General features: G+C 47.4%; 3 protein-coding genes and 1 long non-coding RNA gene across 5 annotated transcripts; 3 read left to right on the top strand and 1 right to left on the bottom strand.

Annotated features, from left to right (window-relative positions):
* Positions 1 to 9611: 9611 nt before the first annotated feature.
* Positions 9612 to 147974, top strand: NUDT15 (nudix hydrolase 15). The gene is made up of 3 exons (XM_069639208.1): positions 9612 to 9816; positions 89451 to 89641; positions 145125 to 147974. The coding sequence occupies exons 1-3, from the start codon at positions 9647 to 9649 to the stop codon at positions 145244 to 145246; spliced, it is 483 nt and encodes a 160-aa protein (XP_069495309.1). The 5' UTR covers positions 9612 to 9646; the 3' UTR covers positions 145247 to 147974.
* Positions 147975 to 205171: 57197 nt separating this feature from the next.
* Positions 205172 to 755534, bottom strand: MED4 (mediator complex subunit 4). 2 transcript variants are annotated; one of them, XM_069640681.1, is made up of 7 exons: positions 755263 to 755534; positions 684941 to 685007; positions 587104 to 587274; positions 463482 to 463539; positions 349945 to 350031; positions 310452 to 310583; positions 205172 to 206091 (listed from the first exon to the last, which is right to left on the bottom strand). In XM_069640681.1, exons 1-7 carry the CDS (start codon positions 755346 to 755348, stop codon positions 205919 to 205921), a joined length of 774 nt encoding a protein of 257 aa, XP_069496782.1. In that variant the 5' UTR covers positions 755349 to 755534; the 3' UTR covers positions 205172 to 205918. The 2 variants fall into 2 exon arrangements, with proteins under 2 accessions (XP_069496782.1, XP_069496781.1); XM_069640680.1 differs by lacking the exon at positions 755263 to 755534 and adding an exon at positions 751359 to 754373.
* Positions 755535 to 848957: 93423 nt separating this feature from the next.
* Positions 848958 to 1099043, top strand: ITM2B (integral membrane protein 2B). The gene is made up of 6 exons (XM_069639390.1): positions 848958 to 849197; positions 941839 to 941967; positions 971199 to 971396; positions 1015711 to 1015821; positions 1053572 to 1053722; positions 1098137 to 1099043. Exons 1-6 carry the CDS (start codon positions 849108 to 849110, stop codon positions 1098226 to 1098228), a joined length of 771 nt encoding a protein of 256 aa, XP_069495491.1. The 5' UTR covers positions 848958 to 849107; the 3' UTR covers positions 1098229 to 1099043.
* On the top strand, positions 992335 to 992993 carry LOC138528803 (uncharacterized). The gene is made up of 3 exons (XR_011284248.1): positions 992335 to 992403; positions 992504 to 992574; positions 992723 to 992993. It is a non-coding gene; the product is annotated as an uncharacterized lncRNA (long non-coding RNA).
* Positions 1099044 to 1153433: the final 54390 nt, after the last annotated feature.

Here is a 1153433-nt window from a genome sequence, read left to right as displayed (position 1 = left end):
GATGTGGCAGGGATGGAGCAGCTACACAGAGGGAAGGAAAGAGGGTGGGGGAATGACAGACAAAAACAAAGGGCAGGTGAGTACCAGGCTGCATATATATGTGCCCACAGCAAAATTCAATTTTTAGGCTAAGCAGAAAAAACAGTGCAGGATGTGCACACAGGTAAATTCGATTATTAGGCTAAGCAGAAAAACAATGAACCGCTAAATTCGATTTTTTTAGGCTAAGCAGAAAAACAATGAACAGCGAAATTCCTTTGCCTGGCATCCCCTATGGAGCAGGCCCATGTATATGGTCTTGCCAATCCGCAGCGCTAGGTTTTACTGTATATTGATGATGCTTTTCTGACTTTTAAGCCTCTGCGTGTACTAAGTTAGACTAGAACCATCTCAAGCAGCAGAGTCGTGTGCTGATACCTTTGTATTCTGTACAATTAAACCTTGTTATCCTTGCAAGCAATCTGTTGGCCATTTTCCCTAGAGGGTTGTATTCTTTCTGGCATGATGTAAACAGGGACTTGCCTTCAAGGGCCATCGCTTTTGGATCCCAACCCTGGGGGTGGACAAGCGAGGATCACCTGGGTAGAAGAGTCTGGGGTAATACATCCGGGAGACACTCAGGCAATCTGATTAGGATAACAGGGGGTAAGGAAGACATCCCTGAGGCCTTTATAGAATATTCAGGTCCATCTCTCTTGAATAAAGAAGGGTGGGGAAATATGGGAACCAGAGTGACCAGAATCTGATTGGCTATAACATCAAGGGTCCTTCCGCAATTCAAGTCAAAGAACTTCTTATCCATATCAGTCCAACTATTACAAATCGCCAGTAAAGAAAGATGAAATGCGGGAAAATGGAATTACCCTGGACATATAAAAATCACGCTGGGTGTTCCCTTTATCACCAATCTCACCCATCTTATTACCCGTTATCTTGCAAGAACCCTCATTGGTCTGGTCCTATCTCCCGCTGCCTATTTCCAACAAACACTGAGATGAGGAAGATGCAACTAAGATCGATGAGGATTATCCATAGGAAAAGCATTGGGAAGCAAGAAGGGCTTAATACTGTAACCTACCACTAGGCTGTCCCACTATTAGTCAGGCAAGGTCAGGCACTTCATCCCAAACGTGAACACCTGAATCCACTTGACTTTTCCCTACACTATAAAAGGTGGAGTTCTGCCAGAAGCATTGAGCGAGCTGGGGTGCCATCTGGACCAGAGAAGCCAAGGAGCAGAGAGGGGGCAGGAGCTGAAGGATGGGGGAGAACGGTGTGCAGATACGCTGGCCCGGTGTCTGTGAGGGGCTGCAGCATGAATAGGGAGCCGTGTCTCCAAGGAGCCGGAGTGAGGCTGCTTGCATCCTGCTGGTGGCGTTTAGTGGAGTGCTCATTCCCTTGGGACCTATGCCAGCCCCAAGGGCATCTGAGGGCCAGGTGGTGAGACCCTGACCTCAACCTCACATATACTGGAGGGACCGTCTGTCAACGCGATGCTGCCCAGTGAGTTTTGTGAAAGTTAATGAGAGAAATTCTGTAGATTCCATGTGACTGCAGCGGAGCACAAGGAAGGCACAGAAGAAAAGCAGCACGGAGCGAAACGCCATTGACAGATAGTAAAAAGGCATAAATCAAGAAAGCAAGAAGAAAGAGTGAAGGCAAGCGAGAGAGAAAACGAGCAGAAAGTCAGAAAGAAAGCTTGAAGGAAAATGCTCTAGGGGCACTAATGTCTAGGGGCGCTGATTTAAGAGGAAAGTGAACTGTCAGAAAATATAAGAGAAAGAAGAGTGCGAGTGACCCGAAGCAGGAAAGAGGGTGCAAGTGGCCCGACAGGCTTGAAAAGGGAATGTAAAAGCAAAAGGAAGTAAAAAGAAGGTACGAGCGACCCAAGGGTAAAAAAACAAGAAATTACGAGCAGCTCAAGGAAGTGACAAGAAGGTGCAAGAGTGCACAACCAAAGGAATAGAGGGTGCCAGGGACACCATAAAGGCAAGAGAAGGGTGTAAGAGGCACGTTAAAATAGAGAGTGCAAGTGTGCATGCTAGAAAATAATGGGTACAAGAGGCATGGTGAAATGGCAAACAACAGAGTGAAAGAGGCACAGAAGAGAAAAGGTGCCAGAAAAAAGGTACAGAGAGCAAGGAGAGGGGTTGCAGGTCAGAGTGGTTGCGCTTGGGAGGAGCAAAGAGTCCAGCATTCTCGAAAGTCTCTGACACTACCCTGTGTAAGAACTGTACAGTGAAAGGTACATCCTGGCTAGGAGAAGTTTGTTTAAAGATGAAAGGGGCCTAAGCTTGGGGGAAGGGAACCCTGAGAGGCCTAAGAAAAAGTGTGTAAGAAACAAAAGGAACATTCAGACCAGAGGAATGTGGTTTCTTTGTTAAAAGACGGAATGGGCCTTAGCTTGGGGAAGGGATCCCTGAGAGGCCTAACAACAGTTGTGTAAGAGACATTGTTGAACTGTGTAAAGAGAGGCCTACACTTGGGGAAGGGAACCTTGAGAGGCCTCACCAGAACTGTGTATTCTTTTTGTTTGGAACCCCCCAAGAGACCCAAGGATATTGTGAACTTTGTTGATTTGCTGCAAGAGTCCTGCATGGAGGGTTCTAAGGGCTCCCCTTCTGAATTGAACTATTTTGCACTGGCAGAACTATGCCCATTGGTAAGACTATCTGAAACCAGCTGTGGTTTACATCTCCTTTTCTTTGAACCACTGCTTTTCCTTTTGCAAGACTTCCTAACACATTTTTGTAAACAGTGAGGGCAAGCATAGTTTTAGACACAGGCGGATTATTGTTTTGGACTTTCAGACATTGACAACCTTTAGAAACATCAGTTACAGGAAACATCCCTTTAAAGTTAGGGCCAGTTAGTCATTACACCAACCCAGGAACCTGAGAAAATAAAGGTTTTGAAACTAACATCTTTGACTCTGTGTCTCTCTTGATACCATGCCTGTCTCACACCACCCACCCACTGAAATTCTGGGGCATGCATAAGGAGACCTGCTGACCTTCAGAGCCATCATGAGCCTGATGAAATCCAGACAATGAACACACAGGTCTGCGCAATTACTGTGGCAATAAGACCCGAGGCGGCGGGCCAATACCGCCCCAGGTAATGCCCGAGACTGTAGTTATAGTACTTAACAAAGCCCCCGGGCATTACCCGCCGCTGAGGGTCTTATTGCCATTAGTACCCCGGCCCGTTGGATCGGGGTGCTAATGGCATTTTTTTCTGTTCCGAAACACGTTTCGGAACAGAAAAAAAAAAAAATGCCCGTCGCCATGGAAAGGGAAAACGTAGTCCGTTTTCCCTTTCCATGGCGGCCATCGGGAGCGGACGCGCTGGGAACAGAAGAAAAAAGAAGGTAAGTGGGGTCGGGAGGGCGGAAGGGAGGGGATGGGGAGGAAGAAAAAATGGAAAAAAAAGTACTGCTGTCTCTGGCGGGGGACGATGGAAGCCTCCAGCCGTGTGGAGGCTTGGAGCGGGGATGGCCCCGCTCCGAGTCTCCACACGGCTGGAGGTTTCCATCGTCCCCCGCCGGAGACTGCGGGATAGAAGGTAAGTGGTGGGGTGGGAGGAGGGAGGAAAGGCTTGGGGAAAAAAAAAAAATCTTACCCGAGTCCCCGGCGGTGGAAGAAGGAAGCCTCCAGCCATGGGGAGGCTCGGAGCGGGGATTGCCCCGTTTCCAGCCTCCTCATTGGCTGGTGGGCTGCCACGCACCTCGCCGGGAACAGAGTAGCCGGCACGCACGGCGTGGACGGGAATACCGTGTGGTATGGCTCGCAAATGAGCCAATCACCACACAGTATTCCTGTTCAGCCGCACGTGCCGGGTACTAATTTCCTTTAGTTCTCAGTAGTGCCTTTCTTAGGTGCGAATTGTTAGGCAATTGACAACGCAATGGGGCATTTCCAACTTAAAGACCCCAGTGCAGCTCCAATTAGCTAGCAAATCTGAGTTTGCTTACAAGACAATTAAACTGTGTAAAAACTGTAAAGATTAGTTTATACTCATGATGTCCACTACCTTGATATTTAAAAGAAGGGTTTGCATTCATGTGGGTATCAAATTATCTTATCATGCATTACAGCAAGCTGAAAGTGTGTGAAAAACAATCTCTGTACCAGATTACCTTTTTGCACAATGGACCTCATTATGAGTTGGGCGGTGGGGAAAATGTGGCACTAATACTGTTACCGCTGCATTACTGCACTGCTCAAATATGAGTTTGATGGAAAGTTGGAGGATTCACCTCCAGCTATGAGCTAGAGGTAAATCTGTCACCTTTCTGGCAAATTTTGACAGAATTACCGCCACAGTAATTGCGCCGAAATCCCTCATGGATTCCAATGGACTCAAATTAAATGGGGACTAACACTGTCACTTGTAATATGGCGGTAATACCACCGGACCAAGTGGTGGTAACGATATTACAGTTTTGTGGTATCTTGGTGGATTGACCACTGTGATACCACTGAACACGTACTGAGCACCATTAATGTTATGTTATGTTACTTTGCATTTATATAGTGCCTTATGTACCATTGGAATGGTCTGAAGGCGCGGGTTGGTTGAACGCCCTTGGGAACCGGAGTTCATGTCAGTAGAGAGTAGAGAGAGTCAAAGGTGCGTGTGAGCACCGGATATGTGCGCAGCTGGTGTGGTATTCGTGTAATAGCTGCTTCTTAGCCGTAGGTGTGGTGGTTGAGAGATCAGGAGTATGTGTTCATTCTGGCCGGTTTTATCCCGTCCGAATGTGGCTGCGTTAGGCCTGAGGAGAACGCCTGGCTGGGGGGTGTGTAACCAGCAATGTTTACTTAGAGTGATGGGGAGTATGCGGCGGATGTTAGTATGAGAACAGTTATACCGAATGGTGTCATAGTATCTCTGTGTTCTAGTTGAGTGGTGGTGTAAAGAAGAGAGTAAGCGTGGTGATGTGATATGTTGGGTTACACGCTCTTTCAAACGTTCCATGCACTTCAAAACATTCCATGTAAGTCACGCAGTTCTATGCACTCCAGTCCGCCCCACACACTCAGTCCCCCCTACACACTCAGTCCGCTCCACACATTTCGGTCCGCTCCATGCACTCAGTCAGCCCCGCACACTCCAATCCACTCCACGCACTCCAATCCGTTCCACGCACTCCAATCCGTTTCATGCATCTGCTCTTTTTACTCCGATCCGTTCCGTGTATTCTAAGTTGTTTTATGCACTTCATCCACATATTTCACCCGTAACATCTACATATTTCACTCGTACCATCTACATACTTCATGCGTTACATCCATATTTTTCACACGTTCCATCCACATATGTCATCAGTTTCATCCATATACGCTGTTTGTTCCATCCACATACGCTGCCCGTTCCATCCACATACGCCGCCCGTTCCATCCATCCTAGGCACTCGTCCGTTCTAGGCACTCGTCCGCTATATGCACTCATCCGCTCCCCGCACTCATCCGCTCCCCGCACTCATCCACTCTATGCACTCGTTCTTTCCATGCGTTCATCTGTTATATGCATTCGTCAGCGCTAAAAAGTTGTTTGCTCATACGCAGACATCCGCTCTATACACTCATCCACTCTATACACTCATCCGCTCTATACACTCATCCGGTCTGCAGATTCATCTGCACCAGCGTTCTACATATTCTTCAGCACTTCCGTATTCATCCGCTCTACTCCCTCATCCGCTCTAAACTCATCCGTTCTGCACATTCATTTGCTCTACTCTACATATTCTTCTGCATTTCCGTATTCATCCGCTCTACACCCTCATCCGCTCTAAACTCATCCGTTCTGCACATTCATTTGCGTTCTACACACTTCTCTGTACCTGCTCACTCATCCGTTCTACACACTCGTCGGCTCTACACATTCGTCTGCTCAACATACTCATCCGTTCTATACACTCATCCGATCTACACACTCATCCGATCTACACACTCATCTGCTTAACGTATTCATCCGCTCAGCGCATTTATCCATTCTAACGATTTCATCTACTCCATTCACTTTGTTCATTCATCATGTATTTCATTAATTTAAATCTCGTTACTGTTTTTGTACGATTTATTCTTATTATCCACTTCACTGCTTTGATCTACTTTACTCGTTATATTCTGTTTGTCCTTTTATTATATATTAGCGATTTTTAGATGTTAGTATCTCGCATCTAGTAGTTTATTGGATTGGTGTCATTTGAGATGCTGTTATTCTGTTTGGGTTAGTTTGCGTACGGGTTGGTTTTAGGGAAGGGCCAGGTTTTTAGTAGTTTGCGGAAACACATTAGATCTTCAGTTAGGCGGATGTGAGGTGGGAGTGAGTTCCACAGAATGGGGGCCAAGGCTGAGAATGATGATCCGCCTAGCCTGACTGAGTTTGTTTTAGGTATGACTAGTAGGCCAGCTGAGGTTGATCTTAAGAGTGCGTGGAGGGTGGTAGGATTTTAGCTTGTCTTGGAAGATATTGAGGTCCGGTTTTATGCAACGCTCGATGGGAGATGCATAAGATTTTGAAAGTCACCCTTCGGGCCACCGGAAGCCAGTCCAGAGTCTTAAGGGCTGGGGAGATGTGGTCTCTTGGGCCGAGTGCAAGTAGCAGTTTGGCTGCAGCGTTTTGTGCCCTTTGAGGTTTATTCAGTTGGTAAGCGTGGACTCCGAGGTAGAGGGGGTTTGCGTAGTCCAGTCTTGATATAACAATTGATTGGACCGCAGAGAGTCTGTTGGGAAAGGAGAGATATGGAAAGATGCGCCTAAGGGTTTTAAGGTGGTAGTGGCAGGACTTTGAGATGTTGTTGACTTGCCGCAAGAGTGTTAGGTCGGAGTCGAGGGTGCATCCAAGGTTTTTCACTGAGTTAGAGGGGGGTCGGTGAGTTGCCCATGGCGGATGGCCAGGGTAGTGGGTGTGGAAGAAGTTCGGAGTTGCCACATACCATGATTTCAGTTTTGGAGGAGTTTAACAAGAGGTGGCTTTAGGTCATCCAGAGCTCTATGTCATGGAGGCAGGAGGCGAGGTCAGGTCGGCAGTTAGATTGGGGACCATGCTTATTATGGCGTAGAATAAAAAACATGTCTAAAATGTATACATAAAGGTTTTACATATGCTTTTATGCCATACTGTATTTTCATTCATTTGTATGATGGAGAAGTGGCACAGAACGGAACGGCCTTTTCTCCCACCCCATACTCTCCGTCAAATGCACAAACATTCACGCCAGAATGACATTTTCACGCTAGCGCAAATGCTCTGGATTCTTATGCAATCTGCCTACATTTTACACCAGTTAAATGCAGGCGGACCCAAAGCAGCCCATTGCAAACCCTGCCTGCCATGCATACATGGCAACTGCCATTTACTCAATGTGCACTACATAGTGAACAAATAAAGGCGCACAGGTGATTACACTGCATTTACACTGCTGTTTTGCACTTCATAGAGCAAATGACTACATTTGCAGGCAGGGGAACTGTTTGCATGTGAGAGCAAAGGTGCAGGTACTCCCAGCGTATAAAGTAAATGGACCTCCTGTATTTCTAAAAGCGCTGAAAATACAGTGTTGTACAATAGGAAAATGTTCTGGTTATCATTATTTTGCATTCTAGGTCTAGTAGTTTTCCATTCAGAATGCAGAAAATAAGGGTAGAATGATATCCCTTTGGCTTAACATGTTTCTGTAAGTATTTAAATATTAACAGGTTACTTAACTTTAGGATGTGTATATTTTTCAAGTAAACACAATAGCCTTGAAATCCAAAACTTAAATATTTGTACCAAGTAGAACTCAGAAGGTATGTGGTCAAGAGACTCATTTGCAGAGGAGGATCAATCCCAGGTTAACAGTTCAAACAAAGTGTGCAATCTCACTGTGATTTAATAGCAGAAAGTGGAGTCCTTAAAAGTGATTAAGGTCACACTATTAAAAAATACTGCCTTATAGTGGGGCAGATGTCATGATTTTAGGGACAAAATAGGTCTCTTTTTGCCCCTCCATTGGGTATCCCAAACTGAGGGCGCCAACCAGAATTGTGTTATTGTTAAAGTGACTGTCCTTCAATTTCCAGTTCACTTTATTTGACAGGCAGAAATATAGTGCTACCAGCCAGTCACTACACTAGAGATTATAAAATAGTAGACTGACATCAATTTCCTGCCCTCTTGCTGCCAGTCTCCTAAATTGCCTGGCCCGTTCAGAGAACCACCCTAAATTAGAAAGCTGAGTTTGCTATGCATGGTTATGCTATGCTATTGAGTCTTGCATAACACACCACCTTTCTTTTTCACGGTTTCTCTGACCTTCAGGATCTGTAAGTGGTGGGCTTGGGGACTAACAAAGGGCAGGGCAAGGATGCTTTTTTGTTATCTTGATGTGGGCAGATTTGAAAAGATAGGCTACCTACAGTGTGTACGTTTTAGCGATTTTGGGACTTGTCTGGAGCAGTGTTTTATTTGTGCTGCAGGTTGCTAACGTAAATTGAGTGTGTGGTTAACTGTTGTCTGTCAGAATGGTGTTTAAGGACTGTGGAGAGTTGTGTTGGTCTGTGTTGGGGTAGGGTGGTATTTGGGAAATGTGGTGTAGACATTTGTCTTCGGTTGGTGTACATTCCATTGTATAACCGACGTTTTTTTGCTGTTGGAGTTGTGTCGAGATGTGTTCTTGGTCTGGACTGGAGAATGCTATGCAAAGTGATGCTATGCCATGACACAGATGCAGGGACCATCTGTGGCTGCCCAATGACACTGCAACTATAGCACCACTCAGTTTTACATGAGATTATGGTACAATGCAGGTGGATATCCAGTGCTGGAAATGGAAATTATTAAGTGTGGGATCCCTGCATCCCACAAGCGACAGGGCAGCAGCGGGAAGAGGGGGGGGGGGGGGAAGACGGGATGTTGGTGAATGCAGGGGAATTTTCAAAGCTATAAATAACTATTTCGGAAGATTAATTCATTACTAACAACTGGAAAATAATCCAAGAGGGAGGTTTTCATATAAAGTTGCAAGCAAAGTATAAAAGGTGCACACATTTTAACCAATATCGCTTGCTTAAATATTTTCTGCAGTACAAACATAACAAGCATACACTGAGGACGTGTGTTCGAGACGAGTCTCGGTTTTGGAAAACGAAATGTGAAAACATTAAAACCCTTGAAGGGCACCGGATCCGATAAGTCAAATTTTGCCGGATGAGCACTGGATATGCATCATAAACTACCAACTGCCGAATCCAAGTATTCATCACAACAGTACCATGCTACCAGATACCATTAAAATGTTCATTTTATATTTAAATTTTGGACAAAGTCACTAGCCCTAAGGGAATTAAATTGGCACATTGGTTTTTATTTTCCCGTCCCCTTTCTCCCACCAAGTTAGGGGTCTAGTACTCCTGAACTAGTTCATATGGATACTCGTGTGAGCACAAAATACTAGCGCATTAGACGCTTGCACGGTGTCCACTAAAACTCCAGAGTAAAATTGGACTAAGAAGCCTTTTCCGCGCATGCGGATTTCAGCAAAGGACCTGTGTGTCCCGTTGTTAGGAGAGTTTGTATCTACGTCCTTGGCGCTTTCGTTGCGGAAGAGTGCTCGTCGGTGACGTGACTTCCTGTCTCTATTGGCTTTGCTAACATGGATGTACAGCAAGCCGATTCCGCTGTACACGCCCGCCCCGGCGTCGGGGTGGCAGTGGTTGTAACCAGTCCCATTGCGCACCCTGGTTGCGTCCTGCTTGGTAGGAGAACCGGCGCCTCTACTGGACCCGGCATGTATCAGTTACCGGGGGGACACTTGGAGTACGGGTACGTAGCTGACATATATATTAGTTAGGCTTGATCTGCACCTGCACTGGTCCAAGCCCAAGCGGTGCCGTTGACTCCCTCCCCTGTCAGGCTGCAACGTGGCCTGTGTATTCGGAATAGCTGGGGCGTGTGTGTGCGCGAGTACCTACATTTGCTGCAGTACACTTTGTGCACTCGAGCGCTGCAGCGTGGCTCGTGGCCACGCCCACTTAGTAATCCCTCCCCCTACAGATGATTGCGTGTATGAGAAAATGAAAATACAACGTAACTCCGCTGATAGCCCCGCCCTCATAGCACTCGGATTGGCTAGTTATCTTCTTTCACTACACATGCAGTGGTGGAAATGGAAAAAAATGTGGTGGGGGATCCCACAACAAAAGGGCCGGGGTGGGGGAGGAGTTTGGGGGTGGTGACCGAGGGGGCGTGGTCTAGAGGGGGCGGGACTCGTAGTGGACATTCAGCAATGCTGGAATACGTTAAAAAAAAAAACGCCCGCGACGGCAGCATTGCCTTTGCCTTTTACCACCAGCGTTGGCACTGGTGTGTATAATGCACAATGCTCACTACATGTACAACTGAAAGGATTCAGTTGTACATGTAGCGAGCATTGTGCATTACATTACACACCAGTGCCAAAGCCGTGGTAAAAAGCAATGCTGCCGTCGCGTGCTTTTAAAAAAAATGTTATTAACTATTCCAGCGCCGTTCATGGGCTTGGGCGGATGACTCTGGCCGGATCCCGAGATCCGGCTCCATATCTGGTGCCGGATCTCAGATCCGCCGAGAGCCGGCCCAATGACCAGCACTGTACACATAGTGTGACTCCAGGCTCTGCACTCTGTCTTGGGAGGCCAGCATCATACTGAATTGCTAGCTGCAACCCCTCTGTGATATTTAATTAAATACATTCTATCACTCTCTTGCGCAAGGAAGAGAGTGTCGTTATGTCACTGTGTGTCGATGTAAGGGTCCCTTCAGTTTTGTACATGTCACAAGACCTCGGCTCACATTTCCGTTTCCTCGCTGTGCAGCTCGTGCTCCCCTTACACCACTTCAAAAGAGTTTCCTCCGCAGCTCTTCTGTAAATCCGTAGACCCTCTCTGCATATGCATAAGCAGATCTTAACCCGCACATTGTTATCAACATTAGATTTTCGTCTTTGGACTGCTTGTCTGCAGGTTAGAGTGAATTGTTTTAATCAGGACAATGTTGTGGGCAATGGTATGCCCCAGGCCGCCCCATACAGCACGCATGCATACAGTGAAAGAATGCACTGGCACGTATGCTCGGTATGGGGTCCCGGCGGCAACTGCCGTCTCGGTCCTCATTTATTCCTTTGCTCATGCGCGAGCCGGAATGAGGCTCGCACATGCGTCCAAACGCATTCCACTACGTAACATCCCTCCTTTTCTTTAAACAAGAAAACAACAAACATTATAACAACTCAACATGAGTTAGCTCGTGCTGCTCTGGCCCGCTCTAACCTTCGGGGTCCATGACATAGTCTCAAAATCGAGACGGACGTTGTCGCACTTATCTGCTCGGATACCTCCTGCTACTCCCTGGGGTCAGCAGTGATATTTCTCCTGGTGGCGGGCCGTCTGGTGTCCCCATTGACGGGAGCCTCTCTGGGACAGACTGCTCAGGAGTTTCTGATGGGCCAGCCGGCGGGCTAGCTTCGAGTTTCTTGAAATATGACATGTTTCTGGTCACCGTCCCACGTTCATTGGCTGCCGTCACCATGGACCCTTTCACATGGGTTACCCCGAGGGGTTGTGGTTCATAGGTGAGGGACATCTTCCCTTCGGGATGTCTGTTCCTGACCAGCACTGTGTCTCCTTCCGCGATATCCTTCTCCTGGAGGTTCCTTCGCTCGCTCTCTTTTTCATTCCTGGCGTTTCACTCCTGCCGGACGCGTTTGTCGTCAATTACCCCAGGTGGTGTTCCTTCCATCTCCGGTATCAGCCCTTTTGGGCAGCGTTTGAACGAGGCCTCCACTGGTGCAACACCTGTGGACTGGTGTGGGGTCATCGTGTACTCTCAGAAATTCGAACAGGTTCTGTTGTAACTCCCCTCCCCCATTCAAAGAAATGTGGAAGATCTTGGTCAGGGTCCGCATAAACCTCTCTGCTTCTCCATTGGCTCTTGGCCAGAGCAGAGTTACTTTCCAGTGCCTGATACCTCTGTCTTCGAGGTATTTTGCAAATTGATGCCCCTGAAATGGCGGGCTATTGCCTGAGCACAGTTCCAGTGGGAACCCATGTGTGGCAAAGATCTTTTCCAGGGCCAAAATGGTGTGGTCACAGGCTGTTGATTCCATCAGCTCAACTTCAGGGTATCTGGAACATTGGTCTACTACAGCTAGAAAATTCATGCCTCTTCCCGTGGACCCAAAGTCTGCATGAACAGTACCCCATGGCTGCTCGCTTCTCTCCAATGATCTAATCGGGGGGGCTCTTTCGGCAGGGCTTGCCGCTTGGCATGGGACGCATCCTTGTACAAACTCGTCCACTCTACTCTCCAGATCGGTGAACCACACCTTGGGCCTCAGGCGCGCTTTCGTTTTCGCTGCACCTTGATGCCTTTTGTGCACCAGTTCCAGCACCCTGGTCACGAGGGACCTTGGGATGACTATTTGCCGGCCTCGTAAGATGAGTCCATCCTCCAACAACGAGAGCTCATTCCGGCCTTTCCATAAGGCTTGCATGACCGGTCTGATAGCACAGCGAGTAGAGCGCCCGCTTTGACATCCGTGCAGAGCCTGCTGACGCAGGTTCGAATCCCGGCAGGGCCAAACTCAGCCTTTCATCCTTCCGAGGTCAATAAATGAGCACCACACACCGTGGGAAATAAGCAGCGCTCAGATACCTGAGGGTTCGTAGCGCTATATAAATAAACAAACAAACAAACAAACAGGTCTCTCTGAGCCCCTGTCTCCCGTCTGGAATTGTTGACAAGCACGTCTTTCCACTCTCCGCTGCCTATGGCTGATCGTATGACCTGAAACACCTCATCGCTGTCCGACTACGTTACTATGTCTTGATGCGCTAACGCTATCGGCATGGCGGCTTCCACAGTGCTGCGGACCATTTCAAGGCTCTCTACTACCTCACCTGGTCTAGATGACGGCTTGTGCCGGGGTGTCGAGATAGGTAGTCTGCGGGGTTGTGTGTGCCAGGCCTGTACTGCAGCTTCACCCTGTACTCGATCAAAGACAACATCCACCGTTCAATTTGTGGGGGCGGTTTCGATGAGGCCCCTGCCATGATTGGGATTAGTGGTTTATGGTCTGTGATGACCACCACCGGTTTACCTAGTAAGTACATTCGTAAGTGTTTGCACCCCCACAATATTGCTAGCGCCTCCCTTTCAATCTGGGAGTACCTCCTTTCTGTGTCAGAGAGGGCTTTGCTGGCGTAAGCAATGGGGTGCATTTGCCCTTGGGCGTCGGCTTGTAACAGTACTGCGCCCAGGCCAACTGGACTAGCGTCCACCATGTAAAGAATGGAGGGGGGGATCTGTACTTCTGCTCTCTATATGGTAGAGGAGAGGCACAGAGGACCCCAGCCAAGATTCTCTTTTATTGGTACGTGGTCGAGCAATCAAGGCCTAGCTTCTCAGGAGGTGATGAAGGCTGGTCTTAAGTACAATGTAGTCCCCAGCACCCACAAATGAATGTCCACACACTGTATGCGTTAAAACACAGTTTTTATATAATTAATATTCAAGGTTATGTACAATATCCTGATAACTCACTTTGTACTTGGTTAACTATAATGGCAAATATACAGTTCTACGTGGTACCACAATTACTATTAGATCTCTTTAAAGTACATCAACTGTACGGTTAAATGGCACACAAATCCGTTTGTAACGGAAACCAACAATAGAGGTAAGAGGAAAGCAGTTGGTGAGAACAATAGGCAGAATACTGGCCCCTACCACCACCTGGGCAACCTGTAGAATAAAGATATATCACAAGCTCAGTCCATACATTGTTCACAAGAGACTTTCCAATAGTTCTGCAACCCCAAAGTACCTGGCGTTGTAGCGCTCCTCGTCGGGGAATCGACGGGAGTGCCCTCCCTTTAAGGCAGGAGTCACAGGTCGTCGAACGTCCAGAGAACAGGGTGAGCTACGACAGTGAAGTGGCAGCTTCGTTCCTAGCGGTGCTCGTTGACGGGAAAACGTAAACGTCCTGCAAGGAAAAGGCGGATACTCCACGGCGCGTCGACGGTCTGCCTTCTCCAGCGGGATAAGACGGGCGACGATGCAGACAAGAGCGTCCTTGGATCAAAAGAAGTTCTTATGCAAACGGGAGCGCTGCGGCTCCGGACGGCGACGGCGGTCGTCGACGGTGGTGGACAAAAATCCGGGCGCTTCTCCTTGGGATTCTGTGGCAGTCCCCGTCTCGGGTCGGCTGCCTTTTTGAAGGTCTGTCTGCCAGGGAGCTTTGGCAAAGATCAGCTGGTGCACGATGGTCCCTCGAACCTTGGGAGGAGGGTGCCTTACCAGGTCCTCTCTGGGTCAGTCCTTGGAGGCACAGCAGCTTTCAGATTGATGAAGGAGAGCAACAGCAATTCTTCTCTTCCAGCAGGACTTCAAGTTCAAGCTTCGGTTACTCCAGTTACTCGTTGTAGTGGACTGCAGCTTCTGAACACGAATTCTAGCAGTGAGAGGCCCCCAGATATACTAGTTGATCTCATATTCATTCTGCTGGGTCACACTCAGGCAACCAATCGGTCAGAAGGGCATTCACGCAGGCAGGCATCCAATCAGGTGCATAGTGCATTCAGGCCATTCACTCGTCTCCAGACACTCACAACAAGTTATGTGTATTGGGACAAGTAGCCAGCCATTCAAAACTCCACACTGCATTCATACCAGTTTTGGGCAGGGCTGGCTCAGTCATTGTGTCAAACACCATATACTAGACACCCACAACACAGAATGCGTATTCGTCACACACTCCATTCACCCAGGTCCCCCCCACAGGCGTACCCACAACATACAGTCATTGGTAAAGCTTCAGCCAGACTGGTCAGCACTTCACACAACACCATAGATGGAACTTCCAACCAACAGCCCGCCAGGGGAAGGGAAAGAGTCAGGGCTTCCCAGACCTTTGGGAAAACAAGGTAACAGGCAATAGAAAGCAAGAGGCCACAGGGGCCATCTTGTTTCCTATCAGGAATCAACTGATTCCAATGTCAGGGCCTGGGCCTTGGTATCCCAAAATGGAGGATACTCAGAGCACCTGTCAAATTCAGCATGGAGCTGCCACCAGCCCATACCCTGCTCTGCGGCCACCCATAGGTGCCCAAAAACATACACTAGGGGCACAGCGTTGTACCCCCACCCATGGGTGCCATAAGGGTATCCCATGCGTCTGTTCACCAAACCAAAAGAGAGAGCTGCACCGTCCCACAAGAACTCCTGCGTGGAAAACACAACAGAATACACGATAAAAAGCAGAAAAGGACAAGGATGCGGAGGCCCTGTCCCTCCGATGCATTTCCAGCATCACACACCACAATTTCAGACTCCTTTTCTGGGTTGAAGTATGCCATCGTTTCCTGGTCCGACAGCGCTGCCTTCATGTCTGCGAATGCCTTTTGCTCTCTCGCAGTCCATGTCCATGCCACATGACTTTTTGTTAGCGCCCTCAGCGGTTCAGATAGAGATGCCGGGTCTCGAATGAATCTGCCACAATAGTTCACCATGCCCAAGAAGCTTCTCCTCACGAATGTCACGCACCTTCAGGATCTGGGGAGATGCCCCCGGCGTGCAAGACGAAGCCAAAAAACTCGATGCGGTCCTTGGAAAAATTCACACTTTGTCTTGTTGAGTCTAAGACCTAGGCTGTTTAATCTGTCCAGCGCCCGTTCCAGCCTTTTCATGTGGTCAGCTTTAGAGGACGCAAAGACAAGAATGTCATCGCTCATGTTAATCACCCCTTTCAGGCGGGCTAGGGCTCCCCTGATGACATTTTGGAACACCTCCGCCACTGACGATATTCCAAAGCTCAACCTCTTGAACTGGTACAAAAGTTCATGTGTGGTGAAGGTTGTAATGTAGCGTGAACCTGGATGCAGTTCTAGTTGGTGATATCCCGACCGTAGGTCCAACTTGTAGAATACCTTAACCCCTTGCAAGCTCACCAATGATGTCGTCCAAAGTTGCTGTGAGGTGTCTTTCTCTCTTTATGGCGACATTAGGTAGGCGCATGTCAACGCAAATGCGTACTGCTCCGGGCTGTTTAGGTTTTGGTGCCACCACGATCGGGAACACCCACGGGTTAGGGCCCTCCACCCTCTCTTTGATGTCCATGTCTATCAGCATCTGTAGTTCTTTCTCAACTTGGGCCCTTAGGTTAAATGGTATTCCTCTGTGTTTCAAGGCGGTGGGCCTCACTGTCTCATCAATGTGTAGTTTGATTGGGGCACCCTTCAGCTTACCCAACCCTCAGAAGAGGTTCTCATACCGTTCTAGGAGGCGTTCAACCTCGGACTGGTACACCGACATGGTGAAATGTACAATGTCTAGTGCCTCGGAGGCTGTGCAGCTCAAGAGGGAGTGAGGGCTTACATCCGTCACGAAGAACCTGGTCTTGATCATATTTTGACAATGGGTGACCGGCGCCACAAAGACACCTTGTATGGGCAAGGATGTGCTTCCCCCGAAGGTGTAGATCCTTGCTTTGCATGTTTCGAGCTCGGGTGGGCCAGGGAGAGCCTCATAATGCTCTGTCGCTAGAACACAGACGCTCCTGTGTCAATCAAGACTGGTGTTGGAGTGCCACCAATGCCGACTATGCACGTAGGCTGTCTCCTTTTCTTAGCAGCTGTGGCTATGTTGGAGATAAAAAATACCTCCTCTTCATCTTCTTCTTCCGATATGTCGAGCTCTTGTATACCTTGTTCGACAGCTCCTACACTCTTGGATCTTCTGGGGTTTCCCCCGCTCACTCTTGCAGGTCCTCTGGAAGTGGCTACCGGGGCCGCTGCCCTCCACACCCTGGCATAATGGCCTGGTGTGCTGCATCTGCCGCACACTCTCGCTTTCGCTGGGCATTCACCTACGTGAGGTATATCATATCCACAGTTTTGGCATGATTGTGGATTACTATGGGTGGGAGGGCTGTCAGTCCTTTTCTGGCCCCATCGTGACTTGGGAGGAGTTGTCCCACCCACTGCAAAAGCTTCTTCGCTCCTTCCTGGGCGGACAGCCACGACCATCCTTGCTCCCCTGCTCTCTGCGAGCTCATAGGCACGACCAGTATCCAAAATCTGTGCTAATGTTAGGCCTGGCTCCCGGAGAACCTGTCTCCTCAGCTTTCCAGAGCTGCACCCTTGAATGAGTTGGTTGCGTACCTTTGCCCTCCTCATTCTCCCACCGGCAGGTGCTGGCCAATTGTCTTAGTCTTGCGCAGAATTGATCCAGGGATTCATCACTCTGCTGCTTTTCTGCATACATGCTGAATCTCTCATAGTCCACGTTCGCCATGGGCAGGAAATGATTCTGCAGAGCTAGTTTGACAGCTGCGTAGGGGGTCACCTGCAGGTTTAATGACTCAAATATGGGGTGTACTTCCGTCCCCGCTGAATATAACAGTGTTTCTACTTTCGCATCGTCCTCAGTCTCGCCAGTAGCTCTGAAAAACATTTTGAGTTTCTTGACCCATAGTAACCATTTGGGCCCAAGTTTGGACGGGAGCCCTGAAGTGTCGAATTCGGGCATGGGCGCCAGAGTGCCCTGCTGTCGGCGTGGTATCTGTCCTGGGGCGATGGCTGCTCCATCCTGGTCACCCATCCCTGCAGGCTGCACGAGCACCCCATGTTATGGTGTGAGGCCGCAAGCCTGTCTCCTCTTTAATATGGTAGGGAACCCCACTCACTTGGTATGATGGCTGAGTCAGCACTTTCGACACCTGCAGGAACAGCTTCTCCAGAAGTCAGTAAGACCACAGCTGTATAAGGTACACACCAAGCTTTGTAACTCTTATCCTGAGGTGATGGTTCTTGTGTCCCAATATTTCCTGCTCACCACGTTGTTGAAATTGTCTCTGGCCTGCCTTTCCCCCTGCAGAATCTTCCCAGCCTCGTGGTACAGGCTGTGTGGTAAGGCGTGTGGGAAAACACCTTCAAATTATCATGCTCACGGCCATCGGGTGACCGGCAGCCGTGAAAGTTCCAAAAATTATTGAAATGATGCACATGGACAGCGCACATGCACCCTCTCGGGCGACAACCGTCGCGTGTGTATTCCTAAAATGGCCGCCATATTGCCGCGTAGGATCTGGAGCTGCGTTGTATGATGAAACACATCATCCTACATATGCAACGTGTTGAGGATCTCGCATACACACACACACACAGCACTTCCTCGTCGCCAATGTTGTGGTCAATGGTATGCCCCAGGCTGCCCCACACAGCACGCATGCACACAGTGAAAGAATGCACTGACACGTCTGCTCGGTATAGGGCACGTCTGCTCGGTATAGGGTCCCGGCGGCAACTGCCGTCTCGGTCCTCGTTTATTCCTTGGACGCATGCGCGAGCCTCGTTCCGGCTCGCGCATGCGCAAAACGCATTCCACTATGTAACAGACAAGAAGTACGGCGCCCAAATTAAATCATAGCTACTCGTCATGACAACGGCAAGATTACATTGTCAATAGGATTCATCTCTGTCATTGTTGTATAGACAGGTGGAGCAGAATATCATACCAGACTGAAGATCCACAAGATTTTCAGATGGGCAAGCTGTGTTTTTAAAGTAATATATGTATGTATGTATATATCTATTCAATTAAAAAAAAGTTGTTAAAGGGACTTTATGGTTGCAAGTAAAACCGAAAAAAACTCAGAAATGTGCCAGTTATGGTAAGCTAAGCAACCATAACTCACGCCACCACCGTGCACTGCTAACACCCAGGACATCAAAGATGACATCACAAATGCCATTGATGACATCACATATCTTGCCCACGTGTGTTTGTTCACTGAAATATCTAGGCCAGGTGGTTTTCTTCACTGACAGTCAGAATATTAAAATGCAAAAGGTGCTATATATATGTAGACGTTAACCTTGTTGTATGTTCTTGAAGTACTTTCCTTAGTGTTTGGTCTCAGCTCATGGTGCACGTATATGGGGCAATAGGCAGGCCTCAAACACATTCATTTGTATAAATGAAGATAAGCTTTAATGCTATCAACATTTTCTGATTATGCTGTTTCTTTCTTTCTTACTTTAGTTTCCCTGTATGTGCCTCTGATTTGTATGCATTGTGGGTCTTCATTTGTATTGTTTGTACTAGCACAAGTGTGTATTAAGTCTTGAATTGTTAGCTAGTTATTACATGTTTAACATTACACAATCACCCCTGACATCTTGTTACCAACATTATAAACACAACCCCTTGTAGGGAGTTTTCATCAAATTAATTTCACATGTGATGTCATCTGTGATGTCATCTTTGATGTCCTGGGTGTTAGTCTTAGCAGTGCACGGTGCTGGCACACGTTTTTTTGGTTTTACGTGTAACCATAATGTCCCTTTAACAACATTTTTTCATTGAATTGTATTTGTATTTGTATTTATTGTGTATATATAGCGCTTTAATCCAACGCGCTTTACATTATAACAACAGAATACATAGAACATTATCACAGTAGAAGCAATCTACACTCGTGAATCAAACCAATAAAACAGTAAGTAGAGCAATTAATCTGTGAGGGAAAGGGTGAGGAAGGGAAGGAGGAGGGAACAGAGAGGGTATAAAGGTGAAAATGAGGGATGGTAAGGGATGAATTTCATAGGTTTTTATTAGTGCAACTTAAGCATAACGGCTATGTAACATATTTTTCTTCAGAGAATTCCATGGGTTTTTACCAGTGCATGCTATTTTCCTACAACTTACTAATATTATAGTAACCACAAATAGCAACATTTTTGTCCTATTTACAAAGTTTCACCTTACAACTCTGCCATTTCCCACCTTCTAGCATCATTTTTAACACTTCTATACTTTTTCCACTGTTTTTCCTTCCGGTGATGTCCGTGAATGTCTGACGTCATTGCGGACCTTCGGACAGTGCCATGTGGCCATGCGCTCACGCACAGCATGATGACGTGTCCATGAATGCATTTGCACTTCTCGTTCGGGTACTTGCTTCGAGGACAGCTTGGCACTGCATTTGTTACTGATCTAGGAACTTTCAAACTCAAAATTTACCCTTGCACAGCTCCTACACATATTCTTACTCATTATCTATTAACAATCTAGTACAAAGCACATACTTGGAAGTATAGTAGAAAAACTGCTATTTATCTTAAAAATGGTATCAGCTATTGCCATCCTTCCTCCCCAAGAGCCACCACCACCAGCTGGAGGACCCACAGAACAAAAAAAGTGCAGTATTTCCAAAGACACTGAAGAGGACCAAGACGATGAGATAGAGGAAGTGCCTACCTCTAGCACACAGAGAGAATCATGGGTGTGGAAGTTCTTCACCACTGTTGAGAATGTGCCAAAGGCTAAAGCTACAAAAGTGAAATGCACTGCGTCCAACTTTGTACTCAGTCACGGACTACCTGGACATTACTCCTACGAAACCACCTCCATGCGTCACCAAACCAAATCCAACTACTGCAATGCTCTCAGAAAGATTGCTCCTTTCTTAGCAAGTAGTAGGCTGTTTTCCTCCACATCATCTTCCTCAACCAATACTGTAACCACACAGCCTACATCTGTGGGACACAAAATCCCACCAGCTACCTTGCAAGCAATAAAAGAGGCTGTTGATCCATATCTTTGGAAGACAGCAGTCTTCTGTATATACTGCAACACACCACTCTGCAGGGGGAAGCAATTTCGAAGTGTGTTTGAAGCTGTAATGAAGGATCATGAGAAACACTGCCCACTACCTTTAGAAGTTACACACGCGCAACATCTTCCCCTGTCCACCTGCCCCTCCACATTAGTGCTTGGTGCCTCTTCCTTCATTTCTCTCCTCACCTTACGTTCTAACCTTTCCTGCAAACATTTTAAAAAAAAGAAAACAATAAAAGGAAGGTTCCTTTAGGAACCACCTTTCACAGTCAAAAAATAGAAATGAAAATCTTATAGACTCCATCTACTTTACATTTACACTGTACTTTAAGTACATAGACTCAGTACGTTTTTTCCAACATTTCCATTGGCATTTTGTGTTATGCTAATGGGAATAATGTGGCGTTCATCCCGTTCAGGGACCGGAACTGGGGATAATGGCCCCGCAGCCCAAGTTATCAGCCCAAGCGAAGTGTGTCTGTGTGCGCCCTGATGCCTGCAGGTTTCGGCGTGTTATAAATAAATAATGAAGGCACCGGACCATTATCCTCCATGGCAGCCCCTGCAATGGGGGATAAAGGCCATTAGCACCCCGGGTTCCCAAAGCCGGAACCCGGGGTGCTAAAATATAGATTTCTCTTCCTACAGCAGGACACCTGCAGCGCCCCGCTGTAGGAAAGAAAATCCTTTTCCAAGATGGCCACAATGGAAAGGAAAGGCAGGGCTACGTACAGAGCCCCTCTTCCCTTTCCATGGCAGCCTGCAGATGGCGAAGACAGAACTCTATGACCATGTTACCACGAGCACTTTTTTTCCCCTTTCAAACCTATCCCGCTTTAGAATAACTTTACCACATAGCCGGCCCCAGGTGTACATGGCCACTTTAACACAGTTTTCCGTCCCTTGCCACAGTCTATACCTCAGTCACGAAAGGTATATCACTATTTCATGTACCTACATTATAACACTTGTAAAAAAAAAAACACGTGCACATTTGCAAAACCATGCTTTAAGGTCCTTGCCAATGCTTCTTACACGAGTTTGCTTGAAATCCGCCCATGTTTTTTTTTTTAAAAGTGTCCAAATGTCTGTACATACAATAGTCATATAACTTAGCCCCCACTTGACAAAATCCATCCAGTCTTTACACAAACATTGAAGGTTGGCTCTATAATCTTTCAGAAAACATTTATCCACATTCGTCAAAAGGCAACAGTTATATTCCATCTAAAAACATTGAGACCCCCTCTAATTTAGCCCCTTCTTAAGCAAATACCACCAAACATTACAAAAACATTTATATCTAGATTTAAAATTGTTTTACAAACTTTTGTGCAGGTTAGGCAAATGGCACCACATTTATAAGCCTTTACAATATTTTTGCAACACCCTCTAAGTTTGCCCCCTCTTGACAGAATCCCACCAAACTTAGCAAAAACATGTATATCTAGATGTAAAATTGTTTTGCAAACTTTTGTGCAGATTCGTCAAACAGCACCACATTTATAAGCCTTTACAATATTTTGGGACACCCCTCTAAATGTGTTCCCTCTTGACAAAACAGCTCCACACTTTTCAAAACCATTCAGAATCAAGTCTAGAATAATATTCCATAATTTCATGCAGTTTCATTGAGTGGCACCAAAGTTATAAGCCATCTAAAAACTGCTTTTCACCAGCCCTGTAATGCAGAAAAAGGCATAAATGTCCCCGAACATCTGAAGTGTCCGTGAACATCACAGGACTGCCCCCGAACATCCAGACTGTTCGCAAACTTCGGGGGTGAAAAACACCCGTTCTTTGACTTCTTATGGCCATATCCCATCCTCATCACCCCTCACCTGCCCAGAGATTGTTTGATAAATTAGAAAAGTGCAATATTGTGTTTTTTCATATGTTTTTACAGCGATGTCCGCATACACCAGCTGCTGTCCACTAATCCAACATGGCGGGCGTTTCCAAAAACCTGACGCACTTCATGCTTTTCACCATCCAAACAAGGGGCGCGTCCGATGTCCGTGGACATCACGTCGCCCTCTAGGCCAATTGAATGCCTGTCCGCAGACCGAACAGGGAGGTGTGTCTGCAGACCGGACCAAGATATCACACATTCTTTTAACCTATTTTTTTGTCGTTTTAAAATAAATACTGGACGGATTTACACCAAATTTACAAAAGCATTCTTTCGGGATCGAGCCGCTGCTGCTGCCATAAATTTGGTGAAAATCCGTCCAGCGGTTTGGGCTGTAGGCGTGAGCAAAATTTGTTTCCATTGCGTCTATGGAAAAAGAAAATGTTGGAACCCCACCTGTAACTTGGTCCCACTTAACTAAACATCACCAAACTTGCCAAAAGAATTCAGAGCGGGTCATATACTTTTTTTGCAAAGTTTGGTAAGGATTCATTGAGTGGGAGCGAAGTTATAAGCCACTGAAAAAGTGCTCTTCCTATGAGTTGAGCAACTTAACCATAACTACACGGCCGCTACCGGAGGCCGTGTAATATAGTTCAGTCAGTTTGTACCTTGTTAGCCAAGGGATTAATAGAATGTTGATCCAGAAGAAAATGAGTCAATCAATACCTTAATTAGGCTAACAAAGTAATTTATTTAGCATATTTGCGAACTTTCGTGGAATATCTCCACTTCCTCAGGCAGAGATGAAATGAAGCATATTCTCATCTTTAAGTGCACCACTGGGGAAAAAAACCCCTGTGCTGCTTAGTCCTCCATGCCAATCACTACCTGGAACTCTCGCATGGGGACAGGATAGCATATCCAGAACAAGCATTTCAGAGGGGCAATCAGTGTGTTTTGAAGTTATTTATAAAAAAACAAATGTTAGCCCATTCTTGAGTGCACAGCTTGGATTCTAACCCAAGTCCCACAATGTGAATCCAGACACTTGGCCACAAGGCCACAGGAATATCATATTGTAAAGCACAATATTGTCTTTTATTGAAAATCTGCTATACAGGATTTGTTTTGCTACACATTCAGGATTTATTTTGTTATACACTCTTAGGCATAAAAGTTGTGCACCTTTGATACTTAGCCAGCAATGTTCTAGGAAAATCTATTCACAGCTGGAAAAGACAAATTGAATGAAATTTGAATTTGGCCTTAGCATGTTTGCTTCTTGGGATGTCACTTCCCATTGCGTACTTTGAGTCCCACCAGATTTTTAGGACTTGAGCCCAGCATACAGCTCATACTGTGTATTTGGACCGCACATAGTGCCACAAAAAGTGCTGCAAATTAAATGTGCACTATTCGCCTTAGCATATGTTCACTTCTTGTGATGTCGCTTCCCATTACGTATGTCAGAGTCCCTCCTTTTTTAGGACTTGAGCCCTGTCTATAGCTCGTACAGCTTATTTGGACCACACATAGCACCACAAAGTGCCTGCATTCTTCTTCTTTCTTGTCAGTGCTTTATTTTGTGAACCTGCATGTCATTTTAATGCAGGTATACAACACGTGTATTAATATGGAATCCACCCCAGTTTTGATCAAGACTTTATGGATTAAGTAGGAATATATTAGTAAATATGTATTTATGGCATGCCAGCCCCTCCTCTCCCGCTTTAAAGGGAGAGGAGGCAGACCGCCAGGCGAAGCTGCTGACTGGCGAAGCCCTGTGGTTAATGCCTTTGCCGCTCTCTGCAGCTCCGCTGCGAGAGCCACCAGCCAGGTACCACACACACCGGATGACTTCAGGAAGACACATGGCCCCCGCCACCATCACGACGCACGAGGCCCCATCTGCACTTCAAGACCGAAAGGAGCTGCGCCACTCCCTAGCAATGTGTATCATCACAGCTGACTTTGAAACAGCTGATTGGGCTGCCGCCGCGCCTGACAGCCCCTCCTCTCCTGCTTTAAAGGGAGAGGAGGCAGACCACCAGGTGAAGCCGCTGACTGGTGAAGGCCTGTGGTTAAGGCCTGTGGTTAAGGCCTTCGCCGCTCTCTGCAGCTCTCTGCTGCTCAACGGCGCACAAGGCGCCAGGAAGATACCCCACACAAGATAAGACCACCAGCCTCCAAAACAGCGCTACACCGCACAATCTCTACCCCCAACAGGGAAGGCTAGTTGATTATACTCAACGCCCCCTGCCCTGCCACCACAGAAACGCACGAGTCCGGTCGCGCACACGTGCTCCCATGCCTATCACCTACTGCCCTAGCTTGGCAGACCGCAACTCAAGGGTCGGTCTTAGATGCTCACCCATATCACTCCGCCACCGCTATATCAACCATACTCGACTTGTAATTCGGGCCCTGAAGCCTGGAAACCCAAAGACTCAGTCACCGCTTCAGGTCACCCCTAAGAACAGAGGCACCTGGTCACCCATGGATGTCCCCCTAGCAGTATACTCGTCTACCTGTGCAACTGAAGCCTGGTGCCTGCCCACATTTGCAGCATCCTGTATATCCTATGGGCCACAGCAACCAAATCCATTCACTGCCTTCCCCATGGCTCATCACTATGACTTTGCCACCCACCTTGACAATAACAATGCCACTTACTCTACGCCCGAGCTTGTTGCGCCCATGCAAATGTTGATACCGCACTGTGTTCCATGCTTGAGCCCCCTGTTGCGCCCATGCTAAATGTTGATGCTGCATTGTGTTCCATGCTTGAGCCCCCTGTTGCGCCCATGCCAAATGTTGATGCTGCATTGTGTTCCATGCTTGAGCCCCCTGTTTTGCCCATGCCAAATGTTGATGCCACATTGGTTCCATGCTTGAGCCCCCTGTTGCGCCCATGCCAAATGTTGATGCCGCATTGTGTTCCATGCTTGAGCCCCCTGTTGCGCCCATGCCAAATGTTGATGCCGCATTGTGTTCCATGCTTGAGCCCCCTGTTGCGCCCATGCAAAATGTTGATGCCGCATTGTGATCCATGCTTGAGCCCCCGTTGCGCCCATGCCAAATGTTGATGCCACATTGGTTCCATGCTTGAGCCCCCTGTTGCGCCCATGCCAAATGTTGATGCTGAATTGTGTTCCATGCTTGAGCCCCCTGTTGTGCTCACTTCTTCATTGTACGATTGTAGTGATATCTCCCTGCCTGGCCAAGCTACCACGCCCGCCCAGCTTCCTGCTTCCACACCCTTAATACTTACTCTTGGCTGTGCTCTGGTTAACGCACGTTCAGTACCTGCCCATGCCCTTGATATAAATGACCCCCTCATCAAGGATAACCTCTACCTGCTATTAATTACAGAAACCTGGCTTAATGATAGCTCAGGGCCTGCTCTAACTCTTGCCATCCCTTCAGGGTACACCCTCTTCAGAAAAGATCGCACCTCCCAGAGAGGAGGGGGCGTGGCCCTCATTGCCAGGGAAACCGTTGCTATCAGAGAAGCGAAAGGGCAACTTGACTACAACTGTGATTACTTCCCACTAAAATTTAGCATCTCCCACATTTGCACCATAACTATGCATATTGTCTACCGAACTCCAGGTCCCATCACAGACTTTCAGGAGACCCTCATCCTCTCATTGTCTGATAACCTCAAAAAGACATCCCAAGTCATACTCCTGGGTGATCTAAACTTAGGGCTCAATGACCCCAAGGACCCCCATGCTAAATCCCTCAAGAAAGCGCTATCTACCTTAGGCTTCTTGCAAACCATCTCTGAACCTACCCACGCCAAAGGGCATACACTCGATTAGATCAGCAACCAGAACTGCTCCATCCAAATCTCCGCCAACACCCCCATCCCATGGTCCGACCATCGCTCCACATGAAAAAAGGGCCCCCTCAGCCCATCTCCCCCTGTCCCGCAGCCTTCACAAGAAGCCCACGCCAATTGACAGCTGAAAACATAGCACTGTTTCTTCTTGTCCCTGCTCTGCAAGCCCCATTCTCCAAAAACCCAGACAATTTAGCTAACACCTTTAAAGAGATCGTCACCCAAGCAGTTGATGCCATTGCTCCACTCGCCCTAAAAAAAGCCAAAAAAGCCAAACATTCTAATACTTGGTTTTCAAAAGAACTGCTTGACCGACACTCTCAGAAGAGGTGTGCCCTCTCTGCCTGGAAAGCCAACCCCTCTGAAGCCACTAGAAGCGCCTTCAAAGCCATCCCCATATCATACAAAGCTAACCTCACCCTAGCCAAAGCCCCATCCTTCAATTCAAGGATCAATGACGCCAAATAAGGGTCCACAGAAATATTCACCATCTTTAGGGGACTGGAAAAACCATCCACTCCTCCTCAAGGACGAAAGCTGATGTAATAGTTTTCAATTCGCCATGCTAGACAAGCTTAATTCTCCTCAAACTAAAATGTGCGACCATAAAAAAGCTCTTCACCACCTCATAGCCAACATGCATAGGAAATCGCCTATGCCCAATAAAACCAAGTCCTCACCACCTTTTGACTTTAAAGATATGACTGAGCTGGAACTTATTGCCCTGCCCAAATACATCAAACCCTCTAACTGCAAGGGAGATGCCTGTCCTGCCCAACTCATCAAAGACTCGGCACACAACCTAGCACCCTTCTTAACTGCATTCATGAACTCATCCTTCCAGGCTGGCCATGTTCCATCTGGACTCAAGGAAGTGTGGGTACGACCACTCCTTAAAAAACCGTCCTTGGACCCAACGGTCCCAGGGAACTACAGACCCATCACAACCGTGCCATTCCTACTCAAAATCCTGGACAAAGCAGCCTACCTGCAAGTCCAAAAATTCCTGGAAGACAACCGTCTTCTCGGCCTGTGGCAATCTGGCTTCTGCCCATGACATGTCAGAACTGCCTCACCATTGCCAGGGCAATAATAGGACTGAGGCTGGACTATTGCAATTCCCTCCTCGTAGGGACTTCTTGCAAAAATCTGGCCAAACTCCAGCTGGTTCAAAACAACGCCCTCAGAGCGGCCACAGGAACCTCAAAAAAGACCACATTTCCCAAGTAAGAAGGGAGGCTCACTGGCTCCCGGTCAAAGAGAGAATTGTCTTCAAAACTCTTGCCCTCACCCACAAATGCCTCCACCAATTGGCACCCCAGTACTTGGTTCAGAGAATCACCAAGCACACCGCCACGAGACCTCTCAGGAAGGGCTACTCCAACATGATTGTCACGCCTAAAACCCGCAAAGTCTGCGCCTTTTCTCCAGCTTTCCGACACTGGTCGCCACCCACTGGAACGCACTACCCAACCACCTACGAACGATCGAGTCCCACCAAGCATTCTGTAAAGCTATCAAAACTAGACTCTTTGTTTGATCTGAAAATCTCCACCATCAACCTGTAAATGACGTCATGTATTACTCATCTGTATGTAACTCTGTTGATACTCACCTGTATGTAACTCTGTTGATATCTGCATGTCATACAGTCTGTTTCTGTAACCAAAAGACCTATGGTCGCCCATGATCCTATTAAGCAAATCTTCCTACAAAATTCTTGTAACAGCGCCTCGATGCCGCCGGGCTGCAAGTGCGCTATACAAATAAATAAATATATAAACGGCACCTGCAAAGTGAATTTGCAGGCAGTGGTTACATTTTTCACTACAGTGATCTTTCTGTGCCAAATATGTCAGCAAAATGTCGAATTGTGCCCCCGGGGAAAATCGGAAGCATGTATATGCATGATTTAGCCCCTCACTGGATAACCCCATACCTTTTGATTGTGGGGGTGCAAGATAGCATGACCTGAACACAGCTATTGTTATTTGCATCCCCTGTTTTTCTGGGAGTAGTTCTCACTAACACAAGTGGTCATCCTGTTTTATATCTGCTCTGGCTCCAACCAATTCATAGGCACCATCTAGCCCCTCCTTATACACCCCGAAAGCCATTTATTGTGGGGGTGCAAGATATGGCCTAAAAAACACATGTGGTAATTTGTATCCCCTGTTTTTCTGGGCTTAATTAACACTAACACAAGTGTTCATCCTGTTTTGGATTTATTCTAGTCTTACCGATGTATAGGCACCATCTAGCCCCTCCCTGGACACCCCCATACCTTTTGATTGTGGCAGTGCAAGATATCATGGCCTGAATGCACTAGTGCTAGATATCATAGCCTGAATGCCCCTATCCCAAAGTTGCCATGCCAATAAATATGTTCTACATCCTTCCGCATGATTCTGATAGCTCAGATTTTGGTATTCATATCTCTTGCACATAATTGAGGCACAGTCCATGCCTATTCCTCATTTCCTGATCTTCTGCATCTCCAGGAGTGTCTAGATGTGTGCCCTTTCACTCAATCATCTTACCTCGTTGCTCTCTGTCACAGATGGCTTTAAAAGTACCCAAACTACATAGGTAGGTTCAATGGGTTTTATTTCAAACACTGCAAGCAATACAATGGTTTGATGGCAGCAGGATGAACTGAGGTACACTAAAGATGGCCCCTGTCTCGTCTGCCATGGGCATCCCGCTTTCCTAACCCGGGCGTGTCTGTACCCAATTTGATTACTAATGACAGGTAACACAGGCTAAGTTGAGGGCCTAAAAGCCTTAGCCTTTTCTATCTCTCTCCCCTAGGGTTTTCCCAGGGGATATCCTTTCCAGATCCTTACCCAGGACAAAAGGCAATTAAGGTCTTGGAGGGTCTTCCTCATGGGAAAGGGAGAGATACTGCGTCTTGTCCAATGAATTCATGACATCTCCACAGTAGTTGTGTCCTCCCATGTGATCCTCCCTCATACAGCCGCCCCAGGGTCAGGATCAGGTAGCAGCTGCTGTCCCCTGGCCACATGGGAGGGGATCATCTTTGTGGAATCTGTGATGATTCCATTGGATTCATCACACCTGGGTGACCCCTTCGGTGACTTGGGGAATCCAGTACTCAACATTAGCCTGCCTTCATTGACAGTTTAAGGGTCATGTTTGAAAGACCAGTGACGGCTTACACTGCTCAAGAGTACCTCCTGGATTTTAACCAAGGAAACTTGGATACCTTGTCTTATGCAACCCAGCTCCGTCAACTATCTGACGAGACGGGATGGCCAGAAAAGACACTGTTTTGAAGGGCCTAACAGACGAACTAAAGGACGAACGTGCTTGTGTGGCCCGTCCAGCCTCCTTTCTGGATCACATCACCATGGTCTTGCAATTGGAATACAGGCTACAGGAGAAAAAGTTTGAGGACAAGAGACAACGTTCTCCAAAAGCTATTCCAGAATCATTACAATTGCCTAGCAAGTCTAATCTAAGCCCTCCCAAATGCATGCAAATAGGAATGGCCCAAGGCCTGCTTTCTGATGAAGGAATTAAAGGGTCTTCAGCATGGGAAAGTGGGAGATACTGTGTGTTGTCCAATGAAATCATGACTTCTCCCCAGTAGTTGTATCCTCCCATGGGATCGTCCCTCATATAGCCGCCCCAGGGTCAGGATCGGGTAGCGACTGCCGTCCCCTGGCCACATGGGAGGAGGTTGCTGTCGCGGAATCTGTGTTGACTACATTGGATTCATCACAATAGTCACAATACCCAAATCTTATTCCTGAACAAACATTACTGCAGACATATATACGAAGCCAAGTGCACTATGTCCAGTAGCACCTGGAGCGTTCCAAGTGCCAGATGGGATTACCAACAAATGATCTCGGGCCCAAATAACCAGACAGACTCAAAGAATATGGCAAAATACTACTTTATAATCAGCTCAATAAAGTAGAGAAATCTGGTGAACAAATAGATTGCAACTCACACACTGTTGAATACATTTCAATTACACAAAGGCTTTATTCCTTGATGTACGTCAGCTATGACGTCATCCATCGTGGCAAACAGTGAAAACCTATTGAACTGAGGGATTGGTTAGGGGAACAAATATACCTATTGCTTATTGAGGTGTTAGTAACATCATGGGCTGCCCCTTATCAAGTAAGCATGCCTTGAACTACCTCTAACTTACTCATTATACAGATAATAGCAGAATAACAGCAGCAGATTGGCTTCTGCAACAATGTATAATCCATCATTACATAGGCCCTCGTGATTGGTTGGCATTCTCTCCCAAACTTGACATTCTGCTCGTTAGCAGCGCGTAAGCAAAATGAAACCTAGGTGTTGGGAACAACATTGGACAACTGCCCTCTTGGCCAATTAGCCTACATGATAAGATCCACAATCTTATCATCGAACAAAACTTGGACATACTCATAATCACAGAAACATGGCTTCATCAAGCATCGTGACCTTTACTAGCCTTAGCGCTACCACCTGACTACAAGATCTTAAGATCCGACAGAAAGCACACCACAGGTGGTGGCATAGCCATTATAGCTAGGAGCAATCTACAACTCAGGGCAGGTCCCATTGAAGATATATCAGGCTACGAACTGTTGGTAGCCAAGCTTGCCCTAAATGAGAAAACCACTATCTATATTGTAGTGATATTCAGAACCCCAAGTTCAAAAAGCCACCCGGAATCAGACATCCCTCTATTACTCTCATCCATTATCAAACCTAATACAAAATGCATTATCCTTGGTGACCTGAACCTAGGATATAACGACAACCAAGATCATAAAGCTGCTACTTTACAAGTAGCACTCACAGATATGAACTTTACCCAAATAGTGAATGAACCCACCCAAATCAAGGGTAGAATACTGGACTGGATTCTATCGCTAAATACCAGACTATCCATTGAATCTATCACCCCCCTGGACTGGACGGACCATCACTGCATAAAATTCACCATTATCAGCGATGAACCCCACCCTCCCAAACCAAAAAAACTGGACACCATCGAAACTAGAAACCCTCGAAAGCTCACTGTAGAGAACTTCACCCCTACTCTCAACAAAAATCTTGCATCCAATCCAGTCAACAGAGATGACCCTAGTATCATTGCACACAACTGCCTCACTCTCACCATTGATGAAGTAGCGCCTCTTACTACCGAGATGTGCCGCACTGACAAAAAAACCCCACTTCTGGTTCAATGAAGAACTAGCTTCCCCAAGAATAACCAAACGCTCTCTCGAACATGTCTACATTAAACGTCCGTCCCCTGATTCCGTCAAAGCCTTCAAAGATGCAAACAAAATCTATAAAACAGCCATAATATCCCACAAAGCTAATGCTTACAATATTCGTATCAACAATGCTGCATCCGGGGTGCGTGGCTAACCGCAGGATGGAGTAGTCGTGCATCTGCTCGGCTCCCGCGGCCGCACTAACATTCTGATATAAAAAGGCCTGTTTTCAGGGGTAATAAGAGCTGGAAATACTCCGATACAATAGCGAACACCTTTGGGCATTCCTGGAGCGAAGATTGAAGAGAACCGCGGTCTGATTCCCCGGAAACGACCGTGTGAGGTTTTCTAGCGGCAGCAGCCGGCCCGCTTTCAAAATGGCCACGGGCGCACGCAGCTGAACGTCCTGTGCACACCCAGCGAGGCAGTGCTGAGACGGTGGCCTAACCGCAACGGACTGATCGATCACAGCAGGAGAAAGGTGTGGCCCGGGGAGGCCCCGATCGGCGGACACGCTCCCTGCAGGACAGCACAGACAAGAAGGTAGCGGGAGAGCCTGCCAAAGAGTGGACCCTAGGCCTCCCGCGCCGGCTCCCGCCCCCTCGGGGGACTGGCCGGAGCACCATCACTGGCTGGGAAGTCAAGGAGGCCTGCAAGGGGAGAGAAGACAGTACACCCCGGTGAGCCCTGCCCTCTGAGCGGGGCAGCCCCGTGAGGCGACCCCAGTATCATACGCGTGGACCCGTGGGCCGGTGTGAGAGCAAAGAGCACGCCTTGCCCCGGGAGGCACGCTACTGCCGGGCGATGGGCGGTTCCTTCGGCCCTGGAGGGTGGACATATCCCCGGAGCACAGCAGCTACGAAGGGTGCGATCTGCCGACAAGGTAAAAGAGACAAGGGGCACACCTGGCAGCGTGGTGCTCAGACGAGGCTGACCAAATCGGCCCACATAGCGTACACGGTGGACCGGGCGCTATAGGGAAAGACAGGCCGAGGAAGCTTCACGCACAAAGCAAAATGGATCAATACACCATTCCTTCTCCCCAACCCACTGAACTCTCAGACGACATGGAGACGGATCAAGGAATATCGCTCAAAGACATCATGGCCGCCATTACCGACTCCCGCACGTCCATGGAGCAGAAAATGGATGGAATTAGCATGGATGTCTCCCTCCTCAGGCACGACCTCCAAAAACTGACGGCACGCACCGGGGAAGCCGAGCAAAGCATTTCTAATATGGAGGACAGAATGAACACCGTGCAACAACAACTTCATAACATAATGTCCAAACTGAAGGTGCTGGAAGACAGAATTGAGGAGGGAGAGCGCAATAATGTACGCATCCTGGGTGTACCAGAAAAGGCAGAGGGCCCCTGCATGGAACTCTTTGTAGAACAATGGCTCTCTGACTTATACGAGCCCGATGCCTTTTCCAAGTTCTTTTCCATAGAAAGGGCACATAGGGTGCCCACAGGCAGGCCACCGCCTGCAGCCCCTCCAAGAACTGTGATAGCACGATTCTTAAATTATAGAGACCGCGATGCCCTGCTGCAACATGCGCGCGCCAAAGGAGCGGTCACGTTCAATGGCTCCAAAATCGCCTTTTTTCCGGATTACACGAGGGAAGTGCAAAGGGCAAGGCAATCCTTTGACTCCCTGAAACGACAGCTACACACGATGGGCGTGAAATACGGCCTGCTCTTCCCTGAACAACTCAAGATTTACCATAAAGGCACAACAGTCCATTTTAGTGACCCTAAGGAGGCTTGGCGTTGGGCCGAGCAAAACATAGAGGGAGACTGGTCTGGCCCCTGCGAAAATAGGGGGAGAAACCGAAGACCTCCGCCAGACCAGCGGCGACAACCCCGCCGACCACCACCGCAGGACCCACCGGAAGACCTAGGGGGGGTGATAACCCCCTCAACAATCCTGTGTCCATACGGAGATACGCAAGTCAGACCATAGATCTTCTCACAGTACACGCACACACACAATGATAGGCAGCACACCTCCACCTGTAGCGGCTGCGGTACGCCTTAGGCACTACGATAGGAAAAGAGCCCCCCCCCCTGAGAGTGCAACAAATCCCAGGTGTAGTTTACGCGTGGATTGCCCTTTGGGACCACCTCCTTTAGAGGAGTACTACCTCCCCCGCGGGCTCTCCCTAGAGGGGGACCACTTTTGTTTGATATTAACTTCGGTGCATGTTAGGTGTCCAGTTGACACCATAGAGTTTTTGTTTGGGCGACCGATGCTTCTAGTTGGGAGGAGTATGGGGCGGGGGGGTTTTGGGTTTGTTAAGCACAGCTACATCAGGGACCTATCAAGCTAATGGAGGAACATGGCCAGGAAGGTCGCCAGTACACCACTGGCATGTTTCCAACAGGCGCATAACGCTGCCGGTGACAAGCAGGGCAGCCACCGACACACACTCACATGGCAGAGTATCGTAATAAGGTCGACACTCTCAGAACACTGAGGCTCATGTCGTGGAATGTCAATGGCCTAGGCAATGCAATTAAGCGCCGCTTGGTGCGCCAATTTTTGAACAGACGGGGGGCTGACATAGTGTTCCTGTCCGAGACACATCTTGCAGGCACAGAATGCACCCTATTTAAGTGTACAAATTATAAGCTGATATTTCACTCAGGCTTTACGATGGGCTCAAGAGGCGTTATGATCCTGATACACAAAAACCTGCCCCTTCACCTCTACACAGTGACCCATGATACAGGAGGCAGATACATATATGTGACGGGCGACCTATGGGGGCAGTCCATTGCACCGATAGCCATCTATGCACCACCAACCCTTCTAGAATCACTGCTCACTGACATTACCCCGTTAATTGCTAATGACACCTCTGACTGCTTGATACTTGGTGGTGACTTCAATGAAGTCATGAATGTCACCCTGGATAGATCCCATATACGAAATAGGAACACCAAAGTCCCCACTAGGCTTGCTACGTTCGCCAACGCACTCGGCCTGTGCGATGTGTGGAGGGAACTGCACCCAGATGCTAAAGCATACTCTTTCCAATCAGGGGCCCATGCCTCGCTCTCTAGACTGGACTACTTCTTCACTCCCGCAACTGACCTACACAGGGCACAGGAAATAAACATACTACCTAGAGGCATCTCTGATCACTCTCCGCTAGAAATGCTACTTATAACGTCCCAGAGGGTCCCACCGCCATGTTGGCGCCTGAACAGTTACTATCTGGGAGACCCAGAGCTGATAGATAAACTACAGGAGACCACCACCTCATACTTTGAGTTAAACACACATACTGCAACGAACCCTGAAATGCTATGGGAAGCCTATAAAACAGTGCTGAGGGGCGAACTAATATCCTGGACGGCAGCCCAAAAGAGGCTGCACATGAGTAAGATCCTTGAAGCAGAGCTCCAAGTCAAACAGGCAGAGGAGAGGCACGTAGACGAAAATACACCGCCTCTAACCGGACGTTGCTACTTGCACAAAAAAGACTGCAAAGCATAGCGATGGACAATGCGCGCCAAGCGCACACTGCAATGAGAGCAATGGTCTACGAAACTGGTGACAAGGCGGGTAAGATGCTTGCATGGCTGGAAAGGAAGGAGCAGGGACGTAGCCATGTCCGGAGACTTGAAGCGGACGGTTCGAACGCAAGGGTGACGGACCAGGAAATAACCCAGGGCTTTGCGGAATACTACGCAGAGCTATACAGTGAATCCACAACCCCGATGGACGCCACAATTATGGATCGAATTGAAACCCCTACCCTGAATGAGGCGCAAAGGCAACGACTGGAGCGGGAGATCACGGAGGATGAGATCCTAGCCGCCATTTCTGGGCTGCACACCGGTAAGACTCCTGGTCCAAATGGCTTCCCGGTAGAGCTATGGCAAAGGGTGGGCACTAACGTGATAGCCCCCCAGCTCCTGCAAATGTACCTCCATGCTCGTGAAAAGGGCATTCTCCCCCCAGATCTCCGAGAAGCAACAATCGTAGTAATCCCTAAGCCGGAAAAGCCCAGAGACAGATGTAGCTCGTACAAGCCCATCTCACTCATCAACTCTGAAACTAAAATACTGGCAAAGCTTCTAGCGGACCGTTTACAAGAGGTAATTCCCTCCTTGATCCACCCAGACCAGTGCGGTTTCATGCCACAGAGATCAACTCGCATGAACCTCTGCAGACTATTCGCGGCTTTGGAAAGAGCCGGCAGCATACAGGGACCACTGGCCCTGTTGGCAATTGACTTTGAAAAAGCCTTCAATTCAGTGAGTTGAGAGGCTGTCTGGACCATTATGCGCCGCATGGGCTTTTGATAGAACTTAATGAGTTGGGTGAATCCCCGGTTGCTAGGACCAGGGTCAACGGTTGGAGATCAGAACTCTTCGGTCCGAGAAGGGGTACAAGGCAGGGCTGCCCACTATCCGCCATGATCTTTGCTATTGCGATCGAACCTCTGGCGATCCTTTTATGAAACGATCCAACATGGGAGGGTTTCCGATGGTCCGATACCTGGGAAGACAGAATATCCCTTTACGCAGATGACCTACTCATCTACCTGAAGGACCCAAGTACCTCCTGCCCCAAAGTCGTGCAGCTGCTGGGCCAATATGAGGCATTCTGTGGACTACGCGTGAACTGGTCCAAGTCCATCCTTTTTCCTATAGGGAACACTCCATCGTCGTGTCTGGCGACCGGCCCCTACCAAATCGAGAAGGAACAATTCAAATACCTGGGGATACACATTACAATGCACCTTACTGAATATACTGCCCTGAACCTGTCCCCCTTGATGGCAAAATTTGCAGACGACACTCGCCACTGGATCTCCTTGCCGCTGACACTGATGGGTAGGGCAGCATTGTTTAAAATGATCGCCCTCCCGAAATTTCTATACATCCTGCAAAATGCACCATTACATATCGATCACCGGGACTTCCGCAAAATCAAATGCACCCTCCGAAAACTGCTCTGGAAAGGTGGCCACCCGAGAATTGCTCTTGCGACCCTTCAGAGGTCTGTTTGGAAGGGGGGGATCGGGCTGCCCAGGATGCAATCATACTACTGGGCCAGTCAAATGGAGGTAATAAACGACATGCTTCACGGTGACAGGAGTCTCCCGCATATCAAGGGCTTCCATTGCAACACTACAATCAAGCCAATAGAGCACCTGTATAGAAACTTGGGCCGGCCTCCGAAATCTGACATGGCATCCCATATAACGAGAATTTGGAAGGAAGCGCTTCGATTCTTGGGCTGGGGCGGGAAAACACTGGCCCAGCCATTGTGGAACAATTGCAACCTCCCCGAAGTACAGAAACTGCCGAAATGGCCCGAATGGACCCAGCTCGGAATCTCCACCGTTGGAGATGTGGTACAGGAAGACAACCTGGCAACATTCGAAATGATGCAAGAAAGGTTCTCTCTGCCGGACACAGAAAGGTTCCACCACATGCAGCTAAATCATGCCTGGACAGCCCACCGACGGACCATACAAGATCTGCCCGAAAGCTCCCCGCTTGAACGAAACATAGTTCTGGATCGGGTAGAGCGGAAGGTCACCTCCACCATGTACATTGTAATAACCTCCTTCGCAACATCAGAGCTATCCGACCTGAAAACAAAATGGGAAGGAGATGTGGGCCCCCTCCTTCCGGAAGACTGGAGGGAGGCCCTGATGTACCCGCGTGAAACCACCACATCTTCGAGACTCCGACTCGTCCAGCTGAAGATCCTGCACCGCACCCACTACCCGAGAGTAGCACTCCTCCGATGGGGCAGGGCCGTGGACACAAAGTGCCTACGCTGCAAGCGAGGGGAAGGTCCCTTTTTTCTATTCTGTGGGAGTGTAGCAGTATTCAGTTGCTCTGGCAGAAATGCTGCGATAAACTTTCTAACGTTCTGGGAAAGACGATACAGAGGTGTCCGAAACAATTGCTTCTGGGGGTTTCCGGGGAAACTGACTTATCTTGATATGAGAAACTGCTGTGGTCAACCACGTTCGCAGTCCTTAGGCGGAACATTCCACAACTGTGGGGTTCGGAGCGCACACCCAGCTATGACCAGTGGGTCACGGACGTGGACATATGTGCGGTAATGGAGCACCGGGTGTACAAAGCAAGAGGGTGCCCCCATAAAGCAGGGAAAATATGGAGAAGATGGGAGGAGGACAGCTGAAGGCCGAGGCCGACCCTGTATCCACTGTGACTGTGTGAGACCCATTGCAAGGGAAATACTACTTGATGGTCTGTTGGACCAAGGTCCCTGAAGCTGAGTTTGTAACGGTTAATGCTGTTTCTTTTGATTACATTGTTCTCTCCCCACCACACCCCTGCCTTGACACTCCCCCCCCTTCTCTCTCGCCCTCTTCCCTCCCCTTTCTCTCCCCCCTTTCCACCTCCCCCCTACCCCCTGGAATGTTGAGAGATGTTTGTAATGATGTTTAACCTTGAAAACCAATAAAATCTTTGATAGAAAAAAAACAATGCCGCATCCGACTCCAAAGAACGCTTCTCTATACTCTGAAAATTAGAAAATCCCACTCCCATCATCACCTCGGACAAGGCCAGCAAAGAATGGTGCACCACCATTCAAGACGCACTTTCCGCCAAAATCACCTTGCTGCAAAACAAAATAACCACTAAAAGGCTGCTACTAGCAGATAAAAATACCATAACTACTAAATCCATTCCCACCCCTCTTGCAAACCCTAAACCACCATTCACTCCGGTCTCACAAGAACTAGTACTCAACACCATCAACAAACTCAAAGCCTCTAATTGCAAGGAAGATAGTGTCTCAGCCAATTTAGTAAAAGCATGTGCAGGCACCCTCACCCCTACAATTACCAAATTTGTTAACTCCTCTGTTACGCTCACCTTTGCTCTGTAGGAGCACCCGGAGCCTCTTTCTCTGTGGCGTGATAGTCTGGACCCTCTGGAGCCTGGGTTCTCTGGAGCTGCTCTTATGAATATGTATACGGGACAAGGTTAGAATACAAGTGTGTGTGGGACTGTTTCTGCTCCCCACCCTGCTGCCACCCCTAGTGTTCTTAGATTTGACTGTCAGTTAACTCACCCGATATATATGAAAGGATGGCTCTCCGTCCTGCTCTTAATTCAGGCAGGGGCGCGAGTCTGTTCAGCAGCGGAACCAGTTACGTCACTGGTTCATATCTCCCAAACCCAGTCCTGTTGCGGCGTGGATGAATGTTCGTTCAGGTGAGTCTTTATATAGCACTGAGGATTCTCCTCAGTAAGTGTTCATACTTTCTGTCTGTCTTTTCTGCGCTATTTGTTTGTGTGAACTTATTGTCCTAATATTCTCTGTTCTTTCAATTGCAGGCCTGCCGGTGTCGGGATGATGGAGTAAACGAATGCATGCAGCAGCAAAACAGGTTTGGTAATGTTTCTGTAACGCGCTTTGCCTTCTTTGTGCCCCCTGTATTTGTTATGGCCTGTTCTTTGCCTTACAGGTGTCTGCCGACTCGTGCTGATGGTGCCGAGTGGATCCACAACTGTACTCAGAGTCAGGTAATGTTCTTGTATTCACGCTGCGTTCTTACAATATGCGCTATGCTGTTCTGCTGAACTTTGCTTACTGTTTTCTTTCCTTTGCAGGTGTCTGCCGAAGTTGCGTTGCTGAAGCGGAGTGAATCCTGAAGCCGTGCCGGAGTCGATGAACCTGTGATAACAGGAGCTGGATGCCGGTCGTCTGAATGAAGTCCCCTGAGTATTCCTGCCACTGCGGTTTGTTCGAGGCTGGAGCGGAACAGATGAGAGTTGCATGAAGTCCTCGGGTAAATATCTCCAGAAGCTGTGCCGGTGAGCATCACGCTGCATCAAGCAGAGTAACGCGAAGCAGGAACTGCATGCCTCGGTGTGGCTTATATAGCCAGCCACACCCAAAAGGCAGGTCTACTGTCTTGTGTTCTGTCTTAGGCTATTCCTCCTCCATGTTGGAAGAAATCAGGAAGTGCTTGGATTCTATTCGGCCAAAGGGTGATGTACATGACGCTAGGTGCGCCAAGTCTGAGCCCAACCCACCTTAATCTGTCCTCTGACCCAGTGGCTTTTCTGGAGAGTACGTGTCCCTCGGAAACACCCTGAGCTATGTGTGTGAGTGGATGTTGTGGAATGGAGGCTGGTGTCAGGTGGACAATCCAGAGTCGTGACATCCTCTTTTAATACCAACACAGTCCCAGCTAGTATCAAAAAAACCAGGGTCACCCCTTTGCTCAAAAAGCCAACACTGGACCCCACTATACCCACTAATTATCGACCAATAACAACGGTCCCTTTCTTACTCAAACCCACAGACAAAATAGCATATACACAAATCCAGGCACACCTAGAACAGAACCAACCTCTAGGCACCAGACAATCAGGGTTCACAGCACAGAAACGGCCCTTCTGAACCTCAACATTCAGATGGACACTATCAGAGATTCAGGCAAACTCTGCATCCTCCTACTATTAGACCTCTCCACAGCATTTGACCTTGTTGATCATGACGAATTATGCACCTCATTAGCCAATGATTTTAATTTCTCTAATGACGCCACCAACTGGGTAAAATCTTTTGTATCAGATTGTACATCCAGAGTGGCCATAGGCAAAGAAGCGGCTGAACCCATACCAGTACCTATAGGAGTACCCCAGGGTTCATGCCTCTCTCCTACACTTTATAATGCATATACCAAGCTCCTATTCTCTGCCCTAGACGATATGGGTGTCATCTACACAAACTTTTCAGATGACACCCAGATCCTCATTCCCATTACAGGGAACTATGACCAGGACACACTGATCATTAACAAAATATATACGATCATCCAAAACTCGATGGCTCTAAACGGCCTCTGTCTCAACGATGAGAAAACTGAAATTCTCATTGTGGGATTCACAACTAAAATAGCTGCACTTCACTCAGACTATTCCTCTATCAACATAGATGGCACACTGATCCCAGTACTCAAGCAAGTAAAAACATTAGGAGTACACTTGGACGCCAACCTCACTATGACTAAATATATCAGCACTCTCTCCTCTTCCACAGCTTACACATCTAAACTAATAGCGTTAAGTCGCCAATTCCTGTCCCCAACAAACTGCCTTACACTGGCCAGAACGCTGGTATTATCCAAACTGGACTATTGCAATGTACTATTGCTAGGGACCTCCAAGAATAACCTCAGCAAAATGCAACTCATGCAAAATAAAGCCCTTGGGGCAGCTTTAGGGCTAAAAAAACGCATCCACATATCCAAGATTAGAAAAGACGCCCACTGGCTACCCATTGAAGCTAGAATTGTTTTAAACGCTCTGCATTTCGCATAAATGCTTTGCCAAAAAAGCACCAATCTATCTTAATAACACAATACAGAAAAAAGAAACCCCCAGAACACTTAGATCGAATGAAAATCTACTCCTAGTATCACCCCGATATAACAAAACCAAAGCTGGGGGTAGCAGCTTCGAAGTCTTAGCCCCTAAATTCTGGAACTCCCTCCCCATTAACATCAAAAAAGAAAACTCATTCCCCAGTTTTAAAAAGCAACTGAAAAGTGGCTATTTAACCAATACTAACATCCCGCTTATACTGAACTAGTCGAATGTTTCCAACTAGTAGAATGTCTACTAGCCCTAATTGCAACTTTCTTTCCTGTGTATGCCTACTGTTATGCTCTATATACTGCTCTATTGTATGACTAATTACTAAGAGGTCTGTAACCACGCAGTGATACCCCAGGGTCTGGGCATGTAACAAATTAAATAAATAAAATAAATAAATCTCTCATCAGTTAGGCCCTAAGCCAAAGCTTCTTCTTTTTAGTTGACCTTGCTGACTGTTCTCTTCCTCTGAACTTTAAAGGAAGTGAAGGTACATTGCTATCTTCGTCTGGAGATTTACGAATAGGTCTTGTTTCCTGGTCTTGCACCACGTGTGAGGAGACCACAATTTTGTCCACTCTGACATTCTATTTAGTTCTATTTGATTTAATTATACTGGGTGCTATTACCCCTCTTGGCCTCTGGCGACGTGGTTGCTCCGTCTTGCATATGCTTTCTGCATTTTTAATTGTTCAATACTTGGCACTTGCAAATGTTCACTCCTTTACTTAATCTAAGAGAAATATCTTGTGCATATGTAGCTTATCCTCTTCAACTCTTTTGTGCCTTACAATTGCTTATTGCTGCGGCATCCTTGATCCAAAGCTAAGCAAATATTCTTTGTTCTTGCACAGAGCTGTACTCCAGTGCCTGTCAGCTCTGCAGCCTTGCTCTCTCTTCTTCAGACGTCTCGCTTACTATTTATATAGAGACAATGTCCATTTTCTCATCATGACTGCTTTACCCGTGTTATATTTTCTACTGGAGCAAGCTTCTATATATCTCATCTACCTTGTGTTTCTGCATATATGCATCTAGTGCATCTCTTCTCTCTTAACTTCTCAGTGTATATAATTTCTTTGTATTCGCATATATGTTCACTTTGTTATTTCAGTTACATCTTCATTGTTTATTCACATATCGTTGCAGTGCATCCTCGTGTCTTCTCTTTATGACGTCACTTTACACTCGGCAGATTTCACTTATAACTCTTCTACATTTAATGGTGTATGCAGACCACATCAGTTAGAGGGTACATTTGATACGGCTGCCTGAGCGCATAACATCTCTCATATCTTCGATGCGGTACTGGGATTATACCTGGTGTCATGTACAGAGTCTTCTTGTTGTTCCAATATGATGGAGGTGGGCCAGGGACTATAGGTGACGTGTACATCTGCCTCTCATCATTCCCCCATTCTGGTTGTGTCCTTGACCACCTCCTTAATTTTCTTCACCCTTTCTTCACACTGTGGTTTCTTCAGAATCCATATCTTCATCACCCCCCTCAGGTCACCTGCATTCTTTATGTGCTCATCCACACTCCAGGTCATATGGCAGCACTCCCCAGTCGGTTAAGAAACCACCCCCACGTACCACATAGTTCTTATGATCCTTGGGGTAATAAAACATTGTTCCTGGGGGTGTCTGTAACGCTCACCTGATTCCCGCAGAGGCGCCGGTCTTGACTGGGTGAATGCCGTATCTTCAAAGGTGATGTGTAACACACGGTTGGCTCTTTGGGCTGGACCTCTGTGCACTGTATGTCTGACTCGAAGAGTAAGATGTCTGCAGATAGAAAATATGGGATTAATGAACTGGGTTTATTGGGTGCCTCTCTCCTCTTCCCTTTCTCTTCTCCTGTAGAACCCCAAAGGTTAACGCCCTCACCTTAGGTAAGTGAACGCCGAGCTCTCCATCTGCCTCGGGGCAGGGTGCCGTAACCAGTTTCTTCACTGGATAAGGGTGCAGGCTTCTTGACCTCGGAGGACTGCTGTCCGTCGTTAACTGCACGAACGGTAAGTTCTGGGCACTTCAAATGTCTTAAAAGTCTTTTGTAATGATATCTCTTGTTTTGCAGGGTTCCGGCGATGGCGGATGGCGGGCTGATGAGAGTTGAGGATCGAACCCGCGTGAGGAATAGAAGCGCCTGGAAGCACGTAAGTAAGCGCTTGTAGCCTGCTTCACGATGCACACTAACTGTCCCTTTTATCTTGCAGGTACAAGTTCGGAGCTTTAGAGAAGCTGAAGGGTGCTGGAATACCCACTGGATTCGGCGTGGGAAGGAGTAATGGCACGTGAGTAATAAAGTTGCCCAATGTCTTTAAACGCACCTTCTTTTGTCTTTCAGATGCGGGATGCAGCGCCGAAGGCCTCCGGAGCGTGCAAAGAGCTGGTAAGCTTTTGTCTTTCAGATGCCGGAATGCAGTGCGAAGACCTCCGGAGCATGCGAAGAGTAGGTAAGCCTTTGTCTTTCAGATGCCGGAATGCAGCGCGAGGCGTTGGTGACAGCCGATGGACCAGGTAAGAGATGCGCTGCCACTGAAGACCGTAGTGCTAACCTGTTCTTTCTTTGTCTTTACAGGTGCTGCTGAAGACTGGATTCCAGGATGGTAAGCCTTTGTTCCCTTAGGCCCAGGATCAAAAGCAGAAGACACGATGAGCGTTCTGCTGCAGAGAATGCAGAATAACACAAAGCAAGATTCATCCATCGGGTGTGGTTTAAATAGCCTCCTTTAGTGCTTAGGTGTCTCCTTCCACAGCCACGCCTAGGTAAGAAAAGAGTTCCTGCTTTCCAGAAGAGTTCCAGTGTTCTGAACCTAGGGAGTGGCTCCTGCCCCACCCAACAGGAAAAGTAGTCCCAAACAGAAGAGGATCAGGGGTTCAACTGGCAGGTAAGTAAGCAGCATGGTCTGCTGCAGGTAAGTCCACCCAAGCATTATGAGCCCGGCGCTTCCAGCGCTGGGACTGGGCATCTTTATGAGCCTGGTGCCACTGGCGCCAGGACAGGGTCCAAAAGGTCCCAATTGGGACTGGCTGGCACTCGGAACCGGGGCTATGGGTCTGCTTCCAAGGGAGTCGGGCAAGTCCTGATCTTTTGGAAGCAGAGATCATGACAGTGTCAGAGTACTTCCTTTCAGGTGCTCATGGGTGGTGCTTTCAGTCTCTGTATGCTCATCAGTCACAGCATTCACATCGATCATTATCTTCATCTCAATAGCTTTCTTTGCTGTCTTCTTGCACTGTCCTATGATTATTCTTACAAGACAGAATCCCAGCAGTACTAACACCACTAGCATTGCTCCAAGCAGCTTGAAGGCATTCGCCAGCCAGCTTGGAACCCATGGCAATAGGGACGAAAACCAGTTGTCATCTTTGTTTTTATCTACTTCTTCCTCCATTTTGGATTCAGAGGCGACAGCATAGTTATTGCTTCTGTCAGGGTTCCATTTTCTCCATCAGGGGCAGGTTTGTATGTACAGCAAGAAGGCCCGATCTTGGCGCACACGCCTCCTTCCATTGCTGTAAAAGTCCAGGACATACATGTTCTAGAGTATCATAAGTCTGATGGCCCTCAATTCTTCTCTAATCACATTACATCCTTTTATTGTTGCAGTTATTGTTTATAACAGCTCCCACCTGGTTATTGGTAACCACTTTGCGTTCCCTGCAGTTTGGATTCCTGGCATGAATATGGCTGTAAATATCACTGCTGTTCTACTTATGCTCATCGGGAATGTCGTGATAAACTTCTATTGATTTTGCTGAAAAATAGTTCTCTGTTCTGTCGAATGAGGTTGAGCAACCTCTTCTTCCTTTGATGTGCATACATTTTCGAAAAGCTGTCAATATGGAGACCACTTTGGGGAATCACAAATGCAGGAACATGTATTATCACTATAGAGTATATATCTCCCCAATTTGTAGGTAGGTGCATATAAGCTTTGGAACCGCAGGCCCAATAGTGGTCCATTAGCACAGCAGTTCCTCCATTCATTCCTGGTACATCAATTATTTGCTTGCATTCTTTGTTTTCTCCAACTTTGGTCAGACCCTTGTTTCTGAAACATAGTGTTGTATTCGTCATGGGCAGTATGGATACAGGTCCTGCTTCATTTTCAACCCAGGTTAATAATTCCGAATGCTTGGATCTTTCTTTCAGGCATTTACTATTCAATATTTTCACTATGTGCACTGATGCTGTCATCAATAAATGTTCACTGCATGCTAGCATTCTGTCTTCACATCCAGTACTGGTGGCTCCTCGTCCATACACCAATAATTGAGGTCTCTCCAGCATCCTGGCAGTCCTGGCATTTCGAATTTGTCTGCACAACCCAACCCCTTTTGTTCAACAGTCCTTATCTTCTCTCCAGTCATACCACTGAATTAATATAGGAACCTTCTGCTTTTCCAATCTGTATCCTTTTTCCATTTTCTGTGTTGTTATGTATGCATATTCATATGGGAACGTCCTTTTCGACCTCCATCGTAGAGTTGAACATCTTCCTTCAAATTGTCCTCTTGCTGTGCATGCTGCTAGATGACTGAGATACTTTGCATCATGTATAGGTATTTCTCTTGCAATAAAAGATCTGGCTGTGCTCATGGCATGAGGGATGAGAAAACACACAGTAGCTCTCATTTGATGTTCCCTTCAAGTGTTAATACTACATGTTATTCTTTAAGTGGGCTGAATTATCAAGATATGTATTTATATCCTCATGATCTTCTTCAGCATCTCTTTTAGGTCAGAATATTTGCTTGGAAATATCCGGGAAAATATCACTCATGCTTTTGTTAGGGATAAAAATAGATGTCTCATTGCAAAACACTTTGGGCCTGATTCACAGAAGTGTCTTATAATGGCTCAATCCCATAGGAAAATGCTTTGTGAATCAGGCCCTTCATCTGTATTGTAGAACATTATTTGACTAAATGCTATAATAATTAGGAAGAAAAGACAAAACATTGTACAGAATGAGGTTACAAGAAGCACTGCAAAATAATGTATCGTTCTTCTTGCTGGCAACGTGTCTCTTACAAATTGGAAAATTCCCATTCTCTTTTATCAACGTGTAACTCTTGTTATTCTTTATAACAACCCCACTTTTTTATAATAGAAATTTGTAAAGTTTTTGCAATAATGAGCCTGCAAATGATAGGACTGTTTTTAGTATTTCCCAAAAAATTTGACAATATCAACATGCCGTCTCACTAAAGCTGGATAAGACTGAAGTATGTATACAAAAGCAGCATGCAGAAATGTTTGCAACGTTATAGGCAATATAAAGTGTTGTGTGCAATCTTTGTGTTTTATCTTCAAGGCTTTGCCTCTTTAGCCTCAGTGGAATTGTTCAGTGGCTTTGTTGCAAATTTCATTTGTTTTCCTTTTAAACTTGGGAATAGTCAGTAGTTCAAAGTGTTTTTACTTAATCTGTTCTTTGTTTTGGCTCTTGGTAGCCAATTCTGTCTGAACTCGCAAAGCGTCTTCTCTTGCTTCACTGTCAACAGGTGCAGTAGGGTAAGAGTCTCTCCTTTTGTAAAGCTTTACTTCATTCAGGTGTAACCAAGCTCTTCTTCCTTCGATCTTCACTGCAGTGGGAGTGACCCCCTCTACTAGGTTTGGTCCTTCAAAATGAGGCTTATTCCAAGTGGGGACAAAACTCTTTGCAAGCGCTTGGTCACCAGGGCACAAACTAGATTGTTGCAGCAAGTCTACGAGATCAGCTATTTGGCTGTCTTCACTCTTCTTCGACCCTTCACTCTGATATTTGATCTGTCGAGAAATAAAACAAACAAACACTAGCGGTCATTTATTTGTCAAATGATCATGCATCTCATCCCCTAATGTTTTTGCTACATTATGAGCATCAGTTTCTATTCGCTTGGGAGGAACAAAGGGTACTCTCATGCGGCATCCAGTCACCAACTCATGAGGAGTCGAGTGGTGATCTGAGCCAGACTGGTTCCTAAGTGCAAATAATGCAAGGGGTATACATTGTAACCATCCCTTCTTTAAAGCCATTTTGATCTTAGCTATCCTTTCTTTAAGGAGTCCATTTAGCATCTCACAAACACCATTCGCCTGTGGGTGATAGGCAGATGAAAACATGTGCTTTATGCCTAATAAAAGAGCGATCTGTTCGAACATTTCATTTACAAAATGTGGGCCATTTTCAGACCGCAGGACTTCGCACACACCACATCTAGGAAACCCCTCACGTACGAGAAACTTGGCAGCAAATGTGACATTGGGTACGTACATGAACCTGTGTCATGACCCCAGACCCTCCTGTCCTCCCTGGATCCAAGTTACCATGTGCTTTTAGGCGTTTCTGCCTTTCACCTGCTTATAGGTCCGCTGCACAGCCTTTTTTCACACGTTGGAAGCTGTCCGGGAGGTTGCCATGGCAACGTGGTGTGTTCTCGAGATGCCGCGTGGGAACGTGGTGTTCCAAGACCATTCGTGGTCATGTGACACAGAACGCTACATTGCCATGCTAGCTCCACGTCCCAGAATGCCATAAAACAAATCACACCCCTCTGTCCGGTGGTTCTGATTACGAACCTCGGATTGAAGCTTTGTTGCTCTTTATTTTTTTCTCATGCTATGCCTTTTGGCTGCTCCTTGTCTGCTCATCTGTTGCCGACTCTACCTGCACGTTAGATTTTCAGCTGTCTCCTCCAATTGTTTTGGTTGCTGCCTGATATTCTATGACTACGGCCTGTCCCTGGACCTCTTATTGCTCACTGATTTTTGCCTTCTTTCATCGACCCCACAGCACCAACCTCGGCCTGCCTTTGGACACTGTTATAGCTTCCATCCCAGCTCCGGGATTCCGATACGAGCATCGTGCACAAGGAAAGCCTTCCGGCTCCGTTATTAGCTGCGTTCTTTTTCCGCTAGCTATCCCACAGCACACGTGAACTCACTGACAGAAAACAGCCTTCTTCTGCCTTTTGCGCTCTGCCCCAAACTCCGTTCTGAGGCATTATCCATACTGCAGTGCTTGAAGTCAACAGTCTCCTAAGCCGCTGGCATCATCCATGAGTCTCCATTACCTCCTGCAACCTGTCTTCTCCTGTCACTGCTGTTCATCAAACTCCTATTTTCTTACCTGTGCACAGGACTTTGGACGCTCTGCTGCTACTCTCGTGTGCACCAACCCAACACTAATCCGTCACTCATGCCGCCCGGGTCTTAGTCCCTCACTAACCATCCCTTCCTCGTTTCCTCCTCTCCTGCTACCTCTCCTTGGACACTTTTTGGACTTCCAAAGCTGCCCTTACGGTAAGAGAATCTATCAGCATCACTGGTCAAAGGGGGGCAGGTAGGAAAATATTTTGGATCCACTCTTCCTTAATACCTACCTTACATTTCCTAGGAAGACCCAAGAAGGAGGTTCCACAAACACCTGTAGAAGTCCTGGTTACATCTCACCAAGATTAGTGAGTTCTTGTTACGAGGACTACCATATCCTCTCACTTAGAACCATTCTGATCTGTGTTTCTCTATTTTGATTCCAGCCTGGTGTCTTCCTGTGGTAATTGGATTCTCGCCCTTTCAATTGATTTACTCCCCTAGCTTTACACATTGTTAGCAGCTAGTGAGGTATATCATTGGCAAGGTCTCCTGCTGAATGAGGAGACATGGACTTTACGTAGTCCAGGTTGTTCTACACAACAAAGCACACGAGGTACCGTACACCATCTCTGGTGAGTACTTCTTGTATCTGCTCATTGCTCTGATTTGTGACAACCTGCATCAATCCATCAGGAAAAGGACATACTACCATTAACATGTATCTGTAACTATTGCATGTTTGCAACATATCCACATAATCTATATGTAGATGCTGAAAAGGACCATTGGGTCTAGGGATTGCTCCTCTCACTGTTTGCAAAGTATGCCCTGCTGGGAACTTCTGGCAGATAGTTAATTTCACAATAAACTGGGCCACATGTTCTAACAAATTTTGTGATAACCAGTCTTCTGTGATTATGGCAGCAAGGCTCTTTCTAGTTGTGTGCGCGGGAAAGTGAAGCTGCTCCAGCAGCACCTTCAATAATGCGAGAGGCATAACTGGCTTTCCAGTGCTATCTTGTCTCTATATGACCTCTGTGGGGGATAAAGAGCACCCCATGTCTCTTCCATAAATCCTGCTCTTCTTGTGGGGCTCGGCCTTGCAACTCAATTAACTGTACAATGGATAACCTATTAAAACCTTCCTTCCGCATCATACATCGCTCTGACATTTGCTTAACACTTTCTGCTTCAAAATCAGAAATATTTGTTAAATATGCTGCCCTTTTAATTTCAACGTCCGCGGCTGTAACGCTCACCTGATATCCACGGGGACGTCACCCAGTCTGGCTGGACTGCTTCCGACCCTGGACTCACTCCCTTGGACTCTTGTTCCGCTAAGGACCAGATCTTGCTTTTTGGTATGGTGTGCCCTCCGTCCTGCTGTTCTGTGCAAGGGCGCATTGTGGATGGGGCACGTCGCAGCCTAGTTGCTTCACTGGTGCGGGCCCCTCAGAGTCCAGGCCTGCTGCAACTCCGTTCGCCTGGTAAGTGTGCTGTTTTGGTAGTTTGTCCTTTATTTTGCAATTGCCCCTATTAATGTCTTTCCCTCTTTCCTAGGTGCGGAAGGAGTTCTGGTGATGCCGTGCTGCCTGGGGTTGTGCACGAGATGGTAAGCAAAAGCACGAATCACGGCGCTATGTGCCTTTCTTGTGCTAACCTGTTCGTTTTCCCTTTCTTACAGGCTGCCACGATGTTCCGGACTGTATGTTGCCGAGAAGATGGAGAGCGGTGAGTAAAGTGCTGCGCGAGCCACTTTCTAGAACTTCTGCATGTTAATCGGCCTTTTCTTTCTTCTTACAGGTCATTAAATGGCCCGGAATGGACATGGACCAAAAGCAAGTCAATTTCAGGTAAGCATGCGCCTTTTTGGTTGTTTTCCATTGTTGAAGAATAAACGCTTACTAATGCTGCTTCTCTGTTCTCTTTCTTCCCAGGTTGCGGCTTTCAAGATTGAGCGAGCGGTCGCCGAGATGCTGGATGTTTGGGATTCTGGAGCGGAGGACAGAAGCAGGGCTCACTTGTAGGTAAGCGAATACTAACAGTGTTCTTGTTCTTGCAGGTAATTGGACCAGGAATGCAGATGAGGATTCCAACAGACTGCGGTGAGCGTCACGCTGCGACCAGCAGAGTAACGTGAAGCGTGTTCCCCAGGTTGGCCGTGGCTTATATAGCCTGCAGGTATCCCAGGTGCCCCCAGTCCTAACCACACCCTAAATGCTAGACCGCATGGCTCAGTTCTGGAACTGAACCATGCAGGGGCATCTATGTTGTGTAAATGCTATTGTAAGTTCCAGTTGTCTGACTTCCCATATGAGCCTGGCGCCAAAGGCTCCAGGACTGACTGCAAGAGAGTTTTGGGGAACATAATGGGGCCCTTGAGGCCATGATGGATGACTGTGGTGCAGCCCAGATGGCCTGTCTGCCAAGGCCAGGGGCATGGGTCATGACGGCAGTCCCTTCCAAGGCCCCTCTCAGGGTGGTTCTCCCGTTTGATCCCGGCTTGGTGGGATAATCACGATGGACACACCCTATTAAACGTGGTGCATGGATATGGTCACAGGGTTCCCATGTCCTAACCTGTGGGCCATACCCCTTCCAGTCCACTAGATAGTATAGTTTTGCTCTTATGTACTTTGAGTCCAAGATGTTCTTGACCCCAAATTCCGGTTTTCCATTGGCCATTACTGGTTTGGGTGGTATGCTTAGCCGAGTTCCAGGTTGGACTGGTTTCAAGAGAGACGCATGGAACACAGGATGACTATGCATGCTGGCTGGCAAGGCCAATTTAACTGCTGCTGGGTTTACAATAGATTTGATGGTGAAAGGTCCTAAATATTGTGGGCGTAATGTCCGGGTTCCTTTTTATAGGCACATGTTTTGATGTTAACCAAACTTCGTCTCCCACCTGGTAGTTGGGAGCCCTTTCACGATGCTGGTCTGCATATTTCTTTTGGCGGTCTTTGGCTTAACGTAAATGTTCGACGGCTCTTGTGAAGGCCTGAGAAATGATGGTGTGCAAGGTTTTAATTGCCGGCATTTACAGAGTTGTGGGGACGTCCAGTTCGGAGGTGCGTGGATGTCTGCCGTATATTGTGTAAAATGGGGTCTGTCCCGTACTGCTCTGCAGGGAATTATTATAAGCATACTTGGCTATCCACAGCAAGTCTTTCCAATTCCCTTCCACTTGGTGTAACATACAGCGCAGGTACTGTTCAAGCATTTGATTTATTCTCTCTGTTTGGCCATCCGTTGGGGGGTGGTGGCTAGTGGATAGTCTGATGTTGATTTGAGCCATTGAACAGCATTTTCTCCCGAAGTTGGATACGAATTGAGTACCTCGATCAGAGATCACCACTGATGGGAACCCATGAAGTCGTACGATGTGTTCGAGGAATACCTTTGCCATGCTGGATGCATTTGGGAGACCTTTAAACGGCAGGAAGTGGGCCATTTTAGAGAACAAGTCTACCACCACTAGAATGGTATTGTATCCTTGACTGGATAGTAGGTTGGTGATGAAGTCAAGAGATAATGTATGCCAGGGCGCCGGTGGAATTTCCAGTGATCTAAGGAGTCCAGCTGATTTCTGCTTAGATGACTTATTTTGTGCACATACGCCACAAGAGATGATGAATTGAATGACGTCCTTACGCCACGTGGGCCACCAGTAGCTTCGCTTTACCTTGGCTAGAGTCTTAGCAATTCCAGGGTGGCCCACAATTAGGGAGTCATGATACTCTGAGATGACCCGTTCCTGAAGCTCTTTCTTGGGCAAGAATAGATGGTTCCTGAAGTATGGTAGTTGGTCCTTGATCGCATAGTGTTCTCCCTGCAAATTCCATTCTTGTAACAACTCGGGAGTCATCACATGTCGGATCTCTTGCAGTAGTTTGTCCTGAGTCATCGTGGCTGTAATGTCCAGGAGCTTGTCACTTGGGATGATGGCCACGGGATCGGGGGTCGTGTATACCAGTTCATCAGTACCCATGCGGGAAAGGGCATCGGCTTTTCTGTTTTTGACCCCGGGTCGAAATATGATCACATAATCATACTTCGCAAAGAAAAGGGCCCAGCGTAGCTGTCGTGATGATTGAGCTTTCGCTGTATTCGGGTATTGTAGATTTCGATGGTCAGTTATCATGGTGATAGTGTGCCTGGCACCTAGAAGATAGTGTTGCCAGGCCTTGAAGGCTGATTTGATGGCTAGGTGCTCCTTGTCCGTGATAGCGTAATTGAGTTCAGGTGGTGAAAATGTATGCGACCAGAAGGCTACAGGATGTTGCTGGCCGGTTTGTGGGTCCCTTTGCGAGAGCACAGCACCCATCGCCATGCTGGAGGCGTCTATTTCCACCACATACGGGAGATCTGGGCGAGGGTGTCGTAAGATCGGGGCAGAAGTGAACCTCACCTTGAGTTCTTGGAAGGCCTTTTTTGCCTCTTCCGTCCACTGGAACTTCTTGTTGCACCTCCTCAATAATGATGTGATCGGTTGCACAATATGAGAAAATCCCGGAATAAACCGGCGGTAAAAGTTTGCAAAGCCCAACATGCTCTGGATCCCTTTGAATGAACTTGGGGCTGGCCAGTTTAGAATGGCGTCAACCTTGTGCACATCCATTCGGATTCCTTTTGGGGTGCGGATGAAGCAGAGGAACTCTACCTCGGTGACATGGAATGAACATTTCTCTTGGCATAGAGGTGATGTTGGCAGAGCTTCGTAAGGAGGGAACGAACATGCTTGACATGGTCCTGTTTTGAAGCCGAGTATACTAGGATATTGTCTATATAGAACAGGGCACAGATGTCAATCAGCTCTCTCAAGACATCGTTCATGAAATACTGAAATGCAGCAGGGGCGTTGCAAAGGCCAAATGGCATTACCTGGTATTCGTATAGGCCAGATCGATCAGACAATCATAGGGTCTGTGTGGTGGAAAGGTGTTAGCTTGTTCCTTTTGAAACACATCTTGAAAGTCCTGGAATTCACTTGGTAGGGTACCGATTACACCCCGGGTTATTGCCGCTGTTCCATGGACAGATGGGCTTGTATTCATTGACTTCCTTCCTTTGTAGTAGCAAGTGTGAGTACAGCCTTCGGAAAAGACCAATTCCCTTGCACGTCAATCAATATGCGGATTGTGTGCGACCAACCACAGCATCCCTTGGATCAACCGGAACTATGGTGCCTTGATGAGATCGAAAGCAATAGGTTCCCGGTGGCCATCCTGACACAGAAGGGTTAGGACTGTTGTGCATTTGGATACTGGGCCGGAAGCTATTTCTGTACCATCAACAGTGGTCACTGTCTCGGTGGTCGATTTAGGGCACAGAGAGAGCCCCATCTTTGCTGCAACATCCTGGTGCATATATTTCCCAACTGCTCCACTGTCAATGTATGCTTCTACAGTATGTATTCTAGACAGCTGCTGGTGGCTGATTAGGATCACGGGCAACGCAAAATGGGAGGTCTGTAGTTGACTTTCATTGCTCGACAAACAGACCCCTACATTTGCCGGGCTTGGTAGTTTTCTGACTCTTCATTCGTGTTTTCCTTATCTGTGGCTCCTACAGTTCTCCTTGGTGGCTTTACTGGACACTCTTTGAGGAAATTACCTGCTTTTCCGCAGTACAGGCATAGCTGCTGTTCCCTTCTCTTGTCTCTTTCAGCTTTGGTTAAAGGGGGTCTTATACCTCCCAGCTGCATTGGTTCCACCAAATTGTCTGCCACCCATGGGACATTGTCCTTCGACCGCACGAACATAGGGCGAGTGTCTGGTCTACTCCGATCTGCCCTTCGGTCTTGCAACCTGTGATCTAATTGAACCACAATATTAATAAACTCTGTGCAGTCTTTTGGTAGATCCACCACTTGGGCAAGAACATCCTTTAGCTTCCCCTGTAGGCCCCGGTGAAACAGCGTGGTTCTTTTCTCCTCCGGCCACCCTGCTTCGACCCAAGCCTGTTGAAGGTCGCTATATATGTTAATAAGTCTTGGTTTTCTTGACAGAGGGACAAGAGTTTGTTGTCTAGTGCCTGTCCATGAGTACGACGGGCGAAGAGCTTTTCCATCTCCTGCTGGAAGCCCCCGAAGTCACGTGGCAGTGGGTCATCCTGACTAACGAAAGGTACAGGCCAGTCTGCAGCACTGCCACTCAAATAAGACAACACGAAGGCAACCCGCGACTGATCATTAGGAAAGGCCCCAGGTCTGCAAAGAAAATTGAGGCGACATTCGTTCATGAATGTTGCAAACTTCCTAGGGTCCCCCGTGAAACGCTCTGGTGGGGCTAAAGGAACTGCTCCTGGGAGAGTTATCTGCACCGGGTTGTTTGGCGGTGCTGGCATCGATTAAATGTTCCCAGGCAATGGGACTTGTCCGGCCTGTGATTGGAGGAGTTGTCTACTTAAATCGTCAGTGTGTTCCTTAGCCACTGTTCCTTAGCCACTATCAATTCCCTCCGCAAAGCGTTGGTCTCCTGCCTGGCTGAATGCACCTCAGCGCGTAACTGCCCTAGCATCTGAGTTAACTGTTCGGTTTCTGAGGTTTCCATGACGCACAGGTGGATTGTGGTTTGTGAGGGTTCGTGTTCTGTAAACACTCACCTGATATCCACGGGGACGCCACCCAGTCTGGTTGGACTGTTTCCGTCCCTGGACTCACTCACTTGGACTCTAGTTCTGCTGAGGACCAGGTCTTGCTTTTTGGTATGGTGCGCTCTCCGTCCTGCTGTTCTTTGCAGGGGCGCGTTGTGGATGGGGCGCGTCGCAACCCAGTTGCTTCACTGGTGCGGGCCCCTTGGAGTCCAGGCCTGCTGCGACTCCGTTCGTCAGGTAAGTGTGCTGTTTTGGTAGTTTGTCCTTTATTTTGCAATTGCCCCAATTAATGTCTTTCCTTTTTTCCTAGGTGCGTAAGGAGTTCTGGTGATGCCGTGCTGCCTGGGACTGTGCACGAGATGCTAAGCGAAAGCGCGAAGCCCGGCGCTATGTGCATTTCATGTGCTAACCTATTAGTTTTCCCTTTCTTTCAGGCTGCCACGATGTTCCGGACTGTATGTTGCCATGAAGATGGAGAGTGGTGAGTAAAGCGCTGCATGAGCCACTTTCTAGAACTTCTGCGTGTTAATCGGCCTTTTCTTTCTTCTTGCAGGCCGTTAAATGGCCCCGAATGCACGTGGACCAAGAGCAAGTCAATTTCAGGTAAGCGTGCGCCTTTTTGGTTGTTTTCCAATGTTGAAGAATAAACGCTTACTAAAGCTGCTTCCCCGTTCTCTTTCTTCCCAGGTTGCGGCTTTCAAGATTGAGCGAGCGGTCGCCGAGATGCTGGATGTTTGGGATTCTGGAGTGGCGGACAGAAGCAGGGCTCACTCGCAGGTAAGCAAATACTAATGGTGTTCTTGTAATTGTTCTTGCATGTAATTGGGCCAGGAATGCAGATGGGGATTCCAACAGACTGTGGTGAGCGCCATGCTGCGACCAGCAGAGTAACGCGAAGCGTGTTCCCCAGCTTGGGCGTGGCTTATATAGCATGCAGGTATCCAGTTGCCCCCAGGCCTGACCACACCCTAAATGCTAGACTGCATGGCTCAGTTCTGGAACTGAGCCATGTGGGGCAACCATGTTGTGTAAATGCTATTGTAAGTTCCAGTTCTCTGACTTCCCATATGAGCCTGATGCCAAATGCGCCAGGACTGACTCCAAGAGAGTCTTGGGGAACATGATGGGGCCCTTGAGGCTATGATGGAAGACTGTGGTGCAGCCAAGATGGCCTGTCTGCCAAGGCCAGGGGCAGGGGTCATGACAGCAGCTTCTTTACAGCCAGAAACATGTCTGCCCTCTTAGTATGGGCTGTGCGCTTCACCACAGTGGTAGCAAATGGGAGCTTTAATACCTTAATGAGCTTTTCCAATGGAGACGCATGTTGCACTGGTGTGCCGCCTGTGTATAGGAAGCCCCTCCTTTTCTAGCGTGACAATCCTGCGTGTACGGTTGGTGTCATATAGGGAGAGTCCGAGTAAAGTGTCACTTTCTCATTCGCATTTCTCTGAAGTGCAGCAATAAGTGCCACTAAGTCTGCAGCCTGTGCTGAACAGTGTGAGGGCAGTCTTCCACTTGTCACTACTTCAAATTCACCAGTCCTTTTTAGCTTCACCACTGCTGATCCCGTATGTCCAGGATTTAAATAGAAAAATGAGCTCCTGGGTGTCGGGCATCATCAACGAGGCAGGAGCTACCGCTGGGGAACCAGAAGCGAGTACCCAGCTCACTATGAATCTAACTTCCACATGAGATGCACATTATTAACTTTTTGCACATAATGTTTGATTCATTGTGTTTAAATGTGTACTAGATGTGTCCTAATTCTTCTATAGTAACATTCTTAACTACTCAAAGTTAATGTCACGTATGCATGTTTGTAAGGTACAAATTGCTTGGGGAGCCAAAAGTAGCTCCTGGTAGCTGTTGATTTCAAGCTAACCAGGCTCTACTGGGACAGAAGCAAATGCTAAGTTGCTCCTAGCTCCCCTCAATTTTGAACCCTGATTGTGTCTCTCCTGCCGTTTGGTAAAGTTTTGAAGAACCGTCAATAAAGAGAATTCCCCCCTCCCCCGAGAGAATTTTCTCTAACATGCGGAATATCGCCATAAATCTCAGTATACGTTGTGCATCATGTACATAGTCCTTCTTCCCTACTGTTTCTGCTATGAATGTCGCTAGATTCACTACTCTACATCTAACAATTCTGATTGCTGGCTTCGAAAAATTATCAGTTTAAATCCCATGCTCTTTGTGTAGTTAATGTACTTTTGGATTCCTCTAAAAGCAAATAAGGAATGCTTGATGAATAACATCACTGAGCGCCCCATTGTAATACTTGCAGCTTTTTCAATTGCAAAATCAGCAGCAGCTAACGCTTGTTTGCAAGGATAATGTCCTTTCATTACTGGGTCTAAAATCCCACTATATTAGGCTAATGTTTTATGTCCATGTCCTAATGTTGTCTTCTGCTGTGTGAGAACTGCTGTCATTACTTCTCCATTCGAATGTGAGAATAAATAAAACTTCTTGTTATAGTCTGGAATTCCTAACACAGAGGCTGTATAAATTACTCTTTTTTTAATTCTTCAAATCCTTCAGTCATCTCATCTGTCCATATTATCTCACTTTTACCTATCTGTGCTTCCCAGAGTCCTTTTAAAAGTGGTTGAATATATGTACCGTAATCAAGAACCCAGGCCCTACAATAATTACATAGGCCTAAACATTGTTGCATTTCCCTCACTGTCTCAGATTTTGAAGTCTTTATGATTGCTTCTGCTCTCCCAGGTGTCACTGTTCTCCCTTCTTGAGAGGTTAGCTGTCCCATGTACAGAACCTCTTCCTGGCAATATTGTAATTTATCTTTGTCTACCTTGTATCCTTTTTCTGCTAGTGTGGTCATTACTTGAACTGAAACTTTTCAGCATTTTTCTTCTGTCTTGCTGCACACTAATATATCATCTACGTACTGAATTATTGTGCTATCAAGTTGTATGTTACCTGGGTCCATCTGAAGACCTTATGAAAGATCGATGGGGACTCGCAGTACCCCTGAGGTAATCTTGTATGGTTCCAGCGCTGATTTCTATACGAAAATGAGGTCAAATCTTGTGAGTCCTCATGAAGGGGGAATTGAAAAGAAGGCATGTTTTAAGTATCCAACTGTAAAAAATGTAGCTTTGGCTGGGATGTTTACATAATATTCTAGCTGGATTTGGAACCAGAGGGAATGCTGCTTCAGCAATATTGTTTAGGGGACTTAGATCCTGAATAAATCTCCACGACCCTCCTGTTGATTTCTTCACTGGGTGCACAGCCGTGTTACATGGGGATTCTGATGCCACCAATGCTCCGTGCTGTACTAAAACGGAAATGGTTTCAAATATACCTTCATCTGATTCTCTGGACACTGATACTGCTTTGCTCATGGCACAATTGCTCCTGGCTTGAGCTTAATTTTAACTGCTCCTGCTCATCTCAATAGACCCACATCATATGGACGGTTGGTCCATAAAATGCGTGGCATCTTTTCTAAATCTTCCTGAAAAAATGGTGGTTTCAAATATACCTTCATCTGATTCTCTGGACACTGATACTGCTTCGCTCATGGCACAATTGCTCCTGGCTTGAGCTTAATTTTAACTGCTCCTGCTCATCTCAATAGACCCACATCATATGGACGGTTGGTCCATAAAATGCTTGGCATCTTTTCTAAATCTTCCTGAAAAAATGGTGGTTTCTTTTTTACCAATGCCATTCTCTGTGGTATGTCTCTATTCTCAACTGTAATCCAATAACGTCTGTTAGTCTGTATCCTTCGCCAAGAGCTATAACTGCTCTCCATCCTCTTCCCTCGTCCTCTGTCCCATGAACAACCACCCTTTCCTCTCTTACAACTGCTGCCTCTAGTTCTATGGGGATAATCTGTCCTTCGTCATCCATAGGTATTTCTGGCCTAAACAAAAATTCATCAGGTAATCTCAATAATTTACCTATCAATCTAGGAAACCATGTCAACTAAATATCTACTGCATAGAAAAATACTTCTGGGTCTAAAGGAACTCCTCGTAATGCCTTTTGGCCTGTAAAGGCTAATATGTATTAGCTTACATTCATATCTTGTATCCCTGGAGTGTAACACACTATTCCTTCATCAGTAAAGGATATTGGGCCTCATTACGAGTCCGGCGGTAAAACCGCCTGGTTACCGCCAGACTCTTATTACCATTCCGCCTCCGTGATTCCCGGAATTACCAGGGCATTACAACCCCGGTTTTCCGGGAATCACGGAGGCGGAATGGTGTTAATCCCCATTCCCATTGAGTCCTATGGGACTCAATGGGGATCATGGAAACACCGGCAGCATCTCGTAATGCTGCCGGTGTTTCCTCGTCCGCCTGCAGGCGGGTGGTGTTAAACCCGCCAGGTCAGACCTGGCGGGAACATCACCTCTCGCCTGCAGGAGTTGTGATCGCCCGGCATGGAAACAATGGTGGCGGCGGGTTTACCGCCACCGTTGTTTCCATACCGGGCGATTTGTAATGAGGCCCATTGTCATGTTAAGTTTTGTCATCAAGTCACGCCCTAGCATGTTAGCTGGTATCTGCTGAGAATACAATAGTAGCATAGACACGTTGTGTTCTCCTATAGAAATTGGTAATTTGTCAGTAAAAGGAACTAAATTCATAGCCCAAGAGAATCCCTGCGTATTCATGGCAAAGCCAGTCATGGGGTACTTTCCCTCTCGAACACCAGAACAAGTTTCTCCAGTGTCTACAAGAAACAAAAATGTCTTGCCTCCTATTGTTGAGAAAAAAGACGTTGGCTGTGAAGCCAGCGGTGCGGGCTGCACTCCCTAATACCACAATAGTGTGGTGTGTGTCCAGTTCGTTGTGGTTTGAAAGAATAAATTGGCTTGAAAAAACACATAGATTGTTTCAAGTGATAATTTTATTGCTGTTAAGCGATATCAAATTGCTTGAGTTTACTTTTCTTTTAAATACAGATGCTTTCAGGACCAAAAAATAGCTCTTAGTATGGCCAATGCATTTCAAATGTAATTTGCTTCGTCAGGGCCAGATAATTTGTGACATGCATCTGTTGTCAAATCTCTAATGTTCAAAACAATTATTGTATTTACATATCGGAATACCCCAACAAAATTTGAAAATTGAAAGTTCAAAAGACAAAAAGATAATACCACACCAGTTTCAACAGTGTCAAATGAAAGTAAACACCATATGGAAGAGAAAAGCTATCTAATACCGTAGTTCACATTGAAAATCCACAAAGTTACCACAAAAAGAATAGCAATCAATTGCAATGCATTTTGTTACATTTCACGTTGTAAAATAATCAATACATACGTTGCATACATGTCCGATGATTAGAGAACGGATAAAATGGGGTTATGAACAGATAAGGAAACAGATAGAGAACCGTAAGGAAAGATATAAGCAAATAGCGTTCCAAATGGTGCATATAAGGTATCCAGTTTTACAATTGCAGTGTCACTGACCTGCCAGTACTTCCCTCCGCGTACGTTCTGAACAAATAATAATAAATAGACCAGTCAGTATTTTATCTGCTGCTGGTGGTCAAATTGTATCAAGGTACACGTTTGTTCCAAAAATATATGTCCTTCTGGAACTGCAGTAACGCTGATCGGGTTTCGCGTTGTCCTAGGGTGAAATTTAGAATGAATACTGGACTGGCACAGCTATACTGCTCATTAAGAGGTATTTTATCTCTGCTGATGTCTGCTAGCTGCACTTACCTCTTAGCTTCAGTGTGCTCATACGGGACTCGGCGTGTAAGCGCGGCCTGATCTCATTCTGTTATGTTCTGCTGGCGGTAGCCTTGGTAACCATGCACGGATGTGCGTAAGGCATCCATCTTGGAGTAATGTATTATACTAATTGTGCTCAAAAGAAGAAAGCTACTCGCCAAACATGTAGCTATTCAAGCCTGTCGGTATGTTCAAAAAGCTTACGTTCTGTAAATGGATATTGGTGAGTTCACATCATACATTTACAGAAACAATGCAATGCCGCTGCATTCGCGATAACACAGCGTTATGTGCCTCCTATTGTTACCCTGAACCTTGGTTCTTCTTGGGGGTAGTCTGGTGTCACTGATAGTACTGAACATATCCGGTCGCTCTTTGGCCTTTCCTATTGTGGATATCAGTTCATCGCTGTACATATAAAAGTGTTTCCTCCCACTACTGTCACACTCCCAACCCTGGGTGTGGAGGCTGGTGGGGTTCATGTATTCGCATTCCATTGTGGCTCCATTGCTTGTTGTGTCTGTGCTTGCTGGGTCTTTACTTGTTGTGTTTGCATAGGTGCTTGCTGTGATTGCCCTTGTGGCGACTGTGATTGCAACAGGTCTTGTTGCGTTTGCTATATTTGTGGTGTACCTGTCTGATTCTGTGTGTGATCTTGGGCATAATACTCATGCGGTTCTGTATTATATTTTGGAGAATAGCCCATCCCCTCTCTTGTGGCTTGCCAGTTCTGTTGCATGCCCCCTCTACTTCTACACTTTCGGCCATATGTCCTATCCTGCCACAATTCCAGCATTGTTGTCCTCCGTTAAATCCTCCTCCCCTTTCAGGGTTTCGAAATGCACCTCCTCTTCCTCTGTCCATTCCCTCTAACTCGTGGTCAATAATTGTACCCACCTTGATCTATGCTGGCTGTAACTCTTGTGTGGCCACGCCTTCACCACTTGTCAATACCACTGCTTCTATGGGCCATGGAACATTGTATATCATGTGAACCCACTTCAGTTCCTATCCCTGTGGAAGGGGTAGACAGTTCTTCTTTGCCTTCGGGACCCATTAAAGAACAGACTATGGAACTTGCAATGTCTTTTTCTTCCCATTCCGAGACCATCCGGTTCGACCTCATTAGGGCAACGCATTATCCAATCATTTTGGGACACCCATTGCTTCGTCAGCACAATCCTTTTGTCAATAGGTCGGAAGGAACTATGTTCATAGGATCGTAATTTTGTCTGTCTCATTGTTTATACAACAGAGCTATTGGATTCCACACACAACGGGAAAGACAAGAAAACAAGTCAGTGTTTCGGCTCCAAACACTTCCTAAGGAATATCATGCCTATAATCAGGGGTTTTTGCAAGAGGAATTTAAGGTACTCCCTCCTCGTAGGAATGAGGATTGTTCAATAGACCATATACCTGGCATGCCGGTACCTTTGGACGTATGTATGCCGGGCTTGAACCGGAAAAGCAGGCCTTACACTCCTACCTGCAATCTAATCTTGAAAACGGTTTGATAACCAAATCTAAGTCCTCAGCTGGAGCCTCCATGAGTTTCATCCCCAAGAAACGAACGGCAGAACTACAGCCCTGCATCGGATTATCGAAGGTTGAATAGGATCTCTGTGAAAGACAAGTATCCACTACTGTTGATCCCTGATATCCTTGAAGCTGTCAGAGGGGCTTCCGTATTCTCCAAACTAGACCTTAGAGACGCGTACCATCTCCTTCGTAGTGGCGATGAGTGGAAAACAGTGTTTCGCACCTCCTTTGGCCACTACGAATACCGCGTTATGTGCTTTGGTCTAGCTAATGCCCCTGTTGTTTTTCAACGGTTCGTGGATCATCTCTTTTCAGACCTCATTTTGCACGTTGTCGTATACCTTGACGACATTCGCCACAAGAACACCAGGCTCATGTATCTGAAGTACTCTCATGTCTACTAAAAAAACATCTTTCTGCCAAACTGGAAAAATGCATCTTTCACCAACCATCAGTAACATATCTGGGCTTTGTCTTGTTGGCTGAAGGAACAGCTATGGATCCAGCCAAAGTTAAAGCCATTCTTCGCTGGAAAGAATCCAGTTATGTTAAAGAAATAGAAAGATTCCTGGGATGTGCTCATTTTTATAGGAAATGTTCCCATATTGTTCCTTGAAGATCCTACCCCTGACCGCTCTTCTCAAAAAGAAGGCTATCTTCATATGGAATGACTCAGCGGATAGAGCTTTTGAAGACATCAAGGAACATTTTACGAAAGCTCCCATACTGCGTCAAACGGACCAAAATAAACCATTCTTTCTGAAGACTGACACTTCTAATGCCGCCGATGGAGCTGTTCTAAAACAACTGTGGAAAGGTTGCGAACATCCTGTTGCCTAAATGTCCAAGACGCTTACCGCTTCTGAGCAGAATTATACTGTCCTCGAGAAAGAACTTCTGGCCATACAGATTGCCTGTACAGAGTTACGACATCTTCTTCTGGGTTCCAAACATGTGGTAACTGTCAGAATGGTTCATCGTAACTTGAAAGTGCTCCAACAACAAAAATGGCAGAATAGCAGAGAGGCCCGCTGGGTGTATTTCTTTTCCCAATATGATCTGCTGTTCACGTTCATTCCCGGAACTGAAAATAAAATGGCTGATGCGTTATCTCGCGTAGATTCTTCTGCGGAAATCTCATTCCAGTGAGAGAAGATATTACCTAAAGCATCCTTTCTCTTTTATGTAACTACTTTTCAACAACGGAAGGCCACCATACCTCAAGATCCTACTATAGCTCTTGCCATTCTACAGTACGGCTTGTCAGAGGAACAAGGTCTATTGTTCAGAGGAAAGAATCTTTATGTACCCACCTCGGCATTGCAACGTGATGTATTACACTTGTTTCATGATGCCAAAGCAGCAGGTCATCGTGGAGTCAGTGACTTTGGAGAGTATCAAGAGACACTTTTGGTGGTCACACCTTCGAGAACAAGTCAAAGACTACGTATCTGTCTGCATTGTTTGTCAACAAGTTAAAAACCCCTTGTATGTTACCTTTTAGGGAAGTTAACACAACCTGCACTTCCTTCTCATCCTTGGCAACATATTAGCAACGATTTCATAGTCGCCCTACCTCTCTCTAACAATCACATTACCATCATGGGGACGGTTGACTCACTCACGAAATTGGTGCATTTTGTTGCACTCCATTTTATCCCTTCTGCTCAACAAATGGCCAAAGTATTTATACAAACCATCTTTCGACTCCACGGATTACCCACCACTATCCTATCTGATCGAGGAACGCAGTACACCTCCACCTTTTGGAAATGATTTTTTAAAAAACTCAGAATTCAGACGGCTCTGACTTCTGGTTACCACCCACAATCCATCTGTCAAACACAGAGGCTAAATCAGTCCTTGGAACAGTACCTTAGATACTTCACTACAGCTTCATATGACAATTGGGCAGACTTACTTCCGATTGCTGAGTTCGCGTACAACAACTCAATGCATACCTCCATTGGAGTCAGTTTGTTTTTGTGTACTTATGACTTTCATCCTACTTGCATTCCTACCATTAACTCTGCTGATACTAAAACTCCTTTGTTAAACCACCTTATAGACGAGATCCAAGCAGGCCATACCTCTGCCCAACAAACTCTAACAGATACCAGAGCCGCTAGTATGAAACAAGCTGATCCATTGTTGGCAAGCACCAGCATTAGCCATTGGCGGCCTTGTTTGACTTTCTTATCGCTATCTTCCAAAACATCTAGTTCCTTCTAAATTGGCCCCATGCTTTTTAGGTCCCTTTAAGATATCTCAACTCGTGGGTCCAGTTGCCTTTTGGTTAGATCTTCCTAAGTCCTGGTCAAGACTTCATCCTGTTTTCCACATTTCTCAGCCGAAGCCACATGTTCCCGACCCATTTTACAGGAAAGATCCTATACCTCCAGCCCCGATTGACACCACCTTGGGACCTGAGTATGAAGTCAAAACCATCTGCGACTCCAGGTATCATCAGAGGGCAGTTGCAATACCTGCTGGACTGGAAGGGCTATGGTCCAGCTGATCGTACTTGGGAACCCGCTTCTGCTGTTCATGCTCCTATGCTCCTGCAACGGTTTCATAGGTTAAATCCGTGGAAGCCAAGCCTCTGGACCCGTCAGAGGGGGCATACTATTAGGACCTCTGCCACGCCTGGTCTATCTGGCATCAGTGGAGAAGAAGACATCCTCGCAGCATTATGGATCATCCAAGATGATGGTGGATTGGGACCATAAACTGGAGCTCCAGCAACGCTACAGCGTTTTTCAAGATGGCACCCGGGACCAGCCTCGAATCCTTCACTAGACCGGTTTATAGTGAGATTGACAGGTGAGCTCCTTGCGCCGCTTCTTTCTTCGAAGCCTGACGCTGTGTTCCTCTCCTTCCTGCTTCTTGTTTTCCTGCTCGTCCGCTCTTTTTGCATACCTCTGTTGCGCTCCGGCGCTCCCATCCTTGTTATCTCTGATTTTCCTTACCTCTTGCTGGCTTCCTCTTGCATTCACCTTGGCTCTGGATGCCATTCCGGATTACAGCTTTATCCTGTTCCTACCGGAGGCTGTTATTCAAAGTGAATCCTACTGTGATCTACAAGGGATTTTCTATGAAATTCTCTGCACCTTGGAATCTGGGCACCAACATTCACGGTACCTTGCGGACAAGGGTTTTTTCCTTCACTGGGTTTTTCCCTTTGGGCTTGGCCCACAGAGCACCCTTTGTCGCCCTCATTCTTTGGGGCTCATTGGAGAATGTGTGGGACTAGTCTACGAGCGGTAAATCTGCAGCTACATAGCGGCTGAGCTATTCAGCTTGATCAGGTTAGTCCTCAGACTCTGCAACCTAATTCCATCCAATATGTAATGGCGTAGAGACAGTGGGAAATGTTAATAGAGAGATCAGAGTAGAGTTCAGGAAAAGAGAAGATGATTTGGGTGTCATCCGCAAAGAGTTGGTATGTGAACCCAAAGGAGGAGATTAGTGCAGCAATTGGAGAGGTGTAGAGTGTAAAGAGGAGTGATCCCAAGATAGAGCCTTGTGGAACACCAACAGTTAGAGGAGTGAGTTGAGAGGTGTTGCTCAAGGAGACAGAGAATTGGTGAGGTGCAAGGTACTATTCAATCCAGGCAAGGGCTTGATCGTGATTCCCAACAAGAAAGAGCGTATTAAGGAGATCAGAGTGATCGACAGTGTCAAAGGCAGCAGACAGGCTAAGGAGAATTGGGATAGAGGATAGGTTGGAGTGCTTAGCAGAGGTGATGAAGTTGGATACATTTATGAGAGAATTTCCGTGAAGTGCCAGTTGCGGAAACCTGCTTGTAGGGGGTCTCCAAAGGTTGTGGATGTCTAAGAAATTGGTAAGACGGTTGAACACAACCCTTTCAAGCACTTTAGAATAGTGCGAAAGGAGATACACAGGGTGAAAGTTAGCTGGTAGATTCGGTCAGTCCCTTGCTTTTTTAGGAGAGGGATGACTGTGGCTGTTTTGAAAACAGAGGGAAAGCAATAAGAGTCGAAGGACTGGTTGAAGAGTTCAGCAAGCTGAGAGGCTACTAAAGGGGCAATAGGCTGGACTAGCTGAGGATCAAGAGGGTCTGGTGGGGCTGAAGAGGGGTTAGCCTTCATCCGTAGAGATAGCACTTTGTCAGTATTAGTGTGACCTAAGTGGGAGATCGAGGCAGAGGATGATGGAAGAGTAGGCAGAGTGTAAAATGTAGGAGGAGGGAGTGTGAGTAAGTTTAGGAGAGAGTGTCTAATTTTGAAATGTCTGTAGCAAAGCATTCAGCTAGGTAATTAGCTGTGAAAGTGGAGTTGATAGTCATAAACTTAGCAGGAGTGAGGGGTGAGTTTAGAGTGCCCTGTAGTCAGCGAGGATGGTTGCAGTGAGAGTCAATGAGGGTTAGGTAGCATTCCCTTTACGCTCTATCAAGGGTGGACTTGAGAGAGTTCAGGGCAGAGAGGTAGAGTTGCAGGTCCTCATGCTAGTGGGTATGCCTCCATTTGCATAGCAGCTGACGCATTTCTGTGCAGAGAGAGCATATGAATGGGGTGACTCGTAGTTGAAGATGCTGAGATTTAGGGGTGCAGGTAAGCAGTGGGAAGTGAGAGGAGGATGAGTCATATAGTAGGGACTGAAAGCTGGACATGGCAGTGTTGCTGCAAGAGGCATTGGGTATGAAAGAGGACAGTGAGAACTGTAGGTCGGAGAGAAAGGGGGAATGCAGAAGATTTACATTTCCTTTTAGTAATAGGTGAAGTAAGTGGTGAGGAAAGGTCGGAGGGTGGAAAGGAGGTGGTGGTGGAAACAATTGAGTGATCAGATATGGATAGTGTGACAGTACTATTAGTGGCTGATAGAGAGGTGGAGATGAATAAGAGATTCAAAGAGTTACCCCCTATGTGGGTATGTAAGTTAGGGATAGAGTGGAGAATGTAGCCACTAAGAAAATACTGAAGTTTGTGGTTGGAGAGGGAGTGTTAATCACCTACGAGAATGAGGTCATGTTTAGTGGAAAGAGAATCGAGGAGTTGCCCAAGATAAGATATGATATGGCATTTATTACGGGCCTATACACATGTTTTTCAAGGCGCGATGAGGCAAGGGAGGGGAACAAAAGGCAGGACGGACAACGATCCTACTAGGCCAGGTGTCATTCAGATCGCACAAGTGCGTAGGAATGGGACAGGGACAGTGCAGTACATGGGAAACAGTACATGTGAAAGATGATAACAATAAATAAGTAAATGGCCAGCATGTGGCAAGTGCATCGGTAAGTGCGGGCATCTGGTTTAAAGGGCTGGTAGGGGGACTGTAGAGATACAGAAACAGTCACCAAGTGCAGGGGTTGCCAGGTGGGCAGTGTAGGTGTGTGACATCTGGCGGGGGAAGGACCTGGGCTCGAGATCAGAGGGTGACCAGGTAGCCAGGGCAGTTCCGGTTACAGCCAGGTCAGCAGAGGAGAGGAGGAGAAAAAGTAGAAGCAAAGAGAAAGGTTTTGAGGTGCTTCCGGAAACAGAGATGGTTCTCCTCAAGTTTAAGGGAGGCAGGGAGGCTGTTCCTGAGGGATGCGCCAGCCGAAGAAAGAGATCTACCACCAACTCGTTGCTTGGAAAAGCGCCTGACCCTGAGGGAGTTGGAGGTGGATAAGCGAAGAGCTCGAGTAGGAAGATATTGAGGAAGACAGAGTTGAAGGTATTGATGCCCCAGGCGGCTGGTGAACGATGCAGAGGGTTTTGAACTTAATCATTGCAGCCACTGGGAGCCAGTGCAGAGATACGATCCCTGGGCTTTAGGCCAAGGACAAGTCTCGCAGTCCTCTTCTGGATAAGTTGCAGAGGGCAGAGAGTAGAAGCAGGCAGATTTAGATAGAGGCTGTTACAATAGTCCAGCCTAGAGAGAACCAGAGCTCTGGAGACAGTGAGCTTCTGGGGGAAGGAGAGGAAAGGAAGAATACCTCTGAGGAGGTGCAGCTGGTAGTGTGACTTCTTAGAGACGTCGGAGATGTGAGGAGAGAAGGAGAGTGTGGAGTCGAAGATGACCCAAGGTTTTTAGCCTTGCAGGTGGGAGCAGGAAGAGGGCCAAGAGAGGCCGGCCAGAGTACTACAGGGAAGGAGGGAGATCATCCAAGAATGGTCCAGGAGGGTGATAGATGGAGATGTGAACCGGGTGAGGCAGAGCACTAGTAGAAATGGTGATTTCAAAAGAAGTAGGATTGGACGTCACATTGGAGATTCGTGAGGCATTGAGGCAGGAAGCAAGTATGTTAGGTACCCGACGCCTCCACCTCTGCCGGTCAGTCGAGAAGAGGGAATGAAGGATAGCTTGCAGTTGTGTGTGGCTGCCTGAGTGGCAGTGTCAGATGGAAAAATCCAGGTTTCAGTGATAGCAAGAAGGTCTAGGGGAGGAGAGCTGAAGTGAAAGTTGTCAGTGATAAAAGATATCGGAGGCGGGCCTTTGCTGTCTTGAGTTTGCCTCTCGTTCAGCTGTTGGGGCCGGTTAGTCAACTGCTCGGGTGGATTTCTGTTTCAGCTCTGGCCGCTCCGCACAACTCTCAACAGTTTCTGAGGAAACTGTGAGAGTCTGCGTGTCCGCTTACTGTTCCCTGCGGTCGCTTCCTCCCAAGGAGGTTGCTTGCGTCGGGAAGCACCGCTGCACAGTACTTGTTGCTAATGGACATGCGCACCTCTATTCACACAATCTCCATTTGACCATCATTATGGACGAATATTAAATGAAATAAAGTACTCATCTGCACTGCTCTCCGAGCATCAAAGAAAGAAGAAATGGTTTCTGTGTGAAGGGATGATATATGCTTGAGTGGACTGTGATTGGAGGGAGTGATCACATGTTTTTTCTTGTTAAACTACTCATTTCTATGGGGGGTCCCAGGAAATGTCTTTCAGTTTAAAGTTTTCACTGTTTTTTCAAGGATGCTGTTCTCTGACATTAAAGAGAGAGAAGCATAAAACGAGCCTCCGTGCTTGCCATAGAATTCTGCGCATTCTCGTTCACACTGTGTAAAGGTGTCTGCAAGCAACCAGGAAGTGCAGGATGGGGGAGGTCATATCTGTAAAGAGAAGCTCCCCCTCAACTGAAGAGACCAAATTGAGCTCCTCTAATGATTGAAAGGATTACCTGCAGCATCTTCAGTGTCCACCAGCCAATCTATGAATAGCAAACTGCAAACAAGTACACACAATGGAGGCCAGGTCCAGCTGTCAGCAGGCTGCATGGGTTTCGCCCAGCTCTGTGTGACACCTGAACCCGACCTCTATTTGTGTGAGAATCACGTGTGAGACTTGAGGTCTCTGCATTCCCACCCACTTCCTGCCCCTTCTGACCTCAAACACATCCTCCTGGGATCTCTTTGAGCTAACTTTATTAAGCCTTACCATCGAACTTTGTGCTCAAAGTGCCTGCAGGTATTTTTTCAAATCAGTCTTTTGAGAATGAATGGATTAATTGAACCTACAAACGTGCTACTGGTATAATAAGAATGTCTTAACAACGTCTTCCTTCAATTACTCGATTTATTAAGCACTCTGCGTGTCTTTCACTGAAGTCCTGGTAAAAACAAGCATTGGCAAAGCCAACAGTTGTATTTTATGCATAAGTATGCATTTGCCAGGCACTGCTATTATATGCTCAGTTGCTCACAACAATGTGCAGCTGCTACCATCGATGGCCAGGTAATACCACTACGGCAGTGCCTATCTAGATCAGTGCAAATGCCTTTCACATGCCTATACAAAGCCGAAACTATTGGCATTGCTAATGCGTGTTTCTTTATGTTGCCTGCCCCAGAATTGCTTGTGGGGCTGTACTAAAAGGAGTGTCCTGCTTACCTATCCCTAATCTTCATAACAGTCCATATTCCTTGTCACAGTCCTTAGCAACATTAGGGGCATCCCCTCATGGCAAGACATACTCTTTTTCTCTACATTTGAATAAATAACTATGGTATGTGCACCTCTGATCTCCTTAGCCCCCGCTAAGCTCCCGTGGAGGGGGAAAGACATCTCTATATCTCAAATGTAGTCACATTACCATGGTACCAGCTTGTGCTTCTCTGCAAAGTCTGGACAGTGGCAACACCTGACTTGGAGGAGTCACAGATGCCACCTTTGCCCCTCCAAAAGCCATTCAGCACACTGCCTTCTCAGACAGCTAAGAAAATTCAACCTTATAACGCCATTCTCAAAGAGCTGCAATGGCTACATCTTCAAGCACACATCATGTTAAAGGTCATCTGCATCACCTACATAGTTACATAGTAGTCTCATCCAAAACACTTCCCCCTTCCAGAGACCAACGCACCAACATTGCCACCACATCACCAGGCTGGAAACAAAGAACTTCTAGGGGTTTGGGGGGAACAAGTCTTTTCCTGATACCAATGCAAATAAGTCTAGCACCTAATCCTACACTTCAAGAAGGATCTGAAGAGCCTTCTGTTCAAGAACACCTTGTTGATCGCGCCATTGAACCCCAGTTTTGCCCCCTCTATTTCCCTTGCCCCTACTCCTCCGCCCCAGCACCTCTCTGTGAAGAAGTTCCACCAGTGCTTCATGGCCTTGGTAAAAACCTCAGTGCACCAATTTGAGTCCAAAAAGCAGAGCCCTAGACTGAAAATGAAAATATGGAATGGCAAGGCAAAGGAACCTCTGGTAAACTGGAAATAAGCAATCTCCAGGTCTAGCGAAACAAGGACATTTCCAAGGCATAGAACTAATCATTTGCAGGGTCTCCATTTTGAAGGGTTTGGTCTCCACAAACATATTGACACTCTTCAAATCTATAGTGCGACTGAACTCCCCTGATGTCTTCCCAAAGGCCCTGGTCCCTGGATGGCTCAGGGATGATCACTCTTATCAGTAACAGCTACTGAATTCTGCCTTGCAGATCTATCCTCTCCTTAACACAGGAGTCTATAGAGGTGTGGTAGAACTCAATCAAATATCCTACCTCTACAGCATCCCAGGCGCCTGAAACTCAACCACAACCTCCTCCCCTTCATTTAGTGCCTTGTGAACCTTGTACCTGGAAGTGCAAGGCATCCGAGTCGGTTGGCCCTCAACCTACTGCTCCTGGAAAGCTTGTTGTCCTCGGTGGATTGTTTTTACCAGTTCCCCTAACTTAGAACGGATGATCTATTGTCCCAGCAATGCCAGCGTTAAAAGGGGAATGTCCATGTTGGAAAGGATGAAGAAAATAACACCAACTGCAACAAATTATTTTTTCAAAAATGTAAGCGTGAAACTAGAATCAACCAACGTTTTGTGTCTACAGTCCCCATCAAGGGACGAGGTATGGTCGGGGGACTTCACTCACCCAAACACAATCAGCCAGAGCACAGGAAATTCTGTGCCTAACCACTCTCAATAGTCAACACCCATCAGTTGGCTAATTAGCCAGCCAAAGGGAGCCCGGTTGAAAGGTAGGCAGCGGCACTAATGGGGAACTTTCTGCCAAAGGGGATCCTTCAAATCTTTGTGTAGTCAAAATGCCAGAGATCACAGCCGCTGGTGAAGGTGTGTGCCAGCTACTGCGCTTAGTGATTGATTGTATTATTTATAACATGTGTAAAGCACAGCCTCATCTAGGGCTACTGGCGCACTGTATAATTTCTGATAGGAGGTGGTAGAGAATTCCAAGCATGACCGGTGGCAGAAGACCAAGCCCATTTCAACCTATGAATAGAATGTCTCAAGATGTCTTTGCTCTGCGTGCTTCTAATACTTCCAGAGATGGAGCTTGTGAGATGAATCCTATGGATCCCTCACTTTAGCTCTACATAAAGTCTCCTCCCAGGTGGCCAAGGAAAGACAGGCACATCCTGATCCTGACCTCAGGGGTGGTGTACCATGGGAGAATCACCTCGGAGGAGACAGGGCACAGGGAGGTGAAGGGATCATGTGGGATGTGACACGGTATCCTCCTTTGAAAGGGAATGACTTTCATATATACCAAAACACACAATGGCTTTTTGTCATTATAAAATGGATGATCTCCATATTTAGTTGAGAAATATTGCTGAATGGGATGTAACATATTTAAATATCCCATTTCAGGAGGAACCCGTTACACCTAATGTGATTGAACATCTCCCTTACTCCAAAAGGTATGGAGAAAGGACATCTGTAAATGGTGGCTTGAGTGAACCGCCTTTCCCGCCTTTCCCTACTGTGATTAAACATGATTAAGTATCTTTTAAAATCTGTAATGAAAATAGTTCTAAAGTCAAGAATAGTATATTACAACTTAGAACTGATTTTGTTGTTTGGGACTCCAGGTCCCATTATCATTATCCCAACATTCGGAATACTATGTCTCCATCTCGGTGCTGCCCTGCTCCCTCCTCCACTGCTGATCCCATATATCCAACTCCTTGGTACGCCACCTGGTCAGCCAGCAAATTATCCAGATACTCAATCCTGCTTGTCCTGACGACTGTGTAGCCCCCACAAGTATGTCATCTGGCAAAGATTAAAGCAGCAGAATGCAGGAGAGTCTTTGGTATTCTGACATCATTGACACCGCTCTTTCGACTCCAACAGTTTACCCAACAACATCTGTGTGGCAGTGGCTAGGCAGTATGCCAGCCTGGGGCTCCATCAGTAGTCTCAGGCAGCACACAAGCTGATAGCTTTTGGGTTATGGCCAGAGTGGGCTACCCTCTGAATTGTGGCATTTTGCATACATATGTGCCAGGCAATAAACAATTTGGTCCCAAAAATCCTAAATGAGGTGCTGGAAGAGGAGTAGGAGAAAATATAATCCACCTCTATCACCTAGATCCAAAATATAAGTTCTGCACCTCTTTTTGACACGCACCCAACTTCAGCTTGCAGCTACTGATTTCTCTAAAGACAGTTGATCAAATATTTGCTGTGATCTTTGAAGGGAAAACCAGTGGGAGAGAATGGAAGGTGCCTCTCCCATTTGGACCGAAAACAAACTGGATCTGGAGGGAAAACTGATCCTGATAGCCCTGAGTGATTGGTTTCACTGGTCTGCTCCAAAAAGGTCAATATTTATCGATTGGGCATTTGTATGGCACCTATACACGAGTGTTTCAAGGCGCCAATATGCGCAAGAACTATTATTTTTGCTTTAAAGGGGAAGTGCGATCAAAAATGTTATTGTCCCGATCGTTCGTGCATGTATTTTTAAGCATACTGTAATCGATCTTAACATTTTTTCCTATGCATCTTACCTTAGTTTTCCTCACTTTTACACATGCGAAAACTAGGGGTTGGACGCAGCCATCTTGTGCTAATCTTATCTGTTGAGGCATCGCACTAACTTCAAGGGCGCCCGCGGCATGAATACAGATCGCCCACCCTTGAAGCTGACATCACTGTTCCAACTGATATGGTCCACCTATTTTCATGAAGTTAGTGGCCAGCGAAGCCAAATGCGCCCAGTCATCACTCACCCCACAAAAACATTTAACGCAGAACCAGGAAGATAAACACACACATCCTCACACAGCGCGTCAAAAATCGGATAGCAAAACAATATTTTTAAAGAAAACATCATTAGTCTGCAATGTAGCAAGTGCTTTTATTTATCAAAGAACGCTCCCAAAACTATATTAAGTCCACAAAATGAACTATATGTTTTTGCCATACAAGTTTTAGCTAGCAAACATTGCAACGATCGATTAATCCCAGTATTTCAATTGTTGTGTGTCCTTATGCTATGGAATATGCGCAGCTCGGCGTTATGAAAACAGGAGACATTTCACCGGAACCGCGAGGTTCCTTGGCACATATTATCAAGAGTGCCCGCCCAGAAGCAATAATATAGCTTTCGCATCCAGACGGACCAAAATATGTGGGGAATTAGAAAACGAGGTTGGGGCCTCCTGAAAACAGCAAACAGAGATGGTGCAAGTTAGTAAGAAGACAGCACACTACCGAGTGCTGGTTTATTTAGCCCTGATGAAAGTGGTCTAATGAGAGTCACCACTGAAAACGGTAGGCTTTTTTGTGTCCTGGAAATACAAACGACAAATTAGGAACTTGGTGACAGGCCATACGTTGATCCTCTCACAAATCAATATAGAGGATAAAGATACACTCTACACTATGAATGGAGCCCGAGAATCCCGAAGAGACTGTTTTATAGTGTACAGGAGAATATACTGAGTAACCTCAGTCTTTTTTTTAATCGTGTTTTCAGAAGAAAACACAGTAGTTCTTTGGCAATTTTTCCTTGGCCAAGAACTATTTTAAGTTCTGCTTTCCATAGAAATCGAATAAAATTGGAAAATATTTCAATTTTAAAGCAGTCAACACACATTGGAAAAAGGGCAAGAGAAACAGAACCCATAGAATTGGGAAACCTGTAAACAACTGCAAATTGATTTACCTGATATCAAAATGTGGAAGTATGATAACTAGGGGAATACTCCGGTGCAAGACCCCCTTTTGGTTCAACACGTGTGTTTTTTCCTTTTGCTACACCAGCAAAACTTTCTAATGATGCACATGTTGTTCCTTTTGTGAGAAGATATGGATTCTATGCACTTTCAATCGCAACGCTTTCGCATCACCATCTTGCTACACCGGAAACGATGATTGGTTGCTCTTTGTCGCTGCTACCGCCAAAGTGCAGATCGGTCCCTGTCTGTCGGCCCACATGACGGTAATGCAATAAGTTGCGTTTAGGCGTATCTGCCATTGTTCATTGAAGAATCTATCCGACGGTAGCTGGAAACGATGGCATTCACAGAACGGTACAATATATCTGTGTAGATTAAAGAATACAAATATGTTTTAGTAGCCGTTCTTTATTCAAATTTATCCATTTACCCTATAATTCTGCAACAGATTAAACCTAATCCTAAACAAAGACCACACATAATGAACACACCCATGACAACATGGAGTATTTGAGACTACGATGTGCATGAAAGGTTAGCACTGTGAAGTAGGTATAGCTCCCAATGCGATGGAGAACCTGACGGATATTGGGAACCAGAGACAGATGGCATTATAACGGAAATGGAAATATTATTGATCGAAAAGCGAACCAAGTTCCGTTGGAAAATGTTCAGCCCCCGCCACTTCCACCCCACACCTACTTTATGGTGCACAATAATGAAACGTTGATAGCATACCTGGATATTCCACGGGACATAGTGGTTTAGATATCACTAGCCTGCATACAGGTTGTGGTTGCGGGTCGTCGATGAATAATCGTCACAGTATGCTCCAGCTAACAACCCATAACAAGGCCAGTAAGCAGTGCCGCCAAAAAAATCAAACCTCTATTCACTCCTCTTTAAATTATACAAATATAACAATTATTACTAGACTTGTAAACAAACCACGAGTTGCACACTTGGTTTTTTAAATGTGGCACGGTATAAATATAATTCAGCAGAATGTATTGTTGTCAGGGATGGCACTCTATTAAGAGTGGCACAGGACACCCAGAAAGGGTTTGGGTGGTTGTGCCAAAATAAAGTGGACAGATAAGTACCCACACAGCTGAAAGGAAAGAGAACGAAGAGTAGGCAAGAGTAGCAAGGAAAAAGGTACAGAATGAATTCCCTCTTGGGGTGTATGCAGATATAGGAAAATAGTATTCCACGAACCTTAGGAAAAACTCTAGCCTTCTGCACAGTTTGCTATAACAGAGGCCCACGCTGTTTGCTCATGGCTTGGAACAGCAGCTATGGGTGTCTGTAATGTAGAAACGAGACAAGGGAAGAGGCAGAGGTTGACTGATGGGAACCAACAGACAAGCTCTGTACAAAAGGGTCTACACACAGTACAAGAGAAGATACTTACAGACAAATCCAGGAAAAGGAGGTTGATAGCAAACTAGCAGAAGGAAATGAAGGGAAAGTCGTGGAACAGGATTGGATAGCAGAGGACAGTAAGGAACAAGGTTGAGAGCTCAGAGGAGCAGGAAAGCAATGAGCAAGCCCACAGGAGCAGGGCTGTAAGGTAGAGAGCCCAGAGGGAAAGGGCTTAGGGCAGCAGAGTAAAGCAGACTGCACGGCAAGGAACCCAGAAGGGCCGGGCAGCAAGGAGTGAGCCCTGAGGGGCAGGGCCGCTGACCGTAGAAGGTTGCAGAGGACTGTAGAGGGCTGCTAGGTCGAGAACCCAGCGGAAAAAGGTAGGTAGTAGGCAGCGGAGCGTGATAAGCTGCAAAGTAGGAAGCCCAGAGGACAAGGGCTGTAGGCAGCCGGAGTGAGGCAGGCTGCAGAGCAGGGAGCCCAGAGGACAAGGGCTGTAGGCAGCCGGAGTGAGGCAGGCTGCAGAGCAGGGAGCCCAGAGGACAAGGGCTGTAGGCAGCCGCAGTGAGGCAGGCTGCAGAGCAGGGAGCCCAGAGGACAAGGGCTGAGGCTGGAAAGCAGCAGAGCGTGATCAGCTGCAATGTAGAGAGCCCGGCAAGGCAAGGGCGGAGGCTGGAAGGCAGCAGAGCATGATCGGCTGCAATGTAGAGAGCCCGGCAGGGCAAGGGCGGAGGCTGGAAGGCAGCAGAGCGTGATCGGCTGCAATGTGGAGAGCCCAGCATGGCAAGGGCGGAGGCTGGAAGGCAGCAGAGCGTGATCAGCTGCAAGGCAGGAGCCTGGAAGAGCAGGGCTGAGGCAGGAAGCCCAAAAGGCTAGGGCTGTAGGCAGCAGGGTGTAGCAGGCTGCAAGGCAGGACGCCCAGAGGAGCAGGGCTGAGGCAGGGAGCCCAAAAGGCTAGGGCTGTAGGCAGCAGGGTGTAGCGGACTGCAAGGCAGGAGCCCGCCAGGGCACTGGAACAAAAAGCAGGTGAAAGCAGGAAACAGCATACAAAGTTTGTAGCTCGAAGCAAAAAGGTGCCGGAAGGACTCTCAATGCAAGAGACAGAGCTCTCGCAGGCAGCAGCCTTTATACTGCCCAGCTCAGCACAGAGGCAGGCAAATTGGTTGCACCTGGCTCAGCACACCTGCAGACAATCGGCCACCTCCCTCTCTGTTCCTGAGCTGGTGGAAGCAGAGCAAATCCCTAGGGCTTCTGGGGATTGTAGTTCTGATGAAGAAAATAGGAATAGCCAGGAATAGATGGTTATAGCCAAGTGCATTATGGTAAGTGTAGTTTTTTGGGAAAAATAAAAAAGCACCAAAGTCTCGCAAATGGGAAATAAAGTCCAAATAGTGAATAGCGGTTGATCCAAGAGTTTTCTGTACATAAATGAATAACAATTTGTCCATATTGATCGCCAATGTATGCACCCATGGCGCAGGCATGACAATTGTGTCCATTATTTTTGTCAAATCGCACATTCGCACATCGCTGAATTATTCAATATGCATCAAGCAAAATGCTGTTTTTAATCAAATAATATATAATTTATAGTTGAACTTACATAATGGGCCTCATTACGAGGTTGGAGGTAGCCTTGCCGGTAAAACCGGCAAGGCTACCTCCAAACTCGCATCCGGGCCCGGCACCCGTGAATGGGCAATTACCGGGCTATTGCGGCCCGGCCGGACCCGGTAATTGTCCTTTCGCAGGTGCCAGGCCTGGTACATGCCAATTCCCATTTGAGCCCCATAGGCCTCAACGGGAATGGGGAGGGTGGTAGCTTCGGTACCGTTAATAACGGTACCAGTGCTACCATCATGCTCTGCCATTGTTGCCTTACCACCATACTTGTAATGAGGCCCAATCTTAGGAAGTTCCATTCTCTCGATGTAACACAGAGTGTTTGCTCCGAACAACAGATTTCAGAAATTGATACTAAATTTTCCAATGTCCACTTTCAATATAGTAAATGTTATAATTTTTGTGGGTATTTGACACCTTGTGTCCTTCTAGCCTAGCGGTTGCTGACTTGCACTCAAAGCCAAATAACAATAGCAGCTTGTTTTCAATGATTGAAGCCAGAGACGGTAGGTTTCGATTTTGTGAAAGAATGCCACAATAATAAAACAGACCGGACAAGACGCGTCAGCGTGACTTGATTAATTTCTTCCATGCCTACAAGCATCAGCCCACGACCTGACCTTCACTCCATGGAGAGATGAGCCCAGCTGACCCACATGGAATTTGAAATACACCTGAAAAATAAAAAAATTGTAGGCTGGCATCCACCAATGGAGCACGTTCATGAATACTGTCTTACCGATCACTAGTGTGGGTTATGACCCTATATGTGATGTCATTACTGACACTGTGGCCTCTCAAAAGGCAAGAACATTAATTCTGGAGTCTCAACGTTCTTGCACAGGAAACAACTTTGCTGATATTTTTGGAATTCGGTACAATTAAACCTGGTTAAACCCTGCAAGCTATCGCTTGGCTTCTTTCCCTAGAGGGTTGTATTCATTCTGTTGTGAACGGAATAGGGGACAGCCTATAATTGCACACTGCCTTCTATAATTCATGCATGTCCGTTCAGACTATTTATCGCACCTGAGGCAGCCCTGTCTACGTTCATGCGAGACAGGTGACATTGCGTGCCCATACCAAGTAAGTTGCATTCATGCTCCAACTAGGCCTTGTGCCAATCGGCCGTGCGAGTGCATAGGGTAAGCAAGGATGAGCATTTAACCATTTTTCGGAGTCGTTCCCTAACTTTCTAGTGCGGCCCTGAGAAGTGGGTAGCCTGGTGCCACACTATTCGAATAGGATGTGCACTTGGCAGCAGATCAGTTTTGTAACTTTAGAATAACTGGGGAGCGCAGGCTAACCCAGCCAACATCAAATACCTATATAGGATATCCGTGCATCTAAGGTATCGGTTGTGCCGGTCCAAAACAGTCAAGTGATGCAAGGTCTTGATCAATGTAGCCAAATGGAGCCATGCAGTAGATTTTATGTCTGCGAGGACATGTTTTCTACCCTTTTCAATGACCTTTTCATCACACTTATTGTCGACGGATGCACCGCCACCTCGTACATATATAAAACGGGTACCTTATTGTAATGACTTATTGCATCTGCTACAGGGAGACTGTTAGAACAGTTTTTTAAATCTTTTTACTTGGGCTCTTCACTCCTTCACCCACAACTCCTTCAGGGTCAGTCGCTTCTCCAAGCAACAAGTTGGTGGTTGATCTTTCTTTGGCTGGGACCTCCCTTTGGAACAGCCTCCCTGCCTCTATCATATAATTTCAGTAATACCATGGATAGTTGACCCTATCCGTTGTCTGTGACGCTTTGCAAGAAATCACATAGTGTAATGAACCGGACAATACATTTTTCTGATCTAGTGATACTCATACACTAGACACAGTGTAAACCTATAACTTTCCATCTGGATAATAGTCATTTTAGGGGAGTTGGACCTTGGGGTGTAATATTCAATTGCAGTTGCTTTTCGGTTCACAGATTAGGAGAAGCAATTACTTCAACTTAGTTTTGGATAGCACAGTTACACTCCAGGTAAGTAAAACTGATACTGTAAGCAACTGAAAGGCAGGTGTAACCTAAGACTCTTTTTGTGTCGGTCTAAAACAGACCATGCAAAGAGAAACCCAGTGTTACACTGTATGAATGACACAAAGTTATGTCGCCAAAACCTAAGGCAGGTTTTATCTGCACAGGCTAACAGCATGTTAGAGGAAGCAAAACCCAGTTATACAATTATCCTTACAGGAATAATAAACTCAAACCAACAACATTACTTTTGTGGAAGAGGCACAACCAATTCACAGCCGAGCAACATAACCTTATATATACTTTCGAGAATAGCATATCATTTCAAAGGTAACTAAACTAAACTTGTATATACTAAGCAGAAAGGTGGGAGCATGATTTCTTGTGATGTGAGGACAGGTTGAATCCTCTAGTGAAGTCTTGGTGGGCCTTTCACAACATTTGAATTGTCCAACAAATTCCTCCCACCTGCCATTAACAGTAAGTTTGTCTTTGTAACTTAAATGTTACATTTATTTAAAATGAGAAAGGGGATACTATCCATCACCAAAAGGGATCAAAGTATACTTTCTACCTTTCGCGAACTGTAGTTCTGTCAAGGGTAGCCATTGAAAGTTAAAAGTGGTGCACCTAGGGAAACCTAGCAACAACAGGCACTTATTGCCAAAAAGTAGCCAAAGAGGATACATTTGAAAAGACAACATGGACGCTATGGAGAGCTATGTAGAGGTATGGAGAGCCCAAAATAATAACACCCGTCAAAAGACTAAAATGCTCTGTGAGTGTGTAAAAAAGTGCCCACTCACTGAGGTGTAAGAAAAAATAATACACCAGTAAAACAAAATGTTCTGAAAATGATGGGGTTGACACAGGTCAGACGATTTATCATTACTATGAATATCATACCCACCATAGGCCATCAAAGCCAGTGCCATGCACTGCATGTGTGGATGCGGTTTGGGTCTAGCAGAGGGTTTGACAGACACCAAGCCTCAGTGTACTTTTGACTCATGGCAAATATCCATTTGCATATCAGTATTTCTGCCACCCTAATGGGCAATGCAGCACCGATGTGCTAGGGCAAGCCTCTTCTGAAATATAGTACCAATAGCAACCACAGACATGTGTCTTATCGATCGAGGACCAGTAATATAAATGAAGGGAAGGTAAAAGACATACATTAATGAATCATCCAACCGATTAAGGGGGTAATTCATGGATTATTTGCGCCGAAAAAAACGGGATTTGTGCGCCATTCTGCCCGCAAATCCCTGTTTAACAAATGGGGATTTGCGGGCAGATTGGCACACAAATCCCGTTTTTTTCAGCGCAAATAATCCATGAATAACCCCCTAAATCTGCATAATTAAATACTTGTTAATACTTTTTAAATCATTGAAATTGTGAGTGTAATAGCATTCGATTGTTTATGTATAATGTCCAAACATTGCGGAATATATTGAAAATGTTATTGTGAGCAGATTATAAAGACAGCTACAAATCATTTAAATCTGGAAATCAACCTTTCAACAAGTTCTGCTTTAGGTGGGCAGCGCTCGTTTACAATGTTTTGTGGCATTGTGTGTGTCCTAGGAACAAAATCAGGATTGATTCCATGAGTATGCATGGCCAACGCATTCAATGTCAAATCTTTCACAAATTCGATTTCCATTTCCTGGTATATTAGTTTCCACCCATTGTTTGCCTCGTTTTGTAAAGGCCATGAGGTAACAAAGCATCTCGAAGGTTCCTGCAGTTTTTGCTTGTTCCCTACCAACGATCTTGATGTGCACAAGTACAGCTAGTCTTGTTCTGGCCTCCATACCGTCTATGCCGAAATGCAACCTTTTGGGCCTGTACTTTAGGCACATGTTATGGAACACCTCCAAATCTCCGGAATGACAGAATTCTGTGAGTCTTTTCAGGTCTCTTGAAAGAGTTTTATCGTACACTATCTTTGCTGTGTAGGGGAACATGGCACCAACCACTTCTTCTTGCGTTCCTGCTACTTCGATAAAGGTCTATGTGCACATTTGTGGAAATGTTGGTTTTCTGTCCATGAGTGTACGTTGGACCAATGGTGCATCAGTGAACGCCATTTTTCAAGTAGAATTTCTAAAGACCCATCACAAGTTTGGGAGCTCCACCAAAGATGGAGGCTGATAGACTCACGCCACTTTAAAATATTTTCTGAACCCTTTTTTTTACCAGCAGCTGTAATTTATTTATTGACTGATTTGGCAATGTGCCATATATCAAAATGATGCAGAATGTGTGGAAACTGCTCTCGCATGGCCTTGGCTATTGAAACATGCCTGTCAGTGGCTATCAGGTCTATTTGCATTCCCCTGGCTTCAAGATGTTCGACGGATGTGATGAAACCATGTTTCTCCATGGCCACAGAAGAAGTACATTCAGACACCTGCACGATCACTGAACTTTATTTTTTTTTTTACTTTCCATGTCTTGAAAGTGGTAGGTGCAGTACTTTACAGAAAATCCAGGCCTGTCACACTATCCGTCGCCAGCTAGCCTGACACGTTTCCCAGAGAAAATACTTTCCATTGACATCTGCTCGATTTTCCAGGCTTGACTAATAGCGTGGAATAAGAATTCCCTTTGAAATTTGTAGACTGGGTTTTCGCAAGGAGCTCAACTCCCACAAATTGACAGAAACTGGAAATCTTACCGAAAGTCGACCCACTGTAAAGTAAAGCTGCTGAACATAGATTTCCGGGAGGCACTTTGTCCAGCATTGGTTGAGCTGACCATGAAAATGTATTAAGGAGGTGAGCACAGCTGGCATGGATTTTCAGTTTAGTACCTTGTAATACAAGAGACACATTTACTAATGGCTCTGCACATACGTTCCTTCTTAATGTATAGACACATTTCAGCATTTGTACAATCTCTAGCAGGCAGCTGTCGAATACAATGTATTTTTGTTCCTTTAATAGCCAATCGTCTGGCATGAATGTGTTTTGTGACTCTACTGTGGTGGACAAATCCCACAAACTAGGCAAACTGAAATCAAGATCTTGAGCAAATTCCTCAGTCAATTGTGTTGAAGCTTCAGTCTCTGTTAGTTCATTGTGTGATATTTGCACATGAATTGAAGAAGCAGGTACACTGAATGTGTCTTGGGTGGAACCCTCTTTAGAGGGTGTATATTGTGTCAAAGGGTCTGCGAGCAATTGCAATGCATATTCATTGTATTCAGTTTCATCTTGTCGAGTTGGCACATGGTAGTAATGGTCCATGGCCACTGGGCATAAGCATCACGAGTCTGCTTATTGACTGGACCATGCTGCGCCTCAAATTGTAGTTGCTGCGTTGTGAAATCTGTTTGGCAAGCAACATCTTTGGTTTCATTTGCTGTCTGAGCCTTTATACTTCTCTTCCTTCTGACAGATGTGTAGAAAAACATGCTCAATGTATAGCACACATACACCAGATACCATTTAAAAAAAAAAACCTAATATGAATAAAACATCTGCCTAAAAACTTCTCCAAAACAAACTTGTTCGTTCTTTACCCTTGTTTTCTTAATTTGCTTCGAAAACCGTGGGCTTCTCTTTGCCCTCCGCACCATCAAGCTGAAAAAATTGTGTTTGTTTATAATGTTTAAATAAAGCAAATTTAATTTGCATGCAAAAACATATGTACATATCCACAAACAGAACCAACTTGAGTGACTTGAAAACATTAAAACACTTAAAAATGTATTCCAAATGCAACGCGATGTACAATTGTATTCAATATTAGGTTATGTTCACCTCTGGCTCACGTGCTTCTTCTTCTAATTCCACACCTTGCGTACATACCTTAAATAGAATACTATTTTTTTTAAAGTCAGGAAATTAAAATCTTGCATCGCACAGAGCACTCACACACAACGTAGTCTGAAATGATTGAGAACCGTATACTATAAGGTTTGTTGTTGCAACACTAATAGAACATTCATATGAACATACCCTTGAAAAAAGTGCACGTGATTTGGTCATAATATTCCTTTCAGATTTCACCTGATAACCTTCCGAGATGACACATGTACTTGATCTGAGATCACCATGCAAAACATACTAATTGTACTGTTACCCTCAAAAGTAGTTTGCTTTGCAATGTTTGTTTTTAATCTGTTTTACATTAGGGAGGATGTGTAACATTAGAACCCAAATCAGAAAAGTTTCAAACAGTGCAAGGTTACGTGCATTTCAGTCTCAAATAATATCCTTTGTAGGATTTACTTTCATTCTTGCAAGGGAACTGTAAGTATACATACCTCATACTGTGGACCTGTTGCAAAGGAGGAAGTGATTGTAGTCGAAGTTCCAGCATGCCCCTATAACACAGTACTTTTTTTGTACGGATGAAAACAGCAAAATCGAACTGAAACAATCAGAAGCAGACAATGGTACATATAGAGAGACACCCATACATGCCACTTGGTGTAAATAACCAATACTATACATAAATATTTTCTTTTTTTTTATTCCGAGCATAACACATTGTCATAAAGGACAAGTACAATAAAATTACTTGATAGGCGAGTGAGCTTGATGTTGACTCCGGAAAAGTAATTGATGCAGAATCTTGCACCTTAATTTTCAGGTCATTGTCAGAAAGTAGTACAAGGGAAAAGTTAAAGTAGTGTTTGATATGTGGGCAGAGCCAATGCTCGAAAATATCCCTTTGTGCACGTCAGTAGGGCTCACCATTGGGCTACTGGACGTATCAGTGGTTTCGTCACTTGTGAGGTTCTGTGCTTCCATCAGTGTGCAAAGGGATATCTCAAGCAACAGATTATGAAAACATTATACAACTTTTAAAGGGCACTATGGCATTGTCTACTAATGGTCACAACTCACTGATTTATAAGAGGCTCCAGAAATCGGGGACAGATGTAGTATAGTAAAGTAAAACATTTTTAAATTCAATAGAACCTGGTAACTATGGAAACTTTAGTAAGACAAATTTAAGGTAAATATACACCAAAAGCTCTAATCTGTTCATGAGGTTATCTTTTCAATACACTACCTTAATTAAATCGAGATATCATAGAGAATAATGATTTATGCAGACCATCGTCCTACATGCCAACAAACATAACTAATTCATCGTCCATGACTCACCTGAGCCAGCGTGTGCCGAAATCGAGTTGAAATTGCATTTGGAAGCAATGTACGAAGAATTCTGGGTAGATGCTTTTTTGTGTACTTCGATTGTTCGTACATATCGTCAGTAAAGTGCAGGCTGCAGAGGCGGAATCGATTGTCCCTACGTCATCCAACACAGCCTGTGATCTACTTTCAATGTTGTCCACTGGAAAACCGCAATTTATAATCCACCTTCTTATTAAATCAATATCCTTTGAAAATGTATGCAGGACTGTGCCTGGACTTTTGGCGTGGCTCACAGAACAGCAAACGAAAAGCATACATGAAGGCATTCTTGAAAAGTCTGTAAAACCTGCATTAAAAAATGTAAATGATTAAAAAAATAATACAATATGCATGTGATTGAAGGAATTATAACACAGCTTTGTCTGCAATATTTGTTTTTCTTTAAGAAAGCCTGTGTAACCTAGTGGAATGAACACAGCGATAACACTCTTACAGAATTGATTGATAAATATAGGGGAGGAGGTTTGTGTGGTTGTTTTGTGTGGTCCTACTTGTCTGTTGTCATTTGTTTGGTGCATCTGGTTTTGTTTTAGGTTAGTCTAAAGTTTAATGTGGTGGAATACAGAGTTATGGTTTGGAATTCTGTTATATTTGTCTTCCGCTGTTGTGTATTTTGCAGTTTCAATGACCTATGATGTTAATTCTGTTGTTTATTGTATCTTGTTGAAAATAAGAAATAAAGAGTTTAAAAAATGTTTTTAAAAAAAAGAATTTATTGATATACCGCAAATCGTAATGTGCTACCCGTCCGTTGAATGAACTTTAAAACATGAAAAGGAATCATTCTTACAAACATGGACCACGAAAAAGAATCCATTCAATTACAATGCACAGTGATTAAATGTGCTATTTACCGAGATCAAAATCCATGAAACATTAGACAATGGTGATGTCTTTGAGATAAATGAACATTACAGTACTGGGTGCATAAGTGGAAATAGATAGAAACTTTGAGATCAGCGATCGATGAATATAGAGAAGTAAATAGGTGACCTACCCTTACCTGGACGAACAAATGAGCCGATTCAGCAAGCAGGGGAGCAAGTACCCATGGAACAGGTATCCGGTGAACAGGTAGCACGATGATGAGATACCTTGTAGATCTCAGAGATGTGCTCCTGTTAAATGTCACAGTGTTTATAAAGGCCTAGAAAAGTGGGTGTGCATGTTAATGTGACGCGTTTGTTGACATCCACTCAGCCTCAATGGCAACGTTTCACATATGCCATACCCACCGACCCTGTCCCCTTGCGAGCACACAGGAATCGGCTTGATCACAAAGCCTGTAGGGCAATAGGGCCAGGGTTGAAAAACTAACGCAAAATGCTTGTATTGGTCTTTTTTTGTTAATGAAAGTGGCCTACTTTTTTGGGCCATGTGTGCCAGTTTGATGAGTTACGTCATTAACCGGCTAGTAGTAGTGAACACTGTTAATGAATATATATTATTTTAAATGCACAATTTGCATCACCTTTTCATTAAAATACTCACCTTTTGGTTAATATTAAAATGGTACCCGAAAAGGAAAGAATAGCGATTTTGAACTGTGTGCCACGTTTTCATCAGTGCCCGAGACAATCTTATGGCCCAGTATGACCCTGTTCAGAGGTGCGCACTGCCATTGATACTGGAGGGGGGACTTACCCGTTACTTGGATTGCGAGGGCTAACTGTTGAGCGAAGTTCGTGCATAAGCACCATCATAATTCTCAACACGTACCTTGTGAGGCAGGCTATCCTGAATTCATGCAGCTCGGTAACCCATAGAGGTGGTGTGTCTTCTTCTGATATGTAGGCCAAGCATCCAGAGTTTTCGGTTGGAATGACCTTGCAACGATTGCAGGTACACCAGGTGGAAACGTCTTCCAAGCGACTAGGCCCAGGCTCATGATCATGATCGTTCGATTCCCTATCGTTTCCGCATCTTTCTCTTTCAACTACTTCTTCCTCAGAATCCTCAGGCTCATACTGGTAGGGCTGTATTGTTGACATTATACAACACATTTTTAAATAAAACGCAAGTAACGATTGAAATCAGTTCTGCTAGTGTAAGTATCTGTTTGCAGGGGCTTCATACGACGAAGATAGCTGAACAGAGCAGAAACGACTCACAGGCGATCCAAAAGAAATACCGTGGAACTATTTAAAAAGCAACTCACATGTCTGATGAGAATGGGTCTGTTTACACTGGTTGAGGAAAGGGGGGGTCCTGCAATTTCCATGGAGACACATCATTTGCTTGAGCAAAGAGAACGTTGACAATAGACGTGCATTGGCATTGTGAAAAGGGCCATACGCATCTAGTGATGTCAGCTGCAGGCGCGGGCGATCTGTATTCTTGCCGCGAGCGCCCTTGAGTTTGTATGATGCCTCAACGGATAAGATTAGCACAAGATGGCCGTGCCCAACCCATTGTTTTCGCATGTGTAAAAGTGAGGAAAACTAAGGTAAGATGCATAGGAACATTTTTTAAGATCGATTACAGTATGCTTAAAAATACATGCCCGAAAGATCGGTACAATATTTTTGAGTGCACTTCCCCTATAATATGATGGAGGTCGGGTCGCACCTCTCCCAGAACTTCAGGACAGGGATACGGCATTCCCGCAAACACATTTCCAAGATGGCGGACAGCCTGAATATAGGGGTCAGTCTGTGAAGCTGAGGATGAGCACAAACTACAATCGTAAACAGTTTACAAATTAGATGCAGACTGAGCGAGCCAATCCCCATGCTCGATAATGGAAGCTTCTGAATCTAATACTTCAATCATTGATTCGGTGGGTGAAGACCCTCAAGTGTTAAATGGCACTACTCACAAGGAAAAGTGTGGGGTGAGAGGTTGGAGCTGAAGAGAGAGATTGCAGATTAGTGAGACAAGGAAAGTGGGAGACGTTTAGAAGGTGGTGCAGGAGGTTGGAGTCGTCCGGGCGATGGTGGGCGATGGTGGTGCAAGAGAAGGAGCCGGCAGGAGGAAGGGAGGAGAAAGGGAAAACTTCAAGGAGAATGGGGATCAGCAGATAGTAGGAGGTGATGCTCAGGAAACTGAAAAGGGGTGAAGGAGCGGTGCAGTCACTTAGGCTGGCAGAGTTCATGATAAAGAGGGAAGGAGTGACAGACTACGGTTCTCAAGCAAGATGGATTTGCACAACGTCTCTTGAGTTTCTTTTTCCCCACGTGTAGTCCGCCTTATCTCTTGCCATAGTTAGGTTCTAAAATTAAACCACCTTAGCTTGACGTTCTGTGCTCTGAGGTGTCTGTTGATCCCTCGACTGTGCCTCATCTTAGACCAGATGCCAATGTATCATTTTCTGATATGTCAAACTGCAGTTAAATATTATGAAATGTATATTCACAAACCGGCGAGGGACTGTGATGCCAGGACGGTAGTTGACCACTTGAAATGCTGCACCCTCTTTCATTTGAATAGCTTTATTTGAGAATTGGATTGGGCCTTTTGACCAGAGTCCACTTGGTAATGACTACAGCCTTTGTCAGGTGTGATATATTTGGGAACTGTGGAATGCATCACTAATGGGGGGATGGGCAGCAACATTGCTCCCGTTTGTTTTTCTCTCATTTTTAGATGATACCTTTTGCTTCATACTCAACCAACTCGCTGGAGTTTCATAACCAGCACATTATTGTTATTTTTTATTGAAAGCAATGGAGTATTTTAAGAACGTACATTTACTTCAAAATCTTACCAAAACCAAGATTGTGCATTTTGGAATGGAACATGTGCTTACAGGCCTGATCTAAAATGATAGCATTATTTGGGAGTTCTGTTTGCTGCAAATGGATCTGAGGCAGTGTATATTGGGAAGGTGGGTAAGTAAACAAGTCTGTGTGCCTTGGACTTTATAAAAATGGTAAAAAATATATGTTTGCTGGAAGGGTCTGAGAGAAGGGTCTTCAACAAAAGAACATTCCTTTTGATGCTTAGGGCGACCTTCCTAATGGACTTCAGGGTGGTCAAATCCTTACAGAGTGAACCCCTATAGTGTCTGCTTTCGCATTTTTCTTCTTGAATGCAGTCATCCAATATGGATAGGGGTGTGGCCCCTTCCCAAGCAATCGGTGGAAAGGCAATCAATCACGTTCAGTTTACCAAAAACCGTTCTCAGCATTGTGATGAGGCTGGGAGCAGTTAAGTACTTTCCACACGCATCCTAATCGTAACCCTCCTCTCCTGATGCATAAGACGCCTCCAGGGAGGGGGAAAGCTGGTGGGACGGATGTAGGGGGAGGGGTGGCGGGAGGGAGGGAGGAGGTGTGAGAGACCTATACATGCACAACTGAAAAATCATTTTTTATCACGTTATTTGTGAGCTTTAATTGCTCAGCATGTATGATTGGGAACTTTTCTTTAATACTTTGTTTTAAAAGATGAATAATTTGTTTTGTAGTTTGTGTGTTCTATCTCGTGAAATGCATAGTATTGTTGAAATTTATGTTTCAATTATATCCCTTCACTTCAAAGAACTATTTGAAAATTCATATCCATTTAGGTACAAGTAAAAGATTGTATCTGGGACCATTGGGAACCCAATGGTACCGGATAATCAAAAATGTTGGTTAACCAAATGCCGGTTGTCTGTGCCAGACAACGGCGCAAAGAGACTGGATAACCAAGGCTCTTTGCCTTTTAACTCTGTTATCTGGCTCGCTAACTTTATTTGGAAATTCCCTAATTGAAACCGTTACTATAACCGGCAATGGAGGTGCTGTTTAATGGAGCTTTCCATGTATCAATAATGTGCCAATTAACAAAACATTTACTGTAGTGTCTTGTTTCCAAAATGGCAAAGAAGTATATTGACGAATATTAACAAAAGAGTTGCAAAGAAAATGGTAATTCACTAGTGGGTGGTTTTCCAAAAACAAGGCTTACAACTGAGCAGCTAAACCTATCTTCCTAATGATTCCTTCTTGTTCTTCCATTTTTGTCTAGAGAGACCTGGGAGAAATGTGCGGCTAGGGAAACCTGGGAAGAAGCCGAGCTCCGCCTAAAAAACATTTGCTTTGCTTCCGTGGTCAATGCCATCAGTTTGAAGCATAATTACCACTATATCACCATAGTGATGAAAGCTGAAGTGGATCCAAATGCAGAGCCTAGGAATGTCGAACCTGACAAAAATGAAGGTACGTGATCACTTAATACCAAGAGTAGGTCTATATGAAATTCTGTCAGATGTGTAAATAACAATAGTTTAAGAACTAAACAATCTATTGAGTTGCTACATATCCTTGATGGCTTCCTTTTGTGATTAAAATGTGAGAACAGAATCATATTGATAATTTCTTTTTTGCCATATCTACTCTGCAAAATAAGCAGCTCAAGTACACAGTTTACCTTGTTTGATCAGTTGCTGCTACATCAGGATACCCCTGCAGGTCCCCTCCCTTGTCTCAAATGTGACTGACCGATGCACACATGACCATGCGCTGAGCAACACGTAAACCGCTTTAAAATAGGCAGCCTCCAGTTATCTGTCAATGCCATCTTACCATAGCACATTAGCGTACCCCTTAGAAAGGCCGGATTCTGAATAAAAGCATGTGTGCCCTCTTTACCAATGGCCGTGCCAAAACGCAGCCATATTCAGTAGTCTGTCCCCACCATAACAGTCCTTCTTCGCCTCGATCCAGGTGGTAAGCAAATTCATTTCCATACAGATCTGCTCCTCGTCATATACCCATAGTCAACCAACATGGCAGAGCACACTAGTGAGCATCGCTCAAGCAAAGATGTTCTTTCCATCTGTCTACTACTACCTTTCAATGCATGCCACGCTTCTTCCCAGTACCCCATCAGCTCTAATGCATCACCCCCATCCTTGCCTCACTAGACAGCAGTCGTTTTTCATGCTCCGTACACACATCGCTCTCGTCTCCTGCTCCCCCTTACACTGCTACATTCAGTTGAGCCAGAATTCAAAGGCTCAACAACAGCCTTTGAACATATCATATGGATGGCTATATGCCACGTAAATGCAATAACATGGAAGCTTCAAATATTTTATTTTTATTAGTATTTATGGTTTACAAAAACCTTTAAACTTTATATTCATTAACTCGTATATATTAAATATTAAGACCAATCCACGTAAATTCCTTTGATTAAATTCATACACCTTGAGGATTAAGCCCAGTCCATGTAAATTCATCTCTATAAATTCATACATCATATTGCACACTTAAAAACATTCTCACTGTTGTCAATAAAATTAATTATTGTGTGTGTTTTAATCGATCCGTCCTTAGCCATTTTCTTTTACAGCTAAAATCTTCATTGTTTCACCGCCATTGCATGATGTGTCCTGCTTGAACTTGTACTCTTTACATATGCATCCTGTTTTTACCCCCCTTAATCAGCAACTTTTCCGTAGCCTTGGTGTAAAGCAAACTAAAAATGGTCTGTTGGGATAATTGTGTATTTTTCAGTATTCTGCTGATTCGTGCAATACCGTATAAGGCATTTGCAGCATTTTGTTCAACTATCCTCCAATTTAAATCAAGGCCTCAGGCCCTGTGTTTAATTGGGTCATCTACCAATTCTTCGGAAAGTCCCGCATTTGCTATGAACTCTGCTGAGTAAGTGGCCTTGTGTCCCCTTACATGCTCCCCGGCCGCCATTCCTTTTTCTCTGTTTTCTTTAATCATCCACTTATTTACCTCCCTCAGCCGCTCCTGTCCGCCATCCAACACTTTCCTTTTTTCTCTTTTTATTTCTCGCTTCACACTGCTCTCGTCTACCATCCGCCTTTCTAGACCATTTATTTATTTCACCCGCCGCTGGCCCCTTTCGACTCTGTCCCTCCCTGGTCCTTCTCCTCCCCGCCCAGAGGGCCTGTGATTGGTGGCCCGACCAGGAAATTGCCCTCTTCACTCAGCGAAGGGCCAGAGGCAAAGGGCAGCTCACTACTGTGTTTTCCCGTGTTCACCTCGGGATGCTTGACGCAGACAACCTACAGCAACAGAAAAGGTAAGTGTGGTGTGGGCGGGGAGCACAGAGATTACTATACTCCAGTAAAACCCCATGACTCTTATTACCTACCATCATATACCTACCTGCGTTTAGCCTGATTGTGAAAACTGGCCATTTTCTGCATCTGGCCTATTTGCATGAGTTGGCCTCTTGTTGGTACTTGGCCTATTTGTGCAGGTTAGCCATGTTTTGCTTTTGGTCTAATTATACAGGTTACACCTTGCTCCCTGCTGCGCGCTGAGATGGGCATTGTGTAACATCTGTATTGTGTTGGGTTCTACTCCCTGAGATGGATTCTTGGGGGCAGGAAATGTTCTGCACTTAACTGGTTGTTGGGGGCAGGAAAGGTATCGCACTTAGGTACGCAATTTGGGCAATAGGCACCAATGCTGACTCTGAGAAGACGGTGGAAGCGGCCTGCTGGAGCCACGCCCGCTGAGTCCAGACCCTAACTGACAAAGCACCCCAGGCCTCAAGAAGGGGATGGTATATGCCGAAAGGTTGCTCCAAGTCCCGGAAGCTTACCTCTAAGACAGGTGACCCGCCAGGAACCCTAGGTACCATACGGGGCCAGGGACACCACATAGACTAATAAGACAGTGATGATGATGATGATGTTGATGATGGCAGGGTCTGGTGAACCCTCAGCAGCAACCTCTGGCGAAGTCCTCTCACGGACGGGCCTCTACAACGACCTGAGAGAGTTGCAGTCCTAACTCACACAGGCATTTCAAGACCAATTTCAGCATAAACGTTCAGACCTCAATGCTGTGATGGTCGAGATGAAACAAGAAGTGGGCCCACTGGGGGAAAGAACAGATCTTCTTGAAAGGGGGCTACAGGAGGTTGAGACAGACTCTACAGAACATAGTGAAGCAATCGAAAGGCTGAACTCTGCCTCAACTAACTTGGAGTTGCAAATGGAGGACCCAGAGAATAGATCACAAAGGATTAACATCCGGATCACACCTTTGTCGGAGGGTGTCACCGACCAGGAACTTAAGTCAAAGGTTCAGGTGTTGTTTACTGACATCTTTGGAGGAATAACACCAGTTAAGGTGGGTCTGAACCAAGTCCACAGAACAGAGAGTTTGAAAGAGGGTCCTAACAGTAGATCGAGGGACGTCCTTGCAGTATTTACGCAGTACTCACAGAAGGAAACAGTTCTCCGGGCTGCGAGACCCAAGGAGCCGTTACCATTTTGGGGGTCCCTGGTCCAACTGTAACAACCGGCTTGGAGCACACTTTTGAAAAGAAGGCCAAGGGGCCCAATGGTCTGAGAATTGTCAAAAAGGAACTTTGTTATAAATGGACATTTCCCATTGGTTTGGTGTTTGATTGGGAGGGTTCGCAACAACCCATCACATCTGTCCAGGAGGGCTGTGCTCTACTACAGATTGATCTGGACCTCGATAAACCTGAGGGCCTGGGCCCCCACCCGACTTACAACAAACGGGCCTTGGGAGTGGTCGACGGCAGGGAATCGCAGGAGGAAGATGCCTCCTCCACCAGAGGTACTACACCAAGAGACAGGGGGGAAACCAGGTAAAAGAGCCCTCCAAAGTGACATAGACACTACTGGCAAAAAGGGTAACATTTATTTATTTTAATTTTTATAACGCGCCACTCTCCCATAGGTCTCAGGGCGCACATAGAAGCACAGACAAACAACTGGAGTCAGCGGAAGAACAAAAAGAGAGATTCAGTTATACGGGATTAAAGAGATGGGTCTTGATTTCTTTCTTGAAACCTGCCAGAAAAGCTATTTGTCTCAAATCGGGAGGGAGAGCATTCCAAGCCAGTGGATCCTGGATGTTGAAAGAGGTAACACCGAACGAACCCTTTCAGTTTGAATTTAGGTTGCTGGAGACTAGTCTGATCTGCCGATCGTAGCAGGTGTCAGGGTTGTTAGACCTTGGTGCGTTTACACAGATATGAAGGTGCTTGAAGGTTCATGCATTTGTGGCTCAATGCCCGGACCTTGTGTGCGACACGATGTTTCACAGGGAGCCAGTGTAGCTCGCTCCTAGCATGAGTACTGTGAACTCGTCTACCTAGAGACTTGACATCCCGGACGGCCCCATTTTGGATCACCTGGAGTTCTGCAATATTTGCCCTTGGGATATCCGGGAACACACTATTACAGTAATCCAGGTGAGAGTTAACCAATGCTGATGCCAAAAGGGACATGTTCCCAGGAGTCAGAAATGGACAAATGCGGCTAAGACGTTTATTAATATAGCCACATGACGCTCTAAGCAGGGCCCCCTGAGGTTTCATGGTAAACTCGGCATTGAGCATAACCCCCAGGGTCTTAACACTTTTCCCAACAGGAATGATGGAACTAGCTATGTTAAAGCTTTCAAAATCGTCCGGTAACCTTTTCAACGGAGGTCCGGAGGACACAATCGGTAGCTCAGTTGTGTCTGTGTTCAAGACCAACGAGTTGGTTTCCATCCAAGCCTGGATAGCATCATAAACAAGATTGATGATCGCCGTATCCTCCGTATAGATACCCGAGAGCTTCAGGACAACCTGGGTGTTGTCGGTGTAATTAGCATACTGCACACCGAGGTCATCTGGAAGAGTATGAAAAAGCATTATATAAATGTTAAAGAAAGTCAGTGAGATGCAAGACCCCTGCGGCACCCCACAGGAGATTGCCTCAGGGGAAGATACAGTGGCAGGCATCACGACTGTAGCATTGCAAAAAAGATACAACCCACGAACAGCTGCCTCAGAGCATCCTGCCACCTCCCTCAGCCTTGTGACCAGGAGGGGATGATCCACAAGGTGAAAGGCCACAGAGTGGTCCAGCAGCATAGGCAGGGCGGGGTGACCATCGTCCACGATAAGGGCAAGATTGGATTTCAAATCGAGGAGGGCAGTCTCTGTGCCATGTCTGGCCCTGAAGCCAGACTGATGAGGACCAAGAACATTATTTTCCTCAATGTGTCTATGAAGTTGTAAGGAGGCTGCTCAGTTCAACACTTTGAGCAAGAAGGGGACATTTGTGATTGGGTGATAATTCCCTACTTTAACTGCTTTTTTTATTTTTTAGAAGGGGTGCGGTCCAGGCCTCCTTCAAAAACTGAGGTACTAGGCCTTCTGAAAAAGATACATTTCACTAGTTTGGTGACCCATGCGACTAGCGTGTCCAAGCAGTCTGGGACTACCCTTGAAGGGCGGATGTCTCCCTGACAGACGGTAGGTTTCAGGGAGCTAATCATTTTTGAGACGTCCTTCTCAGAACATGGCGAAAAGGTGAATTCATTGGTTTTAAGTGCTGGGGTAGGTTTAGGGATGGAAATGTCCACCCCAGCAGATGAGATGACTTTCCTACTAGCTTCCTGGTGTTTGAGGATTTTTTGTTTAAATTCATTGTGGATAGCTATGCACCACTTTGTCGTTAGTGGGAGTTAGTCCCTCAACTGTCTTCCCTTCAAATTATTTCAGGATTGTGGAAAGCTCTTTAGAGCTAAACTTAGCCTGAGAGATCCTGTTATTGAAGGTAGTGGTTTAGCGGCAATGATGCCTGCCTTAAGATGTTGTGCAGCTTGTTTATACAAGACCAACCTCAGTGGCGACAGAGATTTGCGCCAGTTCCTATACGCTAACCTTTTGAAATGTTTCCAATCCAGAATATCTTGGTTAAACCAGGAATTCTTAATGGAGGCTGGTTTAAATACTCTTGTTTGAAGTGGGGCAAGAAAATTGGCTGCTTCGTTCAGAGTATCCACAAGAAAGCGAGCCAGATTGGAAGCTTTGTCAAATCTTTGAAGCCAGATAAGCTTGATGTTAAGAATTGGCATTAAATTCTCAGCTCTAACTTTTTTTTATTTTCTTGAGGTCGTAGTTGAGTTAGAGATAGTGTTAGTCCTCGGTATCCAGTCTATCCATCGAAAATACTTTCATTGAATTAAAATCCAATGAAATGTATTAATTGAAAGCCTTTTCCATCGAAATGCACTTTCATTGAATACATTTAGCTGGATTTTGCATTGACGTCTTTGAAATAAACGGTTAGGGTTTGGGTTAGGGTTAGGGTTGCAAGGGTTAGTGTTAGGGTTAGGGGTTAGGGATAGGGATAGGGTTGCAAGGGTCAGGGTTAGGGTTTGGGTTAGGGTTGCAGGGGTTAGGGTTTTGGTTAGTGTTACAAGGGTTAGGGTTGCAAGGGTTTGGGTTAGGGATGCAAGGGACCTGTAGGGAGGACCCCCCAATTAAAAAAAACAATAAAAAATACATTTGGCATACAAGATCACGGGGGTGTCTCTGGCGATGTCCAGTGCTGAAATTACCTGCTGACACTGACTTGTGTAGTGTCAGCGAGTGATTTCAGAACTAGACAGCGCCAAGTCAACAGAGAAAAGTACATTTACCCTTTTATGCTTCATCGAAACTGCTATTCATTTCGATTAAGCAGTTTCAATGAATATGCACTTTCAATTATATTAGTGGTGTTTCAATGCAAAACATTTAGATGGAAACGTTTCGATGGTTTTTAATTCCGATGCTAAAACTTCGATGCAAAGACTATAAACCTTAGTGCTCATGGGATGGGTAGGAGGGTGAACAGACTAGGGGCACGCTCAAACTGAGATGTCAGACACTGTCAAGAAATGTCAGAGGATCCAGTCAATGGTGTGTCCTGCAATATAAGTTGGTTTACTCACCGCATGTGAGTACCCTATAATACTAAGGGCTGCAATTAGAGAGGATGCCGGTTTGTCAGAGGAGTCCCCGGCCCATAGGTTGAAGTCGCCAAGGACGATGACAGGGTTGCTGGCTTTGGTACGTTTATGTAAGAGGCCGATGAAGTGTTCCTCAAACAAACGCATGGCCCAGGCTGGACGATACAGGGCAAGAATGGTCAGGGATACTTTATGATTTATTTGAACTTTTATGATCAAACATTCACAGTCATCGGGAGCCTCACAGGATATCAAGTGACAGTCCAGTAGTTGATTGCAAAAAATATCAACCCTGCTGCCCTTTTTGCCCTGCCGCTCACTATGAAATAGGTTGTACTGTGATGAGGATGTCAATGTAGCTTCCGATGGAATGGAATCATTGAGCCAAGAGTCGGTGATCGCCACGAAATCAGGTGCTTCGTGGGACAGCAGGGCCTCAATTTCAGTTCTGTGAAGCAAAAAGGATCTCATGTTAAGAACGAGAAAGCTGAGAGGCGCATCCTGAGGAGGCTGGCCTGCTTTGTCAGCCATAGTTGGAGATTGAACAGTGGTATGTGGCTTAAGGGGCTGCACGGTCAGGTTAAAGGCCATGTTAAGATCGTGGGAAGCAGGGGGTGGGACACCTAGCTATGTGCCCATTGTCCAAACGTGTAATCCTAGGAATAGGTCCTCGCGTAGTAGTAGTGGAGAGGTGAAAGAAGCAGATGGAAAGTAAAAGTACCTCGGAAATAAGCCTGTTAGCTCCTGGACCTCCCTGGACGCTACCCAGTGCCAACTTTCCTCTTCAAACGCGCCGGCGCTAACGCGCCACCGACATGTTGAAGTAGGCTGGGGAAGCCGGGAATGGTAGTTTCATGGAACTACAACAACTGTGCAGCTTCTCTCTGCAAGAAAATACAGTGAAGTTGTTAGAAGCAATGCAGCAGGTGTCCAATAGTGCGGAATAGACCCAGCTGGCGGGAAGTCAAATCTAAGCAAGATAGTCAAAATTAAATAGTGGAGCTAACAACTATAGGAGTCCTTACTCCTTGGCTACCTAGGTAAATCAGGCAGGTCAGAAAATCAAATGGACAGTAATCACCAGTGTGAGTAAAATAACACACACGCACCAGACATACAATTTCTACATACACATATGATGTCCGTTGGAAGCATTAGGGGGTGGTGGAGGATAGTGGAATTGCCATCAGCCGGATGGTTGCTGGAGGAGCCATGAGTCATCCCATCTTGTATACTAGAATGGCGGTTGTGCCCGTGAAGGTGGGTGAAAGAGGGAGGGGCGGGAGTGCCGGTGATTGCCAGGTCAGTCCTACCGGATGTGTTGGCCCTTCAAGAAACCTACCTGTTGCGAAGAGATCAGGGGAGGTTTAGACATTAAAGGTTTTTCCCAGGTGTTCCATGAGTTGGGCCCCACGAAGACAAGGGGGGTGGTGCTAGCTTCAGGCATGGCAGTGATTTGAGGATTACGGTTTCCAAAGCACTCAAGTGGGGCCAATATATTATGATGAGAGGGGCCTTAGGTGGGAAGGAATATACAGTGGCCTCGATTTACACCCCCAATACGGGCCAGTAGACATTCTTCAAGGACCCATTAGTCACACTTGAAGGGTTCGCAAAAGGTAATCTAATAATGACGGGGGACTTCAACTTGGTCTGGTCATGGGAGTTTGATAGGAGCTCATCAGGGGCTCATCAGGGGCTTTTCACAAGGGAGGGATTGCCTCCAAGTCCCTACAGGCGAAATTCGACGACCTGGGCTTGCGTGATGCATGGAGGGAGGTGCAAGGGTGGGATGAGGCGTTTACATTTTTCTCCAGTGTTCAAGTCTCACACAGATTATGTCTTGGTAACAAGCACCCCTATTAGGAGATATCAAAGCCATTGAGGTGGGCCTGATGGGGATAGCTGATCATGCAGTGTTTACTATGGACTTAATGTCCTTACCTATACTTTCGTTATTTGGGGGTGGAGGGCCCTAGGCGACTGCAAGATAAGATTCTTTGACATAAACAAATAAGAAGACACAGGTGAGAGAACTAGCTGGGATGCCTGTAAAACAACTATGAGGGGGGGAGTTCATTGGCATCAATGCTGCGAGAGTAAAACAAATGAATAAACTGCAAGCCCAACTTCAGGCAGAGGTAGTGGTATGTAGTAAAAGGAATTTGGGGACCCCCCTCCAAGAAGGTGTATAGGGAATATAGGCAGGCCATAGGCCAATGGAACTTTCTCTGACCCAAGAGGATGGAAAAGGCCTTACTCTTTATCAGGCATTGCTATTATGCCAAAGCCAACAAGGCAGATAAGATCTTAGCCAGGTTGCTAAGGGGGTGCAGTAGGATCTAAGACTATCCTAGCGGTGGAACATGAACAGGGCACAAGGAAATCACTAACGGCTGCCATACAGGAGCTCTTCACGTGATTTATTACAGAGCTGTACTCCACCCAGAATCGCTTGGAACATTCACAGCTGGAATACATAGATAACATACAACTGCCAAAGTTATGGCCAGAGGTTGGGAACGGTTTTAACCGGACAGGGGTTGGGGGGGGGGGGGGGGGTCGCAGAGGATGAGGTCCACATAGTTCTCAAATCACTGCCCCTTAATAAATCATTTACAAAATATTTCGCAGGGTTTGCATCCCATACCTAAACCAGTTTATTCAATTGCTTCCGTAGGAAGGGACAAATAGGAATGTCCATGGAAGAGGTGAAAATAATACTTATTCCCAAACCTAAAAAATTTTCTCTCACTTGATGCTGAAAAAGCTTTTGACCAGGTGGAATGGACTACAGGTCCCCCTCGGCTAGGCTTTTTATAAACAATTCCTTGTCCAGGTAGTTAACTTGAGCAGGGGCACCAAACAAGGGTAACCCTTGTACCCCTCTTGTATGTTATTTAATTTGAACCCTAACTGCAGGCTTTGCATGAATCTGGCGAGGTCCTTGGGATACATTTCGGGGGAATCCAACACAAGGTGGCTGCTTTTGCTGACGGTATGCTGCTTACGCTTACAGCACTGGAGAAGTCACCTGAAGGTGTCAGGGGGTTCTGGATGACTTTTTGGGAAAGTCTCCAGGTTTAAGATTAAACTAGGAAAATCTGAGTTGCTCAACCATACGGCATGGGGAAGGTGACCTCACCATTTGTTTGGAGCACTAAAGGGATATAGTACCTGGGGTTACTATTCCACCAATTCGAAAGGCCTGGTTTAATGCTAACTTCCTATGCTATCATTAATTAAGGCCGACCTTCATAAATGGGATTTCCTTACAGTATCTTGGTTAGGAGGATTGGCTGCTATTTAGATGGTTAACCTCCCTCGACTCCTTTACCTATTCCAGGCCCTTCTGGTTGCCTTACCTGAAACATTCTTTGTGGAGTTGCAAAAGCTTAACAGTAATTTGGTTTGGAAAGGTAAAAGGCCCAGGATTAGTTGCATCCTTTTATCATCACCTAAGAGGGAAGGGGGGCTGGCCCTCCCAACTTCTAACTCTACTACGAGGCAACCCAGATACGGATAATAAAAGAGTGGTTTTCAGGAAATTATGAGAAGCCATGGGTGGGAATGGACTGGCATATCACCCAATATGAGCCGATGGAAGTTCTATGGATTCCAATGTCAGATAGAGCCCAACATATGTATTTGAGCTCCATCACAAAACTGGTCATGATACCTAGGACAAACTAGCTAAGAATTATGGTATCACTTCTTTTCCCTCTCCTTTCACACTGATATTCCTTAACCGTGGGATTTCTCCAGGGCTGGAGCGAGGAGCATTTCATATGTGGCAGAAGGGGGGATGCCAGAAAAGGAGAGACCTGTATTGGGGGCAGTCCATCCGATCCTTCATAGAATGTAAATAACGTTTTGGGTTGGACGAGAGAGAGACTGAGATACTTCCAGATCAGACACTGGCTATGGCACCCAGAGATTAAAGCCGCAGCCACCCGTGCTCTCACGTCATTTGAAAAGTATATCACTGCTCATGATGGTTCTAAGGGATTGATCTCGTGCCTGTACAAGATACTGCATGAGGCAGGCCGCGGGTAGTCTTGGCTGTACATGGGGAAGGGGGCGAAAACTCTGGGGCGGGAAATACCCTGGGAGAACTGGAAACGTCTATGGAGACACCTCCCCAAACTGGCAAAATCCACTCAGTTACAAGAAATGTGGTAGAAGATCATATATACATGGCACTACACTCCTGCTAAGCTCAAAAAGATATATCCGGAGTCCTCACAGGTGTGCTGGAGGGTATCTAGAGGGAAAGGGTCTTGGTCCCATGCATGGTGGAGATGCCCTAAAATAGAGGCCTTCTGGAAGGAGGTGCAGGACGCACAGGCCCAGGTATTTGTGGTTGACTTGGCAGTGCCTCTGGAAGAAGTTCTGCTAGGTCTCGATGCCATGCATGCATTAGCAGACCCCAGCGAAAAATCCTGTACAATCTTAGTCCTAGCAGCAATGCTGTTAATAGCTCAGAGATGGAAAGGGGTGGTTATTTCAACATTCCAAGATTGGATCTGAAAGATATGGGACTTTGTGACCCTTGAATTGGCCTTGTATGCTATCAACAATGAGGTGTCCCGCCTTGCCAACGACAAGTGAGGTGTTAACATTTCTTTGGGGAGACTATAAAATGTGCCTTTGCTCCTGCCAGGTGTTGCTCCACGTTGCCCCCCTGAGCTGATTGCTGGAATCGCGAGGATCAGGGGGTAGGGGGGACAGCCTCAGGGCTTAGAATATCATGACCGGCCAGAAATTGCCATGGCTCCGTGGGGGAATCAAAAGAATTCCAGGTGCTGTCTAATTGAAAGCACCATATCGCTGGGAATTTCAGGTAATAGCGGTGTAAGGTCCCCTTGAGCGCCTCAAAGATGGGGTTGAACTCTCTGCTTCGCTTGGATACTTCCATCGAAAAGTCATTGAAGAGCTGTATCTTGGCACCGTCCCGCTGGATCGGGCTGTACGCTTTTAGGACTGAGACCTTATGTTGGAAGTTGGAAGCGTACTGTGATAATGCGGGGACAAGCTTCTGTTGCAGGCTTTGGGATTGGCGCTCTGTGGGTTTGCTCAATTAGATATTCCCAAGGGTCCTCAAGATGAAGTGCGGATTGGCACAAAGAGTAGAGGAACCTCTCGAGGTCACTGCCCTCCATGCCCTCGGGTATCCTGACAAATCGCAGGTTGTTGAAGTAGGATTGATTTTTTTTCTGGTTTTCCAGCTTTGCAGGTAGCTGTTGGATCTCCTTGACAGCAGCGTCCAGCTCCACTTCGTTATCTTGCTGGTCATCTTCCACCTCGCTGATCCCCCCCGTTCATTTTCAGTCCTCTCCGCTTGAGCGTTTATTCGCTGGTTGATGTTTTGTGTTCCTTGGCCACATCCTGCACTGCGAGGTTGGTCTCCTGCGTGCGCTGATTGAGTCTTCATCTCCACCAGGATTGCCTGAAATTGCGCCATTGTGTCCATATCCCCTTTATTCACTTCCACTGCTTCTTCCTGCGCCATGCGTATGAGGTGAGGTTCTGTTCTCTGAATGGGGTTTTCTAATCGTAGGCCCACTACTGCTTGGAGCACCCATGCATTACGCGACAAGGCTTGCCACTCGCTCAAAAATGGGAGTGTTCTCCCTCCCACTCGCATGCTCGTTGGGGGGAATCTCGCTCTGGCCGGGAAGAAGGTGTCCTGCTGCCTTCCCTCCCAGTATTGGGTGCGCAGCCCCTGTGGTCTGCGCTGGAAGTTGTAGCGACCCCGCGAGCGACCTCCTGTGACGTCCGGTCCCGACAAGAACTCGCCCTGGAAATATTTTCCTTATGGAGCTTTGGGCTTTTTCCAATGAGGAGTACGTTTCCGACGAACTGAGACATCTCCTTCTCAAACGCTTCTCGAAACAGAAGCCCTTTGGTGCTTTCTCGTGCCTCATAGGATGCTAGGTCGCTTAGTTTGCCATCTATCTTTAACGATTCGCCCCTGCTTCTCTCTGAAGAGAGGGCGCAGTTGGCATTCCCAAGGAAACACACTGCTCGTTGTGCCCAGTTACCCAGTGCAATGGCATCTACTGGTATACCGTTATCCTTTGCTTTTTCTGCTAAATCCATGATCTTGGCCAATGGCCCTGCTATATCAATAAGCTTGTCAGTCTCTTTTTTTTCTTATTTTTTTCGTTCTCCAATTAGTTGAAGGTTTTCTGTGCTCTGCTCGTTGTTCCCCTTTGAAAACGTACTGAGCGAGTGTTAACGGAATCCCAGGGGATGCCAGGAACCTGCAAGGCTACTGCCCCCCGGTGTCCTAATGGCCGCCGTATTCGCTGGCGGGCCTGACATGATCTAAAGCAGGAGCGGGCCGGCTGCCTGAAGAGGGCGCATTCCCTCGCGGCTCTGCCCCCAGCTCCTTTCAACTACTTTCCAACCGAGCACTATCTAAACGCTGCTCTGCTGCTCTGGCGACTGCTGCACTATACTTCATGTTTCGGCGGGAACGCCCTACGCATTTCAGGTTCCTGACACACGGTAACTCCCTTCAGCTAACCCCAATCAGTTACATATGATAGTCAAACATTTTCTGACTAATAGCTACCACGCTAGCCATATTCACATTAAAATACATTCAATGTTATGCCATGTCAAAATGTAAGGTACTTCTCTCATTCAGGCAGCAAAAAGAAAGAGGAATGGACCTGGTGTTATAGGTTCTTATACCCTGGCCGAGCCACTGATAGATGGATGAGATGAAGTCAGGACTACCAGAACCCTGAGGATCATGGGACTCGTAGTCCCCTGGGATCTTGACTGGAATTTTAGTTTGGAACTTTAAACTGTCTTTGATTTTGATTTTTCTCGAAAGCATTGAGTAAAAACCATAAATGTTCTGTTTTAAAGTTCATGTTTTGAAGGACTGATATGGCAGCAATAAAGGAAAGTAAAGCATAATGCGAGCCTCCTGTTTTGTCATAGAATTACAAATGATCTGCTCTGTGGCTCTTTGAAATCTGCTGAACAATTAGGCAACATTTGATATTGTTAATTCTATTCATTTTTTGCAACAAACACTCCAGACCTAATCATCCCTGGACATTTTATGTGAATTTAAAACATGCTGACGTTTAAGGGCTGAACATGTATCTTCCCCAAAGTAGGCATAGTTTAATTGCATTGCTCTCCCAGTTCATTTCAAACCTTCTCAAGTGGCTGAGGCAGTTGATCATGCCTGATGCGTGTTACACAGCCTTACTTTGAACTTAAACAGCAACATGTGCTTTTACATGCATACCCAACCGACCAACATGGTCCCTGTCTGAGAATACCACACAGTCCTTTTGTAATGTATTCTCTTCCAGTCAAAGCATATGAGACCTGGGTCTCAAACGGTCTTTCAGACAGGGGTTTAAATCGATATTCACTAGTTGAACAGTGTCGTACAGTGCTTTCTGTGATGCAAATGCATGAATTCATGGTTTCCCCGCTTATCCCCCAAACTTTCCATGATCGAGTGATGGGACTGTGGACCATAATATGGGAGGCAGGGAAGAGAGGCAGTTACGATTTGTGCAATGAATTTACTTCTTCAGATCATGAAACCGCAGAGAGTGAGAGAGGTAGTAGCCTGCCACTGGAAGATGCAGAGCTGCCAAGGGTTCCTGGAATGGGACATGTGTGCAAGAGACCAGATTGGCAGGTGGCCCCAAGAATGAAAAGAAGATTGAAGCCACTGGAGAGAGAGGGAGAAGAGGTTAGAAGGTGATTATTGGGAGACATGCAGGACTATGGAACTTGGAGGACAAGTTCCTAGTACCCATTGAGAAACAATTGAATTGAGAAGCACTGAATCCTGGAACTTTTAGGCAACATTCCTAGAGCCCATTGAGAAGGTGAGCTAAGTGAGAAACACTTGGTTCTAGAGCCTGGATTTATAGTTCCTAATCACATTGGACCAAGAGACTGGGCTGTGAAGGTGAGAAGCCTGGGATGTGGTATCCACGTCCCTCATATCCGAGGAGATGCACTATGCTGACGTAACACCTTGGAGCTTAATGTCAAAGATCTTTAGAGTTCCTTAGTGAATTTAGAAGAAGTGTGTCTGACCAGCAGACAGGTAAAACACGTTTTGAACTTTACTCCTCAGAATATGGCACGTCCATTACTCAAGTTCCAACGCCTTCACTGTTTGTGTAGCCTTGCTTTGCACAGGGTTTCTCTTCAGAAGATAATATATCCTTAGTTAGAAAAAGCATGAACTAGACCAAGCTAAAGTCTAATTTAAATCTGAACTTGATTACCTGCAATTGCCTATGAAAATAAGCAATACACCTCTTACTGGGACTAGTCAGGAATTAGAGATATGTTTGATACAAACATAAGATACAGGCGAATGACAATATCGCGCTGAATGTAAACGTCTGCTGGATGGTCGAGTTCTAGTTCTGGAACTCCTGTCTTTGAGGACGGCAACTCCTGGTGGTGTTGAGGATAAAGGAGCCCAAATGGGGGCACCTGTGTTTTATGTCAACAAAACAAGCACCCACAAAATGATGGGTTGACCAGCTTTTCAGAAACTACATTTTCGTACTGTTCAAGCCACTGTCTGACGCATTGTGTTGGTGTCCAACGTGAACATTTCATGTGCATCATAACACCAGAAACCAGCAAAGAGGGGTGGACTCTGACAGCCCTTCTTGCTGACTGGAGACAGACCAGCCAGTTCTACCTTTCCACCTCTGACTGCTTCTATGCCTAAAGCTATGCAACTGTGTAAGGCTATGAGATTGTTTGATTTTTGGAATACTGCAAGAAGCAGATCTGTGCCTCTAAAATATTGCTGCTCATGCTTATGTGCAGGTTTGTAATCCCAACAAAAAATTAGAATCACATGCACCCTCCCAACCTTCCCAGAGTTGGTTTCGCACAACGGCACAGATCACACCCCATCAGTGTCCTTATTTGCCTCACAGCTCCCAAGTACAAATAAAGCAAAAAGCCTAAGGGTTTAGACATGCAAATACATATTCCGGACACAACCTCCAAGATGCTCTGGAGATGCGCACCCTTCGCAGCTTTGTGTTGACAGAGCCTTTAAAGGGATGGTCTAGTAAAAAATTTTATTTAAAAAAATAGATAGGCAACATAAAAAAAAATACTAGCATTCTCCGTTTTAAACTTTCCTATGTAAAATTTTGAGCTATTCAAGCTCAAAATTCGCAAAAGCAAGCACATGGGCGCATCCATTTTGTGAAATGGATGCCCCGCCTGTGCTGGCTTTTGCTTTTGCGGCACTAATGAAGGAAAAGCCAGCCAGCTGTAGTAAACAAAGGCTACCGCTGGGTGGCTTTCCCTTCATTAGTGCTGTAGGCGGTGGGCGGGGACCGGAGACCAGAGCAGGAAAGCTGCAGCTGAATCTCTTTTAAAAAAAATAAGCACTACCTGCGTTTTTTTTCTAAGTTTTCCGGGCTGGAGGAGCCCGGAAAACTTAGAAATAAAACCGCAGCTTTAAAAACGTTGTATTTATGTTTGCGGTCGCTTTTGAAGCGACCGCAAACATAAATACAACGTTGTGTTGGAAAATGCTGTGGTTTTTCTTTCCAAGTTTCTCAGGCTCCTCCGGCTCGGAGGAGCCTGAGAAACTCGGAAACAAAAACCGCAGCGTTTTCCAACACAACCGCGTTGTTTCTGCCTGAATCTGCTTTACCATTTGGGGCTCTCGGGCTCCCCACGGGAGCCCGAGAGCCCCAAATGGTAAAGCAGATTCAGGCAGAAACAACGCGGCATTGGGGAAAACAACCGCGTTGTTTCTACCTGAATCTGCTTTCCCATTTGGGGCTCTCGGGCTCCCCACCCCAAATGGGAAAGCAGATTTAGGCAGACAACGCAGCATTTAGCATTTCCCATTTGGGTCTCTCGGGCTCCCCACGGGGAGCCTGAGAGCCCCAAATGGGAAATCAGCTGCAGGTAGAAACACTACACGGCATGTAAACATCACCGCGTGTGATTCTGCCTGCTGTGGCTTTCACTTTGGGTCTCCGGTGTTCCCCTGGGAGCACCGGAGACCCAAAGTGATAGCCACAGCAGGCAGAAACACACGCGGTTGTGTTGGAAAACGCTGCGGTTTTCTTTCCGAGTTTCTCAGGCTCCTCTGAGCCGGAGGAGCCTGAGAAACTTGGAAAGAAAAACCGCAGCGTTTTCCAACACAATAATGTTGTATTTATGTTTGCAGTCGCTTCAAAAGCGACCGCAAACATAAATACGTTTTTAAAGCTGCGGTTTTATTTCTAAGTTTTCCAAGCTCCTCCAGCCCGGAAAACTTAGAAAAAAAAACGCAGCTAGTGCTTATTTTTAAAAAATAAATAAATAGCACTTACCGAGATTCAGCTGCAGCTTTCCTGCTCTGGTCTCCGGTCCCCGTCCTCCGCCTACAGCACTAATGAAGGGAAAGCCACCCAGCCGTAGCCTTTGTTTACTACAGCTGGCTGGCTTTTCCTTCATTAGTGCCGCAAAAGCAAAAGCCAGCACAGGCGGGGCATCCATTTCACAAAATGGATGCGCCCATGTGCTTGCTTTTGCGAATTTTGAGCTTGAATAGCTCAACATTTTACATAGGAAGTTTTAAAACGGAGAATGCTAGTATTTTTTTTTTTATGTTGCCTAACTATTTTTTAAATAAACATTTTTACTAGACCATCCCTTTAAAGTGGGGGCAATTTATAAGTAATGGCTCATTTAATTTTTATACCACAGGGATGAGAACTGAACATGGGGAATTTTTATTCCGAAGGCCAGCACAGAGCATCAGTTAGCTGACCAAATCTGCGCATTCTTCCAAGACAATTAACGTGCCACGCCGAAAATGTTTTTAACTATGTTCTTTATTTTCATATCTTTGACGCACTGATATGTATTTTTTTTTGTATATTACTATTTAGTTACATATGGCACATGTCTGAGGAAGTTAACTATATTGCCAAAATGGTCTAGTGGCTGCTTTGGGACATGGACTAAATGCATCCGCTCAGCATCAAATAATTGTTCATTTTCTTAACACGCCAACCACTGCCAGATGGCTCCTCAATGTGACTTGGCACCTTCATTAGGAAAGCAGGGTAGATTGTGTCACTGTGTAAAACATAGTCCCTGGCAAATCACTGCAGTGATGGTTGTGCAGCAATGATTTGTGCGCTGCCCAAGTCACCACCCTGTTTGTTAAGGCGTCCATGTGCTGCTCCTCTATTTAACAGCACTTATGACTGTTTTCGTTTGATGTGTCCTATGTCCATACAATAGTACACTGGAAATGTTTGTGTATGTAGCTTTAACGAGTGTGACATACTGTCCCCACGCTTAAACACAAAGTTGCCTCAAAAGGTACATCCACTATGCCAAACACCCTTTCTACACTGCCACACCATGACTTTCCCTAGCTGCAGGCCAGCACTAATAAGAGATGATAATGCCAGCCTTGTTAGATAAAGCATGGGCCTGCTCTTTTGTGCAGAAATGAACTCTGAGGCCTGCGCAATGGTGAGGAGGTAGTGGCTGCGGAACTGTGCGCCCTGTACCACGTATCGGCAGCCGGTTTTGTTTAAAATGTTCCTGAGCTTATTACTGGTCAGGCTAACGTTTGTAAGAAATACAATCCTTTCTGTTCATTTTTCCCTCTTTATTGGGTGTCTCTTGTAGGGTGTCCATTCCAGTCTATAGATATAATTCCCTAAATATGTGTCTGAAATGGGACTGGGCATGCTCGAACTGAGACCCAGCCCCTCCTCATATAAAATTCTCCAGAAACAAGAAGCAAACAAGGCCTTTTACCCCATTTGAGTGGCTGATGTTGCGGCCATTTTATCCTCACTTCCATAAACTGAAGATGTCCGAAAGAGTATGCCTGGTTCATGGTTACAAACATTTTAATTTTAGGGTGAGTATTGTGAATGGTGATGTGAGCACCAATCATGGTGTCTATTATGAATTTACTAATTCACACATACAACCCTTTTATAACAGACTTGCTTATCAAATATAGAGATCTCTGATCATTGTTATAGTCCCCAAATGCTCTGTGATTTAATGCAAAGCAGACACGAACACTCATTGGTGCTATTTGTACCCTTTCCTTATCGCATAGTGGTATTTTGAGAGAATACAACAGGAGTGTACAAGACTGTCCACCTTGGAATGATAACCTACTATGTGAAAATAATTTATTTGGTTAGTCTAGTGTTACCCCTTGTGAAATACAAGTGAGGTGGTTTTGAACAGAACGACCTGCAACACAGAGCCAGTGGTCAGTGGGCAGACCGCAGCAGGCTGGTCACACCACCGTGCGCCAGTACGGTCATCTTGAAACTGCATTCAAGCAAGGCCGTTGTTAAGAGCAGGTGACAGAAGAACCATTTACTTGGGAAGCAACAACTGTGTTTTGAAATTAGCTTTCTTCATTAAAGTACTTGAATTACGATGGTACCAGCTTCATTTGTTTAGCCAGGATTTATTGATATTGAGGAGGTTTTTGTTGCGTGACACAGAGGTGTAGTTTGGGAGTGATGTGTGTTAGGGGGGCGCATTCTAGTGTTTCGCCCTGTGCACCAAGTCAGCTAGAAACTGCCCTGGTTTAGACGTATACGGATAGTATGACCGAAATGCCCCTGTTGATGCCTGCTTTTGGAGAAAGAAAATCAGCTTGTAATACTCCATACCTACCACCAGATGGCAGTATACACACAATATGTGACTATAAACCACTGCAAGCACCAGAAACGGGATTACTGGGTAGGTACACTCGGGGCCTCATTACGAGGAGCGCGGTAAAAACAGGGTCATTACCGGCATGGAGGTACTAGTGGGTCCGTGCTCGTATGAGGCCACTAATAGCGGGTTATTACGAGTGCGCGAGCACGCGCGAACCCCCATGCCAGTAATGGCCATACCGGCATGCCGCTAAAGGCCCTCCAACCCCCCGATAGCGCCATCACGGGACCTGCCGATTCCGCCTAGGAGGCACCCCTTAATACCGACCCGGTAATAACAACATGCTAATACCGGGCTCGTAATACCGGACCCGGAAGTAACGTCATTGCATCGGAATGGTAAATGCTGCGGTGGCCATCTTTAAAAACACAATCCATTGCCATCCTCCCAAACCACCAGTTGCATTCAGGAGAGACCAGTGGCAATCCCTTCACCATGTCGAAAGCTACCCGTAAGACAACCTCCCGCCTGCGCAAAAAGCGTTTCTCAGATGCAGAACTTAATATGCTGGCAGACACCCTTGCCACACATGCTGATGAGATAAATCAGCAGAACCTGAAGCGTGAGGCGCAGCAGCGCAAAAAGGAGATCTGGGAGGAGGTAGCCTGCAAGGTCTCGGCTGTCGGAACCACCCCACGGACAGTGAAGGATTGCAAAAAGAGGTGGGATTACCTCTGCCTCATGGTTCGTAATATCCTGGCAAGCAACAGGAGGGAGGCCATGGCTACAGGCGAGGGTCCCCACTCTCCTGCCAAACCGACCAGCTGGGAGGAGACAGCAAGCACGTTCATCCAGATGGAGTCATTCGAGGGATTTGGGGAGATGGAGACGGGTGCGGCAACATCTGCAGATGGAGTTGAGTGACCCTGCAGATCCCTGTAGGGGAAACCATGATGTAGCACAAGTGATGTGGAAGAGAGTCTAGGCAAGGCAATGCATGTCCCAATACACACATTAACATATTCTTGTCCAGATGGAGGGCCAAACCTGGCCACACTGAAATGCATGCTGAGTGCCAATCCCATTACCAACACACACAGACCGTGCCCATTTAATACATCACACAAGCCCCAATACATCGGCATGCCACCTGCCATGCAGCAAACACCAAAATGCCCCCTCCATACTGCCCTTTGTGACACACCTGTAAGATAGGAATGCATGATAAATTAAATACTCCTCAGCACCATATAATGCATCTACCATGTAACACCATCACTGATGCCCTGCACCTCTTCTACCCCCCCCAGGCACCGATGGAGAAGATGCCAGCCAGGATCCCAGCACAAGGGCATCCACGTTCCGCCGAAAACAACGGCCAGCGACAACACCACCTCTGGGGCAGCCTCACAGCCCACAACAATACCCAGTGTGCCTGACACAGTGGACACTGAGCTGCCTACACCTACACCAGTGGAAGGCGAGTCCGTAGAACCACTGACCAATACCGATGATGCGGAGGAGTATGTTGACCAGGAAGGACTAACGCATGTGGCATGTCCACACTCCCCAGGCCCCGTGTCCACCCCCTTACCTCACATTCAGCCTTCACCCACCTGCAGCAGTGCGGATCCCTGCCTGCACGATTCAGACCTAAGCAGCATCCACAAGAACAGCACTGGCATTGCAGGCCCCGTCACAGCACCCTCGACCACTGCTGTTCCCACCATCAGCCTGGAGACACGGCTGGCGAGGGTGGAGGCCAGACAGGACTCGATGTTGGACCTGCTCCGGCAATATATCGGGGATGGGCAGGACACCAGGCGTGGGATAGCCCAGGCCGTAGCGGGGACAACAGCTGCCATAGCCACCAACACAGCCGCCATATCCGCCAACACAGCTGCCGTCAATACCTCGGCATTGTTGATGAGAGACTGTCTGGGGGCCATCACCCAGGTCCTCACATCCATCCTGCTAAACAAGCAGCAGCCACAACCTGCACCAGGCGTGCAAATGTCCACAGCTTCCTCCCCATCCACCACATCCACTTCCTCTGCCCCCCCTTCCACTGAACCCTCCAGCCCTGTGCGTCAAGCAAGGCGCTGTGCGAGGCACCCTGAAATGCTGCCCCAGGTCAGCAAGAAGTCCCGGAAATAGTGTGCAAGAACTATGGGAGTAGGTCAGATGGTGTTGGCGGTGAATGGGAGTATTAGGGGGAGTACATTGGGGTGTTCTGGGAGTTTACTGGGGGGTTCTGGGAGTTTACTTGGGGGGTTTGGGAGTTTACTGGGGGGGTTTGGGAGTTTACTGGGGGTTGGAGGTTGGGGGTGGGGGGGTTGCACTTTCTCCACTTGTTATCAATACACCCGTTGTGTTAAAAAACATTCAATGGCTGGACATTGTTTATTTCGTGTGTATCCATTTAATTAATGACGGTGTACAGTGCCCAACTCCACACATTCCCTGTGTGCATGTCCACATGGACACAGTGTACAAAGTGTCACTGACACATATCTATCAACGTCCCTGTGGGTCAGAAGTATTCGTCAATCAGTGATTGGCGTACTGCACGTCCATCCTGTGCATCACGTACTGGCAGGGGTGCTGCTTCCCCTCCATCTTCATCCTCACCCGGTGCATGCATGTCAATCTCAGGTGGCAGTGGTACATTTCTCCGGACGCACATGTTGTGCAGCATGACACAGGCCATGGTGATCTTTGCCACCTTCTCAGGCGCATAGAGGAGTGCTCCACCAGACCTGCTTAGGCAGCGGAACCGCGCCTTCAACAGGCCAAAGGTCTCCTCAATCACTACACAAGTACGGGTATGTACCCGCTTGTACTCCTCCTCATGGCTGTTCCGCGGGTTCTGCACAGGGGTAAGTAGCCACCGCTTCAAGGGATATCCTCCATCACCTGCAAGCGAATACAGATAGGTGTAGGTGAGTCACTCTGAGCTGCCACCTTCAGAATACACAGTCATGGCCGCAGCTATTTGCTGTTGACCTTCACATGTCCCTGTAGGTATGCACAAATATTGTTTAGATGCATTGTATACTGCAATATGGTGTGGTAGTCTGGATGGCGGTTGTACAGATGATGCAGGGTGAATTCATGCATGCTGATGCGGATGTACTGTGGTTGTAGGACTTTGTTTTGCCTCCCATTTCTGCTGTGTATACAACACTGCGCATGGTCACACTAGCCACATTGGCACAGTTGCAATCTGGTCCTGTCATGCATTGCTTGACATACCCATGGTGGCCAGGTTGTGCGTCTTACATGTTGTCATTGTGTGCCAGTGATGTGTCATGTTGTGGTTGGGAGGTTCAGGTCAGGAGTGTTTAGCTCGGCGTGCATTCTCCACTCACTGTCAATTCCCACCCAGGAGGAGTCTGCACCCCCTCCCCCTTTCCCACCCAGGTGGAGTATGCATCCCCCTCTTTCCCACCCAGGTGGAGTATGCATTCCCCCCCTTTCCCACCCAGGTGGAGTATGCATCCCAAAACATCACTACCCCAAAGCACTGCCATGGGCCAGTTAGGCAACTCACCAAGCAGCCAGGCACGTGGTCCAGCATGTCGCTCCATGTGACGGGGTAGCGTGGAGTTGCGCAGCACCATGGCATCATGTGTTGATCCGGGAAATCGGGCGCAGCAATGTGTGATGATCTTGCTGGAGTCACATACCATCTGCACATTGATGGAGTGGTATTGCTTGCGATTGCGGTACACCGCCTCTATGGCATGGGGGACTACCAATTCCACATGGGTGCGGTCCAGGGCACCAACACAATTGGGCATGCCTGCCACTGCATGGAAGCCTACTTTGGTGTCGGCTATCTCCTGGGCAGTCCGTGGTAGGGATATGTGGGTGCTAGCGTGCTTCAGGAGGGCATCCAGCACTTGGTTCAGCATGCATGAAAATAGTGGTTGCGAAATGCCATGCAGCTGGCTCATTGTGTGCTGGTAGGTGCCTATGGCCAGGAAGTGGAGCACAGACACCACCTTTAGTAGCGGGGGGATGGCAGTGCGTATTTCTATGAGGCTGGCAAGGTCGTTGCCTATCATGTCCACTATGGTGGTGATGGTGTCCCGGCCCAACCGGTACAGGGTATGGATCTGGTCAGGGGTTAGATTGAATGGACTGGGTCTGATGCGAGAGATTGGTGGCTGCCTACGAGGTACTACTGGCTGCACTGGTGGTAATTGATGGGCCTGTCTCACCCTCCTTCTCCTCCTGCGTCTCCTGTGTGCTGCCTGTTGCTGCTGCTGTAGTTGTTGTTGTAGTTGCTGTTGTTGCTGTACTTGTAGCAGTAAAGGCATGTCCTCCAGCGCCATGATTGCAACAGCTAGTGGTATCATTTTGGTGTAGGAAGGGGTGTGGTATGTGGGTGTGCTCCTTTTATACTGGGCCAGGCTCCATTGAGTCCACCTGTGGTGTTTGTGTGCACCTGTGGCAGTTGGCTTGATTGCCGATTGCTGTTTTCGGGTGGTCCGCGATGCCTGTATGGCCGCCATCGTGCAGGCCCGGATTACTGCCTTCGGGATGCCGGTATTTGCATGCCCGCGTGGGTTGTGATGACCTCCTATTACCAGCATGCCGGTATTTACACCCCGAAGGGGCGCGTGTACGTGCGCATGCCGGTATGAGGGGGCACGGTACGGGCGGTGCCGGTATTGGCGGGTTGTCGGGCCGTAATGCCCCAGACCCGTTAACGATGCTGGTATTACCATTCCGCCTTCCTTTTTTCATTACCTCCATTCTCGTAATGAGGCCCTTAGTCTTACAACCCCTGAGGAGTGAGCTGCTGGGGATCCCAGCATCAGTTTGGCACCCAGCGTGATACAAGATGGCTGTAAGGGTACAGTATTTTCTTTGCCGAGTTGAAGGCAGCTAAGGAATTTGCAAAGACCGTGCATGTGAAAAACGATGCACCATGAAACTAGTAATATGAAAATGTAAGAAATGTATTGTACTTAGTGGTTGAACTTTGAAATGCATCCCAGTGTTGAAAACTGGTGCTTGACCATTTATGATTGGCTAAGAATTATTGTTTCGTAAGATAATGTGTTTATTACATTCATTGCATCCTCACCTAGGCCATGGGGGTTAGTATTTACTTGATTTGTTTTGTCCCAAATGGTAAGTACTTAACATGTTGCAAAAGGTTTTCTCTTTGCAGGTGTATTCAAAACTGTACGCCATCATGTATTCATGGAATTGGAACTTCCATTTTCTTTATGATAAAAATATTATACAAAAAACCCAAATCTCTGCCTCACCTCGCTATAACTGGATAGGCAGCGTTCCCGATGTTCCCATTAGTTTCTCTGATCTGGACAGATAGCTTTTGTAACTATGGCTAGGAGTTGCGTGACCCCCGAAGAGCTAGGAGGAGATGCCGGGCAGTGGAGGAGCTTTTTCGGTTTGATAAGATTGGAAAGGCACGATGGGGCTTTGTCCAGCTTAGATGTGGATGATGTAAGGGCGGGCATGTTGTGCCCATATGATGCACTGCCTGGTAAGGCATTCACCCCACATCTGCGATCAAATAATCCCTCTAGTTTATGCCCTAACTCGGTGTTGTCATAGTGAAAGGTTAAGACCGCTGTGTAATGTTTTAACGCACCATTCTGTTGTAAGTGCCTTATTTTACTATTCAGTGCAGCGCATCATGCAAAGTTATCACGCTTCTTGCTATCCCGTCCCCTGCGCTTACAATGTAGTATTGTTGTGTTGAAAAGGCAGAGCTCACAATGGCAACCTATCACAGGGGACCTTTAAATGCACCTCAACCAGTTTTCATCTCGCTTACCTTAGTGCAGCCTTATTTGACCCAGCACATGACACACTGCTATCGCTAGTATTGCTAATTGGTCTTCTAGACCAATGGGGTTACATTCCAGGTCCCATCTTTCTTGATGTGGTGAAAGATGGGACCTGGAATGTAACCCCTAATTACATGTGATCCCCAGGCACATGTCTACCATGTTCTCACTTGCTCCCCTTAGTGCAGCCTCATTTATTAGTTACTAGGGTTTTGCACAATGGCAAGCCACAACTGTCAACATTGTCTACTGGATTAGCCACTGGCACAGTACACTTCGACCCCACACAACGCATCTCCTTTAAAGATGGCCCTAAACTCCCAGGGCTTCTCTTCCTTTTGCTATTTCATGTTGCAATTGCACTGGCATGTTTCCATGCTGTGCCAGACCACAGTCTAGCGGAAGCAAATGTGTGTGCAGCTCTCCTCTTCCTAAAAGCCTTCAAATCTGCTAGCCCACCTACCTGTGGCAGTCCAGTTCTTGGCCAGATAGCACAACATTGCATATGGTACCATTGCGCTTTTCCATTGTGCTTTTGAATTACAAGTGCTGAGCTCCGTACTCTATATTGACTCTCCTCTTCTTATGCGGCCCGGGCCTGAACCTGGAGAAAAACGGGCAGATTTCTGCAGCCTGCATCCAACACACATCCTTAAACCTCCCAAACACAAAAGCCCTGTGGCCAGTAGGGCCTCTTTGGAGCACGCACCTAGGCAGCTTTGGTTTGGACCTGGGCTCTGCAGCTGGTGTCTGGCCACTGTGGCTAGTCAGAAGGAGGACACAGACTCTCAGATGGCATACTTCAGGATGGTTTATTAAAGTAAGAATTATTAGGTGTGACGAATCCCTAGATGTCGTCACTTCTACCCGAGGCAGAGGCCCTTCCCATGAGGCCAGGGTAGTGAAGCTGCTACCCAACAGTCACCCTCGAGGTGGTACTCGGCGGGAGGATCTCATGGGTAGAGACCCCCCTCTGGGTGTGGATCATTAAGAACATCCCAGGAGAACATGATATGGCCACTCCAGCACAACACCTATTGACCCCCCTCTCATGTATACTCCAGTATCATACTCAACCAACCCAATGTATATGTGTAGAGCAATCAGTGTGAGATCCACCGAGATGCGGAAGAGCTGGGACTACTCAGAGACTTGTGTGGGAAAGACTGAGATGAGGAGGAGGCACAGAGTAGTGAAGAATGCCTTGCAAAACTCCAATGAACATTCTAGTCATTCATGTCAAATTGTTTCAACAACCATCATAAAAAGGGAAGAAGAACTCAATACCTGGTCAAGCGGGATTGCCAAGATGTCCCAGGAGGAACAGAGAGCGAAAGAACTGTTCGGCATGGGAAATTCAAGTGCCTGCCGACCGGGATGCTGTCAAGCAGGCAGACGTGTCTCTGTGGGGTCCAATGTGGGAAGACCCTGCAAACAACCGGCGAGGCGGTAACCCGAGGTGGACCGAGCGGTCTGGAATGGGTAGGCATACTGCAGAGCCGCAGTAGCGAAGGCGAAGTCAGCAGGTGCCATGAGAGACAGAGACAATAGATCCACAAGTTGCAGAGACGCTGTACCAAAGGGCAAGCACACAGAAGCCACAAAAGACCTGAGCAAGGAGGAAACTGACTCCGAGACTGGCCAGAGCCTGAGAATAGAACTCAAATGCTACGGGAGTGAACAGGCTGGAGGGTGGGGACAGAAGAGGGTCTTGACAACTGCAGAGAGGACCAAGAAGCAAAACTTTAAAATGATGGAGCAACATTAGACCCCTCCCCCTCACAGACAAGTTCCAAGAGAATCCACAAAGCAGATATTTTATAAATCCTTGGTTCTCTTTCTTTAGGGGGGATTTCAGGAAGAGTCATCCTTTCTGCCCAAAGGAGAGGTATTTAGAGCAATCCCAAATTACAATAAATGACCCTTGTATATTTCAGTTCAAACCGGTCACAGGATCGCTCTGTAAATTGAAATCCGCCTCCCCGGTTGACCCAATTCCACTTTGGGTTACCCAGTCTCTGCCATCTGAAGTTATTCTGCATCAGCACTTAATGTCTCATTCACCACATGGCTTATTCCTGCTGCTTTGAAGCATGCACTGTCTCCCCATTGTTGAAGCCGCAGCTTGATTTTGCCCTTTCAGCCAATTCTCAGCCTATCTCACTTTTACCATGTATCATGAAGCTTATGGAAGTCTTTGTTACCCCTCAACTTTCTCGCTACTTGGAATCCCAGGCTCTTATATATCCCTTTCAACCTGCTTTCGCCTAGAGTGGGTGATGATTTCTGTTCCGGATAATATTGCCTTACTCCAGGACAGCAGGGAGGTTGGTGTTTTAATTCTCCTGTACCTCTCTGCAGCTTTTGATACTATCGATCATAAGATCTTGCTTCGATACCTGGAAAGGGCAGGAATCTCTGGTACTCTCGCCTGGTTTACATCGTTCGTTTCGGAGCACACCCAAACAGTTTCATTATCTTCTTTTCAATCTGCCCCCACCCTTGCTGGCTCTCTCCTATGGTGTCCCACAGGGGTCTTCACTGTCTCCGCTTCTCTTCAATCTTTATCTACGTCCTCTCACATATCTCATTCATGAGCACAAGCTATGGTTCTATACATATGATACTCAGCAGCTCTTGCATTTGGACTCTACCGGAACTGACCCCCCTTCTAAGCTTAGAAGTTATCTGGGGGTAATAGGGGAATGGATGGTCAAATATTGGCGCAAGTTAAGGGGAGAGAAAACAGAGATTATGCTAGCTGACTCTGTCACAACACAGGCAGCTTGGACCAATGATTTCTGGCGGATGCTCTGGGACCGTGTCCCAAACCTAATGAATCAGTTAAGTTTGGGTGTTCAAATCATACCTTCTGCCTCTCGGAAACTACAAATCTCAACAGGTTTGCAACTCAGGGTTCCTGAAGTTGAACATTCTTGAAAAAACTCTCCCTTTTCGTCCACCTGAATCTCGAGCTAAAGTGGTGGCGGCATCTATTCTGGGGTCCCTAGATTACTGTAATGGTATCTATTTGGGTATAATGTGTTGTATACCAGAATAATTTGAGCTTGTCCTACACACTTATTGGTTTGTTAAGATACAACTGTATGTTATATCTCAAATGTAGAACACAGTGATATAGTCAAGCAAATATTCAATAATCTCCTTTTCAAATGAACATTTTCTTTTTTCATAAGCGCCCAGCCGACACGCGTTTCGACCTCAGGTCCTTATCAAGGCTTGAAAATCAGCTTGAAACATATTTACAAAAGTCCTGGTGCTTCATAGTTCGATTAGGCAAGGTGATTATAAGCAGCATTAATGCTGGCTCCAATATCCCTGTTTCTCGTTTGGTAATCTAATATGCTTTCTGATTGTCAACTGTTGTTTGGGGTGGGCTCTGAAAATATTATATGGCTGGTATATGGATAATTCCTAACGGGACACCCTCTTCGAAATGGAACAATACTGACACCAGCTATATAATATTTTCAGAGCCCACCCCAATTAAAAGTTGACAAATAGAAGCCAGCAATAATGCTGCCTATAATAACCTTGATGTCATTGTGTTCTACATTTGTGATAACATATATAACGTACATTTGTGATAACATACATTTGTGAAATAACATAGTTGTATATTTACAAACCAATAAGTGTATAGGACAAGCGCAAATTATTCTTGAATACAACACATAATATTCATATGCTATTCAGTGGCAGGGGCAGAGCCTCAGTACACCAGAAACTGCAGCTATCTAGAATACTAGAGACAATACTATTTATACATAAGCGCACTCCTAGCCCAGGTTAGCCCCCACTTCAGTAACGGTATCTATTTGGGCCAACCAGCCTTTTTAATTCAGCGGTTACAGTTACTTCAAAATGCTACAGCCTGGCTGGCACTTGGAGCAAACCATCTTTCTCATTTTCAGGGGGTTCTCTAGCAGCTTCACTGGCATCGGGTGAGCAGTCGCATTAAATGTAAGATCCTTTGCATTGCCCACCGTGCAATTCATCATTCTGGCACCGAGTGTCTGCAAGCTAAATTGACCCCTTATGTACCATCCAGGTCAAGCCGGGGTGCCTCTCATAAACTCCTGACAGTTCCAAGATTTCGCAGAGCACAAACGGAGGTCAAGCCTTGCAACGATTGCATCCTGTATGTTGAACTCCCTTCGGATTCAGTTACGGGAGGTGAGTAACCACCTGGGTTTTCGCAAAGCTCTGAAAACGTGTATTTTTCTTTCTGGCTTATTTCTTCTTATATAGGTTTTATCTCACGTGCTGTTTTAGTGCTTTGATGCCTTCAGGCCTTAGTTTAGCACTTTATAAATACTGTTTCATTACATTACATCCATAATCTTCCTCGTGGCAGTACTTGGCAGGCGAGTAAAACAAGTCTGCCCATCACGATAAGCAGAGAAATGTGGGTCAGGGACCCGCACGCAAAACCAGGTAGACTTGCATATTGTGTTCCTCAAGGGCAAGCTAATCCTCACTGATGATGCCTAACAAGGCTGAAACATGTCTGGGGATGCTTGTGGTCTTGTGCAGAAGGGATGTGACCAAGCAGTTCGGCTGGACTTCCCCTCTTGGGGTGGCACTAAGGCTGATTTGCATATGGTCTTTCCCCTAATGTATTGGCTTCGCAGGCTGGAAAACGATGGTCTGGAGGGTTGTCCAGAGCTGTGCCTGTGATTATGATTTATTCAAAACCTTCCACCCATCAACGTTTGGTTTTGCCTTGGCAGAGAGTGAACCAAGTAAAAAAGGAAGACCAGGGGAAAGAAGCGATTAACCCTGAAATGAGTAAGTTGTGAAACTAGGGGAAAGAGAGGCCAGGGTAAGGGATTAATTCCCCTGTGGTGATGTTGAACTGTGAAAGCAAAGTGGAAAGAGACCAGGGCAAGGGAGTTATTTGCCCTGGTTGTATCGAACTCTGAAAGCCAAGATACCAGGAGAAAGGGAGTAATTCTCCTGGTAACCAAGGCCAGGGAAAGATAATCATATCTCCTGGTTGTGTTGAACTATATAATCCAGATACCAAGAGAAGGAAGTCATTCTCCTAGTAACCAAAATTATAAAGAGTTTCTGATACAGATTGTTGAGAAATGGGCAGTGCGTCTGCCAAGGAGAAGTGATTGAACTTTGCCTTTTGTGTTGGAGAACAGAAGGGAGCCATTCCCCTCTGGACCAAGAAGGTCTACTTTATCTTCAGCTTAGTTTTAAGTGTAAGGGATAGAACTTGGGTTTTTGACACAGGATGGTGGACTATTGATTTGCACAGACATTCTGACAGAACCCTTAGTGTTTTAGTTGAGGCAGGGAAACCCCTCATAGAAATAGGGAAAGTTAGGTTTTCCCTTAAATTTCCGGACTAAGAAACGTCTATGGGGATACATGTCCTGGGGGTACGGGGGGCATAGCTAAATCTGCTGGAGGAAAGGAGAATGTGCAGACTGTGCTGTAATCAAAAAGAGAAATAAACTATAAGACATGTGCTCACCTGCTGTAAGAATATGAGTTCCATCTATGAGAAATATTTGGAAAAATATGAATATGATCTGACATATATTGCTAGTGAAAGGTTTTGGCTGAGATGCTTAGCAGGCTGGAATAGGAGTTTAATAATTGCAACAACCCAGATATGGAAGGTGGCGAATTTTCGACTTAGGCAGTTTCCTTATGAGTTGGGGTCACACTAAGTTACGATGCTTCTAGTATGGTTACCTTTTCTCCTAGTTGATGAATTGAATGAGATCTAGATATACTTAGGTGCGATGTGTGTTCTGTTTGTTTGTTTTATTGTATTCTATAATTAGTTCATGCAAAGTATGCAATCAATTTCCTTTTGACAATGTATACTATATTGTGGTGACAAACTTAAATGCAGTTACTATTTATTGTATTTTATTGGTTAAGGAGCGTGTACTTAATTTTTTTTCTGCTCTTATTCTATGTTTATTCTTTGTGAAAAGTTCTTTTGAACTAAATCACAATAAATAAAAAATAAAAAATAAACGTCTATAGCAATCCCCATGCTACCTGTGTGTTGGTTTCCTCCGGCCTAATTTGCCCTATCACTATGGTTGATCGCTGCCTATCTTGCTAACTAAGGTGCTTGTCAGTCTGCCATGGAAGTCCAAATAAAGAGTACGCTGTCGAAAACTACCCAAACTGACACTACCACTTTAGAATGGCTCCCTTCTCCTTAGAATACTTCTAGTATCAGTCTGTAGAGTAGTATAGGATCTTCAATATCCTCTTGTTACTTCTTTTTTTTTTATTTGGTTTTATTGGTTTTAAAAGAACAAAGCAAACGAACAATAGAGAACAGAAAAAAGACAAAGCGCCGCATTATGTAGTACATCACCTTTGGCACATAATAGCTTGGCAAGAACAGAACTTAATGTATCATTTCACTTCCTTGGTTTGGCAATAGTCTCGTACTTCTAGGTGTGTCACTTCGACGATTAGTCTTTACCCACTCCCACCCCTCTCCGCACACTCAGGACTCTTCACTTTAGCTTGCGTCACATCTAGATAGAAATGTGATTGTTAGCATGTGCCACACTCAGGATTCTTAACTTTAGCTTGCGTCACATCTAGATAGAAATGTGATTGTTAGCATGTGCCACACTCAGGATTCTTAACCATAGCTTGCGTCGCATCTAGATAGAAATGTGATCGTTAGCATGTGCCACACTTAGGATTCTTAACTTTAGCTTGCTTTGCATTTGGATGGAAGTGTGAATGTCGGCATGTACCGCACCTAGATGGAATTCCATAATTGCAAGGACAGCAATGCCAACTAACCAACCAACTAACAATTCCATTCCCCTGCATACACCTCTCAAACTCTAACCAAACACAACCACAAGCCTGAAACGCAGCAATCTGCACAAACTTCACAACAATGCAACTACAAAACAAACCACACATAGACTTGCACTTCAGCACACGCCGACTACGGACCGTAAAACACCCCAAGCCCAACCAACGGACCCACCGGGCTGATTCTGCCAACAGCACATCACTGCTCTCTTGCACTTTTCCAGCTTATTCCCACTAACCCACCCCTCTACTCCCCTTTTCAGAGCCGCCAGAGTGCAAGGGGACCACTTCGGTGGTGATAGTGTGCGGTACAAATGTCCTTTAACAGTAACATTAACATCTTGTGAACATTCGGATAACGTGGAGACTTTAAAAACACAGTTGGCATAGTACGATTGGCTGGTGATTCTGTAGTAGCTTGGTTTGGGTTTTTTCCCCCAGGTTAACATTGTTGGGCTTTGCATCTTGTATCAGGGTTCTGTGTGCTCCTCTGATTGGGAGTCAGAGGTTGTTGTGAGATAAGTATTCTTGAAGTCGATCCATAGGGTTTCACACTTGCCGCTTTATTATGTAGGGAGGCGGTGATTGTTTCCATTGAGTAGATGTTTGAGGCCAAGTTGATCCATTAATTCTTTCCTGGGATTATTGGGGATTTCCATTTGATCACTAATAGGGCCCGCGCGGCCAACAGTAAGTGGGGGGTTAAGCCCTTCACTCTGGTCCAGTCGTCTTCGTCTCTTTCTAGGCCAAATAGTATTAGATAAGGGTCAGCGTCTCTCTGAATCCCATCCACTTCCTTGATCCATGCCAGGACCTCGTTCCAAAACACTTTTATGCGCGGACAGCCCCACCACATATGCCAGTAGTTGTCTATTTCGCCACAGTTTCTCCAACATTTCGGGCTCATTGTTTGGGACATTTTGGATAGCCTGAAGGGTCGTATTGCCATCTGTGTAAGAGTTTAATGGCGTGGAGCTTGTATTGGCTGGATATGGAGGTCTTGGACGCAGCTTTGCACATTATTTCCCATTGATCGGGGAGTATCTCTTCTCCGATGTCTTTTTCCCATCTGGCTCTCAGTGGGTCTGTGGTTCCCTCTCCTGCCGCTATCAGTTCCTGGTACATTGCGGATATGAGGCCTTTCATTTTGCATCTGGAGTCCAAGAGTTTCTCAAATGGGGTAAGATCTCTCTTAAGTTTGTCTCTCCATTCGGGCTTCGTTAATACACCTTTTATTTGGATATAGTGGAACGTAGATAAAGTGCCTATACCCAGTGCTTCCGTCAGTTCTGGGAGTCTTACAACACCACACTTTTTGCCTTTGCCAAGAATGTTACTCGCGGTTCTCCGGGTTAGCTGGAGGCTTGTAGAAAAAAGAGGCGTCCCCCGGAAGTCCAGAGATAAAAACAATGCTCTGTGCAACCAGGTGGCCACCCCCTGGGAAACCCTCGTGGGGAAGAAAAGCCAGATGCAGATGAAGTTAGGTATCCAAGTGTAAGGTATATGAATGTCCTCTGGAGCAAGGATGAATGTAAGCAGGAGGATCCTTGAAGCTTCGTTTCGATAGATGAGGAGACAGTAACTGGAAACTCTGAGGTAAGAAGTAAATAATTCCAACCACAAGGGACTGAAGAAAGGATGAAGAAGGAGGCGAGACTCCAGTAAGAAGGGTGAGAAGGGAAGCGGAAGAATAATCCCGAAGAGTGGAAACAGGTAGCACAGAGAGAAAAGAACTGAGGATAAAGAAGCTGAGGTTCGGCGACAGCGGCAGGGAGCCGTGGGGAAGAGAGATTCCGAGAGCGGTAAGTGCAGCAGGGAGCCGAAAAAAGCAGAGAGGAGCAGAGAGCTGCGCAGGCAGCTAGAAGCCAGAGGGTGGAAAGGAGCCGAGGGGGGCTTGAAGCCGCGAGGTGGAAAGGAGCCGAGGGCGGCGAAGGCGGCTAGAAGTAGGCGGTGGAAAGGAGCTGAGGCGGCGAAGGCGGCTGAAAGCCGTCGTGAGGAAATGAGGCTGAAAGTGGCGAGAGCGTGAAAGGCAGCAGCTAAGAAACGCCGCGCAGAAAGAACAAGGTAGATTGCAAGTGCAAGCAAGGAAACCTCGTAAGTGTCAAAGGGCTAAGGAGCAATGCTAACGAAGGGTTAGAGTAGCAACACAGTGAGCCGTTGTGTATTGGAGCATAAGTAGGAGTGGATTCAGCCTGCATTCCGTGTTGGATGGAACACTAGACCTGCACTGCTAGTTAGTGGAAACGTTGTCTAGTAGGTGCCATCTTGGATTCCAGTGAGTGTGTTGGGGATGGTGAATCTTCCAGTGTTTCCAAAGACTTCTAGGAGTTCTTCTCACAGGGATGGTAATAAACAAGTCTTTTCTCTGCAACTGCCCCACCCTTTCTAGGCCCGCCTCATACCATGATTGAAACCTGTCCACATTGGGGATATGATTGTTTATACCGGGCGACCATAAGTGGCTGAGTGGAGACGGCCAAGTGGTGATTTTGCACATTTCTTTGCCAGATCGCCATATGCCCCATATGGTGCTCAGTATGGGGTGGCCTTTGATTTTCTTCAGTACCCTTTTGTGTGGTGTCCATAGCCACTCCGATACTGTCGCCGGGGATAGATAGTGATTATCCATTTGTACCCAATGGAGGTTCTTATGGTCTCTAAGATGAGGAATTAGGACACGTAGCTGGGCGGCTTTGTGGTACATTCTCAGGTCAGGGAGCCCCACTCCTCCGTTATCTTTGGGTAGCGCCAATGTGTTATATGGAATTCTCACCTTCTTCCCCTGCCAGATGAATGGCATCATAGTCGTTTTGGCATCCATAAAGAACCCTTTCGGTATCTCGACTGGTAGCATCTGGAAAAGGTACAGGAAACGGGGGAGCCATACCATTTTGACAGCATTAATTCGCCCTAACCAGGAAATCGTAAGTTTATTCCATTTTTTAAGGTCGGCTGCGAAACGCCAGAGAAGTCGGGGGAAGTTGGCTTCATAGAGATCTTTCAGGGTTTTGGTGATTTGTATGCCCAGGTATTGCAATGTGGTGTGTTCTAATTTGAGGCCTAGTGGGAGGAATCAAACATTATTCGCTTCAGGGGATCCCTGGAGGAGGAACAGTACGGATTTGGACTTATTTACTTTGAACCCAGAGAACCGGCCATACTCGTCTATTAGATTGACGGCTTGAGGGATGGATTCTGTTGGTTTAGTTATGTGTAAGAGGATGCCGTCTGCATAAAGTTCTACTTTGTATTCCGTTGCCCCTAGTCGCATTCCCTCTATGTTGGGGTCGGCTCTCATTTTTTGGGCTAGGGGTTCTAAGGAGAGAGGGCATCCCTGCCTGGTTCCTCGCTTCAATTCAAACCATCTAGCATATTCTCCGTTCACAAATATCGACGCCTTGGGGGATGTGTATAATGCTCATATCCCATCTCGAAATCTCGGGCCTATTCCAACTTTCTTCAGAACTGTACCCAAAAACTCCCACTCTACCCTATCAAAGGCTTTCTCTGCGTCGATTGACAAGAGAGCAGGATCGCCGGGGAGATTGTGAGCTGCGTGGATGAGATTTAGTGTTTTGCGCATGGTGTCTGCTTCCTGTCTCCCTAGAATAAACCCGACTTGGTCAGGGTGTATCAAGTGGGGCATCAGTGTTTCCAATCTTGCAGCCAGTACTCTGGCATAGATTTTGGCATTGAGGTTGAGGAGGGAAATGGGGTGGTAGGATCCGCAATGTTTGGGATCTCTTCCCTTTTTGGGGATTAGTTATCAGCGGTCTTTTAAAGGAATCCGGTGCTGCCCCTGTCTCTATTATCTCATTGAATAGTTCCGTTAGGAAGGGTATTAGATGGCTATTAAAGGTTTTGTAGAAGCCGGCGGTAAAACCGTCTTCCCCTGGGGATTTCCCCAGCGTTAGCCTTTTGATCGCGTCATGGGTCTCCTGTTCGGTGATTGGGGATTCAAAGAGTTCCGCGTCTGTATGCGTTATCGTAGGCATAGGGATCGAGGTTAAGTAGGAGATTGTGTCTGATTGATCGGAAGTTATTTCAGAGGTGTATAAGTTCTCGTAAAAGTTGGCAAAGCACTCAGGGATAGTGCGGGGGGTGGGTCACGTGCGCAGGGTTCTCTATTATTTCCTGTACCCTGCGTTCTGCCCTTTGCTCCCTGAATCTGGCTGCCAGCAGTGCATCCGCTTTGTCTCCCTTCTCGTAGAATTTATGTTTAAGGAATTGCAGTTTGCGTACAACTTGATCGTGTTCCAGCCTCCGTAGTTCTTCCCTTTTTCGTTAGGCTGCGTTTACTTTATCAGTGTCTACCTCAGGGTTTTTTCTTACCTCGCCCTCTAATTGGTGTATCTCAGCTCGCAGTCTTTGTTCTATGATCTTTCGCTCCCGCTTCTTAGAGGACCCTTCTCGCATTAGTATTCGTCAATCTCTGTCTCCATTTCGTTTTTGAAGGCTGCATCCTTGCAGAGAGTCTCGTTGCAGCGCCAGGCCCCCCCTGTAACAGGTAAGTTTGTCCAGTTGATATCCACTAGTACCATATCATGGTCTGACCACGTTGTCGGAATGATACGAGAGTAGTGTGCAGTGCTTGTGAGATCTGCCGTGAGAAATATATAGTCTATACGTGTGAATGTATTGTGGGGGTTTGAATAAAAGGTGAATCCGCTTTCGCTGGGATGCAAAGTTCTCCACACATCTCTCAAATCATACAGCTTCATGATTTCGGACAGGTCGGTACAATCTCCCCTAGGTTGGTTTTTCGTTTCAGGTCTACCTGGTTTCCAATCTTTGGCCGGGTCTGCCCATTGGTTAAAGTCACCTCCCAAGATCATATGGCCTGTGGCCGCTACCATTATTTTAGGGATTGTTTTCTCAAGGAATGCAGTCTGTCCGCTGTTGGGTGAGTTTACAGTGGCAATTGTTATCTGGACTTTTGCAATTTTCCCAATTATCATGAGGGCGTGGCCACTCGCATCAGCCCATGTTTTTTCCACTTCAAATTTAAGTCCCTTTTTGAGTAGGATTCCGACCCCTCCTTTCCTGAGTGGACCAGAGCCCCAAAATTCCTGGCCCCCCGCCTTCCCAGGATACATCATTCATCCCCCTTTGCAAACTTTGTCTCCTGGAGGAGAAGGATGTCGATATTGGATATGCGGAATTCCCTAAGCACCAGTGACCTCTTAGGTGGCGAGTTCAAGCCCTTTACATTGATGGTCCCAACTCTGAGGGAGTCTCCCCCTTTGGGCCTGTCAGATGATGCCATCGTTGGTTAGTTTTGGGGAGTTGTACTTTCTCCACAGCCAGCCAAGTGTTCGATCTCCGAGTTCCACATTACTTTTGTTACTCTGAGGTAGTTCAGATGATGCAAGTATCTTTACCAAGTTTCCATTCCCCATTCCCTCTCCCTCCCTTCCCCTCCTGAGTTGACGGTGTTCAAGTCAACTCAGGAAGTGAGGATGCTGCTCCGGCAGCCTGTGACGGCGTCCACCTCGGACTTGATGAAAAAGTTCAGTCCAATGTCGGACCATCAGTGGGGACCGTTACTTCACGGTCCCAGTCAAGTATACCATCTTAACATAAGGTTGAGCCCCCGTCACATTCCCCCCCCCAACATCATGTATTTCAATAACAACAATAATAAACAAACAAGGTCGTAACATTACGTGCGTCCTCTGGCTCTTTCATCTGAAGTTCATGTCCTCCTTCACTTCAGAGGGGCGCTCTGTGGCGGCAATTCACATGTCGGTTGTGTTCCTGGATCTCTGTCCCTCTGAGGGTCTGTCGTAGTGTTTCAGCCGTGGATTCCAATATGGTAGTTTGTAAGGTCGGGAAATTCGTTTTCATTTTGCACTTCCAGGCGTGTTGTTAGGGCGTCTGTATTTTCTTGATCCTTTCACTCTTTTTCTCCTAGGGCCCTGGAGCTCCCATTTCATTCCCGCTAGCTCATTTTCACCTCCCTCGCCTTCTCCCGTGCCTGTTCCCAGAATGTCAGCGATGCAGTCCTTATTCTCTCCTTCAGACCGGAGGATAATTTTCCTGCTTTCGTGCTCAAAGGTGAGTGAGAAGGGATATCCCCACCTGTACCGTGTGCCCCGTTCCTTAAGCCATTTTGTCAGAGGGCTGCAGAGGCGTCTTAGCGCCAGTGTGAGCGAGGACAGGTCCTGGAAAATCGTTATTTGGGCACTGCGAGTGGACATCCAGATCTGGCCTTGTCAAGGACCCTAGTCCTGTCTTGATATCAGTGGAATTTGGCTAGGATCAAACGCGGGCCACCCGGTGGCCCGCCTGCTCTGTGTATTCGTTCGGTTTTGGGTTCATCGATGTCCTCATCCGCTGTTGGGATTTTGATGATATCGTGGATCGTGCTTTTGAGGTCTCCTTTGGTTTCACCTTCACGTTCTGGAATCCCTAAAAAGCGGAGATTATTCCTCCTTTCTCTGTTTTCTAAATCGTCCATTTTGAGACGCATCTCCTCTTCTCTTTTTTCAATGTTTCGTAACCTTATGTCCATTTGGGTCTCAAGGGTATCAATTGAGGCCTGGTTGTACTTGAACCCCTCCAACCTCTCCTCGAAGCTGTCCATTCTCTGGGTGATCTTGTCGATTTTGCCACCAAGATTGGCCCCCATATTTTTTATCTCATTTAACAGAGTGGTATGTCTCCTTTAGTAGCGGCTGCTCCCGCTTCCGCGTTTTCTGTAGACATGATGGCTGTGGTTACGGGGGACGGGGCGGATGGGGCGTAGGCGTATTTGGCTAGCTTATGTTTTATGTTCATAGGGTGTGCCCAGGGTGAGAGGAGGCACATGCCCCTGGATCGGGGGCCTTACCAACTCTGGAGTTGCGTAGATGAGTAGTGTCCGGGAGGGCCCATATATCGAGACCGATGTGCAATTCGATGCAAGGCTGGTAGGGTGTTCGGTGGGCAGTCCGTAGTGCCAGGGGGAGAGTATACTCTCAGGTGTCACCTGTGAGAAAAGAGAGCCCACGGGCTCTGAGTCCAATTCACTGCTTAACTGGGTATCAGCGTTTTCCAATATGTGGCACTTGGGGCTGGGGGTTGGTGGTCGTAATCATCGGACACTTCCGGCAATGGGGGTCATGCGGTTGCGAGGCTGGGGCAGGGGACGGTGCTCAGAGATGCTCAGGGATGTCTGCTGAGGATCCGGGGCGGCTGTAAGCCGCAGTGGCGTGGTGCCTTCTAAAATGCTCCTCTTTCCATGTTCGTTATGGGAGAGCAGTTATTTGATTCCCCACAGTGGAGGGGTTATGACAGTCCTCAGAGTGGGATCCCCTCTCTTATCCCACGTTGCCTGCCTTAGGGGATCAGGCACGGGATAACCGTGGTGGACAGAGTTATTCCAAATTTGAGTTAGGGCAGCAAAGCAGGGCACCAGCAACCGTCTCAATCCCTCGTGGTATGGCCTGCGCTTTGGGGCTGCAGTCAGTGTTTGGCCGGGGGAGTTGCCAGTTTCCTTTATGTGGGTGCCTGGGACGCACCTCTGATGAAGGTTCTGGCAGTTCAGTGGTCCTGGGGGCCCAGTGTGCAGTGGTGAATGGGCACTTCCCCTGTCCCAAACACCGTTATTTGCGGCCTCCTGAGGGCTGCGGACCTCCCATGGGGGTGGGGGCCGCGAGCAGCGGGACTGGGGGGACCTGCCCGTCAGGCGCTGTGCGCGCAGGCAGTGGATGAGGGGAGCCGCCGCGTGATTTCTCTCGTTCTGTGGGGCAGGAGACGCCCGCCCGTCAGGCGCCGTGCACACAGGCAGCGGGCGAGGGAGGCCGCCGCACGGATTCCCCCGCTCCGTGTAGGAAGAGGGAGGAACCGGAGGGGCCCGCTCGTCGGGCGCCGCGCGCTCAAGCAGTGAGTGGAGGGAGCCCCTTCGCGGATTCTCCCGTTCTGTGTAGGCAGAGGGAGGCTCCTCACCTTAATGCACCTGCAGTCCCCTCCAGATCCTCGGTGGTATGGGGGCTGGGATGTCCTGCCGGGGATTCTCCTAGTTCCACTTGACTCTCACGCCCGCACACGGGGGTCAGACGACCGGACCGAAGGGGGAGGGTGAAGGGGTCCATTTTTTCACTTCACGGGCCACCTGTCAAGGCCTTTGCCGTCTCGTGAAGTCCATGGCCGGGCTGCCGCAATACCGAGACTGTAGGCACGCCTTGCGCCTCGGATATTCAGAAGGTAGTTTCTCCTCTTTCCCCGGGCCGATTGGTCGTGAGACGGGGGCTCAGGTCGCCTCAGGGACCTACGGTGTCGGAGCTCACATGGAGTCGGAGCTCATCCGTGCGCCCCCTGGTGGCCAGTCCCCTTGTTACATCCTTGATCAGTCTCTGTAACTCTTCAAATTGACTTGTGAATTTTCCTATTTCTTTAGGAATCTCCTTTATGGATCTCTTACAACTCTCTTACAACCTTTATCCTCTAGATTGTGGTTCTCAATATATTCTTGGATACCTTTGTGGCTTGGGGGAGCTATTCCCCTTGGTTTATTATAGTTCAGTTTACTTTGGTTTCTTCGACCTTGTATCTGTTGCACTACTTGTGCCTTTTCCAAGGGTATTGTGGTCACTGTTTCTTCTCTCTCTTTATTCAGCTTTTCATTAGTTTCCTCTTTCGTGTTATCACACTTCAAATTGGCTTGTTTCAAAATTAACTTTGTTTCATGACTAACAATGAGACGAGTTGGCTGTATGATATAATGATTCCCTCTTCGAGGCAACCCGCAACTATCAGTTACCTTCGTCTTTGAAGGAGAACGTCTTCCAGAGTCGGATTCCTCAGAATCCTTCTTGCTTGGTCTCGATCGCCGGTGCCTTTCCTTCGCCTGTATTTGCTTTCTCACAGTCTCTCCGCTCCACCGGGTCTCTTGTCCCTTCTCGGTGCTCCAGTGCTCGGATGTGGGAACAGACACCCATTGGCTCCACACTCGCGATCGTATCGGCAAAGTTTGGTGGACCAGCAGTCCACCACAGATCCTCTCCATGGTCTTACCACCATCTGCCTTTTCCCCTGTTGGATTCTCGTGCTGCGGTTATGCCGCAGGTTGGGTGTTCCGCTCTGCCAAGGAGGAGTGATTGAACTTTGCCTTTTCTGTTGAAACTCGCAGGCTCTCTGGTTTCTGCTTCCTACAGGTGTCACATAGCCCATTGCCTTCCCGAGGCGACGTCTGCATTCCTCTTTCCCTTCTGGCTGGTTAATCAACTTACTAGTCTCAGTACATTGGTTATTCTCATTTAAAGGAACATATTCTGTTTCAGTAAGATAACGACATTTCTGCAGAGTTTCTTCATCACAGGCTTCATGTGAAAAGGTTTCTGATATTTGAGAACATTGCATGTAAGCCATAATGCATACAGCTTTAGGGAGTTCCTCACTGGAACGCTTCCTTGTCCCCTAAGCGGGAGTATGTTCCAGCGAGGTCCCACTTACCTTTTGCCCTAGGGCCGGTATTGCAGAGCGGGCTCACCTCCTTCGCCCCTTGGGGAAAAGGGACGAATTCCCTCGATTCGTCATGCCACCCTGGGCCAGAAGTGTATCATGGCCTGTCCGTTAGCTGTGGTGACAAACGATGAGGAGTCTGACCAGGTGGGTTTAGCTTTTGGCTATGGACTTTTGTTCAAAGAAAAGATAAACCTATCCGTCCTTAACTCTGATAAGGGTTCTCTACTAGAACATGGGTGCTCATCGAAGTCTGTGAAAGCCCAATTCACCATCCCAGTCAAAAAGCTCCTACGCTATCCCTGTCACTACATTAACTAATAATAAAGTTCTGATTCTGAATGTGACCCAGGAGAAATTACTCTCTTCTTCTTGATGCAAAAGACGTCAAATCTTCTCAAAGTAAAATTTCCAAGCTTTTCATAACAAACAAAAAGTTACTCAGGATCCTTGTGGGGCTAGGAGAATGACTCATTTCTTCTAGCTGGTTTCCCAACGTTCCTTATGGTTTTCAGCAAAACTTGTAGTTCTTTCCCCACTTTTGTTTAGAAATAAATCTCCTTGCTTTACGAGGGAAAATCATGCAGGGAATTTGACTCTTGGCTGTTCCGGTGTTGACAAAAGACAAAGACAGCAAGGTCCCCAGGACTAATCTTCAGTGGATGCAAAGGTTGACACAGTAACTTCTCTTGAAGGGTATGTCCCACTGCAGCTTCGGAAACACTCCCGCTCTTTGTATCAGGGAACTTCCAAAGAATGCTGGTCTCTGCTTAAGCGGGGTCCTTTACCCACTTCGTCGGGATTAATCGCTCTCAGATTTTGCCGCTTTATTGGTGTGGGCTGAAGTGTCCCCCGAGGAACAACTTGCCTATGCCGCCATGATTCTGGACACTGAGTTGATCGCTTCTACAATGGGGATTTCTCCCAGGAAGTTATTTACTTTTACAAAAGGTCTCTTGAAGCTTCTCGGCCTTTCTCAAGTTTGCTACAGAGCGGGTTACCTGGGTTCCGGGTTCGTATCTTACGTTCCATTCAGGGCCACAGGCTCAATTCTTTCTGTTCCCCAATATCATTCTTGAGTTGGGCCTGCTTGCTCTCGCAGCTTCTTCTTGTTGGCGACCCTGGTGCAGGTCTAGGACCACTCGGTCCACTGATGACAGGCCACGCCACTGTCTGATCCACCACGTGCTCGTTTGCCTATGCGGCTCAGCAGCAGTCTTTGCTTAGCGGTCACTGCCTAGTTTTTGGACCGCACAGTCCACTCATCACCGATCACGCAACCACCACACCAGTTCCACTCCTTCTCTGCGTTGGCCTTTGGCTGGTATGTGAGACACTTTCCTCTCGCCTCTCGGTTTCTCTTCCTAATTTTCTGAAACTGCCTCATTGTGGCCACACACTGGTCGGTTTTGGATTCCCGGACCGGTCTGGTGTTTGACCGATTGCTTCTTCTCTCAATCGGTCCACCGACTTCCGTTTTACCATTTCATCTTCTTTAACTAATTTGGTTCTCTTCTCCAGTTTTCTCTCTGCTATTTCTCCAACTCTGAGCTGACAAGACTTTGTACTAGAGTCGTTTCCGCCACAGCTTTCTCCATCTTCAAATGTCAAGATCTTCCGCCCTTCTCCAGATAATGAGCTCTATGTCATTCCTTGCTGTTCAGATTAAATAGTGGGGCTGGCTCCAGGGTAACTAGCGTTAGTTCAATTGACAGCAACTGTTCGAGCCTTCTTACTGCTCGATTGTAGCATTCTCAATTATTATTATTATATTTATTGAGCGCGGACCTAGCTCAGAGAAGCAACAGAGCGATTACAGATACATATCAGAACACTTTGCAGGGGTGTACAACATTACAGATGCATAACAGAGTGCTTTCTAGAGGTAACAACAGATGAACAGTGGGGGTAGGATACAGAGGGACACAGAGAAGGGGTACAGTTGAACCGGGTGGCGGGGAGGAGATAGGTGGGTGTTGTCTAGTGAGTCAGGGGGCGCGAGGGGCGACATGATGGCCTAGGTGTTGAGGAGAAGAGACTCCTTGAAGAGGTGGGTCTTCAGTTCTTTTCTGAATTGTAGGAGCGTGGGGGCGAGTCTGATGTCGACGGGGAGGAGGTTCCATAATCTTGGCGTGTAGGCAGAGAAGGCTTGTTTTCTGGTCTTTTCCTTTTTGCAGTGGCAGATTTCAAGTCTGTACGTGTCCTGACTTCTGTTGGTGCGCCGTTCGCCAGAGTTTCTCTGCAAGGTAGCTGGGTGGGTTGAGGGCGACTGCCTTATAGATGATGCAGCAAGAGTTGAAGGTGATTTGTGCATGCAGTGGGAGCCAGTGACGGTCGATGAGGGCCGGGGTGATGTAGTTGTATCTGCATAGACCCTTGATGAGGCATGTGCGTGCGTGTAGGACACTTCTCGTGGGCACAAGGGAGGATGACGGGAGGCCTTCGAGGAGTGCATTGCCCCCATCCAGGTGGGAATAGGACCAGTGCTTGAACGGTGGATCTAAAGCTGTCTGGAGGGAGGTAGGGCTTGACTTTCCGCAGGAGGGAGAGCTGATACCAAGCTGTCTGCTTTTTCTTAGCTATGTGTGTCTTGAAGGAAATGTGTTTGTCGATGTGGAAGCCAATGGACTTGGCGCTGGAGGTGAGCTCAGGTGTGAAGCTCTCAGAGTTCATGGTTGATAGCCAGGCCTGTATGTCTGGGTGTTCAGTGTTGTTGGTGAGGAGTACGAATTCGGCCTTGGAGGGGTTGAGCTTCGAGTATGCACTGTAAATCCAAGACTTATCAGCGAGAGGCAGGCTTTGAGCCTGTGGATGTCTTTGATGAGTCAACCTTGAGGGATAGCTGTGTGTCGTCAGCATATTGGTGGATGTTGTGTGTGGCTAGGAGGGCTCCCAGTGGTTCCATGTATAGATTGAATATCACTGGGGAGGGGATGGAACCCTGTGGGACTCCACAGGTGATGGGTAGCGTTGCCGATCTACAGGAGTCCATCTGAACAAACTGCCTGCAATTGGTGAGGTAGGACTTGATCCAGCATAGGACAAGGTTGCTGATTCTCATGCGCCGATTTAGAGTGTCCGTAAGTGTCTGATGGTCTACTGTGTTGAAAGGGGCTAAGAGGTCGGGTAGAACCCAGAGGCAGGGGTGGCCGTCATCAAAGAGGTTGAGGGCGTCATCAACCACCTGTATGGTTGCTGTCTCAGTGCTGCATCTGGGTCTGAATCCGGATTGGCAGGTTTGTAGGAGATTGGTGGTTTCAATGTGTTGCTGCAGTTGTGTGGCTAACTCTTTCTTGATGATCTTACCTAGGAAGGGAAGATAGGTGATGGGGCGATAGTTACCTAGGTTGTTGGGATCCAGAGCGGGTTTCTTTAGTAGAGGGAGGATTTGTCCCGTTTTTAGGGTTGACAGGAAGGTGGCTTGAGTCAGGGAGCTGTTGGTGATCTCCAGGTAGGGAATTAGAGCTTCTGCCGAAGGGTCTTAAGGATGGATGCTGAGAGGATGCTGTCTGTATACGATGTGGCTTTGAGGGCGGCCAAGGTTTCTACCAGGTCCTTTGTTGAGAGTGTCTTGAATGTTGTCCAGGGTGTGTCTGTTTCACGAGGAGGGACGTGAAGTGGGTCTGTGGATGCAGAGCTGGTGTCCAGGGGCTGGTGAATCTTGCTGAATTTGTTGAGGAAGAAGGTGTTAATGGCAGTGGATTTTTCAATGGAATGTGGTATTGCAGGGTTGGGTAGTGGGTTGACACAGTGCTTGACCGCTTTGAAGAGGGCTCTGCTTTTGTTGTCGGCTTCTGCTATGGTATTCTTATAGTAGGAGGCCTTGGCTGTGTTGATTAGTTGTCGCTGGGTTGCTCACAGTTCCTTGAGGAGCGCTGGGTCAGATCCGGTTCTGGAGCGGCACCAGGTTTTCTCTTTTGCTGAGGTTGAGTTCTTGCATGTACCAGGGAGCTGTCGGCTTTCGTTTGCAGGTGCGTTGTTCAGAGGCATGTGTCGGTCGGTGGAGGCTGAGAGGGTGTCGTTGAGTGCTTCCAGTAGAGTCGCAGTTTTGGGGGTGTTCGGTCCATGTAAGGTGAAGGTTGGTGAGGTCTTCTGTGAGGGCATACACTGGGAGGTTCTTGAAGGATCTGAAAGTTTGTCTGCTGGGAGTGCTTGACTGGGGTGGTGTGCAGGATGTTCAAAGGCAGGGCTAGGTGGTCAGACCACTCATGCGGGAGAGGAGAGCTGCGTGGAGGGAAGACTGTGCGGTAACGATTAGGTCGAGGATGTTACCTTTCTCATGTGTTGGGTCTTTTGTGTGTTGTGTGAGGCTGGGGGTGTCGTGAAGGCTGAGGAGAGCTTCCTTCATCGATTTGGCGGCTTTGTTGCCTGCCTTTGTTGTTTGATATTTTACAATAACACATGGTTTCGGACGTGAGCTAATGTATAGAAGGTTTGGGCATTAATATTAACCGGTGGGTTTGGGGTTTAATGGGGTCCTCCCTACCAATCGCGTCCTTATACCAAGGAGAGGAGTCCCTCTCCATGAGATCTCCCACATATTACCACCACTAAGGGGACTATTGGTAAGCAGCCTCACCTACCTAGCCTCATGCAACGGGGCTCCCTCTGGGGAGAGTGACGCTATCTGAAGGATCGTCACATAGCAAGCTAGGGATGGTGACCCTGTTTGAATCCTATCAACTCAACAGAGATCATTTAACAGAGTGCAACAGGCAGGACCCCTTCTTGCCCCCTGCCCCCCATCTAACTTGCAGATAAGGACTCTGCATACAAATATATCAAATTGTGACAGATCAGGAACGGAGATGCATTTCTGCAGGCATTGTGGGTGAAGAGGGAGAGACCTGCCTACCTTGGACCTTTTTTGTCCTTGCAGATGGCATCCTGAGAGTTTTTTATTTTTTTAATGTTTTAATAAAATGATGCACAAAAATACTGCACAAATCTGAACTTTAATTAATAACGCTAATCACTCTTCTCAGATGGCGGTCCAGGTGAATGGAGTTTCTGCGACTGAATGGATTACTCACTATACCAACTTATATGCTCTTCCCATCACGAATAACCATAATGTGACCACGATGACATCAAGTTATGAAGGGTTAGAGATTCTTGAAGAGGATGTCCTATTGCTTATTAATAAAGCAAGTACTTCCAGGGCTCCTGGCCCAGATGGCTTAAACAATTACATGTTTAAAACCCATCGGAATTTATGGACCAAGATTTTGCACAATGTCTTCAAACAAATCAGTGCTTCAAATATTATACCGGACACATCGCGACGGTCGGTCACAGTGCCCATATTTAAGCGGGGTGATAGGTCTAGAGCAAGCAACTATAGACTGATCGCGCTTTTGGATGCCCCAGGAAAAATCTTTTCTAGATTCGTTTTGCGAGACTTTAATACCTGGACCCTTAACAGTTCTCAACATGACCTGTATCAAACAGGCTTTATTTCTGGCTTAGGTAGATCTATAAATCTTTTTACATTAACATCAATCATAACACATCATGCAGAGTCCAAACAACCTCTCTAACTAGTGTTTGTAGACCTACAAGCCGCTTTTGACTCGGTCTCAAGGGAATTATTACTTTAGAAGTTAATTTATCAGGGATGCCCCTCATATCTCATTTCATTGATTAGAGATTTACACACTAAAAATACTATACAAGTTAGACTATAACTGGCTTGTAAATTAACTCCACCAATTAATACATATAGGGGGTTAAGGCAAGGGTGCCCTATTTCATTTTTTCTATTTCAGACATTGGGAATGTATTTCAGAATATTATCACTGATCCTCCAAAACTGGCTAATAAAGTTATACGTTTCTTGCTAAATGTAGATGACTTAGTCATAATGTCTAAAACACCTCAAGTCCTACAAAAGGCATTAGATGCTTTAGCAGATTAAGTCAAAAAAAATTGTTTGTCCATAAACTTGGGAAAAACCAAGATGATCAAGTGCAACATCAATCGGAAATCAATAAAAAGAATCATAGATGGTTCCTTGAGGGTAAAGAACTAGAGTGTGTTCACCATTACAGCTATTTGGGAGTTAACATTGCCGATCAATGTGACAATGCACAATATATTGAAAGTCTAAAAAACAAATTGAATACCAGCCTATCACAAGCTGTGATTATCCAAGCAAATTATGGGAAATTTTCTACAACTCCATCCATTACATACTACCTGCAAAAGTAAGGTCAGTGATGGAGGGCAAATATTGGCGACAAATTCTACATCTGCCAAATTGTTTACCAATAGCTTGGATTAAACACGAGATAGGACTGATATCTCTCTATGCGCGTTACCTATGGCAAGTAGGTGCTCTCTTTAGAAAATGCATTCTACCAGTACAATCAACTATGGTCATAGGTGTTCTGTCTAATTATGTATTTTCCTCAAGAGACTAATGTATCTCTAAATGGGGTAGACTGGTCACTCAAACTATGGCGAGTATAGATGTTACATTACTGATTCTTATTCAGAACCCAATGAGAGTTAAAACTAAATCTATCAGTGTGACTGGAGTCAAACAATAACTTAAATGCAAGACAAATCGTGATTTTTCTGAAAATCCATTTCAGTATAAAAAATATGGTGGGCCTGAAACATATATTCTGAAGTACCCAGCAGTGACCCACATAGTTGAATTCTCATGAAGATGTTTTAATCTGTGGCCAACCTATGATGTTTTAGCCAAACGCAAAATAATCGAACAATCTGAAAATATTTGTAGACTTTGTAAACTACCATCACAAAAAGAGATGCTAAGACATATTATCAAGTTCCGTTTCAACAGTCCCCAGTTCTTGGTCACTCCATACCCCGTCCTCCTCACCTGTGGGTTCTAGATCCAAAGCCCCGCCGAACCTCTTCTTCCACAGTTCCTCCTTTTTGTTTTTGCAGGTAGGATCTGCCCCGAATGGAAGCCACCCTGACCCCCAAATAGGGTGTCCGGGGGGCCCCTCCTCCGGTTCAGACCAAATTGGGGAGAAAGCCGTTCGGCATAAAAAAGCCCTGTCTGCTGGTGGCTGCTGGTATTCCCTTAAGCAGGTATTGGTAGGTGGACTGGGTAGGAGTGAGAGGCAAGGCTATTTTGAATGGCAGCAGCCAAGCAACTGCTTGAAACAAAGAAGAAAGTCAGGTAGAGGAGGGGAACCAAAGGGCAAACACAGAACTGTCAGTAACAGCAGCCTAGCAAGAACAATAGGTTTTGGAGGAAACCCTAAAAAAAGACGATCCCCAAACGTTGAGGAGCTAGAGCTAGGACAGAAGCAAAGGAGGCAGGCAGCAAGAAAGCGAGGAGCAAGGCAAGAGAGGAATGGCCAGCAGAGAGCCGAGAGGAAAACCTTTGAGCGCTTCAACCCGAAAGCCTGACGCGAGTAGGTTGCAATGTGCAGGCTTTGGGGCTGGAGCGACGAAAATAGGGCCTCCCCGGCAGCCGCTAGAAACACTAGACCGCTGCGAGGTGTTGCGCGGTGTCGTGGCGGGCGGGCTAATGGCTGCTCCAAAGCCACTGGCTCCACACACGCCAACCGCGGCGGCGTTTGACACATATATTGGTCGAATGTGTCACTTTGGTTGAAATGAGAACGCGATATCTAAACATTCCTTAGAAGTATATCGATAAGTTGACTCTAACTTTTTATGGCAAATGATACATTGTGGTTTTCTTACACGAATAAGAATTGGAGCAATGGTTTTCTCCAAGGTCTGAAACTGAATGCATCGTAAACACACATTGGTATCTGAATGTATAATTCCAATGTGGATTCATAAATTGAGGTTATCATCATTAGATTTTTAATTTCACAGATTTTTGATGTTATTAATATACGTTGTGTTATTATTCTAACTTTGTGATTTCATTTTATTTTGTAATAAAATACATTGTATACTCAGTTTTATGTTGTAACATAACGTTTTAAATGTAAATTTTGTAACATTGATAAATTTCAGCTAATTCAATAAAAACAGAAATTTCAAAAATGATGCAGGTAGATCCCTCTGAAACAGAGGTCTGCTAATCAGACCCCCTTTCACAATGATCTATGCTGAGAAGCATAGTGCAGGCATGTAAAACTGCCTTGTGTTTTTGCAACATGGCAGTATAAAGTGAAATGTACATTCCTGCTAATGGAGCATAATTCACCAGGATCTGCTTTTAACGGGGGCAGCCTTGATCCTAAATGAAACTATATAATTGTGTGCTCACAGAAGCTGGTGGCAGATAAAAAAATCTCAATATAAGTTGTGTCTGGTTATACGAAAACCACAGATGTGTTCACCATGCACTCCTCTTTAAAATATTTGTAAATTTGAGTAGATCTTAAATAGCACAACAATGCTTTTAGAACATTTAAGGTGCAGGGAAGATAACAGTCAACCCTGGCATATGGGTTGTGAAATATACGAAAACAAAGTAAGTTCCCAGTGGAGGAACTCCCGTCCCCTGCACACTTTCACAAGCTCAGGATGAGCCAAACTGTTAATATACCTTGAATACACCCAGAGAGTGTATAGACATTTTACAGTACTTATTAATTTGTATAAAGCACAAGAACTTTGTTTTGTATTCATTGAAGAACCTCAACACATCAATTGAAGATATTTTCAGTTTCTTTAATTTTCAATAATTCAAAGATGGCCCAACGCGTTTCGAGAAATTCATCTCTTCTTCAGGGGCATATTCAACAAAATGTATCATATCTAAAGGGAAATTTCAAAAAACATAATTACCCATCTGGTAACATGTTCTCCAAGGCATTCATGGTTAAATATATACTGTTCACATATATTCTCTGATAGAATTCCATCAGTGTATAGAGTATTTAGATACATTTCATCAACAAAGAAAATATTCACTCAGCTATTCAACATCATAGTTGTTCGGTCTATTTTTCAACGGATAATCAAGTGTGTCCAAAACAAGGTCAACTAATAAAGATTTCAAGTGGTCAGTGTTGCATATACTGCTGCGAATAAATCAAAAACAGTACCCTGTATAATGCTCATGTTTTCATTTAGATAATTCGAACATATTATTGCCTAATAAGGGCGTTCTTTGTAGTAATAACATTATGTTATGAGTAAATTGCAAGTAGCCGTGAGGTTCATCATAATGGGACAAGCTGGTCATAAACAGAGATTTTAAAAGAACTGGATATTCATGGGGGAATGGCTACACCGCTACATAAAAGTATTCATCACAAAAATTCAAGCTTACCCATGTGGTTAGAAAAGTTCTAACCATGAAGGTAAATAATCATAATTTCACCCCGGATGATGGGGAAGAATACGAGTAGAAAAACGTCTCAGTAGCCTGGGTCGTGACGTAATCTAGAGTCAGGAAAGTATAAAGAAAGTGTATTTAGGGTAGATGAAGAATGAGTAGAGTAGAAAATAGGGGCAGAGTTAGATGTGCTTACCTCCTGAGTCCGAAAACCGTGAATAACTAGTCCGCTCCCATGCTCATAATCAGAGCAACGGGTGGCTGTAAAAATAGGGGCACTTAAAAATGACATCACCACGTAATGGCGTGTGGTGACGTCACTAATGTAAACATTAGGAAACTGTTATATACATGCGTTATGAGCGTAACAAGAATAACGATGGAAAGGCGAAATGTGACGTCTAGATGATTGGACGTCATAGGATATAATGTCCATCTTGTACACAAAAATATTATTGAGGACATTTTTAACTATTGATCACGAGACTCAATTGGAATTAGAGGAATGAAAAAATAGATGCTGGTTACAGCATAGCAGAATAATTCATGGTGTGAATTAAGAGAAAGAAGCTTATGAGCTTACGACTCCTGCGGGCGGAATGGTGCCCATATCTGATCCCTGGTCTGGGTTAAGAAAAAAAGGTCCGACATAGGTGGTGACTGTTTAAATTAATTTTTACAGGAAATTCGTGATGGGACATGGGTGGTTAGATTTACACATGATAAGCCTTCCTGTAGTTCTATGGGAAAGTTCTATTATGTAGGGGTGTATACCATAAGAGCCCAACTAAACATATGATTCGTAAATGAACTCACCTGTCAATAAGGCTTACATTCTTATGGGCAGAAATATGCTCTGTTCAAAAATTGGAACAATAATGCTTGTGACAATAATGCTTGAATATTGTGCAGATTTAAAAAGAACTCCTATACAAATTAAAACAAATCCTCGAGACATACATTCTATTTAGGGCTTATCCTGAAGTGCTCCTAGAACAGATAATTCCTGGTTGGTACTTTTGTCAGTGTATACAATGTTTCACATAAAAGGTATGTCTCAATGATTGGAGATTTACAGTCTAAATAAACAGGGATTGGTCCCCTTATGCCACCTGGATCCATTGGGTAGCTAGGTTTTCTAGGTAACTTATATACAAAGATTGCATTGGTGGATATGTGTATCGGACTAAGTTATATCAGTAATGGAATATTTCATAAGAATGGACCCAAGTAAAAGTCTTCATTTAGGCCTAATGGGGTCATGGCATCCAATTTATGGATCCAGTATAGTTCTCTTTGTGCCAATCGTTTGGCCAAGTCTCCTCCTCTCGGGGCTGCTCGTATCACCTCAAGTACCACTAATCTTATTTGGGATATGTTATGTCCGTTTTCTTTAAAGTGTCTGGCAACTGGGGATTTAGTGTCGCCTGTTCGTATGTTAGATTTATGTTCAGTCCATCTCTCACATGCTTTGCGAGTGGTCTTGCCCACGTAATACTTTCCACATGGACACTTTAGTCCGTAGATCACATTTTTACTTTCACAAGTGGCAAAGTCTTTTAGCATTATTTTCTTGCAGCTGTTCGGATCTCTTATGTGGTCGCCCTTGATGAGGTTGGAGCAGTGTTGGCAATTGAGGCAGGCATGTGTTCCTGTCTTCTGTTTTCTTAATGTGGTTTGTGTTGGTGTCTTCGTTCTCTCTGCCCTGATTAGGCTGTCTTTAAAGTTATTGCCCCTCTTGTAAGCCAACATTGGCGGGTCAGGGAATAGTCTGTTCAAATTTGGGTCTGATTTGATCAGATCCCAGTTTTTGTTGATTATTCTTTTTACTTGAAAACTTTGGCTGGAATATTTTAAGGTATGGATGAGTCTCGTGGTGTCTTTCTTGGGTTTATCCTGTAGTAGATCCTCTCTGATTATGGTGTTAGTGTGTACTAATGCTTTGTCAATTATCTCAGTAGGAAATCCTCTTTTCTTCAAGCTGTCTTTCATAATTTCCTGTTCTGTTTGCAATTCTGTGGGGCCAGATGTGATTTTTTTCAACCGGAGGAATTGAGAAAAAGGCAGATTGTCTTTCAGATGGAGTGGATGGAAGCTTCCAAAATGTAGGACACTATTAACATCCGTGGGCTTCCTGTAGATTTTCGTGTAGAATTCTGTATTTCTTCTTTCAACTTGTGCGTCCAAAAAGTGTACTCCAGGGTTTCCAATTTCCAATGTGAAGGTAATGCCCTCGTGGCAGTTGTTTATGTAGGATAGGAATTCTTGTAATTGTTCTGTCGTACCTTGCCAGATGCCAAAAATATCATCTATGAAACGTTTCCAAAATTTGATTTTGCTTTTCCATGGTTCCTTATCCAAAATGTGGTGGTATTCAAAGTGAAACATAAAGATATTTGGTTTTAACACGTTGGTTTCTGGGAATTCACTATTATACTTGCCAAAAGCATTTGGTGTCCTTTGATTATCATTTTGGTTTACAGTGACTTCATGTCAGGGCTTCCTGGTTTACAGTGACTTCATGTCAGGGCTTCCTGTGTATTTGCTATATGGGACTGAACTTCACCCAAAACAAGCAATTGGGGGGGCAGAGAATCTGTTCAGTGCTTCGAAGGGCAGCCTCTGCCAGGCCAAAGGGGGACACCTAGGGTGTTAATTTATAGGGACTCTTTGATGTAGGCAGACAGGAGAAGAGGCTGGGTTATTGTAGCCAGGAGAGAAGTATCACTTTGGAGAGAAAAGTCCCGCCATTTTGGGTTCTCCCTGGTCTCCCAAACTTCCTCTAGCCCCCCCATTCCCTGCAGATAAATCATTCTGGGTAGGATGTCACCAGGTAGTAGATTCTGAAACAGAAAGTAGAATTGGACCATTTGCAGAAAGTCTCCAAGAATCGAAAAATAACCTTCCTTTAACAATCCCTGAGGAACATTTGAAGTTATCTGCTGGCTGAACATTGCCTTCTGCATGCTGAGACCACTGGTACCCAGGAACTGCTCACTTGAGTTGACCGCCCATGCAAGTGCTCCCTGGAAGCCTTCCTGGCTGGCAAGTGCAGATCAAGTACAGAACAGGGTCCGCAGAAACAAAAGAACCAAGAGGGTAACCCCCAGCTCTCCCTGCATCTCAGAACGGCTTTGATGCTGGTTTGGGCATCTCTGGCAACATCCAAGCTGCTGCAAGGGAACCATCATATTAATTTTAAACCTCAACACCTTTTGCATCTCTGAGTTTCGCTCAACACCAATGCTGAAGCTCTGTTGTCTTTGCATCAGACATCTGCAGAGTCCTCTACTATCCTCTACTCGACACCACCTGCCTGGTCACCAGCTTCTTTGAACCCCAAGCCATGGCAACTGAAGTATTATAATGCTATGATGAGCCCTCTTGCCACTGAAGGCAAGTCTTTGTTCGCCGTATCCGAGGCCACAGAGTGTTTCAATGCTGCCTACCTGACACTGCCTGCATTTTCGAAGCACCTTCAATCCACCAGCCGTCACTGCTGCGTCATTGGATCCCTCAGATTCCGTTTGGCGCAGAAAGTGTCCCGGTTCAACAACGAAAAGCCTGCAAGAATAAAGATGCTGATAGTGGTTTTGTTCCTCTGGCTTGCTTCAAATGGCCCCAGCCACATTTAAGACCCAATTTCTTACCGTTTTAAGACAATTCCTTGAACTAGAACATCTGTTGTGGAAATAGTTTGCCTGACTACCCCTGTCTTGGGGAGGAAGGATAGCTCGGGGGCAACGCGTTTGTCTTGGAAGCAAGACAATGCGGCGCAACACAGGTTTGAATGCCTATCCCGCGCTTAGAAACCACTCGCTGGTATTAAGCGTGTTATAAATGAACAATAACATTAAAACCCTGATTGCCCCTTGAACCCAAAGTCTACATTCTATGTTTTCCCTTAACGGGTGGGTTCATTAGTGTTTTTATTAGTTGCGTGTTGGTTTTTTTGTGATAAAGTATCCTATTTTATAGACCCTTTAGTAGGCCGTTCTTTTATTTTGGGACCACAATACTATTGTTGGGACTCCTTCTGTGCAGGCTTGCGTCCCACCTGAAGAGAGTAACCTCCCCCTTGGCCTGCGCTTCCTACGAGGCAAAGGAAGTTTACCCGTCGGGCTGCGCCTGTTTCACCTTTCCTTGGGATCATTGCTGGTTAAGTAGTAGTCTGGGTGGGGCTGAGTAGGAGTTGTATTCACTACTCACGCCTATGTCCCAGTCCTGATTTTATGGGGCTCCGCAACTCATAACTTGGAGCCTTTCTTTTCATTGTCGCACTCCATGATTTATCTTACAACCTCACCTCTCCTTTCCCATTCTAATTTTCCTTATAGTGCTTTGAAACCGCCTTCTAGAAGCCTAAATACCTATCTTAAGCATCAACTAATTTCTCTCTGGCTTTTACCTTTCTAGCCTAACGATATCAAGAGGCCGGCTTCCACTGAAGCTGACGTGGCTTTTATTTTCTCTTAAACACTTGAAATGTGCAAAATTATAATTTGTTCCTGGTGGGTATGTTCCTAACTCGCACGAGACGGGGAGCAGCGTTAACGGTACGGTTCCCTTTAAAACCTTGCTTTGGAGATGTGTGTATATAGTAAAGAGCCTCAAAACCTATCAATTTGCCGCACGCTTAATGCAGACGCTCTACCTCCCTGCCACTGAAAGCAATTTGCAACTTCTGTTTCACCTCCAACCTTTAGACCTTTTGAACCTTGTAAGGCATTGGGCAGGGCCAGAGCTGAACGCAAATTCAAATCAAGTAATGAAATAACTGAAGACGAGTTGGTTAAAAACAAAGCTGTTCAATAGTGATGCGTTATGACGGAAAACTTGTTGTGCTTTGAATGCACTTATACCAGCTCTCCTGCCTTTTTTTAACCAATTAATTCTTCTGCCTTCGTTGCAGGTTGGAAATGGACGAAATGGGATGAGTTTCCACCAGCGGACCAGCTGTTCTATGCCCTGGCTTCTCTGCGGCGGCAAGGCTACAATCCTTTCAATGAAAATTTTGATCATCTACGAAGTTAAACAAAAAACAACCACTAGGAGGGGCCAGCACTCCACTACATCGCAAGATTATTTTCAGAAGTTATTTCATGACTGAAAAACATTAACTGGGACGTAGGCTTGCCTGGGCATTATGCGATAAGAAATCACGCAAACGCAAACCAGATAACCGAGGTTAAAGCGGTTGCAATACATTTAAAAATCTACTTTTAATTTTCATCATTTTATGGTTTGCAGTGGCATTCGTGACTTCGACTTCAAGCATTTCATGGTTGTAAATGTTACCTTGGAACAGGATGAACGGATTTCCAAAGCCAAGAGCCGAGAAAGCCTAAGAACAGACGGCGGACTCCCAATTTGGGAGTACACATGGATGGGACTGGAGAATGAAAGCACAGCGCTGATATGAGGCTTGAGTGACAGAGAAAGCAGTCTGTAGGCCGTAAGAAGGCCAGCCCATTCAATGTAATTCAGGAGCTGTTATACAGACCCTTTTTTGTTTCTTTGCATTCTGGCCTTTGTGGATTTGTGGTCATGGGAGCAACACTACAAGTCCCAGAATGTAAAGGAAAACAGCACATGACTGGATTACGCGTCTGCTAAACGACATGGGAAATGTTACCCACTCTTTGAAAACTGAGACATGTTTTCAAATTGCTGAAAAGTGTCGGTATCCCAAGACCGACAGCTGCCTCCAGGAAACGGTCACAGGACCTCTGGGGCTTCCGGTCATTATTCTTTGGGCCGTAGCGCTCCTATAAGTGCATTAGCGACCAGGAAAGATCCAACCCCCTTCAATCATATGTCTTAACATGTGCAGTCACCGGCATAATTAGTTTTTACCTTACTACAAAGTGTTGGTAATATGTAGCAGGATTCCGAGTAACACTGTGGCCAATAAAAACGGATATGTGTAATAATAAAATCCGAAATATTAATCCAAGGTAAATATGAAGACATGAAAATAACGAATATATCATCACAATTAATATAAATGTTAAAGTAAAATACATTTTGGAAAACCTCTTGTAACCTATAAAATATTTTAGGTGGCAATCCCACAAAAAAATAGCAATGCTTATTTGAATAAGCAACGTATTGTTATAAAAATGTAACAGCCATCATGCTATGGGGTAACCAGCCCCAGGTCTTCTCCACTACCCTGCCTTTATGCATTAATTAGGCTACACAGGAGAATAGTGTCCATCTTACTCTTCTTAAAGAAAGCGTTCAATTATGCTTCACTGTTCACAATAGCAGTTAAGATGTCATGTCTTTTTTTTCATTCAAAGGTCACATTTAAGTAGTGCTTAGTGTTGAATTGTAATCATGTTGAGTAAATGGCATACTTTAAATTGGCAGGATGCCTTTTTTTTTAAACACAAACTTTAACTTAAGACTACGGGTCTTAACCAGTTCTTGTGGTTAAATCCTGGCCTTCATGTAGCCAAAGTGGTCTACATGTCCTGCTTATAATCTTAAAACCCACAGGTTGAGGACTACATAGGTGGGCAGTGGAATTCTTTTAGAGTGGGGTTAAGCTACACTAATAGTAGTCCATCAAGCGAAAACACCAACAAGGAAAAAACATGGCGAAAACAAACCCAGGGGAAGTAGTGTGAAGTATACAAATAGCACCCTTTTGTGGTTGTTTAATGCATGTTTGTTTGATATTCAAATCCTGGGGATTAGTTATAATTTGCATAGACAGACCTGAGGGAGGGGGCCTTAAAAAAAATTGCTGAATTTACCCTGCACACAGCTGAGAACGGTCATTTAGTTGCAACCTAGATAAAATTGAATAGCCAAATAGCCCACTGGTTAAGAGAAATGGCAGTCAATGAATAGCTGTATTTCCAATGTCAATATCATGGCCAGCCTTTGGTGCAATTGAAAATGCTCTGAAAACAGGATAGCCGGGCAAAGTTCACCACAACCGTTTTCCCTAGGCCTACACACCAAAAACAAAATATCCCAGATTGGCACAGAGTCCTAACTTTGCGGCCAGTAATGCCGTGTAAAGTTTGGTGGATCTTTTACGTTGGCGCCACAAAGTTTTTGCTGATTCAGCGATGCAGTTTCACATTTGTTGTTGTTTCACTTTCTTGACCCGATTCGCCAAGCGATCTTCCTGCTTGCTTGAGCGAACTGCTCACGCAAGTAGGAAATGAACATGCTTTTTGCAGTGGTGCAATTTCACAAAGTGAATCAATGCATGTGCATGCACTTTGCCCCTTCTGCACAATCTCTGTTCATGGACACGTTAAGGATGTTTTTTTTAGTTCATCCCGATACGCAGAGGGCTGCATTCAGAGATGTGCTCCCTCCAAATGCAGCTGTGCTCTGTGTGCAGAAGGCAATGCACGAGGGTGCTTTCACACCTCTGCAGTGCCCAAATAGAAACACTCTTGCTCAGCATTTCCAGTTTTTATTTTTTTACATTTCAACCCCTGAAATAGGGGTGAAAATGCAAAGTGACAATTTCAGTTGATGGACCAGGCCTGTCCCCTGAAATGTAAGGCCTTGCTGTCCGATGCACCCAAGACCCCAGGCCAGTTGCTATCCGTTTTTGGCAACAGTTATCTATGCATGGGAACACTGGTATAGATTAGAGGTTGAAGCCTGAGTATTTTACTCCCCGTTATATTTAAATTGGCGGTAACATTATTTTTAGTGGGTGAAGAGTGATTCCTATTCCTAATGTGGGTATCAGCTGATTTAAAATAAATGTTACCTCTAAAACATGTGATCACTCTGTTACACTACACTACCTTGCAACCTAACAGCAATGCATTCGATCTCCTTTGTGTTGCCCTGCACTGCTGGTATTACTGATCCCAACATGATCTGTAGACCTGTCTGGGTGGATCAAGAGCTCAAGTCCATGGTTCCCCATCTCATGTTGGAATTGTTTTACACCCCGCGTTTTGAATTTTGGGAGTGTTTGTTTTTAGGAGTAAACGTGCCTGGTCCTCTAACTGCAGGGCCGCATGGAGGGTCTGGCTGTGCAGCACCTGCGGCAACAGTCCTTTCCTGCTGCCACACACACGTCCCCTCTGTGAATCAGGGGGGCTTGTGCATTGGTCCTGCTGGATGCGATTGGCCATCTACTCATCACATCCTGAATTTATTTAATTTATCTTTTGCACATTTGTATGGTGCCTAGACACAAGTGTTTCCAGGCGCCACAAGACAAGTTGGGGAGGGAACATAGGAGAACAACAAACTGTTATATTGGCAACATCCGACTGTGCAAGCGCAAGAAGGTGGTAAGTGAGGGGGTAGAGGACAGGGGTGCCCAGGGGTGGGCAAGTGTTGGGGGGGTATTTAAAGTTTAACCATGCATTGTAAGCCAATTCTCATGCTGTCATTAACCTTTTTGAATGTTACTGAACTGTTTTATTTGTTGAAATTGTTGCATGCATCCTTATCAATGACAAAAAAAAACGTTGCTGGTTTCTGCACGTATAGCAATCAATGTTTTTTCTCCTTGTGCTTTTCTAACGCCTGTTTGATTACCCTTGCCCACAGGGTGGAAGTAGGGGTTTCCTAAAATCCCCGGAACACATGCCAAGCTCAAACGCCTGTCTCCACGATCTGCTACGTGCCCAGCTTGAAACTGACAATAGAGGCCACAGCTCCTTTTAGTTCACAGTTTACTTGGAAGACGACCCTAAAGTTCCACTAATAGGCAGTCCCCATTTGCTTTCAGCTGCTTCAGCGCAGCTACTTTGCCTCAAAGTAAATCCATCCGCGGCCAGTTGCAGGCTCATGAGTCATTTCCTAAATGTTCAGTGCAACTTGCGAATCGTAAAAATGTCACCCCTGGGCCCTAGAAAATAGAACTGTATTTCTAGGCACTGATGCCGACAATTAATGTAATAGTTACTTGGAGCGCCGTCTTGAGGCACATATGACTTATCTGTACGGGCCCCGCCTTCCCACCCTCATCTTGGAGGTAGCCTTGGCATGACACAACGTGTTGTGATTGAATGCTGTAGAAGGGAGGTGTTGTGTCTTGCTCTTCTGGGTGCATGCTTTGAACCAGTGTTCCCGAGTTCAGAGAGGATGGCCAGTGGGTGTCTTTATTTTGTCAACCTGTCTTCAGCGTAACTGGCATCTATGTAGCTCGTAAAGTGGCTAAGACTTTTCTACCTTTGGCTTCTCTGTGGTCTTTGGCGGGTCTCCAACTTCCAAAAGAACACAGTATTTACCAGTTGGTGGACAGATATCATCAGGTCAGGTCTGCTTGAAACTGCTGGTGGTCATTTGTGCACAGTGACTGATGTCCACAATGGAACAGTTCAACCAATTGTGGGATGAGCAAAAACTAACATGGCTTGTGCTTATGCTGCCAAAGAGCCCCAGTGTTCACTGACATTGATTTGAACCTAAACTCCTACCGTGTCCAAGGTCGGGGTGGGAGCTTTCCAAGTGATATCCCCGTAGCCGGCTACCAGGAAATTCCATTCCATATACACTGAGCTCCCTCAACTGTGCACCAGTGCTTTCCCTGCGACCCTGCTGGCAACACCCCAGCAGCAGAAGGCTGGTAAAACACGCTTGTTCCCTTTGCCATAACTGATTATGAGATCCTTGCAATACTGTAATCCACTACAATTAAATATGGTGTCCGGTCAAAGGTTTGAAACCAAAAGGATCGAATGCAATAGGGTCGAGTCAATAGGACCGAAAACCAAAGGGTCGAATTTATTTTTTTAATGTAATTTATTTTGTGTGTTTCCATATAGGAAAAAAAAGTGGTTGTTGAACCAAAAACGGGGGTTTGGGTGGGGGACCGCCCCCAAAAAAAATTCGACCCTTGTTTTCTTTAGGCATAGATTATTAAATGGATGTACAAACATTACACTACAGGTAGGCTCTATATTTGCATTGCTTCTCATGTCAGCTTTATACAAACTGAGAAAAGCAAATGTGGATGAAGCCGAATATGATTTTGAAATGTCTGGCATGTCTTGTGCTCCTGTTTAAAGGGGATGTGGTTGTGGAATATACGCTCTCATTCTCCCATTGGGGGCATTATTACTGATTTGCATATGGTTGTTCCCCTTCTCTATTGATGATGAGCTCAAAAGAGGTGGAACTGAATGGCGCCCAGAGGACTTCCTAGTGGTGGAGAAGCATTAACTTGAGCAGTTCAACGCTTCATTGTGTGTGTGCATATTTATACAGTACACGTCCCGCATCTCACTTCCTCCATGCTCTTGAGATTTTCGTTTGTGGGAAAATGGACCGAAAGTGTCTTTTTCAGACAAAAAAAAAAAAAATACATCCCCTTTTTTAGTTGAATTGCGCGGCCACAGACTGCATCTAGCTATCTTCTGGCTCGCCCAGCCAGACCTTTTCTCCACATCAATGCAACTTGAGCCTCTTGCACGAGGAGTAGCTTTTTGACACTTCCCCTTCATCTTCTCTTTTGAATTTGGGTTATTTTTCCCTGCAGTCCCCCGATTTAGCATCAGAGTGTCTCTCGTGGCCTATGCGTGCTAAAGCCAGATTCCCTTTTTGCGCGAGGGGCAGGCAGCCTGTATCAGCGGTGGACCCTCACTCCATTTGTTTGGAGTGCATGAGTGCGAAGAGCTGCTGGCGCTGCGATGGGATGTCCGTTTGCACAATGTCTCAGCACCTCCACATCACCTCTAGGACTTCATCGACCAGAAGAAGCTGCTCCAGGTAATTAAGAGAACACCTTTCTTTCGGGCCTCCTCAGCCCAGTGACCCCTTTCCACCTCTACAGAGGGAAGCCCTGAAGTTCACTTTTGAGGGGCTAAGAACGGGTGAAACCATGAGGCTCCATGTGAAGGGGCTAAACTTGGATCGGTTCCCCAGGTTCTCCACAAACGGCCTACAGGCTTCTGAGGTTCCCCATGAAGGGGCAAGCAGAGTGGCTAACATCAAGCCTGCATCTACTAGGGGCCATAGGCCAGTGTGCTTGTTTCTGTTGCCTTCACCAAGGTCCCGGCTTACCAGCAACTCTAATGGTAACCTCACCCGCACAGCGTAGGCCTCGCTTTCGCACAAAATTGTGGGCCTAGAGAAAAAAGAACAGAATGATGCTCCCACTTCAGGACCTGTGATGTAGGTCCATCAGGTGTGGAGGAGGTGGGCGAATTTCATGCTCTACGGATCCCTTATCTTGAGCTTTCAGCATCGTCCTCGCCCTGGTTTGTACAGAACGTTGGTTGTCTGGTGTCAGACCATCTTGACAGCAGATTTCAACAGCGTTATTGACCAGGCCTCCACCTCTGTCCTCATCAGGCGATCGATAATGCACCATATAAACACCATATCAAAGTAATTTCACAGTTAACCCAACTTGTCCTTCGCCACCAGACGACTTTATGCTTCCCATCTATATTGCGCCGGTGGTTAGGTGGGCTTTCCCGAGCATTGGGCTTGGGGGCAGAGGGGTTGCCTGCCTTTAGCCCCATCCGCACTGCTTCAGCCCTCGCGGCTATCCGTACTGCCACCATCCTTGAACCAGCCCCCTTCCAGCGGATCCCCCTGCCAGCAGACATGAAGGATCTGAGTGAGGGAGCTGAGAAGGATATCCAAGTGGAAATTCTGTCCTCTGCAAAAGAATTTCACAAAAGGATCCTGGGCTGATTTATCTTCTTGATATTCCATGCCCTGTCCGCAGGCTGTGTCGGTAGTGCTTTGCACAGTGCTTGTGTCCCAGGGAAGTTAACGTCTTGGCTGGCTTCCGGAGAAGGATGTACTTGCAAGGTCAGCTAAGCCGTGGCAAAAACCCCACACCACCCTTGTTAGTATGTTTTGGTTGTTTAATCATTTATAATGCTCTCCAGACCTACGGGATCGGGGTGCAGCAGTTACAGGAATATGCAAGGCTTAAGTACAGAAGTTACAGGGTGATACAGATAACAAGGGTGGAAACATCAAAATCATAGAGTAAAAGACAACATGGATAGGATATTATGTACATTCTATATACAAAGTCAGGATCAGGTAAATGGGAAGCGGGAGGGAGGTGTGCAGGTAAAGCAGGAAGGAAAGTATGCATGTATGAGTCTTGATCTGTGGATTTAAGCCAGTTAATGTAGTTGGTCAACAGGCGGGTAGTTGGATGTGAGGTTTTAAACCTTGCTTTTTGAGAAGTTCTGCTGAGCTTTTCATCCACACCTCCTTTCGTCAGGTCTAGCAATGGCCATTCTGGTGGCATCTTCTGCCCTGGGGAAGGAGAAGCTGCTAGATAATATTGGGAAGAAAGTGTACCAAAACTCTTGCCTTCACTTGAGGCAAACTAATTCAGACAGCCTCATGGCTGTCGCAAATCAAACGTTTTGGTGGGATTTCCGATTTTTCGATGATTCTTCCTCTGGAAAAGCAGGAACTCTTCCAGGTTAGGCTGTGCAGAGGCAAACTGGTGTCACAAATATTTAGCAGGTGTTTTTTACTAAGGCAGCTCCGAAGCCCTTCACAGTTACTCTCAAAGGCCTCAGGAGTTGTGGTGGAAACTCCTCGGCAGGTTTAAAGGGTTTCAATAGAAGAGCCAGACCGATTGTTCTCTTTTCACACAGCAGAAGAAACATCAAAGGAAAACCTCCTCGTGCCACTTTGGGCTGTGTTAGGGCTCCTCTTTATCTTCCTTTGACCCGTGACTCAAACAATGACCTTCGTGTCTAATCCCATGCTACTCTGCCTGGGGAGGAGGGGGGGAGATCCCACTGAATCTGGAGGGTTGGTGAGCCATTTCTCCACACCTTTGGGTTCTCTCTGTGACAAAATGCGGTTACCATCTCCCCCGCCTCTGTTTCTCCATCCCCTCAGCCTCCCCTCATATGAGAACTCCAACACTAGCCAAGAAGCTTCTAGACCTGAAAACAGTGCAGGAGGATTCCGTCTCACGTAAAGAACTTAGGCTGCTTCTCCAAGATTTTCGTAGTGCCAACACCAAACCAGATAGGGCTGTGCACCATACTAGAGCTTTCTGTTTTCAACCCCTCCTTACACTTGGAGAAGTTCAAATAAGCACTCCAGCACAGATTCATTGGGCGCTGCACCAAGATCGTTGGGGTTGTTTAGTGGGTCTGAAGGATGCCCATCTCCGCTTGGAGTGTGGAGCCCAGCAATGCTTTCTTTGATTTCATCTGGGCAGCAGGAAGCTGCAGTATCATGTGCTCACATTTGGGGTTCACCAAGCACCCATGGTCTTAGCCAAAATGATGGCAGTAGCGCCAGCCCACCTCCGGCTGCAAAGCTTTCAGATATATTCTAAACGGCACCTCGCCTTGCATCTTGATCTATTGAACCCTACCTTGAGGGCTTCTCAGAATGTGATCTTTTTTGGTGTCCAGCGTCTGCCCTACTCCAAACATGATTCAGGCTGGAAGGTCAAGATGTTGGTTCTCTCTGAGCCACCGTTCTGCATCAGTCTGATGGCTCCAGAGGGTATCGCACCAAAATGTCGAATCCCCATGACTGCGAGGCTAAAACTTTCGATTTTTTAAAACGAATTTGTACACTTTTAGTCGCAAATATAGATGGGTTGTGGGGTAGGGATATTAATTAAAAATAGGGGTGGGGATGGGCTGCAGCGGAGTCTTCCCTGCATTTATTTAGAAAACGTGTACAAATAAAGGAAAAAAACAAATCGCTGTGTTCGACATTCAGTGTTTTTTTCCTGCAGTAATCACATAGATCCGTTCCAGAGTCTTCTGGGCCTCATGCTCGCCTCTAAATGAGGATATTCCAAATCCGTTTATCCTGCTTATGGCATCACGCCTCCCATGCCCAGTCTCTGATGATCCCCATTACACCAGGCCTGTGGTGATGGATTTTGTGGAGATTCCCTTCTCTGAAGAGCCTCCTCGTGTAACCATCATGATGGATGCCTCTTGCTGGGGGGCGGACCGTCTTGAGCTAACTACAGCTGTGCGGTGTCTCTCCCTCTCTCCCCACCACCCTCCCAGCAGGATGTGCATATAAACATTGGGGCACCAATGACCTTCTTCAATGCCCTTCAGGCCTTCTTTCTAAACATTGCGGGGTGTTAAGCACTGATTAGGACCGATAATACCTCCGTAATGCTCTACGTAATCTCTCCGGAGTTGTACAAGAGAGCCCCATTTCTACAAATCGCTTGCTTTGTATGTTGGAAGAGTAAACTCGCCCCATCATATCGATGCCCTTTTTTGGGCCCAATTCATCTCTGATCTGTGCCGAACATAGAGATGCCTCTAATCTTTTCACCAAGAGCTGATTGTCCAGAAACGCACTGTGTGGCGTGGACGGTCCGTTCAAGCACATAGGCTGTCTTTCTCTGTAACAGAAGTGGTTGCTGGGGTTACACACCTACGTGAGTACTCCTGATCGATTGAGGACTAGGCTTTAAAACTGGTACATGTCTCAACTGGGTGACCCCCTAAACACCTGGGACCCAGGTCTTGATGTGCTCCACCGTTATTTTGGATGCATTTATTAAACCGTACATTGAACGCCTGAGCTATATGTTTATATATTGTTTTGATTTATTCCTGTTTTTTAATGGATGTTTTCATTTGCTTTCATTTTTTGGGGGTTCGGGAAATATATCTGGGACAGTTGTGAATGTTTTTAGTGTTTTGTTCCTTTTTTTTTTATCCCCTGCTATTTTTTTAGTACATATTGTTAGTAGTGTGGTTAGTATTTAGATAGTGACTCGGAGCCCCATTTCTATTTTTACCTTTGGAGTGCTCCATATCTCAGAATGCAGGGGGCATATTGGTATGCACTACACGCATTCTGGGCTTGCAGAGGCATTTGCACAGGCATCCCATGACATTTCCACTTCTCAAACCTCCCTCCACCACAGCACCAGTTTGCTCAAAAGCACTGTTCAGCTGAAGTTGCCACCCACTCCCATTCCCCGCCTGTTCATACCTGACTGAGTACGGAGGCCTTCAGTTTTGGGCCCATCAAACGTACTTCGTGCTATGGCACTGCATTGCCATCTCTGTCGAGTGTGACAAAGACATCCTTTTTGTTGCATCGTGTCATGTATTTCTGTTTTTGTAGGGGAGTGTTTAAGGAGTATGATGTCAGAGAGGTAGTGCAGTCACGTGTAGTATGTGTATGGTATGAACATCAGAAAGCTTACGCCAGTCTTCCACAGCCAGACAGTGGGAGAGCTGGTACGTGGTGGTGGGCACCGGTGGGTCCTCCCCATAACGTCTTATGGACTTTATGGATATAACTAGGTCTCTTTAATAAAGAACTCAGGATAACTCGCCCGAGTCGCCAGAGAGGAAGCTTCATAACACTTTTAAGCACATCAGTGGCTGTAGGGTTGAGTTCCAGCTTGGTACACTAGTAATAAATTGGGGGATTAGGGTTTGAACCGGATGTGCCCTCATCAAATTGGTCCCAGGTTTAAATCTGCTCCACTATTATTTTGAATGCATTCAGTAAACCATGCATTTAAGACCCGCGGTATTAATGTATTGTTATGGTTCACTATGTTCAATTTAGGGGGCATTGGAGATCTAGGACTACACTCCCAGAATGCACGAGGCATACTGACATGAACTACATGTCACTAGATCTCGATATCCTACTAGCCATCTCCTGGCAGGGAGATTATGGCAACCCTTGTGGACCCACAGATGTGAGATGATGTAAAAGCCATTCCCAAGTAACACATCACTTAGTAATGGCGGCTTCCATATTCAGAGGATCAGATAACCTACAGGAACCGGAAATAACCACTGATGTCTTTATAGTTCTGTTACTTCCAGATAACAGTGTCTTGCAAACAACCTGACAATGGAGGACCATTGTTTAACCCTGCCGCTCTTTTTGAGAGCCATTCCAGGACCCTCCGGCAAGCCGAGCACATTAGTCACTCTCCGACAACTTGCTGGGGAAAGCCAAGGCATTCGGAGTACAAGCTTTCCAAGTCTACACCCAGCTGCAGAGTGCGTACTGCTCGTACACACAAGAAATCTTCCAGGACTTCAAGCGCTCTGAACTAGAGCCTCATCATGACCCGCTACTGCAGTTTTCTATGTGGATGAACACGCTATTGACTGCAATCACTATGTGTTTAGTGCTTACGTTTTCCTTTTGTTTTCCCTGTCTCATGAGCGGAGTACCTTTTTCTAAGACCTCTGGAGAACCTTTCTTGCCTCTATTAAATATTGCTTGCTGAAGTTGTGGGTTTGGCAAACTGCTGTTCCCAAAGCAGCGTGAGATCTCTTACCAGCGGGGTGACCACCCATACAGGTAATTCCCAGCACATTGCGATAAGAGGGGGTCGGGGGGACAATAAGTCCAGAGATAGCATTGTTTGTTTGTGTTTCCCCTTCTCTGCAGGCCTCCGGTTCTGAAGATCTGTCACTTTCCTTCTGCTCAGCACTTGGTGGCCATCTACATTTCCGTGGGGATTGCAAGCGTCAACAGGTTATTAACTCCTGAGGCCTTTTCTATTTCCACTGGTGACCATGCTCAGCATGGTTCCCGAAGGCCAGGTCTGTATCCTTTTATGACACTACAATACACACAGCACAAGCAATCTGCACTTCACTATGAACCCCTCTACCCCAGACCACTAACACCAGCTTCTTCGCAATCACCCATCTCTCCTTGCTGCCCTTTCGTACCCATTCCCAGTTGAAGCAAATACCCACAGTTAAAAAGCTTTCAGCTTGCCTCATCTCTGGGCCAATTATTGTAGGCTTTACAGGTATAGCAGGTGAAGTAGCTCCATGGCAGTACACTACGAATAACTGTGGACATGCTTAAAGTAGAGTTCTTTATATCTGGTAACAAGGAAGGAGGCGAGGCACAGAAGGCACATAGAAGTCTCAAGTTAATTTGTTTATAGAGTACCATGTTCAAGTCCGCCATAAATGCCTGGAGGCTTAATCGCGGGCCTATTAACATTTTGCATTCTGGGTAGTATGATGAATCGTGCTGAGTCATCACTGATCCCCAGCCTAAAGTCTCATCCCATGTGGCCAGGGGAAGGCAGCTGCTACCCGATCCAGAACCTGGGGACGGCATTATGAGGGATGATCACATGGGAGGAGATGGCTGTCCGGGAGAAGTGGCGACTCCCTTAGGAGAGATGCAGTATTCGTCCTTTTTTAGGGGCGAACATCTTATAATCCCCAAATATCTGATGACATGTTGCCATTATGCAAAACCCACGCACTTGAAAAACCTGAAGATATTCTATGAGAGACCACTTAAACAGAATAGTTCTTCCACCTTGGAAATATATGGATCACATGTGGTACCCCCTGACTGGAATGATTCTGTCTTGGGTAAAAATCCTTAACTTAATGTTGTTACACACAATGTTTATATGACATCTGTTTCTTCTAACAATTAGTTAAAACAAAGTGACTTTGAAAAACCTAAACACATTATGGACTCCAATACCAAGAATGCCTATAGTACTGGGATGAGGAAGTGGAGGGAAGAGTTGATGAGGATCACTGGTGATGTTAAACAGATTGTGCGTCTAGTTGTTTCAATTCTAAACAGCAGAACGGGATATTTAAAGACAAGCTGCAGCTGATGAAAAGAGGAAGGAAAAGGAAAGCGGCAGGAGCAGTAGAAGCCGAAGCAGAGGGCACAGCAGAGGTCGTAGTCGGTGAAGAAGGCACAGGATTCTGCAGAGTATGCACAGCGGGAAGCAGACGCAATGAAGAACGGCAAGCTGGAAGAAGCCCATCATACAGGGAGAAGTGGTTCCGGGTGACAGAGGTCTGCTCCAGCAGACCGGCGTGTCTGACAACCTAGTGGAGGCTGGCGAGCTCCTGAGAAGCACCATCTAATTCGCAGCAACTAGCGGGGAGCTGTCACAGACGCTGGCGGACCAGAGAGGGTCTGACAGCGGCCCAAGACCCTGCTTGCAGGGAGACCGCACCGCAACCCAGTGAAAACTCTGACGCCGAAGGCAGCCGGTGAGTTTAACCCTGGGGCGCTACGTAGGGGAAAGGTAGAATGTAAAAACACTTGGGAAATCTGACTAAATAAAATAAAAAGGCAAACAGGGTACAATTCTCCTTACCTGGGACATCAATTTGGGAAAACCTGGAACCTGTATTGCCACCAGGCAAGAGCCTACAAAGCAGAAAGAGAAAGGCAAACGGTACAATTCTCCTTACCTGGGACTTCAGTTTGGGAAAACCTTACACCTGCATTGCCACCAGTTAAAACACTGTAAGGAAGAGAACGACTGGCTGCAATGGTGCAATTCTCCTCAAATGGGATATTAATGTGACGAAACCTGGAACCCACATTGCCATTATTACAAGCCGAGAAAATATTGAAAGTTGCATGAAGTTGAAGTCCATTAATAGCAGGCGAGTAGACCAGGAAAGGAACAGGTGTTTGCAAGAAGAGAATTTTGCTATCATAAAAGTGTTGTGTGTAAAGTGGAAACCATTGCTGTCAGGCGAGTGAACCTGGAAGAGGAACAGTTGTCTTCAAGGAAAGCCCTTTTGACAAACTATAGTGTAACAAGAGACATTTGTTGTGCTGTCCTGACAAAGATATCATATGGAAAGAAGGATTGTGACATTTTTCTAAAGTAATCATTTTGCTACTTCACTTTGTGGAAGAAACAGATGCTTTGGTTTTGAACAGATGTTTTGTAGAAGAGACCTTTTTTGTACCCATTTGAAGGAACTGTTGGATGAAGGAAACCTTTTTCATTGAACTGAATATACCATTATTGAAACAGGTGTCTTGTTAAAGTCTTCCTGAATCGATCCATGGGAAGGGAATTGAACCCTGGTCACAGGGATTGCTTTATGGGAAGTCTGAGTTTGAACCTTTGCACATTTTGTTGAACTGAAAACAGACCTATTTACCTTATGCACTTTGATTGTATGTATTAGTGTGAGAGTCAGATACGTTTGGGCACACGGTTATCTTTCTTGAGCTTTTAGTTCATCAGGTAGGAAGATTTTGGTTAGGATAGGGACAGTTAGGCATTTATCCCATCCTCTTTAAATTTTAATAAACATGTCAAACGTTGAAGAAAATACAACTGTGTGTCCATCTTTCATTTCTAACCCCTCACAGTAGACAGAAATCGCCTGTTTGAAAAGGTGCAAACACCTGGAAAGAGGGCAGTAGCTGTCACCCTGCAAAAGGTTGCCATCTGCAGATCCATGGGGCACACTCACCCCAAAGGAACCCAGCCCAACATTCAAATTAAAGCAATTTCAAACGAAAATATGCAAAGCTTTTCCCACAAACTGATCCTGGGCCGACTAAGTGAATTGATCACACCATAAGGGATTTGCTGTGAGTCCACAGCAAACCAACCCAACTTTTTCGGGAAAACGACTATATACGTTTGCTGTTTTTGTAATTGTCCTGTCCCTGGTAGTAATTTAAAAACCAAGCTATGAGGGTAATTGGTCTGGGAAAGAGTCTGTCCCACACAAGGTGAGCCGTGGGAACTGAAAATCGAGGTTGGATATCCAAGGGTTAAAACTAGAGTACAGTACAACATTCCTTTGACCAGGCTGAGTCTCCAAGTACTCCACCTGCCATGGAAATTCTATTGTAAGGCAAACTGTGTATGCAGGCTAAAAGGTATTGCGTTCTTTTGCCGACAGTAATTACTTTGTGGTACTTTACCACAAAGTAATTACTGCAAATTTTCATCCAATTTAGGGAATGGTGGAGTAAGGTGTAAAAAGGGGGTGGGTAGGGGTTTGAGGTAGGGGCAGTTACAAAAGGGGAAGAGGGTATGGGGACCCACCAATTGTAGAAAAAAAGACCAGGACTAGAAACTTCATACTCTGGTCCTACAAGAACTTTTCATCGCATAGGTCTTTCCCTCAGTGGACGTTGGCCTGAGTGAAAACATTTGCCTCACATCACTCACAGATGTCCTGAATTCACAAGGGACCAAACTCACTGGGGGGCACACTGGGCATCTCGTGGCAGGAGTGATTATACATTGTACCTCCCTTTCAACTGGACGATCAAGAAATGTTGTACCTCTCCTGCAGGTCCTATTGTGGCAGGTCAGGTTCTGGGATCGGATATCATGGTGTCGGCTAATCCGTTCCATCTTCCTTGGAAACAAGATGTTGAGCCTCATGGAAGGGCAAGGTTCTTCGCCTCACCCCACAATCACTGAGCTTGTTGTCATCCTGCTTCTGTGTGCCATCTTGGCTTGTATTCCTACAGTATAGAGGTTATGGCAGCCAGGAAGGGTTCTACTGGAGAAAATCGAATAGATATTGCCACAGGTGACTTCAGCATAAGATGAGCCCACTGTCTTGTGGTTTGGACAATGTTTAGTGTTTCGTTTTTGTAAATTAATATATTGTGCATTTGATTATAAGAGAATACAACCTTACAGACACATATTAAAATACAGATCACAAAACATTACAGTCCTAATCAACAATAGCATGTTTTAAAATATCCACTTCTTTAATTTACCTATCCCATCACAACACAACCAATATATTCACATTTCAGCCACAAGTCATTATTAATATCAAACATTTCAATTAACATTTAAATATCTAAAACACACATTTTCCTAGAAAAGCAAGTGATGTATACCAATTTCATCCGCCATTCGTAAATAAAATCTAATTCAATTTGATTATTGTCCTAATTAAAGATCAGTCCACCCAATTCAGTAATCTACAATTCTCATCAGCCAAGCCCACCATTCTATTTTAGAGGGTTTGTTTAGTGCAAAATAAGTTTTACGGCCTCTTTCCATACATAGAAACCATCACCCATTATAACCAAGGGGTTTGCGCAATAGAGGGTACTCCAAAATCGATTTTCTTCTATATTACTAAACTCTGTAACAAAAGAGGCATATGCCCTCTCATAATTAACCCTCAGGCTTGGGCATTGTGTCAATATATGCCGGTTGGTTTCAACAAGACTTTGACATAATCTACATTGTCTATCCTCATAAGGGACACCTATGCAACTACCCGTATATTCCAATGTTGGGCGAATGTTTAACGGAAGATAGAAAATAAAGTCCCTCATTTCTTTTCTTCATTTTTTTGTTATTGAGTTTAAAGTGCGTATTGGTTTATTAAAACCTTATACACTATCAAATAACAATTACATTAATAACAAAAGAGAAAATATACATTGATTTCATATTATTCATATATAAAAAGCAGAAAGAATACATTCTTTTTAAAAGAGACAAATTGCTCGCTTCCAAATATAAAAAGCTGCCCCCATAAAGACCTTAATTTCTCCATCAAAAATAGCTGACCAGAATTGATTAGATTCGATCCTTTGAAGATCCCCAACAAAATTGGAGTACCCTTTAAAGTACCATTCCTTTAGTTTGGTGCACATAGTTAAAAGGTGTCTTGCTGTCCCAACCTCTAATTTACAGTGTCTACACAATCTTTCTGCACAGGGTATATTAGTCCAAGCCCCGATTATTTCATTACAGGGTAGAGTATTCATTCGTAACTGTAAAATAAATCTCCTCAGGGTCCTATTTCCTGTGTTTAACAGATACTGTTTAGGAGTAGCTGGTTTAAGACCTTGTAGAGCATAAACTGCATATCGAGGAATATTATGTAGATAAGACTGATTTTCACTCAAATCCCAAATACATGCTTTTTCTTTGAGGCTTTTAAGGATACGTACAATATTATCCTTCCCCGTAAATTCATTAAAACCTAAGGTTTCAAGGAAGGGTAGTACTGTTTGTTGTAAACTAACCATATAAGAGTTCTGATACCTGCCTTCACTCTTATTTTTCCCTATGAGACCAAGAAGGTTTTCATTCCCCTCTTCCCCCAATATTATTTTAAAATAGAGTTTGCAACATCCTATTTTCCACAGCGTGGAAAGGGAAGTGGTCCCCAGCTCGCATCTTATTGCTTGTATAGGCACAGCTTTAGGTAACCCAAGAACTGGCCTCCAAAGCTTCCCTTCGAGTTGGTCTAATTTACTCAGATATTTGCTTTCCACTGTTTCTATAGCATACATAATTCCAGGGATAATACAACTCTTATATATTTCTAGAAAGCCTTCAATGGAGTGGCCACCCTTACTAACCATGTATTTCCTTATCACATTCCATTTCTTTAGAGTTTTCAGAGTAACAACCTCTTGAAAGAAATTAATACATAGTTTACTCAAAATGGGCATCCCCAGATAGGGATAGGCATCAACAACCTCCAATTTAATATTTTTAATGTGCCAGTTAAGCTTTTTCTTTTCTTGTTTAGTAACTCCAAATGCCATAATTTTAGTTTTATTTATATTAATATTGAGGTTATTTGCCTCCGAATACACAGACAGACCATTCAACATTCTTTGCAATCCTATCGGCGTTTTATCCATAAGGATAGTATCATCTGCGTACATAAGTCCGCATATCGGTTTCCCAGCCACGATAGATGGAAAATTGTTTAAGCTCTTAAAACTCTCCCACATGTCTAATACATATAGTTTATACAATATAGGAGAAGTGGCACAACCCTGCTTGAGTCCAGTATTAGTTCTAATCTCAGATGACAGCATCCTTCCTTTACCCAAGCAGACGGTCACCGTGGTTTCCCTATACATTTCCTGCAAAAAAATGGAGAATTTTTGGGCAAATCTTTTTCCCTCTCAATTTCTCCCACAAAAGTCCCCTATTGACACAGTCAAAGGCTTTAGAATAGTCTATAAAGCATACATATAATTTTTCCCCCTTATCCTTAGAACTAGCTATGATGTAATTCAGCATAGTCAAGTTATCCAGAGTACTATATCCCTTTTGGAAGCCTGTTTGTTGAATAGAGAGAAGACTATTATCCTCTATCCATTTATTCCAACTATCCACTAGCAAGGAACAAAAGATCTTACAGCTACTATCCGCCATTGCCAGAAGTCTGCAATTATCCGGCAATTTTCTGTCCCCTTTTTTAAAAATAGGGACAACAATGGCTTTCTTCCAACTTTCTGGTATAGTACCTGTTTCCCATATATTCGTGAATAGTTGGAAAAAGATACCTGCCCATTTCTTAGGGTTTTGTTTTATAGCAATGTTTGCCAGCCCATCCGGCCCCGGGGCACGAGAGGAATTCATTTTTTAGATCACTTTAAGAATATCAGTAATATCAAAGGGGAAATTGGCCATACCACATGGATTTATATTAATAATATCAGATATGTGACTAGTCTTGAAAAAGAGATCGGTAATATATTGTTTCCAAGCCTCCTGGCCAACATCATTATTTTCCCTATTGTCTTCATCCATAAGGAATTGTCGATAAAGGTACCAACATTTTTTTGAGTCATGGGTATTGCATAGCTTATATATGCATCTCCAATTTGCATTATTGGTGTTGTATTTGTAATCCTTTATCCAATTTTTATAATGCGTCTTTATGTTACTAATTCTTTTACTTCTCTCTTTGTCATTTAAGTCACACATCTGCTTAAGTTTTCGGATGTCACGCATCATCTCTTTTTTCCTATCATAAATTGCTTGATCAAACTTATGTGAATAATTTTTCCCCTTTGTATTTTTCAAAATAGCATTACTGTTTGTACGTCGTGTTATACCCAACAAGTTGGTAATAGAATTGAGCCCATTGCAGGCAATGTCTTGACCATCAATAATTAAGCGATCAAACAGACCATTGAAAGAGGCTAGATTTTTATCAGACCACATAATCCTATTTCCACTTGCTGAGAATTGTATATTCATCTCCTTATCCACTCCCCATCTTTGGGTTCCAGGGTCATAATTAAATTTACCCCTAAGGGGAATATGGTCGCTCAACAGGATATCTACATGCTCGAACGAGGTGTTAGAATATCTTTGATTATTATTTACAAACATGTAGTCTAACCTATAAGAGGCCTTTCCATTGGACCAAGTATTCCCATCACCTGTACCTATATTTGTTTCCAAGTACATGAGTCCCCAATCAGTCATCAGATTCATCCATCGACAGCCCAATAGGGTTTGCTGGTTTTTCCCCCCAACCCCGATACAGTCCTGTGATTCTATTGACGCAGTTATAACTGTTTCCTCCCACAGTTCTTTGCACCTATTCATATCCTTTACAGCTAAATCACAGTGGGCATTAAAATCTCCCACTATACAAATGTCAGAATCAGGTGATTCCAGAAACCAACTTTCAAGAGTCAAATTGAGATACTCCCCAATCTCCCGGATATTTTCCCCACTAGGTTGAGAGTAGATATTTATAAGAAGAAATTTCCTTGTGGAGCTTCCTCTATTTATAGATGCACACATGACATTCCGAAAAATTCCCATGTTTCTCATATGGTTTATAATTAAACTGATTTTTTATCCCAATACAAAGCCCTCCATAGGGACGACCTTTCTCCCCTTTGTTGGCAGTTTTATGCCTCAATTTCCTATCACAAGGTTTTATCAAGTAAGTACATGGCCCATCAATTTCACAACCCTGTTGGGTGTATTCCAAGTATCGTTTCTTCGTACTCAGTTTTTTCATCCAGTCAGCTTTATCCCATGCCCAAGTCTTCCTCTTAAGCTGTTTTTTTTTCAAATCTGTGATTTCCCGGATCATCTCTAGCTTAAAATCTATTTTAGCTCAATGCTCCATAACTCCTTTTTCAATATCCCTAAAAAGGGATCCAGAGGCTCTCTCCACAGACGGGTTGTAATGAGGCCCATTGAGGTGCTGTCCTCAGGCTCTCTGAGCAAAAGGGAGCAATAGAGCTTACACCACCTCAATAGCCAAAGTGCCCGGAGTGAGCACAGAGCTAATTTACGGCGCAACACTTCTACCTGTGTTCCCTTGGGAACACTTAGCATAGACCTCAGTCACTTCTCTTCTAATTTGTCCAGAAACTTAACATGTCTGTCCGAGAATAGCTCCAGCTCATATAATAAAGCAGGGATGATGGTACTAGAATATATTTTCATTGTGCCTTCCAAGTTTTTACCTCCTACGCCAACTATATATCTTTTTAACAAGTACCATTTCTTTAGAATACATGGGATAGTGTAGTCACCATAATATGATTTAATAGGTGCTACACTAATCGGCATCCCTAGATATATATGAAGTGTAATTTAAAAAAAAAACAGAATTTAGCTCGACGGAAATCCCTCCACGCCCAAAAAACAGAGGAGTCCAAAAATGTGAGAAATTGCTGCTTTATTAATCCAAGCAGGGATACGCACACAGATTCTACAGCTCCAAATGCACTCTCAGCTCATTACAGGTGGACAGTGAGGTTTTAAACAGGTCTGACATGACAACCAAAAGTTATATTCTTGGGCTCTAAGTGCGATTTGGAGTGGGTGAACAGTATAGGCATAATTACAGTCTATAGGGGACAAATAATCTGATTGGCCTGGCCAGATCTGGTAGCTCCGCCTGGCACCACCAGGAGTTCAGTCCAAGCCTCATCAGTTTAGGAAATTGACCAGCATGTGAGCAACAAATCATGGGTGGGGAAGGTGATCTCAGAGTAGTACTGTTTCCCATCAATGTTGCCATTTCCGGGTGCTGTTGAGTGGCACACAGATGATGACGTAAGCCTTCATCGCTCCACTGTGGCTGCCGGAATCCTACAGTTTAAATCCTGTTCCCGGGGGAAGTTTGCTGAGCCTTTCACATCTGCCGCGTTCTGAACACCGTCCCTGAGCGAAATCGGTGCAGGGATCCTCCTCAACTGACCACCCGATTGGAGCGGGTTGGAACTGGGCAGCATCAGACGAATGGCGGTTTTGGTGGGCTGCAAGCACAGCAAAGTAGCGACAGAGGCCAACGAGACTAGGACAAATCAGCCGGCTACCACAAAGGGAGACTACTGCCGGCAAGCTTTGGTATGTGGAGGGAGATTGGCCCACACACACAGAGGCCTGCTTGCCATGGTGACAACTGAGGGCGGGAGGACCGGGCCTGTGGCAGTGTTCCCTACACTAGGGAGGAGGCGGGTACCTCAGCAGTGGCATATGCATAACAGAAGAATACCACAGACAAACTGCCGGAGGCGGCAGTGGGCTGGGCGCTACAGTGGGGCAGGCTTGCCCTGCAGGACAAAGCTTTGTGCATTTCTTTCTTGGTTTTACAATATCCAATTCACAAGTCAAGGTTAGTACCACAGGCTTGGCCTACCCTCCCCAACTCTGCCGTTCACCTGGGAGGGTCGCTAGCGTCCTTGACACACAATGCAGCCTTCTGATGTGGGATCTGACCTTCTCCATGTCTCTTTCGCAGCCTGTTGGAGGCACCAAACTCCAGTTGGGAACTCTTGGGGTTTTCGACCCGCTGCTCTCGTCCCTTGGTCCGTCGCTCTGCTCCAGTAAGTTCGCCATTGCCCCAGAAGTGCTGCTCGTACTCGTGTTCCGCCTTGCTCATAGTGTGTCTCTCGGTTTGACTTTTTGTCCGTGTGAGGAGAGCTAATTGGTACCAGGTGTATGCACTGAAGGTCAAGTGCCTGACTTTGCCTGACCAGATTAGCGGGACATGTCCAGTACGATGTATGAGAGTTAGTGTTGTTACTCTGTCACCCTCTTCCTCAGCCCATTGTTTCTGTAAAAAAAAAAAAAGGAGGGGGGGGGGAGTTGGGACCTGGAGAATCCTAAAAAATAGGATGGGTTAGATAAACAAAAAAGGGGGAAATACTGCGACTCACCATCGACTGCCTCACCCCAACTCCCCGCCGAAGACCCCTCACCCAGGTGATCCTCCCACACTGGTCCACCCCCAGGGTCTGTATGCAAAGGCAATGGCCATGCTCTGGCAACTTGAGAGAGAGATCCCAAGGGTCTGGTGGGTGAGACACCCTCTGGTTTCTCACAGTACATAGATATGAAGTGCCTGCCCCACCACCCAAACTGCAGACCCAGACCTGGATCCTATACATTCTCGCCAGGGGTTATATAACTAGTGCAAATATAAGCAGAGCCAGCGGGAACCTATCCTCCATGCAGAAGAGATGACCACATTCACACGGATCCTCGACGATGAACCGACATAAAACATCTTAACCCACTCCAAGATAGCCGGCGCCCAGACCCATTTTTTCAAATCAAATACCAGCCACTAAAAATCCCATAAAACCAAGTCGAAGACTTTATATGAACCCAAGCTGACCACCAACAACCTCTCTGCCATCTGTCTACGTTTATCAATAATAATGTAACGCTCACCTGATTCTCGCAGAGGCGCCAGTCTTGACTGGGCGACTACCGTATCTTCAAAGGTGATGTGTAGCACCCGGTTGGCTCTTTGGGCTGGACCTCTGTGCACTGTATGCCTGACGTGTAGAGTAAGATGTCTGCAGATAGAAAATATGGGGTTAATGAACTGGGGTTATTGGGGTGTCCCCATCTCTTTCCTCTTCTCCTCTCCTGTAGACCCCCAAAGGTTAACGCTCTCACCTTAGGTAAGTGAATGCCGAGCTCTCCATCTGCCTCGGGGCAGGGTGCTGTAACCAGTTTCTTCACTGGATAGGTAGCGCAGGCCTCTTGACTTCAGAGGACTGCTGTCCGTCGTTTACTGCACGAACAGTAAGTTTCGAGTCATTCAAATGTCTTTAAAGTCTTTAGTAATGATGTCTCTTGTTTTGCAGGGTTCCGGCGATGGCGGATGACGGGCTGAAGTGAGTTGAAGATGGAGCCCGTGTGATGAATAGAAGCGCCTGGAAGCACGTAAGTAAGCGCTTGTTGCCTGCTTCACGGTGCGCTCTAACTGTCTTTTTATTTTGCAGGTACGAGTTCGGAGCGGCTGCAGGGTGCCGAAATACCCACTGGATTAGATGTGGAAAGGAGTAATGGCATGTGAGTATTAAAGTTCCCCGATGTCTTTAAACGCACCTTGTTTTGTCTTTCAGATGCGGGAATGCTAACCTGTTCTTGCTTGTCTTTATAGGTGTTGCTGAAGACTGGATTCAGGATGGTAAGCCTTTTTCCTTAGGCCCAGGACCGGATGCAGAAGACACGATGAGCGTTCTGCTGCAGAGGTTGCAGAATAACGCAAAGCAAGATTCATCCACCGGGTGTGGTTTAAATAGCCTCGTGCAGTGCTTAGGTGTCTCCTTCCACAGCCACGCCTAGGTAAGAAAAGAGTTCCTGGTAAGAAAAGAGTTCCTGCCTTCCAGAAGAGTTCCAGTGTTCTGAATCTAGGGAGTGGCTCCAGCCCCACCCAACAGGAAAAGTAGTTCCAAACAGAAGAGGATCAGAGGCTCAACTGGCAGGCAAGTAAGCAGCATGGTCTGCTGCAGGTAAGTCCACCCAAGCATTATGAGCCCGGCGCTTCCAGCGCTGGGACTGGGCATATTTATGAGCCTGGTGCCACTGGCGCCAGGACTGGGTCCAAAAGGTCCCAATTGGGACTGGTTGGCACTCGGAACCCGGGTTATGGATCTGCTTCCAAGGGAGTTGGGAAAACCCTGACCTTTTGGAAGCAGAGATCATGACAAATAAAGAGCAATCGCCTCAGATTGTGTATTGTGGACCTCCCTGGAATAAATCCTGTGTGGTCGGGATCAGGGTTGCTAAGATTTTATTTAGGATTTTGACATCTACATTTATCATGGATAACGGGCGATATGACTCACATTCGGCTGAATCCCAACATTCCTTAGGCAGGGTTAAAATCAACGCCTCTAACCTGGATCCCAGAAGTCCCTCCCTCAATCGGGCCTCTAACAGTACCTCTATCAACCTAGGATCAAGGAGATCCCTATACTCCTTGTATACCTCCAACAGTTTCCCGTCCATCCTGGGTGTCTTCCCCCTAGCAAGAGAGTTAATGGCCCTTAGCACCTCCTGCAGGTCAATATCCCCCTCCAACTTCTCCCTCATTCCACCCTTCTCAAGGTATAACACAGCACAGAAATCCCGGAACACATCACAGATTTCCAGCATCATCTGTGATTAGAGACCCCCCCCACCACCCAAGGTCCCGGACACTTTCACATCACCTGGTTCCCCCCTCCTCTGTCCTGGCCAAGCCAACAACCTACCTCCCTTGTCCCCCTCAGCGTGCTGCCTGGCCACATATCACACAGACCGAAGGGCAGCCAGCCAATCCCTTGCTACCCCCAGTTCCCCTTTCACTTTGTGCAAGATCTCTATCCGTATCCGTCCCATAGCCCGATCCTAATCCAGCTGGGACACCTTAAGCTTGCGGCCCTTCACTGCCTGGCTGCGTACCCTAATAATCTCCACCCTAGATGACATGCACACACCTCAGAAAGACCTTCAACGCTTCCCACTCCGTAGACCTTCTGCCATTGATCCCAATTCTTGTCCAGAAACTACTGAATGCTATTTCGCAGGGATGCCCTAAACTCTCCATCCTCAAGCATCTGCGTGTCCAACCTCCATGTAGGGACGGGCGGACGAACTGCGCCGGCCACCCATACCACTCTCTCCTCCCCCACAAACACAATTTGCGAGTAGGACCCGTGGACTGACAAAAAGAATAGCTGCGCTCCTCTCTGTAAAGCACCCTCCACGTGTCTTTGAGGTGTAGGCCCCCCACTATCCTAGCCAAGGTCTTAGTTGCCGTCCCCACCTGCTGGGCCACTGCATTAGCCACATCCCGCAGCTAGGGGGCAGGTGCAAGTGTATCTAGGTCACCTGGCCTAAGCCCCACCCACCTGGTGCCTTGCCACTCTTTTCCCTACTTAAGGAGCCCTCCAGCCTCTTTTCCTTTGCAGCTGAGGAGCAGGTGCAAGTGGATCTAGGTCACCTGGCCCAAGCACCACCCACCCTCTTAGCCCTGCCTCTTCCTTTCTGCTCTTAACTCTTAGATCAAGGGCATCCGACGCGAAGGGCAGACGAAGAAAAGGGCAATTCCTATTTGGACCAGGAGGACCCGGGGCCTGACCCCCTGCTCAGACAGTGTCACGACCCACATCCAGAAACCCCCCTGTCAAGCCCATGGGCCAGTAGGGGTCTTGGCTCGGGTCTCCAACAAACTTAGGCATCCTTTGCCTAGGCCCTCTTGGGGCCAGTACTGGCTCCTTTGGCGCCAGGCTCATGCTTAATAAAGACTTGTGTTTAGGGAACTACTTTATTTCAAGTGCCAGCCAACATGGAGGCATCCACATAGCTTGGCTCCTTGAAACCAAGCTATGCGGTATAGTGTTTTGGGTGTGTAGCCTAGGAACTACTTTACCTGGACTACTTTCTTGAAGCTATTTAAACCACACCCGACTTGGATAACACGCTTCGCGTTACTTTGCAATCCTGCAACGTGACGCTCATCGTGTTCAGCTGTACTCACGAACCTCGGAAGAACAGCATCTGTAAAGAGACAAGAGGACATCGTTAGCAGCAGCAGCTTATCTGTAATTTTCATCGTTAGCTGCCCACAGCTCCTGCGAACAGCATCCTACGATCAGCGCGTCTCCCGGACCGAAGGATCTGCAAAAAAGGAAGAAACAAGACATTAGACACTTTTACAACATAACGAATTGTGCCGAAAAAGCTTACCTCGCAAGTCGCCCCTCAACCAGCATCGCCATGGGATTTCATACACCGGGTGAGCACTGTGATCTATGGGAAAAAAAGACAACAGGTTAGCAAAGGCAAGGCATCATAGCGCTGCGCATAGCGCCTACTTATCGCATCATAGCGCTCTTTATACGCCATCATTTACCGGCGAGACCCAATTCAGCCAATGCATCACATTGGACTTCTGCGCACCTAAGGAAGAGAAAGAGACATTTATTAAACCAAGAAGGGCATGCAAGAATAACAACAATATACAAAAGCAATAAGACCTACCTGAAAGACTCAAAGCAGGCCGGCATCAGTGAAGTAACTAGAACGCATTCGCCCACAAAGGACTACGCGCACCTGCCAAGAAGGCAGGACGGAGAGCACACCTGAATTAACAAGGTGAGGAGAGGTCCAGAGGGGCTGCGGGCATACGGGCTGGTGGGGGGCTGCTTATCCCAGTTGCCCAGTCTTGAACATTGCCCACCTGTATTCCAGGCAGAACTTCCCCGCTGGTCACACCTGGGAACCGCAGAGAAGGATACCAGAGTCCCTACGGCTCAGTGGCGTCGCTGTGGATACCAAGTGAGCGTAACAGCAGGTAAGCATGCACCAACATGTGTTTGCACCCTCTGTCCCTACAGGCCATCCCCACCCCCTCTGATCCCCCTGTGATGTTCCCTTGTGCCCCCCCTTCTCGCACAGAGGTGTTGCCTGTTTTGCTTGATTCTTCTACCCTGCTCCAACCCCCTTCAGCCTACTTTTGCAGGAGTCTGTCCTGATACATTCTGGTTTCACCATCACCATCTTGTGGCCAATGCTATATTTGACTTTTATGGACTTCATTGCTTCATGGTGCGGCACCCTTTCTTAACTCTCATGCTGGACTTCCTTTACATCTTGTACTCATGGTGGCCCTGAATCATGCTGTTCCCATCTTCATCTTGTATCCTGGCTTGCAACATTATGTGTTACTACTGACTTCTGCAATTGTGTTCGCTCTCCCTTCTTGCTTCTCCACTCTTCTTTGACTGCTTACTCTCTGTTCTCTCCTCCTCCCTTTAATTTCTTCTATGCACTTTATCAGAATTGTCCCCGGACCTAGTATGATAGCAACAGTCTGTCTCCTCCCCCCTTCCTTTACTTGTCCCCCCCCCAAGCACTATCTGAAATGTTTGATTTGATTTATTGATTTATAGAGCGCTTTACACCAAGGCGTCAGTCCTAGTACAATAGTTGCGTGTTTTGTTCCTCCCCTCCCTTTCTGCACCCCTCTCCCTCACCTTTAGTTTTTTTCCGGCTCTACCCAAAATGTAGTCCGGCCTAGTACAGTAGTCGCCTGTCTGTTTCCATTTCCTTCCTACTCTCCCCTTCCCTTCCTCATCTATGCCTTAGCTCTTCCACTATCTGAAATGTCGTCAGGCCCAGTACGATAATTAATTTCACATCCTTACTGTTCTTGGCCTGTGAGAATGTCATTGTATTTTCCCTTGTTCCCTCCCTTGCCTGAAGCGCTTTGAAACGCATTGTGTAATAGTGCTATATAAATAAACTATCATATGATATACAGCACACAATTTAAGTCCCCAAAACATAATGACCAGGTGTCACATTGTCGTACCAGTATATCTTGCATGTCAACGAAGAAGTCTGCCTGCGCCACAATAGTGTCGTAGGTTCCCAGCAAGAACATTGAGGTGCACAGGATCTCCCCCACAAATCGCCCCTCTTTGTCCACCAGGGTCCAGGACATCTTCACTGCTGTTGCATCCCGAATCTACATCAATGCTTCTCTGGCATAGGTAGAAAATGAAGTGCTGACCACCACTGTCCCTTTCCACCACCTCTGCAGCCCTGAAGTCCCTGAGCATCCAGGTGCGTTTCCTGCAGTATTGCCACATCTATGCTGTGTCGAGTGAAATACGATCACATTTTCCCCATGTTTACAACATTGTTCAGTCCTCGGACATTGCAACTAACCACCCTCAGCCTGGCTATAGTATCCCTCTACCAGTCAGTAGTCACCCTCCGGCATAAAGAAGTGCCAACCACAAACCAATACCCCTCCACGCCCCCCTCCCTTCAAGCACCACTACTTGCCCATAACCCCAAACATAGGGGCAACCCCCCCCAACCTCCCACCCAAAAATCCCAACTGTCCTCAACTAGCGCACCCCCCCCCCCCCCGACCCCCGATTTCACCTCCCGTTCCCATCTCCGACTGACCGGCCAGTGAACAGGATGAGGGATGAGCACTATTAGTATGGCCCCCCATCAGGTCAGGTGGGCCGCTCCAAGTAAGCACTACCCCCCAACCCACAACAACTGACCCTCCCCAACCATAGCATAGGCCATGCACCCAATCCAGACACCCCACTTCCCCCCAGATCCAGGCTCAGAACTCGCAGAGGAGAACATTTTGCCAAGCAGCTTTTTTCAATACAAACACCCTACAATCAGCCACCCACTCCCCACAACAAAGGCGGCTCCACCCATTGTTCCCGGGTACTTCTGGGGTCGTCTTGGCCCTGTTGGCCTCCTCCTGCTCCAGGCCCGACCCAGGCCGATCCATTGCATCCCTCATCTCCAATGTTCCGTCCGCACCAACAAACTTTCCCAGGCGATCAAACCCCCCCTGGTGGGCCCCCGGATGAACTGGGCAGGGATGCCCTCCCAGCTCTCGAGGCCCATGGTCTCCCCTGGCCAGAGGTAGACCTATCGCCATACTCAGAGTCTAGGCAGTCCCACACTTCTGCCGGACATTTGAATTAAAACGAGCAACCATCCACTAGCACCATCAGCTTTGTGGGGGAAAACAACTTCAGCCCCCTGTTGTGGAGCCACCTTCTCACCGCTGTTTTTGGACCTCCTGAGTGAAGTCGGGGAACACCAAGCTTCTCATGCTGCCCACTTTATAGGATATCGTCTACTGTGCGTCCGGCAAAATTGCATCTCAGTCCCTAAAATTCAACAGCATGGCCACCACTGCTCGCGCAGGGGCACCAACCGGAGGCGGCCTGTGCGCCCTTCCGATGGTGAACAACATGGAGAGTCCTCTGATTTTCAGAACGTCAGTGAACAGGCGCTCGAGGTACAGCTCCATGCTAGGGCTTTCATCCCCTTCCGCAATCCCCAGGATTCTGATGTTGCCCCGACGCGAGTGGCCTTCTGCATCCTCTGCCTTGACCTCGAAAGCCATCGTGCCTGCGGCCAGTGCACCCACCCGTGCATGTAGCACTGTCACGTGGCTTCCACTTCACAACCCGGTTCTCTGCTTCGGCAACCCCTCCCCCATCTTCCTGAGGTCTGCCATGACATGCGCGATATCCACTGCCACCGACTGGATCTTTCCCTCCAGTGAGACTCTGGAGTCCTGAATGGCCACCAGAAGCTGGTTCCTCGGCATTGCCTTGTCCTAAGGGCCCTGTTCTTCCTTCCCCGGCTCCTTGCGTCCTGGGCTTGGACCCCTGTTCTTACCACCAAAGCAGTGTTCCAACTTCTTTTGACCCTTCGCCATCTTACCAGCGGTCACTGTCGCAGCCTCACCACAACTCAGACTACGCACCTCCTCCTGCTCAAACCACTGGGGTGGGGAGGGGCACTGTATTCTACCTCCTCACCTTACTTCGGCACCTCTCCATCAATGGCAGCAAACTTGGACCTCCTACAAGCTTGTCCCCGGCTTCTGCCACCTGCATTTTTCACTGCTGTGGGGCCTGCCAAATTAAAGTCTCTGCCTCCAGCGAAGAGAAAGTCCAGGACACACAGTCCCCAAGATCATCCCATCAAGGGCCTCTTGTGGTTGACACTATACTCACCCAGCCTCCAGTAGGGCTCACTGGGCAGATCTCCTGTAGCCTCTTCGTAAGAGTGCTCCTCTTGACGGGCTCTGGCCTTCAGGCCGCCTTCACACACTACTGCAGAGCTGGCCACCACAGCACAATGCAGCCATTAGTCCCACCCCCGCATGGGCCCAGATTGCAGCCCGCTTACTCCTCAGGAAGTCCACTAGCACTGCAGCGTCCTTCCCTCCTTCTGTAAGCACCTCACACTCTGCAAGTCCACTCCCAGGCCAGACGGCAGGCACAGGCTCCCCCTCTACTGTCTCCCACGCAGCCTCAGTCGGCCGCAACTCAGCACTGGAGCAAATGTCCCCTGCTCTCTGATGAATGGGTATACCCGCTCAGGAACTTCTCAGACTCAGGTAGTGAGCCCAATCCCTGTTGCCTCCTCACCTCTGTTGGGCCGCCACAGCAGCACCAACACTGCGCTGATGGCCCGCTCCCAGCCTCCAGCTGAGATATACCACCCCCGGATTCAGGTTGAAGCAAAGCACCGCAGCTTCCAGGAATCGCACAGCATGTGGAGGGCACTTTCCTACCCTGGAAACATTGGGCGAGAAAGCTTAAGGGCCAGGATGTTGGCAGGATTTTTGGAGCAGTCACTGGACGAGGCTTACTGAACCATCAACATCTTTGATGGGATCTCTAGTGCCCCCCCCCACCCCCACCAGCCACTAGAATACTTAAGCAAGAAAATGACAGTTAACCTTCTGTAAGGGTCCAGAAGTAAGTCTTGGACACAATGGTGGCATGTTTTTGGATATAGACTTAATAAGTGGGTTGGAAAATCTCCCTCTACCCATAAAGCTAGCAGGGTTTCCCTGCCTCAAAGACAACTAAAGAGATAGTCGGGAAGTCCAAAACTAAAAAGTCTGCCACGGCCATGTCCCAAAAACGTACTTCTGTCCCCACCAATAACAATCTACTATAAGTGTGCAAGGAAGAGCTCTTCTTAAACGAAAAAGTGTTCTTTGTGTTTTCAAACAGAAAATTTCCCATTTCACTGGTAGTAACAAGTGCTGCACAATAATGTTTCCCAAATGCAAAGTTCCTCTCTGAGTGATGTACTCCTTTCCCCTAGCTTCCTTCTCATCTGAAATCTCTGAATAACTTGCAAGGAACTGTTGTTATATCTCACATTTCCTGTATCCTACCAGCTTGGTATGCTCTGTTCCCAAGCTAAGGTTCCCAATGCTAGCGTTACACTTCTTTCCCTTAGACATCTTTCATGATACAACTCAGAAGGAAGGGTTTCTTTGCTGCACAGTTCCCCTATCCCATCAGCTTGGCACGTTCTGCTACCAGGCTTGGGATTTCTTTACTTTCAGTCTTTCTTGATGATTTTTTTTTTCCAACGTTATTTTTTATTGTTTTTTGGCATAACAAGCATTGCAAATATTCGACTATTTACATGCTTTTCACACTTGTCATAGCACTTAATAGAAGAAAACTGCAGTTAGCATAATTGAATCATAACAAATCATGGATTTTCTTCAAGAACCAAACCAATAATAACTGGAAGGGGGGTGGGGGAGGGGAGGAGCTGTGTACAGAGTAGGGACAGAAGACTGCTTCATTCACAGTTGGCGTATTATTAAACTGTCAGTATGTCTCTGTGTGTGGGCTTAGGATGGGTTCCTCCGGCAGAAGCCGCTGCAGGTTTGTGCCTTTAGCCTACACAGCCTTTGGCGACTCGGTTATGAGCAGGAGACTTTCCGCACACCGACTATATGCTGTGTCCCTTTCTTTTCAGTCCTGGGTTTCCATCCAACGCAGCGCCGGGGGCTGTCTTGCCATGCCGGGGAATTGCTGCACATAGTCCAGGAAGGGGCCCCAGGTACGCTCAAATGTAGATCTGTTGCCGAGTCTGATGGCAGTGATTTTCTCGGCTGCTACGATTTCCCAACATTTGGACCACCACATTTGTGTAGACGGACCCTGCAGATTTTTCCATAATCTGGCGATGGAGATTTTGGCGGCTGTTAGGCAGAAACCTGTGCAGTTCCCTTAGGGACCACTGCAAAAGATTTAAGACTACAGGTGTTTGGCAGTAAACCCACTTGGTAGCAGTCTGTACCACACAGATTCACTTGGTAGCTGTGGCTGAGCAGTCAGACTTCCCTCAAGAAGAGTTAGGCAGTATGCAGAGTATACACCATAGGTACAGAGACACAGTAGTACAAACACTCACCAGAGCTTTGGTGTAAAAGTATATAATTATTTATTTAAAAACACACTTGTAAATCACACTAGCAAAAAAGAGGTAAGTAATTTCAGCACACAGTCACTATCACATATATACAACCCTATTCACTTATTAGACAAGTCTTAGTGAGAAACACCACTTATTTTCAGACAGAGGTGAGCGCTTAACATAAGATGATACTCTAATAAGTTGTAAAGAAAGGGAGGGAAAAAGGCAGAGTTAGAGAAGCACACAAGTTTTAATACTTTTTCAAAGAACCACAGTAAGGCAGGATAGGCAGAGTTCTACTGGAGAGCAAGGAAGTCAATTGCAAGGCCCACTCTTGGAGAGAGCAAGCAGAAGGGGTTCAGGTTCACCAGTGGGGTTATGCCCAAAGAGTCTTTGTAGAAGTTTGCACAAAAAGGATGAAATTAAAGTCCGGAAAAGTTAGTTAGGTTGTCCCAGGCCAGCCCAGGTTAGAAAGTCGAGGCTTTACTGTCACCCCGAACGATCTGTCGCAAGGGAAGCCAGGCGCGAGACAGTACCTTAAGTGTGAAGGAAGCTCCAGCGGGGGCAGTTGTTCCTGGCAGCAGGTGCAAGTCGGTGTTTCGTCCAGAGGAAGAAGAGGTCTCGCCGTGGAGGAAAGATGAAGGTCGTTGCATTGCCAGGGAAGAAACCAGCCGTGGAGTTCTCCGGTTAAAAGGCACTACCCTTCTCGTCGCGGTAGTGGTAAACCGTGGTATTCCGGTTGCCGGGGTGCTTGGCACGGGCAAGGCGGCCACGAGATGCCCCAGGAAGGTGAAAAGGCGGCGAAACTGGTTATCCCCACCAGTCAAAGGAAGAAGACTCTCCGGACTGGAGATCTCCTCTGTCGTCGGGAAAAGTGGTGAGACGGTTCAGCAGGGCTCCACCGGTGGTGTCGTCGTTGCAGGTCGGCTCTGCTTCTCCCTCCTCGGATTCTTAGGTCCTGTGGCGACTTCTGAAGTTCCAGTCCCCAAAGCCCTGCTTTTATGCAGCATACCCCCATTCACTCAGCCTAGCTGTCAATCAAACATGCTAAGTGGTGAGCCGGCTGGCTCACCACTTGGGCCAATCACACAAGAGTGCAACTTGAGTTACCAAGGTAACTCAGTCCAGGGTGCCTAAACCCCCTCCCACACCCCCTGTGGTACCCAGACAGAGTGGCACCACTTTTGGAGGCTTCTGTGGAGAAGCCCGCCAAAAAGTGGAACAAAGGGCTCGACTTGGGTTGGAGTCACAGAAGAGAACACAAACGCCATTTTAGAATCGAGTTCTGGCAAAAAATACCAACCGGTGAATTAATATTAAATAAATAAACCGGCGGTATGTTCGAGGCTATAAGAATTAAATAATTAAAGTTGGTAGCCTCGAACAATGGGAAAATCCCATAGAGATATATTCGCGGTCGAATATAAAAAGTAGTATCCACTGCCACCAGCCAAAACTCGATCAGGGGGGAAGGAGATGTGCCCCCTCGAACAACAGACCCCAGGGCAATCGAATTACCCCTACCAGTACGTCCACAATATGATGGTTTGTACTGGTTTCTGTTCATAATTTGATGGTTTGATGTTTGATGGTACAAATATGATGGTTTGTACTGGTTTCTGTTCATAATTTGGGACTAGTAAAGCCAATGATGACTTTACATGCCCTGGGAGACAGTAGTCAGTCCCAGGGTATGGAGTCTATGTTGGGGGGTCGCTACGACACCCCTGGGTTACGGCACGGAGGGTGCTGTGGAACCCACATAAAAAAAACACGAGACCCTATGGAGTAAAAGATCCCATAGCCCATAAAACACATGGAAAGTGAAAGGAGCACCTCAAATCATGTCTAAGAGTGGGAGCAAAAGAATCTCACTCTTAGCAGGAGAGAAAAAAAATAAACCCCAAAAAATCCAGCAAAGCTGCTGGGGGACTCACTAGGTTTGGGAAATTAGCCTTACAGCGAATTCTCCCTAACAGCGGCTGTTAGAAGGTGAGAGCAGAGGTCCGCCATGCCGCCTGCTAAGGGGAATTGACCATCCCCTGTCGCACCCAGCAGCACGATTCCCGGATCCCAGGGGATAGTAAGTCCAGTGATTGCTTTGATTTGTTCCAGGATGTTCTTCCAGAATTGGGTGGCTTTCGGGCAAGTCCAAAAAAGGTGGAACAGGGTTCCTTGGTCTGGGCAGCCCCTCCAACACTGAGCCGGGATGGCTGAGTTGCACTTGTTTAGGATTTCGGGGGTACGGTACCACCTATATCAGACTTTGAATGCACCTTCTTTGTTCGTCACACATTTTGAGCTTTTTTGCGCTCGGGTCCAGATGCGATACCATTCCTCCAGTTCAATCGTTCTTCTGATGTCTCCTTCCCATTTTAGCATGTACGGCTCTTTTTTAGTGGGGTCTGTTCTGTCCAATATTTTGTACAGCGTGGAGTTTCTCCCCCTCGGAGGGTTAGAGGGGAGGGTGTGTTCCAATACTGTCAGCTCTCTGCTGCCATGTTTCTTGACCTGCTCATTCGACAGCCAATGCCTCAGTTGCGTGTAGCGAAATCTTTCGGTCTCCGGGATCTTAAATTTAGTTTTGCACTCCTCGAAATTTAGTGAGCGGCCATTCTCAAAGAAGTTTGCCATGGTCTCCAAGCCCCGGCTCTCCATTTCGCGGAATGATTTGGTGCAGTTCCCGGGGAGAAGTCCGGGTTGTCCCAGATTGGTGTGAGGGGTCCCATTGTACTTCTGCACTTCCATAGGTGGGCTGCCTTTTTCCAGCTAGCCACTGTGTTCCTCGTTGAGGGTAGAAGGGCCGGGTCTTGGGTCCCCTTGGGTTCTTTGCAGTGGGACAGCGTCTCAGTCGGGGTCTTGCTCCAATCTTCTTCCATTTGTAGCCACCGGGGGCGGTTGGCGAGAAGTTTCCAAGCGAAGGCTGGGGCTAGCTGGGCTGCGAGACAGTACCTAGCCACATCCGGGACCCCCCCAAGCCGCCCGTTGTGGCACTCCAGAGCACGATGCGTTTCGGGATGCGTGACTTCTTTCCTTCCCAGACAAAGTTCAGTATGTCCTCTTGCAGCTTTTGTAGGGCTTTTTCCCGGATCGCCACTGGAAGGGCCTGTGCGAAGTATAGTAGCCGTGGGGTTAAATTCATTTTTATCACCGTGATCTGACCAAACCATGAGATTTCTTGTTTTCCCCTGCGTCCAATGTCTTTTTTCAACTCTCTGAAAAGTGCCGGAAAGTTTGTCTTGTACAGCTTCTCAGTTTTGTTGGGTAAATGAACTCCTAGGTAGCTGATGCTCCTTTTTGACCATGGGATCTGGAGCTCAGCTTCCAGTGCAGTCTTGAGTTTTCTTGGGACATTGATGCCCATTGCCACAGATTTGGAGACGTTTATTGTGAATCCTGAGGCTGTTCGGAATTCTTCAAGGGTTTGCCATAGGGCTCCTATAGATTCGGTTGTGTGGGTGAGTGTGAGCAGCACATCGTCCGTATATAGGGCTATTTTGTAGGATTCCCTTTCGATTGTGAGCCCGTGTATCGATGGGTTCAGGCGGACTCTGTCCGCAAATGGCTCCATAGATAGGGCGAAAATGAGTGGGGAGAGGGGGCATCCCTGTCTTGTACCTCTGGTTATGTTGATTTTGCCGGATTTGGCCCGATTTAACCGCAGTCTCGTGGAGGGACTTTGGTAGTTGGCTAGGACCTATTTTACGAAATTCGGACTAAAGCCAAAATGCAGTAAGGTTTCCTTTATGTAATCCCAGTTGAGCATGTCAAATGCCTTATGCGCATCCAGGGAGAGGACTGTCATCTTCGAGCCCACCCTGTTTGCCAAGTCTATAATGTTGATGGTTCTGCAGATATTGTCCCAAGTGCCCCGCCCCGGAATGAAGCCTGCTTGATCTGGATGAATGATCTCTGGGACGAGCGGGGCCAGCTAGTTTGCAAATATTTTACAGAATATTTTCGCAACGTTATTTAGAAGAGTTATAGGCCTGTATGATGCGCATTGTGTCCGGTCTTTCCCAGGTTTTGGGATCAGCACCGTCAGATTCATTCATGGCCGCTGTAGTGGACCCTGTAGAGAGAAATGAGTTGTATAGGTTTGCCAGGTGGGGTGCTAGCAGGTGAACAAACTTCTTGTAGAATTTTGAGGTCAGCCCGTCCGTACCAGGCGTGGTATATTTCAGGAGGCGGATCGTCTCGCTTACTTCATCAACTGAAATTGGGCACTCCAGGTCAGACATTAGGGGATGTGGTTGCTTCTTTGAGATTGGGGCCAGGAATTGTGCGATGGCCGGACCTGGTGTCGGGGGTCCTGCCATGATTTCTTCGTGATGCTGGACCATTGCCTCGAGCTTTTCTGGGTCCAGATGGTGTAGGGTGCCATTTTTGTCGACCAGGCCTTGGATGTAGTTCCTGGTTTGGAGCTTTTTCAACGTATGTGCTAGGAGCCGGTTAGCTTTGTTACTGTTGAGGTAATAGAATTGCTTGGTATAAGTTAATGCTCTGGCGGCCCGATCTGATAGGTGCATTTCCAGCTCCCTTTTTACTCTTTTTAGTTCTCGATTCGTTGTTTTCGTGTGGCGCTGTTTGAGCTTGTTTTCCAGTTCTACCAGCCTTTACTCCAGCTTTCGTTGCTTCAGCAGATTTTGACGCTTAAGTCTAACTGTTGTGTCCATTGCCAGCCCTCGGATTACTGGTTTCATAGCGTCCCACGCCTTTGCCACCGAGGAGTCTGGGGTTGTGTTCTCGGTGAAGTAATTCAGAAGCGCCTCGGCAAGGTCGGAGCTGGCGGCTGCATCGGCCAAGATATGATCTTGCATTTTCCATTGCCGTTGGGTAGGTTCTGGGACTCCGTGCAGAAGCAGCGTCATTGTGACCGGCACATGATCTGAGATTGCTATATGCCCAATTAGGATTTCCTCCACATAGGGGCCCATTGTGTTTGCGGCGAGCAGGAGATCGATCCGCGAGTACCCTCTGTGGACATGCGAAAAGAAGGTATAGTCCCTTTCTTCCTGGTTGCGCAGTCTCCATATGTCAATCGTCTCAGTTTCCCGTAGGAATTCGGCCATGGCCAAGGCTTTGCTGTAGTCTTCCCTTGAGGGTGGTAGGGTCTTATCAATGCTCGGGTCTGGGGGAAGGTTAAAGTCTCCTCCAATTAGTAAGTGGCCGGCAGAGAAAGCGGTGATGATCGGGAGGAGGTTGCGCAGAAACTGGTCTTGCTCTTTGTTTGCACTATAGATTGCCACCAGGGTAATGGGTAGTTCAACTAGGAGGCCTTTTAGGAGCAGGAATCTCCCCTCCGGGTCTCTTTTGATGGTAATCTGAGTTAATGGCAGATTTTGACTCAGCAGGATTGCAACATCTCTTTTTTTCTGTGCGGCAGAGGCGAAGTAGCATTTAAGGTAGCGTCGGAAACGTATCCGTTTTTCGTCCTCTGCTATCAGGTGAGTTTCCTGGAGGTTGACAATGTCAGCTGCTAATTGGTCTAGTTATGTTCCACCGACTTCCACTTTCTTGGGGCGTTGAGACCTTGTACGTTCCACGTCGTGATGGCAAGTGTTTTGTTTAACAAACCCATCCTTTGAGCCCAAGATAGTTCAGTTCGTAGTTTTCCCTGAAGGCTACTTGTTCCCAACCTTTCGACTCCTTTTTCTGCCGTACCCCCCCTCCCTGAGCCCCCCTCCCCCCAACAATAACAAGGTTTCCGGGCCAGCCTTCAACCAATGGGGCAGCCGGCCGGACCGGTGTAATAAAACTGATGGAGGCAACTGTGCCTCTTCTGTTGCCCAGTAAAGTACAGGTTGAGAATATTCAGTGTCTGCTGGTTGGCGGGGTTAAAACCAATTTCCGACAGTGTTCAGGTCTCCCTCCCGGGACTAGACGGACTTATGGGTCGCATGGGCAACTTGACTTGAAGGACCCAGGGGATAGTCCGTGTTATGGGAACAGCCATAGCTGTCTCGGTCTCACTTCCCGTCGGGCAGGTGATAAGCCTGGGAGGGGGCCTGGAGACTCCCCCTGGTTTGAAGTTGTAGTTTGTGGGGGCTTCTTTCTTCGAGGTTATCCCTTTGAGTTTTGCTCGGGGGGCCCTGGAGTCTGCGGCGCCCCTCCACCTTGGTCCAGGGCCCGGAGGAGTCCCTTTGGGGTCTTTCCGAGTCTTCCGCGGACCCTCCGGGAGCCCCCGCCTCGCTGTCCGGGTTCATGAAGCGCTTGGCTTCCCTGGGGGAGGGGATTAGTCGCGACTTGCCATCCCAGGTGAAAATTAGGGCTGTGGGGAATCCCCATCGATAGGTCGTCTTCCTCTCCCGCAGCCATTCAGTGAGTGGTTTAAGGGCTTTTCTTTTTGCGAGTGTCACCGCTGCTAAGTCTTGGTAGAGGGATATTGCGGCATCCCTGAAGCCAATTTGGGCCAAACTTCTGGCTTCTCGCATGATTTCTTCCTTGACTCTATAGAAGTGTACTCTCACTAGGACATCTGGCGGGGAGGTTGCATTCTGTTTGGCTCTAACCCTATGGGCTCTGTCCAGTTCCAAGGGGGGCGTCATCTGGGAGCGTTAGAATGAAGCGGAATAGGTCGTTGACATAGGTGTTGAGTTCTTCCTCGGGGACAGAACTCGGGATTCCTCTCAGGCGGATATTGTTGCGCCTGGATCGGTTTTCCGCTTCTTCTTGCTCGTTTTCAAGGGCTTCACATCTGGCCTCCAACGCAGTGAGCCCGTCAGCCCTCTACCCAATTTCAAAGTTTTGCTCAAACAGAGTTGTTTCGATTTCTTCTGTTCCGGTTTCGACTTTACCCACTCTCTTGTCTAGAGACGAGATTTTGTTTTTTAATTCTTCTGTGCCTTTTTGGTATTCCTTAGTTATGGCAGAGAGGAGCTCCTGGAGGTCTGCTTTTGTAACTGCTTGGGTCGGCATATCGGTGTTGGGGTCAGGGGGTGCACTAGAATTTGCAATGTCATTACGCTCCCCTTTCTTAGACTTCTCCCCCATGGTGGTGGACAGCAGGGTAGATATACCAGTTTGTTTAGAGGGTTTCGGGTTCCTGGACATTGTTCCTTGTGATTGTAGCAGGGAACTGGTCAGCCCCTCCCGTATAATGGGCAGCTTTAGCTCACAAGGGACCCTCTTTGGCTCAGACTCCCAAAATCGCGCCTTGGATGCCTCCTGGGGCTGTTATATGTTACTTGGTGACTCTGCCGTAGGGTGCTGAAACCTGGCTGTCCTCAGCGCTCTGCTGATATTCTGGAGCCCCAGGGGGGAGTAGAAGGGCCGCAATCGGCACCCATCCGAGACCGCTCCTCCGGGAAGTTGGACGGAGTTGTCAGGGGGGAGATGCGCTGGGCTCCCCGGTTCTGCAGGATGGAACAGGGAGGGAGAGATGCGGCCTCCTTTTCTGAGTCCGGGAGGCCCAGAGGTAAATTTCGAGCCCCGGTCCTGAGGTGGCCCGTGGCGGAACTGGCCCACCCCGCCTTCCCCTGGGAGCCGGGGCTGGGGAGCTGAGGAGCCGGCACTTGGGCCTGCGAGAGGTCCCGGATGATGCGGCAGGTGCCGCCCTACCTTCCTCCAGGAGCGAGTGCCGTGTTCTGAGTCCGGGGCCACTGGAAGCCGCCTCCTCCCCTCACTTCTGACGCTTGCTGGGGGGTGAGCAGCTACGGCGTGGCACGTTGAGTCCCCGGAGCTGGACAGGACGCCAGGTGCCCCGGACCACCTGTGGAAGCCTGCAGGGTGTCGCCCAGAGATGCAGGCAGTGGGAGGCTGGTAGGTTTGAGGGGTCGGCAGGACCCTACGCTGAGTTCTTCTGCAGCAGGGCCCCTCCTGCTGCTGTAGGCCGCCTTCGATCCCGATGCTCTGGCGTTATGATAACGCCGGAGCGGGTTGTTCCACTGGGTCTCGGCAGGAGTCGGGTCCTACCGCATTCCCTTTCGATCACTGCAGGAGCCGCCCGTTGGTGAGCACGTCCCCCGGGGGCTGCTAAATAGATTTATTCTTTGTCGTGTCCCTCCCGCCAAGGCTGATCGGGGAAAGGAGGTCTGTATAGGCGCCGCCGCGATCCGCCATCTTGGGACTCCGCCAACGCGCCAAGTTATCTCTCCGGGAAAAACGGCCAAAACTCCATCCCCTCCCGGGCTAGAAGCGTCGAGGTGGTGGCATAAACTGCAGCCGCCTTCCGGCTCTTCAGAACGCTGAATTTGCGCGCAGGAGATTCGGTTTTACTGGGGCATTTTGGATAGAGACACAGTCTCGGCTGGGCGCTCTCACCGGGTCAAATTGTTTGCCATGGCGCCAAGCCACGCCCTCCGATTTTATTTGCAATCACTCATATGGGTGCAAGTCCCAGACTCTCAATACTTTATGGAACCCGTTTGGTTTCCTTTACAAGCACATGGTTATCTCTTGTATTCTCTTTCGGGGTCACAGGCCCTCCTGGCTTTAGACTTTGGTTTCACATGCTGGTATGAGTCCCAGAAGCGCAATGTTGCATTGTCTCTACTTGGTTCACTTCCACCAGAGTCATCAACTCTTTCTCACTTGCTTCTGGGTCCCGGACCCTTCTGAATTTGTAACTGTCTATTGTTCACTTGAGGGTCCCAGACCCTTGTAAATATATAATAGTCTCTTGTTTAATTCAAGGTCCCCGACCATCTCCATTATTAGGGTCCCAGACCCTCTCTCTCTTGGGTGTGGTTCAAAGACTAGCAAAGTCATGTTACATCCACTTGGTTCACTCTCCTGCTAAGTTTGCAACTCTCTCTCTTTTGTTTCAGGGTCTAAGACCCTCTTTGTTTTGGGTGTGTGTCCCAGACTCGCACAGGGGCCTTGTATCCGTTTGGTTCACTCTTCTGCCAAATATACGACTGTCTTTTATTCACTTCAAGTTCCCAGACCCTCTCCTTTATTAGGGTCCCAGACCCTCCCTTTCTAGGGTGTGGGTTCTAGACTCGCACCGTCTGTTGTATCCCCTTTGTTCAATCTCCTGTGAAGTATACAAATCCCGGGTTGGACTGATTTATTCCTTAAAGCCAACCGCTGGCCTTGGGAAACTAAACGGCTCATTTGGTTGCTCCCGAGTGATCTTTGTACTGCTAGCCATCTTCTTCGTTACAGTACCATCTTTCAAGCTACCGGCACAATATTTCCCATTATCTGTTTTTTCAGTGTTGTTATGCATGTCAGTTTGGCTTTATGCATTTTTAGTATTGTTTTGCAGGTCAGTTTGGTTATATGCATAATACTTTGCGTTATCTGTTTTTTCCTGTTATTATGTCTGGGTCTTCAATATTGTCATGTAGGTTAGTTTCGCTAACTTAACAATAATATATATTAGCTGTATCGAAGGAGGGGGTAGCAGGACTTGGTAAAGTGGGGCGATACTGCATTCCCTGGTGATGGTCGTCCCCAATCCCATAGGGGGATTCCTTCCGCATGTAATCCTCCCTCGGTGCAACACCCCCATGGGTATTATTGTACTGTGGCCACACCGCCCTGGCCGCATGGGAAAGGTTCTACCCCCCTAGGGGAGGACGGACGACATCCTCAGATTCGTCACACTTTCCAGGCATGCGCCAAATGTTAAAATATACCAAAAGAACGTTTTGGTGCGTCATAAAAAGACATGAAAATAAAGAACAGTTTAAAACTTTTTCTGTGTGACATGTTAATTCTCTTGGGTGAATGCATAGATTTGGTCAGCTAACTGATGCTTTGTGCTGGCCTTCAAAATAAAAATGCCCCTTGTTCAGTTCTTAACAATGAAATGTCAAGCACATACTGTGTAAAAACAATGGCTCGTTAAATGAGCCATCACTTATAAATTGCCCCCACTTGTCAACACAGAGTGAGGGGCACAAGGTGTGCGTCTCCAGAGCATCTCGGAGGCTGGCTCGGAATATGCATTCCTTTGTTGTTAACTCTGCAGTTTCTCTGCTTGGTTAGCCACCTCTCTGGGCAAACAGCTTTGCTTAGAGTGTGCTGTTGTGCTCGGCCATTTGTCCAGGTGGGGGCAGTCAATGGGTTGCAGGTGTAGATGATTGGGTTGGAGTGCCTGATCCTGCCTGGCCTCATTAATGGGACAACATGGTGGTGGTCCATAGGAACTAATGGCCCATGAGTTCCCATATGTAATCCTCATTGCTCCAGGTTATTTCTTCCTCATCTCAGTCATGTCAGTGGGTGAGGATTATGGGAGTTGTAGTGTTTCGAAAAATGAGGAGGAAAATAAGTCAGAAAGGGTTTCAAATAGAATGGATCTTTCGAAGAATGTTTCTTAGAGTTATGTCTGGGAAGGGGGAATTAGGGATAGTGAGTGGGGGATTTCCTATTGCTATATGTAATGGTGGTTCTGCATTTTATAGAAGGACATGGTTGGGTTGAGGTAGAATGACAGCATCCCACAAAAGGTAGGGGACATCGGGAAAGGACATTAGAGTAGGGGAGGAGGAACACCCTGTCTCGCCTAATGGTGTTCTCTCTTGGTATTCTTCCCCGAACTTTCCACTAAGCTTGGGAGAAGACCCTTGGCTTTTTCGCAGAGAGAAAGAGGTATGTGTGTTACAATTGCAGAAATCCGGACCACTTGGTCTTCTAGCTTCTTGCAGTTTTGCCTGCAATGTCACATACCATGGTTGCGGCAAGAGGCCATATTGCTTGCACCTGTAGATGCAGCGCCAAGGAAATCAAAGTGGATGAGGAAGTCCAGATGCCAACCTATCAGATATAACCAATTATCGGTTTCACCAACACTGTTGCTGCAGTGGAGGAAGAGAGCACCGAGGCCCTGCAGTGCCAAGTGAGTGTCAATAGAAACCTGCTTTCACTGATTTGTGTTCATGGCATACCATTACGTGCGCCGGTGGGCAAGCATGGGATGGAAACCGGCTGACTTGAACATGCGTGATGCGTCCGTCGAGACATATGGCTGCATAGCGATTGACTTGCTCAGCTTCTGCTTTGTAGATATTAGTTTCCTGGGGAGGAAAGAACATGGAAAACCATGCTGCCAGAAAAGGTGCTCCGATAGCCTTTTGGTGTTGCTCAGTTGGTAACACCAAAAAGGCATTGGGATTAGGACTTAAGCCCAATGCCCCATAAGGAACACGTTACTTACCTGTAACTGTTGTTCTCCAGCATGGGTCTGGCATGGATTCACATGCTCATTAATATTCCCCATTGTCAGGCCGGGAATCCTCGCTATAGAAAAAAAAATCAGTTTCGTTTCTGATCGGTCTCTTAGTAGTAACCAATCACTGGTCTCTGGGTCATACTGCCCCCAGCCAATGACTGCCCTCTCCCTAAGCCCCGCCTCCGGCAGCCATCCTCAGATTTGGTAGCACGTAAAGTGGCAGTATGACCAAGTGAAGAGTCGCAGAGGGGTAGGCGGGAGGGTTCGCATGTGAATCCATGCCAGACCCCATGCTGGAGAAGGGACAAGTTACTTACCTGTAACTGTTGTTCTCCAGCATGGGGTCTGGCATGGATTCACATGCTCATGAATAAGAATACATAGCAGTACACACATGCACAACCACGGGAGGTGGCAACAGGCTCAACATTAAGCAATACAACAACTCAACATTAAGCAACTCTTACCTCCTCACCAGGCTCACCTTAGGCGAACAGGTTGCGCAGCACTGCTTGGCCGACCCTGGACTCCTCCCTGGAGTCCCGATCGATGCAGTAGAATCTTGTGAAGGTGTGCGTCGACCTCCACGTCGCAGCCCTGCAGATGTCCAGCAGGGGCACACCAGACAGGAACGCCGTGGTAGCAGCGATCGTTCTGGTCGAATGGGCTCTCGGACGGCCGGGCAGCTGTCGGTTTGCCAACCGGTGACAGTGCATGATGCAGCCGGAGAGCCATTTGGAAATGGAAGTCTTCGAGAGAGCCTTCCCTTGATTCACAGTCCCAAAGTTCACAAACAGCTGTGACGTCTTCCAAAAACTCTTTGTGCGGTCCACGTAGAACTTCAGTGCTCTAGCTACATCCAGCGAGTGCAAAGTCCTCTCGGCCGGCGACGAAGGCGACAGGAAGAAAACTGGCAACACCAAGGGCTCGTTGAGGTGGAAGTCCGACGGCACCTTGGGCATAAATGATGGGTGTGTCCTCAGCACCACCCTCGTGTCATGAAAAATCAAGTATGGAGACTTGCAAGATAGGGCCTGGATCTCTCCCACTCGTCGTGCGGAGGTGATGGCCACGAGGAAAGCTGTCTTCCATGACAGGAACTTCAAAGGCGCCGAATGCATAGGCTCGAATGGGGCCCCCATGAGCTTGGTCAGCACGACATTAAGCTCCCACGCCGGGGCAGGAGCCTTCACGGGCGGGAATGATCGGAATAGCCCCTTCATTAATTCTTTCACCAGGCGATGAGACCACAAGGACACCCGTCCCGTTATATCGGGAGATTGCAGCCAGATGTATTTTGATGGAGGCGTGAGCCAGTCCAGCTTTGGCCAGCGACAGTAGGTACGGCAGTGCTTGAGGGGCCGTAATCCGCAGAGGATTAATCTTCTGTGCACGGCACCAGACAGAGAACCTCTTCCATTTATGTCCGTAGCACTTGAGAGTTGACGACGCCCTGCAGTCGGCCGGGATGTCGTACCCTCCAAACTCTAGTGCTGCAGGAGCCAGGCCTGCAAGTTCAGCAACTCCGGGTTGTGGTGAAGAATGGCGCCTCCTTCTCTGGAGAGAAGGTCTGAATCCGTCGGCAACTTGACTGGTGGGGACATTGACAAGTCCAGAAGGTCCGGGAACCAGATCTGTCTCTGGCACGTCGGTGCGACGAGGATCATCCTGCACCGGGACCTCTTGAGCTGGTTGATGAGCCGGAGCAGCAACGGCAGCGGAGGGAACGCATAAAGAAAAAGGCCGTCGCAGGGGAACGAGAAAGCATCGCCCATGCTCCTCGGCTGGGGGAACTTGCTGGCGAACCTCCGGCACTTGGAATTCGTCGCTGTCGCGAAGAGATCGATTTGGGGTTTGCCCCATCGTCGGAAGAGTCGATCCACTTGATCCTGGCGTAGTTCCCACTCGTGGCACGAGCGCAGCTCCCTGCTGAGTGAGTCGGCGATCGTGTTTTTTATTCCTGCCAGATGAAGAGGCACCAGAAACATCCCTTGGGCGACGGCACAATGCCACAGATCTTGGGCTTCCTTGGATAGGGCCCGGGACCTAGTTCCGCCCTGCTTCCGGATGTAGAACATCATGGTGGTGTTGTCGTTGAAGATCCTCACCGCCTTGCCCTTGAGGGACGGAAGGAAAGACCAGAGGGCCCAGAACACCGCGCGGAGCTCCAAGATGTTGATGTGGAGAGACTTCTCCTCCGGGAGCCAAAGGCCTCTCGCGTGAAGATCTCCGGAGTGTGCTCGCCAACCTTCCAGGGAGGCGTCCGTCGTCACCGTCACCTAGTGAGCTGGGGTCTGAAAGTCCGTGCCCGCCGACAGATGTGAGCGGGTACCCCAGCACCGGATCGCCTGACGGAACTTCTCGGAGAGGGATCCTGTCCTCGAAGCTGCCCGTCGACTGGATCTCCTGTAAGGGTCTCATCCGAAGCCTGCAAAGGCACACCAGATAAATGCAGGAGGAAATCATCCCGAGGAGGGACTTGATAGATCTTACCCTGGCCAGCCGTGCCACTGTGTCGAGCTTGGCTCCCAGAAACAGGGCGACTTGCGACGGAACCAGTTGGGATTTTGGAAAGTTGATGGAGAATCCCAGGTCCGTGAGCAGCTGGACGGTCTTCGCAGTGTGCTCCACGGCGAGCTCCCTTGTCCTTGCCCGGATGAGCCAGTCGTCCAGGTAGGGGTAGACGTGGATCCCCTGTAGGCGCAGCCACGCCACCACCGGTGCGAGGCACTTGGTGAACACCCTGGGTGCCGACTTCAATCTGAACAGGATGGCCTTGAACTGGTAGTGCCGCCCTAGGACCACGAACCTGAGGAACTTTCGGTGTCTTTTTAGAATGGGGATGTGGAAGTAGGCATCCTCCAAGTCCAACGACGACAGGAAATTGCCCTCCTCCAGCTGTCCCAGCACATGCTGGAGGGTGACCATACAGAACTTCTGTGCCTTGATGTACTTGTTCAGTCGTCGTAGGTCCAGGATGGGGCGCCATCCTCCTGTCTTCTTTTTTACGAGGAAGTACCTTGAGTAAACTCCAGAGCCCCGAAGCATCTTTGGGACGATATCGATGGCACCCTTCTTGAGCATCGCCCTTACTTCCAACAGTAGTTGAGGGACGCGATTTTCCTTCCTGGCCACGGGTGGAACGTGAGGGCACTTCTTCTGAAACTCGAGGGCCTGCCCTTGGGCCAGGGCATCCAGCACCCAACGGTCGGTGGAGATGGACTCCCACACGCTGACGAATCTCGCCAGCCGGCCTACCACTGGGGTGCTTCGGCGGGGGCCCGGCCCCACGGTCGGTTCAATCTTGTTTGGAGGCCGCCTTGCCTCCTTGACCTTGTCGACGACGACGGGCACCACCTGACTTGCCGCGTCCCCTGTAGGCTTCCTGGGACGAAGATCTTGCCGCTTGGCGGTAAGTGGAGGAGCCACTGCCGGATCCCTTGGAGGCACCTTGTGTGCCTCCGGAGCTCCGAAAGGACGGCCGTCGTTGTTGGAGCACTCCCAGTGCCCGGGCAGTCTCTGTGTCTGTCTTGATGGCCTGAAGGGACTCATCAACCGCCTTCCCAAACAGGTTGTTCCAGTCAAAGGGCATGTCCAAAACCTTGGTTTGTACGTCCTGGCGGAAATCCGTGGCCTTGAGCCATCCTCGTCGTCTCAAGCAAACGCTGTTGCCCAACTGACGGAAACCGGTGTCGGCGATGTCCGTTGCCACCGTGATGGCGTGGTCCGAAGCAATCTCCCCCCCTGTAGGATTTCAAGCGCCTCAGCCCTTTTGGCGTTGTTAGGGAGAATTCTCTGTTTAGGCTGAATTTCCTAACCTAGTGAGTCCCCCAGCAGCTTTGCTGGATTTTTGGGGTTTATTTTTTTCTCCTGCCAAGAGTAAAACTCTTTTACCCTCACTCTTGGGCACGATTTGAGTGTGTTTCTTTGAATCTAGATGTGTTTAATGGGCTATGGGGTCTTTTACTCCATAGGGCTTCATGTGTTTTTGTGATGTGTGTTACACAGCACCCTCAGTGCAGTAACACAGGGGTGTCATAGTGACCCCCCAGTATAGACTCCATACCCTGGGACTGACTACTGTCTCCCAGGGCATGTAAAGTCACCATTGACTTTACTAGTCTTAAATTCTGAACAGAACCAGTACCAACCATCATATTGTGGACGTACTGGCTGGGGCAATTCAATTGCCCTGGGGTCTCTTAGTCGAGGGGGCACGTCTCCGTCCCCCCTGATCGAGTTTTGGCTGGTGGCAGTGGATACTACTTTTTATATTCAACCGCAAATATTTTCCTATGGGATTTCCCATTGTTTTAGGCTACTATCTTTATTTAATTATTTACGGTAGCCTCGAACATACCGCCGGTTTATTTAATTAATATTAATTCTCCGGTTGGTATTTTTTGCCAAAACTTGATTCTAAAATGGCGTTTGTGTTCTCTTCTGTGACTCCAACCCAAGTCGAGCCCTTTGTTCCACTTTTTGGCGGGCTTCTCCACAGAAGCCCTCCAAAGTGGTGCCACTCTGTCTGGGGTACTTAGGAGGGGTGGAGGGGAATTTAGGCACCCTGGACTGAGTTGCCCAGGCAATTCAAGTCGCACTCCGTCCTGATTGGCCCAAGTGGTGAGCCGGCCGGCTCACCACTTAGCATGTTTGAGTGACAGCTAGGCTGAGTGAATGGGGGTTTTCTGCATAAAAGCGGGGCTTTGGGGACTGGAACTTCAGAAGTCGCCACAGACCTAAGAATCCGACGAGGGAGAAGCTGAGCCGACCTGCCACGACACCACCAGCGGTGGAGCCCTGCTGGACCGTCTCACCACTTTTCCCAACGACAGAGGAGATCTCCCGCCGGAGAGTCTTCTTCCTTTGACTGGTGGGGATAACCAGTTTCACCGTCTTTTCACCTTCCCGATGTACCTCGTGGCCGCCTTGCCTGTGCCAAGCACCCCGGCAACCGGGATACCACGTTTTACCACGACCGCGAACAAAGGTACCACCTTTAACCGGAAAACTCTGCGGCTGGTTTCTTCCCTGGTAGTGCAACGACCTTCATCTTTCCTCCAAGTCGAGATCTTCTCTTCCCCTGGACAACGACGCAACTTGCACCCACTGCCAGGAACAACTGCCACCGCTGGAGGATCCTCCCCACTTAAGGTACTGTGTCCCGCCCGGCTTCCCTTGCTACCGACTGTATGGGGTAGATTTAGCCCCTGGCTTTTGAACCTGGGTTAGCCTGGGACACCCTGGCTAAACTTTCTTAAAGCCTCTCTAACCTCTTTTTGAACTCTCTGCAAGACTTTCTAAGCCTAGTGTAACTGTGTGATCTTGGGCGCATTTGTGCTCTGCTCTCTCTAAGAGTGGGCCCAGCCTTTGGACTTTGGCTCACCAGTGACTTTTGCTCTTCTGCCTTGCTAACAGTGTTCCTGAACCTTAGAGTGGTGTACCTTTCCATATTCTGTCTTTTTCCCTCCCTTTCTCACAAACTTATTGGAGTGCCATCTAGTTAAGCGCTCACCTCTGTATGAAAATAAGTGGTATTTTACTGTGCCTTATCTGATAAGGAAAAAGGGGTGTATATATTACAATAGTAACTGTGTTTGGAATATTTTACAATAAGAGTGCTGGAGTGTTTCAAACCGTGTGTTTTTAAATAAATAATTATATACTTTGATACCAAAGCTCTGGTCAGTGTTTGCTTGTATTATTGTGTCTGAGTGCCTATTGTGTATACTTTGCATACTGCCTAACTCTTCTTGAGGGAAGTCTGACTGCTCAGCCACAGCTACCAGGTAAATCTGGGTGGTACAGACTGCTACCAAGTGGGTTTACTGCCAACACCTGTAGTCTTAAATCTTTTGCAGTGTTCCCTAAGGGAACTGCACAGGTTTCTGCCTAACAGGCGTCCGGAAGGAAGTCTAACAGAGGGGCGATTTTGAACCACAACTCTCTGTCGTAGCGGGCTACGATAGCCAGGGCGTTGGCCGCCTTAATAGTCGTCGCTGCGGATGTGATGATCCATCGTCTCATCGTGTCCAACTTCCTGTCCTCGCCGTCCGGCGGGGAAGTTGATGTCAAGGCCGATGCCCCCCCCCAGCTTACTTCTTTGCCGCCGCCGAGACGACCGAATCCGGGGTAGGTTGTGCCCGAAGGCACAAGGGGGCAGCGTCGGGGGACCCGGTACTTCTTCTCGTACCGGTCCCTCTTTGCTGGCGCCGTGGCAGGGTTCTTGAGGAGGGCGAGCCCCTCATCCCAGATGTCATCAAGAAGCGGTACGGCGAGGACCGTCTTCCTTTTAGCCTTGCGCCGTTGGTAAAGGAACCCTTCTTTCTTCTTTTCTTCTGGGCAGAACTGAAAAAGCTTGGATGCCCTGGAAATCATGGCATGAAAGGATCCAATCTCGTCGAGCGGGCACGTCCGAGCAGGGGGCGACGGGGGACACGTCCCGTCGTCGCCTCCGTCGTCATCTGTACCTGTCGTAGCCGTGTCCGTGCCTGTATCATCCCCGTGGGTAGTAGACCGGGGGGAAGGCAGAGCAGGCCGCAGAGGTGGGAGAGGTGGCGTAGGATGCGTCGTCCTCCTCTTATGCAGTGGACTGTCCGAAGGTCCTGGCTCCGGTTCCCCCGTCGGGTCTGGCTCAGGTACCTCCGTCGGGGGAAGGGGCAACCTTGTCCTTATCTCCAAGCATAAGGACTGAATCGCTGACAAAATGGCCACCGAGGTGTTCTGTGGCGCCGGAAACGACGGGCGCGAGGGCTCTTGAGGAGCCTTGTCGGTGACACCGTCGCTCTCGTCGGGATCCCTCCCGATGGGCTGGGCCTCTTCCACGACTTCGATGAGCTCTTCTTCAGAGGTCGTGTCCGTATCCATGATGGCCACCAGCCCCTCCCCAAACTTTTCCAACGAGGACTTTGTGGGGGTCTTCTCAATGGGCCTGAAAGACGACTCCCTCTGTGGTGGCAGGGAGACTCTTGGTCCTGAGGGCGCCTCCAGTGGTGTAGCCTCCACAGGCTGAGCCAGGGCCGCGGCGACATCCTCAATCAAGGTCTTAGCAGGGTGAATTAAGGCCATCGTCGCCTTCTGGACGCCTGGGGCCTTCACCTTGGGGGGAGGGTCCGAGCCTCGCTCCCCCTCTGCCAGAATCTTCGAGATCGACCGGGGCCTCTCCAGAAGCTTCGCCGGGTTCTCGGACTTCCTCTTACCCGAGCCAGAGCGTTGGCTCATGGTTGATGGCGCCGGGGAGGATGCGCCCTGCCTGGCAGCCAAGGAGCCCGACCGTTCGGCGCTCCCGGTGCCCGCAGATTCGCAGTGCTTAGCCTTTTGTTGGGCCCACGTCGCCGGGGCGCCCTCACAGGACTTAGAAGACCGCTCTGACTTCTTTTTCTTCTTCTCGCCTGACGGGCTCTTCCCTTCCAGCCAGTTGGCGTGACGGAGGTGGCGATCCTTCATGGTCCGCTCCGACATGTTCCCACAAAACGCACAGTCCTTCTCCTTGTGCGTCTTGTCCTCATGGAGACAGTAGAGGCATAACGAATGCTCGTCCTCCTTGAAAACATTCTGAAGCTGGCATCCAGGGCAGGTCCTGAACAGCTTCCCGGGTGTCGAGCTTCCTTTCTCCTGGGCCATGTCCGGGGTAGGCCTCGGAACTTCTGGAATCCTCCAAAAGCGTAACTCGACGAAATCTTCAGCCTTGAGGGGCGTAGAAAACACCGAAACGGATCCTCGTTGATCGGATGTAGAACGGTGGAGCTTGAGGCTCTATTTAACCGAAAAATGAGAAAAATCTCCTGAAAAAGCGCGAAAACGCAGCAAAAGCTCGAGAGCTACAGCACGAGGACTCCCAACACTTGAACGTGCGGTAAAAATCTGAGGATGGTTGCCGGAGGCGGGGCTTAGGGAGAGGGCAGTCATTGGCTGGGGGCAGTATGACCCAGAGACCAGTGATTGGTTACTACTGAGAAAGACAGATCAGAAACTAAACTGATACGGATTTTTTTTTCTATACCGAGGATTCCCAGCCTGACGACGGGGAATATTCATGAGCATGTGAATCCATGCCAGACCCCCATGCTGGAGAACCTGTAACATTACCTGTATCATTCAGTTCTGTGGCACAATTTGACGGTCAGGTCATGCAAGTAGAACAGGAGATGTGCGAGAAGTTCTACAAATACCTTAACGATTCCATTGCAAGCTTGTGGATTTCAAGCACAAGATTGTTCTCAAGAGAGATGAAGTCTCTTGGTACCCTCTCCTACTCCAAGCACCTCTAAAGGAGGAATTGGACAGGTTGTGCGCTGCAGAAACTTTCTGTAAGGACCATGGGGCTATTTGTTTGTGTGTAGATCTCAATAAGAGGATTTGGGTCAACAGATATCCTTCACCCTTGATATTTGAAATTTTGACATTACCGGAGAACAGAAGATGCTGCTCCACCATGAATCTTTCATGCCTGTACCACCAAATTGAGCCCTTGGCCGAGCAGACGCCCCTCACCTCTTTCCTTAACCCTACGTCTCCTTCTGCTTCACTCACATGCCCTTTGGCTTTGTCCCTGCCTTGGCGGTCTTCCAACACGACATGGGGGAACTGGTCAAGAGCCAGAGCAATGTGAGGTGTTTCCATGATTCCATACTTGGGCATATGCTGGACACACAAGCAGGCAGGGCTAACAATTAAACATGAAAATTGCAGTCTCACGATGTCTGAGGTGACATATCTGGGACATGCGCATACTGCCAGTATTTAGCTGAAGATGAGCCTAATCACGGCAGTAAAGAGTGTGCTTATGCCCAAGCAAAAGGATGCTCTACATGCTTGCCATAGACTGCTGGAGTATTACTCCACGTTTGTCAAAATGTTTGCATCAAAGTGTGCCACTCTGAGAAAGTGGATGAAAAAGCAGGTAGCCTGTGTGTGGCCGGCCGCTTGAGAGATGGCTTTTTCCATCATCAAGCAAAATATTGTGCCTCAACCGTGGGCATGTGAACTTTAATGAAAGGACAGTGATAACCACCAATGCCAGCATTGTCGCCCTTGCAGCCTACCGGACAATGGCGATTAGGGCATAAGGCGACTGTGGCTTTTGCAACTCGTGTCTCTGGTGGGCCGAAAACAATTACTCCACAGTTGAAAAGAAAACTCCTGTATGTCAGTGAGACATCCAACACTTTAAATTATTCTTGTGGGCCATACATTTTGTGGTAAATACTGACCAGGTGCATGCACTGTTCATTGGGATGCTCCCTCATCCTCACCTAGGATAAGCAGCTGGGCCCTAGTCCTCCAGGAGTATAATGACTATGTAACATACAACCTGGTCCTAAGAATGTGGCTGTAGATTGCCTGTCCAAGCAGCCCCTGCGTTCATCCGAGACAGGAGCAGAGGATGGGGAAACCTAGGCAGCTATCGTTCCATTAGCAGTGGGCCCTGCCACAAGCCTTGATGCATGGAGATGCAAAACTGGTGCAGACCCAGAGTAGTAGCAGGTCAGGCAATAAGTGTAAGGTGGATGGGCCGCATCAGCCGAAAATGCGGTGGAGCAGTTCCGCACCTTTCTTGGTGAACTAAGCACTGCTGATGACTCTCGTCATGAGGAGAAATGGTGGTGCCTCCCATGGGGTTCATTCACTTATCGAAATGGGCAAAAATGGTCACCTGGCCATGAGCATGACCAAATGTCTGGTACACCAATGCACTGGTGGACGGGCATGAATGGTGAGGTAGACCAGTTTTGTTTGCTGTGCATACAGAGCGACAAGTTTTATGCAACCCATGAACCACCTTATCTGCCCAATTCCCATTCCCGACACACAGTGGGGGGAAAAAACGGCCTTTGAAATTATTGGGCCAGTATCTGGTCTGGATCACAATCTCTGCTACATTGTTGTGGTGATAGATTACCACCCCAAGTGACCAGTGTTTGCTCTGCCCAGTTTTCTACTTTCAAGGGTCAGTGTGCGGGCTTGCGGCAGAATGCTTGGGTGTGCCTGGTATGGTGCAGGTGGACCATCAGTACCTGCTTGGGCATGCCAGGCTTGATCCAACAGAACTTTTTTTTAGATGACAAGGGTATGCGTGATTTGTCTTTGTGTGTGGGTGATTGGGTAAGAGTGAGGTATCTCAGGCTCGGGGAGCGGGGGGGGTGGACAGTCACTGCAACTTTCTGTAAAAATGAGAGTGGTGTTGGAAGTGAAATGCCACAAGAGAGGTTAGGGAATCACACAAGGAGGGGGGGTGTCCTGATAACGATGTCCCCATAGACTGTTTAACCTCTGTGTGTGGTCTGTTTCCAGTTGTGCCAGTGAGCCAATGGTCCATAATCCCGCCGACGTATCTGTCCCTGCGGCCGGCCAGGTTAGTGAGGATGGAAGTTGCGCTTTGAAGAGCCAGTGCTACATGGGTCACCTCTCAACTGTTACATGCTTGTCTAGGGCTGATCGCCTCCTTTTACTGTTCAAGGACTTTTACTGTTCCGGCTTGTGCCTTCCTCCCCCTTTCCTTACCTGAATAAAGGACCTTGATCCGCAAATTGCCTGTCTCACATTTTACAGGCTTTGCTATTTATTTGGTGGTTGTAACACCGCCAATACTCTGGCCAGGTCAAAAGGTGGTAAGCGCATGTTTAAGCATGAGGTAGGAGGCCTTGAGCCAGTCCTAACCATGAGGACAATGGCATTTCAGAGGGCCCAGGTTTCTGCCCACCCCTCTTGTTCCAGTTTGTTTCTGTTACTGTGCCATTCACAATTGCCTCTCACCAGACCTCCTACACCAAATGCTTGCCAGTTTTTTCTGTTGTAGAAGTCCCAAAGATGTCCTGATGGAAGATCTACAGAAAGGAAGACTTCCTTCACTAGAATCTGTACTCCAGGAACGTCAGAAAACACTGATCCGCATTGAGAAAACCCACCCAGCAGACATCCAGATTACCAGAGTACTGCAAATGCATAGATAAAGCAATGGTAGGCAAAAGGGCCACACAGCACCCTACTGAGTCTGTAGAGATAAACCGCTGAGGGTACTCGACCCCCTAGACCACCAGGGACACTCTAAGGGGACACAGACCCTCCCCACACCAATACTTGCCTGCAGAGCCAAAGGACCAAAGCAGGTTATCACAAACGTGAACATTTGCCTTCCTGGACCACGAATGCAGTAAAGTGGTGCATCAGCATGGAGAAGTGGGGGGGAAGGGAGGGTAAAGCTCCTTACTTGTAACCTTTACTTTGTCTGCCACAAACCGGTAGCGGAAGACAGGGCCAGAATGGCCATGGACAGGTGCCCTATATAAGGAGGAGGAAATTAAAAGGACAGTGCAGGAAGTAGGAACTGTGGTTTGTTCTGATGAGAACAAGGAAAGAAGACCCAAGGTTGGAGCCCTCCCGTCCCCTGCACACTCTATGGATACGAAGCAAGGCGTAACAATTTAGGAGTTTTAGTACTTTATCAACAAGTTTTGTATAGAGACACATTCAATAGTAATGTACTTCGTGAAGACCAAGGAGAGTTAAGCGTGGTCATATAAAATGAGAGAAGGCTCTCATATTTATTCATAAATAAATATTTTGAAGCGAAGACAGATCAAAAAAAGCAATACATTGTCTGCATTATCATGATTGACAGAGGTTCCACTGTGGTTGGCTTGACGCGTTTCGAGGACAATCCTCTTCTTCAGAAGCCTTTGTGGATCTTTGTCGATGCCCCATCCACTTGTTTGTCTGTGGAGGTTTGTTTGGTTTCCTCTGGGCCATAGGACTATCATCACTGTCTCACACTGACAGTTGTTCTTCTGTTTGGTTTGGAATGAAATGAAAGGTACTGATGCTGCCTGGAAACTGGACATGCGCGTTTCCTAAAGGGTAGTGTCTAATTCCCATCCGAGAAACGGACCCTAGCACGTTCTGCTTCCGCTTCATCACCCATGACTCCTAAGTTATTACGCCTTGCTGCGTATCCATAGAGTGTGCAGGAGACGGGAGGACTCCAACCTTGGGTCCTCTTTCCTTGTTCTTGTATACAATAGGGTTTTTGTGCCAGAACTCTTTTCCTCCTCTGCACCTCCCTAATAATAAAAAAATGTTAACACCTAGTTGGTGTTACTCCTAAGTACATCATCCATAATCATTCTTAAAAGCAGTGTGCACCTACTTTTCTCCCTCCCGGTTGTTCTGATGAGGTCAGTGGAGATGGTGGACCAAGAGGCCAGCAGGAGGAAGGAGGAAGCGGCAGATTTTGAAGGAGAATTATTGAGAAGGTGAGGTATTGGATAGTGAGTGCAAGTTGTATTGCAGTGTAAGTGTGTGTATTAGTGTGGCAAGCATTGTTAGAGTAAAGAGTGTAAAGAGTGACTGAAGTGGATGGTGCAAACGAAGAGCAGAGTATTTTAGTAATAGTTGGAGGGAGTAGCAGCAAGATCGGAGAGAAGTAAGCAACATCTAAGGGTGGAGGGTGAAGACCAAAAGGAGTGAGGGGTCAAGGAAGAGTAGAGCAGTTGAGAGCGAATAGAGGTAGGATAAATTGGGCTGGAGAGAGAAGGGAAGAGAGGGAGAGAGACGTGTTGAAAAAGGACAGACCAACTTAAGCCGGGTTATCTGTAAGTGACATTCCCCACTTCTGCTTTAAACTATTAACCACTGATCAGAGTAGGGACAGTTAGGAATTCCCTGAAAGAGTTTAGCTAGAGAAGTCAATTTGCCTTTGGGTCCTTATCCCCAGTATAAGGCAGATCGTAGACAGTAGGGGTCAATGCCTATCTAATAACCTGGGGAAACATCTGGTTTAAGGAGGAGGCATTTAAGATGATAAGAGTGGACAGCCATAGGACCCATTGAAAAATCAATAAAAGCCCCTGAAGCGTCTTAGTCTTGAAGTAATTATTGTGCCTTCTGTGACATAGTGCAGTACATGTGTAGTGGTAATTCCATTACCACCACCTTTTTGGGGCGATAATGGAATTATTCCAATTTTAATAGACAGATTGGAGGTGAATCCTCCACTTCACTGCCACAAATTGGCAGAATTACAGCTGCCAGTAAATCTGCAAAAATCACTTGTAAACCAGGGCTAAATCCACTGGGCCAATTGGCAGTTGTTGGGGTGGTCAAAAAAGTGTCAAGGCATCATGAAGCAACACAGACAATAGATTCAAAGTTCACAACAAAATAGTTTAACTGAAATGTCAGGATGGGAGAAAGCCTCACTTGCCCTATACCAAGGTGGGATTTCTCTACCTGAACAAAACCAAGTAAAGTTTGAGAGTTCAACTTAAAAGCCTGTCTGTGTCCAAAACCTATCCTTGTCGTCAGATCTAAAGCTAAACAATGTGTAGAGCTGTCAATCATAAAATAAATGGTGATCAACACAAAGTTCTGAGCTTCTTCTAGCTATCAGCTCCCATTCCCCAAGTTCAAGAAAATTCCACAAAAGTCTTAAGATTATCTTGCTCACGCTCAAACAGTTCCACACAATCTGCAGGGTTCTCTTCCCCAAGTTCAAAGCAACACAGTTCAAACAGCATTTGCAGTTTATCAAGTCTCAGGGTTCCCTTCCCCAAGACTTCAACGTAGCAACCAATGTTTGTTTCAGTCTTTTAAAGTTCAGTTTAGCTCCAGATCAACCTGGCACTCCTTCTGGTTTGTGTCACCAGCTCACTTACAATGCTCCTTCTTGGTTTGTTTCACAATATCTTTGGCTTTCACAATGCAGGGCTCACTGGTCTAGGCACTGTTATCAGACCACACGGTCCACCCACCACAGGTCACGCAAACAGGACCCTTAGGCTCTTCAGCCCACACAGGTACTTCTGCATTTGCCCTGGTGTACAGATTTGCATGCATCTTTGTCAGCCTCTTGACTTCATGTGCAGTGTTATACTCTTCTGGTTTCTCCTAGTTAGCCTTGTGGCTCTGCCATAACGTATTACACACTTCTTGTCAGTCTGTGGACTTTTTGCACTGTATCCATTCATAAGATTCACTTGGTGGTGGTCTTGTTCATACCCCCACCTTTTGTTGCACTCTTTCAGACTTGCTCTTTTTCCCACAGGTTGCTTTTACGTGGGCACTTTCCCTTTTGACTTTCATTAGCTATTTGCTTTGCCGGTAAATTTGTATTTCAACTCATTATTCAACTTGTTTAATTTCAGGTTTTCATTCAGTTCGGTATTCAAGATGCATAGTTCAGCTTTGTTTAAAACTTCTTTCAGTTCAGTGTTCAATATGCATAACTCATCTTGGTTTGAAGCTTTCATTCATATGGCGCTTCGTTATTCATGCGCAGTCTGCCTGGAGCGTCTCAGCTTCTGAGTGGCTTTCCCTGACACTCAGCGGTCGTCTTCGTCCTGCTCCGGCAGCACCCGATGCTTCCCTTCGCTTCTGCAGCTGGTGCTCTGACCTCTAAGAGCCCCACTCGCGAGCCGTTGGAATCCTGCATGCACCGGCAACCTTGTTGCTTCTGTGTGGACGCAGACAACGTCCTCCTTCTCCTGCTTGTTTGCAGCCCCAGCTGCGCGATCTCCTTCACGGAGGCGCCACACGTCGGTGTGGGACCTGAGGAGGGTCCCCCTCAGGTGCCACAATGGCTGCCTCCTCACGGAAAGGGTCCACCGCTCTCTCATACACAGGCCTCCCTTTTGCTCTCTCTGCTGTTTCACAGGTCTCCCTTTATACACTTGCAACTCCTTGACAGGTTGCAGGTGTGGACTCATAATTAGACTTGCCTGACCATAGTTAAAGGGACATGACTGACCTTGCAAGTACTCTGCAGGTGTCTTCCTCATCCCAGTACCAAATTGATGAAATGAGGTCTTAGTGTTCATTACTCTTAGTAGCATCTTCCTTGTCCCAGCACTATCAGAGATACAATGTGGGGAAATGAGGGTAGAGGTCCTACAATAGCCCATAAAGGACAGGGGAGGGTTAGGTTGGTCTTCAACAGGAAAAGGGGATACCATGTCTCGACCTTGAATCTTTTCCTCTTCCCCCTCTTTCTGGTGCTTCTAGAGTGGTAGTATCTCTAGATATTTTCCTGTTTACTGGGATAGGGATAGCAATATCCCATAATTACCTCTGGAATAGAGGGCTCTTTCTGGAAGGGAAATGTGGAATACAGCATCTCGCCTGAGGGCATCTCATTCCCAATCCCCAAGGACCCTCCACCCAGGTGATCCTCCCTCGTTCCTCCTTCCCCAGGGTCAGGTTCCAAAAGCTATGGCCTTTCCCTGGCCATCTGAGAAGAGGACCCAAGGTAGTAGATCTGAGGACCCCATCAGGTTTCTTACAAAAGGTTCCCACGAGCAAGGGGGGGGGGGGGGTTATGTTGCACGCGTTATATTAATGACTAGGGTGTGTGGCAAAAGAATGGGCAAATAAGTAACTTCAACCTTCGCGGTCAGCTCAGCTGAAGGAGCCGGCCATGGCTCCTTCAGCTGAGCCAGTTATTTAGGTTTGAATACTCCAATGGAACCAGTTAACTGGAGAATGAGAAAGTTATCGCTAATTCTTCAAAGAGAACTCGTTTACCCAGCCTTCTTCATATTGCTTGACAATACTTATGCAAACCATGTGCAATTAAAAGTTGTTAAAAGGGTTTAGGCCAGTTATTACTATAAAAGCATTATGTTTTCATACACATGTTTAACTGAATGAGTCATGACCTACAACACACAAATCCTGGTGTGTTCTACACAGGAGCTGAAGATGGTAGTTAAGATAACAGCTGCCAATGAGAATGTAGGAATTGGAGAAAGAACGGATTTCTTTGAAGAGGTTTTTCTCCAATCACATGTAGGGGTGGATTGTAATGAAGTATCTTGGAGTGTTTTAACTGTTGCAGAATTGTATATAAATTGTCAACTGATGTGGTTTGTTGAGACTTGGGTTAGTTTGGCTCTACAGCATCATGTAACTGCTCACCGGATGATTGTACAATAATTTTGCTTTACGTACAAAATGTGTACTCGCTTCTCAGGTGGTGGGCCCACCCCCACACAATTAAGGGAAACAGTAATTCTGAATTGGGGGGTGCAGAATTACCACTAAACTTGTAATGACGCCCACAGTCTGAATCAGGACCAAAACAACCAAGAGGAGACTCAAACCAGAGCCCTTCCAAACAAACTCTGAACGTAGAAATTAATAAACTGACCCAACCCAAACAAGCTGCCTGCATATGAAAAGCGGGGCACTCCAGTAAAGAAACCAAGAGAGAAATCTGCAAAACACTGATGAAGGCAAATTATCCAAACAAATACTGTAGAGGCAGATTCTCTAGATTAACCTCAAACGAACAGATGAGCAAACTGCAAACAAACCCAGAATAAGCTTGTCCCGGGAGGATAGCTCAGTGGCAACGTGCACGCCTTTGAAGCAAGACGACACGCAACACCACAAGTTCGATCCCCGGGTCCGCGCTTAGAAACCTCTGGGTGTTTAAGCGCGTTATAAATACACAATGAAGACAAAAACAAAAAAATCAATTACGCAACTAAAAAACAAAAACAATTCCTATAACAGCGCCTCGATGCCTGCGGGCTGTGTGAACACATTAAAAATGTAAATAAGCAAGCTAGAAATTCAAAACAAACTGCAGACATTACAATAAAGGTACAATGATGTACCGTACTGTTGCATAGCTTTGGAGCCGGTAGTACAGAAAGATAGCACTCCTAGGTAGAAACTTCAAGCAAAGTGACCATGCAGGAGTTGAGGCCACCCAGAACCTGTTAAAAGTGAAAGAAGAAGAAACAAGCAGATTGCAGAACAGTCAGTTATTAAAACCCATAAAGAGACTAACCTCCATGCAGAGCCCTGGACCAGTCGTACATCCTGACAAGTCCTTTGCCATGGCATCATTTAATCAAAGACAGCCCACCACATGTTAGTGCTAATAGTGAGTCAATGGGAATGTAATTCTAAATATTAGTGAAGTGTGGTAAAGAGCCACTATTCGAACATGTCGAAAGAGTAAAGAAAAATTATGTTTTCATTGACTATGAACACCAGACTGAATCTGCGGCAGAGCAACACGTAGTTCAAATTGTCAAAAGAGAGCAAAACACAGAAAAGTCAGTGGCCAAAAATAACAATTTTGATTGTGAGACAGTTGGGAGGGGGTGTGGGAGGCATCTTAAGGATGCAGTGGGAAATTATACTTCACTTTTTGTATATTAGAATGGACTTGCTCAATAACATGTTTTTAGAAGCATAGGAGGTTCAGTTTATACCTGGGATGAGGCAGGATCACCTTTTTTAATTTCAACCGCGAGTCAATCTCCACGCATTGATGGACAGATTTTTAAACAAGTGTGTTTGTTGTTGCCTTGGAACACCAGAAAGAGAAAAGAAAACAACAACATTATGGAAAAGTATTTTATTTACACCAAGATATGCTTAATTTTACAAAACATTTTTCTAAGGAAGTTGCCCTATTATATGTACAAAAGGAGTCAGCTATTGCATCATTAGTGACTAAAAAGCAGCGCTAACTTAATGCTAAATAATGAATTCAGTGACCTGCTAATCTGCTGTGTCCTTAGAAAAAAAAAAAGACAACAAAATCGAAGAAAAAAGTTGGGAAGCCCACTTAAAAACATGGCTACAAACTATGGACACCACAAAGAAAATATGATATCAATCAGTAGCAGCTTAAACCAAAGTTAACAGGACTTTGGTTCTTAAAAAACAGACCGTAGTGTAACATACTGTCCAAAAACCAGTCTGCAAAATGGGCAAATATTTTTCATTTTATAATTCTGCTTTTCCTCCCTAAAACACTGCATGTATGTCCACAATCGGGTAAAAAAGATTTGTGTTGCTGCAAATAGACATGTCATTCAACTATCCATACATCCCTTTTTCCAGTAGGCATTCATGGGTGTGTGCTCAATGCGTCGGAAGAACATTGCAGATGTGAAATGATGAAAGGGAATGATGGGAATGCTGGCAATGCAATAAATAAACCATATCATACTTCAACCAAAAGCAAAGACCGAACTTTATGCCTGATCCAGTTTAATTTGTTCAGATTAAGGCCAGTTATTTTTTGGCTGAAATGTGTGATCCATGTGGGGAAGCAGGGGTTGCCGTTTCGGCCCACTGTTTTCTAATCTGAATCACTGCTGCTGCTTGAGGAATCCGTTGACATAACTTCAACATCATCTTCATTTTCCTTGTTATGTCCTGGGGGATCCAACAAGAAATCGTTGCTGTGACTTGGAGGCAGCATATTCATGGACATGTCACTTGACTGCCACGGATACTGAGGAGCCAGAACATCTGAGAAAAAAAAGAAAACTTAGGTGGAATAAAGTTGACTTCTAAAAAAAAAATTCAAGTCTTTCAGCAGCAGCAGATAGTCCAATTCACATATAATTCATATAAATAACATACAAGCACTCAAGTTTAGAACAGTTGCGTAATAAATCATCATAAAATCCAATGAAAATCATCGTAAAGTCATGACATCAGTGTCAATTCTTATTGAAGAGTATCAGCAAAGGTTTCAAATAAGATGACAGCAGATCGCTGTACAAAGGGCATAATTGCAAAAGGTGCTGTCCCGTCTCTTTAGCAAATACACACAAAATAAATAAATCTGGCTCTGTCTCATTCCATTTCTTTTTTAAACCAGCTACTCGTAAAAAGTAGTGACTAACATACTCCTAGGCCATAGTCCCCTTTCCTCCACACTTGTGGGATATTCCATCCTTCGGGACGGACCAGAGCACTTTTTGGTAGCATCCCAAAAATATTGTCCTTCCTTATTTTTACGCAAGGCCAGTGCGCGTATGGCTCTAGCCCCGCCTTCCTGATTCCCCCCTGCCCCCAGCACATTGATCTTCAGTCCTTTTCTCTGCACAGTCAGGATCAAACATACTTCGCATTGTGTTTTTTGCTCCGAGTATCTAGGCCCAGATCATTGCTGGAACGCATACTTCTGAGAGTCCCTCTTTGTCTGGGCACTTTAAAGAAGGCTTGTCAGGTGGGAGGGAATCTTCCACAGCGTTCCTCTGGTCCACCCAAGGGAATTAATGGAGGATAAAAAGAAACCGCTCAGCGAGTACCTTCCTTTTCAGAGCACCTCGTCCGGGTGACTTTCACATGGTGATCTGGTTCTGGGAGTCATCGTCCAGACACTAGCGTCATTAGAGCCGGCCCTGATGTGCCCCATTGAAGGACTAAACCGGATACTGGTGAATCCCCTCTGAAGTTCCAACCTTGGGGGCTAAGGATACTGGGGGTGACCCCCTGGGTTCCCCAAAAAGTGGCTAAAAAGTCTACCAGCAAAGGGAGCAAAACAAACTTGGGCTTTTTTTAAACTACTGGTAAAATGCCAATTCTTAATTTGACGTAAAGCAGTCTGGCAAGTTGTGGAAGAATCATGTCTAAATAGGTCTCAAAACCAATAGCTTCAGGAATGCATTTTTAGGACAGTCATCAATTTGCTGAATGCATGCATTATTGGCATAAGCGCCCTTTCATTTTTATCTTGAGGAGACCACGTCATGTGATTTTTGCACAAGATAAAAATGTTCTAATCAAACAAACACAAAGCCTTATATTGCAATCAGGTAGTTAAACCTAAAACCTCAGGAAAATTACAAAGAAACCTATTGTGTAAATTGATGCACAAAAAATGAAAACATGGCGTATTGATCATTATCTTGAATAAATGCCAGCAATGGAGGAAAAAACAAGATTAAGTAATATTTATGGCGACTCCCTTACTTCTACACAGAGTCTGTGCTCTATCAACAAACCAGTGATGGAGCAAATAAATGGCAGGACCAGAAGTGGTCATCAGAGCCACTGAAACAAAGGCTGTGTGTAGCTGGTCCTGCGTGCCATCACAAGCATACGGCTAAGTTCCTCACAGCCCCTGCACAGCTATGCAACACTTGGTTCCCCTATTTAGGCCATGTCCATCCAGACAAGAATGGATTCAGGCAAGATGATGTGGCCTGGATGCAGCAAACTAGGATGTGAGCAGAGCGAGACCCCCCCAGCCCCAACCCCTCACCCCCGCCCCTCTCCCAACAGCCTACACAGCCTTGAAAACATTCTGGTTTCACCTTGGCTCACTAGGTGTAGAAGGGTGCTCATTCTTTCATATGGTTTGGAACCGTCTGAAGTTTCAGGAATTCTGGACATGAATAATGGCAACTGGATTGAAATGACCTAAAATAGCCAACCACCAATAAGTGGACAATATTCAGTTGTACATGAGAGTTACAAGCCCACAGAACAACAGCTGCTTCGCGATTACCTAACCATCATCCAGTCCTGGAGGTCGACTGCCTACCTCAAACTTAACCAATCCAAGAATGAATTTGTCCTCATCAGTCCGCCCACTAAAAACCAACTTGTCCACCAACGACTTAATGATATGTGCCTAGAAGGTTTTGATCTGCAACGCTCTGATTCACCAAAATCTTCAGGCTTCACCATTGACAGCAACCTGTCCTTCCAGAAGCACATTACCCAAAAGGCTCCAACGGCCTAGCTCCAATTCTTCACCCTTCATAAAATCGAACCCTTTATACTGATGCAGGATTTCCGGACCATAGTGCAGGCCCTCCTTGTGGTTTTGTACATCGATGGGGGAAAATGCACTCCTGACAGGGCTCCTAGATGCTCACTTGGCTTCCCTAAACGCAGTCCATCACACTGTAGTAGTTAGTCTTACTGGTGTGCTGAAATGTGACCCAATTCTCCCTTTCCGATTAGAAATACATTAGCTTCCTTTACAGGCCAGGATACTGTTCAAGACTGCATGCATCTTTTAAAAGCAGTCAAGAGTAGCACAACAGCGTACCTGGCAGCTAAACTCAACAAATCTGGGTACACGCTCCTCACACAGCAAATCAACTAACAGGTTCGAATCCCACCTCCCAAGAGATGACCCAAAAACAATACTCCTCTTGACCTGCAACCACCCCCTGGAACCAGACTAATCCCAACTGACGCACAGAGCGCAACTCACATTATTGCGCTACAGTTAAGAGGCCAACCCAAAAGCTGGCTACCCATAGAGCCAAGCTTTAAACAATAAAATAAAAACTAAAATAAATATTCCTTTTTTAAATAGAAACTAGTCTAGTAGGCCTCATGAAAATGGAGGTTATGGGTAAATCACATGCCTAAGGAACAAGTGACTTACCTGTAACTGTTGTTCTCCAGCATGGGTCTGGCATGGATTCACATGCTCATGAATATTCCCCGTCGTCAGGATGGGAATCCTCGGTAAAGAAAAAAAATCAGTTTCTGTTTCGTTTCTGAACTGTCTTTCTCCTAATAACCAATCACTGGTCTCTGGGTCATTCTGCCCCCAGCCAATGACTGCCCTCTACCTAAACCCCTCCTCTGGTAGCCATCTTCGGATTTGGTAGCACATAAAGTGGCAGTAGGACTTAGTGAAGAACCACAGAGGGGTAGGAGGGAGGGTTCGCATGTGAATCCATGCCAGACCCATGCTGGAGAACAACAGTTACAGGTAATTAACTTGTTCCTTCTCCAGCATGGGGTCTGGCATGGATTCACATGCTCATGAATACAAGAACACAACACATGCACAACCACGGGAGGTGGCAAGGCTCAACATTAAGCATTTCATCAACTCAACATTAAGCATCTCTTACCTCCTCACCAGACCCACCTTCAGGAGAACAGGTTGTGCAGCACTGCCTGGCCGACTCTGGACTCCTCCCTGGAATCCCGGTCGACGCAGTAGAATCTCGTGAAGGTGTGCGTCGACCTCCACGTAACAGCCCTGCAGATGTCCAGCAGGGGCACACCAGATAGGAACGCCGTGGTAGCAGCGATCGCTCTGGTCGAATGGGCTCTCAGACGGCTGGGCAACGATCGGTTTGCCAACCGGTGACCGTGCATGATGCAGCCGGAGAGCCATCTGGAAATGGAAGCCTTTGAGAGGGCCTTCCCTTGGTTCACAGGTCCAAAGTTCACCAACAGCTGTGATGTCTTCCGAAAACTCTTTGTGCAGTCCATGTAAAACTTCAGCGCTCTAGCTACATCCAGCAAGTGCAAAGTCCTCTCGGCCGGCGACAAAGGTGACGGGTAGGAAACAGGTAACACCAAGGGCTCGTTGAGATGGCAGTCCGACGGCACCTTGGGCATGAATGAGGGGTGCGTCCTCAGCACCACCCTCGACTCGTGGAAAGTCAGGTATGGGGGCTTGCAGGAGAGGGCCTGGATCTCTCCCACTCGTCATGCGGAGGTGATGGCCACAAGAAACGCTGTTTTCCACGACAGGAACTTCAACAATGCTGGATGCAGAGGCTCGAATGGCAGGCCCATGAGCCTGGTCAGCACCGCGTTGAGCTCCCACGCCAGGGCCGGAGCCTTTTACTGGTGGAAAAGATCGGAACAATCCCTTTGTTAACTCCTTCACCAGGCGATGGGACCACAGGGATGAGCGTCCTGGAGTTCTGGTGCAGCGGGAGATAACCACCAGATGGATCTTGATGGAGGCATGGGCCAGCCCCGTCTTGGCCAGCGATAGCAAGTACGGCAGCACTTGAGGGGCCGTAATCCGCAGAGGGTTAATCTTCTGTGCTCTGCACCAGACAGAAAACTTCTTCCATTTGTGTCCTTAGCACTTGAGAGTTGAGAACGCCCTGGCCTTTGCAAGCACCTCCTTGCCGTCCGCCGGGATATCGTACCCTCCAAACTCTAGTGCTTCAGGAGCCAGGCCTGCAAGTTCAGAGACCTCGGGTTGCGGTGGAGGATGGCGCCCCCTTCTCTGGAGAGGAGATCTGCGTCCGTCGGCAGTTTGACTGGGGATGACGCTGACATGTCCAGAAGGTCCGGGAACCAGATCTGTCTCGGCCACGCCGGTGCGACGAGGATCATCCTGCACCGGGACCGTCTGAGTTGGTTGATGAGTCGCAGCAGCAACAGCAACAACGCATAGAGGAACAGGCCGCCCCAGGGGAATGAGAAGGCATCGCCCATGCTCCCCGGCTGGGGAAACCTGCTGGCGAACCTCCAGCACTTGGTGTTCGTCGCCGTCGCAAATAAGTCGATCTGGGGAATGCCCGATCGTTGGAATAGCAGATCCACTTGATCCTGTCGCAGCTACCATTCGTGGCACCAGCAGCTCCCGGCTGAGTGAGTCGGCGATGGTGTTCTTTATTCCTGCCAGGTGGAAGGGTACCAGAAACATCCCTTGAGTGACAGCCCAGTGCCACAGATCCTGGGCCTCCTTGGATAGGGCTGGGGATCTGGTGCCTCCCTGCTTCCGGATGTAGAACATCGCAGTGGTGTTGTCGGTGAAGATCCTCACCACCTTGCCCTTGAGGGACGGGAGGAACGACCTGAGAGCCCAGAACACGGCTCGGAGCTCCAGGACGTTGATGTGTAGTGACATCTCCTCCGGGAGCCAAAGGCCTCTCGCGTGGAGATCTCCGGTATGCGCTCCTCATCCCTCGTCACCGTCTCCTGATGTGCCGGGGTCTGCAAGTCCATACCCACCGCAAGATGTCTGCGGGTGCCCCACCACCGGATCGCTTGGCAGTAAGTCTCGTTGAGCAAGATCCTATCTTTGAAGCTGCCCGCCGCTTGCATCCAACGGGCGTCTAGGAACTCTTGCAGTGGACGCATCCGCAGCCTGCACAGGCGTACAAGGTAGATGCACAAGGACATCATGCCGAGAACGGACTTGATGCACCTCACCCTGGCCACGTCCATGGTCGACAGCCGTTGCACTTTGCCCAGGATGGCCTTCGTCCTTTCCTCCGACGGCGAGGCCAACCGCGCCACTGTGTCGAGCCTGGCCCCCAGGAACAGTGCGACTTGTGACTGCACCAAGTAGGATTTCGTGAAGTTGATGGAGAATCCCAGATCTGTGAGCAGCTGGACGGTCTTCGATGTGTGCTCGACGGCGAGTTCTCTTGTCCTTTCTCGGATGAGCCAATCGTCCAGGTAGGGGTAGACGTGGATCCCCTGCAGGTGCAGCCACGCCCCCACTGGTGCTAGGCACTTGGTGAATACCCTGGGCGCCGACTTCAATCCGAAGGGAAGGGCCTTGAACTGGTAGTGCTGTCTTTGGACTACGAATCTGAGAAATTTTCGATGTCCTTTTAGAATGGGGATGTGGAAGTAGGCATCCTCCAAGTCCAGCAACGATAGGAAGTCACCCTCCTCCAGCTGTCCCAGCACGTGCTGGAGAGTGACCATCTGGAACTTCTGGGACTTGATGTACTTGTTTAAACGATGAAGGTCCAGGATGGGTCGCCAGCCGCCGGTCTTCTTTCTTACGAGGAAGTATCGTCAGAAAACTCCGGAGCCCCGTAGCCTCTTTGGGACGTGCTCGATGGCTCCTTTCTTCAGCATCGCTCTTACTTCCAGCAGCAGTTGAGGGACGCGGTTTTCCTTCCTGGCCACGGGTGGAATGCGGGGGGCACTTCTTTAGAAACTCGAGAGTGTGCCCACGGGCCAGGGCATCCAACACCCAACGGGCAGTGGAGATGGACTCCCACACGCTGACTAACTTCGCCAGCCGGCCTCCCACCGGGGTGCTCAGGTGGGGGCACAACGCCATGGCCGGTTTAGTCCTGCTTGGTAGCGGCCTTGCCGCCTTGGCCTCCTTGACGACTATGAGATCCTCCTGATTTGCTGCGTCTTCTGTAGGCCTCCTGTGACGAGGAGCGGGCCGCCTGGCGGTACGTTGAGCCACCGCCGAATCCTTTGGCAGCACCTTGCTTGCCTCCAGAATTCCGAAAGGGCAGCCGTCACTGCTGTAAAACTCCCAAGGCCCGTGCTGTCTCTGTGTCGGCCTCGATGGCCTGCAGTGACTCGTTCACTGTCTTGCCAAACAGGTTGTTTCCGTCGAAATGCATGTCCAAAACTCTGGTCTGCACGTCCTGGCGGAAATCGGTTGCCTTGAGCCAACCACGCCGGCAAAGGCAAACACCGTTGCCCATCTGGTGGAAGCTGGTGTCAGCAATGTCTGCGGCCACTGTTCTGGCGTGGTCCGACGCCGCCTCAGCCCTCTTGACGTCCAGGAGGAAGTCCAGCAGAGGAGCGATCTTAAACCACAGCTCCCTGTCGTAGCAGGCCACAATCGCGAGGGCGTTGGCCGCTTTAATCGTCGTCGAGATGACCCGTCGTCCCATGGCACCCAATTTCTTCCCTTCGTCGTCTGGCGATGAGGTCGAAGTTGAAGCTGTCGCCCCCCCCCCCCGCTTTCTTCTTGGCTGCCGCTGAGACGACCTAATCTGGGGTCGACTGCGCCCTAAGGCACATGGGGGCGGAATCTGGGACCCGGTACTTCTTCTCGTACCGGTCTCTCTTGGCAGGGGTTGTGGACGGGTTCTTCAGGCGCTCCAGCCCCTCGTCCCAAATGTCGTCAAGTAACAGGACCAAAAGGACCGTCTTCCTCTTGGACTCACGCCGTTGATAGAGGAAACCTTCCTTCTTCTGTTCTACGGGGCAGAACTGGAAGAGCTCGGATGCCCCGACGATCATGGCATGGAAGGAGCCAATTTCGTCAGGCGGAGAGGCCCGAGGAGGTGGTGATGGGAGGCCCATCCCGTCGTCACCACCGTTGTCACCCGTCCCAGTCGTGGCCGTCTCTGTTCCCGTGTCATCCCTCGGGACCGGGGATGGAGAAGAAGGCTGCGAGGGCCGCGCCGGCTGGAAGGGCCGTGGGGGATGAGTTCTTCTCCGCTTGCCTGGAGGGCTTCCCGACGGTCCAGGCTCCGCTGGGTCGTCCGTTGGGGGTAAGGGCAAACTTGTCCTTATCTCTGTACACAAGGCCTGGATCGCCATCAGGATTGCTCCTGAGTTGTCCTGTGGCCCAGATACTGGTTGCGACAGGCGCGACGGTTGGGGAGTGGAATCCTCTGCCTCCACAGGAACCTCGTCGGCGGCACCATCGCTTTCTTCGTCCACCTTGTCGGGATCCCTCCCGTGGGACCGGACTTCCTCGAACCTTTTGTCCAGGATCTTCACAACTTCAGCCAGCTCCTCTTCAGAGGCTGTATCCGTGTCTGTGATGGCCACCGCCCCCCCTCTTTTTCCACCGGGGTTCTCACGGGGGTCTTATCGATGGGTTGAAAAAGAGGATTCCCTCCGCGGTGGCAGGGAAACTCTGGTCTCCGAGGTCATCTCCACGGGGTAGCCTCCACAGGCTTTGCCAGGGCCGCCACAACTCCCTCGATAGAGGCCTTAGCCGGGTGAGTCAAGGCCTTCAAGACTTTAGACGCGCCTGAGGCCTTCTCCTTGGGGGGAGGGTCACTGACTCGCTCCCCCTCGGCTGTCTCCGTCAGGATCGACCGGGTCTTATCACTAAATTTACCCAGGTTCTCTGACTTTCTTCCCCCCCACCCCCCCGAGCCAGCCAGAGCGTTGGCTCGTGGTTGATGGTGTTGGTGAAAGTGCGCCCTGCCTGGCAGCCGAGGACCCTGGCCGTTCGGCGCTCACGGTGCCCTCGGACTCGCGGTGCTTTGACTTTTGTTGGGCCCCTGTCGCCAGAGCGCCCTCAAAGGTCTTAGAAGACCGTTCGGACCTCTTCTTCTCACCTGCTGCTGGGCTCTTCCCCTCCAGCCAGTTGGTGAGGCGCATACAGCGATCCTTCATGGTCCGCTCCGACATGTTCTGGCAAAAACCCACAGTCCTTCTCCACGTGATTTCGTGAAGGTAGTAGAGGCATCTAGAATGCTCGTCCTCCTTGAAGACATTCTGCAATCCTCATCCAGGGCAGCTCCTGAACAGCTTGGATCCGGGCGTTGTGCTCCCTTTGTCCTGGGCCATGTCCAAGCGGGGTAGGCCTCAAAGATCTTCTGGACTCCTCCAAGAAGCGGAACTCGACGAAAACTTCGCCCTTGAGGGGCACAGAAAATTCAGAAACGTGTCCCCGTTGATCTGAAGTAGAAACGGTGGAGCTTGAGGCTCGATTGACTGAAAAAATGAAATTAAACTCTTTGAAAAATCGCAAAACGCAGTAAAAGCTCGAGCTATAGCACGAGTAATCCCAACACTTGAACGTGCGGTAAAAAGGACAGACTGCATCAGAAAGCAAGATGCTACAGAAAAAAGGCTGAGAGATACCTATCTAATGCAGATGTATTTTAGCATAAGCGAAGCAGAACAGATGAGGAGTCTGATATGGAGAGATTTGGGTAACAGGTTCTGTATTATGGAGAAAGTAAATTACTGCATAAACTACTGTTCTTCTAGTCTATAGTCCCCTTTCCTCCATACTTATTGGTGACCGTCCCATTGAGGCGGCACATTTTCTGCTCAGCAAAGTCAGTCCCCTTTTCACCACACTTCAGATGGGATATACAAATTACATCTTTTTAGGTGGATGCAGGGTGGGGGTGTATGGAGGAAAGGGAACTGAGTACAGTAATCAATACAGTGACATTTACTTACTCCATTGTGTCCCCTTTCCTCCATACTTATGGGATATTGGCAAGCATGAATCTCTTAAGGGGGCAGGGGGTTAAACAAATGGATCATGCAGTTCTGCCTGCCCAATACTAAAATCTGCTCTTGAGCTGGTATCCATCAAAAAAAAGGCAGACGACGCAGACCATGTTGCTCTCTTTTCGATCATATCCAAGGGGTCTCTTCTCTGCAATGCTATGGAGGCCGCCTTAGCCCAGACGGCATGTGCATTAATGCCTTTAGGGGCAGGTTTGCCACTGTGAACATAAACCCGTTACGCAGGCCAATGGAAATGTTGGTTCCTGGATGCAAGCCTCCAAATGACACCAAAAGACAGTTGTCTTCCTTAAGTCATTAATATTTTGGATGTTAGTAAGGTCTATAAACAAATGATGTCGGGTCTTCTCAGCCCTCGACAGCGTGTTAGGAAAGGAACAAGTTACTTACCTGTAACTGTTGTTCTCCAGCATGGGTCTGGCATGGATTCACATGCTCATGAATATTCCCCGTCGTCAGGCCGGGAATCCTCGGTATAGAAAAAAATCCGTATCAGTTTCGTTTCTGATCTGTCTTTCTTAGTAGTAACCAATCACTGGTCTCTGGGTCATACTGCCCCCAGCCAATGACTGCCCTCTCCCTAAGCCCCGCCTCCGGCAGCCATCCTCAGATTTGGTAGCACGTAAAGTGGCAGTATGACCAAGTGAAGAGCCGCAGAGGGGAAGGCGGGAGGGTTCACATGTGAATCCATGCCAGACCCATGCTGGAGAACAACAGTTACAGGTAAGTAACTTGTTCCTTCTCCAGCATGGGGTCTGGCATGGATTCACATGCTCATGAATAAGAGAATACATAGCAGTACACACATGCACAACCACGGGAGGTGGCAACAGGCTCAACATTAAGCAATACAACAACTCAACATTAAGCAATTCTTACCTCCTCACCAGGCTCACCTTAGGCGAACAGGTTGCGCAGCACTGCTTGGCCGACCCTGGACTCCTCCCTGGAGTCCCGATCTCCCGATCGACGCAGTAGCATCTTGTGAAAGTGTGCGTCGACCTCCATGTCGCAGCCCTGCAGATGTCCAGCAGGGGCACACCAGACAGCAACGCTGTGGTAGCAGCGATCGCTCTGGTCGAATGGGCTCTCGGACGGCCGGGCAGCTGTCGGTTTGCCAACCGGTGACAGTGCATGATGCAGCCGGAGAGCCATCTGGAAATGGAAGTCTTCGAGAGAGCCTTCCCTTGATTCACAGTCCCAAAGTTCACAAACAGCTGTGACGTCTTCCGAAAACTCTTCGTGCGGTCCACATAGAACTTCAGCGCTCTAGCTACATCCAGCGAGTGCAAAGTCCTCTCGGCCGGCGACGAAGGCGACGGGAAGAAAACTGGCAACACCAAGGGCTCTTTGAGGTGGAAGTCCGACGGCACCTTGGGCATAAAGGATGGGTGTGTCCTCAGCACCACCCTCGTGTCATGAAAAGTCAAGTATGGAGGCTTGCAAGATAGGGCCTGGATCTCTCCCACTCATCGTGCGGAGGTGATGGCCACGAGGAAAGCTGTCTTCCATGACAGGAACTTCAAAGGCGCCGAATGCATAGGCTCGAATGGGGCCCCCATGAGCTTGGTCAGCACCACATTAAGCTCCCACGCCGGGGCAGGAGCCTTCACCGGCGGGAATGATCGGAATAGTCCCTTCATGAATTCTTTCACCAGGCGATGAGACCACAAGGACACCCGTCCCGTCGTCCTGGTATATCGGTAGATTGCAGCCAGATGTATTTTGATGGAGGCGTGAGCCAGTCCAGCTTTGGCCAGCGACAGTAGGTACGGCAGTACTTGAGGGGCCGTAATCCGCAGAGGGTTAATCTTCTGTGCACGGCACCAGACAAAGAACCTCTTCCATTTATGTCCGTAGAACTTGAGAGTTGAGGACGCCCTGGCCTTTGCAAGAACCTCTCTGCAGTCGGCCAGGATGTCGTACCCTCCAAACTCTAGTGCTGCAGGAGCCAGGCCTGCAAGTTCAGCGACGACTCCGGGTTGTGGTGAAGAATGGCGCCTCCTTCTCTGGAGAGAAGGTCTGCGTCCGTCGGCAGCTTGACTGGGGGGGACGTTGACAAGTCCAGAAGGTCCGGGAACCAGATCTGTGTCGGCCACGCTGGTGCGACGAGGATCATCCTGCACCGGGACCTCTTGAGCTGGTTGATGAGCCGGAGCAGCAATGGCAGCGGAGGGAACGCAAAAAGAAATAGGCCGTCCCAGGGGAACGAGAAAGCATCGCCCATGCTCCTCGGCTGGGGGAACCTGCTGGTGAACCTCTGGCACTTGGAATTCGTCGCAAAGAGATCGATTTGGGGTTCGCCTCTTCGTCGGAAGAGTCTATCCACTTGATCCTGGCGTAGTTCCCACTCGAGGCATGACCGCAGCTCCCTGCTGAGTGAGTCGGCGATTGTGTTTTTTATTCCTGCCAGATGAAGAGGCACCAGAAACATCCCTTGGGTGACGGCCCAATGCCACAGATCCTGGGCTTCCTTGGATAGGGCCAGGGACCTGGTTCCGCCCTGCTTCCGGATGTAGAACATCGTGGTGGTGTTGTCGGTGAAGATTCTCACCACCTTGCCCTTGAGGGATGGAAGAAAAGACCTGAGGGCCCAGAACACCGCGCAGAGCTCCAAGATGTTGATGTGGAGAGACTTCTCCTCCGGGAGCCAAAGGCCTCTCGCGTGAAGATCTCCGGAGTGTGCTCCCCAACCTTCCAGGGAGGCGTCCGTCGTCACCGTCACCTGGTGAGCTGGGGTCTGAAAGTCTGTGCCCGCCGACAGATGGGAGCGGGTACCCCACCACCGGATCGCCTGACGGAACTTCTCGTTGAGGGATCCTGTCCTCGAAGCTGCCTGTCGACTGGATCCAGCGGGCGTCGAGGAACTCCTGTAAGGGTCTCATCCGAAGCCTGCAAAGGCGCACCAGATAAATGCAGGAGGACATCATCCCGAGGAGGGACTTGATAGATCTTACCCTGCCATGTCCGTGGCCAGCAGACGCTGCACCTTGCCCAGAATGGTCCTGGTCCTTTCCTCTGACAGCGAGGCCAGCTGCGCCACTGTGTCGAGCTTGGCTCCCAGAAAAAGGGCGACTTGCGACGGAACCAGGTGGGATTTTGGAAAGTTGATGGAGAATCCCAGGTCAGTGAGTAGCTGGACGGTCTTCGCAGTGTGCTCCACGGCGAGCTCCCTTGTCCTTGCCCGGATGAGCCAGTCGTCCAGGTAGGGGTAGACGTGGAGCCCTTGTAGGCGCAGACGCGCCGCCACCGGTGCGAGGCACTTGGTGAACACCCTTGGTGCCGACTTCAATCCGAACGGGAGGGCCTTGAACTGGTAGTGCCGCCCTTGGTCCACGAACCTGAGGAACTTTCGGTGTCTTTTTAGAATGGGGATGTGGAAGTAGGCATCCTCCAAGTCCAACGACGACAGGAAATCGCCCTCCTCCAGCTGTCCCAGCACATGCTGGAGGGTGACCATATGGAACTTCTGTGCCTTGATGTACTTGTTCAGTCGTCGTAGGTCCAGGATGGGGCACCATCCTCCTGTCTTCTTTTTTACGAGGAAGTACCTTGAGTAAACTCCAGAGCCCCGAAGCCTCTTTGGGACGAGCTCGATGGCACCCTTCTTGAGCATCGCCCTTACTTCCAACAGTAGTTGAGGGACGTGATTTTCCTGGCCACGGGTGGAACGCAAGGGCACTTCTTCTGAAAGTCGAGGGCGTGCCCTTGGGCCAGGGCGTCCAGCACCCAACGGTCGGTGGAGATGGACTCCCACACGCTGACGAATCTCACCAGCCGGCCTCCCACCGGGGTGCTTCGGCGGGGGCCCGACCCCACGGTCGGTTCAATCTTGTTTGGAGGCCGCCTTGCCTCCTTGACCTCCTTGTCGACGACGACGACGGGCACCACCTGACTTGCCGCGTCCCCTGTAGGCTTCCTGAGACCAAGATCTTGCCGGTAAGTGGAGGAGCCACTGCCGGATCCCTTGGAGGCACCTTGTGTGCCTCCGGAGCTCCGAAACGACGGGCGTCGTTGGAGCACTCCCAGTGCCCGGGCAGTCTCTGTCTGTCTTGATGGCCTGAAGGGACTCATCAACCGCCTTCCCAAACAGGTTGTTCCCGTCGAAGGGCATGTCCAAAACCTTGGTTTGTACGTCCTGGCGGAAATCCGTGGCTTTGAGCCATCCTCGTCTCAAGCAAACGGTGTTGCCCAACTGACGGAAACCGGTGTCGGCGATGTCCGTTGCCACAGTGATGGCGTGGTCCGAAGCAATCTCCCCCTCCTGTAGGATTTCAAGGGCCTCAGCCCTTTTGGCGTCCGGAAGGAAGTCTAACAGAGGGGCGATTTTGAACCACAACTTCCTGTCGTAGCGGGCTATGATAGCCAGGGCGTTGGCCGCCTTAATAGTCGTCGCTGCGGATTAGATGATCCGTCGTCTCATCGTGTCCAACTTCCTGCCCTCGCCGTCCGGCGGGGAAGTTGATGTCGAGGCCGATGCCCCCCCCAGGTTTCTTCTTTGTCGCCGCCGAGACGACCGAATCTGGGGTAGGTTGTGACCAAAGGCACAGTGGTGCAGCGTCGGGGACCCGGTACTTCTCGTACCGGTCCCTCTTTGCCGGCGCCGTGGCAGGGTTCTTGAGGAGGGCGAGCCCCTCATCCCAGACGTCATCAAGAAGCGGTACAGCGAGGACCGTCTTCCTTTTAGCCTTGCGCCGTTGGTAAAGGAACCCTTCTTTCTTCTTTTCTTCTGGGCAGAGCTGAAAAAGCTCGGATGCCCTGGAAATCATGGCATGAAAGGATCCAATCTCGTCAGGCGGGGACGGCCGAGCAGAGGGCGACGGGGGACACGTCCCGTCGTCGCCTCCGTCGTCATCTGTACCTGTCGTAGCTGTGTCCGTGCCTGTATCATCCCCATGGGTAGTAGACCGGGGGGAAGGCGGAGCAGGCCGCAGAGGTAGGAGAGGTGGCGTAGGATGCGTCGTCCTCCTCTTATGCGGTGGACTCTCCGAAGGTCCTGGCTCCGGTTCCCCTGTCGGGTCTGGCTCAGGTACCTCCGTCGGGGGAAGGGGCAACCTTGTCCTCATCTCTGAGCATAAGGACTGAATAGCTGACAAAATGGCCGCCGAGGTGTCCTGCGGCGCCGGAAAAGACAGGCGCGAGTGCTCTCGAGGAGCCTTGTCGGCGACACCGTCGCTCTCGTCGTCGCCTTCGTCGGGATCCCTCCCGATGGGCTGGGCCTCTTCCACGACTTCGATGAGCTCTTCTTCAGAGGTCGTGTCCGCATCCATGATGGCCACCAGCCCCTCCCCCACCTTTTCCAACGAGGACTTTGTGGGGGTCTTCTCAATGGGCCTGAAAGACTCCCCCCTCCGCGGTGGCAGGGAGACTCTGGGTCCTGAGGGCGCCTCCACTGGTGTAGCCTCCACAGGCTGAGCCAGGGCCGCGGCGACATCCTCAATCGAGGTCTTAGCAGGGTGAATTAAGGCCATCGTCACCTTCTGGACGCCTGAGGCCTTCACCTTGGGGGGAGGGTCCGAGCCTCGCTCCCCCTCTGCCGGAATCTTCGAGATCCACCGGGGCCTCTCCAGAAGCTTCGCCGGGTTCTCAGACTTCCTCTTACCCGAGCCAGAGCGTTGGCTCATGGTCGATGGCGCCGGGGAGGATGCGCCCTGCCTGGCAGCCAAGGAGCCCGACCGTTCGGCACTCGCGGTGCTTAGCCTTTTGTTGGGCCCCCGTCGCCGGGGCGCCCTCACAGGTCTTAGAAGACCGCTCGGACTTCTTTTTCTTCTTCTCGCCTGACGAGCTCTTCCCTTCCAGCCAGTTGGCGAGACGGAGGTGGCGATCCTTCATGGTCCGCTCCGACATGTTCCCACAAAATGCACAGTCCTTCTCCGTGTGCGTCTTGTCCTCATGGAGACAGTAGAGGCATAACGAATGCTCGTCCTTCTTGAAAACATTCTGAAGCTGGCATCCAGGGCAGGTCCTGAACAGCTTCCCGGGCGTCGAGCTTCCTTTCCCCTGGGCCATGTCCGGGGTAGGCCTGGGAACTTCTGGAATCCTCCAAAAGCGTAACTCGACAAAATCTTCACCCTTGAGGGGCGTAGAAAACTCCGAAACGGATCCCCGTTGATCGGATGTAGAAACGGTGGAGCTTGAGGCTCTATTTAACTGAAAAATGAGAAAAATCTCCTGAAAAAGCACGAAAACGCAGCAAAAGCTCGAGAGCTACAGCACGAGGACTCCCAACACTTGAACGTGCAGTAAAAATCTAAGGATGGCTGCCGGAGGCGGGGCTTAGGGAGAGGGCAGTCATTGGCTGGGGACAGTATGACCCAGAGACCAGTGATTGGTTACTACTAAGAAAGACAGATCAGAAACGAAACTGATACTGATTGTTTTCTATACCGAGGATTCCCGGCCTGACAACGGGGAATATTCATGAGCATGTATGCTGGAGAAGAAGACTGGGCAAGGCATTTCTTGGTTGATGTGGAAAGACTAGACTATTTTCGGTAAGAACTTAGGAAGAGTCTGAAGAACCACGGTCACGGATCCAGGGAATTCATTCCCTCTCCCCAAGGGGGAGCCTCCACCCCTTTGGGACTCGAGAGGTGGGCCTGCTAGGCTTAACACCCCCCTAGGGGACAGGCCAAGCATGCTCTCATTGTGGGTGACCTCCACTTAGAGGACAGACAATCAAACAGGGATATGTGTTATCCTCCCTTATCTCAGGAAGCTAATAGTTTTGTTTGTTTATTTAACTTGTACAATAACTTACAGCTTCCTATACAAATGGCTGGTATGGTTTCTGACCTTTTTCAGGCACCGTCCTCCACTCTGAATGGAGAATGGGTGATTAGGTCCCCCCTCGTTGTGGGAAGATAAAGACCCAATCAGCGTTTGACCTGGAGAGAGGAGAAGCTTGCGGATCTGCGGAGGAGAGACCGCCTCCCAGGAGATGTGGCAAAGAGAAGCAAGCACATGCCTGACATGGCAGATCAACCCATGGTCAAGTCTGTGAACCGCTTGAGAATCCTGCCAACGCCAAGAATGGTGAAGCCCAGCCCATGAGATTCTTCAGCAGTGGAGAACACCTGAAAGGTGAACGAGTGGCGCAACGGAGACCCAATGCCATATTCCACCGGAAGGGAGTACCAGCTCTACCATTTGTGGAACACCTGGAGGGAGCCAGGATAATAGAGGAAAACCCCAAGACTGAATGGTAACAGGAATTTGACCCCACAATAGGGAGCGAAAAATCCAACCCCAATGCGGGGTGAAAGAAACCAAGTCTCAATGACGGTTGATAGAAACCAGGCAGGGGTAAAAACCAGGCGGTAGCCCAGTGGAGAAAGCACCACGAGATTCACTGGTGGGGAGCTTATGGAGGTATTTCCATTTTGAAAATGCAGTGAGTGAGTAATATCTGAAAATTGAGAGCAGGTAATGTTGCTAATAGACAGGAACTCCAATTTAGCTTATCTGTCCCACACTTGAGGGTACTGTCCATAGTCATACTAACATCCAAACCATACTGGTTCCTATTTTCTAGAAATTTAAATGCTTAGAAATTGGGTAATTAGTACAATAAAGATGTTTAAATGGTGGTTTTAAGCAAGGCCATGGTAGTCAGGAACATTGACTGTGAAGACTGACTTTCTGGAAATGTAATGACGCGGCAAACAACCGCAGCACAAAACATAAGGTAGAACATGGTATATACAATCTCTGAATTGTCATTTACTTAATCTTTTTGTTTCTCTCTGGTTTCTCTTTGGCCGATTCTTAGGTGGACTATGTGAAAAGGACTTAGCTGTACAAAAAAAGTATCTTGAATTTAAAGGCATGGTCTAGTAAACATTTTTATTGTCCCTACGGGTCGGCCATGTTTTTTTAAGCCTAAGTGGCTCGATTTTAGAAAACTTTCCTATGGACCTTACCCGAGTTTTCGTCCATTAAACGCACGCGAAAACAAGCACCAGGGAGCCGCCATTTTCTGATAATCCTATCTTTTCCCCCATCGCCCTGGCTGACCTGCTTTTGCGGCACTAAATCAATTCCCCCGCCCCTGAGCCGTTCATCAGCAGACTCGTACCGCCCATTTCCCAACGCCAAAGCACGTCTCGTGTCAACATTCGCTGTGCTTCAGCTAACGACGTGTCGCCATGGAAATGGCAGGACGCCTCTTTACTCAATAAGTATAAACAGACCGTTTCACAACACACAGCAGCAGATTTTCAATTCCATTCCTCTCTCTGTGTTACTTTGAGTATTCTGTGACTCGTTTCAGTGCTCTGGTCAGCTACCTTCGCCGCTTGTAGCCCGTGTGAACAGATACCAGTACCACCGCTATAAATTATTTTAGTTTGTTTAACACACAATGGCTACAATAATGCCCTACATGTACGAGCCCGAGTATACCGAGGAGGAACTACTGGAAAGGGAAGCACGCGAAAACGATGGGGATTCGGACGGCAGTTGGCAGGACGAATCAACAGATGAAGAGCCTGGGCCTAGTCGAATGGACGGCGTCTCCACCTGGTGCACATGCAATCGGTGCGAGCTAATGCCAACTGAGGACGAGAACTGCTGCTGCCGAGAAAACTCGGGATGCCTGGCCTACATTTCGGAAGGCGAGCCACGACCGCAATGCATCACCGAGCTGCCAGACTTCAGGGCAGCCTGCCTCACACGGGCCGTGTTGAGAATAATGATGGTGCTTATGCACGAACCTCGAGCAACTGTTCGTCCTCGTAATCCGAGTAACGAGTAAGTATACTCTGCTTGTCATGCCACTCCTATTTCATGTTCTTCTACTATATCCAAAATTACATCTACATATCACTGTAACGCATGTAAGTCGTTCAATAGTGTGCATTGTCTAGATAGCATTTGTCCGTGTAAAATGCCATTAGTTACAAGAATTGTCATTGACAACAAACGTTTATTAAACTTATCTTGGTCATTTAAAAACAGTTTGTTTCATTCCTTTTCACAGGTGGTACAGGCTGGTGGCCTATCGTTCCTTTACATGGTGGCTTCACGGGAGGCTTGGACACCGCGTTCGAAGAGTGATACCCGCCTGTGCCGTTCGTGCCATTAGAGAAACGTTCCCGAGTGACAGCGGTCAGTACAGGGTATTTTCTCTCGCTGTGCTGCAACCTGACCTGTATAATCTTTAACGTCTTGTATTTTTGTGTCATGAAAATAAGATACAAAATAAAACACCACATATATTTTAACAACGGTTGTCTCGATTTTTTAAATGAATCAAGTGTGTCTCCATTCAAGGATGGACGTCAGACATCTGTGCTCCGAATGGGTGAAGGTCTGGTCGCTGTGAAGCAGGGTGGTCACTATATCTAAGCTAACATAACATATTCTCGATAATGCATGCACTAAATAACACTTGTTCAAAGTCTTTCAGTAGGTTATGTCTATATAAAAGTCACACATATATCTATACTAACAATTACCATTGGATTATACAGGCCTTAGGGTCTTGACCACTATAATAAACCGGTTGAAGTGTGGGTCTGTGCTCACAAGAATCTCCGGTATGTGGCATTTGTTATTGATAAGAAACGATATACTATCATTGATATAAAGGTGATATACTGTATATTGATATAAAGGCAGTTCGCGCCAGTGGATGAGCACTGGCATGGGGGGCTGTCAGGGGCGCGAAAGGCCAAGGTGCCAAACTACATGTACACTTCAAAAGGTGTCCCACGCCCAGGGCCCATTGTTCACATGGTCTCCTCAGACCCCGTGTCTCCAGGCAGGCCTCCCCTGAGGCAGGCCGCCCCCCTGCAATCCACATAAGTGTGTCTCCATTCAGCAGTCTTCCTGTGCCTTATCTGCACGCCCCAGGCCCATCCATCCCACCCCCCTGTATCAAAGGCGGTTCGCGCCGGTGGATGCGCGCTGGCATGGGGGGCTGTGACGGGCGCAAACGGCCAATGTGCCAAACTACATGTACACTTCAAAAGGTGTCCCACGCCCAGGGGCCATTGTTCACATGGTCTCCTCAGACCCCGTGTCTCCAGGCAGGCCTCCCCTGAGGCAGGCTGCCCCCCTGCAATCCACATAAGTGTGTCTCCATTCAGCAGTCTTCCTGTGCCTTATCTGCACGCCCCAGGCCCATCCATCCCACCCCCCTGTATCAAAGGCGGTTTGTGCCGGTGGATGCGCGCTGGCATGGGGGGCTGTGACGGGCGCAAACGGCCAAGGTGCCAAACTACATGTACACTTCAAAAGGTGTCCCACGCCCAGGGGCCATCGGTCACATGGCCTCCTCAGACCCCGTGTCTCCAGCCAGGCCTCCCCTTGAAGCAGGCCGCCCCCCTAAAACCACAACATACATACGTCATTCATTCACAAACACACCCCTGTTTCTAATACTTTATAAACCACTTGATATGTCTCATGAGAACATCTTTGTGCTTTGCAAGTCAACTCCTGAACGTGTTACCTGGCAACCACTGAGATCTACCCTAATCTGCTCGTCGTCGTGCTATCCGTGAACTTCTGTGACCGCTTAGAGCAAACGCATCAGTGTGCTACCCGTGGCCACCCACCTATTCTCCTGCAACATACTGCTCTGCTTGCTGAATGCAACTGTTTGTTGGTCAAGGTAAGGCCATGTATCCTAGTCATATTTCGCAGATTTTTCAATTTCTATCTATTTACGAGTTGAGTACACAATAGTGCTAGGTTCATTGGTCTCATTGCTATTGACTTGAGTTTCCATTGCTATGCTATCAATAGATCTATTTATTTTCATCTGTGTCTATTGTCATCGAATTGCACCCTTCGGGGGTCCAGTCTATAATGTAAGCATGTTTCCTTCTCGTGCAATACAGAACATCCAAGGGATGAGTCACATGTTCAGTTTTTAGTCGCATCATTTATACATTTCTGCAACTTATGCAAATACTAAGCCGCACATAATGAACTGGTATAGTTCCTGCGACCAAAACAAACCTTGCATTGATCATTGTATGAATCATTTACTTTTGTACCAAATCTTTATTCTTGAAGATTGTATAATAATGTCGATATTTACTTTTCAGATTTATCAACAATGCCTGCCTGTTCGATTAGCGGTCGCCCTTCGAAGACCCATGCGAAATCTGAAGGCACTACAATGCATGAATTCCCGAAAACTGTTGATCGAATAAGAGAATGGGTCAGACATTGCGGATATCCACTGGATGAGCTGGAAAGTACAGTCCAACAAGTCTTACAGGACAAGAAGGGTGATCGATACCGCATCTGCAGCAGGCACTTTTCCTTGGACATGTACACAACTTCTTGGGTAACAAAGAAGAATAAACGGCGAACGACACGGAAATTGTGCGAAAACGCTATTCCCACTCTATTCGTCCACATTCCGCCACCGGTGAGTCAAGTGTCCGGATTTAGCTTTAGGCCTTGCGGTAGTGTGTAGGTAGCCGAATGGATTAATTGATATTGTAGGTGTTCTATCCCTTATAATGTAATAATTTCGATATTGATATGAGTGTATAGTTTTTTGAATAATGACATTTATCAATATATTCTTTTTCGATTTCATAACCCACAAACGCAATGTATATATATATGGGGACAGGGAACTGTGCTGTATTGAGCATTTTTCAAGTATTCTGTCGGCTTACATGGCAATTGACCTTTACAACTTCTTCACTATCCCTTCAATCTGAAGCAAGAACATTCTACATCCTTGACGTGGTCGCAGTTATCAACCACTTCTAGCGCGTATCAGGTAATCTTACTAGGCCAATCTGCTACATACTTGTTTTATGCATGTCAAGTAATAGTTTTATTCTATCGTGTAATTACTTTACCGAATGTTTGGTTACTGCTTTCCAATTAATATACACCTTAGTTATCGTCCACTGGTGTTTGTTTTCAGTTCTAATTAGTGTTATCCATACTAATGCAAGTACTGTCTTTCAGGGAGATGCTGAAGCGTCTGCCACATCTACAACATTTCTAGATGTTCTTCAACAGGAGGTATGGATACTGACAGCTCCATCGAGCGTCATCATCAGAGTTGGAATTCTTGTCGTTTGATTGTTCTACACAATGTTTCATTCATGGTTAGCCGTTGATATGTACCTGTGCTGTCGACCCCAGGTGTGTGTTATGTTTTCACAATTGTAATCCTCACTAATGCAAGTACTATGTTTCAGGCAGTTGATGGAGCGTCAACCCCTGCACTTGATGCAGAGCCTGACATTCAAGTATACGAATCGGCGCAACAGCTTTCGGAAGTGCGCACTACATTTGCAACATCCATAGATATTCTTCAGCAGCACGAGGTATGGATAATGACAGCTCCATCATGCGTGATCATATAACGTGATTCCATTTGCTATACTTTCTTCCCTATTAACGCAAGTGCTGTGTTTCAGGGAGACGACGAAGCTTCCACCACAATCGCAACATCTCATTTAGATGATGCAGATGTAAAGGAATCGTTGAACAGTCGATGAAATGTGATCATATTTAGATTTTCCTTGATTCTTTTGGACAATGCATCATTTGCGGTTATCTCTTTATATGTACCTGTGCGTTCGACCCAAAGTGTGTGTTATGTTTCCAATATCGAAAACCATACTAATCCAAGTACTGTGTTTCAGGGAGACGACGGAGCTTCCACCACAATCACAACTTCTCATCTAGATGATGCAGATGTAAAGGAATCGTTGAAATAAGTCGATGAAATGTGATCATATTTGGATTTTCCTTGATTCTTTTGGACAATGCATCATTTGTGGTTATCTCTTTATATGTACCTGTGCCGTCGACCCCAAGTGTGTGTTGTGTTTCCAATATTGAGAAGCATACTAATGCAGGTACTGTGTTTCAGGGAGATGCGGATGCCTCCTCTCCAATACAACCATTCATGGCAGTCCATGCAGAGCCAGAGGTATCACTGGTCGAATACTTGTCGTTTGATTGTTGCACACAATGTTTAAATCGTGTTTGGCTATTGAGATGTACCTGTGTGTTCGTCCTCACGTGTGTTTTATGCTAACAATATTTTGATACATAGTAATGAAAGTACTATGTTTCAGGGAGACAATGGAGCCTCATTCCGTACTGTCTATGCGGATACAGAAAATATAGTCGTTGCAGCGCAAGAGGAAGGGAGGACATGCGGAAACGAATCGGAGCTACAGCGTGCAGATGTTGAAGGTCGAGTCAAAAAGGTTGCAAAGAAAAAAAAACAAAAAAAGGTTAGTTACAAACAGTTCATAACTTTAAAAAAATGTTTGTGCTGGGGACTATTTTATGTTTTTTTCCAGTAAATTCTACTACACTCCATCTTGTGTTTAAACTGAACATCCCTTTTCCAATCTCTCCTCCAGTTACCCGTGGGTGTCAGAACTATACACACACAGACAGTGAAGCGAAGCGAATGAGAGATGTGGCTTGCCAGACCGTGTACACTATGGAGGAACTATTAATTGAGGCGAGGCGTGTTCAGGCTCGAGATGCTCATGTCCAATGGCCAGAACATGAATTAACTGTGTTTGGAGACTACAGCAAAGTTGCATTGGACCATAGCTACAGTGCGACCGCACCACCAGAAGAAGATGTTATTGAATGTATTGAAGATAGCTCTGAAGTAGTTGTAGATCAATTCACACAATCTACACCTGCCAAAAATTTGCCACCCAAAAACCTGTCGACATTGTTGTGTTCTCCCATCAATGTTGAAGTAATAGATGTCGAAATGACAGACAATGAACCAGCCGCAGCATCCATAGACGCATCAGAACTTGATATCAGCGATATTACTTTCCAATGTGTTGAAATCTACACGTCGTCACAGGCCGAAACAACGTTGACGCAGGATGACAGTCTAATGAAAGAGAGCAAATACATTGTATTCGACAGTTGTTTGATGGAAATTATAAGTATGCTGAAATGTGTGCATTCCATTAGAGGGAAAGTATTTGGGAAGCCATTGATTAATGTGACTCGTCAAATAAAAGGCAGTAACGTCAAAATAAATGCCGCCTGTAGATTAAATCATAGGTTCTCATGGTCTGCACAACCGATGCTGGGGAAACTGCCAGCAGGCAATCTACTGTGTGCAGCTGCATCACTTTTTGGTGGCTCCAGTTTTAGAAAGTTAGAGGCTTTCTTTCAGTTTGTGGGACTCCATTTCATTTCTAGAGCGCTGTACTACATATACCAACGTGATTATCTGTTTCCGGCCATTAGTGATGCTTGGAAAATTGAACAATTGTCTCTAGCAAGTACATTCGAAGGCAAACTATTCAGGCTAGCCGGCGATGGACAGTGCGACAGCCCTGGATTTTCTGCCAAGTACTGCACCTACCACTTTCAGGACATGGATAGTAAGAAAATTGTGAGTTTGGTGGTCGTGCAGGTAACACAATGTACATCGTTAGTGGCAATGGAGAATCTAGGTTTTATAAAATCAGTGAAATATCTACAATCGAGGGGAATGCACATCGACCTCATAGCCACGGATAGACACGTTTCAATTGCCAAGACAATGAGAGAGCAGTTCCCACATATTAAACATCAATTTGACGTATGGCATCTTGCTAAATCAATCAATAAGAAAATCTCGGCTGCAGGGAAAAAAAAGGTTTTGAAAGTATTTTGCAGTGGTCACATTCTATCACCAACCATCTTTGGTGGAGCTCAAAAACTTGTGAGGGGTCAGTGGAAATACTACTTGAAAAATGGCGGTCACTGATGCACCACTGTACCAACGTTCACCGCTGGACAGCAAATGAACATTTCCACCAATGTGAACATGGCCCTTTGTCCCCAGAGGAGGCACGGAAGAAGAAGTGGTTGATTCCATCTTCACCGACACACAAAGCCATTGAGAAGATTGTTTTTGACAAAACTCTCAAGAGATTTGAGAGGACTGACAGAATTCTGTCACACAGGAGATTTGGAGGTGTTCCACAATATGTGCCTAAAGTACAGGCCAAAGCGCTTGCATTTTAGCTTTCGGGGCATGAAACATTGCACTCTACTAGCGGTCTTGGCCCATAACAGCAATGTCGGACGTGAACAATCTAGGACTAGGGGTAAAGTAAGGATGCCTCGCTACACTAAGGTGTTTTCAAAACGAAGTAAGCAATGGGTGATCAAACCAGTCTATGATGAAATGCAGTTCGACTTTGTGAAAGGCCTTATTGTTGCTGTGTTAGAGAAGCACAGATATGGAATTTTGGACGTTTCTGTGCAGAGCAGTGATCCATTGCCACCGAACATTGCGACTGTGCCATGCCGACTCGAAACACAGCTGATTGTAAAGTACAAATCCCGGTTTAAATAATTGCAATACGATTGTCTTTTTGTAAATAAATGTTATTGTACAGTGTACCTGTAAACCTAACCCCTACCTTCACCATCATGGGTGGCGAACAAGCTGGGTGTCATGTTTGAATTCTCTCTATTCACCTCACATATGTGTATGTATATATTTTTCTCATTTCTCATCTCATGTAAATGTAAATGCTGCGCACTGTTAACGGAGGGGAGGCTTGCGTATTGCAAATAATAAAACAAACAAACAAACAATAAATCTCACTTTTAACTCAACTCCTGTGGTACTTTATACTTTCCCTGACCTTCCGCCAAAAATTAAATGTCTCAATTTGGGCTGCAAAGCTAGCAGACAACAGGGACAAAATTGGGGCACTTGGAACGCGCCAGCCAAGCAGGCCGTGGCATTTGGGAGAGAAGCCAGTTCGCATTTGCACATTGAGGCGCACTACATAGACGGATTCTAAACTTCAAGTTCTCACAGATGCCTATACTACGTGATGTTGCAAATAAAGAATGCGAAGGACAGCGCCCAGATGAGGCCCACAAGTCGCACTGGAAGTATAAGGGTCTATTGTTTTTTTACCTTGAGACAGGGACCATGCCGAAAGAACTACATTTGAAGGGAGTGCGCAATAACGTAAGAGACGATAAGGCAGAAAATTCAGAAACTAGACCGAGTTTCATTTTAGGTCGGTATACGAAAAATCGTTGTCAAGAGCACGGTCCGTTTTACAGACTGCATTACGAAGAGACACAATGGAAATTTCAAATATAATGTAAGTAAATCTTTACACGCTTTTATACCGGAATGAAGATTTAATGAATGGATGCATGAATAAATGAATGAAGAGTTGGGAAAAGCAAGTAAAACTGTTCGTAGTGGGCACATGGGCATGCAGGTCCACTGGTCTCACCGATCTCGGTCCTTGGCCCAGCCACTTTTCCCTGCACTGCCTACCTGCACTACGGGACTGTCTCTGTATCCTTCAGCCCCTTCTCCCGGCATTTACCTTGCACTTGCCACCAGCTGGCCCTATTATTTAATTTGTATTCAACTAACCATGTACAGCCCTTCCCCATGCACGATCAGAAAGACACCTGGCCTAGTAGGATCGTTGTCTGTCTGCCCTTGTTCCCCCCCACCTGCCTCGTCACGCCTAGAAACACTTGAGTATAGGCGCGTTACAAATGCCATATCATATCATTCCTCATGCATGTAGACTAACTGTCGTTTATCATTGTGTGTTGGCCTCGATTTATCTCGTTACTTTTCACATTGATTTTAGAGACGAACATACTCCATTGAACTATCCTTGCAAGCAAATAGTTTCTGATCGGCCGTAATAAATAAAATGAGTAATATTAATGAAGTTCGGCTAGCGAGACTAATTATTTTTTTGTTTTCATAACAGGTATTTGATCCCATTCTGCTCCTGCCATCTGTTTGAGACACCGGCGGATGGATTCTTCAGCAGACACCTGCAGCTTTGTGTCAACAACTGGAGCACGATCACCATATTATGGGACGATCGCCAGGGGCCCACATGCCCTTACGCTGTACTAGTGGCTAGAAGCAACATATCAACCTTTAGGCTGGACTAGTGCCCAGTTGATGGAACAGCCTTGCGGTTCACCGTGCTTCCAAAGTGATTCTTTTTACGAAAATGAACACCCTGTGTACCATAAAGGAACAGCGCGTGACTCAAGATGAAACGGAACAGTTATTGCGGATACAGATAAAAGAAAATAAATGGCTTCCGGAGTTCATATGGCAATTGCTGAATATTCTCTAAACATTTAATGTCAAATAAATGTACTTTACCAAATGTACCGTGTTGCTGTTTCATTTTAAAGTACAGTTTCATATTCCGAATTGTGGCGCGCTGTGTTGTGAGCTGATCTGTGTTGGTTTCCGGATTCTGTGTGGAGTCGCGCAGAAGACGACTGGGCGCGTTTGCCTACGCAGCACAGTAACGTCACGGGGAGAGGCGGGGAATATAAATGTTTTGATAATGTCAGGCTCAGGGGCGGGGGAATTGATTTAGTGCCGCAAAAGCAGGTCAGCCAGGGCGATGGGGGAAAAGATAGGATTATCAGAAAATGGCGGCTCCCTGGTGCTTGTTTTCGCGTGCCTTTAATGGACGAAAACTCGGGTAAGGTCCATAGGAAAGTTTCTAAAATCGAGCCACTTAGGCTTAAAAAAACATGGCCGACCCGTAGGGACAATAAAAATGTTTACTAGACCATGCCTTTAATGTTCAAATCCTGTCTGCTTTTGAACAGCGATGGGATTTTTTTGTTCCTAGATGAAGCCGATGTTTGGCTAAACATTTCTGCACGTGCACCAGTGAATAACTGTTGGCATCAGAATTTTTTAATGAGTGTAATGGGCCAGGATATTAGTGGCATCAAAGTGAATATGGCTATTAATCAGTAATTATATGATGCACTTGAATTATCAAATTGATCTATAAAATTTCCTGGTTCATTTTGCAACATTCATTGGTGCTGAATCTGACACTAAACTTTTGTACAACTAACGATGGTACAAGTGTTGAATACTTGTAGACTTTTGGTAAGCATACAAACTGAGCGCACCATTAACAGGGGGTTTTCTATGCTTTAGTCCACTGCTGTCTCTGTGTTACAGCTTCTCAATTAGGGTTGCTGCCAGTTTCTTGGCTCAGACCCAATATTCAGAGGCAGGTTTCAAAATTCAAATAAATCTAATGCAAGATTCATACCAGGTTGGCGCTGTGTCACTGAAAACATGCAGTGTGTTCCCAGTGTCCCAAAGAGAGTACCTTAGGTGGACTTACAAAACAGGGAGCTCCAAAGGGGAGACGACAGCCCGAGATTGAGACAAAGTACCCGACAACACATGGAGGGAGACACTAACCGAAGACTGATACGCAACCCGAGGAGGGGACAGTGGAAGAGACATTTGCTGCCTTTATTTGGCTCTGAATATGGGCAAGAAGAACAAGTTACTTACCCCTGGTAACATTCTTTTGACTTGATGTCCCTCCCACGTATTCCTCATCTTTGATATTCGCTATCCAGCTCTAGATGCTTCAGAATTATTTTTTAGGCAGAGGGGGCTATGCGTCGACTATGTCTCTTGAGGGCCATCGTCTCGAGGATGAAGTCATCTAAGGTATATATAACACGCGCAGCCGCCGTTGGCTTCAGTTCTGTTTTTTCCTTAAAGTAGAAATACCTGCATAACCATGGGAATGACCATACTCAGGTTTGAAGGAACGAAAGCTGTAATAGCATGGGAAATTCTACTGTGCGGTAGGTTGGGAGGGCGATAATGAATACGTGTAAGGAACATCCAGTCGAAAGAACTTCACCAGGGGCAAAGCAGTATTCGATTTGGTGGAGGAAGTAGAATTTAAGTTTTATAGGTTTTCATGCATCGAATGCAGGACTGCTTTTCCAAAGCTCTGATCCTGACCGAGGGAAGACTCTAGGCAGTAATGTTTTGTGAACGTGTGAATAGTAGACCATGTTGCTGCCTCGCAAATACTTATCGGTACACCCCTTTACAGGGCTGTAGAGGTAGCCATGCCACTAGTAGAATGGGCTCTTAACCTATTCAGGAGGATTCTTGCCTGCCAGTCTGTAATACTCAAAAATTGCCAAAATGATCCACCTGGATAAGGTCTGTTTCGTAACAGCCTGAACCAGTTTGTGGCCCATGTATCCAATGAAAAGCTGATCATCAATGCAAAGTTATGACAGCCTAGATATATAAAAGTTCAAAGCTCTGCGAGGGTCCACCCTGTGTAATCTCTCCTCCTCCTTGCCAGGATGAGCTGGGGGATAGAAAGAAGGTAAAACAATTTTGTGATCAGAAGTGATCTTGGGTATGAATGAGGGATTAACCCTCAGAATAACTATCATTATGGAAAATAGTAAAGGGTGGCTTAGATGAAAATGCCTGCAACTCACTCACTCTACAGGCGGAAGTTAGGGCTACCAAGAGAATGACATGAGTGTAAAGTTTCAAAGGGTGCACACATAAGACATTTTAATACCAGATTAAGGTCCCAAATTGGAACCTGGAAAGGAGATGGGGGAACACATTGGTGAGCCCCTTTGGAAATTGTGTCACCAGTGGAATTTTGAAATATGAACATTCCTCTGACGAGTGCTTAAAGATGGATGGCGCCGCCAAATAGCCTTTAATAGTAATAATCTGGAGCCCTGTGAACACCTTGGTCTCTGCCTAGTATGCAGCGCACAACTGAAATGCTTATTTTCTTATGTTAGATTCAATATTGAGATGGTATACCACTCATATCACACCCCTTTTTCAAGTACCCCGGGTCACAATGGACCATGAACCATGCTGGTTGATAAAATGTATTATTTATTTGAAAATTAACAGAAATCATACAATTTTGAATATGGGGCAGCAATCACCAATGGGGTGATAACAATAGGAATGTAAGCAATGCACTTAGTTTAACCTTCCATTGACACATCTACAAAACACCAGGGAATAGGAGCACTTTTTGAGTTTAGGAAAGATAGCACGTAAGTTAGAATTTCCGCCTGCAAGGTTCCCTCAACCCACAAATAATCAATTCTGAGTGGATAAATAGAAGCAGCAGGTAATCAGGAATGACAAATAGGAAACAAAATTGAAATCTGACCTTCCCTCCCCAAATAAGAGAAAAACTGATTTCAAACCCCTTTGCAATGCTAAAAATGACTCTCGGAAATTGATATGTTGGGGGATAGCTATAGATCACAGGTACAATATGGAAGTGAAATTAAGTCTCTAGCTGGTAAATTGGTTGCGTTATGCAAGATCTAGAAAGGTGCGCTTTGAGTAAAATGGAGCAGTGAAAAAGGAGAGGAAATCAGTTTTGACAAGAACAGTTTTACTCTACAATAGAGCATTCAGGCTAGGCTACCAAAGAGGGACACAGTAAGCTCCAGGGTTAATTCGCGAATTCAACCCTAGCACCTCAGCGCCCACCCTGACGGAACCAGTCAGATCACTCGAAATAGGATCAATAGCTTACGGTTTACACAAGGCAGAATAACTAAAGAGATGGCGCTAGCACTAGAAATCAAAGGCAGGGTTGCAAGAATGATTCTGACGGTATTACAGGCTATCAGAGTAAGGATAGGATACCTTAGAGAGGGGAACTAAGGACAAGGCAAGGTATACTATGGTTTTCTATGGTTCCCATTGATACTCACAGTCCACTTTAGTTTAGGATTTTGGACAATCAGCGTTCTGGTCACCACACAGATCTGGTCTAACCAAGGACAGCCGGACAAGATCAGCGGGACAGGGACTGGATAAAAGAGGATAGTTTTGGTCACCGGATGGCACAAGTCCTCTGGATGCAGTTATTGGGCAGCAATTGGTGTGCCGCAAGCCAGGCTGGTGTCAGAAGGCTTCCCACAAAAATACCACTGCATCTCCCTTTGGGTATTGGGATTTTAAAAGTGAGGCCTTGCTGGAAGGGTCAGCAATGCTTGGCCTGGTAGTTGATCTGGAATCTGGATCAGTGCAAGATGAAGGAAACAGGAACAGGACCCGCGCAGGAAATCAGAAAGTCTGTCTTGAGTCTTGTCAGGGACCCTTATTTATTGTGCAAAATGACATTATCAAAGTATAGGCTGGTCGGGTTAACTAAGCACACCTCTAAACTACTTGGATTGGGCAGGGGTCCTGGTCTCCGCCTTGCTCTCAACTGGTTGCATTTCCAAGGGAATTATGTCAGGTTTATGAGGAGTTTTACAATGTCCAAAACCTCCCACATTTACCTTACTGAAAATCTGATTTTGCCAAAAACATGCATTTACACAATTGCAATCTCTTAGTAAATTATACACACAGGTTACATATTATGTGCAGCACATACTAGTCCAATCCTCAAGTCTGTGGGACCTTGTTTCGCCCTTCTGATACATTTTGCAATTTTCAACATGAAAGATTTGTCCTAAAATTCCATAATTTTATACACAGATGTGAATTATCCCAAGGAATGTATTGCAACATGGATACTTTTCGATTTATCCTCAATACTTTGCCGTTTCTGTCCCCAATATGTCAGTGAGTTTTACTATGTCTCTAAAGCATGCACGAAGAATCACTTTTAAACTGCGCCATTTTTCTAAGTCTTGCTGCAAAGATAGAAGTCTTCAAAGTTTATTTCCGAAATAGTCTTGGGGAACAAAAGGCAGTCTCTTTGTTCCTCGGTCAATTTTTTTTTCTGTCCTTCCACTGCTGCCAACTGTCATTTCCTTTAGAGCAGGGTGCAGGTTTCTCCCTTCATTGAAGTTATATTGCCAACTTCACACCTCCGGCTTCCTTTCCTGGGAGCGTCATTTTTTGGGTCCAAGCAGAGACAAAAGTCTGTTCAACCCCGTAATTATCAGGGGGTTGTCAGTATCTGCTGAGAGAGAGCGAGCGCCCTCCTTTTGGTGCCATCCCTCCAAGCAGAACCTGTTTTTCAGCTTGCAGCTCCAGCCACCATATTTTATTTATCCTTTAATTTCTGATCTTAGATTCAAAATGAAAGCAAGCCTGTTGCATAAAATAACCCAGGTTATATAATCTCACCAGCAACAAACCCCTTCATATTGCCAAAGACTGGCAGGCTTTCATTCACCAGTGTACTGTTCCAACACACAGGCATTTGTTTTTCTTTATTTTGCAAAGAGCCCTTTTTTTTTTTTTTTACACGTGTTGAAAACTGCTAGACTTTCTTCCTTTAAATTTGGTTTGGCATCTGTATTTCCAATATGGTTTACAAAACAGTCTGGACAAGACAAATGTCTCCATAAAATGGACATGTGTACATACATCTCTGATTCTTTTTCAAACAGTGATTTTGACGCTGTTTAGCCAAGGTTGAGTGCTTTTCTGTGTTTGATGCAGTACAGCTTTTGTTGGTTTTCAGGTTTTGGCTGGCACAGCCTGTCATTCTGGAATAAGGCTTGGTTTTGCTGAGGGCAGTGGGGATATGCATGGGCATGGCAGGGCCTTATTAATCACAGTGGTTCGAGGAATAACAGATGGAAATAGTGTCAGAGCAGCATTTTTAAAGGTGAAAAGGTTTCTTTTCAATGGATATTTTGGCTTTTGCAGCAAGGCAACACTGCTTTCTCCACTTTCTTCCGCTGGTTTATGTGGGAACCCACTGGCAATCTCCTTTAATGTGCCCTCTGGTTCCATCCTGCCTGATGTGAGCTTGGCAGAACGGTGCAGCCATTTTTGTTGTTGCAAAATGCAGTTTTGAGCCATGGCGCTCATAGGAGCCAGCATAACCCTTTTGTGGTTGATCTGCGCAGGTGCAGTTTAGTAATGTGGGGCAAAGCCGTTGAGTGGGTCACTATATCCCACACATAATCCCCACCGCCCCTCGCCTGGACTTCCAAGTCGAGGGAGAATCGGGCAAGTAGGATTTCTCAATGGAACACATCAGGATCAGACAGGTACGAGTCCTTCTTCCAGCAGAGAACAGTGCGTCCTGTCCTCTCGTTGTCTCTGGTCGGAATGTGGAATGACACCCCCCAGCTTTCTTTTGGATCTTCCTTTCATGGTGTGGAGCGACACTCCCGGATCTCCTTTGGATTCTCCCTTTCAGGTTGCCAGGGAGGTCCTCCTTGGTCTTTAGCCAGGCGCAACCAGCATGAATCTATGAAAGAGTACACAAACCGGTGAGGACAATTTCCCACTAACCGCCCACCAATCAGGTTGACAGCAGTGGGATACACAGGCATTCAATAATAACAATTGATAATGAAGCAAATACTCTGTTACATAATCATATTTATAAATCCTATCGGATCCCTTCTGGTTCTTCTTTTCCTTATTCTCAGGTTTCCGATGTCTCCTCGGTTTGATTCTCTCTGGGCTCCTCAATTGGTAGCAAAGTGTGCCTACAGTGACTACTCTTTAGCTGATTAATATGGACCCATTTCTCTTGACAATTCGCCTTTGGGATGCGGATTCTGTAGGCGACAGGTGAGATTCTGTCTACACTTTCAAAAGGTCCTCGCCAGCTAGGCAAAAATGTGCGCTCTTTGGTATGGTTCCTTTGGAAATTGTGCAAGTAGACCCTGTCTCCTACTTGGTATTCCTTTTTGGTTGTTTTTAGATCATACTGAGTCTTCATCCCCTCTGCAGATCTTTGCAGATTCCGCTGAGCGTACGCAAAAGCATGTTGAAGGTGTTTTCTTAGATTCTCAACATACTCATGAGTTGTGGAGGGAGGCGTTAATGAGTGTCTGCTCCTGTGTTCTACAGAGCACATGCTGAGGTAGCACCATCCTTCATCCAGTCATCAGCTCAAATGGAGACATCTTAGTTGCAGAAGAAGGTGTAGATCTGATGGCCATCAGGACAAGCAGTAATCGGATGTCCCAACTTGGCCCAGAATCTGCCACAAACCTTTTTAAATACTCACAGTGGTTTTATTGTACCTCTCAACTCCACCACTAGAGGACAGCGATATGCAATGTCAAGTTTCCTTTTTACCCCGAGTATCTCCCACATCTTTGTCATCACTTCGCTGGTGAAGTGACTACCTCGGTCTGACTCAATCCTTTGGGGAAGGGCCAAAACGTGAGAAGATGTGATTGATCATCAGGGCAGCTGCTGTTTCTGCCTTGCAATTTCGGGCCGGGAGACATTCCACCCATTTGGTAAACAAGCATGTTACGGTTAACATGTACTTGTTCCCCCTAGAGGAGCGAATCACAGGCCCGAAGAAATCTACTTGTAAATCTGACCAAGGCAGTGTCATCCCCCTCTTCTGGAGGGGAGCTCAGTGTGTGAGTGAAGTTGGCTGAAATTGTGCACGCACAAGACACCCCTTCAAGTATTGGTCAAGGTCCTGCCCCATGTGTGGCCAGTATGCAACCTCTCGCAAGATTCTTTAGTGTGAAACCTCCGATAACTGGCTGTGGCCGCATCATGAGCGTGACTTAGCATCAGGCTTCGGAATGCGGTAGGGACCACCCACTGGTCACAGCCAGATATGGATTTCCTTACCAAGAGAGAGTCTTGGATTCAGAACATTTTTGGACATTTCATCAACACCCTGAGGTCCTCTTTCCCAATGTAATCGATATCCATCAGGGGAAAATTCTCAGGGTCCTCAATGTGCTGATAAAACTTACCAATAATCAGATCAACTTTTTGTGCCGTGATTAAATCAGCATCTGGGGTCTCCTTACTCCATTGGGCAGTTGAGAGTTCATTGTGAGCATTTGTCTTGGACCTAGTGATAGCAATAACCTGGATTTCCCCCAAACAGAGACTCGATCTCGAGGAACTCCCCCTGGATGGCTCTGGTTTTGGCCAGCTGATCAGCTATGTCGTTTCCAGTTTTGTCTGGCCCCTCTATTCTGGAAACACCCTTGATCTTCTTCCAATAGATTGTCATCCCACTAGGAGACCAGATCATCAATATTTTGGATGAGCTTGCCATGTTTGAGCAGTTTATTATTCGCACATAGCATGCCTCCGGTTTTCCAATTAACCAGGTGCTCCACGAACCCGTTCCGGACATAATTGGTGTTGGACAGCAGTGAGGATGGCCTGATGAACGGCCATCAACTCCGCCACCTGACTACTACAGGGACCGATTTTGTACCCAGCAGAGGGTTCCGAGGCATCATTCACCCAGGCATTCCCAACGCCGGCCACCAGTTCCTTTTACCCATTGTTGTCAACATGGTAGGAGCACCCGTCCACATAAACTGTGGGCATTCCCTCGCACTTGTCTTCTTCATAGACTTTGTGCGGGGACTTCAGGTACGCCTCCATGTTCTCCCGGATGTTAAGACTTTCGTCCTCGAGACAGTTTTCTCTGGCACAATCAAGCAAGTCAGCCAGACCTTGCGCGAGGGGTCTCTTCTTGTTTTGGCCATAACTGACCTCCACAGGAAAGCCTTGCACTGACAGAATCCAGGAAGTAATTCTGGAATTACTCACATTTCCGGCCTGGATTCTGTCACTTTGGAGATATTGCAAAGGCTGGTGGGGAATGTACACTATGATGTGTTCTCCCTGGATGATCGGGCGGTAATTCTTCAATGCTCACACCGTTGCCAGGAGTGCCTTCTCACAATCGTTGAATTTTTCCTCCACAGAGGATACAGTCTTGCTTCTATAGGAGATTACTTTATTGACCTTGTCATGCTTTTGATATAATACTGCTGTCAAGCATGTATTCGAGAACCCTATCTCCAAGAAGAACTCCTTGTTTTTGACAGGGTTAGCTAGACAAGGCGCTTGCGAGAGGCTTCTTTTGAGTTGCTTTACTGCCTCAGCTTGTTCTGGATCCCACTCCCACTTGACCCCCCCTTCAACAGATGGATCAGGTGTCTTGTGATCTCTGCGTAATCCTCAATGAACTTCCTACTGTAATTAGTCAGTCCAAGGAGGCTTCTTGGCTCACGCAGATTTGTGGTGTCTCTCAGTTTTAGGAGTGCTTCCACTTTCTTCTCCTGAGGACAGAGACCCTCAGGAGTTATCTCATGCCCCAAGAAGTTGACACTGGTCCTGCACCACTGTGCCTTTTGAAAGGAGAGTTTTGCTCCGGCAACCCTCAACTGTGTCAGAACATAACAGATTTCTGCTATGTGTTCCACCACAGTTCAGCTTTTTATCAAGACATTATCCACATAGGCCAGGTTACCCCTTTCACCCAAATCGGGCATGGCCTTATGTAGGAAGATGTTGAATTTGTTGCCAGAGTTGATGTATCCGAAAGGAGTCCGGGTCCAGGTGTATTGCTGCCCCCTGAAGGTAAAGGCCAGCTTGTATTGGTCCTCCCTACTGATCGGCACGGTCCAGTACCCATTGGTCAGGTCAATGGCAGTGTATACCTTTGACCCCTGGATCTGGTCCAGCCCCTGGTCAATGTAGGGGAGAGGCCATCGGGACGTAGGGGCCCTTTTATTCAGCTCCCTAAGGTCGGCACAGAGTCTCCACTAGTTGTTCGCTTTTAAAATCCCCAGCACTGGATTATTAAAGGTGCTGTGGACTCTACAAATTATCCCACGGGACTCAAGGTTTTTGATTATTTCTGTGAGGGACTCCATGGATGTGAGAGGCAAGCGGTATTGCTTCACAAACACTGAAGTCATTCCAGGGTCCGTGGGAATTGTTGTTGTATGGATTTCGGTGCAACCACAGTCATACGAGTCCACCGCAAAGAGATCTTGAAAATCTAAGAACACCTGCTTCCAACTTTAGCTCTGGAGTCTCACAGCCATCAGCTAGGTTGACTCGCTCTTCAACCATATGCCTGAAGCCTGGAAAGACTTCCAGTTTTGCTATCTCAGCAGCCTCCTCAGCTGGGTGGAAAGGTCCCTGGGTGAGAGTATTGACCTGGGCAGAGGGTTTCAGGTAGGCGAGGCTGTCATTGGGGACCTGGAAGATCAACTGATCCTGCCTGATGTCACAAGTCACCTCTTCCTCCCCGTAAGGGCAGGAAGAGTACACCAGAAAATTCCCCCCTTGCCGGGTGAAGATCCTGTCTGGTGGTACGTCATTGTCACTATTATTGTCAAAACAGTTATTGGGGATTGGTCTCAGTTCATTACCTAGATCCATGGAAAAATGTTGGTCATTAACCGCCATTCCAATAATGGTGCCTGCGCCCAGAGTGATACTCCTAAGGTCGCTGTTATCCATCAATATTGGAATGGTGTTGTGTTCTACAATGACTAATGGTGTTGGGTTGAACCCCAACCCCTGCTGTTGGAGATGGGCATTGAGGTGTACATATGCGTCAGGATTTTGCAGTTTCTGTCCTCTTCATTTTTAATTCAAGTGGGAATCGTCGTGTCCGTCCTGGGATGGTGACCTCCTCTCCAATTTGAACTACAACAGCATACGGCAGCAATTGCGCTGACCGAAATGCTTTTTCTGAATCATCAAAGTCCATGTCATTACCCTCTAGTCGGGACCAGGCTTTGCAATTTATCAGGTCCAAGTTAATGGCAAAACGATTGAGGATGTCACCGCCTAAATAGAATGCAGCAGGGACATCTCGCATGACCAAACAATTATGTACCATGCTTTTGTTTCCGATAGAAATTTTGAGCATACACCTACTAGGCAGGAGATGTCTGGAATTGGGAGATTTCAGGCCCATTTCCCACTTATCGATCAATTTAAATGTGGGAATGGCTAGTTCTTTTGGGAGCTGTCGGAACATGGCTTCGCTGATGAAGCTCTTTCCGTTGTTCACGCACACTCGGACATGAACAGACTCCTGTCCCTCATTTAACCGAATAGGGAGGAACAACTGTTCTCTAATTTTAAGAATGTCGGCTAAACTTTGAGCTGGTTTCTCATCACTTTTGGCTATGGAATTGGGATTTTCGGATTGTGAATTGGTATAACATTTCAACGCATTTCCTTCCAGTGTGGAGTGCCACTTGAGACTGGAAGGAAGGTTGATTTTCAGGAATGGAGAGGAGTTCCAATCACCAGTTTGTTGTCCTACAGCAATTACTGTCATGTCAGGTATTTGGTTATTCTGTAAATTAAACTCAATATGATCAGGTTTTTGTTCAACCATGTGGCATGTGCCGTTTAAACTAACATGGTTGACACTCTGTTTCAATTTTATTGGCCTGTTAGTCTGAGTCCAGAGGACCTTGTTCACACAGTCTATTAAGGGGGACAACCTTCGCAGGATGTCATTCCCTAGCAGATAGGGTGTGCCCTCTGGAGTTACGACTATGACAGGGTGTTTCACCTTATGTGGCCCAATTTTTATTTCCAAATCCGCAGTCCTCTCGACAGGAATTTCCATCCTGTCGAAGTTCTGGAGTTGTCCAGGAAGAGGGGTGAGAGGGATCTGGTATCTCTCCCCCCTTCCTGAATTTAACTGCTCAAAGGCCGTTTTTGACAGACGAGCGGCTTGGGATGGGATCCAGTGTACACCAGTGCCGAAAATGTACATTGCCCCTGGGGCATACAATCTACCCTCCTCCTCCAGGTGGCAAAGATAATGTGCATTTTGGGCAAGTTGGGTGGTCAATTTCCTTATTTGGGACTCCGTTACAGGGGTAGTTTGGGCATAATTCTGTGTAGGAGTTCGGGAATCTGAAAGGAAAGTTTTGCACTCGGAAATTCGAGTTCCTCCTTTTCCGATTCTGGGCTGCCACCCCCCCCCCCCCCCCCCCCACCCTCCTTTTTGGAGACAGTCACCAGAATTGCTTTGGGGAGTTTGGGAATCGTCTTAATATTATGTCTTCTTGATGCTCATTCCGGGGTTCTAGGATGGGCGATCAGAATCATTCCCCACTCCCACCCAGTCTTTATCTAGATCTCTTGAGACCCATTTTTCTTTGGAAGTAGTCTCCCCGTCCCTGAAGGAGAAGATCTTTTTCTCAGGCTCCTCTAAGGATTCTTCCCCTTCAAATTGGAGGATACTAACTTCCTCTACAAACTGGGTCTTTTTGAGTTTTATTTTTCCTACCCCCCCTCTGTTCATTGGGTGGCAGGTTTTCGGTGGCAGGAGATTTTGGTTCCGCTTCCTGGGTGTCCAGGGACTTTTCACGAGTGAGGGGGGAAGCTTTCTCTAGGGCTTTACACCCCTCTTCCCCGCGTGCCTCCTCCTCGGGAACCGGTGAATTGTCAGGGTTCTCGCCCTGTCATTGTTCTGGGGTGCCAGATCCTTGGTTGTGGGGTTCTGAGCCACCATTTCTGTCTGAGGGTTCAGTTAAGCCCTCAACATGCGACCCACATCCTGGTTTAGGTTCTGGATCTGGCGCTCCAGTTGGAATACCCGTTCCGGCTAGTACGGGGGTCTCTGATTAACCCTAGGTGGATCACGGGAAGGGAAAACTATCCCTTCTCACATAGTACCTTGGATATGGTGTATTTTGGTAACCCTCCACCCTTTGCCTCCCCTCTTCCGGATTGAGTTGTCTGGGTTCCTGAAAGCGGGGAATGAAAGGAGGGTTGTCCTGCAGGTTGGGGTTTTGTGGGTATCGGGGAAAGAAGCTTAACCCAGCAATTGGGGGATTCCTGCCCTCCTGAGGGAAGTTAGGAGGGAAGTTTCCTGGGGTTGCACTGGTTGGCCCCCCCCACTCCACCGGGCGAGTTCATACATACCCCACGATTGGTCTGTTGCCCTTGTGTCTGGAGATGATATAATCAGAGGCGTTAGGGTCCCATTAGTGGGATTACCTCCCTGACTGTCACTTGTTTGTGACTGGCCAGAAGGCCCTTCTGGTTCTTTGATTCTGCTGACTTTGTGCAGGTGTATTTTTAGGCTCCCCATCTCTAGGTCTAAAACGGGGGCAACCTTCACCTCCGCCTCTATAGCAGCAGCAGGGGTGTTGGCTGGTTTGGGGTTTTTGTTCAGATTTTTATTTTCTGCAGGTTTCTGCACCTCATAAATGGAGGTCGCCTGCTCTATGGCCGAGTCCAGAGTTCTTTTCTCGTAGAAGTCCCTCACCAGCTGGGTCATAATATACTTGGGGAGTGCATGAAAGAAGGTGGTTACAAACTCCCTGCTATCTAGTTGTTTGTGCAAAGGCGCATTTGAGCTCCTGCACAAACTCTCGTGGGGCCTGATCTTCCCCACACTACAGATTGTAGGCCGCTTTGAGAGCCTCCTGGGGGTTTCTGTGGGCAGAAAAGTGTTTCAAGATGGCCGCCCTGTAGGTGGACCATCTTGAATGGTTCTGGTCCTCTAGTCCAGCAAAGAAACTGGAGTATTCAGGGGAGAATGTCCATTTTACATACTCAATACAGTTTTGATTGTCTTTCATATGAAAAGTGTGCATCATCTGCTCATAGAGCTCCAGGTATTCCCAAACAGAATATTTAGCATTTCTATGGTAGGGGGATTATGACACTCCTAAAGGGCCTTAATCTGCCTAATGGGGTCTTTGGTCATAACTTGCTTGAGTTTGTTTGCCTTCTTTGGGTTAGTCACCCGAGTCCACTCGCTCTCAGACTACGAGGCGCTACTAGTTGAGATCCCCTCATGATCATCTAGGCTCTCCCGGATTCTGTGAGCTTGAGAGGAGCTCACAGAATGGTGGGGCGTAGTTTCTCCACTCCTGTGTGGGGCACAGGAGAGTAGTCTTCTGACTGCTCCCTACTCCCAGGGTTGGCAGAGTATTCCCCCACTGCCCTAGTTGGGTAGAGGTCTTCAGGATGCTCTTTTTTGGACTCATTTCATCGGGTTTCTCATTAAATTAGACCAACTGGTCCCTTGAAAAGTAATATTTCGGTGGATCTAAGTCCCTGACCCTCCCCTCATAGGAGACTTCCTTGTCAGAGACATCAGCCTGAATGTTTGGGTGTCTATACAGGGACGCCCGTCCATCATTGTCTGGGGGGCGCTGACCTGTTATTTCCATCATGCTTGCTCTCTTGAATTCTGCCAGCCTCATGGTTTCTGGCTCATGTGAACTGATAGACATGAAGCTGGCAGTTTTCACAGTATTAAATGGGTTGGAGTCCCTTAGCATAGAGGTCCTTATACTATGATCAGGGGTTACCTGTTCGGGGTCCATCCAGTTAAGATTAAATCTAGCACCCTCTTTCTCCAACCTTGATAGTTTCTCCTTTTCAGCCCCTGCTTCTAGATAAGAAGCAAAGATCTGAGCTTTTAGTTCAGCTATCAAGGCTTTACTGGCCTCTATGACCTGCTCTTACGCTGCTCCTTGTTTGTTGAGCCCATCATTCTTTTCACATAGAGCCTCATTGTCTCTCTGCGCTTCCTTTATGGTCTGGGAATACTGAGAATTTTTGCTGCTTGAGACTCAACTCCCGAGTTTTAGCATCTTTGGTCTGGGTGTTCTCTACCAGAGCACCTTCTACCCGTCTGGCGTGCTCCAGTAGATCCCCATACTCTGTTTTCAGTTCATTGCGTTTCTGGAGGGCTAACTCACTCCCTTGTAACTCTATTATTAATTGGCTTACTTCCTGGCATAGGGCGTCTCTCTCCTGACTTAGGGTGCCTCTCTGTTCAACCAGGTCATCCCTTTGTTGCCTGATGATATTGAATTTCTGGCGCTCTTCATCAAATTCTGTTTGAGAGTGGAGGTCTCTCAAGATTAACTTATTATTTTTCCTCTTTCAATTCATCTATCTGATTTTGTAGAGTAACCATCTGCTCTGCGCAGGCCCTGTTCTAGGTTAACTGTTGAGTCAGCTTTCCTGACACTATTTTTGCTGCTTCTAGTTGGGCCTCTTGATCTGCATTATTTTGCTGTTGGCGAGCCAAATCCTCTTAATTTGATGATGTAGTTTGCAGATTCTACCTCCAACCCTTGGCTCTTTTGTAATGTTTGTTCTGCTAAACTTAAATCAATCTGGATCTTATTTAACAGTTCAGATTGATTCTGCGCTAAAAAGGGCACATTTCACACACATGTGTGAGTGAGTATGGCAGTAAATCTGCTCTTTGACCAAGAAGTATCGGAGGGCGGATGGCCATGTCCAGAAGTTCTGGGTACCACATCCTCCTGGCCCAATCTGGAGCAATCAGGATCATGGATTTCCCGAACTTCCTCAACCTCCTGATGGCATGAGGAACAACGGGGACTAGAGGGAACGTGTACAGGAGTGGAAATTCCCAATCCACCTCAAACACGACTCCAAGAGCTCCTCAGAGGAAATTCCCTGGTGCAGAACAGGTCGCACTTGTTACTGGACGCAAACAAGATCCACCTGAGGGGTTCCCCAAAGGGCAAAGAGTTCCATTTTCTATTTAAAACAAACTTGTGTTGTGGTTATGCTGAAAATCAATAAAACAAAGGAAAAACAAAAATATAACTAAGAGTGTCAGCAAGTTGTTCCGTGATCCTGCACTTGGGGGGAGCATGCAACGGTAATGTATGGTTATAAGCTATATCAAAATCATTACAATATGCAACGTCTTATATCCACAGAGTCGGATCCAGCCCCTTCCACCACATCGTGGATATTTTTCTGCACGCAAGTGCCAACAAGAGGCCAGCCAGTCGTCCAGTACATCGAGTTAAGTACAAGGTCAAACCCAGCAGTGCAATCAGAGTGTCGGGTACCACCTGTTCTCGGATTATGGTCGCCACTTTCTCAAATACCTCCCACCAGAATCGCGCTACAAGGGGACAGTCCCATGACAAATGAACAAAGGTAGCACCATAAACCTTGTAGTCCAGGCATTCACCCGAGACCTCTGGGTAACCTATGCAACATGATAGTGGTATGATAGACTTGCTGCATCTAATTGAAATTAATTTTTTGTACTTTGCATTAAGCGACACATAGCGAGTCTAGTTCTTCACATACTCCCATGTATCATCACCTATTCCTTTATTAAGCGCAACCTCCCACCTCTACCTTGATTTAATACTGGTCTGCAGAACCATGGACACTAGTTTACTATAAATCAGTGAAACAAATCTTCCCCCCACCCTGGGTGGAAATGACTAACAACGGGAATCTATTTGGAGAACGTGGGAAAGAATGCCTGGAATTAATTTAGGATCTGAAAGTACATGAAACCATCAAGCGAGGTAGCCGCACCTCTTTCTTTAAAAAAAAAATCTCTAGGCTCAAAAACATTCCGTTGATAAAGAAATCCCCCAGCACCAGAATATCCAGTTTGTCAAGCAAAGCTGTATATATGCCAGCTCTTTTGTGATGTCCAGACTCTGGACATGCTCAGTCAGGAGTATCAGAGAGTATAGAATTGTAAACCCCCCCCCCCGTCCCCAGACCACGCCCGACTTATTCCTTACTCCAGGCTGCACACGTACTTGCTACTATTCCAACTCCTGTCCTCCTGCAACCGGCGCTCCCCAGAATCACTGTTGGAAGTAGATCTGGTGTCACCAGAACCCCCTCAAATTTGAACATATATGGTTGTTTTAACACAGACCACTGGACTCTAGGCCTTCACCCGGCCCAAATAAAGTTTTGGAATTACCTGCAACTTTTTGAAAAGTGCTGCAGGAGGATTAGCAGGATATTTTGGAATATAAAACACGTGGCAGAACAATAATTTTAATAATTGCCACCCGACTGATGGAGAGATCCAGTAGTTTATCAATAGCCCTACCATAGTTTTCTCTAAATAGTATATTAGAGTGCCTAGCCATCTCTATCCAAGTACTTGGTGTTGGTTAGTTCCCACTTGAAACCATAATCATCTTCCAAGGGTTCCACCTCAGAAGAGGGAAGATCACTGACTTATTATGATTGATTTTAAGCCCTGACAATTTTCCAAATTGGATCACCTGTCTCATAACCGGATTCAAGTTCACCATCAGGTCTTTCAAAAATAACACCATATCATCCGCTATAACAAAAGTATAATTTTATAAGAGAATAATTGAATCCTTCTGTGCAGGCGAGATTCTCTTAGTAAAGCCGCCAGAGGATTAATGACCAAGGCAAATGAAAGCGGAGAGAGGGGGTGTTACGTGATCTAACTCTTATCTATTTTCTTGGAGGCTCTGCACAAGAGGAGTATCACTCGGAGATGGCGCCAGCAAGGTCACTGCGGCTGTGGAATGCATGAGCTCCATGCCTCCAGCGATGGGAAACCATTTCTGCGAGAAGTACACGCCGTGCGTGCCTAACAAGCTGTAACCAGAACCGAAGGCCACGCTGACCCAGGGCCAAATCAACATACATTACAAGAACTTGGACACTTTTACCGCTTGCCCACTGATTGCTTACATACCTTCGTCCCTTACATGGTGCCGGATGCAGCCCGAGGGCACCCTTCAGTGACATAAGTAATGTATTGGGGAATGGATCAGCCACCTCAATTGTATATATAAGGATGTAAGCTGCCTGGAGGGGCAGAGCAGTCCACCCAGGCGGTTTGGATACGTGCTTTCATTACATGCAAATACCCTTCTACCTCTGGTCTCCGGTGTGCTTTATTGTGATGTGTTGCTGAGGGTGCAGTGAAGCAGGGCGGCTTGCAGGAGGGAGCAGGACGGACGGTCGGTAACAGTTGGTGCCGAAACCCGGGAGCTCCCTTTTCTCGCCTATCACTGACACGGTCGCGGAGGCAACATCAAATACGGTAAGTGAAAAGAATGTTTTTCGCTGTACCTATTTATACCAATTTTTTTAATATAAAAAGTGGTATTTGTATTTTATTTAAAGTACACGGTGACTGAACTCGGAGACCTTGGGTCTCTGAGACATACACAGGGGTACCGCTGTCTGTCTGATAGGGTCAGCTGCCTCAGAGTACTATAATTTATGGTACAGGGTCAAAGGGCACTTACAGAGCCACAGGTTAAGTCAGAGCACATTAAAGTAGGGCTTGTGATACAGTCAGAGCACCGTCCAAGTGCAGGGTCAAAGCTGTAGTGACATAAAGCACTGTGCAGGGTCGAAAGCTTTCTCTGTGGTAGGGTCAATAGGGACAGACGAAATAAGACAGATGGCGGACGCCAGTCCATTGACCAGGCGGGAAGAGGAGGCTAAAGAGGTTATTGAAGAATTTTTGAAGAAGAAAAAGGGGATGTGTATGTGGTCAGATATCGATAAACCCCCTAGAACGGTAGAAGATTTGATAAATGAATTACTATTTACAACGGGTAAAAAATATTACTGTAAAAACAAGACCCCTGTGATAGTGACATGTCTCTGGAAGATGTATTGCATAACAAAAGGGGAAAAAAATGAGGTTACACGACAGAATGCACTGCTATGCGACATGAGGGAGGACCTCACATACGCCCGGCAAATGGCTAATACTCACTGTATGCAAATGTCGTCTACTATCGTGCTCAAGGCACAAGAATGTGAAGATATTAGACAACAGCTTACTGATTGTCAGGAGGAGCTAGAAATGCACAAAAATGCATTTGAGGTATACAGACAACAGCACCCAGACAAAGATGATTGGACATATCCGGTATTGCCCATAAAAAATACGCAACCGGAAGTATATGGGAACCCCCCACCCTATAATAAGGCAGTAAAAATGGCACCGATATCACTGCCTACTGGGGGGCCCTTTACGAAAACAGGGGTGGACGACACACCGACGGTGGATGAATTAAGGAATGAGCTAGATTTGGACAATATGAACTATAATAATGTGACGAAGGTGGTGTGGGACAGGATAAAAGAGGTTATTAATAAATGGGATGTGGTACACAACATTGCGCGCAAAGACAGGGAAGTAGGGATACAAATGGAACAAGAACTTAAAAGGGCTGAGGACTCACGGGATTCACAGGAATCCCACCAAGGTAGACCACAGGACATTATGAAAATGTTAGCCCTCCTAAAAGAAATGCCCCGGTATGGAGGGGCTGGGCCAATGGAATTATTTAGTGCATTACACTCAACATACAAAACACTGGATGCACACAGATTGGATAGGGGACAAGTAGTAAGGATATTAAAGGCAGTATGCAACCCATCACGGTTAATAATACCGGGGTTTTCTGACCTGGATGACAAAAACCTAGTAGAAGATGGAGCAAAGGGGGAAGGCACAAGATGGAGGGTAAGCTTAGGGCCGATCATGGCACTAATGAAAAAACACCACAGAATACTGGCATTTCCAAAATTAATGCAGGTATTAAAGATCGGGAGGGACCAAAGCCCATCCGATTTCGCGGATATGTTAACTCAGACACTGATGAGGGACCCAGGGACGGAAGAAAAGATGACTATTTGGCAGTTATTACCGGATGACATTACAAGGGTGGTGGAAGGGAAGGTAGATGTGGAAGAAAAATTTAAATCGGTTCAGGGGTGGGCATATGTTTTGAACGCGGCAGATGACACATGGCTAGCGGTACGAAAGATAATTCCTGTGAGAGAATGCAAAGAGTGGGCAGAGGGTAAGTACATGGAGGAGCAGGAGTGGGACACCCTGACACCAATACGGAATATTACATATGATACTGAAAGGTACAGCGAGGATTCAACGTTGTTTCGGGGTCGGGGTAGAGGAGGTAGAGGACGCGGGAGAGGTACAGCGGGTAAGGTGTTGTTCGACTGAAAGACAGGGGCTAAATTGTATCAAAATGCGGAAGGGGTGATAAGGCCCTGGGTAACATATTGGGAGCAACAACAGGAGATCAATGACATAAAGGAGAAGGCACAGAAATTAAGAGACCAAGTGACCAGTACAGGGGCAACACCAGTGGCTGCGGTGACTGGCTCTACCGGGGACTAGGACAGGGACAAACCAGCAGAGTTGGAGGCCGCAGTGATACCCCTAAGCCAGGATAGATGGGGCCGCATGACGGCAGAAGGTTCTTTCTCCGCTGGTGGAGTCACACATAACGCGACCATATTGGTAGATAGTGGGGCGGCGCTAACTCTGACTAAAGGTGAATTCGTAGAGACAAAATATTCCAAAATGACAAAAATGCAAGGATTGGGGGGGCCTATAATTACTTCCCCGATTAAAGAGCTAAACATTTGCCTGAATGGGGTGTATATCGGCAAGCAGCAATGCGCCACAGGAGGGGTGGAGGACATTTTGGGGATTGACACACTGTTAAGGAAAGGGGCGGTAATTGACTTAGCAAATTTATGCCTCCGCCTTCAAAATACAGCAGGAATAGTACAGGTGATACCAATGGCGGTCGTCACAGCAACAACAAAGGGGGACACACATATCCTCACGCAAACAAATGGCATTTTAACAGAATGGGAGGAGAGGTTTCCCGATACATGGGCAAAACACAAGCTAGATTTTGGGAGAACGCAGGATAATGTGGTATTGAAATTAACCAGCATCTCACGATACGTAAAACCCTATGGAATACCTCCAGAGGCGGCAGAACAAATAAATAATATACTGAAGGCTTTACGGGAGAGGGGGGCCATAACAGAACATTCAGGCTGGGTACCATTTGTATCGCCGGTATGGGCGGTAAAGAAACCAGATGATTCATTCCGTTTAACAATTGACTACCGCATAATAAACAAACACTTACAGTCCAGACCCCAGCTGGTAGCCTCATTTCCAGAAATGATGGCAAAAATACAACCAGGTATGAAGGTTTTCAGTGTCTTGGATATCTCCAACGGATTCTACTCTCTCCCATTACATCAGGATTCACGGGAACTAACAGCATTTACGGTTGAAGGGGTGGTGTATGTATGGAATGTATTACCGCAAGGACTCAGAGACAGCCCAACAATATTTCATGCGGCCATGAAAAGAATATTGCAGAGCATAACGTGCATGAAAAATGTTATTCAATATGTGGATGACGTATTGGTGTGTAGTGAGACAAAGGAACTACACGAGAGACACTTGGGGGAGGTAATAGGGGCGTTGCAAAAGGGGGGGCTCAAACTGAATGGGGGGAAAGCACAAATATGCCAACCAGAGGTACGATTTCTAGGGGTAACAATTTCAGGAAAAGGAAAAAGTATATGTAAAGACAGACTGCAACTAATAAATTCATTACCCCTCCCAACAGACCACACAGCACTACACAGGGCCATAGGGATCTTAGGATTTTCAAGGAACTTTACCCCCCTATTTGCTGAACACACGAAAATACTATATGACCTATTGCGGTCAGACAGATTTGATTGGACTGAGGAACACACTGAGGCCTTTCAGAAATTAAAGGGCTTATTGAATGGGGCTCCATCATTAGTAAGCCCAAATCCAGATATGCCCTTCTACATATGGCCAATCATATCGGAAAGTACGCAGGCTGCAATACTGACACAAAAATATGGGGATACTCATCATTTGGTGGCATGCAATTCATTGAACTATAAAATGACAGAATTGAAATACTCCAGATGCGAGAGACAGCTGTGCACACTGTACTGGGCAATAAACAAATTCCGATACATAACCGGAGGGGCTGCATGCATTATCAAAACAAACCACAAACCCCTACAGATGTTACTATCCTCGAAAATGTACCAGGGCAATGTCAGTACACAAAGGATAGGCAAATGGATAGCACTTCTGACCACAATTACACTACACTTTGAGGAAGGAGGAGAGAAATACATACCAGTAGACGGCATACAGATAGATGGCCCACACGAATGCAGGACAGAAACAGTGAACACTCTACACAACATATTTAGGGCGTGCGCACCGGATAAAGATATCGATGGGCCCACGTTCTTTTGTGATGGAAGCTCCACATATGTAGACAACAAATTACATGCAGCAGCAGCAGCAGTAGTACACAGGCAAAACGATCAGTGGCAGCACAACTCAATGGTGTTTGAAGGAAAAAGCGCACAATACGGTGAGCTCCAAGCGGTAGTACTGGCACTGAGGGTGATGGGGAAAATACCACGAGAAGTTGCAACAACGGTGGTAGTAGACTCAGACTATGTATTTAAAGGGCTCACCATATACTTGCAATGGTGGAGAGACCAACAATATCGGGGGACCGACGGCTCAGCTATAAAATTCGAGCAAGAATGGAAAGATATTGATGACCTATCGGGACAACACGACAGAATATGGGTCATCAAAACAAAGGCGCACAAAACGAAAGGAAGATGGGCGGAAGGAAACAACAGGGCAGATGCGGCAGCGAAATTGGCCATAAAAGAATACTCACGCACACCGCCACCCCCCATGGCGCCTTTGCAAGACAAAGAAGGGGACGAAGAAAGGGAGCAAGGAGAAGCGTCGGAAGAAGAATGGCCAGCGCCACCCCCCCCAGAACCAAACACAGAAGAAAATGAAACTTGGTATGTTTCACAAGGGGAGGGGGAAATGAAAATAACACTACGGAAAGGCAAGACAAAGGAACAAGCAGGAAGAGAAAGACTTCTGTCAGACCTACAGGAAGAAGACGACATGCTCATGAAATTCATAAACGAAAACAGAAAGGATGAGGGGGTACAACGGAAAGATAGCACATGGTGGTACAAATCACATGGACAATGGGTAGTAATACTGCCTACCATCCTAAGGAAAGATGTCTTAAAATGGGCACATGGCTACTGGACACACGAAAGAGGAGAGAATGGATTACGAAGGCTAACAGCAATGGCCTGGTGGCCGACAATAAGGGAAGATTGGCGAGCACACGTGGCAAACTGTGTGACCTGCTGGAAGCGAGATAGAAGAGGAAAAGAGAAGATGGGACTGCTCCAACACGAACAACGAAGCACAGAAGCATGGCAACATATCCATCTAGATTACGTGGGTCCACTACCAAGAACGGCAAAGGGACACAGATACATATTGGTGATCATTGACACCTTTAGCAGATGGCCAGAGGCATTCCCTACCAGAAACTGCTCCGCCAAAACAACTGTAGACATTTTATTACAGGACATAATAGCAAGGTTTGGCATCCCATCTAGAATGACATCGGATAATGGTAGTCATTTTTCGGCTGAACTAACACGAACATTATGCACCAAACTACGCATAGAACAGAGATTTCACATCCCATATAGCCCGACGAGTGCCGGAATGGTGGAGAGATTGAACCTGGAAATAAAAAAGGAACTGTTCAAAATAATGGATGAAGAAGGATCACAATGGGACTTACTGCTTCCATTTGTACTACATGGATTACGATCAAGACAACACTCAGCTACCGGGTACTCGCCGTATGAAATACTGTTTGGGAGAAGTATGCCCAGCACTGAAAAGTTACTGCTGCCACTGACAACGGGGACACCAAAAGATTATGAAGTTCTAGATGCAGAATACATATCATCATTAGTGAACAGACTACAGGGCATCCGTAAAATGACAATAGAAACACAGGCACTAACAGACATCGACACAGCAAGAAAACACAACAAAACAAGAGGGGAAATGGTGTTACACATAGGAGACACTGTGATGCTACGCAATGAGTGTAGAACTGCAAAAAGTCAACCCAAATGGAAAGGGCCATATATAGTAACAGATAGAATAAGTAATGTAGTATATTGCATTGACCAGTGGGATAGCGAAGGCTTAGTAATGAGACACCTGAGCCAACTAAAAAGAGTGAAAAAAGGAAGAGAGTACATGGAGAGCAATAAGAACGGAAAAGGAAGGGAGAAGGGCGTAAAGAGAATGAGAAAAGCACGGACCATGACGAATACAGCAGAAGTATCTGGATAAATATCTCTTCTTTTCTTCTTCCAGATGCGCCTGTACATATGGCCCATGTTCTCACTACTGTCGATCGCCGCAGCGAAATGGCGAATGAACGGCTACATCAACATTACCCAGGCGGTGGCTGATACTTTTAATATATCTAACTGTTGGTTGTGTTCACAATTCCCAACGCATGCACAACAAGGGACACCACTGGTGGCAGAACCATTTACTATGGAAAAATGGGTGGGGGACGTAAGGGCGGCTACCAAAGAAGATGAAAATGACCAGCCGGTACCAGCATTTACATTTCAAGAATCATTATCTGCACCATTTTGCATTAAATCTGGGGGTAGGGTAGGAGCAAAACTAGAGGATCGTGCGGTGGGGCAATACGAGCACTGTGCCAAAACACTGACGATAGACACAAGAAGTAGCATTGTGTATGGATTTAAAAAAGTGATATGCACCTGCTATTATGAAGATGGGCGCAGAGAGCAAAATGTCACTAGGTATGACATAGATGGGGAAATACTGGATGCAAGGGGACGCATAGTACCACCAGATGATTGTAGATGTAGGAACACAGGGAAAAATAATGAGACTATTTTGTGGGCATAGCAATATACAATGGGTTAATGTATAATGGAAATAGCCTCCAAGTACACTTATACACACCAGGGGTGTATTGGCTCTGTGGACCAAACGTGACAATTATGGTACTAAATAAAGGAATACACCGGACTAAAAGGGACAGCGGGGAGAACCCATTGGTAGTATGTAACACGGGGTTCCACCAATTTGTAAGAGTACTGATCCCCTCACTGGGGGTATACGAGTTAGAAAGGGCCATAGTGAACATATCCGCCTCATTGGAGCTCTTTGCTAATGCTACAGCAGACGCGTTAGGACACATGCAGAAAGAAATACATAGCATAGGGGCAACTGCTATGCAGAACAGAATGGCGCTTGATTTATTACTAGCTCACTGTGGAGGCGTGTGCGCAACTTTTAATAATTCATGTTGTGTATATTTAGAGGAGGATGGCATTATAGCTAAAGACATCACAGTGATAAAACAACAGGCAAAAATATACCAACAAATTGCGTTAGACGGTAGTGGGGCAATCGACTGGTGGGGATGGCTAACAGGGCCTATGGGGGAACTGGGACATAAAATTGCAGTAGGCATCATGATCTTGGTGGTACTATTATTATGTATATATTGCATTATTACTGTTATAAAATGTATTGGTAAAAAGGGTATGGAAAACAGACAAATGCGAAATATTAGACAGCATTTATAGAAACATAAAAACAGGAAAAAGAGAAACGTGGGCGTATGTTACGTGATCTAACTCTTATCTATTTTCTTGGAGGCTCTGCACAAGAGGAGTATCACTCGGAGATGGCGCCAGCAAGGTCACTGCGGCTGTGGAATGCATGAGCTCCATGCCTCCAGCGATGGGAAACCATTTCTGCGAGAAGTACACGCCGTGCGTGCCTAACAAGCTGTAACCAGAACCGAAGGCCACGCTGACCCAGGGCCAAATCAACATACATTACAAGAACTTGGACACTTTTACCGCTTGCCCACTGATTGCTTACATACCTTCGTCCCTTACATGGTGCCGGATGCAGCCCGAGGGCACCCTTCAGTGACATAAGTAATGTATTGGGGAATGGATCAGCCACCTCAATTGTATATATAAGGATGTAAGCTGCCTGGAGGGGCAGAGCAGTCCACCCAGGCGGTTTGGATACGTGCTTTCATTACATGCAAATACCCTTCTACCTCTGGTCTCCGGTGTGCTTTATTGTGATGTGTTGCTGAGGGTGCAGTGAAGCAGGGCGGCTTGCAGGAGGGAGCAGGACGGACGGTCGGTAACAGGGGGTGTCCTTGAAGAGCGCTTCTCCCCATCGTAAGTGTATCAGACAGTCTGCCGTTAGTCATCACCCTTGCCAAGGGGGCCACGTAAAGTACAGAAACATATTTAAGAAACCCAGAAGCCAAACCCATCTTCTGAAGGGTCCGGAACAGGAATGGCCATTCAACTGAATCAAAAGCTTCTCAGCATCTAATAGCAAGGCATACATTAGTTTGGGCGAAGAGACTATGAGCCATAGATTAGTGGCTGTAAAATGTAAAAAGTTAGCTAAATGGACACCAATAAATAGATCTGATAAAAAGGCTCTGAATATAGTTTGGCCATCTGTCTCTTGCAGGTGTTAATATATAATACAATCATAATTATAAACCAAAGCGAGCTCTAGGGGCTAACTACAGTATTTGGTATTGCAGTAAATCTGTGGGTATACAGACAGAATGGAACTATTGATCACTACTTTGCGTAAGCATCTAGTTCGCTTTATGTATTCATTATGTAAGAGGAAAGAAAGTTATTGACTAAACAGAGTCGTTGGCATGGAAAGCAGAGAACTCGGCAAACTAGATGGAACATTGTAGTTTGCTGCCATCTCACTGTCACGTTAGCTAGTATAAAGTAGCATGGTAATAGCATGTCAAGGAGTATGGGTTTGCTCATGGGGTGAGCACCATTTGCAAGATGTATGCAACCTGCAGGTTACAGAACTAGGTTTGTCATCAAAAGGATCATGTACATTTTCAAAAGTTTTTACTCGTCAAGATAAAGCATTTTCCCCCAACAAAATGAAATATATTTGACACTATGAAATTTAGATGCACTAACCTAAACTTTACTGTAAAGCATGGAGATGCAGTGTTTTACGGTAGCAATGCAGTAATTATGCATTATGTAACAACTTACATTTTAGAAACGGAATTGCATGACTGTCTTAAAAAAATATAGAATTGACAAATACTAGTCTTTGCCAGACAGGATGTAGAAAGATTAATAAAACTATCATCCCAATTACGTCTGGTTTTCCATTATTTGAAAAATAAATTCTTGCCTAGCACTCCCACACATGCCTTTGGCACTTAAGAGTGGAGGAGATAATTACTGCTACACTTTCTCTCTATTAGCATTTGAAGTGAACTGAGAAAAGATGAAGAGAGCACAGAGGGCAAGAGAGGAATGCAGGGTGAGCTTGGCTTTCATTGAAGAGGTCAACTTAAATAGCTAGCTTTCCAACACAAGTGTCCATTTGATTTGCATACATACAGAACTGTATAGCAAATTGCTATGCGACACTGCTTATTCTATGCTTTGAACAGTACTGCAATTGCCGATTTATCCCGCTCCAAAGCCTCTAGAAGGACAAAAAAATCTCCTCAACCCATATAATGTATCCTTCCCCGGGACAAACCCCGACTTGTCTGCAATGAATAAGCTTTGCATGACGGGAAGAAGTCTAGCAATTTGGCAAAGATGCTGTTGTCAACGTTAATCAATACGTGCCGATGTGAGGAGCATTCCTCAGGGGGCTTCCCAGCCTTGTGCAACAAACTTATCGTAGCCTCTCCAGGGCTTGCCAAATCTACTAGCCCACTAGCATTGGCGAGTCATTTTTATGAAAGGCCAGACCCTTTGCAGGATACTCGACCTTGCTGGCGAGTATGGGGATGATAAAAATGTATTTTTCATTTACTGCAAACAAACGGTTTGCTGTAAATGGAAAATACAGGTTTCACTGTGCATGCTTGACAGCATTGCAGCAAATATGAAGTGTGCTTATGGCGACATGGACCTTTTTACAAAAAGCACTGGTAAATATTTTGTCAGTCACCTTGGGGAAAGGGCATTTCTCTTAGGCTGAGTATATAAACTAAGGAACTCGCCCTGCAGGTCTATTGGGATTTGTAAGAATTTTTAAGGTCGGCTCTCTTACTGTAGGAGGGAAAGTGTCCTTTTGTACTGAATCGTGATACATCCTGAGCAGGTGTAGCGCGAGAATATTTCCATATGCTTTATAAAATTCCACAGATAACCTGTCCTGTCCCAGAGATTTAAGACCCGCTAATCCTTTCATAACCGCCCTGATTTCTTCCAAGGACAAGTCCCGGTCAAGGTGTTCCTGGGGCAGCCAATACAATTCAATACCCTCCAAATACTGTTGGATATGCATCTCTGCAAGGAGTGCTCTTGATGGAAAATAAGTCGCTATAATATCTGTGAAACTCCCTTCCAATATCTGCTGTTTGAACTATATATTGTCCCCAGGAATCCTTTACATAATCAATATGAGTGGGCTGTCTCTCTGTGGCCAGCATTCGAGCCAATAATGTGCCGTCTTCTGTTCCTACCCATATTGTCTAATGAGAAGTGGTTGCCGCAAAAAAACAAACCTCTCCTGAGTGCATTAGCTTAAAAATCATCTAATTCCTTCTCAATATCCGTTAAAGTAATGCTTTCCCCAGTCTGATGAAATGCATGTTCCAAAGTTTTAAGCTTAGACTCACTGCCTTCCAACTCCCTCCTAATCAGTTTCATGATACCAGACGTAGTTAAACAAATCCCACGGATATAGCACTTAAAGATCTCCCATAGTGTGCCCAGTGATTCTACTGTGCCCTCACTGATTGCAAAGAACTCATGAATTCCAGTTCCCACCGCCTCTCGAAAAAATGTATCCCGAAGAGTGTGCCTTAAAGCACCAGTTCACCCCCTTTCCAGTGCCCCAAGAATTTAAGCATCTAAAAGTACTGGGGAATGATCCGATGGGGTCTGTGGTAGTATTTCACAGCTTCTTACTCCCAGTAACACCTGACTGGAAACAAAACACATCAGTGCGAGAAGCCGAGTGATGTACCTATGCATGGAAGGTGCAATTGCATACTTGTGCATGGTGTATGCACCATATATCAGATAGATTGTATAAAGTGCAGATATCTAAAATGTATTCTTACGTCACGTCCCCTTTCCTCCATACTGTATGGGCATCCCTCACGAGGGACAGGAGACGGAACCTTTTACACCAGAAAAAATCATCTTCCCTTCAAATGTAGAGGCGCTTGGTGGTGCGGCCCTGGGAGCATGTGCTCCCCTGACTCCGCCCACCAGCGCCACTTTTCAGTCCCCGTTTCCGCGTCGACGGGAACGGGCCGAATTCACCAGAGCTCCTGGGTTTGGCTTCGGCCATGTAATACCACGCGCTCTTCCCCAGATATTTTTCTATCTTTGTCTTTTTCTTTTCAATTAGGTACTTGGTCCTCTGATGCCACGCTCCTCCCCGGCGCATGTCGACTTCAGCGGGCTTCAGCAGGTGTCCATCCTGCAAGGATCTCTTCCCTACATCTGACCCCCATGCCCTTTGCCTCCGCTGCCTTGGCCCCAACCACGGCTGGGAAGGTTGTACCGCGTGACGCACTGACTCCACAGGCACTGAAGAACAGGCTAGCTAGGTGGAGGGAGTTGACGTGGCATATGTTGCTTTGTATGGCAATGCTTGTAATCTTTTGTAGGAGGCACCATGATGGAAATCCCTTTCCAATAATCCAAATCAGCCCTGGGCCCTGGTCAAGCTCAGGAGCTCAGCAGGAGCTGGGTTCAGATGTGAGACTTGGGAGCAGCCCACTCTAGGCCCTAAAGGACTTTGTCAAAACTTGCTCGAGGCTGAAGGAAAGGCCTCTATTCACCATCGCACCCCGTAAGGGCGACTCCTTCCCAAGGAAGCTCCCATCCGGGAGGAACCTGCTGGGTTCTAGAACCAGCACACGTACCGAGGCTAGTCCAGCTACCGGCCTCACGGCTGAGGGGTCTCTGGATCCTTCTGGATTCAGTGCTGAGCGACTGCAAGTTTCTTTTACTGAGGTTACTCCTGAGGGGCAACGCCCTAGTACCGGCATGTCCAAGGGGGCGCCTTCACGCAGCACTACCAGCAGCTCTGCTGAGGGCAATACGCCTTCCAGGTCACGTCCTAAGGTGCGGGATATGCCTTGTGTTCCAGCAGCAAGCGTCTTGGGCGGGGCTGGTTCCAGCGAGCCAGGCACCACGACTTTGGCACCTGTCACGCAGCTTGACAAACTGGCCACCACACCAGACAAGATGGCCTCTCGTCCGATACCCCCTCTTGCGGAGTGGGTGGAGGAAAGAGTCACAAAGTGGGACTGGAGTCAGCCAGGTGTGTGGCCTACAGTTTATCCATCAGCAGCACAGGGCAGGGCAGGTTTCCCATGCACCACAGGCAGAGTGTGCCCTGGCCCCAGTTGCCCTTAGCCACTCCGCCAATATCACCTGCCACCTCTACAGCCTCCGAAGACAGGTTCTTCGAAAAGTTCCTAGGGCTGATGCGAACTCCCCAGGTGGGGGCCATCCTCAGGGATGCCATCAGGGACATATTCCCCCAGGGCACCCCCACTGGCACCCATTCCTCCTATGGCTCTGGTGCCGCAGGCCCCAGCGCAGCCACCACTGCCCCAGCCAGCTCCTTCGATTCCGGCTTCCCTGCCTCCCACAGTGCAGGCGGTTCCACACCAGCCTCCGCAGCAGCCACCGGCTCCGAAAACCCACATCGCAGCCCATGGCACCTAAGCACTCCTCCACCAGCTACGGACCCTCCAAGCACCCTGGTGGACACAGACGAGGAGGAGGACCCCAACATGCCATCTTCAGCTAGGGCCTTCCACAAACGCCTTGCAGGCTTGGTAGAGTATTTGGCCCTTCCTCAGCCTGAGGTAGAACAGCCCGAGGAGGGGGTCTTGGCCGGAATCCTCACCCTAAGACATCCTACCAAAACAGGGATCCGGATGCAGAAAGACATAGTTGCCCTGGCCAAGAAGGGGTGGCTCAAGCCGCACTCGCCCAGCCTGTCAATCGACACCTGGATGCCAAGTACAGGCAGACGGAGGGACACACACACTTGCTTTCGGCACATCCTCAGCCACACTCTTCCGTGATCGTGAACGCTGCAGCGTCACTCTATTCTAAGCCTCAGTCGTCCTCGGCCAACTCGTCCTCGACGCTGCTAGGCAAGGAGATGATATTGGAGGCATATGTGAAAATGCTGTACTCCAACGCCTCCTTGCACCTACGTCAGGCCAACGCTGATGCCATGCTGGCAGCCGCTAACCAAAGGCTCTGGCAGGAAATTGCAGACTTCCTCCCAGAACTTCCGGCACAGAGCCAAGCACGCTTCAAGGAGGGACTAGGAGAATCTAGGCTGGTAGTGCAGAACAAAATGGAGTCCACCATGGCTCACATCGATACTTCTGCCCGGGGCATCTGCATTGCCATGGACATAAGAATAACAGCCTGGCTCCGGGATACCAAGTTTAATCCCGATGTCCAGGAACACATATTGGACCTTCCCTTCGAGGATAGTGACCTCTTCCACTCCACCACGGACGAGGAATTAGATAAAAAGAAGAAAAGCTTGCAAACCGCGAAGTCTTTATTCTTACAAAGGCCATGCCCAAGGCCTACACCCAGTCGCAGCAACGCTCCGACAAGGGGCGGGTGTTTGGCGGGTTCTGAGGCTTAAAAAAAAAAAAGAAAAAAAAAAAAATGGAGGTCCAGGCAACCTTACAGTTATCCACGTTAGCATCGGAGGAAACAACAAAAGGGGAGGACAGTGTTTTTTCCAATACCCCTCCTTCGCAGCAGCCTCAGGGGGAAAGAAGGCATGACACGCCCCTTTGGGTCCACGTGTCTCCAGTGGGGGGCAGGCTTGCCTTCCACATGCAATTTTGGCATCAGAATTTTTCAGAACCCTGGATCCTCTGCGTAGTCTCCACAGGGTACCGCCTACCAGTTCCTCCCTACGTCCCACGATCCTCCCCCCTAATAATACTGGTGTCATTTGGCAATGCTGACCATTGTCGATGTGTCAATGGGGACTGAGGAGTGGCGCCGGTGGGTGGAGTCCGGTGAGCGCATGCTCCCAGGGCCGCACCCCTCTAAATTTAAAGGGGCAGAAGATTTTTTTATGGTGAAAAAGGTTCCATTTACCGTCCCTCGCGAGGGACGCCCATACAGTATGGAGGAAAGGGGACTATGGACTAAGAGTACATTAGTCACTACGGTGAGTAACTTAATTTCTGGCTGGACTTAGACTGTTGTCTCGTGCCCTTTGTGGATGTGCCTACATCTAAAACCATGTTGAAATCACACCCCCATAGGATTACTGAATCCAACGCTGCAGTGAGGTGTGAAGTGACCCAATCATAAAGCTCTGGTTCATCTGTATTCAGGGAGTACGTACTTAGCAGGGAGACCTTTATCCCTTACATATATCCCCAAACCAGGAGCGCCCTGCCCGCTCAGCCTCTATGCATTTCCTGCAAACGAAACCAGAGGGAATGATGTAGAAGGATGGCCACTCCCCTCGCGGAAGAGGAATATGAGGAATAGAATCTGTGCCAGCCCGATAGCGCTGTCCATTTATCCTGAGAAAGTTGTTCTAGGTGAATCCCACCCAACCCCGTGCCACCTCATGTAGCCAAGTATTTTACTGACCGTCAGGTTGATTACCATGCAATTATTTAAAAACTTATATTTGACCCTTGGGACCTCCCATTCTGACATAGCACCAACTATGCCCGTGTCTCACAGGGAACCACAGGTACCATGACGTAACCAGGCATCAGTACTGGGAAATCATACACTTACAAATTATCCTGGGACAGGAAATGACACTCTGAAACCAAAATACCAACCTAGGGGAGGAATCAAACAAAATCCTCCCACGTTTGAACCATCCCTAGAGACTGAACCCACCCAACCTCTTCCAGAACCCCGTTCCCACCCCAACAAACAACCCCAACTGGTTCAGCCCAACCCTCCCATCTTATACCAACAACAATGGTGTAATACACTTAGGGTACCCATGCCTCGACCCAGCTACAGCCCCAAAAACAGTCATGGTGACCCTGGGTCATAAGGAAGCGGTCGATGAGCATCAGCAAAATGTAACCTCTCCATACGACCACCAGATTTCAGGGCAGTCTAAGCAAGCCTAGTAACTGATGATCCATTTATCTAAATTCCGTTAGGACACATAATATGTTACAATTATTAGACCAAATCTTTTGCCGGTTCCAGAGATGGTTGTCCACCTCTGGGCTATTTTCTTAGTAATACAACCCAGAAATGATCTAGCATCTTCATATATAATTAAGGATGCCTGCGATAATGGGGTGTGGTTCCCGGGACTGGTTGCACTGATTGAACCATGTATGCCCTTTCCACCATAAACACCAAGGAGCGGTCTTCTTTACCAAAGAGTGATTAACACACCCGCTCAACAAAATCTTCCATGCAGCCCGTGGATTGTTCTCTAATTCAGACCAGTCGAATATTATTGCGCCGCACCCAGCCCTCTAAATCCTGAAAAGCAGACTGACTATGTCCAGGAAGGTTTCCAATTATATCTCAGCCCAGCCGCTACACATGCCGATAACCACCAGGTCTTCAATATCGGGACGTTCAATGTGCAGGGACCCCTCTCTGATGGTGCAGTTCGGCCCACCTTTCATATCACAGCAACGGAGCCGCACATAACCGGCTCCCTGTTGCAAGCCACCGAGCATGGCCTTCCTCTGTGCTGCACCACTGCAGCATGCTGAACTGGGCCCAACAGCCGCTGATCCATCTGACCAGCAGGTGCCAGCCCAGACCACCACTCGGGCCAAAGAACGGGTCCACTACACCAACAACGCAGTCGTAGCCCCGCGCCACGTCCGGGGACTTGCCGTACTGGATCCAGCTGGATCAGCATCACAGAGCATCAACGCCAGGGCCATTGTGCCTGGGCCAGTTATCCTGTGGCCCAGGCACGATGCATTTAGTTGTTAACTGACGGTGGACAGGGAGACAGCCATGCACAAGCTGTCCAAATATCACCCTGGTGGTGGGCGGCCTAACAGCGCTAGCGGGTTGGACTGGATTTGGAGTCAAGTGCAGCCACCGAGCGGCCGGTACGGAAGATGTGCCTGGCCTGTGGAAGATAGTGGCCAGCAAGGGATCCTGTTGTAGCAAAATAACTGTCTGCCTTCTTGCAGTTCCCAAATCCAGAGCTGCATTGTGTCTCTGCACAGTGTTAGTGCCCCTACACCACCTCTTTTGTCGAGGTAATGCATGGCCACTATGTTGTCCGTCATTATCAAAACATCCCCCCGCCCCCCAACGAGGGCAGAAAGGCCTTCAGCGCAGGTCTGATCACCCTCAGCTCTAAAAGGTTGATGTGTAATCTCGAGTCGGATGGAGACGAACCCCAACCTGTGAGGGAAGTGTCCGTAACTACTTTTGTCTCCTTCCATGGTTGCCAAAAGGGTTCTCCATTCATCACATTTGCCTGGCAGGCCCACCACAGAAGATCCTGTGCGACCTTGCTCACAACCTGAAGGTCCATCATCCCGCCGGAGAACTGACCATTGTGATCCGAGGGCCCACTGAAGGGCTCTCATCCTCAGACAGGCCCCTGGCACCAGGAAAATGCAGAAAGCCATAAAACTGAGCAACCTCAGAAAATCAATGTGGGGCATTCTAAACTTCATGGCCATCTGCAGAATATGTTGAGCCCTCATCTCGGGTGGCAAAACCTTCCCTACGGAAACATCCAGGACCGCTCCAATAAATTGAAGCTTTTGGGAAGGTATCATGTGGGAATTCTTGAAATTGAGAGAGAATCCCAGATTGTGGAGGAAGCAGCAGTTGATGCAGAGATGTTCCAGAACGCTTCTGACAGAACGAGCCCTGATCGGCCTTTCGTCAAGGTAGCGGTAGATGTGAATCCCTCCCTGCCCTCCTTTGACTTGCCGCTACTACCGCCTTCAATTTGGTGAAGACCCTCAGGCCGGAGTTGAGCCTGAATTGCAGAACCCAAAATTGAAAATGAGAACTGCCGATGGCGAATATCAGGTAGTTCCAGCGCTTGGAATGTATGGAAGTAAGCATCCTGAAGATCGAGTGACACCATCCAATCTTGGAGCTGTAGGGCCTGGAGGATTTGTGATAGAGTGACCATCTTGAACTTGTCCTTCCTGAGGAACTTGTTCAAGCTTCTCAAGTTCAAGCTGGGTCGCAATACTCTGTTCTTTTTGGAAATTAGGAAGTAACGGGAATACCATCCTTTGTTCCTCTCCACTGCAGATACCAATTCTATTACACCTTTCTCAAACAGGGTGATAATCCCCGGCAAGGGGAGCAGATCTGGATTCTTCAATGAGTGCCTTACTGGCAGAGAATTTGGAGGCCTTTTCAAGAATGGGAGGCAGTAACCATGGGCTACTGTTTGCAGGGCCCAAGCATCTGAAGTAATGGTTTGCCATTCTTCCAAATGCTGTGTTAGACTGCCTCCCACCACTAAGTCCTCAGAGGTTTTGGTCTTGCAGCTACTGCGGAAGGCAAAGAGGCAGAGGTTGTTTGGGCAGCTCTACCCCCACATCCTCATGAACCACAAGGCTGACTCCTCTGTCCTCTTTGAGAGAATTCTTCCCTCGCTCTTCCAACCGAGAGATAGAATTGAAAGGACCAACCCCTTCAACTCTGAGAGGCTGAATGCGTTTGCTGTGATAGGCGAATCACAGCACCCTTTGATTTTCCAGCAGCTTTGGAAGTTTGCAACTTTCCAGACTCTCGTCAGCCTTAGAAGCAAACAGTTGTGAGCCATCCAAGGGCATGTCCAATAATCTCGCCTGAACACCCGGGGCAAAGCCTGGTCTGTGTAGCCATGCAAACCTTCTGGCCACAGCGCTTGCCGCCATCAGATTTCATCAGTTGTGCAAGGTATCCAAACCAGATTGCAGACATTGGCACATGGCATCCTTGCTATCCTGCACAATGTTCAATAAGCCTTCCCTTTATTCACCATCAGGATTTTGCTCTGCAGCCATTGACAACTTCCCACAAAGTGTGAGAATTTTGCTAGGGCATAAGTAGCGAACACCCTTTTTTGCCCAGGACTTAAGACCTCTTGTCATCCATATCTGGAAGAATTGTGGGATAGGAAGTGGCCTTTGAGGATGAAGTGGCTACCTGGGCAACCACACTTTCTGGAGTTGAATGTCTCGACAGGAACTCTGGAACTATCCAGAAGGCCTGTACTTCCTAGCCAAATCCTTATTATCTGATGAGTAGTATCAGGCTTCTTCCAGTTCTCCAGGACACTGTTCTTTAATGCTGTATGGAAAGGCAGAATTGGATCCTTGGGAGGAACCTTGCCTAGGATGTCTGTAAAATCATCCTTCACATATTCAGCCACAGGCCTACTCCATCCTAAATACTCAGTCACCTTGGCCATGACTGACCTATAAGAGGCATCAGCATGTCCAGCCACCTCTAGCATGGCAAACTCCACTTCTGTGGATGTATCAAGGCCACTGGCATACTTCAAGGTGTCCACTAGGTCTCTCAGCCTAGATTTCTTACAGATCAGTTCTTCAGGAGCCTTTGGAGTGCCATATTCCAATCCAAACAAAGGTTTCTAAACTGAAGCTTATCGACTTAAAAGTCCTTCTTTGCCAATGGCTACAAAAACTTCAATGAATCCGTCGAGAATGTCGATGGTTTTGGAATCGATGACTTCAGCATCGAAGAACCAGACGTCGATACCCTCGACGGAGCTGAAGATGATGGCTTCAACTTGATTCAAGGAGTCGAATCACTACACCTTTCATGGAAGGCTCGAGTATTTACTGCCCGGGCTCTTTGGCGCATGAGCAGAAGATTGACGACAACCTGTCAGCCTCACAAGGCGCAATGGGGTCGGAAGCCTTCTGTGGTTCACCAGAAGGGGTGGATGATGCCGCCTTCATGAACACTTTATAAGCGAAATTCATCTCATTTGGCCATGGAAGCATATTTACTCTGAAAATGTGAGGAGTCAGAAGACGACAATGGGAATCCATGGTGTCGCTTCTTAGACTTCTTATGCGAAGATGAGGACGATTAGTGTTGGGATGCCGACCAAGAATGCTTGTGCTTTCTAGCTCTGAGGTGAAACCTCTCTCGAGGTCTTGTTGTCAGACAACCTCATCTTTGACGGGTAGTGGAAGGGGATTTGGACAAGAGCCTACCTAATGCAAGTGTTCCCTTCCTCCCCTTCAAGGCTTTCACCGTCATCAACTAGCATAAGTCGCAGTCATCTACCGTATGGCCTACTCCCTAAAACCAAATGCATATTCAGTGTGGATCCATGATGCACCTCTTTGCCCCACAATCTGAACACCTCTTAAACCCGGTCTTCGGGGTAGATCGCTCCAAAAACTCAATAATGCAGTGGATAAATCACTGAGACGAAGAAACTGTTTCGAAACGTGCTGTGCAGAAAATTGGAACAGAAGCAACATGTGTGCTACTTACACCAGTGTTTGACGTCACGGCCGAGAGCGGGATGGAAACGACCCAGGGTCCTCAAGTCAACTACACATCGCCCTATGCTGTTGAAAAGTTATCAAAGCTGCAAGTAGGATATTGGATTTATCAAAGATGAGGAAAACATGGGAGGATACAATCCATTAGAAATATACATTTCACACATACAACATACACATGCAAATAATTTCCCTCATCAGTCACTCAAACTCTGACACACACATTCACCCGAACATGCATGCAGATATCCTTACACTCTGATTTTATTATTTTTGATAAGCACTTACTTGGCTTGCGGCTGACACCTCAACATGAATTGCATTTAGGCGCCAGCACCACATCCATGCAAATGGTGTTAATGGTTAGCAGCCTCCCCACACCCTACCAAATTCCCTGCTGTGCAACCCGTGTCGGGGGCTGGGTCAGGATGCTCCATAATGCAAATTAAAAAAAAAATGTAGTTTTCTTTTTGTGAATCGTTTTCTGGACCAAGAGGGTCCCAGAAATAATAGGTGCAGTGCTCTAGCACTCCCTATTGATGAGCCTCCGCTGACGGAGACTGGCACAGATCCTTGAGGAGGAGACTACATGGAGACCTCAAGAAGGTGCTTGATAATCCTGTGGACCTCAGAGCAGACACTCGGTGGCTTTGCACCCTCAGGGCTGAGCCCGGTAGCCATCTGGCAATCAGTTGCCTCCCCAGGTCTTGATCCATTAATAAAACCCGGAGACACCTCAAACGACTCTCTGGTGGTAGAGCAAGAAGGCCCCTCAGTGCCATACCCTCTTGAATCAGCAACCTCTTAGCGCAAGTATCGGTAGACCTGGAGGTCTTGAGACAGGCACAAGTGCAAGGATCCAAAGGATCATTTCCAGATTAACTACTTGGAATGGGCGTCGCCCTGCTGGAGTGCACTAGAAAATGAATGACTCTCCTGACCTGATTTAGTCTTCCGGCGGTAAATCCTTCATGTGCACCAGAGGAGATCTGGAAAAAATGTGCACTGCCTGGAAAGCCTATTTTTCAATAACCAGACACGCACACACAAGTCTCACTGACGGTTGGCCCCAAACACTCTAAACAGAGCGTGTAGTGTTTCCGATGTCAGTAAGGATCCTTCACAGGACACACTGACTGAAGCCTCCAGATGCTGGACAAAGAAAAGAATCCAAAAAGAAAACTGGGAAGAAACCATACAGAAAAAATATGTTGTTCAGGTCCGATACAGTCTGTGCGTTAAAGAGGACGGAGGTGGGAGCTGGATGGTATGCATGTAAATTAAACGAGAAGTGCACATTTTTGCAGTGTTAAAGGCTCTGGTCCTGTTGCCTTTCGAGGAAATCCATACAGTATGGAGGAAAGGGGACAACAGGTATAGAATTTTTGACTCCCTATTTCATGGGGAGCATGCTGTGAGTGCGAACACATTCCCCAATGAAAAAACCCACATACTCGCTAAACATGGTTGTTGCAAAAAGAGAAAAGGGACATTGCTCCAAATGTCCTTTTCCCCATGGCTTGTGGGAAAGACGTGGCCCCAGGAAGAGAGGCAGCAGAGTGAAGTTAAGTTGCAAGAGGGGCTACGGGCCTGGGCCTGACCACGACAAAGATGACAGATGGAAGAGAAGCGCTGACAGGCCACTGTGGAAAGCATGCAGTTACTGGCAAATCATACCTGCGTTCGAGGCCAGCTCATTGGTCGGCACCACTCCCTGGTGCCAAGAAACACTAAGCAATGTGTTTTGCAACACTGTCAAGGACAGAACATTCAAAAGAACTAACTTTGCCATGATGTGGTATGAAGAATGGGTGGAGGGTGTTCTCATAGCGTGACAAATTCAAGGAAAACAGACAAACCTCTAAAAGGAGTGCTAAGAACAGTGGCAGAAAAATACATAGAAACAAGTAATTTTGTAATCAATATCTGTTCAGTTTTCATACCGAAAGGTACAATATGGGCGACAAACTACCACAGAAAAATAACCTGGAGTGGGTGGCGGAAGCTATCATGGTTACTAAAGTAGGAGTCCTTGAAAGCAAATAAATTAAGAACACATGGGTTTGCCGCCAATACAGCTTAACTGTTCATGAAACAACAGGAAGATTCTGGACAAATGTTGGGAAATGCACAAGAGAAACCAAACGGTACCCAAGAGGGCCTAAGAACAAGGTGATGAAAAGGGATTTGCAGAGCGATTAGTTGACGGTTCAATGATACTCTGTGAGTGATATTCTAGTAGAGATGGGTAAGGTTTGTCTAGTTGTACAGGTGTTACAAAATTACTACAGCTCTGCAGGAGAACAGGGATGAGTAGTAGCTCAACCACCTACTGAACCCCAAACTTATTCTAAACCAGCAGCAATCCCAATCCTGAAGGTGAAACCAGCATCGCCCAAAAGGTATACCCTCCTTTGCCTCGATTGGAAGCGAAAGCTAGGGGCAGGCTGCATCTTCAGAAGGTGTGGGAGGCGTGTGAGAAAAAGGGCGTCTCACCTACTAGTACCTGGGGATCTCTCTCAGGTGACCAGCGCACGGCTATCGCCTTTGGATCCAGACGCTGGGGGTACTCCAGTGCAGGAGGATCACCTGGGTGAGGGGTCTTCAGGCAGTGCGGGGCGAGGTGACCGATGGTGAGATGCGGTACTCCCCCCCTTTCATGTACACCTGACCCATCCTATTTTATAGCATTCTCTGATGTCCCTACTCATCCCCACCCCCTTTCCACAGAAACACTGGGCCGAGGAAGAGGGCGACTGAGTAAAGAGACTAACCCTTACACATCTCATTGGACATGTCCCACTAATCGAGTCAGGCCCTTGATTTTAAGTGCATACACCTGACACCAATTAGCTCTCCTCACACGGATAAAAGGCAGAACATAGATACACTCTGAGCAAGGTGGAACACGAGAAAGAGCAGAACTTCCGGGGCGAAGGCGTACCTACTGGAGCGGAGCACTGAACTGAGGGATGAGAGAAAAGGGAAGAGAACCCCAGGAGTTCCCTGCCGGAGGTCATTGCCTCCAAAAGGTCATGAAGGACACGTGGAGAAGGCAAAATCCTAAACAAGAAGACTGCATTGTGTTCCAAGGATGCCAGCAACCCTCCCGGGTGAAAGGCAGAGTTGGGGAGGGGAGGCCAAGCCTGTGGTACTACCCTTGAAACGTGAATGAAAAAACTGCAAAAACACGAAAGAAAGGCACACAGCCAGTGAGTTGGCAAGCAACATGTGTATTAAGGAAAGATTGAAGTTGCAACACTATATCGCACAATTGAAGGCGGCACGCGCATGGATGAGACGCGAAGGTAGGTAGTCCTGTAAATGAACTTTGAAGTACTGATAGCTGTGAAATCAGCGATACTGAGTAGCGGAGTGGTCCGGCGAAAGGAAGTAACCCACTCGAAAATCTCTGTGAAAGGTGTATTGTGTATGTTATGAAGCGATAAAGTGAATGAACTGTAAGAAAGAAAGTGATCAAAATGAACCCAGGGAAAAGGGTGAGAATGGAAAAGGTGACTGTTTAAGTTTGGTACTTTTTGACATCAAACTACCCAGACCAAGAGACACTGGGGAAAATAACAAGAGTGTGAGCTGAAGGGAAAGTCAAATTGGTCCTACGGAGGTCTGTAGAAAAAGCCACACACATTCGAAAGTCTTTGACATCAGCAAACGGTCAGAGTCTGACTCGGGGAGACCGGAAGTGTAATAAACTGGAGGAAGGGAACCCCTGTAAGTGTTTTGTTTTGAAAGGTCTGAGACCTGTGTGACCTTTTTGTTTTGAAAGCTGGAAAGTGAGACTTTAACGTGTGTGGGATATTTCAACCCATGCCAATGCACCCTACTACACCCCTTTGCCAATGGGGAAAGAAAACGCTATAAATGAGACAATAACCCTGTGCGCGCCAAATCTGCAAGAATGCGCATGGTTCATAAACCACAAAAAAGCTGTACACCCTGCCACACAGGCAAAGATGGTGTAAAAACAGGAGTCACCTGTCACAAGGCCACAGAAGGGCTAAAAATCCGAAAATGCCCTTAAACACAGCTCTCTAATAAATGGCAACCTTCAAAGGGCTGTTTTGGCACTAAATTCTGTCATCTTTCCAGTGAATTATTGGAAGGAAAAGTGTGCTGAAATCAAAGATTCTCCAAGCAGTCAGAGGAATCCAGGCATCAATGCCCGAGAGCTGCTTAAGGAAATTAACTGTCAAATTCAGCTTAAATGCGTTTTCTTTTTCCTGAAGAAGTGAAAAATCTGCCTGTTTAAAGCATTTTTCTGTGAAAGGCTTAATTCCTTTAAAACGTCAAAATCCATTATAAACTCTGTTCATTTTATATCTTTTAAATAAAAGATTGTAGGTGAATTTTACAGTAAACCAGTGGAAGAAACTGTTTAATCCTGATTGGGCAGTGCATGACCTGGGAAAGTTGACACCTCAGCTTGACACTCCCTTGAAAACAGGAAGCCTAATGGTTCTCACATAATGACAACAAGCAGCACAATGGGACCTCAGTAGACTTTCGTCTGGGGCTGAACCAAGGACAATGGCAAGCTGCCCAACTGATCTCTACAGGGGAGCTTCCCTCCAGGAAGGGGACATACCTCCCTGATCAAAGGACTGGACAGCTCCTGCCTGGGAAGGGGACGTTACAGAGGAGAACTTTGATGTTAAATCCTTATTTTGATTAAAGTTTAAAACACTTTAACTGAGCAACCTAAATAGGCATACATTTGAAAATTGGTAGACTTTAACCTAATTTCAGGCTCCTGATTTGAAGACATTGATGAATCTTGTACCATTTAAGGAACCAAAGTTATGAAAAAAAGTCTTTATAGCAGAACGATTAATGTTGCAAACCCAAGATTGTAGGTACATGGTCCACTGATAAGCTCCCAGAGATGTACCGAGTTAGAAATGATTAATCCAAACTGTGATGTTTAAAATTAGTAAAATTCTACAGAATGAGAAAGACAGCTCGCACAAAGATGGGGATTGAATGTGAATATAGACAATAAAATATGAAATGTGTGTGTCCAATTTTATTAGGGTACATAATGTTAGAAATGTACATTTGTGCAAAAGTTATGCTTTGGTAAAAATCAATGTGGGAGTTCCTAAATCCCATCGTAAAGATGACAGTTCTGTTCAGACTGCCAAACAAAAAGCACGTGCCTGCAGCCACACAGCCGTGGGGTGTGTTTTTGAAATTCTGCCCACACCATAAACTGGGGGATGGCATTTGACAGTATAAATATAGGAGTTTCACTACACATAGGACACTGCTTCCAGAACCCATCCAGATTTCAGCGCGGCACCTGATTCCAAAACTCTGCATCTTGTAGCCGACTCCAGAATTCTTTGAAGATACAGATATCTTTGCAGAATCCAGACTCTGGTCTTGCTGAACTATTGCTAGCTTGACCCAATTTAAAAACCTCCAAACTTAAAAGAATAATTCTGATTCAGCTTGGCTTGCTACCAATAAGGCCTGCCCGCTGAAACTTGCATCCTGTCATCTACCGTGTCCAGTAACCAGAAGGGCCCATCCAAATCCAGTCTGAGGCGCAGTCCAAAATTGATCAGAACCGTGCCGCTGATCTAATCCCTCCAGAGGTGCCCTGCTGCCGGTAGACCTGCCCGATCCAATGACCAGAGCTGACGGTCAAATTTAATTACAAAGGACTAAGTATTAACAGGAAGAACCGTGACCCATAGCATATCTAGATTGTATTATCCCAATATCAACCCATCCCATCTTTAAATTCAGAACCCTAGTATTGTTAGAATCCTTCTTGCGCTGATTTCTCTCATATCTGTGTTACAAAAACATAAAACTCCTTAGTGATTTTGGAAAACTAAAGTAAATCCCAGAAATCGAGTATCCACCACAGACTGGTTGCACTGGCCACGTAGCTGTGAAGTTTCATCTGTGGCATCCTCTTTTTTATAGTCCTTAATATAGTATAAGAAAACCTATCTGTCATTTTTAAAATTGAATTTGTTTCATTTTCGCGCCTCTATAACTTGTTCAATTTTAAAGATATAAACGAAATTTCAACTCTCACTGATACCCAAGACCCTCAGCTACATCCACAAGTAAAAACATCGCGGAACCTGTTTATCTCCAATATTGCATAGTAAAAGTTTGCCGCAAATGTGCAAAGTTCAAAGGTTTACACGAGTCTTTGTCCCATTTCAAAGTGCTTCTTTCATCCCATTCTGATCTAAAGTGTGTACTGTTTATATTATAGCTCATGTGTGTTAGGACTTGTTTAGTGTTGCTTTCTTTAGAACTTTTCTCCATTTAAGCATTTTTGCACCCTTTTTTTGCATTATTTTACAAAGCAATTTTTACCTGTCAGTTTAAAGTGTCATTTGCCCAAAATGGTTTTCTCTCGTTTGGGGAGGGAAGATTGCCTATAAACTCTAGACCTTGTCTTTCATTCTTGAATACCTGCTGGTTACTCACATTTGTTTAGGTTTGCTCATTTGTACTCCAGTACTTTGCAGGGGAACTATTAACGTAGACGCTATCTGTGCACAAAACAAAAAACATTTTTTCCTGTGTTTTCTACGCTGCATCATTAGAAGTGAATTCAATTGCTTGACTTATAGTCTGAATTGTATCGTCACCAGTAGGTGATTGCATATGACAATGCATTACTTACCGTAAAAGCATTTCTGATTATTGTATCTGCTTAGATTCACATGCTGTGCATAGGTCCGACATCCAGTGGTCACTGCGGAATATTGCATTTTGTTTTTCGTAGTCGAAAAGGGACGTCGACAAGGCGTGTCTGAAATACTATCCCTATAGTGACGTGTGTTGTACCCACAATCCCTCACGCGTCGAGGTCCCTCTGTTTGTATTTTTCTGCCCTGAGGGAGCCTTCTAGACGTGAGTGAGTACAGAAAAGAGAGATATAAAAGGAAGTCTATGTTCCTTCCATCCGAGCGGGGAGAAAGGGTGGGCGCATGTGAATCTAAGCAGATACAATCATCAGAAATGCTTTTACGGTAAGTAATGCATTGTCTTCTGATGCTTGTTAATCTGCTTAGAATCACATGCTGTGCATAGACTAGCGAGCAGTACCCGGAGTTGGCGGTGGGTCATGAGAAGGAACAGTAGGGAAAAGATGTCTTAATACTGCCTGACCCACCTGGGAGTCAGATCTCGAGTGTGCATCTAGACAGTAGTGTTTTGTAAAGGTGTGCACAGAACTCCAGGTAGCCGCTTTGCAGATGGACTCAAGGGGAACATTTGCAATGAATGCTATGGACGCCCCCGTGCCTCGAGTAGAGTGTGCTCTAGGCTTAAAGGGCAGTTCTCTCTTAGCAAGAGTATAGCAGAGAGTGATGCATTGAACAATCCATCTAGAAATAGTGGACTTTGCAACTGCATCTCCTTCTCTTCCTGCTGCCACCGAGACGAAGAACTGATTAGTCTTCCTCAGTGGTCTGGTTCTTTCCATGTAGAACATGACCGCTCTGCGCACATCAAGTGTGTGCAGAGTTTTTTCTCCCAAGTTGGAAGGATTTTGAAAGAACGTTGGCAGTTCTATAGACTGGTTTACGTGGAATTTCGATATGAACTTCGGAGCAAACCTTGGGTGCGTGCGTAGAACCACCTTATCTGTGAACTGTAACGAAGGGGTCTAGAACAGAAAGAGCCTGTAGTTCACTTACCCTCCTGATGGAGGTGATAGCTATTAAAAAAGCAGTCTTAAGAGCGAGGTCTTTAAGAGATGCTTTGTGCATGGGTTCGAAAGGCGAGCCCATGAGTCTGGTAAGTACCACGTTAAGGTCCCATCCGGGAGCTGGGTCAGCTATCGGGGGGTGTATTCTCTTTATTCCCTCCATGAAGGCCTTTATAACAGGGATCTTCCACCACAACACCTTGAGTTCGGAAGTGGTGTATGCAGAAAGTGCCGCTAGGTGGACCTTAATGGAATTGAACACTAGACCTGAATCCAATAAGTGGGTCAGGTATAGAACAATATGTGTGGGAGAGCATTCAATTGGTTTGATGCCTTTCCCTCTGCACCAGATGACAAATCTCTTCCACTTGCTAGAGTAGCAGTGGCGAGTGTTAGGTTTTCTGGCTTCCCTGAGAATGTCCATACATCTCTGCGGAAGCAGTAGATGTCCGAATTCTATGATCTCAGGAGCCAAGCTGCTAAGTTCATGTTCTGGGGGCATGGATGCAGAGTCCTGCCCTTGTCTTGTGACAGCATGTTGTACGGGCAGGGGAGTTTCACTGGGGGAGATAGAGACATCTCCATCAAGTGAGCGAACCACGGCTGTCGGGCCCACATTGGGGCCACCAGTATCATGGTGACTTGTTCCTGGTGCATCTTGTGCACCACCTTGTTGAGAAGGGGAGTCGGGGGAAAAGCGTAAACAAATTTCCCTGACCATTGCATCGACCGACGGTTCCCCCCGGATTGGTTCTGGGGGTACCTGGAGGCGTAACTTAGGCATTGTGAGTTCTCCAGGGTTGCGAATAGGTCTATTTCTGGGAATCCCCACTGTGTGAAGACGTCGAAGACTATGTCTTCGTGCAGTCGCCATTCGTACTCTTCGGGCAGGGGGAAATCTCTGCTGAGTTTGTCTGCCAGCAGATTGAGTTCCCCTGGTACATGTTCTGACAGTAGGAACATGTTTTGAGAGCCCACTTCCATATATTTTGGGCCAGTTTGGACAGTCCTGGAGAGTGGGTGCCCCCCTGCTCGTTGATGTAGTACATGGCTGTGGTGCTGTCTGTAAGGACCAACACAGTTTTGCCTTGTAGGTGTTCCTAGAAGGCTTTTAGCGCCTTGAACACAGCTAGTAGCTCTAGTAGATTTATGTGTTTGGATGCTACGTTCGGAGTCCACACTCCGTGAGCAGTCTGATGGGATAGGTGTGCCCCCCATCCTGTTAGGGATGCGTCTGTGGTTAGAGTGGCTTCCGCCGCGGGTGTAGCAAAGGGTTTCCCTTTTTCCAGGTTTTCCTTTGTCCACTATCGTAGCGAGAGAACCAAGGCCTGCGAGACCACCACTGGATCGTCTCATAATCCGCTGGCCTGACACCACTGGCTGTTGAGCCACTCTTGCATAGGGCGCAGGCGCGCGTGAGGTACCAAATAAATATACGACGCCATCATGCCTAGCAAGCGCATTGCTTTGCGTACCGTCACCTCTCGACCGGTCACATATTGAGGGATCTGAAACAGCATGTTTTGGACCCTCTCGTTGGAGGGGAAGACGAGGCCGTCCTTTGTTTGAATTAGAGCCCCTAGGAATTGTTTGATCTGGCTGGGGTCTAGGCTGGACTTCTTTTCGTTGATGGAGAAGCCCAACTGGAACAAAAGGTCTACCGTCTTTTGGGTATTGGAGAAGCATGTTTCGTAAGAATCCCCTGTTATGAGCCAGTCGTCGAGGTAAGGGTAAACTGGGATGGACAACCTGCGCAGGTGGGCCGCTGCCACTGCCAGTACCTTCGTGAATACCCTTGGTGCTGATGCTATGCCGAAGGGTAGCACTCTGAACTGGTAGTGTTTGCCCTCTATCATGAACCTGAGGTATCTTCTGTGCGCTGGCAACATTAAAATATGAAAGTATGCATCTTTCATGTCTAATGTTGTCATGTAATCTCCCTGTGATAACAGTGGGATCACTTCTTGTAAGGTCACCATACGAAACTTCTGGGGTTTGATAAACCTGTTCGCTGGGCGCAGATCTAATACAGGGCGCATGGTTAAATCTTTTTTGGGTACAAGGAAGTACACTGAATAAATACCTTCCGTTACCCGAGATAGAGGCACGACCTCTATGGCTCCTTTTTCCAGCAGTAGTTGTACTTCTTGGAGAAGGATGGCAAGGTGTTCCGGTGTCATGCGTCGTCCCCTCGGGGGTCTGTATGTTGGGGAACTCTTGAATTCGATGCAGTATCCGTGGGCTACGGTGGAAAGTACCCAGCGGTCTGCCGTTATTCCCTCCCATGCTGGAAGAAAGGATGTTATCCGGCCCCCGACCGGTGTTGCATGGGAGGGGACGCGAATTTTCGCGTCACTTGGTGTTGCTGGGGGCTTGGGAGCCTCTGGGGGTGGACCCCCGACCTCTCCCTTTGCCCCTGCGCTGGCCTCTTTGGCTGTACTGCCCACTATTGGTGTGGTAACTGGTGGCAGGGTACTGTTGCTGCTGATTCTGCTGTTGGCGTTGGCCACGAAAAAAGCGTTTGTTGCCATAGTCGCGTCTGGTAGTGGGTTTAGAGATCTGGTCAAGAGTTTTGATATTATCGAACTCTTTTTTAGCCATTTCCAGAGCCTCATCCACCGCTTTCCCGAAGAGGTTTGAGTCTTCAACAGGTTTATTTATTAAAGACGCCTGTGTCTCCGGTTTGAACCCTGAGTTGCGCAGCCATACATGGCGTTTTAGGAGTATTCCCTGAACCAGGGAACGTCCCGCTGTCTCAGCAGCATCCAGAGAGTTCTTTACAATACTCTGGTTGACCTGGGCTCCTTCGCCAATAGTTGATAGCAGGAGTGTACGTAGTGGTTCCGGCGCTTCTTCGGAGTCCTTGCGCAGTTTGGCCCACTGCGCGTCCGCGTAGCTAGCTAGCAAAGAATTGTTGTTCGCAATTCTTGCCGAAAAGGCAGCCGAGGATGTTACTCTTTTAGCAAGGGCATATAACCTCTTGCCCTCCTTGTCAGGTGGTGCCTCACTGGTGGACAGCGGCACCCCTGCCCTCTTTCTTGTATTAGTTACTACAAGGGAATCCGGAATGGAATGTCCCCTGATGTACAGCGGGTCTGAGGGTGAAGGAGTGAAAAGTTTTTCAATCCTTGGATTAACTCCTCTGATTAGTGCAGGTGTGGATAGCGAAGGGATGATTCTTCTCTTCACTGAAGCGAGGAGGGGAATGGTCTGGCTGACTGGGGGTTTCTCCTTAATTACTCTTTCCACAAAGTCTAATTCCGGAGAGATCTCCCCAGTGTCCAGTTCAAAATGTGCTGCTGCTCTGCGCAACAGGGCATTGAATGTGGGCTGATCGTCAATGGGAGACGTGTTTCTAAAAGGTGAACTGTCAGGAGGATTTAGGTTCAGGACATCAGTGTCCGAATATACTGATGGGGATTGCCAGGGATGAGAAGGTCCTTCTTCTGGATTTTCTCTGAAGCCTTCTCCTACCATGTCTGGGCTGTCTTCCAGACCTTCCTCTTGGTTCTGTCCCTCTTCATTGTCCACAAAATCATCCTCCTCTTCTAAGTATTGTTCGTCACCAGTGAGGTCATACACATTATGGAAGTCTAGGGCTGTGTCCTGCCTCGGGTATTTAGCCCTGGGGTCCTCCTGAGGCCCTTCTCTTATTCTCTTGGGAGTGGGAGGGTTCTGGGTGTTCATAAACCTCTCCATTCTCTCCATGCAGAGATGGAGCCTTTCCATGGTTTCATGGGGTACCCCTGAGCGGTCTAGCGGGGGAAAATTAGTGTCATCTTGCTGAAAACGGCTCGACCTCTCCCACAACGTCGAGGAAAGTGTCCCGTCGCCTTCCGAAAAGCCTTCCGGTGTGCTGGGGGTCCCCCCGACTGAAGGGGGTAGTCCCTGTCTTTCTTCGGGCTTTTTTGGCGTGTCTTTCGACCTTTGCGTAGCGCTCGTCGAGTCTTTCGGCATACGCTTCTGGGCGTCGGCTACAACGATCCTCGCCAAGCTCTCTGACTCGTTTGTCAGCGGAGGGCTGTGTTTGACGTTACGGGTGTCGATCGTTCTACGGCGGCGTGCGCTCTCTGCTGGTGCGCGCCGGCCGATGGTTTGGGGGCGGCGCCCTTATTTGCCGAAAGCCCAGTCGCTGGTCGCGGCTGCGAGGAGGCCGCCGGTGTAACCTGCGTCTCCTTGGGCGCTGATGCTTTCTTCGTCTTCGACGAAGAAGAGCTATGGGTTGTGTGTTTATGTGTTGTATCGTGAGCGTCAGTGTCGCCGGGGTGTTCATCCGCATAAGCAGGGCGTGAGCCGAGCCCGTCGGGGCCGGGGACAGACGACGAAGAGCGCGAGCGCTCTTTAGAGGGGTGTACGACTTCCGAAGCGGAGGTCGTGTTATCACGTTCCTCGTCACTGTCGGTGGTAGCAGCGGCGGGTGAAGACCCGGCCTTCGACATCGCATAGGCCGCCCACCTCTTGACCCTACGGTCTTTTAGAGTCTTTGGCTTTAGAAGCCGACAAGCCGAGCAACCCTCCTCTTTGTGATCGAGGGGCAAGCAGCGGTTACACCGTGAATGCTTGTCCTTACAAGTAAACTTGCCCTTACAAAGTGGGCAAAACCTAAAGGGTGTCCTCTCCATAGCCGAGGCAATAAACCGTGATAACTACCCCAAGGGAAAGGAAGGGGAAAAGGAAAGGCATTCTCAGAAAAAGAATCAGATGTCCCACGACCCCACTCTCCCTACTGTATTAGGCCTGCGAGGCCAGGCCACGTGTTTGGCAACGCCGAAGGATCTCCTCCGCTCGTCCCCTCCGTCGAAGATCTTGCTCGGCGGAGATAGGCTTCACAACTGCGTCGAGGGAGGGATCGATATATTAAATCTTTAAACAGGAAAAAAACGACCAAAGGTCGAGGAGATGGAATCTGCAATGTCTCTCGAGGAGCTCCGCGTAAAGGCGACCAGTAGCTGGGCGGAAAAAAACAATCTGAGGGACCTCGACGCGTGAGGGATTGTGGGTACAACACACGTCACTATAGGGATAGTATTTCAGACACGCCTTGTCGACGTCCCTTTTCGACTACGAAAAACAAAATGCAATACTCCGCAGTGACCACTGGATGTCGGACCTATGCACAGCATGTGATTCTAAGCAGATTAACAACCATCAGAAATATATATATATATGGGATACATTACTCACCGTAATCGTATTTCTGATGCTTGTATCTGCTTAGATTCACATGCTGTGCATAGGCCGACATCTAGTGGAAGCTGCCGAGTATTACAGTTTGTTTTTCGAAACTCGAAAATGGGCGTCGACACAGGTGTGCCAGTAATACTATCCCTAGTGTGACGTCCACTGTACCCAAGATCCCTCACGCGTCTGGGATCCTCAGATTGTATTTTTTCTGACATGAGGAAGCATGAGGAGTAGCGTGAGTACAGATAATCCAAGCAGATAGACAGAAAGGTAAGACTACAAGTAATCATGCGCCTTCTCTCGGAGGGGAGGAAGGGTGGGTCGCATGTGAATCTAAGCAGATACAAGCATCAGAAATACGATTACGGTGAGTAATGTATCCCTTCTGAGGCTTGTGGAATCTGCTTAGATCACATGCTGTGCATAGATTAGCGAGCAGTACCCGAAGAAGGAGGTGGGATGTGAGAAGGGTCATGAGCAAACAGGTGTCTTAGAACCGCTTGTCCCACTTGTGTATCTGTCTTGGAATGAGTGTCAATGCAGTAATGCTGAGTAAAAGTGTGAATAGAGCTCCAAGTAGCTGCTTTGCAAATGGTGTCGAGGGGAACATTTGCAATGAAAGCCAGAGTGGCACCAATGCCTCTAGTAGAATGGGCCCTTGTTGTAAAAGGCAGAGTTTTTCCAGAAAGAGTCTAACACAGCTGTATACAGTTGATAATCCACTTCGAGATCGCGCCTTTAGAGACGCGATCCCCCTCTCTGCCTGTAGCTAAGGAGACAAACAGTTGATCTGTTTTTCTTAGCGGTCTGGTTTTATTTACATAGTAGAGGACCGCCCTACGCACATCAAGGGTGTGTAGTTTCACCTCAGCCGAGCTTTGCGGGTTCTGGAAGAAAGCCGGAAGCTCGATGGACTGGTTTACATGGAATTTAGATATAAATTTAGGTGAAAACCTAGGGTGTGTGCGTAAAACCAGTTTGTCTTTGTGGATAATAAAGAAAGGATCCTGCACTGACAGAGCCTGAATTTCACTGACCCTTCTTATGGAGGTAATGGCTACTAAGAAGGCCGTTTTATAAGTCAGGTGTTTGAGACTACTTTTATGCATGGGTTCGAAAGGGGGGCCCATGAGCTTAGCTAGCACCACATTGAGGTCCCATCCTGGCGGTGGGTTCGAAATAGGAGGGTGAAGTCTCTTTACTCCTTCCATGAAGGCTTTAACTACTGGTACTTTCCACCACGATACTTTGTTATGGGATGTGGTGTAAGCCGAGAGGGCTGCCAGGTGTACTTTCAGAGAGTTAAAAACCAAACCTGCGTCCAGCAGGTGGAGCATGTATGTTACCACGTTGGAAGGAGTGCAATCAACTGGGTTGATTTGTTTATTCTGGCACCAAATAACGAATCTCTTCCACTTGTCAAAGTAACAGTGCCTTGTGTTTGGTTTCCTGGATTCTTTTAGGATGTCCATACACCTCTGTGGTAAATTGAGATGCCCAAACTCTATGACCTCAGGAGCCATGCTGCCAGGTTCATTGAGTTGGGTTCCTGGTGCACTGTTTGACCTTGTTGCTGGGACAGTAGGTTGTACCAGGCTGGGAGTTTGATGGGCTCGCACAGCGCCATCCTGCGTAGGTGTGGAAACCATGGTTGTCTCACCCACATGGGAGCAACTAGGATGAGCGTCATCGATTCCTTGTTCATCTTGTACACCACCTTCCTGATGAGAGGAGTTGGTGGAAAAGCGTACGCAAACATCCCTGACCAGTTCATCCACAGGGCTTTCCCTTGGGAGTCTGGCTGGGGGAACCTGGATGCAAATCCTGGGCATTGTTTGTTTTCGCTTGTGGCGAATAGGTCTATAGTGGGGAAACCCCACTGAGAGAAGAGATCTTCTACGATCTCTCTGTGAAGGACCCATTCGTGTTCTTTTGGGAGGGAGTCTCTGCTTAGGGCATCCGCTAGGGAATTGAGCTCCCCTGGTACATGTTGTGCTGATAGGAAGATGTTCCGTCTGAGTGCCCATATCCAGATTTTCTGGGCAAGCTTGGACAGATTTGGCGAACGAGTCCCTCCTTGTTTGTTCAGATAGAACATGGCTGTCGTGCTGTCCGTCCGGATCTGCACCGACAAGTTTAGTAGATGGGGCTCGAACGCCCGAAGCGCTCGGAATACTGCCAGAAGCTCTAGCAGGTTGATGTGGTTCTTGGCTACTGAGTGAGACCAGAGACCCTGAGCTGTGTGGTGGAGATGGTGAGCTCCCCACCCAGTCAGGCAAGCATCTGTAGTTACCACTGCTTGTACTTCGGGATCGTAAAAGGGTTTTCCCCTTGCGAGATTCTCTTTTGTCCACCAGTGTAAGCTCTGTACGAGTGTTGGCGAAACGACCACTAGATCGTCCCACTGACCACTTGCCTGAGAGACCACTGTTTCGCCAACCATTCCTGCATGGGACGCATGCGCAGACGCGCGTGGGGGACCAGGTAAATGCATGACGCCATCATGCCCAGTAACCGCATTGCTTTGCGTACCGTTATTTGTTGACCTGACTGATAATGTGGAATTTGCAGTAGTATATTCCGAATTCTCTCTTCCGAGGGGAAGGTCAACCCTTTCTGAGTATCTAGGATTGCTCCTAGGAACTGTTTTGAGGTGCTTGGCACCAGACTTGACTTTTTCTCGTTGATAGAGAAGCCTAATTCGTGGATGAGGTCGATAGTCCTCTGAATGTTTGACCTGCAAATTCTTGGGGTTTCCCCCGTTATGAGCCAGTCGTCCAGATAAGGGTACACTGGGATTGCCTCCCTGCGTAGGTGTGCAGCTGCCACCGCCAGTACCTTGGTGAATACCCTTGGTGCTGAAGCTATCCCGAAGGGCAGTACCTTGAATTGGTAGTGGCGACTGTCCACTTTGAAGCGCAAGTATTTTTTGTGCGCTGGGAGCATGGAAATATGAAAATAAGCATCTTTCATATCCACGGTTGCCATGTAGTCCCCCTTTTTTAGGAGGGGGATTACCTCTTGTAGCGTGGTCATACGGAATTTTTGGGGCTTGACATACTTGTTGGCAGGCCGTAGGTCCAATACTGGGCGCATTGTCAAATCTTTCTTTGGCACAAGGAAGTAAGTTGAATAGATACCCTTGTTTACCTGGTGTCCTGGGACGAGTTCTATCGCGTCCTTTTCTAGCAGAATGGCGATCTCCTCGAGAAGGATCTTCTGATGTTCTAAGGAGTGTATTCTTTGTCGTGGAGGGTGGTTCCGGGGACGCTGCAGTAATTCTATACAATATCCTGTGGACACTGTTGACAGCACCCATCTGTCTGAGGTGATCCCTTCCCAAGCCTGGGTGAAGTTGGAAATGCGTCCCCCTACGGGGGTTGCGTGAGAAGGGACCCTGAACTGAGCGTCACTGCTTTGGCGGAGGCGTGCCACCTCCCTTGTTGGGGCTGCCTCTGCCTCTTCCATGACCTCTCTTGTTACCCTTGCTGTAACTTTGGGTAGACTGCTGGTTGTTGTTCCATTGTGTACCCTGTCCTTGGGCATAGTTGCCTCTTTGTGAATTTTGGCCGCGTGGGCGACGAAAATTACTGTTCCCCCTCTGGTTCGGGGGTTTGTTGGTAAGCTGGCCAAGGGATTTGAGAGTCTCGTACTCGTCCTTGGCATTCTTAAGTGCGTCTTCGACCGCTTTCCCAAACAATAGATCTGGTTCCACCGGCTTGTCTATTAATGAAGCCTGTGTTTCTGTTTTGAACCCCGACTGCCGTAACCACGCATGTCTCTTGATAACAGTACCTTCTGCTATCAATCTTCCTGCGTTGTCTGCAGCGTCGAAAGTTGCTTTTAAGATGCAACCAGACACGGCTCTCCCTTCTGCCGAGATCCTTTAACGGTTCAGGAGCAGAGGCTATGAGCGCCGCGACCTCTTCCCATTGATGGTAGTTGTAACTTGCCAACAGGGTGGTGGAGTTTGCAATCCTTGCTTGGTAGGCGGACGTTGAGGCTACCTTCCTGCCAAACCCGTACAGTCTTTTGCTCTCCTTGTCGGGAGGAGCTTCTGACGACGATAAGGGTGTCCCAGCCCTCTTCCGAGTGTTGGTAACCACTAGGGAGTCTGGTTTAAGATGACCTCTTATATAAAGAGGGTCAGACTGGGCTGCCCGAAAAAGTTTTTCGACTCTGGGGTTGACGGCTCTGGTGAGGTTAGGATTCACCAGGGATGGATCTATTCTACGTTGGATGGATTTAAGGATAGGGATGGTCTGAGCGACCGGCCTCCTCTCTCCCACCAACTCTTCTGCGAAGTCCCTTTCCTCCTGTACACCGTGGGTGTCGATGTGAAAATGTTCTGCTGCGCGAGCAAGAACTTCATTAAGGAGGGGTTGGTTATCAACTGGCGAGTCGGTAACTGGGGCTTCGCTCTCTACCGGGGAATCTACTCTGTAAATTTCCTGCTCATCTTCTACCTCCTCCAGGTCCTCATCCTCTGCATAGTATTCAGACCCGGTTCGTTCCTCCATAATTGTAAACTCCTGGTCCCCTTCAGGGAAAGGTTTTCCTTGGTATCTGGGGTGTGGAGTAGAGTATGGAGTAGAGTAAGGCTGCACCTCGAAGGGGTCAGGTCTTTCGACCCGGGCCTTTTTACTTAGGGGGATAGGATCAGAGGAGCCTGAGGGTGTGGCCCCTTGAGGGTCATACGAAAGGAAATGTTCTGGGTTTTTGTCATAAAAATCAGCTAAGGAAGACATCCTTGACATGACCCTGTCTATGTCCTCACTGGACCATTCTTTGGAACAGGGTATGACTTTAGTAGGCAACTTAGAGGACTTATCAAGGGTACCTTTGCTTGATGTTGATGTCCCAGTAGATTTATGTTTATCTGTCTGCTTGGGGTGGAAGGATGGTCTTACAGGAGTGGAAGGCTGAGCTTTCCGCTGTTTCCCTCCCTCCCCGTGCGTGGAAAAATGTTTTCCCTGCCCCTTGGAGGCCCCAGAGACTTTCGACGCCTGGCGCCGAGGGTCGGGAGAGGTATCTTGCTTCGAGCGTGGGGCCTCGCTGGTGTTAACTGCGCTCTCGGTCTCTTGGAGCGCGGCCTGGGGGAGGAAGTCGTCTTCGTCTTCCGACGATCGAACTTCCGTTAATCTAGGGAGCGAGGCACTCTTGGCAAGAGTGGATGATTGCCTTGCGTCATGAGGCGATCTCGATCGAGAGCGCCCAGAGGACACAGAGTCGGACCGTTCTATCCGTGCCTCTTTCCGAGAAGTCGACGTCGTCGAGGTTCGGTTGGACTTAGTGTGCTTAGTGTGTGTAGGGTGTGTAGCGCTTGCGTCGCCGGGGGTCTTCCCCATAGCCGACCTGCCGGACAACCTTCCGAGGTCGGGGACCTGCGCTCGGCAGTCTTTCGACGCCGTAATACCCTCGCCGTCTGAAAGTACGGCGTCGCTGCCATCGCTGAAGGCGCCCTCCGCTGCCATGGCTGCCTGCCTGGCGTGGTGGGCCCAACGCTTTGTCGAACGGTCCTTAAGTGTTTTAGGTTTAAACCTACTACACGCTCTGCAGTTCGCTTCGGGGTGGTCCCTCGGCAAGCAGAGATTGCACGTGGCGTGCCTGTCGACCCAAGGGTATTTGCGGTTGCACTTGGGGCAGAATTGGAAAGGGGTACCCTCCATTCGCACCTTGAGGCAGCGGGCTGGTAAGTGTAGGAAATATATAAGGTGTACCTATATACCAAGAGTGAAGAGTATGTACCACCCCCCACTCTCCCTACTTGCAGGGCCGAGGCCAGCGGCCTTCCGAGGCCCAGATCCGTCGTGCAGCAGCCGACGGTCGATGTCTTCTCCAGCCGTCGTCGAGTGTCGACGTTGGGGTGGGGAAGGATGTCAGTAAATAATTTTAAACTTCTATAATTAGCAAAAGTATGGCTAAGGCCAGGGGACTCCGCAAGATGCTTCTGACCAGTATGGCGGAAAAAAACAATCTGAGGATCCTAGACGCGTGAGGGATCTTGGGTACAGTGGACGTCACACTAGGGATAGTATTACTGGCACGCCTGTGTCGACGCCCATTTTCGAGTTTCGAAAAACAAACTGTAATACTCCGCAGCTTCCACTAGATGTCGGCCTATGCACAGCATGTGATCTAAGCAGATTCCACAAGCCTCAGAAATATATATATGATACATTACTCACCGTAATCTTAATTCTGATGCTTGTATCTGCTTAGATTCACATGCTATGCATACGCCGACATCTAGTGGAAGCTGCAGAGTATTACAGTTTGTTTTCGAAACTCGAAAAGGGGCGTCGAACTAGGGCGTGCCAGTAATACTCTCCCTAGTGTGACGTCCACTGTACCCATGATCCCTCACGCGTGTGGGAGCCTCAGATTGTATTTTTTCTGACATGAGGTAGTATGAGGAGTAGCGTGCGTACAGAGCATCTAAGCAGATAGTTAAGACTACAAGCATCCATGCGCCTTCTCTCAGAGGGGAGGAAGGGTGGGCACATGTGAATCTAAGCAGATACAAGCATCAGAAATACAATTATGTTGAGTAATGTATCCCTTCTGAGGCTTGTGGAATCTGCTTAGATCACATGCTGTGCATAGATTAGCGAGCAGTGTTAGAAGGTGGGATGTGAGAAGGGTCATGAGCGAACAAATGTCTTAGAACCGCTTGTCCCACTTGAGTATCTGTCTTAGAATGAGTGTCAATGCAGTAGTGCTGAGTAAAAGTGCGAATAGAGCTCCATGTAGCTGCTTTGCAAATGGTGTCAAGGGGTACATTTGCAATGAAAGCCAGAGTGGCCCCAGTACCTCTAGTGGAGTGGGCCCATGGCGTAAAAGGCAGTGTCTTTTCTGAAAGGGAGTAGCACAGCTGGATACATTTAACTATCCATTTAGAGATGGCACCTTTAGAGACGCGATCTCCTTCTCTGCCTGTAGCTACGGAGACGAACAGTTGATCTGTCTTTCTTAGTGGTCTGGTCTTGTCTACGTAGTAGAGGACCTCTCTTCTCACATCTAGAGTGTGTAGTTTCACCTCAGCAGAGCCTTTGGGTTCTTGGAAAAAGGCTGGTAGCTCAATGGACTGGTTAACATGGAATTTGGAAATAAACTTGGGTGAGAATCTAGTGTGAGTTCATAAAACCAGTTTATCCTTATGTATAGTAAAGAAAGGATCCTGCATTGACAGAGCCTGAATTTCACGGACCCTTCTTATGGATGTAATGGCTACTAAGAAGGCAGTCTTATAAGTCAAGTGTTTGAGATTAGCTTTATGCGTGTGTTCAAAGGGGGGTCCCATGAGTTTAGCAAGCATCACATTAAGGTCCTACCTTGGTGGTGGGTTACAAATTGGAGGGTGGAGTCTCTTCACCCCTTCCATAAAGGCTTTGACAAATGGCACCTTCCACCATGACACCTTGTTATGGGAGGTGGTGTAGTCTGACAGCGCCGCCAGGTGTACCTTGAGTGAATCAAATACCAACCCTGCGTCCATTAAGTGGAGCATATAGGTGACAATATTGGAAGGAGTGCAATCAACTGGGTTGATTTGTTTATTCTGGCACCAAATAACGAATCTTTTCCACTTATCAAAGTAACAGTGCCTTGTGTTAGGTTTTCTTGATTATTTTAAGATATCCATACATCTCTGTGGTAAATTGAGATGGCCAAACTCTGACTTCAGGAGCCATTCTGCCAAGTTCATCGAGTTGGGTTGAGGATGCACTGTTGGCCCTCCGTGCTGGGAGAGTAGGTTGTACCAGCACGGGAGTCTGAAGGGTTTGCACACCGCCAGTTTGCGCAGGTGAGGGAACCACTGTTGTCTCGCCCACATAGGAGCAACTAGGATGAGCGTCATCGATTCCCTATGTATCTTGTTGACCACCTTCATCATCGGAGGGGTTGGTGGAAAAGCATAGGCAAACATCCCTGACCAGTTCATCCATAGAGCGTTCCCCTTGGAGTCTGTCTGGGGGAACCTGGATGCGAATTCTGGGCATTGTCTGTTTTCGCTTGTGGCGAATAGGTCTATAGTGGGGAAACCCCACTGAGAGAAGAGGTCTCCTACAACTTCTTCGTGTAGCCACCATTTGTGTTCTTCTGGGAAGGGATCTCTGCTTAAAGCGTCCGCTAGTGAATTGAGATCCCCTGGAATATGTTGAGACGACAGATAAATGTTCCGTCTGAGTGCCCATATCCACATTTTCTGGGCAAGCCTGGACAGATTTGGTGAACGAGTGCCCCCCCTGTTTGTTTATGTAAAACATTGCCGTCGTGCTGTCTGTTAGGATCTGCACTGACAGGTTGATTAGGTGGGGTTCGAACGCCTGAAACGCTCTGAAGACTGCCAGAAGTTCTAGCAGGTTGATGTGGTTCTGAGCCACTGTGTGAGACCAGAGACCCTGAGCTGTGTGGTGAAGGAGGTGTGCTCCCCACCCTGACAGGGACGCGTCTGTTGTGACTACGGTCTGTATTTCTGTATCGTAAAAGGGTTTCCCCGTTGAAAGATTCTCTCTTGTCCACCAGCGAAGACTCTGTACTAGTGTTGGCGAAATGACCACTAGATCGTCCCACTGACCACTTGCCTGAGACCACTGTTTCACCAACCATTCCTGCATGGGACGCAGGCGCACGTGGGGAACCAGGTAAATGTATGATGCCATCATGCCTAGTAAACACATCGCTTTGCGCACTCTTACCTGGCGACCGGACTGATATTGAGGAATTTGCAGTAACAGATTCCGAAATCTTTCCTCTGATGGAAAGGCCAACCCCTCTTTGGTGTCTAGGACAGCTCCTAGGAACTGTTCTGAGGTGCTTGGCACCAGGCTTGATTTTTTCTCATTTATTGAGAAGCCCAATTGAAATAGGAGGTCGATTGTTCTTTGAATGTTGGATCTGCAAATTACGGGGGTCTCCCCTGTGATGAGCCAGTCGTCCAGGTAAGGGTACACTGGGATTGCCTCCCTGCGTAGGTGCGCCGCCAGCACCGCCAGTACCTTGGTGAAGACCCTTGGAGCCGAGGCTATACCGAAGGGCAGCACTTTGAACTGGTAGTGCTGGCTGTCTACCTTGAAACGCAAGAAGCTTCTGTGCGCTGGGAACATGGAAATATGAAAATAGGCATCTTTCATGTCCAATGTTGCCATGTAATCTCCTCTTCTTAGTAGGGGGATTACTTCTTGGTGTAGTCATGCGAAATTTTTGAGGCTTGGGCGTAAGTCTAATACTGGGCGCATTGTTAGAATTTTTTTTGGCACAATGAAGTAAGTTGAATAAATACCCTTGTTTAACTGGTTGCCCGGGATGAGTTCTATCGCGTCCTTTGCAAGAAGAATGATGATCTCTTCGAGGAGGATTCTTTGGTGCTCCAAGGAGTGTATTTTCTGTCTTGGAGGATGGTTGCAGGGGCGTTCCAATAGTTCGATACAGTATCCCACGGACACTAAGGACAGCAGCCATCTGTCCGAAGTGATCTCTTCCCATGCGTGGGTGAAGGTGGCAATGCGCCCCACCACTGGGGATGCATGGGAAGGGACCCTCAGCGGAACGTCACTGTTTGTTGGGAGGCGTAGTGCCTCTACCTGGCTGCCTCTCCCCCTACCACGGCCCCTCTTTTGACCTCTGGTGAAACCCTTGGTAGCTTGTTGGTTGCCGCCCCACAATGTTCCTTGGTTCTGAAAGTAATGGGACCCTCTCTGGGAATTCTGGCCGCAAGAGCGACGAAAATTATTATTTCCCCACTGGTTTGTGGGTTCATTAGTTGGCCAAGGGACTTTAAGGTGTTGTATTCGTCCTTGGCCGTCTTAAAAGCTTCCTCCACTGCCTTTCCAAACAGGACGTTTGGTTCCACCGGCATGTCAATGAGGGTGGCTTGGGTATCGGGTTTAAACCCTGACTGCCTCAGCCAAACGTGTCTTTTGATTACTGTGCTCTCTGCAATAAGCCTCCCTGCATTGTCTGCTGCATCGAAGTTAGCCTTGAGAATGCATCCGGACACCGATCTTCCTTCCCACGCAATCTGGGCTAACTGGCTCTTTAGAGGTTCTGGTGCAGAGGCAATGAGGGCAGCTACCTGTTCCCATTGGTGGCAGTTGTAGCTTGCCAGCAGAGTGGTGGTGTTAGCAATTCTTGCTTGGTAAGCAGAAGTGGATGCCACTTTTCTTCCTAGCCCATATATCCTCTTGCTCTCCTTGTCTGGGGGAGCTTCTGAAGATGCTAGAGGTGTTCCCACCCTCTTCCTGGTGGTTGTAACCACTAATGAGTCGGGCTTTAGCTGACCCCTTATGTAAAGTGGGTCAGAGGGGGTGGCCCTGAATAATCTCTATTTGTGGGTTAACTGCCCGGGTAAGATTATGGGTAAGCAGAGAAGGATCGATTCTGCGTTGAATAGACTTTAGAATCGGGATGGCTTGGGCAATGGATCTTTTATCCCCCAGAATATGCTCTGCAAAATCCCTCTCTTCTTTGGCCCCCTGAGTGTCTATGTGGAAATGGGCTGCAGCCTTGGCTAAAACTTAGTTTAGCAAGGGCTGATTATCCACAGGTGAATCATTCACCGGGGGGGTCTTTGGGAATAGGGGAGTCAAGACTATAGGCCTCTGCCTCGTCTTCCTCCTCCTCATCTTGGTCCTCATCGTCTCCATAATAATCGACCCGGCCTGGTCGTACAGTATTTGTACTTCTGGATCCTCACCATACTGCTGGTAAGGTTCAATAGTGAATGGGTCTGAAATCAGTCCCTGAATTAGAGTTTCATTACGGAGTCTCTTAGTGGGAGGTCGAGGGTCTTTGGATCCCGAAGGGGCAGAGGTAGCAGGGGTATTCTGATAACTGTGGAAGTAATTAGGGTTTGTTCGTAAAAATCTACAAAAAAAGACATTCTCCTCATTACTCTGTCGATGTCTTCCGAGTTCCATTCTTTGGAACTAGGAATAACCCTTTCCTGCTGTGGTTCCTCTTCTAATCCCATATCCTGGGGAGTGGGAGGGACAATCTTTGGCCTAGTGATAGGGTCAGTGGCCTTGGACTTTTCTAAGGACTTGGGGTGTTTCTCCTTCTGAACCTCGTGTTCAGAGGCTTTTTTATGTTGTTTATCCCCCTTCCCATGTGTAGAGGAATGTTTTCCTTGGACCTTACTGAATCTTTCGACACCTGGCGTCGAGATTCGGAGGTGGGGTCACGAGATTCCGGAGTCTTAGATGAGGGACGTTGAATCTCTGAGGCAGACGTCGAACGAACTGCCACAGTAGTCTTCGAACGTGCTGCTTGAGGGTTGAGGTCGGATTTGTCTTCTGCTGACCATACCCTCTGTGAATTTAGGTAATGTGGCACTTTTAGCAATCGTAGACTGTTGCTGTTTGTCATGGGGTGACCGTGACCTGGAACTCCCGGAGGACACCGATTCTGCGGACCGCTCTCTCTGTACATTCTTCTGCCGATCACTCGACACGCGTATCGAATCTCGGGTGGGGTTTGTGTACTTAGAGTAAGGTGTGTGGGTAGCGCTCTTGCCACCGGGTGTTGTCCCCATAACTGCCCCGCCGGACAGTCCTCCGAGGTCGGGGGCTTGCGCTTGGGTGCCTAACGACACCCCTGTGCCCTCGCCGGCCGATACGGCGGCGTTGCTGCCCTCACTGAAGGAACCCACAGCGTCCATGGCCTCGAGCTGCCTGGCGTAGTGGGCCCAACGTTTGGTCGAGCGGTCCTTAAGTGTCTTGGCTTTGAAGAGCTTGCAAGCTCTACAATTTGCCTCGGGATGGTCCCTTGGAAGACGCAGGTTACAGGTGTTATGCTTATCTACACAGGGGAACTTACAGTTGCACTTGGGGCAGAATTTAAATGGAGTACTCTCCATATGTTAATATCTGGCAGTAGGCGAGTATATGTAGGAAAAAACGAGTGTGTGCGAGTATGTCCACCCCCCACTCTCCCTAATTGCAGGGCCGAGGCCAGAGGCCTTTCGAGGCCCAAAGTCTGTTGTGTAGTCTCGACGGCTGTTCGTCCTCCAAGTACCGGCATCGATCTTCGCTTCTTCGACGTGGGATTGAAAACGGGGATTTTTTTTCGGATACATTTATGATAAATGGCTAAAAACCAGGGAACTCCGCAACTATGCTTCCGATAAGTATGGCGGGAAAAAACAATCCGAGGGTCCTACACGCGTGAGGGATCATGGGTACAGTGGACGTCACACTAGAGATAGTATTACTGGCACGCCCTAGTTCGACGGCCCTTTGAGTTTCAAAAAACAAACGAATACTCTGCAGCTTCCACTAGATGTCGGCCTATGCACAGCATGTGATCTAAGCAGATTCCACAAGCCTCAGAAATATATATATACATTAAACTTGTGTGATTTGAATATTAAAGAAATACATCTTTACCTTTACAAACTAGCCTGATTCCTGGTTCAGTGTGACCTGGGGGGTATTTTGAGACGGGTGTGATATGAGTGGTATATCATTCAGAATATTGAACTTATAGACAAAAATAAGTAAGGGTTCCATTGCACACTACATGCTAGGCGAGACCTGGGTGTGTGCCTGATTGAAATTAAGTGGAAAGATTAAAGCATGTTAAAGTTGTAAGAGTGGGCTGGGCGATGCAACATGAAAACATCTACCCTATTTAACATCATTCATGAGGAAGGTGTGTTTTATTTTTCTTCCATTGTCTAGCACTTACCCCACATATTACAGCTATAGAAATTAATATTGGATAAACAGGAGCTAAAAGCAGCTCCTGGGTATCCAGCATTAACCAGTGACCAGACGCTACCACTAGGGAATGAGCAGCTAGTATATAACGTTCCACAAATCTAACTTCCACATAAGATGCAAACATAATTTTATGCATTATGTATAACCCCTTTGACGAACCCAGGGAATTTGTCCCGCCTCCCCACTCAGTGAGGCTAGGGAGGCGAGTCCACTACGCCATACCCTACCTAAGGGTCGAGGCAACCTCACTGGGAGTGGCGCCGCCTTCAGGGACAAGGACTCCCGTTCCTGTGAGAAACTCCCTAAGCCATTCAGCTTAATGGCATATATGGTACTATGATTGTAGAGGAGGTCCCAAATAGAGCCTGTACTCCAGTCACCATTTTGAAGTACCAGGAACATTCACACCGAAATATGTGACATACGAGGAGCAAATAAACCAGCAGAGAGCCGCAGTAGGGCTCTGCCCAGTGCCCATCAGAAGAATACCTATTGAAGTACCAATAACCAGACAATCATGGGCAGTAAAGTACCCATTGAGAAAACCCTACAAGCAAATGAAACGAAATGAAGACTGCTTAAGTACTGTACAGGAAGAAACCAAAAAGTCCTTAATGGAAGACGAATGGTGACATCACGAGGGACTGGACTAATGCGCCCATAGAAGAAATAACCAAAGGACGACACGAAAAGACAAAACGCCATGAATAAGGATGTCATGAACCTACAAGAAGAAAGCGATGTAAGAATACAAAGAAGTTTAAAGTTGTAAGCAGAATGAAGATATTCAACCAGCTAACGCCTGTACATATGCTTGTTACCGCAAGAAAGCTAAGAAAACAGTGCGGCTTGCTATGCTTAGTAGAAGATAGACCGCGGCAAGCGCCATTGTACACAATCTACCTCAAAACAAAGCACATTGTATAAGTGCTAACAGACCCAGGTTACTATAGACCAAACGCATGAAGATTCATATTCTAGCAGACAAGAGGAAAGAAAGCTGAATCGAAACCTCCCCAGAGGCAGCTTGTGCCAGGGAAGCCACGGTCACATCGATAGAAGCTATTAACAGTAGCTACTTTTAATTGAAGCCAAGAACAGAATATCCTGCCTCTGAAGAATCGAGATAGGAAGGCGAAGGCAGGTGGCGGGTGGAACGAAAATCAAATACACAAATTGAAAGAAATGAGGCAAATCCATGGTGCAGTAGCACGTGACCACCTGAGCTAGATGAGGCACTGTTAGGCAGAAACCTGTGCAGTTCCCTTAGGGACCACTGCAAAAGATTTTGGACTACAGGTGGTTGGCAGCAAACCCAATTGGTAGCGGTCTGTACCACCCACATTTACCTGGTAGCTGTGGCTGAGCAGTCAGACTTCTCTCAAGATGAGTTAGGCAGTATGCAGAGTATACACAATAGATACAGAGACACAGTAGTACAAGCAAACACTGACCAGAGCTTTGGTGTATAATTATTTATTTAAAGACACACTTGTAATTTACACTAGCACAAAAAGAAGTAAATTCAACACACAGTCACTATTACTAGATGTACATCCCTTATTCCTTATTAGACAAGTCTTAGTTAACACCACTTATTTCCAGACAGAGGTGAGCGCTTAACTAAAGATGGCACTCCAATAAGTTAAGAAAAAGGGAGGGAAAAGGCAGAAATTAGGAAAAGCACACAACACGTCAGTAGCACCCAGCAAGGCAGGAAAGTCGAGTCTACTTGTGTGCAAAAAGTTCAGAGGCCAGGCTCCCTCTGTGAGAGAACAGAGCACCAATGCGCCCAAGATCACACAGTTTTAAAAGTCTTGAAAAGTCTTGCAGGGAGTTCAGAAAAGAATTAAGTCAGCTCAGAAAAGTTCAGTTAGCCAGCCTCGTGCCAACCCAAGTGGTAAGTGGAAGCTTTAAGAGTCACCCCACACAGACCGTTGCGAGGGAGGCCAGGCGGACACAGTACCTTCAAAGTGGAGAGGATCCTCCAGCGGGGGCAGTTGTTCCTGGCAGCAGGTGCAAGTCATGGCGTTGTCCAGAGGAAGAGATGGTCTCGGCGTGGAGGAAAGCTGAAGGTCGTTGCACTGCCAGGGAAGAAACCAGCCGCGGAGTTCTCCGGTTAAAAGGTAAGACCCCTTTAGTCGCGGTGGTGGAAAAACCGTGGTATCACGGTTGCCGGGGTGCTTGGCACAGGCAAAGCGGCCACGAGATGATCCAGGAAGGCGAAAAGACGGGCAAACTGGTTATCCCCACCAGTCAAAGGAAGAAGACTCGCCGGACGGGAGATCTCCTGTGTCGTCGGGAAAAGTGGTGAGACGGTTCAACAGGGCTCCACCGGTGGTGTCGTCGTTGCAGGTCGGCTAAGCTTCTCCCTCTTCGGATTCTTTAGGTCCTGTGGCGACTTCTGAAGTTCCAGTCCCCAAAGCCCTGCTTTTATGCAGCAAACCCCCATTCATTCAGCCTAGCTGTCAATCAAACATGCTAAGTGGTGAGCCGGGCGGCTCACCACTTGGGACAATCACACAAGAGTGCGACTTGAGTTGCCAAGGCAACTCAGTCCAGGGTGCCTAAACCCCCTCCCACACCCCCTGTGGTACCCAGACAGAGTGGCACCACTTTTGGAGGCTTCTGTGGAGAAGCCCGCCAAAACGTGGAACAAAGGGCTCGACTTGGGTTGGAGTCACAGAAGCGAACACAAACACCATTTTGGAACTGAGTTTCGGCAAAAAATAGCAACCGGTGATTTTATATTAATTTAATAAACCGGCGGTATGTTCGAGGCTATATTAAAAAGTGGTAGCCTCGAACAATGGGAAAATCCCATAGGAAAATATTTGCGGTTGAATATAAAAAGTAGTATCCACTGCCACCAGCCAAAACTCGATCAGGGGGGACGGAGACGTGCCACCTCGAACAACAGAGCCCGGGGCAATCGAATTGCCCCGACCAGTTCGTCCACAATATGATGGTTTGTACTGGTTTCTGTTCATAATTTGGGACATGTAAAGCCAATGGTGACTTTACATGCCCTGGGAGACAGTAGTCAGTCCCAGGGTATGGAGTCTATGTTTGGGGGTCGCTATGACACCCCTGGGTTACGGCACTGAGGGTGCTGTGTAACCCACATACCAAAAACACATGAAGCCTATGGGGTAAAGGACCCCATAGCCCATAAAACACATTCAAAGTCAAAGGAACACCTCAAACCATGTCTAAGAGTGGGAGAAAAAGAGTCTCACTCTTAGCAGGAGAAAAAAATAAACCCCAAAAAATCCAGCAAAGCTGCTGGGGGACTCACTAGGCTTGGGAAATTAGCCTTTACAGAGAATTCTCCCTAACAGGCACTGATTCACACCTACACTTTGCACCCGGCCAGACAGAGATATCAGAACTTTTTCAAGACAAGAAGATGCAGTTTCAAGGCCAACCACAGTGAACTAATTGACACAAAGCCCATAAAGTGATGACTGATTGAAGGAAGGCAGGGTGAATTGGGGGGCACCCTGCACCTAGTTGACCATTCTGCTGCTGCTAAGCAAAGTGGAGATTTATGCATGGGGATGATGCCAACCCAATCACAATGGACCAAATAATCTAGGGTCCTATAGTTAGTAGAACCAATGAGACGTCGTACTTTTAGTGACGTCTACAGTAATCATTTTTGAAGGAAGGGCTTAGAGGCCCACCTGACAGTGTTTTACGCAATCCCTTCACTCCGTTATCAAATACAGATATAGCACCTATATCAAAGTTACCTTTTCCTAACCAATAGAATTGCATGTTAACTTGAGTGTTACACGTCAGATTATGACGCGTTTTGAGTATAAAAGTTATGTTTTGTATGAAGTTCGAGGGAGTTGAAGCAAGACGGACTATCGCATCACTGTTGATTTCCATGTTTCCCCATTTTTTGTACTTGTCATTAAACGGACTCCCCTTTGCCAAACCATTGCGTTGTCCTTATTGATTGGTGTTGGACTAAGAAAACCTGCACCCCCACCCATCTCAAGGTGCAGCTATCTTGTCTTAAAGTACTCTGGAGCAAACCCCGACTCTATGGGCCGGCCAGGGGTCTCCCCAGTACACTAGAAATAATGAATAGTATGAAATTCAGAGATTTTCCTGAAAACAAAGTCACAATATGTCATCACAAGCAAGAAAGCAAATCTGTCTCTTTAAAGGAGAAACCTCCATTTAACCAAGACAAGTAGACTGGAAAAAGAGGTGACGCAGAGGAGAAGCAGAGCAAGAGCGTAAGCAGGAGAAGGACCTGTGACAGCTGAGAGAGATGGCGCCAAGAAGAGCCGCGGAGCCTGCGACTTTCAGAAGTGGTCTGAACGTGAGACTGAAATGCAGAAGGCCAAGTGTTCACAGGCACTGGAGAGTCGAGGAAACGGGAATCCAAATCCTGGTGGTGGCATGACCATGAGAGCTTCGGGGTGGATAGTGTCCCCATCCAACAACACCGAAACCACCACGCTGAGCAAACAGTGAGGCGTCCGGTTACCCGCAGCCACAACTGGTCGCAGAAAAGCAGAACCAAGACCAAAAGCGTAACAATGGTGGATTTCAAGAGACTGCGAACCAGAACCAAAGAGGAGAACCCAAGCAAGTGATGGTCCCAGGGATGTTTCCCTGACAACCCAGAAGTAACAGAGAACTGGATAAACAGGAGGCCACCAGGGAAGCGTTCTACATCTGGAAAAACTCGTCCCAGTGAAATTGACGAGATATAGAATAGAAAAGTAATAAACTGGAATTGTAACAATATTAGAAAAAATCATGAATAAACATGAGACCATTAAGTATTGGATACAAATAGCCAGCGAAGAGGGGAAAATATACCATAAAGCAAGAAGTGCAAAGTGGAGAATATCAGAAAGAGAATCCTATGATTGCGAAGTGAAGGCCAGTAGAGCCCATAAAGGAAAAACATTAATTAAGGCACCTCAGGGGAGGAAGAACATTGATCACCAAGAAACCCTATCCCAGCTAAGAAAATATATGTCTGAGGAATCCAAAAGGCAAAGCAGCCTGGCACAAAGGATAAAACCGAGGGAAAAATGGGATCAATTGAACTTTGTCCAAAGAAAAGAGTAACCACAAAAACCTACTGAAGGAGTTGCAAGAACTACTACCTAAGCCGAAGGCGACGAGAGATTATCTAAAAATAACCTATTAAAAGAACTTTGGAGTGAAGAAGAAACTTTGAAAAGAGCCAGTCGGGAGAAGGGAGTCATTCTCCTGGTTTCATTTAGTTGGTTAGAATAGTAGTAGGATCAGGGAGAACTCGTTTTTGGATAGCAGACTAATTTTTATTTGGAGACAAGCGGACGACCAACTAGCACCTTGGTAATTTATATAGGCAGGGAATACCCTCATAGCAATAGGGAAAGATAGGCATTATTCTTATAATTTAATAAATAAGCAGTGGAAATGTCAACAACGTGTCTGCGTCCTTTTTCTGGCCCGCCACACCCCTTAACCTTAAATGTTATATAGATGTGTCCTAATGTTTATTGATAGATTGGTATCTGGTAGCTACTGGTGTCAAGCTCATCAGGTTCTTCTGGTCTACAAGCAGGAGCTAAATAGCTACCAGCTTCCCTAATTTATAACCCTGTCTTCCAGTACTGAAGTTTGTTTATATAATTATAATAGTCCTAGAAAAGAAAGGTTGGCACTGTATAGTCAGATAAAAAAAGCAAAAGGCATATGTTCAATGCAGCGAAGTCATACATTTGAGGCAAACATCCATTAGGAGCATCAGGATGCTAGGAGCGAGATATTAGGGGTTATAACGATGTCGTTCCTGACAGGCTGTACCGCCTGGTAACTGACCGCCATCCCAAGTAACTCCTTGGGCGATGCAAGGTCTTCACAGGGGGTGACGTGCCATTACCAAGTGGTACAACTGGCCTGGAAAGGCATTATGCCAATTAGCGGACGTCGGTGCTGCAGAAATGTTGGTGGAATCTAACAAAAGAGCAGAAAAAAGGCTTGCAGAGAGGATGAGACACTTTTTGTGCATCTGTGGCATGAGCTGAGCGACAGGGCAGTGGTACCATCTGGAGTGTGCCGAAAAAAGGGAGCATGGGTGATGGAAGAAGGAAGCACAACATGATGAGTTGAGGACAGGGGAGGGGCCACAGGAGAAATAGGAGGCAGTAGGAAATGGAGCCTATCAGAACAGTGCGACAAGAATTCAAAGACAGCAGAAAGTTAAGTGTGGGGAGACATGGACTAATGCAACGCTGGCTTTCCCTTGAAGTTATAGCCTGCATTCCTCATGTCCTGATTGGTCATCTAGCATACCAGGACTGTTATAACCAAATAATCTTAAAGTACTGAATGTGTTTTAGAAATAATGTAGATGACTAAACAGAAAGTTGGAATGCCTATGCAGTACAAAAACTCACAGAAAAAAGGGTTGGTCTTACCACTTTTCAATAAAGAGAGGCTGTAACCATTCCAAAGATAAAGGAATTTAAACACATTTACAGGAGATTAGGGTTGTGCCACAAAAGAATACACCTAAAAAAAGCAAACAGTATAGGTGATGATCAGAATGCATTTATTTGTACTTAAGAAGTGTGGCGAACCAGACAGAGGAGTCTGACTCAAGGACATAACTTTAAGAATGTTCATTTAACTTAAAAGAAAAAAGCCTATATTTTCCCTATTGCTAAGAGGGATTTCCCTTCCTAGCAACCAAACTAAGGGTTCCTGTCTTTAGAAAAAAATAAAAAAGTCCTCAGTCCAAAACTGTATGCAGTAATAAAATCGCAGCAAAATTGTTGCCTGTGCAAATAAATTGCGTAAAAAATGCAGTGGTTTGACTCGGTAATGGTGTACCCCATTATACCATTTAAGGGGAGCGGTGGTGTCCCCCTCATCCTTTATATGGATTGCGGTGGCAAAACCACAGCCTTTTTGCCACAATTTTTTGTGTAAACTGCCATTTTTGCCGCGATTTTAATACATGGCATCTCCAAAACCTATTAGCTACCTGGCCCTAACACTTTCAGGGAAAAAAGAACATAAATACAAGCCAGGGTACTATGCTCCCTGTTCAGGCTTCTTTATATCAGCCTTAATCTGGGGACTCAGGATTTCCAGGGGAATTTGCAACGAGATACAGTGACCCAAGCCTGTCAACCAGTGACCAATTGGGCTATATGAATAATTGTATTCGAAGCAAATGTTGGGTCCTGAAGTAAGTGGGATGATCTAGATCAGATAAACCACAAAAAGCGGTTGCCTATATACAAAGCAAGATGCTCAGTCAATTACTGGACACCCCTGGATGGGATGATTGCCTTAATTCGTGCCCACCAGTTGGGGAGTCGCTCCCTTTCTTATTCTGATTGCATACAAAGTGAGTCTCCCAGTTGCTCCGTTTCTCCTCTTGGTGTGGCTGACTGAACCCTCCAGGTTCCCTTTGGTTACATGGGATTTTAACAAATGAAAAAATAAAGCAATTTTTTAAGAGATTTGGGAGGGTCCTCTCCCCAAGCCCCCTGTTTCTCTTCATTTATAATCTCATCCCAACCCCCTGCCCACCCATTTTTACCCCTTACCGCACCCCCATTTATATACATTTCAAAAAATGTTTAGTTAAAATTATTTTCCATTTGACAAAATCACTGCATTCCATTGCCCTTCAGTTAAAGCTTACAATGTTCCACTTATCTCGATAAGGATAACTAGACCCCTCTGGCCCTCTAACATCCTCAGCTTTTGGGACGGTCTCTTTAGCTTCTGCTGATATCCAACTCTCTGGTCTCTAGGGCTCCTGTAACCCACTAGGGTATTCTGTCTATCGGACTGACCCGTATGTGGTTTTACACCACTGGTTCTTTCCCATTTCAGGTTTTGTTCAGCTTGTCTCCCTCTACCCTGGCACCTTCACCGTCTTCGGGTGTGCTCCAGTAGGGTGGTGTCTTCGAGGGTGGGCTGCCATTCCTTGCGCTCCTCCGCGTCTCCTTCAAGAAAGCTTTTGGCTTTGGTCCACCTGCTTCAGTGCTTTCTTCGGTTCTCGCACCGGGAACAGAGGATTCGTTCCTCCGTCGCTCGCTGGTCCGTGCACTTGTTTGTGGGCCCAGGCCCACCACAGCTGTAGCGTGACCACGCCAACAGGTACCACAGAGTTTCTCCCGTTCCTACCTCTGAGATATTGCACTTCCCGTAGGCTGCCTCTCAGTGTCTCTCTTCCTTGTCTTGGTCTCTCCATGCCTGCGCTAGCTATGCCCTTTTAGGGCGTTGTTTCGTCAGAGGTCACCCTGCTTAGGATTTCCCACTCTCCATTCATGAATGGTCATTTCTTTATTCTCGCCAGAGTCCTTCTAGGCAGCGTGTTTGCTTCTGATCAGCTGCTGTGTTTGGGGGAATTTAAGCATAACTGTGAGCCAAAGGTATGGAAGGATAGGTCAGTATGTTTTGAGTTTCTATCGACTGATATAACCTCAGTCTCTTCTACTCCCATATAGACAGACAAGGTATTTCTTATAGGAAGTTCCTAATAGGAATGAGAGACCTTGTCCCCTCGAGGGCTAGTCACTCCCAGCGAGGTCCCGCCTTTCCAAATCCCTATGGAGGGTTTTTCTTAGTACTCTCACCTCCCTAGCCTCAAAGGGGGTGGTTCCCCTCTGGGAAGAAGGGACAAATACCCCGCATTCGTCACAGAAAATGGAGCTCAGAAACAAAGAAATAGTGGTGTGAAGGGTCAGGAATGAAACTCGGGCACAGAGGATTCTTGTGTTTGGCCATAGACTCATTAAACAAAATGGGTTTGGAAAAACACCTCTGTCTGTGCTCAAAGAGGTATTTTCCCTACCAAAACGAATGGGTCGGTACTTTGTCAGAATGTCCAAAACAACAAGTCCTGTGTACAAATCTGGTGATCTCTTGGCCTTCAATCCTGCCCTACCTATTGCCGACACCTATGTTAGTGTCACTGCTAGACAGACTATCACTGATATCCTCTTCTCTGTCCCCTCTCCAGACCTATGACTTCCCATCTGATCCCACCGCTTTCCCCTTTTTCCTCGTCACCCATTAATGGCGACACTAGATGGGCGGTGCTCTTGGCACACTTCATTCTCTAGGTGCATCATTAATGTCTATCACAATGGCACGGTCATGGCCCAGGGTCCTCAACCCAATCTCGTTCTCTTTGATCGGCACCTGCCAGCCCTCATCAACGTCCTACCTTCTCCTGCTGCTCCTCCTTCCTCTCTCTCTGCACCTCCCTCACCACCTCTGATGGGTGTAGCACCCCCCTCCACCCATCCTCAGAAAACCTTCAAAGATGGTGATCTGCTAAACTTTGCCACTCTAAATGCTCGATCTGCTGTGAAACAATCTTCTGAAATCCGCCTCCTTCTTGAAGACTTTGATCTTGTGGTCTTCGCCCTCCCAGAGATGTGGTTCAATGCCAGCTATGTCACTGCTTTTGACTCGCTCCTGCCTGACGGCTACAAGATTCTCTCCAATTCTCTGCCCAACCGTTCTGGCGGTGGAGTAGCCCTAATCTTCCCTGAGTAGGTCCCCACCTCTCTCATACCCACCTGTTAGGGAGAATTCTCAAAAATGTGCCAATTCCCTTCACCTTAGAGAGCCCCCAGCAACTTTGCTGGATTTTGAGGACTTGATTTTTTTACCTGGAGAGAGTGCAAGCCTTTTCCCCACTCTCTCATATTTTGATATGTGTTTTACCTCTGTGTTTTCTTTGGTTATGAAGTTTAAACAACTCCATAGGCATCATCTTTTCCTTTGTGTCACACAGCACCCTCAGTGCAGTGGCACAGGGAAGCCTTTCAGGCTTTCCCAAGGTTTAAATACCTTCTCTGGGATAAACTACTGTTTCCCCAAACAAGTAAGTGAAATTGACTTTACTAGTCTTTTAAATTCCAAGACCCAGCACACACCATCTAACAATAGTGCTGCAGGAGTTACTTCATATCCCCTGTGTCTAGATACTCATGTAGCTGTCAAATGCTACCCTTTCCTCTCAGAATGGCTGGTGGCAGTGGTTTTACAACGAACTATCATGATTTTTCCCCAACTGCAAACTATTCGTAGCTCCGGTAAGGTTAAATCGCGGGAGCCATGTTTTTCAAGATGGCGTCTGAGCCCCCTCTGTAAAACCAGGTCCTGGTCTTCTTTTGTCGCCATTTCTTTGTGGAAAGGTAATTCTAGAGTGTCTCTGCATGACAAACCTAGTTTGGTGTCTTTGTTCATTCACCTTTGCGGGGTTCAGGAGTGAAGACCACCTCTGGCACCCGAGTGTCTGGGGTGGGCAGGAAGTGAGGGAGGTGCCTGAAACTCCGTGCGCTTAGTCTCCTAGGAGACCCAAATGCAATCTGTGCTGATTGGCTGGCTGACTGTCCTGTAAGAACAGCCACCCTGCTGGGTGAGTGCCAGCTAGGCTGGAATGAATGGGAGAGAACTGAATAAAAGGCGAGTCTCTTGGCTTGAAAGGCAGAGTCGACCACTGGAACGAAAGAACCGAAGATGAGCTTGAAGAGGACGGCTGCTGCAAATCCTGCACTGTTTGTTTGCCCAGTGAAGCCCTGCTGCAGGTCCGAATCGCCAAGTTCACCTCAACAGAGAAGCCCCTGCAAGGACGACTTCTCCCTTTCAATTGGTGGGACCAATCAACTCAACAGTAAGCCATATGGACATCTATCTTGGAGCTGGTTGCATTTTCCTCAGAGTGCTGCAGGAAACTGTGTAACCAGGGAGAGGGACACCAGATTGTGTGCATTACTTACAGCCCCTGAAATTGAAGTTTTCCAGTTGCGAGCTTTTGACTGTTCAAGTGCAACGTCCTCCCTCTTGTCCCCACGACTTAGGCCCAGGAACAGCGAGATCTGCAGGAACTGCCAGCAACAGAAGTCATCAGCTGCCTCTTTTTCATCATTGTAAGGTACTTTAAAACAAGACAGAGTACTTACCTCTCACCGCAAAAGTGCTTGGAACTTTTGCAACATCCAGGCCTAATCAGCTTGTGACCCAACATATGATTCTTCTTTCTACAAACTACTCCTAAGAACTCGAGAAGAGACCTTTCCATTTAACTACCAGACCGCTTTATCCTATCCAAGACTTTAGCCCATTGACTTTGGCCTAGCCTATTGACTTGACTTCTGGTGAACTCAAAATATCCACAATGTCTAAGAATAACTAACATTTTATGTTCTAATAACCTTTGCCTTTTACTCCTCTTGAAAAGTATTCTGAATGCCAACAGTAAGAAATTCATGTCCCCATTACCCTTTCAACTAAAGTCATCAGTGGTTGTAGGTTGTGTCTGTGGGCCATCTCAAAAGGTTTTTATCTGATTCGGAAACTTGGAGTGTACAGTATTGAAGTATATTTGAGTGTTTTTATATGATTGCCTTCTTCTTTTGAATGTTTTATAACTGACAGATAAATGAATTAAGTATTTATCAAAGAACCCTTGAGTGTAAGAGTTTATTTGAACACCTGCGTTTGTAGAACTCTGTGTAACATCATTACTGCTCACATTTCCCCTCTTGAGATAAGCCTGTCTGTTCAACACGCTACCAAAACTGTGTAGTACAGACTTATACCAAAGGTTGGTTTGCTTACACCTGTAGTCATAGTTGCTTGTAGTGGTCCTAGAGGGTACTGCATTCAAACTTTGCCTAACGCCACCCATTCCTATTCCTCCTTTGAATGCCTGTTCTGCAAGCTTAGAGTCTCTCCTACTCTCTCTCACCCTTTCACCCATCTACAGGCCCCCTGACCCCATTTCTCTCTTCCTCTCGGAATGGACCGACTTGCCCTCCTCTCTTCACTTCTTCATCTAAACACCTCATCTGTGGTGACTAACATCCACCTGGATTCCTCGATCCCTGCCTCCACACTCGTGATCTCTGTACCTCTTTCTCTCTCAGTATTCTCCCTTCCGGCCCTACCCACTCTGCGGGACACACTCTTGATGTCTTCATCCTGCTGAAATTCCATTCTCCAACCCCCTCACTACCCCCCCCCCCTCTCCTGGTGTGACCATTCCCTCCTCTCTTCCCACGTAGGATCTCTCGGCCCCCTGACCGAGCCTCCCCCATCACTGCCAGCCTCCTTCGCGGTCATCCGACCAATGAAATAGTGTCAGTTGCTGCGTTTGCCTCCACCTTTACCCCTACTCAACCCCCCCATTGACTCTCCTACTGACTCTGTCCTTGCCAATCTTCATCTTGCTATTACCAACATTTGACAATCTTGCCCCAGTCATGAGAATCCGCCTGAAACCTGCCTCCAAGCATAACAGCTGGTATGATTCTCATCTAGCTGCTCTGAAACGCAAGTGTAGAGTAGCTGAACGGAAGTGACAGACCTCAGGCTCATCCTCTGACAAACTGGCCTGTCACCTTCTCCAAAGGCAATACCGTCTCTCCATCCACTACAAGAAGAGGGCCCACATTCAGGCCTGCATCTCCACAGCAACACGACTGAACTCTTCAAAATCTGCAAGGAACTAGCCAATTCATGTGCAGCTCTACCTCGCCTCTCCCATCTCGGACCCTGTGCACTGCACTGGCCACCCATTTCTCAGCTAAAACCCAGTATATCCTGACCGCTCTCTCTTCATCCCCATTCTATTCAATCTTCTATTCCCCCCCTCCACCTCTTCCTCACTAACACAATGGATGTGATCTCTAGAGTTGTCCACTCTATGAAGGTCTCCGCCAAACAGGTGCCCCCCTGTTCTTCCAGAACCATTAAGATCAGTATCTCCTCCCTTGCACCAGCTCTTGCTGACTTCTGCAACCACTACTGAGCCTCTTGCTCTTTCCCTTCCTCTCTCAAACACTCCCTTGTGCACCTCTTCTAAAAAAAAAAAAATCCTTCTGCCAACCCTACACCCTTCCTTGGGAAACTCCTGGAGAAGTTGGTCTTCCCCCAACTATCCCAAAAGACTGAACTCGTTGGTTGTTTACATGACCATCTATCTGGATTCTGTGCATCCAGAGGCACAGAAACTATTCTCCTGAACACCCGTAAAGAACTGCTTGCAAATCTCAACTAACTCTCCCGCTGTTCTCATTTTCCTCGACCTCTCCTCCGTCTTTGACAGAGTCAACCACTCTGTCCTCAAAGCGGCTCCACGATACCCTTGGTATCTCGGACCGGGAACTGGATTGGTTGACCTCCTTCCTCACCGACTGGCCCTCCCAGGTGCTACTGGGCTCCTTCTCTCTGCATGTGGTATTCCCCAGGGTTCCATCCTCTCGCCCTGGCTTTTCCATATCTACCATCCACCTATTGCACACCTAATCTCTGCCTTCTATCCTCATTTCTAGTGTTACGCAGATGACAAATTATTCAAACTCCCTTCCCCCTCATCTTCGCCCTCCTCGATCATCACAGACTGCCTGTGTGCTATCCAATCCTGGTGCACCTCTAATGATATCTGTCTTAATGCCAGTAAGACAGATTCTTCCTATCGGGACATCTGTTCCACCCTTTCCTTCTGCACGCTAGCTGCCCCCTATGGGCTATCCCCCTTCTTCGTCTGAAGACAGAAACCTTGGTGTCATCTTCGACGACTCTCCCTCCTTCATTCCTCACATCTTGGACCTTGCTCAGAAGGCCCACTTTCAACTTCACCTCCTTGCAGGCACTCTCCATTTCCTCACCTTCCCCCAGAAGCGTAATGTCTCGAGAGCTCTGGTCCTCTCCAGGCAGGATTATTGCAACAGCCTCTTTCTCAACCAACCTCTTTCTTCCCTCCGACCCTCTTCAACTATTCCAAAATAGGGCTGCAAGACTATCCTTGGCCTCAATCCCAGGGACTGCATCTCTCCTGGCCTAGAATCTCTCCACTGGTTCCCGGCTGATGCAAGGATCAAATTCAAGATGCTCTGTATCATCCACAAGGCTTTCTGGGGCCTGGGACCATGCTAACTGCCACTCTCTAAATACTCTCCTTCCAGATCCCTTCGATCTTCCTGCTCCAACTCTCTGCAGGTCTAACACTTCTCCAAGCAGAGAGCTGCGGGCAGATCACTCTGTTCGGCTGGCTCAATCCTCTGGAACAGTCTCCCTCTCTCCCTCCGTCTTGAACTGGATCACCTAAAGTTTCCACAAACTCCTCAAGACCTTTCTCTTTTCCTCCTCCTTTCCCCTCTTGTGCTAACCATCCCCACTGCCCCTGAGATTGGCAGTCTGGTCCGAGTGAATTTTCTATATAGGGTACTCCATGAGGGTTAGACCACACCACATTAATAGCGTGTTTTGGTGATTAACTCCATAGGACACTCATGAATGTCAATGTTCCTAATCAATCACTACAGGCCACCTGAAGACATGATTAGTAAGTGTGTATCTTCATTTTTTTAGATGGATTTGCACCGTTAGTCGTCTCTAACTAGAATAAGGATCAGCAAACAGATCTCTAAAACATTTACTTTTCCATCAAGTACAGAATTTGGCCGAAATGTAAAAGATGTCGCCTATGGAGTTTGTTAGACTCAATAACCAAAAGAAACAGTGTAGAAAATCACATTAAAATACACAAGAATGGGGAAAAAGGGTCTCTCTCTCCAGTCCTCAAAATCCAGCAAAGTTGCTGGGGGTCTCCAAGGTGGAAGGAATTAGCACATTTCTGAGAATTCTCCCTAACAGATTCCACCACCAAAAATTCTTCCTTCTGTCCTGAAGGCCATCCATTCCTCAGCACAATAGACCAGCTACCAATTGGCCGAAACACCTCTGTCGACATCCTTTTGAGTGTTCAGCGCCAACACTGTCACTATTGTACATTGGTTTACACGAACGTTGTTCTTTATGAACCAGATTATCTGATCCCAGAATGTTACATGGGACCACCTTTTTGTTATGCCGGTGTAGTTCAGAATGTATGGACTAAATGTCACTCCATCATGTATAGGCATTGTATTTGCACCACTGTTTGTCTGTTGAAATATCGTCAAATGTTTGTACTGAAAAACGTGGTTAAAACAAAAAAATGTTTTTAACCACAAAATAATCAATTTATTTTAGAACTCAAAGAACATTGAAGTGTGTTAACTTTGTTTGGTCAACCTGATCAATTGTTCTTTTTACTAATTGGCCCCTCAAGAGTCCAATAGTGCCTTGGCCGTCTGCACAATCGCCACCAGCATCCGCCCCTCTGCATCTGCCATCTGGCGAGCCTGTCTCAGCCATGCACTCATCGGTTAGATCTTGCTCTAGCTTGGGATGTCTCTGCCAATTCACTTACTTGCTGACTCCCCAACAGACACCTTTGGCACTTCTCCCCCTGGGGGAGGTGGACCCTTCAGCACTTAACCCATCCCCAAGCCCCCATTTCCTTTTTTCTCTGCACGTTCTGAATGTCATAAGGCCTAGTAATTAATTGTTTATGTTTTCCCCTTGCTCCCTTCACTTTTGCCTGTAGCGCTTTGAAGCACTGTCTTTTTGTATGAGCACCACATAAATAACCATACTTATTTTACAGGACAGTGTCTTCATAGGCACCAGTGTCAACAGTTATGATCTAAATACCCCTAAAGTATTTAACACTCCACTCAGACATTGATTCTTGACTTAAGAAAAAAGATTTTAAAATTGCAGAAAAACAAAAGACCCTCTATCAAGAAATGGTTTGAGTGTTTAGATTTTCTAGCATCCATTAATAAAAGGTTTACTAAGGCATGCTCTTGAAGAATAGGACTGTGGTTATTCTTTGTGGAATACCATGCATGATATAACTAAAAATGCCAATTCTGCATTTTCTGGCTTTGCAAACCTCTTGTACCTGTGCCCTGACGTATGACGGTAATAACCTAATAATAATATAATTTAAAAAAGTTAAGTGTCGATTTGGAGATCAAGTAAAACAGTTGCCACTACGGGGCAAGTATACTGCTATTATTAAAAACACTCATTAGCATAAAAAAAGCATCAGATTTTTAGGAAGGGTGAGAATTCTGAGTGAGTGTTACCTGGCAGCCTGCCTGCCGCAAGCGCATCTCCTGGCAGATGTCCATTAACTCCATTGGTAGGTAGGTTGCTCATTGTTCCCAACAACCCACTTCTCATCTCCAGATCCGTAGGGTAGGGCCTCCGGGGATCCCCTAAAAATAAAATATTGCAAGTCTCAAAAAATAACATACAACAAGATTATAAAGCAACTGGTTATATTTTGTTTTATAAAGAGGTCACTTCATATGATGGAACAGTCACACGTTGGTACACCTCTATATCAGGACATACGTGACTCTGGAAAAGAAGGGAACCTGCCCACTTTGTGAAGAAACCTCTTGTTTGAGTAATTGAGGAATTCCCCAGAGCATTTATACAGCCCCATTCTAATGTCCAACCTGGTCAGTAGCCCGATTAGTAGGAAGCAGGGTAATAGGTCAGAACTCTCATATTTGAAATCAGAATGAGTTTTTTCTTTACCCATCCTCTTCACCCAAACCCTCAACTGGTGAGAGCTCCTGAGAACTGTGATTAATCACTGTAATTTGTCCCTTCTCCCCATGGGGGAATCCCCCCCCCACCATTTTGAGGCTAGGGAGTTGAGCCCGCTCTGCAATACTCTGCGTAGGGGTAAAGGCAATCTGTTCCTCCACCTTTGGGGACAAGGACTCCCATTCTCAGGAGGAACTCCCTAAAGTATCCTTCAATATAACAGTATATCTTCCTGATGACAAAACCTCTGAAGAACAAGTTAAAATGTGTTATTGCCAAACTGAAATAGAAAATATCCTTTTAAAACTCCATTCTACTGGGGACGAAGAAGAGGCCCTAGGGAGGCAAAGAGAACCAAGTATAGAAGGAGAAGAAGGGATGACATACGCAGAGGGGAAGCCCTCCAGCCAAGTCATCCCAAGGAGCGGTGGAGTCTATGGAAGTGAAAACACAGCTCGCAAGCTTCAAAAAGGAAGCCCCTTCGGGCAGCTGAGGCGAGATGTGCAGCGTTCTGCAGCCATGCATAGCCCTGAGCTGTCAGACATGCCACAGTCAGTAGCAAGAAACACAGCAGGGAAGAAAGCAGAGGTACAGCGTCACAAGGAAGTGAGAGAGGGAGACGGAGAGTGGTGGTGTGACCACGGCAGGGCTAAGGTGGACTAGAGGTACAGATAACGTTTAAGTTACTTACCTGTAACTATTGTTCTACAGCATGGGTCTGGCATGGATTCACAGGCACATGAATATTGCCCGTTGTCAGGCTGGGAATCCTCAGTAAAAGAAAAAACATTTTCACTTTAAAACTATTTCTCCTCTAAACCAATCACTGTCCCCTGGGTCATACTGCCCCCATCCAATGACAGCCCTCTCCTATGTCCCACCCTTGGTGGCCATCTTCAGATTTGGTAAGCATGTTAAGTGGCAGTATGAACCAAGAAGAGCCCCAGAGGGAAAGGAGGGAGGGTTCACATGTGAATCTATGCCAGACACATGCAGGAGAACAATAGTTACAGGCAGGTAACTTAAACCTTCTCCAGTATGGGGTCTGGCATGGATACACATGCTCATAAATAATGATTATACAGTAGTACATATACACAATCACAGAGGTGGCAAGACTCCACAGAAGCCATAAACACTCAACTTTGGAACAGACTCCGCTCAAACAAACAGGTTGCGTAGCAACGATTTGGGACTCCTCCCTGGAATCCGCATCAACGCAGTAGAACCTCGTGAAGGTGTGCGTGGACCTCCACATAGCAGTACTGCAGATGTCGAGCAGGGGCACACCAGAGAGAAACGCTGTTGTTGCTGCAATTGCTCTGGTAGAATGGGCTGGCAGCGGCCTGTTAGCCAGTTGATGACCGTGCATGATGCAGCTGTAGAGTCACCTGGAGACGGAGGACTTCGATAAGGTCTTTTCGCTGAATTACAGGTCCAAAGTTGACAAACAACTGAGAAGTCTTCTGAAAATCCTTTGTACATGCCATGTAGAATTTCAAGGCACAAGCAACGTCCAGTGAATGCAAGGCCCTCTCTGCCGGCAACGACTGATTCGGAAAGAAGACCAGTAACACAGGTTCATTGAGGTAGAATTCCGATGATGCCTTTGGCAAAAAGGTGGGGTATGTATGCAGTACCACCCTTGAAGCGTGGAAAGAAAAGTAAGGCTGCCTGCAAAACAGGGCCTGAATCTCCCCGACCTGCCTGGCCGAGGTTATAGCCACGAGGAAAGCCGTCATAGGCTCGAAGGGCGCTCCCGTGAGCTTAGTTAGCACAAGAGTGAGCTCCCAAGCCAGGGCAGGAGCCTTCACCCATGGGAAAGTCCTGAAGCACCCCTTGAGAAACTCCTTGATGAGCCTGTGAGACCACAGCGAACGTCTGCCCGGAGACCTGGTGTACCTGGATATTGCGGCAAGATGCACTTTGATAGAGGCATGAGCCAGTCTTGCTTTGGCCAAGGAAAGCAAGTATGGCAGAAGTTGTGGAGCCGTGACACGCAGAGGAGTAATCTTCTGAGTCCGGCACCACAAAAAGAAGTGTTTCCATTTATGTCTGTAGCACTTCAACGTTGATGAGGCTCGGAGGATTTCAACTGGCAATTAAGACAATTCACTAATTGCCAGTCCACCAATGTGATCTATGTCATCAGATGACCGTGCGATCGGATCTATGGGGGCATAACCAAAAGAAAGATAGTCACATGCATCAATGAGCACCGGTCACGGATTAGGACAAAAAAAATCTTTCTGCGCCTTTGGTACAGCATTATTTGGCAGCTGACCATACGGAAGATGACATGCACTGGATAGCAATCAATCAATTAAAGGATGATGCGGGTCAACACTCAATACAATATAGATTACCCACCCTGGAACAAAGGTGGATACACAGATTAAGAACCCATGAAAAGGCCTCAATGAGGAAATACAATGGCCCATCTTGTTACAGTAACAGGCATTTTACAATCTAATAACCTTGCTGTATTATTTATGGATTTATATCTCTGCCATGTATGTACTTGTGTTTCCAGTAGTTCTAGACAAGCTGATCTATTGGCTCAAGTACAACCTTGGTCTCAATATGTTAAGCTCGTTCCAGTATAGACCAAGGGCACCTGTTTCTCGCTGCTCAACATATGATTTTTCAATGCTTACCTTCCGATTTCTTGTAGCGTCAAAGAGTGTAAGCCCTTTGGGGAGGGAGATAAAAATCACACTTGGCTTTTTTGCCGTTTTGTTTTTTTGTTCTTTTTGCTTTCTTTTGTTTTAAGATTGAGTCCACCACAAAATGTAGGTTGGCTGGGAAGGGTAATATGAGAGGCGATTGTCAGTTATTCATAAATGCAAAAATGTATTTGGGCCCCATTCCATCCTGGTGGCTACGACCGGTGGGACGCATAAACTCTTGCGAGGGGTTTATGCAACGCGATTGCCCACGTTCGCAGAGACCCCCCGTTTCTGCCTTATATAATGCGATCTAACAAACTCACTGTTGCCTGCGGTTGCCGTTTTTCTTCTTGGGAGCAGGTGACCATGTGCTGCATTGCGACGTTGGGATCGTTCACTGAAAATTGGACATAATTATTATGTTAAGCAAAATGAGCCGTGCTGGGCAACCTCAAATTTAAAAAGGTCCAATTAATAAACGACTCGGGCCATTTTAGTAATTAATGCGTTTCCCTCATTGGCCGATCCCTGGCTTTGATAAAGCCCCTTGATTTGAGCATCAGATATAGGGGTCCGCAGTGGGTATATGGGAGACAGCAACCGGGTAGCTGCATTCAGTAAATGCCACCCGGACCGCCACAGTCTTGCATATCCATATGCACTTCTGGACGAGAAGTTCAGTGTTTTGTGAGTCGAGATCCCTCTTTGTCACGCAGTCTAGAAATGGATTGTTGTGAGATCATAAAGGAATGATTCTTGCCCTTCCCCGTGTGGGAAGGCATTTGGAATACATTGGCAAACCTTTCTCATCTGAACTGCATACTACACCATTGCATATTGGCTTGAAGATAACACTGTGCAGAAATAGATATGGCCAAGACTTTGGTATTATTCACCAGGGAAATTGCTACATCAGAACTGTATTGTTTGGGCTACAGATGCCAGCGAACTGGAACGGATGGGACCTTTTCCACCGACTGCTGCAAGTCCAGGAGTTAGGTATGATGGCATGATTGGCTATCAGGCTCCCTTTGCACACTGTAGAGTTGATGTTTTGTATAACTGGACGGTTCTGATGGGGTTCCACACACAATTCATTTAATGTACACCCCAATTGAATATTAGAATTCTTTCGGATAGATCCACCTCACAGAGTAGTTATTCAGGATTGGTGTGGCATTTTGTGGGACCAGAGGATGCTGAGCCACAGTCCATTGTATCAAATATTCATAGACCATGAAAGGTTCCGCGATTGGAAACGTACATGGAGTGCCGTCATGTTGATGTTGGTTGCGAGAGACATAAGGGTCTGGTATGGGGCAACTGCAACTCTATGTTTTTAGTGGAATTACGCTCTGCAATACTGTATGATTTAGCAATGGTGTTTGGTGATCTTTTTTGACATTGCTTTGGAAATGGGCAAGGTATACATTGTAATGATGTCTGCAATTAAACTAATGAAAAGTTTCTCTTTTTCCCTCTTCTCTTTTTCTCATCCTCTCTTGGGGTGTACTCTCTTTTGCCTTTTTTGATGGTGGCAATAAACTGTCAACACAGACCAATGTGATTCCAAATGGATTCTCTTTATGTCCTGAAGACAATTGCGGTATGAAAATCACGCTGAGTACCGAGCTAAAACTCGAGTCAACGCTTTTTGTTTTAGCTTCACTGGGATAACAATTTGGACAGCTTGTATGACGTTTGTGGAGAATGACTATCAGAATTACATATTGATACATGCCAATATTATAACATTTTGGTGTATTTAATGTTAGAACAGCACTACACTTGAGGTCGAATTGTGTGACCCACTATTTTTCTATTAATCATTTTGCGTCTTTTGCACAGTATGAATGGACTTTGAATGGGAAGGAATATGGCTGGTTTGGATGAGAGAGTGTTTGATCATAGTAGGGGGTGTGTATTTGTAAGATTAAAATATATCGTATCGCAGATTTAGCTATGTATTTTAATGACATGAAATCTTTTTTATATTGTCTGTTTTTTTCATGCATTCTATAAAATAACGAATAATTTTGATAATCAATTTGGTTTTCATGGAAAGTGATTGCTTTCAGCTATTTTGCTGTGCAAAAGCAATGAGAGTCTGTATAAACCTTTGGGTAGCTACATGTTGTGGAGGCTCTGGCCCTGGCCAGGATGTCCCTACATTCTGCGAGTAAAGTATAACCTCCAAACTCTAGGGCTGTAGGAGCCATGCCCTCAGGCTCAGATTCCCGGTCGTGATGCAGAATCGCACCACCCTGCCCCCCTTCTCTGGCGAGAAGGTCCGGGGACAGCGGTAGCCTGATGGACGGGGCCTATGACAGTCGAAGTAAGTCCAGATACCAGATCTGCCTTGGGCCACGCCGGGGCGACAAGTATCATCCTGCAGTGGCACTGTGAATGTGTTGATCACATGGAAGAGGAGTGGAAATGGGGGGAAAGCACATAGGAACTGTCCCTCGAACGAGAACGCATCCCCCAAGCTCATCAGTCCGTCGCAAAGAGATCGATCTGGGGTTGACCCCATTTGTCAAACAGCCGATTCACATGGTCCCGGCGAAGCTCCCACTCGTGGCACAAACGCAGTTCCCTGCTGAGCGAGTCTGCGATGGTGTGCTTTACTCCCGCCAGTTGAAACGGAATGAGGCAAATGCCTTGACAAATGGCCCTCTTCCACAAGTACTAAGCCTCTTTGGAGACCCCTCCTCCCCCTGTTTCCGGATGTAAAACATGGTTGTGGTGTTGTCTGAAGATCCTCACCACCTTTTCCTTCAACGATGGTAGAAAAGACTTGAGGGCCCAGAATATGTCCCGAAGTTCCAGGATGTTAATGTGTAGGTCACTTTCCTCTGGCTGTCAGAGGCCTCTGGCATGCAACTGTCCGGTGTGGGATCCCCACCCCTCGGGAAAGGCGTCTATGGTGACCGTCTCCTGGTAAGGAGGAATCTGAAACAGCTCCCTGGATGAGGTGCTGCTGCAGCCCCCACCACTATATCGCCCGTCGGAAATCTTTGTTGAGGGCAAATTTGCCCGTAAATATCCCCCACACTTGCATCCACCTTGCATCTAGGAACTCCTGGAGATGTCTCATGCACAATCTGCAGAGGCGAACGAGATGGATGCAGGACGACAACACACCCAGAAGCGACTTGATGGATCGCACCATCGCCACCTCGGCTGACAAGTGCTGAACCTTGCCCTTTATGTCTTTCACCCTCTCCTCCAAGCGGGACACCAAGCACTTCACTGTGTTGAGTCGTGCCCCCAGAAATAGAGCGTCCCGAGATGGTTTCAAGCAAGACTGCAGATAGTTTATGGAGAACCCCAGCTCTGTCAGTAGACGTACTGTTTTGGCCATGTGCTTGCTTGCTAGAACGTGTGAGCAGGAACGCAGCAGCCAGTCGTCCAGGTAGGGGTATCCGTGGATACCTTGCAGATGAAGATGTGCCACCACCAGTGCCAGGCACTTTGTAAAAACCCTTGAGCAGAGTTTGGGCTGAAGGGCAGAGCCTTGTACTGATAGTGCGGACGTTGAACTACAAATTGTAGGAACTTATAGTGTTTCTTGTGAATGGGGATGTGGAAGTAGGCGTCATCCAGATCCAACAACGTCAAAATCTTCTTGCTCCAGTTGGCCAAGCATGTGTTGCAACGTGGCCATCCAGAACCTTTGGGACTTTAAGTACTTGTTGAGATGCGGTAGATCCAGGAAAGGCCTCCAACCCCCTGTTTTCTATCAAACCAGAAAGTATCTTGCAGAAGCTGTGGTCCATGTTCCTGTCGCTGATTCAGCAGGATACAAGGACACCTGCATTGGAACTCCAAGGTGTGCATCTGTCCGAAAACATCCAGTACCCATCTGTCCGTGGTGATCTTTTCTCACGTGCTGACAAACTTCACTAGCCTGCCTGCCACAGTGGTGCGTAAGTGGGCGCCCAAAGCCATGTCCCATTCAGACCTTTGTAGGAGGTGTTCTGCCTTGCAGACAGTGCCGCAGCTGACCTCTGCTGCCTTGAGAGCGCCCTCTGTATGACTCGAGTGGAAGAGCACGAGGGCTGCCTGTAAGGGATACTATAACCCTTTAAATATCATCCTGGCTTTCCTTTGGAGGAGCGAAAGGATGAGGATAGCTGCTGCTGCAAAGTTCCTAGGGAACGTGCCATCTTTTTTTCGATCTTTGTCCCCTGCAAAGATTAGTCGATCGCCTTTCCGAAGAGGTTTTGCCCGTCGAAGGGCATATCCAACACCTTCGTCTGAACGTCCTGGCGGAAGTTTGTAGCCTTCAACCAACCTTAGCGGAGCAGACACCCCACGTTCCCCATCTGGTGAAAACCTGCGTCTGCGATATCTAACGCCAATTTGATGGCGTGATCCAAGGCCCCTTCACCTTCCTGAAAGTGTTCCAGTCCCTTTACCTTCTTATCTTCAGGCAGGAAGTCCAGGATTGGGCCCAGATTGTACCAGAGCTCCCGGTCGTAACAGGACAAAAAGGCTAGGGCGCTCGCCGCCTTGATGGTAGAGGCTGCCGTGTAAATTATCCTCTTGCCCATCGCATCCAGCTTCTCCTCCTGGTCTGGAGGTGCCATGGCTGTCGATGACTGGTTCACCGAGCGTTTCCTAGCTGTAGCCGAGACCACCGCATCCGGTGAGGGCTGAGATCTTAGGCAGCGGGGGCAGAGTCGGGTACCCTGTACTTCTTTTCCAATCTGTCCCGTTTGGTCAGGGCTGTACTTGGATTCTTCCACAGTGCTAGGCCCTCATCTCAATGTTGTCCAGGAAGGAAATAGGCATGATGGTCTTCCTCCTAGACTCGCGTTGTTGGTACAGGAAACCCTCCTTTGTCGCCTGAAACAGTTCGGAGGCCCTCATGATGACCGAATGAAAAGATTCAACTTCATCCGGAGGAGAGGCCCTATGGGGCTCGTTCACGTGCGGAGTCTCCCTGTCTGGGGCAATTACATAGTCCTCGTCGGTACCAGTCGCCATGGTAGCTGTGTCCGTGCTTGTGGCCGTGTGTGGATCCGGAGCTCCAGTAGGAGGCTTGTTGTGATGAGGTGGTGGTGTAGGGGTCGGGTGATGTCGAGGAACCACCCCACTGGCCCCAGGGACTTTCTCTTCCGTGAGGGGAGAGTTTACCATGGGAGGCTCTGGATGTGCCGGCTCCGCTGGCGGCATCCTTTGCTGGATTCCGGTGACAAGTGTGTAGGGTGGATACTGTCCAGAGACATATCCCTAGGCCTAGGGGTAAACTGAGCCAAAGGAGTAGGATCCGGGCTAATGGGTCTCTTCTTCCACACCAGGGACTAGAGTTCTCCATCAAGACCTCCCACTCCATGGTCCGAGCAGCACCCCTCGTGAGGATCATTGTCCTCGTTGGTACTAGAGTGGATCTGCTCCGGTTTATCCTCAGTAGCCTGCCGGTGCGCATACCTGGGAGGCTCCACAGGTGGTACTGCTTCCCTCTCAGGAGGCTGGTGGTGCTGAGCGGCTGTCTGGTCTCTCCCTGGCGCTGGTTCCTTCGCTGCTGCTTCACAGCCATATCTCGCCTTGGGGTCAAGGACAACCGCGGGGTGGCCATCACTTCCTTTCTGGACCCGCTCTCTTTCAGGCCACGGTGGATGTTGACAGACTACAAAATGTTTATGGCTGCCTTAGTCTACAGTGCCGTCGCCGAATCCTATGACTTGGCCTTGCTTGAAGCCTTAGTTGGCTTCGACGAGTCTTCCCTGGACTTTTCCCTCGTCAGACTATCCGCGGACACATGGCGTTTGGACGGGGTTGGCGACTTTCTCTTTGAAGATGCTCCTTTCGTTGGCAGGCTCACTGGGGAAGAGGATGGTGATGGAGAACGCCTTTTATCGGACTCTGAACCCGCATCAGCGGCGAACCCAGCAGAGCTAACGTTGTGGAGCTTGACCTCAAAGGACCTCGACCTCCTCCCAGAGGGAGATGGCTCCTCGGACCAGCCGGTCCTGGATGAGGCTTGTCCCTGCCCAGAGGCTGCGTCAAAGGCCTTGCTCGACTTGAGACAAGCCTACAGTCTGCTGTATCTGTCTTTCTTGGTCTTCTTCGAGAATCCAAGGCACACCTCGCATCCCTCCTCATTGTGGTCCGGATGCAGGCACTACAAGCATTTATGGTGTCGATCTTCCATAAACCACACTTCGCACAGAGTTTCAAGTGAAGAGGCTGTAGCCTTCTTTCTTCTCCTCAACCAGGCCTTCTCGAAAAGATGATACGATGGTGAAGATCTTCACCGGTAGCGGAGCCCTGCTGCCAGTCTCTATCCTTCGTCGACAACTATCAAGCAAAAGTTTGTAAAATTCGAACTCATTTGCAAAATATTTATGAAAAAGTAGCTCTGAGAGCAACTTGAGGACTCCAAACACTGAAGCGTGCAGCAAAAACATGAAGATGGACACCATGGGTGGGCTTAGGGAGAGGGCTGTCATTAGATGGGAGCAGACTGACCCAGATGAAAAGTGATTGGTTTAGAGGAAAAATAGTTTTAAAGTGAATGTGAAACAGTTTTTTCTTTTACCGAGGATTCCCAGCCTGATAGGGAATATTCATGAGCATATGAAACCATGCCAGACCCCATGCTGGAGAACTATGCCGAGACCATTCGCATACGACGAACTCTGTACGAGTGGAACCCGAGATAGCAGACCACCAACCAGGAAGAACCTAGGAAAGAAAAAATGGTGGAGAGGTGCAAGACGGCAGAAAGGGAGAAAAGGAAAACAGTAGTGAAGCTGTGAAGAACCCAGTGACATTAACCCTCAACACGGAAGGTAAAGGGCATAACGGGAGACCCAGGGAAGGGAGTGTAAATCATTACTGGACTAATCCTATTCGTCACAGTCAAGAAATTAACGATATAATTCGAGTGAATGAGAATCATTACCGGAATGCTCATATTCGTCACATTTAAACAAAGACATAAGAGTGGATTAGAATCATTATTTGAATGCTCCTACTCGTCACAGTCAAAAGAAGACGGCTCATACTTGTCACAGTTAAGAAAACAAAGATAAGTGCTACTCGTCATAGCCAAGAGAGAAAGGATATCTAGAGAAACAACCTCATTATAGTAAAGCCCCTACTCGTCACAGCCAGGAGAGAGGAAATATATAAAGAGAAGTAAAAAGAAACCTACAAAAGGTATTGGCAATTATCAGACTGATTGTAAAGCATAGCAAGAAGATCCAAGGGACATAGAAGAGTCAGTCATAAAAGAGGAATTTAACAAATTACATTTTGTAAAAATATCTCAGAAAGCAGAGGATGAAAGATTCAAGGAAAGTTAACTGTTCAGGAATATAAGAAACTAGCCGTATCATCATGCATTGCACGGGTCTGTAGCTGACATGCACGTGATGGTCTGCTACAGCCTTGTGTATGTTTTATTGTGCGGGACCCCGCACCACCCCTGTTCAACGGCGAACGGGTGGGGTTGGTCAAATTTCACTATCACCAGTACACCCCAGACTGGTATGCTGACTAAGAAATTTCAGCGCAACTGTTACGGGGCTGGAGCTAACCCCGAACATACAAACACTTTCACAAATATATATATAGCAGATATCCCAGAGGGGAAAAATAATTGCGGAAAAAACAATCCAGGGAAAGAGAAGGATCTATCATTATAAGGAAAATCAGAAGAAACACGAAGTCAAAACCACACCAAGTGAACTGTATGAACTGGTAAAAGTGATTATTAGAGCCTATGAAAAGATTATCTATTGAAGAGTGGCTGAAAGACGAGTCAAGAAACCTCAGGAGAAAAACAAGTTACTTTCTTACCTGGTAACGTTCTTTCGATGGGATGGTCCGACGATGTATTCCATATCTACGACAGGTAATGTCCACAGCTGTGCTGCTTCGGAACATCTTTGGCGTCTGCGTCCTGCGTCGATGACATCGATGCGCCGTCCCCGAGGACCTCCTCCGACGGCCGACGTCACCCGATGTGATAAGTAGGACGCACGACGCCCATAGCTTCAGTTATAGTTTTTTCCCCAGAACGTGTGCCACCAGTTTTCTGCCAGTCAGAGACACAAGGCCTTGAGGAACACAAGCTGCAATCGCAAAAGAAATTCTGCAGCGGGGAAGGCAGGGAGGGAGCGATATGAAATACGTCGTCGGACCATCCCATCGAAAGAACGTTACCAGGTAAGAAAGTAACTTGTTCTTCGAGGGGACTGGGTCCTCTGACGTATTCCATATCTATGACAGACTCCCAAAGCAGTACCAAGCAAGGAGGTGGGACAGAATTTATAATACAAATTTAACATGCCCAATCAAATTGCGGAATAGAGAACTGCCTTGCCAAAGGCCAGATCTTGCCCTCTGATGGAATCAAGGGAATAGTGACGTACAAAAGTATGTACTGAAGCCCAGGTGGCTGCATCACAGATGTGACGAATAGGAACTCCCCTCTGCAGGGCAGTAGACGCAGCCGCCACTCTGGTAGAATGGGCCCGCAAGCCAGCCAGAGGGTCCTTACCCGCCAAGCGGTAACACTCGGAGATAGCTAAAATAATCCAACGAGACAAAGTCTGTTTCGTCACAGCTTGTCCCAAACGCTTTCCAGCGTAAACCAATGAAAAGTTGATCGTCCACTCTTACCCAGGACATGCGCGAAATATAAAAGCTCAATGCTCTCCGAGGATCAAGCCTATGGAGCCTCTCCTCTTCCTTACCAGGATGTGGAGGAGGATAGAACGCCGGAAGAACAACCTTCTGGCTCAAATGAAATTCCGAAACCACCTTCGGAAGAAAAGAAGGACGAACTCTAAGGACAACCCTGTCCTTATGAAACACAGTGAAGGGTGGCTTAACTGAAAGTGCCTGTAACTCACTCACTCTGCGAGCGGAAGTAACCGCAACCAAAAACACAGTTTTCAGAGTTAACAGCCTCAAAGGGCAAGAATGTAAAGGCTCAAACGGAGCACCCATAAGAAACTTAAGAACAAGGTTCAAATCCCAACCTGGCACCAAAAAAGGTGACGGAGGGAACACATTAGTGAGCCCTTTCAAAAACTGCGAAATTAAAGGAATCTTAAAATAGGAACACTCTTCAGACGAGCGCTTAAATATGGACAGCGCCGCCAGGTAACCTTTAATGGTCCCCACTTGCAAGCCCCTGTGGGACAAAGAAAGCAAAAAAGACAGAACCATGGGAATGTCACATTCAAAAGGATCCACATTCTGAACTCTGCACCAGTCGCAGAACTTTCTCCAACGGAAACAGTACAGAGACTCTGTTGCCGGCCGCCTGGCCGAAAGCAACACCTCCATCACGTCTTCAGGGAGGTCCCAATCCTTATACCTCAACCTTTCAGAAGCCAAGCGTGAAGATTGAGGGATCTGACCTCTGGATGGACAACCTGACCCCCCTCCCGTGAGAGCAGATCGTCTCGGTAGGGAAGACAACGTGGAGGGCAGATGGACAAGTCTAGAAGGTCCAGGTACCACGTCCTCCGGGCCCACACCGGAGCAATGAGGATCACCCAGGAACCGAACCTCCGCAGCACTTGCAGGATGACAGGGACTGGAGGAAACGCGTACAGCAGTGGGAATGACCACTCCACCACAAACGCGTCTCCTAAGGCTCCGTTTGGAGGAAATTCCCGCGAGGAAAACCTTTCGCACTTCCGGTTGACACTGGAGGCGAAGAGATCCACTTGAGGGGTCCCCCAAAGGGCGAAGATCTCCAGGAGAATCTCCTGAGCCAGCTCCCACTCGTGAGAGATCGAGCTCTGCCTGCTCAGAGCGTCCGCCGTCTCGTTGTCTCCGGCCAGATGAACAGCCAAGATCGAAACCTCCTGCTGGACGGCCCAGAATTCGAGCTGCATCGCCTCCCTGCACAGCGGAAGTGACCCTGCCCCCCCTTTTTGTTGAGGTAGTGCGTGTTGTCCGTTAGAATCAGGACACTCTTTCTGTGCACAGTCGGCAGAAAAGCCTTCAGGGCTAGCCTGACAGCCCTCCGCTCCAACAGATTGATATGGAGTCTGGACTCCGACGGAGACCAACGACCGCTGACTGTCAACTCGTTGGCATGAGCTCCCCATCCCGTGAGGGATGCGTCGATCACGATCGTCACCTCCGGCCAGGGCAGCCAAAATGGGGCCCCCTTCATCAGATTGCCCTTGACGGCCAACCACAGAAGGTCCCGGGCTACCGAGGGCGGCACCTGAACAGGGTCCAACAGCCTGCCGGAGGACTGAGACCACTGGAGCTGGAGTGCCCACTGCAAAGATCTCATCCGCAGAGAAGCCTCTGGCACCAGAAGAATGCAGGATGCAGGATGCCATGAGGCCGAGCAGTCTCAAGAATTCTCACCTGAGGAGGAAAACACTGCCCCAGGGACGTGTTGAGCACTGCTCCGATGTTCTGGAGCCGCTGCGTTGGTGTCAAATGGGACTTCTTTAAATTGAGGGAGAAGCCCAGCCTGTGAAGGGAGTGGCAGGTGACGGACAGATGATACAGGACTTGCTCGGGAGAGCTCCCCCTGATAAACCAATCGTCCAGGTAGGGGTAGACGTCAATCCCCCCTTTCCTGAGATGCATTGCCGCCACCACCACCACCACCATGAGCTTGGTGAAAACCCTCGGGCGGAGGTCAATTCGAACGGCAGGACCCGAAACTGAAAGTGCGAGTCGCCAACCGCGAACCTCAGGTACTTCTTGTGCTTGGGATGGATCGGCAGATGGAAGTAAGCATCTTTGAGGTCGAGAGACACCAACCAGTCCTGAAGTTGAAGGGACTGGAGGACTTGAGAAAGAGTCACCATCTTGAACTTGTCCTTCCTGAGGAGTTTGTTCAAACCGCGCAAGTCCATGATGGATCTCAATCCCCCGTCTTTCTTCGAAATCAAAAAATAAGGGGAATACCATCCCTTGTTCCTCTTCGCTACAGGCACCAGTTCTATAGCGCCTTTCTCCAGCAGGGCTTGAATTTCCTGCGCGAGGAGCGGATCCAGACATGTCAAAGAGAGGTTCCCTGGTGGATTGTCGTGAGGCCTCTGCCGAAAAGGAAGACAGTAGCCGTGGGTTATGATCTCCAGAACCCACACATCCGAAGTAATGGCGTGCCACTCTACAAGATGCTGCCCCAGCCTTCCCCCAACCGGCGAACCATGGGACCTGGACTCATGACTGAATGGAAGCGACTGCGGCGTTGCCTGAGGGCAAAGAGGCAACTGCCCGAGCGGCCTTGGCACCTCGAGTACCTTTGTTTCCACCTCTGGCACTCTTACGATGGCCTCTTTGACTGCTAGCTCCCCTCGCTTTACTTAAGGACGAGTAATAGCGAAAGGAACCTCCCCTCCATTGCTGTCCCCTAGGACGAAAAGGCAGAGGTTGGCGAACTGCAGCGCCCAACGACTTCGCTGCAGCTTTGGAGGTCTGCAACCTCTCAAGGCTCTCTTCAGCCTTGCTGCCAAAAAGGTGTTCACCGTCAAAGGGCATGTTGAGGAGCCGGGACTGCACATCAGGAGCGAACCCAGACTTCCACAACCACGCAAACCTGCGCATTACGGTGCTCGCCGCCATGGACCGGCTGACACAATCCGCCAAGTCCAAACCCGACTGAACGGCCTCACACATGGCATCCTTGCCATCCTGAACCATAGCAAGGAAACCATCCCATTCGTCCCCTTCGGGAATATGATCAGCCGCTAATGCAACACAGTTCCACAGAGTGTGTGTGAAACGAGACAAGGCACATATGGAGTTGGCTGCCTGAAGCGCCATACCCCCCCCCCCCCCCCGAAGAAAACACTTTCTTCGCCCAGCCGTCAAAACGTTTGTCGTCCCTATCCGGAGGGATGGTAGGATACGACGCCTGCTTTGCCGGGCCATAGCCACCTGCACCACCAAACTCTCCGGGGTGGGGTGCCTAGACAAGTAGCAGGGGTCGCTACTGGCTGGACGGTATTTTCGCGACAAAGACTTGCCCACTGCCGGGAGACTCTCCGAAGCAGTCCAAGCCACTGCCACCCTTCTCTGCAGAGCCATATGAAAAGGCAAAACCGGGTCAGTGGGTGGCCCGAGATCAAGGATGTCCGTGAGATCATCCTGAACGAACTCCCCTGGGGGAGCTGACCAACCCAAGTACTCGGTAACCCGAGACATAAGGTGCCGATATGACGAATCGGCATGAGTGCCAGGATCCGGCCGACAAAACTCAACCTCCGGAGGGGTGTCCAGTCCACTGGCATCATGCAGTGACTGCCTCAGGTCATCAAACTGGCTATGGCCCGAGATAAGCTCATCTGGAACCGTAACCGGAACCAGGCTGCCATCAGAGCCTTCATCACCCTCTGAAATGTACTCCAGGTGGGAAGAGGAAGACCTCTGTGGACAAAAGCAGTGCCGGACCTTAGCCATAGCCTTTCTAGGGGCAAACCCCGTGCCACGGGGCCCCTCCAACACCACCACCTCGAAAGGCGTCAAGGGCGGCGAACAAGTCGGCGGCGACAGAAAAGGCGTTGAGGGCGGCGAATGAGTCAGCGCCGACAGAAAAGGTGTCGACGTAGAGCGAATCGGCGTCAACGTCAGCTGCAGCGCCGCCAGCATCGGCGGTGTCGACACAGTCCTCGAAGCCAGAGCTCCGAGCGTGTCTCTCGACAACCTAGGTGCCGACGGCGTCGACGACCCCCTCGGAGGCAGCGCCTCGAGAGAAATCGTTGACTACTCGGCGCCACAGGCGTCAATGTCTTCTTCGAAGACGGCACAGGATCACACGGTCTCGAGCGCGGCGAGGACCGGGACCTGGCACGGGCATGGCGAGAACGGCTACTTTTGTCCGAGCGGGACCTCTCCCGCGAGCCGTGCCGACCACTCGAGCCCGAAGGCGTACGAGCGATGTCTCTCGACCGGTGCCGACCTACCGCACTCGGAGGTGCGGACGGACAGGTGCCCTGCGATTCCAGAATCGCTAGCATCTGCTTCCCGAAGGAAGCCCATTCCTCCGGTGTCGCTTGCATGGAGGGATAAGCGACCCGCCGACGGGCGGAGTCCTCGGAAGAGGACGTGGAAGGCGACCTATGCCGGCGCTTCCTGGAATGCCTCGAAGAGGCGGAGGAGAGGCGAAACAGACTCCTGGAAGGAGACTCACCGGACTTCCGACGATGACGCGGAGAGTCGCCCCTCGAGTCATCCGTCGAAAGCCCCGCAGACCTAGACTTCCGGGGCTTAGACACCCGTCCTACAGACAGCTTCTTCTTGCGTTCCCGCAAGGCCTTTGCCGTTAGCGACTGGCAGTCGACAGTCGTCCGTATCGTGGGCCTCCCCGAGGCACCAGAGGCAGGCGTCATGCGAGTCCGTGACCGACATCTTGGACCCACAGTCCCCGCAGTTCTTGAAGCCGGGACGCGGGGTTGAAGACGAGAAAGACATCGCCACGAACAGGTTTTCACAAAATCCAAACAGGTTCAACGAACCGAGAAGAATACAGCAAACTCCAAAGAGTCGAGGCGTACCAAGATTCACGAAGCAAACACGTTCATGGAAAAAACAGAACTGAGGCTACGGGCGTCCTACTTATCACATAGGGTGATGTCGGCCGTCGGACGAGGTCCTCGGGGACGGCGCATCGACGTCATCGACGCAGGAGCCGAAGATTTTCCAAAGCAGCACAGCTGTGGACATTACCTGTCATAGATATGGAATACGTTGGAGGACCCAATCCCCTCGAAGAGAGGCTTTCTTCTATCTAAGTTGTGAAGAATAGTGGTAGGGTCAGATAGGTTAGAGTTGGACAGTGGACGGTTCTTCATTTATAAACATTCACTGACGACTGACTAGCACCGTTGAGAGTTTTATTTAGGGAAGCCTTGTACAATAGGGAAAGATAGGCCTTATGTATTTTCTTTAATTTTTTTAAACTGTTATTGTATTGTTTGGCTGAAACATTTCAACCTTTCAATATTAAAAAAAGAAAACAATGTAAGCATCAATTTCTCATAATAACCAACAGAATCTTATTATCTTAACATCTTAAAAGGTTCCTTGGTCTAAGATATTGATTGATAATAAAAACCTTACGTCGCTAAAGTGCATGTTATACGCTGTCCACCATGCATCAATTGCCATATATTCCTATCTAAGAAAATTCTGTAGTCCTTTAAAATAGTTTGCAAAATATATTTTTCTTTCATCTATCAATTTTGGACATTTGATCAAAACTGGTTTTAAAGTTTTGACATATCAGTTTTGTGGCAAAAACGACAATTTCTCTGTTCTAGCGGCCAATTGAGTAGAGCATAGCACCCCTCTAGATGGTCAAAAATTAAATCTTAATTTCATAAATCAATGTCTTCTTTTTGATTAATGAAATGTTGTCAGATATGCCGGCAAGACATGAACTAATTTGTTTTCAATGCTAAAATTAGCAACAGCTTTGTATTTAGCACACTGTTCTCCTGTTAATCTCCAGTCATACCATCAGAGCCTTTTGTCCGCCTAATCAGGCATTCTTACCAGCATGTCTGTCGAAATCCTTGCCAAAATCCATCACTTTCACATTGCTTTCCAATAAACCATCATGGTGATTTTTCAAAAATCCACAAGTTAATAATGATTTTGAATGCTCCATAACACATTTCCTATACAGGCTAAGGGTCTTCCATTTTACAATAATCTCAAGTGATAGGAGCCCCAGCTCATATCAGATTAGTTGCATAGGCAAACTTTTAGGTAAGGTCAACACTTTATTCCAGAAAAGGCCTTCAATTTGAGTCCATTCAACATGCGTATCTAAAAGTATTGCTTCAGCACCCTAATTTAATATTGGGATCACTTTTTGCTTGTAAAAAAGGAGCAAGGGAACGCACAAGAATTATCCCTCTTCTCTCTCCTCCTGGACTGAGTCCTCCCTAGATCCCTGTTCTCGGCATCGGTTTGCGGGCTCTGGACCCACTACCTCCTGTACGTGGTCACACTCCGAGGTACCGGTTTACGCCGCACTGCCTGTGCCTCTCTGACCTTGCGCGCTTCCTCATCTGGCATCTGCCTGTTTTCACGCTACAACCTGCTCTGTTCGGTTCGGCTCTTCCCCTTGCTGACGTTCTCCCATCTAACGCCATACTTCTCCTGCCATGATAACTTGATCAATAATAACTTGACTTACGGTGGGGTCTTTTGCTTAGAGTATGAAGGGTAGCTGGCTAATGAATGATACTCATTAAGAGGGAAATCTGTGTTGATAGTATTTCCTCTTATAAGAGATGAAATTCCTTCGAAGGGTCCAGGTCTACAGACTTGAGGGTCTCTGACTCAGTCTTCACTCCGCTGACCTGGTCATCAGCAGGAGGGCCAAACAGGAAAGAGCCCGAGAAAGGTTGATTCAATATTTTCTGCTTGGAGTCCACCATCAGGCCTGTAAGGCATGCCTAGAAGCAATGTCCCAAAGGCATCTTCTTGACAGAATCCAAAAGCGATTGGTGGTATCTTCCTAGGAGTGCGATAGAGCTTGTGGCTCTGATGTTATTCCCCGAGAAGGAACATAGCTCCTTGACAAATCAATCTAACCTACGATCATTATCCAGACAGGCAGAGGAGGAAGACCAGTGCAAAGAAGGGTTGTTCTGCAGAAAGAGGGACCCACGTCTGGGGCCCTGCATTTCTTGTCCCACTTCCCTTTGTGAACAGGGTTTTCTAAGGAATCTGGAGTAAGACGCGGACACAAGGGTGTCATGGTGGTTGGCAAAGACCTTTATTAACCAAAGTAAAATGGGGTTGGAGAAAATCCTATCTCGCCCTAACTCTAAGAGTTGTTTCCCAGCCTCAACAAAAGTAAATGTTGTCTGTGTTAGAATGTCACAAAGTAAAGTCCTGTCTTGTGTCCAAATCCTAACCTGACCCCTAAAGCTGAACTTAATATAAAGTGAAAAGGGAAAGGTCTCAGCTGGCTGCACTCAGCTCTTTTCCAAAGTTCCAACATTAAATTCCAAAATAAGGTGCTGAAAACTAAATGTTCCACAAGCCTTGGGAGGGCGTCCCTTCCCTTGAGCTTTCCCAGGTTTTCACAGGGTCAAGAAGCAGCTACACTTCTTATAGCCTCTTGATAGCACCAGGAAGACTGACTCCCTTCCCCTGGATTCCACATACTCCAGAAAGTTCAAAAAGCATGTGAGGGACTCCCAGACCATCCACTGTCAGTCTGGTACACTTTCCTATTATGCTTTCAATGATTTAGATCAATACAATTGGGTGCGGGTCCAAGACCTGCAATCAATCCTTCTGCCTGGTATACTCTCCTGCCAGGGCTTTCTATCAATGAACAAACTTTTCTTCTTTCTCAATGTTACACTTACAAGATTTGATATCTGCTCCTTTCATACATTGGGTCCTCCACCCATTTGCATCTGCCTGCGTTTCTCCAAACAAATGCCTTGACATCCCAAATCCCCTGTTCGATCTCACCAGGTTCATACAATTCTGTTCCAATGGTACGCGATACACGCCACGAAGCGCCCCGCCATCCCAACTTCCCTCTATGGGCTCAACGGCTTCACTCGGCAGCTTCAGCGTCCTTCCCAGGGCTCGGTTCTCCAATCGGCTTGCTTGCTTGCTTGTCTGACAAGCGTCTCATCGGCTCTCCGATTCCCGCAATGCTTCGGACTTCACTCGGCAGCTTTGTCTGCTCATGGCATTCACACAGTGAACCACCCGCTTCAGAGCTTCTTCTGACTGCACCTCCAGTATCTTCCTCGTTCCATGCTGCTGCTTGCTTCCTTAGGATTTCCTGACTTCGGGAGTAGTGAGAATCCATTGTTCCCAATGCTTGGTGCTTTTGAATGTCTGGGCACCTATCAAAGTCTCCAAACAACCATAGCGTGTCTCTTGCTTCTCAGCCTCAGCAATCTTCATTGCTCTACTCCCCCTCTCAGTATTGTCAGATATTTCCAAATAAGGATAGATATGAAGAACTTTGCAATTAGCCATGACTGTATGTTCTTGTATAACATTACAATATACCATGGAAGATTGGGGAGTTATGGGGTGTTGTCAGACTCGAAGGGAAATGGGGATACCATGTTCCACTTAGTGAGTCCACTTCACTCCCATGAGGGTGGTCTCCCCTCATTTGGCTCACTCTCCGACAGCTGCCCCACAGGGTCAGGATCGGGTAGCTTCTGCCTTTCCCTGGCCACATGAGTAGACACTTTCCCTGGGGAGGCAGGGATGACATCGCTAGATTCATCACAGTTTCCAAGAGTCTACAAGGTTTCCATGATGGCTCCAGCAAACACGGAACCAAAGTTACCGGATCGCGGGAGAGCAGGAGCCCCCGCTGCACCTTCAACCGCGCTCCAGGAGGAGCATGCCATATTCCTAGATCGGAATTTAGTGCTGATAGGGAGCGCCCTACTATTTGCAGCACTGCATATGGGTCGCTGACCCCACCACCTCCTCAGCTGAGTCCGACATACATCTTTTGTCCAGAATTGGATCAGCTGCTTTGCCACGTGGAGAAAGAAATCTTTGCCGCAAAATGGCCGCCGCCATGTGTTGACGTGTTGCTAAGCAACACTCGAGCCAGCAGCAAGAGCCCGAATTGGCTCGGGCTCTGCCTTTTTCCCTACGGCCACAAAACTGGAAGGAGAGACGTGGGCCCACAGGAAAAGGCTCTGAGCCTGTCCTTGCTTGGAACTGACCAGGAATCTCTAACCCCAATCTCCCACTACACCTTTCCCTCAGGCTTATAAGTCCACTGACTGAGACCACAGGCTGCCTGCACAGATGGTTGGACACACTTGGCAAGTGTAAATTGCGCGCATGACCAATTCGTCACTTCGGAGTTGAACATCCCTACCCATTCCCAATTCAATGAATTGCCCTGAACTATCTCACTGTGCAGACTACTCAGAGTATTGAGCTGTTAGGCAGAAACCTGTACAGTTCCCTTAGGGACCACTGCAAAAAGTTTAAGACTACAGGAGTAAGCAGTAAACCCAATTGGTAGCAGTCTGTACCACCCAGATTTACCTGGTAGCTGTGGCTGAGCAGTCAGACTTCTCTCAAGAAGAGTTAGGCAGTATATAGAGTATACACAATAGGGCTAAAACTACAGTAGCAAACACTGACGAGAGCTTTGGTATAAAAGTATATAATTATTTATTTAAAAACACACTTGTAAAAATACACTGGCACTAATATGTCAAGCAAGTTCAAATGCAGTCACTATAAGTATATACACCTCCCTAGCTAATTAATCGACAAGTCTAGGTTAAGACACCACTTATTTAGCAAAACAGAGGTGAGCGCGTAACCGTAGATGGCACTCCAATAATTTGTTTAAAAAGGGAGAGAAAAGGCAGAATAGAAACAGTCCCAACACTTTTGAAACCACAGCAAGTCAAGAAAGGCAGGGTCTACTGTAGAGCAAAAAGTTCATAGGGCAGGCCCACTCTTGGAAAGAGCAAGGCGGAATGTGCCCAAGATCACACAGTGGAAATGCACTCAAAGTCTTTGCAGAAAAGTCAAAAGAGGCTGGATCAGTTCAGAAAGGTAAAGTTAGCAGGTCCGAGGTCACCCCAGGATAGAGAGTCAAGGATTTACGGGACACCTTGGACAATCGGTTGCAAGGGAGACCAGGCGGGACACAGTACCTGAAATGGTGAGAAAGCTCCAGCGGGGGCAGTTGTTCCTGGCAGCGGGTGCAACTCGGGGCTTTGTCCAGACGAAGAGATGATCTCGACGTGGAGGAAAGCTGGAGGTCGTTGCACTGCCAGGGATTAAACCAGCCGTGGAGTTTCCCCATTAAAAGGTACGACCCTTTTATTCGCGGTAGTGGTGAAGCATGGCTTTCCGGCCGCCGGGGTACTTGGCACGGGTGATTCGGCCATGAGACGATCCAGGAAGGCGAAAAAGGCAACCTGGTTGGTCCCACCAGCTCAAAGGGAAGAAGACTCTCCTGGAAGAAGATCTCCTCTGTCGTCGGGGAAGTGGTGAGTTTCTTACAGCAGGGCTCCACCAGTGGTGTCGTCGTTGTAGATGGCTCAGCTTCTCCCCTCTTTGGCTTCTTTAGGTCCTGTTGCGACTTCTGAAGTTCCAGTCCCCAAAGCCCTGCTTTTATGCAGCAAAACCCCCATTCATCAGCCTAGCTGTCATTCAAACATGCTAAGTGGTGAGCCGGGCGGCTCACCACTGGGCCAATCACACAAGAGTGTGACTTGAGTTGCCAAGGCAACTCAGTCCAGGGTGCCTAATCCCCCTCCCACATATCCTGTTGACCCCAGACAGAGTGGCACCATTTGGAGGGCTTCTGTGGAGAAGCCCGCCAAAAAGTGGAACAAAGGGCTCAACTTGGGTTAGAGTTTCAGAGGCGAACACAAACACCATTTTAAAACAGAGTCCTGGCAAAAAGACCCAACCGGGGAATACATATTAAATAAATAACCCGGCGGTATCTTTAACATTACACCAAAAAGTGGTGCGTTTAAAATGAATGGGAAAATCCCATAGGAAATATTCCGGTGGAATATTTTGCGTGGTATCCACCGCCACCGGCCAGAAACTCGACAAGGGGGGACTGGACAGTGCCCCCTTGGAAAACAGACCCAGGGGTAATCGAATTACCCCTACCAGTACTTCCACAATATGATGGTTTGTACTGGTTCTGTTCACAATTTTAGACTAGTAAAGCCAATGGTGACTTTACATGCCCTGACAGTAGTCAGTCCAAGGGTATGGAGTCTATGTTTGGGGGTCACTATGACACCCCTGTGTTACTGCACTGAGGGTGCTGTGTAACACACATACCAAAAACACATGAAGCCCTATGGAATAAAAGACCCCATAGCCCATAAAACACATTACATAGTCAAAGGACATTCTCAAATCATGCGTAAAAGTGGGAAAAAGAGTCTCACTCTTATCAGGAGGAAAAATAAACCCCAAAAATCCATCAAAGCTGCTGGGGGACTCGCTAGGTTTGGGAAATTAGCCTTAACAGAGAATTCTCCCTAACATGAGCCACAAACTAACATCCAGGGAAGTGTCGAGTACTGCTCCGATGTACTGGAGCCGCTGGGTTGGTGTCAAATGGGACTTCTTTAAGTTGAAGGAGAAGCCCAGCTTGTGAAGGGAGTGGCAGGTGACGGACAGATGATCCAGGACTTGCTCGGGAGAGCGCGCCCTGATCAACCAATCGTCCAGGTAGGGGTAGACGTGAATCCCCCCTTTCCTGAGATACACTGCCACCACCACCATGAGCTTGGTGAAGACCCTCGGGGTGGAGGTCAATCCGAACGGCAGGACCCGAAACTGAAAGTGCGAGTCGCCAACCGCAAACCTCAGGTACTTCTTGTGCTTTGGATGGATCGGCACATGAAAATAAGCGTCCTTGAGGTCGAGAGACACCAACCAGTCCTGAAGTTGAAGGGCCTGGAGGACTTGAGAAAGAGTAACCATCTTGAACTTGTCCTTCCTGAGGAGCTTGTTCAAACTGTGCAAGTCCATGATGGGTCTCAATCCCCCAGTCTTTCTTCGAAATCAAAAAATAAGGGGAATACCATCCCTTGTTCCTCTCCGCTGCAGGCACCAGTTCTATGGCACCTTTCTCCTGCAGGGATTGAATTTCCTGCGCAAGGAGCGGATCCGGACTCCTCAAAGAGAGATTCCCTGGTGGATTGTTGCGAGTCCTCTGCCGGAAAGGAAGACAGTAGCCATGGGCTATGATCTCCAGAACCCACACATCTGAAGTAATGGCACGCCACTCTACAAGATGCTGTGCCAGCCTTCCCCCAACCAGCCAACCATGGGACATGGCCTCATGACTGAGCTGAAGCAGCTGCGGCAGTGCCTGAGGGCAAAGAGGCAACTGCCCGAGTGGCCTTGGCACCTCGAGCACCCTGTTTTTCACCTCTGGTACTCCTACGGTTGCCCCTTTGACTTGCAGCTCCTCTCGATTCACTAAAGGATGAGTAATATCGAAAGGAACCTCCCCTCCATTGCTGTCCCCTAGGACGAAAAGGCAGAGGTTGGCGAACTGCAACGCTCAACGACTTTGTTGCAGCTTTGGAGTTCTGCAACCTCTCAAGGCTCTCGTCAGCCTTGCTGCCAAAAAGATGTTCACCATCAAAGGGCATCTTGAGGAGCCGGGCCTGCACATCAGGATCAAACCCCGACTTCCGCAACCACGCAAACCTGCATATTACGGTGCTCGCCGCCATGGACCGGCTGACTCAATCTGCCATGTCCAAACCCGACTGAACGGCCTCACACATGGCATCCTTGCCATCCTGTACAATAGCAAGAAAACCATCCCATTCCTCCCCTTCAGGAATATGTTCAGCCGCCAATGAAATACAGTTCCACAGAGTGTGCGTGAAACTTAACAAGGCACACACTGAGTTGGCTGCCTGTAAAGCCATTCCCCCTGAAGAAAACACTTTCTTCGCCCAGCCATCAAAGCGCTTGTTGTCCCTATCACGAGGGATGATAGGGTACGACGCCCGCTTTGCTAGGGCCGTGGCCGCCTGCACCATCAAACTCTCCAGAGTGGGGTGCGTGGTCAAGTAGCAGGGGTCGCTACTGGTTGGGCGGTAATTTCGCGGCAAAGACTTGCTCACTGCCGGGAAACTCTCCGGAGAAGTCCAAGCTGCAGCCACCCTTCTTTGCAAAGCAATATGGAATGGCAGTACCGGGTCAGTTGGAGGACCTTGGTCGAGTATGTCCGTCAGGTCATCCTGCAGAAAATCCACAGGTGGCGCAGACCACCCCAAGTATTCCGTGACCCTCGACATAAGCCGCGCCGGTACAAGGACTCAGAATGGGTGCCAGGCTCAGGACGACAGAACTCCACCTCCAGAGGGGTGTCCAGACCACTGGCGTCGTGCAGTGATTGACGCAGGTCTTCAATCTGGCTGTCACCAGATAAAATCTCGTTAGGCACCAAACCTCCCTCAGATCCCTCATCCCCCTCAGAAATATAATCCAGAGGTTGGAAGGAGGGTACAGAAAAAGGGACAAAGACATTCTTATCCTTGGCCAGAGCCTGTCTGGGGGGTTCCACCGTGCCACGGGATACCTCAGACAAAAAAGCCTCGAAAGGCGTTGAGGGAATCGGCGTCGACGTCGAGCGTGGCGCCGACAACTTCAACAGCGCCGACACAGGCCTCGAGGGCGGAGCCCCGAGCGTGTCCTTCGACAGCCTGGGCGCCGATGGCGTTGACGACTTCCTCGGAGGTGGAGCCTCGAGGGAGTCCCTCGACGACCTCGGCGCCGCAATGTCTTCCTCGAAGACTTCACAGGCTCTCGCGGTCCCGAGGGCGTTGAGGACCGGGACCTGGAACGGGCATGCCTAGAGTGACCATCCATGTCCGACCGGGATCTCGAAGGGGCCCGGTGGTCGCGACGACCGCTCGAGCCCGAAGGCGGACGAGCGGCGTCTCTAGCACGGTCACAGCCGGCGTCTTTCGATGGCGTGGATGGACCAGAGCCTTGCGATTGAAAAATCGCCATCATCTCCTTTCGGAAGGAATCCCATTCCTCGGAAGTGGAATGCTTGTTGGGACAAGCAACCCACTGACGGGCGGAGTCCTCGATTGAGGATGGGGAAGGCGACCTGTGACAATGCTTCCGTGAGTGCCTCGAAGAGGCAGAGGAATGGCGAGACCGACTCCTGGAACGAGACCCCCCAGACTCACGATGACTATGCAGAGTGTCGCCCCTCGAATCGTCCGTCGAAAGTCCAGTGGATCGCGACTTCCGGGGCTTGGCCACTTTACCCACCAACAGCTTCTTCTTACGCTCCCGCAAGGCCTTCGATGTAAGCGACTGGCAGTCGACACAGTCATCCGTATTGTGGTCCTCCCCGAGGCACCAGAGGCAAGCGTCATGCGTGTCCATCAACGACATCTTGGATATGCAAACCCGACACTTCTTAAAACCCGACTGCGGGGTGGAAGAAGCCGAAGACGACATTACAATACACAAAGGAACAGGTTCGAAGAACCGAAAGAACATGATTCAGTAGAACCGAGGCGCGCCGAGATCTCCGAAGCGAACATGTTCGCGGAAAAAACAGAACTGAGGCTACGGGCGTCGTGTGTCCCTACTTATAACATCCGGTGATGTCGGCTCAACGGAGGCCCTCGAGGACAGCGTATCGACGTCATCGACGCAGGACGCAGAAAGATTTTCCGAAGCAGCACAGCTATGGTGATTACTGTGATAGATATGGAATACGTCGGAGGATGCAATCCCCTCAAAATGAATTTAAAAGCCGCCTCACTTACAAACAAATGCCTGAATAACACTGCACCTCGTTATTTCAGTCAAAGACTTATCAGAAAACCCTCTACAACAACTACTAGGCTATCTAATACTAACTTCCTTCAAGCTCCTAGATTCACGCTATCCAGAGTCAGCGTTAATAGCTTCATAGTTAAAGCAGTCCAACTCTGGAACTCCTTACCCCCACCACCAAGAGCAGACCAACCCAACCTGAACTTCCGCCAAAAACTAATAAGATGGCTCAAAGAATTTGATAAATAAAGCCTGCTTTCAAAACAAATAAATGATCCTCTCCGCTGCTACCTTGTATATAACTGTATATTATTAGCCTTTTCACCCATTATTCTATATGTATTCCTGCCTAGCCTGTGTTAAGGATCACTCTACTAATCATGTCACGTTGCTCCGTAGCCTAGTTTGAGGTATGCATAATTGTACCGTCTGCTTGGACGCAGCTGTTGCTCTGCATTTGACTTAGATTTATGCACAACTATACCTTTTGTCCTTACTCTGTTTACCCCCACATGTGCTTTACCTATTCTGCTGCAATCACATGCACTTTATCATATTGTATTATGTATCATACTGTACTGTATTTTGTCATTGTGTAACCAAGCTTCAAGTTGTCTTATGCCATGCACCCTGAAGCCTATGGGTCTGGTGCGCAATATAAATAATAAAGCAAACAAAGTAATGTGAGGTTTGGACGGTTCCCTTGGTTGTAAAGCTTCAAACAAATGCTTTCCTGCTCCAAAGCTGAAATCTGACTATGCCACACTTTCTTGAATGTTCGCAAAAGCGATGTCATCTGTCAGAGAAATTCTTGAAACAGGAGAATCCGGAGGCCTAGAGGACGGAGCCGACCAGTCTGAAGTAGTTGTAGTTCTAAGAGCAGGCAATCACCTAGGATAAGCAGGTCTGGCTTGACAGGAGCAAGAGGCTCTTCTGATTAAACCTCAGGTCTCCTATGCTTCTCCATGTTTTTAAGGGATCTGCAAAGGCTTCCAACACTCTTGACAATTGCAGAGTGCTTCAATGATAGGCAAGTATTTTTCGACGCAGATGTTGAAGTGGAGGGACTTACCATCAAAGAACTGGTTAAAGTGGTTGACGGTGGATGGGATGACATCAAAACCATTTCTATCGAAGAAGGCACCATTGGTGGAAAGATCGTTGGCATTGGAGAGGCTGGCATTGACAACGGAGCAAATGGAGAGTACAAAACTGGTGTACCCAGGGAAGATTTGTCCCTTAACATGGAGTGGTTCCCGAGATGTTTGGGATGTTAAAACGTCTGTGAGGAACCCCCAGGCATGTCACAGGTTTTTTTTTTCAGAAACCTCTCTTTTTTTCAAGGTCATTTATTATGCGCCTATTCATGTGTGTCTCTCAATGCGCTACAAAGCAAGGGGTGAGGATGGAATGATCCTACTAGGCTTGTACATTCAGATCGTGCAAGTGCAGGTTAATTATAACCCGCTTGGTTTCAAGCGCAGATCTGGGATTTGAACCTGTATTGCTCAACACGGTCTTGCTTCCAAGACCTGTGCATTGCCATTCATGTCTGAAAGATAGTTTTGGCTTTGGGAGCAATGAAGGCCTCTTACCATTCAGTTTAATGCCGTCTGTGTTTTTAGTCTCTCGTATGACACTGAACCAACGGGGAGCTTCTGAACCGAATGGCTATCACTGAGATACACAATTTATAAAGCATGGTCGTACTCGTTGGATTTATTTTACCCAAATAAGAGGCAGTTATCAAAAAGTAACATTTTAGGAAAGCACAGGGGGAAAAAGGAACTAAAACCACCAACATTGTGATATATTTTATTTCTATCGCGCTTGTACCCAAGTTTTTCCGAGCGCAACAAGGCAAGGGAGGGGAAAACAAAACAACAATCTTACTAGGCCCAGTGACATTGAGAACGAGCAAGTGCATGTGAGAGGGGGAGGGGAAAAGTGCATGGAAGGGGGTAGAAGTGGAAAGTGCGGAGCAAAGGAGAAACGGATAAATAAATAATAAAGGCAACACACAGTGGTAGTGCAGCCAGCAAGTGGCAAGTGTTGGGTTTAAGGCAGCAGACAGGGTAGGTTTGATAAGTGCAGGAAGAAAAAAGGGGGGGGGCACTGTATGGGTACAGATACAGACCCCAGTGCAAGGGGTGGCCCGCAGGCAGTGCGGGAGGGTGCGCAAGTACTTGTGCCTGGAGGACAGAGGGTGGCCAGGTGCACGGTGCTGAGAGAGAATGGATCAGCAGGGGAGAGGGGCGGGGTGAAGGCAGTAGCAAAGAGGAAGGTCTTGAGGTGCTTCCAGAACAACCGGAGATGGTTCTCCTCAGGTTTTAGAGTTCCAGAGGGAGGCCTCAGCCGAAGACAGATCTACCCCCAGCTCGTTTCTTTGAAAAAGGGCTGACCCTGAGGGAGGTAGAAGAGCAAAGAGCTCGAGAGGGGACGTATTTGCAGAGGGATAGCTGAAGGTATTTTGGACCCAGGCCCCAGAAAGCCTTGTGGACAATGCATAGGGTTTTGAATTTAATCCTTGCATCCACTGGGAGCCAATGGAGAGATTTCAGAGCTGGAGAGATACGATCCGAGGGCTTGAGGCCAAGGACAAGTCTCGCAGTCCTGTTCTGGATTAGTTGCGGAGAGTAGAGGCAGGTAGATTTAGAAAGAGGCTGTTGCAATAGTCCACCTAGAGAGAACCAGAGCTTGAGAGACCATGAGCTTCTTGGTGAAGGAGAGGAAAGGCAAAGTGCCTCTGAGGAGGTGCAGTAGGAAGTTTGACTATTTAGAGACATCAGAGATGTGGGTGGAGAAGGAAAGTGTGGAGTCAAAGATGACCCAGAGGTTCTTATCCTCGCAGGTGGGGGTAGGAGGAGGGCCAAGGGAGGCCGCCCATTGAGTGTGGGGAAACGATGGTGAAGGTGTGCCGATGTGGAGGATCTCCGTCTTGCTGGCATTCACACAAAGATAATTGGCGGTATACCAATCTTGAATGGCAGTTAGGCAATCAGAGATGAGAGAGGCAGAGGAGGTGGCCGAGGGCAGCCTGAAAATGAGTTGGAGTGTCGTCAGCGTAGCATTGGAAATTTGACCAGAAAATGGCAATGCAGTGGGCAAGAGTTGCCAGATATTGGTTGAAAAGCCAGGGCGAGAGGAAAGACCCCTGGGGAACACCACATGTAGAGGGGAAGATAGGTTATAGGAAGGACCCAAGTTGGACCTGGGAGGGTCGATCAGAGAGGAAAGAGGTCGGCCAGGCCACAGCCTGATCGGTGATACCCAAGTTATCACAGAGATGGTTGAGCAGGATGGTATGGTTGATCGTGTCGAAGGCAGAAGAGAGATCAAGTAGAATGAGGACAGAGGGAATGTTAGACTCAAGGTTGGAGAGCAGATCTTCAGGGATGTTCAGGAGAGCAGTTTGCGTGCTTCAGGCAGCTCTGAAGCCAGACTGGTGGTCATGGAGACAGCCAACAGAATTGGAATGAAGTTTAAGGTGAGAGATGGCCAGCTTTTCCAGGAGTTTGCCCAGAAAGGGAGTAATGGAAATTGGGCGATAGTCGGACAAGAAGGATCAGCTGTAGGGTTCTTGAGAAGAGGATGCACAAGGGAGTGCTTCAGAGGAGAGGGGAAGGATCCTGAGGCAAAGGAGTTGGTCCAAAAATCAGCAAGGGCCGGAGCGAGGGTGTCAATGTGGTCCTTGATGGTTTTAGAGGAACAGGGATGAACCTTTTTTGACGAGGCTTGCATAGATCGGCTTTGCCTAGCGACCTCATCAGGGGAGAAAAGAGTAAAGGACGAGAAGGAGGGTGAGGGGGTGGCTGAAGGAGGGTCAGCAAGCACAGACAGAGGGGTGGGGCAGGGGTTGAGAGGGTGGACAGGATGTCTTGGGTTTTTTAGATAAAGAGGCAAGGGCATTGCAAAGAGCCTGAGAGGCAACAGGAGGGGTAGAGACTGCAGCAGTGTTGGACAGCTCCTTGCAGATTTTAAAGATTTCAACAGAGTTGTTAGATGCCGCAGAGACACAAGCTTGAATGTGGACTCTCTTCTTGGTGAGGACAGAGTCAGTATTGCCTTTGGAGCAGGCAACGGGCCAGTTTTTCAGAGGATGAACAAGAAGCCCTCCATTTCCTCTCAGCCGCCCTACATTTACATTTAAGTGTAGCTAGGTCGGAGTCATACCAGGAATGGCACCTGGCTTTGGACTTCAAACGGATCCTCATGCCAGGGGAAAGAGCATCAAGAGTATAAGAAATTGAAGAGTAGAGCAGAGACAGGGCTGCGTCAGGATGTGAGACAGCCAAAGGTGGAGGAGGGTGGGGAGGGGAGAAGGTGGCGGCGAAAGCATCAACTGACACATGCTTCATGGGCCGGATGTCCGAGAAGGTAGGTGGCAGTTTTGGGGTAGGCTTGGCTTGGGGGGACGAGAGGTAGACATGAGAGGAGGGAATGATCGCTCCAGGAGAGAGGAGTGATCAGAGGGATGGAGAGGGGGAGGTCAGAGGAGATCAAGACATTGAGTGTGTGCCCTGCAGAGTGAATTGGGCCAGATGGGAGGATGGACAGGGAGAGGGAGTGACAGAGGTCACGGAAGAGTACTGAGGAGCAACAAGGAGAGTCCAAATGGATATTGAGGTCACCAAGGAGGAGGAGTTGAGTGGTAGAGGCCAGGCGGGAGGAGAGATCCGCCCACTCAGAGAGAAAGGGGATGATTTGACCAGGAGGCTGGTAGATGGCCGCCACAGTAAGAAAATGGGTAGGAGAGGGAGAGAGCCTACAGACAAGGCATTCAAAATAGGATTAGGTCTGAGTGGGAATGATAGAGGCAGGAATCCACTCAGGAAAGATCATGGCTACCCCACCCCCCCCCCACCGGACCGGGAGGATCTGGGTGGGGAGAGGATCTTTTAGCCATCAGGGAGGAGAGTGTCAAATCTTGTGACAGAGCTGGCCGTGAACCATGTCTCAGTAAGACCAAGGTCATCAAGGTCTAGTTCTTCAAGGAGGTGGCAGATGTCAGAGGAGTGTTTGACAGCAGAGTGAGAGTTGAGTGGCAATATGAAGAAGGTTGCCAGCCTTAAAGATCTTCCAGGGAGGGGTACAGATCAGAGGTACGCCCTGCGGAGGAGAAAAAGCCCAAGAAGGGGCGGAGGAGAGAGGGGGCCAGCTAGGCAAGAGGGGAGAGGAGGGCACAGCAGGAGATGAGAGGAAATTGATGAGGCGAGGGAAGCGCCTATCAAAGAGGAGGGGATTGGCCTGAGGGCCTTGGACCATGCCAGTGCCATTAAGGTAGACATTTATGATGACTTTAGAGGAGTCGAAGGAAGCCATGAGACCGTCCCAGCGAGTGCCACCATTAATGGGAGAGGAGGAGATAGGACAAAGCACAGAGATCATATGAAGAGTCCATAGATCTGGCGAAGGAATGACAAAGAGGATGTCGGTGAGGGTCTGTCTGGAGGAAGATCGCTTCTACCAGCGAGACCCCAGCAGAAGATGTCGAGTGAAGGTTGATTTTCACACAAAAATATGAGCTTTTTAGTAAAAAGTTTAGGGAACGTGTTCCATTGTTTTTCCTACAAGGTCAGAAAAAAAAGGAGAGTCTCTGCCACCACAGTGCATGATAGAACCTAGGAAGTTGCCAGCTTTAATGCAACAGTGTTCGGTTTCCTGTTCTAAATGTCTGAAACTACGTACGGTTACCTATAGAGGGATCCTGTTTACATGTACTTTTAACAGGGGATTGGCCAGATACGTTTTTGTTTCATTGCACACTGATTTACCGGTTATGAAGTGATTTTAATTTGTTTTACAAAGTGTTTAACTATATTAAAACTTTTTCCGAGTTCTTGCCCCAGGGAGGAGATTTTTAGTGTAAATTAATTCAATGAAGAATCCCGTGATGGAGAAGTGCACCAAATCCTTGCAGAGTCTGAGAACTGGAGGGGGGGCCAACCCCAAGGAAAGCGCAAGAACCATGGGAGAGGTACAGATGGGGAGGGCAAGAACCGCAGCGAGAAAGCCTCCTGGGAGCTACAGCTCAAACACATGCTGACACTATAACAAAAAACAGGAAAACTGTTACAAGCCTGCCAAGACATCTCAGATCCTGGCAGGAGCCAGAGACCAAGGATGAAGCCTCAGAAAGGCTGAATGCTTTGCCCCAGGATGACTGCCTCCGGATTGATTGGTGAAAATAACAAGCCTCAATATAATACCCTAGAAAGGGGATAGCTATATTTGCTGGCACAATCGGCACCTTAAAGCAAATATGGCAAGAAATACTTGCTGATGAGTGCATTATGCAACAAAGCCTAGAAAGGTGACTCGCAGCCAGTGGGGGCAGAATATATGTCTCTTTTTCTTGGTGAAGTTGGCCTTCCTCCCCCTCCTTTGTCTAAACAGTCTTATGGTGTTTCTGTTAATCCGTTTACCGAAATTTCTTCAGCAGTAAGAAATTTAAAAGCGCTTCCAGTCGGGGGGCGTGGCTTGGAGCGCCATCGATGTGGTCGCTCCTCTGAGGCCGCCCGTGGGATGTCCGCCGCCGCCGTCGAATTCTGGTGGTTCTAGGCGGGGTTTCGAGTCGCTAATGCCATCTACAGCGACCGGAACCGACATGGCATAACCTGGCTAAATATCGTCTTCGACCGTGGCGGCGTTCTACTAGAAATTTGAAGCTGAACTTCTCTCCCGTACCCGACGGACGAAACTAAGATGGCCGCCATTCCGGGGCTCAGCAGCACGCTCCGCACCTGCCGATAGCGGCACCTTGGGAGGCAGAAGAACCGGAGAGGGGGAGCGGTACCTAATATAGAAACCCCTGATTTCGGTTGGGCGGCCTGGATTCCTCCTGGGTTGCTACCGAGAGCAGGCCTCCACTCCCCCCCCCCGCATTGCAGAACGACTGGACCACTGCGGCCATCTTGGATCAGCCCTGCCGAAGTCCTTCTCCCCGTTTCACCCTTCCTGGGGCGCCCCTGCCCACCCACCTATACCTGAGCGGGAGCGGAGGCCAGGGTAACGGAGTTCTCCAGTTGTGAGCAACATGTCGAGACAAACGAAGGTGAGCAAAGGCACGGATATCTCCGCCATGTTTACGGCTACAGAGAAACCCAAGAAACAGGAACCTCCCAAACTGACCCCACAGAAGCAGCAAGAGGACAGGGGCGAGCTTGCCACTAAAGGAGACCTGATAGCCTTCATGGCGGACATCAAATCCGAGTTCCGCGCTTGCCTCTCGGAACTCGCCACCAAAGTTGACCAAACAGATCAGAGAGTCGCGGAACTCGAGCAGAGGTTTGGAGAGATCGAAGATCATGCCCAGGAGCACACCACCGCTATAGGGGAAATGCAAAAATCGATTGATTCCCTACAGCACAAATGCGAGATTATGGAATTTAAACAGGAAGATCTCGAAAATAGGTCCCGGCGCAATAATCTCCGCATCCGGGGCATTCCATCCTCCGTCCCCGATAACAAGCTAGCGGACTACGTGGCAAATTTCTTTGAGGCTCTACTTCCAGATCTGGACAAATCTCAGCTCGTATTGGACCGCACCCACAGGCTTCGCCAGCGCCGCGGGACAGATTCGGACCCCATTCCAGACGTGATCACCAGGGTCCACTTCTTTACAACGAAAGAAGCGATATCAGCGATCAGCCGCCAAGATGAAGAGATCACCGTCCAGGGCACCCCTCTTCAAATTTACCAGGATCTTTCGCCACTTACGCTCCAGAAAAGAAGAGCACTTCGGCCTCTAACATTATTCCTCCAGGAGCAACAGATCCGGTACAGATGGCTGTTCCCGACAGCTCTTCAATTCACATATAAGGGCACCCTACGCCGAATCAGCCACCTGGAAGATGCGGAGAAAATCTTGCATCCGACCGCTCCCCGGGACCCTTCCACGCCACTCTTGGAGGGGACTGAGAACCCTGGTCCGCCTCCCTCCCCAAAAGCTAAACGCACGCCTTGGTCGTCGACACAACGAAACAACAAGAATTGATGCCTCCGAGGTCCCAGGCTCCGTCATCGAGCTAGCCGGAACACAGATATGCTCGTTTGAATTAGAACCCGCTATCTATTTGCCAACCTCTTTTAAGTACACGACGGCGGCGGGGCATTCCCATGGCTCATACCCACCCCAAGGATACTTTCCATCTTCTGTTCCTTGGGAACCCACAGTATGGGACAATTGGCCCTGTTGGCCTTAGGTATGACCGTACTGACAAAGTCGGTCTACCTCCCTGTTAAAGTTGCGATCCCCCGTTGGGATTTCGCGTTAAAACCTCAAGTGCAGAATGATTTTGTGAGTGCTTCCATCAGTCATGGCAGTTGAACCTCCACCCCAGGACCCCCCCCCCTAACGCAGGGAACGGAGAGTGAGCCTTCAGAGGACCTTCAGTCGCTTCGGATCCTCTCCCTGAATGTTAATGGCTTGAATTCTCCCAACAAGCGAAAGGCAATTCTATTAAAACTCCGCGACGAGGAAGCTGCGATCGCTATGCTTCAAGAGACCCATCTGTTGCCCGCTGATGTATCCCGCCTTCGGTCTCGGCTATTTCCGCTTCAATTCTTTGCCTCCGGCACAAGCAAAAAAGGAGGCACGGCGATTCTCTTCAGGAAAGACTTGAACCCACAGATTCTGGAAACAAAGACATGCCCAGAAGGCCGATTTATAGCGATCAAATGTCTCCTGATGGGAGACTTGTACACCCTCGTTTCAGTATACGCCCCCAACTCTGGACAATCACATTTTTATGACGCCTTGGGCACATCGCTCGCCAACTTCGTGGAGGGCCAAACGATCGCCGGTGGGGACTTCAACGGGGTTCCTGACCCCACTAAAGACCGATCACACCCCCCGACCCCAGGCGACTTCGCCCAAGCACTTAGCCTCCTTCGTCTCTTTAGGACCCTGGAGATAATAGACTCATGGCGGGTGTTTCACCCTGATGAAAAGGACTTCTCCTTTTACTCGTATGTCCACCGCACCTTCTCAAGGATTGACCTATTCCTGATTTCACCTCACACGTTCCCCTCAGTTAAGAGGGTCACTATCGGCACAAGAGCGATCTCCGACCACGCCCCAGTGCTCCTGGAACTTCGGGTTCAGAACCCTGACCCCACCACCCCGCGCAAATGGATGCTATACGACCCAATCCTCAACGACATGGCCACCAGAGACAAGATCGCAATGGAAATAAAGAACTTCTTTGTGGAAAACCCGGCCTCAGACACCTCATTAGCAAACAACTGGGACGCCATGAAGGCAGTAATCAGGGGCTCCCTGATATCCCAGGGTGCGACCTACCATCGAGATAGACGACGAATCCGGACGGCCCTGGAGCTTGAATTGAGAGAGGCTGAGGCACTCCACAAGGAGAAAGGCTGGTCCCCCAGAACACAACGGGCCATTCGCACGGCACGGAAAAGACTGGAAGCCCACTACGCGGAACAAACCACCCAACTAATGGCGAAGGTCAAACAGTCGTATTATGCGAAGGGCAACAAAGCAAATAGGTTCCTGGTGGCCAAGCTAGCCAAGCAGAGACGCAGCATCGCGATCATGGGCCTGCGAGATACCAACGGGGCCATACTATACTCAGAACCCGAGAAGCAACGCCTCGCGATTGAGCACTTGGCCCAAATCATGAAGGCAACCCCACGAGACCCAGCACAACAGAAGGAATACCTTCGGCAGGCAGAGGTGCCCCAGCTTTCCGACGCAATGAGAGGTGAATTGGAGGAGCCCATCACGGGGGAGGAAATTGAGGATGCCATCAAATCTCTCAAAACACGGGCCCCTGGCCCGGATGGCTTCTCAACCAGGTTCTACAAACTATTCAGGTCGCAACTGACCCCCCATCTCACCACCCTATTCAACTCCTTCAGGGAAACGGGGGCGGTGACCCCATCGATGCAGGAATCGACCACCATCCTCTTGCCCAAACCTGGAAAGGATCCAAGAAGCATAACCTCGTATAGACCCATCGCACTCTTGAACATAGATGCGAACATTTACTCGAAAATTTTGGCGACCCGCATGAATCGCATCCTGCCGAACATCATTCATCCAGACCAGGCTGGGTTTATCCGGCATCGGACCGCAGGCGATAATATCCGGAGAACCCTGAATCTGGTGGACCTCGCCTCCCGCAACGCCCAAAAACTAATCCTGGTGGCCCTCGATGCAGCTAAGGCGTTTGATAGGGTGGATTGGACGTTTATGGAACACACTTTAGGGGCCTTCGGCTTCGGACCGGCGTTCCGGACGATGGTGCTGGCCAACTATGATCGACCTACAACAAGCCTGAGGATCAACGGCCACTTCTCGGCCCCAATCCCCTTGTCACGCGGGACTCGGCAGGGTTGCCCGTTGTCGCCCTTACTTTTTGCACTCACCATGGAGCCCTTCGCACAAAAAATTAGGCGGAATGACCAAATCAAGGGCATAACAAGCGGCCCTTCACACCATAAACTTGCCCTGTATGCGGATGACATTTTACTTACAATCTCGGAGGCCCCATCATCGCTTGAACATGCGATTCGCGAAATCACCAGCTATGGCGAAGTCTCGGGCCTCACCATAAACTTTGATAAATCTTCCGCCTTGGGCATTGGCCTCACCCCAGCAGAGCGAGAACCGCTGACTAGGATGTGCCCGATAGTATGGGAAAGAAGTGCCATCCCCTATTTGGGGGTTTACATTCCGGCGGATCCAAAAGAGACGTACAAATCCAATTTTCCCCGACTTTTCAAGGAACTGGAGGGCGACTTGAAGCGATGGGGGACCCAGGAGATTTCGCTGCTTGGACGCATCACGGCATGCAAGATGAAGCTTCTCCCGAGATTTTTATACATATGCGCCTCACTGCCAGTGGCAATCCCCACGCTGATTCTCCGAGGGATGCAGAGGAAAATGCTGAACTTTATCTGGAGAGGTAAGAAAGCGAGAATCCCTCTCAGAACTATGTTGGGGAGTCCCAAACTGGGGGGTCTAGGGGTTCCGGACCTTCAGGCCTACAGAGCAGCAGCCCAACTGGCCCGGGTCCAGGCCTGGCAAAATACGACAGACCGCCCGAGATGGGTGGAGCTGGAACAGTCGCGGACCCCCCTGCCTCTGCGATTTCTGCCACACATCCCGCCCCCCCTCAGGTCCCATGGGGGAGAGCTCCTGCTTTCGACCAAACACACCCTTAGCACTTGGGACTGGGCGCTGAAACGAAAGGGAGTGCCAAGAGGACTGAGCCCACACTCCCCGGTCTTTCTCAACCCAATGTTCGCACCGGGCATGCATCCCCGCAATTTCCAAAATTGGACCAAAGGCGGGCTAGAAACTATAGACCAGCTGTATGCAGGGGAGAAACCACTCACTTTCACCCAATGTAAGGAGAAGTTCCAACTTCGGGAATGTGACAGGTTTACTTACATCCAACTACGCCACTGGTGCTCACACCCCCAAACCTTGCAAGCAGCGACCCGTCCTCCCACTGCCCTGGAACTTACCCTAGGAGACCTTCCGACTCGCGGCAGCGTATCCACCCTCTACAGACGCTTCTTAAGCGACTTCCTAACCACAAGAACCCGATGTATGGCCCAATGGGAAGCGGACCTGGGACACCCGATAGAGGATCAAACCTGGGTGGACATATGGACCCGGACACATACCGCATCCACCTGCATCACCAACAGAGAATGCGCATACAAAATCATGCTGCGGTGGTACTATTCGCCCCTCAGACTCCACCATATGAACCCCCAGATAGACCACGCTTGCTGGAGAGGATGCGGCCTCCCTGGCTCTTTCTTCCATATGTGGTGGGACTGCCCGAAGATCCGACCATTCTGGAAAGCTTGTCTAGAGTCTATTTCACTGATTACCGGAACAATGATTCCCTTGAAACCAGAACCGATCCTGTTAGGAGCTCCAATTCCCGGGATCTACCCGCGCTCCGGACCCAGAGCGAAATTATTGACTCAGTGCCTACTGGCAGGAAAAACGGTGGTGGCCCGAACCTGGAAATCTCCGGAAGGCCCCCACATTGCCCAATGGTGGACCAAAGTATGGGACATTCTGATAGCGGAGAAGGTAACGGCAGCACGAGCGGGGATGCTACATCGCTTTCGGAACATCTGGGCCCCAGTCCTGGAATTCGACCAGCGCTTCCCCGCCCTGACCTATAAGCCCGCCAGAGCCCTCTGGATAGTGACGAACCAGGAGAGCCCGGAGGAAGACTCATGACCGCTGAGGCTCCAGCCGGACCGCCCAGGCGGGAGGAGCCCGCTGGCAGAGACTGAGACTGATAACCCAGGGAGGAGGATAAAGAAAGAAGACACAGGGGGGGTCTAAAGACTGGGGGTCAACTTGCTGAGATAATCTGTGCATATAATGTCTAGTTATCATTCTGCCTTGATTTAAAATAAACAAAGTTAAAAAAAAAAAAGCGCTTCCAGTCAACAGAGATGCTAAATAATAACTTGTCTTTTAATTACAATTTACTACAAGTTTTTGCCACATAGTGCTGTTCCTAGTATCCAAGTGAATGGTGCTAAATTTAGAAACCTTGGAAGGAGGAAATGCTTAGTACACCCTACCAAGATTCAAACCTGTGACCTGCAGATTAAGCCCAAAACTAATCAGTGTGCAGTTAACTTACTATGGTAAGTAACCAATGTCTGTATACATTAACATAGTAGTGATATCAATTTTAAACTGTGCATTGCCAGATTTACCGCATGTGAAAGCACTGTGATAAAAGCTCCTATTACTACCCAACCTAATGGCACTCACAAACGCATGCACCTTCAAAATACTCACCAATTTCACATTTTATGAGCTTAGACATGGCAGGCAAACCATGTGCATCGCAGGATTTTAAACATTTGGCTGCCTCAGGTACATTCATAGAGCCTAAAGTAATGGTTCTGTTTTGCCTTGAGATGCACAAATAGAAGTGCAAGTCTTGTGAGAGGAAGGTCATGAAAAGCATGCTGTACTAGACATTTGGTTTTTCCATAACACCAAAGAACAGGAATGTTTCTTGAATTAACCCACCAACTAGCATTATACTGAGATCATGCATATTACCTGGTACCCAAGTCAAAGGAGCGCACACAGCGTTGCTGGCACTAATTCGGTGGGCATATTTGATCAATTCCTCTGAAGAAATTGCCCCTGAAAAACAAAACGAAGCAACATTTTTACTGATTTATTCTGTACAACTACATGAAAAGGTCTTTAAGGGTGACACACAAAAACAAATGGCTTGTGAGTAGATTTCTGCTCAGTCTTATTGACAGAACAGAGCGACTCATCACAGCCCACTGGTTGCTTTACATTCAATGGAAGAAGAAATGCCATGGTTACCAATACATTTCACAAGTGCTGCATTACGTCAACATTTCAATTAAGAAAGGACACTTTAATGAAATAATAGGGCACACTAAACATTACCATTGTTCAGGCACTAAGGCAACTGTAACAAACTATCGATCCTGCAATATAAAAAGAGCAAGACTGGATAAGAGCATATGTAGTCACTCATTAAAATAAATAAGGAAGAACATAGGTTAGCAAGTGTAGGCCAGTCAGCAGACACTTCATGATCCCGACCCTGGGGGTGGTGTTCTGCTGGAGGATCATATGTGGGGTGGTTCTGTCAGGATAAAAGGGAAAACCCTTTTAATAACGTTTACCGAGACACAACAAATCTAATGGCTTATAGTAAGATTGAAATTGTGCAAAAAGGTAACTAAGCATTGGGAACTTCAAGTATCATAATGTTAAAAGTACTGGTACAAAGAAGAGGGATGCAGAGGCCCCAACTTGCCAGTTTTAGGTTAACAGGTTAATAACCCACACCTGAGGGAACCTGGGAGGCAAACAAGGCCTCATCAGGTGCAGGGCATGGAGGAGAGTAGGAGTGGAAGGTTGAGTAGTTGCAGGAACTCCACATTAAATAAGTTGCAGCTGAATGAACGTAGAGATGCTGGAACCACTATGGCTTGCAGTACGGATGTGTGAGGGACAGAATCCTTTTGTTAGAGTGTTTCCGTAGTTCTTTAGGTAGGGAAATCCTCATCAGGATAGGGACAGTGACGCGTTTATCAAACCCTTCTTGAGTTTAATAAAATGGAATATTTTGAAAAAACTTCACGAAGTTGTCCGCCTCACATTTCTGACCCCTCACAGTAGTGTGAGGGAGGCCATTCTTTCAGCAGCTATCCAATGATCAGAATTCTCCTCATCTGCAAGATTGTTTGGGAATGTGGCTGCTTCATCTGCTGCAGCCTCACATCAGATTTTAAATGGACAGACATGTGAACAGTAAAATCATCCAAAAATGGGTACACATATTGTGACTGAAGCCACTGATGGGCAGAGCCTTCAGCCAAAAGCTGCTATACCCATTTCAGAATATCCCAATCTGGCCTGGCAAGTATTTTTCAAAAACTTGGATAAAGTGCTGACATATTACCTCTAGCATGCTGGTGCAGACAGAAAGAAGGGGGTGCACTAAGTCAGAGATAGGAGGCAGGCAAGTGGACATTTTGGTTCAAGTTTTAGCTTTATTAAACTTAAGGAAAATCCTCACCTGGCCCTACCGGTATGGTGGATGTTCACTATTCTACCGAAAAAAAAACAGTGCTCGTCAAGATGTCACAGAAACACAACTAGTCCTCTGTCCAAACCAATCCTTATCTAATTGGTCCCACCACTAAATAAAGACAAACTTGACCTAGAGAAGTGGTTCCCCTTTATTGGCCTTTTCTGGTTGGTGCATGACCACCCCCGCCCCCAAAAACATTTCTCTGGAGGAAGTCGCTCGAACTCTGTGGTTTCTCCCACTAAGCTTCATCTTTCTTGAAAAGTTCAAACAAAACAGCAGTTCTTATTATATAACAAGAGCACAAAGAATAAACTCCTGGCTTCCTCCACAAAGAGCTGCTCCCTCAAATCTGACAGTATTAGGTCAGAGGAACTTTAAAAATAAATAAAAAAACAAACATTTGAAAAAAAGAAGAAAAAAGAAAAAAAGAAAATCGATTTAGAAATTACTCACCGTAGTGACTAACATACTCTTAGTCCATAGTCCCCTTTCCTCCATACTGTATGGGCGTCCCTTCCAAGGGACGGGAGACGGAACCTTTTTCATCAGAAAACCCTTCTTCCCCTTTAAATTTAGAGGTGCGCGGGGGTGCGGCCCAGGGAGCATGCGCTGCCCTTACTCCGCCCTCTGGCACCAAACCTCAGTCCCCACTGACGCATCAACAATAGTTTTAACATTGCCTAATGACACCAGTATTATTAGGTGGGAGGTTGGTGGGATGTATGGTGGAAAGGGGACTATGGATAAGAGTATGTTAGTCACTACGGTGAGTAACTTATAATTACTCTTACGTCCTGTCGTTTTTCCTCCATACTGTATGGGTGATTACAACTGATTGTAGCGCAAGGATGGAGAGGACACCCTCCTTAAGCAAATAGGTTCCTGAGAACCGCCTGTCCGAAAGCGGCATCAGATCTAGAGCCGGCATCCAAACATTAATGCTTGCAGAAAGCAGAGGGGGAGGCCCAGGTGGCCGCCCTGCTTATGACTTGCCACGGTACATGGCGTTGGAATGCAATGGCCGGTGCCTTGGCCCTGACTGCATGGGCATGCATGTTGGCCGGGAGCGGCCTGCGCTAACCCTCATATGCTTCTTGGACTGCAGCGACCATCCAGCGGGATATGGAAGCCTTGGAGGCCTGGTAGCCTGGCCACGAGCCACCGAACGTGACGAACAGGGCGTCTGACTTGCGGAAGCCCATGGTCCTTTCCAAGTAGAATTTGAGGGCACGCCTGACATCCAGGCAGTGCAGCACTTTGTGCATCATCCTTGGGATCAGGAAAGAACATAGGGAGGACTATTTCCTCATTCAGGCGAAATGCGGAGGGAACCTTGGGCAGAAATGCCGGGTGCGGCCGCATTACTACTTTGTCCTTGTGAAAGGTGGTATATGGTTCAGAGGCGACCAGCGCCTGAATCTCGCCGACTCTGCGAGCCGAGCTAAGACCGACTAGTAAGGCCCTCTTGATGGTGACCAGCCCAATGTCCACGGACGCCATTGGCTCGAATGGTTTGTGCGCCATGGTGCCCAAGACTAGATTAAGGTCCCACACAGGGTGCGGTCTCTTGACGGGCGGGTAGAGCCTAGTGAGACCCGTCAGATGTTTTTTTTAAATTTTATTTATTTTTAACTTTTATTTTTGATGGCAGAGGCAAATAACAATCCCACGCATCAGAGCAGCAATAAGCGACAAAATCATTACACAACAAGGTACAGTGGCGCATAAGGACAGTGGGAGATGGCCGCGTAAGAGATGCAGCCCCTCAAAGCATCCGGTATAATGGCATATAGTAAAGTTGATTAGGGTGAGTCGTTTGCAGAGGAGGAATTATCCAGGCCATTGAGATAGCTGTTAAAGGCAGTCCAGATGTTTTTAGGCAGAGACCGGGTCGGGAGGGTATTGAGGTATTCCTCCTCACAGTTCTGAGACCAAGTCAATAAATTCAACCATTTCTGGAAGGTAGGAGGGGCAGAGCACTTCCAGTTCTGTAGAATACACTTTTTTTTAGCAATTATACAGCTGACATTTAGGAACTTAGCCTCCCCTCTGCCTCCCCCGGCCCCTCACATCCCAAACAGTACACCCAGCGGGTCAGGCTCTATAACAGTGTCACACATTTCCGACAGGGTTTTCAGGATCTCCTCCCAAAATGAAGCTAGCCATGGGCATCCCCAGAACATATGCAAATGGCCCGCCTCCTCCACACCACAGCGAGGGCAGAGCCTTGGATCAGAAAGGCCAAATCTGGAGATCCTACGCGGGGTGTAGTATAACCAGTTTAACAATTTATACTGGATGGTGCGATATCGAAAGTTCAGGGAGACTATTAGTGTGGGAGCACATTTTCCCCCACATTTGGTCCGTGAGATCCACTTTGAATTCAGACGCCCAGTCATCCCGGGGCATAGAGGGCTGTAATGGGGCAGCAGTGAGGAGGAGTTTGTATAAGGAGGAAACCACCCCGCGGGCCCCACCCGAATTGGCAATGTAGGAAATCCCAGGGGAATCAGGAGGTTCATTAGGGAATTCAGGCCATGCGCCACGGAAGGCAGCGCAAAGTCTATAGTATTGCAGTAGTTCCATTGGTGATCCCGAATGGCCCTGCTTCCATGTCTGCGGAGTTATGAACAGCCCATCCGGGTAAAAGTCTGTTAAGGGTAGGTATCCCAGGGCCTGCCAGTGTCGTGCCAGGGCTATGTCGCCTGTGGGTTCCAACCCAGGGAACCGCCAAGCGGGGAGCCACTTGTAATATGGGTGTTCCTCGACACCTGCAGCAAACAACCGCCTCCAGGCCAGCAAGGTGGTTCGGACCGGGTCTATGGAGGAGTCTGGTTCATATCGTTGGTGTAAGATCAAAGACATTATGTTGGTGCCAGAAGCAGCTAGGGCTTCCAGCTTGACATGAGGGTGAGGGGGGGGGGAACCAGGGTACCAGTAGGAGGCAAACTGTGCCTGCGCTGCGATCCAGTACCGTGTCAGATCCGGAGCGGCGAACCCACCTTTGTCGTAGGGAAGAGTCATGGCCAGCCATTTTTTACGCACGACTCCCGAGTGCCATAGAAACTGAGCACAGAGTTTATGTAGATCTGCCAAGTACTTCCCACCTGGCCATACAGGGACATTTGTGAATACATACAAAAGTTTAGGGAGCAGTATCATTTTCACCAGTGATAGTCTACCCGCTAATGATAACGGAAGAGAGCGCCAGCGCGCTATCTTGGATTCCGCCAGTTCAGCTGCAGCCCGGTAGTTATTAGCTAGGAGGGCGTCTTTGGTCAGGGACACCTGAATTCCCAGATATTTAATCCCGTCGGGGGACCAGCGTAAAGGATACTCTGTGGTAGGTTGGACTGTGGAGCTCGTGAGAGGGAAGAGTTCGGACTTGGAATAATTGATGGTGAAGCCAGAGTATGTACCAATGCGGGTGATGTCACGCAGGATTGGGTCAAGGTGGGCGTTTCAGTCTCTGACGAACAGCAAGACATCGTCTGCGTAGAGAGATAATTTCGGGGGTATCCTGAAGTCGTATTCCTTTACATGCGTGACGTTCCCTAACAAAGTCCGCCATGGGTTCGATGGCCAAGGCGAATAGGATCGGGGAGAATGGGCATCCCCGACGGGTGCCCCGGAAGAGAGGGAACAGGGCGGACGGGAGTTGACACGAACCCTGGCAACCGGGGAGGTGTAAAGCAACTTCATGTATGCCATCATTCTGGGCCCAATGCCCATGGTCTCAAGGACGAGCCACATGTACTTCCAGGACACCATGTCGAAGGCCTTCTGGGCGTCCAGGGTGACCGCAACCGCACTCACATCCCGATTAATTTGTGACATAACATTAAGGAGCATTTTATATTATGAGACGTGGACCTCCCGGGTACAAAGCCTGACTGGCCATCGTGCACCATAAATGACGTAACAGGTAGGAAGCGGTTTGCGATCACCTTGGCAAAGATTTTAGTATCCAAGTTCATTAATGAAAGGGGCCGGTATGATCCACAGTCGTCGCTAGGCTTACCGGGCTTGAGCAGAACCGTGATAACGGCCTCTCGTAATGACGGGGGGGGAGGGATCCCGATTGGAGTATTCGTCCCAAACCCCGAGCAGTTCGGGGGCCAATATCGCTACATGCTCCTGATAAAATTCAGCCGTTAACCCGTCGGGGCCAGGCACCTTTCCCTTGGGGAGACTAGATATGGCCTCCACTATCTCGTCCAGTGAAATGGGAGAATCCAATAGGTCTCTCGTTGCGGGGGAGACAACAGTGGTGGGAATCTGTTCCAGTAGCTCCACTATCTGGGAGTCACTGTGTTCGGGGGGTTGGGAATATAATTCCGAATAGAAGCCTGTAAATACCTCAAGGATGCGTTGGTCAGACCACTGTATCGTCCCCTGACCGTCCTTAACGCAAGTGATCTGGGATTGACCCCACTCACCCCTCGCCAAGGCGGCAAGCGTTTTGCCAGGTCTGTCCCCCTCGCCGAATTTCCGCGCGGCAGAAATACTGCACTTCCATATTGGCTTGCCCATTGAAGGTCTTTAGCTCCTCGCTGATCTGGGAGAGGACACCCGGGTCGACCGAGGCCGAATGGGCGCGCTCCAGGTCCCGAAGTTTAGTTTCAGTATGGAGCAGCGTGGCTCTTATAGTTTTGAGGGCCCCCGACTCTCTAGAGATGGATGCCCCTCTAATGAAGGCCTTGAAAGCATCCCAACGGACCCCCAGGGTGGTGGATTGTGGCATGTTGTGCTCAAAGTAGGACTGAATGTCAGAAAGAATATCCGCTCTAAATACAATGTCCTGCAGAGCGGCCGATTTAAAGCGCCATGTGTTGATGGTGGGGGAGGGTATTCCCAAGTCTAGGGTCATGACAATCTGGGAGTGGTCAGATAGTGTGCGCGCAAGTATACGTGTCTCCACCACCCTGCCCAGCATAGAGTCGGACATTAGGAACACATCAATCCTGGAGGAGCGGTCGTGTACCGAGGAGCAGTAAGTGTACTCGCATGCCTGCGGGTGTAGTGCCCTCCACACATCCTGAAGATCAAGTGTCGCGCAGTGGGACAGGAGTCTACACGCTGCGCCGGCCAGGGGCCTAGGAGCTGTGCCAGTTCTATCCAATGCGGTGTCAAATATAAAGTTCATATCTCCACCCCAGATGACCTGCACCCCCACGTATCCTAGTAGTATAGAAACCACCTGGTCAACGAATTCGGGAGAGTCCACATTAGGGCCATAGGTATTCACGAGCAAATATTCCCTGTTGGCTATGGCGCAATACAGCACAATGTACCTTCCCTCGAGGTCTATATAACTCTTGTGGAGGACAAATTTAAGTGATGTGTATCAATGTTAATACCCCTCTGGCACGCGTAGAATATGAAGTGAAATATCTGTGTGGACCCCAAGTTGGCACTATACTTTTGGCCAGAGGGCCCGTAGAATGTGTCTCCTGTAGGAACAGTATCTTGCAGCCGTGTCTGCTGGCGTACGCCGCAATTTTACGAGCCTTGGTGTAATTGCTCAGGCCCCGCACATTCCAGGTCATCACCGTCACCGGCATCTCAATGATTTAAAGAGTATACCCAAAGCCAGAGAGCCCATGTAAAGCGTTCTCTGCAAAGGCACCATATCACCCCCCATCTTATCGACGTGCGCCATGTTACCAGAGTCACGTATATTCAGGGACATCATTGTTACCAGCATGTTGATAACCTAAGTGACATCCCACCAGCGTTGTCGTAAGGTAAATTCAGGACGGAACCCGCCCTCCTTAGGGTCCCCTGATGCGCTGTGATCTGCCAATCCGCCTCCGCCTTTTCCCATAACACAAAAGAAACCATTTCCCCCCTCCTCCCGCACCACCCCGTCCAAGCAGGCAGTGAGACCCCCCTCTCCCCCACCAAAAAAAAACAGTAAGTCCCACGGAACAGGGACAACAGGCGGTTCCCAACATGGGCCTGCGATACCAGTGGCCCAACCGGGGCCAATACCCAACTTCAAATTAACATGAATATACATTGCATTCACAGTGGGGTGCGCTATTGCCGTGTGGTGGAAACTTGGGAAAGTAGAAATGACAATAAGTCACCAGCGGTACATTGAACATACATTCTGCATGGCGGGGCGCGGCCCCCTGGACGCTGAAGGTGAACTAGACAAGTGTGATCGACACAGGTGTTCAATGCATATACATGGGTGAGCCAATAAGGCTGCATTGCTATCAACACATGAATAAACAAGCACTAATCAGCTGAGGGTTGAACTACAAAGTGGTGTGAGCTTAGTCATTGACCCTAGGGTTACCATTGGGATTGGGTGGTGGTATCTGAGTCTATAAATTTGACAGCCTCCTCCAGCACTGTGAAAAAGTACAATTTTTATCTGAAAGTAATCTTGAGTCGGGCTGGGAAAAGGATTGCGTAGGGGACATTCCGTTCACGTAGCAATTTCTTGACTCCCAGGAATTGACGTCTCTCCTGCTGCACCCCGACGGAGAAGTCAGGGAAAATCCGAATGGTGTTTGAATCAAGGCGCAGGTCACCCTTTTCACGTGCCAAGCGTAGGATGAGGTCCCGGTCCCTGTAATTGAGGATCCTGGCTATAATAGGTCTGGGGAAGTCTCCCGGTTTGGGCCGCGGGGACAGGGCCCGATGGGCTCGCTCGACTGTGAAGAAAGGGGATAACGCGGGGTCTCCCAATAGGTCTTTAAGTAGAGTTTCGACCGCCCACTCCATGCGCCCCTCCAGGGCATTTTCAGGGACCCCTATTATGCGTTGGTTGTTCCTCCGAGAGCGGGATTCAAGATCATCGCACTTTGACTTCACTACTTTCATGTCACGAGTCAGGGTGGCCACCGCATCCTGCAAAGTATGTAGTTGATCTTCATTAGCACCAATTCGGTTTTCGGCCTCGGTGATCCTTGTTCCAGCCTGATCGACTCGGGATTTCAGGGATGCAACATTGGCGTTAATATCGTCAAGTTTTTCATGAAACGAGGCAAAATTCTTGGCCATTGACTCCATCATGAGAGTGAGGTCAGGGGCCACTGCTCCAGGGAGGGAGTCGGGTTCAGGATCATCCTGAGCGGATGTCGCAGCTCCATGATCTGCACATGGGGTTGCCTTTGCAAATTTGTCCATGGCGCCCACCTTACTGGACCCTCTGGATCTGCCAGACATAGCTAATGCGATACAGGGGGTGACCCGACCAGTCGGGCCTGGTCCAGTATGAGGAGCAGGAGTATAGGGTTAAGTTCCACCATCAAGCAGATGCAAGTCGTTGAAATTGAAGGGGTGTGGAGGCGGCAAGAGGCAGCCGATGCGTTCAGGGTCCTGATAGCCGAAGGGCCGCTATGCAAGCAAAGCTAAAGCATCAGACCGCCCAACCGCCCAATGTGGAAGGCGCCGGGGCAGAGAGGGACCACCATATAGCACTGCCAGCACTGCCAGTGTGATGTTAGCCTGGGTGGGGAGAACAAGATGCCCACTGATGAATAGATTGCTGATAATACTTGGCTGGGGACAGTGCTGGTTAGGCCCAATGTTCTATAACCGCCCAGATGAGCCACTGGAGGAGACTATAATGGGACGGCGGGGCTGCGGTATGGAGGCGGTGAGGTCGGTCGGATGAATAAATCTCCAGTACAGAGGATGCCAGGGCCGTGAAGAGTTACGTTGCACCAGATGGGTGTAAGGCGCAGCAAGAGGCGCACGATGACCGTCCAGCAAACAAGCCAGCGCTGAGGAGGTGGTTTTGAAGTGATCCCTCTAGGTGATAGCGAAGGATACACCGACCTGGGAATGCGGCCAGGCCTCAGTCACCAAGGAATGGCACAGGTCGAGGCAGTTCTGGGAGAAGGTGGCCGACTGCGCGCAGCCCTGCAGGCGCACTCTGAGCCCAGGAGACGTTCAGGGGACAAGAATACCAGAGCCCACCTCCACAGCCAGTTGATGAGGAGGACCAGGGGGCACTCGTGTGGGGGCCGTGGCACGGAGATGAGAAGTGCTGGTGAGCTCCACTGGTGTCAGGCCCCTCCTCCCCCCCGGCTCCTCACCTGACCTGCAATCACGGGCCTCCGCACGTGGGGTTCGCCGTCCTGTCCCCCGGTCGAAGCAGCATCCAGAGGTCGTCCGCCTCCGGGAAGCGGAGGGTTGAAGCGGCTCCGGCCGCCAGGTGCGATGTCCACTTGAGCGGGCCCCTGCAGGCACCAGCCCGCCCTCCCACAGCCAGCAGGATCGAGGCGCAGCGCCACAGGGTGAGGAGGAGGGGCGGCCGAGGGCCCCGCACCAAACACAGCCTATGACCCGGGCGCGGCAGCAGCTGTGGTAGGGGTCGTTAGCCCCGGGAAACGAGGAGTTGAAACGGCTCCAGCCACCAGGCGCAATGTCTTCTTGAGCGGGCCCCGCAGGCACGAGCCCGACTCCCCTCGGCCTTCAGGATGAAGGCGAAGCACCACCGGGCGAAGAGGAGGGGCAGTCGCGGGCTCCACACCAGGCACAGCCTCTGCCGCCAGCGCGGCGCGGCCAACCAGAGGGATCCCAGCCACACACGGGGAGGGAGGGAGAAGCCCAGCAAAGGTAGCCGAGGTCGGCTCAAAGCACAGAAACAGGAGCAGGGAGGGATGGACCCGGTGCGCCGCAGGGCACGGCACGATCAGCCCGCAGGGTGGCCCCCAGCCGGGCCTCCGGCAGTGCCGGGGTCCGGGTCAGTGTTCAGGTCCAGAAAAACTTCAGTCGGGCCCAGCGGGTTCCCGGAATCACGGTTCTGGCCAGAATCAAGTCAGAACCCTCAGCAGAGTATCAGGAACAATCCGAGATATTTTAAGGGCGGTGATTGCAGCGCGTACCGCCGATGTGGTCGGATATGTGCCCAGACCTCACGGAGCTGGAAAGCTAAGAAGCCATTTTTCGGGCTGCTCAACAGCACCCCCCCACCCGTCAGATGTTTGACGATAGGGTTGGAGGAGGAAAAAATGCCTTCCACGGAGTTCCTGTACGCCCCAATGGCTGCACGGTATGTACGGCAGGTGTCGACCTGTACTTCCCGAATGAGCGAGGTGCGCTGAAAAGGAGAGCATGTCGTCCAAATTGTAGGCCAATGGGTCAATTCCCTTGGACTCTGCCAGTGGCACTACATAGTTCATTTGCTCTTGTACTGGGCCCTGGTGGCTTTGCTCCTGGTGCCCTGTATGATCCCCACACTGGCCTGTGAGAGGCTAAGGTGCCCAATCGTTACCTGCTCAGGTACCACGCTGTGAGGGCTAGGTTCCCTGGCGTGGGTTGGATGATTCTGCCTCCCTGCTGAGCCAGAAGATGTGCTGGGCCCGTCGTAAGGTGCATCGGTTGCACCTCTGAAAGGCTGAGGAGCACCGAAAACCATGGCCTGGCCGACCACCATGGAGCTATCAGAATGATGCGGAGTCGGTGAGACTCCTTGATCTTGCAAATTACTCTGTGTACCAAAGGAGTGGGCGGAAAGGCGTAGGCTTTCATGCCGGTCCACTGCCAGGATGCGAACTGGGGGCACTTCTTGTTGGGCAAGGTGGCAAAGAGATCCATGTGGGGATGACCCCACCTACTGAAGATCTCCTGAGTAACGAAGTCGTTTAGCTGCCACTCGTAATTGTCCGCTCCTAGCCTGCTGAGTCTGTCCGCCTCCAGGTTGGATTCCCCTGGGAGGTAAATTTCCTTTTCCAAGGCCCATTCCCACAGTCTGCACAGAGGAGGGGATCTGGTGCCTGCCTGCTTGTTGAAGTAGTACATGCTGGTCGAATTGTCTGCCTGGATGAGAACAGCCTTGCCCTTGAGGAGTGGGAGGAATGCTCTGAGCGCTAGCCAGATGGCGTTGAGCTCCAACCAATTGATGTGGTATTCCTGCTCCTGTGGAGTCCAGGTGCCGTGGACCGAGAGATTGTCCATGGTGGATCCCCAGCCTTCGAGTGAGGAGTCTGTGGTGCTGGTGGCCTGCAGAGGGGGCGGCCAAAAAGGCTTGCCCGCCTGTAGGTTGCAGTCCATGGACCACCAAGTTAGGTCCGGGTGGAGAGATGGAGGAACGTTGATCATCTCTGATTGCGAGCCCCGCTCCTGATTCCATGAGGCCACGAAGTGCGGCTGAATCCTTCTCATCCTTATTCTTGTGTGCGGCATGGCTAACAGGACCGCCACTAGTAGACTGGGTAAATGTTGGTACCACCATGCTGAGGTCACCTCTCTGCTGAGGAAGTGGGCGGTGGCCTTCTTTATGGCCGAGATCTTGTCTTCCGACGGGAAAACCCTCTGAGCGGGGGAGCAGCTATGACTTCTTGAGGTTGAGTGAGAAGCCCAGGTCATGTAGTGTGTTCATAAGGGCCTGGGATGAGTGGTGAACCGCCTCCGGAGACGTAGCCCTGACAAGCCAGTCGTCGAGACCCTGTGCTCTGAGGAGGGCCGCTACAGCGTTCATAAGCCTGGTAAAGACTCTGGGGGCCGAGTTGAGGCCAAACGGAAGGACTTTGTACTGGAAATGGCAGCCCATGATTATGAACCGGAGGAAAGAACGATGGGGCTGCCAAATTGGGAAGTGTAGGTACGCATAGTTCAGGACCAGGGAGCACATCCAGTCTCCCTTGTCCAATGTCTCCGCTATAAAAGATGGCGTAAGCATCTTGAATTTTTGCAGGGGTAAGGAGAGCTTGAGGGTGGAAAGCTCCAGCACAACTCTCAGGCCTGCCTTGTTCTTCTGAAAGGCGAAAATCCTGGAGTAGAAGCCAAAGCCTGGCTGGGAGGCTGGAACTTCTTCCACTGCCTGTCTCTCTACGAGTGACCGGATCTCCGCCAAAAGAGTTGCTGTCCCAACCTGTGGGAGTCGAGGGGAGGAGGGAGGAGAGGCTGGGATGGGTAGGCGGTACCCCATGTATACTACAGAGAGGGGTCTGCGTAATTCTGGCGCCAGCAATGTGCGTGGAGAGCAAGCCTGCCACCCACCGGAGGCAAGTGGACCCGAAGGGGCGCGTCAATACTTCTTTGCCTCGGAGACTGAGGAGGGGGACTGGGAAAAGCCCTTACTCCCCCCCCCCCCGCCCTCTTTTTGTCGTTTGCGCCGGCTCTGGGACGGCGAGTGGTCCGGCTGCCTGGATCTGCGTTCCTGGAAGCCGCCGAACCCTCCATATGTACGACTCTTCTCTGAGCGCTGCTGAGATTGGGCGTAAGATTTGGGCGTGGTCTTTGTAAGAATGGACAAGGACTTTGCCGTTTGTGAGCTGTTCGTCTTCTTGTCCATCTCTTTGTCCGTAGAGGAGTGGAAGAGGTCCCCCCACCACCTCCCCACCCCAACATCAGATCTAGGATGCGCTCCTGGACGTCCGGGTTTAATTTCGTATCCCGGAGCCAGTCTGTGCACCTCATGTCCATGGCAATGCAGATGGCATAGCCTGAGGTATCGATATGTGCTACTGTGGATTCCATGAGGGCGTGTGCCACTAGCTTGGCCTCTGCTAGCCCCGCCTTAAAGCGAGATTGGCATTGGCAGGGGAGTTCCGGGAGGAAGTCCACAATTTTCCGCCATAACTGTTGGTTGGCGGCAGCCCGCATGGCATGTGCATTAGCCTGACACAGGTGCAAGGAGGCGTTGGAGTAGATGATCTTGCCGTAGGCCTCCAAGATGTTCTCCTTGCCTAGTAGCGCCGCAGAGGAGGCGGCTGAGGACGACTGAGGCTTGGAGTATAGTGATGCTGCAGCGATCACCGAGGAGTGGAGTGGAGGAAGGGTCGAGAGCAAGCGTGTATCCCCCTCCATCTGCCTGTACTTGGCGTCCAGGCTTCGGTTGACCGGCTGGACTGAGTGGGGCCTGAGCCAACCCTTCTTGGCCAGGGAGACTACATCGGTTTGCAGTGGAATCCCCGTGTTGGCAGAGTGGCGCCTTGTGAGGACTTCAGCCAGAACCCCCTCTGCCGGTCGCTCGACCTCGGGCTGAGGGAGGCCAGGTACTCCACCAGGCCAGCAAGACGTTCATGGAAGGCCCTAGCTGAGGATGGCGTGTCCGGATCTTTCTCCTCGTCCGTGTCCTGCAGATCCGGAGGATCTTGCGGAGGAGGAGGGGTAGATGGAGCCAGAGGCTGAGGTACAGAGACTGCTGCGGAGTCTGAGGAGGCAGCAGAGGTTTCAGAGTTGGCTGTGGAGCTGGAGGAGATGGCTGCACTGGGGTTTGGGGGCCCGATGAAGGCATCTGTGGTGCCTCTAGCATGGCAGGAAGGACTTCCCGGACTGCGACCTTGATGATAGCCCCCCATCTGCAGAGAACTCATGAGGCAGAGGAATTTGTCGAAGAGCACCTCCTCACTGGCCGAAGAGGTGGTAGGGGGTACCGACAGAGTAGCGGGGGACTGCTGGAGCCGCTGCGTACCCAGTCCGTATGGACGCATGGGAAAGCTGCCCTGCGCATATGAAGGGTAGACTGTAGGCCATGTACCTGGTTGCGACCAGACCCACCTTGACACTCGTTCTTCGCCAAATTCGTGGAATGGCGTCGGATGGGTGTTCCCGATTAGCGTGGCGGCCGTTTTGTCAAGCTGCCTGCGATGTGATGCGTAGCCGGCTGGGTCCGGCCTGGTCCAAGACTCTAGCGTGTGGATCACTGGGCCTACCCTGCTCCTCGGGTTTCGACCTGGTAGGTTCGACAGCCTCAACTCAGGGGTCAATAGAGCTAAGTATAGGCGACCCCTCGGATGTATTGCCGGTCCCTCCCACACGTGAGAGTCCCTGAGAAGGAGTCTCCCTTGCGGGGTGCGCTGGAAAATATCGGCCCCACTTTGGACCTGGGACGAAGCTTCACGAAGTTCTTGAGATCCTCTGGAGGCGACTTCTGGAAGAGGTCCCTCCACCCGGCTAGTCTGTTTTTCAGAGCCTTCGAGGACAGCGAGTCACACGCCGAACATGAGTCACACGCCAAACATGATTGCCAAACGTGGTCTGGGCCAAGGCAATGTAGGTAGAGGGCGGGGGGGTCTGAAGTTGGAAAGAGCCTGTTGCAGGACGGACACCTGCTGAACCCTGTAGAAGTCGACATGCGCCAGGGGGAGCGTGACGCCTTAGAACCGAGTGCCTGAATGATAGATGAGACAAAAAAGACAAAGAAGAAGTACCGCGCGTGGAATTACATGGCCGAAGCCAAACCCAGGAGCGCTGGTGAATTTGGCCCGTTCCTGTCGACACGGAAAAGGGGACTGAGGTGTGGCAGCGGAGTCAGGGCAGCGCATGCTCCCTTGGCTGCGCCCATGCGTGCCTATAAATTTAAAGGGGAAGACGTTTTTTCTGTTAAAAAAGGTTCCGTCTCCCGTCCCTTGGAAGGGATGGCCATCCAGTATGGAGGAAAGGGGACGGGAAGTAAGAATAAGACCACTCTGTGACCGTACAGATCAGTCTTTATAAATCAGACTGTCATACCCCTGCTACACATGTGCGTGCAGGGGCTGACAGGCACAGGAGTGTCGGGTAAGTGAATGTGGGGCTGTGTGTGCACGTGTGTGTGCGCAGAGTCAGTGTGTGTTGTGCTTGGACCGGGGAAGGGAAAAAGGTGAATACAGGGGTGGGGGACGGGGGGTAAAGGGGAGGGTTAAACCCCCTGATTTAGAAAAAAATTGTATGGGGAAGGGGGAATATGTCATATTTCGGCATTTTAAAGCAACACAAAAACGGCTGGAGAAAAAAAAGTATTTTTTGTGTTCGGTCTTTAAAATGCAGAAATATGACATAGAACCATTCTGACAGTTCAGCTCTCTCTTGAAAAACGTGGTCTTGGAAAATTGAGGTAGTTACTTCTCCTGTTCTTTGTCCACCTTTCCAGGGTGATTGGATTTTAGATATATACTTGTCGCTGGTCCTGTTGTGACAGTGAGTCTGGTTCATTTTACTTCTTACAGTTCTCCACCCACATTGTGTGGCTGCGGTTTGTAACCCGGACCTCTTGGTTCAAAGTCTACTTCTTGAGGAATATATCTTTCATCTACAACCCTTACAATTTTTTTCTACTTCTTTCAGGTTTTCAGTCACCCCCTCCTAGGGTATATGCTTTAGGTTGAGCCCTTCAGGGCGGTTTGTTTAGTCTTTGGTTTCTAGCAGCCCCTACTGGGTTATATGTAGTATTCCACCCTCTTTGGGTTTTTCTTTCAGTTCTGTTGTGTTTTGTGTCCCAGTGAGCCCCCTTTATATTTGTTAAGCTTTGTTAGCGTTTGGGTTTTGTTTTGGCGTATCATGGAGCTTAGCCGTCCTCCTCCCTCTCCTTGCTGCAGCCCTCGGCTGGTTGCTCGGCAGAGTTGTGTGGTCTCTCTGCAACCCATGTATGCATTGTGGTTCTGCCTCCAAGCTAAATTGGTTCCGCGCAGCAGCAGAGGCTGCGTCGGCTCCTGCTCTGCATGGTCTCTACTGCTGGCCCCTTTCCGGTGGTCGTCCTCTTCCGCCATGGCTCTGCTCAACCACCAGGTATGGCGAATGTCCCTTATATAGACATTACCATTGGTCATGACTTTTACCTTCATGGACGGGGTCAGCAACCAAATCCAGCATTTTTTAAACGGCCATCTTCTTTAGCAATGTGATCAACTTGCATGCATGCAACAATTCTCTTGAATACAGGGTCTAAGGGAGATAGTACAGATTGGTTCACATGGGAGTCCTTAGCCGCTAAGAAGGAGTGGCTGACCCAAAGTGAGATGACACTTGCCCAATCCCCAAGCGAGTGTTTTGCATAGCAGGCTCATCTCCCTAGTCTCAAAGGGGGTGGGTCCGTCTTGTGGAGAAGGGACGAATTCCCTAGATTCATCACAGTACCTAACCAAATCCTATGTGTAAGGTGGCTTAAAGGCTCCTGACTTTGAAATCTACTGTATGGCGGCTCAGGCCCAGTTCGCCTCCCACTGGATTGGTGAAGAGGAACCACCACAACACTTCAGGATCCAAAAGGGTGCGGTGGGAGAACACTTTCCCTGCACGATTCCACCTACATCAACAATAAGAAACTGCAGGGCGGGAAAGGTACTCAATACACTGGGCAACATGTACCCAAACTGTAGGTTTCTGGCAATGGGCAACATGCAGGCAGGGCATGTACCCACACCCACAATGGAACTACACTATTACAGATTGAGAGCAGCTTTTAAAGGCAAGATGGCCAACACTCCCAAATGAACCAAAAGTGGAACCAAAAGTGGATCCAAGTGTCACATATCACTCATTCATATAACTGCCAAAACATAGTTGCTACATTACATGCACTCATACCAAAATCAATGCCTGATATGCTGGCTACATTAAAGGATGCATGAACGATGTAAATAGGGTTAGACATAACGGACGAAGACTGGCAGAGAATGTGCAAGCTGGTAGTGTTTTTCCAAATTAAAGATTAGAGTTGCACAATTTAAATTGATACATACATTGCACTACCCTCCAGCCAGAATGAAGTTCTTCAAACGCGACAAAAGCAGCCTTCAGCCAAGATGATGCGCAAAGGAAGCCAACTATATGCACATAATGTGGAGCTGCTTTAGGCTACATAGGTTTGGCAAAATGTATGTGAGAAAATAAAATAACAGAAATTATGGGTGAAACAATAGCACCAGAACCCAAACTTGTCTTTTTGGTTTGTTCAACAAAATGCCAAAGGTCATGTACAGATTGCTCACGTAGGCTGCTCCCTCGCCAAAAGATATATATTTAGGAACTAGGTCCCCTGTGCACCCCCCACCATTGAAAGCTAGTTAAGTGAGGTCACGTGGGACAATAAGAACGAAAGTATGTACATCAGTATGACTGTTCAATCCTCCAGGCCCACAGACATCTGGATATCATATATGAATTACTTGTTGAAAAGACCTCAAACCAGATGTGCCGCATTATGATAAAAAAATACATTGGCTTTATACCCATTGTCATTTTGATTTATTTATTGTTCACTTGTTAGGCGCTTGTACAGGAAGCAAATAATGTTCCAAAGCGCCCATAGGGCAACAGGGAGGGGACGGAGGATGATAGACAATGAAATTACAACAATGTTAAATAATTCAATACAACAATATAAGAAGAGACAGGGGGGACGGGATGCTCACTGTGTGCACAGAGGTATGCACAGGCATCCGCACTGTCACAATGTGCATGTCATGATAAGATGTATCCTTTCCCTTTTGTTGACTCTGTTGGAAATTGTTCGATGTATTTCATTGGATGCACATCTCAATATTATAACGTTCAACCAAGCGAATAAGGAGTAAAAAAATAAATAATGAAAGAAAAACATTAAACTAGCTTACCATCAAAGCCTTACCATGAGCTCTTGTGGGCAGGAGGCCCCCCACGTCAAACAGCCGCACATTCACTCCCTTGGTGTCAACACTACATCGAGGGCAACCATTGTCTTTATCTGGACCATGACCTCCTCCCAGTAGGTTCCCAACCTCAAACACTCCCACCAGGTATGCCTCCAATCCCCATTCATGTCACAGCCCCTCCGGCACTCCTCCAAGGTTGCCGAAAACATTTTATGCAGCCTTTCTGGTGTATAATGCCACTGTACCATTATCTTATACCAGTCTTCCCTAATCTGGATCGACCTCGTCAGTTTAGAGATATTCCCCCACAAGTGTTCCCAATTTTCCCTAGGGATGTCTATCCCCAGTGTCTTTTCCCATATTTTCATATATCCCCCCATGCAGGGCCCGAATCCCCTTCCAACAAAATTGTGCACCCCACTTTCCACCATTGCCTGAACGCTCCCTGTACAGTCCCTGGTTGGAACTGTGGACTCCCAAAAAGCAGGGTAATAAGGGATGGCGTGTGGACAGAAATCCCTTTTCAATCAGGCGGTCCCATATATTACACACCACTGCCAAAACCTGACTTATCCGAGTGTTTTGCAGCCCATCTCATCTATGTAGCCATAGGACCCCTTCCAAGGAGCACCCCGCCACCGCCCTATCCATCCTTACCCAGGGTTTCGACATATCTCCAGTAAACCATTCTCGCACTGCTCTCAGCTGTGCAGGCTCGAAATTCTTTGTAAAGTTGGGAGTCTCCCCCCTGCCCCTTTTGTGCATGCTTATTTAACAAATGCTCCATCGCCCCCACAAAGTCTATCTTTTGAAAGCAGCCATTATGGTAAAGCCACAAAACACCATATTATAGAAGTGAAAATAATGGGACTGTACCAGCAAAGTGAACAATTCTGAATGCCATGCTTGAGTCTATGTACTTTAATTTGACAATAATGAACTTGTCATTTTCTAAATTGTTCAACATGAAAAGCAACAAAAGAAGTGCCAGAATAAGTCTAGAAGAATCTAGGACAGGGCCACCTAAGTGGCCTCAGGCTGAAACATATGCCGCTGAGGCAGTCATGAGAAAGATTGGAAGAATTACAAAAGTGACTTGGTTAATAACTGGGTTACCACTTTCCAATCTAGATGCAAGCTTAATAGAAGTTCATGTCATTGATGACCTAAGCAGTATCACTCCAACAGTTCTATCAAGTCTCAAATTTAACATTATTGCAGGTGAAAGATCCAGTTGGACAATGCCTGCGGGGTAGTACAAGGATATTGGAACAAATAGCTGAGATTGATCCACGATGACATGAAACACCAGTTCTGGTTGAAGGCATTGAATGAGGATATGGTAATCCCTGCAGTGTTGTGGTTCTGGAGAACGTGTGGGGGAAGTTGGCCAACTAATACTGCAACATTAAAATGGCTAGTTACTCTCAACATGCATGGACCAGCTCGGAAGACATGGGCCCTAATGCACTGGATAACAGCAGGTATTTTCAGTAGATGGCATAGACAAGTCTGGGCAATCCAAGTCCCAGGAGGACTAATCTATACATGGAGAACGTTCCCACTCCAGAAATAAACCTGACTTGTGGATCAGGAATGTTTCGACAGTGTGGCCAAAAGTGGCCCAGCAGATCCAAGGTATGGAGAAGGGGAAGCCAGGTCACATACTGGCTGTTGAATGATTAAAGCCTCCCACAATTGTCCTATTAATATCATCTCTAACCAACAGTATGCATGGACCGACCACAACTTAATTACATTTAACATTCAGTCCATACCTGCCAGCCTCTCTCCTACCATTGCACCGGCTACTGCCACCCGCAATAAACGTGACATCACTTGCGACAGACTCCTCCCCCTCCTCCTGGTTCTCAATGACCAGGTTCGCTCATGCTCCGACCCCACGGCTATGGTTGACACCTTTAACCTCGCTATGCAAAAATCCTTAGATATCATCGCCCCATCCAAATTGAGAAAACCCAAACCTCGAGCCCACCTGAACTCTTGGTTCACACCCCAGCTCAGAACCCTGCGCAAAGAAAAACGAATTGCGGAATCACATTGGAAAAGCAACCAGTCCGCAGCCAACAAATCGTGCCTCCTCCTGGCCACCCTTAACTACAAGGAAGCCATATTCCAGGCTAAAAATAGACACTTACAATAAACTTATCGAACAAGCCAAATCCAACACCAAAGAATTGTTTAGAATCCTAAAAGAACTTGAAACCCCTGTCACTGCACCAGACACTTGCATCAAAGATAGCACTTGGTGTACCAAAATCCAAGAGGCTCTCCTCGGCAAGATTGCCACCCTCCAAATTAAAATCAATAACAAACAATCAAGCCTACAATCCAACCCACAACCCAACCCTATCCCCACCCTAAACCACCCCATCCCAGACTCTCCGACTCCTTTTAGCTTCTCTCCACTCTCCATTTCCGAAGTGGAAACACCAGCCTTAAACCGATCAATTGCCAAGGCAACCTCTGCCCGGCAGCTATAATCAAGGAAGCAGCTCATGACCTAGCGCCATTCATTACTACGCTCATCAACTCTTCCTTTAGCTCTGGGATCGTACCTGACAATCTAAAGGACGCGTGGGTCATCCCCCTATTGAAAAAACCTACCCTGGACGCTAGTATACCCACAAACTACAGGCCAATCACCACGGCCCCGTTTTTACTAAAAATCCTCGACCGTGCAGCATATCTACAAATTCAAGATTACCTTGAATCTAACAAACTCTTGGGACTTAGGCAATCTGGGTTCCGGCCACCTCACGGCACTGAAACTGCCCTCACAGATTTAAAAAAACAGATTGAAGATCTAAAAGACAAAGGCAAACTTGCTCTCTTACTCCTCTTGGACCTTTCGGCGGCTTTTGATCTCGTCAATCATGAAATCCTCTGCCACCACCTTAAATCAGCTGCACACTTCTCTGATAAAGCTACAACCTGGATTAGCTCCTTTTTAGACAATAGATCTATGCGCGTGTTCTCTCCACTAGCAGCCGCCCCACCTGCACCCGTCTCCTGTGGCGTGCCACAAGGATCTTGTGTTTCACCCACGTTGTATAACGTGTTCACCAAACCTCTCTTCGATATCTTGGACTATCTGGGTGTTACTTACACCAACTACGCCAACAACACCCAGATACTAATTCCTATCTCAGGTGACTACACGGCTGACTCACTCGCTATCAATGTCAACTACCAGGACATCCAGGCGTGGATGGCTCAACACGGACTCTGTCTTAATGATGAAAAGACTGAGCTCCTCATTCTTGGTTCGCCACAAAAACTTACCAAACTCGACCCTGCATTCAAGTCCTTCATCATCGATGGGAATATTATCCCAACCGCCAAGGACACAAAAACCCTAGGGATCTACATTGACTCGACCCGATCCCAGACCAGACAAACTAACTCAGTCTCTTCCGCAGCAGCATATACCTGCAAGATTACAGCCTGTCGCCCTTTCCTCTCCGCAACCAATTGTGTCACCCTGGCTAGAATTCTTGTATTATCCAAGATTGATTACTGCAATGCGCTGTACCTAGGCACCAATTGCTGCAACCTAAACAAATTGCAAATTGTCCAAAACAATGCGATTAGAGCTGCCCTCAACATTCCCAGGCGCCAGCACATATCCGACACCAGACGCAATATTCGCTGGCTCTCAGTCCCACACCGTATCTCCCTGAAAACCCTGGCTCTTACCCACAAATGCCTTCATAACCAAGCTCCCTGCTACCTGGCCAACCGATTTGCCCTCCACAACTCCATTAGACCCCGCAGAATGGCTCATTTAAACTGCCTTGAGGTTCCACGTTTCAATCTCCAAAGATCAGGTGGAATTAGCTTCCCTATCTTGGCAGCTAAACTCTGGAACACGCTTCCTAATGAGCTTAGAGCAGAACCCTCATTCCCGAGATTCAAACACCTAACGAAAACCTGGCTGGCCGCCCAGGACATTTAGCTCCGGGTTCTCTGCTTAATATGTACATGTATATATAATCTGCTTGTCCTCTCATTGCTATTATACCTGTAAATTATGTATTATACTTGTAAACTTTGTAATTATGGTGCTGTCTGTTTTTCCTATGTTTTAACTAAGTGATGCGCCCGGTTGCCCCTGGGCCTGGTGCGCTATACAAATAAATAAAATACAAAAATAAAAATAAATCTGTTGGCAGAGGAGTGACAAGGTCTGATGCCAAATGAAACTAACTTTCTCCTAAATGATGGCCTTGAGGGAAAGGTTGGAGCACAACAGATACAAAGTACACCTACAATATGAGGTTGGATTCATTGGGAGTACTATTATTCCCTATGCTTTTCAAAATGATTAGAACTCTTACGAGACCGTCAGACATACAAAAAACTGTTTTAGATAAATAAAAGTAAAATGTTGTCATGAAAGAAACGCTTGGCGTTAGCATGGAACACAGTAACCTTTTGTACCATGTTAGATGTAATGTGCCACACAACCAAAATACTGAAATTGGCTGAATAGTATAAATCTGCATTACTGATTGGGATACTCACTACCATTATAACTTTCCACTCTGCAGGTGGTGCTGTTGTCGTAAAACTTTCAAGACCTCTTTGCATTCATAAGGAAAGTATGCTCCTTATCCTTCGATACTGTAGAAATTACATTTACCAATACTAACAGTGTTGTCGAAGAACATGATAGCATGCCTGTTGAAAAGCAAAGGATCAATCAAATTGATTATTCTTGATAAGGATGTTCTTATCTGCATCTTTGATTTCAATGCCAGAGCAACACACTAAAGTTGCGAATAGAATTCACACTGTAGAAAATAAAATTAAAGTACGATTGGACCTGGGTTGAGACACCGAAATAAACAATGCAAACAATGAAGAAATACAATATTTATGCCAGTTGTGCCGAGAGCACAATTGCGGCATTGTAACAAATTATTTTAATACAAAGTAATTTACTTCTGATGACTCGCGAACGTACATGAGCCACGGTCAGAGCAAAACGGCAACCATAACTAGAAGATGACACTGCAGTCCTATTAGAGGAGAGTGTGTGGTGAGAGATTGGACTGTTTGGCAAGGACATGATGACCCATAAGGCTGCATCTGCATGACATTACCCTCCTTTCTAGGCACAGGTATGCTAAGCAACACGCTCCACGTCGTTACATGAAGACATGGTTAACTGCCCGAGAACCAGAATAGGGATCACACAGGCACTAGATGCCTGATCAGGTCTTACTACGTCTAGTGGAAAGATCCGCTTGAGGTGGTGGTCAGTACCATGTGGGTAGGCCGAGCACAATTGTACACATCTCAAAGAGTGATGTAAAGCTGTGCCCTCCAAGATCACAGGCTGCTGTATTAGGAAGTTCATTGTTGAAGTAACTAATTAAATGTATCCATCATACTGACTTCTTCTGCATAATGCTCTAAAACTGCATAAAATTCATGATATTTCTGGGTCCAGGTGTCACAATTCTGGGACTGGGATAATATGTCAGATATTGCTGCCTGAGGTTGCTTATTGGATTATTTAGTGATGGATTTGGATTTATACTTGTTGCTCCACCTAACCCAAGGGGTCTTTGCTAAAACTGGTTTGTTTTTCCCTACATAGTCCCCCCACTGAAGCAGCATATCAATTTTGCTAGTGCCACGGATGGCAAAACGATCACTAAAATTCTCAGAGGCAGTTTTTGATTGAAAAATCAATGGGCCCTCGGGCCATCCCTCTCCCTTGTCTCCAAGCACCACCCTCCCTAGTTCCAGGTTAGTAACATGGCAATTATTTCTCCCTCAGTAAGCTAATCGCTAAATGATCAGAGATGGTAATCTGAAGGTCCTTGGCCTTCTCTCGCTAACCTCCCTTGGGGACTTCCTAACCTTCCATACTCAACCTTCGGACAATCTTCTAGAGGGCTAGGAAATTGTGCTTTGCAGATGTCCTGCTTGAGCCCGACTTCTCCTTTCACAGTCACACTCTCCTCAAACTCCCACTGCCCCACTCCTACCATTCTCCTGCCCCTCTCATATTACCCTCAGTACTTCTGGACCTCGGCTCCAACCTTAGATGTTACTACCTACTCCCTATTGTCACTACTAATCCTCCTCAACACTACTATTCAGACACCCTTTGTTAACTCAAAACCATACACCTCACAGTCGCTCCTTACACCAACTATTTTAAATTCACTTGTCACACTAAAAATACTTACACTTACTGAAGAGGGATGGGGAAATTCACCCCTCCTATAAAATACATGGCAAGGAAGGAAGCCAGGAGATGCCATGAACGCCCATAATATTTCGGACCAAATCCTAGTGTTCCAATGATAGACAAGTATGTTACAAGGTACCCTTTCAGCCAGCCCTACAGGCCAGATTCAGTACAAGTCTACCCGAGAGTGGATGAGGATCCCCAGGTTGCAACTAAGAGACCAAAATTGACAGCATCGATTAAAGCGTTAAGAAGTCAGGTTACGAACGTTGTTCGAGACACCATGACTTAGCAACATTAGACATGAAGCACACTTGCCATCGGCACATCGGGACACAAACACACACCTGAATACATGAAGAACACGAGAGTACAGTTCTGTAGATAGAGGAGAGGAACATATACATACTGTCAATTTATTTTAAATTTTTGTCATTAATTAAATGCAGCAACGCAGAAACCGCAAGAAGCAAGAGATCCAGATTAAAGCTTGCAGATGCTTATATGCAAATAACCTCATGGAACTGCAGGAGCACCTACGGGACCCGACACAGCCAAGTGCAAGCAACATATGGAGAATATAGAATAGCATGCACACTGTAGGAACCGCATAATGGTTTAGGAAAATTACAGCAGGCCACAAGCCTCAGCAACAACTGAGCAGAGCTAAAATCAGGCTGGACAAGAGCAAACGTGTGAGACAGGACCCGCTGCAAAGGCACCAGATACGAGTGACATTCCATTCCCTGGACGACAGTAACACCAGCTGCAATAAATGCGAATCATTCTTCATAATTCAGAGCTGCAGATCTCCGAACACGTGACCTGGTCGACTCAGACAATGGACAGGAACCAGCGCTAGGAAGTGGAGTCGATCTCCTGCCACCAGACAGAAGCTTGCAACAAAGATGTTACAATGTGAGACAAGTGTTGCACAAGGTGAACGAGCACTCACATAGTCTAAGGTGGTGCACTAGAGTTACAATACAAACACAGTCATTCTTATTACCTTGGGAAGGAACACTAAGAGCGGAGAACCTTTGCGGATCCCGGGCCTGGTGATGTGAGCTCTAGCAAATCACTGTTCAGGCTCCTATGGGTGGGAATCAACGGGGAAAGAACCAAATGGTAAAACCCTCACACTGCAATAGAGATAGCAATTTAGGGGATAAACCAGGCCAGCCACCCGACATACGTAAGCCAGTACATATACATGTAAAGTGTCCACTATAGGTGGACGATTACTCAGTACCCAAACCAGTAGTTTGATAGGTTTTCTGGAGAGGGGCACAGGATGTAATGTCACTTAGATGCAATTCTAGGACAAAACTGGCCTGCGAGCCAGGAGCCGTTGAGTGGTCCACGTATTTCTTCTATCCTTGTACTGATCCCTGTTAGTTTTGCTGTAATGAACCGCAGTTTGAACTTACTATCTGACTGGGTCTACGTTCCTTTATGAGGAAGATGTTGGGCCTTCCAAGAGTCCAACAACTCCTAGTGGCACTCTGCCCTACCTGGAAGTTTGTCCCAACAAGTTTGCAGCCAGAGGATGGTTGGCTACGCCAGGCCGGCACCAGGTCGACTCCTTCACCGCGAACCTGAGAAGCTGCGGGACCCTCGCATACTTCGAGAAGACGGGATAATGCATGCCTGCTTAAAGGTCGTCAGGGGCCGCTTGGAAATTATCCTGCCCGAGGTCGGCGAGTTGTCTAGGCAGACCAGGACAGGGAGGCAAGCGCCTTGACAGGGAGCCGGCAGCCGAGCAGCGCCAGCACAGCATGGAACATAAGTATTTGTGAAGTATTGTTGTAGTGATATAGCATTGTTTAGCATGGTTATAGTGAGTAGGGACAGGAACGGAGGTAGAAGTCCCTTTTCTGTGTTTAGGGCACATTCAGTCTTCAAGGTTCTGGTGAATAACCTAGACCATTGACTCAAGGGTTTGGATGACAAAAGTTATGTAAATAAGGTATTCCTGTGGGTTGGGCTTCCTGTGGGATGATTTTGGTAGCAACATGGACACAGGATCCGACAAGGACGACAAACAGCAGGGATGAGAGGGGAGAGCAGAGCAGGTCACAATCCACGGGGACAGACAAGTGGGTGTCATGGGAATTTAGGATCCACAGACAAGGAGAAGGAGGGGATCACTCAGAAGTACCGGCACAGCAGACGAACGACTTTCGCACCACACACAACACACGTTAATAGACTAAGGGATCTCCCGGGGCAAAGGAAGGGGTGGGGGGGGGAACAGAGATAGCTTGCTCGAGAGGACGATTGTCCAGAGCCTATGACGATAACGGGAGGGTGTCCACATTGGAACCAGCAGATAAAGGCACAGACATTGAGGACGAGAGAGGGCCTCGACATGCCCTGGAGAGAGGAGGGGTGTGACCTCAGTACGTGCAGTGGAAGCACACAGACAAGGAGAATGTGGTGTAGGTTACCATCATTGAGCGTGGGAGTGGAGAAATATATCTATGAGATGGAAAAGATGACGGCTGGTCTCAGACCAGCAGTGGGTGATGAAAAGGGACTATTAGTATCGATATTAGGGGACGAAGCTGATGACCTGTGGAAGAGGGCAGGGATTCCAGGGGTGATGACACAGAACACAGCGCACGATGGGGCGCCATTTGCAAACTGCAGGGCAGCAGTATGGCAAGCCTTTGCAAACAATACCCAGACACGTCAGACATTGGGGCGATTACGTCACGTAAGATAAGGGACGATGAAGATCCTGTGCAGCACAATCAGGAGATTCAAGAGCTTTGGTGCCTCGAAACCTGAGAGCATGGGACAAAACGATAGCAATTTTTTAATCATATTTTAGTGCAGGGACTTCCAGAGCCAGTACAGAAGAGTTTGAACCAACTGACATCTCACAATAGGGCATCATTGTAGATTGTGGCAGGAAAAAGTTAAGCAAAAAGCGGAAGATAGGAAGGCAGATGAGGCCAAACTAGTGCAGCAAAAACAATCAAAGATTGTGATGGAAGAGGCGGTTAAAACCAGCCCTACCCCACAGACACAACAGCAGCATCAACAACCACAACAGTTCGCACCACCCATGGAAGGAAGGTACATGAGGTGGGGCAGCCCACAAGAGGGATTTTGAGGAAGTGGAGGATTACAAAGGGGGCGTGGCTTCAGGCCACAGATGCATCACAATCAAAGGGGGGTTTTCAGGAGGGTTTCGGGGATATGGACAGCAGATGCATTAGAACCTAGGAGACTTTTCAGGGTTTTTTTTAGGACAAAGGAGAGAGCCACCACAGTGCTGGCCTTGCAGCCAGCTAGGACATATTTCATGGGCATGTCGATTTTGGGGGACAAAAATGTAATTGGGGAGAGCAGGGCCAGCAGCAATATCAAGGAGGCAGAGTAGATTATCATGTACAGGATCTACCGCCACAAGGGCAGATGCAGGGTACATATCAACAGAGGCCACAAGCACAATTACAGCCACCAGCACAAGTACAGGTACAGGAACCACAGATGGCAGCACCGATACCACAGTATTTACAAGCACCACAGATTAGAGGGAGCACACAGCAACTAGTACAGATACAGATACAGAATGAGGATGCATCAGCACACGTGGACACAGTCGCAACAGCACCCGTCCGACGACTAGGAGGAGTTACAATGGTGGGGGAACAACCCCTTTAAAGGGAATGGGTTATCCATGTACCCCAAATAGGACAGCCCACAGACAAGCGTGATGTGTTCCATCCTGTCGATCACATCCAACCGTGCGAAGGAACCTCGCATAGGGGTGGCGATAGGTGACAAAACTTTTTCCTTTCTTGTTGACACTGGTGCGACTAGGTCATATTAGGGAAGGAACATTTAGGTTGTCAGGCGATGCCATGAACACTCAAGGATTCTCAGGAGCTCGAGAAGTGGTTCCTTTTACTGATAATATCTCATTATCTATTAGGAGATCATGACTTATCATTACCTTTGCTTCACTCTCCACAGACACCTGTAAACATATTAGGATGAGACATCATGAGAAGACTAAATATGACCATTTCATTCACAGACATAGCATAGTATGCTCAACACCAGGCATACACATGTTAAATGTAAAGCAGTTCTTCCAAGCATATTGTGGACGCACGGCACAGAAGGGGGTGCCAGTGGACCCAGAGATGTTCCAGTATGGGACTGATATTGCCATTGCATGGATGCCAGGCATTGCAGGAAAGGTGTGGCGGATATCAAATATTTTTTCAGGCCAGAGACACCATTGGACAAGCCAGAAGGAATGATAGTGTTAATAGAGAGGAAGTGTTGGCAAGGGAGGATTGGATTACATGGAGTGGATGACACTAGTAAGGCATGGAGAGCAATAATTGCAGTTGCAGAAGGGTGCAGGCTAACCACAGTGACCGATGAACTGTTTGGAGAAGGGAGACAGGAATTGGAGATGGTGTATGAAATGAGTGTAACCTATTGGTTACAGATACATTACAGGGAGGTGCCACAGAGAATGGCTATGGTGCTGGAGGCGCCACCCTTATTTTGGGAGGAGGACATGGCCAAATTGCCCAGCAGTTTATGGACCACAAGTGCTTATGACGTGGGATGTATAAAGAGTATAGGGGGAAAGAATATTAAACTGAAACCAGGAGTGATTGTGCCAAGAGTAAAGCAATACCACCTAACCAAGGAAGCAGATGAAGGCATTTATGAAACAATCACAGCCTTGATTGACAGAGGCATTCTGATGCCATCAGAATCTCCATGCAACACAGCAGTATACCCAGTGTGCAAGGCCAACGGGGGGGGGGGGGGGTAGAGGGAGTCACAGTGTTTTATTCAGGATTTAAGACCCCTTAACCATATTGTAGAAGCAGAGTATCCTGTGGGAGCAACCCCGGCGACAATTTTGAGCGGCATCCCAGCTGAAGCTACCTGTTTCACAGTCATTGATTTAAAGAATGCATTCTTTTCAGTTAGACTACACCGAGACCCACAAGATCTAAACAGCTTTAGTTAACGAAATCAGAAGTGGAAACACACTTGTTTACCACAAGGGTACTGCGAGTCACCATCTATCGTTAACAGAGTGATCCAGATGGATCGAAGTATCATACAGACAGAAACCACAGTTTTACAGTATGAATACAACATTTTGAATTTCAGTGAGACAGAAGGCAAGTGCAGAAGAGATTCAGTGCACATGCCGACAGTGTTAGCTGACAAGGGAAACAAGGTGGACAAGGACAAACTACAATACTGCCATAAGGCGGTGCTGTACATTGGACAGGTGATATCTAAGGACGGCGGACACATTGCCCAAAAAGAGGAGAGACAATATGACACTAAGGGAAATGCAACAGTTTTTGGGGTTGTCCAATTACTGCAGAGCATGGGTCTTTGACTACAGCACATCCACCAGGCCACTAATGGGTGCTCTGAAAGAGGCACAAAGGGGAACAAAGACACTGACATGGACTACAGAAATGAGGCTTTTGAAGAACTGAAGGAAGCAATTAGTACTGCTCTAGTGTTGGGGACCCCTCAGTAGATTAAGGAATTTTTCTTGTTTTCACACACTAACGGAGTAGTGATGAAGGTGGTACTGACTCAGAAGACAAGCATGGGCCATAAGCAAATTGCTTACTACACTGGACAACTTGACCCAGTGATGAGAGGACATTATCCGTGCGAACAATCATTGGCAGCTGCAGTCTTTGCAGTGGAAAAGCCATCAGTGACAATGGGGTGCACCACCACATTGTACGTGGAGCACACCCTCTTTGCGATACTGCATAACCCAAAGAGCACACTGACCACGCCGAGAGCATCAAAGTATGAGGTGAGACTATCAAATGCAAGACTGAAGATAGTGAGATGCAAAACTGTAAATCCAGCAATATTTTTGGCAGATGTCCTCAAGGCAAGAGACTATGCACATAACTGTACAAAGAACAGAGATGTTCAGTGAGACTTGCAAAATGGAGGAGGATGCACTTGAATGGGGAGACATGCTGTATATTGATGGTTCGTCGACAGTTTATCAAATGGATGGGATCATATGTACGGGGACTGCAGTGGTAAGACTGAGGGAAGACAGGACAAGAAAGGTGGTTGTGAGTGCGCGACTACCATGCCTTTATTCAGCACAGGCAGCAGAACTATTGGCTCTTATATTAGCACTAGAAAACAGTGTACAGAAGTATGTGACAATTTATTCTGACTCCGCCTACGTGATGTCAACAGTGCACTCAGGACTGGCGGATTGGCTCAGAAGAGGGTTGAGGAGAGCAGATGAGACCCCAGTGCAGCATGTGCTACTATTGGACAAATTGATCGAGGTGATTGCGTATCCAAAACAGGTAGCACTAGAGTGCCAAGCCCACACAAAGGGGGAAGACCCTATCTCGAGAGGAAATGAAGCAGCAGATTATAAGGCAAAATTAGCAGCATATTTTGGGCAATTGTAGGAACTGAAAGAGAGACCAAGGGCTCAGGGAGGAGTGAGGAACTTGGTGATGAGGGACGATTACAATGTTCTACCAGAGGCACAGATTATGGAACTGCAGGGAGCTGCACCCCTTAAGGAGAAGGAGCTATGGATAAAGAGGATACTGCTTATCTCAGATGTCTTATAGGTACAGAACACTGGGAAAGTGGTCATGCCACTACCAATACTGAATCAGCATTAGCACAATTGCATTATCCAAAACCTACAGGTCATTGCTACACGCATTGGAGAAACATGGTTTTGGCCAAATTTGAACAAACATGTAGCTGATTTCATAAGTAGCTGATTTCATAAGTCTCTGCTTGACCTGCCAGCAGTTTACAGCAGGGCATACTTTGAGAGTTGTGAGAGGAGCCATACCAAGACCCATAGGCCCATTTCTGTATCTCCACATGGACTACATGGACATGGTTCAAGTTTGCCAAGGTTACCGCTGCATGATGGTAGTTGTCTTCCCGTTCTCTAGGTGGATAGAGGCAGGGCCCTATTCACATGCGGACACCCTTCGAGCGGCTATGTTTCTAGTCAGGGAAGTTTTCCCAAGATGGGGCATGTGCGAGATCCTGCACATCACCACCTTGCTAGGCATCAAGCATACATTTGCCTGTGCATACCACCCGCAAGCAAATGGGATGTGTGAACGCCTGAAGGAGGGCATAGCAAAAACTCAGCAGAGAACCAAGAAAAACTGGCTGCATTGTTTACCTTTTGCCTTGTTCGAATTGAGCAACAAGCCAGGGTCCGACAACCATTTAATGCCCCATGAGGTGGTGACAGGACGGCACATGCATCTTTCTATGGCTCCTCCCACAAGAGCATTGAAAGATTGTGAGAACAGTCCAGATGTGTAAGGACAGGAAATAGATCCATACAATACTTCTCTGGTGTCTAGTGCTTCTTTTATCAAGCACCAGATACAGCAGATTCAGAGGGGTCCAGAAGACAGCGAAGACATCGATAACACACCACAAGACAATGATTTAAATCATTCTGTAAAACTGGGAGATATTGTTCTCCTGCAGAACTTAATGAGGTGCTGGAATGTGCCCAGATTCACTGGACCTCACGTGGTTGAGGCCGTAGCAGACAGAGCTGTTAAATTAGTAGGGAAGTCTGTCTGGAATCACCTTGAAGATGTCAAGCCCTACAAAGCAGTGGCCTCAACTGGCAACAGAGTCTCAGTGACCGACATGGCCAAAGTTCAGGACATCGAAGTACGAGTGCGTGCAGACCTCACCGAGTTAGACTATCCAAAGCAGCAGAAGTTGGCACTGGAATACTTGTGCAGATTGATTAATGAAACACTTCTCTTTCCTTTCTGCATACGCAGGTTGACGCGAATGTTGGAGGGATTGTATAGGTTATCCTGATGCAACCTCCCATCCATCGCCCCGAGAGTTTTTCTAACCCGTTTGTGCACTATATAAGGAGAGCTAGACGATTCAGAGCACGATCCCCTGCAGTACATTATCTTGTCTTAGTAGAGTATTTGACCCAAGCATACCCACAACTTGAACACAGTGAATTCCCAGTGTTGGCTACATTGAGGGACCAATCAGTAAGAAAGGTTTGGGAGGAGGTCTTTGCTGTTGCCATTAGTGATTACTTGGTTCGCGGGGCTTGAGGGTACTGACAAATACTAACACAGTAGCGCTTCTTTTGCGAATTTCAGGCAGGCAACTTTACCACCAGGCTGCAAGGAACAAACAGTGTAAGTTGATATGAAAGAAACAATAAAGAACATTATTATCATGTCATGTCTATTAATTCCCAGTAGCTTAATGGGATTCATATTTTGCAAATTATATGTTATTAGTACTACTGCTGTACCATATACTAACATTCTCCCAACCCAAGGAGGAGGGACGACCATTTCAGGTGGACGAGAAGACAGTGCTGATAAGGTAAGGAGAGTTAAGCGCAGTGTTGACACAGACATGAAGGGAGTTGACATGTATCTCACTGACACAGCACGGATATCTACCAACATGTGGTACAAACACATGACCAAAGTAGGTAAGAAAACCACTGGGGAGAGCCGTTAGGGCTGCTCCTTAATCCCCTACGCTATGAGTGCCTCCAGAACATATGAAGATAATTACATAAAGATACTAGACATGACAATTGCTGGCAGCTAGACAAAAGTTTGCAGTATATAACGGACGGACCAGAGAAAAAAGAAACAGACTATCACACTGAAGGAATTGCCATGTCCTTGGACAGAGTGAAGGAGATAGGAGGAGAGCCTGGATAGTGGGAAAGGCCACAGATGAACAAGTTACTCTCTTACCTGGTAACGTTCTTTCGATGGGATGGTCCGACGACATATTCCATATCTATGACAGTAATCACCACAGCTGTGCTGCTTCGGAAAGTTTTCGGCGTCTGCGTCCTGCGTCGATGACGTCGATACGCTGTCCTCGAGGGCCTCCGTCGAGCCGACGTCACCGGATGTTGTAAGTAGGACCTACGACGCCCGTAGCCTCAGTTGTAGTTTTTTCCCAGAACGTGTGGCACCAAACTACTGCCAGTATGATCACAGAAATCCTTGCGGAAACGTAAGCTGCAATCGCATAAGAAATTCTGTAGCGGGGCAGGTAGGGAGGGAGCGATATGGAATACGTCGTCGGACCATCCCATCGAAAGAACGTTACCAGGTAAGAGAGTAACTTGTTCTTCGAGGGAATTGGGTCCTCCGACGTATTCCATATCTATGACAGTCTCCCAAAGCAGTACCAACGTATGGAGGAGGGAAATTAGAATATAGAAATTTAGAATGCCCAATTAAATTGCAGAGTAAAGGACCGCCTTGCCAAAGGCCAGATCCTGCCCATGGATAGAATCTAGGGAATAGTGTCGTACAAAAGTATGGACCGAAGCCCATGTGGCTGCTTCACAGATGTTACGAATAGGAACACCCCTCTGCAGAGCAGTAGAGGCAGCCGTACCCCTAGTAGAATGGGCCCGTAATCCTACTGGAGGGTTCTTACCCGCCAGGCGGTAACATTCAGAAATTGCCAAGATAATCCATCTAGACAAAGTCTGCTTAGTAACAGCTTGTCCCAAAAGTCTTCCAGCGTAACCAATAAAGAGCTGATCGTCCACTCTGACCCGGGACATGCGTGAAATGTAGAAACTTAAAGCTCTCCTAGGATCCAACCTATGGAGCCTTCTCCTCGTCCTTACCAGGATGTGGACGAGGATAAAATGCCGGAAGAATAACCTTCTGGCTTAAATCAAAATCCAACACCACCTTCGGAAGAAAGGAAGGACGAACTCGAAGGACAACCCTGTCCTTATGAAACAGTGATGGGTGGCTTAACTGAAAGTGCCTGCAACTCACTCACTCTGCGAGCGGAAGTGACCACAACTAAAAACACAGTTTTAAAAGTTAACAGCCTCAAAGGACAAGAATGTAAAGGCTCAAACGGAGCCCTAAGGAATTTCAGAACAAGGTTCAAAGCCCAACCAGGCACCTGGAAAGGTGACGGCGGAAACACATTAGTGAGTCCTTTGAGAAACTGAGAAATTAAAGGAATTTTGAAATAGGAACACTCCTCAGACGAGCGCTTAAATATAGACAGCGCCGCCAGGTAACCTTTAATAGTATCCACTTGCAGGCCCATGTGGGCCAATGAAAGCAAAAAGGATAGGACCACAGGAATGGCACATGAAAAAGGATCCACATTCTTAACCCTGCACAAGTTGAAGAACTTTATCCAACGGCAACGGTACAGGGACTTTGTTGCCGGCTGTCTGGCCGAAAGCAACACCTCCATCACGTCTTCAGGGAGGTCCCAATCCTTATACCTCAACCTTTCAGAAGCCAAGTGTGAAGGTTGAGGGATCTGACCTCTGGATGGAGAACCTGACCCCCCTCCCGTGGGAGCAGATCGTCTCGGTAGGGAAAACGACGTGGAGGGCAGATGGACAAGTCGAGAAGGTCCTGGTACCACGTTCTCCGGGGCCAAGCCGGAGCAATGAGGATCATCCGGGAACCGAACCTCCGTAACCTCCGCAGCACTTGCGGGATGACGGGGACTGGAGGAAACGCATACAGCAGTGGGAAGGACCACTCCACCACGAATGCGTCTCCTAAGGCTCCTTTTGGAGTAAATTCCCACAAGCAGAACCTTTCACACTTCCGGTTGACACTGGTGGTGAAGAGATCCACTTGAGGGGTCCCCCAAAGGGCGAAGATCTCCAGGAGAATCTTCTGAGCCAGCTCCCACTCGTGAGAGATCGCGCTCTGCCTGTTCAGAGCATCCGCCGTCTCGTTTTCGTCTCCGGCCAGATGAACTGCCGAGATCAAAACTTCCTGTTGGATGGCCCAGAGCTGCATCGCCTCCCTGCACAGAGGAAGTGACCCTGTCCCCCCCCCCCAGCTTTTTGTTGAGGTAGTGCATGGCCACTGTGTTATCGTCAGAATCAGGACATTCTGTCCTCGCACGGTCGGCAGAAAAGCCTTCAGGGCAAGCCTGACAGCCCTCAGCTCCAACAGATGGATATGGAGTCTGGACTCCGATGGAGACCAACGACCGCTGACTGTCAACTCGTTGGCATGAGCTCCCCATCCCATGAGCTTCGGCCAGGGTAGCCAAAATGGAGCCCCCTTCATCAGATTGCTTTCGACGGCCCACCATAGAAGGTCCTGGGCGACCCAGGGCGGCACCTGAACAGGGTCCGACATCCTGCCGGAGGACTGAGACCACTGCATCTTGAGGGCCCACTGCAGAGCTCTCATCCGCAACCTGGCCTCCGGCACCAGAAGAATGCAGGATACCATGAGGCCGAGCAACCTCAAGAACTCTAACACCGGGAGACTCTGGGCCTGTTGAAACTCGTGCACCATCTGCTGAATGTGATGAATGTGATGAGCCCTCACCTGGGGAGGAAAACACTGCCCCAGGGATTTGTCGAGCACTGCTCCGATGTACTGGAGCTGCTGGGTTGGCATCAAATGGGACTTCTTTAAGTTGAGGGAGAAGCCCAGCTTGAGAAGGGAGTGGCAAGTGACGGACAGATGATCCAGGACTTGCTCGGGAGAGCGCGCCTTGATCAACCAATCGTCCAGGTAGGGGTAGACGTGAATCCCCCCTTTCCTGAGATACGCTGCCACCACCACCATGAGCTTGGTAAAGACCCTCAGGGCGGAGGTCAATCCGAACAGCAGGACCCGAAACTGAAAGTGCGAGTCGCCAACCGCAAACCTCAGGTACTTCTTGTGCTTTGGATGGATCGGCACATGAAAATAAGCTTCTTTGAGGTCGAGAGACACCAACCAGTCCTGAAGTTGAAGGGCCTGGAGGACTTGAGAAAGAGTAACTATCTTGAACTTGTCCTTCCTCAGGAGCTTGTTCAAATCGCGCAAGTCCATGATGGGTCTCAATCCCCCGTCTTTCTTTGAAATCAAAAAATAAGGGGAATTCCATCCCTTGTTCCTCTCCGCTACAGGCACCAGATATATGGTGCCTTTCACCAGCAGGGAATACATTTCCTGTGCAAGGAGCGGATCCGGACTCTTCAAAGAGAGATTCCCTGGTGGATTGTCATGAGCCCTCTGCCGGAAAGGAAGACAGTAGCCGTGGGCTATGATCTCCAGAACCCACACATCTGAAGTAACGGCACACCACTCTACAAGATGCTGCGCCAGCCTTCCCCCAACTGGCAAACCATGGGACATGGCCTCATGACTGAGCTGAAGCAGCTGCGGCAGTGCCCGAGGGCAAAGAGACAACTGCCCGAGCGGCCTTGGCACCTCGAGTACCCTGTTTTCCAACTCTGGCACTCCTACGGTGGCCCCTTTGACTTGCAGCTCCTCTCGATTTACTAAAGGATGATCAATAACGAATGGAACATCCACTCTATTGCTGTGCCCTAGGATGAAAAGGCAGAGGTTGGTGAACTGCAGCGCTCAACGACTTTGCTGCAGCTTTTGAGGTCTGCAACCTCTCAAGGCTCTCGTCAGCCTTGCTGCCAAAAAGATGTTCACCATCAAAGGGCATGTTGAGGAGCCGGGCCTGCACATCAGGAGCAAACCCCAACTTCCGCAACCATGCAAACCTGCGTATTACGGTGCTCGCCGCCATGGACCGGCTGACACAATCTGCCATGTCCAAACCCGACTGAACGGTCTCACACATGGCATCCTTGCCATCCTGTACAATAGCAAGAAAACCATCCTGTCCCTCCCCTTCGGGAATATGTTCAGCCGCCAAGGAAATACAGTTCTACAGAGTGCGTGAAACGTGACGTGGAACACATGGAGTTGGCTGCCTGTAAAGCCATACCCCCTGAAGAAAACACTTTCTTCGCCCAGCCATCAAAACGCTTGTCGTCCCTATCAGGAGGGATGGTAGGGTACGACGCCTGCTTTGCTGGGGCCGTGGCCGCCTGCACCACCAAACTCTCCAGAGTGGGGTGCATGGTCAAGTAGCAGGGGTCACTACTGGCTGGGCGGTATTTTCACGGCAAAAACCTGCTCACTGCCGGGAGACTCTCCGCTGCAGTCCATGGTGCAGCCACCCTTCTTTGCAAAGCCATATGGAATGGCAGTACCGGGTCAGTTGGAGGACCTTGGTCGAGGATGTCTGTCAGGTCATCCTGCAGAAAATCCACAGGTATTCCGTGACCCTCGACATAAGGCGCCGGTATGATGACTCGACATGGGTGCCAGGCTCAAGTCAACATAACTCCACCTCCGGAGTGGTGTCCAGACCACTGGCGTTGTGCAGCGACTGACGCAGGTCTTCAATCTGGCTGTGACCAGACAAAATCTCATCAGGCACCTCGTCAGGCACTAAACCTTCCTCAGATCCCTCATCCCCCTCAGAAATAAAATCCAGAGGGCGGAAAGGGGGCACAGAAAAAGGGACAGACATGCTTAGTCTTGGCCAGAGCCTTTCTGGGGGGTTCCACCGTGCCACGGGGTACCTCCGACAAAGCAGCCTTGAAAGGCGTCGACGGAATCTGCGTCGAGCGAGGCACCGACAACTTCGACGGCGTCGACACAGGCCTCGAGGGCAGAGCCCCGAGCGTGTCCTTCGACGGCCTGGGCGCCGGTGGCGTCGACGACTTCCTTGGAGGCGGAGCCTCGAGAGTCCCTCAACGACCTCAGCGCCACAGGCGTCGATGTCTTCCTTGAAGACTTCACAGGCACACGCGGTCTCGAGGGCGTCGAGGACCGGGACCTGGAACGGGCAGGTCTACAGCGAGCATCCTTGTCCGACTGGGACCTCAAAGGCGCCCGGTGGTCGCGACGACCGCTCAAGCCCGAAGGCGGACGAGCGGTGTCTCTAGCACGGTCATGGCCGGCGTCCTTACACGCGCAGACGGACCGGAGCCCTGAGTTTGAGAAATCGCCATCATCTTCTTTTGGAAGGAATCCCATTCCAGGAGTGGAATGCTTGTTGGTACAAGCAAAACGCCGACGGGCAGAGTCCTCGGATGAGGACTGGGAAGGCGACCTGTGACGGCACTTCTGCGAGTGCCTCGAAGAGGCAGAGGAATGGCAAGACCGACTCCTGGACCAAGACCCCCCAGGCGAAGCAAAGAGTCGCCCCTCAAATCGTCCGTTGAAAGTCCAGTGGATCGCGACTTCCGGGGCTTGGCCACCTTACCCACCGACAGCTTCTTCTTACTCTCCCGCAAGGCCTTTGATGTAAGTGACTGGCAGTCGACAGTCATCTGTACCGTGGTCCTCCCCGAGGCACCAGAGGCAAGACATCATTACAATACACAAACAGGTTCAAAGAACCGAAAGAACAGGATTCAGTAGAACCAAGGCGCACCGAGATCTCCGAAGTGAACACGTTCACGGAAAAAACGGAACTGTGGCTACAGGCGTCGTGCGTCCTACCTATAACATCCGGTGACGTCAGCTCGACGGAGTGTTACGCTCACCTGGTATCCACGGGGACGCCACCCAGCCGTATGGACACTGGTATCCTTCTCTGTGGTTCCCAGATGTGGCCAGTGGGGGAGGTTCTGCCTGTAATACGGGAGGGCTATGTTCAAGACTGGCCAACTGGGGTAATTAGCCTCCCACCACCCCATATGCCTTCAGCCCCTCTGGAGCCTCTCCTCACCTTATTATTGATTCAGGTGTGCTCTCCGTCCTGCCTTCTTGGCAGGGGCGCGTTGTCTTTTGTGGGCGGATGCGATCTAGTTACTTCACTGATGCCGACCCGTTTGAAGTCTTTCAGGTAGGTCTTATTGCTGTTGTAAATTGCTATTCCTGCATGCCTTTCTTGGTTTAATAATGTCTCTTTCTTAGATGTGCAGAAGTCCAGTGTGATGCATTGGCTGAATTGGGTCTCGCTGGTAAATGATGGTGTGTAATGAGCGCTATGATGCGGTAAGTAGGCGCTATGCGCAGCGATGCCTTGCCTTTGCTAACCTGTTTTCTTTTCTTTTCCCATAGATCGCGGTGTTCGCCCAGGGTGTGGAATTCCGAGGCGATGCTGGTCGAGGGGCGACCTGCTAGGTAAGCTTTTCGGCACAGTTCGTTATGTTGTAATGTCTCCAATAACTGGTTTCTTTCCTTGTTGCAGATCCGTCGGTCCGGGAGACGTGCTGATCCTAGGAAGCTGTTCGCAGGAGCTGTGGGCAGCTAAAGATGAAAATTGCAGGTAAGATGCTGCTGCTAACAATGTTCCTTTTGTCTCCTTACAGGTGCGGTTTCTCCGAGGTTCGCGGGTATAGCTGGACACGGTGAACGTCACGTTGCAGGATTGCAAAGTAACGCAAAGCGGGTTATCCTAGTCGGGTGTGGTTTAAATAGCTTCAAGAAAGTAGTCCAGGTAAAGTAGTTCCTAGGCTACGACACCCAAAACACTACCGCATAGCTTGGTTCCTAGGAGCCAAGCTATGGGGATGCCTCCATGTTGGCTGGCAGCTTCAAAATAAAGTAGTTCCCCAAACACATGTTTTCACTACTGGCTCCAAGAGGGCCTAGGCAGTGGATGCCTAGGTTTATTGGAGACCCGAGCTAAGACCTCTCCTGGCCCATGGGCTTGCCAGAGGGGTTTTTGGATGTGGGTCGTGACACAGAGGCCCTCGAGGACAGCGTATCGACGTCATCGACGCAGACGCCCAACGTTTTCCAAAGCAGCACAGCTGTGGTGATTACGGTCATAGATATGGAATACGTCGGAGGACCCAATCCCCTCGAAATTAGTGTATGGACGAGTGTACACTAACAATGGATGTCAAGATGGCGTGGTGGGAAGCATAGCACTGACACTAGCTCATTCGTCAGTGAACAAGGTGCAGGAAGTAAATGACAAGTGGCTAAAGGACTGGGATGCAAGTGCACATTTTCTGACATAGGTGGAGAACGAAGCTGGACCAATGCCAATAATTCCCCTGAAGACGCCAGACATGTGCCATCAGAACAATGGCGATGTTGAAGTTGGCGAGAACGTAGAATGCAAAACAATTGAACAACTTGCAGTAATGAGAGCAGGAACAGCAATACTGGTGGATCACTACTGGGTGTGTGGATCAAAGGCGTATGATAAGCTGCCACCTGAGCAGGAAGGAGTATGCTTGTTGGTACACATCAACATGCCTTCATTGGTTGTACCCAAGAAGGATGTGAAGCTCAATGACTTGGCGAAGATGAATAACAAGAGAAGGAAGAGATTGGTCAAAGTGGCGCCAACAGGCCAGATATCGAAGGTGGAGAAGCAGGACGGATTAAGCACAGTGAAAAGAGGGGGGAATTATTTTTCAGAGGCATCAGAAACACTGTTCAGGATCCCAGCAGAACACAGACTGTGTAGTAAAACGCATGTTCTTTGCATCAATACCAGGAATACAGACTAACACAAACGCCAAACGGTTACAGATCACTTGTTGGGAGCTGATGGTAACAATTAACTCTACAGTGATTGGGTTACATGCCATAAAAAGAAGAGCTCAGAGCAATAAGATTGGTGGTGCTCCAGAATAGATATGCTCTGGACCTCCTCACGGAAGGAGGAGTTTGAGCAAAGATAGTGAGTTCCTGTTGCACATTTACACCAGCTAACAACGAAGATCACGGAACTCTCTCAGATGCAGTATCACAGTTGGCCCAGATGCATGTGAAAATGGAAGATGAAGCCGAGTTCCTGTTGCACATTTACACCAGCTAACAACGAAGATAACGGAACTCTCTCAGATGCAGTAGCACAGTTGGCCCAGATGCATGTGAAAATGGAAGATGAAGCATGAGGAACAGGAAAAGACAAGAGCTGGCTAGCTTATATATCTTCATGGATGCCATCATGGCTATCACACAGACTGAAGGTTGTAGCAGGAGCACTGGTGCTAGGAGCAGCATCAGTGCGTGGGATCAAGATCAGCATGGCAAAGTGCAAGAAAACAGCAGAAGAGGCTATTGGAATGCAGATCCTCATGGATGTGAACATCGGAGGAACAAAGGATGAGATTGTCGCAGAACGAGACAAACTGAGATCGAAGATTGCGCAAACTACACAATCTGCATGACCCAAGGTACTATGAAGGGAAGTGGGTTTGGTGCAACCCTCAGGGAGTATGCTGCTATATGCACTGGTCATTTGATGACCACACAAACTATTATGGACACCTCAGAGGAATAACGAAGATATGGTGGCCCAGAGCAAAAAGGAACGTCATAAGGATATGGCCGACAAGTCGACCAGAGGGGGACTGAAGAGGGATGGGGAAATTCGGCCCCCTCCTGTAAAAGATACATGACATGGAAGAAGGCCAGGAGATGCCGTGAACGCCCATACTATTTTGGACCAACTCCTAGTGCTCCAATGATAGACAAGTATGTCGAAAGGTATCCTCTCAGACAGCCCTACAGGCCAGGTGCGGTACAAGTCTACCGTATTGTGGATGAGGAGCCCTAAGTTGCAACTAAAGAGTCCTCAATTGACAGCCTTGATTAAAGCACCAAGAAGCCACGTTATTAACATCGTTAGAGACACCACGACTTATCAGCATTAGATATGAAGCACAAGTGCAATCCGCACATCAGGACACAAACACACACCTGAATACATCAACACGAGCGTACAGTTCTGTAGATAGAGGACAGATACATACTTTCATTGTTTTATTGTTTTTGTCATTAGCTAAACAAAGCAATGCAGAAACCGCAAGAAGCAAGAGATCCTGAGTAAAGCTTGCAGATGCTTATATGCAAATAACCTTATGGAACTGCAGGAGCACCTATGGGCCCTGACGGAGCCAAGTGTGACTAAGATATGGAGAATATAGAATAGCATGGACACTGTAGGAACCGCATAATGGTTTAGGAAAGTTACAGCAGGCCACAAGCCTCTCAGCAAGTGCTGAGCTAAATTCAGGATGGACAATCGAAAACGTGTGACATAGGACCCGCTGCAAAGGCCACCAGATACAAGTGACATTCCATTCCCTGGACGACAGTCACACCAGCTGAAATAAAATCGAAGAATCCTGCATAATTCAGAGCTGCAGAGCTCCAGATCATGGTCTCCGAACACGTGACCCGGCCAACTCAGAGAATGGACAGGAACCAGCACTGGGAAGGTGAGTCAATCTCACGCCACCAGAAAGAAGATTGCAACAAAGAGGTTACAATGCGAGACAAGTGTTGCACAAGATGAACAAGCACTCTCATAGTCTAAGGTGGTACATACAAGTTACAATAGAGTCACATAGCCTTTCTTATTACCTTGGGAAGGAACACTAAGAGCTTAGAACCTTTGCGGAACCCAAACCCTTGGGGGGTGAGCTTTAGCCAATCACAGTTCAGACTCCTAGAGGTGGGTAGCAAAGGGCAAGAACCAATGGTAGGACCCTCACACTGCAACATTTTTAGAGATAGCAATTTTGGGGATGGACCAGGCCAGCCACCTGACATGCGAGATCCAGTAGATTAACATGTATAGTGTCCACCAGAGGCATACTATTACTCAGTACCCAATCCAGTAGTTTGATAGGTTTTCTGGAGAGGGGCCCAGGTTGTGACAAAAGTGGCCTGTGATCCAGGAGACGTTGAGTGGTCCACTGATTTCTTCTATCCTTGTACTGATCCCTGTTGGTTTTGCTGTAATAAACCGCAATTTGAACTTGCGGTCTGACGAGGTCCAAGTTCCTTTTTGGGGGAAGGTGTTGGGCCTTCCAAGAGTCCACAAACTCATAATGGCCCTCTGCCCTATCTGGAAGTTTGACCCAACACTACAGTACCACTTTCACTCTCTAGGCAATGCCTCACCTTGTCGAGAAATCTGCTCCATACTCCACCGCTCCATCCTACCGCCTGCTGGCCTCTTGGTCATTTACCTCCTCCTCCTCTGACCTCTCCTGAATAACCCACACTTTCTGCTTCCTGTGGTCCTGTTTTATATTGCTCCCCTACCTTGGCTTGGCTCTCTGTCCCTGGCCAATCTAGCTCAGTCTTCCCCACCCAGGATGTGTTGTAGTCAGTCAAAATTACAAATACATGACTATGCTCCGCCGACAACCATGCCGGTCTGCCTCAAAACCACAATGGTGGCCTGGGAGACCAAGTGTTCAAGTTTGTGTTCGGGTGGATTTTCTCCTTGTGCACAAAAGGTAGGTTTCATGGTTGTTGGGGGCTGTATCCCATACCTTAGTCCCTTGTGGTCATGGGGTTTTTGCAGCAGTGGTGCATATTCACAGCTGTTATATTGTTGTAGCACTGCATGGCTTCCCTGCCAGCGGCATACAGAAAGGGGTTAGAATCCCCTCCTGCTCTGCTGTTCTCTCTCTGCCACTGGTGGTCTGTAGACTCCAAGGGACCTGGATACTGGTGGCCGGCTTACTGTCTTGAGATATGTGGTGCTGGAGCACCGCTTTCAAACATATGCTTCTCGCTGGTTTCTTTGGATTGGGATGTCACTACGAGAAACAAGAAAACACTGGCAAGCATCTTGTCGAGGAAGTATGGCATGAGAAAGGTGAACTGCTTAGAAACAGACTGGGATGAGGGGACAGGAATTGGGGCCCTCGCAACTGCTAACATCCACCACAGGGGAAGGACTGGCTCTGGATTTCTCCCTGGAAGGCCTTCACACCCTCGCCTGAAAGGGGTTATCGTCTCCTCTTGACAAGGCAAGGTTAGGGTCCTCCCCAAACTAGCAGCGTTTCCAACTTTGGAACAGAGGATTTCCTGGGTTTCTCGCATCTCCCCCAGTTGCACTAGTTTTGCGATAGCATGTATGTTGCTGCCTGGGGTACTGGCATGGTTGCTCCAACCCTACTCTCCGAATCCATTTTTACGGTTGTGAATTGTTATGTTAATATGCTTTTCTACTGCTCCAAATCACCACCTTAGTAGTTTCAGAGTACCTAAGCTTATCTATGCAGTGGCATACTGGACCCCCGCCATGGGTATCCAGCTCTTAGTCCACTAGAAGAGAGAAAATTGATGAGGAAAAGAGAAGAGTAAGGGGAAACTAGATGCAGCAGGGGAGGAATGTTTCATGGTGGATTGGGTGAATGTCAGCCCTGTCTGTGAATCATGATTCTGCAAAAGCGATGTGGCAGATATTTCTTAAAGTGATGTGTTTACAAGGCAGTTTTGGGGAATTGTGAATTAGTACACAATGTGTTGGATGTATGAGGGGCTTGAGTGTGTGCTATGCCAATCATGGACATTTGATGGCTTATTTGCCTGGACGGCTGTACATTACATGCCAGAGCTATCTCTTAATTCTGTGACTGCCAAGCCTAGGCCAAGATTTTCATAGTCAAGGATAGACTGTGTACAAAGGTCAATATTTTTGTTAACAGAAGATACGGAAATTAAGGTCAAATTAAAAGCCTGGCAAGTTGTCAAAAAACTTTGTATTAAGAGCTTGTTCCATGTAATGTCTTACTAGACTATTTTAGTTCAAGATGGTGGAACCATTCTTGAATTAGGTCAAGGTATACGAATAATTAGCATTCAATAGAGAGAAAATATAGCCTGAGGTCCCTATGCAGCATGTTTTCACTAGACTACTTGAAAGGCAAGGGGTGGCTGTGTGGCCAAACAGGGTAGGTAGAGAAGGGCCAGATGTCAGTTCTTCTATAGGTACAGTGACAGAATGAAACCCATTTTCTCATGTTCTGCTACTTTGCTTTGACTGTTCCATGAGGCTAGGTCATGCTATGTACCATGCTTTATTCCACAGTACAGTAGGGCCACCTCACAGGATTGAGTAGAAGGGTGGGAAGCTTCCAGATCCTAAACTAACAAACCTGAACAGCAGTGCACCCAATGATCGGCACCGAGTGTCCCCTTTGCCTACACACGGACGTTTCTCAAAACAGGCTCAAAGGTAAGAGACATGCTCACATGGGCAGCTTGTACTCATGGACAGTGTGCAGTCATAATGTCAAAAATAAAAAGTCGAATGCCAAAAATGTCGAAAAAAAAGTCGAATCTATTATTTTTTTATTTATATGTATTTTTTGGGTTTGGTAAGTATACAAAATGGGTAAAATAAAAAAAGGGGGGGTTTGGGGGGAACCCCCCCCCCCCATTAAAAAAAAAACCTATTGAAAAAAAAATTCGACCAAATGACTATAAACCCTCATGGAAATCCTTTTCATATAATTTGGGAGGGGTTGTATGTCAAAAATGTGAGTTCCCTTTTATGTTACGCTAACAAAGGTTTTATACTGCAACAAGTTAACACCACAATAGTATCTCTCAGGAAAACTTAGGATTGTACTTCTGTGCAAAATGTTTAAGGATGCGACAGTCATTGGCTCAGCAATGATCAGACTTTCCTCTTTCACAGTGCCAGTGTGCCATTGTGTGAAATCGCATGCTGAAGCCTTGCCAGAGAAAACACAGAGGGCAAATACCATCTACTTAGTTGAATGTGCCCCAAATAGCCAGGTTTTATCGACTAGAAAGCTGAAAGGAAATATGGGCATTTTATAATGTGGGTAGGTTGTCAACATGGCTGCCTTAGGAACAAAATACGTGGACAGGACTTTCTGGAGGGTCCCAGGGCTTGCTAGGATCTTTAGGGGAATGGTTTTAGCAGTGTGAAAGGTGGGTAATCATTTTATGTGGAGGATGGGCTCTTATAGGAGTTCATCTGCATAAATCAGCCTTTGAATGTCCTTCTTGACCTTGGTGGAATTTACCTTGTCCTGTTAATAGAGGGCAGCATGGCAGTGTTAGGTAAAAACAGGGGCGTTGAATCTGGCTTCAAGATTACATTTCTGGGTTTACCTTCCATTCCTATGTTTTTAGTTTTTTTTTAATTGTGCTTTTAGGGGAGTGCTACCTAGTGCCTTATGGCTGCTTCAATGTTTTTGAAGGTTACCAGACATTTGGTCGAAAAAAAAAGGTTGACAGGACAAATGGTCGTCACCATTTGGTCGAAAACCAAAAATCGTCGAAATTTTTTTTTTGTATTTTCACTTTTTTTGGGGGGGGGGTCCCCCGCAACCCCCTTTTTTTCTAAAAAAAACCCTTTTTTTCCCTAAACGAAAACCTAAAAAATATATATATATATATAAATAAAAATTCGACCATTTGGTTTTCGACCAAATGGTGTCGACCATTTGTCCTGTCGACCTTTTTTTTCCGACGAAATGTCCGGACACCGTTTTTGAACATTAGACATTGGAGCAAAAAGACATAATGAAACCTCACATAATATAACCTGACATAACATGACCTAACCATCTAGCATAAGTTGAAACCAGAATCAGGTAACCCATTGCCCCCCAAAGACAGGGGTGGATAAGCACATAAAAATGGAAGAGAAAAAACAACAAACCTCATGCAGGATCCAGTTAACATGAATTTGAAGTTGGAAACAAAAACACAGATCTGAGCAATACCTGCTCCGACTGCTTAAAAACATGACCTGGTGTATCATAGTTGTATTTACAACAAGGCTGACTAGGCCCAGGCCCAGGGCAGCAGATTGCCAGAGAACCAGCATTTTATAATTTACCTCAAAACCTTTCTCTTTGCCTCTGCTTTTTCTCCCCCTCTCCCCTGCTGATCTTGTGGCTGAAACCGAAACTGCACTGGTTACCTGGCCACCCTCTGGACTCAGGCCCAGTTCCCTCCTCCACCAGTCACACACACCCTGCACTGCCTTCCTGGCAACCCCCACACTAGGGGACTGTTTCTGTATCCCTACAGTCCCACTACCAGCACTTGACACCTCTTGTCTACACTTAACCTTGCACTTGCCACCTGCTGGCCGTACTCTTAATTATTATTTATTCTATTATCCCATGTACTGCACTGTTCTCTTCCCTCCTTGCCCCCTGCACGTTCCCCTTCCCATGCACATGCGTGATCTGAACAACACCTGGCCTTCTAGAATCATTGTCCGTCTCCCCCTTATTTCCCCTCCTTTGCCTTGTCACGCCTTGAAACACTTGTGTATAGGCGCGTTATAAATGTCATATCATATAGAATTGCAGTTTATTTTCAATTTACTGGTTGTCATTTTTTAAATATAAAGCCAATTTTGTTTCTCGAGTCTGGCTGATCTACAACGCGGTGATTTTGAGCTGTTAGTAGTCATTCCACTCAGCTAAAGTCTTTGATGGCCAAACGCGTGTGCGTGTGTATAAAACTTTTTTTTCTTTAAAGGAAACATAGCAAACCCAGCATGCTTTAGGTATTTAGTGATTCGGTCATACAACTCTTACAGACATACACAACAGATATAAAGCACTGTTTGGTAATTCTTCTCTTCCCAAAATGCTCTTTAATATGCAAAACAGCCAAAAGCTCATTGGTTTTATTGGTGGTTTTATTGGTGCCAATTCACATTATCTGTAGAGGTCTTGCTAATCAATACACACACACACACACACACACACACACACACACACACACATACATACATACACTGTTAAGCAATCACTTTTATATTAAAAATGCAGGACATGCATTTTTAAACCGTTGCAAAAAGGAGGGTTTTCACTTCAGAAAAGAAAAGGTTAAAAATGATGCATCATTTTACAATATTAAACAGAGTTCCCCCCTATGACACTAAAAGGATGCTCATAAGGAAGCACTCATTTCCCTCCCCTACCCCACATTTCAGAGGTCTGTGGCCACCCAAAAAATGAAAGCATGAAATAGATCATAGAGAAGTTAAAATGGGGAAGAGTAAATCTGAATGTGCAAGTGCATCAAGAAACCCATGAAAGGATACCCAAATTCATAGAAGGGGAAGAACAAAAACGGTGGGCTAAAGGTACACTGTTTCACAGCTGTAAAGGTGTCCCGAAAAGGTATCCATTTAGCCATATTTAGAGAAGCTGCTCAATGCTAAGCAGGCAAATGGCAACCCTGCTGGGTTTATCATGTATCTTTGATGGCATTCTGCTGTATGCTCAGTACTACCAGGAGAACAAACTGCTAAGTAGGTCGCACAATGCATAACTGATGTTCATAAGTAAACTTTACATTAATTATCTTTTGAATACAAGGTAGGACTTTTAATCTAAAACAGTACTTCAAAACGACAGCAAAACATCTATATATTTTTTTAAAATAATTTGTATTGGTTTTATACACATAAATATTCCACTTTACAACTGTGGATCAATATCTATCCACATTACACCATCAATTTTATGACTGTTTTCTCCGGTTTATAGTCATAATGTAGAAAAAAAAATGTCGACTTACAAAAATGTAGAAAAAAAAATGGAGAAAACAATGTCGAAAACCTATGCATATAATGAAAGAGTCCATTTTTAGAAAAAAAAATGTCAAAAAAAATGTCAATTAGCACTATCAATAAATAAACAAGAAGAGTATCATTTACTAGGGGGGTCCCCCCAACCCCATTCACCCAACATCCCCCGGCCACCCCCCCACCACCCTCTCACCCCTCATACTCAACACATTTTAATTATATATATATTTATTTTTTTCGAACATTATTGCATTCTACATTATGACTGACCACCGTTTCCTCCACCCCAAACTCACCCCTCCCGACCCAGCCCACGTCGCACCCATCCTTCCATGCCTCTCTTCTCCAATCATCCACTCTCCGCTCTACAGTATCATCCAACTAAAGGTCTGTTACAAATTCTAAGCACCCTGTTCCGAGACAGCCAGATAAGCCACTAATTGCCTCCACGCCCCCAATCCTCCCTCCTCCTGTTCCGCGTTTCTACCTCTCGCTTCTTGCCATACCACAGACTCCGCATTGGCCCATTTTAACAGATCCTTCCACCATACTTTCACTGCTGGCCTTCCATCGCTATTCTGCGTTTTGCTAGTATTCATGCTAAGTCTTTGAGTTTCCTTACATGTTTAGCTTGTTTAGGTCTTGGGAAACCTAATAGACAAGCCTTCAGGGATCCACCATCCAGGGTAATCTCTGCTCTTGCAATTATCTGGGCTACTTCTCTCCAAAATCTGGCAATCTCTGCACATGCCCACATATGTACCAGATCTGCACTTACCTCCCTGCACTTCGGACATGTCTGTACGTTCGCTTGATTGAACTTGGCTATTTTGTTCGGGGTCAGGTATGCCCTGTGGGTAACGTACAGTTGGATCTGTTGTAGTCTTGCATTCCTCGACACCTTTTTGTGGTACCCCATCGTTGTCCTTTTTTTTTTTGGGTTACACAATAAGTTTAGAAGAACAAGTTACTTTCTTACCTGGTAACGTTCTTTCGATGGGATGGTCCGACAACGTATTCCATATCTATGACATGTAATCACCACAGCTGTACTGCTTCGGAAACTTTTTTCGGCGTCTGCGTCCTGCGTCGATAACGTCGATGAGCCGTCGTCGAGGACCTCGTCCGACGTCATCCGATGTGATAAGTAGGACGCACGACGCCCGTAGCCTTAGTTGTAGTTTTTTCCCCCAGAACGTGTGACATTAGTCAACTGCCAGTCAGACACAAAGCGTTGCGGAACGTAAGCTGCAATCGCAAAAGAAATTCTGCAGCGGGGAAGGCAGGGAGGGAGCGATATGGAATACGCCGTCGGACCATCCCATCGAAAGAACGTTACCAGGTAACAAAGTAACTTGTTCTTCGAGGGGATTGGGTCCTCCGACGTATTCCATATCTATGACAGACTCCCAAAGCAGTACCAGAGCAAGGAGGAGGGAAAGAATTTAGAATCAAAATTTAGAATTGCCAATCAAATAGCAGAGCAAAGGACCGCCTTGCCAAAGGCCAGATCCTGTCCTCGGATGGAATCGAGGGAATAGTGATGTACAAATGTATGTACTGAAGACCAGGTGGCTGCATCACAGATGTTGCAAATAGGAACACCCCTCTGCAGGGCAGTAGATGCAGCCATACATACCCCTGGTAGAATGGGCCCGCAAGCCAGCCGGTGGGTCCTTACCCGCCAAGCGGTAACACTCCGAGATGGCCAAAATAATCCAGCGAGACAAAGTCTGTTTCGTCACAGCTTGCCCCAAACGCTTTCCAGCGTAACCAATAAAGAGTTGATCGTCCACTCTGACCCAGGACATGCGTGAAACATAAAAGCTTAAAGCTCTCCTAGGATCAAGCTTATGGAGCCTCTCCTCTTCCTTACCAGGATGCGGAGGAGGATAGAATGCCGGAAGAACAATCTTCTGGGCCAAATAAAACTCCGTCACTACCTTTCGGGAGAAAAGGAGGACGAACTCTAAGGACAACCCTGTCCTTGTGAAATACAGTGAAGGGTGGCTTAACTGAAAGTGCCTGTAATTCACTCACTCTGCGAGCTGAAGTAACCGCAACTAAAAACACAGTTTTCAGAGTTAACAGCCTCAAAGGGCAAGAATGTAAAGGCTCAAACGGAGCACCCATAAGAAACTTAAGAACAAGGTTTAAATCCCAAACGGGCACCAGGAAAGGCGACGGAGAGAACACATTAGTGAGCCCTTTCATAAACTGTGAAATTAAAGGGATTTTAAAGTAAGAACACTCTTCAGACGAGCGCTTAAAGATGGACAGCGCCGCCAGGTAACCTTTAATGGTACCCACTTGCAAGCCCCTATGGGCCAAAGAAAGTAAAAAGGACAGAACCATGGGGATGTCACATGCAAAAGGATCCACATTCTGAACTCTGCACCAGTCGCAGAACTTACGCCAACGGCAATGGTACAGAGACTTTGTTGCTGGCCTTTGGGCCGAAAGCAACACCTCCATCACGTCTTCAGCGAGGTCCCAATCCTTATACCTCAACCTTTCAGAAGCCAAGCGTGAAGGTTGAGGGATCTGACATCTGGATGGAGAACCTGACCCCCCTCCCGTGAGAGCAGATCTTCTCGGTAGGGAAGACGACGTGGAGGGCAGATGGACAAGTCGAGAAGGTCCAGGTACCACGTCCTCCGAGCCCACGCTGGAGCAATGAGGATCATCCGGGAACCGAACTTCCGTAACCTCTGCAGCACTTGCGGGATGACGGGGACTGGAGGAAATGCGTACAGCAGCAGGAATGACCACTCCACCACGAACGCGTCTCCTAAGGCTCCTTTTGGAGGAAATTCCCGCGAGCAAAACCTTTTGCACTTCCGGTTGACACTGGAGGCGAAGAGATCCACTTGAGGGGTCCCCCAAAGGGCGAAGATCTCCAGGAGAATCTCCTGATTCAACTCCCACTCGTGAGAGATTGTGCTCTGCCTGCTCAGAGCGTCCGCCGTCACGTTTTCGTCTCCGGCCAGATGAACTGCCGAGATCGAAACTTCCTGCTGGATGGCCCAGAACACGAGCTGAATCGCCTCCCTGCACAGAGGAAGTGACCCTGCCCCCCCCCTTTTTGCTGAGGTAGTGCATGGCCACTGTGTTGTCCGTCAGGATCAGGACACTCTTTCCTCGCACAGTCGGCAGAAAAGCCTTCAGGGCTAGCCTGACGGCCCTCAGCTCCAACAGATTGATATGGAGTCTGGACTCCGACGGAGACCAACGACCGCTGACTGTCAGCCTGTTGGCATGAGCTCCCCATCCCGTGAGGGATGCATCCGTCACGATCGTCACCTCCGGCCAGGGAAGCCAAAATGGAGCCCTCTTCATCAAGTTGCCTTCGACGGCCCACCATAGAAGGTCCTGGGCGACCCAGGGCGGCACCTGAACCGGGTCCGACATCCTGCCGGAGGACTGCGACCATTGCATCTTGGGCCCACTGCAAAGATCTCATCCGCAGGCGAGCCTCTGGCACAAGAAGAATGCAGGATGCCATGAGTCCGAGCAACCTCAAGAACTCGAACGCTGGGAGCGTCTGGGCATGCTGAAACTTGTGCACCATCTACTGAATGTGAAGAGCCCTCACCTGGGGAGGAAAACACTGCCCCAGGGAAGTGTTGAGCACTGCTCCGATGTACTGGAGCCGCTGTGTTGGCGTCAAATGGGACTTCTTTAAATTGTGGGAGAAGCCCTGCCTGTGAAGGGAGTGGCAGGTGACGGACAGATGATCCAGGACCTGCTCGGGAGAGCTCCCCCTGATCAACCAATCGTCCAGGTAGGGGTAGACGTGAATCCCCCCTTGCCTGAGATGCGCTGCCACCACCACCATGAGCTTGGTGAAAACCCTCGGGGAGGAGGACAATCCAAACGGCAGGACCCGAAACTGAAAGTGCGAGTCGCCAACCGCGAACCTCAGGTACTTCTTGTGCTTGGGATGGATCGGCACATGGAAGTAAGCAACCTTGAGGTCAAGAGACACCAACCAGTCCTGAAGCTGAAGGGCCTGGAGGACTTGAGAGAGAGTAACCATCTTGAACTTGTCCTTCCTTAGGAGTTTGTTCAAACCGCGCAAGTCCATTATGGGTCTCAATCCCCCGTCTTTCTTCGAAATCAAAAAATAAGGGGAATACCATCCCTTGTTCCTCTACGCTACAGGCACCAGTTCTATGGCGCCTTCCTCCAGCAGGGCTTGAACTTCCTGCGCAAGGAGCGGATCCGGACTCTGCAAAGAGAGGTTCCCTGGTGGATTGTCACGAGGCCTGTGCCAAAAGATAAGACAGTAGCCGTGGGTTATGATCTCCAGAACCCACACATCTGAAGTAATGGCACGCCACTCTACAAGATGCTGCGCCAGCCTTCCCCCAACCGGCGAACCATGGGGCATGGCCTCATGACTGAGTGGTAGCGGCTGCAGCGTTACGTGAGGGCAAAGAGGCAACTGCCCGAGCGGCCTTGGCACCACAGGTATCCTGTCGTCCACCTCTGGTACCCCTGCGTTGGCCTCTGACTGCCAGCTCCTCTCGCTTTACTGAAGGACGAGTAATAGCGAAAGGAACCACCCCTCCATTGCGGTCCCCTAGGACGAAAAGGCGGAGGTTGGCGAACTGCAGCGCCCAACGACTTCGCTGCAGCTTTTGAGGTCTGCAACCTCTCAAGGCTCTCGTCAGCCTTGCTGCCAAAAAGGTGTTCACCGTCAAAGGGCATGTTGAGGAGCCGGGCCTGCACATCAGGAGCAAACCCCGGCTTCCGCAACCACGCAAACCTGCGTATCACGGTGCTCGCCGCCATGGACCTGCTGACGCATTCAGCCAAGTCCAAACCCGACTGAACGGACTCACACATGGCATCCTTACCATCCTGGACCATAGCAAGGAAACCATCCCGTTCGTCCCCTTCGGGAATATGTTCAGCCGCTAACGCAACACAGTTCCACAGAGTGTGAGTGAAACGAGACAAGGCACAAATGGAGTTGACCGCCTGAAGCGCCATACCACCAGAAGAAAACACTTTCTTCGCCCAGCCATCAAAACGTTTGTCGTCCCTATCAGGAGGGATGGTTGGGTATGCCTGCTTTGCCGGGGCCGTGGCCGCCTGCACCACCAAACTCTCCGGAGTGGGGTGCCTGGTCAAGCAGCAGGGGTCGCTACTGGCTGGACGATATTTTCGCGACAAGGACCTGCCCACCGCCGGGAGACTCTCCGGAGCAGTCCAAGCCGCCGCCACCCTTCTCTGTAAAGCCATATGGAACGGCAGTACCGGGTCAGTTGGGGGACCAACATTAAGGATGTCCGTGAGATCATCCTGCACAAACTCCCCTGGGGGAGCAGACCATCCCAAGTACTCAGAAACCCTAGCCATAAGGTTTCGGTACGAGGAATCGGCATGAGAGCCAGGCTCAGGCCTACAAAACTCCACCTCCGGAGAGGTGTCCAGTCCACTGGCATCATGCAGTGACTGCCTCAAATCGTCAAACTGACTATGGCCCGAGACAATTTCATCTGGAACCTGACTAGGAACCAGGCCATCAGAATCCTCATCCGCCTCAAATATATTCCAGGTGGCGAAAAGAAGGCACCCGAGAGTGCTTGCTCTTAACTAGAGCCTTCCTAGGGGGTGCCCCCGTGCCACGGGGTACCTCCGACACGAAAGGCGTCGAGTGAATCGGCGCCGGCGTGGAGAGAACAGGCATCGGCGCCGAGAGGATCGGCGTCGAGGAAATCGGCGCCGACGTCAGATGCAGCGCCGCCAGCATCGACAGTCCTCGAGCCGGAGCCTCGAGAAAGCCTGTCGACGCCCTCGACGCCTCAGACGTCGATGTCTTCCTCGAAGACATCACAGGTGCACACTGTCTCGAACGCGTCGAGGACCGGGAACGGGTACGTCGAGAACGAGTCCCCTTGTCCGAACGGGACCTCTCCCGTGACTCGTGCCGACCAATCTTGCGAGCGGTGTCTCTCGACCTCTCACGACCGACCCCACTCGGGGGCGCGGACGGCTTAGTACCCTGCGACTCGAGAATCGCCAGCATTTTCTTCCCGAAGGAAGCCCATTCCTCCGGCGTCGCACGGCTGGTGGGGTAAGCGACATGCCGGGCAGAGTCCTCCGAAGAAGGAGACCCACGAGACTTCCGACGATGACGCGGAGAGTCGCCTCTCGAATCATCCGTCGAAAGCCCCGCAGACTTCGACTTCCGGGGCTTGGACACCCGACCTACCGACAACTTCTTCTTACGTTCACTTAAGGCTTTGGACGTGAGCGACTGGCAGTCGATAGTCATCCGTGTCGTGGGCCTATCCGAGGCACCAGAGGCAGGCATCATGCGAGTCCGTCACTGACATCTTGGACCCACACTCCCCGCACTTCTTGAAGCCCAGACGCGGGGTCGAAGACGAAGTAGAAGACACACGAAGGAATTTCACAAAAACGAACAGGTTCGAAGAACCGAGAAGAACAGAACTCCAAAGAGTCTAGGCGTTAACCGAGATTCACAAAGCAACACGTTCGCGGAAAAAACGGAACTGAGGCTACGGGCGTTGTGCGTCCTACTTATCACATCGGATGACGTCGGACGAGGTCCTCGACGACGGCGCATCGACGCAGGATGCAGACAAAAGTTTCCGAAGCAGCACAGCTGTGGTGATTACATGTCATAGATATGGAATACGTCGGAGGACCCAATCCCCTCGAACCAGAGGCTCCGAAAGGAAACCACTGCATTCTAGATTCTGAGCACCACATCTGCTCTGGTTTCTAACGTCAACCATTCTTCCTCACAAACCCACAGAATATTCCCTCTATAGTTGGATATTTTGACAAACCATGACTCTTAAAGTACTGTCGCTTCTCGTCACCAAGACTTCCTGCACACAGTCCTATTTTCCACTCTTACCCATACTGTTAATTTCCACAATCTATCACGGAAGACAAATGCTAGATTTCCTGCGTTGCCAGATTCTTGGTACTCCAACTTTGTAGGTTTGGTTAATGCCCTGTTTCCTCGAGGTTGCAAGTTCTAGTGGGGGCTGCCTACTCGTTCCCACTGCTGTGCTCCCCACCAATACCTCAACCTCCTTCAAATCATTGGTTTGCAAATGCCTTGTTCCAACCGTTTCACTCTGCGGTCGTGACCTGACGGCTACCTGAAGATGTACCTCCTTTCTAAACTAATGGTTTGACTAGATTGGTAATCTACCGACTATTATAGTTTAATCATGAGTGATTTAAACCCCAGTCATGGGTGGGAATGTTTCGGTAGCACACGTTAACAGTGGGATCATTCTACTAGGACCAGTGAAGCGATGATTTCTACGCTCCCTCTTCACAGAAATCTTCAACAACCCAACTGCTACTGGTCTCTTGATTTCTTCCCATCCGTAGCAGGAACTTGGAGGGGGAAAAAACTAATATCATCCACCATAACAGATGTAGATAAGATTTTTGGCATCCCTACTACTGGCACTCCAGGCTGCCAGCGGATCCATCCTCTATCCTCGCTGTACTGCTTCTTGATTCGCCTTAGCTGTAATTATTGACTTGACCTTGATTTGCCCGTAACTGTACTTACTGTCCTGATTACAGACCTACCTGAAACCTCTGGTCGACCCACCTGTTGATTGCGACACCTACCTGTAACCTTTGGTCAACCCACCTGTTGAACATCTATGTATGTTTATGTATATTAGTTTCCTGTAACTTGTTAAGTTTTCCAGCACCCAGTTACCTCAGGGTTAGGTGCGCGATACAAATAAACAAATACAAGAAATACAATACACTACACATCTCATCAGACATTGGTTCCCCTAATTCTGCCTCCCAAGTCTGCCTCGTCTTTCCTATTTCCTCCCGGACCGTGGACATCAATTGCTCGCATATACGTGACACTTCGTGCCCCCCTTCTGACCCATAAAATGTCTCTACAGTCTCGTCCAGCTGTAGGGGCCTCTCAGTCTCTGGCCACCTCTGCCTGAGGATCTTCAAGAGTTGGGCATACTTGAGGTCTCACCCCCAGTGCACTCGTGTCTCGCATCAGCTCCTCAAACTCCTTGGGTTTCCCCTCTTTTACAATGTCTCCCACTGTTGCTACCCCCATGAGCTCCCACCATCTCCTCACACTCAGCCTTACTTGTTTGTCTACCCCTTCCAGAGCCACAAATGGTATCTGTGGGGAATACAGTGTTGCAACCCCATCACTCGACATGCCCTGTGCCATATCTGTCTCCCCAGACACAAGAGTTTCTCGCATGTCTTGCGCGAACTGGGTAACCATATCACTTCATTCAAAAAGAACGGGTTCATTCTACACGTAGCAACCTTGATTCCGGAGTCTGTCTGACAGCCATTTAGCCACGAATTGTGGCCGACTAGCCATTAAATATACCTCAAAATTGGCCAACTTTATAACTCCTTGCTCATATGGATTCTGGAGTTTACACAGTGCCACTCTGCATCTTCAATTGTGCCATACAAAGCTACCGCATATGCCATGCAATTTCCTAAAGAACGTCTATGGTATCGCAAACGGGACATTTGCGAAGTAATATAGAAGTCTCGGCAGCACCACCATCTTCAGTAAAGCTGCCGGCCCATCATGGAAAATGGTTGCCTATACCAACATGTCACTACTTCCCACTTAATCGGCAGCACCAGCAACTTATGTGCAGGATTCCCTGCGTACACTCCCAGGGCGTACAGACTTGACTTCTGGGGGTTAATGGTTACGCCCGACAGTGCTGTATATCGTTCCATCACATCTAGGACATATTGTGGAGTCTCCTCCGGTTAATGTAGTTATAGGAGCATGTCGTCCGCATACAGCGAGATCAGGTGCTTCCCTCCAGAGGTGCTTATACCAACTTCTCCATATTCCTCCCGTAAATAAACCGCTAGTGGTTCCAGTGCTAAAAGCAAGAGCATCGGGGACCATGGGCAGCCCTGTCGTACCTTTATTAAGCTGCCATTGCTCCGAAACCGTGGCGCCGTTCTGACTCTTACTATCGGCTCATTGTACTGTAGTCTCACCCCTTCAATGTATATGGGCCCCAATACCAAATTCTTTCAAGACGGTTAGCAGCCACAGCCATATGACCGAGTCAAATGCCTTCACTGCATCCAGAAACACCACTGCTACCGCCTATGTATCCCTCTGGGAATAATCTATTATATAGTGTAATCTCTGCAAGTTATTAGTAATATTCCTGTGTAGGACGTATCCTGTCTGATCTGGGTGTATAAGTTTACCTATGACCGGTCTAAGCCTCTTTGCCATGACTGCAGTAAGGATCTTCCTGTCCTGGTTCAGCAACGAAAGGGGCCTGTATGAGCCACATTCCGTGTCCGGCTTATTTGGTTTGAGGAGTGGGATAATTATCGTCTCTCACAGATACCCTGCAATTATTGGTGATTTCTCCGTGTGTAGTATGGCCTACTGGCCTGCACTGCCTCTGCCTCGCCTCCTTTAAACCGGCTGCCTAGGTGAGTGCATCGTTTACCAGACCCCTCTGGGCCTTGCCACTATCTAATTTTGAAAGTAAATTTCAGGCCCCGAGCCCCGTTGTGCCCCCGTGCATTCCTGATCCCTCTTCCTGGTTGCTTTCCCCATTCCCGCCTCCCGACCCGCCCAGGCTCTGATTGGTCCACCACACTTCAACACTGGTCTTCCCAGGGCAGCCCTCTGCCCGACAGCCCCCTGCGGCTAAGGGCCCCAAGGCCAAGGGCGGCTCCAACAGAGGCGGCTCCAACAGAGGCGGCTCCAACAGAGGCGGCTCCGGGAGGTGTCAGCAGGTGTCCGCAGGAGAAGCCAGTGGCCAGCCGTCAACCAGCAACTACAAGGACCTGTAAGGTAGGAGTGGCCTGGGTCAGGATTAGAGCAACTACCTTACCCCAGACTCCGAGCCAGTTACCAAACCCAAAGCATAAAAATCATTGCATTGTATGAGGTTTAGGTTGCACCGATAGGCCTCTCTCCCACTATACAGGTCTCTCAAATCTAGCAGGCGTTCTGTCTCCTAATTGCATTGCATGATGTTTAGGTTGAACTGATATGCCTCTCTCCCACTATACAGGTCTCTGAAATCTAGCAGAGGTTCTGTCTCCTAATTGCATTGTATGATGTTTAGGTTGAACTGATAGGCCTCTCTCCCACTATACAGGCCTCAAATCTAGCAGGGGCTCCGTCCCCAAACTGCATTATATGAGGTTCAGATTGCACTGATAGGCCTCTGTCCCACTATACAGGTCTCTCATATTTAGCAGGGGTTCTAGCTGCTAATTGCATTGTATGATGTTTAGGGTGCACGGATAGGCCTCTCTCCCACTATATAGGTCTCAAATTTAGCAGGGGCTTTCTCCCCAAATTAAAGTGTAGGATGTTCAGATTGCACTGATAGGCCTCTCTCCCACTGCGCGGGTCTCTCAGGGGCTCCGTCTCCAAACTGCACTGTGTGGCGTTTAGATTGCGATGGTGGATGTCTCTCCCCACTGTGCAGGTCTCTCAAAGGTAGCTGGGGCCTTGTCTCCGAACGGCACTTTGTGATGTTTAGATCACACTGACAGGACTCACCACTATACAGATCTCTCAAATATACTGACTGCGCTTAGTTCAGTACTCTACCAAGCCCGGAAACCCACCACTACCTAACCCAACTAAATCCCATACCAGCAGACCGTTAACACCCTACCCCCCCACCCCCCACCCCCCACCGACAGTGCACCCTTGGGAAACATACTCTACCCACTGACAGGAAACAACACTAAGCCAGAGAACACCCCAGTGTATCCAGAGAAGGAAAACTGAGGTCACTCCGACCGCACAGCACAGCATAGAGGACCAACTACCATACCACACCTACAAGACTGGAAAATGGCCCGTACCAGAAAAGGATGCTGAGAAAGAACAAGACTGTGCAATAAGAGACGCAAACAAACAACACCGACAGAACCCACAAGAAACAGCCCCATTGGAAGAAAACACACCTAAAACAGCCACAACCGGAACAAAATCCACAAGAGAAAAATCCTTATACCTCACACCTTACCTCGCAACAACCACGATACACCGACACCCCAACACGGAAACCTTGAAACATGCAAAGAATTTCCTGATACACGCGGGAAAAAGACGGGGGCGTCCCCAACAAGAGAGTGGGAGGGCTCTGACCCCATTACCCCTTACATTACAAGAACAGAGGGGCAACATCGATTTCCACTACACCCCGCACAATATGGCAAAGTACCAACAAAGCCACCTCCCACCCAACAATCGGACCCAATGAAGAAACCACAGCTGATCATAATCCGAGTAGCATCACAGCAGAAACACCAAGAATAATCAGCCCTGTTATCAACTTACTAGACCGCTTCAATGAAGAAGCAGCTGTCGCTTGCTTGCGGAAACTCCACGAACAGACAATTACAAACTCGAGCAACAAATAACCCCAAAACAAAATCTCACCCAGAGAATCCACTGTAATCTAATAAACGCAAGGTCAATGTCCAAACACTCAACAGAAATATACGACCTCCTGTCAGAAGGAGGCATAGACATCCTATTTGTAACCGAAACATGGCTAGACGACAACTACAAGATCACCCTCAGCAACTGCCTGCCTGAAGACTTCAAATGCATCCAAACAAATAGAAAATCCAAAAGAGGGCGGGACTAGCGATCATCCACAAGGAACAACTGCCCATCAAAATGGAAGATCCACTAAACATTGATAAATGCGAATCCTTAATACTACGACTTTCAGTAAACCCCAAAACCCACCTGAAATTCATACCGATATACAGAACGCCAACCTACGATGCGATGTTCGTAGACTCTTTCACGGACGCAATCACCACCCTAGCAATCAATGACAATCATCTGATCATCCTCGGAGATTTCAACATCTGGTTCGACGAAGAAACCACAACCACACAAAAATCCTTGACTGCCCAACTAGCAGCCATGAACCTACAACAACTAGTCAAAGGAGCAACCCACTCAGCAGGGCACACACTTGACGCAATCTTCGCCAACAAGGATCTCATCACCACAGCATCCCCCAATTCAAATACTTTGGAGCGACCACCTCATTATTCCGTTCATAATCACAACGGCCGCTCCGACAAAAAAGCAAGAAAAGCAACCCATCATGATGAAAAGAAATTGGAGAACCATAAAAAACTCCAACCTAACCGAGCTCCTAGAACTCAGCAAACCACAAGCATCAACCGTGGAAGAAGCAGACCTAGACAAAAAAGTTGCCCTACTTCATACCTGGATCGCAACAACCCTTGACGACATCGCCAAAGAAGAGCCCTTCACCCCATCACGCAAGAAAACTACAGCAAAATGGTTCACCCCACTACTCAAAGCCATGAAAAGGAAAAACCGAAAACTAGAATCTGAATGGAGGAACACCACCACCGCAAACAAATTGAAATTCCTACAACAGATCTGCGCATATAAAAAGGAAATACAAAAAGCGAAGAGGAAACATTACGACAATCGAATCTTCAGAGCACCAAACGCTCAAAAAGAACTATTCCAAATCATAAACGAAATAAAAAACCCACCAGCCTGCAACAACACGCCAATACCATCGACAAAACTCTGCGAGGACCTCGGAGACCACTTCAAAAACAAAATAACCTCCATCCAACACACCATACAAAACAGACCAAACGTTCACAGCTCAAACCCTACCGACAGACAAGGAACACGCAAACAAGCTAAAAAACTTCCCAGAAATATCAGTTGAGGCTTTCGTCAAACTGGTAAACCAAAGCAACAAATCGGGCTCTCCTGAAGACCCTTGCCCCCCGGACATATACAAAATAATTCTCAAACAAGGAACCCCCATGGAATACGACAGAAACCTCCTCAACCTCTCAATCTCAACAAGTAAAGTACTGCAGGCCTTCAAATCGGCTTACATCAAGCCGCTAACAGGAAACGTAGAGGACTTATCTAACTACAGACTCCTCTCCAACATACCCTACATAGCCAAACTACTAGAAACGTACGTCTACCAAATAACCCAAGAATTCATAGAAGAGCATTGCCTACTAGACCAGGCACAAGTTGGCTTCAGTCCTATGAGAGGAACAGAATCGGCTCTCCTCTCAATATGGGACAACCTAAAAACAAACGCAGACTCAGACAACAGCACCGCCCTGATTCTCCCTGATCTGTCTGCAGCCTTCAACACTGTCAACCACGCCATCCTCTTAAAGAGATTAGAAGGACTAGGGATAATAGACACTGCCCTACTATGGATCAAATCCTTCCTAATAAACAGAACAGAAACAATATGGATGAAACCTTGTAAATCCAAACCCAGAGTCTCCACGTGCGGAGTACCACAAGGATCATCCTTCTCCCTGCTTCTATTCAACATCTATATGCACCTATTAATCAAACTCATCAAAAAACACGGCCTCACATGCTACAACTACGCCAACGATACTCAAATAATCTTCAACATACAAGACACCCGAGAAGAAAACACCACACTAGAGAATTGCCTTTGTGACATTCAACTGGATGCACCTCAACCATCTCAAAATCAACCCGGGCAAAACAGAGAATGATTGTTTCAAAAAAAGGAGGAGACATCAACTACATCCCCTGGCCAAGAGAGCTCAGCACCACACCAGAACCATCATCAACTGTAAAAAACTTAGGGGTCCTGATGGATAACAACCTCACTCCGGAGCCACAAGCAAACTTGGTCATCAAGAAATGTTTCTTCCTCCTGCGAGCAGCAAAAAGGATCCTACCGCTCCTGTCATTCGCCAACAAAACACTTACCATCATCGCTCTGATCATGTCCAGAGTAGACTATGCCAATAGCCTATACCTGGGCATGCCCGAACGACTTCTAAAAAAACTGCAACGCATACAAAATGCAGCAGCCAGACTCCTCCTCAAGCTACCCAGAAGAGAACACATCACACCCGCGCTATAAATACTACACTGGCTACCACTGAAACAACGAAGTTCAAGGCCATGTGCATCACGCACAGAGCAATACACAAACAAGGCGCAGAATTCCTAAGCCACAAACTACGCCTACACCAACCGATAAGAACACTAAGGTCAAGCACCGACATACGCCTGGAACCAAAACCCTACAACAGAAAAAAACTCGGAGGATCGTCCTTCTCCCACCAGGCACCCAAAACCTGGAATGACCTACCTAAGAACATACGGAATACAACAAACCACCTAGCATTCAGGAAACTCCTCAAATCATGGCTCTTCAAAGCGTAACCACAACGAAGACGCACTAGAATGCCCAGACATTAAAACAATGACAATAACAACTCCAACCTCGACTACTCTCAAATTGGACAAACACTCAAACCAAATAACCAACCATTCGACAGAGCATAAGACATCATGGAAAAAAGCCACAAAGGAAGACTGCAGAGACTGACCACATAGCTAGACCCAGACGAAAGCCCCAAGTGACTCTCCCGCTCGTACGTATCGGACGAACATATCCAGACCGGCAGACGCATCTAGATAGACGTTGGTCTGTGTCGCATCTAGATAGGATCGATTGAAGGATAACATGCCCACGCCCAGAAAAACGTGAATGCTAACATGTGCCACACCTAGAATTGTGAACACCGGCCTGCGTGGCGCTCAGATGAAGTTGTGAATGTTAGCATGGCACACCTGGACGCGTCCCTAGACACTAGCCTGCGCCGCATCTGGATGGGGGTGTGAGGGTTGGCATGACCACACCTGGATGGAGTCCTAATCATTGGCCTGCGCCGCGTATAGGTGGGAATATGAGAGCCAACAGGTGTCACACTCAGACAGAACTATGAATCTTAGTATGGTAAAGGCCAGGTAACCCACTAACCAATATAAGCTCAAACTCTGCATACTTATCTCACCCAAAAAACTCACAACCATCTCTTGCACATCAAGCCGCACACACTTCACAACACTGCAACAACACAAGCCGGAACAACAGCACACGCGGACTGACTCCGATCCGATAGCCGCACCAAAGCTCAGCACCCGGTGTATACTGAGTTGAAGCTGCCAACAGAACACCACTCCTCTCACTATCCTACTCCCTTCTTCACCTTACTAACCCATCCCACCTTTATCGCTTACAGATCCGCCTGAGCGCCTGGGGACCAATTCCGTTGGTGACGGTGCGCGGTACAAGTACCTTTAACATTTAACATATCTAATGCCTCGTTTAGCATTGCTAGCAATGGAAGTATTTCAGCCATATATTCTTTATAAAACTCCCCGGGGAGGCCATCCGCTCCTGGGACTTTACTGGTTGGTAAATCTTTTATCACACTCTCCAGTTCTTCTAACGTGATAGGGACCTCTATGCTGTCACTTTCCTCTTTATTTAGCTTGGGAAGATTAATCTCAGTCAATGCATCTTGTATATTTATTCGCCTCCTCTACTCCCACAGATTCATTATAGAGGAGCCTATAATAGTCATACAAGCATTCATTAACTCCTCCTTGGGTCTCCTGTAACTTCCCATCCATCCTTTTCACAGCTCCAATAGTCTGCCGTGTGGTCACACTCTTATAAAGCCATGCTAACAATCTGCCCTTTTTGTCCCCTTCAGCGTGTTGTCTTTCAATGTATTTCTTGTAGCTTAGTTTGCCTAACCTTTCCCAATGTTCCTTACACTCCTGCTATAGGCGGGACAGTTCCTTGGCTTCTTCTAGGGATCTATTTCCTGCCCGCATTATGGTTTCTAACTTCCTCTCTGTCTTTTGTAGATCTCGTGTTATAACCTTTTGCATCCCCTTTGACTTGGCTATGCCCCCCCCCTCTAATCCCTCCTTTAAAGGCTCCCCACAGCATACCCACCGAGTCTACACTGCCAGTGTTCTTCTCAAAATATTCCCTCACTTCAGTTCTCAAGTGTTCTGAATCCTGTGTCTTGCAATGCTTCACCCCAAGTCTCCAAGTAGGAATTTTGGCCCGGGGTGGAAAAACCTGCAATGTAACAACCAACCGGGCGTGATCAGACAGGACTCTAGCTTTGTACTCAGCCTGTGTTAACACACTTAACAGTTCCTCCCCCACTGACACATAATCTAACTTCGTGTATAGGTTCTTTGGGACAGTATAGTGTGAGTATACTCTGTCTTGTGGGTACTTGTTCCTCCATACATCAGCTAGCTTAAATGTATGTACCAGTGTGTTCAAAGCTTTGGCCCACAGGGTTGGATAAGCAAACTTGCTATCTGATCTGTCCATCGTCAGGTCCAAAGTACAATAAAAATCTCTACCCCATATTACTGCCCCATCCCTATATGTGCTAATTTTAGGGTACAAAGATCTAAAGTAAGCAGCAATATCTTGGTTTGGGGCATCCATATTAATGACACATTTTTCTGCTTTCGACCAATCCCCTAATAATCACCATCATGCCATCACACTGTAAATAGGTCTGGAGTATCTTGAACGGGACAGTTGGTGCTACCCAAATCAGGACACCTAGCATATGCCGAGTATGTTGAGCCCAGAGTCACCGCGCCCCATTTCCGTGCTATCATGTTGTTTCTCCCTTGTCAAGTGGGTTTCTTTCCAAAGCGCTATATCTATTTTCTGCCTTCTCAAATGTGTCATAGTCTGGTTCTTTTTAATATTCACGTTCCAGGTTGCTATATTAAGTTCCCCCATATTTTCCAGTCTCTTCCCCTCTTGACTCTCTCCTCCCCCTTCCACCCTTATTTCCCTGTGCACCACCATAGGGCAACTTCCCTTTAACTACCCCAACTCCCCTCTAAAGCCCCCACCAACCCCAACTGTTCCCAACATTTGCACAGCTCCAATACTGAATCTCAGGAATCCCCGCATCTTGCTCCTTTCTCGGCCAGTTGCCTGTACTCGGGCTACAGCGGGAGTATACTGAAGTACTAGTATCCTAACTAAACTACTCTATGTGGGTTAATAGTGTGATTCCTAGCGCCGCTTATGACTATGCAGCCTCTCTGCTTCCTGCACTTAGCAACAGTAATAAACGAATACTTTTTCAGCTGAAGTGTCTTTTTCTGATCATTATGCATTAGCCCCCATGTCCCAAAACAGTACATTAGTCTCAAATTGCAGCTTCACTTATCACTTCCTTCTCCCATCTTGTCTTCTTTTTCCATCGGCATGTTGTGCAAGTCCATCCATGTGCTCGCAACTTCTAAGGTCTCAAAAAAGACAGCACAATCTTTATGCAGGACCTTCATCTTCGCCGGATAGAGCAACATATATTTGAGATTGGCTGTGAGTAACCTCCTTTTAACAGCCCCGTAGCTCATCCTTTGTTTCTGCACCAAAAAAGGTACAATCCGAATATGCTGTGTTGGATGCTGATGCCCAGTTAATCGTTCCACCTTTCCGAAAGTGTTCTAGTATTCTCTCCCGGTCTTTGTAATTTAATATCTTTACAATTATCGGCTGCGGTGGGGCTCAAGGCGACAGTCTCCTTGTTAAGGAACTGTACGCTCTTTCTACAGTAAACCCTTGGGTGAGTGATCCAGCTCCTATTTCCTGCAAAAGCCGCTCTTCCACATAGTTGGTCGGGTTCGGACCTTCCTCGCCTTGTGGGAGCCCAATTATCTGCATATTATTCCATCGTGCCCGACCCTCCGCTTCTTCCGCCCCGTTTTCCAGATTGCGCACTTGTTGTTTCAGCACGGACACTTCCTGCGAGTGTTCCTTGCAACTGCTTGTATTAGCTTTCACCTCTTTCTCTAACACCCCGGTGCGTTCCGTTAGTGCTCCGACATCCTGTCTCGGGAGGTTCACGTCTATATTCATTGCGTCGATTTTAAATTCCAGCGTCACCTTCAGCTCAGCTATTGCCTCTAGTATTTGCTGGTCCATTCGCCCCAGTGTTTCACTTTAACATGTGTCATACGCCGTTATTTTTCGCGCCGTCTGTTGGCTGTGTAGGTTTGGCGAATGCTTCCATCAACGACTACTTCCCTTTGTTCTTGTTTGCCTTTGATGCCATTGCAGCGCCTTCTCGTTCTACAGCAGTTCTTTCTGCTTCAGTTTACGTGGTGCAGCCGCTTGGCTATCTCCGTGCTGTGTTGGGGGGGGAGGGAGGGGCAGTATTTCTGCTATAGGTATTAGTGGCTCTTTCGATATTAGCCCTTTTCCGTGCTTTGCCCTCGCGTTGCACTCCTATTCCACGTCCCCCTCTACCATTCTCTGTAGTGGGGACTCTAGCGTTACTTCTTCCTTCGCATATTTCCCATCTCCTCCTTGTCTGTATGCTTACCGACCATTAGTTCTTTGGTCTGATGGTAGTATCCAGGTATCTCTTATCCACCACCGTTCATCGGCCTTTGCACTCATCCATACCTCCTTTCCAGTCACTGTGCGATACGTGCCGTTAATGCCTTTACTTTCAGCCACAATTGACCTACATCCAGTCCGCCTTTGTACTTGCCACTTCTCATTTTGTGCCATCACCCAACCAGTACTAGCCTACTACAGGGAGGGTCTGCGTTCAGCTCCTTCTGCAAGCCACACTGGTATCTCTGTATAAGCCAGCACTCTGGGAATTGTCCACACTGACATTATTGCCCTTGTGATCTAGTGAGTGCAGCAAGTCTCTACATCAGCTGGGGGCTGTACAAGTATCCTTTGCACTCTCGATGCTGCGTACCTGCGGGCATGCGCATTCCCAGATCTGTTTGGTGGTAGCCCCAATGCTGGCAGGCCTATTTTCAGCCTCCGGGTTGTTTCAGTCCTATGGTGCCTTTTCAGTGGCCATCTGACGTAACTTCAGTAGTCTGTGTCCGCTTCATTCAATTCTCTACCTTTATACAAAGTTCACGGTTTGGCCCATGCTGGGTCGTCTCCGGTCGGTGTGCACCGCACTATGGATATTATACTGTATGAACCCCTCGGCACGTGGGTTGGGCAGATGTGTTGGTCATTTATCCACTACACGATTACTTGTCCTCAGCCCGCTTCTGGGTTTTGCTGTATGTTTCTGCCATGTCTGTGCCTCCGTGTGGGCACGCAGTGTCTTCACAGGCCAGCCTGCACGTGTTATGGATTTGCTTTGTTTTCGTGCTATACCAGAGTACTGTATCTTTTTTTGGGTGTCAATTTCATCAGCCTTGCGTTACCTGGCCTGCTCTCTGCAGTTTGGCACTGGCAACTATGCTGCCACGCGCAATGTCTGTTTCACAGTAATCCCCATCGTTTGAGGGATTGCGCTTCTGAGCCGCCTGTCCACGTAACACATCAGCTGTTTGAGGCGATGTTCCCATTCACGTTTGTTCCTATTCAGATCCGTGGCTGTAATATTTGTCAATATCTCTGAGGCTTCCAGCCGGGTGACTCCACAGAGCTGTGCACTTGTTCTATTGCTCCTCCGTTTCTGGTTTCTATCCTGCTCGTCCTTTCGGCACACAAGTATACTCAAAACTACCTCCTGAACGCTCTGCAGCACTTCATGGTCTCCAGCTGGCTCTCCGCCACGCTGCTGCAGGCTTTTTCGTGCTCCACAGCCTTGCTCTCAGCCGTAGTAGTCTTTCTTTTATTTCACCGCTTTCCGATCCCTCGTTAAACAAGCAGTCTCCGCTTCTGCCAGACTTCAGCCGACTCTTGTTGCAGTGCAGCTGTCCTCTGGCACATCTTTGTCCTCAAAGCGCCATTTTGTTTTTGTCCACGAGCTGCACTCTTCAAACTCCTCAAGCTCACAATTTATTTCTCGTGCAGAAAATTGCACCGGACTTTCGACCGCTGCATACTCGTTATGTTTTACTCCTGTAGATACCGCTTGACACTTCATAGCAGGCACAAAAAGCATTTTTTTCCAGGATAATCAGCGGCTCTGCAGGAGCACCTAGAAAGCTCCAACTATTCTGTGGCCATGTAGCCACGCCCCCCGCAAGACATTTATATCTACACCGACAAATCTCAAAATGCTCCTATGTATTATACAGTCCAACCAACTCTTAAGAGTTAAACATTTTAAATTACCTTAAACACAAGTTGGCAATATTCATAGCCTAAACCACACCCACAAAGGTAATATTGTGCTGGAACGTCCGATCCATTGCTCAAATGTACTCTTGGAGTGTTGGGTATTTTGAACAATTGCACAAACGGCAATGATGCGAACAGTATGCAACACTTCATTTGTTATAAAAGGTGCCTCCATTGTGCAGCTACGAGGAATGCTGTTGCTTCCCACACATTAATGTTCAGGGTCGCTCTTATCCACAACTCCGCCAGGAGAATGCACAGCCAAAGATTCTAAGAACCTTCTCCAACTGTCTTTACTCTACTGAGGTTTTCATGCCCAGGCAGGGTTTACAAACGTCACTTGTGATTTTGCCATATTTTAATGGCGTTCCAGCCCAAGAGTTTGGGGGTACATTGGCTGCAGCAGGTAATTTTCCATATTTCCATTTTGCCCCCTGCTAACACCAGAGCTGTAAACATGAGAAGGGGGTTCAGTTATTTTTATTCAACATTTTTATAAGATGTGCCTATACCAATTGCATAGATTTCATATGTAAACTTTACTATTTAGCAAGAGCGGATGTAGAAGAACAAGTTACTTACCAACTGGAAACGTTCTTTCGACTGGATGTTCCTCCAACATATACCCAATCTATGACATGCAATGTCCACAGCTGTGCTGCTTCGAAATTCTTTTTGGCAGAGGGCGCCCTGCGTCGATGGCGTCGGGTCGATGTCCCTCAAAGGCCTCCGTCGAGAGTGACGTCAGCGAATGTTATAAGTAGCACGCACAGCGTCCGTAGCCTCAGTTCTTGTTTTTTCCCTCTCACAACGTGTGGCACACGTGCCCATAATCCAGCGTTGACTGCACTTAGCCTTTTTGGTACGAAAGCTGTAATGGCATGGGAAATTCGAGAGGGGTAGGCTGGGAAGGCGACGAGGAACATCCAGTCGAAAGAACGTTACCAGTTGGTAAGTAACTTGTTCTTCGAATGGATTGTGTCCTCCAACGCATTCCTCATCTATGACAGACTCCCAAAGCAGTATCCATGAGCGGAGGAGGGAGAAGAATTTAGACATACCCAATTAAATGGCAGAGTAAAGCACTGCCTTACCAAAGGGGACATCCTGAGCATGGGAAACATCCAGGGAGTTTGTATGGAAGACCACGTTGCAGCATCACAGATGTTCTTTCCTGGTACACCCCTCTGCAGGGCTGTCGATGTAGACATACCCCTGGTGGAATGAGCCTGCAAGCCCACGCTCAGGATGGTCCCTGCCACCAAACCTGTAGCATTCTGAAATAGTGAGGATGATCCACAGAGACAAAATCTGCTTAGAAACAGCCTAGCCTAATCGGTGTCCAATATACCCCACAAAGAGCTGGTTGTCATCTCTGACCTTAGATATTCAGGAAGGATAAATGCTCAATGCCCTCCTCGGATCCAACCTATGGAGTCTCTCCTCATCCTTACTAGAATGCAGAGGAGGATAGAAGGCGGGGAGCACCACCTTCGGAAACGGAGTGATCAGTAATAGGAGCATTCCTTGGATGAGCGCTTAAAGATAAAAAGTGCTGCCAGGTAACCTTTAATGGTTCCCACCTGGAGACCCCTGTGGGCCAAAGAAGGTAAGGAGAGAACCTCCGGAATTGACCACTGAAAAGGATCAACATTCTTTCCTCTGCACCAGTCGCAAAACGTATGCCAACGGTACAGGGACTTTGTTGCGGGCCGTCTGGCCAAAAGCAACACCTCCATCACGTCATCCAGTAGATCCCAATCCTTATATCTCAACCGTTCAGAAACCATGTGTGAAGGTTGAGAATCTTGACCTCTGGATGGAGGACACACGTTCCCCTGGTGAGAGAAGATCCTCTCTTTGGGGGAAGACGTATTGGAAGACAGATGGACATGTCTAGAAGGTATAGGTACCACACTTTCCTGGCCCAATCCGGAGCAATGAGGATCATGCGGGTCCCAAACCGTCGTAACCTCCTGAGAACTTGAGGAATGACAGGGAATCGGAGGAAACGCGTACAGAAGTGGGAGCAACCAATCCACGACAAACACGTCTCCTAGAGCAACTCGGAGGAAATTCCCTTGAACAGTACCTTTCGAACTTCCAGTTGGCACCGGTCGCCAACAGGACCACGTGCGGGGTTCTCCAAAGGGCGAAGATCTCCTGAAGGACTTCCTGAGCTAGTTCCCAATCGTGGGATACAGTGCTCTACCTGCTCAGAGTGCCCGCTGCCATGTTCTCCTCTCCGGCCAGGTGAACCGCCGGTAGGGAGATTCCTTCGTGAATTGCCTAGAAACAGAGCTGCATTGCCTCCCTGCACATAATGTGTTCCCACCGTCGCTCCAATTTATTATTCGGCTATTACAAAATCTATAAAGCCCGTTACTGTTCCTGAACTTATGCCACTAGCCACATATTGCTACGCCTATTCTCATAGTAGCCAGCGGTAACTTATATGTGCTACCACTGTTGATGATCAAGGGTCATGTGACCACCAGCAAACTTAATCTGCCTACCGTAATTCGTGATACTATAGGGCATGTTATCTACAATGTTTGTGCTCTAGACCCTCCCAGCCAAAACCGAACCTGCCTATTGTGACATACAATGGATATTAGGGCACTCGGCCCACGTTGCACACAGTATTTCTAGGCCTTCTCTGACAATACTGAACCTGCCTATTGTGACATATAATGTATATTAGGGCACTTGGCCCACGTTGCACACTGTATTTTTAGGCCTTCTCTGACAAAACCGAACCTGCCTATTGTGACATATAATGCATATTAGGGCATTTGGCCTACGCTGCTCACTGCATTACCAGGCCTTCTCTGCTAAAACTAAACTGTGACATACCATACTTTACACACTTTAGGTGCTAGTACACTCTTAGGTTTAGCATGTCAGAACTATCGGTATCAACACTTAGCATGCCCCTCTACAGCACATCTATCTGCCGGCTTCAATATTGAGTGACCTTGGTTCTTGCATTGACCATTAGCCACCTGTTAGTATACTATAGATAGAGCACGAATGTGCCTATGACCCGTACTAGAAACTGTATCTGCACCCAGTATAGAGTACTTCCTAACACAGCACTACTAGTCCTCTCTACCTTATTCAAAGCGACAACTATACCAGATGCCAGCATAGAATATAATTTAGCCTAGAGTGTTTTTGTCCGACTGCACTGCAATGGAATCTAGTTGCTAGTACACCTTAGGTTCAGTATGTCAGATTTACCAATGTATCCTATCCTTTAAACTGTACTTAAATAATAGTACTGAGAACATTTTAGCCATAGCCATTTTTAGATGTTATTATGACCCCAGTATAGTTTGACAATGACCTCTGCCTACTTGACGAAATTAGCCCAGTCGGCACTACTTACCTGTGCCATTTTAGCCATTATGGCTACTGCCATCAAAACAAACCCTCCAAAGGATAGAAATCTGAGACTTCGGTCTAGATTGGCTCCTATCCATGAACCCCATAGTAACCTCCCTAACAACGCTAATAATCGAACTATTACCCGGTCTAAGAACCCCTGTTCCACACTAACGCAGACTACTAATACCACTGACCAAACGCCCCTCAAAAAACACACTTTCCGAGATACCCTCTCTCACAAAACCTCGCTAACTGCCAACCCCGACAGTACCTTAATGCTAACAGGGTCCCTCATTAACTCTAGATCTGTGGTAGCCCATGCTATTGAAATCGCAGACATCTTAAACAATGACAATCTCGATTTACTGGCCATAACTGAGACTTGGCTACATGAGGCCGCAGGACCAACTCTCATGTTAGCAGTACCTGACAACTACCAAATCATTAGAGTGGACCGGCCTAATGCCAGAGGTGGAGGCCTAGCCATCATCTTCAAAACAACCAACCCTATTAGACTTGCCACCTCAGCTCCCCTCACATCCTGTGAAGTACTCACCGCCAAATTGTCCCTTTCCGACAACCATACTCTAACTATCCATTTGATATACAGACGCCCTGGGCCACTAGGCACCTTCGAAGACGACCTAACCAGTCTCCTAGCCGACAACACTAAAGACCATTCTCAAACATTACTGTTGGGAGATTTCAATTTAGGCTTTAATGATACTGACAATAAACATGTTGTCAGTATCATTAGCTCTAATAGAGTGTTTAGGAAATGACTCAAGACCTATCTGTTTAATTAATCTCCTTTTCTTTGGTCTGAGATCCTCCCTTCTCGTATAACTTTTATCATCCGTGAGCTCTTTCTTCGTGAACGCTTTATTTGGTTTGCTTGTTGTTAGCGCCCTTAAGCCTTAGGGTCAATTATAAATAAATAAACATGCTGAATCTATTGCAGCCTTATTAAATGACCACGTCTCACGCAAAAAGTCCTCTCCAACGCACATCAAAGGAAAAACCCTTGACTGGGTATCCAAACTAAACTGCAACATCAATATCACCGATATTGTCCCACAACCCTGGACAGATCATCACTTAATAAATTTAAGTCCCACAAGGCTCCTGCGTCTCCCCTACTATGTATAATATTTTCACCAAGCCTCTGTTTGACAAGTTGGACAGACTGGGTGTCACCTACACTAATTATGCAGATGACACAGATACTCATACCCCTTTCTGGCAACTTCGAGGCGGACTCAGTCTTGGTGAACAAAATATACACCCTCATTCAGGCATGGATGGCATCCCATGGCCTCTGCATGAATGACAAACAGAGTTACTAATCTTAGGCTCTATTTCCAATATCCAAAAACTCAGCCCAAACTACACAACCTTTAACATTGATAACAATCTTATCAAGTGATGTCTGTAGTTAAAACTTTAGGATTCTACTTGGACTCCTCTCTCACCCTAAAAAAGCAAGTCCACAACGTATACTTGCAAACTCATCAGAGCTGCCAGACCATACCTCTCGAGAGCAAGCTGCACCACACTAGCCAATGCTTTTATCATGTCAAGATTAGATTACCATAATGCCCTGTACTCAGGAGCTAACAAATATATTACAGACAACATTCAAAGACTGCAAATAATGCCCCGAGGGCAGCATTGAACATCCCGTACAGAGAGCATATTACCAAATTCAGAAAAGAGGTTAACTGGCTGAAAATAATGGACAGAATTCTCCTCAAAACAGCATCCCTCACCTTCAAATGCCTGAATAACCTAGCACCCCCATACCTAATGGATAAAATTACTAGCTACTCATCTATGTTGGCGATTCCCAGGTTCAAACGCTCGACAGCGGGAGGAACCAGCTTCCCTGTTAAAGCTGCACAATGTTGGAACAAATTACCAGCTGACCTCAGACTAGAACAACCCTACCCCAAATTCAGACTTAAGATACTCAATTGGCTACACACCAATGACACCTAACTGACTATCTACACTTCCACCTTTTCGGCCCCTACACAACCCATGATTCCGCCAAACTACACTGCACTCTGGTTAACCATGCATGCATGGTTGTCTGCTTTGTCATATTTGTAAAAGTAAACTGGAGGGAAAGGTCTAGGATTGGTCTCTTGATAAACTCCCACCAGCTGATCACCCTAGTCACCAGGAGGACCTGACCTCTGGCATTGGTTTGGAACCACACATGCCCTGGGCTCCTAACCCTAGGACTTGACATTTGGTTCTTTGGCCGTGGCCACTAATACATCAGACTCTGGTGGGGGTCGCATTTGGTTGCTTTGCCCTATCACACACAACCAGGACGTGTTGGGATTTTGCTTTTTGTTGTTTTCTTCTCTTCACTTTGTCTTTTTAACTCATTATATAGACTGTATTCAGTTACACATCATGTGGATGGTTTTTGTTTGAAAATGTTTATTTCTTGCCAAATACCAGAATGTATGTTCCATACTATTCGATGCAGTTCACTGTGCACTTTAATGATCATGGTTTCTGGAAGTACCATTTTTTGTAAATGCTCCTTTGGGAGATCATGTCTATTTGCTAAACAATAACTGTACAATTAATAAATAGCCACTAAGCTATCACAGTAATTTTCTCTATATATTGTCTTTTGCTCCAAGGCAGCAACACTCGATGCTTCGGGGTAGCCTGAGATATCAAATTAATTAGATATCCAGAGTATTTGGGTTCAACATTTATTGTTTCATAGGCGAATTAGTCTTAAGCCTTCTGTTTGTAGAGCACCACACGGAAAAAACAGTGTGTGTAACAAGATAAATATTTTTGATGGGATGAGGTCAGTTCCTTGTTTGTATATTGTCATATTTGTATGCACCATGGATATATGATGACGTAGACATGCAAGGCGCATACACATACGTGCTTATGTATGTGCGCATATACTGAGACTCATGATAATGCTTCCCTGACTTATTAAGACCATTGCTATGTATTTGATGAATTCTGTCTCTTGTACTTTGTTCCTACTGCAATCACTGCTCTATGTATTGCTACCTTTGCACTGTAACTAAGCTTTTAAGATTTCTTGTTTCTGTTGCGCCCGTCTACCCAAGGGCTTGGTGCGCATTACCAAACAAACAAACATAAGTAGTGACCCTACACCACCTCTCTTGTTGAGGTAATGCATGGGCACCGTATTGTCCGTCATGATCAGGACATTCTTTCCCCGTAGAGATGGCAGAAAAGCCTTCAGTGCTAGCCTGATTGCGCTCAGCTCCAAAAGATTAATGTGTAGTTTGGACTCCGACGGAGACGAACGACCGCTGATGGTCAGATCGTTGGCATGAGCCCCCTACCCGGTGAGGGAAGCGTCCATCACTACTGTTACCTCCGGCCATGGTTGCCAAAAAAGCCCCCCCCCCCCTTCATGAGATTTTCCTCACTGGCCCACCAGAGAAGATCCTGGGAGACCCGGACGGGAACATGGAGCTCCGACATCTTGCCTGAGAACTGGGACCATTGAGTCCGGAGAGCCCACTGAAGGGATCGCATTCTCAGCAGGGCCTCTGGCACCAGAAAAGTGCAGGATGCCATGAGGACGGGGAACCTTAAGAATTCGAAAGCCGGAAGAGTTTGGGCTTGTTGAAACTTGGGAGACCATCTGGAGAATGTGTTGAGCCCTCACCTTGGGAGGCAAGCACATCCACAAGGACGTGTCCAACACAGCCCTGATGTACTGGTGCTGTTGGGAAGGTGTTGTATGCAACTTCTTGAAATTGAGGGAGAAGCCCAGTTTGTGAAGGGAGTGGCAGGTGACGCTGAGATGATCTAAGGCTTGTTCGGCAGAACGCGACCTGATCAGCCAATCGTCCAGGTAGGGGTAGACATGCATCCCCCTCTCCTGAGATTCGCTGCCACTACCACCATGAGTTTGGTGAAGACCCTCTGGGCGGAGGTCAACCCGAATTGCAGGACCCGAAACTGATAGTGCGAGCCGCCAACTGCGAACCACAGGTATTTTCTGTGCTCGAGATGGATCGGCACATGAAAATAAGCATCCTGCAGGTCCAATGACACCAACCAATCCTGAAGTTGGAGGGCCGGGAGGATCTGAGAAAGAGTGACCATCTTGAACTGCTCTTTCCTGAGGAATTTGTTGAAGTCCAAGATGGGTCTCAGTCCTCCATCCTTTTTGGGAATCAAGAAATATGGGGAATACCAACCATTGCTCCTCTCCGCCACAGGCACTAGTTCTTTAGCGCCTTTCTCTAGCAGGGTCAAAAACTCCTTCACTAGGAACGGATCCGGAACCCTCAAAGAGTTCTTCCCCCGGTGGATTGTGAGGCTGTCTTAGAAAAGGAAGGCAGTAGCCGTGGGCTAGTGTTTCCAGAGCCCACGCATCTGAAGTTATGGCACGTCACTCGCCTAGATGCTGAGACAGCCTGCCCCCTACCGGTGAACAATGAGACAAGGCCTCAGAGCGGTTTTGAAGCGGCTGCGGAAGCGCCTGATGGTAAATAGGCTGCTGCTCGAGTGGCTTTGGCACCTCTACCTCATCCACCACGAGGAAACTTACGTTGGCCCCTCTGACTGGCCATGCCTCTCGCTCTTTCAAATGAGGAGTAGTAGCCTCCACTGCTGTCCCCTAGGACGAAAAGGCAGAGGTTGTCGAAGAGCTGCGCCCAAAGATTTGGCAGCTGATTTGGAGGTCTGCAACCTCTCAAAGCTCTCGGCCAGCCTTGCTACCAAACAGACGCAACCTGTCAAAGGGCATGTTGGGAAGACTATCCTGTACATCTGGTGGAAAACCCGACTTGGGCAACCACACAAATCTGTGCATCACGGCCATGGACCTGCTCACACTATCTGCATTGACCAATCCAGACTGAAGGGATTTACACATGACGACCTTGCCATCCTTAACAGCTCGAAAGCCATCCTTTTCTTCCCCTTCGGGAATATGCTCAACCCCTAAAGAGATGCAATTCCACAGAGTGTGCAAAAACTTTGCTAAGGCACATGTGGAGTTGGCCGACTTCAACGCTATACTCCCAGCAGAAATACCTTGCTTGCCCATCTATCCATGTGCTTATAGTCCTCATCAGGAGGGATGGTAGGGTACGCTGCCTGCTTCGAGGTGGCCATAGCCGCCTGAACCACCAAACTCTCCGGAGTGGGGTGTGTGGACCAGTAGCTGGGGGTTGCTACAGGATGGGTGGTATTTCTTGTTCCACGACTTGTTCACCGCCGGAATACTTTCCAGGGTGTTCCAAGTAGCAGCCATCCTCTTTTGCAATGCCATATGAAATGGCAACACCGGGTCAGTGGACGGACCCTGATCCAGAATATCTGTAAGGTCATCTTGATCAAACTGCACCGTAGGCCTGGCCCAGCCCAGGTACTCCACAACTCTCAAAATCAATCTTCGTTAAGAGTCAGCATGATCCCCCGGATCCAGCCCACCGAATTCCATCTCGGGGAAAGTGTCAAGGCCACTGGCATCATGCAAGGACTGACACAGATCCTCCATCCGACTCTCTTATGGAAGACCAAAACATTCGACATCCTCCTCTGACCTTTCTTCGTCCTCATAAATGCCCTGTAGAGACTTAAGGACATCCTTCCTTGGGAGAGGAGTACGCCTCTTCTCTGTAACAGCCTTCACAGACTTAAAATTAGCCTTCCCCAGAGGGTCCACAATCACAGGGACCTCCACCGGTAAATTCGGCCCAGATGGCATTGATGGCGTCAGCAATGTAGCCGACTGCTCTGAGGGCCTGACCGGAGGCAAGGACCCGACAAGCGCACCTGTTGGGCATGGCGCTGATGGCGTCGACACCTTCAAGGGCTTTGAGGATTTCACAGGTTTCGCCAGAGACTTTGACCGTGACCTGGACCTGGCCCGTCTCTGGTGAACACCCAATGCCATGTCCGAATGGGGCCAAAGGCTACAGTGTTTAACATGCCATCTGCCCAGGTCCAAAAGCATCCAAGCATCCAGCCAAGACTGTTCCCTGCTGGCTTCGGCAGAATGCTCGGACGGAACTGTGCCTTGGAATTGAAATATCTTCAACATCTGCACCCGGAAAGCATCTCACTCCTCCGGGGTTTAGGATTTGGTGGGGCAGGTCACCTTCTTCAAGGAGGTGTCATCCGAAGAGGACGAGGAAGGCAAACTGTGACATTGCTTCCTGGACGGCCACCGCAAAGAGGACGAGTGACACCAACCACTGCTGGACCTGGAGCGATTGGACGTCTTCCAACAAGGAGAGTCCACCCCCCCCCTTGACTCGTCGGTCGAAATACCAGCCGACTTGGATTTACGGGGCTGGGACACCCTTCCTACCTGCAATTTCCCCTTACGTTCCCCGCAAGGCCATGGCAGTCAACAACTGCCACTTCGAGAAGTCATCCGTCGCATGCTCCTCGCCCAGGCACTACAGACAAATTCTATGAAGATCCGTAATCTACATCTTGGAGCCACAGTCCTGACATTTCTTGAAGCCAGACCGTGGGGTCGTCGGGGTAGGAAAAGAAGACAATACAGTAACTTAATAGTAACTATGAGGTGCGCCGAGTTTTACGAAGCAAACACGTTTGCAGAAATAACGGAACTGAGGCTACGGGCGCCGTGCATGCTACTTATAAAATCCAATGACGTCACCCTCGACGGAGGCCTTCAAGGGACATCGACCCGGACGCAATCGACGCGGGGTATCCTCTGCTGAAAAAATGTCCAAAGCAGCACAGCTCTAGAGATTACATGTTATAGATGAGAAATACATTGGAGGACAAAATCCATTTGAAATGTAGTTATGTTGCATTGATATTAAAGACCAGTCTAGGTGCTTCTCATACAGTGAAAGCTGGCCATTTGTCAGATAAACCACATATTAGCATTGTAACCAAAATTCCTCGTTCCAACCTTCTTTCACTTCTGCCCAGTTGGCAGGCAGCTTATGCGCTTATCACTTCCTCTAAAAGATTGTTTCCGGACTGAACCAAACGCAGACAATTAGCTTTAACATTTACCTCTAGTGCATCCAACTGAAACACACTGCCTTCTCAAATTCTTGGGCAAACAGAGATCTGAAAACACTTTCAACTAACATAACATAGAAGATTAAAGGCTTGAATTAATAGAGTCGAAGCAATAACTTTCTAATACCTGCAATCTTTAAAACGTCCTTATAATGTCATGGAAGCAAAATGAGGGACAAAATGTATTAATTATGCATAAAGCCCATGGGTGCAAAAGCGCAAAACCAAGGCATCCTAACAGGCAGGGACAATTAGTAGCATAGTCGGGAGAAGGCCAAAGCAAAGATTCAGTGCAGAGGGAGTGGGTCAGCATCTAAATAAACGAAACGTAGGTTAACCAATTCATAAAATAATAGTGTTTTCAACCTTTTCCTCAAAGATAGAAGAAAGGCGTGAAAACAAAGCAATGGGAAGAGAATTCCACAGTGTCGGCACCAAAACCTGGAATGATTTGCCACCTGCAAATGTTTGAAATATTTGCAAACCATAAGATGTTGAGAGCCTAAGCGCAAATCTCGAGTTGGTTTCTGCCATCTAAGGCGATCTTTCAGATATTCTGGTGGACAGCCATGTAAACATTTATGTGCTATTGTTAGCGTTTTAAACTGAATCCGTTGCATGATTGGAAGCCAATGATGTTATTTCAGAACTGGTGTGATATGCTCCGAGAGATCAGTGTTGGATAGTTGACAAGGGCATCGTTCGAACAGCGCGGACAGAATTCGCTGAAGGGACGGAATCTGGTGAAGATGCAGAGTCTGGCAGAGGTAGAGTAAAGTTGGAGGGGGAGGGCATGCACTTATTTGGGTCTAGAGCAGCAGAAAGCCTGAATACACCACTTGGTGTAGTATCACATAACAGTGAAGAATATCAAACCCAAGTACGCTAAGGAACAAGTTACTTACCTGTAACTGTTGTTCTCCAGCATGGGTCTGGCATGGATTCACATGCTCATGAATATTCCCCGTCGTCAGGCTGGGAATCCTCGGTAAAGAAAAAACCAGTATCAGTTTCGTTTCTGATCTGTCTTTCGTAGTAATAACCAATCACTGGTCTCTGCGTCATACTGAACACAGCCAATGACTGCCCTCTACCTAAGCACCGCCTCTGGCAGCCATCTTCAGATTTGGAAGCACGTGAAGTGGCAGTATGACCAAGTGAAGAGCCGCAGAGGGGTAGGCGGGAGGGTTCGCATGTGAATCCATGCCAGACCCATGCTGGAGAACAACAGTTACAGGTAAGTAACTTGTTCCTTCTCCAGCATGGGGTCTGGCATGGATTCACATGCTCATGAATAAAGAATACATAGCAGTACACACATGCACAACCACGGGAGGTGGCAAAGGCTCAACATTAAGCATCACATCAACTCAACATTAAGCATCTTACCTCCTCACCAGGCTCACCTCAGGCGAACAGGTTGCGCAGCACTGCTTGGCCGACCCTGGACTCCTCCCTGGAATCCCGGTCGACGCAGTAGAATTTCGTGAAGGTGTGCGTCGACCTCCACGTAGCAGCCCTGCATATGTCCAGCAGGGGCACACCAGATAGGAACGCCGTGGTAGCTGCGATCGCTCTGGTGGAATGGGCTCTCAGACGGCCAGGCAGCGGTCGGTTTGCCAACCGGTGACAGTACATGATACAGCCGGAGAGCCATCTGGAGATGGAAGCCTTCGAGAGAGCCTTCCCCTGATTGACAGGTCCAAAGTTCACAAAGAGTTGTGACGTCTTCCGAAAACCTTTCGTGCGGTCCACGTAGAACTTCAGCGCTCTAGCTACATCCAGCGAGTGCAAAGTCCTCTCAGCCGGCGACGAAGGCGACGGGAAGAACACAGGTAACACCAAGGGTTCGTTGAGATGAAAGTCCGACGGTACCTTGGGCATGAAGGAGGGGTGCGTCCTGAGCACTACCCTCGTGTCGTGGAAAGTCAAGTACGGGGCCTTGCAGGAAAGGGCCTGGATCTCTCCCACTCGTCGTGCGGAGGTGATGGCCACAAGAAAAGCTGTTTTCCACGATAGAAACTTCAACGGGGCCGAGTGCAGAGGCTCGAACGGAGGTCCCATGAGCTTGGTCAGCACCACGTTGAGCTCCCACGCCGGGGCCGGAGCCTTCACCGGCGGGAACGATCTGAACAGTCCCTTCATGAACTCTTTCACCAGACGATGAGACCACAAGGACGTCCGGCCCGTGGTTCTGGTGTATCGGGAGATCGCAGCAAGATGAATCTTGATGGACGCGTGTGCCAGACCAGCTTTGGCCAGCGTCAGCAGGTACGGCAGTACTTGGGGAGCCGTAATCCGTAGAGGGTTAATCTTCTGTGCGTGGCACCAGACAGAGAACCTCTTCCATTTGTGTCCGTAGCATTTAAGAGTCGAGGACGCCCTGGCCTTTGCAAGAACCTCTCTGCAATCGGCCGGTATGTCGTATCCTCCAAACTCTAGCGCTGCAGGAGCCAGGCCTGCAAGTTCAGCGACTTCGGGTCGTGGTGGAGGATGGCGCCTCCTTCCCTGGAGAGTAGATCCGCGTCCGCCGGCAGCTTGATTGGCGGGGACGCCGACAAGTCCAGAAGGTCCGGGAACCATATCTGCCTCGGCCACGCAGGTGCGACGAGGATCATCCTGCACCGTGACCTCTTGAGCTGGTTGACGAGCCGGATTAGCAGAGGCAAGGGAGGGAACGCGTAGAGGAACAGGCCCTCCCAGGGGAACGAGAAAGCATCGCCCATGCTCCTCGTCTGGGGAAACCTGCTGGCGAACCTCCGGCACTTGGTGTTCGTCGCCGTCGCGAACAGGTCGATCTGGGGTGTGCCCCACCGTCGGAAGAGGCGATCCACCAGATCCTGCCGTAGTTCCCACTCGTGGCACGAGCGCAGCTCCCTGCTGAGTGAGTCGGCGATGGTGTTTTTTATCCCTGCCAGATGAAACGGCACCAGAAGAATCCCTTGGGCGACGGCCCAATGCCACAGGTCCTGCGCCTCCTTGGACAGCGCTGGGGACCTGGTTCCGCCCTGTTTCCTGATGTAAAACATGGTGGTGGTGTTGTCGGTGAAGATCCTCACCACCTTGCCCTTGAGGGACGGAAGGAAGGACCTGAGGGCCCAAAACACTGCACGGAGCTCCAGGACGTTGATATGCAGGGACTTCTCCGTCGGGAGCCAGAGTCCCCTTGCGTGCAGATTTTCGGTGTGCGCTCCCCACCCTTCTAGGGAGGCATCCGTGGTCACAGTCACCTGGTGGGCTGGGGTCTGGAAGTCCATGCCCGCCGTCAGATGCGCGCGGGTGCCCCACCACCGTATCGCTCGTCGGAAACTCTCGTCGAGCTTGATCCTTTCCTCGAAGCTGCCCGTCGTCTGGATCCAGCGCGCATCCAGGAATTCTTGCAACGGGCGCATCCGGAGCCTGCACATGGGAATGAGGTAGATGCAGGAAGACATCATCCCGAGGAGGGACTTGATGGACCTCACCTTGGCCGCGTCGGCCACCAACATCCGTTGCACCTTGCCCAAGATGGTCCTGGTCCTCTCCTCCGACGGGGAGGCCAGAAGGGACACTGTGTCGAGCCTCGCTCCCAGAAACAGTGCGACTTGCGCGGGCACCAGGTGGGATTTGGCGTAGTTCACGGAGAATCCCAGGTCCGTGAGGAGTTGGACGGTCCTTGCCGTGTGGACCACGGCGAGCTCCCTCGTCTTGGCGCGGATGAGCCAGTCGTCCAGGTAGGGGTAGACGTGAATCCCCTCGCGGCGCAGCTGCGCCGCCACCGGTGCGAGGCACTTGGTGAAAACCCTGGGTGCCGACCGTAGTCCGAAGGGAAGGGCTTTGAACTGGTAATGACGCCCTTGGACCACGAATCTGAGGAATTTTCGGTGCCCCTTTAGGATGGGAATGTGGAAGTAGGCATCCTCCAAATCCAACGACGATAGGAAGTCTCCTTCCTCCAGCTGACCCAGGACGTGCTGGAGGGTGACCATCCGGAACTTCTGCGCCTTGATGAACTTGTTCAGGCGTCGCAGGTCCAGGATGGGGCGCCATCCTCCCGTCTTCTTCTTCACGAGGAAGTATCGCGAGTAGACTCCGGAGCCCCGAAGCCTCTTTGGGACGAGTTCGATGGCGCCCTTTCTGAGCATCGCCTTTACCTCCAGGAGAAGTTGAGGGACGTGAAGTTCTTTCCTGGCCACGGGGGGGACGCGCGGGCACCTTCTTTGAAACTCGAGCGCGTGGCCCCGGGCCAGGGCGTCCAGCACCCAACGGTCGGTGGAGATGGACTCCCACACGCTGACGAAGCCCGCCAGCCGGCCTCCCACCGGGGTGCTTCGGTGGGGGCCCGACCCCACGGCCGGTTCAATCCTGCTTGGACGCGGCCTTGCCGCCTTGGCCTCCTTGGCGACGACGGCGGGGTCCGCCAGACTTGCCTCGTCCTCTGTAGGCCTCTTGCGACGACGAGCGGGCCGCTTGACGGTAGGAAGCGAAACCGCCGCCGGAACCTTTGGAGGCGCCCTTGCCTCCGCCGCTCCGAAAGGGCGTCCGCCGTTGCTGCAGTACTCCAAGGGCCCGGGCCGTCTCAGTATCCGCCTTGATGGCCTGAAGGGAATCGTCCACTGTCTTCCCAAACAGGTTGTTCCCGTCGAAGGGCATGTCCAGGACCCTGGTCTGGACGTCCTGCCGAAAGTCCGTAGCCTTGAGCCATCCACGACGTCGAAGGCAAACGCCGTTGCCCATCTGGCGGAACCCAGTGTCGGCGATGTCCGTCGCCACGGTGATGGCGTGGTCCGAGGCCACCTCACCTTCCTGCAGGATCTCAAGGGCCTCCGCCCTCTTGTCGTCCGGCAGAAAATCCAGCAGGGGAGCTATCTTGTACCAGAGTTCCCTGTCGTAGCGGGCCACGATAGCCAAGGCGTTGGCCGCTTTAATGGTCGTCGCCGCCGACGAGATGACTCTACGTCCCATGGCATCCAATTTCTTTCCCTCGCTGTCCGGCGGGGAAGTCGACGTGGAGGCCGCACCCCCCCCCGCTTTCTTCCTGGCTGCCGCGGAGACGACGGAGTCCGGGGTAGGCTGCGCCCGGAGGCATAGGGGGGCCGAGTCCGGGACCCGGTACTTTTTCTCGTACCGGTCTCTTTTCGCTGGCGTCGTGGAAGGGTTCTTGAGGAGGGAAAGGCCCTCATCCCAAATGTCGTCCAACAGAGGCACTGCGAGGACCGTCTTCCTCTTGGCCTCGCGCCGTTGGTAAAGGAAGCCTTCCTTTTTCTTCTCCTCAGGGCAGAGTTGGAAAAGCTCGGATGCCCTGGCGATCATTGAGTGGAACGATCCAATCTCGTCGGGCGGAGAAGCCCTGGTGGGAGGCGACGACGGAAAATCCTCGTCGTATGCCTCGTCGTCCGTACCCGTCGCTGCCGTGTCAGTCCCCGTATCATCCCCTCGGGTGGACGGGGAGGAGGGCTGGACGGGGCGCGACGGTTGAAAAGGAGGCGGTGGATGGATCCTTCTTTTCTTGGTAGGGGGAACACCAGAAGGTCCCGGTTCTGGATCCCCCGACGGGAGAGGTTCCTCCGTCGGTAACGGTAGTCTCGTCCTTATCTCGGAGCATAAGGACTGTATAGCCAACAAAATGGCCGCTGAGTTGTCTTGCGGCGCTGGCAAAGGGGAATCCGACGGGCGAGCAGGGGCCCCGTCGGTATCCTCGACGATGTCGTCGTCGTCACCTGCGTCAGGGCCCATTCCGACGGGCTGGTCTTGTTCCACGACTAGGCCGTGGCTTAAGACCTCGATCAGCTCCTCTTCTGAGGTTGAGGCCGAATCTACGACGACGCCCTGCCCCCCCTTCTTCCCCACGGAGGGTTTCACGGGGGTCCTATCGATGGGCACAAAAGAAGACTCCCTCCGAGGAGGCAGGGAGATTCTGGGCCCCGAGGCCGCCACCACTGGTGCAGCCTCCACAGGCTGGGCCAGGGCCGCCGCGACCGTTTCGATAGAGGGCTTGGTCGAATGGATCAAGGCCTTCACCACCTTAGGTGCGCTCACCGCCTTATCCTTGAGGGAGGGGGCACTGCCACGCTCCTCCTCTGCCATAGAGCTCGACCGGGGCCTCTCCAGGAGCTTCGCCGGGTGCTCGGCCTTCCTCTTACCCGACCCAGAGCGTTGGCTCGTGGTTGATGGTGCCGGGGAGGGTGCGCCCTGCCTGGCGCCCGTAGAGCCCGACCGTTCGGCGCTCCCGGTGCCAGCGGACTCGCGGTGCTTGGCCTTATGTTGGGCCCCCGTCGCCGGGGCGCCCTCAAAGGTCTTAGAAGACCGCTCAGATTTCTTCTTCTTCTCGCCAGACGGGCTCTTACCCTCCAGCCAGCTGGCGAGACGTTGATGGCGGTCCTTCATGGTCCGTTCCGACATGTTGCCGCAAAACGCACAGTCCTTCTCCACGTGCGTCTTGTCCCCATGAAGGCAGTAAAGGCAGAAAGAGTGTTCGTCCTCCTTGAAGACGTTCTGCAGCTGGCATCCAGGGCAGGCCCTGAACAGCTTTCCGGGCGTCGAGCTTCCCTTCTCCTGGGCCATCTCCGAGACCGGGCCTGAGAAGCTCCTGGAGTCCTCCGAAGTGTAGCTCGACGAAATCTTCACCCTTGAGGGGCACAGATGAATCCGACACGGGTCCCCGTTGATCGGATGTAGGATCGGTGGAGCTTGAGGCTCTTTTGACCGAAAGAATCGAAGTTTTTGTGAAAAAGCGCGAAAAAATAGCACTAACGCTCGAGAGCAATAGCACGAGGATCCCAACACATGAACGTGCGGTAAAAATCTGAAGATGGCTGCCAGAGGCGGTGCTTAGGTAGAGGGCAGTCATTGGCTGTGGTCAGTATGACGCAGAGACCAGTGATTGGTTATTACTACGAAAGACAGATCAGAAACGAAACTGATACTGGTTTTTTCTTTACCGAGGATTCCCAGCCTGACGACGGGGAATATTCATGAGCATGTGAATCCATGCCAGACCCCATGCTGGAGAAGCATAGTATTTCAAAGTACGGCAGTGCATTTACAATATGGGACAGTGTGTTACTTAGCAAAACATGTCATAGCTGCATACCAAACAAATAATAATTCAACCCATCAAAAACAGGCAGTGTGTCACTAGTAAGATATTGGAGTGGTCACATACACTTCTAGATGTGAAGCCTGAAATAGTCTACCCACATGGGAATTGATTTGCTCACTTAAAGTATTCATTCATTTCATTGACTCGGGAGGATAGCTCAGCGGCAACGTGTTCGCCTTGGAAACGAGACGAAACGGAGCAACACAGGTTCGATCCCCAGGTCCGCGCTTAGAAACATCTGGGTATTAGGCGCGTTACAAATAACTTATCATATCATATATTACTAATTTGAGGAACGGGAGCCCAGATAGAGAGCATCATGTAACACCTGACCCACAATGTAATTTTTTTTTTAAACATGTTTTATTGATTTTATTGCTCAGGTGTATACAACAAACAAAGCAGTTATACATTGATGAACTTTGAACTTCCCATTTCCTGGATCAGCAGCAACCTGGCCAAACAACGCATGTAAATGTTCACCTACCCCACTAACATCCCTGCCCTCCATCAAAATCCCTCCCCCCAGTGTTGCTAGTCAAGTCTCAGTGTCATCTCTCTATAAGTCATGCGGAGATGGGTCGGTTTGTGCACCCGCGGGAGGCTTGTGTCCCAGCACCACCCCAGAGGAAGCCAACAAACAATCAATGTGTGAGTGTACTCCATGCCGTAATGTCCGCATTAGTGTCAGAAGGGCCTATCTGTGCTGCTCTCTGCTAGACCTTAGTCTCGGCTTGTGCCATTTTTTGAGGTCCCTCCAACAGCTCTAGATGAGGGCCTTTTGGCGACTTCCAGGTAATCGCTATCCGTCGTTTAGCCAGTATAAACCTTACATCTTTCATTTTAGAGACAGCCTGCAGAAATCTGGGGCGTGTAAATCAGCCGAGCAAGCAGGCCTCCCTGAGAGTGGGTATATGTTAATGCCTCCCTTACACATTCCGTCTTCTATCCCTCCCCAAAACTGTGATATACGGTGACAGGACCAAAACATGTGCTGCACCCCGGCTTCAGTGGCTCTGCATCTACGACAGTGTTGTAGATCAGCTCCGGGGAACTTCGAAATCTTAAGAGGGTTCAAGTATGCTCTACGTTACATACAGTTGGATCAGTTTCAACCTTACGTTCCGAGACACTTTCTTGTGGTACTGTAGTATCTGAGCCCATTGTGTCTCCAGGAACTTAATCCCTAGGTCCTCCTCCCACCAGGACATTATGATTGCATCAGAGGCAGGACTGCTCTCTAGTAGGAACCCGTACAACCTAGAGATAGTGTGTGGGCTTTCAGCTTTGTCATACATAGTATCAATTAAGGAGAGTGCATCTGCCACTTCTACGTACGCTGGCCATCTGCGCTCGACCAGGTGCTTTATGGTGCAGTATAATAGAGGTACTGGCCGTGTTGTAATCCCGTAGTGTTGGATAATTCAAAAGGTGTGAAGGAGGTACCTGTAAGCTGGTCCGCTAATGTGGCAAAACCCTTGGGTTCCTAGTGTGTTCGGATTCCCATATCCATCTGAGACGCCTCTGGGGCCAATGAGGTCAGGGGCATCTGCGCTGGTAACAGGTCCTTAAGTTTCATTAATGTTAGTGCCCTGTCCCACAGTTGTATACCCAAGGTCACCAGGTGTGGGTAACTTAACTTGTGACCGCATACACCACAACAACTCTTTCAAAATGTTGCGTGGAGCTGCCGGTTTTAAGAATCTAGTGTCCAGGGTGGGGTCGTCCACTAACCAACCCACCACAAATTGAAGTTGCCCTGCCACATAGTACAGCTCGAAGTGTCGGACCTTAATGGGCCCCTCCTCATACGGTATTTGCAGTGAGGCTAATGCGATCTGGCATCTACTGTCGTGCCATAGGATATTTGCAAAGTAATGCAGGAGCCTAGGGAGGACAATCATTTTTAGCAATGCCGCTCTGCCCATGACTGAGGGGGCCACTTTTCTCCAGAAGGTCAGCATTATTTATCCTGTCAAGGGCCCTCCGTGTTGTTGTCGTCATGTTCCCTAACCGGTTCATGAAAAATGTTGATCCCCAAATAGCGAAAATGTGGTCACACTCCACTTTAAGGCCAACACTGGCAGGTTGTTAGGCTGTGTCTTAGCCAATCCAGCTAATGGGAACAGAGAGGACTTTTCCATGCTAACTGTGATGCCCGACAACTGAGCGAAGCGAATGAGGACTTCAATCATCAGTTCTTATCTTCCGGGTTTTGCATGCATACGAGCGGGTCATCTGCATACATGGAGAGCAAATGATGTGTTCCCATGACCGGTATGCCCCGCGTAATGTACTCTGCATGCAAGTACGAGACCACCAGTTCCACTGCAAGAATATACAGTAGCGGGGACAACAGGCAGCCCCGTCTCGTGCCCTTCTCCAGCATCCACGGCTTAGATAAGTGCCTACCTGTTGACGCTTGCCACCGGCTCCTTATATATTCTCTCCATCCAACGCCTGTAGCAAGGGCCAAAGCCCAACCTGCGCAGCGTGGCATGTAGCCAGTCCCACTTAACAGAGTCAAATGCTTTTATCGCATCAAGAGCAGCAACTGCGCATGGCCCCTCCCAGGAGGCGGTACTGTGCATGATGTGATGTAAACATCGTAAATTCCAGGACATACTCCTGCCCGGTACATAACCCGTCTGATCGGGGTGTACCAATGTATGTATTACTTTCTTTAACCTATTGGCCAAGGTTGCCATCAGGATTTTGCTGTTTTGGTTAAGCATAGAAAGGGTTGATAAGAGCTACATCCCTGTGGAGGTTTATTGGGTTTCAGCAGGGGTACAATTATTGACACTCTCATGCTACGTGGGAGGAGGCCAGAATCATACGACTCATCCAAGGCTTTCAGGAGATGGGGGGCTAATTCTGTAGCAAATTCCTTATAATAAAACTATCATATTAACCAATTCCTCGACTGTGATGGGGCGTCTAATTCACTGACCGCACCCCCTCCAAACTAGGGAGGTCCATATCGCCCAATACTTTCTCCACTACCAGGTCTGTTGACCTGGGCGATTCTTGGTATAAGCTACGATAGAAGTCTTATAAGACTGTGGTAATGCTCTCCTGAGTGTTACACGTGGATCCTTGTGGTGTCTGTATTGAGTAGATGGGTGTACGTTGTTCCTCCTCCTTACATAGCCACGCTAATAGCCTGCCCGGCTTGTCCCCCTCTGCGCGCTGCATCTATACATACCTAGTGTAGCTATGTTTCCCCAAATGTTCCCAACAGCTTAAACATTGCTGGCGTAGTGCCATTTCATTTGCTTCCCTGCTACTTGGGTCTATGTGGGACTGTGTCAATGTTTGCAGTGCGTCCTCTGCTGCAGACAGTTCCCTGCGGAGCGTAGCTTGAATACTGCCCGATTTGGCAATTGCGTTACCTCTGACGACCACCTTCAGAGCTTCCCACAGAGTACCGGCCCCAGGCACACAGCCCTCGCTGTGCTGAAGGTATTCTTTGGTACTGTCTTGCAAGTGGTCTCGGAAAGCGGGGTCCAATAGGGCCTCGTTTCTCAATTTCCATGTTGGGATTGGGGGCCTCGGAGGGGCATACCTCCACTGTAGCTGTAGTGGAACATGGTCTGACAGAAGCATGCTCCTATAGTCCGCTACCATGGAGTTGTCCATCATATCCTTCCCTACAAAGAAATAATCCAAACTGGCGTGGATCGTATGAGCGGAGCAGTATTATCTACTATTCGGATGAAGCGCTCTCCAAATGTCAATAAATGATGGTAGTAACTATTGTAGGGCCCTGGCGGGGAAGGTTTCAGAACCTTGGGAGTCCGACCTGTCCATGCAGGGATTCAGGGCGCAATTAAAGTCACCCCTCCCACCCCCATATTACGGAGCCCTTCCTATAGGGTCCGAGTCTAGGGTGTCTGAAGGAAGGCTGCCGTGTTGTGATATGTATTTATGTATTTATGAAGCAAGTGTCCACATTCTCTAAGAGCCCCTGTACGAGCAACATTCTGCCCTCATTCCCTGTCCTGGTCTGCATCACCTTGAAGGGCACTGCAAGGGTCAGTACTCCCCGGGCATACGCAGAGTATGCAGAGCCTATGATTTTTCCACCCCCATTTTCTGGTAAGCAAGGCCTGCTTCTCAGGCGCGAGATGGGTCTCTTGCAGTAAGACAATATCAATTTTGTGCCTACGGAGGTAGGTATAAACTCTGTTCCTTTTGACGAAATTGTTCCGCCCCCGGACATTCTTGTTTAACAGTTTCATCTCGCTAGCCATTGTCAAACATATGCGGTAAAATAGACAAGTCTGTCCGACCCCTTCTCCCTCTATTCCTTTTACCTCTCGAGTCCTGACCCACAGCCAGAAAGAAGACCACTACTCTTAGACTGTTAATGGCAACCCAGATTCCCTTATAACTTCTCCAACTAACAGTTGGCCAGTATCGGTGCCCATGCTCTGACATGTCCGCTTTTCGCCAGTGCCTTCGGGAGTCATCCCTAGGTCGTGCACTGCAGTTGGGCACAAAAATCAAGCGCCCGAAAAAAGAAAAAAAAAAACTTTGTCGGCGGGTTAGTAACCGCCTCGGGAGCGATCTGCTCCTTCTGAAATAGCAAGGTCGGCTGTGGTGTGCATCCTGCCCCTGAGCAATGTAGGCAGCGTCTGTGGACCCAAGGGGAAATCCAACCTAATTGTTTGTTCAAGAAACATTTGTCGGCTTTCGGTCATCTGTACCACAGTTCAAATGTACTTCTGCCTTGCCCCGTTGTCAAATTCCCCTTGTCCCCACTTTCGAGGTATCCTTGAGTTTATCTGGTAAGGAGTTGTTTTCAGTTTGTGAGTTGACCCCCTCACCCCCCCCCCCTCTCTGGTCCATCCACTCCTGCACTTCTTTGGCACAGTCAAAGAATAGGGCGCGGTTTTTGTGCAGGACTTTGTCTCGCAGAGTACATTAGCATGTACTTCAGTCCGGCATTGCGAAGTCCGGCTTAAGCAATGTGAACGGAAAGTGTAATTCCGGCTATACCGCCAAGTTAGCGGAAGCACTCTGCAATGTGCCGCCCTGCCTGGAGTAGGACAAGATCTTCTCTTTATCTTTATAGTTTAAGATTTTCACTATTATCGGACATGGAGGGGTACCGGGCAGCGGTTTTCTGATGAGCGCCCTGAGCACCCTTTCTATCGTGAATCCTTGAGAGGAGGTTTCCAGGCCCAGTGTCTTTCAAAGATAAATGTTCAATGTACGTCGTGGGGCATGTAATTTCTTTGTGCCCGCCCCTTCGCGTCTTCCGACCTACTCTCCAGGAGATTTACTTTTTGTTGAAGTATGTGGATCTGGGCGCCGTTGTCCTGTGCCATCGCCTTCATGTCCTTCTGTTGAGATTCCAGTTCAGTAGTCCTCTGACAATTTCCTCACATCTTATAACAGCTCAACGTCAACTATTTCTTTGTCAATTTTGGTGCTTAGCGTTGTCCCCAGCTCCGCAATTGACATTAGGATCTGACCATCGAACTCGCCTGCATCACTTTCGTTGTCAAACTTCGTAACCATCTCGTCTTTGGGCTTTTAGGGCTTGAGTACGGCGTAGTTGTCCAGCGTTTAGCAGCCTTAGTAGGCATCCAGCCTGTTAAGGCGCTACGTTGTTGTTTCTGCTGTTTTGGAATTGGCTGTTCTATTGTCCCAGCATTCGGCGCTGATCTTCACGCATCCACGTTTTCCTGCTGGTGCACACAGGCACAGACCCATGATTGTCACACCCATGAGACTAGGGAGAAGGAGTGACGATTTAAGTGAGCCAGGGTGTTTCCCTACCCGGCCAAACACAGGCCTAGTCACACCTGCCCCCCCCCACCTTAATATCAATGTTCGCTCTGAGGTCTCCTCATGAGGTGCTGTGCCAGGGTATCTGGCCCTGCAGAGGCTATGAAACTCTTTCATGGTAGCAGTCAGTGGCTATGCCGGTCGTATAGAGGATGTCCAGTTATTGGGATGTGGCCACTCTCTGCTTCTCTGTGCCCCAACACAGCTGTTGTCTGGGCTTCCCAATGATGTCCTTGGGCCCGCAGGGGGCACGGGTTCGCGGACACCGCACAAGGTTCTTGATTATGTTCTTATGCCCTTTGTGCCTTCTACTCCTTAGGGGTTCTATTTCGCCTCTTATGGCTCTGCGGGTATTCCCTGTAAGCCTCCAACGGTGAAGAAATATGCCTCCCGCCGGCTCCCTGACAGAGCGCTTCTCCTGTGATAAGACTAGGCAGGCGGACGGGCCTCCTACAATCTGCTTCGCTGCCGTCCCTCATTCACACGTCCACCGTTCTGTGGGGATCTCGTTGCCCAATTATTGTTATGGGGGTGTTCTGGGATTATGCCAGCCTCAAGCCCTAAAGGGATGCGCCTCCCACCGGGAGAGCACCCCTTATTATGCTGCACGGATGTCAGGCACACATGTTGCCCCGCCTCACTGGCCCCTGCACAACCCTCACAAAGACGTCCCAAATCTGGTCGCGAGCTGCCATAGCTGCTATGGATTAGCAGCTCCCCCTTTCGTGAGGTTCGCAGGCTCACCTTCTTCCTGCGATCGTTCAGTCTTCTTTGGCACCTCGCAACTGGAGCTTTCCTTTACAGCGTAACCGCTCTGATGCAGTAAACTTCTAAGCTTCGAAGCCATTATAATCGCACAGGAGTTTGCAGCGGCGTCTCAGTGTACCTCATTCGCACATGGCTGCCGTTGTTACTGCCAGCCGCCTCCCCATGACTGTCGCCATCTTGTTTCCTTTGTTCAGTGAAACTGCATCATTTTCAGAAACGCGTTGTGCTGCTAATCTCCACTCCAGGTTGTTTTGCAGACCAGAAAACCTTTGCCATAATATTCCGACAGGTCTTTCCTCTTGTTGCAGTGCACACCAGGTCTGTATTCATGCCTTAATTGGCAGATGTTGTCGTATCTGGCAGGAGCTCCGTCTATAGCAGCCTTACACCATGGCTGCTGGCCATGCCCCCTCCCCACAACGTAATACTTTTGATAATGCGATGCAAAATAAGAGAAAATAGATTTCTCCTGCCTAAATGCACATCGGTACAAAAATGTATCCAAATTTCCCAAAAGGAAAAATACAACACAAGCGACCATGCTTTCCTAAGGTGGAGGGGCTCAACTGATCAAGTTGATGAGAAATGGTGGTTTAGTGTAGAACCCTCGATGGGGGGAAACCGTTTGTGGTTGAAAGTTCAAGACATTAGAACCTTATCTAAAAACTTTGATGTGGAATATGTGCCCCTCTTAATGGAGTTTAAGGGGAAAAGTAAAAAGGGACCTGGCACAATGCCAAACGACACTCCTATGACCAAAAGCTAGTCACTGAAAGAAAAAAACTACGAAAGGAGTTAACGTTTCTTAGCCAACTAAAATATGAAGATGGCATAGATTTAGTGAGGAAACAAAAACAAAAGTTTAAGAATTGGCTAATATCCCACAAGAAGCCAATGTGCCAGCGAGATGCCGAAGCAATGATATTTTCTGTTAAGGGTAATGACTCAACAGCCATTTGGCTAATGTTAAATAATTGCACTGTAAATTGGCTATGCCCCTTTCAAATATGGTCACAGAAGACAATTGGGTTAAATACTATGAAGAGCCGTTTTCTTTTTTTTAAACTTCTCTTTATTGGCAAGAAGCAGTAGCAGGTGGATCACATATTACATCAACAAAAGCATATTGCATAAACAAGGGTATGGACAGACAATCAATACATAAGCGGCAGACCGGGCATATTCAAAGAAAGCAGATCGAGTCTCGTGGGGAGAGTCACAGTACAGCCTCCACCTCTGCCCGATCCGGCGTTGGAAGCGAGGATAAAAGTTCCAGATCAGCTTTAGCGTTCAGGTAGCTACAAAACTCAGTCCATATGTTTTTAGGGCGAGCATTCACAGGCAATGTGTTGATATAGTCCTCCTCAAACACCTGTGTCCAGGTGAGAGCCTTCAGCCACATTTCTAGTGTGGGGGGGGGGGGGGGAATCGCCGCTTCCAGCACTGCAGTATGCATCTCTTGGCCACTATGGCTCCAATGTTCAAGAATTTTACAACCCGTCTAGCCCCCTCGCCCTCCCACCTCCCAAACAACACAGCCAAGGGGTCAGGATCTATACGGAATCCGAGAGGGCCTCCAGCACAGCCTCCCAGAACAGGGCCAACGCCCTGCAGGTCCAAAACATGTGTGCATGATCCACCTCGCTGGATTTGCATCTCTGACACACATGGGGTTGATCCCGTACGAACCTCCCAACCGCTTGAGTAGTGTAGTACAGACGATTAAGTAGTTTGAATTGTATGCATCTAAATCTAGATTTGAGGGAAACCTTACGCGTGTGCGCCCACATCTTGACCCACATCTCGTCAGTGATTACCAACCCCAGTTCCTGGCTCCAAGCGTCGCAAACTTTGCAAGATGGTTCCGCAGAGTTCTCAGCCAACATTTTATAAAGTGCGGATATCATGCCCCTACCCCCCCGCTGAATTAGCAATGTAGCAAATTTCGGTGCACTCTGGGGGTTCGTCCGGGTATGAGGGCCACATGTCCTGCACAGCCGCTCTGAGCCTAAAGTACTGCAGCAACTCCAGTGGTGAGCCCGAGTGTCCTGGCCTCCATGTCTGCGGGGTGATGAATTTCCCCTCTGGGAACAGGTCAGAGAGCGCCCAATACCCCAAGTCCTGCCAGGGTTGCATGAGGAGCCTATCCTGCATGGGGGCAAGGCCTGGGAATGACCATATAGGAGCCATTTATAGTACGGACGGAGGTTAGAATGGGGTTGCAGCATATGTCTCCATGCCCTGATAGTGGTGGACACTGGATCCGCCGGGGCGTCAGACTGGTACGAGTGGAAGAGGATCAATGACATAACATTTATCTCCTCAGTTGCCAGGATCTCGAGTTTGACATGCGGAGGTGGGTCTTGGTGTTTGTACCTATGGGTCGCGTGTTGGGCCTGTGCGGCTATTCAGTATTGTGCTATGTCCGGCGCATTGAGTCCCCCTCTCTCGTATGGTAAGGTGATATGCTGCCACTTCCTGCGAACGGCCCCAGCGTGCCACAGGAACCGGGCGAACCCTGCGTGCAAGTTTGTGAAATAGTGCTTCCCGGGCCAGAGTGGGACGTTGGCGAATATGTATAGGAGCTTTGGAACTATAATCATTTTGATTAGGGACAGTCTTCCCGCTAAGGACAGGGGGAGATTACGCCACCTCTCCATTTGTGCCTCTGCGTACTGCGCTGCAGCACTGTAGTTGTCTGCCAAAAGGGAAGCCCTAGCCAGTGAGACCTGGACCCCGAGGTATTTGATGCCTTCTGGGGCCCACCTGAGTGGGAATTCGCATGATGGTTGGGGGGTTGCCGGTGTGAGAGGGAAGATGTCTGATTTGTTGTAGTTTATAGTGAAGCCCGAAAATGTGCCAATTTTGATGATCTCTCGGATGATTGGGTCCAAGTGGACCGATGGGTCCCTGACATACAGAAGCACGTCATCCGCGTACAAAGATATAATTTCAGGTGTGTCACGCAGACGAATCCCCTTACGAGTGCGTTTGTCTCTGACACTGTCCGCAATTGGCTCGATAGCCATCGCAAATAGTAGGGGGGAGAATGGACACCCCTGGCGCGTCCCTCTGTGGAGGGCAAAGGGAGCCGAAATATGGGAATTAACCAGGACTCTGGCCATTGGGTTTGTGTACAGTAGCTTGATATAGGAGATCATGCGTGGGTCAATTCCCATCTTTTCCAGCACGGCCCACAGGTATTGCCATGACACCATGTCGAACGCCTTTTGGGCATCCAATGTCACCACGAACGCATTAGCGTTAGGGTCAATTCTAGACATGACGTTGAAGAGGCGTCTGATATTTAAGGAGGCTGAGCGGGCAGGGACAAAGCCGCTTTGGTCTGGGTGAATAAGGTACGACATGATGGGAAGGAATCTGTTTGCAATTATCTTGGCGAAAATTTTCGTGTCTGTGTTAATAAGGGAAAGAGGTCTGTAGGAGCCACATTCCTCCGCGAGCTTGCCTGGCTTTGGGAGTATAGCGATTATAGCCTCGCGCAGGGACTGGGGGAGAGTGGCAAGGCGAAGGGACTCGTCCCATACTTCATGCAAGTGCGGGGCCAGTAGGGCGACATGCTCTTGGTAAAATTCAGCGGTCAGGCCGTCCGGTCCGGGGGGCCTTGCCTTTTGAGAGGGCGGAAATAGCCTCAGTGATTTCATCTAGGGAGATGGGAGCGTCAAGCTGCTCTTTGGTGGCGGGAGATATATAGGACATGGGGATATTATCGAGGAGACGATCCAGATCCTGAGGACTCTGCTCACTCTGCGGGGTGTAAAGGGTTGCATAAAAGTCGGAAAAGGCCTCCAGAATGGGTTGGTCAGCCCAGTAAGGTACGCCGTCCTCGCCCCTAATGTTATCAATACGGGTTCTGCCCACCTCCATCCGGGCCAGCCTGGCCAGAGTTCGACCGGGTCTTTCTCCCTCGCCATATTTGCGAGCCGCAATGGGTCATGCGTAATATCTTATTTCCCTGAGGGCATGCGCCTCGAAGCTCTCCAATTCCGCCCGTATCTGTGCCAACTTGGGCGGGGAGGGAGCAGAGGCGTATTCACGCTCTAGTTGCTTGAGTTTTGATTCGGATCTTTGTAGAGAGTTCTTGATGTCTTTCAGGACCCCTGCTTCCCTAGGAATACACATCCCTCTGATGTACACCTTGAAAGCCTCCCACCGGACCCCGTCTGTTGTGTCATGATGTTTATTGGTGTCAAAAAAGGTGTTGATGTCCGCGAGGATGTCGGCCTTGAAAACGATGTCATGTAGTGCCTCAGATTTGAAGCGCCAGCCGGAGTGGCGCGGTATTGTGTGTTGTAGGGTAATATTGAGTGTCACTGGGGAGTGATCCGAGAGTGTGCGTGGCAAGATCTGCATGCTGAGGTTCCTCCCCATCAGGCCGGCTGACAGGAGAAAGAGATCGATTCTGGAATGGCTGTCGTGTGCAGAGGAATAAAATGTGTATTCCCTAGCTATTAGGTTGAGTGCTCGCCAGACATCCATTAGGCCAGCCGGGCCCATGTGTGCTTTGAGCCGACGAGCGGCTCTAGACAGTGTCCTGTGTGCAGTGCCCGATCTGTCTAGCTCAGTGTTCAGTATGAGGTTCATGCCCCCCTGCCCCCAGATAACCAGGATCCCTATGTATCTCGAAAGTAGGGTATTGATATCATCGAAAAAGTCGGAGGTGTCTGTACTCAGGGCATAAGTGTTGACCAGTAGGCATTCCGTGTTAGCCAACAGGCAGTGGAGGATCACATATCTACCCTCTCGATCTATGTGGCTAGTACGTAAGGAAAACTCCACTGATTTATGAATTAAGGTTAGCACCTCCATGGATTGAGAGAAGTACACTGTAGAATTTATTGGCTCCCCATGTCGGCGCCAGGGAGGCAGAAAGGTGCGCAAGTGCATGGGTTTCCTGCAATAGAAGAATTTTGACCCCATGTCTCTGGGCGTATGCAGTTATCCTACGAGCCTTGGTGAAATTACTGAGCGCCCGCACATTCCACGACATTAGCCTAATAGCCATGTTACAAGCTTAAGGAACATCCCAGTATCGCGTAGCATTGATTGTTGACCATGTAGTAATCTTCGATGCAGGGCCACCATCTTCCACCCTCCAAGCCACACTCTCCTTGCCATTTTCACAATAACATCCCTCAACGTTACCAACCCCCACCCTCACTGCCCTCCCCAACCAAGCAGTGTATAAGACCCCATCCCAATACCCAGCAGGGGCACGCCCTGCGGAACAAGGGCGCACCCAGCTGCGTGCCCAACTGGGGCACGTACAACGGCCGTAACATGCCAAACTCGGCATTGCAGCTGCAACGGGGGTCGCTGTCGCCGTAAACCCAACTTGAATGTGAGATTGGTGCGGCGCACCGTGTATTATGCAGCGGTAACAATTAGTACATTACAGGGAGCTTTAACAATAGGTTACACTTAAAGGATATAGATGATGCGAGATTCATAAGTACCACAAAGGAAGCGTAAAGGGCGCGCTTAAGTAGCACCCATGGCAGCCCACATGTATGGGTCAATGTTCACCTCTTCAGTCACCCGCTGCTGCCTCCTCGCGTGGGTCGGGGAGAGGAGTGTTGGCTTAGATGAATTTCACTGCCTCCTCGGGTACCGTGAAGAAGTACAACTTGTTGTGATGAGTAAGCTTCAGGCGTGCCGGAAATAGCATGGCGTATTCAATTTTCCTTTTTCTGAGCAGTTTTTTCACGCCGTTGAACTGCCTATGCTCCATTTGCACACCCATGGAAAAGTCTGGGAAAACTCTGATGGTTTGGGATTCAAATTTCAGTTCCCCTTTCTCCCGGGCCAAGCGTAGTATGTGGTCTCTGTCCCGAAAGCTCAGAACCTTGGCAATGATTGGCCTGGGAAAGTCTCCCAGCTTGGGACGTGGGGCAAGCGCCCGATGGGCGCGTTCAATCGTGAAGAACGGGGAGAGTTGGGGGTTGCCCAGGAGTTCTCTCAGTAGATCCTCAACTGCCTGCTCCATCTTACCCTTTAGTGCGGAATCCGGGACCCCCACGATACGGAGATTATTCCGGCGGGACCTGGATTCCAAGTCGTCGCACTTTGCCTTGACTTGCCTCATATCCCGCACTAGTTCAGAAACAGTGTTTTGAAGAGTGTGCACGCCATCCTCGGTGGTCCCAATGCGTGTCTCGGCCTCTGCCAGTCTGGTGCCATGCTGGTCCAATGTCGTCCAATTTTTCGTGAAATGAGGCGAAGTTTTTCGCCATAGTTTCCATCAGCGTGATGAGGTCAGGCTGCGGGGGTCTGGATGGTGGGTCAGAGTCGTCCCGGCTCAGAGGTGACCTCCCCCGCTCCTGTCTGGGGAGCGACTTAGCGTATTTGTCCATTGCTCCCGCCTTGTCGGTTCCGCGAGATTTACTTGGCTTCCTACGTGAGTGCAATGAAGCACCACGGGGCAGGTCCTGCCAATTGTTAGGACCGTAATCCTTGGGCCCCTTGGGTGCAGTAGTATCGGGACAGGCAGGGGAGTCCCATCCCTCTGCCCGCAGGAGTCTAAATTCGGTGTAAGGGTAGTGCTGAACTGCTCACCGGGCGACACCGTTCCAGAGCTGGATCACAGGTCCCGGTAGTTGCAGCGGCAGAGAAGGCTCAGACAGAGGCTCGGACGTAGGCCGCAACTCCGGCACCTCCTGTGGGCGGCCCAATGTAATCAGGGTAGGCCTCAAGGGCGGTGGGTCCGCAATGGTAGGGCTGGGTCCCCAGCAGTTCAGTTTATCGCCCCAGGGCTGCAGCTCCACAGCAGTTGACGAGTATAAGGGCCCCAGAGCCGGAGGGGCACCACGCCACAACCACAGCCCCCAACCTCCTCACCCCCAGGGGCTTAGCTCGGATCTTTCAGCTGCGGGCCAGCAAGCAACCAGGAGGCGCACAGGATAGGAACCGCTTCAGGCGCCGGTCAGCCCATAAGGAGAAGTTCGGGAGGAGGGCACCGCCCGGGCGGTTCGTGGAGGGTCAAGTGCGCAGGTGGCAAGGCCAGGAAAAAATATAGTCCGCCGCTCCGGCGGCCTCTCCCCTGCCGATGTTGCACGGCTCCGTAGGGCACCAGAGGTAGGCAGCCGCTCCACCAGGCTTAGGAAGTCGCAGTCACAGCAGCACGCTAGGGCCGAGCCCGCCGCAGCGTCACGTGGCGCGGTAGGCCTCAGCGAGCGGGGAGCCGGGTCGGGAAGAAAAAGGGTCCTGCTCGGTGAAAAAGTCAGTTTTCACCACGACTTGGATCAAAATGTCGCTCCAAGGGCAGCCAAGACGATGAGCTCACTCCCATCGACGGATGGTACAGGGAACCGCTGATAAAGGCGGATATACAGTAGTCGGGCACAGAGCTTGAAAGCTAGGCAGCCATCTTGCAGGCTGCTCAACAGCGCCCCCTGAAGAGCGGTTTTCTAAATCTGGGAGGGTAAGCCATCAAATCAGTCCGTTAAGTAACAGGGGATGGTCCCATACCTTAGATATATTGGATCTAGAGCAGCTGATTAAAAAATCTCTGGGGCCCATTGTTTTAACTAATTTGATGATTAAGTCAGATTCCAAAGCCTGGTTGCCATTTATCTATGTCCTTTTCAGTCAGGTGGGGAGTGGTTCCAAATTCTTGGCATTATGCAATTATTATACCAATATTCAAGACCGGCGGCAGAGCAAATCCTTTGAACTACCGCCCAATTGCTCCACTAGACGTTCTGGGCAAGTTATTTGGAGCATTGTTGCTGGGCTTTTTGCAAAAATGGATCGCGAAGACAAACAGCTAAGAAACATTTTGAAAGACCAAGCTTTAAAAAATGGCTAACATCTACATGGCCTTTATCGATCTAAGAAAGGCTTGATAGTGTTGACCGCCAATTGTTCTGGACTAAAATGGAAGCAAGGGGGTGCCCCACTGAATTGCTAGAAGCGATTAAGTGCCTAATTCATGGAACATTTTTCTATGGGATTGCGCCATTATAAAACACTTCCATGAATCAGCCCCTAAATCTCTATAAACATTGACCAGCAAGGCCTGTTGACAAGACCGATTTCTAAACAGCAGGGTTTGAAACAGGGCTGTCCCCTGGCTCCCTTTTTGTTTAAACTGTTCCTATCGGATTTGTATCTTACACTAGATCAAGTGACAGCTTTCTCTTCAAAGATAGGCATGCATAAACTGGCATGGGTCCTTTTTGCTGACGATATTGTTATAATTGACCAAACCCCTGCAAGCTTGCAAAGGAGCCTGGAGGGCCTACAGAATTATACTTCGAAGAATGGATTGGAAATTAAGATACTAGTATTTGGGCCAAAGAGGAAGGTAGGCGTCTGGGCTTCAAGTGGTGTTTGGAGGGAGCTCCCTTAGCTCAGGTCTCGATAGAGATATTTAGGCACTGACATGAATAATTGTATGGATGATGGGCCACGAATAGCAGGCCTATCTCCAAGGGATCCTAATCAATAAAATATTTGGTACATTTTCGTTATTGCCGGTATTGACTTTTTAGAAGTCAAAGGTCCTCCCCATATTGATTTCTATGGCAGAAGCTTTCCTATTTACTAGAGCAAAATTGTGGGTGGCTTTAGAGGGCGCCTTCTGGAGGACGATCTTGCGGCTTTCCAATTTGATCGCAATGTCAGTGCTGACCCAGTCTCCCCACCTTTTCAAATTTTAAATTGGGAAATGGACAAACCTTGCTATGGTCTTTTGAGTCTACATGCCGCTCGTTGCCAGGCGATTTTGGAAACCTTGGGATGCGACCATGAAATGTTGTTGGACAAGCCCGGAAAGGTTATTAAAAAAAAGCCTTGGCAGAGAGATTGTATCGCTACTTTAGAGGAAATGAATGATCGACTGCAGTCACCACTAATAAATGAGTACAGGAGCTTTGACTGCTTGCCTAAATATTTGAAACTCTTTCTTTGTACCTGGCAAGCCCAATTCATGAGATTTCACTTGAATATCCACCCGACGAAAGAAAATCTGGAAATGTACAAGAAAACCATAGACTCAAGTTGTAGATTTTGTGAGAAAACGTCTGGTTGAGACGCTAACCCATATTGCACGGTTCTTCCGGGTTTGCCGGAACTAAGAACTAAGTTTATGGGTAAGTAGTCCAGGACCAGACCGTGATAATGGGAGCAAACTACCCACTGATCTTTTGCTCGGTGAAGTTTTTATAAGAAATTTTCAACTTGCAGGGGGCGGGGGGTTGTGGTCCTGACTGGAGGCTGATGGCGGTTTAGCCCTGTGAGCTCTGCAGCCCGATATTTATCTGCCAATGACGTGGCTGCTTGACATACAGCAACAGCAATAACAACAACAGATTCCAGGTCCGGAGCCCTTCAGGAATCAGGGGATAAGCCGACCCGCTGCCGACGACAGGGAGACAATATGGCCGCCAGGCTGTCCGGAGCAGAGCCGAGCCCATAGTGACTGGTGATGCGCTCCGCTGTAAACGAATTGGGAAAACGGCATCAGATTGGGCTGACTGGCCGCCTGGTGCAACTCTCGTCGTCGGAGGCCCAGCTGCAGGGAAGGAACCAGGGAGCGCTCGCTACAGCCTCCCTCAACCAGACAGTGGCGCCGGATGGATTGAGGGACAGCAGAATCGTGGAAGCTGCAGAGCGACCCCGATTAGGAGGGAAAGATGAGGCAAGTGGCTTCAGTGAGGCCACCCGCAAGCAGCCAGCGGAGGAGGGAACATTAACGCCAGTCCATGAGGAAGGAGGAAATCCTGAAAATCTGAATCACCTATTAAGGTACGGCCCACTTACAACTGGTTGTGAGCAGTGTGGATCAGTAGCACCACAAAGTCAAGTGACCCTGGGCTGACGGGGGATTAGGCTGACGGCTTCTGGTCACCTATTTACTGATGTAGGCTCCATCGGGCAGGGAGCCCGAGCAATCCAAGGAGTGGAGGGCAACTTGAGCAACTTGCCAAGCACACAGCTTCTTTGTTACACCACCCGAGCAAGAGGGATCTTGCCATAGCAACTGATAGTACCATAACAACACAGTAACAGGAAAGGCCATCATACAAGGGGACTCCCATCTGACCTCCCGGAGGGAACTGGTCTCCAATATTGGCTACCACGCCAAGTGCATTCTTTAGTTGAACTGTGTTTTGAGTGAGATTAGCCATATCCAAAATGGAGTCTCGGAAGTAAAGAGAGAAAGGGACAACCTCAATCAAGGAGATGCTGCAGCACTCAAAAACCTCAGCCACTGGCCCCATCAGTCCAGAACCAGCATTGGCCCCCGACACAACCAGCCACGAAAAGCGATATAACCCGGATACTGCAACACTCCAAGGTATGGCTTCCACTCTGCAATAACTGAAAGGCTTATTCCAGGAATTAGCACAGAGTGCCCAGCAAACTGAGTCCAGCAGGGTGAGATCTGGAGTCGGCCTTCTGCGATCAAGCAAATTCTTTTGACCAACTGCAGCAACGCGTGGTGGCGCTGGAAGCTCATAGAGCCTCAGTGGATGAGAAACAGGAGGAGTCCGTAAACCGCTCACGACTGAATAATGTCTGCATTAGAGCTATCCCCACATAGGACAAAGACCTAGACCTAGACAGTTCTGTTCAGGAATTGTTTCTGGAGATATTAGATGAAATGGAAATGCATCTCACACTGAAACGGAAGCACAGAGTTTATTCTAATTTCCAGCAACGCCAGAACCTTCTTCCAGATGCGCTTACGAGGGTCCATTTCTTTAAAGACCAAGGAACTCATTTTCCAAAAAAACAGAATCCAGAAAGCAATTCAATTTTGAGGCAACACCCTGCAATTGTTTCAGGATCTATCCAAAGGAACTATTCAGAAACAGAGAGCGAAGCGCCCGCTCACCTTATGGCTCTTTGATAAAAAGATCCAATATCGATGGGGATACCTGTTCCGCATTCTGTTTAAAATGGACGGATATCATCATCAATATAGTTCTCTCCAAGCAGCAGTTCTGAATATGAAGATTCCACCCAAAGAAATGCCCAGAGGGATGGACCACTTTGCGCTCTAGGAATAGATGGAAAGACCACAGGCGTCCCTGGAGGACAGAAAAAAAGACTAGTAGGGATACAGACTACCAGACCTGAAGGCTCTCCTGAAATACCCGAGGAGATGGGTCACTCTAATCAAGGAACCGAGTCCGGAAATGTTTTCTTTTGGCTGTTTCTGTGCATTGCGACTAGCACTGCACAGATCTTTATAGCCACAACTTGGTTGTATAATGCACAGGGAGCACAATCCCTCAACTCAATCAGGTATTTCTAACCTGTGGATCACCACAAGGGCGGCGATCCAGAAATGTTTTGTTGCTACAGTTAGTTTTGATGTCTTGTTTTTTTGTTGTTGCATGGGTGTCAATTGTGGAATCAGATGGGTAATGCAAAGGGTTGTCCTCATTATACTACGAAATTGGAGAGAGCCAAGTCTGGTGGAGTTCCCATGGGCTGTTGGGGTTACGTAGCTTTGTCAAGAATCTAGGAATGGCAGGTATGAAGATTGTATCCTTACATGCTCAAGGGCTTAACACCCCAAGCAAGAGGAAGCGTTGTCCAGACTGGTTAATTGAGGACTGATATCGTATTATTGCAAGAGACTCACCGGTTGAGAACGGACTGGCCAAGGTTGAGATTCAAATGGTTGCCACACCAATTTTTTGCCTCAGACCCTCAGAAAAGGGTATGGGTAGCGATTCTAATGTCTAGCTCCATATGTTTTGAGAACATGAACATCCTACCAGATCCCCAGAGCCCCTATCTAGAGGTGCATGTAAGGGTTGGGGGAAGAGACCTGACCCTGGTCTCGATTTATGGTCCAAATTAGCAACAGGATGCCTTCTACAATCGGGTGTTCCCACAAATAGCACAGTTTCAGAGAAGAGGTCTGGTGGTTGGAGGAGGCTTCAATGCGATCCTAGACTCAGTGATGGATAGATGGTCTAGCGTCAGGACCAGATGACATGAAAGTGGTTTTGCTTAAGCAAACTATGAATGATTTACAACTGCTAGACGTATGGCGCAGTTTAAACCCACACTTACGAGTCCGAGATTACACACATTTTTCACATGTACACCAGAGTTATTCTAGAATAGATCACCTGTTGGTCTCCCAGCCCCTGCTTCAGCTAGCTAGCTCCGCCAGCATAGAGTTGGCGCTGGTCTCGGATCATTCCCCGACTACTCTACAATTAAACACTCTAGCCCCAGAGGTTAGGAAAACTACCCTATGGAAACTAAAGGACTCATTGTTTGGTGACCTGGTGGTTTGAGACACAATTTCTGAAAGGATTACACACTATTTTCCTGAAAATCTGAATGGGGGTGTGCCTATAGAGACTGTATGGGATAAGTTTAAACCTATATTACGGGGGTAAATTATAAGTTTAGCTTCAGCACTTAAACGGACAATGATGGCCCAGAGGTGAGAAGGTACAGGAATGGGAAACTAAATATAAGGTTGAGGGTACACGAAAGGTATACAGACAACTACAAGCAGCTAGATCAGAGGTAAAAGCTTCATGGGCGGCTGACATCTCCCACAAGATGCGCAAGACTAAAGGCTTTCACTTTAACACCTCGACTTTTACTTTAAAACCTCGGACAAGGCCTCCCACGTCCTGGCATATAAGCTTAAAGCTCAGGAGAACAGAAATTCTCTTGGCCGCTCAAGAGAATTTTATCAGGGATTCTCGCCTCCCAAAGATTGCAGAGGTAGAGATGAAAGGCCTAGAGGATGCCATTACAACTGAAGAAATCACCCAGGCAATCTGCAGCCTCCCCACTAATAAAGGCCCAGGACCTGGTGGCTTTACTGCTCTAGTCTATGAAAAGTTTGTTTATATACTCACACCCCAATTAGCTCCCCTTTTCAACTCCTTTGTGGACACGGGCACCATCACCCCCACTATGGGAGAATAGGTCCTAAGAAAAATTGGCAAACCGGAGAAAGACCCTACATAATGCTCCTATTATCGACCAATCGCAGTAGTTCATTACAATGCGCACATTTATTCCAAGATTTTAGCCACCCGTCTAGCTTCTGTGCACCCAGTTGTGGTTGGAGCAGATCACATAGGGTTTGTCCCGGGTCGGCATACGCATGATAACATCCGGAGAACAATAGATGTATTAGCTTTAGCCAGACAGAGTAAAAAAGCGTTGGCGGTATTGTCGATTGACGCAGAGAAGGTGTTTGATTGGGTGGACTGGGGTTATCTGCCCAGGGTGCTAACAGAGTTTGGTTTGGGGCCCGAGTTTCTGGCGAAGGTGCTTGCAAATTTTACGATTCCATCTACCCGCATTAAATTAATAGGCAGATTATCTGACCCAACAAAGCTGGGAAGAGGCAGACAGCAGGGATGCCAGTTATCCCCACCCCTCCCCCCTTGCCTTATCCATGGAAACTCTTTATGGGTGGTTCGCTCCACAGAGAATATGGGTGGCTGGGTATCAACACAAAATTGCATTATATGCAGACGACCTGCTTTTTATTTTTATAAGCTGGACACAGTAAAAACACTTCCCAAAAGAGTTTCCTTAGCAAGATTTCAGGAGGTCTGTGGATTTAAGATTAATTATATGAAATCCACCATATTTAATGTATTGGAAACATATAATGCTGTTCATCAATTAAAAGGTACCTTTGATTTTGCATTGGCAACAAATTCCCTGAAGTATTTGGCTGTCTTTTTGACTGTCCAGTACAACCAATTCTACCCGGCAAATATCCCAAGACTCTTAACGTAAGCCAAACAAAACTTAGAAAAATGGGGGAGGATGGAGATTTCTTGGTTATGCAGAATGGCAGCGGTCAATGTGGCGCTGTTGCCAAGGCTATTCTATAATTTCCAAGCATTACCCATCTAGATCTCCAGAGTGGTCCTTAAGGAGCTCCAGTCGCATATAATTTAACTTTCTCTGGGGACATAGGCCCCCAATAGTGGCTAGAAGAACGCTAATGGCAGCAAAAGAGGGGAGGACTGGCAGTCCCAGATGTAGAGAGTTACCTGTATGCAGCACAAATTGCTCCAGTACTGAAAAGCCAAGCACTGCAACATAACACCAAGCACTGGGCATCCATAGAACAATCCGCCTTAGGAGATCCCATGCACAAATGGTGCTGGCGTTGCCCGAGAACTAGGAAAAACCATGGGAATGGGCTCCCAACCACCAAGTCAACTTTTGGGTACTGGGATAAGGCAGCCCGCAGATATGGAACCACCACCTTTCATCCGCCCTCATGGGAATCTAGAATAATTGGGAATTCTCTCCCACACAGGGCACTAAGATTTACTTGATGGATAGAGGGAGATCTGTCTAGGGCAGGCCAACTATTTGATAATGAGCCACCCCTATCATTTGAGCAATGCAAACAAGCCTTCTTAGTATTAGATACAGGTATATACAACTCTGTCACTGGCTCACCAACGCAAAGCTGTCGGCTCAAGATAAACTGAATACTACTCAGTTTGAGGACTTATTGGGGACCCCCCGAAAGGCCTAGTATCATCCATCTATAAAATCCTTAACTCTAAAAGGTTCAACTTGCCCCACACATACATGGTTAAATGGGAGGAAGACATTGGGAGACCCATAGATGAATTCGCCTGGTACAATATATGGACTAGGACAGGGAAATAGCCTAAATCAGTTCACCTCAAAGAAAATGGCGTTAAGCTGCTACTACAATGGCATTTGACCCAGCTCAGCTTGATCTCAAATAAAACAAACCCTGCATACCCCCCCATATGTTGGAGTTGCTCCGTTGCTACGGGCACCTTTTTCTCTTGTGGCGGACATACCCAGTCACAGGTGTTTTGGAAGGAATTATTAGCTCAGATCAAAACAATAGTCGTAGTAGAATTGGTAGCGGACCCACTAGTGACACTGTTAGGCAATGAGGATCTGCAGGGTTATTACAGGTTGGGGGCAAAACAGTCTAAACCAATAACCCATTTTCTAGTTGCAGCAAAGATGGTCGGTCGCAGCTAAGAATTGGAAGTCAACTTCCTCCCCACCCCCAATATTAAAGAATGGTGGTCTAGGATCTGGTATATAGTGTCAATGCACAAAATAGATGCTGCAGCTAGAGGGGAATCTGCGCAATATCTCCAAGAATGGCCCCTCTTATTACTTATGTGAGCCAGCATGATGGCTCAGTGATAGATCACAAGCCCTGTGAGATGGCTTCCTTTTCATTGTTGTAACAGTTAACAGTGTTTTATGCATTTCAACCCACACCCACCATGCAGCCACACTTTCATTTCTTTTTAATGTTCATGATTGTCCTTTTGTTTTCATGATTGCTGATGTTAAACTGACATTCGATTTTAGCGATATACGACCGAGATTTACCTGCACTATGGACGAGTATTGGAGCAATGATATAATTCTCATATTTGGTTTGAACTTCAAGGTCAAGTCTATGAATAACATGCGTTATCATTGTAACATTGCTCAGCTTGATATCTCAATAAAAAATGTAATGCAAAAGAAATGCTTAACTTGCAATGAAGTGATTATATTTCATTGATTTTTAAGAATGAAGAGGATAGGTGTTTTTTTTTAAACCTGATTAGAACATTCGGTTTTTAGGAGCATAGGAAGGATGTTTTAAACATTATTGGATGTATTATGTTGTTGATTTTGTGTTAGGATGAGTTTGATAAAGGTTTGAAATGAACTATATAAAAAAAAAAATCCAACATCAAGTACGGTTTTGTCCAACCATAAAAAGAAACATTTTACCACCGCCGCAAGTGGGACTACTTGACCTCATTCATTTGGCATCCCTTCCCAACAGAGATTGTAACAAATGACATCTGCTGCCAGAGTATCCTTGTTAGAAGGTGTAATTTCGAAGGTGCATCATGCCAGCTGGCGCTGTGAGAAACCTGAAGGTGTCTCACCCGCTAGTCCCCGGAGGTCTGTCATCCAGGTGGCCAGGACGCTGCCATCGCTACTGGATCCAGTTCCTCGGGGTGGACCAGTGGGGGAGGATCACCTGGATGGGGCAGTCTTCGGGAAGTGGAAGTGGGACACCGACGGGCGAGACGTGGATACCCACTTCCTTATAACACCTTTTCCCCATCCTACCCCGTAGAATATTTAGAAGCTCTGCCCCCCGACCCCCTTTTCCAACATTAACACTTTCACACACTGTGAAAGACAACTGTCTAACACCAGAGACGTTTACATGACATGTCCCAACACAAGGGTCAGGCAATTGACAATAACTATACACACACCTGACAGCCCTTTCCCTTCCCCACTGGGATATAAAAGGCAGAGCACAAGAGCACACTTTGAGCAAGGCCAACCGCATGAGGAAGCAGCTATTCTAGGACGACAGTTCAAACTGGAGGAGAAAGGCGGTGAGACCAGAGGACGACAAGGAGGGAAGTGCTCTTGCCTTTTTCGACCCAGACCAGCGAGGCCTCTGTGAAAGGAATCATAAGACCGGGAACTTCAGCTGGTGTGTGGTGTAACAGATGTCAACGGTGCACAGAGCCCTCCCGCACGGATAACCAAGACGGGGAGACGCGTTTGCTACCGTGGTACAGTCCTGGACTCCAGAAACAAGAAACACCAAAGAATTCAGCACAGCTGGTGAGTCGGAAACTCCTGGGGCAGACCAGCTGCATGGTAGTCCGGCGCCACGTGGGCGCTCATTCGAAAGACTCTGGCCAGTCCTCTTTTGTAGAAACTACTAATACCAGAAGGCCTTAGGAGAGCCCAACGCAGAGTTCAAAGTGGTCATGCAAGGGTCGAGTAAAACACCTTGTACAATCAAAGGTCTTTGACACAATGTAAGGAACTCATGGTGGCAACAGTAAGGACAGACAAGTGATCATAGTTCAAGGGTGTTTATTGAACTTTATAATGGGTGAGATAAACGCCTATTCTAAACCTAAATCCAAGATGTGAGCAAGCTACGACCATACAACAATAATAAGGCAGTCCTAGTGGCGTCTTGACAAATAAAAAGGGCCTATACTAAAATAAAAGTATTGCCAATCCTTACCACTAAGTTACAAAAAGAGCGTGGGATAATATTCACCAGAAAAGAAAGAAGTGTTCACAAAAATGATAAGTCAAGATGGTATGGCTGGGTCTGCCTTCTCCACGTTTTAAGTACGGGACAAGGCGGAATTTCTGAGCACAGCACACTCCTTGTCCTATCCAGCATGAGGTTCACTACTCCATTCAACGACAGACCTTCAGGGGCCAAGTCTCTTGCGCCAAAGTCCCTTGCCTTAGAAGGACTGCTGGACCAAAATAACAAACCAACAAATGTTCCTTAAGTGATTTTGCACCATGGGCGATTGCTCTTCGCCCCTTGGATCTCCCTGCGCCGGGCTTGGATCCTTCTTGCAACTTGGGCCTCCCTCTGTCAGGTTCAATATGGCCTTTCACTCTTAACACAATCTTCTTTGGTGTATCAGATCTCACCCCGATTTCATAGTACACTTATCACATTCAGGATTAACTTTCTTAGCTTTTCCCTAGGCTTCCCTCCATCGGGCTCACTTAGCCATCGTTTACCCAGTTCATGAGTTTCTAAACACATTTCATGTTTTACTTCATACTTTCAGAATGTGTGGTTCCTTTTCCTAGCTTTCTTTCAGCAATGGGTCAGAGACTTTCGCTTGTACAGAGGGTTTTATGTGACCTCTGTAGGACCACTTGACCCTCACACCGCCCTCTCCTAGGGCCATCCGTTACTTGTAGTTTCACCACAAAACAAAGGGGCCAGCCAGAGTCCTTCGAATGAGCACTCCTGCGGTGCCCGACCACTCTGTAGCTGGCCCTCCGACCACTCTGTAGCTGGCCCTTTTCTCAAAAGTTCAAAACACAAGTTCTTTGTTCACAGATGATGTTGCCACTTGCAGCCTTGGGGTCAACAGTTCGGATTTCTATCAGCTTTCTCCGACTCACCTGTGTTGAACCCGCTGGTCTATTCCGCCTCTGTAGTCAAGGACAGTACCACGGTAGCCAGCGTGCCTTCCCGCCTGTGTTATCCATGTGGGAGGCCCCTGTGCACCGTTGACACCGGTCACACCAGACGCCAGCTGTACTCTCCGGTCTAGTAATTCCTTTATCGGAGGCTTCGCGGTTCTGAGTTGAAAAGGGCAAGGGCAACTCCCTCCTCCTCGTCCTTTCAGGTCTTGCTGCTTTTCTCCTCCTCTTGAACTGCCGGTCTGGAATAGCTGTACCCTTGTGCGTTCGGCCTTCCTCATTGTGTGCTCTCGTGTTTTGCCTTTTATCCCAGTGGGGAAGGTATAGGGCTGTCAGGTGTGTGTGGTTCTGGTCAATTACCTGACTCTGCCTGACCCTTGTGTGTGGACATGTTAGGCAAGTAGGGCTGGGTTGGGCACCACTTTTCTATTTTCTTGGGTTATTGTACATACATTCAATTAAGTTCAACTCTTTATAGTCATAATCTTCAATATGAATTTTCACCTGGGGCTGTCAGAACAAAATGATCCTTTGACACACGGATCAAATTAATCAGAGAAAAGAGAAATGAGGTGGAACCACCTCATAATTTCTGACGCTCTCAGTTTGCTTGAAATCAGCTGCAAAATGTTTGTTTTCTTTTTTTTCGCACTAAGTTAGTTCTCCTTTCGCCTTTTACTTTGACTTATATCAATATGTGATTCCAAATCCAGTTATCATATTGTTAGGAAGAACTCCAAGCAATAATGTAAAAAGCAGGAAATGTTTAATTCACATTCCTGTATAATCATTCAAAAATATGTGGCATTTTCAATAGGCAGATGTCAAAACACAGTAGTCAAACTGTTGCATATAGCCAATGCGTTTCGATGTGTAAAACACCATCTTCAGGGCAATGCAATCTTTACAGATGACACTGTTAACGTGCTTTTGCTGCCACACGTTTAAGTTCCAATCTGGACAACCGTCCGTATAATGTATTGAAAGCAATCCCTTTGTGATTCGATTCGGATCTGCAAGGGAAAGCCGCAAGAGCGCATGATCCCTGGAAGCATTTAAATGTTGCCAAGGATCGCGCGCTCTCGTGGCTTTCCCTTGCTGTTATACCTGATGAAGGGCAGCAAAGCCCAAAACGCGTTATATTGAGAGGATAGGATACACTTATGATTCATCACTTTACCCAAGTGTATATCTCTATTTTTGGAACTAAAACTCAATCTATGAGATCTTTTTCTATTTATAATTGTTTGAAAAATTGCACATTTTATTATTTGTACCAATGCAAATGTCATTCGGTTTTGTGAATTATTCATTATATTCGATGACCATTGTCTTTTGAAATTAATTCCTTTGTATCATTCATTAAATACTATAGGTTTTCTTTCTTGAATTAGTTTGGCATTATATTGCCATGAAGTGTGCACAGATTTCAATCTCATTGTACCAGGTGTGACTCATTTTCCCTTTTGTCTAAATTGATCTTGTAGCCCAAGATCATTATCTGTGGCACCTAAATACATTGAATATTCTTCCTATTACCCCTGAATCAACATTATATCACAAATTACATTAGTTGATTAGTTACATCATTTGAGTGCCCCTCTACACCATTGTTTTTCCTTTCTATACACAAGTTTATAACCTGTGTTTACGAAACTAACATTCATGCAGAGTGTAGTACAAGTATGCAGAAGCATACAAAAAGATCCAGGACATTGCGCCCATTTAGGCTGAAATTGTTTTATTATTATTCAATCTCCAAGTTCGCCCTTTAGTGAGAACACGTGTTTCGGCCCTTGCTGGCCTTTCTCAAATCAGGGCTGGACATAGTATTGGTACATTCATACTATTCCACGCAGGAGGTCATTACTTCCTCTTAAGCAGGTTGTATGTATTGGGTCAAATCCCATTTACATGTAATTCAAAAAAGCTCTAGTCATACGTGTTTTTTAACAGCAAACAGCATAATTAAACATAAGCTGTACTATCTATATCTATTTTTGTCTGTATCTCTATTTACATGAGCGCTAATTGATTCAATGAGTTCATGCTTAGATGTGACAATAGAAATTAATCTAGGCCTACTGTAACTAATTAGTAGTCGACAGTAATGATGACGTCAGAGTAGCCCCCTTTGTATACCAAGTCTTCTCAGCCCTTCACTCCGACGGTTCTAGGGCTGTCCTTTTAGTTACAAATACCCAGATATAGCACCATGCTATAATAGGGATCCTTTAACTCAATTTTCTGACCTCAGGTATCACAGCCCGATTTATAGGCCCCCCTATTCTCACACCGACCGCGTGTTAGGTCACCCTCCAGCATGGCTACATGCAACCGACTGTGATGCTATTTACTGTTTGTAGTGTGGTTGCCCTTCATTGAATACTTGTATGATCACTTGTCACTAGAGGTGGTGGTTATTCACCGATTTAGAAGCACTATATTGCTCTAGCTCTGTACAATTGTCAATTCAGTCACATTGGGAACTTGTGAATACGAAGAATTGCCCCCAATGGGCTGGATCTCTTGTTTTTATTTTAAAAAACTATTGCTTCAAAAAAACTACCTGTAAAACTATAAATGCAGGACCATGTATTGCATTAACAGCAAACAGCATAATTAAACATAAGCTGTACTATCTATTATCTATTTTTGTCTGTATCTCGATTTACATGAGCGCTAATTGATTCACTGAGTTCATGCTTAGATGTGACATAATAGAAATTAATATAGGCCTACTGTAACTAATTAGTAGTCCACAGTAACGATGATGTCAGAGTAGCCCCCTTTGTTTACCTAGTCATACGCGTTGGCTTCGTCCGATTACGATTAGTAAGTAATGACCCCCTGCGTGGAGTAGTATGAATGTACCAATACCATGTCTAGACCTGATTTGAGAAAGGCCAGCAAGGGCCGAAACACGTGTTATCAGTAAAGGGCAAACTTGGAGATTGAATAATAATAAAACAATTTCAGCCTAAATGGGCACAATGTCCTGGATCTTTTTGTATGCTTCTGCATACTTGTACTACAGTTTATGACGGGTTTCTCTTGGCTTACCGTCAATCCAGTGACCTGCGACTATACAGATTTTGGACATGTGGAATTAGGGGTTTTCCTGTTCCCAATCCACATTGGTTTGACATGCTATAATTAGCGAAACTATCTGAGGTTTACCTGTGAACAACAAGTCGCCAAATAGACCAGCTGTAACAATAAGCCTGGCTTTCCTTTTTAAATTCATGCAGAGTGGTATGTAATCAACAATACTGACCTTTCCTTGCCTTCTCTATCGATTTTAGTTTCTCCTTTGCTTGATACACAGCCGTTGCCTGGTAATACAAAAAAAAACAGTAAATTAGAATAGGCCGCACAACCCACGATTAGTACAAAACCTTTCCAATTGAAAATTGGCTACTGCACATATGATGCAAAGCATTTAAACAGTTCATCCATAAATAGGGCTGGCATGCCTTTCTCTCAAAACAAATATTATTTACGCATCTTAAAGACTTAGCCACCTCCATCTATGTAACAAATTATCTACGAGTGCAGATAAGCAACTGTAACTCATACCGCAGGTCAACACACTATCAATTTTCCTTCACCAACTTTCCTAACGTAGGGGGGGAAAAAAATACCAATTGTCCCAACATTAGAATGCGACTGAAGTTGGATCAAACAAGAACAGCCAGAGAACTGTACTGAAACACTAAAACCAGCTCTCACAAAAGAGCTGGGGATCACTCTACTTGCCTTAATCTTTGCATTTCTCTACTTCTTGTTTTCATCAGGTTGATGAATTTCTCAAAAGGCGGGAAAGGTTGAGCATAACTTTCTTGGTTCTATTGATATAGTGCTGCTGCCCAATATGCATGGTACACAGTAAAGAATTGGTAAAAGGATGTTCTGAAAATAACTACAGCAATGTGTTATTTTTTACTCTCGATAATTACAAACTACCCGTTAATTATTTAAAATTTAACAACAAAGTAAATGAGCCACTGCTGCCTCAGAAAAAAGTAAAGAACAGGGCGTGGCAAGCTCTCCTTCGGCTCCCGGACGAGAGCCATATCCTCGGCTGGATTGTGGGCAGTGGTAGATGTTAAATCCCAAAAGAAATAAAAGGGGAAGACCTTAGATTAAGCCCTCGGGAGAGAGTCCTCAGGTGAGTGGACGAACACAAAGACACCATTAAGGCATGATAAGACACGAGCGAGCGGGACCATAAGTGACGAATCTCTGCACAGCCAGCAGACGTGCACCGAAGACTCGGTCGGTTGGGTGCAGGCGAGGATGTGTCTGGAAGGCCATGAGAGGCGTTGGGGTGCTCCCGAGCAGTGCAGGCCCCTTTGGGGTGCTCTACAGTGGGTCTGCTGGTACAGGACCCACAACCGGCAGGCCAACCAGGAGCGGAACCCTCAGAGCGCGCCTTGAAATCCGGAGGCAAACTCAGGGAGTAGGAAGGGAAACGGTGGGAGAGGCAGGCACCACCTCCAGACCAGGTATTCGGCATCCCCAGAGGAGAAGAGAGCAGCAGGCTCGGTGAGACACATGGTGCCACTGGAAGAGAACCCCCCACTGGTGAAGAAAATAATGGAAAGAAACTAAGAAAACAAAGCCTCGATTGCAGCACAGTAGGTGGCACGGCTGGTAGAACTGGAGGATGTGCAGGAGATCAGTGAAGATTAATGTAAAGGCAGGAGTGAGCAAGTGAGATACCGCTATGAGACTGGATATGATTTTTTTAAATTACGTACACAGTTCATAAGAACTTTTACATATAAAACAAACATACATTAACAATTAGTAAATATCACAATTACATATATCAAACTCATTACACAAACATTTAGTAATACTTAGATTACATAATTACAATTCATCCAATATAAAATGCTGCTTCCTCTAATTCCTATTGCAAGTTTCCCTGTGGCCATTGTGCCGGTCCACACATGATAAAGTGCAATGATGTATTGGCTGTGTTTAGGCAATAGCACCAAAATGTATCACTTATGATATTATCCAGATTAGAGACAAAAGGTCCCAACGATGTCATATATAGAGGGCCATGCACCAAACATTCCATAAGTACATGGCAAGCGGTTTCCATTTTTTCAGCTATGCCGCACAGGCGACAAATCCCAACCTCCTTCCCAATGTCATATTCTGAGCCAATAGATACGAAAACTGGTAGTTTATTCACACGTAACAATGATCTGAATCTGCGCATCGCAGGAGATGGGCATGTTTTAAGATATCAGTGGTTTTTTTAAATTGGTGTGTTCGATTCTTCATCACTTAATGATAGATTTTTTTTTTATTAAACATTTTTGATTATTTTTATCAATAAAACAGCAACACCAAATCCTATACAAGAAGAAACCCAAAAAATAATTGCACGACCTAATAGAAAAATGATGACCATAGTTCTGGCCGACATAGATTCCTGAAATTCTGCAGTTCTTCCCCCTACATGATAGCTTTTCAGGGTCACCAAATGATTGTAATTGGAGCCCAATCCCATCTGTCTAATTTAGTAACAAACATTCTCTGTTGTACGTGGAAATCTTCTTCCCAGTTTGGTTCCTATTCTATTGCCTTAATGGCCTCATTCACCAAAATAGTGAATTTACTTTTGACGTTGGTACTAATTTCCATTCGCAATAATTGTAATAGAGGACAAAACGGAGTTAGTCTTGATTTTAGATATAGTAGACATTGCCTTTCCAGGGCCATATCAACCAGCGAAGTGATACCCAGCTCCAACCTAATAATTGCAATGGGCAGACTAGGCTCTAGTTCTAAAATTCTTCGCCAAAATGTGCCCTCTATAATCCTTAACCATGAAATGGCATCCATACTCAGGGTTCCCAACCAATAAAGAATGGATGAACAAAAACTCTGTACAGCATCAAAATGTCATGCAACCTATAGCCAGATGCTTCTTAAATACATCTTGATATCATACTCGTCAGAGCTATAGCTTAATGCTTCCCTCCCCGACCCCTGCAATAATTGCAGAATAGTCACATCCAGTTGTAAATTCCAGGCCCAAATATTTAAAACAGGCAACATGCTCAATATAATTTATGGACACCACTATTCCAGGAATAGTGGCCTGTTTATGGGCAAACTGCATTACTTTAGTTTTCTCTAACTTTATTCTTAATCCATGAGCATCTGCATGCATTTGCAATTCTAGCCATGATCTCTTAAGACCTGAAAAAAAGTGACCGCATAGAACCAAATCGTCAGCGTATGACAAGCATGGAAACTTTTAGCCCGCAATGTTCGGTGGACAGATGTTAATATGCTGAAAATGTCCAGGCAGGTCGGATATATATATGTTGAACAGCACTGGCGCTATGACACATCCCTGCTTAACACCTCTCCGAAACGCCATACGTCGTGACGTGACACATCGCCCCTGCTGTCCAACCTAACCTGGACAGTGGTGTTCTCATGCAGGCCGCATACAGCAGACAGGATATCTTTCGGGCGCCTCAAAGCTTCCATCTTTTCCCACAATTTTCCTCTGTGAACTGTATCCAATGTGGCCCGAAAGTCAATCATAGCAATATGCAGGCCAGGGTTACCTTTAGTTCTTGCTGCCCTGGCAAAGGTGTCAAAAAGTCACTGACAATGGGCAGTGCCAGAGCCCACCCTAAACCCCATTTGGAACTTGCCCAACACCCTAGCAGTTTGTACTCATTTGTCCAGTCCATCCATTACAAGAGAGGCAAAGATCTTACCAGAGACATCCAGCATCACCAAAAGCCTAAAATTCCCAGGCAGAGATCTCTTGCCTCTCTTGTAAATGAGGCCTAACGAGGATCTGCGCCAGGAAGATGGTATATTACCCTCTTTGCAAACCTTCACATAAAGTATATACAGCACCTTCACCAAAGTCTCAGGTGAGGATTTCAATGCCGCATTCGAGACACAAGATCATCCTGGTCATAGACAATATTGACTTTTCCCTAGGTAGATTTTCTGCTACTATTGGGCCATTGGAGGAATTAAATGTGTCGCCAATATAGTTTGCCCAGTCTTGTTCCACTATGCAGCGTGTGACCTGCTTAGTTTTATTACAGTTAAATTCCCCAAGAATGTCCACATCGTTTTCGTGCCCTTGAAATTAGCTGCCATACTTGAATATGGCCATTGCGCATTTGTGTGTGACATTTTCCATCCCTTCACCTATCCTAGTTTTTCACCTGTCGGATCGGCAATAGCACTTCCTGGTGGGAGAGAACGTTTTTCTTAATAACTAGCAGCTCTCCTCTCAAAGCCCCGTTAGCATCCCGAATGGTTTTGTCATAATGGTATCTCCAGTTATGAGTAGTAAAAAGGGGGTAGTGCCCTTTTTGGATGTTCAACATAGTCAAAAGTTTGGCAATTGTTCAGGAACACCCTATTATCTGACACTCCTGCGATTTACAAGAACATTGTGACCGAAATTGCAAACCGTCACTTGACCATCCTAATTGTCTGGGTAGATAAGCTAAGAGATAAGCTGGTTGAGATTGCGTGTACAGAAGAGGATCTGAAAACAAACCCTGTAAGAGTAAAATCTAAAATGGAAGCCCAGGATTGGATTGATACAGTTGATAAAGCACAGTCAAACAAACTTACTAAGCACCTCGCTCCAAATTCCAGCAGACTGAAAGTGCCCTTGGCATACTGCATCAAATTCCCGAATAAGAAGCTCAGGAAAACGTACATGAGAGCATGCCTAAACCTACTTCCAACTCGTGAAATTCAGGCCATCAGGCTACAAACAAACACCAAAGAATGCAGACTATGCGGCCAGATAAATCAACCTGAAGCAATAAGACATCTCCTGCTACAATGCTTGGAACTAAGGGACGTAAGAGCTACTTACCTGAACAGCCTGTGCACAGACTTCGTGGGGAACCAAGACGAAGAAGAACCCATATGGTGGAACAGGCTGATGTCGGGGGGGAAAACGAAATGGCCAATAGCTACGGTAAAAAACGCCTTTCAAAAGATCAATGCACATATGGACACATGGAACTGCTGTCCAGCCAGTGTCACGGCTGAATGACTATATCCAGACTTAAACGTCCCTCTAGCGAGGGTTTCTTTTCGTTTTGTAGTCTTCTTCTCTTCTTTTTTCTTCTTCTTATCTTTCCCTCTTCTCTTCCTCTTAGCTCTTTTAGTATAACCAGCATCGTTCTTGTAAAAATTGCAAATGCGATTATACACAAGTAAATTAAATAAATAAGAAGTTCCTATATCAAGGGCTCTATGCCATCTGCCGTCAAGCAGGTAAATTGGTCCAGTAAGGCTGCCTGATTTAGATTAACATATCTTTTAGCTTTCTCTAGATTATTCTCGGCCCACTGTATTCTGTTGCCCCCTGCATTAGCTACCAAATTGCCAACCAAACATTGTTCATCACAGTGATTCCTACCTGACATTGTGACCGTAAGCACTGCATGGTCACTATACGCATTTCTCTTCAATTCAAGCTTCCTCCCAAGTGCAACTGGTGGCTCATAGCAGAAAGAAATAAAATAGTCCAATGTGGCTACCTTATCCCCGTTCTTCCAAGTACATTTACCAGGTCCATCACCAAATACTCGGCCATTAAGCATAAAACAATCCCAATCATACAAAGTTTCGATCCATGCACTACCCTGTCAGCAAATAATTTTCCATTTCAGATGTGCAGTTTACATAATTTCATACTTACAGCAGCACCTAGAAATAAGATCTCGACCAATTATAATCAGTTCCTGTGCCCCAGTAGCTTCAGAACAACCGATAACCTCCACGAGAGATTCTGCAATAGTGTCAGTTCATTGTAGACATGGTGGGGGGGGGGGGGGCGAGAAATCATACACATTCATAATGAAAGCAGTTAATTTGATATCAGGTAGGCAAACTACCAGCCATCATAGATCAATCCATTTTCTCCACTATATTTAATTGTAGTGGCTTTTATACTATATTTTAGACCAATAACAAGGCCCCCATATGGGCCCCCTCTGACCCCCCAAACCCCCACCCCTGCTGAGGCCTTTCTTGGCCATAACTTGAAATATCTGGAATCCATCTATGTAAAGCTCAGAGCAGCCAGTACGCCTTGAACGGAAATGCATAATTTCGCAGCAATAGACTTAGTGAGCCTTCTACGTCTAATAAATGTGAAAATCTGTGCATATTCCAAGTAGCTATGGTCCAATTTCAATTCTTTAAACAAAGCCATAGGTGAATTGGTCTGAATCAGCCAGTTCAGAACGCCCATTATGTTCTCCTGCAAGGTATTGGAGCAGCTCTTACTCCCCATAGTATTACTAGCAGTCTTCAGACATTCCCACACATCTCCGGCTGCCTGTGATTGGGGAGTGATTGGTGGCAATTAATCAACTGCCACATCCAACTCATACCCAAGTTAAAAAAACCTGCTCTTATGTAGCCTCACCACATTGGCAGTCTCTATCGTAGAACAGTGAACTCTACTAAATTGGTACCTGGCATTTCTAATCAGCTCAAACTAGTGCAAGTCCTGCGTGTCCAATATCCTGAATGGAAGAATCTCCTGTGTCAGTTTCAAGAAATTGAATTGATATTTTATTTCTATCGTGCTGGTACACAAGTGTTTCAGAGCGCGACAGCGCAAGGTGGGGGTAACGGGGGAGAACAACGATCTTACTAGGCCCAGTGACATTGAGAACGTGCAAGTGCATGGGAGAGGGGAAAAGTGCATGGAGGGGGGCAGAATTGGAAAGTGCGGAGCAAAAGAGAAACAGATAAATAATAAAGGCAAGAAACAGTGGTAGTGCAGCCAGGACGTGGCAAGTGCTGGGTTTAAGGCAGCAGACAGGGTAGGTATGAAAAGTGCAGGAAGAAAAGAAGGCCGGGGGTGTATGGGTACAGATACAGACCCCAGTGCAAGGGGCGGCCCGGAGGCAGTGGAGGAGGGTGGCAGGGTGAGCAGGTACCTGGGTCCCGAGGACAGAGGGTGGCCAGGTGCACGGTGCTGAGAGAGAACAGATCAGTTGGAGAGGTGCGGGGGGGGGGCGCGAAGGCAGCAGCACAGAGGAAGTTTCTTGAGGTGCTTCCGGAACCAGAGATGGTTCTCCTCAAGTTTCAGAGTGGCAGGGAGGCTGTACCAGAGGGAGGCCCCAGCCGAAGACAGATCTACCCCCAGCTCGTTTCTTTGAAAAACGACTGACCCTGAGGGAGTTAGAGGAAGAGGAGCGAAGAGCTGGAGAGGGACATATTTGCAGAGGGATAGCTGAAGCTATTTTGGAACCAGGCCCCAGAAAGCCTTGTGGACAAGGCAGAGGGTTTTGAATTTAATCCTTGCATCCACTGGGAGCCAATGGAGAGATTTCAGAGCTGGAGATGCACGATCCCAGGGCTTGAGGCCAAGGACAAGTCTCGCAGTTCAGTTCTGGATTAGTTGCAGAGGGCGGAGAGTAGAGGAAGGTAGATTTAGAAAGAGACTGTTACAATAGTCCAACCTAGAGAGAACGAGAGCTTGGGAGACAGAGTTTCTGGGTGAAGGAGAGGAAAGGCAGAGTACCTCTGAGGAGGTGCAGTAGGAAGTTTGACTTTTTGGAGACATCAGAGATCTGGGCGGAGAAATAAAGTGTGGAGTCAAAGATGACCCTGAGGTTCTTAGCCTCGCGGGTGGGGGTAAAAGGCCGGCCAGAGTGAGGGGAAAGGATGGTGAAGGTGTGCCGATGAGGATCTCAGTCTTGCTGGCATTCAGACAAAGATCGTTGGTGGCACACCAATCTTGAATGGCAGTTAGGCAATCAGAGATGAGAGAGGCAGAGGAGGTGGCCGAGGGCAGCCTGAAAATGAGTTCAGTGTCGTCAGCGTAGCAATAGCAATTTGAGCAGAAAATGGCAATGCGGTGGGATAGAGTTGCCAGGTATTGGTTGAAAAGCCAGGGCGAGAGATTAGACCCTTAGGGAACACCACTGGTAGAGAGGGAGATAGATGATAGGAAGGACCCAGGTTGAACCTGGGAGGGTCGATCAGGAAGGAAAGAGGGCAGCCAGGCCAGAGCCTTATCAGTGATACCCAGGTTATCACGGAGACGGTGGAGCAGGATGGTATGGTTGACCGAGTCGAAGGCAGAAGAGAGATCAAGAAGGATGAGACCAGAGGGAATGTTGAGTCAAGGTTGGAGAGCAGATCTTCACGGACGTTCACGAGAGCAGTTTCAGTGCTTCTGACAGCTCTGAAGCCAGGCTGGTGGTCATGGAGACGGTCAACAAAATAGGAATGAAGGTTGAGCTGAGAGATGGCCAGCTTTTACAGGAGTTTGCCCAGAAAGTGAGTAATGGGAATTGGGCGATAGTTAGCCGGACAAGAAGGATCAGCTGTGGGTTTCTTGAGAAGAGGATGCACAAGAGTGCTTCAGAGGGGAGGGGGAAGGATCCTGAGGCAAAGGAGTGGTCGCAAAATTCCACAAGGCCCGGAGCAAGGGTATCAATGTGGTCCTTGAAGGTTTTAGAGGAACAGGGATAAACCAGTTTTGACAAGGCTTTCATAGATCGGACTTGTCTAGCGACCTCATCGGGGGAGAAAAGAGGAAAGGAACAGGAGGGTGGGAGGTGGCTGATGGAGGGTCAGCAAGCACAGACGGAGAGGGGAAGAGGAGGGGGGGTGAGAGAGTGGACCGGAGGTCCTGGGTTTTTGAGATAAAGTGAGAGGCAAGGGCATTGCAAAGAGCCTTTGAGGCAACAGGAGGGGTAGAGACTGCAGCAGGGGTGGCCAGCTCCTTGCAGAGTTTGACCAAGTTGTTAGATGCAGCAGAGACACAGACTTGAATGTGGACTCTCTTCTTGATGAGGACAGAGTCAGTATTGCCTTTGGAGCAGGCGACAGGCCAGTTTGTCAGAGGATGAACAAGAAGCCCTCCATTTCCTCTCAGCCGCCCTACACTTACGTTTAAGTGTAGCTAAGTCGGAGTCATACCAGGAATTGCACTTGGCTTTGGACTTCAAACAGATCTTCATGACAGGGGCAAGAGCATCAAGAGTATCAGAAATAGAGTAGAGCAGAGACAGGGATGTGAGTCAGCCAGAGGTGGAGGAGGGAGAGGGGGGAGAAGGTGGTGGCGAGAGACTCAACTGACACATGCTTCATCGGGCGGATGTCCGAGAGGGTAGGTGGCAATGTTGGGGTAGGCTTGGCTTGGGGGGGGAAGAGAGGGAGAGATGAGAGGAGAGGAGGGAATAATCGCTCCAGGAGAGAGAAGTGGTCAGAGGGATGGAGAGGGGGAGGTCAGAGGAGATCAAGACATCGAGTGTGTGCCCTGCAGAGTGAGTCAGGCCAGATTGAGGATGGACAGGGAGAGGGAGTCGCAGAGGTCACATAAGATTACAGAGGAGGAAGGAACACAGAGTCTAAATGCATATTGAGGTCACCGCAGGGGTGTTGTTGAGTGGTAGAGGCCAGGAGGGAGGAGAGGTCTGCCCACTCAGAGAAAAATGAGGTGATTTGACCAGGAGGCCGGTAGATGGTAGCCACAGTAAGAGAATGGGTAGGAGAGGGAGAGAGATCCTACAGGCAAGGCATTCAAAAGCGGAGTAGGTCTGAGTGGGAATGATAGAGGCAGGAATCCACTCAGGAAAGACCAGGACTACTCCCCCAAACTCCCCCACCCCCATTGTGACAGAGCGGGCCGTAAACCATGTCTCAGTAAGACCAAGGACATCAAGGTCTAGTTCTTCAAGGAGGTGGCAGATGTCAGAGGAGTGTTTGACAGCAGAGCGAGAGTTGAGAGTGGCAAGATTAAGAAGGTTGCCAGCCTTAAAGACCTTCCAGGGAGGGGTACAGATCAGAGGTACACCCTCCAGAGGAGAAAGTGCCCTTGGAGGGGCAGAGGAGGAGAGAGAGGGCAAGGTAGGGAGGAGGGGACAGCAGGAGATGGGAGGAAATTGATGAGGCGAGGGAAGCGCCTATCAAAGAGGAGGCGATTGACCTGAGGGTCCTGGACCATGACAGTGCCATTAAGGTAGGCATTAATGATGACTATAGTGGAGTCGAAGGAAGCTTTGAGAACTTCCCAGCGAGTGCCACCATTAATGGGAGAGGAGATAGGACAGAGCACAGAGATCATATGAAGAGTCCATAGATCTGGCGAAGGAACGACAGAGGATGTCGGTGAGGGTCTGCCTGGAAGAAGCATTGGTGTAGGTGTCGGCGATAGGGAAACCAGGTTTAGAGGCAAAGATATCCTTTTTTAACTTATTCCTGTCAGACTTAGTGAGAAGGGAAGGATGGTCAATGGAGAAAGAGAAAGCGCCATGGGGGTGTAAGCGAGGAGAGGATGGAGAAGCTGGGTGGCTAAGGCAGGTAGGTGTGGGACAAGAGTGGTGAGGTCACTGGGCCGGCAAGTTACAGAGAAGCAACAATATACAAGCAAAGTACTGAAAATTTAGCAACGGGAAGCAAGATCTGACGTTCTATCAAAAAAGCAAAAACAGCAAGCTGTGGCTTGGTTAATGTGTGGTTTACGCTTTGCTTCACCCTATGTACTATGCTTAATTGTGAATGCAAAGTCCTTGTTATTTGCCACCACATCAACACTAAGTCCATATCCTTACTTACCACGCAGCAAGCTCCAGTTGGCAATGACTTGCCAGTGTTAGCAAGGATTATGGGCTCCACAGGTATTTCCAATGCTATATCAGGCCTAAGTTCGAGGTTAGGCTGTTCACAAATATTGCATAATACATTTTCTTTGGAGTCCTTTCAACTTCGGTCATTTAAACAGCCAGCTAGTCAGCTTGCCTTTAGATTTTTCACTTGTTTTCCTCTTTCTATTGGTCTTCAAGGTCATTTTATTACTGGCTTTTTCTAGTGCAATAACTTTCTTCTGAACAACCCTCACTTCTAGCACCTGCAGATTAGTGGATAGTTGACATATTATTGTGTTTCTTTTTTCTGCGTTGTTTCCCTGTTAAATAAATAGTGGACGACTCACTTATAACATCATCCTGTTCAACATGCACTTTACTTATTTCCTCTGGCCTTACAGTCCGATAGTAGATTTTTCTGCTGACATTCCAAACTGCCTGCCTGTAATTCAATGGCTTTAATAAGGGCATCCAGCTCTTTATCTTCATCCTCACAAACTCCAATATCAGGGGCGCCCCAGACTTTCTCCAATATTTTCCCATTTAAACGTAACACAATTTTCATTGCATACTGGAGCACCGACAGCTGGACTTGCACTTCACTGCAAATTACCCCTGTGTCCACAGTCACATTTGGTATGCAGGGCTCCTCACTCATAGGATACATATTAGGTGAGGTAGATAATCTTTGCATCATGGTAACTAAAGGGAGAACCCCCCCAATATTAGGATTTTGGATTGACAAATACTTTATAACAAAGGAAGTGTCCTAATAGATTAATTCCTTGTGCACCAGGTGTGCATCTATTTTTAAAGGAGCCGATCAGTGGCTATTCATTCTGTACCTCAGCAAGAAAATAAGCATACTCATTTAAGCTTTTATCAAGTACAATGTGCAGGAGTGATATTTTCCTCCTTCAACATGGTCTTTATTCAATCTTGACGTCACTTATAATTAGTCTAAAGTGAGGACAGAGAGTGGTTGTCAGTCTTGGACGTTTCCGCGATTCATAATTTCATCTGGACCTTTGAACTGTTGAACTCCTACACACCAAATAGTAGGATTACTTCTAGAAAGGTGAGATGAAGATGTAGCTGAAATAACAATGTGGTTGTGTACATACAAATTATGGTACACATATAGAGGGTGGGGGTAAATACCCTCCAACAACGGGCCTGGAAAGAGTGCAAGTCTTGGTCCACTCGATGGCTAGAGGAGTGTTTGTACTGGTGACATCATTCATGGATAAGAGCATGTATCTGCGTGGAGAGGGGCTGCAATATAAAAAAGGTACGTAGCAGCTAAATTGTCCCGCCAGAGCATGCTATTAACCTGGCACACATACACACATGTTAAGTAAAAAGTATGAATAGTGACAAGGTGGCCCAAATCCCGTATTATGGGCTCATTCGTTGAAATGGATGGTTTATGGACCTGGAAGTCAAAAGGACATGCCCGGGGTCATGTTTAAGAGAAGGAATAAAAAGAAGAGAAACAGGATATTGTAATGGAAGTTATAGGTGCAATTGTGGTCTACAAACATATTGTTTGCTTTCCAAACGAGGTTAGGTATAGTTAGTAATGGCGTACCTGGGTGGTACCACAAGTGTGTGTACCAGCAGTAGCCGATGTGGCTCTGGTGATGCGGCCCTTTGAGGTGATTAAAAGATGGGTCTTGCCGTTGTAGGTCAAATGGTATACTAAGCGGCAGCACTTGACAGACTGCCCCGCAGCAAAGGTTGTCACCAGTAAGGTGACTGTTCCTGTTCGATTCTGTAAAGAATTTGCATTTTGGCAATATTTCAAAACCACAGCGTGGTGAGGAATACCCAGCTGAATAGGTACTGATCGAACGTGTACCTCGAGGGGTCACCTACCGAAGTAGCACGTTGTGAGTAGGTATTACGGTATACCGTTAAAGATACCGTGAACCACTTAATTGAACAATAATAACCGTCACATTGTTTATACCGGTATACCGTTCATACCGTTAAGTGAGCTTTTCAATCTGATTTGGAAAGGCTGCAGTAAGCAAGGGCTGCACAGTCTTGGTCTTGCACTGTTGGATGTGCCGTCTGGCAAGTAGTTTCAGTTGGAGCAGTTTTTAATGCCATTCCATAAACCACACGTGCCTGACACAAAATCACTATGTTAGCAATAGGAAGAATAAATACAGTGCCAAGAAGGAAAAGGGTTTACTTTGGGTTGGCGGCTTTGGGGTTTATATATTTATAATGGACGTTTTCTAAACATATGAAAATGGGGGATTTCCGTGGTTATATCTTTGAATTTACATATAATAAGTCACACTGCGAAATTTCTTCACCTCTGTGGGTATTCCCTGCTGCCATACCAAAGGGTAACATGTCCGTGATTACTGAACACCTTTTGGCCCGCAAGTAAACTAAAGGCTGTAACGTAAAGAGAGTGCGTGTGCGTGTGTGTATGCGCACAAGCGTATACTACCATCAGACTTCATTGATCTGTGGCATGCAGGTTATCAAGATGGCAACATGTTCATCTTTGCCAGCGGGGGAGCTAAAAGCCTAAATGACCACTTAAGAAAAACTATTCAGTTTGCTTTGCCAGTCGCAGCAGGGCACCCCCCGCTACCCTCCTCCTCCTGTCCACACATGTGTTTGTGTTTGGTGGAAGCAAGGGGTGGCATTTCAGTGTAAAGTATGTTGAAAAGCCCAATTCTGGCCCTGGATGCCTGGTTTTGTTTGCGATGATAAATCTGACAATTTATGACCTTTTAGAAAATATTTGTTAAGATTAGTTAACTCCACCTGCTATACCGCGATAACCATGATATACCGTCATTTGGCAAGAAGGTTATTGTACCGTCGTAAAACTAATACCGTGACACCCCTAGTTGTGAGGAGGGTCAGGGTGGCCAGTGTTTGCATGGTCGGGTTGTCAATGTCAGATGCGGGCTCTGAGTGCAGAACGCTGAGGTGGTGTCATGGTCATAGTTTGAAACACCAGGTCTACGCGAGGAGTGGAGTCAATCTTAAATTACTGTGGCGGCCATCTTGTAATGTTGTTAAGTAGTCTGAAAGTGAGGTGCCGGTAGTTCTAATGCAGCAGAAAGCGGCACAGCATAATTCACTCCAGTTGGAATGCATTGTTACTTTCATAATTCTACTACCGTCACATACAGTAAAGTTAGATTTATATAAGCCACATTAAAAAATTGAATGCATATGCATTAGCAGGTGGTCCACCTGGCAGAGTGTTACGGTGGCTCTAATGCGGCGACCTGCGGCGCAGCATGGAACAATACTATTAAAGTGCATTGCTGCTTTCATAGTCCTGGTACAGTCACATACAGTAATGTTATATTTACAAATTCCACGTCCAAAAATTGAATGCATGTGTTAGCGATAGTACAGTCATAGGCTAGGATGTTTTCATAGTTCATGTGCAACTGTATATTGGGCATTAGCATTTGGATCCACCTGGCACAGTATTGTAAGACATGTATTAGCAGTGGTTCAATGTAAATACAGTTATCCGGTCACAGACTGGTATGTACCTGCTACTCGGCTATGGTTCCAGAAAGGATACTATTAGGAGCATTGAGGTCAGGGACCAGAATGTGGATGTGTGCAAGGCACATGATATTATGCTGACTACATGTGTGCTTAGATGTGTGTAATACCTGGAGACATTGGTCCCGAATGGTATGGGTCTCCGGGGGAGGTAGTAGTGCCTCCTGCAAAGTGCTAGAAGGTGGTGTATGCATCTCTGTTGACAAGAACAGCCTTTGTGGGGATTGTAGCCAGTACAATGGGAACTTTTCCATACTGCATAAAGTTAAAAGTAAAGCCATATTCTCGGGTTAATGGCCGTATAGCGTGTTTCATGCCACCCTAGAAGCACAGAGATCTTCTAATGCTCAGTGGTTACTGTGTTGAAGGAAGAATATAATATCACACCTGCACATTGTACGCGATAAAAGCTTAAATGAGTATGCTTTTTTCATGCTGAGGTACAGAATGAATAGCCATTGATCGGCTCCTTTAAAAAATAGATGCACACCGGATTTATCCATTAGGACACTTACTTCATTATAAAGTATTGGCCAATCCCAAGTCCTAATATTGGGGGTTCGGAACCAGCCACAGAGGTAACTGATATAGATGAAACACAGGATAATAACTAGAGACGACCATAGTACGATGCTATACGCGTTTAAACATCAAACCAGAACTATGGAAAATACACTAAGCTTTACTGAAGAACAAACTAATTATATTATTAGAGGCCTAAATATTTTACAACACAATGGGAGCTAATCAAAATATTGCTAGAACATCGGGAGAGGATCTCCTGAAACTCAAGAAAAAATGCTTTAGCACGGAACTCCACGGCCACTTTCTTACAGAATAGCTTAGAGCCAATATTGTACCACTAGGGCTAATTGTGAGAAATTAACCCCTGGAAGACAAGGAATACATGACAAGTGAAGGCGAGCGTCCCAAATAGCACGACCCTCCCCGCAATGAGAGGCAATAATGGACTCTCCCAAAACGGGAATAAGGCTAGGACCAAGTGCGGGTGAGTTTAAGGGAAGTATTATCCAAGTCAAATAGGGCATGCAAAGAACTCTGCAAACTCCGAGAGAGCGCTGTCTGACAATCGCAAAGACAGGCGTTTATATTTACAAAAAGTGTCACAAGAACCTACCCACTATAGGGGGCACATGTTCATGGGGATTGGGTGGCGTCGACTAACTATATGTGCAGCTGTGATGCGTCGCTTTGTGGTTGGTGGACACCGCCGGGTGCCAACCTGGGGTGGGCAGGTCAGCCGGGCTCATCCGGGAGGTGCCGTTAGGCCAGGTGTGGTCAGTCTCATTGATGGACGTCTTTCTTGGCTTTCTGCCCAAATGGCCATGCACACCCCATTCATTCAATGCTGCAATGTCAGTTGTCCTGTAAATTCTACAATAGGTTATTCTACAGGTTAAAGGAATGGTTCGGTCAAAATTTTTTATTGCCCCTACGGGTCGGCCATGTGTTTTTAAGCCTAAGTCGCTCGATTTTAGAAAAATATCCTATGGACCTTACCCGAGTTTTCGTCCATTAAACGCACGCGAAAACAGGCACCAGGGAGCTGCCATTTTGTGATAATCCTATCATTTCCCCCCATCGCCCTGGCTGACCTGCTTTTGCGGCACTAAATCATATCCCCCGCCCCTGAGCCTGTCATCAGCAGACGCGTACCACCCATTTCACAATGCCAAAGCACATCTCGTGTCAACATTCGCTGCGCTTCAGCTAATGACGTGTCGCCATGGAAATGGCAGGACGCCTCTTTCCTCAAAAAGTATAAACAGACCGTTTCACAACACACAGCAGCAGATTTTCGATTCCATTCCTCTCTCTGTGTTACTTTGAGTATTCTGTGACTCGTTTCTGTGCTCTGGTCAGCTACCTTCGTTGCTTGTAGCCCGTGTGGACAGATACCAGTACCACCGCTATCAATTATTTTAGTTTGTGCAACACACAATGGATACAATAATGCCCTACATGTACGAGCCCGAGTATACCGAGGAGGAACTACTGGAAAGGGAAACACGCTAAAACGATGGGGCTTCGGACAGCAGTTGACAGGACGAATCAACGGATGAAGACACTGGACCTAGTCGCATGGACGGTGTTTCCACCTGGTGCACATGCAATCGGTGCGAGCTAATGCCGACCGAGGAGGAGAACTGCTGCTGCTGTGAAAACTCGGGATGCGTGGCCTACATTTCGGAAGGCGAGCCACGACCGCAATGCATCACCGAGCTGCCAGACTTCAGGGCAGCTTGCCTCACACGGTCCGTGTTGAGGATAATGATGGTGCTTATGCACGAACTTCGCGCAACTGTTCGTCCTCGTAATCCGAGTAACGAGTAAGTATACTCTGCTTGTGATGCCACTACGATTTCATGGTCTTCTACTATATCCAAAATTACATATACATATCATTGTAATGCATGAAAGTCGTTCAATAGTGTGCAGTGTCTAGATAGCATTTGTCCGAGCAGAATGCCATTAGTTACAATAATTGTCATTGACAACAAATGTTTATTAAAATTATCTTGGTCATTTAAAAACAGTGTGTTTCATTCCTTTTCACAGGTGGTACAGGCTGGTGGCCTATCATTCCTTTACATGGTGGCTTCACGGGAGGCTTGGACACCGCGTTCGAAGAGTGATACCCGCCTGTGCCGTTCGTGCCATAAGAGAAACATTCCCGAGTGACAGCAGTCAGAACAGGGGATTTTCTCTCGCTGTGCTGCAACCTGAACTGTACAATGTGTAAACTTTTGTATTTTTGTATCATCAAAGTAAGCTACAAAATAAAACACCACATATATTTTAACGGTTGTTTCGATTGTTTAAGGGTTTTAAGGGTCAGAATGGCAGTTACTTTCCACTGGCGAGGGTGCTTGGGCAAGGACACTTGTTGAGATGAACGAGCCATGCGCAAGGTTCAAGCCGGTTCACATGCAGGACCGTGATCTCAGAGAGTGATGTGTTACATTTATTAGCTGTTGCAAATACCTCTGGAGTTTTCCAGTCAGAGCGGGAACGAGGCTGTGGGCCATGTGCTCTGTGCGCTCTATCGCAGTGAGGCCTGCTCACCAAAATGGAGTGGAAAGGGGGTACAAAAATGGATGCCCCGTGTCCTTTAACATCACATAAGGGCAGGGACGGGCGCAAACGGCCAAGGTGCCAAACAGCATGTACACTTCAAAAGGTATCCCACGCCCAGGGGCCATCGCTCACATGGCCTCCTCAGACCCCGAGTCTCCAGGCAGGTCTCCCCTGAGGCAGGCCGCCCCCCTGCAATAAACATACTACCACGACATACACACGTCATTCATTCATTCACAAACACACCCCTGGTTCTAATACTTTATAAACCACTTGATATGTCTCATGAGAACATCTTTGTGCTTTGCAAGTCAACTCCTGAACCTTCTAGCTGAGAAGCACTGAGATCTATGCTAATCTGCTCATCGCCGTGCTATCTGTGACCGCTTTGAGCAAACTAGTCAGTGTGCTACCTGTGGTCATCTACCTGTTCTCCTGCAACATACTGCTCGGCCTGCTGAATCCAACTGTTGGTCAAGGTAAGGCCATGTATCCTAGTCATATTTCGGTCATTTTTACATTTCTATCTATTTGCTATTACAGTACCCAATAGAGCTATGGTCATTGGTCTCATTGCTATTGACTTGAGTTTCAATTGTTATGCTATCAATAGATCTATTTATTTTCATCTGTGCCAATTGTCATCGAATTGCATCCTTCGGGGGTCCAGTCTATAATGTAAGCATGGTTCCTTTTTGTGCAAGACAAAACAGAAATTTCTGTAACTTATGCAAATACTAAGCTGCACATGATGAACTGGTATAGTTCCGGCGACCAAAACAAACCTTGCATTGAGCATGATATGGTTCATTTACTTTATGACATTTTTATTCATCAAGGTTTTATAATGATCTTCATATTTACTTTTCAGAATTTTCAACATGCCTGCCTGTTCGATTAGCGGTTGCCCTTCGAAGACGCATGCTAAATCTGAAGGCACTACAATGCATGTATTCCCGAAAACTGTTGATCGAATAAGAGAATGGGTCAGACATTGCGGATATCCACTGGATGAGCTGGAAAGTAGAGTCCAACAAGTCTTTGAGGACAAGAGGGGTGATCGATACTGCATCTGCAACCGGCACTTTCCCTCAAACATGTACACCACATCTTGGGTAACAAAGAACAACAAACGGCGATCGACACGAAAATTGCTCGCAAACGCTATTCCCACTCTATTCATCCACAATGCGCCACTGGTGTGTCAAGTGTCCGTTTTTAGCTTTAGGCCTTGCAGTAGTGTGTAGGTAGCCAAATGGATTCATTGATATTTTAGGTGTTGTTTCCAATTTGTAATACTTTCGACATTGATATTGAGTGTATAGCTTTTTGAATAATGACATTTATCAATATATTATTTTTAGATTTCATAACCCACAAACAAAATCTATATATGGGCACAGGCAACTGTGCTATATTGCGCATTACTCAAGTATTCTGTCTCCTTACATGGCAATTTTAAATATTGGCATTTCATTATCAAACAATAATTTACAACTTCTTGACTATCCCTTGAATCTGAAGCAAGAACATTCTACTTCCGTCACGTGCTCGCAGTTATCAACCACTTCTAGCGCGTATCAGGTAATCATACTTGGCTATTCCGCTACAGACTTGTTTTATGCATGTCAAGTAATAGTTTGTATATATCGTGTGATTATTTTACCAATTGTTTGGTTAGTGCTTTCCAATTGATATACACCTTAGTTGTCGCCCCCTGGTGTTTGTTTTCAGTTATAATTAGTGCTATCCATTCTAATGCAAGTACTGTCTTTCAGGGAGATGCTGAAGCGTCCACCACATTGAGAACAGCCCTAGATGTTCTTCAGCAGCCCGAGGTATGGATACTGACAGCTCAACTGACCGTGATCATCAGGACTGGAACACTTGTCGTTTGATTGTTCTACACCATGTTTCATTTGTGGTTAGCCGTTTATATGTACCTGTGAGGTCGACCCCAAGCGTGTGTTGTGTTTTCAATATTGTAATCCTTACTAAATCAAATACTATGTTTCAGGCTGTTGTTGAATCGTCAACCCCTGCACTTGATGCGGAGCCTGACATTGAAGTAATTCCGGTGGATGCGGGACCATGCGGATACGAATCGGCGCAACAGCTTTCGGAAGTGCGCACCACATTGACAACAGCCCTAGATATTCTTCGGCAGCATGAGGTATGGATACTGACAGCTCCATCAAGCGTGATCATATAACGTGATTCCATTTGCTATACTTTCTTCCCTATTAACGCAAGTACTGTGTTTCAGGGAGATGATGGAGCTTCCACTACAATCACAAGATCACATTTAGATGATGCAGATGTAAAGACATTGGAGAAATAAGTCGATTGAATCTGATCATTTTTAAATATTCCTTGATTCTTTTAGACAATGCAACATTTGTGGTTATCTCTTTATATGTACCTGTGCCGTCGACCTCAAGTGTGTGTTATCTTTACGATATTGAAAACCATACTAACGCAAGTACTGTGTTTCAGGGAGTTGCTGATGCCTCCTCTTCAATACAATCATTCATGGCAGTCCATGTAGAGCCAGAGGTATGTATACTGACATCTCCATCGAACTAGGTCATCAGAGCTCGAATACTTGTCGTTTGATTCTTCCACACAATGTTTAAATCGTGTTTGGCTATTGAGATGTACATGTGTGTTCGTCCTCACGTGCGTTTTACGCTAACAATATTTTGATACACAGTAATGAAAATACTATGTTTCAGGGAGTTGATGGAGCCTCATTCCTTGCGGTCTATGCGGATACAGAAAATATAGTCGTTGCAGCGCAAGAGGAAGGGGAGACATGCAAATACGTATCAGAGCAACAGGGTGCAGATGTTGAAGGTCGAGTCAAAAAAGTTGTAAAGAAAAGAAACCAAAATAAGGTTAGTTACAAACAGTTCATAACTTTAGAAATTTTTTTGTGCTGGGGACTATTTTATGTTTTTTTTCCAGTCAATTGTACTATACTTTATCTTGTGTTTAAACTGAACATCCCTTTTCCAATCTGTCCTCTAGTTACCCGTGGGTCTACGAACTATATATACACAGACAGTGAAGCGAATTAGATGTTGCTTGCCAGACCATTTACACTATGGAGGAACTATTAATTCAGACGCGGCGTGTTGAGACTTGGGATGCTCATGTCCAATGGCCAGAACATGAAATGAACGTGTCCAGAGAATCCAGCAAAGTTTTATTGGACCATTGCTACAGTACGACCGCACCTCCGCAACAACATGATACTGGAAGTATTGAAGATAGCTCTGAAGTAGTCGCAGATCAATTCACACAATCTACACCCGCCAATAAATTGCCACCCAAAAAGCTGTCGACATTGTTGTGTTCTCCCATCAATGTTGAAGTAACAGATGTTGAAATGACAGAGAATGAACCAGCAGCAGCATTCACCGACGCATCAGAACTTGATAGCAGCAATATTTCTTTCAAATGTGGTGATATGTCCTCAACGTCACAGGCCGAATCAACTTTGACGCAGGATGACAGTCTAATGAAAGAGGGCAAATACATAGTATTCGACAGTTTGATGGATATTATAAGTATGCTGAAATGTGGGCATTCCGTCAGAGGGAAAGTATGTGGGAAGCCATTGATTCATGTGACTCGTCAAAATCAAGGCAGTAACGTCACAATACATGCCGCCTGTAGATTACATCATATGTTCTCAATGTCTGCACAACCGATGCTGGGGAAACTGCCAGCAGGCAATCTACTGTGTGCAGCTGCATCACTTTTTAGTGCCTCCGGTTTTCTTTCAGTTTGTGGGACTCCATTTCATTTCAAAAACACAGTACTACAAATACCAACATGATTATCTGTTTCCGGCCATTAGTGATGCTTGGAAAATTGAACAATTGTCTCTAGCAAGTACATTCGAAGGCAAACGATTCAGGCTAGCTGGCGATGGACAGTGCAACAGCCCTGGATTTTCTGCAAAGTACTGCACCTACCACTTTCAGGACATGGATAGTAAGAACATTGTGAGTTTGGTGGTCGTGCAGGTAACACAATGTACATCCTCAGTGGCCATGGAGAAACTAGGATTTATAAAATCAGTGGAATATCTACAATCGAGGGGAATGCACATCGACCTCATAGCCACGGACAGACACGTTTCAATTGCCAAGACAATGAGAGAGAGGTTCCCACATATTAAACATCAATTTGACGTATGGCATCTTGCTCAAATCAATCAATAAGAAAATCTCGGCTGCAGGGAAAAAAAAAGGTTTGGAAAGTATTTCAGAGTGGTCCCAGTCTATCAGCAACCATCTTTGGTGGAGCTCCAAAACTTGTGAAGGGTCAGTTAAAATACTACTTGAAAAATGGCGGTCACTGATGCACCACTGTACCAACGTGCACCGCTGGTCAGAAAACCTACATTTCCACCAATGTGAACATGGCCCTTTATCCCCAGTGGAGGCACGGAAGAAGAAGTGGTTGAATCCATCTTCACCGACACACAAAGCCATTGAGAAGATTGTTTTCGATAAAACTCTATCAAGAGATTTGAGGGGACTGACAGAATTCTGTCACACAGGAGGTTTGGAGGTGTTCCACAATATGTGCCTAAAGTACAGGCCAAAGCGCTTGCATTTCAGCATACAGGGCATGAGACATAGGACTCTACTTGCCGTCTTGGCCCATAACGAGAATCTCGGCCGTGAACAATCTAGGGCTAAGGGTAATGTAAGGATGCCTCGCTACAATAAGGCCTTTTCAAAAAGAAGTAAGCAATGGGTGATCAAACCAGTCTATGAGGAAATGGAGTTCGACTTTGTCAAAAGCCTTATTGGTGCTGTATTAGAGAAGCACAGATATGGAATTTTGAACGTTTCTGTGCAGAGCACTGATCCATTGCCACTGTGCCATGTCCACCCAAAGGAGAGCTGGTTGTGAAGTACAAATCCCGGTTTAAATAATCGTAATACGATTGTCTTTTTGTAAATACATTTTATTGTACAGTGTGCATACAAAGTACGCTAACCCTAAACCCTACCTTCACCATCCTGGGTGCCGAACTACCTGGGTGTCATCTTTGAATTCTCTCTCTATTCACCTCATATTGCTGATCTTGTCTATTTGTGTATGTATATAATTTTTGTTGATGTAACTAATTTTCGCAATCTCTTATAAATGCTGGGCACTGTTAACCGAGGGGAGGCTTGCGTATTGCAAATAATAAAAACAATCAATAAATCTCACTTTCAAATCAACTGCTCGGGTACTTTATACTTTCACCTGACCTTCCCCAAAAAATTAAAAGTCTCAATAGTTATGGTTCTTTGGGGCTTCAAAGCTTGCAGACAACGAAGACAAAATTGGGGCCTTAGAAAGCGCCAAGCAAGCCGTTGCAGATGAGAGAGAAGCCAGTTCGCATTTGCACATTGAGGTGCACTACATAGATGGATTTGAAACTTCAAGTTCTCACAGATGGCTTTACTACGGGATGTTGCAAAGAAAGAATGTATGCTAATTTCTAGTGAAGGTCAGTGACTTTGATTTTCAGCTCGCACCCTGTAGAGGCCCACAACTCGCACTGGCAGTATAAGGTTCTATTGTTTTTTGACCTTGAGAGACAGGGACCATGCAGAAAGAACTTCATTTGAAGGGGGGGGTGTGGGGGGGTGCAATAACGTTTGAGACGATAAGGCAGAACATTCTTAAACTAGACCGAGTTTCATGTTAGTTCAGTATACGAAAAATCGTTGTCAAGAGCACAGTGGGATTTACGGACTGCATTACGCAGACACACAATGGAAATTGCAAATATAATGTAAGTAACTCTTTAAACGCTTTTATACCGGAATGAAGAATTAATGAATGGATGCATGAATAAATGAATGAATGAAGAGCTTTGAAAAGGTTTGTGGGATCGTCCTTGTAGCGGGCACATGGGCATGCAGTTCCACATTCCACACGCATGTAGACAAAAAGTAGTTTCTCATTGTGTACCAACCTCGATTTATTTAGTTAGTTTTCGCATTGATTTTAGAGCCGAACATAGTCCATTGCACTATACTTGAAAGCAAATAGTTTCAGCTCGGCCGTAATAAATAAAATGAATAATATTAATAAAGATCGGTTGGCGAGACTAATTATAAATTTTATGTTTTCAAAATAGGTACATACTCCCGGTTTGCCCCTGCCACCAGTTTCAGACACCGGCAGACGGTTTCTTCAGCCGCCAGCTGCAGCTCAATGTAAACAACTGCACCATTCTGATTATTTTATGGGACGATCACCAAGGGCCCATATGCCCTTACGCGGTACTAGCGGCTAGAAGCAACATAACCTTTACGCTGGCCTAGTGCCTACTTGATGGAACAGCCTTGCGGTTCAACGTGCGACAAAAGTGCCTCTTTGAACGAAAACCAACACCCTGTGTACCATAAAGGAACAGCGCGTGACTCACGCTAACATTTTAAGGATTTGCGGATAGAGATAAAAGAAAATAAATGACTTTCGGAGTTCATATGTCAATTGCTGAATATTCTATAAACTTTTAATGTCAAATAAATGTACTTTACCAAATTTACTGTGTTGCTGTTTGATTTTAAAGTACAGTTTCATATTCCGATTTGTGGCGCGCTGTGTTGTGAGCTGATCTGTGTTGGTTTCCGGGTTCTGTGTGAAGTCGCGTAGAAGACGACTGGGTGCGTTTGCCTATGCAGCACAGTAACGTCACGGAGAGAGGCGGGGAATATGAATGTTTTGATAATGTCAGGCTCAGGGGCGGGGGATATGATTTAGTGCCGCAAAAGCAGGTCAGACAGGGCGATGGGGGAAATGATAGGATTATCACAAAATGGCAGCTCCCTGGTGCCTGTTTTCACGTGCGTTTAATGGACGAAAACTCGGGTAAGGACCACAGGAAATTTTTCTAAAATCGAGCGACTTAGGCTTAAGAACACATGGCCGACCCGTAGGGGCAATAAAAAATTTTGACCGAACCATTCCTTTAATACAACACAGGAGGAATGCACATTAGGTGGAATACTTTGACGATACATCAATACATGGTTACTGTTCTCCTGTTGACTAGGTATCATGGGTCATGGGGTCGGGTCTCAGGGCACGGGGTGAGCTGTCTGAGTTTTAGGTCTCGTTAGAAGTAATGACAGATGCTTTTACACAATGTTGGTGCAATATTAGGTGTTTTATTTTACAAGCGCCATTAATCTGGGGTGAACTGGTGGGTCGTGGGACCTATGAGGGGGCACCTCTGGCCTTTGGTTATGGCCAGGTTTTACAGCTGGGCTGTAAATAATTCAGGTGGCTGGCCGTGGCCATGTGAGCTGCGGGGGAACATGAATGCTTGAAGCGGCTCCAGCCGAATTGGGGGAGGTGAGGCGGTGTAGCTCGGGCCTTTGCTTTCTCTGGTAGGCTTCAATGGGAAGGGAGGGGAAGTGACCTTGGATATGCCCACGATGATACTCTTCTCGTATGCTGCAAATTATATTAAACATTAAATCAAAGAATAGGCGTCCCCGACCACATGAACCCAGGGGAGAACCAAAATAATATGTACCAAGAGGGGAGAGGGGTTCACATGTATACAACCGGAGAACAAATCGCCGGGATAAACTGCAACAAGCACAGGAGTCAAGTCAGGGGATAGATCAGGTCAAGGAAAGTAGAATTTCATCAATCTTTAATAGACACATATTCAATTATATCATACATAGTGCTGAAATTACAATAAAAGCAGCATAAAAACATACCATCAATACTCCACATTTCCTATTAAAGTGCATGTTAGCTTAATAGTATTCCTAACATATTGGAATAAATACACTGAAAAAATTATAATGGTAGTTTGAAATAACTAGAAAAAACAAAAAGAAAAAAATATTCAAAAAGAAAAAACCAAAAAGAAAAAGAAAAAACAGAAAAGCGAGGGCACTCATCCAGGCAAGACTGAACACTCAGTATCTCCTGCGAGGTAAAAAAAGGTGTCCCCTATTCAATCCAATAAATTGTTATGGAAAACAGACAAGTATAGTCGCGTCGTGGCTTACTAGAACAGAAGCAATACTTGTCTCCAATCTGACCATGATAGTCAACAACCAGTACCTCGTACAGCAACCGACCATTTCATGGGCTGTACTGGTATCATACACAGGTGGTTTCGACGACTAATTAACACAGTCTAGGCAGTCTATCTCCTGCCCTAGCAGGAGAGAGAAGGCCTGACAGTCTTCCTCAGGACAGGACAGATTAGATAATTTAATTGTGCAATTTAAACATTTCATTTCTTCACATATCTCAAGGCACAAAGCACTTAGTTACAGGCAATATGGAAATAGTTTTAAAATTCTTCCATGCAGACATTTTTCTTCATGTAGATCTTCCATAATTCACAACGATGAGATACTTCTCCATCTTAGTGATACTCAAAACTAGCATTTGTAAAAAGATATACATCAGGGAAAGAAGAAAGGAGAAAGAGCTAATTAGAGCAATAGATAATTTTTTATTTAAACATTAAAATCACTCATTAAAATGTTCCCTTGACCTGATCTAGCAACCCCATGCATGACCCTATCCGTGCAGTAAAAAGTCATATTCCCATCTGTGTTAACTCCAGGGATAGCCCCACAATCTGTTCTAGGAAAGAACTAGAAGTGAGCAACTCCCGATCAATTTAGGGAGAAAACCAGGGGCCTGATCGTCCCTGCCTATTATGCCGTGAATATGCAGTTAAGTCAATCCAGCCAGGCAATACGGGAAAGGGGAGCCTAAAGGAATTTCAAGCTCACACTGTCATCCCGTCGGTCAAAAAACTCAAAAGCAGAGTGCAAGCCAACCAAATGGTTCAATGTAAGATTATAGAAAAAAGTACAACCCGTACCTTCAAATTGAAAAAAGAAAAAACTCCTCCAGAGTGTGGGTGGGTCTAGACAATACAGCTCTGAATTCTTGTAAAGGTGCAATGCGTGATTCGCTAGAACACGAGAAGGTGGGGCCATCTAGAGACCCAACGCGATCCGTATCCTGCAAAAGAGAAGAGGAGAGAGAAAAGAAAAAAACCCATCCCGGGGTTAAAGAAAATAAGGAGAGGACTAGCATACGAACAACAGAAGAACCAAAAGAGACTAAGTAGAGCCTCCCACTCTTACCCATCTACGATGTAGTCCTCCTATAAGGCTGTAACCGCTATGCAGGCCAGAATCAACTGACTGCTGCTGAATGCGTAAGTTCCTCCAATGGCTTCGGCTTACTTCCCAGAAGTCAAATGAGGGAGCTACTCGAACTGCCTAAAATACCGTCTCCACGTACCATGTGACTGCCGTCAAGGATCACATGACGCGGACTAGAAAATCACGTCCTTAAAGGGACAGTGCATGCAAGATGAATAGACGAGAAAAAAGAGAGAGAAAGAAAGCCCCGAGGAGAGGGAGACAGAGGTAAAAACCCGAAGCTGGCGGTTGTCATGTGACATGGATGTCATAGTCCTGTCATTAGGAAAAAGATAAGTGAAAAAATAATAATAAATGAAATAATTATAAGAAAAGTAATAAAATGAAAGGAAAAAACTCCGATGACATTGACAGCAAAAGCCCATTCACTATGTCCAATCGAGACAGAATTGGAAACGAAAAACGCAGTCCCAGGATCGGTTCTCAGATGGCGCATTGTAGCCATTCTTCTTGGTGGTTGAGTCCAGTATAATAACTGTCAGTGTGGTACATCCACCACTGCTCCCTTTGTGCTAATTTAGATGCTGTGTTAAGGCGATCAGTACCTTGGACTCGTTCCAATACCCACCATTTAAATTCATCGCAACTGTGGCCCAATTCCACGAAATGTGCCACTAGTGGAGCATTGTGAGTGCTAGTCCGGATTCTAGATTTGTGCTCCGAAATTCTAGTTTTAATGGGTCTAGCTGTCTTGCCAATGTAAGATTTATTACATGGGCAGACAATAACATAGACAACATTAAAGGAATTACATGTAGTGTGTTGTCTAAGCGACCAAACTCTACCATTAATAAATATGGTAGTGCATGCTGTAGTGAATTTGCAAGCATTACAGGACCCGCATGGAAAATGTCCTACAATCGGAGGAAGGCCCCACTGAGATGTCAATGTGGGTTGTCGCAGAGAAGGTTTAGCTCGATCTGCCTTAGACAGCCAGTTTTTGAGATTTTTGCCTTTTTTGAACGCGAATAAAGGTCGTTCCAATTCTGGATTATTAAGTTGGAGGAGGTGCCAATGTTTATAAATCATTTTTTTAATCTCTTTGTGGTGAGAGCTAAAAGTAGTAACGCATATAATGCGTTGACTAGTTGCATCCAATCTATTCTGCTTAGTAAGTAGTGTATCTCGATGTTGATATCTGGCTCTCTTCCGCGCCTGTCTAAGCAAAAAAGGAGGATAACCTCTGGCTGTTAGTCTGGTTGTAATTATATCGGCCTGAGTCAGATAGTCATTGACTTTGGTGCAATTCCTTCTTGCTCTCAAAAATTGCCCATAAGGTATGCTTTCTCTAAGTGCTTTAGGGTGAAAACTATCAAACCGTAGAATAGAATTGCGGTCTGTCTCTTTTCGAAAAAGTTCCACAAGAATCTGTTCACCATCTGATTTCACTGTTAGGTCCAAAAAAGGAAGTGAAATGTTGCTAGAAGTCATGGTGAATTTAAGATGTGGACTAAGGGAGTTAATCCAGGGGAGAAAATTATTATAGTCCCCTTTAGTAGTATCCCAAACCATAATAATATCGTCTATATATCTTTTGTATAGACGTATAGCCGCAAAGAAAGGATTCGAGTCATGTAATATCAAAGATTTTTCAAAATGCCACATATATAGAATGGCATAATTGGGGGCAAAAGATGCCCCCATAGCCGTACCTTTAACTTGTAAATAGTAGGAATTCTTAAATCTGAAGTAGTTTTTGGTAAGAGCTAATTCTAAAAGTTGAATCAGAAACTCACTAGGTATATGTTGAATATCTGGACGTGCATCCAGAAAACGCTTAATGATTATTAAAGATTCAGCTTGCGGTATATTAGAATAAAGTGACTCCACATCCAGGGTAATTAATATTTCGTGGACAGGATTGAAAGAAAGGTTCTCGAGTTGTTTGATGGCATCCGTCGTGTCTGCTATATAAGTGTCAGTATTGGATGCTAAAGGTTTCAAAAAGAAATCCAGGAATTGTCCCAATGGTTCTAATATGGAGCTACAAAGAGAGACTATTGGACGACCCGGAGGGTTAGTTAAATCTTTATGAATTTTGGGCAGTATGTAGAAAAGAGGAACAAGCGCCATTAATCTGGGGTGAACTGGTGGGTCGTGGGACCTATGAGGGGGCACCTCTGGCCTTTGGTTATGGCCAGGTTTTACAGCTGGGCTGTAAATAATTCAGGTGGCTGGCCGTGGCCATGTGAGCTGCGGGGGAACATGAATGCTTGAAGCGGCTCCAGCCGAATTGGGGGAGGTGAGGCGGTGTAGCTCGGGCCTTTGCTTTCTCTGGTAGGCTTCAATGGGAAGGGAGGGGAAGTGACCTTGGATATGCCCACGATGATACTCTTCTCGTATGCTGCAAATTATATTAAAAACAAAGGGATTCATATAATGTATAATGCTTATTGATTTTCTAAAGGGTTACACGTCTACATTCTTTGCACCGTTACATAGTCATTTCAAACATGTTAACTATACCAACATTTCTATTAATCACTACAGGGTGAGTATTTGCAAAAATAGCAGCTCTTGCATTATATGGTAAACACGATACATGAGGTAGCATTAGGGTTGGTGGAGCACGCAGGAGCAACAGACCAATATGGTTGACAGCAGTAATACACGTTAAACTCGTACATTCACATTTGATGGCATTCTATGTATCTCTTTAAACAATTAACATGAGCTCACAATACTGTTGCGCTTGTGTTGCTTTGCACTCTAGCAGCATCAGGGTAGTCATGGCATAAGGACTGGGTATCACTCTCTTTACATTACCCCTGGAGAAGCACATAGTAGGAGGCCAGGGGCACTGAGTGTTTGCACATAACTGAGGAGGTCTGAGTATCGTGACCATTTTGTCACACAACACATTCTTCTATTCTTACAGTGTTTGTAGAAGGGGGCCGTGCAGAAGGAATATCATTGTGGTGCAATATATATGTATATACGTATAAACAGTTTCTTGGTATAGGATTGAGGCTTTTGTTTCATCGAGGACCATTTACAGTTATTTTCCAAGCCAGCCCCGCTACCCGGGTCATGCTGAGGATAATGATGCACTGCGGAAGGTGAATGATACAGTGTTTGCTCTAACCCTAGCTCATGTCTGACTGTTCGTGGGAACGGGCTTTCAGCGGATCTGCCAGGGAGCGGGGGAAACACGGGTAGGCGAGGACTCTGACGGTGGGGGCTGTGCTGCAGCGCACAAGGAATCATGTCTTAAGATGGCGTTCTGGTTTTCAAAATGGTTTCCAGGACCTAGCCTAATACAGTACGTTTGGTCAATGTGTCGGCCAGCGGTCCACCCACCACCTGGGCCCTGGTGGCAGGGGATCCCCTGACGAGTCATGGACGTCACAAGGAGGGGACTGCAGGGGAGGGGGGGGATCTCTTGGACCTGTCCTCCCATACACAAGTTACAGCCAAAGAGCAACAAAATGCAGTAAGGACCTGACGGTATTAACCATTACCACGGCCCAGCAAATACATTCCAGAGCACAAGATCTTCTCAAGACTGAAGAAGACAAGTACCTGGGAAACCCAGCTTTAACAAATGCCAGGGAGAAACTGGCAGAAATCAATGCACAACTGGAATCTTTCAAAACAGGCACAATCGAGAAGAAAACTAAGAAGCTAGCAAAAGACATTAAATATTTAAAGATGGAACTAATCTATCCATATTTAACACCAGAGTACCAGGAAGAAAAGGAAAAGGAGAGGAATCGGACAATGCAATGCACATTTAAACAAAGGGGAAGATGTGCCACGTTTTCAGACATCCAGCTCAGACTCGGCGCCAGAAGATCAATCAGATTACTACAAATACGGACAAGGGAGATACCAATAAAGGTCTTTTTTGTAATTTTTTAATTTTATTTATTGTGATATAACCAAACTTAGGTCTTTTTGACATGGCATCAAACAGAAAAAACTAAACAAATTTTAATCATATACATCCAAACATAAAACAGTTTCAACCAGTATATAAATTTAAGAAAAAAGGAAAAGCTAAAACAATTTCTTTAGTACAGTAAAACTTAATCAGCTTACTTGTCCACTCATAAGCATTTAAAGATATAACTAGAGGAAGTGAAAGTTGTTAAAGAGAAAGGAGGAGTCAAAGCACGTGTGGAATGAGTAACACAACTTCTGGGGAATAAACCCAGTCTGCTGTAATTAACATTCAGTGTCAGTGTAGTCTCGTGCCCTGAGATCAATCTTTCCCAGAACATAATAGGTGATAGACGATCACTTGACACGACAAAACACCTAAGGTACTTTTCTATGGCTTCCAAGGTCCCACGACAGAACCTTAGTACGTGTTCACATTCAGGGCATAGAGTTTGTGCACCTCCCCTTCACCCCGACAACACAGAACAGAGCCCGTCTTAACTAGGTTAAGACTTACTCTAAGGAAGTTCTGTCTGGTTTTTACATCTGGGAATTTCGTCAGGTACCTTGGGAGATAGCCCTGTTTTTTTTTATCGTGTGTGGAAAATGAGGCAGTTATTGACAAGGCCCTCCATCTGGTCAATTGTTGTAATCCAATCTGTCATCAGAGCTTTTTTAACCTTCATTGGGTTTGTGACAAGTGTGTACTCATCACTACCACAATTGGCAAGGATCTCCTGTGCTATTTTTTTAAGATCTCTTAGAGTCCAGGAGGAGTCTAAGTTGATGTGGATCAGGAGATCTTCGTATAGTGTATTTTCCATAGGGTCGATTATTAGTCTATACAGCGAGAGTAGTTTCCAGTCCATCTGAGATTTAAGAGATTTTAGTCGCAGCTCGTACCTCAGGCTTGCAACCTGTAGGCTTTTAGGTAAACACCACCAGCTTCCAAATTGTTCCTTCTATTTTTTACCAATCCATGGACCATTTCAATGGTTTGGCCTCTATACCATAAAGTAGGACTGGTACCGCCTTTGCCATATAGAATCTTATCATAGGCAAATGGAAAATGTGCAGTATAGACCAGAAATCTTTTTCATTTGTGATGTTAACTGAGTGCACTTTGCTAGTGTCTCTATTAGCGTTTGTCCAATCTTTGGGACCGCATACAAGGTATATCCTAGATATACTATGTCTTCAACCACGGGAATGAGCTGTCCTGCTGTCCTACTGTCCATGAGAGTCTACCTCCCCGGGAACCTTTTTCTCCAAAGAGGACGACCCTCAATTTCTCAGGGTTGACAACTAGGTCATTTTCTTTCATGTAAGTATCCAGGGCTTTCAAATGTCTTTGCAGGCCCACAGGTGTCTTGTCTATCAGGACAATGTCGTCCGCATACATGAGCCATTTAATCGCCATTGAACCAACTTTGGCACTAGCCAATGCTGAGGAATCTACTTCTTGCCCAAAATCTGCAAGGTAAAAGTTGAGAAGGAAAGGGGCGACCATGTAACCTTGTCGCACCCCTCTGCTCACCCTAACGTACTGTGAAAGATGACCCGACTTTAGCCTTACTCTCACAGTGTTTCCTTCATGCAAATTTGCAAGGATGTTAAGAGGTTTCGGGGCTCCCATCTTCTCCAGCTTAGACCAGAGCCGATCTCTTAACAAAATCGAAAGGTCTATGAACGCTCCATAAAGCCTGCCTGTGTTATTCCCATCCTTTCATTAAAGAGGCAAGTACTATACCATTAACTGACGTCGAATGGCCTCGTCTGAAGCCTGTCTGTTGCTTTGGCAGTATGTCTTCCTCCTTTGCCCACCTTTCAAGCTCTCTCAGTACTAAGCAAGTGAATAGTTTACTCTCGACATCTAGTAACGTGATCGGTCTGTAGCTGGTCGGATTTTTACGATTCCCCCCTCTTAAAAATGGGCACTTTGATGGCTGACTTCCATGGTGGGGGAATCATTCTTCTTTCTACAACTCCTCTAAAGAGTATGCATAGAATTTGTGCCCACATTTCTGCATTGCACTTAAACACTTGTTATATCAGGCCGCTTGGGCCAGCTGATCTTGAAGATGAGGATTTTTTGATCAGCTCGAGGATATCTTCCTCAATGATTCTTAATGACCAATTTCCTTCCGTAACATGGAAGGTAGACTCCCCTTGTGGCTTTAGATATTTTTTCCCCAAAGTAGCTGACCCAATCTGGCTCTGACACACTGTTTAGTTGGACACACTTCTGGTCAATATTTAGAATATTGATCAGTGTCCAAAAATTACAAGTGGAGTCGTTACCCAACGTCCTTAACATTGATTCACCATCATTCTGTAGACAAATTGCTTTATGGTGTTTGGACCAGTTTCTGTAATTATTTCTAATGGCCTTTACCTTTTCGGCAAGACTAGATTTGTTTAATTCTTCCTTCTTCGCAGCCCTTATTAAGCTACGTTGCTCGCATTTTTTGGACCATAGTAGTTTTGTCGAACACATGTTTAAATAGTTGCTGTCGACCAATCTGCATGCTCTGCGGGCGATCAATAGCCCATAGGAATTCATGTAAGGTATGAGGTTTACAGTTTATTCCCAAATCTATCGGTCTCACCTCTTTACGAAGCCGGTCGAATACATCATTTAAGCGTACTCTATCTCTGATATTTTACTAGCCTTTTTTTGTGCATTAACAACAACTGTGTCACGCCATAGTTCTATCTTTTTTCTCATATTCCAGGTTATAGTTGCTTCCAAGCGTTTATGATTGCTTGTACCGCCTTTTTTAACCGAGAAATGAGTACATCTTTCAAAGACTTTCGTCGATAGAAATATATAATCTAAGGTGCATTCAATTGCTCCCTGTCCCCATGTGCTAGCTGGCGGAACATCCCCCTCTATTGAGCCATTTGCAATTTTAAGGTCCCATTCTTCAAAGAAGGTCAACCACCTTCTACCATTTACAGTTATTGCTTTCGTTTTTATTTCAGAAGTGCTTTGATGATTATGAACACATTTAGAGTTGCGGTCTCCTGCTACCACGATAAATGCATCTGGTTGGGATAGCTTAATTTAAGTAGAAACAGTTGATATTGAATCTAAGAATTCACCCAGTTTTTCATGTGCAGGGTTCCAGTAAAGATTTACAGCTATGACCTTTTTTTAAGCCATCGTTGGAGGGTGCTATTAATTTTACTACCAGAATTCCTTCCTGATTACAAGGCGTCTGTAACGCTCACCTGATTCCCGCAGAGGCGCCGGTCTTGACTGGGTGAATGCCGTATCTTCAAAGGTGATGTGTAACACACGGTTGGCTCTTTGGGCTGGACCTCTGTGCACTGTATGTCTGACTCGAAGAGTAAGATGTCTGCAGATAGAAAATATGGGATTAATGAACTCGGGTTATTGGGTGCCTCTCTCCTCTTCCCTTTCTCTTCTCCTGTAGAACCCCAAAGGTTAACGCCCTCACCTTAGGTAAGTGAACGCCAAGCTCTCCATCTGCCTCGGGGCAGGGTGCCGTAACCAGTTTCTTCACTGGATAAGGGTGCAGGCCTCTTGACCTCAGAGGACTGCTGTCCGTCGTTAACTGCACGAACGGTAAGTTCTGGGCACTTCAAATGTCTTAAAAGTCTTTTGTAATGATATCTCTTGTTTTGCAGGGTTCCGGCGATGGCGGATGGCGGGCTGATGAGAGTTGAAGATCGAACCCGCGTGAGGAATAGAAGCGCCTGGAAGCACGTAAGTAAGCACTTGTAGCCTGCTTCACGATGCGCACTAACTGTCCCTTTTATCTTGCAGATACAAGTTCGGAGCTTTAGAGAAGCTGAAGGGTGCTGGAATACCCACTGGATTCGGCGTGGGAAGGAGTAATGGCACGTGAGTAATAAAGTTGCCCAATGTCTTTAAACGCACCTTCTTTTGTCTTTCAGATGCCGGAATGCAGTGCGAAGACCTCCGGAGCATGCGAAGAGTAGGTAAGCCTTTGTCTTTCAGATGCCGGAATGCAGCGCGAGGCGTTGGTGACAGCCGATGGACCAGGTAAGAGATGCGCTGCCACTGAAGACCGTAGTGCTAACCTGTTCTTTCTTTGTCTTTACAGGTGCTGCTGAAGACTGGATTCCAGGATTGTAAGCCTTTGTTCCCTTAGGCCCAGGATCAGAAGCAGAAGACACGATGAGCGTTCTGCTGCAGAGAATGCAGAATAACGCAAAGCAAGATTCATCCATCGGGTGTGGTTTAAATAGCCTCCTGTAGTGCTTAGATGTCTCCTTCCACAGCCACGCCTAGGTAAGAAAAGAGTTCCTGCTTTCCAGAAGAGTTCCAGTGTTCTGAACCTAGGGAGTGGCTCCTGCCCCACCCAACAGGAAAAGTAGTCCCAAACAGAAGAGGATCAGGGGTTCAACTGGCAGGTAAGTAAGCAGCATGGTCTGCTGCAGGTAAGTCCACCCAAGCATTATGAGCCCGGCGCTTCCAGCACTGGGACTGGGCATCTTTATGAGCCTGGTGCCACTGGCGCCAGGACAGGGTCCAAAAGGTCCCAATTGGGACTGGCTGGCACTCGGAACCGAGGTTATGGGTCTGCTTCCAAGGGAGTCGGGCAAGTCCTGATCTTTTGGAAGCAGAGATCATGACAGCGTCATTATTACTTCTTTATAAAAGGCCAATCTGCAGGCCGTCGGGAGGCAACTTGTAGGTCTTCCCTTACCCTTGGTGATTGCTGGTTGTGTAATTAGATGGAAACCCTCCAACTCTGGTGCATTAACTAAGCAAGTTTCCTGTAGTAGTATTAGGCCATTTTCCCTGAACAGCAGTGCTCTCATTTTGTTCCTAAATGAACTGGAACCCTGCGTGTTCCAACTGGCTATTCTTATTTTTTCCCAACTAAAGGGAGATCTGCCCCACTCCCAATTTCTGACAGATTTGCATTATAATTTCAGGTAGCATTGGCCAAAGTACTGGTTGGCCCCTACCCTGTATCTCCATTTCTTTATTCGCTTGCAACTTGTTCTGGGCATGCATTTCTTTATTGGATGCCCCTTCCTTCCCGTTTACCCCACCCTCGCCTGCCTCATACAGTGGCCTAGATTCATGCACTTCTAAGCCTTGTGGGCGCAACCCATCTTCAACATTAAGAATCGCCATCACCCCCATTTTAGAGGCGAGCCCTTCCTCTGCCAGATGTAGTGTCATGATGCCTACCCCCAGGGATCAAGATCAAGTCCAGCATCCCCGGAAGTAGGCATCAAGTTATTCCAAGCAAGCCCACCAACCCCTGCTAGGGGCCATTTGGGTGCAGTCCTGCCGTCTATGGCGCCAAGCTCATATGGAGAGTCAGTCCTGGCGCCATAGGCGCCAGGCTCATGGATTAAAACTTACCTGATGCAGACCATGCTGCAAGAACTCCAAGCCAAAAGAGGCTTGAAAGGGACTACTTTACCTTGGGACTATTTTCTACTAGGGTGGGGTCGGGGAGGAATACTTACCTGGGACTACTTTGGAGGCTATTTAAACCATGCCCGAAGAGCAGCACACGCTTCGCGCATTCTGCATCCAGCAGCGTAACGCTCACCGTGCCTGCAGTCAGTATCCAGTCTTCTGCCACGCCCGCCTCGAGTCTGGAGCTCCTAGAAAAAGAGAGAAAGAAGGAGACAAGGTTAGAACAAGAGCAATACCTTTGATCCTTACCTGAATTTCCGATCCACCGCGCCTTCGAGCTGGAAGAAAGAAGTTATTTTATGCCCGTCACCTCGCCTGCTGCAGCGCCGTGCTGAGCTCAACGGCCTTCGCAACATCTTCATTATCCACCGCATCCTTCTGCATGTTCCCGCCGCACTCCGGCACCTAAGGGGAACACAAGAACAGCAAGGTGAGCGAAGGGAATAAACAGAGGCAATATTAGTTACCCCCCATAGACTTACCTGATTTTACCACCGGGGGTACTATTCCTCTTCACGGGTCGGCGCAGCCTCCACCGCATCCTTGCCGTACCCCGGCCCCTAAGAGGAACAAAAGGACAGCAAGGTGAAACAAAGGGACAAACAAGGGAAAACCTCCTCGCCACAATAGACTTACCTAATTTTACCACCGGAGGCATTATTCCCCGAGACTTCATACTTTCTCTCAGCGCCTGAATAAGGGAGAAAGCAACAGGTTACATACTGACATTATTTTATCGAACTGTGTTGGATAATACAAATCCTTACCTGAATATTACTGGTTGCCACGAGGAACTCTTCGCTAGGGTCAAGCTGCAACCTGCAAGGAATCGGACAAGAGTGAAAGTCAGACATTGGAACTCTTACGAACTACATACTTACGGCGTCTTGCCGGAAATCTCATGTTCTGGAACTCACCAATTCCTTCGAACCAGTGAAGCAACTGGTTATCTATGCGCCCCTGCGCTCAATGCAAAATGGAGAGCTCATCTTTCCAAACCATCAGTTGAGACTATAAGAGGGGACATCAAAGGTGATCAGTGGGGAGAACAGCGGGGGTGGGGGGTTTACGCGCAACTCCACGGGTGGTTAATTCCCTTTCTCCATTTGCAAAAGAATATTCCTCATTTGCAGAAGAATATTCCTACGGGCTAAGCAAACAAAGCTAGGTGGGCCAGTCCAGTCCTCTCGGCACTACGCGTCACATTGGTGGAGACCGTAGCTGTCCAGTTCAGATCGACGCCCCTGTGGGAGCCAGGTGAGCGTAACATGTAGTAAGTGTGGCTCTGGAAATTGAACATACTCAATATCTTTTGACAAAGGTCTTTTTTAGGATGGGGGACCCCAGAGGTCAGCCATGGGGTCCCCACCAACAAAGTCCATATAGGTACCCCATATGGAGACCTTACAGACCACGCAGACGAACCCAACGGAAGTAACAGAAAACATGACTATCCCCTATATTTAACCAATCTGGAAAAACCTTTTCCCAAGAGGAAATACCTGTCCTGGAAAAGGGGCTATCATTTGTACCATCTAACCCCATGGATTGGTTTACTCTAGAAAATGAAATTAACCAACTGTTCAGGGGTACATAATTAGACTGATTTAGAGCAAGAAACAGGACTAGGAACAAAATCCACCTCCAATCCCAGGGACAATCGGGTACCACGGTGCTCAAATCACTAGCAAAGCCTACAGAAATAGTGATCAAACCTGCGGACAAGGGCGGAGGGATCGTGATCCAGTCACTACAGCAGTTCCGACAGATGGTGGGATACCCGATATATGATGAAAACTACAAGAAGCTCAGAAAGGAACCCTCAGAAGAAATATCCAAACAAATTGAGAAAAGAACCCAATATGCCTTTGAATATAAATGGATAACAAGGAATGAATATCAATACTTGAACACTTCACAGGGTAGGACCCCGGTGCTCTATGCTTTACCAAAAATCTACAAAGACTCACAGAACCCAACAGAAAGAACCATAGTCTCAGGATGCAGCACCATCCTGGAACCATTATGTAAATTCATAGATCATTTCCTCAAATCCCTCAGTAAGGATACTACGTCTTACTTGAAAGACACACTGAACACTATCCGTCACTATGAGACGACACCTTTTGATTCCACCAATCAGGGCCTGCTACACAAGTATCCCCCAAGTAGCGGCATTCGAGTGCATAAGGGAATACCTCCCCCACAAGATGGAATAGACAAGGGTCTATGTCAACTTCATTATTTAACTTCTTACGATAGCTCTCTCCAAAAATGTCTTCTTGGAAGATGGAGGATTCTTTGTCCAAACATGTGACACAGCCACAGGAGCAGAATTTGCCCCTAGCCATATTATACATGGCAATGTACGAAGAGACTAATTTACGCGAATGTGAACCCGTTTCTCAACAACATCAAGAAACAGAAGAGATATATCAATGATATCCTCTTCATATGGCAAGGAGATTTGAAAAGCTTAGAAGAATTTCACACCTGACTTAATAGCAGGACGGCGAACATACAGTTCACCATGTGCAGCAGTTCCACCCAAATACATATTATGTGCTTGAGTTTGGCCACAATGAGGAGAAAATATACTGTACTCCATTTAAAGAGGACACATAGAAATATGCTCCTGTATTTTCAAAGTTACCAGCTGATAAATTGGAAGGAAAACCTACCTTGTGGACAATTTTTAAGAATACAACACTCAGAGGACCTAGATAAGAGACAGCGATCAAGAGGATACCCTAAAAAAAAAAAAGAAACTCCTCAAACACTCCAAGAAGAGAGCAAGGTTCACACCCTGAGAAAGTCTCCTTATAACAAGAAACAAGGCAACAGAACACACTAACCTGTCTCACCACGTTGTGTCCGGTTACCAGCAAAATAAGATCCATAATAAAATTCTGTCCCATTATACAGCCAGACATGTGAGAAGAAAGGATGCCACGCATGGCAGTGAAGAGATCTAAGAACCTCAAGGAACATCTAAACCACGCAAGGATGAAGAAAAGGCAAACAAGAAGCGTTATGTGGGACCTTTGAGAAATAACAGGCCACCGCCCATGTGGCACATGCACAGCATGTAGATTCACATCCAAGATCAAGCTTCGATGTGGGACAGAAGACTTGGACTCAGACATTTTACAAAATGTAAAACTAGCAGGATGCTCTACATAATCCAATGCCCATGTGGGCTCCGATATGTGGGACACACAAGTGGCCCGGTACACAAGAGGATTGGCGAACATCGCTCTAAAATGAGGTGCAAGGTACACAGTGCTCCCTTAGTCGCACACTATATAGAAATCCAACACGGCCCAGATTACATCAAATGGTGGGTAGTGGATGTTGTGAGCAGCAGTTCCAATACCACCAACGCCTTATTGTACAAAGAATCATGGTCAATATACAAACTACAGAGAATGACAACTGGCCGCAATGATTAGCAGATCTATGTGCCTCTGGGGTGGCATAAAAAACACTATGCTCGCATCAACCCGTCATGGGTACCAGGCATGTAGTCAGGGCAAGCTGGGTGGAGGCTTGGCAGGCCTGGCATAGGCACACAAAAAAACCCATAGCAGATACCTTCTTTTAATTCCTTCCTGGTGTTTGTAGTAACTTCCTGGTTACCCCTTCCTGTTGCCAAACAGGAAGTGCATGAAGGTCCATGAGCTCTCTAGTGTTCGGGTGTGGCTGGCTATATAAGCCACACCCTAGATTCTTCCAGTGCTTCATGTTGCTTCTGTAAGCTGCATCAGCAACACACTCACCATGCTGCTGCTTACCTGCTCTGGATCACCCTGCTTCTGCTTACCTGCTCCGGATCAACCTCTGTGCGTTCTCCAAGCTGCAGCTTTCCCCGGACACGAGGTGAAATCTACACCAGCACCTGTAAGCACAAAGAAGAATTCATTAGTGCGCTAGCTCCAGTAACGCTGCGCATACACACCGAATCTTCTCGCTACGCTGGAATCCAGGGTCATAGCACAAGCAGCCAAACTCCTGCAAAAGAAAGGAGAGACATTACTTACTGCGCTCGCTCCAATAATGCTGTGCATATTCACCGAAGCCTCTATGCATACTTACCGCACCTCCGAGGCTCTCCAGTAGCGCTGAACCCAGGCTCGTGGCGCAAGCACTCCATAATCCACTCCTGCAAACAAAAGGAGACATTATTCGGTGCGCTCGAACCTATATCGCCGTGCATACCTACCGGCGGTTCTGAGTTCTACACGCAGTGCTACTCACCCAAGATACCTTTGGCAAAATAAAGACAATTCAGATAATTCCGGACTCTCAAAATCCACCGCGCAACGTTCGCCGTGTGGAAAGGACTTTCTTGCTAGTGAAGAAACTAGCACATAGAACACTCTGCCTCGCTGTGAAGACATAACAGCGTGTGGCATCGGAACCCGGCAAACAGACATTGGCATCATCCCTACGAGTGTAGGCCTGTGAATCTCCCATAGAATCGCGCCCCAACGTATGCAGGATGGAGTGCACACCCCCACTAAAATCCAAGGTAAGCCCTTACGGCACATCACAGCACATAATAGTGAGAAGGGAAGGGGCCCAGGGGAATCAGGTGATCCCAGGTCTGGGTGTGCATCTTATATTTGACAGGTGTTCCTCCGGGTGAAACGGGGGAAGTGAGAACTCGGGGTCAAGGAGGCTCATTCATCGCTCCTGCAGAGAGACTGAGTTTGACAGAACCCAAAAATATGGCTGTACCTGTAACTTGATGCAAGCTGGAAAAGTTCTCATTGCTCTGGCTACAATCCCCACAAGGGATGTTCTTGCCAACATAGAGATGCATACACCACCTTCTAGCACTTTTCAGGAGGCACTACTACCTCCTCCGGAGAGACATAACATTTGGGACCAATGTCCCCAGGCATTACAAATATCTAAGCACACATGTAGTTAGCACAATATAATTTGCCCTGCACACATCCACATTCTGGTCCCTGACCTCAAAGCTCACAATAGTATTATTTCTACAACCTTAGCCGAGTAGCAGATACATACCAGTCTGTGACCAGATCACTGTATTTACATTGAACCACTGCTAATACATATTATGTTATTTGTTATGTTATCTTATACCGCGCCAAAGCCCGTAGGCATCCAGGCGCCGAGAGACAGAAGTCGGCGGCTACCAGTAAGAGAAAAGTACTAATAGAAGAGGTGAGTCTTCAAAAGTTTCCGAAACACAAGCAAGTCCCCGGTTTTACGCAAAGTAGCTGGTAAGGCATTCCAGGCCTTGGCGTCTTGGATATGAAACGCTCTGCCAAGCCCGCGGGCTCGTTTCACGCGGTGGTGAGCTAATAAGAGATCTTCAGCTGATCTGAGTCTTCTTGTGGGTTGGTAGATATTTATAACATCTTTCAGGTAGCTAGGTGCAGACCCATAAATACATTTATGGCAGATAGTAAGTAGCTTAAACCGAATGCGGGCCTCTACAGAGGGCCAATGTAGTTTTATTCTGGCAGCAGTGACCGGTTCAGAGTTTTTCATCTGAAAGATGATGCGGATTGCTTTGTTTTGTACTTTCTGGAGTTCATGGAGATCAGCTTTACTTGCCCCACATAGAAGTGCATTACAGTAATCCACACGTGGTAAAATGACAGCTCTCACAAGTTTAGTGCGGTTTTTGATAGACACAAGTGGGGCAACCTGTCTGAGCACTTTGAGATGGTGATTGGTGCTCTTTGAGATAGCTGTAACGTGAGCATCACAATCTAAGCTGCTCTCCATATAAGTACCTAGCGTTTTAACTTTCTGCACGACTTTTATGTCACTGCCATCAATCCTAAAGCCTGAGTACGCCTGGTCCAATTTAGTGAATGCCTGGCTGGGTCCAAAAAGCATAAGCTCAGTTTTTGATGCATTTAGGCAGAGCCAATTGGTAGACATCCACTTTTTTATTAATTGATACACCATGTCCACCAGATGTTGGTCAGTATCATGATTGCCAGTGATGTCAAGGACCAATTGAAAATCATCCGCATAGTTACAGAAGAAAATTTGAAAAAGTTCTAAATCATGACAGAGGGGGAGGATATAGATATTAAACAATAGAGGGGAGAGACATGCCCCCTGTGGGACTCCACAAGTCAGTATTTGTGGTTCAGAGGCACAGTCCCCCCAGTATACCTGAGATCGTCGACCCTCTAAAAAAGATCTCAACCAAGCTATGGCATTTGCAGAGAGGCCCCTGACCGACGGCATTCTGTCAAGAAGGATGTTGTGATCAAGCAGGTCGAAAGCTGCGGATAAGTCCAGTAGCATCAGCAGCCCCGACCTACTTTCTTCCAGCTTAGAAAGCATAAAGGTCTGTAGGTCTAAAAGGGCACTCTCAGTGCCATGGTAACTTCTAAAACCAGACTGCTTAGTATGAAGTTTGTCAGCCATTTGTACATAGTCCTGCAGTTGAATGATTGCTATCTTATCTATGAGTTTGAGTCGAAATAAAGTATTCGTGATTGGCAAGGATCTAATCCAACTTTTTTTAAATAATGGTGAAACCGCAACATTTTTCAGCGGCTGGGGAATTTTGCCCAACCGAAGAGGCATTGGGGAATCTACATAGAAAAGGCGCAAACTGCTCTTTGTGCTCCAAAATAATTTTGGTTGGGAGAAGTTCACCAGGGCAACTGGTAGGATGCATAGACTTCAGTATATTTATCATTTCCTCAACAGTGGTTTCCTTAAAAATAAAACCAGAAGCGGATTCTGTTTTAGTGGCAGTGTTAGACATGAGGTCTTGTTTCGTATCAGTTAGTTTTGTGTCAGATGATAGAGTCTTATTAGGTAGCGAAGCAGACCTGACTAAGGAGTGAAGAGGTCAGGGTTTCCTGCGTAATTTTATCCTGGGCTTTGCGGAATTTGTCCTCAACAGTGGGTTTAATGGAGGAACCACAAGCGGTAGGTTTTTCCCAAGATCTAAAGAGGCGGAAGAGTTCCTTGGACTGGTCCCCTGCGGAACCAATTTGATTATTATAGTGGGTTTTCTTAGCCTCAAGAATTGCTAGTTTGTACTGCTTTTCCTTACGCTTCCAATCCAGTAGATTGGTCAAAGAGCTATCTTTGCGCCAGGTGTGTTCAGCCTGCCTTTTACTAGCTCCCAGGTCAACCAAGGAACGGGAAACCCATCTATGACGATTTGGTAAGTCTCTGACCAATTTATCTTTCAACGGGGCGAATTTATCGAGCATGTCAGTGGTTAGTTTATTGTAAGTATCTATCAATGACTCAGGGTCACATGTCTTACAATACTGTGCCAGGTGGATGTAAATGCTAATGCACAATATGCAGTTGAACTACGATAACATTCAAGCCTACATTTGTACTATCGCAATCACAAGTATTCTATTTCTAAATATGGGAATTTGTAAATCTAACTTTACAGCAAGTGACTATACCAGAACTATGAAAGCAAAAATGTGCTTGCACAAACTATGAAAACATCCCAGCCTCTGACTGCACTATCGCTAACACATGCATTCCATTTATTAAAGTGGAATTTGTAAATATAACGTTACTGTATGCGACTGTACCAGGACTATGAAAGCAACAATGTGGTTAAATAGTATTGTACCATGCTGCGCCACACATCGCCACATTACAGCCACCGTAACACTGACAGTTGGACGCACCTGCTAATGCATATACATTCCATTTTTGAATGTGGCTTATATAAATCTAACTATACTGTATGTGACGGTACCAGAATTATGAAAGTAACAATGCGTTCCAAATGGATTTAATTATGCTGCGCTGCATTTTGACACACTAGAACTACCGGCCCCTCTCTTTCAGACTACTTAACATTACAAGATGGCCGCCACAGTAATTTAAGATTCACTCCACTCCTCGCGCACACATCAGGTTTAAAACTGTCACCATGACAACACCTCAACGTTCTGCACTTGGAGCCCGCATCTGACACGCACAACCCGATCATGCCAACACTGGCCACCCTGGTTCTCCTTACAATGTGCTTCTTAGGTGGTGACCCCTTGAGGTACACATTGTATCAGTACCTATTCAGCGGAGTATTCCCCAACATTCTGAAATATAGCCCAAATGCGAATTCTTTACAGAATCGAAAAGCTACAATCACCTTACTGCTGACAACCTTTGCCGCGGGGTAGTCTGTCAAGTGCAGCCTTCTTAGTATACTATTCGACCTATAACAGCAAGACCCATCTTTTAATCTCTTCAGACGGCTGCACCGTTTGATCCACATCGGCTACTGCTGGTACATACACTTGTGGTACCACCCAGGTGCGCCTTTACTAACTATACCTACACTCGTTTGGAAAGCAAACCATATGCGTTTGTAGACCACAATTACACCGATAAGTTTCTCTTTTTTTATTCCTTCTCCCAAACATGTCCCCGGACATGTCCTTTTGACTTCCACGTCCGTCCATGAACCATCTATTTCAACAAATGAGTCCATAATACAGGATTGGGGCCACCCTGGCACTTCCACCAGACGTAAGGTATTCATACTTCTTAACATAACATGTACCAGGTACTAAATGCTCTGGTGGGACAATTTACCAGCTATGCACCTTATATTGTAGCCCCTCTCCACGATGCTCATCCATGAATGATATCACAAGTATAAAAAACTACTCCAACCATCCAGTGGACCAAGGCTTGCACTTTCTCCAGGTTAGGTTTACCACCCACCCTCAATATGTGTACCATAATTTGTATGTACACGACCACATTGTTATTTCAGCTACATCCTCACCCCCCCCCCCTTTCTAGAAATAATCCTGTTTGGTGTACCCACTGCAGGGGTCCAACAGTTCAAAGGACCAGATGAAGGTGGATTAAATTATGAATCGCTGAAACGTCCAAGATAAAGACAACCACTTCTCTGTCCTCACTTTAGACTAATTAAAAGTGACGTCAAGATTGAATAAAGACAATGTTGAAGGAGGAAAATAATAGCACTCCTGCACATTGTACTCGATAAAAGTTTAAATGAGTATGCTTTTTTCTTGCTGAGGTACAGAATGAATAGCCACTGATCGGCTCTTTTAAAAATAGATGGTGCACAAGGAATTAATCTATTAGGACACTTCATTATAAAGACAGTCTTTGCATGCCAACAGCATTCAGCGAGCGGTTAGGAACCATACCCAGGTCTTCATTACCGGTTATACTACATGCGCTAGGTCCAACTGCGTCATGCATTACAGTAGCTGGCAGTTCTTCAGGACACGGGTTATCACGCAAGGTGTAGCAAATAGCCAGCAACAAATTATTGTTGTCAATTGCAGCAAATGAACGATCAACAGTCTGTTATACTCTACTTCTGGGTTCTGAGAAGGAGTTGCAAGATCAACCTGGGGTGCAGCAATTTGTAATTTGGCGGTCTCAACTGAAAAAAAATGACGTAATAGTGCCTGCCCCCTTCTCTTTTGTAGTAGTCTTTTGTGGGGAAGTGGTTACTTGTAGATTAACTTGTCCTTTCGAAGGTGTACTAACCACTGCGGTGGCCTGATCTCTCTTACACCAAGCATTTTTTCACAAGTTATAGTGGTTAGCTCTTGGTCGGAGCTTGTCTAGCATTGTTAACAAAACTCTGTTTCGTGCTTCACAAAGGAACGAAGAAAAGAAGTTGCGCCGTATTATTATTCAGTGACAGATCAAAATGAGCTGGCTTGATGCATTACCGGTTACCTTCCAGTTACAGCTTTTTTATCAAGGCAGTATAAGACAATGCATTACTTACCGTAAAAGCATTTCTGATGGTTGTATCTGCTTAGATTCACATGCTGTGCATAGGTCCGACATCCAGTGGTCACTGCGGAGTATTGCATTTTGTTTTTCGTAGTCGAAAAGGGGACGTCGACAAGGCGTGTCTGTAACACTATCCCTATAGTGACGTGCATTGTACCCACAATCCCTCACGCGTCGAGGTCCCTCTGTTTGTATTTTTCTGCCCTGAGGGAGCCTTCTAGACGTGAGTGAGTACAGAAAAGAGAGAATATATAAAAAAGGTGTCTATGTTCCTTCCATCCGAGCGGGGAGGAAGGGTGGGCGCATGTGAATCTAAGCAGATACAACCATCAGAAATGCTTTTACGGTAAGTAATGCATTGTCTTCTGATGTTTGTTAATCTGCTTAGAATCACATGCTGTGCATAGACTAGCGAGCAGTACCCGGAGTTGGCGGTGGGTTATGAGAAGGAACAGTAGAGAAAAGATGTCTTAATACTGCCTGTCCCACCTGGGAGTCAGATCTAGAGTGTGTATCTAGACAGTAGTGTTTTGTAAAGGTGTGCACAGAACTCCAGGTAGCCGCTTTGCAGATGGACTCAAGGGGAACATTTGCAATGAATGCTATGGAAGCCCCAGTGCCTCGAGTGGAATGTGCTCTTGGCTTGAAGGGTAGTTCTCTCTTAGCAAGAGTGTAACAGAGAGTGATGCATAGAACAATCCATCTAGATATAATGGACTTTGAAACTGCATCTCCTTCTCTTCCTGCTGCCACAGAGACAAAGAACTGATTAGTCTTTCTCAGTGGTCTGGTTCTTTCCATGTAGAACATGACTGCTCTGCGTACATCTAGTGTATGCAGACTTTTTTCTCCCAAGCTGGAAGGGTTTTGAAAGAACGTTGGTAGTTCTATAGACTGGTTTACATGAAATTTTGAGATGAATTTTGGTGCAAACCTTGGGTGTGTGCGTAGAACCACTTTATCTTTGTGAACTGTTACGAAGGGGTCTAGTACAGAAAGAGCCTGTAGTTCACTTACTCTCCTAATGGAGGTGATAGCTATTAGGAAAGCAGTCTTAAGAGTGAGGTCTTTAAGAGTTGCTTTGTGCATGGGTTCGAAAGGGGGGCCCATGAGTCTAGAAAGTACCACATTTAAGTCCCATCCGGGAGCTGGGTTAGCTATTGGAGGGTGTATTCTTTTTACCCCTTCCATGAAGGCTTTGATAACTGGTATCTTCCACCACGACACTTTAAGTTGGGAAGTGGTGTATGCAGAAAGTGCCGCTAGGTGGACTTTAATAGAATTGAACACTAGACCTGAATCCAGTAAATGGGTCAAGTATAGGACAATGTCAGTAGGAGAGCAGTCAATTGGGTTGATGCTCCTATTTGTACACCAGATGACAAATCTTTTCCATTTAATTTTGGCATTGTGAGTTTTCCATAGTTGCGAACAGGTCTATTTCCGGAAAACCCCATTGCGTGAAGACGTCTAAGACGATGTTTTCGTGCAATTGCCATTCGTACTCTTCGGGCAGTGGGAAGTCTCTGCTGAGCTTGTCTGCTAGCAGATTGAGTTCCCCTGGTACATGTTGCGATAGTAGAAACATGTTGTGTCTGAGAGCCCACTTCCATATATTCTGGGACAGTTTGGACAGTCCTGGAGAGTGAGTGCCCCCTTGTTTGTTGAGGTAGTACATGGCTGTGGTGCTGTCTGTGAGGACCATCACTGTCTTTCCTTGCAGGTGTTTCTGAAAGGCTTTCAGTGCCTTGAACACTGCTAGAAGTTCCAGCAGGTTTATATGTTTGGATGCTAAGCTCGGAGTCCACGCTCCGTGAGCAGTCTGATGGGATAGGTGAGCCCCCCCATCCTGTGAGGGATGCGTCTGTGGTTAGAGTGGCTTCTACCGCGGGTGTGGCAAAAGTCTTCCCTATTAGCAGGTTTTCTTTTGTCCACCACCTCAGCGAAAGTACTAAGGCCTGCGAGACCACCACTAGATCGTCCCATTGTCCGCTGGCCTGACACCACTGGCTGTTGAGCCACTCCTGCATTGGGCGCATGCGCAGACGCGCGTGAGGTACCAAATAAATACATGACGCCATCATCCCTAGCAAGCGCATAGCTTTGCGTACCGTCACCTCCCGACCTGTTACATAATGGGGGATCTGAAACAGCATGTTTTGGACCCTCTCGTTGGAGGGGAAGACGAGGCCGTCCTTTGTTTGAATTAGAGCCCCTAAAAATTGTTTGGTTTGGCTGGGTTCTAAGCTGGACTTCTTTTCGTTGATGGAGAAGCCCAGTTGGTACAAAAGGTTTACGGTCTTTTGGGTATTGGAGAAGCATGTTTCGTAAGAATCCCCGGTTATGAGCCAGTCGTCGAGGTAAGGGTATATTGGGATGGATAGCCTTCGCAGGTGGGCCGCTGCTACTGCCAGTACTTTTGTGAATACTCTTGGAGCAGAAGCTATCCCGAAGGGTAGTACTCTGAATTGGTAGTGTTTGTTCTCTATCTTGAACCTGAGGTATTTTCTGTGTGCTGGCAACATTAAAATATGAAAGTATGCATCTTTCATGTCTAGCGTTGTCATGTAATCCCCTTGTGATAACAGTGGGATTACTTCCTGCAAGGTCACCATACGGAACTTTTGTGGTTTGACAAAGTTGTTCGCTGGGCGCAGATCTAATACAGGGCGCATGGTTAAGTCCTTTTTGGGTACAAGGAAGTACACTGAATAAAACCTTCTGTTACCTGAGATAGGGGGACAGGTTCTATTGCTTCTTTTTTCAGCAGTTCTTTTACTTCTTGTAAAAGAATGGTGAGGTGCTCCGGTGATCTGCGTTGGTTTCGTGGGGGTTTGTACTGTGGGTAACCGTTGAATTCTATGCAGTATCCGTGGGTTATGGTTGATAATACCCATCGGTCTGACGATATTCCCTCCCATGCTGATAGGAACGATGTTAGCCGGCCCCCGACCGGTGATGCATGGGAGGGGACCCGAATCTTCGGGTCATTTGCTGGTATTGGGCGTGGAACCTCTGGGGCTGGAGCCACGACCTCTTCCTCTGCCACGCCGTTGGCCTCTTTGACTGAACTGGGTGTTACCCTGGTTAGAGGGCCAGTTGGTAGCAGAGTAACATTGTTGTTGGTTTTGCTGCTGTCTTTGGCCACGAAAGGAGCGTCTATTACCATAGCCTCGCCTGTTAGGGGGTCTAGATATTTGATCAAGAGTCTTGATGGTATCAAACTCTTTCTTAGCATGTTCTAGTGCCTCATCAACTGCCTTCCCAAACAGATGCGTCTGTTCTATGGGTTTATTTATGAGGGAGGCTTGGGTTTCGGGTTTAAAACCTGAATTGCGTAGCCAAACGTGTCGTTTGAGAAGTATTCCCTGAACCAGGGATCGGCCAGCAGTCTCAGCGGCATCTAGGGAGTTCTTAACGATGCCCTGGTTTACAAGTGTTCCCTCTGATATTATAGTTAGCAGACGTGACCGCAGGGGTTCAGGTGCGTCCTCTGCCTCGCTGCGCAGCTTGCTCCACTGTGCATCTGCGTAGCTAGCTAATAGGGAGTTGTTATTAGCAATTCTAGTAGAGAAGGCGGCGGAGGTCGTGATTCTCTTCCCAAGTGCGTACAGCTTCTTGCCTTCTTTGTCAGGTGGTGCTAGCAGAGCAGGTATTCAAATATTAAGCCCCTCCTTACAGTGAACACGGAAGAAAGGCTCGGTTCTCAACACCGTAGAACACTCCTGCCACACTCCGCTTAATGGTACAGTCTAAATTACTGGTTTACGCACAACGGTAACCTGTTGAATGGTCCCAACAGAGCAGAGTAGCACCATCAATGAGAGGGAGAAGGGACATTCACCTACGAAAGAGCCAATGGGACAGTGTGGTGCACTAGATGCATTTCATGAGCCCCAGAAAAATCAAGATGTCGTCACACAACAGAGTTGCAGCCCCTGGTAGAGGACACCAAGCAGTCAACAATTTGCTTCTGCGGCTCTGCTACAAGGGCTGACACTGTGATGGTAGCACAGAAAAACAATCACAGGGCCCAAACTCACTAAGGCGGACTTCAAAGAAGCCATGTTATGGCTGAAAACCGACATTGAAGCAACATTGAAGGAAAAGGTTGCCAGTTTAAAAGATCTCTCGGCAGCCATAATAGAATGTAAGCGGGAGATTGAAAACCTGCGAGCTAGACTTGCAGTGCCGTGATCTTACGAGAACTGGAGCGCTCAGTCGCAGAGTTTATATGCGTACAAGAAACTCATTATGGAGGAAGAAGATGGCCACCGGCAAGGTGTAGACTCAGCGTTTAGAGCTCTGCTTGGTAATAAAGGTGTTTTTCAAAAGCTGTGTGAGGTCATACACTATTTCATGTGTCCGACATCCCCTAGAGTGAGCTCTGGAACGTGACGTGGCTCCACCGAAAAGGTTGGTATAGGATACGGCAACAGGCTGACAGAAAGCCTGGCAGCTGCAATCTGTCGAGAGTCAACCAGGATGAAGCTACCAAACAATTCTGGTATCCGGAGCACCGGGTGTCTGGGGGCTGAGGCAGTGTACACTGGGACCTGAGGCGGAGCCATCTCCGATTCAAAAAAATAAATCTAGCAGTGTTATCGTGGCCTCATAATGGAGCACCGCCACAGGGCTCAGAGGCGAGGACGGACACTTGAGCGACCACCTCGACCTGCTGCACGTAGTCCCTGGAAGGTCCAGGGGAGCGAGGTAGAGCTCACGGGCCCAGACATTACTGGAGCGTGGAGAGAGAGCGCTCTGGGAAATGCCGGCATCACCTCACGTACTGACGATATAATGACTGTGCCAGCAGCAATCTCTTACCACCCTTGAAGCTGACGGTCTGAGGTGTGCCATTCTTTATTTGGGAGAATCACTTGGGATACTGTCTGGGCCAAAGGGTAAGACGGCTCCATATCTCCTGACAAACAAATGCGCCCAGTTGATGACCCCCGACTCTTCCCCCCTCCCCCTTGTCATGCCCCTCATTCAGGGTCTGTGAAAGTGCTTGAGCAGAACTTCAATGCAAAGAGGGAGATGTAAAGCAACAGGGGTGTGCAACAAGGTTTAAGCTCTGCCTAGGTCAGGACCAATTCAGTGCCTTTGGTTTCCTAGGGTAACTCAAGGAGAAGAGATACACGAGGGGACAATGATATCACCAAGTGGAACTCGATGCAGGGGCCGCGTCAGATATGCAAAATAAAGAATTATAAGTTAGTCTTCGTAGTTACTAACGTACTCCTAGTCCATAGTCCCCTTTCCTCCATACTGTATGGGCGTCCCTCGCTAGGGGAAAAATCATCTTCCCTTTAAATTTGGATGCGCGCGGGGCCATGGCCCTGGGAGCATGCGCTCCCCTGACTCCGCCCACTGGTGCCATTCCTCAGTCCCCTTTGACGCATCAACAATATTAACATTGCCTAACCAATTTTATTAGGGGGGACGATGGTGGGACGTATGGAGGAAAGGGGACTGTGGGCTAGGAGTATGTTAGTCACTACAGTGAGTAACTTACTCCTACCTCCCATCCCCTTTCCGCCATACTGTAAGGGAGAGTACAACTGAATGTAGCCCCAGGGTGGAGAGGTGTTCTCTTAAGAAAACAAGTTCCTTAACACTGTCTGACCAAATGCCACGTCCGACCTGGAGCCGGCATCCAAGCAGTAGTGCGTGGATATGCTGATAGCCTGCCACGGAACCTGCCTCTGGAAAGCAACCGCCGTAGCTTTAGCTCTGATTGCGTGGGCATGCATATTTGCTGGAAGAGGTTTGTGCTGCCCCTCGTACGCCTCCTTGATGGCCGTAACCATCCACCTTGCTATGGAACCCTGGAGGCTTGACAGTCAGGCTTTGACCCACCGAAGGTGACAAAGAGGGCGTCTGATTTGCTGAAGCTCCTGTTCAGGTAGCATCTTAACAAACGGCTCACATCCAGACAGTGCAAAACCCTCTCATCGTCATCCTTAGGGTCTGCGAGGAACGTTGGTAGAACTATCTCCTCATTTAGGTGAAAAGAGGAGACAATCTTAGGTAAGAATGCGGGGTGAGTTCTAAGCACCACCTTGTCCTTATGAAAAGTAGTATAAGGCCGAGCTAAGGGCCACCAGGAGGGCCGTCTTAATGGTGACTAGCCTGATGTCCAGGTTTGAATGGTTTATGCACCAGGGCGCCCAAGACCACACTGAGATCCCACACCGGGTGTGGTTTCTTGATAGGCTGATAAAGTCTCATCAGGACCGCCAAGTGTGTTTTAACCACTGGATTAAAGAATGAAAATACCTCTTCCGAGTTCCTGTAGGCTCCAATGGCCGCCAGATAAGCGTGGCATGCGTCTACCTGAACCCTAGAGTGTGCAAGGTGCGCAGAGAATGATAGCACGTCGTCCAACTTAGAGGTCAACGGATCCACCTACTTTGATTCCGCCCAGTGACAAAACCTGGTCCACTTGCTTTTGTACTGGCTCCTGGTAGCATTGCTCCTGGCCCCTTATATAATGTCTAGGTTGGCCTGTGACAGATGCAGATGCCTCAGTGTGACTTGTTCAGGAACCACGCTGCAAGGGCTAACTTCTGGGGGGCGAGGTGGATGACCGTGCCTCCCTGCTGAGAGAGTAGGTGTGCTGGGCCCAGCGGAAGGGGCACTGGGGCCTGATCCAACAGGCTTAGTAGCTCCGAGAACCATGGCCTTGCTGGCCACCACAGAGCCATCAGGATGATAGAGGAGCCGGGCCTCCCTAATCTTGCAGATTACCCTGTGCACCAAGGGAGTGGGAAGTAAGGCCTACATGTTTATGTTGTTCTACTGGATCTGCGTCTCATCGCCCAGAGAGCCCCTGCCCTGTCCCTGCCAGGACGCAAACTGGGAGCACCTCCTGTTAACCCAGGTGGCAAAGAGATCCACTTGAGGATGACCCCACTTGTTGCATATCCTGCGACGGACATGTACGTCCAACTGCCATTCGTAGTTGTCCGCACCCAGCCTGCTGTGCCTGTCCGCCTCTAGGTCGGACTCACCCGGGAGGTGGATTGCTGCCAGGTGCATGTTTACCAGAGCCCACTACCAAATGTTGACTGCTAGAGTGCAGAGGGGAGGAAACCTGGTGCCAACTTGCTTATGATGTAATACATGCTGGAGGAGCTGTCTGTTTGAACGAGGATCGCCTTGCCACTGATCATCAGGAGGAAGGCTTTGAGAGCAAGCCAGATGGCCATCAACTCAAGCCAGTTGATGTGGGCCGCCTGCTCCTGACAGGACCATACCCCATGGACACTGGGGCTGGCCAAGGTAGCTCCCCAGCCCTCTGGGGATGAGTCAGTGGTGATGGTTGACGGAAGGGCCTGCCTATCCGCAGGTTGTTGTCTGTGCTCCACCAGACTAGGTCCTAGTGGAGATTATGTGGGATGCTGGCCTGCTCCGTCTGAGAACACCTCTCCTCCAGAAGTCTGCGAAGTGTAACTGCACTCGCCTTATTTTGAGCCTTGTATGCAGCACTGCCAGGAGACATGCCGCCATGATGCCCAAGAGGTGTTGGTACTACCATGCCAAGGTCACTGCTCTGCTGAGAAAATGCCCTGTGACCCTCTTGATGGTTGCAATCTTGTCCGCTGAGGGGAAAACCTTCTCTGAGCTGGTACCCCAGATAAGGTCCAGGGAGGTTAGACTCTGCATGAGCGCCAACTGTGACTTCTTGAGATTGATGGAAAATCCCAGCTCGTGTAATGTATCCATGAGGGCTGAGGCAGTGTGCTGGACTGCCTCCACAGACCTTGCCCTGACTAGCCAGTCGTCTAGATACGGGTAGATGTGATGACCCTGCGCCCTGAGTAGGGCCGCAACAGCATTCATCCGTTTTGTAAAGACCCCGGGAGCCAAAATTAGGCCAAAGGGTAGAACCTTGTATTCGAAGTGAAAACCCATGATCCTGAACCTCAGACAGGACCAATGGAGTTGCCAAATCGGGACGTGTAGGTAGGCATCCTTCAGATGCAGGGAGCACATCCAGTCTACCGCACAAAATGTCTGCGCTATTAGAGCTGGGGTAACCATCGTGAACTTTTGGAGACTAAGGGAAAGGTTCAAAGTGGAAAGGTCCAACATAGCTATCAGGCCAGCCTGGTTCTTTTTGTGTATGTGAACATTTGTGAATAGAAGCCCAGACCCTGCTGAGGGGTGGCGGGTGGAGCCGAGGAGGGGGACTGGAAAAAGCCCTTGTGACCCGCTTTGTGCTGCTTGCGCCTATGCTGGCTCGGAGATCTGTCCGGTTGTCTGGACCGTCTCTCTTGGAAGCCCCTGTAGCCTCCAAAGGAGCAACCCTTATAGGAGCGCTGGTGCGCTTAGCAATAGGTCTTAGGGGTGCACATGGTAAGGATAAAGACTTAGCAGTCTGTGAGCTGTTCTTTTTCTTATCGAGTTCGTCGTCCATTGTTGAATGGACCAGATCTTCCCCCTCGAAAGGAAGGTCCAGTATACGTTCCTGGACATCAGGGTTGAACTTAGTCACCCTTAGCCAAGCCGTCCTTCTCATGTCGGTAGCAATACAAATGGCACGACCTGAAAGTATCAATGTGAGCCACCGTGGACTCCATTATGTCCTCTGGCACTATTTTGGCTTCGGCCAGCCCAGCCTTGAAGCGAGCCTAGGAAATCAGCGATCTCCCGCCAGAGCCTATGGTTGACCACCGCCAGCATGGCATCCGCATTGGACTTGCGCAGATGGAGGGTGGCAATGGAAAAGATTGTCTTTCCAAACGCCTCCAGGATCTTCTACTCCTTACCCAGGTGTGCTGAGGCTGATGTAGCCGAGGACGATTGAGGCTTAGAGTAGAGTGATGTCGCTATCACAGAGGAGTGTAGCTGGGAGTGCGCCGACAGTAAGAGGCGGGCGGGGTCCCCTTCCGTTTGCCTAAACTTAGCGTTGAGATGCTGATTGATAGGCTGGGTAGAATGAGGCTTGAGCAATCCTTTTTTGGCAAGCGCCACCACGTCCATCTGCAGTGGGGTTCCTGTTCTAGCCGTGGAGCTTAGAGTGAGACTTTCTGCCAATACCCCCACCTCCGGTTGTTTCACCTGTGGTTGTGGGATCCCCAAATACTCAGCCAGGCCTGCCAGATGTTCGTGAAAGGCTTTGGCTAATGAGGGAGCGTCAGGGTCCTTCTCATCTGTGTCCACCATTGTGTCTTGCTTGTCCGGTGCAGTCGGAGGAGTGCTGGGCGCAGGAAGCTGTGGCGTACTGATTATCAGTGCCTGGATGTCTGCTGCAGCGTTGTGGTCTGGGTTGCTGTGACTGGTAGAGGCATGGGAGCCGGTGTCGTAGGGACTCGTGCCGGCACCTGGGGCTGCGCTGGACCCAGAGGAACTGGACCCATGGGTGCTAGCGGGTGTACCGGAGGGAGCATGTCCCCGATCAAATCCCTAAGGATGGTATCCATCTGTGGAGACCTCATGAGAGTAAGGAACTTCTCAAAGAACCGGTCTTCACTAGCCAGAGGAGTGCTTGATGGTATAGGCATAGGTGCGGGCCTTGAGGTTGCTGAGACCTAGGCGCGCCCCGTCTCGCTTTATGGGGCGAGGTGCATCTGCTCTGCGAAGTCGATGGGTATGCTGTGGACCAAGTGATAGGCGTTGACCAGTCCTACCTGGATGCTCGCTCCCCTACCTGGTCCCCAAAGGGAGATGGCATTGGGTGAGCTGCCATTTTGTCTGGCCGGGCAGCCTTTTTGTTTTGCTGCATGCCACATGCCTGCGTCGTGGTACTTGCTGCGCTGGGCCCAGCTGCCTCCAGTACGCTTCGCGGTGGAGGTTGAGGCCTACTCTGCACCTCAGGTCGGGCCTGGTAGGCGGAGTGGCCTCGGATGTGGGAACGGTAGTGCTGCGTACAGGCGCACCCTCAGACATCAGTCTGGGCGTAGCCCCTTGGGTTGAGACCACGTAATAGAACCTTGCAGGCCTTCAGCAGAATCATCAGTAGGATCTTGCGACCCCTCAGCCTCAGTGCTTGTGCTGGATGTAGGACCCGTTGGGTTCCTCCCGCTAATGCGCTTCCTAGGAAAGGAGTCGCCTTTGCGGGGTACAGAGAACAGTGCACCTACCTTGGGCCTGGTCTTGTGCTTCACGAATGCTTTCAGGTCCTCTGTAGGCGACCTGCCGAAGAGCTCCCTCCACCTGGCGAGTCTGTTCTTGAGAGCGTGCGGTTTAAGAGCGTTGCACGCAGTACAGCCGTTCCAGCCGTGGTCAGGGCCAAGGGAGTCGGACGCTGGGAAGGGACCCTTGCAGGCTGGTCACCTGCGGAAGCCCACCATCTTCGACACTGCGCCAGGGAGGAGTGTGGCGCCAGAGGACAAAGTGGTACCTGACAATTGAAAGAAAAAGAAGTCAAAAAGTACATCTCCAGGGAAGAGCGCATGGAATTACTAGGCCGGAGACCTAACCCAGGAGCGCTGGTGAAAGCGGTGTGTTCCCATCGACGCGGAAAAAGAGGACAAAGGAGTGGCGCCGGTGGGCGGAGTCAGGGGGGCACATGCTCCCAGGGCCGTGCCCCCACGTGCATCAAAATTTAAAGTGGAAGATGATTTTTCTGGTGAAAAGGGTTCAGTCTCCTGTCCCTAGTAAGGGACGCCCATACAGTATGGAGGGAAGGGGACGGGACGTAGGAGTATGATCTTCAACAGGGTGACACAATTTCAGGAAGTGTTTATGGAATCCTTTCAGGCGCATTTCCAATTGTTAAAACAGACTTGACTAGATCTGTGGCAGAACTCACAATTGGGGGGGGAATGACACCACAGAAAGAGGCCTCCAAGATACAACTGAAGAGGTGCAGGCGAATAGCAAACTGCTGGAACAGCAGAGTAGAATATCCTGCAATTCGGAACTGCAAACGGAAGACTTAGAAGATAGATCTACAAAGTCCAATATTCGGTTTAAAAACATGTCGGAGAAGATTGAAGATAAGGATCTGAAAACCCAAGTCCAGACCATGTTTGCAGAGATCCTTAAAATCACTCAGATTTAATCCATGTTACGCTCACCTGGCTCCCACAGGGGCGTCGACCGGAACTGGACAGCTGCGGTTTCCACCCACGTGACGCGTAGTGCAGAGATGACAGACTGGACTGGCCCACCTAATCTCGTCTGTTTGACCCGAAGAAGTATTCTCCTTAGGTTTTTAAAGGATGAGCTCTCCATCCTGCGTAGAATGCAGGGGCGCGTGGATAACCAGTTCCTTCACTGGTCCGAAGGAATTGGAGCGTTCCAGAACAATATGGACTCAGAGGTTCCTGGCGAGGAGCCGTAAGTATATAGTTCGTAAGAGTTTAAAATGTCTGACTTTCACTCTTGTCCGATTCCTTGCAGCTTGACCCTAGAGAAGATTGCCTCGTGCGGCTGGTAAAGTTCAGGTAAGAGTCTGTAGTATCCAACACTGTCCGGTAAATGACACCTGTATGTAATCTGTTGCTTTCTCCCTTATTACAGGTGCTGAGTGAGAATTATGGTGTTTTGAGGAATAATACCTCCGGCGGTAAAATCAGGTAAGTCTATTATGGTGAAGGAGATTCCCTTGGTTTGTTCTTTCGGCTCACCTGGCTGTCCTTTTGTTCCCCTTAGATGTCGGAGTTCGGCGAAGATGAAAGGAGACTGCGCTGGCCCGTGGAGATGAAGAATGCCTCCGGCGGTAAAATCAGGTAAGTCTATTGTGGTGACTAATATTGCCTTATTATTCTCTCGGCTCACCTTGCTGTTCTTTATTCCTCTTAGGTGCCGGAGTTTGGCGAAGAATTGAAGAAGACAGAGGTGGATCGTGGAGGTGCTGCGAAGGCTGGTGAGTATAGCGCGGCGCTGCAGCAGGCGATACGACGCGCATCAAATAATGTCTTTCTTTCTATCCGATGGCGCGATGGATCCAGAATCAGGTGAGGAAAAAGTATTGTTCTTGTTCTAACCTTTTTCCTTTTCTCTAGGAGCTCCAGACTCGAGGAGGGTGTGGCAGAAGACTGGATGCTGGCTTGCAGGCACGGTGAGCGTTACGCTGCAGGATGCAGAATAACGCGAAGCGTGAGCTGCTTTTCGGGCGTGGTTTAAATAGCCTTCAAAGTAGTCCCAGGTAAGAAGTTCCCAAGACCACACGAGTAAGAAAATAGTCCCTGACATAAAGTAGTCCCCCTTCAGACTTCACATTGGCTTGAATGCTGAGCAGCATGGTCTGCATGAGGTAAGTGAAAGCAAATGAGCCTGGCGCCTATGGCGCCAGGCCTGACCCCTTCTATGAGCCTGGCGCCTATGGCGCCAGGACTGTACCCAGATAGCCCCTAGCCGGGGCTGCTGGGTTTTTCCCCCAAGTATCTGGATGCCTGCTCCCGGGACAGATGGACCTGGTCCGGATGCCCGGGGGTAGGAATCATGACAATCCATTAGCACTGACAGAGTGAAGACAACTGGGCGCTTCATCATACCCCCAAAAGGAGAGGATTCTAAAGGCTGCAAGAACAAAAGAGCCTTTGAACTGCAATGGTTCCTGGATTCAATTGTTTCAGGATCTATCCAGGAAAACGCTACAAAAGAGGAGAGAGATGAGCCAGGTGGTGCGGTAGCTGGCTAAGAAAGATATTCGATATAAGTGGACCTTTCCGTTTGGCCTGCTGTTTACCTGGGAAGGTTCTCAGCATCATATAACATCTGTGCAAGAAGGGTGTGCTTTGCTGCAGCATTCAGGTGGATGTAGTAAACAGAGAACAAGTCCCCAGCACAAGGTTACAACCAAAGGCACAGCCTTGGGAACAGTCTACGGCCGAGGGGGGTACCAGGAGAAGGAAGCCCAGGTGCCCCCAACCGCAATAAGAAGAGGAGGAATGTAGCTGTGCTATTATTTAACGCTACACTGAGGATTTTAAAACTAGGAGAATCAGTGATTTGTAGAAGTGATCTAAGAACATGTACAACTCAATGAAGAACATTGTTGGAGGAGGTATCGAGCAGAGACTGACCATCTGCTCCCTCTAGTTTCCACATGAGGGTGTGGACGCCTGGGGGAGGGTAGGAGGGGATTTGATCTAAATGGTGGAAATGTGAATGGTGTGACTTCCTAGTGGGGAGTGAGGGAGGGGGTTTGGGGTATATAACGGGGGGACTAGGGGGAGGGAGATTTGTAAGGGGTGGGGGTGTGGCACACAGGGGAAGGGCAAACTACTATGGGTGAGGAAGGGAGAGGAATGAGAGACTGGGGCAGGGGAAGGAAGCAATGGACTATCAGTGATAAGCTACTTTCAAGTGGTTGACACAGAATGTGAGGGGATTGAACTCCCCGCTTAAAAGGAAACAATTTGAGCTTTTTATTAGGGATCATAAGCCAGATGAAGTTGCTCTCCAGAAAAAGCAGCTCTTCCGTCGTGACCAAGGAAGACTGATAAAAAAAAAGACCCTCACATATTACATGCTTCCATCACAACTAAAACAGCATGGGTCCCATTGGCTTTTAGAGAGGGAAATTATTCTTGGATTGATAAGACTATGGAGGATATGACTGGCCGATATATCTTGGTGGGGGAGTGGGAGGGATGGGGGGGGGGGGGGGGGGGGGGAGTATGGGTGTTTTTTTGTTCACAATGGCATCTATATATGTCCCAAACGCAGGGCAGTAAAGCTTTATTAAGGATTTCCTTAGGGACCCTGAAGGTTTCACTGTGGGGTAAATACTGATTGAGATTTTAATTTAATATGGTCCCAGGAATTGGACAGAATCTCGAGGAGGACACATGGAGGTGGCTTAGCATCAATCTCCCTGAAGCATAAGTTTGTAAGGTTACACTTGAGAGATGTTTGGAGAGAGATGAAAGGGAGGGAACACGGCTACACCTTCTCCAATGTGCACAAAACACAATCACGGATTGATTATTATATGGGTCTGGGCAATACTATTGGGTAAGTTGGAGGACGTTGCTGTTGGTCCGCTGTCGTGAGCCGACCATGCCTCGGCATCGATGGAACTGCATATCTCCAGAAAGAATAACCCTTTATGCCGTTCGTCAGTCCCAGTAGAATTATTTAGAGATCTGGTCCTTAGAGATTGAGCATAAGACCTCTAGGTTCTTTTTTTGTTGTTGTGGTAAACTGTTAATTGGTTTTTAACATCAATTACCAACACAACATAATGCAGAGTGTCATCCCAACAAGATAACAGAAGGGTTTACCCCAGCCCCAACCCCCAGTGCCCAAAGAGGTGTTGACCATATCAATTGTCTTCTTCCGGTTAGTCCTGTGCCACGCTATACCCACCCACCTTATCCACCCCAACCCCGTGATGCACCACTTCGGTCAATGTAGATAGAACTATCTCCCCCCCAACACCCCGCGACACCATCCGATCCCATCCACTTCCAGGTTGCTCAGTCTGGGGAGACTGGTCCCCCCCCTATGCATCGTTAGCAAATACTGAACATACAATCCCACACTTCAGTGGGACGAGCATGCAATGGAATGGTTCGAATGTAGGCCATGTCAAAGTCACAAGATTAAGCAATATCCTCTAGCCATTGTGCTTTTGTTGGCCCAGACCCTTCCACCAAGTGGGTATTCTTCCACGGGCTAGAACCAGCAGTAATCCTGCTAGGCATCTATACGGCCAGGTCAAACCCACGGTCAGGCCTAGGAGAGCCACCAGGGGGTCATCACACCACTGTTTCCTGAATTATAGCTGACAAAGTTTCGAACCCTTCCCCTAGAATTGCACGATAGGAGGGCATTTCCATGAAAGGTGTATTAAATCCGCCCCGGCAGCCTTGCAGCGGGAACACTGTCAGACACCTCCCTGTAGTACTTGTGTAGTAAGTCTGATGTACGTAATTAAAGTGTATTTGTTTGTATCGGACATTAAGCGACACATAGCACATTTGGGCCTTGATATAGCTACATGCCACATCCTCAAATCCCATGCCCTCTCCCATCTCTGCTTTGCTTTGTCTCCCACCTGCAGGATTGTGGCCTTCATTTTCTGATAGACTGGGAGATCAACCTACCCTCACCTCATGTAGTAGTGGGAAGGTAGGTGGTTGCCGCAGGAATGTAGGGAAAAAGGCCTTGACCTCATTCCTAATCCTAAAATCTAGGAATGTGTCTAGGAAGGTCACCCCTCCTCCTTTTAAAGTCCTCTAGTCTCAAAAGGTATAATTCATGTAAAAGTCCCCTAGCATCGCTATACCCACTTTGTCAGCTAGGTTTTTGTATATCTGCTCATTGGTGATTACCAAACCCTGGATGTACTTAACTGGGAGCGCCGGGGGGGAACAAAGTTTCCACCCCTACTTTTTCTGCCATGCCGCACATGTGCTCTCAACTACCCCAGTGCCTCCGCTCCTTTGGTTGCTTTTCCCCAGAAACACTGCTCAGAGAAGGTGTGGCGCCACTATCAATCTCTGAATTTGGACGTGGGGCTTACTGGGTCGCACCTCATAGCAGAAGGATAAAAAATAGGCTTGTACCGGCCAAAAACAATGCTCCAGATCTGTAAGTGCTGGACCCCTCCCTGGTGCGCTTGTGTAAGCACCTCCCAGCTGACCCATGGGACCTTACCAGCCCATAAGAACCCTAATAACATTCCCTGTAGCTTCCTAAACAAGCCTTTGGGGAGGAGAATGGTAAGGTCCTGGAATAAATGGGAGGAACTTGGCCAGTACTACTATTTTCACTACCGCGACGCAGCCCATTAGGGAGAGGGGTAGTCCCGTTCATCTGCCAATTTGCTCCTAAAACCTATTCACAGACCTACCATAATTTTCCCTAAATAAGACCTCTGGGTCCCATGATATCTCTATGCCCAGGTATTAGGCGTTCACCAGCTCCCACGTGAATACAATCCTCCCAGAAGGGCACCATCCTGGTGTACAGGGGAAATATCACCGATTTATCATAATTCATTTTTACCCAGATCTCTCTGAATCGAATGAGCGGTCTCATCACCGGGTTAATGTTTTCTCTGGAGTTTTTCAGAACTAGAGCTATATCAATCAGCATAGAGTGACAGAATAGCCCTATGCGAATATAATTGAATTCCTCTCTGCAAGTGTTGTACCATCAGCACTGCCGCCAGGGGCTCGATAGCCAATGTTAATATAAGAGGCAAGAGAGGACAGCCCTGATGGGTCCCACTCGCCATCTGCAAAGGCGCCAACTGCTCTCCATTAATGGCTATCTGAGCCAGCAAGAGGCGTATAACGCCACATACGCCAGGAATCTGCAATCTAACATGAATGGCCATTCAACTGAACGGAACGCCTTTTCGGCGTGCAACAGGACGGCAATCGCTGGCATGTCCTGATCCACCCCTTCAAGAAAGCCAAATGACCAGCGTAACCCTTAAGCGGTCTTCCTCCCTGGAATGAAGCCTGACTGGTCACCCGAACTAAGTCGCGCATAAGGGGAAGGAGCCTATTCGCTAGTAATTTGGCAAGAATTGTATTATCTATGCTGAGGTGCTGCAGCCTATTTGCTGTTTCTCTACCTGAAAGAGGAGGAGCTAGTGCACAAAAGCACCTGGAAGCTGCTGAGCTGCTGCTGAGGTGTTGTCGTCTGTGGCAGTCCACGGCCGCCCGCATCATGAGACTTATTGGGCTCATGAAGCCGCTCCGCTCTTGAGAGGAGGAGGAGGGGGGGCCACTGGCTCAGAAGCCTTGAACATAGGAGCCCATTAAAAATATTGTGGAAAAAGAACAGAGGGGTGTGGCTTGTCAGCAGAGCCCCTCGGGAGAACTCTCCACCCATGGGTGCCAAGAATATGGAAATTGTCTCCTCGCAAATCAATAAACCAATGCCATCGCAGGGGGAACTAGACCAGAGGCCTTCACCCACCCGGAGTGAATTTAAGGAGCTGCACAATATGCCGAAGACTATCGCTTACAGCGACACCCTGGAAGGAGGGGAGCCCAACGTGGCCGCGGCGGACAATCTTCCATCGGTGCCGCACTTTTCAGAGATGGCGGAGGCGGAAACAGCTGTGCCAGGTGGTGGGTCTGGCCCTGCCTCAGCGCGACAGGGTGCTCGGAGCCCAGTGGGGAAAATCCACGTTTGGCGAAGCAGACGGTTCGGGGAGCCTCCATGGCGACACTCTAATGAGCGAGGACCCGGAAGCATGGAAGGCAATCTGGAAACCAGCGAGCCCAACGCAAGAAGTGGGCCCGGGAGCGCCCTCTGGTGCTGACATTCCGAATCCTATGCAAGACTCAAGGCATGAAAAGGACCCAAGTAAAGAAGATCATGGAACCCGCTCCTCGGAATGAACAGGCTAACTTGACAAAGCCCTTTTGCGATGATGCAAATAAAGCTCCTCCTGCTGTGAACATACAGAAGAACGCAATTTGCTTAGCTATTGAAATCCATCCATCTTGTCCTATGTAACAGATGATCCGGATACAGACAATGATTCACCAGCGAACAAACACACAACGCAAGCGCTCCTGATACAGCCTGACAGTAACCTGAAGGAGACATTCCCTGCTAACAGGAAGCCAAAAGAAATAGTTCGAACAAAAGGACCTTGTAGAGGGAAAAAAACAAAACGCTTGACTCAAATTACCCAGGACTTGGGTAAAGTCTGGGGGAACTTCAAGCCAATAGATACTAATTCTACCTGATTTGGCCCCTCGAAAAGTCACCCAGATATGCGAAGCACTGAGGCAAGACCAAGTGACAAGAACTCCAAAACAAGTACCTCAACTCAAAAAGGAGAGGCCAAACACCTCCTCTGTTCTCAAACTGTTTACAGGAGACAATACAAGAAATGAAATTTCAGATGCCGAATTACTAGAAAACACCCTTGAGGAGCAACCCAACCTCAACTCAACCCCTGAACAAAATCTACGTACTCCTAAACAGGCCACCAAATCAAAAAAGTCACTGAGGGATAAAATAGCTATGTTACAAAAGGTGGCACTTCAAGACAACGCCAACTTCATCGACACCTAGAGGCACTGCCTACACGGGTCTTGGGGGCTTTTAAAAACGGCCTGTAATACAGCACACAGGCAAGAAGCCAATTATGAAGGCAAACCTAATGACAGAGCCCCTTCAATGAACACAAATAGCAACCCAAGATGTAACATGGGAGACCAGGAAAGAAAGGCAGTTGGAATGACAACTAACTCACAGACAGGAGGCCGACACTCTGCAGACACCCAAACGGAATTAAAAGTAAAGGACCCCCTTGGGGGGTCATAAGAGACACCGAAGGGAACCAAAAGATCGACATCACCAAGGATGGTCCTGAAAGCACAGAGTTGGAACAAGTCTTGAATAGTACAAAGGAGATCTACCAGCCAAAACCTCAAACGCAGATAGTCACATCGACTCAAGAGACTCAAACATCACCTTTATCTAGAAAGTCTCCAAGAAGACTTCTGAGATCAAGTGATATCTCAGGGACTACAGATTGTGAAACACCTACCAAAAAGTTAGACTTATTCTCCAGCATGTCAACTCTAACAATTGCCTTGGCGCCCTTCACAAAACTGTATGAGGCCTTGAATTACACGCTGAAGTACCAATTTACGATGGTTGCGTTTATTCAAACAAGACTATCCCTGGTAGAAGGTTTTATCACTGCCAACGATCATAAAAGATCAGAGTGTTGGGACTTGGCTACACAAACTATCATTGAGGTCAAACGGCTCAGAAAACGTCTATACTTAAACTGATCTGCAAATATTAAAACCATTTATTTTTGCAGCTACCTCCACGCGGGAAGAGATTGATGCTGCATGGGACGCCCCGCCTTCCGACCCAGACCGACTTTGTTACGAAAGTCTCACAAAGTCCACCTAAAGCTCACCAACAAGTTCAGATTATAAAACCTAAAATCCCAGATAATGACATCTGGCACTCTGACCATAATCCTCTGGTTTTGCCTCCGGTGATACAGCCCGTCGGTAAACAGAACAAGATTCAAAAGAACCGGTAGAAAAAACGGATGTATGCTCCAGGAGTCAGATGTGACCATACAGCCCATACCGGAGGGCGCAACTGAAACAGAACTGTGTGTCAAGCGACTCAAACAGCCAGATGTGAGCAAGGCTAAATCACAAAATCCAACTATGGCTAAACAATCGCCGCCATCGTTTGAAAAAAGAACTCGCCTGAAAAGCTGTAGACCGTTAAATACTGCACCGTCAGTATCTGCCATGCAAGACAAACCTGATACAGCACTGCCATCTCCTACAGAAAGCGACCTGATGGAAACAGCACTGGAATTTCACTCCTACTCCCGGGAAACTGGAGAAAACAAGCCGGAAGTGCGGCAAAGGGATAAAAGGAAAGCAGTCTCCCCTCCTCAAAGACCTTCAAATGAAGAACCTGAATCAGAGATCGAAACAGATGCTCCCCTAGCCACAAGATTCTTCAGGATTGAAGATAAAAAGAACATCAAGTTGGAAAATAACGGGACTCTGTCTTGTTTTAGAAATCAAGTAAAATGAAGGTTCCAATTCAATAAGAAAACAGGACATGGAACACCAGGAAACCAGGAACCTGTACAAGGAGCGAGAGGGAAACAAATGACATACCATAGAACCCAGAACCCACAGTACTTCAAGATGGAGATCGAAGGTCTCTGACATTCAGAGACAAAGACCACTCTCGAAGGTGAGAAAGAGCAATGCCAACAAGAAGACATTATAACAAGACTTGAAAGGAGACAACATGCCCTTGTGCAAGAATAATGGGATCAAGATCACCAAGGTGAACGAAATCATCCTCCAGTCGTTCGTAAGCCCCGACTTCTCGAGGTAGAGAGCTTTCCAGTACAGGCAACCGATGGAAAAGAGAAGAGAAAAGAAAAAAACTAACAGGATCAGCAGGATCATCCAATACACGCTCTTTCATTTTAGAGTGTCTCTTGGACGATGGAGAACACATCATACTAAACAGAAAGAGGATAGTGGTACTCTTGCACCACATTCCTCCGTAGAAGCACCTCACGTCGGAGGACATTGACATCATCGAATTCCAAGACGATAAGGTGATGGACACAGTATCTTCATATCGAAAATCCAGAGGTTAAACAAATTCTCTACGAGGCCAGAAGGAAACTGCGAATACTGGGTTTTGACCTTGAGGAGATGAATCAAAAGTAATAGTAACAAGAAGCTGTCCTCAGGGACCTCTAAACAGCAAATTCAAGATAAAAAAAATCCATCAATGACGAGACATAAAAACGGGGACTAAGAACCGAGATAAACCTAGAGAAGATAGAACTTCCTCCACACGTAACATTAGGTGGCGTGGCACGTTGACAAAAGGAAGAGAAACAAAGCTGGCTTGGAAAACCCTAAACTCAGCTGTCGTGATACGACGAACAGAAGACGACGAAAGGAGAACCGGCCAGCACTCCATCGATCAGATTGACAATAGGAGATCTACTAGAACAGACCGAGTGGAAGACAGGAAGGATCGATCAGTTTCGCAGATATCGGGGCACTTGACCCGCCTTGACAATGGCAAGAGATGAAACATAAGGATACAAATTGGAACATCACAATATTACAAGATAGAGCTAATACAAAGAGCAGAGATACGGCTGCGGGGAAAGTGCAATCAAACTGCGACTGGCTACCAGAAGTTCTAGGAAGGCCTAAACGATCCTAGCAACTAAATCCCAAAAGTCAACTAGCCCGTTTAGAAGCACAGAAGACCAGCCAAAGTCACCAACCGACATACTTAACTATTGGATCGTGGAATATGCGAGGTTTTACACACCTCACAAGCACTTCGGATGTAAACTTAGGCAGCTTTGACGTACTCTGCCTTAGAAATTAAACAAACTCTCCACAGCGACCACAATCTTTTGAAGACAAGCTGGAATCAAAGGATACATGTGGACCAGTACATGATGGCCAACGTCGACATCAACCAAGGGGGCACAAGATTCACACTAAAGCCAAGGTCAATTAACGCGATTACAACCTAATATCTTCTAGCGCAAGCAAGGATTAACGACGCAGCTGGCTTGGCAAATCTGGATTTCTGCCCTCTCATTGTGCCCTACAAGCGCCCAAGGGCCGTAAAGAACACTTGTCACCTCCACTGTAACAGCACAACCTTAAAAGCCAAAAGAAGCAAACTTCGAAAGCTAATTCGGAAGGCAAAAAATCCCTGACGTGGCACAACATTGAAGCAGGAAGGTAAGTAAGTGGGCACCACTTGTTTAAATTCACTTTCAAACAGATCAAAAAAGGTTGAGGTTATAAATCATCTTTCAAAAAATTCACAGGAGCTGGCTACGATGAGTCTGGAGACACCCTGACTCGTGGAACACAAAAATATGCAGAAGACCAGGTAACAAACCTGGCCACACAGCCGCTCTCTGTATAAGCCCTACCAAGGGCAGTGCAATTTGCAAAATTAGAATCAACTAGTAAATGTTCACTGTATTTACAGAATGTAACTCATCCAAATAAATCTCTTAGTCGGATCCAAAAGTAATATGCGTTTATCAAAAAGAAAATTCCAAGTTGGTCACTAATAAAATCTTAGTGAGGCCGCGGCTAACTCATCCCATAATTGTTATAAACATAAAGTGCCAATGCATTTCGGAGCATACAGCTCCTTCATCAGGGCAGGTCTAATTTACACAAACTGTGGAACATTATACAAAAGCATCAAATTTTGAAAAACATACAAAATCGTGATTGTGTTACAAAATATAACCATGCGTGAAAACAATATAAAAATAACATACCAATTTTCGATGAGTTGCAAGGTAAATGGAAAAGGTGAATGAAGCCACACAGTAGGGAAAAGAAAAGATGCCAAAATAAATAATGTGTAAATGAAATAACACAGTTAATTTGAACATGATCAGAAAACCAAGGAAAGTTACCTCAAGGGATCGAGGTAGCCCGTGGAAAAAATGTGCGGGGAGTTGACAACAACTTCACGCAAGATCAAAGGTCTGGAAACCAGACCAAATCAATTCTTCAATCTGTAGGTGCAACGACATGTGTTTTAGTGGGTTGTCTCAGAATTTGTCATAGACACTAGTTGTAGAGGTCTGCAGGCTTACCTGTACTCGTAAAGCTACGAGTGTACTGAGGCTGGGATTGCAGTCAAGCAGGGGACGCCATTCCGCATAGCCAGGGAACAGTGTTCCCAAGGTTACTCATACTAATATAAACACGTGACCCAAATGTGTCCATTGACCGACACGATGCCGATAGGCAGTTGCACTCTATGCAATCAAGCAATCAAGGCTAAGAATCATGGAAATAAAGAATTTGCAGTAGAGCTGATGATAATTACGGAATTATAGAAGGAAAAAAATCGAAAATTAAATATGAGAAAAACGGCTGATAGACATAGAAAACATACTGCCGATTACACTCTATGCAATCAGACAATTCAGGCCAAGAATTCAAATAAAAAAGAATTTGCAGTAGAGCTGTTGATAATTACGGAATTATAGAAGGAAAAAAACAAAAATTAAATATGAGAAAAAAAGCTGATAGACATAGAAAACATACTGACGATTGCTCTCCATGCAATCAGGCAATTCAAGCCAGGAATCCAGATAAAAAAGAATTTACAGTAAAGCTACTGATAAATGTAGAATTGTAGAAGGAAAAGAACAGAAAATTGAATATGAGAAAAAAAGGCTAATAGACATAGAAAACATACTGACAATTGTGTATAAATGAGTGAAAATGTCATAGATAAAATAAACAAACATTATAATAATAATAATGATAATAATAAGCATATTAGACACACTGCGATATATGGAATAAATCATGCAAGGGTAGCATGTGTATCTAAACCATTACATAAACAACTAATGGGTGTAATTGTGGATATATCATGTACATTTATCATAAATACACCAGTCGCATGCGGTAGCCCCCGGAAGGCGCTACCTTGGGTCCCAAACCTAAGTTCGGGAAGGGCGACAATGGTGTGTAAACGTTGGTGATTGGATCCTAATGTGATAACAATTCATATTGAATCCTAAAATAAAAGACATGAATGACCCCCTTAAAGAGAGAGGTCATCCAAAGTGTCACGGTATAAATGTACATTGGTAGAGGAAGGAAATCATGTACTAGTCACTCATGTATCAACATAATCCTCTTAAGTCAAGCATGGAAAACAATGATTCAAATGTAACAGTGATAGTTAATCTCTTCATTTAGGCCATTTGGGTAGAGGCTCCCAAGTTTGTCTATCCAAAAGGTTTCTCTTTGGTTGAGTCGCAGGCCCAAATCCTCATGGGGATTCGATTTCTTTAACACTTCAAGAATGACAAATCTAATTTGAGTCAGGTTGTGGTTCTCATCACGCCAGTGGCGTGCCACCGCCGAGTTGGTGTTACATGTACGTATGCACGAACGGTGCTCGTTCCAACGTGCCTTTGCTGATCTCGTGGACTGTCCTACATAATACTTACCACAGGGGCATTTTATACCATATATAATGTTCACACTATCACACGTACCAAATGTCTTCAGGAAAATCTTGTTGCCTGTTCTGGGATGGTATATCGTGTCACCCTTGATCACCAAATTACAATTGATGCAATGTAAGCACGGATATGTTCCTGTGCGTGAAGTAATGGGTTCTTTCATCGGTGGCCTCGTGTGGACCAGTTCTTCTCGTAGGTTTTTGCTCCTTTGATAAGCAAAGACTGGAAGTTGTTCAAATAGATTCTGGACCCTTACATCATTCTTAAAAATGCTCCAATGTTTCTTAATGGAATTCTTTATTTTGTTACTCTGAATGGAAAATTTAGAAACATATACTGGAGTTTTGAGTTCTTTCTTGGGTTTAGTAGTACTTTTCAATAGGCTGTCACGATCAAGGGAATTAACCCTCTGGACTGCCAAATCTAATTCATCCTTTCTGTAGCCACGTGCTTCAAATTTCTCTCATGTTCAATTGCTGTGCTAAGTAGTCTTCAACATTGAAGCAACCAACATAGCCAAACGGACTTACAAGACTTGCCTAAAAGGCTATAAAAGTATATCGTATCAAGAGGACTGTGAAAACATGCTCCGAACACCGAGTGGGAAACAACCGAAAGCATTCTGGTCACGAATATCGGACGAGGGACGAACAACTCAGGATGCTCTTCTCAGTAGTTTGAGCGAGAGGAATTGGTTATCACACTTCACAAACCTCTTTGGACAGGTTCCAACAACTCCAAGGGTCGAAAAACTTAATGCAGACAGGTGGGACCTTTAGTCTGACAAAACCACGATCGAAAACAAAAATCGGCAAATTGAAATCACCCCGAGCACGTGGCCCGGACAGAATTTCCAATGTCTATCTCAAATCCAATGCAGATGCTTGGGCATGCCCGATTTCTGAAATCTTTAAAACTTGTTCCATCTCCAAAATGATATCCCCTTCATGGAAGACCGCTAATATCGTACCAATTTTCAAAAAGGGGAACAAGAGGGACCCGGGCAACTATCGGCCGATAGCTTTGCTAGACACCATCGGGAACATTTTCGGCTCTTTTTTAGAAAAATTCAATCCTTGGGTGGAATCAACACCTGGCTTCGACCAATTACAAAATGGGTTTACCAGGAATATCGGAACAACAGCGAAGATTATGCTCCTGGGCATACTTAAAGCCAAAGTGGTGGAAGGAGCACTTAGTTTAGTGCTTGCTTTCATAGACCTTTCCCAGGCTTTCGACAAGATCAACGGGGACAAACTGTGGACACAACTTAACTGGAAGCGCCCAGAAACCATTCTAGCCCCAATCAAAGAACTCTATTCAGAAACTTCAATGAGAGTACGGCTAAGTGGAGCAGGCCTACTCTCAAAGAATATAAACACCTACCAAGGAATCAAACAAGGCTGCCCACTGGCGCTTTATAAGGCCTATACGGGCGATTTTCAAGATTCAGAACAATCTATTAGAGTCTTCCCACCATCAGTGGGCAAGGGGAAAATAAATAGACTAGTCTATGCCGATGACATTATCCTTGTAGACCAAACGGCAGTGGGTATACAAGAAAAATTGGATAACATCATCATATACCTACAAATGATCGATCTCGAAATCGTCATCAATAAAACGAAGGTGAGGACTCTTGAAAAATCAGCCAAAAGAAAGGATCCTAAAATCTGGCATATCAAAGTAACTCCACTCGAAAAAGTCCAATAATTTTGCTACCTGAGTGTTATATTCAGTGAAAACAATCTGGAACTACCAATGCAAGAACATATGCGCATGAAAATCAAAAATCTAACGAACCAAACGAAAAAGCTAGACAAGAAATTTGGTCGCTTTACCATACAAGCGGCCTTGAACTTCTACAAAGCTAAAGTAGTCCCAGCCATCATTTATGGCGCCGAGGCAATGCCTGGAATCCCCTCCAACATTTAGTGAAAACTTGAATGTTCTTTTTGGAGGGCAGTCCTAAGACTACCTGCAACACCTGTAGTGATAATCAGGAGGGAATTGGGTTTAACATCTTTGGAAGCAATTGTAGAGCTTAACACCTTAATGCTCTTCAGGAAGATACACAGTTCAAAAGAACGAGTCTATGAGATAGTTCATGAAGAAATGTCCAAAGGGACAAAAAATGTTAACCAATTGGTCATTCAAAAGCCTGGCATGCCTGGAGGAAATAGGAAGTTAGCAAGATGAACTAGTCAGTAATCCAACAAAAACAGCTAAGAAATTAAAAGAACAAGACTGGTGTAAAACTCAGGACTTAGCAACAAGATACAAATCCATACAGCATTTGCCAGCTAATATTCAAAAACTGAACGAACCAGTAAGCTACCTACTCAAATTTCCAAACAAGAATTTGAGATCAACTTTCATGAGAGCCCGATTGAACATTTTAAAAACGAACAAAATCCTTGCTGTTCGAGATAAAACCAGATTGAATGGATGTCGATTCTGTGACCAGACGAATGCCCTGGTAACCCTGAGACACTTACTCCTCGCATGCAAGAGCCTATCACAAAATCGAAAAGTCCATTTAGACCACTTGTTCTCAGAACACAGTTGTATGGATGAGGATTATTGGTGGACAATATTAATGAATGGGGCAAATCGAAAACCAGTCATTGCAGTCGGAAATTTTATTAAGAGCCTTTACCTGGAACACAAATAAGGTTTGGATTGACAAAGGAATCGATAATCTCGAACTAAATAAAGTAAATAAAAGGATCACACACAAATGCAATCTTGTAAAAACGGGTAAAGTACAGTTAATTCAAGACATAGAAAAAATCTAAAAATTATCTAAATTGATGAGGGATGTGGGCCTATAGAAAGAGCAGATCTCTGCCGGTTTCCCTTCCTTGTACAGAATGGTAATCGGAGCCTACCGGAGTGTCAGCGGGAGGGTGCCCGGCTGCACCGCCTCCTTATAAACCTGAAGCAGATACGAGGCCATCAAATGACTAAGCTTTATAAAAGTCTCCAGTAAGGCTATCTGGGCCTGGGGATTTAGCTCCGGGCAGATCTTTTATCACCCCTTTAATTTTGTCCAGCATGAACTCACTGTCCAGGTATTCCCTCTGCTCAGAGGACAACAAGAACAGCTCTGCCTCCCCTAGGTATTGTCATTTATCCTCTTTGGAGCACGCCCCCTTTGACGGGTACAGGATACTATAATACTCCCAGAATGCCTCCGAGATGTCCATTGTCTTAAATACATATTAATTCTTGATATACTCAACCTGGGTAGGCCAGCTCTCAGCAGCGAGTAGCTGCGCCATAAACACCCCAGTCTTCTGGCCCATCTAATCTGCGCGGATCAACGCAGGTAACAAATCTCCCACAGAGCATTCGCCTGAAATGCATCCAGCTCCCTCATAATGTCCGCTTGCACAGCCTTCCCTCCAGTCTCTCGATGTAAACATTCTAGCTCTTTCAATTTACCCTTGTTGGCCTCTAACTCTGTTCTAATCAGTCTCAATGTCCCAGCTTCCCTCCCCAGGCAAATCTCTGCACGTAACACTTCAGGGTTTCCCACAGTACCCCCAGAGAGTCCACTGTAGCACTGTTGGCATCAAGAAAGGCCTGCATTTCAGCAAGCAGCTCATCCCTGAAAACCATGTCTTTGAGCGCCACAGACTTGAAACGCCAATTCGTCCCTCTCACACGCCTCCTGGGAATCATGCATTCCAGCACCACCACAGAATGATCCAAAAGCGTCCTCGTCAAGATATGCAGGCCCCCAAAAGTATTCTCAACTGGTTGGAAGCCAGAATAATGTCAATTCGGGAGGCCGTATGCTGTACCCAGGAGTGGAACGTGTACGATTGTGAATCAGCATGCGGTGCCCGCCTCACATCTGTTCAGTCAAATATTTTGCAAATATCCATTACCTGCCGACCAGCCTTTGACTGCTGGCACACCCCGCCAGTGGACCTGTCAAATTCTTCATTCAGAGTGATGTTAAAATCTCCCCCCAGCCCCTTTAAGAATGAGGGAGTCTGGGGACAGGTGGGATGTGACCCATTAGAAAAATCCTGGGTCAGTTTTCAGGGCATATGTGCCAAGGAGCAAAACCTTCAACCCCTCTATATATGTCACGATGCCCGCTCCCGGGGAGCCGGTTCAAGCCCTGCGTCCCCGAACGCAGACATCCAGTCCCCAAGGAAGGACCCAGCAACCCCATATAGGGGCCCTTTGGAAAGTGTCCTGGCGCCATAGGCGCCAGGCTCATTATGGGAGTGCTTGGGTGCATTTACCTGATGCAGACCATGCTGCAGGATCCCGGCCTCCTTGAGGCCCGAAAGGAACTACTTTACCTGTGGGACTAATTTACCATCCGGGCGTGGTCGGGGAAGGATACATACCTGATTGGAGGAAGGATACATACCTGGAACTTCTTCCAAGGCTATTTAAACCCCACCCGAACAGCCACACGTGCTTCGCGTTGTTCTGCATCTAGCAGCTGGACGCTCACCGTGTCTGTTCCTGCATCCTGACTTCTGCCACGCCTGCCAGCATCCTGGATCACCTGCAAAGGAAGAGAAGAAGAGAACAGAGGAAGGAAAAGCCCTTACCTGCTAAATCCACATCCCGGAAACATCTCGCCGACAATCCTGAAAAGGAAGACTTTTATTTAAAAGCTCATCGCGTCGATCGCTGCAGCGCCGCATTCCACTCACCTTTACAGGGCGCCTCCATGTTCAGCAACGATCATCCGGATTCGCAGTCACGCCCCAGCGCCTAGGGAGAAAAAGACCAGAACAAAAGGTGAGAGAGAGAAGGGAATAAGGAAAGCTAAATCTCAATGTTAAGACTTACCTGTTGATTCATTCCCTCTTCATTTCGGGTCCGCGCCGCATCCTGGCATTTCCGGACCCCGGCCCCTAAGGGGAAAAAGAGACATCAGCGTTAATGAGCGAATGAAAAGACATTACCAAAAAAACGCTCATTAAAGACTTACCTGATTTCTACAAGGATTTCACCTCTCATCTCGGGTCGGTGCATGTTCCCCGGCATTCCGTACCCCGGCCCCTATGGGGAAAAAGACACAAGCATTAGTACATTAATGCATGGACACAAGGGGAACCTCTGATCAAAAAACTTACCTGGAAGCCAAGCAAGTTTGGTTCTCACCAATCCGAAAAATCCAGTGAAGTAACTGGATACCAACGCGCCCCTGCATCAGAAGCAGGATGGAGAGCTCGTCCTTCCAGACCCTAAGGTGAGACGCTACGAGGAATCACAGAAGGGTTTCGAGGAGGGTGAGAGGGGAAAGTGGGAGGCCGATTGCATTACCCCGCAGACAGTTAATCCCCTATTTTCGCCTACAGAAGGATACTTCTGCGAGCCAGACAAGCCAGATTTGGGGGCCCGGTCCAGTCCGTCTTCCGAACCCTGCGCATCACCTTAGAAGAGGTCACAGCAGCGCGAACCAGGCCAGCGCCTCCATGGGAGTCAGGTGAGCGTTACAATATATCCGGACAGAAGCAATGCCCGTCCCAGCCGGTCTTTTTTTAAAATCTCTCTGAGACGAGAGCAAGATGGCCACCCCTCTCGCATAAAAGGAGTATGACGAATATCATCTATGGCACCCCCACTGCGCCGCCCATTTACTTTAGCCATGACTTGTTAAGTGGGTCTCCTGAAGGAATGCCAATTGTATATCATGTCGCCTCATATACAGGAGGACCACCCGAATTTCTTCTGGGCGTTAACCCCCTTTATGTTCCAGGTGACCAGCTCAAAGCTTTTCAGCCCCCTCACTCCACTACTATCCGGGGCCATTAAGGGTGCCACACGCATATACACACTACCTCGGAAGTGGGGCTAACCCGGCACCATGTCCCACGGACTACCACCAGAGAACCACACTGGGGGTTGAAGAATAGTGGACACTCTGCATAACAAACAGTCCCATAAAACCTCACCCCCTGCCGAACAACATTACCTGACTAGTTTGGAATACTCCTGCTCCTCCCCCAAACAACATTGGTGGAGCACACATGGGGCCCTCACGACTCCACCCAGCCTCGAACCGGAAATACTACTTCCGCTCCCGGTTATAAGCAGCCACCTCAAATGTATCTCAATGCCAACCCCCTGTTAACGTAGTGACAGCAACCTGGGCGCCTACAGCGTATGCCCGTGTGTCGGGCAAATAACTTCTGGTCCGAACCGTGCCCCCCAGGATCAAGAGCATAATGACCCGACCAGATATTATCCAGCTTCATGTGCAAGTATATTCAATACCTGTCCTTCATCTGGCAACAGCCCCACCAGACGGCCCCTTGATTGTCTGGATTTCGAGGTGATAAACCTCCCCAGGGCCCCTTCCTTGGGAGACCATCAATAAACACACTGGGTTCAACCAGCGTGACAAAAGAAAAGCACCTTCCCAGTGTACTGAACCCGAAGCCTTGCCGGGAACAGCATGGCATACCCAATGTCCAAGACCCAGAGTCTGAGCTTTACTACAGTAAAGGTTCTCCTTGCATCCTGCACAGATTCTGAGAAATCGAGAGATCTCCTTCAAAAGGTGAGGTTACCCTTTTCCCTGGACTTCCTGAGAATCGCATCTCGATCTTTACAACTGAGGATTTTTGAAATTATGGGGCGTGGAGGGGCCCCGGAATGGTGCACGATGCTGGAATTCCATGAGCCTGTTCTACAATGAAAAGTGGCGAGAGCTCCCCTTTGCCAAAAAGTATCACACATAGCCTTTCTACAAAGTCCTCCACGAGGCACGTTTCCTGTAGCTCTCTGACCCCGATCAGGCGTATGTTGTTGTGCCTCGCTCAGCCCTCCAAATCATTGTTCTTGGCTGTAATCATTTTGACCGCCGCCTCCAAGGCCGCCAGCCTTGTTGGGAGCATTACAGCTGCATTTTCAAACCCTGAGATCCTATTTCCCGCCTGGTCAAGTCTGGCACTGTGTTTTGTCCATCCGCAGCTGTATAAGGTCTATTTTGGTATCCAGGGCATCCAACCTGGTGTCGAGCTTCCCCATACCTTTCTTAAGGTTCAGGAGGATGTCCTGAACTGACACTCAAAATGACAGGGTGAGCTGGCTCTAGTGCCCTTTGACAATCTTGGCTTTCCCTCCTCTCCTCTAGAGTCAGTTCAGGCACCTCACGGGTTGATACCCCCCGGCAGCCCTCTTACCCCACACGTCACCACTGTGAGGAGTAGCTGGCCCTATGCTAGTGGCCCCAGTTGTCTGTGAGATCCTTTCAACCGGGCCACAATCAGCCAGTGCACGGCCTTATGCTCAACTTCCTGCCAGCGGTCCTCTCTAACAGATGCTTGCCTCCCCCACCACTGGCCCTCACCAGTCTGTCTGAGGATGTGGACCCCGGCCCCTACTCAGAGCTGCAGCCATTGCCTTGTGACCAGCAACAGTTATTCCCCCTCTCAGCTGGGCTTTCCGAGGCACCCAACTGCGGCCAATGGCAGTACCTTCTCAGACCATGAGGCGGTTGTTTCATGCACAGATTTCCTATACAGGACAATTGACTTCCATAATACCAAGGATTCCAGTGACTGAAATTTCGGCTCTTGCCTAATTGTACCTATTGGCACTGTATTTGGGAGTCTCAACACTGTCCGCCAGAAATAAACTTCCAATTTCTCCCATAATTTCCAAGATAAATGCAGGATGGCCTCCACTCCATATGTTAGAATTTGGGCTATCTTCTGCTTATAAAAGGAAAGGATGGGAATCTTCGTAAATCTCCCAAACCTTCGATGGAAGGTTCTTCCTTGGTTAGTTAAGGAAATCAATCTAGCTCTCGAGTGCATATACTGACCCTTATCGTTCCGGTTTCTATTTATCACAATCCCCAAATAGACCATGGATTGCACTGTTTCGAGCGGCTTTGATCCGACTCTCCATGTGAATCTCCCTCTTTTCTTCTTATAGACCGATTTCATGGTCAATGAATTGTATTTTGTGACATTGATCTTCATACCATTCTCACTCAGATAGGAGCTGAAAGCGTTGATCCTCCGCTGGAGGCCGATGGGTGTTAAATCCAATAAGACTAAATCATCTGCGAATATTATCCACGGCACTTCCATTTGATTGATTTTTGGAGGAAAAGCAGCAACCTCCCTTTGCGAGATAAGTCAGCAATATAGAGAAAGAACAGAAGGGGGCCAGGGCACACCCTTGTTTGAGGCCCCAGTATGTTGGAATCTTTTGCAACAAAATGTCCTTTTCCGGAAAGTCTAATTCTAACCAAGGTATCAGTATAAAGAGCCTCCATGGCCTCTATCAAGTCATCTGGGCATTTCAACACTTGCAGCTTGGCCCAAAGCTTCCCCCGAATGACTATCGAACGCCCGTTTGAGATCCATAAGGTATAGACATGTTACTGCTTCTAATGCCCTCTCTTTATGGATATTAATAATAAAGAGGTTAAGACTTGTACCCACTCCCTTGACAAAACCCGTTTGTCTCAGGTCGAGGATACCACTATGCTCAGCCCATGTTCTTAGATCTCTTAACAGGACGGACGCAAACAATTTCCCTTTGGAGTCTAGGAGCACGATGGGATGGTAGCTTTTCGGCTTCGCCCTATCACCTTTTTCAAATATAAGCACGATGTTGGCCTCTCTCCAGGAGGAAGAATCTTTTTATTAGCCATAATCTGCGCGAACAGAACAACAGTTTGCTCCATTGGCCTTTATTTTTTTTGAATTCCTGGTTCAAAAGACCATCAGGTCCTGCCGCACGAGATGAACTTAATTTACTTATCTTGGAATCCAGTTCATCAAAGGAGAACTTCCAGGTTTTGGACTTTTCTCCTCCACTGTTTCTTACCCTCCACCCAGAGTCCGCAAACAAGGTTGTATAGTGGGCAAACCAATCCTTTTCCGACACCATACTGATTACATTAGCAGGTGTAAAAGGAGCCACCATTGTTGATTAGCTCCCAGAGATTTCTTGTACTTTTACTACAGACCACTTGCAACATGTGTTCAGCGTTATTCTGGGCTCTTACTATCCTTGAGACAAATTTGCCAATTCCTGTATTGTTCTTTAAATAGTTGAAGTCTCTCTTTCTTGAGCACGTCCCCGTCCATACTGATCTGTCTGATGGACATTTGCATCCTTTTTTCCCCTATTAACCAAGGCTTGGTCATACCCGTGCTTCTGGACCCCTTCTCCTTTATTTATCTGACCTCTTTGTATACCATATTCTCAGAGAATACCCAGATGCTCGACTCTCGTGGGGTCTGCTTGAGCAGAGGCCATATAATCGAGTGCAATTTGCATCACCACGCTGCTTTAATCTAAGGCGGTTCCTTCCCTGTTCTAATTCGACTTCCCCCATGTTATTTTCTCTTTCACCCCCTCCCCTCCTCTGATGGAGATTGCCATCAGGCCATTGTCACTTAACTCCTGCGGCATAATACTGAAACTTTCCACCTTTCCTAATAGATTTTCAGAAACAAAACAATTGTCTATGCAGGATTCCTGCTCACCGCATTTCCATGTACACCTCCCCGGGATATCACCCAGAGTTTGTCCATTAGCCATGTGCATATCCCTCGGTCTCGTATTGCTCTTCCACTCCCACGCTCTTAAATTCCATTCACTCTCTTTCAAGGGATGGCCACTCCTGCTGGGTAGTTTGATATTTAAGTCACCACAAATAATTCGGGCATCTTCTCTTTCCCACATTGCTTCAACTATTGCTCTCCCAACCGACTCCATGAACTTAGTTTCTTTACTAATGTTAACTTGCCAGTAGATGTTAATTAGAAGCAATGACATTTGATGGTGGTACTTCATTTGTTCAAGTAACAATATCTGAACATAAGGATGGGGACATTCTACTTTAGCAATGTTCCAGCCCGAATCCGTTTTGATAAGGGTTAGGAGACCTGCAAAGGGCCAGCCTGTTAGGCCCTTTGGAGCCGGATTTAAATGTGCAACATATCCATCACATAGGAGCAACATCCTCAACCACGTCTCCTGGAAACACAACACATCAAACATCTCTAGATCAAGGATCTCTTCTCAGAAGAGTATCCAGAACCCTCTTGTGTTCCAAGAGGCTATCCCCAAGAGACTCCCCCACTACCCTAGCATGGATCTAGTCTCCCTGACCACTACTCAAAGCTCCCGCAAGCCAATCCCAAGACTCCACCTCAACAATAGCTGCTTCCTTCCCCACGCCTTCCATTTCACCTGTTTTTCCCCCAATTAGCCATTGGGAATTTGAAGGATCTCAAGTTCTCATTTATAAATAGGGCGCCTCTTCCCTCCGGCGTGCTTGCTTTCTTTTGAGCCTTTTCAGGGGGAGACTTCTTAGTTATTTCCATTGGAATTGTTGCTTCTCTCCAGTTATCTCTAATCCGTTCTTGATAGTTAATTATCTTGTAGCCCAGTGGGAGAAATTTCTCCTTAAAGGATAGAATTAGAACTTTCTTAGATTGAGTGACCAAATGCAGTAGGACCAATCAGTCCTTTTCTCTAAGACAAATTCCACAATGCTGATGTCCCCCGTGGAATGTCTGATGAGCTGGTATAATACAATTTAACAATCTTAGGGATTTTCTTCTATTAAGCACTGGTATACTTGGACCCCCAATAATTCCATTCAAATGTATTTTGGGGCTGGATCGCTGGTTGACTTTAGAACTGCCCTATGGTCGTCTTTTTCCAATTTAGCTGGAATATCTCTTATTTTCTCCCTTGTTTTTAGACTTCTCACATCCGCCTGAGCCCTGGCTTTGGCAGATTCTTTAAATTAGAGCCCCTTTCTCTTCTCCTCTAATGTTCTAAAGGGCCTCTGTTTCTGCTGCTTTGGCACGGCTTTCACATTTTCACTCGCTTTTTGAAATGACTTATGAAGGGGCTTTGACATTGCATATAGTGGGCTCTCAATTTTCGCCACGGAGTTGCTGACCTCTAAGCACATCTCATCTTCTTCTAATCTCTCTATTTCTTCTATGAGCTCACTTAAGTCCACCTCAGATGTCTCCAGTACTATCTCCTCCACTTCTCGTTCTAATGACTTCGCTAGCTTAACAGTCCAGTTTTCTTCCAGAATAGACAGTTCTTTCCTAGCTCTTTTTGGTTCTGGCCAGTTGTCACTTGGGGGAGGAGGTGGGCGTAGATTTCTTAAGGCGGCTCTCGATCCGTTTGATTTTCTCTTTGTTGTCAAAGGCATGTTCTTGGATTTCTTTACACTTTGCTGGTTTTTCTTAGTGGCACTCATCAAGAATGTGCTTGTTTCGGCCGCTTTAGAAGGTTTGAACATGGAAGAAAATATTCCCTCCCTGAGGAATCGTTTGGGCAACTTGTTTATCCAAAATTAGCAAAGTGGTCTCTGTGATTCCAGGCCTTTCTTTAGGTACATCCTGGCCATAAGATTACATGGTTCCCGGCATTTCGCAAGACTTTGACCTGGCACCTCATCCATTCACAGTCTAATAATAACTTCAATTTTTGCGGTTCTATCCGATGTTTCTCTCCTGGCGAGATCGCACAGGCGATTTTGCAAATTTCCCGAAACTTCGGCCTCTTTGTCCATCTGGGCTTCCATCTTATTCGCCAAGACTTCCAAGCTTATCAGCTTGTTTTATGTTCCCAAAATCAAGGAAGATTGATCCTGGAGGCTGGTGGTTATCGTTTTATAGAGCAACAAAGACATTGTCAGTGAGGCCATCATGAGCTGCTGGAGATGAGCCCATTCCTCCGTTCTTACTGGGGCTTCTCTGTTCCACCGATCCTTTCTTACATAGTCACAACGGTGATGAGGAGTTGGAGGAAGAAGTAGAGAGGTAGAGGCCGAGGTTTCTTTTTACTTAAATACTGAATCCTCTCTGGGACGCCCCTATAGGCTCTGATTCCGTAGCCCATCTTCCATGTATTCATCTTCATACTCCTTGTCTGAATATCTCAATAGGACCAGCTCTAAGGCCTCCTCAGAATGGGACCATTCTCTCTCATCCTTATTATCTGTCTGTTCTGATTTGAGCATCAAGGGGCGGTTACGATTCCCCTTTTGCGAGTTTGAATGCATCCTTTCTGAAGCTTCAAGTCTGCTTGTTTCAATGATTGGTCCAAGATGCGCACACGCTCTGTAACACTGGACAGACAAGCGTTTTTGTTTCACAATTTTGATGGTCAGTGCCGTCAGTTGCTTTGCCAAAAGAGCAGCCAGACCTGCATTTTGACCGACTTCTAGGGGACCTGACTCATCACGTCTTCCCATTCTGGGCCATGTTAAGTTGCGCATCTGCCATAGATTTCCCTTTTCTCGTTTGGTCCATGTAATCCGTTTTTCATTTATCAGCCCAACAGGGCTTCCCCCGCCCCTCCTTATTCAAGTTCTTACTAGACAAACAGCTAGAGTTCAGAGATGATCCTTGTGGTCTTTTCAACATGTTGTCCACCTTTCCCATTTCTTCGGGGGGTTTCAAGACACGGCAGGTACTCTGGTTCCGTCCCTTTGCACCCTCCGCATCGCCAGTACTGGCCGCTGACATCTCAGTAACGTTGCCATTTTCTACAATAACAGTCTGGTTCCAAATGGCTCTTTCTGCCCTGCCTTCCCCCACTGGCAGGGCATTTGGCATTCTCCAGTCTTTCCACCTCCCTATTAGCTGGACTAACGACCCCTATGGAGCTATCCACGATCCCCCTTCTCTCCCCATGGGTCTGTGTTTCCCGCATCTTTCATATTGAACATACTCACCTTACCTGAAGAAGAGTTCTTGTTTTCCGGGGGATTGGGGGGGCTCAATGTCCTCAGCATTCTTGCACTGGCACACCTCGGCGAACTTCGGCAAACTCCCACTTGGCACCAGCTTTGCTCAACAGTCAGTTTATGAAGACTGGAGCAGGCGAGATGCACAGGTGGGCAGAGTGTAGCTTGCACGCCGCACAGCGGTTTCTTAAGGTAACAGTAACAACTTTCCACTTCACAGCGGCACAGCTTCCCCAGAGCATAAAAGTCAGCAAATTAACAAGTAGGCAGCCTAACAAATCTAGCAAACTCCCACTTGGCTCCCACTTCCACTGGCTCTCACGCTGGATACAGTGTAGTGCCCCAACATGGACCAGCAACGCTTCCTGCAAAAGACAATCCCGAAAATAATGCTTGAAGCCTCCGGCCATATGATTTTGGGGGGTGATTTTTAAGATATGGGCGGATATTAAGCTGGATAGGCAGGCAGGAGGGTCCTGAGCGCAGTAACCACAGGTGAAGGGGGCGTGTGTAACATGGGGATTCTGGGTGCGTATGGGCTCAAGGATGTATGGAAGTCCTACCATCCGCACGAGAAAGGGTACATCTTTTATTCTACCCCCCCATGGTACATTCACCAGAATTGATTATTTGTATGTCTCGGGAGGGCTAAAGGTGGCAGCATTGGGTTAGGAGATCGGACCATGATATGGTGACGGTGGATCTAGACTGGGCAGGTCTCATGCAGAAGGGGTCAAAGTGGCGATGTAATGAGTCACTGTGGAAGGACCCCGTGTTTCGAGCGGAGATGGTTGAGGAAATAGTAGAATCCTTTAGACTTAACACAGGGAGGTCCCAAGAAAGACGGTGTGGGATGCTAGGAAAGCGACATGGAGAGGGCTCCTGATTAAGGAGGGCGCAAGGAAGAAGAGGGAGCGGGCCATAATCAAGAACAGACTGAGGTGGGAGATTGACCAACTAGACAGGGCGGTGAGGGAGGCCATAGTGGAGAGGGAGAGCAGGTTCCTGGAGGCCAGACATAAAAGAGAGAAGCTCAGACTACTTGAGGAAGGCCAAATAGTTAGGAAATTGCAATTCCTGAAACATAAATTATATGAGAAGGGGGACAAAGCGGATACACTGCTGGCAGCCAGATTATGGGGGCAGCAATCGGAGAGGTGGGTAACGGCCATAGATTGGTGGATGGGCAATAAGGGACCCGGGAGTGGAGGAGCTACTCGAGGCATTCACAACCTTCTACGAGGCCCTATACAAATCAGAGGCCACAAGCAGGGAACATAGGCATAGGGCCATACTACGCAGATACGCAGATGCAAGACTCGCTTGTGAGCAGGCAGACGAACTTGACGCCCAATTATGGCAGAAAAATCAAGCGGGCGTGGCAAGATTGCCACTGGGGAAGGCCCGGGGAGAAGATGGGTATACGGCAGGCTTCTTTAAATCATTTATTTCCTCTCTTCTCCCTTTTATGGTCTAACTCTTTAATGACATTCCTGAGACGGGACGCCCCCGAATCATTCCAAAGGAGGCATATAACGGTATTTGACAAGGAAGGCAGGGACCTCAAAAGGTGCGGCTCTTACTGTCCCATATCGCTCCCATATCGCTCCTGAACTGACGCCAGGATTTATAGGAGGGTATTGGCTGCTAGACTGGAAACACACATGCTGTGCTTCATACGCCCGGATCAAGTTGGCTTTATAATGGGACGTCAGGGAGCTGAAACGATGCAGAAGACTCTGCACTTGATCCACGAGTCAGGGAAAATGGGGATTGGGGAAGAGACCCGGCCCTTCTCTCAGTGGACGCTGAGAAGGCGTTTGATAGCGTGGAATGGGGTTTCCTGGAGGCGGTCCTGGGCAAGGTAGGTCTGGGCTCGAAGTTCAGGAGGGGGATAATGGCAGTGTACACCTCCCCTAAGGCATCAGTGGCCATTAACGGAGTCTATTCACCGTGGTTCAATTTAAGTAGGGGCACAAGGCAGGGCTGTCACCTTTCGTCGATCTTATTCGCCCTCTTCCTAGAACCGCTGACACAGAGAATCAGAAGGACCCTCATGTGGTAGGTCTCACGACTGGTGGGGTGGAGTATAAAGTGGCCCTGTATGCGGACGATTTGCTTTTGCACACAAGGTATCCCCTGACCTCAGTACCCCAGGCGATCCAGCAGATCTAACAGTATGGGGATTTGTCCGGTTTTAAGATCAACAGGGCAGTCCTGTTCCCACTGAAGGCCCCAGAGCAGGGAGAGGACAGCAGATTTGCCCCACTTGGAGCTTGGAGTCATGGTTAGAGGGGGCACTTTGCGATACCTAGTGATAGACCTTACGAGGGAACTCAGTGATTTGAGGTCAATTTCCCTCCACTTGTTTCCAGTCTGAGGGCTGACCTCGAACGATGGGAGAAACGGACCATATTCCTGGCTGGGGAGATTAAACGCCCTGAAAATGGTTTGCCTCCCTAGATTTCTATATGCATTCCAAATGCTCCCGAACCACCTCCCAGAGTCCTTTTTTTGTGAAACAAAGGGGGCGATGTTGAAGTTCTTATGGCAGGGGAAGAAAGCGAGAGTAGCGTACGATGTCCTTACACTGCCCGAAGAAAGAGGGAGTGGGACTCCCAAATCTGAAGAAGTACTACAAAGCGACATATCTGAGGGTCCTCATACCCCACCTGTGTAGGCTGAAGGGGGTACAGTGGGTTGACTTGAAAACAGCAATTTAGACCCTGACACGGTCGCAGAGTGGCTGTGGGCACCGAGAAAGAGGCTCCCACGCAGGCTCAGGGACCACCCGATCTTGGGCACCATATGGGCGATTTGGCGAGAGCGGGTTGACATGCAAGGAGTGACCTCATGGCACCCCCACCTGAGTCATATATGGGCACCCTGGGTCTGCAAGGCTATCCCAAATCCTGGCAGATACCAAGCCTGGTTCGAGGCGGGTCTGGAGTGGGTGGGTCAACTCTGGAAAGCGGGCTCCTTTATCACAATCACTGACCTAGAAGAGGCATTGGACATAGGTCCCCTCTCGGTTTTTCACTATCTCCAGCTAACGGGGGACGGAGAAGATTCAGGGAGATATCACCCCCTTTGAGGAGCGCCTAAACAAAAGGAAGGGGACGAAGGGCTTGATCTCGGCCATGTACGGCACATTGGTAAATGCTGGGAAGGGGTCAACGAAGAATCTGAGTCAAAGAAGGGCAAGGGACGTGGGGTTGGACACTGACCCAGAGCTTTGGGGGAGAATATGCAAAGGGACCTTGCAGGTCTCGATCGCCACTCAATACAAATTGCACGCTGTTAAACTTCTTCATAGATGGCAATACGACCCGTCCGGCTCTCCAAAATGTTCCAATCGGCCAGCTCGGGGTGTTGGCGTTTGTGTGGGAAAGGGCCGACTACTGGCATATGTGGTGGGGCTGTCCCCGTATTAAGGTGTTTTGGGCGGAGGTCCTGGGCTGGATAAAAGAGGTAGACGGGATCCACTGTAATATTGCGCTATTCCTGATATTGTTTGGGCTGGAGGAATTTGACTGGGAATTCGGAAAGGTCTAAGGGTCATAGCGCCCCTTTTGTTTGCTGCAAGGGCCTGCCTAGTGAAGGCGAGCGTCCCCAGATAGCACGATCCTCCCCACAATGAGAGGCAGTAATGGACTCTCCCAAGATGGGAATAAGGCTAAGACAAAGTGCGGGTGAGCTTAATGGGAGTTTATATAAGTCAAAATAGGGCATACAAAGGACTCTGCAAACTCCGAGAGCGCTCTGTCTGACATTAGCAAAGACAGGCGTATATATTTACAAAACGCGTCATAAGAACCTACACACTATAGGGGGCACATGTTCGTGGGGATTGGGTGGCGACGACTAACTATAGGTGCAGCTGTGATGTGTTGCGCCATGGTTGGTGGACGTCACTGGGTGCCAACGCGGGGCGGGCAGGTCAGCTGGGCTCATCCGTGCGGTGCTGCGGTGCCAGGCGTGGCCAGTGTCATTGATGAACGTCTTCCTTGGCTTTCTGCCCTAAGGGCCACGCACACCCCATTCATTCAATACCGCAATATTATCTTTCCCTGTAAATCCTACAATAGGTTATTCTACAGGTTAATGCAACACAGGAGGAATGCACCTATAGTGGGGTCCTTTGGTGATACATCAATACATGGTTACCATCATCCTGTTGGCTGGGTATCATAGGTCACGAGGTTGGGTCTCAGGGCAAGGGGTGAGCTGTCCAAGTTTTCATGTCTCGTTAGAAGTCATTATGAATGTGTTCCTCCAGTGTTGCTATAATATTGGGTGTCCTAATTTTACAGGGGCCATTAACCTGGGGTGAACTGGTGGGTCGGGGAGTCTAAGATAGGGCACCTCTGGCCTGCGTTTATGGCTGGGGTTTACTGCTGGGTTGTAAATAATTCAGGTGGCTGGCCGTGGCCATGTGAGCTGTGGGGGAACGTGAATGCTTGAAGCGGCTCCAGCCGAATTGGGGGAGGTGAGGCAGAGCAGCCCGGGCCTCTGCCTTTCGTCTGGCAGGCTTGAATAGGGAGGGAGGGGAAATGGCCTTGGATATGCCCACAATGGTATTTTCCTTGTGTGTTGCAGATTATATAGAAAAGGCATAAACATTCATATAATGTACAATACTCATTGAGTTTTTTAAAAGCTTACATTTCTACATCGTTAGTACCTTTACATGGCCATTTCAAATGCGTTACCTACACCAATTTTGCTATTGATAACTATATGTTAAGTATTTAACAACCACGACATTTTGTTACACTCTATGCATACACGATAAGCGAGGTAGTATTAAGGTTGGTGGAGCGCGCAGGAACAACTGGCCAATAAGACTGATGGCATTGACACATGGTGAGCTTGAACATTCAAATACATTCTATGCGCTTTCTTATACAATTTACATGAGCTCCCAGTGTAGTTGCACTCGATTTCCGTTGCACTCTAGCAGCATTAGTTCAGTTATGGCATAGGGCCTTGGAGTACATTCTTCTCGGAGAAACATAACATAGAACCCGGGACACTTCTACCGTTTGCACATAGCTAAGGGGATATGGGTATTTCAACCAGGATGCCACATGAACACACACCCTGCCTTCTTCATGGAGTTTACATATTTTATCAAAGGGTCATGGAGAAAAGACTTTCATCACAGGCAGTTTGCATATTGGTTTTTAGGGTCTCTGCTTTTGTCGGGGGACCATTTTACAGTTCTTTTCCACTCCGGCCCTGCTGGCCGGGTCATACTATGGACAGTGATACACTGCGGAAGGTGAATGTTACAGTGTTTGCTTCTAGCACTAGCTCATGTCCGTCTGGTCATGGGAACGGGCTCTCAGCGGATCTGCCAGGGAGCTGCTGCCACAGGGACAAGTGAGAACTCTCCAAGGGTGGGGGCCGTGCTGCGGCACACGGGGGCTCATATCATTCTGGTTTCACAAAATGGTTTCCAGGGCCTAGCTTAATACAGCACGTTTGGTCAATGTGTCAGCCAGTGGTCCACCCGCCACCTAGGCCCTGGTGGCAGGGGGGGTCCCTGATGAGCCATGGACTCCACAAGGGGGGGCTGCAGAGGAGGGGGGTCTCTTGGACTTATCCTCCCATACACTAGTAAGGCAATGGAAAAGCTCCACGACACCAGGCAAGGAGGAGGGGATTAATGTTGCCCTAAACATATGTGTAATGGAGGGGATAACCGCTGCCCAACATGGGAGAGCGGCACTGTGTGAACCAATGTGGGGTGAATTTAAGGCGAAGTATGTGATTATGTAAGTAAAATAATGCAAGTTAAATCTAAAAGACAGATTCAGCACTCAAACAAATATACTTGGACGGGGGCCATCCCCTCTTAGGTAGGACTCTCCCAAGTAGGTTATCACTGCGAATTGATATAGCCTGCCCTGAGGCAGCCAAAGACAATATAAATGGATGAAAGAGGAAAGACTGCCCAACGCCACATCCAAAGGTCAATGTGACTGTCGCATTTTCTAGTAAAAGCCACTGTTCAACCCGGGGTGGGGGGGCAGAACACCAGTATTGGACTAGGGTGGGCCGAGGGGGGAGGGCGGATGAAGGGACGATTGGATCCATATCACAATCCTGGACTGTATGTTAAAAAAAAGTGCTGAGATCAAAGATAACTGAAGAAGGCCTATTTGATGCTTGTCAATACTTGCACCCCGAGGAAATAGATTAACCATTCTACTCTTTCGTACACATGTCCTACTGCCGAATAGATTATATCCTGGCCTCTGAGGGAATAATCAAACATCTTTGTAGGCGGTCATGGGGGCAGAGGTGCTCTCAGGCCACGCCTGGTTGACCATAAACTGGGGCAAGGACCAGGGAATGATGGGGAAAGGAAAATTGAGACTGAAGGTTTATATGATAAGAGCTAAGGCAGCCAGCGAGCAGTGTAGAACCATATTGAATGGTTTCTACAGAGTCGAGGAGGGTGGGACAATATGGACAGGGAGACTTGTGATATCTTCAAAGAGTGCACCAGAGAACATTTTATAGAACTATACAGATGGGCAAGGTGAAGGGAAGGGAGGAACAATATCCAAGAGTAAAGATCGCCAAATTAGAGCAGTCACACAAACACAGAAGGCTCGCAGAGATCACCAAAGAGCTGATTTCATTGAAAGCCAAGATCCAACTATCTGTTATCCAAAGAGATCGAGAGCCGCTTATAACAGAATAGACAACACGTGTATGAACAGGGGAATATATGAGGTACAATACCAGCAAGACAACTACAGGCGAAAGAAAATAAGAGATTCATTAAAGCATTACGAAGGGAGATGGCACTGTAGTGTTAAAAGAGGCGATGCATCAATATTTTATAAATCTACATAAAGAGAGAAACAAACGTCAAGTCCAAGACAGCTACTTTGATACATGGAGAGGCCTCATGGTAACAGGGGAACAGAATGAATGGTTAGGATCGGCTCATTCAGCGCAAAGTAGTAGAAGAAGCGATCATGCAACTAAAACCCAACACGAGTCCAGGACCGGACAGGTACACATCTTCGTTCTATAAAACGTGTATGTCACTCCTAACCCGATACATTATCCAATTATATAACAACTTAAGGAATCAGAGACAGTTAGCAGCTACAATGTAATCTGCCACAGTAACTCTCATACATAAACCAGGCAATGCAGCCGTCGGCCTATCGTCCGATAGTGCCCGTCAATCTTGATGCCGAGAGAGAGAGAAAGAGAAAGAGAAAGAGAAAGAGAAAGAGAAAGAGAAAGAGAAAAGGAGAGAAAGAGAGAGAAAGAGAGAAAGAGAGAAAGAGAAAGAGAGAAAGAGAGAAAGAGAGAAAGAGAGAAAGAGAGAAAGAGAGAAAGAGAGAAAGAGAGAAAGAGAGAAAGAGAGAAAGAAAGAGATAACCAGACTGATCCACCCAGATCAGTCTTGCCTCATATAGCAGAGAAATGCATATCGTGGATAAATCAGCACAGTCGGCTCAGGCATTCAAGTTGCTTACGTTGGACAACAAGAAGGCTTTCGATCCGATTGGTCATTTTTGTTCAAAGTATTAAAAAAGAACAAATTACTGTGACGAATCTCAAGATGTCGTCCCTTCTCCCCGGGGGGGGGGGGGCCTTTCCCATGAGGCCAGGGCGGTACAACCACAGTACAGAAATCCCCCTGGGGGTGGTGCACAAAAGGGAGCATCACATGAGGAAGGAAGTTCCCTTTGGATTGGGGACGACTAGTCTCAGGAGACGCGGTATGCCCCTGCTTCAGTACACACAATCCCTTCTTGTAACGCTTACCTTGTCTCTGCAGGAGCGTAAGGGGCCTGAAAACTCTGGGGTGCTGATGCTGGATAAAAGGGGGCCCCCCTGTATCAATGAGAGTTTAAAGAAATAGGAATGATTCTAATGTGAACTCAAAACTTGAAGGGGGGGGCTCCCATTCACCCTGGTGTGAGCTCTTACAATTAGTTTTGGGTGCCCACTTACCTTCTCACCTGTGATTTGGTTTTGGGAAGCTCTCCGTCCTGCTGTTATGCAGGGGTGCGTTGGTATTGAGGCAAGACTTCTCCAGAACAAAGATTGCCGAGGAGCCTCTGAAGTGTTAAGTATCTTGAAAATCCTGAGCTTGCAGTGATGTTGGGCTTCAAGAATGCGGTAAATAAGCGCGCAATATTCAATCTGCGCACGTACTGTGATTAAATGTCTCTTCTGACCAAAATACCTTGTCTTGCAGGTTGACCGAATGATGGAGGTCGAAGAAAAATATAGTTGTCTGTGACACAGAGTTCTGAGAAAAGCTCTGCTTAGTTGGAAAACTGCTGCTGTGAAAATTCTTCTCTGGTACGTAGAATCTTTAGTCTGTGGAACCTTCTGGTAATTTGATAATTTTATAACATGTTTTTTTCTTTTGTTTTCACGTCTGGACAGAGCGCTGGTGGTTGCACCGCTGTCAGCGAAACCAACGAGAAACGTGAGCTAAGGCGCAGGCAGGGCTTATATAGTCCTCCAATCCGAACGACTAGTTCTTTCATGCTATTCTGTCCGTAACTCACAAGGCGGCCATCTTGGGGGAAACCTTATACCATTAAACTCTCTGGGGGCCCACTGCGGATTCTAACACTGATGAATGGAAGGAATGTCTGGCACGTCATGCTGCTAACCATCTAGTCCCTGCATGTCTGCACAATGAACCCTTGACCCTAGAGGTGATCATGACACTTCTTCAGTAGCAAGTGCTCCTTCCCCCCTCTAGCCAGAGCCAATATGTTCTATTGTCAAAGAAGTCGGGCTAATATTCTTGACAGGACTGAAATACCAAAAAAGCACTTTGCATCTGGTTTTAAAAGAAGTACTGTGAAGATGAAGACCGAGAATCCAGGGATCACTTCGGAGGATCAGTTTGAGTGGTCTAGCTTCTCACAGGATGTCATTGGCCCAAATGAAAGCAACAAATCAGCATGGGAGAACAAAAGTAGCTCAGATGGGATGCAGAAAGAGAATGATCCCCTGAGGCAGAACTGCGGGAGCTGTGCACTGGGTGAGCGGACAAGAGCCGAACAGAAAGCTGTGAACTAAGGAAATGGAGAACGCACACCTGGTCCAATGCCAAAGTGAAACTCTGAGCACCGAAGGCCCCGGCAAAGCACCTGCAAAGAGGGACATGGAGCTGGGCAGAGTCAGACGTCCGCAGAGCCGCTGCAGACCCTGCCGCTCACCCGAAAACTACCGGTGCCTCGATAAGCAATGCAGCTGCTCAGTAAACGCTGGTACCTACAACAAAGAAGTTAACAGGTACAGAAGTTAACAGGTACACAGGTTACTCAAGAGGTGTTGGAGGTCTGAGAAAGTAAGGTAGTGAAAAGAGAAGTTGGGGCAATGGGATCTGGGACCCTGAGAAGGAACTGGGAGCCTGGGACCTGCACCCATATGGACGTTAAAGTGTAAGTGTGTCTGGGACCCTTCAGGGGACGTTGCGGGTCTGGTAGCCACACCCATTTGAAAGTCAAATAATAAGAGGGTCTGGAACCCTGAGAATAACCAAGAGATAGGAATCATGTTTGGCAGGAGAGTGAACCAAACAGATGTGAAGTGCGAGTATGGGACCCACACCCATATGAGAAACCAAGAATAAGAGGGTCTGGGACCCTAATTGAAAAATGAGCAAACACAGAGGATTTGTATGCTTGGCAGGGGAGTGAACCAAGCAAGTACAACCCTACATTGCGAGTCTGGGACTCGCACCCATGTAAAAGGCAAAGGCCTGAAGGAATGAGGAACAAGAGGGTCTATGACAATGTAAGAGAAAAAGATAGTTCATGAGAGGACAACGGCCTGGTCGGAGAGTAAACCAAGCTGTTCACAGCTTTGAAAGTCTGGGACCTGCACCCACATAAGAAGTTGAGAACAATAGGGTCAAGGACCATGTAGGTGAAAAGGACATAATCCTAGGCTTGGAAGCTACGTAGAATATCCTTGTAAATGACCAGTGACTTTTACCTAAAAGGATACACGGCTCAGAAGTCCAAAAGGAACGAAAGTACAAGAAGTCTAGGGGAAAGGAGAACAGCCCTAGCCTTGGAATCCTATGCTTACGAACATGGTTTACCTTTACAGTGTAAGAAGTGGGCTCTGACCAGTCGTCACTAAGGAATTAAAAGGATTTGATCTCTCCAGTAGTAGGGAAATAGGCTGAGAACCTGGCAAAAGACAATTGATACCAACAGATTTAGTATTAATCCCCCCCGGCACTTACATCAGGTTGACCTCAAAATCAGGTCTGGCATGGAAGCATGGCCTAGATGTAATGGCCAGTGTAATAGACCCAGATTTTAGAGGGGATGTGAAAATACTACTACAAAATAGCAGCAAACAAACCTACCAAATTAAGACCGGGGATCAAGTAGCTCAAGGTATTTTGGAAAAAAAACCTTTTACCCAAAATAATAGAAAAAACTGACATAGAAGATATGTAGAGAGGAAGCAAAGGTTTCGAGGAGGCAAATATTCAACAAGTAGTTGTGCCTGAGCAGAAAAAGAATCCCTCTGGTGAAGACGACATCAAAATCGTCCTCGATTTGGCCTTCGCACAGCGTAATGACAGTGTTGTGAGAAGCCCTCAAAGTCATTCCAGAGGAACAAGGAAGAACTAAATAAGGTCCATTTTTTTTCTTAAACATGGGTTATTGCACAGGGGTAATATGTTGGACCGGATGGGACTCCCTGCTCCCAAATTGTAGTGCCACACAGTCATAGGAGAATGGTTCTTGAAATTGCACACGCCCATTTTACAGCTGGACACTTTGGGGCCGCGAAGACACATGCACAAATATTGAACAGTTTTTACGGTATATAGAGATTCGATCCTCAAAATGGCCAGGGAGATGGGTATGCGACAATATGAGGGTAACAGCATACACATTTACACTGACTTCGCCGTAGGAGACCAGGCTCAAAGTAGATTCTACGAACAAGTGAAAAGGCAACTCAGACTGCGTCAAATCCCATATGCCTTAATTTCTCCGGCTAAAATGCTGATACAACACTGGGGCAGAGCACACTTCTTTGAGAACCCCACAGCAACAATGGACTACATCGAAGCTTCGATTCCACGGTTTAGGTCGAATTGACCGAAAAAAAAGGTCAAAACGACCAAAAGTTGTAAAAATGCTACCGCCAAAGGATCGAACAACAAAAGTTCGATCCTTTCGTGGTAGCATTGAAAAAAAAACAGGGGCTGCGGGGGTGTTCCCCACATTGCCCCGCTCACTATACTTTATGGTATTGTGAGCGGGGGCCACACCCGCAGCCGTCCGTGTAAAAAAAAAAAGAAAAGGAACCAGCGTGAAGATGAAGGTAAGTGGGGTTTGATTTTAATGGGGGGGGGGGGGGGTGGGAGGAGTGAGTGAGAATGTGTGAGAATGTGTGTTTTGCAAATTATCGGGGCTGAAATGTCTGAAAACAAAGTGTCCGAACCTTTGGTAATTCGAACACTTTGTTTTCGGATATTTCAGCCCCAATAATTTTGACTTCGGCCAAATCACTGGGATTCGATTTCACTACCACCCTGCGACCATGGAGTAGATCAGAACATGGGCCCATGACCCAAAGATGAGAGGAGAGATCGGGCGGGCTGAATGTTACAGACTGTAATATCCTTTAGATGTGTTCTAAGTGCAATGTCAATGGGTGGCACTTACCTAAAGGATTAAAGACGGATCGGTAGTGTCCAGCTGTGGCAGTCAGAGCTGCAGCATACACACCTCCAGAAGGTTCCACAAGTTTAGGGGGAAAACATCTTTTTGGGGTGGATGGTGCGGGTGGGGGGCAGGGGGGGGGAGAGAGGTGGTTTGTGCAATTGTCATTCCCTGGTACACCTGATGAGGGGGAGGTATGGGTGAGGGAAGCTGGACAAGTTGGGGGAGTTAAAAGTTTTAAAATCAATGGTTATGTCGCTATGAACAGTACTGGACTTACAAGTGTACGTAAAGATAATGATAAACATAGTATGCACGGATGGCACACAACACACTTATGGGCAAAGGGCTGAGAATTAAGCTGTTATCTTTGAATGTAAGGGGCCTCAACAACCCGGGTAAGGCCAGGAAAGTGGGAACATGCGTGACAAGAAACAACCCACATATATTGATGCTCCGAGAAACCCATGCATTACAGAAAGTGAATGCTGACTTTATTCCAGTTGGGACCCACTCCGATAGTGCACTGAATATTCCACACAGGACAGGGGAGTCCTTACACGTATCCATCCATCACTAGGCTTCCGGTACACAGACCGTAAAATAGATCCACTGGGACGATACGTGCTGGTTTGGGGCGAAATACTTATGGGCCCAATATAGACGACACGGAATTCTATCAGGCTGTGCTAGATATGCTAATCCCACTGGATGAGACATCAGTGTTTTGGGAAGGGGATTTTAATGCAATTCTCGATACTACACTAGAGAGGTCATCAGATAATTCCCGGACACTCACGAAAGCTGCTCACAGCCTCAGATATTGTTACAGTTATCTCTAATAGATGCTTGGAGAACACTTCATTCACCCAGACAAACAATACTCTTATTACTCTACGGTACATGACTGAAACTTGGATCAACTATTGGCTCCTGACCGCCTCACTTTCAAACGCGTTGGCGAGTTGTGATATTCATCCGCGCACACTCTCGGATCACTCCCCAGTCTCTCTGGTGCTGGAACTATGTGATGTTCCTCCACACACTAAGCGCTGGAGGATGCCTTCTGCTATTGTCATAGACCCCAATGTGTTTGAATGCCTACATACAGAGACTGAAGAGTTCTTCGTTATTAATAAAGACTCCCTTAACACTCAAGCAACACTTTGGGAAACCTTCAAGGTCTGGGTTCGGGGCATCCTCATGGCCAAAACCACTGGGTTACTTAAATCTGTTAGGAAGGAATTGAGCCAGGTAGAATCCTGGTTGTGTGAACAGGGGAAGAATGACAGTAATACACATAACAAGGATACACTGGCAACACATAAGGATACACTGGCAGACAATCTGTTGAGCAAATTCCACAAATTGGCCGAAAGGGAAGCACAATACATGGCCACCCCGGCTAGAGCACGCAGGTACAGGGAGGGTGACAAAGCATGAAGATCCCAGGCTAACCATGCTGAAAACGGAAAACTATCGCAACCCTATCGCTAGTATCCAAAGAGCAAATGGTGGGGAGTTGACCCAAGGGGCAGAAATAAACAAACCATTCACACGATTCTATACAGAATTATACTCCCATTGGGACAAGAGGTCAGCCCAGGAGAAGTCTGAATGCCTAAGTAGACTAGGACTTCCAGTGCTTCCGCCCAAGGCTAAATTCTTTTTGGATCTACCAATTACCCAAGAGCCGATAACGGAGGCTATTAAAAGGCATGACATCAGGGAAAGCCCCCATATCCTACGGCCTGCGCATTGAATTGTATAAGGAATACCATAGGGACTAACCCCCATCTTGCTAAATGTGAGCGAAGAGGCATGGACCGGGGCACACACCCAGATTCGATGCGCAAAGCCATAATAACTTATTGAAACCGCGCCGCCCCTCTCATGATATGTCCTCATATAGACCCCTTTCCTTAATCAACACAGATGCAAAGATATTTGCCAAAATCCTTGCGACTAGGCTTCTCCCGAACATGCTCAGGCTGGTACACCCGGACCAATCTGGTTTTATTCCAATGCGATCCACGGCCCTCAATCTCCGAAGGTTATTCGTGGTCATGGCACAGATATGCCCGAAGGCAAAAGTAGCAGCGTTAGATGCTGAAAAGGCATTTGATTCTATATCCTGGGAATATCCTCTGTGCTTGAATGCTTCGGGCTGGGTCCTTACTTCATAAGATGTGTTCGGCTCCTCTACACCAACCCAGGGGCGAGAGTCCTCACGAACCCCACCTTATCCGCACGATACCGCTTGGGTAGGGGTACAAGACAAGGCTGTCCCTTTTCTCCAATACACTTTGCCCTAACAATTGAGCCAAAGGCTGCATTTGTGCGTAAAAAACAGGGGCATCAGAATGGCTGGTCCACCTCAAATTATAGCACTTTACGCAGACAACACTCTCCTTTTATATCCGGGACCCTGAAGTTAATCTAGAACCCATCACGAAAAATATACATGAGTTTGCATGATATTCTGGATATAGAATTAATCATTCCAAATCAGAATGGTTCCCACTCACGCCTGCCACTGAATGCTCATCGAATACAATCAGATTCAAATGGTTGCCTGTCCGAGTTCGTTATTAAGGCATAGTCGTGTCTAAGGAAAGACAAATATATGCAGATAACCATGAAACTTTCCTACAGCTGTTAACTACAAAACTTCAAATATGGGCCAAACTTCCCATCTCTCTATACAGTCGGATAGCGCTCCTAAAAATGGTGGTTGTTTCCAAACTTCAGTACCACGTCAGCAACATTCCCCTCTGGCCAGGCAGGGTATTTTTTACGAAACTTCAATCCGTGGCTACCTCGTTTATATGGAACGGGGGAGCTGCAAGGATGAAATGGGACAAACTGGTGGAACCATATGCGACTGGTGGCATCGCTGCACCACACTTTGAACTTTACTACTTAACTGCGAAGGCCCAGTTCGCCAAACATTGGTATAATTCACAGGATACCGCCACACATATCCCGACAAAGATATGCAGCAACCCCCACTGATCTCTGCTCGGGTCATGTTCAGCACATGCCACAAAGAATCCTGTAGATTCAATCCTGTTACTGTCGCTGTCCACGATATATAAAAGAATCAATATAGAGGTACCTTATGATCCCAAAGCCCCGCTCTGGCGCTTCCCTGGAATCTCCCCTACATTCGATGAAGCCCTACAAACAACCTGGGACCCAGATAAACAGTTAAAGATGTGGGACATGTGGGGGGCACTGTTGAGCAGCCAGCAAGATGGCTGCCTAGCTTTGGAGCTCCGTGACCCACGGTCTACAATCCGCAGACAACGGCGGAATCCTGCTATATACCCCCCCAACTAAAGCCATCCTAGGCATCCCGGGACTGCTGCGCAAACACAGACAAAAACCACCAAGATCCGACCAGCCGGGGTGAAGATACGCTTGACTACGCCGCGGGCTGACGGTGGGCGGCGTGACCTGGGCCGTGCTGGCCTGCTGAGGGAAGGCGTGCGTTGCTGACGAGCCCCCCTGGAGGTCCAGAGTGCCGCGGAGCAGCCGTGGACATACCGGGGGCTGGGCTGCTGACTGGCGCCCCTTGGTGCCGAGGCCGCCCTTCTTCCGCCACAGACCCTGGCCGACGGTGGGCGGTGACGGTAGGTGCCTCTGGTGGGGGCGGCTGTTTTTTGGCACCGCCGCTTGTTTGGCGAGACGCCCGCGGCCTGGCTCCCTCCCCTATCCGTGTTCCTCACCACCCGCTCACACTAAAGATCTCGCTCCTGGAGGGGAGGTGCCCCAGAGCTTCACCGGCCCGGCCGCGGTGGACCGGACACCCACGCTTTGCAGCGGGGGACCCCCCCCTCCAACACCCCGAACACCCAGGCCTGGGGCAGCGCATGGTTAAACTGCTGGGACCCTCCGTTACAACAAGTGCGCCGGGATCAGGGGGAAAACGCCCTGCTTCACCAGTCTATCACCCAGCGCACGTACGCAGCAATCGAAGGAGTGTCACTTTTCGCATAGAGGCCCACTTGGCGCCTACTTGGGGTGCCTGCGGCCGCCGCGGGGCGTTTGTTGGGTACTGCCGCGTCACCGCCGCCCGGCCGCGTGCCTTCTGTCTCCCCTCCATCCGGAGCTAATACCTGCACGTCCAAGCTTAAATCACCTGTATACTGACACCAGTGGCACGCTACCCATCCCATTGTGGCACTCCTGTCCCACGACGACCAGCAAAACCACCAGGTGCAGTGCTGCCGCCACCACCGCAATGTCCAACAGATCGAGGGGGGCCAACAAGGTTGGGGCCATGGACAAATTTGCTAAGGCAGCGCCCAGGGCCGATCAAGCATCCTCCTCTATGGGACAGGAGGATGTGGACATGCTGCCGGACCCCCTGTAACCCAATCTAACCACGCTGATCTAACCACGCTGATGGAGTCCATGGCCAAAAACTTTGCGGCCTTCCATGAAAAACTGGACGATATCAACGCTAATGTCGCCTCTCTAAGAACGAAACTAGACCAACACGGGGCCAGGATCACTGAAGCAGAGCAAAACATTGGCACTAATGAGGACAATGTGCATGCCCTACAGAACACAGTCACAGAACTCGTGCGTGACATGAAGCAGGTCAAAGCTAAGTGCGACGACCTAGAATCTAGGTCGCAAAGGAATAACATTTGCATAGTGGGGGTTCCCCGAGTCAGCGCTAAAGGGTCGAATGGAGCTTGCGGTTGAGCAATTACTCAAAGACCTCCTTGGTAATCCTGAGTTGTCACCATTTTTCACCGTTGAGCGAGCCCACCGCTCACTAGCGCCCCGGCGCAAACCGGGAGACTTTCCCAGGCCAATAATTGCAAAACTGTTGAGCTACAAGGATAGAGACCACATTCTTCGCCTGGCCAGAAAAAACTAAGGCTAGAATCACAAACCATCAGGATCTTCCCTGACTTTTAAGTGAGCATACAGATGGAACGACGGCAATTTGGAGGCGTAAAGAAAATGCTACGCGATAGAAAAATTGAGTATGCAATGCTTTTCCCCGCTCGCCTGAAATTCACTCATCGCAATAAACTCTATTTCTTCACGGTCCCGGACGAGGCAGTCAAGTTCATCGAGCCACAAATCACTCTAACAGAACCCCCGGATGAACTAATAGTCAACGATTAAGGCAAATGGGTGCTACTGCTGTGGCCATTCTGTAATTGATCCCCCGGGCGTTCTCCGGCGGACGAACCAGTGTCAATAACTGTGGTAAAGGCTCTCATGGTCCTTCGGGAGCCCGACCAGTTGTCCCACACCTTAACTCTGCCCCCCCCCGGGGTGTATCGCCCCCCCTCCTCTACCTCTGCTCGGGCCGGACACAGCCCTCACGTTTAGATACTTGTGCATCCTCTTCGGGGGGGGCGGGGGGTTACACCCGTTGACATCCTAACCAGAATGGCGCGCACTGGGCCCATGCCTTGATACTCGAGCCATACAGCCTGGCACTGGACTGGGCCGATGTTTGTTCAGTTTTATTACCCAAGAACATACTTGCTATCTTGTAATTACCTCATTTGTTAGCCGTTTCAAGATTAATGTTGTATTTCATGATAGGTGTCACCAATGTGGGTCAACGGCAGCAGTAGCCCCCACTGCAGCTGCAATGCCGTTAAAGGCGGAGTGTTTATGGTTAAGCACCTGTTGGGCTATTGGTCAAGCGTCGCCCAGTTGGGGATGGCACGCAGTTGGGCACTCCAAGGGTGGGTACTTATGCACTGCTAGTTTGGTTCGGGGGGTGAGGGGCGGGAAAGTTGGGGACTGTTATAAAATCGGCAGGAAAGGAAGGACTGGTTCTGTTGAGAGGTGCACTTACGCCACTGCAATACATACAGAGTTGGACAGAGACAAATCCTTTGGTTGGGATGTCCCCTAACTGTCAATATGTCTATTAAAATAATGACATGGAATGTCCGGGGATTGACAAATTTCACAAAGTCACGCAGAATTGCGGCATATGCGCAGAGGCACGGGATCAAGGTGCTTATGCTGCAGGAGACCCACGCTTTGAAACACCTATCATCCAACCTTGCACAATCCTGGGGCTCGAACAGATTCTACACCCAATTCTCTACTCAGTCCAGAGGGGTCTTGACCCTCATCCACAAATCGGTAAAATTTGCACTTCACACACCCCACATTGATACAGAGGGTAGATATGTTATTCTCCACTGCACTTTGGATAATGAAGAATGTTTGCTTGTGAACTCCTACGGCCCCAATACCGACTCCCCTAAATTCATTGATGCCCTGTCCGCCATCCTTATGAGGTATGTGGAGGTTCCCATTATATGGGGGGGGGGGAAGAGACATGAATCTCATATTTGACAATGTCCTAGATAGGACGTCAGCAACCCGCAGGGTCATGACTCAAGCGGCCAAAAGACTCCTCGCATACATGCACTCCCTCCATCTACATGACGTGTGCCGGACGCTCCACCCCCAGGTTAGAGACTACACCTTTTACTCTACAGTACATGACAGCTCCTCGAGAATAGATGTGTTCCTTCTCTCTAGGTGCCTGGTGGGCAGGGTGAAGGAAGTTGAGATTCTCCCACGCACGCTCTCTGATCACTCTCCCGTGCTACTACTGATTCAAATTGGGAACACTCTGGCCCCCCGGCCCGCCTGGCGGTTTAAATCTGAGGCCTTATCCGACATTGTCTTTAAAGCGGACATCCTCTCGGATATACACACTTTCTTCGAGAACAACAAAGCGCAGGACACACCTGAGGGGATCCGGTGGGAGGCATTCAAGGTATACATCAGGGGGATGTGCATCTCAAGGGAGGACGGGGTTCTCAAGGCCATAAGGCAGGCCCTAACTAATTCCGAAAAGAAACTTAAAACCCTAGAACAAGAACACGCCGCGGCGCCTGCTCCAGCAACCCTAGCGAAAATTAGGACAGAACTGGAACTCTTCGAATCCCATGCCCTGAGCGAGGTACGGTACTTTGCCCGCCCCGTGGCTGCCCGAAGATATGGGGAGGGGGAAGACCCGGTAGAACCCTGGCCAAAATAGTGCACGCGGAAGGGGGTAGATCCCGTATAGACAGCATTCTGGATGAACAGGGCCAGCGACACTGGTCAGACCAAGCCATTACTGACACCTTTGCTAGTTTTTATGCCAGCCTATATGGCCCCCAGCTGGTACACAACGCCCACAACCTGGATGACTTGTTAGAACGCATCCCTATGACTCATCTCCCAAAGCACTATGGAACAATTGGACACCCCGTTCACCATCGAGGAGATAGTCCAGGTAATTTCGGACCTCCCGAAGAATAAAGCCCCGGGCCCTGATGGCCTCACGTCCGAGTTCTATAGGGAACATGTTGCTATCCTTGCTCCCATACTGCACGGGGTCTGAACCAAACCGCTCCAGCTAGCCACCCTCCCCCCCATCCCTGCGGGAAGCCCTAATCACCGTCCTTCCCAAACCCGGGAAACCTTTAGACGAATGTGGTTCCTATCGGCCCCTGTCTCTCATCAACACAGACACGAAAATATTTGCTAAAATAATTGCGGACCGGTTCCTTCCACTCATGCCCCACCTGGTCCACGAGGACCAGAGTGGCTTTTTGTTACTGGCCGTTCTACGTCACTTAATATTCGCCGATTGTTCAATGTAATGTCCAGAATCGACCCTAAAGCGGATGCAGTAGCTGTCACGCTAGATGCCCAAAAGGCATTTGATATGGTCTCGTGGCAGTATCTATGGGCTGTGTTGGGGAAAATGGGAGTGGGATCAAACATGATCTACTATATAAAACTGCTGTACACAGGCCCAATGGCCAGGGTGCTTGCCAACCCTATAGTCTCCTCTCCCTTTCAGTTGCACAGGGGTACCCGCCAGGGTTGTCCGTTTTCCCCCATTCTCTTTGCGCTCGCCATTGAGCCCATGGCTGACCACGTCAGGGATCATCACACTCACAAGGGTATCCGCTTACAAGACACACCGGAAATCATCTCACTGTACGCCGATGATGTACTCCTTTATGTAAGAAACCCCTCCACGCACCTGGACCCGATCATCCGAGCCATAACTAAAATAGGCACATACTCGGGCTTTACGATCAACTACTCCAAATCTGAAATATTCCCCCTGACCGCGGCAACTCAACAACCGTCATGCGAATACCCCCTACGCTGGTCCCCAGGGGGTATCAAATACTTGGGGGTGCAGGTATTGCTTTCAAGAGCCTCTCTACTGGCCGAGAACTACGAATCGACAGCGCGGCTCATTGAAGCCAAGATACTGAATTGGCGCAACCTCCAACTGTCCCTGGCGGGCAGACTGTCCCTAGTTAAGATGATTGCGGTCCCCAAGCTTCTCTACATCTTTGCCAACGTGCCGGTGTGGCCGGGGAAGCAACATTTCAAAAAGCTCCACCTAGCGTGTGCTCAGTTCCCCTGGCACTCCGGGGCCGTTCGCAAGAAGTGGCAACATATGACCCCTCTCTACGAAAAGGAGGCTTCGCGGCCCCTGATTTGACCCTCTACTGGATAGCGGCGCAGGCCCAACATGCTACGCACTGGTACGCACATACAAACCCGCCTCCACATGTCAAACTGGAGAAAATGGCAGGGGATGGGACCAATATCATGACCCTGGTGCTACATCATACATATCAGTCAGATGCCCAGGCAGACCCTGTTGCCACCACAATCATGGCATGGAACAAGATCTTGAACACCACACAGGACCATCATCCATATTATAAATGGCTTCCCATATGGCAGTTCCCTGGACTCTTCCCCCACGCACGACCAGCACTTTGTACGACACTGGGAGGCTCTGGGATATCGAGCGCTAACTGACCTGTTCACAAACAGTAAATTTATCACTCCCCAAACATGGCGGCCCGAACACTCCAGCTCTGCCCTTGAGCTACTGCAATACTTCAGGCTGAAAGCGGTGGTCCGTGCAATGTGGCCCTCCTACCCAGACGAGCCCCCAGACGCACCTGAACTTCAATATATAGCAAACTCTACAGGTAGCAGAGGCATAATATCCTCCTTATACAAAATGCAACTGGAAAAACGAGGGAATACATCCCTCAAACCACGTGAAGCCTGGGCCAGGGAACTAGAAATAGAAATTACTGAAGAAATGTGGGACAAAATGTGTGCATACACGCGAAAAGTCTCCCTTAACGCTAGATTCCGGTGCATACAATATAAATTTCTTAAAGGATAGTTCCGGGACTTTTTTTTTTTTAATTGTCCCTACGGTTCGGCCATGTGTTTTTAAGCATAAATCGGTAGATCGTAGAAAACTTTCCTATGGACCTTACCCGACTTTTCGTCCATTAACGACCTCGAAATCAGCCGCCATTTTGTGATAATCCTATCATTTCCCCCCATCGACCTGGCTCACCTGCGTTTGCGGCACTAAATCATATCCCCCGCCCCTGAAACAGACTTTATCAAAACATTCATATTCCCCGCCTCTATCCGTGAAGTGACTGTGCTGCGTAGGCAAACGCGCCCAGGCGTCTTCTACGCGACTCCACACAGAACCCGGAAACCAACACAGATCAGCTCACAACACAGCGCGCCACAATTCGGAATATGAAACTGTACTTTTAAATCAAACCGCAAGATTGTAAATTTGGTAAAGTACATTTATTTGACATCAAATGTTTAGAGAATATTCAGCGATTTGCATTTTTATTTGCTCACGTTCCAAAAAGTTCGTTTTGAGGCAAGCGATGTTCGTGTGCAGTACACAGGGTGTTGGTTTACGATAAAATAAGCTCTTCGGTCGCACTGATAATCGCATGGCTGTTCCAACAACGAGGCACTAGGCCACCACAACGGTATGTATGTTGCATCTAGCCGTTAGTACCGCGTAAGGGCATACTTGTACTTGGCGATCGTCCCATAAAATGGTCAGGGTGGTAACGTTGTTCACGCGGAGAAGCAACTGGCGGTTGTAAAAGCCATCCGCCGGTGTCTGGTACTCGTGACACAGACAATAATGAAGGATGTACCCGCTTTAAAAACATAAAAAATGAAATTAGTCTCACCATCAGATCTTTATTAAAATTATTCATTTTATATATTAGGTCGGGAAATTATTTCATAGCTAGGACAGTGCAACTGGGTATTATACGTCATTTCCAGTAACCCACCCCCTCTCCTCCGCCTTTTTCAGAGCCGCCTGAGCGCCAGTGGACCACTTTGTCACTGATATGATATAATATGGCATTTGCAACGCGCCTATACACAAGTGTTTCAAGGCGTGGCGAGGCAGGGAGGGGGGGGGGAACAAGGAGAAGACAGACAACGATCCTACTAGGCCAGGTGTCATTCAGATCGCGCAAGTGCAGGGGTAGGGGGAAGGTAAAAGTGCAAGGGGAAGGGGAGGGGGGAAGTGGAGTACAAGGTAAGTAGCAGAAAATAATAAATACCTTGCACTCGCCATCAGCTGGCCCTATGTAAGTGCAGAACAATTGCTGGGAAGGGGGGGCTGTAGGATACTGAGACAGTCCCCCAGTGCAGGGGTTGACAGGGAGGCAGTGCAGGTGGAGAGTGGAAGGGCCCAGGACCGAGGTCGCAGACAGTGGACCAGTTGTAGCAGGGGAGAGGGAGAGAGAAAGCAGAAGCAAAGAGGAAGGTTTTGAGGTGCTTCCATAAAAGGAGATGGTTCTCCTCAAGATAGTGCGCGGTACAAAACAATATGCCACATAGAACAAACAAGTACAACTTAACCCGTCTTTAAAGCTACTGTATAGTAATTAAATTGCGGTATAAACTAATCTAAAGAGTTACTTACATTATATTTGCATTTTCCATTGTGTCTGTGCGTAGGGCAGCCCCGAAATACCACTCCTTCTATGCCGACGTTATTTCTTCTAATGAACGAACATTAAATGGCTTTCGTTTCTGAAATTTTATTCATTATCGTTTCTTACGTTATTGCACCACACCCCCAAAAAGAAGTCTTTCGGGATGGTCCCGGCCTGTCAAGGTCAAATAACAATAGAACCTTATACTGAGTCGTGGGCCATTCCGGCACCCGAGCAAAAAATCAAAGCAGCTGACCTTCACTTTGAACGAGCACACATTCCTAGTTAGCTACATTCAGTGTAAGGCCATCTCACAGGACTTGAAATTTACACTCCATCTTTGCATTTTGTCTGCGTGCTTTGCAGCCCCAGAGAACCATGAATACGGAGACATTCTATATTTTTTGAAAAATGTTTTATATTACTGTTTGGTTTAATTTAATGCGCAAATGAACAAGGTTGGATAGACACATTGCATGTACACTGAGCAATCACTTTTATTTACACAATACATAGCTACACATATTCAATGGGCCTGCGACATGAGGAGACTCCAGAGCAAAGTCACAGGTGACCCCCGGGTGGTTCGCACTACTGCACGGTGAAGGGAGGGGCAAGGGTGGAGAGACACATTGCATGTACACTGAGCTATCACTTTTATTTACACATTACATAGATACACATATTCAATGGGCCTGCAACATGAGGAGACTCGAGAGAACAGACAATCAAATTACAATCATTTAAACCGTGATGTGTATTTCTCAATGAGCTCTGCTTTAGGTGGACATGGAACAGAGGCAATGTTGGGTGGCAATGCAGTTGTCCCCTGCACAGGTTCGTTCACAACTCCATGTATGTGCCTATCTAGGACATCAACAATAAGTCTCTCAAACTCATATTGCATATCCTCAAACACTGGTTTGATCACCCATTGTTTACTTCTTTTAGTGAAGGCCTTATTGTAGCGAAGCGTCCCTAAAGTTCCGGTCGTCCTACTTTGTTGACGGCCAACATTATGGTTATGTGCCAAGACCGCTAGAAGAGTCCGATTTATCATGCCCTCCATGCCAAAATGCAATCGTTTTGGCCTGTACTTTAGGCACATATTGTGGAACACCTCCAAATCTCCTGTGTGGCAGAATTCCGTGAGTCCCCTCAAATCTCTTGTTATAGTTTTATCAAATACAATCTTTTCAATGGCTTTGTGAGTGGGTGATGAAGGAATCAACCACTTCTTCTTCCGTGCCTCCTCTGTGGACAAATGGCCATGTTCACAATTGTGGAAATGTTGGTTTGTGGTCCAGCGGTGAACGTTGCTACAGTGTAGCATTACTGACCGCCATTTTTCCAGTAGAATTTCCAACCACCCTTCACATGTTTTTGAGCTCCACCAAAGATGGTTGCTGATTGACTTGGACCACTGTGAAATACCTTGCATATCTTTTTTTTTACCTGCAGCCGACATTTTTTTATTGATTGTTTTTGCAAGATGCCATACGTCAAATTGGTGATTTATATTTTTGTACTCTTCTCTCATTGTCTTGGCAATTGAAACGTGTCTGTCCGTGGCTATCAGGTCGATCACCATTCCCCGCGATTGTAGTTCTTGCAATGATGCTACAAAGCCAACTTTCTCCATGGCCACTGAGGATGTACTTTGTGACACCTGCACGACCACCGAACTCACAATTTTCTTACTTTCCATGTCCTGAAAGTGGTAGGTGCAGTACTTGGCTGAAAATCCTGGGCTGTCGCACTGTCCATCACCGGCTAGCCTGAACCGTTTGCACGCGAATGTACTTTCAATAGCCATTTTTTCCATTCTCCAAGCTTCGCTAATGGCTGGAAATAGATAATCGGTTTGGTATTTGTAGAACTGAGTTTTCGCAATGAAATGGATTCCCACAAACTGAAAGAAAGACTCTAACTTTTTAAAACTTGAACCACTAAAAAGTGCGGCCGCTGCACAAAGTATATTGCCTGCTGGCAGTTGCCCCAGCATGGGTTGTGCAGACCATGAGAACGGATGATATTGTGTACAGGTGGCATGTATTTTAAGGTTAGTGCCTCGAATTGCACGAGCCACATTAATCAATGGCTCCCCACATACTTCCCCACCAACCGAATGCCCACATTTCATCTTAATAATAATATCAATCAAACAACTATCGAATACAATGAATTTGGCCTCTCTCCTTATACTGTCACTCTGCATCCCAGCTGGTTCGGCCTGTATCGTTGAGGACATGTCACTCACATTAAAGGTACAATCTCTGATATCGTCTTCCGCTATGTTCAGTGATATTGATGGTGTTTCGTTGTCGTCCATTTCATTCTCTTCCATTGCAACATCTGTTCCTTCTCCGGCGATGGGAGAATAAAACAATTTCTTCAACTTTCTCGCGGTCTTAGTTTTTGCGGGTGTGGATTCTGTGAATTGATCTCCGACTGCATCCGAACTACCAGGAGGACATTCACTATCAATGGCTGGTGGTGGTATAGCTCCGTTGTTAATCACTTCATATTCTTCCCATTGGCACGATGCATCTCCAGTCTCAAGTCCCTGCCAAAAGGTTTGACAAGCAACATCTCTCGTTCGCTTCACTGTCTGTGTAGATCTAGTTCGTACACCCACTCGCAACTAGAGGACAGATTGGAAAAGGGATGTTCAGTTTAAACACAACTTACAGTATTGAACTATTAACAGTGAAAAACAACATAATATAGTGACCAGGTAACTAACCTTCTTTTGCTTTCTTTTCTTTGAAACTTTCTTGCCTCGAACTTCAACATCTGGACGCTGTTGCTCCGACTCGTGTGTGCATGTCTCCACTTCCTCTTGCGCTGCAACGACTATATTTTCATGATAAGCACATCCATCACGCACTGACGCTCCATCGACTCCCTGAAACATAGGACTTTCATTAGTATGTATAATAATATTGAAAACACAAAATGTACTTGGGGACCAATACCCACGTACATCTCAATAGCAAAACACAAATGAACGCATTGTGTAGAACATTCAAATGACAATTATTCACGCATTGTTGATCTAGTTAGATGGAACTGTCAAGATCCATACCTCGGGCTCCGCATAGACTTCCATTGATGATATTATTGAAGATGACGCTTCAGCTAATCCCTGAAACACAGTAATTGCATTAGTATGGTTTTCTATTTTGTTAAAAAGAACAAACTTTGTGCAGGCGTCAACGGCTCATCTAAATAGACCTGCACAAATGATCAGTTGTCTAAAATAAATAATGGATATCTAAATATGATTCGATTTGCTCGATCGTTGGAAGTGTCACCACCCAGAGATCTGCATCAACTACTAGGGGTGATGTTCTTGTAGAAGAAGCTCCGTCATCTCCCTGAAACATAGTACTTGCGTTAATAAAGAAGGAAGTATAGCGGATGTAATCACGTCATATGATCTCGCTTGATCGAACTGTCAGTATCCATACCTCGAAATGCATAAGAACATCAAGGGACGCTGTAACTGCGGTGCACACTTCTGCAAGCTGTTGCGCCGACCCGTAACTGCATGCTCCCCCTTCTTCTTGGACTAATGCTCCATCGACTCCCTGAAACATAGGACTTTCATTAGTAATGAACACAATATTGAAAAAAGAAGACACATAGGAGGGCGACGACAGAAGGACATATCAATGGCTAAAAACGAAAGAAACATTGTGTGTAACAATCACGCTACAAGAATGCAAGATCTGATGATCTCCATCGATGGAACTGTCCGGAAACGTACCTCGAGCATCTGAGTGACATCAACGGTTGTCGTCAATGCGTTGGACTCCTCAGCATCTCCCTGAAAGACAGTACTTGCATTATTTTGGATAACAATAATTATAACTGAAAACAAAGACTAGAGGACGAGTACTAGGGTGTACCATTAGGTAAAATAATTACACGATAAATTAAAACTATTGATTTACATGCCTAAAACAAGTCAGTGGCAGAATAGCTAAGTAAGATTATCCGATAGGCGCTTGAAGTGGCTGATGACTGCAATAACGACACGGATGGAGAATCTTCCGCCTTCATATGGAGTGGATACATAAATGGGGAAATTATTGTTAGCTAATGCTACACACTACCGCAAGGCCGAGAGCTAAATCCGTAAACTTGACTCACCAGTGGAGGGATGTGGACCAATAGAGTGGGAATAGCGGTTGAGAGCAATTTTCGCTTCGCTGGCGGTGTTTTCTTCTTTATTAGCAATGATGTGTAGTACATGTCTGAGCTAAAGTGCCTGCTGCAGATGCGGTATCGATCACCCCTCTTGTCCGCAAAGACTTCTAGGACTCTACTTTCAAGCTCAGACGGTGGATATCCGCAATATCGGACCCATTCTCTTATCTGATCTATTGTCTTAGGGAAAACATGCATTATAGTACCTTCAGATTTATTATGGGTCTTCGAAGGGCAACCGCCAATGGAACAGGCAGGCATTGTGGAAAGTTCTGAAAAGTAAGATCAACAATTCTCTATGAATACCAATGTGTTAAAAAATTAAATGACACATAAAAGGTTCAATGCAAGGTTCGTTTTGGTTCTTGGAACTATACACGTTATTCACATGCAGATAAGTATTTGAATAACTTTAAAAAAATACAAAAATAATTTGACTAAACTCAGAACATGTGACTAGTTCCTTGCATGTACTGTCTTGAACGAAAAGAAAACATGGATGCAATTTGATGACTACTAGCAAATAGATATAAATTAAAAAATTGGACGCAAAATGATTATGGTACATGGCCTTACCTTGACGAACAAACAGTTAGATGCAGGGACCAGAGTAGTTTCTTGTCGTAGAACAGGGAGCAGTTCACAGGTTGCAAACTGACAAGTTTCCTCGAAGTGGTCACGGAAGTTCACAGAGACGAAGAGCAGATAACCAGCACCTTCACGGGTTGACTAGCAAAGCGCAAAGAAGTTCTCATTAGAAATATGAAGTGGGTTATAAAGAATTCGAAACAGGGGTGTGTTTGTGAATGAATGACGTGTATATGTCGTGGCATTATGCGGTTTGCAGGGGGGCGTCCAGCGTGAGGGGGGATGCTTGGCAGGAGACACGGGGTCTGGAGGTAGACATGGGAACAACAACCCATGCTCTATAGACCACTTTGAAGTGTACATGGTCTTTGGCACCTCTTGGCCTTTATCGCTCCCTGACAGCTCCACTTGCCAGCGCAAGTACCCCGGTGCGAACTGCCTTTGATAGGGCGGGGGGTGTATTGGGGCGGTGGTCGCGCAGACAAGACACAGGAAGACTCGTGAATGGAGAGACACTTATGTGGATTGCAGGGGGGCGTCCAGCGTGAGGGGGGATGCTTGGCAGGAGACACAGGGTCTGGAGGTAGACATGGGAACAACAACCCATGCTCTATAGACCACTTTGAAGTGTACATGGTCTTTGGCACCTCTTGGCCTTTATCGCTCCCTGACAGCTCCACTTGCCAGCGCAAGTACCCCGGTGCGAACTGCCTTTGATAGGGCGGGGGGTGGATTGGGGCGGTGGTCGTGCAGACAAGACTCGTTTGCCGCAGGGCCTCACCAAGGAGAGGCCATCTAACTGCATGTAAGAGGCAGGCTGCAGGATCTAGTACATGGAAGGCAGGGGGGGTGAGTTTATAAATACCTCACCCTCCCAGGAGAATATATGGGTGCAGTTCACCCTGGAGACCCTGGATGCCTAGGCAGTTAGTCAGCAGCAGGCTGGCCTGTGGTGGCAAGGCGGCACGGGCCAGAGGGGGTCATCTCTGTATCCGGTGCCCAAAAGGATGATTTATTATGATCAACCATATTGATTATTTACCTATAACCATGTTTTGTATCAATAAAACCCAACGGCCTTTTATTGCCAACGCTTGAACAAAGTGGTGTGGTAAGTATTTTTGGGGGAGGAGGCAAGGCCGGGAGGCTTGATGCCAACCCGCAAAATAACATATGTATGTCTGCTGCATATGGGTTCAACGGTTATGTGGATTGAAGGTGGGCGGCCAGCGTGAGGGAGGATGCTGGCCGGAGACATGTGGTGTGACAAGACAAGGCACAGGAAGACTATTCAATGGAGACACACTAGATTCATTTAAAAAATCAAAACAACCATTGTTAAAATATATGTTGGGTTTTATTTTAGATCTTAATTTCAATTGAACATAAATAATAAACATTACACATTGTAAAGTTCCGGTTGCAGCACATCCAGGGAAAATCCGCGGTATTGTCCACTGTCGCTGGGGAAATGTTGTCTAATAGCAAGTACCGCACAGGCAGGTATTACTCTCCGAACGCGGTGTCCGAGCCTCCCGTGAAGCCACCAAGTGAAGCAACGATAGGCCACCAGCCTGTACCACCTTGGAAAAAGAAAGATGCAAACTGTATTAAAATGACAAAACTTTCTTATCAATGTCGATTCAGGTAAAAAATGTCATTCTGCTTTGAAAAAAATTCTATCTAGAAAATGCACAATATGGAACCAATTTACATGCGTTCGAATGATATGTAGATGTACTTTTATATGTGGGAGACGACCATGAAATAGTAGTGGCATCACTGACATCACAACCAGAGTATACTTACTCGTTACTCGGATTACGCGGACGAACAGTGCCGCGAAGTTCGTGCATAAGCACCATCATCATCCTCAACACGGTCCGTGAGAGGCAGGCTTCCCTGAACTCTGGCAGCTCGGTGATGCATTGCGGACTTGGCTCGCCTTCCGAAATGTAGGCCAAGCACCCGTAATTTTCACGGCAGCAGCAGTTCTCCTCCTCAGTTGGCATTAGCTCGCACCGATTGCACGTGCACCAGGTGGAGACGCCGTCCATGCGACATGGTCCAGGCTCTTCATCCGTTGACTGGTCCTCCCAACTGCCGTCCGAATCCCCATCGTTTTCGCATGCTTGCCTTTCCAGTAGTTCCTCCTCGGTGTACTCGGGCTCGTACATATACGGCATTATTGTAGCCATTGTGTGGTAAAGAAAGTAAAATAATTTACAGAGATGGTACATGTGTTCACAAGGCCTAGAAGCGGCAAAGGTAGCTGACCAGAGCACAGAAACGAGTCACAGAATACTCAAAGTAACACAGAGAGAGTAATGGAATGGAAAATCTGCTGCTGTGTGTTGTCAAACGGTGTGTTTATACTTATTGAGGAAAGAGGCGTCCTGCCATTTCCATGTCGACACTTCATTAGCTGAGGCGCAGCGATTCTTGACACGAAACGTGCTTTGGCGTTGGGAAATGGGCGGTACGCGTCTGCTGATGTCAGGCTCAGGGGCGGGGGATTTGATTTAGTGCCGCAAACGCATGTGAGCCAGGTCGATGGGGGGGAAATGATAGGATTATCACAAAATGGCGGCTGATTTCGAGTGCGTTAATGGACGAAAAGTCGGGTAAGGTCCATAGGAAAGTTTTCTACGATCTACCGAGTTATGCTTAAAAACACATGGCCGAACCGTAGGGACAATAAAAAAAAAAGTCCCGGAACTATCCTTTAACAGGCTTTACTACACGCCACAGAGTGGCGAAGTTTACACGCGATCCTTCCCACACCTACCCAAGATGTAACTTTAGCGAGGCTGATCACGTGCATATGTTCTGGTCCTGTACTGCACTGGGTACGTTCTGGCTCAAGGTGACAGGTGCTCTCTCGGAGATAATTGGGTCTCCAGTAGACCGGACCCGCTGGCTTTGCTGTTTGGAATATGGTCAGGGGAAAATGCAAAAAAAAAGTCAAAATTTTTGAATTTAAGTGCAATTGTTGCCAAAAGATGCATATTGCAGAATTGGAAGCGCCGCTCTCCCCCTACCTTCGAGATGTGGCTGAAAGCCCTCACCTGGGTACAAATGTGCGAGGAGGATTATATTGTACTGTTGCCTGCATCATCTCGCCCAAAAAATGTGTGGTCAGAGTTCTGCAGCTATTTGAACAACAAAGACGAGGTGGACGGAAGCCCCACACCACTGTTGGAGCCGGCCCACCTGGCACCAGATGACCTGGGCACCTAGCCCCTCTGGACTGTTAAGCCTCCCCCCCCCCCCATGTATCGAACTGTTGTGCGATATGTGCATGATGTAATGCCCGAACGTGACTATGTGATTTCTGTTCCTCTCGGTGTATGATGTACTGTACCTGTCTTCACTTTCTGCCAATAAACAAAAGTTTTTTAAAAAAAAGAAGATGTGGAACATGTACCCGGAGGGCAAATATCTAAGTCTAGACAACTATGTAGATACCATCGGGGGACAACAGCTGAAATTGTTCCAATATCACCGTATGAGGGCAGCTTTCGAATTCGAGATGGCTGATGTTCCCAGAGGAACCAATCACACATGAGTGCATACGAGCTATAATATCCGGGGATGGGGGTTTCCAAACTGTATGCCCCAATACAAAACACATTCTACATCCCTGAACACCATCATAACATGGGAATCAGACCTGGGTACAAAATTGAGTGAAGAACAGTGGCGCAAATACTGCCAACTGACAAAATCGGTGTCTTTAAACAATGGCCTATGCTTGATTCAATTCAAAATCCTTAATCAACTACATTACACCCCTGTCAAAATGGCCAAGTTTACGTAGAACTGTACAGGGGGAATGCCTAAATGTGGGGACCAACACACAAATGCTTTTCCTATGTATTGGGCATGTCCACTGGTTGCTGCGCTTTGGAAAAACGTGGCTGAGATTGAGACAATAACGCAAATCCCCGTCACTCTCACTCCCCTGAAATATATGTTTTGAGACATTGGTAAGGTGGCTGAAACCACTAGAAGACTTCAATCTGACATGCGCTGTTGCTAAAAGATGTATACTGCAATGCTCAAAGGCCACATATGCACCCCGAACTGACGATTTCCTCAGAGAGTTGACCTTTGCAAATGAATGAATAACAATTTGTATTGTCTAGGCCTGTAACAAACCGCCCAAAAGATATATGGGCCCCTTTTAAAAGTTAAATAAATTAAGGAATCATCCAGGCGTGCCCCAGACTGTAAGCTCTTTGCAAACGCAAAGTGTGAATCATGTAAATTGTACAGCGGGGTAGGGTGGAAGGGACGATGAGGAATACGTGGGAGGAACATCCAGTTGAAAGAACGGTACCAGTTGGTAAGTAACTTGTTTTTCGAATGGATTGTGTCCTCCCACCTATTCCTCATCTATGATAGACTCCCAAAGCAGTAAGAATTCAGGAGGTGGGAGTACTATTTAGCTTTATCATGGATGGAATGAAGTACTGCTTTTGCAAAAAGGCCTTCTTGGGAAGATGAAGAATCTAAGCAGTAAGCTTAACAAAGATTTGAATTGATGCCCAAGTTGCAGCTGAGCAGAGGTCAATTATGGGGACTCCCCTCTGAAGAGTCGCGGAAGTAGACATGCCCCTCGTGGAATGAGCTCTAAGCCCTTCCGGCGGTTCCTTCCCGCTAGCTTGTAACACTCGACAATAGCCAGAGTAATCCAGTGGGATATAGTTTGTTTTGTCACTCCCAATTTAGGACCAGTATAGCCCACAAAAAGATGGTAATCTTGGCGTAATCTTGCCATTCTCGTTATATAAAAACTCAGAGCCCTTTTTGGGTCTAGTCTGTACAACCTCCTCTTTGCCCAATTGAGGGTTGAAAGTATTTTTTCCAACCAGTGAAAGTCAAACTACTTTCGGCAAGAACTATCTTATCCTTATGAAAGATAGTAAAAGGAGGTTTGTATGAAAGAGCCTGCAACTCACTTACCCTGTGGGCTGATGTCAAGAGCCTTAATGGGCAGGAATGTAAAGGCTCAAATGGTATGCCTGTTAGAAACTGCAACACAAGATTGAAATCCCAGGCTGGGACATGAAATGGTACCGAGGGTACACGTTAGTGAGTCCCTTCAGAAATTGGATAACTAATAGAAACTTAAATTAAGAAACCTCCTCAGAGGAGCGCTTAAAGATGGAAAGCGCAGCCAAGTATCCTTTTATTGTACCAATCTGGAGCCCCAGATTGGCCAGATGCAATAGTAAGGACAGCACTATAGGAGTGCCACATTGAAAAAGGAGCCACATTCTTGTCCTTGCGCCAGTTACTGAACTTATTCCAACAACACCGGTACAAGGATTTTGTTGCTGGCAAAATGTCCATTACGTCGTCCGGGAGGTCCCAATGCTTATATCTCAGCCTCTCAGAAGCCATGCGTGAAGGCTGAATGTCTTGACTTCTGGATGGAGAATCCAACCATCCTCTTGCAAGAGAAGAACCTCTGTTGTGGATGCCAGATGGACATGCTCAGAATCCTCATGAGGATCATGGTTTTCCCAAACTTTCTCAACCTCCCGATTACATGAGGAATGACGGGGACTGGAGGAAAGGCATACAGGAGTGGAAAATCCCAGTCCACTACGAACGCATCCGCTAGAGCTCCTCTCTGAGGAAATTCCCTTGAGAAATACTATTCGCACTTCCGATTCACCTCGGTTGCGAACAGAGCCACTTGAGGGATTCCCTCCAAAGGGTGAAGATCTCTAGAAGGACTTCCTGAGCTAGTTCCCACTCGTGAGAGACACTGCTCTGCCTGCTCAGAGCGTTCGCCGCTGTGTTCTGCTCTCCAGCTAGGTGAACTCCTGACAGATTCCTTCTTGTATTGCCCAGAACCAGAGCTGCATAGCCTCTCTGCACAGCGATAGTGATCCTACACCTCCTCTCTTGTTGAGGTATTACATGACCACTGTGTTGTCCGTCATTATCAGGACGTTCTTTCCCCGTACAGAGAGCAGGAAGGCTTTCAGTGCTAGTCTGTTCGCCCTTTGCTCTAAAAGGTTGTTGTGTAGTTTGGACTCCGATGGAGACCAACGACTGCCGATTGTCATTGTTGGCGTGGGCCTCCGTCACTATTGTTATCTCCGGCCATGGCTGCCAAAAAAATTCCCCCTTGAGAATATTGTCCCTGCAGGGCCACCATAGAAGATCTTGAGCCCCTCTGCTCAGGACCTGCAGAACATCCAACATATTCCCCAAAAACTGGGACCATTGAGTCCTGAGGGCCCATTTAAGCGATCTCATTTTCAATCTGGCACCAAAAAAATGCAGGATACCATGAGGCCGAGCAACCTCAGAAAATCGTAGGCCAGTAGATGCTGGGCATTTTGCAATTTTGTTACCATCTGCAGAATGTGTTGAGCTCTTACCTCAGGAGGCGAGTCTTCGCTCTGATGAACTGGAGTCTTTGGAATGGTATATGGGACTGCTTGTAATTGAGGGAGAAGCCCAGTCTGTGTAGGAAGTGGCAGGTTATCCTCAGATGTTCCTGGGCCTGTTTGAGTGAACAAGCCCTAATTAACCAATCGTCCAGGTAGGGGTAGACGTCAATCCCCCTCTCCTGAGACTTGCTGCCACAACTGCCCATCAGCATGGGGAAAATCCTTGGGGTGGAGGTCAGCCCGAATGGCAGCACTCGAAACTGAGAATGAGTCGCCAACCGCGAACGTCGTCAGGTACTTTCTGTGCTTGAGATGTATTGGCACATGAAAGTAAGCATCCTGAAGGTCCAATGATACCAACCAGTCTTGAAGTTGTCCTTCCTGAGGAACTTGTTCAAGCTTCTTAAATCCAAGATGGGTCTCAGTCCTCCGTCCTCCGTCCTTCTTGGGGGATTAGAAAATAAGGGGAATCCCAACCCTTGTTCCTCTCCACTACAGGTACATGTCCTATTGCATCTTACTCTAGCAGGGCTAAAATCTCCTGCACAAGGAGCTTATCTGGAATTTTGACAGTGCATGATCCCAAGGCCTCTTTGGAAAAGGAAGGCAGTAACCTTGGGAAACTTTCCAGTGCCCAAGCATCTGAAGTAATGCCCTGCCATTCGTTCAGATCCCGAGAGATCCTGCCTCCCACCAGGGTCTTGTAGGCTAAGGCCTCAGAGAGGTTTAGAGGTGGCTGCAGCAGCAGCGCCCGAGGGCAAAGATGCCGCTGCTGAGGCTGATTTAGCACTCCTTCCTCGTCCACCACAAGGGAACTTTCTTTGTCTTTTCTGTACAGCCTGTCCTTTTCCTCTACCAAAGGAGGAGTAGTAATGAAAAGAACGACCTCTCCAGGAAGATGAGACCGAATAAGGTTGCTGAGGTTGACGAATGGAGGCGCTAAGGACTTAGCCGCCGCCCTGGAGGTCTGCAGCTTCTCCAAGCTTCCGTCCGCCTTGCTGCCGAACAACCTTGAGCCATCGAAAGGCATGTTGAGAAGCCTGGCCTGCACGTCTGGTGCAAACCCCGACTTTCTCAACCATGCAAATCTGCGAAGTACCGTGCTTGCAGTCGTGAGCTACTGATGCGGTCAGCAGTATCCAGCCCTGCTTGGAGACACTCCCCCATCGCTTCCTTGCCATCCTTAATTATATTCAAAAAGCCTTCCCTTTCTTCGCCTTCTGGAATATGTTCAGCCGTCCCTTTAATACTGTCCCACAGGGTATGGGTAAACCTGGCTAGGGTAGAGGTGACATTTGTTGACTTTAGACCCATACTGCCCAAGGTAAACAACTTGTGGGCCCAAGCGTCCACTTTCTTATCCTCTCTATCTGGGGAATAGAGGGATAGGCTGTCTGGAAGAAGTCGCAGCCTGGATTAGGCTCTCATGTGTAGGGTGTTTCCTGAGATAATCGGGGGTCGCTGGAAGATGGTCTAGGCTTCCTGGTAAAGCTCCTATCAATAGCTGAACCAGATTCAGGAGTCTCCCAGTTAGTTTCTACCTTCCTTTGTAGAGCCCTATGGAAGGGTAGAACTGGGCCTTTTTGCAGACCCAGATACAGGTTGTCTGTCATATCGTCCAGCTCGAACGTTAGTGAAGCTCTGCTCCAACCCATACATTCAGTCACCTTATTCCTAAGGTTCCTGTACCCCAAATAAGCATGTTCTGAAGAGTCAGGTTTTGTAAACTCAACTCTGGTGATGTATCTAGGCCACTGCCAGAGTGGAGGGAGTCGCAAAGGTCTTCCAACCTTCAATCGGGGTCAATTAGTTCCTCAGGAACTTCCCTAGAGCCAAATTTGACTCCTAACGGAGAAACATCCTCCTCAGTGACACTTTCCTCTTCAAAAATAGAGGGAATTGACTTAATGTCAGACCTCGGTACAGGTTTATAGGTTTTTCCCTGTACCGGAAACTGCCTCGAGGGATTGGACGTAACCGTTGAAGGCGGTTTCTTCGATGAAGATGTTTTTACTTCGGTGTCGAAGCGATCGGCGCCAATTGCGTCGATTAAGGATCGACTCGATTCCCGGGTCGTCTTCGACTTCTCATTGTCAGGTCGAGAATGTCGAGACTCTGACTTACTACTTGCCTAAGTAGTTTTTGACCTGCCTGCGTTGTCCAAGGGAGTGACCAGGGCCTGACTCTTGCGAGGCTCCTTTGAGAGGGTCGAGGCTGCGTTCTCAAAGATTCACATCATTTCCACACTGAAATCATTCCACTTGTTGGGGGAATCCGACTTAGTATCGTATGACCTCAGTGGAGGTGTCTGATGACGAAGAGAGAGACCTGTGACGTCTCTTCGACTTCTTAGAAGAAGAAGTCGAAGAATCTTGACCGTCTTCTCGATCGAGACCTCTTTGAATGCTTATGCCGAGTTGAGTCTCTGGACTCCCCGGGCTATTTATATTTATTCGAAGAGCCCGCCAAAGCCTCCCGCCCCACCGCTAAATTACCTTTTCGTTCACGAAGAGCTTTTTCAGTCATAGACTGACAGGAGCCGCAGTCGACTCGATTGTCTTTACCCACCAAAGGCAAACGTGGTGCGGGTGTGTAGTGGACATTTTTGCCCCACAGTCTTAGCACTTTTTGAAATCCGATTTAGGGGTCGAATGAGTAGAAGAGGAAATTGCTTCGAGGAAAAAACAAAGCGTGTCCTTGTTCTCAAAGCAAAGCCCGGAAAAACAGAACTGAAGCCAACGGGCGCGGCACAAGCTAGTTATACTAGGAGCGACATCCTTACGCCACAGCGGCCATTGAGGGACATCAACGCCACAAACTCGTGCACAGCGCCCTCTGCCGAAAAACTTTTTCCGAAGCAGCAAAGCTGGCGAGATACGGCTATCATAGATGAGAAATACGTGGGAAGACACAATCCATTTGCAAGCTTCTTTTATTGCTAATAGCTTCCTATCAAGGAATGTCTAATGTTGTTCTGAAACTGACGGAGCCCATGATAGAAAAGTGACTCAATCTAGGGCTTTGGTACTGTACTCTGTTTGCGATATAATGGCCCCAATGGCCCTACCTGATGCGTCTGTTTCAACAATGTAGAGTGCCCGGACATCGGGATGTCTGAGAATAGGTGCCGATGTAAAGGCAGATTTCTGAAAGTTGAAAGCCTTCTTTTCTTGTTGCCACTGCAAGGGGACCCCATTCCTAGTGAGGGTCACAATAGGCTGATAAACGCTGAAAAAGCCAAAAAAAGCGCTGGATATCTTTTACTATATTTGGGACATTAGACTACTGCCCTTACCTTGTGGGGGCCCATACTGATCCCATCTCCTGAAATCACAAACCCCAAAAAGGTTACACATTTTTTTCAAATTCACATTTCTCTAATTTAGCAAACAACTTAAAGGTCCTAAGCCTAGAGAGCAGTTCCAACATATGCCTTCTGTGGTCCCCCAAGATCACAGAATATATCAAAATATCATCTAGATACACATAACATCTGAATCCATGATACCTCTGTACTTGGAAGATTGCAGGTGCATTCCAAGTACAAATGGCATTACTAGGTATTCATAATCACCATACGTAGTATTGCTTTCCTCTTGTCCCCCTCTTTAATATGCAGCAAATTATAAGCTCCCCTAAAGTCCAGTTTAGAAAACACCTTAGCAGATCTTAATTGATCCAACAAGACGGCAATGAGGGAAATGGGTATCCGATTTTATGTTCATTTAATTCCCTACAATCTACAGGGTTTAAAAGGGACCTCCTCATTTTGTAACAAAAAAGATAGGAGCTTCTGCTGGGGACACAGAATTTCTCATAAATCCGTTCAGAAGATTTTCTTTTAAATCTCTATGAGGCTCTTAATTTTCCATGGGGGTAAGAGCATAGATCCTGCCATGCTGAATTTTAGCATCTGTGCCAATTAAAGGACCTATGAGGAGATAGGGTATTTTTCTTTAAAAAGCACCCAGAAACTCCTGGTATTGTTGCAGCACCTTTTGTTCCAGAGGGTTTTGTGAGGTTAAAAACTACAGTGTCTACCTAGACGGGTCACCGCCCCTCCTCGCACCCCTAAAGTATGTGGATCTACTGTTAACATGTGTTGTGCGAATAATTTATTGCTAATACTTTGCTATATATTTACATTAAATGTGTTGTTTTAAATGTGATGTAATTTTAAGGTTTGTGCCGAATAAAGTTTAATGACTTGAGACTATAGTGTGTGAAGGCATCATGAAGCAAGACACAGACAACAGACTTACAGTTCAAACAAAAGATATTTATTAATTTAAACGTCAGGATGGTAGAAGACCCAACTAGCCCTATGCTAAGGTGGGATTTCCTTACCTGAACGAAACTAAGGAAAGTCTGAGTCAAAGTTCAACTTAAAAGTCGGTCTGTGTCCAAAACCTATGCTTGCCCTCACAACTAAAGCTAAGCAGCATGCGGGGATGTCAATAATCGAAGAAATGGTGATCAACACAAAGTTCTGAGCTTCTTCCAGCTCTTAGCCTCCTCTTCAGCTCCCCTTTACCAAGTTCAAGAAAGTTCCACAAAAAGGTCTCAGGATTTACCTTGTTCAAGTTCAGACAGTTCCACAAATTCCTCAGGGTTCCCTTCCCCAAGTTCAAACTAACACTGTTTAAACAAAAAGGGTCTTGAGGTCCTGTCCTCAAGACGATATTTTAGTTAATCAGGTCTCAGGGTTCCCTTCCCCAAGACTTCAACGTATCAACCAATGTATGTTTTAGTCTTTTAAAGTTCAGCTTAACTTTGGGTCAAACTGACCCTCCTTCTGGTTTTCGTCACCAGCTAACTTGTAATGCTCCTTGGTTTCACAATGTCTGTCTTTCACCATGTACTGCTCACTGGTCTAGGCGCAGTTGACAGACCACACGGTGCACCCATCACATGTCACGCAACCAGGACCCCTACACTCTTCGGCCCACACAGGTTCCTCTGCATTTGCCCCTGTGTACGATTCAGATTGATTTAATTCCTTCTTGTCGGCCTCTTGACTATGTGCAGTTTTATACTCTTCTGGCCTTTCTTCTTTAGCCTCCTGGCTTTGCCATTTCGTACTACACACCTCTTGTCAGTATTAGGCCTTGCCGTAGTGCATCTGTTCACCAGATTCACTTTGTGGTGTTCTTGTTCATGCCCCACCTTTGGTTGCACTGCTTCACACTTGGTCTTTTCCCCATAGGTTGCTTTTATATGGGCATTTTACTTTTGAGCCTTCAATAGCTATTTACTTTGTCTATAAAGTTATATTTCAGTTCCATATTCAAAATGTTTTAAATGTAGGCTTTCAATCTGTTCAATATTCAATACGTAGAAGTTAGCGCTATTTCAAACTTCCATTTCGGTTCGGGATTCAATATGCATCACTCATCTTGGTTTGAAGCTTTCATTAATGGAGCGCTTCATTACTTGAACGCAGCCCACTCGGAGCGCCACAGCTTCTGGGTGGCTTCCCCCAGCACTCATCGGTCTTCAGTGTCTTGTTGGGGCGGCTCTTGCTGCTTCCTTGCGTTTCCCAGGCTGGTGCTCCGACCTCTGCGAGCCCCACTCACACACTGGTTGGAATTCTACATAGGCCAGCAACTTTGTTTCTTCTGGGTGGACGTGGACGGTGTCCTCTGTCCCACTCGTTTGTTCACAGCCCCAGCTGCTAAATCAGAGTTTCCCACACCTTAGGGATGTCGGCTGGCATCCTACCTCCTCTTCAAGTCCCATCACGGCTGCCACCTCATGTAAAGGGTCTCCTGGTCTCTGCTACACAGCTCTCCCTGTTGCTCACTTCTGTGCTTCACTGGTCTCTCTTTATACACATGCAGACCCCTAACAGATTGCATTTGTGGATGCCAAATTAGACTTGGCCAACCATGATTAAGGGGACATGCCTTACTCCCAGAACTCTGCAGGCATCTTCCACGTCCCACTACCAAAGTGGTAAAATGAAGGTGTCGTGTTCGTTACTCTGCAAGTGAGGCATGTTATCAGAAGAACGACACAGACACAAAAGTTACTAGTTTCAAAACCTTTATTAGATTGTTGGGGTTTGGAAGAACGCCTATGTTGCCCTATAGCTATGACAGGAGTAGTCGCTACCATCAAATAGTAAAGAAAACACAGTCCTAGTCAATGTCAAATCAAAATGGCCTGTAATAACAAAACCGAATGCCTGTACGCTCTCATAGAAAAAGTGTGTGTAAATGAAAGTCGGTGTTTCAACATAAAAGATCAAGGTGGCTGAGTCAGCTCTCCTCCCCACGTTGGACAGCACGGAGGAAAGCGGACCCCGTAAACAGGATGACACATACTGGCTGAGGTTATCAAAACATAGGCAGGTCAAAACGTAGGTCGTGGCCCACCTGGCCTGCCACGGTAAAGTCACTTGTTTCCAGTTCACCAACAGTTCTTTCACAGTTCAACAAAAGTTCACATAGGTCTCCCTCTGTCAGGCTCGGACCTCTCAAGACATCAACAGTCCACGTGGGTCTCCCTCAGCCGGGCTCAGACCACGCAATAACAGCACTTGCAAGGGTACACCTCCCCAAGCTTCATTCATGTTCGTTAAGGGTTCTCTAACTTTTTTCATGTTTCCGGTCTCCCACAGTCGGGCTCAGAATCTTCACTGACGTCGAAGACCTTCGCATGTGCAAGGCTTTTACTATATACCGCCACAGGAGCACTTCGACTTTCACTTCAGCTCTCCCTTATGTTATTTGCACCAGTGTCTCTTGGTCGTGGTAGTTCCACACCACAATCAGAAAGGTTCAAAGAAATCTTTCTCTTAAAAGAATCACCTTTTAACTTCCTCCTTTCGTCAGGGTTAAAAATGACCATTCTGCATTTCAGAGTTCATTCACTTTGTTGCTTTATAACAAGACATCAAACATTTTGCAGAGACTTTTGAGTTGGCTACTTCCTTTCACCAGACCACTCTGCTAATCTGCATCACTGGCTTCACAGTTCTCAGTAACTTAAAGTTCACTACTGGCTTGCTTTCTTCAGCGTCTCATCAGCACGCGTGCAACCTTCAATTGTGAAATACACTGTTGCAGTGCATTAATCTTTCCTTGACACAAACCGGCTGTGTGCACTCCTTGTCTTTGTGCCCTTGATTCATGAGTCAAGGTTGATACCAGAGGCTTGCCCTCGCCTCCCCAACTCTGTTGGGATCCTTTGACGACTTGTCATCGCGTCCAGGGACTCAACGGCTCTCAATGAGGATCTGGCCTTTGCCCCGGGCTCGAGGGCACGCAGGATTTGGTTTGAGCCCTTTCCTTACCAGCTTCTTTGGAAGGCGCGGTAGGAGCGTGGCTTGCTGAGGGTTTTTGCTTTTGAAATATTTTTAGCATTTCAGATCTAAATGCTCTCCATTCGGCAGGTGTGGAGCTTTTCGTGGGACAAGATGCCCTCGCATGGGGGGTGTCTGACGACAAAGTCGAAGAAGGCGACCTGTGGTGCCTCTTTTTCAACTGCGGTGGGTGGGAGCCACTCCTTGACCTTGATATTTTAACCTTTTTCCTTTGAGGAGCATCGCCTCTCGGCTCGTCAGAAGAAATTTCTTCGACAGGGTAGACAAAGGGTATTTTTTGGGGTTTCTACCTATCATCAATTTCCCCTTTCGCTCCTTCAGAGTCTTTCCTGTCATTGACTGGATTTTGGAGCAGGCCGAGGTCTGATGCTCCACCCCGAGACACCACAGAGAAACTCGGTGTGGGTCCATTAACAACATCTTAGAATTACAGTCCCGACTTTTCTTGAACCCGGTCTTTGGGGTAGTAGGCGTCAAAGACGACGACATTGCGTAGTTAGAACAAAAGAAGTGCGCTGTAGTTATTCGAAGCGTAAGCTTACTCAGAAAAACAGAACTGAAGCCAACAGGCACTGCGCATGCAATATCTACCTTCGATGACATCAACCTCGAGACTGTATCCCTCGAGGGACATGGAATCGACTTCATCGACGCACAGCTAAACTGTGCCAAAAAAAATTAAATTCTGAAGCAGCTGAAGCTTGATATCTAATATCAAAGATGCGGAATACGCAGGAGTACACAATCCATTCGAAATGGCATTTTTCAAACAGGTTGGAGAAGTTAATTTTAGTTAATTCAGTTAATAATTCCAAATACCTCTTTCCTTCAAGGGGTGTCCAGTGTCAGCCAGGGAGAGCATGGAGCCTTCTCTGTGTGTTGTTGCAAATGAGAAGCATGTAGAAGCTTGTGTGGGAGGGCTCTAAAGCAATTATTCACTATCTGCCACTTTGCAGTCAACAAGAAAAATCATTGGTAAAAGTGTTCATACAATTTCAACTTCTGTGCAAGACATTCGCTAACTGCCTCAGAAATGTGCACACTTTTACATGTTTAATTTGCCGCACTTACCAGCATGTGCTCTGCATCTTTCAGCTGCTTTTGCAGTTGCTGAATGTCACCATCCCTCTTCTCCACTTCTTTGTGTAGCAACTGCATCTCATCATGCACCTTTCCTTGATCAAATGCCAGCTTAATTAATTCTTGAAACTCTCCATCTCTTTGAATAAGCAAATCCAGGATCTGCCAGGGAACAGAATATATTTAGTTTACATGGGAGCTGAACTTGCGTCAAAATATGGCGATTACATACAATTTGAAATCATTTATATCGCATGCCAAACAAAACCAATCTTATCTGGGCGCAGCTGGAAAACAACGGTCAGCCAAAATCAGCCACCCACACAAACCTTGTCAGCTCCACAAACAATGTCCAAGCAACCAGTTACTTCACCATTTTCACTAATTTAGCAGAAAAGGTAAGTCTTCAGGGCCTTCCGAAAGGCAGTACGTTTTTTTGTGTTCGGATTCCCATTGGAAGACTATTCTATACAAGATCAATCTGTTAAGTCTATCAATTTTAAATTGCACAGTTTTTTTATCATCCATGTAGGTTTTGGACAGCGTTTAATACTACCTTAAGAACTGGATTGTTTGGTCTTTGTCAAGGTTTGTAGTTGGAGGTATTTACATACAGAACTAAAATAAATGCATCCCACGACAGCAGAGCCAACCTAATTTCAACCAAGTAAAGACATGCACATAGAAATAGTCAATTTATTTACTGCATAGCAAATGTGAGGTGCTAATTTGTTAATTAAAAAATAGATCAGTTTCCAGAGAATGAAATACAACACAAGTCCAATGTTGCAGAATAGAAGCCCAAGAAATACCTTTTGATGATCATTAACTACAAAGACAAACCGCCTACTCTCGTATTAGCATAAGGGAGGACAGAACCGATCAAGCAGATTACAATACCAGGTTTTTATATAGCAGTTTCACTTGTAAGAGCACTAATCACAGATGTTACTACCAATTGTATTCAATAAAGATAGTCACTTCAGAATGTTCACAACTATTTAAAACTGACCTATTCAGAAGATTCCCCATGATTCTAAGGTGGCTCTGAAATCCAAGTCTCTATATAATGTTTTCCTAAGAAAGCATGCAGAGCAGATGTTATTACTTCTTGATTTCACAAAATGGTACAAGGGAAGTGGCCGTGCTCTTTAATATTTTCGGTTTTCTACCAGCATCACACACTGTCAGATTCTGTCATTTTCCCTTCTCTTGAAAATTGAATGAGACACCCTCTTTCTTTCCGGCCCACTGCCCTGCCTAACCAAGATGCTACAAATCTATGCTAAAATGCTGGTGATGGACCCGAATTGCACCTTACCAACATCTACTCATCTAGACCCACAGGGACTTCATCCATAATAGGCAATAGCGCTTAATGTGGTTGATTCGGTACTAAAGGTAGTCTTATTTCCTCATGGTACACCAGTCTCAGCACAGAGAACACATTTGATGGTCTCAATTGGTCTAATTTGTCTGGTATCATTACAGTTGTATCGCTGGTACCTGTAGATTTCCTAGCTAACTTCAATTTCTTTATTGCGAAAATCTGCTCTAAAAGGCCTCTTTCTCCCTGGGTGACAGTTGTAGAGAACATGGAAGGATTACCCTCATTCCCTCTTAAGTTTGGATTTGCTATTGAAACCCTTGCTCGGATTGTTCAGCAAAACAGCATATTGTGCAACACCACCACATTTCAGGCTTCACATTCATGCGAAGTCAAAAGGGCCTTAATCTTGCAAAGTCTGCGTCTTGATTGTTGCCCGTTGAATGAAGAGTTTCCCTTTGAAAAGAACAGAAGTAGACCTGTTACTTGGGGTTACCTTCTTTACTAAACACAGTATTTTGGGTACTGGAGGGGTCGTTGTGTGCTATCTTTTCGGGATATGCTGGATTGTAAAATTGATGCCTCCCCCCCTGCAGTGCCTCTTTGAAGACTCAGAGGGGTGCATGAGTAAGCGTGCTGGGCTATGCATGCTGCTGGCAGTGCACTGCACACTGCTACTTTGGCTCAAACCCACCAGAGCAACAATTAGGCAGTGACTGCGTGCAGTTAATTGAGCCAGTGACACCGAAGACCAATGGCCCACTATGCAGATGGTGGGACACCGTCCAGTAGATATTTGGCAGCCCGTTAAGTCCTACCTGCTGCATCCCAAGGACGATGTCCCCCTCATGTAATATGTGCTCGTCATTTTCTGACCCATCACCTAAATCTTACTCCATATTTGCCTATATCTGATGATCCCAATGCTTCTTATACATTCACAGGCCTCCTAGTAGTCTTATCTCTGATGTCAGCTGCCGATAGATCTGAATGAATGCGGTTATATTTGTACTGTGTTTGTATACACTGTTACCAAGTGCTTTAATAAAAAAAGCTGTAAAGAAATAACTTTACATGCATCACTGTGAATGTAAGTTGAGTAATAAACTCTGTTGGAGCAATTGTACATGGATCGATGTATGTTTAATTTCGAAATAATGCAAAACCATATTTTATTGCCAATACTTACAAAATATATTTGATTGTACCTTACTCAGGTTAAATTGGGCAGAATATATACTGCTGCCTTTACTTAATGCTGTGGGCCCTGTTGCTACACAGAGACTCTGCTGCCCATCTGGTGGTACTGCCTCGCAATATAAGGGGTTCTGATGGGAGACGGATTTGCAAAGAAATACTACACAGCATTCAATAGACCTGTTGAGGGAGACAGATGATGGGAAGGCTTTTCCACTTTAGGGACAAACAATAGCCTAATGAGTGCTCTACTTGATGCTGTAGTCACAACAGCCATTTGGTGGAATGGGCCAATAACCCGTCCATTGTGCTGCAGTGGATTTCAATGAACAAGCTTACGTTTACACTGCAAAATTCTTGGAGAGGGGCCCAAATGTTCACATAAGTATCAACCTTTCTTGACATTTCTCAAGAAAAGTACAAGGAATAAAGAAGCATAAATCAGTCTGTGCAGTTTAAGCATTTACAACCATATAAGTTATGCAAAATCAGTACTACTTGCTTCCTAGGAGACACTCATACAAGACAAAAATAGGGGTTAGACAAAAGAGACAAGGGGACTGGGAGGGGCAAGCTTAGGGGAAGATTCATAAGGAGTTCACTCTCAGCTGTGCAGACTGGAGAGGGGCCACCTGATGAGCCATCAGACCATAAGGCCAAAAAGGTGCACATCCAAAAACCTTGACCGTGTGTTTATGGGGACACGCCTTGTCACGAACATCACCCTTTAATGGCAGCACAAAAGGAGCATTTCCTTCCTCCAATCATTGCTCTTCCACACCCTAAGTGTTCTCTTCTTCCGAACCAGCATTACCATGGTCAAGAACTCCCTCGTACTTCCAATCTCGGCCCACTTCAAATCAATCTACCAATAAAATAAGAGGCACAGAATCTCCTGGTTGTAAAGTCTGTCCTGGCCGACTATCTGCATCAGTCCAAAACCGTCATGGCTCTATGAGAAACCATAAGGTGCATCACCCAATAGTCCCGGGGACCTGTCATTCAGATGGCCAGGACACGGCCATCGCTTTTGGATCCAGTTCCTGGGGGTAGACCAGTGCGGAGGATCACCTGCGTGAGGGCTCTTCAGGGAGTGGGAGCGGGACACTTAATGACAAGACGCTGTATCCCCTTCCCTGTCATTCCTTTACCCCATCCTATCAGATAGGATACATGGGAACTGTACCTCCCACCCCTTTTTCCTACACGAACACTTTCACACAGACAGTCCGCTCTGGGAGAAAACAGACCAACACCCGAGCAGTATACCAGACATGTCCCAATACAATGGTCAGGCAATTACTGACCTATCACTCACACAACTTACATTATGCTTTTCCGCACGGATAAAAGGCGTTGGACGAGCGAGGCAAAGCACACGAGGGAACAGCAGTTTCGAGACGGCAGCTGAACAAGAGAAGGACGACGGCAAAACAGGAGGAAATTCCCTTGATCTTTCCGACAAGAGACTGGTATGTTTATAAGCCCTTGAGATTAGAAAGCATATGACCAGGAAACCAGACTGAAGAATCCTGTATGGTGTGTCAGAAGTACCTGGGCCTCTCCTGTGTCACTAATCAAGGCGGGGGAAACAGCAGCCACTGTGGTACCATTCTTGGCTCCAAGAACAAAGCAGCGTCAGTGAAATCAACACACCCGGTGAGGGAGACCGGTCTGTGTTGAAGCCAAGTTGCAAGCAGCAACATTGTATGGCGAGCGCTGGAACGAACATTGTTAAAATGTGTGTGAGAAAAGACGCAAGTAAAAGTTGAACTGTTGATGAGTGTTTGAACTTTGAAGAGATGGATACGATACCTTTGACAGAGTGGTCCAGCACTGTGTTGTCAAAGATCTCTGTAAGGTGTCCAGCTCAGACGTAGCAAAAGTGAAAGTTAAAGAGTTATATTAAGAAGAGAACAAAATTGTTAATCAAAGTGGTCCTGCGACGGGTCAAACTAAATCCTGCGCACAGTCGAAAGTCTTTGATTTTGATATAGTAAAGAAAGTTTGGAAAATTAGATAAATTTGGTCCGAGCCTGGCAGAGGGAGACCAATTGAAGGTTTTGTATTAAAGTGGGTGTCTGAACCCGGCGGAGGGGGCCCGGGGTGAACAGTGAATCACCAGAGAAGTTGTGCATATGAGACTCCCGATGAGAAAGGAACTTTGAATGTATTTTTGTCGCATCAGGCCCTCAGAAATAAGAGATTTTGAATGGCAAAGAGACTTTGGCAGAGAAGGTCCTGGTACTGAAATTTTGAACTGCACGCTCATGCTAGAAAAGCCAGAATATGTGCTAAACTGGAGTGTGCGGCAACGGCTCAACTAACCTGACAAATCATTTTTTTGAACACTTTTCTTTTGAATAACATGGTTTCCCACACCATTTGTATTTAGGAATAAGGATTGGCAATAGGTTTTAGGGTCATCAGTATAGGCCCTTTTATTCTGACCAGACTCCACTAGGATTATTATTTCTTGATGGTCATAGCTTGCTCCCATCCTTAGATTTAGGATTAGATGGGCGTTTTTCAAACCCAAATGAAGTTCAATAAACACCCTTGAACTGTGATCACTTGTGTCTGTCTTCACGGTTTGATACCATGTCTTCTTTACAGCTCCAACACATGAACAAAAAATAGGCATTAAATCACCATCCCAACCCGTGCATACATACCAATGTATTGCCCACTAGTAGACAATGTCTACATAGTGTGGTTGGTGACTAATAACTTTGTACAATTGTTGTATACAAACCAGACTGCAGAGGTCAACACAAATGGGATTATATCGTAAAGTGTTCAACTGCAACGAGGGACTAGGCAAGGCTGTCCTTTATCTCCTCTGCTGTTTATAATATCCATTGAACCTTTGGCAGAGGCGATTAGATCTAATGACAAGATAGTGGGAGTCAATTACAATGGAGTATGCCAGAAACTATGGCTGTATACTGATGATTTACTGTTGGTCGTCCAGGAACTGGCTTCTTCTCTTCCAGAAGTGATGGTCTTGATTAAAGATTTCAGCCTGTTGTCAAATTATAAAGTCAACTGGACCAAATCGGAGGCTCTACCAGGTTCACACTTGACTAAGTGCACAGAACTTGTGAATATAGGTTTCAGATGGTGTCCGACACAAATGAAGTACTTGGGAATTTGGATCTCCGGGAACCCGAGGACCATGATGGGCCTGAATTTGGATACAATTCTGCAAAAATTAAGATTGGAATTGGACCGTTGGAGTGAGCTTGGCATATCCATTGGCGGGAAAATTAATGCTATTAAGATGATTTTAGCTCCAAAGTTAAATTACATTCTGAATATGATCCCTCTTCCTGTCTAAACAGATTTGGAAAAAGATTTCAAATATTCTGCAGAACTTTTTATGGAGTAAGAAAACACAGATTAAAAATATGGAAGTTGCAGCTGCAAGAGGACAGAGGGGGATTGAATGTCCCATATTTCGAACTATATCATTAAGCATTTTCATTGAGGCATGTCCTGCTCTTTTTGGAAGATATGGAAGATGAATGGGCCATGGCTGAGGCAAAGGGTGCTGGCCCCTTGCGCCCTGGGGCTGTCCTTTCCACTGTCACGACAGATAGGGAAAACGTTTCTGTTCCAACAAGTTTCCTTAGAACCACATGGAGATCATATGAACAGTCTGCCGGGTTTATGCCTGGTAAGACGGGTACGTCATCAATCTGGTTGAACCCAGATATCAAACTGAACAATAAGACCTTGTTCTGGCCAGAGTGGTTTGTAGCAGGGATTGTTAAAGTAGAAGATCTCTTTGATGGGACCGCTTGGAAAACATTTTGGATTTTGAAACTAGAGTTTGATTTACCTACAGGTACTTATGGCGAATACAGAAAGTTAAGTAGAGCAGTGAATATTCGATCTTTGGTTATCTCGGATTTGACTAACTATTCAAAAGATTGGCAGAAGTGATCATTCAGCATCTAAAATGTATAAAATGTTGAGTGGTTTCACTAATGCTAATGCGGAGCTCCGGGACAAATGGTCTTGCTATCTGAGAGAAGAGATCAATGCAGAGAGGTGGAGTGACTTATGTAGGAATATTAAAAGAATGTCCCTGAATGTTGGAAAGAGATTCAGACAAGTAATGCTCTTGAATAGAGTTTTCTGGACACCAGTAAGACTTAAGGAACAAAATTTAACAGAGTCAGACAGCTGTTGGGGATGTGGTCACTTTCGTGGCACTATGAAACATATGCTATGGGAGTGTCACAGGGTGAGGAATTTCTGGTCAGATGTGACAAGTATGATGAACAAGGTTGCAGATTTGGAATTTGACTTTGAGACTCTAACACTGGGGGAATCCACCATGCTGGACAACTTAGGGAAACATCAGATTACATGGATTTTACGTGGGACCATGATGGCGAAAAAAACTGATCCTGAGAAATTGGAAATCGGAGGTTCACCCGACGTTGAACTTGTGGATGGAGGAGATTATCGCACAAGCAATATTGAAAATGTGATATATTCTGTGAAAGGGGATGGACGTATTTTTGATAAAATATGGAAGGCCTTTTTGGATAGGGCTAGTCAATCGTTGGAGCTTCCTGTGTCGAGTTAACCTGTATTCAGATAAGTAGACATGCAGGTTTCAATTTACTCATATTGTTCATGTCTTTTGCTTCTTGGTTTGTTGCTATGCCAAAGTTTTCTAGAAGGTTGTTTTCAGGTCAATGTTTAGAATTGCTATTGCTTTTTGACTTTTGCATCACACCATTTCTGCCTCCCCCTTTATTTTATTTTTTTATTCAATATATTTTTCATAATTATTGTATGGATAATTGTCTATTGTATCTCTATGTTACATTGATTTCTTCTGTTAATATTTGATAAATTGGTTTACAAAGTAAAAAAAAAGAAAAAAACTCTGTACAACATTTGATCCATGCTCAAGATGAAGCTCATTTTCAGTAACTTGCCCAAATCTGGTTCTGGAAGGTCTATACAAAGTTCTGTTTCCCATCTGACTGTCGGCACCCTGATATTATTAGACCGCTGACTCTGCTCTTTGGTCAGCTCATTTCTGGCCCCTGAGCTTGCCCCCCCCGGCCCGTTCCAGTATTGCAAGATTTCGGCGTGAAGCTTTCAGCTTCACTTTCCATGGAAGCTCAGTCACTTTCCATGGAAGCTCAGGTGAGCGCCGTCAGTCAGGCTGTTCATTTTAAACTGCGGATTCGCTGCCAAGTCTTGCCCTATCTTCCCCACCAGCTGCTAGTTTCTTTACCGATTTCGGGCTCGCTGGACTATTTTAATTCACTTTACCTGACCCAGCCAGCTCATCTTTGTTAACATCTGCAGATTCTATAGAACACCATGGCTGGGGTGGGCACAAGTGCATCTCATTTTACTTCTATTACTTTGCTTCTTTCTTCTCTCCACTGGTGGCCTGTGACCAAGCATGTGGACTGTAAAGCTTTGTGCATTGTCTACCGAGACTTTTATAAAATCGGACCAGAGTATTTGCAGGCCAAATTCGGTCCCTATAGTCCCTCGCATGGTCTACGTTCCACAGCTGCTCTTCGCATCTTTGTTCCCCGTTTCATGGTGGGGGGTGCTCCTTTTCCGTTGCTGCTGCAAGGCTTTGAAACGCTCTTCCTTTCTGTTTGTGTGCCACCCTGGGACACCAGTCTTTTCACCGGGCTTTAAAAATGTTTATTCTACTTTTCTTTGGGTGGCCCTTTCTATCCAGTCATCTTAGCACCACCATGCCCTTTTCGGTGTAGGCCGCACTTTACACATTTTCTAACGTAACATAACCTGGCTCCTCAAATCACCCTCAAGCAAACTACTTGCGCACAATCAAAAGCACCAACTTTCACCTTTCAAAGTGGATAGCACTGGGGGGGTAGATGAAGAATGTGTCTCACATCCAGCTTTGAATTGATATTCTATTTCTACCGCACACGTACACAAGTGTTTCAGAGCACGACAAGGCAAGGGAAGAACAAAACAACAACCTTACTCAGTCTCTCCGTGTCACGATGAGCCATTAGCTTCTGCATTAGTCTGCAATCATGGGCGTGGCAGAGAACTTCTGGAACTCATTGCACCTTGGGAGTGGCAGGGCGTGGTTGGCTATATAAGCCCCACCCAAGCCCTAAGGCATGCTTTGCGTTATTCTGCAGTAAGCAGCGTAACGCTCTCAGAGGAACTCCTGCTAGCAATCTTCCACAAACCTGCAAAGAAAAGCGGCAGACCATCGGGCCTCGCATACTCACCTGCTCTGATTTACCTGTGCCTCCAGCAACGTCCCGGTTGTTCATCGAGGACTCCAGCTTCCATTGGTCACCGGCACCTGCAGAAGGAAGAGAAGAAAAACAAGGTGAATCGTTGAGCTCATTCATCGCACTCGGTCACCGCCGCGCATCACTCACCGCTTCCGTCGCCATCGATCAGATTCATTGATCACGCCGGCTCACAGCTACCTGGAAAAGAGAAGGAAAGAACAGGTGAGATCACGCAAACTGCACCTGAGGTCGCGCTGGACCCTAGACACAAGGCAGGCCACCCTGACCCACTGGCTCAACCGCTCACACGCAGCGCCTCAAACCAGGGAAGCAGACACTCCACGTACCAGCTCCCCATGCCCCCGCGGAGACAAGGTGAGCGTAACATTCGCCATCTGCTCAGTCTTTTTTCTCCAACCTATCTTCTTTGGTTTGTGGGGTTCCCCAAGGCTCTGCCCTCATGCCCACCCCGTTCAAGATTTACATCCAGCCTCTTGTTGCTCTCATCCGCTCCCACGGCTTCAGATGCTACTCTTATGCTGACGATACTCAGATCAGTACAGCTTGGTCTTCTCCACCCCTCCCATGCCACTCAGCTGAGGGACTGCCTGCAGGCCGTTGGGAGCTGAATGAGCGACAATTGGCTTAAATTGAATGGGGGCAAATCTGAGGTTTTGATGGTGGGGTCTGCTTCCGCCACGTCTCTTTGGACATCCTCCTTTTGGCCTTTGTCTATTGTTTCTATGTGTGCAACTGCTGCGGTTGTTAAAAATCTCAGTGTTAAATTTTCTGCCTCCCTTTGCAGGTCTTCCCAGATCAGCTCAGTGTGCCAGGCAGGCCACTTCGAGCTGAGAAAGGTGTTGTAGTTTATTCCCAGTCATCTTCGCGCCCGGTAGTTGCAGCCTTAGTTCTTAGTCGCATTAACTACTGTAGCTCCCTGTACCTGGTGCAACCAGCGTATCTGGTACAACACTTACAAATCTTACAGAATTCTGCTGCCCGGCTAGCCACCAGTACCCCTTTCAGGGATCACATCTCCCCTATTCTTCGTGCTCTTCATTGGCTCCCTATGGCTAAGCGTGTGCATTTCAAATCTGTCTCGTACACAGGGCCTTCCACGCTGTGGGGCCCGAGTACCTGCAACATACGTTCCTGGCCGCCCTCTGTTTTCTGGGGACAGGTTTCTCATTTGTGCCTAGATTTCAGTTTGTCTGAATTGGTGGCCACTCATTTTCTGTGAGGGCTGCCAAGCTGTGGCATGCTCTGCCCATTGCTCTGCTGTCCACGGTGGCTCATCTGTAATTTAGATGTGCATTAAAAACGTTGCTCTTTTGATTTCCTGTATCTGGCCTCTGCAGGTGTCTTCTCAGTCTTGTAGCGCCAGGTTGCCTTTTTTTGGTGTCAGTTGCGCTGTACCACTGTATAAAAAATTGGATAACACCTAAATGAAGCATCCAGGATTGATCTAGGGGCTGCTCGGGTGACCTCTGACCCTAAAACCACCATATTTGAAAGGTCTTTCCACCTCCAGCAACAACTCCTGTTCCCAGCCAGCATTGCTCCTAGGTTTCCCAAACCTGCTAACCACTCATTGGGAGCACTGGTATCAGCAGCCCTCCAGATAAGGTGCGTATTAATTCTTCCTTGGTACAGCTCACACAGGCCATTTATAGCAGCACCCCCATAAATCTTGCAAGTCACTGGTGATAGGCTGGCCAGCAGCAGCTTGCAAATCCTTTTACTTTCGCAATCCACACAGTTCTTTGAAAGAAGCAACTGAGATGAGTCTGGGTCTATTTTATTTAACACTCTTAATAATTCTAGCAAGATAATACTTTCCGAGTAATGTAGAAGTGAATTTGTGTTTTGCTCACTTTGTTGAACTGCCTGCATTTTGTAGGTTACAGTGTTATTCAAACATTTCGAATCATGATCATGCATTTCACATTGCTTTAGGACACGTAGTACTGTGTAAAAAGAAAATTGTCTTAAACTAGGGCTGCATTTCTGCTCCATTTTCCTCTGTTCTGATCAGATTTAATAGAGGCAGCGCAGTTGCAGTATCATGGGCATTTCATACTTTACCTTTTCATCACAGAAGCACATCAATTGCATTTAATGGCTTGGGGTTCTTGATGTTTCGAAGTTTTAGAAGAGCCTCCCAGCAAGCAGTTGTTTGACATTTGTAGTAAAAGGAAAAGCTTTTGGTGTTCCAAATGAAGATGTCTTTATTTTAATCTCAAGATTGCATGCGTTCGTGTGCATGGCTCAGAAGAAGCGCATCCCCTGAGGAATGCTATACTTGTAATGGTTCAGAACACACATCTCATCTGGGCGTTTATACTTGTAATGGCATACCCTGCTGGTAAAACATCTGCATTCAAGCAAGTGCTGCATCTGGCGAGACAAACCTCCAACTCTATAATTCACAACCTAATGGCCAAAAGAAGGTTTGTATACATCTAGAAAAAAGGAGTACCCAATGGCAAAGCTGCACTAGATTTGTAAATGGAAAGTTCAGCTTTTTAAATATTTATTGGTGCTGTGTCAAAAGACAAAAAAGGAGAGAAAGAGCAACTCTGAACCTAAGCAATACAGGAGAACAAAGAGAGGGGTGGGGGCAGAGGGGCAGAGGGCACGAGAACAAAGAACATAGCACCCCCCAAAATCCTGTTTTGGATTGTCTTCTGTCGAGCACCCTGGAAAATGGCTGCCTAGCTTTTTAGCTCTGCACTGTACCGGAACGAAACGAAACAGCATGAGGCGGAGATTCCATAGATCTGATTATAGATCCTGTGCGCTGAGAGTGGGGGGCACCACCGGCTCAAATCCTGACAGGATTGATAGCTCCTGTGCTGAGATCTGGCCCCCTGCGATTGGGAGATGGCGGACAACCGTCCTGGGATTGCGTGCCTGCGGTGGCGTCTCCTGACCTCCCCGTGGACTGCAGAGACCTGCCGGGGCGGAGCTGTACTGCAGCAGTCTGCCCGCTCTAATAGCATGGTGCCGGCTGTGGCCCGAGGAGCGGCTTCCCATCAGCCTGCTCCCTCTGCCGGAATATCAAGAAGCCGATTGCTGCTGGTGCTGAGAGGCGGCAATGTTGGCTGGCCCAATGAGTGGTGATTGGACCCATTCCACCGACACCAGCGGGGTGCCCGACCCTACTGTAGACTAACACATGTTCCAGACCGGAAGGGATAAAATCTCTATTCCCCCAGCCCGCTCCTGGCCAGTACCTCCTGGGGGATTGACGCTGCAACCTGCCAGCACTGTGGGTTCACCATCGTCCCTACCTGGACACAAACCACTGCCAACATATCCGTGGCGGTCCCGGCCCGAGGTGCCGTGGGAGACTGGACCGCAACACCATCCCAGCTTCTGATTCTGCTCACCACCTCCTGTGAAGGAACCCAGAGCGCAGCCCAGGACCGGACGACATCCGCCTCTCTAGCTGGGCAGGGGGACTGGCGCCGGTGACATTGCTTTGGTGAGCAGCTCCACTCGCCGACACCAGCGTGACAACAGACCCTGCCGTCGGCTGGCACAAGCCCCGCACCGGAGGCGGTACAACACCTCTCCCTCCAACTTGCTCCTTGCCAGCGCCGGTCGGGAGATCTACACCACAGCCTGCCGGCGTTGCGAGCTTGATGCTGTTTTTTACCTGAACATGAGTGAGACTGGCCCCATCTAACAAACTCACCCCGTTTCCTGCTCGTCATCTCCTGCCGAGGAGCCCTTAGTGCGGCTGGGGGAGTGACAACCTCCTCCCTCCCGGGTGTCCAGGGGACTCCCGACACCCACCCTGGACTGAAGGAGAGGGAGACGAGCTCCGTTGTTGGCGAGTACGCTGGGCCCTGGTGCTCCGGCGTTTGGCCGAATCCTGCTGGCTGCTCCTGTTGAGGGCCTGCGAGCTGTCGTGGTCCCAGAGGGATATGGACGCAGCCTGCGCTGCACGCTTCTGCTCGGGTGGCATGATCTGGCGCTGGTGCTTACTATCCCTGAAAAAGCACAGGAGGCGAAAATAATGCTGCAAGACTCCCTCTTCTCAACAAGTATAACCCTACACCAATCCACGTTAATACAGCGACTTCACCATTGATCCTGTGCCAGCACCCTGCTTCGCCCCATCCAGTTAAGGGCTGAGATGTGTGGGGTCCCTGACCGGTGGCAGCCCGAGCCAGTCCTGGGTGGAACCAGTACCACTGTATCCAACGACCCTGTGCCTCCCCGGGGCTACCAAATAGCTTCACTGTGCCTCTCCCCCATGTCTGCCGATACCCCCTGCTACTCCTGCGCACACTTGGCGACTACTGCGTACCACGACCGGACTATTACTATGCTGTTTGCCACTCTGGCCACTCCACCGTGACACACACGCTGAGTGGCCTGACCTTAACTTCGGGGGCATCAACAAGGTTGCCACCGCCCCAGCCGCCTTTCTACACTTTGCTATCCTCCGGGCCTGGACTGAAGGCTCACGCCGCTGCTCAGACGTAGCACGCTCTGGGGCTTCGTTAGCCCCTGCACACCTCGAGGTCCTCGATACCTCCATAGAGTACTCAAACTAGCCTAGGAGCCTCTCAGTTACCCTGGTGCCCCTCCAGCCCTCACAGTGCCCCACCTGGTACACCTATCGTCCCCCAGTACTGGACAATTACCACCTACGCCGATAAGGAATCCAGCGCTGGGCCCTAAGCGGAGAGACGGGAGAGAGGCCTACCATGACCAAAGGCGCCTGAGGGGGGGAAAGAAAAGCAGCGCCATTAACAAATTTGCAAAATCAACACCTAGGCTCGAACAGGGGAATCCAGCACCGAGTCAAGGTGACACCTCTATGCCTATATCTCCATACCTACCCTCGATCTTACCAGCATGATGGAGGTAATGGCCAAAACCTTGGCGGCCATACATGTAAAATTGGATGATGATATTGCAAATGTGGCATCACTTGGATCCCAGTTGGCCCACAAGGGTGCCAGAATCACTGAGGCTGAGACTAGGATAGGAGCCAACGAAGACGGGCTGCATGCACTCCAAGACACAGTGGCTACCCTTACCCGAGATATGAAATTAATTAAAAACAAGTGCCACGATCGAGTCCCGCTCACGTAGAAATAACATTTGGATAGTCTGGGTGCCTGAGGACGCACTTACCGGGAAAATGGAGCTGGCTACTGAAAACTTACTTAAAGATCTCTTGGGGAGCCCTGATCTCTCCCCTTTCTTTGCTGTTGAGCGTGCCCATCGGGCATTGGCCCCGCGCCCCAAGCCTGGGGATTGCCCCAAGCCTGGGGATTTCCCCAGGCCCATTATTGTAAAGATTCTGAGCTTCCGGGATAGGGAGCCCCTACTTCGGCTTGCACGGGAAAAAAAAAGAATTGAGGCTGGGCTCCCAAAGCATCAGGATCCTCGTTGACTTTTCCACTGGAGAACAGCAGGAGCAGCGCCAATTCCTCCGCGTCAAAAAGATGCTCAGGGAAAGGAACATCCGATATGCCATGCTATTCCCAGCACGCCTCAAGCTTACCTTCAGGGGTAAACTTTACTTCTTCAACATTCCGAATGAAGCAGTGAAATTCATCGAAGCACAAATACCTCTGGACAACCCTGTCGATGACCAAATGGTGGACAATCATGCCGACTAAAGATACCAAATTCACACTACTCCACTTGAGGTTGCTATTCTCCTTACTTACATGAGCTGATCGTGGCACACGAAGACTCCAGCCGCCTCTCACATGCTACAGAGATGGGTGGACTACCCTAGATCCTATGTTGGTGGTTGTGCGGCAGCAGCGTACCCCCTTGCAGTTGTAATGGTGGTTTCAACCATTGTTCTCAGGTCCCTCTTGGACCTCCCGAGAAGGTGAGCCAAGTTGGGGTGGGCTGACCGAAGGTAGAACCAGGGGGTGGGGCACATACACTGCTTGGTTGGGGAGGGCAGTGAGGGAGGGGGTATCCAAGTTGGGGCGGGTAAAAACCAAACTGGCAGGAGCAACACAGCAGAACACTATTCGGCGAACAAAGGCGGGAAATCTGGGATGTCGCCTGAAATGTGAAATGGCAACTAAATTAATGTCATGGAATATCAGAGGGGTAAGTAATTACACTAAGGCACGCAGAATCACCACATATGCACAGAGACATGGGGTAAAGATACTTCTACTGCAGGAGACGCACACTACAAGACATAGCGGCTGGTTTAGCACCATCCTGGGGACCAAATCGATTTTATACTTCCTTCTCAACACATGCAAGGGGGTACTGACGCTAATTCATAAATCAATCAAATTCACATTGCAAAAGAATTACATAAACCCTGAAAGCAGATCTGTAATCCTGCACTGCATGGTCACAGGCGGGGAGTACTTATTGGTAAACACGTACTGCCCTAATGTTGACACCCCGGAGTTCTTCGATAAAGTGGTCTCCATCCTAATGGGATACATAGGGGGTACAGATCATTTGGGGAGGTTAGGGGGGAGACATGAATCTAATAATTGATACTAGCTGGGACAGGATGAGGTCGGCCCCTAGGACCCTATCACGGGCGGCCCGCAGACTAATCTCGCATATGACATCACTGGGCCTAAAGGATGTCTGGAGGGTATTGCATGCTCAGAAAAAACAAATCATACTACTCTTCGGTGCATGACAGCTCATCACAAATTGATATGTTTTTAACATCGGGTACCTTGATAGGCAAGGACGAAGCACTGAAATACTTGCCCGCACGTTATCAGACCACTCTCCCGTAACACTGGCTATAGTGCTGGATCGACACCACCCAACTCATACTGCCTGGCGCTTTAAAATCGGAAGCTCTGTGGGATATCGTATTCAAGGCAGAGATCCGATCTGACCTAAAGACATTTTTCGAGTGCAACACCCAGCATGACACGACCGCGGGGGCAAGATGGGAGGCCTTCAAGGTGCACATACGGGGCATGTCTATAATCAGGGAAGCAGGCATATTAAAAGTGATTAGAAATTACCTTTGTCTCTCAGAAGCCAAACTCAAGGGGTTGGAGCAGGAATGTGCAACTGCAGCGAGCCCTGTTAAACTGGCACAGTGTCTTGGCCACCAACCCAGGGCCAACACTTTCATCCTATAAAGTGTCCAAATGGACCCTGTCCTGGCACCTTTGGCGCCAGGCTCATAAGAAAGTGTGCTCTGCACACTGACTCCAAGGCACGTGCACCCAGGCCGGGCGTGGCCATTAGTAGACATTGGAAGGCACGTGCAGGAGTCTATGGGAGTGGTGAGGTGGGGCCCCAAGGCGGGGCTAAAGGGGAGTGGCTGGAGCCAGGCTATTTAAGCCAGCCCCACCCGCATGTAGAGGCTTCGCATTAATCTGCCCTGTGCAGCACAACGCTCACCGCCGTCTGCAGCTCTTACTTGCTGCCAGCTCTGCACGCTGGGCCTGGACATCATCTTTAACGCACGCATCTTACCTGAATCCAGTCTTATCATCGCTCACAGCACAGCGTGCATCTCATCTGAATGCAGCCATACCATCGCTCTCAACGCAGTGTGCACCTTACCTGTTTCTGCAAATCCATCACCTGCAGCTCGTCTCGTCCTCACCTGCCCGAGCGCGCCTACGCGGGAGTCTTCTTCCTGTCCAGGATCTTCAGAGATCTTCAACCTACCAGCCGCTGACAGGTTTTCGGACCGCCGCTCTCCACCATTCGACGCCAGATTATCCTTGCAAGAGAAAAGGAACGTACAAGGTTAGAAACTGCATAAACACTTAAGGCTTGGCCGCGCAATACCTAAGCCTTGCGTTTACCTAGAAACCCAATTTACCCACCAGTGGAGGCCGCTCCATCACCCTTCTGGCACCGTGCAGGCTCGTTCCCAACAGCGCGATTCTGTGGGCCATCTTCACATCTACTGGGAAAAGGAAAGACATTAGAATTACGAGCCAGCATCGTTGGAAATAACCAGGTTACTCACCGTAGTGACCACATTACTCCTAGTCCATAGTCCCCTTTCCTCCATACTTATGGGGCATCTCTCCGTCCTGTGGGACGGGACCGGAGCACTTTGTAAAAAGCATCCAAATCATTTTAAAAAATGTGTCCCTTCTCTCTTTCCTGCGCGGGGCCCGGCACGCGGCCGTAACCCCACCCACCTTGGCTCCGCCCCGCGCATCAGTCCTGGTCTATCGCAGGGTCAAAGACCCGTTAGCAATAACAGAGGAACCTTATTAGAAGGGACGGGGGGCGGGCGTATGGAGGAAAGGGAACTATGGACTAGGAGTAAGGTGGTCACTACAGTGAGTAACCTGGTAATACTCCTACGTCCCGTCCCCTTTCCTCCATACTTATGGGAGATACCCAAGCACTCCTTACAGGAACTATGGGAGGATGGAAATACCCCTTACTGAAACAGGTTCTTCAGTACAGCGTGGCCAAACTGAGCATCAGCTCTAGAGCTCATATCGAGGCAGTAATGCATACAGAAAGCAGATGGGGAGGCCCAAGTAGCCGCTTTAGCGATGGACTCCCAGAGAACATGCTTCTGAAAAGCAACCGCGGCTGCCTCGCCCTGCACCAGGTGTGCATGGATACCTTTAGGAGGTTTCAGCTTTTGGACGGTGAAAAACTCCGTGATACAGGTGGCAATCCATCTGGAAATAGATGCCTTAGACGCCAGCCTGCCCTGAGGGTTACCGAAGTCACAAAAAGTTGGGAAGAACTCAGAAGCTCGGAAGTCCTGTCCAGGTAGAACTTAAGAGCTCTTCGGACATCCAGGCAGTGTAGAACCCTTTCCCCTCCGAGGCAGGGTTCGGAAAAAAGAATGGAAGGGAAATCGACTGATTCAGATGGAATTCGGTCACTACCTTTGGTAGGAAAGCTGGGTTTGTCCGAAGGACTACCTTGTCCTTGTGAAAGACCAAGAAAGGATGCTCCACCGACAATGCCTGGAGCTCACTCACTCACTCTCCTCGCTGACGTAACGGAGACCAGAAAGGACACTTTCCAGGACACGTATTTGAGGTCAACCGTAGCCATTGGCTGAAAGGGTTTATGGCACAGCGCCGTCAGGACTACATTTAGGTCCCAAGGCGGGTGCAGACTATGAACCGGAGGGTAGATGCGTGTCAAGCCAGCAAAATGTCTCTTCACTACCGGTTAGTTAGAGAATAAGAACACCGGTCTGTAGAGAGGTAAGCGGAAACCGCTGAGAGATAAGTCCTGCAAGACAGAACATGAACCCCTGACTCTGCTAGGGAGGATATGAAGGACAGCACCGTGTCAATCGTTGCCACCCTCGGGGCCAATTCTTTCTCCAAACACCAATGACAGAACCTGAGCTATTTACTCTTGTATTGGGATCTGGTCGAGGGTTTCCTGGCAGCCTGAATAATGCACATGTTATCCGCAGACAAGCCGAAACGCTCTAGAGACTTGAACTCAGGCACCATGCCGCCAAGTTGAGCGATTGTGGGGAGGGGTGCCACATCTGTTGTTCCCCTTGGTGAAGAAGATTGGGAGTTACTGGTAACCTGATCGGCGAACACACCGACAGGTGTTGAAGTTCTGAAAACCAAAACCTGGCCGGCCACCATGGAGCTATCAGTAGAAGAGAACAGTTGACAGAGCTCTTCAACTTCCAAATTGCTCGATGAACCAGGGGGGGAGACGGGAAGGCGTAAGCTCTCATGCTGTGCCATGGGATCTCGAGAGCTTCCCCAAGAGAGGAGGCTCCCAGCCCCCCTCTGGAGGCGTACTGAGGAAGCTTCTTGTTTACCGCTGTGGCAAAGAGGTCCACCTACGGTGTGCCCCAACGTGAGAAAATCCATGAGATGATCTCTGCCTTCAACTCCCACTCGTAGCTGACCACTGTCCGCCGGCTGAGGGCATCCGCAGTGACATTCAGCTGGCCCGGGATGTGCACTGCAAGCAGCCAGACCCCATGAAGCACGGCCCACTCCCAAATCTGGATGGACGATAAGGATGCGCACAAGGCCCAGAACCCAGCCCTACACCTGAGGCCGATGGTGCAGTTGTAGGGGTAGCATTCAAAATGGCCACCACGGTCGTGGCGGGAACGGGCGCCATTTTGTCATCACCTGAGGAGAACTGCGACACATGAGGAAGTGATGCAGGGGTCCCTGTCGATGGATCAGGGGTCTTAACTTTAGCCTTAACATAAGGAACCTCGGCAGAGCCGGTACTAGAAGGCCTGGAATGTTTCTGCGACACACCAACCGCCAAATTAGCCTTCTCAGGAAGGACCTCGGCGCTGCCGGTAAAATAATTTTCCTTCTTTGCCCCCTCAACAGATCTGGTGTCGCCGCAAGAGCAGGAAGGGTGAGAAACAACCCTCACTGATAAGGCCTTGCCAGACCCTCAGAAATGTTGGTAGCTTTAGCCTCTGTACGAGGGATCTCGGACCCAGGTCCGGTAACAGCCTTATTCGCGCGGCCTCGAACATCGGTTCAGTAACCTCAAGCCCAGCCAAGGCCTCGGGGCTCACCCCAGTTTTGTTTTTGAGGGAAGCCGAAAGAGCGGCCTCAAAGCAAGCTCCGGTACCCCACGACTCAGTAGAAATCGGTCTACAAACAGTCCCCACAGGAGGGACCTCGGAGCGTACTCCAGTGAACACAGGCCCCTTACCGGTAGAATTATTAGGCCCGGTAGGCACCTCAGGGCGAACCCCAGTAACGGAGCGATCAACGCCTCTCCCGGCCCGAGAGGAACCCGGAAAGGTATCCCCCGGCCAGGGTGCTCTGAAAAGTAAAGAACTTACCAGGCGTTTTTTTCTTTTCTTCTCGTCGATGAACGCCTGAAAATGAGAAGGAGGAGTTTGTCCGAACACCACCTCCCACCGCTCCAACTGACGTTGAAGTGCCCGGACCGAAAGGGAGTCACAGTAAAAACAGGAGTCCCAACGGTGTTCCGGACCCAAACACTCTAAACAAAGAGGATGGAGATCCGCCCTCCCGAAGCGACGGTGACACGATGAACAGTCTGGAAAATCTAGTTTAAAAGACAGACAGACTAATAAACGAACGCTAGCGAGAGCCAGAGAGGAAAACAGGGAAGAAAATCTTCCGTGGATGCAAGTGTGTCCGGCCCCGATCGTGCAGAGAAAAGGACTGATGGGCGATGCGGAGCCAAGGTGGACGGGGTTATGGCCGCGTTGCCGGGCCCTGCGCAGGAAAGAGGAGGGACACATTTTTGAAAAAAATGTGGATGCTTTTTACAAAGTGCTCCGGTCCCGTCCCGCAGGACGGAGAGATGTCCCTTAAGTATGGAGGAAAGGGGACGGGACGTAGGAGTAAGACAATGAAAAACTTACGAACAATAATCGTTATTACGAATGCTTACCGCTAAAAGGGGATTGGTCGCAGCCGGTCTGGGCCATCACGTATATGGACTAGTAAAGCAACTAGATCTATCTACAGCGCCACTGCTGAAGAGAAGCAGGACGGAGAGCTCATCTTTACTAGACAACAGGTGAGAGTTTATGGGGAAACGCATGCTTCTCTCTTTCTGGCAAGAGGGGTTCGAGGGGGATCGCAATCCAACCGCTGCATTTTCACTGCCTCTCACCTTCTCCCAAGGGCTTTGCCAACGACCGGAGCAGTCCACCCTACAGCAGCTGAGGGTAGAACCGGATCCAGGGGAGCCAACTCCAGGGAGGGCCCCAACCGTGCCCCAACGCCCCCGCGGAGATCAGGTGAGCGTAACACACACATACAAGCCGAATTGGAGATTTTTGAGTCACACGCCCTTGGGGAAAAAAGCTATTTCTCACGCCCACAGGTGGCAAAAAAATATGGGTAAGGAGAGAGACCAGGCAGGACACTGGCTAAATTGAACAGAATGGAGGGAAGTCAAACCCAAGTAGAATGTATTACTGACAAACATGGCGCCCTGCAATGGGCGGATCATCAAATTCTTGAGGTTTTCTCTAAATTCTACAGCACCTTGTACACATCGAGCCAACCACACGATGTACACACTATTCGTGTGTCCTACTTGACCAGATTCCCATGACCTCCATTAGCCACCAAACTAGAGACAATCTCGAAAGGCTGATCACCTTAGATGAGATAGTGGAGGCTATAACTAAGCTTCCGAAAGGTAAAGCCCTGGGGCCAGACTGCCTCACTCCAGAATTCTACCAAGAACATGTAGCACTTCTCGCCCCACGGTTGCTCGAGGTCTGGACTGAATCACTCCGAGTCCACTCTTCCCTCCCTCCCCTCCCCTCCCTACGCGAGGCAACCATTACTATCCTCTTGAAGCCTGGCAAACTTGGTACTGAGTGTGGATCGTATAGGTCTCCATCACTTATGAATATAGATACCAAAATCTTTGCAAAAACGTTAACAAATAGGTTTCTACCACTCATGCCTCATCTAATACACGAGGACCAAGGAGGATTTGTCCCCGGCAGGTCAACATCCCTCAATATTAGAAGACTCTTTAATGTGATGTCCAGAATTGACCAGAAGGCGGAGACAGTAGCGGTCACACTTGATGCTCAAAAGGCCTTTGACAAGGTCTCTTGGCAATACATATGTGAGGTTCTGGAAAGATGGGTACTGGATCAGAAGCGATAAGGTACATCAAATTATTATACACATGCCCTAGAACGAGTGTATTAGTCAACGCCCAAAGGTCTGCCCCCTTTACGCTGAGCAGAGGCACCCGACAGGGCTGTCTGTTCTCCCCCATCCTTTTCGCATTGGACCTAGAACCAATGGCAGATTACGTTAGAGCACGACATGCCCAAAAGGGAATACGATTGAAGGACAACCCTGAGATAATACTGTTGTATGCAGATGACATACTTTTGTTTAACAGAGACCCGTCCACGAATTTGGATCCAATATTGAGAGATGTGACCCGACTGGGCACCTTCTCAGGATTTACGATTAATTACAGTAAGTCTGAAATATTCCCACTCACCATGGCGAGCCAACGTCCCACATGCGAGTACCCTCTCCGCTGGTCACCGGTATCTAGGAGTCCAAATGTACAGAACTAGGCTACTTGCTGACAACTATATTACTGCAGAACGATATATCGAAACTAAAATTACAAGATGTCGTTCCCTCCCAATCACTAGAGCGGGTAGATGGTCACTAGTGAAAATGCATGCCGGGGAGGTACGCAAAATGTGGACACATATGACCCTACCCTACGAGAGAGGCGGATTAACCACCCCCAACCTCAAACTATATTGGATAGCAGGGAAAGCCCAATATGCCTCATACTGGTATGCTGACTCTGGAAGCCCACCTCATGTTAAATTGGAATGGTTGGTAGCGAGTGAAATAAACCTTAGAATGCCAATTCTGCATCAGACCTACAAAGAGGACTCCCGACTGGACCCCACGGCTACCACGCTGCTAGCATGGGGCCGAATGCTACAGCCATTGACTGAGACGCACCCCTACTTTAAATGGCTCCCGATCTGGGGATTTCCTGGGCTGAAACCCACACATGATGCAGCACCGGCACAGCATTGGCAGGGTCTGGGAAACAGAGTGCTAACTGAGTTATTCCCAGAGGGGAGATTCATCACCCCCCAAACATGGCAAGCCAGAAATGCAGGGTCGGCACTAGAAATGCTACAATATTATAGGCTCTGTGTCTGTCCGCACCATGTGGCCTGGCTACCCGGATGAGCCCCCCCCCCCCCCCCCCGACAGACCGGAAATACACTACATTGCCAACTCCAGTAGAGCTCAACGAGTAGTCTCCTCCTTATACAAGTTGCTACTAGAGAAAATCCCAGACCAGCCATCCAAAGGGCGCGATACGTGGGCAAAGGAACTAGACATCGAAATCTCGGACACCATATGGAAAAATATGTGCTCCCACACACGCAAGGTCTCCCTCAATTTCCGGTTCCGCTGCATGCAGTACAAACTTTTGAATAGATCATATTCCACCCCTCACAGACTCAATAGGTTCACCCGACACAACTCGCAGTTGCCAGAGGTGCCATGCTGAAGAGGCCCACCATATACATATGTTTTGGTCATGTACCAAACTCCATGGCTTTTGGAAAGAGATTCTACAGGCACTCTCCAAGATTGTGGGTACTACTATTGATCCAGATCCAACCAGGGTCCTGTTTGGGATGTGGAAAGATATCGGAAATAGAAAAATGTTGACCTTTCTGAGTGTGAGTTGTAAGGTGGCCAAAAAATGTGTTCTCCAACACTGGAAGCCTCCCCCCCCCCCACCCCCCGACTTTCAATGTGGTTGAATGGGTGCCCGGTCAATGTTCGAATACATTTGATCGAATGACAAAATGCTCGAGTCAATTTGACCGAACACTATTATAGGTAAAAAAAAGGTGTTTTAACACCAAAAACAAAAAAATATTCGACCCTTTTTTTCAGTCAAATTGACTCGTGCATATTGTCATTCGATCAAATGCATTCGAGCATTTGCCCTATAACCGGTTGAATGCACTTACCTGGACTCAAACATGTGAGAAGGAATACATAAACTCCCTGCCTTGGCATTCTCTCCCAAAAAATGTATTGACTGAATTCCACACCTACCTTTCCAACCAATCTGACAGCAATCCTTGCTCACCTGAAATGTGCTTATCTGGAACATTGGCCTAACCCACGATGAGTACACAGGTAGCAACCTTGTAAGTTGTAACATCCCACAATCACCAAATGAACATGTGTAATTTGGCTCTATGTATGAATTGTAAAACATAACTGAACGAGTATGCTGTAAGCTTTTGCCAATAAATGAAAGTTTAAAAATAAAATGAAAAACAGGTTTTCAAGCAACAGGAAGAGAGACACCAATGAGCTACATAAGACAGCAACAAAGAAAGTGAGAAGGGAAACAGAGGTAAATAGTAGGACACACACAATAGAAGCGAGGGATAGAAGCAGAGCTAAATAAATATAGACACAGTAAAATAAGAAAACACAGATCAACAGCAGACAGGGAGAGCTGGAAATAGAAAATCCAGATTAGAGAAAGGCAGACCAACAACATAAGAGGCAGTGCAAGAAAGATGATCAAACGGAGTAGCAAAAACAACAGAGAAAATTAACAAACAGATTTAGCCAGAATAATGACATGAGAGAGGAAGAGGAGTTATATCAACCGATACAACACAATGTAGGAAGGAAACAGCAATAATGGAATGCAGAGATGGGAGAGGCAGAGTGACAGAGCAACAGACCTCAATGTGGCATAGCAACACGTAAGGTTGAGAGGCAGAAAATCAGAAAGTGAGAGACAAGGGAAACAGAGTAGCAAAGGGAAGGAGAGATGGAGCAAAAACAAGGAGTGGCTGTTAAGCAGGTAGTGGCAAGCAGCAACCGTAGGCCCGAGACGCAGAGACATGATGCTGGTAGAGTGAGGGGCTTGATTCATGATGTAACTAGATGGCATCTGAAGTAGTTCTTAACAGAGTTTTGGTGTCCAGGTATAATGAAGATGAAGCTGGGAAGTATGCATCGACAAATTCTTTGTCACTAATGTTTTCTAACACAATTTGAATTTTATGGACAAATTGGATAGTTGTCACACTTTTTTACTCTCTTGCTAAGGAGGACACTCATTTGTACTCTCTTGAAATTGGATTTACTCTCCAATACTAAAAACTGGGAGTGAAATACTCTCGCGCCATATCTGGCGCACTGGGCATCAGATCAAGTGACTGGGGGCCTGGAGCCAATAGCAGTGGTCATCTTATGGCGACTTTGCCCCCACACAGTCTAGTAGCTCCATATGAGCGTCCAGCCCATGGGTGTCTTCAGTTAAGGGCTTTGAAGTAAAGGGCAATCTCCCAGCCTTCTTCCCACAGTCTCTTGCCTGTGAGCCTTTGCTGTGTTCTGCTACTTGTCTGATAGTACCCATTATTGCTTCTTCCCAGCCTCGTCCTCGCCATGCAAGTCTCATGTGATCTCTTCCTTTCCCTTCTAATACTCTCTGCACCCTCTTCTGCTCAAAACCATCGCAACTCTCTTCCTATCACCATCTTCTCTTCTCCTCGACACCACCCCCTTCTTACTTCACTACACACTCCATTCACAAAACCTACTCTAGCCCCAGCTTTCATTACACTTCCTCTTGTCGCATACACCCCCAGCGTGCCTCTATTTCTCAGACTCAACCTTGCTATGCTTCTACATCTCACTCTCTTTCTGTTGCTCTTTGGAATGTGCTGTCTGTAATAAAACCTCCTTTACCTCAGACTTCTTCCTTTCTCAGTCTCCTTCTCTTGACCTCATTAGCCATACCGAAATCTAAATCTCTCCCTCCGATTCTGCAACCCTTGCTGCCCTTCATAACCCTGCCTCCACCTTAACGCACTCTCCACGCCTCACTGGCAGGGGTAGTGGTGTAGGACTGTTTCCAAACTTCCCATCTCCGATGCTCCAGATCTTGCGCTAATTTTACCCTTTTTTCGAATCCCTTCTCGACAATCGCTTCCCCCTACGGTATACATATTATCTCCCTCTAACCGAACACAATCGGAAACGGACTTAGGACAGGAACTGAGTGATACTCAATAGGACAATGCACTGTGCTTTGTTAAAAGGGTCTCTCGAAATGCCAGATTTCACCTTCTCCAGCTCAGCCTGCTACACAGAACGTACATGACTCACTGCAGAGTAACCACATTTGATACTAAGGTGCCCCCTATTTGCCTATGGTGTGGTGCAGACATTGTGGATATTATGAATATGTTTTGGTATTGCGTGAAGGTGCAAGGCTTTTAGCACCAGATAAAGTTGACATTGAGTGACTCCAGTCTTAACACATCAGTGGACACCGATGGTAGACACCAATGGAATGTTAACTAGAAGTTTATTCCAGGCCAGAGAAATATAGGCATGTTGTTAAATTCATGGACCTGGCTTGTGTTTTGGCCAAGAGGAAAGCAGCCATAGCATGGAAACAGAAGGGTGGCCCGCAATACCACCTCTGGCTTAGTGACTTCAAGATATGGAGAACAACTGAAACCACAACTTGGTATAGGGCCATGAGGAAGGGCATCCGTGAACACAGAGCATTGCGGCTTGGAATGCACTCCTCCTTACTATGTAAGCACATCTGATGATCAGCCCCCGTGAACTCCTCAGTGCTTTTTCGCATGGATACGTGAACTAATGCGGGATACACCTGGGATTTTCCTAGACACTGGAGCAGAGGCTGAACTGAGCCTAACAGGTGGCCTCTCCACTCCCTGCGCTCCCTCACCCATGATGGGTAGCTGACAACGTGGACCAAATCCTATCTGGATACTGTGTGATAAGTAATATTGGATGCCATGTTCCTTGTTATTTTATTTTCTGTTTTGTTTTAAGTTATTTTAAAGATATGATTGTAGCTTTGACTCTTGTATGATGATGCATATTTAATAATAAAAAGTTTAAAATAAATTCTCTCTATCGGCCAACTGGTCCGCTAGGTCAATTCTTCAACCACCTCTACCAACTAATTGACTCTCCATTCCGATCATCACCTCATTGTCATTGGTGACTTTAACCTCCCCTCTGTCTTTGCTGCTCTAACCACTAACTCTCTTCTCCTTTTCTGTCCACTCTGCCCACCCATTCAAATGAAAACTCCATCAACCTTATTCTCATCTCAACTCTTCTCCGGTCCTTCTCCAACTGATCACTATTTGTCTATGCCCCAATCTCTCCTCCTGCTTCGTCCTCTCTCTCCATCCAATACCTTTCTCGCTTTACCACTACCTCCTTTGGCCAGCGCCAGATTGGCTGGCTATCTATGAAACCAAGAGCTAAGTATAAAATTCTTATCTTTAAAACTAGTCCTGGATTGGTCCCACCCTACCTATCGGCTCAGCTCACTCCCTACTCTCCACTTTGCTCATTATGATCATCCTCGGCTTAGCTCCTTGCCACTTCTCACGCCACCTGCAATCAATCTGGTTCCCGCGCTTACTCTCCTTGCTCCACTACTCTGGGATGCTCTTCCTCTCTGTATTACTCCAACTCTGCAACTATTAAAAGCAAACATCAAAGTCCTTGTCGTTTTTGAAGAACCTGTCTCCTAGCAGTCTGTGTTACCCCATCTCCCCAATTCCCTCTCTCCCTACTGTGACGGATCCAAAAGGTTTTGTCCCTTTTCCCTGGGGGGAGCCACCCCTTCGAGGCTAGGGAGGCGAGTCCACTAAACAAAACCCTCGCTAGGAGTTTAGGAAAGCGAGACCTCACAGGGAGTGACTTTCCCTTATAGGGGACAAGGACTCCCATTGAGAACTCTCTATTCCCAAGGCAGTATCTGCATACATGGGAATCTTAGAAACTGATGGTACACTCAGCTGTGCGACTCAAAACATACTGAAAGTGCTTTGAATGTTTGGCTCAAGACAATGTTGGTATCTCTATGGGCTTCACAGCTGAACACAAACTCGACGCCGCTTTTTGGTCACGGAGCAAGAACAAAGACGCAATCACCCTTGAATGGAGGAGACAAAGCAAAGCGCAGAGGCTAGTCTGCAGCACGAGTACGTCACTGAAGGGCGGAGTCACGCTACAAAGTGGAGCCGGCTGTGGCATGGAGAAGAGAAGCAAGAGTCATTCAGACCCGACAGAGCAGTGTGGAGTTGGCATGGCCGAGTGTAGCCGACCTTACTTGGAGGCATGACCAGGCAGCGGGCGTGGTGGACTCGGTGCCCGAGAAATGACTCAGAACCCAGAATGCGAGGGAGGAACAGATCCTCTGCTCACAACACAAGAGCAGAGGAACAGAGAAACCCAAAATGGGCTCATTTCCAGACAAGAAGGCCAGAAAGTGATGGAGAACACCACCCCTACCAAGCAGACGTCATCTCGCTAGAGAAAAACCTGCAACATAGAAGGTACCTGAGTAGCTCATAGAGGAACTCCACACCAGGGACAAAAAGGCCCGGAAAGCAAGAAATAACCAAGTAACAATAAGGGTTGTGGGAGCACAGGAAACCTGAATATTTTAAATTGGCCAAACTGCTCACAGAAACTACTGAGAACCAAGAGAGGCATATATATGGAAAGAGGGGTTACCAATACCCCTGGGAGATAAGTGAGACATTGCGACAGAGAAGCCCAAGGTAGCCAGAGGGACCATATAAGACAACTGAGGAACCAATTTCAAGGGAACACAGAGAAAGCCTCTGTGGGGCAGGCCGCCCATCCCAACTGGTTTAAGAGCGAGGGCAAGCATAGGTTTGAACACAGACCAACTTTGGTTTTGGACTTACAGGCATCAACGGCGCTTTGAAGCATCAGTTGAGGTAACAATCCCCTTAGAGTTAGGGCCAAGTAGGCATTACACCAACCCAACTCAGTTTGATAATAAAGGTTTTTCAAACTGTTACTTTTGAGTCTGTGTCTCTCTTGATACCATGCCAGTCTCACAGATGGCTTGGACTGGTCATCAGAACACCAAAACATTCAGCCCAAACACTACATTCTGCTCTCAAGAGCCCTCATAACTCAAGTTGGCCCTTGCATTACAAGGACACACTTAAACACTGTGCATATTTAATATCATATGTTGAACTGTAACACCATTCACAGGACTCACAAAATGCCCTGTTGACACTAGTTTCCTTGCATTCTCTCAAACATTAAGCGAACAGCAAACAAAGCTTAAGAAATGTGAATGTACTTAAAATGAGCTTATGTAATTTGCACAATTAAGCAACGGATGCCCTGCATGCCTCAAAATGTGCACTAAACATTGGCATGCGATAGTTGAGTCTTGGTGAGTAAGAAATAGTGTGCAGTGTGTATGGAAAAAACTGGGAGGGAGGAGAGTAACTTCATGCCTCGCATATAACTTATTGCTTGAAATGTTTACCCCTTACCATCTACCAAGCCCCCTCTCCTCCAAACCTGGGAAGTTCATGACACTCAAAGGGAACCACAGTTAATGGATTAAGATGAAAGCATGCATGCACAATCTTTATATGCATTTCTCAGCAATGCCAAGCTGGACAAAACAATCAAGATGGTGATGAATCCGAGAAGATCGCCACCTCACCCAATGGGGAGCCATCTCCTTTGGGGACTAGGGAGGTGAGCCTGCTACACGTAGCACCCACTAGGGGAAAGGGCAAGCAGGGATCCCTCTGGAGACGACACTCCCCGAGGGGACAGGAAGACCTCAGAGAAGGGTACAAGTCACAATCACTACCACCCAGTCACTAACAGCTTTACAGGGTTTATTGGATCCAAGGCATTCGAGTCTGACACATTTAATGGGTGTCTGTGCTTCAGACCTAAACTTTAACCAGCCCTTAAGCAAAACAGCAGAGAGGCAAAAAGAACAGCCTCCCAGAAGCACGTCATCTGAGGCACCAATCGGAAAAAGAAATCGGCGCAGCACTCAGAGTTCAACTACGTCGCAGTACACACAGAAGTTGTGGCCAGTAGGAGAGTGAGACTGCCAGACGAGGCGTTCCAGCCTGCAATGTGCAATTGGCAAGTGTTGCAAGGCCCTGCGGACAGGCAACCAGACCTGTCCGATGCTGCAACACGAACCAGAGAAGAGAAAATTGGAAAGTCGAGGCAAGAACCAGAGGAGAAGCCCTATGCCAGCCCCCCTCAGACTGGAAAGAATAAACACTGTTGGATGGAGAGATGAGCGCCGGATGGACTGCACCACCTCTTGAGGAGCACCTCCCATATCAAGGAGGTATGTGGTGGCTCTAGGTTACCGGAAGGCATGGCAAGACAGACACAAGCCCCGAGAAGGGAAGAGAACCAAGAAGACTGAGGGTGCAGAAAGAGAAGACTATCCCCGAAGTTGTGAGGACACTAAGAAACCCCCAGAGTGGGGAGAGAGTAAAAGACAAGGCCCAGTGTGGGGAAAGAATTGAGCAGAGGGACAGAGACAAGCCCAGGTGTGGGGTGAGCACTGATATATTGACAACATTATCATCATTTGGGATTGTACAGAGGCCAACGTGAAACAATTTGTCGTCTGGATTAATAATCTGTATGAAAACAAACTTTTCATGTGACTATAATGTGGCGTTAAGACCCCGTTCTAAGGGATGGAACAGGGGGAGAGGGGGGGGGGGGGGGTGTTACAGCCCAGCAGCCCAAGTTACCGGGCCGAGTAAATCGAGGGCTATTAACGAGGGCTCTGGGCCGTTACCCCCATTCCAGCACTTGGAACGGTGCCTTATGGCCATTAGCACCCCTGGCTACCAAAGCGGTAACCCAGGGTGAAAAATAAATAAATAAATAAATAAAAAATAAAAATTTCCTCTGTTCAACGAGTCACTGCGCACATCACGTTGAACGAAGGAAAATCCTTAACAAAGATGGCCACCATGGAACAGGAAGGCGGTGCTCCATAAGGAGCCCCTCTTGCCTTTCCATAGCGGCCTGCGGGAGGCAAGGGGAAAAGCGGATGCAGCTGTGGCACCCGCCGCAATAAGGTATGTGGGGGGGGAAAAGGGGACGGAGGATGGCGGAAAGATGGTGGCGGGGGCCCGGCCATCAGGCGGCATGGAATGCGGGCTTTCACCAGCAGTTCAAGACTGCGTTCCTAGCCACCTGATTGGCTGGCACCTCCCCCAACCAGGGTGCTAATGCAGAACGGTACGTTTCTTCACATTAAGAGAAATTGAACCCAAGTAGGACATTTTAATATCCAAGCAGATATTTTGCTAAATAGGTGGTCGTTTTACAAATCGTGAATATCTGCTTGAGATCACTCCAAATACTAGAAAAGATGCAAAGGGATTGGTTTGTGTCACCACATTTTTCAAATTTAGTGACGAGATAAAAAAGTACCATTCTTTAAAACTGACATGTTTTACGCACACCTTTGTTTGATTTTTAAAAAAAAGGAAAGGCTCAAACAAAAATTGGTTTAAGCATCCAGAAACACTACCAGACATTCTTGTTCGATCCCTAATATGTGCAATCTATCTTTGACTGGCCACGCCACGACCCATGTGGACCTTACATGGCAAGTACATTTTCTGGGCAATAGACTTTTACCCATGAAGGAAAAACATGGCAACTCCGTACCTTTACCACATGCAAAACCAAAAATGTAATTTATGCTATTATGTGCCCCTGTCAGAAGCTTTATGTAGGCAAATTAACAAACACCGCTCAAAAACCTGCACACATACATTAAATAACCCGTTGGTTTCACATTATATTGAATATGGACATAGTGTAGAAGATTTGTCATGACTTGTGATTGAAAAAGTAAGATCAGCTTCTACTGCTGAATAGAATAGTATGCAGCTCGTGCTCGAAGTCATTGTGAACATGGGTTCTTTTATACAGTTCTCCACTTACTTTTATAAGAATTACAATCTTTTTCAATTGCATGTAACTGTAAATGTTGAGTTCTAATAAAGATGCATTTTCCAGATTAAAATTTCTATTTTCAATCGGATCAAAATACATCAACAATTAAACAAATTACATCAATAAATTTGAACCTAAAAGCATGTAATATCTGGTAATAAGCAAAATAGCATACTAAACTACATCAAGGCCAAGATCTTGAAAAATAGGTAGGAAATATAGGAAGAAGAGCGAGAAAGAAAATGAAAATAGATTAAAGACTAGAGAACCAAAACATAACAATATCACTATACATTTCTATCAAATGATGTGGAATCATATACCAACTCAAAAGAACGAAAAATGTAAACATATTGTCAAAATTATCTAACATTCCAGAGACACTACAGGCCAATCAAAATGCCTACATCACCCGTAGACCTCAAGGAAACTTCCCCAAATGTCCCAACATTTCTCAATGTCTCCTGCATTCTTGTAGATGGCCTTCTCATAGGTTGAAATAGTGATTAGCTCTTCCACCTACTCATCAATGTTAAAGGAGTCGCTTGACTGCCACAATCTCAATATCACCCTCTTTGCGATCACACACCACGGAGCAACCAAGTTTTCTTCTCAATTGTGGAATCATTCAACAGAGATACGTCACCTAGAATCAGAAGGGAGCCAGATAGAGGGACTGCACAGTTCAAAACCAATCCTAAACTCTCACATACATGTTCCCAAAACTCTTTGTTTTCGGGCAAAACAACATCAAGTGACTGAGGGAGCCTCTTGGACTTTTGCACTTCCAGCAGAGATCGTCCTCCAAGAGCTGTCTCCTAAATAACTTAGCGGGCGTCCAGTAGGATCAAAAGATTATTTTTGTCTGCGACGCCCTAAAGCCCCAGTCCAAACTCATCAAGCAGGTATTCTCGCAGCAACGTTGCCAACATTTTTGATCAATGTCCTCTCCCAGCTCTTCTGCCCAGACGGCTCGTAGCCTTGGATCCCCCTTTCGGTAAGCCTTCAAGAATCCGTACATCGTGGCAGCCGGGTGAGATGCACTTGAACACGTTTGTAGTGCTGACCAGGCGACATTCTGAGTTTGCAGTTGAGGCACGTCAAGACAGTTAGCCACAATAGCCTTCAGTTTCCTGTATTCAGTGAATGAACAATCCGCCATGTTATGAGATTGGCTAAGTTGTGTGTATGAGATCCAATTTCCCCCTTCTATCAGATCATGGATGTAGTTTCAGATGCATTTTCAATAAACTACCCATTCCATTATAAGATGACTGCTACTATTACCACAATTGCAATGGTCAGTTTTCATTTTTATTCCCAATATGGTTTTCAACATTAGTCCGTCATTGTGAGGCTTTGCAGTTGCCGCGTTCATAAGCCATTAAGTACATGGCTCACGTTCATAAGTTACTACAAGCATGGGTCCTTAGTACAGTTCTACAATAAGGTATGGAGGTGCAGACAGGCACGATGTGCATATTTCATTCATATGGCTCCAGAGATGTGATTCGTACATTATAAAGGCGATACGCGTGCTTAGGTACATGGATGCACGTGACAGTTTTCCTGATTTGGTGCCACATTTAGCTGAGATACACTTTAAAATGTCGAGATACAGTGTCATGGCCAATTGTTTGGTTTTGCAAGTTTTCTTATCTCGCTTTTAAACATTTCATTTTGTCATTTTCTTTTTTTTTAAACCAACTTTGTGACCCCAACTTTGTAAAAAACCTAATACAAACGATGGCACCATTCATTACAATAGTGAAGAAAACCATTTCGCCTTCCTCTTGGCCCAGATTCCTTAAACCCTTCTCCCACTCCTACTCCCCATTCCCATTCCCTTCACAGTCCTCGTCCCCTTTCTCTTTCACATCCTCCTATCCTCCTCCTCCCTCGGGGTCCCTCCTCCCAAAGTCACTATTTTCCTTCCCTACCAATGCTCCCCTCCTACTCTAGAGCACAGTCCACCCCTCACCCCCAACTACCCCAAATCTTCGTGTGCTTCTGCAGGCATACCCTATTGTTATACAACACCTGATCCCATCTCTTTATGGCACCCATCCCTGATCTCCATGCCACGATCTTTTGGGCCTCCAATCACATCCACTTCTCTGCTATGGCCTGTTTGGCCACTATGCGTGCTATGCTTAGGAGGCTTTTAGCGTGTCTGTCCACCTCCTCGTCCCCCCATATTCTAAGCACCGCCCCCTCAGGTTCCAACCATAATAGTCTTATCAAGGCCCCTTCCACTTCCTTTTGAACCCTCTCCCAGTAAGTTTGCAGTGTCATGCACTGCCATACGATGTGGATATATATCCCCTTGTGGATTTTGCATTTAGGGCAGGTGTTGTCCTCCCCTCTTGCCCATCTTCCTCAGTTTGTCCTTAGAGTAATAGATCCTATGTAGACATTTTAATTGTATCAACCTCGGCCAGGACGCTATTGCCGCCTCCCTCCCGTCGTCCGCATTTGTATCTCCCACATCCTTTACCCATCTCCCTTTCAAGTTCCCCCGCTGTAGCGTCAAATCTAGACTCTGTGCCTTGTAAAGTGTTGAAATCAGTTTTAACTGAATCTCCCCATCTAGTACGTTGCACTCAATTGGGGAAGCTTGCAGGACATCGTTCCTGCTTGTTGTGTGTGGCGTCAAGGCATGCCTAAATTGTAGATATTTACTGGTCTTGTTTATACAATCCCAATTCTTCCCTCATCTCCTGGAAAGATCAATACACTGTGGTGTAATTACGTCCTCCATCCCCCCTACACCCCCTATTCTTCCACTCCCCTTCAAACCTTAATTGTTGTATGCCCTTGATTAGGCTATTCCCCCAGAGCCTGGCCTCCAAAGTAAGCCGCTTACCCCACCTGAGCTGCTTGTGGGCCTGCATCCAGGAAAGTCCCACTGCTTTCGTAATCAGGGGACCGCTGCCTGTTGGTATTCCCATATAGCAGCCCTTCCCACCAGTTCCTATCCATCCACTCCAATTCCATGTCAACCAGGTGTCCATACCCACCAGATATACCCACCCGTTTGCCATGGACAATTATGACGCCCAGTAGTAGATGCAAGTTCGGGAGACCTAGCCGCCGTTCCCAGTGGGAGTTGTACAGTGTTTCCAGTTTGACTCTGGGCGTCTTCCACTCCCAGAGGAACTCCCTCAGAATTGTGTTGATCCTGTCAAAAGTCCCTTGGCTGTATTTTATTTATTAAATTTATCAATTGGGTATTTATAATGCACCTATACAGCAAGTGGTGTTTCAAAGCGCAACAAGACAAACGAGTGGGGGTGGGGGGAACAGGGATGAAGAATAAACAAAAACAGTCCTGCTAGGCCTTGTGCCATTCAGATCATGCAAGTACAGTAACAAGAAGTGCATGGGAGTGGGGAGGATGTTTGCTGATCAGAGCGGAATGCGCTAATGCCAAGTAGGGACAGGAAGTGCAGGTCGGAGTGGAGACCGTGCAAGTGCTGGGGGGTGCGCAACAGGGGCAGTCTCCCTGGGATAGGCAAGTGCTAAGGGGATACCAGGTGGCCAAGGGCCAGGGGAAGGCAGAGTGTGCAGGGCAATGAAGGTCAGAATGCTAAGTGCGAGGATGGGGCTAGATGGGCTCAATAGGGGTGCAGGCCCCGCCAGGCTAGTGCAGGGGGAGGGAGCACAGTAGTGAGGGGGCATCAGGTGAGACTGAGGAGTTGGGGTAGACTGGGCGAGGGCCAGGTGCCCAGTAAGAATCAGAAGGAACCAGGCAGCTAGTCAATGCGGCAGAGGGGGGTGTTAGCAGGGGAGGTGGAGATGGAAGGAAGAAGAGAAAAGGAGGGTCTCGAGAAGCTTCTGGAATTTAAGGAGATCCGACTCAAGTCTGAGAGGAGCAGGGAGATCATTCCACAAGGAGGCTCCTGCGGAAAAAAGATCTACACACCCCTCGCCCCCTCTCTGCTTGGAGAAGCGTCTGGTCTGCAGGGAGTTAGAGCTAGAAGATGAAAGGGCTCTGGCAGGGAGGTATTACAGGACAGAGTTGGATGCACCAGAAAGCCTTCTAGAGGATGCAGAGGGTCATGGACTTGATCCTTGCAGCAACCGGGAGCCAATTGAGAGATTTTAGGGCTGGGGAGATGCGGCCGCTAGGTTTGAGGCCAAGGATAAGTTGTTGTAGTCCTAGTCTGGATTAGTTGAAGGGGGCATAGGGAGTATTTAGACAGATTGAGGAATAGCCAGTATTCCAGCCTAGAGAGGACCAGAGCTCTAGAGACATTGAGTTTCTGGGGGAAGGTAATGAAAGGGAGAGTGCCTCAGAGGAGGTGCAGCTGAAAGTGGGCCTTCCTGGCAAGGTCTGATGTGAGGAGAGAAGGCGAGAGGAGTTAGAGGACACCAAGGTTTTTTGCCTCACGGGAGGGCGAGGGGAGGGGGCTCAAGGAGGGCGCCAGAGAGTAGGAGGGAAGGAGAGAGCTGGGGCCCCAATGAGAAGGATCTTAGCCTTGTTGGCATTAAGGCAGAGATTGTTAGCAGCACCCCATGCCTGAATAGCAGTCAGAGTCAGGAATGAGAGAGGAAGAAGAGGTGGTTGTGAAGGGAAGCTTGAAGGAGAGCTGCATCTTGGCCGCATAACACTGCACGTGAGAACAGGAGGTGGAGATCAAATGGGCTAGAGGAGCAAGGTAGATGTTGAAGAGTCACGACGAGAGGATAGAGCCCTCAGGGACGCTGCAGGTGGAGAGAGAGATGGAGCTGAGAAAAGGGCCCAGTTGAACCTAGGATGGTCGGTCAGAGAGGAAGGAGGTTAACCAGTCCAATGCCAGGTCCTTTATGCCAAGGGCATCAAGGAGCCGATTTATAAAAGTTGGAATCGAGGTTTGAGAGCAGGTTTATAGTAGTAGAGGTTCTGTGCCTCTGGCTGCTCTGCAGCCCAATTGGTGGTTGTGGAGAAAACCAACAGATTCAGTGTGCTGGATCAGCTGGGAGATGACCAGCTTCTCCAAGAGTTTGCCCAGGTAGAGGGTAATGGCGATAAAGTGGTAGTTAGCCAGGCAGCAGGGGTCGGCAGAAGGCTTTTTTGAGGAGAGGGTGCACAAGGGAATGTATGAGGAGTAGCGGGAAGGAGCCTGTTGCAAATGAGTGATTTCAGAAGTGAGCCAAGGCTGGAGGCCAAGGCTGGATCAAGGGAGGCAATGTTGTCCTTGATAGTTCTGGAGGAGTAGGGGAGCACAGGTTTGGAGGAGCCTTTCATAGGGAGGACATGTCTATAAACCTCATCATGTGATATGGGCAAGAAAGAGGAGAGTAGGCGGGAAGGGGTGAGGGGGTGACCTAGGGAGTCATGAGAGCAGGTGAGTGAGAAGGGAGCGGTGTTGGAGCAGGCGGCATGCCAGTCTGTCAGAGGATGTGCTTGAAGCCTGCCACTTCCGCTCACCAGCTCTGCACTTGCATTTCAGAGAGGCTAGGTCGGAATCATACCAGGTATTGCGCTTGGAGGCAGGCTTCATGCAGATCCTCATGACTGGGGCAAGGATGTCCAGAGTGTTGGAGATGGAGAGGTGAAGGTTAGCAAGGGCTGTGACAGAGTGAGAGTTAGTGGCCGGAGTGGGAGGGGGAATGAAAGTGGCGACAAAACAGCAACTGACACTCGCCACTGGGGCATGTTGTACTATGTATGGTAACCTGGGATGGGTCACTATTTTATATAGCGCTACTCTACCCATCAGTAAGATCGTCAGAGTCATCCATTGCTTGACATTTTGTTTAAACCTTCTAACCATCGGGTCGTGATTAAGGCAACCAAAATAGGTCTTGTCCTTTTGAATAAGCACCCCTAGGTACCTAAAGCCGTTCTCAGCGGTGGGCATCATCTCTGGTTGTCCTCTCCCCATTCCTCCAGGCAGCGGAAAGATTTGTCCCAGTTTATTTTGAGGCCCGAGTACAAACCAAATTCCTTACTCATTCCTTACCAATGGCCAGAACTCTCGCCACCAAACTCTCTGGGTTCGCCTCCCTAATCCATTCAGCCAGCGGCTAAATCACCAGAGCAAACAGCATGGGTTAGAGCAGACACCCTCGCCTGGTACCACGTTCTAATAATTTTTCATACACCATATGGTTGACCCTCGTCAGGGCCGCCAGTCCATTGTATGGTAATTAAAACCATCCAATAAAGCATTGCCCCAAACCGATCCTCTGCAAAACCGCAAAAAGAGGAATGCCCACTCAATGCAATCAAATCCTTTCTGGGCATCCAGTGCTATGAGGTCTAGTTGCTTCAGCATAGCTTCGCCCTTCCCAGCACCAGGTGGCGGTGCCAAATGTTCATCCTGGTGGACCTATTTGTGATAGACCCACACTGATCTGCTTTCACTATGTCAGATATGATCTTGCTCAAACGGTTCGCTAAGATCTTATCAAGTATTTTGGTCTCAATGTTTATTTGGGAGATTGGTGTATATGACCCACATTGCTCCCTCGGTTTTCCCTCCTTGGGTATCACAAGTATCATTGCTTCCCTAAGGTCAGGTGGGAGAACTCCCTTCCCCCTAGTCTCCTGGAGCATTTCCTACAGTGGTCCCAGGACTTCATCTTTCAGCTTCAGCCAGAGCGCCCACAGGAACCTTTTGGGCCCCACGGTTTTACCACTCCCCAACTGTATCATCACTTCTTGTAAGTGCTCTATCTGCAGCTCCCCCTGGAGGGCACCTCTTTGCCCCTCAGACAGGCGGGCCACAGGCAGTCATTGCAGAAAGTCCTGTATCTCAGCTTCTGCCCTAGAACTGTGTTGTACATAACTACCTATTGTATGAGGCAAAGGCTGGCACAATTTCCAGCGATCTCTTCCCAGGCACCCCCTTCTAATTTCGTGAATCAGTCGATACGTTTACTCCCTCAGTGTCATCCATGCCAGTCGCCTAGTGGTGTTGTCTCCCTATTCAAAGATGCGGGACCCTCTCTACCACCATCCCACTTTCGCAACGTCAAGGGCCCCAATTCTAACCCCTTCTTGAGATCATGTGTCACCTCTTCAGATTGTGATGTCTTTCTCTCTCTCTCTCTCTCTCTCTCTTTCTACTCCATCACAGAGGCCTCTTTCTCAAATATTTCTCTCCCTTTCCCCACATTTACCAGTAGTGAATGCCATGGCTTTCCCCCTCAATACTTCCTTATATGCATTCCAAAGTACTTGTTTAGACTCATCTCCTTGTTACACCGAAAATACTACTCTGTTTCTTCCTTTAACTCCCCTATAATGTTCTCATCTTGTAGGGGTAGCCGCTCAGCCTCCAAATCCCTCCTGAGATATGCATCAGAGTCCTGATTTTCCATGTCAGTGGTGTATCGTATGAGATGTCTCTGAGTAAATAATCCATCCCCTCCTCCAGGTCTACATTGGCCTTCAATGCAAAAACATAGTGTATCCTAGAGAAGGAGTGTGGGGCAGAATAGAATGAAAATGCCCTCTTCCTTGTATACGCTTCCCTCAAAGGGTCCACCAGCCCCATTGCGTCCAGGAAGCCTCTTAGTTTCGTATCCTTTTCTCCCCCTTGCAGTACCCTTCCACCGGTCCAAAGATGGTGTAAAAACATTAAAATCTGCTGCAACCATCAAAACTGGTTCTCTCTCCATCATCCTCTTCTTCACCTCCTGCTGTGTATCCTGCAACAATGCAGGTAGGGAGTAAACATTAATGAAGGAAATAGTGTATTTTCCTAGGTATCCCTGAATCCCTACTACTCTACCCCTCGGTCCTGGAACATTGTGGTGGGTTGGAATGCCAAACACCTTTTCAGGAGTATCCCCACTCCCCTGAAGCACCGTGCATGAACCACTCATTTGTACATGCCCCTCCCCAATATCTTGCATGTATCTCCCAGAAGGTGGGCTTCCTGAAGTAACACCACATCTGGCTTGTATTGGAAGACTACACTCCTCTTCAGTTCATCAGTCATCTCATTCACGCTCCATAATGCACACCTTCTTGTACCTGCACTATCCTTATCTGTACTTCCAGCTTCTTTGCCATTGTCTCATTCTGTGTCTCTGAGCCGTCACATTCCTCATCCCTATCCATCTTTTGAACCCACCCGGATATCCAAAAGAACTCCTAACTTCAGATCCCCTTTCTCCCTGCTCCTCCGGTCCCTCTGCTCCCAATACTTCTCCCCAACCACAAAGTAGCGGTCACCCTTGGAACTATCCCCAACAGAACCACCAACTATCCCCCGTACCTATGTACCGCCTAAGTCTGCCTCCCGGATCACCTGCCCCATCTGCCCACTATAATTTCATACCTCAAGCCCTGCCCCATCCCCCTTACAAATCCCACAGCATCAACAACTCAAAACAACTTCACTGTGGGTAGGCCCCCTAACCAATCCTGGCCACATAAGTTCTGTGATCTATCAGGGTCTCTGTCAATCTTCTCAGTCTCCCACATTACCTCCAACATCTGCCGTATGAGTACTACGTGATCACCTCTCCTTCATGAGTCGCAGCTCTGGTCTGCAAAGCATCCCATCTTCCCCCACTTCAATTCTATTCACATTGTCCTGCTTTCCAGTGCTGTGCTAAACCTCTCTTCCCCATTCTCGGCCAGGGTTATCTTTCCACCCCCACTCCAGTACGGTGTGGGCGGGTCTTCCTCCCAGAGGGGCTCTGAGATCTGGAACACTATTCTCCAGCCAGTGCCAGGCTTCTTGCGGTTCCTGGAACAGCCAGAAACACTTATCCCACCATAACTGAACTATACTATATTTCACATGGTTATTATGCAGGATTCTCTCAACGTCCTCAAAGGACCTCCTCAACCTCTGCATCTGCAAGGTATAGTCGGGAAGATAGTCACATTGGCACTCTTGATCGCTCCTCTGATTCTGGCGGTTTGTAATATAATGTCCCTATCCCTATAGTTGACGGTTTGGCCACCACTGGTCGTGGGGGTGGTCTGTCCGGGACTATATGTGCTCTCTCAATTGCAAAAGAATTGGTTAAGCCTTTCGGCCTCAGGGCCTCGTTTAACCATTTCTCCAAGAACAGGTCCATTGCCGGCCCCTCGATTCTCATGGAGACACACAATCCGGATATTTTGCCCTTTGGGATCTCCCATCCGTGTCTTCCATCCTTTCCTCCAGGGTATGAGACTTCGATTGGAGCACCGTGACCTGCGTGTGAAGTGATTTCACAGTGTCCTGCAGCTGGCTGATCCTCTTCTCACCTTCTCCCACTCTTTCCGACACCGCTCCCAGGTCTGTTCTGAGTAGGTTCACTTCCACGCCCACCTGTTCTATTCTTGTACTCCACACTTATTCTGGAATCTGTCACTGACTTCAAAACCTGCTTCATCGTGGGCTCTTCCTCCTCTCGATAAGGCAAGCATGGCGGGTTGTAGCTTGGATTACCAGAGGTGGTTAGTGGGGGGGGGGGGGGGTCGGGGGGGAGGGGGAATTCCCCTGTGTTCTGCCACTGGTGCCCAGCGTATACCACTCTGTTTTGCTCTGGTGGGTTTCTCTTTAACCATAGTCTTGGCTGTCGCACTTCACTCCCACAGGAATCTCTCTCGCAGGCACCACTTATTTCTGGGTTACGACCCCCACCCCAGCCCTTGTCAGGCAAAGGGAAGTGTATCTTCTACTCTTTGTCTTTGCACTTCAGCTGCCCAGAGGAGGCCCTTCCTTCACTTCGTCACACCCCACCTTCTGCGAGACTCCTTCCCATCCGAGTCTGCTGATGAGAATTTGTTGCACTATCTACTGTAAGGAACTTATGGTGGCAACAGTAAAGACTCACACAAGTGATCACAGTTCAAGGGTGTTTATTTAACATTATATGCAGTTTGGAAAAACACTTAATCTAAACCTAAATCTAAGATGGGAGCAAGCTACAACCATCAAATAAGAATAAGGCAGTCCTAGTGGCGTCTTGTCAAAATAAAAGGCCTATACTAAGAAAAACCTATTGCCAATCAATCGTTACACTAAATAAAAACAAAGTGTGAGATAAGGTAAGAAAGAAAGAAGTGTTCACAAATAATTCAGGATGTGGTAGTCGGGGTCTCCCTTCACCACGTTTTGAGCATAGAACAAGGCGGGACTCCTGAGCACAGCACACGCTCGAGTTTTCCCAGCACGAGCTAACAGTTCTGCTCTCGGCTATCAGGGCCTTTGGTGGTTAAGTCTCTTTTCTGCAAAAAGTCTCTTGCCTCTGAGGACCTGATGTCTTCAAAATAAACAAAGTTCCTATTTCTTGCACGTTGGGTGATATCTTTCACCCCTATATCCCCCTCTTCCGGGCTCAGATCCACTAAAGTTCTTGGCAATGTCAGAATCTTCTTGCTCCCGAGGGCCTGCTGAGCTCAAAATCATAATACAAAAGTTCTTCCCTGTTTGTATTTGGGGTGATAATACTTTGCGCCCCTGGGTCCTCCTCTTCCAGGCTCAGACCACTCTCAAAAGTCAACCTCCATCCCTCGTGTTCACCCTGGCTTGTATTCAAAAGCTTTCTCTGTGGTACTTCATGTGTCGGGGGGGGGGGAGGGGTGATGGCTTCTCACCACTCGTACCCACTCTTCCGGGGTCAGATCCCTCTCGAGCTGGATCCCCCACTTCCGGGCTCCGATCCCTCTCAGATTTTTGCTTCTCTCCGTCAGGTTCACTGTGGCTTTCATCAATCTGTCACATTCACAAATCTTAATGTGCTTTTAAACAGTTCACTGTGGACATCCCTCTGTCGGGTTCACTCTTGCCAACTTTGTCAATCACACAGTTTCTTGAACAGTTCTTACGATGATGGATTCACTTCCCTTAGCTTCACAATCACCTGTCGGTCAAAGACTTTTGACTCTACAGAGGATTTTACTAGACCCCTGTATGACCACTTTGCCCCCTTTCTCACCTTTCCCAAGGCCTTCTGGTAACTGTAGTTTCAACAACAAGGTAGTGTCTGACTCCTCTGTAGCTGGTTTTCCCCTCTCGTATTAAAGGTTCTTTGTACTTTCTTCCATTAGCCGTTTGCTACTTTTGTTCCAACACAGTTAGATTTCTTAGCAGCTCTCCCCTCGACTCCCCAGCTGTGATGAACCACTCTGCTTTTCTTGTGGTGGAGTCAAGGTAGCTACCACGGGGGGAAGCATCTCTGCCCGCATTATCAGTGGAGGAGAGCCCGGTGTACAGTTGTCATGATGCCCGCTCCCGGGGAGCCGGTTCAAGCCCTGCGTCCCCGAAAGCTGACATCCAGTCCCCAAGGAAGGACCCAGCAACCCCATATAGGGGCCCTTTGGACAGTGTCCTGGCGCCTATGGCGCCAGGCTCATTATGGATGTGCTTGGGTGCACTTACCTGATGCAGACCATGCTGCAGGATCCCGGCCTCCTTGAGGCCTGAAAGGAACTACTTTACCTGTGGGACTAATTTACCATCCGGGCGTGGTCGGGGAAGGATACATACCTGGAACTTCTTCCAAGGCTATTTAAACCCCACCCGAACAGCCACACATGCTTTGCGTTGTTCTGCAACTAGCAGCTGGACGCTCACCGTGTCTGCTCCTGCATCCTGACTTCTGCCACGCCTGCCAGCATCCTGGATCACCTGCAAAGGAAGAGAAGAAGAGAACAGAAGAAGGAAAAGTCCTTACCTGCTAAAGCCGCATCCCGGAGACATCTAGCCAACAATCCTGAAAAGGAAGACTTATTTAAAACTCATCGCGTCGATCGCTGCAGCGCCGCATTCCACTCACCTTTACTGGGCGCCTCCATGTTCAGCAGCGGTCATCCGGATTCGCAGTCACGCCCCAGCGCTTAGGGAGAAAAAGACCAGAACAAAAGGTGAGAGAGAGAAGGGACTAAGGAAAGCTAAATCTCCATGTTAAGACTTACCTGTTGATTCATTCCCTCTTCATTTCGGGGCCGCGCCGCATCCTGGCATTTCCGGACCCCGGCCCCTAAGGGGAAAAAGACACTAGCATTAGTACATTAATGCATGGACACAAGGGGAACCTCATATCAAAAAACTTACCTGGAACTTGAAGCCAAGCAAGTTTGGTTCTCACCAATCCAAAAATCCAGTGAAGTAACTGGATACCAACGCGCCCCTGCATCAGAAGCAGGATGGAGAGCTCGTTCTTCCAGACCCTAAGGTGAGACGCTACGAGGAATCACAGAAGGGTTTCGAGGAGGGTGAGAGGGGAAAGTGGGAGGCTGATTGCATTACCCCGCAGACAGTTAATCCCCCATTTTCGCCTACAGAAGGATACTTCTGCGAGCCAGACAAGCCAGATTTGGGGGCACGGTCCAGTCTGTCTTCCGAACCCTGCGCATCACCTTAGAAGAGGTCACAGCAGCGCGAACCAGGCCAGCGCCTCCGTGGGAGTCAGGTCAGCGTTACAACCGTTGACATCTGCTGCAACACTCGCTGGCTATTTTTCGCAGCCTTATGATTCCTTCGTGGAGATTTCAAGGGCCTGGCTCGGAAAGGGTAATGTTGCTTCTCTCCTTGTCACCCTCTCGATTTGCGCTGTCTTTCTTCTCCTCTTGAACTGCTGTGATGAGTAAGTTCTCTCGTCGTACGGTCAACCTTGCTCGTATTGTGCTCTCATGCTCCACCTTTTATCCCTGTGGGGAAGGGAAAGGGCCGTCAGGTGTGTGATTCTGGTCAGTTGCCCGACTTTGCCTGACCCTTATGGTGGGACATGTCAGGTAAACAGGGGGTGGGGGTTAGAGTGTAAATATTTTACGTAGTAGGATGGGGAGAAGGTGTTATAAGGAGGAATTATATTCTTTGCCCTAGGGGGATAGGTGAGTTCAGATGGGCAAGTTTAGTAGGGTTTGTGAAATGAATAGGGGGGGATTATGAACAGTAGTGTTTTGTCAATGCTGATTGGGAGTACGGAAATAATAACCGGTGGGACGTGGAAAACAGGGATTCTGGGAGAGATCGTTTGTGTGTAACGAGGTGTGAGATCCCAGGGGATTGGTTGTATACAGGGGTTTGATGGTGTCTGGGTAAGAAAGATTCAATGGGAGGCCAATGTAGAACAACTTACAAAAGATCTTGGATCTCGCCCTCCTCTCCTTCTTCCCTGGTATAATACCGCGTCTCACCTGGGACATTTCCCCGAGCACAACCCTGGGCTCCCCCATCCAGGGGATCCTCTCTCGCTCGTCCGCCCCTATGGCTGGGGTCTGAAAATATCTGCCCTTCCCAGGCCACCTGAATAAAGGATTCTCGAGGCTTGCTTGGGAGAATACAGTCTGGTTTCTCACACTACTAACGGCCAAACGGTGACCCCTTTGTGTCGACAATATCCACCCAGTGTCCATTGAGTCCTTCTCATTCGCCTCTATTCTACCAGCTGTCTGTACTCTCCCAGGGGGAACAGCCATTCAATACCTTCCCAATCTGCTGGAAGCCTCCAATGGCCCTGGGCCCCAGCTGTGATCACTGCTGTCTCCTGGTCTCTGTGTCCAGTCCCTGGGACCACAGGATTTAGGTGCTGCCTATGGTTCACTGTCCCAAGTATCAGCATGTACTGCTCAGCCCAGTTCCACAACATTGATACTGCCTTCCTGCCCCCACCACCCAGGGCAGTCACAGTGGTTCAGGGCCTGCCGGCTGTTTCTGCCAGCTCCCCATGGCAGATGAGCATCCTTTCATCCTCAGCTGCAAGCGGTAAGAAGGGATGGAGGAGGGGCTCGCTGAACTCAAATTTCACTATCATCCAGCGGTCGGTACACCACTGCAGTGCTGGTACTCAGACCCAGTTTCCACCACTTCAGACAACGGTATGTGCTCTGCTCTGTTCTGGCCAGGGGGAGAGGGTGGATGGGTGCACCCAGCACCGATGACCCTCAACTCGGCACCCAGTTGCGCCTTACATCCTCGATCTCTGCCCACATCTGTGTTTGCCATTGTCGAATTTTGGCTTTTTCCCCCTACAGCATTTGGTTGTGCTGCTGTGAGGTACACCGCTTGATTAATGCACAGGGGTGGTGGGGTTAGCCCTCCATTTAATGTTCTATTGGTTATTCTTTAATAAGGATAGTTTTCCCACTAGTGTTGTCATACGTGTTGAATCATTCATCGTCCTGGACTAAAACAAACATAAAAAAATGGATATTCTGGAATTGTTGAGATAGCAAAATACGCTAAACAATTCATGGGATTAATTATATTTTTTTCATAAAATTGGTTTTAGATTTTATTTCGCCCTGAAGAATACGTGCTTACTCAGCATTATACCTCGAAAAAAGGTTGGTGATTGGGCCAAGATCCCAAAACAAACTGAGGACGACAAGGGCAATTGTGTCCTCAGACCCTTTTGAGGCGACAAACAGCTTTGTATCATTTTTTGACGAAATTCAGCATTTTCATACTGGCCTTAGAGACCTAGACTCAACTGTTCTTTGCTTAATGAGTTTCATTGTTGCACTTTTTGTAGACCCTTGTCTCTTGTTTGTATTTATGTGAATGAATTGCTGTTTAAAACGTCTTGGATGGTGCACATTCCTATTGAATTATGTATTTTTATGATATGTATTTTTAGGATTCATTGCGCTGTGATTTTTTTTTTGTCTTTTAATTGTTTGATTATTTATCATTCCATGCATTAAACTGTTTCATTGATTTTATTCCACAGATATCTACGAGGAATTTCTCTTCTCATTTACCCAAAACTGTCCTGCATGCCAAAGCACTGATCCTGTACATGTGTGCGTAGGAGCAATAGAGTTCTGTCAGGGATTGTGACAGCACCAGGTTGGAGTTTGCCCTCAGAAATTGCATTACCATCAACGGCATCAATTATTTTCTGCAGAAGACTGAATAGTCCAATAATATCAGTATGATCATTGTCAGTTTCAGGAATGCTTGGATGTGAGCTGCTAAAGGCGCAAGTCACTGATTTAAGCCTGAAGATAAGGACCTGGGGTTAAAAAGGTTGATTGTCAGTAATGAACAAAGATCTTTGCATTTCAACCAATTTATTCATTATGGCTATTGTGTACTGGAATTTATATACCCAGTCATCTTTAGTCTCTATGCCAGTTTTTTAAGATACTTTTTTCCCATTTAAAAAAAAATCTCTCACTACAAAGCATTTACTATCAAATCTGCTTTTTTTCCTCTTTTCTTTAACATTAGTATCGGTTTACCATAATTTCCTCCTGAAGAAGCTGGGGTTCAGTAAACATGTGTCGAGGACTGATAATGAAACCATAGAACGTTTGATTATTTTTATTGAATTTCAAATAAACACTGGTTTACTATTAAAATAACTCTGCATTGCATGGATTTGTTAAACAATTGATTCAATCAAATAAAGAGAGAGGCAACCTAGCGCAAGATGCAACACAACCTGATCTTTTTCAGAACACTTCGATGTTGACCCGAACAGGTACAAACTCTGCCAAACCATGCGTCTCCTGCTTTTTCAAATGAACCCCTCTCAGTTTCCGAATGACCGGTCTAATGTCATATTCACTGTTTTCACTTAGGGGTAGTGACTCTTTAATCTGTGCCACCTCAATACTCAGTTCTGGTGACCACATTATTAGGCAGTACGCAGGTTTCAGTGAATTGTTTAAGAAATGGTTTGCAAGGCGTTCCTCATTCCAATGCAAAGGGAGTGTGCATGTTGAGACTAAAACAGTGCTAGGGACTTGCTTGCCTACACTGCACATTTGTAAAAACTCGTTGGGAGCACCACTGATCTAAAGATGCTCAGATGACTTTTTCTCAACACAGATTTTGGGATGAAATCCATGACGCCCAAGTACATATGCACCCTCTCCCAGCCACAACTGAAGATTATAGCGACATGGGACTTCAAATTAACCACCCGACGGAGCACAAGAAAACAAGAAAAACAAAGTATTGAACCCTCTCGAAATTTCCCTTCATACCACTAGTTTCTGCCAAGATCATAGTCACAGAAGAACCCACATCAATGCAGTTTAGACAACTCTAAGGTCACCTGTGGAAGAAAGAAATTGGAGACGCCAGAGAGGTTTGTGCATGTACCGTGAGGAGAGAAGATGACTTTGTATGGGTCCAACCTCTATTGAATTAGGAGAACATCAAAGCTCGATAAAGGGGAACTCTATCTCATCTAACTCAGACTTGTGTTCCTCACATACTGCCTCAACTAAAGTGCAGTCCTCGCTCTTCTACATACCGGTTGAGTTTCTTGGAGCTGCAGCACTGGTGAAAGTTGCTGCATTCATGGATTGTAGAGCAATTGGCAATTACATGGATCGACAGTTTGCACAAAATACCAACTTTTTTCAAAGCATCAAGCTGTGCCAATCCATTCCGAAGAATGACCCCTTAGTCCCCCCCATTTACATCAAGGGTCATCACCCACATGATCACAGCTTTTCGAATGCTCATTCAGAATAGTCAGGAGCACAGGCGCTTTTAACTCAATAGATGCAACTGTTGTTCTGGGAGTTGCTTAGTTGTCTCTGTACAATCCCAGAATCAACTGCCTAAGCAACAAGTGTATTTTCTGCCAGCTAGTCTGTCAGACGTCAGCCTGCATCCATGAGGTTCTTGTGATAACCACAGCATGCCCCGCCATAGCTCCCGCTGTAAGAGATATGCCACCTATTAGGGGTTCCATGATGTGTTCTTGGAGACAGAAGCTGCAAAACAACCCTCACACTGCACCAATGACTAATCGACTGTAAACCTGAAGATTCCACATGGGCACATTTGTTATGTCTGCAGGTGAGTGTCCTAAAGACATAGGAGGAGGAGGAATCCCTACAAGGAATTAATTAAACCTTAAGCTTTGCTTAACAGGGCCCTAATCCTTTTTATGACAAAAACGAGGTTCTTCATCCATGCATCAACAACCGCAAGAAGAACCATATCATTTTTAAGAATGGACACCCCCTGTTGCTCATTCCTGATTTCATCAAACAAGTTCGAGACACATCAAGTCTCACCACGCTGGATTTAAATGGAGCAAACAATCCAATATGGATCCCGGAAATAGACGAGTGGAAGACCGCGGTCAAGACTTTCAGCCTCTACAATGCCCCAGCTGCACTTCAGCACTAAATTACCAATATCTACATGATTTGCATGGGGTTTACATGTATCTGATGATATACTCCTCGACTCCCACAATAGACAAGATCATACTGAGCATTCATCGGAGGTCCTACGCCGATCACAAAAAACACTGTCTATAAGCTAAACCCTGTTAAATTTGAAGCAAATAGAGTCCTTAGGCTATCATCTCACCCCCAACAGGATGAAAATAAATACAAAGAAATTGCACATTTTGCACTTAGCAGAACGAAGCTACCACCACCTGCTGGCCTGTTACAAATGATAGAGGTATCAGGTAGATTCTGGGACATTGCAACTAAAGACATAATTGCAGAGTTGCCTCGGCCGCGCAAGACTAAGGTTATCTGGCCAGACACTTAAAGATGGGGAATTTCATTCCACTTACAGTTCTATTGTCAGCCGGAAACCTAGCCAACACATTGTCTGCCTTTATGGCTTTCCTGACAGAGTGGCTACAGAATGGCAACCTCAGCTCCTTCTGCGGAACAGCATGACTTCCAGGTGCATCACAGCATGCTTTTCACCACCCAACAGATGGCCAAACGAAACAGAAGCTCTACTGTTCTATATACCAATCCCAAGACAAGTGGAGTGAACTCCTTCAACTAGCTGAAATTACCTACAACAATAATTACTTTTATACTGGTATGTCTCCTTTGTACTGCTTGACAGGTTGTCATGCTAGCTTGTTCCCGGTCCCATTAACCCTAACCAGTCCCGCCTACCCATATACACATTCACACAGGGCAAGGCACCTTCAAGTGCTTTGCGCATCATAGGTAAGGACTGGCTCCTGCCAATGCAGTCCACGATAAAGTTGGGCTATCACATAAAAACATTCAGATTCTACAATGTCACAGCAAGCTTAAACCCTACTTTGTTGGAATCTTTAGAATTTTGAAACTTGTTTCCCTGGTATCTGCCATACTCAAACTTCAAACATTGATGACTACACATTCTGTCCTTCATGTGTCCCTCCTTAATCCTACTCATCCTGAACATCAGAGAACTAGCGCTTCCGACATTGCCATTTCTGATTCTGCTGCTCCCGAGATTCAGGGTGCTCTTGAATCCTGCATGCAAGGGTTCAAGCTTAAATATCTACATCAACTGTAAGTTTCTTAGCATAAGCTCAGCTATCAATTAAAAGATGTAGCACGGCCATGTAACTGACTGCATGATACAAAATGTGGCCCTATGCCTACTGCCTTCCCTCAAAACATCATTACACATCGGTTTCTCAACAGCCTGATGAGATTCCAGCCAAATATATCTGCGTACTCATTTCGGAGTTCAACCTCTGCTGCTGCCTTTATCCAAGTACAGCTCATTGCACGCCAGTTCCTGCCAATCAGCTCAGTGTTTTGTCAACCAGTGCAATTAACGACTGGAGAACTGTCACCTTTGTGTGTCAGAATGGTAGGCAAGTCCTTACCTCTACCCAGTCCCGCTAGTTTCGCTGCACCAATACTGTCCCATCCCTTCCTGCCTCTTCACCTCACGCTCAAAGGAAGAAGTCCACTCCTGTCCAGCCTACACTGCCCCAACCCACTTGTCTTTCCAGGGCACCTCTGTAGCTGTTGGGTTTTTGGAACCGGAGAGGGTCAGTTTCAAATCAGTCCCTGTGCAGTACTGGCGAGTCAAAGACTGACACTGCTGCTGTGCTGAAACCGAGTGGCCAATGCTGCTGATGCACAAATATTTGTGCACTTCGTGGGACACCTGGACTCTCATCCCTGCAGTTGCTCCTTATTGTGGGACCATCCTGCTCTCTGTGCCAAGTCCTTTGTAGCCTCCTGAGCCACCTCCGACCAGCATGCTGGGTCACCGCTCTGCTGCATGTCACTGCTGCAGAGCCTTCCTCATCCTAGGTCTCAGTAAGAGGTCCTTCTTCATCCTCAATCCTGTGGTTCTGGCTTTGGCACTTTCTAGGACTCTGAATCACAATCTAGCCAGACCCAATCCGGACCACTCGAGAGCTCTCTGCACCTGCACTCCCTGGGCCTTCCTCGCAGCAATCTTCAGTCTGACAAGCCTTCCTATGTCTTTCAAGGGCCCCAACTGCGACAGCCTTTCTTCTGTGGCCTAGAGTCCCACGTTGCAACCATGAATCTTCAGGCCTGGGCCAGAGTTCTTCTGGTTGGTCCCTCAGACTCTACAGCAGGATGGTGGCCCTTGCCTCCCAACCCATGAGAATAAGTTACATATACTGACCTTTTTTCGAGCAGCAAACCTGCTCGCTTTAACCCATTAAATCCCATGGAAAAAACTTTCTGGTATTCTTAAGACTCTGTAAAAGCGGCAATAACAATTTCTTACTGCTAAAATTACTTTGTACGTTCTTTCTCCACAGGGTCCGCAGGTTTTAGAGCAATCCTGGTATTTGTAATCCCTGCCTGAGATCTTCTGTGCATTCTAATGTGATAATCATGACTTTTCACCTGCCGCCGTTGGTGAAGTACTCCAAACTATACCAACCTGTGTTATCATTTTATTGCTTGCTGTTAGAGAGAGTAGGGTTGCTTAGAGATGCTGTATTGTTCTTTTGTGTAACCTTTCAGATGTTATGGTGCATTTGAATAGCGCCTTATGTACCATTGGTATGAACTCAAAGCGCTGTGGGTTGAATGCCCTCGGGGACCGTGGTCTGTATCAGAGTAGTGTAGCATATAGAGCTTGGGTGCACTTGGTATGTGAGCAGCCAGAGTGGCTTGCGCAGGTTGAATGCATTCTAATGCAAAGTGTGGTACGGTGGATGTGAGAGATCAGTGTAATGTGCGCAGCAAGGAAGGTGCCTCAGAGTTTGCATTCTGGCTGCCATAGGGCATGTTTAAGAGATTATGTATGCCACTTGACCAATTTTCCCTTGGGGTATAGCTGCGTTCTACCAGGATGTTGAGATGTTACATGAGCAATGTAGGTATGTGTGCAGCTAGGCCAAATTGATTGAGGGGTGTAGCTGTGTTCTATTATTTGTTGAAGTAAAGTGGAGAGTGAGCAGAGGCAGAGCCAAGCATGGAGGCCAGCATGTGTTGAATGAAGTACCAGGCGAAATGGCATGTTGGTTTTCCCTCGCGGGGAGAAGCTGCCAAACCGAGCTACAGATAGCCAGTAAGTGTTGAGACACTAGGAACACTGGAGCGCTTCAAGGGACCTTGGAATTAGTAACAGTCCAAGGAAGTAGTGAAAATTGCATTTATTGAATACTGAACTACATGAATGGTGCTGCTTAAGCAAACACCACTGAATACTGCATTTATTACACACCGAACAGCATGAGAGATGCTGCTTAAGCGCAAGTGAAAACTGCATGTATTGAATTTCAAACTGCATGAAAGGTGCTGCACACAAGCATTCTGGGACAATCTAGTATATCAAGTAACCCACTACCAGAAAAACAAGAGTTGTTTTGAAGAATACTGAACAACGGCTTTTGGGAAACTTATGGTTGTGTGACGTGTGATGCGTGGACCACGTGGTCTGACAACTGCTCCTACACCAGGAAATTTCCCAATACTGACATTACCAACATCAAGAGTCAAATCACAGACAAGGCTTGTGGTTGCTCGTTGCATGACATGTAATGGGTGGACCATGTGGTCCTATAACTGCGCCTAGACCAGAAACCACTACATATTGTAAAAGCAGCAAAGAAGCGTGTGTCCTTGATGAAGCTAACTAAAGGGGTGGATCAAACAGACCAGGTATTCTCTTATGAACGGAGGAAGCAAGTTAACTGTTCGGTATAAATCTTGGGGAAGGGAACCCTGAGAACCTAAGAACTGGAAAGTGGGCATCCCAAGATCACAGCTTTGTATGAACTTGATTACATTTGAACTTGGTGAAGGGGAACCCAGGACCTTCTTTTGATGCGGACTGTGATGCAAGGGAACCTACAGAAGTGAACTTCATAACGTGATCAAACCTCCTTGAATCGAAACTTACATTGGAACTATATTGAACTTGAACACTTATATTTGGTTGAGAACATTTCTCCACTAAATTTTGTAGTAGTTGTGAGGACAATGTAAGGAAGGCATGGCATCAACAGTAAGACAGACAAGTGACCACAGTTCAAGGGCATTTATTGAACTTCAAAAAGGGTATGATAAACGTCCATCTAAACCTTAATCTACAGATAGCAGCGAGCAACGACCATCAAAAAATAATAATGCAGTCATCCAAACAAAAGGGCCTATACTAAAAAACCTATTGCCAATCCTTACCTCTAAAGACAAATAGTGTAAAAAAAAAATCATTTTGTAAAGGTTCAATAAGATATTGGTACTTCTCTCTGCTTTTAATGAATGTAATCGATGAATGTATGTTTTACTGTGAAATTGTATGTTTTTTTAGATGGATATGTTGTGTTTTTTTATATGCTTCAGTTAAATGCTTTTGTATTATATTTTAAAAGTTTAATATAAACCAAAACAATTAAATAAATAAGACAACTAGTCTGGGGAATAATGTTATGAAAAAAAGAAAGAAGTGTTCAAAACGATAGGTCAGGTTTTCAGGCCGTTGGCCTTGCTGCCCCACGTTTTCAGCACAGGATAAGGCGGTTAACTCGAGCATAGCACAGTCTCTGGCTTCTTTAGCACAAGGTTACAGTTCAATCATCAGCATCAGGGCCTTCAGAGCTTAAGCCTCCTTGCTTCTTAAAGTCTCTTCACTCAAAGGGCCTCATGCAACCAAATAAACAACAAGTTATTTTCCTCTTCAGATTTTCACAAGTATTCACATCGGGTGAGTCACTCTCCACCCCGGATCCCCCTTCCCCGGGCTCAGGTCCTTATAGCATCAAGTTCTGCACAGGCTTCCCTCTGCTGGGCTCGAGCCTGTCTTTCACCTTTCACACAATATTCGTAGGTCATTCCTTTTCAGGTGACTCGCGGTTCACCCCGGATCCCCCTCAGCCAGGCTCAGATCCCTTCAACGCAATTAGTCTCTCTCAGCTGGGCTCGGACCAATGTCAATTTGACATCAAGTATCAAAGGCTTTCGAATGTGCATGGGGTTTGGCTTGACCCGTTGCAGCACCACTTCGATGTCACAATTATTTCTTTGAACGTTCGCATCCTTTCATTTTGATACCCAACAGAGACTTTCAAATGAGCACCCACGTAATGCCGACCACTCTGTCAACGGTATCATATCTTAGCTTCAAAGTTCTTTCACTCAACTGCTGTTTTAATAATCTTCTTTATACAGTGTTGCCGCTTGCAACCTTGGTTCGCACACAGACTCATCTGGTATCAGTCTCCCTAACTTACCGGCTGTGCTGACTTCACTGGTACTACTTTGTTGTAGGAGCCAAGGACAGTACCACGGTGGCAAACGCTTCTCCCCACCTTGACTATCGACGCAGGAGAGCCCCGGGTACCTTCGACCCACAAAGCAGGATTCTTCAGCATTAATTCCAAGTCTTACGTTGCCGATTCCCAAAGGCTCCTCTTCGGTCTTTGCGTCTTCCGCCTTGAACTAAACGGCCACCATGTAACTGCTGCTTCCTTGTGTGCTCTGCCTTTTATCTTTGTGGGGGAAGTGGGATGAAGTCAGGTGTGTGTAATGATCAGCAATTGCCTGACCATTGTATTGGGTCATGTCAGGTATACAGCAAGGGTGTTAATCCATTTTCGCTCACAGTGAGTTGTCCATGGGAAAGTGGTTGCGTCGGAAAAAAGGGGGGTGAGGGGGTTGAGTCCCTACGTATCTTTCCTGGTAGGATGGGGTAACAGTGTTACAGGAAAGGGGATACTGCGTCTCGCCATACGGTGTCCCACTTCCACTCCCCGAAGACCCCTCATCCAGGTGATCCTCCCGCACTGGTCCACCCCCAGGAACTGGATCCAAAAGCGATGGCCGTGTCCTGGCCACATGGATGACAGATCCCCGGGGACTAGTGGGTGAGACACCTGGTTTCTCACAACTAGCATAGGTTTTGACACAGACAGACTTTTGGTTTGGACTAATAGACACAGACTTTCCTTAGATTTCTTTAGGCAGGGAAAACCCCACCATAGCATAGGGTTAGTTAGGCGTTACACCATCCTGATCATTAATAAAGCTTTGCTTAGAAATATATATCTGTTGTCTGTCATCTCTCTTGATACCATGCCTGTTTCACACAAGTCAGTCTGCTTCATCACGTTACCAAGTTCAGAGTTAGGTCTAGCACAGTGTTAAGCCCTGCCTAGAACTACATGTTTTTTTATACCTTCACCAGAGGACACATGAAACATCTGCCTAACACAGATCAACAGATGGACCTCAATCAGCACTAATTTTACTACCGGAAACCAAAAGCAGCCATGTAACAATGCGCGGTAGTGGTGCCAATATTCATTTCAAGGTATAATGAGCCCTGTTTGGAAGCAGAGATGGTCTTATTGCAAATAAAAAAAACTAGGGCAGCATTTTAATTAAGATAAATTACAGTTCAAAGGTATCACCATGCAATATGGATATATATTTCAATTCTATAGTATGGAACAATATATTAATATAATGTTTAAGAACAGGTTGCAAAGGATCTCCAATAGTTCATGGACGAAGTGCCCAATTTTATCTGACTCTAAAGGCCTCAGTATAGATAATTAGATTAATATTTCTAGATAGAAGATGCCACTAAAGATGCTTAGTTTTGGAGTTCTCAAGTGCTTGTTAACAGCAAAATATTTAAATTAAACAGATGAGAAGTAACGAGACCTAAAACTTGTGTGACAAGTAAAGAAAATCCTGCTTCTGGCTCGAGAGTCATTGATTTAACATCTACAAAACTGTTCTGTCAAGAAGGGAAATACTATAAAGATGGCAAGGCGTAAAAAAGATCCCTTTTGAAAATATATGAATTAGGTTTCTGAACAATCGTCGGAAAGGCACATGTGTAAAATACAAACAGGTCAAAAATAATTACAAGACTTGGTCGCCGCAATAGAACATCATGAGAAGTTTTCCTTCTCTGAAGATGCAAGGAGGTTCATGCTTCTTTCATAAGCACTGCCTGTTTTCCTGGTGGACTATTCTCCAATTGAGATGGTTTCACAAAAATAGCTATTACACCATTACAGTCCAACTTTTGAAGGTGGATACTGTAAGGAAGGCATGGTAGCAAACAGTGAAGACAGACATACGTGATCACAGTTCAAGGGTGTTTATTGCACTTCAAATGGGTTGGTTGAATGCCTATCTAAATCTAAGGATGGGAGCAAGCTACGACCATCAAATAACGCAGTCCTAGTCACGTCTCTGTCAAATAAAAGGGCCTATACTAATAAACGTATTGCCAATCCTTACTTCTAAATACAAAAGGGTGTGGGACAATATTGTATCCAAAAAGAAAAAAAAAAGTGTTCAAGAAATAATATGTCAGGACGGTTGAGCAGTTGGCTTCCCTTCTCCCCATTTTCAGCACAGGGCAAGAGAGACGGTTTGAGCTTCGCAAACACTCTGGCGTCTCGGCCATGAGGATACAGTTCAAAGCACAGACGGGGCCTTCTGCCAAAGCCTCCTTTCAAATGTCTCTTACTGCAGGTGGTCTGTCTTAAAGTCTCAAAGTCCCATTCCCATCAGGATTTTCACATGCACAAGTTCTCACTTTCAATGTTCATCATGGGTCTACCGCTTCAGGATGAGACCCCTTTTTATGACAATGTTCACACTTGGTTCCCCTCATCTGGGCTTGGACCATTGATCTCTCTCATTCGGGCTTGGATCCTCTTGATATGGATCTCCCTCGTTCGGGCTTGGATCCTCTTAGTATCAAAATCGAAGACTTTCAAATGTGCGATGGGTTTTGCTTAAACCGTCGCAGGACCACTTCAATTCACTTCACACAATTGTTTTCATCAATCTTCTACTTAAGTTTCTCTTGGCGGGATACCTCACAGAGGCCTTTGATTGAGCACGTTCATGGTGCCAGACCAATGTCAACAGTATTGTATCTTTCCTTCTCAGGTTCAAACATTCATCATCAGTTTAGCTTTACTCGCGTCTTTCACACGCATTTAACGATGTTCGTTCAAGCGCTGTTATACAATGTTGCCACTTGCAACCTTGACTTCAACACAGACCAGTCTTGCATCAGTCTCCCCAACTCGGCTGTGTTGCTCTCTCTCTCGCTTCTTTGTTCTTGGAGCCAAGGATGATACCATGGAGGATGCTGCTGCTCCTCGCCGCCTTGGTCAGTTACGCGTGAGGGCCTTCGCTATCTCCGACACACAATGCAGGATTCTTCAGTCTGGTTTCCTGGACTTGAGCTTTCTGCCTCAAAGGTTTCCTGAAAGTAACAGCAGCTTGCCTAAAAAGGTCATGGGTAATTACCTTCTTACAAACCCTTCTTGATTTGCTGTCTTTCTCCCCTAGTTCAGCTGCCGACTCGAAACCACTGTATCTCTGTGTGCTTTGCCTTGCTCAGAGTGTGCTCTTGTGCTCCGCCTTTTATCTTTGTGGGGAAGTTTAATGGAAGTCAGGTGGGAGTGATTGTCGGTGATTGCCTGACCTCGCCGGGCCATAGTAGCGGCACATGTCAGATACACTGCTCGGGTGTCTGTTTTCTCCCAGAGCGGGCTGTCCATGTGAAAGTGTTGGAGAAGGGAAAGGGCAGGGGGTGGTAAGGTTACCACGTATCCTACCTGGTAGGATGGGGTGAAGGTGTTACAGGGGGAGGGATAGGGTGTCTTGCCATCCAGTGTCCCACTCCCCGAAGACCCCTCACCCAGGTGATCCTCCCGCACTGGTCCACCCCAGGGTATGGATCCAAAGGCGATGGCCATGCCCTGGCCACCTGAGAGAAAGATCCATGTGGACTAGCGAGTGAGACACCTTCTGGATTCTCACAACACATACCATTCGTAAGAATGGGGGAGTGGTTGCAAGGCTATTAATTTCATGGTGTAATACAATAGAGCCTACAGGTTATTTATCATGCAGGATGGCGGGCCGCACAACATCTCAATGGCCACCAGCTGACCAACTATGCTTTATTGTACTTGTAATGCGCTTTAACACATTGTGACGATCCTTCAGATGATGTCACTTCTCCCTGGGGGAGCTTTCCCATCAGGCTAGGGTGGTGAGGCAGCTAACCGATAGTACCACTTAGGGGCAGTAAAGTGGGGGTGGAGCTTATAGGGAGGCACTTCCCATCTGGGGACAAAGACGTCCTACACACCCCCTTTCTCACCTCAAGCAAAGGCACCTCAAGCCTGGATAAGGGCACTGAATTCCAAAATGGTGGGTTACTGCAATGTTTCCGAACTAACAGTGGTAGCAACAACTGAGATGAAGGCGAACATCCAAACTTTGTTGGGAAGCATGAAGAGTGGCCCCAAAGCTGATTCCAATGAGACCGACGATATGCGGGGGCAGTCCCAGTTATATAAACTTATCAGAAACAAACAACGGGGACGGGGTGGGGGGAAATCAAAAGGAGATCTCGAAGGAAAGAACGAGAGGGTCCAGAAAAGGAGACCAACGTGCAGGGTGTGGTTCGTCGGAACACACAAGCACACCGTGGATGTCGGCAGGAGCAGCAATAGAAACTGGAGAAAGCATCTTTCAAATCAATAGGACTTCTACAGCAGCAGCAGTAGTAGTAGTAGTAGTAGTAGAAAAAAAAAAAGGTGGAAACCAGAGGGCAAGCAAGAGACTGAAGAAACGTGAAACAGGTCCAACATCCTACCAGCGCAGCAGAGGGGGACCGGGCGATACAAAGGTGAACCTATCTAGAAAGAGGTCAAGTGAAGTGGGAAAGACTGTGCCTGGGACGCCCAAAGACTATCTTGCAAGTCCACCAAGAGCTGGCATAATTTAAACCAAGAAAAAGTGTGCTGGTATCATGACCTGTGATGGGTGGACCGTGCGGTTGGATCTGCACCGAAACCTCCAGCATAGGCCTACTGTGGTGCCACGTAGGCGATTACATGAGAAACATCCAAGTGGGAACAATACACTACATGGAAAGGCTTGGGGGGGCGGGAGGGGTCGGATCTGCACCAAACTGCCTATAGCCGAGGGCTGCGAAACCAAGCAGGCCCCAACGAAAGAAAAGAGAAGAAACATAACGGCACGGAACAGCTCCAGGCAGAATCGGTGAAACGTTCCCTGCCCAGAGAAGGTAACAGGAACAGGAGAAAGTCTGGGAGGGAGCCGCAGCATATGCAAGTGAAAGTCGAAACACATATGGAGTAAAGAAAAAAAGGCAAGCTGAGTTACAACTCCGTACAGTGGAAAAGTGGAAAAGGTTAAAGATTACAACAGACACTTTACACCTTGGGCTGGTGCTCAAACATTTGCCTCCAAAAATCGAAGACACAGATCCTTTGGATGTTGTACTCTTCAACTCGCGGATCCAGAGGTCTTCAAGATCATCCTTGGCGAGAACAGTATCCTCCTGGTGTACAGCCCAGAAACTGCCAGCCACCAGGGCACATGCCCGTGAGCCAGAAGATACTGTTGTGTGTCGCAAAAAATGTAACACAAGAAGTTTTTTTTTTCTCAACACTGTATCCCGCCAAGAGTCAGTGCCCTTTGAAACCAAGAGGAGGAAGAGAATTCTTTGTTCCAGCCCTGTTTTGCAGACACTGGTTTTCGAAAGACCAAACAAAAAGCCTCTTCCTCGTTCCAGTTGGGCAGGTTAAAGAAAGTAGAGACCGGAAGAAGCCCTTAGGAGGGGGGGGGGGGGACTACAAGATTTGTTAAAGAAGTTGAAGATAAGAGCCTGGAAGAGGCTTACAGAGAACTCAGGAGCAAGCTAAGAAAATGCAGTCATTCTCCTAGCCCCCCCTGGATATTGTGGAACTCGTTTCTTTTTGATTGGAAACCTTAGAACATTTCGTGGAAGTTTTGAAAACTCTGAACTTCAAACCCAGGAGAAGGGAGTCATTCTCCCGAGTTATAAAAAGAACTATTTTTCTTAGATTATGATTTGTCTTTAAGTGGCAGGGATAGAATAGGAGCTTGGACTAGGACAGTGAGCTTTTGATTTGGACTTCACAGGCGTCCTGACTGCCTGAGTTTTAGTTTGTTTGAGGAAGGGAAACAACCTCTAGTTAGTAATAGGCAACTTTGATTATCATAAATAAAAGTTTACAGCAATCACTATGCCACCATTTGGTGATAATCCTCATTCCATGCCGCCACAACATACATAAAAAAAGAAATTATTTGCTAGATATCAGAAAACATTCCTTTTAAAATGCCACCTTTAAAGTAGTCCCAGTCTAGGTGACTACGACGACTAAGTAGTATGTTAGTAATAAATTAAATACCTACATTTACTTTTTTGTTTAGGAGAATCCATCCTCGACAAACAGTTCTGAAAACTATCCCCCTTTCATGCCTTAGTTCAGATTGTGCGAAAAACACAGGGAATTTGTCCCCTTGCCCCACAGTGGAGCACATGGAACGGTCACCCATCGAGCCGCAGAAGAGACCGAAGGCCGGTGTAGGCAGACCAGTCAAGGGATTCGGACACCAGCCCATGGAGAGAGGATCGCAAAGAAGTGCAGAGCAGCCGCCAAAATCTGGCGAGAAGAGAGCACCTGCTCCAACCAATCCAAAGGAAGATTAGGTGAGACACTGCCAACTCGCTGACCCGCCTGACCAGAAAAGCACCACTTGGGAGTAAACAGGTACGTGGTAGCCGAGGGAAGTCAGAAGGTGGTTGAAACATTCTATCATGACTACCTTGGGGAGAGGAAGAAATGGCCCCAAAGCAGGGTGAAAGCCGGACGACTTCAGGATGGTGGATGGAAGAAAAGAACCCAAAGTGGGATTAAAGCCAAATGACTCCAGGGTGCAGTGAGAAAAGCCATCCCAAAGTGGGGTGGAAGCCTAACGGTCCGAAGGCAGGGTCAGAGCAAAGATACCTGGGGCAGAAGAAGGAAGATCCCAACATGAGAAAGAGATCCCGAGATCCGCGGGGTGGGGCAAACAAGAGAGAGTGAAACGCCATTGCTGGAAACAGTTAAATAGAAATCCTGGGAACGACCGGGTACAAGCCTTACAAGACAAAAGGGTATCAAACACCTGGGTCTGCTACCAAAGGGAAGGAAGGACACGGTTAAAGCTAACTCTTAAGTTAGTCTGTGCCATGTAGTTAGTAATTTAGAAACTGTCCTTGTATCCGAAACATTCTAAACTCGCACTAGAAACAAACTAAGGATGTTAGAAGTGTCTATGACATATGTTTAGTGACAAGTGTTCATACTCAAAACATAGAAATAAATCCAAAAGTGTTTTCCAAGGAGAAACCCTTGGATTCAGCGGATGATTCCCTTCCCCTGAATTTGTAGGTAGGATGGCGAAAGTATCTCTTTAAAACAATAGTTTCTTTGCATCACAAGAGTGCCTCTTAATCCAACAATTCCTTGAGGTTTTTTTACTGGACTCCAAGTTCTTGTTCACACAATATATTCCATAACATCCAACAATAATGCCTTTGTAGCAAAAGTGTTTCTCTTATTTTCCTTAAAATGTTAGAGTCTTTATACAATTTCAATAGTCTGTTGTACCTTATTATCAACTTCTTTCATGTACTTTTCAGATTCCCTAGTATACTTTCTTGCCAGGTATTTTGTATCACTGCTAAGGAACAAGTTACTTACCTGTAACTGTTGTTCTCCAGCATGGGTCTGGCATGGATTCACATGCTCATGAATATTCCCCGTCGGCAGGCTGGGAATCCTCAGTAAAGAAAAAATCAGTATCAGTTTCGTTTCTGATCTGTCTTTCTTAGTAGTAACCAATCACTGGTCTCTGGGTCCTACTGCCCCCAGCCAATGACTGCCCTCTCCCTAAGCCCCGCCTCTGGCAGCCATCCTCAGATTTGGTAGCACGTAAATTGGCAGTATGACCAAGTGAAGAGCCGCAGAGGGGTAGGAGGGAGGGTTTGCATGTGAATCCATGCCAGACCCATGCTGGAGAACAACAGTTACAGGTAAGTAACTTGTTCCTTCTCCAGCATGGGGTCTGGCATAAATTCACATGCTCATGAATATAAGAATACATAGCAGTACACACATGCACAACCACGGGAGGTGGCAAAGGCTCAATATTAAGCATTACATCAAAACTCAACATTAAGCATTTCTTACCTCCTCACCAGGCTCACCTTAAGCGAACAGGTTGCGCAGAACTGCTTGGCCGACCCTGGACTCCTCCCTGGAATCACGGTCGACGCAGTAGAATCTCGTGAAGGTGTGAGTCGACCTCCACGTAGCAGCCCTGCAGGTGTCCAGCAGGGGCACACCAGACAAGAACGCCGTGGTAGCAGCCACCGCTCTGGTCGAATGGGCTCTCGGATGGCCGGGCAACGGTCGGTTCGCCAACCGATGACAGTGCATGATGCAGCCGGAGAGCCATCTAGGAATGGAAGCCTTCGGGAGCGCCTTCCATTGGTTCACAGGTCCAAAGTTCACAAACAGCTGTGATGTCCTCCGAAAACTCTTGTTTCGGTCCACGTAGAACTTCAGCGCTCTAGCTACATCCAGCGAGTGCAAAGTCCTCTCGGACGGCGACGAAGGCGACGGGAAAAAGACTGGTAACACCAAGGGCTTGTTGAGATGGAAGTCCGACAGCACCTTGGGCAAGAAAGAGGGGTATGTCCTCAGCACTACCCTCGTATCGTGAAAGGTCAGGTATGGAGGCTTGCAGGATAGTGCCTGGATCTCTCCCACGCATCGTCCGGAGGGGATGGCCACCAGGAACGCTGTTTTCCACGACAAAAACTTCAACAGGGCCGAATGCAATGGCTCGAATGGCGGACCCATGAGCCTGGTCAGCACCACGTTGAGCTCCCACGCCGGGGCTGGCGCCTTCACCGGCGGGAATGATCTAAACAGTCCCTTCATAAATTCCTTAACCAGGCGATGAGATCACAGGGATGACCACCCAGTAGTCCTGGTGCAACGGGAAATCGCTGCCAGGTGTATCTTGATTGTAGCATAAGATAGTCCAGTTTTGGCTAGCGACAGAAGGTTTGGCAATACTTGAGGGGCCATAATCCGCAGAGGGTTAATTTTCTGTGCACGGCACCAGATAGAGAACCTCTTCCACATATGTCCATAGCACTTGAGAGTTGAGGATGCCCTGGCCTTCGCAAGAACCTCTCTGCAGTCGGCCGGGATATCGTATCCTCCAAACTCTAGTGCTGCAGGAGCCAGGCCTGCAAGTTCAGCGACTCCGGGTCGTGATGAAGAATTGCGCCTCCTTCTCTGGAGAGAAGATCTGCGTCCATCGACAGCTTGACTGGTGGGGACGCTGACAAGTCCAGAAGGTCCGGGAACCAGATCTGTCTCGGCCACGCCTGTGCGACGAGGATCCTTCTGCATAGGGACCTCTTGAGCTGGTTGATGAGTCGGAGCAGCAAGGCAACGGAGGAAACGCATATATGAACAGGCCGTCCCAGGGGAACGAGAAAGGATCGCCCATGTTGGGGAAACCTGCTGGCGAACCTCTGGCACTTGGAGTTTGTCGCCGTCGCGAACAGGTCGATCTGAGGTTTGTCCCATCGCTGGAAGAGTCTGTCCACTTGATCCTGGCGTAGTTCCCACTCATGGCACGAGCGCAGCTCTCTGCTGAGTGAGTCGGCGATGGTATTTTTTATCCCTGCCAGATGAAACGGCACCAGAAACATCCCTTGAGCAACGACCCAATGCCACAGGTCCTGGGCTTCCTTGGATAGGGCCGGGGATCTGGTTCTGCCCTGCTTCCAGATGTAGAACATTGTGGTGGTGTTGTCGGTGAAGATCCTCACCACCTTGCCCTGAGGGACGGGAGATAGGACCCGAGGGCCCAGAACACTGCCCGGAGCTCCAGGATGTTGAAGGTCTCATTGAGAGGGATCCTTTCTTCGAAGCTGCCCGTCGCTTGAATCCAGAAGGTGTCGAGGAACTCCTGTAGAGGGCGCATCCGAAGCCTGCACAGGCGCACAAGATAAATGCAAGAGGACATCATCCCAAGGAGGGACTTGATGGACCTCACTCTGGCCACGTCCATGGCCAGCAGACGCTGCACCTTGCCTAGGATGGCCTTTGTCCTTTCCTCCGACGGCGAGGCCAGACACGCCACTGTGTCGAGCTTGGCTCCCAGAAACAGTGCGACTTGAGAGGGGACCAGGTGGGACTTGGGGAAGTTGATGGAGAACCCCAGGTCCGTGAGCAGCTGGACGGTCTTTGCTGTGTGTTCTACGGCGAGCTCCCTTGTCCTTGTGCGGATGAGCCAATCGTCCAGGTAGGGGTAGACGTGGATCCTCTGCAGGCGCAGACGCGCCGCCACTGGAGCGAGGCACTTGGTGAAAACCCTGGGTGCCAACATCAATCCGAACGGGAGGGCCTTGAACTGGTACTGCCGCCCTTGGACCCCGAACCTGAGGAACTTCTGGTGTCCTTTTAGAATGGGAATGTGAAAGTATGCATCCTCCAAATCCAACAACAGGAAATCGCCCTCCTCCAGCTGTCCCAGCACGTGCTGGAGGGTGACCATCCAGAACTTCTGTGCCTTGATGTACTTGTTCATTCGTCGAAGGTCTAGGATGGGTCGCCACCCTCCTGTCTTCTTTTTCACGAGGAAGTACCTCGAGTATACACCGGAGCCCCTCTTTGGGACGAGCTCGATGGCACCTTTCTTGAGCATCGCCCTTACCTCCAACAGCAGTTGAGGGACGTGGTTTTCTTTCCTGGCCACGGGAGGAATGCGGGGGCACTTTTTTAGAAATTAGAGGGCGTGCCTCTGGGCCAGGGCATCCAGCACCCAACGGTCGGTGGAGATGGACTCCCACACGCTGACGAACTTCGCTAGCCGGCCTCCCACCGGGGTGCTTCTGTGGGGGCCCGACGCCACGGTCGGTTCAATCTTGCTTGGAGGACGCCTTGCCGCCTTGGCCTCCCTGGCGACGATGGCGGGATTCACCCGACTTGCCTCGTCCTTTTATAGGCTTCCTGTGACAAGGAGCGGGCCGCTTGGCGGTACGTAGAGGAGCCACTGCCGCATCCCTTGGAGGCACCCTGCTTGCCTCCGGAGCTCCAAAAGGACAGCCTTCGTTGCTGGAGAACTCCTAGGGCCTTAGCTGTCTCTGTGTCCGCCTTGATGGCCTTGAGGGCTGGATGGGTCCGTCTTCTCTTGTTTGGGGGTCTTCCTGACGGGCCTGGCTCTGGCTCCTCCGTCGGGCCTGGTTCCGGCTCCTCCGTCGTGGTAGGGGCAATCTCGTCCTTATCTCCGAACATAAGGATTGTATTGCCAACAAAATGGCCACCGAGTTGTCCTGCGGCTCCGGAAGCGACAGGCGCGATGGTTGACTAGGAACCTCGCCGGCGCTCTCGTCGTCCCCTTCGTCGGGATCCCTCCCGTGGGACCGGGCCTCTTCGACGCCTTCGTCGAGGCCCTCCAAGACTTCAACCAGTTCCTCGCCAGAGGCTGTGTCCATGTCCACCGGCTCCCCCCCCCTCTTTTTCCGTCGGGGTCTTCACGGGGGTCTTCTCGATGGGCCTGAATGAGGCTTCCCTCCCCGGTGGCAGGTAAAAACTGGGCCCCGAGGTCGTCTCCACTGGTGTAGCCTCCTCAGGCTGCGCCAGGGCTGCCGCAACTTCCTCGATAGAGGCCTTGGCCGGGTGAATCAAGGCCTTCACCACCTTCTGCGGGCCTGTGGCCTTCACCTTGGGGGGAGGGTCACCGCTTCGCGCCCCCTCGGCTGGATCCCTCGAGATCGACCAGGGCCTCTCCAGAAGCTTCGCCGGGTTCTCGGCTTTCCTCTTCCCAGAGCCAGAGCGTTGGCTCGTGGTTGATGGCGCTGGAGAGGATGCGCCCTGCCTGGCAGCCGAGGATCCCGACCTTTCGGCGCTCCCGGTGCCCACGGACTCGCGGTGCTTTGCCTTCTGTTGGGCCCCCGTCGCCAGGGCGCCCTCACAGGACTTAGAAGACCGCTCGGACTACTACTTCTTCTCACCTGACGAGCTCTTTCCTTCCAGCCAGTTGGAGAGGCGAAGATGTCGGTCCTTGATGGTCCATTCCGACATGTTCCCGCAAAACGCACAGTCCTTCTCCACGTCCGTTTTGTCCTCATGAAGGCAGTAGAGACATTTTGAGTGCTCGTCCTCCTTGAACACATTCTGCAGCTGGCATCCAGGGCAAACCCTGAACAGCTTGCCGGGCGTCGAGCTTCCTTTCTCCTGGGCCATATCCGGGTAGGCCGCAGAAACTTCTGGACTCCTCCAAGAAGCGTAACTCGATGAAAACTTCACCCTTGAGGGGCGTAGAAAATCCGAAACGGGTGTCCGTTGATCGGATGTAGAGAGGGTGGAGCTTGAGGCTCTATGTGACCGAAAAATGAGAAAATCTCTTTGGAAAAAGCGCGAAAACGCAGCAAAAAGCTCGAGAGCTAAACACGAGGACTCCCAACACTTGAGCGTGCAGTAAAAATCGGAGGATGGCTGCCAGAGCCGGGGCTTAGGGAGAGGGCAGTCATTGGTTGGGGGCAGTATGACCCAGAGACCAGTGATTGGTTACTACTAAGACAGACAGATCAGAAACGAAACTGATTTTTTCTTTACCGAGGATTCCCGGCCTGACGACGGGGAATATTCATGAGCATGTGAATCCATGCCAGACCCCATGCTGGAGAAAAGTTCTTTGTTGGTGGATTTATTCCTTTGCCAGCAATCCTTTTCATGGGGCTCTTCAGATCTTCTAATATGCTTACTTGCCAGGTATCTTCCCTAAATGTTCCCTAAAAGTTCCCTAAATGTTAGGGTTACCTCATGGGGCTCTTCAGATTCCCTGGTATACTCCCCAACCAGGTATCTTCCCTGAAAGTTAGACTTCTTTACACACCTTTGGTGGATAACCGGGTATACTCTCCTGCCAGGAATCCTCCTCTGGGGTTTTACAGATCCCTGGTCTACCTCCTTGCCAGGTATCTTTCCCCAAATGTCAGCTGCATGGTGTCTTCTTATTGGTTTCACTGTTCTTTGCAATTTATCACATCAGTATCTATTTTGTTCTGTCCAAAGTATTTACTTAGGGTAACACTTGTTTGAATTCTCTTCCACATTGACATCTCTAGCATAGATGATGGTTTCATTGTTGCACTTTTTCTTGTCAGTATTCAAATCTTCTGTCTTTTAAAAATTGATTCAACATTGCTGCACCTAAATATTTTACCTCCCACGCTTACACCTGCTACTATGCCTCCAAGGTATCATAAGGTGAGGCTTTTCCAGTCGGCATAAACTTGCCTATTGTGTCCCACTTACTTGTGTCTGCATGCCTGATGTAGCCCCCCCTGTACCATGAGGTTTGATTTTCTCAGTCTGCATACACACATGGTTTTGTCTGTAACGCCTATGTGTACTCTAACTGTACTATGCACTTTCTGTAACTAGTGCTTCGATGCCTCAGGGCTTTGTGCGCTGAAATACATTAAAAAATAAATAAAATAAACATTTCATCTATGTTTAAATTGCCTTTGAGCATTGTCCATAATATCATTCACTTGATTGTCCGTGTGTTGCCTGTGTGTCGGTACGGGCCAACTCGCCGGTAGTTTTCGCCGACTGACTTATGGTGTTCCTCTGTGGTGAAGATTCCTGCATGGAATAGATCCTTGCGTGATGCAGCCATCTGCCCAGCGCCTACGACAGCTCTGCGTTCATTCGCTGGCCTCCATCTGTGACATGGACAGGCGAATGCAGTTTCTCAACATGACTGTACCTCCAGGAGCTCTGCTGTTCTTCTCAGTGCTCCCACAGGGTTTCAGATATGCCTGCTGCGTTTCTCCTTCCTTCACGCCATGCCAATGCCGGTAGATGGAACTCGCCTTCACAAGCTGCATGGACGTGCCAGTCTTCTCCACGATTCTCTCTCGTACTGCTTTTGATTACCCGGGCATTTTAGATTGAACAGAACTACCCTGCATGTTAGTCTTTGGACTTGCTTAATCTGCATCATTTCTTCCCTCTTACTCGTCTCAGTACTTGAGGCTTTATGGGAGATGAAGTCCATAGATGCAATTGGATTTCTACAATGTAATTCAAAACTTTCACATATAGAAATGCCAAAAACAGAAGATGTTTTATGTGTGTTATGAATGTTTGAAGTATGCATGGAGTTTTGTCTACAGTGACAAAGGAAGGGGTTTCTGGTTTTGAAATTGTGGGGCAACTACAAGCCTTCAAGAACGTGGACATCATAGGTTCTTTGACAGAGAAAAGGGAGGAATACTGAGTGTCATCCAATGGAATCAGCCCTTCTCCCTGGCAGTTGTCCCCTCCTACGTAATTCTCTCTCCTGGATTCATCACTGTTGAAAGACATTTGTTTGCTGGCAGAACCATGGGGCTCAGGATCCCCTGTACAAGAAAGGAATCAAACCGTGGGTCAGAAGTCAGCCAAAAGTCAAGCCTTACGCAAAAAACCAAACTGTATTCTTTTTGTTAGTTTCTTTTTTGTATTAGAAATACAGGGCAGATCAGGAATTCTGGACAACAGACACATATTGTGTTGTTGGACATCCTGACGAGCGCTCTTGACATCTTTTCTTTAGAATAGGGATTAGACAATCAGGGACATAAAGGCTTATCGTGAATAAAAAGATCAATCAAAATGCCACCTTGTCTGTCTCCCGATTCTGACTTACCACAATTGTTTCAATCGCATAATTAATGCCACATATCCACAGTCTATTCTCTAGATCAAAAATAAAAAATAAATCATCCAGAAACAACCGTAAATAAGCCTATTATAAGGTCAATGAGACAGCAAAAAGGGGTAATTGATGAAACATTGCCCAGTATGTGTATTCAAACAGTTAATTAACATGGTCACGTCATTAAGACTAGGACACAGTCCACCCAAAAGAGCAGATGTCGCAGAAAAATTGCCCAATAAAAGTGTAAGTGTATGAAAGAGAAGAACAAGTTACTTCTTACCTTGTAACGTTCTTTCGACGGGATGTTCCTCCGACGTATTCCTCATCTTAAATATCTCCTTCCAGCTCTGCTGGCCTCGGAAAAAATTTTCTCTAGAGGGCGCTGCGCGTCGACGTCCTTCGAGTCGATGTCCCTCGACAGCCGCCGTATCGACGTTCGACGTCACCCTGCCTATAAAGGCCGCGCGCAGCGTCCGTTGCTCAGTTCCGTTTTGTAGCCCACAGTATTACTGTCTGGACTAGACTAATCACCCTGAAGGAGCGTAAGCTGCAACAAGGGAAGTAGAACTGCGGGGATGGATGGGAGGGTCGATGAGGAATACGTCGGAGGAACATCCCATCGAAAGAACGTTACAAGGTAAGAAGTAACTTGTTCTTCGAAGGGATTGTGTCCTCCGACGTATTCCTCATCTTAGATAGGCTCCCATAGCAGTATTCTATATTCGGAGGAGGGAGTACTGACTTCACGCTGTCTTCTATTGATGAATAGAATGCAGTACAGCCCTTCTAAACCTAGTCTCTTGACTGGAGGAGGAATCCAGATTGTAAAAACGTGTAAAGGTATGGACAGACGACCATGTAGCGGCCGCACATATGTCTTTAACCGGAACGCCTCTTTTGAGGGCCGATGAAGCTGCAATACCTCTGGTCGAATGAGCCCTAAGGTTTTGAGGGGGCTCTTTCCCTGCCAGTTTATAACATTCCAGAATGGCTAGAATGATCCATCTGGAAATGGTCTGCTTAGTTATTGGTAACCCCAGCTTGTGACCTGTGTAACCTACAAACGGCTGGTCTACCTGTCTTATCCTGGCTAGTCTACTAATGTAAAAACTTAAAGCCCTCCTAGGGTCTAGCCTGTGTAACCTCTCTTCCTCTTTCCCCGGGTGAGGAGGAGGATAGAAAGATGGTAGGGTAATCTTCTGAGTGATATGGAATTCAGAAACCACCTTTGGGAGGAAATTAGGCTTCACTTGCAGGACAACTTTTGTCTTTGTGAAAGATTGTATGAGGGGGTTTACAAGAAAGAGCTTGTAATTCGCTCACCCTTCTAGCAGATGTAAGTGCTATTAATAAAACAGTTTTAAGGGTAAGGAATCTTAACGAACAAGAATGGAGAGGTTCGAAAGGTGTACCCATCAGGAAAGTTAGTACTAAGTTTAAATCCCATAGGGGAACTTGGAATGGTCTTGGGGGATAAACATTGGTTAACCCCTTTAGAAACTGTATTACCAAGGGTAATTTGAAATAGGATGGTTCTTCCGCAGTACGCTTAAAGATGGATAGCGCTGCGAGATAGCCCTTAATGGTGCCAACTTGAAGGCCTGAATTTGCCAAATATAGTAGGAAGGACAGAACCATTGGTGTACCACATGAAAATGGGTCGATATTCTGTTCTCTACACCAGCTGCAAAATCTGTTCCAACGGCAGCGGTATAAAGACTTTGTTGCTGGCCTCCTTGCCGAAAGCAACACCTCCATAACATCATCAGGGAGGTCCCAATCCTTGTACCTCAGCCTTTCAGAAGCCAAGCGTGAAGGTTGAGGGTTTTGATGTCTGGATGGAGAACCGGACCTCCCTTCTGTGAGAGTAGGTTCTCTACTCTCACAGAAGTCGAATTGGAAGTCGAATTGGAGTGGAAGTCGAATTGGAGGGCAGATGGACAAGTCTAGAAGGTCCGGGTACCACGTTCTCCTGGCCCAATCCGGGGCAATTAGGATCATGGTTCGCCGGAATCTTCTCAACCTCCTGATCATTTGAGGAATGACAGGGACCGGTGGGAACGCGTACAGATGCGGAAACTCCCAGTCCACTATGAACGCGTCTCCCAGAGCTCCTCTCGGAGGAAATTCCCTTGAGCAGAACAGGTCGCATTTCCTGTTTAGTCTGGTGGCGAACAGATCTACCTGAGGGGTTCCCCAAAGGGCGAAGATCTCTTGAAGGACTTCCTGAGCTAGCTCCCACTCGTGGGAGACTGTGTTCTGCCTGCTCAGAGCGTCCGCTGTCAAGTTCTTCTCTCCGGCTAGGTGAACTGCCGATAGAGAGATTCCTTCTTGGATTGCCCAAAACCAGAGCTGCATCGCCTCTCTGCACAGGGGTAGTGATCCTACGCCTCCTCTTTTGTTGAGGTAATGCATGGCCACCGTGTTGTCCGTCATCATCAGGACGTTCTTCCCTTGTACAGCTGGCAGGAAAGCCTTCAGCGCAAGTCTGATGGCTCTCAGCTCTAACAGGTTGATGTGTAGTCTGGACTCCGATGGAGACCAACGACCGCTGATGGTCAAGTCGTTGGCGTGGGCTCCCCACCCCGTGAGTGAGGCATCCGTGACTACTGTTATCTCCGGCCAGGGTTGCCAAAACTGTTCTCCTTTCAGAATGTTCTCCTGACAGGCCCACCACTGAAGGTCTCGAGCCCCCTTGCCGGGAACCTGAAGAAGATCTGTCATTCTCCCTGAGAATTGTGACCACTGAGTCCTCAGTGCCCACTGGAGGGATCTCATTCTCAGGCGAGCCTCTGGCACAAGGAAAATGCAGGATGCCATGAGGCCTAGCAACCTCAAAAAGTCGAAGGCTGGGAGACGTTGGGCATGCTGGAACTTGGTAACCATCTGTAGAATATTTTGAGCCCTCACCTCTGGTGGCGAGGCTTTTCCCAGGGAAGTATCCAGGATCGCTCCTATGAACTGGAGTCTTTGCGATGGTATCATTTGTGACTTCTTTAAATTGAGGGAGAAGCCCAGTCTGTGAAGGAAGTGGCACACGTGATTTAGCTGGATCTGAGCTTGCTCCGGAGAAACAGCCCTGATCAGCCAATTGTCCAGGTAGGGGTAGACGTGAATCCCTTCCCTCCTTAGACTTGCAGCCACTACCGACATTAACTTGGTGAAGACCCTCGGGGCGGAGGTCAGCCCAAATGGCAGCACTCGAAATTGATAGTGAGAGTTGCCAATTGCGAACCTCAGGTATTTCCTGTGTTTGAGATGGATAGGCACATGGAAATAAGCGTCCTGAAGGTCCAGAGATACCAACCAGTCCTGGAACTGAAGGGCCTGGAGGATCTGAGAAAGAGTGACCATCTTGAATTTGTCTTTTCTGAGGAATTTGTTCAATTCTCGCAAGTCCAAGATGGGTCTCAGTCCTCCGTCTTTCTTTGGAAAGAGAAAGTAAGGGGAGTACCAGCCCTTGTTCCTCTCCGCTACAGGTACCGGTTCTATGGCACCTTTCTCTAGCAGGTCCAAAATTTCCTGCAAGAGGAGCGGATCTGGAGCTTTCTGAGAGCTGATCCCCGGTGGATGACTCTGAGGTATACGTAGGAAAGGCAGGCAGTAACCTTGGGCGACTGTTTCCAATGCCCAAGCATCTGACGTGATAGCCTGCCATACCGTCAGATGTTGAGTCAACCTGCCTCCTACAGGTGTCCTGTGAGGGGAGTCCTCAGAGTGGTTTTGGGGCGGCTGATGCAGATGCCGATGGTAAAGAGGCACCTGCTGTTGCTGCGGCTTTAGAATATCTACCCCGTCCACCTCGGGTAGTTCTTCTTTGACCCCTTTGAGCCGGTCGTCCTCTACCTCTTCCGAATGCGGAGTAGAAGCGAAAGGACTTGCCCCTCGCAGAGGTTCCTGTGGGACGAAAAGGTGTCTGACGGATTGCAGCTCCTAGGTATTTTGCTGCAGCTTTTGAAGTTTGCAGTTTCTCTAAACTGTCATCCGCCTTTTTCCCGAACAAAGAAGAGCCATCGAATGGCATGTTCAAGAGCCTGGCTTGCACATCTGGGGCAAAACCCGACTTTCTCAACCAAGCGAATCTCCTGGTTGATGTACTTGCCGCCATTGCTCTGCTGATACTGTCAGCCGAATCAATGCCCGTCTGGAGGGATTCGCACATAGCGTCTTTACCGTCCTGTATAATATTCAGGAACGCATCCCTTTCTTCTCCCTCCGGGATGCAGTCAGCCGCTGTAGAAGCACACTCCCAAAGTGTATGGCTGAACCTAGCAAGGGTGCAAGTAGCATTAACAGACTTTAACGCCATGCTACATGCTGAAAAGACTTTCTTTGCCATAGCATCATATTTTTTATCGTCCCTGTCCTGTGGGACTGTAGGATAAGCCGTCTTGACATCGGTAGAGGATGCTGCTTGTACCACCAGACTTTCTGGGGATGGGTGTTTAGACAAAAACTCTGGGTCTGTGGAAGATAACCTGTACTTTGTAGACAGTTTTTTATTTACTGCTGGTATTACATCTGGGGTTTCCCAGTTTGTCATGATCTTTCTCTGAAGAGCTTTATGAAAGGGCACCACAGGATCCTCTTGTGGGCCTTTGTCAAGAATATCCGTGAGGTCATCTTGTTGGAAAGATTGTGAAGGTGCAGACCACCCCATGAACTCTGTAATCCTGGCCATTAAGGCTCTGTAGGGGGTTTCAGCATGCTCCCCCGGGTCTGGCTTAGCAAACTCCACTTCAGGGGAAGTGTCTAACCCACTTGCCTCATGTAAAGAATCATGAAGATCCTTTAATCTGCGCTCTTCAGAGGAAAATTCCTCTCTAACTGGGGTTACAGGTCCCTGTAACTCAAATGCGTCTTGTTCAGACAAATCACCCTCTTCTAAAATTGAGGATATAGTTCTCAATTGTTCTGAACTCATAAAGGGAGTAAATCCCATTTCCAAGGCAGAGGGTGCCGAACTTGTCATTATTGGCCTCGAAAGCGTCGATGCCGACGTCGAGGGCTTCGAGCGTGGCGTCGAAAACAGAGGTGGAGGCCTCGAGGACCTCGACAGAATTGGAATTCTACGCGACAATATCGAAGCCATCGACGTCGAGGGCCTGGGGAGTGTCACTGGATGTGAGGTAACCGTGACTTTTCTTGGCGTCGACGCCGATGTCGAGGCCGGCGTCGAGTCGACAGACCCGTGTGTGGAAGGTCCCCTCGACAACGGCGTCGAAGACCTCGACGTCGACGGGACCTTCGTCGACGGCACCTTCGAGGAAGGTTTGGAGGTCATAGTCCTGCTCGAGGGTTCGAAACGCGCTCGAGAGGTTTCTTTCGCCGGGTACTGCGACTCGCAGCGTTTTTGACCTTCGGGTCTTTCGACTAGAGCATCGCTCTCGGCAGTCTTCGAGGGGGTCGAGGCCGCTTTCTCGAAGACGCTCATCATATTCTTTCGGAATTCCTCCCATTCAGCCCGGGAACTATGTTTCGTGGGGCAAGGGATTCTTTTTGGCGAAACAGAGGAAGAGGAAGACGGAGAAGGGGATCTTCGACGTCTCCTCTTCGAGTGCTTCGATCTCGAGGAGTGATGAGACCCACTCCGAGACCTGGAGCGCGAATGGTGACGAGGAGACGAATGTCTCGACTTCGTCGACGAAGAAGAAGCTTTAAAAGTCTTACCTTTCTCCAGCTTCCCCCTACGCTCCTTCAGGGCCTTAGCTGTCATGGACATACAGTCCTCGCATTCCGAACAATGGTGTTCAGCTCCCAAGCACCACAGACAAATTCTGTGAGGATCGGTCAACGACATCTTTTTCCCACAATCTCGACATTTTTTGAAGCCGGATCGAGGAGTTGTCGGTTCCGACGAGGAAGCCATCGAGTACGGATCGAATAACTCGAGGTAAATAGGATTAATCTGACTAAGAACTGAGCAACGGTATTCCGAGGCACCGAGTAAGCGCGGAAAAACGGAACTGAGCAACGGACGCTGCGCGCGGCCTTTATAGGCAGGATGACGTCGAACGTCGATACGGCGGCTGTCGAGGGACATCGACTCGAAGGACGTCGACGCGCAGCGCCCTCTTGAGAAAAAATTTTCCGAGGCCAGCAGAGCTGGAAGGAGATATTTAAGATGAGGAATACGTCGGAGGACACAATCCCTTCGAAAGAGCAGTGTGCAAAAGCAGGCGTCTGCAAGCTTTGATCTCCAGATGCACTTCATCTACATACTGCCCTTACCAGCACAGTCAATACTGAGGGAACTTGGGAGACTTAGTCAGAACCTTCTAGAGAGCCACAAGTTACAGACTTGTGTTCTAAAGAGCAAGATTGTTAACACGAAACTTGATGGATGGAGCAATGTCAAAAATAATCTTATGTGAGCGAACTCGAGTGAATTTACCTTGCGGTTTTGGAACGCTGTGCTGGCCCCATTTTTACATACTGCACTTCAGCTTGGCACTGCGAGCCGGTCGAGGCTCTTGCCGTGCTGTAGGAGGACAGCGCTTCCTGGAGGAGGCGTGTCTAGACCTTCACGTGACTGCTTCACGTGACTTGGGCCACTTCAAAGCCCGGAGGCTGCCGCCCGCTCAGTGTGAGCGAACTTGAGTGAATTTACCTTGCGGTTTTGGAACGCTGTGCTGGCCCCATTTTTACATACTGCACTTCAGCTTGGCACTGCGAGCCGGTCGAGGCTCTTGCCGTGCTGTAGGAGGACAGTGCTTCCTGGAGGAGGCGTGTCTAGACCTTCACGTGACTGCTTCACGTGACTTGGGCCACTTCAAAGCCCGGAGGCTACCACCCTTGCGGCGATAAGCCCGGCGGGGTCAAGCCTAGTGACTGTTTGGCGGCTGTTCGGTGCAGTTCGTGCATTCATACTGTACTTAGAATCCTGACGATTGTGTGAGTACAAATAGAACAGTAAGATTCACAAGTGAGTCCTAATTGACTGTTGGCCACTAGCTGTGCAGCGTGTAGTGGGTATTGCCTTTACGCTTAATTTTTAATCTGCGTACCTTGTGTTTTTTAACTTTACTACTTTTAACCAATAATAGATTTCTATTTTTTCATTGTGTACGAATATATCTGATTAATAGTTGGGATATAAATGCGACATCGTGTTTACTTCCTGAGATCAAACGTGTCGGATTTGGCCCATCCTGCCCTCCTCCAGTAAATCAGAAACGTAAGCAAATGGGAAGTACTCCACGGCCCCGCTCTTCTTCGCGCCCACGTTGCTCTAAAATTGATAGATCTAAGCCGAAAGTTGTTTCTCGTGATATTCAACAAATGTTCTGCCCTTTACCCAAAAGATGCACAGCTACCTAATAGCATTTTGTCCTCTAATTGTGTTACTACTAATAATTTTATCCCCTCGATAACTTATAACCCATTATGTTTTGTCTCTGATGTTACGTTAAAAGGTAGCGAGATATCATTTCTACCGAAAAGAAGCCCCCGGGCATTAGCCACTAAGTTAGCTCCTTCGATTAACCTAGATATAACTTCTTGTGCTAATAATAACCCATCACTTTCGCTATTGACTGCGAAAAATGTCTCAGACTCAGAACCAGGGCGTCTCTAGCAAACTCACTACTGGATTAGGCTCCGTCTCATCTGTACCTTTACCTATTTCAAGTGTGCTGCCTGAATCGGATATATCCATTAAACCTACTGTTGCCTCTTTACATGATAGCTCTATGAGGGACCAAGTCGTTATCGAATTACATTCTAACTCACCCCTTAATGAGGATAATTTGGAATCCGATATTAACTATGAATTATCCGAGGTTTCTCTGATCTATTCGGATGATGAGAAATCAAGGTCAGCTTCCTCTTACACAGCTCCTACTCCGCGGAGGCCCCAAATCACTCCCATTCTTGATGCTCAATCTGAGCCTACCCCTCCTTCTCAGTTACCCTCTGCTACTGTATCACTTTCTTCGTCAATATTAGTTGAAACCACCCTGCATGCGATGAATTTAGCAATATCTTCCTTATTTAAACTATATGAAACTTTAAATGACAAACTCCAAAAACAAGATAAACAACTTATGAAGCTAACCAGATGGCAATCTCAGTTACTCTTACAACGTCAAAAAACAAACTTAGGACCTACTCCTAATTTGTCTAAAAAAGTAGAGTCTCCAACTGTAACCTCGGCGCCTTTGGGCGTTTCAGGCCTCCCCTTTTTTCTGCAAATAATACAGGAAATCTGCTCTCCTGCCAAGAATACTGTTCCTGAATGCCCGTTATTGACTTCTGGTCCAGTTAACAACATTGGAGCCAACCCTCAGCCTCTCAGGGAACCATTTACAATTTTCTCTGGTCCATCCCAATCCAAACTTATTGAGGCTTTTGATAAGAAGCCCATGGAGAAAAAAACTAAAAATCGCTCCAAACAACATATCCCCTCATCTATTGCAAAATCTTTTTTTAAGGGGCTGAAGTTACCTACAAAACAAAATGCAAAACAAAATAATAAAATCATTATGGCTGCTAAAGCAGTTCAAAATAAATATGCCAAATTTACTGTCGAAAATAAATCAAAAGAGCTCCCTGCTGAGAAAGAACTAGCTGAATATTCTCCCTTAAATAATATTGTGGCATTGATAGAGAATAAGCCCCAGACTCTACCCAACTCACAGAGCCAAATTAGTACTATACAAACAAAAGTATTAGAGGCTACTGAACTGTGTATAAAACGAGCTGAGCTACGCAAAGAGATAGATCTCCATTTGAATACTAAATCTACCAATCCGCCTCCCGTTGAAATGAACACCACTGATGTTAATAACTTGAAAGATGGTTCTATTATGTTATCACAAAAAGTTACGTTACCCCAACTGTTTCACCCACTCATTACGAAGACAGCATCTCAAGATTTGCCCCCAGCACTCATGACGTCTAAGAATAAATCAGGCCCTTGTAATCCCCCATTGAAAACAGTACCTCAAGATTTGCCCCCTCCATCTATGATGTCTGAAAATAAATCAGGCCCTTGTTCTCTCCCATCGGAGACAGTACTTCAAGATTCTTCTCCTCCACCTATGATGTATGAGAATAAATCAGGCCTCTGTAAATTTACAACGATGCCCCCCACTTTATATTATATCCTCAACTATAGAGTAATATATGCTGAAACAGCTACCAGCTGAGAACAGAAGTGTTGCCCTATGTAATGAAAGATTAACAAAGCAGCATTTATCTACTACTATTTTTAATGAAAAGCAAATGCAGACTTCTGTATGGAACGGGCTTTGCCTTTAACCACGCCCGTTATTAATACTGATAAAAAACAGTTTGGCCAGAAAAAAACGGATATAAAAAGCAATTTTCACTCATTAGTAATTAAATGCAGATCTACACCGTTCCAGCCTATGATTTAAATCGTTCTTGTGTATTGGCTATCTTCAATGATATTTATGCTCTTGAGGATATCAACTCAAGTGACATTGAACAAGTGGAATTTCCATCGAGTCATGATCTTTCCACAGCACGCCTCTGGATGCGCTCAAGAGTAGTGCTAAACACCATATGGGCCGCCCGATCCACGCTGTGGGACATGGGTTTTGAACTCTTGATTGATAATATAAGAGACACGTCAAGGACCGTCCCATATGATAATGAACAAAAATCAATTAGAGAACCTTCTAAAATGAATTTTAATGCCCAACAGATTAAGCAGCCGTGCAAATGCCAATGTTCCACTTCTCAAAGATAACCCAACTTCCTGCAAACAGATCTCGTTTCTGAGTTGGCATACTAGAGGTTTTCGCCATCTTTTTTCTACATCCTCTACTAAACTTAGAAAATATGATATTATCCTGCTACAGGAAACATGGCTTCTGCATTGTCCGTCTTGGGATGGTTATTATTCTATTTTAAATCCCGCAATTTCCGCTCTGAAAGGTCGACCGATGTCAGGGTTACTCTTTCTGATGAAAACCTCTCTGACTATGTCGATCATATCATATATGAAGCTCCGACTCCATATATTCAATTTGTGCAATTAACCATTTCTGAAGTTCATTATTTCATAATTAGCACATATTGGAATCCTGCAGCCTTTTCAACAGATTCATATTTGAGAGCTTTAGAAAACATATGGGAGAAAATATATCGACACCCCAAGCAGTGCCATGTTATCTTAGCAGGAGATTTGAATTTGCATTGTTTAAACAAACCAAAAACATCTTTGGATGATCGTTTGCGGTGCTGGAATAGGTTTATCCAATCAAAAGATATGCTTATGGTGAATGGGTATTTTCCAGAAGACTGCCCCCCTCACCCTACTTGGAAAAGAGGTACTTCTATGGCAATCATTGATTTTATATATGTTAGCCATGGCTTATTCAATCTACTAAAAGGGTTCGAGGTCCTGGTAACCTCCGATAGTGACCATAACATGTTGAACCTAAACTGGTTATATAGTGATGAAATGATCTATTCCCCTAAGTATATCACTATGAAGGGTACATTTGAGGCTAACTCTGCTCGGAACCGACTACGGTGGACTAGACCTAAGCTACTGCATTTTACGGAGTTACTTAAAACCTCTTGTACGACCTCCAGCAATCAAAATACTGGTGATTGTGACTATTCAAAACTAATACACCAGTTTGCTACAACACAAAAGCTATCGAGATCTTCAACTGCTCTACATTGTTTTCATATAAATATGCAGATGGGAAAAACTATTTAGGAAAAAAAAATGGCTATGTCCTTACCCGTTGACCAGCGGTGGGCTGCGTGTAAAATTATTAAGACTCAATATAGGAACCGGAGAAGATCTTATCGATCTACTCTGTTCCAGAAAGATGGTGAATCAATGTTGGCTAAAGTCCTAACAAAAAATTCTGCAGGGTGCTGGTCCCTAATAACTGGAACCTATAAAACCTCACAGTGTCAAATGCAGATTAATGATGTTGCTCCTGCAGCATGGCGAGCCCATTTTTCCCGTCTTTACGCGCTACCCCCGCCTGTTAAATATATACCACCTGTTAATTTAGAGGGCTCCTTTTCGATTGCCTTTACTATTGATGACATCCTTTATTACATCCACAAGGCCAGTAGATCGCGTGCCCCTGGCCCAGATGGGCTCTCTAATGCTATGTTGAAACAGTTTCCGGACCTATGGGCACCAATCCTATTTGAAATCTTCTCGCAAATTATAATCACTCAAAAGATCCCTAGTTCATGGTGTACTTCACTGATTGTCCCCATTTATAAAAAGGGCGATAGACATGATCCAGCCAATTATAGGCCTATCGCCCTGCTGGACGTCCCGGGCAAAATATTTGCCTCCTTAATTTTAAGAGACCTTAATCAATGGATCAAATCATCAAATATGCGAGATAGATTCCAAACAGGCTTTGTTGCAGGTAAAGGTACGGCCATTAATATTGTTACCTTAAAATCAATTAAAGCCCTCTGCCATCAACAAAAGCAGCCCCTTTATACATCCTTTGTGGATTTTAAGGAGGCATTTGATTCTATAGATCGTAATTTGATGCTACATAAATTGTTATTAATGGGTTGCCCGCAATCACTGATCAAACTTATTGCTCTTCTGCATGAAAATACATCAGTTTGTATTCGCTTAACCCTTGATGGTTTATTGACATCGCCCCTCTTAACATTCCGAGAATTGAGGCAAGGGTGCATTCTGGCGGCTACAATATTTAACCTATTTATCCTAGACATGGGTGATAAATTTAAGAACATTAACTCCGATGCTCCCAAACTAGGTTCTGAGCAGATACCCTGGATTTTTTACACCGATGATCTCATCTTGCTTTCAAAAACTCCAGCTGGATTGCAAAGGTTGATCAATGGGTTGACTGAATATACTGTAGAAAATTCCATGACCATCAATCTAACTAAAACCCAAATTATGATGTGTCATAACTGCAAAATGTCCAAATATTCTCAATTCAATTGGTCTATTAATTGTGACCCAATTTTGATTACATCATCATATCCATACTTGGGCATGATGATTGGTTGTAATGAAAATGATAAAATGTTCCAATTGGATCTTGAATCAAAGCTACATGCTCGGATTTCTCAATCTAAGGTTATACTATATAAATTTGGAAAATTTACATGTAACCATTTATTAGCATTTTATACTATGAAGGTTAAACCTATTATTACATACGGTTCTGAATCTGCCCCGATGCCATCACGATCTTTTTGGGACAAAATGGAAGGCAGATATTGGCGCTCACTTTTTAATCTCCCTACATGTGTCTCTATTGCCATTCTCAGATTTGAACTAGGGTTACTGTCTTTATTTAGCACTGTTGCGTGGAAACTGATAGCTTTTTTGAGAAAGTGCATAATATCTTTGCAACATACGGACATCTCTTATATTTTGGGACAATATTTAACATCTTCTGATCATCAGTACCCAAAGAAATGGATTAATACCGCATTAAATATTCTCATTGATACTGATATTTCCCTCGATACTCTGATCCATAATCCAAATCGGGCTAAAATAAAAAACTGTATCAAAGAGATTGGATATATACTCTGGACAAATGCTATCATCTTAAAGATTGGAATATAGCTCAGTTTGGCCAAAAGAGGTTCAGAGCCACTGAATTGTATATTATCAAATATCCATCTCCTAAATTTAGAGACTATTATATGCGCTTTCGTCTTAATCTTTGGCATACCAAAGATATATTAGTCAGACGGAAATTATTAGACATCAATGAGAATGTTTGCCGATTTTGCAAAAACTGTACCTCTATTGAAACACTGAAGCATGTCATTGCTTTTTGTCCCGCATTGTCTACTATGCGCTGTAAATACTTCTTGCATTGTTTTAAATAGCAGACTATTACTGATCCTGAGGAATTATGGCTAAAAAATTTTGGTACAAGACGAATGACAATCAGACTAGCAACAACTGGCTTTTTAAATGAATTGTTCTAAAAAAGCAATGGATCAGATAGCTACAAATGCACAATTGCTTCATCTATTATTGCCTGTGATGAAGTTTTGAAATTTTGTAAAAAAGTGTAATTTAAATGTATTCTTAAAAAAAATCTTTTAAGCGTTTATTGGAAGGTTTTACACAGCCATACAATACAATAAAAAAAAATAATAATCTTATTAAATACAAGACAACAGAAGAAATGCAGGTCTACCATACAGAAATAGCTGGATACCTAGAAATGCATAAACAGCAGGATATTTACAAGAAACAGCATTTTATCGAAGATGGTGGAAACAGTAATAAGCTAATAACATACATATGCAGTGCTCATTTGACACACCTCAGCGCTAAAGACTTCAGGGTTCCAGAAATAAAGGCTAATGTTATGGACATTACAAAATACTCAGTAACAAACTTGCAACACTTGCTCTGAAAAAAAAAGAGAAACCAAGCTAGCATTACCATAAAAAGGGCAATTGAACTCCTTAGTGGACTGCTTTGAGGAATATCTCAAGAACTGCCAAATCTGATGACAACTGGTGAACAATATGATGAAAAGAATAGATGAGTCAGTCAAGTTAGTTCTCAACATTGGCCTTAAAAGAGAGATGTGGAAAACATGCAAAGTACCATGAATGCCATTTCTGTGGTCTTGAGCAAACTTCTCAAATGAGGCTGTTTAAATCTGGAAGGCACCGAGAGGGATCTTAAGCACAGAAATATGCAGTGACAAAGTTAAATTACAAGTAATGAAAAACGAATGGGACAAACACTATTTCCAGCTCATTTCCCTACAAATATTCTCAGTCCTCTGTACCAGCGTTAAGCCTTAGCTGCTGAAGTAGAGGAACTAGGACATGGGCATCCAGCAATCATCCCTCCAAAATTCAAAATTCCAACTTCAACAAACTTCAGGGATAAGGGTGAACAATTCACAATGTGTATGAGGAAGGATAGCCCAGGGCAACATGTGTCTTGAAAGCAAGATAACGCAGCGCAACACATGTACGAATCCCAATCCCCATGCTTCGAAACCACATGCTGGTATTAAAGCAAGTTATAAAAGTGTGTTGATGTCTAATAAATAAATAAATAAAAGTTTCATGCCACTATCCTGGTCTTAGCCACTAAGCACTTGGATTTTTGCCCAAGTGATAATTTCACATGTGTACCTTCTTCTGTCGTGCAGAAATGAGTTTTCCTTTGGGCAAATTCAATCCAAATTGACACATTAATTAGCACACAAAAAAGTAGCAAAACTGTTTCTCTTTTCGAGATTATGGAACAGGAAAATGAATGAAGACAACAGAATTAACAGCAGATGCCAATATTTTCAGTTTTTCATGTTGATTTGGAAAAATATTTCATTTAAGTATTTTGGCGAAAAACTATTTAAACAAAAACAAACTTAAATCTTGCTTTTTAACTCAATGCGAATAAGAATACGTTAGTTTTGTTAAAATATACAGGTTTGCTGTAGCAATGTTGTTGAAAAATAATCCAGATTCCAGAATGTTATTTTAGCTAGCTAAAATTCTATCTGGTGATATCCTTCTCCTAAAACACAGCAAGAAATAAAATATGAATGAGTAGCCTTTTGAACTGAATGCATTTTGCCCAAGTGGTAATTCTGTTCTGCCAATGAAGCCAAAATTAAAAAGCCACCAATAAAAACAATGATCTACCAAATTCAATTACTGTGTACTGGTAACATGGGTAACACTACGGAAGAGAAGTAACCAGAAATAGTTTGGGTGAGGGGGGTAGGATAAAAAATAAACACATTTAAAAAAAGAGCCCATCTCAAAACCAGTCATTCTTTGTAATTTTCTTAACGCTACAAGATGCAATACTGCTGGAAAACACCTAAGATTAATAGAGCATGGTTGCGTTTGTTGGTAGAATGGAGACCAACCCCTGCCTCACTGATGCAAGGATGGTCTTGAGGAATGATTATTGATGTTGTGCAGAACAAGTTACTTCACCCTGGTAACATTCTTTCGACTGGATGTTCCCCTCACGTATTCCCCATGTTATGAAATCTTGGTTTCCAGCTTCAGCTGCTTTGGAAAAGAAATTCTGTTGGCAGAGGGCACTGTGTGTATAGGCGGTCCCCTCTATGTTCCTTGAGGGCTTCCATCTCTGCTGACTTAATGGTCGAGTACATAAACCAGGCGCAGCGCCCTTTGGCTTCAATTCTGTTTTTTCCCCACCCATATGAATAATTACAACCTTTGATAATTGCCTTTAATTCATCAGACCCAAAAGGAGTGCACAGTCTAAAGCTTGGAAATTCTACAATGGGGTAGGTTTGGAGGGAGACGAGGAATACTTGGGAAGAACCTCCAGTCGAAAGAAAGTTACCAGGGGTAAGTAACTTGTTCTTTGAATGGATTGTGTCCTCTCACGTATGCCTCATTTTATGATAGACTGCCAAAGCAGTATTCAGTTCTTTTGGAGGAGCGAGTACAAATTTGAGAATTAACGTTTGTCCAGAATGGAGCAAAGACCTGCCTTCCCAAATTTTCCTTTATCATTAGAGGCGTCTAAACAAATGTTTTCTGAATGTGTGGATGGTGGACGAGGTAGATGCCTTGTAGATATCCTTTATCGGAACTCCCCTTTTAAGAGCAGAGGAAGTTGCTATGCCCCTAGTGGAATGAGCCCTGAAACCTTTTGGTGGATCTTCCCAGCCAGCCTGTAGCACTCCGAAATAGCCAATATGATCCATCCGGATAGAGTCTGTTAGGTAACAGACAGACCCAGTTTGTATCCTGTATAAGCAATGAAAAGTTGGTTGTGCTGTCCCCACTTTGCCATCCTTGAAACATAAAAGCTTAGAGCTCTCCTCGGATTGAGCCTATGAAATCTTTCCTCTTCCTTGCCAAGATGAGAGGGGAGAATAGAAGGCCGCAAGCACAATCTTCTGTGCTAAATGGTAATCCGATACAATCTCAGGTAGAAAGGAGTGTTATGACCTTAAGAACAACCTTATCCTTGTAAAAAGGTGGTAAATTGAGATTTACAGGAGAATGCCTGCAACTCACTCACCCTGCAGGCTGATGTTAGGCAGAATCCTGCGCAGTTCCCTTGAGGAACACTGCAAAAAGATTAAGACTACAGGATTAAGCAGTAAACCCAATTGGTAGCAGTCTGCACCACCCAGATTTACCTGGTAGCTGTGGCTGAGCAGTCAGACTTCTCTCAAGAAGAGTAGGGCAGTATGTAGAGTATACACAATAGGGCTAAAAACACAGTAGAGCAAACAAACACTGACCAGAGCTTTGTATAAAAAGTATAGAAATTATTTATTTAAAACACACTTTAGGCAATATACTAGCACTCTAAATCAAAAGCAAGTTAAAACACAGTCAGGTAAAGTATACACACCTCCCTTGATAACTATTAGACAAGTCATAGTTAAAACACCACGATTTCTTAAACAGGTGTGAGCGCGTAACCTGATGGCACTCGAATAGTTCAGTTAAAGGGAGAGAATAGAAATAAAACAGGTCCCAACACTTTTATGAGTTCTCAGCAAGGGAGAAAAGGCTGTATACACTGTAGAGCCAAAGTTCATAGGCCAGGCCCACCTTAAAAGGAGCAAAGCAAAATGTGCCCAGGATCACACGGTTTAAAATGCACTAAAAGTCTTTGCAGAATGTTCAAAAGAGGTTGGGGCGATTCAAGAAGGTAAAGTTAGAAGGTCTGGGGCCAACCCAGTTGGAAAGCCAAGGAATTAAGGGTCACCTTGGGCAAACCGAAGAAAGGGAGGCCAGGCAGGACACAGTACCTTAAAGAGAGGAAGCTCCAGCGGTGGCAGTTGTTCCTGGCAGTGTTTGCAGTTCATTGTTTCGACCAGGGGAAGAGAGGATCTCGTCGAGGAGGAAACATGGAGTCGTTGCACTGCACAGGGATGAAACCAGCCGCGGAGTTCGTCGGTAAAAGGTGCATTCCTTTTATTCACGGTCAAAGTGGTGAAGCTTGGCTATCCGGCCGCCGGGGTGCTTGGCACGGGCGATTCGACCAAGAGACGTCTTTGGAAAGCGAAAGGGGGCGAACTGGTTGGTCCCACCAGCTCAAAGGAAGAAGACTCGTTGAGCAGAAGATCTTCTCTTGTCGTTGGGAAAGTGGCGAGTTTGTTGCAGCAGGGCTTCACCGGTGGTGTCGTCGTTGCAGATGGCTCAGCTTCTTCCCTCTTCAGATACTTAGGTCCTGTGGCAACTTTTCCAGTCCCAAAGGCCCTGCTTTTATGCAGAAAAAAACCCATTCAACAGCTTAACTGTCACGCAAACATGCTAAGTGGTGAGCCGGGAGGCTCACCACTGGCCCAATCAGAACAGAGTGCGACTTGAGTTGCTAAGGCAAAGCAGTCCAGGGTGCCAATTCCCCTCCCCACCCATCCTGTGGAACCCAGACAGAGTGGCACCATTTGGAGGGCTTCTGTGGAGAAGCCCGCCAAAAAGTGGAACAAAGGGCTCGACCTTGGTCAGAGTTACAGAGACGGACACGAACGCCATTTTAGAAAAGAGTTCTGGCAAAAAGACCTAACCGTTGATTTAATATTAAATAAATAAACCAGCGGTATCTTGAAGATTGCACCAAAAAGTGGTGCGTTTAAAATCAATCGGAAAATCCCATAGAGAATATTCTGGTGGAATATTTGGCGTGGTAACCACTGCCAACAGCCACAAACTCGACAAGGGGGGACAGGACAGTGCCCCCCTTGAAAACAGACCCAGGGGCAATATAATTAACCCCTTCCAGTACTTCCACAATATTATGGTTTGTACTGGTTCTCTTCACAATTTAGGACTAGTAAAGTCAATGGTGACTTTACATGCCCTGGGAGACAGTCAGTCCCAGGATATGGAATCTATGTTTGGTGGTCACTATGACACCCCTGTGTTACTGCACTGAGGGTGCTGTGTAACACACACATAAAAAATAGATGATACCCTATGGAGCAAAAAGAAAACCCCATAGCCCATAAGCACACAGAGTCAAAGACATACCTCAAATCATGCCTAAGAGTGGGAGGAAAAGACTCTCACTCTTAGCAGGAGAAAAAAACAAACCCCAAAAATCCAGCAAAGCTGCTGGGGGACTCACTAGGTTTGGGAAATGAGCCTTATAAGAGAATTCTCCCTAACAGCTGATGTTACTGCTACTGACAAAGTAGTTTTTAAGTTAGAAGCCTTAAAGGGTAGGAATGGAGTGGCTCGAAAGATCACAAGTCAAAAACTTTAAAACCAAGTTAAGGTACCAAGTTGGTATTTGGAATGGTGTAGGAGGAAACATTTGTGAGTCCTTTAAAAAATGTAATTATTAAGGGTAATTTAAAGTAGGATCCTGCGCTTGAATATGGAAATCGCTGCTAGATAACCCTTGATTGTTCAAATCTGCAGCCCCAGATTTGCCAAATGTAGTAGAAACGATAACACCATAGGTGTATCGCACTGAAAAGGGTCCTCATCTTTCTCCATACAGCACCTGCAGAACTTGTTCCAACGGCAGCGGTATAAGGATTTTGTTGCTGAAAACAATCTCCATTACTTAATCTGGGAGGTCCCAATCCTTGTACGTTAGTCTCTCAGAAACCATGCGTGAAGCCAGAGTGTCCTGACCTCTGGATGAAGAACCCGAACCTCCCCACACGAAAGAAGATACTCTCTTTGTGGAAGACGTATTGGAGTGCAGATGGACATGTCCAGAAGGTCTGGGTACTACGTCCTCCTGGCCCAATCCAGGGAAATAAGGAACATGGATTTCCTGAACTTTCTCAGCCTCCTGATCAGGGGGACTGGAGGAAACGCATACAGGAGGGGAAACTCCCAGTCCACCACGAACACATCTCCTGGAGTTCCTCTTGGGGGAAATTCCCCAGAGAAGTACAGTTTCCAGTTGACACTGGTCACAAACAGATCCACTTGAGGGGTTCTCCAAAGGGTGAAGATCCCTTAAAGGACTGCCTGAGCTAGTTCCCACTCATGGGAGACTGTGCTCTGCCTGCTCAGAGCATCTGACGCTGTGTTCTCTTCTACGGCTAGGGGAACTGCTGATACAAAGATTCCTTCTTGTATTGCCCAGAACCAGAGCCGCATTGCTTCTCTGCACAGTGTTAGTGACCCTACACCTCCCCTCTTGTTGAGGTAGTACATGGCCACTGAGGACATTCTTTCCCCGTACAGAGGGCAGAAAGGCTTTCAGCGCTAGACTGATTGCCCTTAGCTCCAAAAGGTTGATGTGTAGTTTGGGCTCCGATGGAGACCAATGACCGCGGATTATCAGATCGTTGGCGTTGGCTCCCCACCCCATGAGTGAGGCATCCGTCACTACTGTTATCTCAGGCCATGGTTGCCAAAAAGGTTCTCTTTTTAGAATGTTGTCCTCGCAGGTCCACCACAGAAGGTCCTGTGTGACTCTGCTCAGAATCTGAAGGAGATCCGACATCCTGCCTGGGAATTGGGACCACTGTGTCCTGAGAGCCCATTGGAGAGATCTCAATCTCAGGCAAGACTCGGGCATCAGAAAAATGCAGGACGCCATGAGGCCGAGCAACCTCAAAAGGTTGAAGGCCAGACGACCTTGGGCACTCTGAAACTTGGTGCGCCATCTGCAGAATGTCTTGAACCCTCAGCTCGGGTGGCAAGGCTTTTCCCCAAGGATGCATCCAGGACTGCTCCAATGAACTGGAGTCTCCGAGATGGTACCAGGTGGGACTTCTTGTAATTTAGGGAGAAGCCCAGTCTGTGAAGGGAGTGGCAGGTAATTTTTTTTTTATTTTTTTTTTTTTTTTATTTATTTGCATTTAGTTCATTTACAAGAATAAATTCGAGTAGAACCTTTGCAAAAGAGCAAGTTAAAATCCATGTATAAAGAAAAGAAAATTTAAACATTTGAAATTACATTATTTTACATTAACACACAATACTTTAAAATGCTTTAAAATACAAATTAAAATACAGGTGAAAGCAAAGATATACCAATCAGTTTACCAACTCAGCATTTCATTCTCCAGTCAAAATAAGTTCTTTTTCTATATGCTTACAAAAGCTTACTAATTCATAGATTAAACGGTAGTGAGTTCCTTGCATCATGCGAACCCATAAAAACTCAAGGCAGTCTTCAAACTCTATATCAACAAATTTCATAAATCTTGCTGTACGTATTTTGTTGAAATGGGGGCAGTAGAGTATGAGATGCTTCATTGTTTCATATGGTTCGTTACATTCATCAAATCGACATCCCACAGCAAATGTGGTGGCATTTGTTCGCCAGTTCTTTATTCTATCTCTAGTATGGTAAAGATTAAATCTAAATCGAATATATGCCTTCCTGGTAATTTCACAGGGGAATAAAGTGATATGTGCATAGCGAGGGATGCGCTGTTTAACAAAGGCACCATATTCTTCATAAGATTTATAAGTCATAATCCGATCAATAGTTACGCACCAGTCGAAATCAAAAAGTTTTTTTTTTGCATAGCACGGGCGAAGGTGGACATCATTCACTGTAATATTCACTTCACTTAAAAGTTGTTGCATTTTCAGTTGGTAATTATAGAAAGAAGGAGGACAGTGGGTACCCAGCATCTTATGCAAATCCGCATATAGCGAATTATTCGGTGGGTAATTCATTTTTGCAAAATGAGATAACTGTCTCCATTTCCATCTAGACGATAGTGCCACCAGCCCCAATTCATGGCGTATGATGGCATTTGGAATGGACATAGGCAAGAACATTGCTGCTTTTAAAAGTGAACCTTGTACACAATCCAACATATTAGACATATCACACAAACATATGTCTAGTGCATAAAGAATGATACTCTCAGTCTTCAAGGACATAAATTCAATTAACGGAGTTAATGAGAATTTACAGAACCGGGTATAGATCCTTTTCATTTGCGAGAGGAGTGTCCTGGTTTTGCATTTGATAATGTCTGTCCATGCCTTAATGGAATTCTGATCAGAGAGATGATACCCCAAATAAATGGCGTTGTTAATACAAGATATCTGTGCATCCATAATATGCCATCTAAAACTGCCCTTTTTCTGCTTCACTCCAAATTTCATAATTGCAGTCTTTGCCGGGTTGGGAGTTAAATTGTGGTCCTTTGCAAATTCCTCAAAAAGTATTAATTTCGTTTGTAAACCTGCAGGAGTCGGGTCAAACAAAATAATATCATCTGCAAAGGCAATCCATTGTAAGGATATACTCCCAACCTTCACAAAGAACAGGTTCATCTTTATCCCAGTTTTTATCCAGATCCGCCATGTATAGATTAAACAGGGTTGCTGCAAGATTGCAGCCCTGTTTCAGGCCCAGTGCTGTTCCAATTGGAGCTGTGGTGCCCCCGTCCTGTGATATTTTTATTCTATAAGATGTGTTTGTATGCAATTTCATGATCCAATACATTAAATCTTTTGGAATTCCGAAAGCCAACATTTTCATCCACAATAAGTTGCGGACAACATTATCAAAGGCTGCACTCATGTCAATCATTGCGATATATACCGGATTGGAGTTCTTATTCTTGGCTCCAGCAATGACATGCGCAAGGATAGTTGCATTTAAAGTGGTACTCATATTCTTTCTGAAACCTGTTTGAAATTTAGAATAAAGACCCTTGGACTCAATAATCTTCTCCAGATCATGAAGAAGTAGAATCGCAAAGATTTTAGCCTCTGTGTCAATTAGAGAAATCGGGCGATAATTTTCAGGACAGGAAGGGTCACCCCTCTTAAATATCGGTACTATGTTTGCAGTTAACCAAGATGGTGGGATTTCCCCAGAATTGAAGATGGTTTCAAATTTGGTATTTATAATTTCTGCCCACATAACAGGGTCCGCTTTATAGAGACAAGGGGGGAGCCCATCTGGTCCTGCAGCCTTAGAATACGACAGCCTCGAGATTGCCCAGTTTATATCTCTAATGCTCCAATTAAACCGAGGGATCTTAGTAGAGTCTAGCATTATACCAGGGAGAAATTGGAACTTATAAGGTAGTTGAAATTTTGCAGTTATATACGTCTGCCATGTCTGATCAGAAATACAATTTGGCATAGATAGCACGGCATTTTTTGGGTCAGCTTTTAGAGTACGCCATATAACTCGAGTGTCATGTGACGTGATGGCACGAATTAAAGTGCAGTTATCTTCGTTGTGTCTCGAGATCCGGGCGAATCTTAAGTTTTGTTTGTACTGTGAGATGATTTGATTCCGCCTTTCTCTGAGTCTTTCAGTGCCTAAAACATTGTATTTTAATTGTCTTAGTGCTTTATTTTTTTCCCTTTTCAACAGTTTACATTTCTGATCGTAAATGTGTGTGTGTTTCGCACTGCTGCGGTTTTTACAAAATTTGAGCAAAACGGTGTCAACTATTTCGGAGTAATCCCTATCAGATAGTTTTATTCTTAAATTGGTACCATATTGATCAACTCGCATTGTTTCTCGAGATATGTATTTAACAATCTGATCGCACAAACCATTGTTCCACCTAATTGAGTGCTGAGGGCGATCAATTTCTACTGCTGTTAGTGAGCTATTTGCCCCTAACAATTGACATTTCAATTTCAATGATGTTATAAGTTGTGCATGATCACCAATCAATATAGGCTCTATTACTAATGGGGCCATGTGGACTATAAGATTACGAGATACAAAGATAAAATCTATCATTGACTTCTTGAGTCCTCTTTCCCATGTGAATTTGGATCTCATATTGTGTGTCGCCAAGAGATCCATATCCCAATCGGTTAAGAGTTCTCTAAACTTGGCTCCTCTAATGCATGCTAAGGTTGCGAGTTTGGATAGACTAATTTCATTCACGTTCCTACAGTCACAGTTAAAATCGCCACCAAGAATGATCTCACAGTTCTGATATGTACTAGCGGAGAATTCCAAGCATGCTTCAAGATCATCAAACATCTCTTCAATAGTTAAATTGGCAGGATTCCAATATAATGAGATGATAATTAATGATGGGTATCTGATTGAGGGTATATTAAGATGAACCCCTAGTAAACTCGGAGAGTTCCACACTAAATTAGGTTGGACTTTAAATGAAGTGTTTATTGCAATCGATAAGACCCCAGATGGGCGGCCTGAGAGATGTCTTTTAGCTAATGAGTTAAAAGTAACATAACCAGGGATAAGTAGTGGTTCTGTTTTCATCGACTCTTGAATTATGATTATAGTTGGCGGTTCGTCACTATTGAGATTAAGATGCCAGTTCATTAAGTTCACAAAGCCGCACGAATTCCAGGACATGATTTTAAGTTCTTTGTGATTAGATAGCTATGTGGCTGGTTTAGTAGGTAGTGAAATAGTATTAGAAGACAAAATGGCCGAGAGCATAGGTTCCAGCCAAGGAAGGCCGTTGGTTTGAGCTACAACTTTCAGAATCTCAGCCAAGTCAAATCCAGAGCCCGTATTTGTTTTAATAATGGGTACGGTCATATCAATACAATTTCCATCGGTCACTTTTGGTGGATCTAGGAATAGAGCAGCATCATCCTCGGATCCAAAGGTAAGTAAAACCAAACCTTCTCTTTTTATTTCCTCCCGATTAGACCAAATGAATTTCATTACTGCCTCAGAACCAAGATAACACAGGGCTCTGAAGTTGTTAATTCTGGCCAGGGAGACTCTGGTAACATCATTGGATTTAACCATTCTCAATTGAGGTATTTTTGAGAAAAGGGAGAAGATAAATGAACGATTAATGCGTTCATCTACCAATTCCTCAGCATTTCCTTCAAATCCTATGATATATTCCTTCCTCTTATCTGACTGCAAGGACCTGTGTGAGATTGGGGCCAAAGCAACTGAAGTTCCTGCTTCAATAGCAGGATTGATTAATAAATGATTAGGTTGTTTTAATAGGATCTTGTTATGATTGTTTGTGTTCTGGTTGTCCATAAAGGAAGTTTTACTCAGAGCTACGGAGGCTTCGCCGTTTTTATACAAGAGTGGGTTGATATTCGTATGTTGTGGTAGTGTTCTACTTTGCGGAGGGCCGTGTATGAATATAGGATTTGGAGTCATTGTATTATCAATTGATCCAGTTTGATCGAAGCAGCTGAACTTAGGACTCTCTTTATGAAGTACTGCCGATGCCTCAACCAAAGTAGTTCTTTTTCCCGTGCCATTTACTGCGATTACCGATTTGGGCTTATTCACCTCCTCTTCTATGTTATTAATTATTTCATCTACCTCTACCTTCCCTATTTTACCAATGCCATTTACAGCAACTAAGGGTATATTTTTGGACTGTTCAGGGATGTTGTTCGCAGAGCGTTCAGTAGTCACAACGCTTGAACATGCTTCACTATAGGTTTTCCTAGTAAGTGACATCGAATTATCGCTACCATGAGGGCCCGATTGAATGATGTTGTTTTTCATGGTACGACATCTCCCTATAATCGGGAAAAAGTCCCTTAAATTATTTTTTACCACAGAGCCGATAACAGGTTCAATTAGAGTTGTTACACATCCGTTGTCCTGATTATCTAACACCTTTAGAGACATTTCACATAAGTTTAATTTGGTCAAAGGTTTAGAAATCGTAATTTCCTCAGTTATGCTATTCATTGGATTAACGATACCAGATTTGAGATTAGCAATCTGAGGAGGGATGGCACCCATCATTAGTGACTTGGTAATGATACCATTTTGACTTACTTCCTCCAATGAGTTAGTAACCGGGGTAAGAGCATCTTGGCTTTCTTTAGACAGTTGTCCTACATCAATATTATCTTCATCGATTAATTCTATACTAGGAACCAAGGGGGTATCCTTTCCACGTCCGTCATTCTTATGTAATAGTGCTTCCTTCCTGCGCTTAGCATATCTCTTAACAGCTCTCAAGTGATTTTTTTTGACTCGACGGGACATAAAAGTAAAAGGTTCCTCAGAAACACAGCATTCTGTCTCTGTTTTGTTTTGTGGTTCAATTACTTCAAGGAGAGCAGATGGGCTATCGGGAAACTGCATTGAAGGTTCTCTTTTGGTAAAGTGAGTTGTAATTGTGAAGTTCAGTGCGTCGACTGATGCCTTAATTTCTTTCAAGTCATTGTCGCACTTACATTTCACAGGTTCAGTTAATGCGTCCTGATTGCACTGTTCCAAACTGTTTGCAGGAGAATCGTGTCTCCCTGCCTCTTCATTGCTGTGGCCTTGCCCTCTAATTTCAGATTGAATGGATCTTAGGGTGTCAACTGCAGTGATAAACCCCTCAATTTTATCCATTTTGGAACAAAGATAGTGCAAGATGGCCTTAGTTTCCTTTAATTCAAGATGAGTGAGCTCGTGACCCTTGTCAAGGAGATCTAAAATTTTGGTGATCACCGGAAGAGGAGTTGGGGATTGATTTTCAGTTCCGCGCACACTATTCGTACCTACTCCAAGATCCTCAATTGATACTTTGTTTGAGACATTAAATTGATCAGGCGAGAATGAAAGCGTGCGCGGACTTGCTCCAATTGGTGCCTCATCCGATACATCATCATCTATTTTGGTATGATAACTCCTGTTAGTATATCCGGTGGTGCCAGAGTGTGTTGTACCATGTACTAGTGGAGTCATCATACTAATAGTTTGATTGACTTGTGCATTTAATGCAGCCATCTTCTGCAAGGTAGTGCTAAAGTGCACTTTGTTAGGGGTACATGAATCAGATCGAATCGTACTATCATTCGTATTTACATCTACAATCTCTTTTTCCTCAACCTTTGTTGGGGCATACATAACAACAGTGGAAGTAGCATGCACTTGGGCTACATGAGTGGAGCAGTTACCATTATCTAAGCAAACCACAGGGGCAGTAGGTATATTGTCATCCACCATGTCAACTAATGGCACTTCATGATATGAAGTTCGACCTTTGCATACCGTAGAGTCAATGCTGGAAGATGTTAAGGTATTAGTTATTGCCTCAATGCAACGCCCACTTCGCAGGCCATTGGCCATTGTAAAAAGGAGGTACACCAAATATAAGAATACTTTTTACAAAATCTCAGAATAAGTAAACACCTTTCCTATTGATGGTTAGAAAATTTAAACGTAAACTGACAGCCTTCTCAACATAAACAAAGAGTTAAGCACTGTACACTATCACGAAAAAGTACTTCTCAAGAACTTAGCTCGTGCCAGTTGCCCAGGTCACAGCCAAACAGCACAACAGCGACTCCAGCCCTTACTGCCTCCAGGGCTTAACGCCGCAAGGGTGGTTGTGCCGGCGATTTCAGTGCTGGTTGAAGTCACGTGACCAAACACGTGTCGGAGTTCAGCTCCGCCCCCTCCAGGAAGCGGTTACTGCAGCAAGAGCAACGCTCGCAGTGCTGCCAACGTGGTGCGCAGGATGAAAGTAATGAAAATAACACAGCGCTCCTTGTAAGAGTGCAAGAATCCCAGTGGCAGGTAATACCGAGATGTTCCTGGGCCTGTTCAGGTGAACGTGCCCTGATCAGCCAATCGTCCACTTAGGGGTAGATGTGAATCCCCCCCTCTCCTAAGACTCGCTGCCACCACTGCCATTAACTTGGTGAAAACCCTTGGGGCGGAGGTCAGCCCAAATGGCAGAACTCGAAAGAGAACCGCCAATGGCGAACCTCAGGTACTTAATGTGCTTGTGATGGATTGGCACATGAAAGTAAGCATCCTGAAGGTCCAACGATCCCGTCCAATCCTGGAGCTGGAAGGCCTGAAGGATCTGAGAATGTGTGACCATCTTGAACTTATCCTTCCTGAGGAATGTGTTCAAGAATCTCAAGTTCAAGATAGGTCTCAGTCCTCCATCCTTCTTTCGGATCAGGAAATCGTGAGAATACCATCCTCTGTTCCTCGCCATCACAGGACCTGGTTCCATAGCACCTTTCTCTAGCATGGTCACAATTTCCTGCAACAGGAACGGATCTGGAACATTTAGCTAATGGCTTCCCGGTGGATGATCCCGAGGTCTCTGTATAAAGGGGAGGCAGTAACCCTCGGCTGTTTCTAGTGCCCATGCATCCAAATTAATACCTCGCCATTCTTTCAGGCAGTCTGCCTCCCACCGGGGTATTGAGAGTCAAGACCGCAGAATTGTTTTGAAGTAGCTCAAGCAGCGGCTGATGGTAAAGACGCTGCTTCTTGGGGGGGAGGGGGCTTTGCACCTCTTCCTTGTCCACCACGAAGGAATCTGTCGGTTTATGGTCATTTCATCTAAAACCATTGCATCTAATGCCATTCCATCGATATTTTGCCATCTAAAATGTTTTCCATCCAATGCATATTTTTGTGCTCCCCCTTCCCCCAAACCCCTGAAAATGCACCTGAACAAAAATTAACCCTTTACCGCCCAAAAGCATGCATTAGACGGAAATGTTTTAGATGGAAAAATGTTAATGGAATGGGTTTAGATGAATTTACTAGATACCTCTCTGTCCTATTTGACCAGCCTGTCCTCTCGCTCTTCCAACTGAAGAGTAGTAGTGAAAAGACTTATCCCTCCAAGATGATTTGCTGGGATGAAAAGGCTGTGGCTGCCTAACGGCGGCACTTAAGGATTTAGCTGCCGCCATTGAGGTCTGTGGCTTTTCAAGGCTTTTATCCACCTGATTTCCAAATAAATTGGAGACGTCAAAGGGCATGTAAAGGAGTCTGGATTGTACATCAGGTGCGACTCCAGACTTCCTCAACCACGCAAATCTGTATATGACAGTGCTTTCCGCCATGGCCCTGCTGACGCCGTCAGCAGTGTCCAGACCTGATTCTGGAGACTTACGCACGGCCTCCTTGCCATGTCTTATCAGGTTCATGAAGCAGTCTCTTTGCTCACCCTCAGGGATATGATTCGCCGACATTGCTATTCAGTCCCACTGGGTGAATGTGAACTTTGCAAGGGCACATGTAGAATTAGCAGACATTAAAGCTATGCTACTAGCACAAAAGACTTTCTTTGCCCATGAGTCAATGCGTTTGTCATCCCCCATCAGGGGGGTATGGTTGGGTACGAAGCTTGCTTGGAGGAAGATGTAGCTGCTTGTACTACTAGGCTTTCTGGAGTTGGATGAATTGACAGGTAGCCTGGGTCGCTACTGGATTGCCTGTATTTTTTTGTGCGATTTTGGTTTACTGCAGGGCTGGACTCTGGAGCCTCCCAGTTTGCTGCAACCCTTTTTTGAAGTGCCACATGAAATGGTAGTATAGGGTCATATTGAGGACCTTTGTCCAATTTGTCAGTTAAGTCATCTTGTTCAAATGCGGGAGTTGGTCTACTCCATCTCAGGAATTCTACCACTCTGGACATTAGGCTTCTGTATGATGCATCTGCATGATCAGGGTCCGGTTTCCCAAAATATAGTTCTGGGGAGGTGTCTAACCCACTAGCTGTCTGTAGGGTGTCATGTAGCTCCCTAACCCTGGTCTCTTCTGAAATGAAACATTCAGGTACATTAGTATTTCTTTGAATACTAGGGGTATCCAATTGGGAGACCACATGGTGGGGTATCATCTGATGTTTCATAGCCCTCATATTTAGTTAAGGATCTAAAAAAATCCTTTTTGGGTAAAGGTTTAGAAACCTTTACCTGGCTTTTTTGTGGTAAAGGTGTTGAATGTACAGTCAGCATCAATGTTTTGAGTATCGGCGTCAATGGTTTCGGCGTCAACGACTTAACTTTGTTCTTGTGCTTCGAGGGACTTGACCCTTGACTCGATGGTTTCTTCAAAGATTTTGCATCTCATCGAGTACTCCAAGACTCTCGAGTATTCTTAGGCTTATGACACAGGCTCGAGGGCGTGCCCGGTGTCACCTTGGCCTCATTAATGCTGGTCATCGACCGTAGCATGGCCTTTCTTATGTTTCAAGGACGGGGCTGGATCCTCGAAGATTTTCCACATTTTCTTCCTAAAGAGTTCGCACTCCTCTTTGGATTTAGTGAGGCAGACTATGCTTTTTTCATCTGAGGAAGATGAAGATGATCTATGCCTTCTCTTCGATTTTTTGGATTACAAGGAGTGTATGCTCCTCGGGTGGGACCATTTTTTAAAATCTTTTTTTGAAAGGAGAGTAATCTAGGCTCGGGGGAGAACCCAAATTTCAGAGGAGATTTGGGGACAATCCTACCCGCCAATAGTTTAGCTTTGCGCTCTTTTAAGGCCTTACCTGTCATCGACTGACAGGATCAACAGTCAGCAGTTACATGCTCAACGCCCAGGCACCATCTTATGCGGGCCCATGATGGACATCTTAGTGCCACATTTTAGGCACTTTTTGAAGCCGTCGGAGTATTCGGAGCTGAAGACAAGGGTATAATCGAAACGGTTATGAAGAAAAAAGAAGCGCACTGTGATTCTCGAAGCAATCGCATTCGCAGAGAAACGGAAATGAAGCCAACGGGTGCTGCACGCGGTTTACGTACTTGACCGTGACGTCAGCCGAGATGGAAGCCCTTGAGGGACATCGAGTCGACCGTCTCGACACACAGCGCCCTCTGCCAAGAGAAAAAATGTTCCGTAGCAGGTGAAGCTGGAAACGAAGACATAAAATAAGAAATACGTGGGCGGACACAATCCATTCAAATTACATGTTACAAAGGTTTTTAAAAAGAAATGCATCACATTCCCCGCATGGAGGTTTTTTGCAATACATTTTTTTTTTAAAAAGATCAATAGGTAATTTTCAGAAGTACAAATATATTAATGTCATGGATGCCTTAAGTTAAGGCATCTATGACATTAATATATTTTGAGACTGCTTTTATTGACCATTTTCATGATCTAATAAAAACATACCTTACAATTCTTCATCATGCAATTAAAACTACAATCTACACCAAGGATGCACAACTTGTCCATGCAGGTCGCTGGCAACCAGGCAGGTTTTTAGGATGTTCAACAAACATTCATGAGATAAATTTGCACATTATTGAGCCTCATCTGAATACATTTTCTGAGGTTATCCCAATTGCCGGATAGGTTTGTAGATTCCAAGGCCACAATAATCCACCACTGGCACAGCAATACTATGAGAAACAATCACAATCATTGAACAACCAAAAACTATTGTGGCTCTTCATATCCATATCCACACAACACATGTACCTGGCTCTCCTCTCCAGTCTGTGGCAACTTCTGATTTCTTGAAAGCGCCAACATCTCGATCAGTTCTCTGAAAGAGAATATTAAGTTTATAAGGTGTATTGCAACAGTATGAAAACATTAGGCAAACACCTTTTTAAGAAGGAAAAATGCCCTTGTATGGGTTTGACATCTCCAAGAATTAGATGTATTTGAATGTAATTGTATTGTATGTACCAATTTTTTTTGTATGACAAAATATTATGGACCTTGTTTCCATGACTGTAGTCCATGCTGGTGAGTAAAAAAGGGTGAAACTACTATGGTGGCCATTCCATGGAGTGTTAAAAAGGAGAGGTTGGAGGAAAGTTGAACAAACTGATGAGCATGTTTATCAAGAAAGTGTGACACCAAGTAGGCATGAGGTTGAGAAAATGTTATAGGATTGTGCAAAGGATGAACTGTCAAATTGCGAGTGTGGATTTCAGAGGTAAAAGACTGGTACCACAACTGGTATTAAGACCCATGATTATTGTGCTATTTCCTCTGATGGCATTTTAGATTTACAAGCAATACCAATGAACAGCTGAGTAAGACATTTTGCTGGCCCATGATGGAAACTGAGGTGTTCAGGAATTAGGTACAGTGGAGGAGAGAACAGTTGGTACTGAACAGCTTCATCTCACTGAGGAGGCCCAACAAGGCCGAAACACGTGTCTGGGATTGCTGTTTGTACTCTTATTTGGAGCATAACATTTCGATGCTGGACTGCCCAGAGGTGGGACCAGACTGATGTGCAAATTACTATTTCTCCTTTGTGAAAGGTACGGTGAGCTAAAACGTGGATGTAGCCCCTCCCAAGCGGGATCCTACCCAGAGAACAGTTTATTCGGCCATGTTCATTCTCGGTACAGGTGACCTGTGATGAACCGTGGGAATGTGTCCTCACCTCCCCCAACCCCCTCACCCCGACCGCGGAAAGGTGATGCTAGGGACGTGAGCCCGCTCTGCAGCATCCTCCCCAGGGGGTCAAGGCAAGTGGTGCCTAACTGTGAGAGGCCCCCCCCCCAGCCCCTTGCGGACATGGACTCTCGTTCCTGTGCGGAACTCCCTCAAGAATATACACATCCAGACATATGCTATCAAGAATCCTGCAAAAAAAAACACAATGTGCTATTGTAAACCAGAAACTGTAAATATTCCTTTAACTAAGAAAATCCCATTAACTGAGATGAGGACCTGCGGAGGAGCAGAGAAGCCATGGGGGAAAGAGAGAAAGGAATACAAAGTTACGCTGGCGAAGCCCCACGGCCGCTTAGCATATGAAAGGGGAGGAGCCTGGAGAAGAGAAGAAAAAGGCTGCGAGTTGCGAAGCATCTGGCAAGCCGGCACTGAGCAGAGGTTTGATGCTCCACATCCTGAACTGGAGAGGGAACAGGACTCAGAGGGAGACACGCGGTGTCTCATAACAATGAGAAGGAGAGAAGTGAAGTTGGACACACCACGTCCTAACAGCTGGTAAGCAAATGAGACGGAGAGTGGCGACATGACCACAAGAAGCGTGTGGTGGACCAGAGGTCCTGTAAACACTGCCGATACCGCTTTAGCAATACGGACAAGACAAGCCGGTAACTGAAATACTGGAGTGCCTGCAACTACAGCGACACAGAGAGAGACAAAGGAACCAGCAGAGGCCAACCCGACAAACCGAAGAGACGACCAGGAAGGAATTGAGTACCCAGTGATGTTATCCCTACCAGCCAGGGAACAGGGAAGACGGGAAATCTGGGAGGGGGATGCAGAATCATTATAGGAATGCTCATACTCTCACCAATAAAGAGATTGTAATATTAAAAGCCATTGAAGCAAGTAAGAACCACTATTGGAAGTCTCATACGAGTAGAATATATTACATGGATATCTAGACAAGTGAATGAAAATCGATACTTTAACACTCATACTCGTCCCTGTGGGAGAGGAAAATATCACGTTAAAAACAAGAAGAGGGAATGAGAATCATTATTGTAATGTTCATACTCCGATCAATCAGGAAAGAATGAATAAAGCAGTGGCCAAGAACCAGAGAAAGTATCAAAGGAGAGACTTGCCAACATTTGACAGTGCTACCAGGGAAAAAGAGAAAACGGGATCAATGATAATGAAAGTAGTAAGGAAAACAGGAAAAGAACAGAAATCTAAAACCAAAGAAAAGAGCAAAGCTGGGGGTGGGGGGGGGCGCTGTTGAGCAGCCCAAAGATGGCTGCTTGGCCTTTCAGCTCCGTGCAACGCCAACGAAAAGCTGTCCAAAAAGGCGGTTATCTAGGACTCCTGATTTTCAGATGCGCAACATATATCAAGGAAAGTGTGAGGCACCTTCTACCCAAGTTTTGGGCAAAACAAATGCACCGAAACAGAGATCCCGATGGGCACGCTGCACGCGGCGGCCCACGGTCGCCCTTAGGCTGCGGCCGGTGCCACCCTAAAAGAACATCCCAACGCTTTGGGCTGGGCTGGGAGAGGCGCCTACCTCCGCGCTCCTGTGCCTACAACCGCACAAACACGTGAGCGGTCCCCGGTCTCCTTTAGTCCTGTGCTGCCCAGGTGGGGAATCGATCGATAGGGGTCCCTGGAGGGCGTGCGCCCCCGTGGCGACACTGGGCTCTGTGGGGGCCGCCACCTGGGTCGGGGCCAGATTACCTACCCGGCCCCGGATCTGCAGCGGGCTAGGAGCGGCGTACCCAGCTGCTCGGCCCCAGCTCCACCATTCATGCTGCGGGGCGTGAGACGGACCGTGGCACCTCTGACAGCCTGACACAGTTTTAGCGGGCCACGTCAGATTTCAGGAATGCCGTGGGAGAGGTGGACCCAGGCCTGAAATGGCAGGAGCACATCATCGTTCCCTCTGGCGAGCATTTGCCGTTGCACGGGCGCCCCGGCCTCCTGATTTCACCGGCGCCCCGTATCGGATTGGGAGGCCCTGCTGCTGGTGACCCGGTGAGTGGTGAGCCTACCAGATCCCTGCACCACTACGCGCTGTGTGGGGCGAGCCCTGTGCCTGGCTCCAGAGCTGCTACCAGGGAGGAGAGGAGGCCGAGTGGCGGCCCTGTGGGGGCTCCGACCTGCGCTGCCACACATGACATGCTGCAGAGCACACCTAGATGGTAGGCACGTGAGGACTCGAGCATACAGCAAGTAAGTGTGCCACTGGGGGTGTGATACTGGTGAGGTCCTGGGCCTTGATCTCTGAGAACGCCGGGCCATGAAGAACATTGCTGCGCACTAGCGGCCCCCACAGCTGGCACCGATACACCCCGCTTCCCTGTAACGACAGGGCCCCTGTGCACGCCACGACTGTGCTGACCCCATTCTACTGCGACGGCTGGTCATAGTGCCTTACATACCGATTGCCACACAGTGAGAGGCTGACCGGCCCCCGCAGGGGGCGCTAGAGGGACAGCCTACATAGCGGGCTGTCCCTTCTGGCCACCCCCTTCCGGTCGCTGGTCAGGCCTCTCTCCTCTCCTCTCCTCCTCTGAAGGGGAAGAGGCGTTCCCAGGGGGACCTGGCTTCCGGTCAGGTCCCCCTGCGGACACTTATAAGGGCGGGAGCTGCTGGCCATCAGTCTCTTTGCCCAGCAGCTCCCGCCCAGTGTGAATTGATTTGTGACACGCGCTGAAAAAAGGGCCAGGCAATGGACGATCGGCCACAACCTGGGTTTCAAGGGTACCGAGTGTGTGTGGCTGGGCACTCCTGGCATGAGGTGGCATTCCTTGCTGCCGGCAATTCACTGGCGACTCCAGTGGCGGCGGGCACCAAGGTGGTTATTGATTCATTTGGGGGGGGCAACGATCTGGCCAAGTTGGGTCGCGGACGCTTGCTCGCACAAATACAGGTTACTTTACGTATAATGGCGCACGAGTTGCCAGGCACAGAAATATTCTGGTCAGAAGTCGTGCAAAGGCAAGTATGGAGAGACGCCATTTCTGTAGCCGGCATGGAGAAATCCAGAAAGCGCCTCAACAGAAGTGTTGCGAAATTTACCAAGGCAGAGGGCCTGGGGTACGTAGGGCACTGCTGTTTGAGCTCCTTGCCTTCCCATTTTGAAGCGGATGGGGTCCACCTATCTGATAAAGGCAACGATGTTTTCCTAACGGCTTTATTGGGCGAGCTAAAGAGGGCAGGTTGCAGATGAATTCAATGGTGAGTATGGTAAGCTGTAATTGTCTAGTAAATTTGAAGGAGTAGCAAGGTCCTAGGGTTTGGGGGCATTGATGGCAGCGTCAGCTACCATCAAAGCGTGGCGGAGTATCGGGGCGGTCCTAGCCAATGAGGTACTACACGCTGCAGCGGCTCGGGATTGGCCGGGCTCGAGCCGATCCCTCGACAGGCACTGACTCCCTTCCTTAGGGCTTTAGGCCAACAATCATCCTGGTCAGTGCCACTGATTCCTGCTGGCTGTGCCAGTGTAGCTGGAATAACCAGCAGTTTTGTCAGTTTGGCCAGTGGCTAAAGTGGTGACATGGTTCACCCGTATCTGACGGTTTGTAATGTGGCTGGGACCGTCCCAAGTTGTCTTGCTCCAAAATAAACTGTGACCTTGTGTTTTTCCAAAGAACTTTAATACAGTTGTCTGTGTATTCATTTATTCATTTCATTGTGTTATGATAATGACCTAAGGAGGTGGGGGTGTCCAATGGGGATCTCCCCGCTATGACTTCAACATCGCCAATACACAGTAACAGGTAGGATTGTTTTTGTTGCCTCCCTGCCACAATCCAACTTGCCGGGACTGCACTAGCTGTTGAGAATCCTCCCTGCACTGCTTGCCTCGGGGCAGCTGCCGCTGGCAGCCCCGCCGCCGCGACGACTTTGTGCCTCCTCATTGACACGAATCACCATGTGTGTGCTCCACTGCAAGCACCCTCTGGGCGTATATTGAGACACTATTGCTACGGACCCCTGAGTAAGTCGGGCTGAAACTTCTAGACCCAGATCCTGGTTGCCTTCTTGGGGTGCTGGTTGCTGCGTGTTGCACACAACAGACCGGATCACGCCCGATATTTAGACACGTGCCAGATAGGTAACCCCCTCTACACCGGGGGTCTAGGTGGACTACTCCCCTGATTAAACGGCTTGCTACCATTAGCGCAGATGGCCAGGGGAACGCAAAACGCAGCTGCTGAGTGGGTGATAAGGAATCCGGTGCCCCCCCCCTCCCATGACCCAGGCTCCTGCTCCAACGGCCACCAGGCCTCCCGACCCCTGCAGGGACAAATCAGAGGAGTTCTGCATTACCTCCCCCTGGCTTGAATACACTGGGGAGCCGGCCAGGGACCCTGTTTTGGGGGCGAGTGCTCCCTGCACTGTGGGAGGGACCCCATCATTGGCACTGCATCTGCTTTACTCTCTGGGACTAAGATACTAAGCGTCTATCGCGTCTGTGTGAATCAACAGCGCTCGAAAACCACTCGACTGCCCTGGAGAACCTACTCACCTACCTATATAATGTCTAACAGATTCCGAGGGGCCAACAAGGTCGGCGCCATGGATAAATTTGCCAAGGCAGCACCCAGGTCCGATCAAGTGCGATCTTCCACAAGCCAAGACGACTCTGGCATGCCAGTGGACGCCCCACTTCCTGACTTAACTGCTATGATGAATCCATGGCCAAAAACTTCACATCCTTTCATAAAAAGCTCGACGACATAAATGCAAACGTGGCTTCACTCAAAACCAAGCATTATCAAACTGGAGTCAGGATCACCGAGGCTGAGACTAGGATTGGGGCGAACGAGGAAGGGATACATGTACTGCAGGACACTGTGGCTACTCTCACCCGCGACATGAAATTCGTCAAAACTAAATGCGACTATTTGGAGTTCAGATCGCGCAGGAACAATATTCGTATCGTCAGGTTCCCTGCACTCAGAGGGAGCGAATGGAACTTGCAACTGAAAACCTCCTCAAGGACCTACTGGACAAATCTGAGCCGTCTCCTTTCTTTGCTGTCAAGCACGCTCACCGTGCACTGTCCCCACGCCGTAAACCTGGCGATTTTCCAAGGCCTATAATTGCAAAGATCTTAAGCTACAGAGACAGAGATCATATACTCCGGCTGGCACAGGAGAAAGGGGAACTCGGGCTAGACTCACAAGTCATCAGAATCTTCCCAGAATTCTCTACAGGAGTCCAACAGGAACGACGACAATTCAATGGAGTAAAGAAAATGCTAAGAGAAAGAAATGTCGCTTATGCAATGCTATTCCCCGCACGTCTAAAGTTCACCTTCCAGAATAAGCTTTACTTTTTCACAGTCCCAGATGAAGCGGCGAAATTCAAAGAGGCACACATTCTGCTAAACAACCCTGCGGACGATCTGATGGAGAATGACCGAGGGGGGATGCTACCCTCTACCTACTAATGATACCCACACTCTAGTTCCTTTGTCCTTCTGTTCATGAGTTGCAAGTGCCTCGGACGAACATCACTTGCCTCTCATACAAAACACTGAATTACTGGAGTGAGCGCTATACCTAATGTCTGCATCTCTGATGGTCTTTTCTCTGGTTTCAAAGATTCATTGTGTGAAATGTGAATACTAACTGCCTTAATAGGAAATTTGCTGTGGTTTATACCACGCCTTATACGAATGTTGGTCATGGGGCATCTGCTCACCCCACTGCGGCTGCAATGGTTATTTGGATGGTTATGTTGCGCACAAGCCCTCGTTGGGCCCGTGGCCTGTGTGGGCCATGTTGGGGGTGGCGCAAAGGTAAATGTTCTAAAGAGGTGGGGGTGGGGAGTTACACTGCTGGTTGGGGTTGGGCAGTGAGGATGGGGGTGGAAATGTTGGGGAATGTTACATTATACATGTCAGAAGTTACGTGACGAGCAGGCAACATGTAGCTATAGTTTACACATTTCTATATGTGAAAAGGTGCGGTTGCTGGGATGTTCCTTGAAGTAACAACATGGCTACTAGGTTAATGTTTGGAATGTCCGTGGGATAAGTAACTTTACTAAGGCCCGCAGAATCACTGCTTATGCTCAAAGACTTGGGGTGAAGACACTCCTATTACAGGAAACTCATGCCTTGGGACGCCGTGCATCAAGCCTAGCGTCATTCTGGGTCCCAATAGGTTCTACACGAAAATACTCCACACAATCCAGGGGAGTTTTGATGTTAATTCACAAATCTGTAACCCGAAACACTTGAAATCACACGCCTTGGAGGGAGTTACGATACTTTCCTCGCCCACACGCTGCGAGGAAATATGGTGAGGGAGATGGGCCTGGGAAGACACTGTCCAGATTGGTTCAAGCAGAGGGTGGCAGATCCCAGATTGAATGCATTAGAGACACACAGGGAATACAACATGGTCAGACCAGCAAATACTTGAAATGTTCTCAAATTGTTATACCGATCTATACACGCCTCAACATGAACATAGCATACAAGACGTACGCGAACTTCTTGATCAAATTCCCATGACATACATTTCCTAATCTACTAGGGAACAGCTTGATACTCCGAACACACTGGACGAGAGTCAAGTCCATCACTGATCTCCCGAAAGGTAAGGCCCCTGGGCCGGATGGACTCACTTCAGAATTTTACCAAGAGCATGCAGCGTTCCTAGCGCCGAGGCTGCTGGAAGTCAGGGACCAATCACTCTGTGTATCCACTCTCCCTCCATTCCTACGTGAAGCGATTATAACTGTCCTCCTTAAACCCGGCAAGCCCAGCGACGAATGTGAGTCCTACAGGCCCCGGTCCCTTATGAATACGCAACACCACAATATTTGACAAAATAATAGCGAACAGATTTCGCCCGATCATGCCACATCTCGTTCATGAGGATCAGCGCTGCTTTGTCCCTGGACGCTCGACAGCCCTCAATATCAGGCGGCTCATCAATGTTATGTCCAGGATTGATCAAAAGGCAGATGCTGTTGCACTCACACTGGATGCCCAAAAGGCCTTTGACATGGGCTCCTGGCAGTATATGTGGGTAGTCCTGGAGAAAATTGGAGTGGGACCAAATATGATATCTTTTTTTTTTTTAACCAACTTTATTTTCATTTTTAACTTAAGACAATGGTTGAGCTTTCGTTACAACATGTGTTAAGAACATTATCAACATAAACCTTTTATTCAACCCCCTTGAACTTTCTTGTAGAGTCTAGTATTATCTTCATACTTTTCCCCATCCCTCCACCCCTCTACCCCCTACCCATCCCCCCTTTTCCTTTTATTAATTGAACCAATCAAAACCGTGGTTGTAACCCGAACAATTCCAAGAGGCAACTCCTCGCCATTTCTTCTGCTGCCTTTATCTGATATGGATGTTTCTAAGAGCCCGGGGTTTAAAGTATTGATTCTCCCGCTCCCCCACATAGTCCTGCAGTGGGGCCCATATGGCCAAGAATTTCAGATATTACCCTGATTTTGTGGCGCAGATGTTTTCCATTGCCATAACTCCCCACACTTTCACCCACCACCATGGAGTTGTAGGGCCCTCCACTGTCTTCCATCATTGGGCCACTGTCATCCTTGCTGCAGCCAGAAGGTGGGTTATGAGGGCCGCTCTGTTTCCTGAGGCTGCATAGTTCCCTTCTGCAACTGCCCCCAGCAGAATGACTTTCGGGGACCATGATAGGTCTGCGCCCGTTCTGTCCATGATCAGGCTCAGTATTTCTTTCCAGAATATTTTTATCCTTGGTCACGACCACCACATATGGAACGTGTCTCCTCCTTCTCCACACTGCCGCCAGCGTTCTGGGGAGTACGAGGGGATCATTTTGTGTATTCTACTTGGGGGTAAGTACCAGCGGTAACAGTTTGTATGCCAATTCTTTAATTGCCGTGGATTTGGATAATTTGTGCACCCTCCTCCAGATTTGACTCCATTCTTCCTGCGTAATCTCCTCTCCTATGTCCTGTTCCCAATCCTTCATGTACTGGAGGGAGTCGTCTGTTTGCGCCTTATTCAGTAGCTTGTATAGTCTAGTGATCCCTTTTTCATGTGTCCCCTCCCGTATTGTTAGTTCTAGGCCTACCGGGGGTCGTAACCCTGCTCTTTTTACCTCTGGTGTGAGATCCAGTGACGCAATTGAATATATTTGAATCTGTGGTTTTCGACGAGGCCGAATCTATGTTTACATCCTTCGAAGGCAAGTGGGGCGTTGTCCTGAGATAGGGGATAGTGGGCCCAGACCTAGTTTGACCCCCCTGCTACGGATAGCCTTATCCCAGCTGTGCAGGGTCGTTTTAGTGGCTGCTAATAGGATACCTCCCGTGTCTCTTGCTTTTGTTTTTAGGAATGGTAGTTTACTCAAAGGGAGATCTGTCGCAGTCTGTTCTATTTTCCCCCAACCCGGAAGAGGGTCTTTACCCGCCCATTTCAATGCTGGTGCTAATTGAGCCGCTAACACGTATCTCCCCATATCCGGGACTACCAGCCCAAGTAGTGTTGGCCACATCAGGATCCTTTTTTGGATCCTCGGCTTCTTATTTCCCCCAGATGAATTTAAACACCGCCTTTTGGAGTTCTAGGATCTGTGGGGGGGCAGGTTGCAGGGGGGGCAGATTGGGGGGGGGGGGTGTCCACTGGGGTTGAGCTTACTACATACGTCATGATGCCTGCTCCCGAGGAGCCAGGTCAGGCCCAGCGTCCCCAGAAGCAGACTTCATACTCACCAAGCAGGACCCAGCAAACCCCTATAGGGGCTCTTTGGACCTTGTCCTGGCGCCTTTGGCGCCAGGCTCATATAAGGCATCTGTCCTGGCGCCATAGACGCCAGGCTCATCATGGCTCATCATGACAGAACATATGGTAATGCTTGGGTGAACTCACCTGAGGCAGACCATGCTGCATACTCACCCGAGGCAGACCATGCTGACTGAAGCTCCAAGCCAACTAAGGCTGGGGAGGAACTATTTTCTTTCAGGAACTCTTTTCTTACTCGGGTGGGGCCAGTGGAAGAACACTCACCTGAAGCTCTTCCAAGGATATTTAAACCACGCCCGGATGGCCACATGTTCTGCATCTGCAGCAGGACGCTCACCGAGTCGGCTCCTGCATCCTGGCTACTGCCACGCCCGCCAGCACCTGGAACACCTGCAAGGAGAGAAAGGCAAGCATTAGGACATTACCTACCTTCATCCAGCACCCGGATTCTTCACTCCGTCGATCCTGCAAAAGAAAGTCAAGGGTTAGAAACGCATCTCATCGCTCGCTGCAGCGCCGCTTCCACTTACCTTCACGTGGCGCTGTCTAGCTCTTCAGCGGTCATAGGCGACATCGGCCGCATCCCAGCACCTACGGAAAAGAAAGAATAGTTAGAAGCGCTCCGCTTCTCACGCTGCCGCGCCGCTTCCACTTACCTTCACGTGGCGCCGGCAACCTTTTCAGCGCCCATAGGCGACATCGGTCGCATTCAAGACCTACGGAGAAAAAGGACAAAACAAGGCGAGCAACGAACTAATTGCAAAAGGACAGATTACTCACCTTAAGTCTTACCTGAATTTTGTTGGGACCTCAGTTCCCTTTTCGGGTCGGAGCGGCTTTTCTGGCTTTTCCGTACCCCGGCCCCTATGGGGAAATAAGACACACTCATTAAGGTGTCGGAGCAAACCACTACGGCACACCTTCATTAAAAGTACTCACCTGAACTTACTTCGGCGAATCCATTCCTCCACACGGATTCCTCACCTAGTCCCTGAAAATTAAACAAAGGCCAAGGAACAAATAAGACTTGATCTTTTGAACTTTATACTTACGGCAGCATTTTGGTAAAGGCAAGCAGACATCGAACCCTCGCCAAATCCGAGATCCAGTGAAGTAACTGGAAATCTACGCGCCCCTGCGTCAGAAGCAGGATGGAGAGCTCGTCCATACAGAAATTAAGGTGAGAGTCTGCGGAAGGCACAGCTAGGGTTCGAGGAGGGTGAGAAGGGGAAACAGGGGGGAATCTCACACACAATCTAGCAGACAGTTAACTCCCTTTTCCCCCCATCTACAGAAGGATTATTCTACGGGCCAGACAGACGAGGTTTGGGGGTCCAGTCCAGTCCATCTTCCAAGCACTACGCTTCACCGTGGAAGAAGCTGTAGCAGTCCAGAACGGGTCGGCGCCTCCGTGGGAATCAGGGGAGCGTTACAATACAGTACTTTGGGTAGCAAGGTCATCTTTATCGCCGCTATTCTAGCAAACCAGGACAATTCCTGGGCATCCCATCTCTGCAGGTCTTCCTGCAGGCGCTTCCATAGAGGTGTAATGTTTGCCTTGAGTAGATTCTTGACGGTACTAGTGATATGGATTCCTAGGTATTCGAGGGACTGTTTTTCCCATTTCAGGGGATAATGTTCCTTCAGGAGAGCTATGTCCTCACTACCTTCGGTTATATTCAACGCTTTGGATTTTGAATAGTTTATTGTGAACCCTGATGTCTTTTCGAACTTCTGCAGTTCTCCGATTATTCTGGGTAATGTGTGTCTTGAGTCTGCCATATAAAGCATGATATCATCTGCGTAGAGGGCTATCTTGTTTTGAATCTCCCCGTTGCGCACCTCTCCAATTCCCAGGTCTTCCCTAATTCTGCAGGCAAATGGTTCCATTGCCATGGCAAATATGAGCAGGGATAGAGGGCACCCCTGCCGAGTACCCCTCCGGATATTGATTCTTTCTGAGGTGTAGCCATTCACCATTAGTTGCGCAGATGGATGCAAGTAATTTACCAGAACCATCTTGGTGAATATCGGTCCACAGCCAAAACCCTCCAATATCAGTTTTAGGTACCTCCAGTCTATGCTGTCGAATGCTCGTGTGGCATCTAATGCGGTGATCGAGAATTTTTGGCCCTCCAGTCTATTATGTCAATTACGCGCCGGACATTATCCTGAGTATGTCTCCCCCTTACGAAACCTGCCTGGTCTGCGTGTATTATCTCAGGCAGTACTGCTGCCAATCGATTCGCCAGTATTTTCGCATACAGTTTTGCATCTGTGTTGAGGGGAGCTATGGGGTGGTACCTGGTGCATTCTACTGGGTCTTTCCCAGGTTTTAGGGGTAATATCGTGGTCGAGTGTCCCATATCCTTTGAATCTGCTCCCCTATCCCTGATTAGATTGAAGAGGCGAGTGAGGGGGGGTTGCCAATTGTGTCTGGAATATTTTGTAAAACCCATTCCCTAGACCGTCGGGGCCTGGTGCCTTTCCCCTGGGTAGGCTGCTATCGGATCACACACTTCCTGTATTGTGATGGGGTCCCCCAATTTTTCTTTTTATTGTTCCGATATCTGTGGCAATTTTACGGCTGACAAATATGACTCTTGTTCTGCTGCATTCAGGTTCTCGCTAATCAGCAATTTTTTAGGAAAATGGACCATCGTTTCTAGTTTTTCCTCTTCTCCCGTCTGCAGTTCCCCTCTACCATTTCTTAGCCGGGTGATATAAATACGCACCTTCTGTTTGCGTAGTTTGGCTGCCAAGAATTTGCTCTCTCCCCCCCCCCCCCCCGTGTATGTAATACGATTGTTTCGTGTTTAGCAGTATTTGCGCTGTTCTATCTGCGGTATGGTTTTCTAGTTAGGCTCTGGCCTTTTTAAGGTCTCGCCAAGCTCTGGGCGTCTGACGGGTCTTATCAGCGTTTTTAACCTCTTCTTCCAATTTGCGCGTTAGAAAGGCTCGCTCCCTATAGTATTGTGTTGCTTGTGCTATGAATTCCCCCCCAATTACTGCTTTCCCCGCATCCCACACCACCCTCCAGTCCCCCTCTCCATTGTCATTTTCAAGGAAATAGTTCCCTAGGGCTTCTTCCATATGTGCCCTAAGTACAATATCCCTCAGGATTGTTTCATTTAGCCTCCATTGTGGTCGGGGTCTATGTATTGTCCCTTGCAGTTCTATGCAGGTCACGACTGGGGCGTGATTGGAGAGGTATTGGACTCCGATTTCTATTTTTTTGACATAGGGGATCAATGTAGAGGACACCAGAATCATGTCTATTCTAGAGTAACCCCTGTGCACTGCTGAGTAGTGTGTGTATTCTCGGGTGTCCGGGTGGAAAAATCGCCACGTTTCTATCACATCCAAATCTCTGAAAAGCTTTCGAAGGGCCTGTCTGTTTCGCTGATCTGCTGGGGTTTGGGGGTTTGGGTTTATCTAATTGCGGGTCTCTTATATCAAACTATTGTACACATGCCCCATGGCTAGAGTCCTGGTCAACTCCCCAACCTCGCCACCCTTCGCACTGCTGAGGGGCACCCGTCAGGGTTGCCCATTCTCCCCCATCTTTTTTGCACTGGTCATCGAGCCAATGGTGGATCACGTCAGAGCACGGCACTCCGGTAAGGGTAACACCTAAAAGATACCCATGAGACAATATCATTGTATGCAGACGACTTTCTGCTATACGTTAGGAACCCGACTACCCATCTAGACCCCAATATCAGTCGGGATATAAAGATGAGCACCTTTTCTGGCTTCACCATTAACTATTCCAAGTCTGAGATATTCTAGCTCCCCGCTGGTCTCCGGGCGGTATCAAATAGCTGGGAGTTCAAATATCGCTATCCAAATCGACTTTGATGGGCGATAACTATACTGCAAGGGCACAGTACGCCGAGTCAAAGATAGCGAGATGGGGCTCTCTCCCGCTCTCACTGGCGGGTAAGCTCTCGCTGATAATGATATTGGTCCCTAAACTTCTCGAAGTCTTCGCAAACGTTCCGGTCTGGCCAGGGAAGCAATACTTTGACAGCCTACATAAATTGTGCGCACAATTTCTATGGCATGTCGGTGTGGTCCGTAAAAAGTGGCAACACATGATGTTACCCTATGAGAAAGGGGGCTTCACTGCCCCCGAACTGACCCAATACGGGGTTGCAGCACAAGCCCAACACGCCACACGCTGGTACAAGAACCAGACTGCTCCCCTCCACCCTCACCATGTCAAACTGGAAAGACTAGCAGCAGACAAAGTAAATATCATGTCACACGGCCTTCATTTTAAGTACCAGGCTGACGCCCCATCTGACCCCGTTACAACCACATTAATGGTATGGAACCGACTAATCCATCTGGGGTCCGAGCCATGACCCTACTACAAATGGCTCCCTATCTGGGGGTTTCCAGGGCTAACGCCTACACACGATAAACTCCTCTTCTAGTGCTGGCTAGAATTGGGATACCAAGCATTGACAGATCTATTTCCCGAGGGGAAGTTTATAACTCCACAGACGTGGCACCCTGGCCACTCTGGATCGGCACGGGAGATGTTGCAGTATTATAGAGTAAGGGCTGCAGTCCGCGCCATGTGGCCATCATACCCCCGACGAGCCCCCCCCGATACACCCAAAATTCTATACATAGCCAATTCCGTTAATAGCCGGGGTGTTGTCTCCTCCTTGTATAAGATCCTGTTAACGATATCCCCAGACCAACCCCCTAGTGCACGTAATGAATGGGCGGTGGAACTTAACCTCGAGATCACTGACGGAATGTGGAGGAAAATGTGCTCACATACGTGCAGTGTCTCACTCAACTTTAGGTTTCGCTGCATTCAGTACAAACTACTAAACAGACTATATTACACCCCGTACTAAGTAGCTAAGTTCGCCCAAAGCCAGATACACATTTGCCCTAGATGCCGCTGTGAAAACACTGATCATATACACAAGTTTTGGTCATGCAATCCACTGAGCCATTCTGGGGTGAGGTACTGGGTGCCCTCTCTGAGACTGTGGGAACTGCAGTCGACTCAGATCCGATTGGTGTGCTGTTTGGGTTATGGAGTGGTGATGAAGTAAAGAAAACGTCCACGTTTTTAAATGTAATCATCACGGTAGCCAAGAAATGTATACAACAATGTTGGAAACGCCCCTGTCCCCCTATGTTTGGTATGTGGCTGAAGGCTCTCACCTGGACACAGACCTGTGAAGAGGAATATATTAATTCCCTCCCAACGCATTCGCGCCCGAAAAATGTCTGGACTGCGTTCTATGGCTATCTTAACAGAAAAACTGACGGAGGACCGGAATCCCCTGAATCGCCGATCACACAGGGCCGATTCGAACCCCGGAGTCCGCAAACTACTATGGGCTAAGCAGACACACTTGTATGTACTATCCAATATCATGAATGATCTAAAACTGTGTAAGAAAATGTCAATGCATGCAATGTGCACTTGCTACTAACGTTCGCCAATAAATAAGTTTTTTTTAAAAAGAAAGAAAAAAGAAAAGAACAAAGCTCAAGAAAATATTGAATTAACTGTGTGAATTGATAAAAGCAGTCTCCAGAGACTATTTGAGGATAACCTATTGAACTGAAGTTCACAAGAAGCCAAAGGAGTCATTCTCCAGTCCTTAGTTATTAGGTTAGTGAAAGGGTCACATATTGTTAGTTTGGACAGTGGACAGATTCCTTTTTGAAACTTTCACTGCCGAGCACCCTAGTTAGTTTTGTTAGGTAGGGACGTTTTATGTTATAGGGATAGATAGGCCATTACCCTTTTCTTTAATGAAGAAACTTGTGAAATGAATCAACAGAGTCTGCGTCCTTCTGACCAGTCACAGGCTCACAAACCTTTTTGTATAAATGTTTAGGGACTTGGGGTTTCGCCCTACGTTATCCAGGGTAATCCAGAAATGGCAACCTTGGTCGCTGTGCTTAGCGGGGCACAGCTTCACCTCAATGAGGAGTCGCAACAAGGCTGAAACACGTATCTGCTGTAGCTGTTGGTACTCTTTGTTTAGAAGAGAATTGCCCCTCTTGTTTAGAGGAGAATTGCTGAACATGTATGTGCTACACTGGCCAGGTGGGTGGGACCAGACAGATATGCAAATGGCTATTTCTCCTTTGTGAAAGGTACAGTGAGCTAAAACGTGGTTGTAGATCCTCCCGAGTTGTAACCTACCCAGTGAACAGGTTATTTGTCTGTGTTCATTCTCTGTAGATCGGCTCCCAGAACATTTTGTATAAATGTTATGAGAACAGCACCTAACTCCCCTAAAAGTGTTGAATAAGATGCTGCAAAAGATAGCATTGGATTTGATGAAGACTTTTGTGAGTTGGTATCACACGTAAGGGTATTTTTGGTGGATAACGACTCAACGTGGTTTGAGGTAGAAGAGAGTCAGTGGCAAAGAGCAGTGTGCCTGACAGGGACTGAATAACACAGCAAGATTGTCACAGATAGGGGGCGTGGCTAGCAGCGCGATGAGGAGGACGTAGCCTTTCGTCGCTCCCGCGATCGTCGCATGAATCCTGATAAATCGCCTGATATCGCCAATTATAAAACTTAAAAATTACCTCCATGCTTAGAGAGAACCGTGGTGCTCACTCGGTCCAGGCGGTGAAAACAATCGAAAGCCGGGCACGAAGATACATCGAGGCGAAGGTGGACGGAGAACCGCACGGCGCTCTCCCAAAATGGCTGCCTGAGTGAAGAAGCTTAACAAACGGTAGACACTGGGTGACGAGGTGCTGCGACGGTTTCGGCCGAAGAAAAGACCGCAGAGGGAGCTGGTGTGCTCCTGTGCGTACCTTAAGAGGCGACCTCATGACGAACCAGACCCGGAGCTGAGCGGAACGACGGGGGAGGCGGACGACTCGCCCCGGCCCTAAGGATCTGGGCCTCGCCCCGGGTCAAGGCGACGGAAGCAGGACCCCGCAACGTGTGCCTCGGGCGCCTCCACCCTTCCTCTCCCCCCGGGACAAGAACTGGTTTCCCCACCCGTCATATCTGTGAAGAAGAGCCGGGCCTCGTCGAGAGCGGCTCCCGGGCCTCCCCCATCAACCGCTCAAGTGCACATCAGATCCGGCGAATCGGCCACTGGAGGACCGGGGGGGCCTCGACGAGCGGGAAGGTCCGGAGTACAGATCCTGGAAGAACACACTGGGCCGAGACACCAACCCATATATTATTTGGGCCGAAGCATTCGGCACGTCGTGCCTTGCACTGCAGAATCAATGCTCGCAGAGGGGGCCCCCTGAGAAGGAGAAGAACCGGCAACACCGGCCTAGACGTCAGACGCCTCCCGCACTGAGACCACAGCCCCGAGACACGGAGCACTCGAAGTGGGAGTGGTACACCATCTGGGAGAAACCAGCGGCGCTGTGGTTGGAGAGCAAGAAAGTTTTACATTCCGAATCCCGGCAGGAGTACAGCCGGGGGGCCCAAGTCATGGTACACACCCTGACACACGTTAAGGGCCACGAAGCTGCGGATGCCCACTGAGGGGTGACATCGCCTGGGCAGGCGGTGGGCTCTGTGCCCAAACCACACCACCCCTCGCCCGGTAGGGGGCCGCAAAGACGGGAGGTTGAACTCACGCCACAAATTCAACACGATCGCCTCTCGGCCTTGCTGCGGCCCGACTGAGACGGGACCGACCCAGCGGACGCTACCGAAGGCACTTGGTAAGAACACGGTTATCGAGCTACTGCCCCAGGATCGGGGCGCGACCATGGGTAAAGAAAGAACGAGGAAGCCCAACATGCAGAACAGAATTGAACAACATACTGTGCCCTCATCACAACAGATGGATTCCCAATCGCTACATCCCGACGGGATGGAAACTGAACACGCGCTCTTGCTTAAAGACGTTATGGCGGCCATTGCGGACTCCCGCTCATCTATGGAGCAGAAGATAGATCGCATAAGCCTCGATGCCTCCCTCCTTAGACACGACCTCCAGAAGCTAGCTGCGCACACTGGAGAGGCAGAACAACGGATCGCGACGACAGAAAACGGCCTACACAATGTGCAGCAACAGATCCATGGAATCTCAGCCACACTCAAGACGCTGGAGGCCAGGGTGGAGGAGAGCGAGGGAAGGTCCAGACGCAATAACGTTCGCATCCTTGGTATCCCCGAGAAAGAGGAAGGGCCCTGCATGGAACAATTGCTAACAGATCTGTTTGACTTGCAATCCTTCTCAAAGTTCTTTTCCATCGAGAGAGCGCACCAAATGCCCGCAGGCAGACCACTGCCCGGTGCTCCCCCACGCACCGTGATCGCGATTATCGAGACCGGGATGCGCTCTTACAACTTGCAAGATCCAAAAGGTACAATTACATTCAACAGATCTAGACTGGTCTTCTTCCCCGACTACACCAGGGAAGTACAGAAAGCGAGACAGTCCTTTGGGAAGCTTAAGAAGCAATTACAGACATTGAGAGTCAAGTACGGCCTCCCGTTTCCCGCACAATTGAAAATGTATCACGGAGGCACGACGGTCCATTTCGATGATCCTGGAGAAGCGTGGCGCTGGGCGGAGCAGCACATTGAAGGAGACTGGTCCGCAAGCTGAGGTAACAACAACAGAAACAGGAACCCCAGACCATCACCGGAGCAACATCCCAGGCCGGACCGGCCACCACTACCAGATCCGCCAGAAGATGGGTGTGATGAGTCACCGCCCTGAACCCGCCGAGGGCCTTGCCCATGGGGTACCTACCTTGTGGTCACTGACAGTACAAAGCCATGGGACTACTAAAGGCGATGTCACACGTTTGTAATGCGGTAAGCGGGGGAAATCGCTGCCCTCCCACTTGGGAGTTTAAGAGGGGGTAAAACACCATCACGGCCCCCCCACCCCCCCGACTTTCTAGTTAAACTTTAATAAGGGCAGTTAAAGCTGGCAGTCTATGCTTTTTGATTGTCAGCAATGTTGGGTCGACAGGTATTTCAAGTTGTGGTGGAGTATAGGGAGGGGGAGGGAGGAGTTAGTTGGGGAACTTGTTATTTTAGGATCGACCCTCCCTGGTGGTTCTCCAGGGATGGTGGAGCTCCTGGCCAGTTGGGACCACACCATACAGGATCAGCGCTTCAGACCTCAATCTATCTTTCTTGCACCGCATGTTCACAGGCCGGGGCTGCACCCTCGAGGGCAGCCTGCCTATCCCTCTTATACCTCTACTAGATGTCACTTGACCAATCTCACCCACCCATGTCCACGCGCCCCAGCTCGCTTAAGGTTCTCACCTGGAACGTGAACGGGATGGGTTCCACGATCAAAAGACGTCTGGTCAAGCAGCTACTTTCCAGATATTCCCCCGACGTGGCTTTGCTCACTGAAACACACCTTGCGGGGGCACACTGTAAATTTTTTCTACGCACCAATTACAAGACCGCCTTCCATGCGGGATACACCATGGGATCCAGGGGCACCCTTATTCTTATACATAAACGGGTCCCGTTTGTTCTGCATGCACTAGAGCAGGACCCTCGCGGACGCTACGTGATGGCGCTTGGGACACTCCGGGAAGTAACACTGGGACTGGTTTCCATTTACTCTCCACCTGGGCTGGGGCAAGAACCTCTTGATGACCTAACCTCCTTGTTGGGTAAGCATCAATCAGACAAGTGGTTCCTGGGAGGGGATTTCAACGACGTCATGTGCAACACCTTAGATCGTTCGCACCTTAGACAACGCAACTCGAACCTCCCCACGAAGCTGTTTAACTTTGTGTCTGCCCTGGGTTTTGGTGATGTATGGCGGGACCTGCACCCGGGAACCAGAGGTTATTTGTTCCACTCTGGGGCCCACGGCTCCCTTTCCAAGTTTCACTACCTATTTGTTCCACACACAGACCTGTCTAATATGCTCTCAGCAGACTTGCTCCCCCGGGGGGGGTTTCGGACCACTCGCCTCTCCTGGTGGAGAGGTGACTGCAAGGAACGGCCCACCCTAGAACGTGGCGATTGAACACTTACTATTTAGGCAGCTCGGATTTGGTAGACCACCTTACAGGGGCCTCAACTGAATACTTTGAGATTAGCGGCTCTGACGAAACCGACCCGAATGTGCTGTGGGAGGCCTATAAGGCCGTGCTGCGGGGAGAGATAATCTCTCGGACAGCGAACAAAAGAAAGGAGAGGCTCCGGAAGATAAATGAGGCAAAGGAGGAGGTAATCCACAGAGAAAATGAGCATACCCTAGACCCTACCCCACAGACCCACATGTCCCTTCAACGCATCAGTGAATGCCTCCGAAACCTTACGCTAGACAATGCCAAAGAGGCCCACTGGGAATCCAGAGCCCGGATATACGAGCTTGGGGATAAAGCCGGTAAGCTGCTGGCTTGGCTTGAAAGGAGGGATGAGGGTCGGCGCTCGGTCCGTGAGATCATCACCCCGCAGGGCGAGATCTGCCGGTCAGACGCCGATATAGCAGAAGCCTTCGCCCAATTTTATGCTGAGCTATACCAGGCCTCGGAGCTACCGCTGGACCGGACCCTCCTCAATGAGGTGGTGCTCCCCGCCCCATCAGCTCAGCAACGCAAAATGCTGGACTCTGATCTCTCTGAGGCCGAACTGGTAGAAGCCCTGGGACAGCTGCAACCGGGGAAGACCCCGGGCCCAAACGGATTCCCCATAGAGATATGGCAGAAACTGGGAGGCAATAACGTATCACCTCCCCTGCAACAGATGCTGCTGGCCGCGTTGGAGCCACCATAGTGGTCATCCCCAAGCCTGATAAACCCCAATAGCAATGCACGTCTTATAGGCCGATCTCGCTAATCAACAGCGAAGCCAAGGTCCTGGCCAAGCTCTTGGCTAACCGACTACAACGGGTAGCGGACACACTTATACATCCAGACCAATGGGGCTTTATGCCTCATAAATCGACCAGAATGAATCTGCGCCGACTCCACCTGGCGCGAGAACGGGCCCCCATCCTTGACACCCCATTGGCACTTCTGGCAATAGATTGAGAAGGCATTTGATTCTGTCCGTTGGGATTGCCTTTGGGAAATCATGGCCCATATGGGATTTGGAAAAAGCTTCCTAGGTTGGGTGAAATTGCTCTATACAAACATCCGGGCAGAGGTCAAAGTGAACGGATGGACCTCCAGAGCCTTTCCCTTAGGTAGAGGCACGCGGCAGGGCTGCCCCCTCTCCCCTCTCCTTTTCGCCCTCGCCATTGAACCACTGGCACTGTGGCTCCGTCAAAGCGGAGCATGGAAGGGATTCAAATGGCCCGAAGGGCATGAAGACCGCATATATCTTTATGCTGACGATCTTCTACTATACCTGGTTGACCCAGTCTGGAGCTGCCCCATAGTAACCCAAATGCTAGTCACTTACGGGGAATTCAGTGGGTTGAAAAATTAATTGGAAGAAATCCGTAATGTTCCCGGTGAAGGGGGGAGGGGTTCGGGGGAGCAGGCAGAGTTACCAAGTTGTCCATACTGGCTCGAACGGCAGGGCTTTAAATATTTGGGTAACACCTGACCTCACTAGATACACAAGACACAACCTCCAGCCGATCATGGATAGGTTGGTCAACGACGTCCACCATTGGAAACTCCTCCCTCTGACCCTCATGGGGAGAGCCGCGCTCTTTAAAATGATGTCACTATCAAGATTACTCTACGTTTTGCAGAATGCCCCGCTTGCGATCCCTGCCCCCAAATTCAATTGTATAGAAACCCTTCTTAGGGAACTCATTTGGGGGGGGGGGGCGCGCTCACGCATTGCACTAAGTACCTTGCAGAGGTCAGTCTGGGAGGGTGGGATAGGTGTACCCCGTCTCCAGACTTACTATTGGGCTTCACAACTCTCGGTGGTCAACGACCTGCTTCACGGGGATCGGGCGCTACCTCACATTAGGGCAGAAGTGGAACCCATACAAGGTACGGGCCTGTTGCAGGAACTGTACCAATCTCCGGGTAGGCCCCCCCGCTCACAATGAAGGCTCACATTACTACGGTCTGGAGGCAGGCACACGTGTTTGTTGGGTGGGAAGGCAAAATAACAGCAGCACAACCCCTATGGCACAGCACCAATCTGAAGGAAATCGAGAAATTTGAACCATGGCCACGCTGGGTAAGAGCGGGAATCCTTAGAATTAAAGATATCCTAAAAGATGGGAAACTAACCTCATTTGAAGACATCCAGGGTAGATTCCAACTTCCCAACACTGAGCGGTACCACTTTACACAACTGACCCACGCCCTCTGAACCCATATGCCCTCAGGTAATTCATTCAATCCCCGACTACACTCCGATCGAACGCAATATGCTACCCGAGTATATCCCCAGCAAATGTACATCCACTCTCTATAACGCTATCACCTCCTTCGCGACCCCCCCGAGCTACTGGGATTAAAGGCCAAATGGGAAAGGGAGGTGGGGGAAATAGACCCCGAGGACTGGATCAGGTCCTAATGCACCCACGGAAGGTAGCCATCTCCTCCAGACTTAGACTGGTGCAACTTAAAATCCTGCATAGGGTGTACTACCCTCAAACTCTTTTATATGGCTGGAGGAGAGTAGCGAGTCCGAACTGTCTTCACTGTGGAGAGGCGGAAGGCACCTTCTATCAGATCCTCTGGGCATGCCCTCGGATCCGTGACTATTGGACTGCATGCAGTACGTAATTGTCCAGAGCCCTTACTTGTCCTGTTGAACTAGATCCGAAGGTCTTAATATTGGGGGTACCGGACATGTCTGAATCCAATAAATGGGAAAAACTGCTATTGAACACTGCCATGGCCCTAGTGAAACGCAACATTGCCCAAAAATGGGGAGCGCCCGACCCTCCGACACTGGAACAATGGATACTCGATATGGACTCATGTGCCATGACTGAGCACCGAGTCTATCGCGCAAGAAGATGCCCGAATAAAGCATCCAGATATGGGGGAAATGGGAAGAGACTGGGCCTTGACGTCCTGAAGCAGTGGTGGCCTCCACATGAACAGAAGGTGGGCGGGATGGGTGGCCCATGACCCACGGCGATGTGAGATACCATAATACCATGTAAACATATGACTGAAGAAGCTGTACTGGAGTGCTCTTAATGCGTTGTCCCCTCTTTTTGCGTTGTTTTGTTGTACTTGGCCCCCGATTTGGTGGCCGTATTGGTTATGTCAAAATTCAATAAAAATGTTTTATCAAAAAAAGATTGTCACAGATGCATGCATGCATGCAATTATACGGTGTACAATTTGACAAAGTCGTAACTGTGTTGTACCATCACAGTTACAGCAGGTTTTTCAGAAGAGTTATACAGATCTGCCAAATATGGTTGACAGAAGGGAATGCGCTGCCTTGAAGTATTGGAAGAGGCTGTGGAGACATAGTAGTCAATCTGGCACTCTGCAATAGACCAATTATCATGTATTATGATGACAGGCTGTGCAGCAGGATTGTTTGACTCCACCAACAATTGCAATGTCAGCTGCAAAAATCACCTAGATGTGGTATTGATGAACAGAATTTCGGGCAGACTAAATACAGTGTCTACTGCAATGCAAGAGTGGAGGACAAGATGTGGGTGAAAGGGGGGATATGGAGAGGGTGATGAATCACCAGTTTGTAGCCAAACCAGCTAGGAGATGTGTTAAAGGTGGCAAAGGGTACATAGTTTTGAGCACTGGCAGTAGCTGGAACGTCGGTAGTTTGCCCAAGGTAGTCAACATGCAATTGATGAAAGAGGATGGTCGATTGGGGATTAGGACAAGCAATTTAAAAGTGTCAAGGACGAACATGCTTGTCCTTTTTGCATAGACTTGCATAATAGCATAGCACTGAAGTGGCGGCCACTTAGAAACATATTGTTATATAACCATTTGTGGCATCTGGTGTCATTTGTCCACACTAAATTGATGGTACAATTAGCTGCAAGGGGTACCTTAAAACACATGACAATGGTGCGTTTCTTGTCTTTTCAAGGCATGAGCAAAGCTTAAAATCTGCCCAATATGCCTTCAGAGCTAGAAATGAACAGCCACTTCCACAAAGCTCTGATAACAGGAAGAGTGTTTTATTTATTAACAGACATGATTTCTATCCTGACCGCATGAGGCATGAATAACGAGTAAGGTGTAGAGGAGAACACTGTCCAACATTATGAAATGCAAGAATAAGATGTTCATTCGATCCACTTATGGACAGAAGCAACCTTTTACAGATAATTTCCCCAACAGTTGCTTACTGACATGAAACAATGGAGATTTGTTTAAAGGTTCTGGTACATTCGAATGCTGCTACTACATATAGTGCATGATCGCTTTGTATGCAATTTCCCAAATTCCCTTACTTTAAAACTTTTTTGCTGTGCTTAGCTGTAGTTTCTACAAATTGTGCACGACTTCCGTATGCAATAAAGAAATCTATATTTGGCAACACAAAATAGGTCTTTAATAATTGAGCTGCACTGACATTTGGTCTTCACAGGGAGCCTGATTGAGCAAGGTCAGTTACAGTCCTCATACTGTGGTATGGGATGTATGTGAAGAGACCATCACAGGCCGTAGAGAAACACAAGCTGTGGGCACACACAAATGTCCACCAGAATTCACAAGCAGATGGGGGTTGCACAGTGCATCAAACTGGCCGTGAAAATTAAATGGCAAAGTAAAAGCAAATCGAGCCGATACAAGCTTTGCTCTGTGTGACTATGTCCTTTTTACAAGGCAAGTATGCATCTCCGATAAAGCGGGAGGAGATACAGGACAAATAACAGCTGTGGAAGAACGTCTTCTTCCACAGTCTTCAAAAATGGGAGGGTTCCACAAAATACTGCATGGTTTTATGTCGGGTAACGTGGTGCATGCGGTCTGAGAATTGGTTGGGAAATTCAGGACTTATGGTTTATCTGGATTTGTAGTACAATAGCAGAAATATGTTTAGGTATTTTGTGTTGCTAGGACTGTACGAAAGATGGTGCGATTTTTTAATCAACTGACTCACTCAAAGCCAATAAACAACATGTAAAATTACAATACATTACACAGTAAATCACATTTAAAGGAACAAAATTTAATTTTAAAAACACGAATTACAAGTCACGAGGCCATTTGCCCTAGCAGGGGGGTTATAAAAACAAAGCCTGCACAAATCTGAAAAGGGGACCATTATTGACATAAAAAATTATAAAGAGAGTAATTTAGAGTGGTTAGCTGTTGAGAAACAATTATGCAGAAACAGACATGGTGGATCAGAAAAGTCCCTAAATAATTAGTCTGTAAGGAGGCTTGTATTACTGCTTAACATTATGTAGACACAGTTCAATATCTGTATTTTTAACAGGTGTGGCAGTGAAACAGCCAAACACCCTTGTTGCAGAAATAAGTAGGACACAATCTGGGGTGAGTTTAGATTGTCAAATCCTTAATAGCATCACTACAGGATGAACACAGACACGAACCTATGATCACCATGCTTCACAGACTGCCGCCCCCCCCCCAAAATTCCACTAGCCATTATACACCCTCTAGTACATTGGTCCCAATGCAACGAATGGAAGACTTCACCACGGGGGATTTCAGTCTTCCCCAAATAACACAATAGTCAAACACTTCGGCAATATGCCATCAAAGTTCACACAAAATTAACATATAGCAATAAAAGGGAACATTACATAGTCAATTAAAAATCCCCAAAACCAGTATCATTATTTGAATTGCGCTTATCCCTCCTTTGTAAAAAAAAAAAAACTAAATTAAAGAAATACCATTTAAATATATATTTTACTGAAAAGGCACGATTTTATAATCCTTCAAAAGCTCCAATACCAACATCAAACAATTAGTATTAAAGAGTTGGAATCGCCCATACCTCCATAGTCAACCTGCGACAAAGTTGCCACATGGTGTGCCAACATCCAGAAGGCACTCGGACAAAACAGCATTACTACAGGCCAAAATAGAAACCAAAAGAATCATCTTAGCCACCAAAGGCAAAACCAACTCCAATCAAACCCACACACCTGCGCCCAAGAACAGCAAACTATTTGAATTCTCCCCTGTCACCACCAAAGAGGGGGAGACCATAATAGCCGAACTCAAACCCTCAAAATGCCAGGGGGATATCTTCCCAACCTCCGTCATCAAAGAAGAAGCCAAAGAATTCGCTCCGTTCATCACTGCATTTATCAACTCCTCCTTTGCCTCCTGCGCTGTACCCAAGAACCTTAAAGACGCATGGGTCAAGCCCCTCATCAAAAATCCCACCCTGGACCCTAATATTTCTCCCACATTAACGCCCTATCACCACTGTCCCATTCATGCTTAGAAATCCTAGATAAAATAGCATACATTCAAATTCAGAACCACCTTGAAACCTACAACCTGCTATGCCTCCGCCAATCGGGTTTCAGACCTAGACATGGCACCGAGACAGCCCTGCTAGACTTGAAGATCCACGCGGACGAGGCCAAATATAAGGGCCACCCCTAACTTCTACTCCTAGATCTGTCTGCTGCTTTCGACTTGGTTGACCACAGCATTCTGACTTCTCACCTAACCACATCAGCCGCCTCCTCGCCCAACGCAGCCAAATGAATCCAATGCTTCCTCTCTGACAGATCCATGAGGGTCTTCTCAGCCACTGCTTCCGCTGAGCTGTCTCCCATCACCTGTGGAGTCCCTCAAGGCTCCCGTTTATCCCCATGCTGTACAACATCTTTACCAAGATGCTATTCGACCTCCTAGATGACATGGAAGTCTCTTACACCAACTACGCTGATGATACTCAAATCCTCATCACGCTTTCAGGCTCTTACGAGAAGGACTCTGCCCACCTAAATAAAATGTATAGCAAAATACAAGACTGGATGTCTAAATGATGACCAAACCGAGCCCCTACTCATTGGCTCCAGGCAACGCCTCAAACACAACCCACTGTACAAGTCCTTAAACATCGATGGTAACCTCATGAAGGTCTCCAAAGATGCCAAAACGCTGGTAGTCTACCTCGATTCAACCCTCTCACTATCCAGACAGGTTAATGCAGCAGCATCTTCCTCGGCCTACACCGCCAAATTAATAAATGCCTGTAGATCATTTTTATCTACACAGAGTTGTATTACACTAGCCAGAGCTCCAATACTCTCAAAATGTGGTTATTGTAATTCCCTCTACTTGGGCACAAGCAAGCAAAACCTCCACAAAATCCAAATCCTGCGAAATAATGCCCTCCGCGCAGCCCTAAACATTCCACGCTCTGACCATACCTCCCAAGCAAGGCGAAATTTCAAAATGGCTCCCCCATTAAAGACAGAATCACCTTCAGAACACTCATGATCACTCAAATGTCTACATAATACTGCTCCCAAATACCTGGCTGATAAATTCTGCAAAAAGACCACCACCAGAGCCAACTATACCCACTGCCTCAGCATCCCCAAATAGACTCCAAAACACAGGCGGAGCAAGCTTCTCAGTCCTGGCCGCACAAACATGGAATACCATACCTCCAGCGCTTAGGGAAAAACCATGCTTCCGCTTCAAAGTCAAAACCTGGCTATTTTCCCTCATCCCAGCTACCTAGTTTACTTGTTAACTACTACCTATACCTTGTACATTCTGTATATTTTGTAAATTGTTTATGCCTCATCTGTAAACCTTGTAATACTGTGCCATTATCTTTGCAATTTCTCTGTTTCTATATACCATGTCTCTAACCCAATTAGCCACCAAGTCAAGCGTCTTGTTACCTCGGGGTTCAGCACACCATACAAGCAAATAAACTAAATGAAATTGGTTTATTAAGAAAGCTTTCAACTGCAAATACAATATCCTCATACTCTGTTGACTTGCATAAGGATTTAGCGCTAGACAAAAATCTTACTCCAATTCTTTCAGGGTATCAAATTGCAATGAAGCAAATTCATTATGATAGGGCAAATACATTTTTTAAAAATGTTGCATACACACACACAATTCTTCACCACATGCAGTACACCTAAACACATCTTCAAGGTGTGTGTGTGTCTGTGTCTGTGTCTGTGTCTGTGTCTGTGTGTGTGTGTGTGTGTGTGTGTGTGTGTCTCTCTCGAAGACACGCAGTGAGGTAACACGTCACTGCATGCCCAAATAAATACTGCACCAGGCTCGTCGTAAGGCATTCACGAGCGGGGGACCGATACTGCAAGAACTATTGACTTTGTCTTTAGTGCGCTTAATGTATGGCTTGGCCTACCCACGCATTACACCGTGCTACGTGTGTTTCACAGAAAACATAACAATGGCAATGAGGCTGATCCGAGCATGAACCCGCTAATTTGCATAACATCAAGCAGGCATTCGGCATCAGAAAGTTTACGCTCAAGCAGCCGTGCGGGGGGGGGGGGGCGCACTCATCTGCGGTATCCTGCTGGTAAGAGCCCCAGGCCATCCTCACGGTCATGCTATTCCACACAGATTTCCTGCCATTAGTGCCCCACGCTGGCCTGCTCTCCCTCACTGCTGGGTGTAGGACTTTGTTACTTGAGCAGCTTCGGTGTCTAGTGGGAGTCCAATAAGTAGGCAACTAGGTTGTGTGAAACTGCTTGCATGTGCTGGTCTGGGTTGATACCCTCAGGATGGATTCAATAATGGACGGCTGGATAAGCTCCTTTTTTTCCGCTTGTTTAAGCTGGCGGTTCTGCTGTTGACCGTGGCGTACACCGAAGCTGCGCAAGTAACAACGAAAGGATTCTCAGTATCGCCAACTGAGGGACAGGAGGACTACTCCAGCCCAGATTAGCCACGTTCAGCCGTTAAACCTCAACAGAGGTTCTACAGATGGAATCCCTTGCAAACCTATTGAGAATTAATGCAATTTGATTGCATATGTTTAAATGTATTACATATGGCTGAATGGTAAGAATTTGCTTACCTACCAATGAATGGGTCAGTTAGACTGAATAACTAGGACCTATACAGCAGAGCACACGTAATCGCCACTGCTGTGAATAGACAATTTGCAAACACGAGCCTAGAGAAAGCCATAGGATTGGCCAAACAAAACAAGCACGTGTGCCAAAGGTTATTGTTAGCTAAATTCACAAACATGTTATACAACCTGTAATAGTTGTCTCAAAAGTCACCCACTTGAATGTATGTAATTATGGGATATGAGGAAAGTTCCTTGGTTGTTTGATTAAGTGTACTTCACTCTTTCAGACAAGACAGAGCGCACAACTAAAAGGAGATTAACCTTTCGCATTGCATATTTACTTGACTGGTAAGGTGTTACAGTCTCATCCCCCCCTCCGCCCCCCCCCCCCGTTGCTGCCAGCGCCTCAGTAGCATTACGCATAATAGACTGATACAAACCCCATGGTTGGTGCAAACACACTTGGCAACAGAGACTTGCACAAACCTAATAACATTTACAGAGGATGTCGCCCTCCTAAGGGGCTCGCATATGGTGGACCAACTGCAGTAGTTGAGAAAGTGATTGCACTGGCCCACCATGGGCATCAAGGAGCAACAAAAACAAAGTCGCCTCCGGCTGACAGTGTGGTTCCCTCGGCCAAAAAGTGGAGGAATTCATAAAGGGGCGCATATGGTGCCAGGCGACTGCCCCGAGAAAACAAAGCCCTTGATCCAATGCATGCCAAGGCGTGAAGAACCTTGGGACTGAGTACACATGTACTTTGGTTTAATGCATCATGAGTCACACTTCCTGGTCATGGTGGACCAGTGATCCCGGTACCCAGAGGCGCAGTCATTCAGCCCATGGCCCTCCATGACGGGGTGCCCGTGATGGAGACAATCTTCGCCACGCACGGGTTCCCAAAGACAATATGCTCAGACAACAGACCCCCTTTCAAAGTGGGGGTCTGGAAGAATTTCTGGCAGAGCGAGGAATACGACACTGGAAGATCACCCGTGTGGCCACTAGCAAATGGGGAGGCAGAGCAACTAATGCGAACAGAACTTTCAGGATCGCTCACAGTCAGGGACTACTTGAGTACCGCCCCACCCCACACTGTTCAACGGGGGTGGCCACTGCGTAAGTCTTGTTTCAAAGATGCCCACAAACTTTTCTCCCCGAGGTGGAGGGGCGAGTCCCAGGCACCACAGACAATGAAGCTGTGCGTGTGAATAGACGGATGCTGATTTGAGTGGGAAAATGTATGCAGAGGCCACCGAGACTACAACATATCTATAGGGGACATGGTGCTAGTCCGTACCCGAAACCCTGCAGTGAAGAGGTCACTCAACCACGAACCAACACCACTCAGGGTGGTAAAGGTACACGGATCACAAATGATAATGGCAGGTGGTCAAGGACAAGTTACCAGGAACTTGCTTCTTCCATAAACTGTCTGGACCCCCGAGCCAAGAAAGGGAATAGCGCGGGAGGAGGTTGAGTGGTCCGGCCCCACGCCTGGGCATGAGTGATGGAGATGACGACGATCATGGATGGACACCACAGAACGGAGCGAATGACCCGCATGCAGAAGCCCACAGCGTTAAGCTGGGAGAAGTGCCAGAGCTAGTAAGAGAGCGATGATATCCTATGCATGAGTCCGGGTGCCAGCTGGCGTACCTGTAAAACTTTGATAGGAACACGTGAGCATAGATGGTAATGTGATTGGAGAGATCGCCCAGTTGGTGATCATTTACGTCTTTTGTTAACAGAAGTTGAAGTTTTGTTTTCTGTATAAAAAGGGAGGAGTGTAAGGTTGCGTGAAGACACGCAGTGATATGGCACTTCACTGCGTGCCCAAATAAATACAGCCCCACGCTTGCCATAAGGTATTCACGAGCTGGGACCGAAGGCAGGACCGTTGTCTGTGTCTTCATTGCGCGGCCTACCCACGCGCTACACCCCACCCACGTGCTCCACCCCGCTGCGTGCGTTCCACAGAAAACATTACAGGGCGCTCGAGAGCCCGAGCAAGATGGCCACGGGCTAATGCTGCACCACAGCGAACAAGCAGGCCTGTTCCAATTAAGCCGTATAACAATCACCACCGCAGGATGTCACCCTGAGGCTCCTTTGTGTGCCAAGGCCTTTGCTGCCTGCTTCCTGGATGCTCAAAGCCCAACGATTGCTCCAGATCGCGATCCAAAGTTTGGGTGGACTGCAGCCCAGGAGGCCATCCGAGACCGCTGGGTTTGCGCTACTATATGAGGTGCTGAACCGCCAGATATTGTTAACGGATTTCAGGGTGGAAGTAGAGGGGCCTTAATGAGGCACGAAGCCACCCCGCCTGCATTACCGAGTGAGGGAGTGCCGATGTGACCGAGTGCGGCTCGATATGGGCCTCCCGCTCATCACCCAGGAGGTACCCGCAGGCCTGCACATGGCCAGCAGCTACAACACTGACCTGCTGCGGCATCTCCACAATCCCTCCCTGATCGCTACTTGTAACATATGCGCACAGCTGTATGTTGGGCGCTCTGTCGCTCCCCCTGCTACGGCCTGGCGGATCATGAGGAATCCCCATAGACCCTCTGTCTACACCAAAAATGCGGCGGACGAGCCAATTAAGTTTGGGAACTTGGGATGCACGTTTTAGTGAGACGATGCAGGAAATGTAGGTTGCAATTGATGCCGAAAATGTAGGTTGCATACCTAGCAGACAGTGCTACCTGCTTTCACATGCCCGACACATTTCACTGAATGCCTCTCACTGCAATGCAACTCATGGGCTGCACCTCCTTGTATATAAATAGCTGGGCAAGATGAGGACTAGAACTGAACAAAGAAACAAGGAAAAACAACAGAAGAGAAACACAAAAGGGGGGGGGGGACACTGAACTGTTGGAACTGGCTGGATCCATGCTTTACACACACAGTGCAAGTTATGTGCGACAGCCCTGCAGGGCTCTACCCCAGCCTTTCCCCTCAAGGCAATCAATATCTTATACAATAAAGATGTGCATGACGCGCCGTCGGAGCACACAAGCCTGAAGCCACGCAAATGGGCATATGCTGCTCCCAAAGGACATAACAGTTTGAACTATGAGGTAAAATATAAAGCATATACCTTCTGCCCTGCTGAAAGCACTGGCCGTGCTGGGATGACTACCAGGTTATATTTATTACTGAAGACCGAATTGCTGCTCAGGTGGCACACCTGGAGAGCATGCCGAGGAGTCCATGGTGCCGGTGGGTGGCCAACACCTATTTGATCACAACTGCGCACATACAACGGCAAGATAACTGAGTTAGCTGTGGTGGGCTATGTCTCAACTCTCCTCTTATTTCAGAGACAGAGATTTTGACTGCTCATACCACTGATCCACTACCCCCACAAAGATCCAGGATGCGTAGATTGACAATGGATATTTAGTCACAACTACAAGCCATCCTGTCTGAAATTAACATCAGACAGCGCACGCAAGAAACACATGACACGTGCAAGATATAATGAAAGAACTCAAGGACATTGATGGCCGACTCGACCTCCAGGCTGGGAGTTATACTCTCCCACTATGCTTCTTCACTGTATACATCAATGGGCGATCACCTACATCAGTGGGCGGGATGCTGTCCGTACCCCATCTTGTGCCCCCAATGTTTGACCCCATTATGGGGTAGAATCGCTGCTCTGGGCTCGCAATGGACCCGCTTGGATTCTGTCCGATACCCATGGCATTGGCACCTTTCAAGTTATATTGGAACCACGTTTATAGGCCGCAATGTTGTCCGTATTGAGCTGTTGCCCAGTGCTCCTACTGTTTCTGCTTCTTGTTTTTTGGGGTTTGTTCTTATTTGCGCAATAACTGCAGGCCAGATTATCTTTCACAACTACAATTCCCTCTCGCCTCTCCCCATTTACTCCCACACAGTGACACAGGGGTTTGATGCACCACCCCAAGGTTCTATGCTCTGTATGATAATACATATGCTGTGGTGTGCTCTACTGCCCTGTTATGATCACTGTGTATGGTGGGGGGTACCTGTTGTATACTGTGATCCTACTACTGCAACCATAGCCTTTCCAGGGCGATAAGCAATTTATTGTGAAGTGATGGTGTTGCTTAACTGCATCACCCTTAATATCCAGAGATTGGGTCAAGCAAAAGACCTGAATGGGGATGTCCTATTCCCAGCCTGGCCGTGCTGTTTCCGCTTTCTTACCAAGAACTCTTGCTAGAACCCAGAGATCCAAACCAGTAGAGCAGAACCGTAACCAGAGAGCTGCAACCCAGAACCAACCCGTCAGATCCAGTCCAGAGGCTGTGCAGTGTCCAGAGTGCCGTGCTGAGTGCAGAACCAAGCGCTTGACACCTGTCCGGTGGGCTAGCAGAATTCCAGTCCAGAACCCTTTGACCAGATCCTGATGGGCCTATTCCAAACCATAGTGCGAGTATCTATTGCATAGAATTGTCCATAGCCAGTATCTTATCCTTAAGTAATCCAATCCAGCCCATTCTATCATATCCAGAACTGCATTGTAGAAAATCTCTTGTTTTCCTGAATCTTTCCCTTATCCATATAGTCCTTTGTTAATTGTAGTGATAATATCATCTTTGCGCTAATATAGTTGCTGAAGAAAGTCAAGCGTCTCGGCAGATAGAAACCACCCGGAGGCGTCACTGGGTCGGTGGCTGTGCTGTCGTGTAGCTTGTGGCTTCATAGACTCCCTAGTGTAAAGAAAATCCATTGTAATTCAGAAGTGCATCTTTAATTTGTAAAATCTTGACTCTTTCTGAGAAAAACCAACCTCTGCTAAAACCTTTATAACTTCTGAAACGTGCATGCTAGAAACAAACTTTAAGTGTCAAATTGAAGCTAACATCCTCAGCTTTGAAACAAATCTCTAACCGCATTCCAACTAATTATAGTTTTCCAGCAAAAAAGTTTGCCGCAAATTTGTCTTTTGACTCAATTTCCTCACGTGTAAAATAGCTATTCTTTGCATTTGACCTCAGAATTCAGTTTTCAATCGGCTAGTTATTCAATCATCATTGCTAGTGTTTACCTAAAACTATACAAAGCGGCTCCCACTAATTTTGAATCCAATTTAGAGAATTAAATCCATTTTTCAGTGCGTTTCCCATTCATTCAAAACCACATTCAACAGCATTTGACCTGTTTTGAAATAATTCCTGTTTCGCTCTATGCTTGCTGGGGGGAATTGGGATCGAAACCTGTGTTCTCTCCTTCCATCTATATATTGCATATTGGGGGGGAATTGAGTAGTGTGCAGGGGTAAAAAGTGACATTGCATTTGACTGAACCCACAGAAAGTTTTATTCTGTGCTGCATGATTTTTCTCATCCATTCTCCTGATTAAAGAGATTGTAACATAACCCAATGGTGATCCTTGTATAAATATTAATAGTGTGATATATATATTGTTCAAATTCATAAAATACATCTTTTTAACTTTGCTAAACCACCTGCTTCTTGGTTCAGTGAGACAGGGGGGCGGGGGATTCAAAGAGAGGGGCATGATATAAGGGTACATCATTCAGAAATAAAATAACTTAGACACAAATATAGACACAAATATATAATTAAGGGTTCCAGCTGTGCATCACATGCTAGGCATTGGCTTAGGTGGAGTGCCGTGTTGAAATCACTTACATACAAAAAATACAAAATCAAAAAACACCCCAAAAACGTTTCCCTTTGGAACCACCTTTCACAGTTAAAAAATAGAACTAAATAAAATAATCTTATAGACCCCAATCTACTCTACATTTCTCATTAAAGTAGTTAGACTCAATATGATTCTCCAACATTTCCATTACATTTTGTATTATGCTAATGGAAAGAATGGACAATTGTTTACTAGAGAAAAATGGTAAAGGACAAATATTCTCTGCCCCAAATACTTTTCTCTAGCATACAATGAGCACCATAAGCCAAGATACCTGTGTTATCCGCGGTATCCGCAGTCCTCTTTGCAGGGCATGCATCATTAAAACACCAGGATGGAATATGCACACCATCGCACAGGACAGCCCTTATAACATTTTTACTTTTATATTTGTAACACTCCCTCATTGCCTACTTTGGAACAGTTGCACATCCATCCACCCATCACTTCCAAAAACTCTACATATAACCCTATCAACATATTAATCTTCCACACATCAACTGCCACTTAACAAATGCACACATGCATTGTGCAGTGAGAGAAGTGCATAAACAGAAAGGGCCGTACAGATGAGCAAGTGGGATTCATCTTAACCATAACATCCCTTTAATAAAGTTTTTTCACAGAATTTCCTAGGTTTTTACCAGTACACCCTTAATTTCCTACACGTCCCTTATGTTATACTCACCCCCCTAACCTCCCCACCAATGTAGCAGCTGCAGGATCCACGGACAATACAAATCAAACTTGTCTTCAAAATGTTATGAACTAAGTAATCACTTTAAGGAACTTTTACATTATGTCGAGTCAAAAAAGAAACTGCGCCTGTTGTATGCAGTTTAACAATCTTTATTTTCGTAACTGCAGTTCTTTTAAAAAGAGGTAAAAAGTTCCCAGTCAAATTATTTGCCAGACGGCAGCCTGACGCGTTTCGCCACAACCTAGTGGTTTGCTCACAGTTGCTCCTCCCCATGTGAAAGTTAATTTTTAACCCAAACACCACACAGGCAAACATAGAAGAGGTGACTTACAAAAATTAATAAATAAATAAATAGCACCATGGCAAGTAGCCATGTTTGTTTGGGCTACCAAATGTAAAGTGCTCTCAGTTAAAAACGAAGGAAATGAGCTTAAAGAATAAACTGGTGTCCCTCTCCCTAGTCATTTGGTTTCCTGCAGCACTCTGAGGAAAATACAACCAGCTCCGAGAATGTTATCCAGGTGGCTTAGAGGGGTCGAGTTGATTGGTCCCACCAACTCAAAAAGGGAGAAGTCGCCCTTGCAGGGCTTCTTCGTTGCAATTAACTTGGCGATTCGGACCTGTAGCAAGGCTTCACTGGGCAAACAAACGGTCCAGGAGTTGCAGCAGCCATCCTCTTCAAGCTCATCTTCGGTTCTTTCGTTCCAGTGGTCGACTCTGCCTTCCAAGCCAAGAGACTTGCCTTTTATTCAGTTCTCTCCCGTTCATTCCAGCCTAGCTGCCACTCACCTAGCAGGGTGGCTGTCCTTGCTGGACAGTCAGCCAGCCAATCACGCCAAAGTGCATTTGGGTCTCCTAGGAGACTAAGCAAAGGGTGTTTCGGGCACCTCCCTCACTTCCTGCCCAAGCCAGACACTTGGGCGCCAGAGGCGGTCTTCAGTCCTGAAGCCCGCCAAAGGCAATGAAACAAAGGGACAAAAACTGGTTTGGCACACAGAGAAACTCTAGAAAGACCTTTCCAAAAAAATGGCGAAAAAAGAAGTCTGGGACCTGTTTAAACAAAGGGGGCTCAGACGCCATCTTAAAAAACATGCCTCCCGCGATTTAACGCTAAATAATTGTTTTTAAACAGTTAAAGGGGAAGAGGTCCCATTCCCATCATACTCCTTTCTCAACTGTAAAAGAAAGTATTCTCTCGCCACCTGAGCCCCAACAGACAAAGACAGCATTATAAGTGTATAAACCCATTAAACCCCCTAAAATCAGATGAAATTCCATGATTTTGTAGGCACTTCTGTAGCTCTATTTAAGGAAGGCTGTAGAAAGCCACATTCGGATCTAAATGAGCAAAACAATAACAAAAAAATAATATTTATTTTTGAAACCCACAATATACTTTCCAATTATTAAATAAAGCCTGAAGGCTTGTTCAAGGTGCCAAACCTTTTTGAAACCCAGACTGCCACTTAATCAGAAGATGGTCATCTTCACCCCAAACCTTCAGCCTACTTTATTGCACTTTCACATAGATCTTGCCTAGCATTATCAATTGCAGATATTGGGTGATAAATATATCAGTCAATTTCACCATCCCATTTAAAAAAAAAAAATCTGTACTCTCTCATTACTCCTCAAAAGGTTTAGGATCCGATTTCAGGGGCATCAACCATATTCAACAAAAGTGTCAAGTATGGTGGCAGGACAAATATTTGATCCTTAAATAAGCCAGCTGGAATATAATCTCGGCTTTGGGCCATCCGAGATATCTGCGAACCAACAAAAAGACAACCCATGTACCCTTTATACGCATAAGCAACCACAAAGAGATCAATGAGGGCACAATCATCGAAAAGAATCATCAATGTAAAAGGTATTCAACAAATGCAAAATATTAATGTCCCATGAGCGAAAGTAAGACACAGAAGATTTTGTATAAACAAATATCAAACTTGTATTGTATCAAACTTAAGGCAAACACATTTTCCTTTTTACAAACCACACACCAAAACCATAATCGCCTCTTTTCTCTCTGAGTGGGCCGACCTCTCCTCCTCCCTCCTGGCCTCAACCACTCAACTCCTCCTCCTTGGTGACCTAAACATTCACCTCGATTCTCACCGTCCCTTATCGCTGCTCTTTCGCAATCTCTGCGATACCCTCTCCCTCCCTATCCTCCCCTCTGGCCCGACGCACTCTGCAGGACACACTTGATTTCTTGATCTCCCCCCTTTATTCTTCTGACCTGGAGTGACCACTGCTGCCTCCTCTCCTCCCATCTCTCACTCTCTTCTCCCCAAGCCAACCACACCCCAACACTTCCACTTACCTTCTCGGACATCTGACCTATGAAGCGTGTGTCAGCTGAGGCTTTCGCTGCCACCTTCTCTCCCCCTCCTCCTCCCCTGGCTGACTCACACCCCAACACAACCCTGTCCCTTCTCTACTCTTCCATCTCTGACTCTTGATGCTCTTGCCCCTGTCATGAGGATCCGCTTGAAGTCCAAAGCCAAGTGCAATTCCTGGTATGATTTCGACCTAGCTAAACTTAAACGTAAGTTCAGGGCGGCTGAGAGGAAATGGAGGTCTTCTTGCTCATCCTCTGACAAACTGGCCTGTCGCCTGCTCCAAAGTGAATACCGACTCTGTCCGCACTAAAAAGAGAGCCCACATTCAAGCCCGTATCTCTGCGGCATCCAACAACTCGGCCAAACTCTTTAAAATCTGCAAGGAGCTTGCCAACCCTGCAGCAGTCTCCTCCCCTCTTCTTGCCTCCCAGGCTCTCTGCAATGCCCTTGCCTGACAGTATCTCTAAAACCCAGGACATCCTGTCCACCCTCGCCTCCCCTCCTATTCCCTCTCAGCCTGTGCTTGGAGACCCCCTTTAAGCACCCCCCCACCATCCTGCTCTTCCTTTCCTATTTTCTCCCCCGACGAGGTCGCTAGACAAGTCCGATCTATGAAATCCTCGTCAAAACAAGTTCATCCCTGTTCATCCAAAACCATAAAGGACCACATTGACACCCTCGCTCCTGCCCTTGCTGATATTTGCAACCACTCGTTTGCCTCAGGATCCTTCCCCTCCCCCCTGAAGCACTCCCTTGTGCATCCTCTTCTCAAGAAACCCACAGCTGATCCTTCCTGTCCGGCAAACTATCGCCCAATTTCCATTACCCCCTTTCTGGGCAAACTCCTGGAAAAGCTGGCCATCTCTCAACTTAACCTTCATTCAGATTCTGTTGGTTGTCTCCATGGCCACCAGTCTGGCTTCAGAGCAGCCAGAAGCATGGAAACTACTCTCCTCAATACCTGTGAAGATCTGCTCTCCAACCTTGATTCTAACATTCCCTCTGTCCTCATCCTTCTTGATCCCTCTTCTGCCTTCGACACGGTCAACCACACCATCCTGCTCAACCGTCTCCGTGTTAATCTGGGTATCACTGATCAGGCTCTGGCCTGGCCGACCTCTTTCCTCTCTGATCGACCCTCCCAGGTCCAACTGGGGTCTTTCCTATCATCTATCTTCCTCTCCACCTGTGGGGTTCCCCAGGGGTATAACCTCTCACCCTGGTTTTTCAACCAATACCTGGCAACTCTCGCTCACTGCATTGCCATTTTCTACTCAAATTTCCAGTGCTACTCTGATGACAACTCATTTTCCAGCTGCCCTCGGCTACCTCCTCTCCCTCTCATCTCTGACTGCCTAACTGCCATTCAAAATTGGTGTGCCGCCAATGATCTTTGTCTGAATGCCAGCAAGACAGAGATACACCTCATCGGCACACCATCTTCATCCTTTTCCCTCACTCTCTGGCCGGCCTCCCTTGGCCCTCCTCCTACCTGCGAGGCTAAGAACCTTGGCATCATCTTTGACTCCACACTTTCCTTCTCGGCCCATATCTCTGATGTCTCTAAAAAGTCAAACTTCCGACTGCACCTCCTCAGAGTTATTCTGCCTTTCCTCTCCTTCCCCCAGAAGCTCATGGTATCCTCAAGCTCTGGTTCTCTCTAGCTTGGACTATTTTAACAGCCTCTTTCTAAATCTACCTGCCTCTACTCTCTGCCCTCTGCCCTCTGCAACTAATCCAGAACAGGACTGCAAGACTTGTCCGTGGCCTCACGCCCTGGGATCGTATCTCTCCAGCTTTGAAATCTCTCCATTGGCTCCCTGTGGATGCAAGGATTAAATTCAAAACCCTCTGCATTGTCCACAAGGCTTTCTGGGGCCTGGGTCCAAAATACCTTCAGCTATCCCTCCGCAAATACCTCCCCTCTCAAGCTCTTCGCTTCTTTACCTCCAACTCCCTCAGGGTCAGTCGTTTTTCAAAGAAACGAGCTGGGGGGTAGATCTCTATCGTCGGCTGGGGTCTCCCTCTGGAACAGCCTCCCTGCCACTCTAAAACTTGAGGAGAACCATCTCCGGTTCCGGAAGCACCTCAAACCCTTCCTCATTGCTTCTGTCTTCGCTCCCTTTCTCCCCTGCTGATCTGCTCTCTTGGCACTGTGCACCTAGCCACCCTCTGTCCCCTGGGCCCAGGTACCTTCTCACCCTGCCACCTTCCTGCACTGCCACCTGGCCACCCCTTGCACTGGGGACTGTATCTGTACCCATACAGCCCCCCCATTTTTCTTCTTTTTCTGCACTTATTCAGACTTACCCAGTCTGCTGCCTTAAACACAGCACTTGCCACTTGCTGGCTGCACTACCACAGTTTGCCTCAATTTTCTATTTATTTTATCTGCGCTCCTCGGCTTCTGAACTTCCATGCACTTTTTCCCTTTACCATGCACTTGCGCGTTCTCAATGTCACTGGGCCTAGTAAGATCGTTTTTATGTTGTGCTGTGTTTGCCCTTGTTCACCTCCCTTGCCTAGTGGCGCTCTGAACCACTTGTATACGATCGCGATACAAATAAAATATCATATCATATATTACATACCATAATGTCAAACATCCATCCACTATCTAACATTCATCCAACATACGTTTCAATACTTCAGACAATAAAAATACATACATTCTCTTAAAAATCATAACAGGTGATTAAAGGGGTGTGGCCAAGATGGTGGGATGGGATAAGAGCTGTGCCCTCAAACCTCTCCCTCCACCGACCCATAATGACACCCTGTTGACACCGATTTCGTCTGTTCTGCGCTCCAACTCCTTTCAGGGTCTGGAGGAGAGCTGCAGGGTAGCAGGCTCTGGCAATGAAAGCATGGCGGCTGTAGTTTCTCGGGGGCTCGGCCTCGCTGGTGGAGCTGGCAAAATGGTGGCTGCCACCTGCACTTAAGAGGCCAGGAATGCGGCGAGACAGGCAGGCAGGCTGCAGTGAAGGTCCAGAGACGGTCTAAATGGTGGGGAACTAGTGGAGACCGATGGCCGGAGCACTAAAGGGGTGAGCTGCTGCAGTGAAGGCAGAACAGTGGCCGGCGAGCTGAGCGTGGAGGTGGAGGGGCAGCCTTGGGTTTAGCAACACGGCCAGCTAGAATGCGGTCTGCTGGAAGGAGCCACCACGCTGGCATATCTGTCGAGGCCTCTACCCATGACCTGCAGCAGGGAGGAAAGTGCCCCGTAGTGAAGAGCGGTGCTGCAGAGGACCGATTGCAGCTTACTCATGCCTTGTTGCTGCCGTCCTGGGGCTTACTCATGCCTTGTTGCTGCCGTCCTGGGGCTTACTCGTGCCTTGTTGCTGCTGTCCTGGGGCTACTTGTGCCTTGTTGATGCTGTCCTGGGGCTTACTTGTGCATTGTTGCTGCTGTCCTGGGGCTTACTTGTGCATTGTTGCTGCTGTCCTGGGGCTTACTTGTGCATTGTTGCTGCTGTCCTGGGGCTTACTTGTGCATTGTTGCTGCTGTCCTAGGTGCCCAAGGGGCCCATTTATAGCACAGGAAAACAGAAGAAAAATGGTGGTAGGGGGGCTGGCACCCCCCTGCCTGTTGACAACTCTGCCTGGGAAGGAGAAGTAACAGCAGCAAAGGAGTCATGGAGAGAAGCTCCCTGCAGCGGAGACGGTGCCTCTAGTCCTAGGGGGTGCCGTGTAGGCTTGGCGGACCGGGGTAGAGTGTGGAGACTGGTGGCAGATTCATAAAAGTCCAGAGGCCACAACTATTTGCCCAGCAGTCCATGGAACCGGGCGAGGCGGAGGGTCAGCCTGTGCACCAACAAGGCTGTACTTGAAAGCACAGACCGCTGCATCCAAGAAGGGTGAGACAGGCTGTAAACCCTGATCCATTCAGAGTACTCTGTTGGGTGTACCGCCCACCCGATGGCTGGACACTCATTTCTGATCTGCATTCTGCTCTTCCCCAGTTACTGACATGTCTGACCACCTGCTATTCGAAATTGGAGAATGTGGGGGAAATGCACAAGGCAGGCAAGAAGAACAAGCTGCAAGACATCCAAGAATATCTGGCGGGGAGAACAACACAGCAAGACGTCATGGAGGGAGACACAAATGGTTCAGCCCAGCAGGGACCGAGTGTTCAGCAGCTTTTGTCTGACTTCTTAACCCGCGCACTGGACACCTTAAAGGAGGACATCCGAGAATCCCTGCGCTCTGAGATAGCAGATCTCTGCAAAGAAATGGTCGACTCAGCTCAGGGACTACAGAAGGGGATCGGGATGCTAGGATATAGAGTAGATCTAAGAGAGCTGTCGACAGCGGACCTTGCATCTGAGGTAAGAGAGGTTTGGGGGTCTCTGGCTGCTCTCAAAGAGCACACAGATGCTGCAGACTAAATGTGAAGATCTGGAGAACAGAGCGAGAACTTATAAATTACATTTCTTGAAGCAGGAGCAGAAGATGACAGGCAACACTTTCAGCAGCTTCAACCAGACAGCACACATGCTATGCTCAAGATTGATAGGGCCCACAGGATTGGCCCAAAGAGGGACTTGGCGGGCCGCTCTCCCAGGTCTGTAGTTGTACATTTTCATGATTACAAAACCAAGGATGCAATACTGGGAGAGGCAAGATGTGTGAATAAGATCCGGTATAGAGACTGTGGCTCTGTGGTCCAGATATATCAGGAAGTCTCCCAAAACATACTTCAGAGGAGAAGTAAGATAAAAACCAATCGTGAAGGAGCTGAGGTGTCGGGAAGTACGATATAAGTGGACATAACCCTTTGGCGTGCAAGTCAAACTGGGAGACAAGGTGTATAGTGTTCTCGAATGAAGAGGGAGTGAAACACCTGAATCTTCAAATCTCTGAGTTGGATCGGCCTGGTGTAAGGACACCAAGGGATAGGACCCCTGCCCCGGGGGAATGGAACAGTCCAGCAGGGAAAGAAAAGAGCTGACCAGTGACATTGATCTCCCTGGAGCCACATATGAGCAGGTTGTTGGAGGAGGCGGGACAAGGAGAGTAGCCCCGCCTTGCATGCGCAGTCTATGTTCACCTTAACAGTTAGAAAGAGGCCTCACTGATGGATAGAGCATCAGATCAAGGTGTTGCCGATGGGGTTGGTAATTAGAATGTTGTTTTGCAGTCTGCAAGGGTCGGTGGAAGGAAGCCAGGTGGCGGTGCGGGGGAGGAAAGACATCGTCCACTACAAGTATTAGACCGAGTGGAAGCTTATGGAGGAACAATACGGACACATCGGGGAGACTCTTAGTAACTCTTGGGCATTTGTTTGGCGAGACCAGGGGATGAGTACCTATGCAGCATTTGTGAATGAGGAAGGAATCGAGCAGAGAAGCTGGAAGGTGATCACGAATAGGGGAGGGCAATTATTTGTGATGAACAGGACCTCTGGGAATGTAACATGGCGATTAATATATGCACCTTGAACATTCGGGGCCTCAATACCTTGATTCAATGTATGCAACTGTTTAAAGAACTCGGGCATCTCTGGGTACACCTACTCCAGGAAACACCCTGTGGCCAAAGACCGATTTAGGACCTACAACAGGCTTTACCTGCACCAGTTTCATGCCTCGACGGAAAGTAAGAGAGCAGGGGGTGGCAATTTTGGTACATAAGGATCTGTGCACATTAAAACCAGGAGGGGGGAGATTGGAGGTCAGTGATGGTGGTGGGCACATTGCAAGGGAAACTGACCATCCTAGCCTTCTACGCCCTGAACACCTCAAGAGTCATTCATGATGCAAGTGCTGGACCTAGTGGGGAAGCATGGAAAGTGCAAGCATTTACTCTTGGGAGACATGAATAGGACCATGGACGGGGAGGGGGGGGCAAGACAGGTCCATACAGGCAACGTACTCTTCGGCAGGGGTGGCCTCACACAACCTACGGGACCGGTTCCAAGAGCTGACTCTTGTAGGCATTTGGCGCAATAGACACCCCGCAGCCAGGGTATACAAGATTGCCCTTGTCGACCGAGAATTGAACCAATGATGATGACTGCCCATAGTACAGTGGTGGTGGGCTTTGGAGACTGGGTGGGACGATGTTCATGGTCCCAGTGGAAGTTGTCCCTGGGGTTCCTGAGGTAATCCAGTGTGCCTACAGGGGCTGAAGGATGCGGTCAGAGGCTATCTTGGAACTAACTCCCCCGCAGACACTTCATATGGGAATTACTAGGACACGCTTAAGGCAGAAGCTGGGGTGGATATTATCGCCAATGCAACTGCAATGAGGAACAGCAGCTCCTACAGGAGATGCAGGACGTGATAGTGATGCTCCTACTTGGAGGGCCTTTAGAGCGGTTGCCATGGCAAATAACCAGTTGAAACTACCTAGGACCCAGAAGACAGAGCGCACAAGGCATTATCTGTGCCATACTGCTTCTTTGAACATGGAAATGTCCCAGGGAGGCTGTTGGCCCAGTTCATCAGGCAACAGAGCGGCTCCTCATTTTTTAAACTCTGAGGAGATGCCCAGAGAATGGGGGGTTTGGGGTAGAGGAGAGAAAGAGGGACCTCTTTCACAGCACACTCTACATCCAGTACCCAGGAAGAGTGATTGTACCTGGATGGAGTGCAGTTGACGCAAATCACCCAGTTAGAAAGGGTGAACCTAGAAGTACTAATAGACCCGCAGGAGGTCAAACAAAGCCCCTGGGATGATGGATTCACTTCCCAATTTGATAAAGGGCTGGCTCAAGTACTGGCCAAACCCCTTGCCAATGTCTTTAACACTATGAGGGGGAGGGGACACTTCTGAAATCCATGAAGGAGGCCAAGGTGGTGCTCATTCCCAAGCTAGAAAAAGACCTCAAACAATGCTCGTCATAAAGGCCGATAGCCCTTTTGAATCTAGACTTCAACATTTTTATGAAACTCTTATCGGGCCAGCTGGAGAAGCTCATGCCAGCCTTAATACACCCAGATCAGTCAGGGTTTATCTGGGGGAGGAGCACAACGGATAATATAAGAAGGGTACTCCATCTAGTGGATAAATCGGGCAGGAACCAGACACACTCCCTCCAGCTGGCCCTAGATGCTGAGAAAGCATTCAACAGGGTGGGGTGGGGTTTCCTGTGGAGGTGCTAGACAGGTTCAATATAGGCTCCAAAATGCATCCCAGGAGGATAGCTCAGCGGCAACGTGCTCGACTTGGAAACAAGATGACACGGAGCAACACAGGTTCGATCCCTGGGTCCGCGCTTAGAAACCTCTGGGTATTAAGCGCGTTCTAAATAACCTATCATATCATATCATCACATGATACTATACAATTATGTAGACCCGTTGGCTCGCCTGCTGGTTAACAGTGCCCTTACCCCGAATATTTGCTTAAAATGGGGGGGGGGGGGACAAGACAGAGCCGCCCGTCACCCCTCTTATTCACCATGGTTATGGAGCCCCTGGTGGCGCGAATAAGGGTCAACACACTATTCAAGCATCCAATCGGGGGGGGGGGGGGGTTTAACACTTGATTAATTTGTTTGCAGGTAAGGTCATACTGTCCCTTACTGAGCCACTTAGCTCCCTTGCCCATATCAAGGAAGAGCTGCGACTCTGGGAGGGTCTCGGGTTTTAAAGTAAACTGCTCCAAGTCTGAGATCCTGGGGCTTAAGATTCCCCCCTTCCAAGGCCTGAGCTAGAACAATTTCCATACTCTTGGGCCAAGGGGGTCGCTGGGATATCTAGGGGTTAATGTCCCGGGTAACTTGGCCCACCTATATAGGCTCAATTATCCTTTGCTGGTGCATGAGGTTAAAAAATGATTTGGACCGATGGCACTCTGTGCATCTGTCCTGGTTTAGGAAAATTTAAATTAATGTGCTCCTGCGCTGCTTGTTTTTCAAAATCGGTCCCCGGGTTCAGCCTACGCGGTTGGGATGCACTGCTGCTGCAATTCCGGTGGAGGAGGGGGCTCACCTAGAGTAAAAAAGCACAAAGGGTGGCTAATCTTTCCCAAAACCTTTTAGTTGTTATCAAGCAGCGCAAGTTGGTCCTTTGGTTGACTAGGGACAGAGGGATTCTGGGAGGATCTGGGTGGGCATGGAGCAGGCTGTGATGGGACGGGACGCATGTACACAAGCGTGGTTACCAAGGAGGGTAAGGTCACAGGGGCTTTATGTCAGCTCCATTACTAGTGTCACCCTTGGAGTGTGGGGGCAGCCTAACTGTTACGCTCGCCTGGTCTCTGCGGGGGCGTTGAGGCACGGTTGGAGCCCTCCCTCGTCTTGGCTCCCTGGTGCCGGTTGTCTTCCTCAGCTGCCTCGAAGGATAGGGTTCTGGGTACTGGTATTGTGCCTGGGAGGAGAGGAAATGAGGAGAGTGTGGAGGTATCCTGAATTCCCCCGCCTCTTTCGTACCAGAACAATGTTCGCAGGAGTCTTCCCATGCAACCTCACCTGTTCTTTTGAGATGTTGGGCTCTCTGTCCTGCTTTCTTCAGCAGGGGTGCGTAGAGGGCCTAGTTACTTCACTGGCCCGCGATGTGGGGATCCAGACCAGCTATGACCAATCCACTTGAAGATAAGTCTTTGGTGTTCTAATAATGTCTTTAGCGTCGAATATTGAAGAAATGGTAAGCAGTAATGATTTCCTGCTATGTCGCTGCTCTTCCCAAATAGGTGTGAAGATGATGGTCGAGAGCGTGGAACGGCTCTTGGGGTTCCCCCGAGAAGATTGGCTCTCAAGCACAACAGGTACACAGTTCGGTATGATGGGTGTCAAGACTCGGGTAAGATGCAGCCCAAAGTTAGTGATTGAGAGATTTCAAACCTGTTGTGTTCTTCTCTCCTTACAGGAGCGGTCAGATGGCATGGAGCAGAGTTCAGAGACTTAAAGATGGTTCGATGGCTCGGGAGGGAGATTCCGCTGTGAAGCGGAGAAGAGGCCAGATACTCCCGAGTTGCTGGTAGTCCGAATCGGAAGAGAAGAGGCCCAGACTCCAGCGGAATGCAGGTGGGAAGCACGCCTAGCGGTGGAGAGGCTGGAGTCAGGTATGCGGCTTCGGCGATGGAGCGGCTGGGAGCAGGTAGGTGCGGCTTCAGCAATGGAGCAGTTGGAGTCAGGTATGCGCCTTCAGCGATGGAGCGGCTGGAATCAGGTAAGCGCCTTCGGCGATGGAGCGGCTGGAATCAGGTAAGCGCCTTCGGCGATGGAGCGGCTGGAATTAAGTGCGAAGGTCTTTGGAAATTGGAGTGCCGGAATCGAGGTGAGATACAGCGGTAAGCGTCACGCTGCAAAGCAGAGTAACGCAAATCGAGGGCCTGAGATTGAGCTGGCCTTATATAGGCTGGCTCCGGCCCCTCCCTTTAGCCATGCCTTGTGGCTCCACCTTGCCCGCCCAAGGATTCCAGCACGTGCCTCCCCATGCAGTCCTATAGCCATACCCAGTCCCGAAGCACGTGCCTTAGGCACAGAGTGTTCCAAGCATGTATTTTCATGAGCCTGGCGCCAAAGGCGCCAGGACTGGGTCCAAGTGGCCCTTGTGGGTGATGGAGGCCTGGGCCCTTCCCCCTGTTCATTTATAATAACTTCACCCTGGGTAAATCGGGCAAAGGCATTGAGGAGTGGCTGGACAGGGGGATAAGCAAGGTGGGGGATCTTTTCACCAAGGGGAAAATTAGTGAGGAGTGGAAAAATGCTATCGGGCTCATGGAGTGTGACCGTTTTCAAAATTTGCAAGCTAGACACTAGGTGCTTCACCCCCTCCATTACAGAATTGGCAACCAGAGAGCCAAGCCCCCCACCCCCAAGGTAATTTTTTAGGAATCAGCAGAAGCTAAGGGGTTCATACCCCCATTGGCCTGGTATAGGATATATGCGTGAACCCGCACCAGACTATGTCCGCGTCTGGTGGGAACAAGCCAAGATACTGTCAAGATCAGATAGAACCCCCCTCCTGTTTGCATCAGTTGCACCCTGCTGTCTTGGGGCTTTGTTGCAGAGGTTGCGGAGAGGAGTGCATCCTATTGTATATTCTGTGGGGCTGCCCGGAAATACAAAAATATTGGCTGGAAGTTAGGTCCAAATAAAAAGATAACTGGTATAGAGATTCCAGGAGACCCCTTTAATGCTTTGAGCTAAAATTTGGAGCTGGTGCGCAGTGCATTCTGGTGCGCTCTGAGCCATAATGGACATTCGCTCCATGCCTCATTGAAAGCTGCACTTGCCGCTAACTGTACACAGTTTTTCAGCATTGTTAGCATTATTTTACTGAAAAACATGTTTTCAACGTTATTTGTTGCTTATGTTGGTTTGCATTGCTCATCAAAGGACACAGTGCGCGAAAAGACAGTGATCCCCAGGTGCATGCTGGTACCCGATGAGGTTGCCATGGACACTATCAAAGTGGAGGATGAGTTACAGAGTTTTCTCTGCTGTCTTGGGAAAGGGAAGAGCTCTGCTCCTTGAGGTTACTGTAGGTTACTCTGGCCGGGGGCATATGGGAAACCACCAATGCGCAGAGTCAGGTCAGACGTTTCGAGAAAATGCCACCCTGCCTTTGCGGAGGGCTTAAAATGCAGGACGCTGAGAGGGTCAGACACGAAGCCTCAGTCGGGCAGGGGGGGTGTTAAGATCTGGGCCTGTAGGCTGCTGTGATCTCTGTGCCTGCCTGTTTTTGGGGGATTCCAGCCGCTTCTGACAAGATGAGGATGTTTGCTAAAGTTGCGGCAACGGTGATGTATTTTCTTTAGATTACTGTCTTTTATGCAATTTGTTTCTGTTGAAGTTTATTCATTTATGTATGCCTTTATCTGAACAGCAAGCCGTATAAGAGCTAACTTATCATCTGAGTAAGTATGTTTGAATCCTTGCTTAACTGCGTTCAAGTTTTTCACTCAGTGTACTGGTGATAAAAAGATATACGTTTGTCCGTGCACTTTTTGGAAAGCAACACATAATGGTGCAGGGAGCCTCGTGATGAAGAATTCCAGGCATCCAAGAATCTGTGTTTGAACGCGGGTAGGCATGATTTATAGTGCAGGTGAAGTTTTGTTTGCTTTTGGCAGTGAGAGTCAGGCTGCATTAATCAGTGTTCTCTGTGTGTACTTTGAGCGAGTGAAGTACAGTTACAGTAAAGAAGAGGTTTGTAAATTGTTGTGAATATGAATAGTTTAAGAGAAAAGGGGATTCCACTGTCAGAGACTGTCCCAACGTAATGATCCCAGGGTGGGCTAAGAGTCCTGTCATGGCCACGGGCCTAAAAACACAGACGCGCACCATCAGGGGACCAGGGCAAGGGATAACAACTTTTAATTGTCCCTTTGGGACAAAGCATTGAGGGCCCAGCTTCGGCACCAGGCTCATGAACAAATGTAATCTGGCACACTTTATTTGGTGCAAAAGTACTTTATTTCACCTGCAGGAACTTCCCGTGCATTTATTCGGGTGTGGCTGCTGGTGAAAGCTGGATTGCATGTGCAGCATTCTTTAAGAGTGGCAGGGTGGGGCCGGTAAGCCAAGGCTAATGGACGTGGCCAGAGCCAGACTATATAAGTCCGCCCAGCCTTCATGCAAGCGCTTCTCGTTATTCTGCACTGATGACAGCATAACGCTCACCGCCGCCTGAGCGCATCTTACCTTTGATTCCAGCTACCAGCATCAGCACTTACCTTGGGACCTGTTCTCGTCGGCACGCATCGCTGCTGATTCTGGCATTCATCATCCATCATCCATCTCCAGACCTCCGGAAAGCAGCACTTCAACCCAGACATCACGGCACGGCAAACATTTTATCCGAAGATGGCATCTGCACAAGAAAAATACAAAGAAAAGATTAGAAATGACAAAGACATTACGTTTAAGGTCGCCCTTTTGACATATCTTAACGCTCAACCTTAAACCAACACTCACCTGCTGTCGGAGCATCGTGGGCTCCTTTCTCTTCCATTTTGGCCTCGCGTCATGCACCGCAACTACCGCAGGGCCGCAATTTCACCTGTTGGGGGAAAGCAGAAGAGAGACATCATTAAAAGACACGGACAATAATCAGGAACTAACATCACAATATTTTAAAGCCATAAGACACTTACCATCAGGAGTGGCGAAGCCTCAGCTGGTCTGGGCTGCCAGGTACAATGGACCAATGAAGGAACTCAGTCCATCAAGAAGCCCCCCTGCAGTGAGAAGCAGGACGGAGAGGTCATCATTAATCAACACGTGAGCCTATATGGGTCGGCGCATGCTCACCACACTTTGGGAAGAAGGGTTCGAGAGAGAGATAACAGTCTCACAGCATCATTCTCACGATCTCCCATATCCACGCAGGAGCAGTGTCACCAATTGTCGCAGCCCACAGCAGATGTGCAGGGGAAGAAGCCTGACAAGGGTGATCCACTTCCAGGGAGGGCTGCAACCGTGCCCAAACGTCCCCGCAGAGACCAGGTGAGCGTAACAAGTCCATATGATAAATTGGCACATACATGGGCCTGTGGTGCAGGCTTGAGTAAGTGATGGGATGAGATTTGAGGGGACGGCAGTCCCACAGAGGTTGTGTTTTGTTCACTGCAGTTTTCAGTCGAGATGGGAAAGGAATGTGCAGCTTTAGGCAGGCAGGGGGTAGGGGGGTGCTCCTACATGCCTATACAAAAGGTACATCAGAGGAATGTGGAGTAGAAAGAGGATATTTTACGGGTTGAAAAAGAGTTAGCGGTTGAGAGACAGATTGCGCGAATGCAGCAATTGCAAATGAAGCTTTTTAAGGACAAGGCCGATAGATATCAGACCGTAGCCAAACAGGCCGCAGTTAAGTGTCGCCAGATATAAATATAAAAAGAGACGAGGGGCGTGAACCAAAGGAAAGTAGCAGCTGTAATCGCCACAGCCGGTGTAGTCTGGGACCCAGACACCAGGAAGGGAGACATTTTTTGAATCCACAGGTTCCGAGAGCAACTCGGGGGATGGGGGAATGCACAATCTAAGTCAGAACCTAATCAAAAGGCAGTGGCGGCCAAACCCGTTACGAGACGCAGAGCTGGGCTGCATCCGCATAATCTGGAGGGCGGAGTTGTATATCTAACTACGCTGGAAAATTATACTCAACAAGATGTTGGGGAAATCATTACTCGTCTGAGGCAGAAGTCAGGGGAACCTTTGTTGGCATGAATGGGGAGGCTTTTTGACAAAGGGGCAGCAGGGTTATTGGTAGATGCGACGGATTCTCTGCGCTTCCTGCCTTTGTCTAGTGACACCAATGTATAGGAGGTATTAAGGGAAATCACTAAGGGTACATGGAACGGTCTTGATCGTCCAGGTAATCAATGTATATAGAGAAGCACAATTGATCAAGACCATTAGCAAAGGACAGAAAAAATTACATTGACTTGTAACCGTATTTCATAAAAACAATAGACATTATTTTACACAGTTCATTGTTAGCACTTGGTAATATCAAACCTACAGTAAATATAATTTATTTCCCAGCCACATTGTCATGGGTACCAGGCAGGTAGTTGGGGTAAGATGGGTGGAGGCTTGGCAGGCCTGGCATAGGCACATAAAAAGCCCATAGCAGATACTTTCTTTTCATTCCTTCCCGATTAAATCATGAGCTCTCTAGTGTTTGGGTGTGGCTGGCTATACAAGCCACACCCAAGATCCTTCCAGTGCTTAGTGTTGCTTACTGTGAGCTAGATCAGCAACACACTTGCCGTGCTCTGGATCAACCTGCTCTGCTTACCTGCTCCGGATCATCCTGCTTCTGTTGTACCTGCTCCAGATCATCCTGCTTCTGCTTACCTGCTCCGAATCTACCCTCATGCTTTCTCCACACCGCAGCCTTCTCCGGTCAAGAGGGGAATCCTACACCGGCACCTGTAAGCACAAAGAAGAACTTGATAGCGCGCGCACTTCCATAACGCAGCGCGTACTCACTGAAACTTCTCACTATGCTGGAATCCAGGTCAGTAGTCCGAGCGCTCAAAGCCCTGCAAAAGAAAGAAGAGACATTATTCATTGCGATCGCTCCAATAATGCAGAGGCATCATTCACAGCGCACTCTCCAATAACGCGGTGCGTTTTTAGCACAGTTTGTACTTACCAGACCACCAAGTCTCCAGAATCGCTGAACCCAGCTTCGAGGCGCTAGCACTCCATACACCATTCCTGCAAGGGAAAGGAGAGACATTACCTGGTGCGCTCGAACCTATGATTCAGCGCATACATACCATCGGCTGACATCTACACGCAGCGCTACTCACCCAAAATATACCTTGGCAAATAAGGACAATACGGACAATTCTGGACACTCAACATCCACCGCGCAACGTTCATTTTGTGGAAAGGACTATTTAGCTAGTGAAGAAACTGGCACATTGGACACTCTCCCTCGCTGTGAAGGCACATAACAGCGTGGCATCTGAACTCAGCCAACAGATATTGGCACCATCCCTACAAGTGAATTGCGCCCCTGCGAGTGCAGGATGGAGTGCACACCCTACTATAAATCAAGGTAAGCCCCTGAAGGGACATCACAGCACAAAGAGAGAAGGGAAGGGCCCAGGAGAATCAGGTGAATTCTGGTCTGAGTGTACATCTTGTATTGACAGGTGTTCCTCCGGGCGAAACAGGGGAAGTGAGAACTCTGGGTCAAAGGAGGCTCATCCATCGCTCCTGCAGAGACACAGGTGAGTGTGACACAAATCTGTATGTTGCTGAACCCCAAATGCAATCAATCTCTTGGTTCAGGCACATCTTCCATTCGTCTACACTCATAAACTCCCACACAGGTGTATCTATTCGCTAATAGCCTTTTCAAATAATGCAGACTTCACACAGGAAAAGATTTAGGCTACTTCTTGCTCACCCAGTTAATCTAATGGTGTAGCTTTTTCCCCCAACAACAGTTACGTCGTCTACACGCGTTTCAGTCGGACTGAGCAAGCCTTTGTGATGTGGCTCTCAGATGACTCCAGCCTTCTTCAGGCCAAAGATGGGTTCTTCAGTGTGCCTCACTTTCTACGCCTTGGTGCGTTGGCGTTTAATCAATAAGTAAAACAAACACTTGTATTACCAAACAATATGTCCCTGCTTGTCGATTCCAATTTGAATGAATCTAAATTGTATTGCTTTCATGTGAATGTCAATTCAGGTGGTACCAAGAGCAGGGCCGCCCCCTGAAGCTAATGGCCAAGCTTCGCAGGTGTCTTTGTTGCACTTAGCAGTCCAAGGGTGTAACCGTAAGTACCCCATTACCACTGGCTGGCCTCGGGAGGAAAAGAGGTGGTATAGTTTGAAAGAAGCGATTCAAATGATCAGAGATTAGACCATGAAGGAGGCAATTCATGTAGATGAGCCAGGACACACAGGGTAGTGCCGCTTTCAGTTTCAATCAGAAATATGGTGATAAGAACTGCCCCACCCACATAAAGTGTCATCATGACTCTGCTTGTAGGTATGACAGGCAAACCCATTGATGAAGCAGCGGATGCCAACAGGCAACTTGCAGACTTGGGGGAATGGGACAAAAGTGAAGATGAGAGAGGGAGAGAGAACTGAAGGTAGGAGGCAAGATAGTAGAGACGCCCGAGTGTCTAGAATGGATATGTTTTTGGCCTTGCTGAAAGATGGTGTGCCATGAGAAGAAATTGATGGTATTGAAAAGAGGACAATGCACAAGCTATACAAAAAGATGGCTTGCAGCGAAAGAGCGCTATGAACAGGTGAAGAGACATGTGGTGACTAAGAGGGACACCTCACATTCAGCACCTCCGGAGGAGGAACAGGAAGATGGGTCTATGAGGATCCCTCCCCCCTACCAGCCGACATATGCTGATTTGAGGAAGGTGGCGAGTGCCATGTTAAGAGTTACAGTTGGGATACACTAATTTGAAATACCCAAGAGGTGCGAGCATTTATAGATACCAGGGCGGAGGCTTCTTTGATTTATGGAAATCCAACACGATTTGAAAAGGTAGACACTTTACCATTATGGGGCTAGGGGCGGAAGGAAACTTCAGCAGTACAAACAGGAGTGGAGATAAAAATGGCGATTTGACAAGGCAGAAATACCAAGTGTTGATTGTCCCGATACCGGAGTATATAATTGGGATTGACATTTTGGAAGGGTTGACTCTGGGACTTGGAGGTAAAACCTATCAGTTTGGAGTGAGTGCATTGACTTGAACACCAGTTACTGTAGGCAAATTGAAAATGCCCCCAGTGCATGTGCATCTATGAAGCAATACCGCATTCCCGGGTGGCCATATGGAAATTTCCGATAACATTAAAGGGTATGTAGAAGCAGGAGTCTTACGCATCGTTACTATGGCTTGGAACAACACGATCTGGCCCCTTAAGAAATGGGATGGAAGCTGGAGGATGACTGTGGATTATCACAAGATGAATAAACACACTCCTCCTATCGTGCCTGCAGTCCCAGACGCCATTACTTCATTTGAGAATGTGCAAAGGTTTGAGGGAACCTGGTATGCAGTGGTAGACTTAGCCAATGCGTTTTTGCCAAGAGCAGTTTGCATTTTCTTGGAACGGGTGTCAGTACACCTTCACGAGATTACCTATGGGGTACATGCATAGCACAACCATCTGTCACCGGCTGGTGGTAGAACACTTAGACAATATACCATTTAAACCTGACATTCACATTTCTCACTACATTTACCATATTTTGAGTCAGGGGGGGAAGGATGACCAAAGTGTGCAAACTCAGAAGTAATCATTGAAGGGTTGAAGGAGGAAGGGTGGGAGATTAAACCCGACAAAATTCAAAGCTCAGCTGAGACAGTGGTATTCTTAGGAATTCAGTGGCATAATGGGCATCGAGAGATGGTGCTGAAAGCCTGACAGGAAATACTTGAGTTCACCACTCTGCTGAACAAAAATCAAGTTCAGCAGTTCATAGGGCTGTTTGGGTTCTGGAGACAGCACATACCACAGATATTGGCCTCCGTTTATAAAGTGACACGAAAGAAATATGAAGTGGCAGGAGGAACAGCAAAGAGCATTTGATTTGGCAAAAGAGTGCATCTATTTTTTGGGGAAAACGACTTACCCAAAACATTTTTATTTGAAGATCTTCTTTCTCCATTCCATACGAGTCGAATTAGCTTATTCCGTGCCAGAATTGCGATTTTAACATATTTTAATTTATTCTTTAATCTCGCAAGATTTTTCCTCACGAGATTAGGGAATGAGGAAGTAACTATTTTAGAATCGCGATTAAATCGTTAAACCGTCACTTCGACTGTAAATGTCTGTAAGAAAAAAGTCAACTTGTTCTTCCAGATATAATAATCATTTTGTAAGTGTGCCACACAGATTATTATTCCCGGTAAGTAAAAATCTTATCTTTTCGCCTTGGACTTCGTAATTCGAAGTATAGAATAGTAATGTTAGTTTATTTTATTGCACCAGGATATCATGTCACTATGGAAAAGGCAAAATATATCCTTTCGACTAAAGGCAGGAAGCAGCTTAACCATTTGGATTATCTGTACAATCTCGATTGCAGTACAAACGCTAAATGTTGGTGGAAGTGCACAAAATATGAGAAAAATGACTGATGGGGACAAGCCTGCCCTTTAACCGACCTGATAATGTTTGTAAAGCAACACAACCATGATCCTAATACCTATATGATCAAAGCCAAAGAAAAAAATAATTTTATTAAATCAAAAGCTACTTCTCAAGCCAGCAAAAGAGGCAAGTTGTTAGAGAAATATTAGCCGAAATACCACCATATTTGCACGTCAACTGCCTTCCTCAAATCTTTTGAAAAGATAAGTAATATCTCAGAAAACACAAGTCCAAATTGCCAAAAATACCAAAACACTCCAGTGAAGTTATAATTCCGGAAAACCTGCAGACCACCTTACAGGGAGATCAATTCTTACTATATGATAATACTAAGCACAAAAATTGAAATCATCTTTTTTGCCAAAAACAAAACTTGGAGTGACTAAGTAATTGTCTGTACTGGCTAATGGACGGTACTTTTAAAACCTGCTCAAAACCATTTGCTCAATTATATTCTGTTCGTGGCCAAGTAAATAAAAATAATGATGTATCTCTTTGTGTTTATTTTGATGTCCAAAAAAAAATAAAAATAAATTATTATCCGGAAAAGTCTTACCGCCAAGTGTTTTCTAAAATCAGAGAATTCATGCCAGATTCTTTCCAGGACCCCAAAATATGTTGCCTAGACTTCGAAATGTCAGCTATTAAAAGTGTGAATCATGTATTTCCTACAACCGAAGTTCAAGGGTGCTACTTTCATTTTTGCCAGGCTATCTGGAGAAATATTCAAAAATACAGTATGCAACACAAATACAGTACCGACAGCGAATATCAGTACCATATATTAGAAACATTTCTGCACTCACCTTCTTCTTACCAACCTCTGTTAATAATAGGTACATGACCATTATTCAAGAATCATACTTTCAGAGAAATGAAAATGGATTGTCCAGTTTTGTAAATTATTTTGATGACGCCTGGATTGGCGCACAACCCAGATTCGGGCAAAAACAGCCTAAAATTCAAATGCAGTTAGGGAACTGCTAGGAGTCTATTCTGAGTGGATTGCCCAAAACAAATAAACATGTGGGATGGCACAACCGTCTAATTGTTCACATGAGATATACAAAGTCTTCCATTTGGAAATTTCTGAACGTACTACAAACTGAGCAAGGTGTTCAGGAGAACTCTATAATGCAATTGTTGAGTGGTCAAAAATATGCACACAAAAAAGCACCAAAAAAAACCACTCGATTCTGAAACGCCTAAAAGACATTGCTGAGAAATACCCTACTTTTAACTGTTTCAGACAACATTTCAAGCACTGCTTTCAATTCATTTTTTACTGTGCAATAAGTGTATTGTTCCAATTCAGTTTAGGAAATGATACATGTGACTATCATGCATGATGCGTGCATTTTCTATACCCACACAACATCCTCTCTTATTGCAAATTTGTGTTTGAACTTTTTTTATATTGTCACTTAAATTAACATATTGGTCTGTTTGTACCGTTTGCGTTTTCTATTTAAAATAAATCCACTAATGCCTGAAATATGTGTTTTATAACTAATTTCTTTACGATTCATAAACAGTATCACGATACGAATGCATGCCTGAAATTCAACATCCTGATAATTAGCATTCCGGAAGGTATCCAAGCACGGCTTACTCTCTTCATTAAGGGTAAGTGTAGCGAGATACTAAAATGAAAGCGCTATAATAACTGATGACTAAATAATAATGTTTTTATTATTCTTGTCTGTCGACTTTCTTTAATTTTAATTTCCTAAGCACAGTTGTATTTTACAAACCGAAATCTACTTGTTTAATTTGACACCTTTGCAAATATTTTCGAACATATCGTTCGGATCATGTTTCCATGAACATTTTCGAACACTTCGCCTTTTCGAAGAATTATTTTCTGTGAAATCACGTAAATTTGTGTGCTGCCGCATTTGCGGTTGTGTCCTGCATGGTCATTCCTTCAGCTAGGCTGAAAATTATTGCATTATTGTCCACTGCGTTTGTGCTCAGATTGAGTTTCCCACCAGCTGCTGGGTACCCTTGTGTGTTACTAGTGTGGCCTTGCCCATTACAGGTATGGACATTTTTAGCGCCTTGAGCGCTCGTGGTAGGGGTGTCCACTCCCCCCACCCCATGCTCTTAAATGCTCCACATCTGTTCCCCTAATGCCTGTGGTAGCGGGACTTGTCTCTAATGTCAATTACCTCCTTATTTGCTCCTAAATCAGACATTTTCTCCCTCCTTTCCATTTTACTTAATTCAAATTCTTGCATAGATTTAAGTTCAAAAAGCATTTTCTTAAACATCCTCCCAATTTGTTTTGCATTACCTTTGTTGTTCATGTGTCCTTCTCGGTTGCCTGGTTCCCCTTTCTCTTTTTGGTAGCTGGGCTCATGTCTTCCTGACTTTCTTCACTTTTTTCTTAATCTGACGAGTCCCCTCCAAGCCACTTCCTGACATATGCCCACCCATGTTCTTTTTCGGCTGCTACTGCCCACTCCAGTAATTTGGCATCTCGTTTCACATTTTACCATTTTGGGGCACTTGCCATTAGGTTTCTCTCCTGTTATTTCTTCCCCTGATGTTCGTTTCTTTCTTTGTTCAGGATTTAATAATTTGCAGCCCATGTCTTCCTTTGCCTTCTTGTGGCGCTTCATCCTGTGCTAACTTTCCTTTAGTATTGTGCAGGACTCTGTTCACCTACTCCTGATTCTTTGATCAATTTCCCCAGGGTTTCCTCGCTGCTCTATGTTGCTTGGCAAGGCAAGCTGTTCTTTCCCAGTATTTATTTCTGCCCAGGGACTCTTGTTGCGAGTCTATTGCACTGCGCAACTTGCAGCTATGTTGCTATGGCAACGCAGGCTTTCGTTTTACTTAAAAGGGGTTACTTTTAACGGGGACTTTTATACTGCGTGTCTGTCACTGCGCGGCTTGCAGCTTCCTCCTTCCACCTTCTCCGTTGCTGGCCGTCTCGCTGCTTCGTGTTCTACGTTCTTCCTCTACGCAGTAAGCTTCTTTCCGACCTCTCCGTTTCTATTAAGGTATGTTATGTTATGTTCGTGCCTGAAGTGAAGATAGTTATCCAAAGCATGTAGAGTGAAGGCAAAGAGTTCCAAAATTGGCTAGCTACCACAGAGAAGGAGTGCCTGCCTTTGGGTGTGTATCTAATTTGTGGTACCGAAACAAGCCTAGATTCAGCTTAATGAAGAAGCAGAGGAGGAACATACCAGCAAAATGTATTGAGGGTCGCTAGCCCTGCCTGTCCTCTCACCGCACCATTTCCTCAAATGTGTGAGCTCTGTGAGCCATAGGAATTACTGGCAACGGCCGCTTTCGCCTATGCTCCACCCCGCACCAGGCAGGGTGTACGGCGTTTAGGAGTTGCTCACAGCAGAACCAGTATATGAATCGAATTTGTTTCTGGATTTCTATTGCAGAAAACATCCCTTTTGTAATGCCCCCACTCCGGACAGGGTGTAAAACACTTTCTAAAGTCAGCCGTACAACAATCAAAAACAAGAAGCTGAGTCTACGAACGCAGAGTCCAGTACATTCAGGCCAGAGTGTTTCTTCTGCAGGGCTGCTACAAGCTACAAAACCATTATATTAATAAAAAAGACAGTCTTCTAAAAGTAAAAAATATTGGTTGCATCTGGCAAGAAAAAAAATAAAAGCAGTATATTATGCCCTGCGCCTGCTTAGGAACGTACTTCCTTTTTTAACACCCCAAGATCAGCCAGTGGTGGTGGGAGCCTTGGTAAATGCTCATCTTGACTATTGTAATAGTCTCATGACAGGGATTCCTATGAAACAAATATCAAGACTACAAAAGGCCCAGAATGTGGCAACGAGGTTAACTGCCCACCTGGGCAAAAGAGACCACGTTTCCACATCTCGGAAAGCATTCCACTGGCTGATGGTGGAGGACCGTATTAAATTCAAGGTGGCGTGTCTGGTCTATAAATGTTACCACAAACTCACACCCAGATACCTGAACACGAGAATCCACCAGTATTACCCTACCAGAGACCTCCGTTCAGGAGACAAACTCCTGCTATGTGTCCCTCAGACAAAATACACCTCTAAAAGGAGACAGGAGTTTCTCCGTGTTCGGCCCCAAGCTGTGGAATCAGCTACCTTTTAGCATTTGTTCATGTACTACAGTGGCAACGTTCAGAAAATAATTAAAAACATTCCTATTTAAATTAACTTAAGTAACCATGGTACCCCAAGCCTCCACAGCTAAATATATAACATATAGTGAACATCTGCGCCGAAAGCAATTGCTTGCTTGGTGCGTGTTAGAAATGAATCAAAATAAAAATAAAAAATAAAATCAGTCACAAGGGCTAATATGCCCTGAGGCCAACACATGCACCTGGGCCCTGGGCACCAGGAAGGTCGGCATGTGCCGACAGCCACACACACAGGTGCGTGGCTTCCTGCTTTTCCCCTCATCTTTTGTGTTATTGTCCTCTCCCTCTTTCAAGAAGAGGGGGAGGAACACTACTGCCATGGTGCTGGCACCTACTGCCTGTTAGCACCTTTGCTGTCTAGGTGCCCTCCCGGTCAGATTCTCCTTTGTGCTGCCTGTATTATGTTAGAGGACCATCAAAAGGGGGGTGGGTGAGCAGGAGGAAGGCACGCCTTACGCTGCCTTTCTTTCCCTCCTATTCCCCCCTTGTGTCCCCATGGGCAGCTCCCCAAGCTTACGGGCTTGTGGCCTTACGCTTCATGGAGGTGCCCCCCTAATTTCACAGCACTAGACATACGGCACCCTTTATTGGGTGTGAGGGGTGCATTCCTAAATCTTGCTGGTACACTTCCCGCTGTTCTTGCGGAGCGGCTAGTTAACACTTACTCCCTTATGGTGCACTTTGAGGTCACAGTCTATTAACATTTTGAAACACTTCACAAATGTCCCCTGTATCTTCTTTGGGGAGGAAGGGAGGGCCCCCAATCAGGCATCCGTCTCTTAAGGTCAGTAGCACTGCTCATGGTGCATTCCACGGACTTCACTGCTGGCAAACAGTCCTGGCCCATTTTGTCCTATCTCCAGGCAGTGGAGTACCTTTGCTGAAAGTGTTGGGGTGTGAGGGAGGAACATGACATCTAAATGAAAGGAGCCCCTCCGAAATGAGTCGGACAAAATGGTGTGCACCAAAGGTTGGTGCCCCCCCCCCCCCAAGAAATTACACCCAGACCTCCAGGCAGCAATTCTCCAGTGGGGTCAGGAAGCAATCTGCCTGAAGGGCACTGTGAGTGACAGAAGGTTCCCCGCCATCATTTGTGCCCGGAGTGGCAGTGAGGCTGTAGCTCATATAACGCATCGACAGTTCCGCAGCTCAGAGATATGGCTTGTTAGGTGACCTGCCACCCCCGCAGCCATGGCTCACTACCTGTTAATGCCGGAGACCAGAAGCGTCGCTAAGGGGGGGGGGCTGAATATAGCCCTGGGTGTTTTGGTTGTAGCCACGGATACAAGCTAAGGGGCTACAACCAAAAGGCTAGCTAGTCCTGAGACCTGACATTTGCATAGCGCTGGATCATTTACAAACCTAGAAACATCCCCCACCAAGCAGGCTTGCAACCACGATGTATGCGCTTCTAGCACCAGGGGAGGCACATCCCCCACAAGGCTGCATGGCCCTGCTATGTCCTGCAGGCATGGTTACTTGTGTCTGAGGTGACAGGCCGCACCCAAGGATAACTCCTCTCTCCTTTGAAGACTCTGCCACCACCAAGACTCGTGAGATGAGACTCTTAAGCCTGTTCTAGTCACCAAGCGGCACAGGATGCCTCAACGATGCCCTGGGTAGTGGACAATTCTCCATGGGCGGTAGGCTCCAGTAGCTTGCTGCTACCCACACCACAGCAGTGCAGATGAAAGACCAACTTTAAATCACTTAATTGCCAAATATGTTGTGATCTAGGCGGGTAAGTGGCAAGGAAGAAGGATCTGCAAGAGTGAGTTCCAGGTAAGTCCATAGGTACAGAGTTGAGAGACACCCGGTGCCCATCGCCCAGGCTAACTCCACCTGACATCGGAGGAACACTCCAGAGTATAGCATTTTATACATTCCACCACAAACACCCATGCACAGACATGGGCAGATCTCCACCATATACTTGTATTCACCATCAAGGCGAAACATCACAAATGTGGCAAGCCTTGCTGAAACACCTGCAAGACAGCGACCTGATACTGCATTACAAAAGAAGGTGAATTCTGAAAGGAAATTGGATTTCTTTGGGTATGTCAGCCAACCCAAACAAAGGTTATCAGGACATCACGTTTGCCTCAATAACCACAAATGTAAACACAGGTATGCAGCTTTTGAGAAGTGGTGACATACTTTAGCTGATACATTAAGTAGCTGACGACATTGACAAAGGCTCTCAGGGAGAAGCTAAAGAAGACCTGTGAATGGAAGTGGACCACAGCTCAAGAAACTGCATTCCCACTGAACACAGAAGGTCTACTTGGACCAAAATAGAAACAGACTTGGTGGTTAATGCCATCCCATGTGGGCTGGGAACAATACTGCTGTGGAAGGATGACACGGGTGAGGTCTGACTACTACCCAAGCCAAGCACTCACTCCAACAAAACAGCGATGAAACATCCTGTAGTGCTACCTCCACTTCCACTAATATCTGTATGGATGCTCTTTTAATGTGATGGCAGATAAAAATAAATTGTTAGTCCCACTATGCATAGGATCAGCTCAGAGACAGCAGCCAGGGATCACGTAATCGGCTTTATATGACATGTTATTTTTAAGGCAAGGGAGGGGGAACAAGGAAGGACAAGACAAACAATCTTACTAGGGCTAGTGCCCTTTATATTGTGCAAATGCGCACACAAGAAATGCAGGGGAGAGGCTACAGGGAAAAGTGCACCCAGAGCAGCAAGGCATCGAGTTAAGTGCTTGGAGGCTGGAACTCCAAGGGGAAATCAAACATGGTAGTGCAAGGGAGGCCAGGCAGCATTGCAGGGCGGCCAGCAGGCAAGTGCAGGGGGAGCTGGCAGGGAGGGGCCTAGTGTCCAGTAAGACTCAAAGGAACACCAAGCAGCCAGTCAGCAGAAATGGTGCAAGAGCAAGGGAAGGTTAGCAGGGGAGAGGAAGAGAAAGAAGAAGAGGAAGGTCTTGAGGAGCTTCCAGAACTTAAGGAGATCCGGCTCAAGACGGAGGGAGGCCGTTCCAGAGGGATGCACCTGCAGAGGAGAGAGATCTACCCCCCCAATCTCGGCTTGGAGAAGAGACTCACCCATAGAGAATTAGAAGTAGACAAGTGCAGGGCTCTAGTAGAAAGGTACTTGGGAAGAGAGTTGGAGACAGCGTGTGCCCCGGCCCCAGAAATGCCTTGTGAATGAAGCATAGGATCGTGAACTTGAGCCTAGCAGCAAACGGGAACAAATGGGGGGATTTCAGGGCCGAAGAGATGCAGTCCCTAGGATTGAGGCCAAGGGTAAGTCTTGCGGTCCTGTTCTGGATGAGTTGTAGCGAGAGAAGAATAGAGTTATGCAGATCGAGAAAGAGCCTGTTGCAGTAGTCCAGCCTAGAGAGAACCAGTGCTCTGGAGACACTGAGCTTCTGGGGGTAGGTAAAGAAAAGGGAGAATACCTCTAAGGAGGTGCAGCTGTAAATGGGCCTTTCTGGCAAGGTCTGTATTGTGTGGAGAGACGGAGAGTGGAGTTGAAGATGACCCCAAGGTTTTTTGCCTCACAAGAGGGTGATGGCAGAATGCCCAAGGTGGCCGGCCAGAGTGAGGGAGGAACAGCGGGAGCAGGAGTCCCAATGAGAAGGATCTCCGTCTTGCTGGCATTAAGGCAGAGATGAGCGAGGAGGAAGCAGAGGGTAGCCTGAAAGAGATGCTTGTCATCCGCATTACACTGAAAGTTAGTGGAAAAAGTAGAAATCTGGAGGGCCAAAGGGGCCAGGTAGACATTGAAAAGCCAGAGGGAGAGGCAAGATGCCTGGGGAACACCACATGTGGAGAGAGAGATGGAGAGGAAGGACCAAAGTTGAACCTGGGATGGTGGGTTCGAGAGGAAAGACGACGGCCACGCCAGAGCATGATCCATGATGCCCAGGGTATCACCGAGACAAGTGATCAGGATGTTGTGCTTGACCGTGTCAAAAGCAGTGGATAGGTCGAGAAGAAAGGGAGAAATAGAATCAGGGTTAGAGAGCAGATCTACAAGGGTGTTCAGGAGAGCAGTTTCCGTGCCTCTGGCTGCTCTGAAGCCAGACTGATGGTCGTGGAGAACATCAACAGCTTTCGTGTGGAGGGTTAGCAGGGAGATAGCCAAATTCTCCAGGAGTTTGCCCAGGAAAGGAGTGAGAGAGATCGCAAAATAGTTTGCCAGAATGGAGGGAACCGTAGTCTGATAACATGACTTCAGAACTACAACTACAGAAGTGCAATTTTTGGGTAGAATACTGTCCCAGTCCTAAAAACATGGCAGATCACTGTGGCACCCCCAAATTGCAACGAACACTAGAGCAAACCAGAAGAATGAACAGAAGAAATATCACTACTGGTAGAAAGTGCTTGACCAATTTCTCCCTCTCTGGAGAAGAGTCAAAATTACCACTTCACCACATGTGCCCTAAAGTGAATACAGATGTCCACTGGATGGGAAAGTAGAAGTATGCCCTAGCAGAAAATGGCCACCAAACCGCTTAGGAAAGGAAAATAAGCACTGATGAACCTATTGTCACGCTGATCAGGTTTGGTGACTTCTTGGTCGTCACTAAATACGTCCTCCCCCCCCTCCGCACCTGTATCTTCTGGAGACGTTGAGTGTAACTTCCCTTTTTTCCTTCGTATCTGTCGTTTCTTCTTGTATAGGTATGGCCTCCCTCCGGTTGAAGCCACTCTGCTGCCTATTTGGAACCGACTTGCAGAGGATCCCTTCCCGCGAGAGCCAGTGAGAGGAAAAAGCCAGAGGCAGAAAAAACCTCTCAGGTATGATGTAGGGCTTGGCTGGTTTGCAGTTGTGTTGTGGTATTGAAATGCAAGCAGACTGTTCCAGGAGATACTGGCAGGCTTGTTTGATGAGACGGCCTGCCGTAGTTGGTAAAGAAAACTCAGAAGAGCTCTGGGGAATGTTGGAATGAGCTGATGGTGCAAGGAAATCCAACAAAGAGGATCAGAGATACAGGGGTTGGTCGTGAGAAAGAGATCCCAGTGAAGGAGAAGGGATGTCAACAGTAAGGATAAAAGGGTATAAAGAAAAGAGAAAGCAAGGAGGAAAACAGAACTCCAATAAGGAGTCGAGAAAGGAAACAGACGACTAAAGAAGGCAGGATGAGAACCGAAAGACAGAAAAAGAGCTGCAACTGCTGGAACAAGGCGAACTTACCCCGTACGCCGCTTACAGGAGAGCAAAGGCAACAACAGAGACGGGACGAGACCCGGAAGGTAAGAAAAGGAAGCCTCGACAGCCTGAGGACGGAAGCTCCACCTCGGGGGCTGTGGAACGAAGTGAACAACAAAGAAAGGAAAGAAATGGAACAAGAGGGCAAGCAGACAAAGGTTTAGGACAAAAGCGTGGTAGCAAAAACCAAAGGAGAGAGCACAGAGTAAGCGCGAAAACCCAGAGCAAAGCATAGGGGTTGCAATGCACCGTTACTCAGCCGAGGCGTGGTTTTAAAGAAACAGAACTTCCGTGCAGCAAAAGTCTAGACCCACACACCAGGAAGTGTCAGTATAGACATGGAACAATCAATGGCGTCCCAGTTTCCATGTATTCCATAAGCGCCAAGACGGGAAGCGTGTGACACATATTAGCAGGAATGGTCAGTAGCCCCTTAAGGACTGTGCTCCTCGCACATTCCAGTTGTTACGTGATCATTCAAAAGGCAGGGAAAAAAAAATAGGATTCCCTGGCATCAAATCCAGCATCATGATAGAGGTGGATCAATGCATACTGTGACAGAGAACCGAAGTGGTGCTCTGCCGTCACCCAATGAACTTCTAAGCAAGACGCCATGGCATAAAATCAGTGACGAATTCTGTGTGCCTACCTAATGGCTGACACTAGCTGATAGCTAAGGGTGAATACACAAGTAGGGACTGTGTCCTTCCTAAACCTCCTTCCTAAACCTTGCAGTGCTAGCCACAATGGAGATGAAGGATAGTGGTTACCCACTGGCTGCCAGACAAAAATCAAGACAAGACCACGGCCCACCATTTAAGGGTCAAGAATAGAAAATGTACCCACCAGACCAAGGAATTCAACAAAGAAAACTAGCCCCTATTGGGCACCAAGATAATGGGGAAATTGAGAGGCTAATACGAACTCTTCAAAACTGCCCAACAACAGTAAAATAATCTGACTGGCCAACCGCTGGAGGAATACAGGTCAACAACCCCAGATCAGTGGCACCATATTGACCCACCTCCAGTGGAAGGCACCTCGACCCCAGCTGGTTGATAAAGCAGGAAATAGACTAGCAAGCAATCGAAAAGTGAGTGCCAAGCAAGGGGCCAAGTCACCCTACCTACGATTAATGACTGCCATACCGCATTTGAAACCCAACCCATGCTGATCGCTGCAAAAAGGGTACTATGATCACTGCCACAAAAGAGTATGAAAGGTAGACTTGTAACATATCCTGGTTCAAACGGTTTCTGGGCGCCACAGACCTAGAAAGGACATGGCAGATGCCAGAAGCGATGAGGACTGAACAAGCTAGCTGGGGCTGTCTGAGAGACAGAGGTACAGAGAGAAAGAAACACCCTAATCAGTGATTATCAAACAGAGGCGACCACCCAAAGCCTCATCCGACTTACAATTTATGGATATGCCCATGTCCTGCTTGCAGGTTGGCTCAAATAATATGCCATGGGGCATGACAAAAACAGATAGGAGTAAGCCGCCGCAGGACTAATTAACTACTGTGGGGTGGAAAGTTAAAAGGGCCTATGGACATGTGACACACACAAACGTAAGCATGCAGACACTTGAGCAAATGAGCTCATATATTCCGAAGCAAATAAATCAGATATCTATACACATGCGGGACTCGGACACAAACACCAGCCAGATATGTGGAATTTACCGATCAGAAGTGTAAGCAAATGGGAGGCATACCTATGTTAGCTCCAGCAGAGAATTGACCAAACCACAATTTCTAGGCAGCATCCTATGTCGTCACAGAAAACCACACCATCCTTTGCTCTGGACGATCACCTAGGCCTCGGATTGTCTTAAGTCAACACTTCAGCACAGTCCTTCTGATCCCCTCACAGCTTCGAGCACAGTGCACCCCTTACTGCCTCATGCCACCAAAACTCACTGCTTCCTCTTCACTGCTCTAAAAACAAACTGCCGACTCCCCCCCTCCATCTACTAACCAACCTTTGAAGCATTTTTTTTTTTTTTTTTTTTTTTAAAAACACACCATGGAGTATGCACAATCCTACAGAAGCATTTCCGTTCATGTGAACGGGCTTGAATAACTCCACCAGCTGTCCTCCGATTACTAGACCTGTCTCGTCCGTCAAGATAGTACTAGCATCATCAATCTTGTAGCAGTTGTCCCTGCATCTGCAGTTCCTTGATGGCGCGTACCTTCTCCGGGTCAGGCTACCTCGCTTTTCCCTGAGAAAATGTGGCTGTAGAACCAGAGTCTGTCCTTGCTGATGTTGCATTTCTCGTAGTTCAGTGTGAGCGCTGCCTCTTTCAGAATGTTGCATACGTCGATGAGGGCTTGGTCATGCTCTTCCTGGGAGGTAATGTATACCAGAATGTCATCGGAATAGTTAAAGGCAGACTTGACTGGAAGCAGCAGATGTCTAATGGTCTCTGCGGCGGAAGAGATACCAAAGTTCATCCGCTTTTAAAGGAATAAGCCATCATGGGTGGCGATGCTGGTGATTCCCCTAGAGTCAGGGTGCAGTTCTAGCTGTTGGTACCCCTGGTTGAGGTGCAGCTTGAAGAATATGTTGCCCAGTTTAACTGCACGATAATGTCCTCTATCTTTGGACCCGGATATCGTTCCGTCTCAATGTCGGTATTTGCCCTCCTTGTGACGCATAGTCGAAGTCTGTTTCCATCTTTGGGTACCACTACTAGGAGTGAGATCCATGACGTAGGCCCTGCTGCAGCCTCTATGATATCGTTCTCCAGGAGCTGTCGTAGCTCTCATGCAACGGCTTCCTGCAGGTGGAACCCCACCCTTATAGTTTGTTGTGGCACGGGCTTTATGTTGTTGTTTATGTATAGGCTGATTACCATGCCTATCAGATTTCCCAGGCCCTTGAAGAGCTAGGGTAACGTGGTCCTGATCATCTCTTTGTTCACTTGGGCACCCTTCATGTGGCATATAGCTTTATTTCCATTTCCACTCCGGTCTCCTCTGCATACCACTACGTCATTGTCTTGAAAATGAATGTTTATGAGACCAAGTTCGTTTGCGGTGCGATAGTTCAGCAGGCATTTTGCATCGACTAGGCTTGTAAGCACATGAATGGCAGTGTTGGTCGTCTTGCCTTTAAATGTAAGCGTCTTTCTAAATTGCCCCATCGATGGTAGTGGCGTGCTGGCTCCCTATTGCAAATTCTTGCTTTCTACAGTACCAGATCCCGTCTATTCCCAGATAGTAGGAACTTATATTCCCCCATGATGTTGACAGTGCTTCCTGTATCAATTAGGAACAGATGGGTGACTGCGTACATGTCCACCATTACTTTCAGTGCTTCGATGCCGTCTTGCTGCCCGGGTACCAGGTTCACGAATTCGGGAAATTCTGGGTGCTGGCCATATGCAAATTAGTCCCAGTTCACATACGGATCGCTGTAGTGGTCCGTGTAGTCTAGTTGTGGCAGCCGATTACCCCCTAGGGGCTCCTCATAGTCTAGGCCCTGGTCCATCAGTCTGACCATTCGCCTTGGCTGCTGTGGGTAGAACTGCGGTTGGCACCACTGTTTGGTTGTTGGGCTCACCCTGTATGGTGGTCTCCAGTTGCCTTGTGTCACCAGATTCTGTCGGGCTAGCGGGACCAGTCGCCCTTATCAGCAGACAGCCTCGAAGTGGCCTTCTCTTCCACTCCTGCAGAATCATTGACTCATCGCCAGACATGGGCCCACGCTAGGGAATATCTGGCTGCATCGGTAGCATAGTCTATGCTAACATGACCCTGGTCTCATCTGTGTGTAACCTTCCCCTTGCGGTCCCCTCGGCGGGGTCTGGTAGTCAAGTGCCCCTCTCTCTGCTTCCTTACTGCTGGTGAGGGCTGCTACCTAGTTGTCTCCATCAGTCTTTTTGTTGGGTGTCTCCATGGCGAATGCTTGGATCTCCACCCGCTCAGACTCTGGCGATCTCGACGACTTCGATCGTCAGGGGCTTCTTCAGGAGCGGTTTACGCAGTATGGACGATGTGCATCCTTCGATGACACAGAGTCTAATCGAATTGTCATCTGAAAAAGAATAGAACTGGCAGTGGACCTGCTTTTGGTGCAGGCATGTGATGAATTCCTCTACTGTCTCATGGGACGCCTGCTAGCACTGGTTGAACACATACCGTTCATAGTCCCTGTTCGGCTCTATGACCAGTTTCTTATCCAGGGCAGCCGCAAGGGCATCATAGGTGGTTCTGTCTTCTACTGGGATGGTTTTGATGATGCTGTTGATTTCCGTCCCCGCCAGATTCGTGAAGATGTCCTTGAGCACTGGTGACTTTTCTTCACCTGCGGCCTTGATGAACCCAGTGAAATCTTCGACCCACGCGGTTCATCTGGGTCCTTTGTCCAGCTGGGGTTGGAGGCTGAATGGGCTTGGTTTGCTCAAAAATGCCATGTTGCTGGCGGTGTGCTGTGCTACACCCTGTTCCCCTGCTGGGTCCACCATGGTGGTCGGTGTGTTTGCCGCTCATGCCTAGTAGTGTTGTTCGTTCTACGAGGTTGTACCTTCCCCCTCCTCGGTTCTCCTGGATGAACTGCGTCTATGTGGTCATGGCAGGCGAGTAGTCACTTTTTTTGTTGTTGCGCCCACTGTGCTGTTAGTGGGTGCCCTGTGCTCCTTCGGTTGATCACCCGGCCCTATGGTTGGGCCGTCAGGGGATGAGGGCTGTGCTGTCCTTACCATGGTGGTGTCTTCAGGGTGTACCGGTCTGAGCAGCACGTCCCTTTTTGTGCCTGATGCTCAGTCCTTGTTCGTTTTATTGCAGTGGAAAGGAGTTACATGTTGTTGTCTGAATAGATTTCCCCAAGCGCTCGCCTGTGATGTTGTTTTCTTTTTCCTCTTTGTGGAGCGGGCGGGAAACCCAGGTTGGGGGTAGGCTGATGGTGTTGCGGCTCCTGTGCCGGCAAGGATGAGCCAATAGCTCGCGCACGGACGCCGGATCTCCGGCAGGAGGCTTACAGCGGTGCGGTATGTGCGGCGCAAAGGATGCCAGCCTCTCTGGCGGTAACGAGGACAGGCGGATTGCCTTAAAGGACACAGAGATCTGGGCGGGCGAGCCTCTGTGTAGCTCACAGCAGGACGGCTACTCGGGCAGGATGACGGTTCGTTTCATCCTCGTCTGCAGTTGTTAGGCCTGGGCAAAGGACCGAGAACACGGGATACTGTCTCACTTCACTCACATACTTTATTTAATTGCCGCCGCCTCCTCCTCCTCCTCCTCCTCCTCCTCCTCGAGGCTACTCCTCTTCCTCCTCTCCTTACATCAGCACCTCTTAACCCACCTCTTAACCCTTAAAGGGATAGATGCTTCCCACTCCCTTTTCACCACCTCCTAACGCTTTTCCTTTATTTCAGATCAATATTAAATGTTTCTTGTCAGAGCGTTTGAACAAGACTCTGAACGCCGTGTTAATTAACTGGAGCAAGTTACTGACTTTCGTTACACTTTCAATTGAGAAAAAATGATTTCACAGCAGCAATAGAAGGTTTTTGGTTAACAACGTTGAAGAGAATGACCTTCGTTTAAACGAACAAAAATATGGAAGAATTAAAAAGAAATCAATCCCGTTTCTACCTCCTAATTTTAAGTACAAGTGAATAAAACGGTATTTAAAATTACAATGATTTTGGAGAAGGGGTGCTGTGCGGGAAAGCAGTGGAGCAAGGGGGTGCTCTGGTGTTTCACCCTGTTCGTAATATTGGCTGGAAACTATGCATCATATGTTGAAGGGAAGTATGTGTAAATTCAAAAATCATACAAAGACAACCACCACCTGTAAAATCCTGTCTTCGGTCAAATCGTTCCTAACCATACACATGGGAAACCGTGAATTACTTTACATCGCTGAACGTCTATTCGGTTCATGGTAAAAGGCACTTCACCACAGAGTTTCTTCAGAATAGGGCACGCTGACTCGTCACTGCAAGATTAGCGGAGGAGTATTAAAACGTGGGTTGGACTTTATTCCACCTGTACTGCATTATTCCATCTATACGGCATCCTGCCGTGACTCTTCCCTACGCGTACAGTGTATTAGAACAAAAAAAAACGTATCCGGCAGTAACCACCCACCGGCAAAGCACCTCCAAGTCTTCCAGTGCAGATAGCAGTTTCTCTTTAGTACTGCCCTTCTTCGGGCCGCCCGGTGCTGCAGCCATGTCTTTAATCCGTGTTTTTGTTCCACTGTTTTCTCATAATTCCTCCCTTGTTAGGTAGTTTAGTTCCCATGCGAAAAATTGAACGTACAACAACTCCTCCTCCTCCTCCTCCTCTTCACGTGACTTGACACGTTACGCTCTCTGCCATGCACGCAGCGTTCTACTACGTGAGCTTGTCTCAAACACATACTCATCTCGAGTTTTACGGAACTAATGTGTTGCCAGGTCCGCTCATTATAAGCGACTTTGGGCTTGTTTTTGCCCAAAGTCGCTTATAATATTTGGAGGTCTCTTGTCGCGGTTTTTGTCCGCTTGTTGGACCGTCTGTGCGCGTGTAATTGGGCTTGTTTATATTGCAGTTAAGCACATTACACGTCGCACAGAGCGTCCTGCACTGGACTGCTGGCAGCACTTGATCGCAATTGCTGCTTTGTCTTGCTCTCGGGTGCGCCCTGTATTTTACATATGCATAGGTGTTTGGCACTGATGGGATCGTTACTTGCCCACCAGGTGGCCCATCAATGTCTAAGCAAATGTAAAAAGAAAGCGCACTTTAAAAGTGTTGTCATGCAGACAGACACACTGACATGTAAAGAAGGGGATTGTTTTAGTTTAGCAAGTGTCACTCTATTGCAATATTATCTTGGTGATAACCCTAGTGCTGACGCATTATCCACTAAAATCCTTTATTTATTGAAATTTTTTTTTGCAAGACTGGGTTAGAGGATTATTGGAATCTATATACAACATTTTCTCAGAGATGTATTCAGGAAGGCCATGTTTCTTTTCAGCTTCCAATTGGCCATGTTACAATATTATATAGCGCCTTGGATTAAGGCGCTATATAAAACAATAAATACAAATACAATGTATTTCAGGGCCGTATTGTTTTGCAATCTGGGACTTCTAGTCACCATGCAATAAAATATTGTTGTTCTAACACACTATGTAGTGTTCTGTCTATGTATGTTTTTCTTGTTGTGTTATGTTTCTTACTTTTGAGACCTTTCCACAACTTTTTAGGTGCACGCTTGTTTTTTCAGCTTATTTGGATGGGAGTCAGCTTGTTTTGGAAGGGCATTCAGCTTAATTTTTCCTTCCGACCTGGCAACACTGCGGATGTTTGTTCTGCTTGCAGCAGCCAGGGAAGAATCGAGTAGTTGAGTTGAGCTCTTTATATACCGAGGTAGTTCCCTAGCTGTGCACCAGTTGGGCGTGGCGATATTTGAGTATTATCCTCATGTATTTAACCCATCAAAGGAAGAGTCAATGGGACAATAGGTGCCGCGGTTAATAGAAAATGGTTGGAGTGGGCTAATTTACGTGGGGGGTGGGGGAGGGGTCTGATGTAGACGAAGAGGAAGGTGGATGAGAACGTAACGAAGAGGGTGTGTTTGAGCTAACAAATCGGTGGGTACAATGGGGTGACTTTAGAGGGGGTTGGCTGGGGACGTTTGTGGGTTTGGATGGAGGGGAGTGTGGAAGAAGGGATGTCAAGAGGGATCAGGGGAAGAGGGATGCTGCACCAGGGTGTGGATATGAGGAGTGGAAGGCATACCCCTTATCTCACGATTTTGGCAGGTGTCACCCGCCAGGGCCGGCCCTAGGCTGTGTTACTGTCATGTTGACGTATCCTGGACAACGGGGGCGGGAGGGACCCGGGCGGGAAGAGAAAGGGAAGTGACGCGGGAGGGGCGGGGCAATCAGTTCATGTTGGAGCACGAATAAAGATAGAGGTTTTTCAGCACCGCTCCGTGTCGGCCTGTCATTGCTGCGACCCGCGCTCGCTCCCCTAACCCCGGCAAGGGGATACCACAATGGCGACGAAGGTGGGGTTCTGAGCGGCAGGGTCCCCTGAGAGAGAGCGAGAGAGACGAGCGCCGTGCATCCGCACGCAACAGCGAGTAGAACGCTCGCCGACCGGCACCCACAGCAGCCAAGAAGCACATGGCGTCGCCGCAGCATCGGGGTGTCACGGAACCTGACAGACAGGACGCGGAGAGAGGGAGCTCGTCTAGGCTCCTCCCCGCTCAAGATCGAGTCACGGAGAGAAGATCCGGGCCGCGGCGGTGAACACAGAGAAGCAGGCGAGTGCACGTGCGCGTAATGATACGCGGCAGGGTACGGTGCGGGCCCCTCCTCCGTAAGCACACGTGGCCAAGTGCCTAGTCACGGTCGAGCCCCGACCCACGCCAAGAGAGGGAGAAGGCCCTCGCGCAGCCACAACCCAGGGCCTAGGACCAGGCCAGGCCCACGCCAGAGACACGAGGAGCCCCACACAAAGGAAGTGAAGCCAGGGAAGAGCATTTCAACAGGCGTGGTGCTCATTGATGGTGGTGCTCGTGCCTCATAAGGCGGCCATCACTGTTAAGCTGCGCGTCTCTGGAGCGCTGCGTACCTGAAGTTTCAGTTGCTGGTCTCGCCGGTGACGCCAGACTGGTAGACCTTCAAATAGAATGCAGAAATTGTAACGCTAGGAAGCGACTCCGACCCAACCCTAATGGAACAGGGATGGATTGGAATCACCTCCCGACGCCACTGGCTCACCTCCCTGCGGATTAAAGTGACGCCGGGACAGTGCAAGCACTGACAGGGAGGTGACAAGGTGTTGAGCTGGTATGGTCTGGTAGAGGTTCACAAACTGAAGGATTGAGAAGGTTTTCAAAGATGTCCAGGCACGATCCTCCAAGGCAGTTGATAATCAGGAGGGCTGGCACCCAGAGCCAAACAGGCAAGGAAGATCCAGGCAAACAAGGAGATCAGGAAGAGAGTGGAACCCAGGGAACAGGAAGGCCCAAGGAGAGGGGAGAAAGCCAGGAGGGGGGACCCACAACCTCCTAAGGGCCACAGAGCCAAGGGAAACTATCCCAAGAGAAATGAACCCAGGAGGAGAGGGGAAACTGGAAGGCAGGAACCACAAGGAAGGGACCCAACAGGAGCTAAGGCAGCCCGAGAGGCCAGGGAACCGGACAAGGAAGCAGGCGCCAAGGAGCAGGAACCTGATGCAAGGGCACCAAGCGACGGTAAGTGGGGAACAAACCGTGTTAAGATGCGATCTGTAGAGGTCCGGACGCTATTTACAGCGTCCGGCACGAAAGCGAGGCTCGGAACGCTAGCGGGGCTGCGCATGCGTACCGGCCGAGCGGGCACCAGAACGAGGCTTGGAACACAAGCTTGTCTGCCCGTTCCTGGTTACCCACGAGGTTCACGCATGCAAGCGAAGGTGTCGAGCGCCGGCCCGCTGCCTACAGCCACGCTTCCCAAGCCGGTAATATGGGTACAACTGCCACGTCCGGGGACGGATGCGACGAGAAGGCCAGGTAAGTGTCCTAACAATCACACCACAACAGCGGAATCACGCATAGGGAAGCTACGCTCCCATCACCATGTCTGATCAGGATGCAAATCAAGACGCAGGAGCTCCAGGAAATGGGCCCCCAGCACCCCAAGATCAAATGCTGGATCACGTGCTCTACCAACTGCCGGACACACTGGCTGCCCAGATGCCTGGAGCCTTTGACGTGACGGACACGAGCAACATGGGCCCCAGGTGGACCAAATGGATTCGGGACTTTGACCTATACACGGGGGCCACGGGGCCAGTGGCGGATGCAAGGCAAGTGTGTCTACTAAAGCTATCGGTCGGCTCCGCCACCCGAGACATCATAGACAAAATGCCCCAGGACTCCATTTACTCCATACAGAAACTAAAAGACGCCCTGGCAGCATATTTTGCGCCTCACACCAATGTCCATTACGAAAGGCACCTGTTCCACACCACAAAGTAGGCAAGAGGGGAAACCATGGACGCGTATGTAATGCGACTTCGAACAAAGCTCAAACATTGTGACTTTGCAAATTATTCGAACACTGAAGCCCTCAGATCGCAGATAATATCGGGTTGCGAGTCCCAAACATTCCGCAGGAAATTGCTCCAGAAGTCCCGCACGCTAGAGGAAATACTGGCACTGGCCAGGGTCGAAAGAGCCATTGACTGTCAAGTAGAAAGTTTCGGGAGCACACCACTGGGCGAAAATTTGAACAAATTACACCTAGAGAAAAAGACAGAAGAACTATTCTGCTACAAGTGTGGGTTCGAATATCCCCATGAAGGGACATGCCCGGCCGTAGGACAACGCTGCACCTCGTGCGGTGAAGAAGGCCATTTCAAAGCGGTACGCAGACTGTTCAGGGATCGAGGGAGAGAGAGGCCCCGAGACAGCACCACTCGCTCGAGGAATCGATATGGGGGGACACCGAGCACGCACTCGACCCCAAGTAGCACCTCCAACCCTCCAAGTCAACTCGGAAGTGACCAGAGAGATAAGGACTCCGGCGACGACCGCCAAAAGCGGAGAGAAAGGAGACGATTCGTGACACGGGCCAAACCCGAAAGAAGATCAAGGCGCCATGTCCGCTATCTGGTCGAACAATCCCCCACCGAATCAGACCCTAGTTCTTCCGGGAGTGATCACAAGAAGAAGGCGTACGTTTATGCTTTAGGAAATCCCACAGCCACGGCCCATAGCCCCACCCTCATCATCAAGCTGCAGGAAAGACCAACGGAATTCCTCATCGATACTGGCGCCACCGTCAACGTGGTGAGTGAACAAGTATATGCCGAACTAACCCCGAAACCAAAGCTCCAGCCAGCCACTGTTGATATCTACGCTTATGGTGCGAAAACTCCCCTCAAGTGCGTAGGAAGGTTCAGCGGGCTATGCCGATACAAGGGGCAAGAGATGAAAGTCCGGATCCACGTCCTGGCCACCGAAACTGACAGCAGATGTGTTCTGAGTTTCAAGGCCGCCGCAGACATGGGCTTGATACACATCTTATATAACATCATGGTCCACAAGTACATCGACCCGATTGACATCATTAACAACTTATATCCAAACATATTCAGAGGGATCGGGAAACTCAAGAACCGACAAGTGAAATTACATGTAGACGACTCCATATGCCCAGTGGCTCAGCCATATCGAGGGATCCCTGTCAACATCCAACAAAAGGTGGAGGATGAGTTAAGGAAATTGCTAGAACAGGACATCATTGAAAAGGCCTCGGGAGCAACCACCTGGGTTTCTCCCATCGTCCCCGTCCCGAAGAAGGGATCTGAAGCTATCAGGTTGTGCGTCGACATGAGGCGTCCCAACGAAGCAATCCGCAGGGAAAGATACCCTGCGCCACGGATAACGGACATGATCCATCTGTTAAACGGAGCCAAGGTGTTCTCAAAACTAGACCTCCAGAAGGGATACCATCAGCTGGTTTTACACCCCGAGAGTCGCAACATAACCACATTTGTCACTCACGTTGGTTTGTTCAGATATAAAAGGCTGAGCTTTGGGGTGTCGTCAGCCGTAGAAATCGTTCAAGCCGAGGTCCATAACATCATAAAGCACATTCCCAACTGCCTCAACCACTCGGATGACATTCTGGTGTTCGGGACGGACGTAAAGAGCCACGATGAAACCCTCATGAAGGTGTGTAAAGCTCTACACGATGCAAACCTCACACTCAACAAGGACAAGTGCGAGTTCCGGAAGAGCATGCTAAAATTCTTTGGCCACGTGTTCTCAGAGGTGGGGATGACCCTAGATCCGGACAAAGTCTTGGCTCTGAATGACACAGCAGCGCCAATCAATGTGTCGGAACTTCGTTCATTTCTAGGCCTAGCCGGCTACTGCAGCAGGTACATCAAGGATTTCGCCTCGGTTAGCGAACCTTTAAGGAAACTAACACACCAGAACGAGAAATTCGAGTGGACCGGCGCATGTCAGGGAGCTTTCGAAACCATCAGGGAGAGGGTTGCAAAGGCGGAAAACATGGCCTACTACGACCCTAACCGGAGAACAGAACTAACAGTTGACGCCAGCCCCATGGGATTAGGGGCCATTCTGGCTCAATTTGATCCCAAAGACACACAACAGAGACATGTAGTAGCCTATGCCAGCCGCAGCTTATCCGCCACTGAACAAGCCTACTCCCAGGCTGAAAAGGAAGGATTGGCGGTGGTGTGGGCATGCGAACACTTCCACTTATTCCTGTATGGAAAGCCATTTCAGGTGGTCACCGATCACCAGGCGCTACTGTTTCTCTATGGCAATCCCCAAGCTAAGATGCCCCCTAGGATCGCCAGATGGGGGCTATGTCTGCAAGACTACGCTTTCAACATCATTCACAGACCAGAGAAGGGTGAAAACCCTGCTGATTTCCTGTCAAGGAGACCGAGGGGCGAGAGCAGACCTGAACCGTCTGTCGCAGACCGCTACCTCAGATATCTGGTTCACCAAACCACGCCGGAGGGGGTTAACACAGAAGAACTGGCAAGAGAAACTGAAAACGACCCTGCATGCCGCATCATATGTGAAGGTCTCACATCTGGACAATGGAGGAGGGCTAAGGAGAGAGGAAAAGCGGCAGGAGGCCAAACATGGGAAGACGTGGAACGACTTCTCCTCGTGAAAGAAGAGCTAGCCGTATCAGAGGACCATCTCCTACTCAAGGACTGCAAGCTAGTGATCCCAGCAACCATGAGGAAGAAAGTCATCAACCTGGCACATGAGACCCACCGAGGCATTGTCTCCACACAGCGCATGCTGCGCCAAAAGGTGTGGTTTCCACGAATGGATGCCCGAGTAGAGGCCGCCCTGAGAACATGCCCCACTTGCTGCATCATTACACTTAATCGACATCCTGAGCCACTACAAATGTCCGAACTTCCGCAAAACATATGGGAAGCGGTAGCCGCCGATTTCTTTGGGCCTATCGAAGGGGGAAGATATGTCCTGGCAGTAATGGATGAGTACTCCCGATATCCAGAAGTACAGCTGATCTCGTCCACGGCCGCGCATCACGTCATTCCAGCACTGGACCATATTTTCTCTGCCTATGGAGTGCCCAAGGTGCTCAAGACAGACAACGGGGCCCCGTTCTGTGGACATCAATTTGCCCGGTTTGCGGAGTACTTGGGGTTCCGACATCGGAAGGTGACCCCGGTTTGGCCGCAAGCCAATGGGATGATCGAAAGGTTCATGGCCAATCTCAAGCGGGCCCTACAGATTGCACGCCTCACGGAACAACCATACGAACAGGTACTCAATCAACTACTACGGGACTACCGGGGAACGCCCCATAGCACAACAGGGAAGACCCCTGCCGAACTCATGTTTGGGCATAACCCTCAGAGCCGAATTCCCCAAGCAGAGGTAAGTGCACCATGCCCGGCGATGGATGCGGAGGTCCGAGAGCGGGATGAAGCAGCAAAGAACAGAATGAAGGAATACACCGACGCCCGCAGAAAGGCCCAGACATCCCAAATAACCATAGGGGATGTGGTGGCCGTTCGACAGCCCTCGACCCATAAGCACACGCCTGCATTTCGGGAAGAGCCCCTTCTTGTTACCCAGAGGAAGGGGTCGATGATCACTGCACAAGGCTCCACGGGAGCGATAACCCGGAACTCGTTCCACTTCAAGGAACTCCCACCGCCCGGAACAAGATGCCTGAGCGGCAGGGTACAAGCCCCACCAGAGGAGGAATACAGTGATCAACAAGGAGAAGATCCGTGGGACGCTGACGAATCGGATCAAGATCCAGAAGCCGAGACGGCCGCAAGCAGACCGTCACCAAGGGCTGAGCTGACACGACCACAGCGAGTCCGGAACAGACCTCGCCGGTGGATCGAGGAAATGGACTAGAGACTCGCCAGATCATCGCCTGTTGCGAAGAGTGTGGTAACCGTTTAAAAAAGGGGGGAGATGTCATGTTGACGTATCCTGGACAACGGGGGCGGGAGGGACCCGGGCGGGAAGAGAAAGGGAAGTGACGTGGGAGGGGCGGGGCAATCAGTTCATGTTGGAGCACGAATAAAGATAGAGGTTTTGTCGGCCTGTCATTGCTGCGACCCGCGCTCGCTCCCCTAACCCCGGCAAGGGGATACCACAGTTACCCTCCCAATGTGTATTGCCCTTTTGGCCCAAGCAAATAAAAGGAGCCACTGCGGGCACGTGCATCAGAATGGCTGCAGACTCCAACTATAGAACTCCAGTTGTCTCAGTCTCTCACTTTGGCCCTGCAGGCCTATATCATACCTCTCCACCTTTTCTGTTTCCAAGGCGGGTGAAAACAGAAGATTTCCCTTTTGGCAGGTGAGAGCCCATTGAATAGTACAGGCTCGTTAAGGGCTTGGCAGTGAAGGGGCGGATTCCATGATTGGTGACACCCACCAAAAGAGTGCTATGCCTATACCGTGTGATCACGATCCTGCAGGTCCCTGCTGGTCTGGGCCCCTCAGACCAGCCAGGTGTTCTGGGTCCAGCCAGGATGCTGACAGCATCCAATGTGATCCGGCAACCAGGCTGTGTCCCCACAGTCTTACAGGGTCCTACCCTGCAACACCAGTTAGTCCGGGTGACCCTGGCACACGAAATGATGCTGGCCCCCCCCCCCAACACCTGTGAGGGCAGCTGCGTGACCGCCACCACCCCAACAATAACGGTGATGAAGAGCCCTGCGATCTGCCCTGTCCCTCAGTTTTAAAATAAAAGTGGAGGGAGAATGGAGGAGTTTCAGCATTCATTGCTGCGAAAGGAGGAAGCGGCATCCACCGCCGTGAAAGGAGGAATGGATGCCATGAAATGCCCCCCTGCCATTAGTTCCTCCCTGTCCGTGGCCCTTTTGGAAGAGGGTGCTTCTGCGGCCAGGGTGGGGATCAGCCCACCGCCCCTGAGGCGCTCAGACCCTGCAGCATTGGTATCGCTCTCGCCAAGAGAGAAAATTCCCAGCTCGGCAGTCGAGCTTCCGCCGCAAGAAATAAGAAGGCGAGACCCCTGTGGCATTCCCCTGCAATACGGGGATGGTGAGATCCTTGCTGGTCTGATGGGGGAGTGGCCCGCCTCCCAGGCCGCAGTGCGAACCTGCTTGTTGCCGCCCTGGCAAAACCCATGCGTGATCATGGGCTAGGGAGGTGGCGAAAATACCTGATGCGGCATCTGCCGCCAAGAAATTAAGTAGGAAGCTGCCAGCGTTCATAGATGCAGCGGGGCAGCACACTGCTGTGCTGGCAGCACCCCCTAAATCAACCCAGGCCGCACAGCCGTGAATATTGAAGCTGTCCTGCGATCGGGCTGAAGAGAAAACAGAAGGTGGGTGAAACACCATCCGCCCGCCAAGGAGCAAAGTGAAGCCCCAGCGGGTGATGAGGAAAAGGAAAATGCTCCATTCCGTAGCTGCGTAAAATGGGGAGGCTGCCTGGGCTCCCTTTGTGAAGCCTGGCCGCCTGGTAGGGGAAAAGAATGAAGCACGCACGTTGGCATGAATACAACTGTCTATGGGCCCCCGTTGGACCTGGGCCAGTGCTGAAGCGTCTGTTCGCACCAAAAACACCGGGACCAGGAAGCAGTGAAAATAAAGAAGCGCTCTGTACTGGTGCAGAGTAAAGAAATTAATATCGCCCTCTGCAAATCCCAGGTTGCACAGTGGTGAACGGTAAGGAGCTCCAGGAGAGCGCTGTGGGGAAAAAAATGCACCCGGCCCTCTGAAGAGCCCGGGGCCAACAGTGGTGAACTGCGTGATGATATGAGTGCTCCAGTGTCGGAGCTGTGAGCACAAAAGCCCCAGCAATATCCTGGCCCAGGAGGCGGTGAATAATAAAGTGCTTCACGTAGGAGCACGAACAACAAAATTAAAAGGGTCCCAAATAGAACCCGGGCCCACTGCAAGTGATGGGAATTGCACTGTGCTGTGCCGGCACAAAGAAACAAAATGGCGGGTGAACGCGCCAGCGAAGATGGCATGGCGGGCGCCGCCCCTTAGTGGGGGCTGCCCAGCCGGCCTCCTCCCCCCGACTACTCAAGAAGCAGGTCAGGGGGGCGGGGATGGGGGAGGAACGCGCAGACCGCCCCCGGAAGGGACTGGAGCGCGCGAAACGCAAGAGGCAGGGCAGGAAGCCGAGGGAGAAACAGGCCTCATAAAGGCACGGGTTTGTCCAGTTACAAACTCATTCTCCCTCGGTTCCCTGCCCCCACCAGATCGTGGATTTTGTTTGCCACCCACCCTCCCAAGAAACAAAATGTTTGTAATGATTTGTCTTTTGTTTTTCAGGTCGTCCAGCGGAGTTACATTGCGATCCCTGTAGCAAAGTACTGGCAGGCTCATAGGGGAATGCTCAGCCAACAGCTTAGATCTTACGGCGCCCCAAGAGTACTAGGCTCAGGGGAGGCCCCGGGGAAAAAGGGGAGGGACGTAGGGGACTTGGGAGCCAATTCCAAGCCCGAAATTGTGGGTGGGGGAGGAATCAACATGAACTCACAATCAAGGGCATCAAGGGAAGTCGGTCGGGGGGGAGCAAGAGGAGACTACGGGGGGCTCAGGTAACAGTGACAAAATAACAGCAAGGGGAAGTCTTCACGGAAGGAGGGGGTCATGAGGGGGAGGGAGGTGGAGGGTCCAAGATAGGGCGGCTAGGCGAATAGAGGGAACAGGGGGGAGGAAGCCAGCCCCAAGGAATAAGGGGGGGGCAAGGACCAAAAGCTGGGGGACAGGAGACGGGGTACGGAAGAACAAGGCTGGGAAGTCTGCCTCTGGGGGGAAATGGAGCTAGGATATGGAGGGGCAGAAACGGCAGGGGGGGGTTTGGCGGGACCCTAAAAACTGGGGACCTGGTGAGGGGAGGAGCGAGGGAAAGGAAGGAAGGAGAAGGGATAGGGTACACCGAAGAGATATTACGCTGGCAAGGGGGGCACTGGGCCAGACTCCACGGGGAGGCCGGGGGGAGAGGGAACTGAGAGGATTTAGGTGCTCGGCAAGACGGAAGGGAGACATGGGGGGCAGCATAGATAGGATAGGGCTTCTGGCACAAGCTGCACTTGGGGGACGGAGTAGAGTAGAAAGGACTCAAAATAGACGGGCATCGCAAAGCGATGACCATATAGGCAGGCAGAAAGGTGTAGGCCGGCACCGGAGGTCGGGGTCGGCCTTAACGTACGGATGTGGGATATGTGTATCGTTGGGGCACTTGTGGTGGTGCCAGTATAGGAACCTGATTACTAGCGAGGCACCGCGTGGCTGCCGGTTTTATCTAGACCCAAACACCGGACACGGTTAAGTGTCGGGGGGGGGGGCAGGGGATTCCCAACAAAGACCTAGAGAAAAGGGGGGGCCTATGCCAAAAGTCGCTCATGGGAAATCTACAAACGGCTAGGGGTAGAGAGAGGTTAATAGCAAGGGCCGGGCTCAACCTGAGGCGTCCACCGGACGAGGAGGGTAAGGGAGAGGGGGGGGCAAGGGATACCTAGGTAGCCGCACACGGAGTAGTATACCATTTGTGGTGAATGACGGATCGCCTGTAAGATAACTCCAAGACTTTATGCAAAATAAAGCTGCTGAGGCATGTTACTCTTCCAACTTTACAAGGTGTCTGAGTTGTTTCTTCAACATGTGATGTATGACATATGCCGGGGGGTATGAGGGGAGGAGGGGGGGGGTGAGGGGCCAGGTCATGGAGGAGGGGGGGAGGACAAGGCACTGGGGTGCCCATGCTAAGGAATGTGGCAGTACTGAACTGGCACAGGCCTGCCAGAGGAACTGAATCCCACTGCTCACCTGTAACACCAAGCCATTCTTGTACTGTGTCCGTAATACAAGACACTGCATCAGCAGTAGAAATGCAATGCGGAAAAAAAATGGTATCTCCCTGCACAGCGCCATCAAGAAATGCAGAAACATGTGAGGGTTGCAGCTCCACAGGAGTGCTTGTGCGCCCACTACTACCGGCAGCGTCCCAGTGACTCCTGCCTGGGGGAGAGAACTAAGCAGGAAGTGGCCCCAAAGCCCTGCTAATTGTGTCGCACTAGCTGCCCTGCAAGTGGCCCTGATACCCGCCAACATAAAGAAGTGTAATAAGCAAGTGAGGGTTGCTGCTCTGCACAAGAGCTTGTGCACCCTCCTGTGCCACTGCAGTAAAATGACACTTCTGCCTGGGGGAGCGTAGCCTAGAAAAGGGGAGTGAGTAACATGCTGCCACCCCGTCCCTGTCAATAACATGTGGTGCAGCCTAGACGCCCTTCTACCCGCGTCTCGCGACCTGGCCCAACATCAAGGGACTAAGCCAATGTGGCCCCCGGTGCTCCCAGGTGCGGCTTTGCATACTGAAGCAAAGTGAACTGGTTTCTGTAAGTAAGGCATGGTATCAAACAGTGAAGACAGACCACAAGTGATCACAGTTCAAGGGTGTTTATTGAACTTTGTATGGGTTGGTTGGCCGCCTAGCTAAACCTAAATCTAAGGGTGGGAGCAAGCTACGGCCATCAAACAATAATAACGGAGTCCTAGTGGAGTCTGTCAAAATAAAAGGGCCCATACTAATACACTTATTGCCAATCCTTCTAAATACAAACTAGTGTGGGATAACAATGTATGCAAAAGAAAAAAGTGTTCAAGAAATATGTCAGGATAGTTGAGCAATTGACTTCCCTTCCCCATGTTTTCAGCATGGGTCACGGCGGCACGTGCGAGCTTCGCACACACTCTGGCTTCTTGGCCACGAGGTAACAGTTCAACACATAGGCATCAGGGCCGTCTGCCAAAGTCTCTCTCACAATAACAGTCTCTTATTGCAGAGGGCTTTAAGTAACAAACAAAGCACAAAAGTTCCTTTCCTTTGTCATGGTTTTGATATTCACAACATTTCAAGACTGGTCTCCCTCCTTTGGGCTCAGACCACGGATCCCCCTTGTCCAGGCTCAGAGCCCTTTTTCTACAATATTCACAATTTCGTCTCCCTCATCTGTGCTCAGATCATGGTTCCCTTCCTTCAGGCTCAGATCCCTTTTCTACAATGTTCACAACTTGGTCTCCCTCATCCAGGCTTGGACCATGGATCCCCCTTGTTCGGGCTCAGTTCCCTTTTCTACAATGTTCACAGCTTGCTCAGATCCTCTCGATATTCAAATCGAAGACTTTCGAATGTGCAATGGGTTTTGCTTAAACCGTTGCAGGACCACTTGATTCTTTAACACAATTCTACTTCACATCAATCTTCTACTTTCGTTTCTCTTGTCTGGATACCGTAAAGAGACCTTCGATTGAGGACATTCACAGTGCTGGACCACTCTGTCAAGGGTATCGTATCCTTCCTTTCAAGTCCAAACATTCACCAGCAATTTAGTTTAATCGCGTCTTTCATCACACGCGTTTAACAATGTTTGTTCGTTTCACAATGTTGCTGCTTGCAACCTTGACTTCAACACTGACCGGTCTGGCCTTGGTTTCCCCAACTCACTGCCTGTGTTGATCTCTGTCGTTTCTTCGTTCTTGGATCCAAGGACGATACTACCAAGGGGCTGCAGCCCCCCCCCACCTTAGTCAGTGTGGTGTTCGAGCTAAAAAACATGGCGCTGGTGCGCAGTGTATTCTGGGGGAACTCAGAGCCATAATGGATATTTATCCATGCCTCAGTGGAAAGCTGCACTTGCTTTGCGAAACAACATGTTTTCAACGTTATTCGCTGATGGGTTTGGAATGCAGGCCTTCTCAGCCAAGGACACGGCGCTGTGAAAGCTAAGATCCGCAGGTGCCGGCTGGTACCTGATAACGAGGTTTTGTTTTGGTTTGCTATGCTTGCGCCAAGGTTTTGAGATGAGTTATGCAATTGTTTTCCGGGGCGTTTAGGAGAGGGAAGCGCTTTGCTCCTTGAGGTTACTGTCGGTTGACCCAGCTGGCAACCAACGGTCACCCATCAATGCGCAAGCGCATTGCCAGAAGGTTCGAGAAGTTGCCACCCCTTGTTGAGGAGGGCATATATGCGGAAACCCTCAATGGTCAGACGGGATAAGCACAAAGACCTCAGTCGGAGGGGGGACGCCCTGGTCCGATATACCTGTGGGCTGTTGTGCTCTCGGCCTGGCTGTTATTGGGGTGTTTCAGCCGCTTCTGGCGAGATGAGGTTTCGTCAAGTTACGCCCATGGTGATGTATTCTTGCTAATTTACTGTCTTTCCTATGATTTATCTGATCTATGCTTGTATTGTATATATGCCTAACTATGAATAAATAGCCGTATAAGTGCTACTTACTCTCTAAGTGTGCGTGTGGTGGTAAGTCATTGCGTCGTCTACCTGCGTTCAAAGTATTGGCTCTGCAGCTGTACTGGTGATAAATTACTGTCCGTGCACTATTGGCGAGCGATACATTTTGGCAACGAAGATGGGATATTTGTGATGAATTGTTCCAAATATTAAAGAATCCGTTTGAACGCAGATGGGTTTTGCTTACATTACGAGCGAAAGGTTGTTTTCATTTGGCAGAGAGTGCTGGACTGTGTTAATCTGTTCTGTGTGCGTGTCTGCGCAAGTGACTGCGGTGTAGGAAGAAATATTTATATATATATATATACAGAGGCTTTGTACATTACTGCAGTGATGAATAGTTTGTTCAAGAAAAAGGGAGTTCCCGCTGGCGGTGAATGTCCCGATGTGATGATTCCAGGGTGGGTGAAAAGCCCATATGATAAGTTGGCTCAGTTATGGGCATGCGGTGCGGGGCTGTGTGAAACATGGGATGATGAAGTGGGAGACGCTGATCCGTCAGAAGTAATGTCTTGTTTACAACAGATTTCAGTAGAGAGGGGAAAGGAATGCGCCGCGCTAGGCAGACGGGGTTGGGTTCTCCTGCATGCCTACCGAAAGATACATCAGAAAAATGTGGAAATGAAGGATAATATTTTGCGACTGGAAAAAGAGTTAGCTGCTGAGAAACAGATTGCGTTAATGCAGCAGATTCAGATGAAACTTTTCAAAGATAAAGCTGACAAATATCAGGCTGTGGCTGAAAGGGCAGCAGTCAGAGTAGCCCGATATAAGTATAGAAAAAGACGGGGAGGGGTCAACCAAAGAAAAGTGGCAGCGGTAATCGCTACCACAGATGTAAATTGGGATCCCGATAAATGGGATGGAGATATCTTTGACTCAACAAGCCCAGAGAGTAGCTCGGCAAATGAGTCAGATTCCAAAGCAGAAATTAATCGAAAGGCAGTGGCAGCCAAGCCGGTCAGAAGACGCCGTGCTGGGCCCCACCCGCAGGACCCTGAAGGCGGGGTTGTGGATTTAACCACGCTGGAAGATTACACTCAGCAGGAGGTTGGAGAAATCATTACTCGTTTGAGGCAAAACTCAGGGGAACCTTTATTGACATGGATGGTGAGATTGCTAGATGGGGGAGCTGCAGGGTTGTTCGTAGATGCTGCAGACTCACTGCGCTTTTTGCCTTTGTCCAATGACACTAATGTACAGGAGGTCTTAAGGGCAGGGCCGCCCCCTGATGAGAATGGCCAACTTTCACAAATGTCTTTGTTGAACTTAGCAGCCCAAGCATGTAACCGCAAGTACCCCATTACCACAGATTGGCCTAGTGAGGAAACAAACTGGTATACTTTGAAAGAGGCGATTCAAAAGGTCAGAGAGCATGCTATGAAAGAGGCAATTCATATAGATGCTCCAGGACACATGGGGGCCGTGTCGCTCTCAGTTTCAACTAGAAACATGGTGATCAGAAATGCACCGCCCGCATACAAAAGTGTCATTATGACTTTGCTCATAGGTATGACGGGCAAACCCACAGATGAAGTAGTGGATGCCATTCGGCAACTGGCAGATTTAGGGGAGTGGGATAAGAGTGATAACAAGCCACGGGAGAGAGAGGGGCGCAGTGAGAGAAGAACTGAAGGCAGGAGGCAAGATAGTAGAGACTCCCGAGTGTCCAGAAAAGACATGTTTTTGGCCCTGTTAAAAGATGGTGTGCCACGGGAAGAAATTGATGGCATTGAAACCAGGGTCATGTATGAACTATACAAAAAGAGAGGGCTTGCAGCCAAGGAGCGCTACAAACAGGTTAAGAAACAGGTGGTGACTAAGCCACAGAGGGACACCACACCTTCTGCCCCCCGTGAGGAAGAACAGGAAGAGGGGTCTATGGGGACACCTTCCCCGTACCAACCGACATATGCTGAATCGAGGAAGGTGGTGAGTGCGATGCTAGAGGCAGAGTCAGGTTACACTCATTCAAAATTTGACTAGGGTTATGGCCAAGCTCCGGCAGCGTCTGCTCGCATAAAAGTGGATAGGCGGCCCCATGTTAATGTTAAGATTTTTTGGGGACCAGGAAATACGCAAGGGGTGCGAGCATTGATAGACACCGGGGCGGAGGCCTCCCTGATTCACGGAAATCCGACACGATTCAAAGGCAGACACTTTACTATTACAGGTCTAGGGGGGAAGGAGACCCCCGCAGTACAAACTGAAGTGGAAATGAAAATAGGCAGTTTGGCTAGGCAGAAATACCAAGTGTTGATTGTCCCGATACCTGAGTACATAATTGGCTTTGACATTCTGGAAGGGTTGACTTTGGGACTTGGAGGTAAAACATACCAGTTTGGGGTGAGTGCATTGACCTGCACACCCATTACCGTAGGCAAATTGAAGATGCCCCCAGTACAGGTGCCTGTGGCGAACAAGCGGGTAGCAATGAAGCAATACCGCATTCCTGGGAGGCACAAGGAAATTTCAGACACCATCAAAGAGTATGTAGAGGCGGGTGTGTTACGACCTATCACTACCGCATGGAACAACCCCCTCTGGCCTGTCAAAAAAGGGGATGGGTCTTGGAGGATGAGGGTGGATTACCGCAAGTTAAATAAACACACTCCTCCCTTGGTGCCAGCAGTCCCAGATGCCATTACCTTGATTGAAAATGTCCAAAAGTTTGAGGGGACTTGGTATGCAGTGGTAGATTTAGCCAATGCATTTTTCTCTGTGCCAATTGCTGAAGAGTGTCAAGAGCAGTTTGCATTTTCTTGGAGCGGGCGTCAGTACACCTTTACAAGGTTACCTATGGGATACATACATAGCCCGACTATCTGTCACCGGCTGGTGGCAGAGCACTTAGACAAGATACCGTGTAAACCTGGCATACAAATCTCTCACTACATTGATGATATTTTGATTCAGGGCAAGGATGAGCGCAGTGTGCAAAACCAGTTAGAAGTCATTATGGAGGGATTGAAGAAGGAAGGGTGGGAGATTAACCCTAATAAGATTCAAGGCCCAGCTGAGACAGTGATATTCCTAGGGATTCAATGGCATAATGGGCATCGGGAAATGGTGCCGAAGGCCCGACAGAAAATACTTGAGTTTACCACTCCAATGAACAAAAAGCAAGCTCAGCAGTTCATAGGGCTGTTTGGGTTCCGGAGACAGCACATTCCCCATTTAGGGCAGATATTGGCCCCCCTTTACAAAGTGACACGAAAGAAATATGAGTTTCAGTGGGGGGAAGAGCAGCAGAAAGCATTTGAGTTGGCGAAAGACACCGTGCAGCAGGTGCTCGATCTATGGCCATTAAAGTTAGGAGAAGTGGAATTGAATGTGTCTGTACAAGACAATTATCCTAACTGGAGTGTGTGGCAGAAGCAAGACAGGAAACGTGTGCCATTGGGGTTTTGGAGTCGTAAGTTGCCCGATGCTGGTAACTCATACACTCCATTCGAAAAGCAGTTGCTGGCATGTTACTGGGCCCTGGTTGATACTGAGCAAATGACGGTGGGCCATGATGTATTGATGAGGCCAGAAATACCGATTATGCAATGGGTGTTGAGTTCTCCTAAAACACACAAAATAGGACATGCCCAGGAAGCCAGCATAATTAAATGGAAATGGTACATTCAAGACAGAGCCAAATCAGGAAAGGGTGGGGTTGCAAAGTTACATGAGCAAGTAGCCAACATACCGCCCTCAGATTACATACCACCGGAAGTGTCTGAGAAACGCGAGTCTCCCGTGAAATGGGGAGTACCATATGGCGATTTGACCGTAGAGCAGACAGAGCATGCCTGGTTTACTGATGGCTCAGCCCGATATGTGGGAACAGAGCGATACTGAAAGCGGTGTCAGATAATCCCAAGACAAAAAAGATTTTGACGACGTCAGGGAAAGGGAAGAGCCGTCAGTTTACAGAGCTTTACGCAGTTTACCAAGCATTGAAACAAGAGACCCCTGGTCGATGTCATTTGTACACAGATTCATGGTCAGTGGTGAATGGGTTGGCGGTGTGGCTGCCAACCTGGCAAAAGAATGGGTGGAAGATTCATTCAAAAGAGTTGTGGGGAAAAGAATTGTGGCAAGATATTGCGGAAATGTTATCACAAAGTGAAGTCACGGTGTATCATGTGGATGCGCATTGTTCTACAGATTCATTAGAACGTTGGTTTAATTCTGTTGCAGATGAACACACCAAGATTTCATCTGTGGCTGCGGAAGCTCAGGAAGACGATTTGGAGGGTTTGGCCAAGTGGGCTCACCAGAAATGTGGGCACCTTGGAGAAAAGGCTACTATTAGGCGGGCACAAACTCGAGGAATTAGCATTCCTTTAGAGGTAGTGAAAACAGTCATCTTGCAATGTCCGGTGTGCCAACACCAACAGCATAGGCCTATCCCTCAGATTGTCCACGGCACGTTGCGAAGAGGAAAGTTACCAGGTCAAATTTGGCAGATCGATTATATCGGTCCTCTGCCAATCAGCAAAGGTTGTCAGTATGCATGCACCATTGTGGATACCTACTCTGGATACATGATGGTTTTGCCATGCAAGCGTGCCACACAACTGAATACCATTAAGTTGCTAGATCAGATCACGTTGCATTACGGAGTGCCTTTGCAAATTCAAAGTGACAACGGGTCACACTTCAAAGGAAAATTAATTCAGGACTATTGCCAGGAGAAGAGTATAGAGTGGCTCTACCACGTGCCCTATCACCCGGAAGCGTCAGGGTTAATTGAAAGAATGAATGGGTTGTTGAAGGAACAGCTACGCAAATCTGGAGATGGCAGTTTGGCAGGTTGGCGTGATCGTGTGTTTGATGCGGTGCAAGTGTTGAATAATAGACCGGTGAACAATCATGAGACTCCATTGTTGCGACTAATGACTCCTGCTTTACAGATTCAACCTAACCTAGTTAGAGAGACTCTATTGTACTGGGAAATTACCCCGGGCTCTTTAGCTCCCTATCGGGCGACTCCTGAGTCAGCAGGGGTAGACTTGCATTCTCCTGAAGAAATCAGATTAGACCCGAGAGGGATTGTTGTGATTGAAACAGGGATTGGGGTACAAATTCCTCCAGAGCATATGGGATGGATTGCCCCTAGATCTGGACTAGCATTGAAGGGAGTTCAAGTGCTGGGAGGGGTCATTGATGCTGATTACCAAGGCGAGATCAAAGTCATCTTGATGAATAGTGGGGACCAAGTGATACCGATTCATAAGGGTGATAGAGTGGCTCAGCTAATTATCATCCCTGTTAAGTTGTCCATGATTAAAAAGGGGGAGCCTCCCACAGTGTTAACTACCCGTGGGGATCGTGGTTTTGGCTCTTCAGACAGCATGATACCGGGTGCAAAGGTGTGGGTCGAAAGGCCAAGTGGTCCACCAGTGCCCGCAGATGTTATTGCGTCAGGCAAAGACCAGGTAGTCTTAGTAATGGAACCTGGTAAAGACAAATGGCAGTATGTGCCCGCAGACAAATGTTACCTAAGGGAGTGATTTTCAACACTGATATCTCTTTTCTGGGTTTGCCTTGTAGATCCTGTGTCTGGCTGGTGTGATTGTGGAACTAAATGGACTCCATTTGGGAGAGTCAAACGGCATGATGCTCCGGATGAAAAATGTCATATCTGTGCCAAAGATCCATGTGAGACCCATGATGAGGAGCAATGATGTCCGAAAGCAGCTCGATACCGATGCCGAAAAGCCAGCCAGACCAACGACATGGATTCATGGAAGGCGACGAACACGTCAGGTGCAAGTGCAAACAACATTAATGCCAGCTGTGCAAGAGGCGTCTTTAGGACGGCGAAAATATTCCCTGATGATTACCCAAACGGAGAATATGTGGACATACCTGGCACAACAGGTACTCAACATTACGCACTTTTGCTTAACCGATGTGCCCAATGCTGAAGCTTTACTGACTACGTGTTTAGTTGCAGTGCCGACGCCAGTTCTGGTTCTAAAGCACATTTTTGGCGTCACGCACAATGATTCGTTAGTTCAAGATTCCGTTATCAGACAATCCTTTTCTGTCTATGAGTACTGCAGGATTTGTCAGGAAACGGATCGCAAATGGAGAAACTTGACATGTATTATAAACTACAATATAACTCAAGGCGATGTGTGCTACTTTATGACCTGCAATGCTAAAGAAATTGGCAAATGCCAACAGCTAAATTTAACCAAACAGAAAAATCAAACTGTGTTCGAGAAACGATTGTGTTCACGAGTTCCAAGCACATTTACCAGTGTGAATAATACTATGGGCCTCATTCCGAGTATGGCGGTAAGGGATAGCGGCCACCGCTAACGAGAGCGGTGGCGGTAATCCCTTACCGCCATACTCCGAGTTCCCTTAGCGCCATGGTGGTTTTAACACCTGCTTTTAGCAGGCGTTAAAAACCATGGCGCTAAGGGACCTTGATGTTAATTACGCCACCGTAATTTACGGTGGCGTAATTGACGCCTTCCCCACTCCCATTATGCCCTATGGGGCAAGAATGGGAATGGGGAAGGGTAAATGGGGATTGGGGAATTACCGCCCCGCCAACCTTGGAATGGGGCGGTAATTCCGCCAACCACCAAGGCGCTGCCGGTCCGGGTACGGCGTCAACCAAGGCGGTAATAGCGCCATTGGTTAGCGCCGTACTCGGAATGAGGCCCTATGTCCTGCAATCATACCGTGATAGCTGCCAGTCATCTGAATAATGTGAAACTTCCAACAGGATGGCTCTTTTCATGTGGTAACATCACATACACTTATATTCCAGCTAACATTTCTGGAGGTCCATGTGCCTTAACTCGATTAGGACTAACGATGTTTCCTTTACACCTAGCAATATCTCGAAGTAAAAGATCAACTTTCGAATCTGTGGGTCTATCCCCCGATTGTGATTCACATGTGCATTTGCTATCAGAAGCTGAAGTTCTAGCATTAACCCTTTCATTAGTGGGAGTTTGGGGTTTAGCTGCTAAGGGGTACAAGTCTTCGATCAAATTAGCATGTTTAGTAGTAAAAGGACTCAATCATACTTCTCAAGCTTTAGAAGAGTTACTCCTTGACAGCAAAGTTATTAGAAAAGCTACTTTGCAAAACAGAGCTGCTGTTGATTACTTATTGCTGAAGCATAATTTAGGTTGTAACGCAGTTGAAGGTATGTGTTGTTTCAATCTAAGTGACCACTCACGATCCATTGAAAGTCATATTCGAAGTTTGATGGATCTCATTTCTCAAGTGTCCCAAGAGCATACTGGGAATTGGTGGGATTGGTTATTTTCATGGGTTCCTGATATTGGAGGTACACTGCGTTATGCTTTTGCTTGCATTTGTATTATATTAGCTATCATAATAGCTTGTTGTTGTTGTATTCAATGTATTCCCAACTTGGTTCTAATATTTCGGCGGTTTCAAAGACCGCCTCCTTTGCCACTGGGCTATGGAAGGTAAATATCCAAGGGTGGATTGTGGTGTTCGAGCTAAAAAACATGGCGCTGGTGCGCAGTGTATTCTGGGGGAACTCAGAGCCATAATGGATATTTATCCATGCCTCAGTGGAAAGCTGCACTTGCGTTGCGAAACAACATGTTTTCAACGTTATTCGCTGATGGGTTTGGAATGCAGGCCTTCTCAGCCAAGGACACGGCGCTGGGAAAGCTAAGATCCGCAGGTGCCGGCTGGTACCTGATAACGAGGTTTGTTTTGGTTTGCTATGCTTGCGCAAAGGTTTTGAGATGAGTTATGGAATTGTTTTCCAGGGCGTTTAGGAGAGGGAAGCGCTTTGCTCCTTGAGGTTACTGTCGGTTGACCTAGCTGGCAACCAACGGTCACCCATCAATGCGCAAGCCCATTGCCAGAAGGTTCGAGAAGTTGCCACCCCTTGTTGAGGAGGGCATATATGCGGAAACCCTCAACGGTCAGACGGGATAAGCACAAAGACCTCAGTCGGAGGGGGGACGCCCTGGTCCGATATACCTGTGGGCTGTTGTGCTCTCGGCCTGGCTGTTATCGGGGTCTTTCAGCCGCTTCTGGCGAGATGAGGTTTCGTCAAGTTACGCCCATGGTGATGTATTCTTGCTAATTTACTGTCTTTCCTATGATTTATCTGATCTATTCTTGTATTGTATATATGCCTAGCTATGAATAAATAGCCATATAAGTGCTACTTACTCTCTAAGTGTGCGTGTGGTGGTAAGTCATTGCGTCGTCTACCTGCGTTCAAAGTATTGGCTCTGCAGCTGTACTGGTGATAAATTACTGTCCGTGCACTATTGGCGAGCGATACAGTCAGTTACGCGGGAGGGTCTTTGATATCTCCGACACACAATGCAGGAGTCTTCAGCCTGGTTTCCTGGTTTTACGCTTTCTGCTTTGAAGATTTCTTGAAAATAACAGCTACCTACTAAAAAAGGTCAAGGGGGTTGCCCTTCACAAGAACCTCTCGTGCCTTACCGTCTTTCTCCTCTCGTTCAGCTGCCGACTCAAAACTACTGTACTTTCGTGTGCTTTGCCTCGCTCAGAGTGTGCTCTCATGCTCCGCCTTTTATCCATGTGGTGAAGTGTAGAAGTGTAATGGAAATCAGCTGTGAGTGATTGTCGATAATTGCCTGACCTTGCCTGACCATGGTATTGGGACATGTTAGGTACACAGCTCGGGTGTGAGTCTGTTTTCTTCCAGAGCGGGCTGTCTGTGTAAGAGTGTTCATACAGGAAAAGAGGGATGAGGGGGGGTTGAGTTTCTAAATATCCAATCAGGTAAGATGGGATAAAGGTGTTACAGGGAAGAGAGGGATGCCGCATCTCGTAATCTGGTGTCCCACTCCCTGAAGACCCCTCCCCCACCCCTCACCCAGGTGATCCTTAAGCACTGGTCCACCCATAGGGTCTGGATCCAAATGCAATGACCGTACACTGGCCACCAGAGAGAGAGATCTGCGGGGACAAGCGGGTGAGACACCTTCGGGTTTTTGACATCTGCAATCCTGCAAGTGCTCAGAGAAGACGCAGTAAACATGTGTTTAGATGCTGTTCGCTTGCATGTAGATTATGTGCTTAAAGTGGTCCCAGTTAAATGGATGTGAAGCTGCGCTCCCGTAGTTTGTAGGCATGCTCCAATGGTGCCAGCAGCTAGCAATGGCGTCATTCAGTGGTGGAAGTTCCACTTACCCCAGGTTAATAAAGGGTCTTGTGAAATGTGGTAAAACTGCCAACTTTCCACCGGCGGCTTGCCAACCACGTCTGTCATCCGCTGATTATGTTTAGAGTGTGTTGATATATGTTTTCTCTCTGCAACTACCCGAGTCCCTATGTATGTATCAGTGGCATATCCTACTAGTTGTCTACCCTACAATTCCCTAGTGGTATACTTATTGTCGCTCTCTAGCAGGGGGGTGGGGCGGGTCATTTATGTTTCAGCAACATTTGTTTTGTTCGTTTTGAAAATGGTGGAGTGTTGATGTGTGACCCCCCCATGTATATTGCCCTTTTAAGGTGTTTGTCCCTCCCACGTGTATTGCCCTTTTAAGATGGGCCATGACTGTTTCATGGCCCAAGCTAATAAAAGGAGCCCCTGCAGGCACATGCATCAGAACGGCTGCAGACTCCAACTATGAAACTCCTGTTGTCTCAGTCTCTCTCTTTGGGCCTGCACGCCCACACTGTGTGATCACGGTCCAGCAGGTACCTGCTGGTCTGAGCACCCCAGACCAGCCAGGTGCCCTGGGCCCAGCCCAGGCACCCACTGCTCCGGCACCCAGGCTGTGTCCCCACAGCCTTAAACGGTCCTACCCAGCAACACCAGTAAGTCCGGGTGACCCCGGCACACCAACATGGTGCTGGGCCCCCGAGCCCCTGTGAGGCCGGCTGCGTGACCGCCGCCGGCCCCACAATAGGGCACTGGGCCGCAAAGGATGTGTGCCCCCCAAACACCTTATTTGCTTAAATAGTGACATCAGTCATATTACAGAAAATGATATTATAGCATGAGTTTTCAATACGCAAATGTATCACAGGGAGTTAAATTAAAAACACGTTGCCATGAGTAAGGAAGGAGGCAAATAAACTGATGTCCATTATATGAATTTGATATTTACGTATGTGGCATTATCAGGAGTGAGGCTGTTTTTGAAGTTCCAGAAAGTATGAGCTGAATACCTTATATAGACTTTACATTTTGCCAGACATAGTGGTATAAAAGCATTGTGCCTGACCAAAGGCTTTACACATTTCAGGAGCATTATTGCATTTAGAACTTTTGTATTCAAGCTTTGCGTTTTAAAGTGATCACACCTGCACATGGGCTCACTTGTATTGACACACTAGTATTTGAGCATTGCAACTGTTTAAAGGGATCTATCCTTGCCAATAAACCTTCTCACTGCTTCAAGACAAATTCAATTGTGCAAATACTTTTTATATTAATCTTTAGAGGAGTGCAGCGCGGAAGAGGGAAATATTTTAATTATTTTGTCATTGGTGGATTGGGGTTACCCACCCTTCCTTCCTGCACCGCAGCTTCACCTTTTTCCCTCTAATAAATACATCTTACATTATAGAGATCACAAATATAGGATAGACTGTAGCACACTACTAACTAGGAAACCCACTCCTACTCCTCTCCGATTTGGATTCAGGCTTGGTGACATGTTAGTACCATACATCTTGCAAAATTAATAGGTGCTGTTCACATCAAAATGGGGAGGATGCCACATCAATGCAGCACCCAAACCTTGATTGGAGGGGTTGGCAAGCACTGATAAGGATCGGGCAGCCCTATAGGATAAATACACCCAGATAGTTCAGAGGGTAACAAAAGTTATGAGACCACAATGATCAGGCAATGGGGAGGTAAGGAAAAGGGAAAGAAGAAGTAAAGCCCTCAAAGATGCCAAAATAATTGCCAATGATTTAATTGAAAAAGTACTTGGTGAAAAAGAGGGAGGGGAAGTTGGACTACTGGACAGGGCATTTGCTACACATAGCAGGGCTACCCAGCTGGTATGGCTGGACAGACTCCTGGAAAAGATAGGATCAGAATGTAAGGAGGGTGGGCAAGAGGATGTTTGTAGGAGTGTGAGAAAATGTAACGCCAAATTAGAAACATATGACCCTAACTGGGAAAAAGAGGACACTAAGTAGATGTAGGTTTTTCAAGGAATTGTTATAAGTGTTTCTCCCACAGACCCAAATCATGGCACCTTTAAGAGAATGTGTGCCTATTGTCACGGTGAATGCAGACCCGAGCAAGGCCCCCTTGATAACTAAGACAAATGTCTATGTACCTCTTACAGGGGCAAAATTGTTAAGTATAGCCAAGAGCACCCTAGACCCTAGGACCAATGCCGCAGGATTCTATAAAGAACTGAGAACGTTGTTTAAAATGTGTGCCTTAACTTTCCAGAACATTGATATTGGAATGTCCTCGGTAACGCCGGCTGACATATGGGAACCATTTCGATTACAAAATTACCCCGGACACACCATTACTTGGGCCGCGTTAGAACAGTAAGATAAAGACCGGCAACCGACTGACCTAATTCCCGATGAAATAAAAACCTTAGGGACAAGAATGTTGAAGGCATTAAGAGAGGTATTGCCAGAGGTAGATGTAAATGTTGAGAAAATGGATGCTATTATAGCGAGCCCTGCAGAGACAGTTGGGGACAATTTCTTGAGATTTGAAGGTGCATTTAAGGCACATAGTGGACAGTCTGTTGGTGATCTTACAGGCCAGAGATATTTCGCCATGGGTTTCGTGAAAGGATTACGTAAAGGAATCAAAAAGCCACTCAAATTAGGCGAAAGTACTTGGCAGGCTAGCAACCCATCTCAGATCCTAGAAATGGCCAAATATTACAAATGACAAGAGGAGGAGGAAATATAAGGTAAGAGACATGTACACAGAAACCTAAAAAATAAAGTATTGATACAACAATTAATATAGACACCATATAATAAACCCAAGGACCAGAGGCCCCAGGTACGAAACTCTGCAGTTGGTGCCCCGCAATGGACACCGCCCAGACTGGACCATTGCTCATTTTGTAGACAGACAGGACATTGGAAGAATAATTGTCCTACACTAATGGCGCGTAATGGTCAGCAGGCAGGAGGAAGAGGTAGGGGGCGAGGTGGAACCAGTGCAGGGCTGCCCCAAGGAAAAGGGAGATTCAATAACCCACAGGGTAATTTGTTTTCAGCAGGCACCACACAATGATAAAATGGAATGAATGGGCATGGATTTGCAGACGATGAATTGAGTGGAATGATGTGTTTTGATGATACTGCAACATTCAGTTGAAACACCCCTAGTGAACCTGGGGAGACAGTGTCTGTTCCTATTGACCAGAAAGGACCTTATGTTAAATTATAAATAGGACAGCACCCCACCGTTAAATGCTTGGTTGACACCGGAGCAAATAGCAGCTCGGTCGATGTCAAGACCGTCCCCTCAGTTTCACTATTGGGTGAAAATAAGTTATCTGTAGGGTTTGGTGGGGAACCCATATGTACTCCGGTGTCCAGAAAAATGCAGACATCTATATGTGGAGTTCAATTGGCAAGTAAATGGTTATTAACCAACAGGTGTCCTGATAATCACATTGGGTTGGATCTTTTGAAAGCCTTAAATGCAACAATGTATTGTTCCCCGGCAGGTGTTCGCATGAGTATATGTCCGTCCAACGTGGGAGTTTATCTGGCTGGACCATTGCCACCAGAATTGTAGGCACTGCCTGCAGCGCTTTGGGCTGCTGGCACTAATGATGTAGGTGTTTTAAATATTCCCCCTTTGGTAATAAGGACTCCGCAATATAGAATATCGCCAGAAGGGCAAGCAGCATTGGTCAGAATTGTACAGGATTTGATACACTTAGGAGTTGTCGAAGAGTGTGATGACAGCCCATTTAATTCTCCTGTGATACCTGTCCATAAGTAAGGAGATGAAATCACCCCTTACAGGTTTATAATTGACCTAAGGCAGGTCAACAAAGTTGTGGATCCAAGGTATGCAGTATTCTCACAATGGTCCCTCCCACAGCCACTTATTTCAGTGGTGCAGATTTGAAGAATGTCTTTTTCTCTATACCTATAGCTGAAGAATCTAGACACCTTTTCTCCTTTGTATGAGCGCAGCGGCAATATAGGTTTTGCCGAGCACCCCAAGTATACACAGATAGTCCGGCTATTTTTAGTCAAGCATTGAAACAGTTGAATGAGATTCTATTGCCCCCAGGGGTAATGCTCATACAATATGTTGACGATATCTTGATTTGTGGAGATACCGAATTGAGTTGTAAGGAAGGAACCTTGATTGTATTACATCATTTGGCGCACCGTGGCCACAAAGTATCGCTTAAGAAAATGCAATATGTACTGCTGAAAGTTGATTCTTTGCGATATGTTCTCACTGCAGATGGCCGATCACTGTCCCCTGAGAGGATACAAGTTATCCAAGAAATGGCCTATCCTGGTACCTTTAGAGAATTGAGACGCCTGTTGGGTATTACTTGATATTGCTGTCATGGGGTCCCTGAGTTCTCATTGTTGGCTAAGTCCCTATTACAGTGTTTAAAAACAGAGAAGGATCAGACCCCCTTTATTTGCACGCAGGAAATGGGAGAGGCCTGCAACGCTTTGAAAAGCGCTTTGTGTAGTGCCCCGGGACTTGGGACACCCAATTACAGCAAGCCATTTACCCTTTTCATACATGAACAAGAAGGTTGCACCCTATCAGTATTGACTCAGGAATAAAATGGAAGGCAGGAGCCTTGTGCCTATTTTTCTGGATCCCTGGATAATGTGGCGGCCGCGCTGCCCCCATGCATGAGATCAGTTGCTGCAGCCGCAGTAGCACTTAAACAGAGCGCTGGCTTGGTTTTAGGGACTGCAATTACTGTGGGGGTACCCCGTGTGGTGGATGTGTTGCTCAACAGGACACAGACTCAGCATTTGACAGTGGAACGACTGACACAGTATGAATTAACCTTGTTTGCACCAAATGTGACCATTACACAATGTAATACTTTGAATCTGGAATCTCTTTTGCCCTTTTAAAACGGGGAAGGAGAGCAAGATGTACACGATGTACACGATTGTTTGATACGCTCAGATGAATAGACCCGGGGAAGGGTCGTTTGAGTGACCTTCCCTTGGAGGAGGGTGATGGGATTCTATTTTGTGATGAATCATGTTACAAATTGGAAAGTAGAATATGGAACGCAGACCTGAATTATCAGCACAAGCTGCAGAATTGAGAGCATTGACAAAGGCTCTAGAATTAAGCAAGGACCTTGCTGTAAACATCTATATGGATTCAGCCTATGCACATGGTGTAGCCTTTAATTTTGGCCTACTATGGAAAGAAAGAGGATGTCTTACCTCACATGGCACCAAGATAAAACATGGTAATTTAATAAGCAAATTGCTAGCAGCATTGGCTGAACCCGCTCGGGTGGCTATAGTGAAATGCTCAGCCCACAAAAGGATAGTAGATTTTGTGGGTCAAGGGAATGATTTGGCAGACCAGGTGGCTAAATATGCAGCGGAAAAACTGTAAATTCCACCTTCTAGAATGTAATATGATACAGAGGAATGGGGAAGATACAGGGGAGGGTGAAGTAGGAAGAGACATTGAAGAAGTAGTCAGAGACATTCAAGAAGAAGCAACAGATTGTGAAATTAAAGCATGGACCAAGGACAGAAACAATGAACAAACGTCAAAGGGTATGTGGCTTGACAAACTACAAATTAGGTGGTTGCTCGCTGACAAGTTATTTGCCCATGATAGTAGATATGGGGCATGGAAATGCTCATGTTAACGCCAGTGCGATGGAGGACATTCTGAACAAAGTGTGGAAGAATTAGAAAATTGGATCATACTGTCAGAGATTGGCGGCACAGTGCGCCATTTGCCTCCAGCATAACGTGGGTAAATCTGTAAAAGTACCAGCCAGTCATAGCAAGCTCCACACGCAAACATTTGAAATAGTGTCCGTGGACTTTATACAAATGGAGCTGGTAGGCAAATTGAAATACTGCCTTGTAATGAAGTGTGGGCTTTCTGGCTGGACAGATGCTTACCCCCTAAGAGATAACACTGCCATATCCACAGCAAAGTGCATTTTGAAATATTGGGTGCCCCAGTACATGCTACCCAGCTTACTATATTCCGACAATGGATCACATTTTACTGGTCAAGTTCGGAAATATGTCTGCACTGCCTTAGGGATTGACCAGCGATTCCATTCTGTGTACTACCCACAATCAGCCGGTCTTATTGAACGGGCAACTCTGCGGGGAAAATAAGTTGGCGTCAATGTGTGCATCCACAACTCTGAAGTGGCTAGACGCGCTTCCTTTGGCACGGCTCAGCATGCGGACTACCCCTAAAGGGAGACACAAACTGTCACCTTTGAAATTGTGAATGGCCGGCCTCCAAGTGCCTGGTCCATACCAAAGCCCAAAGCTATTGGAAATATTGAACAGCCATTGTTGAGGGAATACTGTGCTGGACTCACACCACATAAACTGTCTATTATCCTCGAGGGAGCAGGCCACTCCATCAAGCCAGGAGAATATGTTCTGATCAAAAGCTTTGATCGTACGAACTGCTGTTACGCTCACCTGGTATCCACAGGGGACGCCAACCAGACCTGGTTGGATGATTTGCACTCTCAAACCCTCTCCCGGTCCCTTGATAAGGTCTCTGGTTAAAGATGGGTCTGCAATATAGGAGAGCTGGATTCAATACCAGATTGTCTTTATGTTTTCCCACCTCCCTTGGCCTCAACCCGTTCCTCCCCCTTGGCCCTTCTCCTCACCTTAATATTGTAAAATGTGGATTCTCTGTCCTGCTCCTCATGGCAGGGGCGCGTAGATGTGGGGGGCGAGCAGCGACCAAGTTACTTCACTGGTGCAAGCCCCACTGTGGGAATCCAGGCCTGCTGCGACTCCGTAGGTTTCCTGCTTTACAGTCTTTATATGCAGTTCTTATGTTACTCTTAGCTCGAATAATAATGTCTTGCTTCTTTCCTTTTAGGTATGGAAAGGTATTTTGGTGTTGTCATGCAGTTTGAAGATGAGCATGGGCCGGTAGGCGAAAGCGCGGTGTGCGCAATGCTGTCCGGTGAGTAATGCGCAATGCGCGGCGCTGTTTTCGCCTTTTATATTGCTAACCTGTGTCTTTTCTCTCCTTGCAGGTTGCGATGTTCCTCGCCGAGCGCCGTAATCTTCCAGCAATGATACTGACCAGGAGAAGACTACCCAGGTAAGAATTGTGCGGCTTTCTTCATTCGGCAGGAAACGTGAGTAAACGCTTACTAATGCTGTCTTTCTTTCTCCTCTTTTCAGGTTATGGTATTCCAGGATGCATGCGGTGCCGGATGATGTAGTTCGTACCTTCAGGTGAGTGGAACTGAAGTCAGTGATGGATTGAAGACAGGATACTGTTCCAGGTAAGTTTCGTAGTGTTCTTTCTCTCTCTGCAGGTCCTTGGTTTCAGGTAAGCTCGTATCAAAGAACTGGACACAGTGAGCGTTATGCTGCCCACAGCAGAATAACGCAAAGCATGTTCTGCTGTTTGGGTGTGGTTTAAATAGTCTCAGGTGAAGTAGTCCAGATAAAATAGTCCCAGGCCTGCCACACCCAAAGTAGTCCAGGTAAAGTAGTCCCAGGCCTGCCACACCCAAAAGACTAGACCGCATAGCTCAGTTCCTTGTAACTGAGCTATGTGTGCGCCGCCATGTTGGCTGAACCCCCCCAAGTTAAATAGTTCCACGTAAATAGTCCCATTCTAATGTTGGTCTTCATGATGGTTATGAGCCTGGCGCCAAAGGCGCCAGGACTAACTCCAAGAGAGTCTTAGATGAGGTTTTAAGGCCTTTGACCTGGCCCTAACTAACTGGAAGGCTGACTTGCCAGGGAGGGCCAGGGGCAAGGGTCATGACAGCACTCCCCCCCAAGGCCCCTCTCACGGTGGCACTTGTGCCTGGTCCTGGTTTGGCTGGGTAATTCTGATGTAACTTTTTAATTAAGCGAGGTGCATGGATGTATTTACTAGGTTCCTATGATCTGTCTTGAGGGCCGTATCCCTTCCAATCAACTAAGTAGTATAGTTTGGATCTGGTGTATTTTGAGTCTATTGATATCCTTTACTTCAAACTCTGGTTCACCTTCAACTAATACTGGTTTTGGTGGTGTTGTAACCCGAGTACCGGGTTGTACCGGTTTCAGGAGTGATACGTGAAACACAGGATGAATCTGCATAGTGGATGGTAGGGCTAATTTAACTGCCACTGGATTTATTATGGATTCAATAGAATAAGGTCCCAAATATCAGGGACGAAAGGTCTGAGTCCCTTTTATGGGCACATATTTTGATGCTAACCAGACCGTGTCTCCAACTTGATAGTCGGAGGCTTTAATACGATGTTGGTCAGTGAATTTCTTTTGTCTGTTCTTGGCTTGGAGAAAATGTTCTGCTGCTTCTTTGAAGGCCTGGGAAATAGTCGTATGTAGGGTTTAACCGCTGGCATTTCCAAAGGGGTTGGGAGATCCAATTCTGAGTACGTGGATGTGTACCATATATGGTGTAGAAAGGGGTTTGTCCAGTGCTGGTGTGTAATGAATTATTATAGGCATATTCAGCTATCCATAACAAGTCCTTCCAATTTCTTTCCACTTGATGTAACATGCAACATAAGTATTGCTCGAGGGTTTGGTTTGTTCTTTCTGTTGGCCATCTGTTTGAGGATGGTGACTTGTGGATATTCGAATGTCAATTTGGGCCATTGAACAGCATTTCCTCCAGAAGTTGGATACAAACTGACTACCTCGATCGGAGATCATTGGATGCATTTGGAAGACCCTTAAAAGGAATAAAGTGTGCCATTTTAGAGAAAAAGTCTACAACTACTAAGATGGTGTTGAATCCTTGACTGGGAGGTAGATCTGTAATGAAATCAAGGGACAGTGTGTGCCATGGTGCAGGAGGAATTTCCAATAGTTGGAGAAGACCAGCTGGTTTCTGCTTTTGGGACTTGTTTTGGCAGACACACTGCAAGATTAGATAAATTGTATGATGTCTTTACGCCATGTGGGCCACCAATAGTTTCGTGTTCCTTTAGCTAGAGTTATGGCAATTCCAGGATGACCTTCAATTAGGGAGTCGTGATAAACCGAAATAACCTGCTCTTGTAAATCTTTACTTGGCAAGTATAGACGGTTCCTAAAATATGGTCACTGGTCTTTAATGGTGTAATGTTCTCCTTGAGTACACCACTCTTGTGAGAAGGTGGGATCCATTAAGAGTTGGATCTTGTTTTGGAGTTCACCCTCTGTCAATGTTGTCGTAAGACCCAGGAGTTTGTCTTCTGGAATGATGGCTACTGGATCTGGAGTTATGTATACCTTTTCATCAACACCCATGCGGGACAAGGCGTCAGCCTTTCCGTTTCGGACTGCTGGCCGGTAGGTGATCACATAGTCATATTAGCCGGTCAAGTGGCACAGCGAGTAGAGCGCTCGCTTTGACATCAGTGCAGAGCTTGCGAACGCAGGTTCGAATCCCGGCAGCGCCAAACTCAGCGTTTCATCCTTCCGAGGTCGATAAATGAGCACCACACACCGTGGGTAATAATAAGCAGCGCTCAGATACCTAAGGGTTCGTAGCGCTATATAAATGTCAAATTATTATTATTATTATTATTATTATTATTATTATTATTATTATATTCAGCGAAAAAAAGAGCCCACTGAGGTTGACGGGATGATTGAGCCTTTGCTGTTTTTAGGTATTGCAGGTTTCGATGATCAGTTATGACCGTGACAGTATTTCTAGCACCAAGGAGATAGTGTCGCCATGCCTTGAAAGCTGATTTTATAGCCAAGAGTTCTTTGTCTGTAATAGCATAGTTGAGTTCGGGAGGTGAGAATTTTCGTGACCAGAAGTCCACAGGGTGTAACTGGCCAGTTCCTGGGTCCCTTTGTGAGAGAACAGCTCCCATAGCCATGCTAGAGGCATCTGTTTCAACTATATAAGGGAGGTCTGGCCAAGGATGCCGTAGAACTGGAGCAGAAGTGAATTTTTTCTTAAGTTCTTGAAAGGCCTTCTCTGCTTCTTTGGTCCAATGGAACTTTTGATTTTATTTTCTCAATAGTGATGTAATTGGATGCACTATTTGGGAAAAATCTGGGATGAATGGGCGGTAAAAGTTTGCAAAGCCCAACATACTCTGGATTCCTTTAAATGAAGTTGGTGACGGCCAGTTAAGAATGGCATCTACCTTGTGCCTATCCATTCTGATACCTTTTGTTGTGAGGATAAAACTGAGGAACTCCACTTTGGTGACATGAAAAGAGCATTTTTCGAGTTTAGCATACAGTTTATGTTGGCAGAGTTTAGTAAGGAGGGAGCGGACATGCCTGACATGGTCTTCTTTTGTTGCAGAATACACTAAGATGTCATCAATGTAAACCAGGGCGTAAACGTCGATTAACTCCCGCAAAACATCATTCATAAAGTACTGGAATGCAGCAGGAGCGTTGCAAAGTCCAAAAGGCATTACCTGCTATTTATACAAGCCGCATTTGGTACGAAAGGCGGTTTTCCATTCGTCTCCTTTCTTCACATAAACAAGATGGTACTCCCCTCCTAAGGTCCAGTTTGGTATAGTTTTGGGCGTCTTTGACTTGATCCAATAATTCAGGAATAAGGGGCAGTGGATAACGTTTTTTTACTGTGATCTGGTTTAATGCGCGATAGTCGATGCAAGTCCTCAAATCTGCTTCCTTTTTTGGTACGAAGAATAAGGGACTGGCTGCCGGTGATTTAGATGGGCTGTTAAATCCATCTGCCAGGTACTGATCAAGATAAGATTTCAAATGGAGGTTTTCTGGTTCAGTAAGTGCATAGCTTCGACCACAAGGAATTTGCGCACCAGGTATGAGGTCGATTTGACAATCGTAGGGCCTGTGAGGTGGTAGAGTATTGGCTTGTTCTTTCTGGAACACGTCTTGAAAATCTTGGTATTCATTTGGTAGAGTACTAGTCACACCTAGTACAATCGCCGGCGTACTGGGAGTAGCAGATGTACATAAGTCTGTTTCCCCCTTTTCTTGGTAATAACAGGTGCGAGCACAATCATCGGAAAAGGCCAACTTCTTGGCACGCCAATCTATTACAGGGTTGTGAGCTACCAACCATGGCATCCCTAATATTAGTCGAATCTGAGGAGCTATGATGAGATCGAATGCAATAGATTCTCGGTGTCCATCCTGGCACAGTAGGGTTAGTGCTGCTGCACATTGGGTTACTGCTCCGGAAGCTATTTCTGTCCCATCAACAGTAGTAACTTTTTCAGTAGTCAATTTAAAGCATAAGGGAAGCCCCATCTCTGCTGCCAGATCTTGGTCTACATAATTCCCAACTACTCCGCTGTCTATGTATGCTTCAACAACATGCATCCGAGACGGTTGTTGATGATTGATCAGAATTACTGGTAATGCAAAGTGTGAGGTCTGTGGCTCAACCTTCTCGCTCGACAGAGGCGCTGTTTCGCCTTTTATATTGTTAACCTGTGTCTTTTCTCGGTTGCGATGTTCCTCGCCGAGTGCCGTAATGTTCCAGCAATGATACTGACTAGGAGATGACTACCCAGGTAAGCATTGTGTGGCTTTCCTCATTCGGCAGGAAACGTGGGTAAACGCTTTCTAATGCTGTCTTTCTTTCTCCTCTTTCCTGGTTATGGTATTCCAGGATGCATGCGGTGCTGGATGATGGAGTTCGTACCTTCAGGTGAGTGGAACTGAAGTCAGCGGTGGATTGAAGACAGGATACTGTTCCAGGTAAGTTTCATGGTGTTCTTTCTCTCTCAGCAGGTCCTTGGTTTCAGGTAAACTGCCATCAAACAACTGGACACGGTGAGCGTTACGCTGCCCACAGCAGAATAACGCAAAGCATGTTCTGCTGTTTGGGTGTGGCTTAAATAGTCTCAGGTAAAGTAGTCCAGGTAAAGTAGTCCCAGGCCTGCCACACCCAAAAGACTAGAACGGATAGCTCAGTTCCTTGTAACTGAGCTATGTGTGTGCCTCCATGTTGGCTAAACCCTCCCCCCAAGTTAAATAGTCCCAAGTAAATAGTCTAATTCTAATGTTGGTCTTCATGATGGTTATGTGCCTGGCGCTAAAGGCGCCAGGTCTGACTCCAAGAGAGTCTTGGATGAGGTTTTAAGGCCTTTGACCTGGCCCTAACTGGAAGGCTGACTTGCCATGGAGGGCCAGGGCCAAGGGTCATCACAACTGCTTGCAGGCCTGGTGGAATTCTATTGCCAACACAGACAGCGGTGAAAGTTGCCGGCCATAAAACTTGGATACACGTGAACCACATTAAACAAGCACCGCCTCAGATATTCCACCCCCACAACTAAGGACACAGACCATTTTGCCTCTGAACCAATAGAGGACATTCCAAGGTACAACCTACGCCCTAGGAAACTGCATCTATGTTTGAACTCTGGCACCTGGCTGAGAGACGGACTTGGTACAGGGTCGGAGCGGACCAGGATAATTGCAAATACAGATGAAGTGGCCTCAACAGCCCCTTAAGTGTAAGGAGGTAGTCCCACCGAGACATACAGATGAAATGGCCTCAACAGCCCCTCAAGTGTAAGGAAGTAGCCTCACTGAGACGTGTCAAGGAAGGAGCCGGAAGATGTGACAGCAGGACGGGTTATACTGTACAACCCTTGCGATATAGCGCATAAACAGACGGCACCGTTAGGGTAATAATTAGGGTAATTGGACATTGCGTGCAAATAATTGTATGTTATATTACTTTTAACAGCCAAGTTCCGGAACTCAGCCACTCGAGGTTAGCTCCGTGCGAGGCAACCAAGTAGGTTGTTAAATATGGATCATATTGAACTAATGCATGAGGATGATGAAAGAGACCAGATACGCCAGTGGGTTGATAGATATGCATGTACTCCAAAGGAGGAAATTATCATATTTACCATGTGTATTCTAATAGCAGTAGGGTCTGCAGTATCGTTCTTGTATCTTGAACATAATGATATTTAAGCTGCTCATAATCTATTGCCTAGCACAACACAACCCCCGACCATAGAACCAGTGACTATTCCCCATGTGGATCAAGAATATAGGATAAAGCACCCAAAGAATAGTATCCTGAGATGGATGAATGATACGAACCAGATATTAAATAGGACCAATTGTTAGATATGCACACATGTTCCCCACAGCCATGATAGCAGACCCGAGTGGTATGCGATACCTGCGGATAATGGTATATGTATGCCCTTTCGAAATATCCTATTGCGTGAAGTTACTATGACACCTAACGCAACCCTATATGTGAATAGATCAGATCTCTGTGAGGGAAGCGATAGCCCTATTCTATATTTTCAAACAAGGTGGGGAAAAGAAGCAAACACCCCTCGGATTAATGTGTTGCTTGTAGAATGAAAGGCCTCCTTCGGTTTCCAATGGAACCAAACACACGACAAAGCCATTTTCCTAGGCCAGCACAACTGTCGGACAACAGTTGATATGAATAAAATTACAATGCCCCTCTTGGCCTCAAAAGGGGGAGTGTATGTTTGTGGAAATGAAGCCTTTCGTTGGTTGCCTCGCTATTGGACGGGCAGATGTACCATCAGTTATCTATTACTGGGTTTACATTATAAACCTCTGGAAGGGGTGAACTCAAAACCTAAAACAAAGATGGTCATAGCAAATATTGAACGAAGGAAAAGAGGTGTTTTTAAAGACAAGGATACTACCTGGCAGGATTTTTTCAACTTTATAAAGGGTATGTCATTACCAGCAGGAATAATGATGAACTCCCGAGATATTAGGCATCTGGCTAGATTAGTAGAGAGAGAACTTGATGTCACTAGTGACAGCCTTAAAAATATCAATACTGAGATGCAGGCCATTCGGATGGTTACATTGAAAAACCACCTGGTATTGGATAAAATGTTGGCAGAAGTAGGGGGAGCTGATAAAATAATTGGAACATCATGCTGCACCCCGATATTTTTAAGGGCATTGATGAAATGCATAAAATAGCAGCTCAAATACATTATGATATTGGGGACGGGAATGAATCATGGTTTTGGGACTTGATCAGATCTTGCGGTTGGAAACTCCTTGTCCCTATTTTGCCTATTGGAGGAGTGATAGCTGCCTGCTACTGCTGAATACAATGTTTCCCTTTATGCATGTCCGTCATAGGCGATTGTTGTAAAAACCTGCTGGGCGCATTGAAACTAAAACCTACCAATGCAATGTTGACCAATGACATAATGCACATGGAAGGAGTTGTAGAAGGGTTACATAAAATTGATGTTTCTGACAACAACTATGATTGCAGTGATATATCCCTTGAGGATGGGGAGGTATGGCCCTAAGTTTTGTCTTGCTGATGCAAAAGGGTTGTTTGTTAATATAAAATTAATTTTTGTGTGACTGCCATTTTCGTTTGCCTCAGAAAGACAAAAACACTGTTCATGGTATGTCTCCATTTTGCGCTGAAAACTGATGAGACAGCCAGCGTGTGTTCCCGCATCAGCTCTGCAGCTGTAACCTGAACTCGGATTGAATAAACATGAGCCATAGATCCAAGAATGTCGGACCTTTGCACTTCTTCCCACAATATATGCGAAGATAATTATTGTGTGGGCCTCATGTCCCTTCCTGGACATATGCGAAAACAGCCTGTGTGACCTTTTGTGCTCCATTTTACAATGCATGTATAAACAGTCCATGTCCGACATCTGTGCCCTTTCCTGGAATGTATGCATAAACAGTCGTTGGTTGACATTTGCACCTTCCTGTAATGCATATGAAAACAGTTTTCATCCGGCATCTGCGTGTTTTCCTGTTATGCATATTTAAACTGTCTTTGTTCGACATATGTATAAACAGTTGGGGGCTGGTGCGAAGGGTTGTTGGACTGGAGGAAGGGATGGATTGTTGGTCTGGAGGGAGGCATGGAGGCATCTTGGTGTGGGTCTGGAGGGAGGAATAGGGGCGTGTTATGTTATTGTGCTTTTATTCTGCATCAAATCTCCTCTGCAATAGTCTCAGAGCTCCTAGGCTGTTAATATAAAATCAATTTTTGTGTGACTGCCATTTTCGTTTGCCCCAGAAAGACAAAAACACTGTTCATGGTATGTCTCCATTTTGCGCTGAAAACTGATGAGACAGCCAGCCTGTGTTCCCGCTTCAGCTCTGCAGCTGCAACCTGAACACAGCTTGAATAAACATGAGCCACAGATCCAAGAATGTCTGACCTTTGCACTTCTTCCCAGAATGTATGCGAAGATAATTACTTTGCGGGCCTCATGCCCTTCCTGAACATATGCGAAAACAGCCTGTGTGACCTTTTGTGCTCCATCTTACAATGCATGTATAAACAGTCCATGTCCGACATCTGTGCCCTTTCCTGGAATGTATGCGTAAACAGTTGTTGGTTGACATTTGCTCCTTCCTGTAATGCATATGAAAACAGTCTTCGTCCAGCATCTGCGCGCCCTCCTGCCATGTATATTTAAACTGTCTTTGTTCCACATCTGTGCACGTTATGTATAAACAGTCTTTGCTTGACATCCGTACGTCTTCCTGGAATATATGTAAAGAAAGCCCTGTCCGGCCTTTGTATTCTTTGCTGGGAAAACAGCCAAATTATTTCTGGCAGGAAATTGCAATTATGTATGTGTCTCAGTTTTGTCAACCATAGGACCCCATGCTAGTTTTTGCTATAAAAGGCTCTCAGTTTGTAACATTGGGAGCTCACTTGGGCACTACCCTTCCAGTGGTGTGTTGGAGTCAACCCTTTAGCGAAAAGCCCTTGTCTTGACTGAATAAATGATTGTTGAACTCACTTACTAGTGTGTTTATTGAAGGAGACCACTGCCATTGTGATTTTAGCATTCTCAAAAGGGCGTCCCTGGGTGGGCTCTGCAGTAGTAGACAGTCACTTTAAAGTGTGCCCCCCATGAACCCTGTCTTATGATGCCGACACTGGGGCCCCACATCTATCGCACCTTTGATGCGCAAACAGCGCTGTCCTCGTTGATAGACGGGTTGAGGACGGGGGTTAGGAGGCTGCCCTGCTGGAGGCCCGAGGAACCTGACAGAGGACTGAGGTCTCCATTGGTGTGGTGAGTTGATTGTATCTGCAGATATTGTGTTGGTGGACGGTAAGCCACATTGGTATCAGTTATATGGTACTTATTATTTGATCTTGGTAAAGATAAATTATTGAAAATGGGTAATTTATGTGATAGAAATAGTAATGAGAAGCCCACGTATGCGCCTGCTGAGGGCACCCCATGTTATCAATTGTTGACTAGTTATGGGCTGGGAGTATCAATGGTCACAGGCAGGGACTTTTGATTTAAAAACCATTAAACATTTAGTATTGGTATTATTAAGGTTCGACCAGCCCAACACAATGCCATTCGTCAATGGTGGTGCAAGGCCATTAAACATAAAATGTCAGAAGAAAAGAAAGAGACAAAGGAGGACAGTAGAACAAAAGGCTTAGATAATAAGGAATTTGAGCACTGACTGGATGTAGAAGATCGAGCAGCTCTGATAAAATATTCTAAAAGGTATGTACCCCCTCTTGCCAACTACAGGGAAAGAAACCGCCGATCCTGACAAAGACACTGACAAAGATGCAATTAAATTTACAGAAACATTTTTACGACTGACGGTACCGGTCATGTCCCAATCTACAAATCGGGGCTACTATCCCCTCTGCACCTTCCTCAGCATTCCCACCCTCACATACTCCCCAAACTGGCACTAAGGACCCAAACAGTGCAGAAGAGGTGGAAGGAGTGAATTTGACTAGATATCCTGCCTTTTTTATGGGATGAATTTGAATATTTAGTAAACATTGCGCATTATTTACCAACCCGGAAGCAGGGGTCATGCAGAAGTTATATACCTGCCAGAAGAAGGAATTCCGGCAGGTAATGAAAATACATAGTGACCTTGTCCATAATTGGATGACAAATGAGGCGAAGTGCAATTGGACCCCAGGGTTGTATTAAGTTTATCAGAGCCTTAGCACTGATAAGGATCGGGCAGCCCTATAGGATAAATACACCCAGATAGTTCAGAGGGTAACAAAAGTTATGAGACCACAATGATCAGGCAATGGGGAGGTAAGGAAAAGGGAAAGAAGAAGTAAAGCCCTCAAAGATGCCAAAATAATTGCCAATGATTTAATTGAAAAAGTACTTGGTGAAAAAGAGGGAGGGGAAGTTGGACTACTGGACAGGGCATTTGCTACACATAGCAGGGCTACCCAGCTGGTATGGCTGGACAGACTCCTGGAAAAGATAGGATCAGAATGTAAGGAGGGTGGGCAAGAGGATGTTTGTAGGAGTGTGAGAAAATGTAACGCCAAATTAGAAACATATGACCCTAACTGGGAAAAAGAGGACACTAAGTAGATGTAGGTTTTTCAAGGAATTGTTATAAGTGTTTCTCCCACAGACCCAAATCATGGCACCTTTAAGAGAATGTGTGCCTATTGTCACAGTGAATGCAGACCCGGGCAAGGCCCCCTTGATAACTAAGACATACGTCTATGTAACTGTTAGGACACCTACCTGTACTGGGCGGCGGGGCTCTGGGGGGCGTGCTGGTTCCTGGCGGCTGTACCCACGTCTCAGATTGTGGAGACGACGCGCCGCCCCGGGCACATTTCCCCGGCGGATTTGCTCTGTCCTGGCCCGTGTGGGGCACGGTTGTCGTTCACGCAGCTGTTCGAACGTGTTTGCATTCCAAACCTCGTTCGCGAGGCGACATCCATTCGCGCATGCGCATTGCAGCGCGGTTCAAGCCTCGTTTTCACACAGGACCGCTACTTAAGCGATCCGAATTGTTTTCACATCGCGTCTCAACGCGGTTGGTTCCCTTCCGCTTCGCTCCCTGGTTCTGAGGTTCTTGGGTCCTGATCCTGTGCCTGGGCTGTGTCCTTCCTGCCCCTACCCTTGTCTGGTTCCCCTTTCCCTTCCCTTACCTGTCTTCTTGTGTACTCTGGTCTAATTCCCTGGGGAATCCTCCTGCTTCCATCCTTGCCTGAGTTGCCACCTCCTGCTGAGTCTCCTGTGGTCCTGGTCTGCTTCTCCGGCTCTCCTGCATTGGTACCTTGGACTCACTGCTTACCTGTACCTGTACCATAGACTCTTTGCTTACCGGCATTGGTACCTTGGACTCCCAGCTTACCTGTACTGGCTACTTTTGTACTTTCACTATCCTGGATAACTGCTTGGGATACTTTGCCGGTACCTGCCAGAAACATCTACGACCTTCCCAGTCAGTGCTTGCACTGTTCTGACGCCACGTTAATATTGGGAAGCGTCATTCGTGGCGTCAGGAGCCGGCCCCAGTTCAATCCTGTATTACAGGACGGGTCCGGGGTTGGTTCTTTGCGTCGCTACTCTTCATTTGCGAAGACTTCATCAGCTACGTGTCTACCTCTACCACGACCTGGCTACCTCGGCACGCAAGACTTCTGGAGATACATGTACGCCCCGTCCTCGGGACACACAACTTAACAGTACCTCTTACAAGGGCAGAATTGTTTAGTATAGCCAAGAGCACCCTAGACCATAGGACCAATGCCGCAGGATTCTATAAAGAATGGAGAACGTTGTTTAAAATGTGTGCCTTAACTTTCCAGAACATTGATATTGTAATGTCCTCGGTAACGCCGGCTGACATATGGGAACCATTTAGATTACAAAATCACCCAGGACACACCATTACTTGGGCCGCGTTAGAACAGCAAGATAAGGACCGGCAACCGACTGACCTCATTCCTGACGAAATAAAAACCTTAGGGACAAGAATATTGAAGGCATTAAGTGAGGTATTGCCAGAGGTAGATGTAAATGTTGAGAAATTGGATGCTATTATAGCGGGCCCTGCAGAGACAGTTGGGGACAATTTCTTGAGATTTGAAGGTGCATTTAAGGCACATAGTGGACAGTCTGTTGGTGATCTTACAGGCCAGAGATATTTCGCCATGGGTTTCGTGAAAGGATTACGTAAAGGAATCAAAAAGCCACTCAAATTAGGCGAAAGTACTTGGCAGGCTAGCAACCCGTCTCAGATCATAGAAATGGCCAAATATTACGAATGACAAGAGGAGGAGGAAATATAAGGTAAAAGACAGGCAGACGGAAACTTAAAAAATAAAGTATTGATGCAACAATTAATACAGACACCATATAATAAGCCCAAGGACCAGAGGCCCCAGGTACGAAACTCTGCAGGTGGTGCCCCGCAATGGAAACCGCCCAGGCTGGACCAGTGCTCATTTTGTAGACAGACAGGACATTGGAAGAATAATTGTCCTACGCTAGAGTGCGTAATGGTCAGCAGGCAGGAGGAAGAGGTAGGGGACGAGGTGGAACCAGTGCAGGGCTACTCCAAGGAAAAGGGAGATTCAATAACCCACAGGGTAATTTCTTTTCAGCAGGCACCCCACAATGATAAAATGGAATGAATGGGAATGGATTTGTGGAAGATGAATTGAGTGGAATGATGTGTTTTGATGATACTGCAACATTCAGTTGAAACACCCCTAGTGAACCTGGGGAGACAGTGTCTGTTCCTATTGACCAGAAAGGACCTTATGTTAAATTATAAATAGGACAGCACCCCACCGTTAAATGCTTGGTTGACACCGGAGAAAAATGGCAGCTCGGTCGATGTAAAGACCGTCACCTCAGTTTCACTATTGGGTGAAAATAAGTTATCTGTAGGGTTTGGTGGGGAACCCATATGTACTCCAGTGTCCAGAAAAATGTAGACATCTATATGTGGAGTAAAATTGGCAAGCAAATGGTTATTAACCAACAGGTGTCCTGAAAATCACCTTGGGTTGGATCTTTTGAAAGCCTTAAATGCAACAATGTATTGTTCCCCGGCAGGTGTTCGCATGAGTATACGTCCGTCCAACGTAGGAGTATATCTGGCTGGACCATTGCCACCAGAATTGAAGGCACTGCCTGCAGTGCTTTGCGCTTCTGGCACTTATGATGTAGGTGTTTTAAATATTCCCCCTTTGGTAATAAGGACTCCGCAATATAGGATATCGCCAGAAGGGCAAGCGGCATTGGTCAGAATTGTACAGGATGTGATACACTTAGGAGTTGTTGAAGAGTATGATAACAGCCCATGTAATTCTCCTGTGTTACCTCTCCATAGGTAAGGAGATGAAATCACCCCCTACAGGTTTATAATTAACCTAAGGCAGGTCAACAAAGTTGTGGATCCAGGGTATGCAGTATTCTCACAATGGTCCCTCCCACAGCCACTTATTTCAGTGGCGCAGATTTGAAGAATGTCTTTTTCTCTATACCCATAGCTGAAGAATCTAAACACCTTTTCTCCTTTGTATTAGCGCAGCAGCAATATAGGTTTTGCCGAGCACCCCAAGCATACACAGATAGTCCGGCTATTTTTAGTCAAGCATTGAAACAACAGTTGAATGAGATTCTATTGCCCCCAGGGGTAATGCTCATACAATATGTTGATGATATCTTGATTTGTGGAGATACCGAATTGAGTTGTAAGGAAGGAACCTTGATTGTATTACATCATTTGGCGCACCATGACCACAAAGTATCGCTTAAGAAAATGCAATATGTACTGCTGAAAGTTGATTATTTGGGATATGTTCTCACTGCAGACGGCCGATCACTGTCCCCTGAGAGGATACGAGTTATCCAAGAAATGGTCCATCCCGGTATCTTTAGAGAATTAAAACGCCTGTTGGGTATTACTTGATATTGCTGTCATGGGGTCCCTGAGTTCTCGTTGTTGGCTAAATCCCTATTACAGTGTTTAAAAACAGAGAAGGATCAGACCCCCTTTATTTGCACGCAGGAAAAGGGAGAGGCCTGCAACGCTTTGAAAAGCACTTCGTATAGTGCCCCGGGACTTGGGACACCCAATTACAGCAAGCCATTTACCCTTTTCATACATGAACAAGAAGGTTGCGCCCTATCAGTATTGACTCAGGAACAAAATGGAAGGCCGGACGGAGCCTTGTGCCTATTTTTCTGAAACCCTGGATAATGTGGCGGCCGCGCTGCCCCCATGCATGAGATCCGTTGCTGCAGCCGCAGTAGCACTTAAACAGAGCGCTGGCTTGGTTTTAGGGACTGCAATTACTGTAAGGGTACCCCATGCTGTGGATGTGTTGCTCAACAGGACACAGACTCAGCATTTGACAGTGGCACGCCTGACACAGTATGAATTAACCTTGTTTGCACCAAATGTGACCATTACACAATGTAATACTTTGAATCCGGCATCTCTTTTGCCCTTTCTAAACGGGGAAGGAGCGCAAGATATACACAATTGTTTGATACGCACTGATGAACAGACCCGGGGAAAGGTCGTTTGAGTGACCTTCCCTTGGAGGAGGGTGATGGGATTCTATTTTGTGATGGATCATGTTACAAATTGGAAAGTGGGGAAACAGTATGCGATAACAACTGAAAATGATATTGTTCATATGGAACGCAGACCTGAATTATCAGCACAAGCTGCAGAATTGAGAGCATTGACAAAGGTTCTAGAATTAAGCAAGGACCTTGTTGTAAACATCTATATGGATTCAGCCTATGCACATGGTGTGGCCTTTAATTTTGGCCTACTATGCAAGGAAAGAGGATGTCTTACCTCACATGGCACCAAAATAAAACATGGTAATTTAATAAGCAAATTGCTAGCAGCATCAGCTGAACCCGCTCGGGTGGCTATAGTGAAATGCTCAGCCCACAAAAAGATAGTATATTTTGTGGGTCAAGGGAATGATTTGGCAGACCAGGTGACTAAATATGCCGCGGAACACTGTAAATTGCCCCTTCCAGAATGTAATATGATACAGAGGAATGGGGAAGATACAGGGGAGGGTGAAGTAGGAAGAGACATTGAAGAAGTAGTCAGAGACATTCAAGAAGAAGCAACAGATTGTGAAATTAAAGCATGGACCAAGGACAGAAACAATGAACAAACGTCAAAGGGTGTGTGGCTTGACAAACTACAAATTAGGTGGTTGCTCGCTGACAAGTTATTTGCTCATGATAATAGATATGGTGCATGGAAATGCTCATGTTAATGCCAGTGCGATGGAGGACATTCTGAGCAAAGTGTGGAAGAATTGGAAAATTGGATCATACTGTCGGGGATGGGCGGCACAGTGCGCCATTTGCCTCCAGCATAACGTGGGTAAATCTGCAAAAGTACCAGCCAGTCATAGCAAGCTCCCCACGCAAACATTTGAAATAGTGTCCATGGACTTTATACAAATGGAGCCGGTTGGCAAATTGAAATACTGCCTTGTAATGAAGTGTGGGCTTTCTGGCTGGACAGAGGCTTACCACCTAAGAGATAACACTGCCATATGCACAGCAAAGTGCATTTTGAAATATTAGGTACCCCAGTACATGCTACCCAGCTTACTATATTCCGACAATGGATCGCATTTTACTGGTCAAGTTGTGAAATATGTCTGCACTGCCTTAGGGATTGACCAGCGATTCCATTCTGTGTACTATCCACAATCAGCCATTCTTATTGAACGGGCAAACTCTGCAGGGAAAATAAGTTGGCGTCAATGTGTACATCCACAACTCTGAAGTGGCCAGACGCGCTTCCTTTGGCACTGCTCAGCATGCGGACTACCCCTAAAGGGAGACACAAACTGTCACCTTTGAAATTGTGATGGGCCGGTCTCCAAGTGCCTGGTCCATACCAAAGCCCAAAGCTATTGGAAATATTGAACAGCCATTGTTAAGGGAATACTGTGCTGAATTCATACATAAACTGTCTATTATCCATCAACAGGTGAAGGAAGCAGCTCCAGCAGTCCTAGAGGGAGCAGGTCACTCCGTCAAGCCAGGAGAATATGTTCTGATCAAAAGCTTTGATCGTACGAACTGCTGTTACGCTCACCTGGTATCCACGGGGACGCCACCCAGCCCTGGTTGGATGATTTGCACTCTCGAACCCTCTCCCGGTCCCTTCGTAAGGCCTCTGGTTAAAGATGGGTCTGCAATATAGGAGAGCTGGATTCAATACCAGATTGTCTTTATGTTTTCCCACCTCCCTTGGCCTCAACTCGTTCCTCCCCCTTGGGCCTTCTCCTCACCTTAATATTGTAAAAGGTGTATTCTCCGTCCTGCTCCTCGTTGCAGGGGCGTGTAGATGTGGGGGGCGAGCAGCGACCAAGTTACTTCACTGGTGCAAGCCCCCTTGTGGGAATCCAGGCCTGCTGCGACTCCGTAAGTTTGCTGCTTTACAGTCTTTATATGCAGTTCTTATGTTCCTCTTAGCTCGAATAATAATGTCTGGCTTCTTTCCTTTTAGGTATGGAAAGGTATTTTGGTGTTGTCATGCAGTTTGAAGATGAGCATAGGCCGGTAGGCGAAAGCGCGGTGTACGCGTTGCTGTCTGGTGAGTAATGCACGATGCGCTCCGCTGTTTGCCTTTTATATTGCTAACCTGTGTCTTTTCTCTCCTTGGAGGTTGCGATGTTCCTCGCCGAGTGCTGTAATCTTCCAGCAATGATACTGACCAGGAGATGACTACCGAGGTAAGAATTGTGTGGCTTTCTTCATTCGGCAGGGAACGTGAGTAAACGCTTACTAATGCTGTCTTTCTTTCTCCTCTTTCCAGGTTATGGTATTCCAGGATGCATGCGGTGCCGGATGATGGAGTTTGTACCTTCAGGTGAGTGGAACTGAAGTCAATGATGGATTGAAGACAGGATACTGTTCCAGGTAAGTTTCATAGTGTTCTTTCTCTCTCTGCAGGTCCTTGGTTTCAGGTAAGCTGGTATCAAAGGACACAGTGAGCGTTACGCTGCCCACAGCAGAATAACGCAAAGCATGTTCTGCTGTTTGGGTGTGGTTTAAATAGTCTCAGGTAAAGTAGTCCAGGTAAAATAGTCCCAGGCCTGCCACACCCAAAGTAGTCCAGGTAAAGTAGTCCCAGGCCTGCCACACCCAAAAGACTAGACCGCATAGCCCAGTTCCTTGTAACTGAGCTATGTGTGTGCCTCCGTGTTGGCTGAACCCCCCCCCCCAAGTTAAATAGTTCCACGTAAATATTCCCATTCTAATGTTGGTCTTCATGATGGTTATGAGCCTGGCGCCAGGACTGACTCCAAGAGAGTCTTGGATGAGGTTTTAAGGCCTTTGACCTGGCCCTAACTAACTGGAAGGCTGACTTGCCAGTGAGGGCCAGGGGCAAGGGTCATGACAGCACTCCCCCCCAAGGCCCCTCTCACGGTGGCACTTCTGCCTGGTTTGGCTGGGTAATTCTAATGTAACTTTTTAATTAAGCGAGGTGCATGGATGTATTTACTAGGTTCCTATAATCTGTCGTGCGGGCCGTATCCCTTCCAATCAACTAAGTAGTATAGTTTGGATCTGGTGTATTTTGAGTCTATTGATATCCTTTACATCAAACTCTGGTTCACCGTCAACTAATACTGGTTTTGGTGGTGTTGTAACCCGAGTACCAGGTTGTACCGGTTTCAGGAGTGATACGTGAAACACAGGATGAATCTGCATAGTGGGTGGTAGGGATAATTTAACTGCCACTGGATTTATTATGGATTCAATATAATAAGGTCCCAGATATCGGGGACGAAAGGTCTGAGTCCCTTTTATTGGCACATATTTTGATGCTAACCAGACCAGGTCTCCAATTTGATAGTCGGGGGCTTTAATACGATGTTGGTCAGCAAATTTCTTTTGTCTGTTCTTGGCTTGGAGTAAATGTTCTGCTGCTTCTTTGAAGGTCTGGGAAATACTCGTATGTAGGGTTTAACCGCTGGCATTTCCAAAGGGGTTGGGAGATCCAATTCTGAGTACGTGGATGTCTACCATATATGGTGTAGAAAGGGGTTTGTCCAGTGCTGGTGTGTAATGAATTATTATAGGCATATTCAGCTATCCATAACTAGTCCTTCCAATTTCTTTCCGCTTGATGTAACATGCAACATAAGTATTGCTCGAGGGTTTGGTTTGTTCTGTTTGGCCATCTGACTTGTGGATAGTTGAATGTCAATTTGGGCCATTGAACAGCATTTCCTCCAGAAGTTGGATACAAACTGACTACCTCGATCGGAGATCAAGACCGATGGGAAGCCATGTAGCCGTACGATTTCCTCCAGGAATACTTTTGCTAAATTGGATGCATTTGGAAGACCCTTAAAAGGAATAAAGTGTGCCATTTTAGAGAACAAGTCTACAACTCCTCAGATGGTGTTGAATCCTTGACTGGGAGGTAGATCTGTAATGAAATCAAGGGACAGTGTGTGCCATGGTGCGGTAGGAATTTCCAATGGTTGGAGAAGACCAGCTGGTTTCTACTTTTGGGACTTGTTTTGTGCAGACACACCGCAAGATTGGATAAATTGTATGATGTCTTTACGCCATGGGGGCCACCAATAGTTTCGTTTTACTTTAGCTAGAGTTTTGGCAATTCCAGGATGACCTTCAATCAGGGAGTCGTGATAACCCTAAATAACCTGCTCTTGTAAATCTTTACTTGGCAAGTATAGACGGTTCCTAAAGTATGGTAACTGGTCTTTAATGGTGTAATGTTCTCCTTGAGTACACCATTCTTCTGAGAAGGGGGGATCCATTAAGAGTTGGATCTTGTTTTGGAGTTCACCCTCTGTCAATGTTGTCGTAAGACCCAGGAGTTTGTCTTCTGGAATGATGGCTACTGGATCTGGAGTTATGTATATCTTTTCATCAACACCCATGCGGGACAAGGCGTCAGCCTTTCCGTTTCGGACTCCTGGCCGGTAGGTGATCACATAGTCATATTCAGCGAAGAAAAGAGCCCACTGCAGTTGACGGGACGATTGAGCCTTTGCTGTTTTTGTCAAGGAGTTCCCCCCTTCTCACCTGGGTCCGTTCTTTGATGGAGTCCTTGGTCGCTGCCTTCTTACGGACGGTCCTGGTTTTAACTAAGGCTGCTTGAGTCTCTTCCAACTCCAGGGCGCGTTCAGTTCCGGGAACATGGAATCCAGGAATCCAAGGATCTAGGATGAGTGCAACTAGCACACGAGTCCAGGAAACAGGAAGAAAGGAAGGGGTAAGGAGCGGGTAGGTGCACAAGGATAGAGAAAGAATACCGCGAGCTATGGATCACACGTCTGATGGCTACTTGCAATAGCATTGAGACGCGCGGAGCCGCGGAAGGCGTGGTCTATAAATAGAGTATGTTACGTCCAGCGTATGGAGCGAGAAAGGGTCTTAGCGCTGGGCGGACATGTTGGGAGTATTAGAGAATGCAAGCCCCGTTGAGACAAGGACCAGGAGGTCCAAAAGGGGCGTGTTCTGAAGTTCATGACAGCATGCCTCCTCCGAAGAGCTTTTCCTCCAGGTTTGCCCGGGTGTGTGAGGTGAAATCTTCTGAGCAAGCAAGGGGCCTTGATGTTAGAGAAAGGTTCCCAGGTTCTTTCACTAGGAGGGTATCCTTTCCATTCGACCAGGTATTGAAGCTGGCCCCTTTTATACCTGGAATCGCAAATTCGGGACACCTCATATTCCAGTTGATTGTCGACCAGCAGAGGAGGAGGTCTACTGGATTTCCGGGAGAACGGAATGTAGGGTTTCAGTAAGGATGTATGAAAAACTGGATTAATTCTTTTCCAGGAGTCGGGCAGCTGGATCCGGTATGAGACAGGGTTAATCATTTCCTTGATGGGAAATGGCTCATAACACCGTGGGGCCAATTTGTTTGGTTGTAGGTGTCGGGGTGGTAGTTTTGATGTCAACCACACCCGGTCACCGAGTGCATAAGAAGGTCCTGGTCTTCTTTTGGAATCCGCATATCTCTTGGTCTGTGATCTGGCCTTTTCTAAGTATTTCTTGACCTCCTGGTGTATGTTGATGAGGGTTTCGATCCAGGAGTCAACAGTAGGTACTGGTCTAGGATGAGGAAGGACAGAGGGTAAAACCAATGGATGGAACCCTTGACTACAATAAAAAGGGCTGGTCTGGAGCGCTGAATGGTCGGAATTGTTGTAAGTGAATTCTGCAACGGGTATCAGGAGCAACCAGTCATCCTGGACCTTGGTGGCGAAGCATCGAAGATACTGTTCCAGGGTCTGATTCGCACGTTCTGTGGCTCTGTTGGTTTGAGGGTGATATCCCGAAGAGAGGGCACGTTGAAGTCCTAGAATCCGGCAGAGATGTTTCCAAAATTGAGAAATGTATTGAGGTCCTCCATCAGATATGATCTTGGAAGGAAGTCCATGCAGGCGGAATATGTGTTCCAGAAATATTCCAGCTAGTTCGGAAGAGGATGGTAGTTTACAGAGCGGCGTAAAATGAGCCATGTGAGTGAACAGATCTATGGTGACCATGATGGTAGTATATACTCGGAACGGTGGTAATTCTACTATGAAGTCTGTGGCGATGATTTCCCATGGCTTAGTCGGCAGTGTAGGCTGCAGAAGAAGACCTGCCGGTTTCTTGTTATCATGCTTATTTGAGCACAGACTACACAAGTTTGGACGTAGTGCTATATGTCAGATTTCATTCTAGGCCACCAGAACTGTCTCTGTATGAGACGGAGGGTATTGGTGATGCCACGATGCCCGGAGTGAAGTGTGTCATGACAGAGGTTTATTATTCTTTGTTGTAACTTCTGTGTAGGAATGAGCAGTGCATTGTCCTTGAATAAATATCCTTGCTTGGCCTTTAAATTCCACTGGTTTTTCCTTGAGATGTCCTTCCACAACCCAGAAGATTGGGTTTGCGCTCTGATTTCTTCCAGGAGGTTGACTGCTTGAGCTACGAAGATCGTGGGGGAAAACATCTTAGGATATGCCTTATCTTCAGTGGTTACATCGTCAGGACGTCGAGACAAGGCATCAGCAATCAGGTTATGTGATCCAGGGACGTGATTGATGTGGAACTGGTACTGGGCAAAAAAGTAGGCCCAACGCGCCTGACGACTATTCCTACACTCCATTGACTGTAGAATCTGAAGGTTCCGATGGTCCGTACGGACTTGGACAGGATGTTTAGCTCCCAGGAGTAGGTGTCGCCATTCAGTGAATGCTTGGCGGATGGCTAACAGTTCTTTTTCCAGGACGGAATAGTGTGTTTCACTTGGAGTTAGGGTTTGTGAAAGATAAGCAATGGGGTGTTCCAGCTTGTCCTCTAATTTCTGTTTTAATACTGCTCCTATAGCGTAATTAGAGGCATCCGTTTCCACTAGAAATGGCCGGCTTGTGTCGGGTTGGGCCAAAATAGGAGCTTGTGTACACTCGGCCTTCAAATGCTGGAACGCAGTGTCTTGCGGTGTTGACCAGATAAAAGGGGTGTCCTTCTTTAAGAGAGCCACGATCGGTTGAACAATCTCGGAAAAGGTGGGTATGAATTTCCGATAGAAATTGGCTAGTCCGAGGAAGGATTGGACTTGTTTCACAGACGTGGGAGCTGGCCACCTCAAAATGGCTTTTACCTTTGATGGATCCCTACCAATTCCCTCTGGACTAAGGATGAATCCTAGGTAGTGAACAGAAGTAATGTGAAACAAGCATTTTTCAGGTTTGGCTAAGAGTTGGTGTTCACGGTGTCTTTGTAGTACTGCCTTTACATGTTCTTCATGCTTTAAAGGGTCCTTGGAAAATATCAGTATGTCGTCCAGATAAACAATGACAAAGAGAAACAACATGTCAGAGAACACCCTAGCCATAAAACGTTGGAACAATGCCGGGGCATTAGCTAGTCCAAATGGCATGACCAGGTATTCGTAATGGCCAAAGGGTGTTCTAAAGGCGGTTTTCCACTCGTCTCCTTCCCGGATACGGATCAAATGGTAGGCACCCCGGAGATCCAACTTGGTGAATATTACCGCGCCTCTCACGGCTTCCAAGATATCCGATATCAAGGGTAGTGGGTACCGGTCCTTGAGTGTGCATTGATTTAGACCGCGATAATCGAGGCAGGGTATGAGTTCCTGGGTATCCTTCTTGGGGACAAAGAATAACAAAGCACCTGCTGGAGCTTTTGAAGGTCTTATGGTGCCGTTTTCAAGGTTGGTGTCCAGGTATTCTTTGAGGGCCTTTTTCTCAGGTTCTGAAAGGATAAACATCCTGCCGAAGGGAATCACTGTTGAGGGATCTGTTTCAATTGCGCAGTCTTCAGGTCTGTGTGGGGGTAAGGCCTGGACTATGGCAGTCGAAAATACATCGGCGTATCCTTGGTAGGCCTCAGGGACTTGTATGATATTGGAAAGCATAAGTGGTGTTTTTTGATCTTCAGATGGTTCCTTAGGGGGTGTTGACGAAGGTTCCAGGAATAGACAGTGAGTCATACAAAACTCTTAGCCTAGGAATAGTGATCCTGCTGTCCAATTGATATACGGATTGTGTTTCTGTAACCAGGGCATACCCAATACCATGGGGTAGTGGGCTGACTTAATGATATCGAATCTAATCAGTTCTTGATGATGATTTATTGAGAGCCGGATCTCCTTGGTCTGCAGGCTTATGGGCCCTGAACTGAGGGGTCTTCCATCGATGGCCTCCACCGGCTGCATGGTACTTCGTGCCTCATAAGGTATTTGGTGGCTGGCAACCCACTCTTGATCAATGAAGATCCCCATAGCTCCGCAGTCCACCAGGGCCAAAATAGAATAGGTCTTGTTCTTGGAGGGTGATGGAAATGCCTGGAGAATGACCAGTTTGTTTTGTCCAGGAGAGTTCAAGGATGGAATTGATGTGGAGCAAACATCTGTCTCCCGAAGCTCTGCTCCATCTAGGATCGGGAGCTGGCGTTTCCCGAGCGCCAAGGAGGTGCTAGAGGACATTCCCTAACCAAATGTTTGTCTGAAGCGCAATACATACACAAGCCCGTATGGATCCTTCTCAACCTTTCTTGCAGTGATATGGGTCCACGGAAGGCTCCAATCTGCATGGGTTCTGGTTCTGTGACTGAGCTTGGGTTTGTGTTCATTCTGACTGTGCTTTCACAGGACATCTTGAATGAATTTCCCCTGGACTTCTTCTTTTCAGCCTTCCTTTCCTGGATGCGGAAGTCTATTTGCATGGCTAGGTCCATTAATGTCTGGAATGAGTTTGGTCGAGCCACTCTGGCCAGCTCATCCTTTATCTCATCGTTCAGTCCTCTCCTGAACAGGGTGAAACTCGCCTCAGAGGACCAATCGGCTTCCTTGGCCAATTGTTTAAATCGGGTCACATAAGTGAGCATATCCTAGGAGCCCTGTTGAAAGTCTAACAAACGTTCCTGCTACTATAGACCTGCTCAGGACGGTCAAACATGTTTTTAAGGGCCTGTATGAACCCCTCATAATCATCCACCAGGGCATCGCCTGAGTTAACGAGGGGTGTAGCCCAAGTCAAAGCATTGTCGGAAAGGTGGGGTATAATGAAACCCACCTTAGCCCTGGGAGTCGAAAAGTAATAGGGCTTAAACGTAAAGTGGACCAGGCAAGAATTCAGGAATCCGCGAAGGGTTTTTGCCGAACCATCATATTTGTTAACAATGCCGTCCAACAGGACCGCTTCTTTAGTGGCAGTATCACGGGATAGGACCAATTGTTTGAGTGCAGCGTCTTCCGCCTTTAGGTTTTGAACCTCGGTTGAAAGCTCCTGCATGCCCCGCATCAGGTCCTGAACGGCGGCCTCCATGCCGTTATCAAGTTCGGTCGGGTGGCGTCTCAAACTGTCAAGGAGTTCCCCCCTTCTCACCTGGGTCCGTTCTTTGATGGAGTCCTTGGTCGCTGCCTTCTTACGGATGGTCCTGGTTTTAACTAAGGCTGCTCGAGTCTCTTCCGACTCCAGGGCGCGTTCAGTTCCGGGAGCGCGGAATCCAGGAATCCAAGGATTTAGGATGAGTGCAACTAGCACACAAGTCCAGGAAACAGGAAGAAAGGAAGGGGTAAGGAGCGGGTAGGTGCACAAGGACAGAGAAAGAATACCGCGAGCTACGGATCACACGTCTGATGGCTACTTGCAATAGCATTGAGACGCACGGAGCCGTGGAAGGCGTGGTCTATAAATAGGGTACGTTACGTCCAGCGCATGGAGCGAGAAAGGGTCTCAGCACTGGGCAACCATGTTGGGAGTATTAGAGAATGCAAGCCCCGTTGAGACAAGGACCAGGAGGTCCAAAAGGGGCGTGTTCTGAAGTTCATGACAGTTTTTAAGTATTGCAGGTTTCGATGATCAGTTATGAGAGAGTATGTCTAGCACCAAGGAGATAGTGGGCCTCATTACGACCCAGGCGGTAAGTTACCGCCTGGGTCATACCCTTACCACCATGGTGTAAACCATGTTTACACCATGGTGGATGGCGGATTTACCGCCCCATTCCAAGGTGAGTGGGACAGTAAATCTCCATTTCCCATTTTACCCTTCCCCATTCCCATTTTTGCCCCATAGGGCATAATGGGAGTGGGGAAGGCGCTAATTTTGCCACCGTAAATTACGGTGGCGTAATGAGCACCATGGTCCCTTAGCGCCATGGATTTTAACGCCTGCAAAAAGCAGGCGTTAATGTCACCATGGCGCTAACGGACCTTGTAATCAGGCGTTAAGGGTCGGCGCCGTTTACGGCGCCTTTAACCCCTTAACGCCTGATTCGTAATGAGGCCCAGTGTCTCCATGCCTTGAAAGCTGATTTTATAGCCAAGAGTTCTTTGTCTGTGATAGAATAGTTGAGTTTGGGAGGTGAGAATTTTCTTGACCAGAAGTCCACAGAGTGTAACTGGCCATTTCCTGGGTCCCTTTGTGAGAGAACAGCTCCCATAGCCATGCTAGAGGCATCTGTTTCAACTACATAAGGGAGGTCTGGGCGAGGATGCCGTAGAACTGGAGCAGAAGTGAATTTCTTCTTAAGTTCTTGAAAGGCCTTCTCTGCTTTTTTGGTCCAATGGAACTTTTGATTTTATTTTCTCAATAGTGATGTAATTGGATGCACTATTTGGGAAAAATCTGGGATGAATGGGTGGTAAAGGTTTGCAAAGCCCAACATACTCTGTATTTCTTTAAATGAAGTTGGTGACGGCCAGTTAAGAATAGCATCTACCTTGTGCCTATCCATTCTGATACCTTTTGGTCTGAGGATAAAACTGAGGAACTCCACTTTGGTGACATGAAAAGAGCATTTTTCGAGTTTAGCATACAGTTTATTTTGGCGGAGTTTAGTAAGGACGGAGCGGACATGCCTGACATGGTCTTCTTTTGTAGCAGAATACACTAAGATGTCATCAATGTAAACCAGGGTGTAAACGTCGATTAACTCCCGCAAAACATCATTCACAAAGTACTGGAATGCAGCAGGAGCGTTGCAAAGTCCAAAGGGCATTACCTGGTATTCATACAAGCCGTATTTGGTACAAAAGGCGGTTTTCCATTCGTCTCCTTTCTTCACTCAAACAAGATGGTACGCCCCCCTAAGGTCCAGTTTGGTATAGTTTTGGGCGTCTTTGACTTGATCCAATAATTCAGGAATAAGGGGCAGCGGATAACGGTTTTTTACTGTGATCTGGTTTAATGCCCGATAGTCGATGCAAGTCCTCAAATCTCCTTCCTTCTTTGGTACGAAGAATAAGGGACTGGCTGCCGGTGATTTAGATGGGATGTTAAATCCATCTGCCAGGTACTGATCAAGATAAGATTTCAAATTGAGGTTTTCTGGTTCAGTAAGTGCATAGATTCGACCAAAAGGAATTTGCGCACCAGGCATGAGGTCGATCTGACAATGGTAGGGCCTGTGCGGTGGTAGAGTATTGGCTTGTTCTTTCTGGAACACATCTTGAAAATCTTGGTATTCATTTGGTAGAGTACTAGTCACACCTAGTACAGTTCCCGCCGTACTGGGAGTAGCAGATGTACATAAGTCTGTTTTCCCCTTTTCTTGGCAATAATAGGTGCAAGCTGTCATGATCTCTGCTTCCAAAAGGTCAGGGTTTTCCCAACTCCCTTGGAAGCAGATCCATAACCCAGGTTTCGATTGCCAACCAGTCCCAATTGGGACCTTTTGGACCCAGTCTTGGCGCCAGTGGCACCAGGCTCATAAATATGCCCAGTCCCAGCGCTGGAAGCGCCGGGCTCCTAATGCTTGGGTGGACTTACCTGCAGCAGACCATGCTGCTTACTTGCCTGCCAGTTGAGCCTCTGATTCTCTTCTGTTTGGAACTACTTTTCCTGTTGGGTGGGGCAGGAGCCACTCCCTAGATTCAGAACACTGGAACTCTTCTGGAAAGCAGGAACTCTTTTCTTACCTAGGCGTGGCTGTGGAAGGAGACACCTAAGCACTACAGGAGGCTATTTAAACCACACCCGATGGATGAATCTTGCTTTGCGTTATTCTGCATCCTCTGCAGCAGAACGCTCATCGTGTCTTCTGCATCTGATCCTGGGCCTAAGGAAAAAGGCTTACCATCCTGAATCCAGTCTTCAGCAACACCTATAAAGACAAGAAAGAACAGGTTAGCATTACGGTCTTCAGTGACAGCTCTTCACTTACCTGGTCCATCGGCTGTCACCAACGCCTCGCGCTGCATTCCGGCATCTGAAAGACAAAGGCTTACCTACTCTTCGTGCGCTCCGGAGGTCTTCACACTGCATTCCGGCATCTGAAAGACAAAAGCTTACCAACTCTTCGCACGCTCCGGAGGCCTTCGGCGCTGCATCCCGCATCTGAAAGACAAAACAAGGTGCAAGGTGCGTTTAAAGACATTGGGGAACTTTAATACTCACGTGCCATTACTCCTTTCCACATCTAACCCAGTGGGCATTCCGGCACCCTGCAGCCGCTCCGAACTTGTACCTGCAAAATAAAAAGACAGTTAGAGCGCATCGTGAAGCAGGCAACAAGCGCTTACTTACGTGCTTCCAGGCGCTTCTATTCATCACACGGGCTCCATCTTCAACTCACTTCAGCCCGTCATCCGCCATTGCCGGAACCCTGCAAAACAAGAAACATCATTACTAAAGACTTTAAAGACATTAGAATTACTCGAAACTTACCGTTCGTGCAGTAAACGACGGACAGCAGTCCTCTGAAGTCAAGAGGCCTGCTCCCCTTATCCAGTGAAGAAACTGGTTACAGCACCCTGCCCCGAGGCAGATGGAGAGCACGGCGTTCACTTACCTAAGGTGAGAGCGTTAACCTTTGGGGTTCTACAGGAGAAGAGAAAGGGAAGAAGAGAGAGACATTCAATAACCCAGTTCCTTAATCCCATATTTTCTATCTGCAGACATCTTACCCTTCAAGTCAGACATACAGTGCACAGAGGTCCAGCCCAAAGAGCCAGCCGTGTGTTACACATCACCTTTGCAGATACGGTATACGCCCAGTCAAGACCGGCGCCTCTACGAGAATCAGGTGAGCGTTACAGAACGCAAAGCCTACCACAAAACTCCCGTCCAGGCCCTATGGAAACCTCGGATACCGACCAGCTAGCCCAGTTACTTGGGGAACTAAGGGCAGAAGTGCATGCAGCCCGTCAGGAAACGAACGCTCTAAGAAGGGAACTGATTATTTCCAAGGAGCGAACAGATGATCTCGCTAGACAATTGCTACAGTCACAAGCCGGACAGACCCCGTTACCCGCATCTGGGGGAAATCTTCCTTCTACATCCTCTATGAATCCAGTGCAGATCAACCTACCTGGGAATGTACCTCTGGCTCCGCCCGAACGATTTTCTGGTGACCCAAAGAGGTTTGCAGTATTTATCAATCAGTGCCGGTTGCATTTCTTATGCCGGAAAGAGAAAATAGAAGAGGACCCAAAAGGTGGGGCCCTCCCGTCCCCTGCACACTATTTACTGATGCCACAAAGGGCCTTCAAATATATAGATATAAATCTATCAATGTATAAATATATAACAGCAGTTTTGTTAGTTGAGCATATAACGATTTATTTGGCAAAGAAGAAAACAAAATAAAATTTGCCAAAAAGCACAATCTGTTATACAAAGTAATTCATGACGTATGACATATTAAAACAAATTGCGATGAAGCAATAAATGATGAAGAGATGATGCTGTCCAATTGTGGGGTGGCCGACGCGTTTCGAGGGTAACCTCTTCTTCATAAGGGCCCAATTGAATTTGTAGGATGTGAAGGGTGCTCTTTTTCGGTAGCTGTCTTTGGCAATCTTCTTCTTTCCATCCGTGATCTTGCTCATTGCACTTATTGTAGTTCCTTCATGTTCCCCGATGTATATTCTATCAATGTATAAATATATAACAGCAGTTTTGTTAGTTGAGCATATAACGATTTATTTGGCAAAGAAGAAAACAAAATAAAATTTGCCAAAAAGCACAATCTGTTATACAAAGTAATTCATGACGTATGACATATTAAAACAAATTGCGATGAAGCAATAAATGATGAAGAGATGATGCTGTCCAATTGTGGGGTGGCCGACGCGTTTCGAGGGTAACCTCTTCTTCATAAGGGCCCAATTGAATTTGTAGGATGTGAAGGGTGCTCTTTTTCGGTAGCTGTCTTTGGCAATCTTCTTCTTTCCATCCGTGATCTTGCTCATTGCACGTATTGTAGTTCCTTCATGTTCCCGGGGAACCCATGCAAATAGGGGGTCTGAAAGGTCCTCTAACACAAAAGGAGCGGGAAAGGAGAAAACAGTTGCAATTATGCCTCTATTGCGGAAACTCAGGGCACTTTCTTCGAGACTGTCCGGTGAAACCTGCCAAGAAGGCAGTAGGAGCTGCAGTTACCAAAGTTACAAACTCTGAGCAGGGAAACGACCTCGCCCGACAAGAATAGAGGTCCTCTTGCCGAGCGTGAAAACCAGTTCCGTGACCTCGCATTTCGTGATACCTATGGTCCTCATTAGCCCTGATAATCCGGATCGATTACATGCAATTGAAGCTTACGTCGACAGCGGTGCCATCGGCAATTATGTGGATCATGAAATGGTTTTGAGGATGAATGTAACTCTTTGTCCCAAGGCTGTAAAGGACGTCATTACTACGGTGGATGGTACGGAGATAGCCTCCGGGCCAGTAACGCATACCACTCAAGAGGTGACGCTAGTAAGTCAAGATGGACACCATGAGAAGATCGTGTTCGATGTGATCAAGGCCCCTCAGTTTCAGATTATTCTAGGAATACCTTGGTTAGAGAAACACAATCCCCTGATCGATTGGCGAGCAAGAACGGTCCAGTTTCCAGAATGTGTCTCTACTTGTCACCCTCCACCTGGTGTTGCACTGGCAGCAATTTCTTCAGAGACTCCCCAGTTACCTCCCGAATACCTAGAATACCAAGAAGTTTTCCGGAAGGATCAGGCTAACTCTCTACCTCCTCATAGGTCTTATGACTGCCAGATAGACCTGATACCTGGATCTACTCCTCCTTGTAGTAGAATTTATGCCCTCACCGAGCCTGAGAACCTTCACCTTCGACAATACCTGGATCGATACCTGGCAAATGGGTTTATTCGTCCTTCCAAGTCCCCTGCTTCTTCAGCTTTGTTCTTCGTTCCAAAAAAGGAAGGAGACCTTAGAACTTGTATAGATTATTGCTCCCTGAACCAGATCACCGTTAAGAATAGCTATCTGTTACCTTTGATCCCTGAACTCCTGGACCAAGTCAGAAAAGCATGCATATATACAAAGCTGGGTCTTAGAGGAGCTTACCACTTGGTACGAGTAAAAGAGGGCGATGAATGGAAGATGGCCTTCCGCACCAAGTATGGACTATTTGAATATCAGGTCATGCCCTTCGTACTTTGCAATGCCCCGGCCGCCTTTCAATATTTTATGAACGATGTCCTCAGAGAGCTCATAGATGTGTGTGTTGTTGTTTACATTGACGACATCCTCGTTTATTCTTCATCGGAATCTGAACATCGGAAACACGTGAAAATGGTCCTCGAAAGATTGCGTCAACACAAACTTTTCGCTAAGTTGGAAAAATGTGTTTTCAACGTGACTGAAATTGAATTCTTGGGATTCATATTATCACCTGGCGGAGTGCGTATGGATTCAAAGAAGGTCGATGCAGTTCTCAAATGGCCATCACCATCCTCCGTAAAAGGTGTGCAAAGCATGTTAGGCTTCGCTAACTTTTACCGCAGGTTTATGCCCGAATTCTCTCGAATAGTCCAGCCCATCACTGCCTTGTTAAAGAAAAACAAACGTTTTGAATGGTCTACCGAGGCGGAACAAGCTTTCCAGGATTTGAAGACTAAATTTATCTCTGCACCAATCTTAAAACACCCTCGCCCCGAACTCCCCTACATCGCGGAAACGGATGCTTCAAGCCTTGCCATGGGGGCAGTTCTATCACAAAAGGACCCGGTAACCAATCAGTTGCATCCCGTGGCATTTTAGTCCCGCAAATTCTCGCCTCCTGAAATCAATTACACGATTACTGACAAGGAACTTCTGGCTATCAAGTCTGCCTTTAAGGCTTGGCGGCATTATCTGCTGGGGGCCCGACACACCGTTACTGTGATTACGGATCACCGAAACCTGCAATATTTGAAAACCGCAAAAGCCCAATCCTCTAGACAACTCCGTTGGGCATTATTCTTTGCCGAGTTTGACTTCATAATTACCTATAGACCTGGTACAAAGAACGGTAAAGCTGATGCCCTTTCTCGGATGGGAGTGGAAGAACACTTGATCAACCCTAAACCTGTACCAATCATTCCCGAACAAAGAATTCTGGGTGTAATCGCCACAGAATCCATAGAGGAAGTTAAGGATAAGGCCAGGCATCTTGTAACTCCAGCAGACATACAGAATTGGCATCTGCAGGGAAAGGACTTTGCAGTAAAGGACAACTTATTGTATTTCCAAGAACGATTATACCTACCCAGCACAGATTTACAGAAAAAAGTAATCTCTTGTTATCACGATTCTTTAATGGAAGGACATCCCGGCATGGCCAAGACCTCAGAAAAGATCAAGCGCTACTTCTGGTGGCCGTCTTGGAAAAAAGATATCAGAGACTTTATAATGTCCTGTGGAGTATGCGCCCAAAACAAGAGTCAAAAGGAAAGACCAGCAGGCCTCTTACGCCCTATTGACATCCCACCTCGCCCTTGGCATACGCTTTCTATGGACTTCATCACCGATCTACCTCCATGCTCCGGATACAATACGATTCTAGTAATCGTGGACTTATTCTCCAAGATGGCGCATTTCATTCCGCTCAAAGGCTTGCCAACAGCAGCAACTCTGGCCCGAGAATTTCTCGAAAACATCGTCCGACTGCACGGTTTTCCTTCGGTTCTAATTTCGGATCGAGGTAGTCAATTTATTTCTCATTTTTGGCGAAGTTGCTGTCGGTCGGCTCAAATTGATGTGAGACTATCGACTAGTCACCACCCTCAGACCGAAGGACAAACCGAGAGGACCAATCAAACTCTGGAACAGTATTTACGCTGCATGCTGCAACAAACTGAAAAAACTTGGAAAGACATCCTTTGGATAGCCGAATATGCCTACAATAACTCTGTCCATTCGGGAACTGGGAAAACCCCGTTTTTTCTTTTGTACGGCAGTCACCCTCGAACCTCGGAGTTGGATCCCCTCCAAGATCTTGAAACACCAGCAGTAGACTACCTGCATTCTACAATCACCCAAGCCTTTAAGGAAGCTGTTTCTCACCTTCAAAGGGCTAAAGAACAATACAAGAAAGGAGCAGATCAACATCGGAAGGAAGCCCCTCAATATCAAGTAGGGGATCAAGTCTGGTTATCCACCAAATATCTACCTCTAAAAGGGCCACGCACATTCAACCCAAGATACCTTGGTCCCTATTCCATCACTACCATAGTAAACCCAGTAGCGGTCAAGTTGGACTTGCCCCCGCACATGAAGATACATCCGGTCTTCCACGTCTCTCTATTAAAACCCGTGCAACCTCAAACCCGACTAACTAAATCTCCAAAACCTATCCTAGTTGATGGAGAACTCGAGTTTGAAGTCAAAAGCATTCTGGACTCCAAGATCTCCAAATCTAAACTATTTTACCTAATTGACTGGAAAGGCTACGGCCCCCAAGAGAGATCCTGGGAACCTGCTGAATATGTCCACGCTCCTCGCCTAATCAAAAGATTTCACCGAACATTTCCTGACAAGCCAAAACCGCCGGAGAAGCCCGGTTTGGGAGGGGCCTTGAGGGGGGGTACTGTCATGATCTCTCCTTCCAAAAGGTCAGTGTTTTCCCAACTCCCTTGGAAGAAGATCCATAACCCAGGTTCCGATTGCCAACCAGTCCCAATTGGGACCTTTTGGACCCAGTCCTGGCGCCAGTGGCACCAGGCTCATAAATATGCCCAGTCCCAGCGCTGGAAGCGCCGGGCTCATAATGCTTGGGTGGACTTACCTGCAGCAGACCATGCTGCTTACTTGCCTGCCAGTTGAGCCTCTGATCCTCTTCTGTTTGGAACTACTTTTCCTGTTGGGTGGGGCAGGAGCCACTCCCTAGATTCAGAACACTGGAACTCTTCTGGAAAACAGGAACTCTTTTCTTACCTAGGCGTGGCTGTGGAAGGAGACACCTAAGCACTACAGGAGGCTATTTAAACCACACCCGATGGATGAATCTTGCTTTGCGTTATTCTGCATCCTCTGCAGCAGAACGCTCATCGTGTCTTCTGCATCTGATCCTGGGCCTAAGGAAAAAGGCTTACCATCCTGAATCCAGTCTTCAGCAACACCTATAAAGACAAGAAAGAACAGGTTAGCATTACGGTCTTCAGTGACAGCTCTTCACTTACCTGGTCCATCGGCTGTCACCAACGCCTCGCGCTGCATTCCGGCATCTGAAAGACAAAGGCTTACCTACTCTTCGTGTGCTCCGGAGGTCTTCACACTGCATTCCGGCATCTGAAAGACAAAAGCTTACCAACTCTTCGCACGCTCCGGAGGCCTTCGGCGCTGCATCCCGCATCTGAAAGACAAAACAAGGTGCAAGGTGCGTTTAAAGACATTGGGGAACTTTAATACTCACGTGCCATTACTCCTTTCCACATCTAACCCAGTGGGTATTCCGGCACCCTGCAGCCGCTCCGAACTTGTACCTGCAAAATAAAAAGACATTTAGAGCGCATCGTGAAGCAGGCAACAAGCGCTTACTTACGTGCTTCCAGGCGCTTCTATTCATCACACGGGCTCCATCTTCAACTCACTTCAGCCCGTCATCCGCCATTGCCGGAACCCTGCAAAACAAGAAACATCATTACTAAAGACTTTAAAGACATTAGAATTACTCGAAACTTACCGTTCGTGCAGTAAACGACGGACAGCAGTCCTCTGAAGTCAAGAGGCCTGCTCCCCTTATCCAGTGAAGAAACTGGTTACAGCACCCTGCCCCGAGGCAGATGGAGAGCACGGCGTTCACTTACCTAAGGTGAGAGCGTTAACCTTTGGGGTTCTACAGGAGAAGAGAAAGGGAAGAAGAGAGAGACATTCAATAACCCAGTTCCTTAATCCCATATTTTCTATCTGCAGACATCTTACCCTTCAAGTCAGACATACAGTGCACAGAGGTCCAGCCCAAAGAGCCAGCCGTGTGTTACACATCACCTTTGCAGATACGGTATACGCCCAGTCAAGACCGGCGCCTCTACGGGAATCAGGTGAGCGTTACACAAGCACAATCATCAGAAAAGGCCAACTTCTTGGCACGCCAATCTATTACAGGGTTGTGAGCTACCAACCATGGCATCCCTAATATTAGTCGAAACTGAGGAGCTTTGATGAGATCGAATGCAATAGATTCTCTGTGTCCATCCTGGCACAGTAGGGTTAGTGCTGCTGTACAATGGGTTACTGGTCCAGAAGCTATTTCTGTCCCATCAACAGTAGTAACTTTTTCAGTAGTTGACTTAAAGCATAAGGGAAGCCCCATCTCTGCTGCCAGATCTTGGCCTACATAATTCCCAACTGCTCCACTGTCTATGTATGCTTCAACAACATGCATCTGAGATGGTTGTTGATGATTGATCAAAATTACCGGTAATGCAAAGTGTGAGGTTTGTGGCTCATCCTTCTCGCTCGACAAGCGGACCTCTACGCTTGCCGGGCTTGGTAGTTTTCCGACTCCTTGTTTATTATCTTCTTCCTCTGTGGCTGCAACAGTTCTCCTTGGTGGTTTCACTGGACATTCTTTGAGGAAGTGGCCTCATTTTCCGCAATATAAGCATAATTGCTGTTGCCTTCTCTTGTCTCTTTCAGTTTTAGTTAAAGGGGACCGTGCACCTCCGATTTGTATGGGTTCTAGTGTGTTTTCCAATGTACGTGGAACATTATCCTTTGATTAGACATGCACAGCTCGAGTGTCTAACCTTATCCGGTCCGCTTTTCGGTCTTGTAATCTGTGATCTAATTGCACCACAAGGTTGATGAATTCTCCACAGTCTTTAGGTGGATTAACCACTTGAGCAAGGACACCTTTAGTTCCTCTCATAGACCTCGATGAAATAGTGTGGTCCTTTTTTCCTCAGGCCACTCAGCTTCAACAACTAGTCTGTTAAATGTTGCTATATATGTAAGCAAGTCTTGACTTCCTTGACGGAGTGACAAAAGTTTGTTGTCTAATACTTGGCCTTGGGTATGACGAGCAAAGAGTTTTTCCATTTCCATCTGGAAACCCCCAAAGTCATGTAACAACGAGCTATCCTGACTTACCAATGGTACTGACCAATCCGCAGCACTGCCACTCAGATATGACAAGACAAAAGCAACCCACGTTTGGTCGTTAGGAAAAGCCCCAGGTCTGCAAAGGAAATGATGACGACACTGGTTCATGAACGTTGCCTACTTCTTGGGGTCCCCTGTAAATCGTTCAGGTGGAGCTAAAGGAACTGCTCCAGGAAGGGTTATTTGTACTGGATTAGTGGAATAAGTTGGTACAGGTGCTGGCGGAATGTTACCAGGCAATGGGGTCTGTCCTGCCTGTGATTGGAGCAATTGTCTACTTATTTCGTCGGTACCATCCTTAGTAACAATCAGATCCCTCCTAAGAGCGTTGGTTTCTTGCCTGGCTGAATGTACTTCAGCGCGTAATTGTCCCAACAACTGAACTAACTGGTCAGTCTCTGAAGTCTCCATGATGCCCAGGTGGATAATATTATTGAGGCTTTGAGTTCTGTTACGCTCACCTGGTATCCACGGGGACGCCACCCGGCCCTGGTTGGATGATTTGCACTCTCGAACCCTCTCCCGGTCCCTTGGTAAGGACTCTGGTTAAAGATGGGCCTGGAATATAAGAGAGCTGGATTCAATACCAGATTGTCTTTATGTTTTCCAACCTCCCTTGGCCTCAACTCCTTCCTCCCCCTTTGGCCTTCTCCTCACCTTAATATTGTAAAAGGTGGATTCTCCGTCCTGCTCCTCATGGCAGGGGAGCATAGATGTGGGGGGCGAGCAGCGACCAAGTTACTTTACTGGTGCAAACCCCCCTGTGGGAATCCAGGCCTGCTGCGACTCTGTAAATTTGCTGCTTTACAGTCTTTATATGCAGTTCTTATGTTCCTCTTAGTTCGAATAATAATGTCTTGCTTCTTTCCTTTTAGGTATGCAAAGGTATTTTGGTGTTGTCATGCAGTTTGAAGATGAGCATGGGCCGGTAGGCGAAAGCGTGGTGTGCACGATGCTGTCTGGTGAGTAATGCGCGATGCGCGGCGTTGTTTCGCCTTTTATATTGCTAACCTGTGTCTTTTCTCGGTTGCGATGTTCCTCGCCGAGCTCCATAATGTTCCAGCAATGATACTGACCAGGAGATGACTACCCAGGTAAGAATTGTGTGGCTTTCTTCATTCGGCAGGAAACGTGGGTAAACGCTTACTAATGCTGTCTTTCTTTTTCCTCTTTCCAGGTTATGGTATTCCAGGATGCATGCGGTGCCGGATGATGGAGTTCGTACCTTCAGGTGAGTGGAACTGAAGTCAGCGGTGGATTGAAGACAGGATACTGTTCCAGGTAAGTTTCATAGTGTTCTTTCTCTCTCTGCAGGTCCCTGGTTTCAGGTAAGCTGGCATCAAACACTGGACACGGTGAGCATTACGCTGCCCACAGCAGAATAACACAAAGCATGTTCTGCTGTTTGGGTGTAGTTTAAATAGTCTCAGGTAAAGTAGTCCAGGTAAAATAGTCCCAGGCCTGCCACACCCAAAGTTGTCCAGGTAAAGTAGTCCCAGGCCTGCCACACCCAAAAGACTAGAACGGATAGCTCAGTTCCTTGTAACTGAGCTATGTGTGTGCCTCCATGTTGGCTAAACCCCCACCCCCACCTAGTTAAATAGTCCTAAGTAAATAGTCTAATTCTAATGTTGGTCTTCATGATGGTTATGAGCCTGGCGCCAGGTCTGACTCCAAGAGAGTCTTGGATGAGGTTTTAAGGCCTTTGACCTGGCCCTAACTGGAAGGCTGACTTGCCAGTGAGGGCCAGGGGCAAGGGTCATCACAACTGCTTGCAGGCCCGGTGGAATTCTATTGCCAACACAGACAGCGGTGAAAGTTGCCGGCCATAAAACCTGGGTACACGTGAACCACATTAAGCAAGCACCGCCTCAGATATTCCACCCCCCCAACTAAGGACACAGATCATTTTGCCTCTGAACCAATAGAGGACATTCCAAGGTACAACCTACGCCCTAGGAAACTGCATCTATGTTTGAACTCTGGCACCTGGCTGAGAGACGGACTTGGTACAGGGTCGGAGCGGACCAGGATAATTGCAAATACAGATGAAGTGGCCTCAACAGCCCCTTAAGTGTAAGGAAGTAGTCCCACCGAGACATACAGATGAAATGGCCTCAACAGCCCCTCGAGAGTTAGGAAATAGCCTCACTTAGACGTGTCAAGGAAGGAGCCGGAAGATGTGACAGCAGGACGGGTTATACTGTGCAACCCTTGCGATATAGCGCATAAACAGACTGCACCGTTAGGGTAATTATTAGCGTAATTGGACACTGCGTGTAAATAATTTTATGTTATATTACTTTTAACAGCCAAGTTCCGGAACTCAGCCACTCGAGATTAGCTCCGTGCGAGGCAACCAAGTAGGGTGTTAAATATGGATCATATTGAACTAATGCATGAGGATGATGAAAGAGACCAGATATGCCCGCGGGTTGATAGATATGCATGTACTCCAAAGGAGGAAATGATCATATTTACCATGTGTATACTAATAGCAGTAGGGTCTGCAGTACCGTTCTGGTATCTTGAACATAATGATATTTAAGCTGCTCATAATCTATTGCCTAGCACAACACAACCCCGACCATAGAACCAGTGACTATTCCCCATGTGGATCAATAATATAGGAAAAAGCACCCAAAGAATAGTATCCTGAGATGGATGAATGATACAAACCAGATATTAAATAGGACCAATTGTTAGATATGCACACATGTTCCCCACAGCCATGATAGCAGACCCGAGTGGTATGCGATACCTGCGGATAATGGTATATGTATGCCCTTGCGAAATATCCTATTGCGTGAAGTTACTATGACACCTAACGCAACCCTATATGTGAATAGATCAGATCCCTGTGAGGGAAGCGATAGCCCTATTCTATATTTTCAAACAAGGTGGGGAAAAGAAGCGAACCCCCCTCGGATTAGTGTGTTGCTTGTAGAACGAAAGGCCTCCTTAGGTTTCCAATGGAACCAAACACACAACAAAGCCATTTTCCTAGGCAAGCACAACTGTCGGATAACAGTTGATATGAATAAAATTACAATGCCCCTCTTGGCCCCAAAAGGGGGAGTGTATGTTTGTGGAAATGAAGCCTTTCGTTTGTTGCCTCGCTATTGAAAAACCACCTGGTATTGGATAAAATGTTGGCAGAAGTAGGGGGAGCTTGTAAAATAATTGGAACATCATGCTGTACCCCGATATTTTTAAGGGCATTGATGAACTGCATAAAATGTCAGCTGAAATACATTATATTGGGGACGGGAATGAATCATGGTTTTGGGACTTGATCAGATCTTGCAGTTGGAAACTCCTTGTCCCTATTTTGCCTATTGGAGGAGCGATAGCTGCCTGCTACTGCTGAATACAATTTTTCCCTTTATGCATGTCCATCATAGGCGATTGTTGTAAAAACCTGCGCATTGAAACTAAAACCTGCCAATGCAATGTTGACCAATGACATAATGTACATGGAAGGAGTTGTGGAAGGGTTACATAAAATTGATGTTTCTGACAACAACTATGATTGCAGTGATATATTCCTTGAAGACGGGCAGGTGTGGCCCTACGTTTTGTCTTGCTGATGCAAAAGGGTTGTGTGTTAATATAAAATCAATTTTTGTGTGACTACCGTTTTCGTTTGCCTCAGCAAGTCTAAGGGCCTCATTACAACTCAGGCGTTAAGGGTTAACGCCGTCGTTAACCCTTAACGCCTGATTCCGATTTTAACGGCTGCTTCTAGCAGCCGTTAAAATCCATGGCGCTAAACCGCCTTGGTGCTAATTACGCCACCGTAATTTTAGGGTAAAATGGGAAATGGGGATTTACCGCCCCACTCACCTTGGAATGGGGCGGTAAATCCGCCATCCACCATGGTGTAAACGTACCTTACACCATGGTGGTAAAGTTGGCGTACTTACCGCCTGGGTCGTAATGACCCCCTAAGACACTGTTCATGGTATGGCTCCATTTTGCGCTGAAAACTGATGAGGCAGCCAGCCTGTGTTCCCGCGACAGCTCTGCAGCTGCAACCTGAACACAGCTTGAATAAACATGAGCCATAGACCCAAGAATGTCTGACCTTTGCACTTCTTCCCAGAATGTATGCGAAGATAATTACTGTGTGGGCCTCATGCCCTTCCTGAACATATGCGAAAACAGCCTGTGTGACCTTTTGTGCTCCTTCTTGCAATGCATGTATAAACAGTCCATGTCTGACATCTGTGCCCTTTCCTGCAATGTATGCATAAACAGTCGTTGGTTGACATTTGCTCCTTCCTGTAATGCATATGAAAACAGTCTTCGTCCGGCATCTGCACGCCCTCCTGCCATGTATATTTAAACTGTCTTTGTTTGACATCTGTGCACCTTATGTATAAACAGTCTTTGCTTGACATCCGTGCGCCCTCTTGGAATATATGTGAAGACAGCCCTGTCCGTACCTTGTATTCTTTGCTAGGAAAACAGCCAAAGTAGTTCTGGTAGGAAATTGCAATTATGTATGTGTATCTTGCTGTGTCAGACATAGGACCCCATGTTAGTTTGTGCTATAAAAGGCTCTGAGTTTGTAACATCGGGAGCTCACTTGGGCACTACCCTTCTGGTGGTGTGTTGAAGTCAGCCCTTTCGCGAAAGCCCTTGTCTTGACTGAATAATTGATTGTTGAACTCACTTACTAGTGTGTTTATTGAAGGAGACCTCTGCCATTGCGATTTTAACATTCTCAAGGCTTATCCGTGGAGTATAGTATTGTGCCCCCACCAGGGGGATCCAGACCTTCATGCAGGTCACGAGGCGGCATGGGTGTGTAGATCTAGACAGGTATGGGGTGTTGGTCTTGAGGGGCATCTGGTTATCAGTTTGGCAAAGGGATGGGGCATGTTGGTCTAAAGGGAGGGTGGTTTAGACAGAATTACAATTTTTGAGGATTCTAGGACCACATTTTAGGGCCCCTCAACTTTTAGTTGTCTCTTTATTTTTTTTCTAGATCATTGTCTTTTTTTAATGGCCATATGGACTTCTGAAGCCCCACTCCCATCGCAACACTTTTCACCTTACTTGAGTTATATGGTATTGAGTGACCCCTAAGGCATCAAGTCCTGTGTGTGCCTCTCGGGCACCCCATTTTTGAACTAAGGGCTTATACCCCAACCTACCCCCTAAAACATCAGTTTTAGGTGGTATGTTGGTGGCCGCTGTATTTTAGTTTTGGCTTCACCCTTGGTGCAAGCCACATTACAGCAATGATAGCCTAATACACATTTTTGGTAGCCATTGGGACACAAGTGTGTTTTTCTTAATTCCTGCTCTCTGCCATTTTGTATTTTAGGGCTTCCTTTGTTCAGGGCAACCACAAGAAAGGCTCAACATAGCCATTCTGACCACATGGGCTATCTGTGAGCCCCCATACTAGTTTATGCCAGTGTAGGGCCCTGGCTCTCCCTTTTACTTCCTGTGGGACTGGTCTAGGCTGAGTGGCAGTCCTACTGACCAGCCATTATGGTTAGTCCTCTGATCTTTTGCCCCCAGTCCCTCTAGTGATGTCAAGTCCCTTTTTCGCAATGGTACTTAAGGCCCTACCTCTCTCTCTTGCTACTGTGTTCTGGAACCTGGAAGAAGCAGGCCTCCTGACCTTATGAAGGTCATTTTCTGCAGGTCCCTTATGGTTTTATTAACCCCTTCCTCAGATTTCTGGCTGGGTTCAGTGGTTTGGGCATATCCCAGTTTGGGTTTTCTGCTCCTGGAGGTTCAGTGCAGGCTTCCGAATTCTCCTGCATCCTCCCCCGTGCACTGGATCAAGCCTTCAATGCTGTAACAGTTTTCTGGGCCATTTACTGCCATGGCCTGCTGGCTTGTTGCTGGAAGCTGTTGCCAACTGGAAGGGTGTTGTGTCCCCAACACCCCTCTTGAGCTGCTGCTTTGGATTTCTGAGGGTGCCTCGGGCAATTATCCCCATCCTAGGATAGTTTTCTGCTGTGCTGTGTAAGGAAAGATTTCTCTTTTGGCACCTTTCCCTCCATAGTTCTATGGAACCCCAAACTTGGATTTTGTTATCGAACGTGTCCTGAATTTTTGCATGGAAGGGTAAGCTTTCAGCTTCACTCCCCGGGTCTTTTGCTTATTTTGTTATGGGGAAACTGATCAGTCATGCAGACTATAAGGACTGGGAAAATTATGTTTCCCTTTAGTCTTTTTACCTTTTTGGTAACCTTTTAACAGTGAACACAGCATCTTACAGTGCGGTGCAGTGGGGATACTTTTGTATCACCCTAGTCTTTTACACTTGGGATTTTTGGCTACTTTTCTATCTGCCTAAAGACAAGCTGGTGGCAGCAATTATATTTGTACCATTTTTTTCTAGTGTGCACATTCGCGTTTAGCACGAATGGCTACTCAATGTGGTTTAAGAAACTCATGGTGGCAACAGTAAAGACATACACAAGTTATCACAGCTCAAGGGTTTTTATTAAACTGTATAATGGGTGAGAAAAACACCTTATCTAAACCTAAATCTAAGATGGAAGGAAGCTACGACCATCAAATAATAATAGGGCAGTCCTAGTTGCGTCTTGGCAAATAAAAAGGCCCTATACTACAAAAACCTATTGCCAATCCTTACAACTAAGTTACAAAATAGTGGGGAATAATGTTCTCAAGAAAAGAAAGAGGTGTTCACCAAATGATAAGTCAGGATGGTATGGCTGGGGTCTCCCTTTCCCATGTTTTTAGCACCGGACAAGACAGCACCTTTGAGCACAGCACACTCCCTCGCCATCACGAGGTTACAGTTCCTTTCAACGATGCCAGCACCTTCTGCCGCTAAGACTCTTACCTGCAAAGTCTCGTGCCTTAGAAGGCCTACTGAATGATAAACAATAAGCAAAACGAAAGTTCCTTTGGTATTCCTTCACGTTGGGCGATTGCTCTTCCCTTGGATAACCCTCAACCGGGCTCTGATCCTTCTTGTAACGTTAGCCTCCCTCAATCGGGATCACTATGGCCTTTCACTCAAAATCGTATTATTCAAAAGTCTCAATGTCTTTTTCAACAACTCTTCATTGTGGACTTCCCTCATCTGTGTTCACGCTTGTCTCCACAATGCCCTTAGTTTTTCAGCCCAAAGTCAAACTTTTTCTCTAGCCCCCAATCCGGTTACACACATTCACAGTTCGATCAGTTTTCTCCAATATGTCAAACTTTCGAATCTATGAGGGGTTTTGCTCGACCCTCATACGACCATTTTGACACTTCACACTGGCCTCTCCTACGGCCTCTTGGCTCTCGTAGTTTCATCAAAACAACATAACCCAAAATGTTTTCAGTTAGAGTCCTTCAAATGATCGTCCCTGTGACGCCGGACCATTGTGCTTCTGAACCTTCTACTGGTTTTTTTTTAAAGTTCAATTACACAAGTTCTTTGTTCAACAAGGTTGCCGCCTGCAACCTTGGGCCCAGCACAGTTCGGTTTTACTATTAGTCTTCGACTCACTGGCTGTGCTGAATTGTTGGAATTTCTTGTATCAGGAGTGTAAGAAAGGCATGGTATCAAAGGAAGACAGGCACAAGTGATCATAGTTCAAGGGGTGTTTATCAAACTGTAGACATGGGTGAGATAAATGCTTAATCTAAAATGGGAGCAAGCTGCGACCATCAAATAGTAACAATACGGTCTGAGTCGAGTCTGGTCAAATAAAAAGGGTCTATACTAAAAAGAAACTATTGCCAATCCTTACCGATTTGCTATAAAATAGTGTGGGATAATGTTCACAAGGAAAGAAAGAAGAGTTCACAAAATGGTAAGTCAGGATTTTATGGCCTGGGTCTCCCTTCCCCAAGTTTTTTAGCACAGGACAAGGCAGGACTCTTGAGCACAGCACACTCCTGGGCTTCTCTGGCTCGAGCTTACAGTTCCTTTTCTCTATATCAGGGCCTTCTGTGCCCAAGTCTCTTCTCATGCAAAGTCTCTTGCTTCAGATGGCCTGATATACCCAAACCAACAAAACAAACAGTTCCTTCTGGTAACCCTCATGTCGGTTGATTATATTTCACCCTAGGATCCCCCTCAGCAGAGCTCCAATCCTTCTTTCAGCGTTAACCTCTCAATTGCCAATTTAAACAGAGGCTTCCAAAAGGGCGATCATGTCTCGCTGGGTCACTCTGTTATTCTATGGCAAGAGCGTGCTTCACAATATCACAGTTTGCACAGCGTTCCCCTCAGCCGGGTGCAAACGCAAGTTTCACCATCCCCTCAGTTGGGTTCACACTTTCCACAGTTCACAATTTCAAAGTCTCATCAGAAAGCAGGAGTTCCCTTCCCCTAGCTTTGTCTTGGCATCACTCCATCGGGTTCACATTTGCCACAGTTCACATTTCAACAAAAAGTCATTCTAGACCCCTTAGGTTCTTCCCTTTACCTAAGTGACCTTGCAACCTTGTAGGAGTTGCATAGCACTGTCTTATTCCATCTAGATTTGAAAGTTTATCTTACCAGGAAATCTACTGTTTGCTGCACTCAGCATGTAGTTCTTTAAAAAAACTACATTTCCCTGCTGACCTAGCGGCAATTTAGCTCCCTTAGTAGCGCGTTAGCGCCGGCACATAAGCAGGGGCCAGTTTTCCACCAGTTCGTGCCTTGTCGCGGCACCCCGGTCTTAGACTCTCTTCACGCCAATGGATATAGCTGTTAGTGGGAACAAAGCAGCAGACTAGAACATTTGACAGCATAAGGGAAAAAGCTGATATGGGACTCATTCCCACGGAGTAGGTAACTTCTCCAATTTTTGAGCTTTTTGTACCTTTTACACGGTCCACAATGCTGGAGTCTGCAGAGGCCGCTAAGCCTCAACACCCCACTACATCTACACTCTTAACTGTTGCATATAACACAGATGATTTGCAAGAATGTCCCCAATTTGATCACCCCTTGACAGTGCTAGAAACCAAACAACCACTTGTGCTGGTACAATCTAGTCCTACCAGCAGCTTTGCAACTACAGCACATGTCACCCCTACGCTGGAGGCCTCTAAAAGGGAACAGGAAAATGCCTACAGTATTGCCAGTCCACCTGAAATGTATACAATTGACCCCTTTTCAATCCCGTAAATAATGATTCAAGACATGTGGGGGCACTAAAATGTATGATCCTTAACACAAGATCTCTTATTAAACACCCAGTGGATGTAGCCGACTACATTAACACACACATAATTAACCTCTGTGCCATTACGGAATCTTGACTACGAGAGGCTGCGGGACCCGCATTAACACTTGCCCTACCCACAGAGTTAAATATTCTGAGAACAGATCCTGGCAAGGGGATTGATTGGTGGAGGAGTAGCCCTGTTATTCCATTACTGTCTCCATATCAGAAAAATGGATAACATCTGCCTGGCAGATTGTGAACTATTATGGGCTAAATTACAAATAAACCAGAATGAGACAGTAAATATCCTGCTCATTTATAGGCCACCTCACCTCAGAGTATTGCAGATTTTCTGATTAACCTCAGTGACCTAATTGTAGCCAGCCTTAAACCTAAATCTAAAACATTGATTTTGGGTGATTTTAATCTGGGCTACGAGGCATATCGGATTCTCAATCCACATTAGTCAGCAATACATTTTGTGATCTAGGTTTCACCCAACATGTCAAGAAACCAACCCATGTTAAGGGCAGAATCCTGGACTGGGTGCTCACCCAGAATCTCTCCATCAACAATTTGGGGAGTAACCTCTGTCCCTGGTCTGATCATTACCTCCTAGAATGGAGTATGTCTCTTCCTAGTTACCAGAAAAATAAGTCAATCAGAGAAGACCTGGGTGACATACAGAAACATGTGCAAACTGACCCCGGATGCTATGGCCCCTTTTATAGCTGCCTGTTATGCTCACCTGGCTCCCACAGGGGTGTCGAGCGGAACTGGACAGCCACGTCTCCACCAACGTGATGCGTAGTGCAGAGATGACTGACTGGACTGGCCCACCTAGCTTCGTCTGCTTGACCCGTAGAAGTAGTCTCCTAAAGAAGGGGAAAAGGAATTAGCCACCGGTGGATTTGAGTATTAACACCTCACTGCGTCTTCACTTATCACTTCTGACATTCCCTTTCACAAAGCTCACCTTATAGTTTTGTATGATGAGCTCTCCATCCTGCGAAGAATGCAGGGGCGCGTTGATGGCCAGTTACTTCACTGGCTTGAGGATATTGGAAGAGTTCTGGACAAATCTTGGCTCCAAACCTCCGGGCGAAAGGCCGTGAGTATATAGTTCTAATGAGTTCAAAATGTCTGATTAATCACTCTTGTCCAATTCCTTGTTTCTTTTGCAGCTTAGACCCAAAAGATGATCGTCTTGTGGCAGCTAAAAGCGTTCAGGTAAGAGTCTGTGTTTTGTAACACTGTCCGGTAAATGATGCCAAGGTTTAACTCGCAGCTTTCTCTTTTCTTGCAGGTGCAGCATAGAAGGATTTGGCGTGCTGGTGGATAATACCTCCTGCAGTAAAATCAGGTAAGCATATGGTGGCAAGAGATTGTCTTTGTTTGTTCCCTTGGCTCACCTTGTTGTTTTCTTGTCCCCCTTAGGCGCTGGAATGCGGCAACCAGGTGATGGAGACAGCACCGGATCGTAGAGATGCTGCGAGGAACGGCGAGTATGGCGCGGCGCTGCTGCTGGCGATGCAACGTGTTTAAAATGGAGTCTGTTTCTGGTTCGAAGATGCGCTGAATCCGAAATCAGGTAAGAAATCCAGTAAAGTTCTTGTTCTAACCTTTCTTCTTCTTTCCCTTCTTTCTAGTCGCTCTGGACTCGAGGCGGGCGTGGCAGGATGCTGGATGCTGACTGCAGACACGGTGAGCGTTACACTGCTGGACGCAGAATAATGCGAAGCATGTGCTGCTCTTCGGGCGTGGTTTAAATAGCCTTCAAAGTAGTCCCAGGTAAGTAATTCTCCACAGCCACACCCAAGTAACAAAATAGTCCCTAAGATAAAATAGTCCCTTCAAGCCTCACATGGGCTTGGATGCTTGGATCCCTTGCAGCATGGTCTGCATCAGGTAAGTTTTAACATATGAGCCTGACGCCTATGGCGCCAGGACTGATGTCCCATATGAGACTGGCGCCATAGGCGCCAGGACTGTACCCAGATAGCCCCTAACAGGGGTTGCTGGGTTTGCTCCAGGTAACATGATGCCTGCTTCCGGGGTTGATGGACTTGGTCTGGATGCCCAGGGGTAGGCATCATGACACTGCCACCATTAACAACTTAGACACACTGAACAATGTGGAAGAGCTTGCGAAAGCTTACTGTGATACCCTTGAAAGTAGCCACTAACTATCTTGCCCCTTTGAAAACACATCTGTCTAAAGACAAACCTAACAGAAAATGGTTCTCTCCCGATATTCACATTTTAAGAACATCTAAGTTCAGGGCATTGACACAGTGGGAAAAAACCCATTCAGCAGAAGACAACACTCTCTACTCCATCTCGACAAAAGCATACCCAAAGGCTATTCTGAATGCAAAATAAATGCTACTACGACCAAAGAATCTCTGTAGCAGCTCCTGCTCAAGGGAATTATTTAAAATTCTCAAAAGAACTGAAGGATCCCTGCCCAGTTCCTTCACAGGTGGTTAAAGGCTGTAGTTGGTGTACATCCATCCAGCAGGCAATGATCAACAAAATAGAGAACATTCAAAAAAATCTCGCCCTCAAAACCAATTCGGGGGGGGGGTGGAGTTAATGTGACTCTCTCACCTGCTTGTTCTAATATGGACTATCCTAAATTTGAAATACAGTCCATTACAGAGCAATACCTAAGTGAGGTACTCCGTAAATTAAAACCAACTAACTGCAAGGGTGATGTCTGTCCCGACTCAACTGTTAAAGAATGTGGTAACCAACTTGCTCCTCTTATTACTAAATTTATAAACCTCTCCTTTAAGGAATGGCATAGCTGCTTTTGTGGCCGTCCTTGAGGGGGAAGAGGGGACGGGGCCCACCGTCTGCAAGGTTTGATCTTCCTGTGATCCTTGTGGGGGTGGGGAGGATTCCTTCTTTGGTCTTTCTGGTCCAGCAGCCCACTGATTTTCCTCTGCTCCTGACATTGTGGGTGGTACTGCAGAGCTTCTGGGCGTTCTAGCTCTCCCTGGCTGGTCCCCGTCCCTCCTGCTATCGCCCTGGCCCCTATTCTTGTCTATTGTGAGCCTCTTGGGACCGTGTCTGGGTGTTTCTTCCTTTATTAGGTTGTCTACCGGGGCGTCCGCTTCTTCCTGCTGAGTCAGTTCTGTATGTAGTCCTCTTGTGGGAGGAGGCCATGCAGGGGCGGGCCCAGTAGGTATGTAGTGGGGTGGGGCTCCTTATTCCTCATCTCTCTGCTGTGCAGACGTACAAGTCTCTGAAAGCCTGGGAGACCAAGTGGCTGCGGTGGGGGCCCTCGGCCTGTGACCCTCTGTTTCGGGGTCCCCCCCTAATTGATCCTTTGTGAGTGGGTCCGTGCTCCTGCTGGGGGGAGATCGGCACTTGCTGTGAGCTGGTTTCCCCTAGGCGCCCATGCCAAGGGTCGCTGCAGACCCTGTATGTTTGTGCCCTAGTGTCTTTGAACAGTCCGAATTTGTCTCCTTTCCCTCCATGGACATATAGTCTTCTGTGTAGGTAGCCTAGGCTGTTTGATTGCCGAGGTGGGAGGTGCCCTTATTGCTGAGTGGTTTGTGGCCGTCGGGGCTTGCAACTGGTCTGCCCTGCCTCCCTGAAAGAGTGAGGCCTTCTGAGTCTCCCCAATGGTGGGGGGGCAGAGGGGGAGTAGCAGCCACAGCCCGCAGAGGCCGTGCCCCTTTGCGCCAATGCCTTCTCTTCTGCTCCCAGTTAAGCTTCTAGGCCGCCCTCCAGGGGTGCCGCGAGTCCCGTCTACTTTTATTTTATTTGGTATTTGGTTACATAACCGTTTACAAAAATCAACATACCCGTCTACTTTTCTTGTGGATGGCCGCCGGGGGTGCAGAACTCCAGATCCCGTACTTCGTCTAAGTTAGGCCGCTGGGAGAGGGGAGCTCCAGGTCGCCTTTCTCAATGAGCGAATCTCGAATGGCCACGCAATTAAATGTTGACGTTATGCCGCCTGATGGGCCCCGGTGCTATAGATCCCGGTGGGGTGATCAGGCATTCGTTGCTTCCCCTTGTGTGGTATGAAGCTTCTCTGCGGCGCGGTGCCTCCTTCTGCTGCGCCCCGCTGCCTTCTCAGCTGATGTCGGGGGCCCGATCCTTGGTGCACCTTCAGTTTCACGAGTTGCTGTCCCGTTTATGCAGCTGCTACAGGCCTCGTGTGGAGGGTTGCTGTCCCATGCTGGTTGGGGGAGCAGATGGTCTTGCGGCTCCCTATTGACCGGGGGCTTCGATGTCTTGTCACCCCAGGCTCCAAGCGTGGTCTGCTTGGCATTGTGCCCCTCGGCTGGTTTTCAGTGCACTGTGTTGGGTGCTGTGTCTCTTGTTGAGGCCCGCTTGGCCGGATCAGCGTGTTTCCCGCCACTGTGTTTTCTTCAGGGCAGTCGCCTTCTCCCACGGCGTGTGCACACGGTGTGCTGCGCTAATGGTATAGTCCCTGTTCATCGCTGTTCCCCATGAGATTGGGGGCTCTGTTTAATAGGTGAATCGTGCTTCTTGTGAAAGCTGCTGGCTGGGGAGGGAGCGTGCTGAAACACGTCCTCCTTATCGAGCCGCCATCTTGGAATCACGCTGCTAAGATGGATTTCTGAACTCTGACCTGGTGGGCAGAGGTTCAGAAGGCCAGCCTAGTTTCTTGGAACAGGGTAACCTTCTGGACAAGCCAGACCAACCAAGTGTAGCTTGGCGGCGGTCAAGACTAGGTCTCAGGAGGGGTGAAGGTGACTGAAAGTAAAGGACACTTACAAATCACTCCAAGTCAGGTGTATACATATCAAAAATACAAATACATTTATTCCAAGGCCTTTGCAATTCAACACACAGTAAGAAAATCACATCAATACTATTAAACCAATACAATCCGATCTATACACATATATACAAGACCTATGGGGTCTAAAGGATGAATGCACCAAATGGGTCCACAACCTAAACAGGGAAGGAAGCGGGCAGTGCAAATTGTCTTTAGTTCCTTCAGCATCAAACACAATCCTAACTGAAAGGCAGCCTGATCCCTAAGAGGAGTGGAGCCTATTGGTCAAATGTACTTGCAATGATGGTGCACATAGTAATGCAGATGGGCAAAACGGGGTCTCTTCAAGCGTCTGTAGCAGCTCAGGAAGGTGGGTGAGGTGATGCAGAATAAGTGTGGCCACCATCGATATTTTTGAGAAAATGGTCCGACCAGACCTAGAGAAAGTTCGCTTTGGTGCACCAAAGAATAAAAACCTCAGCAGAGGCGAAATGTCAATTTTCCAAAGTCTATACACTGATGATAACATTACAATAAGACCAACGGATAAAGGGGGAGCCCTGGTACTTCAAAATACACAAGACTACATAAACAAATGTAGAAGACAACTTAATGACCACACAATCTATGCGGGAATAGACTTTGATACAACAGACGAGATTCGCACAAACCTGAAGACCTTCTCACAAACGCCGAAGATATTGAGATGATCACAAAGAAGATCAAAACATTCCTTTTGAACCCACAATCAGAGATCCCACATTTCTATCTTCTACCCAAGATTCACAAAAGACTAACCAACCCTCCAGGAAGACTCGTAGTGGAAGCAACAGGGGGATTACTCCAACCACTCGGTACATATATAGACTATTTTCTGCAACCCATAATACAAAAGAGACACACATACGTGAAAGACAGTACACATTTTTTTAACATCCTGGAAAACATACAACTTGCCGAAGGAGACATTCTATTCACAATCGACGTCAACAGCCTGTACACAAGCATTCCGCACGACCTGGGACAGGAAGCAGTAGAATGGCTCCTTCTACAAGAAGGTGAAATAGGAGCAGTTAAAGAATTTCTTCTATCATTACTTATTTTCATTGCAACCAACTCTTACTTCATGTACAACAACGAGTACTACTTGCAGGTATCAGGCACCGCCATGGGTGCGACCATGGCCCCATCTTACGCAAATGCATTATGTATCGGTTTGAAACCACTCACATTTTGGAACAAGCACAATGGAAGACAAACTAAAAATGTGGGTATGTTATATTGAGGATATTTTTGGGGGATATGGCAAGGCACAAAAGAATCATTGAATGAATTTCTTCTGTATATCAACAGTATAGATCAAAGGATCCAATTCACTTCAGAAATAGGGAACCCTAGAATATGCTACCTGGATGTGAGAGTGAATGTACATAATCAGCATATTACCACTTCTTTACATGTCAAACCTACAAACAGGAATAACCTATTACACCGTATGAGCTTCCACCCACAAAAGACCTTACGAAACCTACCATACAGCCAAATGTTGCGCTTGAAAAGGATCATTAGTGATCAAGATGAATTCGACAAAGAACTAACAAAGCTTCACAGAAAACTACAAGACCATAGCTACCCGGAAGAAGACCTAAAGGCAGCAACTGACAAAGTGGCTATCAAATCCAGAGCAAGTACTCTAGCACCCAAAGTTAAACCAGAAGCACCAATGCTAGTGTACGTATCCAAATTCTCGACACAGAGCTCACGGATAAAAATGTGGGTCAATAAAATTGGCCCATCTTAACAAACGATAATAGGACCAAAGACTTATTGTAACGCTCACCTGACTCCCACGGAGGCGCTGGCCTGGTTCGCGCTGCTGTGACCTCTTCTAAGGTGATGCGCAGGGTTCGGAAGACGGACTGGACCGGGCCCCCAAATCTGGCTTGTCTGGCTCGCAGAAGTATCCTTCTGTAGGTGAAAATGGGGGATTAACTGTCTGCGGGGTAATGCAATCAGCCTCCCACTTTCCCCTCTCACCCTCCTCGAAACCCTTCTGTGATTCCTCGTAGCGTCTCACCTGAGGGTCTGGAAGGACGAGCTCTCCATCCTGCTTCTGATGCAGGGGCGCGTTGGTATCCAGTTACTTCACTGGATTTTCGGATTGGTGAGAACCAAACTTGCTTGGCTTCCAGGTAAGTTTTTTGATAAGAGGTTCCCCTTGTGTCCATGCATTAATGTACTAATGCTAGTGTCTTTTTCCCCATAGGGGCCGGGGTACGGAATGCCGGGGAACAGGCACCGACCCGAGATGAGAGGTGAAATCCTTGTAGAAATCAGGTAAGTCTTTAATGAGCGTTTTTTGGTAATGTATTTTCATTCGCTCATTAACGCTGATGTCTCTTTTCCCCTTAGGGGCCGGAGTCTGGAAATGCAGGATGCGGCGCTGACCCGAAATGAAGAGGGAATGAATCAACAGGTAAGTCGTAACATGGAGATTTAGCTTTCCTTATTCCCTTCTCTCTCTCACCTTTTGTTCTGGTCTTTTTCTCCCTAGGCGCTGGGGCGTGACTGCGAATCCGGATGATCGCTGCTGAACATGGAGGCGCCCTGTAAAGGTGAGTGGAATGCGGCGCTGCAGTGATCGACGCGATGAGCTTTTAAATAAAAGTCTTCCTTTTCAGGATTGTCGGCGAGATGTCTCCGGGATGCGGATTTAGCAGGTAAGGACTTTTCCTTCTTCTGTTCTCTTCTTCTCTTCCTTTGCAGGTGATCCAGGATTCTGGTAGGCGTGGCAGAAGTCAGGATGCAGGAGCAGACACGGTGAGCGTCCAGCTGCTAGATGCAGAACAACGCGAAGCACGTGTGGCTGTTCGGGTGGGGTTTAAATAGCCTTGGAAGAAGTTCCAGGTATGTATCCTTCCTCCAATCAGGTATGTATTCTTCCCCGGCCACGCCCGGATGGTAAATTAGTCCCACAGGTAAAGTAGTTCCTTTCAGGCCTCAAGGAGGCCGGGATCCTGCAGCATGGTCTGCATCAGGTAAGTGCACCCAAGCACTTCCATAATGAGCCTGGCGCCTATGGCGCCAGGACTGATGTCTTTTATGAGCCTGGCGCCATAGGCGCCAGGACACTGTCCAAAGGGCCCCTATATGGGGTTGCTCTGTCCTTCCTTGGGGACTGGATGTCCGCTTTCGGGATGCAGGGCTTGAACCGGCTCCCCAGGAGCGGGCATAATGACAGCACTCCCCCCCAAGGCCCCTCCCAAGGTTGTTCCCTCTGGGGGTTTTGGTTTGTCTGGGAAGAGTCGGTGGAATTTCCTGACTAATCGAGGTGCATGCACATGGTCGATGGGTTCCCACGACCTCTCCTGAGGTCCGTACCCCTTCCAATCAATTAGGTAAGACAGTTTTGACCTAAACATTTTTGAGTCTAAAATGTTCTTCACTTCGAATTCGGGCTCCCCATCTATTAGAATAGGTTCTGGAGGTTTGAGTAGTCGGGTTCCGGGTACTACTGGTTTCAGAAGTGACACATGAAAAACAGGGTGAATTCGCATACTAGCTGGTAAATCAAGTTTAAAAGCCACTGGGTTAATTATTGCCGTAATAGAATAAGGTCCCAGATATTTTGGGTTAAAAGTTCGAGGCCCTTTGAGTGGTAAATGTCTGGTAGCTAACCACACTTGATCCCCAATCTGATACGGAGGTGCTTCACTCCGATGTAGATCAGCATTCTCCTTGTATTTTCTCTTGGCTTGTTGTAAATGCGTAGTTGCCTCTTTGAAGGCTTGGGTAATTGTAGAATGCAGATGTTCTACTGCAGGCATTCCGAGGTTCTGAGGTGAGTCAAGGTTTGAGGTTCGAGGGTGATGCCCAAACAAAGTATAAAAAAGACTGTGGCCAGTTCCAGAGTGTACCGAATTATTATATGAGTATTCGGCTATCCAAAGAATGTGTTTCCAGTTGCTTTCAGATTGCTGTAACATACACCGTAAGTATTGCTCAAGGGTCTGATTTGTCCTCTCGGTCTGACCATCGGTCTGAGGGTGGTGACTGGTCGATAATCTTACGTTGATCTGCGCCATTTGACAACATTTGAGCCAGAAGTGGGAAATGAATTGGCTTCCCCGGTCAGAGATTAGTATAGATGGGAATCCATGTAGCCGAACAATATTTTCGAGGAATTCTTTGGCTAGGACAGAAGCTGAAGGTAAACCTTTCAAAGGAATAAAGTGGGCCATTTTGGAAAACAAATCCACAATTACCAGAATAGTATTGTACCCCGAACAAGGAGGCAGGTCCATAATAAAGTCCATTGATAGGGTGTGCCAGGGTGCTGGCGGTATGTCTAGAGGTTGAAGGAGACCGGCTGGTCTTTTCTTTTGACTTTTATTTTGGGCGCAAACACCACAGGACATCACCAAAGATTTAACATCTTTTCGCCAAGAGGGCCACCAAAATTGTCGTTTCACCTTTTTCTCTGTCTTGGCAATACCGGGGTGTCCCTCTATTAATGCATCATGATAACCGGAAATAACTAGTTCGTGTAATTCCTTATGTGGCAGGAATAAGCGTCCTTGGAAATAAGGTAAACCATTATCTATAGTAAAGTCTGATCCCTTTTGTATCCAATCCTGTAAGGTTGTAGGGTTCAGGAGTTGTTTCACTCCGGCTTGAATGTCTTCAAGAGTCTGTAACGAAGTCATGCCTAGAATCCTCTGTTCGGGAATTATTGGTACTGGTTCTGAGTTTGTATCAGATTCTCCCATTCCAATTCGGGATAAGGCGTCTGCTTTGCCATTCTTGCAGCCAGGTCAATAGGTAATCACAAAATCAAATTCAGCGAAAAACAAAGCCCATCGGAGCTGCCGTGATGACTGAGCCTTGGCGGTTTTCAAATACTGTAAATTCCGGTGATCAGTGATCACTGTGATGGTATGTTGAGCGCCAAGCAGATAATGCCGCCAGGCTTTAAAAGCGGACTTAATGGCTAACAGTTCATTGTCCGTAATTGCATAATTAACTTCCGGTGCCGAGAATTTTCTGGACCAAAATGCTACGGGATGCAGTTGGTTGGTTTCGGGATCTCTTTGGGACAGGACAGCTCCCATGGCTAGGCTGGATGCGTCAGTCTCAACGACATAAGGGAGATCTGGACGCGGGTGTTTCAATATAGGTGCAGAGGTAAACTTAGCTTTTAAATCCTGAAAGGCCTGCTCGGCTTCTTCAGACCGTTCAAAACGTTTATTTTTCCTCAAGAGTGCAGTAATGGGTTGTACCACGCGTGAAAATTCCGGGATGAACCTGCGATAGAAATTGGCAAAGCCGAGCATGCTTTGAACCCCTTTTACAGAGCTAGGTGATGGCCATTTGAGGATGGCATCCACTTTTCTTGAGTCCATTCGGACTCCTTTGGGTGTCAGGATGAAACCTAGAAACTCGACTTCTGTGGTATGGAAAACACATTTCTCCAATTTAGCAAATAGTTTGTGTTGGCGCAGTTTTTCAAGTACTGCCCTGACGTGTTTTCTGTGATCAGATTCCGAAGAGGAGTACACCAGAATGTCATCGATATATACGACAACACAAACATCGATGAGTTCCCGAAGGACATCATTCATGAAGTATTGGAAGGCAGCCGGCGCGTTACACAATCCGAAAGGCATCACCTGGTACTCGAATAATCCGTATTTAGTACGGAAGGCAGCTTTCCATTCGTCGCCTTCTTTAACTCGTCCCAGATGATAAGCCCCCCGGAGATCTAACTTGGTGTATTTGCAAGCGTCCTTCACCTGGTCAAGGAGTTCAGGGATCAGAGGCAGAGGATAACGGTTTTTAACCGTTATCTGGTTCAATGCGCGGTAATCGATACAAGTTCTAAGGTCGCCTTCTTTTTTGGGCACGAAGAACAAAGCCGAGGATGCCGGGGACTTTGACGGGTGAATAAAGCCATTAGCTAGGTATTGATCCAAATATTGTCTCAAATGCAGATTCTCAGGTTCGGTAAGGGCATAAATCCTGCTACAAGGGGGTTGTGCACCGGGCACCAGATCGATTTGGCAATCGTACGATCTGTGAGGAGGTAACGTGTTGGCCTGTTCCTTTTGGAAGACGTCCTGAAAGTCTTGGTATTCCGGAGGCAGTTGCATGGAGGCAGAGGTTACAGATGCTAGATTAATCTTCAGGTTTTCTGGGTAGCAGGTTTGTGTACAATCCGGGAAGGTTATTCTCTTAGCTCGCCAATCAATTCGAGGATTATGTGTCTCTAACCAATGGATTCCAAGAATAACCTGAAACTGTGGAGCCTTGATTACATCAAACACAACACCCTCCCGATGGCCGTCGGGACCAATAAGAGTCACCTCAGTAGTGGAATGTGTTACCGGTCCAGAGGCAATTTCAGTTCCATCGACTGTGGTGATGACATCTTTGCTGGTTTTAGGACAGAGAGGGAGGTTAATCCTAGAGACCAATTCACGATCCACATAGTTTCCAATAGCCCCACTATCGATGTATGCCTTTATTGCATGCAACCGCTTAGGCTGTTCTGGATCTACGAGAACCATTGGCACAATGAAATGCGAGGTCTGAGAGTTAGTTTTCAAGCTCGGCAAGCGGACCCCTACACTTGTCGGGCGGAGTCGTTTCCCGAAACAGAGTCTTCATGGTTTTTATCAGCGGCTCCTACCGCCTTTCGGGGCGGTTTTGCCGGGCAATCTCATAGAAAGTGTCCAGAATTCCCACAATAAAGACATAATTTTAACTGCCGCCTCCTTTCACGTTCCTTTTGAGTTAAGGGTCCTTTAACCCCTCCAATTTGCATAGGCTCAGAGACATCAACTCCCTTGGGATTAGCATGTGTCTTGACCAACACCCGGGTCTCAAACCTGGACCGATCTGCTTTTCTGTTTTGAAGTCTGTGATCCAATTGGACCACTAAGTCTATATACTCTGTGCATTCTTGGGGCGGATTTACAACTTGGGCCAAGACATCTTTAAGTTCTCCGCGTAGGCCTCGATAAAACAACGTGACTCTTTTATCCTCTGGCCATCCCGTTTCCACAATTAGTCTATTAAAGGTTGCAATATAGGATAGGAGGTCCTGATTGCCCTGTCGCAGGGATAGAAGTTTGTCATCCAGAGCCTGCCCCTGAGAGTGTGGAGCAAATAACCTTTCCATGCTTGCTTGAAACCTTTGAAAATCACGGAGAATCGGGTCATCTTGAGTAACCAGTGGAACTGGCCAATCGGCAGCGCAGCCGCTGAGATATGACAATACAAATGCTACCTTGGTCTGATCATTAGGGAAGGCCCCAGGTCTGCATAGGAAGTGCAGACGACACTGATTCATGAATACGGCGAATCGTTTGGGGTCCCCAGCAAAGCGTTTGGGTGGGGCCAGCGGCATGTTTCCAGGTAGATTAATCTGCACAGGGTTACTGGAAACCACAGGAGCGGGGTTCCCTCCGGAACCGGATAGAGGAGTTTGCCCAGCTTGACCTTGCAAAAGCTGTCTGGCCAGGTCATCAGTTCTTTCCTTTGATATTATTAATTCCCTCCTGAGGGCATTAGTCTCTTGACGAGCAGCATGTACTTCGGCCCGTAATTCCCCCAGTAATTGGGCCAACTGATCAGTCTCAGAACTTTCCATAGCGCCTGGGTGGGAATTTGTAGGAAGGCTTCGCGTTCTGTAACGCTCACCTGACTCCCACGGAGGCGCTGGCCTGGTTCGCGCTGCTGTGACCTCTTCTAAGGTGATGCGCAGGGTTCGGAAGACGGACTGGACCGGGCCCCCAAATCTGGCTTGTCAGAAGTATCCTTCTGTAGGCGAAAATGGGGGATTAACTGTCTGCGGGGTAATGCAATCAGCCTCCCACTTTCTCCTCTCACCCTCTTCGAAACCGTTCTGTGATTCCTCGTAGCGTCTCACCTTAGGGTCTGGAAGGACAAGCTCTCCATCCTGCTTCTGATGCAGGGGCGCGTTGGTATCCAGTTACTTCACTGGATTTTCGGATTGGTGAGAACCAAACTTGCTTGGCTTCCAGGTAGGTTTTTTGATAAGAGGTTCCCCTTGTGTCCATGCATTAATGTACTAATGCTAGTGTCTTTTTCCCCATAGGGGCCGGGGTACGGAATGCCGGGGAACAGGCACCGACCCGAGATGAGAGGTGAAATCCTTGTAGAAATCAGGTAAGTCTTTAATGAGCGTTTTTTGGTAATGTCTTTTCATTCGCTCATTAACGCTGATGTCTCTTTTCCCCTTAGGGGCCGGGGTCCGGAAATGCCAGGATGCGGCGCGGACCCGAAATGAAGAGGGAATGAATCAACAGGTAAGTCTTAACATGGAGATTTAGCTTTCCTTATTCCCTTCTCTCTCTCACCTTTTGTTCTGGTCTTTTTCTCCCTAGGCGCTGGGGCGTGACTGCGAATCCGGATGATCGCTGCTGAACATGGAGGCGCCCTGTAAAGGTGAGTGGAATGCGGCGCTGCAGCGATCGACGCGATGAGCTTTTAAATAAAAGTCTTCCTTTTCAGGATTGTCGGCGAGATGTCTCCGGGATGCGGATTTTAGCAGGTAAGGAGTTTTCCTTCTTCTGTTCTCTTCTTCTCTTCCTTTGCAGGTGATCCAGGATGCTGGCAGGCGTAGAGGAAGTCAGGATGCAGGAGCAGACACAGTGAGCGTCCAGCTGCTAGAAGCAGAACAATGCGAAGCACGTGTGGCTGTTCGGGTGGGGTTTAAATAGCCTTGGAAGAAGTTCCAGGTATGTATCCTTCCTCCAATCAGGTATGTATCCTTCCCCGGCCACGCCCGGATGGTAAATTAGTCCCACAGGTAAAGTAGTTCCTTTCAGGCCTCAAGGAGGCCGGGATCCTGCAGCAGGGTCTGCATCAGGTAAGTGCACCCAAGCACTTCCATAATGAGCCTGGCGCCTATGGCGCCAGGACTGATGTCTTTTATGAGCCTGGCGCCATAGGCGCCAGGACACTGTCCAAAGGGCCCCTATATGGGGTTGCTGGGTCCTTCCTTGGGGACTGGATGTCCGCTTTCGGGGACGCAGGGCTTGAACCGGCTCCCCGGGAGCGGGCATCATGACACTTATTCGCTACTAAACCTGTGTTTGCATATAAAGGACAAGCAATTTGAGAGACCTATTAGTGAACACCAGAGACGAGAACAAAAGAATCCCTAAACACAAGAAAACTGGAACATATCCATGTCTTAATTGCAACAACTGCAATAACGTAATTAAAGGAGGAGTAGTTTTACATCCTTACACAGGTGAAAAAAAATTCACATTGATATGCTTTGCGACATGTAATACAGAAAACAGCATTTACTGTATACGCTGCCCATGTGGCATATATTACGTGGGCGAAACCAGACGTAAATTAAGAATACGGATTAACGAACACAAATCTTGTATAAGAAACAAAAATACCAACTCATCCGACATTTCAATGAGAAAAATCAGTGTTTCACAACTTAAGTTCCAAACTCTAGAGATTATTGAGAACCTCAGACCACACGTGGACATAAAGAAAATAGGACAACAGAGAGAGGCCTACTGGATCGACCGATTGGACACACTGGTACCGAGAGGAATGAATGAGGAGTGGGACTTGAACTGCTTCTTATGACCCAGCGCACGACATTAGAATACTGGCCTGAAATGTGTAACCATATATTAAGTATTATCCAGCAAGCATTTGCTAGTAGGAGATATAGCAATCCGTAATGAGCTGTACAGATTTTATCTATTGGAAGATTCGGATGAAACCTTGTTAATCACTAATAGCATAAGATGCAGACCTTTGACATGCTTTGTATGCCTTTACAAACAAGATCCTTTGATGGCTCAAAATACAAGACATTTTAGTTTTCTAGTGCTTTCCTTAAGGTTGACTTACACGCCATATCACCCAAATAGATTGTGTAGTTTGATCATGAAATATCATTAAGCCACATGGTTTGGAATGAAGTAGGCCATCAGCACACCTATGATAAACACAGGAATACCACAGTAGAGTAGCTTAATGAATCACTGTTCAGCATCGTTACCTAGGCAACCAAATTGAGCATACTCAGTTTGTCTAGCACTGTTACTATGATAACGGTGCTTTATGTGCTTTATCAGACAGTATATCATGCAGGTAAGTGTAAGAAAGACACATTACAGCTAAGATGAGGTTAAGATCAGCGATCACTAGATCGTTGCATTACACGCAACACAGTGAACACCTTAGGTGTCACACATTCCAAGATGGCCAACACCATCCAGTACTGTTGCCCCGACAACGTAACACACTTGGATTTGTGGATAAACACAACATCACACAAACAATTTTGAGACACTCTTATGATAGACATGCTATTACTATATTTTTTTAGTCTAAGGATGGTACAGCACAACATGTGCAGTTTGATGCAGGCAACGGCTTAGGCACTGGAATTACCCATTTCAAGATGACCGGTGCAAATTCCAGCGACCGGCCATCTTGTTTAGTAACGTCACCATGACAACGAAACATATTACCAAGCGAGGATGCTTGCCGCAGTACAGGCAGACCGTGGTACGCGTGCCCAGAGACACACTTCATCTCTGATCAACGGTAAGGACAACTATCTTATTTAACTATAAGTAGATCTGCACATTGATAACTCATGAGAAATAATGAAGCTTCTTTATTTTATTTCGATCGGACCGGAGGAGAAACCACAAGCACCTCGTACCTCGCGGTTAGCAGAGAGAAATCTACATTCAGGTTAGAACCATCACCAAAGTGCATGGGTGACAGAAGAATTGATAGATAGCCACCAATTATGTTAGAGTGACATATGAAGTAATCATGGCGATGGCTGATAAATTACAATGTAGTTTTGAAATGCGAACACAGGGTGAAAACGAGAGTGAAGTAAATAACACACTCTGTTAGAGTTTGAAATACAGTTGCATTATTGACAATTGAACACCAAAGACACGAACGTGACTCGAAACATAAGATGTAAGATAACAAAGGTTCAACAACTTTAACATAATGGTAATGTGCTTTGTTCCCTTACTTGTTCTCCTATATGTTTCATCTTCTCCACGTCTTTTTTATGTGGGTACCCTGTCATGACATGATGTTCAATGTTATGTAAATTACAAATAGGGTGTACACGATGCGATACATGATGTGTAGTAGTTGAAAGTGATGAGATCAGGCCCTGATGAAGGATTGTATCCAAAATGCATTGGCCACACAGTCATTGCTTGCTTGAATAAGCATTAACGATATTTTGGTGAAAAAGAACCAGTATCAAGGATTAAAACATTTAAGTTTCAAAAATCACCCTAAATTTACAAGTCATTATTTACCGAACGAACTATCAGCAATTAGATAACCCTCATTGGGAAACAAGGGTGTGCGGCCCCCTTGAAGGCTATTTGAGCCTAGGTCTCCTTTCCTCAGTCACAGTTTGTGCCCTACACGGTGGCATACAATAGTGGGCTGCACCCCACCAATCATATCACAATTAAATAACATATCCAAAATGAATTATTCCAAAACATTCCAAAACAGGCGGCGTCCTCTCATCATCCATTAACGATGCAGAATAAGTTCCCACTATTCGTGGAGAGTCTCCCCAACAGGGCAGAGCAGGTTCCAGAGTTCGGGAATAGTTCGCACTAGCAGTGTAAAGGAGAGGGGCCCTCAGGGGTCACTCGTGTGTAAAAATGGATGGATGCACTAGGGGCCACCGGGAAGGGTTGCAATTACTCATGACCTCCGGCGCACTCCGGAACAAACTTCGGCAGTCGAGGCCACTTCATTTTGCAGGTTCAAATGCAGCAATCTAGCTGCTCTGCGGCTTTCAGTGATGAAGATACAGCGTTAATTCCCAAGCGGGACAGTGGCGATTTCTCCGCTCCTGGTGGATGGATCTGGCCAGTTCCGCTGTAGCAGGCTTCAGGGCACATCGGACCACAGCTGCAATGAACTTGCAAAGTTTGTCACCAGGGCTGGGCGACACGGTAACCACGTATACTCCGGTTTGGGTGCACTCACTTTACTCCAGACCTGGGAACGCCAAGTGTACAATATTCAGTGCGAAAGTGCAGTGAACACAGAGCTTGCGATATACCAAGTTTAAAGGGCATCCTCGAAACGGCGGCGGTATCAGGCCAAAACTCCTGCGCAAGCAGGTCAGCCCACTGGTTGGTCCAGGGACGCTTCCGAAAAGGCTTACTTGCAGGTTTTGATGAAAGATGCCGAGAATAGTTGGTCCCACTATTCCAATGGGTCCAAGCGTCTTTGCAGACCTTCTAGGATGACCAGATGTAGAGGGGTCCCAAGGGATGACAGCGGGCTCAGAGTGCCAAACCTTCCAGCGGGTCATCAGCGGTTCCTCAACTCGGCCTCTTCATTTCAGGATACTTGGATCCTATCCTTCGTTCAGTGAGAACTCCGGAGATCGACATGGTATGGGTGCTTGGAGCTCTCTCTTATCCAAAATCTCCTTTGCGCCAAAACGAAGAGGACCCAATGGGAGGTCTGCTCACATACAGGCATACCATACGTGGACCAATCATGGACCGCAGTGATCCAAGGCATTCCCAGCACACCAGACTCTCTAGCACCCAGGATGGGTTTTGGAACTAGACAATCCATCCCACATCTTGGGGGTGCGCACACAAGGCATGCAGAAGCCTGCGAAAGTTTGGCGCTTTGTGGGAAAATGCATGTCCAAATAAGGACTGATCCGGGTCGGATCGACCTGGGGAAGGTGAAGGGGCAAGATGGCCAAAGGACAGGACAAAGAACCTCCTGGCATGGCCATTTTGGAGCCAGGCCACCTATTTGTGCCAAACGCGGTAATCACAGTTTACCTGGCAAGAAAGGATTAAAAATATATGAAAAGATAAGCTGCCACCAGCCCTGTCCAAGGCACGTCTGCACTTCTAAAAAATCCTTTGAGAGTAACTAGGGCCTTTAGAAATGACAGGAAGACCCAAATGCAATGTACTGTAAGGTACTTTGTGCACTTGCAACATGTTGCAGAAAAAGTTCCAGCATTGACAAGGACTAAGGGAAACAAAGTCTCCCAGTACTGACTGTCTTTAAGGGCATGTCATTTTCCCCATAAGAAGTGAGAAAAAGCCCATGGGAGTGCAGCAGAAGGCGGTGCTCCTCTGGTAACAAAGCAAAAAGTTGCGGGGTACAACCTGGAGGGAAAATTACACATGAAATGGAAATCTTTCCTATCACGTGCCAATATTTTTTTACCTCCATCTTGCCGATTTGGGTAATACCTTGAGACTAGCCCTGTATCAATTCTGCCGAAATTGGGCTCCGTTCCAAAGAAATGGCTTGGCTATGCAGATGATATTGTAGTTCTTTATCTTACAGCACAGGGCTTGCAGGCCTCTTTGAACAACCTGAAGGAATGCACACATTGCAATTCATTGGTGGTGAAGGTTATAGGTCAAAGGATCGAAAACAAAAGGCTTGAATGCCTTTTTTTCGACACCAAAAGGACCGAAAAAAAGGATCGAATTTTGTTTTATGGGGGGGTTCCACCCAACCCCCTGTTTTCTTTTTATAAAAGACTTTTTATGCATACTAAACTTAAAAAATATATAAATAAATAAAAAAGCATTCAACCCTTTTTTTCCGGTCCTTTTGGATTCGAAAAAAAGGGCATTCAATCCTTTTTTTCGATCCTTTGGCTGGACACTTGTGGTGAACACACTTAAGACCAAAATGATGGTATTCAGCCCAGCCAGAAAAGGTGTAAAGGGAGCAAAGTGGGAGATGGGTGGAATGCACATTGAAGGGGTCAGTACATACAAGTATTTGGGTTTGCATCTTGATTTATGTTTTTTTATTTACGTAGATGTATGGACAAAGGGTACATATAACTGGTGAATTAGATGAATTGTACGTTAGGACGATATTTTATGGATGTAGGTTTTAATGTTTCGTTGTGTGAAAAGTTTGTACCAAACTATATCACTGTAAAGTAAATAAATAATAAAATTAAAAACGAATGCATTGTGGTGGCTTGGAAAGTTATGCCCTCAGTGAGGAAGGGCAGGACATATAGATGGTACTGTCCAGATGGAATCGGTTCATTGTATGGAGATTGTAATTTCACAAGTAACCACTGTGACAAGGCAGCATGGGAGGCAGGTGGCGGGCTGAAACCCTTTCACTTTTAGGCACAAGGCACACTCTGCTGTAACGATCAGCCCGGGGCTCTATGACAAATAAAGGGCTGAGAGGCACGAGCTTGTGAAACTTCTCATATTGGAGGGCGAAGTATTTCAATTTACACAGACATCAAAGATGGAGCAGCAAAGTAGAGCGACAGAGGACAATCGCAGGCCCATGACCACACTATGACGAAGCCAAAGGCTTAGCCGCTGGGCTCAGCTTTTAGAAGCCCGGCCACCCGCCCTATCATTAGTAGAGATGCATCTAAAGGGCCAAAGGCTGCTGTACTACCTACCATCTATGGAGTCTCCTGGGCTCATAGGAAGGGAAGGGGTTGGGGGAGCCCAATGGGTTAGTGTCCCAATTCACGACCAGCTTGCAAAAAATATCATTGAACATCCCTCTCGTCTCCCAAATGTTTAGGCTGGCTCCGCCCCTGCCAGCAAGGGAGAAGTGGAGTTAATGGAATTAAAGTGTCATCCAATAAAAAGTGACAAAATACCACACACAAGATGATACGGATTATACCATATCGAAAACTCCAACAACGATAGCGAGATCTGCATAAATCAGTGTTCCGCAATAAGCAAATCAAGTGCGACTTGGTCCACTCTGCTGCAGCTGTGGATGTTGGGACTGCGTACGTCACGGGTTAGTCCTCCTCCTCAGGCCCGCCTCCTGCTCATAGGACTGGCATTCCCAGCTCTCGCATCGCTGCTCAGCCAAACCCAGCTACCGAATCACAACAAACTCGAGCTGCTGGTGCCCGGCCGACAGAGCGCTCTTTCCGACCGCAGACATGGTCAAGGTCTCCTTCAATTCTGCCCTGGCGCAGAAAGATCTCCCGAAGGAGGAAAATAGCGAGGTGCTCATTGTCCCCGAGCAAAAGGTGAGCACTTGCAAATCGCGGAACTGCACAGCCGCCGTAACCCCTTAATGGAAGGGATGAGGCGGAACATTTCAATTTTTTTTTCTTGAATCGCACCATAACTGAATCAGTTCCTGCTTTGCCCTGTCATAGCTTGCCTATGATAACTTTGATCCCCATCGGGTTTGATCTTTAATCCGCATTGTTTTTTGACGAGGTTCCAAAGATCTCAGACCCTTACGACGGTATTCTATCATTGCCTGTCACCCCCGGGACGAAGGCCAGGGGTTCCGGAGAAGCTAGAGCCGGACCGTAAAATGGCTGCTGCGCAGCTCTGCTTTCACTTCCGGTTTCGACAATTGTCGGGAGGAGACAATTTTGCTACATTGGTCCCTTTAGTCTCAAGGGACTACGCGCGCGTCCTATAGAGCAGCGTCCACGTGCTGCACCGGCTTGTCTGTCTAGCGGCGTCTTTCTGTTGACAGCGCAAGAATAACCACATTTGATTTCCAGATACGCGGGTTTGAATACCAGTGTTGACTGGATGAGTGGAACAAAATAATGGTACTTGACAAATATGGTCGTGCCCCTCCTACATTCAACTTGGGTGTTATGCATATTTTAGTCTGTAACTCTTAAAGCTTGTATGCCATAGTATGGTAGGATGTGCACGCCACACAGTACACACGTTTCACACATGAAGGTGTGTTATTGCCCTGAGACATGTTGGGCACGTATTGTGATTTCTTCGCTTAAAAGGAACATTTTTAAGAGAACGAAATGATTACCCCCAAAAAAAGCATATTTGAGTTGATCAAAATAATTGCAAAAAGCCACATGGCACCCCTACCAGTGTAACAATGAATACAGCTTGTTCTATCCAGGCATTCTGGAAACCTAAAAGGGGTGGGAAGGTGTATGACGAAATTACTGTTTCATCTGTTGTGACCATAAGCAAGTAGCTATCATAACTTTGAATAGCGTTACCACCTCTTGCTTACTGTAAAAGCAGGACTAGAATCCCTGGCCACAAATGAAAAGGATCCACGCTGGTCCCTACAGGTTTTCCCACTTAATGATGGGTAATATCTTTTCTTTTTGTTTATTCAGTGGCCATATTAGTTATGAAGTTACGACTTGGTGTACAAGCTTGTTGACCAAACCTATGAGTGGGCTACTTTGGTCTAGGCATAGAATGTTTTGGTCCGACAGTTTAGAAACACCTAAATCCCAAGCCGGTGCCCAGTTCGCTGAAATGTACCTATGTTATGCCAGTGTAGAGAATTTTTTTTTTTGCATGTTGGGACTTCGATTTAGCATTTTGTTATAGGGTCCTGTGCCACAATTAAAAACCGCACTAGATGGGCTACACCTTCCTGACATGGATCTAGTAGAGAGGACTATGGAAACCTTAAGCAATTGATAATGTTGTATCTTGCGGTTGGAAAGGTTTTACTGCCATCGGAGATGGCAGCAAAATCAAATTTGTATTTAAATTGCACACTTGTTGCTCTAGGGAACGTTAAAACACATGAAGTCATCGGTATGCACTCAACCGCCCCCAGGTATGCTTGAGTAGGTAATCCAGTTCTAGTTTGCTTTGCATTCTAGGATTTAAAATGGGAAGGCAAGGCACATATTAAAATGTATTAGGGGGGGGCAGATCTAATAGTCATCCAAGATAGCCCATCCTGATGGTACGCTGCTGATGGAGCGGCCTACCGGGATAGGTAAGGAAGTTTGGGGACCCGTTTTATTGTTTAGAGAGCGTAAGTGATGGTGCTTCGTTCGCTGTGATTGCAGATACGGTGGAAAACGGCGAGCCCTGACCAGATGCCAGAGATGTGCAGATCCCTTCACAACGTAAGGATGGCAGCATTGCTGTGATCTATAGGGCAGATTGTGCCAGGAGCCTCTGTGGGGCTGTGGACTCTATTTCCTGACCTTGTAGGTGGTTGCACATGGCACAGAACGTTGAGGGCTGCAGGGTACTAGCACTGATCAGCACAGTCCCCTATTTTTGGAGACTGCTGTGCCCCTGGAAGCAGGAGGGGCTACCCAGCCTGGAGGCTCCTGGTGCCAGAGGCACACGTGAGTGGAGTCTCCTTTGTGGACTATCTTTTGTGTACAGACCACACCAAACGGAATACATTTTGAGGGTGGAATAATGAATACAGCTGGGGAGAATTTGGTGGCTTATCCACACATTTTGTGCTTGCTTGTGGGTATGTACTGCAGTTTTCTAGGAAGCCTTCGTAAGAAAGAATTAGCCCAGGAAAGCTTTTTTTCATTCCCATGTTTGACGTGTCTGAGGGATGGAGAGATGGTGCAAAGTGGCGACTTCTCCTAATGGAGGCTATCCAAGCCCTTTAAAATGCTTAACAAAATAGTGGAGGTAATGTTTTTGCATTGGACGGAAAGTTGGAGATTGTCTGCAAGAATGGCAACAACTGAGGAGGTGTGGTTTGTGTGAGGAGTCAGAAATGAGTCAGACACAAGGTTATCTGACTTTTATTAACATAAACGGGTTGGGAAAAGGCCTCTCTGACCATGCTCTAAGAGCAATTAGCCTACCTAAAATCAAAAACTCAGGATCGATCAGTGTCAGGATGTCAAAATCAAAACTGTCCCTGTATCCAAAGTTTCTGTTCGGACCCTAACACTGCAAACCAAACAATAAGGTGAAAAGGGAAATGTCTTTAACCCGATGATTGCAAAAAGAGTTAATACATTCAATATAGAACAGCTCCAACATAAAAGTTCTCCAAGGTAATATAACCTTGTTTCCAGAGGGTGTTTCCCTTCCTTGCGTTCTTCTTCTCAGTGCAATTAATCCTTCAACACACAATTCACCAAGAGCAACAAGCCTTGGTTCCAGAGGTTTATTCAATTTCCCTGGATTCTTCCATAATGCCAATGATTCTTGGTCTGACAGTTCTTTCTGTCTTTCTCGGCCCACAACAATCCTGTTGGTTACAAAGCAATTAGTCTTGTAGTTCCTTTGTTCAAAAGTTCCTTCTTGTCAGCAAACGCAGTCCTATCTTTGGACTTCCTGTAGATTTGCAACTGCCTGGTATACTCCAGTGCCAGGACTTCTTATATTTACAAGTAACAATTCCTCTTACTTCCACAATAGCTTATTTCTGCTTTTGTAGCTGTCTGGTTTACGCACCTGCCAGGGCTTCTTATATCCTTGGTAACAGTTTCTCTTTTACTTCCACAATTTCATGTATCTTCTTTGGTTTTGTATATCTGGTTGTTTCAATATTCGCTCTGCGTTGCTCCCCAGCCCCATATCTCCATTACATACACTCGTATATGGCTGGGGTTCAAACTTGCAATATGCCTTCTTGCCTTAATGTCTCTGTTTCTGTGGCTTTAAAGTATACAGATTGTGTTTGGCACGGTTGCTGAAACGCCCTGGGATCTCCACTTTGCTTGCATTGACTCACCGGCTGTGTTGCGTCTTCGGTCCTGATCAGGCTTACGCGGCAAAGCTTTGCCGCCTGCTTTCCAGTCTGGGCTGCTTCCACGTAGTTCCAGTTTCTCTCACGGCACTGCTTCTGCACGCCTTCCTTCAGGTCCCGGTAGGTAAAACATTGCTTTCTCTGGTGCCCGAATGCCTAGGAATGTTCCCTTGGTTCCTGGCATCTCTGTGGCACGTCCTGCTCGTGCTACATTTCTCTGCCTACTGGTTGGCATGGCCCTTGGCTCCGCCACACTGGCTTGTGCTTCCAGCCTCCACACACTTGGCATGGAGGTGTAACTACTTCTCCCAAACAGCAGCCTGCTAGAGTTTTTTTCAGTCTTTAAATGTCCCGCGGACAGGTTCACTCCGAAAACAAGTCAGCCGCTCATTGAGCTTGTGGCTCCTTCTGCTCTGCATCATTCCCTTTGTCCTCCTCGTCTCAGTACTTGGGTGTTTGTGGGATATGGAGTCCATTGATGTTAATTGATGCAGATTACTTGGGAAATCACTTTCAATGGGTCCATATGATAAGCTAGTTCTATATGGAGGGGAATTGTATCATTGGGGCTCTTACTTTGTAGACCAGGGATGACAAGTTTGGCCTAAAGGGTTTTGGCAAAAGGTTTCTCTATTTTCCCTAAAGGGCGGCATAGATGCCATTTTTTTGTAATTTTATTTTCATGGGCAAATGGGGGATAGATACTAATGAAGCCATGAGTTCTCCCGCAAGGTTGTCCCCTCCCATGTAATCCTCCCTTGTATAGCTGCACAGAGGATCAGGTAGAGGCTGCAGTCCCCTGGCCACATGGGAGGAGGTCACCGCCTGGTAATCCGTGATGACTCCATCGGATTCATCACAGTTGTGAATGTAGAAACCAGAATGATGGAAGCAGAGGATATCACAACTTTCAGAAATGTGCAGTGGCCTCCATTGTCAAACTCTGTGAAAACTGAGAGACTTGAGAAACGGACACAAACCATTGGTTGTACAAATGCGGTTTATTTATAATGAAGGTGAAGCAGTCTGCTGTGTGTGCAGATTGACAGTGGGCTGTACCCCCAGCTAAGGGGCAGTTGGAATGTTGGCAGCAGTCTTTTCTGCTCTGTAATAGAGGGTATGGAGTGGGCTAACAATGGTCTATGGAGGAATTTGTTGGAAGGAGCACAAGGGAGAGGAGAAAAGTCAGTCTGGTGACGCTGGAAGACAGTGGCCTGAAGGATGTCCATGAGTGGGCTGAACGTGAACGTGGGCAGCCGATGGAGTGGCCCAGCTGAATATGTCCTGTGTTAAGGTGCCTGCAGTGTCCCCACATCTAACAATGCTATGAGGCATGGCAGGTCCGGGTGTGTGTGAAAGAAGCCACACTGCTGTCCTGAGCCCTAAGTCACTGAAGTGGTGTTAGACAACCGAGTGAAGATACAGAGTTGGGCTCACGGTCCAGTACACAGTGTGGGGACCAGAGGCTGCGGCGGGCCCTGGCAGCTGACCCACAAAGCGAGTACCGTTGTTTGGCAGGGTTGAGCGGTGTGTCACTGCAACTATATCGGCTTTGGGAGGTCCTTTTGGCCTGTCATGGCATTCCGTGAAGCAGCAGGTTGGAGGGTGGGGGATAGAGTTAGCTGAAACTTAGTGAGTGCCGTGGGTCTGTGTCGCCTAGTCATGACATAAGTGTGCTGCTCTGGAGATGGCAGGCCGCAACCACAGGGGACACTGCGTCATTGTGAGCTATGGTATACTAAGGAGTTGCTACTCCGTTCTGTGTGCTCAGATGACTGGTTTGGATGCACAGAAGGTGCATGATGGACGTGGCAAGCTGGCATTCAGGGTGTTGTACTCCCAGAGTCGACAGCCTGCAGATTTGCCACCCCCGGCAGAGGGGTGTGGGGGGAATTCGATGTGATAAACACTGCAGAGAGGCACAGGTGTGGGCCAAGCTGCCCGAGGGAGCAAAACCTTTCACTTAAAAGGAAAGACTGATGGCCTGTAACCAAGGTGTTCGAACGTTGTGTGTTGACAAATTGTTATTTTGTTTGGGTCTGTCTTCAGTTATGGAGTGCACAAGTACTCACGAGAATGAAACTGGTTGTTGTCCTGACCAACATGCGCTCTACATCGTGTAATAACACAACATTGTTGACATTGCAAAGTCTCTAGGATAACTCAATCAGTGATGGAACAGAGAAAGTTGCTTTAATATTTATTGCTTTATTTTTAAAGAAGTAACGGCCAACACATGTTTCAACCTATTCCCAGGTCTTTCAAGGCAGATGATGCCACCCCAATCAGACCGTAAAGAGCATTGCTTCAGACCTATTTTAAGCTTCCATATATAAAGCATCAGCATCAGTAGGTGGCCTCGTTCATTCACCACTGATGGAGGTTCTGTCACCACGAGTCAGTAGAGTACCATGGACGGCGGGCAGCATGTTAGCCAAATCTTAAGTGGAAGGGCACCTTTAGGATTATTACGAGTGGAGCACAGAGCGAGTTGCCTGCCCACCTGCTTCACTCTGCAGTACATTACAGAATAATTATACCATACTTACAAGGTGTATCTGTTAAGCCATAATTAATGTTAACAAACATCATTGAGCACCTTCTGTTTAAAATGCTAGCATCACTCGCAAGTGCCTTGCCCTCACGGCCCCTCCATATCTCTCAGAAAAACTGGTTAGAGCCACCGCCACCAGACCAAAGCGGTCTCATCTTACCAACATGCTCTCTGTACCTACCTACAAAAGAACCAAAGTGGGAGGATCCAGCTTGCTCTGTCTAGCTCCAAAAATCTGGAACACATTGCTTGCCTCTCTCAGAAATGTAACATCCCATGTGGCCTTCCGCAAGATTCTGAAAACCAAGCTATTCAACTAAACTCCCGGATCCAGACTACCTCATGCTTCAACTTGTTCCACTGTAACCACGGAATCTTTAAATCGGCAGCTCTTCCTCTTGGTCTCTTGCAAATACTACTTCTAAACTGTAAATTTAGCAATGTTCTGTTTTTTTCCTGTCTACTGTCATTCTCATGTAACCAAGCAAGCCCTATTGTAACAGCGCCACGATGCCCCAGGACCACCTTGTGCGCTTTACAAATGCAACAAATAAATTGCAACACAGCACCTGCTTCCTTTGCCTTGTTTGGAGCACCACATGGTCCATACCTGCCTACTTTTAAAAACCAGAAACCTGGAGAATGACATAGCTGCCGCCCTGCCCCCTTTTTTTGGCGAGACTCCACCCACCTATCAACCACTTTTTTTTGCAAATAAAAAAGACCCGAACCAGACTCGTATATCATGTGGAATTGGGCCTCTGTATGTTTTCGGCGGGGCCTAACGCAATCGAAAAAGATAAAATGGCCCAGTGGGTCGACATGGCAGGTTCAACGCCTGCCACTACAGGCTGACAGCCGTGCAGGAGAACGGTTGCATGGACCCAAGATTATTCAACAGGCAGTGGGACAATGAAGCCGGCACAGACACCGCATGCAGCAGTGTGAACAATGTGTTTCACAGCCAAGCTCATCCTCAGGTTAGAACCATCTTGCCAGCAGATGGCAGAAATCCCGGAGGCTCCATGCTCTTCCACGGAGAAGAGCTTAAAAACCCTGAGTCTCCGGGATAAACCCAGAGGCTAGGCAGGTATGCACACCACTATATAATTGGCAGCGAGGAAGGACCCTCTACATCTTCGCAACACAGAAGCAGTACCAAATGAAATGCAAGGAGCAACAACTCTACCACCTTTTTTATTGATGCCAGATAGGCCAGCAATACCATGGCCCCATTGGGAGCCAATCTTTATTACATAAATGAATGTCCGAAAGTGCTGCGAGTGAACTATATCTTGGTTGCTATGGCAGTGCTGGAGGTTACACAATGACGAGGGAGGTGAGGGGACCAGTCATTGCACATCTACCCAACCAAAGATGGGATGCTGCACGCCTCTGAATGTCCAATAACGCAGTATATTTAATGACGTCTAGACGAGGCTGATGCTGGTACTCCCGGAGTGGCCACAGGATATAAGCAGAGACATGATAATACGCTGCACGTCTCATCTCTATTGCTAACAAACTTTTGTGTTCTGTACCTGTTCTTGCTACTCTTTGCTGTTTTCCTCCAGTCTGTTCCCTTCCTCTTCCTTCGTTCTCCAGATACTCAGCCTCCTTGATCCTTGCTGCTTATCCTGGGTTATGCTGCCTGCAGTACCCGTGGTCGAAGTGTACAAAAAAAACTAGTTGAATGATGTTCCTCTGCCCCGCCCCCTTTTACACCCCACTCCTTTTTCTGCTCCCTCCCACATCCCCTTCTCAATTCAAACCCCCGACCTGGGACCTTCCTTTCATTCCCTCCACCCTAAAAAGCTGTTATTTACACAAGTTCTCGCCAGACCAAATAAGATGCGGTGAAAAAATATATGTTTAAATGACCACCATTAGTGTGTCATTGCCTCTTCAGCGTGCAGCTTTTTATTGTATGCTACAGTTTCAACAAGTGAAACTTTACACACCTCAATACTAAACATTCAATAGGATTTAAAAATGAAAAAGCAACAGGAAAAATCTCATTGTTAAAAAAAAAAAGTAATACAGTGCCTAACAATACAATAATAAAATATGGTTTAGATAGATTATCTCAATTTAGACAATACAACTCCTACTGATCTAACAGATACCATTTCGAGTCATTAAATTTCACACTATAGTAGTAGTTTAACATGCTTTTTACAAAATTCATAATAGTGAGCAGCAATTGGTTAGTAGGGTCAGACAGAAAATTTCCCATGTAAACAAATGTCTCGATTTAAAAAATAATTAAAACCTTTCATTTTGCAATTTATCTAGGACTGGACATTCAATAATGATATGCTTAGTCTAGTTACTAATCTGGCGTAAGCGGCATATCTATAGTTCCTTCGCCAATCTATTTCTAGCACCAACAAAATCATTGGTTAATAACAAATTTCGTTTCATGCATAGCCAGCACTCCCTTACTTGTTTGGTTGGGTATCTTTTCAAGCATTTCTGGATTTGATTGTATGATTTAACATACCACCAGAAATGTGAGATTTGATATGTCTCAAGGGCTTCCCTATTGGCAATCCAGGCATTCTGAAATAATTTCACCTTAACCCTTCAGGGTCTATACTCTCCAACAATATACCATTTGCTTCCAGAGTGATTAAAACCCCTTGAATCCAAGCATTCAGAGGAGAGCAATTGCCCACCCTATAGAGAGCACTAAGGGCCACAAAGAGGGTAAAAGCTGGAGGAAACGAGATACTTCTGGTTAACTGAATTCTGCTCCAGGACACCAATACTTGTAACGGTACAAGCCCCAAGATATGACGTAAGGCCGCCATAGGGGTACCCAATGGAAGTGCCAGCACTCGCTTCCATTTAAGTGCCTTAAGCTTGGACCATAGTAGCCCCTCTTCTCGCACCTCTGCTCCATAAATCAGTTTAGGGACATACATTTTCAAAACTTAGAGTAGGGAGAAATGACCATGTTTCTTATCCAAAACACGCAGTTTTGTTGCAGCTGCGATAGCTTCAAGCTTAAGTGATTGATTTGCCAAACCAAGAGATTTTCTTTTTGGGATTTCAGAAGAACACTCGGGTATCTAAATTCAGAAACCACCTCCAATCTAGAGCTATTAATGAACCACGCAAGCCTAGTCCTGCATCCAAGTGTCCTGCGTTGGTTTATGGCAAGAATCTTGGATTTAGGGACATTTATGTCCAAACCCAAATCACACAAAAAATCTGTCACAGCTTTTAAGGACCTTTGGAGACCTGCCGGGGTTCTGTCCATCTGCATGTAGCAGATATTGCATCCTTAGGGTGCCCAATGTAGGGGGTTTAGACACCACACATTCTAGAATTATACCAATGCCAAGAATGTAAAGATTAAATGGAAAGGGGGCCAACAAATGCTGCTGTAGCCCCCACTAAACATATATCCAGCCTGATAGAGAACCAGTATGATCTAACTTAAGCTCAGGCTGAGAGGTACCAAGACACACTGCGCCAAAGGATGCAAAAAGTGTTTTGACAAAATACAGCAATGTATTTATTGATGTAGAATGGTCAGCCTGACACGTGTTTCGAGCCAAACCCATTGTAAGGAGGAGAGATGCAAACCGTGGAGGCATAAATTGCTTGTATACTCTAAAGCTTCGCAATTGCCAGTTGAACTTGTCCTCCTTCCAACGTCCAGTCTTTTACTGCAATTGCAAAGCTTTAGAGTATACAGGCAATTCATGCCTCCACGGTTTGCATCTTTCCTTCTCTCCTTCTTACAACAAGCCTCAGATGAAGAGCCGGGTTTGGCTCGAAACCCCTATCAGGCTGACCATTCTACATCAATAAATATATTGCTGTATTTTGTCAAAAACATTTTGCATCCTTTGGCGCAGTGTGTCTTGGTACCTCTCAGTCTGTATCTATTTAACGTGGTAGTGTACTGGCAGTTCACCCATACTCCCTTGACACCCGCTGCCTTTTTGCTAATCATAAGTTATTGTACAAGCGCTGTGGATACCCCTGACTTTTACTGCCAATTGTTACTTGTATGATCTAATTTAACCCTGATTCTGATGTGTGTAGATGTTAAAGGATTTTAACCAGGGGTTTGGGACATTGCCATTCTCCTAACATCGCCTACAGACGAGAGCGGTCTACACAGTCAAAAGCTTTTGGCTATATCTAAGAAAGCTAGATACAGAGTAGCTTCTTTCTCTATTCTCTGGTTAGTTAAAATCTTGATCACTAGACCATTCAAGGAAGTACTACTTCCCTTGCGGAAGTCTGATTGGTTAACTTCCAGAGCTTTCGGCCCGCAATAGAAACCGTGATTGTAGGAGGCGTCAAGGAGGGAGATTAGGTTGGAACCGTCTATCTCCCTTCTTGTAGATCACAACCACTATTGCCTCCTTCCATGTATGAGAACATTGATAGGTGGTAAGGATTTTGTGAAAGGGAACCAAAAGGACCCTTGCCCACAGCTGCGGGGAGGGTTTCAAAGTAAGATTGGAAACGCTGTCAGGCCCTTGTATGTCGGTCGATTTAGCCCTTGTTATAGCTGACAAGATACCCCCCAATGTCTATATCCAGGTACTCCTTTGTTAACAGCCCAACATGAACACTGTTACATTGGGGACGGAACTTTCCAAAATATGATTCCTAAATTGAGCCAGAGATGGGCTGCAACTGGAGGCTAGATTGCACACTCCCCCTCTTACTTTCCAGAAACATGAGTCCTTATTAGCTAGTGCAGATCACTTCTGCTCTGCGTCTCTTTGAAACTGTATGTGCCTAAAACCCCTCACCCAATTTCTGTAAACTGACTTTAAACTCCTAATAGGATTTCCCGTTATGCCGAACTTCCTCATGTGCCTAATCTCTCTTTTAAGTAGTTTCTTCCTTGAGCTCAACATGTTATATTTATGAGCTAGAGGCACACTTCTCAAGGACCCTCCTGAATGTTTCACGGAAATGAGACCTCGGAGCAGAGTCTACATGAGAGCCAGCATTCTGATTAAAGAGAAAACGCCATCCGTCAGATCCTGATCCACAATAATATTGAAGCTTTTAGATACATTGTGATGCCATAGAATCGCCTGATCTCTGGGACTGACTTCAGTTGAAACCAATTCATGTGTCCCTAAAATATGGAGACGAGGCCCTCTCAGACAAAACAGCAATTGGGAGTGATCACTGCATGCATTGGCTACCACTCCAAAGTAATCAAAGCTAGAAAATAGAATGCTGGGGGGGGGGGCGTGGCCAGCCGAGGACCCGTGAAGATGGCTCCGAGGTACGCTCTGTATCCACTTTCCCGACGCGGCCCAAACCCCCCCCCCTGCAAATGTGACCGTATTTGACCAGGAAGAGAGGCAGACAAGGTGGAATATATGAGGCATCCCCAGGAAAGCAGAGAAGCGTCGGGGAACCACCGGGAGTGAGTTTGGAACGATGGAACTGGGCGTCACGATCCTCCCGCCAAGATGGCGGCCCGACACTGAAACTGACGGGCGCTAGATGGCGGATGGGGGTTGGCCTCATTCAACCCTGCGGGAGGAAACCATTGTGCATCTATCCTACAATGAGATCGAAGATTCTGTGCCCTGACATTGAGAGTTGAAAGTGAAGGGGCAGCCCGGCAGCATGATCAACGAGGTGCCGCAGTGACTCACGTTGGACCCCGAGGGCGGCAAGTCGCATAACGTATGCCCGCCTACGAGAGAACTGGGGTGGCTCATCAGAGTTCCTGCTCCGCGGTGCACGCGGACCTAGTACAGCCAAACTGAGCCATCAAGCTCCACAGGGGGAATTTGCGACATCTGGAGTGCAGCGGGAGCGTGAGGCGGAGGTAGCGGGAGGAAGGGTGACGGTCTGACTCGCCCATCCTGCAGCCGGACCCGCCCTGTGCCCTGCACTAGATGCGGATGAGGTGAGCAAGGAGTCGGAGACATTTGCGAACAGCAGCGGGGGAAACGGAGCAGCGAGGGGGCCACCGCTGGTCTGCACGCTCCAGGCGAGCACATGCCAACTCTCCCCCTTCGCCTCACTGAGCCATTGGCAGGGGATTCCTTGGCTGCGTGTGGAGCGGTAGGGGAGCCGCAGGCTGTGGTGGACAGCAGTGGGGGAAACGGCGCTGCGGGGGGCCCGCCACGGAACTACGCGCTCCAGGTGGACTCATATTAATGCTCCCCCTCCGACCCCCCCCCCCCGTCCCTCTTGCCTCGTTGATCCTCCGGAGCGGGAGCCAAGTCCCCATTACGCCCTAAACAGACATGCGTCTTGCCAGCCGTGGGAGGAGCGGGGAGACCTCCCTCGATACCGAGCAATGCTGGGAGGACGCGGGGTGGCTGGAGGAAGAGGCAAACAATAGAAGGTAATCTCCCTGACACAGCACGCCGCTGGAACGTATTACAGGAGGAATTTACAAGCTGCATAACAGTATCTGGCACATATGACAACATGGCTCCATTACTTGGAAACATTTCCTATTCACACGATTGGGGGTTGGCCCTTCCACGAGGTACCCTGTAGCTGAGGAAGTGATGACCTAGCAACCCAGCAGGAGAGGTGAACATAACATTGGCGAACCGCTCTCAACGAGCTACCAATAGAGCAAATTGAAACTCCTGGAAGGAAGCGAGAGGGATACTCAAGGAGGCCTCAAAGCTGTGAGCAGGGGCTGTAACCCACATAAAGGTCCACGGTCAAGAGGTGCAAAGAGCTACCTGGGCAACACAGCTTATCTCAGCAAACCCAGCCAAACTTGCTTCTGCCCTCCCCTCCTCCCATTCAAATATGTCCAAACAAGCCACTAAAACAAAAGGAGGAACCTCGGGGGACATTAAAGCAATGATGCAAGCGTCAGAGGTTCAGAAGCTGGGCCAGATACAAGCCACCGCCCAGGTACACCTCTCTCCAGCGGAAGACCTGGCGGACACGACGGACCCGCCGATCCGAAAGTCTGACCTCCTGGCTCTGCTCCAGGAACTTAAAAAAGACATTAAAGAAAGCGCTGCGGACTTGGCTAAATCCATAGCCGATCTCAACAAGGGGGTCATGGCAGCCAAACGGAGAATAGACTAGGTGGAAAGCACGATGGCTGAACAGGGGCAGGAACAAGAAGAATTGTCCAAAAGAGTAGAGGAGCTGGAACAGCAGATGGAACGGGTTCAAAACAGACAGGAGGATGCTGAAAACAGGTCTAGAAGAACATTCGGATTCGAGGGGTCCCCAAATCCGTGACGGACCCAGAACTACAGCAGTATGTAACAGACCTATTCCAACATATACTAAATGCTGCGTGTGATAAGGACATTGTTCTAGACCGTACACATAGGGTCTACTCGACGTACCAACTTAACAAAAAGCTAACTCCAGATGTCCTTACAAGGGTACACCTATTTCAGTTAAAAGAAGACCTCATGCACGCCGCAAGGAGGAAAGAACCCATCCACTTCAGATCTGCAGCTATTCAACTATACCAGGACCTAGCGCAAGCAACCCTTCTTAAGAGAAAACGGATGAGGGTTGTGACAAACTGGCTGCAGGCCAAAGGAGTCCGGTATCGATGGGCATACCCTACCGGATTACGCTTTGAATGGGAGGGCCAGCGCTACACAATCACTAAAGAGGAAGAAATGGAAAGTCTTATGGGAGACAAGGAAGGCAGCCGTCAAGCCGGTGCGAATGGCTGTCCACCCAGAGGTAAAGAGAATAAACTCGCCTGAAAGAGCAATGGAAACCAGCCCGACCCCGTCCAAGGGGCCACAATAAAGATATTAACGCCACAGATCCTACGTGAGTGCCTGAACTCAAGCCCCAAAGGTCGCACCTACACCACCAGAAGCAGGGCTCTGACTCACGATAGACGCCAACAAAATGGGCTTAACACAACACAGAAGTGAAAGAAACCGAGAAAGAGATGTCAAAGACTGAAAACATATAGGAACTGAAAAAATAGGGGAGGGGATGAGGGAAGGGGGAAATCCAGACCCCAGTTTCCCAGGAAGTTATACCTGGTGACTTGTTGTGGTAAATCCGCCAGCGATGTTTGTAAAAGAAGTTGGAGTTTGAGGGTTAAGGGGTTTAAGGGAAAGGTTTGTTTAAGGATGACAGTGATGCATCAGATAAGAACACTCGGAAAAATAGAGGGATCCCTGGATCTTCAATGAAGCAGAGTACATGACACAAACATGGCTGACTTAACGTTTGTCACACTAAATGTCCAAGGGCTCAATTCCCCCATCAAACGCAAGTGTATGCTATCTAGACTGGGAGATATGCAAGCCTCAGTGATTTGGATGCAGGAGACACACCTACTTCAGGAAGACGAACACAGGCTGAGGCACAGAGCGTTCCCCACACAGTTCTTTGCCACCAGCGGAACGAAAAAACGAGGGGTGGGCATTCTGATAGCCAAAGGGATCACCTTTTGAAAAGCAATTTGTGAAGAGGGACCCTGAGGGCCGCTACCTGCTGGTGTGGGGGGAAACTGAAGGGGCAACAGGTAACGTTGGTGTCCATATATGCCCCTAATGAGGCACACGATAGTTTCCTGACGGACACTCTTCCGATCATTGCGCAGTGGGTGAGGGGACAGATACTAGTGGGGGGAGATTTTAACGGGGTGATGGACACCGAGATGGACAAAATGCTCCCAGCCTCCTCCAATGATCAGGCGTTCAGACAAGCCCTAGCTAGATTCCTCAGAGAATTGCACCTGATTTGGCGCTTCTTTAATCCACAAGAAAAGGCTTACACTCATTATTCTGCGGTACATAGAGGACACTCCCGGATTGACATGGTGCTGATCTCGGACTGACTGATCCCACAAGTTACGGGATTAGAGATTGGAGTGAGGTGCCTGTCGGATCATGCCCCGGTCCTCTTAAAGCTGGAACCTTTGAGCCCACAAGACCGGCCTCGTAAACCATGGCGCCTAAACGAAATAATCCTGAAAGACTTAACCCTCCGAGCGGACATAGAACGAAACCTGCAGAACTATTTCAAAGAAAATGTTACTCCTGAGGTTGATTGGGATACTATATGGGATGCAAGTAAAGCTGTTGTGAGAGGGGAATTCATAGTGCGCACAATAAATTACATTAAAAGAAAAGAAAGGGTAAGGCGAAATATGGAGACCCAAGTAGCAGAGGCAGAGTACCAAAAGAAGGGCTCACAGAGAGCATGGAGGGCACTGAAAAAAGTTAGAGCAGCCTTAGAGACCCATTTGGCGGACGACGCTGCGCTTCTCCTACTGGGTACCAAACAATTCTACTACACTAAGGGGGATAAAGCTAATCGATTTCTTGCAGCTAAACTGAAACAGCGAAGAAATCGGAACCGAATAATCCAACTCTGAAATGAAGAGGGGGATCTAATATGGGGAGAGAAAACAGTACAAGAAGTGATCCACTCCTACTACGCCAAAAACTTAAAGGGAGGACCTGGGGAGAGAAAAACAAATGGCATTCCTCAATCAAATGACCCTGTCACAATCAAATGACCCTGTCACAAATTAGTCATCCAGACAGACAAATGTTAGAGGCCCCAATAACTGAAGAAGAGTAATTAAAACACTAAAACCAAATAAGACCCCTGGCCCAGATGGGCTTAGTAACGCATACTACAAAACGTTCAGAACCACCCTGGTAGGCCCCCTACGAAATTTCATCCGCAATACCGGTAAAATCTCTGAAGATCTGAGCCAGGCAACCACAGTATTACTATTAAAACCAGACGAGGACCCCAACGAGTGTGCGAGTTACCGTCCCATCTCGTTATTAAATGGAGATGCAAAAATGTACTCTAAGATTCTGGCCCGTAGACTAGCGGACGTACTGCCCGGGTTAATCCACCCCGACCAAGCGGGCTTCATTCAGGGGCGAAACACACATGATGATATCCGCAGAGCAATAAATACAATCGAATGGGGTCGTAGGACGGGACAGCGATTCTCTGTGTTGGCGTTAGACGCTTCCCGAGCGTTTGACAACCTACATTGGGGGTATTTACTCTGGAAAAGTTCGGGTGTAGCCCGATTTTCACACTCATGGTTATGGCCAATTTTACACAGCCATCCACACGACTAATGGTTAACGGGAGGCTTACAAACAAAATCCCTATTCAGAAGAGCACGAGACAAGGGTGCCCGTTGTCACCTTTAATATTTGCCATGGCCATGGAGCCACTAGCACAAAAGACCCGGGACGACCCAGAGATCCAGGGAGCAGAGGTGGGCGTTAGAGACCCTCAGAAAATGGCTCTTTACGCAGACGACATCGTCATGTTTCTCAAAGACACAACACACTCCCTACCAAAAGCATTAGACTTATTAACGGAGTTTGCCACAGTTTCCGGATTCCACATTAATTATAGCAAATCCTGCACACTCATTGTTACTGAGAGAGCAGAGCAGGTGACGGAATGGGCAGACAGGCACCCACTGAAGTGGGAACAAAAAGCAGTGAAATACTTAAGAATATAATTGACCCCCAAATACGAGAAAATATATGGGGCTAATATCCCGGAACTGCTGAAAGAACTAGCAGGGGATCTAAAGCGTTGGGAGCTACAGGAAATGTCATGGCTGGCAAGAATAATAGCTGTAAAGATGACCTTGCTCCCCAAATTCCTCTATGTAGCAAGAGCTCTACCAGTACGCATCCCAGCCCCAGCAGTCCAAAAAGGAGGGAGATGATGGCATTTATGTGGAAAGATAAAAAACCAAGAGTCCCCAAAAAGGGTCCTGTTCAGACCCCAATTGCTGGGAGGGTTGGGAGTTCCCGAAATTCGTAGATACTTATGGGCGGCACAGCTAGCCCCAATGCTACACTGGTCATCTAGCAATAACCAAACAAGTTGGGTGGCCCTTGAAAAGGAAGCAATTAGAGCCGCCTTGGATAGCCTCCCCTTCCTTCCTGAACGACACAGAAACAAAGAGGGTGTGCTCCTTGAATCCACCAAAACCACCCTATGCTATTGGGATAAGACACTACGAAATAGAGGGGTGAAGATTGGAGGGGGACCTTTGACTCCGGTGACCCATAACCCAGACTTCTCCCCTGGAATGCGGTCTGCGTTCTGGGCACAATGGGGTGGGAATGAGAGAGCATTGACATTGGGAGATCTTTACAAAGACACCTCTAACCTTTTGAGAGATGCAAGGCCAAGTTTAATATACCTGAAACTAAGAGGTTCCATTACGTTCAGTTAAGGCATTGGATCACTAACAGGAAGGTCCGAGAAGAGGCAACCCGAGAACCGGTGGGATTAGAACTCACGATAAAAGAGGGCCAGCCCAAGAAAGGGGTGTCAAGACTATATAGCTTAATGGGAGCAGTAGACCCTGAAGAATCACTCCTCTATATGCAGCGGTGGGAGGCGGATATGGGGAAACTAATCTCTAGCGAAACCTGGAGCCAAATCTGGCAAAGAGCTGCTAAAAGTTCCAAATGTACCGCCATTAAATAGGCAGCATACAAAATGTGCTTAAGATGGTACATGACACCTGCATGCATGCATTCCATCAACCCAGACTACCCCATATCCTGTTGGCGAGGCTGTGGTCAACCAGGTGACTTGATGCACATGTGGTGGTCTTGTCCGCTTTCAGAAAAGTACTGGAAAGAAATCCTGAGTCACATCAAGGAGATAACAGGGACACAATTACCATTTGACCCAATGATGGCCCTACTGGGGGAGGCGGTGGAGGGGTGCTATGCGAAATCTGGAACAAATGCCCTGCTTATCACCCACATGCTAAGTGCTGCTAGAATAACTTTGGCGCATTCCTGGAAGAATAAACAAGGACCGATAGAGGCCATGGAGTGGGTGAGACTATGAGGACTAATGGCCATGGAAAAGACTACCGCTTTATCCCACGGCTCCTACTCGAAATATTTGAACACTTGGATGCCATTACACAAATTCACAAACGATGGAGAACAATTATATTTTAAGCCGAGACTATTGCGCAGCATACACACTATGAATCGGAAGAACGGGAGACCCAGGAGTCTCAACTGTTGAAATATGCTACACTCTATCCTTTGTTGGGGGGTTGGGGGAGGGAATGTTACGAAAGTTATGAATGTATTCATTTTGAAAAAAATTTAATTGGTAAGAAAATAGAATGCTGGAGCAAAATACCTAGTCTAAGGTGGTGATATTATGACCATGTGTAATTAGGGGGCATGTCCCCTTCAACGGTACCATTCAGAATCTTTAGGTCGCATGCATCAAAAACAGAGCGACATTGCAGCCCACGAGCTCTAAATACGGAAGAATGAAGCCGATTAAATTCACACTCGTAGCTATCCAAGCATTCTGAGTTGAAATCTCCCATAATAACACAAGGAGAGTCATATGTAGCTGAATAAGATTGGATATGGCCAGTAGAAATTCCCCAGCGGAGGTTGCAGCGGGAGTAAAGTAGATATTAAGGACTATTAAGAACCTCCACAAATTTGCTCCAGGATCCCACCATGTAATTTTGGAGCCAAGGATATCTGTACGACCCGACAGGTTTTCAATATTTGAGCCATGGCAGACCCTCCACGCACTGATGAGTCCACCAACAGGTCTGCCTCTGATAGCTCTTCTAGCTGGTTCGTAAACAGTCGCGAACCCATCAACATAGGGTATATCCGACAAACGTTTCCTGCAAACAAATCAAATCGGCTGATTTCTAGATCACATTACTATTATAGAGATGGTTAAAGCCATGTGCATTCCATGAAAGGAATCTGATGGAATTTGTTCAATGTGAACCCCTTGGCACACAGTTTTGCTCATGAAGAGAAAATAACGTGTGACCAGCCATAAGCCACAGACCCTTTCTCTGAGCGTAAGTGACTTAAACCCTTCGCTTTGGGTGCATCCAATAATATGATAGGTTATTTATAACACGCTTAATACTCAGCGGATTCTAAGCGCGGACCCGGGGATCGAACCTGTGTTGCTCCATGTCGTCTTGCTTCCAAGGCAAGCATGTTTCCCCTGAGCTATCCTCCCGAGTCAAAATGTAACATTAATAGTCTGAAGGTTCCCTAGAATTGCACATGGACCCACCATCTCTGTCAGCAGCTGGTAATTGCAACGGTTTTAACCAATCTTCAGACAATTGGTAGCCCAACTGTAGACTTTCTGATGCCGTTGTAACCACTTTTTTAATCGATGAGGAATAAAATCCCACTTTAACCATATCCAGCCGTCTAAAATCAAGAAAAAGGATTCGGGCAACTTTGTTTGGACCTTTAGGGACATGCAGTTGATTTGATTCCATAGTTCCAGATTGTAAGGGCTGAGAAGCAAGTCTCCTCCGGTTTTCTAAGGTAAGGAATTTGGAGGAAACTACCGTTATGGGGAATTTAGATAAGGAGTAAAAGTAGAGGCCAATGGCTGCAGTCCCGCTAGAATTATAGGCACCACCAGAGAGGAGGAACCGCATGCCTCTCCCTCATGGCTGGTCTTCATAGCTCCAGCGGGCGCAGTGATAGCCTGATCAACAGCTGTATTTTCTTCTTCCTCCTCCTCGAACCCAGCTGAATAGGTAGAAATCAAGCTTGTATCCAAGGAGCTAGACAGAGGGATGTTAGGTTTAGGCTTTAGGAATTTTGGAAATGATGAATTCCTTGCATTTGTTGGAGCTGGGGCTGCCATATGCTTGAGCTGTTTCGCTGGTTTTACTGTAAGGTCCTGAGTCTGGAAACTCGGCAACAGATCACTCGCGGGCATTATAGTCTTCAGAGAGAATATCTGTCTGGGCTTTGATAGAACGCAGGCATTTGAGAGAGCTTTGTGTACTCCGTGGAAGTGACCCATTTGTTCTTTTAGCATTCTTAGTTTTATTTTTTAATTCTTTTTAACCTCCATTTCTACTGGGGGTAATCGGGAATGTGAGGCTGCATCTGTAAAATGTGACACAGCCTTAGGACATTCAGTCTCAGAGGATGGAACAATTTCTTTGATCGGTACTGAACCACTGTTACCTCCTTATCTCTCCTGAACAAATGCCCGTTACTAGCGTCATGGAATATTTATTGTGGAAGGAAGCCAAATTGTATTTTAATGCGTTGTCATTATTAGGCATTAGTATAGAAGTTTGACAAGTGACGGTTGATACTGATATATAATCTGAGCCCGCATATTTAGCTTTAATTGAATCCGTCATGCCCAACATGGTCAGAAAGCATTCAATAAAGTTAATCTACTCATTAGGCCCTAAGGCAAACCTCGCATAATTCAAACTGCGTTATATAGTGACCTCTGTCAATTGAATCCAAGATCCGGTTCAGCACAAGAAAAGAAAAAGCATCAATTGCTTGTGAGTGAGGGCGCTAGAGGGCCAAACAAGATGGCCGCACTGTAGCGAGCTCCCGCACGGCCAGACATTGATCCTGATCCTCTCATTTTCGGAATCCTATCGCCCTGATCTGAGTCAGCCCAGGCTTGCCAGACGCCACCACACCTGCCGGCGAAATTCGGTGCCCCGGCGGCCCAAGCCGCAGCCCGAGATATCCGAACAGGCCCAGCGGAAGCCGGGGCCGTGAGCAGCCCCCAGTTCCTGAGCGGAGCCTTGTAGCGGCAGAGGCACCACACCTCCACTACGCCTCTGGAGAGTAGTGCCGTGCAGCATACCCACGAGCAGCGATCGCAGAGCGGAGCAGGGTCCCCCGCTTCCCTCAACCCCGTGACACGCAGCCCGCGGTCGTGGACAAAGTAAGCAGCCGAAACACTCAGCGGGAGAGTGAGGACCCCAGCTGCAAGTGCGCCCATGATAACCAGCCAGAGGGGAAGAGGAGAGCAGTGTCGTGCAGCATACCCCATGAGCAGAGATCACAGAGCGGGGCAGGATCCCCTGCCTCCCTCACCCCCGCCAAACCAGCAATCCCACGACACGCAGCCTGCGGTCGCGGACGAAATAAGCAGCCGAAACACTCAGCGGGAGAGTGAGGACCCCAGCTGCAAGTGCGCCCATGATAACCAGCCAGAGGGGAAGAGGGTCGGTACACAGATCCGCGCCACCCCTTCCTCTCTAACAACCAGACCCAATGCGGGTCGCAGCGTCTCCCACAGGACATCCAGGAAGGAGGAGATGGCCTGAAAACCAAGGTCCCCCCGGCGGCTATAGTCCAACGTACCCCATAAATGACGAGCGGAGCCCAGAGGCGGACTCCGAGCAACTGACTGCTCGGCACAGGTACGCCGCAAGCTGGGGGGAAACTCGGCTTCAGCAACCCGGCAGTGGGCCCATACTACTCCAGCCCCACACTGCACGCTCGAGCCACCTTTACCACCACGCCACACTCAGCCACGCGCTGCAACACACCAGCACATCCCCCCCCCCCTTTTGAAGGAGCCCACTGGGACATCCAGGAAGGGGTGACGGCCTGAAATCCACGCCCCCCCCCCCGGCGGGTACAGTCCAACGTACCCCATAAAGGACGAGCTGAGCCCAGAGGCGGACTCAGAGTAATAGACTGCAGTGCCCTCATAAGGCCTAAAGGAATCAGAAGTATACTACCAAAGCAGCGACACCTCTCCTGGCTCACACAACACCGGACTTCCAGTCCTCTCGGTGGGCTCCGTAGCAGCTAACCCCCACCGGAGCAGAGCTCTGCCTTCAAGCTCCCCCTCACAAATGGACAGCTGGTGCCACAAACCCAAGCACTTCCACTAGTCGTAACACACAGGCACCCCCAGCAGAGTCGGCCCAATGGGGAAGACGGACAAATCTCAGCGAAAAGTGACCTTCGAAGCTGGAACGGCCCCCAAGACTCCAAGACGAACCGGAGTCCCCAACCGAAAGAGAACACCAAATGGCAGAAGGGAATGCCGCAATCGACATCAAGGGACTCCTGCTAGACCTGAAGGCGGGCATGGGGAATCTGAACAACAAAATGGACAGCCTCTCTTCTAAAGTTGATCTCCTTCAACACAGAAAGGACACCCACACTGAGCGCCTTAACGAGGTAGAGCAGCGCGTCTCCAACCTAGATGATGGCGCTGTGACCCTAGAAGCCAGAATCTCCCAGCTCGAGACCCAAATGAAGGTCACCACATCCAAGTGCGAAGATTTGGAAGGCCGTTCACAAAGGAACAATATCAGGATTATCAGGTGAGAGAACACCAGCTTGATACAAAAATGGAGGACTTGGTGGAATTGCTGTGCACCACCCTTTTCAGCCGTGATGCCCTCTCACACCTTTTTGTCGTGGAAAGAGCACACAGGATCCCATCCACCAAACCCATCCCAGGGACCCCCGCTAGGCCAATAATAGCCTAACTACTCAACTATAAAGACTGTGACAACCATCCTGCGACTGGCTAGGGAGAAAGGGGAACTTCACCACGATGGAGACAGGATCCACTTCTACCCTGACTTCTCCCTCGCAGTCCAGTCCCAGAGAAGATCCTTCACTGCCACACAGCAGAGGCTGAAGGAGAACAAATTCTTGTACTCAATGCTCTTCCCGGCACGCCTTAGAGTCCAACACCGGGGGAAAGTTCACTTCTTCCAAACGCCAGAGGAGGCCAACTCATATCTAGATCGAGAAGGATGCCCCGGGCTAAGCACCAACCGAGGACGCACGCAAAGCGCAAGAAGCCGCAGAAACCCATCATGACTGACTCGGGGCCATCGGCACTAAAACACGAGCACAAATCACAGCAACCGGTCCGAAACGACACAGGAGCCTAGCGCTCCGAGGCCGTGCAACTTGGGAAGCCCCTTGCACAGCAAAGTTAACTCAATTGTTCATCGTTAATGGGTGGGAAAACAAAGGACGGATCCGTGCTGTTGCGGATCCTACCGCGACCGAAAGAACCAACAGGGGAGTTGGGGGTGGACTGTGTAAGGAAGGGAGTTGGAGAACCAAGTTGGGAATGCGCCGCCAGCCCCCGCCGTCCCCCCGGCTCACCACGCTCCATCACTCCCTCTCCCCTACTCGCTCTGGAGGCCTCCAGGAGTCGGTCGCCGACGCTACCAACAAGCCCAGAGGACCCCTCACGTCAAGCTTAACAACTGCAGCATGAATTTACACAAGAAACTAACAATTCAAAGTCGCCACCTGGAACATTAGAGGAGGCAACCGCCCCCCCCCCCAAAACAAGGAAGCTCCTTCAATACCTGAAGAGACATCAAGTAGATGCGTCTCTTGGATCATTGCCACATCTCCTACCCGAAAACACCAATGGGCCCGTGGCTGGGGTTGTCATAGATACTTCTCCTCGTTCTCAGCTTATGCCAGAGGCGTAGCAATCCTGATCAACGGGAGATCCGGGTTTAGACTGGTAAACTCCATAAAAGATACTAAAGGCAGATCCCTCTTGGTGAGAGGAACAGTCGAAGGAAAAGAAATCGCCTTCGTCAACTCATACGGCCCCAACGTGGACGAGGCAAATAACTTTGACTGGGTACTTACACACCTCGCAACACAAGCCGCAGGAACGATAATCTGCGGTGGCGATCTCAACACTGCCCTTGACCCAGCAAAAGACAGGTTGCCAAACACAGCACTGTCGGTCTCCAAGGCCGCTCTCCAAATACAGGAAATATGCAAAGCCTTCGACCTGGTGGACGCGTGGAGGACGCGTGGAGACTCAGCAACTGGGAACAGCGCGACTACACGTTTCACTCGGCAGTACACCACACCAGTTCCAGAATTGACTACCTCTTTATTTCTACCGGAGGTTCGTTCCAGCGGGGACCCTGCCAAATACTACCTAAAACCCTGTCTGATCACTCCCCGGTAACCCTTATTTGCAATCCAGCCACATGCAGATTGTGCCTGCTACATTGGCATTTCAAGCCAGGCTCGCTACAGGACCAAGTGTTCGCCTCAAAACTACGAGATCTCAACATTCTTAGAAACCAATGTCGGGCCGGTGACTTTGGCTAGCACAATCTGGGAGACATTGAAGTGCTTCGTAGGGGTATGCTTGGCCAAAGAGAACGGCATCCTTTAAACTGATCCGTCAGGAGTTAACCTCCAGTGAAGAATGCCTAAAAACCCTCAAACTTCAACTCTCTACCGCGGATGACTCCGCTGTCCAGGATGCCCTTAAAGAACTACAAACGTTTAGGTCCGCAGCGGATCGAGAAAGGCCAAAGACCTGGAGCCAGCCTAGCAAAACTAGTGAATGCCGACTGAAGCCCACAACGGTCGAGAGAATACGCTATAGTCAAGGCATAATAGTGCACACAGACGAGGAAATAGCGGATACGTTCCGTTCTTTTTATCAAGACCTATACACCTCAAAATACACCTCAGGCACCGAAGCATTACACGGATATCTGGAAGACACCCCTTAATGAACCCATCACGTCAGACAAATAGTCGAGGCCATCAAATCCCTCCCAAACACCAAAGCCCCAAGACCAGATGGTCTAACCGGAGAATTTTACAAAGCTTTTGCAAACGTCCTAGCCCCTCTTCTCGCCGAAGTTTACTGCGAAGCGCTGGAATCGGGTGCCTTGCCGCAGACCACCCGAGAGGCCAATATTATCCTTTTACTCCAATCCGGCAAACCCCCCGAGGAATGTGCGTCGTACAGACCCATTTCCCTACTTAATTTAGACAACAAAATACTGGCGAAAATACTCACTAAGAAGCTGCTACCACTGATGCCGGGTCTCGTACTGGCTGATCAAGCAGACTTTGTGCCAGGTCGCAATACGACATTCGGCATCAGAAGACTGTTCAGGGTAATAGAGGCTCTTAACCCCGATCAACGGGCAGTTGCGGTTTTACTCGATGCCGAGAAGGCTTTCGACTCGGTAGAGTGGCCTTTTTTTATTCGCAGTACTCATCCGGATGGGCGTAGGAGCCCGCTTCATTAAACTTGTATCTTTACTTTACAGCAATTCCCCAGGCGACGATAGTAGTGGGTTCGGCGAGATCGACTCCCATCAAGCTACAATGAGGTACCCGGCAGGGGTGCCCGCTGTCAGCATTAATATTTGCATTAGTAATAGAACCCCTTGCGTCGTCCCTACATTCCAATCAACTTCATCGGGGACTCAGCATAGGCCCACATGAGCTGATCATATCCCTGTATGCAGACGATGTAGCACATTTCATCCGTGAGCCCGCCGAAAACCTCAACCCAGTAATGAGAGAAATAATAAAATTTGGGGCAATTTCCGGTTTAATAATCGATCGTACCAAATCAATTATATTTCCACTTAGCCCTGCTACTGAACCATTTGCCGACGACTACCACTTCACATGGGGAAACCTCACGGGTTCGTTATCTAGGGATCTTAATGTCACTATACCACCACAAAGTCTTCCGTGACAACTACGAGTCAACATTAAAAACACTGCAGGAGAAAGTAAACCTCAGGAAATCTCTCCCGCTAACCCTTTGGGGAAGAGCCTCATTGGTTAAAATGCTAATTTTACCGAAATTACTATACCTTTTCTCTAACATTCCCATTCTAATCCCTCAAACCTTCTTAAAGAAACTTAAGAGTCTGGTCCTTGAACTCCTATGGGCAGGCAAACCAGCCAGAGTAGCTCATTCAACCCTGATACTCCCGGTATCAAGTGGGGGACTCGCTCTCCTGGACTTAGAGAGATACTTTTGGGCGGCACATGCGCAGTTCCTTGGCCACTGGTACGCCACTCATTTCATCAGACCCCACGTACAAATTGAGCGGGCCCTGGCGACCCCTAACCTACTGAGGGCAGTTATCATTAGTCGGCTCCCAGTGCCTTATAACACCATGAATGTTGTCCTCACGATCTACGGGGTCTGGATGAGACTTGCATTAAAATACAGTAAGCTACTCACCCCTCCTCCCGATCAAATGTATCCCATGGGTCCCCTTGACCTCCGAAAAAGTCTTCCACATTTGGGTAGCAAAATAACACCCTGGGCGACCTGTTCATTGAAGGAATCTTTATGACGCCGCAACAGAGAGAGGAGGCGTAACCGCCTTGGATACGTTTCTCTACTTCAGAACCAGATGCACTCTTCCCCACCTTCCCACGTGAACCCTTAACCTGGCAACTATTGCACAATGTGATCCAAACGCAAGGCGAAGGGAGATTAGTCTCTATCAGGTTTGCCAATCCGAAGTCCGGCAACTCTCGACGTGTAGCTGTAGAATTCTCCCTGCCGACGTCTCCCTTTGTATTCCAAAAGGATAACTACAAAGGTAGCAGTCAGCCGAAAGACATGGTCGCTGCAGCAGCCGATAAGCAGGAGCCGAAAGGTGGTTCCTTGGACACCCGATGGATGACAGATGAAGACCCCCCCGAATGGAACACAGGAGCCGGGCTTCAGACACAATTTCACTGATGCAACTTTACAAGAGTAAGAACAAAATGCAATCAACGTATGGACTAGAACTAGCTAGGAAAGAACATGACTATACATCAAAGGACATTAACTGAATGGGTTTGGACACTTACCAACAGCTCTCCGATGAGTCGTTATGGAGGAGCTCTGCAATACCCAATCTACCCTATACCCGACGGCACAAGGATGCCTAAATGGTAAAATAGGCAGTCTCTAGTCCGTACCTGTCCTGCCGAAACGAGGACGCCTCACAAACTAAGCGCCAAGTGGAAGTCTCTAGTCCGGGCGCACAGTATTGGGCAATACAGGCTCTCTCCAGGTTATGTATCAAAGCTTGACAACCGTATGACCAGTTGTGGGATTTTCCGGTTGCAGTGTAGAAACGAAGTCTGAGTCAATGGTGTGTGGACACAGAGGTAACCAATTCAAGAGGCGAGGCAAGCCCAGATGGTGTTCCGAGTTGATAACGTGCGAACATACAGATTCGGCAGGCAGTAGCAGGTAAGATAGCGTTCCGAGTCGGCAGCGCGTGAGCAGTGAAGTATCCAAATCAGCGGGCAGATGCAGGTAAGGTAGCGTTCCGAGTCGGCAATTTGCAGGAGGCTTTCAATGAAGGATCGAGGATACTAGGAGGATTGGGAAAGGAGGGGGAGCAAGGTAGGGCAGTTCAGAGGAACACGGACAAAGGACAAAACAAGAACAAGAGTTGGAGCAAACCAGCTAGCGCTAAGATTGAAACAATCAGAAGCGGCGAGTGCGGTCACCCGGAAGTGTTTTAACGGGTGGCCGTACGAGCACGTGACTCCTCCCCCCCCCCCCCCCCCCCCCCCCATGAAGCGCGATAGCGTTGTTTGTGGAGCGGCAGCCAAACACGCCATGGTAACGTGGATGCTGAAGCTTTGCGATGGTATTGGCGTTGTGGGGACTTTTTGACCTTAAGTGTAGGATAATGAGAGCCTTCCTCTGGGTATTCCTGACAGTCTCAACCATTTACAGATCCATCCTTTCGGACACAGCAACCATCAATCCACGCACGAAAACTAGATGGGGTGAAAAATCCTTTCAGGCTGTAATCCCCGAGGAGGAATGGTCATTCATTTTATGACAAACGCAAAAAATAGCGCTAAACTCACGCCTCAAGCCAATACACTTCAACTTCCTTCACCAGACGTACTTCACCCCTGCCAAAAAGAGTAAACAACAATCGGACTCACTGGCGAAATGCGAAAGATGTGGAAACTCAGCAGCAGACTTTATACACCTCGCATAGGACTGTCCCAAGATACTACCTTTTTGGACCCAGGTCCTTCAGACCACCTCTTCAATCATAGGGGAAGAAGCACAACCCTGTCCCGACGGTGGCACTTCTCGGAATGACGCAACAACTCTCGCCAGCCGTGAGGAAACTAACTGGAGTACTACTAACCCTGGCCCGCTGAAGAGTCGCCATGACCTGGGGTCGGGGACCGGTCCCAACGATGACTGACTGGCGGAAAGATATCCTATACTGCCAAGACGTTGAGTCCGATTTCATCAAAACACTTCCACAACATGTTCGCCCCCTGACACTTGGGGCCCATTCGTAGCTTTCCTAATCAACGAAACAGCAGATGACACATCGTCCTCGATGGAGGAACCCGATACCCAAAGCAGAGACACAGACCGTGGCCAGGCCAGAACCCCAGCTTAAACACTCACCTATAAAGAGGAGGGGGCGATTTATTGCGGAGTATGGTGGACTGGTGGGGGGGCGGACAGGGGATGGGGGGGGGTCGGTCGGGCGCATGGGGAACGCACCCCTCTGGAGTGTGAAAGTTAATGTAACAAGTTTGAAAATGCAAACATATCAATTACTCGTGAGTCAGAAGGAAGTTGAGTTGGAGAAAAAGATGAAGGCTGCTGATCGTGGGAATGCTTAGGTGCTTTTGAGACTTGGGAGAAGAGCAGTTGGAAAAATCGGGGGCAGGTTGATCAAAGAACCTCTGCGCATCGGCTCGATTCATAGAGCTCAGCGAGTGCAAAGGGGAATCCCCATCCCGACAAAAAGGCACTGGTGTGACGGTCCGTGTTTGGTCTTAATAACTGGACCTCCTCACGATTACGATCTGGGCATGAAAGATAGCCTTGATGCGGTAGTGTAGAGACCCCTAAGGAGAGGCAAACCCTTTTAGCCAGTTCCGAGGAGATGACGGGCGCCAGAATTGAAACATCCAAAATAAGGTTCGAACCGGGGCATTCCTGTAGATCTGGATCGGCATGGGTGAGGGAGGAATAACCTTCATTTGGGTTGGGAGCCTTGGTGCGTCCTGCCACAACTGGAGGGTACAAACCCCCCCCCCCCCCCATCCTTGGGTGATAGGGTAAACGACAACGGCAAGCAGGCTGTTGATTGATCCGAGAACAAGGGGGCGGACAAGCCTCCTGAGCAGCTTAAAACATAGAAGAAGGCGGGACAGCCTTACCGTCGGCCTCAGATAGCTCCCCGGGCTCGGATGACCGACCTTAGTTTCCTGCTACGTAAGCCACGCATGGTGGTAGCGAAATTGAAAAGGACGTACCTTTATGTACAGAGATCAGAATCCGATCGAAGTAGGCTTAGTTCCAAACCGGGTTGAGATTGAGTCCAGCCGCACCTCTGAACCACGGGAACGCAGCACACCCCGCACGCTCTACGTGTTCTGGAGGTTTTAAGCCCTGCCTCCTGGCAGCCGAAAGAGAGAACACTCTTTGCAGTTCACAGGCTCCACGGATCAAAGAGCCAGAGCACAAGGATAGAGTCTCGGGAACATGCAGCTTTATGTAGCCTTCCCATAACCCGCCATTTGCACCTCCTGAATGGATATACCCATAATTATAGCCACTGATAACGCCCCTCCATTACCTGCAAATCCCTCTTTACCTACACAAGCACCCTGGCGCCTACAGCAATTCCCAGATTGATGCGTGACTGCCTGGGGAAAAGGCAAGCATGGCATTAAAATAACTTTAATTTTTGTCAGTGGACTTTCATATCGTCCTGGAACGGTACTCCAGGTCACATTAAGTAAGGGAACTATAACCGATTTCCCAGAGACCTATGACTGATTTCCCGGAGAAGTAAGGAGCGTTGTACTCTTTAGTTCCCTCCCTCTTTACCTCTGTTCAGGACCTTCCTGGATCATCTTGTCTCCTTCCTGCTATTTGCTGATTCCTGCTATTTTCTGATTTTTGCTCTACTCTGCCTGCAGTACCTTGCCTTGCCTCCTTCCTCCCAATTTCTGATTCAAGGTTTTTCATCTATCTTTGTTTTTTTTCTTCTTTACTGGATCTTAAATCTTCTCCAAGAACCGCCAGAACATGGAGATCAGCCCAGTCGCTGATGGATTGCGATGCCAGAAAAACAAAGAAAGGGATCCAAGATGGCTGCAGTCAGGGAGTATAGGTATCCCACTGAGCTCTGCTCAGCACACAAACAGGAAGGGGGCTCCTGCAGATGCGGGGCCTCCCCCAGATGATCTCTCAGTAAAGACCCCCGACCAACAGTCTCCCCAGGGACCTTGGGAGGAATGCAGAGGCGGAATAGTCAAAAAGCTGAAGTGAAGAAGAGATAAGGGAAGAGTCGGTGACGCCATACCCAGCACCGCAGCAGATTGGTGGGGCAGGCACAGGTGAACATGTTAACACACATGGTGGTCTGGTCCAAAACAGGAGTGTTTTTGGGCTGAAGTCAAATGGTCTGCCCGGGCGGTGTTTAAAATGGATAACTTTAACTTACCGATTAGCTTCTTTTTGGGGATATCGGAGGGTGCAAAAACGTAAAGCAAAAGCAGTGCGGAAACCCCTTACCATCTTAATCGTAGCAGCTCTACTACTTATAGCTCAAAATTGGAAAGGAGTAGAAGTCCCAACATATCGTGAATGGGTGGGGAAAATATGGGATTTTGTAGCTCTAGAATGGATGATGTATTAATTGCAGCTAGAACAAGCGAGGGTCAGTCTAGACGGGAGAGGTTTTGGCATTATTTTCAGAACGACGACCATTATGCCTGCAATGCCTACAACTCCTTGGTATCAAATGGTCAAAGCCACCTGTCTTTAAAAAGAAAGGCTACATCAGTTACAAGAATTGGTCCCGGCAGTCAAGTGTCTCACCGGAGGTACAGGCTCTAAATGCAGAGAAGGCATATTTACATCAGGTTCAAACCCCCCCCCCCCCCTCCCCACAGGGATGTCCTACTCCCCTCTATGCAGGCCTGTGGTAACTGTGTAGAGAAGTTTTCTTTTTTTTTTTTTTTTTTTTTCAATAAGTTTTTATTAACAAATTTGCAAAGCAACAAGACCAACAGCCTATTTACAAATTTGCAAAGAAACAAGAGCAACAAGACCAACAGCCTAGCCCCTAAGCATTCCCCCCCCTCCCCCACCCCCTCCCTCCCAGATCCCAGAGGTTCAGAGATAAAACAAAGTCAACAAATGAACTAGCAACATAAACAACAGTCAAGGTAGATTCACAAGTCTGATTCGTCTTGAGGGCGAATTATGCCCAAGAGTTCCATCGCTTTGGGGCACCAGGCCCGGCGTGCACCTTCCCTTAGAAATGATAGAAGACTCGCCCAGTCCGCGTAAAAGCGCTTATGACAACCCTGGATCGAGTAAGTTAACCATTCCATAGCAACCAATGACCAAAGCTTCGCAACCCACTCGTGCTCCTGAGGTGGGACCTTCGAATTCCACCTTCTAGCTAAGACCAGAGCAGCAGACTGCATCATTATCACATATAATTGACGATCTGCTTTAGAGGACAGATTAGAGAAGACCGCGTTCAAGCCCAACAATCTTCTCCCCCTCTCGCCGGATCCCCGAAGCCCCAGCACCTGGGCCGTAGCCTGTTGAACACATCGAGTTTCGGGCACTCCCACCATATGTGAGACCATGAACCCACCTCCCCACATTCCCTCCAGCATTTCTTTGAAACCGTGGGGAACATTTTATGAAGCCTACGGGGGTGCGGTGCCATCTTAGTAGGAGCTTCACCCAGATCTCACGAATTTGAATAGACTTTGCACGTTTCGGGATTTGGGACCATAGCCTAAGCCATTCCTGTTCCTCAATGCCTGACCCAAGATCTTGCGCCCATTTATTCATACAGTTCCTAGAGTGTATCGGTTCCTCACGCTTTATTAGTCTGTAAATGGAGGAAATTAACCCCTTATCACCCGACTCAGTATCTAGGAACTTTTCAAAAGGGGTAAGGGAGCGAGAACCCGCCTGCTTTATTGATGGATGGGAGAGCCAGTGCCTAATCTGGAGATACGAGAATCTCTGCTTTTTCCCCCACTCCAAAGTCCCTCTTACACTGCTCAAACTGCTTCACCTCCTCCCCCTTTAGCATATCACGCAGCATCCTACAACCAGCTGAAAACCAAGGGTCAAAACGTGGGTCATATGTAGCCGCAGGCGAGAACTGCGGGTTACCATGCACGGGTGAGAACGGGGATGGGAAGGAGGTGATCGGAGCTCTCATTACAGCCTGATCCCAGTCCTCCCCTATTGTTGACGTTATTGTACTACAGTACATTCTGGTTGGCCTGTCTTGCTTTGGGAGCCACAAAAGCCCCTCCAGGTCCCTCCCCACCACTGCCCCGTCCATCCACCTCCACACCTTACCTCTATCGTCCCTTTGCCAGTCTCTAATGACCCTCAGTTGTGCTGCTAGATAGTATATTCGGAAGTCAGATTCCCCCAATCCCCCTCTTTCCGGCAATGCCTTCATCGTGGAGGCTCATACCCTTGGGCGCTTATGGTTCCATACGAACCTACTCGTTAATTTCTGCAGGGCTCTAAAGAAAGAAGCAGGGAAACGGATCGGAAGGGCCGCGAAGTGATAAAGGAGGAGCAGAAGAATTGCCATCTTAAAGTATTGACTCTTCCCAACCAAGAGATCTCCAGGGGACCCCAATCCACCAACTTGGATTTCGCCTTCTGCAAAAGCGGGGGATAATTTGCTGCATAAAGGTGCTCAACCACTTTGGTCAACTGGATCCCCAAGTACCTCGAAGAGGAGTCCACCCACCTATAATCGTAGACCCTCCTGAGGTCTTGAATGGCGGGCGAAGACCAGGTAAGGGGAAGCAGCTCAGACTTATGGGTATTAATTTTTAAACCTGCTACCTGCCCGAATCTGTTAAGCTCTCTTCCCACCGCCGACAATGAGGTGCTCGGGTGGGTCAACGAAAAGATCATGTCATCGGTGAAGGCCGCAATCTTATGAATCTCTCCCTCAAATGGAATTCCCTTGATGTCCTCCGCCCCTCTGACCATCTCTAAGAACGGTTCGAGGTGGAGAGCATAAAGGAGCGGACACATCGGACAGCCCTGCTTGGTACCTCTTCCCACCAGTATCGGGGCAGAGACTTGGCCATTAATAGCCAGACGTATGACCGGGCTTCGGTAGTTCGCCCTTATCCGAGTTATAAAACCCAGGCCAAACCCCATTCGACCCAAGACCGCAAACCAGAAGCCCCACTCAACCCGATCGAAAGCCTTTTCGGCGTCGATAGCTAAAAGAAGGGCCGGTATGCTCTTCTTTTGAGACTGTTCAATCAGGTGTGCCAACCGTCTCACATTATCTGAGGTTTGTCTGCCCTTTATAAACCCCGACTGGTCACGGTGGATCAACTTGGGAAGGATGGATTCCAGGCGGTTAGCTAAAATCTTAGCATGGATCTTGGCGTCCACGTTAATTAGAGCAATGGGACGGAAAGATGCGCAGACCGTCGGGTCCTTGCCTGGTTTATGCATTAAAGTTACCTTGGCCTCATTCATAGAATTGGGAAGAAAGCCCGTCGCCCCCATATAATTAAAAAGTTTGGTAAGAATTGGAATCAGAAATTCCCTATGGGTCTTGTAAAACTCAACGACAAACCCATCAGGGCCCGGGGCTTTGCCAGACGGGAGGCTAGAAATAGCTCTCCTCACCTCATCTGCCGTGATCTCGGCCTCCAACCCGTCCTTATGCTCCTGTGACAACCGTTGGACGTTAACCTTCTGCAGGTAGGCCTCCTGGTCTACGCAATCGGTAATTTGAGCTATAGAGGGCAGTGTAGAATTTAGTAAATTGAGCTTCAATGTCGGGGTTTGACGTAAGCAAGACTCCATCCTCACCCTTTATTTTTGTTATTGTCTTATCGCCTGCTTCCTTACGTAACCTTCTGGCCAGCAAACGGTCAGCTCTGTTACCTTTGACGTAATGTCTTTGTCGCTGACGAAGGAGGCCACGTTTAGCCGCCCTTGTTTGAATGAGGTTTAACTGACCCCGCACGGCTCTGTATTCTTTTTTGATGGCTGCCGACATCCCCCCTCCAACCGTGTTTCCTCCAACCTCAGTTCCCGTTCCCTGCTAGCTTTAATTGCAATGATCCTACCCCTAATTGTGGCCTTAAGAGTGTCCCACCAGTTCTGAGGGGTAGTGTCTTCCCACTTGTTGTTGTGAGAGTAATCTCCCAGTTCCTTCTCCACCTCTCCAACCAAGAGCGGATCCCTAAACAGCAAGACTGGATACCTCCATTTCCAGATGGACGGGGGACCCCTGGGGGTTGCCATAACCAGAGTGAGAGGAGCGTGATCGCCCAATGTGATCGCTCCAATCTCCAATGCCGTAACCCTCCCTAGCAGTGATTTCGAGACCCAGGCATAATCTATCCGGGAATGAGACCGGTGTGCATGTGAGTAGAAAGTAAACCCCTGCATTTGACCATAAAGCTCCCGCCAAGTGTCCACTAGGGCCAAATCCCTCAGTTTCCTTACCAGATCCCCTGATGGGCCACTCCGAGTCCCCTACGATACGGAGCTCCTGTCTACGGCAGGGTCCCATGCCAGATTGAAGTCCCCCATAAGTGCTATGTTACCCACTGCGAAATTCCACAGTCTCGTAAGGGATTTTTGTAGAAAGGCGTCTTGGGCCTAATCTGGGGCGTATAGAGTCGCCACCGTGAAGATCTCGTCCCTGCCCTCCACCACCACAGCCAAATAGCGTCCCTGTCCATCCTTCTGCATGTCCCTAATAGAAAGACCAGACCCGTCTCGTATTGCAATTAAGACCCCCCTTTCTTGCTAGATTGCGTGGTCTGTACCAATTTGGAATATCCCCAAAATCTAATTCTATGAGAATCCTTGGTGTGCACATGAGTCTCTTGCAAGGCCACTACGGGGGCTGCTCTCTCTTGGGAAACCTCTTGACTCTTCGCCTCTTAACCGGGGAATTGAGACCACTCACATTTAGGGAAAGGAATTTTACCACCTTGGGACTAGTCATTAGCTCAATTTATGAGGGCTAAATTGATACTGGAAAACCCTGCATGCAGCTCCTCAAGAGTTACCTTTTTTGTATACATCTTGCGCTCCTGTCAAGGGCGCCATAGCTAGGCTCCTCACCCTGAACCCTGGATCTAAAACCTCTCCCACCCCCCTTACCCACCTCCCCCTCCCTCACCCAATCCCCCTCCAGGTGGGAACGACTGGCCCTCAGCCCCCCTCGTGATGCACCACAAGAGCCGAACCCATTAACCAACCCGGAAACTTCCAACGCAGAGAAACCCTTCCCCCATTCCAAGAGTCCCGGCCACCCCCCGCCCCCATCCCGCCTCCCTCACAACTCATTCAAACAACCCATCTACCAGCTAATAACGCCCTCCCCGGGCTCCAATCATTAACCTAGCTCCACCGAGGAAAGTCTCAAGATACTGACGGAGAACCACCCTGCCCCGTCAACCGGTCGGTGGTCCCGCCCGCTGAAGTCTTTGCGCTCTCCAAATCTGTAGGTTTCTTGCGACCTCTCCTACGCCTGGCTGTAGACCATTCCCATGGCTTTCGAGTAGCTGGAGGATCCTCTGCGCCCTCTAGTTTGGGTGGGGCCTGCTCTTCTAGGCCCAACAAAGACCTCCCTTGGTCACAGGACGCGATCTTATGATGGGAACCTTGCCACGTGAAGGACAGACCAAATGGGTGGGTCCATCTGTACCGGATATGCTGCGATCTTAAGAAGGACAGGACCGGACCCATCCGTCTCCTTTTGATTAGAGTGCTCCTCGCCAGGTCGTGATACAGCGAAATATCTTGGCCATTGTAGGAGATAAAGGTAGCCTTTCTCGCTCTTTCCATGATCTTCTCCTTCATAGCATAGCATAGCTATGAAAGGCAACCAGAACGTCTTGCGGTCTGAATCCTGGCTCAGCTTTACGCGGTCCTACCCTGTGGACTCTGTCGAACTGCATTTCAGGGTCTGGATTGGCTTCCAGCAAGTCAACAAATATAGCTTTCAAGACCGGGCCTAGCTGCTGGTCCTGAACATCTTCCGGCAAGGATTTTACTCTAATATTAGCCCTACGCGACCTGTTCTCTAAATCTTCTGCCAGCCATTCCAGATTTTGCGTGGCCATAGCCAGAGACTCCAGCAAATTGTCTCAATATTATTAATGTCTCTTTTAAGGTCCCTTAGATTTTCAGCCAGGTCCTCGCGCAACTTGTCCATCTGCTGCTGGCCAGCAGCTGTAATTTTCTCCACAAGCTACCCCATAAACTGCAAGAGCATAGCTTGGGTAATTGGTCTATCTTGACCCTCACGAGAACTTGCAGGGGCACTCCCCGAGGAATCCTGGGTGGCCTGTGTGTCCTCGGCCACATCTGCTTCCCTGGACCAGAATTTCGTGAGGGGGCCCTCCGGTGTCTTTTTGGGGGTCTTCCCTTGGGGTGGACCGTCTCTACTCTTGATTTGTGACATGGCAGATAAGGGCACCGACACCCCCCCCCACCTCCAGAGATCCACCTGAGAGCGCTACAACAACTCCCGGACAGCAGGTCAAAGGGTGGCAGGAGCGGGCCGACCTCGAGCCGGGCAAGGCCCCAAGCAAGTGCGTCCCCACAAGGCAAGGATCAGTCAGTGCCCCCGCAGGCCAAGACCCTCTGAATCTCCCTGGCAGCGCACAGGAATTATGATGGGGGGGGGCGCCTCAGCGCCTGCCACGCAAGACTCTATGATGGTTAACTAGGGGAGCCGCCGCCCGCTCCGGACCCCGAGGGCCCCACACCACCGCCACACAGGAAGCCCGCCCTCCTCAACGAGCACTGACCTGGAGAAACATTGGTCCACCTGCCGCCCTCCTCGCAGTCGGTGATACGTCCCCGTGAGGGGGAGCTGAAAAGTTTCACTTGCCCAGCCCCCTGCGGATCGAAGCGGTCCGCCCGCACAGCCTCTCGATCCTCTTAAGGGGGAGGGGGCCACTCCAGGCTCTCCAGGTCCAAAACGAAGGCCCCAGACCCGGGCCGGCCCTGCACCCTCCAATGCCAGCCGACCCAACGGCCAAGGCGCGCCAGTCAGGCGGAGCTCCCGGGACCAGGGGAGAGGGGCTCTCAGCCCGCTGACAGCCACCTCCCCCCCCACATCCCCCCAGTTCAGGCCACCGGGATCCGCGGGGGGGGAGGGGAGAACACCAACCACAGGAAGGGTGCCCCGGGCCCCCACTTCAACAGGACACTCCAGATCCCCGCCGCGGGAGGGCCTCACACCACGGGCACGCAGACCTCAGTCCGCTCCAGGGGCATCTGCAAATTCGATGAGCCGAGGTAGACGAGGTCTTCCTGGGAGCACCGGTGACCCGTCCAGACGCCGGGGAGGGCTGCTGAGACTGTGGACGGGTCCGACTCACAACGCAGGTCGGGAGCGCGGGGCGACGCGTCCTGCTCCCTAGGCGGCCATCTTGGATCCCCTGTGTAGATAAGTTTTAATGAGATGCCAAGAAGGGAAAAGAATTTCTTAAAGCCTGTACAGTATTCTTTAAAAAAAATATATATTTATATATGTCTCCTTTTTGTCAGGCGGCATTTCAGATTGACCGTGCCAACGTGGGTTTTCTTATAACCCATATGGCCAGGAATGCATTTTATAAACATTCGGAAATTACTTGCACATCCTTGGGCACCCTCCTAGACTTGGTTGAAGGATCCATGAACGTTTTTGACCTACACTACGAGATTCAAAAACTGGGATAAAACGCAGCTTGGCCAGAAGAGGCATGCTTTGCTCTATACTGTAGAGGGCTGTCTGACGAGTTAAAAGATAGTTCGCTTGAGTACCAAGACTTGCCCGCTTTGACACCCTGGATAACATGGTACTACAAATAGATTTATAGATTGCACAAACACAGACAAGGTTGAGGTCTGTGGGCTCTCGTGAGAAGCCTACTACTGCTACCCCACCCACCGGCTGAGTCACCAGAGCCCATGGAGTGTGGAGCAGCCTGGGGGCCCCTAACAGAAGAACAAGTCACAGAACAAAAGGACTATGCATGTTTTGTGGGTCGGCAAGTCATCTTGTTTTTATGTGTCCCCTGCTTCCCCGTGACCCAAGGAAGGCAGGAAAGACCAACTCCCAGCCATAGAGGGGATGCTGGTACGGGATAAAAGCGCAACGTCCCTGCAAACCTCCAATTCTTCTCCGGAAAACCTAGGGGCCACACTGTTGGTTCTCACGATCCACCTACAAACCCCTGTTCAGAGTTAACTCTATATATTCCAGCCCTTCTGGATTGTAGAGCAGCTGGTATTTTCAGCGATCAAGACTGGGCCCACATGATGGGGGATTGCACTCAGAGCGAAAACCAAAGCACAATAAGTGGAACCACTGGAAAGTCAGCAGTTGCCCACTGGCTAGTGGACCCATAGACGAGCACTGAAGAGCTGCTTATGACCATATATCGGCATACTGAGCGAGCCGCGTTCGATTATTGAAGCCGCACATTTTTTTTTGGTAATTGTGGGCATGCTATGGCTGGTCCTACACAATGTTTTATTCAATTGTAAAGCACGCTCTGTTTTTGGGCTCTGAATTCTGCGTCTCTCATTTCTTGTTTTAACCGCAATCAAGACCATATTACACGGAAACGGATCAAGAAACTCCGATTCCCTTGCTTGTGATACATAACGAAGTACCAACTGTTTTTTAAAAATATTCTTCTAAAAGCACAACGACCCAGCCTTATCCACTTATTGAATGGAGGACTGTGCCATTAATTTAATCCCAAGATCTACAGTGCCATTTAACTGTATGTTTTTGTTTTGCCCCTCTAAAAATCTAGCCCTGCAGGAACATTTAAAAAAAATGGATTAATAACAACAGTCAAAGTTTCCTGGGAGCGCTTTACTTTTTGTATTCCAAAAGAAATACCTCTTGAGTTGAGACCTTGCATTGACTATCAATGGCTAAACTGCATCACGATAAAATAAAGGATAAATATCCTCTTCTATTGATAACAAGACATCTTGGAAGCAGTCCGCTCTGCCCGGATATTCAGTTAAGTTAGACTTCAGAGGAGTGCACCATCTAATCCGCATCAAAGATTGGAAGACTGCCTTCAGAAACCCCATTGGTCACTTTCAATATCAGGTGATGCCCTGTTGGATTTAACAATGTTCTGGCTGTTTTACAAAGATTTATGGACTGCGTCTTCTCCTGTTTATTTCTACACACTAATGTCGTATATCTAAGTGATATATTGGTCTTCTTCTCACAGGAGCTCCAAGTCCACTCAGCAGATTGAAGAGGGACCCTTCACGCTATGTATATCGACTTTGGCGTAGACTGAACGGTATCATCTTTCTCAAGAAAAGGGTATGTGTAGCATGGAACTTAACGCAAGAAAAAGCTGCCAGATCTCGAAAGGAAAACGACGGGCGAGGGCACGACCGGGCAAGGAGGATTATTACAAGCAGAGCAAGAGTGAGGCAGCTGCCTGTTTCACACAGACTAATTGTACTCTACCTCCCTCATGGGCAAGCTACCTGAAGTCTTTCTTGAGTCAGTGACAGTATGCAGGGTTCAAGCTTCAGAACCTCCTGCCTAACAATGTGCCATCCTTTCTGTGTTTTTGGTTATTACATCCGGTAGCCAGTGTTGTGACCGCAGTGGAATCGCATTATTAATAGTTATACTATAATATATGGAGGGAAGGTTGGTGGTTTCTAATGTTCTTGTCGCTTACCTACCCCCCTCCCTCATTTCCTCTCCCTTTCATTGTGGTCAAGGCTTTGCAGGATGGGTAGAGTAAGTTGTGGGGACCCTTAATCTTGATATGTTTATTACATTACCAGTGGTTGAGTTTATAGTCTGCCTTAACTGTAAAGGTCATCTACTTTTGGAATAAGGTTATTATGCCCCTATACTTGCATTTGCTTTAATATATATGGTCATGCAAAAAATTAAGCGCTATGGCATCGCAATTTACAATGCAATATTACATTTTTGCTAATTTCTTGCCCGGCACTGTTGACTTATTTAGGTCCGTGCTGCAAAGAAAATGCAGCCTTTATTGCTTACATTTAAGTGTCGCTCTTCCCATCCCATTCCTTCAGTCGCAGCTAGTTAAAAGGGGACTAGTGCCTTGTGAGTCAGTAATTATCCACTACTTTATTTCAGTCCTTTTGTCAACATTTCATGAGGGACTAGTGTTACAATGTATAACTAACAAAATAAATAAAGTGAAACTGAAGAGCTTTTGTTAATTTTCATTGCAGTATCTTATATCATCCTATGTGGAACTGCCAATCCCCTCAACTTGCCCCATAATAATATTGGCACCTAGTGCATGCACACCTATATTTCAAACCTGGAGCAACTAAGCTTGCGCAGAGCCTCAGATCCAATATTAATTAAAACTGTATTTAAATCTGATCATATCAAACATGCACATTCCCCGTTATCAATGCCCCACCACCTATCAAGATCTTGAAGTGACAAATGATTAAGGATTTCTATGAAGAATCCTCAGGCGCACACATATAACCGTAGGGTGGAAACAGAAATTATTTATAAATCATTACATTTTCTAGACTGAGTATTAATTTAGCCCAATTTTCATGTGTGCTTTTTGTGTGCATGGAAAGGGAATTCAACTGAGTGGGCACTGTCAGAAAAGCTGTTTTCTTGATGGAAAACCGATCTGAGACCTGCACTTTGCAAAGATTAAGCATCAGCTGCGTTACCCAGTTAGATATCCGACTGTCTTGCAGGTTACATCAATTTTGCAAAAAGCATCATACCAAGGGAGCTAGTTACCAGGTTGAGATGCATGTGCTCTGTAAATTTAGATATAGATATCTGCCACCGCTGCTAAACTCACCAAGTGATCTGAAATTCTTTTTGCACACACTCCTCCTTTTCCTCAGTGCTTTAAGCCATCTACCCTACTTGGAGGCAAACGACCACAAACCAACATTTTGTATTACTCTGCCTTGAGTCCTGCATGCTGCAACACCACCTCTGAATAGTCTCCAGCTTTGTTTTGCTATTAATTCAAGACTATATATTGTTTAATTTATAATGACCTGGATCACACCAATCCAAGCTCTGCAGTTGTCCGATATATGTGCGAGTTGCTAATTCAGTCCTGGTTTCATTTATTTCTATTCTTGTACTTGTGGTTCTGTCTTTATTAATAGAAATACATCTGAAGTGATAGATTACAAAGGAATAAACATGGCTGGAGAAGCCTCTGACACATAAAATGGGAGCACAAGAGCGCACTGAAAAATGTAAGGACCACTGATTTAAAAAAGTGGGGGATATCAGGAGGCTACGAGAGGGGAGTAAACAATATTATGACAATATAAAACAAACTCCCTGTCTCGTCAGGTAAGGTAAGAAAAATCGCTAGACTCGGTGGTGTGTGTCACCTTTCAAAATTTGGCATCACAGAACAATTACAAACAAGTGCAGGGAAAATTATACCACTCTAACTTGACATTATCACGAATATTTTTAATACATAATTATAAAACACAATTCAGTAAAACATCATAAAAAAACAATATAAAATATCCCTAAGTGCAGATACCTAGAAGGTGTAGTTGGCACCCAAAGGTGTCAAAATGTGCAAAATATGCAATCTTGTTACAATAATTTAAACTCCTATTACAACACACAAATGGCAGGCAGAACACAATGTTCGACACCATTCGGTGTAATATTCATTTCAGTAGACTCAAAATCTTGGTTGGTAAATGATAAACCACAGTCACAAAGACAGCAAAAGAAAAACCATACACAGAATTAATTAAATTAATTTGAACACTTAAACCAAGTCTTAGGAGGTGGATTAATTACCACACGTGATGTCAACAAAGCATTAGACAGCGTACACATCAACCTCAGAGTAATACTTCATTGGAGCACTCTGTGTTCTGTTTGTTTTCTTTTGCTGTTTTTGCAATGCTCGTACCACCGCAGATGTTAATGCGGTGCTAGAGCCCGGTTTTTAAACTATCCCAAATAAATCCTGAGGAGGTTTTCTTTGTGATGCACAAAGCTCCCAAAGAGTGCTAGGCATGAGTTCCATGTGCCTTCACACTCCATCAGCAGATGCCCAAGTGTTTGCTTTGCTGGATTGATAGGAACTGTGCATAGCTGTTTTACTCTGTCTCCTTGCTTTTGCCTTTCCAATACTTCTCCACAATGCACCAGGTTCAGCGTTATTCTTAAGAAATTATTATGTAACGAGCTATCCAGGAATTTGGCGAGGAAGCTTGTAAGGCAACCCAGTTTTTTTCTCGCCCCTTAAAAAGGGGTTTGCAGGAGAGAACATTCTCAATTGTCTCTAACCAGTCAAACTCTAGTTCCTTCTTAATTTTCAACAGATTGCAGAAGAGCGTTTCTATACCGAGGTCAGTTTTGGAATGGGATTCCATTACCTTACTTTCCAATGATGACAAAATTGCAGATCTAGAATTTGACATATTTTATGCCGCCCTATAGAGTTCTCTTTTCCAATAATGTTCTCCCGATATAAGGAAATTAGTTTCCAGTTTGCCATAAGATTTTAAGCCAAGTTCAAATCTAAGACTCCAATTGGGTGTGCAGGCAGGGAGACCTAATGCCCTCTTCCGTAGCCGACCTTCGAATATATCCCAGTCGATAAACCAGAGCCGTGATCTGGCCTCCAACCCATAAAGAATAACAACTATTTTTGCCAGATAATATCTGACCAACGGAGAGATCGAGAATTTACAAAAATTATGATTCAGTTTAAGCATTTGTGCTGCACCCTGAGCTATCTTCTCTGCAACCTCAGTCTCAACATTAAAAAAGGCGGAAGAAGCATGGATATTATATCCCAAGTACGTAACCACCTCTACCCTTTGGATCTTTTGACCATCTAGTTCCCAGTTTGAGTAAACTTTTGTTTGGGGATGTTTGAATATCATGATGTTTGACTTAGCAGAATTTATTGAGAGCTTGTTGATTCCTGCATACTCACTCGCTGAGGCCCAAACTCTGAAGCCCAATTGGTGTTCCATCTAACATCGTCTGCATAGGCCAGCCAAAAGATCTTTCTTCCATTCAACACTGGACTGGCCAATGCAGACGGTTCCAGAGAGATCCCCATGTCTGCCAGGAAGAGGTTGAAAAAAAGTGGGGCCCCTAGTGTCATGACCCTTACCCTCACTGGCAAGTCAGCCTTCCAGTTAGGGCCAGGTCAAAGGCTTTAAAACCTCATCCAAGACTCTCTTGGAGTCACGCCTGGCGCCTTTGGCGCCAGGCTCATAAACATCATGAAGACCAACATTAGAATGGGACTATTTACTTAGGACTATTTAACCAGGGGGGAGGGGAGGGGAGAGGAGGGGTTGAGGGGAGGGTTCAGCCAACATGGAGTCACACACATAGCTCAGTTACAAGGAACTGAGCTATGCGGTCTTGTCTTTTGGGTGTGGCAGGCCTGGGACTACTTTACCTGAGACTATTTAAACCGCACCCAAACAGCAGAACATGCTCTGCGTTATTCTGCTGTGGGCAGCGTAACGCTCACCGTGTCCAGTTCTTTGATGCCAGCTTACTTGAAACCAAGGACCTGCAGAGAGGGAAAGAACACTACAAAACTTACCTGGAACAGTATCCTGTCTTGAATCCATCGCCAACTTCAGTTCCACTCACCTGAAGGTACGAACTCCATCATCCGGCACCGCATGTATCCTGGAATACCATAACCTGGAAAGAGGAGAAAGAAAGACGGCATTAGTAAGCGTTTTCTCACATTTCCTCCGGAATGAAGAAAGCCACACAATTCTTACCTGGGTAGTCATCTCCTGGTCAGTATCATTGCTGGAACATTACGGCGCTCGGCGAGAAACATCTCAACCTGCCAGGAGAATAAAGACACAGGTTAGCATATATAAAAGGCGAAACAGCACAGCGCATCGCGCATTACTCACAGGACAGCATCGCGCACACCGCACTTTCGCCTACCGGCCCATGCTCCTTTCAAACTGCATGACAACACCAAAATACCTTTCCATACCTAAAAGGAAAGAAGCAAGACATTATTATTCAAACTAAGAGGAACATAAGAACTGCATATAAAGACTGTACAGCAGCAAACTTACAGAGTCGCAGCAGGCCTGGATTCCCACAGAGGGGCTTGCACCAGTGAAGTAACTTGGTTGCTGCTCGCTCCCCACATCGACGCGCCCCTGCCACGAGGAGCAGGACGTAGATTCCACCTTTTACAATATTAAGAGCCATCTTTAACCAGAGGCCTTACCAAGGGACCGGGAGAGGGTTCGAGAGTGCAAATCATCTAACCACGGCTGGGTGGCGTCCCCGTGGATACCAGGTGAGCGTAACACCTAGGCACGCTTGCCTTACTCCCCTTTCTACCTTGGTGATTTCCGAAAGGTGCCCCAGCTGGTCCAAGTCAACTCTTAACTTAGTTTCTTTGTGTAACTCCACCAGTATTGCTAGAAGTGTTTCAGGTAAACCCCAATGTCTCAGTTTACACCAAGTAGAGCCCTGTCTACTTGGTCAAAGGCTTTTGATAGATCAACCCATGCTCCATACAGGGGCAGCGATAAACTTCCTCCTGCCTGCTCACTCACTGGTTTGAGGATCAGGCCATTTAATGTTGTTGACATGCCTTTTCGAAATCCTGTTTGGAAGCGAGACAAGATATTTCGATCTTCTACCCACTGTGACCTTTACCTTAGCAAAAGCTTCATGAAGATCTTCCTTTCTATGTCGAGCAGAGCTATAGGTCGATAGTCTGCTGCTGCTCGACGATCCCTATTCTTGAAAAACTGAATGACCATTGCGGTCTTCCAAGATGCTGGAAACAAACGTCTCTTAAGGATTTCTCTAAATAGGCAGAGTAATACATGTGCCCACATTTTTGGCTCATTTTGAAGTATTTGATATGTCAGGCCATTAGGACCTGCTGCTTTTGAGGTCGAAGATTTAGCTATTATCGCTTCGATATCCCTTTCATCAAAATTAAGTTGCCAAGATGTATTCGGTTTGCATACAAATTGGGAACCACTAGTGTCTTTAAAGATTTCGCATAGGTACTCCACCCACCCTCTTTCGGAGACTAGATTGCATAAAGAACTGGCAGTTCCACCCTCAAATTGACTGATTACTGCCCAGACATTTTTTGTGTTGATTTTTTTTGAGCATTCTCAACACCCGCTCCCCATCGTTTTGCATTCGGGGGGCTTTTTGAAGAAACGACCATGAGTTATAGTTTTTTTTTTTTTTTTTTCTTTGCTAATTTCTACTTTATATGCCTCAGGTGGAAGGCCTGCTAACTTAATTTCTCGCACGGCCCTTCTATGCTCTTTTTTTTTAAAATGTATTTTTTTTTTTTTTTTCTGTCTTCATCGAATGCATGAACGTGTTGTTGTTCCCTACTGACTCACTGGGGGCTGAGGTGACCCCGAGGAACTTGGTGAATTTTTGTGGCTGGCATTCGGTCTCCCAAATGCTCCTTGGAGTCTTTTTCAGCTGCGTTTTTAGGTTTGCGCCTTAATGTTTATATTTTACCAACCTAATTTTCCCCTTTAACTGCTGTTCATTAACACTTGAGGAGATGCAGAGGTCAGGGAAGGAAAGCTCCAATCCACTATGATCGCTCCCCCCATCGTGCTTTATTGCCATGACGGAGGGGACCGTGTGCAGATATTGGGAGACAAAAATATAATCTAGGGTTGAAGAGGAATCGCCACTATGCCACGTTGTAGATGCCCCCGAATCTCGCTCCATACTACCAATTACCATCTTTAGGTCCCAGTGTTCCATGAAGTGCAACCACAATATCCCATTTTTTAACTTTTTTGCAGTAGAATCAAATGTTAGATCGCGAGCAATCTGTGTTTAGGTCACCAGCTAAAATGATGTTACTATTTCACTGAGTCGAGTTCCAGCAATGACCCCAAGTTATCAAGAAAAAGATGCCGTTTTGAGCCAGCAGGGTTCCAATAAATGTTGATTATTATCCAAGTTGAGCTCTACAAGCCTGAATACCAATAGCATTTTCACAAATGGGAACTATGTTTTTTTGGTTTGATTTATTTTTTTTTGTTTGTTTTTTTTAGGGCTATCAGGAGCGCCCCGAGGGTCTACCTTTTGCTTTTTGTAATGCTGGTCGACCTAGCACAGTGAACCTTTCTATATTCAGGGGGTACACTAAACTAACCATGTCTCTTGCAGTTGCACTATATCTCCTAGATCAAACAAATATTCCTGCATGCCTTTTGCCTTAATGGTACTGGAGCCATGGTTAGTGTTCCAACTAACTACATTAATACCCCTTTTTCTAAAGCTGCTGGGTACCTTCACCCAGTTTCTGTAGAACTTGGGAGAGGATTTCTGGCAGGAGGGATAACGCACTTTCCTGTGGGTTCTGCTCTTTCCTTACGCTTTTATACGCTTCTTTTTTAGACTCCTGGGAATATCTCTCCCTTACAAGATTTTTTTCTGGTGGGCTCTGTGGTAATACAACATTCTCTGGAGTTACCCCGAGACTCACTGATTGAAACATCGAGACCATAGATTTCTAGTTCTCTCAATTCACTTAAAATATAATTCTTTCCATTGGATGAAGTAAAAGCCACTTCCACAAGAAAAGGGTCTTGGGCCAAGGGAAATGTTACACTTTCAATATCATCTGATGAGAGCAGAAACACATTTTTCACTTTTTTGACTATTCCCAAGATCGCAGAGCAACTCAGTGATGACATTGGAAATAAGTCTTAACCACACTCTTGGGGATAGCATAGTCTTTTAAAACCTTTGTTGTTGGTGGTACAGATGCTTTGGCCATTGCATGAGGTGCAGGACCATAATTTTCTTGGCTGGATTGAGCGATGCGCGACACACATTTCCCATGGCCATTATGTATACAGTCTGTTTTTGTTGACTTTAGTTGGACAGGATCCAGAACTTTGTCGGCCATTGAAGATGTTTGATCTGCTAGACCTTCTGTAGAATTCTTTTTTCTAGTTGCTAAGAGAATTGGAGCCACTTTTAAGTTGGACTGCATATAGATGGTGGATTGTTATTCTTTTGCAACAAAGGATAGTTTTTTTGTAAGAAAATGGGTGCCCATTTTGTTTTGCTCAAAGATGTATTCTTTTGGCAAATTAAAATTACAACTAAGGAGTTGGTGCTCTGATGATTTTCTTCAGCTTTTGAATCTCTCAAATTATTCTCATCCAAACCACCCTCTAAGTTGCTGCATTGCCTATGTTTTAGATCTGTTTGAAGGCCAATACTTATATTCATAATTTTGAAAGTCTCATCTGTGCTAGAGCACGGTCTGCTTTTGGTCTCTTTCATGCCTTTCTTGGTCTTTTTCTGAGTTTTCCTCTCTTTTGGTTCTCCAGTTTTTTCCGGTTGGTCAGTAACAGCTTGAGAACCATCTGCTGGAGTTACTGCATCCTCTTTGTGGCTAAGAACGGATAATTCTTGCTGATGAGTGGCCAAAGCTAATGCAGCTTTGGAAGAGGTGCTTTGGCTTTTCCCTTTTTTCCGAGTCCTCTTTGATTTTGATTGCACCACTTTTGACCTTTCCCTTCCTGCTTGACGTTTTCTCATGTTCCTTCTGCCTCTTGATCTCTGGCAATATGCAGGTTGCCACTCAAGTACAACATCTACCTGCTTTTCTGTTGCCATTGCAGGTTGTGTTTGTATCATCACCCCAGTGGTTTCCAGTCCCCCCACCCCTCTGCTACATTCGCCAGTTTCCGAAGTTCCTCCAGTACTGATTCTGAGAGAGGCTGGTCTCAGATGATATCCCCCTTTTCTTCCAATGCCTGTAAGGCAGAATTATCTTTCAGAAGTTGAATTGCTTCTCCCAGGAGTCTGTTTTCTTCTATTTTGTTGTTGTTGCTTAACATAAACTGTATAGAGGAGATATCGAGGCTTTGCTTAACCACTTCTAGCTGTAGATCTCTAAGTGGTAGGGTTGTGTTGGTATTAATAGTCGAGACCAACCCCACCAGCGTAGATTCACAGGACGCTGCCTAGTTCATCACTTCCAAGAGTGTGCCCGCCTGTGATTGAACTTCTGACTTCAACATTTCAAAAACTGAAACTATAGAGTTCAAAACAAAATGTAAAGCCTTCAAGGTGGCTGTTTGGTTCGGCTTTTTCTTTGCCCGTATCTGTGGGCAATATCTTCGTGGATTATGCACTGGCAGGGACGATATTTTAACCAAAATGCCTGGGGTAGTGGAGGTGACATCACCTGACCCTTGATGATATCACAGGAAGTGATGTCATTTGACCCATCCCAAAGTGACATCACAGGAAGCAATGAAACACGACCTTTCACCCCACGACAAAACAGGAAGTGGCATCACATAGCATTGTTTCTGAGTACACTACAAAAAATATGGTTACGATATCACTGTAAAGTGATGTACATTTCATACAAGAATGGATCACCATACACATCGTTAATATCAGTACGTATAGGCCCATATTATCGAATCACTGTGAATGCAAGCAGACGTCCAAGGTCAAACGACAATGATGTGTTCTCATATAGCACTTATGCTTAAGCGCTTCATATAGAACAAATGAACATGCAATATCGCCCAACCCGTCTTGGTACTCTCCTCAGCAGGATGAAAGGCTGAGTTGACCTTGCTGGGAGTCGAACCTGCAAAAAAAAAAAAAACACACACACACACACTTCAATGTAAAAAAGTAAATATATATATTTTTATGGGTAGCAAGGGAGACTACAGGGGTAGCAGTTGCGACCCCTAAATGACGTCCATGTGCACTGGTGTGGTGAGGGCACTGGATTTAGCACATCTCCGTCATTCCCCATATTAACAGAGGATGGATACATTTCTGTACTTGAGGATGGGGTTTGAGGGGCTTGTGGCACGGGCCAAAGGATTGCTGAATCTCCTTCCACATCACTATGACTTTTGTATCTTTTTCTACAAAGGTGATGCTGAATCTTTTGCCTAATTTTTGTAGTTGTTGTTGTGTACTCAAGACCCTGTTGCTATTGTTTCATAAAGGTGGTATGAATGTTCCGCTCTACTCCCCTGTCTGACACGGTTACAGACCCTACTTAAGCATGTATTTGTGCCTGCGTTGTTTCCAGTCTATTAGAGTGTGTGTTTAGGGCAGTCATCTGAGCAATGGTAGAATCTGTTCTTTGAGGCTCTAATAAATAAGAGCCATCTCTTTCCCTCTCCCTTTCTTTGTCCATAGATAACATGTTGTGCAGTTTCATTGCCAATACCAGATATGCCCTCTAGCAGACTGCAAAAGGGTCCTCCGGATGAAAGCTAGGGCCTCACAATATTGCCGTCCAACAGTCTCTGAAAAATCGCACCCCCTTAAACAGGATGGAATCAGTCACAATATGCGCCGAATATGCGAATAGAGAACACCAAGTGTAAACAGCAGTTTGTGGGTCAACCCCTGGGGTTATTGGTGAGAGCTAAGAGAGGCTCACAAAATGTCTCCAAGCAAATGTCTAAGCAAAAGGATTGCAATATTCGTTCCCGCAGCGCGAGGAACACACTAAATATCACTATGATTAAGGCGTGCGCACTCCAGATACGGCAGTTATGCGGTACGTTCACAACTTCACATTACTATTGCAGGGCCAACGAGATCAAAGGAGAGACCTCCGACAGTCTTCCGCTGCTCCCCCAATATTAGTATGGTTATGTGTGGCCAAGCTCCTTACCGTCCCTTCTTCAGCGGTGTCCCGATAGCTTGCAGTGCTGGATTATCTGTGCACAGAGCCCCTGCTCCCTGCACCTCCAGCACAACAGTCCCACACAATGCGTCCGCCCTTTTCTCCTTCTCGGACATTCGTAAATGTCAAGAAATCCCCCCCTGTAATCTAACTCCCTCACCTTCCACACCCCCATCAACCTCAGTCCTGGAGAGAAAGTACTATTGTACACATGCTTGTCATTAAAAACTATCTTGTAAATAATACATGTTGTCACTTTAGATGTCCTCTTCACACGTTTAAGGCAAACCCATAGTTGAATAACTGATGACCTGTAGGGCAGTGCAAACAATTAGACGGAGGAACGGATTCCCCCAAAAAGTCCCCAGATTCTATGAAATGACTCTCTTTTAGTGTTTTAAAGATTGTTTTACATACTGAGAATTTGCCATACCTTCCTCACTCACATGTTGGTGGGGGGTGTATTTTATCTTGCACCCGATAGCCACACACTATCTAGCCGCCAGTAAGAACTTTTATAGTAAGAGTAATGTAAATGCAAACTATTGGATAGATGCTCACCATCCCCCAGCAGGAGCAACCTGGATCATTGCAAAGATATTGGGATATTCATCCCAAATAGGAGAAACCCTTTCTAAATCAGTTTGAGATACGCTGATGGTTTCTCAGATTTTTGTTGGATCTTTTGGAAAGCGGCACTAGTTATGGGAAGGGCTCGGCAGTGGAATCCTATGAGCAATGGAGGATGCGTGCTAACCAGCTGCTGCAATGACGTAATATGATGCAGAGCCGTGTCACAGGTGAGAGAATAGTAAAATTGCAACATGCAGGGCTACATAGCTTTAAGAGATCTACTCACGGTATCCCCTTTAGATGGCACACTTACATCTTCATTTGGTAACTTGAAAGAATTTACCACTTCTAGTGTCCCATAGTTATGTTAAGTCGTTGCCGTTATGCTTCTCATTTGGCTAAGAGGTCTTCTTGTTTTTTCTAACTCTTGTGAAAATAAAAACAGGTTTGTATCATTGGTTATATGTAGTGTTGTCTTCGAGTGTAGAAGACGCATTTATGCAAACATGTACATGGGTTACCAGTTAACATTATATGTCCGGCCTCTTTTCAAAACATCCAACCGTGTTTTTTTTTTTTTTTTCTTTTCTTTATACTTTTTAAGTGCTCAGTGCAGCCTGTTTTTAGTAGATTCGGCATAGCCCTCTGCAAAGAGTGCTCGGCTGAATGAGCTATCCTGTTCAAACGTGTTACACGATTTGAAACCGCAAACAGCCTACCCCATACATCCACAGTGTCTGTGTCCTGTCGCAGTTTGCTTCTACGTCCTGAAGTTAGTCTTTCTAACCGAATTTTTTTTTTTTTTTTTTGTAGTTTTAAAACTGTGGAACCCAGCTCATGTCTTTAGTTCACTGCATTCTAAAGCTTCTTAGGATACGTTTCAACTTGATTGAAATGCAGTTGGGGGGGGAAAAAACTGCACTCATGAAATGTGAACTACAGTCAGCTCGACATCTTTGGCATGAGCAACAGGTAATTATCGCAGACAGCCTGAAGTCAAGTAGGAACATTTTTGGAGAACGGAAAGCGTGAGCTGTAGTAAATAGTCCTTTGTGCAAGTTTTGCAGTCGAGAAGAAACCTGAATTATTTTATACATTAATGTCTCCTTTGTTTCCCTTATTAATTGCTTAAAACGAATCTGTGATTACTGCGCCTCCCATAATATCGACTATTAATGCCGATTTTTTTTCCCCTTCAAATGGTTATGAAGTTGCAGTTTATGGATTCAAATAGCTAAACAGTAAATTAACATTTGTGATATTTACTATCGTTCCCCGGGACCCTCGCTGCAGTGGCGTAACACAAAATGTGGGGGCCCCCCTGCGAGCCATGCTGAGGGGGCCCCCCCAGCTCGGCAAAAATTCATGGGTCGTGCCACACTTTGGGCCGGCCTAGATTATCACGCTTGCACAATATGCATGGACGTGCTGCTGAAGGGGTATACCGCACACTGTACTAGGAGAAAGATATAAATGTGTTTTAATGCAATATACAGCACAGTTTCAGAAAAAAATTGGCTAAAAAGCCAGAGTGTTTGCCATTGTTTTGTAGGGTAAAACCAATCCAATACATGCAAATCACGCGTTGCTATTAAAAATGCCATGCCACATTGAAAACATGTCCCACTGGCTGCAAAATGTAGACCAGTGTAGACATATTACATTACAGTAAAGCATGCCAGGCCACACTTAGACATACCTAGACTGGTTTCGCAAAAATGCCAGTCGAAGCAATAACACTCATCAAGAAGAGAGCACACATTGAAGCCTGGGTCTCTGCTGCCTCTAACAACACGGCCAAACTCTTTAAAATCTGCATGGAACTGGTCAATCCTGTTGCGGTCTCCAACTCTCCTATTCCCTCCCAGACCCTTGTATGGCTCTGGCCTCTCACTTCTCTGCTAAAACTCAAGACATCCTGTCCACTATCTCCTCTTCCTCTCTTGGCCCCCCTTTGGCTCTCTCTACCTCTCCTCGTCCTTTCTCCTCTTTCTCTCTGACAACACCTGACAAGGTTTCTAGACAAGTCTGATCCATGAAAGTGATGTCCAAAAGGTGCTCCCATGCTCCTCCAGAACCATCAAGGACCATATTGACACCCTCGCTGCACCTTGGCTGATTTCTTTAATCACTCTTTCACCACTGGAACGTTCCCTCTCCCTTTAAGCACTCCCTTGTGCACCCACTCCTCAACACGCCGTCTGTCGATCCTACCTGTCAGGCAAACTATCGCCCAATCTCCATCACCCCATTCCTGGGCAAATTCTTGGAAAAAAGCTGGCCATCTCCCAGCTTACTCTCCACATTGAATCTGTTGGTTGTCTCCATGACCCTCAGTCTGGCTTCAGAGCTGCCAGAGGCACCAAAACCTCTCTCCTGAACACCTGTGAAGATCTGCTCTCTAACCTTGATTCCAGCCTTCCTTCTGTCCTAATCCTCCTTGATCTTTCCTCTACTTTCGACACAGTCAACCATGCCATCCTGATAAATCGACTACGTGAGAACCTGGGCATCACGGATCAGGCCGTGGAGTGGCTGACCTCCTTCCTCTTGGACTGCCCCTCCCAGGTCCAACTTGGTCCCTTTCTCTCTGCCACCTCTCTACCTGTGGCATTCCCCAGGGCTATATCCTCTCACCCTTGTTTTTCAACCTCTACTTGGCCTCTTTGGCCTACCTTCTCCTCTAACGTTCAGTGTTATGGGGATGGCTCTCAGCTTTCCTTCAGGCTCCTCATCTCTTGCTCATTCCTGACTGTCTATCTGTGATTCAGGATTGGTGCACCGCCAATGATATCTACCTTAGTGCCATTAAGATGGAGATCCTTCTCATTGGGACCCCTGCCCCTGCTTTCCCTCTATCTCTCTGGCCGCCCACCTAGGGCCCTCTTCCTTCACCTTCCTGCGAGGCAAAAAACCTTGTGTCATCTTCGACTCCACTCTCTCTTTCTCTCCTTGCATCTCGGATGTTGCCAAGAAGTCCCACTACCTACCAGCTGCTCCTCCTCAAAGGGACACTTCCCTTTCTCACTTTCCCCCAGAAGCTCACTGTCTCCAGAGCCCTGTTTCTCTCTAGGCTGGACAACTGCAACAGCCTCTTTCTCAAGCTGCCTTCCTCTCTCCGCCCTATGCAACTAATCCAGAACAGGACAGCAAGACTTATCCTTGGCCACAAGCCCAGGGATCATATCTCTACAGTCCTGAAATCTCTCCACTAGCTCCCGGTGGTTGCAATAATCAAGTTCAAGACCCTTTGCATTGTCCACAAGGCTTTCTGGGGTCAGGCTCACACTACATCCAATGCTCTCTTCCAAAATACCCTTTTTCTCGAGCCCTTCCTCCGGCTACCTCCAACTCTCTAAGGGCTAGACGCTTCTTCAGGCAGAGAGTGGGGGGTAGATCTCTTTCCTCTGCAGATGCCTCTCTGCGCCTCCCAAACTTTAGCGGACCACCTGATGTTCCGAAAGCAGCTCAAAACTTTCCTCTTCTCCTCTGCTTTCGCTCTCTCCCTCCCCTGCTGACCTACCTGACCTCCCCTGCTGACCTACCTGACCTACCTGTCTGCTGTACCGACTGGTTGCTTGGCTACCCTCAGAGTCTCACTGAGTCCAGGCTCTTTCTTGATCTGTCACCCTTGCACTGCCTCCGGCCTACCACACACCTAGGAACTGTAACTGTAACCCTACAGTCCCTTGTCCTCATTGCACTACCTAGAGCCTCGCTGTCCTGGCTACACTTACTCAGAGCATTACAGCCCTGTTTTCCCCTCCCTTCTTCCTTGCACTTCCCCATTCCTTTCCCCTTGCATTTCTCATTCTTGCACTTGCACGATTTGAATGACACAGGGCCTAGTAAGATCATTTGTCTTGTCCACCCTCTATCTTCACACCATTGCTTGTCGCACCAAGAAACACTTGTCTATAGGCATGTTATAATAGACTTATATCTAATCATTTTATCACAGATGCTCAAAAAAATATACGATGCTGCAGTAAGAAATGGCTATACTGGCAGCACCCAAATGACAATCTAGCCAGGTCATTACACTTAGCAGGACTGCTTTATCATAAATGTGCAGTTAAAAAAAGCTCATAATAAACTGAGGAATAACTAGACTGGGTGCACCAAAATGCCTCTCTAGCCACTAATACCACATATCATGCTTGCTGAGCCTGGACATGGACAACCATTATGATTTATCGCACAATCCCACCGCCCACACATCCCCTCTCCCTCCCATGCCCTACCCCAACCTCCAAAATCAGCTCCTTGGCCCAGAATTACCTTCACGTCCCTCTTCCTTGTCCCAGAGCTTACGTTTGAGGATCCTTGCCTCATAGGTAAGTACTGGCATGAGGAAGAGTGGGATTAGGAGTAATGAATATACAGGTAGCTAAGTCAGGCATTACCTTCATTTACCTTTACCTCATCCCAGTGCTTGTGTATGAGGCATGGTGCCTCATACCCAAGTACTGCCTCATACACAAGTACAGGGACAAGGAAGAATAGGGCTAGGACTAATGACGATTACCAATAATTAATTAAGGCATTAAACACAAGTAGGGGCTTAACAATATTCAGTTGACTGGGCTGCAGCACTCACCCCCAGAAAATGTGGGCTATGTTGACTCAACCTGGCTGACCTTCAGAACAGTTACCGGACAGAACAGGACACAGATGTTAAATGGCACCTGGGTTTCGCTGTTAACAAGGGCCCAGCCGTTACTAACGTAAAGCATTTAACTGTTAGTACCTGCATCCAAATGCCAAATTCTTTAGGCAATTGAAATTTGATGTGGGTTACCCTTCCCTTGATTGGAAGGATAGAAAGGGAACAGGAGACTGTTCATGCTCACAACAGTTCATAAGTGGGTGCTTTTACACTTAAAGGAGAGAGTTAACTGCTTGTAACATTGAAGCTGCACTAGAATAGTCTCATTAAAATGCGTAAAGAAGTTAGATGCCCCCACACAAATAAGTTTGCTTCCCCCACCACCCGTGAAGTTAGCGCCTCTTCCAACATTTGAAGAATCAGCCCGCCGAAATGTAGGTTTTGTTGTGCCCCTGAACACAAGCACAAACACCATTCACCATATACATGCATGCACGCCCAGCCATCCTTACATTTAAGTGTGCACCCTTTCACCATACACGCACACACGCACACCCAGTCACCCATATATTTGTGTGCACCCTTTCACAATACACTCACACACCTCATTGGTTTGAGGGTCGCCCTATTACTAAAAAAAGAAACCGTTGTTACCAGACAGGCAAACTACGAGTTCTGCTCCCGGGTGCCTTCCCGCCCACCAGGTCTGACCTGGCGGGCGTACCGCCACCCGCGAGCAGAGCATGTCGGATGCACCGGCACCATTCACTATGGTGCTGGTGCATCCGAGCTCCCCATTCCCATTTAACCCTATGAGGATCAAATGAGAATGTGGAGCATATTTTTCCAGCCCCAGCGAATGGCCAATTACCGGTAACTGCCCATTCGCAGGTGCCAGAAAAAAGTGCAAGTTTGGCAGCAGCCTACAGGTTTTACCGGCAAGGCTACCGCCAAACTTGTAATGATGCGGATTGTCCCTTTTTGAAATCACTCTGACTTCATGAAGAAATTATTTCTGTTACGGACCGAACCATAACGGAAATCATTTCTTTATGAAGGCAGAGTGACTTAAAAAATAAACTATTTCTTTATTAATTCAGAGGACTCCCCCAACCCATGACATGGAGGCCTCCAGCCTGGGGTCTTCCAAGTCGTGGGGGTAGAGGGAGCCTTCTGACTTCAAAAAGAAGGTTTCTTTTTGTAGTCACTCTGTCTTCATAAAGACATTATTTATGTTACAGAAATAATTTCTTTATGAAGGCAAAGTGATTTCAAAAAGACATTTTTAAAAAAAATATTTTGGAAAAATTATTTTTTTTTCATTTTTTTTTTCAAGTGGGGCCCCCTCCCAGGCATGTGCTAGCGGGCCCCCCCGCACCGCGGGGGCCCCTGTTACGCCAGTGCCTCGCTGTCAGGCCTCACCCTCCCGTACCTCAAGGACTATGCCGGACACAGGTCTTGATCGTTTGGGTTCCCGGCACGCTCTGACGAGCTCGGGTACGCCCCCTTTTATTTAATGCAGCACATGCGTGATGGCGAAAATCGCTGTCGCGCTCACGTGACTGTCACAGCCCTCCTTTTTCATAATGAAAACATAAAACCCAACATCATTTATAACTTGCTGTCAAAGTGACATACAGACCTAAGAAGGTATATCAAAACAGTGTAGGGGACCGACGTGGGCAAATATATTTAATTGCATCTTTGTTTCAGCTCGGGTCCATAATGTAGTCCTTGAACCTCATCGGACACCTCTGGTCTTCCCGGCGGAATTGCTTCGCTCTCTCTCTAGATTATGTCCTACTTCGGGTTCCCCAGTGTCTTCTTCGAGGGTTTGCTCTCGGTGCATCACTCGGGCCTGGGACGTTTCCACTGCCGGCTCCAGCTGTTCTTCTCCGGCAGCCTTTTTGAAGAAGCAGGAGTTCCTCGTTACCGACCCTCGCTGGTCGGCAGCAGTCACCATGGACCCTTTCACGTGCATCACCTCCATGGGATTAGGTTGATAGTTGAGGGTGAGCTTCCCTTCCAGATGCCGGTTTCTGACTACGACCGTGTCGCCCACTTCAAAATTAGGAGGCCTCAGCCTGCACCTGGCGTTCTCCTTTTCATTGTGCGCCTGCCTTTCCTCGGATGTCTTCTGGTCATCGATGACAACACGGTGGCCGGCCATCTGTCTCAGGAATGAGCCTTCTTGGGCATCTGCTGAACAAAGCCTTGGCTGGAGGCACGCATGTGGATTGGTGGGGGGGTTGACCGATACTCTCTGGGGAACTGGTATACATTTCTGTCCAGTTGCACTTGCTCACATGTTCAAGCCCTGGGAACAACACCTTGGTAGCGCAGCCTCGCCTTGGTTTTTGCGATGCCGTGGTGGCCACAATGGGCCAATTCTATCACTCTCGCGACTAGCTTTCCCGGTACCACAATCGATCGCCCTCGTATCAGACCTTCCGCCGACCTTGATAGTTCATGTCGGACTGGCCATAGTTGCTGGATTTCACGTTGATGTTAAGCAGAAACCTGTGCAGTTCCCTCTGGGACCACTGCAAAAGATTTAAGATTACAGGTGTTGGCAGTAAACCCACTTGGTAGCAGTCTGTACCACACAGATTCACTGTGGTAGCTGTGGCTGAGCAGTCCGACTTCCCTCAAGAAGAGTTAGGCAGTATATAGAGGATACAGGATAGGTACAGAGTCACAGTAGTACAAACAAACACTGACCAGAGCTAGGTGTAAAAGTATATACTTATTTATTTTAAAGGCACACTCATAAAATTACACTAGCACAGAAAAAGGTAAGTAAGTCAAAACACAGTCACTATTACTTATATGTACATCCCTAGTCATTTGTTGGACAAGTCTAAGTTAACACCACTTATTTCCAAACAGAGGTGAGCGCTTAACGTCAGATGGCACTCCAACAAGTTATTAGAAAAGGGAGGGAAAAGCAGAAATAATGAGAGCAGTAGGGTAAAACACTTTTCACAGAAGGTTAGCAAAGACAGTCAATGGTGGAACAAGGAGAATTCGTTCGGGGCCCGCTTCAGAGAGAGCCAGGTAAAAATATGCCCAAGATCACACAATGTCGCAAGTCTTTGCAGGTAAGTAGAAAAGGTTTTACTACGGTTCTGAAAAGTTTAGTTAGGGTGTCCCCGACCTACCCAGGTTCGAGAGCCGAGGGCTAAATCTACCCCGTACAATCGGTGGCAAGGGAGGCCGGGCGGAACACAGTACCTTTTTAAAAGTGGAAAGGATCCTCCAGCGGTGGTAGTTGTTCCTGGTAGTGGGTGCAAGTTGCGGCGTCGTCCAGGGGAAGAGGTGAGCTCGACGTGGAGGAAAGCTGCAGGTCGTTGCACTACCAGGGATGAGGCCAGCCGTGGAGTTTTCCGGTCACAAAGGAGTTTACCCCTCTTTCGCGGTTGAGGTAAAAAGTGGTATCCCGGTTGCCGGGGTGCTTGGCACAGGCAAGGCGGCCACGAGATGCTTCGGGACGGCGAAAAGAAGGCAGCAACTGGTTGTCCCCACCAGTTAAGGGAAGGAGACTCTCTGGAGGGAGATCTCCTCTGTCGTCGGAAAAAGTGGTGAGACGGTTCCGCAGGGCTTCACCGGTGGTGTCGTCTTGGCGGGTCGTCTCGGCTTCTCCCTCTTCGGCTTCTTAGGTCCTATGGCGACTTCTGAAGAACCAGTCCCAAAACCCCTGCTTTTATGCAGCAAACCCCCATTCATACAGCCTAGCTGTCACTCAAACATGCTAAGTGGTGAGCGGGGTGGCTCACCACTTGGGCCAATCACACTAGAGTGCGACATGAGTTGGCAAGGCAACTCAGTCCAGGGTGCCTAAACCCCCTCCCACACCCCCTGTGGTACCCAGACAGAATGGCACCACTTTGGAGGGCTTCTGTGCAGAAGCCCGCCAAAAGTGGAACAAAGGCTCGACTCGGGTTCAGGGTTACTGAAGTGAACCTAGACGCCATTTTGGCGGCGAGTTCTGGCAAAAAATCCCAACCGGTGAATTTATATTAAATAAATAAACCGGCGGTATCTTTAACATTGCACCAAAAAGTGGTGCATTAAAATCAATGGGAAATCCCATTGGGAAATATTCCGGTGGAATATTTCTGTGGTATCCACTGCCACCAGCCAGAAACTCGGCAAGGGGGGGACGGGACAGTACCCCCTCGACAACAGACCCAGGGGCAATCTAATTGCCCCTACCAGTACTTCCACAGTAAGATGGTTTGTACTGGTTAAGTTCCTAAGTTAAGTCTAGTAAAGTCAATGGCAACTTTACAGACCCAGGGAGACAGTAGTCAGTCCCAGGGTGTGGAGTCAATGTTTGGGGGTCTCTATGACACCCCTGTGTTACTGCACTGAGGGTGCTGTGTAACACACATTCAAAAACCAATGATAGCCTATGGGGAAAAAATACCCCCTAGCCCATAAGCACATAGCAAGTCACAGTAACACTATCAAATCATGTCCAAGAGTGAGGGTAAAAGAGTCTCACTCTTGGCAGGAGAAAAAAATAAACCTAAAAAATCCAGCAAAGCTGCTGGGGGACTCACTAGGTTAGGAAATTCAGCCTAAACAGAGAATTCTCCCTAACACTTGAGTATATTTGTCCTGGAGGGACATAACCGTTAGAGTTGACCTCCAATCTCCGCTGACAACCGCATCAATGAGCCAGAAGTATTAATCTCTGCTGGATGCGTCTGTCACGTCTTCCAGTGTCAGGGCTACTGGTATGGCTGCGTCCACTACCAGGCGAACATGGTCCTCATAGTCCCAGATTGACTTCGTCCCCTGATCACAGCCACCCCTGGGATGACGCGACGGGTAGTACGCCTGGTTGTGAATTCTTGGTCGGTATGGAGTTTCACCCCATATTCCATTAGAGCTAGCATCTATCTCTCTATCCTCAGTGGTGGTTTGGAGGAGGAACCTGCCAGGATCGGGGTGATTGGCTTGTGGTTGGTGATTACGGACACAGACTTCCCCAGAACACAGATATGAAATGTCGGCAGCCCCACAACACAGCCAGCGCCTCTCTCTCAATTTGGGAGTATCTTTGTTTGGTCGCAGTCGGTGCCTTGCTGGCATAGGCAATGGGTCTCATTTGTCTGTGGGTGTCTGGCTGAAGGAGCACAGCTCTCATCCCCACAGGCCTGGCATCCACGATTAGTTCAGATTCCTTCCCGGGGTCGAAGAATGCCATTGTCCCCCCTAATGCTGGTGGTCCTGGGAGTGCCTCGTAATGGCGTGTCGCAAGCACGCATACTGATGCGCCGGTGTCTTTTAGCACCGGAGTCACTGTCTCACAGATTGTCACTGTGTGCACGTGTTTTGCGTTTTGCATCTTTTTTTTTTTTTTTTTTCGCGGCATCGATGTTCGAAATGAAGACCACCTCATCTTCTTCCTCTTCCGCAATCTCCAGGTCCTGCAGCTCTTGCTCCACCATGGCTATGTTCCTCTGCCTGTGTGGTGTTGTGGTGACTGCTCTGCTCGGTTCTCTGGGAATTGCAGTCAGGGCAGCGGCCCGGCACATTCTTGCAAAATGTTCTGCAGCACCACAGCGCCCCCACACTGTCCCTTTTGCTGGACAGTCACTTGCATGTGGGAGATTGTAGCCACGATTTGGACAAGGTTGTTATGTGTCTAGCTTCTTCTGGGACCACCTGGGTTGTGATGGCCCAGCATTTGCCGTCTGCCCAATAGTACATATCTCTTCACTCTACCGATTTCACTGTGGCGTCCATCTTTGTGACGCGGCTGTCAACAAGCTCGTAGGATCTCCCCATGTCGAGGATGCGTGCTAGTGTGAGCCCCAGTTCCCAGAGTACTTGTCAACGTAGTTTCCCACAGCTACAGTCTTTTAGTAGCTGGTTGCGGACCATGCCATCCTCATTTTCCCAGTGACACATGCTGGCCAGTTGACGTAGCCTCCTGCTAAATTGATTCAGTGATTCTTCTTCATGTTGCTTTTCGATGCACATTACAAAGCGTTCAAAGTCTTGGTTTGCTAGCAGTATGAAGTGCTCCTTGAGCGAGTCCTTTCCTGCTTGATATGTGCCATCGGTGGGAGCGAGAGATTTGAAGATGTGATGTACCTCAGATCTTGCAGCGTAGAGGAGTGTCGCCACCTTTGCTTTGTCATCCGTCTCACCTGTGGCCTTAAAATACATCTTGAGTTTCTCGATCCAATGTCGACCGAGTACCCGATGCACCAAACTCTGGCATGGGGGCCAGTGTGCCTTGTTGTCTGGGCATTTTCCTGATCTGTGGGGCTGCATTTGTCCCTTGCATCTGCAGGGTCACTCATGTCCTCGGACCACAGAGGCACCTATCACTTGCGTGAAGGACGCAAATCCGCAAATGTGATAGATCACTGCACAGGCACCCACCTCCAGGCTGCGGTGGGTCTCCTGGTGGTGTGTGGTGGTGTTGCCTCAGATAAACAAAGGATATCCCATGAAGGGCCCTCCCCTTCCTTGACACCACTGAGAAGAAGAAAATTCCTCTGTACCAGAGAGTCCAGGCAGATGGTGTCTCTTAACATGCATTTTATCTTTATTATGGGGCCCCACAGACCCTTCCTGTGGCCTTCTTAGCATGAATTAGCCCCAATGGGCTCCAAACATTGACTGATGGCACGCAAGCACACCACGTGTGGGGCCACGACCATCAATGGCACAAAATGGCAGATAGAATGTTCTCGCCTTGGTAGCGCTCCTGGTAGGCGTCGGAACAATGATACAGATGCTCATTCCAACATCGAAACAATGATACAGACGCTCATTCCAACGTCGGAATATGAAGACCCTGCACCCTCCACCCAGTAGCAACCTCGTCGCCAGTGTCATATTTACTATCCTGCCTTGATTGGTCGGGTTCCCGGCACGCTCTCACGAGTTCGGGTATGCCCCCTTTCATTTAATGCACATGCGTGATCACGAACATTGCTGTCGTGCTCACGTGACTTGGTCAGAATTTCCACCAACCTTTCCCATTTCAACTTTCAAAACTAGGCTATGTTGCATAATACTTGTATCAGGAGCAGAAATGTCAAGTTGCAAGCTACTAGCCAGCCATAAAGTCAGTTGCCATCTCCATTCAAAACATACACCCAGAACACCATTTCCTACTCGCCAAGTGTCAATTATCTCTGGCCAATAGCTAGAGGCAAGTGCACATTTCTGTGCTCTGCTTGTACAGTGCTTACTGCCATTACATATGGCTTTGAAGTGCTGTACGTTAAATGCCCTTTCCGAAGGCCGCAGTCTGAAAGGACATGAGGAATGGAGCATTACATCACATCACATTGCATGCAGATAGATGTATAATTTAAGCAACTGTTCATTTATCAGCTGAGCTGACTAGTGCAGCAACCTTATAGAATCTGTAGAGTGAAGTGTGTTTTAGGTACAGGATGAATTGCAATGTCCGGCTATGTGACCGCTGGACCTGGGGCTCGACCGTAGTCTATGGGGTGCAGCACTAGAGGTGGAAAGGGTACTAGTAAAAATATATCGACCCCTCCCCCTCTCAAGGCCAACTGTCTACAGGCCTACTTTACATGAAGAACATGCACACAATGAATGAAATGCAATTGCATGCAAATTACCATGCACAATTTGTCAAATCGGTCATAGATCCAGTAAAGCATATTCACTTGTCCGGTCATATTTGGGAATGATCTTGGCTATAAGCCGGATTTAATGGAGCACTGTGCCCAAGGTGGAGCAGGCAGAGCATAGTAGAATCTCCTCAATCCCAAGGTCAATCATCGACAGATGAAGATTGCCTAGAAGAACTCGCAAGCAAATCAAGACATAAAGCTTATGTAGACCTGGCAGACCGGTCAATGAGACAATGCAAATGATATCCCTCGCCCCACTTGTCGGGCATAGCCAAGCCACATACCTTCTACAGGAAACTCAGATAATCCAAGAGTCAAGTACATTTTCTTGTGGGACAAGTACTGGAAGGCAGATATCTGGGAAGGTGGCATTCTTTCAGTCAGAGAAAATGAGAAAGCAATGGGTAATGGAAGCCTGTGTCTGGGGTCTCTTGTATGCACTGGAAACCTATTCGAATATTAGAATATGTTGTAGTGACATGCTTGTAGTCTTTTTAAAAATACCACTTCTATCTAAGCACTCAGTATGTTAATGCACAAAGTTCTCTGATGGCTAATCAAAGACCCAGTCTGCTGGGCGAAGTTGAGTGAAAGAGCACATTTCTAATGCTGAGCCACCATTAAAGGAGAATAAATTGAAATAGTCCTGTCTTGTGGGTCTGAGGCACCCTTTGTAGCAGTTTTCAACAGTATCAGTTGGAACGGAGGCAAAGAGGAGGACTGGTTATATTTTTGACCATGAGAGTGTAGCGTCTAATAGGAATTCTTGGCATCCATGAGCAGGTTATAGCCTGATAGTGAAGGAAAGGTTTAATTTAAGAATAGAGAATATTGATATATTACTCTGTATTACTGCAGTGCAGAAATCCGCTGCGAGCATGGTCAGAAACCTAATTGGATTAAGCTTTTAAAAAGGTCAATGAACAGTGCCGGTATGGGGTAGCATGTTGCAGGAAACTGGTGATTTAGACAGCCAGGGTAGAAAAGACTATTGGCAAAGCCTCAGCTATAAATGAGATGTTGTGGCTTAAATAATGAGATCAGTTGTGGCTTTAAGCAATAAAGTTGATTTGCATTTCACGTAGACCTAGAGGCCACGCACTAATGCCAAACCAAATGGGTAGGGAAGCTCTGTTTACTCTGAAGATCTACTTCTGTGAAAAGGTGGAATTAAATATGGCTAGTTTCCCTGATGAGTGCATGTGTCAAATAAGCCACATTTAAACAGAGTTGGGTAAGGCTGGCGTAGTAGAGGAATAGACATACAGGCACAAACTGAGATGAATTTCAAATAAGAGGATGGGACCTCGGGTGATTATGCTCTCCTGAAAGATTCCCTCATGAAGGGTCGCTTGTGCTTCCAACGGTCACATACGTTACGTTATGTTCTGTTCTGTTAACAGAACATGTTAAAGCGCACGTACGCCCTAAGGCATCTTGGCGCTGATGGCGTGATGGACAGTACGCACGTTACAGATGACAGGGGGCGGATGTTCAGCTCTCAAAAACGCAGAGTCATTGTTTCTGTTGCATTGTTTTCCGTTCATACAACTCCAGCACTTAAACTTCTTGGGTATTCTCCCATAGTGCAATGTGGTGGTACCACTACATTGGCTCTCCATGGTCCAGTGTAAACAATAACTATATAAGGCTTCATTCATAGTTCAGCACAATAATGCCTGAAAGGTGGTGTTGGTTCCAATGCACAGATAGCTCTATATAAAATATTAAGCAAATTGGTCTAAACTGTACAAAGGGCATTTACACCACCACTTGCACTTGTGGCACTGCTTGATCTAGTTCCATGCTGTGAATCTCTATCTCTATCCCACACGGCCCGCAGTAGCTATGGTTAATTAAGTTGCTAAACCCATAGGAAGAGCACTTTTTGGGTGGCTTATAACTTCGCTTCCCTTGGACGAATCCTCACCAAACTTGGTATATGGCCCGCTCTGAATTTTTGTGCAAAGTTTGGTGAGGTTTTTGTCAAGGGGTGTGGGGGGGGGGGGTCCCCACATTTTTCTCTTCCATAGAATGAATGAAGCAAAACTTTGCTCACGCCTAGAGCCCAAACCGCTGGATGTATTATCACCAAATGCGGCGGGAGCGGCGGCTTGGCCCCGAAAGTGTGCTTTTGTAAATTTGGTGGAAATCCATCCAGTAGTTGTGTTTTTTATTTTTTACTACCAAAAAGTAGGTCTAAAAAAATCTGGGTCCGGTCCACGGACTCATTTCTCTGTTCGTTCCGCGGACCGGACTCTGCTGACAGCACGTTGCCTTCTAAGCCAATCAGACATCGGACGCGCCAACTGATTGGATGGTGAAGTCTGTCAGATTTTCAGAAACGCCATTGGCACTTCTTTACTTCATAACACAGTAACTGAGACTTTGGCAACCGCACAGTATTTGGTTGCCTCTGTGCGGAACCACTGTTACTAAGGCCGTCTACACAGTTTGTGCTTCCTGCATTATACTTAATTTGGTCGTTCCCCCTGGCACGGTCTTTCACAATTCTCACTTGGTTGTGCCCCCAGCACTACCTTTCACAATTGATCGTGCCCCCGGATCTGTCTTTCATAGTTCTCAATTGTGGGTCCCAGAACTTCTTCTCAATTCTCATTACGGGTCCCAGACCCTCTTGATGATTCCATAAACATAACGGTTCTTATTTCACTTTTGCTCGTGCCCTCTGTAATTCACAATCTCAAAAAGTCTCTTTATTCGTGTAAACCCACACGCGGCCTTGCCGTCACTTTGTTTATCACTCTTTGAACAATGGACCATTGAAGCTTTCATCTTCATCGCGTCCCTCACAATACGCGCGCCCTTGTTTTGCAACATTTATTTCACTCGCGCCTTTCACAAACTGGGTTCCCTTCTGCTTTGAACTTACCGGTTGTGTTTCTCTTTATTGCTTGTTGCGTGTCAAGGTCAGGGTCTTCTCCACTGCCCCTGCGACACTCCTGGGTCTTCTTGCATGCCAGGATTTCCCTTTGGAGTTAGTTTCCTCAAGCGACCCCCCCCCCCCTTCTGGCTCCTTCCCTCGCCTCACTTTCTGTAGCCTTTCCACCTCACTGGCCATCAGCGTCTCGGCTCTTGGGTCTCTGACAGATTTCGTGGTACCTAGGCGACCCAGTTCGCCTGCCTGCTCAACCACCAACTTGTGTTCCTTCTCGGGCTCATGCTCGCGCCCTGTGTGATAGCTTGCTCCACCTCTTATACTCTGGATAGCTATCGGTGTGTTTCAGGTGTGCGGGATTATGACAGAGTGCCTGACCCTGCCTGGCACCATTACCGGGACAGGACCATTACATATCACTAGTGGTAATCATCCTAATTTCAGTTTTCCTCTTCCTCGTCTCAGTAGTTGGGCTGACACAAAAAGAAGGGGAATTACGGGAGTTGTATCCTGTAGAGGGATTATGGGGCGAACCGTTGTCGGGGGATATGGGGGGATACCATGTCTCTCCTTCCGGTGTTACTTCCCCAAGGTCCCTCTAACCATGTGATCTCCCTCACGAGTCCGCCCCCAGGGTCGGGATCCAATAGCGATGGCCCTTCCCTGGCCACTTGAATAAGGAATCCCTGGGGATTGAGTAGGAAAAAAACTTCAGGTTTTTTCAGTGTCTTAAAAATTGAAATGCACATGGAAGAGATCATGATGCAGACCTTTGTAGAGGAATAATAAAAAGCATACTGAGTGATCTATCCTACTGCATAATATTGCCACCTTTTTCTGCATCTTACTTTAGCAGTTGAACCACCTGTAGAGTAGCTGGGAATTGGTTCACAAATAATTTGTTCTAATGTTGAATTCCTTTTGGTTATGGCTTACTGAATTCCGACTGTGCAGATTTTCTGATTCAGGAAGCAGAATTAGCCTATGTATTTGGACTGGTCGCTACTAATGCTTTGTGAGGAGATTGTTCTGCAGAGGCAATTAACTATCCCTATTCTATTTGGTTGGTGCTCCCACTGTTATGATTGTGCTGTAGCATTTCTATGCGAGAGGAGCTTAGATAGCTGAGGTCCATGCTGGGCATTTTCTTTGTGATGGGAGTTTGGACTGTTGAGGCCTATGCTGTCCCTGTTCTATGCGAGTGCAGCTTATACTGCTGAGGTCCTTAATTTACCTGTTAAGTGTGGAGGTAGTTGCACACCTCCAGCTCATGAAGTTCATTCTTTTTTTTTTATTGTGCTTCAGTTCTAAGAGAACTATAAAAAAATGAAAATTAACAGCAATAAATGTGTGTATATATAGGAAAATGTTTGTGTGTGCCTGTTCGAAATATCAAGCATACTTCCCAACATGCTACAAATCTGGAATTTGGCATGTGGGTAGCTTCCATGGTGCTGGCAATGCAAAAGGGATAAAATACACATTTTTTAGAATGTGTTTTATTAAAGCGGTCTGCAATGCTTACCCCTGCCATATGGCTCTTCGCGTGGTAGTTCTGCTGTAGTTCTACGTTCATTGTTCCTTAAGTTCAACAGTTCATTTAACTTCAGCACTTCATTGTTCCTAAACTTTCCACACTATCAGCATTCTAGCTGACATTAGCGGCACTCTTTTGAAGTCATGCGGTTGATGCAATACGGTGCTTTTGTAGTGATGCGTGTGACAAGAAACGGTGCAGTCTCTTCCATAGTGTCTGCAATTACCTTGTTTGTCACATTGTGCCAAATCCCTCGATATTTACAGAAACTCAATTTCCCATGGAAGTTGATGAATGTATGCCATCTCAACAGTAAAAAGCTTGCATGCTTCAGCCGTACATGTACAGCACTTGGTTGATGTTGCTGCTGCCTCAGCTGTAGATCGGGACACCAATAATGTTGCTGCGCAATCTCAACACTCCAGATTTACGTTATTCATGCTTTTCTCATGGTCTGCTTTATGTGGCTTGCTCCAGAGTTGGAAACAAGACAATTCGTTCACACTAGTTCCTATAGGAAAGACTAGCAATATTGTCTACAAAGAAGCATTGGTTTAGGTCACTAAATAAACTTCAAACTAGGACTGAAGTAGGAATTACTGTGCGTAAGCATGGGTACACCTGTGTACATTATATTGCAAAGTCCTAAAATGATCGACAAGTTTATACAATTAAAGTTCACCGTAATCAGCCTTATTATGTACAACATCTAGAACCAATCCTATGTTGGCCATTTACAGATTGCATGTAGCCTACAAACCTTAAACTTGGGTCCAGCCATTCCACCTGCGCATGTTCTCACTCAAAGGCTTGCCAGACGTTAACCAGTGCAATTGCCCGCATCACACTTCAACCCAAAATAATCTTCTGGAATCCTTCCGCCAAGTGTGCATAGTATCTAAGATAGTACTTGAGTATCACTTTACAAACAGTAACGGCATGTCTTAAGTCTTAGTAACTAACCGATCCCCCACAGTCGGCAACAGCGTTCAGCCCTTGGTACTTACAACCATGCCCCCTTAACAGCCATAACGAGTAGTTTGTTTAATCTCAGCCGCATGAAGGTCTGCCTGATTGCAGGGTTAGGAAATTGGAAGACTTATTTCTGTGGCCTTCTTTAGGGAAAGTACAATTTTGTGCATAGTCACACAGAGAGGACCACTTACCCACATGGTCATGATTTTGGGCCCAATCCCACACTAATGCCTTCTTTTTAAAAGGCAGCCAAAATCCCACCCAAACACCCGTCCCAGGTTGGGGACTGTGATATTTTTGCAAAAAACTCTAATTCCTCAGTTTAAACTCCCAACAAGCTAGGGCAAAGCCCTTTAAGCATTTATTCCGGGAGAGAGGTTATCCCAGTGAATTTTCACCACCTTACTCAAGGCGGTCAGAGCCATCTCTATTCGTATTGCGTGAATTGGAGTAGCTCCTGATATGCAAAAGATGCAACGCCAGATATATTCCTTAAGCCTATCCCCTGACAGCTCAGTGTCCGTGCAAGAGCATTCAAGACGTAAGCAATGCTTGACAGCAGCTTCTGGCGACAGAAAGTAACAATGGCTATCAGACTAAAGCCGGCATCGCTGGTAACAAAGCTTTTCAGAGAGGGCATAATAGAAACAGGCTTTGCATAATGCTTTTTTAAATGGGGACAGTTCCTACGTTTTGGTTACTATGTCGTAGCCTAGATAACAGTAGCTGAAAACCTTGTTCATATTACGCTCCAATGTTTGGATGTTTTGTATGGTTCTCTTTCGCGACCCCAAATTTTATAACTTTGGATTTTTCAAAGTTATCAAGTGCAAGTGGGTGATTAGATCTTGCATACTCGACTAGTGCAGTCGTGCTTCTGCAAATCCCATCTATGTTGTGTTGAAGATAGCTAGGTCATCAGCGTAAGCCAGGTAAGTAACTTTAGCACTAAACAATTTAGGTGGGAAATGACAGGCTCTTCCCAAGAACTCTCCACTGTCAGCGAAGAATAGGTTGAACAGGTCAAGGGCAAGTACACCCCCGTTTTACTCCTTCACCAATCTGGATGAGGGTAGACAACGCCCATGCACTGTCCAACCTAACCTGGGCCACGTTGTTCCCATGTAGCAATTGGAAATCATAAATTAGATGCTTAGGCATATTCATTCTCTCCAACTTTCCCCACAGATTAGCACGGTCTAGGGTTTCAAACGCTGTAGCAAAATCAACAAAGAGAATGTAAAGAGGCGGGGAGGCTTTAGCGCAAGCCTGGCGGATCAGGGAGTTGGCAATAAGAATGTTATAGGTACATGAGACTCTGCTGGAATGCAGTCTGGAACTGAGACATTAAGTGCATTTCCCCAATCCATTTATCAATGCTTCTAAGCAGGCAAATGTTTTGCTAGACCCATCTAAAAAAGACAAAAGATTATAGTTTCTAGGGTAGTCTCGCTTACCTCGCTTAAACACTGGGATAATATGCGATTGTTTCCAAGAGTCAGGAATACGGCCAGTCCTGACAATTCTCTCGAATAATACCATTAGGATATCCACCCATAATTCTGGGCTGGCTCACATGACCATGTTAGAGATCCCATTGGGGCCAAGTGCTCTGGATTATTTTAGCTTCTTAATTATTATTACCAAATCTTCCCCGTAAACCTCAAGCTGCAGCAAGGCCCACTGGGGTGCAGTAGAAGGGGGAAGTTGCTGTGACCCACGACTTATCTGCTCGGTGTGGTTATTTTGCGCTGTTGAGATCCATGTCATCCATTCATGTTCTATGTCAGGAAATCAAAATCTCCTGAGGTCGATGACATACCTTTTTCTATATCGGGAGGGCAGTGTGCACTCCTGCAGCGTATGCTCTGCCTGATCGAAGGGAGCAGAGCTTCCACAGCAGAGACTTATTCCTTATCTTTTCTGTGTGTGAGAATCTTCTGCTCTTGCTTCATCTTGCACTGGCACACTTTTCTACATGATGAAACTTTGGGTTGCTGTTGCCCTGGTTTGCTTTTTCCGTTTATTTTATTTACTTATTGTTTGCTTGTTAGGCGCTTATCCAGAAAATAAATTCTGTTTCAAAGCGTGGTGTGAGGGAAGCATGTACTGCGTCCACTCAAGCTGACTGTTGGTGAGCATAGCGTTAAAAGCTTATGTTGCTGTTGTACATATTCTTTGCATGCAAGGGAAGCTTGGATGCTCATCTGTTCTTTTTTGAGAGGGTACTTGAACTATTGTACATTAATTGTGAGAGAAACTTGTTTTTCTCCAGCATGGGGTCTGGCATGGATTCACATGCTCGTGAATATTCCCTGTCGTCGGGCCGGGAATCCTCGGTAAAGAAAAAATCAGTATCAGTATCGTTTCTGATCTGTCTTTCTTGGTAGTAACCAATCGCTGATCTCTGGGTCATGCTGCCCCCCAGCCAATGACTGCCCTCTCCCTAAGCCCCGCCCCTGGCAGCCATCCTCAGATTTTTACTGCACCCTCAAGTGTTGGGAGTCCTCGTGTTTTTTATACTGCGTTTTCACGCTTTTTCAGGAGAATTTCTCATTTTTTCAGTTTAATCGAGCCTCAAGCTCCACCGTTTCTACTTCCGATAACGGGGACCCATTTTGGAACTTTTCTACGCCCCCTCAAGGGTGAAGTTTGAGTTTACACTTCTTGGAGGATTCAAGCTGTTCAGGAACTGCCCTGGATGCGGATTATATAACGTTTTCAAGGAGGACGATCATTCGCGATGTCTCTACTGCCTCCATGGGGACAAGACGCACGTGGAGAAAGACTGTGCGCTCTGCAAGAACCTTTCAGAACGGATCAAACAAGATTGTCGTTCCCGCCTCGCCACCTGGCTGGAGAAGGGCACAGCAAGTGAGAAGGCGAAGAAGAAGTCTGAGCGGGCTTCTAAGTCCTTTGAGGGTGCCCCAGCGACGGGGGCCCAACAGAAGGCCAAGCACCGCGAGTCCACGGGCTCTGGGAGCGCCGTAAGGTCTGGCTCCTCGGTTGCAGGGCGCTACTTCCCCAGCACGGTCGACCACGAGCCAGTGCTCTGGTTCGGGGAAGAGTAAGTCTGAGAACCCGGGTAGGCCGCTGGAGTGGACCCGGTCGATCTCGAAGGGGGAGCGAGGCGCTGACCCTACCCCCAAGGCGAAGGCCCAGGACGCACCTAAGGTGGTGAGGGCTTTGATCCACCCGGCTAAGGCCTCTACCGAAGTGGTCGCTGCGACCCTGGCGGAGCCGGCTGAGACTACGCCAATGGAAACGGCCTCTGGGCCCAGAGTATCACTGCCGCTGCGGAGGGAATCCTCTTTCCAGCCAATTGCTAAGACCCCTGTGAAGCCCCCGGCTGAAAAAGAGGGGGGGGCAGTGGCTGCTAGACCGGTGGACGCCTCATCCCCCTCGCCGGACCCTAGAGAGGATACAGCGACGGATACGGCGACGGACGATGACGGCGGCGATGACACAGCGGACATCCCGTCGTCACCCCCCGCCGCGGGCGTCCCCAGCCGACGAGGTTGGCTCTTTCCACGCCATGATAACCAGGGCATCCAAGCCCTTCCAGCTCTGCCCTGAAGAACAGAAAGGAGGGGTTTCTGTACCAACGACGAGAGGTAAGAGGAAGACGGTCCTTGCGGTGCCTTTACTCGACGACATCTGGGACGAGGGGCTTGCTGTCCTCAAGAACCCTGCCACGACACCCGCCAAGAGGGACAGGTACGAGAAGAAATACCGAGTCAGTCCCCGATGCCACCCCCTTGTGCCTCAGGGCCCAGCCCACGCCGGACTCATCTCGGCAGCGGCTAAGAAGAAGGCAGTGGGCGCGGCGGCTTCAACTTCCACTTCCCCGCTGGACAGCGAGGGCAAGAAGTAGGATTCTATGGGACGACGAGTCATCTCGGCGGCGACGACGATTAAGGCGGCCAACGCCTTAGTGATCGTGGCCCGCTACGACAGGGTGCTCTGGTTCAAGATAGCTCCCCTGCTAGATTTCCTGCCTGATGACAAAAGGGCGGAGGCCCTGGAAATTCTGCAGGAGGGCGAGGTGTTGTCGGATCACGCCATAACAGTGGCAACAGACATTGCTGATACCGGATTTCGCCAACTGGGCAACGGAGTTTGCCTCCGACGAGGAAGGCTCAAGGCGACAGACTTTCGCCAGGACGTCCAGACCAGAGTGTTGGACATGCCGTTTGACGGCAACAACCTCTTTGGTAAGGCGGTGGATGAGTCTCTACAGGCCATCAAGACCGACTCAAGACCGACTCGGAGACAGCCCGGGCCCTTGGGGTGCTTCAGCAGCGACGGCCCTTTCAGAGCCCCGGAGGCAGACAGGGTGCCTCCAAAGGATCCAGCGGTGGCTCCGCCACTTACCGCCAGGCGACCCGCTCCTCTTCCCAGGAGGCCTACAGAGGTTGCGGCAAGCAAGGGGGTTCCCGCCGCCATCGCCAAGGAGGCCAGGCTTGCTTCCAAGCAAGACTGACCCAACCGGGTTGTCGGGGGGGGGGGGGGCCCCCACCGAAGCACCCCGGTGGGAGGCCGGCTGACGAAGTTCGTCAGAGTGTGGGAGTCCATCTCCACCGATCGTTGGGTGTTGGACACCCTGGCCAACGGGCACTCGCTGGAGTTCCTAAAGAAATGCCCTCGCATTCCTCCCGTGGCCAGGAAGGAGAATCGCGTCCCTCAACTACTGTTGGAAGTAAAGGCGATGCTCAAGAAGGGTGCCATCGAGCACGTCCACAGGATGCTCTGGGGCTCCGGAGTGTACTCTAGGTACTTCCTTGTCAGAAAGAAGACAGGTGGTTGGCGCCCCATCCTGGACTTGCGTCGGTTAAACAAATGCATCAAGGCGCAGAAATTCAGGCTGGTCACCCTCCAGCACGTGCTGGGACAGCTGGAGGAAGGCGACTTCCTATCGTCGTTGGACCTGGAGGATGCTTACTTCCACATCCCCATTCTAAAAAGGCACAGGAAGTTCCTCAGGTTCGTGGTTCAGGGACGCCACTACCAATTCAGAGCCCTACCGTTCGGATTAAAGTCGGCACCCAGGGTTTTCACCAAGTGCCTGGCACCAGTGGCGGTGCGGCTGCGCCTGCAGGGGGTCCACGTCTACCTCTACCTGGACGACTGGCTAATCCGGTCAAGGGAACTCGCCGTCGATCATACGGCGAGGACCGTCCGGTTGCTCACGGAGCTGGGGTTCGCCATCAACTACCCCAAATCCCACCTGGTCCCATCGCAAGTAGCACTGTTTTTGGGAGCGAAGCTCGATACAGTGGAGCAATTGGCCTCCCCTTCAGAGGAGAGGACCAAGACCATCCTGGGCAAGGTGCGGCGCCTGTTAGCCACAGACGTGGCCAGGGTGAGGTCCATCAAGTCCCTTCTCGGGATGATGTCCTCATGCATCTACCTTGTGCCCCTTTGCAGACTTTGGATGCGTCCGCTCCAGGAGTTCCTCGACGCCCGCTGGTTTCAGGCGAGGGGCTGCTTCGAGGACAGGATCCTTCTCGACGAGGAGTTCCGTTGGGCGATCCTATGGTGGGGCACCCGGGCTCACCTCACTACAGGCACGGACTTTCAAACCCTGGTGTTTCAGGATATGGTGACTATGGACGCCTCTCTGGAGGGTTAGGGGGCCCACACCGGAGATCTCTACGCAAGAGGCCTTTGGCTCCCGGAGGAGAGGTCTCTTCACATCAACATCTTGGAGCTCCGAGCGGTGTTCTGGGCGCTCAAGTCGTTCCTCCCGTCCCTCAAGGACAAAGTGGTGAGGATCTTCACCGACAACACCACCACGATGTTCTACATACGGAAGCAGGGGGGCACCAGATCCCCAGCCCTATCCAAGGAGGCCCAGGATCTGTGGCACTGGGCTGTCGCCCAGGGGATGTTTCTGGTTCCCTTCCACCTGGCAGGAATAAAAAACACCATCGCCGACTCACTCAGCAGGGAGCTGCGCTCGTGCCACGAGTGGGAACTGCGCCAGGATTAAGTGGATCGACTCTTCCAACGATGGGGCAAACCCCAGATCGACCTGTTTGCGACGGCGACGAACTCCAAGTGCCAGAGGTTCGCCAGCAGGTTCCCACAGCTGCGGAGCATGGGCGATGCTTTCTCGTTCCCTTGGGACGGCCTGTTTCTATACACGTTCCCTCCATTGCTGTTGCTGCTCCGCCTCATCAACCAGCTCAAGAAGTCCAGGTGCAGGATGATCCTCGTCGCACTGGCATGGCCGAGGCAGATCTGGCTCCCGGACCTTCTGGACTTGTCAACGTCCCCGCCAGTCAGGCTGCCGGCAGATGCGGATCTTCTCTCCAGAGAAGGAGGCGCCATTCTCCACCACGACCCACAGTCTCTGAACTTGCAGGCCTGGCTCCAGCAGCACTAGAGTTTGGAGGGTACGATATCCCGGCCAATTACAGAGAGGTTCTTGCAAAGTTCAGGACGTCCTCAACTCTCAAGTGTTACGGTCATAAATGGAAGAGGTTCTCTGTCTGGTGCCGTGCACAGAACATTAACCCTCTGCGAATTACAGCCCCTCACGTGCTGCCGCTGGCCAAGGCTGGACTGGCTCACGCCTCCATCAAAATACATCTAGCTGCCATCTCCCGATATACCCGGCCGACGGAACGGGCCTCCTTGTGGTCTCATCGCCTGGTGAAGGAGTTTATGAAGGGACTATTCCGATCATTCCTTCCGGTGAAGGCTCCTGCCCTGGCGTGGGAGCTTAATGTGGTGCTGACCAGGCTCATGGGGTCCACATTCGAGCCTAGGCATTCGGCGCCTTTGAAGTTCCTGTCATGGAAGACAGCGTTCCTCGAGGCCATCACCTCTGCACGACGAGTGGGAGAGATTCAGGCCCTATCTTGCAAGCCTCCAGACTTGACTTTTCATGACACGAGGGTGGTGCTGAGGACGCACCCCTCCTTCATGCCCAAGGTGCCGTCGGACTTCCAAAACACAAGAGTGACAGAGGATACCAGGAATATCTAAGTACTGTGACCTGGCCTGGATTGAACATATACAAGGTTAACATAGAAGGTCAGAGTACTGTTGTGTTCAGGTGGCAACTGCTGGTGTAATAACAAAACCTACATAATCATACTAGTTACTAGGTGCACAAAACAACCGTAAAGTCCATGTGTCTATCAATAAACAAAACTCTGAGGTGAAACCATTGAATTCAACCCAGTAGATGCTCAAATGATTAAGTATTTTTTATTTATTAGCATTTATTGAACAGATCACTAAAAAAAGGGTGATTTCCTAAAAATAAAAACATACAGCAATATTAGTATCAAAAGTATTTTGTATTGATCAATCCTTCCAATTCATTATTGGACTGATCTGATACATCATTCCCATCTAAAAACCACATCCAACCTCACTTCAACCATACCACATACATACACAAGCCATTCAAAAATTCATTTGCAATTCATTCATTGATAAAAAAATATACCATCAATAAAAATCAAACATTCTAAAACATCATTATACAATGTCTAATCCATTGTTAATATGAACCATAGGTATAACACCACTGAGCCTGTTCCATGTTATGATCTATTATGGCTCGGGCGGATATGACTTCTAACGTGTTCACAAATAATTCACAATACATTCCCCGACCCGACATGTTTCTTTCTGTGTAATATCCAATAAACAGAAATTCTTCAGGGGCACTATGGTCCGGCGAAGTCAGGGGGAATGTAGATGGAGGGAAAAAAAGGAATATGTAGAATACACCAACAGAGCTCACCTAAATACAAACATAAGAACACAACATCAATCAGGCTAAATGCTTAAATTTCAAGATTGATCATTACTACCACCGTATTGTCAGTAAACAGGGCGTAGACAAGGTGATTAATACCTTAAAACTCCCTTCAACCAAGGGGACTGTGATCCACAAACCGGAAGAAGACACCATATGGATTGGTACTTCTAAAATCTATCCACCATCACCAACACCTCGTGACAATTCTAGACATCCAAAATCAACCAAGTTAAACCTCACCGTGAGGTGAAATCTCCTGTGACCCGAAAGTTTACATGATCAGGACACCAGGGGGTAGAGGAATGCTCAAAACAAAAATGGTTTCCTGAGAAACACTTGCATTCAATCTCATATGATTCTGTAGGGAGAGAACCCAAACGTAGGTCACCCACAGGGGCACACCACCGCCAGAAAATCACTCTGCGTGCATTCCCTGATTTAATAGGAAGAGCCTCCTCCTGGGCTCAGTATGTGAGTGGTAGCAGCTTCTCGCCTATCTGCAAACACAGAGGCGAAGAACATGATAAATAGCCAGACACTATGGGGCTACATAGAGAACAAGACATCTAAAGTCCCATCGTCGCGTGATGTGTTGAGGACAAATATATATTCAATTTATCCCCCCGTAATTACATCACACACGTACGCTCCCATTGTGCAAAAGATTCCTTGTTGGCACCAAGCTTAGCTTTTTAGGAAAAACAAACGCTTTCCAGTCTCTACATATGTCTCGACCGTGTCCCAACAGGACTCTTTCTGTCGGATAGCGTCAACCACGACAATAAAATTAGTTGTGACCGTGAAGGTACCCAATCCTGAAACGGGAAAGGAACAACACAAAGGAAAGCCGATCAACATACCAGAGCAAAATTACACATTACTCAGTTCATCTTAATCGAGCGAGCCGAGTATGTACATCGGATGCCCTGCATGTAGGGACTGTCAAGAATAAGTGCAAAAAAAGGTCACTGACATGTTCCCCCGTACACGTGGAACACCAGATAGTCTGGATGGAAAAAACTTGCATCACGTACATGAAACACGGAAATATCCCAGGTTCCCTCTAAATATAAACACATGCGGAACATGAATGAATAATGTGATTACCGCACCCGAGCGGGAATGCCTACACTGAAAAAGGCATCTTGAATAGTAACCGCCCCTGTAATCCTCCTTACCTCCGTGACTTTCCAAAATGCAGCATGGGTATCCGCGAGAATCCAATCTGCCGGCATTTCCAACGGTCAGTCTCTGAGGATCCTGTTAATGAGCATCCTCGCATTGTCATGTGACTCGCACGTAATGTGAGTTAACCTAGTGGTACACGCCCCCAAAACTCAGAGCAGACACGGCCAACTCGCCAACCAACAGAATCCCGCAACGTCAACCACCACACCCACGGGGGATGACAAAAGATCAAGGTAATCATTAGCTGGGATTGCCTAGATGAAACGCCCAGAGGGTCCGAAAAATCAACGTGACTTAACGACGAATGCTTATACATAAAAACTCATGTAGAGAACAATTGGATACACAAATACTCAATCCTTCAGGTACTAGGAGGCTAAAATAAATGTCAGACCACACAATCCGGTCACTAATTTTGGGGCGGGGAAACAGTCTGAACTCTGTGAGGTAAAGCAGGCAGTCCACCCGGTGGTCAGAGTAAAACTCGGTCAATAGGAATGCTTATGGTTAAAAAATCCAATCTAGCGCCTCGTTTAAGCCAACCACATGGCTTTTACTCAAAAAAATCAGTTTAGTCTCCTCCCTCGATAGAGTATGTTTGTCCACAGAAACGTTGTTAGTAATCGCAATCTTTAATATTGTCCATCTCAGATCCTCACAATTATGATTCCGCATTATAAAATGCCCTACCATCGGAGCTGTTAAGTTCCTAAGTCTAATGCAGCTTTTGTGTTCGCTGATACGGACTTTGATTCTTCGTTCAGTTTTACCAATGTAAATCTTATGGCTTCCACCTCAACGAGCCCTTGGTGTTACCAGTTTTCTTTCCGTCGCCTTTGACGTCGGCCGAGAGGACTTTGCACTCGCTGGATGTAGCTAGAGCGCTGAAGTTCTACGTGGACCGCACAAAGAGTTTTTGGAAGACGTCACAACTGTTTGTGAACTTTGGGTCTGTGAATCAAGGGAAGGCTCTCTCGAAGACTTCCATTTCCAGATGGCTCTCCGGATGCATCATGCATTGTCACCGATTGGCAAACCGACCGCTGCCCGGCCGTCCGAGAGCCCATTCGACCAGAGAGATCGCTGCTACCACGGCGTTCCTGTCTGGTGTGCCCCTGCTGGACATCTGCAGGGCTGCTACGTGGAGGTCGACGCACACCTTCACAAGATTCTACTGCGTCGATCGGGACTCCAGGGTCGGCCAAGCAGTGCTGCGCAACCTGTTCGCTCAAGGTGAGCCTGGTGAGGAGGAAAGAGATGCTTAATGTTGAGTTGTTGTATTGCTTAATGTTGAGCCTGTTGCCACCTCCCGTGGTTGTGCATGTGTATACTGCTATGTATTCTTTTATTCATGAGCATGTGAATCCATGCCAGACCCCATGCTGGAGAAGGAACAAGTTACTTACCTGTTACTGTTCTCCAGCGTGGGTCTGTCATGGATTCACATGCGAACCCTCCCACCTACCCCTCTGCGGCTCTTCACTTGGTCGTACTGCCACTTGGCGTGCTACCAAATCTGAGGATGGCTGCCAGGGGTGGGGTTTAGGGAGAGGGCAGTCATTGGCTGGGGGCAGTATGACCCAGAGATCAGTGATTGGTTACTACTAAGAAAGACAGATCAGAAACGAAACTGATACTGATTTTTTTTCTTTACCGAGGATTCCCAGCCTGCCGACGGGGAATATTCATGAGCATGTGAATCCATGCCAGACCCACGCTGGAGAACAACAGTTACAGGTAAGTAACTTGTTCCTTCTGTAACAATGCGAACCTCTGACTCATGATTACCCTACTATTTTAACTTTGTGCACATGTCTATTTTGTTTCTTTATTTGATAAAGCGCACCAAACCCTTAGGTAGCCGGGCGCAGCAGTACAAGTAGTCTTATAGCTTATAGTGCAAATAGTCTTATAGTGCACATCACAGGCATATGCAAACAGATAAATACATACATGCACTACAGAGCATATCATTTGTGTGTTAAGGAACACGTACATATGCGTTCCTTCATACAATACAGTGCAAGTCAATGCAGAGGTTTGTCTGGTTATGAATCATTAGTGTGCAGCCATTTGAGTACCTTGTTTCTAAATTTGGGGAATGGTTGTTCAAGTCTGAGGTCAGGTCGAAGCATATACCACGATTGCGCAGCTTTAACTGGGAAGCTGGTTCCTCCAGCAGTAGAGCGTTTGAATCTGGGAATCTCACGCATGGATGCATTGGCAGATCTTGTGGGGTGGGTGGCTGTTCTCCTAGTGTGTTTTTTTTTTCTTTTTTTTCCGAGAGGTAGGGAGGTGCTAGATTGTTCAGGCATTTGGAGGTGAGAGAAACTGTTTTAAGGAAGATTCTATCCTTTATTTTTAGCCAGTGTGCCTCTTTCCTGAATTTAGTAATGTGCTCTCTGTGCTCTCTGTTGGGGATATTCAACGCTGCTCTCAAGACGTTGTTTTGCAGCCTTTGAATTTTGTCTATGATGTGTTTGTTGGTTCCTGGAATACAGGGCATTACAATAATCTAATCTAGACATTATGAGAGCGTTGGCGACGGCAATACAGCTAGCACTAGATAGAAACGGTCTAGAGGATCGGATTAGTTTGCAGGTATAGGCTGTTGTGGAGGCAAGGGAGTTGACTTGCTTCTTGAGGGTGAGAGAGGAATCCAGATAGAATCCTAGTGTTTTAACCACAGGCATCACCTTGAAGATGTTATCAATGTTGAAGGATGCATAGTTTGGGCTTAGTTTCTTAATGTTAGCTTCAGAACCTAGGATCAGTATCTCAGTTTTATTGTCATTTAGGCAGAGGCCGTGTGACGGCATCCATGCCTGAATGAGGATGTATATCTTCTTCACCAAGGCCGAGTCCGTTTCAAAGTTCCCCGAAAGGGGAATGAGGATCTGGGTGTCATCTGCATAGTTAGTGTAGGTGACGCCCAGTCTATCCAACTTGTCGAACAGCGGTGTGGTGAAAATGTTGTACATGGTGGGTGAGACACAGGATCCCTGTGGGACACCGCAGGTTATTTTGATGGGGTCAGCGGCAGCTGAGGTGGAGAAGACTCTCATGGTGCAGTTAGCTAGAAAGGATTGGACCCAGGCTAAGGCCTCCCCAGTGAAGTTGGCGGCAAGCCTGAGGTGTTTGCATAAGACTGCATGATCCACCAGACCGAAGGTCTGACGACAAGTCCGGTAGAAGTAGCAAAGCTGTTTTTCCGTTATCCTTCAGCTCCTCGATTTGTGTCTTGAGGTCTAAGCTGTTTCAGTGCCATGGAGGGGGCGGAAGCCAGATTGCCATGAGCCTAACAGGTGGTTGGCTTCCAGATAGTCCTGAATTTTCAGGTAGGCAACTGTCAAGGATTTTAAGGAGGAAGGGGACGGTAGTGATGGTTCTGTAGTTGGGATGGTGGGATCAAGGGTTTGTTTTTTAAGTAGGGGGAGGACCCAGGATTCTTTCAGATTGGTAGGTACAGTGTTTGATTTAAAGGAGGAGTTTATGAGCTTTGAGATAAAGGGGGCTAGCTCCCTAGCTGCATCCTTTATTTGCGCTGAGCAGTTTGAGGGAGAGTATGACTTTTTCTTTGTCAATTATGGAGATAGTCTTGAAACTGAAGGATGGAGTTGCTCTGGTCTCAGTGAGTTGAGGTATTTGTTGGTCAGAGATGGGCAGTGTGGCCTTTTTGTTAGCTATTTTGAGTTGGAGAGAGATTTTATTCGATAGAGCATTTTGTATGTTGGTGCACCATACTTTGTCCTTGGGGACATTGTCTATCGGTTGGATTGGGGATTCCATTTCGAGAAGGATAGAAAAGAGTTCCTTAGTGTTGGATTTGGCTTTTGAAATTCTGTCATTGAAAATATTCTTTTTAGTATTAGTTATTTCTTTTTTATAGAGTTTGGATAGTTCAGTAAGATTGTTTTTATTGGCGTCGGTGGGGGAGCTGCGCCAGATGGATTGGAGCTTTCTTTTTGTAATCTTAAAGCTTTGAGATGGGGAGTAAACCATGCATTCAAATGCGCTTCCTGCCTGCCTTTGCGCAGTTTAACAGGTGCGATAGTATCCAGTGCCTTGGTCATGACGTTTGTTTAAGGTATTTACTAGTGTGTCTGGGTCGGTATTGCTTTCCAGCTCGTTAATAGAGGGAAGGAGGAGGGGGATAAGTTTCTCCGCAGAAATGTCCTTATTACTTCTGATGGGGAGCGGGGTGCCATGCAGATGGTTTTGGGGCTGAGGAGATCTAATGTGGCAGAGAATGTTATTAAGTAGTGATCTGTCCACAGTTGCGGTACGATATCCGTAATGGCGATATTGCAGTTTAGATCGGCTACCCAGTCGAGGGTCCTACCTTTAATGTTGGTGGGAGAGAGGACTTTTTGAGTGAGTCCGTGATCATTTAGCAGGGCTGCTATTGATTGGGCGTGTTTGTTATCTATATCATTGAAGCCAAGATTAAAGTCTCCCAGCAATAGTGTTTGTGAGTGGTCTTTCGTACTGTTGGCAATGAGGCTTGTTGGGTCATCTTCGAAGGTACCTAGTGGTCCAGGGGGCCTGTATATCAGGTGGATAGTTAATGTGCGGTTATTGGAAAGCAGCAGTTTGGCTGTGAGTATTTTGCATGATGAGCAAGGTGGTGAGGTAGCCAGTCTAATGGGAAGGGTGGTTTTGGATATTATGGCTAGGCCGCCACCTCTGGCATTGGGGCCTGTCTGCTCTGAGTATCTGGTGGTTGTCAGGTATGGCTAACATAAGGGTTGGTCCTGCTGCCTCATGGAGCCAAGTCTCCATTATGGCCAGCATGTCCAGGTTCTCATTGTTTAGAATGTCCGCAATTTCGGTGTCGTGGGCCATCATTGATCTGGCATTGATGAGTGACCCAGTTAGTGTCAGGGTGCTATTGGGTTTAGATAAAGGTGGACGTTTAGTTAAAGGGGTATTCTGGTTCATGTGATTCTTTATAGAAGTACGAACGTAGGCAGAGTTTAGGGTATTTAGCTTTAGTTGCCTGTGTTCTCATGGGCAGAGGGTCATTAGGTTGGGTAATGGTGGTGTGTCTAGTAGAGCTGTTGGTGTTGTTTCTTTTTGGTTCATAATTGCAGGGCAGTCTAGACCTAAGTCTCATGTTTCTGTTCTTGGGGAGGGCTTGTTCTAGTAGTAGCAAAAGCCATGATGGTGAGGAGACCAAATGTAAGTAGGAGGTTCTGGGTCTTTTGATTTTTGCTCATGTTGGGCCGGTTAGTTGGTCACAGTGGACAGTTAGTTTGTCCGAGGGGGATTGGATTCAAAGGCAGTCCTGTTCAGTTTCCATAGTACGGGTGAGTTTCAGGCGACTTCGTAGGCAGAAGTTTTTTATGCTATCAGCAAGTTGCAGTTTTAGTGGAGCGGGCAGTGATCACTTTCGTGCTGTGTCTAGATTCAGTTACCACGATAAGGTTGGGATGCTATGTGCTGACAGCTGGATGCAATTGTAGCAGATATGGCAAAAAAGAAATGGCGTAGAAATAGTTTGCAGATAATGACAGTAACAGTATCAGCATGATAGTAGCAGTGTAGGTGTTGTAATGTTATACTTGAGAGTGGTGCTAGTCTATATGGGTGTACACAGGTGACAGCGGTTAGGTATGCAGAGAGCTTTCAGTAGTACACATTGTAAAAGTGGGGGCAAGTGCTTGATGCCATGCACATGTTACAGATATGATTACATGGCATATAATGCATGGTTGGGTATTCAGGGGTTACAAGCGTCAAGGTGGGAGAGGAGGCAGGCGGGGGTGTAAAACTAACGCAAGGTAATATCATACAGGTGTTCAGGGCTGAGAGAGGTGCTTGAAGGGAAGAGAGTAAGAGTTATATGCAATAAGGGCTGTGCGCTCGCCGGCGGCGAGGTCCTTGGGCTCGGGAAGGTATGTGTTCAGGGAAGCTGGGTATGCCAGACACTAGTTGGTGGTATAGTAGCCACAGTTAAAAGGCCCCGTTAGGCACATTGTCTTGGTGGCTTGTAATTGGAAAAGTACCTTGTGAAAAGTTCTTGAGGGGTCCGTCGTGCAGCGTGTCCGGCCGATGGCTGGGAAGGCGTGGACAGGCTGGGACAGGGTAATGGCCTTAGTGCAGGCCTTGGTGCTGTAGGCCGGTTTACGCCTGCTGGCTTGAGGATTGGACAGTGAAAAATACTGGCCAGCCAATGAGGCGATTCAGCAGCCTGGGAGGAGTGCCAACACAAAGAATAGGCACACTAGAGGTGTCAGGCAGCCATCTTTCTAGTGGATGTCACATACTTTTTACTCTCTTGCAAAGGAGAAACCTCATTTTTACTCCCTTGAAATACCATTTACTCTTAAAATATAAAAGTACGGAGTAAAAAACTTGCACCTCAAAACTTTACCTGGAGCACTGGAAGCATAAATCGGGCTGAATTGTCTTGTACAATTTACACATGGAGTTTGCTAGCTATGTCTCGCTCTCTTCACACAGAAAAGTGAATACAAAGATCATACAATGGTGCGTGGGAGGCATTTTGGGAGTCCCATTCCAAATTCTGTGTAGTAGCATGAAAATATGATTATGCGTAGAGGTTTTATAACAACCCCACAAGTGACAGTGAATATTCGCATTTTACTCCTTTTTTTTTTTATTTTAAAGAAAACCGGTAGCTCAATGCACCCCAAGAAAGTTAGGGTTCTACCATAGACCCCCAAGAAAGAGACCCCCTTTCTAATATTCAGGAACACTCATTATTAGGGGTTTATGGAATCTCTGGAGAAATTATGAAGCTAACGAGAACGTGTCTACATAGTCCTACCCAGGATTTCTCTTTGGGGGTCCACCATTTGATCTGCGACAACTTGGGACACGGACGACCCAGAACTGGTTTGACTTAGGACTTGAAGGGGTTTGACATATTTTGCCAGGAGGAGAATTTAAGGGCTATGTGGAAGTGCAAGAAATGTTAGTTGGGTGTGAGATTGGAGTCTGTCTTCCAATTCATACGTCTTAAGGGGATTGTTTTAGATCTGAAATGGAAAGTAACTCTACTGAGGGAACTAACTTCTTTTGAAAAAATATTTAACACTGCTCAAGCCAGGTATGATTTTTGAGATTTACAAATGTGAGAAACCTGAGGGGATTCTCACTTCTCCCCTTAGATCCTGTAAGCAGGTGGCCAGGGAAAAGCCATTGCTTTTGGATCCTGACCCTGGTGGGGAGATTGAGCAGTAAGGGAGTATTGTGTGAGTGGAACGTCCTTGAGGAGTGGGAGTGGGATGCCCTTAGGCGAGACATGGTATCCCCCTTTCCCTAGTGACAGTCAATTTAACCCTCTCCAACCTTTTATGGGCTGTTAAAAGTTAGTTCCCCTTATTATTTCACACATAACCGTACTGAGACGAAGAGGCAACTGAAAGTAGTGAAGATTACCTACTTTCACCACTGAGCTGGAAAAGCTGCAGCCCAAATACTGAGAAGGTCAGGCATGTCTGCCTAACTATGGTCCGGCAGAGCCAATTAACCAAGCACAACCGCAGCCTGTTACAAGGCTGCGGGTACATAAAATGAGGCGAGGGGCAGAAGGGACAATCCCTCGTACAGGCCTGCAGAGAAGCCTGAAGAGAACGTGCAAGAAGACCCGTGAAGGAGAAGTGAAAGGTAGCCCAACTTACAGGGGTACCCCTTAAGTATACTGGTACCCCTAATCACGCTCACACCAGAAGTTCACCCCTCTAGGGAATTAAGGCCAAGAGTCTATCTTGCAAGGATAACACATTTTAATCTGTACAGAAATGAGGATGGGGGGCAAAGAACTCTGCTCCTTGAACGGCAATCTGTCCCTCTTCCGTTCCCGTCTCCTGTAGACTGGTGCCAGGCAGGCAGCTTAAATACTCTTTACTTGGTCACTGGATACTGCCATGGCTCATCCAAAACTGTCCTTTTATTACAAGGGGTGCTGCAGTCTTCCTTCCTGTATGGTTTCCGTTTACGGCAAACTACTTGGCATACTGCTAGTCTATGCAAGAATACATTGGAGCTCCCGTTTATCATCATGTTGCTACATTATGAACATTTCTATATAAAAAAACCTTCCCGCCATACTCTCCACACTCAATATACTCTTATTTTATCTGGTCCAGTAATTCCCCTTAAAACCCTTGTTTTCACATAATTCTGCATTGTGTGCGTGAGCCCCAGCCTGCCTGGGTTTTTTGATGGCCAGGAAACAGCTGCTCAGCCTCTTCATGTGCTCTGCTAGAGCTAGCCTCGATGACGCAACACTGCATGCTCTGTGATCCATTTTTAGCGCAGACCACATTCCTTCCGGGAAGGGAGGAGGTAGTATTTTTGACTCCTACCTTGCTAAGAACTGCATACGTTTTACATTTACAAATTCATTCAACTAATAGTTATTTGCACCTTATTTAAATACTAACTAACTTCATTTAGTGGCCACCCATGTCTGGGTGCGATTATATTTGCATGAAAGACTTTCCCAGTGCTATAGTGCTTTAGAAACAGTCAAACGTAAGTCTTGCCTAATTGTAAAGCGCTGGGGGGGAGATGCAGGAAGGCACTAGCTCCTGCCCAACAGAAGCGCGGGATCCACTCTTTGTGGGAGCAGCCGTGCTGGGGACTGGACCCCAAATTAGGACACAGACAGACACAAAGTACACAGGACGCGGTCTGCATCTGTGAAGCTGCTGCAGGCCGAGCAGAGCATTCACTGGTGGCGTTTCCCACCCAAGACGCGGAGCGGAGACTGCAGCAGAAGCCGGCAGGAGCAGGCCGCTAGTTAGTGTGGGAGGGAAACGCAAGCATTGGGAAGCTCCCAACAAAACTGCGGGCAAGTGTCTGTCCACATATTGAATACTAAACTATATGAAACTTTTACCCTGACACATAACCAATGCCTATTGAATACCACATTACCGGGAACCTTCCCATGGAAGCAAACGCGCACATTGAATAGGGAACTCTAAAATGCTATACCCATGAGACAACGGGAGTGAGACTTAAAACTTGAATCCAATTAAGCAACATAGGAACACTTTTGAACTCTGAACAGAAGCTAAAAACATGGAAAACCTATGTTGCACAACGACATCTAACCTTACAGTTGATTACATTAAAGGCTCAAGAAAGCGTGAACAATTAACTTTGATGAGTGAATGCAGTGTATCAAGGCAACAGCTTGGTGAAGGGCGGTGTGGTACATGGTGGCAGGGTTACGAGGCAATAGAGGAGAAGACCTATCCTACTAGGTCCAGGGACAATTCTGATAGAGTAAGTGCATAGAAGAAAGTAAGGGGAGGAGATAGGAAGAGGGAGCAAGGGAGAGGAGAGAACGGAGTAAGCAGTCAAAAAGAGTGGAGAAGCAAGAGGGGATAGCGAATGCAATTGCAGAAGTGAGTAGTAAAAAATAATGTTGCAAGACAGGATACAAGATGAATATGGTAACGGCTTGAATCGGGGGCCACCATGAGTAGATGATGCAAAGGAAGTCAAGCATGAGAGGTGAGAAAGGGTGACGCACCATGAAACCATGAACTCCATAAAAGTCAAGTCCAGCATTGGCCACAAGACAGTGATGGTCAAACCAGAATGCATCAGGACAGACTCCTGCAGAAGTAGGCTGGAGGGGGAGCAGGGTAGAATAATCAAGCAAAACAGGTAACACCTGTGTGCGAAAAGGATGGGGGGGCACAAGGGAACTTCACGGGGGCACCAGAGTTATTTTGTGATAACACATAATCATTTCATACCCATTAGTACCCTATGGCTACCATGTAGGTGTATTGGGCTACTAAAGCAGTACAAATGGCTACAGCCCAGGCATAGCCAGAACTAAATTTACAGCTGCCACCAGGTTGCACCCAAATAAACTGTCTGATAGAATCGCACTGTTACCAAAATCAGGGACTTAAAAAGCATCCCCGACCTGGTTGACATGAGCTACTACGGTCAGCACATCAGAAAGAGTTGCAGCCACAGGGGGGACTTAAAGTCCTAATAGTCACAAAAAGAAAGTTTAAAAAACATGAAAGCCAGTAAAATGTTTGGAGGAACGACAACGTTGGGCAGAAGAACCCACAAAAAAATGCAATGCTTCTAAAATAGCTTTGCTCATGTGTCCCCGGTGGTTTCAGGAAGGCATCTAGGGCTACCTTCTGTGCTGCTCTCTTTGGACCACACATTTATTCTTATTCCGGGTATGGGCCAGTATTGCTCGTCTCTGCTTGTTTTGACTCTACTTGGGATTTTCATGTCTTTCATTAGCACTGGATGCTCGGAATGCGCAATGTATTGTCTGGTACAAGCCTGCGTTCCCGAGCAGCCTGGGTGCTGCTAGCCGGTTCCCCCTTCACTTCCCTGATCCTCCTTCACTTCCCCGATCCTCCTTCCCTTCCCGGCCCCCTTTCACATCTTATCACCCGGGTAGTTTCCTACGCGGCTGCTAATGGTGTGCAATATAACAATAAAAAAGAAAAGAAACTTGTCGTTTTCTGCGCCCCGCTGGGGATTCAAAGTCCATTCTCAATCTTGATGTCAGAGATCAACATTGAAAACCGACTCTGGAACCATGACGTGGTGCCGTGCCACGCAGCAAGGTACACTTTTTAACAATTATATATAAAAACACCATTAGCACCCGCGTAGGGAGCTATTCAGGTGCTAATGGCGATATTACCCTCGGCGGCAGGCCGACTGCTGCCGGTAGCAGCACCACGCCCACATTTAGGGACTCTTGCTTCGCTCGGGCCCTTAACTCAGGTAGCGGAGTGTTCGACCGGGTCAGTTTGCCACCGTGGCTAATATTGCCCCATTCTTGTCACTCAGCAGAAGTCGCTCTTGTTTCTCCATCTCCCCCATTTGTTCAGGTTATGTTGTACCTGTTGCATTCCCTGCACCATGGCTAAGACGTTTTAATTTGCTGTATGCAGGCCTACAGATAAAAAGTTGTAGCAGCCACTTTTACTCCCTAAATGTAAGCAAATACCCCCCCCCCCAAATAAAAATCTGGAATCCACATACTGTGATTAATTGTCTCCTGGCAAGGGTGTGAAAGCTCTGGCTTTAATTATTTGTATTAAATAATATGATGCAGGTATGCACCTCTGAAAGGGTGATCTGCTGATATAATTCCCCTTTCATAAACTCTGTGCCCACAGCATAGTGTGTACCTGTGACCTGCTGCATCAGCATCCTGATTTGCAGCGCCTCTGTAACCAGTGGCACAGAGCAGGTTCAGAGGTCACAGATGCCCATTTGACAGCTGCAGTGACAGCCAAGCCTCTCCAGCGCAGAGGCTACATTTAAGATATGCACACCCTGTACTAAAACGATGATCATAAGTAGCCAAAGCTGGTGGCAGGGTAAACTCTGAAGATAAGCCGTGCCTGAGTTAAAGCATGTGTATCCCACTACTTAAGATCATTGCAGCCACATCCAATTTGATATCTCGCTCATGTCCGCTCCTGTGAGCCAAGCTCTGCTGTGGAAGGTGATGTGTATTTAGGCCAGACAGGCTGAGCCTGCTAAATGACATGACAGAAATCTGAATGGCCATGCATCATCTTTGAGGGCAGGTAACACCCTCTGCCAGAGACACGCACAACAAGCAGTTGTCCTGGACCCAGGCATCAAAGGACCACACCATTTCAAAGGGAGTAGCCTCACACAAGGGTGTTGCATTTCTAAAGTCCTTTGTTCCTAGTGAGAAGGGAATGGGGCAGGGTTAGAGTATACGGGAGGGTTCTGTTCAGTGGAGGAAAGCTTCCACCATCTTGTATCTTGCCTCTCGTGCCTTCCTGTCCCCTCCACTAGAGAAAATCCTTTGGGTGTGATGTCAGAAGGAAAGTCCATTTATTTCAAATGCAGGGATTGGACCACGAATGCAGGCTAGCGTTGGTCTACTCACCTGAGCTTTGGTCCAATCACCTGTAGATGTTTACCTTTTAAAAAAGGGGGTTCACACCACTTCAGCCGTCTAGAACCTTTAAGGCTATGGGTGCCAGAATCATGAGCATCTGGAAAATCCATCCCCACCTGACCTATCATTCTACAAGACCCTCATCTCAATTTTCATCCTTAGTAGATGGTCTCACTGCTTCAGTCTCCTTATGTGACACCCACCCCCAAACTAGTCTTTCACCCCTCCTTGCAAAGTACTGGACATTGCCATCCACACACCCTCTTCAAGCACACATATTACTGACTTTTCAAGAACATCTACTCTTCAAATTTAATCTCCTGGTATTCAAATCCAACCATTTCGGCCTAGTCCAGATCCATTGGGGGTCACCAGTGGCAGGGTACTAGTGATGGGACGACAGGCCACTCCTTACACTTCCTCTTCCTTGCACGTAGGGGCAGCTGGCAGGGAAACACTGGTGGCAGGGTGTCTGGGCCACAGGCCTAGGAGGACGCACAAGCACTCGTAAGAGCTTCAAACCTCCCTTTCCATTCTTCCATTTTTTTTTTCTTATTTTCTCCCACCCCCCCCCTTTTTTTACATTCACCACCACTGGACCAGGGAATTTCAAAACGGGCCATAGGGCCCTTTGCCTACCCAGATTGCTTCCTTCTGCACTGCTGAGGCTGCAGTGGCATTGTCTCCATGTTTGGTGCTTCCTTGAGTCACTCAAACTCACCACTGGTGGACTCAGGTCTTCAGAGGGCTTTGCACACTTCCTTCTTTGTGCCAGGTGTGGAGCACTGGTCTGAAGCATTTCGATTTCCATGACGCTCCGGAGCACATCAGCGTTCCATGTCCAGCAGTGCAGGATCGGGATTACACTGCAGGGCCTCTTTGCTGACCTCCGACACTAAGTGCTTCCCAACACACAGTTGATGTGGGCCGGGACGTTCAGAGGGCCCTTGTATGCTTTTGTCCCACTCGCTCCACTGTCCTGGAGCTGTTCGTTAAACAAATGGGGGCATTTAATTGAACTTTTGAAAACTCTGTTCACGGAGTAGATCCCGACTCACCACCTGACAGCCCGGGATGTTAATGGGGTTCCTCCCCATTCCTTGCAAGCAGTTCCGACAGGGAGCATTGCCACCGCCAGCCGCGCCGCGTAGCTAGCCAGGCTCCACGACGCTGGTTGGTCTAGGGGGGCCCAGCAGCATGGCGGAACCCTCGCTAATGGTGGCGCTTACAGGGGCATGGGCTCCCCGGAGTGTTTGCCTTTGCCTCGCTCGAGGAGTGAGCACCGAGCACCTCCTTCCTCCTACTCTGGGCGGCAGTGCTGCAGCTCAGCTGACCGCACCGGTTTCCATAGCGCAGCGTGTGCCGCTTGGTGAATTCATTCTTCCTTGGGGGCGGGGTGACAGATCCTCTGCTCAGCCGCGGACGCCGCCTAAAGACACCCGTGGCCGAAATCGCCACTCCTCACCGAATCCGACCCCAGCAGGGCACAACAAAGTAAATGCCGGACAACCCTGTCGTCAGGCCGGCTCCTCCTCCTCCTTCCTTAATGGTGGCCAATATACCACTACACACTGCAGGTCACGGGGGCCCTCACTCCCTCGTCACCAATGTTATGTCCTGCTCCCGGGGCACCGGAGCAGGACATTTGATTGCTGGGATCACCCGGATTACAAAAGCATGCTGCGATCACGCAGCACTGGATAGAAGACAACGCTGGGGGTTCCCAGTCAACAGCTAGGACAGGGGGTTGGTGGCCCGCCTCCGGTCACCGGGGCGGGCACAGCTCTGGTCGGGAGCACCCGTCACCCCAATGGGACACTGCGTCCTCGCAGTGCGCAAGATACCGGGTCACTGGGACAGATAAACCCAGGCCGGGGGCACCCTAGCCCCGGTGTTGATTGCACTGGGGGCACCCAGGCAAAGTCACCGGCTTGGCCTGCGGTCACGCGGCAAACCATTCACTCAATGATCACGCAGACACAAGTTGCCGCTTCCTGGGGCTCTGCTGCTCTACCGTGTGCGTGCCAGCAGAGCCCCTTTTATTACAGAGGCATCATGACGCTCTCCGACAAAAGAACTAGACCCACACATCACATCGGGGGCACCCTGTCAGTCCGTGGCCACACAGACACCTTCATGACCTGGGGCACCCAGACCAGCACGTGATACGGCCAGGGTTGCCCAGCAGGGGCCCCAATCTCGGGAGGCAGAGTTGCCCTGCAGGGGCTCTGCTTCTGCAGTTCACCATGGGGGACGGCGTTGCCCAGCAGGGGCGCCGTCTCTGTGTGGCCTTGTATGGTATGCCACATGCTGCTGCGTAGCGTGCCACGCTGAACGGACACACCACAACAGGTTCCATCACTTTTCAAGACTAATGAGCGGGTCGCCGCTCATTCTTTTTCTTCCCTCCAGTCACGTGGTCACAGCCACGAGACAGGAGCACGAGCCTGGGAGATACCATGCCCCCAGGAGGGGAAACACATTACAGGCACCTTGGCTAACAATCTGGATGTATTGTAGAAGGGTCTTTAGGACATGGGCTTTTTTTTTTTTTATAAACACTGTGATCTCTAAGCAATCAAACCTGAAAGCTTTGTCCTACCTTTTTGTCAGTATTGTTAAAAATGACGAAGCAAGCATTTTCTTGCATGCTTGTTATGATTGTAATTGGTTTAAGAGGTTTCTTTTTTGTATTTTTTATTTATTTACAGGCATTTACAAGTATTTACAACAGAAACTGAAAACTATACAAATCCAGAACAATATATATACACGTGAGAAGAAAAAGAAAAAAAAAACCTCAGTAAAGATCATTAAATTTCCACCATATTTTCTCATAAAAAGACCATTTGCATTTCAGTTTATAAATTAATTTTTCAACCCTTGACAGCTTTTGCATTTCCTCCACCCAATCCTCAAATAAAGGAGGAATCCTGCTTTTCCAACCCCGAAGTATCAAACGTTTGGCCACAATGGCACCTCTAAAAAGACATTTTCTGTTGGAAGAGCTGAGATCACCAAGCTCAGAATAATCACCCATCACCCAACACCATAGCCTTGAAATCCAAGTTGGGAATCCCATCGGAAATTTGAATACAAGCATCACAAACTGCAGACCAGAAACCCTCACACAACTCCACAACATATGTTCCAAGGACCGAACCGCATGTACACAACCCCAACAGTCATCACAATCTAGCATCCCTCATAGTTTCAGTTTTTCCGGACACCAATAAACCTGATTAAGAATTTTGAGTTGTCGCTTCCTTTCACCTAAGTTCAGAGAGCATAACGAAACGTTCCTACAAATGTTTTGCCAACAGTCTGGTGTAATTATTGAACCAATCCTCGTACTCCATATATTCCGCAGGGCATCATTACGATGAAAATTTGACACGACCAACTTGAACACCCGACTCGCTAAGCCACCACCCAAGGAAAACATTCAAATCTAAGGTATCATGCCAGTCCACATCACCCATTAGCCTTTTCATACGTCTATATGATGAGTCTGTCAAACTCCTGAATTCCCATCTCTCCCTCAATTCGCTCGCAGTCATCCGTCGACCATCTACACCAAGATCACCAAGTTGTCTAATGCCAGCAAGAAACCAGTCGGGCCAAAAAATGGTTCTAGTATCATCCCTAATCTTAGGATTCAGCCAAATAGAAGCCCGTGAGCATCTGAAAGCATCCACCCCCAGAAGCGCCACCAACCCACACCAAGCAGCGCATAAAGATATCGTCACTAATGATCTGCAGCCATGGACTTTAGTATTAGTGGTCAACAAGGCCTCCATGCCAAGCGGACCAAAGGCATTTGACTCCGCCAAAGCCCACGATCCGGAATTCCACTTAGAAAGGGAATGAAATTATGTGAAAAAAGGCCAAATGATAAGCCCTGAAATTCGGAACCCCCAGCCCACCCTCGTGAACTGGAAGTTGCAGTTTCCAAATGCTTAATCTCGGGGGGGGGGGGGGGGGTTCTTATCCGACAAGAATTCTTGGATGAGACGGTCGTTTAAGAGGTTTCTAAGCGCCTGGGGATTCGAGCCTGTGTTGCTCTGCGTCGTCTTGCTTCCAAGATGCGCCCGTTGCCACTGAGCTATGCTACCCTTATATTTCCCTGTTATTTGACTGTTCACTCAAGTTGCCAGTTATTATATAGCCTCAATGTTTTAAGGTGATTTAAACATTTGTGTTTCTTTGTCAATTGTAGGAGCCGTTGGATGGAGTGCCAATTGGACAGAGACGGGCATGGTGTTGGTGCATGTGCTTCGGGATGGCTTTCATGCTTGCTGGTGTGATACTTGGTGGAGCATACCTGTATAAATATTTCGGGAGGTCGGTAAGTAACGCTACGTTCTGATGTATTCGGGGAGGAGGCTGCAGATCATACCGCACAAAGCAAAACGAAACTAGTGGGAGTTTATTGCAACGTGCTGTGTTCAAATCCCTTATCCTTTTTATTTAGTTTTACCCAATATCTTCAGTATATTTTGCTAGGTCCATCTTTGAAACCGTATGCACCATTCTCGACTGGGGAATTAGTGGGACACCCACACAGACAAAACGCATTGGTAATCTAAAGCGTATCTGAATTAACTTTAATTGCCACGTTATGCCTGAATGGAATTACTCTACTGAACGCAGGTAACCATCATTTAATTGTTTATTTATTGAGCTTTTATTTCACGGGGCTAACTAAAACAAGTTGGTGATTTCCATGTTGCTATGGTGATCCTTGCCTAGCGTGCACACATTTGATGTACATATATCTTTTAGGCGAAACTGATTCATTGAGATTACAACTGATGCTAATGGATCCTTAAGTGTTGGAGAGTTATGTTTGTAGCCTTACAAACATGCACTTCACCCCTACCAGGTTTTCCATTTAGCACCCCGACATTAAACTAATGACCCAGAAAACTGAAGCTTCAGATATATTTTGGGTGGGCATGCGTTCATTCCAAATGAAAGATGCCGATGTGTGCTAGAATGCCAAATGGGTTATTTTGCAAATAGAACTTTTGCCTTATTTGCCCTTCTCTCCTTGCACGAAGTGGCAGTGCCGTTTTTGTAGTATGTTATCTTATGTTAAAGGTACTTATATAGCGCACCGTCACCAACGTAATTGGTCCCCAGGCGCTCTGGCGGATCTGTAAACAGGAAGGACGGGTAGGGTTAGTCGGGAGGAGGGAAGCAGGAGAGTGGGAGAAGTGATGTGCTGTTGGCAGCTTCAGCTCGGTATACACCGAGTGCTGGGCTTTGGTGCTAGTATCGGATCGCGTGAGACCTCGAGTGCTGTAGGTGATGTTTGTGTTGTTGATGCGGTGTGGTAAAGTGCATGGTTGTGTGGCTTTGTTTGGTTTAAGTATGCAGAAGATTGAGGGTTGGGTTAGTGGGGTCTGTGTCCTGATTCAGGTACTTCTGATTCTGTATCCCTGTGGGTTGGGTTGATGCTGGTTCCTCATTGGCTGACTCGCTTTGTTGGTATTAAAAAGTTCTACAGACCTCTTTTCCTCTGTCACCTGTTTTGTGTTTAAGTACCGAATTCAATTTTCTGTGAGTGGTTCTAAAACTTTTCTTTTTATCATGGCCTGGGCAAATACATCAAAAAGCAGTGCATTCCAAGGCAGAATCCTAACTAATTTAGGGTAAACAAAAAACACAATGTATTTGAAAGGTAGGGAAGGGCATACATGGATACAGACAGTGCTTAATTTATGGAGGTGTCTTCCAGGGCTTTGCCCTGGCACTTATTTTTGCGCCCTGCCAATTATTGTCTCACTCACTTTACTTATGAGGTTGTGATAGTCGGTGCACCTATCAACCACAATGAGCAGGTGCGAGCTGTAGTGTAACCCCAAATATGTGGGGAGCAGCTATGGTTGGGGGCAGCAGTGGTGCCCAGCGGAAGTGTCTCAGGAGTCCTGCAAAATATTTGGGCCCTGGCGTTTATTTTTTTTTACAAATTTAGCACTGGCTACAGATGGCCACCGGCGTGACTCTGGAGGAATATGTGGTGAGGAAGAGCCTGTGGCCAAAGGGCACAGTTGAAAAGGTACCAGCTCCATATTCTGCGACTTGGTGTAAGCAATCCACAAGTTGGCCACATGGTCAGAAGTGTGTCAGATCAGTTAAAGGTTGAAATAAGTATCTTCATGTTAGTTTCACCATGTCGTGTCCTGGAGCCATTCGAGATCATTGGTACTCCCCCCCACTCCAACATTCATTCATTAATTTTGTCATGGCGCTTTTCACCATAATTATGGTCCAAACGTGCTTCTAGGTGAATGCCCTCGGAGGGACCGCATTCCAAGAATTTGGGAGAAATTGGGAGGTGCTATTATACATGTGTGCATTTTAGCCATTAAAGTTATTCAAGAGAGGCCAAGACCCTGCTAGTCACGCATGTCTAAATGGACGTGTGTTTAACGAGATGGAGTTATGTGGGAAGCTACAGTTCAAATGTTTGTTGTTAAAAATCGCTTCATTCTGTAGTGTTTGTGTTAAGTGAGTGCAGGATGTGCAGAGTGAGACTGTGCCTTCTGCTAAGTTGCGGTGGTGCTGTGTGCAAGAGGAGAAATGGGTTAGCTGTACAATCAACAATATCTACTTTCTCGGTTCCATCTATGTACAAGGAACAGTGTAATGTTTCACAGGTGATGAAAGCATAATACTCACCCTCTGAGTGGTTATTAGAGGGAGAGTTTGCCATCCCTAGTTCCTTCTAGTGTGAAAACAAGGTCCCCGTTTGATGATTACATGCAGACGCATGGCCCACTGTCCTGTGCTTTAGAGTTGCATGCAGTGCCGACCAGGGGTCCAATGTGCCTGATAGTCGTCCTATGGGATGAGCATGATTTTCCCAAGATGCCTTTTTAAATGTGATGCGCTGCCCACCCTCCAAGCCCATAGGAGTGCAATACTGGCCCAGTGTCCAGATTCGTTCAGGTGCAATTTTGTTGGATTGACTACACAAGTCCTCCATGTGTGCTTGGCGTCCCACACTGAAGGTTTGGTGGCAGAGCAACGCGGTTAAAAGGAAAGAGGCTAGTAGCTGACAGATGGACTGGTGTGGGGAGGGTGTGCTGCGGGGGAGGAGGGGACTGCAGGATGAAACGTGTGTGCGAGAGGCGGTGAGTGGGCACGGGGAGGGATTTGTTGGATCTTTATTAAAGGTAAGCCCAGCAGCGTCAGGTGCATTTTTTAATTGGAGGGACTTAAATCTTTCCCAGGAAAGCGCATAAGCATCGCGATGTGGAAAATTGGGTCAAAAGCCACACAATTTACATTTGATTTTGTAGGGTAACGAATGAAAAAATCCATTGGATGCAACTCCTCAATAGGGCACATAGCATTTTCCAACTCCTTTTCATGATGACTGTGCCCATAATGTATGCCAGTATAAAAATATGTTCATTCTGGCTGTGCTCATACATACCAGAATTGCCATATAAGAACAGGCTCCAGTTGACTTAGCCAGTCTAGCCACGTAATAACTGTTTACCCATCAGTCGTCAAGGAGGTTGAATGTTAAGCTTTCTGGATACATTGTTTATACACCCCTCTTTGTGTCATTCCATTAATGAAACCGCAAAACCAATTTATGGGTTCACCAGCAGTCTATGGAAGCAAAACTAACACATACGTGCCACAGCAACACATGCAATTAACTTAGTGGATGGATTTTACTTTCATAGACGGATGCTGCACCAAGAGTCAGTGATCGTGTGTGGATGCAGACGTGAAAAAAGGTTGATGAAAAGAAACCCACCAAAGTGAAGTCTATTTGAAAAGGAGCCTGTGTAATGTGAGAAATCAGAAGGTGTGGTGTCTCACCTACTATTCCCTGGGGATCTGTCATCCAGGTGGCCAGAACACGACCATCGCTTTTGGATCCAGTTCCTGGGGGTGGACCAGTGCAGGAGGATCCTCTGGGTGAGGAGTCTTCGGGGAGTAGGAGTGGGGACTCGGATGGTGAGATGTGGTATACCTTTCCTTGTAACACCTTTATCCCATCCTACCCAGTAGGATATTTAGGCACTCTACCCCACACCCATCCACCCTTTTACAACATGAACACTTTCTCACTGACAGCCCGCTCTAAGGCAAAACAGACTAACACCAGAGCTGTATACCTGACGTGTCCCAATACAATCGTCAGACAATTACTGACCATCACGCACACCTGACTTCCATTACACTTCCCCACACAGATAAAAAGCGAAGCACGAGAGCACACTCTGTGCGAGGCAAAGCACACAAGGCAGTTCCAAGATGGCAGTTTAATAAGCGGAGAAAGACAGCGAAACAGAAGGGGATTGCAAGGAGGGAAGTTCCCCTGACATTTTTGACAAGGAACCGTTACTCGGAAGAGAGTGCTGATGCTGCATAAAGCCCCGGTTGCGTTGAAATCCACTGCACAACCGCCTACATAGTCCAAACAGCTCCCAGTAACGCCAAACATCAGAAAGAGTATCGCATTGCCCCTTCATTATTAACGCCCTCACAAACCAGGGCTGTTAACCCACGGGTGGAAAAAAAACGTTTTCGCCCGTCCCCTACTGACCCACTTTATATTAGGGGGCATGCCACCCTGGATTACCTGGTGGTCACAACGACAAGGAAGACGGCAGGTGTCCCCTTGTCCACACGCGAGGTACCGCCTGACAAAGAATGTAAAAAAATTGTACGCTCTGGGAAAGAGAATCGCTACTATGGCAGCATAGTCCACCCGCATAGCCAACAACACCACACTGTTGGCCAGCTAGTCGGATGTTCAATGGAACCTGCTGCAAGAGGGCATACAGGAGGTCCCTGAACCGGTGCATACTTGCCTTCCTTACAATTGTATCTGAGGGTGAGCAGGTGAACCATAACATTCTCAAGAATACTTTAGATGCTGCAGAGACAGCGGGAAGGACTTTAGCCCAGGTTACCCTGCTGAAGCGGCACGTCTGGTTGAAGAACTCTGGGTTCAAACCAGAGACTCGGGCGTCCCTGATCAACAAGCCGGTGGAGGACTCCAACCTGTTGGGCAAGGCCGTTGATGAGGCGCTGGAAATGGCAAAAAAGGAACACAAGACTTTGAACCGAATTACTCAGTGTTACGGTCACCTGGCTCCCACAGGGGCGTCGGTCGGATCCGGACGGCTGCGGTCTCCACCAACGTGATGCGTAGTGCAGAGATGACTGACTGGACTGGCCCTCCTAATCTTGTCTGCGTGACCCGTAAGTATCCTCCTGCAAGTGGAGAGATGGATTTAACCACCCGTGGATTAAAGTGATGGCACCCCCCACAGTCCTCCCAACTAATCACCTCCGAAGTGCCCTCTCAGCAATCTCACCTTATATTCTTGAAAGATGAGCTCTCCATCCTGCATGGATTGCAGGGGTGTGTTGATGCCAGTTACTTCACTGGTTTGAAGGCGTGGGAGAGTTCCGGAGAGTATTGACTCTGAGGTTCCTGGCAAGGTCCAGTTAGTATCAAGTTCATAGAGTTCAATATGTACGATGTTTCACTCTTGTCCCCCCTTCCTTCCTTGTCTTGCAGCTGAGATCGTGAGAAAATGCTCTCGTAGCAGCTGGTGGAGCTCAGGTAAGAGTCTGTATTACCCGACACTGTCCGGTAAATGTTGCACGTGTTTTCTCTCTCTTTGCAGGTGCAGCACATGAAGATGTGGAGAGTTATAGAATAATGCCTCCGATGGTAAATCAGGTAAGTCTATGGTGATGAGAGTTATATTTGTTGGTTTTCTCGGCTCACCTTGTTGTTTTCTTTTGTCCCTCAGGTGCCGGAGTTCAGCGAAGAAATGATGGAGGCTCGAACGCTGCTACGAGGACTGGTGAGTATGGCGCGCTGCTACGAGGACTGGTGAGTATGGCGCGGCGCTGCAGCTGGAGATGCGACGCGTACAGAAATTGTTCTTTCCAGGTCCGGAGGCGAGATGGATCCGGAATCAGGTGAGGAATTCGAAAATAGTTTTTCTAACCTTGTCCTTTTCTTTCCTCTTTGTTTTAGGAGCTCCAGATTCGAGGCGGGCGTGGCAGAAGACTGGATGCAGACTGCAGGCACGGTGAGCGTTACGCTGCTGGATGCAGAATAACGCGAAGCGTGTGCTGTTGTTCGGGCGTGGTTTAAATGGCCTCCAAAGTAGTTCCAGGTAAGAAGTTTCCTAGAACCACGCCCGAGTAAAAAATAGTCCCTGTAATAAAATAGTCCCTAATCTTGTCTGCGTGACCCGTAGAAGTATCCTCCTGCAAGTGGAGAGATGGATTTAGCCACCCGTGGATTAAAGTGATGGCACCCCCCACAGTCCTCCCAACTAATCACCTCAAGTGCCCTCTCAGCAATCTCACCTTATATTCTTGAAAGATGAGCTCTCCATCCTGCATGGATTGCAGGGGCGTGTTGATGCCAGTTACTTCACTGGTTTGAAGGCGTGGGAGAGTTCCGGAGAGTTGGCTTGGACTCACTAGCAGCATGGTCTGCATCAGGTAAGTAAAGTCTGAGCCTGGCGCCTATGGCGCCAGGACTGATTTCTGTGATGAGCCTGGTCTCTAAGGCGCCAGGACTGAACCCAAACAGCCCCCAGCCTGAGCTGTTGGTGTTTTAATAAGTGTCTGGATGCCTGCTCCCGGAGCTGATGGGCTTGGTCCTGATGCCCGGGGGTAGGCATCATGACACTCGGACCCTTTCAACCGAGAGGGGGAGGTTCTCGCTGCTCCTTTCGTGGGCAGTCCTACTCTCGCTCCCCTCACAACCAATATGGTTCCGGGAACAATTGGTCCTCAGGACAGGAGTCTGCCTCCAATACCCTTTATCCACCTAGGGGACAACGCCGTTGGAAAGGAAGGGGTCGTAATTCCACCCCCCAGAAGCTCCCCAGCCTCCAGATCCCCTCCCATGCCTCCCCGGTTGGGGGACGTATAACATCATTCCTGCATGCATGGGAGGGGATTACAACAGACCAGTGGGTTCTTGAGACCGTCGCTCGCAGTTACTGCATCGAGTTCAGCCGACCGCCTCGATTCAAACCTCCGAGATCAAGACGCCTAACACCAGAACACCTGAGGATCCTGCTGCAAGAGGTTGAGATCCTGCAGGAAAAGGGCGCTATCGAAGTCATCCCTCTTCTGCAGGTAAACAAGGGCATTTATTCTGTGTATGTACTTGTACCCAAAAAGGATCTCACCATGCGCCCTGTGCTAGACTTGAGCCCAGCAAACACATTTGTCAAATCTCAGAGGTTTTGTATGGCAACGCTGCAAGAGGTAATTCCCCTGCTGACGCAGGGGGATTACATGGCAACATTGGACATGAAAGATGCATACTTTCATATTTCAATGTTGCCGGCACACAGTAAATATCTAAGGTTCATGATAGAGGACCAGCACTACCAATTCAAGGTCCTTCCCTTTGGCAGTGCCTCAGCCCCAAGGGTGTTTTACAAAGGTACTAGCAGTTGCAGCAGCACACCTGCACAGGCAATCGATCCCAGTTTATCCTTACCTCGACGACTGGCTCATAACGGGGGATTCCTACGGAACATGCCTGTCGAATTCTGAAAAGACGATAGACCTCTTATTCGGTCTAGGATTCTCCATAAATGAGAAGAAGTCCAGCCTAGACCCCAGCCAAGTCGAGCAGTTTCTGGGGTGCCTAATTCGGACGGAAGACAGCCACGTCTTTCCCTCCAACGAGAGGGTCCAAAACATGCTGTTTCAGATTCCTCAGTATGTAGCCAGTCGAGAGGTGATGGTACGCAATGCCATGCGACTGTTAGGAATGATGGCGTCCTGCATTTTCTTGGTTCCTCACACACGTTTGCGCATGCGTCCCATGCAAGAGTGGCTCAACAGCCATTGATGTCAGGTTGGCGGACAATGGAACAATCTAGTGGTTATCTAGGCAGCGCTGGTTCTCTCTCGGCAGTGGTGGTTGAGGGAAAACCTCTTGAAGGGGAAAACCTTCACCACCCCCGGAGTAGAAGCCACTCTCATGACGGACGCATCTCTCACACGGTCGGGGGCTCACCTTCAGCAGATGGCGCACAGCGTTTGGTGCCCAGCAGTATCGTCTAACCATATAAACCTGTTGGAGCTGTTGGCAGTGTTCAAAGCACTGAAGGCCTTTCAAACACAGTTGCAGGGGAAGACGGTCCTGATCCTCACGGACAGCACCACGGCCGTTTACTACCTGAACAAGCAAGGGGCCACTCGCTCTCCAAGGCTATCCAAATTGTCCCAGAACATTTGGAAATGGGCTCTCAAACACAAGATGTTCCTGTTGTCTCAACACGTTCCAGGGGAACGCAGTCTTCTAGCAGACGTGCTCCGCATAGACTTTGCACTGCCCTTAGAGTACGAATGGCGACTACACGAAGACATTGTCTCCAACATCTTTGCAGAATGGGGGTTCCCACAGATCGACTTGCTCACAACTCTAGAGAATGCACAATGCCAATACCTCCAGGTACCCTCCAAACTGATCCGAGGGGGAACAGTCTCTGGATAACATGGTCAAGGAGATTTGTTTACGCTCCCTCTCCCACCCCCACCCCCACTCCCCTACTCAACATGCACCAGGAACCAGTCACCATGATATTGGTGGCCCCGATGTGGGCCCGCCAACCCTGGTTCTCCCATCTGATGGAGATGTGTCTCTCTCTCCTCCGATGAAACTGCCTTGCCCATACAACATGTTTTCTGAGGCCAAGGGGGAAACACTTCATCCATGCCCGCAAACTCTGAACTTGGCGGCCTGGCCCCTGAAGTCCTAGAGTTTGGGCACCTCCAACTTTCTTAGAGATGCATGTACATATTTTGAAAGAAGCTAGAAAGCCTATCACCAGACATTGCTACTTTAATAAATGGAAACGCTTCATCATGTGGTGCAATTCCAATAGCATCAATCCCATTGACTGCTCACCTACTCATATTGTGTTGTACTTGACTCACTTACTAGACTCGGGCCTTGTTTTTAATTCCTTGAAGGTTCACTTTGCTGCCCTCTCGGCCTACACTACGTCCAAACAGAAGGTGTCGTGGTGGAAGATACCAGTTATTAAGGCTTTCATGGAAGGGGTTAAGAGAATTCATCCCCCCATTTCTAACCCGGCTCCCGGATGGGACCTAAATGTGGTATTAACCAGACTTCTGGGGTCTCCTTTTGAGCCTATGCATAAGGCAAGTCTCAAAGCGCTTTCTTACAAGACCGCTTTCCTAGTGGCAGTCACTTCAATAAGGCGAGTCTGTGAACTACAGGCCATTTCAATTCTAGACCCTTTTGTTACAATTCAGAGATAAGGTGGTTCTGCGCACTCGCCCTCAGTTTTCGGCCAAATTTTTTTCTAAGTTCCATGTGAACCAGTCTATAGAACTGCAAACTTTCTTACAGAACCCCACTTACGTGGCGGAAAGAAGCCTACACACACTGGATGTGCGCAGGGCAGCCATGTAGTACCTGGAAAGAACTAAACCACTAAAAGACGAACCAGTTTTTTGTTTCAGTGGCAGCTAATAGAGAAGGGGATCCTGTCTCTAAATCCGCCATCTCAAGGTGGATTGTCAATTGAATCACACTGCTACACTGTTGCCAAGAGAGCTCTGCCCTTCAAGCCTAGAGCACACTGTACTCTGAGCACTGGGGCTTCCATAGCATTCATTGCGAACGTTCCTCTCGAGTCCATTTGCAAAGCGGCAACCTGGAGTTCTGTACACACCTTTACAAAACATTATTGCCTAGACACACACTCTAGGTCTGATTCTCAGGTGGGACAAGCAGTACTCACTACTGTTCCTTCTCACATCCCACCTCCAACTCTGGGTACTGCTTGCTAGTCTATGCAGAGCATGTGATTTTAAGCCGATTAACAAGCATCAGAAGACCTGCATTACTTACTGTAATAGCATTTCTGATGATTGTATCCGCTTAGATTCACATGTGCCCATCCTTCCTTCCCGCTCGGATGGAAGGAACATAAACATTTTACTACTCTTTTCTGTACTCACACACAATAGTCATAAGGCTCCCTCAAGGCAGAATAAATGCAATCGGAGGGACCTCGTGAGGGATTTTGGGTACACTACACGTCACGTTAGGGATAGTGTTACAGGCACGTCCATGTCGACATCCCCTTTCGATCCTCGAAAGAGGAGATGCAATACTCTGCAGTTACCACTAGATATCCGACTATAGGCACAGCATGTGAATCTAAGCAGATAGAATCCTCAGAAATGCTATTACGGTAAGTAATGCTTGTCATTTAGGGTTGGGGGGGGAAATAGGTGAGGTTGCAGGTGGTTCCACAGCCTCCCCCACCCGCTGCATTTTTGACCAAAAAACCCCCCAAATAAATTCGGTAAAATGTGAAAAAGTAAAATATTTCCGCGCAAGTAGACCTAAACCCCTTCTACTCGCAGGAATACATGGGTTTCAATGGAAGGGCGGGTGGTCTCAGCCTGTCAAGGTCACGCCTTGAAACTGTATTGCTGAATGAGACCAACCCTCATTTTACAGTCTTTTGATGCCAGCTGCACTTGCCAGTGCTTGTTAGTGTTATCTGTAAAAGCAGCATTGTGTAATCATTTCTTCAAGGTGAATTTTCTCCCTAAAGCTGCACACTCGCCTTGTAAGACATCCGCCAGCTAAAGTCTCCTTTCAGTAAAAGGCAAGAGCAGAAAACATGCTTGGCTATGCCAAAACGGATATACTTTGGAAGCGTGAATAGTCGAGGTGAGCTTTCTTTAGTGGTGTGTGAGTCGCTGTCCTAACGGCGACATGCGCAGTGCAGTGTACCATCTTGCTTTAGGAAGGATAGAGGCAGTGGTTTAAACCTGGCGAGTGGCAAATGGAATATAACCGGGCAAAGTGAATATATGACGGGGCACAAAGAGGAATGCCTTCTTTAAATGTTTCCTCCACAGAGGAAACGCATTTGACGGCAGAGGCTGAAGCTGGGTTTGGGAAAAAGTGGGGATGCCATTCGTCTTTGGGATTTAAATTGTATGAATGTTTTAAAGATGCTGATGGACGATCTCTGGTGGTTGCTGGGAATATTGATGGTTGTGAAATCACATTTGTAAACAGTTATGCACTAAATCTCGATTCTCCTGATGATCCCCTAATAATTTGGGGTGGAGGTAACAATAATGCATTAGACTTGACTCTTGGTAGCTCCTCTTCTGCACTCTGCGTAGGTCTGCTTGCTTGATATTACAACTGTGTGAACTTAATGAATTGGAAGATGTGTGGAGAAACATGCATTCATTAGAAAGATATTTGACCTTTTACTCATTTGTACATAAAGCTTCTTCCTATCTTGATTGTTTTGTTGGCATTGGCAGAAGGGGCCAGCTCAGTAGAGCATTGATCTGACAAAGTTTGTGGAACGATATTAAATTCTCCGATAATAGTTGAACTACAAACACCACCCAATAGGTCAAAGATTTGGTAGCGAATGGCGTTTCAAACCAGAGGTGTTAACTGATTCAATTTTTTGTTCTGACGTTCAAAAAGTGATTTTTGGTTCTTAAAACTTAGCAGCGGATCAATACATTCTCAAATGATATGATATGGCATTTTTTAACGCGCCTATACACAAGTGTTTCAAGGCACGATGAGGCAAGGGAGGGGAAACAGTGGAAAGACAGACAACGATCCTACTAGGCCAGGTGTCATTGAGATAGGGCAAGGGTAGGGAGAAAGGGAAAAGTGCCTGGGGGGGGGGAAGGGAGAGGGGAAAGTGCAGTTCATGGGATAGAAGAATAAATACGATAAATAAAAGAGGCCTGATGGTGGCAAGTGCAAGGCAAAAGCAGACATAAGTGCTGGTAGGGGGACTGTAGGGATACAGAAAACCAGTCCCTAAGTGCGAGGCTTGCCAGGGAGGCAGGGCAGGTGTGCAAAAGGTGGGACCTGGCCCCAAGATCAGAAACGGTGGCCTGGTAACAAGTGCAGATTCGGCCGGGAGAGAGAGGCAGAGAAAGCAGCAGCAAAGAGGAAGGTTTTGAGGTGTTTCCGGAACTGGAGATGGTTATCCTCAAGTTTCAGGGAGGCAGGAAGGCTGTTCCAGAGGGAGGCCCCTGCCGAAGAGAGATCGACCACCAACTCGTTGCTTGGAGAAGCGGCTATCCCTGAGGGAGTTGGAGGCAGATGAGCAGAGAGCCCGAGAAGGAAGGTATTTGGGAAGAGAGAGTTGAAGGTAATGCAGCCCCAGAAGGCCTTCTGGATAATGCAGAGGGTATTAAACTTAATCCTTGCAGCCACTGGGAGCCAGTGCAGAGATTTCAGTCCTGGAGAGATACGATCCTGGGCTTAAGGCTAAGGACCAGTCTCGTAGTCCTGTTTTGGATAAGTTGCAGACGGTGGAGAGTAGAGGCAGACAGATTTAGAGAGGCTGTTGCAATAGTCCAGCCTACAGAGAACCAGGGCTGGAGACGGTGAGCTTCTGGGGGAAGGAGGAAAGGAAGAATACCTCTGAGGAGGTGCAGCTGGTAGTGTGACTTCTTAGAGATGTCGGAGATGTGAGGGGAGAAGGAGAGTGTGGAGTCAAAGATGACCCTGAGGTTTTTAGCCTTGTAGGTGGGAGCAGGAAGAGGGCCAAGAGGATGGTCCGAGAGCTGCAGGGAAGGAGGGAGTCGGTGTGCCGATTAGTAGAATCTCAGCCTTAATGGCATTAAGGCAGAGGTCATTGGCGGCACACCACTCCTGGATAGCAGACAGTCGGAGATGAGGGAAGAAGAGGAGGAGGCTGAGGGTAGCTTGAAAATGAGCTGGGTATCATCCGCATAACACTGAAAATTGGGGCAGATAGCGGCGATGCGGTGGGCAAGGAGTTCAGGTATTGGTTGAACAGCCAAGGAGAGAGGATAGATCCCTGGGGGACACCACAGGTAGAAAAAAAGATATCGGAGAGGAAGGACCCAAGTTGGACCTGGGAGGGTCGGTCGGAGAGGAAAGAAGTCTGCCACGCCAGAGCCTGTCCAGTGATACCCATGTTATCACGGAGACGGTTGAGCAGGATGGCATGGTTGACAGTGTCAAAGGCAGAAGAGAGATCAAGCAAGATGAGGACACGGGATGTTGGAGAGCAGGTCTTCATGTGCTTCTGGCAGCACTGAAGCCAGACTGATGGTCATGAAGACAACCAACAGATCCGGTGTGGAGATTAAGATGGGAGATGGCCAGTTTCTCCAGGAGCTTGCCCAGGAAGGGAGTGATGGAGATTGGGCGATAGTTAGCCGGGCAGGAGGGGTCAGCAGAGGGCTTCTTAAGAGGGTGCACAAGGGAGTGCTTCAGTGATAACATGGGAGGCATTTAAATCGTGGCATCTGTATAGCTAAGGAAGTGGGGGTGCCCTGAACTATTACTGCAGATTTGGGCCAATGTGAGGAAAAGTTGAAGGAAGTGGAGAAAGCATATCGGGAGGGAGATGATTTTGAAATGTTAGTGGAAACTCAATTAAAACAAAGACCTTTGCAAGAACCTGCCATGAGCGATGTGGTATTTGGGCCATCAATCCAGTTCTAGTCAATACAGAGGAGGACAAATACCCGGTAGAGTTTTGGCATGAATGGTTCTGCCAAAGAGACAAAGTACATGTATACAAGCCGTTTACAATGTGATTGGGAAATTGTTTTATAAGAACACTGATATTCTGGAAGCTTTCCCTTTTTTTTTTTATACTAAGCTACACTCTCACGATTAGGATCACAAAAGAGCAAAGTGAGTTATACTGGAGTCATATTCTGCTTTATTGGTTGGAAGATGTAAAAAGAATACCATTACTTCTGATGTTTGTTAATCTGCTTAGAATCACATGCTGTGCATGCGTCCGACATCCAGTGGTCACTGCGGAGTATTGCATTTTGTTTTTCGTAGTCGAAAAGGGGACGTCGACAAGGCGTGTCTGTAACACTATCCCTATAGTGACATGCGTTGTACCCACAATCCCTCACGCGTCGAGGTCCCTCAGATTGTTTTTTTCCGCCCAGCTACTGGTCGCCTTTATGCGGAGCTCCTCGAGAGACATTGCCAAATAGTTTCTTCGACCTTTGGTCGTTTGTTATTAATATCAATAACGTAGATCCCTCCCTCGACGCAGAGCCGTGTCTCCGCCGAGCAAGATCTTCGACGGAAGGACGAGCGGAGGGGATCCTTCGGCGCTACCGAACACGTGGCCTGGCCTCGCCGGCCATACACAGTAGGTAGAGTGGGGTTTTGTGGTCTTTCTTTCTTTTCTTTAAGAATGCCTTTCTCTTTCCCCTCCCTCTCTTTCGAGGTCGTAGTCACACTTATTACCCTCAGCTACGGAGAGGACGCCATTTAGGTTTTGCCTGCTTTGCAAGGGTAAATATACCTGGAAGGATAAGCACAAACGGTGCAACCGTTGCTTACCCCTCGCTTACCCCTCGATCACCAGGACGACGGCTGTGCGGCCTGTAAATTACTAAAGCCCAAAACTCTAAAAGACCGCAGGGTCAAAAGGTGGGCGGCCTACGCCATGTCTAGGCCTGACTCCTCGCCCGCTGCCGCCGCCGAGTGTGACGAGGACAGTGACTACACGGCCCCCGTAACGGAGGCTGTAGACCTCTCAAAGGAGCGTTCACGCTCCTCCTCGTCCGTCCCCGGCCCCGACAAGCCCGGCTCACGGCCAGCTTATGGGGATGAACACCCCGGCGACAAGGACGCACACAGAAAAACACCAAAGCACATACCCCCAGGCACACATTCGTCGAAGACGAAGGCAGCCATAGCGCCAACGGGGACGCCGGGCCCACCGACTTCTTCCGCCGACCGTAAGGGTCGTCAGCCCTCCCCGCCCCCGCTTCCGCGACAGGCGACTGGGCACTCTAAAAATAAGGGCGCTAACACCAAAATTTCCGGCGACGCGCATCGCAAGAGCGGTCACGTTGCCAACAAGGACTCGACGGGCAAGGACTCGACGGGCAAGGACTCGACGAGCAAAGGCTCGACGTTTCATAGCGCGACGGCGACCGATCCCTCGGAATAGAGAATGATCGCTGAAAGCCTCGCGCGCATAGCATCTAAGGACGGCCAAAGACGTACGGCGAGTGTAACGTCGAAAACCGCGCACAAGGCCAAAGATACGCCGAAGGTGCCGGAAAACAGATCAGGCCAGTTCCCGACGCCGACAGAAGGCCCTAGCCAGCAAGAAGGCTACTCAGCAGGCGAAGGCTCTCTTTCTTCGATGTTATGGGACAGAACCAGACAATTACAGGAGGAAGAAACCCCCTTTTCTTTCCCAGACCGTCCTGGCCGACCTCAGTGGACCTTTGAAAGGTTCCAGACCTGTATGGACAAACTAGATAGGTTCATGTCCATCCCAGAAGATCCATCCCAGAAGACAGGGCACCCAAGAGAGGCACCCCTGGAGAGTCCAAGGGCTAAATACCAGAAGTTTTATAACCCCATACAGGAGGACATAAACTCTTACAATCCCACTGAGGAAGACACCTTCTTCCAAGAGGAAGATGAGTTCACCTGTGTTGTGGACCAACAAGAAGAGGAAGGTTTTCACGAGGAAACTAACCTATGTGAGGAAGGATTCCAGGAAGACACAGGCGAGGGCGACCCAAATCCCTGGCAGTCATCGGCTAGGTCGACTGACACAGGCAGTAGCAGTATAGTCATCAGGTCTACTGAAACTACACCAGTCAGGAACCCTTCGCCTGTCGATGATCAACCCACCTTCAATGCACTGCTGAAGAAGGCAGCAGCACATTTCGAAATCGAAACTGGGGAGGTCACCCCAGACACCAATTTTGTGGAGAGGATTATCAAAGAAAAACCCCCCACTAGCCAGGTTATACCCATCCTCGCCTCAGTTAAGAGACGTATTACACCTTCTCTTTCCACTGCTGCATTGGTGAGAGGGGTCAATCCGAGGATTGAGAAACTGTTCTCTCCCTCTCAATCAGACCCATTATATATTAAGGGTCACTCAATCCCGGACTCCCTGGTCGTGACTAACACCAGGAAAAGGGCAGGAGTCCCACTATCTACTAGCGAGGCACCCCCAGATAAAGAGGGGAAGAAGCTGTATGCCCTAGCCAAGAGTATCCCCACCTCTGCAGCATTCTCTACCAGAATCGCCAATAATAATACCCTATTGGCAAGCTACGCCGATGCTCAATGGGCTAAGCTCAGACAGGACATCTAAGAAGCTCCCGAACCCCTAAGGACTCGTTTACTGGCTACAGTTAATGAGGGCTCTCTGGTCAATCAAAGCATCGTCAAGAATACCCTCGATGCAGCAGAGACAGCTGGCTGCACTTTGGTACAAGGAATTTTACTGAAGCGTCACGTCTGGCTTCGCAATTCCGGATATAAGGCGGAAACACAAGCGTCCCTTATTAATAAACCCATAGAGGAGTCCAACCTCTTTGGGAGAGCAGTGGATGACGCGCTGGAGAACGCGAAGAAAGAATTTGATATAATAAAGACCTTAGACCAAATTTCAAAACCCCCTAATAGGCGGGGATTTGGTAATAAGCGCTTTTTTCGTGGACAACGCCAGCAACAAAACCAACAGTACTCTGCCAGCAACTACCAGAGTAATAGCGGCCAGTACAATCAGAGGGGTCAACTTCGTGGCAAGGGAAGAGGCTGGGGTTCCACCCCCAGAGGCTCCCAAGCCAACAACACCACCAAGTGACGCGAAGATTTGCGTCACCTCCCATGCAACGCCGGTCGGGGGTCGGTTAACCTCCTTTCTTCCAGCATGGGAGGGAATAACATCAGACCGCTGGGTACTTTCCACCATAGCCCGCGGCTACTGTATAGAGTTCAACAGTTCCCCAACATACAGACCCCCGAGGGGACGCCGCATGACACCAGAACACCTCACCATCCTTCTTCAAGAAGTGGACCAACTGCTGGAAAAAGGAGCCATAGAGGTCGTGCCTCTATCTCAGGTAATGGAAGGTATTTATTCAGTGTACTTCCTTGTACCCAAAAAGGATCTAACCATGCGCCCTGTATTAGATCTGCGCCCAGCGAACAAGTTTGTCAAACCCCAAAAGTTTCGTATGGTGACCTTACAGGAAGTGTGATCCCACTGCTATCACAGGGAGATTACATGACAACACTGGACATGAAAGATGCATACTTTCATATTTTAATGTTGCCAGCGCACAGAAAATACTTCAGGTTCATGATAGAGGGCAAACACTACCAGTTCAGAGTGCTACCCTTCGGCATAGCATCTGCACCAAGGGTATTCACGAAAGTACTGGCAGTGGCAGCAGCCCACCTGCGCAGGTTATCCATCCCAGTATATCCTTACCTCGACGACTGGCTCATAACAGGGGATTCTTACGAGACATGCTTCTCAAACACCCAAAAGACTGTAGACCTTTTGTTCCAACTGGGCTTCTCCATCAACGAGAAGAAGTCCAGCTTAGACCCCAGCCAAGTCAAACAATTCCTAGGGGCTCTAATTCGAACAAAGGACGGCCTCGTCTTCCCCTCCAACGAGAGGGTCCAAAACATGCTGTTTCAGATCCCCCAATATGTGGCAGGTCGAGAGGTGACGGTGCGCAAAGCGATGCAATTGCTAGGAATGATGGCGTTGTGTATTTATTTGGTACCTCACGCGCGCTTGCGCATGCGCCCAATGCAAGAGTGGCTCAACAGCCAGTGGTGTCGGGCCAGCGGACAATGGGACGATCTAGTGGTGGTCTCGCAAGCCTTGGTTCTCTCGCTACGGTGGTGGACAAAGGAAAACCTGATAATAGGGAAACCCTTTGCCACACCCGCGGTGGAGGCCACTCTAACCACAGACTCATCCCTCGCAGTATGGGGTGCTCACCTATCCCATCAGACTGCTCATGGAGTGTGGACTCCGAACGTAGCATCCAAGCACATAAACCTACTGGAGCTACTGGCGGTGTTCAAAGCACTAAAAGTCTTCCAGGAACACCTACAAGGGAAGACAGTGATGGTCCTTGCAGACACCACCAGAGCCATGTACTACATCAACAAGCAGGGGGGCACCCACTCTCCAGGCCTGTCCAAGCTGTCCAAGAATATATGGAAGTGGGCTCTCAAACACAACATGTTCCTACTGTCACAACACGTACCAGGGGAACTCAATCTGCTAGCAGACGAACTCGGCAGAGACTTCCCCCTGCCCGAAGAGTACGAATGGCGATTGCACGAAGACATCGTCTTAGACGTCTTCACGCAATGGGGATTCCCGGAAATAGACCTGTTTGCAACTCTGGAGAACTCACAATGCCAAAGTTACGCCTCCAGGTACCCCCAGAACCAGTCCAAGGGGAACGGTCTGTCGATTCAATGGTCAGGGAAATTTGTTTACGCCTTCCCCCCCCCGACTCCCCTTCTCAACAAAGTGGTGCACAAGATGCACCAGGAGCAGGTTACCATGATACTAGTGGCCCCAATGTGGGCCCGGCAGCCATGGTGCGCTCACTTGATGGAGATGTCCCTATCTCCCCCAGTGAAACTTCCCTGCCCGTACAACATGCTGTCACAGGACAAGGGCAGGACACTACATCCATGCCCTCAGGCCATGAATTTAGCGGCCTGGCTCCTGAGATCATAGAATTTGGACATCTACAACTCCCGCAGAGATGTATGGACATCCTCAGGGAAGCCAGAAAACCTAATACTCGCCACTGCTATTCTAGCAAGTGGAGAAGATTTGTCATCTGGTGTAGAGGTAAGAGCATCAACCCGGTTGACTGCTCTCCCACACACATTGTTCTGTACTTGACCCATTTACTGGATTCAGGTCTAGTGTTCAATTCCATTAAAGTCCACCTGGCGGCACTTTCTGCATACACCACTTCCCAACTTAAAGTGTTGTGGTGGAAGATACCAGTTATCAAGGCCTTCATGGAGGGGGTAAAGAGAATACACCCTCCGATAGCTAACCCAGCTCCCGGATGGGACTTAAATGTGGTACTTTCTAGACTCATGGGCCCTCCTTTTGAACCCATGCACAAGGCAACTCTTAAAGACCTCACTCTTAAGACTGCTTTCCTAATAGCTATCACCTCCATTAGGAGAGTAAGTGAACTACAGGCTTTTTCTGTTCTAGACCCCTTCGTAACAGTTCACAAGGATAAGGTGGTTCTACGCACACACCCAAGGTTTGCACCAAAATTCATCTCGAAATTCCATGTAAACCAATCAATAGAACTACCAACATTCTTTCAAAACCCTTCGAGCTTGGGAGAAAAAAGTCTGCATACACTAGATGTACGCAGAGCTGTCATGTTCTACATGGAAAGAACCAGACCACTGAGAAAGACTAATCAGTTCTTTGTCTCTGTGGCAGCAGGAAGAGAAGGAGATGCAGTCTCAAAGTCCACTATATCTAGATGGATTGTTCAATGCATCACTCTCTGTTATACTCTCTCTAAGAGAGAACTACCCTTCAAGCCAAGAGCACATTCCACTCGAGGCACTGGGGCTTCCATAGCGTTCATTGCAAATGTTCCCCTTGAGTCCATCTGCAAAGCGGCTACCTGGAGTTCTGTGCACACCTTTACAAAACACTACTGTCTAGATGCACACTCTAGATCTGACTCCCAGGTGGGACAGGCAGTATTAAGACTTCTGATGTTTGTTAATCTGCTTAGAATCACATGCTGTGCATAGGTCTGACATCCAGTGGTCACTGCGGAGTATTGCATTTTGTTTTTCTTAGTCGAAAAGGGGACGTCGACAAGGCGTGTCTGTAACACTGTCCCTATAGTGAAGTGCGTTGTACCCACAATCCCTCACGCGTCGAGGTCCCTCAGATTGTTTTTTTCCGCCCAGCTTATGGTCGCCTTACGCGGAGCTCCTAGAGAGACATTGCTAAACACTTACTACGGACCTCGGTCCTTTATATATACTTATTGTTACAGATCCCTCCCCTTGACGTTAGCTGTGAAGCTGTTTCTCCGCCGAGCAAGTTTTCGACGGAGGGGAAGAGACGGAGAAGATCCTTCGGCGCTGCCGAACACGTGGCCAGGCCTCGCCGGCCAACATACAGTAGGGAGAGTGGGGGTTCGAACTTTTCTCTTCTCGTCGAGAATGTCTTTCTTTCTCCCCTATCTTTCCCTTGGGGTTGTTATCACCAGTTTTTATTGCCTCAGCTATGGAGAGGACACCTTTTAAGTTTTGCCCACGCTGTAGGGGCAAATACACTTGGAAGGACAAACACAAGCTCTGTAATCGTTGCTTGCCCCTCGATCATAAAGAGGACAGCTGCGCGGCCTGTAAGCTCTTGAAACCAAGAACTCTTAAAGAACGCAAAGTTAAGAGGTGGGCGGACTACGCTATGTCGAAGTCAGTTTCCTCACCCGCCGCCGCTGTTACAGAAAGTGACGAGGAGGGTGATAACTCGACGTCCGTTACGGAAGTCATTAACCCCCAGAAGGAGCGCTCGCGCTCCTCGACGTCCGTCCCCGGCCCCGACGGGCTCGGCTCACGCCCTGCTTATGGGGATGAACACAACGGCGACAAGGACGCACACAGACCCCATAGGCCTAAGCACACAACCCACGGCTCTCCTTCGTCAAGGACGAAGGATCCATCAGCGCCAAAGGGGACGCAGGGCACTCCGGCGTCTACCTCAGACCGTAAGGGTCTCAAGCCCCACCCACAAACGCAGCCGCGACCAGCGATTGGGCTTTCATCTAACACGGGCGCTACCTCAAAAACATCCGACGTAACGCTCCATAGAGCGGCCGTCGAGAAACAACGCGTAACGCAGGCAACGTCGACTCCAGAACCCTCGACTGACAAACTCGTTGTCGAGAGCCTGGCGAGAATTGTTTCCGAGGACAAACGTAAGCGGACGACGAAACAGACGTCGAATACCTCACCAAAAGATATAGAAACGCCGAAAAAGCACAAAAGTAGCCAGGAACTGCCCCCTTCATCTAAGGGCACTTCTGAACTACCGGAGGGCTTTTCTGAGGGCGACGGAAACCTTTTGTCGACGTTGTGGGAGCGTTCTAAGCGTTTTGAAGGTGAAAACACTGATTTCCCCCCTCTAGACTATTCAGGGGTTCCCCATGAGACCCTTGAAAGACTCCATTCTTGTATGGAAAAAATGGAAAGGTTTTTGGGTAGCCAAAACCCACCGACACCCAAAAGACCAAGAGAATGGACCCAGGATGACCCTAGGGTCAAGATTCCTAGGCTGTTTCCCCCTTCTACAGACGCATATGACCTCACTGAAGAGGAGCAATACCTCCAGGAAGATGAGGAGTGTTTGGGTGGAGAGGAAGAACATGAGGAAGAGAGGTTTGAAGAAGACCCTTACACTAGTGCAGGAGCTTTTGAAGAGAATACAGCTACTTCACAGCCCTGGCACTCCCCATCAGTGCAGCCTTGGCAATCCCCATCAGTGCACTCAGACCCTGATGTCTTTCAGCCTTCTCCTCCCAAGGACTCACCCATTGGAAACACCTCCCCTATAGATGACCAACCTTCACTTAATGCACTGTTGCGCAAGGCAGCAGCGCATTTTGAAATAGACACAGGGGAGACTCTTCCGGACATAGACTTTGTAGAAAGAGTTATTAAAGAAAAAGCCCCGGTCAGTCAGTCTATTCCGCTCCTGGCTTCTATAAGGAGAAGAATAACTCCTTCCCTTTCCAATCCGGCCTTAGTCAGAGGGGTCAACCCTCGGATAGAAAAGCTCTTCAGCCCTTCGTCCTCTGACCCTTTGTACATCAGGGGACATTCTATTCCGGACTCCCTTGTAGTGACTAATACAAGAAAAAGAGCGGGGGTACCACTATCTACTAGTGAGGCACCACCTGACAAAGAGGGCAAGAAGCTCTATGCACTTGGGAAGAGAATCACGACCTCCGCCGCCTTCTCAACCAGGATTGCAAATAACAATTCCCTACTAGCTAGCTACGCAGATGCACAGTGGAGCAAGCTGCGCAGCGAAGCAGAGGACGCACCAGAACCCCTGCGTTCACGCCTGCTAGCTATAATATCAGAGGGAACTCTTGTAAACCAGGGCATCGTAAAGAACTCCTTAGATGCCGCAGAGACAGCTGGCCGTTCCCTGGTTCAGGGAATACTTCTCAAACGCCATGTCTGGTTGCGCAATTCGGGTTTTAAGCCGGAAACACAGGCTTCCCTGATAAACCCATAGAACAAACACATCTGTTTGGAAAAGCAGTTGATGAGGCCCTAGAACATGCGAAGAAGGAGTTTGATACCATCAAGACTCTTGACCAAATTTCTAGGCCACCTAACAGATGCAGCTATGGCAATAGACGCTCCTTTCGTGGCCAACGCCAGCAACAAAGCCAACAGCAATTTTACTCTGCTACCAACTGGCCCTCTAACCAAAGCACCCAGTTCAGTCAAAGAGGCCAACGTCGTGGCAAAGGAAGAGGGCGCGGCTCCAGTCCCAAAGACCCCACGCCCAATTCCAACAAATGACCCGAAGATTCGGGTCCCCTCCCATGCATCACCGGTCGGGGCCGGCTAACATCGTTCCTTTCAGCATGGGAGGGAATAACGTCAGACCGCTGGGTATTATCCACCATAGCCCACGGATACTGCATCGAATTCAACGGTTCCCCGAAATACAGACCCCCACGGAACCGACGCATGACACCGGAACACCTCACTATTCTTCTTCAAGAAGTAGAAGAGCTACTGAAAATAGAAGCTATAGAGGCTGTCCCCCTATCTCAGGTAACAGAAGGTATTTATTCAGTGTACTTCCTTGTACCCAAAAAGGATTTAACCATGCGCCCTGTATTAGATCTGCGTCCAGCGAACAATGTCAAACCCCAAAGGTTTCATATGGTGACCTTGCAGGAAGTAATCTCACTGTTATCACAGGGGGATTACATGACAACACTGGACATGAAAGATGCATACTTTGATATTTTAATGTTGCCAGCGCACAGAAAATACCTCAGGTTCAAGATAGAGAACAAACACTACCAGTTCAGAGTACTACCCTTCGGGATAGCATCTGCACCAAGGGTATTTACGAAAGTACTGGCAGTGGCAGCGGCCCACCTGCGCAGGTTATCCATCCCGGTATACCCTTACCTTGACGACTGGCTAATAACAGGGGATTCTTACGAAACATGCTTCTCCAATACCCAAAAGACCGTAGACCTTTTGTCGCAACTGGGCTTCTCCATCAACGAAAAGAAGTCCAGCTTAGACCCCAGCCAAACCAAACAATTCCTAGGGGCTCTAATTCGAACAAGGGACGGCCTCGTCTTCCCCTCCAACGAGAGGGTCCAAAACATGCTGTTTCAGATCCCCTGTTATGTGGCAGGTCGAGAGGTGACGGTACGCAAAGCAATGCGCTTGCTAGGGATGATGGCGTCATGTATTTATTTGGTACCTCACGCGCGCTTGCGCATGCGCCCAATGCAAGAGTGGCTTTACAGCCAGTGGTGTCAGGCCAGCGGACAATGGGACGATCTAGTGGTGGTCTCGCAGGCCTTGGTTCTCTCGCTACGGTGGTGGACAAAGGAAAACCTGTTATTAGGGAAGACTTTTGCCACACCCGCAGTGGAAGCCACTCTAACCACAGACGCATCCCTTACAGGATGGGGGGGGCTCACCTATTCCATCAGACTGCTCACTGAGTGTGGACTCCGAGTTTAGCATCCAAGCATATAAACCTGCTGGAACTACTAGCGGTGTTCAAAGCACTGAAAGCCTTTCAGGAACACTTACAAGGAAAGACAGTGATGGTCCTCACAGACAGCACCACAGCCATGTACTACCTCAACAAGCAAGGGGGCACTCGCTCTCCAGGACTGTCCAAGCTGTCCCAGAATATATGGAAGTGGGCTCTCAAACACAACATGTTCCTACTATCACAACATGTACCAGGGGAACTCAATCTGCTAGCAGACAAACTCAGCAGAGACTTCCCCCTGCCCAAAGAGTACGAATGGCAATTGCACGAAGACATCGTCTTAGACGTCTTCACGCAATGGGGTTTCCCGGAAATAGACCTGTTCGCAACCCTGGAGAACTCACAATGCCAAAGTTACGCCTCCAGGTACCCCCAAAACCAGTCCAAGGGGAACGGTCTGTCGATGCAATGGTCAGGGAAATTTGTTTACGCCTTTCCCCCGACTCCCCTCCTCAACAAAGTGGTGCACAAGATGCACCAAGAGCAGGTTACCATGATACTAGTGGCCCCAATGTGGGCCCGGCAGCCATGGTTCGCTCACTTGATGGAGATGTCCCCATCTCCCCCAATGAAACTTCCCTGCCCGTACAACATGCTGTCACAAGACAAGGGCAGGATACTGCATCCATGCCCTCAGACCATGAACTTAGCAGCCTGGCTCCTGAGATCATAGAATTTGGACATTTACATCTCCCTCAAAGATGTAAGGACATCCTCAGGGAAGCCAGAAAACCTAATACTCGCCACTGCTATTCTAGCAAGTGGAAAAGATTTGTCATCTGGTGTAGAAGTAAGAACATCAACCCGGTTGACTGCTCTGCCACGAACATTATTCTGTACTTGACCCATTTACTGGATTCAGGTCTAGTGTTTAATTCCATTAAAGTCCACCTAGCGGCACTTTCTGCATACACCACTTCCCAACTTAAAGTGTCGTGGTGGAAGATACCAGTTATCAAGGCCTTCATGGAAGGGGTAAAGAGAATAAACCCCCCCGATAGCTAACCCAGCTCCCGGATGGGACTTAAACGTGGTACTTTCCAGACTCATGGGCACTCCTTTCGAACCCATGCACAAGGCAACTCTTAAAAACCTCACTCTTAAGACTGCTTTCCTAATAGCTATCACCTCCATTAGGAGAGTAAGTGAACTACAGGCTCTTTCTGTACTAGACCCCTTCGTAACAGTTCACAAGGATAAGGTGGTTCTTCGCACACACCCAAGGTTTGCACCAAAATTCATCTCGAAATTTCATGTAAACCAATCTATAGAACTACCAACGTTCTTTCAAAACCCTTCCAGCTTGGGAGAAAAAAGTCTGCATACACTAGATGTACGCAGAGCTGTCATGTTCTACATGGAAAGAACCAGAACACTGAGAAAAACTAATCAGTTCTTTGTCTCGGTGGCAGCAGGAAGAGAAGGAGATGCAGTCTCTAAGTCCACTATATCTAGATGGATTGTACAATGCATCACTCTCTGTTACACTCTTGCTAAGAGAGAACTACCCTTCAAGCCAAGAGCACATTCCACTCGAGGCACTGGGGCTTCCATAGCATTCATTTCAAATGTTCCCCTTGAGTCCATCTGCAAAGCGGCTACCTGGAGTTCTGTGCACACCTTTACAAAACACTACTGTCTAGATGCACACTCTAAATCAGACTCCCAGGTGGGACAGGCAGTATTAAGACATCTTTTCTCTACTGTTCCTTCTCATAACCCACCGCCAACTCCGGGTACTGCTCGCTAGTCTATGCACAGCATGTGATTCTAAGCAGATTAACAAACATCAGAAGACAATGCATTACTTACCGTAAAAGCATTTCTGATGCTTGTATCTGCTTAGATTCACATGCGCCCACCCTTCCTCCCCGCTCGGATGGAAGGAACATAGACATCCTTTCCTATATTTCTCTCTTTTCTGTACTCACTCACGTATAGAAGGCTCCCTCAGGGCAGAAAAATACAAACAGAGGGACTTCGACGCGTGAGGGATTGTGGGTACAACGCACGTCACTATAGGGATAGTGTTACAGACACGCCTTGTCGACGTCCCCTTTTCAACTACGAAAAACAAAATGCAATACTCCGCAGTGACCACTGGATGTCGGACCTATGCACAGCATGTGAATCTAAGCAGATACAACCATCAGAAATGCTTTTACGGTAAGTAATGCATTGTCATTTCACCACTGAAGAGATTCAGCGCACAATGAGTTTGCTGGGGCAAAAACACCTCGACCTGATAGGGTAACGAGTGAATTAAAAAAAAAGACATATTGATAGCACGTCTTTTAGATCCATCAGGAAACCTTGACTTGCGGTACAATGCCGACTTATACGAAGGATTGCAAATTTATCCTTATCCTTAAACCAAATAAAGATCCATAATGACTGCTCTTCATATCACCTGAATTTCATTGATGCATTTGAATAGTAAAATATTAGCCAGAGTGCTCCCTAATCCGATATAGCCCTTTATTGTCAGATGTGTAGGATCCAATCAGTTGGGATTCATCCCAGGCAGATCCATTTCCTTCGGATTACGTTGTCTTTGGCTTGTTACATCTTCAAAAAAGCTATCCATGTCAGCAGCATCTGGTTTGTTAGATGCTGAAAATGCATTTGACTGTATAGAATAGAAGTTTCAATTTTCTGTTCTTCCAAAAATGGGTTTTAGTCCTACAATACTTTCAAATGGTAGCTTTATTTTATTCACAACTTTGGTAGGTCAGACACAGGAGACGGACAACTATACATGATTCAGAGTGTTTCACTTTATTAAAATAAAGAAAATGCCTCACTTAGCCCTATTGCTATGAAGGTTCCCTATTCTAGAAAATAACAAAAATGGTGCTAGTCGGGATGTCTCGTACAATCGAAATCGGTCCTCCGTCCAGACCCATGATATGGTACTAACTGGCTTTACCACTAATAAAGGAAATCAGAACTCAACTTAGAGAAGTGTTCTTTACTCCCTGTGCTGGCTGATAAATGACCCATTCCCCAAAGTCTCTTTAAATGTTCCTCGCAAGTTCTCAGGCTTTTGCCTGCTGGCACAGTTCACAACAACCCAGTTCCTTTGTTTTCAATATATGCAAAAAGGTCCAACTCCTGCACCCCTACACAAAGTATGGATTAACTGCAACAGTTCAAAAACGAATCCCTTAGGTCGGTTATTTGAATTTGTATGCTTTTGACGAGTCCAAATGATGTCTCTTCTTAACCCCTGCAGGGCGTCCTAGCTTCTTGCAGGTGATAGGGTTTTTTGTGGTCCAGCACGGACCAGCAGATTCTATTTGAGGGTCTGGCTTGCTCTGGTTCTCCATCCTCTCACTAAGTGGTGTTAAAAAAAAAAAAAAAGCCAATGCCTTGGTTTTAAACCTAAACAAAAAAGGACAAATTCCTGTGTCCCTCCACAAAGTATTAGCTAATCGAAACAGTTTGTTCCTTAAATCTGTTACTTGTATTTGGAAGATTTTTCAAGAGTCCAGCTAATTTCTCCTGTTCACCCCTCCAGGGTATCTCAACTTCCTGCAGGTGATGGGTTTTTGTGGTCCGGCATGGACCTGCTGTCCATACTTCAAGGTCTGATTTGCTCTGTTTTTCCACCCTCTGCGAGTATCTTTAGTTCTCAGCCCGGAATGGGCTATTAGCTCTAGGCTTGGTTTTCTCTCATATGATATATTTTTCTCATATACAACCCTGCCGGGTCTTTCTGGTTCTTTACAGCTCCTACTAACCCCTCTTATGGTGGCAGTTTCAGATTCACCCCATTTGTATATTTTGTTTACCTTCTGGTTTCTGGTAATCCCTTCTAGGGTATGGGATAGATAGTTTCCTTAGGTTCTGCTTTCTCTTCACCCCACTCGCAGGGCATTGCATTCTTGTTCACCCCTTTGGGTCTGTCTGTTTGCCTCAGGTCTCTGGTATCGCCATTGGGACCTTTGGTTACTTTCCTCAACTATGTGTTGGTTTTGTGCACTTTTGGAACGTTCTGGAGCTTAGCCTGCTTCCTCTCTTTGGCACGAACCATATACCTATGTTTCTGTGGGGTTCGTGGGGGGAGGCAGCTGATCGGATCATGTCGGAACCGTTCTTCTCGTATCGTCCGGGTTAGTTGCTGTTGCTTCTCCAGTTGGGCACTGTGATTCAAATGCTCCCGGGTACCACATTGGTGGTGGTTTGGTCACGCTCCATTGGAGACTTGAAAGCTTGGGACTTGAAGCCCTCCTGAGCCTGGTGGTATTCTGCAGGCCCTCATCCCACTACGTATGGGATGTGGTCCTACCTCTAGGCTTTACTGGTTCCATGCTGTAGCCTAGGCTCTGGCTGTGAGCAGCGTTGCTCATGCTGGCCATGTCCTAGTCGTGGCTTGGCTTTCCAGCGGCTGTGCCCCTCCAGGTAGGGTTCTTAGCCCTTTAGGGCCTTTCCCTGCAACGAGAGACACAATACTATTGGTCCTGTGGTTCAGGCCTCCAGGAGGGGTCTGCAGCACAAACGAGCACAGGTAAAGATCCCACAACATTATCAGTCCCCATGTAGGCTGAAAACACTTGGGACATTAGTACTAAGGGAGATGGTGGAGACCTGTTCACTAGGGAGTCCTTGCCCCCTAAGGGGGGGGGGGGGGGATCAGCCCCAGAAAACACATATGCAACAAGGAATTCATTTGTACACACATCAACTGCTAGTGTTATATGCCGATGCTAAGATGGTTTTTGTTTAAAAAAAATAAAAATAAAAGTTTGGACCAAATAATGTATCTTATTCATGAATTTTGTGGGTCTTCTGGCCTCTAAATGATCGTGCCTAAATCCTGTATTATTCCTGTTAACTAAAGGAACTCCTTTTACTGAAGGCCTGGGTTTTATTTGGAAAATGGAAAGTACAATATATCAGGGGATTGAAATAGCCAACGATACACATGTTTTATTTAGGGATAATTATAGGATAGCAGTGGAAAGGTTAAGGATGCAGGTCCTCTTTGATTGGCAGAATTTCATTGGTCAAATTGGTCAAGATGACTATGCTATCCAAGTTTCTGTATGTTTTTTCTTGTTCTTTTTTCTAAATCTGAAAAGTACACACTTAAAATGTATCTGGGCGTGAAATACGGTTAGAATTAAGTTGGATCAAGCTGATTGCCCCTTTGGAAAAAGGAAAGGAGGATTAGTTTTGAAGACTATTATTTAGCAGCTCAAGCACGATACCTGTCGTCATTGTGTTCTCCTGAGCCTGATAGACCTCCTGTTCAGATTGAACGAGCAATTACTTAGACCCGTAATTGTAATTCTAAAAGGCATAAAAAGCAACAGGAATGAAATTAATGTGGTATCCTAAACTTGTTTTACTCTGGAAAATGATTCAATCTAAGCTTGACCAAGAATGTCTCTTCACCTTTCGCTCCCGGCTTCACATGTGGCTGGCCTGGATATCTCATTGTAAAAAAATATGAATGGATATCTCGGTCGGCAGCTGGCAAATCGGTGCTAGCTTCTCAAGGGCACTTGCTGGGAACGGGGTGGATGGGAAATCACTTTGTTTTATTGGGTGGTTCTGACATCTTTCCCTACACCATATTACCTACACTACCGGCGAGGATGCAGGATGTAATGGGGCCAGTGGAGGGTCACTGGGGAATTTCTGAGCATACCAACCCCAGAGGTCTCATCGATTAGCAAGTGGATTCCCCTCATCTCTAGTGTTTCCCTACGTTCTAATGGAGGGGTGATTCTTAATGTGACTTTGTCACATTGCAGAAGTAACATTTCAGAAGCCTGGTCCCAAAACACTTTACCTATGTTGATAACCTATTGTATAAATTGGAAAACGACTACATTGTCCAATCCGAAAGTGCAAATGTAAATAATTTGACATTATTTTTTTCCAGCGTTATTTCTGTGGCGTTGAATACCTGGAGGATGATATGACACTGACCAAGCAATACGCAGACTCCTCAACTGCTCGTTATCGCTCCATTGAAGAAAATATTCAGATCTTCGAAGAAGAGAATGTAGAATTTATTAGTGTTCCCGTTCCAGAATTTGCCAACAGCGATCCTGCTGATATTGTTCATGACTTCCAAAGAGTAAGATGAGCTTTTTTTGTAGCTAAAGAATCTGCACTTTTATTATTTACAGAATGGCTCTCTTCTGTACTAATAAATGAATATTGTTAGCTTCTTTGTTCATTTTAAGTGTGCCATATTTATAATGTTAAATTCATTATTCATTGCTAGCTGATTTGCTCATTTTAAGTTGCTGCAGTCTGCTTGTATGTTTTGATTTTTTCTATCTTGAAGTGTTGTATAGTATCACTACAAACACAAAGTATAGAAACAGAACACACTGAAAACAAGAGCTGAATGTAAACCATAAAGCAGCTGCCACATTATACAGTTTGAATTAAGGGTCCACCACACCATCCATTTCAATGAATAGGTATCCACGGAGTCCATACACAAAAATAGAAGAGCTCGTCAACTAGTAAGGTAGAATCGCGAAGTTCCCTGTCTGGCTCTGGGGAATTCTAGTGGAGTGAGCAAAGGGGCTCTCTGCCTCCCCAATATAGTGGATGATGGACCCGGTGAATGTACATGGGGGACCGCCTGGTCACACCCTCTTAGCACCTGTTGCTTGGCAGAGGGTAGCCACTGGACATCCACAATCTGTCTACACAACATTGCCCTTTAAGAGCCTGGGACCTGGTACATAAATGAACGCAACTTTCAGATGAGAACATTGTCCCTTTAAGAGATCAGGACTTGGGTCAATCCGTAATACAGAGATTTTCCAGTGTGCAGAAACGAGCTGTTTCTTGGTTCTTTTCTAAAATCCTGTACAAATGGTATCTAAGACTATTGCAGATATTCTGTGCGCGATTGACACAGCCTGCTCTTACACAGCCATCTCTGCTTGTCTCGTGAACAGAGCAGACCCCATGCAGGGTATCGGCAGCGATTATCGCGGGTGTCTAGAGGATTCACAACATGGCACAGCAGAAAACACCGAAACCACACCCGATGCATGAGTGAAATCCAAAATGGCAAACCAGCCATTTGAAAGCTTGGTCTGGCTCAACCAGTGGTCGAAGTGGGTGGGAGCAGTGTTCCTCTACTTTACAAAAAAATGTTTTTCTGTTCCTATACTTTTTATTTTAAAGAAACCGTTCTGCAATGGTTTACTTTTAAAATAAAAGTGCAGGAAGAAGTTGAAACGTACACTTCAATGCACTGAGCATTCTCTTGTTTGGGTTTTGGATTGCACGTAGGAGGGGGTGGCGATGGGGTTTCTGAGGAGCGGGGGCATGCCAGCAGGGAGCATAGTTCCTCTACTACGTTTTGTACACTTTGACCACTGGGACCAACATCCACTCAATGAACCCAGGTGTGCTAGTTAAAACTCCCCAATCCAAACACCATCTATCTGGTCACACAGGTGCATTCCCTGACTGGGAATCCAACCAAAGGGGTTGCGGCTTTATACGCCTACTCCGTTTGCAGTATGGATGTTTGTTGAATGATGGATCGAGTTTAGAGATGTTTGTCGAGTGAGAATAGTGTGGGGATTAGAAAGAGATTGGTGACAAGGAGAAGGATTTGAGATAAGAGGGTGATGAGGTGGGGCGAAGGAGGTGGTAGAAGAAAGTGAGGAAGAGTAATAGAAATGGAAACATCTGCTGTTGCCATGGAGGAGAAACAGTGGTGGAAAAAGGTGAACATCAGGAGGAGGTGTTTGGAGGAATTGGGGAGAAGGAAGGTAAACCTCGGGAGTAGGAGGTGGAAGAAACTGAGTAGAAAGGTAGACAGCTGGAGGAGCGGTGGCTGAAATTGGGATAGAATGTAAACCGCAGGAGGAGGTTGGCAACCATCAGGAGAAAGATGAATAAAGAGGAGGATGGTGAACTAAACCAAGAGGGTCAGAAAAGCATGGTTCAAAAGGCTCTGGCCCAAGGAAGCTGGTAGGGGAAATGCGCCAATCTGAAGAGGTCAGACCCAAGGTGGATGGAGGAATGAGTACTTGGTGGTACCCCATTTACGAGGGTTGGATTGAACAAAGTAGCCAGGTGGGCAGAAGGGGCAGGCCAGGACTCTTGAGAGTGGAAGGTGAAAGTCCCTGATGAGCCAATTATGAACTACCATGCCTCGAAATGTTCTCTTGCCACTAGCCATTGGTTAGTGATAATGCTTGGCATGTAAGGAATGTGTGCTGTGTGCATGGATGTGGCAAGTCCCTTTTTATGCATGGCTAGTAGCTTGCCAATGTATATCCCTGGACCATCAATAGACACTCTTTGTCTCCACCAGACGCTTGCTATGACCCTCTTCTGCCACCTAGCATTGGGGAATCAGTCGCCCAACCACTAGCAGAGTTGCAAAGGGCAAGTCCGAAAATGAGGCTTAAATGGCAAGAGATCAAAAGAGCACATGTGAGAAACCCCTTTCAGACTCCTGTCTGAGAAGCATGGTCGGGGAACCCTGACAAACTCCAACCAAGGGATAGAGATGGGGCTGTGGGTGGGGGTTTTTCAATGCGAAAAAAGGGGTTTGGGCAACTCTTAAAATCTACAACTTGGGCTGTGACACATGAGTGCTGGCCCAAAGATTAAAAACCTGACCCCAAATCTACTCCTAAACAGGCTGGTGTCTGAGCCTTAGTCTCTTAGGTTTCCCTCAGTAATGTCAGCCCAACCTGTACAATCCCAGCCTAATAAAACTATTCCTAGCAGTAACGCTTGCTTGCTCTCGCTTTTTATTCCTGACTCGAAGAAAAGGGTCTGCAAGTCTTGGATCACTTAAATGTAATCGAACAGTGATGTTGCATTGAATGGATGGGTGGTGATCTGGTTCCAAGAAGTCTAATTGTCCATCGCCAGTTTGTGCCACAGTTTACGCCATACTGCAGACCAGAGACGCCTCAGTTCTTTTCACCAGTCGGTTATAGCCATACTTGTTGCCAGAAGGATTTGGTCACAGCGTGTAGACTTTATGGACACAGAGTTCTAGTCCTCTCCTGCCCTTCGAACCATTACCGTGTCCCATGACAGCGTAATGTGAAATATTTTGGACCAGATTCAAAATATACGAGGGCTGGGGAAGATCACCAGACGTGTTACATGGTGCCCATGAAATCACTGTTTCGAGGGGATTGTGTCCTCCGACGTATTCCACATCTGTGAACGGTAATGTCCACAGCTGTGCTGCTTTGGAAAATTTTCAGCAGAGGGCATCCTGTGTCGATGGCATAGATCCGTTGTCCGTCGAGGGTCGACGTCACCGGATGTTATAGGACGCACGGCGCCCGTAGCCTCAGCTCTGTTTTTTCCCCAAACGTGTTTGCTTTGGAATCTCGGCGCGCTCGATTCTTTCTTTGTGTACAATGTCGTCTTCTACTACCCCGAAGTCGGGCTTTAAAAATATGTCAGGACTGCGGTTCGAAGATGTCTCGGCGAAAGCCACACCACCGACGACTGCGAGGATTGCCAGTCCCTGACGTCTAAGGCCTTGCGGGAACGTAAGGGGAGTTTGAAGGTAGGTAGGGTGTCTAAGCCCGGTAAATCTAAGTCTGCTGGGCTTTCAACCGATGACTCCAGGGGTCTTGGTCTAAGAGTGGTTCCCACCATTCCTCTGCCTCATCGAGGCATTCTAGGAAGCGCCGTCAACGGTCACCTTTCCCGTCTGAGAAGGACTCCGCCAGACGGTTGACTTGTCCCACCAAGTGTTCATCGCGGGCCGTATGGGATGCATTCCGCCAGCAGATGTTGGCGATTTTCGAGTCGCAAGGTACAGTTCCGGCGGGGAACGGGCTAGGTCCACCACTCGCAAGCCTTCGGGCTTTGGCGGTCGGCGTGATCAGGAGCCGTCTAGGTCCAGCTTGGACAAGGGAGATCGCCATAGCTGTGCCAGATCCAGGTCCCGGTCCTAGACGCCATCGAGACCATCGGAACCTGTGAAGCCTTCAAAGAAAGCGTCAACGCCACTCTCGGGGCTCTCTCCTCGAAGTCTTCGGTGCCTCGGTCGACGCCGATTCCTTCTCCGCCCTCGACGCCATTTGTGGAGGATTTGACGGAGGTGCTCCTGAGGGCTATGGAACCTCCGAGGGAGGCTGCCAGTAAGTCTGAGGCCTGTTTTTGAGCCCTATTTTGTTCCTCCTCCTAGATTGGAGTTTTTCCAACCTTTACAGGTTATTTCAGAGGTTTAGGAACTGTCTGATGAGGAGATGGCGTTGCCTGTGCCTCCTGATGACCTTTTTGTCTGGGCATAGTCAGATGGAGGAACTCCAGCAGTTATTGCATGACACTAGTGTCCTTGACACCTATCCGGAGGTGAGTTTGGCTGACCGGAGCCTGGGGCGCATGCGGATTCCTCCCATCGGCGTCTCATGTCAAGGGTGACAGAATACTTGGGGTGGTCAGCTCCACCTGTTGAGTTTGCTCAGGATGATTTGACGGACATCCTGGATCAAGGTCCGCCCACTGACCTGGTGTTGCCGTTTCACAAGGCTTTGCAAAGGAGGGTGGCGGTGGCTTGGACTGCTTCGGAGAGTCTACCGGCAGTTAATAAGTCGCTTCCGAAGAAATACCGCCCGTTCAGTAGTGACCCCTGCTACTTATCGACGCACCCTACTCTGGAGAGTTTGGTGGTGCGGGCGGCTACGGCCTCCTCGAAGCAGGCTGCGTACCCTACCATCCTTCCTGATAGGGACGATAAACGCTTTGATTGTTGGGCGAAGAAGGTATTTTCGGTTGTGGGTATGGCGTTGAAGTCAGCCAACTCCACTTGTGCTTAGCGTGATTTACACCCACTCTGTGGAAATGTGCGTCTCTGGCGGCGGAGCATATTCCCGAAGGTGAAGAAAGGGATGGTTTTCTAGCCCTCGTGCAAGATGGCAAGGATTGCATGTGCGAATCCCTTCAGTCGGGTTTGGACATGGCAGACTGTGTCAGCCGGTCCATGGTTGCGAGCACTGTGATACGCAGGTTTGTGTGGTTGCGGAAGTTGGGGTTTGCTCCTGATGTGCAATCCCTTCTTCTGAACATGCCCTTTGATGGAGTTCATCTGTTTGGCAGCAAGGCTGACAAGAGCCTTGAGTGGTTGCAGACCTCCAAAGCTGCAGCAAAGTCTTTGAGCGCTGCAGTACGTCAACCTCCGCCATTTTGTCCTAGGGGACAGCAATGGAGGGGAGGTTCCTTTCGGTACTACTCTTCCTTTGGTAGATCGAGAGGAGCTGCCAATCAAAGGGGCCACCGTAGGAGTAACCGGGGTGGAAAGCAATGTACTCTGGGTGCCAAAACCGCTCTGGCAGTTCCCTCTTTGCCTTCAGGCACTGCCGCAGTCGCGTCCGCTCAGTCATGAGGCCATGTCCCATGGTTCGCCGGTTGGGGGCAGACTTGCGCAGCATCTTGGAGAATGGTGGGCCATTACTTCAGATGTGTGGGTTCTGGAGATCATAGCCCAAGGCTACTGTCTTCCCTTCCGGCAGAGCCTCACGACAATCCACCGGGGAAGCTCTCTTTGAAGCGTCCGGATCCGCTCCTTTCACAGGAAGTCCTATGCCTGCTGGAGAAAGGTGCCATAGAACGGGTACCTATAGCGGAGAGGAATAAGGCATGGTATTCCCCATTATTTTTTGATCCCGAAAAAAGACTGGGATTGAGACCCATCATGGACTTGGGTTGTTTGAACAAGCTCCTCGGGAAGGACAAGTTCAAGATAGTAACGCTTTCTCAAGTTCTCCAGGCCCTTCAATTTCAGGATTGGTTGGTGTCTGTGGACCTCAAGGATGCTTACTTTCATGTGCCGATTCATCCCAAGCACAGGAAGTACCTGAGGTTCGCAGTTGGCGACTTGCATTTTCAGTTTCGGGTCCTGCCGTTCGGATTGACCTCTGCCCCGAGGATCTTCACCAAGCTGGTGGTGGTGACAGCGTATCTCAGGAAAGGAGGGAGTCCTCTCTACCCCTACCTGGACGATTGGTTGACCAGGGCGCGCTCTCCCGAGCAAGCCCTGTATAATCTGTCCGTCACCTGCCACTCCATTCACAAGCTGGGCTTCTCCCTCAATTTAAAGAAGTCATATTTGACACCTACCCAGCGGCTCCCTAGGTGAGGGCTCATCACATTCTGCAGATGGTGGACAAGTTTCAAACATGCCCAGAGTCTCCCGGCGTTTGAATTCTTGAGTTTGCTCGGCCTCATGGCATCCTGCACTTTCCTGGTGCCAGAGGCCAGGCTGCGGATGAGATCCCTGCAGTGGGCTCTCAAGATGCAGTGGTTGCGGTTCTCCGGCAGGATGTCGGATCCCGTTCAGATTCCGATCTCTGTCGCCCAGTATCTCCTATGGTGGGCCGACAAAGGCAATCTCATGAAGGGAGCACCATTTTGGCAACCATGGCCGGAGGTGACTATCTTAGATGGGACGCATCCCTCACAGGTTGGGGCGCTCATGCCAACGAGTCGACAGCCAGCGGACGTTGGTCTCCGTCAGAGTCCAGACTCCACATCAATCCGTTAGAGCTGAGGGCCGTAGGGCTAGCCCTGAAGGCTTTTCTACCATCTGTGCGGGGGAAGAATGTCCTGATTATGACGGACAATACAGTGGCCATGCACTACCTCAACAAAAGAGGGGAGGCGGGGTCACTCCCGTTGTGCAGGGAGGTGATGCAGCTCTGGTTCTGGGCCATCCAGCAGGAAATTTCGATCTCAGCAGTTCATCTGGCCGGAGACGTAAACGCGGCGGCGGATGCTTTGAGTAGGCAGAGCACAGTCTCTCACGAGTGGGAGCTGGCTCAGGAAGTTCTTTTGGAGATCTTCGCCCTTTGGGGAACCCCACAAGTGGATCTCTTCGCCACCAGTGTCAACCGTAAGTGCGAGAGTTCTGCTTGCGGGAATTTCCCCCAAGAGGAGCCTAAGGGGACGCGTTTTGTAGTGGAGTGGTCCTTCCCACTGTTGTATGTGTTTCCTCCAGTCCCCGTCATTCGGCAATTGTTGCGGAGGTTAAGGAGGTTCAGTTCCCAAATGATCCTCATTGCTCCAGCATGGGCCAGGAGAGCGTGGTACCCGGACCTTCTAGGCATGTCCATCTGCCCTCCACGCCATCTTCCCTACCGAGACGATCTGCTCTCACGGGAGGGGTTTGGGCTCTCCATCCAGAGGTCAAGTCTCTCAGCCTTCATGCTTGGTATCTGAAAGGTTGAGGTATAAGGATTGGGACCTCCCTGAAGATGTAATGGAGGTGTTGCTTTCGGCCAGAGGGCTCGCAACGAAATCCCTGTATCGTTGCCGTTGGAGAAAGTTCTGTGACTTCTGCAGGGTACAAAATGTGGATCCTTTCCAATGTTCCATTCTTTTTGGTTTTGTCTTTTTTGCTTTCTTTAGCCCACAAGGGCCTGCAAGTGGTTACCATTAAGGGTTACCTGGCGGCGCTGTCCATATTTAAGCGCTCGTCTGAGGAATGTTCTTATTTTAAGATTCCTTTTGATTTCCCAGTTTCTAAAAGGGCTACCTACTGTGTTTCCACTGTCGCCTTTCCAGGTGCTGGGACGGGATTTGAATTTGGTTTCAAAGTTTCTAATGGGAGCTCTGCCCCGTTTGAGCCCTTACATTCTTGTCTGTTGCGACTGTTGTCCTTCAAAACTGTGTTTTTAGTTGCAGTTGCTTCCGCACGCAGAGTGAGTGAGTTGCAGGCACTTTCCGCCAAGCCACCCTTTACTGTTTTCCATAAGGACAGGATTGTCCTGCGGGTGCGGCCTACTTTACTTCCGAAGGTTGTGTGGGAATTCCATTTGAGCCAGAAGGTGATTCTTCCGGCGTTTTATCCTCCTACACATCCTGGTAAGGAAGAGGAGAGGCTCCATAAGTTGGATCCTAGAAGAGCTTTGAGTTTCTATCTCTCTCGGATGTCCCAGGTCAGAGTGGACGATCAGCTCTTTGTTGGTTATGCTGGAAGGCGCTTGGGTCAGCCTGTTTCCAAGCAGACCTGGTCCAGATGGATCATTTGGATGATCTGAGTGTTAGCGTTTGGCGGGAAAGGACCCTCCAGTAAGCTTATGGGCTCACTCTACTAGGGCTGTGGCTGCCTCCACTGCTTTACAGAGGGGCGTTCCTATTCGCAATATTTGTGAAGCAGCTACACGGGCCTCTGTCTATACTTTTGTGAGACACTATTCCATTGACTCCATCCATGGGCAGGATTTGGCCTTTGGTAAGGCAGTCCTCTATTCAGCCATTTTGATTGGGCATTCTAAAATACTAAAATTGTACATTTCTTTTCCCACCTCCATAAGTTGGTACTGCTTTGGGAGTCTGTCATAGATTTGGAATAGGTCGGAGGACACAATCCCCTCAAAGAACAAGTTACTTACCATATCTGGTAACATTCTTTCGATGGGATGTTCCTCCAACTTATTCCACGTCGCCCTCCCAGCCTGCCCTTCTACTGAATTTCCAATGTGATTGCAGCTTACGTTTCCGCAAGGCTTTCTGCAGTCATACTGGCAGGAGCCACACGTTCTGGGGAAAAACATCAACTGAGGCTACGGGCACCGTGCGTCCTATATATAACATCCGGTGACGTCGACCCTCGACGCAGGCCCTCGAGGGACAACGGATTGATGCCATCGACGCAGGACACCCTCTGCCGAAAATTTTCCGAAGCAGCACAGCTGTGGACATTACCTGTGATAGATGTGGAATACGTCGGAGGAACATCCCATTGAAAGAACGTTACCAGATATGGTAAGTAACTTATTCTTCTCCAGCATATGTAAGATGCAGGGTGGTATATCTTGCTCAACTTGTCTGGTAGGATGTACCAATATATGGAAAGCTTGTAGTCCTCTTCCCGGAGTTGTATACAGTGTGACAAGCTCCCAGATCTAGGACCAAAATTCATTGGAAATCTCTCTGCAAAGCTTATTTTCCCATTGTTCCATTCATGAGCGCCTGTTGCTAGTGGTTTATGGGTCTTGTAAATTGCAGAAAGTAAAACGTTTCTCACATTTTGTTGAAACCGAGATTGCCTGTTCTTTATAATTCCCTGAGAAGCCCGGAGTTTTGTGTGAAAAATCCTGTCCCCCTTGTAAAGGTGTGGAAGGCGGAGACCGGCACACAGGAAGCACGTTTCTGGCTATAGACTTTTATTGTTGGTAAAATAAAAGAAAAAAAACCTGTCTGACCCTAGTTCTAAGAGGGGTTTCCCTGTCTCAAATAATACTAAGGATGTTTTGGGATGTCAATCTAAAGCAAAGAGTCCACGGTCCTGTGTGCAAAAACTAAATTCCAGCCCTTACACTATATTCAACTAAAGAAAAGGGGTACGTTGTTTTTTCCTTCGGGATGACTGCTGAAAGTTTACTTTGGGTGATTCAAAATGAAATGTTGTTCTTATGGGATACAAATCAAAAGTCTCAAAGGTTCATTTAATTGAAGGATCACGAAGACACATGGAACAAAGCCTTTTATTTTCACAATGTCCAGAGAAGGACCCCCCCCCTGTGCTGAAACCTGCAGAGTCCTAACAAAGACCCTAAGAAGTAGTCTCCTGCCAGGTGGCCAGGTAAAGGAAATCTCTACCTGATCCTGACCCTGGGGATGGTATTAGCGCAGTGGTATCGTGGTGGGAAGCGTTCTGTGAAAAGCTTCCCCGCCTCATGGCCTTGAATGCAGAGGTTGCGCGGCAGTAAGCGTTATTTTGAAAAGCTTCCCTCATTGTAACGTGTGCTCCGGTGGCAGGCGAGTACCAGAATGTTCCTGGAGTGAGGAATGAAAATAAGTAGTTTGTCGCGAGGAAACAGAAGGCACAGTGGCAGCGGAGCAAGCCGATGTGTATGCACCAACCGGTGAGTTCACTACTATTGGCATCCTGTGCGAGGAGCCAGCCAATCAGGTGGCTATAAATCCGGGCTTGAACCGCCGGTCTAAGCCCACGTTCCAAGCCACCTGGTGGCCGACCCGCCGGCATTTTCCCCCCACCCTGTGCCCCATTTTTTTTCTTCTATACTAACGCCCAACCACTTAACTTATTTTTTCGGCTGCGGCAGCCCTCAGAGCCGCACCCTCCTATCAGTTTCCCACGACCGCCATGGGAAGGGCAGAGGGGCTCTGCACGGAGCCCCTCTTCCCTTTCCATGGTGGCCATCTTGGAAAAGGATTTGCCTTCCTACAGCGGGACGCCGCTCGCGTCCCTTTGTAGGAAGAAACCCCCTTTTTAAAAAATGTTTTCATTTTTATTTTTAACACCCTGGGTTACCGCTTTGAAACCCAGGGTACTAATGGCCTTCATCCCCTGTTCCAGGTGCTGGAATGGGGGATAATTGCCCAGAGCCACTGTTATCCTACCTCGCCACGCTCAGGCCGCTGCTGGGCAGTTAGCCCCTGTTCCAGCCCCTGGAACATGGGATGAACACCACATTGTGTAACCCCGGAACGCTCTGTAATCGCCCGCTGGCCATTAATGATAACTTATAATACCGAACTGATACAAAGAAGCTAAAGTGGCAGAATAAGAACTTTGGGAACAGACAAGGTTATAATTATATTTCTGATGTTTGTTAATCTGCTTAGAATCACATGCTGTGCATAGGTCCGACATCCAGTGGTCACTGCAGAGTATTGCATTTTGTTTTTCGTAGTCGAAAAGGGGACGTCGACAAGGCGTGTCTGTAACACTATCCCTATAGTGACGTGCGTTGTACCCATAATCCCTCACGCGTCGAGGTCCCTCAGATTGTTTTTTCCGCCCAGCTTCTGGTCGCCTTACGCGGAGCTCCTAGAGAGACATTGCAAATACTTACTACGGACCTCGGTCCTTAATTATACTTATTATATTGTTAAAAATCCCTCCCCTCGACGTTAGCTGTGAAGCTGTTTCTCCGCCGAGCAAGTTTTCGACGGAGGGGAAGAGACTGAGGAGATCCTTCGGCGCTGCCGAACACGTGGCCTGGCCTCGCCGGCCAACATACAGTAGGGAGAGTGGGGGTTCGAACTTTTATCTTCTTTGAGAATGTCTTTCTTTCTCCCCTACCTTTCCCTTGGGGTTGTTATCACCAGTTATTATTGCCTCAGCTATGGAGAGGACACCTTTTAAGTTTTGCCCACGCTGTAGGGGCAAATACACTTGGAAGGACAAACACAAGCTCTGTAATCGTTGCTTGCCCCTCGATCATAAGGAGGACCGCTGCGCGGCCTGTAAGCTCTTGAAACCAAGAACTCTTAAAGAACGCAAAGTTAAGAGATGGGCGGACTACGCTATGTCGAAGTCAGTTTCCTCACCCGCCGCCGCTGTTACAGAAAGTGACGAGGAGGGTGATAACTCGACGTCCGTTACGGAAGTCATTAACCCCCAGAAGGAGCGCTCGCGCTCCTCGACGTCCGTCCCCGACCCCGACGGGCTCGGCTCAGGCCCTGCTTATGAGGATGAACACCCCGGCGACAAGGACGCACACAGACCCCATAGGCCTAAGCACACAACCCACGGCTCTTCTTCGTCGAAGACGAAGGATCCATCAGCGCCGAAGGGGACGCAGGGCACTCCGGCGTCTACCTCAGACCGTAAGGGTCTCAAGCCCCAGCCGCGACCAGCGATTGGGCTTTCATCAAACATGGGCGCTACCCCAAAATCATCCGACGTAACGCTCCATAGAGCGGCCGTCGAGGAACGACGCGTAACGCAGGCAACGTCGACACCAGAGTCCTCTACTGACAAACTCGTTGTCGAGATCCTGGCGAGAATTGTTTCCGAAGACAAACGTAAGCGGACGACGAAACAAACGTTGAATACCGCACAAAAAGCTATGGAAACGCCGAAAAAGCACGAGTAGCCAGGAACTGCCCCCTTCATCTAAGGGCACTTCTGAACTACCGGAGGGCTTTTCAGAGGGCGACGGAAACCTTTCTTTGACGTTGTGGGAGCGTTCTAAGCGTTTTGAAGGTGAAAACACTGATTTCCCCCCTCAAGACTATTCAGGGGTCCCCCATGAGACCCTTGAAAGACTCATTCTTGTATGGAGAAAATTGAAAGGTTTTTGGGAAACCAAAATCCACCCACACCCAAAAGACCAAGAGAATGGCCCCAGGATGACCCTATGGTCAAGATTCCTAGGCTGTTTCCCCCTTCTACAGACGTATATGACCTCACTGAAGAGGAGCAATACCTCCAGGAAGATGAGGAGTGTTTGGGTGGAGAGGAAGAACATGAGGAAGAGGGGTTTGAAGAAGATCCTTACACTAGTGCAGGAGCTTTCGAAGAAGATACAGCTACCTCGCAGCCCTGGCAATCCCCATCAGTGCAGCCTTGGTAATCCCCATCAGTGCACTCAGACCCTGATGTCTTTCATCCTTCTCCTCCCAAGGATTCACCTATTGGAAACACCTCTCCCATAGATGACCAACCTTCACTTAATGCACTATTGCGCAAGGCAGCAGCGCATTTTGAAATAGACACAGGGGAGACTCTTCCTGACATAGACTTTGTAGAGAAAGTTATTAAAGAAAAAGCCCCTGTTAGTCAGTCTATTCCGCTCCTGGCTTCTATAAAGAGAAGAATAACTCCTTCCCTTTCCAATCCTGCCTTAGTCAGAGGGGTCAACCCTCGGATAGAAAAGCTCTTCAGCCCTTCGTCCTCTGACCCTTTGTACATCAGAGGCCATTCTATTCCGGACTCCCTCGTAGTTACTAATACAAGGAAAAGAGCAGGGGTACCACTATCCACTAGTGAGGCACCACCTGACAAAGAGGGCAAAAAGCTCTATGCACTTGGGAAGAGAATCACGACGTCCGCCGCCTTTTCAACTAGGATTGCAAATAACAATTCCCTACTAGCTAGCTACGCAGATGCACAGTGGAGCAAGCTGCGCAGCGAAGCAGAGGACGCACCAGAACCCCTGCGTTCACGCCTGTTAGCTACAATCTCAGAGGGAACTCTTGTAAACCAGGGCATCGTAAAGAACTCCTTAGATGCCGCAGAGACGGCTGGCCGGTCCCTGGTTCAGGGAATACTTCTCAAACGCCATGTCTGGCTGCGCAATTCGGGATTTAAGCCGGAAACCCAGGCTTCCCTGATAAATAAGCCCATAGAACAAACACATCTGTTTGGGAAAGCAGTTGATGAGGCCCTAGAATATGCGAAGAAAGAGTTTGATATCAAGACTCTTGACCAAATTTCTAGGCCCCCTAACAGACGCGGCTATGGCAATAGACGCTCCTTTCGTGGCCAACGCCAGCAGCAAAACCAACAGCAATTTTACTCTGCTACCAACTGGCCCTCTAACCAGGCTAACAACACCCAGTTCAGTCAAAGAGGCCAATGCCGTGGCAGAGGAAGAGGTCGCGGCTCCAGCCCCAAAGGTTCCACGCCCAATACCAACAAATGACCCGAAGATTCGGGTCCCCTCCCATGCATCACCGGTCGGGGGCCGGCTAACATCGTTCCTTTCAGCATGGGAGGGAATATCGTCAGACCGCTGGGTATTATCCACCATAGCCCACGGATACTGCATCGAATTCAACGGTTCCCCGAAGTACAGACCCCCACGGAACCGACGCATGACAACGGAACACCTCACCATTCTTCTTCAAGAAGTAGAAGAGCTACTGAAAAAAGAAGCTATAGAGGCTGTCCCCCTATCTCAGGTAACAGAAGGTATTTATTCAGTGTACTTCCTTGTACCCAAAAAGGTCTTAACCATGCGCCCTGTATTAGATCTGCGCCCAGCAAACAAGTTTGTCAAACCCCAAAAGTTTCGTATGGTGACCTTGCAGGAAGTAATCCCACTGTTATCACAAGGGGATTACATGACAACACTAGACATGAAAGATGCATACTTTCATATTTTAATGTTGCCAGCGCACAGAAAATACCTCAGGTTCAAGATAGAGAACTAACACTACCAGTTCAGAGTACTACCCTTCGGGATAGCATCTGCACCAAGGGTATTCACGAAAGTACTGGCAGTGGCAGCGGCCCACCTGCGCAGGTTATCCATCCCGGTATGCCCTTACCTCGACGACTGGCTCATAACAGGGGATTCTTACGAAACATGCTTCTCCAATACCCAAAAGACTGTAGACCTTTTGTTCCAACTGGGCTTCTCCATCAACGAAAAGAAGTCCATCTTAGACCCCAGCCAAATCAAACAATTCCTAGGGGCTCTAATTCGAACAAAGGACGGCCTCGTCTTCCCCTCCAACGAGAGGGTCCAAAACATGCTGTTTCAGATCCCCCATTATGTGGCAGGTCGAGAGGTGACGGTACGCAAAGCAATGCGCTTGCTAGGGATGATGGCGTCATGTATTTATTTGGTACCTCACGCGCGCCTGCGCATGCCCCCAATGCAAGAGTGGCTCAACAGCCAGTGGTGTCAGGCCAGCGGACAATGGGACGATCTAGTGGTGGTCTCGCAGGCCTTGGTTCTCTCGCTACGGTGGTGGACAAAAGAAAACCTGTTATTAGGGAAAACTTTTGCCACACCCGCAGTGGAAGCCACTCTAACCACAGACGCATCCCTTACAGGATGGGGGGCTCACCTATCCCATCAGACTGCTCACGGAGCGTGGACTCCGAGCTTAGCATCCAAGCATATAAACCTGCTGGAACTACTAGCGGTGTTCAAAGCACTGAAAGCCTTTCAGGAACACCTACAAGGAAAGACAGTGATGGTCCTCACAGACAGCACCACAGCCATGTACTACCTCAACAAACAAGGGGGCACTCACTCTCCAGCACTGTCCAAGCTGTCCCAGAACATCTGGAAGTGGGCTCTCAAACACATGTTCCTACTATCACAACATGTACCAGGGGAACCCAATCTGCTAGCAGACAAACTCAGCAGAGACTTCCCCCTGCCCGTAGAGTACGAATGGCGGTTACAAGAAGACATCGTCTTCGACGTCTTCACACAGTGGGGTTTCCCAGAAATAGACCTGTTCGCAACTCTGGAAAACTCTCAATGCCAAGATTACGCCTCCAGGTACCCCCAGAACCAGTCCAAGGGGAATGGTCTATCGATTCCATGGTCAGGGAAATTTGTTTACGCTTTTACCCCCGACTCCCCTTCTCAATAAGATAGTGCACAAGATGCACCAGGAACAAGTTACCATGATACTGGTGGCCCCTATGTGGGCCCGACAGACATGGTTCGCTCACTTGTTGAAGATGTCTCTATCTCCTCCAGTGAGACTGCCCTGCCCGTACAACATGCTGTCACAAGACCGGGGCAGGGCACTGCACCCATGCCCTCAGACCTTGAATTTAGCAGCCTGGCTCCTGAGGTCATAGAATTTGGACATTTACAACTTCCACAGAGGTGCATGGACATCCTCAGAGAGGCCAGAAAGCCTAACACTCGTCACTGCTATTCTAGCAAATGGAAAAGATTTGTCATCTGGTGTAGAGGGAAGAGTATCAACCCCGTTGACTGCTCTCCCACACAAATTATTCTGTACCTGTCCCATTTACTGGACTCGGGTCTAGTATTCAATTCTATTAAAGTACACCTGGCAGCGCTTTCGGCTTACACCACTTCACAACTCAAAGTATCGTGGTGGAAGATCCCAGTAATCAAAGCCTTCATGGAAGGGGTAAAGAGAATACACCCTCCAATAGCAAACCCAGCTCCTGGCTGGGATCTAAATGTGGTACTCCCCAGGCTCATGGGGTCACCCTTTGAACCCATGCACAAGGCAACTCTTAAAGATCTCACTCTTAAGACTGCTTTCCTAATCGCTATTACCTCCATTAGGAGAGTAAGTAAACTACAGGCCCTTTCGGTTTTAGACCCCTTTGTAACAGTTCACAAGGATAAAGTGGTTCTACGCACACACCCAAGGTTCGCACCGAAATTCATCTCCAAATTTCATGTCAACCAGTCTATAGAACTACCAACGTTCTTTCAAAATCCTTCAAATCTAGGAGAAAAAAGCCTGCATACACTTGACGTGCGCAGAGCTGTCATGTTTTACATGGAAAGAACTAGTCCACTGAGAAAGACTAATCAGTTCTTTGTCTCGGTGGCAGCAGGAAGAGAAGGAGATGCAGTTTCAAAATCCACTATATCTAGATGGATTGTACAATGCATCACTCTCTGTTACACTCTTGCTAAGAGAGAACTACCCTTCAAGCCAAGAGCACACTCTACTCGAGGCACTGGGGCATCTATAGCATTCATTACAAATGTTCCCCTTGAGTCCATCTGCAAAGCGGCAACCTGGAGTTCTGTACACACCTTTACAAAACACTACTGTCTAGATGCCCACTCTAGATCTGATTCCCAGGTGGGACAAGCAATATTAAGACATCTTTTCTCTACTGTTCCTTCTCACAACCCACCTCCAACTCCGGGTACTGCTCGCTAGTCTATGCACAGCATGTGATTCTAAGCAGATTAACAAACATCAGAAGACAATGCATTACTTACAACCATCAGAAATGCTTTTACGGTATCTGCTTAGATTCACATGCGCCCACCCTTCCTCCCCGCTCGGATGGAAGGAACATAGACATCCTTTTCTATATCTCTCTCTTTTCTGTACTCACTCATGTCTAGAAGGCTCCCTCAGGGCAGAAAAATACAAACCGAGGGACCTCGGCGCGTGAGGGATTATGGGTACAACGCACGTCACTATAGGGATAGTGTTACAGACACGCCTTGTCGACGTCCCCTTTTCGACTACGAAAAACAAAATGCAATACTCCGCAGTGACCACTGGATGTCGGACCTATGCACAGCATGTGAATCTAAGCAGATACAACCATCAGAAATGCTTTTACGGTAAGTAATGCATTGTCATTAAAGATTGAAGTAATTGACAAAGCCAAAAGAGTACAATACTAAAGCAAGTTCACAAGAACCATCATTGCCAAAGTCGATTCGGAATCAAGCTCAAGTGTAACCCATATTGCCGGGGAGGGAAAGGGGAAATAGTTGGAAATGACCCAACAAGCATTGTCTAAGCCAAAGAGAAGCAAGTGTGATAGCCATTATCAGCATTTGGCTCATGTAAGAGTGGGAAAACAAGAGTGGCAGGAGAGCAGCCTTCCTGATAGAAAGTATTTAGGAGGGGAAGTGAATTACCTGCGTTGCATGTGGCAATCACAAGTGGGGAACAAACGGCTCCAATGTGTCTCATGTCGTCCAGAAGACTGTCTATACTGATGTTGAAAGTCAAAAGACTTTGGTAAATTGTTTAAAGTAAACTTTACCACAGAAGTAATTGTATTAGTGGTAGGAGCATTTATTCCTGGCAGGCGAGTATACCAGGGCAGGGACTTTGTAGTGGTAGTCCTGATAGGTTAGTGGAACAGGAAGAAGTTATTCAAGTACTGTGTTGTGGTTAAAGGCTGTGAAGAAGTGGCAAGAACACTAAAATACTTTGAACTGTTGTGAAATCATCCTGACAAAACACAGTTGTTGACAGATGAATTGTGGAAGTGTTTTGTTCCCTAAGAAGTTGTGTTGAACTTTGTTACAAGTGGAGAGATTAAAACTTGTCTATTTTAAACTGTTGGTCAAGTCCAATTGAGAGACTTTTCGAGCAAGAAGAACTTGATCATTAGAACTTTGTTGCAAGACAGAACTTTCCTATTTTGAACTTTGATTTGAAAATCCTGCTTTGAATCTGGGGAAGGGGATCTCGCCCAGGTTACAAGGAGAAACCGTTATTAGGTTTATGTTGGACATAGCGGTGTTATTTCTGTTATATTTGAATTGCCATATATTCCCTTTATAAGTTTGTTGTATGCATAAGTGTGAGGGACAGATTTCTTTTGTTAGAGCGTTTCCTTTAGTTTATTTTGATAGGCAGGGAAATCCTCTTCGGGGTAGGGATAGTTAGGCGTTTGTCAAACCCTTTTGAGTTAATAAAATGGCATCTTATGAAAAACCTCTACCAAGTTGTCCGCCTCACATTTCTGATTCCCTTCCCCGACCCCCTCTTTATTCCACAAACATCATGGGTATATTCCCCCACCCCCCCCGGGCGGTATGCAGTGATAAAATCGCAGCAAAAATATTGCCTGTAAAAAATAAAATAAAAAATAAATTAATCATTTGACCCATTAAAGGTGTACCCGATTACACCATTTAAGGGGAGCAGGGGTTGCGGGGGTGTCCCCCGCATCCTTTACATGGATTGCAGCATCAAAACCACAGCATTTTTGCCACAATATTTTGTGTTCACAGCCATTTGTGCCGCGATTATGGAACCCCCCCCATGTCTTTTCTACAATGATCCCAACAATACATATGTTCACAAGAGAAGGACCCCCTCCTCTTAATTCCCTTTTACAATATCCACAAACACCAGGGAGTATATTTCTCTTCGCCATGTCTTTCCTGATCCTTAACAGTTTGTACCTGGTTCACTATGCTGCCTGGTGTTTTTCTTGTTTGGTGCCAGACCTCTTACATTGTCTCTCTTTTGGGTCACAAACCCATTTGGTTTCTTGCCCTTGGGTCCCAGACCCCTTTTGCTTCTTCTCTTGATATGGGCAGCCCTGGTCTTCCACACTCCCAGGGACAGCCTCCCAGGGACAGCCAAGAAATGAATGGCTTCGGAGGATGCGCCTTACTGGATGTGGGTCTCTGATCCGTGTCCCACTGCACTATAGTCCCTCAGGGTTCCTAGCAAGCCTCCTGGTTTCCCAACCCTCCTCTGGTTGCTCACTGGTCAGCTGTTTCTGGGTCTATCGCACCTGTTCGGAGAATTCCGTCTACGTTCCAGTTCTGCGGCAGCTACGCAGCGGCTTTCTGCTTTCCCGCGACCCAGACAGACCACGCTCTTCATCTCTCCCAATCTACTTCGATGTTCTGCTAACAGACACAGCTCGACCACGGTAAAGCTCTCTGGAGCGTCTCTGTTGGGTAAGCGTTCTGTCTGTGTTTGCTTTGCTTGGCACCTGACCGCTGGCTCCGCAGTTCCTGGTTCCTGCAGGGAGTATCTCTCACTGTGTTTCCCTCCTTTTTTTTGTTGACTTTATTGTTTAATGACAAAAGCTAAACCAAAAATGAAAATGGCAGACACACAAACAATGCTCATATTGTTCAGCCAGCGGTCACAGTCAACAGTGCCCGACCCACCCCTAACCACCTCCCACCCCCATTTCTACAGTCCTAGTATGGCGTCCCCCTTCCTTTACACCAAGGCATCCCATTTCTCCCAAATATTGCGAAATGTCTGGGGGTGACCTCTATTCCGATAAATAGCCTCTTCCCGGGCACTGCATTGGTCCATGCCTTCCCTCCATTGAGCCACTTTTAGTATCTCGTCCAAGCCCCACTTTGAGACCAGGTCCCTCTTGGCCAAGGCCAAACCTGTGCTGATCCATTTTGGGTTTCCTCCAGTGCACACTGTCCCTTCCAATATGTGTAGTTTGGCCACTTTGGGGCACCCTGTGATGTCGCTTCCCCACAGCTTGGACAGGATACGCAGAATCTTGTCGCAATAGGCTGTCACCTTGGGACAGGACCAAATCCTATGAAAGGAGGACCCTGCCTCGTTCTTAATTTGAGACAGGTTGCACTATTCGCCCTCCCCATTTTGTATAAACAAGACCTAGAATAGTAAATTCGATGCAATAGCTTGAGCTGAACCAGACAGAGCCTAGTAGACATATTAACCTCCCTACTGCCATTTGGGTCTCCACCCATTCTTCCTACCTCAACTTGCACATCCTGCACGCACCTGCCTTGGGCCCTCTCTAATGGCTGTGATGTAACATTGTTAATAGCCTGATAGTGTCATTATGGCTTTCCTCTAAATTCGGCGGGCAAGTAAATTGATTTCCCGAGGGGTATGGTCCGAAATATTAATTTCTACCGCCAATTGGCTGTGCAAAGCATGCCGCAAGCGCGTATACGTATACCGGTCCCTTGCATTGATCCCATGTGCCTCGCAGAGGTCTGGAAAAGGTGTTACCTGGCCCCCTTTAATGACGTCCCCCACCTCCTTTGCTAGTCCATCTTGTGTGCGTTCCCAGCTTGAGCACCTTTGGTTTGTGCCCATTGCTCCAGATTGGCATGAGGCCCGTGGGTTATCTTGGACTCCTCCCACTCCTTATCCCCTCACATTTCAAACCATGCCAAAAAGTCCAACTTTCTGTTCCACCTACTTGGAGGCATTCTCCCTTTGCTCACCTTTCCCTCAGAAGCTCAATGTCACCAGAGCTCTGGTTCTTTCTAGGACTGGACTACTGCAACAGCCTCTTCCTCAATATGCCTCTTTCCTCCCTCCGCCCTCTTCCGCTAATTCAGAATAGGGCCACAAGACTTATCCTTGGCTTCAAGCCCAGGAACTGCATCTCTCAGCCCTAAAATTTCTACACTGGCTTTGGGTGGCGGTAAGGATCAAATTCGAGTCCCTCTGCATCATCCACAAGGCTTTCTGGGGCCTGGGACGCCACTACTCCCATCTTTCTCTCCGTAAATAACTCCCTGCTAGAGTCCTTCGGTCCTCTAGCTCAAACTCTCTGCAGATAAGGCGTTTCTCCAAGCAGAGAGTGGGGCGTAGATCTTTCTCCGGCAAGAGTCGCCCTCTGGAATGTCCTTCCTTCCCTCGCTGGATCTCCTGAAGTTCCAGAAACTGTCAAGCTCACCTGGTCTCCACGGGGGCGTCTCACGAGCTGCACGAATTACATCTGCACTCGCGTTGCACGTGGCTGAGTGATGATGCTTGCACGCATCTTCTCCCTCACTATCACTTCCCAGGAAGGGTTTGCCTAAAATGTTGAAACAAGATATTAGCCAGCCGTGAGGAGCGGGTTTGGTTCCCACCTCCCGTAACCTCCTAGTGCCCCTCTCTGCTTATGCCTCACATTGGGTTTTTTAATGGTGGGCTCTCCGTCCTGTAATCTCTAGCAGGGGCGCGATATGTTATTCTTTTCCCTGGATCAAGTTACTTCACTGATCCTGCGGGGCTGTAGCAGAGTCTTGAATAGCTTGACTCAGCAGGTAAGTCTCTATGCCAATAGATGCTTGGTATAGTTTGCTCAATGTCCTTATTACCCAAGTTCTGACTTTTGTTCTTTTTTCTTTCAGGCGCGGCCTTGGGTGGTTTTCTGATGAAGATTTGCCTCTTCCTACGACGCTGAGCGGATTTCCTGCCTGGTGAGTATTCGAGCGAGTGCGTGGCGCTGAATGTCGTTAAATGGTTTCTTTCCCGTGCGCGACTAACCTGCTGTTCGTTTTTTTTTTTTTTTCAATGCAGTTGTGGCGCGGCTCCGGTGCGGCGATTGGATGAACCGCTTCAATGAAATCCTAGAAGAAAGCAGTCTCTGGGTGAGTATTGGCTATTCATGCAAATGCCTTCTTTTCGGCAGGTGCGACCATCCGGAAAGCAGCAGAAGGCGCAGCCTTTCTGATGATGCTTCAGGTAAGGCCTCAATTGCTGTTCCAATTCCTGTTCCTTTCTTTCCCTTCTTCACAGATAACGATGGATCGTGATCCCAGGACAGGCGTGGCTGTTGAAGTTCGGGTACTGGAGCTAAGCAGACACGGTGAGCGTTACGCTGCAGGAGTGCAGAATAACACGAAGCGTGTTCTGTCTGTAGGGTGCCTCATCCTGCACTAGTAATCTCAGGTAAAGTAGTCCCTCAGCCACACCCAGGGTAGGCTGGAAGTCTCCGCCCCATTAGGCTGGGCTGTATGTAGTCCCATGCAGTTTACCACCAGGAGTCCAGGAAGTCCTAAAACAACCTTTTGGGGATTTATAAGCCCTTATGGGTGCCAGTAACTGGGGTAGGCACGTCAACTCCAGATGTTTGGGAGTATGCACCATGACAGAAACTTAAGACTTTCCTTTTCTCCTCCTCTTTCCCTCTCCTTTGTTAATGACCCCTGCTGCTGCTAATGGTGCCGTGTCCATATGTGCCTTAATGGGCCCAGTCTACTCCAGCACCCCTTAACCAGAACTTGCCCTCAGGCACCCTTCCGCACTTGCCCAGCCCCTGGGGCCCCTGCTCTCCTGCACTTCACAACCTCACCTTTCACCAAGTTCACCTCTGCCTCCCTGACCTGCTCCCTCCCCCTTACACTTACTGTCATTGCACTTGCACGGTCCAAATGGCGTAAGGCCTAGTAGGACTGTTTTTACTGTTTTTGTGTTTCTCCCTTGTCCCAATCCCCCCATTGTCTTGTGGTGCCTGGAAACTCTTGTGTATAGGTGCCTTACAAATGTCCAATAAATAGGAGGGCTGGTGCTGTACACCTATGAGTTCCTCCATCACTGTCAATTCAGCACCCAGCCGGCTGCTCTGGCTCACGTCCTCCGCTCCATCCTGGTCTCACTGGCAGGACTGCAGAGGAAGAGAATCCCAGCCCAAGCCTGGGCCCAGAGGCTACCAGCCTCTAGCTGCAGCACAGGCCAAGGGAAACCTGGCCACAGAGCAGTTTGGAGCACCACTTAGGCCAGAGTCCCAACCCAGCATGGAGAATTACCGGCCTCACCCTCTGGGTTGGATGGGAAGAGGTACCAAGTCCAAGCATGGGGCCCAGAGACGGAGCACAACCAACTGCTAGCTTCACAATCCACATTGCAGGTGACGAGACATCCGGCTTCAAAGCAGTAGTGAGCGCCGTCCAGCCCAGAGCCCTAACCCAGCACAAAAGATAACCTGCCGTGTTCAGAGGGCAATTCGGGGCTTACCGGTGCTGGCGTTGAATGTGAGCTGACATAGCTTTCCACATAAGTGAAGCACTATTCATATCAGAGCACCATCTTAGTGGAAACTCCAATCAGCCATTGCAACTGTTCAGGGCACTATGGAGGGGAGATGCTGAGACACTGCTACTCCAAAAGATGCTGCTAGTCCAAGAAAAGTTGTGATACAGGTAACACTAGCTTGTTGGTGCGTTTTAGGGGACACCTTGGTTCTATGTGTCCCGGAACAGAATCGGCTCAGAGCAAACATGCTCTGCTGGTTGGCCATGGCCTGCTGGCATGCAAATCTTGAAAACCACACTGAACTGAATCCTCAATTGATTGAAACGCTGCATGCTGCAAACTAGTATAGAAACCAAAATCAAATTGAACTGTAATTTGTTTGTAGTGCTGAATGTAAAGTCAGACTGTCTTGATGTTCATAGATCATTGAAAGGTTAATTTGTCCTACAAAATGAATGCTGGGAGCAAGAGTCTTAAAGCCCAGTGAGAATGGAAATATAATTTGGTGAAACCGCTGTATGCTGTGCAAGTCTTAAAATCCTGCTCTGTATGAAATTTCACTTGTCTAACTTGCTGCATGTTGAGAAGTAGTGTCTTTAAGCCCAGAGCGTATTGTGCTGTCTCTTCCAAGATAGTCCTAGAACCCACCACTAGTTGAACTATCACTTGTCTAAAGCACTGCCTGCTGATAAAGAGAATCTTAAAAGCCAAGAGAATTGATCTGTCATAAAGTCCCAAAGAAACTGATATGACATGTCTACAATGCTGCATGTGAAGCGGGAGAGCCTTCATTCCCAGAGGGAACAGAATTGCCCACCTGATATTTTTCCCTGTACTGTCCTCTCATTCTGCCAGGATTCACCCTGGCCCTCCAAATGGAATACCTTTCTCCAGTCACTCTGCTCATCCCTCAGGCCCTTTTACTTTCCACGACAACACTCCCTCCTTATCTAACTTCCTGATTTCAGTTTCAATGCCCTTTCCAATGCTTATTACTGTTCGTGGCCCCCCCTGACTCTTTTGAACAATGGGAGAGTCACCGGATCCAAAACAACTGAATAAGTTGATCTAATTTTGCAGACACTACTGAGCAAACCCTACGACCTAGTCAAACTCCATCAATTTTCAAATGAATGTGTAATAAGGACACTGGTATAGCCTGGATCATACTTTGACTATTGCTCAGATGCTTTGGTGTTTTGCGTCTTTCAATAGTTCAATGTATGCCTTTCTTAATTGTGAATTTAGTTTAGCTATTTTTGAGATTCTCCAGCATGGGGTCTGGCATGGATTCACATGCTCATGAATATTCCCCGTCGTCAGGCTGGGAATCCTCGGTAAAGAAAAATCAGTATCAGTTTCGTTTCTGATCTGTCTTTCGTAGTAGTAACCAATCACTGATCTCTGCGTCATACTGACCACAGCCAATGACTGCCATCTCCCTAAGCCCCGCCTCTGGCAGCCATCTTCAGATTTTCACTGCACGTTCATGTGTTGGGATTCTCGTGCTATTGCTCTCGAGCTGTAGTGCGTTTTCGCGCTTTTTCATAGGAAAATTCTCTTTTTTTGGTCAAAAGAGCCTCAAGCTCCATTTCTTTATCCGATCAACGGGGACCCGTGTCGGATTCCTCTACGCCCCTCAAGGGTGAAGATTTTGTCGAGCCACGCTTTTGGAGGACTCCAGAAGTTTCTCAGGCCCATCTCAGGCATGGCCCAGGAGAAGGGAAGCCCGACGCCCGGAAAGCTGTTCAGGGTCTGCCCTGGATGCCAGCTTCAGAATGTCTTTGAGGACGAACACTCCCTTTGCCTCTACTGCCTGCATGAGGACAAGACGCACGTGGAGAAGGACTGTGCGTTTTGCAGCAATATGTCAGAGCGGACCATGAAGGACCGCCATCTGCGTCTCGCCAACTGGCTGGAAGCGAAGAGCCCGTCAGGCGAGAAGAAGTAGTAGTCCGAGCGGTCTTCTAAGACCTTTGAGGGCGCTCCGGCGACGGGGGCCCAACAGAAGGCCAAGCACCGCGAGTCCGCTGGCACCGGGAGCGTCGAACGGTCGAGCTCTACGGTTGCCAGGCAGGGCGCATCCTCCCCGGCGCCATCAACCACAAGCCAACGCTCTGGCTCGGGTAAGAGAAAGGCCGAGAACCCGGCAAAGCTCCTGGAGAGACCCCGGTCGAGCTCGAAGGCCCCATCGGAGTGGTGACCCTCCCCCCAAGGAGAAGGCGATGAGCGCACCTAAGGTGGTGAAAGCCTTGATCCACCCTGCCAAGGCCTCTATCGAGACAGTCGCGGTGGCCCTGGCTCAGCCTGTGGAGGCGACTTCGGGGCTCAGTCTCCCTGCCACCGCGGAGGGAGTCCCCTTTCAAGCCCATCGACAGGACCCCTGTGAAACCTCCGACGGAGAAGAAAAAGGGGGGCAGGAGGTCGTCGTGGATTCGGCCTCAACCTCTGAAGAGGAGCTGATTGAAGTCTTAAGCCACGGCATTGGCGTGGAAGAAGACCAGCCCGACGGGAGGGATCCCGACGTAGGAGACGACGAGAACGTCGAGGGTGCCGACGAGGCTCCTGACCGCCCGTCGCAATCCCCTCAACGAGTGCCGCAAGACAACTCGGTGGCCATTTTGTTGGCTATACAGTCCTTATGCTCGGAGATAAGGACGAGATTGCTGTTACCACCAACGGAGGAACCGCTCCCGACGTGGGAACCCGGAGCCAGGCCCTTCTGGGAGCCCTCCTCCTAAGAGAAGGATTCATCCTCCACCTCCTTTTCAACCATCGCGCCCTGCTCAGCCCTCCTCCCCGTCCACGACCCGTGGGGATGATAGGGGGACGAACACGGCCGCGACGGGTACAGACTAGGTTTACGACGAGGATCTTCCGTCGTCACCTCCTCCCCGGGCTTCCCCGCCCGACGAGATTGGATCGTTTCATGCCATGATCACCAGGGCATCCAAGCTTTTCCAGCTCTGCCCGGAAGAGAAGAAGGAAGGTTTCCTTTATCAACGGCGCGAGACCAAGAGGAAGATGGTCCTCGCTGTACCTCTACTGGACGATATCTGGGATGAGAGTCTCACCCTCCTCGAACCCATCCACAACGCCTGCGAGAAGGGATCGGTACGAAAAGAAGTACCGGGTCCCGGACGCGGCCCCCTTTTGCCTTCGGGCACAGCCGACCCTGGACTCGGTCGTCTCCGCGGCGGCCAGGAAGAAAGCGGGGGGTGGAGGGGCTTCGGCCTCTACGTCAACCTACCCACCGGACGGCGAGGGAAAGAAATTGGACACGATGGGACGCAGAGTCATCTCATCGGCAGCGACAACGATTAAGGCTGCCAACGCCTTAGCTATCGTAGCCCGCTACGACAGGGAGTTGTGGTACAAGATCGCCCCCCTGCTGGACTTCCTACCGGATGACAAGAGGGCAGAGGCCCTAGAGATCTTGCAGGAAGGAGAAGTGGCGTCGGACCACGCCATTACGATAGCGACGGACATCGCTAACACTGGATTTCGCCAGTTGGGCAACGGCGTGTGCCTTAGACGGCGTGGATGGCTCAAGGCAACGGACTTCCGGCAGGACGTGCAGACCAGAGTTTTGGACATGCCATTCGACTGGAGCAACCTGTTTGGGAAAACAGTGGATGATTCCCTACAAGCCATCAAGTCGGACACGGAGACGGCCCGGGCTCTTGGTGTTCTCCAGCAACGACAGCCGCCCTTTCGGAGCGCCGGAGGCAAGCAGGGTGCCTCCAAAGGTTCCGGCGGCGGATATTCCACCTGCCGTCAAGCGGCCCGTTCGTCGTCACAGGAAGCCTACAGGGGACGAGGCAAGTCGGGCGGACCCCGCTGTCGTCGCCAGGGAGGACAAGGCGGCAAAGCCTCGTCGAAGCAGGACTGAACCGGCCGTGGGGTTGGGCCCCCACCGAAGCATCCCGGTGGGAGGCCGGCTGGCGAACTTCGTCAGCGTGTGGGAGTCCATCTCCACCGACCGTTGGGTGCTGGACGCCCTGGCCCCGGGTCACGCGCTCTAGTTTCTAAAGAAGTGCCCGCGCGTCCCCCCCGTTGCCAGGAAGGAACATCACGTCCCTCAACTTCTCTTGGAGGTAAAGGCGATGCTCAAGAAAGGCGCCATCGAGCTCGTCCCAAAGAGGCTTCGGGGCTCCGGAGTTTACTCAAGATACTTCCTCGTGAAGAAGACCGGAGGATGGCGTCCCATCCTGGACCTCGACGACTGAACAAATTCATCAAGGCACAGAAGTTCCAGATGGTCACCCTCCAGCACGTCCTGGGTCAGCTGGAGGAGGGCGATTTCCTGTCGTCGTTGGATTTGGAGGATGCCTACTTCCATATCCCCATCCTAAAGGGACACCAAAAGTTTCTCAGATTCGTGGTCCAAGGGCATCACTACCAGTTCAGAGCCCTTCCCTTCGGATTGAGGTCGGCACCCAGGGTGTTCAAGTGCCTCGCACTGGTGGCGGCGTGGCTGCGCCTGGAGGGGATCCACGTCTACCCCTACCTGGACGACTGGCTCATCCGAGCAAAGACAAAGGAGCTCGCCGCGGAGCACACGGCGAGGACCGTCCAACTACTCACGGACCCGGGATTCTCCATAAACTACGCCAAGTCCCACCTGGAGCCCGCGCAAGACGCACTGTTTCTGGGAGCAAAACTCGACACAGTGGCGCTTCTGGCCTCTCCGTCGGAGGAAAGGACGAGGGCCATCTTGGGCAAGGTGCAGCGGATGCTGGTTGCGGACGCGGCCAGGGTGAGGTCCATCAAATCCCTCCTCGGAATGATGTCGTCTTGCATTTATCTCATCCGCCTGTGCAGGCTTCGGATGCGCCCGTTACAGGAGTTCCTGGACGCTCGCTGGATCCAGACGACGGGCAGCTTCGAGGACAGGATCACACTCGACGAGAGCTTCCGACGAGCGATCCGGTGGTGGGGCACCCGCGCGCATCTGACAGCGGGCATGGACTTCCAGACCCCGGGCATGGACTTCCAGACCCCGGGCCACCAGTAGACCGTGACCACGGATGCCTCCCTGGAAGGGTGGGGAGTGCACACCGAAAATCTGCACGCGAGGGGCCTTTGGCTGCCGACGGAGACGTCCCTCCATATCAACGTCCTGGAGCTCCGTGCAGTGTTTTGGGCCCTCAGGTCCTTTCTTCCGTCCCTCAAGGGCAAGGTGGTGAGGATCTTCACCGACAACACCACCACCATGTTCTACATCAGGAAGCAGGGCGGTACCAGATCCCGAGCCCTGTCCAAGGAGGCGCAGGATCTGTGGCATTGGGCCGTCGGCCAAGGGATATTTCTGGTGCCGTTTCATCTGGCAGGAATAAAAAACCATCGCCGACTCGCCCAGCAGAGAGCTGCGCTCGTGCCACGAGTGGGAACTACGACAGGATCTAGTGGACCGCCTCTTCTGACGGTGGGGCACACCCCAGATCGATCTGTTCGTGACGGCGACGAACTCCAAGTGCCGGAGGTTCGCCAGCAGGTTTCCCCAGCCGAGGAGCATGGGCGATGCTTTCTCGTTCCCCTGAGGGCCTGTTCCTATATGCGTTCCCTCCATTGCCGTTGCTGATCCGGCTCATCAACCAGCTCAAGAGGTCACGGTGCAGGATGATCCTCGTCGCACCTGCGTGGCCGAGGCAGATATGGTTCCCGGACCTTCTGGACTTGTCAGCGTCCCCGTCAATCAAGCTGCCAGTGGACGCGGATCTTCTCTCCAGGGAAGGAGGCGCCATCCTCCATCACGACCCGAAGTCGCTGAACTTGCAGGCCTGGCTCCTGCAGCGTTAGTTTGGAGGATACGACATACCGGCCGACTGCAGAGAGGTTCTTGCAAAGGCCAGGGCGTCCTCAACTTTTAAATGCTACGGACACAAATGGAAGAGGTTCTCTGTCTGGTGCCACGCACAGAAGTTTAACCCTCTACGGATTACGGCTCCTCAAGTACTGCCGTACCTGCTGACGTTGGCCAAGGCTGGACTGGCGCACGCTTCCATCAAGATTCATATCTTGCTGCGATCTCCCGATACACCAGAACCACGGGACGGACATCTTTGTGGTCTCATCGTCTGGGGAAAGAATTCATGAAGGGACTGTTCAGATCGTTCCCGCCGGTAAAGGCTCCGGCCCTGGCGTGGGAGCTCAACGTGGTGCTGACCAAGCTCATGGGACCTCCATTCGAGCCTCTGCACTCAGCTCCGTTGAAGTTCTTGTCGTGGAAAACAGCGTTTCTTGTGGCCATCACCTCCGCACGACGGGTGGGAGAGATCCAGGCCCTTTCCTGCAAGCCCCCGTACTTGACTTTTCACGACACGAGGGTAGTGCTCAGGACGCACCCCTCCTTCATGCCCAAGGTGCCGTCGGACTTCTACCTCAACGAACCCTTGGTGTTGCCTGTTTTCTTCCCGTCGCCTTCGTCGCCGGCTGAAAGGACTTTGCACTCGCTGGATGTGGCTAGAGCGCTGAAGTTCTACGTGGACCGCACAAAGAGTTTTCGGAAGACGTCACAACTTTTTGTGAACTTTGGACCTGTCAATCAGGGGAAGGCTCTCTCGAAGGCTTCCATTTCCAGATGGCTCTCCGGCTGTATCATGTACTGTCATCGGTTGGCAAACCGACCGCTGCCTGGCCGTCTGAGAGCCCATTCCACCAGAGCGATCGCAGCTACCACGGCGTTCCTATCTGGTGTGCCCCTGCTGGACATCTGCAGGGCTGCTACGTGGAGGTCGACGCACACCTTCACGAAATTCTACTGCGTCGACCGGGATTCCAGGGAGGAGTCCAGGGTCGGCCAAGCAGTGCTGCGCAACCTGTTCGCCTTAGGTGAGCCTGGTGAGGAGGTAAGAATTCTTAATGTTGAGTTTTGGATGTAATGCTTAATGTTGAGCCTTTGCCACCTCCCGTGGTTGTGCATGTGTGTACTGCTATGTATTCTTTTATTCATGAGCATGTGAATCCATGCCAGACCCCATGCTGGAGAAGGAACAAGTTACTTACCTGTAACTGTTGTTCTCCAGCATGGGTCTGGCATTGATTCACATGCGAACCCTCCCGCCTACCCCTCTGCGGCTCTTCACTTGGTCATACTGCCACTTCACGTGCTACCAAATCTGAAGATGGCCGCCAGAGGCGGGGCTTAGGGAGATGGCAGTCATTGGCTGTGGTCAGTATGACGCAGAGATCAGTCATTGGTTACTATTACGAAAGACAGATCAGAAACGAAACTGATACTGATTTTTCTTTACCGAGGATTCCCAGCCTGACGGGGAATATTCATGAGCATGTGAATCCATGCCAGACCCATGCTGGAGAACAGTTACAGGTAAGTAACTTGTTCCTTACGACTCACATTCCGTTCTGCATGTTATTTTTGTGATTGTTTTGATGTGAATTTTTCACTGTGAGCGCTTAGGCTCCGAGTAGTTTTATCTGTTCAGTGAAACCGCAGCTTAGGGTGTATTGTTAAGTGAACCTTTTGTAGATGTTGGTGAAGTTTTTTTTTCTATATAGAATCTTGGACTGTGGTTAATTGCTTAAAAACAAGGTGGTGTTATATGAAAAATTGGAGATCTTATATTGTCTTAGACCATTATGTTAATTTAAGCACTGCAATAAACAATATCCTTTGAGTACTGTAATTTGAGAAAAGTAAATATATTAGTGTTAATGATTTAACAAAATTAGGCACACCTTTCTGGCAAACCACGCTTTGTTTCAGGGATTGATTTATATGTCGGAAATGTATTGTTTTATGGGCAAAATGAAGATGAGAGAAATTGTAGCATAATCTTTTAAAGGCATTTGAAAAGCAGGAAGAGTAGTATCATTTAAATAATTGTATACATTAATTATGTTATTAACATGAGCTAAATGAAATATCTACGAAGAAGGGGGAACTCTGGAACTGTAAGCACAAGATGCAGTAACTCTGTAATACAATTGTGATATTTCAATAAATGTTCAAAGGGAAGGGCTGTTGATAAGAAAACACAGCAATTAATAAATAATCAGAAATTGCATTTACATCCGGAAGACTGGATAGAGATGTGGCAAATATGTCCAAATCATAATTTAGCTCCCATCAAACAGCACAGAGTACAAGAAGTACCACATTTGAGTTATCTGGGAAGAGGGATATGATTATCCAGTGAACAGAAAAATATGAACTTATTTGTGAATAGAAATGTAGGATGCAGGACCTAAAATACATAGCTGGATAATTGAACATATCCAGAATAAGCTAAAATAGTAGTCCTAACCTAATCTTATGGAGTGAGTTACAGAAAAGTTAAAATGTGTTATTTAAACTGTAAACCAGTCAAGCAATGTGTTTAATCTATATATAAATAAAATGGTATATTTAACTTTCATAATTCCCTTACTCATTCCTTCCTCTTTGCTCAGAAATCACAATAAAACATTTGAGCATGAATGAGGATTTATTTTTTTGTTTTGTTGGCTAAAAAAACAAATTAACCTTAACAATTCTTCATACACATTTTCAAATATTGTTCCTTCTCGAGAGTCAATAAAAAAGAAAAGGAAAAAGAAAAATTGGAAAAAAGGAAATTTCATGGTAAAAATCAAGAATGCAAACTAAAGAACATTAAGATGGGCTCTCCACAATTTCATCATTAAGGCCCAATGAATTAAGAAATCCCAACAGTGATTGCTAACGATATCGGGGAGCCTCTAAGGCAGCATTCCCAGAAGGTTAGCTTATCAAAATACTGAGCTTTTTTCCTGTATTTTAAGAAAAGATCTCTTTTGAATCGGTTGAATGTTCTAAGGTTTCCAGAATTCCGGTATCCTGACACAAGTGACAGTGAAAGACCCTAGAGCAAATCATTTTTATATCCATCCAGGATTTCTCCAGTTCTGAACAAATTCCAGTGAAAAGTAAAATCTTGCTGCAATCTTTGACAAGGGAAGAGTCTCCAGTGCCGGGCTACTTTCCCCTTGCACTTAAATTCATGTGTCAAGTGAATGAGACTCTTCTACTATTGGAATTTTTCAGTAAATACACACCAGTCAAATACATTCAGAACATTCTTCACCGTGGAGGGATTGCTAATGAGGTCCACACTTGTCATACCTAGAGAATCAAGGACACATTCAAATCACAGACTACAATCATTCAGGGAATTATTCTCCCTCCTTTGGCATTTCATGCCCCAGAACCATATACAAGGTGTTCACACAGGGTAACAAAGGTTTATGGTAAAAGGACAGTTTTTTTTCCATCTTGCTACTGATGTTAGCCCACACAGATCTAGATCCTACACAATAGGGGTAGTAGGGACAGAATTTGGTACTCCCATAATACTTTGCCATAATCTGCCTTCCATCTGGGCCAGACAATCGACCATCAAACATGGATCCATTTCTATACCATAGGTGAATTTCGGTTAAACTACTCCAAATTAGAATTTAATAAGGGGGACACCCGAATATCTACTGAATTTATTTTCTACAAATCACATCTGTGGAACAATTAGATCGAACCTCTGTTTGAAATGACCCCCAACATCACACTTTTTTGGGGAACCAATGATGTAAAAAGCCAACTAAATCATCCTGGTGACCTTTTTAAGCCATTCCCCACCCATCTCCAATTTCCCCTTAACCACCATTTTTCTAGCAGTGAAATTCAAGACCTTTGTTTTAGATGATTGGTTTTCAACAGATCTTCACCCACATATTTTTCAAAGGCATCTAATGATCTCTGCAAGCCCACCACTGTGGAATTGATCAGGAGGCATACGCTAACTAGTAGAGTTGTATCTTACACATTTTGGGTGCAATAAAGCAACATGGCTCAATAGTTTCCCATACATCAGAGACATAGAGGTTGAGTAGACGGGGCCAATTATGCACCCTTGTCTTACTCCATTCCAATGCAATATTTCTTTGGTCAAGATCCCTGATTTTGTCAGTTTAACCTGGAGCACTGTGTTCTCATGCAGCCTAATAATTCATTTTAATAAGCCTTGTGGGATCCCCCATCTGGTTAGTTTAGCCCAGAGCTGGTTTCGAAGGCCGCGCTAAGATCGATGGTAGCTACAGAAAAGTTTTATAGTGGCTTTCCTGGATCAAATCCTGACAGATTTTAAGGATAACCCCATTCAGCGAGGTCCCAAGGGACTACCTGAAACCAGTTTGCCACTGGCTCAGATGCCCAATACTATTCTCCTAAAGCTCCAGATAGTTAAGAAGGACTGCCGCAAAGATCTTACTATCGGCATCATTAATTGAAATAGGCTGATAGTTCTTGGGGCCTGGGCGCGGGTCATGTTTATATACTGAAGTGATATGAGATCTTCCATCTTGCCGGGTAGCACAGATATCTGAAAAGAGTAATGACGGAATAGTTGCCGAGCAATATGGACTCTCCTTGAATAATTTATTTGAGAATTTGTTTTGGCCCAGTGCTCTAGAATAGCTAGATCTTTTAATTCTATCCAGGAATCTACCTGGGGAAAAAATCTATTCCCACCAAGCAGCCATCCTTGGGCTTATCAAAATTTGTCTTCAATCCCATTTTATCTCCAACATATATTATCCAAATGGGAGGCCCAAGTACTTTCGGGGACGGCATTTACTTGGGACTGCTTTTTTCAAATTAATAGAAGCATTAACACAAGACCAGAATGTATTCCCTTGTTTATTTCTCAGGCATTTGGGCATATGAGAGGAGTCCTGATGTTGAAGTCTGATTCTCTGACCTTTGGTCCAATTCCTGTATTTAAGGAAGATTTGTTTTAGCTTAGTTTTTTTTATGGTGTCATTCTGCTCTTCCTTTGGAAGATAAGATTTCTTTACAAGCTTATTGGCAACTCTCATGACATGCTACTTGTTCATCATAGGAATGAGAATTGAATTTATTCTGTTTACAAATGTTATTCTTCGTACCACCCCCTCCCTGTGTAACCGCAAAATTGTACAAAATAATATCGATGCAATCTACTGTAAACAAGCCCATCTTATATTGAAGGTCAGTAGTTTTCATCATATGTTCGATTTTGTCACTGACTTTGTTAATAAAGTTCAGTCCATATTACTCGGTTCAATGTTATATTTCTGCATTTTAAAGGCCAAACACAAAAGACAGATTTTTGGGAAATATTACTTACGGCCCCCTTACTCCCCCACCCTCTCCCGCTAATTCTCTCATTAATGAGGGGCGGTTTAACCCCCGAACCTCCCCATTTCCCCCCCCTGTCACCCCATCCCACCGCTTGACACGCATCCTCCCCACACATATGCACACCGACAAGAACACACATGCACACATACAGTCCAAAACTCACCTCTCACTACCACAAGTCTGTTGGGGCTCACATTCTGTCAGACCCTGCACGCTCTGTGTGCGGCCGGGGCGTGACAGTTCGATTTAGAAAGATTGCTCCGTGCGATCACCGAGCAGTATTTCTAATTTGGTGTTTCGGAAAAAAGAAAAAGGTCTTGACCTATTATCGATTACTCTATTGCCACCCATATTAATTACCTATTCTGGGTCGAAGAGGCTCTTGGGGGTAACCACCTGAATATTCAAAACACAGATCAGAGTAGAATGATTACTCCACAAAGTTTCTATAATGCTCAGATTCAAGCAGCCCTCGAACAAAAAGCTATCCATAAAAATATAGTCAAGGTGGATCTAGAATTGTGCTTGAACCACGTAAACTTTCCCAGTTCGTCTCGATCTATTGCCCCATTAAGTTTCATTAGTTCAAGAAAATGCATACAAATTGACCATTTATTTCCGTATCCTAGCTTCTTCGTGGAGAGGTCCAAGGACTCGGAGATAATCTACAATAGACCTCCACGTACAAATCAGGTCCCCAAGAATGATTACGTTTCCCAGTGGTCTTAGAGCTCTCCATTTAGAAACATACGTTCTCACTCTGGCCACTACGTTTTCCAAAGGAATAACTTTGTAATACCAAAAGATATTGATATAAAATATCCCTATGGATCCCCGTGATTCAGTCAAGTTAAATTCAATTAGTAAGGCTCCAACTATTGATGCCACTATTTTTACATTGGCAATACCATAACCCATTTTTAGTAAGGTGAGCATCCCCGCCTTTGGTCTTCTCCGCCCCCCTTTAATCGCGGCTTGAAAAATGAACAATAACCGCCAACACTCGGGGGGGCTTGGTAAACCTATGTTCCTGTAGGCACACAATATGATGGATCGGTAAAATGGAGATTGTCATGATGCCTACCTCCAAGGAGCCAGGTCCGACCCAGCAACCCCAGAGGCAGGCATCATTTCCCCCAGGGGAGTGCCAGCGGGCCCAAGCTGGGGCCCTTTGGACGCAGTTCTGGCGCCTTAGGCGCCAGGCTCATGTTGGACCTCTGTCCTGGCGCCTTAGGCGCCAGGCTCATAAAGCTAGACATGTGTTCAAGTGTTTTAATGTGCACTTACCTGATGCAGACCATGCTGCCACATCCAGGCCCTCTTGAGGCCTGAATGGAACTACTTTACCTGTGGGACTACTTTCCACCCGGGTGTGGTCGGGGAAGGATACATACCTGATCGGAGGAAGGATACACACTTGGAACCTCTTCCAAAGCTATTTAAACCACACCCGATCAGCAACTCACGCTTTGCGTTGTTCTGCTCCTCGCAGCTGGACGCTCACCGTGTCAGCTCCTGCATCTGGACCTCAGCCACGCCTGTCAGTATCCTGGGTCACCTGCAAAGGGAGACAAAAGACCTTACCTGCTAAATCAGCACCACGGAGACATCACACCGACGATCCTGAAAAGGAAGACATCATTTTAAAAGCATTTCGCTACGATCGCTGCAGCGCTGCATTTCACTCACCTATCCTGGACGCCACCATCTTCAGCAGCGATCATCCGGATCCACAGCCACTTCCCAGAGCCTAGAGAGAAAAAGACAAGAACAAGGTGAGAGAAGGAAGGGAATAGGAAAAGCTCAGTTTCCTTCTAAGTCTTACCTGTTGGGTCATTCCCATTTCATTTCGGGTCTTGCCGCTTCCAGGCATTTTCCGGACCCCGGCCCCTATGGGGAAAAAAGACAGACATTGAATGAGCGAATGCAAAGACATTACCCGAGCGCTCATCCAGAACTTACCTGTCATTTACTGGAACTGCACGTTTCACTTCTGGTCGGCGCCATATCTCCGGCATTCCGAACCCCGGCCCCTAAGGGGAAAAAGACAATGAACATTATTATTAAGCTTGGACTTTTGAACTTGCAACAGAACTTTTACAGAGCCTTACCTGAATAGTCAAGCTTACCTGAACTCCCATCAATCCTCAATCCAGTGAAGTAACTGGGTTTCAACGCGCCCCTGCATCAGAAGCAGGATGGAGAGCTCATCCTTCCTGACCCTAAGGTGAGACTTCACGGGGAATCGTGGAAGGGTATCGTGGAGGGTTGGAAGAGAGTGGGAGGCTTGAGCATAACTCAGTCAGTAGGTAATACTCCCTTTTCACGCACAGGGGAATATTCCTGCGAGCCTGAGAAGCCAGAGTAGAGGGGCCCTTCCTGTCCATCTTCAGAGTCCTGCGCTTCACCATTGAAGAAACATCAGTACTTGAAGCCAGACCTGCTCCTCCGTGGGAATCAGGTGAGCGTTACAGAGATCAGCTTAGAATTTTTAATCAACATACCCTGGCCCAGAGAGTGCCAAGAAAATCGTCTCAAGGTAGATTTTAACGCTATAGTTGGAAATGTCTGGACTCATCATTCCTGTCCTTGATGGCCTGAGAGATCCATGACCAATCTCCATCATCCCCTTCCCTAGTCAAGGCACTCTTGATTGGGTTCCACCCCTGTTTTCCGGAGAAACCACCAAGTCTTTACCTTTCTGTGGCAATTTCTGGGCTACAGGATCACCCAATTTCGTAATTAAAGGTGGTTGATTCCCTAACTTCAAAACCCAATTATCTGAACTGGAGATACTCTAAAAATTGCATCTACCATCAAATTTGAGGAGGCATGCAAAGTAACACTATTCATACGGAGTGGGTGGCAAAACTCAACGCGTACAATATCCCTAGTACTTAAGCAATTAAGGTTAGGGATTTCATTTTTACATGCCTGAGCAAATAATTTTGTCTGGATGCACAATTTGGAGTACAATGCATCTACAACCCCATATACTCCCTAATCCTCAATCTGGGCAGCTTCCCTTACCTGCTGATACTCTAACATGTTTTCCTGCGATCACATTAGATGGATCCATGGCACACTAGTAAGCACTGCTCAATTAACCATAAACTGGGGTAATCTATCCTCCTCAGAAGAAGAGTACAGACATGTGGACTTGGGAGCTATTAAATGCCTTCCATTTTCTTAGTATTGCAGGCACCCCACTCCTACTTGGGCCAGATTACCTTTCCTAGAAACCGATACGGGCAAATCGCATTGGGTGCCTATATAGTACATCAGGATTTGAAATGCAATTGTTGACATCCATAATTTGTCTTAATCTGCAAATTTCCCTTTGTTCTTGTAGTCCTCAGGACCAATTGAGGAGGGACCCGTAACTGTTTCACAATAGGGGATTCTTGTGACCATACTGAATAACATTGATTAGTGATCAGAGCAATCTGGTCACTTCGCACACTATTGATTTTATTTGGTGTCGGCCCTCTAAAACAGGGCCAGTCCCCATAAACTCTCTATTTAACAGTGGATAGATGGCCAGATTATTTGTATCCATTTGAAAGGACACTGGAGGTAAGCCTTTATCCGTGTGAACCGAAAAGGTGGGATGACTTGAAACTTGACTGGCCTCCCACAAATTAGCTCCTTGCCCCACTGCTATAATATTTAGCCAAATCTTCTCTTCCTGCCACAGGAGGATTCGACCCCATTGCCGGCAAGTCAGGAAGGTCCAGATTAGGGAAACCCGCTGTAGTCATCTGCACCGACACAGATTTTTCCTTTCTTTCTGCACACACCGATTTTCCTTACTCCGATCACAATAAAGAAAGAGTTGGTTTGAGGTTAAGCCATCATTCATAGGCGGGGTTCTTTTTATTGGGGGTATGACCCTACTCCAAGTCCGCTGCTTGGGGGGGGGGCACAATTGGTACATCATGCTTAATTAAATCTTCCTCCGAAAAACGAATTTTTTGTGTGGACCTTCCTGTGGACAGCACTGGCTTTTTTAGCTGAAGGGATTTTTCCTTAGCAAAGGCATCTTTTATTGTTACATTTTGAAGACGTTTTCTAGAAGATTTTTATTATTGGGCAGTTCTTAGATTTTCTACCACGCCTTTTACCACTGCGCCAGCTCTAGAGCGCTCGTGATACACTCCCCTGAGCTGGCGTGGTGGGGAGCTAATGGCGCCCTCGGGTGCAAGGTACCCCGGCTGTCGTCCACCCTGCCCCTAGGCTGGCCCTGTGGCCCAGCATGTCTGATTCATCTCATAGAAGTGTATCTGGAATTTGTAACATTGTTATAGCCTGGGATAAGTCTGACTGACCGTTAAACTCTTGGCATAAAATGCGCTTTTAAATCCGCCTCATTAGCAGCCGTGTCCAGTCTTTTTTGGATTGAGCAAAGAGCAATTGTGTGAATTTGTAGCTCTTTTTTTATGCTTTCATATAGCGTAACATAAGAGGAGAGGACATCATTTGAAGCATATAACGCCTTTTCTGCTAAAGGCACCTGTTCCTCTGCAGTGGTCTCCAACCAGTAGATCGTGAGCTACTGGTAGCTCGCCTGAGGCTTCTCAGTAGCTCTTTGATCAGACCTCAAAATGAGCACTGTGTTTATTTTGGTGTCTGAAGTACCTGGGACATTTCCCCTGCCCCCTCTCACGCCTCTTCCTGTACAGTAAACGGTCAAAGGCTGTGTGCACAGTGCGAGGAGGGGCTGCATCCGGGCTTGAAGGGCTTGGGCAGCGTCCCAACATGGGGTTAACTATTAATAACAAAGTTAAATGAGAAATGTGTGGTGTGGCCATTGTCACCAAGAGGTGCAAATGATAGCGGATTAGAAAGGGCCTGCATGCATAAATCTGCATGCTGTGTAAAACAAAGCTGTGGCTGTGATTGTTTCAGTCGCACTGTTTCTTTAGATTTATTTCAGCTAGCATTACTTTTCATGCTGGTAATTGTAGGCTTTCAATCAGAATGGGGGTAATGAAGAAACAGCTTTAATCATGTTTTCAGCACGCGTTTGTGTGCATAGAAAAATAACAATCCATGTGAGTCCCAGCTTGCAAGAAAAAAGGTACATCTCGCTTTGCGTGTTTATGGTAAAACTGTGAATTATTTTTTATATTTTCAGATATTGAGTTCCCGGTTTTAAAGCTCTCGTACCCAAACTGTATCAAAGCTTAGGATAGAAAATGGCTTGATATGGATGTTAGGCAGAAACCTGTGCAGTTCCCTTAGGGACCACTGCAAAAAGTTTAAGACTACAGGTGTTGGCAGTAAACCCAATTGGTAGCAGTCTGCACCACCCAGATTTACCTGGTAGCTGTGGCTGAGCAGTCAGACTTCTCTCAAGAAGAGTTAGGCAGTATATAGAGTATACACATTAGGTACAAAAATACAGTAGCACAAGCAAACACTGACCAGAGCTTGGGTATAAAAGTATATAATTATTTATTTATTTAAAAATACACTGGCACTAATATGTCAAGCAAGTTCAAACACAGTCACTAGAAATATATGCACCTCCCTGATCAATTATTCGATAAGTCTTAGGAAAAGAACACCACTTATCAATACAGAGGAAAACGCTTAACCAAGATGGCACTCAATTATTTAAAAAGGGAGGGAAAAGGCAGAATTAGGAAAGCACACAATACCAACACTTTTAAAAGAACCACAGCAAGTCAAGAAAGGCAGTCTACTTTAGAGAAAGAAAGTTCATAGGCCAGGCTTGCTCTTGGAGAGAGCAAGGCGGAATGTGCCCAAGATCACACAGTTGAAGTACACTTTAAAAGTCTTTGTAGATAGTTCAAAAAGGAGTTGGATCAGTTCAGAAAAGTTAGTAACAGGTCCCAGGTCACCACAGGATAGTGAGTCAAGGATTTATGGGACACCTTGAACAGTCTGTTGCAAGGGAGACCAGGCGGGACACAGTACCTGAAATGGTGAGAAAGCTCCAGCAGGGGGCAGTTGTTCCTGGCAGCGGGTGCAAGTCGGTGCTTCGTCCAGGTCCAGGGGAAGAGAAGATCTCGACGTGGAGGAAAGCTGCAGGTCGTTGCACCAGCCGCGGAGTTTCCCGTTTAAAAGGTACTACCCTTTTATTCGCGGTAGTGGTGAAGCGTGGCTATCCGGCCACTGGGGTGCTTGGCACGGGCGATTCAACCACGAGACGATCCAGGAAGGCGAAAAGAGGGCGAACTGGTTAACCCCACCAGTTCAAAGGAAGAAGACTCTCCAGGGAGAAGATCTTCTCTGTCGTTGGGAAGTGGTGAGTCGGTTCAGCAGGGCTCCACCGGTGGTGTCGTCATTGCAGGTCGGCTCAGCTTCTCCTTCTTCGGATTCTTTAGGTCCTGTGGCGACTTAGTTCCAGTCCCCAAAGCCCTGCCTTTATGCAGAAAACCCCCATTCATCAGTCCTAGCTGTCACCCAAACATGCTAAGTGGTGAGCCGGGGCGGCTCACCACTGGGCCAATCACACAAGTGTGACTTGAGTTGCCGAGGCAACTCAGTCCAGGGTGCCTATTTCCCCCCCCCCCACATCTTGTAGACCCAGACAGAGTGGCACCATTTTGGAGGCTTTTGCGCAGAAGCCTGCCAAAAGTGGAAGAAAGGGCTCCACTTGGGTTGGAGTTGCAGAGGCGAACACAAACACCATTTTAAAAAAGAGTCCTGGCAAAAAGACCCAACCGGGGAATAAATATTAAATAAATAACCCGGCGGTATCTTTAACATTGCACCAAAAAAGTGGTGCGTTTAAAATGAATGGGAAAATCCCATAGGAAATATTACGGTGGAATATTTTGCGTGGTAACCATTGCCACCAACCAGAAACTCGACGAGGGGGGACTGCACAGTGCCCCCTCGAAAAACAGACCCAGGGCAATCTAATTACCCCTATCAGTATTTCCACAATATGATGGTTTGTATTGGTTCTGTTCACAATTTAAGACTAGTAAAGTCAATGGTGACTTTACATGCCCTGGGAGACAGTAGTCAGTCCCAGGGTATGGAGTCTATGTTTGGGGGTCACTATGACACCCCTGTGTTACTGCACTGAGGGTGCTGTGTAACACACATCCCAAAAACACATGAAGCTCTATGGAGTAAAAGACCCCATAGCCCATAAAACACATTACAAAGTCAAAGGACATTCTCAAGTCATGCCTAAGAGTGGGTGAAAGAGTCTCACTCTTAGCAGGAGAAAAAAATAAACCCCAAAAATCCAGCAAAGCTGCTGGGGGACTCACTAGGTTTGGGAAATTAGCCTATACAGAAAATGTTCCCTAACGATGGAGGAGCCCACCTCTATGAATGTCACAAAACAGGAATTCAAGCGATAACTGCAATTTTACGTTTAAGTAAACATGGAAAACTACTAGCTGCACTGCATTCTGGTGCTTGTCCACTTGCATTTATAAAACTAAACGGGGATGTAAAGTGACATGTCTATCAATACCAGGATTTTAAAAAAAAACAATGTGAGATGTTTTACGAAACAATAGTTGGAATTAAGGGGGAAACGTGAGCAGTGGTATATATGCATATGATAAATATAGCTTAAACCTAGTAACTAAGTAACAGAGCACTGTACAAAATAGTGTAGTGAATACAGGGAGAGAACATAGAGGCGAGACATGGGACGGTAGAACAATTAACAGGGTTGATCCCCTTTGGCTATGTGCACAAATTGGGAGAGGAACCTGTACACATGTTCAAATTCTGGCAAAGGATTTCCAGCCTTTCCATACTGGGCTGAAATGGTGCAATGTATGAGTATTGTTTTTGCAAAAAGTTATGCAAAACATATAATTTACAAGTAATTGTCTAATACATGAGCAATTCCAATTTGTCGGAGAGTTGCATGTGCAAGCCAAGCATGGCCCATTGGTCATGCACCAGAATAACATTATTCCTGCAGGGAGAGGTAGCAATCCTGTAAACTATTCATTTTGATACTGCCTCCTTCATGAAAGGGGGTTGAGTGGCATGTCGCCATCCATTCTGAATGTCACCCCTTGTTACAACCATACTCTTTGCTTAAAATGTTAATTTAAAGACTCGTATGTTGTCTCATGTGGGCACAGTACAAGTCATCACTATAAAACTGAATGTTATTTTAGCCCTGCCATTTACACTATTGTTTTGCATATGACTGAATCACATGGCTTCCCAAATGTTCATTTTTTTCAATCTTGCCAATTATTGACATAAATACGTTTAAGGGTAATCAACAAAGTAGGCTTTGTCTTACTTTTTTCCTTTGCAGACTTCTGTGACCTATTGAGCAATGTTTATGAATTAGGGTTATGCTAAACTGGCAGTGGATTATATTTTTTGACAAAGCAGAATGTGCTATATGCTGGATTTTGTTTTAAAGCCATATACCACATTTATTGAAAAAATAGTCAGATTGCTGACTCACCATCCAACAAAAGGCAAAAGATGTACCCTTTACATCCAGAGTTGGAAACCATTTTTTTTCTTCCAGTGTAAAAAGAAAATGTGCATCTTTAATCTACGGTGCCCAAGTTAAAGTGGGAATAAAATGGTAACATTGATAGGAATGTCGCAGTAATACACACAAATTATGCAAATAATTTTCCAAAAGGAATTTGCCTGCGATTCTGAAAAGTACGTAAACTAAATGCTGCAATCCAAATGCTGTTACAGAGCCGTTCTTCAAAAGGTGCTAATTATTTGGTGAAAAACAAATGCTCTTTTACAGATGGTGCAGTTGTGAAGGGCACAGTGACTCCCATGCCTGAGTCTGTTGTAAGCAAGTTTAAAAACTGTCCTGAATATTTGTCTGCCATGTCGTGTGCATCACTATGGCTAAAAAGGTATCTGCACCATCAGCCAATGTGAATGCCCGTTTCTGTGAATCTGCCTTTTTCAGACGACCTTCCTGAAATCAAAACCTTGATCCTGTCTGACAGCATCTGCGTGTTGTTGCTGTTTCAAGCTTTACACCAGATTACTGAGCACTGGTGGATAGCATGCAGGTTAAGCCTTGACATTGAATGTCCCGGTTAGTTTCCTACTTCTGAAATGCTTACATTTTTTAGGAAACCGCATCTAATAAAAAATAATAAAATAAACATGTTTTGAAGTTATTGATATATTAATATCACAGTAAATACATACGGTATTCCTTTATTATATGACGAGCAAATAAATTGCCCAAAAACATCTTGGTCGAAATTCTCATACTCATGGATATCGCCACCCTGGTATCTCCCGCTTACTGGCCATTCGCTACAAGTAGCTCTTGCCAACGAAAAGTTTGGAGATCCCTGCTCTATTGGATTTGTCAAGATTGATGCTGTGTGTTCTGATGTTTTACGCCGAGGGGTAAGCGCGTAAGAAGTATGTCGTGTAGGTCACACAGTCCATATTCCCCTGGTCAAAGTAAATAGGGGAATTTAGAGTCAAGAGTGTTGTGCACGTCAATAGAAGGTTCAGAGATTAAACTGCCATCAATGGTATTCACCCGATCTGCTATTCATTTTTTACTGCATCTTTTTGCTTTTGTATTCCCCTATTTGACTCCGAACCACATGATTGAATTCCTGGCTCAGCAATCTGATATTTCTTAATGCATCATCTTATCCGAAGCCAACAGGATCTTTGAGGGTGAGATAGGCAAAGGAAGAGTCCTTGCCATCTCGAACATTTGTTATGCGATGGTGGCATCCGAATGTTTCGAAAGGCTCTTTAAGTGAATACATGCTGAACAAACAATTAAGATGATATGTCATTCACCCCGTTTTCAAGCTGACCTGATTATTCAAACACAGACCGGTCCCAACTCCGCCTTTCTTCCAAGTCCAGGCTCCGGGCTACTCCAAGGTGCAGCCCAAAAACACCACACACACAGCTCACAAAACGGCAACGTGCTCCCTGTTGGTGGTGAGAGTTTGTAGTGTTGGCTCTTGCTCGCACAGAGGTTGAAATAAGACTGCTGATTGCAAATTCCAACGCTCTGTTTACCAGGGGTCTGCTGCCACCTCTGCCACGAAACGCACAGCTTGCACACCGCCTTTCAAAGAAAGGATTTGTTGTAACCACCTTAAACATGGCTGGGCTACAAACCAGCTATACTGTAAAGTGAGAGAGTATGATGTAGGTTCTTTCTAGGTGGTGGAACTTGGAAGACTAGATGAGTTTAATTGTCCCTACCTTCCTATTCATTTTTTCCAAAATGAATATGCATGTTAACATTTTGCAACATACTGCATGCACCCATTCATGCATGCCTAATTTGATGCAAGCAACATGACAGCCATTGTGGCTTTACAAGACTCTCGTGAAAATTCCTTTAAGCCACAATGTATCTACAGTATGTGGAGAGCTTAGTGCACATGCCGCGGGTCCCATTTGACCTTGCTTGTGGCGTCTAGTGGGTTGGATGTAGGAATCCTTCAACTAATTGACCTCAAAAGCAACAGACTCTTAACTGTATGTCTAATAGTTTGGTTGTGGGGTGGGTTGTTCTTGTAATTTATTACTCAGAAGCATTGTGCTGGCAGGAAAGGATAGAGCAATGTCCATTTGGAAGAATGAATTAATTTATTTCACTTTCTTTCAGAAACTAACAGCCTACCTTGATCTCGCTTTGAATAAGTGCTACGTGATTCCTCTGAATACTACAATTGTTATGCCACCTAAGAACTTCATGGAATTGCTCAACAATATAAAGGTATGATTAAATGTCAAGGAAGTAATGACATTTCTCTAAACGATGTTTGTCAGTTTATTGTGGATTTTTATAAGCTTGTGTATGATTAAGGTGAATGGACCTGATGAGGATTATAATTTTAGTTATAAAGACCAATATAACGTACGTGAACTAAATTATTGTAACTTCCCGTAGCCTCGTGCAAACACATTTCCCAAACCCTGTTCAGGTGCAAAACTACAGTCTAGTATAATAAGTGGATGTCTCTTTCCATATGAAAATATAGTTGCTAGTCACATGATGAAACTGGTGTAGTGTAAGGAGCAAACCGTATGTGAGATCTTTGTTCAATGACATCAAGACAGATTGGTAACTAATTGTGGTAGCTTTTGTAAGGGTGCAAAAGAAGGTAACTGACCAGGTGGTGTCATGGTTTGGGGTAAAGACTTTTTATTAGATTCAAAAAATAAAATAAAACAAACTGTCCCCAACTCTAGGAGGAGTTTCCCTGCCACAAACTAAAAACTAGAACTGTCAGAATGCCCGTCAACTGAAAACCCACCGTCCTGTGCCAAAACCCTAATTCTGTCTGTTGGGTACAATTTTTATAATTATGATACATCTTCCTGAACTGTCTCAACTATTTTTTTTCTTCTTTTTATGGGTGACCTTTTGTGTCTCTCCATAGTGTATGGTTGAAGTTATAGTTTCCTACAACTTTTGGGCATAGGTTGGGTTGCCCCTTTGTGCTCCCCGTTCATTTCTTTCATTGACTGGGTGAACTACTATTCCCAAGTAGTAAAGAGGGATTTTCAACCCCTTTAAATTTTGTATACGTGAGCCAGCACACCCCACCTTATGTATCCCCTTTCTTACACACCTGGTAACAGTTTGTTACAATTGAAAGTTTACTTGAATGTGAATGGCTGTTGGCAGTGCAACTACTTTTCTGATGCTTGTGAATCTGCAGAGAATCGCATGCTGTGCACATAGTCAGACATTTAGTGGAAATCGCAGAGTATTAAATGTTGTCTTTCGAGAATCGAAAGGGGACGTTGACATGGGCGTGCTTGTAACACTATCCCTAATGTTACGTGTAGTGTACACAAAACCCCTCACGCTTTGAGGTCCCTCAGATTGTTTTTTTCCACCCAGCTAGCTGGTCGCCTTATGTAGAGCTTGTAAATTGCAAAGTTCTATTTCATTGTGTACGACCGTTGATCGTTTAATATTTGTAAAATTTTCATCGGCGACTACACCTGAAACAGCGCAGAAGAAGACTGCAGATTTTGGTGGCTGGTGCTTCGGTTGACGCTGTCAACTGCCTGGCCTCGGCCCTCCTGCCAGGCCTATACAGTAGGGAGAGTGTGGTCCTGGGTTTTGATTCTTTGTAGAATGCATTTCCTTCTCCCCTCTCTTTTCCCTTCTGGTTTTGCTGTCGCTTTTAACCTGAGCTATGGACAGGACTCCTTTTTAAATGTTGCCCTTCTTGCAATGGCAAATACCCATGGAAAGACACTCGCCGAAGGTGTAGTAAGTGTCTACCTCGTGATCACGACGAGCGATCCTGCAAGTCTTGTCAACTTTTATGTCTTAAAACGATAAAAGATCGGCGGACGAAGCAGTGGGCGGCTTATGCCACAAGAATTCGGGCTATAAGCCTGAGAGCCAGGCATCCCTTATTAACAAGCTAGTTGAAGAGACTAACCTGTTTGGGAAGGCAGTAGACGATGCCTTAGAAACAGCGAAGGAGCATGAAAATGTAGTCTCTAAACCCTATAAACAGTGAGAGGATAGCTCTCACCGTTCCTTTTGGGGCCAATCCTTCCCACGTTCTCCCCACAATCAATACAGAACAGGGAATGCACCATGGTCCTCTGGACAAGGGACAACTGTCATGGGTCAAATCAACAGAGAGGAAAGCGCTGTGGCAAAGGAAGGGGTAGAAACACCACCCCAAGAGGCTCCCTGGCCTCCACTCAAAAAGGGAACCCCTACAGACCAGTGGATGCTCAAGACCATCACCCACGGTTACTGTATCGAGTTCAGCCGGCCACCTCGATACTGACCACCAACATCTAGACGCCTATCGCCAGAACACTTAAAGATTCTGCTTCGAGAGGTGAAGATCATTTAAGAAAAGTGATAGACGTCGTCCCCATTCTATAGGTAAAGAAGGGTATTTATTCAGTGTACTTCCACCCAAAAAGCATCTCACCATGGGCCCTGTGCTAGACTTGCACCCACCAAATAAGTTTGTCAAGCCTCAAAAGTTCAGAATGACAACATTGCAGGAAGTAATCCCTCTGCTAACACAGGGGGATTACATGGCAACATTGGACATGAAAGATGCATACTTTCATATTTCAATGCTGCCAGCGCACAGAAAGTACCTAAGGTTCATGATAGAGGACAAACACTGTCAGCTCGAGGTCCTTCCCTTCGGTATTGCCTCAGCCCCAGGGATATTTACAAAAGTGCTGGCTGTAGTAGCGGCTCGGCTGCGCAGAGAGTCCATTCCAGTCTATCCTTACTTCGGCGACTGGCTAATAGCAGGGGATTTGTATGGAACATGCTCAGAAGACAGTAGATCTACTCTTCAGTCTGGGATTCTCGATAAACGAGAAAAAGTCCAGCCTCTAATTCGGACCGAAGACGGCCTCGTCTTCCTCTCCAATGAGAGGGTTCAGAACATGCTGTCGCAGATCCCTCACTATGTAGCCAATCGCGAGGTGACTGTACACCAAGCCATGCGACTGTTACAGATGATGGCCTCCTGTATTTACTTAGTCCCACATGCACGTTTGCACATGCACCCCATGCAAGAGTGGCTCAACAGCCAATCGTGTCGGGCCAGCAGACAATGGAACGATCTAGTGGTGGTCGAGGGAAAACCTCTTACAGGGGAAAACCTTCAGCACCCCTGCAGTAGAAGCCACTCTCACCACGGACGCATCTCATGGGGTGGGGGGGGGCTCACCTCCTTCATCAGTGTTTGGTCCCCAGCAGTAGCATCCAACCACATAAACCTGTTGGAGTTCTTAGCAGTGTTCAAAGCCCTGAAGGCTCTGAAGTCTTGGCTTCTAGCCTGCGCAGGAGACGGAACCTCCTTGCAAAGCTTTCTGATCCACCCCTTGATGTCATTAATGGCCTCAGGCACGCCATTTCCTCGTCCTTTGGGGTGTCCATTGTTCCTCATCTGGTGTTGCCCTTTGACCTGGGTAGCGCCCTTGACAGTCCCCCTGATAAGGCCTCTGTGTCCTTGGCTGGGACTTCTTTCCCTGTTAAACATGTATAAAGCTGCTGCGTTATGAACATGTTCTTCGGACGTAGGTAGCTCTTCTATTCTGATCACATTCCATCTGTGGGCTCATTTCCTGAGCCAACTCCCACACCCGAGACATGGAAAACCTTTCAGGCTAAAACTATTCTCGAACTAAGACAATGTGCTAATCCCAGCCAATTCATTGCATGGTTGGAACATGTCCAAGAAATTGTGAAGAGTCAACATTTGTTTAAACGTGTGAATCTCTGCCCTTCTGACTCACTTGTCCCTTCAAGATCATATGAGGTTACCAACAAAGTGGATAGTTTTTGCCAAACTGATTTGCCGCTCAAGTTTTCTGATAATCAGGATCTAGCCACCTTGGGTCTGCGTGCATGTCTGAATTATACTGCAACACCGGCAGTGAAGTCTGTCTTCACGGGGTCAACCACCAATAGTACCAAACCTTCAGTCTGCCAGCTTTGTACCTCCTTCTCACATCAAAAAAGCAGTGCCGGGCCTGGCTAATCTTTGGAGTTTACGCTTAAAGTCCCATATGCCTATCCCTAAGGATGTTCAACCAGAGACCTGGTCATGGAACACAGGAATGTTATAATTGCCATGTCGAGGAACCCAGTGGGAGAGAACCATGGTAAGCTTTACATAACAAAGTACTGGCTTGGCTTTACCTCAGAACTGGTCCAGGCATAGTCAGAAGCTCTGACCTGAAGTTTCCACGCAGAGTAAAATTGACAGCTGGTGTACTTTGAAGAACAGGGATTGCATTGTGGTTGGGTGCGGAATCGGTAACCCCCGTGGGTTTTTAAGTTTGTGTAAATATAATGGGATCCTCAAATTCAAGACTTATATTCTGAGACTTAAACATTTGCTTATGTCCCTGTCTTTTTAGTTCCTCCCTGGTGTATTTTGGGCAGTTCGCTTGTTCTTTGTCTATGTATTATGTTTCATGTCTAAGTGTTTTGGTTTTTGTGGTGTAGCTCTCTGAGGCCTGTGGGTGTGTAGCGCTTTACAAGAATTTGAAATAAATAAAATGCAGGGAACGACAGTACTAGACTTCACGGACAGCACCACGGCCATGTATTACCTGAACAAACGGGGGGCACGCACTCTCCAGGGCTATCCAAACTGTCTCAGAATATATGGGCTCTCAACACTTTACAGGGGATCAATCTTCTGGCAGACGTGCTCAGCAGAGACTTCTCACTACCTACAAGTACGAATGGCGATTACCCGAAGACATCTCTGCAGAAAGGGGCATCCCAGAGATCGACTTGTTTGCCACACTGGAGAATGCACAATTTCCAGACTACGCCTCCAGGTACCCCAGAACTGCTCCAAGGGGAACGGTCTCTGGATAACATGGTCAGGGAAATTTGTTTACGTTTTTACCCCGACTGCCCTACTCAACAAGATCGTGCACAAGATGCACCAGGAATCAGTCCCGATGATTCTGGTGGCCCCCATGTGGGCCCGCCAACCCTGGTTCTCTCATCTCATGGCAATGTCGGTTTCCCTGCGAGGAAACTACCTTGCCCATACAACATTCTATCACAAAACAGGATGGAAACACTTCATCCATGCCCGCAAGACGCTCGGTAAGCACAGATAGTTATTTTATTATTTTTTTTTTTTTGTTTTTTTCATGCATGGTGCCTGGTCAGGTCTCCATTTAATGCCACATGGCCCCTCGCATGCTTCGACAGGGGGCTCGGAGCAAAAGAAGATCATCCCGCATTGAATGAAGCAAGTGCAGTTTCACTGAAGCACCGGCTCGTTCTCACTGCCCCATTCGCACATGGCTGCACGTCACCCCTTCCGAGCCTCCAGGGAGCGTGTAGGAAGACATAGGAGACTGTTGGCCATGTGGAAGCAGCGCAGAGAAGCACGTAGAGGACAATCGTACTGAGAACGGCATGGAGAGGGAGAATGGTGGACAGCTGAATGCAGATGACCATTTAACTGGATTGGCTTACTTGAATTAAAGCATTTACACCAGAGACCTGAAGCCCCATGGATTGCACTCCCTCCCAGGGAAAGGTAATTCTTAAAGCCACGCGGTGCCTGCCTATAACCAACAGAAGGTGCATGTAAAGCGAAAACAATATTCCCAGACACACAAAAAGCCCCTCGCAAAGGACATTGCCAGTAAAATAGAGCTAGAAGAGCACCGGGATTCGCTTGTACAGAAGGCAACACAAGAAGACACTGGGAGAATGAACAACACTTTTTTAAAAATAATAAAGAAACGACGCAGGTTTTCGCTGGTAGAAGACGTTCCTGCCCCCAACCTCGGAGGAAGAGGCTTGCATTGGGTCTGGTTTGAAGAACAACCACGTGAGGGGCCTTTGGCAAAAACGCTTACTGGACCCCTCGCCCATCGGAGCACTGGACCCAAGCACATTCTCAAAGTTGAGGGCATTCAGCCGTACCACAAGAGACATGGAGCAGGACGAAGTGCAAAGTTCTTCAGAAATACCTGGGAATGACCAAGACAGTGCCACCAAGTCTGACATTTGTCTCCTGCTTGGTGAAATTTGCTCAAATTCCAGCCTCACAGACAGTTTCAGACTTGCAGGCGAGGATGGTGAAAGTTGAAGATCGGATTAAGGCAGTAGATAACAACCAGCTGTCTGGTGACCTGGCAGTGATGAACTGTGAAGCCAGGTTCCAAGAACTGGAACAAAGGGAGATCTAGAACTGAAGCTTGATGACCTGGAAAACCGGGAACGGAGGACAAATATACAAATTATTGGCCTTGGTGAAAAGCAAGGAGAAACCCCAGCCGGCTTAGAAAGTAGAGTGAAGGCTCTGTTCGACTCAATTGCTGCCCCCTTATTGGAATTTGACAGAATCCAAAGGGCCGGGGGCCCTCCGAATGGCCCAAGATCAGTTATTGTAAAATGTCATTATTACAAGCAGAGGCAGGACATATTACAAAGAGCAAGAGAGATAGAACCGATGGAGTTTGAGGGCTCAAATGTGAACATCAAGACACCTCTGCTGCCATGCTGAATAGACAGAGAAGCTGCTGCCCTTTGACCACCTGGCTTCAAGAGCACACAATTTGCTACCGATGGCGGTACGGGGTGGGGGTTCCCTTCTCTCTAAGTTTTGAACATGGAGGAGGTTACCGGGTCACTTCAGAGGAAGAGGCTCCGAGTTCTTGAGGGCTTACAGGCGGGCACGTTAGGAACTGACGGGGATAAATCCTGAAAGCCCGGGGGGCTGCTGCATAAAGCCTTACCCTCATCGGCGAGAAGAGGCCAGGCCCCGGGAACTAGAAAATACAAGTGTTACAACACGCCCTGAAAGTTTAATCCCTCTTGGAGTACTCCGTCCTCAAAGTGTTGGCACACACTCTGAATGGGAGGAGGTGGCTTGCCCCAACCCAGGGGCGTAGAAAAACACATGTGCTGTCGATGATGGAAAATTGGTTTGGTGCCTTTGAAAGGCCACAAGCGTTTGGATATTCTTAAAGTAAAAATATGCTGCGGGATAGTGCTGCAATTGCATCTTTGGTTCTGTTGTTCTGTTACAGTTAGGTATATTAGCCTGGAGAGGGGTCTCTGTAGTGTGGCCCTTCTTTTCCAGAGACGTCGCAGTTGTCAGAAAGTGCCTATGATGGCATTTTCCAAGGTGAAAGGGAGGGGGCAGTGGGGGATAATCGGAGGGGTTGGGAAGTGCACTCAAATACCTCCAAAGCTTCGCAAACGCAGCCTCACGCATCTCTCAATCTGCAACATTCCATGTGGGGTTTAATCGCATACATCAAGACAATCCGCCTTAGCTGGGTCACCATGCAACATCTAATACCTCAACATGGCACTACCTGACGGGATAAAATGTGGGTCCCTCAATGTCAAAGGCCTCAACTCCCCACAAAAGTGTTCCATGCTAGTACGGGAATTTTAACTTTCAAAACTAGGTATACTATTCATACAGGAAACAAAATGTGCTCAAGGAAAAGAATACAGGATAGTAAGCGGGGAAATAGGGGCCACACTATGTGCTTCGAGAGGCCACAAAAAGGGGTGTGTGGGAATTATATATGGGAAATCAGTAGCCCTTCAGGTAGGGCAAATACACCGGGAGGAGGAAGGGAGATTCGTAGCCCTGAAAGGGAAATTAAGATCACACATAGTCACACTTTGTTCTGTTTATGCCCCCAACCAGAATCGGACGCAATTCAGCGAGTCCCTTTTCGACTTCCTAAACTGCTGGAAGGAAGGCATATTGCTATGCGGTGGTGCTTTCAATATTGTAGCAGACCCAAATCTAGATTGGGATTGAGACAGGGTGCACTCCTACAGAGTAGTTCCCTGGGGGAAAGATTTTCAAGCCAGCTGAGAGCAAACCATTTATTTGATACTTGGCGTACAGTGCACCCAAGGGAAGAGAGATTTTACTTTTTACTCAACCCCTTATCTCACCTAGTCTCGGATAGATTATTTGTTGGTTGAAGCGGAAAATGAGAGATCGTTGTATGGAGTCCACGAATTATGTATGTTGGAATTAGATCTTGGACCTTCCTATTGTACAGAACCTCGATGGACCTGTAATGATACCCTCTACAAGGACCCATTATTTAAAAACACCCTCACAGATACAATAAAAATTATTTTACCACAAATGACACAGGTGAACTGCCATTAAGCATGGTGTGGGAGGTGGTGAAGGCCACAATTCGGGGTGTCCTGATTGCGGAGGGGAGAACAGGAATATGATCAGGTTAAAAGTGAGAGGGCTGAAATCCAAGATCACACGCAAGGAATTAGATCTTCGTGTGCAGCCAGCAGAAGCAGAGGACATTTTAGCACAGATTGGGGAGCTCTGAAAGGAACTAAGGGATGTTTGGCAGGGCAAACCATTGACACAATTGAGATACTTAAAACAAACATTTTATGAAAGCAGTGATAAAGCCCACACCATGTTGGCCCACCGCTTGCGAAAACAAAGGGCAGACGGGGCAATACCTAAAATTAAGAACGAAACGGGAATAGACTTAACGGACCCCTGTGAAATCACAGAGCGCTTCTCGAGATTCTACACCACCCTGTATTCATCTGAAGAGGAGGGAACGGAGGCCGAAATTGAGCATTACTTGCCAAAATTCCCCCGTGCAGCAATATTACAAGTCCATCAGGACATGCTAAATAGCCCAATAACAACCGAAGAAATTTAAACTGCCATTTCCAAGATGAAAATCGGCTCTGCACACGGACAGGATGGGTATCCACCAGCCTTCTATAAAGCTAACTGCAACTCATTAATCCCCTTTTTAGTAAAATGTTTTAACTCCAGTCAAGCCCCGCCATAGTTCAAAGAATCGAGAATTGTAGTTATACCCAAGGAAGGTAAAGACACCACAGAATGCGCATTGTGCCGCCCAATATCACTCATAAATGTGGATGCAAAGATCTACGCTAGCATTCAGGCACTGGGTGATCTGTAGACGTCTGGTGCGTTGGCACTATACCGCAATGCCTCTGCCAAAGTCCTGGTCAATGGAGTAACTTTGGGGCCCTTTAGCCAGACACTGGGCACACGACAGGGCTTTCCATTGTCTCCCCCTCCCTTTGGTAGCCCTAGTTGTGGAACCTTTTGCGCAGGCGGTTAGGACAAATGCCAAAATTCACGGGATAGAAAGAGGGGGGAGGGAATATAAGTTGGCACTATTTGCGGACAATATCTTGTATCTCCCAGCCTTTGGAATCGGTCCCTGCTCTTTTTTGAGTCTTTGAGAAAATATGGTGCCTTTTCAGGATTCCTTGCAAACCTGAACAAAACGGTGGCGCTAGCGCTTCAGCCGAATGCAGTTCTTCCAACCCAACTAGTGGTGGAGTGGGGCTTCCAAGTGCAAATGGAGGGAATACGATATCTGGGTGTAGAGATCACGAAAAATGTGGCCAATTTGTTCATTGCAAATTATAGACCCCATTGGAACACCATCAAAGTAGATTTAGAGAGATGGTCCAAACTAGCTCTCTCCTGGGTTGCAAGATATACGTCTATCAAGATCAACATACTCCCTAGATTTTCATTTCTCTAACAATCTCTCCCGGTAGCTGTCCCGGAGGCATTTCATGCAGAGGTCAAGCAGTCCCTTTTAGCATACTTGTGGGCAGATTCGAAGCCCCAGGTCTCGTACGTGACCCTTATATTGCCCAAAGACGAGGGGGGCATGGTATTCCCTGATCTCTTTGATTACTATAGGGCATCTCAATTCTGCATCCTTGCGGATCACTTGTGGGAAAACTCTGAGAAGCAATGGGTAGCCTTGGAAAATGAGCAATTCTCACCTGTCGCCCTGGGCGAATGGCTGTGGGTCCCATATCGAACTATGCCATGTAAAATTCGGGAACACCCAGTCTTGGCTGTTTTGTGGTCTCTATTGTGTCCCACTCACACTATGAAGGGAGTAACATCCTGGCCATCTCCCCTCAGTTGCATATGGGCTCCACTATTCGAGACCAATTGATCAACGTACATCGCTGTCAGCCCCAATATGAGGAAGGTCTGGTAAGGGCGGGGCAGATGTGGAGGGAGGGCACCAACATCTTTAAGACTGAGTTGGAGAAGCACTACATGGCACCACGATAGAACCCTTACTCCACCTGCGGTTGAGAAGTGTACTGCGAGACCTGTGCTGCAGCGACTCCCTCCGATGACCCCTTATGGCATTTGAACGAACCCTGAGTGAGCACCGGGGTGCAAGGGGGTTGATTGTCCATTTATATAGTGCGCTGCTTACCAGAGGTCCCCTTGCACAACCCACCACTGAGATCAAAATGGACACAGAGTTAGAGCTGCAAAGTCGACGATGCACGTGGGCCGTAATATACAAAGCGTTATGCAGCACATCTATATCCATGCAATCTAAAATGCACAACGGAAGGCTAATAATGAGATGGCATCTGCCCCCACAACGGCTATCAAATGTTTCTGGGGACAGCCCTGCGCTGTTGGAGGGAGTGTGGTGAAATAAGTGATTACTGGCATCAATGATGGGGATGTGCAAGGGTTCAGATATTTTGGAAGAAGGTCCTGGCGTGGATTCAGGCAATAGATCGTATCTCTAGGAGGCTGTCCCCGTTGCTTGTTTTGTTTGGTATTGAAACTGACGGAGAAGAGACATTCACAATCCTCTCTCATATGCCTAGAAATGTGTTAGCAGCAAGAGTGTGCTTAACAATTAAATGGAAATGCAGCACTTTGCAGACAAAAGGGTAATGGCTCATGAAAGCGCATACATACCATTTACCAGATGGAAAGTATTACGGCGGCTTTGTTGGAGTCCCATTCTCCTATAGATACGATTTGGCTTCCCTTTCTGAAACACTACACTGCATATAGGGAGGCATGGAAGGGAGAGGGATTGAGCTAAAAGGAAGTGTCCCCATAAAGTTTAAAGCGCCCCTGAGTTGTGACCCCGCTGAGATGGTATGAAAGGTTAACATTGGACATGAAGGAGACCTTAAATGCATGGAAAGGAAGGTTTAGTGAAATGTAAAGGTTAATAAAAATGAACATTGTTGCTTTGGATATTTTTGAGTAGGGAGCTGGGGGGGGGGGGGGAATAAGGGAGGAAATAAGTTGTTGTTGAACACCACCTAACTGGAGATGACTGGTCAGTGCCGTCGGGCGAATAACAAATCCTGGAGGAAATCCAACTTGGCCTTTGTAGATACTAGTTAGTGAGATATGGGAAATATGGTTTGGTTTTCACTTGCTACTTGGATGTTATTGTTGATTCCATTTCCACTGTCACTGTGAAGTTAACGTGTATGGTGTCTCTTTTAAACTTGCTGTAAAACCAATAAAATATGATACAAAGAAAAGAAAATCCCAGTAATCAAGGCTTTTATGGAAGGGGTTAAGACTTCATACCCCCCATTTCAAACCCAGCTCCCGGATGGCACCTGAAATGTGGTATTAACTAAACTAATGGGATCTCCCTTTGAACCTATGCATAAGGCTAGTCTTCAAGCACTCACTTACAAGACTGCCTTCCTGGTGGCAGTCACTTAAATAGGAATTAGTGAACTACAGGGCCTTTCATTTCAAGACCCATTCGTCACAATTCACAAAGATAAGGTGGTTCTGCGCACTCACCCACGGTTTGCGCCTAAATTCATTTCAAAGTTCCATGTGAACTAATCAATACAACTACCCACCTTCTTCCAGAACCCCACTAACGTGGCAGAAAGAAGCCTCCACACACTTGATGTGAGGAGGGCAGTCCTATATTATCTGGAAAAGACGAAACCACTAAGAAAAACAAACCAGTTTTTCGTTTCAGTGGCAGCTGGCAGAGAAGGGGATCCTGTCTCTAAATCGGCCATCTCAAAGTGGATTGTAAATTGCATCACACTGTGCTACACTATTGCCATGAGAGATTTGCCCTTCAAGCCTAGAGAACACTACTCTGGGCACTGGGGCTTCCATAGCATTCATTGCAAATGTATCTCTATGGCCCATTTGTAAAGCAGCAACATGGAGTTCTGTACACACCTTTACAAAACACTACTGCCTAGATACTCTGTCTGATTCACAGGTGGGACAAGCAGTACCAAGACATCTCTTTACTACTGTGCCTTCACACATCCCACCATCTCTGGGTACTGCAAGCTAGTCCATGCACAGCATGTGATTCTAAGCAGATTCACAAGCATCAGACATGCATTACTTAACGTAATAGTATTTCTGATGATTGTATCTGCTTGTATTCACATGCGCCCACCCTTCCTCCCCGCTCTGAGTAGAAGGAACATAGACATCTTACTACTTTTCTCTCTATTTGTACTGACTCACGATAGTCATTTGGCTTCCTCACGGTAGATAAAACGCAACTAGAGGGACCTCGATGCGTGATCGTTTTTGGGTACACTACACGTCACGTTAAGGATAGTGTTACAAGCACGCCCATGTCAACATCCCCTTTCGATTCTTGAGAGTCAAGATGCAATAGTGTGCGATTACCACTAGATGTCGGACTATATGCACAGCATATGAATCTAAGCAGATACAATCATCAGAAATACTATTACGTTAAGTAATGCATGTTTTATGCCTTTTAGTCACTATTACTCACAGGCTGTTAAATCAGCCGCCGTAATGCATAGAAGGGCCACCATTTGTCTACAATGATGGGCTCCTTGTTTCGCCATTTCTCGTTTGCTTGTAGTTTCGGAGGTCTTCCCCTGCAATTCTAGGGGGGGGAACGACCTCCGTGGAAGTTGTCTTCAGCGGGATCTTTTGTATTCCCCTCCGAGACTCCAGAGTGTCTGAGAAGGCAGGAAGCGAGGGAGGAGTCCAAAACTCCACAGCCTTTTTGTCTTTCACCTTGCCTGAAAAGAACAAACTTCCAGTGGGTGCTGGCTGTCCTGATTAAACAGCCACACAGCCCCTTAGTGTAAAATATAGGGTGAGAATGCAGAGGTATTGCTGTAGTTCCTGTTAAGTACTCCAAACCTGGAAGATTTTGACAAGTCAAGCACTGGAGCTGAAACCAAAGAGGAAGATGAAGGAATGACGGCCGTAGCGATTTCCAGCGTCCAGAGAGCTGGCTGCAGATCATGAAGACGTCCAGCTGCACACTCCTTCTGTGCTACGGTACTGTTTTGGCTTGGGTATTACATCTCTTAAGACTTGTGTGATTCATGTGCAGCTTTTGGGGTGATTCATGTGATTGATAGTCCTCCCATCCAGTTCACCCGGGCCCATTGCTGGAATCCTTCCAGGGTATCGTCTCTGAAGTCCTTGCACCCTAACTAACTCTAAAGTGAACTACTTAGTTCCCGATGAAGTCTCTTCAAAACAACAACTGACTTTTCCTGCAACTGAACCCTACCTCAACCTGCATACAGCTGGCACCTAGACCACAGTATCCATCTTCTGCCTCTGAGAGAACTCCTGCAGTAGACTAGGTAAGGACTAGATAAGAAAAGGATTCGGTTTTGAAAAGTATAACGAGTGCTTAAAAGTTACTTAGTTGTGAAAGAGTTGGTTGGTAACTCCCTCTGAGATGAGCAGTTACAAAAGTTCTTACTTTCATTTGAATGTGTTTTGCCATTCTTAAAAGTTAAATAGGGTAGATGCCTTGGATTGGCCGCCAGGGGGCGCACGGATGCAGAACCCCTCCGTGTGAGCTCTGCTTCCCTAACCCCCAAAAGTGCGTTGAGCCCCCACTTTTGGCCCCCCCCCACCCGAGCAACAACGACGGACGGAGCCCCCTGTACCTGGCCCCTGACTTCCGGGCGAAACTCCGACGAGAATCGGAGCGATTTTCCCCTCGAAATCGCCCCAACTTGAGCCGCCCCCCTCGGGCCTCCTACGCAGCACCTTCCCGGAGTACTGAATCCGCGGGAGTCCGTAAACGGCCTGCTCGGCCTCCCGCTCTCCAACGCACCACCCTCGTCGGCCGCCCCCCCCGGATCACAGAACTCTCGCGGCCCCGCGGACCGGCTACAACCAAGTCGGGTGAGTGTTTCCCGCCCCCGAGCACAGAGACTCCCAGCAACGCCACCCTACCTGCGGAGACACGGCGCTCCCCCCCCCCCCTGGAACCACAACAAGTCGTCTCCTACCCGCGTCCTGGAGTTACAACAGGTGCCGACCAGGGAGACCAGGAGCCCCCTCCTCCATCGACATCGCGGAGGCGGACCCCCGAGGGCCTCCAGGGCACCCCGAGGACACAATTTTTTGCCTCCCCCCACCCAGTAGGGAATTACTCCCCCCACGCTACAGAGCATGGCCCACACATTGAGGGCCTGGCGCGGAACCCCCTCAGCAGCCAGGCAGCATTTCGAATAGGGCCCTTCCCCCACAAGCCTGATCCGGGCCTCCTCTAGCCCCGAACTGTCCACGCCGGACCCCCACGAGCTCACTACAGTCCGGACAAGCCCCAAAGGCTACACTAGGACAGTGTAGTGGAACCTGAGCGGCAGAGGATACCAGACTGGAGACCGCCACCAGGGACGCACAGAGCGAACGGAGGGTAGTGCCCCTGACCCCAGGGCGTGTGCCTCCTCTCGTCGCCCGCTCCAGTTCACCGGAGCCACCATCCTGTATCCCACATCCCACGCCGGCAAGCAACCAAAGCCACGGTGCTGAGGGAAAGGCCCCCAGCGTAGGGGCGTGTGCCTCCTCGCACCCACACATCGCATGAGCATCCGCAGCAAACTCGCCAGATTCGCATACATCCCCCCCCATACCCGGACCCCGATACCAACGGAACAATGTCAACCGAGCCCCCCGAGGCGGGTGCGGCAGCCACCAAGGGGGACATAGCCGCCCTCCTAAGCGAGATCAGAAGCATGGCCGCGAACCTAGGAGGCAAGATCGACAGAATGACCCAGAGGGTCGATAACATAGAACAGAGGCTTGAAGGAGTTGAAAACAACCAGGTCTCGACCGATGTAATGGAAGTTCAACTGAACCTCAGAATGAGCAACATAGAGAAGAGAGAAGAGGACATCCGACTAAAAATTGACGATTTAGAAAATAGGGAGCGCCGTAACAACCTCCGCTTTTTTGGGATCCCGGAGCGCGAGGGTGAAACAGAATCAGACCTTAAACACACCATACACGATATCATCAGGATATTAGTCGCAGATGAGAATGTGGACGAACTCGCAATTGAGCGAATACACAGAGCCGGCGGCCCAACAGGGGGCCCAAGATCCGTCCTAGCCAAGTTCCACAGGTACCAGGATAGAACAAGGATTCTCACGAAGGCTCGAGCGGCAGACTCCCTCACCCTCAGCGGGGCCCAGATATCCATCTTCCAAGACCTCTCATCGCTCACGTTGGCCCTACGGCGTCTCTGCAGCCCCCTCACGAAGTGGCTCACGGACCGAGGCACAAGGTACAGGTGGGGATACCCCTTCTCCCTCAATTTTGAGCACGAGAGCAAGCGGATAACGCTCCGATCCGAAGACGACATCCGGAACTGCATCGCGGATCTCGTGGGCCCGGACCCACGGGAGGAACCACATGGCGACTCGGCACGGGACGGAGCGAAGAGGAGACCCCAGGGCCCGAAGCGGAATAAAGTCAAAGGAGCAAGAAAATATAGACGTCCTAATGACTCCCCGGATGTAAATGGATGAAGCGGCACCCACCCGTCACTTGCCCTGAGGAACCTCGTTCGAGATCCATGGGCCAGGGACTTGGTACCTAGCGGTGGGACGTCGTCACAGACCCGCCGGACACCCCACACTGTGCGTTCTCCACTGATGCTACAGCTGAGGACCGACCGGCGGATGACGTCCCTTGAACCTATACGTATCGTTGCATTTCTTTTTTCTATTTTTTACCTGTAATAACAGTTATTGTTCCTTGTTTTTTTTGTGATTGATGTTCAGCAATCAAATTGGGGGGGAGGGGGCTCAAAAACCATAATACGCTATTATGTGAGGGGGGGGTTGCGTGGCTATAACCCTCACGGGCGGTCCGCTGAAAGACCGGCTGCGTACATCTGGTCCAACGCGGGCGCCATCACCTTTAAGACTCAGTTTCACATGGGTTTGAAAGATGCAGGACTCAGATTGAAACCGGGAACACTGGGTATGATGACCAATACCCAAAGGGAAGGGGAGGTGGGTGGGACGATCGCAAATGCAATGCCTCACGAGGCACAAAACACTTATCGGTGTACTTCCACTGTGGCAACTAATCCTCGAAGACGACGCGACACACATGACGAACACTCTAAGTGCAGCAATGTCAACGAAACGTAATATAGCAGGTGACAGGCACGGCACCCTTAAAATCGGCACTCTAAATGTCAAGGGCCTCAACTCCCCCACTAAGAGATCTCTAGTATCCCGAGAATTCAAGAGGGCAGGCTTTGATATCCTCTTTCTACAAGAGACTCGATATTCCAGAGGCAAAGAACGGAGAGTTTTACACCCCAAACTAGGCTCCGAGCACTGGGGTTCTGGCCCCTTGAAAAAGGCAGGAGTGGGCATCCTGATCAACAAGACTCTACAATTTGAGTTATTGAGATCTTGGTCCGACGTGAGCGGTAGAACTATTGTCCTTGTAGGTAATATACAAGGCACCACCGTCACGCTCGCATCCATTTATGCACCAAACACAGGCCAATCTCGGTTTCTTCACCAAGCGATTCCCAAGGTTATGACGGAGGCGCAAGGCGAAGTAATCCTGGGTGGAGATCTCAATACGTGGATGGACCCTGAACTCGACGGGCAAGCCGGCGACCCCTCCGCAAGCACTCCAGTTACCAGCGCACGCTCGAGGGTGGCAGAACTGATGGATGTATATAACTTAACAGATGCCTGGAGACATCAGAACCCGTCACGCACAGGCTACACCTTCTATTCGACTCCACACGCCACGTACTCCAGGATAGACTATATATACCTAACGCCTGCACTCACAACGGCAATGACGGAAACCAGTATATCACCGGTCACCTGGTCGGACCACGACACGGTGACGGTCACATTGGATCAAATGGCCCTTCCTCAGAGATCGACCAAATGGCGCTGCAATGAGTCGCTCTTTAGAGACTCGGTCTTCCGTGAGCAACTTGAACAGGACATCACCCACTACTTTGAAGAAAACAACACAGGTGACGTCTCCACGAACACAGTCTGGGAGGCGGGCAAAGCCACCTGGAGAGGGGTGCTCATTAGGGAGGGTGCGGCCAAAAAGAGAGAACGACAACTCATAGAGAGTAGGCTACGGACCGAAATCACTCAACTGGACCAATTGGCGCAAACCGCGACTACGGAAAGGCTACGCAAGATAGAACAGGCCAACGCCAAAAGGGAGGAACTGCGCCAGCTTGAAACAGGGGCCATTGAGCACCTACTCCAATGCCTAAAGCAGAGGCACTATGAACACGGCAATAAGGCGGGGGCACTACTCGCTGCTAGACTCCGAGGCCAGCGTCGCGAGAGGTGGGTGCCCTCTATACAAGAAGAACCACTCCGAGTCCGTTGCCCCCCCAATATCCCTGAAGCCTTCGCCACTTTCTACGAGAAGCTCTACACCTCGCAAGAAGCCCCCGGCTTGGAAGCAATCACGGATTACTTGTCGGCGGTCTCCATGCCTTCTCTTCCGGCAGATATTTCGCAGGCATTGGACTCCCCCATTACAGCAGAAGAAGTAGAAAACGCCATTAAAAGACTCCCGACAGGGAAGGCCCCCGGGAATGACGGCTACACGGCAGGTTTTTATAAGACCTTTCAAAGAGCTCTCCTCCCCTTTATGGTTGAACTCTTCAATAACATTCTTCTCTCCGGAGTGGCCCCCGCGTCCTTCTCAGAGGCGCTGATAGCAGTAATCCCCAAAGAAGGAAAGGACCCCAAATACTGTGCCTCATACCGTCCGATATCACTGCTGAACATCGATGCCAAAATATACACAAGAATCCTCACAGCCCGCCTAGAGACACATATGCCCTCGATAATTCATAACGATCAGGTTGGCTTTATTCTGGGTCGACAGGGCGCTGACTCCACACGCAAGACCTTCCACCTTATACATGAATCTAGGACATCTCCAGATATGCCAACATTGATGTCAATTGACGCGGAAAAGGCGTTCGACAGGGTCGAATGGCATTTCCTAGAAGCCACGCTGAAGCACATAGGCCTCGGCCCTGTCCTCCGCCGAGCGATCAAAGCTGTCTACTCGACCCCGAAAGCCTCAGTAATGGTGAACTCCCAATTTTCGCGCTGGTTCCCACTAACCAGGGGAACGAGACAAGGATGCCCCCTGTCGGCGATACTCTTCGCACTGTCCTAGAACCACTCGCCAGAGCTCTCCGGGCGGACTCCACCGTGGAAGGAATCCGAGTGAACGGTAGGGAATACAAGTTGGCCCTGTACGCAGATGACATCCTGCTGCACGTACTCAACCCCCTGTCGTCAGTCCCGCGGGCGATCCACCTCATTGAAGAATACGGAACACTCTCCGGCTTCAAAATCAATAGAACTAAGTCCATCCTCTTCCCGCTCCACGTACCCTCCCCTGAACAACAAAGGGAGCTGGCACACCTCGGCCTAACCATACAGGAATCCACATTACGCTATCTGGGGATTAATATAACAAGAGATCTTTCACAGCTCTACGAGGCGAACTTCCCTCAGCTCCTAGCTGCCCTAAAGGCTGATTTACTGAAATGGAAGCCACTCACAATCTCCTGGATGGGACGCCTGAATGCAATTTCAGGTCCTTCCCGTCATGATCCCAGAACACTTCTTTAGACAGGTCAAGAAAGCTATACTCGATTTCCTCTGGGATGGAAGAAAACCACGAATAGCATATGACATCCTGATACTACCGAAGGAGCTGGGAGGAGTAGGTCTTCCAGATATGGAAATATATTATCAGGCAACACAATTGAGGATTCTGGTCCCACACTTACGAGACAGGAAGGACCTCCAGTGGGTCCAGCTCGACAATGACTTCCTTCGCAACGTGACCCTCGCAGAATGGCTATGGGTTCCAAGATCGCAGCTTGTAAAACCACTGCGCGAACACCCGATATTGGGCACCATGTGGAACATTTGGAAGAAGGGAAAGGGTATGACAGGAGTTACTACATGGCCCTCACCACTGAGCCACCTCTGGTCACCAGGCATCAGGGAGAGGATCCCCGAACACGCCAGGTATCAAACCTGGTTTGATGCAGGTCTAGAAAGAGTCGGTCAGCTGTGGAGGAAGGAGAAATTTATATCAATCTCGGAACTGGAAGATGCCCTCCAAATCCACCCGATCCCGATCTTCCTGTACCTACGGCTAAAAGGGGTGCTGTCAAGAGAGGAATGGAAAGCCGCCACGCGCAGAGAATTAACGCCCTTTGAAATGATCCTCGACACGACCAGCGCGACCAAAGGGCTGATATCCCGGATGTACAAAGCTCTGATCGCCAAGGACCACTCCCCGATCCTCCGCCTCAAAGGCAAATGGGAAAAAGATTTCGGCAGAGAATTTGGCCAGCAGGCCTGGGACCAGATATGCAGTACGCCCGCCAGAGTGTCTATTGCTACCCAATACAAATTGCACGCTGTAAAGCTACTCCACCGTTGGCAGTACGATCCGCATAGACTCTCAAAGATGTTCCAGTGGCCACCAGGGGGCGCACGGATGGATCCTCCCTCTGTGTGAGCTCCGACACCGTAGGTCCATAAGGCGGATTGAGCCCCCTCCTTGGGACCCCCCCCCCCACGAACAAAATAGTGGAGCAGTAGTCGGAGGATCACCCCCCCATGCCGGCAAAAAATCCGATCCAAAACGGAGCTCGGAAGGCTGAGATAAGTGCCTTTCAACGCGTGCGACGTGTGACGGCCCCGCGGCGCTCCAGTTCCCTGGGCAGCAACGAGTGGCAGGCCTCGGACCTCCGGGACTGGTGGAGCCTCCTCTGCCTATCCCCCTGAGACAGCAGCTTTCTACCCGGGAGGGGCCAGCGGAGACGCCGACGCCACGGGTGCCCGCGCTGAAGGAGGCGACCACTGGGTCACGGGGCGAGCCCGCGTAAGGGAGAAAGGTACGCGGCCGTCCCCCCCCCCTCCCAACACCCCCTGTGAACAGTGATCACCCCGTGCCCCCCTTCACCCCAGCGGTCGCGGGAAGCTGGAGCTACGCGCCGCCTCGCCTCGAGGAACTGCGTATCACGCGAGAGGCCCTGCGGGCGCGGCTCCAGACACCCGCCAGAGACTCACGCTCGGGGAGGAGTACGCGGAACGAAGAAGAGATCCGCCCACGGACCCATCCACCCCTCAACACTCACCTGACTGTGTGGAAACAGTGCAATCCCCCCAAATAAAGGAAAGGGGAGAGGGGAGAGGAAAGGAGATAATAAAACACATAGGCCTCAATCATTGGGGCCCCACATACCCACGATTGAATGGATACCCCACCTATAAGACACTGGGCATCAAGGCCATCAATGAGCATATGACCCTCCCCAACGCTTTCCCTTGATTCCTGCCACACCACGAAACACCCAGAAGCGCCGTCAAGGGCTGTCACCCTTATTGCACCGTTACCTCCACCAGCCTTCATCTGCTATTAACCCTGCAACAAGCACCCAAATCAGACGAAGACACCCTTTTGGGGGATACTCCCACCCAAGACGTTGCCGGATACACCACGCCCAGCGCTCGCCTCGCGGAATACCAACAAAGTGGATTGTCCCCTGTGCCTTGGACTTTCAACCTGCTAGGTGGGCACCCACGCTCCGACAAAGAGGGTAAGGCCCCCGACTACGGGGCGTGTGCCTCCTCTGATCTGGGACCCACCCCATGAGCGCAAAAAGTAGGCTCGCCAAATACACCTACGCCCCATCCTCCCCGAATCCACGACAGAAAGCAACAATGTCAACAGACGCCGCGGAAGCGGGAGCCGCTGCCACCAAAGGGGACATTGCTGCATTGCTAAGTGAGATAAAGTCACTCGGAGCCAACCTAGGCGGTAAAATCGACAGGATCACCCAGAGAATGGACAATTTCGAGGAAAGGTTAGAAGGTGTAGAGAACAATCAGGCCTCGATTGACACCCTTGAAGCCCAAATGGACATGAGGATCCGTAACATCGAACGAAGGGAAGAGGAGATACGCCTCAAAATGGATGATTTGGAAAACCGAGAGAGAAGGAGCAACCTCCGCTTTTTCGGAATTCCGGAATCCGAGGGGGAAACGGAGGACTCACTCAAAACCACAATACACAACATCATAAAGATCTTAATGGCAGACGAGGAGATAGATGAACCTAAAACGGAGCGGATACACAGGGCTGGTGGGCCCCCTGGTGGACCACGCTCTGTCCTAGCAAGGTTTCATCGGTATCAGGACAGGAATAGGATCCTGATGAAGGCCAGATCCGGGGACTCGCTTACACTGGGAGGTGCGCAAATCACCATCTTCCAGGACCTATCCTCACTTACACTGGCACTGAGGCGCCTCTGCAGCCCCCTGACGAAGTGGCTCAAGGAACAGGGCACAAGATACAGGTGGGGATATCCTTTCTCCCTCACATTTGAACACGGTAGCTCGAAGATTGTCCTTCGTTCAGAGCAAGAGATCAAGGACTGCATTGCGGACATCCTCGGAACGGCCCCTAGAGGAGGTGAAAGGGACGGGCATGAACAAGCGGTAATGCAATGGGAACTTCAGGGTCCTAGAAGTAGAAGAAAAAGAGTGAAAGGATCAAGGAAATTCATGCGACCAAACAATACGCCCGAAAATGGAAAATGAAAGAGAATCTCAAGAACCTTGCAAGCTAACTGACTGCAACCCACGCCTGCAAATGTTCGGAAACGATCATCCATCGTCACAGAGGGAGGAGCTCACTTGCTGGACGACGACGCTCGCCCGCAAAACCCCCTCCTGAAGTAGGAGGGAAATGAGCTTCGGAAGAAAAGAGCCGGAGTGCACACGTATCGTTACACCTTTGTTTCCCCTTTTCTTAATGTTATTGTTGAATTAAAGTATGATGGGGGGTGGGGGGACTGGGGGATAAGGGGGCTCAATGGTATGTTATGGTAGTATATCCGAATCGGACCGTGATGTAACGGTCTCCACTGGTGGTCCAATACTGGACTGAACATTTCCACCAAGTCCGAATTGGACGCCGTCAAAGCGCCTAAAATGGCACACTTTCAGTTCTTGGGTTCACTTGAACACCATCAACTCAGGGAGAGGGGGGGAAGGGAAAAGAGGAACTTGAGAACAGTAGCACCAACATCTGAACGAATTTGCTTTACCACCAAAGGCATGGGATGGAAGAATCAAACACCGGTCTGGCCACCTGAAGTGAGCGATCCTCTAAAAGTACCCAACAATGGCGACATCTGATGAACACATGGTGAGAGACTCACTCAGGGTCGGGACTATCAATGTGAAAGGCTTGAACTCCCCGACTAAAAGATCCTTGGTCCTTAGGGAATTTCGTAGATCCAATATTGACATACTCCTCCTGCAGGAGACCAAGTATGCTAGGGGCGAGGAGCGGAGCATCCTGGGGAAGCGAGGAGGCCTCGAGTTTTGGGGTTCGGGCCCACTCAGAAGAGGCGGTGTTGGAATTCTACTCAAGAAAGGAATCAACTTTGAAGTGGATAAAACATGGTCCGACGTCGGGGGCCGTGCCCTGCTCATAACGGGCAAAATAGCAAAATCTCAGGTGACTATTGCCACCGTATACGCACCCAACACTGGTCAGGTTGCATTCCTTGAGAAAACGATCCCTAAAATAATGCTAGAAGCCACAGGGCATATCATCCTGGGAGGAGACTTTAATCAATGGGCTGACCCGCACAAGGATTGGAAGCCAGGCAGACCTGAAGCGAGACAACAAAACAAGAGGGAGCCCACCGAATTGGCTGCAATGATGGCTCTATACGACATGAAGGACGTGTGGAGACTCATGCACCCCACCGAAAGCGGATATACCTTCTACTCAAACCCCCATCACACATTTACACGGATTGACTATATATATCTCTCAAGTGCTCTCACAACCGCGACACAGCAATCTGACATAGTCCCAATAACCTGGTCCGACCACGACATGGTTCTGACCGATATCAATTGGGCGGACCTACCTGTCAACGGAGGAAAGTGGCGATGTAACGAGTCTCTTTGGAAAGATCAGGTCTTCAAAACCACCATGGAGACCGAAATTGACGAATATTTTAAAATAAATAATAATGGGGAGGTCTCCAAACAAATGGTATGGGAGGCAGGGAAGGCCACATGGAGAGGCATTCTGATCCGAGAAGGGTCCGCCAAAAAAAGGGAGCGGAAGATTATAGAACATAGGCTACGGACCGAAATATGTCAATTGGAGGGTGGGATAAGGGAAGACCCAGAGGTAGACCCAGACAGAATGAAAATAGCCCAACAGAAAAGGGAAGAACTTAGGCTGTTAGAGCGCGACCAAGTAGTACGCAAACTGCAGTTTTTAAAACAGAAATTTTACGAAAAAGGAGACAAGGCCGATGCTCTATTAGCTGCCAGGCTCAGAGAACAAAGGACAGAGCGCAGGGTGACCAAAATACTGGATGACTCTGTCCCCCTTTCCCAGACCCCCAGACTATCCCGGAATCCTTTGCCAATTTTTATGAGAAACTCTACACCTCCGAAATAACCCCTGGCCAGTTAGACATAACCGCTTACTTATCCCCGATCACTATGCCTACAATAACGCATGCTGACACCGAGCTCCTCGACTCCCCCATTAGTGAACAGGAGATCCATGATGCAATTAAAAGGTTAACGCTCGGCAAGTCCCCAGGGGAGGATGGTTACACTGCTGGGTTTTATAAAACTTTCAGCAACCAACTAACACCCTTCCTAACGGAACTATTTAATGAAATCATAGAAACAGGTGTGGCTCCAGCCTCCTTTAAAAGAGCACTTATAACAGTGATCCCCAAGGAAGGGAGAGACCCCAAGTGCTGTGGATCATACCGTCCCATTTCCCTCCTCAATCTCGACGCCAAAATCTATGCTCGGGTAATAGCTGCCAGACTGGAAACGCTAATGCCCCGCCTGATCCACCCGGACCAGGTCGGGTTTATACTGGGGAGACGGAGCTGATTCTATGCGCAAAACACTACACCTCATCCACACGGCCCATGACCTCCCTGGCGACCCTGTCCTACTATCGATTGATGCCGAGAAGGCCTTTGATAGAGTGGAGTGGGATTTTCTGGGAGCGGTCCTGCAGAAAGTGGGAATAGGCCCGAGAACTAGAAAGGGAATACGAGCATTATACACATCCCCCATGGCAGCGATATTCGTTAACGGGGAATACTCCAGGTGGTTCGAACTGCATCGCGGGACTAGACAGGGATGCCCCCTCTCCGCAATTCTGTTTGCACTCTCACTAGAACCCCTGGCACAAAAGATGAGAGCGGACCCTTTGATAGAGGGGATGCGGCTAGGGCCAACAGAGTACAAAGCCGCCCTCTATGCAGATGACATTCTCCTCCACATAACTAACCCCACAGAGTCCATCCCTCATGCCCTCAAATTAATGGATGAATATGGCCAATTCGCTGGGTTTAAGGTAAATAGGACCAAGTCCATTTTGTTCCCCCTTCAGGGAACCGCAGAAGTTAATGACGCCAAGTTCCTCCCGTTTGGCCTCAAGCTCGAACATGCCACACTACAATATCTGGGCATACAGATCACCAAAACCCTGGATGATCTTTTCAAAGCCAATTTTCCTCCGCTCCTCCAGCGATTCGCAGCCGACCTCAAAAAATGGGAGAAGCTCACGATCTCCTGGCTTGGACGAATCAATGCAGTTAAGATGGTATGCCTTCCCCGTTTCCTGTACCCATTCCAAATGCTACCGGTTGAGATACCCAAAGAGTTTTTTATTGAAACCAAAAAGATCATGGTAAGATTCATATGGCAGGGGAAGAAACCAAGAATCCCATACAACACACTAACGCTCCCCAAGGACAAGGGAGGAGTCGGGCTTCCTGACCTGAGAACCTACTACAAAGCTGCTCAGCTGCGTGTCCTGATCCCACACCTTAGAGACCATACTAACCTCCAATGGGTCCAAATGGACAATCATTATCTGTCTCCTGCCACAGTATCGGAATGGCTCTGGACCCCGCACAAAAGGGTTCAACGGAAAACCAAGGGCCACCCTATCCTAAGCACTATATGGAGTATTTGGCGCATAGGCAAAGAAATGCGCAAAATCACCACCTGGCCATCCCCGCTCAGCCACTTATGGTCGCCTGGCATAAACAACCATATACCTGATGTGGGCAGATTCCAAACATGGTACGAGGCAGGCCTGGAGAGAGTAGGACAGCTACAGAAAAAAGACGCGTTTATCACTTTACCAGATCTAACGGAAGCGCTGGGTATAGGCACCCTATCTACATTCCAGTACATCCAACTGAAAGGGGTCTTAACGAAGGCAGAATGGAGAGACAAACTAAACAGAGATCTCACCCCATTTGAGAAAATCCTGGACTCTAAATCCGAGATGAAAGGCCTCATATCCGCAATGTACCAAGAATTAATAGCGGCGGGAAACGGTTCAACGGAACCCCTGCGGAAGAGATGGGAAAAAGACTTTGGGGAAGAAATGCATTCCAACCTATGGGAAACAATGTGTAAGGCAGCCTCCAAAACGTCCATATCAAGTCAATACAATCTTCATGCCATCAAACTGCTACACAGATGGCAATACGACCCCCTTAGACTTTCCAAAATGTCCCAAACAATGAGTCCAACATGTTGGAGGGAATGCGGAGAAATAGCCAATTACTGGCACATGTGGTGGGGCTGCCAACACATCAAAGTATTCTGGAACGAGGTCCTGGGGTGGATTAAAGAAATAGAAGGTATCCAAAGAGACCCCGATCCCTACCTAATACTGTTTGGCCTCGAAAAAGATGAAGATGAATGGACCAGAGTGAAAGGCTTGACCCCCTATTTACTGCTCGCAGCCAGGGCCCTCTTAGTGATTAAATGGAAATCAGCAAAGTCACCCGGTAAGAGGGAATGGATCGCCCTAGCCACAAACATCTATTTAATGGAGACAATAACCGCCTCCCTGCACGGCAAAGCCGCCCAATGCGAAGCTCTATGGATGGACTTTAAAAATAAATATCTCATAATAGACTCTGGGCTCCAAGCGGAGGAATCTATCGGACCCTGATGAAAGGGCAACACTCGACAGAAAACAATGGAAGAGACTCTGCAATAAGAAGCACCTGACCGACCACGCAATGGACCTCTGAATAAAACACTTTGGAAATCCCCATGCCTTCACAAACTTCAATGGATGTGTGCTCAATCAAGAAAGGGAGGGGGGAGGGGGGAGGGTAGGGTTCATTAGACTAAGATGGATATACTCTGAGGTACCCAATGTAACATATGCTGCATAACCATGCTTGTTCTTCTTTTAACAACAAATATATCTTCCTTGTTCTGCAAACATATGCTTACTATGGTGAAACACGTAACATGTATTCCATCTTGTTTGTTCCTTTGTTAAAACCAAATTAAAAAAAAAAAAAAGATGTTCCAAACCTCCAGCCCCAGATGCTGGCGCCATTGCGGAGCAGACGCCAACTACTGGCACATGTGGTGGGGGTGCCCCAAAGTGCGCATTTATTGGCAGGAGGTCCTCGGGTGGATTAAGCGCCTAGATGGCATAGACAGAGAATCCTCTCCCCTTCTGATGTTGTTCGGTCTTGAGGAGGACGAAGACGAGCTGGTGCATGTGAGAGGACTGGTATCCCCCCTCCTATTAGCGGCCAGGGCAGCCTTAGTTACAAAATGGAAATCCCCGCGGCTACCGGACGAAAAAGACTGGCTGAAAGTCGCCACCAATATCTACACTATGGAGAAAATAACGACAGCCCTGCACGACAAGGCGGCGCAACACGAAGAAGCGTGGAGTGACTTTGCAAGCCATTACATGTCAAGACTGGTCGCCCACCCAACATCTAGTCAGTAAAAGCATTCACCAACTGCCTTTCATGATGCATGAAAATTGAGATCCTTATCACTTAAACGCCTGTGCCTGTCACACACCTGATCACATTGCTAATGATTCACGATCCACAACGACAATGACTTCCGGATGTGGTCACGTCGCAAGTCTCTTCGGACTAAAGCAATCATCTTGCCACTGAAGTGTTATGAGCAATAAAAGGGGAGGGAGGGAGGGAGGGAGGGAGGGAAGGGGAGCTATATGGTTCACTCGTCGGGAGTGGACCCATGCTTGACTGTACTGTCATTATAGTTACGTTATTTGAATCTGAGTTGGGAAAAGGGGCAGAAGTGATATATGGTTCCTATGTATGTTCGACCGTGCTTCTAGCTCATGATTCACTCTTGCTGTTTAAAACCAATAAAATTGAATTTGAAAAAAAAAAAAAGTTAAATAGGGTTAACTTTACTTGTCTGATTTGGTTGCTCCTCTTCCCCAAAAGTAATGCAGTTAGCTTCACTTGACTATTTCTATTAGGAATTCAATGTATACCTTCCCCAACTGGGTCTTGCTTCCCCTAACTTGCTATATAGTGTAAAAGAAAGCATGGTAGGCAATCCACCAGGGGGCGCACAGGCAATGGCTGCCTGATTTGCGAGCTCCTCTCTAGGCCAGGTCACAAGGGTCTGTGCCCCCCCCCCCCTGAGATCCCCCCACGGTGTGTAAGTTGCCCGAAGCGTGTGGCGAACCCCTAGGGCACCCACCGAGCGAAACAGCGGGGTCGGAAGACCACAGGAAGGCGGAGATCCAGAGCTGCGACTGCCGCAGCAAACGCCGTGAGTGACCGCGGAACCTGGAACAGGGCTGCGGCCCGCATAACACAGGAACTGAAGAGGAAAGATCTGGCCCACCAGAATCGGCAGAGGAGGCAACCTCCCTTCACTCCCCTCGTAAGGGCAGCACAGGCCGCTGGAGGAGCGCGCCGAAACTGGGGGACTGGGCACTCACCCGGAGCGGTCCCCAGAGAGACCCCCCGACCCCTGCCACCGCAACGGCCGACCCCCGAGGGGCTCTGACGGCCCAGTCCGGGGCAGAGGACCCCCCCGCGAGTGGACCACGAATCACCCGCAAAGGAGAGGTGCCCACTCTTCCTCCTCCCCCGCTGGATTCGGATCGGGGGCTCCACCGCTGAGGGGTGAGTCCTGTGTGGGGAAAGCTGCCAGAGGGGCCTCCGCCAACGAGAAAGGACCTGCGGCCCGCCACTCCGTGGCAGAAGCACCCCTCCCCCATCCCGGAGGACAGAAGGAACACCGAAGGCCCAGCAGTTGCCGTTCTGGGCGCAAGGCCCCCTCCTGAGGCTGGCAGGGCGTGTGCCCGCCCGGGGGGACTACCTAGGCCCAGCTAAGACTCTCCGTAGTGAGAGGGGGTGATATCGCCTGCCCCCCCAACCCCTGAAGGGCACCTCCATCCCGGCCTGCACGCACATTTATATATCTCGGCCTGGACCGCTGCTGGAGCGCGCCTATGCCCCTTCCTCTTCTCTCCCTCCCTGCGGGGGGGAACATCACTGCAACAAGTGCCACAAGGACTCTCCCCGGCTGCTGCTGTGACACGGACTACAGAGGCCCACACCTAACAGGCCCGGGCCGACGCAGGAACGCGCCTGGCCCCCCCTGCAAAGTACCTGGCCCCCCACGGGGTTCTCCACCCCAACCAAGTAGGTCAGCCTGGAATAGGGCCCCCCTGCAAAAGTGCACACACTATACCTCTGCAGGGCCACTCTTTACCCTGCGGGCCCCACTCCCTGTTTAGGGGCCTAATACCCTCCCCCCTGCTGGCAAGCGGTTGATGGCCCTCCACTTCTCCCAGGCATTCCTAGGAACGGTGCACTATCCGACCCCACCGTAGAGGAGGAAAAGCCGAGCCCCCCCCTGCCCATGCTCACCCGGATTACACACAAGGCCCGACACACCATCACAGGCCTGGGTGAGCCTTGGGAGAATCCCCGCGGGCTGCCGGCGACTCACCCATGCCCCGCATGAGACCAACAGCACCCAGCCCCCATCATAGATGATAAGGGGGAATTACCACTGCATTGAATCCAGCCCAGGGTGCCTTGGAAGCCATGCTCCCCCCACCGGTCTCACCACCACCGTTTTGACTGTGCTCGGGCCGACGCGGGAGCGCGCCTGGGCACCACTTTCACGGCCTACACCCCAACATCTGACCACAGCTACAGGGACACCAGAGGCCCGTTCCGCAAAACCCGGGGTTCCAGACAAGTGGCGAAAGAGCCCGCCTGATCACCGGTGCGGGCTCAGACCGTCGCGGGAGAAATTTGGACGCAACTTACACGTATTACTGCCAATACTAATAGGGACCATTTCTAGCAATAGCGGCACACTAATCCCTGTCCCCCTGATACACACTGCTCCTTGTGGACGGACCTCAGGAGAGTCAGCTATCTGCGATATTCAGGAATCCCAGCCAGTTAATCAGAACCACAAGCAATACTGAACTGACATAGCAAGCCGGAACGGCTCTGGACAAGTAACTCGAAGTATCTGAGGTCTGCTTCCTGGGCCTACGTGGGAGGCCACATTCCTCTCTGCGAATAACACACTCTACCTAATAGCGTGGGGTACCTCTTGAACACCACTACACTTGCCTTTCCGGGGGTGGAGGTGCGGGGGCCCTTGCCCCGTCCCAAATTAACTCATCTGGCCATATTCTGTGGGCCATTGTTACCTAGAGCTCACTATCTGAACCCACAGTTGGGGGGCGTTTGTATGGTCAGCAAGCACAGGGGGGGCCACAAGAAAACCTACTGCTCCTCCTGTAAGGCTGGCGCTGCCTGGCCAATGTAAAAACTCCCCCTCAGACCTCAACGACACGCACCATAAGCAAATCTGCATAGACCTCCAATCCGCCCTAACTCCCCTTTCCCGTACTGCTGGTGCTCCAGGCGGACCTGTCGAGCGCTAGCGGTCAGCGGGGAATCTGTGGAGGTGAATTCCAGCAGCCATGCAACCTCAAGGACAATCGGTAAGCCGCGCTTAGCGAGAGTATAGCTACGCCCCGGTGACCGATGCGGTCCGACCATACATACACATAGAATCACCGAAACGGTGCCTTAAAGTCAGGGTCGGCACTCTAATTCCCAGTCCTACAGCGTGAAATGCTGAGTCCGCGGACTACAACACTCCTCCGAAGTCACTACAAGTCCCGTAAGCAAACGTGACCTTAAGGCACTCCAACGTCTCAGAGAACGCCACAAAAGACCACAAGAATAACCAGGAAGCATCTTACGGCCCTATGAGCTCTAAGCTGTGAAGGAAGCGTACGCCTGGATTCAAGGAGTCATCCCCTCTCGACTTCCAAGTAGCTCTGTCTGCTCCGACGGATCAGCCCTGATGCCAGGGGTCAGAGGTAGAACTGGACAGTCAAAACCAAGAATCCAAGTCAAAGCTCAAGTAGGCCAAATTGAAAAGTGCTGGGGTCAGAGTCGACGAGAGGAGAGTCAGTCACCCCCCCTACTGGTTGAACATACAGTAGAAACAATACCACCCACAATGTCGTCGGATAAGGAGGAACTTCTGAACTGTCTGAAGGGAATGGAAGCCCGACTTACGAATTCGTTCCACAACCAGCTGGAACAGATGAAAGAAGAATTGAAATCCTCTCTCCAGGAAGTAAGCAGAGAAATGACGGACCTGGGAAATAGAGTAGATCTAGTCGAAAATGGCTTATCAACTGTTGCAGAAGAATCTACCCAGAACAGTGTCCTCCTGGCCAGCGCAACAACCAACTTAGAACTACAGGCAGAAGACCTTGAAAACCGCTCAAGAAGATCCAACATCAGGGTCAAAGGTCTCCCCGAAACGATCCAGGACTGTGACCTTAAAGATACAATGCAACTGTGCTTCAGCAGCCTTCTGCCAGAAATTCAATCAGACCAAATCGGCTTTGATCGTATACATCGAGTAGGCCAAAAACGGAATGACCCTGGCTCAAGACTCGGAGATGTACTAATAGCGGTAACGTCTTACTGTCAGAAAGAAGATATACTGAGGGCAGCAAGATTCCACAACGACCTCACAATCAATAGCTCCCACATCCAACTGTACCAAGACTTGGCACCTATCACGCTTCGCAAAAGAAGAATGATGCAGCCGATTACAAAAGTACTAAAAGCAAAACAGATAAGATACAGATGGACTCACCCTTTCGGCCTTGCATTTACATGGGAGGGCAAACAGCGGAAGATCACTACTTGTGAGGAGGGTGGTGCAATCCTGCAGCTAGAAGATATCCAAGATCCAACCGATTGGCCGAATACATCCCAATTCCCAAGACACAGCAAGTAAACCATGGGAATGGTCAATTGAGAAAAAGCGTAAATCTAAAAAAACAGAGAAGGCCAAAACCCAGCAACAGAGCCAGGAATGACAAGTTGTGTAAAGAAGTTTGCAGAAGCGACTAATCGGGGAACGTATAACAGCTGTATAATGATGAAGACCTACAACACAACAAAACATATGAAACCTACACAGAGGAGAGAGAAATGCACTCCTAGAAGGTGGGAGCTGAACGGGAGAACTACTAGACAGCGAGAAGAGCAAAACGAATCAAGAACCACAGCAACAGCATTAACCCGAGTCCCAGGGAACCCAAAAGTAAACGTGGAGAACACATATAGCCCAATCCAAGCCTACACCAGCGCAACCCCTCCAGTTCTAAAATGGCTGAGTCGAATCATATATCTGAATGTACGGGGCCTGAACTCGCCAATAAAGCGCCGAGCGATACTAAACTGGCTGAAATCAATGCAGACGGCGATTGGGCTTCTGCAGGAGACACATCTCCTCTCCAAAGACGAGAAGCGCATGGCCAGCCGGAGTTTTCCACAACAATACTTCGCTTCAAGTGGAGAGGAAAAAAAGAGGGGTGGCCATACTAATTGGGAAAGCACTCAACTTTAAAAAACTAGAAACTCGCAAAGACAAAGAGGGCAGATACTTGGGGCTCAAATGGGCTGATAAAAGGGAAATTGTACACAATCATAGCAATTTATGCCCCAAATAGTCATCAAGATATGTTCCTAAAGGACCTGCTGGCCAGTCTTGGCAGCTGGTGTGAGGGCCAACTGATAGTGGGTGGAGACTTTAACTGTGTTATGGACCTGATGTTGGATAAGACTCTTCCCCCAACAACCACTGATCAGTATAACAGACAAGCTCTGGGTCGGTTCTACAGAGAATTAGGAGTGATTGAAACCTGGCGATTTTTCCATGGAGACCGGAGAGAGTACACCTACTACTCAGCTGTTCACCTTGGCTATTCCAGGATAGATATGATATCCACAACATTAGTTCCGCAAATAACAGAAGTAGAAATTGGTGTGGAATACCACTCAGACCATGCACCAGTGATGGTGGGTGTGGACTGGGGGGTGGAAGGAAACCGTGCTAGACCACCCTGGAGATTAAATGAAATCCTCCTAAAAGACATCGCATTAAGAACTCATCTGGAGACCGCCATCAACAACTACTTTAAAGAAAACGATAACGGAGAAACGGCCTGGGGGGTAATATGGGACGCAGGAAAATCGGTGATTAGAGGAGAATTCATGTCACAAGCCTCAGCATACCACCGCGAAAGGGCGCTAGTGACAAACCAACTAGAAAAAGAGGTGAAAGCTGCAGAAGCCCAACATAAGACTCGATGCTCTAGGAAATCCTTAAGAGCACTACGGAAAATCAGAGCTCAACTGGAGAACCACACGGCGGACCAGGTGGCTCAGTCGCTGCTAAAGACGAAACAATCCTACTACATACATGGGGGCAAGGCTAATAGATTTGTGGCAGAAAAACTGAGAAAACAAAGAACCCGGAACTACATAGTGCAGCTAAATGACTCCCATGGGAAATCCCACACAGCAAAGCTGGACAAGACGGAAATAATGAAACAATTTCACATGGAACTATTAAAGGGGGAAAATCTAGATCCAGACCATCAACCTGCCTATATCAACTCTCTCCAACTGCCCCAAATTACAGAGACAGACAGAATCCATCTTGGGAAACCGATTATTGCCCAAGAAATCGGCGACGCTATCACAGCACTACCAGCAAACAAGACGCCAGGCCCGGACGGTTTTGGCAATGGATATTACAGGACATTCCGTACACAATTGCTAGGCCCGCTGTCAAAATTATTCAACACAATTAGGAAAGAGGGGAAGGTCACGCAAGATATGGGGAAGTCCATAACTATACTGCCGCTAAAATCATGCAAAGATCCCAAATATTGTGCAAGCTACCGGCCTATAGCACTGCTGAACATGGATGTAAAAATCTACACACAAATTTTAGCAACTCGTCTAATGGAAATCCTTCCAAATATAATACATGATGATCAAGCAGGGTTCATCGCAGACAGACGTTCACAAGACAACGTCAGAAGGGCAGTGAACGTCATTGATGCTGGACGACGATCACAACAATCATTTGCGATGGCAGCTCTGGATGCCACCCGAGCCTTCGATAGCATGGACTGGGGCTATCTGAGCTTGATTTTGGAATGGTTTGGTTGCGGTCCGGAATTTACGAAAATGGTGCTTGCCAACTACCAGCATCCATCGACAAGCTTCAGGATCAATAGTCTGAGCACAGAATTGGTGGAGATCGTCGGAAGGGGCACTCGACAGGGCTGCCCTCTCTCCCCTCTAATTTTCGCAATGGCAATGGAACCATGTGCCATGCAGATCCGCCAAGACGTCCGTATCAAGGGAGTTACAATAGGTCAGGAAACCCACAAAATAGCCCTATATGCGGATGACCTCATGCTCTTTATGGGAGACCCAAAAAATACAATGCCTTTAGCTATGGCCCAGCTGGAGGACTTCAGACTAGTCTCGGGGTTCTACATAAATTTCTCCCAATCGAAAGCTATGAACATAACGGCAAAGAGAGAAGACATCGAGACATTGGCAAAATCATTTCCGATGAGCTGGCTTGAAAGAAAACTGGAATATCTAGGAATTAACCTTGCCACCGATCCGCACAAATTATATCAGACAAACATAACGCCACTGTGGAAACAACTACAGGAAGACTTGCGCAGATGGGACTCCCAGGAGTTGTCATGGTTCACCCGCATCACAGCGGTCAAAATGACCATCCTCCCCCGCCTCCTCTGTGGTAAGCTCACTGCCAGTGCCAATACCACCGGCCAAGATCCGAGAACTGCAAGATGCGATATTCAAATTTATATGGCATAATAAGAAATCTAGAATTCAGAAACAAATCCTAATGCGCTCCCCACATCTGGGCGGTCTGGGAGTTCCAGAAATTGACAGATGCATTATGGCGGCACAACTAGCACCAATGCTGCGATGGGCGAAACCAGAGGATCATAAAGGTTGGTGCAGAATCGAACAATCAGTCTCATTCGTCCCCCTAATAGCCCTCTTGAGCCTGAGCAAAGAAAACCGAAACAGCAGAGAAGCTCTACTAGAAATGACGAAATGGTCTTTACTAACCTGGGACAAAGCCCGGAAAAAAAACGCATTCCTGGTGGAATGAGTCCATATACGCCACTGATGGGCAATCCGGACTTCACACCGGGTCTCTAACGGGGATACTGGGTGGGCTGGTCAGGGGCAGAATCGATCCAACTGAAAGACATGTACAAGGACGACGCTCCACTGCTCTTCAGATTGCCAGTTAAAATTCAACATAGGGGAAAACGAACGCTATAGATATGCGCAAATCAGGCACTGGATTACACACCCAATGGTGAAGAAAGCGGGCACGAGGACGCCATCAGGCCTAGAAATGTTGTTTCAAGAAGGCAACACAGCGAAAGGGGTCTCCAGACTCTACAAACTCCTCTCCAATGACCTGCCAACCGATCATCTCGCATACAAAACGAATTGGGAGAGAGATATCCAAGAGTCACTAACGGAGGAGGAATGGTACCAAATATGAGCACGTGCACACAGCACCTCGAGATGCACCACAATAAAGGAATCTGCGTACAATTTGTGCCTCAGATGGTATATGTTCCCGAACCGCATCCACAAAATTGCAAAGTCCTACTCACCAAACTGTTGGCGAAACTGCGGGGTGAAGGGAGACCCTTTACACATGTGGTGGATGTGCCCTAAAGCAGTTGCCTACTGGAAGGAAATACTAAGCTACATAAAAGACATCTCAGGGGTGGATCTACCGAGATCTCCGAAGACAATCCTCTTAGGGGTCCCTATAGAAGGGAAATACGCAATGTCAGGAGCGACAGCTAAACTCATCACCCATCTACTATAAGTAGCTAGAATGACTCTTGCACAAAATTGGAAAAACAAAGAAGGTCCAATCTCAGCATGCTGGTGGGTTAAGATCTGGGGGGTGATGGCTATGGAGAAGATATGCGCCATCAACACCGGCAAATACCTAAGATTCCTAACTATATGGAATCCATTTCATGAACATGTACGGGACAGAGAAGCCCATTTCTTCAAACCTTGCCTGTTCCGAAACACACATGTAACCTGAACTCTCTCAAAAATAAAGATAGAGACGCTGTAGTCAAGAAAGGGAAGAACACGGTAAAAGCCTGGACTCTGAAATATAAAATTAATACTTGTAGGGGGGTTGAGAATTGTATAGAGATGGAGGGACTAATTAAAAGAAATGGAGGGGTAAGAAAGGAGGGAGGGAGAGAATTCGGGAACCTCAGGTGGTAATGCAAACTAGAATGTTCCGTAAGACAAGAACATGAGTAAAAGATAGAACATAAGAGTCCAAGGTGCTCAAAAACTATGCTGTAATAGCTTATATGCCCTGGAACCAAAAATAGTCATGAAAACTAGACCGAAATGGTAATGTCGGATTGGAAAACAGCCTTAGAATGGACTGTCACTAAGACACAACTCGATCCTATATAATGTATGTAAGTGAAATTGATTTTGTATATATAAAGCTGGTTAAAAGCACAATTTCTTTTCGAAACAACAACAAAAGAGCATGGCATAAGCACTGGTGGTAATTAATTGAGTTGAACAGAGTTGTCATTTACAATACCTCCAGAGGCAGTCCGAATTTATTAACGCTTCAGTAAAACATTGACAGGGAGATGAAGCAAGGAAGGCAATGTATTGTGAAGTTTCACAACGAGAACCTTAAGTTAGAACCCATTGCTGCGGGCAAAATACTTCCCGAAAGTACCCCCTTTATGTTGCATATTCGATCTCAAGCCAAATCGGACTATGTAATAAGGTTGCCAAATGTAGTGGGGAGGATAATCGATTTTTGTTTATTAACTGTTCAATGGCTTTAGGAGATGACCTACTGTTGCGCTTATTCTTGCTGAATGTACGTAGGAAGAACTCTATCGAACTGTTTCTTATCATTACTGCTCTATGTGTTATAAATTGAAAATCTAATAAAATATTTGTTTTAAAAAAAAGAAAGCATGGTATCAAACAGTAAGACTGACACAGGTGATCACAGTTCAAGGCTGTTTATTGAACTTCAATTGGGTTTGGAAAACGCCCATGTAATCCTAAATCTAAAATGGGAGCAAGCTATGGCCAGCGAATAACGCAGTCCTAGTTAAATCTGTCAAATTAAAAGGGCCTAACTAATAAACCTATTCCCAATCTTTACTTCTAAATACAAATAGTGTTGGAAAGTTATGCAAAAGAAAAGTGTTCAAGAAATTATATGTCGGGATATTCGAGCCTTTGGCTCCCCTTCCCCACGTTTTCAGCACAGGACAAGGCGGCACACTCGAACTTAGCACACTCTCTGGCATGAGGATGCATTTCAAAACACTTCTCTAGCATGAGGATGCGTTTCAAAACTTCAACATCAGGGCCTTATGTGCCAAAGTCTGTTTTGCCATTCAGAGTCTCTTATTTCAGAGTGCCTGATACAATACGACAAAACTTAAAGTTCCTTTCTTCTGAAGGACTGACTAAAGCATATTCGCGCCGTATGACTCCTTTGTTGCAGGCTGCGGATCTCTAATTGTGTAATATTCCTTTAGGCTAATAGTTACTATATTTCTGAGGCTTGTGGAATCTGCTTAGATCACATGCTATGCATAGGCCGACATCTAGTGGAAGCTGCGGAGTATTAGTTTGTTTTTCAAAGTTCGAAAATGGAGGTTGATACAGGGTGTGTCAGTAATACTATCCCTAGTGTGACGTCACTCCCTCACGCGTCTAGGACCCTCAGATTGTTTTTTTCCGCCATACTGGTCCCCTGGCTTTAGCCATAATTTTGCAAAATATCTTAATATTTCCCCATCTTCTCCATCCCAAATGTCGAGTCACCGAACTTCGACACTCGACGCCGGCCCGGAGAAGAAAACGACCGTCGAGAGCTGCACAACGGACTTGGGCCTCGGAAGGCCTCTGGCCTCGGCCTACTTTGTGCTCATTGTGGGCTTTTGATTACCCTCACCCCTCCTTAGACCTAGTTTTGACCGCCGCCAATGCTACCTTGATTGGTCTGGCTTGTTCCAAGAAACTAGGCTGGCCTTTTGAACCTCTGCCCACCAGGTCAGAGTTCAGAAATCCAACTCAACACTTACCTCGTAGCAGAAAAGAAATGATTCTAAGCAGATGCAGAAAGACTATTGCTGGATAAGTAATGTTCGTCATATTGTCAATCTAACATTTATGTTGGCTTATAACCGTATACTACAAGTTATTTGTAGAAGAGAAATGTAGAAGAAATGGGAATGCCGAGACGGGCAAGAGGATAACACAGGCAGCATGTGTGACAGTGTTTACAAGAATGGGCCAATTTAAGATTTTCCATGCCCACTGGTAGCAAGGGTTCTGTACTAGTCTCAGTTCTCTGGGTAAACAAGAGCTTATAATAGCTGAACACTGCAAGTTTGAATAGGTCATCTGAAAGTCTCTTTTTTTTTTTAAAAAAAAACTTTGTCTTTGGGTGTATAGGTTATGAACTGTGCAGTATGCATCAAATTAAGTAAAGTATTTGTGCTAACCCATGTTTCTGGATGCAGGCTGGAACATATTTACCACAGTCGTACTTGATTCATGAACAAATGGTTGTGACTGATCGTATTGAAAATGTGCATCAGTTGGGGGATTTCATTGAACGTCTCTGCAGGGACAAAGAAACCTATAAACTGCAGCGCAGAGAGACTGTGCAAGGTGAGTCATTTCTAATTGAATAATGCTATGTTTCTTGAAACTATATAGAATGTCATGTGCAAGAATACATCTGCTAACACTATTGTAAATCCTTTTCTGAACCTTGTGAATCTGCTTAGCATCACATGCTTTGCATAGGTCGACATGTAGTGGTAGGTGTGGAGTATTGCACATGTTTTTGAAGTTAGAAAAGGGATGTCGACTGTGCGTGTTTGTAATCTTATCCCTAGAGTGACGTCTACTTTACCCCTGATCACTCGCGCGTCAAGGTCCATCAGATACTTTTTTCCGCAATTGTGGTCAGTCGTGTATACGTGGAGTCCGTAGTGCTGGTACTTTGAGAAGTAATAATTAAACTTTATTTTTTTCCACGGTCGCAATTCAATGCACGTTTCGACAAGCATCTTTGAAGACCTTTCAACTGCTGGGTTTGACGTATCCCATTATTCGACAGACTTTGGCCTACACCAGCCTTTGGCCTTGCAGTAGAGAGTGTGGGTTCTGATTATCTATTAGAAAATGCATCCTTTCACTTTCTTTGTACACTGCTTTACATTTAACAATGGAGAGAACTCCTTTTAAATTCTGTCCATCTTGCAACAGAAAGTAACCATGGAAAGACACTCATTGAGTGTGCAACCACTGCCTTCCCCGAGACCATCCAGATGGCGGGGTTGTGCATCGTGCAAACTGTAAGGCTAAAAGAAACGGTGGGCCCTCCATGCTACGACGGCCAAGTCCTATACCCCTACCGGTACCTTTGAATCTGACCGAGAAGGCCAAGGCGGCGACTGCTCTGTTTCCAGAGGATGAAGACCTTTTGAAGGAGCCTACCGGCTCCCGCGTGTTGGTCCCCAGCCCAGAAAGGCAGGCGCAGCACTTCGACAGATGCGCCGAAGGAAGGCTGCATGCCCGGGGAAGGCACCTCATGGCCTACTGACCACCCATGCCAAAAGCTTGCTGCGGTTCAGCATCCGCGTCTAGCGCAAGGCAAAAAAACAAAACTGGCGCTGTTTGACCTGCATTCAAGTCCTTCGACAGGTGTTTCATAGCTGTTGAAACAAACATCCAAATCGTATGAAACAACTACTGGTAAGGGGAAATGCACAGACATCTTGGGGGAAACACCAAAGACACACCATCTGTCCCACAAAAAGTAATGAAATATTCTGGACCTACCCAGCCCCCCCTACCACCCTATCTCAATCACTTCAGAAAAAGAGACCAAGGGAAGTGTGAGGAATCTGAGGGCATCTTCACTTCTTTCTCCAAGATCTGCTTCCCCCAGGTGACCAGGGAAAGGCTGTCGCTATCAGATCCTGACCCTAGGGGTGGATATGCAAGGGAGGATCACCTGGGTGGAGGAGATGGGGTACCCGTAGATGAGACCTGCTAGCCCACTTATTCTTCTCAAAATGTCCCCTTAATCCCCCAGACCTTTGTGGGTTATTGTAGGTCATATCCCTATTTTCCCATTGACCTTCATTCATACGCAAACCACTTTCCATTCACTGACGCTTTGGTTTGCTGCAGCACTCTGTGATCATTCAGTTTATACAATTCTTCCGCGGAGCTATATGTATTCATGCCACTGAAACCCATACTTATCTTTAAAACGTTTAGTGCCTGCTGTAAGTGGAAATAATACTGATTTTATTGGGGTTTATCTTCAGCCCGGAGTATTCACCATAGGTCACCACTTCTAACATCACAGGAGCCGGGTTGTGTTCCAGGTCCTTAATGTAAAGCACCATATTGTCGGCGTATAGGGAAATGACCACTTTGTATAATTGTATTCCCCCTATGAATGTCGCTCCCTGATCCCCCTCAGCTAGTGGTTCAATCGCCAGTGCGAATAGTAGCGCCAAGAGTGGACACTCCTGTCCTGTACCTCTATCCAAGGGTATGGCCGGCGTCAATAGACCGCTCACCCGCACCTTAGCGCTGGATGCGGTGTAGAGCAGTTGGACCAGTGTGATAAAATCCTACCCCAGACCTAGTCTGCGGAGCACAGTGAACAGAAAGGGCCACTCTACAGAATCCAGTGCTTTTGTGGCGTCTAATAGCGTTGCCACTATGGATTCGTCTTGTTGGACAGTTGACATCAAGCCGAACATTCTGTGTAACCCATAGGAGGTGGATCGTCCCGGAATAAACGCTGTTTTGACGGCCTCGACACATCTGTGCATCTGTGGGGGTAGCCTGGATGCCAATATTTTGGCCAGGATTTTATTCTCCATGTTTGAGGTATATGGGTCGATAGGAGGAGCACTTGTCTGCTGCTTTGTCTGGCTTCAGGAGAACCACTACCACTGCTTCTCGCAGCAATTCTGGTAGTTGGCTTTCTTCCAGACTTTGCCAGTATACTTCTAGTAGATGCAGGGCTATCTTGGTGGAAAAGCATTTGTACAATTCGGCTGTGTAGCTGTCTGGACCCGGGGCTTTCCCGGATGGTAATGACTTAATGGCTGATAGAACCTCTTCCAGAGACTGGGGACGGCCTAGCCATTTCCTCTGTTCTGTCGTGCACCAATATAGTGCCACCCTGTCCAAGTATTCCCCCAGTTCCTGCTGTGTTATTTGAACATGTGAGGAATACAGCTGACTGTAAAAGGTTTCGAACTCTCGGACGATGTCTTTATCTCCCTACTTCACTTCCCCCTGTGCATTTTTAATAGATCAGACCCAGCCCGATAGCTTTACTAACCTTGCTGTTCTCGCTAGCACCCTACCTGGATGTTGTCCTTCCCCCATATTGTCGTATCTCTGCCTTGCCCCAGAGATGCTTCACTTTTCTTTGAGCTAGTTCATTGAATAATTTCAATTGTTCCTTGAGCTCTGCGTGTGCAGTTGTTACCCCCCCCCCCTTGTAGGTGCTTAATCCGCCATCGATCTAAACTCGTTTTCTAATTCGTTTCAGTATCCCCACCTCCCTAGATATGAATCTCCCCTGACAACACATTTGAAACTTTCCCACAAAGTCGCATATGATCACACCAATCCCACATTTAGTAAAAAAAAAGTAATCTATGGTTTTGGATAATCCCTCCCGGAATGTCCAGTCTGTCAAACATTTGCTTTTAAAAGACCATTTACTTCTCCTGTCCATTCTGTCAGGTATTGTCAAGGCAAGGAGTACTGGTGCATGATCAGATGGTCTGTGAGTGTGCGTGAGCACAGCAACAACCCTTACCCAGCCAACTAGTGTGCGAGAAATCAAGAAATAGTCCAATCGTGACGCAGAGCCATGAACCGAGGATTGAAATGTGTATCCCCCTCCCCCGGGGTGCCTTACCCTCCCAGATGTCCTTCATTTCCCATGACCAGCACATGTCTCGCAGCTTATTCATCACTTTAGATGCAGGCCTGAGGGTCCCCCACACCCCTCCCCGGTCTGTCCTGGTCAGGGTTCATTACTGTTAGTTACCCGCCCAGACAATTTCCCCATGAGGGGCTTCCTCTAGTTGTTTAGTTATTCACCCCAGGGTTTCCACCGAGTCCTGGTTGGGCCTGTAGAAATTGATCGGGTTATGCACCCGGCCATGTATTGTCCCTCGTATCATTAAAGCACGCCCCTCCTGGTCTCTACTCTGAGCAATCATACGGAAACCCACTGTGTTCTGCAGCAATATGCATACTCCCCTTGAGTACGCAGAGTATGAGGAGAAATGGCAATGGCAGCCCCAATTTTGCCCAAATTTTGCTTCCGTCCGCAGGGTCAGGTGGGTCTCGTGAAGGAACGCTATGTCCACTTGATGATGCTGCATATATAGAATTACCTTGCAGTTCTTAGATGGGCAGTTCAGACCCCTGACATGCCATCTTATGCTTATACCATTTCGCAGTGATTGAATCTTGGTCATCCCCGTCCTTCCCCAGCTCAATGGTGGCACCGATTAACTGACTCCATGACCTAGAAGAGGAGGTAGTTCCGGAAACCACTGCAAACTGTCAGTTTCCCAACAAAGCCCAACCCCCCACATCCCCACCAGCAACCCCAACCTGCCAGTTAACCCCTGCCTCCTCCCCCTTATAACAAACAGATGCTCACGCCAGAGGACCAGCCACCCGGACATCCCCATTTAAAGTTCAAATCTCTGACTGCCACCAACTTGGTGACCATCTTGAGTGTTTTCCGTGGCTGCCTCTGTTTTTGTGCCCGCTCGGGGGTAGCCACCCCGTCCATTGTTCTCCCCTCGGCGTGGTACCCTGGGTAGTGATCCAAAAATCTATTTGCCTCCTCCGGGGTGTGGAAGAATAGTGCACGGCCATTATCCTCCACTCTGAGTTTGGCTGGGAACAGCATTGCATACTTGATATCTCTTTCACAAAGCCTTTTCTTGACTTCCATAAAAGTTCTCCTAGAAGACTGCACCTTGTCTGAGAAATCAAGGAAGAAACGGATTGATGCGTCTTGGTATGTCAAGGATCCCATTGCCCTGGCCCTCCTAAGTGCCTGGTCCCTAACTCGGTAGTTCAATAAGCGGGCTTTTATAGGCCTGGTTGGGGCACCTGGTATCGGGCGTTTCCCGCTGGGGATACAGTGGGCTCTTTCTACAATGAATACTGCAGAGAAGCTGTGTCGACCAAGGGTGTCCCTTAGTAGATCCTCCACCATCTTCTCCATGTTGCCCTGATCCTCAGCCTTAGGCACCCCGATGATTCTCATGTTCCTGCGGGACAGGGATTCAAGCTCGTCCTGTTTATCTGACTGTTCTTCGAGGGCTCTTTTAACCAAAACTATCTCTCTTGGTGGTGTGAGATTCATGCTCAACGATGGACGCCCTCCACTTCGTCCAAACGGTCCACATGTTTGTCGAGGCGGACCTGCATATGGTCCACTTTACATGTCAGCGTGTCCAAATTCCCCTCCAGGGATTTTATGCTTGTATGCTTGTATGACCTTGCCCCAGCATATTCTTGATGTCCATAAGTGCACCCCCTGGGTCGAGGACAGGGGACGGAGCGGTGCCGTCCGGGGATTCGTCTCCGAGGGTAAGTTGTTTGGACGTGGTAGTGTGTTCAAAATACATCTTTGATTGTTTGCTGAACTTTTGGGATTTCTACATGATTTTTTGCCGATTCAGTTTTGTTCACTCCCCATGGTCATGTCTGCAATCTACTTCTTGAGGGGAGCCCGGACCTGCACCACCCCTCCTTTGTTCCTAAACCACATTCCCACTCGCACTGCAGCGGTCGACTGTGTCCCTCCAGGTTGCGAGGGTGCTGGGGGGGGGGTTGTTCCACCTCTCCTCTCTCACCTTTTGTTGGGTGCCTGCTTCCCCCAGTTCTCTTCCCCTCAGGGTGGGTGTCGGGGGTAATAGGCCCTAGTACCTCTTGTGTGCGCCCAGCGCTGTTGTGCTCATGCAGGGTGTTGCTGCGCCGGTGTGGAGGCCCTGCTCCAATGGGCCATGGTGTGGACTGTTCCGGGGTTGTACGGGTGCGCCTCGACCTCCGGCGCACCACTACTCCTATTTAGCTGTGTCCCAGGGGCCACGCTCGCATCAGGAGTGCGGCTATGTTAGCTGTCATAGATTACCATTGTTGACGCAGGCAGGGGATCAGCACCCCCCTCCAGAGTGTCCGCGGGCTAGCTGGCAGAAGTGCACAAATGTTAGCCGCCGCCCGGGACTGGGAGCTAGCCCCCACAACCCCCGGGTCCTCGCGGTGTTACAGGCGAGGGGGGAGGAAGAGGGGAGTAGGTGCTGGTTCCTCGCAGTGGGCTCTCCAGGTCTGGTGGTCTCCCCCAGGGTCTCCAGTTGCTGGGGTCTCCTTACCACGTATTGACTAGCCTGTGCTAGTCTACCGCATCTCAGCCTGCACCGCTTAGGACCTTTGGTGTTGAGCACACAGGCTCCCTCTCAAGCTTTGCTGGCTGGTGTTGGAACTTGGGCAGTAACGCTGATCTCACAGCTTCGCTTGCCCTGCGACGGAGTCCGCGTGTTGGCGTGCAGGGCCTCCCTCAATTGTTTAGTGATCAGGATAGTCTCTGCCGTTGATGTGTTCCGTGGCAGCAGGTCCGCTCGTCGCCAAAATATCTCTCTGGGCTCTCGGATTTCTTGTGGTTGTCCGCCACGGGGTCAGGCGGTTCCACAGGTGGTGTTAGGGGTTTAGTTTATTATTTGATATTGCGCTCCAAACCCAAGGGTAGTCGGGCGCAGCAGTAACAAGAATACTTAAGCTTGGTTACATACAGTGGGTACATACAGTGGCTGCATTTACATACATTTACAATACAAATATATAAGGTATGGGTACATCACGTCACATAGGAGGTGGTGGGATAGTCTTTAGTAAAGTTATGAGGAATACCATGGTAGTTACATGCAATCTTCCAGGACCTAGTGCAAAGGATAAGTTTGAAGGTCGTCATTAGTCCAGAGCCAACTTTTCACGTTACATCTGAATCTAGAGTAAGGTTGATCAACTCTCAGAGCAGTAGGGAGTGCATTCCAGGCACGGGCAGCTCTAACCGGGAAGTTTGCTCCGCCCGCTTTTGTTAGTCTGAATCTAGGAATTTCTAGTAAGAGATGGTTAGAAGCTCTAGTGTGGTGACTTGAGGATTTTCTGGTCAGTCTGGCCGAGATGTATGGGGGTGCAGTATTACTCAGTCCTTTATGGGTGAGGGATAGCATCTTGAGGTGAATTCTGTCAGTAATTTTTAACCAATGATGGTCTTTCCTGATATGAGATATATGTGCTCTGTGGGGTATGTCGAGGGCTGCTCTAAGAGCATTATTCTGCAGTATTTGCATTTTGTTTGACAGTTTTGTTGACACCTGCATATAGGGCATTGCAATAGTCCAACTTTGACATTACTAAAGCGTTGGCTAGTGTGATAGTTAGTTTTGGAGAGGTAAGGTCTGCAGGCCCCAATTAATTTGCAGGTGTACGCTGCGGAGGAAGCCAAGGAATTGACTTGTTTTTTGAGAGTTAGTGTGGAATCAAGGTAGAAACCTAATGTTTTTACCTCATTTACCACCTTGATTATATTGCCATGTATATTAAAGGCAGAGTAACTTGGGCTTAATTTTTTGAGATTAGTCATAATCCAGGAACAGTATCTCTGTTTTGTCGTCATTCAGGCAGAGGCCGTGAGAGGCCATCCATGCATGAATGAGGAGGTAGATCTTGTTTACTAGAGCTGTGTCTTCGACAAAATTGCCAGATAGTGGTATGAGGATCTGCGTGTCGTCTGCGTAATTAGTATAGGTTACCCCCAGTCTGTCAAGTTTGTCGAAGAGAGGCTTAGTGAAGATGTTGTACATTGTGGGGGGGACGCATAAACCTTGTGGGACACCACAGGTGATTTGTGTTGGGTCCGCTGAAGCTAAGGGGGAGAACACTCATCGTACGGTTGGCTAGGAAGGATTGTACCCAGGCTATAGCTTCACTTGAGAAATGGGCGGCCGACTCTAGATGATTGCATAACACTGCATGGTCCACCAGGTCAAAAGCCGCTGATAAGTCAAGGAGGAGAAGCATAGCTATTTTATCTTTATCCTTCAACTCGTCGATTTGTGTCTTGAGGTCAATTAAGGCTGTTTCAGTACCGTGTTGTGGTCTGAATCCAGATTGGCATGATCCAAGTAGTTAGTTTGAATCCAGATAGTTTTGGATCTGGAGGTAGGCTACTCTGTCGATGATTTTAAGAAGGAATGGGACCGTGGTGATAGGCCTATAATTCGTTGATATAGCTGGGTCGAGGGTCTTTTTTGAGAAGCGGCAGTACCCAAGATTCTTTTAAGGTTGGTGGGTACAGTGCTAGATCTAAAGGAGGCGTTTATTAGTTTAGAGATGAAGGGTGCTAAATTTCTAGCTGCATCCTTAATAACTTGTGCCGGGCAGCTGTCGCCTTGGCAGTTCGATGGTTTCAGAGATTACATGACCTTTTCAGTTTCCAATATGGATATATTGGTGAACCTGAATGGTTTGCAGCTGCTTGGCGTGTCTGTTCTTGGTGTATCCATCATAGGTGTGGGATGTGTTTCTGAGGAGCTCAGAGGCTTTCTTGTTTGCAATTTTGGATTGTAGGGTTATGATTTTGTTTGCTAAGGCATTTTGAATGCTGGTGCACCATTGTTTGTCTTTGGGGACATTATCTGTAGGAGTAATCAGGTTTTCCATTTCCCGGAGGATGGTGAAAAGTTCTTTAGAGTTAGCTTTACTGATTCTCTCATTGAATGTGTTTATTTTGGTTTGGATTATTTCTTTCTTATATTTTTTGGCAAGGTTGGCAAGTAGTTTTGCTCTCAGCTGAGGGTGTATGCCTCCGGATGGCTTGAAGTTTACGTTTTTGGATTCGTAATTCTTTGAGGTGAGGGGTGAACCATGAGTTGAGGTGAGATTCTCGTTTACTTTTACGTAGTTTGATCGGGGCAATCGTGTCCAAGGCTTTAGACATAGTGTTGTTGAATGTCTCAACTAACGTATTTGGGTCAGAATTAATAGCTCTAGCAGAAATAGCTGGTAGGAGGAGTGGGAGTAGTTTTTCAGCAGTGATTTCTTTTTTGCTTCTGGTTGGCAGGGGTGGTGCTATTTCACGGGTATCTGCTTTAAGAGGCTCTATGATGGGTGAGAAGCAAATAAGGTGGTGGTTGGTCCAGGTTGTGGTAAAATATTAGAGATGGTAGTGGCACAGTTTCGGGCGGCTATCCAGTCTAATGTGCGTCCTTTTATATGAGTGGGGGTTAAGACTTTTTGGGTGAGGCCATGATCGACTAAGATTGATTGGATAGAATGGGCCTATTTATCCTCATCATTAAATCCCAGGTTGAAGTCACTTAGTAAGAGGAGCTGAGTGGTGTCTTTGATGTTGTTAGTGAGGAGGCTAGAGAGGTCTTCCTCAAAGTTACCTAGTGGGCAACATGCATAAGAAGGGTGGTTTAAGTCTTTAAGATGGTTTGCTAATGTGTGCAGGCGCTAGGGGGTTGCGCCTGCTTTGTTAGGCTGTCTGCTTCCCTTGAACCACATGGTATTTTTATGTTGGGTGTCTATCTGTGATAGTGAGCCCACATAAAAGTATTACGGTGAGCAGAATCGTCCAAGACATTTACTGTTTTGATAATATACTGTTTTTCTTTAATAGTGTGATAAGTACTTTTTTGAGCTAATCGAGATGTAAATCTGTAATGGGGCACAAAACGTGCACTTGTCACTCGCTATTGGCTTGTGATATTTGACTCTGGCAAGTGAGAAATGATGTATGTATAGACTTGAGGTGACGAGTGACATTTTTATGGCTGGTTTGTAGTTTGCAACTTGAATGTTTGCCCCCCTGTCTCGAACATAATAAAAACATATATTTTTCAGTATATCAGTTGGATGTATATTCTACAGACACGTTTGTGGGCACCCCGATGTTCTAGTTCCGGCCTTGTAGCTCTGTCCAAGTTGCCAACCTCTGAGTGATTTTGCTTCCCTTTCTTATCAGATATGTTAGCCCCCTTTAAGGTTTGTGGTTGTAGATCCCTTGACGGAGGATTGTACGAAAACTTCCACAACAGCCGTTCACATACGACCCCCGATTTTGTTTTGTGATCTGCATTGGATGCCCATAAAATTACACCGTTTTTTCGAGTTGTTATGCATGGCCCATAGCTGTTTGTAAGGGAACACCCCCTGCTTCTTGTTGCCTCACTTGGCCCATAACCGCCTGCCCAGAACTATGTTATGCTAATTCCTTGCTGTTTTAAGTTCCTCGCTATAATTAATCACGGCTGGGTGGAAGAACTTCTTCAGTCCTGGCACCCTCACTTTGAAAATCGCTTCCCTTTTGACTGTGCTTCAAACAGCAAGAAAGCCTAGGTATTCTCATCTTCCTAACTCTGCCTTTCTTTCGGATGGTTCTTGTTTCTCCAAAGTGCCAAGGAAGTCACTTTTGGCTGTATGGCCGCTTTATATATGTGCTTAACATATACATAAGGATACTGAGCAGCCGAATCGGGCACAGAAAATGAACTTGCACAGCTGCTGGGCATACATCATTCCTCACTTGACACAACGTAAGTGTATCATGTACCAAAACTGCAGTTTTCCACCCTGGAGTCTTCGGATTTAGCTTGTTTTTTAGTACTAATTGTATTGCCACAGCACAGACACCATATGGACGTTTCACACGCAGAAGTGGCCCACTGCTCTTGCTGTCTTTTCCAAGATGTCCTCACCCTTTTGCTTTCAGATCTTTAATTGGATTGGTGTGCCAAAAATAGCATAGTCTGTAAATGTTAACGGGAAAAGCAGGCATAGGGAGGTATCATCACCTCAAGGATTGTATTACTGTGTTGTATGATTGATCTGGCAATCTCCTAATTAAGTCTTTATTAATATGGTGGACATAGTTTGTGCCATCGCCAAGTTTGCCGTAGTCTCCTTGCTGGGATCTCCTTATACACAAAAAGAAAATGAACAATCTGCATTTCATCTGCTGCATGTTTGCAAGAAATTAATCTTCAGTAGGCCTGTAAACTCGCATTCTTCATTCAGATAGCCATGGGCTAGGTTTCCACTGCCAATTCATGCTTTGACAGTGCACTTGCACACAGAACATCCCTAGAAGGGTACACTCCCTCTCAAATGAAATGAACCCAAAAATCAAACTGTTCACAGTAATTAAGTTTCTGGAGCTTGTAAGTCTATGTAGATTCACATGCAATGCATAGTCGGCCATCTAGTGGTTAGCTAGTATTACATCTTTCTTTAATTCGAAAAACTGGGCGTCAACATGGGCGTCCCTGTAACACTTGCCCTATCCATCCTCAGATTGTGTTTTTTTTCCACCATCGGTTGGCAGCAACTTAGAGACGTTGAGACCAGAATGCACTAAAACTACCCAAACATTGAGCCTGAAAGTAAACATTTTTCAGACAAGGGTAGGGAAAATACCCCTTAAGCCCCCCCACACTCCCCCTCACTCCCTGCCGAAGCACCTACCACCCCTACCAAAAACAGTACTACACTGAAGGGACTAGTACCATTTCAGGGCTTATGAAAAAGACTTTATTGGACATCTCCGAATCAGAGGAGGACTGGGAGGAGGGAGGACGTAGCCCCGACAATGACATTTTCAATGTTGAAGAACAAACGAGAAGTGAGTACACTGACGTTGGTGAACACCCCTCGACGAACGAAGGAATGGTATAGGACTATATAATGGCCCCCCCAGATGAGGAAGGGCCAGCAGTATCTTCCTCCAACCTAGTCCCTATATTAGCACAGTGGTTTGGCATTATGGCAGAAGAACCTACAGAAGTAGTAGACTGTATGCGTCATAGTAGAGGTGAAAAGACAAGTGTCTCATTGCATACTTCTACTTGCCTCAGTTAAAAATAATAGCAACCCTCTTTAGCCAAGCCTGCCACCTCTAGGGCAGTAACCCAAGGGTGGAAAAGGTTTAGGTTGATTACGGCAAATCCATTTGGTCGAATTTCTTTTTTTTGACTGCTTGAATTTGCCACATACATATATGCGGGGGGAGACCACCCTGCACACCCATCCTTACTCCCCCTACATTAATTACTTACATATACCCACCCCCAACATATATATATGCAGCAATATTCGGGCATAAATCTGCGACCAATTTTCATGCAGCCAAATTGATCGTGCAGTAATCCACAAAGCCCGAAAATAAATACAAGCCATCAGCTACAGACCCCAGGCATAAAAGGCTAATCTATCCCAGACGCTTTAGTAGTAGCCCCAGCACGTAAGAGAGCTACTTTGCCTACGGCAGTTACTGAATATCCGCCACTTAGTGTGAGCAAGGATGGGAAGAGGTTTGGAGTGGTGAAGGGGGGGGGCTTGGCATCCAATAGGAAAAGGGCCTTACTTGCACCCTCAGTATGGTATGCTGGTATGCTTTCTCCCGTTGCTAACTCTCCTGTTAAAAAACACTGCACATTCTATATTTCATAGGTTTTTTGTGAAGGAAATAAAAAATATTTGGCTGCTCTGTGGCTATTTTGAGGAATGGTGGGCAAATTTGAACTGTTTTGTGGCTGCCGATTCACGTTGCAATATTCCTCATAATAGCCCTTGGTCATTAACAAATATTTGTAAAAAAAAAAATAAAGGTTTAAGATTGATTTTCTGTCTCAATTTGTGCCCCAGGCCATCGTTCTTCCCCTCCCTACAATCTAGGGTTTGAATATGACCTACATAAACTCGCAAAAATAAATGTTACAAGGTTTTTTGTAAACTAAAGTATTGGTCAGTGGGCAGGTGCTACTTTGAGCAATTATAGCCCATTTTTTAGTCTCTTTGTGACCATGAATTCACGAACCCCCCAAAATAAACTTATCACAAAAATTGCCCCAATTGCTCAAAATAGCCCTGATTTAGTGACATTTTTTTTTCCCAACTAAAGAAGCATGTAACATAGATTTTGCAACATTCTTATTTGTGCCCCCAGGCTGTCTTTGTGGCTATGCCAATATATGTAGTGTTAGAATAAGACGCACACATGCGCTGTAAAATCTTTCATCTTTTTTTTTTTTAGTGTGAAATAAAATATTTGTCAGTGGACAGAGGCTATTTTGAGAAAATGTAACCATTTCTGCGATCGCCTCTATCTTTTGGCCCCAAAAATAGAAATGGCCCTGAAATTTGCCACACTTCCTGTTAACAGCCCAAGCCCACTGACAAATACTTGTTTCTTTTACAAATGTTTCAATGTAACATTGTATTTGCAGCAGCTGAATGCGTGCTCTTTGCTTCTGTTCCTGCACACATGTTGAGATAAGGCAAGCAACAGGTGAGAGGGAGGTGGATGTCTAAGGAGTCTGCGAAAAAGTACATTGTTGCACAGTATTGATACCTCTTACTCTAGAACATGGGTGCACAACATACGGCCCGGTTGCGGCCCGCCATGCCCTTTTGACCGGCCCGCGAGGCACAAAGACTTTCCTAATGGAGGGCGGCCCGCGGCCATCCTCCATTAGGAAAGTCTTTGTTGTCTTCCGGGCCGGTGAAAACGCTGGCCCTCATTGGCTCAGCACACACACGCATCACGTCGCTCCTACGAGCCACGTAATGCGTGTGTGCTGCACCAATGGAGGGCCAGCACTACGGCTGGCGTGGTCCATAAGGCTTGATGCCGGAAGGCATTTCAGCCTTGCTGGCCACGCCAGCCGTAGTACGATTCCAGCTTACCTGCCTTCCAGCACGTCTCCGGTAAGTGGTCTGTTTGTGTTTGTGTGTCGGGTTTGTTTTGCTTTATGTTTGTGTTTGTATTGGGGGGGGGGGGTGTCGGATGTGTATGAATGTTTGTATTTTGTGTGTATGTTGAGATGCGGGGGGGGGTGTGTCGGGTGGGGGGTGTGTCGGATGTGTATGAATGTTTGTATTTTGTGTGTATGTTGAGATGCGGGGGTGGGGGGTGTGTCGGATGTGTAAGAATGTTTGTATTTTGTGTATGTTGAGATGCGGGGGTGGGGGGTGTGTCGGGTGGGGGGTGTGTCGGATGTGTATGAATGTTTGTATTTTGTGTGTATGTTGAGATGCGGGGGTGGGGGTGTGTCGGGTGGGGGTGTGTCGGATGTGTATGAATGTTTGTATTTTGTGTGTATGTTGAGATGCGGGGGTGGGGGGGGGTGTCGGATGTGTATGAATGTTTGTATTTGAATGTATTTTGTGTGTATGTTGAGATGCGGGGGTGGGGGGGTGTCGGATGTGTATGAATGTTTGTATTTGAATGTATTTTGTGTGTATGTTGAGATGTGGGGGGGTGTGTGAATGTTTGTATTTGAATGTATTTTGTGTGTATGTTGAGATGCGGGGGTGGGGGGTGTCGGATGTGTATCAATGTTTTGATTTGAATGTTTTTTGTGTGCTGAGTTGGGGGGTGGGGGTTCGGGTCTGTATGGGTGCATGTATGTGTGTGTGCCGAGTAGGGGGTGGGGGTTCGGGTCTGTATGGGTGCATGTTTGTGTGTGTGCTGAGTTGGGGGTGGGGGGTTTGGAGTTGGGGGGGGTGGGGGGTTCGGGTCTTTATGGGTGCATGTTTGTGTGTGTGCTGAGTAGGGGGTGGGGGGTTCGGGTCTGTATGGGTGCATGTTTGTGTGTGCTGAGTTGGGGGGTTTGGTTGGGGGGGGTGGGGGGGGTTTGGTTGGGGGTGAGGAGGCCATGGGGCATAGTGTTTGGGTCTGTATGGGTGCATGCTTGAGAGTGTGTGCTGAGTTGGGGGTGGGGGGTTTGGAGTTGGGGGGGTGGGGGTTCGGGTCTTTATGGGTGCATGTTTGTTTGTGTGTGTGCTGAGTTGGGGGGTTTGGTTGGGGTTGAGGGGGCCATGGGGTGGGGGGTTTGGTTGGGGGTGAGGAGGCCATGGGGCATAGTGTTTGGTTGGGGGTGAGGAGGCCATGGGGCATAGTGTTTGGTTGGGGGTGAGGGACATATGGGGCATAGTGTTTGGTTGGGGGTGAGGAGGCCATGGGGCATAGTGTTTGGTTGGGGTGAGGGACATGAGGCATAGTGTTTGGTTGGGGGTAAGGGGGCCCTGGGGCATAGTGTTTGGTTGGGGGTAAGGGGGCCATGGGGTGGGGGGTTTGGTTGGGGGTGAGGAGGCCATGGGGCATAGTGTTTGGTTGGGGGTGAGGAGGCCATGGGGCATAGTGTTTGGTTGGGGTGAGGGACATATGGGGCATAGTGTTTGGTTGGGGGTGAGGGGGCCATGGGGCATAGTGTTTGGTTGGGGGTGAGGGACATGAGGCATAGTGTTTGGTTGGGGGTGAGGGGGCCATGGGGCATAATGTTTGGTTGGGGGTAAGGGGGCCCTGGGGCATAGTGTTTGGTTGGGGGTAAGGGGGCCCTGGGGCATAGTGTTTGGTTGGGGGTGAGGGAGCCATGGGGCATAGTGTATCTAGGGTCAATAAAATATATATAAGTTAATTAAACAGACGAGATACAATAACTAAATAGAAATAAATTATAACAATGGAAAATGTGTAGTACAAAATGTAAGTTTGAAATGCAAATAAAAATCGTTACCCCTCAAAAACATTCTTTTTCCATGTGTTTAGTACAAATTGGGGGTTTAAAAAGCCTCCTGCCACGCCCCGCCTACCGCCCCGCCCACATTTACTTTTCGGCCCACTATAGCCCTCATGTAAGGTACTTTCGGCCCTCTGTCAAAATCAGTTGTGCACCCCTGCTCTAGAACATTGAGGCCCTGCCATCCCTCCCTGTCTCCACTGAATGCCTGTGTAAAACTATTCTAAACCAAGTGACCTCATCAACATCTTTAGTTGCACCCAAGTCTTCAAAGGGTATTTACAAAACAAAAAATGCATTATTTAATCTCATGCTGCTTTACATTCTTATATATTCAGGCTTCTGTTCAAGATGGGGGTGGGGGGGAACAAAGCTACATTTATCCTCTTCTTGCTTAACATTATTCTACAAGAATGTATGTGTTGGTTGGAGTGGAAGATATGTGGTCAACGTTCTATTTCAGACTGGGCACAACTCCCTGCATCACCACTAAACTGAAGTGTGTGATCTTAGACAAATGATTTTTATCTCACTGTGACTTATCCGTGCAAAGTCCTTAGAACGGATTCAGTGAACATTGTACTATAGGAACAAAATGTAATTCATAGAATGCCTGGAGGCCATAAAAAGGCAGTGGTGCATGGTATAAATGAACATAACCTATTGCACATCTTAAATGTTTGCTTTTCGTCATATTGCCTTCTATGTTGCCATCTCATGTCACTTCTGTAAACATAATTTTTAGATTTTTGCACATTGGGGCCCTTGCACGTCTTTTGTCACACAGACCCTCACGCATCATTGCACCTGCCCGGGATACTGATATAGGACATCGTTCTGCACACAAAATTGACAACTTTCTAAGCGGAAGCGTGGTGACTACCTCTTTTGACGGTCTGTTCCCTTAATAGCCTGTCCATTAAGAACATTGTATATCCCATGTTATTTCTCCTCCAAAACGTATATATGTTAGGAAACGCGTGTTTTTCATATAAACTGTTCAAAACTGTGTTGCGTGCTATTATTTTCCACAAAGTTATAAACGCAGATTTTAAGATTTTGGGCGAACACTGGAAAAACACTACTGAAATTGACAAAACAAACTCTGACAGCCAAAAATCCTAAAATAGTTTAGACACAGCGTGCTGACAAATAGCAGACATGGCAGTTGTAGAGAGACCTGCATGTCTTGAGGACACAGGATTCAAAACAGATGCAGGTTACACTGCTAGATCAGCCTGTAGAGGAAACGTATCTAGTCAGGGTAGCAGTGAATGAGGCTCTAGAGAGGACAACACATGATCACAACACCCTTAAAACTCAAGGCCACATTTCCGGGGCAACCTTTAAATGCAGAGGTTTCCTCAAAATAGATTCGGCCAAAGGTCTACACTCAACCAACTACTCACTTGGTACATGTCTCTGGAGGAGAGGAGGGGCAAAATCCTCCCCAGTACCTTCAATTTGGCATAACCTTCATTACAGATCGACAAATTGCTCTGGATCCACAAGGAAGAAATATAGCCCCCAAGCTCTTAACTGATTCAGCGGGAGTGGGACAGGGCCCCAGTGAAGCTGGCCAATAATCGGTGCTCCAGGATGAGCTAGAATTGGGAGAACCCAGATCTGTTTTGTCCCTATTCAACTTATACCAAGTCCACGTCATGCAATCGCCAATAAAGAACAAATCATTTGGATGGAGGGTCAGTCATAGGGAATTTAAGATGGAAAAAAGATCTGCATAGCATCTGCATAGCTGTAAACATGTACTTCATGTTCCGGAATAAAATCAGCTGAAGGTCACAAGTACAGATTAAAGATAAGTGGAGACAGAGCAGAACCCTGAGGAACACCACATGTCAATGCCTCCGGGGCAGATTTGAAAGGAGGAAGATACTGTTTGAAATCGGTCAGAGAGTGGCGATGGGGGGGGGGGGGGGGGACTGCTGCGTGGCTGCAAGATGGCCGCTGCCTGAGAAGGCTCCGAGCACCAACCCGAAATCCTGCTGGTTTTCTGCACTAATCTGCAGCTGTGGTGTCTGATAGGTATCCGGTGATTGCATCTAAAACAAAGCATCGACAAACCATACCATGTGGGAAAAAAACCCCATTAAAAACACATCTAATGCATTTTTTTTCAATGGTAAAGGGTTTAGTTTAGTAAAATTGTTTTAAACCATTGAAAAGGGGATTTGGGGGGGAACCCCCCATATAACCCCCATACATAAAAATAAAATGCATTTGTTTTTTTTTTTTTAGATGCTTTGTTGTCAATGGTATGGTTTGTCGATGCTTTGGCTGTCGATGCAATCACTAGGAACCGTCTGACTGCAGGTGGCGGGCCCACATCGTCCTGTTCGGAGTGTGCAGATTTCTTGCTGGATTTGGATATCCCCTTGGGGCCTGGAGCGGCGTTGGTCCGAGCCTTCCAGCCCCAGAGACGTGGTGTGATCGTTGGGGGCGTGGAGGGGGTAGACTTCATCCCTCCCTATCTCTCTCTTCTGAAAACGTGTCCTGAGCCAGGCCAGCTGGGCCGGCAGAGGCAGCTGGACCCTGCGTGGGGCTGTAGCTGCATACTGCAGCAGCCCGCTGCGGTGAAGTTCCTGGTGACAGTCGGGCGCAACAGGGACTGAAGACCATAGCCTGGAGGTGCCTGCTGTGGTCTGGTTCGGATTGAGGGAGTGGCGGGAAGGAATGACTACGGCCTGCTGCGGGGGATGTAGCTGCAGCTGTGACCTGCACTGTGGGTAATGAGCTCCTGCCTGGAGGGGTCCACTGGGGGCTGCCTGAGAGCTGCAGAGAGCCTGGGCTGCATTGCCGCGAGTGTGTGCCCTGGGGCTGCAGAGAGCGGCCGGCCACGTTATGCCTTGAAACTGCAAGGAGCTGGTGGTCCCGGGCTTGTGGTTGGAGGCCCCCACCTTACACAGACTGTTGGCCTGCTGGCAACCCTGTGTCACCACGTAGTCAGAGTGAGCTCTGGAGTGAGGGGGCAGACCTGCGGATCCTGTAAGTGCCCCATTCTGACATTTGCTGCACTCATAAAAATACATCCTTAGCAGTGGTGCTGTGGTTGGAGTGGTCTTCTGCACCTCTACTTCCCTGGTGGCGGCAGGGGCCCTCCTGGTACATGTGGGGTGCCCTAACTTAATTTGTATTGCTCCTTCCGAACCCCAAGAATCCTTTAGGCATAAATAGCAGAGTTTCATGGGGGGGGGGGGGTGTCCTGAGCGCATGGAATGAGGAGGTGCAGTGCTGTAGCTCCCGTCTACACTGAAATGATGCTGTAAAACAGCGATGTGGTAGTGCTTGGGAAGTGGAGAAATGACACACCGGTGTGTGAAGGGGCTCCCTATCCCCCACAGTGATCTTGACGAAAAACGGAGCTCTCCTGCAAGTGACAGCGGCGCCGGAGTGGGGGACCCCTGTCGGGCAAGATGGTGGACGGAGCTGCACACTAACTGAAGCAGGGAGGTGGAGCAAAGACTAACGGGGGAACCGCTGGTGCCCATGTCCTGGAGTTGTGCCGGAATGTCAGCGCCCCGTCAGGAGACACATCGCCGACAGCTGGGGACTCCCACTGGACCGATCATCAGGCGAGTGCAGATAGCCCCGCGTCCTGCAATGCGAACCGCATGATGATAGAAAGAAGGGAGGAGGAGGTGGCCTAGAGCGTGCCAGTGCACTTAGGGCTGCCGCTGCTGGAAGCATAACCCAGCAGTCAAGGGAGAACACCCGCTGACCACGGATGCCGAAGGGTGCCTGACACTAGTGGGCATGGCCTGAGCGGCTCCGGGTGCTAGCGGAAAAACACAGCGGGAAACCCTGCAACGCAGAAGCTAAAGGCGTTCAGACGTAACGGTGGTCTATATCTGGAGAGTTTCAAGAGCGCAGTTGAGACTGCGCCAATACCTGGACTCCCGCTGCTCATGAGGACTGGGGCTTGACGCTGTCGAGCCTTGACCGTCACCCTGCCAGTAGTTTGCTTCATGATCACTGTGCCATAGAAGTCCGGGTAGTGGAAGCAGTGGGAACGGAGGTGAGGAGACCTGAAGACTGTGGTGGATGAGCAGAGTAATTACGCTGCCCAGACTAAGGAACACATGGTGAGCACTGAGTGGGGGCCTGCAACCTTCTACTGGGGTGTAACAGTCCCTCTCGAAAATTAGATCTCATCTAATGAAGCCAGAGGGAAAGGGCTGAACTGGCAGCACCGGCCCCCTAAATGGCATTGGGGTGCCAGACATCATAAAGATTTCACAAGGCAGCAGCACTGACAGTGGGCACACGGAGGGACTGCAAGGTTGGAAATAACTGACACCCCAACTAAAGCAACCGCTGCGGAACACAGAACCGTGACCTGACGGGTCTCCTGGGATTGTGGGGGTGGCCGACTACGGGAGGATCCAATAATAGTGGTGCTGGGATACGGATGTCCCCGGGACATGCACACTGGCATCCGCCACTGCCGCATAATACCACTCTGTGGAGCGGGACACCCACAGCACCACTAAACATCAAATATATGCTTATGTACCTGTCAAGGCTCAAGGTGATATATTAGGGCAGAGCAATCTTCCTAGAAACTCTGGCTGCAGCTACTATGTGGTTGGAGCATAACCTCGACGGTGGCAAGGATCCTGTCACTTGTGGGGTAGACTGTGAAGTAGGGCGGGGCTGCTTGAGCTATGAGGGGGTGGGGGGTTCCTGAAATATGAAGCCACGATTACCACTGGAGTATGTGATTGAGTTGAAACTTGATTATATCACATCAGCTGTCGTTTGCTTCAACGGGAGCAGTGCTTGACCACCTGTCCTGGGCTTGAAGGTCCACCCTGTGCATAGGTTGGTGTTGACCTGTTGCTGACGCCCATTCTCTCGCACATGACAGCCCGGATGGGCTACAAAGGTGCGGGGGCGCCCCAGGGCTGTTGGAGGGAAACGGCTGCTGGGCACAAATGTTCTGTTTGTTGTTTGGATGGTTTGTTGTTCTTCACACAGCTGGGTAACTGAAGGGGACGGTCTAAATGTGGGGACAGATGGAAGAGGGTGGGCGGGAATGCTGGGAAAGGGATATGATGGGAGTGTGGTTGTGGCACACAGCTGGACGAGTGGCATCAGTGGACTGGTATTAGTGGATACACATAATTATGGCAGTCAACATTGATACTTGGAATGTAAGGGGCATGGGCACGTATCTGTGTAGAAATCATGTTAAATCCTTCTTGGACAGGAAAAGGGTTGTCCATTGCACTGATACAGGAAACCCACCTTACTGAAAGTGAACTGGCAAAGGTCAAAGAATGCTGGGGTGGACAGCGACACGGAGTGGCATACTCTATGCTAGAGGGGTTTTCACATGCTGATAAAGAGGGGATGTATCTAATTTAAAGGGTCACCTTGATGAAGTGGTGGTATATATAGTTAACTACTATTTCCCCAATCACGGAATCCCACATGTTACCATGCTCTGTGCCAAGATGGCGCTTCACTGGGATAGCTACCTCATTTGGGGAGGTGATTTCAATTGTCAGGTACCCCGGCCTGGATAGGTCACTCCCACCCGTACACTGTATGGGGCCGGCATCCACAGCACTCCATGCAGCACTGCACAATCTAGATCTGGTGGATGTGTGGAGGGAACTGTTCCCCGAGGATAGGCTGCTTGACCAAACTACCAACCTTTCTAGTTCAGACTTCTACCAATGGATGTGTCTCTATTGCCAGGAGGTCAATGTTATTGTAGTGCACCCAAAGGGTAACGCATACAATCTTGCCTAACGGAGGTTCTACTGTGAGAGTTCCTGTGGGGGGCGTCTCGGCCCAGGATTGCACTCCCAACGCTCTGCCTTCCTTACAGATTGGGAGGGGTGCAGTTACTGCACCTATGAAGGTATTATTTGGCAGCGCAACTCAGCTTTGTTGCTAAATGGCTTTGTGATGAGACTACATCTGAATCATCGCTGCTACAGCACCTGGTGGCCCCGGCATACCTTAAGGAAATGCCGCTGAATTGCTTGGGTTCCACGCCCATGATTGTGACGTTGGGAAGGCAGGTGTGGCACAGGACTCTGACAGTGTTGAAACTGGTGAAACCCTACTCACCAGAAGTCCTAATTGTAGTGGACGTTTGCAGGAACAGCGAAGAATTGATGGCGACGAGGCGTTGGGAAGGCTGCGGAATTCCTACCTGGGGGGGACATGCATAAGGAGGGTGTGTTCAGGGAATTTGGGTCCTTACTTGAGCAGGAGGGGCTACCCAAAGGGCAGTTTTTATGGTACCTAAGGGTCTGTAAGGTAGCCAAAGGGAAGTGGGCGGACAGGCCAGAGGAACCATAGGCAAACCCACTATTATCCCTGCTGTATAATTTAGGTGACGGTTGGAAACCAGTATCCAGAATATATGGTGTCATGGCAGATAGGCCCAACATCAAGAGCGTGGTGCTGAAGGAACGCTGGGAAGCAGACTTGGGGGAAGATCTAGGAGAGAAGAAATGGTAATGTATACTGGGATATCCTTGTGAGGTGTCCAGGAACTCTTGCTTCAAATTACTCCAGCTGAATGTGCTGTATCGCACCTACATGACACCACATAGGGTAACTCAATTTAATAACACAGCACAGCCAGCATGCCCTTGGTGGAGCAACACAAGGGCAGACCTAATACATTTTGGGTATGTGTGAAGACAAGGAGTTTTGGAAGCGGATAGAGCAGGCTTGCAGGAGGGCAGGGGTGTCACCTTTCGCCTGGAACCCGAAAGAATGTCTTCTAGGTGCATACACTAGAACCAGTAAGTTCAGACATATTATGAAATTCATGGACATGGCATGTATACTCGCTAAGCGGTGTATTACCATGGCGTTGAAATCTGTAAGGGCCCGCAATACGCTAGCTGGTGTAAAGAATTTGAGCACTGGGCGGAGATGGAAACCAGAGTGTGGGGTGCTGCAGCTGTTGGGCAAGAGTCGGATATTAACGCTGCGTATGACTCCTGGAAAACATTTGTCTGGGACATGTTTCACCCTTCAGATGACAGACCTCCATGATGCAGTGGTAGAAATTGTGGGACATTCTCACATTGCCCACATGATAGAATAGACCTGGCGTCACTCTCCCTGAATTGTACATTAGAGACATTGCCTCTTATTGCGCCCAAGTAAGAATACCGAGGGACACATGGTGCAACCCCCGGAAAACTGTCCTGATTAATGAGCAATCAATTGGACTAAATGGACCGCTGAGTGAAGAAAGTTTGTGTTTTGTTCATTTGGCACTGTAAACATGAATGTATTATATCACTAAGTTTTACATTGACTACAACGAAAGACTTGATAAAAGCTTGACTGTTTTGTGTATAAATGCCAATAAAAAAAACATTAAAATAGTTTCGTGGGGCCTGCCTGGACTGGGACTACTGGTGGTGAGGACTGCAGAACCCTGCCTCCAGAGTAGGGATGTAACAGTATTACGGTATACCGTTAAAGATACCGTGAACCACTTAATTGAACAATAATAACCTTCACATTGTTTATACCGGTATACCGTTCATACCGTTAAGCGTGCTTTTCAATCTGATTTGAAAAGGCTGCAGTAAGCAAGTGCTGCACAGTCTTGGTCTTTCACTGTTGGATGTGCCGTCTGCCAATTAGTTTCAGTTGGAGCAGTTTTTAATGCCATTCCATAAACCACACATGCCTGACACAAAATCAATATGTTAGCACTAGGAAGAATAAATACAGTGCCAAGAAGGAAAAGGGTTTCTTTGGGTTGGCGGCTTTGGGGTTTATATATTTATGATGGATAATGTTTTCTAAACATATGACAATGGGGGATTTCCCTAGTTCTATCATTGAATTTACATATAATAAGTCACACTGCGAAATGTACTCATCTCTGTGGGTATTCCCTGCTACCATACCAAAGGGTAACATGTCCGTGATTACTGAACACCTTTTGGCCCGCAAGTAAACTAAAGACTGTAACGTAAAGAGAGTGTGTCTGTGTGTGTGTGTGTGTTTGTGTGTATGCGCACAAGTAAAATACCATCAGACTCCATTGATCTGTGGAATGCAGGTTATCAAGATGGCAACATGTTCACCTTCACCAGTAGCCAGTGGGGGAGCTAAAAGCCTAAATGACCACTTAAGAAAAGCTGGGCTCCCCCCCCCCCACCCCCTCCTCCTCCTCCTCCTCTCCACACGTGTGTTTGTGTTTGGTGGAAGCAAGGGGTGGCATTTCAGTGGAAAGTATGTTAAGAAGCCCAATTCTGGCCTTGGGTGCCTGGTTTTGTTTGCGATGATAAATCTGACATTTATGACCTTTTAGAAAATATTTGTTAAGATTAGTTAACGCCACCTGCTATTCCGCGATAACCATGATATACCGTAATTTGGCAATAAGGTTATTGCACCGTCATAAAACTAATACCGTGACACCCCTACTCCAGAGTTTAATATTGGCTCCCACCCCCTCTCAGGCCTTGTGGTCCGGTCTTGTGGCAAGTAGAGCATCGGGGAAGCTGTCTTGGTGTACCCCCCTGGATTTGGTCCGGGTTGGGAGTACTTCATTACCTGAAACCCTGTATGCCTGGGAAATGGCCCAGAGACGCTAAGTGTGGAACAAGCTGATTGCCTACACCCACTGGGTTCTGGAAAGCAGGAAGACAGCTGAAGGGGAGACCTGTTGCCCAAAGGACGTGGAGGGGAGCCCACTTGGTCCCAGCAGTCGTGCGGAACTAGCATGGGTAATTCGGAAAAAAGAGGCAAAGATGGAGCAGTATGCCAAATCGGATCAGTCGATGCCCCCGACATCTGCATCACCGGCCCCTTCACAAATCGATGTGGCAGCTTTAAATTGCACTCTTCCCGCTGAAAGATAGTCAGATAATTTGGGGACACAAATCAATGTCCTTGCATGCAAGGTTTACATCTCAGCAGTCCAAATTGATAAGCAGTGCAGGCATATGACGGAGGCGGAAAAACGTATTGGGGCCAGTGAGGATAAGGTGGCTGAATTAGAGGGAAGTCTCCATACTGATGCAGACTGTGAAGAGTGTAGTGGGTAAGAATAGCGATCTCTAAGGAATACTTTGTGTAGATTGGGAGTCCCGGAGTCCTCCTCGATCGAAAATATGGAGACATTTGTGGAGAAAATACTTATGGACACCCTTGGATCTCCTCCTGTCTCTGGCATGTTCCATATGGAAAGGGCACTGAGGTCCTTGGCCGCTAGGCCTCTGCCTAGGGCCCCGGATTGAGCCATCGTCACCAGGATCTTCAACTATAGGGATGTCATCCTCAAGTTGGCAAGGGAGAAAGGTGAACTGCCATGATATGAGTGTTTCTGGACTTCAGCCCACAAGTTCAGCAGAGGAAATCTGTCAAAAATATCTTGAGTAAAAAGGAGATTCGCTACGCCATGCTGTTTCCTGCAAAATTAAGAATGGTGCATAAAGGGAAAACTTGGTTCTTCACATCCCCGGAGGCGGTGGAGCGATCCGCGACAGACCTCCTGCATCGGGGTGGTTCTCCACAAGGGCCTAATTGCTGAAAGTCATAAAATGGATGTGGACTATCACTGCCCATCTCTGTGAGAGCACCGGAACGCCTCACATAAAAATGGTTGGTACAGTGCAGAGTATTTGCTACTTGAGTCGTTGGTCACATTGAGTTAATGCGGCCGCTCCCCAGCTTTTTCCGCAGTAACTGCGTATTTGGGTAGGTGGTGGTGTTTCACTAGTGGGGGAGGCTGGGAACTATGGCTGGTATGTTGGGGTTGCTAGTGTGGGAGGGAAGGCAGAGCATCGGTGTACCCCTTTGTTCAACTTTGCTTTTGGTCCCACTGTAAAGTCTCAGGCCTGCTTAGATTGCCCTCATGGTTCCGATGGGTAGGTGGGGTTGGCAACATGGTGCTGTTATGTTTGTGGGATGAGGATCGGTAAGCAGCTTATAGTAATGACCTGGAACATCCGTGGCTGAGTTACGGAAATATATATTTAGCATGATAGTGAATCAGGCAAAACAACATCCGGTGAATGTGCTGTGTCTGCAGGAAAAACACTTCGCCTGGGGAGGCACTCTTCCCCCGGGCCTCCTGGTGGGGGATCCATGGGTATAGTTAATCTTATTCTTCGCATGCCAGGGGGGTTGCAATGCATGTTCACGGGTACCTGAATTTCTGATTGCACAAACCGGTTTCAGATGAGGAGGGGCGCTTTCTTTTTTTGTCGGGGGAATGTCTGGGCAAGCGGCTCTTGCGTGCTAACATCTGTGCCCCAAATGTTGATACCCCAGATTTCTTTCATAGGTGCGCGTCCCACATTCATAAATCCCCCACTTGTGTCTGGGCAGCAGATTTTAATATTGCTCTAACCCTGTCGTTGGATTGCTCGACCTCAACTTGGGCAGCTCTGCCCAGGGCTGCGGTAGCGTGGAGGGATATAGCCGAGTATCACAATCTTGTAGATATATGGTAGCATCTCCATCCCACTGCACGGGAGTGTTCATTCTACATTGGAATACACAACAGTGCCTCCAGAATGGACTATATCATGGGTTCAGCGGACCTCACCAAGTTGACAAATACGGATATAATATTGCACCGGAAAACTGTTGGATCACTCCCTGGTAGGGTGGCACAAGAGGTTCCCTCGCTTCGGTGGCGCTTTCAGTTTAATGTGGGTTCAGTCACTGATCCCACAGTAATATGGGAAACATTCAAGGTCTTTATACAGGGATGCTGCATTTCCAAGGAAGCGGGCGGTGGGAGGGGTGTTGTTGAAGTCCTTGCGTAGGTCCATTGCCGAATCGGAGGGGGAGATAAAAGACTTGGAACAGACAGGTGGCAGCGAGCAGGGTTTGAGGGGGTGATCCAAATGTGGGTAAGAGCATGCGAGCGAGAAGGGAGGAATATGCAAAGTTGGCATGTAGGGAAGAGAAATATCTGTGTCACCCGATAATAGTGACTGCATATGGAGAGGGGGAAAGGCCTAGCCGCACTCTGGCGTGGGCGATGAGGAAAGAGGAGTAGAGATGCTATCCTGGAGATCACAGATCCTGAAGGGAATGTAGTAAACGACTCTGGTCAGATCAATGTGGTTTTTCGTGAGTATTACAATTGGTTTTATTCCTCCCATGTACTGGTGACGCGCAATGAGATTAGCCAATTCTTAGACCAGGTGGCTGTGGGTTGGCTTGTTAAACGCTCCGCCGATGGAAGCAGAGATATTCCAGGTGATCATGTCCCTTCCAAATGGTAAGGCCATGGGGATGGACGGCATAATGGCGGTATATGCACAGTATCTGTTTCCCCACTTACATAGTATGTATGAATACTGTATCTCCTCTGGAGTCTGAGTACGGCATTGATAACACTATTGTTAAAACTGGATAAAATCCCCCCATCAATGTGCCTGCTATTTATTTGTTTGCTTGTTAGGTGCTTATACGGCAAGTAAAATACTGTTTCAAAGCACCCATGGAGCAAGGGAGTGAAACACATTAAAAAAACACAATATTTAAAAGCAATGGAGGGAAGGAAAAAAGGACGAACCTACTATGCTTTGTGAGAATTCAGAACATGCCAGTGCAACAAGGAAGAGGGTGGGGGAGGGGGGAGTGCTGGGGGTGTCTGGACTCCTGGGTGAGCCACAGATGAAGTGCATGGTATGATGAGTGCTACACGGCTGGAGCTGCATTGGGTGGAAGAGCGACCCTCCAGGGCGGAGGGTGTGCCGAGGCAAGTGCTGAGGGTAGACAGGAGCTGGGGAGTTTCAGTGTGGGAGGTCCGGGGCCCCGAGGATGCATAAGGGCCCAAGACACCAATCGCAAACTGTGAGATTAGCAGAGGAGAGAAGAAGGGAAGGAGGAGGTAAAGATGAGTCTTGCAGAGCTTTCAGAATTAAAGAAAGTCCTGCTCAAGGTGTAGACTGAGCGGGAGGCTGTTCCATAGGAGGTATCCATCTGAGGAAAGCAATCGACCACCTCGCCTCTGTTTAGCAAAATGCTCTACACACAGTTGTTGCCAGAGGAACGTAGTGGTCTAGAGGGAGAGTATTTAGAAATATAAAGTTGAAGATGGTGTGGCCCATGGGCCCAGACACCCTTATCCTTAATAAGTACACATAAGATTATATTGCGAAATTGCTCATGCTGATAGGCTTTTCCCGGTGCTCCCGGATCAGGCTGGGTTTATCCCCTGCAGATCCACTCAGAAAAATTTGCAATGCCTATTCACGTTGATGTATAACGTGGCTGGCAGAGTCCCCATTGTGTTTGCAGCATTGGAAGCCAAAAAAGCCTTTGACTTGGTCGAATGGTCCTTCGTATTTGAAGTCCTTTGGCACGCTAGGTTGGGTCTAACATACCTTCAGTGTATTAAGCTACTGTACACAGCTCCTCGTGCTAACGTGTTGACCAACCAAACGCTGTTCTCCTGCATTAGTCCTACCAGCGGCACTAGACGGGGTTGTCCACCATACCCTATTTTGTTCGCCCTAGCGATCGAATCCTTGGCCTGTAGTATAAGGAAATTTAATTTCCATAGAGGGGTCAAAATCCACTTGCATGTCTCGAGCATATTGTTGTATGCTGATGACATGCTTCTGCATGTCAAAAATCCTAAAAATAATTTGTGGCCTCTAGTACAGGAGTTCTCGCGCTACAATGGTTAGTCTGGGTTAAGAATAAACTGGTTCAAATATGAAGTGTTGCCCTTAACGTCAGCGGCGCAGGCTGGGGATGTCTGGGAGGGGTTCCGCTGGTGCCCTAAAGGCATACAATATCAGAGGGTGAGGGTGTCTTATGTGGCGACACTGCAACACCTGAAACATAGGGTGGAGGCGTGGATTCTCCTTCAGCTTTTGCAGGCAGCAAGGATTTCTCTGGCTAAAATGGTAATAGTCCCTAAGCTACTGTATGTTTTTAACAATGTTCCAGTGATTTAAACCCCCCTAGCTCCCCTCCAAGTTCTGGTCATGTGAAAGAAGCTTGATGGTGAGGTTGATATGGGCCGGGAAGCAGGCTAGAATTTCCCTTGATGTGCTGCCCCATATTACTTAACAGCACAACTGCAGTACTCAGTTTGGTGGTAGCATCCATCACCCGTGCTCCCACATGTCAGACTGGAGAGGGTGACGGCATGGCCAGATGACCTGAGAGGGATGTTATGGGGCAGTAAGAGTACGGTGATGAGGGTGGGAGGTCCAGCCGGTGTATGTCGCTTGCAAGGCCTGGGATCGGATAGCAACGAGAGAGTGGGGGGAAAGATGTTTCTTTTCTGAATTCACTATGCAGCACATGGAATTGAGCTTGCACACGAGAACGTTTTCAAGACTCACTTTGAAAGGCTGTGAATTAACACACTAAGACATTTGATACAGGATGGTAGATTTATCCCATGGGATGTACTGAAGGGTAGGGAGACCTGAAATGCAGTGACATTAGTGCTTTTACTTCCGTCTGAGAGATGCTTCGTGGCCTGTGGCCGCGTTTTCCAGAAGTCCCTGCAAACTCTTCCAAGTTCAATTTGTAATGAACCCACCGGGACTCGCCAAGTGTCTTTATTATACAAGCTTATTAAGGCGAGGGGTATAGCAGGGTCACACTACGTTCATCGCAAAGTGGGAGCTATCACTGGGGAAGGTCCTATCTGATTCACAATGGGGGCATGTATGTATGCCATCGCGGAAAGTCTCTCTAAATAATAGGTACTGATGGATTAATTTCAAGTTTCTACTCCAGATATAAAATACCCCTGCCCAATTGAAGAGGTACTTACCAGAAAAATCTGCAAGATGCATTAGAGGTCTGGTTGATCCTGCAGACTTTATGCATGTAGCCTGAGCATGTGTACATATACTGTAAGACCATATATGGAATAAGGCACCATAACCATATACTAATGACACTCCAATCATGAGATTTTGTTTTCCAGACAAGTCTGGTTTCTTCATAGAGTATCAGTCGGCCAACCGGGGTCTCAACGCCTCACGACGTGTGTTCCCAGACACCGTGAGATGAGAGAATCCTTTACAATACCATTCGGCCCGCCCTTCTACATGACAAACAAGCTAGGGTTCGGTAATTGACAGCTATGCATTTAACTTCAGTCAGTCTAAACATTAGTATTCTAGCAAAGGCTGCAGAGACAGTTTTCTGTTATGGGGAACATGTGGCACTGGCACAGGGAAGGATATCGTGTTCCTGCAGGGAGACATTCCAACCAACGTTATCTGTTTGCTGCCCTCATGAGCTAGCGGTCAGACGGTTCTAAGCAGAGAAAAATACCATCCTTCGTGGAGGAGCAATTCACATTTAGCTGCCTTTTACAACAGCGCTTGCGGGACAAACCGGCACCTTGGTTGTTGATTAATGGCGGTTCTTGCCCAGGCTTCAAGGCCTTACGAGGAGGAAAACAATGTATATCTGCAGGGTTTTACATTCCTGTCTACTTTAGTATTCAAAGTTCAGGCTGTGGCCTTGCACCGTGTGTGGATCTGAAGAGCAGAATATATTTGCAAAGAGTTACAGAAAAGAAAATGGCCGGCATTTACAAAAGGAACTCCTAATGGTCGCATTCGGGTTTCATAGTTTGCAATGTTTGTCACATGATGCGATTTTGCTTCTGGCCAACATACTATTCATTTCATTCGGGCTATGTGATTGCATTTACGGTATAACAATACAGTCTTTCTGGGAGCAGATACAAAGAATTAAGGGTGAGATGCTTCCCGATTGTCGAATATTAAACATTTTGTCAATAAAAAAAGTACTGCTGTCATCACATCAGGCTTGTGTACGTGAATCATCAGATACAAGACGAGGGAGAGCAGAAAGCTCCTTAGCTACTCAAAATAATTCATGAAAAGAGCAAGAGGCTGCTACAATGCGATCTGCATAAGAATGGACTTTTGCCGCTTAAATTGCACCCTAATAACTGAATTAGCGAAGGAGTATTTCTCTCAGCACAACAGGCTTCTTTGAGTGTCAAGGCCAGATGAAAACCAGGGAGCCAACGGCTTGGATCAGCTGACCGAGGATTTAACCGGGCCAGTATGTCAGCAGTGTGAGTCATCGTGTTAACAAGCAATGTACAATGATTTTTGCTCATCTGTCACAATAAGATTCTGTCTACAGGATAGCAAATGATTTGCTATAGACGCCGGGCTATTTCTACCCCAGTGACGTCGAAGATTAAGAGATTTCCAAAGTACACAAGGAGAAAACAGAACATATTAGTATAGGGAAGTAGAAAATGATCTGACCAAAGGCCAGGAAGAGCCTTAAATGTAGCTGTTAAACCTTTCTTGGAGAAGATCAAATCAAGCGTATTCCCCAAGCAGTGGGTAGGGAGATGGTTACATGAAAATATAAGGAAGAATCGGCCAAGAAAGCAGTCCCATTTTTGGTATGGGAATCCATAGGGTTGTTAGGCCACATATCGCCCATAAGAATACGTTTCAGGTAACTAAGTCAAGGTCCGCAACCAGTTTGGCAAACTCACCAACTAAGTTAGCTGAGGAATGTGATGGGGACGATAAACTAGCGAAATGTGTATAGACACATTCAGGAACGGTTAAGCCTAACCAAGTAGAGTTCAATAGGCAACATATGCACCAGGGGAACTGAGGAACAATTGAGGGATGCCAAAAACATCAGGGCTAATTCGCCCCCTAGAGTAGGGGCCGGGGGTCTGTCCAGATGCAAAATGTTATTTTAGAGGGCAGCATCTGCACCATATTTGGATCAGATGAGACAATGTTTCTGTCACACAAAAGCGATTAGGAGAAAGATCTTCTAAAAGAGTGTACATATCGTCCTGATGTGCTACAGCAGATCTAGCGTTTATCAAAAAGCCTGTCAAAGTTGTTACAGGCCGAGTAGGGCTCTTCAGGGATAGAGCTGTATGAATACATTCTGTTTTATTACCCATTACCATTCTGGTCTCCTGAGTCTGAAGTTCAGGCCCGAAGCGCCTGAATTGAGAAACCCCAGTGGCCAACCTACATCAAGAGAAGCCAAACGTAGCAGCTCACTAGGAGTATAGCGCCTCCAGGAGCCCTCAGTAGGCTCAGGAGATAAGTGACATCACGTCCACAGGTCAACATACATTTGAGGCACAGGGTCCGTTCGGGTCACAGACTGGCACAGCCAGCCTTGTCTTTAGCACACTGCAGGTGTGTCATAGGCATGCCCGCTGCGTGCATCCGCAGCATGGAGTCTCCCTCCAGCACATAAATACTGTGCAGGGAGTCACGCGTGTCAGGATAAAAAAAAAAAATACTATACTGCCAATAGGCAGATGGAAAAATAAACAATGTGCCTAATAGTGTCAGGTAGGTTTCAGAACACGATTTCCCAGTTACAGCCAGTTAATCCAAGGCTCTAGATATTTGACAGAACATTTAAACATTCAATTGTTTACAAATCTGCAATTTAATAGAAAAAGCAATTGAGCTATCACGAACAGTCCCACTGCTTTCCGCAGTGCAGACACTCCCCCCGGAACATAAAGGCTGTGCAGGGAGTCATGCGTATTTGTGACATGCTGTCTGGCTAAAAACAAAAGAAATATTATGCTGCCACTACGAAGATGGAAAAACAAACGAAATGCATAATAGTGCCAGGTAGGTTTTACTGAACCATCCACACGAGGATCATCTTCTACCCCAAAAAAATGACTCCAGTTCGAGACACCATGGAAACCTTTAACTCGGCATCAGATAAACAAGGGTATTTACTCACTCTATTTTCTAGTTCCCTAAAACGACATGACAAAGAGTATTAGTATGTAGAACCCCAAAGGCTCAGAATGACTACCGTTCAGGAATTAATTTGCTTCCTGAAAAAAGGGATGTAGATGTCCACTCTACACATAAGAGATGCATACTTTTACATTTCCATGTTCCCCAGCCATAGAAAATGTCCAAGGTTCAAGGTAGAGGCACAGCACCTTGTGTGTTTACGAGCGTTCCTGCATTGTGTCAGCGCACCTACGCCGAAAACATTCAAGTCTATCCGTATCTAGACAATTGGCTCCTAACAGGCGAAACACTACAATCATGTAAAGAGAACACACAGGAAACAGTAAACCTATTTTACTCACTAGGGTTTACCATCAATGAGACAAAATAAAGTCTCGTTCCATTTCCGAAAAAACAGTTCCAATTCTAGAATCTGAACAGGCACTAGCCTATCCATCAAAGGAAAGGGTGTAGGCGATTCTAGTACAGATACCAACCTACCAGGCTGGGGCAAAGATATAATTTCGGATGGTGATGAAATTGCATGGGATGATGGCATCTTGCATATACATTGTCCCACACGCACGCCTAAACATGCAGACAATGCAGCAATGGCTCTCAAGTTGGTGATCTCTGACAAATGGCTGTGGGATGATCTAGTTATAACAAAGGAGGCCATTGAATCTCTGCAATGGTAGACTAACACCACCATTTGAAGAGGAGACCATTCAGACAGCCGCCAATACAAATAGCACATTGCCAGGAACTGAGAGCTCAGGGAGCATGGGCACAGAAGGAGAGGGAGTACCACATACACATATTGCAACTAGTAGCTATCTGGGTGGCAATACTATCCTTCCAGACAGGATTGTAAACAGTTGTTATTCAATACTGACAATACCACTGCAATGGCCTATATTAACAAGCATAGGGGAGCACTTTCAATAGTTATATCCCTTCTGGCCTAAAACATATGGAGATGGTGCATCAAAAGAGGGATTTATATCCAAACACAACATGCTCCCTGCTAGACCAACTGCTAAGCGGACAACCTAAGTAGTGTTACAACAGAATCATGAGTGGGAGTTTAACACAAACAAACACATATTTAAAAAGGTGGCACAACCCATGATGTACCTCTTCACTACAGCACAGAATGCAAGATACCCCTCCTTTGCATCCAAGTACCCTGAAAAGGGGTCCCTAGGGAACGCACTATGGATGAATTGGTCGGATGTAATATATATGGGAGCCATTTGCCTACACTATTCGCCCACCCCGCTCCTACACAAGATGGTACACGAACAGCTCACACTGATACGTATTGCAGCGGTGGGCACGACAAACGTGGTACCCACACATCTTAAAGATGGCCATTCAACCTCCAATCAGGTTGCAGACCAGAAACAACTTGCTTACATAACAATAAGGGAAATTAACAAATACCCCACCCACAAACTCTGAATTTAGCAGCCTGGTTCCTGAAATTATATTGGCCAATTAAAACGTCTGGATAGATGCATGGAAATTGAAAAGGAGGCCAAAAAAAACATAAGGCACCGCTACTCCAACAAATGTAAGCTTTTTGTCATTTGGTGTAAAACCAAGCAAATTGATCCCATTTACATTGACTCTGGGCTAGTCTACAACACCATCAAGGTACATCTAGCAGCATCAGCGACCTACTCTACCTCTCAAAATAAAACTTCCTGATGGAAAATACTGGTAGTTAAGGCATTCATGGAAGGGGTTAAATGCATACACTCCCCGGTTTCATACCCTCCCCAAGGATGGGACTTTAATACAGTGCTCCAAAAACTCATGGGAGAGCATTTGGAACCCATGCATAAGGCTTACTAAGGGACCTTACATTTAAGGTAGGGTTCTTGATAGCTGTCGCATCTATTAGAAGAGTAAGTGAGCTATGAGCACTTTCAGTTACTGAACCGTTAGTATCAATACACATATATAAGGTTGTATTAAGAACACACCCTAGGCTCTCACCTAAATACATATCAACATTATTTACCTAATCCATTGAATTGCCATCTTTTTCCCCAAACCTCAGAGTAGGGAAATAAAAGCATTACACACACTAGACTTATGCAGAGCAGTCGTGTTCTTAATAATACAAAACAAATAAGGAATAAAAGCCAATATTTTGTTTTCATTCGCAAAATGCTGAGAAGGACCCTGTTAGTAGGCTACTATATCAAGATGGATTGTAACATTTATTAAACTGTGTTATTCACTAGCACAAAAAACACCATCATTCACTCCCAGGGTTCATGCCACATGCAGCACAGGGGAAACTTTAGCCTTCATCGATAATGTCTCGCTAGAGGAAATGTGTAAAGCTGCTGCAGATGCACAGGCAAGAGCGGCTTCACAAGTAGGAGAAGCAATTCATAAACCTGTATTCTCTTCTGTTCCTTCCGCCCACCCTCCGCCTGCTTTGGGTACTGCTTGCTATTCTATGCATAACATATGAATCTCAGCAGATTCACGCACTCCTGAAGACAAACGTTACTTACCCAGTAATCGTCTTTTTGTAGCTTTTTATCTGCATAGTCACATGTGCCTCCTCCCCGTAAGGGAGAAGTGGAACAGGGGGCTACTTCGTTACAAACTTGAAATACAAATTCAGGGCAGGAAAACCAATCTGAGGATGCCAATGCGTGAAGGATTGTGGGTCCCTGTACATGTAGGATATGGATAGTTAGAGGAAAGCCCCTATTGATGCCCAGTTTTTCAAATTCAAAAAAGATGTAATACTCAGCGCCAGCCACTAAATGGCAGCTAGCAGGCTATGCATACCATGTGACTCTAAGCAGACAAAAGTTACAGAAAGATGATTAAGGGTTAGGTAATCTATGTCTTGTAGATCGGAGTGAAAACAGGAAATGCTCACCAATGGGACAAGTGGGTGTATTTGGAAAGATCTATGAGTGAATAAATATGGAGAATGCAGCAGGGGAAGGGAAAACTTAACAGAGCAATTGCAAGCAAAATGGCAACTCTCCGTGCCGGAAGAGAGGACCGCATGACAGCCAGTTAAGCTTCTGATCCACAAGATGGAAGCTGATGCACTCTGATCTTTTCAGGGTAGAGATAGTACACTAATGTAAGCTTTCGGATTCATCAGCAGGTTATCAGTACATCTAGTCAATTAGAACTTACTCAAAAGAACAGTCTGCAGATTTCACATTTGTTACTCCAACCAGTTTTTCTTTTTTTTTTTTTTCCCTGTGGGTAATTGTTTTGACATTTTTGCTATTGTGAGAAACCCGATAGTCTTCTCCCACCTACAACAAACGTCTGCTTAACAAAGCTCGCCAGAAAACAACACTGAGACCCAGAACAGAACTCCTACAAAACAAAATTACCACTCCAGAACCAAAAGCCAACCCTCCAAGGTTTATAACTACCTACAACAGTGAATCACAAAATCAGAAAAATCCTGTCAAAACACTGGAATACACTTAAAGCGGATGAAGATCTGACGGATCACTTAACAGATCAACCCAACCTCACATTCAGGAAAGCCCCAAATTTAAAGAACATACTTTGCCCCTCACTTTCAACACCACAAAAAGAAACCAGGCCTTCCACAACTATGGAATCAAACTAAACTACAAGGAAACTTCAAATGTGGTTCCTGCAGCATCTGTCATTTTTCACAGGATGCCATAAAATCCATCAAACTCCCCAATGGCAAAGATGTTTACATCCAAGTTTTCATCAACTGCAATACCAAATATGTAGTCTATGGTATCACATGCTCATGCAAAAAAATGTACATAGGCAGTACAATCAGAAAATGTAAAACCCGGATATCAGAACACATTAGCAACATCAAGAATAAGGACATGACGTCTCCACTGGCCCTTCACTTCTTTTCTACACACCCACAAGAAAAAATTGAAACAATAAAATTCTTTGGAATCCAAAAAGTCAACCCACCCCCTAGAGGGGGCAATGGAGAAACTACTCCGCCAACTAGAAGCTAAATGTATCTGTCTAATGGACTGCTGCCATACCTGCCGCAATTCAGATAATGAGTTGGTTCACTTCCTTTAAAGCCGCTCACGAACCCACTCTGACCAATCAGTCATCTAGCTAAGTACAAGAATCCAGCAACCATTCCAACAGATTTCGATCGACTCCAACACAAATTTGAATTTCTGTGTCCTCCTTAGGCAAATACACTCTTTAAATTTACCCGGTCAAAGTTCAACCATCCAATGCCAGATTGGCCGAATAATGTGCACTTCATTTGAAGATCATGTTGCCAGTAACCATTTTCATCCCCTACAGTTACCCTTATCGAAACCTTTTATCACATATTTCACCCTTTTGATTCGTCATCCTTATATCGGACTCGGGAGGGAATGATTATGCTGCGAGAGCCGTCAATTGAATAAGCTTTTCAGTATAGCAAGTTAACACTCCGAACATTACCTCCATCCTTGAGTACCTGCTCAAGTATAATTAATCAACCTCTGACTCGCTAATTCCCATTTCTGCAAATAATGCGTATCACAACAGAAGATTTCAATGAATCATAAGATCGCTTCCTCTGCATTACACCTATGGTTTCTTTACTTAGAGCGATTACGTACTCACACATGTACCATCAAATTCAACTTTTCCCAATCCAATATGGCAGCATGAACGTTTTTTGTATTATCCAATCAAAGCGCCCCATTCACGCAACTACACGCCGCCCTATGTCATCGCGCCGCATAAAAGCACACGTGCGCATAAGGCTAACCTGCATCTGCACGTACTTTGAAATCTCGGCTATCATACCGGTGACCGCGCGCTGAGTACGACTCCATTACATTACGAAGGTAAGCCGGATGCACCCATTTTTTTGGTTTCAGCTCATTTTTTGAATGAAATATGACCCGCGGACATGTTCTCCATAATAACTGCACGAGTATATGCCTCCTGTACCACCTTTGTTCTAGGTACTCCTTACCAGCAGAGCTACCCACCAATTTTGACAATGTTGTGCCTATTAAGCAACTCATGCCACTTTGTCCTCTAAAAGCAACAAAGAAAGCCATTACACCTATCAGTAAGGTAAGCTTCCTAGCAACCAAAAAACTATTATCGTGTTTTTACTCTATAGTGCAAGAGAAATACTTTCCCGCATTTAAACTTGGAATCCCTTTGGCATCCTCTGCACTGCCCTAGAAAATGTATTCATTCAGAGTGAGCCAAACGAGGGTCATGCCAGAACCAGCCTATTAAAGTCAATGCACATATCAATATATATTGAAAATCACTAATTTGGGCTATCACGCTTAGCACATTTCGGCTCTCTTTTTTACTCTGTTGCCAATCACGTATGTATAACTTCCCTCTTTTTCAATAGTTTAATAAGTGTATCAAATTTCATTATCATTACTTTACCAAAACAGCCTGCTATCACATACTGTTCAGCCATTTTCCCTAGATGGCATCACTTCAGCAGAGCACAACTAGCTAACTAAACTCAGCACCATTTATTGATTAGCCTCATTCCTCCTTTTCTCTCCTCTATTTTTTTTTCTCGCCTTTAGAGTGCAAAAACAATTCCAATCACCGAATGGCACATATCCGTACACCCTCCTGAGGAACCAGTATCTACGTACTGGGGAAACGCGTGTCGAGGGAACTATCGTGCTGTAAAATCCGGCATGTGAACAAGTTTTTCAGTACAGCAAGTCAACACAATACAACAGCATTAATTTCTAAAGAATTGGAGAAATACCAACAAGTAACTCACAGTAAAAAGGATCTAAAGGACTCTCAAGAAAAAGAGCATTGTTAAAGATACCAATTGTGAATTCAACAATTTATCTTACAAGAAAAGAGCAATTTTAATAGATTTCTATTGTGAAGTAAACAATATATCGAACCTACAAGAATAAGAGCAACTTGTAATAGATATCTATTGTGAAGTTAACAATACATCTATTTAAACAAGTACCTGCAGCTAAAAAAAAAGGACTCTCGAAATAAGAGCATTGTTAAGACACCCATTGTGAAATCAACAATATATCTAACCTACAGAACAAGAGCAACTTGAATATATATCAATTGTGAAGTTAACAATACATCCAATAAATAAGTATTTGCAGCTTTGTGTCTCTGCCTGTTACTTAAACAATTACTAACGTTCTTTTAACTTTAGGCGCAACATCAAGGTAATACACTTTTGTCTTCATTTCTCCCACCTACTGCCCCGGGATCTTTCATTCAGGTGGCCAGGGAAGGGTCATCACTTCTGGATCCCGACCCTGGGGATGGACAAGCTAGGGAGGATCACCTGGGTGGAGGGTCACAGGGAATTGGGAGGAAAAATCCCCAAGGGCGAGACATGGTATTCCCTCTTCCCCACTTATGCAACAACCCACTCTCCCTCAGCCTTTATGGAGTATTTCCAATCACACCCCATCTCCCCCCTCCCCATTTCCAATAAGTACTGGGATGAAGAGGTGATTAGGAGCAATGAGGATTACCCATAGAACCAACATGGGAATACAAAGCCAGACCTACCGTGTAACACCTTTGAATTGTCCCACTAATGGAGTCCGGCAAGGTCACGCTTTTTATTCTGACTATTCACACCTGACTCCATACCAGTATAAAAGGTGTGGTTCTGCCAAAGAGTATGAGCGAGCTGGGGATGCTGACTGGACCAGAGGAGACAAGGAGCGGGGAGCTGCAGGAAGAGAAGCCTGGAGGATCCAGATGAGAATGGTGTGCCAAGATGTTGGCCCAGTGTTCGTGAGGGGCTGCAGCGTGGCGAAAGAGCCGTGTCTCTAGGGAGCTGGAGCAAGGCCGCCTGTATCCTGCTGTCGGTGTTCAAGGCAAATGCTTGTTCCCTTGGGACGTATGCCGGACCCAAGGTTGACTGAGGAGCATGTTGTGAGACCCTGACCTCGGTCCAATGCATCCAGGAAAGGCTGCTCGCCAGCGCTACGCTACCCTGTGAGTTTCGAACAAGTGAGAGGGAGAGCAACTCTAGAGCGGTTGGCTGCAGCAGAAAGGGAGAAATATAAGATTTCATAAACCAGCACGGAGCGGAAAGCGAGGGTGAAAGCCTAAAAGGACAAAGTAAGAAAGCAGGAACAAGTAAAGTGGAAAGAAGGAGAACGCTTGCTAGCGGGGCAGAAATAAAGCAAAGTCCAGAGTAAAGACATTTAAATAGATATAGAAGTAAGAAAAGGGTGCAAACGACCCGATAGGGAGCAACAAGTGCCCGACAAGCATGAAAGAAGTGTGCAAGAGGCACGATCAGCAAACGGACAGGTGCAAGTTTGCACAATGGAAAGAGGCAAGTGTGCAAGATGCACAACCAGGCCTCCAGATAAGGTTCATACGAGGCTTTTTTATGCATGAAAATCTTGTAAATACAGCAGCTTTATTATTTTCCTGTCTACATGTACACACACGTTTAGAGCAGAGGGCAGTGCACTTGACAGAAACCAAAGTGCTGCTTTTGATTTTTATCTACATTGATGTAATTGCAAGCTATGGAGAAAAGCCTCTGAAACCTCTGATTTCTTTGAAGCTTTTCAAAACAAGAAACTGCACACTGTGGGAACGTTTTCTTTCCATTCAGCTTCTGCTGTGCTGTGTGTAGAGGCTAATGGAGCAAATGGAAGCACTGTGCATATTTATTTAATATTTATGAATAATATTTTCTTACCGTTTTAGGATTGTATAATTAATAAGATTGAAAACTAAATTGCAATTGAGAATTAATCTTTTGTAACACTTTTTTTTTTCCAGTGAAAGCAAACCAGTATTGCGCAATTGTATGTTTTCAGAGTTCCTGTGCTGTGTGCATTGTCATGCAGAGGCAGATCATTTTTACACTTGTAATTTAATGTACACTTTAATTATAAAAACAGTGTGTAAAATGAGTATGCACGGTCTAGTTAACATCCATTGAACCTTGCAGTCAATGGGGTACCGTACCTTACTATAAATGGCCAGTAGCAGCAGAGTCTTTGCTCAAAAGTGAGTGATTGAGCATCATTACACCAATCACAGGTTTTATAGCCTCTCAAATCTTCAAGACTACAATTAAAATATCCCAAACCTGACTCTCCAGGAAGTGGAAGTACTGTTCAAAAACAAGTTACGTTTGTAATTGAAATAGAAACTCAGCAAAACCTGTCCCTGTGATAATCCAGATAGGTATTTAACTTTATGTAGCACTTCATACATGGTTTGTCCAACATCTAGGCACTGTGATTATTATAGCTCAGTCGATACTTGGTTTGCCAACCTCTGAAGGATGCTAGCCAATAAGATGGCTCAGCCGGATGAGCGCTCGTTGCTGGGATCTGTGCGTGATCTGTAGGTTGCAGGTTCGAATCATGGCAAGGCCAACTCAGACTTTCATCCTTTCGAGGTCGATAAAGGAGAACCAACTTCAGTTTGGTGATCATTGTGATAAATATGTTCTATGTACAGCGCTTTGCCAAAAGCGCTATATAAATAACCATTTGATCATGAGATAAGGTATAGAATTTAGCATGGAGTCTTTTCCTCTCTGCATTGTTGCATCATTGCATTTGCATACCATTCGGTAGTAATAGCTCCAAGAATTGAGGACTTTCATTAAACCTCAAAAATAAATCATGCTATTGAACCTCAAAACACACAATACAATTCATGTTTGCTTTACTATGTAATTGACTAGGTTTTTGTGTTTTCAACATTTAAATATATAAAGGAGAGATAAAATGGCCAGACCTTAGAGAAATAATGAAAGGTGGTTTCTGTCACAATGCAGAAAGCTGCCGCATGGTAATGATTTCCATACAGTTTTTGCACATGTCGGCTGGGTGTCGCATTTATTTTACTCTCTTGCAAAGGAGAAAAGTAATTTTTACACTCTTAAAATCACATTTACACAAAGTCTTTATATAGGGAGTAAAATACTACCACCTCAAAATATAGTCTGGAGCACTGGGAACAACACAGAGAAAGAAAAGCAAATAAAGGTGCAAGTGTGGACGACAAAGTAAAAATCAGAGAAGTAAAAAGGGGGGCCGGAAGCATCTGAAGATAAAAGGTTAAAGGAAAACAAGTACACGAAATAAAGAGTTGCCGTGCTTGGGAGGAGCAAAGAGCCTGGCGGTTTCAAAAGCCTCTGAGTCTACCCCAGGAAAGGATTCTATGTGAAAGAAACTGTATATAGGGGAAAGGTACATCCTGACAAACTGAACTTGTGTTTGAAACTAGAGGGGGCCTAAGCTTGGGGAAGTGAACATTGAGAGGCCCAATTAAGCTTAATACTTATTTTGGAAACTGAGGCAAAAAGCTTAGGGAAAGGAACCCTGAGAAGCCCAAGAAGAATTTTTTGCGTTGAACTTAGTAAAGAAGGCCCTAGGCTTTGGATCCCTAAAATGCCCACTAAAGACGACGTTCAACTTTGTGAAGAGAAGCCTAGACTTGAGGAAGGGAACCATGAGAAGAGGCCTAACGGGAACTGTCTTTTTTTGGGGGACTGGAAGGATCAAAGCTTGGGGAAGGGAGCCCCAAGAGACCAGGAGACTGGGTGAGCTCTATTGATTTACGGAAAAAGCCTTACTTGGAAGGTTCCAATGGCAACCATTTTGAGTTGAACCATTTTGAACTGGCAGAAGTACACCTATTGGAAAGACTACTTAAAAACTTTTTTTTGAACCACTATTTTTCTTTAAGAAGTCTTCCTATCACATTTTGTCAGAGTGAGGGCAAGCATAGGTTTAGACGGACAGATTTTGGTTTTGGATTTTCAGACATAGACGGCCCTTAGAAACATCAGTTGAGGGAACAATCCCTTTAGCGTTGGGGCCAGTTGGGTATTACACCAACCCCGGAACATTATTAAATAAAGGTGTTAAAACTGTTGTCTTTGAGTCTGTGTCTCTCTTGATACCATGCATTTCCCACAGTATGGGGAAATTAAATGCAGATTATTTAGGTTAAAACAAAAGAAATGTGTCTGCAGCACCTATTCAGGTGTTAAATGCTTTATGCATATTTCATAAAGATGTTATTCAATTTGTACTAAAACTTATTTTCCCTGCAAGGCTTTTTTGTCATGTTTATATTCAACAACGTAATGCACATGCTCTAGTATAGACCAAGAACCTTTTTTGTGTAAATTATTTGAGGATCAAGCACTTGGTCATTAAAGGAAATGTGTCTAGATTTTATAGAACCTCCTTCAAAATCATATACTTTCAGATACATGGCAGATGCAAGTGCGAATCCTGCTGCATTATTTAATTCTGTGCTCGTTTTAAATTGACTGCATACCTATTACCAGCAACATTTTAATGGAGAAGACCAACTGTGGAGGAAAAGAGGGCAAATGTTAGTGAATTTGATACCAGGGCTCTGTGGCAAGCCAGAAGGAGGACTCTGACCAGAGGACATGTTGTCAAAAGGCTTTATTTAACTTAAAAAGGCAATGCCTTTCTATCCCTATTGCTAAAAGGGAGTTCCCTTCTTATCAAAACTATAACTAAGGTTCTCGTCAATCGTCAAAAAAAAAGAATAGTCCTTGGTCCAAACCTATCTGCTAAACTGGCCATACCACTTAGAAAAACATGAAATTAAAAGTAGGCACTGTGCCCTGCACTCAGTGATTTCACCCAGATCATCTTCTCAGGAGCCTCTCCTGGTTCTGGGTTCAATAAGTGTCTTTAGAAAACACAATTATTGGTTCTTTTAATAAGTCTTAGCAGTCTCTCTAAGTTTATGTAAGTTCTGTAAAAGTCTGAAGTCCCTAAAAAAGAAAAAAACAAACAAATGTCTCCATTTCTTTCAGTGGAGCAGTGGAGGGATATTTCCCTGATCCCTCTCCACAACCTATAGAGACCTTTCACCGCTTGCTTCACATCTTGGAAGTCTCTGTGCTCACCTGGTATTTGTTCTTCACTGTGTTAATTGGGCCCTTGGATTCCTCTTTCCCAATGTCTCACTTATCTCTCTATGGTATTGGTAACCCTTCTCATTTTGTGGCTTTCTTAGCTCTTTGGAGTTATCCTGAGTTGTCTGGTGAATTACGATCTTTGGGGTTCTTGGGCTCCCGTAACCAACCCCTATGTTCATTTGACCCTCGCAGGAGATTATGGCAATTCATGGCAACTCCTTCTTCCTTCCAATTTCGTTTTCGCCTTTCTCTACCTCCCTCTTCCCTGGACAACACGGATACCTTCTATTTCGTCGTGTTTCTTCCAGTCAGGTGGTGTGTTTTTGATAGAGGTGGTGTTCCCCACAACTTGCAGGTTTTCCAGTCTGAATAGAAGCAAGTTTTGTCTACCCCTCGTTTCTACACCCTTCCGCTTTGGCCTTTCGCGTTGAGAGCAGAGTCTCTCAAGCCCTGGTTTTGGCGCTGGTTTGCAGGCACTGGGCCCACCATGTCCTGTGCGTGGTCTCGCCTCAAAGTAAAGCTTGCCTTGAGCTGCCTCTCCCACTCTGTGCATTCCTGTGTCTGGTGGGCAGCGTCCCACCTCTGCGTCTGCCTCAATCTGTGCCAAAGCCGGCTCTGCACCTCAGTGACTTACTCACATTGAAGGCTCACCTCTACATATTGCTTCTCCTTCTCCATTTAAGGGTGATCATACTTTTAATCGCGCTGCGTGACCAATAAGGTGTGTGCTTATTGTCAGCTGTCAAGCCCACAAACTTTTTTTAATGTTGCAATTAGTCACATATAACCTCCCCATTCCTGCAGAGGTGTGTTAGATTATTTCATTTTCTTCTATCCCTTTTAGACAGGCAGTACTCCACCGCTGTCCTAGGGACAGTTTGTTCTGCTGTTCTGCCCCCATAAGCGATAGTTAATTCCTTCCCGAGGGACAGATAGGATGACAACGGTCAATGCGACTAAAAAACTCGAATTTTCCTTTGTGTGCTTCAGTGCTCTTCGGTGGCTATACATCTGACATTAGTTTAAACATAACTCTGTGTCCCTGTTGTGTGTGAAAGCCCACAGAGTCCAGCATTGTCTTGAGCCTAATATCTAAAGGCACTTTCAGTATTATCTTGAGTCCCAGAGTTGATATACCATCAGTTTCCTGAATTCCTATGTATGCCCATAATGCGTTCCTCATGGGAATCCTTGTCCCCTTGAGGGGAGTCACTCCCAGTGAAGTCCCATTTTCCCAAACCTCTAGGGAGGGTTTTGCTTAGCAGGCTCACCTCCCTAGCTTCAAATGGGTGGCTTCCCCCTGCGAAAAAAGTTCCATGTTTGCCACAGCGCCAATCCCAGTTTCCTAAATTGACCACGTTGTTTTTATTTTTTGGTTAAATCCCTTCGTTTCTCTTTACCTCAATCCCTACGTACAAAAGTACTTGTAGCTGAGATTAAATGCCGATATTGAGTGCAGTACTAAACGGTGCCCAGGTAAGTTTATCCATAAGTGTTTGCTTGTCATAGCCTTTGTGTGCAGATCTACTCGCCATGTGTCTTGTTTGTGGCTGAAAATACATATCTGATTAAGACGGGGACATATGCAGCTGCTTCATTTTGTTTCATTACCCCGTCTGGGATGAATGCTTAATTCTTTTAGCCATATGTATTAGTGTTTCAGTGCTCCCTGTGACAAAACGGAGAAAAAAATACATACAGGTAAACATGATTTCTACTGCAATGCTAACTGTTTTTTTTTTTCTTCTTTATCAGGAATTCAGAAGCGATCTGCTGTGAGCTGCCACAAGATTCGTCACTTTGAAAACACATTTGTCGTGGAAACTGAGATTTGTGAGCAGGAATGATGCCTACCACTTACCGATGAAAAGCTAATCCAGCGAATCAGTATACAGTAGCTGTACCTTTCTATTGTGTGCAGTGTTTTTAATCCTCCGTTCTGTTCTTTTGTGAACAAGGTTTACATTGCTAAACACTTTCTAAACTTCACTTAGTTGTTGCACAGCCGTTGGCAGGTTTGCACACAGCTCGTCGCAATCTTCAAGCATGATTTTTTTATGCACATAGTTGAATAAAAATGATATCAAGTCTTCTTTATCACTACATGTAATGTATTTCGCTGAGATTGAGAAGTACATCCCTGCCTGTCTAAGCCTTGCCAAATCCACTTTGTGATCTTTGAGGAATGGAAATGAGAAATGAGTAGTCCTGGTTTCGTGGGATGTTGTGCATCAGCAGCACACCTGTGGCTTGGCTTTGCGCACTGAATCGTGTGAGGTGCAGCCTGAAAGCAGAATCACACTGCCATTGTGTTGAGGTCACTTTATAAATTTGTGCGAAAGCTGTAGTCCAGAAAAGGAATGCATCTATGAGCTAAAAAAAATAAATAAATAAGGAACCTCTGAATGCAGCATCTGCTGCTGTGTAAATTGTTATTTTATAACCTACATACAGCACTTAAAAGATGCGTGTGACTTTCTCCCGCCCGACAAGTGCAATTTGTGCATAGAATTGTGTTGTATTTACCATCTAGATTTTTATTTCCTACATGTTTTAGTATCCAACTACTTTGCAGCAAAACTGTCTTTTAACCAGTAACTCGAGTTACTAATTTTTACATAACCCGTGTACATGTAAACAAATACAAACATTACACAACCTACGTCTTAAAACTTTGGTCTTTTATTTCTTGTACTTTAATTTGGGGACTTCTCTATTATTGTTAACAAATGAGATGCTATTCTAACGCTTGTGCACGTACATTGTGCCCTACGTGCAGTGCGAAACATTGCATTTTGTTAGACTGTTCTCTGTCACTGAAAGGTTTCGTTAAGCCATTTTCTTTATTATTAAACTCTTTATTGAAACATTACATTCAGAGAGCACACGTGCGCTGTTGGCAGCATATTTACAAACCGCAAAGGATTTAACGTTTTGCTATAGAGCAGCAGGGACAAGACATTTCGATAGGTAGCAAGCCTATGAATCCAGGGCGATCTGTGCATGCTGGCAGTAGAGTCCAGGAGATGAATCCGAGGTCACAACCACTAGTGCCGCCCAATACGTCAACACATTTTCTAGGTACACCCTCGTTAGGAAATTGTCGTCAGGGATACTACATATGGATGCTCCAGATGCCTATTGGGGCCCGCACAAACATGCTCAAATAGTACTTTCCAGTGCATAAGATGTATACCAAGTAAGCCACTACCTCACAGCTATTGAAGAGGTCCGGCAATAGACATCACACATCGAGTGTCTACATCCTCCCAATCAACTTGTATATCACAGTTCCAACCAGCACATCCTCACACTATGGGCTTGCAAGGCAGACATTTTGATACAGATACTGCAAATGCCCTTGACACAAATCACCTAGAAACAGACCCACACACAATACAAATGCAAAGCTATTTGGAATACCCCCGTCCCCCCCACAATTCCCCATCTCCATAAACCTAAAAGCCTCCCGCCCCAGGCTTCATAAGCACCAAGAAACTGTGCAAATGGCACAGTTTAATACCCAGGAGCGTAACCGTTGCAGACAGATTTGTCCAAGTGTCAGTAGAAGTGCTGGACTTCAAGAAGGTGAAAAGCTGCCCAGAAAGGTTCACTACTGCATCTGGGACAAGGGAAGCAGCTAGTTGGGTACATTATCCCTAGTCTAGCAGGTGTGATGTATGCCCTATTGAATACCTGCATCTGAAGCCACTTGTAACAGCAGTTTGAAGACCTCTTCTGCAAGAGTGAACACGTTTCCACTGCTTTTCAGAAAATTGACACCTCGCCTCTTTGTCTGGCCACATCACCCGAACCCTCAGAATCTTCTGCCCAACCATAACCATATTGCTGTACTTGAGACATTGATAAATATGGCTCTTTTATCGCCCAAACAGCCATCTCATCTACACATCTTGCCACTATTTTAGCCCATAGCGCTGTGGGAGTTACTGTCCATCATTTCACCACCAGGTGTCTCCTTTTTTATTAAACCGGGATTAAAGTCCCTGCTCTTGCATGCCCTGTTCATAAATCACACATAATGGCACATCAGCAGGCACGTGTCATGGCTAGAGCACTCTTGAACAAAAGGTTAGACTAATTGCTCTGGATGGGGGGAGCATGCAGCCAAAAGCGCTGGGTAGGATCCTCATCACCAGTGCTTTTATTCATTCATTTTTAATTCATTTAGTGGAGGCAGCAGCGGACAGGCAGTTTCTGCAGTCATCCTGGTGTTCTGAAATGGCCATTCCCCAGCCATCTAGGGTGGCATCTCCCACCATGATCCACTTGTGACATCAGCGGCACAAAACTTTGCGGTCCTTATGATCCGGTCTTGGCAGCAGTAGGGGAGGTTGGGTCCCGGTGGAGGTTGTGGTAGGTATGGTGGTGGAGGTGGATGGTGCAGAGAAGTTTTTGGTAGCTACTGGTGTAGAGGATGATGCCACAGCAGCTATTTGACGCCGTTACAGAGGGTAGATAGCCATATTGCATGGGGACACAGAAGGTTGTATTATGCAGTTGTATTATGCCTTGATTCTATAACGCCATGATGGTCTCGTAAGTCCCTTCGTCTGCCGCTCTAGACATGGGGTACTGCTTAACCTGTGGTAGTATCGCTCCAGGTTTCAATTTTATTCACACTGCTCCAACACTGTTTAGCAGCTTCACCTTGTAAGGATCGCCGGTCCATAAATGGTCCGGCAACTTTCCCAAATGCTTGTTCCAAAATGGCAATGTATTTCTGACGATGAGCCCATGGTCTGTGATGCTTCCCTTTGCTTTATCTCTATCTGGCTAGGCACCCCAATTTCAAAGACCATCTCTCCTGTGTCTTCAGTGTCTTTGGACAATTGTTAGTCAAACGCATGCCTTAGCGATAAGGTCGGATAGTTGCACAGAACTGTGCGACATTCTCCACCTTCCTGATCTGTGTCTGAGAGAACAACCCTGTTCTTCTTGATCACTACAGCCTCGAGGTGAATCGTAACAATGGTGCCTGGTGTTACCTCCTGTGGCATATCGGCCCAAAATAAAAACACAATCTGTACCCGCCAAGTTTGATTTCTGATCCCCGGGACCCAACTCAACAAAACCATCACCCCATAAAAAACAATGCTGTTTGCCTGAGAAGAGGAACTCGCCTTCCTTAATGCAAGATTTTGTAGCCCCTTTGTTGACCATGAATCAGAAAGTTTGGTCACCTACCTGCACACCTATCTGGGGTTCCTCTTCCAGGTCGGTGGTAACGCATAGGACTGAACACATCAGAGACCCCTGTGGGCTGTCCTATTCCTGGTACATATTAGCACCGAGGAGAGATCACCCCCCGCACCCCCAAACAAACACTTGCTCCTGTATAATGAGTAACCGTTCCTTGGGGTAAAGGATTCTTGTCCCACATCTGCATCGATGCTTGTACTGGCATGGATCCCAAAGGTATGTGTAGCCCCAGTCACTGGGTTCTGTTCAACCCATGCCTGCTGCGATTGAACAGAGCCTGGGGAATATGGCAGGGTCGGGGCCTGCATCTGTTGTAATCCCATGTTAAAGTACTGCGGTCGCTCGCGACAATCTCGTGATGCGTGTCCCAATCGTCCACACAGCCAACACTGAATCCCATAGAACCCTCCATAACTCTTTCCCATTGGCCCATTAAACAAAGGACCCATTCCTCCAAACCTGCCAAATGATCTGCTCCCTTGCGGAAATCCTCCCCTGCCCCTCGGAAGCACTCTGTGAGAAACCAGAAGGTGTCTCACGGACTAGTCCCCAGAGATCTGTCACCTAGGTGGCCAGGACACGGCCATCGCTTTTTGATCCAGTTCCCGGGGGTGGACCAGTGCGGGAGGATCACCTGGGCGAGCAGTCTTGTGGGAGTGGGACACCTGATGGCGGGACATGGTATCCCCCATAACACCTTTCCTCCATCCTACCAGGTAGGATACCTGGGAACTGTAACGCCCCAACCCCCTCTTCTACACAAACACTTTCACACAGCCCGCTCTGGTAGAAAACTGACTCATACCCGAGTATTGTACCCGACATGTCCCACTACTATGGTCAGGCAAAATCCGGCAATTACTGTTAACAACTCACATCTGACTTCCATTAAGCTTTCCCACACGGAAACAGCGTTTTCCAGACAGCAGCTGAACAAGGGGAGAAAGTCGGCTAACCAAGAAGAGAGAGCAAGAAGGAAGATACCCTTGACCCTTCTGGTGAGAAACTGTTCCTTTCCAGAAACCTTCAGATTAAAAAGCCAGGAAACCAGACTGAAGACTCCTGCATTGTCAGAGATGCGGGGCCCTCCTGCATGCCTGGCCGAGTTGGGGAGGAGCAGCATCTGCTGTTGTACCGTCCTTGGCTCCAGAATCAAAGCAGCGCCAGAGAGAACACAGCCGGTGAGTTGGGGAGACTGATGCAAGACCGGTTTGTATTGAAATCAAGGGTGCAAGCGGCAACTTTGTATGTAGAACGAAGAAAATTAACGGTTCTGATGAAAGATGCAAGTAAAGCTCAATTTCCGATGGATGTTTGAACTTTAATATGAATCAGAAGGTATGAGACAAAGTAACAGAGAGGTTTGGCACCACGGGTGTGCTCAATCGAAGGTCTCATTGTGATGTACCCAGCCAAGAATTGGCAGAAACAAAAGCAATAAAGTGAAACTTGTGGATGAAGTGAATCGAAGTGGTCCTGCGGTCCTGCGATGGTTTAGGAAAAATGCATCGCACAGTCAAGTCTTGAAATTTTGATAACAAAAAGAAAGAAAAGAAAGTGAGATTAATTGGTCCAAGCCCGACTGAGGGAGACCTATGGTGAACCGTATACCTGAACTTTCGAATGTGAAAATCCTGATGGAAAAAGGAACTTTGGTACTGGTTTTACACCAGACACTCTGCTGTAAGAGACTCTTATTGGGAAAGAGACTTTGGCGCAGAAGGCCTAGATACCCATGTTTTGAACTGCACCCTCGTGGCAGAGAAGCCAGAGTGTGTGCGAAGCTCGAGTCTGCCACCTTGTCGCGTGCTGAAAAAATGGTGAAGGGAAGCCAACTGCTCAACTATCCTGACATACTGTTTCTTGAACACTTATCTTTTGCATACATAATGTTCCCACACCATTTGTATTTAGAAGTAAGGATTGGCAATAGGTTTATTAGTATAGGCCCTTTTTATTTTGACGGAGACTCCATTAGGACTGCGTTATTATTATTTGATGGTTGTAGCTTGCTCCCATCCTTAGAATTGGGGTTAGATAGACATTCAATTAACCCATAGAAGTGCAATAAACTCCCTTGAACTGTGATCACGTGTGTCTGTCTTCACTGATACCATGCCTTTCTTGCACCTCATCAGCCTTTGACTGGGGACATTCCCATCCATCCACCCCTGCGTCATACCCGGTTCACTGTGTCCCTGTTGTCCTGATTGCCCCTGCTGTCCCTCCTTAGAATGTGTTATTACTGCCCCTTCTAGACAAATCTTCGCCACTTTCTTTCGAATTAGCCTAGCCTCTGCTTTTTGTCCCGGCTCAACAAGCTCCCTCTCCTTTTCTTGTCTTCACTTGAAAAAATGCACAATGTGCGTGAATTGCCAGCCAACTCTTGGCCTCCATCCCTACCACTTTATCTAAATCATGCTGGACTTCTTTGGGAAAATCCTTTCTTTAACATGTGGTAACAAATAGCCACATTCTTGTCCCATGCTTCTCCTGTTTCTGCCCTCCACATTTCCTGAATTAACTGGATGTGTTTGACAGGATTATCATCCAATTTCATCGTTTTAGCTCAAATCGAATTTATATCAGGTGTATCGGGATGCATAATCTCCAAGGCCCCCCTTACCTGCGCCCTGCAATTATTAAAAGCTGCTCCATGTCAGCTGATGTCTGATGTCGGAAGCGGCTACTCGTGTGGTGCAGCTTGACGGCAATAGGTGCATTCCTCTAGTGATTTGAAGCGAAGTGAAGCAGCCATTTTCGGAGCGCTCACTGCTAAGCAGCTACAGTTGTGCTGCTGTGGTGTTGTGCTGTACTGGAGTGATTGGAGACCCAGGGAACTGGCTCTGCTGTCTAAACGCCAGTTTACAGACCGGCTAGCGTTTACGGTTCGGGCAGTCTTTACTTTCCACTAATCCCCCACTAACCACCACCCACTCTCTAAGCCCACCAGAGCTGTCCGGAGCAGGCCTGGTTGTAGACCAGTAGATCCGTACTTAGCAAAGAGTGCCTCTTCCACCCTGCACTTGGATACAGGATCTCGGCACTGACAGCAAGAGCACTTTTGTGCTAGTATTTGGGGAGAGGGTGGGAGAGGTAGAGGGGAGGGGTGTAGTCATTTGCTGTGTGTTTTCACTGCTCATTTTCTGCTTCATGCCCGGGCCTGGGTGCCCTAGTTATTGTCGTACTCCAAGGTGGAAATTGTGAAACTGACCAAACTGGCGCCTCTGCAATCGACCCAACAATATTATCTACAACGGGCTCAATATTAAACAGATATTGAATAACGATGGCATGATGAACCTACGCAGCAGTAGCTTTAGGAATGACCTTAGAAATCCAAAGACAGATTATTATTAACCTCGAAATGGGGGATCAAGTTCCATCTTGTGAAAAACGACAGGCTGCAATGCAAAAACGCAACAATTGAAGAAAGGGAAATCTGGTAAATTTTACTCGGTGCATGACCATTCTGAAAATATCGAGAGTAACGAGATGGATATAAGTACCTATAAACTATCAGAGGAAAGCCCATCGGTCCCTGGTCAGTGAGACTCTTCTGAGGAGTGGAATCTCTCCAGGGGCCTGGCTCAAATCAGGATCCATGATTTTACTTTTACTGCCTCCACAATTAAATGCAAAATAAAGGATTATTTCCAGAGGAGATGTAGCCTGAGTATGGGAGACTTGAAACCTAGGAACGACACACTCCCCGCGACTAGCCATATACTAAGGAGTGGGGCCTGGAAGGCTACGAAGCAATATGAGACCAGTGCCTCCCCTACGCAGACAATGTTCTTTGATGACTCAAGAGAATGCCGAATTGGGGAGATAGCGGAACCAGAAGCATCTTTGCCAATACAAGAGGTCATGAGGGGAGAGAATGAGGCGGTTGAGGGGACGTGACTAAATGACCCCTGCTCTCCGAACAAAGTCAACAGTAAACGCGTTCTAAAAGAAGTAACATTGATTGCACTGAACTTTGTCTTAAACTCTCTGGTTGAGGTTTTTGAATCTCTGGAGCGAAGTATCCAAGCATTCTCTAATGACGAAAGAAGAGGAAAATTACAACTCATCTGTAATTGCCCTAAAATCAGCAATCAATGGATCCATGAGTGGCGAACTGATTGGTCTTCAAGCTGATTTAAAAACACAGGCGGGTCTCCAGACTGATAGTAAAGTAGAGATCCTGGGCAATACTTTGCAGTTAGATGATATTAAGGCAACCTTGGTAAAATTCTCAATGATTGATGAAATTCAGGCACTGAATCAGCAAACATCTACTTCGATAATAGACCTGTGGCCAATTGACCAGCTTAACAAGATGGAACATACACCTCAGTCTAATTCTTTTCTTGAGGAGTTTGCCTGACTGGCCCAGCTACTGTGTAGCGAATGCATAATTGATCGAGGTCACATAAATTCTGAAGATGGACAGCCCCTTTGCAATAAACTCAAGGTGCCCTTCTCTAGTCGTTAAAGAAAAAAGCTGCTGGAAAGGCTGGTCCACCAAAAGTCGGTATACAGGGTCAAAAGGAGAAAAACAAAAAGGGGTTGGGCAAGATTGGTTCTTCTGCACTTTATTGGAGCATTATCTACGCCTAAAAAACCATTGCCACTCAGAAGGGTGGGAGAATGATCACAACCCATCCCACATCAGAAAATGTAACGGAAGGTGGAATGATAGATCTTAGACCCAGATTGTACAGAGAAGCGACTCTCTGGCATTGCCGCATCTATTGATGGAAGAGTGCAGGAAGATGGCCCAGACGTGACGCCTCCTCCATCTGACAGAACGAAAATCTCTAAAGCTGTACCAAAAGTGGTTGGCGGTACTACCGGGTATATGGACGTACTACCTGAAAAAAATGAGAAGGGCTGGGCATGGCCCCCTGCGGGGCGAAACATCAGTCCAAATGAAGAAGAGTTGCATAAAGTGATGCTTGCCAGACCTGCATTGAAACATCAGCTACCTCAAGGGAGGCTGGTAAAATTGAGACAAAGGCTACCATATTTGCGTGCGAGACCTAGAATATGGTTTGAGGGGGAAGTGCAATTCGACAAAACAAACTGTAGTAAATAGACCAGCTTTATTGAAAATGACGAGACATCCCAGATTTGTATCTCTTTTCCTCCTATGACACAGATTATATTCATTTTCCATACAATGAACGTACTGCTACAGTTGAAGTAGGTCGGAAATCACGTTTTGGAATGTTAGCCCTAATGGATGCATGTCAGGACTTTAGTAGGTTGGGTTACAGGTTATCCACCACCAAACCGTAATTGAAAATGAATGGAAATACTGTGGAAGTAAATAAAAATAGGCCCGTAGATCTGCCTGGTGAATGTAGCATCAGTCCGGGGAGTTGCGGGGGGGGGGGGAGGTTTCAACTCGGCCATCATGCAGGATGGACACTGGTGATAAGCAACCCGTAGGCAATTCCAATATGCAAAAGAATGTGGGCTGCTCTCCCAGAAATCTTCACGCAGGTCCTTCAGAAGTTTCACTAATAATCTTACTTGTGTAGAGATTTAAAAAAATATATATTTGGATATTGCTTCAGGAAACCTGGTTATTACAAAGTGTAGCAATTGATGGTTACTCTATTTTTTAGTAGTATGCAATTAGAGTAAATGGTAGAAGAGCTTCTGGGAGCCTACTGATTACGCTACGTAATGCCTCAGTCTCCAAGGTGGAAGTATTATATGATCAATTTACAGGAATATTACCTGTAAAATTGTCTTTCCAAAAAGGGAGTTCTATTAAATGCATAACCTCGATTAACATCTATTGGAACCCCGCGAATTGTAGCTTGTAAACTTTTTTTTAACTCTTCTAACTGTAGTGTTAACTGGGACAATCCTAATGGAATCAGAGATGGGAATAATTCTAGCAGGTGATTTGAATAGCTATTGTGCCGATGTCCCAAAACCAGAAATGACCAGTCAAAAATCCAGGGAGACGGGTAATATGTGGAGGTCTTTTTTTTTCAGGACTATAACCTCATGGTTGGTAATGGAAATATCCTAGGCGATCTGCAACTGGCCCCTATTTGGGGGAATGGCCGAATTAACTCAGTGATAGATTATATTATGTCCAGAGACCTATTTTATCACTGCACTCAATTGGAGATTTTGAGGGCCACTGAGAGCGATCACAAAGTTATTGCCAGAATCAATTTTGGTGATAGGCAGTCTAGGGCCATTTTCAAACAGGAATTGACTGTGAAAGATAATGTAAATCGTATTTCCCTGTTTCTAGCTCCGGGATCTAAATTGAATAATAAATTGACTAAGATTATCTCCAATACGAGGGAGGATTTAGTACTGAGAAAATGTACACTGCACAATGTTCAGCGATTTATCTGGGAATTGGAAAAACCATTACGCCCGATATCTAAAAATGCATTTGTACACCAGCACACCTGTGATCAGACTACTAATCAGCGGAAAAAGATATTGCGGAAAAGCATTAGGTCCTTGAGATTACAAACTATTAGACATTGAATATAATCTACAAAAGGACTGCTGAGAGAAAATCCGACAAAAAACGGACACAAAACGCAGAGTTATGACTCTCTGAAGGGTGAAGCAGCAACACGTCTCAGAAGCGGCGCATAACATCTCCTACGGCCTCCTGACTGTCCGACACGGGACTAATCCGCATCTGTACACCCACGGTATTGGCACATGTGAAGCCCTCCACCAAAGACTAAGCCCCCCATTGGCCCACGGAAGGAGCAATCCGGCTCCCAAACGGAGAGTTCAGAGGAGACGCACTACCGGGTAGCACGCTATGGGCACACGTGGCAGCAAGGTACCTTCGCGACTTCCCGCAACCACGAGGACACCTAGTTTCCAACGGCGAACAAAGGGGACAGCTGCCGGAGGACTACGATCACAAGGTACTGTTCACACTGCCCCCCCCCCCTTCACTACAAGGTGCCGGCAACTTGTGGGCAGGGCGCCTCACATAAGTAGCGTCTCCAATTCAATCGGGTGGCCTTTCCGCCCCATAGACCCCCCCCCCCTGAAGTGACTCCTGAACTTGCCCGCACGCCTAGGCAGCATCTGAGCACAGCCCCCACAGACCATCCGGCTGCATGCCGCCCCCTTGGGACGTGGGCCCCCGGTGCTGGGGCACCTGCGTTAGCCACCCCCGGAGAGCGAATGCGCCTAGGGCAGATCCGAAAGCCCACCCTCCCGCCATATTGAATAGACCAGCTCAGTGACATCGGTTGACCCACTACTCACGAGGCCTCCAACCACCAGGTGAAGCCCCATCTCGGATACTGGGGACTCGGGTGTGATCCCACCGTTAAAAACCCATACAAAGGCCCGGAATAGAGGCGTCACAAGTGACCTGTCATGCCCTAAAAGAAGGTCCGACCTACCTACATAGCAAGCACCCATTAAAGAGCTTTTTGGCCAAATGGAAAAAGCTACTTTGGAAATCCTGACCAAAAGGTATGCAAAAAACCTTCAGAACACATTACTCTGGTCCATGAGGCCGAGGGTTGGGCCCTTGCACCCGAGGGCGTATGCCCTCCTTGGTACCAGGGAATAACTTTGCCCATACTTCCACGGTCACACAGAATCCACCCACTCAAGTGTACACGCAACTATAGAAAACAGATGCAAGAGGTGGCCCCTTATATCTTTGTGCCCACTCTGACGTGAGATTCCTGGAAGCATACTGAAGACACCAGATTCGGGTGGGCATTCGACAATGGGTTCAAGCACAGGGCTGTGACTCCAAGGTGGAAAGTCAACTGAAGGGGAATGACACGAGGACATGAAATTGAACTGATAAACCCCATGAACCTTGCTCAGTGACCCGCAACAGCGGGAAACTCCAAACTAAACTCGACAGGAGACCCACATACTCACTCCTAAAGAAACGGACAAATTGTCACCTGGATAGACCTTGCCCGGCAGACCATCGCACCGTGGGACCCTGCAAAACAGGGCGTGTGCCCTCCTTGGAATCAGCGTGCAGCCTATGCCGCGATCCTCCTACACTACAGGTACCCTTTGCAACCCACCGAGACTCATAATACACCATTATGGAGCCACACTCATTTTACTAACCAAAGCTCCAGGGAAAGATACCGCCACCCATCTCAGCACTGCAGATCTGCTGTTCATGAACATCAAGGAGAAATTGGCGGTATATACGTTTTCACCGACAACCGACTGGCTCCACAAAACTAACATTGTAGCAATGGTGTCCCCGAGGTCCGAAGCAGCCGCAACCAAGGCTGATGTCGCCGACTTACTCACTGAGATGAGGAGCATGAGAGCCGACATTGGTGGCAAAATCGACAAAATCACCCAAAGGATCGACAAAATAGAGTATAGACTAGAGGAATTTGAGAACAACCAGACATCCCGAGTACTTTAGAAACTCAAATGGACATACGGATTGCTGAAATCGAGAGCAGGGAGGAAGAATTTTGCTTAAAAGTCGGCGACCTGGAAAATAGGGAGAGGACATGCATATCTTTGGCATCCCAGAAAAGGAAGGGGAGACCGAGCCCGATCTGAAAAGAACCCTCCATACTCTACTGAAGTTGTTATTCAATGATGACTCAGTGGATGAGCCCAAAATTGATCATATCCACAGGGCCGGCAGTAAGCTGGGAGGTCTGAGAACAGTACTAGCCAGATTCCACAATTATGCGGACAAAGTAGAGTCCTGGAGAAAGCTAGACATATGCCGCAAATCACATTGGACACGGCAAATGGCTCCATCTACCAATACTTGTCCTCTCACGGTGGCAATGAGGAGGAAATGTCTCCTGCTCACTAAAATGCTCAAAGAAGAAGACATACAATGTTGCTTTGGATACCCCTTTTCCCTCGCCTTTGAGTTGGAAGGGACTGAGATAAAACTGATCTCTGAAAAGGGCATTCACAGCTGTATAGCAGATCTGCTGAGTGCCCATGAAGAGGAAGCATCCCAGAATGGAAGAAGAGCTGAGGACAAGGAGTGGCGGACTAAGGAACCACGACGAAAGAAGATACAAGGCTCCAGGAAGTATAGACGGATGAACGCCTCCCCAGACATGGAACACTGAACCCCACATATGTACACACCAGTTGTCAAGCACAAGTGCTTCCGACGACGAGAACTCGGCTGAAAGGAGACCTATGTCATCGGCAAATGTTTACTGACCGAACAGCAGAGAAAGAAGGAATAGCGGAAATCACTGAGGTGCTGCACAAGCGGAGGGGACTTCCTCCTTGTGAAGCCCCAATAGTTTCGCACCTAGCGCCTGATGACTGGAGTAGGGTAAGGTTGTGATTGCACAATGAAAGCCACCGTACTTGAATCGACCATCGGAGAATAAGAGTCAAATTGCAATATGAGAGACCACATGGGAGGGGGGTGGGAGGGTGGAAAGGGAATTGATGCATTTTCTCATGTTGATGTGATGGGAGCCCAGGCTGGGGCTTCTGTAAATAAGATCTCAGCAAACAGACCATTTAGGAGTCCCTCTGCCATGTACTAATTGACTGCGAGGGTACCCCGATAGTAAGATCTAGGCATTTTGATTGGTTTGTACACTGTGCGAATTGGTTGGGTACAGACTAATTCTGGTGCAGAATCTCCCCGGCTCAAGAAGCAATTTTAACTTCTGCAGTGTTGTGGGTGTTAAAGGACTTGGGTTACCTAATCCTACGGTTGTGGGGCAATCTTTGTTTTGAATTGGACGACTGAACTGTACAGATTTGATGGTGAAATTATTAGTAGTATTGTTTTTTTGTATGTGCAGTACTTTTGAGTTTTCTTTTCAAGTTTTTTGGGATTGTTTATTTTATAGAATTTTCTTTATCAAAGTTATTTTTATTTGCATTTCTTAAACATTAACATTGGGACTCCCAAATTTGTCCCACCTCCCTTCCCTCCCCTCCGTCCCCCCTCCCTTTTCCCACCGGTTATTGTCTTTGATAAGGACGTTCTTAATCCCTCAGAGTCCTTCTAGCTTATGTGAACATGTCCACATGTCTTCTCTTCCTTGCAGGTGCAGGCCAGGAGTGCCGGAGACAGGTCGCGGTGAACGTCACGCTGCGAGCGCAGAGCAACAGGAAGCGTGTGCTGCAGCTCAGGCGTGGCTTAAATAGTCCCCAGGTATCGCAGGTGCCTTCAGGCCTGACCACACCCTAGATGTTAGACCACATGGTTCAGTTCTGAACTGAACCATGTGGGGGCAGCCATGTTGTCCATTTCCTATTGGAAGCTCCAGTTCCTTCTTCTGCCTTATGAGCCTGGTGCCAAAGGCACCAGGACTGACTCCAGGAGAGTCTTGGGGAAGATGATTGGGCCCTTGAGGCCAAGAAGGACATTGCGTGGTGGCCCATTGGCCCCGAGTACTAGGGCCTGGGGCCATAGCCATGACAGTAACGGGGAGAGAGGGCATCCCTGTTTTGTGCCCCTTCCTCTCTTGATCGTATTTGATAGTTCTCCATTCACTGCTACTCTGGCCAAGGGTGTGTTGTAGCTGGCCCGTTTAATTTTATACATGTTTCGCCCATGCACATTTTCTCCAGGATTCGAAATGGTAAGGACCACTCTATTCGGTCGAATGCTTTTTCCGCATCTAGCGTCAGTATTGCTGCTGGAATGTTATGTGGTGTTCTGTTGGTGAAAAATCCAGTTTGGTCCTGGTGTATCAGCTTAGGGAGGAGCGGTGCGAGTCTGTTGCCTAATATTTCGTGTATGGTTATTTTCGAGCTCGGCTTCTCCGGGGTTTTCCCTTTTTTATGGAAGACCAGTATTTTTGCTTTTTTCATGGTGTTGGTGATGTTAGCTGTATCTTTGAAGGTGTTATACAGATCTGTTAGGATCGGCGTGAGGACTCCAGCATATGTTTTGTAGAATGCTGCTGTGTAGCCGTCCGGCCCCGGGGCTTTGTTTTTCGGGAGTTCTCTAATTGCATTGGCTACTTCTTCCATCGTGATTGGTTTGTCCAGATTTTATAGGATTCTAATAAAGTCAGTTGTGTGATTATATGTGAAAAGTTGATTGTATATTGACTATAACACATTAAATAAAAAATTAATTAAAATTACCGCTCCATCGTGGGCATTTGTATCCAACTGAACTCCTGGATACCCTGATCTCCTCCAAAGCCTGTCTGACCGCTCCGCCATTAGGGTCATGAATAAGGTCTTCATGTCCCCTATAGCCAAAATGACACCGGCAGTGTGTTTCTCTAATGCGTAAATCCACTTCCCCTACACTGTCTACAATATTCCGGTCCATATGCGACCACGGGACACAATACGCCCTTCTCAGACCGTTCTAGAGCAGCAAACTGAGGTACACCAGATTTTACTGGTGGTCGCCCCCCCCACCCATCTCGCACATAATACGGCCATGCAAGTACCCTGGCAGGTCCTATGGCTCCATGGTGGGCTTTCTAACGCTGCTATTGGAGCAGGCGGTAGGGCGACTACACCCTGCTCTTCCTGCTCAACATCTGATTCCCATTCCTCTTAATCTTCTACTCTGCCTACTTCATCCCCTGACCCTTCTACAGGCATGAAAGCATAATCCACATTACAATAGGGTTTGTTTTCTGTCCTCCCTGCTCAGTCCCTGTATCTGTGACAGCATCCCTGTTCTCCATATCTATTTCAAATGCTTTGATAACCGAGATGTCCAATCCAACAAGAACGTGGTTATGTCTCCACCTTCCCTCTACATCGCTTACAGGTCTTCTCACTTCCTCACACTCTTCATCTCTTTGCCGCCGTAGCAGCACTATTATCTCTTCCTCCACTAGCCTGATTGTATCCTTAATTGTTTCTTGTTGTGTCTCTACCACTCTTCACAGCCTATCCTTGATCCTAGCAGGAAAAGGCCCAATATCTTTCGCTCGTGTTCAATCCTTCATCTGCTCTTCTGACTGCCGGCCTCAATCTTTCTCGCTTCTCCACTATAAATCTATCTGCTAACCTAGCAGTCGGAGGAGTGATCCCCTTATCGCTCTCTGTTTTCAACCTTTCTGCAGACCTAACCATTGAAGGAGTTACCCTTCGACTTTCCTCAAAATCCCAGTTCTTAGAAATCGTAACGGATGAAGGCGTTGCCTGCATCTGTCTGGCAACCACTGGAATAGTCGCTGGGAAAAAGGGTGGTACAAACTCAGGGTCTGTGTACCCCTCTGCGGGTGATGGATAGCACCCATATGGCGGTGGTGCAGAAGGAATTCCTGCACCCTACTTTTTCAGCCCTCCCTCCATGATTTCAACTTTGTCCCTTCCCGCCTATTTCATACATCCTCCATAATTCCAAGATGTTTAACCGCTTCTCTAACTTTGAGCCCTTGTGCTTTATAGTGAAAAAGGTATGCAGGTTTTCCAATATCCCTATAGATAGGTTCCCTCGACAGGCTAAGAATGTATCATTTTCCCTTTACTTTCCCTCAACCATTCCGTGTGGTATTTTAGAATTTTCACCTTATAGCCGGGCAACACCTGACACAAATGATTCAATGGAGTTTCCATACTCCTTCCCAGTTGTCAAAAATAATTTCACAGAAATGTCAAGCCGAACCTACGGCACAAACTTCACCCAGCAACCCCCGTTTTACTCAACGTACCCGTTTATACTGCAATTAGCTCACTCAGCTACTTACTTCAATTCTACTCACTTTTACCCAAAAGACAGCTTAACAAAAACACTTGCCAGTCAATATTTCGGAGATATCTCCACCTCTCAAGCATAGGGGGGGGCGCAATGCTTTCCATTACAGCACTGCTGCTATCGCTCTTCTTTCTCACTAGTACGGCCTTCTCTACTACAAAACTGTCTTTTCCTGACTACAGGAAGTTTCCCCTTCACTACTTCGACTAACCAAGAACATTGAGGCAAGGGCTCCGCCTGCATGGCTAATATAAAAGTGTATCAAGGCCTAATTCAGAAAGTTATCTGCGGTTGGACTTGCCATAAAATGCCACCCCACTTTCAGGTGAGGGCTCCAGCCAACCAGACAAGCAACCTAAAGGGTACCAGGACAAACCTCAGACTGGGCGTGCAGGGTAGGATACTACCTCACACCTCTAAAATAACAAACTAGGTAATGCATATATACAAGGGACTTAGAAAACAGAACAGTTCAATTACTCTGTCAAAAACAAACTTTTCCAATCCCTGCAATCTCAACTAATTTCACACCCAGACTCCAAGTCTACTGTTACTAAAACCCTTAAATCAAAAAGCCAACCCTTTTTTGGGCCTATTTCCCCTCTTGCTTTATACCCCAAATATGCACTCATGTGAACCCGAGGAGCTCCAGTGTGGTGCTCTGTCAAGTTGTCCTGCACTGAAGTGTCACGGCACCACGTCTCTGGGGAGCAGATGGACCTTTAACTAATAAGGCGTACGCAGACCTCTTGTTCACTGTGCATGCAAGACTGGTCCCCCAAGTGAGGTGGTGCGGACAGAAGCGCCCCAACATCTCAGAAAGCCTGGTCTTCTACCTGGCTCTCCAAATTGCTAGATGCAGGCCCCTTAATCACCTCAACCCAAGCAAGCCCATCACTTGAAGAACAAGTGCATGTTTTGTACATAAACAAAGTTTATTGTACAATGATCCAGGGAGCAGTTAGATGGTGTTCTAGAACCAAACTAACACAAGTCTCAACAAACCACATCAGTTGACATCTTATATACATTTGTGCAACAGTTGAAACACTCCCAGATACTTTATTACAATCCAACCCCCCCCAACATGTTATCTTGAAACACTTGTGTATAGGCGCGTTATAAATGCCATATCATATCATAACATATATATCATTGGACAAACCTCTCTACAAAGAAATCCCATCTTTCTCCAATTCCTACGTTTTCATTGGTAGCCCTCATCATAACTACCATCTTCAGCTCATGTGTAGAACACACCTCTTGGGATGCGTTCATGGTCAGTCATGACATCATCATTCAATTAAACATTTGTACGCAAACATAATTCATTGCTAGCAGTAACTGGCATAAGCCGTTTTAACCTTAATATTTTATTGCACATGGTCTACGATAAATATTTCAAGCGATATGAGGAAGGCTGGGTAAATAATTTGAGTTGGCAATACTATCTCATACCCTAGGTCACTGGTTTCATTCAAAAATACTAATCTAAATAACCGCCACTTAAACGTACATCTGAAAATACAATTCCTGGTTTTCCCATTAGTTAGCACTGGGCCTTGACTCACCCAGTGTTTTACTGCTAGCTACAACAAATGGGTAAACCCCTTCTGTCACGCTCCCATGCATGATATTGATCAGACCATAAAAGTCATGGCCAGTTTCTGCAGCTGAGCTGACCGCAAAGGTTGTGAAGTTACCTATTCACCTATCCCCTGGCCTCTGAAGCCTCACAGAATCCGTTTCTCAACAGTCAAAGTTCACTTTGTAAACAGCCCTGTCTACCGTGTTTTGAAAAAGCCCACTACATCGAGATTCATGAATTCCCCATCTGTGAATAGTTTTGTTACATTTGGTGGTTTTAACATTTTATCTTTCTGCGTGCGCACATGCTAATATGTATCAATTCTAGACAAGCAGTAGCTCTGAAAGTAACACATCCCATCCATAATGACCACGACATATATAAAATTGAAACAACGTGCTCAATTCACCGTCACTCCTAGTCATCAATACGGTGCGCACAACATAAACCCCTCGTAATCATGGGTACCCTTCCTGACCATCCCAACATGCATAAGGCTACAATGTTCCAGCAAAACGGAAAACTATGCTAAAAGCATAGGTAAAAAACAATTGGGTGAGATATGGGAGCTAATAAATCAGAATGATAGGCCCCAGATTGCCCTGCAATTTCATAGGGTACCAGAAAAAAATGGGATGCTTCATTTTAGTGCCCTTTTTAAAGATCAGGCGTCAGTAACCTGTAGTGACGAGTCTAAAGGCACAAGAAATTGGTCCTTCGTACACGACAGAGGACATCAGAGAGCTAATAACGAGAGCTAGTGGCTCGCGAGTTCCGGGTCCTGACAGACTAATTAGTGCAATGTTAGAGAAGGACCCGGAGCTCTGGACTGACTTTCTATGGATCTTCCTTGGGGAGGTAGTGAAAAACAGGGAAATACCCACGTCTTGCAGGACGTCCATAGTAATACCAATATTCAAAAAGGGCAATGGGGAGGATCCTAAAAACTACCACCCTATTGTTTTGGATGTAGCAGTGAAAATCTTCACCTCTTTACTGCTTCGGTCCCTAACAAAGTGTATGGTGGATGCAAAGAGGAGTGACGTCTTCCAGACAGGCTTTTTCAAGGGACTGGTGAGAAGCGTTAACATCTTTTTCCTGAATATCCTCAAGAGTAGAACCTTGGAGAAGAAGTAGCAAAATTATATTTGGCTTTTATGGATTTGGCACAAAATCTTTGATAGCTTTTATTGTGCAAACTTTTTCCTCTCCTACAGCTGCTGGTTTCACAATACCATCTTCACAGGAGTTGTGTGACTCACTTTCAGACTTTATCTTTGATAAGCTAGCTAAGATTCCAGCAGACATCCGTGTGTCTCTCATGGCAGGTGCCATTCAGTCTTGTCCGAGAATGGTCATTAGTGACAGTAAGGTGTTTGAATCTTTTTCCCCTGCCTCACAGAATCAGGTCAGTACAATTATCTACCAGCTTAAGACTCCCTCCCTTCTTGACCCTATGCCGTTGAAAACTATCAAGGCTTTAGGTGTTGGACTTGTACTTCTACTTACCTGTGCCCCTAATCATTCCCTTAATGGTTCCCGCTGGCCTGAAACGGGTAATTGTTTCTTCACTCTTGAAGAAGCCTGTTTTGGGTCCTACCATCCTGAGTAACTTTCGTCCCATATCTTTACCTTTTTTGATGAAAGCATTGGAGACAATTGTCAAACCCCAACTTAGAAATGTTCTTGAGGATGCAGCCATTCTTGATGTTGTCCAGTACGGTTTTCGCCCAGCTATGGGCACTGAATTGACTCTTACCTCTGTAATAGATGATCTGACCATGATTGTTGAGCAGGGTGGAGTAGGGCTGCTAATTCTATTAAATCTCTCTGCTGTGTTTGACACAATTGACCACCTTATCTTGTTTCAGCATCTGGAGGAGATTGGGATAGGTGGCTCTGTTCTTGACTGGTTTGAGTCCTTTTTGTATAATATTAATTGTATTTTGGATAATTGGTTATTTATAACGCGCTTAGTACCAAAGAGGTTTCTAAGCACTGACCTGGGATTTCAACCTGTATTGTTCTCCATCTTATTACTTCCAAGACGAGCGCGTTGCCACTGAGTTATGCTGTCTGGTAGTCTCGATGTCCATATCGGGGATTTTTCACTACTGTAATGCCACCCTACTAGCCGAGCCTAAGTTTCTCATCCAACTATTGGAGGTGGTACAAAATTCAGCTGTTCGGGTCTAAATTTGCTCATGTTTCCCCAGTACTCCAGAACCTATACTGGCTGTTGCAGCCAGAATTAAATGCAAGACCTTATGTTTGGTCCATCGGGCTTACTATGGCCAGGGTGCTCTGTACCTTTGAGAGAAGTTTATAAAATGCACCCTCTCTCAGAATGTGCGTTTTGCTAGCCCTTTCCCCGCCTCTTTTGGGGGACGTGTATTTTCAGTAGTGGCCCCAGTCTTCTGGAACTCTATTCCTGTGACCTTACGAGCCATTAGTGAACATCTGCCTTTCCAGAAAGCCTTAAAAACGTTTCTAGGTCGTTTCCACCCCCCACCCCCACATGCTCTGTGGACTCTGTGTGGGTAGCACCAAGATACCTTGTGTGGATAGCACCAAGATTCCTTCGGGTTGTAGTGGGGCTCAAATAAATTAATAATGGCATTAGCCAGCACCGATTATGGACAAAGATGGCAGAGTGGAACTGCCCGAAGGACATATTGGAGGATATAAAGGCCTTGCAGTCGGCAAACCTCCATGAAAGTGAGACTGAGCTCTGCAGGTTCTTTGTCGGGTGAGATATTTACATTCAAGGGCTTAAAACAAGGCTGGCCACTAAAACCTGCTCCGTTTAATCTCTTTATCTGCAACGTGGGAGACACACTAAGATGAGCTAAATCTTTCACCCGCGGATAGAAGGGAGATCAATAAGCTAGATGCTGTACGCAAATTATTTGGTTCTTTTGGACCAAACACCCATCGGGCAACAGCGCCAGCTTAACAAGCTTGGAGGAGTATGTCCAACAAAATGGCTTGGCGATCAATGTAGCTAAATCTAGGTCCTTGTCCTCGAGTCAAGCCACTTGAGGTGGAATGGGCACTTGTGTGGCGATTGAGGAAGGAACCATTAGAACAGTTTGAAACTTTCACATATATGGGACTTTGCATCAACCGAAAGCACTTGGAATGAAAGCAAAAAACCTGACCAGTCGGGCAGTGAAACTTTATAGGAATTTCTGCCGTTTTTCAATAATACTCCTATTGCAATTATACAAGCTAAAAGTAGTAGCATTACTGACATATGGATCTGAATAGCTCTTGCTTCTGCCATATGCCTTTATAGCCTAATTTGGAGGGCATATTTTGGAAACGTGTGTTAGGAGTGCTGAGATTGACACCAATCCAAGTTATTTGTTTCAAACTCTGCCTACTGTCCTTAAGAGCTATGTTAACTTTGAAATCACTGGCACTGTAAAGGAAATGTTTGAGCAACCTGACACCAATCGTAGAATCTTAGTAGAGTGGGGGATGCGTTGTAAAGGTTTATCAGTCAAACTATGTGTCAAGGAAGTTGATCCAATCACAAATCCAAATATGGTTAAGGTGAAACTATGGAGGCAAGATTGGATTGACACACAAGAAGAAGTAAAAAAGTTGAACTTTTTTTATCACCTTAGACACAAAGTCAGGTCGTATGGCGCAGTTCCTAGATATTTGTGCACATGCAAAAACGGCTATTATAGAACTCAGTATTTTAGACTACGGATTAACTGTTCTTAACAAAGGAGGTAATAGCTAGCAGATTTGGTACTGAGCCCAGAGATCACAAGTGTAGATACTGCCATGATGGAAAGAAGAATTATTGCTTTACCACATTCTACTACTTTGCACAGGACGAACGTCCTTGAGAACTAAGCACTTTGGCACTTTTATGGAAAAACAAAGCACTTTAACCTCTGAAGAATGGTGGATAATTTTAATAAGTGGCGAATCTTCCTCATTAATCTTGGCAATTAACATTTTTAGACTATATTTCTAAAGGAAAAAAACCTCTAATTTAATTGAATTGATAATGATGTGGATTTAAAATGTAACTAATATTTTTGACATGTGAAATCATTTGTTAATATGCAACAGCTAAAAAGTTTGTTATAAACCAAATGCTATTACATAAAACAAATTTAACAAGAATGACATTCATTTAACAAAGGCACCACCTAAGTGCTGCTGATAGGACTTCATGCAGGTGGATATAGTTCACTGACTAGTCTAAAAAAATATCTTTAGCAATGTAAAGTGCTACACAAACTATTCTCTCCTTTTTTATTATTTGTATCTGCCTCCAGGGTATGTGCTTCGTATTTGCCAAGGGAACTAGTCACCACTAGTCTTGGTTTCTTCACCATTGTAGATCGACTGTGACGAGGTCTCCTGTCTGGCTATGGGCCAGGTAACACCCCCCAAGCCAGTGTGCGATTGGCCCGGAGCAGCATAGGAGGTGTTGCCTAGCTAGCCTCCTCTGGTTCCCGTTGCATGGCCAGCGACAGTCTCTGGATCACTCCTATAAAGCCCCCTACACCCCTACTGAGAGAAACTGAAGCTCTCTCTAAACAGACTCCTTTCTAGAGGGAATAAACAAAGGCTTTGTCATGATCTCTGCTTCCAAAAGGTCAGGGTTTTCCCAACTCCCTTGGAAGCAGATCCATAACCCAGGTTCCGAGTGCCAACCAGTCCCAATTGGGACCTTTTGGACCCAGTCCTGGCGCCAGTGGCACCAGGCTCATAAATATGCCCAGTCCCAGCGCTGGAAGCGCCGGGCTCATAATGCTTGGGTGGACTTACCTTCAGCAGACCATGCTGCTTACTTGCCTGCCAGTTGAGCCTCTGATCCTCTTCTGTTTGGAACTACTTTTCCTGTTGGGTGGGGCTGGAGCCACTCCCTAGATTCAGAACACTGGAACTCTTCTGGAAGGCAGGAACTCTTTTCTTACCAGGAACTCTTTTCTTACTTAGGCGTGGCTGTGGAAGGAGACATCTAAGCACTACAGGAGGCTATTTAAACCACACCCGGTGGATGAATCTTGCTTTGCGTTATTCTGCATCCTCTGCAGCAGAACGCTCATCGTGTCTTCTGCATCTGATCCTGGGCCTAAGGAAAAAGGCTTACCATCCTGAATCCAGTCTTCAGCAACACCTATAAAGACAAGAAAGAACAGGTTAGCATTCCGGCATCTGAAAGACAAAAGTTTACCAACTCTTCGCACGCTCCGGAGGCCTTCGGCGCTGCATCCCGCATCTGAAAGACAAAACAAGGTGCGTTTAAAGACATTGGGGAACTTTAATACTCACGTGCCATTACTCCTTTCCACATCTAATCCAGTGGGTATTCCGGCAACCTGCAGCCGCTCCGAACTCGTACCTGCAAAATAAAAAGACAGTTAGAGCGCATAGTGATCCAGGCAACAAGCGCTTACTTACGTGCTTCCAGGCGCTTCTATTCATCACACGGGCTCCATCTTCAACTCACTTCAGCCCGTCATCCGCCATCGCCGGAACCCTGCAAAACAAGAGACATCATTACTAAAGACTTTAAAGACATTTGAATGACTCGAAACTTACCGTTCGTGCAGTAAACGACGGACAGCAGTCCTCTGAAGTCAAGAGGCCTGCGCTACCTATCCAGTGAAGAAACTGGTTACAGCACCCTGCCCCGAGGCAGATGGAGAGCTCGGCATTCACTTACCTAAGGTGAGAGCGTTAACCTTTGGGCGTCTACAGGAGAGGAGAAGAGGAAAGAGATAGGGACACCCCAATAACCCCAGTTCATTAACCCCATATTTTCTATCTGCAGACATCTTACTCTACACGTCAGGCATACAGTGCACAGAGGTCCAGCCCAAAGAGCCAACCGGGTGCTACACATCACCTTTGAAGATACGGTAGTCGCCCAGTCAAGACCGGCGCCTCTGCGAGAATCAGGTGAGCGTTACAGGCTTCATTTTAACCAGAGTCCATTTCACTCACAGTATAATAGTAGTGTTTGTCCTGATACTGTTACAATCTAACTGGTGGTATCTGAGAAGTCAGTTCAAAGCTCCAGCGAGAGACTGTGGGCATCGGACACATCTGCTTGCTACAGTGTTCCAAGTGCACTGCTTTGCGGCCATGGGTTTTGACATGTAGGCTGCAAAGATACCAATTAATTGCCTCCCTGCAGAGTGCGCCCTCGCTTAAGATAAAATGTTGCAAATTCACCACAAAACAGCATTCTCTATACATTGAGCATTTTGAAAGCTTAGAGAGATTTTTACCAGCATACAATTTGCACACTGAAGAATCCAGAGATCAGAGTACTGTACAAGCAGGGAGGTGAGATGAATCCCAGGAATTTGTCTCTTCTCCCCAAGGGAGAACCCACCCCCACCCCACCCCCATCCCCTGTGAGGCTAGGGAGGTGAGCCCCGTCTTCAATACCCACCCTAGGGGTAGATTGAAACGGGATGTCACCGCAAGGGAATCTCCCTTTTGGGAAAATTACTCCCCTTCCCGTGAGGAACTCCTTAAAACCCTCCTAAATGTACCTCTTCAACCATGCACCACAAGGACTTCTACAAATAAAGAACCAATGTTTGTTACTGTGAAATTGTAAATATTCCTTTAAGGGAAAAACTTAATTCTACTGAGATGAAAATGATTAATAATAACGAAGGTCTTCATGAAGCCACTCAAGAACACAGGAGAAACTAAGGCTGGGGAAGGCCCATGGCCATGTCACCTCTGTAAGGGGAGGGGACTGGGGACTCCGGAGATCCCGGAAGTTTCGAACAGGCTGCCAAGCCAGAATTAAGGAAGCAGCCGTGCAGCGTCATCAGAAGTGGAGAGAGGGCGAAGTGGTGGCGTGGCCCTATCAATACAGTGGTAGACCAGAGGTCCTGTCAAGAATGCCAATAACGCTAGGCAGATCAGACTCCGAAGTACACCAGGTACAGAGATGCCGGGTACCCGTCAGAAAGGACGAAAAGGAGAGAACGCAAGAGAAAAGTGCTGCGGACAAGTCAAGGAGAAGCCTGAACGAAACAGAAACCCGGTGACGTTATCGTAGCTGGGAAAGCGGGAGACAGTAAATCATTATATGGACACTCATAGTCGTCCTCGTCAATACAATGAAAATATACTATTGAGAAGGAGAGAATTTAATGACAATCGTTTTGAGGACATTCATACTCGTCCCAGTCAATATAATGAAAATCTACCAGTAAGGGAAGTTAAGAAGAATCATGATAAAAGTATTCTGATTCAAACAAGTAAAGATAACCAGGAAATAGCCTGGAGAATTAGAGGAGAAAAGAATGATCAGACTACTCCTACTTGTCAGTCGAGATAATGAAAAGACTGTAGTGAAAACAAGAGAAGAAAAGGGGAATAGTTATGAAACCATTCTTACCCATCTCAGTGAAGATTTTGAGAGCCTAATCTTGAAAGACAAAGTTGGAGGCAAAACCCTCGGAGTAATCAGACTTGGTATAGTCACAGTAAAGAAAGCAACAGAGAATCACAAAGGTTGGAGAACCTTACCCTGGGAAAGGGGAAGAACCAATATTGGAAATGTAATCAACCAAGAACGGACACTGATAAAAGGAGAGCTATCTGTATCAAACCAAAAGAGTTGCATATCGAGAAGGACAAGCAGAACAATAAAGTACTAAAAGACTGTGTGAACCAATTAAAGAGGTCACAAAGAACTATATCAAGATAAGTTATTGAACACAACCTGCGAGAAGCAAGAACCCAGGAGAAGAGGGGCATTCTCCTATCCTTCCTTGTTATCAATAGTGGTGGGGTCAGTTAGAGACAGTTAAAGACATTTCACTGATAACTGACGGGCACCTTAGTTTATTTTTTTTTAGGTAGGGAATACCCCATAGAAAGGGGAAAGCTAGGCATTTACCAGTTTTTCTTTTATAAAAGACATTCAGAAATGTCTAGAAAGGGTCTTTGTCCGTCTTCTGACCCACCACAGAGGGGAAGAGAGGAATCCAAGATGGTGGACACATCAGATGAAGTCTTTGTCTGACCCCTTGAACCCAAAGTGAGGTCAGGAACAGCAACCAATCTCAACCCTGCCCCAATTACAGGGCAGAGGTGCAAAGGCAAACCCAGCAGGAGTAGGAAGGACACTATTATAACTGAGAATCCCCAGTCAGTGTGGTGTTTTGTAGAAGCAGATTGGGGAAGACAAAGTTGGAGAGCGTGTGTCCGGGGTCACCTCGGGGCTCGCCAATAAAAAAAATTACAAAAGTAGTCAAAAAAGGAATGCACGCAGGCAAGAAGTCATTCAGGTTTTTTCAAGGCCTAGACACAGCTGGGACAGCAATACTCTAACAGATTACAGAATAGAACTGTGTGAAAACGCGCCGTCAAAGAAACGCCCCTAAATCTAAAACATTTTTTTTAATTTTATTGTTTTTAGTTCATTTACAGAAGTAAAGAACCTTTACAAATTTTATCAAAATACATGTTTAACATCCTACAAAAAAATTAAAACTTCATAAAATTGCTTCCTAAATTAATATTTAAATTTCTTTACATTTGTTACGTTTCCATATGTTTAAAATAAAAATAAACTAAATTCCGGATTTTCAACAAACTCGGCAATTCCAAAATGGAACCCTAGCTTTAAAAGCATCTGTATGATGACAGCTATATTACGCAAGTTTACACATTACGAGAGCGATTTACAAATAATCACAATATCGCTTTCTGAGAAGGATGCAAGAATTCCAAAAACCGCACAGCTTCAGCCATCAACATCTCTGCCAATCGATTCTAATTTTACTTAAAGACGGCAAGTTCTTTAGCTATGTAATTGCATAAGTTTACCAATGCATATATTAAAGGTTTGTGAGTTCCTTGCATCATTCTTGCCCATACATTTTTAAGACGATCTTCGTAATCGATATTCACAAATTGCTTCAATAGTTTTGTTCTGATGGTATTAAAGTGAGGACAGAATAAAATTAAATGTTTCATTGTTTCGTTTCTTTCCGTACATAATGGAAACCAACAATTATTAGAGAGACTTTTGGTCTCTTTCTCCATCCACATGGCAGTTCTTTCTTTGGTATGGTATAGATTCAATTTGTACCATAAATATGCTGTTCTTGTTCGGTTACGTGGAAAAAGGGTAATATGATCAAATCTAGGAATGCGTTTCTTGATAAATGCATAATATTCTTTATGCAATTTGTATTTAGAAATTTGGTCTATAGTGACGCACCAGTCTTCAAATAGTTTTTTTTTTTTTTTTTGCATAACCTGAGCGCAAGTATATGTCATCAACTGTAATGTTGATTTCATTCAGGATGAACCGCATTCTAGATTGGTAAACAACAAAAGAAGCACAGTTGGCCACATCTAAAGTTTCTTTCATATCCATGTACAGCAAATTCTTTTTTTGGAAAATGTATTTTTGCATAATTGGTAACCAATCTCCATTTCCATCGACTAGATAGAACCACCAAACCTAACTCGTGACGCAATATGGCATTAGGTAGAGACATTGGCAAATGCATGGCAGACTTCAGTAACGTGCCTTGTAAGTGATCTAAGATCACACTCACATCACTTAAGCATATGTCCAGCGCATACAGAATTACACTCTCAATTCTAAGAGTTAGAAAATCAATGAGAGGAGTTACAGAAAATGTGCAATATTTTGCAAATATCATTTTCAGTTGCAATAGCAATGGTCTACTCTTGGATTTTATTAGATTTGACCATGCCTTAATTGAGTTCTCTTCCGACAGGTGATATCCCAAATAGATAGTATTTGTAATAGACGGAATTGTTGCTTTCAAGATTTTCCATTGGTATCTTCTCTGTTTTTGGTACAGGCCGAAACTCATAATGGCCGTTTTTGCAGGATTTGGTGTCAAGTTGTGTTCCAGCGCGAAAGCTTCAAAGAGTTGCAGTTTCTTTTGTAACCCTGCCTGCGTTGGATCTAAGATTATAATATCATCGGCAAATGCAATCCATTTTAAGTGGATGGTGCCAACCGTCACGAGAATACATTTTCTGCGTGCCAATTTTTATCGAGATCCGAAAGATATAAATTGAAGAATGTTGCTGCCAGGTTACGTCCTTGTTTTAAGCCCAGGAATGTGCGAATGGGCTTCGTAATACTTCCTTCCGATGTTATTTTAATTTTACAGGAGGTATTGGAGTGGAGTTTGATGAACCAGTACAGTAATTCCTTTGGGATACCCGTGCCGGATAATTTCCTCCACAGCAAATTACGTACTACAGTATCAAATGCTGACATATCGACCAAGGCGATGTAAACGGAGTTTGATGTTTTCTTTCTTGCTCCTGCAATCACATGGGCCATGATTGTGCCGTTTAGTGTGGTACTCATCCCTTTCCGAAAGCCGGTTTGATATTTAGAATATAGATCTTGTTTTTCAATGTGTTTTTCTAGATCGTGTAGCAACAAAATCGCAAAGATCTTTGCCTCGGTGTCTATCAGGGAGATTGGACGATAATTCTGTGGAAGCGCAGGGCCCCCCTTTTTAAATATTGGTACAATATTTGATGTTACCCAAGATGGCGGGATAGTACCCGACTTGATGATATATTGAAATTTCGTTTTTAGTAGGAGAGCCCAAAGGTCAGGATCTGCTTTGTATAGGCATAGTGGATTGCCACCGGGGCCTGCAGCCTTCGAATAGGTGAGTCTGGAGATGGCCCACTTAGTCATCAATTGACCAGTATAACCGGCCAATGTCGTTATAATTGAGAGTTGTAGGTGGCACATCGCTGAATTTCTGTGGAAGTTGAAATTTCGTGCTAATGTACACTTGCCATACTTGTCCGGAAATGCAATTTGGCATGGCTGACATAGTTGTCTTTTTGTTACTTTTCAGTGTAAGCCATATAATGCGCGTATCACGAGAGGTTATGGCTGTTATTAGAGCACAATTCTCCTCATTATATTTTGCAATCCTTGCATGTTTAAGGTCACGTTTGTATGCGCCTAATATCCAATTTTTTGTAACTGGTGGTTTTGTGCAGTTAGCATCTATGTTCTCAGCTGCCGCCATGCTTTATTTTTTTCCCGCTTCAGTATTTTGCAGTTAGGATTGTATGGATTCAGATGTTGGTTCTGTGTTTGGTTTTTACTAAAATACTCCAAGGCGATTTTCATTGTTTCAGAGAGAAAGTCCGTCATCTTTGTTAGCGGTTTTTCATGGATATCAGATTTTACTACTTCGATTTCGCCTGTTACATGATTAACAAAGCGTTTGCATATGCCCTGGCTCCATCTAATGGATGTTAAAGGTCTGTCGATTTCGACCAGAGCAACTGATGGATCAATTTTCAGCATCTGGTGGTTTAGTTTCAAATTAATATAGATTTGAGCATGGTCACCATAGACAATTTAATTTATTGATAGAGTAGAAGATGTCATTGGAAGATTGTGAGTGGTGAATATGAAGTTGATCATTGATTTTTCTGACCCTGGTGTCCATGTGCACCTAGAATTGCCAGGTGCAATATCGACCAGATCCATATCCCAGTCCTCTAAAAGATCTCTGCATTTTTTTCCTCTGTTCGTTGACAATATATTAGCCATTCTGCCTTCTCTGGAGACGAGCTTGCTGCAGTCTGAGTTAAAGTCCCCGCCTAGTATAATTTCTGCTGCTTAATATTTTTTAGTCAAAGTTTCAAGGCAATTGTCTAACTCGTCAAGTGCCGTTTCAATCAATAAACTCGCCGGGTTCCAATATATGGTCATTATAATTACCAAAGGATATTTGGCGATATTTGTTTTCAGCAAGATCCCCATTAAGCTGGTAGATTCCCATACAGCCTTTGAATTAAACTTTAGGGGCGGCCTTGATTAATTCTGCGGGCAGGAGAGCAAAATAAGGTGTATCCAGAGAGGATCAATTGGTCTTGTTTCATCGTTTCTTGCAGTAAAATAATGGCCGGTCAATCATTGTTTGACAGGGATTCATGCCATTTCGTAAGGTTGAAATATCCACATGAATTCTATGACAGTACTTTTAATTGATTGTTGCAAGATGGCTATGGTATTGTCACCGAATTCTTTCTTTTAAAAATTGAATTCAACATTGGTTCCAGCCATGGTACTCTTTTTGCGCTGGCTGCAATCTTTAGTAATTCCTGTATTGCAATATCTGCACCTCCTAATGGATTCAATGCACATCTTTTAAACTCTCTGGACTCTATTATCGATGGAATTGAGTATGCGACAAATTCTTTTGCATCCCCCTCAAATTCAAAGGTGCGTAGCGCGAGTCCTTCATCTTTTATTGCATCTCTACTGAACCACAGAAATTTCATGACTGCATATCGCTCTATAGTTATTTTTTATTGCCAATGAGACTCTAAGAATGTCCTCCGATTTGAGCATCCTTAATTGCGGTATACGCATGAGTAGTGTGAGAAGAAATGATTGTTTAATGCGGTGGTTTCCTAGCGATGCTTGGGAACCTTCCAAACCTATAATGTATGATTTTTTATTCTGAACTAAGTTCTCCTTGGTTGTGGCCGGTTCCCCAGCCATTCCATCAGCTTGTGGTGCTTTCGTAGATTCCCTTTCTTGGACATTCCCCGTGGGAGATGCAAGAACCTTTGAAATCATTGCAGCGTCACTCGCTTCATCATTTAACACTTTCCGCAGAAGTTCAAGTGTTTCATGTTGTATAGTTGGAGATTCGGTTTTGGTTTGAGCCATTACAATGGCCTCAAATGGTGCTGGCGAATGCGTTGATGTCTGGATGTTTTCTAGGAGAGGCTGTGCGGTTATTGGATCCTCAACCCATTTACTCAGTGCGGGACCATGGATTGATGTATGCTTTTCTTCAACATCAGATTTGGGGGGAATGATGTTACTTGTTATCAGTTTCTTATCGCTATGAAGCGTCGAGGGTACATAGGCAAGCTTTCTTATTTTTCAACCACCATTCACTATAATTGAGCTGTTATGGTCAACAGACTCATTAGTCTTCTGAATGTCGTTTTTTCCTTTGGTGCATTAAGACACACATCAGTGTAGGATTTCCTGCTGCTTATATTTGTCATGGAGCTTTGCTCAGAGATATTAGCCACCAAATCCATTCTAGTGGTACACCTTCTGCCACTAATAGGAAAGTAATTGTCAAGATTAATTTTCTGTTTATTCTGTAGTGATATTGCTTGTATGTTGAGAGTCTGGCTTTTTGAGTATTCTTGTTGGATCTCAATGAGCTTTCCCGGGATTTTTAAAGTTAGATTCGCATCGGGATTCGCTGTGTTGATAGTAGCTAGATCCATATTTGGGTGCATTTTCATTTTTTTTGACGACTTTTCTTTAGATTCAGTGTTAGGTGGAGGTGTTTTTAGCAGCTTTACTTTAGCTTTAATGTTAGGTGGAAGTAATTTTGGCACTTCTCTTTCAGTTCGATATTGGATGGAGGTATTAAGGCCTCCTGACTCTCCTTGGTAAATTGATGTAGGTCTATATGGTCATCATCCGTTATTTCTATTACTTCATTACTATTGCGTCCATCTATGCGCAATTCTTGCGTATTTGTGGATACTACATTGGTTTTCATTACTTTTTGAAGGACGTCCTTCTGCCTTTTTGCATATCTCTTTACGGCTCTGAGATGTAGTTTTTTTGCACGCCGTGACATGAAGGAGTTCGCCTCATTGGGAGGGAATTCTTTTTCCTTTTCAACTTGGTTCATCTCGTCTAGTGCTTTCAATAAGACTGTTGGGCTATCTGGACGTTCGTCGGTTTGAACTATTTTTTCAAATTGGTGAATGATGGTTGCGTTCATCTCCTTTATTAATCCTTCCAACTCTTCAAGTTCCTTTTTACAGACACATGTCTTGGATGGAAGTGAAGTTTTAGGTAAAATATGTTTAGATGGCTGTAGTTCTTCTATACAGCATTGTGACTGTGTTTGAGAACTGAGGGAAATGTTGATTGCTGGATCAGAGTCGGTCATCTTTAAGGGATTTTAAAGTTTCAGCAGCCATGATAAAGCCTTATATTCTATCCATCTTCGAGCAAGTGTATTGTAACGTTGCCTTTATTTATCTAAGTTCGAGATGGGTTAAGTCATGTCCTTTGTCAAGGAGATCTAGTATCTTAATTATCACCGCAAATGTTCCGGGAGGTGGCTGATCAATATCTTCCCCAATACTAGAACCCCCAAGGAATTCGGTCTGAGAAGCCTTAATATGGGCATCATCCGATTCCGGCGAGTTAGACAAAAGAGGGGGCGGAAGTTCTTCAATGTTTACAGTTTGTACTGTATTTATAGCAAAGTTGCTCTGCGAATTTTTCCAAGAATGCGATGTAAACGGCATTTGCCTTTTCGTAGAGCCAAATACCAGGGGCGTTAACATTCCAATGGTACGGCTCACTTGTTCATCCAAAGCAGCCATTTTCTTCATTGTGATGTCATGGTCCCGAGTATGTTCAGTTGGCGACTCAGAGCAACTGTGGAAATCTTCTATTATACTTCGTAGTTCTTGTGAATTAAACTTTAATGCATCGGGCGTAGTGGTGCTAGAAGGTTCAGTTACGTGTATCACGGCTGCATGGGAAACTGTCCTCATGGGATCACTGATTTGGTTGTAGTCAATAGTTTGGTTGGAAGGGCCTGAGATGGATTCCTCTAGCACTACCGACTCAACATATGATGTGCGCCAATGACAAATCAGCGAGTCGATACTTGTTGTAGACAATGGAATTGATGCAATCTCATTACATCGCCCGCTGTGCAGGCCGCTTGCCATCACGTTAAAATTTGAGATCCTGTCTCAACAAAAGGTAGAAGTATTGATTCATGTTGGGGAACTTAATTACAACACTGAGCTTACGGTATTGACGGAGCAACCACGAGCGGGGGGGGGTGGCAATATAAAAAGCAAAATAGGTACTTGATGTAGCTGCTAATAATTACCTTTCTGCAATAACGCTGCATTCAGGGATTATAGCTCTTCTGTAGAATAAGGGGCATGAGAAAGGGAATATAGGGATTAATTAGATTTTGGTCCGCCGTTCGCGGCCAGTAAGCCAGCAAACGGCACTACTTAGAGCGCGTACTTGATGCGCGCGTGCAAATGCACGCACATCTCTCTAGATAAGGGATTCTGGAAGTTGTGGACGGGGTCACCTAAAATAAAAGGTAAATAACATAAATATAAGAGATATATATGACAATGTATATCTTGTAGGGGTGTGCAGCATAAATACCGTTGCAGTATGGTAAATAGAGTCCACAATAAATGCAAAGAAACAATGTCCCACGACGTCCTCTATCAGGGGCAGCCCTTCCTGCCAGTAAACAGCGCTACTTAGAGTGTGTACTTGATGCATTTATAACAATCAAGCTAATTAACATTAGTAACTTTGCAACATGAAAAAATCTCCCCACACCATGATGATTGGTGCTTGCACATTATACCCTTATAGAAAAACATACATTATGTTCTGTAATTGGATCCACAAACCTACCCACACCAGCCTAAATTATAATTTGTGACGTCACAATCCAACCCCCACTTCTCACATTGTGATGACAATTCATTGAAACATTTGAGATGACCAGTGGAACTTTACCCATCTGTCCTGGTCATCTCATCTATGTTCTCATGAGAAACGCTCTCTACCATGGTGCTGCCAGAGCCTTGAACCACGGACATACTGCTATACAAATGTTTCATATTAAGAGCTCTTTGACCTTCTTCCCAGGTAGAACTTACTAAGGAGCAATTTGAAACTGCTGTGGTTCTTTTGACACCATCTAAAAATAATGTTTTGCAAATCTTTTTGAATTATAACATGGTTCTGCCCCCCTTGCCTGTCGGCGTGACTCATGGATTTTAATCTGTGACTCTGTAAAATAACTATTGTTTGCTTCTGGAATCTGCAATGTGTTACCATCCACTGCATCTTCATAGCAGATATTAAAAGCTAACACGTTTTCTAAAACGTAAAGCCTATTTACTGCATTTTAGCCTACCCCTAAGTTTGGTAAAATACTTACCTGTGCACCCGCATTTCTTTTATATGTAAATTACTTTTATTTTGGGCTTCACTGTATAATGATTAAAAGGGGCCCCCTCCTCTTTTACAGTGCTCGTAATTGATAAGTGCGTACCTTTTCACCAAACAACTTGCATTCTTATTACATTATTCCCCCTTTATTAACTCTTTTTGTGCCTCTTTGGTATCTTTGTGAATCCAATTTTTTTCCAATCTTTTCATGTCTCCCCCAATCTCTTCCCAACCATCCAGAGTTTCTCCCACCCATATACACCCTAGTCCATTTGTTAGGCATGAAATCCAAAATTATTGATAATTGTTTAAATCTGCTGGCGTGTCAAGACCCACCCATCAGGATACTCTTCTTCATTTTGCCCAATTACTTTATTACACCCTTCTTTTTGGTAGCTTTTTTATGAACACTTAAGAGTAAATCAACTGCCCTTTTTTCTTGTTAGAATATAATCTCAAAATTTTCTGAATGATACAGAAGGTGACGAGAATGAGCACCAACGCAGGGACAATCATCCTAGACAGTCTGGCAAGCCAGGAGGGTACCCATGTGAAAATGGTGTTCAGCCAGCTTTTTGATTGCACTCCATTAACTTGGCTGGTCATTTTTTCATGGTGTATCGGTATCTCCGTTATGGCTGCTTTCAATGTTCCATTTAAACTTGCAACATTATGTGTATTCGCTCTCCCCTCTTGCTTCTCCACTCTTTTTGACTGCTTACACTCTGTTCTCTCCTCTCCCTTTCACCCTTTTCCTATCTCCTCCCCTTACTTTCTTCTATGCACTTACTCTATCAGAATTGTCCCTGGACCTAGTATGATGGCAGCCTCGTCTGTCTCCTCCCCCTTCCACTTACTTGTTTACCCCCCCAGCACTATCTGAAATGTTGTCAGGCCTAGTACGATAGTCGCTTGTTTAGTTCCTCCCCTCCCTTTTGCACCCCTGTCCCCCACCTTTTGTTTTTCTCTGGCTCTACTGGAAATGTCGTCAGGCCTAGTACAGTAGTCGCATGTCTTGTTTCCATTTCTTTCTCACTCTCCCCCTCCCTTCCATATTTATGACTTAGCTCTTGCACTATCTGAAATGACGTCGGGTCGAGTACGATAGTTAATTTCACATCCTTACTCTTCATGGCCTGTATGAATGTCGTATTGTCCCTTGTTCCCTCCCTTACCTTGAAGTGCTTTGAAACCCATTGTGTATAGGCGCTATATAAATAAACTATCATATCATATATCAAGCCTCTCTGTCGGGTGTCACTGCAACAGCTGCTCCTAAACTTTGCGCACACCCCTCACTCGATAGCTGTTAGGAAGTCCAGTAGGTACTGGTTCTGGAGGGCCGCCAAGCATAGTGCCATCAGCTCCTCCTTAATTGCATTAAAACCTTTTAGTGTTGAATTTGCCAACTGCAGCCACTCATATCGAGTGAGCTGCAGCCACTTTGCATTAGTGGCGGCCTAGACACCTGGGAGCAGTAGTGAGATCAAAAACATTGCAGCCGTGGAGAACAGCCTGAATTCATCAGGGATAGCGGACAAGTTTGCTGCGCTTTTGTCTGAAAAATAATTATTTTCCCGCTTCCTCCTTATTGCTTTTCATTCCTCTTCTTGCTGTGCCATTTTTACCTGCAAAGCAATCTTCATGGCAGTGCTATTTCGAGGCACCACCAGTGCAGTACCTTCTGCATCACCTTGGTGCATCCAGAGTTAGTGCCCAGATAGATAGACCCACTCGACCTGAACCACAAAGGGAATAGTGTAAAGCTCTTGATGTCAACTGGTTTATGCTTTTCATGTAACCAAGTTAATGCATGTACATATTTTCCCAAAATTGTCCTGCAGCTGTCATTCACCATGGCAGCCACGTTTTGTTCAAAGCCTACCAACCCCTCAGCACGACATTGCATTTTCCCCCCTCCCGTTTGTCCCCATAGCACACTGCTCTCTCTACCCTCATCAATGGCCTTGTATGACAACAGGGTATGCTTTGCACTTCCTCACTTGTGCACCATAATCTCTTGTGGGCTCTTATTTGTAATTCCCCTTTTTGAGGACCTTCTGTCACATATTTCACTACCTTATGTCATGTTTCCTAATTTTTAACAATTGTTGTTAATTTCACGAAATTGTCTTCGTAAACATTTTCCTCTTCACTTTTAACCTTTTTTTCCCTGGAATAAACTTCTAGTTTTGCAGAGTCACAGGTGCATCATTTTCATCATTTTCTTTGATTGGCTTTCGATATAGTCTAAAGGCTGAGAAAAAACTTAAAGAAATCTCCTGTATACTTCCCATCATATTGTGCTTGGGAAGCAGAGCTCTTGCCCTTGCGCACGTCTGTGATGTGGACCCATCATCACCACCCTTCGATTTTCACCGCTGTTTGTGTCGAATAGATCACAGTATGTGGGCTGTTGAAGCGCACCTCCTTTCATTTGCGAATATGATTCTTGATGAATATCTTCTCCCCCGGGTAAAGAGGTGCTGCTTGTGGAAATTGTCCCGATTGTTCGGTTTGAGTTTCTGGCCTCGTCTGCAAGGATATGTATAGAAGGGAGTTTCTGGACTCTTCTGAAAGGATATGTATAGAAGGGATTTTGTAACTTCTTTGAGATACGGATCATATCCCCCCCCCAAGAATGCAAGAATAAGAGTGTGCATCAGAGATTGTATGCAATGGCGGAATAGGCGCACAGTGTTCTGTCCCAGTAATGTTACCCCTTCTTGTACTTGTCTGTACTGGTGCCTGGAGTATGCTTACTGTACTTGGGGTTCCTGCCATCTCCCCACTGTGAGAAACCAAAAGATTTCTCACCCGCTAGTCCCTGCAGATCTCTCAGGTGGCCATCGCACAGCCATCGCCTTTGAATCCAGATCCTAGGGGTGGACTAGTGCGGGAGGATCCCCTGGATGAGGGATCTTGTGGGAGTGGGACACCAGATGGCGAGACGTGTTATGCCCCCCCAGCAATATCTTTACCCCATTCCTCAGGTAGGATACGTGGGAACTTTACCCACCGTCCCCTATACAAACACTTTCACACCGGCAGCCTACTCTGGGAGAAAACAGACTAACACCCGAGCAGTATACCTGACATGTGCCACTACAATGGTCAGACGACGTCAGGCAATTACTGCCAAATACTCACACCTGACTTCCATTACACTTCCGCAAAATGATAAAAGGTGAAGCACGCTCTGAGGGAGGCAAAGCACACAAAGGAACAGCAGTTTAGAGTCGGCAGCTGAACGAGGGGGAGAAAGACAGTGAGCCTAGAAAGATCCATAAGAAGGGAAATACCTGTGACCTTTTCGGCAAGACACCATTACTATCAAGGAACTTTCAAGACAGAAAGCACAAGGCCAGGAAACCAGCCTAAAGAATCCTGCATTGTGTGTCCAAGATACCAAAGACCCTGCCGCGTAACTGACCAAGGCGGGCAGGAGCAGCAGCAGCCGCTGTGGTATCGTTGTTGGCTCCAAGAACAAAGAAGTGCAAGAAAGATCAACTCAGCTGGTGAGTTGGGGAGACGGATGCAAGACCGGTCTGTGTTGAAGTGAAGGTTGCAATCGGCAACATTGTACAATGAACGCTGGAACAAACATTACTAAACGCATGTGATGAAAGACTTGAGTAAAGCTAATCTGCTGATGAATGCTTGAACTTAAAAGGCAAGAAACAATACCGTTGACAGAGTCGTCTGGCACAGTGAATGTGCTCAATCATATTCCGCCAAGAGAAAAATTAAAGTAGAAGATTGAGGAAAACAATTGTGTGAAGTGGATCGAAGAGGTCCTGCAACGGTTTAAGCAAAACCCATCGCACATTACAAAGTCTTCGATTTTGCTAGAAAGAGTATCTGAGCCCAAACGAGGGAGGTCCATGCCAAAACGAGGAAGGCCATATGTAAACACTGAGATATCAAAAGGATGCGAGCCCGAATGAGGGAGACCAAGCGTGGACATTGTGATAAAAGGGGCTCTCATCCTGAAGAGGGAGACCCATGATGAACATTGATATTGAGAACTTGTGCATGTAAAAATCCTAATAGGAATGGTACTGTGAGACTTTGTAACGACAGACCCTCTGCAGTAAAACTGTTCTAGGAAAAGAGGCTTTGGCAGAAAGCCCTGATGTCTGTTCTTTGAACTGTATCCTCGTGGCAGAGAAGCCAGAGTGTGTGCGAAGCTGGAACTTGCCCCCTTGCCCCGTGCTGAAAATGAGGGGCAGGGGAGCCAACTGCTCAACTATCCTGACATATTATTTCTTGAACAATTTTCTTTTTGTATACACTATTGTTCCACACCATTTTGTATTTAGAAGTAAGGATTGGCAATAGGTATACTAGTATAGGCCCTTTTTATTTTGACAAACTCGACTAGGACTGTTATTATTATTTGATGGTCATAGCTTGCTCCGATACTTAGATTTAGGTTTAGACAGGCATTCAACCAACCCATTTGAAGTTCAATAAACACCCTTGAACTGTGATCACTTGTCCGTCTTCACTGTTTGATATCATGCCTTCCTTACACCACCCTGCACTTGTCCCTTGTTGGATAAACCCTGTGGTTGTGGGTATCACCTGTATTTGTTGAGGTGCCTGTGTATAAGGTTGCCGTTGTTGCCATGCTTGTGCTTTAGTGGGCATGTCAATGCAAAGTGACCAAAATGTCCACATGCAAATCAATGGCCCCCAAACTGTGGGCCCATGCCCCCATTTCTCTTCCTCATGTGTAATATCCTCTCCCTGTCTCATACAGTCCCATGTAACTGTTTACACCACATGTCTGCACAATCCCTGGCTGTTGCTGCACGTTTATTTATGCAGGTTGCTGCATCTGCACCGTTCCCCACTGCTGATTGGGTGGTACTTGAGTGTACCCTCCTTGTTGCATTACCGTTGCCTCTGGGTACGTCTGTGGAACGACAACTGGCCCTGTGAGCACTGCTCCTTCCATGTTTATTTTAGCCTGTTTTTGCTGAACTCATTTTAGTTTCTGCTCTTGTTGCATTGTCAGCTGTCTCCTTATCCGTCTCCTGCTTTCTTTTGCAATAATGTACGATTGTTGCCTGTATCTCAGGCCACCTTTTTGCCTCAATTCCCACTATTTTCTCCAGAGATACCTGCACAACTGTGGGGAGCCCCCTCACTAAGATGTGGTAAAACAAAGGTATGTTGTCATCACAAGACTGTTTATTTTCATGTGACCACATTTCTTATATGGACCGTATATATTCCGCAGGGTCATCGGGCTTCATTTTACGAGCCAATATTGAACCCATGTTTGATGTTTCTGGAGAATGCTCCCTCAGTGAGAGCCTTCCAAAAATGTGCTATATAGTTATTAAAGGGTGCTCCATCATGTATGTAGGGCTCAATTCGAACCCGGGATATCCTTCCTTATCTTGAGACACTCGTTTAGGATTCGTATATCCTGCAGCTGGTTTTAGTAATGGATATATCGTATATGGAGGGGGCGTATAATTCCCTGGTCCTCCTCTTCCTCCCCTTCTCTGTCTTTTTCCTTTTCTTTGTACAACTTCCAAAGTCCTAAAAAGTCTTTTTGAGGGGATTGTGTCCTCCAACGTATTCCACATCTTTGACAGTAATTACCACAGCTGTGCTGCTTCGGAAACTTTTTCGGTGTAGGCGTCCTGCGTCGATACGCTCCCTCGAGGACCTCCTTCGACGGTCGATGTCACCGGATGTTATATCTAGGACGCACGACACTCGTAGCCTCAGTTCAGTTTTTTCCGTGAACCTGTTTGCTTCGGAATCTCGGCTTTGCCTCGGTTCTTCTACTTCGTTTGCTAAAATTGAGAAAATGTCTTTGTCTTCTTCTACCCGAAGTTGGGCTTCAAAAAGTGTCGGGACTGCGGTTCCAAAATGTCCATTACGGACCTGCACAACGTTTGTCTGTGGTGCCTCGGTGAAAGCCACGCCACTGACGATTGTGATGAATGCCAGTCCCTAACTTCGAAGGCCTTGTGGGAGCGGAAGAAGTTGTCGATAGGTAGGGTTGCTAAACCCCGTAAATCGAAATCCACTGGTCTTTCGACGCCGATTCGAGGGGCGACTCTCTGCGTCAGCGTAAGTCCAGGGGGTCTCGTTCTATGAGTGGGTCCTGCCATTCCTCTGCCTCTTAGAGGCCTCCACGGAAGCGCCGTCACTGGTCGCCTTCCCCGTCCTCATCAGAGGACTCAGCCAGACGGCGGGTGACTTGTCACACAAAACACTCGTCGCCGGCCAAATGGGATGAATTCCGCCGGCAGATGATGGCGATTTTCGAGTCGCAGGGCACCATTCCATCCGCGCCTTCAAGGGAAGCTGCCGCCAAGGAACGCGCTAGAGCCACAGCTCGCATGCCTTCGGGCTCGGGGGGTCGGCGCGATCATCGGGAACCGTCGCGGTCCAGATCGGACAAGTATGATCACCACCGTGCCCGGTCCTCGACGCCATCAAGACTGTTGGAGTCTGTGAGGCCTTCTAAGAAGGCATTGACGCCATCGACGCCATGTCCGTCGAGGGACTCTCTCTAAGCTCTGAGAAAGTCGTTGGCGCCGAGGCCGTCAAAGGACATGCTCGGGGCTCCGGCTTCGAAGTCGTCAGCGCCTTGGTCACCGTCAACGCCACTTCCATTGGTGCCCTCAAAGCCTCTTGAGGAGAATTTACCAGATGTGCCCTAGAGAGCTGTGGAAGCTTCGAGAAAGGCTCTCAGCAAGTCTGTGCGGCTTATGTTTGACCCATACTCTGTTCATCCTCCGAGGGTGGACTTGTTCCAACCCTTGGAGTACATTTCAGAGGTGGAGGGAAGGGTCTGATGAGGGGGTTGTGCCTCCTGAGGTTCCTGGTGACCTGTTGTCTGGTCATAGCCAACTGGAAGACCTTCGTCAATCTTTACATGATGCCAGTGGTCTTGATACCTCTCCGGAGGTTGAGTTTGGCAGGCCTGAGCCTGGTACACATGCTGACTCCTCGTACAGGTGCCTCATGTCGAGGGTGACTGAGTATTTGGGGTGGTCTGCTCCACCTGTGGATTTTCTGCAGGATGACCTGACAGATATATTGGACCAAGGTCCACCCACTGACCCGGTGTTGCCATTTCATAAGGCCTTACAAAGAAGGGTGGTGGTGGCTTGGACTGCTCCGGAGAGTCTCCCGGCAGGGAATAAGTTGCTTCTGAAAAAATGCCATCCAGCCAGTGGTGACCCTGCTACTTGTCTACGCACCCCACTCTGGAGAGTTTGGTGGTGCAGGCGGCTACGGCCCCAGCGAAGCAGGCTGCGTACCCTATAATCCCTCCTGATGGGGACGACCAGTGCTTTGATGGTTGGGCAAAGAAAGTATTTTCATCTGGGGTATGGCTTTAAAGGCAGCCAACTCTGTTTGTGCCTTGGCAAGATTCACTCACACTATGTGGAATTGTGTATCTTTGGCGGCTGAACATATTCCCGAAGGGGAGGAACGGGATGGTTTTCTAGCCCTCGTTCAGGATGGCAAGGATGCCATGTGTGAATCCGTTCAGTCGGATCTGGACGTGGCAGACTGTGTCAGCCGGTCCATGGCGGCGAGCACCGTGATGCGCAGGTTTGCATGGTTGCGTAAATCGGGGTTTGCTCCTGATGTACAGTCCCGGCTTCTCAACATGCCCTTTGATGGTGTCCATCTTTTTGGCAGCAAGGCTGACGAGAGCCTTGAGAGGTTGCAAACCTCCAAACCTGCGGCGAATTCCTTGAGCGTTGCAGTACGTCAACCTCCGCCTTTTCGCCTAGGGGACAGCAATGGAGGGGGGGTTCCTTTCGATACTACTCTTCCTTTGGTAGATCGAGAGGAGCTGCCAGTCAAAGGGGCCAACGTAGGAGTACCAGAGGTGGAAAACAAGGTACTCGAGGTGCCAAAGCCGCTCGGGCAGTTGCCTCTTTTCCCTCAGGCACTGCCACAGCCGCTTCCGCTCAGTCATGAGGCCATGGCCCAGGGTTCGCCGGTTGGGGGCAAGGCTGGAGCAGCCTCTTGTAGAATGGCGTGCCATTACTTCAGATGTGTGGGTTCTGCAGATCATAGCCCACGGCTGTCTTCCTTTCCGGCAGAGGCCTCACGACAATCCACCAGGGAAGCTCTCTTTGAAGCGTCCAGATCTGCTCCTTTCGCAGGAAATCCTATCCCTGCTGGAGAAAGGTGCCATAGAACTGGTGCCTTTAGCGGAGGGGAACAAGGGATGGTATTACCCATATTATTTTATCCCGAAAACAGAGGGAGGATTGAGACCCATCATGGACTTGCGTGGTTTGAACAAGCTCCTTAGGAAGGACAAGTTCAAGATGGTTACTCTTTCTCAAGTCCTCCAGGCCCTTCAACTTCAGGATTGGTTGGTGTCTCTCGACCTCAAGGATGCTTACTTTCATGTGCCGATTCATCCCAAGCACAGGAAGTGCCTGAGGTTCGCGGTTGGTGACTCGCATTTTCAGTTTCGGGTCCTGCCGTTCAGATTGACCTCCGCCCCGAGGGTCTTCACCAAGCTGATGGTGGCAGCGCATCTCAGGAAAGGGGGGGTTTCACGTCTACCCCTACCTGGACGATTGGTAGATCAGGGCGCGCTCTCCCGAGCAAGCCCTGGATCATCTGTACGTCACCTGCCACTCCCTTCACAAGCTGGGCTTCTACCTCAATTTAAAGAAGTCCCATTTGACAACTACCCAGCAGCTCCAGTACATCAGAGCAGTGCTAGACACATCCCTGGGGCAGTGTTCGCCTCCCCAGGTGAGGGCTCATCACAATCTGCAGATGGTGGAAAAATTTCAACGTGCCCAGAATCTCCCGGCGTTCGAGTTCTTGAGATTTCTTGGCCTCATGGCATCCTGCATTTTACTGGTGCCAGAGGCAAGGCTGCGGATGAGATCAGTGCAGTGGGTGCTCAAGATGCAGTGGTCACAGTTCTCCGGCAGGATGTTGGATCCTGTGCAGATTCTGCCCTCGGTCGCCCAGGACCTTCTGTGGTGGGCCGTCGAAGGCAATCTGTTGAAAGGGGCCCCATTTTGGCAGCCATGGCCGGAGGTGACGATCGTGACGGATGCATCCCTCATGGGTTGGGGAGCTCATGCCAACGAGCTGACAGCCAGTGGTCGTTGGTCTCCATCGGAGTCCAGACTCCACATCAATCTGTTAGAGCTGCGGGCTGTCAGGCTAGCCCTGAAGGCTTTTCTGCCATCTGTGCGGGGGAAGAATGTCCTGATTATGACGGACAATACAGTGGCCATGCACTACCTCAACAAAAGGGGGGGCAGGGTCACTCCCACTGTGCAGGGAGGGGATGCAGCTCTGGTTCTGGGCCATCCAGCAGGAAATTTCGATCTCAGAAGTTCATCTGGCCGGAGACGAAAACGCGGCAGCGGACCCTCTGAGCAGGCAGAGCACGGTCTCTCAGGAGTGGGAGCTGGCTCAGGAAGTTCTGTTGGAGATCTTCGCCCTTTGGGGAACCCCACAAGTTGATCTCTTCGCCACCAGTGTCAACTGGAAGTGCGAAAGATCCTGCACGCAGGAAATTCCTCCAAGAGGATCCTTAGGGGACGCGTTCGTAGTGGAGTGGTCCTTCCCACTGCTGTACGTGTTTCCTCCAGTCCCTGTCATTCCACAGGTGTTGCGGAGGTTACGGAGGTTCGGTTCTCGGATGATCCTCATTGTTCCGGCATGGGCCAGGAGAGCGTGTTACCCGGACCTTCTCGACATGTCCATCTGCCCTCCACGCCGTCTTCCCCACCGAGACAATCAGCTCTCACGGGAGGGTGTCGGGTTCTCCATCCAGAGGTCAAGTCCCTCAGCCTTCACGCTTGGTATCTGAAAGGTTGAAGTATAAGGATTGAGACCTCCCTGAAGACGTGATGGAGGTGTTGCTTTCGGCCAGGTGGCCAGCAACGAAAACCCTGTACTGTTGCCGTTGGAGAAAGTTCTGCGACTGGTGCAGAGTACAGAATGTGGATCCTTTTCAATGCTCCATTCCTTTGGTTTTGTCTTTTTTGCTTTCCTGCAAGTGGGTACCATTTAAAGGTTACCTGGCAGCGCTGTCCATATTTAAGCGCTCGTCTGAGGAATGTTCTTATTTTAAAATCCCTTTGATATCTCAGTTTCTAAAAGGGCTAACTAATGTGTTTCCACCGTTGCCTTTCCAGGTCCCGCGAAGGGATTTGAATTTGGTTTTAAAGTTCCTAATGGGAGCCCCATTTGAGCCCTTACATTCTTGTCCATTGAGACTGTTGTCCTTTAAGACTGTATTTTTAGTTGCGGTTACTTCCGCTCGCAGAGTGAGTGAGTTGCAGGCACTTTCCGCCAAACCACCCTTCACTGTGTTCCATAAGGACAGGGTTGTCCTTAGGGTTCGTCCTTCTTTTCTTCCGAAGGTTGTGTCGGAATTTCATTTAAGCCAGAAGGTGATTCTTTCGGCCTTCTATCCTCCTCGGCATCCTGGTAAGGAAGAGGAGAAGCTCCATAGGTTGGATCCTAGGAGAGCTTCGAGTTTCTATCTCTCACGGATGTCCTGGGTCAGAGTGGACGATCAGCTCTTTGTTGGTTACGCTGGAAGGCATTTAGGTCAGGCTGTTGCCAAGCAGACCTTGTACAGATGGAGCATCTTGACGATCTCTGAATGTTACCGGTTGGCGGTTAAGGACCCTCCAGTAGGCTTATGGGCTCACTCTACTAGGAGTGTGGCTGTCGCCGCTGCTCTGCAGAGGGGTGTTCCCATTCGTAATATTTGTGAAGCAGCCACATGGGCCTCGGTCCATACTTTTGTAAGACACTATTCCCTGTACTCTATCCATGAGCAAGATTTGGCCTTTGGTAAGGCAGTCCTATATTCAGCAATTTGATTGGGCATTCTAAAATTCTAAATTCTTTTCCCACCTCCTTACGTTTGTACTGCTTTGGGAGTCTGTCAAAGATGTGGAATACGTCGGAGGACACAATCCCCTCGAAGAACAAGTTACTTTCTTACCTGGTAACGTTCTTTCGATGGGATGTTCCTCCGACGTATTCCCCATCATACCCTCCCAGCCTGCCCCTCTACAGAATTTCTTATGCAATTGCAGTTTACGTTTCCGCAAGGCTTTCTGCAGTCATGCTGGCAGGTGGTTGGTGCCACACGTTCTGGGGGAAAAAACTACAACTGAGGCTACGGGCGTCGTGCGTCCTAGATATAACATCCAGTGACGTCGACCATCGAAGGTCCTCGAGGGAGCGTATCGAGGTCATCGACGCAGGACGCCTATGCTGAAAAAGTTTTCTGAAGCAGCACAACTGTGGTAATTACTGTCAAAGATGTGGAATATGTCGGAGGAACATCCCATCGAAAGAACGTTACCAGGTAAGAAAGTAACTTGTTTGCCTCTTTTTAAGCTTTTCATCTTTTTAGGTAGCCGACAAATATGAATACATACTCTTGATAATATTTGTATCAAACGTTTCCTCTCCAGGCCATTCTTTATTACATTTCCCCACTCTATCAAGTACCCACTCAAAATGGTACTTTGTAATCTTGTCACGATATTGTGGCAATTTCTGTCATGCGCCTGCATCAGTGGCACTTGTGGGATCATTGGAAACACCGTAGCCATTGACGGTACCATCACGCTCTCACTTTCTTTGCTCCTCTACGTTCATGCGTTCTAGTCTTTTTGCACATGGCGACCGCCGGGAGCTTAAGAACCTCCCACTCTCTGACGGTCGCCGCGTTGCAACTGTGCTTCCCGGCTTCTGCTTTTGTTGCTATACGCTTGGTACGTTTTCCACTTATCGGCACTTTTGCCGTCTTTCCTGTCTTTCATCTTTGCTCGACCCACCTATTTTTTGCCCCCTTTCCTCCTGCTTCGTAGCTCTCGCCTCGTTTCTTTTCTTGCCCTCTCTCCCTCTTGCTTGCCCGGTCTCCTCCGGCAGCTTTCGCTCTGTCGGCTCCTTTCCGCTTGCTTACTGCTTCTCTCTCTCCCGTTCGCCTGGATTCTTTCTGCAGCTGCCTCCCCTCCATTGCCCGTCTTTCCGTACTTTCCTTTTCCTTTGATCTTGCCACTCTTTGGCTCTCCTGGCGCCTCTGCTGTTATTCAGAGGTCACCCCATCTTTCTTCCCAACTAGGCCTGGCAATCCTTTCCAGGCCAAGCCACCTCCTTTACACAAGCTGCAGTTTTACCAACTCGTGTTTCCAGGACTCTGTGTAAACCAAACTCCTACTATAACACCTTCTCCGTGATACTACCAGAATTGGAATTCCAAGAACTGTTACCTCAATATCTGTGCAATATCTCCTCTTGGACACCTTCTGGCAACTCAGAAACAACTTATCTCAGGGTTTTTCTTGTGCATCTGGCTTTTTTCCCCTCTTGGCGTCTGTGGAACCGGGGCCACAGGTCGTCTGGTTCTGAGACAGATAACTGTGGCGTCGTTTCGCGGGTGGCCTTTTCTGCTGAAGAAGAAGAAAGTGGTTAAAGACAAAGGAAGAAGATGACAGAGCCCTGACTCCCCCGTCAGTTCAGGTGAGGATTTTGATCTGAGTCCCTGCTCCGATAGTCAACCTGAAAATTTCCTGTATATGTGATTAAGCGGTGCATCTTTCCAATAGGACATCATTATCCCACCTTATTCCTTATGGTTGCAATACTCTTCCTTCTTTTCCTTTATAATTTAAACCTTTAAACTCTCAAACCATATTCAATCAATCCCACTCACTGAATTGTATACATACCATCTACTTGATCACCTTATTTTCATCCACTGTGGCCTTCTCCACAGGCCCTGCCCTTTCACACCTTGCACTCCACACTTACATACATTGGCCTTCTCCACAAGACCAACACCTTAACAACAATGCCCTTTGTTAGTACGTTAAAAGCGCAGTTACTTCTCCCTTCAATCGACTGCACCTTTAACTTGCGCTACGCAGCTACGTAAATATGTACACATTATTTTGGCTCTGGCCCTTCCGTCATCTCCATAGCCACATTAAACAAATACTAAAAAAAAAAATTCCTGCTACTCACAAAACGTGTGGGTATGTCCCTAATATTCTTACGCAATAATTAAAATGACGCAACTCTAACAATTGCCTGCACTACGCAAAACTGTAGTCTAACAAGCTCTACCACTTACTACGCAACCCTCTGCTCTAACGCAGATGTGCTACCGTCCACCTGCTCCCTATCGGATTGGCAAACCTAAAATTGCCGTTCAATCGCTCTCCACCCCTCGGAGGGTGCCTCGCTATACACCATAAAATTATGTGAGAAACTAGAAGGTGTCTCATATGCTTGGTTCCCACTGATCTTTCGGGTGGCCAGGACATGGCCTTAGTCTTTGAATCCAGACCCTGGGGGTGGACCAGTGCAGGATGATTACCTGGGTAAGGGGTCCTCGGGGAGTGGGACACCGCATGGTGAGACGCAGTATCCCTCAGTTCCCTGTAACACCTTTATCCCATCCTACCGATGGGATATTTTGTAACTCAACCCCCCCTCCCTCTGTTCCTGCACAACCACTTTTACGTGGACATCCCGCTCTGGGAGAAAACAGACTTGCACCCGAGCTGTGTGCCTGACATGTCCCAATTTATGGTCCGGCGAGGTCAGGCAATTATCGACAATCACTCACACCTGACTTCCATTACACTCTGGCCGAGGCAAAACACACAAAGGTACAGCAGTTTCGAGTCGGCAGTTGAACGAAGGGAGGAAGATGGCCAGGCACAAGAGGTTTGTGAGAGTGGCAACACCTTTGACCTTTTTGGCAGGAAGTCGCTACTTTCAAGAAACCTTCAAGGCAGAAAATGTAAAACCAGGGAACCAGGCTGAAAAATCCTGCATTGTGTGTGGACATACTGAGGGTCTTCACACATAACTGACAAATGTGGGGAGGAGCAGTAGATTTCGTGGTATCGTCCTTGGCTCCAAGAAGAAAGAAGCGACAGAGAACAATAGCGCCGGTGAGTTCGGGAGACCAATGCCAGACTGGTTTTGAGTTGAAGTCAAGGTTGCAAGCGGCAACATTGTAGAAAAGAACATTGTTAAACGTGTGTGATGAAATATGCCAGTGAAGCTGAATTGCTGGTGAATTTTCTAACATTAAAAGGAAAGATACGATACCGTTGACAGAGTGGTCCAGCACTGTGAATGTGCTCAGTCTAAGGTCTTTGTACGGTATCCTGACAAAAGAAACAAAAGTAGAAGATTGATGTGAAGTGTAAATTGTGTGACGTGAATCGAAGTAGTCCTCCGACGGTTTAAGCAAAACCCATTGCACATTCGAAAGTCTTCGATTCTGGTATCAAAAGGGATCTGAGCACGGACGAGGGGAATCCATGGTCCGAGCCCGAACGAGGGAGACCAAATTGTGAACATTGTAGAAAAGGGGTTTGAGCCCGGGAAGGGGGACCCGTGGTCTGAGCCTGAAGGAGGGAGATAAGTCTTGAATTTGTGAAAGTGAAAACCCTGACAAAGGAAAGGAACTTTTGCATTTTGTTTGTTACAGCAGGCCCTCTGCAATAAGAGACTGTCATTGCGAAAGAGACTTTGGCGGAAGGCCCTGATGCCTATGCATTGAACTGTTACCTCGTAGCCAAGAAGTCAGAGTGTGTGCGAAGCGGCACAGGCCACCTTGCGCCTTGCCCTGTGCTGAAAACATGGAGAAGGGAAGCTAACTGCTCAACTATCCTGACATATTTCTTGAACACTTTTGTTTTGCATACATTGTTATCCCACACCATTTTGTATTTAGAAGTAAGGATTGACGATGGGTTTATTAGTATAGGCCCTTTTATTTTGACAGACTTCACTAGGACTGCATTATTATTTTTTGATGGTCGTAGCTTGCACCCATCTTTATATTTAAGTTTAGATAGGTGTTCTACCAACCCATTGAAGTTCAATAAACACCCTTGAACTGTGATGACTTGTCTGTCTTCACTGTTTGATACCATGCCTTCCTTACAATAGTCCCTTCCACCCCTTGCGCTTTCATGCACGAGTACACTCGCATATCCTTTTAAGTGATTCTTGACTTCTCTCAACCTCAGAGACTCCCTTTAAATGCCTGTACTCCAGTCGGAGTGAAGGCAGAGCCTAACCAAGCGGACCTTTGGGAACTCTGTGTCCGTGGACCTCCTCGTTGTTTGATCTCTTAGTACTGGCCAAAGGACTCTGCCTCGCACTCCTCCGGGATCACAGTTGGAATACCCACACCTGGTCAAATGGCTGAGATATCTCACTGGGGCATCCAAAAATGTGTCAGGGATTGCCTTGGGACTCACCAATAACAAGTTACAAAAGTAGTCAAAAAAGGAGTGTACACAGGCAAGAAGTAACACAGGTTTATTCAGGGCCCAGACAACAAACCTTCCCCCACCACCCTTAATTATAAATTGTGACCTCACAATCCAACCCCCACTTCCCACATTGTAATGACAATTCATTGAAACCTTTGAGATGACAAGCGGAACTTTATTCATCTGTCCTGGTCATCTCATCTACATTCTCATGAAAAACGCTCTCTATCATGGCACTGTCAGAGCCTTGAACCACGGACATACTGCTATACAAATGTTACATATTAAGAACTCTTTGACCTTCTTTCCAGGCAAAACATACTAAAGGGCTATTTGAAACTACTGTGGTTCTTTTGACAACATTCTAAAAATCATGTTTGGCAAATCTTCTTTTTTTTATTGAATCAGCTGAAATGAATCAACTTTTCAATTTCATTTATATAAAATTTGAATAGAGTATTTGAAGTTCTCAAATGCAGTGTCCATATATAGGTCTTTGAAATGTTGAATCCACTGGTGTTCCTGTGTACACCATTAGCCTGTGCATCAATTTGAGAGTAATAACTACGGCTATTAAGTAGGAGCCAAGTGTCTGCCAAATTTTTAGAAGCTATGGACGTAAGAAAGATTTAAATGTCCTGTTGAAATAGCCTTGCTCTTCATTCTCTCACTTCAGGGTCAAAAGTATGACTGTGTTTCACTGACTGATTTTTTCTGATCAAAATGTTGTCCTTAAATTGCTCTAAGATTTGAGTATATTGCCTTGTTGGGTTGTGTACAGCATGCCATTCAATTGTGTTATTAAATACACAGAGCTTTTGTGATGACCATGAGAAACAGGATCTAGCATTGTTGACAACAAGCGATTGTGTGAGGAATTGGCGGTCTACTTCAGATGCAGCTTTCTTCCAGTCAAATGCAATAGCTAGCAGATTGTGATCACTAAAAGATTGAGCAATCACATTTAGCGAGATTATCTGTGAAAAGATATTAGTGCCCACAAATAAATAGTCAATAGTGCTAGACTTTTTTCTTCTATGCCATGTGGGTTGAGCAGGTAAATCTCCTTTCACCGTCCCATTTAGCATTGTAAAGTTTCTTTCAGACATAAAGTCAGACCATCTTCAAGCCTCCTGGTTAGCGCAGTCCTTTTGCTCTTTAAAGCAATCGATATTAATATCGCCTGCTATAATGATGGATGTAATGTCGCAGGACATTGCTACGGCTTCTAACATATCTGCAATTTCTAAATAGAATGTATCATCCAAGATTCTCTCAGGGTTTCGATAGACGTTTATTAGAGCAATAGAACCAGTGGTGCTCACAAATTTGACTAATTGTAGAAATACACTGTAAGTCAGCCATGCTTTTATCACGAATTCTGAAGTTATTATTACCGCCACTAGTAACCCCGAAGATGGTCTTCCCTTAGCCCCTCTCAAGGCTGGCACAAAGGCAATCGCATAGTTGTCCCACACAGGTATTTCAAGTAGCTATGTTTCCTGAAATACTAGAAAGTCAAATGAAACACTGAAGTTGCGTATTGAGGCCTCAAGATGGCCATACCCTCTTGTATTCCAGCTGTCATGAACCGTCGTCTATGTCCTTTCTGGACCTCCTGGTCCCTGACTCGCAGGGGATTACATGCAGTTAACCTTCCAACATGGCCGCCCGGAACAGAATACTCTGGATCGGTCTATGCGTTCCACGCTGCTCATCCTACAAAAGGGACACGCCCCCGCGGCTCTGCGCGTCTCAACGCTACCGCTACCTGTAGTCGGACGTGCTTAGCCGGAGTTAGATCGGGGCTCTCGCTTGATTCCTTGTTCCCAGTCCCTTGAATTCCCTCCTGTTCCCTTTCCTCCCCAATCTCCTGGAAAACCTTCTGCGCTCGATTCACGGTCTTCCGTGCCTCTGAGCGTACCTTAATTACTTCCTGGAATTACCCTGGACTTGTAGAACGCTCCTGGAAACTGAACCGCTGCTCTCACGCTGGACGCCAAAGACCGGCGTGCGGGACCATACAAATCCCGGACCGTAAAGAAAAAGAAATCCCAGAAGGTCGCAAGTACACAACAGAAACAGGTGAGAAGAGGAGAAACTTGTGACACCAGCAGCATAACGAAAGTGACTTGTATGACTTTGGTCGCGACAATTATGCTCTCGAAAATGACGGTTTGTTAAGTTGTACTGCATGATGTTGGACTGAGTTAGTCCCAGAGCTCATTGAGGAGTACATTGGGTGACTAATTTGGCTTTGGGAGCAGACAGGATCTTGAGCAATTAAAAAACCCATGTCAAAGAGATGCATCTTGGCTCTCCAGATGGCATTTAGCACAACACCCGAGGGGATCCATAGCCTTAGTACTGTTAAATTCCTCCCTGCAATGAACTCAATTAAATCTTTATCAACAGAGTTGATGTCCTCTAGTTCAATAACATTGTTAAAGATGTTGAGGACACTTTTCCGATTGAGGTCATATGAATTGAATTGTCCCCCACGACATTTAATTATCAGAGAATTACAGTTTGGTCTAAGTTTATGTTTGCTACTTTGTGTATGAGGTGGTAAGGAAACTACGTTTTGGTTATAGGTAACCTTCCTATGGGGAGAGGTTTTTAGTAACACTTGTTTATAGCAATTTTCTACTTGTTGACTGGGCGCTTTTGAACTTGACATTTCAGGTAGTTGTACATCAACCTGGTTATTAGGGCCAGGAGTAATGTCATGAGATTTTTGATTTGTAGTTCGCTTGGAAGCATTGCCCACAAGATGAATATCAGCCAAGTTGCTTGATTGTGACCTCACGGGTACAGCAATCACTGATGGCGTTATATCAATGTGACTGGGGTCGGTTGGCCGATTGGGTGAATGTCTTGGGATGTCAGAGGGACAGGTTTGCATCTGCGTTTTTGCACTATTCTCTTTATTAGCTGTGCGGGAAAGTAATCTTATCTCAATACTCATCCACCATTTTTTTCATCTTCTCGATGGGGCAAGATGTCTCGCTGCTTGTGGGATCATTAGATTCTGTACCACTTCCAGCGCCCTTATGTTGAGATCGGGATTGGCGGTTTCAATAGCATGAACTATTTTGTTCAATGGAGAGTAGTTCAGAGGGGCACTCTGACGAGGGCTTAGAGTTTGTGACCCAGAGCTACCAGTGGTCTGGCAGGGTCTATTCATATCCACAGCCTTAGTGTGTTTTTGCAGGGTTGGAACCGCGGATCTAAGGTCTGACTGTAAAGGCACATCCCCTTTTATGATTTTAGAGGCCACAGAAACTGTTTTAAAAAAGGAGGCAACGTTGCTTTTAGAACACTTTGGGGTCAGGCATGTTTTTAGATTTTTTTAACAGAGTATGTCTAATCAACTTTTTTTGTTTTCGTACCGGTTTATCAATCGTGTTTCCTGTGCTCAGAGGTTTTGCAGGAAGGTGGGTTTCATCATCATGATTTATGCTCACCCATGAATTCTCCGACAAGGATTTAATCGGAGGGTTATCGGTAATCGCAACAGGTCGAATAATCTCTGTGAACATTGGAACAGAATCAAATTTACAATTCGACTCTGTTGTAGCAGGAAGAGCGGAGGTTCCAGAGTCTTGGTTCAAAAGCATCCACTTGAAGATATCTTCCACTTGTTGTGCTTGAGTCGAGGGCTTTTGATTAAGATTGTCTAACAATTTGAATAGGCTCATTATAATGGTATTTATTGCTGACAAAGTCTGTTCTAACATCGCTGTATGGGCAATGCTAATGTTTGAAGGATGGTCTTTACGACATTGTCGAGGAGTTGGATGAACATATACCCACGAGTCTCTGTGAGCTCGAGCATCGTCCATGGAGCCATCCACCTGATCTGTAAATTCACTACAAATGGTTATGGATGACTCGCATAGACTCACATAAAGTGAGATTTGGCCTTCCGACTGATCTTTGAAATATTTAGAATGTCTGACACTGGTATGGTGAGGCTAACTGCCTGTAATTTGTTAGCATGGATATTTGTGGCATCTTCTTCAGTATGTAGCATTGTAATGTCTGAGAGAAGTTGAGGCACTGGCAAAACCATAGCCGAGCAGCTTCTCGATGTACCGAGTGGCATGTTTGTCGCTCCAGACCGTGTCGGGCACGGAGCGAAATAAGGAATTGATTTGGAAACATCTGACAGGCCCTTCCCCCCCCTCCCCCTGGAATGTTTTCAGGGTCGGATTTGTAGAAGAATGAGGCGTTGTGACCGCAGACACCATTTTGCCTTGTCTGAGCGGGGTAAGGGTAATGGATTTGTGCGATATGCTAGCGTTTGTAGAACCGCCCACCAAGGCCGTATAGAATTTATACGCCAAATTTGCAGGCATACATGTTGTTAAAGAATACATTACTTGCACATAAGAAATCAATATAAATAAAATATACCTTGCACAATTTCAACACTGTTTTCACAAATTAACATACAAATATTGCCCCCACCGGCACTCGGACACGCCGGGCAAAGCGGGCTAAGCGGTACTTGACTGAAGGTACTTGCTCTGCAGGTGCGCGAGCATGTTATATCACAAGCACAAGAGTCCAGCCCCTCTGTGGACTAAGTCCACAGCTCCACACAGGCACTGGCAAGAAATCAGCAGCGTGCTATACAGCGGGTTAAGCAGTACTTGACTGAATGTACTTGCTCTAATCTTTTTGAATTATAAAATGGTTATGCTTGTCTGAAGAATTGCTTAAAAAGACATTGATTCGTGAACCAAGGAAAAGCCATAGTGAACCCGAAAGCGGAGGCTAAAAATTGAGGTGTCTGCGCCCGGAAGAGGGGCACCCAGGGGTGAGCCATTATCACCCTCACTACTGTACAAAGTAACTTAGGCAAGAGACTTTTTGCAGGAAAAGAGACTTGGCCATCAAGGTTCTTGAAGGTTGAGAGCGAACCTGTCGTCTCGTGCTGGAGAACCCTGAAAAGTGTGCTGTGCTCAGAGGTGCCACCTTACCCGTGCTCAAAACGTGGGGAAGGGAGACCCAGACTGTGGCAACCTGACACATTATTTGTGAACACTTCTTTCTTATGAATCCTATCCCACACTCTTTTTGTAATTAGCGTAAGGATTGGCAATAGGTTTTTCTTAGTATAGGCCCTTTTATTTGACACAATATTATATAGGACTGCTTTATTTTCATTTGATGTTCGAAGTTTGCTCCTATCTTAGATTTAGGTTTAGATTAGGCGTTTATCTCACCCACATTTGCAGTTTAATAAACACCTACCGCTACTAAAAAAAACTACTCTCAACCCTGACATCCCCACGAATTACAGACCCATTACCACCGTCCCATTCCTACTAAAAATCTTGGATAGAGTGGCTTATTTACAAATCCAGGACTACCTTGAGGCCAATCACCTACTAGGAACTCGCCAATCTGGCTTTAGACCACAACACGGGACAGAAACGGCCCTTGTTGATCTCAAATGCCAGATAGACGAACTCAAAGACAAAAACAAGGCTGCCATCCTTCTACTCCTTGACCTCTCCGCTGCCTTTGACCTGGTCGACCATAAAATCCTGTGCAACCATTTATCTCTGGCAGCACACTTCTCCCACTCTGCAGTCACATGGATCCAATCTTTCCTGGACAACAGAACCATGCGGGTCTTCTCCCCCCTAGCAGCGGCTGACCCCATCCCCATCACCTGCGGTGTCCCACAAGGATCCTGTGTCTCACCTACCCTTTACAATATTTTCACCAAGCCCTTATTCGACAAGCTGGACAATCTGGGTGTCACCTATACTAACTACGCAGATGACACCCAGATACTCCTCACCTTATCAGGCAACTACAACAAGGACGCCAAATGGATCAATGAAGTCTTTTCCATCATTCAGGCATGGATGGCCACACATGGCCTATGCCTGAATGATGACAAGACTGAATTGCTTCTTGTCGGCTCACCGAACACTATCAGTAAACTCTGTCCCGGCTACACTAGCTTCACTATTGACGGTAACACCATACCCATTGCCAAGAGCGTAAAAACCCTCGGCTTCTACCTAGACACGAACATCAACCTAGCTAAACAAATCAACATGACCGCCTCAGCCACTGCCTACACCGGTAAACTTATCAGGGCCTGCAGACCACTGATCTCCCCTAGCAACTGTCTCATCCTAGCCAGAGCACTCATTCAATCTAAACTGGATTACTGTAATAGCCTCTATGTAGGTGCCAACAAAACAGTAATCAATAAATTGCAAGTT

The sequence above is a fragment of the Ambystoma mexicanum genome, chromosome 7q (genome assembly GCF_040938575.1).
Source record: "Ambystoma mexicanum isolate Mex_15411 chromosome 7q, UKY_AmexF1_1, whole genome shotgun sequence".
In the NCBI taxonomy this organism is placed as follows: Eukaryota; Metazoa; Chordata; class Amphibia; order Caudata; family Ambystomatidae; genus Ambystoma; species Ambystoma mexicanum.
The sequence above is the reverse complement of the archived record's forward strand: the minus strand, read 5'-3'. Positions and strand labels throughout refer to the sequence as shown.

Bases quoted from the DNA above. Each gene is read 5' to 3' on its own strand.
- NUDT15 (XM_069639208.1), top strand. From the start codon at position 9,647: ATGGATGTACAGCAAGCCGATTCCGCTGTACACGCCCGCCCCGGCGTC. The intron at 9,817-89,450 runs GTACGTAGCTGA...ATTTTTGTCTAG, and splicing joins GGGGGACACTTGGAGTACGG to AGAGACCTGGGAGAAATGTG. The intron at 89,642-145,124 runs GTACGTGATCAC...CCTTCGTTGCAG, and splicing joins CGAACCTGACAAAAATGAAG to GTTGGAAATGGACGAAATGG.
- MED4 (XM_069640680.1), bottom strand. From the start codon at position 751,483: ATGCAACATTCTGAAAGAGGCAGCGCTCACACTGAACTACGAGAAATG. The intron at 587,275-684,940 runs GTACATGTGTTG...GTTCCCTGGCAG, and splicing joins AGACTGGAGAGGAGAGCCAG to ATCCTGGATTTGCTTATTCA. The intron at 350,032-463,481 runs GTCAGTATTGTT...TTTGTTTTTCAG, and splicing joins GATAGAGAAGGCAAGGAAAG to GGGCAATTTCTTCAGAGGAA.
- ITM2B (XM_069639390.1), top strand. From the start codon at position 849,108: ATGGTCAAGGTCTCCTTCAATTCTGCCCTGGCGCAGAAAGATCTCCCG. The intron at 971,397-1,015,710 runs GTAAGATGAGCT...ACTTTCTTTCAG, and splicing joins TTGTTCATGACTTCCAAAGA to AAACTAACAGCCTACCTTGA. The intron at 1,015,822-1,053,571 runs GTATGATTAAAT...TTCTGGATGCAG, and splicing joins AATTGCTCAACAATATAAAG to GCTGGAACATATTTACCACA.